At 42.1% G+C, this 1,070,000-nt stretch overlaps 11 protein-coding genes, 3 long non-coding RNA genes and 1 pseudogene across 51 annotated transcripts; 3 read left to right on the forward strand and 12 right to left on the reverse strand.

The window, feature by feature from the left end:
* Positions 1–317,102: 317,102 nt before the first annotated feature.
* LOC107377176 (uncharacterized) lies at positions 317,103–319,676 on the reverse strand (annotated as a pseudogene).
* A 46,783-nt stretch (positions 319,677–366,459) lies between these two features.
* LOC107377240 (transmembrane protein 182) lies at positions 366,460–374,592 on the reverse strand. Of its 2 annotated transcripts, none has more exons than XM_015946743.3 (5): positions 374,288–374,592; positions 371,502–371,598; positions 371,312–371,413; positions 371,104–371,241; positions 366,460–366,955 (listed from the first exon to the last, which is right to left on the reverse strand). In XM_015946743.3, the coding sequence occupies exons 1-5, from the start codon at positions 374,462–374,464 to the stop codon at positions 366,693–366,695; spliced, it is 777 nt and encodes a 258-aa protein (XP_015802229.1). In that variant the 5' UTR covers positions 374,465–374,592; the 3' UTR covers positions 366,460–366,692. The 2 variants fall into 2 exon arrangements, with proteins under 2 accessions (XP_015802229.1, XP_015802228.1); XM_015946742.3 differs by having other exon boundaries at positions 371,502–371,601.
* Positions 374,593–374,641: 49 nt separating this feature from the next.
* Positions 374,642–386,852, reverse strand: LOC107377239 (actin-related protein 3). Its single transcript, XM_015946741.3, has 12 exons — positions 386,665–386,852; positions 386,298–386,353; positions 384,273–384,397; positions 384,092–384,202; positions 381,383–381,478; positions 380,799–380,906; positions 380,584–380,727; positions 380,213–380,386; positions 380,048–380,140; positions 375,701–375,826; positions 375,542–375,625; positions 374,642–375,465 (listed from the first exon to the last, which is right to left on the reverse strand). Exons 1-12 carry the CDS (start codon positions 386,706–386,708, stop codon positions 375,370–375,372), a joined length of 1,257 nt encoding a protein of 418 aa, XP_015802227.1. The 5' UTR covers positions 386,709–386,852; the 3' UTR covers positions 374,642–375,369.
* A 17,048-nt stretch (positions 386,853–403,900) lies between these two features.
* LOC107377238 (ly6/PLAUR domain-containing protein 1) lies at positions 403,901–414,070 on the reverse strand. 2 transcript variants are annotated; one of them, XM_015946740.3, is made up of 3 exons: positions 413,890–414,070; positions 409,975–410,106; positions 403,901–404,261 (listed from the first exon to the last, which is right to left on the reverse strand). In XM_015946740.3, the coding sequence occupies exons 1-3, from the start codon at positions 413,936–413,938 to the stop codon at positions 404,038–404,040; spliced, it is 405 nt and encodes a 134-aa protein (XP_015802226.1). In that variant the 5' UTR covers positions 413,939–414,070; the 3' UTR covers positions 403,901–404,037. The 2 variants fall into 2 exon arrangements, with proteins under 2 accessions (XP_015802226.1, XP_015802224.1); XM_015946738.3 differs by having other exon boundaries at positions 409,975–410,109.
* A 4,806-nt stretch (positions 414,071–418,876) lies between these two features.
* On the reverse strand, positions 418,877–635,145 carry LOC107377236 (nck-associated protein 5). Of its 5 annotated transcripts, none has more exons than XM_070547097.1 (20): positions 635,000–635,145; positions 617,088–617,191; positions 556,631–556,704; positions 511,049–511,112; positions 497,527–497,660; positions 473,501–473,591; positions 461,945–462,091; positions 458,327–458,395; positions 456,496–456,534; positions 456,216–456,335; positions 445,441–445,545; positions 444,667–444,855; positions 440,256–443,779; positions 439,613–439,718; positions 438,729–438,816; positions 435,672–435,998; positions 434,393–434,508; positions 432,866–432,995; positions 432,613–432,788; positions 418,877–419,311 (listed from the first exon to the last, which is right to left on the reverse strand). In XM_070547097.1, exons 2-20 carry the CDS (start codon positions 617,148–617,150, stop codon positions 419,018–419,020), a joined length of 5,856 nt encoding a protein of 1,951 aa, XP_070403198.1. In that variant the 5' UTR covers positions 617,151–617,191; positions 635,000–635,145; the 3' UTR covers positions 418,877–419,017. The 5 variants fall into 5 exon arrangements, with proteins under 5 accessions (XP_070403198.1, XP_070403199.1, XP_070403196.1 ...); XM_070547098.1 differs by lacking the exon at positions 635,000–635,145 and adding an exon at positions 617,316–617,391; XM_070547095.1 differs by lacking the exons at positions 617,088–617,191; positions 635,000–635,145 and adding an exon at positions 588,793–588,987.
* An 18,998-nt stretch (positions 635,146–654,143) lies between these two features.
* Positions 654,144–664,452, reverse strand: LOC107377235 (glycerol-3-phosphate dehydrogenase 1-like protein). Its single transcript, XM_015946734.3, has 8 exons — positions 664,186–664,452; positions 663,440–663,617; positions 656,370–656,510; positions 656,096–656,234; positions 655,869–655,981; positions 655,552–655,785; positions 654,631–654,737; positions 654,144–654,553 (listed from the first exon to the last, which is right to left on the reverse strand). Exons 1-8 carry the CDS (start codon positions 664,299–664,301, stop codon positions 654,457–654,459), a joined length of 1,125 nt encoding a protein of 374 aa, XP_015802220.1. The 5' UTR covers positions 664,302–664,452; the 3' UTR covers positions 654,144–654,456.
* Positions 664,453–668,128: 3,676 nt separating this feature from the next.
* Positions 668,129–684,808, forward strand: osbpl11 (oxysterol binding protein-like 11). 2 transcript variants are annotated; one of them, XM_015946731.3, is made up of 13 exons: positions 668,129–668,474; positions 668,695–668,763; positions 668,840–669,015; positions 669,255–669,334; positions 669,729–669,917; positions 671,427–671,625; positions 672,376–672,524; positions 677,094–677,234; positions 680,795–681,257; positions 683,248–683,434; positions 683,511–683,693; positions 684,290–684,443; positions 684,525–684,808. In XM_015946731.3, the coding sequence occupies exons 1-13, from the start codon at positions 668,359–668,361 to the stop codon at positions 684,591–684,593; spliced, it is 2,175 nt and encodes a 724-aa protein (XP_015802217.1). In that variant the 5' UTR covers positions 668,129–668,358; the 3' UTR covers positions 684,594–684,808. The 2 variants fall into 2 exon arrangements, with proteins under 2 accessions (XP_015802217.1, XP_015802218.1); XM_015946732.3 differs by having other exon boundaries at positions 672,379–672,524.
* A 3,907-nt stretch (positions 684,809–688,715) lies between these two features.
* On the forward strand, positions 688,716–691,013 carry LOC129165177 (uncharacterized). Its single transcript, XR_008564576.2, has 3 exons — positions 688,716–688,849; positions 689,804–689,906; positions 690,409–691,013. It is a non-coding gene; the product is annotated as an uncharacterized lncRNA (long non-coding RNA).
* Positions 691,014–697,888: 6,875 nt separating this feature from the next.
* Positions 697,889–782,683, reverse strand: LOC107377232 (unc-80 homolog, NALCN channel complex subunit). 21 transcript variants are annotated; one of them, XM_070547139.1, is made up of 66 exons: positions 782,377–782,683; positions 782,132–782,180; positions 781,752–781,908; positions 780,296–780,639; positions 779,873–779,996; positions 779,020–779,084; positions 778,679–778,821; positions 771,424–771,697; positions 771,198–771,332; positions 770,897–771,113; positions 767,687–767,827; positions 767,328–767,596; positions 766,932–767,246; positions 766,728–766,859; positions 765,385–765,532; positions 762,873–762,923; positions 762,231–762,379; positions 754,755–754,918; positions 749,364–749,462; positions 748,993–749,168; positions 746,564–746,670; positions 745,409–745,562; positions 743,406–743,578; positions 743,111–743,323; positions 742,891–743,026; positions 742,286–742,419; positions 742,022–742,199; positions 741,703–741,942; positions 740,765–740,862; positions 740,486–740,686; positions 740,297–740,404; positions 738,914–739,052; positions 738,583–738,764; positions 738,366–738,497; positions 736,331–736,517; positions 733,886–734,017; positions 733,660–733,803; positions 733,451–733,551; positions 731,967–732,053; positions 731,696–731,879; positions 731,507–731,601; positions 730,093–730,182; positions 727,475–727,576; positions 727,183–727,363; positions 726,847–727,112; positions 726,111–726,245; positions 725,877–726,015; positions 725,649–725,745; positions 725,403–725,573; positions 725,224–725,316; positions 724,719–724,937; positions 720,666–720,896; positions 717,638–717,761; positions 717,445–717,570; positions 717,237–717,360; positions 715,457–715,663; positions 715,203–715,387; positions 714,964–715,129; positions 714,703–714,882; positions 714,475–714,622; positions 712,787–712,843; positions 711,865–711,946; positions 711,080–711,185; positions 710,755–710,775; positions 710,354–710,532; positions 697,889–703,485 (listed from the first exon to the last, which is right to left on the reverse strand). In XM_070547139.1, the coding sequence occupies exons 1-66, from the start codon at positions 782,466–782,468 to the stop codon at positions 703,045–703,047; spliced, it is 10,239 nt and encodes a 3,412-aa protein (XP_070403240.1). In that variant the 5' UTR covers positions 782,469–782,683; the 3' UTR covers positions 697,889–703,044. The 21 variants fall into 21 exon arrangements, with proteins under 21 accessions (XP_070403240.1, XP_070403273.1, XP_070403246.1 ...); XM_070547172.1 differs by having other exon boundaries at positions 745,469–745,562; positions 748,993–749,201; XM_070547145.1 differs by having other exon boundaries at positions 748,993–749,201; positions 762,909–762,923; positions 782,377–782,682.
* Positions 782,684–784,603: 1,920 nt separating this feature from the next.
* On the reverse strand, positions 784,604–883,311 carry LOC107377230 (microtubule-associated protein tau). Of its 8 annotated transcripts, none has more exons than XM_054747648.2 (18): positions 882,496–883,311; positions 845,042–845,099; positions 831,947–832,008; positions 817,863–818,043; positions 817,474–817,548; positions 812,979–813,188; positions 809,274–811,700; positions 808,954–809,148; positions 808,694–808,828; positions 808,108–808,154; positions 807,094–807,211; positions 806,925–806,978; positions 803,525–803,832; positions 798,606–798,698; positions 798,161–798,253; positions 795,843–795,924; positions 786,221–786,333; positions 784,604–786,142 (listed from the first exon to the last, which is right to left on the reverse strand). In XM_054747648.2, exons 4-18 carry the CDS (start codon positions 817,993–817,995, stop codon positions 785,933–785,935), a joined length of 4,293 nt encoding a protein of 1,430 aa, XP_054603623.2. In that variant the 5' UTR covers positions 817,996–818,043; positions 831,947–832,008; positions 845,042–845,099; positions 882,496–883,311; the 3' UTR covers positions 784,604–785,932. The 8 variants fall into 8 exon arrangements, with proteins under 8 accessions (XP_054603623.2, XP_054603618.2, XP_054603619.2 ...); XM_054747643.2 differs by having other exon boundaries at positions 808,694–808,831; XM_054747644.2 differs by lacking the exon at positions 882,496–883,311 and adding an exon at positions 845,210–845,347 and having other exon boundaries at positions 808,694–808,831.
* Positions 883,312–883,884: 573 nt separating this feature from the next.
* Positions 883,885–903,214, reverse strand: acadl (acyl-CoA dehydrogenase long chain). 3 transcript variants are annotated; one of them, XM_070547215.1, is made up of 13 exons: positions 903,069–903,214; positions 902,638–902,754; positions 902,366–902,474; positions 891,876–892,052; positions 891,656–891,793; positions 891,412–891,576; positions 891,259–891,325; positions 891,020–891,184; positions 890,844–890,945; positions 890,657–890,770; positions 885,619–885,746; positions 885,466–885,552; positions 883,885–885,388 (listed from the first exon to the last, which is right to left on the reverse strand). In XM_070547215.1, exons 4-13 carry the CDS (start codon positions 891,974–891,976, stop codon positions 885,295–885,297), a joined length of 1,161 nt encoding a protein of 386 aa, XP_070403316.1. In that variant the 5' UTR covers positions 891,977–892,052; positions 902,366–902,474; positions 902,638–902,754; positions 903,069–903,214; the 3' UTR covers positions 883,885–885,294. The 3 variants fall into 3 exon arrangements, with proteins under 3 accessions (XP_070403316.1, XP_070403318.1, XP_015802188.3); XM_070547217.1 differs by having other exon boundaries at positions 902,366–902,477; XM_015946702.3 differs by lacking the exons at positions 902,366–902,474; positions 902,638–902,754; positions 903,069–903,214 and adding an exon at positions 892,596–892,758.
* Positions 903,215–904,383: 1,169 nt separating this feature from the next.
* On the reverse strand, positions 904,384–906,966 carry mylz3 (myosin, light polypeptide 3, skeletal muscle). The gene is made up of 6 exons (XM_015946701.3): positions 906,795–906,966; positions 906,429–906,456; positions 905,399–905,542; positions 905,141–905,311; positions 904,969–905,046; positions 904,384–904,894 (listed from the first exon to the last, which is right to left on the reverse strand). The coding sequence occupies exons 1-6, from the start codon at positions 906,795–906,797 to the stop codon at positions 904,866–904,868; spliced, it is 453 nt and encodes a 150-aa protein (XP_015802187.1). The 5' UTR covers positions 906,798–906,966; the 3' UTR covers positions 904,384–904,865.
* A 3,402-nt stretch (positions 906,967–910,368) lies between these two features.
* lancl1 (LanC antibiotic synthetase component C-like 1 (bacterial)) lies at positions 910,369–917,709 on the reverse strand. 2 transcript variants are annotated; one of them, XM_015946699.3, is made up of 10 exons: positions 917,642–917,709; positions 917,287–917,390; positions 917,100–917,217; positions 915,513–915,723; positions 915,296–915,443; positions 915,055–915,201; positions 913,405–913,587; positions 913,134–913,310; positions 912,640–912,712; positions 910,369–911,385 (listed from the first exon to the last, which is right to left on the reverse strand). In XM_015946699.3, exons 1-10 carry the CDS (start codon positions 917,694–917,696, stop codon positions 911,309–911,311), a joined length of 1,293 nt encoding a protein of 430 aa, XP_015802185.3. In that variant the 5' UTR covers positions 917,697–917,709; the 3' UTR covers positions 910,369–911,308. The 2 variants fall into 2 exon arrangements, with proteins under 2 accessions (XP_015802185.3, XP_015802186.3); XM_015946700.3 differs by having other exon boundaries at positions 917,637–917,685.
* Positions 917,710–973,675: 55,966 nt separating this feature from the next.
* On the forward strand, positions 973,676–974,266 carry LOC139063963 (uncharacterized). Its single transcript, XR_011517282.1, has 2 exons — positions 973,676–973,790; positions 973,867–974,266. It is a non-coding gene; the product is annotated as an uncharacterized lncRNA (long non-coding RNA).
* A 38,427-nt stretch (positions 974,267–1,012,693) lies between these two features.
* LOC129165176 (uncharacterized) lies at positions 1,012,694–1,014,925 on the reverse strand. The gene is made up of 3 exons (XR_008564574.2): positions 1,014,858–1,014,925; positions 1,014,373–1,014,519; positions 1,012,694–1,014,217 (listed from the first exon to the last, which is right to left on the reverse strand). It is a non-coding gene; the product is annotated as an uncharacterized lncRNA (long non-coding RNA).
* Positions 1,014,926–1,070,000: the final 55,075 nt, after the last annotated feature.

Here is a 1,070,000-nt window from a genome sequence, read left to right on the forward strand (position 1 = left end):
AGAATCTTTTGGAGTCAACACAATTCTAGCTTGCCATCATGCAGACACACATTTTTAAACAAGCAGAGCTAGAGTAAGAACACCTCCTATTGCTTACCCTGTTCTTAGTAGTTGTGACTAGTCCAGTCTTTCTCATGGTTGAACCGGTTTTCTGTGGCGTATGAGAGGCAGGGAGGTAGAAGGCTGGATCCTCTGATAAAAACAGTTTAGGGTTTACAGCAAAAATGTAACCCAAAAAGTTTTCATTCTTGAACATTTTGGCCACACAAACCGGATCTCTGTATTGGTATTTTCCTCTTGTGATCACTGTAGCTTAGACTCAGATTCAAGCCCCGCTGGGACAAAAAATAAGATCCTGTTTAACAAACTGGTTTTACATGGACCACTTTCCTCTGCAAATTAATGTTGTGTTCAAACAATTCCAGCATTCCTAAAATGCTCTCATATTTGTCCAGGTGAAAGATTTAGAAAAAACTTTATCAAGCATTTGTTAAGAGCAAAACTCTCCCTTGGTCGACATCCAGCTTCATGTGGTGCCACTGAAGTGTTTTCCTTAAGATGTGAGAAGAATTAGTTCATCAGAAACATAAGAAAATGATGGCCAGCAGAGAACAATGTCAGCATTTTGATGTGGCCCAGCAAGAGTCTCGACTTGGAAGGAAACCAAAAATCAGAGCGGCATAAAGGTAGCCTTAGAAACTTCAGGGAAAACAACTGAAACCACAGCAGAAATGGTCGAATGTGTGCAAATATCCAACATGACATCCTCCAAACATGTGTAAATGGCTGCAAATAATCAAAACTCATGTATTATAAAGGTACACATTTTATAAAGTTGGCAGTTAAGAACACTTGTTAAAATTCGTATGCTATTTAGAAAAATATAAACTTGGTGCTTCATCCTACAAGCTGTCCAATGATAAAATTTCATTTTGGTTTTCTAATGCTGGTAAATTCAACTTATAGGGCTTTAGATGTTGGTGAAAGATTAGTGTAAATAGAATATAGTGATTAGCAAATATATTTAGTGTTATTTGTAGGAATTCTAATGTATCCTGGAGCTTTTATAGCAGAAATATAAACATTTTATTCAGGAATATACAGTTTCATATAATCTGTGAGAGATGTTTTGTTACAGCAGACATCCTCTCACTCAGATTAGTTATTATCATGTCAGTTTGCTCATAACTTACCTGCTTATTTACAACAGGTAAGGTCATAGATGTCAGTGTTCCCCCAACATTCATAGTTCTTATAAATATTTATACACCTTTGCATTTGTAGTCCATTTTGAGCCATTTTAAAGCCTCTTAGAACAATTAAAGTAAGAATATCACAATAATGTTTCAAGAATAGACCAAGCATTGTGAAAATGGCAGTATTATAAAGGTTTGACACTAAAGCTGCTGAAAGACCACAACAATCCTCGCTAGTGTTCGGCTCGTCTAGATTATCTGTTTGCTAATCAGAATTAAACTTTTAGCAGAGAAATAATCTTTTGTTAAACACCTGATTTACTGTCAACTCCTGCATCTTTCCAGCCAGTCTCAATCTGCACCCATCCATCTGAACCCGCTTTGTGCACGTGGGGTCGGGGCGGGTGGGCTGGAGGGTTCGGGGGGGGGGGGGGGGGGGGGGGGGGGGGCTGTCTGGTGCCTATCTCCAGAGGTCAATGGGAAAACAGGCGGGTAAACCCTGGACAGAGAGCCAGTCCATCACAGGGCAACACAGAGACACACAGGACAAACAATACACACACACACACACACACACACACACACACACACACACACACACACACACACACACACACGCAGCTAAGAACAATTTAGACAGGCTAACTAACCTAACAGCCATGTTGATTTTATCTCACAGTTTTCATTGGTTCACTCTATCATTTGTTTTACACATTTGTCTTCTACTAGAATGTTTCACATTTTTTGTGATTTGTATTTTGCAATTTGAATTGCTTTTATTTTCTGATTTATTCCCTATATTTAGCTTTGTACTGTACCATGTTCAGCGCCTTGGGCTTCCTGACAGGGTTGTGGAAGGCGCTTTATAAATAAAGCTTTGATTGATTGATTGAAGATCACCAATGTAAGATGGTGCTTGTCCATGTAAGGCCCTATAAGCAGAACCAGGTTGTTGAAATGAACCCTGAAGTTGACTGGCAGCCAGTGAAGCTGGAGGCGAAGTGGGGTGACATGGGTGTGTTCGGAGGATTTGGTCAGAAGCCGAGCACAGCCATTACACACTCGCGTATTTAGCAACATAACACCACTGGTGTGATATTCTGAATTCAATAAAATCAGAGAAGAAGAAACAGCCGGCTGCTACCACTTCAACTTTAGGACAAACTACCAGAGTCCCAAAAAGAAAAACACCATTTGAAGTCACGGACAACAGAAGACGTTTGGATCTAGAAAATGGTGGCTGGTGTTTAGCGCTATCTCAGTTTCTCCGGCATTGCGGATCTCCATTTACCAAGAGAAGGGAGAGTGTTCTGTGACCGTGTTTGCATTCAAAACCTAGCTTATTCTGTAAATTCACTAAAGCAGCTTCAACGGCACAGAGTCAGCAAGGTGTTGAAGCGCATTCATGAATCTCCTGTTCCACCACATTCCAAAGAGTCTGAACATGTTGAAGATCTGGTGACGGTGGCAGATTTTAGAGTCCAGTGAACTCATTATGTTCTACAAACCAGTTTGAGATGACTTGAGCTTTGCAACATGGTGCACTATTCTGCTGGAAGTAACAGGGTAACGACTGTTGACATCTTTGGATCAAGCATCCAGGGACATCTCACTTACATTTGAAGTTAAAATCAACCCAATTAGCTAAACTAACAGACTGACTGTGCTGCGTGGAGTTCAGTGTAGCACCTCACAGCTTCTGCCGCACCTCAGATCTTCACACTCGTTGGCCTCAGAGAAGTAAAAATCTCAGGTTTCTGTTGTAATGAAACACTTTTTTTATTTTAATTGTTTCCATAGTTAAATTTGGAGCTCGTCTCCAGCTTTTGGTCATGATTTGTATTTTTTAACGTACAGTAACATGTTGATATGTTCTTTCACTTGGCGTGCTTTACACATCACCTGCAAATAAGGAAATGATGCAGATGAATTTAGCTTCAAATAAGTCACCTTTTTCTGAAGTAGTTGTTTTTGTATTTGTGTGTGGAAATCTGCTTAAGATCTACAATTTGTTTTGTTTGTTTGGACTTTGATCTCAGTTGGCTTCCTGCTTGGGATAGGAGTTTCCTCCATAAGGGGGACAGGGTTGAGCCTTAAAGGCACGGTCCGTAAGATGACGCCGTCAGGGTGAGGAGGAGGAGATTTTTAAATTCGAACGGCTGTTGCTCACTCCCCCGCCCTTCCTGAAAGAGCCGAAAGCCACTCCTCCTAATGTGCACGCTCAGGAAAAGCCGAGTCAACACCAGAGCATTGCTTCTTTGTAATAGAGCAGAGCTAGTGTTAGCAATGGAGTTATCTGAGATAAGACAGTTGTTTTTAACCAGCACATTAAACACTTACTGTTTACAAAAGGCATTTTATAAAGAATATCTATAAATATATATATTTTAAAATACCAGTAACAGTTGACAATCTATATTGTAAATAAAATTAATCCTATCAAATTGCTAGCATTTATTACGAGTAATTAGCTTATTTTTAATTGCTTTGCCATTCATGATGGGATGAATATATCAAAGCATATAAATAATTTATGTGGAAATCAGGAATAAACACTGCATTCCGTGTAGTCCTCCTATAATCATGGTTGTTTTCATAGTTTGTTTATTGTTGGTGTAGCCCTAATTTGGACTAGATGTAAACCTGATCTGTGTCAAAATTGATTAATATGCAAGAGTAATTTTTATATTAGTATAATTATTTAAAAATTCTAATACAATTTAGATTTCAGTGATTGAGGAATCCTCTGAGGAAGTTTGAACCTCCCAAGTTTGCATCCTCAAGACGTGGTGCAAAAAGGAGATGCCCACCATCATCTCAAAGCCGTGGTGCATCCAGATGCCGTGGTGCGTCTAGAGGCCAAAGAAGTGCGAGACACTCAGCTGTGGACCTTGGAGATGAAGATATCCCTCGAGTTCGGAATCTTCGTTCTGAGCGAATAGACTTTGAACGTGTAAGCATAACAATATTACACTAAATGATCCTAAATACTGTTGCTGTAGCATCTCTTTCCCTTTTTGTAGCAACACATGTACAGAACCTGAACCCTCAGCAGGCTATTGACGTCCTTACCATGGTGCTGGACAGACACTGGTGTTCCCTTTGATGTATTTGCCCTCTCTGGTCCACCTGCCACAACACCTCCAACATCCAATCAACCTTCATGGTGTGTATGCTCCCACTGCAGAGATATGCCAACTGATTTGGAAAGGAAATGCTGCCAACAGCCTCCCCAGACATGTATTTCAACTGTACCACACATGGAGGAATTTATTCTGCAAAATGGTGTTCTTCGCCTGGCCAGAACATTGTGGAATGAGTTTCGAGCGGTTTATGATGACCCGTACCCTGGTGAGGACAACAGACAGTTCCGCCATGCAGCTTACAGACAGTTTGTAGCATCTGGAGGATAAGGGAAAAATTCCCTGACCCCAATGGTAATTACACTGGTTTTCTTCCAAGATGATTGTTAATAATTGTATATATTCAATATTTTACATCAGTTTGTTTTTATACATTTTTGTTTGATGCTCTAATAAAGTGTTCTAAAGCATAACTCTGTGTTGCATTTGTAAAAATACCATAAATTTTAAAACTCCTGCACAACAACAAAAACTTAAGTCTACCTCCAGCATTTTACATACATTTTTAAATTATTAGTCCTTATTTCCCAAAAAAAATCTTTATTTTCAAACAAAAATAAAACAGGAAACATGAATATAATGTTTTGGGTTTTCTCTTGCCTCCCCCAACACCTATGTCTTTGGTAAAGTTTTACCTGTAAATAAAAAATAAACTCAATTAGCAATGGACTATTGTGTGGAAGATGTAAGGTAGATAATGTTTTATTATACCATCACCGCGAGTCCTTAGGTGTTGTAAAAGTTCCTCTGTTGATGGTGCAGGGACTCCGGACAGCAAACCATAACGCCTTGGATCCTCAGGCCTTAGCTTGTAGCGTCGAGGAAGACCTTTCTTGCTTGTCAAACGTTGGTTGACGATCATGGTTTGGATCTCTGGGATGTAGGAGAAGTCTTTTGCCACCTTCTCAGAATACAGCCTCCAGCATCTTGATTTTTTGTTGAATATTTTATGGTATCTGAAATGACACATACCATAACAGTTATGGCATAACTTGTAGTATCCAACAAATTAGCTGAAAAAGTGTTTTAAATTAAATGAAAGGAATTACCTTAAGTGTATATAAGGTGTGTAGTCCTCATCACTGCCATCATCAGTACCGCTGTCCATCTAGATGGTTTTGTCCTCTGAAGACAAATCAACTTCTGGTTCTCTGGTGGCCATGTGTCATCTGATGACTCGATCCTGAATACACACAAAAAAAAGTTTTTAGTATGGAAAATTAGACACAGTTTGTTAACATCTGAATTCTTACACAGAGTTTTGAATATTATTGTACTCTTCCTCGTCAATGTTTTCTTCAATTCCCACACAAGATAACCTACAAAAGTAATTATTGGTTACTTTTCCTGACAAATGTGACAGCCGTATACAGATAAAACCTTGTACTTACATTTGTGAAGATCCTTCATTTTCAGTTTCACCTTGTTCTATCACCTCCTCCAAATTTTCATACCTATGAAAATAAAATACAAGCACAAGAATATGATTAAAATCAATACATATTTTGTCATTTTGAAGGTAATAGACCTATTGGACGCCATCATCACCCTCTCCTTATTTTTCTCCCTCTACTTATCACGCATTTCTCTGTATCCACTGAATTCCTTCTTTACAAATAATTTCCTGTCTCTTTCTTTACATTTTAAAAACACAATTGTGTTATTTTTTCTCATAAACTTTGTTTAAAATAAAATATAAATTTTTATTTTAATATTTTTAATTTTGTTGTGAAGCGCCTCAAGAGTTTTATCTTGAGGCGCTATATAAAATATAGTTTTACTTATTTATTTATTTCTATACATTTTTATAGTCATTCATTATCCCATTTCCAGAATTTCTTCAAAATAATCCACCGCTAACTTAAAACAAACAGAGGCAAAACAGCTGTTCCATCGCTGGCCAGATGCTGAAAAAACGCATAAATCTGGCTTTGTTGAAGTTTCACAAATCAGGGAAAGGTTTCACAAATCCCACACTGTGTTTTATTTTATCTACTATTATAGTAGAATAATCTAGAACAGGTTGAATAGTGTAGGGGCTGTACTTCTTGAGCTACAGCTGTTACATCGTTGGCCAGATGCTGAAAAAACGCATAAATTGTGCTTTGCTGAAGTTTCACAAATCAGGGAAAGGTTTCACAAATCCCAAACAAGGTTGTATACAATGTGCTATTATTATAGAATAATCTAGAGCAGGTTTGAACAGTGTGGCTGTTGTAGTTTGTGAGCTAGAGCAGATTAAAGATAGAGAAAAATTGGGTGTATTGGCCCTTTGGCCGTTTCCCGAATCGGAAGCTAACTGCAGCCTCGTACTGATATGGCCTATAGTTACACGCCACACTAATCATTAGCTCCCATACAAATATAACTAAAATCCCCTTCCGTTACTCAGACTTCTTCCAAATATAGCATAAATAGTTCAAGGCTAACATTGATTCATGTCGACTTAGCATTCAAGCTAATGCTACATTAGCCAATAGGACACTAAGCATACAAAGCTTATTTGCTCTATTACTTCTTTCAGTGAAAGAAAGATTTTAAGTAAATTTATCCGAAAAACAATAAATAACTTACCTGTCCAAAAGATACTTTGCCAACTTCATCCATTTTCAGGCCGCGTAGATCACGAAACAGTGAGCCGAGTGAGGCGCGTGACACTGTTGTGCTTGTGCACGCTGAGATCAAATGCTCGTTCTCGATGATTGACAGCTGCCCCTGGTGGTAATGCAGCGCTATTGGTCAACGCGTTAGGCTTGCAGAAATATTGGCTGAGCTCTACAGGGCAGGGGAGGGACTTAGGAGAAAATTGAAATATTAAAGATTATTTACTTTTTTAATTAAAACTAAGTCAGACGGTCAAAATTAAACATTTTTAAAGTTATTTCACATTTAAATCTTGCGTACCCTGCCTTTAAGGCGGTTTTACAAAACAATGCAGACAAATTTCCACAACGCTGAGGTGGTATCAGGGAACCTTAGGTTGTTAATAAGTGGTCAGACTGACAATTACTGCAATATTACTACCATACCATACCAGGTTTACTTATAAGGCTCATTTGAAAACAGCATGACAGCTGACCAAAGTGCTGTACAGTAAGGAACAGAGAAGCTCCATATTAAGAGACAAATCAACAGCCAAAGATGAGATAAAAACATGTTAAAATAATCCCAATAGGGTAAAAACAGAGACCGCCAATAAAACATTAAACCCCATGCTGAAAGGTTCGCCAATGTTAGCAGGAAAAACGCCGTAGAATAAAACACAAATGTCAATCAGTAAAGAAAACAGTAAAATAGTCAGAAACGGTCATTGACCAGAAGCTAAACGATAAAAACAGGCCTTCAGTGCCGACCTGAACTGACCTTGTGACAGTCGTAGGTGGAGGGGTAGAGCATTCCATAGTTTGGGGGGCAGCGAATGAGGCAAGGCAGAACAAATGTTGCAAAATTCGCACATCACCATGCCGGCATGGCGCGTTTATAGGACACACCGCTGCAGTAATATTACACTGATTTGTTGGCACGGGATTTAGAGATAAGGTGAGGGGCCTCATCATTTAGGGACAACTGGTCTCCTCCCTCTAGAGGTTTTTCAGGTATGCATGTCCCACTGGAAGGAGAACTGTGGGAAGTCCACAGACTTGATGAAAGGGTGTGTGTTGTGGATTTGGGAATGTCTTGGGATCCCCGGGATGGAACTGGGAAGTATTTCTGGAATCGCTGATGGATAAATCAAATCACTCTGACTCGGACCAGGGGCAAAGAACACAGCCCTAAACCTGTCTTGTTGAAAATAGTTCTCCATTCATAGCAGTCATTAAAACAATCTTTGTGGGTTGATGACAGTTCTCCAGCTGGTATTTGGACACAGTTTGACACCTCATAATCTCTTGTTGATAAGAAGAAGAAAGCAGTGCATCATCTGCATATTCTATCTTTAAGAACCGTCAGCAAACTTCATGAAACGGTGGAATGGCAACACTGTTGGTGTGGGAGGTCTGCAAGAAACATGCCCGGCTATAAATAGCACGCCACTTTTTCGACTTTACATATTTAGCTGCTGGATATTTTAATGCAAATGAATGTGGCGGGATCGGAGAGGGGTGTTTTTGTTGACTGGAATTAGTGTTTGTAAGCAAGCTTTTCTTCTCCATTCTTTCCCGTCCTTTCTCTCCTCTCCAAATTACAGCTATTAAGATGAGACTGGTGCGAGCCAAACCCAGTGCTCCACTTAATGTGATTTTCCCCCCACGCTAAGAAAAGAATAAGAGGCGATGATTCATGGGAGCATCACCAAAAAGGAAAAAAAAAAAGCCTGAAAGAAGGGAAGATGTCCACCTCTGAGATGCGCTCAACACAAACACAGGGCTTGTTTAAGTGTGTAATTGCTTCTGTGTGCAATTACTACTTGCATTTGTGAGCAGCTGATCTTAAAATTACAATTTCTAACATTCTGTATTCATGTCTGGACAGTAACACAGCTAATCAGTTGAACAGAACCAACATGCAAAGCCATGGTACCAAAAACCCACACAGTTGGGGCCCCTCATCTTGATGTGGCTTGCTGCAAAATGATCTTACTTGCAACTTCCCCTCCTGACATCAACACACACATTTTTTCTCTCATTGTCTGCCACGGCAGCTTTCAACACCCTCAATTGGCAGAATTAAACTTGACAGGTCTAGTCGAGGCCTGGTGATTGGCTGGGCTCCGGGGACGTTGTACAAGAAGAGAAGTATACACCACCGAAGGGCGCAGAAACAAGAAAACAAAGCTGTCATTGGTGAGAAACTCAAGAGGCGAAGCGATCAAATTTAGTTCTGAAACTGTGAGAAGAAGCACTAAGATGAGGGGAGGGGGAGGGCACAGAGGAAAGAGGGACTCCTCAACTGAAAAGTCAAAGTGTTGACAGCAATCTCGTAGGTCCTGTAAACCAGCAAAAAGACCAGAACTCAACAGCTTTGCCTGGTTCTAATAACCATCATGGTAGTTTTGTGAACTCTACTGTGATTAGGGAAGATTAGATTCTACAGTGATGCACGAGAAAGAAGTTAATACCGAAAAGCACCCCTACTGAGTGTACCTTCAGATGCCGTGCCTGAATCCCAGGGCCAAGTCTTGCTGGCCTTTCCCATAGATCAAGGCTTAATATTGCCTGCAGTGTTGGCAGGATGACCGAGACAAACGACAGTTCGCTGAGGTGGGGTCCCTGGGCAGAGCTCAGCCTGGCCTCTGGCACTGTACCCGGGGTTAGCTGGAGCCTGTAGGACAGAGAGCCCTCATCCAGGGAAGGGAGGGGAAAAGCTTCCTGGCTTCACTAATGGGTCCCAAGACAACCAGGCTTGACCTTACAGGCCGAGTGCATTCATTGCCAGCTGGTTAGCAGTGAGCACTAGTGTGAACAGCTCCTGCTAGTTTACGGCAGTAAGAGGTTGTCTAACAGGGGCACCTGGAGCTTCTGCTGGAAATTCTAATGTAATTGAACATTTCTGGCCGGTGTTTGCCTGACTGACGTGGCACAAGAGGGAAAAACAAACAAATAAATAGAAACAGAATCAATGTGAAGTCTGTGCAATGCAACATTAATCAAAAATATTGTATAAACAAACCTTAAAGACAAAATCCAAAATAAAAAAACAACAAATTTAAATCCTGGTGTTTGGCAAAAAAAAAAAAAAAAATATATATATATATATATATATATATATATATATATATATATATATATATATATATATATATATATATAGTGTGTGTGTGTGTGTGTGTGTGTATGTGTGTATATAAATAACCCTGCACCTTATTTTAAGATTATTGAATGTTTTGGTCAACCCTTTAAAGGTGTTTGAAACTCACTTAATCAATACATTTGCAGTGGTCTGTGGTACAAATGAATGCCTCGCAAGCCGCACTCAGGGCAAAAAAAACCCAAAATTACTCAGATCAGCAGGATTTGGTGTCTTACTTCCTCACATCTGGACATCTCGTCTCTGATTGGGTAACAGCAACATGACTCTACCACTGACTGTTTGCTCTGCAACGTTGGTATTTTATCTCCACAAATATCACAAGCCCGGAGGACTTCTGCTGTGTGGTGGAGTTGCTAATGCTAACGGTTAGCTTCAACAAGATGAGACGTTCTAAGCTGTTTCCTGGACGCTGCACCAACAAAAGCATTTCCTGTCGTGAGTCAAGATGGGTGAGTCCACGAATGTAAAGTGACAGCGTGACGTAGATCTGTCAGGATTTTCTAATCCTAGAGTTTCACCGTCTGTTTTCTATCAGAAGCTAACACAGCTAATGTGGGAGACTGTTTTCATGTTCATCCTGCATGAAAATACTCAAAGACTGAATATAATCAGAAATAAAAAAAAATGTATTTTGAGTACCACAAGCCCACTTTTATTTTGCCTGACGTCAAACCATTTCTGTGTTCTGACTCTGGTTAGCTGTGATAACCATCTGGAATCAGACTAACTCCAAAAGTTAATCAGTCATCATTCTCTATGCAATAAAGAGGTGCAATGAAACTTTATTAAAACACATCAGTGGTTCCTGAGGTTTTACGGGCTGAATCATTCCTGCCTGTATTTTGCCTGGTGGACAATGAAAAGGCAAATCCTGATATTTAAGATAAAAAGAGTTGGACTGTTACCCCAGTCACGACCTGTCTGAAAGTCACGGCAGTTCACATCACAGCAGACTCCATTCTTCATTTTCAGCAGCAATCATTTCCTGGAAGTCCCCTCATTTCTATGCAGCTATCATTTGACTCCAGAGATGCACGCCCACCCTAGAGCAGCAGCAGCAGCAGCAGCAGCCCACAGCGCCTGTGAACTCGGCTTAGACTCTACCTCCCTGCACCGGGCGCTGGACTGTGTGCAGCAAACCGGGATCATTAATCAGAATCCCACTTTCTAACAAAGCTCCTGCAGCTACTTAAACTACAGCCAGACTGTGGCCTTATCACGGCTGCAGATCAAGAGATGCAGCTTAGATGTTCCCCAAAACAAAACCACATTTCTAGAAATTGTTCCCATTCTCTTTACTGGATACTTTGAAGGTAAAAAGAAGCAAAAAATCTAAAGGAATAAATCAGAAGCCCTAACTGGGGCGTGGCCGCTTGGCACATCGTCTCTCCGCTGACGTGCCTAATGATTTCTAATGCTGCTTTTCTCTGGGGACGCAGCCACAAATCTCCCATCGCGTGTTCCTTTTGTTGATTTTTGCGAGACAACAAGAAGACAGCGCTTAGCTCCGTTACAGACCACGGGGGAGTTTTCCGTAAGCCTCTCGCACCCAACGCCTTATTAGCAGCTACACCCCTCTCTCCCCCGCCAACTGGGAGCACAGAGACCGGAGCGAGGCAGAGAATTATCCTATTGTCTCTTTGCTGTGTCTTCATACCTTCATACCCTCCTTCCACCGCATTAATCAACAAAAGCAAAGTAATGGATATATTTATGAGTCAACACAAGAGGATGAGGGTTTTCTGGGCATGTTTGCATTGTGGGAAACAGATGAAATGTCATAAATGACGTCAGCGCTGATCTCTGATGGGAACAGGAGAAGTTTCTTATTTGTAGGGAAACAGGAAGTTCCACAACGGGGAGATCTCTCAGTCATTTCCATTTTGTTTTGCTGTAGAGATGATAAGGATCTCCTCTACAAAAGTATCCATGCCTGGAGCCTTCATCTGCTCCCTCCTGTTTGTTTAGCGTGTGTTCATTTGTTTCCCTGCAGTCCTGGGATTAATTATCATAGCCATATGCCCGCCTAATACTTCCCTCTTTGAGCCAGTGGTGGGGCAGCCTGTTACGTGTAGATTTTAATTACAGCTAACATCATTAGCCTGGTTTTTGGATTTTGGTGATTGTGTGTGTGAGCGGGCGTTTTTATAAATGCCTAATTCAAAGTTTCATCTGATGCAAAAGCAAGTTCTGCACAATTAGCCGTACCTTTCATACCAAAGAAGAAAATTCAGTTTTTTACACCCAGATTTCTTCTTACCGACTTTCACACCAGGGACGTGCACGCAGCATTCCTCAGGTGTGAATATGTTTATGATCCGCACGAGGTTTCGGAAGAGTGTGCCGTGCTGTGAGGCAGTGAGGTGAAGTGTTAACATCGAAGAAGAAGTATTCATACTTCCTGAGTTTGGGTGGTGGATAAAGGCTTAGTCATTCTGCACAAGTTGGGACCAGGTTGGGTCAAAGTCACCCGCTCAGCAGGGGTGGGCGATGAAAGATGCTGCTCATGCTAAGCTAACAGAGGCGCCTAACAAACAGGGTCAAACAAACAAATTAAAGGATGCCGACATCACAAACCACACAGGGATTAAGTGTCCTGTACCTAGGTAATAATGTGCTCCCTCCCTTTATTTCAATAAGAAATCATCCATTATTTAGCTCACAAGCTCCCAGCCTCTCCCTTGGATCGGGGCGCCCCGCTGATTCTCACTTCAAGGACGAATGTGGCGGCAGGGAGAGGAGTCGACCTAGTCACCAGACAGCTGCTCACAAGAGAAAGGGGAGGGAGGGGGGGCAAAGTGAGGAGGAAAGTGCACACACTGCTCTGAAGAAATGCGAAAAGAAAAATGCACGACCCAAATATACATTGCTTTGTACTCTGCTTGAAAGTTTCCTGTCCTCTCCAGCAAACACTCAAGGAGAAGGGGAAAAGCACGACGATGAATAAATCATACAGCAGCACACTGAAACTTACTGTAGCCCCTGTTCCCGAAGAGAGACAAAGACGGCGAGGGAAGAAGCGCCTGGGACTAAAAAAGAGTTGAAAGGGAAACGGCGAGAGCAAACACCTCTTTGGTCTTTTGATGGGACTCTCTTATGGAACATGCCATTTCTTGATTTACTCTTAAATCCATCATCAGTCGAGCTCATAATTTGACGCCGAGCGCCGCTGTGAAGCAACAGATCACATGCACCGGCCGCCATCCCCTGTGAACACTCGAATTACACCAGCCAGTTGGAGAGCCCATTAACTGACTTCAGACTTTGATTCAAAGTGCTAGTCTTCTTCTTGTAATGTCTCAAATTAACGGCTCATTTTTAATATCACGAGCGCCGCTAGAGACCGGCGTTCAGTTGAAAAACGGGGGAAGAGCAGCCAAAGCGAGTCGGTGTGGATTTGCTTCCTGTGTTGTCTAGCATAAATGTTTAATCCCTTTAGTAATAGAATGACACAAGGCTATTCTCCAACATATTGAGTTCGTAGGGCTTGAAGTGGGTGCAAAAAAATCTGGATTAATTATGGACTTTTGATTTCACAACCACAAAACCTACTTATTGGGATGCAACTATTAGCGGAGGCTTTATAAATGACATTTGCATGAAAAGGTTCTAAATGTTTAGAAGTACTTGTGAGGATTATTGATTTCTTCACCTGTTGCAGAAATGTTGGACATTGGGTTACACAAATGATCTCTTTACTCTGTGCTGAACCTTTATGTGGTGTCCAAAACGTCTCATGTTACAGATATAGGAGACAGGAAAGGTAGGCTAACATAACTCATGTAAACCTCCGCCTTGTTCAGGTTGGAACGTTGGCTTTTGTGTCTTTTTTGAAAATCTGGCAAATTTTTGTAAACAAATTAGATCAAAACAGCTATTTAAGGCCTAAAACTTATGATTCCATATCTGATTGTGTTATTTTCTAATATCATGTCTAATCTCACTTTACGACCTTCTGTATTAGTTTTAAGTTACTTAAAGGTATACTTAAGCCATTTTCTATTTAACTTTAGATTTTTTTATCCAAACTTTGGACATTTCACTCATTTGATTGAAGTTCAGTTTCACCATTGGTAGTTTTCATATATTTGATTTTCATTTAATCAGTTTTCGTCACTTTGCGTCTTTTTCGTCCTCTAGAATTTACTGTACAGTGATCCCTCGCTATAACGCAGTTCACCTTTCATGACCTCAGAGTTTCACAGACATTTTTTGTCCTATTTTGCACTCTTGTTTTTATTGAATTTATTTATTTTTATTTTTTTGCTGTGGGGTTCAGATTGGCTGTAGGCAAGGGTACCCCCAAGGGATGGCCATGGCCACCCCTAGAAAATTGCTGCCTCTTTATCTCTATAGTTTTTTTTAACACAGCAACAGGTGAATTAACCTAAAAAATGCATTTTTAAATAAAATCAGGGATAACATTTTAAATAACTGAAATGTATAATTCTGAAATGTTTGTGATTATAAAATTTAAGTTAAATGCTTTGGATACGTACTGTTATTTTAATCAAAACTAATAAAGGAGCAATGCAATACATCGCCACAGGCTAAACTGTCCCAGAGCTACCACAAGGACCAATTTGGTTTGCCACCCCCAAAATTTCTTGGCCCCATTTGGCCACCCCTATCAAAAGTTTCTGGAAGCACCCCTGGCTGTAGGCCTTCAGTGGTAAAAGATGCTTCAGTGAAGCAGTGCCAGGATGAAGAAGCGCCGTCAGAGGATCTGTGAAATACAGGTACATGAGTCACTATTAATAATTTTCTGAGCGTCCAACCTTGTAGGTTGATCGTCAAAATTAAACTTGTTTATTATTAATTCCATCATTATTTATAGGAAAACTTTTATCATTTAATTTCTCAAACAAACATTTGGGCCTGAAAACAAGTTTTAATTTTTGGTTTCATTCTATAACACTGGACTTATTTTTCTATGAAGGTTAGAACTTTGAGTATTTAACCCCCTGAAACCCAAATATAGAAAAAAAACTGCAAAATCTTTTTTTAACCTTTCACATGTTGTTCTAGGAGGCTTGTGATGCACAAATCAGTGTTTTTTTTAATTATGATATTTTAGTAACTTTTGGGGGGCATGTTGTAAAATTGCAACAATGGGCCTGTAGGGTAGCAGAATTTCATTGAAATCACTCACACTCTGAATACATGTGACAATTAAAAGTGTATTTGTGCATTACTACGCAAAAAGGCCAACAGACGTTTATGTATCTACACAATATCAATGGTATAAGAGAAAAAATATATTTTTTATGAACAATTTATTACAAAATAGGACTATTTGAACCAGGCTTTATGTAGAAATTCTGAAGGAAAAAAACACATAAATGTGCAGGTTTCATTTGTTTGATTCAATTGTGGTAGTCCCAAAAGCAGTTATTTTGCTCTGAAAAGCAGAGGCGGACATTGCACTTCTTGCAAAGCATGTTTGTGTAGCCTTTAGCACAGTTTATGCACCGTACTCTGTCGGCTTTGATGGGAAAATGTCCGATCATGTCCTTGCGAACTTCCTTTGGAGGGTGTGCATTTGACTTTTTGGGCATTTTGGCAGCTGGAGAACCTTCATCTGTGAACAGCCTGTTGTGGGAAGTCAATGTGCTCCCCCTCAATGACACTGGGCTTGAAGATGGTCGCCCTCGCTTTGGCACTGATACACCTGTGCCAATCAGGAGAAGAGATGATGCTAACTGGGCCTCAAACAGTCTCCTGTTTAGCACCTGTTGCTTTGGAATATGCAAGGCATTGCAGTCCCTTTTGTACAGGAGCCAAGCATTGATCACAGCTAGGATAATGGTGTGCCAGAAGATATAAAGGTACCAGCGGCAGGACTTCAGTGGTAACTTGTATTTGAAGCCCCATGGGTTTGGCTGGCCACGCATGTACTGTTTGATGCTGCTGAATTTCCCCCTGAAAGGGATCATCATTTCATCAACAGAGTTATGTTCTTTAGGGACCACCTTTAGGCATTTCTCTCTGAAAGCATGAAGCCATGGTCTGAGTTTCCAGAGTTTGTCAGCATTTTGTTCCTTCTCAGCCATAGTTAGATTGTTCACAAAATGTAATGATGCCAACAGAGACTGGACTCTGTTTCGTGACATTACATCTGAGATTGGACTGTATCGTGTGTCTGCTTCCCAGTACATGCGAATTCCAGGCATTTGGACAAGACCCATCTTCAGATACATGCCAATCATCTGCTCTATTTCCTTTGTGTTGGTGTGTATAGATGATCCTTTCTTCTGAACACTGTACTGATTAGTGTTATCTGCCACAGCCTTGATCATGTCCTCTGTCACAAACTTATGAAAGTACTCCAGTGGTCCGCAGAGGGATTGGACACCATTAGTGACATCCTGACGAGAAAAATCAGTACTAGGACTGATGAAATTCTTTTTCAGCCAGCGATACCTGTCACGGCGCATGGTCTGGGAATCAGAATGCCCTGCTTCTGTTGGGATGATGTAAACATCAGAAGTTAGTTGGCCATTGGGTAATTTATTTTCATTGTCCACTTCACAGATAACTTAATTGTCCTCTTCATCACTTGAATCTGATTCAAATGGCATTTCCAAGTCACTGTCTCCATTCTGGATGGCTTCAATAGCATCCTGGACACAGTACCTGATGTGGCTTTTCCTGGTTTCAGGCATTCTGAAAGTTACAATAGCAGATTAGTTTCCAGGCCAGGTAATTGCAATGCAAATTAATTTTAGATATGCCAACACAAAAGATTCACACATTCCAGAGATCAGCAATTGTATCAGTTGCTCCATTTGTCATGTTATGAGCACTTACACCCCTACTTCCCAGAACATTATCACCTTAACATTCAAAAAGCAGCTATTTGGGCAGCCATGCAGAACCCAGGAAATAGAAAACCAGCACTATAGTATATTGCAAATTATGCCAAATAAATCTTTCAATCCTAATTACTAGTATAATGCAATACATTATATTAGTACAACAAAAAGTTGTATTTTGATCCAACATCAAATTTGTAAAATATGTCAAAATTGTTGCAACATTAAAAACTGATCAAAAACATTTCAAACTGATAAAACAGTAATATTTATCCTAGTATTTTCACCATCAAACAAGTGGAAAGTAAACTTTCTCAAGTGCAGGGTGCACACCCAACTTTTGCTACTCCTAAGACCCACAGTTGTAAAATTACAACATGGACAAAATAAGCTCAAAATCTCACAATATCAGTATATTGTGAGGTTCTGTGTGTGTGTGTGTGTGTGTGTGTGTGTGTGTGTGTGTGTGTGTGTGTGTGTGTGTGTGTGTGTGTGTGGTTCCTCACCTCTTCTCCTCAGGTGTGACAGGCAGGTCGCACCAGGTGCCATCGATCAGAGGCAATTAAGGTGGAGCACTTAAAGCTGGCCGGAGGAGGAAAGCAGATGCCAGATGATTAAGCCACACAGCTTGCCGTCCCGACCTTCTGAGTTCCGAGGATCTCCCAGCGTCTTCCCTGAACCGTGGTGTCTGCTTCACCCAGTGCTCCTCCTGGCTGCGGTGCTTCAGCCTTTTCATCCATGCCCTGTTGGATTCTCCTCTTCTCCACCTGCCTGTCCACCCTCGAGCCTCCAGCAAAATCTCAACCTCAGCCTGCCACACTCCCACACTGGACCTCACCTCCTCTCCAAACACTCCTCGCCACGCAGACCAGTAAGCTCACCCCCTTCAAGTCTATTATCAGAACAGTCTCCTTGCTCCTCGACTCACCTTCTGTTTCCCCTTCAGAACCGCCTCTGCGAACCCGTCCAGAGTTCCTCCACCATTCTGAGAACCCGCTGAACTTTTCAATAAAACTGTTAAACTTTCTCCTGTGTCCGGGTGTGTTCGCTCAAGAGTCTCCTAGAGAATCATGACAGAATCCTCTGGCCAATCAGACTCTGCGGCACACCTGCGTACTGCTCTGTCCGAACAAGGCATCCTGTTGGGCCGACACGAAACGGCTCTCCAGAACATGTCTCAGCAACAGGATACGTTACTCCAAGGAATGAATCATCTCACTAAACTCTTTCATGATCTGAGTTCTAGGCTCCCCTCATCTGATCCACAATCATCGGCACCAGTCCCGGTCCGCCGTGATCCTTCAGCATCGTCCGGTTTCCGTGATGCGGTTTCTCCGACTCCTAATCCGTTCTCTGGCGAGTTAGGTAAGGCAAAAGGCTTTCTATTGCAATGTTACTTAGCTTTTGACCGCAGTCCCCTCTCTTTTCAGACAGATGAGAGTAAAATTTCTTATGTCATCTCCCTCCTTAATGACAAGGCTCTGCTTTGGGCCCAGGCTACTCTTGGCTCCGACAGTCTTTCAGATCACTCATTTGACTATTTTCTCGAACAATTTAAGCAGACTTTCTGCCCAAAAATTAGCGAGGAACAAGCCACCAAGAGATTATGGAATCTAAGACAGGGTAATAGATCAGTAGCTGAGATGACAGTCGATTTCCGCATTTTGGCTGCGGAATCAGGTTGGAACGGTCCCGCGCTGAAAGGGGCGTTTCAACATGCGCTTAATGAGAATCTGAAAGACGAGTTGGCCAGCAGAGACGAGCCCGACTCCTTGGATGAATTAATCAATCTCGCTATAAGGATCGACAACCGTCTTAGAGAGCGAGCAAAACTTAGAGGTCCGGGTCCCCGATTCCCTGCTCCGCGTCGGGTTGAACTAACTGCATCGCCGTCTCCTCTCGGGGTTTCGGCTCCGCCCCTTGTGTCCAGCGCACCGCCAAACTTGCCTCCCTCTGAGCCCATGCAGATCGGCCGTGCTCGGCTTTCTCCGGCGGAGAGGCAGCGCCGTATGGAAGCTCGTTGCTGCCTATACTGCGGTTCCCCTGACCATTTCATTGCAGCCTGCCAGCTCCGCCCAAAAGAGTTTGCTTGTCAGTAAAAGTGGGGGTACTGACGGGCAACCTAAATAAAAGTAATCTTCGCCTCACGCTTTCCGCCACCATCCAACTTAATTGTCTTCAGGTCCAAACTAGCGCCCTCATAGATTCTGGTTCAGAGCAAAATTTAATTAGTGCTGGTTTTGTTCAACAACATTGCATTCCCATCCTAGAGCTCGATCATCCGGTGCAGGTTTCTGCATTAGATGGTTTTTCTCTTACTACCATCACCCATCAGACTGAAACGGTTAACCTAGTGGTTTCTGGTAACCACTGTGAAAAAATTACATTTTTAGTTTTCCCAGTCAATGATTCACCTGTAGTTTTAGGTTACCCCTGGTTGTCCCAGCACAACCCCTCCATCAATTGGTCCCAGGCCCGTGTGGAATCTTGGAGCCCTACCTGCATTCGCGAATGCCTCCATTCTGCCATTCCCAGTCAGGTTTCCTCCGTCCCAGAACATTTTGAGCCCACTGATCTCACTAACGTCCCCACAGAATACCATGATCTTCACAGGGTTTTTAGTAAGGAGCGTGCCCTCTCCCTTCCGCCTCATCGACCCTATGACTGTTCCATAGACCTTCTCCCAGGGGCCCCTCTTCCCTCCGGTCGTCTGTTTAGCCTCTCAAAACAAGAATGTGAGACTATGGAGGAATACATTAACGATTCATTAAAAGCAGCATCATCCGACACTCCACTTCCCCCATGGGAGCAGGCTTTTTCTTCGTGGGGAAAAAAGATGGAACCCTGAGGCCCTGCATTGTCTATCGTGCCCTGAACAACATCACCATAAAGAACAGGTACTCCCTCCCTTTAATTGCTTCTGCTTTCGAGCCTGTCCAGGAAGCTCTATTTTTTACCAAGCTTGATCTCAGGAACGCTTACCATTTGGTCAGGATCAAGGAAGGGGATGAGTGGAAAACAGCGTTTAAAACACACATTGGACATTTTGAGTACCTGGTCATGCCCTTCGGCCTTTGCAACGCCCCAGCAATATTCCAAAATCTGATAAATGATGTACTCCGGGATTTTTTGAATGTCTTTGTTTTTGTCTATCTGGACGACATTCTAATCTTCTCCAAATCATTCTCAGACCACCAGGTCCACGTCCGCCGAGTCCTACAACGCCTCCTGGAAAACAACCTCTTTGTGAAAGCTGAAAAATGTGAGTTTCACACACGTTCCATCACTTTCCTTGGTTACGTCCTCGGGGGTGGGCAGGTGAAGACAGATCCGGAAAAGATCAAGGCAGTCAAGGATTGGCCAATTCCAGAGTCGAGAAAACAACTGCAGCGATTTTTGGGTTTTGCTAATTTTTATAGGCGGTTCATTCGCAATTTCAGCATTCTGGCAGCCCCATTAACTGCTCTCACCTCCACTAAGCAGATTTTCTGTTGGACCAAAGACGCAGACCAGGCTTTTCTGTCCCTTAAGCAGAAATTTGTTGATGCTCCCATTCTGGTTACACCTGACAGCAAGGCCCAGTTCATTCTGGAGGTGGATGCCTCCAACACTGGCGTGGGGGCAGTCTTGTCTCAACGATCATCTGCTGATCAGAAGCTCCACCCCTGTGCCTTCTACTCCAAGCTTTTCACCCCCACTGAAGGTCGGTATGACATAGGGGATCGAGAGCTTCTGGCCATCAAGCTTTCCTTTGAGGAGTGGAGACATTGGCTCGAAGGTACCGAGTTACCAGTAATCGTTTGGACTGACCACAAAAACTTGTCATATCTACAATCGGCCAAGCGTCTAAATCCCCGACAGTTTCGTTGGTCACTGTTCTTCTCCCGTTTTAATTTTGTTATCACTTACAGGCCAGGCACCCGAAATGTCAAGCCAGACGCTCTATCACGCCAGTTTTCACCCGACGATCCCTCTGAAGCCCCAGAACCCATCTTACCGGCCACATATTTGGTGGGCAGCCTCACCTGGGACATTGAGAGGCAGATCCACAAGGCCCAGGAGACTGAACCAGACCCGGGTGGGGGTCCCCCTAACCGACTCTATGTCCCCACAAGTGTCCGGTCCCAGGTCATCCGGTGGTCGCACTGCTCCAGGTTCTCCTGCCACCCAGGGGTGAGTCGTACCATAGCCTTTGTTTGCCGTTACTTCTGGTGGCCTGGCCTGAATAAGGATGTCATGAGCTATGTTACTGCCTGCACTACTTGCATTCGCAGTAAGAACTCTCACCGTCCACCTGCTGGGCTCCTGCAGCCTCTTCCAGTTCCAGCCCGACCATGGTCCCACATCGCGCTGGATTTTGTAACAGGTCTCCCCATCTCCAAAGGCAAGTCAGTCATCCTCACTATAGTAGATCGTTTTTCTAAGGCATGTCACCTGGTCCCGCTGTCCAAACTACCCTCAGCTGCTACTACCGCTCGACTTTTGTTTCTCCACGTGGTCCGACTACATGGCATCCCATCTGAGATCCTTTCAGATCGCGGACCCCAATTCATCGCCAAAGTGTGGAAGGACTTCTGTCGCTCCGTTGGGGCTGAACCCTGTTTGTCTTCTGGCTTTCATCCCCAGACGAACGGCCAATGTGAGGCTCAACCAGGAAGTCGAGGACACCCTCCGTTGCCTCTGTGCCGATAATCCTACATCATGGAGCCTCCACCTTCCTTGGGTTGAGTACTCTCACAATACTCACGTCTCTGCCGCCTCAGGTCTGTCTCCATTTGAGGCCTCACTCGGGTATCAACCACCTCTCCTTCCTGGCACCTTCCCCGATTCCATCACTCCCTCAGTCTGTTCTCACATGATGGCCTGCAAACGAGTTTGGAACCATACTCGGTCCGCCCTGCAGCGAACCTCAGCCCAAAACAAGAGGTATGCTGACCGGCATCGCATTTCAGCCCCTGCATACTCCGTTGGTCAGGAGGTCTGGCTGTCATCCCAGCATTTCCCGCTCAAGGGCGCTCCCAGGAAGTTGTCTCCCCGGTTTCTGGGCCCTTTCCCTATTGCTGCTATCATCAGTCCGTCAGCTGTCCGTCTGAGACTCCCTAGCCACCTTCGTGTTCACCCAGTTTTTCATGTTTCCCAGATCAGACCAGTATCCTCAAGCCCCCTGTTCCCTCCTGCCGATCCCCCTCCGCCCGCCCGGGTTGTTGATGGCCATCCCGCCTTCTCTGTGTCCCGGATCCTGGACGTCCGACCTCGGGGATGTGGTCGCCAATACTTGGTCGACTGGCTGGGTTATGGTCCTGAGGAACGCTCCTGGGTTCCTCGTTCTGCTATCCTGGATCCGTCCCTCATCCGTGATTTTGAGCGGTCTGTTGCCTCGACCTCTCGGGGTCGGCCGCCAGGTGGCGTCCGTTGAGGGGGGGGGGGGGGTACTGTGAGGTTCTGTGTGTGTGTGTGTGTGTGTGTGTGGTTCCTCACCTCTTCTCCTCAGGTGTGACAGGCAGGCCGCACCAGGTGCCATCGATCAGAGGCAATTAAGGTGGAGCACTTAAAGCTGGCCGGAGGAGGAAAGCAGATGCCAGATGATTAAGCCACACAGCTTGCCGTCCCGACCTTCTGAGTTCCGAGGATCTCCCAGCGTCTTCCCTGAACCGTGGTGTCTGCTTCACCCAGTGCTCCTCCTGGCTGCGGTGCTTCAGCCTTTTCATCCATGCCCTGTTGGATTCTCCTCTTCTCCACCTGCCTGTCCACCCTCGAGCCTCCAGCAAAATCTCAACCTCAGCCTGCCACACTCCCACACTGGACCTCACCTCCTCTCCAAACACTCCTCGCCACGCAGACCAGTAAGCTCACCCCCTTCAATTCTATTATCAGAACAGTCTCCTTGCTCCTCGACTCACCTTCTGTTTCCCCTTCAGAACCGCCTCTGCGAACCCGTCCAGAGTTCCTCCACCATTCTGAGAACCCGCTGAACTTTTCAATAAAACTGTTAAACTTTCTCCTGTGTCCGGTGTGTTCGCTCCAGAGTCTCCTAGAGAATCATGACATATATTCAATGATGTCATAAAATCTGCATGATCTACACACATCAATTATCACAGAAAAAAAACTTAAAGCTTTTTACTTACTTGAGTCTTGATTTCTCCTGTTGAAAACTACAAGATGATGTTCTCCAAAGCAGGCTCTCAGGTTGTTTGACTTCACGGCCAGATAAACGGGCCTATTTACCCATTTTAACAGCCAATAGTGTTGCAGAACTGAGCAATAGGACCTATTAGCAATGTTAATGTGGTTTAAAAAATGGGGAAGGTTTATTTTTGTAGACTTAAATCTGATGTAATATTATAACCGTGGGTCTCTGGGGTTAAAGTGACAATGTGTAGTTTTTACCATTCATTTCTGGAAATATCCATTGAAATGTTGTAAATAAATTTAAAGATACCAAGTAATAGAAAAATAATGGCGGCTTTGTAACATACATTATAACCATATAAATCGGGTCTAAAATACACGGGAGCGGGTCTAAGTCTCTGGGTGATGCCATATTGTATGCCATGTTTCCTTATACGGAAGCCGTGAGGAGAAAATGCATTTACTGTTTTGTACCAAACAGTTATAAAATTTTCACCATTCATAAACATTGTTTTACACATTTACCTCTTCGCTTGTTGCCAGTGATGAAAGGGAATCTGATGTTTTAGTTGTTTTGCTGGATGTTGCACTCCCAAGGATTTTTGACCCTAATGGCCATCTATTGGTAAGGTCTTCTCTGAAAACAAAAATAATGCTTGCTTGCAATGATTTAGGTCTACTTCCCTCTATCCCCAGGAAAAATACACACTGTCACGTTAAAGGGAGAGAGACCGCTTTGGCCTGCTTTTAGCACCCCCTAGTGTCTATTTGTACAACTGAAAGCAAAACTTATCTCCTTGCTGTACGTCTGTCTCTTTAACACCTTAATCTAACAGCTGAAATGTCTCCCAGCCTTTATTAGTGTCTACAGGAGTTATTCATACAAAAATTAAACAAATCAGCTGTGTTCATGATGTAAAACATGCAGGAAGCAGACTGCAACATCAGGCAAGTTGCAAGTGGAATATTCTGGCCACATGGGACGATAGGGTGGCCTTTCAATAACCCTGTAAAGGGTCATTTTAGCAAATACTGGCTCAAGAAAATGAATAAAAAATATAAAGTTACATAGTATCTCTTAAAACAAGCAAGAAACGTGTGAAAATGTCAATGCTGTCTGAGAAAAGTGTGTAAAGTGTGTAGTGGTGGGTTTTATGGCCTTAAAACTTCTAGAATAATTATAAAAAATAAAGCCGACTACTTTGCAGATTTAGCCTTTTCAGGGTCATTTTTAGAATGTAACTCCCATGATGAACAAGGGACCACTGTTTAGAATAAATATGCCAAAAGACATAATGACTCCATAAAATCTGAAAGCTTGGTTGCTCATTAAGTCTACATAGTTCCCTCAAACTGCACAAGAATGATGGTCGTACCATATCGCGTCAGACCCGTGCCACAACCCGTGCACGCGCATTGGGTCCACAGCGCGCGCGTGAACGGGACTCGCGAGCGAAAATATACATGGCAGCGCGCGCGTGAACGGGACTCGCGAGCGAAAATATACATGGCGAGAGGTCATTTGTGCACTGAGAGGGAGCAAACTGTGTCTGTGAGCGCACAAGGATGTGCACAAGTGACAAACCTGCGTGCGCGCGTTGCCAACGAGCACACGGCAGAGGAAAACGTGCGCGCGCGGCAGCCTCTGTGCGCGCTCGGCAGCCTCTGCGCGCTCGGTTTCTAATTCCGCTCGCTTGGCTGTGAGGAGTTTTGGCACTCTGGAGGCGTGGCCTGTGGCAGATCTTCCCTATCCTCTGATTGGTTAGTTTACCCCGCACTTTACTCTCTAGCTATCTATATAAAAAAAATCTGATATTCAGTAGTTGCTGGCATAGCTCAGCTGGGAGAGCGGGTGACTCTCACTCTGGAGGATCCAGGTTCGAGTCTGGCCAAGTAACATAGAGTTGATGTCATATTATTCTTTCCTAATTCCTGTGATATTATTTTACAGTTGTGACCGTTCAACTGTCATTAAACGTCCGAATGTTTGCTGGGCAGTGTTTTAAAAAGTGCACATAAGCTAGATGGTTTTAACCAGGTAAAAATAGACTTGTGGGTGTAGGTATGTTCAAGTTTAAAAAGTTCTTGCCTCATTAATGTATTGTTTATTTTTTTCAGCATTTAATTGACAAATTATCCTTTCAAATAATTAATTGATGAGTTACATAATTGTCCATTTAGAATTGTTGAATGGACTGAGTCAAGTTTGGTGCACTTTATATATTTCAAAACATGTTTTTTTTATTATGCATATAAATAATTTTAATGTTAATATATTGAAATATTTCTATTTTTTCATTACCTCACCCTTGTTTTGACAAAAACAAGACCTTGCTGGATAATATCATGGAGAAACTATTTGTTCACAGTACTTGGCTCAGTGAGGATCTGTATACCAAAGGAGGAGATGCTCAGAAATCTGTCTGCAGATTGTTACAACCCAGACTGGAAGTGGTGGGCTGTAATAAGAAAGGAGACCAAACAGAGGAGTGGGGGTTAAACAACTGATTTATTTAACCAAAGTAAGGATTTACTAAAGCAAGTTAGTGCAGTCAAGAATTACTGGTGTTTGGGTAGTCCTGAACGTGTTGTGATGCCCCCACCGTCTCATTGGGTTTTCATTTGTGTTTAATTGTGTTTTTCTTCTGTTGTAGGCAGCTCGTTAAGCAGCCTTGGAGGCACCTGGGCTCAGGGTGTGGTGCTGCCTACAAAGCCTACTGTTTTTCTGCTTTCACTGGGTCTCTCCTGTGTGGTGGAGAGTCCTCACTGGCCATTTTCTGTTCACTAACTTGCTTTAGTAAATCCTTACTTTTGTTAAATAAATCAGTTGTTGAACCCCCACTCCTCTGTTTGGTCTCCTTTCGTATTACAGCCCACCACTTCCAGTCTGGGTTGTAACAATCTGCAGACAGATTTCTGAGTATCTCCTCCTTTGGTACACAGATCCTCACTGAGCCATGTACTGTGAACAAATAGTTTCTCCATGATATTATCCAGCAAGGTCCCGTTTTTGTCAAAACAAGGGTGAGGTAATGAAAAAATAGAAATATTTCAATAAATTAACATTTAAATTATTTATATGCATCATTAAAATAAAAAAAACATGTTTTGAAATATATAAAGTGCACCAAACTTGACTCAGTCCATTCAACAATTCTAAATGGACAATTATGTAACTCATCAATTAATTATTTGAAAGGATAATTTGTCAATTAAATACTGAAAAAAATAAACAATACATTAATGAGGCAAGAACTTTTCTCTCTCTCTCTCTCTCTCTCTCTCTCTCTCTCTCTCTCTCTCTCTCTCTCTCTCTCTCTGGAAGCCCCACTCTAAGGGAGTTTGCAGTGTATTAGTGAGTCATATATTGTACAATCACAGTCATAAAGTTTTCAATCAGTAGTTTTATTTCAGTATGTATTTTTCCAGTATCACAAAAAATGTAATTTTATATGGTTAAAACCATCTAGCTTATGTGCACTTTTTAAAACACTGCCCAGCAAACATTCGGACGTTTAATGACAGTTGAACGGTCACAACTGTAAAATACCTGAAATTAAGAAAAATTAACATGACATCTACTGCATTTTCCTTGCCCGGTCTCGAACCTGGATCCTCCGGGGAGAGAGTCACCCGCTCTCCCAGCTGAGCTATGCCAGCAACTACTGAATAGCAGACTTTTTTATATAGATAGAGGGTAAAGTGCGGGGTAAATTAACCAATCAGAGGACAGAGAAGATCTGCCACAGGCCACGCCTCCAGAGTGCCAAAAGCCCTTACAGCCGAGCGAGCAGGAGTCAGAAACCGAGCGCGCAGAGAGGCTGCCGAGCGCGCAGAGAGGCTGCCGCGCGCGCACGTTTTCCTCTGCCGTGTGCTCGTTGACAACGCGCGCACGCAGGTTTTTCACTTGTGCACATCCTTGTGCGCTCACAGACACAGTTTGCTCCCTCTCAGTGCACAAATGACCTCTCGCCATGTATATTTCCGCTCGCGAGTCCCGTTCACACGCGCGCTGCCATGTATATTTGCGCTCGCGAGTCCCGTTCACACGCGCGCTGTGGACCCAATGCGCGTGCACGGGTTGTGGCACGCTTTAAACGCCATAGTACCACTGAAAGAATCAGCCCAAAATGTTTTGAGTCTGGATGTCGATAAACATACGTACTCCTCCTGTTGGGTTTAGCACCTGTCTCACAGAATATGAAAAAACAAACCAGGTGCGTGTTTATTTGCTGCTTGACACGCATCAGTTTATAGGGAGACCCACCAGAGGGGCTGTCAGAAGAAAGGCCAGCTCCCACTTAGCAGATCCCGTCCCGCTCTCAAATCTCAAACTCCAGACAGCAACTCCAAAGGAAGGCTATCATCAGAGCCCGCGGCAGGCTGCGACACAAAAAGTCATCACTCCATCTATCAGAAGAGAAAGCTGCTAATGATGATGTTTTTCTTCAAGTGCACAAACATCAAGTCCGGTGAGATTCACGAGTGTGCGCTTGACAGAAACGTCTTCTTGCATTACACTTCTGTGGCAGGAAGATGTAATAATTTCCCTTGAAAAGTGGGGCTAGACGCACGCTTCTTAATGATGGAATCTTTTGATGTTTAAATTAGGATATCACACACGAGGAGCTATCCTCCCAGGGCCGCACCTTCCTATGACAAGATTAGCAGCAAAGCAAAGCCATTACTGTGGTTTATTTCTGCCCCCGCCAACTCCCAGACACAGAAGCAGACAGCCGAGAGGAAGAGCTGCATCCTGGAGGAGGAAGGAGGAAGAGGACTGTATGAAAGGGGCACCTAATGGGGTACACTTTCTTTATAGATCCTATTCAAACCACTTATATATTTATAGATCAGCTGTGATGCATGTACTTTTGTCAGCCTGTCACAGTGTCAGCCGTGTCAACTTCTACATGTTTAGCTGTCTGCGCTGTCACTGCACCGTACAGCAGTAAAATCAATGAGGCTGTAAAGCTGACAGGCTCTTAGATGGACTGGTAGCAACATTTACTGACTCGGCTGAGTGTCCCGCGAGAGTCCAAATAGCCTGTGAGCGTCTCAGATTCAATTAAACCAAAAAAAGCCTCATCTTTGGGAACAAGGTTGACCAGTTTGGGTTCTTCAATAGGCGATTCCAACGATGGTCTAAAATATCAGTGTTTCACCCAGTAGTCAGTCTAATAGAGATCAAGTTGGAGATAGGGGAGTAGGGCTGGATGACACAGAAAAAAGCATAAGGATGAAAAAAAATTGTATTGGTCGATATTAATAAATATTTGAAAGAGGTAGAAATTTTATTTTAAAGAGCAAGTCACATCAAAATCAACCTTTTTTAGCTGATAACTAGCATAGATGAGTGTCTAATAGTGTTGTAGACATGTATCGTCATTATTTTTGCATTTTGATGCATTTTCTTTAAAAACTAAATTCTCAATCAATCAATCAAAGCTTTATTTATAAAGCGCCTTCCGCAACCCTGTCAGGAAGCCCAAGGCGCTGAACATGGGCTTAATTAACATGAAATTCTGTCTAAAAACGTCAGTCTAGCGCCCTCTTCAGCTCAAAAGTATAGAACATGTTTATTTTGGGTCGGTTTTAGCCAGCGGCTAACGAGAATGATGCTACGTAGCTAATAAAAATACTACGTAGCAGCTCTGTGGCTGTAGGTTATAAAAGCACCGTGGTCTCAACCAGCCTTGTAGTAGTCGGGGTTCGGATTACACGCAAGTGAGTAGTGCTGTGGTTAGCATTAGCAATGAGTCAGAGTCCTTTTTTGTCAGACTTGTAAAAACCTAAATATCGTCGTGCTGGTGAACTTCACAACACTTTTTCCTCCAGCGCTCCGCTCTTGCTGTCTGTTTTGGTTTGAGGGGGTAGCACTTGGCAACAGAGCATGCCCGAGTCTGTTCTGCGGTAGCTGCTGACGACCAATTCATGTAATATGAAACAATGCCTTGTTTTGGTACTTGTTCTTCATGAACAAGAACTTGCGAGACAGTGATTTACCGAGATAGACAGCAGCACGTGCACAAGAACGTAATGTCGTCAGTAGTGATGTCAAAAAAATCGATACCTAGATATAAATCGATACTAAAAGTAGTATCTAAATAAGATATTCCATCCCTGTGGTATCGATATTATGGACTATTATACACAGCCTTCTTCAAGTACACCGACACACACGACAGCCAGATGCCGTAAAGCAGCCTCTGCCTCCCAGACAAACAGAAGAAGAAGACGCAGCATAGCTACATTGCAATTTCCCACGCGAGTTGTCTCCGATCCAAGTTTTGTCTGCCAAATAAATAAACAAAAACATAAACAGAGAATTTGGGAGGCGCTTCACAGCCCAATTTAATTAGCATACCAAGTCCGACACGTAGTTTTATATTCACGCTTATGTGCTTAAAGGAAAACTCCTGTTTATTGCAACCCGGACTTAATTTCTAGCATGCAGTACGTTTGTTTACTCACGCTGACAACTTTGGTGCTCCTTGGATTCCCCGGGGTATTTAGATCCATCGGCGAATCGCCATCAGTGTATATCCATATAACGGGTGCGGACGGGCACCCATGGTGCAGCCTCGAAATAAGACATTATCTGCACCAAAACATCTCAATGTCGAAAGGTTTTGTTAGGAATCATTAACGTGATTCCTAACCTGTTCGTTTGGAGCGAGTCTGGGATTTCTAGGCGTGAACAGACTAGCTGCGGCTAATTAACCGGCGCTTTTAATGACGTCACTGCCGTGCGCCAATCTGTTTTTATTAAGATTATCGGTAGATGTACCTTTGTCCTACTGTGGAGAAATTCGTTTTCTCCCTTTATTGACCAACAGAGTTGTTCAAAAGTACAGAACAAAACATATGGCATTACATCTTATGACAAAAATGCACCTTTAACAGAGTTTAAGCAGCAAAACATCACTCTGCAAATAGTGTATATATAGTGAGACAATTCATGATTTAAAGTGTTAACTTTCGCCAGTTTTATATGCACGTTTTAAAAAATGCTGATACTTGAAAGGTTTAAGCACTTTACACACTTAATTCTTAACATTAAATTTTTGCAATATAAATTGAGCAATGTTATTTTTTGAATAAACTTGTTCAATAAATTGGTGTTTCTAAATAGTATCGAATCGAGTTTGAAATTTTAGTATCGTGACAACCCTAGTCGTCAGACGCTGTGGGCGAGCTGTAAACAGAGCAAGCAACATGGCAGAGAGGAAGCCTCTAAAGTTGATGATGTTGATGATGACATCGATAACAATCTAAGTGAGACATCATCGTCTTAATCTGCTCCAACAGGTAAATAACCTGTTTAAGATAACATTAGCTTGATACTTTAGCTTCCGTTAACATTAGCTAATCAGCTAATGGTGAGTTTGCTTTCTCCTTGGAACTCCGTAATTCCGACATCGAGTAGGAAAAATCAACTGTTTGAAAATGAACGGCAACATTAATGAAGATAAACAAAGGTGAAAGGAAAGGAATAGGACTACATGGAGCTGTGTTTTAGTTTGTGAAACACAACAATAATAAAATATAAACAGTTGAATGTTATTGATCATGATATTTATCAAATATGGTTATATCTTGAGAAAAAATATACGTTTAATTAAAAAAGAGATTTAATTAATTATTAAACACTCTAAAGCAGGGGTGTCCAATCCTGGTCCTGGAGGGCCAGTATCCTGCATGTTTTAGTTTGAACTCTGTTTCAACTAGGGCTGTAGCGAAGCCTCGACGAAGTCGACGGCTCGATTCTAAAAATTTGTCGACGTCAGATCCGGAAGTCGACGCACCGCGCCCACTTGTTGCATCCCCAGGAGTTTGTAAATAGAGGAGGAATCTGCCTGTTCTTCCTCTAGTTCGCCCTCTTCTCCGCCTTCACTAACATCTCCGCCAAATACCGAAGACCCGGAACAACGTCCGTCCACTACTAGATTATTTTCCTGTTTTGCCCCTTCGTCTCCCGGCAACGGACAACAACTTCCGGGGTCAGATGCGCTGCTTCGTGTCTATCGCAGATGTAGAAAATCACCGGGAGCACTTCTCCCTTAATAAAGGAGCTTCTTTCAGACATGAGGAGAGCTGTTTTGGTGGTAGCAGTCTCTCCTCCGTGCTGGTCTGTTTGCTGCTGGGTGTTTTTGGTTTATTTAAACTTGGTAACTTGAACTTAATGTTGGTAAAGCTACTGTTAGCATCTTCGCTAACAGCTTCTTGCGTTGGGATAAGCTGTTACGTTTTGGTTTAGAGTTCATCTTTTTTGTGGTGTAGATCTCCCTTTTATTACATTTAGAGTGTTGTGGGTTTTCGGTTTAGTGTAAAATATCACCTGAGTTTGGTTTAACCCGTAAGACCACTCGCCTCACGCACATAAGTGACCAAAACAAAGCAGCATGGAGACACTCCATCTTCTACGACCTCTCAGGCAGCAGCCTGCACTTCCAAGTTCCACACGTCATCAGAACATAACCAACACAATAAACGCAGTGTTATACAAAATGGAAGGCCTGTAGTGTTTATTCTCTTACAGTAAGAATTTATCAATTTTTTTTTGAGGAATTTATTTGAGATTTTCTGGTTTTTGTTAATTGTGCAATAGAAAAATAATCATTAGATTAATTTTCTAAATAGTCATTAGAATAGTCGACTATTCGATAAAGTAATCGTCAGAATAATCGTTTTAAAAATAATCGTTTACCCCCAGCCCTAGTTTCAACACACCTGCTTTCAATCAGCAGCTAATTAATAGGCGTCTGCAGAGCCTGATGAGCTGCTGCACAGGTGTTTCAACCACTGAATCAAGCCTGTTGGAGCAGAAATATCACAAAACCTGCTGGATACCGGCCCTCCAGGACCAGGATTGGACACCCCTGCACTAAAGTATCAAAAATTGGTACCGCTAAGTATCAGTATCAATTCCTAGATACCGGGAATCGGTACCGTATCGATTTAAATGTCAAAGGTACCCATTCCTAGTTGAGAGTAAGTATGGACTCTAGTACTGTAATACCTGAAAAGAAAACATTTTATTGAAGGTCTTTTTAATCCGTTTTTTCCATATCACCATACATCCATCAATCAATAAATATTGTTCTGGAATTATTGTCCAGCCCAACTATAGATGCCATGAGTGGACATGGGTAGACATGGTATATGTAATACTTGGTAACTGCCTGGTATTGATAATCAGTTGAACTTTGCTCATAATTCATCACAGATTAGTAATAAAGGTGCAGAAAGGCTGTGTGTTTATGCAGAAAGTGAACAGCTTTAATGTGGACAAAACCCTGCTGGTTTTATTTTATAGATCCATGGTCAAATCGGCGATGTCCTTTTGTTTGATGTCTTTTTACAGAAACGTGTCTGTTTGTAACAAAAGCCGCATGAGCAAAATTGTTTTGAAAGCGAGTAAAATTGTTGGCCGAAAACAAACGTCCCTTATGGGCATTTCTGAGAAAAGGGGACTAAATGAAGCTCTGTCAGTTCTGGCCTGCCCCAACCATCCTTTGAAGACAAAACTGGAGCTTTGGGGAGGAGATAAAGGTTCCCCAGAATGAGAAGCAACAGATTTAAGTTTTCCTTTGTACCCCTTGCAGTCAACATGCTCACTTGGCACAACCATTAAACACCGTTGCACTGTTAGAGTAATTTTACTCTCTTTGTTTTATATACCTGCACCTATACCTGGTTGCGTAGTAGTTATTTTATTTGTTGGGTTAGTGACATAATCTATGGTCCAGAGAGAGGAATGAAAGACTTGTGATGTTTGTTTTCATTGTTTTAGAGTGTATCGCTGATTGTTGAAACTTCCTTCTATCAATTGTTTTATTGTAATTATTGCATTGTTGTATACGGCACACTCTAGGACAATTTCAAAGTTGAGTTGAGTTGGTGGTATTAAGAGATGCTGGTTTCTGCAGATGTTTTCCATTGCAAGAGCTCAGTCTCTTTTGACCATTCGTCATCGTGCTGCACCTGGACGTGCAACCCATTGCCAGAGCTTTCTATCGATGTTAAGGAACCCCTAAAAGTTGGCAAAAAGAGAGAGGGCCTTTGGTTCCTTCTGGTAGTTGATGACTGTGCTAAGGTATGAAGGTGGGTCCCCTGCTTATAAGCCCATCCCTGGGTTGTGAAATGCCAACTCCTGGGATGCATGTGGTGAACGGCAGTCCAAGGTTTGGGCAAAGATCCTGGAATTTTCCTAAGTCATACACACCTATGATATAAGTTCTACAGTTTAACAGTGGACTGTCGAGTGTAATGCACACTGGAAGCAGTTGATTGACTTTAAAGTAATAATGTTTAGAGCTGGTTGCTGATCACACTTCATAAATGAACGTTTTGGTCTCACAAGTCCACACACACATCCAAACTCTGGCACACGAGTTCTCTGAAATGTTATCATGCTGATCAGAGAGCATTACCTGGGCTTTCACGCTGGAGAGTGGCTGCTGGGTAGGTAAAGCAATGAGAGCTCTCCAGCACTCCACTTCTTTCATTCACCGCACTTCGTCATAGTGCAGGCTGCCGTTAGGACAATAAAGAGAGGGCCGGCGATGGCTTGTCCCCTCTGAGGCCCTTTTCATGCTCTCAGGTTGAGACAAAAGGGCCCACTTCATCGCCGTTATCCAGGGATGGGAAATACATTGCATCTCTCTAAAACTCTGACCCGCCCTTTTAGTCCGGTGTGCTCTGAGCTGATTATCTGCACTCACCCGTTTTTGTAAAAAGTCACACGAGCACAGGCGAATGCTCTTAGATGATGAGAGCGACCCACAAATACAGTAGATATACCCAGTGAGTGGATTGTAGCTGCCGAGGTTACGGCTCGGACTAGGAGACAAATCTTTGGGAGGGGGGGTGTTGCTGTTGAACCCCTCAGCTGAGGTGACATTGACGGAGACTGCACTAGTCAAATCGATAGCTGAAAACTAAACATTTACTTTGCCATATTGTCTTTTTTTTGTTTGTTTTCTCAGATGCTCTTGGACTCTATCCCAAACCAGTCCTCCTGGGGTCTGAACTGGTCTGTGACAGGTGAACTGTAAAACTCAGAACTCAAGCAGGGAAAAACAAACAAGCAACTCATCAAAGTTGCAGTTGTTTGTGCATGCACACAGTTCCCAGTCACCCCCCAGCTATGTTTACTCATTAGCTCCTCACGTCCAGTGCCTCACTAGATGAAAGATGGAGCCTAGAACTAATAATGAAAGACAATGCTGTTAACGGTAGCAAACAGCCAAACCCTACTGGGAGCCCACTTGTTTGGTCCACATTGCAGGGATGGGTGGGATCGTCGCTCCGGTTGGTACAAAAACACAATTAATCAGACATTCAAATGGAACTTGGTGGGTGGGTTCGAGGAGACAAATGGGTTCCAGAAAGGGTTTTTTAGGGGTTGGGAAGAGACGGGAGAATGGAGCCACACTACTAATGTAAGTAGAGATATGAGGTATAGCACTTACTGAGTGAGCTGAAAATCCTTAAAGGTGTTGCACACTCATTTAAACAATATATTTATAGTGATCTCTAGTAGGAAGGAATGCCTTATAAGTCATACCCTGGGAGGAAAAGCCCAGACGTGCCTGTATCAGCTGCAGGAAAAAGTAACTTCAGACTGCAAGATTTGGAGTCTTATTTCCTGATATTTGGACATCTCGCCTCGGATTGGATAACAGCAACACAATACCACTGACTTGCAACGTGGATGTTTCATCTCCACAAATAACACAAGTCTGGAGGAGTTCTGCTGTATGGGGCAGTTGCTAATGCTAACGGTAGCTTCTGTTTGTCGAAACTGTTTCCTGGACGTTGAACCAGCAACAGCCTTCCCAGTCGCAAATATTCTACAAAATGATGACAGTACACAAAAAGGGATACAGTAATCATAAATGTTGCAAGGAATCTTACATCATGAACTTTCAAATTTTTTAATGTCTTAGGTATAAGTTACTTTAAAAAAATCTATGAGTAAAAGTGAAAAATTTAGGTTTTATTATTAAGAAATTTAAAACTAATTGGAAAACTGTCATTTTAACTGTGCACTAAAAAAAGTCAGTTTCCAAGACCAAACATAGGAATGTGGTGGTTATGTCCTAACAACTTTTCCAAAGGGCGCTTAAACTGCATTTTTTAAATAAATAAACTTTACTTTTAAATAATTATTATTCTTTATAAAGGCTGTAATTTTACACATAAATAAACCAAAAAAGTCTTAATTAAAAGAATAAATGTAGTATATTTCATAGATATTACATATATTGCGAGAATGCGTATTTCTAAACCAACTTATGGGTTTAATAGTTTAAATTAGCTATAAAATTATTCAGAATGACCAATTTTGACCATTTTTGAAATAAAATAACTACAATAAACTTAAATTTTAATGACATATAGAAATGACCAACTGTCGAGCCAAAACTGCAATTGCTAAAAAAATGATATTTTATTTTGGAGAATTTAATATTTTAAATCAGTTTTTTCATCTGAAAATATCTTTTGTTTATGGAAAACATGTGAAAAATGCTTCTTTGAAGCATACATGGAGCTCAAATTGCGTTGGAAAAACCACCTTTGGGTTTATTAATTCCATAGAAATTCAGAAGTAGTTTGAAAGAATGAAGTAGTTGCCCAAAACTTATTTCATATTCAATTCACAGATTAGAATGTCTATGGCCTATGAATTCTAGAATTATATAACTGAAGTAAAAAAAAAATCCCGATGAGGAAAATAAAATACATTTCTATACTCAGAAAATGCTTCAGTGTCAAGAGAAAACTTCTGGGAAATCTACATAGATGATCTAAATAGGTACAATTTTATAACATTACATTTCTGACCTATTTTGCAAATCATAATATAGAATAATACAATACATGGTTAAGACAGTAAAATCAGAGAAGGAAATGTTAACAAGAATTTTAAAAAGCCAAAAAAAGTTACTTTGTAGGCAAATTTTGGCTAAAAAGTTTTAAATTTACTACTTTTCTGGTATATTAATGTTATTTCATTATCTTTTCAACATGGTCAACGTTGGTCATCTTGAGACATTTCAGTTATGTTTCGCCACCAATTGGCTTGAAACTGCAAATTTTCTGAACGTTATGTAACATTTCAAAACATATTTACTAATTCAAAGAGCACAGATATTGTTTCACTATAAATAAATCTTACAAACACTATCATGCATCTTTTTAGAGTGTACTTTAGTCCCTAATTTGGTAAAAAAAAAACATGATAAAAGTTGCATAGTTTGTAGATTAGGAACACTTCTAGTAATATTGGTAAAATTATATTTCTTTAAGTTGACATTGGTCATTTTGAGACAAAACGTTATAGGAATTAGAGCAACATTTATGATTCTTTTAAATAGTTGCCCAATGGCTGTGGTGTCTGCAGTGAACAAAAATCTTGATATATATAATTTTTTTACGTTTCTGAGCATATTTTTGAATACCCTTAGAGAGCCTGCAGACTGACGGAGCACTGCTGAACATAATTCCTCCTGCTCCCGTTATCCAGGCTAGAACCGTGCCAAGCGTCTGCACACAATCCTCTGTTGTTTGGGCGAACAGCACCAAGGTAGCCTCGGCAGCCGAGTCGGGGATGAAAGCATGTGCTTCAAGTGGAGGAACGCCAGTCAGCCAGAATCCCCTTCTCCTCCCTGCAGCATCTAATCCGTGACCACAGACGTCCCCCTCATTACCGCCAAATTACATGCAAATTTCCCCCCAAATAAATGAGTTTTAAGTACTTGACAACCTGTCAGCCTTGGAATATTGAGACGTTCTGACGGCTAGATAAACAATCAACAATAATCACTCTATGCAAATTTGATATTTCCTGCACAATTACAAAAAGAGGAAGGAGAAAAAACAGCCACTATAAATAACCGGACACACAAAGGCATCTGGCATTTGTTCAGGTTTTGAACAGATACGGATGCAAATGAAAGATTCTTTAGGATGTAATTGATTCAAACGTGGCTGCGCCTCCTTTGCTTCCTGTTATTGTTCTTTTTTTTATCTCGGAGCTTTCAATGTAACACAGATAATGGCAGATGGAAATGAGCGAATTGGAGGAAGAAGCATGTGAATCACCTTTTTTTGTTATTGCCTCTTGTTTTTGTCTTTTCATGCCGATGAAAATCAAAATAAAACGAAGTGGATTTAAGGAGTTCAGAGCAGATGTGATCTGGTGCCGAGATGGAGATTTCAGAACATCTCATCCAACCCGGTCCTTCTCTTAATTTGTCTGTTTCCCATCCTTCTTCAGGCCTTGGACGTTAAATCAGGATGCAACCTTCTTCAACCCCGCCTCTCGTTGGACTTCTCCACCTCCACGACTTTTAGGGATTTCTAAAAATCCAAGCCAAAGTTCTCAGATGAAAACAGTGAAACCTCTGATGACACAGCTTTTATTTTTGTAATCCAGCTAACTCAGAAAAGTAAAAGGTTTGAATGTAATGATTTTTCTTGTGTTTGTTTTTGGTTTTTGTTTGTTTGGTTGAGGGGGGTGCTGCTCTCTCGGTACGCCAGGCGATGCCTCCATTAGGCACATTTTTCTCACAGGAAGTGTGGATGAAGTTAGTCTCCACCCATGGTGTGACTCACCCTTTGACTTTAAAGGTCAACTTTACTCATATTTTTAATCTCATTCACTGCCATTGACGACTAAAATCTTCATTTGCATGTTTTTACTGTGTGGGCGCCGGAACGAGCCCCCGCACCGTGAGAACAAACATCTCAGTATCATAGATGTTCAATCAATCAATCAGATTTATTTATAAAGCGCTTTTCAAACAAAGTGCTACTCAACGTGCTTTACAAAATGACCCCAGATTCCCATAACAGGTTAAAAACATTAACAGACACACACACGCACACACACACACAAACACACACACACACACACACACACACACACACACACACACACACACACACACATACATACGCACACACACACACACACATACATACATACGCACACAAGTATAAATTATATTTGGCTGAGTGCCAAAGCACAATTTCCTTGTTTGCAGTTGGCATCTTTAAGGCAATTAGAGGCTAATACTTTTTAGCTACGACTGATGAGATCTTTGGTTGATTTGGTAGAAACCTCAAGTGAAGGAAAGACAGGGAGTTGGTTGTGACAGCGATGCTGACGAGCGGTGCTGTTATCAATCATGGGTTGCTCTATTAATTTCATCAAGGCCCCAGTGCCTGCTGACATTAAATGACATGCCGGGTTGGTCGATGGCGTCCCTGAGGTGGCAACACGACCAGCCACTGCTTTTGAAATGCAAATAAGGCTTTAACCTTAAACAGAGCCGCCTGGCCGAAATTATCTCTCTGCCTCCGAGTCAGGTGCTCTTCCTCCCCTCCACTCGCTCCTCCACCAGTGTGACCCCTGGGGTACGGGAGATGGAAAGAGCATCTTTAGAAGAAGCGACAGATAAAGGCAAAGGTGTAGGAGGGCGGTGAAGGAAGAGGGGGAGTGCTGACACCAGCGTTCTGTCCCGGTGAAGGGGCCGAGGGGCGCCACCACCTCCGTGCACGGTGGGGGGGGGGGGGGGGCATCTCAAGGACGAGGACACACGCTAAGAGAGAGAGGAGGACTTACCCTCCAGAACGACCAAAGCCGACATCAGGTATGACTTCCTGACTAAAAACCAGCTGAAAGCAGAAGTGCTGTGGTGTGTTTCAGAAACCGTTCCATTAGAGGTGTCAATATCGTGCAGCATTAGTGTCGGCCCAGACGTAGACAGGGATTGGTTACCAGTGCCAAGAAGCCGCCATTGTTCCTGGAAAGGCATTTTCTTTCTCTTTCTTCTTCATCTGAACACACTGAACCCATTAATTTTAATTGAGATATCAGACGAAAGCGAAACGCAGAGTGCTGGCTGGACAGGCGGCAGATACGTGATGGAAAGAGGGGGAAAAACTAAAAAAGCAAAGGAGGGGGAGAGGAAAAGAGGACCCTGCGGCGACACAAACAAACATATCATAAACACGAGAGCTATCTGTCTCTTTATCTTCATGCATCTCTTTTCCTTTACTCCCTTTTTTATTCCTCTGTCTCTTTTCTCGTCTCTCATGCCTTCGGTCTATAGAACAAAGCAACACTAAGCAAACTCCCAGCGCACACATTCGTCACACAGAGCCTAAATCTCTAGAACAACACTTGCTGTAAACAACATTGTGTACAGTTGAAGCAAATCAGCATCCATATGACTCAGCAAGTGTGGCTGTGGGAGTTGACTCCAGCATCTCAAAGCACTGTAATTACACATGCTTACACAGGGACAACAAAGTTTTCAAGAAAATGAGGAAAAACTGAGTGTTTTGGTCCCTGATGGGAAATAAACCTTTTACCAGAAAAATGTTTCACCAGTATTGGCAAAAATTCCATGTGTTATTCAAGGTTAGTTTCACTTTCTCAGTCCAACATGAAATTAAATGACTTTTGACCCAACTGATTTAAAAGAGTTTGAAAGACTTTTTGCAGAAAAAAATGCAACATGTCCATATAATGATTCTGCCACCACTGCGCTTCAAAAGGTTTTCCATAGCCTGGCAAGTAATCTTATATATGTGAATATATAGTCTGGCCACAGTCCATTGACGGCTCTCAGTCATAGGGTGGGATCTACGGTTGTCTTTCAAACTGTCTCCACGTGCTATGGAATAACAAACAACGTGACATGCTTACCACTACAGATCTCAGTCAACGACAGGGGTGGACTGGCCTATCTGGCATTCTGGCACTGTCCCGGTGGGTCGCGTAGCTAAGTGGGCCACTTGCCCAACTTGGGCCGTCCCACACCAAGCCCCTGTCTCACATGCGGTTATAGAGACAAGTCCGCGAAGCAGCACATACAACACCCCGTCCCTCCCCCCACATACAACCTCCCCTGCCGAGGGCCGACGGTTCGTAAAAATGCCAGGGCCAAATTTTGGTCCCAGTCCACCCCTGGGCAGTCCATCATACTCCATCAAAGAAGATGCAAATACATCTTTTTCTAAATAATTGTAAGTACCTCTATCTGCTCTTGAGTCAAAGAAAAGCCCAAGTCTAAATGGTCCAAAGTTGATGCCAAAGCTGTTTCAAACGAGCCATCGACATCTTGTATCAGTAACATCCCACCATCCCACCAACAGAGTGCTGTGATTGGTACACTACATCAAGAGAGTGATCTGACTGGACCGCTACAGAGCTGTGGTCAACTTGGTTTTGCTCAGTCCCGCTAACATCCTGCCCACCTGGCTGACAGAGTACTGTGATTGGCCTACCAAACCAATAGAGCGCTGTGATTGGACTACTATGAATGGCAGCCCACCATTACATCACGGAAGAACTATATAAAACATAAATAAATATAAAATGATACATAATTTTTCTAAATAGATGCACTCTGATTGGCCAGCCACAATACTAGCTGGAGCTGCGAGGTTCCAATGGATCCTTGCAAGACCGTCAATTTTGCTTCGGCAAATGTCTATATTATAATTTAAATAACTCCCTTATGTTTTCCTTCCAGGCAGATGAATATCTTTGCAATGTCTTAAAGAGTTTGTGGCAAAAGGGTCTGTAGTCTACTTTTGCTGCATTTGGTAACTTTCTTTCTGCCTTTTTATCTGACAACAGCCGTGAGGAGGAAAAAGACATGTTAACATTGTACAGCAGTGTCGTTTAAGAAAAAGGACGTATTACACAAAAGATCCTTCATTTGATCAAATTTGATGTCTAAATCTGGTGTTTAATTGACACTTTCCAGCTTAAGAGGTTTTTCTGCTTCAGCACACTTGACCTGCATCAGTTTGTTTGTTAGAGAAGAATAAAGACATCAAGGACCATGATTTAATACCACTGGTCTATGTCAGGTTTTATTTTTTTTGCTCCAACAGCTTGGATAAAACCTGAACATCTATTTAGCAACACCACTTTAAAATAAAACAAAGACTAAAAGACAAAACTTTGACAGATTTCCATTCTTTGAATAAAACAAACCATATTTTCATTTCATTGATTGAAAACATCTCAAATAAAGTTTTGTGTTTGGTGAAAAATGCCAAATTTAGTCTTTTCTTCCACAAATGACTATTTTATCATTTGTTTCATTGACATCTTCTAGAAATAAATTATGGGATTAATTCTATACAAAACAATGTGTTATTTTTAAACAGCAGCACACAATGTTGGCAATAAGAACTAAAATCGATGCATGTGCATGTACGGTCTACATGGAAGCAGTGAGCAGCTTTACATGCAGACCACTTGTGCACACTCATGTGTTTAGAAGGCGAAGGAGCTGCAGAAATGAGGAGCTAAGCCTGTGATGTTAAGCATGGGGGAGAGACACCTGGCGCAGAAACTTAAGTGCTTCCACCAAGTATCATCAACCCAAGATTAAAAGCGTCGAGGGGGAATGGTGGGAGGAGAGAGATGCGGCGTGAGGAGGAGGAGGAGGAGGGAGTGATCATGCATATGACAAGACCAAAAACCAAAAAAAAAAGAAAAAAAAGGAATGAATAGAAGAATGAAGAGGGCTGGAGGAATTAGAGACGGAAAACACAGCAAATGTAAAGCTGGATGTGAAAACATATAACATGGGGAAGTTAAACCAGCAGTTTTCTGCCTGACGTATAATAACAGGATGTTTTATCTCTTTACAAGACAACAGGATGATTGGTGACATATGGATGCAACATGAAACCCTCCAAATATGCAGATGCGTTCAGAATTTCTTTACCTTTTATGCTATTCTAAAGCAGCTCTTAGTGTTCATACCTAGTGTTTATACCTGAGAATACTTCATCTCTCAGCAATACAAAACAAATCAGAGTTCTAAGGTTTCACTCCCCACGTCCCCCTACGGTAAACCACAAAGCCTGATTACAAGACAATCCCTCCTTAGATGTCTCTGTCTAGGAACTCTACTATCAAGGGTCTGCTGATTACCACGCACAAATACCGGCCTAATATCCATCGTCAATGGCAAACAACAGGATGTGCGCACCGCAATCTGCAGCTCGTGTGTTTCCAGCTTCAACTCGTCTCCAGAAATCTGTGTTTTGATTGCAGAAAGTAGGCGCACGTGCACCGGCGGCTCTTTGGAGAGAGGTCGGTATGCACATGCAGGCGGGCTCTCTCCTCCTTCTTTGCCGCCACTCGTGGAAATGGTTATTATTATAATCATCAGCAAAGAACGGTGAAATCAGGGCCGTAACAAGCGATCGGTTTTACACAGCCTCTTGCAATGCTGCAAGAAGGAGCTGTCAGGGCAGGTTTTCCAGCCTAGTGTTGTACTGAACTGTTCTTGGATTTGTTTATTAGAGGTAAACAAGGTAAACATAGACTGAAGATGGACCTGAGTTAGCAAAACATCTTGAACGGATTTTTGAGAAACTCCCTGAATTTACATGAGCAACTGTTGACCTTTTGAAGTCAATTTGATTGGCAGTCAACACTAAAAACAGCACTATCCTAGTCAGTTCTACAGACTGTGGTGTTAAAAGTTTGTGTCTTAGCTTCTAGAAGTCACCACCAACCACTACGTCAGAAAAGATGACATGAAAACAATGCTTAAAAACTTGGCTTCAACTGTTAGAAAGGGCCACCAAAGTTGGTTAACTATTGCTAACATGGAGAAACTAGGACTCAGAAGATTTTATAGAATTTGAGCTGAAAATTGGGTCCGAATTGTTCAAAAATATCCCTTAATAAAAAGAATCTTTAAATACTTACTTACACTTATGCTTCATTTCCAACAAGTGGGATGGTTTGGGTCGGAACGGGTCATCGTGTGCTGATATGGGTCGGCAAATTCAGGAAAGCACTGAGATCCCTAATTGGACTCTCGCCTGGCAGGTGGGGTTAAACTGAAATATGTGCTGTCCTGTATGTGGCTATCAGCAACACTGGTGAGGAGTGTTTGTAGTTCCGAAGCCCAACAAACCGTGCTACTACTTTCTGGCATTCGTGTACAAATAACAATACCAATAACAGCACTTTGATGTTTATTCTGCCTGTCGCAAGCACTGATGTTTTTTGTTCCCTAATCAATAGACTGTGTTGCCTGATGCCGGCTGCTCTGCCCTAGCCATACCACTCCATTGTCCTCTGGACCTACAACTAAAGGGGGCCCATTATTGGTGCAGTTCGAGTCTGTCGTATGGTTCACTTTTACAAAATAAATGGCCGAAATATACCCATACCAGATCCCTCAGTGGAACCAAAGCTCAAGTGCTAAGAGATTAGCTGTTGGCTGTGTACAGTACAAATTCAGCAAACACCCAGCCTACTTGGTTTATGCAGGTTGGGTCCTTTTGAGTATCCTTTAAATTTGGAAGAACTTTTCGCTTCTTTGTGACATAATTGTCCTTAAAATGTGTACACAGATGGCAGAAGAGTAACACACCCACCCTGTAACTGGAGGGCTGCATGTTTGCACCTCATCTGTTGCAGTCTTTGTGTCCTTGAGGACTTAACCCTCCTCGTCTTTTGGTGGTGGTTGGAAGGGACCGGTGGTACTTTAGTACGGAGGCCTCGCTTCTGTCAGCGTGCCCCAGGACAGCTGTGGTTACATTGTAGCTTATCATCAACAGTGTGTGAATGTGTGTGCATGGGTGAATGAGTGGTTAGTTGTAAAGCACATTAGGGGATTGTACAACCCTAGAAGGCTCTGTTTAAATACAGACCATTTACCATTTAATCAGAAGGATGCGGCCCCTGGATTGTCATCCTCAACCCAAATTAAAACGGGTATCGCACCTGATAAATATTAGCAAAGAAAATACAACTACATATTATTGACTTTCCAACTGATTAACTTGGAGTCAATTCAGAAATGTCTGCAATCAGCGGATATTAGCCAACACACGAACTGGTGTAAATAAGTAGATTTTATAGATTTTATAGATACTGAGCCAACGTTTGATATCATGGAAGCTTAGAGTCATCTCTATTATTTACTTCAGGTGCTAACGGATCACACAATAACAATAACAGACCTTGCCATTTATATATATGTATGTATGTATGTATATATATATATATATATATATATATATATATATATATATATATACATATATATATATATACATTAGTTTAAAGGGGTGATTTGAACAGGACTGGGTGATGTGCTTTTTTCATTTTACCATTATTTTCAAATCACGTTTTGCAATGGAAAAATGTTGTACCTTTTTCAATAAAACTGCCAAAACCCATAACATCTAAGATGCATGTAAATAATAGAAGAACTTGTTACTTTACTAAAAAGAATAATCAAACTCCTGCTTTTCAGGACCAACATTTCTTGCAGCAGATCTCTTCTCCTCTCCTCCCTCCACTTGTGTCCATCACACTATTGTACCGACAAGGGGAGGCTTACAACCGACACACACAAGACCCACTACAGGTTTAATAGGGTTTCAAGTGGTTTCTCCTGGACTTGAGTTCTAATCTCCCCTCTGAATGATGTCCGAGAATCAACCTGAGGGCGACAGCTGCCTCAGCCCAAAAGACAACGTCACAGGGAGATCCATCGATTTGACTAAATTAGTGTGAATGAGCTACCTTTAGTCAGTGATGGTGATTCCATTGATGGTTTGGTGAAACAGAGAAATATTCTATTATTCATGAAGAAAATGAACTAATCTGCAGGTCTACTCCAGTTTGGTGAGTCATAAGCTGTGTTGGGAGTAACGCGGTACAAAAGTAATTAATTACTGTAATGCATTGCTTTTTGCTGTAATGTGGTAATGTAAGGCATTACAGGGAAAGAAAATGGTAATATTTACTCGGTACAATTGTCAGTAACGAGGTAATTACAATGCATTTTTAAACCCAGAATCAAGATGTGGGTTTCCTAAAAATTCAAATTGTGCGAAGCCAGAAAAAAGATCCAGTATCCACATATATGGCATCATTTATGGACTCAGCTTTGCGGGCATTCTGTGAGCAGAGAGGACGCAGCGGTGATGGCTCGAATACTCCAGCTGCGTCCTGCGCGCGGCCGCTGTTATATTCACAAAATCGCTCCACCAAAACAAAGTATTTCGTTTGCGATCATTTATATCAGCCCATATTCTCTGGTACTTCATGTACTTTTCAGCTGAGTTCATAATCTGTGCCCCCGTGATTTCAACTCATTGCTGCTGGAGCGCAGCGCACATTAAGCTTTTATTTTTTGTTTTGCGTTCGGTAGATCCTTTTGGCTAATTAGTTAGAAAGTAGGAAATCTAGGAAACAGTTTTTCTGGAAGACGGAGAAAGCATGCAGCATGCAGGAAGGTTAGAGAGAGAAACGGCAGGAAATTATTCAAATAAAATCAAGAAAACAAAACAAAGTGCTTGAAAAGGAAAAAAAGTAGGTAGATTTATCCCCAATACACAATTTTTACCAGTGAAAAGCAATATTAAATAAGCATTTAATATTTATACATGTGATAGAATCAGATCACCCCAGAAGTCAGTCCCACATCCAGGGCCGTATCAAGGCATTTGGGGACCAAGGCAAATATAGGCTTGGAGCCCCCACCACCTCACTCCCTGCTCAGTTAATATAAGATGGCAGCGTGCTGAGAGTACAGATTGTTGTTGCTTTTATTTAATAAACAACCATTTTAAAGCACTGTTATTATATCTGACTGTTTTTAACAGCAATCCTAGCTCAGACACCACATCACTTTCCACATATATGTCATGAGCTCACTGAGCGTCACATTACCAGATTCATATTGAAGTTGTTTTGGTGAAAGTAACTTAAAGTAATGCAAAAGTAGTGTAATGCCTTACATTTTATAATCAGTAACAGTGTTGGGCAAGTTACTTCAAAACTGTAATGCATTATTTATTACTTGTTACCCTCATTTTAAAGTAATTCATTACATTACAATATTAGTGCGGCCGCGTGCAGGACGCAGCTGGAGTAGTTGAGCCGTTACCGCTGCGTCCTCTCTGCCCGCAAAGCTGAGTCCATAAATGACGTAATATATGCAGATACTGGGTCTTTCTTGGGTATTCCTGCAATTTGAATTTTTAAGGAACACATCTTGATTTTGGGTTTAAAAATGCATTGTAATTACCGCGTTACTGACAATTGTACCGAGTAAATATTACCATTTTCTTTCCCTGTAATGCCTTACATTGCCACATTACAGCAAAAAGCAATGCATTACAGTAATTAATTACTTTTGTACCGCATTACTCCCAACACTGATCAATAATGTTGTAATGTAATGAATTACTTTAAAATGAGGGTAACAAGTAATAAATAATGCATTACAGTTTTGAAGTAACTTGCAACACTGGTCATAAGTGCTGGTTTTTCTTGCTGTTGGTGTGAGTCAGGTATAGACTTCAGGAGGAAGGAGAGCTACAGTTCAGCTCCTTCTGAAGCTTAGCACTGATAATCCAACCCTCAATTCTCCTCTCATTCTAGAGAGAGGATGAAAGATTTAGACTTTCACCCCTGGTCTCTGAAGCCTGGCTCTCATTCTTTTTTTTTTAATTTTTCATTCCTCTCTGGCTCCCATCACTCTCCGCCTCCATCTCTGACTCTCGTTATCCTTCACCTCATGACTCAGAACTCAAAAAGATCTTGTGATGATTTTTTCACAAGCATGGCGATTTTTTTCAGGTTTGTGGGATTTTTTTTTGGCTTTTTGTTTGCAATCAAAGTTTTCAACGTGTTCAGCACACTGTTCCATAACGCTGATACGTTGATGCCTGGTAACGAACATCGTTGAAACAGAGGAGGAAATGTGCTTCAAGGCAAATATGTCATGTTAGAAGCCAAGATGAAAAAAGTCAATTAATAAATATTTTAAACTGAAGCAGTTGTGTCCAGATGCACAGATCATGTCATCTGATACAGGGTCAAAACTTGCTGTCCTTCTGCTTCATGTAGTCAGCGTCTCTCTGATGTTTCTATAGCTGCTGCTATCTCCCTCTCCTCCGCAGCTGTGCACGCACTGCCATAGTCATCCACGACTTCCGGTTTTCAATTCAGCGATCACACGAGGGAAGAGAATTTCCCTAAACCAGCAAGGCTGCAACAAAGAGGACTGGCATCATCCTCCGCACGTTTAGAGGGAGAAGGGAAACTTTTATACAAAAGCGCAACACAAAACACGTAGCATTTTATCTTGTATGCCCCTAACAGCTACGGTATTTCAAGATGGCACATGACTATGGAGCATTGACCACAGTTTATGTAAATTACAATTTGGGGTGAGAAAATTGATGCATAAATTATAATTAATTTATTAGAAGAAAATAACATGTTAATAAAAATTATGGCATTTGATTACAACTTGCATTTCAAGCAAGGCAGAATCTTTGTCAGAGCGCGATATCCTGGTGCACCAATTACATTGATGCACACAACAAAGCCTTACTTGGACTGGTGCATTGTTTGGGAACAAAATATAAGCCTGTTATTAAAAAAAAATTACTTCCTGAAAACCTCTGCGTCTGTTAGACGGGCATTTTTTAGAAATTGTCTCTTCGGAGATTGTTGGTGTAAAAACGAGGTTAATTATTAATATTATAACATTTGTGGATTAATAAAAGCACCAGGCAGAATGGTGTTTTGCTCTTAACAGTAGTTTATTAAAATAATGCAGCTCCCTGCTGTCACTACTCTATAAACAATCAGTAACAAACTTGTCTCTTAACAAAACAATAAGGTCCTAAAATCTTTCTAAATCCCTAAATAATTCTGTAGGTTTATCATGTTTTTCTGAGCAGAATTACAGAAATGGTAGAAAGTGGTTTGCATTTTACAGAAAATCACATTGATTATTTTATTTTTTTAATATTTCCACTGTAATCCAGTAATCGGAAGGTTGCAGGTTCGATCCCGGCTCCGGACAGAGAATTCTGCTGTTGTGTCCTTGGGCAAGACACTTAACCCAACTTGCCTGCTGGTGGTGGTCGGAGGGACTGGTGGCACCTGTGCTCGGCAGCCTCGCCTCTGTCAGTGCGCCCCAGGGCAGCTGTGACTACATTGTAGCTCATCACTATCAGTGTGTGAATGTGTGTGTGAATGGATGAATGATACACTGTAGTGTAAAGCGCTTTGGAGTCCTTACTCTGAGAGGCGCTATACAAGTGCGGGTCATTTTATCATTTATCATGTCTGTCTGGTTGGCAGGTGTTCCTCAAAGATATATGAACACTGTTTTAATTATTACTATAATAATAATAATAAGAAGAAGAAGAATAAAAATAATAATAACAATTATTATTATTATTATTATTATTATTATTATTATTATTATTATTATTATTATTATTATAAAACAATACCACTATCAAAATGTAATTAAAACAGTACCATACTTTTAGAACTGTCCTACATTTGCCATGGTTTTATACTTGAATTTTTTTTCCTGTTTTGAATTGAAAAATAATTTAAAAGCATTTTTGCAGAAATTAAATAAGCTGAAGTTTACAATAATTATGTCTATATCTATTAATAACATTCTCCATGAAATTATTTTTAATACAAAAATGCTTTGGGGGCAAAATTTCTTGAAAGATTAAAATGTGATTAATCAAGATTAATTAATTACAAAGCCTCTGATTATGTGCCTGAGGAAGAACGCTCAGTTATCCTCATTACAACAGCCTTGCAGTCAACTTCTAGCAGTAATCTGAAATGAATTTCTCATCGCATGCTGAACTTTAACTCACCTGTCGAGCAGAAAACTGGTGACAGAGGCGTCTGTGGGGAGCCCAACCTTCGCTTTGAGCAGGAAGTGAAAACTACCCAGCAATGTATGATGAGGCCTTGCATGAACGGTTCACCAGAATGATTGACAGTTAAGCAGACCAATGATCAGATGATCCACCCGGAAGAAAAAGATCCTTTGCTATACCTTTAATTATTTTGATAGAATCCCACCCCTAAGATGTGAAAGCACTCCACAAGTGCTGATCATTTACCATTTAAATGAGCAGTCTAAAATTATTATATGATAATTACTAAATTTTTTATATTATCAATCAAGAATAATTTAAGCTAATTTCTCTAATGATTAGAAAGACAATGCGTTTAGCTACTAAGGCTACTATGTATTTTGATACATTCTTAAAGTCTTGTTGAGAAATATATTAATCAGGAGTCAAACATTTATAATCCTTTTATACTTGTGCTAATGGTTGCTATTCAGAGTTAAACAGTAAAGGCAAAAAGTAAAGAATTAAACACTATATGTGGAGTAAAATATGTTAATTTAAAAATTTGTTCCAAACTCTTGTGTATTTTTGTCCAAAAATTGAAGACCTAATCTAAACTCATATCCATTTGATGAATGTTTGTATGTAAAAGTAATGGGAGTTCTTACTTGCTAGCGTTTTATAGTCACACTAAAGAGGAAAACACAATAAGTATGTTTAACGATTGCTTGTCACAACCCAAACTGGAGTTCTTTACTGACTCGTTTGGCTCATGTTGCCCCTCAACCAGCATCTAAATGATTTGATGGTGTGATCGCCACGGTAACCCGTGTTGGTGAAGTCTGTCTGCTGCCCTCTATTCCACTCCATCCTTTTGCCCGTCTCTTTCTGCCAGTTAATGAGCCATTCAGGCCTGCCATCATTCTGTGTAGTCATGTAGAGCGTCAGAGAGGAAGAAAAAATACAACAAAAAGGAAAGAAATTGAGCAGGAGAGACAGAAAAAAAGGTGAGGCGTGGAGAGAAGAGAGTGGGGACATGATGTTTTCCCTCACCTCCCCCCTAATCGGGCCCGTCTCCCTACCCAACACCACACTGCAATTAGACTTGACAGTACTCCGACTCCCACAATCCCGCCAGGACTTGACGTTCAAACACTCAAATAAATGAGTGGAGGGGGAGAAAAAGCGGGAGGAGGGAAATCTGAAAACAGAGAAACAAAAACAGAGCTTGAGCAAAAGAAAAAATCTTAAATTCAGAAAGAAAAGGAAAAACTACTAAATGTGTCCCATCATGCCTGACCAGATGTTCAGCAGAAAACGTAGTCCTAACTGAGTGCGTTGTGCACACACAGTTAGAAATCCCCAGAGGACGCCTTTGGAAACATATAATAAATACATTTCAGCTTGCTTGCATGAACAGTGAGCTAATTGCAATAATTACTTTGTTACCTCACTTGTTATTGCATTTTAATGTGGATTCTAATGATTAGGAAGGAGGGGGTGCTGTAGGTAGCATGTGCTTTAATGTTAATGCGACTCTGTCTTTCCACATGGCCTGCAAACATTTATATTTCAGGTAATTGGTTCTTGTATGCACAAAAGGCTTTGCACTGAGTGAGCAGGTGAGCATTTACAGGAACTCCATCAAGATGAAGAAAGTGTTGTAGGAACATTGATTTATGTACTTCAAGTATACGTGTAGATGAGATTAAAGCTACAATAGCATATCTGCAAAACAAGCTAACGCAAACAATGTTTTCATGCCTTTTAAATGGAAACTTTGCAAAGTTTCCTTTGTTTTAATAACTTTCTTGAGCCGGCATGTGCTATTCAATTCAATTCAATTTTTTATATAGCGCCAAATCATGACAAGAGTCATCTTAAGGCACCTCACATAATAAACATTCCAATTCAGGTCAGTTCATTAAGCCAATCAGAAAAAAATGTTTCCTATATAAGGAACCCAGTAAATTGCATCAAGTCACTGACACTAGTCAGTGACTTTACAGCAATCCTCATACTAAGCAAGCATATAGCGTGCTAAAATGACAATTTACGGTGAATGAAAGGCCACCCAGCCCCCTATCGCCCCCTGTGGCCAGACTATTCCACTTGTAACTTCAGACTGGCGGCTGCTCTGTAGGACTTAGAAAAATGGAGCTGACATACCTGGCACTGCAGTCTGCTTCCAGCATGTTTCCTGCATGTTTTAGATCATGAACACATCCAATTTGTTTAATTTAGTGATGAATCACTCATGTAGACACTAATGAAGGCTGGGAGACATTTCAGCTGTTAAATTACGATGTTAAAAAGACTAACGCAACACGAGTAGATATGTTTTGCTGTCGATTCTACAGACGAACACTAGGAGGTGGTAAAAGCAAGCCAAAACTGCCTAGTTACCCTTCAACAATGTTCGAACTTAGTTGAGTAATAAATATGTTTTGGAGATTTAGGTAAAAGAATGATGTGATTCTCTTGGCAACACATTCTCACACCCAAGGCGTCAAAATATGACGCGTGTGACCAAGCCTCAATATATGACGATTCGGAACGCCCCAGCGCGTCAGGACACGATGATCATGGACAAACTGCTGACGCACCGTCCCAGAGCGTCAGTATCCGACGCCGGTGGTGAGACAGACATTAGAACTACTTGTGAACTACTTAACCTTCCCCTCACCCCAATCCTAACCTTAAGGTCACAGTTTATGGACCTTAAGTTTAGGATTGAGGTGAGGGGAAGGTTAAATAGTTGAATAATGTCCGTGTGACCGCGCGGGTCAAACAGTGATGCCAGCAGAGCCACGTGAACCAGCGAGTCCCTGATCATCGTCTCCTGACACGCTGGGGCGTCCCGAATCGTCATGTATTGAGGCTTGGTCACACGCGTCATATTTTGACGCCTTGGGTGTGAGAATGTGTTGCTCTTGGATGTGTATTAAAACCCATACCAGCCCATAACATAGCTCACACCGAAATATACTATTGGACCATCTGGTTGCCAGTCTCACAGAATCGCTGCACTTCCCTGGGTCCTCCACTGCTGATGTTAGATAATATCAGAGGAGAAACAGGGGGCTTCTACCATTTCAACTTTAGGACAAACTACCAAAAAGAAAAACACCATTTGTCATGACCAGCGAAAGAAATTTGGACCTAGAAATGGTGTTTAGCACGCTCTTCTTTACACGGGCACTGCAGGTTCTGGTTCTGTTGGACGTGGCCCTGGGGTGATATTCGACGGGAGGGGTGAGTGTTCCGCTTGAAGGAGCTTTTGAATGCGAGATGTTTAGGGTCTGAGTATTTCTGAGTCTGCTGACTTGCTGAGGTTTTCAGCCACTTGACTTTTGTATTTTGCTTTGATCAAATCACTGATGAAGTGTTCTTTTGGGAATAAGTTCCTCCTCGATCAAATGTACCGCCGCGCCAGCTCGCAGCTGGTTATTGCTTGCGGTCAGCCACTGTTACCCACATGCTGCCCGTCGAGTGCCACGGCACAGTGCAGAGGTCAGCTGCAGGAAGCAGCAGGTAACACGAGCAGCTGCGGCCCACAAGTAGATAAAGCTAGTAGAGTGATCCAGAGCGACAAACTGCAAGATGCCTGCTCCTTCCATATTTGAATCATTCTTCAGTTCCTTGTCAAGGTGGGAGTCAAACCATGGGTGGAGACTTATTTCATCCAAACTTCCTGTTAGGAAAACCCTTCTGAAAGAGGCGTCGCCTGGCGTTTCTCAGTCTAAAAACGAGTTGAGAACGAGCGTGTGCGCACTCGCGCAAGCACGGGAGCACACACTCACAGTAGACTTACTGCTCAGGAGAAGAGCAGACACAGATTCTGCAGCATTCTGGGGGATTTCCTGCTAACCACGGTCATTAGATGATAAGGGAAGGAGGACACTTTTTTCAAGGAGGCTAGCAGCTCAGAGCGCCAACATCTCATATCGACAGTTGAATGGCTGAGCCAAGTGGAGAAATTGCTGCCTCATTTGGAGACCAGTGCAGTGCAGCCAAGTAGTAATTTGATGACACTGTCACATTTTTTCAACTTAGCCATCAGCTGATTCTAAATAAACGTGGAACAGAGTAATTTACCTGAAGATGGAGACACAATTTTTGGGCTTCAATATTAAATTGAAGGTACCGTATTGACCCGCATATAAGATGAGGTTTTGTTCATTGAAAATAATTGTAAAATGTGGGGCCGCCTTATATCGGGGTCTAGGCAATTACACATGCGGATATTTGTCTGGGGTCATTACATGACCGTAACAGCAGAGGGCGCCAGGCTGTATCTTCTCAACAGGAGGAAAAAATGGAGACGAGAGGTGCGGAGCAGAGTGGACGAAGGTGGGGCAAGTTAACAAGCTACAAGGCAGAGTCATGATGCTAATTTTAAGACGACGGTGGTCAATTCAGCAGAGGCATCAAACATTGCATGCATGGATGCATTGGATGGTAGTGAGGATGACGTTCTGGGAGGAGTCGGCAGGTGTAGCGATCTGATGGTACACCGGGACGCAGCAGCAGGAGTGAGAATGAGTGAGTGAGTGAGTGAGTGAGTGAGTGAGTGAGTGAGTGAGTGAGTGAGTGAGTGAGTGAGTGAGCGAGGCAGAGGGCATCTGAATAAAAGCCTCATTTGACTTTTGATTTTATGTGTCAGCAAAGTTCTGATAGTTTGCATTAAAATAGTATTTTTGCTCAGTATTTGTTTACAAAACTTCAATAAAAATTGTTTATTTCAAAAGTGATATATTTTTTATATGTTTTCCTGACGATTTGTCTTGGAAAGGGGGGTGGTCTTATAATCGGAGTCATCCTATATTTTGGGTCAATATGGTAAGCTGGACTAAACTGCCAGACTAATCATTGCACATCTACAACACCATTAGACACTCTTGTATGCAGGTTATTAACAAAAACGTTCATGTAAGTGTTACTTGTTACTTGTAAGTGTTCTTACTGAAGTGTCACAAAAAAGCAAAAAGCTGTCAAATTCACACATGGTGCTAATAGACTCATGTTTAATCACCAGCTACAAAGTACACTATGAGCACTAAATATGACCCCATTTGCTTTCCATACAGGAAATTCTGCAAATTACTGGAACTTTAAACATTGTCATGTTGCTTCTTTGAAAGAAACTGTGAACTGTGGACAGCTGTTGTTTACACTAAGACAGACAGTTGTTTTTCACTAATTTATGAGATTTTAGCTAATAAAGGGCTGGAAAAACTATAGTTAAACATCGTACACAAGAAAAAAGTTTGGGCTCGCTGAGAGGGAAAATATATATATATATATATATTATTTTTATTGTTTTTTAGCACACCTCTGTTGTTGCTTGGCTTCCTGGGGCTGGAGGGAGGGAGATCTGGCCGTTTGGTTGGGGTTTGGGGTGGTGGGTTGCTGTGCTCAGCGTTGTCCGGGCCAGCCTGCTCATCAGCACCCCAGCAGAAAGGGCCAAACTCTGAGAGGGAAAAATTTTAAAGTGTTGGGATTGCATAATGATGCATACCAGCCCACTTAAAGCACTGATGATGTCATTGCTGATTCACAAATCAAACATTTTTGAGAGTCTTCACCACTAACCCACTGTGCAAAGACCTAGTTTGGACGTCCTACAGACGTGGTCTGGACCGACAGACTCAATATAGACATGATCTGCACGTCCATGCGACGTTGACTGTTTGCAGGGAAAGTGGGTTTAGTATTATTTACCCATTCAGTTTTCTACTTTTTGCTCTTGGCCTTTGCTACAAAGATTAAAAGATAAAGTTGCCAGAAAATTTAAAAACTCTTTCAAGGACTTTCCCCATGATTGTGTAAAACAGCTGTAAAAAAAATTATATTTTAGTAGAATAATAAAAATGACTTCATGTCTTTAAATGAGAATGAAAACCAAAACTTGGTTCACAGCAAGAAAATAAAGAACTATATAGTTTAAAGCCAGTGTTCTGTACTTTCTTACAAACCTTCTTCCAGTTCTAAAACACACATTTTTTTCTTTACAACCACACAACGGCAAGCATATCAAGGATAGTAAAACGTTTTAGTATTTGATATTCCAGTTGGAGGACAACCGTTTCTCTACTTGAAGCCGGATTGGGTCTAATTGTTCGGGAAATAAAGTCCAAACGCTTTGGTGCCAGGGCCTTTTTCTGTGTAGAGGCAACACAAAACGAAGAGCTCCAGTCCAGCAGACGATAGTTAAGACGTGTCACACTCGTTTCCAACCATGCACATCAAGAGCCAACCCTCCAGAGCAAAGCACAAAAATAATTCCAGATAAATCATTTCCTGACTGAGTTACTTGCTGCGTTCAAATGCACCCGTGACCTTCAGTCTCTACCTCCTTCTACATCACATAGCCTGGGAATATAAAAGCTTATTAGCTCAGAACATTGTTTGTTTGAAGGCGATACACTAATGAGGCGTTGCAGGACACATGCATCCGGCGACTTTTTCTTTTGGAGATTACGTTTTTTATTTCTTACTCGCCAGAGGAGCATAATGCACCGCTAATGGCATCTCCTCTGCAAATGGGCAAATAAAACAGGAGATGAAGTGGAATTTTGCTTTACCATATCAAAGGAAGTGGCGCCCATAGACTGTCTGCTTGCATGTTGATGGTTGGACTCCAGTCGGCAGGAGCTGCCAGAGCGAAACACAGATAAACAGCGAATTGGATGGAGAATACACAGACGCAGACAAATAAACAGCATAATTTAAACAACGAGCAACACCAACCGACAAATGCACGCTTTTTAAGAAATTTGAGCATGTAGGACAGGCTCAGACAAATGCGTCTGCCTATTCCAGGAAGCAATTATTATTTCAATCTTACATCATTTTACTAACATCTACTGCAGTATGATGTCCCTGCGAGAAATCTTAGGGACAGGACAAGTCCTTTCAACACAAACTCGACTGACTTTTACAGGAACTCGGCGAAGCAAGTAAAGGCAGACTTGTTCAAGATGTACTCTAGTCCAGGTTACTTAATCATGCTAGTTAGATCCATCCATCATTAAACAAGACCAACCATTCACTCAATAGAAGATAAAATTTGTAATTGCAAAGATTTTGGTATTTATTTTACTGTTGATGTGAAGAAGGAGCTGAGCCAGAAAATAAAGGTCTGAACAAAAATCACAACGATTGGGTGGTGACAAAAAGAACAAGATCCCAAAAATGAGTTGTTTCCGAAGGCTCTAACTTAGACCAAGTAAAAATAAGGCGGGTATTTGTAAAACGGAATACATTTCCCCGCCCATCTTGGAATAAAAATATGGTACACATCACCTCCTCAGCAAAAACAACAGTCAGTTCCTTGTGAAGCACATTTAATGGCAATCCAAGCCTGTAGGTGGCAGTGGTTCCCCAAGTCTTTGGCGTCTTTGCAGAAAAACAATCCTTCACCATTGTGGCCTTTTACATGAAGCAGTACTTGAGCTTGTGAGAACAAGCAAGCGGGCATAAACACAGGTTGGGAGCATTTTCTGTTGTGGGCAGTGACATTGGAAAATCTAGAGTCCTCGTTAAGTCCACAACCAAATACTGACAATGAAGCCTTTACAAATCTCAACTTCGGATGGAGTTTTTTAAACTGTCGTTTTTCCACGTTGTTAATCTTTTTTTGTGGGGTCGACAGGCCAAAACATGGAAAATGATCTTTGTTTTGTGGGACACCGCTACCTGTGTACAGGTCTGAAAAGGCTGAGAACATGGGCTCTTCACATGCTGGATGAAATATAACTCCAGGTTGTTTCTACTTCTACGGAGATACGAAGCGACGCTGTGCAGGACTGAGAGGGAAGAAATCTTGGTAACGTTTCTTTTTACAGTCCCCTAATTACTAAGTACTTACATGGTACATACAAAAACAGTTATTACCATGTAACTCAGGTTAAATTCTAAGTTTTTATTTTTATTCATCTTTCCCAGTATATATATACTGCTTTACACAATAATTACACTTCATTACAATTATACACTTTAATTACACAATAATATACTTAAACTTAGAATGTAATTACCATGTAAGTACTTAGTAATTAGGGGACTATAAAAGGAAGCTTTACCGAAATATTTTAAATTCAGGCTTACAAAAAATTCTTGTTTGTTTCTGTGCACTGATTGAATGTAGTTGTTTCTATGTAAACTGCTTACTGAAACAAACAGCCCTATGGGGACAATAAAGTTGAACTGAACTGGAACTCTTTGGCGTCCAACTGGAGGTAATGGTAGAGCTGGCTGGGGAGAAGACAGTTTGGGCTTCCCTAGCTACCCCCGTGGCCCGGACGTGGACAAGCCGCTGAAGACGAGGACAAACGATGGTTCAAAAAAGTTTTTTTTAAGTTGGTTTTACACAAAGAGATTAATAATAAAGTGCAGTCACGTGGTGGCTATGGTTACTGCCAAAAACAATCATGAGGCAAACATTATTACTGTCACAAATCTACCATGTGTATGATTTCCTCCTAGGAATATATTTTCATATTACTGAACACTTAAAATATTTTTATATCCTTTAGTTGGTGTTAGTTATTTGGCCTACATCTGAATTGGAGGGAATTAGTACAGCCATGATTGAAAATCGGCATCACCTTTCAAAACCAGAATTGGTGAAATTCTAGGAATAAAGACTGATTTATGTACAACTTTTCCCTCCACTCTGCTGTGCTGGCTCCCTTTGCATGTTTTAACAAGACTTGGCTCTCAATTGTTTATTTCATTGCATTTTATTCTGTTACTGTGAAGCACTTGGTCATTTTTTATCTGTGAAACGTGTTATACAAATAAACGTTGGTTACTTTCATGAGACTGCGCTCATGTGCCCTTAGTGATAACAAAATGTGTGTCTTGAAGATTTCCATCCATCCGTTCATTTTCATCCGCTTATCCCAGGGGTCTGCAACCTGTTCCCATCAAAGAGCCATTATTACCCGTTTCCCACAGTAAAGAAAACACTGGGAGCCACAGCAGCCGCGGCGTTGTGGGCGGGGTCTACCCTCAGACAGCAGAGAGCTGCTTTAACCAATCACAACAGGTGACAGCAACTGGTACCGGTCGCTCGTGTACGTCGAAGTTATCTTTCATAAAAAAGATAATCAATAAAACGATTTATGTAAAATAGATCCAGAAGTTGTAGCCCGTCTCTGCCTACAATATTTTGATATTTTTCACCCTGTTGGTGGTTTTACTGGGCAGGTGCCACTTTTGTCATATGTTTCTTTTTAAAACATGTTTAGACTGTTCAGAATACAAATCCAGGCTCTGTCACGTTTGATTGTTGTAATTAAACTTTGTAGGTGGGGAAGGTCAGAAAAGGATCCGATCAATTTGTTTTTCCCTCATTTACAGTGACGGAGACAACGGTGCAGTGCGCCTGGCTCTGGTGTTAATCAAGTTAAATTATATCTCTTTGCAACAATTTTCACAAGAAAACAGAACAGTTAAAAGCAGGGCTTGTGTTGTGTTGACCGGACAGTTCCCGTATTTGACCGTTTATTTTGACGGAGAAAGAATAGAAAGAATTACCCCGACGCATGCAGACGAACTGACATTTTATGCGTTACGCACATCGCAGATGTAGCTAAATCACTCATGAAAAGATTCCCATCTGAACTTCTGAGCTGGACATTGCTCAGCGCAGCTCACTGTCAGCGCGTATGTACGGTGCACAGCGAGCTGAAGATGTGGAGAGGGGCTTGGAGAGCATCGCAGAACCAGAGCGCATGCGGGAAGATTCCTCCGACTGAAGCGAGCATTTTCCAAACCCTGTTTTTCAGAGAGACTTGTCGCTTAGAAAATGTACCTTGATTATGAAACTTTGGCTGAATAGTGCTTGTTCCTGTCTCCAATGTGGCAACACATCCAGGAGCCATCTGACGAGAGTCCCAGAATCTCACATCCTCTTCAGCTCAGAAAGCTCATAAGATTATGCACAAGCGTGACCCGTCAACCCGGTCTCACAGTAAGACTAGGTTGGAACTGTTCAGGTTTACCTTCAGGTTTACGCAGACAATCTTTACATTTAGAATTGGCATACAGATGTAAAATTAATGCAGTAAAGTATAAAGCTTTTTATTTCAATATCCATTCATTATTTTACAAGCACAGAGAGCCGCATTAGATGGATGGAAAAGCCGCATGCCGCTCCAGAGCCGCGGGTTGCCGACCCCTGGCTTATCCGGAGTCGAGTCCCGGGGGCAGTAGCCTAAGGCGAGAGGCCCAGACTTCCCTCTCAACAGCCACTTGGGCCAGCTCCTCCGGGGGAATCCCAAGGCGTTCCCTGGCCAGGTGAGAGACATAGTCCCTCCACAGTGTCCTGGGTCTACCTTTAGGTCTCCTCCCGGTTGAACATGCCCGGAAAACCTCACCAGGAGGCATCCAGGAGGCATCCTGACCAGATGCCTGAGCAGCCTCAACTGGCTCTCCTCGATGTGGAGGAGCAGGGGGTCTACTCTGAGCCCCTCCCGAATGACCGCGCTTCTCACCCTATCTCTAAGGGAGGGTCCAGCCACTCTTCGGAGAAAACTCATTTCGGCCGCTTGTATCCGCGATCTCGTTCTTTCGGTCATGACCCAAAGCTCATGACCATAGGTGAGGGTAGGAACGTAGATCGACCGGTAAAACGAGAGCTTTGCCTTCTGACTCAGCTCTCTCTTCACCACGACAAACCGGTACAATGCCTGCATCACTGCAGATGCAGCACCAGTCTGCCTATCGATCTCACGCTCCAGTTTTCCCTCACTCGTGAACAAGACCCCGAGATACTTAAACTCCTCCACATGGGACAGAACCTCATCCCTGACCCGGAGAAAGCATTCTACCCTTTTCCGAATCAAGACCATGGTCTCAGATTTAAAAGAGCTGATTCTCATCCCAGCTGCTTCACACTCGGCTGCGAACCGCTCCAGTGAAAGCTGAAGATCACGTTCTGATGAAGCCAACAGGACCACATCATCTACAAAAAGCAGAGACCTGATCCTCAGGCCACCAAAACGGATGCCCTCCACACCTTGGCTGTGCCTAGAAATCCTGTCCATAAAGGTTATGAACAGAATCTGTGACAAAGGGCAGCCTTGGCGGAGTCCAACTCTCACTGGGAACGAGCCCGACTTACTGCCAGCAATGCGGACCAAGCTCTGACACCGGTCATACAGGGACCTGACAGCCCGTATATGTCTTGAAGATTTGAGTGTGATTTTTAAAACATATACTACATTAAAAACTAGGCACAATTACATTATTTGTATGTGTTAATAAGGTTTTTAGCTTGAAATTTTGGATGCATTTCTGCAATTTTTTTACATAAAATGCTAATCGAAGCATTCCAATGACGATGCAGTCATCAGATGGACACACCTTGTTCCCTCTTCAGACATGATCAGTTATTACCTGATAAACAAAGACACGTGATCTCAGATGGGCTGTCAGCTGATGTTTTCGCCTCTCACGGCCTGCAGACATCTGTACAGTACACAATGGCTGGCACTGGGAAAAATGAGGAGAAGCTTAAGGTCAAACTTGCCATTTACAAACACCGAATGTGCACGAGTGGATGCACAAAACTGAGAGAAATCCCAAAAGCTGCTTAAGTAAATGGTGCAGATAGCTCATTTCCTCTGAGACAGTTAGCTGCCTTTTCTCTCAAGAGGTGTGTGTGTGTGTGTGTGTGTGTGTGTGATTGTGGCTGTGTGTGTGTGTGTGTGTGTGTGTGTATCGTGTTTCTACAATATACTATCATGTTTGTACAATATACTATCATGTTCCTACAATATACTGTCATGTTTGTTGTAGCGGTCACACTTTATAGCGTGACGACTGCAAATTAATTATGACCAATAAGATGTGATGATTCCATATAAATATGAAATATTAATCTGACTGATCTTTGAAGTCTAATCAGAAGGTTACGGTTACTTTTACTTTTTTCAGGGACCATAAACACACTTCGTATTAATTCAGACAGAGTCAAGTATATAGTTAAAATGGAATTTTATTATTTTTTAAACTAATGATTATACATGACAAGATATGAATAATGAGATGTGATGGAGTGGATATGCGGTGATGGAATGTGATGTGTGGGTGGTGTCATGTAAGTTAGATGTTTATCCGAATCTTTGTATCAGAAAGAAATAATGAAATCTGGGTGTACTAAAAACTAGAGAGTTGATTATTACTTAAACAGCATCAGATGCAATCTGTTGTGTCTACAAACCCTGAAGGAGACCCCCAGCAGATCCGGACTGTCAGAAGTCTGGTGGACCTCAAGGCACCGGGATTTCGTGGATTAAACTCCGATACGACCCGTAGAGCCCTGCACGGGCCTAAAATCTGAGCCCGTGTCCGGTCCGGCCCGAGGGGGTGGAGCCCCAGCCCGACCCGGTCCGAAAAGGTTTTCAGGATTCTCTGGCCCGACCCGAGCCCGACTTTTTTTAACCAACTAAATGAAAACAAAATGCGTCAATCCTGACCAATGTGTTAAAAGACGTGCAGGATCCGATCAATTTGTTTTTCCCTCATTTACTGTCACGGAGATAACGGCGCACTGGCTCTGGTGGTAATCAAGTTAAATTTTATCTCTTTCCAACAATTTTCACAAGAAAACAAAACAGTCAAAAGCAGGGCTTGTGTTGTGTTGACCGGACAGTTCCCGCATTTGACCATTTACTTTGACGGAGAAAGAATAGAAAGAATTACCCCGACGCATGCAGACGAACTGACATTTTATTCTACGCACATCGCAGATGTAGCTAAATCACCCAAGACAAGATTCCCATCTGAACATTTGAGCTGGACACTGCTCAGCGCAGCTCACTGTCAGCGCGTATGTACGATGCACAGCGAGCTGAAGATGTGGAGATTGGCTTGGAGCGCGTCGCAGAACCAGAGCGCATGCGGGAAGATTCCTCCCACTGAAGTGAGTGTTTTCCAAACCCTGTCTCTCAGAGAGACTTGTCACTTAGAAAATGTTCCCTGATTATGAAACTTTGGCTGAATACTGCTTGTTCCTGTCTCCAATGTGACAAAGCATCCAGGAGCCGTCTGAGGAGAAGCCCAGAATCTCATATCCTCTTCAGCTCAGAAAGCTCATAAGATTATGCACAAGCGTGACATGTTTGTACAATATACTGTCGTGCTCCTCCAATATACTATCATGTTCCTACAATATGCTGTCATGTTCCTACAATATACTATCAAGTTCCTACAATAAACTATCAAGTTCCTACAATATACTATCAAGTTCCCACAATAAACTATCAAGTTCCTACAATATACTATCAAGTTCCCACAATAAACTATCAAGTTTCTACAATATACTATCAAGTTCCTACAATATACTATCAAGTTCCTACAATATACTATCAAGTTCCTACAATATACTGCTGTGTTCCTACAATATACTGTCGTGTTCCTACAATATACTGTTGTGTTCCTACAATATACTGTCGTGTTCCTACAATATACTGTCGTGTTCCTACAATATACTGTCGTGTTCCTACAATATACTGTTGTGTTCCTACCTGGCCATTTAACTGATATCTGATGTAATAATATTATCCAACTCTTAATTTCCATTACCCATATGTTGTATTTTGCTGGCTTCATTATTTTAGACTTTGACTTATTTCCTTTGATAAATGTTTGGATTTGACAAGACAAGAAAAAAAGTATTTTATGGTGGCTTTTTTCCTTCCTTAAATAACATTTTTAATTTGGTTAGATGTCATTAAAGTTAGTTTTGGGTGACATCATCTGGCTGGCATGATTTATTACCTTGAAGCAGTTTAAAAATAGCAAATCATTGGTCACAATATCATTATCAAGATAATTAATCATTTCCGGTATAAAAATTTAAAGTAATGTTAGTGAAATAAAATGTTATCATTCCATCAAACTACAGAAATGACATGTTTTTAAACAAACAGTTTTAATAAATCTCCTCTATGGTGTTGCCAACAAGAACATACAACCTGTTAAAGTCTCTAACCAACACAATCTGAGGAGGATCAGCGTGATTCCATGGCTCAGCCAACACACGTGCAGTGTGCGCACCACATGTATGCACCACGCTCAGAAAGAAAAATATTCGAGCAAGTTCCCGTCAGCTGTGCACACACAGATCCATCAAACTGTGGCGTACATCTCCGACTTGTTAAGGTACTATTTGTCAGCTACTCCTGGAGTGGTTGTGTGACTCCAACACTAATTGCCAGTGGTGCTAAATTTAGTAAGGGAGATATGAGTCCTTTTGATCAGAAGCACTGACTCTTAAGAAAAAAAAAATTCCACTCCGCATCGCAGGCAAGTTTACCCGCCTCCCCCTCGTGCCCCCCCATCTTCCTGTCACTGGGGAATAGGTGAACTATTCCATATGTCAGCCTTGTCAATCAGCAGCAGAAATATGGGAAACACTGCCTCCCGTATGCTTTCTCTCCCTCCCTCTGTCTGTTTCTTCAGCCAAAGATCCCAGCTAGATGTGGCCCATCTCTGAATTGCACCAGCGCTTCGGTGCCTATTTGTTTATTTCGCTGTCATCACGGGTGGTTTGGAACCTCAAGACAAAAATGGGAATATTAATCAAAGCGATCACAGCGAGAAACCTTTATTGTCGTAATAATCAATCATACTAAATGAGATGAGTTCTTGTCAACAATCTAGGTACAATGGATTTAGAAGATCAATGGTTATAAAATAAAGAAAATTGAGCTATCAATTGTTGCCATTTAAAAAAATAATCATCTTCTGGTAATCCCTGTGCACTCACAACATGATATACAGCAGGAAAAGGGTGAAGACACTATTGTGTGAGGAGGGTAAATGTCTTTCAGAAAAACAAAACAACTCTGGGATTGTTAATCCGCTGCCTTGATCCCTACAAGTTAGCTAGCTCTGGTCATAAAATGTTCCCCTTTTGTTCAAACAGCCGTTCACATATAATTCTTTTTTTTTCATTTAATTTTTTTTCTGTTTTCACGTCAAACACAACCAAACAGACTTCAAAACATCTTCAATGGACTCTCCTTTGTTGGTTTTGCTATGGAAAACATGAGGAAATTCAATAAAAAGTGTTTAAGGGTGTGTCCAAACTAACATTGGGTTCATTGCACATGGTAAATAGCCTGTATTTGTATAGCTCCTTCTTATGGTCCTACAACCCCCCAAGGCGCTTCACAACACAATCAGTCATCCACCCACATTCAGTGGTGGGGATGAGCTACATTGTAGCCACGGCTGCCCTGGAGCGCACTGACAGAGGCGAGGCAAGGCCTGTCAAACACAGGGGACACTGGTTCCTCTGATCGCCACCTGGAGGCAAGGTGGGTTAAGTGTCTTTCCCAAGGACACAACAGCAGCATTCTCTGGTTAGAGCCGGGATCAACCTTGCAACCTTCTGATGACTGGAATACCTGCTCTACCTCCTGATCTACTGCTGCCCAAAGAAAGGTCTTATTACTTATCCGAACTGAACACCAGTGGGAGTCGAGATGGCTGTAGTGGAGTTTAGAAGACGTTTTGGTAGGTGTTAGTTAAATGACAAGCTAGTTAAATGCTATTAGGTAGCCAAAATAATGTGGTTTGAGAAAACTGCAAACTGAAATGAGCAATACATATTTCGAGAATCCCAGTAGAACCTGCAGTTAATGGTTAACCAATGCGTCGCTGTCTACTTATACAGCAGCATTGTGGGGCCTCCTAGCAACATGAAGTCAAGAAATTTTCTTCAAGTTCATCCCAGTTTGAGCTGTCCGAGACCATTGCCTAACCCCAACTTCATACTGGAAGCATCAGCGTTGCGGAATGGCAGTGGAACGTCGCAGCTTCAAAAATCATTCATTATACTCTAAAGGGTTGATCCAAACTGGCCGCGACGCTGACATTTTCAGGCACGTCCCAGATGCAGCATGTTTCTCCACGCCGCTCAGGATAGGATTGGGTTCTATTTTTGCCACATGCCGCTTCTAGGACAAATCAATTTCCACAGTTAGCATGAGGCTAGACAGGAAATCTCACACAATTTCAGTGTAAAGCATCTGGTAATTTTCAAAATAAAAGACTGTTGCAGTGATGCGATTTCGTTCTATGTAGATTACGTCTATATGTGTGACCTAACAGCTTATTTCCCCCCAGAATCTTTTGAGAAGTGCAGCGGTGTGTATTTCATGGCTTTAATCCTGTCAGTGGGGAGGAGCACCCTCATATATGACTTGAAACAACGATATCAAAGTGATTTCTTTCTTCTTTTTAGTTTAATGGCAGATAGCATAAACAAACCATGACCATTTGAAGACTTGAGGGATTTTGTGATGTTGCTAGTCCAGCGAGGAGGCCGGTGGAGAACCCGATCTGTGGCTGAGACTCACCTGGTGTGGATTGGCGAGTAATACAGATCTTGGGAAATCATTAAAACTTTGTTTAAAGGGGACTGTTTGCTCAGAAATCACAGAAATTAATTTTTGTTCTCTAGTCAGCAACAAAATGTTGTCATCTGATGCCTGTTAAATGGTGTGCGTGCTTTCATAATCCCCAAACTTTAGTTTCTTGGAACTTTTGATGCCAGTCAGGGTTGGTATCAGAACAACTTCATCTTTGGCAAAAAGCTCAAATCTGAGCGAGCATCACCAATAAATATTCACTTCTAATGACGGGATGTCATCCAGAAGGCTCTTATTTTAATTGCAACATTTTTTATAGTCTGGCCAAATGGTTAATAATGGGCTTTGTGAGGAGATTGATCTTCTTGAAAAGAGCATCGATAAAGAACACAAATCATGTTAAAAGCACCGTCTAAACAGAACGCACAGAGGCCAAGGACGCAGCAGCAGCTTTTATCCTCTCACATTCTCATTGAATAAGGGCTGTTTCATCCCACTATTAAAGGGGCAAATGGTAAATAGCTTTTTTTCATTTGGTGCTATGACTCTGTTGCTGTTTCATATAATGCACATTGACAACAATGTTTTTTACAATCTATAAAGTTTAGTGAACTGTATTGCTGTTGCATGCTTTATATTCCAGGCAAGTTTCACTCGTTTATTTCTGAGCTTTTGCAGCGGTCTCTAGTTTAAATCAATGCTTTGTGAGGCCATCTTTGTGGGGAAAAAAGCTCTTCTACCCAGTGATTAAGTGGGCTGGTCTGCAATGGTACGCAGCAGAGGTGTGGACTCGAGTCAGGCTCGAGTCATTATTTTAATGACTTGTGGCTTGACTTGATAAAATCTATAAAGACTTACGACTTGACTCGGACTTGAATGCCAATGACTTGCGACTTGAATTGACTTGCATCTGTTGACTTGATGATGACTTGAGCATATTTGATATTTTAGCACAAAAGTGGCACGACATGGACAAAAATCATAAACCGTTCTTGGTTCTGGGTTTGATCTTGTACGGCTAAATGCAGCAGCACTTTGTTTAGAAACTGTTTCAGTTGCACTTCCTGCTTGTTTTAGCAAATAAATGAAGCTTTAAGAAGCTTTATTTCTGGAATATATTTATTATCATTGTCATTAAATTAAAGTTGTACAGATGACTTAATTATGACATGAACATTCAAAGTTAAGGACTTGGACTTGACTTGCACTTTCACATCACTGACTTTGGACTCGACTTGGACTGGATTGTCTTTGACTTGGACTTGACTTGAGACTTGAAATGCAGTGACTTGGTCACACCTCTGGTACGCAGTACCACCACTTCTAATTTTCACCTCTCAGCATGCCGGTGTCTGTACCAGATCTGCTCGGGGTCCTGCGTCTGCAAATGACGTCACAGTAGATGATTGGCTGAATGTAAGACTTAAGGAAGTTACGATGCCAAGTTCGTAAAAGTTACGTTATCATGTTGACAATGATGATTTGGATTGGTCAGAACAAATTTACCGTAGTAGTCCTGCAGTCCAAAAATCAACACTTTTCAGAGAAAATATGTTTGAATTTCCAAAGGAAATGTAAAATAAAAGCAAAAATATCAACTCATAAACGGTGACCCTCAAAAGCTCTTGATTTTGATGAAATGGGGTAAACAAAATATAAGAACTTTATTTAAAAGACAGAAAGCAACATTTTGAATGAATGAATGAATGTATTTACATAACAACTAAGGAAATATAAAGATGAATTCCACATTTATACCAACATATATGGCTTCACATATAAGAACTGTTGTCTTTTTTTGCCAGGCTGATGTTGGTTTTATACAGTTTCACATTCTTTACAAACTAAGGATAAAATGGTGTTTTATTAACAAATTACAATTATAAACTAGAACTGCAAGCAGTTATCAACGGGTTCCAAGCCACCAGCGCCAGTCGCCCACCCGCCCCGCCCTCAACTTCGCCAGTCCTCACGCGGTCCCGCCCCAAAAACACGTTCTCCCGCCGGCGTCCCGTCAGCTCACTTCAACCGGCGCAATGAAACTAACACTCAGGATACGTCATTAAACCGGCTAAGCCTATACACATATCTTTCAGAGGCATGGCTGACTTCTCAATCGTGATTACAATGGAATTCCACTGTTTCCTTATCAAAGAACGTGAAGATGAGGTTACATCTCCAATCTGGTCCGGGAACGCCTTGGGGTCCTGCCGGAGGAGCTGGTGGACAAGGCCGGGGAGAGGACGGCCTGGAGCTCCTTAGTTGGGATGCTGCCCCCGCGACCCGGACCCGGATAAGCGGAGGAAGACGAAGACGAAGACGAATTTCAGGCTCTTGCGCCCATACACTTTTACCGGAGAAGAATAATAATAAATAATAATAAATAATGAAAAATCCGTAGAAAAACAATAGGGTTCCCTGCCCTTTGGGCTTGGAACCCTAAAAACATTTAGGTGGTAACAAACAAGAATTTATTCATAAAGATGTCTTTCCAAAGCTTAAGTGTGAAAGCTCAGTGGATTTGTCGGAATGTGATGTCATCAGCAGGCGCCGGACCCCGTGCGGATCTGGTACCGACACTAGGGGTAATTCTCAATGTCAAGGTGCCTTGCCTTGCGAGGTGATGTCTTGCAAGGCCAGGCTCCTTGCTTACGAGGACACTGTCCTTCCGTGATCAAAGAAAACGGTTAAATGGAACAGACTTTCATCACGTGACCACAGCTTCCACGGCGGTCACGTGACATGGGAGATAACGTTATATTTTACATGTATTAATTTCAATATAAATATGTAAGGAGGCTTTTACTTTTTAGATCGTGTATATGTTCATTAAATTAAAACGTATAAGTGAGTTACTACCCGCTAGCTACCAAAGCTGCAACTACTAAGCAACTAACCAACCATAGATAACTTTTTCGGATCTGAAAAAAACATTTTAAATTAGCTGACTTACTTTTAAACTTTAAAATTGTCCCCAAAGTAGCTGCTGGCTTCTGATCTGCCGTCCTTTTGAAAATACTGCGGTGTATTGTGGGTCATTTTTGGCCAAGGCTAGGCTACAAGTCACTTCCCACATATCCTTGCTCAGCTAGCTAAACGGCCGACAAACAGAGAACACACACCTCAGTAGAACATGAACATTGGAACCAATTGGAACACGTCTTGGCGGCTCCCGATGACGTATCGCCTAGGCAACCGGGGCGGGGCCAAGACATCAAGGCAAGGTTCCTTGACATTGAGAAACACCCCAGGACTTTATTTCTAGGGTACCATGTAGTATTTCTGGTCATTTATTAGTCAAAACCTAGATTCAGAACTAAAATTAAAGAATGGAATATTTCTGTAAATGGTGTTAAATTATGGAATAACCTTAAAAGGGAAATTAATAAAAACTATGTCAAAAAATTTTACCAAATTGAGTGTACTAAATAATTATGAAAATGTAAATTAAATCAACAATCATGATCAATCTGGAATTAAGAACATGAAAAGTTTAAAATGATCTGTACAGGTGCTGGCCAGTAAATTAGAATATCATCAAAAGGTTGAAAATATTTCAGTAATTCCATTCAAAACGTGAAACTTGTACATTATATTCATGCAATGCACACAGACCAATGTATTTCCGATGTTTATTACGTTTAATTTTGATATTTATAGGTGACAACCAATGAAAACATCAAATCTGGTATCTCAGAAAATTAGAATATTCTAAAGGCCAATGAAAAAATGTTTGTTTCTCTAATGTTGGCCAACTGAAAAGAATGAACATGAAAAGAATGTGCATGTATAGCACTCAATACTTAGTCGGGGCTCCTTTTGCCTCAATAACTGCAGTAATGCGGCGTGGCATGGACTCGATCAGTCTGTGGCACTGCTCAGGTGTTATGAGAGCCCAGGTTGCTCTGATAGTCGTCTTCAGCTCCTCTGCATTGTTGGGTCTAGCGTATTGCATCCTCCGCTTCACAATACCCCATAGATTTTCTATGGGGTTAAGGTCAGGCGAGTTTGCTGGCCAATCAAGGACAGGGATACCATGGTCCTTGAACCAGGTGCTGGTGGTTTTGGCACTGTGTGCAGGTGCCAAGTCCTGTTGAAAGGTGAAGTCTGCATCCCCATAAAGTTGGTCAGCAGCAGGAAGCATGAAGTGCTCTAAAACTTCCTGGTAGACGGCTGCATTGACCCTGGACCTCAGGAAACAGAGTGGGCCAACACCGGCAGATGACATGGCACCCCACACCATCACTGACGGTGGAAACTTTACACTGGACCTCATGCAACGTGGATTCTGTGCTTCTCCGCTCTTCCTCCAGACTCTGGGTCCTTGATTTCCAAAGGAAATGCAGAACTTGCTTTCATCAGAAAACATAACTTTGGACCACTCAGCATCAGTCCAGTCCTTTTTGTCCTTGGCCCAGGCGAGACGCTTCTTGCGCTGTTTCATGTTCAAGAGTGGCTTGACACACGGAATGCGACACCTGAATCCCATGTCTTTCATGAGTCTCCTCGTGGTGGTTCTTGAAGCGCTGACTCCAGCTGCAGTCCACTCTTTGTGGATCTCCCCCACATTTTTGAATGGGTTTGTCGTCACAATTCTCTGCAGGGTGCGGTTATCCCTAGAGCTTGTACACTTTTTTCTACCACATTTTTTCTATCCCTTCGCCTGTCTGTTAATGTGCTTGGACACAGAGCTCTGCGAACAGCCAGCTTCTTTAGCAATCACCTTTTGTGTCTTGCCCTCCTTGTGCAAGGTGTCAATGATTGTCTTTTGGACAGCTGTTAAGTCAGAAGTCTTCCCCATGATTGTGGTGCCTTCAAAACAAGACTGAGGGACCTTTTAAAGGCCTTTGCAGGTGTTTTGAGTAAATCAGCTGATTAGAGTGGCAGCAGGTGTCTTCTATATTCAGCCTTTTCAGAATATTCTAATTTTTTGAGATACCAAATTTGGAGTTTTCATTAGTTGTCACTTATGAATATCAAATTTAAATGTAATGAACATTGGAAATACATTGGTCTGTGTGCATTGCATGAATATAATGTACAAGTTTCACGTTTTGAATGGAATTACTGAAATATTTTCAACCTTTTGATGATATTCTAATTTACTGGCCAGCACCTGTATGTGTGTCTGACAAATGGAAATTGTACATTGTGTTGTAAATAAATAAATTATTTCTTCTGGAAAACGGGGCAGAAATTATGAGATGTTTTTCTTCATTCTGCTCCTTTTCATTCAAATTTGATTTTTTTGTTGTTATTTATATCTTGTTTATATGTTTTGTTTTTATTTTGAATGAAATAAATGATTAAAATAAAATAAATAAAAATCTACGAGATTTCTTAGATACGATATTTATCCTGCTCATATTTTTGAAAATCTTTGTTCCTGTGAAGTGCATCGTGATTTATATCCTTACAGGCGCTCTATATAAAAAAAGTTTCTCCGTCTTCTTTCTGTATAGATGACAACATGTTGATTAGATCATCTAAATGTACAATTTTTGTCATGCATGGCAAACTCTTTTGATCAGTTTTTGTAGGCTGTGAACCTGCATGATAGCATTTACGCTTAAAAATGTTGTTTTGTCAATGTATTCTAATATATGCGGCAATATGTTCAGTACACGTCAATTAAAACTGTGAAACACTCAGAGGTTTGTGGAAAAGCTGACTGTCCACTAGAATGAAACTAGACTACATGCATCACTTTAAACCGAAGCTCCACCTTTGAAGCTCCTGTGTGCTTTTGTGTGTCTGTATGTCTTTACTCTTTGAAACAGAAAATACAGAGAGAGGGAGAGAGGACCAGTTGGATCTATGTGTGAGCAGATCTATGTTGACCTTGCTTCTGGCGATGACCCTCAACCCCTGCACAAACACATTTACACACTGGCTCATCCCGGGCTCAAGACCACCATCACTGCCATGTTCCTGCTGTTTGAATCTAAAAAGCCTCGCCATCCATTGCCGCCTCCGATTTCAGGACATTTCAGGTGCAACTCTTCAAACACACACACTTAGACGTTCCTAAATATTTCTAACCTTTTTTTATCCAGAAAAAAAATCCAACTTTTATTCAGACTACCCCATAAGCAAAGTCAAATTGCAATCCTTCTGCTTCTACTCAATTTCCATGAACTGGAACCGACACAAGCTGGCCACTTCATTCTAACAGCATCTACCTGGAAAACACAAGTCATTTACTGCAGCAGTGACTCATAACACGAAAAAGGAATGCCAGTGAGCTAAGAAACACGTAGCGCTTAGCAAGCTCACTAAAATGTGCATAAACATGGGTTTGATTGTCCTCCATGGAAGGATGATTTCAGTCCTCATTAAGAAAGAGGAAGGGCGGAGGAAGTAAATAAATGTGTTTGAAAGTAGTCATGTGAGGTACACGACACACAGACACACACACAGCCTGAAGCGCAGAATACGGAATGCAGAATATCAGCAGGGGGATGGATTGAGATAGAATTTCATGCATCTGTGACAGTGTGTGTCCTGTCACTGTGACCCGATTGATTATGCACCCTGGCAACTTGGACAAGGGAGACAGCTGTTTGGCTGACTGGTTAGTGCATGTGACCTTCACCTGGGAGTCTGGGGATTGAATCCTGATTGGACCATTTTTTTTATATTCGCCACAGATCTCCCTGAAGAATTCACAACATTGACGGCTTCAGCAATGCTGTGCTACTCCGTGGATTTTCTCTTATTTGTTTTGCAAAAGCACGTCCTTTCATTTCTCCACCTCAACCACAAGTACCTCAATTTCTGCTTCTGTGAAATTGAGCTTCCTTGATCTGCTCATCTGCCATCGTCATTGGCGGAGCGCTGCAACAGCCGGCTTATGTATATGCATGAGGTCCACAAGGCACTTTGCATTGACTATTTATGGCAGTAAGTGGGCGTGGTGAGGGCGGGATGTGACTAAAATGCGGCTGAGAAACATTCTCGTTAGTCTCCGATTCATGAAGCAGAGATTGCGTCATACGCAATGTTTGATAAATGAGACCCCTGTTCACTTGCAAGAGAACCCACTACGTGAAATGAAACACACTTTCTAACAACACAAGGAACACCAAGGTTGAGGAGTGCATGTCAGGCTAAGAAAAGCCAAAAGCAAGAATTCAGTGAAGCAGTGGAAAACAAATAAGGTTTCAAAAGTCTCGTTGAGACATGTAAAGTCATGAGGAGGCATATAATCAGAGAACAAAACATAGTGGCTGCTTGCGGCTAAATATTTTATCCCGGCCAGTCAATGAACTGGGTTGTTATCCTTTGCATAGCTGTTTAGGAGTCAGAACACCAACTCAAATGAGTTCTGATGTTCCTCACCCAATGGAGCCGAGGCCCCCTGATTATGTTGGCATTAAAGGTTCTATTAAAGAGGCTTCCTCTCAAGAAATTTAAAAGTTTATTATTCTATCTGTGTGAGATCTACTAGTGATGGGAATTCCGGCTCTTTTTAGGGGGGCCGGCTCATTCGGCTCCCAACTGGCTCCTCAGATTTTCAGTTGCGTAAAGTATATTTATAACCCAAAAAAAATGCTAAACTATATGTAAAATTATTTACTAATGTAAAAAATGCAATATATCAAATATTTATCATTTATATGTATTTATTAACTGAACACTTTAAGAAATCTCAACTTTCCAACTGCTGTCGCTCATTTTCTCACCGTCTTCGTCGCACTCTCCTCTCTCGCCTTTTTCCTCCTCCTCATTACCTCTCGTCTCCCTCCGCCCGCATGTGCTCTGCTGTGTGTCTGAGTCTGATCCTCCATCCTCCCCACCCCTACTGCTCTTCATGTACAGTCTGGACACGCAGTTACACATGTTGACCAATCGCCTGTAGCTTTCACCAAAACAAGGGGTAGGGGGAGCGATGGCTCCCAATGACGAGCCGCTCCCATCGTTCACTTCATAGAGCCAGCTCTTAGAGCTCATTTGTTTGCGACCGACACATCACTAAGATCTACCGATACTGTCACCAAAAAAGCCAAAACATGATGCTTACACCACTATGTTTAAGAGATGATGCAACATTTGTGGGGTACCTTCTCAGACACTGTTGGTCTTAGTTACAAAGCTTTGGCACTGTTCATATGGTCCATTGGAAATTTAAGCCACTTGTAAATGGACTAAATCAGGTTCATACTGGTTGGTTACTGAATAGCATCGTCATCCTTGGATGGCTCAGATTGTTGTGAAAAAAATCTAATGATGGGATGGTAAACCTAGAGTACAACATTCTTACTGAATGTTGCAGGTTTAGTGCTTTGTTGATTGGTGGGTTTTCTCCTAATCATTCCAAATATGACTGACAGTTTTGTTGTGTGCAAGTTTGAAGGAACCTCCATGACCTCCAGATGTTGGACTAATAAAGTAGAATTACAAACTGCTTGTGTTTATGCACAATTTTATTCATTTTGTACTATTCCTTTGAGATGTCGGCAAAGAGAAATGACCAGTTGTAGATCTTGATCACCAACAAAAAAGTGGGATAGCAACAGTAAGAAGTATACCTTTGCACGTTTCATAACTTTGGCTCCATAATAAGAAAAGATGTCTCCCAACGCATATAGATGTAAAGCTGCAAGTGCTCGATAGATGTGAAGGATGACTGTAGTATTCAAAATTGTCAAGCTCATACCTGCGCACAATCTGTTAGTGTGCATCACTGCAGTGGGGATGATGTAACACTTTGAGGGATCTAGAAATCCTCTACTGATGAAACCCTTCATGAAGCCTAGAAATTCTTTGTTGACTTTTATCACACCCATGTATCCACCTGTCTGTCTGTTCTCATCAGCTACAGGGAGGGTTTGGCCCGAACACATGTCGAGCTAACTCTGCCTGTCACCATGAGATAACCGACACCAGCCCTGGCTGGGGCCGTCTGAGAAAATAGGCTGGGTTGCAGGGTTTGAGGAAGGGGGGAGTACCTCTCAGATTTGTCACGGAAAGTGTGAGAGTAGGGAACACTGATGCCAGGAGGAAGTGTTTGTTATCTATACATCTCATACTCAGGACTACCGATGGAGACCCTCTGTTGGCTCAAATGGCAAAGGGATATTCCAGCCAACTCATACTTGAATTGTACAGGGAGCAAGTGTATGGAGGCCCCTGTTCTCATCAGCATAACATGCCTCTGCCAGACCGAACAAATTACACTGCCAGGATCCCCTCCCCGCACGACCCCATCAGCAAAACAAGCTTGCATTACCTCTCAACCAGACTGTAGAAGTCTGCATGTTCTCTGAGCAAAGCTTCTTCTGTTGCAATAGATGCATAAGAGGAAACAAGCGCCTGATTACTCATTTAGTCCTATTTGTTTTCATCGGCAGGCTGTACTTTATCATATAATCTCAAGTCTTACGCTCACCACCTCTTAAACCCAAATCCCTTGATGAGAATCAAACAATTCATCTGCTGTACACTGATGGATGGATGAATGATATTGGCATTGAGCCTCTGGTTTCCAGAGGTGAAAACTCCCATGTTGAAAACAGAGACAGCTTTTAGTAGTGGTTGTTACTATAGACGGTGGTTTCATGGTTTGTTTGGTAAGAGGAAGGTGTATGTACAGCTGCCGTGTAGAGCATGGTAGGGTTGCAATTTATCTGTAATTAGTACAACACAAACATTGTTCAAGTGGTTGCATTCGGCCACAACTCTGTCTACTGAAAAATAAATAAACCTCAAATTTTATTAGCTAAATCCTTGCTTAGCTAACGCTTTGCTTGGTGAAGTAAAAACTGGGGAGTAAAACTATTGGAAATCTTTAACAGAATTAAGGATAAAGATCCAAGGTAATGGCCCAGATCTCACGCCAGATCTTGACCCTCTAGACATCTGTACATAAATTAAATTTGAAATTGAGTTGAAGAGTTAACATATTCATGAGGGGAACTAATGGATCCAAAGCATTTCCAGGTCAGAGAGGATAAATAACCCTCCAGCAAGTTCTTGGGATGCCTCAGGGTCTCCTCCTAGGGCCTAGACCACATCTGTCAGACACAAGGCGCGCCACATAATTTTATGTGGCCCGCGAGAGATTCAAGTGTCTAACATTAAGTCTATGCGCACATTGGCTATAACCTACATTTCCCATAATGCATGGCGATTGTGTCCTCAGTGCAGTGACTCACCACTAGGTTGCAGTGTATCCACTTCCATATTTAATTAATGCAACAAGTGATAATAACTGTCCACACATCATCCCAACATGTCCAGGAAGACAAAGATTGATGCAGAAGGAAGGGTGCTTCGTGTTTCAACAAAGATGGAACAAGTTGATGCTTCAAGGAGAAAAACCGGTATGTCTTTACAGTCATTAGCGTCCATGCTACTAGCATCAGCGTCTGCAGCGTTACCTCCTCTGCCTCGGACAAACTGAAAACACTCCTCTTACTCAGCACCGAGTTTACTCAGCAACTAGCCGACTTTGAAGCCCAGAAATGGATTTTAACAGCTCAGTAATCTGTTTGCTGCTGACATAGAAAGCGCACAGACCAACTCCCGACCGAGATGATTTAACTCCAGTTTAGCGACAGGCTCAAGTCACTATGACTCTGTGGCTGCTGCGGCTTTTATCCCCTCCCCGACCAACACAATCTCACACACAAGGCGTCAAAATATGACGCGTGACCAAGCCTCAATATATGACGAATCAGGATGCCCCAGCGCGTCAGGAGACGACGATCAGGGACAACAGCTGATGCATTATCCCAGAGTGTCGGTATCCGACGCTGGTGCTGAGACGGACATTAGAACTACTTGTGAACTACTTAACCTTCCCCTCACCCCAATCCTAACCTTAAGGTCACAGTTTATGGATCTTAAGGTTAGGATTGGGGTGAGGGGAAGGTTAAATAGTCGAATAATGTCCGTGTGACCGCACGCGTCAAACAGTGATGCCAGCAGAGCCACGTGACCCAGCGTGTCCCTGATCATCGTCTCCTGACGCACTGGGGCATCCCGATTCTTCATATATTGAGGCTTGGTCACACACGTCATATTTTGATGCCTTGGGTGTGAGAATGTGTTATCCCGACACAACTCCGTGGTCCAGATGCTATCCATGTCCAGCAGCACAAACCTGTGTGAGCAACTGTTTCTCACTGATGAACTCCTTCCTCAGCTCACAGCCCAACCCCACAGATGCAGGTCTGGCTGGAACAGGTGAGCATCACAGGAAATCAGAGTGGAGAAAACTGGGATTGAGTTATTTTGCTTTTATTAACCTTTTCTGCTCCAAAGCATGAAAGTTAATAGGTGAGATATTGCGTTTTCATTTTAAGAGAATTATTATTGTTTATTTTTGTTGTTGGCCTGTGCAAAAAGATTTCACCTACTTTAAAACAGGAAAGATAGAAGAATAGAATAGAAATAAAATAGAAAATCCCTTAATTGTCCCTCAGTGGGAAAAGCTTGGTGTCACAGCAGCAATAACATTCATTACAGGAGCAACAAAGGAGAGTAAAAAATAAGAACAAACAAGAGAACATAAAATAGAAACACTCAAGATTTAAAAAATAAATAAAAAATAAGAAGAAATGCTGGATATATGCAGATTTGAAGGAATACATTTTTTTTTAATTGAGACATAAGTAATGAATACCACTGATGTGTGCTTTATTTAAAATCGACTTGCTCGTGTGTAATTTGGTTATTCCACATTCAGTGTTACTGCAAAAAAAAAGTTTGTTTCCAAATAAAAAGGTTCAAGCGTTCATATCCGTAGATAAAGGAAAATGTGAACATTTACCGTCACTTTAGAAAAAAATTGAGTTTGGCCTGCGACTTCGTCCCAGTTTTTCATTTTGGCCCAGTGGGAATTTGAGTTCGACACCCCTGGCCTAGACAAAAGAAGTCGGTTGAGGTGACACTCTCCAAGCTCCCTCCAAATAGTGAAGACTGGGCAACCAACAGAGAAAGCTCTGTTCAGCCAATTGTATCTTTGGTCTCTTTCCTTTGATTATGAGTTGGACCAGTAAATCAATATAATTTGCCCTTCAGGTTAGCTCCTTTGCCACATGGCAGACTAGATGAAATCACACCCATTAATGATTTTTTTTAGTTAATTCTTGACACTGTAGCACACCACTGTACTTGCTCAATCTCAAAACAATGCATCCAGTTAGTATTAAGGGAAATAAAAAAGCATGACTGTATTTTAAAAACTAGATTTATTTCTGCTAAATCTTCTGAATAGGTTGTTTTTAACATGTGTCTGTAAAAGAAACAAAAAGTGTTTAGGTAGCTCTGATTTAGACCAAAATTAAGGACTAACATTCTGACCCCAGTCAAATTTAAATGCCAAGCATGCCCCCAATAAAAATAATAATAATAGAAAATGTAATAAATAAACATGCACCGCTTTAATACAGAGCAACAAATATTTTTCTTTAATTGGTGAAATTGAACCCTAAAGTAGGACAGCTGAAGCCTGTTTTACTGTTGACATGTTTTTCTGTTGCTTCAATCAGATGTTTTCATCAGTTAAAAATATGTTTATTGAAAGGCAAATGCTTCGTCTTTTTAAAGATGAATTGAATAAACAGTTTTTTAAATGGATAATCAACAAAAAGAGATGCGATTTTTTAAAGAGCAGATAACAAAGGCTTGAATTTCAAAGTGCTGCTTTGGTTGCAGTTTGAAATATCACGCACTGGTTCATTTGCAGTTAATTACATTTCCACCCAATAAATCTGATACAATAACCGTTTTCTTCCATCCTGTCCTCCTTTGATGGTTTTGATGGCGTTAAAAATACATCCTTGAACAAAATAACACCTTTTTGAATCCTTCGGTCCAAACAGAAGCTGCTGCGGCTCTGAAATAATGTACATCTGTACGGCAGATTGTCCTTGTGCCAAGTGGGAAATAACATTCATTAAAAGTGACAAATACCTGATTTGTAAAGGCATGGAGAGCAACACGTGCTAGATTGACAAGCGGGATGTGGATGGTGAGATAAAGACTTGCGAAAACGAGAAAAAAGGCTTTGTCAAGCAGGAGGAAGATTTCACGGATTACTTCCCAAAACTCTACTCTTTGAGGAAAACACAGGAAACGTTGCCTGTAGGTAACTTTCTGCAGTTCAAACCAAATTCAGAAACCGTTATAGATGCTTTTCCCAAAGCTAACCCTTTGACATCATAGTTTTTCCAGCTAGTTTTGATGCTAAAGCATATTTAGCAACAGAACACCACTGGTGTGAGAAGTTCTCCGCTCAATAATACCAAAAGGAGCAACGGCTGTCCGCTACGACTTCGACTTTAAGACAAACTACCAGAGTCCCAAAGGCCGTTTTCACAAAACAATACTGCCAATTTGCTGCAACGCTGAAGTGGCAACAGGGAGCTTTAGGTCCGTTCTGGCAGAAGTATCTTAGGGAAGATACCCGACGGGAAGGGGTATTCCTGTTCTGTTCATTAGCTAAAGAAGCCTTAAATCAGGCTTTACACTTCTACTAGACTTTCACATGCAGACCACAATTTGTGCAGTTGGGCAAGACAAACATATTTTGAATCATTTAAAAGACTTTTTACTAGAAATGTGAAAGTTTTAATTTGTTCCTGTCAATCTGATCTACTGTAGATTTCAAAAGCTTGTTGTAGCTAAACAATCGTTCACCTCAGCTTAGATGTCTGTAGACATTTCAGTAGCTATTTAGGTGCATTTTCCACCTGTGTATATCAATGTTTATTTATTTATTTAAATATCAATTTGATATTTGATCTAGATGTAATTAATGTAGAATAATTTGGTCCAATTGAGCCTCTACATTAATATACTATTGATAATGCGTGGAAGTATCTATTGGAAGAATTGCATGGACATTTTAGACATACAATTACATTCTAAAACCCCAAAGTACTTCTCAGAAAGTTGGTAATTGACGCTTGGAAATTTCTACCAATGTTGATCCATTTTTCAGTTATTTCTAAAAAAACTCATTAGAAGTAAAAAAAATTGTTTTGCTTCTGTGTTTGTTTGTTTTTTCCCTCCACATGGTACTTAAAGATGTGAGGCAATGACTTTATAACTTATTTCATTTCAAAACAATCCACTATAGAGTAAAATTCTGCACTAAAATCCTTTCAAGTCGCCCACTACAAGCAGTGCAGGTTACCAGGGCTAAATAATTACGGCATTAGTGTTATAAATCTGAATAATGCATTCATGTCCCGTGTATTTTCAAAGTGGACTCCCGATCCAATTTGTATTACACGTGAGTAACGCGTTCATTCATCTTTTAATTACATATCATTTCTGAGTCATACTGATAACAATGGATTACCCGCTGCAGAGTGTAACTAATTGTCAGACGCCTTCAGTACGAGTCAATCAAGAGTTTTCCACTAAGGAATCATCATTGCTGTAATTTAATATACTGAAATGTTCTATTCTGGAGTTGATTCTTCTCCTCTACATGTAATATTCATGGCAGCAGGTTCTTCCTTGAAACCCTCTCCAGTCCTCACCAGGTGGGAAAGCAGGCATGCTTCTCCCAACAAAAAATAAACCTCAGTCACTCTCCGCGCTTTTTATAGACTCCTCACTTAACGGTTAAGATGTCCCTGGGTTCCTCTTAGCTATTGTAATCCATACACAATACCCACACATTTAATGGGAGAGATGCCTGCAATAAAGCAGAGGGTGCATTTTGCAGGGAGCAATTTAGCCTTCAAACAATATGCCAGGGTTTGCCTTCCTGGGACAATATGGCTGTTAGGGCGCAGAGTCCCAGCTATCGTCATTACAGTTTGGAGTTGATGACGGCAAAATGAAAAGAGAGGAAGTGAATCACTTTTGGTTTCAAAAGGTAAGTATGTCAAAGTGGCAATAGCCCAGCATGGCTTCTGTTGATGTCCAGCAGCTCTCTCTTGTCTCAGTCAGCTTTTAGGCTGAACCTGCCGAAGCTAAAGGCGAGCCACTGTGAGCTTCCCTCTCGGATACACAATACCTGCAGCTCCCAAACCAGTCGAGACAATAAAAACCAATCATCCTCACTTCACCGGGACAATTACTGCACAAGCCAACTCCCCTGAGTTCCACTAGATAGTCCGCGAAAAAGTTCTTTTTTGTTACAGCAGGGGAAAAGAAAAAGTGTTTGTTTCTTTTCCTCAGGGATAAGTTACTCCAGAGTGAGAGCTGAAGCATGATGGGAGGATGTGGCAACATAAAGCTTCCTGTTCACAGCAAACCACTTGGAAATTGGTTGCAGTCTTCATTTAGCTGTGAATGTCTCCAGTTAAAGTTAGCCCAGGTAATTCAGATTGTGAAACCTAATATTTATAAAACACCAACAGCTGAGATAATGATAATCAAGTTATTAATTCTAGACTGTGCCAGAAAGGCATGATGCACCTTAGGCCTGGACTGTACTTGCTTTTTAACCTCGCATTGACACAAGTAGCAGGCTGCGTCTTTGTTCACATACTGTTGTTGCACTGCGCATAGTACTGGGGTGTTCCACTAGGGGGCACAGTAGAGAACCCAGACTAGAAAGGGAGCCCAAGTCTCCACCCCTTCAGGATAGGGAACCCAAGTCTCCACCCCTTCAGGTCGGCTCATGGGTCCCTGGAAGAATGAAAAGATGAATACAAGTCAACGGGGCTAAAAGAGCGATTTTCTAAACACCCTGGATTGCATGTTGTACTGCAATTTAAATGAAAATTAATGATGTGTGTTTCGACTATGACAGTCACGTACTTTGAGATTCATCATCTTGTAATAGTTTCTATTTAGCATGACTACAAATCAGACATCGATATGTGACGTCGCCACAGAATCTCCTCTCCCCTAGCATAGCTGCTACTTACCAAATGGCCAGGTTTATGGTGGCTCTTTCCTCCTGAAGGACAGATTTGAAGTTCGCTGAACTTACAGCCATTTTCCCTCCGTTTTTTCTGTGTCTGGTTTGATGACGTCACATTCGTGAAGTGCATTTGTAGTCTCGGATTTATTTTCACACAAAACTAAAATAGCGTGGATATTTTCTCTTTTTAAACATAAATAGTTTCAATTGTTAACGGCATACACAATAGATGACAGCTGTATGTATTTACCACTAGCTTATTTAAACAGCGGCTGATTAGTTCTTTTCTCGTTTAGTCCGACCTGTTCTATTTGCTGATTGGTTCATTTCTCAGTCCTCCCATCTTTTCCATTCTCTAATTGGATTTTGTTGTCTTCAATTTGTCGACCAAAATGTCAAACAATATTTGTCATGATTTAGTCTCTATTGAATTTTTTAAAAGTTTTTGTTTAGTTATAGTTCGTAAAAATGTATTTGTCTTTGTCTTCCTCCGCTTATCCGGGTCCGGGTCGCGGGGGGCAGCATCCCAACTAGGGAGCTCCAGACCGTCCTCTCCCCAGCCACCTCCACCAGTTCCTCCGGCAGGACCCCAAGGCGTTCCTGGACCAGATTGGAGATGTAACCTCTCCAACGTGTCCTGGGTCGACCCGGGGGCCTCCTGCCGGCAGGACATGCATGAAACACCTCCCCAGGGAGGCGTCCAGGAGGCATCCTGACCAGATGCCCAAACCACCTCAACTGACTCCTTTCGATCCGTGGGAGCAGCGGTTCTACTCCGAGTCCCTCCCGAATGTCCGAGCTCCTCACCCTATCTCTAAGGCTGAGCCAGGCCACCCTACGGAGGAAACTCATTTCAGCCGCTTGTGTCCGCCATCTCGTTCTTTCGGTCATTACCCAAAGCTCATGACCATAGGTGAGGATTGGGACGTAGATCGACCGGTAAATCGAGAGCCTGGCTTTCTGGCTCAGCTCCCTCTTCACCACGACAGATCGGCTCAGCGTCCGCATCACTGCAGACGCCGAACCAATCCGCCTGTCGATCTCCGATCCCTCCTACCCTCACTCGTGAACAAGACCCCGAGATACTTAAACTTCTCCACTTGAGGTAGGACCTCTCCCCCGACCCGGAGTTGGCAAAAAAAAAAAAAAAACTTTGTCAACAAAATTAACACTGGCACTAAAAGTTCACCTTGAGTCTAATTATCCATAGATGCTGACATTTTAAGTGCTAATTTTAGAAACTATTAAGATGTTCTTCCGTCTTTGTTCCACGTTACCAAGACTGGAAAATAATTTGTCCGATTGTGGGTTTAGATGTGTACTAAGATTAGTTTTCGCCCATGTTAACCTAGATTCTCGTGGGCATTGTTTTAAACTCCCAAAACAATCAGTGTTCAGGGTTGTAGCTGGAGAATCAACTAACAGTTGGTTTTGTTGCCTTGAGTTTATTTCAAACACAAGATGTTTAAGATGAAGAAGAGCAAAATGGCTGTTAGCATTGTGCATGCCATACCTTGGTGTACTTCATTAGGTGGTAATCACTATCTAAGCCTGTCATAAGCATTGACGAAGCCCACCACTAAATACATGTCCACTGTTAATTACCAGAGGCCATTTCTGTTAAATATCAGATTCCTTCCTCTAAACAGTGGGCAGTTCTCTTCTGCAGTCTCATCTGTCACTGTAAATGTCATCACTTTATTCTCTTGTTGGCGACTCTGACAGGCCCTACTTTGAGCCTCACTTTATCTTCCTCGCTGTCCATTCTTCTCGCTACAAAGACCCCCCCCCCCTCCCGCCGCCGCCTCCACCACCACTCAGTGCTGTATCCGCTTTCCACACGTGGCAAATGATTGCCCTGGTGAAGGTATTTTCTGTTTCAATCTTACATTTTCCCAAAGGGGAACAAAAAGGGGGAGAACAAGCTTTCTGCAGCTGGTTTCACTAAGAAAATTGTTCAGAATTGCCTCATTCCAAGGCAGATTAGCGAATGCATACAATCCGGGCTAAGTGCTATTGTGCACCACAATTTGGCCATTATACTTTGTCTTTTCCATTTAGGGAAGCCCTACCCAATTAAAGTAATACAGCCCCTTCAAATACCTGCTTCCAATTAAATCTGGGCGGTATTACCTGCCTTGATAGAGCTGGTCGTGGCTCCCCAACACTCACTTGCATTCATTAGACCTATTCAATGTGACGGAGCTGATGACAACGATTCAAGCCATTCTCCCTTCATCCCTCCCTCTTGCCACTCTTCTCCCTCTTTCAAATGGACTCTCACTTTCTTTCTGTCTTTTGTGTGTGTGTGCGTGTGTGTGTGCGTGTGTGTGTGTGTGTGTGTGTGTGTGTGTGTCCCTGCCTTTCTCTCTGTCACTTCTCAAAACCAGAAATGCCTGCCGCTCAGTCGGGAGACTCCGAATTGGCTGGAGAATAGAGAGTAGGGAGGGTCGCTCAATCTACATGGTCTTTTTGTCTTTCTTCAACATTTTCTCGCCTGCCTCTAGTTTTGTTTCCCAGGTAGCTTATTTTTTATTTTTTTCCACTTCATTGTGCGTTTTTTCAAACCTTTCGTCCATGCTGCTCGGTTGGCACCGTTTTAAAAATCCCACCGTTAAAAAGAAAGAGCTTGTCCAGGCCACTGACTCGATACACAATTTCAGTGTGTTAAAATAGTGCACAGAAGCAGGAGCTTGTGGGTGCTGGTGAAATGGAGGGGGTGTCAGAATGGCATCTCTGCTGGCTAAACACATAACCACCAGGTGTTTGTAGCCTTTGAGGAAAGATCTGCCATATCCAACTGTTCCAAGTGAACTCACAGCTAATGCAAAAAAACCTTTTCTTACTGTGTCACTTTATATAAAGCTGCAGTCATAATAAGCCAAGCAAATGGCAGATATACACCCAGTCTACCACAGTACTAAAACCGGTCCAATAGGAACCTATTTTAGATTTTATGAGAAATGATTTACCTGGAAAGGGACATCAGCTCCTCAAAGATTCACAGTAATGATATATTTTCCAAAATTTTTATGTCTAATTTATGTAATTATGTATACAAATAGGTAAATGAAGATGAAGTAGTTATGAACTGGATGGAAAATGTGCACAACAGCATTTGAGTTCTTAAAAAAATCTGTTAAACTATAAAAATTCAAAAAAAAAGGGAATGTTTGAAAGAAGTTATTTTACACGGGTTTTTTTCACCATATTTTTTGACATCCATTAAATTTGGACTCTGAATTCTTAAATAGATTTGAAACAAAACATTTTTCTATGTGAAAATTTTAAAGGTGTGGATCACTTGTTTAAGTAATAAATTTGCAGTGGTCTTGAATAGGAATGAATGCCTTGTAAGTCGTACTCTGGGGGAAAAAAATGCTCCTGTGCATCAGTTTCACATACTAGAAAACTGCCAGATCAGAGCAGAGCTAAACACGGCAGAATTTGGAGTCTTAATTCCTGATATTTGGACAACTCACCTCTGATTGGCTAACAACAAAGCACAGGGTATCCGCGGGTCCATAAAAAGTCTTAGAAAGTCTTAAATTTGCTTTTCCAAATTTAAAGCCTTAAAAATCCTTAAAAATGACAAATAATCCTTAAATACAGTTTCCAAAGGTCTTAAACAACCAAAGACCCAATAAACAACATTCTTTTATTTCTATAAAATGTTCGTGAATTTCTAGTATTTTTTGTGTATGATGTTGGCATAAGCGGAACTGTACACAGTTGGTTGTGAAAGGGGACTATTTTTAGATGAGCACATTAGCTGGTTAAGCTAGTGGGAGCTTGCACCATGGAGAAGAGCAAGTTTAATGGTAACTGGGTGGCTAATCAGGCAATAGCTGGAAATTGTAGCTTAAATTTCATTAGAAAAAAAAGAGCTTAAATTTGGCCCAAAAGGCCTTAAAAAGGTCTTAAATTTGGCTCCCTTAAACCTGCAGATACCCTGAAAGCAGCTCTACCACTGACTTGGCTTTGCAGTGTCGATGTTTACGCACCACAAATAATACAAGACTGGAGGAGTTCTGCTATGTGGTGGAGTAGTTAAACCTAAAATTTAGCTTGTACTAGCTCAGACATTCTCTGCTGTTTCTCAAACCAACAACAGCCTCGTCAAGAGTCAACATGGGTGAGTTCATGAATGTTAAGTGACAGTGTGATGTAGATCTGTCAGGGTTTTCTAATCCTAGAGTTTCACTGCCTATTTTTGATCAGAAGCTAATGCGGAAGATAGGTGTAGGAGACTGATTTTGTGACCAATTATAATCAGAAATAATAAATAAACAAGTATTTTTCTGTGTCGCACAACTTTAAAGGGTAAAAGCCGTTTTGTGCCCTGTTTTAGTGTGTCTCTCCAGCTGTAGCTCACTTCTTGAAACACGTTTATAAACCTGGACTGACGAGCTAACAGCTAACCCAACAACAACCAAAACAAAAGTGACCAAAATAAATGTGTAAAGTAAGTTTAACCGCTATGCAAATCTCTAGAAAATGACATTTGTACAACTGCACAGATTTTTTGAGCCGTTAGCTCATCATTCAGTGTAAACAGAGGCTGTCGGGATGCAAAAAGCTTTTCTTCAGAAATTGACGTGGCTGAAAAAAATCCCTTTCTTGAAAAAGGATGTTGTTTTTACATCTTTTATAGAAATGTTAGTGCAAATGTGCAGAAATTCAAGATTTTTCTTAGCCATTTATCATGCTTAATGGGGAAATTCGACAATATGCTTATTATATTTGACGACAGTGAAAAATAACAACATAGCACCAGTTCATAACTTCATTTTAGGCACAGAGTCACATGCCATGATAATGATCTGTTCCACACAACTCAAGCCAAGTTTTGAGCTCATTACCTGTCATTGTGATCTTCTTAAAGCAGCTAATATTTGTAATCTACCTTTGATAACTCCCCCCCTCTGCTTTTGGTTTTCCTCTGAGTGACATTTCATGAAAATGTAGGTGAAAATGACAGCAGGAGGAGGTGGGAGTGGAGGCGGTGGAGGGATTTCCATTACGAGTGTGACATTCTCAGGACCCTTCATGAGGAGACACCTCATGGTCCTTGCGCAGCAGACTGACTTATGAGATATCAGCTTTCTGTTGTCAGTCTGCTGGACGATGGGCAGCTCTGTCCTTCCATCCAGAAACGACCCAGAAGCCCTGATAGCCCAGGATGTGTGCGCTCTCCTTTGGATTTGATCATTTCACAAAAATCCTTGATCCAATGTGGTTTCCTGCTACTATTGGTTACGCAGCATTTCATCATAATTTACCTTTTAAAAGCATGTTAATTCAAGCTCCTGATATTTGACAGGTTTAATACACATTTTATATTTGTGCTCTAATTGAGGCCTTTTCTCCATTTCAGAGCATGCAGCCAATCAGATTTAAGCAAAGTAGGTCTGCGCGTTCCGACCTTGGGAGCCACGGCAACCCAGGGATCACGCCTTCCTTTGATATGCCGAATCAAAGATCCCTCTCTGCCAACTGAAGGCTGTTTTTGTTGGTTTTCTTTTTTTCTTCCTCCCCGTGTCCATGCTAAAAGGGAAATTGGCCGTGACTTTCATTCTCGTCGCTCACATGAAAGAAGGGAAAATGATCAACCTTTCTTACCTTGGGGAGGATTTTGAAGGATGTTTGACATGCTGCAGAAATAATGAGGCAGCGGGACGAGGCTTTTTAAATGAGTAAATAACATTTATTTAAAAACAAAAATAAATCAGAGATGCCCTCTGTTTTCCTCCCTTTGCTCTGCAGTGTTTCTGCTTTGATGCCCACTGGACTCTGAAGACGCATGAATGTATGCAACCACTTAGCAAAATGCAGAAAGGAGGAAAGGAAGCCGGATGGGAGAGAGAGAGAGATAAAGAATGACTAAATTCAGACCACATGGTTGAACAAATGGAGTCACCAGGGGCTATTTCTAGTCACGGTAGCTTTATGTAACTGAGAAAAACAAGACAAGTGGGCGAAGGATGAAGATGAATGACATTTATGAATGTTTACTGTCAGGATTTATTGAGAAATCAAAGCTATGTGATTATTTAGTGACTGCTGAAGGGCTCGTTCACAGGTGGAATAAAAAACACTTTTTAAAGCTGCATTTTAGCTAAATTAACTGTCTTAAGTTTTGTGTGAGATCAACAACAACCTCATGAAGAGGTCAAGCTCTGATATAAAAACACAAAAACAAATTCTGCATTAGAATAACACGCTAAAGCCAAAAGAGTGTTTCAAATGAGCAGGCTGGAAAATATTCCGTATCAGCAGAAGAGCAACATGCTGCAGGTATGGCAAGCTGTTGAGTCATAATGTGCTTCCAATCGTTCTATGACGGGCTATTTGTGTGATTTTTGATCGTAAAATTATAATAAAAGTGGGTTTACATGGTACATGTAGCGTTTTATTTAAATCTGTTTCAAAATGACCTACATAAGCATGGAGTTGCCACGTTATAACAACATAACTTTATTGTTCCAACAATATAACTTTCACATTTGTCCAATAAAAAAGTTACGTTGATACAATGTGCATATTTTTCACGTTTGTACAATTTCACGTTCTTACTATATAAATATTGTATAAGTGATATTTATATTGTAAGAACATGAAATTTATATTGTTAGAACAATAAAGTTAGGTAAAAACGTGATATTGCTCCAATTTCATTTTGCGTAGGTGACAGATTTATGTTGCCATAAAGACCAGATCTTTATTTATTTGGGTGTTTTGGGGTTTTTTCTTTGGGTCTTGAAATATTTACTCTTAACTGTTACATAGAGATAAAAATAGTCATTAATAAAGGTTAACAGAAGCTGACGAGGTTGATCATGAATCTGTGTGATTTGTAATGGATAAAAAAAAGCAGAACTTTCATTGACATTTAGCTGAAAGAACTAATATAGAGCTCACAAACCAACAATATAAACTCACAAAGGAGCCATGTCACGGAAAATCCCCTTTTGTGGAGATTTTTAGCATATCATGTTGTTGTGTCCTCATGAAACCCAATTTTTAACGGCATTTATGCATTTTCCTCTTTCAGCTGCAATTTTGGAATTTTATTTTGAAACTCCCAAAACGGCTTACTGTATAAGTTGTACATCACTTCGTCTTCCTGCTCCCAACATTAGGCCCTGCCCCCCCGGCCAGCTCAGGATATAGGCAACAGGTGTCATATAACTGACTTGGTATTCTGGTGGTACATGTGCTGGGCTAGCATGCAGTTTTGCCCGAGTCTCAACAGTAACTTTTATTTTTTAACTGCTCTTGCCAGTAATATGTTTGTAATCCTGTTTAAAATATAAGGACTAATACATATATTAGTACACACACACACTAGGGCTGTCACGGTAACCGCAAAAATAAAATATCGCAATATGAAGAAGCCCACCGCGCTGCATCATGGGCCACCGCGATTACTGAACTTGATTCAACTCAATGATGCATGTTGAGAAGGATGGCTGCACTGGTATCAAAATGAAACTTTACTTCGCTCCTTTGGGAGCACTTTGGCTTTCAGAACGTCAGCTGCTGCGCAGCCAGAGTCCTTGGGCGAGACAGAGCTGCCACCAGCGGCAAAAAATAACAATAAACGCTCGGAGACCTGCTGAAGTCTCCTGAAAAGCACTGCTTCTGCAACCGGCCCGAGGAGAGTTGGAGCCGAGCTGGAGCTCACTCGCTACCTGCAGGAGGAATGCAACAACCCTAAAGAAAACCCCCAGAGTCGCCAGAGTCGCACGCAAGTACGTGTGTGTTAGTGCAACGAGTGCACCATTCAAGAGGGTTTTCAGTGTTGCTGGAAATGTTGCCACCCCTCTCAGATCCTCTCTCAAACCGTATATGGTTAACATGCTGGTTTTCCTTGTGGGCAACAAGGATGTGACTGAGCTATAAATCACCGTCATTCGTGTGCGTGAAAGTGAAATGATAGTGCCCGCCCGCAGTGGTACACAGGGTCCGAAATAAAATGTTTGATTCACCGGCCAAGTTGGCTGGTAGATGATGAAAATCTACCGGCCAAGCATATTTTTTACCCGCCAAAATTCTAAAAGATTTAGATCTACCTAAAGCATGTTGTTCAGTGACTTGATGCAATTTGCTGGGTTCCTTATATAGGAAACATTATTTCTGATTGGCTTAATGAACTGACCTGAATTGGAATGTTTATTATGTGAAGTGCCTTGAGACGACTCTTGTCGTGATTTGGCGCTGTATAAATAAACTTGAATTGACTTGACTATATGATGTTGATTCCAAACAGAGGAGTGACAAAATAATTAAAACATCAATTAATAAGAAAAACAACTCTTTTGTCATTTTACTATTTATTTATTTATTTTTTAGATGTTTTTATGAACTCTTTATTTGAAATCTAGTCAGACTCCGTGTTTTCTCTGACATAGCCATTAGCGCCGAGACCGTGGGTATCACCAGTAGAGACTCAGATTGAGCCCGGGACATGGATGTGCAGGTAGTATGGCATTTGCTGTTTTCATGTTCTCGAATAGTCTCAAGCTTCATTGTCTTATTTCCTATGACAAACGAGTTGTTACAGTTCTTCTCTCGAGCGTGCTGGCAGCAAACGGTGCAGCTCATTTGCGCAGATTCTGGTTCATAATGTAGCCAGTGTCTTACGACTCCACCATCTCCGGTTCGCCACTTTTCACAAAATCTTCTGGTTGCCACTGGTCCTGGTGGTTTTTCATCCAGTTCGACAAGTTTTCTTTTGGAAGGCTGGCTGACTCCGGTTAAAAACCGCCACATTTCACCGCTAGTTTTAACACGAAGCTAACTTGATAAACTGATTGAATGGGATAGGTGGAAATGATGTTGGATGTGGGGCTCACGTTTCGCGTACGTTTGTGTACGTTGCATGCAGGCGGGAGGAGTATCACAGAAATCCATGGAAGATGACTGATAAACATAACTAATTTGGTGCAAACATTTACTCGCTATGTGGCAGATAGAGCTCAAACATTTACTCGCCAAATGGAGCAATTTGCTCGCATTTGGCGAGTGGCGAGTGTTAATTTCGGACCCTGCTGGTACATGTAATTTTTTATGCTTGATTTTAAACAACTAAACAAAACGGGGACTTGTTTCGTATTTGTTAGATGCTGCAGCCAAATTTGCATTTAAAAGTTTAACCTTCTCCTGAATTTAGTTGTTTTTAAGTTCAGTCGGACTCCGACTGTCGGAGAAACAAACGTTACTGCGATCTGTGTTGTTACTGCCCTTTGATCTGCATTCAGTAAAGTGTTATAAAAGAAGGCACGGCAATTTTTAACCTTTTTTAAATGTGTAAGTACCATGTTTCAAGGCAAACATTGCCATGAGTTCAGTAATTTAGTAATTAACAACCTTTTAGCAAAATAGATAGTACTGCAATAAAAAAAGTGCTGCAATAATATCGTACACCGCAATATTGAGCCACCCTGACTCACCGCAGGGGGAATTCCTCAACCGTGACAGCCCTAACACACACACACACACACACACACACACACACACACACACACACACACACACACACACACACACACACACACAGTGTGGCCAGTGTGAGTCCATGTGAGGTGAGCAGTGTGAATCAACTAAAATGCTGCTTGGAAAAGACCAAGTTCAAAGATGCTTATAGACATAATTATTTTTCAGAAAATAATCAATAAAATTAAACATAAAAACATTAAATGTGTTTCAGCTGGCTAATTAAATAACTGCTGACACCACAGATATTTGAACCCATGTCCGCACATGGCAACAGGACAGCACACAAAAATGCCCTCACCACTGGACTACCATAACCAACTGGTCCTAAATGCTGTTGTAGGCACATTTTGTCAGAGTGGGCATGGGCAGAGTTTTACTGAAACAAAGCATTTATTTCCAGCTTTAAATTCAGGCTAACAAAAATAACTCGTTTTTAAGATAAATGACATCTCAAGAGAGCCGACTGTAACCGTATAAAACTGTGCCGACTTTTGTTCTCAAAGGTTTAAAATAGCATGATATGGAACTTTAAAACATTATTAAAAGGGCACCTCAGGCATTTTTAATCCAGATACTGTTGTAAATTAAAGCTATGGAGCATTGTACTTTATTAAAGAAAAAAGTCAGAATGCAAATTGGCTGATTTTTCTTGAATTTTCTGAGATTTTTTACACCTCATGTATGAGTTTCAAGGGAAAAAATAAAGGAGATTTCCTGCCAAATTCCCCACGCCACCACTCCAACCCTGGGATTTTTTCCTTTTCCTCCTCAGCAGATGTTAGCGACTAGCTGGAATTACCACAGACACTAATCCTAGCCAGCTTTTAATTAATTTTACACAGACAGTAGTGCAGCGACCCTGTGAAAAAGGACGAGGCACACCCGACTAATCAGCCTTAGCCCCATGACATCACTCCTGGACCTGCCAAGCCGGCCAAAACAGGGGGACCGTAGGTAGTTTACTGTGGATACAAAGTGCCAATTTATCACTATAAGCAAATGCTAACCTAGGAGCGTTGCCCCCGGCAGAATTAATTGGCCCTCTCCCTGTCTGTGAAGTGTCTAGCCTTTTTAAAAAGACAGGCTGCCCCAGAGACCCTCACTCTCAACACTCTGCTCTAAGGAGCTGCACCGCCATTGGCTGATTGATATCCATGGAAACGCCTGTTTTACATAATCAGGAAGTGCTTGTGAAAGGAACATAGAGCTTGTGTGCTTCCTAAATATTTTTAAGAACGCATGACCAACATGACTAAACAAGTAGCAGGCCACATGTTTAATAAAAACCACTAACCCTAGAACTTGATTGCTCTGAAAAAGAAGAACTGGTAAGAATTGGAGAAAAAGCGTAAAACAAAGTAAGAAAAAGAGAAAATTAAAGAAAAAGAAAGTGAAACAGAGCACTCCACTTTGAGCCCTTCACCCCCACCATCTACTCTCTTTATCTGGCCTCTCTCATTTGGTTGAGAGTGCAGCCCTATCTCGCCGGCCCATCCGCGGTGTCTCCTTTCCCCGGCTCCTGTACTTGGGAGAATAATTAATCGGGCTAACAGGTAAGAGATACTGAGACGTGGCATAAGAGCAGCTTTCAGAGCTTTGTGTGTGTGGGGTTTCAACGCTGAAATGGATCAGGGCCCCTTTTCACCGGAGGAGCCGCTGAGAAGGGAAGTCAGCCATGAGCGGATCTCACCGGACAGCCAAAGCAACGCCTACCCTTCTTCAGCCTTCTCCTCACCTCTCACTTGTGTCGAGAGGCCGCTCAGGGCACCGGAGCAAACTCGAGGGCCCCTCTGGTCACCTTTCCCTGATCCGTCCTCCAACGAGAAACCAAAAATGAGTCACCTACATGTGGATTTGGTTTACATCTATCCCAAAAGTAGTCCCAGCTAAGAGAAATGAAAAGGAACCTGGATGTGACAGTACAGTTTGTTAAAGCAGCATGTTTCTGAAGAATTACTTCGTGCTGAAGGCTTCAGTTTCTTCCTGTGGGTGTCAGGGATTGACAGCAAGCAGAATGTAAAGTAATACTCCAGCTGACGTCAAAGTCGAAGGAATTGTGATGTGAAAAGTTTTTTTTTTCTTTATTTTTACAAAGCCAAAGTAAGATGTCGCGTTCTCGCAGATGAGTGATGCTTTAGACGAACAACCGGACGAGCTTGTTTCAGTGTAGCAGAGTCCAAAGTCTCGCCTGGCAGGTAATCAAAACTTTTGACATGCACCGATGAATTTTAGATGTAATTTTTCTAAAATTTGACAATGAACTCTAGACTTGCCCAAACACAAATAAACAGCAACACGATACTTAAAAGGAAAAATCACTTGTATTCCATTCTTTCCCCGTGTGGCTTAGCAGCGCGTCAGTTCCACGGCATCCGAGTGAGGCTCCTGCAAGGAGAACATTTCACAACCTTTACCTGTGTCACACCCTGAAAATAGACCACACACTTCTTTTCTTAGAGACTGAGAACGAACAAAGAGGCGTATTATTTTCAACAAAACATGGCCTTTGGAGAGATTTGTCCCTTAATGCAGACTCCCAAAAAAAGAAACCAAAGCATCACTTTTCTGGTGATGATTTGGAAACGTGTGCCATCCTCTCTTTCTCTTTCTACTCTGATTCTCATTAAAACTACAGAGATTCATGATTGTACTACGGATTCAAAGCAGGCAAACCCTCACTCCTCACTCCTAGCTGGTGACATATGGGAATGTCCCGAATCTGATTCTTGTCTAGGTATCTTGATGTAATTTCCCTGGGATCAGTCAGATATCCTGGGGCTAAACTGCAATGTTAGCAGCTGAACTTTCCCAATTTATAAAGAATTTTTCAGTGACGTCTTTTGTCTTCCTCCATCGATGAAGTAGGGCAGTTGGATGCTGTTTCATTGATTTCCACCTCAGAGCGCACAGCTGGACTCGGTTAGGGCGCCGATGCCATGCTGTCCAGCCCCTTGCAAGGCCACTAAAGAGGGAAGGTCTAACTCGGCTCGCGCTCTAAATTGGAGGGGGTGCTGTTTGGATGACCAAAAACCAATGGGACAGATATAATCCTCCTCTCCTTCATCTGTCTACCAGCTTCTCCCTTACTTTTCCTTTTGTCTTACCTCCCCCTGCTGGCAGCCTCTCCACTTTCCTTCTCCCTCTGAGGACTCTGGCTGGCTTTACAGCTTGAGAGAAGCTTAACGCAAGCAAGAAAAAAAAAAGCAGGCAATGCTTTTATTGCAGATTTGCATTTCACCAAATGCTGCGTCATGACTTTTAAAAAATGCAGAAATCCCCTCAGCGCAGTTGCAATTACCATTATTTTTACATTTCTACAAAGAAATGCTTCTGAATACTAAAACTGCTGCCGATTTTGCCACAGGGCCCTTCTCCCTCTCTCTCCCCCCATTCTCTATGCTGTAATCACTCCAAATTAAAGCAAAATGTTAGTGATTAATCAAAGATATTGATAACACCTCATCAGAGATGAAATCAATCTTGTAATGTCAGGGCTGGTGCCTAATCGTCTCACTCAGGTTCATCAGCAGTGATTGACAAGGTGAGGAAGAAGGACCTGAATAATGGAGGAGTACTGATATTTCTGCTGCTGCTACTGATCGCCTTCATCACCACGAGCATGAAAAGGATACTGCTGACAAATTCAATTACTTGAAAAATGACGGACTAATGGTCCGTTGTGATGATTTTATTTCACGAGTGTGTCTGCGTGTTTTAATGAAAGCTTACATTGTCGCTTCCTGCGAAGGGAGCGAATGCCCTGCACCAATTACGCTGCTGTCACCGAGGTGCGAGTTGTTGCCGTAATCGTCCCTCTTGTTCAGCAATCCAAGGACTAAGCTCTAAAACAACAAATGCACAAAGAGCCACTCATATTTTACTGTTTTTCCCCCCTTGGCTGCCTTCTTCCTCTTCACCCACTCACAAAGAAAAGAGATGTTATTCTTTGTTTTGGTCCAGTCTGAATTGGGTGCAACCTCTGCGCCACCGTCCATGGGTATGACCAGCAGAGGTAGAGGCCTTAAAGAGGGTGGAGGTCTACAGGTCTTGAGGGCAGGGGCGAAGGGGGAGTAGATGGAGGATGGGGCACATCTGCGGAGCAGAGAGAACGTTGTGCTCAAAGGACTGGGGAGAAAGAGGAGAGGCCTGCAAGGGTCAGTGACAAGTGGCACACATGGGGTGGGTGTGCGAGTGAAGTGGGGTGGAACAAGTGCTATAGAGGGGCCAGGGATTGTGTTTTTCCCATGGTCCGCTACCCCCTCCATCCCTCCCTTCATCCAAACCCCCTTTGCCCCATCTCGTGGTACTCACTCTCTCGTTGCCCTGTCAAGAAAGGAGCGGGCAGGCTCAGTTTCACTCCACAGGGCCGGTGTGTTTTCAATGAATTGATACAGATGAAGAAGTTCAACACAATGGATGGATTACCTCAGCCAAAATAGTGTGGATCCCCCACCCCATCCTTTCACCTCGCCCCAACCATGACCCACCTCCTCCCTCTGCCACCCTCCATAACCCCACCCATCCTTTATCCTCCTCTGTGACACAGCCCCACAAACATCACTGGGGTACACGCAGTTCTCACAGCCGTAAAACTGAATTTACTATCAAAACCTTTGTGATGTTTAACCAAAACCACAAGTCAGAATACGCATATATTAAAAAATACCTACCTTAGGCACAGTTTTGCTAAATAAATTGAGAAACGGTGGAAAAATAAGCTGTTCGACCCATTTTCTACCCTAACCCTACAAAAAGCGAAGGCCGTTTACCTTTTCAGAAGTCCTTAGGTTGACTTTAGTGTGTAACCTCCCAATGTACGTCACTTAGACATTAACCAGTTAATAATCTGGGCAGAGATAGGGTTTATTATAGTTATATTTACCCCAAAACTAAAAGTTGGATTTTTTTTTTAAAGGTTTCATTAAGATAAAAACATTTTGAAATTCACAAAACTAATGTAACACACTTTAACTTTGTGCTGCTGGTGCCATAATATTTTAGTAGGACTGTTTTTTTTATTATTATTCAAATGCTGGCAGATATTAGCTATAGTGGGAGAGATGCCAAAATAAGTGCACGAGAGCAGATTTTGTTGGAATTTTAAGAAAGTGAACTTGGTTCAGAATTTCAAATAGAGAATTTTGTGTGTAAATCTGTGTGAGATGAACTTTTAACTAGTTCAGTGGCTGAAGTTTCATTGAAAGCCAAAATGGTACCATTTTGGCTTTCAATGAAACCTATGTAATGGAGGTTTCTGGAAGCTTCTTTCAAAACAACAAAGTGGTTCAGAAAGACGTTAAACAGCAACGTTACCAGTCTGACAACCAAAGACAACAGTCTTAAAAGTAAAATCGACATGGCACTTTGCAAAAGGTGAATCCTGCCACTATCAGCACTGAAATGCCACTAAACATAAAATTGATTATAGCTTCATGTCAGTTTGAAAAAAAAAAGTTAGTAAAATATTATTTTACAGATGTCTACAAATTTCACACTATTGGTTTGTTTACATAGAAATGTAAATATTAGCGGTATAAATCAGCTGCCGAGCTAGCTACCAGTATAACCTTGAATTGTGAATTTCGGGGCAATGGTTATAAATTGTCATTTGAATGAAGTAGTGTAAATTTTTCATTTATAAATACCTTCAAGTAACTTTATTACTGGTTCCACTCAGTGTTGCCAACTGAGCGACTTTGCCGCTGTTCCTAACAACTTTTTTTCCAAAGAGCGCCTAGCAACAATTCTCAGGACCCATTGCTACTTTCTGTAGAGCTTTCATATAGATATTCCCTACAGATTAGCAACAAAGAAACCATTTGCACTCTGAACCGTTCTTCCGGGAGTAAGGAAAGAGAACGATAATCTGCACATATGCACGAGGACTGACCAATCATAAACCGTATTCGGCCGGGCCGATTCGCCGAAGACAAAGGTACTGTTGCAGAGCTGGAGAGTGCCGACTTACGTCTGCTGCTGCTGCAGACTCACGCTTCTACTAGAGACGGCGCAGGCGTCAACCTGCCATCTCTGGTTCTGCAACCATCAGACACTTTGGCTTTTCCTGCATTTGGCAAATAAAGTTAACGGGAGTTTCAACTACCGTCCCGTTTACACATGCAGCTCTGTGGCTCATCTGAATTTCCTTCATTGACACAGGGATGGTTATACTATGAGACACCCGCTTCCTTTTGCTCTGTGCACCGTTATAATAACGATGGAGAGAATACACAACAGAGAAGTTGAGAAACTATGAGGCATAAAAAAACTGCTTTTTAGGAAAATGTCTGTGAGAATGAGGAGAGCAGGAGGTCTGAGTTATATCCTACAACAGAACTGTTTGGATCACCACACCATATCTGTCTTAATGTCACTTTATTGATACTTTTGGAATTCATTGTACATATCAAAGCAATTTGGGACATTTTAATCATACTAATTAATATATATATATGATGACATCATCAATATGTAAATTAGCATGTAACGTCATCTGGCGACATCTAGCAACTTTTGGGGGGAACTTCAGCTACTTTCAGTCAAAAACTGTTGGCAACACTGGTTCCACTGTGGCTAGCCGTTAGCTCCTATATCTAATTATAACTAGTCTCAATTTCTTCAAAATGATCATAGAGCCACCTAAAAAAACTTCATAGGGTGCCATGTTGGCTTTATAAAAGGCCTAAAAATGGTGTGGTTGGCTGAAACCCCCCTTTTTTATGATTATTTCTGATTAAAATCAGTCACTCTGAGTTTTTCATGCAGGCTGCACATAAAAATAGTCTCCTACACCTGCAATTGCTTCTTCCCTGACACATCTACCTCTCACTGTCATTTAATGTTCATGCATCCATCTCCTCACAACGGGGGAGGCTGTTGTTGGTTTAGCGTCCAGGAAATAGCAGAGAACGTATCAGCTAAAAGCTAACCGTTAGCATTAGCAACTCCAAAACATGGCAGAACTCCAAGCTTGTGTTATTTGTGGAGATAAAACATCAACGTTGCAAGTCAGTGGTAGAGTGGCATTGCTAATCTGAGGATAGAAGTTCAAATTTCAGGAGATAAATCTCCGAAATCTACCATTGGAAGGCAAGATGTGATGTCGGTAACTTCAGTTCCCGGTAACGTTGCACGGGTATATTGTGTCCCCCCCCCCCCCCCGAGAATGACTTACAAGGTATTTATTCTTGCTAGAGACCACTGCAAATGTATTGATTAAATAAGTCACCCACAGCTTTAAATTGTATGATTTTTCTGACTTAAAATGTCCTGAACCTGTACACTTCAAGGCTCCGCCCCATGACTGTGGCTGTAGTAGGGAGTGGAGGTGTCCTTAGCTGTCTGGGCTAATGGCTACGAATGGTCCCTAATGCACACTTCAACCAATAAATCACACGTACAGGAGCCTGCTTAGACATTCAGCAGCTTGGCTCAACCACTCAGCTCCATCACACACAGAGATTAATGAGCACACACCCATTTACCTTGTAGCAGCAGACAGCCAGGTGCACAAACACACACACACACACACACACACACACACACACACACACACACACACACACACAGGCAAAAATAAAAAAATGTATTAAAAAAAGATTTATATAAAGACTTTTCCATTTACCGCCATTATCTTTCAGGGCTGTTCTTAAGCTGAAACCAAAGCACTTGGAAAACTTCCTTCTATTCACTCTAAATTAAAACGGTATTTAATAACAACCCAGGAATACAGACACACTTTGTCAAACTGTCACACACTTATTTCCATCTAGGCGACAAAACATCTCCTCACAAATATCACCTCAGTGTCGGTCAAGAAAAAGGAAACACAAGAAACAGCTGAATGATTAATAGGCAGCACATGAGACGTACAACTCTTCCTTTCTCCGAGTTTGGGTAAACTTTCTCCCCCGGGAGGACGCTGCATCCTTTAGATCTTTCATTTGTGGAGTTATTACGATCACATTTCAGAAATCCAACGTGACAAACCGAATGAGTTCTCCAAATGTTTATCTTAGCGAGAAATAATGCACTCAACTAACCATATCTCTGCTGCTATCATCATCGCTCGGGCTATTTACAAACTGTATCTATTAGTCATTTTTTGAGCAATTAAATTAGGCTGGGTCACACTCGAGCAATAATATGATTTTAATTGCAAGGGGCAAGACTAATTCAACTATCTCTGGATCGCTTGGCGGGGGCAAATGAAGCGCTCATTTGGGGGACAATGGAGGGAAAACCGAGGAGGAAAAGGGGGAGATATCACGGAGAAGAGAGTTTGGGTTTCAATTAATGTGAAGATGAACTGATGAAGGAGCAAAAAGGCAGTGATGGGAAGTGAAATCAAAATAATACACAGTTTTATCGCCTGGTAGTTTATTCAGCTGGGTGTAGCGGGATGAAAAGACAAATATCTGCAATTATAAGTTAGTCAGCTGATTCTCCTCAAAAAGTTTAAAGCAACCTGCAGATTCGGGTCAAAGAAACCAAAGGTGCATTTAATGTTTTGGGGGACCTCGGCAATCACACATTCAATTCAATTCAAGTTTATTTATATAGCCCCAAATCACGACAAGAGTCGTCTCAAGGACCTTCACACAGTAAACATTGCAAGACAGGTCAGTTAATTAAGCCAATCAGTAAAAAGTTTCCTATATGAGGAACCCAGCAGGTTGCATCAAGTCACTGACTAGTGTCAGTGACTTTACAGCAATCCTCATACTAAGCAAGCATTTAGCAACAGTGGAGAGGAAAACTCCCTTTTAACAGGAAGAAACCTCCAGAGAATCCTGGCTCAGTATAAGCAGCCATCCTCTATGACTCACTGGGGATGGAGAAGACAGAGCGGACACACACGCACGCACACACACACACACACACACACACACACACGCACACACGCACACACACCATATGTACCAAGTAGTGTTTCTATAGTTACATTGTGATTTCTTAGTAAATATTCTATTTGGTGAGAGATAAACTTTATTGTATTTATCCTAGTGAATCTATAATTAAACGGGTAAACTGGTAGTAGCACATTCAATGTCAAAGAAAGCAATATGTTATTATCAGGGGAGGGAGAGTGTGGGAACATGGAGCACATACCATTTATTCACCTGTTAGTATTATTTTATTGTACCATTCGAGTAATTATATGACTTTTTATTTAGACAAATGAACAGAAACCTTGTTAATATGTCACATCTGTAGATCCACACATCTTTGTATAAAAACTGATAATCATGTTAACACTCTATAAAGATTAAAAGTTTTTGGTCATTTTTTTTGGATTATAATTCATTGAATCCATCAAACATTTTTGTGAATACTTCAGAAAGCCACTACTGGGCATACTGAGAGGAGGGGCACATCCAGAGGTGGTTTGCAAAACTTGTGGATGGGACGAGCAAAAGCTCGTAGAAAATGATGAAAAATAAATAATTCAGGGTCGCCCTCACCAACCAGACCAGTGAAATGGGACACCATGTGGTGCCTTGGGTATTTGTCTCATTGCAACAATAGATATTTGAAATGGACTTTGCTATTGAATAAACTATATTAATCAACTAATACGGCCAGCTTACCTTTAAAGGTGTGGTTGACTGAAAACAAAAACTATTTTTTCTGATTATAATCAGTGAATCTGAGTTTTTCATGCAGCCTGAACAAGAATATAGTCTCCTACACCTATGTCCTGCTTTAGCTTCTGATAGAAAACAGAAGATGAAACTCTAGGATTTGAAAATCCTGACAGGTCGACATCACACTGTGATGTAGCCTTCATGGACTCACCCATCTTGACTTACGGGGAAGGCTGTTGTTGGTTTAACATCCAGGAAACAGCAGAGAACACCTCCGCTAGTAGAAGCTAACTGTTAACATTAGCAACTTCACCACACGGCAGAACTCCTTCAGCCTTGTGTTATTTGTACAGATAAAACATCAATGTTGCAGAGTAAACTGAGTCAGTGGTAGCCAATCCGAGGCGAGATGTCCAAATATCAGGAAATAAGACTCCTGTTCCTGCCGTCTGAAGCTCAGCTCTGATGTGGCCCACTTCTAGTTCCTGAAACCAGAGCTTGACTTACAAGGCATGCATTCCTACTGTAGACCACTGCAAGTATATTGGTTAAACACGTGATCCACACCTTTAGGTCTGTTGCTTGAGCAACACCATCAGGTTAATCTCCCCGCACCCCGCCAGCTCCGTCTGAGGCCGATGCATTCATGGCCCTATGACTCTGATGCCTCGTTACAAACATAGAGTTGCTTTCTTCTACAATAACCTCTTAAAAAGTCACGTTGGTGTGGAAAAACATGACAGACAATAGCAGAAGCATCTACAATGTAGTGCAATTAGTCAAATCCAGTGGTCACACCTTTAAGATGGGGTGTTCACTTTTTAGGACGTCCTATATTTCCCACAGAAGCCAGCCCAGAAGGAATGACTAAAAATGTTCTAACTTAAAAGAACACTGAAGATCAATGACTGCATTTTATAAATCAGCTTTTATAACTGTTATTTGAACATTTCTAATTAAATATTAAATTATAAATTGGCTTACCATACAGGTTGTTACTGATTGCTTTTCAGAATAAGACTCTGTTTTCTACAACACCAACTACAAGGTGCATAGTACAGTTTATTTGTGAAGATCTGTTAAGTTGTGTGCACATGACGGATTTTTGAAGATAACTAATTCTGATTTAGCTAGTACAGTAAAGGAGAACCACACCAGTAGGAGGCAGTGATGAAAACAAATGATGAGCTAAAAAAAAGCTGAAGTGCTTTAGTAAGCAGAACCTAGCAAAATCATCTGATGTTAGATTTATTAGCTAATTTTCAGGATTAGCCAAGCATATTTTGCTTACACCAATGGCATTTTTTTACTCTAAACACAAAAAATCTGATCATATTTAAGAATATTTGTCTATTTTAAGTAATGCTTTTTTCTAGACAAGAATTTTTAGGCAAAAAATAAGACAAAAAATGTCTAAAAATGAAGCTTTTCTTGAAAATCTTTTTTTTTTAGTGCAAGGTGCTCCAAAGCAATATGAATGTTTACTTGTTGAATCTTTTATCAGTTTTGTTTTTATCTCCCTCCTCCTCTGTGTGTGTTATCTATGCAGCACCTGTACGGAGCTTTGCATCGCGGCTGCGTGGAGCTGATTAGAGCAGTGATAGATGGGAGGGTGGATGACCTTAGCTTCCGACTAAACACAAGGTTGGACATTTGTCTCCTGGCTGCATTTGCATGCTTTCCGCCTGTTTATGCCAATTTTTCACTATAACTCGCTTTGCCACTTTTTTCCAGCAAGGTCCTTAGAATGAAAGTTTAAAATGGGTTATGATGAAGCACTTTCATTCAAATGAATCCACACAGTTGAAAAATAATGTAAAAAAATTCTGCGAGTTTCCTCATGCCTTTCCTGTCAGCAGCATCAAAGACTAATTAAAGTACACTGGTGCAGAAAATTATCACACAAGCACAGCAAGAAATGTAAAAAAAATATTTTAAATGTCCACACACACCTCAAAAAGTCAGGCATTAACCTTCCACCACCCACATAAACACACACGCAGCACGCTGATGAATGGCCTGTCATTGCGTTTGGTGATCAGTGAATTATTTACACTCATATGCCTTCAGTAATGCAGAAGCCAAGTCTTAACTAATTACTGTGCAGCCACCAGACCCACCCACCCAAAACACATGACAGGGTCCGCTGAGGCACGACACTACTCACACAATCCAACACCAAGAATCTGAGCGTAACGTCGTTACGAGCGATAAAATAAGTTCATTTTGTTGATCTGAACGAACACCAACGTGATTGTTGAGATCTTTTGAAGTCTTACCTGCTGTAGAAAACTATTAGAACAACATAAGACTGGAGAAAAACAGAAAGGAGACAAGCTACTCACATCTCGGTCAGATAAAAAGCAGAAATAAAATAAAGTGAAATAAATTTAAATCTGAAAAATTAGATTTTTGTTATATTTTATTAATAAATCAGTCACAGTTAACAGTTAACATCACAATCTTTTTAACGTTGCAATGCATTGTGGGATGTAACCCTAGACAAGCTGGCATGTCTTTTACATCGGTGCCACTACTTATGGGTCTGAGTCGCTCCATTCATCTCAGAGTTGTAGCTTTGTTTGCACAGGTTCTGCTCCAGCTACCAGACCCAGGTTCTGCTCCAGCTACTAGACCCAGATTCTGCTCCAGCTACCAGACCAGGCTCTACTGGGGTGAGTCAATAACAATGCCTCCGAAAAGAAACAATGGTACTGAGGGGGAACTGGAAGAGATAAAGAACTCACTGAGCTTTATGTCAGAAGAAATTACAACAGTCTCTAAACAACAGAAAGCGATAATGGAATTAGTGGAGGAGGTTAAAGTCCTAAGAAGAAAAAAATGAGGAAAAGGACAAGAAAATCACCTTACTGGAAGAAACAGTGTCAGAACTGGAACAATATTCAAGAATAAATGATGTAATAGTGACAGGACTTGAAACAACACACCAAACTTATGCAAGAGCAACAGCTACAGAGAGTGGAGAACCACCTGAACAAGAATTAAACAACTTAGAAAGGCAGGGAATGGACTTCCTTGGTAGCAAAGGGATACATCTAGAGGCCAAGGACATAGAGGGATGTCATCCTCTTCCACGTAAAAATAAAAATCAGAAACCTGCAATCCCTATCAGATTTATGAACAAAAAACACAAGAAAGGACTGCTTAAACAAGGAAGGAAGCTAAAGGGAACCAATGTATATATAAATGAACACCTAATCAAGAAAAATGCAGACATCGCAAGGCAAGCGAGACTTTTGAGAAAGCAAAAGAAAATACAGTCAACATGCACTTCAAACGGTATTCATTAAACTGAATGGGTCTCCGGAGCAGGCAAAGATTCTGATCATTAAGGAACTAACAGAACTAGAAAAATACAAGTGATACATGAGTAAATAAAACAAGTTTACAAACTATGGTTAAGATCATCAGAATTTATGCTTCCAAACTTATTTTGGATACTGTAAAAACAGCATGATAACTCTGTTTGATATTGGTCTTGATTCAAACTGGCAAAAATCACTCAAATGAAATGGATACAGATGATAAAATATACGATATTGACAATAAAATAGATGGAAATTTATACGAATTAAACATAAGTTGTGATTATATTGGAGAAGAACAATTGCACTGTGGGAGAATGACTAAGGACACATGTCACTTATCCACATTAATAGTAGAAGCTTATTTCCTAAGTTATTCATTATCAAAGATTATTTAAATAAATTCAAAAACAAATTTAGTGTGATTGCTATAACAGAGACTCAAAGATCATATGATGGATGAAGTACAAATGGAAGGGTATGAACTTTATTTTATAAATAGAAAAAATAAAAGAGGTGGTGGGGTTGCCCTGTACATTAAATCAGATCTAAAATGTAAACTAGTTAAGGTAATGAAAATGATGGAAGATAATGTTATGGAAATTGTAACGGTAGAAATCAGCAATTATGCTGCTAAAAATACTTTAATTAGATGTGTTTGTAGAGCACCAGGATCATGTACTGGGACATTTAATGAAAAAAAATTATTGAATTGGTTGATCACATTAAATATAAAACATTATTTCTATGTGGGGACTTTAATATTAATTTAGAACATGAGGCTGGACAGATAACTAAGGATTTTCAGATTCACTGTATTGTGTAGGTTTATTTCCCTTGATAAACAAGCCAACTAGAATTACATCTCGGACTGCAACAATCACTGATAATATATTCACTAACAATAAGGACGATGTCAGGAAAACAGGGATATTAATGACTGATATTAGTGACCACCTACCTGTTTTTGCAGTCTTCAAATACAAACATTCCATAAAACTAAACATCACCATGAACTACAGAAGAGATAAATAAATAAATTAAAGCCATGGAGGCATTTAACAAAGATCTTAATAAACAAAATTGGAAGGAGGTATACATCAGTGATGTCAACGCTGCATACACATCTTTCATGAAAATACTGTTGAAGTCATATAATGATAACTGCTAATTAATCAAATCTACAGGTAAAAGGGAAAATCAACCTTGGATGACTAAGGGATTAAAGAATGCGTGTGCAAAAAATAATAATTTATATAGGAGTTTTTTATTGCAAACAAGGGAAGCAGAAGATAGATATAAAAATAAAGTGGTAACAATAATTAGGAAGCAAAAAAAAAAAGATTCTTATGGTAATCTATTGAATCAGAATAAAAATAACACAAAAGCTACTTGGGGAATAATAAACAGTGTGACTAATAGAGAGAAAACAAAATCCAGTATTCCAAATCACTTTGTCAAGGACAAAAAATATATTTATGATGATAAAGAAATCACTGATGAGTTTAATGATTGTTTTGTAAATGTAGGTAGGAGTTTGATGGAGAACAAACCAATAATAGAAGATAAATTGACCACAATGATTAGTATTGTCGATAGTATCGTCCTTGACAAAGTAGATAAAGAAGAAATACGAAACATTGTAAAAAAACTGTGGAAAAAAACAATCAACCGATTGTCAGGACCTGGACATGATAACTGTTAAAACCATCATAGAATCTGTCATTGAACCATTCACTTACTTTTGTAATCTATCACTTTCTACTTGAAATTTTCCTGACGCAATGAAAACAGCGAAAGTCATTCCTTTGTACAAGAGTGGTGATAAACATAGTTTCAATAATTACAGGCCGGGGTCACTGCTTCCACAGTTTTCTAAAATATTGGAAAAATATTTGTATCAAGGTTGGATAAATTCATGGAAAAAAAAATATTTTAAACAATGAACAATACGGGTTTAGAACTAAACATTCCACAGCAATGGCAATAATGGAATTAACGGATAAAATATCAACAGCAATTGACAATAAAAAATGACTTTGTTAGTGTTTTCATTGATTTGAAAAAAGCTTTTGACGTCAATGATCACTCAAGGTTACTTCGAAAATTAAGTCAGTATGGAATAAGAGGTGTGGCTCATCAATGGGTTAAAACTTATTTAGAAAAAAGGAAACAGTTTGTTCAGATAAAGGACCATAAATCAAAACTATGTGAAATTAATTGTGGAGTGCCACAAGGGTCGGTCCTCGAAACAAAACTGGCTTTTTTGTTTTTAACGGTAAATGTATCTAAGACACTCGGTGCCATTCTATTTGCAGATGATACAACACTTTTACTCAGGATCAAATATTGAGGAGGTGGCTAAAGTGAGAAATGATGAATTGATTAAAATTAAAAACTGGTTTGATATAAATAGATTGACACTGAATCTTAATTAAAAAATGTATACTGTTTAATGATAAAAAGAACAGTGATGTGTCATTGGAAATAGATGGGATTGAAATTCAAAGAGTAAAAGAAACTAAATTTCTTGGAGTTCTTATTGATGAAGACTTGTCATGGAAATCCCATATTGGTTACATAAAAGGTAAAATTGCCAAATCCTTAGGAGTATTACATAGAGTCAAGTTTTTACTGACTAATTCTGGTTTGTTGGCATTGTACAATTCACTGATTGTTCCATACTTGACTTATTGTGTAAAAATCTGGGGAGCAACATAAAAAAACATACACAACCCTTATTTATTTTACAGAAAAGAGCTCTGAGAATCATCAATTATAGTGGCTGTAGAGATCCATCAAACCCATTGTTTATTAAATATAAATCACTGAAATTTCATGATTTAAAAGACTGGAAAATCATACAAACCATGTATAAAGCCAATTTAGGTACTCTGCCAACAAACATTCAGGGGATAGTTTAGGGACAGAAGATCCCTATAAGAATAATAAAATAATAAAAATGCAACAATAAAACGTAATACTGGTGCTTTGTAACAAAGTAACACTCTGTGGGAGTTAACTTGGTGAACTTATTCACCCTGGACAGGAAATAATTGCACATAAGAAACATAAATAAGAATAAATAAATAAATAAATAAATAAATAAATAAATAAATAAATAAATAAATAAATAATAAAGTTCCAAAACAATAATTTGTTTTCAAAGTTCAAAGAAGTGGAGCCACACAACATGAGTTCATAAAGCTGGCGCCATCTGCTGGATAGGTAGCGCAATATTGGCCATATCGGCCATCTTTTTGGCCGATAGCCGATACTGTTAATGACCACAATATCGGCCGGCCCTATATATATATATATATATATATATATATATACATGGGGGGGTTGTTCACCATTCATTCTGTCGATGAGAGACTAAATGAATGGTATTTTCATTGTTTACAGTAAAGATCCGTTCAAAAGATTCTATTTGTTGGTTAACGTCACATCACTGCAACATACATAATTTCATGAGCGTGTCTTTTGTTTCAAAAGCTGAAATTATAAGTCTGAAAATTGTAAAATCTCTCTACATCTTAAAAAAATACCAGCTACTTGAGCCACAGTCCAGCATCACGTAAACAACCTCTACTGTTACCCACAGTGCATCCTGGTATCATTCATTCGACTCACATTGTGAGCACCTTGTCTGTCATACAGGTCGTGTATACATACAATAAGAGATTAGGTCATTATTACAAGCCTTCTTAGATTTCCCCACCATCATTCACAAACACACACACACACACACACACACACACACACACACACACACAGTGGCCCCAGCAGACACTTCCAGGTCCCTAACGAGGTCGCTAATTAACTCTCCCACTTGGGCTTGCTCGTTTTCATCCGAGGTGCACATTGCTTTTTTGACAGGAGAAAATTGCTGGGCAATTAAATCATCTGAAGACGGACTCTCCAGCAGCTGGTATTAACAGCTAAATGTTACATTCACTTTCAAAATGTGACTGTGGAGAAACTGAATGAAGAGTGAGTGATATTTAAAGCAGCTGAAGGTTTGAAGAACCTAACAGAGCTTCTTATAAATACACAGACCAGTCCTGGATGAGTCAACTGATGTACTAATTTGGTATTTTTAACATAAGTCAGCTACAAACCAAAAAAGGGAAAGCATCCCCCATAGTTTTAGTATTTATACTGAATATTTTTAAAATATTTGCATCTGAATTGAGGACAATAGTAAAAACATGGAGCATTCTAAATCTCAACATTACTGGATTTAATTAAAAAAACTAACAACCTTTTTTATGCCACGTAATTCATTGACTAACAAAGGAGCTGACTTTGTATCTGAAAACATGTTTTTTTTTATATATATATTTTTTGCTTCCTAAAGCACATTGAAAATACTTTCTTCATAATTCAAAAACAGAGGTTAACAGTATGCATCTACTGGTAAAAGTGTAAAATGCAACCAAAACTGGTACACTGAATATTTTTTGTGGTAAAGGACATAACTAAATTGTTTGTTTTTCTGGTTCCAGTATTAATAAGATTGACTTTTCAACTCAACATGTACAGATGCTTTAAAAAAATCCTGCATGGCGGTACTTGTAGAGACTTCTGTATTAAAAGCCCCATTGTGCAAAAACATTTAACTCATTAGTGCCACACAGTTCAGATCATGTATTGCATCTACAGTAGCCCACACATATCAAAAAGGTAATGTGTTGTTGAGGGGCAACACTGTAGGACTGACAGCTTCTTCAAGGGGTCACAGATAGAAAACACCAGTTTTCAGCCATCTGCATGTTTTATCTACTGTTCCTGCTGCTTCCTGCAGTCAGTGTCTCTGAGGGAATTGACAGCCCTCTGTTTGTTTCCTGTGAATGAATATATATATATATATATATATATATATATATATATATATATATATATATATATATATATATATATAAATATATATAAATATATATATATATATATACATATATATATATATATATATATATACATGTACAACGGGTCTCATCAGTCAACTGAATCTTCTCGCTGCAGCATCTACCTGAGAATACCGTATTTAACGCACCTGTTTTCGCTACTCGTCTCCTTCTCCCCTGCAGCCGTGCATGCAACCGCCAGTTATAAACAAGCCCTCACAATGCGGGTGAAAAATTGAGGCCAACGCGGAAGTGACAAAAATTGCAGTTCCACCCTCATCCGCTGGGCGCTGGTGTCAGAAGCAAGCAAGTTCCTCATTGACTCCCATGTTAAAAATACCAATTTCACAGCAGAAATAAACATGTTTACAGCCTGGTACCAAAACATGTTTTTTGTTTAAATTATCTAGTTTACACTCATGACAACTCTGAGGGGGGCGAATTTTTTTCTCACTCTTCTGTTTAAGTTTATTAAAAGCCTAAAATTCTGTATAATTAATGAGCATCAGACCCACGTGACCACAGAGCTAGCTCCGTGGAAAGGCCTCAGTAGAGCCTCGGTCTGGCCTGGAAACTGCTCCGGGATTTTGAGTCTCTGTGTGTGTGTATTCTTTTTTAGATATTTTTGTGCAATTGTTGGACAAAATGACTTGCTGTGGCATTACTTGCACTAGCGTCAAGGAGTCTCCACTTCATTTTTTTCGGTAAGTAAAATTATATTTATGTATTTTAGGTCACTGCCGAGCTGAGCTTACATTTTAACGTGTACTGTTTAACCATGAAATTTAAGTGTAATAGGGTAAAACCCAGTGCATTTAACATAATGCTGCACTTTAGAAAATGGGTTGAAATATAACATGTTGGTGGAGCTGGGTTCTGACTATCGACTTGTGGAGCTCTCGGGAGACCGATGTTTTCCACCCGTTTCTCCCCTCCCCGCAGCTCGGCGCATCTCTGTCTTATCGCGGCTTCTGACTGCTGCGCGGGCTGCCGGCTTGTGGAGCTCTGGGATGGAAACCTTTCCACCCGGTTCTCCCCAGCTGCATCTCTGCGCATCTCAGATTGCAGTAGCGCTTGTCTGCTGTGCGGCTGCCGGCTTGTGGAGGTCTCGGAGACCTCTGTGTTCCACCCAGTTTTACCCAGCGGTCAGCACGGCCTATCTCTGACTCAGAAGCTCTGGTGTTGTGCACAGTTAACTCCGGTTGTAGCTAGGTTGCTACCTCCGTTAGCTTAGCTCCCACCTCCGCGTTAGCTTTGGGTTAGCTTCAGGTTAGCTTGTAGCTAGTTCGACCGGGTGTCATCAGTTGATCCCAGCCTTACAGCCCCACCCTCAGCTCCACCTCTCTTCCCTTTTGTGGAATTGTCTGGGCTTGATGGAACCTGTGACACGGTCAAAATGGCGGTGGTGGCCACCTCCCATTTTTGCTCAAAAACTTATTATTGGAGTCTATGGAAACCCATTGTCCAATATTTATATGTCGATGGTTATAAATGACTTCCAGCTTTCAATCCAGCAATAAACTGCAGTTAAAGAAGGGTAAGTGACCCAAGGGGAAGGAGTAAAATTTCCCCAAACCAGCAAGGCTGCCACAAAGAGAACCTTCACCATGCCCCCTACAACAAGTAGAGGGAGGAGAACTTTATTGTCATAGTGCAAACGTGAAATGCAGAGCTTTATCTCTTTTATGTCCCTAAACAGCTATGTTATTTCAAGATGGAGCATCAACCATTGTTTATTTATATAAAATTGTACATTTTCAAGCTAATTGGAATATTTAGAATAAATGATGATGAGAAATATTGATCAAAGAGGTCAAGCTTGTGAAAGGATACACAAAATTTGAAAGCAAACAAGCAAAAATATCACAATCTGCGGCTTTAAAATTTTCATTTAATCAACTTTTTTTTCTTGCAAGAAGGTCTGCTATGCCTTGTTTAATATAAGGCAATCTGAGAATTTGACATGCTACTTCATTATGAGTCTTTCGATGTAAATTTAACCCACATGAACACATTTCAACACTTTTTTTTCCAGGACCCTCTTCATCTCAGTGTGGCCTTCTGTGTCCCAGGCCTCTTCTAAAACTCCTATTTTGTTAACCTTGCTCGCAATTAACCTCACACTGTGAGCCAACCACACATGGGCCAATGGAAGCTGCCTACAGTATGCGAGCACCCGGCTTGGTGTGAATCGCCGCATTGTGTCATCTGTCCTGCAGTGAAAAGAAAGGGGATAAAGGAGAATAAGACACAGAGTGCCGTTTTTATTGGGGGTCCAAAAATCTTAGCAGGGCACCCCCAGGAGCGACGACAGCACATGGGTGGAGGGTTTGTTTTCCGTCTGTGTGTGCATGCAACTAGAGGGAGGGAGGAGGCAGTGTCTATCCTGACAGGTTCTTTTGTAAGAGCTGGGTTTGGGTCAGAGCTGTTGAGGGGTGGAGGTTGCGCGTCGGTGATGGCTGTTTTTTGATGCCGTCAGGAGACGGCGTGAGTCGGTACCAACGGGGAATTATTGTGCCCACTCCATTCTGCCTCCACGCTCCACTACTGCTCAATGGGCGGATTAAAGAATATGCCTGAATCGTAATCTTTGAACTGCACAGCCACAAATTCACAAACACACACTCGCAGCTGAAACGAGTCAGTTAAGGTCGCGAACCACGCAGCTTGCATGCTTCACTAAATGTTCACATTGGCGGCCACACGGCAGTCCATAGGTCTCATTTGCATGGGTAAATGTAATGATGTTACCCACGCTGCAGCGCCTACTGTAAGGCTTCTTTTTATAGATCCCTCTGTTCTTTTTCTCCCCATTATAATGAGAGAAAAAGGTCAGTGTCTAGTGAGGGGGAGGAGAGAAGGGTATTACACTAGGATCCTCGGCTTCTTTACAGTTCTCCAAGTTCACCAATTCCAGAAAATGAGCATGTACAACAAGCCAAAGGGGCTTTTATTGCAAATCTAATTCATTTCTCTAGACAACTGTGAAATTTGCCATTGACATTAGTCATTACCCCAAGGCTAACGAAAAGATGATCTCAGTTAATAAATGATTCCTAACAAGGAGTGTTCTCTTTCTCTCTCCCATTGTTAATGTCAGGGGCAGCTGTTAACGCCATGCAGTTACAGAACAACACTGTTAACTCTGACTGTGCTCCTGCTTCCCTCTCAGTCCTGCTTTCCTTTTAGCTGTTGAGTCCCCCCCCCCCCCCCCCCCCCGCAGCCACCACCTCCCGACATCATCATCATCATCATCACCTTGTAGACTCAGCATTATGCAGTGGCATCATCAGAGCCTTGATTTTAGACACTTTCTGCATAGTTTTTAGATCGCGGCTAAGGCTCTTCTGGGTGCTGGCCCTGCACAAAATTCCACGACGAATCGAGTGAGTCATTGGGAGCAGATGTGGGTGGCAAAGGTTTGCACGTAATTATCTGGTTAATTGCCATTAATGTTGTAACCGGGTAAAATAGTTTTGCCCAGTTAACTGTTTTAAGTCCTCCTGCTGCGCTGGGGTGCAATTCATTTTGTGCCACTAGATGGCAAAAGAGTGCCACTGTCAAAATATGTTTACTGGGCAACCACAGAAGAAGAAATGAGCTTGTCACATGACCAAACAAATGTGGTCAAACGTGAAGCGATTAGCAAAAAGCACAGCGTAAGAGCAGAACATGGCGCAGCAAACTGAACCGAGACCAGCAAAAGGTCAGTCGGCCATGACGCACCTACTTGAGTCATATTTTGTCTGGTAAAATAAAGAAATATCATTGTAATTATTTAGTTCAGTGTAAGGAAACTAAAGTGTTTTTTTTAAAAACCGCGGCCTCCAGAATGCACGTATAAGCACGCAATCACAAGCAGCGCGGTGTATTTGATGCCAGACGGTCCGCTGCGCAAACAAGTTCTGAGTCTGACGGACATTTCAGCTGGCATCCCATTCTCTCTTGACTTCTTGTTCATAAATGTAACGAGTGTGGGACTTTAGCTGTATGTTAGAATTATGTTACAAAGAGTAGACGGAAAACGTGTACTTAATAACACACAAACATTTGCCCCCACTCTAAAAGTACAGCCTCTAGAGCGGGGGCAAATGTTTGTGTGCGTCGAGGGGGGTGGGGGGGGGGGTTGATTGTTTTCCGGTTAACCGGTTATTAACCGTTAAGGGGCGGCAATAACCCATTAAAGAAATTTTGTAAAAAATGCATCCCTTGTTTGGATGAAACGGAAGGGGAAGGGGGGACTGCATAAAGGAGAAAATGAGTAATCATTTGGAAGCAACCTAATCGTCTGTCAGACTTGATAGTCGAGTGGATAGAGTGTTGGGCTGATTAGCATCACGGTCATGGCAGTAACTTTTTTTTTTTTTTTTTTTAGCTGAACTTGCCAGTATTATGTTTTCAACCTTTTATTGGTAAACTTTAAAAAAGTAAGGACTAATATGTTTATTTTTTTTTTTTTTACTTTCTTTATTTAGCCAGTGTGAGTCCATGTGAGGTGAGCAGAGTAAATCAACTAAAATGCTGCTTGCAAATGACCAAATACAAAGATGTTTAGAGACCCAAAGCATTTTGCAGAAAGTAATCAATAAACCTAAAATATAAAAACAATAAATCTGCGTCAGCTGGTGAATAAGTTACCGCTGACACCACAGGGATTCAAACCTTCGTCAGCACACGGCGAAAGTGAAAAAGCAGGCAGATGCCTTAACCGCTGGACTACCACAACCAATACAGCAACTGAGCCACCTAAGACGCTGTTGTGGGCATGTTTTATCAGAGAAGGCATGGGTGGAGTTAGACTGCAACAAAGCATTTTATTTCTGGCCTTAAATTCAGGCTGACAAAAATAACTCATATTTTAGATAAATGACATCTCAATAGTGCCAATGGTATTAAATATTGTGCCTACCTTTGCTCTCAAAGGTTTAAAATAGCATAATATGGAACCTTCAAACACAAACAGTAGACAAGCTCTGTTTTATGTCTGATGTTTAACTCTGTCTTTGGAGGAAAATCGAGTTGTTTAAACTGTATTTGCAGGAGGATCCCACCATGTCTTCTCTGAGAAACACATAATACGGTATTCTCGTTTCCCCCTTCTCAGAGTTCCAATTTATTGAAGTAACCGAGCAGAAAATGCATCGACAGCTGTAGCACTTTATAGTGAATTAGTACCAGTATATACGTTTCACACCCTGTGAGGAAAACCCAAGCCTCGTTGTATTTCTGTAATTGCCAAAGCCCAAGAGAACGGAGGAACAATGTCGAGTTGAGCAATTACAAGCTAAAGATGACAGGCTGTACTTTTAGCCTCACTGTTCGTGGTGGCGGGATCCGTGAGGCCTGGCTGAGGTATAAACAAGGGACAAATTCACAACATGGCCACCGTCATGGCTTAAACCATTATTTTCCCTGATAAAATTCTAGTAACATTTAAGGGGATCATTGAAATTTAGGCTGATCAATTCAGGAGTTTTAGATTTAGACTCGGGGTTTATTCTTTGCTAAATGTGTTCCAAAAATATTTTCATAAGTGCAAAGAAGGCATAAATCTGGGAAATTCACCCCCTTGTGCTTACCAACAGTTTCGCCAAACAATTATTTCCGATTTAGCAAATCAGACATTTAATATCTTTCACCATAAGGCCAAACTTTAAAATTCTACGTCTGAAAAGGAGTTTATAATCTGGTGTAGAAAACACATTTGTGGAGACGAATTATCAGTGAATCTTGTATTTTTTTAAATGTAAAATAAAATGTGCCTTTATAGAGTAAAGAGCAAAAAAATGTCCGGAAAGTTGAAAATGAACCACTTTTAAAAACGATGTTTATAAAGTAATGATCAGAAGGGTTTCGCTGTATTTCATTACAGTGGCTGCTATCAGCAGGACTTTCATTGCGTAAAGAACAAGGATGACGGCCTTAAAAATAGCCACTTTAATCTTAGAGTCATTTGATGGGAAAGCATTAAAAATTATTGTTCAAGAATAAAACTTACACAACTGAGGCATTAACTGAAGAAACGTCCACCAAGGAAGGCAGTGGCGTTAAGACTTGCTACTTGACAAAAGCTTATTGTCAGTTTTGTCCTTAAATTATGTCAACTTTCCCTGACGTTTCTGCACTGGATCTCAAAGCTGGAACCTCACAGTCGTTTAATTGAATTCAACTGAGTTAATTTATTAAGCGCCAAATCATGACAAGACTCGTCTCAAGGCCCTGCACAAAGTAAACACTCCAATTGAGTTCATTGAGCCAATTAGTTAAAAGGTTTCCTATATAAGGAACTCAGCGGATTGCTGTAGTTACTGACTAGTGTCAGAAACTTTACAGCAAACCCCATACTGAGCAAGCATGTAGAGACCGTGGAGAGGAAAGCTCTATTCAATGATGTCAGCAAGTACGTAAACAGATGGCAGATAGGGAGGTAATTTAGCTGGTCTCTAATGTCCTGTTTGTAAAATCCAAACTAGCTGTTTCTTTTCAGAACTTGCTCATTTGACTCATTTTCAGTCTTATTCCCGTGCTATTCTGCAGAGGTGTGGACTCGAGTCACATGACTTGGACTCGAGTCAGACTTGAGTCATTATTTTAATGACTTCTGATTTGAATTGATAAAACCTATAAAGACTTACGACACGACTCGGACTTGAACGTCAATGACTTGCGACTTGAATAGTCTTACATCTGACTTGAGCATATTTGATATTTTAGCACAAAAGTGGCACGACATGGACAAAACTCATGAATCATGGTTCTGGGTTTGATTTACTGCTAAATGCAGCAGCACTTTGTTTAGAATCAGTTTCAGTTGTACTTCCTGCTGTTTGAGCAAATAAATGAAGATTTAAGAAGCTTTATTTCTGGAATGTATTTATTATCATTGTCATTAAATTCAAATTGGACAGATGACTTGAAAATTCAAAGTTAAGGACTTGGACTTGACTTGAACTTCCACATCATTCACTTCGGACTCGAATTGGCCTTGGTTGTCTTTGACTTGGACTTGACTGGAGACTTGATTAGAAAGACTTGTGACTTGCAAAGCAGTGACTTGGTCACACCTCTGCCATTCTGGAACTTCTGCTGTTTCCATGTTTTTCCCTTTCTAAGGAAAACACATGCTGGGGGGCAGTGTGCCAGGTACATTTTCATGTTGGGAGGGTGGATGCATTTGCAGCATGTGAGAGGAATGAAGAAATCACAGGAACTGAGAGCTTTGTGGTTCTGAATGGCAGCTTTGGTCAATTAAGAATGTTTTACAGTTTCTTATGTTTTGTTGAAAACAGCAATTCCAATTTGGTTTTTTACCATTTTGAGAAATTCTTTGAAAATATTAATAAAAAATGGGTTCAGGTAAAATATACGCATCAACTAACAAGCAAACAAAAGACACACATAGGAACTCGTATAGTGTTCCTGTGCACTAAATACAGATTGTGTGATTGTGTCTATCCATCTTCGAACTAAACACAGTAAATCAAATGATTCTGCCTCAATATGATCCCAGACATATAAGACCTCGCCCTTTTTGTGATTCCAGGTGACTCCCTGGCATCTTGCAGGCCTGTTGCCTTCTCCAAGCGTGTGAAGACACACAATATAAACCAGTGTTTTATCAGTCTTCTGTATTTGTCAAGCTGATGTGCTGTTTGGTGTGCAGAGCTGCTGAGCTGTGAAGCGCTCGGGGGCATAGAGAATAAAGTCGGTGTGTGGATCCACAGTACCGTCCTGCGTCCAGGTGAACTGCCCGAAGCCTGGCTGCACAGAGGATTGATGTCAAGTGAGAGTGACTAGAGAGGTCAGTCAGGTAGATAAAATATGTATTGAGATGTATTCCAGCTCCAGCCAAAACATCCTTGACATGCTTTTTCTTCTGGGATTGATGGAATGATTCAAACTCTCAAAGTGGAATCAAGCAAAAACCGGTCCACGAGAGGAAAACCACACCCGGTGAACGTTCCCTGGACCAATATAGGCAAAAATAATAAGGCTAAACCTTTATAATTTGTAGTTTTGTTTCATCAGATCAGACAGTAAGAGCTTTATTTGCTGCATTGAAACTGAAGCAGCAAACGCTTTAGTAAAAACAGAAGCCCTGGGGATGCCCAGATAGAGATGGAGAGTACTTAGGATGTAAAATGCACAGAGCTGCAATGTAAACACTTGTCTTCCTTCATATTGGATTTTCCATCATCTTCATTGCTCCTTCTTTTGGCGAGAGGCACATCTCACACTCCGGCATTTCAATTTGCAACGCTGCCATTCCAAAGTACATGTTCATTTATTGCCGTTATTACTTTGTCATGTTGGATAAATTGATAACATGACATAACTTGTTTGCCGCCTTGTTGTGCCGGTAGTCTGATTATGAGGTCAAGTGCGTTAACAAATGACAAATGTGGAAGATGGGAGAGCCACCATCCATTCAAGCTGGCGCCTTTCCTCCTCTGGTATCAAGACTATTGCTTTACTAGAATGGTGGTGAACATACAAATAGAGCCGATGGAAGAAAATACAACAACAAAAGTAGATAAAGAAAGTTTGATTAGGACACTTTTACCAAATGATGCTTATGGTAATGTGGGTTTATGCCTCCGATAAGGCGAAAAAGTCATTACTATTATGTATGGATTCAAGTTGGCTTTGAGATTCTTCCTAATGATGGTGGAAATTGGAATGACCTGGCAGTGATTCCGAGAAGGATGAAGCTGAAGGAGAAGGGAAGTCACTGAGGGCTTTGTGATAAAGGTTGCTACGGCGTGTTTTCCATGACACGTTTGTGTACGACCCCTGGAAATCTACAGCGTACCTTCAGGTCTTTACAGTGAGACATGTGTTGGTTTGGTTTTAAAGGCCAACTTCAAGGGTTAAGTTAAACTTCAAATTAGCTCTCACGGAGCATCTGCTGCAAAGAACACGAGTGGATAACCAACATCCGCTTGAAAACGGGAAGTCAAGATGCCTTTGGCAACTATTTCAGTGAGTCTACTTATTAAAAGTCCTCATAAATTAGAGTTTTAAATCCGTTTACCACAGAGGGGGGTGCCGTTTTTAGTGACCTCTCGTGTATTCTCCTGCAAATAGTGGCAGAAACACTTAGCAAAACGGAAAACGGCTCCCCCGATGAAGCAGTTAACTGACTGTGAATGTTACACAGATAATGCAGACCATACCTTCAGGGTGCAAACATATCTTCTGTCCTCGGGGGATGGCTAAACTGTCAGAGAATCCCCCCATTATGTATTATCACAAAGTCAGACTGCAAAATCTTCAAAACCAATGTCTGTGATGGGCTAAGAAAGAGCTGACAAGAGGCAGTGCGAGCTCTCCTTCCCCCCTCCATTTGAGTCACTTTGAAAACTTAGCAGATCCACCTTTTAACAATCCTGTGGGGATGAATCAACCTTGTGCTCCTATCTAAGAAAGTACAACCAGCACACCTAGAATTACAATGGAAGCACATCAAGGGACGGCCAAGCCTGACTGACAAGCGCTCCCCCCTTCATAAAAGCGCCAGGCTGCCTTCATTTGCATGACGGGGGGTTTTGACTGGTAGAGAGAGTTAATCAGGGCTTTCCATGGTGCCATAGCAGGGTGCTCCGTTTCTACCCCACCTAACCGAAGCACCCTTCCCCAAGAGGGCCGCCGGTAAAATCCTCTTATCCGCAGCTTGCTGAAAGGAGTACGCGCCCGACTTTCCTCACGGGAAGAGGGCATGGGAGGGGCAAGGCTTTTTTTAACGGGACTGACCTCCCTTCCACCACATTGTACCCCCTCCCTATTAAAACACCTTTAATTACAAAGAGATGATTCCTCCAACTCCCCCTTTACCTATCTCTCCCTCTCCATGGGGGAGCACTCCTCTCTCCTCCATTAAGACTGAGAGGGTGAGGGAAGAGGAGCCTGCAGAGTCTACCACTTCTACACATTCAGCAGGGAGCAAATACCACTTTCAGCTTCAGATTTCTTTTCACACACTTCTTTCTCCATGCTATGATGACCAATTTTTGATATTTGACACAAATTAAAAATGTTTCATGTGTCTGAGGATGGTTATGTTCTGGTCCGATAAACAAAAGTAGAAAATGTAGCTTAAAGATTTGCTTGAGAATGAAGATGGATCTAGATGAACCCAGCTCTAGAAACCACACATCAAATTACAAGGCCAAGTACATTTCCCATTTTCCAGTTAGCCTTTAGCTCTAGACTTAGCTGAATCCCATGCCACCCCAACATTTTGAGTGATCATATCAAGGATTGAGGATTTCCTATCCTTGTTGTCATCAACATACAGCAAAGGAACACAGTTATCTGGCCTTGAAAAGATATTTTTAAGGGCATCTTTCAAAATGAAGCAATAAAAGCCCCACACCTCTAATTTTATTATTGAGCATTCGCAAAACATGGTAATGTTTCATTTTGGGAGACTTTTTGGTATCATGGCTAATTATCCTTTACACGCTTTCAAAATAGAAAAAATTACAGACTTAATAAAAATTGTGATGTCTAATTTAGACGATACGTAAAATCATACATTAGATATTACATTGTGGCATCAGATATGGTAACATCATGTTAACCCTTATAGGGCACTCATTGAAGTGTTTTAATTTTTAAAATTTCAACCCCAGGGTATTACTGTGGTTTATAACCAAAGTGTATTTCTGTTGTTACAACTTTCAAAAATATTTATTTTCATGTAGAGAATCTGAGAAAACTAAGTCATCAAATATGGACATTGGTCCTGTTCTGCAGATTGGTGCTGCATCTGCAGTGATGCGGTCGTTGTACCGGTCTGTCGTGGTGAAGAGAGAGCTGAGTCAGAAGGTGAAGCTCTTGATTTGCCGGTCGATCTACGTTCCTACCCTCACCTATGGTCATGAACTTTGGGTAGTGACCGAAAGAACCAGATCGTGGATACAAGCAGCCGAAATGAGTTTTCTCCAAAGAGTGGCTGGGCTCTCCCTTAGAGATAGGGTGAGAAGCTCGGCCATACGGGAGGGGCTCAGAGTGGACCCGCTGCTCCTCCACATCGAGAGGTGACAGTTGAGGTGGCTTGGGCATCTGGTCAGGATGCCTCCTGGACACCTCCCTGGTGAGGTTTTCCGGACATGTCCAACTGGGAGGAGACCTAAAGGTAGACCCAGGACCCGGTGGAGGGACTATTTCTCTCACCTGGCCAGGGAACGCCTTAGGATTCCCCCGGAGGAGCTGGCCCAAATGGCTGGGGAGAGGGAAGTCTGGGCCTCTCGCCTTAGGCTGCTGCCCCCCTGACCCGACTCCAGATAAGCGGATGAAAATGGATGGATGGATGTTGTGACGGCTTGTTAGTCTACTCACCTGTGAGGTGCTTTGGTGAGCTCACATGCGGTTTTTAAATGTTCTTGATAAATAAACTGGTGTGGTAGGTTATTTTTGCAGGTAATGATCTACAGTAGCCTATCATGTGGAATTGACGTAGAGAGGTTCACGTCAAATATAGGATTTGACCAAATCAGATACACCAAAAGTCTGGCAATTGGCGGTTTTCGGTCGTGGGGCGGGTTCTACCGTTGTCTTTCAAAAAATCTCTGCTTGCTACTGGACAATGAACAACGTGATGTACTCACCGCAATGGATGTCAGTAAACAAGGTAGTCCATTGTTGAAGAAGGCAAAAATGCATCATTTTTCTAAATAAGGACTTAAATACATCTTTCTGCTCCTGATTCTAATAAAACCCAAGTCCAAATAGTCCAAAACTGATTTAAAAGCCATTTCAAATGAGCTGTTGCCATCTTGTTCTTGATTGACCCACTATTGCGGACCAATCACAGCACTCTTATCAGTTTGTAACCCCTATACAGAGCTGTCATTGGTCTGCCAGAATGCTGCTAGGGGCTGCGGAGGTCATTCACAAGGCTAATACATCGACGCTCCACATGAGATGAATTGAGTTTATGACTGTTACAGTGGCAGAAAATTTTAAATAAGAAATGTAAGAAATGTTTTTAAAAATCCAACAATCTTAAATGTATTTTCTGTGATTGCTTTGAACTCCTCTTTTTTCATAAAACTTCCTGCCTGTGTTTATATTTATTTTTTGTTGTTGTTGAGTTTTATTAAATGGTGGTTATGGTTTCTATTTTCCCATCTTATTTTTTGTACCTTAGGGCCACCATAGAACCTCACCAATGCTGCAGTGATACCTGAGAGCAGGAGGGCTCGAGCATCGTTTCCATTATTTTCACAAACTGTTATCAGTTAATTCCTGCGAGGGGCAGTTGATTTATGTTTCCTTGGATAATAAAGTACAGTATCACCAACATGTGTAAAGCGCTCCCCAAGCACCACCTCTGTCTCCTTGATTAATGTCGATTTAATTAGGCAGTGTGCTAATTAAGCAATAAATAATGACAAGGTGTGCATTTATGCAAAGATAACAGCAAATCTTGGGTGAAGTGATGCCCCAGAGAAGTTGGCCAATCAGATCGTTGCTTTGGACAATAGAGTGAGATGAAATGCTTCTAGAGAACATGTTTGACCATTAAACATTCCCGATAATCATCCCAATGTGTATTTGCTCTGAATGATAATTAACAGAATAATCACCAAGCTAGCATGAAAGATGGGAGACTGCACCATTGAAACGCAACTGCTGACTTTCTACAACACAGCATCATGACTTAGATGCTAAATCTATCAATATCTTAGAAAGTGAGATCCTGAACAGGAGGATGCCTGAAAGAGTCATTAATCAAAGTGCAATCTACTGTCTCAAACTCTACAACTCGAGCCAAGCAGCAAAAAAATAAGAAAATAGCAATTTCCTCCCCGTTTGCGTCAGCAGCACTCCTTGCTGCCATTTTCCCGATCAACCAGTCGCACCTCTATTTGCTGTAAATATGCTTAGCTGCTGTTCCCTTATGTCAAATGTCTCCATGAACATCTCCTGATGTGTTTATAAGAAGAGGGTTATTTACACTGATTAATGGTCCCAGGCTACGGCGGGCTGCAAGCTGCTCGCGTCCAGACAGCAGTGACAAATAAATCTATCAATCATGGGAGGTATTTTCTCAACCTGAGCCATCAGACAGAGTTGCAGCCTAAACACTTTGTCACATGCCGAAGTGCGACTGTTTGCAGTAAACACACACTAGAGTACAGTTAACACAGAGCTTTCAGCGACAGAGCAGACTCCATGTGCACGTAAAATGGTCACAAACTGAGTGATAGCCTGCCGTTTATTGATTATAACCTTCATTTGACCTGGTAGTACCTCTAATGATAGTGAAAATACCATTCAGTAAAACAAAGGCATGATAAATGTCCATGATTTAAGAGAAACATATATAAAACAATCAATAGAACAAAACTTTTAGGTCACAAAGTAGCAAAAAATCCACAGAAGTGATGACAACAAGGCCGCAAATGTTTTTTTTGTACTGTTTTGAATACATTCATTTTCTTGAAGGAAAAAAAATCTAAACAAAAAATAAATATAAACCATAGCTAAAAGTAACAACTTGGGGCAAGATTAGTCGTTGAAAACGAGCTCCGCAACCGAGATGATACAAGTTTAAAGACCAAGTTCACTTGTTTTTTAGTTTTTTTTTAGGGTTGGATGGAGCCAACCACTGAAAGTAAAAACAAGTCATCCACAATCCAGGATATGGGATTTATAAAGTTTTAGCAATACCTCGATTGTATTTTGACTATGAGCAATCTTTTGGCATTATTCTTGAATTTAGAAGTGAAAAGAAGGTCAATAAGAAGTCACCAGTTGTTTAAACTCTGTGTTTTTACAGGAAACACAGCCCAGGCAACACATAATTAAGACAATAATTCTACCCTGCAATCACAAGATGACATGTCACCATCAGTGTGTTACCAATTCTGGCATTTTCCCACAGTATTTATATTCTCACATGAGAATAACTAGCCCTTCTTAAAAAGAAAAAGTCTTCTGCTGAAATTTGACATTTCAAAATTATTTTACTCCCCAAAACCGGGACAAGTTTAAGCACACCACGCAACTCTAAGTAGAGACATCAGTCGGCATCTCGAGTCCTCGTGGGTCTATGAGCTGCAGTGATAACAGCATGGCTGCCTATTGCAGAACAATCCCCTGGTTGCTCTCAACCATCTGTGACTGAAAACAAAGACTGTGATCACATTAAAACACCAGAGAGGAAAGGGAGGGAGGGAAAAAACGGATCAAACCACAGCACTCTCCATAATCTGCTCACAGGGCTCAGCCATTAAACAAATACAGGGTGAATTCAATAAACCTACAACTGCTATTTAATTAAACATTTGGCAGGCTAAATTCAATTAGCCAATAATAGCTCATTTCCAGAGATGGCTAATACGTTAGACACAGATATCAGGTTGATACCCGGAGTAAATTCAGAGCTCTCCTCTAAAGCAAAAGGGAATCTTTGTGTGTGTTCCTTAAAAACTACCATTTTTCCTCCATCTAAGAAATCCAAGCATGCAAATGAGTTGTTTTCATCTACTTCTGGCCGTAGTGGTCGCCATTCAGTCCCACGTGGACGTCGAAGTAAGTAATGCTAAGAGAAACCTAATAAAATTTTGCAGAGGGGGTGCAAGACAAAAAAAGATGATTATCTTTAATCACTAACCTGCCTCAAGTGGCGCCACCACATTATCCAGCCACCTTCATTCCCTATAAAAATATCTATCACACACAATGTCGGGGCGATGAAAAGAAGCAGTGGCGGCGATGGGAGCAGAATGCCAATGGCCTCATTACTTGTCATAGCACATTGTAACTGGAAATTGCTTCTTTCAGGTTTTGTTTGCTCAAGCAATTACAATAAACTCTCGGTTTGACACGTTGTTTGCACAGATGTAGGACATTAATAAACATGAGCTTTAATCTGAATTATTGAACTACTCGCCACAATTTTGACAACGGATTTGACGCCTGCGATGGATGGAGGGGGAACGGTTTGGGATTCCTGGGCTAGTCGCCGCTCAATTAGTCAGGTTTTATCACGTGAGAAATTCACAAATTGAATGTCAGGGCAGGACATGCAGCTGGGTAAAAATTCCAAAACTTTGTTTAGTCTTCCTCTCTGAAACAGGAGGAAAAACTTGAGTCTGACATTCGGACACACAGAAAACTCATGACATAAGAACCAAGAGAGCTGATGTGTCAAACTCTTAAAGGAATATTTCTGTTCCCAAGTTGTTGCTCAGGAAATGTGATTATACTTTCTGATCTTAGAAATAACTAAAAACTGCGGTAAATAGACACGAAATTTCCAAAGGGAGAATGAAAACTAACTGATTGATGTTTTTAGAAACTGATGGAAACATAAGCCCTGATATCCTTCTCCACATTTGTCTGGGGTTTGAAACTATTTCCAGTCTTTAGAATATATAGAGCTCCGGGAGTTGACGTCACTTCTCCCGGCATGCTACAGTTCAAATCAAATGACGTCATCTTGGCAGGCAGTAGCCCGCAGCTAGGCTATTTGTTATTGTCAGAAAAGTCAATCAAACGGGAAATATGGTAGATTCCTGTTGTACCTCAGGATGCCAGAACAGACGTGGATGAGATACGGGAAGAGCCTTCTACAGGATTCACCAAGATCCAGAATGCCGCAAACGTTGGATCATATTTTTTAGAAGCTGGTAGGACTATCTGTTTATTTCATTTGTAAGGACACTTTTAAATTAATTATTTCAAACTGTATTTACTCCAACATTTTACATGATAACACACATAAAAGGTGCCTTAGATTGAAGTTACAGATGTCTGCCATCTCCTGGCAGAATGAGTGATCAAATATGTAACTGTGGCTCGTTACAGCCAGAAATGTTGCTTGTCGTAATTTTGCACCTTTGGCATCTAAAGAGTTAAGTGATGCAAGTTGACAGTTCTGTTTCACAACAATGTTTTAAGAAAATTCTGAAGTTGTTTTTCTGAGGTTTATGAACACACACAACGTTTCACACAGAGATTAACAAAAATCTCCACTTACCCTCCCAGTCACAACAGCGCTGCCCTTTGCAGGAAGAATCCAGATCTGGATGCCGACAACAAACTCTGATTGAGTCCATTTGTATCCGTTCAGGCTTTTATATGCTCTTAGCGCTGCTCCGGAGTAGGATGAGGGAAAATTAGCAAGGAAATTATAAATGTCAGGGTATCTTAAATCCGATGAGGCCCGGTCCGACAGCTTCTGGCATTTTAAAAAGTATCCCAGAGGCATGGCAAGGGTCAGAGATGTTTAGTGTATTTAATTTCTGACTATATAAAACGATTTCTTCAGTGTTAAAGTGTGAAGTAAACTCCGACGGAGTAAAATCCAAGCCGATCCCATTCATTTTGTTTACCCTTTTTTGCCTGCCAATATGGCGTCTACTCTCTGAGAGCCAGGTGACGTCCGGAGCTCTATAGACATGACATGACATGACATGACAGGGCTGGGTATCACATAACAACATGCCCTAAAGGTCAACATGCCCTATAGTTATGGTATGGTATGGTATGGTATGGTATGGTATGGTATGGTATGGTATGGTATAGTATGGTAGGGTAGAGCTGGGCATAGTATTGCATGGATCACATCACAACATGCCTAATAGGTTAACAATTATACCTCGCTTTGGATAGAAGTGTCTGCCAAATAAATACACATAAACATAAACATGGTAGGGTAGGATAGGGTATGGTATGGTATGGTATGGTATGGCATGGTATGGTATGGTATGGTATGGTATGGTATGGTATGGTATGGTATGGTATGGTATGGTATGGTAATCCCTTGAGTGAGTTCTGGATCTGGCCTGGACTCTCTTCCTAGTGGGAAATACTGTCATGAATGGAACTACCAAATCAGGGAGGCTAAATTGACTATTTTCGATGGGGAGAAGCAGCTCTATTTTGACTTCAGCCTGGATAAACTGGATCATCTTACAAGAAAGCTCAGTTTCATTTCTCATACCCTGGATCTTGTTCTTTTGATCGTGATGTTAAAATTTGTGAACATAGACAAGCAACCTTTACCAGCATCCTGATTACTGAAGGCAAAGCAACGATCTGTTGGATCACCTCTACAACACCCATGAAGAAGAGCCCTAAGTTCATTGACTGCAGCAGAAACTCTGTATCAACCCAGAGAAATCATTCCACCTTTGTCCAGGGGAAACTATGACTTTATATCTGGACTAGATAGGCTGCTTTACACTCAGACCACCTCAGTTAACTCTGAAGGATGGTACATGAAGTTGTCCTTCAGATCTACTAAAAACAAAGATACATTTTAAAATGGTGCAATTTTAAAAACAGATCTGAGATTTTCTTTTCTATTTCACCCAACTGACTACTGGGACAGTTGGGATAGTCAAGAATACTGGTATGAATAGGGTTGGGCATCATTTGATTTTGAATGATTCCGATTCCAATTCCTGGTTTCGATTCCGGTTCCTATCGATTCCCGATTTCGATTTTTTCAAGACATTGTCATGATCCGCCCCAGCCTCCCTGAATGTGTCTCTCCTGCCCTGATTAGCCTAATTGTTCTCACCTGTCCCTGATTACTCTGCCCATGTGTTCCTGATTCCCTTGTGTATTTATACCTCCCTCCTGGTTGTTGTCTTTGTCGGTTCATTGTCGTTGTCCATGTTCGTTCGTCCTGTGCTCCCGCCCTTCAATAAACAGCTTTTTATTTTTTACATCCGTCTGCCTGCTCAGCTGCCTCCGGAACCCACCACCACACATGGTCTGCCACCTCCACCCGCAGAACATGACAGAATGAACCGACCAAACCTGGACCTGTGGTGAGCTAACATATCTGTTCCTGGAGGATTATTTTTTCTTTTTGTCCCTTTCAGTTGTGGGAGATTTCTGGCCTGGAGTTTGTGTTCGGCGCATCCTACCTGTTCTCGGGGTGGTCGAAGTTCCTCTGGGAGATCCTGGCGCATCCTATTAATCTTCGGGGTGGCCAGGGTCGTTCTCCTCCAGCTGTTTTTTGCCCCGTCCCGTTCTTCTCCTGAAGCCGCAGATCCTGGAGCCTCAAGAGAATCACACCCCCTACGCACGCCATTATTCTCCGGTGTGGTAGGGCTGGTCTCCCCGCTCTTCTCCGGCTTCCCTTCACCCGAGCCTCCGCTGATGGACCCAGCAGATCGGATGTGCACCTGCTCTGATTGGGATGTCGAGTACCTGCCGCCGAGCTGGGCTTCCACGCGTCACTCCCTCTACTCAGCCACTTCCTGGTCCACGCCTGCAGGTTCTGTGCCTGCAGGTTCTCCACGCAGCAGTTCCTGCTGGGGCCTATGCCTGCTGCTGCAGTTCCTGCTGGGTCCCATGCCTGCTGCTGCAGTTCGTCTCTGTGTTCCTGGTGTCCTGTGTTCCTGGAGTCACGTCAGTCATCGTGTCCAGTCAAGTCAAGTCATCGTGTCCAGTCAAGTCAAGTCATCGTGTCCAGTCAAGTCATCGTGTCCAGTCAAGTCATCGTGTCAAGTCCAGTCAAGTCATCGTGTCCAGTCAAGTCATCGTGTCAAGTCCAGTCAAGTCATCGTCTCCAGTCAAGTCAAGTCATCGTGTCCAGTCAAGTCAAGTCATCGTGTCCAGTCAAGTCATCATGTCAAGTCAAGTCATCGTGTCCAGTCAAGTCAAGTCATCGTGTCCAGTCAAGTCAAGTCATCGTGTCCAGTCAAGTCAAGTCATCGTGTCCAGTCAAGTCAAGTCATCGTGTCCAGTCAAGTCAAGTCCAACCAAGTCTACGTGCCCACGTCCAAGTCTACGTGCCCACGTCCAAGTCTACGTGCCCACGTCCAAGTCTACGTGCCCACGTCCAAGTCTACATGCCCACGTCCAAGTCTACGTGCCCACGTCCAAGTCTACGAGTCCCCTGTGCCCAAGTCTACGAGTCCCCTGTGCCCAAGTCTATGAGTCCCCTGTGCCCAAGTCTACGAGTCCCCTGTGCCCAAGTCTACGAGTCCCCTGTGCCCAAGTCTACGAGTCCGAGTTTCCCTGGACTGAGTTCTTGGACACGTCTTGGTGGTCGTAAGACGGAGTGCCGCCTGAACCAAGTAGCCCCTGCTCCGCAGCCTGGATGGTGTTCCTTGTTCCCTGGTCTCGTCTTCTGTGTTCCCTTGTCATGTGTGCCCTGGTCTGGTCTTCGTTCGTGTCTCCTGTGTTTTGTGGCTTGTGGGCGTCTGGTATCCGCCCCTTGAGGGGGGGGGGGGGTACTGTCATGATCCGCCCCAGCCTCCCTGAATGTGTCTCTCCTGCCCTGATTAGCCTAATTGTTCTCACCTGTCCCTGATTACTCTGCCCATGTGTTCCTGATTCCCTTGTGTATTTATACCTCCCTCCTGGTTGTTGTCTTTGTCGGTTCATTGTCGTTGTCCATGTTCGTTCGTCCTGTGCTCCCGCCCTTCAATAAACAGCTTTTTATTTTTTACATCGGTCTGCCTGCTCATCTGCCTCCGGAACCCACCACCACACATGGTCTGCCACCTCCACCCGCAGAACATGACAGACATGACATGTTGTACATGAGCTAGCTAACCACAGGTCCTACTTGATGAAATAATCTTAACTTCAACATGAATTTTAATTCTATGAACAATAACATCGCCTTCATTTAGACAAAAACATGTTTTGGAGAAAAAAAGAAAAAGACTTGCAGCACAACCAGTGTGTTTGTTTCTGACAACAACCAAAGTCTAGATGAAGCCTCTGGGATGAGAGGCTAAATGTCTCCAACATATCCAGAAACGTCCAGCTGTTTTTGTCATGACTACCAGGCTTACACTCTCCTCTGCCTCCGCTGCCTCCTCAATCAAGCCCTCAGCCACTTAATTACCATCACCTGCACCCTGTCATCAGCTCATCACACACACCTGCTCCCCCTGCTATATAACACCCAGTCTGCTCTCCAACCAGTGCCAGATTTTTGAAAACTCCTGTTAGTAGATTCTCCAGCTTGTGTCCTACGTACCTTGCCATCCCGGATCCCGAACCCTGCCTCGTCCTCTGACCTTCCTTCTCGTCGTGCCCTCCTTGGATTATTCTACCTCATCTTCAGATTCCCCTATTTGGCATTCCGCAGCTCAGGTCCTCGGGTAACACCACGTCTAATAAAGACTTTTAAAAGTGCTTTACAGTGTTTGGTGTCATCACGGGTCCTTCTAGTTCCATTCATGACAGAATAATCTGGCCACAACATGGACTCGTTGCCGACACAGGAGGAGCGACTCAGAGTAAAAAGCTGCATCTTGGTTTTGGAGATCAGGGTGGCCGAAATCCTGGATCTACTCTGAACCAGCAAACAGGCTCGTCAGGTGACCAGCGCCTGGATCTGAGGTTTAGCAGCCACACTGCTCAGGCCTCAAGCCCCTCTTGACATGGCACGTCCAGTGGTGGTCCCAGCGGTCGCAGCACATCTACGTCCAGCGGTGGTCCCAAGAGTTGCACCGCATTCACATCCAGCGGTGGTCCAAGGGGTCGCAACGCATCAATGTCCAGCGGTGGTCCTAGAGGCCGCACCGCATCCACGTCCAGTTGGGGTCCCACCTTCACCTTCCCAAGAGGCTCCGCCTGTCCAGGTCCAGCGGTGGTCCCAGGGATCGCACCGCATCCACATCCAGCGGTGGTTCTAAAGGCTGCACCGCATCCACGTGAAGCGGTGGTCCCAGAGGTCGCACCACATCCAGGTCCAGCGGTGGTCCCAGAGGACGCACCGCATCAACGTCCAGCAGTGGTCCCAGAGGTTGCACCGCATCCACGTCCAGCGGTGGTCCGAGAGGTTGCACCGCATCCTCGTCCAGCAGTGGTCTCAGAGATCGCACCCATCCTCGTCCAGCGTTGGTCACAGAGGACGCACCGCATCCAGCGGTGGTCCCAGAGGACACACTGCATCCTCGTCCGGCGGTGGTCCCAGAGGTCGCACCGCATCCAGGTCCAGCGGTGGTCCCAGAGGACGCACCACATCCACATCCAGCGGTGGTCCCAGAGGACGCACTGCCTCCTCGTCCAGCGGTGGTCCCAGAGGTCGCACCGCATCCTCGTCCAGCGGTGGTCTCAGAGGTCGCACCGCATCCTCGTCCAGCGGTGGTCCCAGAGGTCGTCCAGCGGTGGTCTCAGAGGTCGCACCGCATCCTCGTCCAGCGGTGGTCCCAGAGGTCGCACCACATCCTCGTCCAGCGGTGGTCCCAGAGGACACACTGCATCCTCGTCCGGCGGTGGTCCCAGAGGTCGCACCGCATCCAGGACCAGCGGTGGTCCCAGAGGACGCACCGCATCCACATCCAGCGGTGGTCCCAGAGGACGCACCGCATCCACGTCCAGCGGTGGTCCCAGAAGACGCACCCCATCCTCATCCAGCGGTGGTCCCAGAGGTCGCACCGCATCCAGGTCCAGCGGTGGTCCCAGAGGACGCACCGCAACCACGTCCAGCGGTGGTCCCAGAGGACGCACCGCATCCTCGTCCAGCGGTGGTCCCAGAGGTCGCACCGCATCCACGTCCAGCGGTGGTCCCAGAGGTTGCACCGTGTCCACATCCAGCGGTGGTTCCAGAGGTCGCACCGCATCCAGGTCCAGTGGTGGTCCCACCTCAGCCTGTCCAAGAGGCTCCGGTCCAGCCTGTCCAAGAGGCTCCGGTCCAGCCTGTCCAAGAGACTCCGCCTCCAGTCCCTTCTGCACCACGTCGGGCGCCTTCGTCCATGCCTGCAGAGTCCTGGTCCACGCCTACAGAGTCCCCTCTTCAGCCTCCTGAGTCTTCGTCCCCTCGTCCTACTGAGTCCTCGTCCCCTCGGCCTCCTGTGTCTCCTACGCCCCGGTTCCTGGTTCCCCGTTGCCGGCCTCCCAGAGTCTCCTGGTTCCTGGTCCATCGTCACTGGTCCCCAATGATGTTCTGATGTCCTCTGCTTTCTGCCTTGTTCCCTGACTCCAGAGACCCTGCCAGCTCCTGCATCTCTGTCTCCGGTCCCTGGTCCCCCATCGCCGGTCTCTCAGACTCTTCTGGCTCTCCTTCCTGGTCCCCCTCTTCCCGCCCTGCTCTGGTTTCCTGTGGGCGTCTGTGATCCGCTCTTACGAAGGGGGTGGGGGTGGGGGTGGGGGGGGGGTACTGTCATGACTCCCAGGCTTACACCCTCCTCTGCCTCTGCTGCCTCCTCAAACACCCTGTCATCAGCTCATCACACACACCTGCTCCCCCTGCTATATAACACCCAGCCTGCTCTCCAACCAGTGCCAGATTATTGAAAACTCCTGTTAGTAGATTCTCCAGCTTGTTACCTACCTTACCATCATGGATCCTGAACCCTGCCTCATCCTCTGACCTTCCTTCTCATCGTGCCCTCCTTGGATTATTCTACCTCGTCTTCGGATTCCCATTTGGCATTCCGCAGCTCAGCTCCTCGGGTAACACCACGTCTAATAAAGGCTTTTAAAAGTGCTTTACTTTGTTTGGTGTCATCACGGGTCCTTCTAGTTCCATTCATGACAGTTTTCAGCAAAAACTCTCAGGATGATCATGTCCAGGATGACTGAGAACTACACCTCCATGCTGCAGCAGCATTCAGTCAGAACAGGAATTGAAACTTAGACGTAGCTGCTGTCGATGCTGCTGTCAGGAACATTCTAACAGATTTTAAACATTAAAACTCTCAACAGAAATAGTTCAGAAAGGAAATAAAAATATTCACAACTTTGTGTGATTTATCATTATAATTATTTATTGTGGCAGAAGCTGGTGTGGTCCATCACAGCCTTCTGACGCTCACAGACACACACACACATGAGTGTTGGTGAGCGGCTGTGTCTGACTGCTGATGCTCTGTGTGTGTTTTTATTTCTGCAGTGAGACAAACTCACCTCACACCGTCCAGAGTTTGTTCTTTACAGCTTCCACCGTGTTGACGTATTGTAACAAGTTTTCTCCATGCTGCAGAAGTTAAAGTTTACACCACAAAGTAAAAGTTCGGCAGGCGCGTTTGTTTATATTTGGCCGCTGCGTGCTGGGTGGGGGGAGGGGGGACTCGGTGCTGCACACAGACAGCTGGTGTGATCAGCTCTGAAAAGTGTTGATCACAATTTGCAGATCACGGTTATTTTTCACGGTGATCGTTCGCTGTCGGCATTTTAGGAATCAAAACTAGAAATCGAAATAAAAATTTTTTAACGATTCCGGGAAAAAATAACAGTTGGTCCCGCTTCCAATCGATGCTCGATGCCCAACCCTAGGTATGAAGTTGAAAAAAACTCATGGTACAAATAAATAATAAATTAAAAACAAGCCATCTAAAGTCTTGATTTGCCAATAGGAAGCCTAAGTCATGCCCATTTACTTCCGTACCACGGGTCCCTGGAAGAACGAAAAAATTAATGCAAGTTAATGGTGCTAAAAGAGCTATTTTCTAATTCTGTTTGTTACGTGCATGGATTTCGCATAGGACATCCATAAATTTTAAAGACACATTTTGATACCAAGAAAGCACTTATTTTTGAACGGGGGTAAATGCTGTTTTAGGATTTGTGTGAAAATAAGTCCAGGACTACTAATGCGCTTCACGAAAGTGACCTTATCGGACCAGACACGGAGAAAAGCGGAGGGAAACTGGCTGTAAGTTCAGAAAACTTCAAATCCTTCTTCAGGAGGACAGAACCACCATGAATCTTGTCATGTGGTAAGCAGCAGCTACACTAGGGGAGAAGAGCTTCTGTGGTGACGTCATATATGCGACTTAACAATGTCTGATTTGTAATCATGCTAATTACGAACTTTTACAATCTGATAAATTTCCAAGCACGTAACTGGCATAGTCGAAACACACTTCATTGCTTTACATTTAAATTGAAGTATAACGTGTGCGATCCAGGACATACGGCAAAATGGATTAGAAAATAGCTCTTTTAGCCCCGTTTACTTGCATTTATTTTTTTGTTCTTCTGGGAACCCATAAGCCCACAGGAAAGGGGGGAGACTTAGGCTCTCTATTATGAAGCTTGTTTACTTTGTCCTTGTGTGGGATTTAGTTTTTTATATAATAAATAAACATTTCAGGAATGACAGCGACGAAACTTAGCAAGATTAGTTTTACATGGTTTGAATGTTAAACAATCTTCACATTTGCTACTGTGGCACAGGAGTTAAGTGACCGCCCTGTGATCAGAAGGTTGCAGGTTCGAGCCCTGCTCAGTCTGTTGCTGTGTCCTTGGGCAAGACACTTAACCTCTCTTGCCTGGCGGTGGTGTTCGGAAGGACTGGTGGCACCTGTATATGGCAGACTCACCTCTGTCAGTGTGCCCCAGGGCAGCTGTCGCTACATCCTAGTTCATCAACACCAGTGTGTGAATGACTGATTGTGTTGTAAAGCGCCTTGGGGGTTCCAGGACTCTAGAAGACACTATTTCAAATACAGGCCATTTACTAAATGTTCAAAACAATAATCTTTATAGTTTTTGGTTTTCTCTGTGATCAAATTTTCTTGTCAGAGGTGGCTGTTGGCAATAATTTGAACCTGTAAACCTGTAAACTGTGACTTTAATGTCAAAATACCCATTGTCAGGTCAGAAAAAGTCCGATTTCCACCTTAGAGGATCTCAGTGATGAGAAACTGTAAGAATAAATTCTTAACTCTGGCCTTTAACCAACAAATACTGTAAAAACAAGGGTATTATTCCACAAAAGTCTATAGGCCCTTTTCTCTCCTTACAGTTTCCTTGATGCAAATGCTGGGGAGCCAGTGTCCCAGGTAGGAAGGCACTGGTGGGAATATCTCAAAGAAGAATGCAGGAATATCTTTTTTTGGAAATCCATTTATTTATTTGGAGGAATCTTAAGATGTTCAAAAGACATGGCGGAGGGAGCGCCTGGGTATTCTAGAGAATCAAAAAGACTATGTGGACTTTGATCACCTGCATCTCATACAGTGCAAAAAAAATTACTGCGCCGGGGTCCTCGGCTTTTCAACGTGAGCAAGATGGAACCTTATTATGCCGTACACAGAGGAAGGCAGTGGAATGAATGAGGTCTTTTGTCAGTTCTTTGATTACAGTAAGGCACTGTGACTGTTAAGCAGATGGACTACCAGCAATTATGGGTGTCTGACCGAGAGTTTATGAAGATGTTGGGGATATGGATTGACAAAGAGATGGTGGGGAAGGAAACTAGAAAGGACTGACAAAGCTGTACATGATCATGAACATTGCCCACTGCCAAAAACCAGAAGGCAGAGGCGATGCTGTTCATTTTCTGCCCATGAGGCTGATATCATGAACCAATGAATATGTTTCATCCAAGCATTTGAAAAGTTACCACCTGATCTATATCTATTACGGATTAACAATTGGAACAACTGGATAAAAAATATTAATGAATACATTTTTTATAGCCACTTTTAAAAGCAGTTGTTTTTGTCCTCTGAAGTCTGACGTGTATAGTGTTTTTTTAATAATGTTCCCTTAGTCTATTTTCAAAATTCCAAATTGAATTTCAAAATTTGTCCAGAGAGAGGATTAGTGGCAACATTTTGTACCATATGCACAAACGGTGATGAAATGGCATCAAAAAGAAAACAAATAACTGCCCAAATGGACAAAAATGTCCCTAATGAAGCCTGAGGGTTAAAACCAAAATCATACAATTTGGCTTCTACACAGCCAAGTATAGTTTATCCAAAATCAGTACATCTAAAACAAAATATTAACAGTTCTTCTTATTATTTTTCAACGTAAGGTATTTCTACATCAGTGATCGATATTTATATGTGCATGCACCCATGCTTACACACACGTAGTGTATAAACTAATTTAACAAAGGTAACGATAAAAATACTTATAAGATGAAAAGATGTATACTATCCTGCACTTAACACCATAGTTCCATACTTTAACACCACAAACTGGTGTTGCAAAACTTCTGGAAAGAGAGAAGCATCTGTACTCCTCGAGTGCCTTGAAGAGAAAAAAGGTAACAGGTAATAAATGATTATACGCTTTGAACATGAACTGTGCTGCACATAGTTCAATAAGATCATGCATTTTCAATAGCTTTGATTTAAAAAATAGAGGATTTGTGTGTTCAAAATACCCAACCTTGTGTGTAATTTGTACAGCCCTTTTCTGTAACATAAAGAATGTTTTTAACAGGGGTTTTAAATTATTACCCTATATTTCAGCACAATAGGTTAAGTAAGGAAGTTTCAGAGAACAATACAATGTATGGAGGGCACCATAAATTAGCAATGGCTTAACCATATAATGCTATGGATGACTAAACAGACCTCACCTTAGGGACACTTAATAGTTAAGAATAACTGTAACATTAATAAAAGGACCCTGATTGTAAAATGTTACCAATAAAATCAATATTCGAAAGCTGCATTTTTGTTTTTACTCAGGCTAACTTTGGTACCAAATCATTGTTGCTGTTCTGAAGCATCTAAAAGTGACAAAATCAGAAAAATCTCTAATATTTAAGGCGGAAGGTATAATCTGACAACGCTATGCATGCTTTCAAAGAATGCGTGGTCTTAAGTGAAACTAATCAAGCAACAGCGATAAGTACATGAAAATATGTGCAATATTGTACCTGGTTGCTGTTCCCGTTCGGATACTATTATCATTTGATTCCATAAAACAGAGTTTTAGATCACGAGCATCTGGGATATCTTTGAGCATTCCCATCTTTCCTTTTTGCAGGAAATATTGACAAAAAACATGATCCATTGCCCTGTCACTGGTTGTTAAAAGCCAAGTTTATTGTGTCTTTACTGTCTGTGAGCAAAAAACCAAGAGTCTTTGTGTGTGTGTGTGTGTGTTTGTGTGTGTGTGTGTGTGTGTGTGTGTGTGTGTGTGTGTGTGTGTGTGTGTGTGTGTGTGTGTGTGTGTGTGTGTGTGTGTGTGTGTGTGTGTTTTCCACGCATATTTGCATATCAGTGTTTACTCCAGAAGTTACTGTGAAGCGCCCGTTTTCTCCTTGGGGAGAGCAGCTTGGCAAACACCTCGGAGTAAACAAGACAACCAGTGACAATATGCTAATGGGGACGATTCATTATTCCCCCCTCCCTTCCAACAAGCTCCGCCTCGCAGAAGACAACTCAGGTCTCCAACATCTCCATCAAGATCTGCACACAGCAGCGCTGTTCCACCCCTCCCGCCACGCGGCCTGATTAATATCTCATCACAAACCTTTTTTTTTTATTCCTCCGAGCAGTCCATCAGTCAACAGTGTTTCACTTCTGACAGCGTCAATCTTCAGTGATTGCAAAGAGATGGTGTTCTTCAAAGTGAGGCGAGATAAAGTTGTGTTGTACTGGTGAGTGCTTAAACAGTCAAAGGTGTCCCCAAGGAGATGAATCATGCCAGAAAACTGTTGCACAACATGCTTTTTTTTTGTTTCTGCTAAATGTTTGGCTCCAGTCTCAGACTCCACCAGTCAATAAACAGCCAGATGAGCAAATCAGAGGAATTGAACTAAAATAAGGTTCCTTCTTAATTGAATCGGACGTTGATTTGGATTTATTAACTCCACAAATATTTACTTTGCTGCCGGGGGCTTGAACTCATTACTCTCATATGGATTTTTCTTCCTCCATATTTACTGTTCCAACTTATTCATGAGGATGCTTTGCATTGTTTGGAATAATCCCACAAGCCTCTAAACACCATCTTAATAATGCAAAAGGAAAAGCCCTCTTCTATAGTAAGAAGGAGCCCATGATGTATTGATTTACCAACAAAAAATGGACTGAGAACTCGTGTAAACATGGAGGTGTAACTAAGCTACTGCTAGCCATTGCTTGTCTTTAACCATCAAATCAAACCAAAAATGTGACAATAAAGCTTTTATTTCTATTAACAGGTTCAAAGATGAATTTGTGTATTTTGTCAAGTAAAAAAAACTAAATAAAATTTTACTATGAGCCAATAAAAGCAAACGCTTAAAATTACCATTTGTCACAATTGAAAAAATTACATTAAGCTTAATTATATATTCCACGTACCGAGAGCTAGCTTTCTAGACGAGGTTCAGACCGCCTTCAACTACCAGCCGACAAACAATGCACCCAACCCTTTTGGTCCCTCCCTGGAGTGGTGAGCTCATGGAAGGGGGAATCACGTCCACCCTTTGGGCTGTGCCTGGCTGGGCTATATGGGTAAAAGCCTGGCCACCAGGCCCTAGCCAACACGCGCCCAACTCTAGGCCTGGCTCCAGAGGGGGGCCCCAGTGACCCACGTTTGGGTTCCATAGGGTGTCTGGGTTCTCCCTTAGAGATGAGGTGAGAAGCTTGGTCATCCGGGAGGGGCACAGAGTTGACCCACCGGGGCATCTAGTTAGGATGCCTCCTGGATTCCTCCCTGTTGAGGTTTTCCAGGCACGTCCAACCAGGAGGAGCCCCAAAAGAAGGCCCAGGACACGCTGGAGGGAATATGTTTCTTGTTGGACAGAGAACACCTTGGGATTCCCCTGGAAGGGCTGGCCCAAGTAGCTGGGGAGAGGGTAGTCTGGGCTTCTCTGCTTAGACTGCTGCCCCCTGTTTTGGCACTCATATTGTAGAGGATTTATAGAAATGCAACTGCTTTTAAAACTTTTCTGATTGTTGTTTTAGTTGTGTTTGGAGAACGTAAACAATTATTCATGTTTGGGATATGAATTTAATTTCAAAGCCCCTGAATTGGGGGTGTTAGGTCCCAAAGGGTCGGGGGGACCAGGGAGAAAGGTCTGGCGGGCCAGATGTGGCCCCCGGGCCACCAGTTGAGATTTACTGTGTTAGAGGCTAATGCTGAGCTTTTTTTTTTAATTTATTTAACCTTTATTTATCCAGGAAAAAAGTCCCATTGAGATTTAAAACCTCTTTTTCAAGGGAGTCCTGTAGCAAACATCACACAACTATACAAGACAAAATTTACAATTTAAACTTGTATGAAAACAAACTAAAATAAAACTTCTAACAACAAAGTTAAGTTAAATATTTAAAACTTTAAACAAGCCCAAAAATAAAAACAGTCTAAATAAAACAGTTGCATGTTATTGAATTGCTCTCAAGATTTCTTAGTTTAGATTTAAAAACATTCAATGAAATAAACTCTGTCATCTTCCAATTTTCCTGCAACTCATTCCAAGCTGATGGTGCGGAATGGGCAAAAGCTCTCTTTCCAAGTTCAGTACGTACAAATGAGACAGAAAGCAACAAAGTGTCTTGTAAACGAAGAGAATAACGACCTGCAATTTTCATTTTAAGTAGTTATATAGGACGGCAGCAGACCAAGTAGTGCCTTATATATAAATCTGAAAAAAAAATGAGACTTCCTCCTGATGGTCAAAGCAGGACATCCCATCTGAGGGTACAACTCACAATGAAGAGTCGAGTATTTACGGTTAGTAATAAACCTTAGAGAAGCATGATACACTGTGTCAAGTGGCTCAAGACATTTAGCAGAAGTGTTCATATACAAAATATCTCCATAATCCAGGACAGGAAAAATGTTGCAACAGCAAGACGCATCTTTGCATTAAAAGAGAAACATAACTTATTTTGAAAATAAAAACCTAGTCTTAACTTCAGCTTCTTCGCCAGATTCTCCACGTGAGGTTTGAAGGTGAGTGAGTCATCGATCAAGAAACCCAGATATTTATACGAGCGAACCAATGATATTTCTTCACCATCAAGAGTGGTCACTGAAGGAACCACTGAGCCTGTCTCCTCGAGTTTGTAAACAACATGAGCTTGGTTTTGTCTGCATTGAGAACAAGTTTAAGCTGAAGTAATGAATGTTGGACAGCAACAAAAGCTTTCTGTACTGAATCTATGGCTTGAGTAAGATGTGTCATGGGTCATGGACTTAACTTTACCTTACTTGTTCTTGTGTGAGTGCAATATGGTTATGACCTTGTCAAGTAAACATGCTGAAACATATATCATTGAGCACAGATAAACGAAACATTTCATTATTTTATAATTATTATAAGTAGCAATAAACAACATTTATTTACTGATTATCTAGCTTGTAAATTTTAGAAATTCCCATTTAATTTTAAAATCTTCTTTCTTCTGTGAAGCAAGGAGTCTTAGATAAACAGCTGCCCTTTGAGAGACCCTGAGGAGAGAATGTTATTGTTATGATTTCATTATCTCTGTCAGAGCTGCAGGCTCTGAGCTCCAGCTGGTGGGATGACAGCAGGCTGATTTAAAGGCAACACATGCAGTCTCGTGTCTCCTTTTTGACCAGATGTTGGATGGTCAAACAGTACCTAAAAACTGACCATTGCTGGGCATTACACCGTACAATGTGTAGTGAGAGCTCCCTACCGTAAAACACCCATAAGTGCTAGCACCAGCTATGACAATGTCTTCTTATCATCTCACTGTGTATGACTCATTCATTTGTCATCTAGAATCTTCTGGCGCTGATCCATAACTGGTTACAGTCATGAAACGCACAGAATGGCAGCAAAAAAGTAACTTTTTGAAAAATTGGTTGAAGAAACCAAATTTCACCACAGGATGTCATATTTACACATTGCACCTTTAACCAATAAACAACTATATCAATACAAACATATCTATAACTGAATGAATTTGTTAGATTTAAACGAATTTGAGGGAAAAAGTAGTTTCATAAAAACAAAGAAGATTTTTAAATTAGCCACAATACAAACAGTCTAAAATAAATTAAAAATTACAACCTGGTGATGCTCATCATGGTCCAAAAATGCTTTCCAAGTTATGAAGCATTTCAAGCTGCAGAGACACAACTCATAATTCAGAGCACTGGGGTAATTTATTTCCCCAGGTTTTAATATGTTACAGACGAGTGGCCATGCGTCTTTCTGCAGCTTTGCAACACAGAGGGCTAGCATGTAGAGGGGCTGCTGCTGCACACTGTACACCAAGTACCTGTGGTGCCTTTCATGGTTCAGGGCCCCTAATTTCAATGGGAAATTCAACATATTTCACGGACACAACTCTGCTATAAGGAGGATGACTAAGGAGGGGGGGGGGGGGGGTAGAGGGGGTCTGGCACAGAAGGAGGCTGATGATGGACTGTACCTCTTCCTTCTGTGCGTTCCAGGAGGTCCAATTTACAACAGGTTTCTGGATCATTTGGTCAAAGCACTGGTAGCTGTAAAGCAGCTTCGGTCGCCTCAGCAGCACTGGTTGATTTGTTGGAGGGTAGGGAAGCACTGTGAGCCTTCAAAGTGTGGATGAAAGGGACATTTATTTTCACTGTGTTCACCAAAAATGGGAAATATTAAGAATATTGACAAAGAAAATTCAGTAATTAACTGTTTCTATTTTCTAAACCTTACAAAAATGTGCAGATGTGGAGTGGCCTCTGGAGGAGTTGACCATCCATCCATTTTCAGCTGCTTATCCAGAGTCGGGTCACGGGGGTAGCAGCCTAAGCCAAGATGCCCAGACTTCCCTCTCCCCAGCTACTTGAGCAAGCTCTTCCGGGGGAATCCCAAGGTGTTCCCTGGCCAGCTGAGAGACATTCATGTGGAGGTGGTTTTCTGTTTGAGTGCAGGCAATGCCCTGACAACTGCTTATGCAAACGAACCTCTCTGTCAATAAAAAGGACTTTACGAGGAAGTGAGATTTCAGTGTGTGCGTGAGAGATCAACGTCGGACTCCTCTGCAGAGTAAAACTAACTTTGGCTCCAGTTGTCTGCTGATTCGATCCTGAGGTTACGGGAATATTTAAAGCCCCAACAGTAAAAGTTCAATAAAACAACTGTAAACAACAGCTGAAGTGTTATTTAGTGTCCATTTGTCAATCATGTTCTTATTTCAATTCAATTCAATTTGTTTATTTATATAGCGCCAAATCACGACAAGAGTTTTCTCAAGGCACTTCACATAATAAACATTCCAACACAGGTCAGTTCATTAAGCCAATCAGAAAAAATGTTTCCTATATAAGGAAGCCAGCAAATTGCATCCAGTGTTGCCAACTCAGCAACTTTGTCGCTGTTCCTAACGACTTTTTGACCCCCCTCAACGACTTTTTTTCCAAAAAGCGCCTAGCGACAAACCTAGCGACATTTCTCAGGACCCGTTGCTACTTTCTGTAGAACTTTCTTGTAGATATTCCCTACAGATTAGCAACAAAGAAAGAGTAAGGAAAGAGAACGATAATCTGCACATGTGCACGAGGACTGACCAATCATAAACCATTTTCGGCCGGGCCGATTCGCCGAAGACAAAGGTACTGTTGCAGAGCCAGAGACCGCCGACTTACGTCTGCTGCTGCTGCAGACTCACGCTTCTACTAGAGATGGCGCAGGCGTCAACCTGCCATCTCTGGTTCTGCAACCGTCAGACACTTTGGTTTTTCCTGTATTTGGCAAATAAAGTCAACGGGAGTTTCAACTACCGTCCCGTTTACACACGCAGCTCTGTGGCTCATCTGAATTTCCTTCAGTGACGCAGGGATGGTTATACTAAGAGACACCCGTTTCCTTTTGCTCGGTGCTCCGTTATAATAACGATGGAGAGAATACACAACAGAGGTGTAAAAAACTGCTTTTTAGGAAAATGTCTGTGAGAATGAGGAGAGCAGGAGGTCTGAGTTATATCCTACAACAGAACTGTTTGGATCACCACACCATATCTGTCTTATGGGCTTGACACACGGGAGGCGACAAACGACCGCGATCAGCAAAATTTGTCGCAGTCGCTTTTATTACCTGACACACGGGAGGCGATCCGCGGCAGCGGCCAGCGGCAGAGCCGTCTACGCGTTCTGTTCTGTGGCGAAATCGAAACTTCCGTTGTTTTGATTGGCTGTGTCAGGTTGGAGGGAATTAAGGTTATTTAAGCGGTTCAGAGATAAAAAAAAGCGGTAGATATGATGTTTCACAAGGTGCTGCTAGAGTTATGTGAAATCTTACTTCTGATTTTACTATAAAACATAATAATAATCAACTTCTCCTTCATGTTTGCTCGGAGATAAACGGAGCATCCTGTCCGCTCATTGGTCAGTGAATGAAACCTCCATTGATTGGTCCTCGTCCGAGTGACAGCGATGAAAATTTGAAAATATTTCAACTTTCTGGGATTGCGTCGCTGGGTCGCCTGTGCACGACACGTGCACGAGTGCAAAATTTCACACGCACACTTTTCGCATTTCGCTTGGTAGGAGGGAGACCCGCGATTATCACTTTGCTGCGCATGTCTCATTGAAAATGAATGGAGGAGAGGCGATGTCGCCTCCCGTGTGTCGAGCCCATTAATGTCACTTTATTGATACTTTTGGAATTCATTGTACATATCAAAGCAGTTTGGGCCATTTTAATCATACTAACTAATAACTTTAACACATAACATAGTTTTTGTTATTTTCCTCCCTTTTAGTATATCTTTTAGATGCTATGGGGAAAATGAACGGCAATGTGGCGAGATGACGTCATCAAAATGTAAATTAGCACGTGAAGTCACCTGACAACATCTAGCGACTTTTGGGGGAAACTTCAGCTACTTTCAGTCAAAAACAGTTGGCAACACTGATTGCATCGAGTCACTGACTAGTGTCAGAGTCTTTAGAGCAATCCTCATACTAAGCAAGCATAGAGCGAGAGAGGAAAACTCCCTTTTAACAGGAAGAACCCTCCAGAGGATCCTGGCTCAGTATAAGCAGCCATCCGCCACGACTCACTGGGGATGGAGGACAGAGCAGACACACACACACACACACACACACACACACACACACACACACACACACACACACACACACACACACACACACACACACACACACACACACACACACACACACACACACACACACACACACACCAAGTAGTGTTTCTATGGTTACATTGTGATTTCTTAGTAAATATTCTATTTGGTGAGAGATAAATTTTATTGTATTTATCCTAGTGAATCTATAATTAAAGGGGTAAACTGGTAGTAGCACATTCAATCTCAAGGAAAGTAAAATGTTATTATCAGGAGAGGGAGAATGTTTAAGTGGTTAGCAGCAGTGTTCAAGACGATGGCCCCCTCCATGAGGCCACCATAGCTCAGCAGAACATCTTATTGTTTTGTGTTTTTATAGTCAAGTTTTCCTTTTATTAAAAAACTCAAAATGCCCTTAATACCCCTTTAATATGTAAACTTGCACTGATATGTATTTCTATAATGCATGAAGTTCATAATTGATATTTTATGGCATCATTAGTCTAGCTAATGCAACACCTGACTTAAATTAGCCACTTCCATGGTTTGCAACAGTAAATGTTCCCCACCATTAGTCGCCCTGTTTTTATTTAAGCCCTTTCTGCGGCTCAAAAATCCCACCACCTGACAGTAACTGAAGCACTCAGTGAGGATCAGCTGTTAAACAGCTAATTTTATGCATCTGATATAATCGGTCTGGTTCTTTCAGTCCCCAGGTGTGTTGAGTAGGGACCTTGAGTGTTGTCCCAGCTGTTTGGATTGCCTCTCCTCGGGGCTACAAAGACCCAAATCAATACTCAACACCTCAAGGAGAGCAGATCAGCTGGACTCCACCTCACTGTCCAGCCTCCTTTGCGAGATATGAATCAGCATCCTCTCTCTCTAGAGGACCCCTGGAAAAAAAATAAAAAACAGCACACACACTCCTCACACAAATGTGTGGGGAAGTTGAACCTTGACCCCTGACATTTGGCCTGTGACCTGTCTGTCTGATGGCCTATTGATTGTGTCTGGCCTTGCCTGGGTAATATTTGCCTTGTAATTACTTCTTGGGTTGCGTTCAGACACAAAGACAGTTTTGTCATCAGATTTTTGCATTTTTCCAAATATTTCGGAAAACCTCAAGAAGCAGACAATAACCCGTTTTAATGGTTTCCATGGTGAAACTCCCACATTTTTTAAATTAACTTACCATTCCATTTAATATGGCATATGTGCATGCTTAACTTATTAACAATTTACAGGTAGAAAAATATGTTAAACAGTTATTTTAGTCTGCTGGATTAAGGCGTGATGCACCCAGTATTGCTTAAAAATATGTAAATATACACACACATGTATATATATATATATATATATATATATATATATATATATATATATATATATATATATATATATATATATATATATAATATTTTTGCATTTTTTAAATTAATAATTTTCTGGCTTGAAAGTTGCGTCAAGTGTTATGATGCCCCTATCAGCTGCTTTTTCCACAAATTTAAAGGTGCAATGTGTAAGAATATGTAACACTTCAACAGAGAAATAATGCCTCAATCATTTTGGGAAGACGGTTGTACTAAAACACTTTTAATTCTCAGCCGGCTGTGGGGGTTGTCAGTTTTTCTCCTTTCAAAATAAAGGAAGGATGGACGTAGACACTCTTTACATCACTAAGTGTGAGGTTGCTGTGTCTCCTGTGAACTGACACTGCAGAACTGGCATCTGTACCTCGACTACGGCCCGGCAAAATGCTCCAGAGTTGTTTAAAGAACCAAAGCCAGGAACAAGAGCAACCCAAAAGTTGTTTATTTTACCCCGTGAGGGCCATGATGTACTTGCTGTTTAATGATGCAAATGAGTGTTTAAAATGGCTGCCACCCTTTACTTGTGCTGATTTGAATAAATGTTTGTGTGCATCCCCCGGCGCAAAGTAACACGTCCAAATGCTGCAATATACAAGTAACCAGTGGAGTTGACAAAACGAGCGAGACACACTCACTATGGTGACTCTGTCTCTGGTTTAGAGGTCTTTCACGCCATCCAGAGGTGGAAGAGTACTAAAATGTTGTACTTAAGTACAAGTATAATTACTTTCATGAAATTTTACTCAATTACAAGTAAAGTTACCTACCTCAAAATGTACTCAAGTAAAAGTAAAAAGTAGCTTATTTCAAATGTAGTCAGAGTAAAAGTTACTCAGTTACTTTTTTGACTGTGCAAGGACGGGCTCTTCTGAACAGTTAAAAAAAGACAATGGGGTATAAATGTCAAAGTGGCCGTTTTTTTATTAAATGAACAAATATGCATATTGAAGTACAAAGGCAGTTACACTGCAAACTAGTAACATAAATTAGGTTATAGTCACAAGCCCATGACTTTTCCCTGAATGACCCCCCCCCACCCCCAGCAGATCCTGATAGGCCTACCCAGTCTCTCAGCCTCTCCAGTAGCAGGTGATGGTCAATAGTGTCAAAGGCTGCAGTCAGGTCCAACAGGACCAGAACAGAACAGTCCCCTGCATCACTGTGAGTCAGAAGGTCATTAGAGACCCTAAGAAGAGCTGTTTCAGTAGAATGAACTCTACGAAAACCTGACTGGAATTTATCATAGATGTTATGTTCATCAAGAGCAGCTGTGAGTTGTTTAGCCACAACCTTTTCCAAGATCTTGGAGATGAACGGAAGTTTAGAGATGGGTCTGAAACTGCTATGGAGAGAGGGGTCGAGACTCTTTTTTTTAAGAAGCGGGTGGATTACAGCGTTCTTAAAGTAAGCAGGGACCTGGCCAGAAACCAGAGAAGCATTAATTATAGAGAGCACGCTGGGACCGATGGACTGAAAAGCACTTTTAAACAAAGATGAGGGTAAGATGTGATGACTGTTGCTTGACTTGCTCCACCCCAGCCTCTGCCATCTGATCAAGGTGTCTTCTCATATTGATCAAACCTGTTGAATGACAAATACATAACACATATTTAATATATCTGGCAATTAAGTTTTGATAGAAGATGCAACAATAATTGTTTTTAGTAATACATACCTTACAAATACTATAATTTGTGTCGACAGACTCGTATAATTGAACTTTAAGTATGTTGACAGGATTGAAATGAATAAGAAACAGACTAAGGTATGATATTAAATTATTAAAAATTACCTGCTTCAATGATATCGTGCCTCTCAGTCCAGGTGGTCTTGAACTTTGGAAGAAGGATTGCAGAAGCAGTCAGCTCAGCGTCTTCCATCATCTCACCAAAGTGCATTTGGACACCATCCTGAATGGCTCTGAAGAGTGGCAGACACATCTTGGAGACAGCCTCCAGTCTGCTGAGTTTTTCTTTTAGCTGGAAGATCACTTGAGGGGCGGGACTAGGAAGCTCAAAAATGACCAATCAGAAAAAAAGGAAATCCCGACTGTACCACACGGCGCGGTAGATTTCTAGTTGTAGTAAAAAAAATAGCATCTGACAATGGCGCAAACATCTTTTATTTTTTAGAAGAAATGCTTTTAGTGTTTCTACTTGTGGTTTTAAAGACATCTGTGTCATTTAGAACAGAGGAAAGAGCCGCAGCGAACTCCGCCGCTGTCTTCGTTCTTTATGAGAAATTGAGCATCGCCGTGTATGACGTGAATTAAACAGGAGGAGTCTGGCAGGCCAGGCTATCTTTCTCGTACCATTAGCGCCTATTTTCTTCTCCTACCCACCATTCATTGCACTGTAAGGTCACTTAACACATGCTTCACACTAAGAAGTTCAGCTCACCTGTTGACCCCTCAGACATCCCTTCATTAATCCTTCTCACAAGCTTTGATCTTCTTTGGCGATCCTCCAGTCATCCGAATAGTCAGTTAGTGTTTCTTATCCTTTCCTTCGTACCCCGTAACACTCTCGTAACTTAAGCACTCAGTTCTTCTGGTGCGCGCCTTCAGCGTCGGCAGCACTTCCGTGTTTGGGTCTTACAGTATAGACATATATACATAGACACTTCATTAAGCGCTGGATCACTCTCAAGCGCGTTAAGACGCTTCTACATATGTATATGTTTATACTCTCATCTCTCTTCTCTGTGGTTGTGTCTGAATCCGGTGCGAACCGTGCCGACACAGTATTTTGCAATGTTGTTTTTTTTACTCGGTGACGGATAAGATAAAAAATGTAGCGAAGTACAATACTTAAAAAAAAACAATACTTAAGTAAAAGTAAATAAAAACTACTTAAAAAGTATGAATGCGTGAAAAATCTACTCAATTACAGTAACGCAAGTAAATGTAATCCGTTACTTCCCACCTCTGACGCCATCTACGATGGCGCTGCTGTCTCTTTATCTATTGTGATCTCAAAATTAATCAGTTATTGACACCATCTTTGTTCTGGTTGTACCCACACACCTGGCTCTCTATCCAGTCTGAGTTCTCTAGTGCGTGCCCCCGTGGAACACTCCAGTACTACATACAGTGCAGTGCCGTGTAGCAGCAAATATGTGAACAATATGCCAACGCGAGTTTAAACAGCAAGTATTTTCCAGGCCTAAGAAGTCACAGCATCATTTTGTTTCACTCTAAGAATAAGCCTAGAGCAGGGGTGGGCAATCCTGGTCCTCGAGGGCCGCTATCCAGCAGGTTTTAGTTGTTTACCTGCCCCAACACACCTGATTCCTGGATGAATCACCTGTTCAGCAGCTCATCAGGCTCTGCAGCAGCCTGTTAGTCGATTCAAACCAGGTGTGTTTAAGCAGAGAAACAAGTAAAACCTGCTGGACAGCGGCCCTCGAGGACTGGGATTGCCCACCCCTGGCCTAGAGGCTAATGTTGAGACAATGCTAATGGTGAATTAGAAGCAAATAGTTAGATCTAAAACTATCTCAAGCTACTTTTTCAATTACCAGCAACTTATTATTACAGGGAAGTGCATGTGTGAAGTGAAAAGTGAGTAAATCGTGGAACATTTAGAGCAGTAACAGCAAGCTACCGACAGCCAGACCGTAAAAACAACACTTCCTTTATGCTGGAGGCATACTACCATAAAAAGTGTAGTAAGCGCTCCCTATTGTAAAACACTCAAGAGTGCTAGTACCAATATCTACTTATCAACTTACACATTTGCTTGTTATCTAGAATCTTTTGGTGCTGATCTGTAACTGGCAACAGCCGTGAAACAGGAGTGAGAGAGTGATTGCAGTAACCAAGTTTCACCACAGGATGTCATCTTACTTTCTTCTTACACACTGCACCTTTAAAATAGATAAGGACAAAAAAGGTGATGTAATCTAGGAATGACCTTGCATCTAATGTAATACAATACACGAGAAACTAATAGAACATTTAATGCAAAAGAAAAGAAATGCCAAAATGAGTGTGAAAATGAACCAGAAGGACACCTGCCAAGAGCAAGAGTACAGAAAGCTTGGAAGGAAAAAAAACAGAGTCATATTCACATCAAAAATGTCATGATCGCAGGAAGCTTCCTGACCCACATGAAATAATCACCACAAGGCAGGAGGTAAGAAAATATGAATTTGATTTTATTAAATGAAAAAATAATAATAACGAAGGATGCAGCTCCAAACGGGTGCTGGAAAAGCCAACGGGAACTAAGGGCGAACTTAGACGAAGCGGAAACCGGGTCGAGGTCTAAAAATAGAAACAAACACACGGAGGTTAAACCAGGAACGAGAGAACCAGAAACAATAGAGGGAAGGGAGGTCTTACGGAGCCAGAACAGTGGATGAATGTGGGGAGAGGGTAGGTCAGGTCTGGTTGATGGAGAATTAGGTTGAGGCTGGATGGATGCGGTTGATGAATATCCAGAGCAGGTGAACGGCGGAGAGCAGATGACCAGGGAAGAATGAGTGGCGAGGCTGAGGTACACACTCCAGGACAGAAGAGAACTCAGGCTGAGACTTGGTAGTAGAACTGGGGAAGGCAGGACAGGTAATTAAACAGGACAAGCAGAGCAAGATTGCAAAAATTGTACAATTTCAGGACAAGGCTGGAAGCTACCCAGGTGAGAGTATCAACCGGCGCTGGAGTGTGGACACGCCACTCCTTAAATCCCCTGGCCTTGCTGATGGGAAATCAGCAGCAGCTGAGGCTCTCCGACACGCCCACCTGCAATTAGACTCAGAGGGAAAAACAGCAGACTCATGACAGTACCCCCCCCTCAAGGGACGCCACCCGGCGGCCTAGCCAAGGAGGAGGAGGAGGAGGAGGAGGACTCAAAGTCCCGGATGAGGGAAACGTCGTCAATCCAGGAGCCGGGGACCCACTGGCGATGTTCCGGACCGTAACCCTCCCAGTCGACAAGGTACTGGCGACCACGACCCCGGGGGCGAACATCCAATATACGGCGGACCCGGTAACCAAGGCCACCATCCGCGAGCCGAACCGGAGGGGGAGGATCAGAAGGAGGACACAAGGGACTGGAGACAACGGGCTTGATGAGGGAAACATGGAACACGGGGTGAACCTTCATGGACGGAGGCAGGGACAGACGCACAGAGACAGGACTAAGGACATCGGAGACAGTGTAGGGACCAATGAATCGGGGCGTGAGCTTCCTGCTTGAGTCCTTGAGCTTGATGTCCCGGGCGGACAGCCAGACCTGCTGACCTGGGACATAGGACACTGCCGGACGTCTGTGTCGATCAGCGAGCCGACGATTGCGGTCAGCAGTACGCTGTAGGGCAGCACGGGTCAGGGTCCAGGTGCGTCGAGCTCTGCGGATGAACTGGGAAGCCGTGACTGGGGAACCAGAATCAGAGGGGAACAGAGGAGGCTGATAACCAAGTGAAATCTCAAAAGGGGACTGACCTGTAGCGGAGGATGTGTGTGAGTTGTGGGCATATTCCATCCACGACAGCTGAGAGCTCCATCCAGTGGGGTTAGAGGAACAGACGCACCGGAGCATGGCCCCCAGCTCCTGGTTCATCCTTTCACACTGCCCGTTCGTCTGGGGATGAAAGCCAGAGCTGAGGGCCACACGGGCTCCAAGCTCAGATGCAAACACGCGCCAAACACGGGACACAAACTGGGGCCACGGTCGGACACTATTTCCGAGGGAATGCCATGAAGACGGAAAACATGGTCCACAAGAAGGTTGGCGGTCTCTGTGGAGGTAGGAAGGCCAAGTAGGGGAACCAGGTGGCAGGCCTTGGAGAATCTGTCTACTATTGTGAGGATGGTGGTGAAACCTTTGGAAGGAGGCAAACCAGTAACAAAATCTAAGGCGATATGGGACCAAGGACGTGAGGGGATAGGCAAAGGACACAGAAGACCCTGAGGAGACTGATGATCATTCTTACTCCTGGCACAAACCTGACAGGCATTTATGTATTCTTTGACGTCTCTATAAAGAGATGGCCACCAAAACTTCCTGCGGATTAGAGCCAGGGTCCTGCCGATGCCAGGGTGGATGGAAAATCTGGCAGTGTGGGCCCAATGAATCACTGAACTGCGAACAGTGGAAGGAACATAGGTCATGTTAGGAGGTCCGGTACCTGGGTCGGGGTCTGTCCGTTGAGCCTCCAAAACCTTGTTCGTAATTTCCCAGAACACCGAACCAACGATGCAGGATGACGGTAGAACAGTGGTGGGCTCTGTGTCCTTGTCTGAAGCATACTGGCGAGAGAGGGCATCCGGCTTGACATTCTTGGACCCTGGTCTGTAAGAGATGACAAAATTAAATCTAGAGAAAAACAGTGACCAACGGGACTGCCGGGGATTAAGCCTTTAGGCCTCCTTGAGGTAGGCTAAGTTCTTGTGATCAGTCCAAATGATTATAGGGTGCTCTGCCCCCTCAAGCCAGTGACGCCATTCCTCCAGAGCCATTTTGATGGCCAACAATTCCCTATCGCCCACGTCATAGTTTTGTTCAGCAGGTGTTAAGCGACGGGAGAAGAAGGCGCAGGGGTGAAGAGTGTGATCAGCTGGAGAGACCTGTGAGAGGACAGCGCCCACTCCTGTATCGGAAGCATCAACCTCAAGTGTAAACTGGGAACAGGGATCTGGACGGGAAAGAACCGGAGCCTGGGTGAAGTGAGTCTTGAGAGTTCTGAAAGCTTGGTCTGCCTCCGAAGACCAGGAATAAGGACGTTTTATAGAAGTCAGCTGGGTGAGAGGTGCTGCGATCTGGCTGTAGTCCCTTATGAACCTGCGGTAGAAATTGGCGAAGCCCAGAAAACGCTGTAACTGTTTGCGTGTAGTGGGTGTTGGCCATTCATTAACAGCTTTGATCTTGTCGGGATCAGCCCTCAACCTCCCACTCTCAATCACAAAACCGAGGAACCTGACTGAAGACGAATGAAATTCACATTTCTCAGCCTTGACGAATAAACGGTTTTCGAGAAGTCTTTGTAGAACGGCCCTAACATGGTGGTGATGTTCAGAAACAGAACGTGAGAAGATGAGAATGTCATCGAGGTAGACCGTAACAAACTTATTGATGAAATCACTGAGTACCGAGTTGACTAATGACTGAAATACAGCTGGGGCATTAGTGAGGCCGAAAGGCATGACCAAGTATTCGAAGTGGCCGAGTGGGGTCTTGAAGGCGGTCTTCCATTCATCTCCCTCACGGATCTGAACCAGGTGGTAAGCGTTTCGCAGATCTAGTTTGGTGAAAACGGAGGCGTCGTTGACTGGATCGAAAGTGGATGACAGCAAGGGGAGTGGGTATCGGTTCTTAACTGTGATTTGGTTTAGAGCTCTGTAGTCAATGCAAGGATGCAGGGAACCGTCTTTCTTAGTGACAAAGAAGAACCCTGCACCCAGTGGGGACGTGGATGGTCTAATGATACCAGCGGATAGAGACTCAGAGATGTAAGTTGACATGGATTCTTGTTCTGGCTTAGAGAGGTTATACAACCTGCTGGATGGTAGTGTGGCTCCTGGCAGAAGGTCTATGCAACAGTCAAAAGGTCTGTGGGGTGGCAGGGAGGAGGCGTGGTCCTTACTGAAAACCAGTTGCAGGTCATGGTACTCGGGAGGAACTCCGGATAGATCGGGCGGTTCAGGAATGTAGTCCGTAGAGCCTCCTACAGGAATGGGTGCAGATGACAGACAGTGAGACAAGCAGAATGTACTCCATGAGGTTACCAGACCTGAGCTCCAGTTGACTTGGGGATTGTGAGTAGCAAGCCATTCGTATCCCAGGACGACTGGTGACTGTGGAGAGGGAAATGCATAGAAAGTGAGGACCTCATGGTGATTTCCAGAAACAAACAGGTTAACGGGAACAGTACGGTGTGTGATCGTGGTGAGGGAGCTTCCATCCAAAGAGGATGCTTCTAGAGGTGTAGCCAGTGGTTCAGTGGGAATCTTCAGCTGCTGTATGACCTTAAAATCCAAAAGGTTCCGTTCACAACCAGAGTCTATTAACGCCGTAGCTGCTAGAGTCTTCTGATTGTAGGAGACTGAACATGATAGGGAGACCCGGGACTTTAACTCTGAGCAGGCACCCACCAGTAATCCCAGGGCTACTGGCGGGCTCGATCTTTTGGTCGAACCGGACAGGCTTGGACCATATGACCCCTCTGACCACAATAAAGGCAGAGACCAGCAGCTCTGCGTCTCTGTTTTTCCTCAGGTGTGAGTTGAGCCCATCCTATCTGCATGGGCTCAGTGGGTTCTGAATAAGGAGGAGTTGGAGCTAGTGGTCTGGGGCTTTGAGGTGCAGCAACAGGAGGGAACCGGGGACCGAAGGTTCTAGGTCTCTCCTTGAGGCGTCGCTCAAGTCTTGTGGCTAGAGTTATGAGGGCCTCGAGGTTCTCTGGTTCCTGGCAATAAGCTAGTTGGTCTTGGATGTTATGGGTTAAGGCCTGCGAAAAAGCGGCTCTAAGGGAGGCATCGTCCAAGGTGGATACTGAAGCCATGGTGCGGAAATCTATGGCAAAATCGGTGACCGTTTGTTCACCTTGGCGTGAATTCCAAATGCGTTTTGCCAATTCCGCGGGACTTTCCGGAGTATTTAAATATCTGATTGAATTCTGATAAAAAATCTGTAAGGGTACCATCTAAAAAACCAGGCTGGCGGCATCTGGCTTCAGCCCATTGAAGAGCCTTACCCCTGAGGAGACCAACAATATATGAAATCTTTATAGGATCCGAACAGAAGGTGTCGGGCGATCTGGTGAAAGCTAATTGGCAAAGGAGTAAAAAACTACGGCACTTGCCGGACTCACCGGAAAAGGTGTCTGGTGTGGGAGACTCGGTGACCCGGAAATGACCCGGAGGCGGCGGATCCGGAAGTGACGGAGGAGATGGAGCAGCGGCAGTAGCAGTAGTGGGTGGAGAAACGTGTAATTGGCGAAAAGCCGTGTCAAGCTGGAGCAGACGCTGATTAGTAATAAGTAGTTGTTCCATGACTGACTGAATGGAGTTTTCGTGCCGGGCTAACGTGTCGGATAATGGGGGCGGAAGTGATTCGCTCATGGGTTGGGACGTGTGGCCGGTTGATTCTGTCATGATCGCAGGAAGCTTCCTGACCCACATGAAAGAATCACCACAAGGCAGGAGGTAAGAAAATATGAATTTGATTTTATTAAATGAAAAAATAATAATAACGAAGGACGCAGCTCCAAACGGGTGCTGGAAAAGCCAACGGGAACTAAGGGCGAACTTAGACGAAGCGGAAACCGGGTCGAGGTCTAAAAATAGAAACAAACACACGGAGGTTAAACCAGGAACGAGAGAACCAGAAACAATAGAGGGAAGGGAGGTCTTACGGAGCCAGAACAGTGGATGAATGTGGGGAGAGGGTAGGTCAGGTCTGGTTGATGGAGAATTAGGTTGAGGCTGGATGGATGCGGTTGATGAATATCCAGAGCAGGTGAACGGCGGAGAGCAGATGACCAGGGAAGAATGAGTGGCGAGGCTGAGGTACACACTCCAGGACAGAAGAGAACTCAGGCTGAGACTTGGTAGTAGAACTGGGGAAGGCAGGACAGGTAATTAAACAGGACAAGCAGAGCAAGATTGCAAAAATTGTACAATTTCAGGACAAGGCTGGAAGCTACCCAGGTGAGAGTATCAACCGGCGCTGGAGTGTGGACACGCCACTCCTTAAATCCCCTGGCCTTGCTGATGGGAAATCAGCAGCAGCTGAGGCTCTCCGACACGCCCACCTGCAATTAGACTCAGAGGGAAAAACAGCAGACTCATGACAAAAAACATCAGGTATGAACAGTGTTGGGAAAGTTCATTTAAAAAACGAACTAGTTCAAAGTTCAGTTCATACATTTTAAAATGAACTAGTTTGTTTCTCAGTTCATAATTAGAAAACTTTTGAACTAAGTTCACTCTTCCAGAAACGAACAAGTTCATAGTTCTTTTTTCTCCTATATATAGAGATCTATCTATCTATCTATCTATCTATCTATCTATCTATCTATCTATCTATCTATCTATCTATCTATCTATCTATCTGTCTGTCTGTCTGTCTGTCTGTCTGTCTGTCTGTCTGTCTGTCTGTCTGTCTGTCTGTCTGTCTGTCTATCTATCTATCTACTGTATATATATATATATATATATATATATATATATATATATATATATATATATATATATATATATATATATATATATATATATATATATATATACACGCTCAACAAAAATATAAGCACAACACCTTTGTTTCTGCTCCGATTTTTCATGAGATGGACTAAAAGATCTAAAATTCATTCCAGATACACAATATTACCATTATTCTCAAACATTGTTCACAAATCAGTCTAAATGTGTGATAGTGAGCACTTCTGCTTTGCTGAGATAATCCATCCCACCTCACAGGTGTGCCACATCAAGATGATCTGACATAATGAGTAGTGCACAGGTGTACCTTATACTGCCCACAATAAAAGGCCACCCTGGAATGTGCAGTTTTATCTCACAGCAAAATGCCACAGATGCCACAAGCATTGAGGGAGCGTGCGATTGGCATCCTGACAGCAGGAATGTCAACCAGATCTGTTGCTTGTGCATTGAATGTTCATTTCTCCACCATAAGCCGTCTCCAAAGGCGTTTCAGAGAATATGGCAGTACATCCAACCGGCCTCACAACCGCAGATGACGTGTAACCACACCAGCTCAGGACCTCCACATCCAGCAGGTTAACCTCCAAGATCGTCTGAGACCAGCCACTCAGACAGCTGCTGAAACAGTTGGTTTGCATAACCAAACAATTTCTGCACAAACTGTCAGAAACCGTCTCAGGGAAGCTCAACTGCATGCTCGTCGTCCTCATCAGAGTCTTGACCGCCGTAACAGACTTGAGTGGGCAAATGCTCACATTCGATGGCGTCTGGCACGTTGGAGAGGTGTTCTCTTCACGGATGAATCTCGGTTTACATTGTTCAGGGCAGATGGTAGACAGCGTGTGTGGCGTCGTGTGGGTGAGCGCTGATGTCAATGTTGTGGATCGAGTGGCCCATGGTGGTGGTGGCGTTATGGTACGGGCAGGCATCTGTTATGGACAAAGAACACAGGTGCATTTTATTGAAGGCATTTTGAATGCACATAGATACCTTGATGAGATCCTGAGGCCCATTGTTGTGCCGTACATCCATGAACATCACCTCATGTTTCAGCAAGATAATGCACGGCCCCATGTTGCAAGGATACATAATTCTTGGAAGCTGAAAATGTCCCAGTTCTTGCATGGCCAGCATACTCACCGCACATGTCACCTGTTGAGCATGGTTGGGACGTGCTTGACCGGCGTATACGACAGCATGTATCAGTTCCCACTAATATCCAACAACTTTGCACAGCCATTGAAGAGGAGCGGACCAACATTCCACAGGCCAGAAATGACAATCTGATAAACTCTATGGGAAGAAGATGTGTTGCACTGCATGAGGCAAATGATGGTCACACCAGATACTGACCGGTTCTGAGTCCCCAGACCCCCAATAAAGCACAAAACTACACATTCCAGCCATCATTAGGCTGAAAAAAACTAAAGAAACCTATCGGAGAGATAGCAAAAACATTAGGCCTGCCCAAAACAACAATTTGGAACATTCTCAAAATGAAGGAACGCACAGGTGAGCTCAGCAACACCAAAAGACCCAGAAGACCACAGAAAACAACTGTGGTGGATGACCAAAGAATCCTTCCCCTGGTGAAGAAAACACCCTTCACAACAGTTGGCCAGATCTAGGGCTGTAGCGAAGCCTCGATGACGTCGACGGCTCGATTCTAAAAATTCGTCGACGTCAGATCCGGTAGTCGACGCACCGCGCCCACTTGTTGCATCCCCAGGAGTTTGTAAATAGAGGTGGAATCTGCCTGTTTTTCCTCTAGTTCGCCCTCTTCTCCGCCTTCACTAACATCTCCGCCAAATACCGAAGACCCGGAACAACGTCCGTCCGCTACTAGGTTCCTTTCCTGTTTTGCCCGCCTTCGTTTCCCGGCAACGGACAACAACTTCCGGGGTCAAATGCGCTGCTCCGTCTCTATAGCAGATGCAGAAAATCACCGGGAGCGTTTAGCCCTTCATAAAGGAGCTTCTTTCAGACATTAGGAGAGCTGTTTTGGTGGTAGCAGTCTCTCCTCCATGCTGGTCTGTTTGCTGCTGGGTGTTTTTGGTTTATTTAAACTTGGCAACTTGAACTTAACGTTGGTAAAGCTACTGTTAGCATTTTCGCTAACAGCTTCTTGCGTTTGGATAAGCTGTTACGTTTTGGTTTAGAGTTGATCTTTTTTCAATCCAATCTAATTTTATTTATAAAGCGCATTCACAAGGCATTACAACCAAACAAGGCGCTGTACACTAGAAATGTTGGTTAATTAAACAAGCGATATTTAAACATGTTGAACACATAAAAAATAATAATTTGTGGTACAAATTAATAAATGTCTAAATGTAATAAAATCTCCCTTTTATTACATTTAGAGTGTTGTGGGTTTTCGGTTTAGTTTAAAATATCACCTTGAGTTTGGTTTAACCACCCAGTTTAGAGTTTGGAACTTTGGAGATTCTTATTTTGGTCCAGAACCCAGTAATCTTTGCCCAGTGGGACATCCCTAGTTATCTGTACTTTTGTTTTAATTCCCCACAGGCAGAATTAGTTTTATTACTCCCAACCTGTGGATGGAAAGATTTGTTTTTTTGTAGTTGTAAATAAACCTGATCATCATTTTAACTTTTAAATCCCACGTCATTGTCCCTTCCTTTTTGCACACAAGCCAAACTCCCCAGGAAGAGTCGTAACACCACTCGCCTCACGCACATAAGTGACCAAAACAAAGCAGCATGGAGACACTCCGTCTCCAACCACCTCTCAGGCAGCAGCCTGCACTCCCAAGTTCTACACGTCACCAGAACATAACCAACCAACACAATTAAAGCAGTGTTATACAAAATGGAAGGCCTGTAGTGTTTATTCTCTTACAGTAACAATTAATCCATTTTTTGGAGGAATTTATTAGAGATTTTTTGGTTTTTATTAACTGTGCAATAGAAAAATAATCATTAGATTAATTGTATAAATAGTCATTAGAATAGTCGACTATTCGATAAAATAATCGTCAGAATAATCGTTTTAAAAATAATCGTTTACCCCCAGCCCTAGCCAGATCAAGAACACTCTCCAGGAGGTAGGTGTATCTGTGTCAAAGTCAACAATCAAGAGAAGACTCCACCAGTGTGAATACAGAGGGTTCACCACAAGATGTAAACCATTGGTGAGCCCCAACAACAGGAAGGCCAGATTAGAGTTTGCCAAACAACATCTAAAAAAGCCTTCACAGTTCTAGAACAACATCCTATGGACAGATGAGACCAAGATCAACTTGTACCAGAGTGATGGGAAGAGAAGAGTATGGAGACAGAAAGGAACTGCTCATGATTCTAAGCATACCACGATTTCTGAATCAAAACAAAGTGTGTACAATTCCTTAATAAAGAAAGAATCCTAGAATCTTCTGATTAAAGCACAATAAAGACCAATTTTTAAAGATTCAATTTTTCTGAATGAACTTTGACTCCTGCACTCAGCATAGACATAGGAGAGTAGACTCCGCATCAACCGCTACTGCCTATGTTTGGCCGCATTTGCAGGTTCTTCTTTTTATAATTTCTATGGTTAACAGGATGTTTTAGCTAGGATGTTTTAGCTAGGCGTTAGCGCCGGAAAAGCTCTGTGGAGATCTGGAGCTAGAACAGCAAAAGAACGCGTTCATAAACCCGTTCACGCACGCCAGGATGAGCACACTCACTATTCCGTTCATCAGGCAAAATATGAACGAGTTTATTTCACGTTCACGAAAAAAACGAACTAATTCACGATCGATCGTTCACTGAACGCGTTCGGGCACAGCACTGGGTATAAATGTTGGATCTAAAAGGCCATACTGCAAACAACCCTACAAATCAACCAGCTGCCAACACCTGGGATTCCCCTCTTAAGCCTGATTTGTAATTCTTCGTCAGCCGAGATTGCAGACATGTGCACACACATCAGCGGAGACATTTAGAAACATGCCGAGGTGAAAATCTTTCATTTTTTATGACAAAAGAACATGAAGGTTTGTTCTGATTGCATTGTTTTCATTCTGTTGACTGTAACCAGCCTGTTGCACATGTAACAGTCAGCAAATGCAGAACGCCTTCGTATAGTTTTCAAATTGAGGGGCTGCATAATTGTTTCAAAGTATTTTAAAAATACCAAATTAACAAGACACATGATGTCTTTTCAAAAACAAAGTCAAACATTTTATATTGTATTGTCTCTTAACCCAAAGAGGGAGAAATAATAAGTGTTTGGAGGCTTTGTTGTGTTTCTTCCTATTTGCCATCACCCCCAACCTTGCTTTCCCACTTCCTTCCTTTTTTATACTTTTTCCACCTTCCTTTTATAGCTCTTAGGGTGTTTGCTCGTGCCCATTGTCCTGGCCTTATTGGCTGGGTTACCACGAGGAAACAAGATGCTGCCCTTTTGGACAGGAAAGAATTAGACTGTCCTTAAAAAAACACAAAAATTCAGTGGGATGTAAAAGTTTGGGCGGCCTTGTTAATCTTCATGATTTTCCTGTATAAGTCGATAGTTGTTATTATAAAAACGTTCAGTTAAATATATCAGGAGACACACACAGTGATGTTTGAGAAGTGAAACAGAGTTTATAGGGTTTACAGAAAGTGTTCAATAATTGTTTAAAAAAATTAGGAACACAGTAAGGCTCAGTATGGCTCAGAGTGGCAGATCAAGAAAAATCTCAGATAAACAGAAATGAAGAATGGAGAACAGTCAGAGTCAACCCACAGACCAGCACCAAAGACCTTCAACTGTCATGTTGCGATCAGGAGGGTTGGACCCAATATGCTGAACCCCAGGACGACAATAGGCAGGAGTGGAGATAAAATGAAAACCCTTTATTAAGGATGAAAACCAAATAAACATCCAAAAGGGCAGGAAGCCAAACCCGATTATCAAGACGCTGCAAAGAACTAAACCAAAAGCTCACTCTATGAGCAGAGAACTAGAGACCAGGCCGGGGGGGGGGGGGGGGGGGGGGGTGACAAAACAATGCTGAAAACATCAATGCACCAACAACACAGAGAGACACAGAGGGTTATATACACAGGAGCTAGTTGATAGGAGATGAGGGGCAGGTGCGTGGGGAATTGGGCACAGGTGAAAACAATGAACTGAGGAGAAGCAAAAATTCGCAGGGGAAGGTGTCAGCCTGGGAGTCATGACAACAACATCATCTTGCTGCAGATGGAGTCACTGTCCATCATTCAACTATTCAGTCCACTTTACACAAGGAGATGCTGTATGTGAGAATGATGCAGAGGAAGTCTTTTCTCTTCCCACAGCACAAACAGAGCCGCTAAAGCACATCTGAACAAGCCAGCTTCATTTGGAATAAGGTGCTGAGGACTGATGAAACTAAAACTGAGTTATTTGGGCGTAACAAGGGGAGTTATGCATGGAGGAAAAAGAGCACAGCATTCCAAGAAAAACACCTGCTACCTACAGTAAAACACGATGGTGGTCCCATCATGCTGTGGGCTGTGTGGCCAGTGCAGGGACTGGGAATCTTGTTAAAGTTGAGGGACGCATGGATTCCACTCAATATCAGCAGATTCTGCAGACCAATGTCCAGGAATCAGTGACAAACCTGTATATGCAGCGGGGCTGGATCTTTCAACAAGACAACGACCCTAAACACTGCTCAACATCTACTAAAGCATTCATGCAGAGGAACAAGTAGAACATTCTGGAATGACCATCTCAGTCCCCAGACCTGAATGTTGTTGATAATCTGTGGTGTGAGTTAAAGAGAGCTGTCCATGCTGGAAGCCATCAAACCTGAATGAACTAGAGATGTTTAGTAAAGAAGAAAGGTCCACAGTACCTTTTTAGCATCCAGCAATAGTCAGTTTAGGTGCAGTCTGACCTTTCAACATCTAGTCAGAAAGGAGACACAACACTGCATGTGTTCCCTTTAAATGAGTCTGCCTTCATACCAGCTGGGACTCACAGACTCTGCAAGTCTGAAAGATAAACAATAACTTTCTTTCCCAAGGTCCCATCTGTCTGCCTCCAGAAGAAAGAACTCCAGCTCAAATCAATAGCTAAAATCAAGAATGATTTCCTAAATCAATATGAACTTCTTCCATGACTTATAATCTAGATAATCATTAAATAAACATTTGTTTATTACTTCTTATAATAATTATAGTATAATGAAATGCTTCATTAATCTGTGCTCACTGAATGGATGTTGTGTTATGTTTGTCTATTAGAACCTGCCATGTGTTCAACATGTTTTGACGACGAGGTCCTCACATCTGCACTCACACAATAACAAGTAAGGTTAAGTTAAACTCCAACACATAACTTGCCCTTTTAACCAGTCAGAACATCCTGTATCAAGAAGGCGTGTTTCTGAGTTGTCTTAGTAACATTTCTCAAACTTGTCAGCCTCTGATTGGCTGTGCAAATCATAACATCAAAACCTTAAAACTGGATCATCCCGAGTGATTCAACAGTTCTAGAGAATTGCTTAGACCGGCTACCTGTAGCAAAACCTCTTTAACCATCAAAGATTTTGACACGTCTTCAAAACCTTTTTGCACCTGCAAAGCTGATGAGCAAACAGTTCCTGCAGAAACAAAGCTGATATTGTTAGACTCCTTAAGAGTCCGCCAGACGCACAGTTCCATCCAGCTGTTGTGACCCTAGACATCTCTGGACTGAAGAGTCGGTACCTCGGTATTCTACAGCCCTCTGGTGCCAGAGGTCAGCCGACGCCTGCGACTTTCGGATCCACCAAGAGGGTCTCTATGAAACGGGTAAAGTAGATGGTGACGTGGGGCGACGGTGGCACAGGAGTTAAGTGCTCGCCCCGTAATCGGAAGGTTGCTGGTTCGAGTCCCGCTCAGTCTGTCGCTGTCGTTGTGTCCTTGGGCAAGACACTTAACCCACGTTGCCTGCTGGTGGTGGTCGGAGGGACCGGTGGCGCCAGTGCTCGGCAGCCTCGCCTCTGTCAGTGCGCCCCAGGGCAGCTGTGGCTACATCGTAGCTCATCCCCACCAGTGTGTGAATGTGTGTGTGAATGGGTGAATGACTGATTGTTTTGTAAAGCGCCTTGGGGGGTTCTAGGACTCTAGAAGGCGTTATATCAAATACAGGCCATTTACAGGCCATTTTAGACATGACAGATCACGTCTGACGTTCATCTGATGGTTAGAACTTTATAGCTTAGAGCAAACCAAATTCTTTTCACCAGAACTCAGCTTTTTTGATAAGGAAGCTGTGACTGACATCGTAATCACACATAAGTTCCTTCATCACGTTTAGTTACATGCACTCACAGTAAATACTTAATTAATTAGTCATGTTTTAAATAGTTTGAAAAATAAATTCCTACTTTTATAAACCTGACTCTTTCTTGAAATAACAGAAGTGTGGTTGATCACTGAAAAAGCAAAGAACCTAGATCTTCTGAATCATTACTATAATGACCTCGCAGGTTAATATTTTATATTTTTATAGAATTTTACATCTTCCTGGTCATAACAAATAAAATCATCAATTTGCCTATGCTACACCTTCAACCAGAATCCAGACACTCATTAGAAGCTATAGGAAGAGTTTAGAGGCTGTTATTTCTGCAAAAGGAGGATCTCCTAAATATTTAATGAATTTCTGTTTTGTGGTCTTCAAATTCAATTCAATTCAATTTTTTTTACATAGCGCCAAATCACGACAAGAGTCGTCTCCAGGCACTTCACATAGTAAACATTCCAAATCAGGTCAGTTCATTAAGCCAATCAGAAATAATGTTTCCTATATAAGGAACCCAGCAAATTGCATTTACAGCAATCCTCATACTAAGCAAGCATGTAGCGACAGTGGAGAGGAAAACTCCCTTTTAACAGGAAGAAACCTCCAGAGAATCCTGGCTCAGTATAAGCAGCCATCCTCCATGACTCACTGGGGATGGAGAAGACAGAACACACACACACACACACACACACACACACACACACACACACACACACACACACACACACACACACACACACACACACACACACACACACACACACACACACACACACACACCAAGCAATGTGTCTATGGTTGCATTGCGATTTCTTAGTAAATATTCTATTTGGTGAGAGATAAACATTATTGTATTTATCCTAGTGGATCTATAATTAAATGGAAAAACTAGTAGTAGCACATCCAACGTCAAGGAAAGCAAAAAGTTATTATCAGGAGAGGGAGAATGTTTAAGTGATTAGCAGCAGTGTGCTAGACGATGGCCCCCTCCATGAGGCCACCACAGCTCAGCAGAACGTCATTGTAGCTTCTTCTGGGGAGAAAAACACTTAGAGAGAAAATAAAGTTAATAGCTGAAATAATTCAGTTGTAGAAGAAAGTAGTAGAGTGTGAAAAGTGGTCAGTGTATCCTCCAGCAGTCTAAGCCTATAGCAACATAACTACAGAGATAACTCTGGATAATCTATCCTATTTAGATGGAGGCATGTTGGAGTCAGGGCAAGGGAGAGTCGTCTTTACCGACTGTACACTCCACCTCCCTCTACTCCCCCACTTGTCCAGATTTAGGCTAACATCAGATTTTAACCATAGGCCCTATCAAATAAAAATGTTTTAAGCCTAGTCTTAAAAGCAGACAAGGTGTCTGCCTCACGGACTAAAGCTGGGAGCCTTATTATCAGTAATGTAACTACACCTGTTGCAGAAACATTCAAAATGAGCGAAAGGATCTTTGTTGTCCAGCACTGACAAAAGATCTCAAAATCGCCGGGGTAAATTGAGTTTGTTGTGCTTCCAAGTACCTGCCAGACTTAATATCGAATAGATGATCCAAAATGAATTTTTGATCCTTGGAAAATGAGGAGAGATGTCTGTAACAAAAAAAAATCTTGGAAAGAGTAGAAAAAAAAGATATTCACAACACTATCAAGCTAAAAATACTGCTCTTGGGTACAGATGACATCATCCCCCCCCCCCCCCCCTGCCTTTTACGAGTTGTTTTCATGTAAAGAAAAACCTACAGGCTTGACCTCCACATCAGTTTGCCTTTGGCAATCCACAGATTGCAGGTTTTCGAAGCGTGATGATCCTTGGGGAGGGATCTAAGTCAAAACCCTATTAATATTTCAAGACTATTTCTTACTCCGTAGACCCCTCACTAACACACTCGCTTCTGTTGGCAAGCAAATCCAGCCTGTTTACACTCGCCACCAACTTGTCATCACTTTAAAATACAGCCTGGTGCAGTGGCTGAATGAGGGAGGCAGACGCCATCGTGGTGCACGTTTGAAATGTTTTGCCAACAATCAGACCCTCGCAGTTGCTTAGCAATACTTTCAAATCTAAAGGAGAAAGAAAAAAGAACAGCAGTAGATGGAGGCTTAAAACCATGTGAGTGACAACTTCACATGTTGAGAGAAGAGTCCCCTAAAATAAAGTGTTTAGAGATACATCTCGACATCTGGTCGCCATCTGAGAGAAGCTGGAGAAAGGCCAGAATTACTCTAAAATATGACTTCATTAGGAGGGAATTATTCGCTGATAGAGATTGGAACAATCTCAAACGCTGAGGGAGCAATTACACGCCAACTCAAAGAGAAAATAAACTAAATAGACACCGCTGAACTGGTGAAATTGCATTTTACAAGCACGGGTAAAAGAAGCTAAACTTTGACCCATGAACTTTTTTTCAGTTAGATAGCAGATAAGTTAAGTAAATTATCATTTGACTGGGTTTGGATGGATGGATGGATATGTGGCAAGGTGGAGAAACGAGGGTCCAGGTGGGATTCGATCCCCAGACTCCCAGGTAAGGGTCACGCACGCTAACCAGTCAGCCAAAGGGACATCCCCTTGGGCAAGCAGCCAGGGGGCATGATCTATCTGGACACTGTGACAGGACGTTCACACTGTCACAGATGGACGGGCGGGCGGGCGGGCGGGCGGACGGACGGACGGATGGATAGATGATAGATAGATAGATAGATAGATAGATAGATAGATAGATAGATAGATAGATAGATAGATAGATAGATAGATAGATAGATAAATAGATAGATAGATAGATAGATAGATAGATAGATAGATAGATAGATAGATAGATAGATAGATAGATAGATAGATAGATAGATAGATTCAATTCAAACAAATGTATTTGACCCTCCCACTGTCCTAATGGTGCTCACCCCTGCCACATGGACCCAAGGGATAAACAATCAACCCTGCTCAATGGTCAACTTTTCTCGTGGGGTCACCCATAAAGACAGTGGGAGGGTTAAGTGTATTTAAAAACATGTCAGCTGACCAAAGTGATGCACACAAAAGGGCAAAGCAAAATAATTAATTGACTTTTAATTAGTAGAACTAGAGGATTTGCTAAAAACCCACATTTACTGTCTATAAATGAAGAAATTTTGAATATCACTGTAATTAAACTTTGAGGTGACAATTTATAAGAGTTTTACATATTCTCTAGGGAAGAAAGAGGTCATATTCTGTCCAAATCACGCATCACTAAAAAGAAAGCCACCATTTGTTTTGCACGCATACATCTTCTTTGCTAGTTTCTAATATAGAGTGCCAAATTATGAGTCCAAAAATGAGTTCTATTGATTTGAATAAAATCAAGCCTATTGAACCCCAAAAAGACAGAAAAAATAAACCATCAGTGGCTTATCTTTTTTAATTGTTGCTTTAAACAAAAGATAGAGCCGGTATAAGAGGATCAGCGTGACAAAGACTCCCAGCGGCCCTTCTATCAAACACAATACTCGGTCGACAACAAAAGCCAAAATACAAAACGGCTTTGGAAAACTTCCAGGAATCCATTTGAACATCAGCTCTGGGTGAATGGAAAACCCAAATGTTATCAGCACCCACAAAACCATCAAACAATTTCCAAGCTGGATTTAGGCTTGTTTTTCCTTAAAGTATCACCCCCCTCAAAAAAAAAAAAAAAAAAACATATACACCAGGATGATTGGTATCAGCCATTGAGAAGAAAACCCCCTGAGTCCTTCAACTGTTTGGGAAAAACAACAAAATTAACATTTTTTGATTATTACATATTTTGCTCTTGATTAAAGTACCATGTTGTACCTAAAGATCAATGATTTGGTTGTTAACAGTCAACAAATTTCGGGGTAAGTGGTCCAAATGGCGTCCATGATCCAATGACTTTCACATAAGTTTTTAGATGTGCTAAACCTCATTGACAGGTGGACAGGATGTTTGGGCATGGATAGTACACTAAGGTTTGTTTCAGCGCGTCCGTAAACAGGATTACCATTGGCAGATATTGGACTAGAGGCGAAACAAACAGCTCACTGCTCTATCGGGAACGGGTTGATGCAAACACCAGCAAATGAACTCGACTGCTGTTTGTAACGAGGGAAGGAAAATAAAGTTGAGGGACACACAATTGATTGGTTTGGAAAATATCCAGAAGGTTGGTTTTTTAATGGTTTATGGAGGATTTTCCAACAGAGCATAAGTCCAGTCTGTAACTTTAAGCTGAACGGTGTGGTCGATCTACTGTATTCCCATAAGAGATCAGAGGGTGCTGCATCAAGCTGTCTTGTCTAAAGATGGGACTTTATTGGGTACTCTAAATCTGTCCTGTACACAGAGCCGAACAATGAGGCCAGGAGAAAAACGAAGGCCACCTGGCAGTATGAAAGAAGGACAGCCGTTTCCTGCTGTAATCCATTCAGCGTAATCACCTGGGGGCTGCCTGAGAAGCCTCTCCCGCCTCTCGCTCATCTCCCTAAAAACCATTCAGCGGCGAGACGGTGATGAAGTGCAGGGCGAGGGGGAAGCCAAGAGCCGCTTTTAGGGATGGTCGTCTTTTTACAACCATTGTTTCTACTGATGTCGATAAACTTTTCAAACTTCTTTCTGGTCTCAACCTCTCGAGGACAAACTGAAATACATTTTTTGTCTTTCTTTGCCCACACACTAACTATTTGGAGTCACCTTTTCAGGAGGAGATGCACTCTAAATTGCACGTCTACGGGGAGAGATCGAAAGCAATTATCATTAGTTGGTGGCTATCGTGAGTAGAGTATGCATCAGCCACGCAGCGCCCCCCATTCCTCCCCCCAAAACTCTGTCCACACACAATTTACCAGATGGATCAATAGCCAAAGGCAGTTAGCAGCCTTGCAACTCACTTCAGCTGCCTCACAGGACACGCTAAGGTATCAACATGGCAAGCAAATGTCAAAATGTTACACTGTGCTCAGAACCAGCAGCAGAAATTGTTCTTCTGAAACATTATTGACACAATTTAACCTGCATTTCCACCCAACATGGAGCAGGAAAGTCAATTCTCATTTGGAGAGGTGATGCACCAGCTGTGGAGACCAGCGGGGGAGGGGACTAGTGAGGTCAGAAGGGCCGGAAGGGGTTAAAGGACCGCGGGTCAGGGATTGGCCCACGGTCAAGGTGACAGCAGGGTGTCTGGAAACGCAGGGAGGCCTTCGTCTCCACCATGGCCTTGGATACAATCAATACCATTAGAGAATCCATCTGATCCATCACCCCCATCCCTCCTGCGGTTTTCTACCTGCTCCTTGCTCCTCCTTCCTCCCCCACCTCCTCCCGTCTACTGTCAGTACTCAGTGGTAATAATATCTCCAATTTTCACTTCCTTTTCCTTGCCTCAGCTCTTATTTGCCTTTCAGTCCATTCATTTAATCGGCTGTCGCCTTGCCTCCCCTTCCGTGCTCCCTCCGTGCCGTCACTTAAGAAGAAGCAGGGTCTCATCTTGATACTGACCCCATCCACAGAGCAGAACCCTCTCTCGACTCCTGCGGGCCCGGCTGAAAAACGAAACAGGAGATAACTCAGGGCCCCATATTGTTTGAACAGCATTTTATTAAGCCTCGCACTCTCTTTAATATTTACATTGGTGCATCGGAGGCTTCAGAAACACTTTAGGCAATTACACACATGACCAAGTCGATAGCCACAGAAACAGCAAAAAACCTTTATCGCACTGCCGGGAGAGTATTGCCAATTCCATGGCCTGGCTGTTGATGTAGTTTGCATTTCAATTAAAAAAGGGCTGCAGTTCTGGTCCTTTATTCAAAGTCATTGTTGTAGAGGGATCCACGAAGTGCAGCCAGAAAGGACCATTTTGTGTATTTGTGTAATAATGCAGGGACATCACACAAACTGGTGTTAAGACTTACAATACAGGGAACGCAGTATTCCAGTATGAGGGCAGTTTGAAACTATACCACAGAGAGACGTGGCTGCAGTTAAGCCAGGCTTTGTTACACCTCGGCTGATCGTATTTAGGAGAGACCGGAACAACAAGGGTTCTTATTTTAAGAAGTCAGATCTACTTTGTTTATTGAGAAACATAGATTTATTTGTTTTATTAATTAGTTGCTTCATTTCGGTAAAACCACCAAAAATCTAAAAAAAAAAAGTGGCTTTGAATAAGTTATTCATGAATTGCAACAGTTTGCTTCTTGAAAGCACAGAAAGATTTAATGCCCCTGGCCCTTTTTCCTTTTGCTGTTTCAGAGTGCCATACGTGGTTGAGTCTTGTGAGTTGATCATATGTGGACATTGGAGAGCTATTTTATAATTAGATATTGAGGAATTATCGGCATGTGCATGGGGCACGGTTGACTGGTTCTGTTGCTTAGCAGCAAGAACACAACTGGGTCCAGTTCCTAGACAGGCAGTGTTGTGCAGAATCTGTATTTTTGTACACATGCATGCGTGGGTTTTCTCCAGGTCCACTTTTCACAACAAACTAAACACCTGTATGTCCCAGTAATGGACGAGAGATTTGCTCGCCTCCTACTCAATGGCATCAGCACATGACAAGTGAGCTACAGCTGTTTTTGGAGTATTTTAGCCAAGTTCATGATGTTCTTCCTTTCTGTATTGATGTTACTGTTTACATTATTCTCACCGATTGTTGTCTGGATTCTTTGGATCTTTTGCCATCTGGCTTGCACCTTCTGAGTAGTGTAGTCAAGAGTGGTAGTAGTTTGTTAGCACTGTTGACTTGCAGCAAGGAACATTAAAACTGTCTGTGTGGAGCTTGGAATTTCTCCAGGTACCATATTTTCCGGACTATAAGTCACACTTTTTTTCATAGTCTGGCTGGTCCTGCGACTTATATACCAAAGTGACTTATACACCAAATTATGTGTACCGCGTTGCTGTGGGCCGGCTCCAGACCAGAAATGAGCTCCCCTGCCCCGCCATCACCTGCTGGAGACTGTGGCGGGGTGCTGCGGGCCGGCTCCGGCCCAGGAATGAGCTCTCCCCGTCTGCTGGGAGGGTTTGAGACACTGTCATACTCTGCTGGAGACCGTGGCATGCTGCTGCGCCCTGGTTGTTTATTCTGTTATTGCTACCGGTACTTGTCTTGCAATGTGAAATGCTTGGTCTCAGATTTTGTAAGAAAAATAATAAAATTTCCCCCCATATTGCGACTTATAGTCCAGTGCGACTTTTATGTTTTTTTTCTTTTTCTTTATACATTTTATGGCTGTTGCAACTTATACTCCGCAGCGACTTATACTCCGGAAAATATGGTAGTTTAGTTTCCTTCAGTTTGAGTGTGAATCGCTGATTGAATGACTCACATCTAACTCCTATGGATATTGTCACCAGCTCCTAGGGGACCATAAACAGGAACAGCTGGTATTGACTCTATGCACGTGATGTCATACCGCTTCTTTAGCCATCACAGATGGTAAAAAGACTGTTTACACACATTTGAAGCTAATCAAAAGCCAGTTTGTAGCCTTATTTTGCTTTTGTTCAGTTGATTCCACAGTAAAATGGTAAAAGTTAGCTGCGCGGTTGGCTGCACTAGCAAACAAGGGTATACACTGAATGTGTAATTTTTAACATAAATGAATAGATGATTTTATTTTTTATATAAGTTTGAATGAAAACAGGAATGAACCGAAGCAATCAATCAAACGGACTAGCAGCGCTCAAACTAAACATGGATTAAGGAAGAAACTTAATGTTTTTATGTATTTGCTGCTAGCGCTGTGAATTTCTCTTTATGACATGAAAAAAGTAGCTATCTATCTAAGTATTTCGTATTTACTGCAAACATGTTTTACTGGGTAAGAATAACATTTATAAATTTAATGAGGAAGACAGGGACTGACTGTGATGGGCCTGAAATGATAAATGTGATGTGTTTGTGTTACATTTAGGATATATACTCCTACATTTCACCACGGACATGCGCTACCGTCCACTGTAGTGAAAATCATTTATTATGATATCATTGTTCCAGTGTAGTTGTGTGTTAAAACAATGTTATGTATTTAGTATGATGAGCATCACCATTAAGAAATATCTTGTCTCACTCCGGTGTTACAGCAGCATCTGATCCTGATGACCCCACCAGTGACAAAATCTGGTAGGGATGCAGAAGACTTTTTATTTGTTTTTTTAATCAGTTGTAAAGTAAAACACTGTTTATAACATAATGTTATGAATCCAGCGGGGTGATTTATAGCAAAGTCATCTACTTGGTAACATTGGTGAACAGCTGCAGGGAGAATGTAAGCTAACATTAGTAAGCTAGCTAACACATCCTTTTTGTAAACACCAATCTCCATGAGCCCACCTAGCTGTGCTAAGTCTTCCCACAAGTGAACTGGGTCTCAACCAGTAGAAATCAGTCTAAACTGGCAACAAAACAACGATTTTTTCACCACTTCATTTCTCTTGGTTCAATACTCCCCTCATCCAGTGCTGCCAAACTTAGGCCGGCTACTTCTTCCAATAACTGAGCCGGGCTTAAGCTAGTAGAAGCCAGGCTAAACATAGCACAAAACAACAACCACAACAAAAAACTATCTCAGGCGCTACTTTACCATTTGTTCAATACTTGTTTTGCTCACTGTTTACTGCGCTTTTGCCGTCCGACATGGCGGACCCACATAACCTGGTAACGTAGGGGCAAAGGGTCAATAGAAAAATGGATGAAGAGATATTGCCTAAAAAGTTGCTTTGACATACAAACGTACTTACGGTATTTATGCAACAATGTTTGCCCATCTCATCTAAAGAAGATACTTGTCTAATAATAATAAACTGCAATAATAGGGCTGTCATTAGCAGCACATTATTGTTAAAGTTTTGCAGGTCTAATTCACACCAATACAGGCGGAGATTAAAAGTCAACCAGCAGATTTGATCAAATCATGAATGCAATCGCCCATCCTGAGGAGGTATGTTTGTTTCATTTAAGAATAGGTTTTAGCTTTTTATTTGGTTTCTGCAATCTTTTTTTGGAAATTACATCCATTACAAATAAATTGGCTATAAATTTTGTTCATAGGTAAACAAGCAAAAATTGCTTGATGTTGCTGATTGTAAACTTAAAAGTAATACAGCTTTATTTCACAAAAGATTTCAAGAGCCATAAAAATAAAAAAGAGTTTGCAGGAAGCCAATGTGGTCGGAAATATTTTAGGATACAAAGCAAATCAAAGTGCAGGTGCATTCCTTTTTTGATTACAATTCAAGACCAATTTTTAAAACAAGCCTTTTTAGACCTCAAATCAAACCACATCTGCATTTCCACTCACTAATCTCTTCTTGTATTTTACATCAAGATTAGTAGTGGTGCAAAAACGACCCCTTCTCTCAGATCGTGAACAACTCAAGTGGCTTGACCACCAAACAAACACAAAGATAAACAATCGAAACCAAAGAAATTTGGCAATCAGGGGATTTTCATAAGGTTCAGCGACGGAGTGATGTTTGAAGTGCTGAGTACAACCCCCCATCACTCTGATGGCCTTGCTTGCACGGGTGCCATCAACAGACAGGCAAGGCAGCAAGCGTGCATGCTTGGAGGATCATAGGTGGCTTTGATAATCACTCCCATACTCCTAAAACAAATGCAATTACTAAGTTAATTGTGTTCAAAGTGGAGGCTGCCAGTGGAAGGAGAAGTCAGCAATCATGACTCTGCTGACGGTGCAGCGAGCATGGAGAATAATGGATGCAAGGGGGCGGGTGAGGGTGGGTGAGGATGGAGGGGGTCTCTGTGATTGCAGAAGAGGGGTTGAGAGCTCCAAAAGGGGGTGAACAAGGCAAAGAAGCGGGGAGTTTTTGATGAGCAGCCGAGAGTACGGCTGACATGGCGCTGAGGGATGTGGCGGTGAGCGCCACTGGGCTTGACCTGCCATTTATCAGCGAATAAACAGAGGGTCACCTGACTGGGATCGTCGCTGTGTGATTGGCCGGCGACCCTGTTTAGTATGCAGGTGCCATTGCTTAGGCAGCGCTCGCCATGCATGCTGCCTGTCTGCTCCATCACAATGAATTATTGGTCAGAGGGATGATCAATGTGAATCAGAGAGAGCGGGTGCACATTTGTTTGAGCAAGGATTAAAAATAGGGCCCCAAAGTTGTGTATTTTGTAACCTCGGGGTTCACTTCCTTTTCTCTCTTACTCTGAATTTCCTCTCCAGAGACAGCAATGGGGGTGGGGGTCGGTGGGGTGACAACAGATGTGCTCCCTCTTTCAGAGAGCTGCTTGTTTGATGGTGACAGCGGAGCGTATCATGTAGCCCGAGGTGCTAACAGTAAATATTACAATACCACAAGATGCTCACTGCAAACACCATTTCTTGCTCTCTGCCAGTCAATTTCTCCTTTTCTTACCCCTGCAGTGCGGCTGGGAGAAAATCTGCCAGTGTGAGCGAGCGTATACAGCGTGCGTGGCTAAACATACATGGAATTCAATCGTAAACTTCTTTCTGACACATTACGATCAACTTAAGTCACGATGGGGAAAAAAAGTACATCAACATCAGGGAGGAAAAAATGGCACTTTAAAAGGCCTTTCTGCAGCATAATAGGCAAGCTTGGGATTCATGGGATTGCATTTGGCTTCCCGTGGTGCTGGGGTGTCTTTTGGCTCGCTCAGTCATTTCAGACAGAGCAGTGGTGCTGTCCCACCCTGGGTGCTGTGCAGATGGGCTCATGTGTGGAGAAATGAGCCGCGAGCAATCACTCTCTACGACCCCCCCCCCCTTCCCCCCCATTCTGTGACTTCTCTTTGCTTTCTGTTTACCTCTTTGCTTCATGTCTGTCCCTTCATCTCCTCTACCTCTCATTATCTCTACTCCAACCCCTCATGCATCTTCCCCTTGATCTCCCCTCCCTCTGGTTTGCACCCCATCTTTTCTCCTTGTGTACCCCCCTTCTCCTCCTCCTTCCCCCCGCTGTGACTCTGTCCTGGGGCTGCAGAAACTCGTCTCTGAGCAGCGATCGGCAGGGGGACTCGGCAGGAGGTCCGGCAAAAACGAGCTCACCGAGATGCAGGGGTGCATCTCAGGCTTGTGGTACCGGAAAATCTACCCGTTCACGCTCTGCCGCGCAGCCAGACGTGCTAATGGAGGCTGTGTGATGGAGGAACATGGAGCCTGTGCTTTTGTTTGGGTTGAGTCTTTCATCCCAGTTGTTAAAGTGCACTCAAGACATCTGAATACCAACACACTGACCCCCTCGGATTCATATAGTTGCCTGAAAAACCCAATCATGCTCTAACTATCCTTAATAAGGACCCTGACACACAAGTAGTTCTGGTTTTTACTCCTCATTTCTCTGTATTTTGATCCTATCTTTCTTTAGCAGGGCAGTCCAGTTCAAGTTATACAGAGCTATTGGGTTCACGTGGTTTAAGAGTGAGCAGTGAACAGAAACCAATAAAAGAACAGGGAATAAATAAATTATCCCATGCTGCTTTTGTGTAGGAGGGAAGCGGATTGATTAGGCTTCGTTTAATTGGAACGGTCAGCCTGGGGAACATTTTTATCATAATGATGTGATCCTTGCTTTCCCTTCTTCATTAGAGAATTCCTGCCATATTGAAGTGTGTTTATGTGTAAAACCTAAAAATAACTAACTAGATGGTAAAAAAAATGGTCAATTTAATAAAAAATATTCTTTAATGAAGCCCTACTTCACTGACAGACTCACATTTTGAGATAATTTACATGAAATGTCATAAATATCAACATCATCAGCAAAATACAGCACTTTTGGTAACTTCCAGGGGTAAAACCTCAATGTAGATGCCAAAATAATCACATTATACAGCTGGACTTCTTTGGTTTCTTGAAGACGTTTTGCTTCAAGAAACCAAAGCTCATTGTCAAAGCTCCTCAGATGAGAAGTGAAATGTCTTCTAGGAACCAAAGAAGTCCAGTTGACTTCATTTGAACCCCTTCAAATAGCCATGACCTGGATGACTGAGAACCTTCACCAGCATACCACACCCGTTTGCTTAAGGACAGCTTTACAACAAGATAGGGCTGGGCAATATGGACTAAAACTTATATCTTTTAGCTGAATTCAGACATATGACATACATCTCAATATTTTTCCTTGTGTAAAATATTTACAAGATTACTCCCTTCAAGCTGTCTACAGAAATTGTATACATAAATTCATTAGCAGATTAAATACATGAAAATATATTGAATCTTGTTAAACATTAAACATTAACATTAACCTCAGTGCCATTCATCTAGAGAGCTTTATGTCTCAAATATCTCACAGGCACTTTTCTTTACAATATATTCATGATTCATGTAAAATCATTTTCCTTTCATCTAGGGGTGGTCCATGTCCTACGTATCAATCACAATATTACCAGTAATTATGTTTTGTGCAGAAAAAAATATCTATCACGTTAAGCTAATTTCATGTGGTAAATACATCCACTACCAAAGAATTTCACTCATGTGGGTTATGCAGTGTGAAGCTATTAAGTTATGAAGGCAAAAATGGTTGGGATCTCACAGTATTGTCTCATTCAGCTTCTGAAGTATTTTGGCCGCTGCAGCTCTCCGTAGCTGTTTCCTGAATACACAGGGAAGGGGTTTGGCCTGTCTCTTCACACAAACAGGATAAACAAACCTCCGTCTGGAGCCACGGTGACAAGGTTAGCTAAAAAACGAAGGATTTTCACCAAATAATTAAAAATCACGAAGCCAAATACAACGTTTAGGACAACATTGACCCAGAGGTTTCCTGATGGAGCAGATGCGTAACAATACATGTAAGGATCGCTTAGAGACGGCGCAAGCTAGCGGCTAGTGGTACCTGTGCCTGCTAAGTCCAGAAATACACAGGTTTTGTATCTATATTGTTACATTAGTGAGTCATCTAGTTTCTTCTTTGAAATTATATTGATATTGTGAAAATTTCAAGATATCATCCAGCCCTAAAAAAAGACATTTTTATGTAGTAATTTAGCTCAAATTCTGAAAAACACATAATAAAAGAATGTGTTAGCCCTCAGTGTATATGCTGTTAATCACTTTCAGCTATAAACATGTTGAATTCTATCTCAGTATCTATAAGTTTGACTGATTTAGAGCCACTTCAGTTGAAGATGAAAGGCTGTGGTGGCCATCTTTAATTTTGATTGACAAAAAAAAGTAGTTTTTTTTTTTGAATTTTCAACATCTCATTCCACCAGTTATCACTCTCTCAGTGGTTGCTACAACAGCACGGTTAACATCTATATCTCAAAACCAATTTTGTTTTTGCTGACGTTGATTAGCATTAGAGGCCATTATTAATTGGAATGAAGAAAATACGAAGTATAAACCCTAAACCTTCTAAATCTATACTACAACATATTTGAAAACAGTAAAACAGCTTAAATTGCCTTTAGTTCATTCCAGCCAACTTTTGAGTCTATTTTTCCATGATGGGCAGGTTATTGCAAAGACCACATTCTTTGCACACAGACTACAGTTTGTCCTTTCCCTTAAACCCCCTCCCATCACCTCGTGTCCCCCTCTCTGGAAAATTCAATAGACTAACCTTAAGAATTTAATTGATGCTGCCAACGGGATTACAAAAGGGCTGGCCGGCACAGGCCGGGGACAGCTGATTAGCAGAGGGGGTAATTGTTAATTGATTGATGTATCTCCTTACCTCATTCCCTCTGCGAGTCATTGAAAGAGTGTGTTGTTTGCCACGGCGGCAGCAATGGAGCAGAAAGCAGGACATTACCATATGTTTTAACTTTTGTCTTCCTTGTTCTGCTTTTTAAAACTAGTTTGTGAACACCTCTGTTGCCACGTCACCGACACGACCATGAAAAAACATCCTGTGTCTGAAGCTCTGATTCTGCTTACCTGGGCTTTCTATTTTCAGAAATTAGAGCACAAGAGATGAAAGGATCCTAAAAAGGATTTTGTTGAGAAAAAAAGTGAACAACAGCAAAGAAAAAAGGAAGCCACATGGACAGGGATCGGGATGTAAAGGAATGCTTTTTATTTTTTGGAGGGGGGGGGGGGGGCACAATCCATAATGGGTTCTGTAAACACCAACAATCCCTCCATTATTCTCTCCTTTCTCTCTCTACAAGGGGCCTATTTTGCGCCATGTCTGTCCTGACTCGGAAAGCTTCCGCCGCTGCTATTCCTGCTCCACCTCATCCTCGCCAACACCAGATCCACTGCCAAGCGCTTTCCTCCAGCTCTGGCACAGAGACGGGTTGACCATCGAGCAATTACACGGGAACTTGGCAATCTGTAGGAAATCCAGTCATTAAAAGGGCTTAACACTGGCAGAGGGTCTTTGCTGGTGGCGAGCAGAGGCGTTCGCTGCACCCCATGTTGAATGGGACCACTGAGGGAGGCTTGTACATGGGGGTTTAATGTACCAAAGATTTGGCAGGGACCGTGTGGGTTTGTGTCATTGTGTACATGCATCTGCACCCAAGCACAGAGTCAATCCCTCTCAGACCAGATGTTCTCATTCATACACTAAGCTCCCACAGCAGGATACCATATCACTGCTCTAGGCTAAAAACCTTCTAAAACTTTTCAGCAACTCTAACGGCGTGGCCTCAGTCACAATGTGACGACAGCGAGGTTTTCACATGATTAGTTCTGAAAAAGGCTCAGAAATCTAAAATGTTTTCACAGCAGCAGCAAAAACATGAGGCAGCATCTCAGTTTTGAGATTCACTCTCCACGACAGCGTTGATGTAGGAGCAAGACCAAGGTTACGGGCTATCGACCGCAGCACGCATATATTGGTTTAACAGCACTGGTTGAAGTTTCAGCACATTGATTGGACTTTTCATCCAGGCTACTAGAGCAAATGCAAGGCCAGGGTGCTTGGGTTTTCTCTTAAACAAGTATGTTTTAAACACACAGTGCAGCCACAACGCTGGATTGGGTAGAATGTTAATTAGTGAAGCTCATTTGGAGGTCCATGTGTGATTCTGACAAAGGTAATTAACCCAAATACTTGCTCATTTCAATCATTCTATCAATATTATTTACTGGCAATTTTTATCTGGACTTTTTAAAATAGAAAAGGTCATTTTTTTGTAATTATTAAGGGATGAGCCGTAGTAGGGACGATCACACGGCACTGGATATCATACTTGAGAAAGGAAGTCAAACTTTTCTGCAGTGCATGTAAACACCTATTTATTTATTGATCCACTCAATTTACACCACCTTACTAAAGTTGTCTTGATCTAATGGATCCAAAGGCAGATCAAGGCTCAAGGTTCAAGGTAACTTTATTAATACCCACAGGTAAATTAGATGTGACACGAGAATTAGCGCCCAGGTTACACACAGTCACAAAACACACACATTAATAGAAAATATAAACAATAAGTGAATTTAAAAAAAAATAATAAAATAGCCACGCCAGACTCAATTCTTACTGAGCAACGTTACTGCCTCAGGAATAAAGCTTGTTTGGTACCTCTTGGTCCTGCACTTTGGCACAATAAATCTCCGTCCAGATGGCAGGAGAGTAAACTGGCCATGCAGTGGGTGTCCCGTGTCCCTAACAATAGCTTTAACAATCCTTAGATGTCCCTTTTCCAACTGACAACTCCTCCTAAAGAATTCCAAGGTGTTCTCAGGCCAGAATAACTAAATCAGGCAGAATTGGTATCATTTTTATTTATTTTTTTTGTTTAATTTTTAAGTTTTTGTTTTTGCATGAAATGAAATTACAGTTAAATTACCGTTTGGGACCAGTGTTAATTTGATAAGAAATTTTTATTTAGTTCTGGTCTTTTGACAAATTTTTTTTGTAGTTTTAATTTTAGTCGACTAAAATATTTTACTTCTGGTGCAATCGTTTTCTACTGATGTAAAGAAAATGTTAACTACACATACTTGAAACAATAAAAAAAAATTCTAATTTCACACTTTGGATTGATAAAACTTTAATTTATAATTGTTTTATTAACAATAATTAATGGAAAATACCTACATTAACACTGATAGTATAAAATTGTGCCTCTCAGTCTTTATAAAATAAACAAATCTGTGTAATGTGCAGCAATATTTGTAAACATGACAGGAAATGACATCATACCATCAAAACATTAAAAGGTGATGCTCTAATAATACAAGGATGTAAACTCAAGGTAAGATTTGTTTTCATGTGTATTTATTAGTTTTTCCTGCACCAATTTAACAAGGTGGGCTGCTTGAATGGTTTTTCTGACAAAATCACTGCTAGAACATCGAATACTATTATATCGACCGTAGCAGCACCACGAAAACGACCACACAACCAGATGTGCCACTCTGCGCTTTTCATTACTGTCAATTTTCATTGTCGTCTTTTACTCATCAAATGTTGATCAATATTCATCCTAATTAAAAATTTTATTTAAGCAATTGTTTGATTTTTGTTTGCAAATATTCATTTGTCACAAAACAAACAAACAAACAAACAACCACTGGATGAGATCAGAGCCTTCTCCTCGTCAACCACATTAAATAAATTTACATAGAGCGACTTTTGACTCTGCTGATGGTTAATGAATTAAACTTGAATTAAAGCTGGGATTGACAAGAATGATCATCCAGCCAATATTTCCTTTTTCTTACAAAAATATTTTTCCAACAAAATTCAAGCGAAAACAGTTTTACAAAACCATTCAATATATATTAATCCTCTGGAGGCAGGCATTGCAGATTTGCAACTTTAAAACCTACCCACCTGGCTGCTCCACATACGTATTTCATGGACCTTTTTTAACTCAGAAGTACCCCTGAAGGACTTAGTTGTTCGTCCTTTTATCAAAACTTATTTTGAGCCTGAGAGGGTTAAAACTATACAAACATTTTTTGATAGTTTACCAGGTGTGAGAAGGCAGGTTTTTAGGCCTAAAGGGCCATCCTACATATCAATCAATCAATCAATCAATCAATCAATCAATCAACCAACCTTTATTAGCAGACTCCGGATCCAAAGTACTCTATAACAACAATAGCTGCTATATCAGTGATGCCACAGATCTGACGGGAAGCGGGTGGTGCTCCAGCAGACAATAGTCAGGCACTTAATATTATCACACTGGTTTAGCCGGCAGATAAACCCGTACATCAGGATCCTCCGCATTGCATGACATGTATTTGTTCCAATGAAACTTACAAGTGGCTTACACTTTCCCATCAAGGTCTCAGGCAATCACCATAATCTACATTAAGTTGCCAAAGACTTGACTGTTTGTAGCAGGACCATAACTGAGTACAGAATACTCCAAAGAGTATGTTTTCACTACATTAGAGTGCACACTGAACCTACGAATGTGCCACAGTTTTCAATGTTTTAGAGCTTGCTGTTATCTTTGAAAATTAAGTGGTGTTTTATGTCAGTTTTACCATAACTTGTGTGATAAATTATGTAACTGTAGGTTATGAGTGTACATATATTTGATTGCTATTTTGTAAAACTACAATGAACCTAAAGCTGCATCATCATGCCTCTGTCCTGCAGAGCGTTTCTTTGATTATCATGAGTATCATGAGTATTCTGAGCTCCTTGTAAGTTGTCCAACTGAGAGTGAAAGATACATATTCAATAGTTTCAAATGATGGACATATTGATTACTGAACAATCCATCCATCCATTTTCAGCTGCGTATCCGGGGTCGGGTCGAGGGGGCAGTGGCATAAGCAGGGAGGTCCAGACTTCCCTCTCCCCAGCCTCGGGGCGACGGTGGCACAGGAGTTAAGTCTTCGCCCCGTAATCGGAAGGTTGCAGGTTTGAGCCCCACTCAGTCTGTCGCTGTCGTTGTGTCCTTGGGCAAGACACTTAACCCACATTGCCAGCTGGTGGTGGTCGGAGGGACCGGTGGCGCCTGTGCTCGGCAGCCTCGCCTCTCAGTGCGCCCCAGGGCAGCTGTGGCTACATCGTAGCTCATCCCCGCCAGTGTGTGAATGTGTGTGTGAATGGGTGAATGACTGATTGTGTTGTAAAGTGCCTTGGGGGGTTACAGGTCTCTAGAAGGCGCTATATCAAATACAGGCCATTTACCATTTACCATTTTACCAGCTGCTTGGGCCAGCTCCTCCGGGGGAATCCCAAGGTGTTTCCTGGCCAGCCATAAGACATAGTCTCTCCAGCATGTCCTGGGTGTTCCTTTAGGCCTTGTCCCGGTTGGACGTGCCCAGAAAACCTCACCGGGGAGGCGTTCAGGAGGCCTCCTGTCCAGATGCCCGAGCCACCTCAACTGGCCAATTATTGAACAACAACAGTAATAATTTAAGCAGCTGATAACTTTCACAGAACTTCTAGTTTTACTATTTGTGCAATCATCACCTTTAGCAAGAGCATTTTATTGTTTATTTCTAATAATATTGTTTCTTCATCCATGAGTGTTAATGCCTAATCAGCTGCATGTATCCTATGTAGCGTTATGAAGTTTAGAATGGTCTGCCCTTAACAGCTGCCCCTTCACACAGTACCATCGCCAAGGTCGGACGCTTGGTTCAGTATGTTTACATTCCAGGAGAAGAGACAGAAGAACAGAAGAAGAACGCTTTTCATTGATTAATCAAAGTACTTTATTTGTGATAAGCTAATCAAAGCATTTGTTGATCATTAATAATCAGGTGAATGATCTGTGAAATAAAGATGTCATGAGTTATGTGTTTAAATGAATAAACAGGGCTGCACCAGACACACTGATATGCATTACCATGAAAACGCATGACACATTGTTTTCAACCAATCAAAACTTTCGTCTGTGGTAGGGCAGAATCTGGTTTGTTTATGAAAGTAGTCCAATCCGGTTTACAAAGATTCTTAAACAACTGGGAGATATAAAAAGAAGGCAACGCCATTTTAAGTTAGTTCCACGTCAGTTCCACGTTAAGCAGTTACATGTTAAACTCAGCTCCAGGACATCCGAGTTCCTAAGGATTTCCATCGTCATCATTAAGAAGTTGCAGACTGGCCAGCTGTACTTCCTACTTGAGCTGAAATCTACCAAGCTGGAGATTTTCCGTCGTTTGTACCAACGAGACGACGTTCCTTCAAAATAAGAGTGAACTTGCTGACGCCTGCCGACTACGACCGGAGTTATCCTCAGACGGGCGTTGTGTGCTGCGACCGCTGTTTCAACCAGCTCCAGTACCCATGAAGGTCCGAGGACCTGGCAATTCCTGATCTACACGGGAGACTCCCTACGGTACGTGGTCACGGCACAAAATGGCGGCTCATGTCATCAGCAATCGAAGCCTCGTGGTAGCCTAGTCATAACAACCAGATCCGCTACTCAGCCTAGAGATTCTGAACAAAACACACACACACACCAACACGAAACATCCAAATCCATATGCATTCATCATTGAGATAGTCCTGGTAGATTGTAAGAATTTATAATTATAGAAATTAAAGATTCTTAAACGATCCCAACTCTCTCTCTTTCTTGTCTCTCAGTCAATACAAAGTGTTTAAGTAAACTCCCTGATGATAAAAACAACCACTTCTGATTGATTACTTAGATTGTATAAATATACAAAATCAGGTAATTAAATTATCTAATTACAGTATATAAATATACAACTTCAAATCACAACACTATTAAAAGTGCTACAGTGCAAACTGCTTGTACTTTTTCAGGTTTCAAAACTGACTCCTTCATCATCTAAACAAGCTCTTTAGCCTCTGCAGTAAAAAGTGAATGTACCACCAAGTTCCTGAGTTAAATTAATGTACTTTCTGTTAATGTTTCAATAAAGAAAAATATGTAAACTGTCATGAAACATTCTATCCCCTTGGTAAAGGGCCAGAGGGACCATCCATCGCCTACCGATGCCTTGGACAGCCATCTCCATGTTGAACTGCCACTGAACTCCTCACAGATAGCTTGACTATTTCTCTTCTCTCTATCCAGCAGAGGCTCTGAGCAGCGAGCTGAGCGTGCTTCAGATGAAGGTATCCCTTAGAGATATTTAAACTCCCCGTGTGTTCGTGCTGCCCCCGGGAGTGTGGATGGGGTGGTTATTAATGCATTATTTACACAGGCTTCCTGCTGTCTTCCATTGTGGCCTGGGCTGATTAAAAGAGATATTGCAAAGGAGGCACTTTTTTGCACGTGGTGGTAAAAGAAGCAGTTTGCCGTTTAAGTGAAGGACTTTTCATTGTTCTTTTCATAAGTCCTGGAAGTTTGTAGGCTAAAGACGCAAATGGGAAAAGTCTGAGTTGTGTTTCATTTGTATTTGTTTCATAAAATCTTAGCAAAGTTATGTCATGGTTCTGCCTTCTCTCTGCTTCTGCTGCTATTTTCCCTTCATTGTTTGCAGGTGAGTGTGTTGGGGAGCAGCAGCTGCAGCTAATTACCTTCAGCCTGGCCAGAGGATTTAAGGAGCGGTGCTGCCACACCTCAATGCCGGTTGATACTCTAGTGTTGGTTACATCTAGCCACGGCCTTATCTGTGCCTTGACTTTAAGACTTGTTTACCTGAACTAACCCAGCTCTGCATTCTTGTCTGTACCAGCCCTGGATTCCCTCCACCTTCCTGAGGTGTGATTTATCACAAGCATCGTTCAGCTTCCCTGGCCTCCTGCTCTCCACCGCTCACCTGCCTTCCTGGATCCAGCATCACCTCCAGTGACCATCTCCTCCCTGCATCAACCTGACTTGCCTCTCCCTCCTGCCCCTCGTCCTGCTCAACTCCGTAAGCCCGTTCCTCTCATGATTATTTATCTCCTGGTTCTCAGTTTCTAATCACTCTCACCGTTCTTCTTAGAGTCGGAGTTGCCTCGTTTCCTGTCCCGTTTGGATCAGCGCCCTCAGTTTTCGCTTTGTTTTCTTTATAAAATAAAGATTTTATTATCATCTCTTACCTTATCCCTGAGTGATTCTTCATGTGGGTTAAGAAATTACCACCCATCATGACAAGTTAAGATGGTCAAACTCCGCAGGTAATCCTGTTTAATTCATGCTAAATTACTTAATTTGGTCCAATTTATTCATTAGCAGAAAATTTTCTGAGTCAGTAAATGTGAACAAAAAAACTTTTAAACTACAGTAATAGTTGAAATTCTCATTTTAGTACCACTTGAAATCCATCCATCCAATTTCTATACCCGCTTGTCCACGCAGGATCGTAGGGTGGGGGTGGGGGGGCTATCTCCAGCAGTCTCTGGGCAAACAGATGGGGTACGCCCTGGACAGGGTGACAGTGCATCACAGGGCAACACAGACATGCAAGATCAACAGTTATGCACAATTTTTGTGGAGAACAATCAACCTAACAGTCATGTTTTTGGACGGTGGGAGGAAGACGGTGTACCCGAAGAGAACCCACGCATGCACAGGGAGAACATGCAAACTCCATGCAGAAAGACTCCAGACTGGGATTCAAACCCAGGACCTCCTTGCTGCAAGGCAACAGCGCTACCCACTGCTCCACTGTTAAACTGAAAATGTCCTTTAAATCTGTTATTTTACCCGCAACACATGAAATCCTTCAAACAACCTTCCCTGAATGGTTGAAGCTGTAATAATGTGTCATGAATGTCCTGTTTTTGACCTAAAGGTCATGATCTGCTGCGTCTGCTCGAGCAGAGACATAAAGTCTCTGACAGGCTAATCTCCATGAGATAGTGGCCAAGGTCTTTCATGCTCATCTGAACTGCTTCAACTCTTTCAAAACGAAGATGAAGAACTATTTTGATAAATACATAATCAACAACTTTGTTATTACCAATAATAATGTGAGCCCAATGTTCAATCAATCTGTGAAATGACAATGTTATTACTTGACATTATAATCCCGTGATCAGTAGTATTTTACAAGTAATTATAATCCTGGATACTTGCACTAGACACTAATGACACGTAATGCTAAAGTCACATGACGCGTTTCCTTTTGTCTGATCCAATCAGAACCTTCGTTTCTGGCTCTAGGCATGGTTTTCTGTGGTGTTTGTATAAACCCTCTTTTGCATGTCAAATTCTGATTCACCAGTAAACCAAAATATGACAATTATAAAAACAATTCCACGCCACCTTTTCTTTAGTTCAAGCGTTCTAGAGAAGTCTCGGACAGGCCCTCCGGACTTCCTCTTCAACCAAAAGAAAGAAGAAAGCTGGATAAAATCTGTTGCAAGCATAGGCGTCATTTTAACCGGGGACGCCGGGGACATGTCCCCAGCAAAATTTGTGATTGGCAGCTGTGTCCCCCCCACTTTAAAAAAGCCTGCTGATGAGGATTTTTGTTTTACCAGCTCAGATCTTATACCAGGGGTCGGCAACCTGTTCCCATCAAAGAGCCATTATTACCCGTTTCCCACAGTAAAGAAAACACTGGGAGCCACAGCGGCCGCAGCGTTGTGGGCGGGGCCTACCCTCAGACAGCAGAGCGCTGCTCACAACATGACAGCAGCCGGTACCGGTCGCTCGCATGGGCGTCGCACCCGTGGGGGATTCAACACCCACACTTTTCCAGCTATTTTGCTCACCTCCACACCAGTCTGGTTTCTTTACGTCGCACTCACTCTGTTTGCCTCATCTCCTTCTTCCCCTCCGCTTCTGACAGCAGATGTCGGGTTTCCAGGAGAGCAGGAGAGGGAGGGACGGAAGAGCACGACTGAATTCATAATTTTACATCTTGACATTAGCTGTACAAAGTCTGAGTTTGATAAAGTGAAGAACAACAATTTGCAGAGGTTTATAACAGGCGCGGCGCCAGGTTTTCATTTTTGGGTGGGCCACGGTTTTTGGACAGACCTTAATAAGCAGTGACTTCAGTGAAGCAGGCAGGTCGCGCTAGAAAATTTAGTTTAAAAAGACGTCATAAATGTTTTCCCCCGTCATTTTTATTTATAAAATATGAAGTAACAACTCACAATTTAATTTTCATTCATTTGTCATTAATATGTAGTCTACACCCGTGCGATAAGTGGACCATCTTCCAGTAAAAACAAAGCTTCCAGCCCACCTCTCCAAATGCGTAAAATGTGCATCAGCCTCTAGTTAGGTGCGCCGCGTGCACCGTCAGCCCAGACAAGAGCAGAGCAAATAGAGAAAGAATAGAGGATAATTGTGTCTGGATGTGGATGGAGATTACATTTTACAGCAGCCTGGTCATCATTTAAATACGTAACCCATCACCTGGCTTCTAGTCCATGCTATCAGCATTATTTTAATTGGTTTGTGTGTGTGTGTGTGTGTGTGTGTGTGTGTGTGTGTGTGTGTGTGTGTGTGTGTGTTTGTGTGTGTGTGTGTGTGTGTGTGTGTGTGTGTGTGTGTGTTTTCCACTTCAAACACTGGTCTAACCAACCAGACCAGCGTGTCCAGTAACACATTAATGTTAGAATTAAACAGTTTCACTTCATGTAGGCTAGGAACGTTTCACCTGCCGTGGCCCGGCCGCTTCTGCTCCACATAAACTTTGTGCGTGATCAAATGTCTCTACGCGTCATGCGTCTCCATATTAGAGACGGGAACAAGCGCTGTTCTGCCAAAGTTTCATAATTTCATAAAAAGAAAATTTTTCCAGGTGACACATCCCTCAGAGAGACCGGGTTTCCAGAACGCTTCAGTGGGAGGAAATCGTATCGCATGCACCGGGGTTCTGCGCTGCGAATCCCTCTACAGATCTTCAGCCCACTGTCCACCGTGGGCGCGCCGAGCCGCACTGAACACAGTGTCCAGTATAAAGCTCTGATGTTCTGATTGGAATCAAGTTACCTCTGTGATGTGCGTATTAAAATGTCAGCTCATCCATGCGCATCAGTGTGCGTCGGGGTAATTCTTTCAAAACAACCAACATCCTTGAGTTTATCCGTCAATATGTGGCAAGATGGAGAAATGAGGGCCCGGGCGGGATTCGATCCCCAAACTACCGGGTGAGAGTCATATGCTCTAACCAGTCAGCCAAAGAGATATTCCGTTGGCTAAGTAGCCAGGGCGCATGATCTATCGGGACACTGTGACAGGACACTCACACTGCCACACCTGATTATGAAACTTTGGCTGAATAGCGCTTGTACCTGTCTCCAATGTGGCGACGCATCCAGGAGCCGTCTGAGGAGAAGCCCAGAATCTGACATCCTTCAGCTCAGGAAGCGCCTATGATTACGCACAAGCGTGACGCGTCAACCCGGTCTCACAGTAAGACTGGGGTGGACCTGTTCAGGTTTACGCAGACAATCTTTACATTTAGAATTGGCATACAGATGTAAAATTAATGCAGTAAAATATAAAGCTTTTTATTTAAATATCCATTCATTATTTTACAAGCAAAGAGAGCGCATCAGATGGATGGAAGAGCCGCATGCGGCTACAGAGCCGCCGACACCTACTTTATTGTCCCCAGCAATTTTTAAACCCCACTCAAGTGTATGGTTATTGTCCCCAGCAATTCTGAAAACAAACTGACGCCCTTGGTTGCAAGTTACAACTGAATGCAACGGTTCCTTCAGAATAAAAGCTGAACCTCACGACCCCTTCAGGGTCTCGGAGATGCCAGTGATAACCTGTTGTGACCTGGAAGCATTCCAAGTTTAGTACCGGCTTCTGTACCAAAGAGGGTCGAAGAGGACCTCGACATTCTGGATCTAACGGACGCTTCCCCTGGGGTACGTAGACTGACATATGGCGTTTTATGTGTGTTATAAATCTGCAACTAAAGTTTAGAGCAAAACATTCACTCCCACTCAGAACTAAATGCTTCTCCGGATCCGCTGGTCCTGAATAACACTCCACACACACACCATCATCATTCATCATGTCTCACTCCACCTTAGTCCATCAGTACACAGGGTGTTTAAAGTTAGTCTTGTTTAAATTTTGTAGAAATAAATTTCTTAACTATTATAAACCTGACTCTCTCTCTTTCCTTGGAGTTATGGGCTCGACACACGGGAGGCGACAAACGACCGCGATCAGCGAAATTCGTTAATGTCGCTTTTATTACCTGACACACGGGAGGCGACCCGCGGCCAGCGGCAAAACCGTCTATGCGTTCTGTTCCATGACGAAATTGAAACTTCCGTTGTATTGTTTGGCTGTGTCAGGTTGGAGGGAATTAAGGTTATTTAAGCGGTTCAGAGATAATAAAAAGTGGTAGATACGATGTTTCACAAGGTGCTGCTAGAGTTATGTGAAATCTTACTTCTGATTTTACTATATAAAACATAATAATAATCAACTTCTCCTTCATGTTTGCTCGGAGATGTGCGTAGCATTATGTCCGCTCATTGGTCAGTGAATGAAACCTCCGTTGATTGGTCCTCGTCTGAGCGACAGCGATGAAAAGTTGAAAATGTTTCAACTTTCTGGGATCGCGTCGCTGGGTCGTCCGTGCACGACACGTGCACGAGCGCAAAATTTTACACGCACGTTTTTCGCGTTTCGCTTAGTAGGAGAGAGACCCGTGATTATCGCTTTGTCGTGCATGTCTCATTGAAAATGAATGGAGGAGAGGCGATGTCGCCTCCCGTGTGTCAAGCCCATTAGTACAAAGTGTCGCTTAATCCCTGCAATAAAAAGTTCTGATCTTCTGGTTAAAATATTCAAAGATCCATCAGATTGATATTTCATATTTCTATGGAATCTCACATTTTATGGTTCATAAGTTAGATGTAAATGACCCATTCTTTACAATACCAATATTTTTGTGAAGTGTACAAGTTTTCTAACTAAATCAGGGACCTTTCTGGTTTAGAGACTCACAATGTGTATCTTTTGACTTACATTTTTAGGGTGTTTTACTTGGAGCAATGAAACAAACCTGAGTGTCGTTATTTTATTAATAATTTAACTCTAAATGTTTTTCTAAGTTTCTCCATTTTTTTTAAAATCAAGGCTAACACTTATATTAAACTTGTAGGTGATAATAATAATGTTGAATCAAAGTATGGTCATGTTTAACTCCATATTTTTTCATGTTGTTCAATAGCATATAGGCACTAATAGCCTCCCTACTATATGGCAGACCTTTGTAGATTTTTCAGAAGGAAAATTAAGCAAAAAAAGGGCCAATTTTTTTAAACTAGGCCGTGGAAATTAAAACTAGTTCGCCAACACTAAACGTTAGGATTCTTAGTGCAAATATCATTCTTAAGCTAGTTTTTCCACACTTACTGTTTATGACTAATAAAGAACAAAAAAAATGCTATAAAAAGCGCAAAATTTTAAGTTGACACCACACAGAAATGATACATTTTTGCACACGTCAAACAGAGAAATGAATGTGAATTTTCATGTTATTTCAACTTTTTCATACTCAGAAAATCAGAATATTTTTTCTCATTTTCAGTCAGTCACAGTGTAGTCTGCTAGGGAGCCATCAACATTGGATGTGATTAATAAATGTTGGATGGCTTCGTATTTACAGAGAGTAGAAAAGAATCACCGTCTTTTAGGGATGCACCGATATTCGATATCACTAGCTCTGTTATGGCTGATAACCGATATTTGCCCATACCGATTTACACACACGTTGACATTTACGTTTCTGAAATCAGCAAAATTGTGAAAGCTGAACTTTTGAATGCTTTTTTTTATTTCTATAAAGTGTAATTTGTAATTACGTACACACAACACACACATTTAACCCTCCCACTGTCTTTATGGGTGACCCCGTGAGGAAAGTTGGCCAATGAGCAGGGTTGATGGTTTATCCCTTGGGTCCATGCGGCAGGGGTGAGGAGTGAGCGCCACCTCACCCCTGCCACGTGGACCTCAAGGGATAAACCATCAATCCTGCTCAATGGTCAATTTTCCCCGCGGGGTCACCCATTAGGACAGTGGGAGGGTTCAGCTTCTGAGATGATTACAATCACTGTCACATGACTAAACATTTACACATCATCACCCCCTCATCTTCTGAAACAGACACAAACGAAAACAAGCTGGAAAAAATATCGATCGTTAATATCGGCCCAGTTTTACTGATCGGACCGATACAGATATGTTAAAAAATGACTAATAACGGCTGATACCGATATCGATGCCGATATATTGTGCATCCCCACCCTCTTTGAAAGACTTTTTGCTTTAAAAACATAAACAAAAATATCTTTCACCAGCTTTACTTATCCAATGCAACTTCAGACGTCCAACTGAAAAATATCAAAGTTACTGCTCAAGAAGAATTTTCTAAAACAAAACACAAGAAACACTGCAATTAATAAAAGATCTGCCTAAGGGATTGGGGCTTTCACTAGGGTAAAACCAAAAAGGGAGGGGGCAAAACATGGTCAAGTTTTGGAAGAAAACCGACTACCCTCTGCCAGAAAGATAAAGATGGGTAGAAGATTCACCTGTCCCCATGACAACAATCCGAAGCACGCAGCTAAACTGATCACACAGTGGCTGAAGGAGGAAAGAAAGTGAACGAATGTCGTCTTGTCCAGAAAGAGCCCAGACCTACATCCCACTGAAAATACGTGGAAAGATTTATTTTTATATTCTCATGAAATCACAGAAATTTTGCTTCTTTTAACACCAACTTTCACTGGGCTGACAGGTGGGCAATAAATTCGAGACACAAAATCACCAGAAAAGTGAAATCTGTGCCTTCCTCTGATTTATGGCCGAGTCATGTGAAGCCAATGATGACGTTGCACTTTTTTTTTTGTCATTATTTTAGCACAAAATCTAAAACTCCTCTCATTTTTTACCAACCCACCTAAATGTGGGTCTTATACGATCGGTCAAAGATTGGTCGTATTTTCCATTTACTACTTTGGATTTGAACCTTCTAACTGGGATTTATTTTTTCACAAGTCATAAAAACTACTTAGCAAAACATCCTGTTGCTTGCTTGAAGTTTTCTTCAGTTAAATACGAGGCCCTCATCTTTAATTATTCTAACATTTCTAATAGCCCTTCAGTCCATTTCAGCCGTCCTTTAATTAGAGGATTGTCTTCCAGTGCAACGCCAAAGGATGAAACAGGACCTCAGTAACAATCCCCCCGCTAAATAAAGTCCTCTCCATATCAGGCGGTCATAGAGGACCATGTTTTAGGGGTATTTTAATTGAAATACATGATTACGACAGCTTGTTTCTGCACTTAGTCACAATGAACCGTATCTGATTCGTCATTAAGTAATTATGAATGCTAATGCAAACAGAGTACCTTTCAAAAAAGAGCTCTGCCTCTCTGTATCTCTCCTCACAAGAAAATTAATCACTGGCTCCTCCATGGAGAGCACGGAGGAGCGATGCAAACAGCTGTGGGACGCTCCCTCTGCTCTCTTCCTTTAGAGATATAGCAGAGAGGAGCAACATTAATAGTCCCAGGGATTCCACCGGAGACAGTGATAGGACTCAAAGGGAATCTGAGAGCTCTGCTTGTTTTCTTTTTTACATCCCTTCTTCTCCTGTTGCTTTAGTAAAGCTAGGAGAGGAATGAGCGAGGATTGAGAGAGAAAACTGGTGTCGCGTAGAAGTCGGCTATGAAGCACAAGCCGGAGTATTTTGCAGCAATTACAGACAGATTGGGGATTTAGATATTAGTGCCCGGCAGTCCATTAGCTGGTAATTTGCCTGTCCTTTTCCTCCACTCTCAGTCGAAGAGTGTTCCTGTTAAGATCTCTACCACTCTAATCCTGTAAATAATAACTGAGTCGAAGAGGAGGGAGGGAGCAGGGTCCTGATCACTCAGGCTGGAAAGATGGGTGGGTAAATAGAGGATGGATGGATGGATGGATGGATGGAGCGATGGATGGATGGATGAATGGATGGATGAATGGATGGATGTACAGATTATAGATGAGTGGATAGATGAATGGGTGGGTGGATGGACAATTGATAGATTAATGGATGGAAGAATGAATGGATGGATGGACGGACAGATGAATGGATGGATGGACGGTCAGAGGGATGGATGAATGGATGTATTGATGAATGGGTGAGAGGATGGACAGATGGATGGATGGATGTCCTGACTCGAGGGAGGTGTTTAACCCAAGACATGCAGAATCAACACGACTTCAATGGGTGAGTAAAAGAAAAGTTATTTTATTTTTAAAACAGGAACAAAAGGCGCACTGGAAAGTCCAGTGAGGATGTGCCGTTCGGCTTTAGTCTATGCAATAGTCCAATATGTGCAGGAAAGGTGGGTGGCCAAGGTGAGTGCTGGTGGAGCTTCAGCGGGCTGAGGCGGGTGAGGCAGCAGAGATGAACAGGCTGGAGTTGTAGAGGAGGATGGGACGTGGTTCAGGAAATCCGGGGTTTGAGCGGCGAGAGAATTGTGCAGAGTGATGTTTCCTGAACAGAGTAACAAGCAGGGTTCAGAGGAGAATCCAAAAGCTTAATCCAGAAAAAAGCAGTCCAAGGTTCAGAGCCCAAAAATCCAATATCAAATTCAAATGAGCGAAACGAGCAAGCAAAGTCAAGAGGCTGGGGCTACCTAACAGGTGCAATCATCCGACGTAGTGTGGTGTCTCCATCCTCCCTTTATACCCGACCTCCAGATTGGAGATTCGGCGCACCTGCAGCTCCCTCCGCTCCTCACCTGTGGAAGATTGCCTCAGAGATGGTTAGTGTGGAGAGAGTGCTCACCTCAGCTCAGGAACATGGCAATGGATGGATGAATGGGTGGATGGATGGAAGGACAGATGAATGATGGATGGACTGATGAGTAGATGGATAGACAAAAGAATAATGATTGGACAAATGGGTGGATAGATGGATGAGTGGAAGGACGGATGGATGGATGATGGATGGCTGAATTGAAGAATGGATGGATGGGTGGGTGAATTGATGGATGGGAGGATGGATGAATGATGGATGAACTGATGAGTAGATGGCTAGACAAAAGAATAATGAATGGACAGATGGGTGGATGGATGGATGAGTGGATGGGCAGATGGATGGATGGCTGAACTGAAGGAAGGATGGATGGATGGATAGATGGATGATGGATGGTTGAACTGAAGGATGGATGGATGGATGGATGAGTAGATGGATAGACAAAAGAATAATGAATGGACAGATCGGTGGATGGATGGATAGCTGAACTGATGGATGGATGGTTGAATTGACAGATGATGCATGGACGGATGGATGAATGGATGATGGATGGCTGAACCAAAGGATGGATGGATGAGTAGATGGATAGACAAAAGAATAATGAATGGACGGATGGGTGGATGGATTGATGAGTGGATGGACGGACGGATGGATGAAGGATGGCTGAACTGATGGATGGATGGATGGGTGGGTGAATTGACGGATAATGGATGGACGGAGTAATCTGACAGTCTCTAAATAAAAACTATTTTAATGACATCTAGTTCTTTAGAAGAAACATATTGTAAAGAGAAACTGTCTTTACTCAGTTTTATTGTAGCGTTGTGGTTTTAGGCTCTTTTATGAAAGAGGAACCATGCTACGTATTAATTCGGAATATTAATTTTAATAAATCAATAACCAAATTTTATATTGTTAAGAAGACTCAAAGGTTGTTTTCATCGATAAACTGACGATAATATCTGTGTGTTTGTGTTTCAGTTCAATGAGGAAACCAGTTTGACAATTAAAAGTTTTAATTCTTCAAATTAAACTAATGATTTTGAAAATTCTCCTTGAACCGTCACCTTATCGTGGTGGAGGAGTTTGAGTGCCCTAATGATCCTAGGAGCTATGTTGTCTGGGGCACTTAGTGCCCCTGCTAGGGTCTCCCATGACAAATTGGTCTTAGGTGAAGGGTGAGACAAAGAACGGTTCGAAGGATCTTTCATGGCGGTTAAAACGAAGAGTCGGAGTACCCGGCCCGGAGGGTTACCGGGGTCCCACCCTGGAGCCAGGCCTGGGGTTGGGGCCCGTGAGCGAGCGCCTGGTGGCCGGGCTTTCGCCCATGGGGCCCGGCCGGGCCCAGCCCGAACCGGATACATGGGCTCGTCCAACTGTGGACCCACCACCCGCAGGAGGAACATGAAGGGTCCGGTGCAATGCGAATCGGGTGGCAGACCAAGGCGGGAGCCTTGGCGGTCCAATCCCCGGACAAGAAAACTAGTTTTTGGGACATGGAACATCACCTCGCTGGCGGGGAAGGAGCCGGAGCTTGTGGCAGAGGTTGAGCGGTACCGGCTAGATATAGTCGGACTCACCTCGACACATTGCATTGGCTCTGGAACCCGAGACCTGGAGAGGGGTTGGACACTCTACTTTGCTGGAGTTGCTCCGGGTGAGAGGCGGGGGGCTGGGGTTGGCTTTTTGTTAGCCCCGAGACTCTCTGCCTGTGTGTTGGGGTTTACCCAGGGGGACAAGAGGGTAGCTTCCTTGCGCCTTCGGGTCGGGGAACGGGTCCTGACTGTTGTTTGTGCTTATGGGCCAAATATCAGTTCAGAGTACCCACCCTTTTTGGAGTCCCTGGGACAAGTGCTAGATAGTGCTCCATCAGGGGACTCCATTGTCCTGCTGGGGGACTTCAATGCTCACGTGGGCAATGACAGCTTGACCTGGAGGGGTATGATTGGGAGGAACGGCCCACCTAATCTGAACTCGAGCGATGTTTTGTTATTGGACTTCTGTGCAAGCCGCAGTTTGGCCATAACGAACACCATGTTCGAACATAAGGATGCCCACCGGTACACTTGGTACCAGGGCAGCCTAGGTCACAGGTCGATGATAGATTTTGTAGTCGTATCATCTGACCTGCGGCCGTATGTTTTGGACACCAGAGTGAAGAGAGGGGCGGAGCTCTCAACTGATCACCACCTGGTGGTGAGTTGGATCAGATGGCAAGGGAACATGCCGCGTAGACCTGGCAGACCCAAACGCATAGTGAGGGTCTGCTGGGAACGCCTGGCAGAAGAACCTGTCAAGACGGTCTTCAACTCCCACCTCCGGCAGAGCTTTGACCACGTCCCGAGAGCAGTGGGGGTCATTGAGTCCGAGTGGGCCTTGTTCCACTCTGCGATTGTCGAGGCGGCTGTTGCTAGCTGTGGTCGTAAGGTGGCCGGTGCCAGTCGTGGTGGCAACCCCCGTACCCGCTGGTGGACACCAGAGGTTCGGGGAGCCGTCAGGCTGAAGAAGGAGGCCTACAGGGCGTGGCTGGTCTGTGGGTCTCCGGAGGCAGCACACAGGTACCGGATAGCCAAGCGGGGTGCAGCAGTGGCAGTTGCCGAGGCAAAATCTCGGGCGTGGGAGGAGTTTGGTGAGGCCATGGAGAAAGACTATCGATCGGCTCCAAAGAGGTTCTGGCAAACTGTCCGGCGCCTCAGGAGAGGAAGGCAGCAACTCGCTCACACTGTTTACAGTGGGGATGGGGAGCTGCTGACGTCAACTGAGGCTATAGTCGGACGGTGGAAGGAATACTTTGAGGAGCTCCTCAATCCCACCAATGCGCATTCCGAGGAGGAACCAGAGCTGGGAGGCCTGGGGATGGACTGTCCGATCTCGGGGGCAGAAGTTGCTGAGGTAGTCAAACAACTACACAGCGGCGGAGCCCCGGGGGCGGATGAGGTTCGTCCTGGGTATCTCAAGGCTATGGATGTTGTAGGGCTGTCATGGTTGACACGTCTCTACAACATTGCGTGGTCATCGGGGGCAGTTCCTAGGGAGTGGCAGACCGGGGTGGTGGTCCCCATCTTTAAGAAGGGTGACCTGAGGGTGTGTTCCAACTATAGGGGGATCACACTCCTCAGCCTCCCTGGAAAGGTCTACTCCAAGGTACTGGAGAGGAGGGTCCGATCGATAGTTGAATCTCAGATAGAGGAGGAGCAATGTGGTTTTCGTCCTGGCCATGGAACTGTGGACCAGCTCTATACCCTTGCAAGGGTGATGGAGGGGGCATGGGAGTTTGCCCAACCAATCCACATGTCCCCAGGGGCACCCTGTGGGGGACGCTCCAGGAGTATGGGGTGGGTGGCTTTCTGTTAAGGGCCATTCAGTCCCTTTACCAGAGGAGCGTGAGTTTGGTCCGCATAGCCGGTAGTAAGTCGGACCTGTTCCCAGTGAGGGTTGGACTCCGCCAGGGCTGCCCTTTGTCACCGGTTCTGTTCATCACTTTTATGGACAGAATTTCTAGACGCAGCCGTGGTGTGGAGTGTGTCGAGTTTGGTGGCAGGAGAATCTCATCTCTGCTTTTTGCGGATGATGTGGTCCTCCTAGCTTCATCCAGCTCTGACCTTCAGCTCTTGCTGGGTAGGTTCGCGGCCAAATGTGAAGCGGCTGGGATGAGGATCAGCACCTCCAAATCTGAGACCATGGTTCTCGACCGGAAAAGGGTGGCTTGCCACCTCCGGGTCGGGGGAGAGGTCCTACCTCAAGTGGAGGAGTTTAAGTATCTCAGGGTCTTGTTCACGAGTGAGGGTAGGAGGGATCGGGAGATCGACAGGCGGATTGGTTCGGCGTCTGCAGTGATGCGGACGCTGAGCCGATCTGTCGTGGGGAAAAGGGAGCTGAGCCAGAAAGCCAGGCTCTCGATTTACCGGTCGATCTACGTCCCAATCCTCACCTATGGTCATGAGCTTTGGGTAATGACCGAAAGAACGAGATCGCAGATACAAGCGGCCGGAATGAGTTTCCTCCGTAGGGTGGCCGGGCTCAGCCTTAGAGATAGGGTGAGGAGCTCGGACATTCGGGAGGGACTCGGAGTAGAACCGCTGCTCCTCCGGATCGAAAGGAGCCAGTTGAGGTGGTTTGGGCATCTGGTCAGGATGCCTCCTGGACGCCTCCCCGGGGAGGTGTTTCGGGCATGTCCTGCCGGCAGAAGGCCCCCGGGTCGACCCAGGACACGTTGGAGAGGTTACATCTCCAATCTGGTCCGGGAACGCCTTGGGGTCCTGCCGGAGGAGCAGGTGGACAAGGCCGGGGAGAGGACGGCCTGGAGCTCCCTAGTTGGGATGCTGCCCCCGCGACCCGGACCCGGATAAGCGGAGGAAGACGAAGAAGACGAAGACGATTTTGAAACTTGACAAACAGGAAATAACAATCAACATTGGCAACTTTGTGGGACAATCTTTAACAGTTGATATGCTGTTCTTGCTCAAATAGACCTTCTGTCGGTGAATGAAGATTGAGAGTGATATGATGTGATTATGGATGTGTGTGTGTATCTGATTTTGCTTCAGGAAGAAACAGATGTCTGAGTGAAGTGATGGTTTGGATAAACTTAGGTCTTATCAGAGAACTGCATCAAACGCTAAACACTGTGCTCTGTCTCACCGAACTCTTGTGGACCCTCTTTCGGATCCGGGCCGTGGAGGATGTTGTGGTTCATCCAGATGACACCGGCGGCTGACAGGGGAGACGTAGGTGTCGAACGGAACCGGTCCAGAGTTGCCCTCGGTACACGTGGATGGTAGAGCGTTTTGTCGATGTGCTTTCTTAAGTTAATTCACTCAGAAATCAAAAGACTCGGTAATGAGTCTGCGTTAGAAGTCGCGATTCAGCTATTCTGTCTGGCTGACAGGAACAGCGTGAAAGGGGGGAAGAACGAGCCAACCGGCTCTGCCCCCCCTTTGGTTTTCAGGTCCACTCTCTTTCGTTGTCCAACACGAACTGAAATCATCAGACTGAAACTTACCAAAAACCTTTCTCTTCTCAAAGCAAACGTGTGCGTCAGCAAATGTGTTTGGAGTTTAACTGTGAGAATCTGTGTGTGGGTGTGTGTGTGCTTGAGTGTGTGTGAAGGTCATCAACAAACACTCTCAACATTATCTAATTATGGATTCATTAAATCTCTTATAATTACCCCAAAGCATAATAGTCATTCATTTGATTAAAACACATTTATAATGAGCAAATTGATGATTAAACTTTTAACATTCAAAACAAGAAAAGGAAGTTTAAACTTTATGTTTTGACTTGTTATGACTACTTGTGCATGAGAACTCCTTCTTCTGGTACCGCAGGTGGCAGATGTTATGGTTTCCTCCCAGACTCGCTGGCGTTCAGGTCTTAATCTGTGGGTGAAAGTTCTCAGCGACCCAGCTTTGACCCAGCTGAGTCCAACACCACCTTTGTAACAGAAAACCCATATTTCCTCACGTTACAATATCAACAATAGTAAAAAAAATAAATAAATAAATAAAGGTAAAATATTTGAAGCAATCCTGATTTTTTTTTCATAGTATGACTTTCCCCCCTAAAAAGTCTTGGACGTAACTTCTTGAGAAAGCCCGACACAAGATGTCCACTACGACGCTTGAAAGCCTAAATCAAACTGAAATGTGAGAGAAGATTATCTTCATAAAAGAAAAAAAATAACATTAATTTAAGAAAAACTTTCCAAGAAGTTGGGCTTTGTTGCTTCATTCTTCTGATTTATGTTACACCAACTTTTGGAAAGTTTCAGAAACCTCTAATTTTTGAAGGTAAAAATCCAGAAGGAATCCTGATGGAGAACAAAGCTTGGTTTATGCTTGACGCGTCCGTGAGGTCCGCGCGGCAAAATTGCATCATTTTAACAACCACGCCCCTCCACTGCGCCTCCGCACGGCCCAAACTTTCCGCACCGCACACCTAGGAAATTTTCTAACCACGCGGATGGTCAGATGTGAAAAAACATGGCGGACTGGCAAGAACTAGTATGGCAGAGGTTCGTAAATACAGACATTTGTATGATTCAGCTCTCAAAGATCACCGTGATCAACATGTTGTTAATAATTCTTGGAGAGAAATAGCTCGCACTGTCGGAAAAGACGAGAACGCTGTTAAAAATGCTGGAATGCCATGTTGTAAACAACAGTAATTTCTACTTCTACTAAGGTGTAGTGTTGGATGCATGCAGTAGAGCTCCATGCTGCCCCCTACAGTTTGGGAGAATATTGGCTCACTGCAGAGACAAGCCGCATGAACCATAAACGCTGCAAGTTGTGAAGCGCGTTCCATCCCCGAGCCGCATCACCAAGCGGAAAGTAAATGCGTCAAGCATAAACCAAGCTTAAGGGAGAACCTCACTGTAAATCACCCACATTAATACTGTAATTGGATTGTTAAGAAAAATGGCTATAACCTGCTGGTAATGTGCTGGAATGGGGACAGTTGTGGTCCTGATGGTTTACCCCTGAGATATGCATGCTCAAGGTGACATTAATCATTTTTCTTCACCCCCACCCTCCCCCATTTCATCGATCGTCTGGATAATGGTTGCTCTTATCACCTCACTGGTTTCTAAAGGGGGCAAAACCCAAAATCCATTCAGGGACATCCTCACTGTCTTTCATCTCTGGATTTAAATATGCTATCATTTCTCTAGTGTCTATATAACCTACCACACACTTGATAAAAGGCTTTTTTGTACCTCTACTGTTTACATAATGAATCTGCAACATTCAATGCTTGCAATATCAGCAGTGGCATAAAGAGTACCCATCCATCTTCTCCTCGTCCACTCCCCTTTCTCTGCTTCTAATCTCCATCCTCTCATCCTTCTGCAAGAGAGGGAAGGTTAGCCAAAATCTCCACTGATCAATTAGGAAAAGGGAGCCTGCCTTTCAAAGGGAGGAAGAAGAGGAAGTTGGGCAAAAGAGTAACAGAGGTGATGTAAAAGGAAAGAGAAGACGATGGATGCGGGAGTGGGAGGAGTGAATCAAGACGAGGACAGTGTGCCATTTGCATATCGGCTCAGCACCCCACAGCGGTGTACGGACAAGCCAATCTCACTAATAAGTCAGCCGCTTGTTGGCCACTTTTCTGCTCTCCCCTTGGCTCTCTACCCTAATAGGCTGTCTCCACAGGATGAGAGGCATCCACGCCATTAGTATCTGTCAATCTGGCTGACAAAGCCCGACTCTGGGGACCCTCAGGATCAATGTCCCTTTGGGGAGACTCGGCATCGGCCCCTAAAGACTTAAGAGGGATAGATTCTAGAAGCTGTATAGCCCTGATCTTAAAGGCTCTGAGATGGAGAAGTGAAGTGGGGAACATCAGCAAAAAAAAAAAAAAAAAAAAAAAACACAAAAACGTTAAAAAATTGGCAACAACTCACTTAATGAACCAACATAAAATGTTGCCTTTTTCAAATCGTGTAGAAAAAAAACTTCATGACAAGTGTTTATTGGACTCAATATGGTGCCTTCTTAATGTTTATCGTATCAAGTTTGGAAATTTTAATCCAGTCTACAGAAACAAGTAAAATCTCAATTTGAAATGTATGTTGGTCTCTTTTCTGAACTATGCTCTGTTTGTGCAGTAAGACTCGCTCAATGGCAAGAACAAGAACCAGGCTGCTACGCCCTGTCAGTAATCAGATAATCTGCAGGAATAATAAGATGGTCAAAGGAAGAAATACAGACCACAGATGGTAAGACACCAAAGCTCCTAACCATACATGGATGGTTCCACCACTAATCCAGCACCCTGAGAATCTAAAGGAAGGAGGCTGAGGACTAATGAGTGGAAGAGCCACTGTCCAGGATTAGACATCCAAGATCCATATGTACATAAAGGACAAGGCCCCAACAGATGATGTGTTCAGTGAATGTTTCAGACAATGATGAACAGAGGAGGAGATGCTGGAAATGTCATCATGGGAGGACTAACCTCTATGGGATGTACCACCGACAGATAACTGAAATGGCTGATATCAAGAAATCCTACCAATGTCTAGAAGGAGCTGAAGGACAGCACAGGCCCTACAGCGGCCTTGTGCTTTAAAATAGTAGTTGGCTGGCGTTGTGTGTGTAGTCCCAGGGCCAGCATTGTCGTCGCTACTCCCTCCTCTTGCGTTCAGAGTTTTAGTCCACCTCTTTAATCTGTTTCTTAGTAAATCTTATCGGTGTTTGTGATGTGTCCTGTGAATAAAATTGTTAACCTGTGAACAAGCCTCTGCTATGTCTCATTAAGGGTTACTACCTACGGTTTAGGATCTAAGTATCCAGTCCTCTAGGTCACATCGTGGCTGCACAGGAACAGACCCTGAACACCAGAGCAACAAGATCTACCACACCAGACAAGCCTCAAGGTGTAGGCTATGCAAAGAGACCCCTGAGACAACCCACCACATAACTGCAGGGACAGTTTTCGCTATCGTCAGAGATTTGTAAATCTATCTATGAAATTTACTTAAAACTTTTATAATTATGTTGACGTTTATTTATTTGGCGCTTTTATCCAAAGCGAGTACGATTGTTAACCTATAGAGCTCCGGGAGTTGACGTCACTTCTCCCGGCATGCAACAGTTCAAATCGAAACGGCGCCATTTGGCAGGCAGAAGCCGGCAGCTGGACTATTTGTTATTGTCAGAAAACTCAATCAAACAGGAAATATGGTAGATTCCTGTTGTGCCCCAGGATGCAGAACAGACGCGGACGACATAAGGAATGAGCCATCTACAGGATTCCCCAAGATCCAGAGCGCCGCAAACGTTGGATCATTGTAATAAAACTCGCTAGTGACCGGGCGAAAATGAAGCTGTGGGATCCTGAGAGTAAAGGATTTCGCTTATGCAGCGACCGCTTCATATCAGGTACTTAAACCAATGTTTCCTCAACTGTGTATGGTATTTATTTTAAATGCTTTTATTATGATTCTTAGTGGGCTTCCTAAACTTATTTTGGCGTGGCTTTTTCTGTCTTATTATTCATAGCAACAAGTAAACATCACGTAAAACGTTGCCTCGTGAGTTCTGCGTGCTGCCGTTTACGTGTTTTATGATCACAGCAATTAACCGGCTGTATTTAATTTTTAAGCAATGGTTGATCAATTGTCAGATCACACATAAAAAGCACTTTGGATTGCTATTATCTGTCTCACCGAGACTACTTACATGTAAATCTGTTATTTGTCTGTCCATCCATCCATTTTCATCCGCGTATCCGGAGTCGGGTTGCAGGGGCAGTAGCGTGACTTCCCTCTCCCCAGCCGCCGGAGCCAGCTCCTCCGGGTAAATCCCAAGGGGTTCCCCGGTCAGGTCCGGTGTTGTGCCGGTAAGAAGTCCGCTCCGACAGCTTCTGGCGTCGGAGCGGGCAGTAGAGTCGAGAGTCCCAGACCTTCTCCCCAGCCCCTCCGGCCGGGGGAATCCCAAGGGGTTCCCTGGCCAGGTCCGGTAAGAAGTCCGCTCCGACAGCTTCTGGCGTTTTTAAAAAGTATCCCAGGGGCACGGTAAGGGTCGGAGATGTTTAGTCTATTTAATTTCTGACTATATAAAACGATTTCTTCTGTTTTAAAGTGTGATGTAAACTCCAACGAAGTAAAATCCAAGCGGATCCCGTTCATGTTCATGTTTACATCCGTGTTTGTTTACCTTTTTTTGCATGCCAAAATGGCGTCCACTAACTGAGAGTCACGTGGGGTCCGGAGCTCTATAGGACATGTTGTGATCTGTGGGGGAAACCAGAGTACCAGGAGGAAAACCACTCATGCATGGGGAGAACATTGTAACGTGATGAAAGTGCTATTCCACCGAAGGTTATTTACCCTCTCTTCACAGATGCCTCTGACACAGAAGTAGTCTGCATGAGTTATGGCCTCAAGATCTCATGCATTTGCTTTTAAACTGCTTCCTTTCCAGCTCAAAAGAATGAAGAAAAGGACTCTCTCCTTTTAATAAATCAAAGGACTCTATTTTTAATAAAGCTAATCAAGCAAAGTGTTAGTCAATAAGATGTGACCAATCTGTGAAATCAAAATATTAATTACTTTATTATAATCCTATAGAATATAATAAGTAATATGACTTTAAATGTTTCCACTAGGGCTGATCTCACGTAGCATTAAGAGACGACACATTGCTTTCACTGATCCAGTCAGAATCTGCCAGATCTGACAGAGGTGTGGTTTTGGTGGTGCTTGGTAAATCTGTCATCTTTTCATTCGACCATAAACCAAAACATCCGAAGTATAAAACTATGCCCACGTCATCTTTAACGCCAGTTCAAAACGTTCTAGAGAAGTTGTCGGAGTGGCCAATCCGTAACTTTCCTCTTCAGCCGAAAGAACCAACGACAAGCTGGATAAAATCTGTAGCTGTTCCAACTGCTGCAACGGTTCCTTTCAGAATAACAGCTGGACCATCACGACCCAGGTTTGGGTCTTGTTAGATGCCGATAAACTATCGTGACCCGGAAGTATCTCAAGACTGGTGGTCGGCTGCCGTGGCTGTTTCTACAAGCTTCGGCTCCACAAAGGTCAAGCTGGACCTATACACCTCCTGATCTAGACGGGGACCTCTGCTAAGGGTACGTAGGCCGACAGAATGGCGTCGAATGTGTTTATGAATCTCCTAACCAAAGCTTAGCACGAAGACATCACCTTCATTTCCCACCAGAACTAATCGTTTCTTTTGATTTGCTGGTTCTGAACAACATTCCACATTACACCATTCTCCGTCTCATTCACCTTGGTTACACCATACATTTAGTGTTTAAAGTTAGTCTAGTTTTAATTTGTTTAGTAATAAATCTTTAAACTTTTAAAACTTGACTCTCTTCTGTTGTCTCTGAGTTAATACGAAGTGGTTGCATAATCCCTGCAATAAAAAGTTCCAATCTTCTGGTTAAAAGTACCCACAGATCCATAAGGTTGATTTCATATTTACTATGGAATCTCATGTCTTATGGCTCATTAAATAACATGTAAATTAAACCATTACAACATCCACGCAGAAAGGCCACAGCCAAGTTTCAAACCTGCAACCTTCTTGCTGCGAGCCAACAGTGCTAACAACTGCACCACCATGCAGCCAAATGATTATAATGTGACAAAACTCCACAAACATTATGTTCTACATTTAAGTTAGCCTCAATAAAGCGTGAGTAGAAGAGTCCATTTTATTTTACACACTGAAATGCGAAATGTTTATACAGCTCAAATATGAATTCACTATTTGACCTGTGTTGTGGAAACAAGGTGCATCTTTTTTGCACTTATTCATTTGTAGACTCGGCTCAGGTTTTTTACTATTTCTACACCCTAATGGTTGCACAGATTTGGTCAAACACATTCCCTCCTCCTCCTCCACAGCCACCAGACAGTTTTCATATATGAATGGAGTGGCATTAAGTTCAGGATAATCATGTTCTGCCTCTAATTTAAGGTAATGACAGCATGTGAGTGCACACGGTCTCCACTGCCGACTCCCCCTTTTCACAGCCCTCCCTTGTGCATCGGTAATGAGGCGTAGGCTTATTGACTGAGGGTGGAGATATGATTATCTCTCCCCTCTACATTATCTTATGCTCTCCCGTCCCAGGCGGTTCATCAGGAGTAGATAAAGCATGTTTTTTGCTTCTACTGTAATTTGATTAGCTGATTTTGAGAAAGAGACCTGCATGTGCTCAAAGGTTGCACGAAGTTCCCTAATTCAACAGATGAAGTATTTAATGCTGCTTTTATTAGATTTAGGGTTACCGGCTTCTGCAGAGCCCGGTGACCTGCTGAACAGGTTCATCAAGTGTGCTGGATTAGGGCAGTGGCTCTCAATCACTTTCAGCAAAGACACCCCTCAGATGCATATCATGCATCGTGCCCCCGTCATGGGAAAATGTCGGACGGGGTGGTGGTGGGGATTGCGCGCAGCCTCTTGCACCCCCCACCCCCCAACCTCTCCCTCTAATTGAGAACCACTGGATCCTTGGGTAATGGAAGTTGGGGATCACTGCCATACTGGGTAGGTCTTTTCGGCATGTCCTGCTGGTAAGAGGTCCTTGGATCGACCCAGGAAACGGGGGGGGGGGGGGGGGGGGGCGGTGGGGGGGTGCGGGGGGGGGGGGGGGATTCTATCTCAATGTTGGCCAGGGAACACTTAGGGAGTCTGTCGGTGGAGCTGGTGGAGGTTCCTGGAGAAAGGTTGGTTTAGGCTTAGCTGCTAGGACCCCTGTAGTCTAGACTTCGATTATCAAGTGAAAGTGGACAAACTGACAGACTTTTTTTGGTCACCTTTTCTGTGATATAGTCGTGACTTGTTACTATTTTTCCTGAAAAGATTTTTACTGGTACGTCTGTTAGATTTGTTTCTGATCGTGATGCTTTTAAGACACCCCCCCCCCCCCCACACACACACACACACACACACACACACAAAACATTCTACCTAATTTCCAAGGCCTTTCAATCTGATCACCTTGTTCCAGACACCAAATGCTTTTTCAATGTTTTTTTATTTTGACTGACGGACTTCTTTCCTGTCTGATAGATCGTGAATGTGATTGCTGCTGTGACAACAGAAGTTCCACACTGTGGCACAATAGAGGAATATTCTATTCTATTCTATTTGATGCTTCTCTGTTTTATGGCTTTTTTTCTGATTCCTGATTCTATCATAGTCATAGTCTCCATTTAGACTCATTTCTGAAAATGTTTTCCTGGGACGTAAAGACATCCTGGGGCGTGTCCAGGGAGTTGCCTGCGGTAGCACATGCCGCCCTTGGAATTTGATTGGCCAACCCAGGTGCCACCCTACTGAGTTCTGTTTAACTTGACTTTCACATTATCCTCAAAAGACTCGTGGTTATAAACCCTAAAAACAGTAGGTTGCAGCGTGCACCTTTTACTGGCACAGGCCTATAGAATATTTCCATATTACTGTTGTTATTCTTTTTTTTTCATGTTGACATAAATAATATTTAGAGTTCTGGTCCTCGGTTTACTCCGACTGATGGTGTTATTGCACCAAGAAGTGGCTTGTCAGCCACCACAAAACAGTTCAAAGGAGAAGGCCTGCAGAATGCAGGAAGAAGAAAATGTTCCTGAAAAAGAGGAAAGGAGAGAGAGAAAGTGGACATGGCACAAAACAGAGCTCACAAATAAACTAGAATGAAAAATATGAATGATTTGGGTCTCCCATTCCTTAGAAAATACTACGAAAACATGATTTTGAGTGCCACCCATGCATTAACAAGTGTCCCACCTGGGCCACCCCACCTTAAAAAGCCTTGACACGCCACTGGGATATCCTAAACAGAGACCGTACATTGCTTGTGTAAATTTTCCTCCGAAATTAGTTTTTTAAGTTTGGGAAACTTTTCAGCGATCTAATGTTATATTTTTTTTAGCGCTTCCAACACCTGATTGTAGACAACCACTTAGTAAACAGCACAGTCCCCTCCTCTAACGCATGCTTTATAACTTTATGAATCTGACCCAGTAACCTCGCCAGACTGAGAGGAACTACAGCACTTTAAAACTATCAAAATGCCCTCTACAAGTGCATTTGTTGCCTGGAGGCACTTCCACTCAGGCTAACGAGTTTGCTGGCAGTGGTGTTGTTTTTCTAATGACATCATTGACACTGATGCTACATATCGTGTCACGGGCCTCTGGCAGTCGCTCAGCAGCTGATGTCCTCACTTTGCCACCGAGGGGCAAGCACGTCGCCCGGCCCGCCACTTTTGGCAGGCTAGGAGTATCCCGCTGCTACTAAGGCTCAGTTTGCAGGACACATCAATTTGTACCCCGCTATTGTGAGAGACGATCCAACCCTGGCGTGGATCCAGAGCTCACCGCCTCAACCTCATCTGCATATCTTTGTTATCCTTTGCTGGTTCTGAGGGAGAAGAAGGTAAGGGAGGAAAGACAGACAGAGATGACGAGTCGTGCCTCGCCATCTGGGCTCTGTTTCTTCAACGGCTACAAATTAAAACTCAACCTGTACCGAGAAGGGGGGGAATTGTCAAAAGGCAACAATACTTCTAATCTCTTTCTCCCTCTGTGCATTTTCAAAAGAGGGGAGAAGAAGAAAGACACTTTAATAATTAGAGGGGTAGAAAGCTCAAACAGATGAAACAATGTCCCTCTGCTTTTTTCCCTGCCTATCGTCTGTAATGACTCGAGCGCTGATGGAGAGGGCTCTTTGAGGATGACATTCAAATGCTGACATTTGAATTATGTCTGTTTATCAGAGGGAAAATGGCCCGCCTGCTTTTGTTGTGCCTCCTTCTCGCCAGTTGCAGGTACTCAAGCTGGCTGGTTCATTTTAATCACACATTGCAACACACACATCAATGCATAATGGCTCACAGGAATCCTGAAGGGGGCAATTTTAGTTGTGAAAAAGTACAAGAGAGTGTAGAGACAGCGTACGCTAAAAACTTTAATGGGTTTTATTTCAAGCATTTACAGCAGAAGAGCCATTAAACTGTAACAACGAACATAAAATCACTCATCGTCACTAATCCCAGACTGGATTGCCAGTTTATCTGCACGGCTCTTTCCCTCTCACTGTAGCACGGATGTCGTTTTGCAGCTAAATTCCATCACAATCCGTGTTAACCTTCAGGAAGCATCATACAGTTATGGGAGATAAAATTTGCTCGGGGAAGATTTATTGTCTATCACTAAATGGGCTGCAATGCAAAACAAAGGCCACACGGCAGCGGTGAGGTCCCACCTCGGCTGCTTGTCAAAGCTGGGATCTAAAAATCGGGTCGATCCATCACGCTGGCACATGAGAAATTATGGAAAACACCCCGAGGATATGCATTCACGAGACGCAGGTGTAAATGGCTGTTTAATAAAGGTATCCAGAAGTCAGGGGTGAATGCAGGTGAATGGAAAAGAGGCTTGTGCACTTGTAAGACTTTACGATGATTAAGATTTAATAAAGAGAACTTCACTCACGCCACGGTTTATAAATCTGATTAAAGTTATGCGTAAGCACATTTATGTTATTGCCGTAAAACTATTCAGAGGTGTTTTTTTAATTGCATCGTTAAACAAAAGTCTGAATGGGTCACCATCGGTCTCTCGTGTTTTACTTCTCTGCTGCCCACATGTGAAAAACCGGTGAAAACATTTTTGCATGGGTGTGAATTTTCTTTTCTGTTGTTTTAACAAAAATACGTCATGAAGGAGTACAACCCAGATTGGTGGCACAGGTGTTTAGTACTCACTCCGTAATCAGAAGGTTGCAGGCTCAAGCCACGCTCAGTCTGTCACTGTTGTTGTGTCTTTGGGCAAGACATTAACCCACCTGTCTTGCTGGTGGTGGTCGAAGGGACCGGTGGCGGTCTTACCTCCGTCAGAGCACCCCAGGGCAGCTGTGGCTACATCATAGCTCATCCCCACCAGCGTGTGAATGTATGTATGAATGGGTGGATCACTGGTTGTGTTGTAAAGCGCCTTAGGGGGTTTCAGGACTGTAGAAGGTGCTGTATCAAATACAGGCCATTTACCATTATTAGATCAGTTGGAGTCAATCCAATTCAAGGTGGCTGTCACTACTAATCAACATACAGTTACAGAAATTGAGCTAAGGCTTGGCATCACTGTGGCTCAAAACAAAGGCGTCAGAAACATTATGTCAGAAGGGGAATTTTTTTAGTAAATGACACATTTGGACACACCCCCCTCCCCCCCCCCCCCCCCCCACACACACACACACACACTTAGTTTGCCTTGTGTTCTGTCAGTCGTTCTAAAAGAAATCCATTCCACTTGATTCATTAGAAATTACTCAGTCCGCTGAAATCCATTCCATGTTTTCCTGGTTACGCTGCTGTTCTGCACACATGATGGAAGTGACCACAGACTGACAGGGTTGTCAATAAAGTTTCACAAAAACTAAATTTCAAAAAGACAGAATGAACCAAAGGGAAAGTTCAGTGCAGGCTTGTCGAAGCTGGAGGAGGAGAAGTCACTCCAGCAGTTTCCATGTCTGATCACTCCACTGACAGGAGATTTCTTACAAAGAAGCATAAAGTAAGTAAAAAAAAGTCCCACAAGACATGTTTTAGTGGAGTTAGCTGGGTAGTCAGTGCTATTCATCAGCTAGGTTCTAACTAACCCTAACCCTAACCCTAACGATTAAATGTTTATTAGGCAGACAGGATATGTATTTCTTAATAAATCTGTTGGTTTTAGTAAAAAAATTGTGTTCCAGATATAAACAATAGCTAAACTGAATTCTTTCTGGAAGATACTCTCACTTTATATACCTATAATTCAACTGTTACTAGTAAAACGTCTTATTTTATTTAGATACAATGAAAAAACCTTCCAGCTATCAGTGATTTTATTTCAACTTACATTTAAACTGTTTTCATTTCAGATAGGCAGAACTTTACTCTTGTGCAGCAAACCCAATACACATGAATGGAAAACGTGACATCATTTGTCTTAAGAAGAATTACATTTAAGATGCCTGAATTTTCATTGTGGATAGTAAAAATGTTATTATGGATAACAGGGGTATTAATATTCACTTGGAACAACAGATTCATAGATATATGTAATATATATCCAATCTGCCTAATAAATGTTAAAATCTCAACCTTGGATTTTTTTTAAGGATTTGGGTTTGTCTCAAATCAGTGCAGTTGTTGGATATCCTTACATAAAGTTTCTACAACAAAAATACCTCTGTATTTTTAGTCTGACTAGTAATAATACTACGTGGATTGAGATAAATTAAAGTGGATTGAGATACATTAAATTGTCGCTTTGTAAAATAAAGATTTAACAAAGAGGTGTGGTTGTTATTAAATGTTAAACTGGTTAATTTAATTCAAATTCAGTCCATAGCCACCTGCTGGCATTCTTATTATCAACAAGAATAAAGTAAACATGCAATCAAAACATTTTTGGAAGTTTCTATTTTTTTGTGTTTTAGTATTTTCTGCATCACACGGTTAGAGGTTGTTTTAAACAAATAGTAATTGACTTAAGGTTTTACTACTGTAGGGAAACAACCTGTGTAAATGTACTAGAATGCAGGAAAAAGCATTTACACCATATGAAACCAACAGGTCTGCGATTTATTTTCTGTTCTGTTTAACTCTGCTACAGAGGTTTTACTGAAAATGATGCAAGTTTGCTACACTGGAAATCAGCATGACTTTTATTTTGAAAGTTTCTGGATTTGACTTCCTGTGTGGCCTGATGTGAAAAAATAGACTTGAAACATAAGCAAGGAAAGGAAAGGAACCTGTCCACTATAAATACGGCTGATTGTTGTAAAGTACATTTAACAGCTGTTTTGTGGTGTATTACACATCCAGTGGAAAGGAAGAATAAGGCTAAAAAATACAAGTAACGAAAGAAAACTTGATTATTAATCCTAACCCTAACAAATGCAACCCAATGAATAAACATTCCAAGAAACTGCTGACACCAAGCCAGTGACGGCTTGTAGGGATTGCTAGGGCGGCTGCCGACAATCACACAGGTACCACCATCAGGTAACAACATCAGGTAACAACATCAGGAAACAACATCATGTAACAACATCAGGAAAATACATCATGTAACATCAGGTAACAACATCACGTAACAGCTTAGCCAGAAAACAGGCTATAACAACAGAAAAAAGACAACATTGCAACAACATCAAGTAAAACAATCAGGTAACAACATCATGTAAAAACATCAGGTAACAACATCATGTAACAACATCAGGTAATGACATCAGGTAAAACCATCAGGTAACAACATCAGGTAACAATATCAGGTAATACCATCAGGTAAAACCATCATGTAACAACATCAGGTAACAACATCAGGCAACAACATCATGTAACAACATCAGGTAATGACATCAGGTAAAACCATCAGGTAGCAACATCATGTAACAACATCAGGTAACAAAATTAGGTGACAATATCAGGAAATAACATCAGGTAAAACCATCATGTAACAACATCAGGTAACAACATCAGGTAACAATATCAGGTAATACCATCTGGTAAAACCATCATGTAACAATATCAGGTAACAACATCAGGTAACAATATCAGGTAATACCATCAGGTAAAACCATCATGTAACAACATCAGGTAACAATATCAGGTAACAACATCAGGTAATGACATCAGGAAAAAACCATCAGGTAACAACATCAGGTAACAACATCAGGTAATACCATCAGGTAAAACCATCAGGTAACAACATCAGGTAACAATATCAGGTAATACCATCAGGTAAAACCATCATGTAACAACATCAGGTAACAACATCAGGCAACAACATCATGTAACAACATCAGGTAATGACATCAGGTAAAACCATCAGGTAACAACATCAGGTAACAATATCAGGTAATACCATCAGGTAAAACCATCATGTAACAACATCAGGTAACAAAATTAGGTGACAATATCAGGAAATAACATCAGGTAAAACCATCATGTAACAACATCAGGTAACAACATCAGGTAACAATATCAGGTAATACCATCTGGTAAAACCATCATGTAACAATATCAGGTAACAACATCAGGTAACAATATCAGGTAATACCATCAGGTAAAACCATCATGTAACAACATCAGGTAACAATATCAGGTAACAACATCAGGTAATGACATCAGGTAAAACCATCAGGTAACAACATCAGGTAACAATATCAGGTAATACCATCAGGTAAAACCATCATGTAACAACATCAGGTAACAACATTAGGTAACAATATCAGGTAATAACATCAGGTAAAACCATCAGGTAAACCCATCAGGTAAAACCATCATGTAACAACATCATGTCACAACATCAGGTAATAATATCAGGCAACAATATCAGGTAATAACATCAGGTAAAACCATCAGGCAACAATGTCAGGTAATAACATCAGGCAACAACATCATGTAACAACATCTGGTAACAACATCAGGTAACAACATCAGGTAATGATATCAGGTAATAACATCATGTGACAACATCATGTGACAACATCATATGACAACATCATGTATCAACATCATGTAACAACATCAGGTAACAACATCAGGTAATAACATCAGGCAACAATATCAGGTAATAACATCAGCTAAAATCATCAGGTAACAACATCATGTAACAACATCAGGTAATAACATCAGGTTAAACCATCAGGTAACAACATCAGGTAATAGCATCAGGTAAAACCATCAGGTAACAACATCAGGTAACAAAATCAGGAAACAACATCATGTAACAACATCAGGTAAAACCATCAGGTAACAACATCAGGAAACAACATCAGGTAGCAACATCATGTAACAACATCAGGAAACAACATCAGGTAGCAACAACATGTAACAACATCATGTAACAACATCAGGAAACAACATCAGGTAGCAACAACATGTAACAACATCAGGTAACAACATAAGGTAACAACGTCAGGTAACAACATCAGGAAACAACGTCATGTAATATCATGTAACAACATCAGGTAACAACATCAGGTAACAATATCAGGTAACAACATCAGGTAACAACATCATGTAACAACATCAGGTAACAACAAAGCCAGACAACAGGCTATAACAACAGAACAATACAACATTGCTACATCAGGTAAAACCATCATGTAACAACATCAGGTAACAACATCAAATAAAACCATCAGTTAAACACATCAGGTTAAACCATCAGGTAACAACATAAGGTAACAACGTCAGGTAACAACATCAGGAAACAACGTCATGTAATATCATGTAACAACATCAGGTAACAACATCAGGTAGCAACAACATGTAACAACATCAGGTAACAACATAAGGTAACAACATCAGGTAACAACATCAGGAAACAACGTCATGTAATATCATGTAACAACATCAGGTAACAATATCAGGTAGCAACATCATGTCACAACATCAGGTAATAAAATCAGGCAACAATATCAGGTAATAACATCAGGCAACAACATCATGTAACAACATCTGGTAACAACATCAGGTAACAACATCAGGTAATGATATCAGGTAATAACATCATGTAAAAACATCATGTGACAACATCATGTATCAACATCATGTAACAACATCAGGTAATAACATCAGGCAACAATATCAGGTAACAACAAAGCCAGACAACAGGCTATAACAATAGAACAATACAACATTGCTACATCAGGTAAAAAAATCATGTAACATCAGGTAACAACATCAGATAAAACCATCAGGTAAACACATCAGGTTATACCATCAGGTAACAACATCAGGAAACAACATCATGTAACAACATCAGGTAACAACATCAGGTAAAACCATCAGGTAACAACATCAGGAAGCAACATCATGTAACAAAATAAGGCAACAACATAAGGTAACGACATCAGGAAACAACATCATGTAACAACATCAGGTAACAACGTCACGTAGCAACATCAGGTAAAACCATCAGGTAAACACATCAGGTAAAACCATTAGGTAACAACATCGGGAAACAACATCATGTAAAAATATCAGGTAACAACATAGCCAGACAACAGGCTATAACAACAGAACAAGACAACATTGAAACAACATTTGTACAACAGATAATGACAACATAATATGTCACAGGTTGTAACCAGTTTTAAGACAAAGTGACAACATATTTTGGCACATTTGGAACCCCATAGTATATTTTCTTTAAATGTTTGAAAACAGAATAGCTTGATTACTCCACCCTGAGAAGACGAGGGTCAATCCTCTGTTTCCTTGTCTTGCACTACAGCTCCCAGCAGACCTGACGACCCAGCATGAACTGAGTGCCACCTCATGTTCACTCATTTTAGGACAGTAGGGGAGCTGAACTCAACTACAAAACCACACGCTGTGTATTTACAGTCCAGCCGAACAACTAACTTCATTGCATTCACAAAATTGGCTAAAATTGTTGCCATTTTTCCTATGAGGCTGGTTCTATTTTAGCTAAACAAACTGTTTAGAGACACAGAAAGGAACTTTTAAAAACACAGAAACATTTTTACATGTACATTCATTTACAAACATAACATTAAATTAACACTTCATACCCCCCCAAAAAATGTCATCATAAAATGGCTAAATGGATTTTTCTGTTCAAACTGTAAGTACATTTCTACGCACCTTGTCTTTTTTCATCAAAAGTTTTAAAAAGTTTTTGCAACCAGCTGCAGTCACACCTTCATTTTGACTGTCACATAGTGTTTAGTATTACATGGTTTGAAAGCATTTTAATGTTTATTTTTTCTAATCAAATTATGGTAGGTCATTCATATATTTTGACTGCCTTAGTACTATTAGGCATGCCTCATATTACACTAATACTGTTCTATTTATTGGATTTTTGGATATTTGAATACTAACTTTTAGTGTGGAGTACCTCTATGATCACTAATTGGTCAAATTCCTTTTCGTTAATGGTAATTCTGATCTTAAAAAAAATTATATAAATATAATTTTATTTTTTTTAGATAAAAAAGTACAAGGAATGAATAATATTTGACAAATTAATGATCCTAGAGGCTATAGAATTAACTATTAATAAGTTGTAATGTTGCGACATGTTATCAAATTACTCAACTATGCATGAATTGGGTTTTAAAACAGAACGTCTCGACTCAGGAGAAACCTTCCATTTCTCAGTGTATGAAAGTCAATCTTGTCTGGAGTTGTTCGTCGCCGAGACCGGCAGCAGTTTTGTCGTCCCAACACATGAGGTGTAATGTGTCATTTCCAAACAAACAACCTATTCTCTTACAGGTTAAGGTCAAGCCGGGCTAAGGTCAAGACCTCCGTACAACACCGGGGTTGTTGAAAACACACAACAGCGCCTTTGTTCTGAATGTTCCTGCTTGAGTGAACACGCTTCGGGTTGAAACTGCTGTTTTCATTTAGTTGTTGCTCCCGGGGCAGTTTTTCCTCCTCTTTCTTCCCCACCCCTTCCCACTCCTCCAAAGATTTCATCGCCTTTACACTGGGATATGATTTTGTGAATGAAGCCATGCATATCCTAGCTGCCTTTATGATGGTAATGAAATACAGTGGAGGAACAAAAGGAAGAGGAGAATGTGAGGATTCAACGGGGTTACCGTTGTGGGAAATAGAAGAGGTTTGTGCGAAGGTCTGTTTAAAACTTCGTGTGTTGAAAATGTCATCAAAAACAATAATATTAATTATTAAATCCTCTCTACTGTGTCTTCCTGTGTCTGCATGTAGCACAGGACAAAGTCCATTGCCAGGCCTTATCTGTCCTTGTTAAAGGTAAATTACAACATTCTCACCACAACTAGTTAGCCATACATCTATATTTTGCATAATTGGATATTGAACCCAGTGCCACAAAAGTAATGCTAGCCTGACCCAACCCTTCTGTCTGTTACAACTGCCAGGACAGGTCAGGTAAAAAAAAAAAAACAAAAAAAAAACTTTTAAATAATTTTTTTCAGTACGGGTTCCTTTAATAACATTACTTAGAGCATTATTAAGCATTTAGAAATCAACAATCCCTTTATTAATGTTTGCATTATTGCTATCTTAGTTAGCTGCTTATGTATTGCTTATGGTTAAGCAGTTGTTACTTAATTTAATTGTTTATTAATTCTTAATAATGCACTAAGTAATGTTAATGAAAGGACCCTTATTGTAAAGTGTTACCAAAATTTAAGTGTTTGAGTGTTTCTAATAAAACTGCAGTTTTCTGCCTCACTGCCTGTTTGCGTTGTATACATAATTAAAGTTTGGCCACAGTCATCAATCGGTTTGATCTAGCCTATATTTTCAAAGCCGTCGTGGTGAATCAACCATTATTTCTGATTAATGTCAACGGAAAACTTAAGACCAAATTCTTGGCTCTCTTTCTACTAATTCCCAATGCTGTGTCTTTTAATGTAGAATCTTTTTAGCCTAAATCACTTGACTCAATTGAAAAGCATTTATTTGCTAAACATCTAACATTTAAAGTGACAGTGTGTATTTTCCCCAGCGATAGGGGGCAGTACTTACCCAAATCATTGCGAGCAAGCAGTATTTTTGTGTTTGAGTAAGACCTTATCAACGGATAACCATTGGGGTCAAAAATCACTAGGAGCGCAAGTTTAGAACGTGTACTGTGTCACACCGTTCAACCTCTAGCAAAATGACAAGCACACAAGACTGCCTTTCATCAGTGGCGACGAACAAAAAGGTAAATGTGTAAAACAACAATGTTTATGAATGGTGAAAGTTTTGTAAATGTTTCTTTCAAATCAGTAAATGTCTTCTGTCCCCACGGGTTCCCATAGAATAGTGATGCGCGGGTTAGGGTTTTTTTAACCCGCGGGTACCGCAGATTTGATCAAGTTTGACGCGCACCAAATCGCCCCGCATCACTAGGTCTATTTTTATAACCCGCGCCGCCCCGACCCCCCTCATTAAAAACACGTTATTGATTGAATGCGCTTTTATTCAGACAAAGGTGCGTTAAACAATCCCCCAAATTGGCACTGGAAATGGTAGTAACATTTACATTTTTAAAGGTGAAAATAAAAAATATAAAATAGGCAGCTAAAGAAAGTTTAAAATTAAATTAAATGAGGGTTATTTTTGTTTGTTACCCTACTAATAGTGCAATAAACCAACACAGAAACAGCACCTAGACCCCTGCTTGGATAAACAAAATAGTAAAACATTTTACTTTTATCAAACATTTTGAAAGCAAAAAAACACATTACCTGTTATGTCCTTGTTTTGTCCAGCCAATGCTGCTGTTGTTCTCTGCGCTGAATACCTCGCTGAATCTTTCCCAAACATGCAATATAGCAATTTGTCCCTCCTTTCTTTTAAGAAGGTAAACTCCCAAACTAATTTTAGCCAAAATATTGTCCTCCATCGTTTTGTTGATGCAGCTGCCTGCCACCTGCTTGGAGCTTTGGCGCACTTCACTGGCGCTTTCTGTACGCGCCTACGTCATGGAGTCGAAGGTTATCTGCGCGGTTAAGTTTAAAAACGTGGCCGTGTTTCAATAACTGTCTTAAATATTGTGTTTTACAAAATAAAACATTGATTAATGTCTTTATCCTCAGTGTATATATATATATATATATATATATATATATATATATATATATATATACACACACACACATAAATGCTACGTGCCGTGCCCCTTTTCAGCCACAAGATGGCCTCAGTGGCCTTTGCCTCGCCTGCCTCCCGGTGTACCAGGTGTCACCAATCGCTCACAATCAGGGTGCAGCTGTTAAAAGCTGCACTCCTGCCCTCGGTCATCGAGAAGGTCCAAGGGTAGTATAGACTTGGCTGAGTCTGTACTATTCTCTTCTCCTCGTTCGCTGATAATTCGTTTTGCTTGGTAGACTTTGTTATTTGGACTAGTTTTGGTATTTGGATTTGGCTGTTGATCGTTTGGTAATTTGACTTCGGACCGGCTTTAGACTTGGAATTTAGGATCTCCCCTTTTCATATACATATATTTATTATTCTCAGTTTTCTTCCCACCCCCTTCTGGGGTGGCGTTTTTCGTTATCTCGTTTTATATATATATATCTCCATTGGTTTTGTATATAGTAATGTTTTTAGGTTCTTTGTACATATTCGTTTCGTTTTGTAACAAAATCCTTTATTTTTAAGCGACACATCACCCTGATTATTATTTCACCCACACACCACTTTTATTACTCCCCTCCTCATCTCTCCTAGAGAGCCAGGGACGTAATAACGTGGGGGCTCGTCCGGGATATTTCCTATATTTACCATCTTATCCCGACATTTTAAGTGTGTGCGAAAATATTGACGTGTGGTTGTATCCCTTAGAGTCGGAGCATGGCACCCTTTGACCTGCATGCTTTTGTGGCGGCTCCTTCGCGCCACCTTCTGGAGAGTTGCCGCAAAGCCGATCTGCAGCAGGTTGCCGCCCATTTCAGTCTCTCCCTTCCGAAGCAACTCACCAAGGCGACTCTACGACTTCTGGTGGTGGATTATTTGGAAACACAGGGACCCCTCCCTTCGACATCCACTCCTGGTGCATCTCCGCCACCCTCGGATGAGGAAAAGAGCTGGCTCGTTCAGAAGAGGGAGACCCTCGCTTCGGCTCCGCCTTCTTCGTCAGCTGAAGATTTGCCTACGGCTTCTGACTCGTCGGGAGCACGTCGCTCACAGACTTAGATCCACTCCATGTATTTTAGACCAGATTTTTATGGTTATGTGTTACGAAGCCGCCAATATTTTTATAACTCATTTCATTCATTTTCAACAAAAATTTGATGGATATTTTCACAGCTTAAAGGTAAAAGTTACACATTGTCTCTTTATATCAAACAAGCTCTTACATGATACGTGCAATTTATTCATCTACACTGTACAACGAGATACGTTATCTATTTCTTCTTGTTCATTGTCATGTAAAACATGAACATTCTACAGTTCACACACGCACGCACACACACACACACACACACACACACACACACACACACACACACACACACACACACCAGCAGGCTGGATATATTAATTTGCTCATAGGTGAGGTACTGAATGTGTGCTCTTCATAATCGTTGGGCTAACTTGATGTAATCTTAGTAAAACCTGCCAGGACAGCAGTACGTTTCTCCTGCATGTGGACGTCTGCTGCATTAGGGCTGAGGGCAGGTCTAGCTAATTCTTCACAGTGGGTTCACCACTCAAGGAATTACAGCCATCATTGGCTTTAGCTTCGTTTTATTAAATCGCTCGCCTCGACCCCGTTGTGTGTTAATGGGCTAATTTGTATCGACACTGAGAGTAGGATACAATCAATGATATGGTTCTATAAGGAGCCTTAATCAGATAACAACTTTGTTTTAGCACGTAATTAGAAGCAGGCCTAAAGTTAGAAGTGCAGACCAGACCTTTCTCAGCCTTCTCCACTGTGATCCATGGGAACAGAGGTTGAAGGTCAATTTCAAAATTAGTTAGGCTTGACGGGCTGCCACTGACCTGCACAGGTGCTCCCACTTCCCCTGCTGCTCTGCACTTCCTCCTGTCGCTACCCCACCACCCTGAGGTCACAGACACTCAACCCCAGTCTTCTCCTGCCCCGTCTTCCAGATTGCCATCGCCCCCCACCACCGCACCCCGGGACTAGTCTGGATCCATTAGCAGAACCAGGACAAACCCCAGGCCTGCTGAGAAGACCAAAGACCACCAGGAGGCTAATGCAAAGCTTAAGCCTATTCAACAGAGGAACACATTTAGGCTCACCTTGTGGCACAGCTGCTCAGTCAACTGTACATGCTGTTTTAAGCAACCAATACAATCAAATCTAATCTGCATGAATTTCACAGCTTGAACAGAAAGGAAAAGAATCCATCCCTATACTTTCCCTCTCATCTGCACTCATTTCTTTGGTGCTGGGCTGGGTTGATATTTATTGGCATGTCTGACCAAGAGAGGAGAAGATAGTCCGTTATTTTCTGAGCCTCGCCATGGTGTGCCCCCTCACCCCCCACCCCCCCCCACCCCCCACCCCCACCCGCTGCTCAGCCTGCCATGTGTAATTAAACATTTGGCTTCCACAATTACTCTGCAGTGTATACATGCCAGTGCTGGGCATTGTGGAATATGCATTTCAAAGAGCAACCAATTCCCTCAAAACTCCAGAGCAGACAGCAGAAAGGAGGGAGGGGGGGGGGGAATCTTTTTGGTAGGGTGGGAGGGGTTGAGGGGATGAAGGAAAGGTGGGAGTGAATGAGCGGAGGTCTGCAGGGATGTTCTGATTGGATGATAAATTAATCTTGAGGTAGAAGCTAAAAGTGAGCCAGGAGCTCATTGTTTAAAGTTTGTTTGTTTGGGCAAACATGCCAACAATCATCCAGCTCTTCTTGGTTCTTGCTAAGATGTGAAAAATAAATAAATAAATAAATAAACTACAAATTGCATTGAAGAATTTGCTACTCTCTGGTTCAAAAGCATCTTAGTTTCATTGATATTCATGCCATGGCTTTGGAAACACAAATGTCAACCTCACATATCTGACTTCTGCTCACATACGCCTTATCAATTAGCCTTTTGGACAGGCAAACAGTTACTAAATACAAGGAAAAGAGCAGGTTCACTGAGAAACCAGTTTTTACTTATTACTTTTGAAAACAAGGTTTTCAGGCAGGCTTCTCCTACTCCTATCTCCTGCATTAGCTTCTGATAAAAAGGTGAAACTCTAGGATTTGAAAATCCTGACAGATCTACGTCACGCTGTCACTCCACATTCATGGACTCACCCATCTTGACTCACGACGAGAAAGGCTGTTGTTGGTTTAGCTTCCAGGAAACAGCAGAGAACGTCTCGGCTAGCAGAAGCTAACATTAGCGACTCCACCACACAGTAGAACTCCTTTAGGCTTGTGATATTTGTGGAGATAAATCATCAGCGTTGAAGAACAGTCAGTGGTGTAGTCGTGTTGCTTCCGGCCAATCGGCCAATCTTCTGCCACTTTCTTTCCTGGCTAACTTCTACATCCTCATAAAGGCACACCGGAGCTCCCCCCCTCAGAAACCATTACTGACCACTGCGCCTTGGGCTTCCTGACAGGATTGCGAAAGGCGCTTTATAAATAAAGCTTTGATTGATTGAAAATATGAGTAAAATGGACCTTTATTAAAAACAATGAAAGAAGGGTTCAGCATAGACATCACAATCCAGTGTATTAGTTAAAATCAGTCCTCACCCTCATCCAAATATGTGGATGTTTTTTCTTCAGAATACAAATTTCAGCTTTAAATCTTTACCTATCCAATCCAGAGGGATCAGACGTATGCGCAGTAGACGCTTTTTGAAGTTTTGTCCTGCATGGCTTTCATTGAATAAGTTTTTATTGGGGCCCAACTTGCTCTTCAAACTGATCTGTGAGCATCATTTTATTCCACCTGGCGTGCAGCATTGTGCCATGGCACTTCTCTGTTTACAACCCAGATCAATTTTTTTGCATGCTACACTTCCTGAACGTTTGAAGCTGAGCAATTCAGATCAGCAGAGACAGGAAATCAAACACTGGGGTGGCGTAACATTCTGTACCTACCTCTGTGGCTAAGGTAAATGGTAAATAAAAGGTAAATGGCCTGTATTTGATATGGTGCCTTCTAGTGTCCTGAAACCCCCCAAGGTGCTTTACAACACAATCGGCCATCCACCCATTCACACACACATTCACACGCTGGTGGGGATGAGCTACGATGTAGCCACAGCTGCCCTGGGGCGCACTGACAGGGGCAAGGCCGCCGAACACTGGCGGCACCGGTCTCTCTGACCACCACCAGCTAGCAAGGTGGGTTAAGTGACTTGCCCAAGAACACAATGACAGTGACAAACTGGGTGGGGCTCGAACCTGCAACCTTCTGATTACGGGGCGAGCACTTAACTCCTCATTGCTTGTTACTGCGTGAACGATGAAATCACGTGTGATCTTGAAATTCCCCTGTGATTTCTCAGCTTGTTGGACCAGCTGCAAGGGACACATTTGCAGACACTCTACAACTGAAACAATCCTGAAAGGACGGGAGAGGGCACTTATGTCACGAGGAAAATGTTACAAACTGCCCACGCATCCAGTGGAAAGCCAGGATTAGCCACAACTTCCTAATTTATAAAATTCCACACTTTACGGTCCATTGGTTTGTAGTCTAGACTTGGCGGTAGTCACTGCCCCTTTTTATTTAACAGATGGAGAACTAAATCTTCCAAGAGTTGTGTTTTGCAGCTCATATGAGATGCTGCACTGCTACTATGGAATATAGTTTTAGCCAAGATGCAAACAAACATAAATTGCAGTCCACCTATAGTGGAATCAGGTACGACAAAATTTGCAGCAACATTTTTTTTGAGTTTTACATTTGATCCCTTGAGAGCTGGAGAGATACAAACATTTAAAACATCTCTGTACTGATTCAAATGGGATTTTACAATCTGAATTCTTGGAAAACAAATTTGTTTAAACTAGAAAACTTAAACTGGGATAAGAATTTTCCAGCTGACCTAATCACAGTGAGTTTACATGCATATCTAAGTCGATCTGGGTCCATCTGATGGAGGGGTGGGGAACCCTGGTCCATCAAGAGCCGCTATACAGCACATCTTAGTTTTACCCTGCTTCATAACACCTGATTTCAATCAGCAGGTGATTAACAGGCTTTTGCAGAGCTTGATAAGCTGCTGAACAGGTTAATCAACCTCTGAGTCAGAAGTGTTGGAGCAAAGACGTGCAGGATACCGGCCCTCGAGGACCAGGGTTCCCCACGCCTGGTCTAACGTAATAAACTGGGAGCCTTTATCCTAGTTTAGAAAACCGAATTGCCAAATAAAGTTTGTTCCACTCCGGTACAGTAGGTGGTGACGTGCGCTTTTTGTGTTGGTACTCTTCCCGTTAGCTTATAGCAACACAAATAGTAAACAAATGCTGACGGGAGTGAAGCAGTTAAAACAGGATATGCACAGTGGCTGAAGGAATGAACAACAACGCTGCCGTACAGCTTCGTTTGGTAGGCACTGAACTGTTTTACGTGTGTTACTTAGTGGTGGTAATGTTATCAGAAGATCGCTTCTGTGGTCTTGTCACTTCCAGAAGTTACCGGCATCAGCCCGACTGAGGTGTTAACACGCAGATGCAGTCGATTTTCTATCCGCGTTGTCTGGGTTCTTCCGCACAATTAGAACCAGTTCACTTTCAGCAAGACTACCCCGGTAACATGCGTTTTTAAAAAAATGACGTCATTCTATTTAGGCCAACAGTTCGGTTTTCTGATGCATGTGTGTTGACTTTAAAGGAAGATTTTGAGCCCAACTAGTGAATATTTGAGAAATTTCCACATAAACTAAACACTGCAGATGTTAAAACTCAAATGCTAATAAAATCTCTGAGCCTTACAAAATTGCTCAACCTGACTTTGCTAACAGCCATGACCTCATTGGCATTGGAACATCTTAACATCAAAACCATCTTGCAGCTGCCACAAACCTGCTGTTTGCCTCCCTGACAGTAATGAAATTCACACGTAGCCGTCGTCTGACAGGAGTACTCCTTCACAATTTATGCAAGCACATACATTAACATTTGACATTGGCTGTTCATGGGTGAAAAGGTTCTAAATTGCAACCTGGCATTAAAGGAAATAAATAACAAAACAACCAGTCTAACAGCTGTTTTTTTCCTGGCGGTGGGATGCTACAGGATGTTTACCACGAGCTAAAAGAGCAGCGAAAGCTGTGACTGAACTTAAAGTCATAAATGAAGGTAGCAAGAGGAAAATGAAGAACCAAAAAAAAAAAAAGCAACGCAAAACTAAAGAAAAGCTCCCAGAAGCTGTTTCTGGAAGGATCTAAAAGCCTTTACTACAATATTAGGAAAATGTACTGCAAAAGGAGCTGAAAAAACACTGCAGCAACATGAAGACCACATACAAAATAGATCTTTGACTCGTTCTGCAGTTTTACTTTCGAAAAGCACACGGATGAGCACATTCAGGTCAAATACGGAACCAAGAAAAATAAATAAATACAGGATGGTTTAAAAACAGGTAAGTCAAAGAAAAACATCAGGGAATGAGATAACCTGATGATGTTAAAGACTTTTGGACACCACAGGCAATAACGTACGATTTGTTAACCCCTCAAACTCAAAATAACTGAAAATGATTCTAATTGAAGCTTATTAACCATGTTTTATTCAAGTACATGAATATATATTCAAACAGGAGGATGTTGGATGGGCTCATAATCTTATTTGCTGGCCAAAGACCAAATTAAAATTACCAGCAGTTACAAATTTTAACTCAAAATGTGCAGGAAACATTTTTATATGAAAAGATCTGAATGTGATATGCGGGTATATTTTTGACTCACTATCTATGTCCTATTCTAGCTGTGTTCACTTGGTTAAACTGATCATTAAATATATCTTTGAACCTCAGTTCTGGGAGTGGCTACGTATAGCTTGTCTCGTCATGTCAATTGTCTATGCAAATATGTTGTAAAAACAGATCTTCATTATTTATCTATTACTTGATGCTGCATCAGTCTGTCTGGTCTGTTTTAGTCAATAAAAAATTTAAAGTCAATTTGTGTGAATCTTCATATAAATATTAGCTGTTTGTTGTGACATGGGGGCTTGTCCGGGATCCCCCAAAGCCAGTTTTGCGGGATTAATTCAGTTAAAAGATGACTTTTCCAAACAAGCATGTGATGTCTTGGCTCCCTAACTGTGTGGTCATTATGTGGATATAATCTACAATATTATTTCAAATAATTATTTGCAAACTAGATTTTTGACAGCAAAAACAGCACAAGCAAAGGCACAGGGGCATAATTAAAACAACAGGAAGCAGCAGCAGTACTCATGGCATTTTTAATTATGCTTTCACAGAACCCATTCTACTGCTACCTAGTGACAGGTGGAGAGACACTAAAGCTGCGTGTGAAATGATAAATCAGCAGCTCAGGTAGTATGAGAGCACAAAGACAACCCCCCCACAGAAACACTGTATCATGACTGGAGTAGAGTACACCAGAACCCAACTGTCAGTCAGACTTGAAATACCTCAACATCTTGCATTTCTAAGAAAATAAACCTTCCCTTCCTGTTTGCAAGCACGAGTTTGCCACTTTTTGCTTATTGATAAGCCTTGATAAAAGCCTAAAGTCAGCGCATGAAGGCAATAAGCTAAGGCAAAAAGAGAACAGGACGCTGCATTTTAAGGATGTGTGTGCTCAACATTCTCCCTCATTCCCGCATGTGTGCTAAGCTCGCCGTTGCTCAGGAGAGGGAAAAATACAGCACACAAACACTCATCCTCCAGAGCCCCCCTTGAACAATGTGGATTTTAAAAAGAGAAACCTCCCTGCCAGCCCTCGTCAGCGGTGAAAGCTACCAACATGTCGTGGAGACGTTGGCAGCACCACCTGCCCGTGAGACCCCAGCATCCCCTCCTCGGCCTCTTGTGTGCCATAGAGGTGCCTGTGTCCATGTCCCTCCATTGTGGCGTGGACTGGAGGGGGTATTGTGAACCTTGTCAATGGCACTGCCATGTCAGTGCCAGCTGGCCGGGTGTGAGTGGTGAATGGGGCAAGGAGGGACCGAACAATGCAAAGATCTTTGCACAATGGGCAGCCGTGGAAAGGCGGCATTGTTCTACCATCAATGACCATGCCAGCTTCCGCATGCCGACAGCGCATAAAGGCAACAACTCGTTAAAAGCAGGCTACCTCAAGTGAAATTTCACCCAGACGATGCAGAGAAAGGTACCCCCCCCCCCCCCCCCCCATCAACCTGGTTTTCATTCTCCGCCAACCTTTTCTTCTTCTAAACTTCTACATGTGCACATCCCTGCAGCTAGTCCCGTCATTAGAAATCAAAGAGAGATGGAAGGGGTGGAGCAGCTTTAAGGAAAGAAAAAGAAAAAAAAAGTCTGGAATCCATCTGAGATTGAGAAATCCAACCACCCTGATTGGATCCAATTGAATGAGGCAGGCCTGGGTAACACGCTCCGACACGGCCTTTCTTTTCCTCCAACACCCCGACCATGTGGTCGCGGGGCCCTGCCAGGAAAGCATGTCACAGCTCATCACAGTTGCAAATGAATATTCATGCAGCGGAGGGTGCTTGTGTGCTAAGTATTTACGTGTGTGTGCCCGTTTTCAGTGTGGCACAGAAAAAATACGAGTAGCTCTAGGTGTGAGCACAGGATTTCAGGATTTTCCCCTTCTTTTGCTGGATTCTGCAAAATCACAGAGGATGCGGCCGCGGGCTGACCAACACGGCCACTGCTTGTAACAGTGGCACAGCTCCCAGCGGTTTGCCGGCCAAACCCAGCCTGAGTAGGAATCGGCGTTGGCTGGAAAGCAATGTCTCACACACTGTCTGAACACACACACACCAACGAGCACGCACACGCGCCGGCTGCCAGAACTCCACAGATGTCCTGGCTGTTGCTGCGTGAGAGTCAGCGCGGGCCGAGCTCTTTGATGGGGAGGTCTGGTGCGAGCTTTGGGCTGCGAGGATTGAAATGCAAGGCAGGGGCAGTGTCACGTTAGGCTTCCAGGACATTCTGATGGCCAGATTGGCCCCTGACCCCTTCGAACAACAGCAGGCCAGCAGCGCTAGGCACTGAAAGGTGATGCATTTCAATAAGATGCCAAAAAAAAAAAAGAAAAACTTTATTTGGACTACAACTTTTGGACATGTTCTCCACCAAACCAAAACCTACTAAAGTTGTAACACCAACCGACAACTCGGATATCGCTGAACTAGTTGTTCCCACAGTGACTAGATTAGCATTGTGGGTAGCAGAAAGAGTGCAAGCATGACTAAAAGAGGTGGCATTTCTAACAGGAAAACTTTCTGGAATTGTTAATGTTCTTTCAACAACTTTGATGCAAGTGAAGAAACATGAAACTTCCTTGTTTGTTTCTGTTTAAAGTTGCCCATTTAGGATACTTTTTACCCGTTAGTGAAGTAAACGTCTTTTGTTGTTTATTATTTCCACAACTTTTGAGATAACGATGGCTAACGGTGAAGTCATTTCCCTCACCACGCACTTTCTGAGCCAAGACATATTTAAAAATGAAGCTTGACGATGCCAAGTATGTAAAATTCAGATCATCCTGACCTCTTCAGAACCTCTCCATTAGAATATCTCCCAACACATTACAAAGTCATTTATTATTCAGAAATAGCTGTAGAGCGGTCACATGAGTTAGAAGATTGTGCAAATTCTGCTTTTATCTCCCCGGTTTCATTAACGCTTAACTTTGTGTTTTTAACCTATGTCGTGTCTGATTGTGTGAAGGATTTAAAACATTTCAATTAATCTACTGAAAAATATTAAACTGTTTCACAAACATTGAACATTTTTAGCAAAATTAAAGCAAAAGTGTTTCAGTTCTGTAAAAATGTCCGTGCTTTATTAAGGTGCTTTAAAATCTACATGTAGGTCATTGAATAACACATTTTCATATTATTAAAGAGATACTTTGCAACTGTTTCATATTTTTAAATCATTTTTTTCAGCCAGTGTGTGCTAAAATGACCCTTTACAGTGTTAATGAAAGGCCACCCAGCCCCTATCACCCCCTGTGGCCAGAATTTTCCACGTGTTAGTTCAGACTGGCCGGCCCACAGGCACATACAGTATATGTAGATGCCCCGTGGTATGGCGCTTCCCATTGGAGCTGCCGTAGTGGCCGGTCACCATCTTAGATGGGTCTCCATTCACCAAGGTCCTTACTAGCGAAGGGTACCGAATTCGGTACTTTTAAAGGTACCGACCGAATCCCCTGAGCACCGATTCACGTCATTTGAAACGGTGCCTCGTTTCGGTACCCGTCCTTCATAACGAGAACTTGCCTAGACAGCTGCGCATGCACAAGAGCGTTATGTCATCGGTCGCTGCGAGCGAGTTGTAAACAGAGCAGCATGGCAGAAAGAACGCATGCTAAAGCTTGGGTCCACTTCACTAAATGTGATGGGTAACTGGGTGATGATGAAACCAGCGACAACGATCCAAGTGAGACATCCTCATCTTAATCTGCTCTGGTAGGTAAATAAAATGTTTAAGATAACGTTAGCTTGATTTGTTAGCTTCCATTTTGCTAATGGTGCGTTCGCTTTCTCCTTGGAACTCCGAATTTCTGACTGGACGAACATGAACGCGCTCTAAAATTTGGCTTCACTTTACAAAAGCGACGGGTGATTGGGTGAAGATGAAACCAGCGACAACGATCTAAGTGAGACATCCTCATCTTAATCTGCTCCAGTAGGTAAATAAAATGTTTAAGATAACGTTAGCTTGATTTGTTAGCTTCCATTTCGCTAATGGTGCGTTCGCTTTTCCCTTGGAACTCCGAATTTCTGACTGGAAGAACATGAACGCACTCTAAAGTTTGGCTTCACTTTACTAAAAGTGACGGGTGATTGGGTGAAGATGAAACCAGCGACAACGATTTAGGTGTGAGGCATCATCGTTTAAATCTGCTCCAGCAGTTAAATAAACTGTTTAAGATAACGTTAGCTTGATATGTTAGCTTCCATTGCCACAATTGTTATCAGCTAATGGTGCGTTCGCTTTCTCCTCGGAAATTCTAACTTCCCAGTAGGAAAAATCAAATGAAAAAAGACGGCGAAAGGAACGAAAATACACAGTAAATTTAGTTCACAGTAAAGATGTTTGCTTCAGTTTAATTATCAGCTTATAAAACTACAAGGACGATGTTAAAATACAAACAGTTGTATGTTATTTCTTGTGATATTTATCAAATATAGTGATATATTGAGAAAATTATATATTTAATTATAAAAGAGAATTAACATATTAAACACTCAAAAGTATCTAAAATTGGTTCCGTTAAGTACCGGTATTGATTCCTAGGTACCGGGAATTAGTACCGAATCGATTCAATTGTCAAAGGTACCCATCCCTAGTCCTTACCCAAAAAAAAAAAATAAAATTATCAAGCTTTTTCACAAAATCAGACACATGGTATGGTAGGACAGAAATGAAATATAAATATAGTTAAACAAAATTAATTTAAATAAATTTAAATATAAAATCACATCAGGTAGGCTAGAGAAGTCAATAGTAATCCTGTGATCTGTTTTCAATAGTACGCCGGTTGTTGCAACCCTAAGCTGCACAAAAACGGTCATAGCTGCCTCTGCATTGACTTCGGTGAGTGAGGAGACCCATCCAATACGGTGGGGACGCTGTTAGTCTCTCCAGTGCCCGATGGGGTATCTACTTATTTATGTGTATGGACTGGCCACTCTGGGGAAAAAAGGGAGCGGACATACCTGGTGCTGCAGTCTGCTTTATGAACACAGCTGATTTGTTTAATTTAGTGATGAATCACTCCTGTAGACAACAAGGAAGGTTGGGGAGATGCTTCAGCTGTTATATTAAGGTGTTAAAAAGATAAACGCACAGCGAGGAGATAAGGTTGGCTTTTGCTTCTACAAACAGACTCAAGGAGGTGCTAAAAGCAATCCAAAACCGCCTAGTTCCCCTTTAATGTAAAATTTCAGTTGTGTCCAAGTCAACTCACTGATGATATTGTTCAGGGTGATAATGTTTCTCCTATCTGTGGTGTTACTGACAGCTACTTATTTTTTCAGCTGCACCTTTGAGTGAATTACCGTAATTTCCGGACTAGCGCGCACCTCAATAAAAGCCGCACACAAAAAAAAAAAGGTTTTCTACACACACACGCTGCACTCGAATACAAGCCGCAGCGCAGCAGCCACATGCAGGTCTCCGGTGCACAGCGCATGTACGGCCATAACATAAGATAATTAGACAGAAAGACGCTACACAGGTTTGTCGTTGTTGTTTTAATTCAACAAAACACATTTTGAACACGGTTGAACGTGCCTGCAAGTTTAGAAAAGAAAACAGTGCTGATAGCATTCATATTTCTGGATGGTTATAAAATAAAAACAGCACTGATACGTTATTACCGGTCATTTGCATGTTTAGAAGAAAAGAACAGCGCTGACACAGCATTAATAAGCCCTGGATGATTAGAAAATAAAAGCTGCACACAAAACATGCCTGGTTAGTAAATAAAACACACTTGCCTACCAGAAGAAGTCATTCGCTCTCATCTTCCTCTTGCGCATTAAAGCCATTAAAGTCCTCTTCTTCAGTGTCGGAGTTGAACAGCATCAGAAGAGCTTCTGTCGCTGTCCGTGTTGCTGTCATCATCCCCGGGTGAAGCTGGCTTGAATGAGTTCTTCCCGCTGCCGTCTCCAGCGCCGAACCATGGATTCATTCATGCCAAGCTTACGTGCGGCAGCACGGTTTCCCTCCTTTGCTGCCAGATCGATGGCCTTCAACTTGAATGCGGCACATATGAACTCATACGTGTAGTTACCATGATGAGGGGGTATGGATTTGAAAAAAATTCTTCGTCGTGACGGCTGCTTGCATGTGCTAAATTAAAATGAGCCCTTTCTTCGATTACCACTTTTGACGTCCACCTGTTTCACTTTCTGCTAAAGCGCCCCCTGGCAGGTGAAGCAAGATCTTCAGTAAAGCCGCACCTCATTATAAGCCGCATGGTTCAAAGCGTGGGGAAAAAGTAGCGACTTATAGTCCGGGAAATACGGTAGCTTAAGTTTGTCTGAGTTTAATCTTCAGTGTCCACCCTGAGAATGGGGGATCGAAGATCAAATCCCTGTCGGGTCACATCAGAAACTTTAACAATGGGACCCAATGCCTCCCTGCTCAATACTCAGCTTTAAGGGGTTGGATTGGGGGGTTAAACCACCAAATAGTTCTCAAGCGCAGCCGCAGCTGCAGCTTACCGCGCCCCATGGGTCAAATATGGAGGACAATTTTCACCACACCGCACCAGTGTGTGAGACAACCATAGGACTTTAATCTTTATTTTGTGGTAAAACTTTGCCTAGAAGAAAGTTGCTTTAGTATGAGAACAGAATTTGTGCTCATTTCATTGTCAGAAAAAGAGGCTAATGCTAGGTTGCTTCTCCTCTCTGTTTGGGGTTATCTCTTATGCTCTTCTACTTCTTGTTATTTATGCAGTGATAAAACATCAGAAAAGTCATTCTCTCAAATCACAGACATTGTTTGGATGTCGTTCTGCACATAATTTTCTGTTTAGTGTTAAACGTGTAATCGATGGACGTTTGCAGCAAACCTCTTAAACTTTACTCACTCCTTAACCCTCACCCATCCACTATCACACCAGTGGTGTTAAATACGTGAGAGTGTAATGATTGGAGGACCCAGGTAGGTGTGCAAGTGTGGCGGTTCGGCAAGACTGACAACCGGACGGTCCAAAAGTTGCTTTTAATCAGAGTTTTTAGACAAATGCTAAAGAAACACTTTTTACATTTTTTTATCTCTATAATATAATTATAGATATAGATATGCTACTGTAGAACATTGTAGAATGTTTGAGGCTTTTTTTTTCCATATTTGTTGTAGAAACACAAACTTCCTTAGCCTGGCCTGCCAGACTCCTCCTCTGTTTAATCCTGCACAGAGAAAGGGTCTGGGAACTCTCCTACACAAATAACCCCACCCCCTGAGAATTCTAACAGAGCCAATCAGCGCTGAGTAGCGTACGTCGCACACCACAACGCCGAGTTTGTCGAACATGGCGACTGAAGCGGAGTTCGCTGCGGCTCTTTGTTCTGTTCTAAATGACTTGGACAGGCCTTAAAAACTACAAGTAGAAGCGCTAAAAGCCTTTCTTCTAAAAGAATAAAATATGTTTGCGCCATTGCCTGACGCCTTTGTTTTTACTACAGCTAAAAAACTACAGCGTCACGCTGTACAGTCGGCATTTCCGTCTTTTCTCTGATTGGTTACTTTTGAGCTGCCTGGTCCCGCCCCTCAAGTGCCCTTCTGCCTGTGAGCTACCAGACCCTTTCTCTGTGCAGAAACAGAGGACGAGTCTGGCAGGCCAGGCTAAAACTTCTTAATTTAAAAGCATAAATGCAGAAATAAGAAGAAAAAAGTAGCTCATTTGGTGCAAAAAGAAGTCCAATCTTAGCCTAGTGAACTAGACCAAATTCTTGCTTTGCAAAGTTTGGTCTGGAAAAGCTCCATTGTTGCCTCCGCAGCCTCTAGCAGCATTCTGGCTTGCCAATCACAGCTCTCTAGAGGGGTTTCAAACATGTAGAGAGCTGTGATAGGTCCATAATGGTGGGCCAGTCATAGTGCTCTATCGTCTTTGTGCACCAATCACAGAGCTTTATCCACTTTGTGGGCCAATCAGGGCCCTCTAGTGGGCGGCAACAGAGTGGAAAAAGATGGCGACAGCTCATTTGAAACGGCTTTTACATAAATTTTGGACTATTTGGACTTGGGCTTTATTGGAATCAGGAGCAGATAGATGTATTTAAGTTCCTTTTTTAGAAAACAGGATGTATTTTCATCTTGTTCAACTGCAGACTGCCTCATTTCCCGACATCTGTTGCGGTGAGTGCGTCACGTTGTTCATTGTCCAGTAGCATGTGGAGATCGTTTGAAAGACCGTGGTAGAACCCGCCCCACCACCGAGAACCGTCAATGGAGCGTTTCCAATAATATATTTATTTAGTCTGGCTTGCCAAACTAGTCCAATCTAGGAGAATTGTAAAAATGTTTTTTTTCCAAAAATAACGCATTACACACAAATGCACATCAACACAGAGGAAATATCAATTTAGCCTTAGATAGCAAGTCTTGATTTTTTTTTTCTCCAGAGGCCTAACTAAAACGTAGCTTCTTCTTCTTCAGGACCGTTTAACGTATCCTAAACATATTAATGCTAGAAAAACAAATGGTGGACTCAAATACATTATTTGCACAACTGTTTTTATACAAATATTTAAAGTTCTGGTTGCATTTACTCACTCTTACAGAACCATGCACCAAACACTGGTTAGACTTCAGAGGTTTTAAAAAAAATCTCTACAGATGATTTTTTTTGCAAGAACTTTAATTGATGACAAAATCACGTGCATTTAACAATTCACTCACACGCTGATTTACATTAGTTTTCACAACGATGAGATGACAAAAACAACACTTTCAGATGCGCCGACAACACACCAGTTGCAAAACCGCTCGGCAAAGGGTGAGAATGAAGAAGCCTGGAGTACAGGTGTCAATGTGATTAATTGCGTCAGGGAGAAGAATTAGCAGCCTGCTAATCAGGTCGACCAAACAAGGAGGGAAAATTAAGTTTTTAAAGTGTTAGTTTTTCCTACAATCAAGGCCCCTTGGAACAGCAGAGGGGAGTTGGTTAATAGCTCATAAGTCCATCCCGGAGGACCAAATTATCCTGAAGGAAGCTCCATGTTTGCACAGTGCCAGCTTACGTCTAACACTGAAATAGACTACTGGCAAACTGGCAGCTCTGCCGTGTGAGAAAATACGTCTGACTGACTCAGATAGACCTCAGAAATCCCCGACAACATTAGAAAATGTTTTAACCCTAATAAAAGAAAAACAAACTCCACAGCCTGGCCACACATTAAGCAGGAAACCGACGTCACATCCAATCAGGAGCGGCCATTAATTCCTAAGAGTTTTTGTTGCCACTCGTTTTAAGAAAACAAGTGGGATGAAATGACTTCTGACATCAGGGTGATGAATGATAGAAAAACAAGCAGTTCTACTTCCCCCCCCCCCCCCCCCCCATAAACGTTCCCCAAAGTGTCTGCTTGATGGTACAAATACATTTGTGAGAACATCTGGCCTAGCCTGAGGAGGCGGTGAGTATTGGACCTGAGGATCATTGAGGTCTTCACATTGACTGAATATTTAGATTTTCACCTCCTCTGTTGAAGAGTTTAACTTCTCGCACACCTGCTGTAGCAGAAGACGCACGATCTGCTGCCAACATGTGATCTTGCCCGGCTAACAGCAAACGTCACTAGCCAGAGAGACTTTTATTTTTTTAGCAAACCAAAGCCCATAATGCACTGGGCCACATGTGGAAATGTAGTGTGTAAGAATGTTAACGTTTGGCTTTAAAGGAGCAATGTTGTTTTGTGTCACTCCAGTAAAGCAACAGAAAAAGTGGCCTTTAAAAGCACGAGACTTTAAACGGGTTTAAAAAGCTGTATTTACTTTAACCTCATGAAGCTCAAAATGTAACTGTGAAAACAAACTTTTGGTTTTCAAAGAAAAAAAGATTTGAATTTGACTGATGCTAAAGTTTTACGCTATAAATATAAACACAAAACATGTTGTCTGCTGTATAATTATTTACAACCATTATAAGGAGAAAATAGCCATTTTTAAAGGAATTGCCAAATTTCTTCAAATATTTGTCAAGGCTTTGTAACACCCATCCATCCATCTACTATCGTCCGTAGGGGTGAACGAGCATTTGTCGATGCTGCCTCCCAGCTGTGGAGCTCCCCTACCATTACAGTTGGGCAGGCTCCATATTTGGTGGCTTTTAAATCTCCTTTACAGTCCCACTTTTATGACCTGGCTTTTAGACAGTGACTCGTTTTATTGTTTTAATGTCTTTATTTATTTTTATTTTTTTTGCCTTTATTCGGTTTTAATTGATCCTGCCTGTGCAGCGCTTTGGGGAGCCCCCATGCTATAGAAATAAACTGGTATGGTGTGGTTTATCCGGGGTCGGGTCGCGGGGGCAGGTACCTGGTTCAAGTTTTTAGCGATATTTATCGTTTATTACGAAAAGACATGCATGAATGTAGTTAGACGCCTACAATGTCACGGATATTTATGTGAATGCATGAAATACCACAAAGGTCTATGCAGTTAAGTCAGTAGAAAACAAATCTCGACCGGAAAAGGGTGGCTTGCCAACTCCGGGTCGGGGGAGAGGTCCTACCTCAAGTGGAGGAGTTTAAGTATCTCTGGGTCTTGTTCACGAGTGAGGGTAGGAGGGATCGGAGATCGACAGGCGGATTGGTTCGGCGTCTGCAGTGATGCGGGCGCTGAGCCGATCTGTCATGGTGAAGAGGGAGCAGAGCCAGAAAGCCAGGCTCTCGATTTACCGGTCGATCTACGTCCCAATCCTCATCTATGGTCATGAGCTTTGGGTAACGACCGATAGAACGAGATCAGGGATGCAAGCGGCTGAAATGAGTTTCCTCCGTAGGATGGCCGGGCTCAACCTTAGAGATAGGGTGAGGAGCTCGGACATTCGGGAGGGACTCGGAGTAGAACCGCTGCTCCTCCGGATCGCAAGGGCGTCAGTTTGTTTTCAGAATTGCTGGGGACAATAACCATACACTTGAGTGGGGTTTAAAAATTGCTGGGGACAATAAAGACAGGCTTTTTTGAAAGTGGGGGGGACACAGCTGCCAATCACAAATTTTGCCGGGGACATGTCCCCGGCGTCCCCGGTTAAAATGACGCCTATGCCGGATCGAAAGGAGCCAGTTGAGGTGGTTTGGGCATCTGGTCAGGATGCCTCCTGGACGCCTCCCTGGGGAAGTGTTTCGGGCATGTCCTGCCGGCAGGAGGCCCCCGGGTCGATCCAGGACACGTTGGAGAGGTTACATCTCCAATCTGGTCCGGGAACGCCTTGGGGTCCTGCCGGAGGAACTGGTGGAGGTGGCCGGGGAGAGGACGGTCTGGAGCTCCCTAGTTGGGATGCTGCCCCCGCGACCCGGACCCGGATAAGCGGAGGAAGACGACGACGAAAACAAATCTATCTTGGTCTAAAGTCATAAACTACAGAATCAATTTCAAAGTGTTTCTACTAGCTTATAAATCCCTCAATGGCATGGGGCCAGAATACATGTCAGATCTTTTTCCTGTATACACCCAGCAGGGCTCTGAGAGCTTTAGGAAGTAGTCAGCTGGTAGAACCTTGGGTCAGAACCAAACAGGTTGAAGCTTCTTTTAGCCTCCATGCTCCTCACAGATGGAATCGGCTTCATGTTGGCCTCAAATGTGCCCCAACTGTAAATTTTAAATCAAAATTGAAAAACTTCATGCATTCATCAGCCTTTAAATGACTGTTTCATGTACTGCACCTTCTGCACTGTAACTGCTCAGCCTGTAATTTCATCTGTTTTCTGATTCTAAAATCTGTATTTTAATTATGCTGCCACATTTTTTCAACGTTTGTACTAATTTCGCTAATGGAAAGCACGTTGAATTGCCTCTGTGTAAGACGTGCTATGTAGATAAAGTTGCCTTGCCTAAAGATTTCTTAGTCTATGAGGATATCTGGAGTTCCCCAGTGCACTCAAAGGGTCAAAGCTAATGGTTGGGTCAGGATCGGTTCTGTGAGAAACCAAATGTGCTAGAGATAATTCCCAGTTAAGAGCCAGAAAAAGGAGAGGACGGATGTTAATCCAACACAGACAGGTGTCTGATGTGAGGTCTGACTTGTTGACAGCTGAACACAGCTGGTGTGTATTTGCTCCTTCCAGGTAACGTTTCCAACCATCGAGCTTGGAAGGCCACTCTGAGAAAAGGTCTAACACCTCTCACTGAGAGTTAGATCACTCCAGCCATTAGACCGCGTCCCATCGTTCAAAGCATAAAAGCAAACGGCACATGAATGAAACATCTGAAGCACTTTGTCGTCATTCCTGGCGACGTTTCACTACAGCTCCACCCAGCTTTTGTCAGACAGAGGTCCCATCCCTCTTCAGCCCACCCGTCAAATGAAGCGTCCGTTGGTGAGGGGAAAGGGGATCTTTTTCATCAGGAGAAGAAAGTCCTACGGGTAAAGGAAGTGAGTGCACGCAGGCCACCCAAAGCCAAAGCCTCTCAACTCTCAAGCCTTCTGCGGACATTTTCCAGCGCTCTGAATTTTTGTGCAGGTGAAGATTAGCAAAGAGCCCTCAGCAACAAAGCATTCAATCGCATTCAAGAGGGACCCTGTATCAAATGCACCCTCCACCTACTTTAGGAGAGCTGGCCTTTCTTCCCGTCTTCCTTTCTACTCCCCTCTTCTCCTCTCTTTGGCTTGGTCAAACTGAATTACCTTTGAAACAGAAATCTCTGCCTCCCCCTCTTCCTACACCCCCCTTCATCTCACGTCAATCGGAGAAAGACAGGAAATGAACGCTCTTTGTGGGATTAATTAATGGCAGGAGCTGGTCAGTGCCATAATTGGTGATGGTGAAGGTGGTGGGGGTGGTGGAAAGAGTTAGGGTTGTAGTTTTTTCTAGTTTTTTTTTTCTGGGTGGGGTGGTGGTTGCTCCTGAGCGCTTTGAACTGAAGGGCTCTGCTGCAGTGGATTAAAGTGAGAAGAGAGAGATAGACGAGGGAGGAGGTGGGGGGCTTTGAAGTCTGCTGAGAGGTCTAGGAGAAGAAGGAGTGAAGTTGGGTGGTAGAAATTCCGTCTGGCAACATCAAACAGAGTTATCGCCCACTTTCACCTGTTGACACTCAAGGGTGAAGACACTAGATTCAGCACTGCAAGCTGCCAGGCTTCACATCCTCTTCTTCATCTCCCCATCCTCTCCTTGTTCCTGGTGGAAGACTTCGCCGAGACACTCGCATACAGATCCGTTGTTGTTTCCACCGCTCACAAGAGTTTGTTCGGCTGCTTGGATCCAAACTGATTTAGTCTGAACTGGAAACGCTTTTTTCACCTGAACTCCAGGGTCAGCCTGGTCACGCGGATGTGAGCGTGCGAGCGCTCGGATTGTTAAAAAATCTGTGTGTTTTTATCCCACAACACTCCCACGCAGAGGCACTTTTCAGCGCTAGAGACTCGACTCAATTGTGGTTTGAATCTCGCGAGGTGATAAAAGTTCACCTTTTGAATTTTAACACTAATCCAAAAGAGTTTTAACTCATTAATAACTTCAGAGCTCCAGCAGAGGGAAACAGAATGAAGATCTTGGCCATCATTCAACCAGAGTTCAAAGTCTTCTGGTGGGAAGTTCACAACAAAATTAAAACAAATGCAGCTACCGTGAAAACCATTAATATCACCGAACAGGGATGGGAAAGAGTTCTAATCTGGTCTAATTTACTTTTTCCTTTAATAAAAATGTTTTCTTTAGAATCTATTGAAAACAATAGTCAAATAAAAAGGCCAAATATTAAGTAAATTCAGAAAATAAAGCGGATAAAAAGGCCTAAAATTCGTCCGTGCGCGAATCTTTCTTTAAAGCTTTACAAGTCGATAACGAAATTCCGTTGGTTTGTGTTGGAATTACGTAATGTTGCAAACACGGTGAGTTTATTATTGTGCACACTGCACATTTACCAACATTTTGCAGCATTAGCAGACTTTTACTTTAAAACTGAAACATTTTGAGCAACGTATTGAATGATAATCTAAAAAAAATACAAGAGACTCGAAAACCCACAAAAAATGTTTGGAATTATAATTATGTCAGATTTTCTTAGGTCATTAAAAACAACTGTAGGCTACATTTTTGTTGAGTAACTATCATAAATAGAATCAAGTATCCCTAAAATTAGAGTTTGTTATGGTTTTGGCATTTAGTAGTTGTGGGTTAAAAGCATATTTCTTGACTAGTTACTATCTTACCCATCATAGAAAACCTGCTGGACATCCAACATTTGGACAAATGAAGTTGACAGACTGATGGACAATCGGTTTTGAGGGAGTTGCGGTCAAAACCATAGCACCAATCTTCCATATTTCATGGCAATGTCAAGCAAAATTACTTTTTAAATCTACGAGTGAGGGAAAGATGGAGCGTGAGATCGACCGGCACTTTGTCTGCAGTGATGTGGGCGTTGTACCGGTCTGTCATGGCGAAGAGAAAGCTGAGCTGGATGTCAAAGCTCTTGATTTACCGGTCGATCTACGTTCCTACCCTCACCTATGGTCACTAGTGTTGTGTAGTGACTAGGGTTGTCACAGTGTGAAAATTTAACCTCACGGTTTTCGGTATTATCGTGGTATTTTTTCTTTAAACGTGTTACATTTTCAGGCAACTAAATAAACCCTGTATATCAGGAAAATATTGTCCTCAGTTTGTGTCTAAATTTTGCCTAAAATGTGTTATTTTGTACCGGTAATTATGTTTATTTGTTCATATTTTTCCCCTTTAGTCTTTAAAATACCAATATCTGCCCATAATCTATTATTTGTCCGTTTGATGTCATCATTTTAAAAATATTAGATCAGATGATACTCAGTACTCAAGTATTTTTCTAATCAGATACTTTTTTTTTACCCTTACTTGAGTAATAAACCCTATATGAGGAAAATATTGTCCTCGGTTTGTGTCCTTCCAGTGAGCTTTGCAGATTTTGGAAAATGTCGTCAGGCAGTAATCATTGTTAAATTCATAATTATTCTCGGAGAGAGACCAACTCTTATCTGCCCCTGGGAGCCCCGTAATGCATAGCGTCATTTCAACATGGGGGTGTCCGCAACACGGTTTATATGCAGGTAGCGGCGCTCCGGCTGCTTTATATAGCGACTTGTTGCATTCTCCCTCAACCCAAATCCTCGGATCACGCATTTTAGCTAAAACGCTAACGTTAGCTTGCCTATCGTTGACCGGGCCGGGCCTCGATGGACTTCCCACACATGTGATCATGACACCACCCTTTGTTGCGCCATGTTGTAATTTTCATTCACAAGTCTGGTAATATTACTTTCAAGCCTGATGGTCGGAAAGCTGCAAATTCCAGAATCACCATGCCGCCACAGCGCTTTTATAAGCCACACATTACGCTGATTTACCAGCATGGTATGTCTCATGAAAAGGGCTATAGAAGATTCCTGAATCTATGGATGGATGGTTATAATTCAAGGTTGGGCTTGTTTGTAGAGACAGTAGAGAACCACATGGCCACACAAAAGGATGCAAAATTTTGTTTTGCACAAGTCCAATTTAAAGAATGATTTTCTTGGAAATTTGAATCAAGTCCGTCTTGAACATGTAACCTTTGACACCAGTAGATCCTCCGCAGGGTGGTAGACATGTAAACGACTGGATATGAGGTTTCGTATGAAGGTAGTAATTTTGATACTCCATCTGGATGATTTAAGGCCAAGACCACAAGAGGTTGAAAGTTAATATTTCAAAAAGTGAATCCCAAATTAAAAATCACTTGTATTTGAAAAAGGTTCAAGGATAAAAAAAAAAAAAAAGCTAAACGCAACTCCGCCTTTACTTCATTCACTGCCGTCGTCAATTTAAATCCAACCGCTCGCTGCCATTAAAGTCGCCATTTTCGTTTAGTAACGGGGCGGGCTGGGGAACGAGCTCGTACATCTTGAGAGTAAAAATCACAGTTGATTTACATCTGTGTGTGTCACACGTCACGTGATCATAAAGCAGACAATCCATGTATTAGGAGATCATTTTGGGACGTTGCTATGAAAAAAGCCAACCTGAAAAGCTTCTGCAGCTCACAGTTCGGACAACGGACTGTGAAAGAACGGAAAAGGCTAGATACACGCCGATTCTTCCTGATGTAAGACGTGAATCTACTCTGTCCTTTGGTTGTTTTGGGTGCGTCATAGAGCACAATATGTTCAGAAAATGGCTGGCAGCCAAAGTTTAAACACTTAAGGTCGAAGACGTCCACCAGATGGATCTATCACTCACCCACTGCAGGAACTAGGACCATCCAAGACGCAGACTAGACACAAAGTGCTTTCGACATTCAGGATGGGAGGAAGTAGGGCGAAGGAAGAAGAGTTGGAGGAGGTGAGCCAGTTGAGAAGAGAGCAATCCTTGATTTTTATGCAAGTCCTGTTCAAAATTCAACTATCCTTGAGGCGAGCTTGTGCAACACTTTGCTGATGTCTGGAGGACTGTAATTGTGCTCACACATCAATTATGGATATCCTTGCCTCCACCAGCTCCAATCAGAACATGGCCCATAGCCATTTGCGCTCCCCCGGCGCTATTTTTTACGGGAGCAGTTTGATTACAGGTGTACTACAGGCGGCCTTGTTGGAAGACTGAAGGTCCCCTTTTGATACTGGTTTCGCCTCCTTTTCTGTCCGGGTATCAGGGGCTTGTTGGTGGGAAATTAGGAAGGAAGTAAGGGTGATGGCTGAGAATAAAAGGGGGGTTCGTCTGATTCGGCCATCACGTCCTGCTAACAATTTCTGTCAGGTCCCCAGAGGTTCCCTAATGAGCCCCACCGACACGGCCGAGGGCGAGATCCCCGCACCGGCCCACTGAAGTGAGAAGCCGGCGGATCGGCACCTAGCAGCCTCACAATTATTAATCAGACTTCCCTCTTTTTCTTCCTCCCCTTTCACTCACTCTATTCATCAGTTAGTCAAAGTGTTCCTCTTTCAGCCACCCCTTTTCTTTCACTGATGCTCCAACCAGAACCTACTGGTTACCAGAGCTCAAACACTACAACAGGTCTGATAAACAAGCACAATCACCAACAAAAAATCTGCACTTTCTCTGGAAACTGTTCTGGATGTGAGTGAGCTTAGAGAGGGGCCTTTAACCTTCACTTTCCCATCATGCTTGCAAACTTGTGAAAAACCCTTTCCAGAATTTCTCAGAACAATCCAGGATATTTTTGGTTTTACAAATCCGAGGAGCCTCTGGAAGGTTGAGTCTGTTCAAAACTGTTATGGTACTGATTCTCTTTCTAACCATCAGAGATATCTGACACACTTTTTGTTCCTCAAAAGCACAAAAAAACAAAAAACTTTGTCAGTAGTTCACTTTGAAACCAGCGTATAAAATCTGACATGATCGTGAATAAAAACGCGCATCATTTAACTTAGTTTACTCGTTTTATATTTTCTCGTAATTTATCTGTTCCGATAAAGCAAAAATCCCCGCAGCTCAGCAAGATGTTAACTTCAAAGTGTGAAATTTATTTTAACCAATTCTGACTTGCGAGGGAGTTTCCAAAATGTCTCTGCGAGGGTTTTCCTCACACAAATCCCAGGGCATTTCTGTCATCTTGTCGAACTTTTGATTTAACGACTCTTCTAAAAATTTGACAAAGTTGTTGAGAGTGTCTGGAACTCATGTTGAAGCCTTTGTAATTTAGATCCATTTAAAAGGGGCATGAAAGGGGATATCGTGGCGGTTTGGGACCCATGAATCCACTTTGTGACGGATTGGAGACAAAATTGGAAAATTGAAATAGATGAAATTCTAATAATTTAGTTGTATTTAAGTCAGTCTGTGTTTTATTACATCAATTTATCTTTTTTATTGTTTAGTTTACAAAACTTTGACCACATTTTTCACGCTTGCTAAACAGCGTAGCGGTCTTGGTGGACTCCAAATGCCCAAAACAACTCCTGCAATGATCGTTTTTGCAGTTTTGAAAATAAAATTGTTCAAAGTCCAAACATAAATGCATCTCAGGAATTTTTTAAAGTAGTCAGGTTAAAAAATTGTCATCAAAACTCCCAGTTTACAAGATTATATTGTTTATAAATGATTAAAGTGCTTGCAAGAACATTGACTGAATAAAAACACTAAGAAGAGTTGAGGGGAATTAAACACAGACTTAAACCATCACGGAGGACACACACAGTCCATTAGCAGACATCCAGTTTGGACCTTTACACACACACACACACGCACGCACGCACGCACACACACACACACACACACACACACGTACATGCACACACACGCACACACACACACACACACACACACATACACACACACACACACACACACACACACTTTTATCTTTCTAAAGAGAAAAAAACTGAAAAAAAGAGAAAGTTGCTTCACTAAGTCTGTGCTGACTCGCCCTGCGGCGGAACCTGACCTTTGCACCACAAAGGTGAAAGGCTGTGTTCTCACTGGTTTGAGAAAAATGCCTCCAGAAGTAACATTTCTCCCTCTTCACATCTCATCTTTTCTTCGGTTATTGTTATTTTCTTCCCCCCCCCCCCCCCCCCTTCCCTCTATCTGCTGAGTGAAAGGCTCCCTTGCCCGCCCCCTTGCGACCCTCCCATCCCCCATTCCCGTCGAATTCCCTGACAGGCCCTGATGTTGCTGTAACATTTTTATCACTGCACACCTCGGAGCGCTGCAGGACGGAACGTGTACTGTAGCTGGTGGGACGGTGAGGGGGGGGGGGGGGGGGGGAATTCCTGCAGGGTCACCACCACGAGGTCAAGATCATGCCCTTGCTGGGATGTGGATGGCTGACCCATGACCTGAGTGGAATTATGTTATTTTTTTGCTTGTTTTCCCTCTCTGATGAATCATAGCAGCTTCACAGGATCTACATTAAACAGCGTTCGTCCCTGTTTGACCTTTTGCTTTGGTAGAAAATTGAAAGTAGGTGTGACACATTTTGTTTTTGTTGTCGTTAACATGTTTGCAGCATTAATCTGCTGTTGGTGTTTTGTAAAATCGGAAATAAGATATATAAGATAAGATATCGCCGAAAAACAGACATTTTTCTTACGTTTAAAAACTGGAGTCAAGTTACAACATGTGCGTTTTTATATTGATTTAATTTCCCACTGTTGCCACCCAGTTATCCTTCTAATCTTTAATCGTTATCAGTTTAAAAACACCTGAAAGACTCTTTGAATTATTGTTTCTTATGCTGCACCTGCTGTACTGTAACTGCTCACCCTTTAACTTTGTCTTTTATTTGATTCTTAAATCTGAATTTAATTTGTGCATTTAACTTCATCCAAATTAATTTGTGTATTTAAATTATGCCGTCACATTGATTTTGCTGTTGTAGTTCCTGGAAAGCACATTGATCTGCCTCTGTGTGTAACGTCCTACACAAATAAAGCTGCCTTGCCTTTATTGCTCCAATTAAGCAACTCTAAAATATTACATTTGTAAATGTTTGTTGGTTCAAAGTTACACACAAGAACATATTTGAATGAACAAAATGTTTAATAAAAACAAAACAAAGAAACGTAAAACATTAAAAAAATGTTTATTTTAATAAAGATATAGATTTATTTTGTTTTTCTTGTTTACTTTTTCTTTTACATCTTTTTTTAGCTTTTTATGACTCAGTGTTTTTTAAACTTTGATGTCATTTTTACAACTGTTAATATTTAATTTTGTTGCAATTTGTATCTGTTTGTAAGTTGTAAAAGTTTTTGACGTCTGACAATAATAATAATGAAAATTTTTGTACAAAGTAATAAAAACAAACCAGTTCATTTTAGCCTAGAAAATTTTTTTTAGTAACATGATTCTTTATTGGTTTTCATAACATTTTAAACTACATTTTTAAAGGTAATGGAATCTTCTATTAAAGTTAACTAAAAGACAAAAACTGCTCGTTTCCCTTCTTCTATCCAAACAAAAAGCATCAAAATCAAACCACTTCATTATCTAAGAGAACAAAAACTAAACAAACGTGTGCAGGTCAATTTGTTAGAGATGTGATCTCGGTGAGACTGTCGTCATAAAACCTAAATAAAATCTCTCCATGCCTGGATTTTAGCTCGATTTAGCTTCCCTCCCTCTGCTGATTCCTGACTGATGTCTGCAGACTTGACTGTGCAGCCAGCAGAGCGCCCGTTTCCGAGCCGAGAGGAGGAAGAGGAGGAGGAGGAGGAGGGAGAGAAGATGCCTTAATGAGAGCCGAAGACAATGCTTGTGTGGTGAAAGAACTGATGTTGGTCTGCTGGGATTCAGAATTAGAGGCAGAAATTGATGCTGCAAGAGAATCTAAAGAGTGAAGGAGGGAGAAGAATTAGGCCACTTGCGGTAATGGCTCTCGTGTGTTTCAGCTAAAATTCTTCTTTTAGATTTTCAAAGTGTGCTTGCTCAACCTTCATAACCTTATGTTTTTATTGCGTTACAACATGTTTTCCATCTAAAGGTACGAGTTTCTTCTGCAAATAGGAAATATGGGGCTAGAATAATAAAAGCTGACCTTCAGGTCTGTAATTAAGTGAATAAACACTTGAGTTATTGTGAAAACTTCACATATACACCATTCACTTCCACTATGACTATTTTTCCTCTCTGTGGTTTGTACTTGTTTCTGATTATAAATAAAATGTTTTCAAAGGTAAAAACATTTAAATTTGTAAAACTAAATGCTAAAAACAGCATAAAATATCATATCTTAAGAGTTATTATTCTATCTTTGGACAATAACTCCACACAAAATCATTATTATTGCTCTTATCAAACTTTATTACTAGTATGAAATCAATGAAAGCATAAAAAATTACATCAGAAGTCTCACAGTATTTATTTGAATTATACTTATAAATTCACTAATTTTGTGATGCGCCCTGTGATTTTTTTTTTGAGAGGCGCTGTCTAAAAGATGGTTTTCTTTCTTTCTTTCTTTCTTTCTTTCTTTCTTTCTTTCTTTCTTTCTTTCTTTCTTTCTTTCTTTCTTTCTTTCTTTCTTTCTTTAATCTTTAAGTTACATCCGTACAATGTTATAAAAACAATAATGTATTGCACATGGCCTCAGGAAAGCAATACAAAGATGTTAAAGGGGAAAAACTAATAAAATGAAATATACTTTTATATAAACTGCATTACCTTTCATCAGTATCTTAAGAGCTTAAGAGGAAATAAGTATTTGATCAGATTTTATGCCAAAGATAGAAAGTGGCATTCAACACAATCTGATTTTAAAAACATCCATAAAGAAAAAAGTCCAGATGAAAGAATAGTGACAAAAAAAATGTAAAAATCAGATATCAAGATCAAAATTCTTCAGTTCCAAAAGAACATTTGTGAAATCTCCCATCAAATTTCCCCAAGCTTCATAAACACAGTAATGACAATCTTATTAGATAAATTGGACAAAAAAAAAAACCAAATGAATACATTAATAGTGGAGTTAACTCTATTGATCGTTGGGGCTGAACTCAAACTTCCTTCTAGGGCCTGAAGTCCGCACTGCTGAGCAGCATTTTGATCCTGTAAGAGTGAAACACCACGCATGATAAATATGTGAAGCTGCACCGAGAAGTGTGTGTGTGGATGCATGTGTGTGTGTGTGTGTGTGCGTGTGTTGAGTGATGGAGAGGCAGTGGGTTTGGGTGGTAGCCCTGCTGTTTGGCCATACGCTCCTGCCTTCTTATGCCTTTTCAGCATGGCTGACCAGAGAGCTCATTTGCATTAGTGGTGTGTGTGTGTGTGTGTGTGTGTGTGTGTGTGTGTGTGTGTGTGTGTGTGTGTGTGTGTGTGTGTGTGTGTGCGCGCGCGAGAGAGAAAGTGTGTGTAGGGAAAAGGGGGTGATTGAGGAGAAAGAGGGGGCTTGGATTTTGCTTGAGGCCTGTCTACTCTTCCAAGCAGTGGATTGGTGTGTGTGTGTGTGTGTGTGTGTGTGTGTGTGTGTGTGTGTGTGTGTGTGTGTGTGTGTGTATAGGGGGCTAAAACGCTCTCTGGCAGAGAGGACGTGTCACATCGATGCAGCCCCCGCTAATCAGGGCTGGCTTCCGCTGCAGCCAACTAGCCGAGGCCTCACTTCCTTTCTGCGCCGTGTGAAGAAATGCAGATAATGGCGTGCGAGGGAGAATGCTGTGAAAATGCTACATGCATGTGAGGGTGAGAGCTTTTCAGTGGGTTAGCTAAAAGTTCAGCATATGGGGAAGCAGTGTGTGTGTGTGTGTGTGTGTGTAGGCCACAAGCTCACGCTCAGCCCCAATGATCCACCAGCAGCTCTTTTCCATTGCAAATTCTCAGTCATTTAGTGAAGTGCTACTGACCCCTATGGGCAAGAGGCTGTGATTTTTGACTATTCATGCTGTGCTTGGCTGAATCTGTTCAAATCCATTGGAGAAAAAATAGAAAGGGGGTAACAGATTGCAAAGTTAACTTGTCTATTCCTGATATGATTTCCTTCCCTCAGAAAGTCCCTCGAAAACAATACCTATGCAACAAGATACACGCAAAATTTTACCTCATCTCCAAGACTGCTTCGCTGAATTTTAATTAAGATTCAAAGGTGAAATGTGACCAAATCACAACTTCATATGGAGATTCAAAAAAAATCTGTGACTACATTTTGTGACTAAACAAAAAGCTCACTTTAGCCTACAAGAATTAAAAGGCCACTGTTGTTTAATTTTGGGAAAATTGTGAGGAAATTATTACCCTCAAGGGTTAATGAAATGCGTCAGTCCAAATGAAGACTTTAAAAAAATTTCTAGTTTGGTCTGAATGTTTAAATAAACTAAAATATGAAACTGTGGGCAAAGCTTAATTTTGACATACAAATTTTTATTTTTATTTTACATTAACAAAAAGAAACCAGGGAAACTCAAAAGGTTCTACTAGAAACTCCGGTAGAAAACAATTTAACGTGCTTGACTATCCAAATTCATGATTATGAAATATCACAAAATGGGGTTCGGCATGTTATGAAATCAAAAGTTTAGGTTATTTGTATCGGTAAGAATGTGACAATACGATATGTATCACAATATAGGGGAGACGACACGTTATGTATCACAATACAGGGGTTGCGACATGTATCACAATATAGGGGAGACGACACGATGTGTATCACAATACAGGGGAGACATCGCAATATGTATCACAATACGGGGAGACGACACAATATGTATCACAATATAGGGGTTACGACAATATAGGAGAGACGATACGATATGTATCTCAATACAGGGGAGACAACACAAAATGTGTCACATACAGGGGAGACATCACGATATGTATCACAATACAGGGGAGATGACACAATTTGCATCACAATATAGGGGAGACGACATGTATCACAATACAGGGAAGACGATATCTATCACAATACAGGGGAGACGACACAATATGTATCACAATACAGGGGAGACAATACAATATATATATCACAGTTCGGGGAAACAATATAATACACAATACGCATTATAATACTGGGGAGATGATATGTTACGAAACTATAAGTCAGACAATATTTGCAGTTTTTAACACTAAACTCAATTGGAAAACTCAGGCCAGACACTTCCAAGACATCCAGTGTTATCACAAGATCTTGTTCCATCAGAATGACGATGGCAAAAATGGCTGGCATCTAACAGTTGGAGTTTAAATTTCACCACACAAAAGAAATACAGAAAATGTTTACATCTAAATTGTCAAATTAAAAAAATGATGTGCTACCATTAAATATCGATTAAGTAAGGTAACGGGAAACATCGGAATATTGTAGTACTTCAATATTTTCTCATCCATTTTCCTGTTCTTTTCTTACAAACTTTAGTAAAAAATTGTTTTTTTTTTTACCTAACATTTTTCAGTTATTATCTTTAGCCATCATCAGAGGTCGCTGGTGTTGGTGGCGTCACTTCCTTTTATCAATATTTCCTTACTTCCCTACATCATATCTTCTTGCATATGTATGGAACATGGCATGTGGCAGTTCATAACACACTTTACTGTATTGTGAATCACAATGTACATCACATTGTGTATCGTTGATTGCATTTTGTATCACAATGTGTATCATGGGTGACAGTGGCAGAGGAGTTAGGTGCCCCTACCATAACCTGAGGGTTGCAGGTTCAAGCTCTGCCTGTCACAGTCACTGTGTCTTTGGGCAAGACACTTACTTGCTTGCTGACAGTGGTTGAAATGACTGTCGTTGCTCATGCTTGGCAGCCTCGCTTCTGTCAGTGTGCTCCATGACAACCATGGCTACAATGTAGCTCATCACCATGAGCTATGAATATGTGTGTGGGTGATGTGTTGTAAAGCACCTTTGGGGGTTGTAGAACACTGGACAATATATCAAATACAGACCATTTACAGGCCATATTGTGCATTGCATCATTTATTGCATAATATTGTGTCTTGTTTTATTGTATATCTTTGTGTATTGTATCAAATTCTGTACTGTACTGTATCATCCATCGCATCGTTTATCATATCAGTATTGAATACCATAAAATGAGTCATAGTTTTTATATCACATATTGCATTAAGTAAAGTTAAAGTTAAAGTCCCGTTAGTTGTCACACACACTGATGTGTGTGCAAAATTTGTTTTCCGCATTTGACCCATCCCCTGGGGGAGTGGTGAGCTGCAGACACAGCTGCGCTCGGGAACCATTTGTTGGTTTAACCCCCCAATCCAACCCCCTTAATGCTGAGCATCAAGCAGGGAGGCATTGGGTCCCATTTTTTCAAAGTCTTTGGTATGACCCGACCAGGAGTCGAACCCCTGATCGCTCAGTCTCAGGGCGGACACTCTACCACTGAGCTGATCCACTAGGCCACTGAGCTGGTATTGTATTGGTATTGTTTCATACATCATATATCATTTCAGGTGCTGTAACATATAGTGCATCATGTTTGTATTGCATCATGTATCACTTGTGATGATCATTTTTATGTTTCTTACATCTCGCTAAAGGAGTATCACTCAAAACATAAAAACTTTTGTTTTAAATGTTTTATATAGCCATTTTTTGTGTCCAACTTTGTGTTAAGCCCAAACTTTTACATTCTTTGTGTTCACAAGGAATCCCTTACTTTAATATCTATTAACGATATTCACTAGGTTATATTTCTAACCTTTGCACAACCTTCTGGCAATATTTGAGTCACTTATGCCAATAAGGCGCATTAGAATTTGAATGGGAGGCTGTGTGCATGTCTCTGTGAGGGGAGGAGGATTGTGACAGCAGCAGTATCAGCAGTGCGCAGCACCCGTCCTCCCCCCTCCTCCCGTCCTCACCTCCCTCAGGTCTTCAGAAAAGAGGACTTTGCCTGAGCCGAAACCTGCCGCTCTTATTCTATCATCCTCGACAAACAAAAAGCAGCCGAGCGAAAGGCAGAGACGCAGATGGGGACGGTGAAGGAGGCAGATAGGCTGGGAAGAATGAAAAGGGGGGGAGATTTAAGTCAGCAGGTTAAGATTTCTCAGCAACCCCTGTGTTTTCCCATCTCAGACCTCGCTGTGGAGAGCTGACGAGCAGATGTGGCAACCTACAGCCCCCACAAGTCTCCTAAACCAGTCTCAGCTCAACTTAGAGAACATTCCAAAAACATAAAGAGCACTATGCCATAAAAGCATCATGAATAGCAGAACGAAGTCTTTAATAAGCCCTAAAGGGGCTGCATGGATAATAACCCTTGAGTACATGTGCCGACCGGGGACTATAAGTTTCTCTTTTGCCTTCTCGGGATGTCTAATCCCAGGCTTTTTTTTGGGGGGGGGGGGGGGGGGGGGGCAGAGGTTGAAGTTAGTGTAAGATGTATTAGTGTCTTTGACACATGTGCGTCCTAATCCCTGCTCTGCAGCTTTTTCTGAGCTGCTTTTGTGTTTCATTTTTTCCCCCTGCTGCTCTCCCCACTTCACCCCGCCCTCCATCTTTTTTTTTCTGGATACTCCTCGCCTCTCCCCCCCAAAAAACTCTCTACGTTGACCAGTTAAATCCCGACGGGGCCGACGGAGTGACAGGCCCCATTCAGTGGTGTGCTGGGGTGACAGCTGGTGAGAGGCCCAAGTGAAAGAGCGTTGGCCCCAAGACGCCTCAGACACCCCTCCTTTTACCACCACAGGGCCAGCGTTCTGGGCAAGCACTGAGCCCTCTCTGGACCTGCGTGTTTAAAAGCAAACCGTGCAAAAACACTACCTGCGCTTGATTGACTGATTTTTTTTTTTGAGTTTAGCTGTGTTTGAATAAATGGTGGCATTTCAAGCGTTTAAGTTGTACTGAGATTCTCCTTTAATGCAGCTGAACTCACATGGATAACTACTTCCCAATAAAATGGTAGTGGACAAGTTATGGGGTTTGCTCACCACCATAATTGCTTTTCTACCAAAGAAGGGTTTGTTTTTAATAATGGACATCTTTTCCTCTCGCTCTGAGTTTTAGAAGACATTTCAGAGCAGTGTTCTATTTAAGCAAGCTGAGCTTGAGTTGTGTTATTGTATTTTGTTGGTCCCCCAATGTCCAATGCAACGAGGACCCTGATGACTGAGGTAGCAGTAGCTCAGGAGGTAAAGCAGGTTTTCCAATAATCGTCGGGTTGTAGGATTGATCCTGGCTCCTGGCAGAGAATGATGCTGTTGTGTCGTTGGGCAAGACACTTAACCCACATTGCCTGCTGGTGGTGATTGGAGGAACCGGTGGTGTCTGTAGTGCTTTTCAGGGCAGCTGTGGCTACAATGTAGCTCATCACCACCAGTGTGTGAATGTGTGTGTGAATGGGTGGTCGACTGATTGTGTTGTAAAGCAAATCTTCTTTTTTTTTTGTTTTATTTGAGAAAACTTCAAGAACTGTCAGTATTTGCCATGTCCCAGATGAAGACTCAAAGCCATAAAATCCATCCCTCCACTCACTGTTCTCTATTACTCAAAATCAAGTCTTGTTAATTAAAAGATGTCATTTATCTAATTTGTTTCTATGGTTTTGTCATTTTTGTCAATTATTCAGATTTAACAATGAAGACATAGTTTAAGGTTCTTGTACGATCACATTCCTAATGTTAGCCTATTTTGTTGTTCTGTTACTATTAAAGATTGCTTTTAATCTAGATTACATAAAGTATAATCCGGCAAAACAGGTAAAATGTAGATTTGCACTTGTCAACAAACCTCCAACGTCCTTTGATTTTAAAAGTTTATAACGCCTAGGGTTTAAGAATAACTGTCAATAATGTCAGGTCATTTATCTATGACCACATTGGGAATATAATCCGAGTACATTTATTTATTTCATTTTCCCATTTGTAAATTTCCAGCAGGCTCCATGTCAAGATCCAACTGCAATTTTAAAATGAATCAAATTATTTTTGGTGAATTTCCACATTTATTACTTTGAATTTCAGTTGAGTTTAATTGAAAGAACAATATTAAGCACACAAATCAAAACAGTTATAAAATGTGATTAAATGTGATCTAAAAATCTAAGAAAACATCTAATTATTTGCAACTCAAACAATGTTTGTGTCACCAGTTTTTCACCCTGATTTGCAGGTTTTTATAAAAGTGCAACTTATGAATAAAAATGTACAAAATACATGACTTTCTTGAAATTTGAAGTTCACCTGTTTTTCAGAAAAAAAAACATTTTTACTAGGACATTCATGATTGTGCAAGTGAAAGTTATTTTAACCACTTAACAACATAAAATCTTGAACATGTTCTAATAAATTGGCAATTTTGAATTAACAAATGTGCTTTAAAAAAGAAAAGACACTTATTTACTGTTTAACTTTTGTAATTTCAAACAAAACTATATTTAATTGCACAAACAGATGAGAGATTAAACCTATAGATCTGCTTGGTGGATTTCATAGAAGCTCCACAGATTCTTGATCCAGCTGATATCTCTAAAGTAGACTAGCTGGTCTGCTCTCGAGTCGGTTCGGTTAATCAATAAGGGGAGCTTGCACGGCTCTCAGCCCTTGTGTGTGTGTGTGTGTGTGTGTGTGTGTGTGTGTGTGTGTGTGTGTGTGTGTGTGTGTGTGTGTGTGTGTGTGTGTGTGTGTGTGTGTGTGTGTGTGAGAGAGAGAGAGAGAGAGAGAGAGAGAGAGAGAGAGAGAGAGAGAGAGCGAGAGAGAGAGAGAGAGAGAGAGAGAGAGAGAGAGAGAGAGAGAGAGAGAGAGAAATGAAAATAAAGTGATTTCTGCCTTTAGAATTTTTGAATTTTGAATTTTTCAATTAAATTCAAAAATACTTTATTAATCCCAGAGGGAAGTTGATTAAAAATTATTTCCCGTGCAAGCTTGTCTCTAAACTATACAAAAAGCGATGTCCTCTAAGGAGGGTAGTTTAAACTTGCGACCCCAATTGTGACTTAAGCAAGTATGTGTGTGTGTGTGCATGTGTGTGTGGCCCGTCTGCTGCTGCACTCATGCTGTTGGTGACAGGATGTTCTCTCTGTGCCCCCAGCTTGCTTCATGTCCATCAATCCGCCCTACCTGCACCTGTTTATGTGCATCCCTTATTGCATCAATGTGTGTGTGTGTGTGTGAATGTTGCCTCCCACATTATGGCACAGGTGTGTGCTTCTCAGCCTTGACTGCCTAACAAGGGTCCCTGGTCCATATGTGACTTCCTCATTAACGGGCCAACATGACAGAGACAGAGGCGCTGGCCACTAGCCCAGAGTGGGGCTGACACTGCCGGACCCCCAGATGCCAGCAGGAATGTGTGTGAGCTTGGCCACAGATGCCCTGACCATGTGGCCCCCCTGTTCTCACTCCCAGTTAGGACCACTAATTACAGGCTGCTTCCCACCCTTCGTCCTCCTTCATCCCTTCCTTTCTTAGTCTCCTTTTGAAGCTGTAACCGCGTCATTACTCCAAAGATCGATAATAATTGATAGGAACGGTTCAGAATGTTTGGTTGCAGACGTTGTAGTGTTTGACCGAGCTGAGGAGACAGGGGCTTTAAAGCAGAAGGACAAGCTGAAACTAAAAGAAGGCTGGAAGTAAAATGACAGGCATCTTTGCAAGGACAAAGTAACAGCACACAACAGTTCAAGCTGCTGGCAGACTGCGCCAGACAGTTGTACCCGGCAAGCCGCCATATAGGTAATGAGTGACAGGCTGTCACAGGGGGACTGCTTTTTGGGACTTCAAGTCAACTCTACCAACACTGCTCCGCCTGCCATACCTGGCAGAGGCACAATTGGATAACAAGCGGAGCTGTTTGCACTGCCGGTGCCACATTCAGCGGGAATCATGGGTGAGAGCAAATACCGTCAGCGAGCCTTATTTTGTGTAGTTATGGGTCACAGGGAGTGTGTTTTACAGTCATGCTGAGCTGCAGGGAGGACACAGAAAACATGAGCTGGCGTACTTCTAGCAAAAGTGCACCCACATATACACTATAGAGCTTTTATTAGCAAAAACACTGAAAATATGTTGCAAAACAACAGATGGATGTTTGAAAAATCCATAACAAGTTGGTGTTTTATATGTTGTCCCTCAGAAAGATTTCTAATTGTCTCTATTATTTTTTTTTGCCATTTGCTGAATGTATGACCAGTCAGTTAAGTAAACCATATTTGCAACAGGAGCTCCAAAAGTTTAATTAGTGCTCTAACTCTGCACATGTTATCCATTCTAGTATCAAAGGTGTTTATGCAAGTAATGCAGATGTACCGTAGTGCGAGCTAATTAGCGCATGGCTCATTAGCATATCAGTACAGATGAGTCACTTTCTCCACTGATGTTGCCATATTTTTGTCACTTAATTTAAGCAGGTTTTGATAATGCACACATATAGTGCAATTGTCTTGGATTTTAAATCACCAGTAACAGTATGAGGAACTGGTGAGCTATACAAGTAGCATGCTAAAGCTAATAATTAGCACGAGTGAAAATTAGTTAGAAATGTCAAAATTGTATAACAGTAACATGATTTTTTTTTATTTCTGGTTAAGCTTATTACATCAAACTATTATTGAGGCAAGCTGTTGTGTTTACTATTAATCTGTGTAAATATCCATCAAAACGTTGTTGAAAATGGTGTCCAGTTGTTAAAAAATATCGCCAGCTTTTTACCATAGAACTATGAAAACTGGGTCTAAAGTGTGTGGGCCGCTGGTCTAGCATCTTTGGTAATGCCACATTACACGCCATGTTTCCTTCTGGTCAGCTCGGGGTCCTGCACCTGTTGATGACGTCACACTAGATGATTGGCTAGACGTACGATGTGCGAAACTTACGTTATCTCGTTCACAAACATTTAGGCAGTAAGAAACACAAATGTAATTACAAAACTGCAAACTCTTTCTAAAACACTTGAAAGAGCAGAATCAAAAAAGAGATAGTATATGTTTTGGGCGAGCGGTTTTGTCGTAGTATGATAATGATAAATGACCCGCTGCCCGCACTTGTATAGTGCCTTTCAGAGGACTCCTAAGTGCTTTACACGCTTTACACTACAGTGTATCATTCATCCATTCACACACACATTCACACACTGATGGTGATGAGTGACTATGTAGCCACAGCTGCCCTGGGGCGCACCGACAGAGGCGATGATAACGTCATTGGCAGGCGCAGGACCCTGAGTAGATCCGGAAACTACAGCACCAGAAAACTAGTCGGCATTGCATTTCCTCTATGGAATCAACTCACTTTAAGCAAGACACAAGAAAGCATTCATTTTGTTGTCAAATTTTGCTCAATTAAATTAGAAAAGAGACTTTACTGATACCAATAAATAATGTGCTTCACATTTGTTACTCACTCTCGCGATCGGCATCCATCTTGGATTGGTATAAACCGGTGGGTGGTGCTGTCTCAAAAACAATAGAAGCACTGGTCATCTCGTTCGGTTGCTCTCTCTCTCTCTGTCTCTCTCTCTCTCTCTCTCTCTCTCTCTCTCTCTCTCTCTCTCTCTCTCTCTCTCTCTCTCTCTCTCTCTCTCTCTGTCTCTCTCTCTCTCTCTCTTTAAGTTAGTGTTAGGCCTAGAATATACTTGCTCATTATTGACATGCAAGCATGATTAAAATGGCTTCCTTGCATAATTTGTGTTGATTTGAAGCGTTGTTTGTGTGCGGCCCGCTAAATTAATACAAAGCGTTAGAATGCTGCAATATACAAGTAGCCGTAGGCGGAGATGACAAAACAAGCGAGACACACACCTGTCTCTGGTTTAGACATCTTTTATGTTATCTATAATACAGCTGCTGTCTTTTTTTCCCATTGTGATCTCAAAATTAACCAGTTACTGATCTATTCTATTGACGCCATGTCTGTTTTGGTTGCAACCACAAACCTGGGACTCTATACAGTACAAGTTCTCTACTGTGCCCTCTAGTGGAACCCTTCAATACTACATGCAGTGTAGCAGAAAGTATGCGAACAAAGACAGAACCTGCGTCAACATGAGGTTAAAAAGTATACTCCAGGCCTCAGGGTTACTCCCTTTTCACCACAACAAACCAATTAGGTGTTTGCATGTTTGATTTCACATTATGACATCTCAAACAAAACCAAAACAGGAAATGGTTAAATGATCAGTATGTGTAGCAGTCTGGTAAAACCACCTCAGTAAAAATAATCAAGTCTGAATCTGCAAACATCAACAAACAATTGATTTCTCCATAAAACAACAAATAATGTGAAATGTTTCAGAAAAAATAACATAAAATAAAACAATATTGTTGAACCAAAGATCTATTGTTGTTCTAATTTCCCTCCTTTGGTGAGTGATTCAAGTTAATTCCATTTCTGCTGCCTGAGAACACTTGAGAAATCAACAACCTTTAGTAAACCAAGCATGATTCATTTGATTTGGACTTTCTAGACGTTTAGACGCGTATCACAAAGCACCAGAATGAGTATCCAAGATGGTGATTTTAAAGAAAATCTACAATTGATTTTGAGCATGTCATTATTCTATCTGTTGTCCTAGTTAGACTGTTGTGACGGTCTGAAGAGCTCATGCGTTTTCACCAGCTTTGTAAACCACCAGCTGGCTCCCCTCACCCTCTCTGACCTTCTGATCTCTTAGGTCCTACTGGTACTGCTGTACCTGTCATAGTCACACATGTAGACCTCCTTTATTACGCGTGTGAGAACAACCAGGGTCAGGGGAATTTCGTCAATCTTTCTGAATGTTCATTTACAATTCAATTAAATCTGGTCCTCCCACCAGTTTGTTGTTTCTAAGATTTTATCGTTATGTGCTACGATGTATCATTTCCTTTCTATTGAACAATCATGATTATTTCTGATTATTCAGAGTATGTTTTGGAAGATGGAGGCTGGTCAAAGGGCGTAATCATTACGGTATTGTTTACACATGGAATTATTATTCCTGGAAGCCATTTTACAAGATTTACTTGGATATTAGTACATTTTAGACTAAATTTGTATGAGGAAGATTGCTTTTAGTGTTTCTGAGATTTTTCTGTTTATGTTCTTTTTCCGTCATTTAAACGTCCAGACCCCCACTCCCTACCCCGCGGGGCAGTTTAACGTTCTCTATGGGTATCACTTTACCCTTAGTGGGTCCTAAAGCCACCGCCTGGTGTTAGAGTTAATGACACAAGCTCAACCCCAGACAGCTGTTTGACCTCTGACCTTTTGATTGTCTAGTAGCTTTAGTGGGGCAAACAGAAACAGAAGGCTGGCGGGATGTTGACCTCCTGGTCTGTTTGGCTTGTTTGTTGTAGTGGATTCATCTATTTATTTAACTTGTAGGAAATAAACATCAGAACTCCCGTAGTAATCCAACAAGACACATGGGAGAAGAAAGTTTTTCTCCGACCAATTATATAACCTCTGAATTTGCTCAAACGTTTGCCTGAAAGGAAAGAGGGTGAATATTTAGTGGGCTCCTGGTTGTCAGCATCTTTAGTACCAGAACACAAAAACAAAGATTTGACAAATCTGATGCTTAACTCATAAATGTATTTATCTTACAAACGGGGAAACTCGACTTTCCAAGTATATTAGAGTGCCAAGAGTATCAAAACAAAGACAAAATAAACCAATTTCATTACTTTTTGAGCAAATATATGAACTAGTGGTCACCAAAAATTGGGTCTTGAAAATCCAAGAAGAAGAACGTTTTTTGCATTGCATCTTTCTAGATAAAGATATTTTTTTAAAGATAAAGCCAGAGGTTTTAAGTGATGTCCCACTCCTCCAACAGTTGTATCAGTTGTTGTGTCCTTGAGCAAGACACTTCACCCTCCTTGCCTGCCGGTCGGAGGGACTGATGACACTTGTGTCCTGCAGCCTTGCTTCTGTCTGTGTGCAGCTGTGGCTACAGTCTAGCTCCACAAGCGTGTGTGTGCGTGTGTGTGTGTGTGTGTGTGTGTGTGTGTGTGTGTGTGTGTGTGTGTGTGTGTGTGTGTGTGTGTGTGTGTGTGTGTGTGTGTGTGTGTGTGTGTGTGTGTGTGTGTATAGATGAATGATTGACTGTAGTGTATGGCACTATGAAGTCCTCTGACGTCATACAAGAGAAGGTCATTTATCCTTGAAAGGGATACTTAGCAAGTTTTTCATATTTTTAAATACTTTTCTTGAGCCAGTTTGTGCTGAAACGAACCTTTACCTGGTCAATGAAATGTCACTCAGGCCCCCACTGCCCTCAGTGGCCAGAACACGGCATTTGCAACTTCAGAGTGCCGGTCTGGTCTGTTGAAACTTAAAAAAAAATTGAGCTGACATACCTGGCGCTGCAGTCTGTTTCCTGCATGTTTTAGATCATGATCACAGCTGATTTGTTTAATTTAGTAATGAATCACGTCTGTAGACACCAATGAAGGCTGCAGAGACATTTCAGCTGTTAAATTCTGGTGTTAAAAAGACGAACGCACAACGAGGAGATACGTTTTACTTTCGGTTCTACTAAATGGACACTAGGGGGTGCTAAAATCAAGCCAAAACTGCCTACTCTCCCTGGCTAATTTCCTGAGAAACGTTGAAAGTTGACACATCCGTCCTATAATATCAATTAAATAAAATAACATATTTAATAGAACTTTAAACACAACTAATGAAATCCATCAATTTGTAAAATAAAAAAAATGTGTAAAATGTTCCCAAAATTCCTGAGTATCAGCCTTATCATGTCTGGTGCCTCCAACTTCTGTTCACTTTACCAAATATAGAAGCACATCATCTCCCAACAAACATGCAGACAGAATAAACTACAGACGTTTAGGAGCAGATATGTAGGAATGAAGGGGTTAAAGTTCATCAACCTGTCAATCAAACCTGTCAACAAATCAGTGATAAACAGAAAAATCTGTTCTCAGAATAGACTCGGCTGTTCTCCAACACACCATCAGATCATCTCTCTCTCTCCAGAGAAGCACGTTACGTCTGACATCTGCATCGATAAGACTTCCTGTTTTGTACAAGGAAGTGACGGTTAGGGTTGGAAGTAATCTCTTCCCTCATTCCTGGTCTCTAAAGGGAATGTATAAACTGAAGTTCCATATCAAGTAGGACGTGTAGTTTTTATTCTCCTAGAAAATCTGTAAATTATAACAAATTATCTTATTTCCAATATGGAAAATCTACTTGTTTCTCTTGCAGTTTGAATATTATTGACTATTTTAAACCCATTTTTTTAAGTAAGGACTTGAACTACTTTGATTTGTTAAACAAATCAAATATAAAATAGAAACATAACACCCTTTTGCAGTTTGCATAGTTACTGAAATGAGAGAAAAAATTTAGTAAAGTTTTTTTTTCCAAATAAAAAAAAGGACAAAAAATCCATATTTGTTCAAATTTGTATTTTAACTTTTGCTTCTATCCCAGTAAGAATTACATCAACACAAAGAATGTTTAAAATTAGGATTATGGTGCAAATACTAAATGGCAGAACAAGGAAAAAACACATTGGTGGCATGCCTAAATCATTTTCAGCTGTGACCTGGAGTCGGGTCGCGGGGGCAGTAGTCTAAGTCGAGAGGCCCAGACTTCCCTCTCCCAGCCTCTTGGGCCAGCTCCTCCGTGGGAATCCCAAGGCGTTCCCCTTGGTGGCCAGGTGATAGACATAATCCCTCCAATGTGTCCTGGGTCTACCTTTAGGCCTCCTCCCGGTCGGACGTGCCCAGAAAACCTCACCAGGGAGGCGTCCAGGAGGCATCTTAACTAGATGCCTGAACCACCTCAACTGGCTCTTCTCGATGTGGAGGAGCAGCAGATCTACTCCGAGCCCCTCCCGGATGACCGAGCTTCTCACCCTATCTCTATGGGAGAGCCCAGACACTCTGCGGAGAAAACTCATTTTGGCCGCTTGTATCCGCGATTTTGTTCTTTCGGTCACTACCCAAAGCTCATGACCATAGGTGAGGGTAGGAACGCAACTCGACCAGTAAATTGAGAGTTTCGGCTTCTGACTCAGCTCTCTCTTCACCACGACAGATCGGTACAACGCCTGCATCACTGCAGATGCAGCACCAATCCGCCTATCAATCTCACTCTCTTGTTTTCCCTCACTCGTGAACAAGACCCCAAGATACTTAAACTCCTCCTCTTGGGGCAGGACCTCATCCCTGACCCGGAGAAGGCATTCTACCCTTTCTCGAATCAACATATAATTTTATCTTTAAATAATTTTGTGCCCACCAGCTTCCTGCTAAAACACACGGTGCTATTACGTCTCTTCATTATTTCCTTTGCTTGTCTTTACATATTTTTCTTTTTAATGAGCAACGGTGGCAGAGAATGTAAGTGCCTGCCCTGTAACCAGAGGGTTGCAGGTTTGAGCCCCTTCTGTTGCTGTAGCTGTGTCAGACACTTAACCCGCCTTGCCTGGGGGTGATGGTCAGAGGGACCGGTGGTGCCAGTGTACAGCAGCCTGGCTTCCGTCAGTGCTCCTCAGGGTAGATGTGGCTGCATTACAGTTTATCACCACCAATGTGTGTGTTTGTGGGTAGATGACTGTTTCTGTTGTAAAGCACCCTGGGGGGAGGGGGGGTTGTAGAAATCTAGAAAGCACTATATCAAATACAGGCCATTTATGATTGATTGAATGATTGATATCACATAGCTCTACGTTTTCACTATTTATGTTTCAAATTCAGCTTTGTTTTCACTTGTCGTTTGATTTTGTTCCAACATGTTTGATTTACTTTTTAAAGATCCTTGGGGATTGTTTTCTTCCACATCTGTTTTTTATATGCTCAATCACTAAGGATGTAAATACTATCTCAACACTTTTTCAGGTATTTGGGCACTTGTCAATGTCAGACATGTTTTCTGTCAGTTACTGTTTTGTTGCCAGAGTCAGGATGAAAGCTGTTAGATATCCATCTCTGTGATGCTTTCAGTACAGAAATATCGAATTATCCATTTAAATGGTTGGTTTAAAATCTTTTTTTTAAGATCTAGAGAGTTTAGATTTGAAGTTAGGAAAGCTTCTCTTAACTCAGTCAACTTTGCAGATATTACTTTAGAACTGGTTGTGGAAGAAGCTGAACGTCGTTCTCTGAGCACTAACTAATCACGGGATGTTGTGTATGTTGGTTTCACAACAAGTAACAGTGAATAATAACTTTATTTGGAAAGGCAAGTTTATTTTTGCTAGCCACAGCAAATATTTCACACTGAAATAAAATTTCAGTAAAACATGAAAATGAAGTATGCACTACGTAACACATCATACCCTGTTCTAGTAACAGAAAAGCCATTCAGGAAGAAAAGGACCCAGAACAACACTGACAACCCTGTTGTTTTCACTTGGTTAAAGTCAGAATTCATCTTAAAGCAAGAAAGTGGGTAAAAACGGTACCCAAGAAGAAAAACAACCCAAAGATTAATCTCACATTTGCCCAAAACATCTTGGTAATCCCCAAGCAGTTACAGGTATATCTTCTGTGGACTGACGAAATAAGTGCCACTTTCTGGATGATGTGTGTTCTGTCTAATCTGAAGTAAAACAAACACTAAAACATCAAATCAACACTCAGACATGGTGGTGGCAGTGTGATGGTTTGGGGCTGCTTTGCTGCTTAACCCTTCCACTGTCCTCTTCGGTGACCCCGCAAAGAAAGCTCACCATTGAGCGGAATTGATGGTTTCTCCCTTGAGGTCCACGTGGCAGGGGTGAGGTGGTGCTCACTCCTCACCCCTGCCACATGGACCTCAAGGGATAAACCATCAATCCTGTTCAATGGTCAACTTTCTTTGCGGGGTCACACCCATTAGGACAGTGGGAGGGTTATGGATCTAGATAACATGTTGTAACTGATGAAACCATAAATTCTGCTCTGGCAGAACATCCTGAAAGACAGTGTCTGACGTTTGACCTTTAATATAGGCCGTTCACGCTGGAAAACCTTCTTTTGTGGCTGGGTTCTGTACATCACACTGGGACAAAATTCCTCCACAAAATGCTTGAATGAAGCTATTGCCTCCAGGATGGCACCCCCTTGTTGGGTTGATGGGTCAGCTACCTTTTAACCTAGGGTCAGGTTGGTTTCCAAATTAAGCCATCATTGGAATCATCTATTTTGCGTTTACTCAGGTTATCTTTGTCAAATTTTGAATTCTATTAGCTGAATTAAAACATTTTAAGTGAGAAAAAGAGAAGAAATCTTCCAGGGAACAAATACAACGACAGAACTGTATATTATTTTCTACTTCAAAATGTTGTTTCCTCAATGAAAAATTCATCATCTTGAATTATAAATTTTAAATACGTAGACACCCACTAAGAGAGATTATTTTAAAAAAGTCAACAGAGGAAAGCATGCTGTAAAGGTGGACGGATCGCTCAAATGCCCTAACCTTGGCTGAACTCAGAGTTGTAGTTTTAATATTCAGTCTGTAAAGTTTTGGTTTAACCTTGGACTACATTCTACTTCAACTCGTTTTCCAACTTTTAACAAACGAAACGCCTGAGCTGCCCCGGTTGCTCGTGCGTGTCCACTGGCCAGGGCGAACGGCTCTGTGTGAGATAAAGTGAAGAAAGAACCACCGCCAGGAAACATGAGTGGCCTCAGGGTCCACAGACCTGAGTGATCCTGCAGGGGGTGGTGAACACTAGGTTGGACATGCTCTCTAACCACCTCTAGAGAGCAGAAAATGGGGATGGATTTTCTTTAAAAACACAAAACTGTGTTTTTTCTCCTTCCCTTTTGCTCTCTTAACATCCGTCTTTACCCCTTTAGGACACTGTAAACAACATTTGTAATGTTTACTCAGTTGCATTCACCTGGGTCCTTGTCAGCAGCAGCTCTAGCTTCTTGTAGTGTCAGGTACATCTAAGTGGTCTGCAGGATCTGAGGCATCAGGGAGGCTGCATTGGCACAAATAAGGAGGTGGGGAGTGGTTTTCGAAGGGAAGGGGGGGATCAATGTGAAGACTCCCTTTTCCTGGCTGTGCAGCTGCTAGCAATTACCTGAAAAGGAGAGGAAAGACTCTGATGTTACCTATCTCTCAAGATCTTTCCACAGCAACCCCCAATCCAAGCCCAAGCCTCTCTAATTACTCTAGCAAAACCCTGAATATCTGTCAGAACCAATAAGAGGCATCCAGGAAACAGGAGCACGCCGAGGCTCTTGTTTGTCTGCAAGGCAAACACTCGCTGGGTACTTATCACGGAATCAGTGTTGGGTGTATTAATGCTCGTACGCAGGTCAGAGCACCATGCTTTATTATGTCTGCAGAAAATGCTGCAGACTGGAGCATTATTAAACATTTGTTTTGCAGAAGTGCGCTTGTGCTTTAAGAAGGAAAATTCAAATGAGACAAGTTGGTGAAGAGTTGTTGGCAAAGAGCAAAAAGTGTGCATCTCAAGACGATAATCCCTATATCTGCATCCTTTTTCTTCATGCTTGTCCTCCTTTTCTTGATCTACTCTGCAGGATAGGAAGCGCACCCCCTCGCCTCTCCTGCCATCAGCTTGCCAAATGCTTGGCGCAGCTCATCTTTGAGAACCACTTTGTCACCCTCCCTAGTTTAGAGGTAGCCTTTGAAAGTGATGTTGCAGGATGCAAAAACACCCAGGGAAGGCGAGACGGCTCCAGGCAATTGTTAATTCTGCTCTCAGCAATCTCCTCTGAAGAAATTGAGGTGATGTTTCACTACAGTGGGATTACTTGGCTTTGGAGGCAAGGAAGGAGGGGGCAGGGAAAGCCGCCATATTTACTTGCAAGTCTCCAAACACAGATGTTTAATTGAACTGCTCAGTGAAAGCCATGAGTTAGAATCTAAACCTGGATTTCACAATGAAATCTGAGGACTGTTGGGAGGGTCTTAATCTTTAATCCCACTATACTGCATTTTGGACAAGTTCAAGGATTCTGAAGTTATAAAAAAGAAGAGTAGTCCACTTTAAATGTGATGCTAGGTTTCTGGCTCATTTATTACAATTACAAATGAAAGCCTGAACGCTAGAGTCCACTGGATTTCCAACTTTTTGCCCAACGGTTGTATTAATTTAGAGTTTCGTCCCTTTCTCCACTTGTACAAAGTCCACAAGTTTTACACTAATTATGAACTCCGGAACTGTGCTGCTCTGGGTGGCTGCATGTTGGAGTAGCTCTGTTGACTATATGCAAGTTTTGCCTTTTCTTGGGCATTTTTTCTTCTAGTTTCTCAAGAAAAACGGTATTTTTTGGACACTTAACTTTTCTGTTTCTGGTGCTGTGAAGCTTGGAGGATTTTTACTGCTATTTTTTAGCTTTTTTTATTTTTTTGAGCATTTGTTATGATGCGTAACCATGGAAACAAGCTGGTTTACAATCGGGAGCAGCTGATTAACAATGGAAAGGCAGAAATAATACCTCAACTGAAGCCACAAATCCCAAATGAGCTAAAACGCACGAAGCGTGGATGCAGAGCGGGAGCAAAACGGAGACAGAGAAAGAAGAAATTCAAACCATCTCCTCCATCAATCATAATGGGCAATGTGAGATCATTGGCCAACAAGATGGAGGAACTCCAAGCCCTTTCAAGGACTCAGCCAGAGTTTGGGCAGTTTTGGAACCACTGGAGGAGATAATGCAAAGAAGGATTCTCCAGAAAATCAAGAAAATTATGGACAACCCTGAGCATTCTCTTCACAAGACTGTCCAATCACGGAAGAGTGTCTTCAGTCAGAGGCTTCTTCAGTTTCGCTGCAACACTGACCGCTACTGGAGAACCTTCCTGCCAACAGCCATTGTAATATACAATAACTCTTTGATGACTTGATTATTATTATTATTCTGAGCTACTACAGCAATCAATTTCCCTCTGGGATTAATAAAGTATTTTTGAATTTGAATTTAATTGAATTGAATGAATTGAAAATGATGCAGCCAATGTTTGTTGCTTCAAACCAGATCCCAGTGTTATGCTTGCAGCAGTATTTTCAACTTTTGTCCAAAAGTTTAAAACTCTTTCCTCTTAAATCAGAAACTCATCCTTATTTTTGGGTCAGTTGACTCCATCATTAAGGTAAAAAAAGAAGCCATGACCCCAATGTTTTTTTTTAATATATTTTTAAACTAATTTCTCGCAGTGACCAAATGGAAAATAAACACCGTCTACAACACACGGTCACTCGTTTGTCTCTCCGACGTCATCGTCTGCTACAAAACAGTAACACAGGCTAATCATGCACAAAAACAATAATGTATTTTTTTCTTGAAAGAAAGATGGGCAAAATCTTTAAAAGACATTCAGAACCACGGCACTTTGTAATATTTGTTAAATAACAGACTTGTTGAATACACTTTATTGCACATTTTAGGTTAACAAATATGGTTAGAATGGGTCTACAGAATTCTGGAAAAGAATAAAGAAATAACTGAATTTGGGAAAATTTCAAATAGAACTACGCACTAGTGTTAACAGTGAATACTTAATGAATCAATAACAACTTCTTTTTTGTATTTAGTTTATTGTCATATTTATTTTTATCATCAGAATACTCTGAAATTTCATGATATTATTTTTGGGCCATGCCACCCACTCCTACCCCCACCACACCCTAATTGTCTCATAAAGATTTCTGCAGCTAGCATCCACACGAAGGCACCAAAAGCAAATCTTCCAAGTTAAACTTATTTTCCTTTTGAAAGCTGCTTGTGGACAGATGGTGCACATAAAGACAAAACCTAAATCTTAAATCATATCTGGAGTATCATGGACACCTAAGATCAGATCAGGCATGTGTCGTACTTTGAAGCTAATTGAAATATTCGTGGTAGTTTTGAAGAAAAAAAAAGTACATAATTTTCTCTTATTTCTAAAATGGTTTTGTTTGGGCGTCGGTGGCACAGGAGTTAAGTGCTCGCTCCGTAATCGGAAGGTTGCAGGTTCGAGCCTCGCTTAGTATGTCGCTGTCGCTGTGTCCTTGGGCAAGACACTTAACCCACGTTGCCTGCTGGTGGTGGTCGGAGGGACCGGCGGCGCCAGTACTCGGCAGCCTTGCCTCTGTCAGTGCGCCCCAGGGCAGCTGTGGCTACATCGTAGCTCATCACTACCAGTGTGAATGTGTGTGTGAATGGGTGAACAACTGATTGTGTTGTAAAGCATCTTGAGGGGTTCCAGGACTCTAGAAGGCGCTATATCAAATACAGGCCATTTACCATTTACAATTTACTCTGCTTTATTTGCCCTTTGGTTGCCAACTCTCCCGGGAGTTGTTTCTCTTTTCCAATCTCACTCAGTCATACTGCAATGTCGGTGCATCAACTTTTAATAAAACATCAAGGGCAATTTAATCAAAAGAAACATGATTTAATACCAAAGTAAATATGCTGCTTTTTTTTTTTTTTTTTTTTTTTTTTTACAAATGTCAGTGTATTTATATAGTTGCCCAGAAAGAAAATCAGACATGGGGCAACCAAGGACAAAGAAGCAGAATGTTTTTCCAGCCTTTAGTTTTAAACATTTTTACAAAAGATATTAGAAATGTTCTAGATTTTTCAATTGACAAATTTTACACTGTAGTGATGCTCAACATATTAAAACTGAACTGTAACAACAGCATATAACTGGCTTTTAATATGCTGCTTTTGTATAATAACCTTTATTTATCCAGATGAGTCAATTGAGAATTCATTCTCATTTACAACGACGGTCTAGCCAAAAGGCAACAGCAACAGACACATAGTTAGCTTTACATAAAAGAAAAACAGGTAAGATAAAAGAAAATACAAGAAAGCCAAAAATAAGATAACACTATTAGACATAGACAATGGACTGTTCTCATTTACAATATGTACAAGTGTTAAAAAAAACTTAAAACAGTATTTAAGTAATCAGAAGCAGGGACATCAGAAACTATTGATTACTACAATTATTTTTGCAGCTCATTCCAGTCGTTGGAAGCAGCAAACTGGAATGAGGAGCGGCCAAAGAGATGCGAGCTTTGGGAATAACCATAGATATTAAGTTACTGGAGCATAAATTGTGCTGGTTGTTAGAAGTGATGAGTAATGAGCGAAGATATGGCAGTTTTCTATCAATGATTGTTTTGTATACAAACTGATACCAATGTAACAGTCTGTGGGAATGGAGTGATGGCCAGTTAACGAGTGAGTACAGATCACAATGATGAGTAGTGAAAGGGGCACCAGTGACAAATGGATTGCTGAGTGATAAATGACATCAAGTTTATGAAGACTTTTTTGGAAGCAGTTCTATAAATGATGTCACCGTAATCTAAGATGGAAAGGACTGTCATTTTGACCAAGGTTTGCTTTGCAGAATGAGTAAAGGATGACCTGTTGCTGTATAGAAACACAATTCTTGACTTGACTTTAGAAAGTAATGAATTAATGTGAACGTCAAATGAAAGTGCTGTCAAGCCAGATACCCAAATACTTACAGGAACTGAAAAGTTGTAGCTCTCTACCACCCAGAGCAACAATACTAGCGTGGAAAGTTGATTGTGGTAAGTTACGGTTGAAGATCATGAACTTAGTTTTACTTGTGTTTTAAAGAAGATGAAGGTTGGAGAAGACATGTTGAAGACAATTAAAGTTGAAGAATTGAATTGTGATCCCTTCAAAATTAAAAAGACAATGGCCACTTCTCAATAGGCATACTTGTCTGTAATTGTGTACTCACCTCCTTATTAAACGTCATCAATGATGGCCCAAGGATTGTTCCAATCCTAAGTATATATCAAGGCAAGTTCACTCAAAGTCACCGGATGTGTTCTTGCTCTGCCCGTTAGGGTTAGTATCGAGTATCAAGGAGGCATCAATGCATCCTTCTGCAGACTCGGGATAGCAAAGTATCTCACAATGCATACTAGTATGTTCTTGTGTACTTGACAAGTATTTTCTTGGCAAGTACACCAGTAAGTCAGTTCTACCCAGTATGGGAAGATGACAATGTCTTGTTGCTATGTTTAAAATGAGTCTAGTCTAGTTTGTCCCTCAAATAACAATGAATACATATTATTGTATATGCATAGTACTGTGTTGTAATTTTTTATTCACCTTTGATCAGAATTGATAAACCACCAGTATTTCATTCTGTTGAATGAAAAAAAGTTTCTTTGTAATGAAAACAGAGCTAATATCAAATGCTATTACTTTGATAGTAGGTTACCTAATTAGCCTTTTTAGGGATCGTTAAGAATCTGAAACAAAACAACCCAAATACACACAGCAGATTTTAAAGGTTACACACAATTTTTTACAATATCAGACAACTTTATATTTATTTATTTGTATTTCTGATATAAAACACTATAGTTATGAGCTTTTTTCTCTACCGTTTGGAGTAGAGCAATTTGCGACACACTGCTTTGTGGGATGCTTTGCTGTCCCAGGTCAACAGAATAATGTATTTATGCATCCTTGATATGATGGGCGGAGACAGAACACATCCGGGAACTTTGAGTGAACTTGCCATAATGCGTACTTCTGGTTGGAACATTCCTTGGGCCATCGTTGATGACGTTTCACAAGGACGTGAGTACGCAAGTTCAGGCGAAAACACATACTGATAAACAACCAATGTCAAAAAAACTAAACAAACTGGGTTTAAAACTTCTAACTAAATTGTTTTACTTGATGTGGTAAGGGTTAAATCAAGTATTCCTTTAATTTTAATAACTGAATTAAAAAAATATGAACTTGATTTTTAAGGATTCACACAGACTTGCTTTTTAGCCAGTCACCATTTGATGAATGAAACAGAAAAAAGTCTAAATGAATGTGTTTAGTGAGCAATCAGAATCAGTGCTGAGTAATGACTATATTATTATGGTAGAAAATGAATAAAGCTCTCTAAGCTATGATTCATTCACAGTCCCCATTGCACAATGAGTAAAGCTACAGTTCCTCCATATTGCAATTTATCCAAACAAATTAAGAGGCAGCGAGTATCCGACAGATGAAACCTCAGTATCAGCCATGCAAATTAAAAACAACACGGCCCGTACTCCATTACACATATCATTAAAACCGCCTGCCCTACATCAAAACTCTGGCTACCAATAATCAATCTTAGCATGTTGGAGAATAAAATGCAAAGCACGGCATTAACAAGCAGCCATGACATGCTGATTATTGATTTAATGTCAGCGGCTGGCTGCCACATACATCTCTGAGGTGCAGCACACTATTAAAATGTCCTAACTAGGGTAATTGCATTAGACACCTTTTCATAGCACTTTGTACAGCTAATCGGCATGTAATATGGAGAGAAGAGACGTTAGACGAGTAACCAGCTGAGTCATGTTCACGTCTTTTTGCCCAACTCTCTCATAGTCGAGACTTTGAGAGACGAGTTCTAGTCAAGTTTCAAATCTTTGAGACAGAAGACGAGTCTGAAATGTCAGTCACAGGTTTTTGAGGGGGAAGGCCAAGTCAAATTAGGTATTTGAGGAACAAACTCAAACCTTGCCTCGAGTTGTCCAAGTCATATCTCACTTTTTTCAGGGATAGCGTCAAGATTTTAAGACAAGCTTGAGGCGGTTCTTAGCCAGATTGCATATTTTTCAGTGACAGGTCCAAGTCAAGTCAAGCCTTTGGAGTGTAAGGCCGCATCAGTTCTAAAGGTGCTGAGACGAGACACAGTCCAAGTCTCAAGACTTACAGTGAAATATAGAAGTCAAGTCAGATCTTTGCAAGGGAAAGCCCCGGTGAGGTCTCAAATCTCTGAGAGCCTCAAGTCTTTGAGAGGCAAACGCAAGTCAAGTGTCAAGTTTTGAAGGACAGGCCCAAGATATATTGAGGGAATAGCCCTTAACATGCCTCGAGTTGTTGAGAGGCAAGTCCAAGTCATACCTCAGTTTTTCAGGGGATAGCATCTAGATTTTGAGACGAGCTCAAGACTATTCTGAGACAAATTGTATATTTTTCATGGGCATGTCTAAGTCAAGTTGTTGACATGCAAACCTAAAGCCTCTGAAAGGCAAGCCAAGTCACAAGTCTTTCAGTAACATTGAAAGAAAGCCCAACACAAGCTCTAGGCAAATACAAGTCAAGACTCTACTCTAGTCAACTTGACTTGGACATGCACATGAAAAATTTACAATTAGGCTCAGGGCGGCCTTGAGCTTGTCTCAAAATTCTCCAACTCATATTAGGTATTTAAAGGCCTTCAAGTCCTATGTCAGAGGGGCAAGTTAAATTCGTATATCAAGTTTTTCAGGTGATTTCAAGTTTTTGAGACAAGCTCAAGACTATTCTGAGCCACATTGCACATTTTTCAGAGACAAGTCCAAGTCAAGTCAAGGCAAGTCCACATCAAATCAATGACCTCAGAGAGGCAAAATAATTCTCAAGTCGTTCAGAGACACATAAATGTTGAGTCAGATCTTTCCGAGTGACAGCACAAAGAAATCAGTTTTTTTTTAGAATGATTCAAATCTTCATCTATAAAGAACGCACAAGTGTGACTTGAGGCTAGGTTTCTGTCATTTGTTCTTAGATAGAGCAATTAAAACAGTAAAGAAACACGTTTGTTGTTTTTGTCCTCATCTTGGCCTAAACGTCTCTTAAAAATAATCAAACTCTTGGAGCAACAAGTGCAGTTTGATCGCTCTGAGAATGAAGATGTGCAACTTCATTAACTGCCCCCCTGAGTGAGGCCTACAAGAAAGGGAGAAAGAAGAGAAGAATAAGTGGCCAGGTGCCAGATGCTTTGTGACGGGACATCCCATCACCATGGTGACATGGGTCAGGGGGCAGCAGAGGCGGGGGGAGGACCGGGAGAGTAGAGCACGTGCTCCAAACAGTAGGGTGGCCTGGTTTTTGGCAGGAATTCCTCACCCACTGAGCTGCTGCTTTGGAGACACTGGAGGAGAGGTTGTGAACGCAGTGGCCCTCAAATGTACACAACAAGGCTCAGTGTGTGCTCAGATAGTAAGCTATTCTGCATTTAACACACACACAAACACACGCACACAGTCGCTGGTGAATTAGGTCAGCTTCGTTGGTCAAACAGGTCGGCTCTAACCGCAGCAGGACACTAAACACAAATTATCCTCACTAGAATGATTGAATATCAAAAGAGGAGGGACAAAACCCAAGGCTGGATGTCCCCAATGTTGAATCAGCGTGACACACATGAGTGTCCAAAAAGCACCTGGACATTACACAAAGAAACCGTATCGTATTTATCTCAGAAAGCGAGTAGATCATGCCACATCTCCATATGGTCAAGTTTCAGACCAAATAAATGTGCTTAGATCCTAAATAGAACATAGGCAGTTTCAAGAAACAATGGTGAAAAAAGTATGGGTCAATTTTAAATCATAACAAACCATGCCGACGTTCTTTATATAGCACTTAAAACACCCACAGGACCAAAGTGTCCCAAACATGTTGGAGAACTAACCACAGATCTTCTGTGGATGTAGACTTCTTCGCATCCTTCTGTTTCTTCCTGCATCCCAGACTCACTCCATGATGTGGGCTCTGTGGGGGCCAGACCATCACTTCCAGGACTCTTTGCTCTTCATGCTGAAGATTGTTCTGAATTACTTTGGTTGTACGTTTGCCGTCACTTGACAATTTGTACACTGAAAGCCTTTTTTGTTTATATCTTTTTTCCACACTTTTTTTTTTATTTTATTTCAAGCGCACAAAAAGAAAAAGAAAAACAATGTGCAATATATCGAACATAAAACATTTTGTAAAAAGAAAAAAGAAAACATACGACATTTTTATAGTCACTGCTGCTTTAAATGGAGTGGGCTGAAGTTTAACACTTATTACTTCCCACTTATTACTTTCTAATAAGTAATCAAGACGAGAGATAAAATGTTTTTCGAGAATTTTTGAAAATTGTGGGAGCAGGGAAACAGGTCTGTAATTTGTACACTGATGTTTACCCCCAGATTTATAGAGTGGAATAACCTTAGCTATTTTCTTTTGATTAGGAAATGTACCAGATTCAAAAGATGTATTATAAATGTAGGTAAGAGGTTTCGAAATGGCATCAATAACATTTCTCACTATCAATATCGTTGCAATCATTTGACGTTTTGTTCTTACATTTTAAAACAATTCAAATTATCTCGATTTCCTCCACTGGAGAGGGGAACATCGAATTTAAATTTCTTTCAATAAAACTACAACCATATTGATCATTTATGGGGTCAGAAATAGTTTCTGCCAGCTCTTTCCCAATATTTACAAAAAATGCTTTGAAAGTATTTGCCACCTCATTCATTCTATAATTATCTTTGTTTCCCGTATCAAAATATTTAGGATAACTTGACTTTCCAGAAGATTTATGTATTACCTTATTTAATATTTTCCAAGTTTCCCTCACATCATATATATTGCTCTCTATTAGTCTATGATAATAATCTTTTGCTAGTATGATAACACCTGCCTAAAACGTTTGCACAGTTCTGTACATGCTAAATAATTGCACTGTAACTGGACCAAAATACAAAGTTTATTCACTCACCAGCCATTTAAAAACCTTTATTTGGGAATAAAAGCATTAAATTTGGTGCGTTTTCTAAAGGATTTATAAGGAAAATGTAACTGATGTGCATGAATTGTTCCAGTGTAAATCTACTGAGCACACACTTGACCTTGCAACAAAAAATGCATTCAGTCACAATGTGGTAGAATTGACATTAAATAGTTAATATGACATTTAATTTTGTGCTTTTTGAGTGGCCCGTAATTAAGCTAACGCCAATTTCTGCAGTGATGTGCATCAAAAACAACCTACAGGAGTCAGTACAGGTGATAAAGTCTACATTATCCAGGTAGGAAAGAAATAAAAAAAAAATACAAAGTGGTGTTCTGCAAATATTCTAGAAAGTATTGATGACACTAAAGTTAGTGAGACATAATCACGCTAAGGTCAAGAAATCCTGACAAATCCTAAAACCTAAACTGCAATGTAGTAAAAGCGATTGTAGATATAAAGATGTTGACTTGCACATGTAAAGCCAAACATTTGTTGGTACTTTTAAACTTTGAAAGATAGCTCTACTGTTTAGTCTGTCAGACATATAAAGTTTCCTGCTCCTCCACCCTACTGGTTGAAAGTGGAATTACAACTGTTGTGAACAACCCTGCTGTAGCTAGTGCTAACAGCAACATGAGCGAATTATTACTAAAATAAACACTGTTGGACAAAAAATATTACTTACAAGTCCAGTAGCAACAAAGCCAGGTCACTATCAGTCTATGATTTTGTAGCATCCTTTAGCTCCCTCAAACTATAAGCCGCGCCAATGTTCATCCTGGTTTTAGCGATTAGCTTCACCTCTAACTACATTAGTGTCTTACTTTTACTTCCAGACTCCACCAGGACTCCAACAGAAAAAGCACACTTCTTTTTCTGCTCCCTGTGCTTTTTATTGATTATCAGCGAACTGAAAATTCTATCTGTTAGCATCACAGCTAACAGCCGTAAAGCAGGTAAAGAGCACACCCTAGAGCACCTACCTGCTCCACCAAACTATCAAGTGCGGTTTTGGGCCAGCAGAAGGCTAGTTTGACCCAATGCTGGGAAATCTTCTAATCAAATAACCCCACCCTCTGAGAATTTTAACTGAGCCAATCAGCACTGAGCGCGTACATCACACACCACGATGCAGAGTTTCTCATAAGCATGGCGACTGAAGTGGAGTTCGCTGCGACTATTTCCTCTGGTCTAAATGACTTGGACACTTCTTTAAAACCACAACAAGTAGAAGCGCTAAAAGCCTTTCTTCTCAGAAAAAGATGTTTACGCCTGCGCCAGACGCCATTTTTGACTCCAGCTAAAAAACTACAGCTTTGTGCTGTACAGCCGGCCTTTCTGCCTTTTTTTCTGATTGGTTATTTTTGAGCGGACTAGTCCCACCCCTCATGTGAGTAACCTGATTAGTTCTTGAGGCTAAACAGCTCACAGCTGCTCTTGATGAACATAAGTGTGATTTTTTCTGGGTGTAATTTTTGACTCTGAGCTGACTTTTATCCCACACATTAAAAATATTACAAAAATAGGTTTTTATCATCTAAAGAAAATTGCCAGAGTCTACCCCATTCTCTCTCAGGCCAATACGGAGATGTTGATGCATGCTTTTATCACCAGTAGAATAGACTACTGCAATGACCTGCTTTCTGGTCTTCCCAAAAAGAGGATCTCAGGCTTACAACTTCTACAAAATTCGGCAGCACGTGTCCTGGTGAAGACCAGGAGGCGGGAGCACATGACACCGGTTTTAAAATCATTGCATTGGCTCCCCGTATGCTTCAGGATCAATTTTAAGGTTCTTGTAATGGTTTTTAAGCATCTTAATGGTCTTGGGCCTTCTTATCTCTCAGAATTGTTCTTACCATATGAACCCTCACGGCCTCTGCGCTCCTCTGGCAGGCGACTCCTGGTCATCCCTAAAGTCAGGACACACACTCACGGCGAGGCGTTCTTCCAGTATTACGGCCGGTGGAATGAGCTGCCAGAGGACCTCAGGGCCGCAGAGAAGGTTCATGTTTTCAAGTCCAGGCTCAAGACCCATCTTTTTAGGTTAGCTTTTATCTAAATATTTTCTACAGTTTTATTTCTCGTTTTACATGATTATATTTTATTGCTTGCTTTGCATGTTCTATATGATTATATTTTAGCATTGTTTTCATTATTTAATATTATTATTTTACTGTCTATATGATTTTATTTATTACTTATTTTCTAACTTTTGTCCCTTAAATTTGCTCTTTTATTATATGTTTTACTTATTTTAATCCAGTGTTTCCTCTGTGGGGGCCCTCTGCCCCGGGAGCGGTGATCGACAGTAGCTTCCTGGACGCTCTATAGGTAGTGTTTAAGTGGAGGTGGGGGTCTATGCTCCCCCTCCACTGAGCGCCCTGACTTAATGTGGAAGACCTGATGCTGCCGGGGCAGACGGCTCCTCTGATGGTGTTTCCTTGCCTTACTTGGCTCATCTGGACTCAGCCAAATATAATTTTTACGTGTGTGTGTGTGTGTGTGTGTGTGTGTGTGTGTGTGTGTGTGTGTGTGTGTGTGTGTGTGTGTGTGTGCGTGCGTGTGTGTGTGTGTGTGTGTGTGTGTGTGTGTGTGTGTGTGTGTGTGTGTGTGCGTGCGTGTTTGCATGTGCTTGCATATGTCTGTTAATGTTTTAAACCTGTTCTGGGAATCTGGGGTCATTTTGTAAAGCACTTTGAGTTGCACATTGTTTGAAAAGCGCTTTATAAATAAATCTGATTGAGTGATTGAACATCTATGATAGCTTCCAGTCAGGTTTTCGTAGAGCTCATTCTACTGAAACAGCTCTTCTTAGAGTCTCTAATGACCTTCTGACTCACAGTGATGCAGGGGACTGATCTGTTCTGGTCCTGCTGGACCTGACTGCAGCCTTTGACACTGTTGACCATCACCTGCTACTGGAGAGGCTCAGAGACTGGGTAGGCCTATCAGGATCTGCTCTGGAGTGGTTCTCCTCGTATCTCTCTGAGCGCTCCTTTTCTGTGGCCATCTCCAAGTTTAGGTCCTCCACCACCTCTCTTAACCATGGTGTTCCACAAGGTTCTGTGCTGGGGCCTCTGCTCTTCCTCCTCTATCTGCTTCCTCTTCAGCACATCCTGAGCTCCTTCAAAGGAATTTCCTACCATCGTTACGCAGATGACATCCAACTGTACATCTCCTTTAAGCCCCATGAGATGTCTAAGCTGCAGCTGTTACACACCTGCTAAGACTCTATCAAAACCTGGATGGCTGGGAGCTTTCTACAGCTGAATGAAGATAAGACTAAGATCCTCATCTGTGCCCCAGACAAGCTGGTTCCCAAAGTCAGAGACTCTCTTGGTCAGCTTGCTTCTCACACCAAACCCTCAGTCAGGAATCTTGGTGTGACCTTTGACCCAGCTCTCACCCTGGATTCTCACATCAGTTCTCTTGCTTGCTCTTCCTTCTTCCATCTCAGGAACATTGCTAAGCTGAGTCCCATTCTGTCCCGCTCTGAACTTGAGACAGTTCTCCACACCTTCATCTCCTCACTCTTAGACTACTGTAACTCTCTTTTCACGTGTCTGAGCAGAACCTCCCTGAACCGTCTACAGGTGGTTCAGAATGCCTGTGCTCGGCTTCTGACCAAGTCCTCCAAATACCCCCACATCACCCCCCTTCTCCTCCAGCTTCACTGGCTGCCAGTCAACTTCAGGGTTCATTTCAAGATCCTGGTTCTGGTCTATAGGGCCTTACATGGACAAGCACCATCTTACATTGGTGATCTTCTTAGTCCCTACACCCCCAGCAGGTCCCTGAGGTCCAGTGATCAAAGCCTACTGGTTGTGCAGCACCAGGCTAAAGACCAAAGGTGACAGATCATTTGCTGCTGTGGCCCCCAGACTCTGGACCTCTCTCCCCCTGAGCCTGAGATCAGTGGACTCAGTGGTCTCCTTTAAAAAGCAGCTGAAGACTCATCTGTTCAAGCTGGCTTTGGTATGACCTTCATCACCCTCTCCTTGTTCTGCTCTCCCCACCTATTCCACCTTCCTCAGGATCCACTGATTTCCCTCTTTCCTATTCACTCTCTCTCTTTCTTTACATTCTTAAGCCCAATTGTCTATTTTTGCTCATTTTAAATATATTTTTAATAATTTTCTAAATTCGTTTTTATATTTTTTGTTTTTGTGAATCTTCTTCTTCTTCTTCTTCTTCTTCTTCTTCTTCTTCTTCTTCTTCTTCTTCTTCTTCTTCTTCTTCTTCTTCTTCTTCTTCTTCTTCGTGTAGAACAGAGGACAAGTCTGGCAGGCCAGGCTAGCAGAAGGCTGCAGCATGGTGTCAGACAGGAAACTGGTTAAGTTTCTAACTCACTCATCACTTATAGCATAGTATTTTTGTAAAATTGAATGTTTTGATATATTTAAATAAGAATTACAGATGAGTGATAAGTAACTAAATTATATAAACTTACAAGTCTCTTTCCAAGTTTCCAACGCTTGAATAAAACATTGAAGAAAAAGCAAAACAGTGACTTATGCTGGATTAGTGAACCACCTCTTTGGTGAGACGCTGTGGCCAAATGTGCGGTTTGTTTTTGCCAGAGCTGTGCGATGATCCCACGCTGGAGCAAACGTGAGTGGATGGACTGCTGAAGTGAATCAAAAGGCCAGAGGCTGTTGAGTCTGCCTCCGTCCGGTTGACTGCTACAGACCCTGGATCAGTGCCCTCATCATCTGGCAGCGACTCATTCATGCAGCTGGCTCCTACACACCTCCAGGACCTGAACAACATCTCACAGCATCACAAATAAAATGCTCAACCCCACGCAAAAGTAAAAAAAAAAAAATAATAATAATACATCAATGATCACCAAACAAAAAGGAAAGTTTGCTGACAAGTTTATTCCACAAGGGAGGGGACTGACAACAGCGGCAGACAAGCTTTCTTTTTGAAATCTAATCATAGCGGACATCAACAACATCTTCCTTATTATTGCCACAATGAAACTGAGTCGGTCTCACACGGACTCATTTGTAAAGGAGAAATAATTAAGACAAAAGGTTCTGCATCAAGTAGACGAATTAGAAGGACAACAAAGTATGATGCGCGACAGTCCTCCCGTGGCGATGCAGGCCCGTCCTTTGTGTCATGACTAGTCGCTCTCCGGCATTAATCAGAGCGTCGTCCTATCTTGTTAGGCTGAGCTGAAAGATGATAGGGAGGCTGCAGGTCTTTAATCAAGGTTAGAATAATCTGCAATGGTAGCTGATTACAAACCTGATCATCAGCAACATATTGTCACCTCCTAATCACCCAAATAAACAGAAAGAGACCTGCCCTCGGCCCCCACGAGGAAGAATAAATTACTCAAGCTTTAGATGCATGTGCACAATTTGCAAGCACTCATACATCAAATGCTTTTAATGCTAACACTACATTTTCCAGTGCTTTTGAAATGCCTTGCCTCTAAGCGGTGAAAAAAAATGAATACGTAGGAGCTACAGCTTGAAAGACATCCATCAAGACAGCAGATAAACAATGAATCAGCCCCTCTCAAGTGGTTGATAACCTCAACTTCTTTCTAATCTACTTTCATGTGCTTTGTCTCCCCCTTTTTTATTTACTCTCACTCCTTTTTTTTGTTTCACCTCTCCAGGGGTGATCGTCCTCTCTTCCTTTCTCCTCCCTCACTCTTCCTGGAGCTCATTACTCCAGGACCGAGTCTCGGCTGTTTTCAGCACAGCGAAATTATAACACGACCGGCGACGGCACTCGTTAGCAGCCTTGTCAATCATCGGAGCGGGCAGGGGGAGAAGCAATCGGCGCCGGGGTCAGCGATGAAGATGTTCATTCTCTATTCATCCATCACATCTTTCGGGGAAATCAATTTACACCGCGTCAGCGTTGCGGTTCCTCGACAACAACGGTGATATGAAAAAGGAGGGAAACAACTTCTGAGAGAAAGACGGAGGATAGAGGAAGATTCGTTTAGATACAATCTAATAAACGTCACTCATCTTATTTTTTTCCTCTCATGTGTCACCTCGGGGTTACCTGAATCTTTGTCCTCTACTGGAAATTACTCTTAACTAATAACTTCTTTGTATTCTGGTGAAAAACATCCAAGCGTCAACAGAAAATAAAGTTCACAGTTAGCTCGTTAGCAGTGATAATTACCAAACCTCTGACTTTGATGCCATACCATCTCATACCTCTATGGGAAGTGGCAGGTGACAGGACGGGATCTGAGATGGCGACCCCACTCGCACTAATAGAGTCGTTGCATGCTTGCAGATGTCAGCTCCGTGATTCATTAAGACTCTTTGGTTTGGGCTTTGCCTAACCAAAGACGATGAAAGACAAAAAGACAGGTAGAGGGGGATCAGAATCGGCAGCAGGGAGAGTAATTGGCAACGTAAGTGAACCCCGGTGTCGCTCGCGCGGACGCCGTTCATGTTAGTAGACGGCAGATAAAAAGAGCGGTGCGTCTGCCCGGGGCGTTTGGAGAAAGACCTGAAATGTGAGGTGAGAGGCAGTCGAGTATATAAGAAGAGGAGAATGGTGTGCCAGGACGAGAGCCAGGAATGTGTACATGTGACTGGAGGGGATGCTTTCATTCCAGGAGATGTCATGCTGTTTGAGCAAACGGTTCTCCGTTAAGGCCATCCACCGCCTGCTGCCGGCGACAGCCTCGTGCCAACGCCTTCGACACTGCAGCCACCGATGCCAGAGCCCGCCTGCCCCTCGTCTCGGCAGAGCAGATGTCACTCAAATGCCCTCCACCACCTACCCCCCCTGAAAACTCCAACCTCCCTCTTCCTCCTCCCTCCCGCCACCCTCACAGGCAGTGGCGTCGGTGTGCCAAGCAGGCGACACCCAACGTGTGAAGACATAGAGAGAGAGAGAGAGAGAGAGAGAGAGAGAGAGAGAGAGAGAGAGAGTGGGGTGGCAGAGGGAAGGAATGCGCAGCGTGGCATCGCTGTCGATTTTTTCACACCCCTTCCATCGCCTGCCCCCAAGCCACCCACCTCTCCCTCACAAACACCCCCACCATGCACATGCCACATGCACTGGCTCATAAACACATGCACAGTCTATTCTCTCCCCTGTACCACCCTCCCTCTTGTGCAAAAAGAGACACACTTTCCCCCGGTTCTCCCAAGATGACACCCCCTGCAGGCCCTTGGAATATTTTAATTCTGTTTCGGAACTCTTATTATGTGTGGAGAGTGTGACATGTGAATTGTAATTAGTCGCTCTGGGGTGAGCAGAGAGAGAAAAAATTGTTTTTTTTCTCCCCCCTAAAGAAGAAAAGAACCAAAAAGGGGGAACAACACTGGAGGGTGAATTGTGTTTCCAATCCTGTTTTAACCCCATACCTTCACCTATGATTTTTCTTCATAGGTGTGCACCTTTGTTTGTTCTTCAGGTGCTTTTTCGAAACCTCTATAAAAAACTAGATTTTATCTTGCAAAAGGAGGCCCGTATCAATAACCCCGCAGCCTCCGCTCCTCCACTACAAAGGGCCCGGCGACAAGGGCTAGCTGTAGGGATGGAAGATAATGGGATTGAGGTGGTACTTAAATCTCAGCGAACCATGGCAGCTCAAGTAATTAGTGGATGGGATCCATACTGGGGGCGCTAAGCAGAGCTAATGCTACCCTTGGCTCTGCTGCTGGAGCAAAATTAGCAGTATGGGAATGTGTAAAGCTATCACACGGATTATCTGCCTCGCTCAATCTATCTGTGTTTCTGACAGACAACTCGGGCTCACCAGGAAACCTAAACCCAGAAAGATGAGCCTGAAAGAGGCGAAGGGAAGGAGGGTAGGGTGAGTGAGGGGGAGCGAGGAGAGGGGATTGTAATTTCACAGCAGTGTCAGAGGAGCCAGCCGAGGCCCTGTCTTTCCATTGAGGCTTCATTAGGGCAAACAATGGACTTCCCTGCCATCTAATTAGATGGGGTTAATGAGTAGACGGCGACTGCTGTTGATCCTCGCCGTGCCGTGTTAAAGGAAAGGGAGGTGGTCAAGGGGTCTCAGGGGCAAAGGGGAGTTATTTTATGTGAGCTGTACATATGCTTTAGTATAAGAGCTAAACAAGCTGCTGCAAGGAAACATGTGTGCAGTACAGCTCGTCCCGTCTTTTGCTTCTTTAAATCTTTTAAAGTCATCTGAAGTCCGTGACGCTAGCCTTGGATTTCACTCTTCAGACTAGTTGTTTCATTCCAGTCAGAATACAGGATTGAAATGTTCAACGACTTGTTTCTAACTAAACTCAGTGGTTTTAATGGTGACAAAACGCGACATGGCTCGATTTGTTTCGCATCAAAATACCAGCGGGGATGTAAATGTAGGGTCCTTGAATAAATTAGACCTCTTTTTGTCCAAGGTAGATTAGTATATGAACTTTTGGAGCAAGACGAAGTTTGCAAGTTATTTTTTTTCCAATACCAAGATTTTTTAGATTTATCTGACAACATTTATAAATGACAAAGACATTCTGATGTAACTGACCACATGGGGGTTTTTATGCATTTGCCAAAAACAAATTTAACAAATTTAAGATACATTTTAAAGATTCCCATGCACAGTAACTGTTCTCATAATCAATAACTGAACATATAAGTCCAAAACAATAATTTTCCATATTTTTTCCTAAAAATGTGAACATTGTTGTACTACAACCTATCTAAGATACCAGGGGTGGACTGGGACCAAAATTCGGCCCTGGCATTTTTGCGAATCATTGGCCCTCAGTCTGCCTTCCCCATTGGGAGAGTAGTGGGGGGGGGTTGCCGCCCGCGGACTCGTCTCTGGGCCAAATGTGAAATCTAATATGGACTGGGACTGTTAAATTACAAGCAGGGCCAGACCGCTGTGACCAGGAGGCCTGGCCTTCCAGATCAGCTCATTCTCCACGGGCGGAGATCAGCGGGACATTAGCTACATGCTAACGCGATAAAACAACTTCTACGTCATCGCTCTACCACGTTTTTCTCGCTAAAAATGCCTGGAAAAACTCTGTTAGCTTCGGGTTACCATGTAGCTAATGTCCTGCAGATCAACTGTGGAGCAGTGTCGGCCCAAGCTGGGCAAGCAGCCCATTTGGCTAAGCGGCCCACCGGGACAGTACCAGAATGCCAGATAGGCCAGTCCACCCCTGTAAGGTACAATTTTAAATATTTTATTTAGACATTTAAAAGTTTTCAAAATGTTTAAGCACCTGTAAGAACCTGTAACCTGATTTCACTTAATCTGGATGTGATAATGAATGGTAAATGATACACACTTGTAAATCGCCTTTCTGAGTCAGAGGACTCCAAAGTGCTTTACACTACAGTCAGTCATTCACACACTGATGATGAGCTACATCATAGCCACAGCTGCGCTGAGGAACACTGGTACAGGTGAGCATGCCATGCACAGGCAGCACCACCAGCAGGCAAGGGAGGTGAAATGTCTTGACTAGGGACTGACAGAACTTGGTTTGAACCAGCAACCCACTGTTTACAGGGCAAATGTCTAACCCCTGAGCCAACATCACCCTAATATGTTAGTTTCCTAAATTAGAAAATACATAAATGAATGAACGAACGAACGAACGGACGAACGAACGAACGATCCTACTGGGCTATAAATGTTACTTACCACAATTTCAGATTTTGGTAAGTAACTCAAATCCCACAATAGTTCCGTCATTAATGAAGTTTCAGGAGATTCAGAGGATGCAATTTTGATAAAGAGAATTAGCTTTAGTTTAAAGCAGAACTAGGCAGTTTTGGCTTGCTTTTAGCACCCCCTAGTGTTCGTTTGTAGAACCAAAAGCAAAACTTATCTCCACGATGTGCGTTCGTTTTTTTAACACCTTAATCTAGCAGCTACAGTGTCTCATCAGCCTTCACTAGTGTCTACAGGAGTGATTCATCGTTAAATTAAGCAAATCAGCTGTGTTCATGATCTACAGTTGTGTTCATGAACGTTACATCTGCAGATTTTGTTTCTCTGTATGTCTTGCACATGTGGTAGAAATGACAATAAAATGACTTTTGACTTGAAAATGCTAGAAGCAGACTGCAGCGCCAGGTATGTCAGTTCAACAGTCCAAATCAAAAGTCCAACAGACCGAATCGGCAACAGTGAAGTTGCAAATACGGAATTCTGGCCAAAGGGGGCTACAGGTGCTAGGTGGCCCTTCATTAACCCTGCAAAGGGTCATTTTAGCACATACTGGCTCAAGAAAATAATTTAAAAATATGAAAAAGTTGCAAAGTATCGCTTTAGTGCTTTACAACACACACACACACACACACACACACACACACACACACACACACACACACACACACACACACACACACACACACAGTGACTTTGGCAGCTATGACTGATTGAAAAACACCAGAGTCAATTTGAAATAAGAGGTGAACCAAATAGAAGTAGGGAATGTGTTTAAGTACAGAACACTTATAGACAGGAAGAACGCTGTGACATATGGAGAGAAGATGTAGCGTTTTGCAAAAATGTTGATTAACTGAAGTCCAGACATTGCAATAGAAAGTTCCTTTCTTACCAATGAGAATTTTGCATTTTTGTAGCTAAACCAACCTTTAATGGTGTCCTCCATCACTGTGCATTACAAGAGATTCGAGGCAGCACCTGCCCTTGCTCCAGGCTCAGAGCATTGCTCCCCAAAGGATGTATAATGTGATTTTTTCTGAACTGGGAGGCAATTTGGAGGTTTCAAACACAATGTTATCAGTGCACATTAGAGGATACGCTTGCAGCTGCAGCAGAGCCTATAGTTAAGTTGGTATTCACAAGCATTAACACAGATACAGGTAATGTCTAGTAATGTGTGGGTCATGGATTATTAACCATAATCACAGTGCCCGTTTCAGAGAGATCATATGTGCCCATTGTTGCCAAACAGCCTTTTTATTTTACCAGCAGACAGACAGTCTTACAATCTGCCGTACACACAGCTTTTGTCTTTCCTTCTCTGCTTCCAAATGATGCTGCTGAAATTGACATGCAGAAGCAAAATGTTAATCAAACAAACCTATTTCTCCTCAACAGCTAAAGCAAACAAACGGGCCTCAACTTCCCCATTCAAGTCAGAATGACAGCGTAACACAACACAACAGCGGCGAACGCAGCCTCCTTTATTCAGCGAACGTCAGCCACGAGCTATTCTGTTGAAAATATCAACTTCAGATGTTGAAGGGAGGAAAAAAAGACGAGCGTTTTGTCTGCCTTTGTTGGTTTGGGCTTGATATGCCGCGTGAGCCTTTCAAGCCATTTGTTAGACTCAATTTCTTCCTCTGTTACATCTGCAGATTACATTTCAAGCAAACAACCAGCGACAAAAAGGCACACGAGCGCCATTATGGTGAGAGAATGACAACTTGCATAGGTGGAGAGCAGCACAAATACAAAAAAAGGGAGAAATAAAAGGAAGTTGATGTAAAGAAGGCAAGGGAGATTGGAAAGAGACGGAGGTAGAAGTGATGAGCTGCTACGGTGATGAGATGCATGCATGTGTGAGTTGTAATAATGCTTTGCAAGCAGGTTATGCAAATGAAACCGCATTGATGCTCTGGACTTAAACAAAGTTTTATTATTTTCCTTTCACTTAACTGTCTCTTTTTTTCATTCCTGGTCTTCAGTTCATCTGTTCTTTACTCATCACAGCAAGTGTTTCAGAGGAAACGTACAACTTGAGCAGTGGCGGCACTAGCAGTTACAAGGGAAACAAAGGCATGGGAGCCTCTGCTGTTATCCTGGATCTTAGAAAAAAGCACTACTGCAAGCAGCAAGTTCTTGCTTTTTCTTTGCAGCATTAATATTATTACTGGTTCTTTTAAAATGACAAGGTTCATTTATGTTGGAGAAAAAATATCTTAAAGGGACTTTTTGGAACTTTTGAATTGTTATGCTAGCGATTGCCCCCTCAGGCCAAAAGCGTAACGGCAGCTTAAATAGTAGGCTCGTGCACGAGGCGCGCATGCTGTACGTGCACACTCCTTAACAAAAGTAACAGCTGACACAGAGCACAGAGCTCTGAGAGCGTCCCGTGTGTGTGTGTGTGTGTGTGTGTGTGTGTGTGTGTGACCCGGAGGACAGAAGAACACAGCAAATTAATAAAATAATGTGCCTCTGTCTCTGCAGCTGCACTTTCTTGTCGGCCGGCCGAACGTGCAGTGAGTGTGTGTGTGTGTGTGTGTGTGTGTGTGTGTGTGTGTGTGTGTGTGTGTGTGTGTGTGTGTGTGTGTGTGTGTGTGTGTGTGTGTGTGTGTGTGTGTGTGTGTGTGTCGGAGGACGGAGGACAGGAGAACGCACAGCTAATTAATTAAATAATTTGGTTCTGTACCTTTCTCTTCAGCACAGACGACAAAGGTTTATGATGGGTCAGTCTCCCTGCATGCTCAGATCATTCCCTTCCCTTGCTTGAAAATTTTTTCCAAAATGAAAGTTGAACCCACATCTTTTTCATCTGTGAATTCAATGCTGATCGGTGAGTCTCAAATAAAAAATAGGGTGTCTTGTTATTGTAAAAAAATATATACCATTAATGTAAAAAAGAAACTCCAAATAAACTATATTCACAGCAAGAATTGAACACAGGTCCTCAGTATGAGAGTCAGCCATCTTACTAGGTGAGCTAAAGCACCCGCAACACTTGACGTATCTGTAATATTTATATCGTTGATAACAGCTGAAACAATGTCAATCCGAAGAATGGATCGGAGTGAAAATGGCTATTTTGTTGCTAATTTGCAGGAAATATCTAGAAGAAAGTTCTACAGAAAGTAGTTAAGGGTCCTCAGAAATGTAGCTAGGTTTGTCACTAGACATTAGGAACAGCGACAAAGTGGCACTGCCTCTCATTCATTTGGGGCACCAGTAGCTCAGGTGGTAGAGCGGGTTGCCTCATGATCATGGGTTCGATTCCAGCTCCCGCCAGGGGTATCCTGCTGTTGTGTCCTTGGGCAAGACACTTCACCCAACTTGCCTGTGTTAGTGGTGGTCAGAGGGGCCGACGGCGCCAAATGGCAGCCTCGCTTCTGTCAGACCTCCCCAGGGCAGCTGAGGCTACAAGTAGCTCACCATCACTAGCAGTGTGTGAATGTGAGAGTGTGTGAAAGCGTCTTTGGGTGTCTTGAAAAGCGCTATATAAGTTCAATGCATTAATATTATTATTATTATTATTCTGCTGCTAAAGTTACGGATAGCAAATGCTACGGGCTATGCCTGAGCGTGAATGCACATGAAGCAGCTTGCTCGACCCGAGCAGCTCTCTTTTTCTGTGATTTTACAGAAAAACAGGAAATAAAAGTAAAAATGCCAGGGCTCATTCTACAGGACCAGGGCATTGCAGGAGAATGTATGAAGAATAAATGTATTATTTCTATACATGTTTTGACTGCCAAACTTCCTTTTAGTCCCTTTGTTGAGGTCTCGTGAAGTGTTTGGGGCCCAAGGAAATCGCCAACTTTTGCCTAATGGTAAGCCCGCCTTTGAAGATGAGATGGAGCTTTTTTTGTGTGGATACAATTTCAGTTGACCTGCTTTTTTTTTCAACCATTTGGACAAATATGTCTAAAATAACCAGTATTTGTTATTGTGGGATGAGAAAAAGAATGGGACACCCATTTCGGTTTACTATCAGCATGGAGACTTGTAAAAAAAGTAAAGTAAAAAAAATATGTATATTAGACTTTTTTGACAGCTATGATGAAGCCACTGGCTTGAAGCATGAAAGTATGTCTGAAAACACAACAAAAAGGGGAAATACCTTAGGAGAGGGTCTTCAAGTATGTTCTTCACCAAATGAAAAAAGATCCTCTTTTGAAATTTTAATGGATTACCACTACATGCTAAGGTAAGTTTACACAACATGAAATTAGTACTAATGATGAAAGAAAGTACTTATGCAGTTTGTTGGCAAATTACTCATTTGATCTGTCAGAAATAATCTGATTCTAGTACAGGACGTGACAGCTGTTGCTAACCCTAAACCTAAAATATAAAGTGTATATAAGACTGTAATAAAGAGCTCTGACCCTTTAATCTCTCTACTCTTTAAAAGTAGATAATTCTTCACAAGGATGATTTCAAGAAACCCAAAATCAAGGCTATAAAATGTAGATGTTCAACATTATCAATCTTCCAATATTATTGGCCAATATTGGCCTTAAAATGTAATATCGGAAAATATTGGTATCGGTTTTTACTCCTTTAGTGGCCTAACTTCCACATCAAGCACATATTATACGTCAAACTTTTTAGCTTCGTCTTCTCTCTCTCAAAATTCCAAAATATGACAGATCTGAGGTTTTTGAGATATTTTAGTTTTATGTGGCACAACTTGTGAATGTTTAGGAAATGTTTCGTGAAAATCTGAGCACGTAGCTGTGTGTAGCTAGCCAGCAAACAACCAATTCAAACAAACAAGAATCTTCACCCAAGGCTTGCTTTTCTTAAATGAAGATCTTTATAAATGTTTTATCACGGTAACGACAATAAACAGAAACAGAAAAATGCATTACTAATGCACACGTCTTAGTGTCATTCTTAGCAATTAGCCTAGCTTAGCATGTGTGCGCTCACACTGTTCACATTTTATCAACTAATAACTTTAACACACGCCCTAACATTCCCGAATCAAATCAATACTTACAAAGGCAACTTAATAATCAAACTTGTTCTCATCATGAACTTAATAATTATCTTTGGCTTAAGGCATCACGGAGCATTAGTCAGGGTTATCTCAAGGAGAATGTCATTTAGCTGCTATTGGGGATCAATTGAAACATGAAATTTTTTCTCTTTTACCAAGTAAAATTTAAAAAAGTTGTCATTTTTCACTAATAATGTCAAAAGCGTAAGCATTCATGATAGGACCCTGCTGGAAAAACCAGCATAGACCAGCAAAAACCAGCAAAGACCAGCAAGGAAGCCATGCTGGTCTATGCTGGTTTTTCCAGCAGGGGAGATATATGATTTTAGCAAAAATCAATCAAAAATCCACTAGTCCGCCATTGTCAACAAGCGCGGTTCACGGTTTTGTGTCACGCTCCCAACCAGAGACGAGAACGGCGAACTTGCAGATGTTTCACCGCGGTGGATCAGCAAAGCCTGATCCTCGGTCAGATACCCAGCAGACACACCAACACGTTATATTTCAACCAATTTCAACCCATCTCAGACCAAGCAGTGTTATGGTAAATGCATAGAATTTTCCCCCCATTGAACCAGCAAACTATTAGCAGGAAAAACTGTGGTTGAGCAACTCATCAACTAAAAAAACCTACTATGTTTCTGTGATCTCCCTCAGAAATCCACAAATGACCAGCGTGACTACAGCTTCGCATTGGAGCTGGTCCGCGCGTCCGCTGCCCCGGGAAATGGGAACTGCCAGCCTCCTGCTCTAGCAACTCGTCTTGGGCAGGAGACAGAAGGCGGGCACCTGCTCAGGTTTCTTATCCAGTCAGTACTCCCACTAACATATTTGAGCAAGCCGGAAAATGGCACAGCATTTTCTCCCATTCGACCAGCGAAATAAAGTACAGAAGTGTAATTTTACTTACTGAGAAACAGAAGCAGAAACTGCTTGGATGATCGGTTAACCACAGCTTTCCCTCTTTGTCCAAATAATTCCACGATTGTCATCCAAACACAAACACAAACACACAGAGAAAACTGAAGTGCAGAGAGTCAAAATGGCCGAGCATCTATTAACGTGAGGCTGAGGCCTTTCTTCGGAGCTAGCTCTGAAGTCACGTGGCTCTAATTCTCATCAATTATTTAGAATTTTAAGCATTTAATTCCACTTAAACAGAAGAGTTACAAAAAAAAATCCCCCCCTCAGAGTTGTCATGAATGAACATTTGTTCATGAACTATATCTATTAAACCTAAAATGTTTTTTGAACCAGGCTGTAAACATGCTTCTTTCTGCTGTGAAAATGGCATTTTTAACATGGAAGTCAAGGAGGACCCACACTGAGGGCTACTCTTGTCAGCTAAGAACAGGAAACTGAGGCTACAATTCACACAGACTCACCAAAACCGGACAATAGAAGATTAGATAAATGTTGCCTGCTCTGATTAGTATTGATTTCTGCTGCAACATTTGTATGGCAGGGTTAGAATTAGGCTTCAACGTGAAAGAATGGATCCATCCTGCCTTGTATCAATGATTCAGCATGGTGGTGGTGGTGTAATGGTGTGGGGAATGTTTTCTTGGCACACTTTGCACCCCTTAGTACTAATAGACCATCATTGCAATGCCACAGCCTACCTAGTATTGTTGTTGACCTGTGTCCATCCCTTGATGACCACAGTGTACCCATCTTTTGAGGGCTACTTCCAGCAGGATAATGCACCGTGTCATAAAGCTCAGATCTTCTCAGACTTCTTTCTAGAACATGACAATAAGTTCACTGTACTCAAATGGCCTCCACAGTCACCAGATCTCAACCCAATAGAGCCAAGAACGGGAGATTCGTATCATGGATGTGCAGCTGACAAATCTGCTGATGCTATCAAGTCAATATGGACCACATTGTCTGAGGAATATTTCCAGTACCTTTGCTGAGTCTATGCCACAAAAGATTAGGGCAGTTTTGAAGGTAAATGGTGGTTTGACCTGGTACGAGCAAGGTGTACCCAACAAAGTGGCCAGTGGTGTGTGTGTGTGTGTGTGTGTGTGTGTGTGTGTGTGTGTGTGTGTGTGTGTGTGTGTGTGTGTGTGTGTGTGTGTGTGTGTGTGTGTGTGTGTGTGTGTGTGTGTGTGTGTGTGTATGAATATGGAACGTCTGGCAGAGTCTTCCTGTCAGAAGGAGCTTCAATTCCCACCTCCGACAGAACGTCCAAAATGTTCCGGGGGAGGCGGGGGACATTGAGTCTGAATGGACCCTGTTCCGTGCCTCCATTGTTGAGGTGGCCGACTGGAGCTGTGGTTGCAGGATCGTCAGTGCCTGTTGTGGTGGCAACCCCCGAACCCGCTGGTGGACACCAGCAGTTAGGGATACTCTCAAGCTGAAGAAAGAGTCCTATCAGGTCTTTTTGGCCTGTGGGACTCCAGAGGCAGCTGACTGGTACCGGCAGTCCAAGCAGAAAGCGGCTTGGGTGGTCGCCAAGGCAAAAACCCGGGCATGGGAGGAGTTGGGTGAGACCATGGAAAAAAGACTTCCGTATGGCTTTGAGGAGATTCTGGTCCACCATCCAGCGCCTCAGGAGGGGAAAGCAGTGCGCTACCAACACTATCTATAGTGGAGACGGTGTGCTGCTGACCTCTACTCAGGACGTTGTGGATCGGTGGGCAGAATACTTCAAAGACCTCCTCAATCCCACCGACACATCTTCCAGTGAGGAAGCAGAGTCTGGGGACTTTGGGCTGGCCTCTCAAATCTCTGGTGCTGAGGTCACTGAGGCGGTTAAAAAGCTCGTCTGTGGCAAGGCTCCGGGGGCGGATGAGATCCGCCCGGAGTTCCTTAAGGCTCTGGATGTTGTGGGGCTGTGTTGGCTGATGCGGCTCTACAATATTGCATGAACATCGGGGGCAGTCCCACTGGACTGGCAGACCGGGGTGGTGGTCCCCTTATTTAAAAAGGGGGACCGCAGGGTGTGTTCCAACTACAGGGGGATCACACTCCTGAGCCTTCCTGGTAAGGAAGTTCTGGAGAGGAGGGTCTGTTGGATTGTTGAACCTCAGATTCAGGAGGAGCAATGTGGTTTTCATCCTCGCCGTGGAACACTGGACCAGCTCTATACCCTTAGGGGGATCCTGGAGGGTGTGTGGGAATTTGCCCAACCAGTCTACATGTGTTTTGTGGATTTGGAGAAGGCATTTGACCGCGTCCCTCGGGGGGCCCTGTGGGGGGTACTCCGGGAGTATGGGGTACCAGGCCCCCTGATACGGGCTGTTAGGTCTCTGTATGACCGGTGTCAGAGCTTGGCCCGCATTGCCGGCAGTAAGTCGGGCTCGTTCCCAGTGAGAGTTGGACTCCGCCAAGGCTGCCCTTTGTCACTGATTCTGTTCATAACCTTTATGGACAGGAATTCTGGGCACAGACAAGGTGTGGAGGGCATCCCTTTTGGTGGCCTGAGGATCAGGTCTCTGTTTTTTGCAGATGATGTGGTCCTGTTGGCTTCATCAGAACGTGATCTTCAGCTTTCGCTGGAGCGGTTCACTGCCGAGTGTGAAGCAGCTGGCGAAGCTCTCGATTTACCGGTCAATCTATGTTCCTACCCTCACCTATGGTCATTAGCTTTGGGTAGTGACTGAAAGAACGAGATCATGGATACAAGCGGCCAAAAAGAGTTTTCTCTGTAGGGTGGCTGGGCTCTCCATTAGAGATAAGGTGAGAAGCTCGGTCATTCGGAAGGGGCTCGGAGTAGACCCGCTGCTCCTCCACATCGAGAGGAGCCAGTTGAAATGGCTCGGGCTTCTGGTCAGGATGCCTCCTGGACGCCTCCCTGGTGAGGTTTTCTGGGCACGTCCAACTGGGAGGAGACCTAAAGGTAGATCCAGGACACGGTGGAGGGAATATGTCTCTCACCTGTCCAGGGAACATCTTGGGATTCCCCCGGAGGAACTGGCCCCAGTGGCTGGGGAGAGGGAAGTCTGGGCCTCTCGCCTTAGTCTACTGCCCCACGACCTCACTTTGGATAAGCGGATGAGGATGGATGGATGGATGGATGGATGGATGGATGGATGGATGGATGGATGGATATATAAGTGTGTAATGTAAAGCTGGACAGAGATAATTTAACTCAGTTTTATGTCGTGTTTTTGTTCTCAAATCACAAAGTCTAAGTAAAACCTGAGTGAAAAAAGTCACAAAACTTTGTCAAGTTTACAGAAAAGTTCATAAACTACAAACAAAGGGCAAAAGTGAGAATATACTAGAACAAAATCAGAAGAGAAGCCCTTGTTTATTGAACCAAAATCTAACAACTCACGTACTGATTTTAAGAATAGAAATTGATCATTTCAAAACGTCTAAACTTGGATTACTTTGGAATTTGTGTGGGTTCTATGGAAGGTCAAGTCCAAGTAAGAACCAGACAACCTAGTATGTTTATTTTTATACTTTTATCCATTTTTACCACAAATATAACCACATCCATCAGTGTTGTCTCCTATGATCCTCCTTAGTAAGCAACGTGGGGTCAAATCGTCACACAGTGATGTGACCTCACACTCAGTTTTACTCTTTCTGTTATTTTCACAAACAAATATGAAAATCCCAAAATATAAATCTTATTCCACATTTTCAAGCTCTTTATGCTTCCCAAAGCAGCAAATTGCTGCCATGGTTTTAATCTCAACAGTGAGCTGCTTTAACCTAGATCGCCATCTAGTGATCGTACACCAAATAGCTCTATCTGCTTAGGTGTGTGTGTGTGTGTGTGTGTGTGTGTGTGTGTGTGTGTGTGTGTGTGTGTGTGTGTGTGTGTGTGTGTGTGTGTGTGTGTGTGTGTGCGCGCGCTCAAGCCTAATAACAGAAATTTGCTTTTGGTTTGACTTCATAATGGCGGCTAACATTTCATTAAGCTGATGATCAATATGTCCTTATTGCTTGTTTGGAGTTTTAAATAAGTAATTACTGTGTTGTTAAAGAACTGTTGTGCTTATTTGGTTCCTCCTAATGTGTTTTCAGAGATATTTTCTAAACACATGAGAGATTTTATTCATCCATCCTTAATTTGGGCCTTTTTTCACTGTAATTTTGAATGGATCACATAGATGCTATTGGTATCCAGTCTGTCACAGCTTCCACTCTTTGGTATTGTTTTTGACATACAAGTTTTACTTATTCTGAAGCATGAACTTATTTTTAATCAGTATTTGCTTCAGAATATTTTACTTCTTTTAAATAATAGAACTAAAACTATAATTATGTCCCCTGTAAATGTGTTTTATCAGTTAAATTTGCAGTTCTTTCAAAGAAAACATTCATTACTTTTCTTTAAAAGCAGATGTGCATTTCGGGAAGCGTGTGTGTGTGTGTGTGTGTGTGTGTGTGTGTGTGTGTGTGTGTGTGTGTGTGTGTGTGTGTGTGTGTGTGTGTGTGTGTGTGTGTGTGTGTGTGTGTGTGCAGAGAGGGAAAGAGTACGTCTCACCTCTCTATAACGAAATCATGCGGGTCAGTGAGGCCGGCGTGGCACCGGCAGGTCATCCAACAGCTCGGAACTAAGCTGCTTTGACCCAGCCTGGTGCTGCATGCCAAACACACACACACACACACACACACACACACACACACACACACACACACACACACGCACACACACACACACACGCACACACACACATCAAACGGAGTGCTCACAGCACAATGAAACACCGCGCTCACAGGGAAGGCTGTGTGATGATGATTAAAATCACAAAGTCGAGGCTTGTTTTCTTTTTGTTTCCCCTCAAAACTATTAAACTAATAAAGAAATTGGGTTTGGAAAAAGTACGTTGTGAAATTAAATCAACTGTAAAAGTGATCAAAGTTGCTGTGTGGTCTGTAAACAGCAAAACGCAACGCTAAATCACAGTAGAACAAGTTTGTGCTGCGTTATTACGGAGGAAGCTTTAATCATTTCTCCTCTATTAGCTGCTGCTCGTATCACCCAGGGACCTCCATTAGATTTAAATTAAACAGTGGAAATGTAAATATTGACAACGTATGCGTAATTATTTATTCCACACAAGCAGCCGGATCTGAAAATTGTTGCAGCAGCATTGTGTTATTATGAAAAGGGAAACACTTCAATTTTCTTGTAATAAAAATGCAAATAACGTGACAGAACAAACACAAATAATAAGGCAGATAAATAGAATGTGGACGCTAGTTCTCCATACGAGTCTCGTAATGTCCGGCTGTAACACGCCAGAGGTCAACGGTCAACAGCTTGAAGACGGCGCTCCTCTGGAAGCTGTTTTTTTCTTTTTTTGTCACAAGAGAATAATCAATTACCAGAAGACGACACCGTCATGTTTCTGCTCAGATCAGTGAGGTCCCCATAAATTTGAATGTAAAACAAGCTTCCCAGCACAGGGTTAAACATGTAATTAGCCACGACAAGCGAGTATGAGGAGCAGACTTAAGTCAGGAAGAGGGGCTATGGTAATGGAGGAAGACTCCGCAGCCCTGCGAGGCATCAAGACGGGACACGGGGAGAAGGGGAGGGAGATTCCACATGCAGATATTAGAATTGCAATTGTCTTCAGCGAACAGGGCACCAGTGTGGAAATTGACTTTTTCATTATTTAGTTAGTACAATAATTAAATATTCAATGCCGTGGGTTGGCAAAGCTACTGAACCACGCCAAAAGACATTTAACTGAGCCTGACAGATGTTTTAAATAATGTTTATTTATCAATACTAATATGAACTACCCAAAATTGTCTTTCTCTTGCGGCTTTCTGCGGGCTTTGCCTGACTTACGCATCTTCAAAAGTTTTTAAAAAGTCCCAAAAATCAAGAAAAGTTGGGTTTTCTGAAACGTACGCCAAGTTTCAGTTAATAATGTCTCAGAATTTAGAGGCCTTGTTGGTCCAGACCTAAATGAATACATTAAGGCAGCACACACAGATGAATTAATACATAAATGTGGAGCTATATTTATTCATTATCTCCATAGCAACTCGTTGGCTGGTCCAAACAGATGTGGGGGGAAATATCATTATACAGTAATTAGACTACCATCCGCTTTCCCATCACAGAACAAGGAATGTCCTATGTATTTACATCTGAAAATGTCAATCCCATTCAGGATCACAGGGTGATTTGCAAGTCATGCAGCCTGAAATACCCGTCAAGGGAGAAGATAAAAGGCGAAAAAGGGAAAGGGATTTGCCCTCTTTACAAGTGTGTCCAAAACAAGGGGAGAAGAAAATGTTCCCAACGTGTTGGGAAAGGAAAAACGCGCTCAACAGGGTTTGGAGTCGCAACAAACGGATGAACGGCCGTGTTTCTGGTGAGCAACTGGAGGAGAGCTCATCTCTCGTGGCTTTCATGTGGGTGAGCACTCTTCAGGCTCTACTCTCGTTTGTCCCGCTTTATGGGAATTTCATCTGGAAAACAGGAAAGACTTTGAACTGCCACCGCTTCGTGCCGTGAATGAGAGGTCGTGGTTTGGAGTAAAGCGTCCGGTCTGAGAGGCGATGGAGTGGACTCGACGATGAAACACCCGGTGGGTCTTTGGAACCCATTTGCATTGGCAACAGGTAGCGGTTCTCAACGGGGGCCCGGATGTCTGTTTGGAAAGTTACGTACTCTTTCACATCAGAGATTTCCAACGGGCTTGATGAGGGCAAATGTGGAGGGGGGGGGGGGGGGGGGGGGGGGGTTAACAAAAGCGTTAGAGTGCTTTTGTTGACAGGCTCCAACAACTTATAGTGATCCTTCATTGCTGCATTTGATAGACATCCGAGCACCACTTGTGAAAGCGTGGGGGATGGCGAGGAGAGGGATGGTGGGTGGGTGGGGGGTTTGGACAAGGGTGGGGTGGTGAGCAGGGTGTCAACACCAGGACTGATGGAGTGTGCGCTAAAGCACTGTATTGAAAAAAAATAAACAAATCAGAAACAATTAAGTGTGAACTCTCATGGAATATTCATTGGCGAGCAGCCGCTTGCGTGACAAGCCATCACGCCACCTCTGGTCCATTTTATTTATTTTTTTATTTTTTTAATGTTCCTCCTCTCCATGTCCTGCACACATGGAGATGTGCCTGCCACTTAAATCAAATTAGTCATTAGCAAATTGAATCAACAATTAGAGCAAAAAGGCCTACATGGAATTAGCGTCAGCTCAGTCATTTTTGTCAGCCTATCAGAGCAACCGCTGGATTCATTTTTCCTGCGGTCCAAAACTCCACTTCGGAGCGTTCAAAGTCACGGCTGTAGCTCAGGGCGGAAGGCCCCCTCCATTCTGCCAGGGTCACCTAGCATCACTTCTCGTTTTGATTCGCCAAACCGCATTTGTTTTGTTTGATGGATCCGGTGGCGCCACCAGATTCCCTCTCTTTCTGCCTCTTCTGGATTATTTGTATCGACATTTCTCACTCCTCTCCAACACAGCTTTTAGTTAGAGGCCGTCAAAAACATTGCTGGCAGAAATGGAAGTATCCTCATTATGCAAATGCTGCCTTCCACTGATGGCACGTTCTGTTTTTATAAATTGCGCCACCTCCCCCCCCACCCCTCCTTGTCAGAAGTCAAATTGTATTTGAGCAACTTCAGAGGAATTGTCACTAAGATTTCAGTTTGGTTTGCCTGAGATGCCACCATCAATTTAGTCAGAATAAACACGGACATCTGTGTTTCCTCCTTCGCCGTTCCTCACCGGCTCCATTATTGTGTAAGCACAGCCCGTTTGGTTTTAATAAAATAAAACCAACAAATGAAAGGGGCGCCAGTCGAAGAAATTCATTCCAGATGCAGATTCTTTAAATAAAGTATGATAAACAGCGGCGCTTGGTGTATATTTTTTAAATGCTTTTCTGCACAAACTTTGAAGGGAGTTGACAGGGCGTCCTCTGAGGAAATATTAATAATCATGTTCCATTAGAAAAAGCAACGTTTAGAAGGGAACTTCTGCAACCTGCATGAATAACTCCACGATAGCCGGATTTGTATCTAATTTAGGACTTTCATTTTGCCTTTAAATAAAAATTTTTGACAAAAAAATGGAATAAAAACTAATCAGAGCTTTGAAATTTTGCTCCGCCTGAATGTGAAATTAAGTAATTTTTCATCCTGTCAGCGCTTGATACCACTTCTTTTAGTTTTTTCACTTTATCCATGGTTGGAAAATAACATTTGTTATGATTTTAAATATAATTTTACTTGTTACTGCGGTCCTATAACAAAGGATGCTGAGCTTGCACTTTGAAATTTATAGGAAGGAATTTTCCGATCAATAGTAATCAGTTTTCCTCGATCCGATTGGAAATAAAACTTCTGTAATAAGTTTATTCTCTAGAACTAAATTGCATCAAGGAATTCCAGTTTTTGTGGAACTTTTTTACATTTACAGGATTGATTTCATTTCTCACTTTACATTAAGGCCTCTGCTGCTTTCAGTATCCTCGCATTTGTGAGAGAAACATACAGAAAAGTTCATTTCACATCGCCTTGTATCTGTTATTAACAGACAAGTGTGATGCCTTAAATCTCTGACAGCAACTAAAAAAAATTAATGGCGCCTGGCTACCAATGCTGACGAGCAAAAGACAAAAAAAAGGAGAGAGAGAGAGAAGTGAGAAAAAACGTCAGGGTCGATTTTAATATTCATGAATTTTCTACCAGCTCAGTTCAGCAGTTTCGATTAAGCATTAATTAGGAGCCAGAGGGGAAACCAAACAAAAATAAGGAGCTGAATGACTAATGAAGGTGGTGGAGATGTGGGTAGACTGCCACACCACTAATGGTTTCGGCGTTATGGGGTGCTACATGGGCAAGGGGTGCCAGTGGTGTGGGCGGCTAGACGCACCTCTGCCCACACCAGAGATCACACTCTGTGAGAGCGAGAGAGAGAAAGAGAGAGAGAAAACACACACTCCGGACACGTAACACTCACAACCACTGCCTTCTACCAAGCTGCTGTTGGAGGGGAGAAGTAAATAAATAAATAAAATTAAATTAAATCCACATTTAGGAAGGGAGGGGGGTTCGTGTGTTTGGTTGAAGGCTTATGTTGCTCCTCTGGGGGATGGAAGATTTCTGCTGCAACTCTTAAAAACATTTTACGAACAAGCTGGATTAACTTAAGAACAGTCACCATGGGAGGTTTCTGCACGCAGACACGGGTGGATTGCACAATTTGATGGTTAAATTTTACAAAAAGTGTGTGTGTGCGTGCGTGCGTGTGTGTGTGCAAGTGGAAAAATACATAGAAAACGAGAAAATTTCTAAATATTTTATACCACAAAGTTTAGTCATTTGAATCCAAAAACAAAGTCATTTGAACATTTTGACCTTTTTTTACATTACAATCATAACCTTTGATCCTAAATGTAGGACGGATAGAATAGAACAAAATAGAATAGAAGAGAGAGAATAGAATAGACTATTAATTCCACAGTTAAGGTAGCACATACATTTAGAGAAAAGGAAGTAATAATATATTAATGAAAAACAAGTAAATACAAGTAAATAGACATGGCAGTAACAACGACCAACAATTAGAATAACGAAAAAAGTAGAAAATTTAGTTTTCAAAAAGAAGCAGCATAAAAGACACAAATGCACATCAGAGTATTGCACAACTGCGCACATACTGAAAATTGCACTGAAGAGTGAAGAAAAATAATCCATAAACATTTCATTGCATTTTTTTCATGGGAAGATTTTTTCAGCATTTCTTTTGATTTGAAATGATGCAAAACTATTAAGTACAATTACATTTGTAAACAAATTGACACATTAAAAAATAAATTAGGTCATAAAACCACGTATCCAGTTGTTGTGGGTAAAATTCTGATTAATTTAACATAAAAATGATCCCAATAAAACAAAATCTAGAAAAAACTAATCTTGTAGCATTTAGTAAATATTTAGCGCTCTTTAGCCCTGTTCCTGTTGAATAAAACATACCTAAAATGCAAATGTATTCCAATGTACAGTGAGTATGAGCTCAGGCTGTTCCACAATTCATACAATTATTAAAGTAATTTTAGATTATAATAAAACTGTATTGTTATTGTTTGTATAAAGACAAAACTGCCCATGGGTATTATTCAGTGTGTCACGACTAATGTGAGGTTTAATAATCAGCGTGCACTTACAACAATACGATGTATATGTATGACTGTGGAGTTGAATACATTTGTCAAATATGAATAAACAGCATAAATATGAATTTGGCATAACATTTTCATTCATCATTGTCGTAGCTTGCAAAAATGTCAGCTAGGGCAAAATTAGCATCCTATAAATAATTTTATCTTAATTATTTTCATTTACTTTAGACTAATCAAGGAGGAACTGGTCGAGTTGTGTTTGTTCTGGAATGAAGACGAAGAGGAGAGGAAGAGCGGCAGGATCAGAGGAAGAGGAGACAAACAATTGGTTATTGTTTCTTTTATCTGTTTGAGAAAAGGGCTTTGGAGTCTCCTCTCCCAGTAAAACAAGGATAAAGGAAACAGGGGGGAAATGAATGATATTGTTACAGAGGAATTATCCCTAAGCCTGCCCATGATATTTGAATTGTATTGGTGAATTGTAATCAGGTATTTTAGCTTAGCGCTCTGCGTTGAACGCCTACCATCTGGTATTGGGTGACGGTGTGACAAGCAGAGGGATGGAGGAGGAGGGCAAGGAGGAGAGATGGAGAGAAAGGCAGAGAGAAAGACCTTATCCAAGAGAAAAGCCCGGCGACTTTAGTTCTCCAATCTCTAAATCTACACATTGTAATGTAAGTCCACAGACAGGAAGCCCAGAGCAAACAGAGTTTGTGTGAGCAGATATAGGCTGGAGATCCTTTCCAATCATGAAACCATGTTGGGGCTTTGTCTGTTTCGGGTAGGTGAGAAGGAGGGAGGGGGAACAGAGAAACACAGCTAAATTATTAGGAATTTTTTTAGACATCTTTAAGCCTCAGATATCATCCAGTTTGTATTATTTTGTTTGCAGAAATCATAACTGGAGCTAATGCCCCGCAGGGTGGACTGCAAATAAATGTTTGTGCTTATTTGTGTGTTTAGAGTAGTTTAGAGTTTGAAAAGAGTTGTGTGTTCTAGGAAGCCATTGATTTTTAAACCTGCAACAGGAAGTCACATAAGATTAGAAAAGTTTTTGTTTCCTTGCCGAACTCGCAAGCGACTCATGAAAATATTCTTTTGCACAAATGTTGGCAACAAAATCTGAAACACATTTGCAATGGGAGTCTCCAAAATATTTCGAAACTGTCAAATTGTGCATTTGTGTTGCTCGAAAAGCTGCAAATATTCTGGCGCCATTCGTCGTCCTTCCCGAAACACTGTCATGGTCTAGATTCTACGTGTCCAAACGTGCAAAAAACTACTCGGGGAGGAGTTAGTGAGCAAATTCTTGAGCCGCTTTACAATGAAACCACAACAAAATTTTGCGATAATGTTGAGATTTACTTATTTATTATTAGCAATTGCTTATGAACCAGAGTGGACAGGCAGGGAGAAAAGAGACATACAACACAAACAGGGAAAGAGGGACGTGCATCAGTACACAAGAAATCAACAACAGACCACCAACACACAGGCAGGACAACACAGTGAGGTACTAGAAAGAAAGAAATCCACAGATTTATTTATGATAATCCCTCACGTGACCCAGCCACATTAAAACATCTTGTACAAAGCGTTATACGTAAAAGTTTGATGCAACGCAAACTGAAATTCTGCATTGTTTCTATCAATGTTTTCATCCCCAACAGATGAAATGTTGTTTTAAATGTACCTTTTGTTTGTTTTGGGCTAAGGAACCTAAACCAGGCAAAAAACTGTTGAAAAGCTTTGCACTTTTCAGATTGCGTTATTACAAGTAACCTTTAACAAGCCGGTGTTTGTGAAACTGAGATAAAACGTGGTATTCCTCGAAGGAATGCATGTGGTAGAGGAATCATGGAGTTACAATTGTTTTGGTCGAATCTTGAGATCTTACACAATCGGTCTGTATTATGAGTCATGAATAAATAGCTAGATGAAAATGTTGGTTCTTCATCTGTGAAACTGAATGAGTGGGTAACTTTTTGCGTTAGTCGTGAAATATTCTTTCCTCCCGATGGAAGGCTCGCTAAACTTACAGCTATTTTCCCTCTGCGTTTCACCGTGTCTGGGTCAATGACGTCCATTTGGTGATGTGCATTAGTCCTGGATGTATCTTCACACAAAACCTATAATAACTTTTAACCACGTTTGAAAAGAAGCACCTTCTTGAAATCAGAATGTATCTTAACTCATTCACAGCCATTGACGACTAAAGTCGTCATTTTAGATTCAACCGTTTACTGCCAATGATGATTAAAGTCGGCATTTGCATTTTTTTACTGTGTGGGTGTCGGAACGAGCCCCCGCGCTGAGAGAACAAACATCTAGGCTCTAAAGCCGATCTTCATCCGCATACGTCACACGTCACGTGATCAGGAAGCAGAACATTCACGTGTTAGGAGATCGGTTTGGGCCGCCGCTGTAAAAAAAGTGAGGCGCGAACCGGAAAAGCTTCTACCGATCACAAATTTAACAACGGATTATGAAAGAACGGATAACGCTCGAAACACGCGGATTCTTCCTGATGTAAGAGGTGAGTCTACTTTTTGTTTTGGTTGTTTGAGCGTCAACATCATCCTAGCGCGCAAAGTTCTGTGACTCTTAAAAAAACTGTAAAAACTGCGAGAAAGGCTGGCAGCGAAGGGCTTTACCGATCAGGAAATGGCTGGCAGCGAATGAGTTAAAATTCATATGTGAAATCCATGGCACGCAACAAACGGGATTAAGAAAAAGCTTTTATAGCCCCATTGACTTGCATTCATTTTTTAGTTCTTCCGAGGAACCCATGGTTTGGAGGCAGGGGTGAACTCCAGGCATGGACTTTTATCTGTGTTAATTACTTTCTTTTCTTTGCGTAACCCAACCCGAAATGAACACCTCATCCTATCTGGTCAGCAAGTGTCAAGCATGAACAATAACAGTGATTATCACCAGCAGTTGTGCGGGTGAGAGTGCGTGCCCTTGTTGAAGTTTTTTTGTGCTTTACTTCCCCCTTGCCTTGCCACCTATCACAATTCATTACTGCAAATTAGGGTTCAATAAAATTGCTATTCAGAGAAAATTAGGAGTTGGGTGGTGTGGTTTGTGTGTGTGTGTGGGGGGGGGGGGGGGGGGGGTCTTGTATCCTCGTGGCCCAAACCTTCAAATTGAGGGTCTTGCAGCTGAGGCAAGTGGAGTGAAAACCACACAATGAGATGACTCACCCCCCCAAAAGTCCTTTTATGCTCCCTTCTTCCTCTCACCTGCTGAGTTGGAGGCGCTCCAAATTAAACAAATTATTTCATGCCTCTCTCCTTTTCCATTCTGTTTCTACGCAAAACAAAAGGGGAAAAAATGGAGCAGCAGCTCACCAACAAACAGTGATCCCACATAAGGACGGTGGCTAATAGAGGGTTGCATGCGAGTGTGTAAAGTGGCTGCTGGAGTGCAAGAGCCGGGGTTACGCCTGCGTATGTGCACAAAGCTGACAAAGGCTCGTCTCTCGTTAATCAACACTTCCCTAATGCTACCGATCTTTGAATTGTGGGAGGACAGAAATATTTGTTGGGTTGACAAAATTCACCTCCAAGCAGATATATTTAATTAGGTCACAGCTTAGATTTCTTTTGAATGTGCTTTAATATTATTCATTGGTTTATTTTCTGAAAAAATTGCACTTAATTGCTCCTTTTGTTGTTTGTGTAACAGTGTAAAAGTTACAAAGGAAAACAAATACTTCACTTTATTTATCACAATAAAACCGTCAGGAAAGGAAACAAATGGTTTTCCAATAATGTAATTATTTGTTTGCATTGCAAATATCGTAGTTTACAAAGAGTTCTTTCGATTTGCTGCACATTCTCACTGTTTTTAGATGTTTCTTCTTCGTTTACAGCTTTGAATTACACACACACACAAAAACAATGAAACATTTAAAAGTTTTCTTTTTTTATTGATTTGGATGTAATAGGATAATAAAAATAACGGCCACATTAGGGCAGGTATTAAGTTTTACATTTCAATTATTTTGTCTAAACGTAAGTAGTAAATTTGAAATTATTCCTCAATGGCTTACCATACCATACCAATTTTATTTATATAGCACATTTAAACACGGCATGAGAGCCGACCAAAGTGCTGAACAAAACACACAATAAAAACAATCAAAAATAAAAACTAAATCCATTAAAATCAAGTAATCCAACCCTAAAAGGAAAGGTAGAAAGGGAATAAGTTAGACAGAATTAAAAGCCAGAGAATAAAAGTGAGTTTTTAAACGAGACTTAAAAAGGGAAAGAGAGGAAGAGAGGCTTGTTTTATGAAGTATCAGAAAGCCTTGTTTAGTGAAACTGGGATGCTAATACTTAGTATTTCAACACAACTACACATCAGTGCATTTTCACTAATATTTACATATTACAATTGAGAGAAATATTCACAATAACACTGCTGTCTCTGTCAGGGGTAGTACGTTTTGCCACACTGATGTAGTTTGCATCCAGATTTTAATGTCAACCAATCTGATGATTCAGAGGGAAAATCAATTTTGTTTCAATGTAAGCTTCCTATCTGGGTTTGGTTTTAGCTTGAAAACTAGCTCACAGCTTTACCTTCAAACCTAATTAAAATTCCCGCTTCCATATTTTACCTTTGACACAAGAGAAATAGAAAAATACATTATATATATATATATATATATATATATATATATATATATATATATATATATATATAGAGAGAGAGAGAGAGAGAGAGAGAGAGAGAGAGAGAGAGAGAGAGAGAGAGAGAGAGAGAGAGAGAGAGAGAGAATTTATTAAATAGTTTCAGCAAAAAAGGGGCGAAACTTTACACCAAGGGTTTCTTTATTAATGTTAGTGCATTATTAAGCAACAATATCGAAAGTATCCCTTTATTAATGTTTCCAATATTGTTAACTATTCAGTGTCCTTAAGGTTAGGACAGAGGGCCAGCGGGAGTGTGCTTAATTATACATTAATAACATTATTATTAAGCAGTTTTTAATACTTTAATAGTGCATTATTAAGCATTTGTTAAAATAATAATGTTAATAAAGCGACCCTTATAGTAAAGTGTTACCAAAAATAAACTTTAAAACCAGCTTACTGCCCTAGCTTAGAGGTTAATGCTAATTTTAACCTGAGCTTTTATTTGCTAGTTAGCAACAATGAATGTACATCAAAGCAATTCCTAAAAAAAAGTTGAGCTTGTAATCATTTACGGTTTGAATTTAATGAAAGTTAAGTTAATCAAACTTGTTTTTAGCTGTAAAACCTACTTCAGGATTTATCCTCAAGTACTAGATTACTGCAGATTTAGCCTTCACGTGCTAAATCTGCTCAGTACAGAACATCATTCATTTGTTCACGGCATCTTTGGGGAGTATTCTAACTGTGGGAGATAAATGCCTCAAATCTAATTCGAGATTTTGAGCTCATTTGTTTTTAGCTTGAAAGTTACATTAAAGATGCACATACTACTGGAAACTGGAAACCTTCTTCTGCTTCAATATTAGTTCTTAAAACATTGACGAACCAACACAATTGTTTCGATGTCCAGTGGAGCTTAGCAGATTTACAAAAACCTCAACACAACCTTGATATTAAAAATAGCGTAATAAAAAAAAGAGAAAGCTACGCTAACATCAAGAGTAAGGCCGTTAATAAGTTTTGTCTGTCTTTGGCTCCAGTTACTGACATTCAGCTGCTCTGCTGAACCTGTCAACTTTAACTCCACTTGTTCTCTCTTATGGCGGGTTTGTGCCCCACGTCCTCCTCTTCCTCCTATCCTGTGTCCTCCAGCTGTCTCTGTGCGACTCTGGCTGCGGCCCCAGCGCCACTGGAGGGGCCGTGTGAACCGGCCAGTTCGGTCACCTCGCATCAGTGTCGGGCAGGAATGTGCCATGGCCCCGGCCACGGTCAGGGACACCACTCTGGGGGGTTGGAAGGAGGTGGGGCTGCTGCAGCGGTGGTGCTTGTTCTAAGCAGGTGCTCAGTTAGGGAGCAGGGGGGAAAATAATGTTGATGTTACACCCCTTGCCACCCATTGTGGTTGGGGGGGACATGGACGCCAAGGGACACAGAAAGCCTGTGGGTGTGCCACTCTGGAGGTCACTGTGCTAGATCAGAATCACACTGAACCTTTACTTATTAAGTGGCTTTCTCTGCACCCGATGGTCAGCCGGCGATACACGCCAACGAAGCCAGTTCTCTTGCACAAAAAGAACCAAGTAAAGAGATACCGGCCAGCTATTGAGACAGCCACTCTGCCGTTGCGTCTTTGCTAAGACCTGCCACTGTGAACAAGTATGGCACATGATACCAGAGGTGTAGCATTCCTTCCCCCTACCCTTCCATTCTCCATTCCTCGTTGAAAGAAGTTCTTTACACACCACACAGTGCATTGCAGACTCTGATCAGCAATTATGCACTTTAGAGGTATTAAATACTGCTGAGAGGAGAGAAAGGGGTCTCAAGGGACTCCTTGTGGTCCATAAATACACTTTCCTCCACAAAAATAAAAAAGACCTGCCATTTGTAGACATTATTCACGCTTTAAATGCAATGTCAAACAATTATGTCACGTATATTTCCGCTTTATTTACTTGCAGCATCCTGTCTCGCTTGTAAAACAGCATATGTGCACAGAAGATGACAACTCTTAAGTTATTAGCTCTCATTTATGTTTTTGCACTGCTCTGTATCTATATTTATCATTAGCACAGGTCTGAGATTGCCCTTTTTTAAGTAGTGAGTTGGCACAAAAGATTATCATCAATTAGTATGCCATAATAGCTAGGTTCACTTTCATATGATCTGTATGCATTTGTCTTTTAAAGTGATCTGGTTTGGCAATCCAGCCGCCTCCTCTGTAATATATGCTAATGTGAGTTAAAACGCTGTGGAATGTCTCTGAGGAATAAGGATTTTCATCAGCTCCACACTGGAGGCGTGTTTTGTTTTTAACATCGAGAAAAGTTCTTTGGTCGCCAGTTTGTCTCACCAGTTTTAAACGCGTATAAAATGCTTTCCTAAAGTTGTATGTGAGCAGAGCTCAGTGAGTAGCCAGAGATCTCATTAGTCCAAACCAAGGTCCTGACACCAGTTTGTGGCTGGATGGCGATAATGTGAAAGTAACTGCAGCACGGCGGAAAATCTGTCAAGTTATCGGAAGGAATTGTTCAGCAAAAGGAAGGCAGAACATTTATTTAGGACAAGCCAAGACAATTTCATGCATGAAGTGTATTTCCTGGAATGTGGTGTTTTGTAAGAAATGCGTGTTTAAAGCCAGACCATGATCTCACTTTAAACCCACTCAAGAGCTGTAGATGGAGGTATTTTGGTCCTTTTTGAGTGCTAATGTCTGCTGGAGAAGACATTTCAGTTATCATCCAAGGTTTTAAAAGCAGACACATAGCAAGGAAACAACTAAAGCAGGGCTACTCAATAAGCAGCACATCTTTCTGGCCCATAAGCCAGCCCCTAAACTGTATTGACAGGTTGGTAGGACTGGGTACTGAAACTGTACCGTCTCCCTGGGTCACTGGGCCACTGCTCAACTGTGTTTTTCTGGCTAAAAGCGCCCGCAAACCTCCGTTAGCTTCAGTTAGCTTGTAGTTGGGAGTAATGGCGGACTCAGATCTGCAGAGGTCAGCTCTCAGCTCCACCTCTGTATTGTCCAGGAGTGTCAAGACATCTGACACACCCAAGATGACAGTGATCGGAGCCGCCCACCTGGCTTCAAGTCGAAGCCTCAAAAGCCTATGGGTATGTCCTGCTGTCCTTAAAGTGACAGTGTGTATTTTCCCTGGTCATACGGGGCAGTACATATCTAAATGATTGCAAGCATGCATTACTTTTGTGTTCAAGTAAGATCCTACCAACAGATAGCCATTAGGGTCAAAAATCCCTGGGAGCGCAACCTCCAGCCAAGTGACGAGAACATCAAATTGTCTTTCATCACTGGCAACGAGTGAAGAGGTAAATGTGTAAAACAACGTTCATTAATGCTGAAAGTTCTGCAACCATATGTTACAAATCAGCAAATGCATTTTGTCCTCACAGGCTTCCGTAGAAGGAAACATGGCATCCAATATGGCGTCACCCAGTGTCTTATGTATTTTAGACCAGATTTTTATGGTTATATGTTATGAAATCGTCTTTTTTTTTCATCAACCGAGCATCTTTTAATTCATTTACAACAACATTTCGATGGATATTTCCAGAGATTAATGGTAAAAACTACACATTGTCACTTTAAGTGTAACCGTACTGTATGTGGTTCACTTGTTTATCCGTGAGTTTACCACGACATGTATTCGTCAAGGTTTTAATGCCCGTGTCGGTACAGGATCGGCTCGGGGTCCTTCGACTGCCGATGACGTCACATGACTGCAAGTCTACTCGGCTTTCACACATACGTTTAGGAAAGACATCAGCAGTTTTGTTAATAAATTCTTGTTTGTTAACACCTAAGTGTTTTCTTTATAATTGTAATTTGTTAATAAAACACCAAATTATCTTTGTTTTGTAAAGAACGTGAAACTGCATAAAACCAACATCGGACTGACAAAAAATAGAACATTTCTTATATGTGAAGCCATGTCTGTTGGTATTAATGTGGAGTTCGTCTGTATATTTCCTTAGCTGTCGTCTAAATACATTATTTGACTCAAAATATTGCTTGGTGTCTTTCAATAAAGTTCTTGTATTTTATTTTGCCCCATTTCATCAACATCAAGAGCTTTTGAGGGTCACCGTTTATCATTTGCTTATATTTTACATTTCATTTAATAATTCAAACATATTTTCTCCAAAAAGTGTTGATTTTTGGACTACAGGACTACAACCGCTAAGACTACGACTACAAATTTGTTCTGACCAATCAAAATCATAACGTGGTAACGTCACTTCCGTAAGCTTCATGTTCAGCCAATCAACTACTTTGACGTCATCGGCAGTCGAAGGACCCCGAGTCGATCCTGCACCTGAGCAGATCCTGTACCGACACCGACTTGAGTGTTTATTTGATAAACCAATACTATGCCATCATTTATTTGGTTTTCATTAACAAAATGTAGAACTTTTGGTGCATTCATATCTGACAGGATATCCTTAATAATGCAGCCATAATGACAGCGTACCGTAAAACCTTCTGTAGGGTAAATAAAAGTTATAGCACTGTGGAATTTAGGAGATACGAGCTGTTTTAAGATGCTAAAAACCACTGGGGGAGTAGTGGTAGTAATTATTGATGACTTTTGAACAAAAAACACTTTTGCGTCGAAATCCCTGTAGCATCTAAGACAAAACTCAAGTGAAAAGAAGTGAAATCAGTGGCTATAGGCTTTGTGTTTGGATTTTTTTAGCATAGACAAATGGATGTAGGAGTGCGTGTCACTAGGCTGCATCGATTGTACTTCCAAGTATTACCACTGCCAATTTATCAAGCCAAGAAGGCAAAAGAATATTTTTAAATCCATGCATCCATGTAGTCATCTCAGTTTAAATCAACTTCTTTGCCAAGTCTTTCAGCTTTGTTTTCTTTTAAAATACAATCAAAAAAGACCAAATGGTATCTTATCCTTTACAGGTGAACTTATTGGTCAACAGGCAAAATTTCCTGTGGCCTCTATAATTGTGTGAAGGTATAACGCTTCTGTAATGAATGATGACTGAAAGGTGGATGGCTGGTGTCATGATGGAACAGATTTGATTACTTCTCAACATTTTGTAATTGTGATAGAAGGAGTGGTCTCTGTTGACAAAAACCATTGCATAATGGAGTTGGTGTGACCATAGTCATAAATGCAACGCAAATTCTGCGTGGATGTGAAGCAGAATGCTGTATTTCCTCATCAACCCTAACCCTAAGACTCAATGACATGTTACAGCTTAATTTTAAAGGAGTTGTTAAGGCTTCATCAAATAAAACAAAGATCAAGACTTTAACTGTGAAGTGGCAAGACCTCTTTAAAGTGCACTCTGCAGTTAGTGCTCTCCAGCTGCTGAAGCATCATGGGTGAGAGGACTGAAAGGACGGCGTGAGTGACGCTGCCCTTCAGCACGAGTGGCGATGAGAAAAAAGGAAGTGACAGCGGACAGTTGCTGCTCACTACGCCAGGCTGGCAGTGTCACACCTGGCAGCTGTCAATCACTGTGCCACCGAAACACCTCGCTCCCCGATATCGCCTGGGCCCCCGCCAAACATGCCTTGAGTAGTGTCATCCATCCACACATGAGCGCTGGCTTACTCTGACGGCGCTCATCCTGTCACTGCAAGTCACAGTGAGGCAGAGGAAGAAGGGAGAGGGAGGGAAGCATGCGTCTATTTACATATGGAAAGGTCACAAATAGCCTGAAGGCACTGTGCTAATTAGAGAACGTGGCAAAAAAAACTCCAAAGATAAATTGAAAGACAAAAACGGAGAGTTATCTAAGAACACTTGCTTAATGAAAGTAGGGTTGAGGTGAATGAAAGGAGAAAGATCAACACTGGATGTGTGGCGGTTTTGAATTGGAATTTCCCAAATAGTATACATGACTTTGGGTATTTTTCACTATTTGTTGACAGAAAAGTGGTCTAAGGTGCTAAAATCCCTTGGTCCCACTCAGGCAGCCTTAGCTTGGTGGAGAGTGCAGGCCTCTACTAGCAGACATTGACCATATGATGGTGTTCAGATGACCATGCGTGGATGATCTCCCTTAGCCAGATAAGCGAATCAACCTTTATAATTCATTGTGACAAGCTGACAGAAAAAATGAGAGTAAAATTTTATACTTACATGAATTTTTGTGTCAGATCACCGTCTGTGCACTTGTTTATCTGCCTGGCCATAGCCGAGGGCTCCTTTCTCCGTAGGCGCTCCACGGACTTTGTTTCCAGGCCTTCAGACACATCGTCCTTCGCCCTAGTGAATTTGCTGATTAATTTTGGATGCTCCCCTTAATTAACACCCCAAAGGAAAGTGTAGATTTCCTAACCCGCCTTTGCTGCAGAACAAACAATATGAGAGAGTCAGAAGAAAGATGACCCCGGGGAGACAGACGTGCTGATGTCCAAAATGACATTACAGGCGCAACGTGACGCTGACGCTGGGCCGGGACCTGGACTTGGGCGATGCCTCAGGAGCTCCCGGGCCTTTTAATCAGTGGCTGGAAACGAGCTCCCTATTAGTCTCATTTCATTTGCTTTAGCATCGGTGGGGAAGCAGGCCTTGCGTGATGCCACCCGACGCCTGAAACATGCTGCGCTTGTGCCAGTGCTGGTGCCGCCTCCGGCCTTCGGCCATTAATTGGTGCCACTCTTTTACTTCCAGTGAAATTGGCAGATGACGGACAGGGGCAAAATAAAAATGTGATTTCTTTCTCCCTTTTTTTGTCCTCCCTCTTCCCAACATCAGAGTGAATTTCACTAATTGGGTTGAATGGCGCCCATCTCGACTTGTGACAGCCAAGCAGGATGCATGAGAAGCTGCGGGCAGCTTGGAGAGCTCTCACCCTGCCATGCCAGCTCAGAAGACACGCCGGCAGGCGGGGGGCAAAGTTGCGAAAGACACACTGAGACAAAAGAGCACAACTAGAGATCGCACGCTCACTTTTCAGAGACCTTAAACAAACAAACTTGCACTCTGTCTTGCTGAGGGCAAGAGGACACGCATGCCACTTCTCAACCAGAGGGAAGCAAGTCAACTTTCTGAAAGTAGAAGACCTGAAGTCTTTAAACACTGTTCCACTCTAATGGAAACAACAAAATTAAAAGACAGTGAAGTCAAAATGTTGGTAAATGTTTGATTAAAAGGCATAAAAAGCTAAACCCACTTGACATTTTAATGGTATTCTAGAAATATGACTTGAAATTGTGACTTTAGTTTCAATATCACAACATTTTCTTTTATGCAGGAAATACTAATTTGACTTTTCCCCCCAAAGATTTTAAATTTTCAGCTTTTTTTCCCTCAACATTCCAACAAACCCAAAAAATTTTTCCAAATTTTATGTACCGTATTTTCTGGACTATAAGTCGCACTTTTTTCATAGTCTGGCTGGTTTTGTGACTTATATACAAAAGTGACTTGTATACCAAAGTGACTTATATACCAAATTATGTATACCGTGCTGCTGCGGGCCAGCTCCGGACCAGGAATGAGCTCCCCTGCCCCGCCATCGCCTGCTGGAGACTATGGCGTGCTGCTGTAGGCCGGCTATGTCCAGGTTTCAGCTCCTCTGCCCCACTGGAAGGGTTTGAAACACTCCCATCCTCTGCTGGAGACCGTGGCACGCTACTACGCCCTGGTTGTTTATTCTGTTATTGTTACCGGTACTTGTCTTGCAATGTGAAATGCTTGGTCTCAGATTTTGTAAGAAAAATAACAACCCCCCCCCTCCCCCCAAATATGACTTATATATGTTTTTTTCTTCTTCATTATACATTTTATGGCTGGTGCGACTTATACTCCGGAGCGACTTATACTCCAGAAAATACGGTAACTTTTTTTTGAGTGTCAATAAAACGCCATCATGACCTTCCTGCACCTGGTGTCTTCTACGTGGTTTGGTCATCAATGTTATAGGTTTGTTGATGTCACAAATCTACCATAACAGTAATTTATTGGATTATGAAAACATATGATTTTATAGGATAATCTGACTGTTTATCTGTATTATGCGCCATATTCTTCCTTTTATGTTACGCGTGTTTTCTCCAACATTATAATGAAGATGGGGATCTCACCATAGGTGTCATACATTTACAAAGGCAGGTTTCATTCTTGAAAAGCCTGAAAATTGTAAAAAGATTGGCATTCATTTTACAGAAAGGCAGACTAATACAGTGTCCAATTAGGACCATTAAAAGCACATCTGATCCACATGCCTCCAGTAAACAGACATGGATGTTTGAGCAGGTCGTTTCAATTCTCAGTCGGACAATCATCCGCTTTGTTTGCAGAGATTCGGAGAGAGGAGGAGAAAAAAGGGAGAATTCCCATTACAAAAGGACAAGAAGTACAGGTGTAATTGGGATATTTGGGAGTGTTTAGTTTCAGGGCCCATCAGAGCAGCGGTGAAATGAAGCCTGTAAGAGTAGAGCAGCGGACTGGCAGGGCAGACTTACCTCTCCCTAACTCCTATTTCACCCTTTTGGGACCCTTCTATTTTCTTATTTCACATATCTCCTTTAAATTGTTTTGCATCATTTCTTTTCTTCATGTGCATCCGCCTCTTTTTGTTTTGCAAGACGTGACTTTCAAGCCCCATGCAGGCTTACACCCCCCCCCACCCCCACCCCCTTCTACTCGGCAATGATAGCAGCTTGATCGGGCAGGTATAGGTAACAAATGAGATCAATTAACGTGTCCAGGAGGGGCACCCACTGGAGAGTCCGGTTTCACTAAACGATCTCATCTTTTGTTTCCCTCTGCAGGATTCCATTTGCAACCTCATCACTTTCCTGGCCCGCACAACGGGGCCGATTGTTTCACCCACCCATTTAATGGAGAAGGCCCAAGACAGCCTGGCCTCTACCCTTGGCTGCTTATGTATCTTTTTTATCAGAGCTACAGCTCGAGACGGGGTGGGTGGGAGGGTGGGGGAGGCAAACCTTGCCAAAACGAATCCCTCCCACTGCCCCACTGTCGTCACCTACTTTGCTCCTCTCTCCTCTCAGCGTGGAAGGACATCAACAGGCTTGATCTGTGGCAAATTTGTTTCCCCAGCTCCCTTTAATTGAACGAGTTTGGCTCTAACAAGGAGCTGATTGAACTCAATAACGCAGAAAACGAGAGAGCAGAGGCCGGCTCTCTTCGATAAGACGTCAAACTTAACCAGCTTCTTTGCAGCAACCGTCCGCGTACACCTCTCTGTTTTTTGTCTTCATCATTGTTAGACGAGGCCTCCTTTTGAAGCCCGACAGTCGCTCGCACGTTTCAGCGCTCCTAATTTTACAAGCGGCAAGATGGAGCGGCTGGCTAACTAAGTGACGGTTTGCAGCAAAAGAAATTAGGGGAGCAGCAGAAATAGAGGCATTTATCATGAGTTAGGAGGACAGTGATGGCAACCATCGAACCTCTGAGCATTCGTTTAAATCTGACTGATGAATGCAAAGTGCATCCCCCCCCCCCCCCCCACACACACACACACACACACACACCTCCCCCATTCATTTTGTCCACAGCAGTTAGACGGGATTGTTTACTATAACCTTGTAATCAACCTGGCTTGGTTGACAGCTCACCATTAACCCTGATAACAGGCCCGCTGCAATTTGGCCCCTGAAAGAATTTTTTTTAAACAGACACACACTCAGTCCAAAGAAGCTTCTCCAACCCTTTTTGATGCCTTATTGATAGAGCACTGGACCTATTATCTTTGCGCGAAATTTGTTTTCAAGAACAGTGATTTACATTTCATTGGGATTGCACCTTTTAAAGCTACAGACAGCGGACAAGTGGGCAGCCGCTGAATACTTCACATCTCTACCAGAGGAGGTGGCGGCGGCGGTGCTGGTGGGGGGTTCAAACGATGCATTTCCAAGTCCTCAAGTGGAGAGGATTACAATTACAATTAAAAATCAAAAGGCCTACGTGTCCATCAAACGACTGCCCATAACCCTTTGTGTACCTAGTGCCAAATTATGGCAGCTAGTAGAGGGTTGGCAGATGCAAAATGTGTTTTTCAGCCTAATTGTAGTGTATTATGGGAGATTGTTCATCTGGATATCATGCAATAAGTGTTATTTCAGGCAAGAACACGGGTTCTAAATGGCATGCTAATGCAAGTCGCTAGGCAGCACGTTAAAGGAATTCCATGCATCGACATCAAAGCAACGGGACAAATGGCAAAGTTCAACCATCGTATTTTGGATATCGCCTTGATGTGGGACACAAGAGGTCAGCTCGACTTTGGATGCAACAAAAGGCTTTAAACAGGTACTGATGCTGCAGTGTCCAATGCCTGTTGTTTTTTATTTCACTCTTTCCTATTCATTTGCTTCTTCCCTTTCCTTACATTTGTGATCACAATTTTTTATTTATTTTTTTCCTCATTTGAACCATATTTTTTTAATCATAAAAATGTATTTTTATATTCTAATTTTTGTTCTTGTGAAGCGCCTTTTGATTTTTATTTTGGAAGGTGCTGTATAAAAGATTGTTTTCTTTCAAAACCAGAAGTCTTTTCTGCTCTTTTAAATTTGACACATTTTTTGATCATTTGCATGGAAATTGTTTTGAAACCTCAAGTTTATCAATGGAATTTTAATGATTATAAACTTTAGTGTTTTTCATAATAATAAAAATAATAATGTCAGGTGCTATTTAAAATATTGTATTTAAACGTCTCCATATTTGAACTTTTTTCTGTTGTTTTTATACATTTTTGTTGATGTCAGGGACTAGGGTTAGGGTTGAGTGTGCACCTCAAAAGGCTCCCAATATTTATGTGTGTGTGTGTGTGTGTGTGTGTGTGTGTGTGTGTGTGTGTGTGTGTGTGTGTGTGTGTGTGTGTGTGTGTGTGTGTGTGTGTGTGTGTGTGTGTTGGGGGAACAAAGTTGAGGATTTTGAGATAATCTCCAGTAGGTCATTTTGGAACAAATGACTCCTAATCCCATCATTTGTAACCAGTGTTGCTGAGGGGAAAGCTCAAAAAGGATATAGGTAACTCAATATGAGTTAAAGCTGTTCTTTAAGCTCTCGTGCAATGTTTTATTATAAGCAGTGGTTTTGGGATGGGCAGATCTTTGATGCTGTTTTGCTTTTCTGAAACGACAAGCTTAAATTGCACTAAATAAAGATAGTTGATCAAATTATTCTTGCATTTAATACATTTATTTCTGAAGTGGTGGAGAGTCACTTAGTAAATTTATTACTTTTGAGAATATTTCAAGTTTGTAAGTTTTTTTTATAATGTTACATAATTTGATTTCAAACCAAAAAAAAGTCACTGATTCAGAATAAAAATGAGTAAAAAACACAATAAACACTAGACCTTACAATAGCATCTCATTGTCCTGCAAAGAAGCATAAAAGCTTACAGACATTAATACAATTTTGTATTTTACCGTTTGTACTTTAAGTTCAGTACGGTAGTTTCGTCCTTCCACCAACACTCTCCACACAACACGACACCCCTCCTCCACTCTCTACGCATCTTAATCATGTGCATTATTTCAGTAATTCAGATCACAACATTTTACATAATTCTTTGTTTATTCATTTCCTCCGACCAGTCATTGGAATTATGTAAAACACGCTCTCTCTCTCAATGGCGCTCCGTGTGTACGTGGAACCGTGTTTATTCCAACACGTTTGCTTACTTGGAGGCAAAGCGTCCCATTTAAATGAGAATTACACTTAAATGTCACATGGGTTTATCTACATTTATAAACAGTGCATTTATTATATTCAATTTGGTGAATCCTAAACATGGAGAGATGTGCTCTGAGGGTTATGACTTCCTAATTTAAATTGTAAACGCTTTTTCCCTTTTCTGTATTATTCATCGAGGGTTTCTTTCTTTTTTCCTTTTCCTTTTTTGCCTTGGAGATGACATGGCACCTGAAGAATTGCTCTTTGAATTCCCCCCGCCATTGAGAACCAAAGAAACATCATTTGCTTTAGTGGAATTAACTTGATCATTAGCTGGCAGTTTAGAAACCTGCAGCTCCTTGAAAAGGGGGCTCAGATAATGCAATCCCTGCCATTCAACGGTGGCCCCTATGTCTTCTGATGGCCCGGCAATCTATCGCCAGATAATTTTCAGACCAAATTATAACACAAGAATCTTCATTCAGACTCTCATGATACGTCTTCTTCAGAATGGCAGCAAAACAAGGAGATTATAGGGGGAGAGGGGAACTCGTTTCACCTCATCAGTGCCCTTTGTACGCCTCGAGTCGGTTTCAGAGGGGAGGATGTTTGAACTCAATCATCTCCACTGAGACACAAAGTAGTCCCTCCTCAAGGAAAATATCCATCAAAAATCAAGCTCGGATCATTTTTATTTATTTATTGATTTTTTTTAGCAGTAAAACTGTTACAAACTGATTGGTTTCATCTGTATTTCATACAAACAGGGAGGATTGTGTCCTTATGGAGCAGCAGTGAAAGAAGGCAACACTCCATACAGATGTTCACCTCGGTTTGGGCCCATCTGTGTTTACAGTGAGCTGCTTAGCAAACGCCTGCGTGAAGGGAGGCATATCCAGCATATGGACATTTTACAAAAGGTTACCCTGCATAAATTAGGTGGAATGGCAATCTGTTGAGGAGAGGTGGCTCGTTGCGAGGAGGGTTTTCTTCGCCCCACCCCCCCACCCCCGCCCCCCCCATCGGGCGGTAAAGACATCTGGTTTTATAGAAAGAACTAAATGTGAAAAATAATATTTGATGTTGAATTTAATAAAAATGAATAAATAAACTAATCAGCATCTGGAAGTGTTGGAAAAACAGATTGATAACATCAACATAAACTAAACAAACAGCTGTTCCTTACTCATTTAGAAAAAAAATGATGATTCAAAATTTGCCTAAATATTGCAAGAATTTACTCGCCCCTTTCTCTCACTTTTTATACTGTTTTAAAAGTATTATTTATTAAATAAAATACCCATTTTAAATATTATCCGTATCCATTTTATACTTATTTAAGAGAATTTGATACATCTTTCTCTGGAAAACTGGTTCAACAGGAGTATAGTTAGATTTTTCATACATCCTAGAGTGACATCTAGTGGCCACTGATTCTACAGCACCTAATGTCTGATGTACATACTGTACAGACATTAAAATGCACTTTAATTTATAATGAATGTACTTTGACAAAAAAAATGTGCCAATGAAGGAAATGTTTTTTGAATCCTTGAATTTTGGGTCCAACATCGTGTTTCACAATCTTCCTCTGATCAGTTCGACATTGAAGATGAATAAAAACATGGTTGAGGATTTATTTAAGATGTTACTTTGAATTTGTAACATGGAATCACATGACAGTATCTGCCAAGCACAGTTTTCTTTAAATCAGTATTAATGCCAAAAATGAAGCAACCCTAAAATATTGTTGGCTCAAAGTGGCTTTATACACAGTGCATTAAATATTACTGTAAAATGTATTTGTCTTATCCAAATTCAGTTTTTTTCTGCCATTTATTTAGGTGTTATGGTGTACTTTAGATTTTCATCCAAAAAGTGTTTCCTTTAATGATGGCTTAAATTTTTTTGAGAATTTGGTTGAAAAATATTTTAAAAAAATCATGAATCTAAGAAAATGTAAGAAAATTATTCTTAATGACTTTCTGTTCAATAGTATTTTTAGTGGTTTCATATGGAGCATAAAGTGTTTGTAAATAATTTCAACTAGGGATGCCACGATACCACCTTTTTCCAAACCGATGCGATACCGATACTCGCCGATAATGATAACCGATATTTCTACCACACAAAAAAACGCTATGGATTGGAATGCAGGTTTTATTTTCTTCTATGCTTTCAACAGGAAAAGACTGTGAGGTAGGTACAAAATAAAATACATGAATAGAAATGATCACAAAACCAAAATATTAGGTGAACAGAAATGACAATTTACAGTGAAGCCACTTTCAAGCAACTGCATTGGTATCGATTCCTGGTATTGGTTAAATTTTACCGATCCCGATACTGGTATCGGTTCCTCTCAAATCCCTCATTTCAACGTCTTGTAAAATTTATTCAAGCCTTCATATTTTGTTACATATCAAGGTATATAATTATTTATATTATAATTGTGGGTTTTGTTTTCTTCTTCTTCTTCTTCTTCTTCTTCTTCTTTTTGGTTTTGTTTTTTTACCGTTGTCATGGTTCACTGATACAGGAGTTAAGTTCTCACTCCATAACCAGGTATTGTTAACGAAACCAAAGGAAAAGTTGCATTTATGTTAGCCTATCAGAGGCAACATAATTGCATATAATGAATATCAATGAGTAAAACTTGTAATTCAGCACCCACTCATCCCACAAACTTCTACCATATGACACAGGAGTGCAAGAGTTTTTCGTTCATTAATTCAGACTTAGGCTTGCTCACATGTATTTTAGACATGATTTTATGGTTATATGTTACGAAGCCACCATTATGTTTCAACAACGTGGCATAATTTAATTAATTTTCATACAATCGATGGTTATTCCCAGAGATTAATGGTAAACATATACAATGTGTCTCTTTAATGCTGGATGCATTGGTTTTCATCCTGCAGTTCATATTCAGCAAAACAACTGATGTTAAACTCATAGATAATGGGGTGGAACACTGAAAAAACTGTTTTCATGATTATTTCTGAGTTTTTCATGCAGGCAGAGCATGAAAATTGTCTCCTGTACCTATCTCCTGCATTAGCTTCTGATAGGGAGCCTAAAGCCTAAATTATACGTCTCCGTCAGCTCTGCGAGGGAGAGACGCACACACATTGACAAAGACGTTTTGCTTTCAGACTTCGCCGTTAGCTGGGGATTGTTGCAAAACAATTCCCCGCCAGGACAACAGAGGGTGTACCTCTATTCTGAGGTGTCCTGCCACCATTACAGTCACGTATCCGGTCAACAATAGTGTATTTACTATTGTGTTTACATTGTTTTATTGTATTTCAGACACTTTTGAACACGGACAAATTTGTCCGCCATCCACCTCTTCATGCGATTGGCACCTCTAAACTCCCATTTCTCGTCTTTTCTGTCCACAAATAAATGAACGTCCTTCAGTCACGGTGAATAAATGTTCATATTTTCAGACTTTTTCCACGAGGTATTCTTCAGTCTGCCGCTAAATATCTTCAAATTTTTTGAGGGGACAAAGACAAATATACAGGAAGCAGCATCTTGACCAATCATAAGCTTGCAGTCTACATCTCTTTCGACGGATAGTTAAAAATTGGGGCATGTCTCCACCTTCCTCTGCGAGCACGTAGGAGGGCTCTTGCGTTGACGCATAATGGCGTTGTGCGTCTCCGTCCCGACGCAGACGGAGAAGTATTAATTAGGCATTAGTCACTTCCATCTACTTCCGAACCTTGGGTCCCCGGAAGAACAAAAAAATGAATGCAAGCTGAAAAAGCTATTTTCTAATCCCGTTTGTTATGTGACATGGATTTCACATTTGATGTCCGTGAATTTAAAAGACACATTCTGATGCCAAAAAAGCGCTTCTTTTCAAATGGGGTGAAAAGTTATTTTAAGTTTTGTGTGAAAGTAAGCCCAGGACTACAAATGCGCAAACTGAACCAGACACAGAGAAAAGCGTATAAAAAAGGGCTGTAAGTTCAGCGAACTTTGAATCTTTCGTCCAGGAGGAAAGAGCCACCATAAATTTGGCCATGTGGTAAGTATGCTAGGTGGGAGTAGATTCTGTGGTGATGTCATATTTTCGACATGCCGACGTCTGGTTTGTAGTCATGCTATTTACAAACTTTTACAAGCTGATAAATCTTTAAGTACGTGACCGGCGTGGTCGAAACACACATCATTACTTTAGGTTGAAGTACCACATGGCGTAAGGAAAAATGAATTAGAAAATTGCCATTTTAACTCCGTTAGCTTCGTTTCCACTACCGGAACTTGAGGGTAGATTTACAGGAACCTCCCGACATGCGTGCGTCTCCCCGTGACCGAGCCGATCGAATGGCTGTTTTCAGGAACCTTCTGAGTGCCGGCTCAGGGGTAGGCACTCCAAACGGCCCGGTGGAGTAGCTGAGCAGAACCTTTAGTTAACTCACGCTTGGTTGTAACTCAGTAGGAAATGACATCAACAGATGTCGTCCTCAACAACCGGCACTGGTAAAACTAGAAGAGTTGCTGGTGATGCAGAATAAAAGGACAGTAAAATAAGCACCAATGGTGTTTCAAATCTACCTCCCGTCACAGAAAAACATGGTGGAATTCCCCCACAGCTGTTACTAAATGCCCGACACTGGAAAAATGGGGAATTTCTCCCACAGAATTAAAATAACGAGAATTAGTTGTCTCACAGAACACTGTAAAAAACAGCACTTCTGGAAATTGAACACCACATTTCACACACACAGCTGCTCTCGTCCTCTGAATGGATTAAATTACGATGTACTTCGATAGAATAAATGCTTTTATTATTATTGATGATAATGTGGATGCTTTTTGATGCTGATCAGTGACATCACTCACTGCCAAAGCAGTTGTGATATGCTGACGTCTGTGCAAAGTTCTGAATGGGCTGAATTTGAATGGAGGTGCAACAGCTAAGAGGACTGGGACATCCTATCTCCTGATCAATTTCCCCATCCGAGGAACTACGCTAGAGTTCTGGTAATGGAAACAGGGCTTTTGACTTGTTTTCATTTTTTTGTTCTACTAGGGACCCATTAGCTGACTGGAAAGGAAGGAAAATTAAGCTCCCTAAAGAAAGTAGACGGTGAAACTCTAGGGTTTGAAAAGCCTGACAGATCTACTTCACACTGTCACTTAAAATTCATGGACTTACCCTTCTTGATTCGTTACGGGGATGGCTGTTGTTGCAGGAAACAGCAGAGAGCGTCTCATCTAGTAAAAGCAAACAATTAGCATTAGCAACTCCGCCACACAGCAGGGCTCCACCAGGCTTGTGTTATTTGTGGAGATAACACATGAAAGTTGGAGTCTGGGTAGAGTTGTGTTATGTCTTGAATTTTCCCTCTTCGCTTTCTGAGCACCAAGATGGCCGCTTCCATCCGTTTACCCCATCACCCTGGAAACGGCAAGAAGATCCCGCCGGACAATTACTGCAAGTATCCTTCTGCCTTCTCCCAGGTGGAACAGATGTGTACTGATTTCTAACCATCACTTCAGGAGTTTAACCCTCCCACTGTCCTAATGGGTGTGACCCCGCGAGGAAAGTTGACCATTAAGCAGGGTTGATGGTTTATCCCTTGAGTCCATGTGGCAGGGGGGAGGAGTGAGCACCTCCTCACCCCTGCCACGTGGACCTCAAGAAACAAACCATCAATCGTGCTCAATGGTCAACTTTCCTCACGGGGTCACCCATAAAGACAGTGGGAGGGTTAAAAGAGAAGTTCATTCTTCATTCGTGGAGCTAAGTAGTCTCCTGGGTTTGTTTGAAGGCTTTAGGTCTTAGCGATGACTTTGCTTATGTAGTGTTTGGACTCCTTTTGCATCTGAGATATACTACTTAGCTGTAGTTTGACCCAAGGTTCTCTAAGTGATGTAACTTGTTGTTTTTGTTTTCTAATGAGCTTTGAAAGAAAAGCGTCTGGACTTCTTTGAGTTGCTTGAAGACGTTTCACCTCTCATCCGAGAGGCTTCTTCAGTTCTAAGGTCAAATGGTGGAGAGTCCCAGATTTAAACCCAGTGGGATTTTCCCCCCGAAGAGGGAACAAAAGACCCCCTGATGATCTTCTACATAAACACATTGAGGATGGGTGTGGGTCCTATTCAGCCAGAGTTTCGGGTGAGCTCATTGTGAAGCCTGGCCCCACCCTATCTTGTGAATTCCTTAGGTCAGTTGGCCCAGGATATGCATGGGCGTTGAGGCATCTGGGAAGGGATCTCAAAACTGGATTATAGATGGCAGACAGTTGGTGTCGTAAACCACCGCCTCTGTTCAAAGATGGTTGCTCACAGTAGACATAAATGGCTTCCTTTACTCCTCTTTCAAACCATCTGTCCTCTCTGTCCAAAATGTGAACGTTGGCATCCTCGAAAGAGTGACCTTTGTCCTTTAGATGCAAATGAACTCCTGAGTCCTGTCCCGTGGAGGTGGCTCTTCTATGTTGTGACATGCGCTTGTGAAGTGGCTGTTTGGTTTCTCCGATGTAAAGGTCTGGGCATTCCTCGCTGCACTGCACAGCATACACCACATTGTTCAGTTTGTGTTTAGGAATTTTGTCTTTCGGGTGAACCAGTTTCTGTCTGAGTGTGTTGCTGGGCCTGAAGTACACTGGTATGTTGTGTTTGGAGAAAACCCGCCTGAGTTTCTCCGATACACCGGCTACATAGGGGATGACAAGGTTGTTGCGTCTGTCTTTCTTTTCCTCCCTCGCTGGTGTCTGGTCTTCTTTTCTGTGCATCTTTGCTGACTTTATAAATGCCCAATTAGGATAGTCACATGTTTTAAGTGATTCCTTTATATGTGTGCGTTCCTTCTTTTTCCCTTCCAGCTTAGAGGGAACATGATCTGCCCGGTGGTGTAAGGTCTTGATTACTCCAAGTTTGTGTTCCAGAGGGTGATGTGAGTCGAAGAGGAGGTACTGGTCTGTGTGTGTGGGCATCTGGTACACTTCAATGTTGAGGTTGCCATTTTCTTCAAGGTGCACAGCGCAGACCAGGAAAGGCAAGCAGTTGTCCTTTATGTTTTCCCTGGTGAACTTGATGTTTTTGTCCATGGCGTTGATGTGCGTAGTGAAGGATTCCACTTCTTGTGTTTTGATTTTGACCCAGGTGTCATCCACATATCTGTACCAGTGGCTGGGTGCTCTCCCTTTAAAAGAGCCAAGAGCCTTACTTTCCACTTCCTCCATGTAAAGGTTGGCTACAATAGGTGACACAGGGGAGCCCATGGCGCAGCCATGTTTTTGTCTGTAGAAAGATTTGTTGTATTTGAAATATTTAGTGGTGAGGCAGAGGTCTAACAGTGTGCAAATCTGATCAGGTGTGAAGTTGGTCCTGTCCTCCAAGGTGCTGTCTTCTTGTAGTCGTTTTTTGACTGTCTCCACTGCCTCCGTAGTGGGTATGCAAGTGAAGAGGGAGACTACGTCAAAGGACACCATGGTTTCATGTGGATCCAGGGTAAGTTTCTGGACCTTGTCAGTGAAGTCGGTGGAGTTCTTGATGTGGTGTGGGGTGTTCCCCACCAGAGGTGCAAGGATAATAGCAAGGTGTTTCGCAATGTTGTAGGTGACTGAATTTATGCTACTGACAATGGGTCTGAGAGAGATACCTTCCTTGTGAATCTTGGGAAGTCCATAGATGCAGGGTATGGCATCTCCTGGATAAAGTGATATGTCAGGCGGTTGATGGTTTTGTCCCTTTCAAGGCCTTGAAGGCAAGCTATAACTTTCGTTTTGTAGCTGCTTGTGGGGTCTCGCTTTAAGGCTTCATAGGTGTTGTTGTCACTGAGGAGAGTAGTGATCTTTGCGTGGTAATCCGTTGTGTTTAGGACCACGGTGCACCTTCCCTTATCAGCTGGCAATATAGTGATGGTGTGGTCTTTGCTCAGTGATGCGACTGCCTTCTTTTCTTGTAGCGTGAGGTTAGGCGGAGGGACTTTGGCACTGGAGAGGGTGGCTGAGACTTTCATCCTGATCTGTTCTGCTTGTGTATGAGATAATTTGTTGGTCCGTATGGCAGTTTCAGTGGCTGTGATGAGGTCCACTATGGGCAACTGTTGCGGAGCAATGGCAAAATTGAGTCCTTTGGCTAATGAGCTCACCCGAAACTCTGGCTGAATAGGACCCACACCCATCCTCAATGTGTTTATGTAGAAGATCATCAGGGGGTCTTTTGTTCCCTCTTCGGGGGGAAACTCCCACTGGGTTTAAATCTGGGACTCTCCACCATTTGACCTTAGAACTGAAGAAGCCTCTCGGATGAGAGGTGAAATGTCTTCAAGCAACTCAAAGAAGTCCAGACGCTTTTCTTTCAGGGCTCATTAGACTACAATGACCTGGATGACTGAGAACCTTCACAGAGATGTTTTTGTTTTGCTCCTGCTCCTGTTAGACTATGTGAACTGAATTCTACTCTCTTGTCTTCAGGATTACGAGTTTATTTTTGGTGTAATTGCCCAGCTGGGGATTCAACATTTGCTGGTTATTGGTTCTCGTCTTTTACTCATTCATTTTTACTTTGGGACTGTGTCTAGAAATATTTATGTTAGAATTTCCAGTCCTTTGGCTGATGTATTTACACTTATGATTAGGAAGGAATAAATCCTTTAACAAGTTCTTTCTTCCCTGATCATTATTACCCCTACATGTTGTGGGTCAGACGAAGGGATTCCCCAAACTGAGCCAAGTCAGTGTCTGTTAACAACACAATAACAGTTGCATTGCCGTTATCCAATCCAAGATGCTCAACCATCAGGAAATGAGTCTTCATAACCTGCCGTCTGAAACTCACCTGTGCTGTGGGTCACTTCTAGTTCCTGAAAATAGTGCGCTGGTGTTTTTCTTCCCCAGAGTAACCTGCAAGGCATTCATTCCTACTAAAGACTACTGCAAATGGATTGATTTCAAGAATGTTCCACACCTTTAAGATGCTCATCTGTAGAGTGAGGAGATAAATATGTCAGAGTATGAATAATAAATACTAGTAATAATAATAGTGAGACACCTAGACAGATGGAAAACCCAATAATGCTGCTTAATCAGTTTGTGTAAAAATTTAAATTTGAGAACTTATTGCGCTTTTTCAGTTCTTTTACAAATTAAATGTTAAAATATTAATAAAATACCATCGCAACAAAGTTCCCTCGCAATCGTGACGATACAATATCTTCTCATTTATTTCTGTTTTGTGTGTCAAATGTTTCACAAAAATGATATGTAAAAAAAAAAAACTTAAACCAATTAGTGTGCAGAATCAGATCTCTCACACAGACTGCATGTGTGAAAAAAGGTGAATGTAACCAAACATTGCATATTTTACTTTAACAGCTCTAGTGGTTTATTGTGGAACATTTTTACCTGTCATATACCTATTTTCTCTGCCCCAGTTCTTGTCACACATACAAAAAAAACCAACCTATAAGTACAGCTTCATGTCGGCCGCTCTTTGAAACTCGCACCTCTCATAGATTCAGTCTAAGCTGCTTCTGTTTGCTCTCATCTGTGAGTTACCTTCATCACCGTGTGGGTGGTTAAGATTGATTAACAATAACAGCAGCTGACTGAGCAGGAATAATTCAACAAAAACAAAGCTTCTGTAAATCAAGAAGGCCCGTGATGACAGAGAGGCAGATAAGGAGGGGGGAGAGCCGGCGTTTCCTGTGTTCTGATGTCGGCTAATTGAAGCTTTGTCACTGAGATCGATGGAGGAGGTTCAAAGGCTGACGGCGGCCCAGCGACAATACGCGCCTCGCCACCTTTTGATGTGAGCTACTTCTTCTAAACATGCAGCTTTGATACGAGAGGCTGGCACGGCTGTTCAAGGGGGCTTAGCGGACACAACGGGACTCTGGGAAAAAGAACAGGCTATGTCGGGCAAGAAGCGAGCACAAGAGCGTTCGAGTGGCACAGATTCATATTCACACGGAGATCACACACACACATATGCACTTTATCAGAAACCATGACGGGATTCAGGGGTATTATTCTCATTCGCCCATACAGTTTACAGGCAAAGATTTGCGCAGCTTGTTTTGAAAGTGGTAGAGAGCAATTTTTTAATCTATAAAGATCATTTCCACACTTTACTCATGTGTAACTGGAAAATGTTGATTGACTGTATCACCAATGAGCAATAAAACATAACATATACACTACAAAAAGGAAAAATTGCTAGGCGTTAACAGCTCTATTCAGTCTATATTTTTTAAGTTAACATTTTTGGTTTGGTAGGGACAGGTGGAGAACTCCCTCTAGCTTGTGAGTGAGTTCAAGTAGCTTGTTGTTGTGTTTGTGAGCAATGATAAAGAGAAAGGGAATGCCTGAGTTCTTTGGGAATGAAGGAAATTAATTTGTTCATCTCTATAAGAAGGAGTTCTGTGAGAATGGAAAAGCTCTTGATTTACTGGTAAGCCCAACCCTTTTAGATTTAGACCAGCAAGCTGAAATGTGCTTCTGCTCTAAGTGCTGTGTAGTGCTTTCACCAGACTCAAGTGAGGGTTAAGGTTTGCTGCTCCTCCTCTTCAAAATCAGAGGTTATTCAGGCGTTCGACTAACATGTTACCTATTTGTCTCCCTTTGAAGGCTTTCTGGGAATGCCCCACTAAGAAGAGAAAGCAGAAAATGTAAAAGTTTTTAATTTTTATTTTTAATCCAAAGACACCATCCAGAACAGGTTCAACAGGTTCAATTCCAGGCCTGGAGGGTCGGTACTGGGTTTGTTTTAGTGGTTTCTCTGCTCCAACACTACTGATTCAGTGGTTGAATCACCTGTGCAGCAGCTCATCAGGCTCTGCAGAAGCCTGTTAATCATCTGATGACTGAAATCAGGTGTGTTGAAACAGAGTTAAAACTTATCCAGGTTTACAAAAGATGGATCAAGGAAGCAATGAAAATAAAGAGACTAAACCATTAACAATGAAGTATTCACATTGGATCACGCGTGGGACCGTGTCATCAGCAAGGAGGACGCTGGGCAGTTGAGGGTGACTCCGTCCTCTGCTGCCGATGGATAAAAGAAAGTGACGCCACCAACACCGGCAATCTCTGATGAAAGCCAGAGATGTTAGCTGAAACATGTCAGGTAAAAACTATTTTTTTTACTAAAACTGTTTAAGAAAATAACAAAAAATGGATAATGAAGATTATCACAGAATGCACGTACAAAACAGAGTTAAAACTTAAATGTGCTGGATACCGGCGCTCCAGGCCCAGAATTGAATTTAGCAGTAGCTCAGGAGGTAAAGCGGGTTGTCCATTAATCGGAAGGTTGTAGGTACAATTCCGACTCCAACCAGAGAATGCTGCTGTTGTCCTTGGGTAAGACACTTCTTGCCTGCTGGTGGTGGTCAGAGGGGCCGGTGGCGCCAGTGTTTGGCAGGCCTCGCCTTTGCCAGTGTGCCCCAGTGCAGCTGTGGCTACATTGTAGCTCATCCCCACCAGTGTTTGAATGTGCGAATGACTGACTGTGTCGTGAAGCGCTTTGGGGGGTTGCAGAATCTTCAGAAGGCTCTATACAAATACAGGCCATTTACCATAGAGGCTGAAAACTAATAATCTACTTTAGGGTTCACATCTGTATGTAAATGGATCTCTAATTCTAATGGCTAATGCTGAGTGGCGCTCAGTTCAAATAGTATGTGGCTCTATGGGGTCTTTCCCCTTAGCAAAAGATAAAAAATAAGAAATGACTTGCCTACATTACATCCAGTGTTGGCAACGTTACATTTAAAAAGTAATTAGTTATAGTTACTGATTACTTTGTCAAAAAAGTTACTTACCGAGTTACTCATTTATAAAAGTAACTAATTACCAAGAAAAATAACTACTTTACTTTTTTCATTAAAGAATGCAAAAAATGGGTTCCCCTCTTATTTAAAATGACTTAATTTACTAAAACTTGCTACACAACTGAAATATAAATGACTAATGACTGAAATGTAATAAATGTCCAAATGTTTTTTTATGAAACTGAATAATTGAAAAAAATGGGCACCTAACAGAAGGAACCACAAACAGGAACACAACACTGATCTAGACTATTCAAATGTCACTGTGTGATGTTTAACAAGACCCCAATCAGCAAAAATTTATAATTGCAAATAGAAACGCCTGTAAAGTTTCCTGAGCCTTTAAATTGTCTCTCAGTCTAGTTAAATTACTAAAATAAATGTAATTTTGCACAGTATTCTCATTTTTCCAGTTTCACATAATTGTGTGTTTTTGGTAGCATTTCTGTTGCTGGTAATCTAGTAATGGTTAAATAAATAAAAATCCTTTAAAATGACACTAGAAGAGGCACAAATCTGATGGAGGACTTAAATGTACTAACCTGGGTCAGACCCTAACACAGAAGAGCTGAAGCTGGGTGGTAAACACACACAGGTAGTTCTAACACCTGAGCGTCATGACGTCTGAGACTGATGCATCAGTGTTACTAAACTAAAGACATGATCAGAAACAGGTTACAGCTGGATGATCTAGGAAGGTAGAAGATCGTGACGTCAGAGCGGTGAACAGGTGAGCGGACCTTCAGGACATCCCGCTGTCGTGCCAAGAAGAGCCCGGCTGCAGATTCACGCCTGCAGCAGCGAGTCTGCAGATCTGCAGACTATTCATCACATCTTTCTCGTTCTTCACGGGCCGTGATCCGCTTGAATGAAAACATCCACCTCTTTAGAACCCAATCAGTTTGTAACAATCAACCTCCCAAACTTCTGGTGAAAAGGCTGTGACACTGACGAACATATAAAAGTTTAAAAACCCACAAAAAAAATAAAAAAATGAATAAAAAGTAACACTACTTGAGTCAGTAAGACCCTTGTGATTCAAGAACAAAGACACTCCACACAATCAGTTCAGTTGTGCCACTTGGCCATATAAATTCACTTTTATTTCCCAGTCACATAATCAAGTCAATACAAAATAACCCCTAAATGTCCATCTAAAAAAAAAGTATTAAATAGGAGCAGAAGTCTAGTATTTTTTGTCCTTAATCTCCCAAATGATCTTACGCAAAAAATATACAAAAAGGCGATTACTCCTAATAAGGCAAAATTGCGTCATTTTCACAACCACGCCCCTCCATCGCATCTCCGCACGGCCCAAACTTTCCACACCGCGCACCTAGGAAATTTTCTAACCACGCGGACGGTCGGACGCGGAAAAACATGGCGGACTGGCAAGAACTAGTTTGGTAGAGGTTTGTAAATACAGACATTTGTATGATTCAGCTCTCAGAGATCACCGTGATCAACATGTTGTTAATAATTCTTGGAGAGAAATAGCTCGCACTGTCGGAAAAAACGAGGACGCTGTTAAAAAATGCTGGAATGCCATGTTGTAAACAACAGTAATTTTTACTTCTACTATGGTGTAGTGTTGGATGCATGCAGTAGAGCTCCATGCTGCCCCCTACAGTTTGGGAGAATAATGGCTCACCGCAGAGACAAGCCGCATGAACCATAAACGCTGCGAGTTGTGAAGCGCGTTCCATCCGCGAGCCGCATCACCAAGCGGAAAGTAAATGCGTCAAGAATAAACCGAGCCTAAGAAAGGCTCGCTGGCACGGACACGCCTTTCCCCTAACTGTCCCATTAATTCAGTAGAAACAATAAATATAAAAACATCCTCGTAGAATTTCTTTAACTCAACATACTCAGGTAAATTACTATGGGATGTTTGAAAATACATTTTATTAAAGGGACACTAATGTAACAGCGTCACAAGCTGATGACAGCTTCAACACATCGCGCTGCATTTTTTAATCAGTAATGGAAACAGTGTTATGATAAAAGAAGACGGTAATTAATTAAATTACTAGTTACTGAAAAAATAATTCTTGTTAGTAACGCAGTTATTTTTAAAGACGTTATTCCCATTACTGCATATATCACAGTACAGGGTGAGACTATCACTTTTTGGGATAACTAAAAAAATTGTTCGTAATTCCAGAAAGGGGGAAAACTAGCCTAAAACCTAGACTGTCTAGCAACCCTCCACTGGAACCTCCGCAGCTCCTGCCAGTATTGTGGCTGGGAAATCACGGCACATTTATTTAGACAAACAATGTATTTTTGTCCTCTTCCAAGATGTATAGCAGACTGTCCCATTGACTGACATCCGTAGCAGTCCAATCACAAAGCTCTATTGGTTTGGCAGGCCAATCACAGCACTCGGTTGGCAGGATGTTACTGAAAAATCAAGGACGGTGATGGCTCATTTGAAACGGTGGTTTAAACTTTGGACCATTTTGACTTGGGGTTTTCTTTGACTCAAGAACAGATAGAGGTACTTAACGTTTATTTAGACACAGGATGTATTTGCATCTTCTTTTCTGGAGTACGGCAGACTGCCTTGTTGACTGACATCCATATCAGTGAGTGTGTCACATTGTTATTCATTAGCATGCAGAGACAGTTTAAAAACAACCATAGATCCTGCCTCGCTGGCCAAGGAACTCCTTTTGACTTTCCAGCAACATGTTCAGTCTCTTACCCCACGACCCAACTTTGAATAACGGATGGATGGATAGAAAGTAGGTCTGTAACATATCTGCCTTTGTCTGCTGTTTAAACATGAATTTAACATAATCACAATGTTGAATTCAAACTTAACATCAAGTGAAGACTCATCTCTTTTTTTAATTAAGCTAAACTTCCATGTAACAAATAAGTGTGTCTCTTGTTAAGCAAGTGGTGAAAAGCAGTCAACCCACTCCAGTTTGGGCTCTGCATGTCCTTGTTCTATATGTTCACCATGAAACGTAGTCCATCTTTTCATGGAACCTCTACTTACAACATTCACAGGTGATCCGTATCGACCTAGACTGAGTGATGCCAAGGACAACTTGTGAGGGGAAGAGATAAAATCTCTGGAAGACAGATGCTCCTGTTACGATCCAGTCTACTCTCTCCTCCATAAATACGTCTTTGACAGATCTTTGGGCTTCTAACCAGTGACACCCAGTCGAAACCATCTTTTTCTTTCTTCCAATGGTGGTAACTACTATTAAGTCACTCCTCAAGTGTCTTTTCACAAACAGTTCTTTTGTTCTTGGAGATTAAAAGGGTGAAAGTCCACACTGCAAGGCCCAGAAACACCAAATTACATGCAGATCAATAAAGTCCATCTAGCATGACAAAGGTGCACACAGTGAAACACAGTTCACTCCTATGGTTCCTTTGCAAGTGGGAAACTCTGTTTCAATCCATGTTCTTTGGCTCTTCCAAGGTATTCAAAGGTAACAGGTCCAAGCATTCCCAGGCAAGAGAGGATATGAAACACCCCCGTTAAATTCTCCCAGTGCCAGGAAAGCCTCTAGAAAAAGGCAACCAGGCTACATAGTAATCCATAAAGATCCATCCCATAGAGGAAGGTCCTTTAGCCACTTGTATCCAGGATCTTGTTCTGTCGCATTGGTGAAGGTTGGAATGTATGCAAACTAGTAAGCTTACCCCTACCTCACAGTGGAAGCATCAACGGCGCGGAACAGCACTGCTTCAAATTAGAATCCATTATAGTCTAAGGGGGTGATTCAAACAAGCCGCGACGCTCGCCGCACCGCTAAAGAGGGTATCGAGTTTTACTTTGCTGCGTGCCACTTCTATGAAAATTAATTTCTGCAGCTAGCATAAACTACACAGGAAATCACACAAGGTTTCTGTGTAAACCCCCCAATCATTTTCAATATAAAAGACTATTGCAGCGATGCAATGCCATATCTTTATAGATTATGTCAATGAAAATGACCTTACGGCTTATTTACTCCCAGCATCATTTTAAAAGTGTAATGGTGTGTTTTCATGATTTTAATCCTGGCAGTGGAGAGGAACAACACCATATATGACATCAAACATGATTTCCTTCATTTTCGTTTAATGGCAGATGGCATAAAGTCAAGGAATTTTGTGATCTTTGTGAGGAAGCCGTTCCATGGCCAAGACCCTCCCAGTGTGTATTGGACCACAGCAAATGCATCAAGTAAATCGTCCTATACTGCTACTCTGCTCCACTGATGCTTCCAGTGTGAAGTAGGGGTTACTTAGCCTTTCAGCTCAGCATCTATACCATCAAAAAAATGGAGCAACGCCCTCATTACCTGAGGATTCTATGATTTATATCTTGATTCCAACATCACTCCTTAAGACACCAAGGTACTTGAACTCCTCAGCTTGAGATGAAGACTGACTCCCAATCCAACACTTGAACCAGTAGGCACAATATTTCCTTTATTCTTTGATAGAAATCCTTTTTTTTTTATATAGATATATATATATATTTTCACCAGTTTTGCAGGTGTGGCAATGGATGCACCAATGCTGCCTGCTGCAGGTAAGACTTGGAAAACAACCACAAAGAGTGCCTGACATTTAAGCTAGAAAACTTTTAATGTTGTGTGATCTTTAATAAATGGCGCTCAGTTCTTTAAACAGTAGACCCAAACAGGTGAACATTATCCTGAAAGGTTTGCAATTCCACTTTAAATCTACAAGTGAAATCCCAGCATGTAGGCCTCAAAGAGGGCGAGGTCTGTTGAGTGCAGATGATATCAGCCAGTTATTGCCAGCTCCTTTCACTCTCACCGCGATGAGCTGCGCCGCAGAGTGTGTTGTTGCCTAATTCCCTCTAACTACAGCCCTGTGTAATCACATACCCCAATTAACCACCTCGGCTCCGCGTTTCCTGCGACATGCCCATCTTCTCGCCACACAGAGTAATTAGCTTTCATCTGAAAATGAAAAGAAAGGAGCAGCTCAGCAATTGTGCAGCCACTCTGTCGTTCTGCCCGTCTCTCCTGCTCTCTACTTCTCATATCATAATGGCCTGCAATTTCAATCAGATGGATTTTTATCGCTGACACTAAGAAAAATTGGCTCTCATCCTAGTCACTCTTTTCAGCTACCCACCCCCCTCCCAACATCTCATCTGATAGCTCTTGCTTCTCCGACAGCCATCAAGAAGAGTCCTTGTTGTCGTTGAGAGGTCTTAGTTTGATATTTACAAAGGATTTAATCCCCCTTGGTGGATGTGGGTGGCATAATGGAAGGATCAGGTTTTATACAAGCTAACAAGGTGTTGTAAAGTTTGATTTCCATCCATCACAATGGGATGACAAAACAAATCCATAGAAGAGTTGTTTCACCTATTTAGTTGTTTGCATTTGGTGGGAAGAACAACTCCTTTAAAAGTGTTTAACAAATGAAATGTAGTGAAGTCAGTCAATAGTAAAGAATCTGATAATTAGATAAATCTGGAACATCGTAAAACAGTCAATTCCTCATTAAAGCCAGAAGTTTTTAAAAATATTCTTGCCAATCTTTGCTGAATACAGTCTACATTGGTTTTTGGCATCTACTAAACTTTCACTTTGGCTGAAAATAAATCAGACATTTATAAAAAAAATAATTAGATGATATTCAAGTTAAAATACTTAGTTTTTTGCCATATATTTGACATTTTATTCAGATTCAGCACCGCATGCTTTGATTTTATACATGTGTAACCCTCAAAAATATTGATTATAGTGCAAAAGTTAATTTATGTAAGTAATTCAACTTAAAATGGTGAAACTAATACACGAGAGACTCATTATGTGCAAATCCAGATATTTCAAGATTTAATTTGATTAAATGTGATGGTTATGGATTACAGCTTATGAAAACCCACATTCAAAGTCTCAGACAATTAGAATATCACATGAAATCAATGGAACAAAGATTTTAAGTAGAGAAATGTCAGATGTATTAAACAGTCTAAATGTGCACTATGGTGTAGGCCCCTTTTGCTTTTACTGAAATAATCTAACTTTTGTATGAAATTCTGATTTTTTTTTTGTTTCACCTGTATATCTGAAATGTAAATTACTGTGTCTACATATATTTGTGCTCTTTTCTACCAATAAAATACTTTGTCCCTTTTGTATGCAGGTCCTCAAACTTTACATGCACCAGACAAAGACAAAAACAGATAGCTGCAGTGGAAAAAAAGAGTGTGGCGAAGAAACCTCAAAGACATTCAACCAAAATGTGTTTTTTTTTCCATGTGTCAAATGAATCCAGAATACTATGTTCAAAGGACAATCAGATGTGTCCCGTTTTTATTTTTTCCTGGATACATTTGTAATTATCCATTGAAAGTCCCACAGGAAAAGGTTTTTTTTTATCTTTAGACATTCCTACTCTTGGATCTTGGGTAATTTGATGCAAAAGCTGACACCACCCAGTACAAACCTATTATTTACGTAAAATTATAACTATATCATATCAAAATAAAGATTTTTCTTCCTCTGACTACACATTATGTTGGACAGGGGTGGGGAACCCTGCTCCTTGTAATTTATATAGCACCTTCTAGAGTCCTGGAACCCCCCAAGGTGCTTTACAACAAAATCAGTCATTCACCCATTCATACACACATTCACACGCTGGTGGGGATGAGCTACAATGTAGCCACAGCTGCCCTGGGGCGCACTGACAGAGGCAAAGCTGCCAAGCACTGGCGCTACTGGTCCACACCGACCACCACCAGCAGGCAACGTGAGTTAATTGTCTTGCCCAAGGACACAACGACAGTAACAGACTGAGCGGGGCTCGAACCTGCAACCTTCCGATTACAGGGGCGAGCACTTAACCCCTGCGCCACCGTCGCCCACTTGTGGAACAATATCCAGTTTTAATTATTTCCCTGCTCCAACACTCCTAATTCAGTGGTTGATTCACCTTTTAAGCAGCTCATCGAGCGCTGCAGAAGGCTGTTAATCACCTGATGATTAAAATCGGGTGTGTTGAAGCAGGGAAACAACTCAAACATGCAGGCTAGCGAACCTCGATAGACCTGAATTTCCCCTTCATTTTAGGATACAGATATCACGAATTTCATCAGTTTGTCTCATATGAAAAGAAAAATCAGAAAGATTAAAGCACAAAAGCTAGCAGCTAATATATGTTTAGTATAGCTCATACTTTGGCTACGATGAGAGAAAAACCACAACAGAACAGGTGATTAAGTTGTTAAGGGAAATGTCCGTTCTTTGATACAAAAGTCATGAAAGAGATAGTAGGCAGTTTGGCTTGCTTTTAGCACCCCCTAGTGTTCGATTACTGAAACTAAAAGTGAAACTTATCTCCTCGCTGTGTGTTCGTCCTTTTAACATGGTAACCTGACTGCTGAAATGTCTGCAGGAGAGATGCAACACTAAATCAAACAAGTCAACAGCCTTCATGATCGAAAACCTGCAGGAAAGGCTAGACTACAACCCCAGGCATGCCAGCTCTACTTTACTAAGTCCAGCAGGGACCAGATCAACACTCTGAAATTGCAAGTTCAAAAATCTGGCCAGAGAGGGTGGTAGGAGTCTGAGTGACATTTCATTAACCCTGTAAAGGATCATTTTAGTGCATACTGGCTCAAGAAAATGATTTAAAAATATGAAAAAGTTGCACAGTATCTCTAAGTAAAATAATCATTTTAGGTAGAGTTTTCAATTTTGTCTTTGCATTTTAGAAAAAAATTATTGATTGCATTTTTTGCAGTGTGATCGATATCGTCTGTATTTGAAATGTGTTTGGAAATAGAAGAAATGTGGAGAGGCACCTGGCTGCAGACCTCCACTGTCAGGCTGCTTCTGGTGGAGGCTCCACTTTCAGGACGACCGCCACTGTCAGGACGGGAAATGCACGGGATACGTTACAAAATAAAACGGCAAACATACTTACGGAAAACTGCAAACATACTGATGCTTGTAATTGATAGCTTTTACATAATATTTTATATTGAAACCTATCAATTGTTTCTCTACAGTTCATATGTAGTTGTCATTTAACATACTCACAGTTGTAATTTTTCTAAATGAATTAACGAATGGCCGGGGTAGGTTTCAACATACTTCCGGTCGTCATATTTCTAAATAAAATCCAGAATGCTGTTTCGGTTGAATCGCTCTCCTCAGAAACACATTCATTTTTTAATATTACGTCGTAGATTATGACAGAATATATCATAATGACCACGTTGTTAAACAGTAAGGGAAAACACACAACAAGAATGACAAACAAAACTAAGGTTTACTAAATAAATGACGACTATATATGAACTATAGAGAAATAATTGATAGATTTTACGTAATATTAAAAGATGAATGAGTTTCTGAGGAGAACGATTCAACCGAAACAGTATTCGGGATTTTATTTCGGGATATGACGACCAGAAGTATGTTAGCGTATGTTAGCGTTTTATGTTGAAACCTACCCCGGCCATTCATTAATTCATTTTGAAAAATTATAACCGCGAGTATCTTAAATGACAACTACATATGAATTATAGAGAAATAATTGATAGATTTTACATAATATTTTATATTGAAACCTATCAGTTACAAGCGTAAGTACGTTTGCCGTTTTATTTTGTAATGTATCCCATGCATTTCCCATCCTGACAGTGGCGGTCGTCCTGACAGTGGAGCCTCCACCGGAAGCAGCCTGACAGTGGAGGTCTGCAGCCAGGTGCTCTTGGAAATGTGACACCATGATTTGAACCCTTGTACAAAACTTGAAAATCTACTTAGTATATTTTGTGTTTTACGACCTGTGTGGCAAAGGGCCTGTGGGTGAAATAAGTTACTGTTTCCACACACTGTTAGCGAGAACAGAGATGATATCATTAGGAAGTTCTCAGCAGCGCTCCTCACAGGTACAGTGGTAATGTGACACCAACACCACACTTTGGTGTCACCAGGAACAGTTCCAGCTGGGTGAGTAACTGTTCAGTCATACAAAAGAGCAACCTGTTAATAATCCGACCGTGACTTTAAACACATAAGGTTTTTTTTTTAATCCACTTTGGAGGTGATGTGCAAGTGGAACAAACTTAAGACCTCTACAAAAAGATTGCTTATTGCTGCTTCACCATCCCCCACTTATCGCTTCTCAACTTGTTGTATCTTTTTGTGTCCCGAACCAATCGATGAGGCGCTCGTTAGCCCAAGGATGTTCATCAGGGAGTGCTTGCTCTGAGAAGAGAATGGCCAAGAAGAAGGGGAAAACAAGCCAAGGATGGGCTGAATACTGCACCACTGGATTCAGAAAAACACTTCAACTCACTCAGCCACTCCTGCATGTAAAATCAGACCAGAGTAATGAATGTCAGGCGGCAATGTCAAATCCAAAAATATATCTTGGAAATGAGTCGACGTTTTACTTTTCAACAGAAATTGTTTTAAATTTTATGCTAACGTGTAAAAGCAAAAATTATTTTTTAGTTAGCAGAACTTTAGTTTTAGATAAATAAATAAATCAGCAAACAGAGAAAAATTATCCAAATAAAATTTATACTCTGTCACTCACGTTGGGCCTGCTGCAGAGCGCCTGCATTGAGTGCGTCTGCACCACCGTGGACAAAAACGTGGCTTTACTGTATTGTGTTTTATGCCCCTTAGTGACCCATAAAACCTTAAACCAAGCCAGACTCAATAAAACTAAAAATATTCCCTAAATTACTTAGACTGTGTCTGGTTTCCTAAGCTCAGATAAAGGAGATTTGGACTTGAGATGTTAAAAAAAGACAACGAGAATTAATAAAAACTAAAGCTAATTCGTTAATCATCTCCAACAGTGTGCCTAATTATTCGTTAGGTGATAGTCATCCAGCAACCTCTAGTGACCAGTTGGACAGAGAATAGTTAATGTCCTGTCTGCTGCTGTTTGTTTCTCACAAAGAAGCAGATTTCTATGTTTCTTCAATAAGTTAATTCTGTGTGTGTTTTTTTTATATATATATTTCTCTAACTCTGATGTAGACACAGTAGTAAAAGTTGTTTCTCTACCTTTAGCTGACAGTTTTGGCTCCTTCCTGTCAACATCGTCAGCGCATCACAGGTGTTGCTGATGACTCTTCCATCACAGTTTATGTGTGGGCAGTATAGAGCACAATGTCACCCTCTGCTGCCCACACATTGCGTATCATATAGGACGGCAATTTAGTACACGAAAAATGGAGCACAAAAAAGAATGTGAAAAAGAAACCAGCAAAAACACACAAGCCACAAAACAAGAAGCAAAAACACAATAAAATATCTGCCATAACAGACCACAGTGCAAGAGAAAACCGTATTATGGACTGTAAGGATTCAAGAGTCATAAAAACAGAGCAACTAAATATGGAAGATGGATCAGAGAAGCGACTGAATAAGGAGACGTAAGCCATGGACCATAATTAGGAATGAGGGAGTGTTCGCATTGGGCCATACATGGAGTGCAATAATTCAATTCAATTAAATTCAAAAATACTTTATTAATCCCAGAGGGAAATTGATTGCTGTAGTAGCTCAGAATAATAATAATAATGAGGTCATCAAAGAGTTATTGTATATTACAATGGCTGTTGGCAGGAAGGATCTCCAGCAGCGGTCAGTGTTGCAGCGAAACTGAAGAAGCCTCTGACTGAAGACACTCTTCCGTTGTCGGACAGTCTTGTGAAGAGAATGCTCAGGGTTGTCCATCATTTTCTTGATTTTCTGGAGAATCCTTCTTTGCCTTATCTCCTCCAGTGGTTCCGAAACTGCCAAAACTCTGGCTGAGTCCTTGAAAGAGCTTGGAGTTCCTCTATCTTGTTGGCCAGTGATCTCACATTGCCCATTATGATCGATGGAAGAGATGGTTTGAATTTCCGCTTTCTCTGTCTCCGTTTTGCTCCAGCTCTGCATCCACGCTTCTTGCGTTTTAGCTCATTTGGGATTTGTGGCTTCAGTTGAGGTATTATTTCTGCCTTTCCAATGTTAATCATCTGCTCCCGATTGTAAACAGCTTGCTGCCATGGTTACGTATCATAACAAATGCTCAAAAAGTGAAAAAAGCTAAAAAATAGCAGTAAAAATCCTCCAAGCTTCACAGCACCATAAAGTGTCCAAAAAATACAATTTTTCTTGAGAAACTAGAAGTAAAAATGCCCAAGAAAAGGCAAAACTTACATATAGTCAACAGAGCTACTCCAACATGCAGCCGCCCAGAGCAGCGTAGTTCCGGAAAAAGTCAACAAGAGAAACACGGACAGAGTGCGACATCGTCCTCTACTGCCTACATATAAACAGCAACAGAAGAATCATCAGCAACACTCTGACGAAGGCAACAGGAAGGCGTCAAAATTGTCAGCTAAAGGTAAAAAAAACAACTTTTGCTCCTCTGTGTATGAATAAAAATCAGAAAAAAGATTTCTATGTTGTTGGATTACGCAGGGCCGGCTTTGTCGACAGGCGACACAGGCGGCCGCCTGGGGCGCCATCTAATGGATAGGGCGCAAAAAAAAAAAAAAAAAAGTTCATTAAATTCATGTTTGTAATATGAAATGCACTCTCTACATACTCAAAATTCCCCTTTGAAATGACATGAAATTAAAACATCAATATTTAAATTCTAATGATCTGGCTGCATTTCGAGCTCCCGCTTGAGCACCGCTCCGATGCATTTGACCGTTAAGGTTGCCATAGTCAAGTGTGTGGGTGGCACTGTAGAAGGACATCCTGTTGTCGTCGCGTTTAAACTTTTGATATTTTACGAGGAAAAGAACACCTAAGCCATCGGGATCAGCATTCCGAAAGCGAAGGAAGGAAGAAGAATAAAAACGGGCCCAAAGCAGAGGTATGTAGACTTTATAAGTTTTGCAAAGGAACTTTTTGCGTTAGCATTGTAGTTAACTGCCTCTCCTGCCACGCACGGTCCACGGACGGACCATCGCTAGCTGTTTACACACACAATACAGTATCTGTAACTTTAACCCATTCATTTTACTTTTGAATCGTCGTGTCCAGATGCAGTGAGACAATGTTGAGTCTCACTGTGATGATGAAGAATGTAAGATTTTTTACTGGTTTTTGGAGCTTTATTGCAGCCTTTTATGAACGTTGTTTCAAGTTTTAAGTACGCATACAATATGAATTTCATATTTGTATATCAGAAGAACGCTAGGTGTGGGTGTAGCAAATTTTCAACTTTGTCCGACACATCGGGCGAGCGGCACCGCCGTGGCGGTGACTCCCCCGCTGCCGCCGGGCCCGGCGGGTAGTGAGAACTGCCTAAACACAGCATGACATCTTATGCCGTCTCTTTCTTGTTTACGCTGCAGCGTCTTCTATCCAGGCATCACGCAGCACTGAGCTACAATCTCAGCATCTAGAACCAGGTGAGTAAGTCACTTGTTGGGCTATTTGTAATCAGCAGTAGAAACGGGCTTTTTCAAATTAAACGGCTTATCACATATATCGATATGCAAAATTTATTTATTTGAATCCACACCAGACACTTGTTTTTGGCACAATCAGTGCAGCATTGATTTAGCATTGAGAATATTAAATAATCTCAACCTACACATCTGAAATCGTCTCCTTAAGATGTTATTGTCATTTAGGCTGTAAATTTGTAAAAAAGGATGGACGTTAGTTTTTGTGACATAGTGAGTCATCTTCAAGGTATAAAGGTTTATGCCCTGAAGAAGGTCGTACCGAAACGCGTCGGGTGTTTCCTTGTTTAATAAATGAAATCCTCAGAGTGCCTCAGATCACCAGATCTTCTTCCTCATATTCTACATTTATTTGATGCTGAAGAGCACCTGAGAGTGAGACATAAGTTTTTTCAAATATTCCCCACTTCCACCTGTTTTTGATAATTGTATTCGTGTTTTCATAGAACAGATTAAAAAAGATCAATACATTAAAAAGTCCAGTAATATTAAAAATAGTGAAAAGCATCACTGCACATGACCGAGGAATATTGAATGTAAAAGTGGCACTGTTCTTAATTCATGCATCAGAGGGTTAAGTTGCTTTGTGTGTGTGTGTGTGTGTGTGTGTGTGTGTGTGTGTGTGTGTGTGTGTGTGTGTGTGTTTATTTTCTCACAGAAGAAGAACCCAACACCAGCAAACTCAGTGCCCCAATCCAACAGCCTGAAGAGACACCATCATCAGCTTCAACAGATGTCTGTGAACATGTATGAGCTGCTGGCCCCATGGATCCTGCTGACTGGCCACAGCAGTTGAACGAAATGGAAAGTAGAACTTTCTTTATGATGACACTTTGATGTTTGAGTTTTGCTTTTGATTGCACAGTTGTTGATTTTGCATCCCCCCCAATGACATTTGCACAACATTTTGAGTTGTTGGCTATTGTAATATTCTCAGGTTACTTATCTTTCAAGCTTACGTTTATTCTTCAGGCTGTTGACTTTAAAGAGTTGCTGTGTGAATATTTAAAATAAAAACTTAGTAACTAAGGAATAACTGTGGAGTTGCTTTTTCCAATGTGTGGACTTGGGTTTGGGTGAGAGGCGGGGGGGTGGGGGGTGGGGGTGGGGGGGGGGGCAAATGGGCACTCTCGCCTTGGGCACCAAATTACCCAGAGCCGGCCCTGGGATTACGTGTATGTTACCTGACCCGGGTCAGGTGTCTAACCTTTGCAGGACAATCTGTTTAATCTGCTCTCATTCTACAATCACTTATTCAGGTGCAAACACCCAACAATTTCATTGTGGCAGACCACCAGGGGGCTCCACTCACACCCAGAGACAGGATGTGTGTGGGAGGAGATAACGTTGGTTGCCTTTTGTGTATTGCAGTGGTGGGTAGTTAGGGCCAGCAAAGCCTTCTCTGCTGGCCTAAACTTACTCAAAAATGTAAATGTATTTTTTTTGGTAAACATTTTTAAATAAAATAAAATTTCATTGGTCTATTTTCTTTATATCCTATTATACCCACTTGGCTGCGCTGCTTCCAGTGTTAAAATTCCAAGGTTGGGTCTTATCCAATCAGATTTAAGCTAGCTTGTGTTTTCAGGCTGATTAAGTCTGCCCTAGGCCTTCAGAATCAAACGAGAAGCCCGCTGTCTGCTGTAAGTGAACAGAGACAATCTAGTTGCGATAGCCAATCAGCTCACGAGTCAGCGTGGCCCAGGCCAGCTAGTTGTCCTCACGCAAAAGTTGACATGAACGCATCCTGTGATTGGATAAGCAGTAGTTTGAACTTTTCTAGCAGCATTAAGCAAAATATCAAAACTAAACACGGAGATTTGTACCTATAGACAGCTATCGGTGTATTTTTGAACACATGATGGCTGAAAGAGGAGAAGGGACAGACTTGGTTGCAGATTTACTTGCCACACCATTTTCCAGACGGACCTTTAAAAAACATAGATCCCCCAGTCATTAAATAGAGGTAATTATATGGAGCTTCTATCTTTTCTTGCTGAACATGACGCCGACTTGCATTACTACCTGACCACCAAAAGGATCTTTACTGGGACATCAGGCAGAATACAGAACGACCTCATTTATGCTATTGCTGAAGTGATGGGAGATGAGATCAAAATGGAGATCAGAAGAGCCCCTTTTGTCACCATCATGGTTGATGAAACCACAGACGTGGGTAACATGGCACAGCTGGCACTCGTCCTGCGCTATGTGACAGCCACAGGTGTCAAGGAGCATTTTGTGGATGTAACTAGTGGCAGGCGAGCTGATGACCTTGCTGCACTTATTTTCCGTATTCTTGAGGAATATGAATGCTGTTTGGACAAAGTTGTTGTACAGTGTTACGATGGTGCAGCGGTGATGGCATCTGGACCAAACGGGGTGCAGGCTAAAGTTAAGCAAAAGGCACCTATGGCCTTATTCATTCGCTGTTATCGTTGTCATTGTCTTAATTTAGTCCTGACTCAAGGGGCCTCAAAGCTTAAAGAGTGCAAGGTCTTTTTTTGCCAATCTGAATGGCCTCGCTGCGTTTTTCTCCAGATCTCCGAAGCACACACAGTTGCTGGATGATGTGTGCAAATGGCATCTTCCTCGTGTTGCGCCAACACGGTGGCACAATATTCATCAAGATTGGTGAATGCAGTCTTTGAGAAGCGAGTTGCTCTAAAGGAGTTGTTTGGTCACATATTAGACCACCACGACGAGTTGAGGACACTGTGCTTTCTTGCCTGTGTTAGTGGGGGTCAGAGGGGCCGACAGTGCCAAATGGTAGCCTCGCCTCTGTCAGACCTCCCCCGGGCAGCTGTGGCTACAAGTAGCTTACCATCACTAGCAGTGTGTGAATGTGAGTGTGTGTGAAAGCGTATTTGGGTGTCTTGAAAAGCGCTATATAAGTTCAATGCATTATTATTATTATTTAACGCACGGCTGGAAGATTCTGAGTTTTGTTTTTTGCACATTCAATGGGCTTTTTGAGTATGCGGCTGCCTTTGGAATACTGCAGACCAAATCATTGGATGTACAATTCTGCACGGCCGGGCTGAACATGTTTTGTGACAAAGTTGAGCAAGAGAGGGGAAATTTCAGTGAAATATATGAAGAAGCAATGTGGTGGACTGAGGTGGTCCAAGTGTGCGCAGAGGCCAAAGCATGCCGCAAGGCGATCTCCATGCACACTACCAAAAACTCCACAACAGCATTCTGGACAACATTCTTTCCCAGACAAGGAATCGATTTCAGGACCATGAAATGTTGACGTTTCTCTCCCTTCTTCACCCCCAGCACTTTCAGACATACAGAAAAAAATTCCCGACAGCTGCCTTCTCTAGCTTAACACGGAGCCACGGACCACTGTTTGATCTTCCCCGACTTAAAACAGAACTAACAGTAATGTATGCCATGGCTGACTTTGAAGGAAAAAGTTCCGCTGATCTACATGATTTTTTTTCTGATCAAAAACCTGAGTGATAGTATGGGACAACTTTACACACTGGCCTGTTTGGCTGTGACTATCCCGGTGTTCACTGCCTCTGTTGAGCACTCCTTCTCAGCATTAAAGCGAGTTGAAATATACGCCAGAAACACGACCGGACAGACACAGCTTTCAGCATTAGCCTCCATACCCATAGAAAAGGATCACTCATGGACCTGAAGCGCACAGATAAACTGTATGACAGAGCCATTGAGGTTTTCCTGAGGAAAGAAAGAAGGATTATCCAGCTGTGATGTCATATTAATGGTATTTTAAGGTGCATTAATTTGGATTGGACTGAATAGGAAATCACCAAAGGCCCAGGGGCGGAACGCACCGCCCGCCACTGGTGTATTGTACTCTGTTGTGTGGGCAGCGGACTCACTTGGAGTGATTCAAAGATGTGAGTAGAACTACCTTGTGTTGTCCTTGCCTTCCTCCACATTGGTGACCTTGTGAATGGATATGTCTGTGAACAACAAGTCAGCTGCCTCGGTGCCGCTGGTTGGAACTAGACCCGCGCCAGAACTGCAGTTTTCTTCCCCTGTTGCCGTTAAGCTCCCGAACTGTTGGCTGCATCATCATCACCAGTCTTGGTTTGCTCACATCAAAGCGCAGTTTGCCCTGTGTGAGACTTCTGCTGATGACGCAAAATACCACCACGTGGTTGCTTAACTGGATCCTTTGTCCACCCACGGGCTTGATTCGGGACCTTCCGGCTCAGGAAAAACACACATCAATGAAGCAGCTGCTGAAAAGACATTTCTCCCTATCTGAGGCAGAATGGGCCGAACGACTCATTTCCCCTGCCTGCTTGGGTGATGGAACCACTCTGGAGATGATGGAGTGCATGTTGTCCCTGCTTTGTTCTGAAGGTGACGAATTCCTCTTCATGCACCTCTTCCTGCAATGACTCCCGGCTCCATTGCGGGCCAACCTTGCAAACTCCCCATTGCTGAAGCAGAGGAATTACCGCTTGTTGGCCAAGGAAGCAGACAAGATCCTTTTGGCTACCAGGATCTTCACAACTTTGGCAGTGGTACAGGTTCCCCGGAGACAGAATTCAACCTGCAGGCTGCTCCATCGAGACCAGCCGAGGCTTCGATGGTGGCCGGGATAACCAGCCGTGATCGCCGGGAAGCTGGTCTTTGTTTCTATCACCAGCTTTTTGAAGGCAAAAGCTGTTGACGACGTGAATAAGCTTCTGTTTATCGAAGATCCAAACTACACCTACGGGTCTGAAGCCTCCAAGTTGTGGTCCGCGATGGCAGCTGGTCTGGGGTCAAGGTCCACCGCACCACCACTTATCATCTGCAGGATAGTGAGTAGTGCAAGTGTTTCCACCCGTCCCTGAAGGCTGCGCTCCGGGCCACCCTGTTGGATGCTAACTGGGCTGACCACCTGCCGTCTGTCCTCCTGGGCCTCCGTTCTGGGGTTATGAAAGACCTTAGTGCATCCTTTTCTGAACTTCATTTTGGCCAACCAGTACATGTCCCAGGCATGTTTATTCCTGAGTCCTGGGTCCTGCAGGTGGGTTTGCTGTGCCTGATGGCCTTCCCATGCAGGTCCTGGGGCTGTTTCACCATGGGTTGCCCCACTCGTTTGTCCCTCTGGACTTTTCGAGTTCGGGTTTTGTTTTCATTCACCCCGGTGCCCACCAATCACCCCTGTAACTGATCTATGATGGACATTTCAGGGTCCTTGAGCCAGGCTCATTTCCTCCTAGATATATGGGGGTGTCAGGAGAGGATGTCCATGGATAGGCTAAAGCCTGCACATGTTAGCTGAGGAACTAATATCGACAGCCCAGCCTCCTCGCAGAGGGTGACCTCTCTCTGCCGCCACGAGTGTTTCAATGTCACACTTTGGGAATCCCCCAAGGCCGCCAGACACCCCGACTCCTTCGAACCCTCGTTTTTGGTTACTTTTGCAGAGGCCACCCAGGGAGTCCTAGACCGTTTTTGTTCTTTGTACCAGTTCTCTGCTTTTTACATATAAATGAGACTAAAATTGAAAAACTGCTTCATTGTTTTCATAGAATTACAGCTGTGGTAAAGTTAAAGTGAGTTGAAGTGCTCCGAGCGACTCTTCACAGTGGGGAACAGAGCCAGGAGAAGTGCCGGCCAGTTCCAAACCAGGCTGCAGCCAGCTGCGGATCGGATCACGGACCAACAATGAAAAATAAAAAAAAGTGAAATGCAAAACTAGCCTGAAATTTTACATTTGAGTTTTTTTTAAAGGCAGAAGTAATCCTCCCCATCAGCTTTGTTTGTATGAGCTCGTCCTATTTCTCCGAACAGTGAGGCGTCTACAACAGACAATTACTTATAACGTCATTTTTGACTGAACGTGAATTCAAATTCAAACCAAATGAAATATTTCTTCAGTTTGAGCAGGTCATCCACAAAGTGCAAGTTTAAATGTGCACAAAAAATTTCAGCTTTGGGTGCCGAAAGAATAAAGATTTCTGCTTAAATAATTAAATAAAGCTTGGGGTAAAGTTTCAGTTTCCTTTAGTTTCTCTATTTTGTTTTGTTTTGTTTAAGCAGACTTTTGGTTCATTAGTTCACTTGTTCCTTCATTGAGTAACAGTTCCATTTGATTCGATGTGCACATCCACAAACTTACTTCAAGTCCAAAGCTGTTCTCAAACGCATCTGATGATACTTTTTCATGTCATTACCGTCTCAAAGTGAACAAAGCAAACACATTTATATGACTGATACGCTCTTTTAGGTTTGTTAGATTGTGTTTGCCACAGTGCATCCATTTTTCATTAATGGACTTCTCTTGCCGTGTTTAAAACCACCCTATCACATATTCTATTTGCTCTAAAGGTGAAAAAAAATAACAGAGTAGGAGTTGTTGTGTTTTCTAGATCAGTGGAATGCACATGGAACAAAGAAGGGTTTCAAATCTTTAAAATTTGTCCAAATCCAACATTTAAGAGGAACACAAAACAGCTGGTGGCCTTGGATCTCGTAGATACTCATCTTATGGGTTCGTAAATCCCTTTTGAACAAAGTGACTGTTTTTCATGCAACAATTAGTGTGCTGATTTTATCATTTTACATGATTGAAATGAAAGAAAGAGATTCTAAGGCCTAGTCCCATAGGCGTCATTTTAACCGGGGACGCCGGGGACATGTCCCCGGCAAAATTTGTGATTGGCAGCTGTGTCCCCCCACTTTAAAAAATGCCTGCTGATGAGGATTTTTGTTTTACCAGCTCAGATCTTATACCAGGGGTCGGCAACCTGTTCCCATCAAAGAGCCATTATTACCCATTTCCCACAGTAGAGAAAACACTGGGAGCCACAGCGGCCGCAGCGTTGTAGGCGGGGCCTACCCTCAGACAGCAGAGAGCTGCTCACAACCAGGTGACAGCAGCCAGTACCGGTCGCTCGCATGGGCGTCGCACCCGTGGGGGATTCAACACCCACACTTTTCCAGCTGTTTTGCTCACCTCCACACCAGTCTGGTTTCTTCACGTCGCACTCACTCTGTTTGCCTCATCTCCTTCTTCACCTCCGCTTCTGACAGCAGATGTCGGGTTTCCAGGAGAGCAGGAGAGGGAGGGACGGAAGAGCTCGACTGAATTCATAATTTTACATCTTGACATTAGCTGTACAAAGTCTGAGTTTGATAAAGTGAAGAACAACAATTTGCAGAGGTTTATTAACTGGCGCAGCGCCAGGTTTTCATTTTTGGGTGGACCATGGTAATTTTGGACGGACCTTAATAAGCAGTGACTTAAGTGAAGCAGGCAGGTCGCGCTAGGAAATTTCGTTTAAAAAGATGTCATAAATGTGTTCCCCCGTCATTTTTATTTATAAAATATGAAGTAAAAACTCCCAATTTCATTTTCATTAATTTGTCATTAATATTTAGTCTACACCCGTGCGTTAAGTGGACCATCTTCCAGTAAAAGCAAAGCATCCAGCCCACCTCTCCAAATGCGTAAAATGTGCATCAGCCGCTAGTTAGGCGCGCTGCGCGCACCATCAGCTACATCAGCCCAGACATGAGCAGAGCAAACAGAGAAAGAATAGAGGATAATTGTGTCTGGATGTGGATGGAGATTACATTTTACAGCAGCCTGATCATCATTTAAATACGTAACCCATCACCTGGCTTCTAGTCCACGCTATCAGCATTATTTTAATTGGTGTGTGTGTGTGTGTGTGTGTGTGTGTGTGTGTGTGTGTGTGTGTGTGTGTGTGTGTGTGTGTGTGTGTGTGTGTGTGTGTGTTTTCCACTTCAAACACTGGTCTAACCAACCAGACCAGCGTGTCCAGTAACACATTAATGTTACACTTCATGTAGGCTAGGAACGTTTCACCTGCCGTGGCCCGACCGCTTCTGCTCCACATAAACTTTGTGCGTGATCAAATGTCTCTACAGGAGCTTTATGAGCTGAAGAGCTATTCTGCCTCAGACTGGATGTGTCATGCGTCTCCATATTAGAGACGGGAACAAGCGCTGTTCAGCCAAAGTTTCATAATTTCATAAAAAGAACATTTTTCCAAGTGACACATCCCTCAGAGAGACTGGGTTTCCAGACAGCTTCAGTGGGAGGAAATCTTACCGCATGCACCGTGGTTCTGCACTGCGCTGCGAACCCCTTTACAGATCTTCAGCCCACTGTCCACCGTGGGCACTCTGAGCCGCGCTGAACACAGTGTCCAGTATAAAGCTCTGATGTTCTGATGGGAATCAAGTTACCTCTGCGATGTGCGTAACGATTAAAATGTCAGCTCATCCATGCGCATCAGTGTGCGTTGGGGTAATTCTTTCAAAACAACCAACATCCTTGAGTTTATCCGTCAATATGTGGCAAGGTGGAGAAATGAGGGCCCGGGCGGGATTTGATCCCCAGACTCCCGGGTGAGAGTCATACGCTCTAACCAGTCAGCCAAAGGGACATCCCCTTGGCCAAGTAGCCAGGGCGCATTATCTATCGGGACACTGTGACAGGACACTCACACTGCCACACCTGATTATGAAACTTTGGCTGAATAGTGCTTGTTCCTGTCTCCAATGTGGCGACGCATCCAGGAACCTGTCTGAGGAGAAGCCCAGAATCTGACATCCTCCAGCTCAGGAAGCACCTATGATTACGCACAAGCATGACGCATCAACCCGGTCTCACAGTAAGACTGGGTTGGACCTGTTCAGGTTTACGCAGACAATCTTTACATTTAGAATTAGCTTACAGATGTAAAATTAATGCTGTAAAATATAAAGCTTTTTATTTAAATATCCATTCATTATTTTACAAGCACAGAGAGCCGCATCAGATGGATGGAAGAGCCGCATGCGGCTACAGAGCCGCCGACCCCTGTGCTAGCCTACTTTATTGTCCCCAGCAATTTTTAAACCCCACTCAGGTGTATGGTTATTGTCCCCAGCAACTCTGAAAACAATGACGCCCTTGCCTAGTCCACACGTAGCTGGGTTTTTTTTAAAAACGAATATCCGCCCCTCCAAAAACTTGCATCCACACCACCTCGTTTTTAAAAAAAACTCTGTCCACACGTACCTGGATAAATACGTTGTTAAGGACATGCCAGACCTGTAGGCAGCAGTACTTCCCCCGTTCTTAACCTCGTCCTTTGTCTGTGGTCTTCCTCAAGGAGCAGTAATTCTGCTTGCAAAAACAAACGAGCAAAAAGCGCTTGGACAATTGATAAAGCGAGCGCAGCTCTGAGGGCTTCCATGCTGTTGGCTAGTGTAAACACAGGCCGCACACGTGATGTCAGGATTTTTTTGTCGCGGAAAGTGACGTTGCGGACCTTAAAACTCCGGTTTTGTCTGTCCACACGCAGACACCCAAAACGGAGAAAACGCAGATCTTCACTTTGGCCGGAGTTTTTAAAAAGATCCGTTTTCGTGTGAAAAAACTCCCGTTTTCGTGTGGATGACAGGCCAAAACGTAGAAAAATATCTACGTTTTGGCAGATCCCCGGCTACGTGTGGACAGGGCCTAAGTCAGCCATCCTTGTACAATTTGTTTAATAAAGATTTTAACAGAAAAACAATAAGATCTGAAGAGAATGGCCCCAAAAATGAAAAACGGCAACGTGAATGTGAACGGTCTTCTTCAGGGTGCCTGTTTAAAGTGCGAGAAGCCTGTTTATGATCTAAAACACCTGTATGAATCCCTGGGCCTACAGCCAGAACCTTAAACTCCACCATGTTTGGCATCAGAGTGACAATGACCCCCTCCTCTTCCTCTTAGGTTTGCATACAGAAGAAGAGCTTATCCTCTTAATAAATAAAACTTAGCTGGAACCTAAAATCAGAGAAACACAGGAGGGATCATTGCCGCTCTGCTTCGTGAGCCCCTCCTTCCCTCCCCCTTTTCTCCATCAGAGAGGGATTATTTCTTTCACTTGCTGCATTAATTTCTCCTGCCAGGTTCAACTCCCAGCATGCAGCAGGGAGATTGGCAGCCTCTGCTTCTCTTTTTCCTCCTCCCTTCCACACCTGGCTTTTTTTATCTCTACTGGTGGGAACACGAACCCCAGCATTTCCTTTTCTTTGATGGTGTTTTACAGAAGCACACAGAAGCTACGGCAGCGTATCGCTGGGACTTGAGTCCTCACGAACGCACACCTCTGGTAAAACAGGCGGTGTTTTTGTTACATGATGCAATCAGAGTGAGTGGTTGTATTTTGCAATGATGAGATTGAGCAAAAAGCTTTGCTCACAGATATTTTCTAAAAGTCTGCATCAGCTGCTGAAATCTGACTGTTGTCCACGTGCTTCATGAGTTTTTGCTGTTTTTATGAATCAAACATTCACTCATAATACAAGTGAGCATTAAATCCTGGTCTACACCGGATCGTTTGTCTCCATTTATGAACATAAAAATTCCTTCTTTCAACAAAGAGACTGAAGTACCCACGCTGCTCTACAATCCACGTTGCTTACATGTGACCTTGAACGCACCCGTTTAATTGCACGTTGACAAGATTGATGGATTCAGACTTCTGGACGCGATGAGAACTTGCTCAAGTTCGTTAACCCTCCCACTGTCCTAATGGGTGTGACTCGCGAAGAAAGTTGACCACTGAGCAGGGTTGGGTTCATGTGGCAGGGGTGAGGAGTGAGCACCACCTCACCCCTGCCACATGGACCTCAAGCGATAAACCATCAATCCTGCTCAATGGTCAACTTTCTTCGCGGGGTCACCCATTAGGACAGTGGGAGGGTTAAGAGCATCAAGCCATGTATGTGTAGCAGGGTTTTTGTAAAAGTGAATATCCACCGACTTCCATATTGGGTTCACTCAACCTCGTTTTTAGAAAAAAATTTCCATCCACACCTAACCACCTAAGTTAACCACATTTATAGACATGCCAAACCTGTAGGCAGTTGTAGTTCCTCAGATCCTTCTGCACCCTTGCCCAAACACATTAGTTGAACATGAAATAACTAAATGGTGGGCCAAAGTAACTGTCACTGAGCTTGTGAAAACAAGCAAGCAAAGCGCGCTTGGACATTTGATAACGCAAACATCCGTGCTGTTTGAGGGTAACCATGGGTCCTCACCTGAGATATCAGCGGTGCAGAATGATAGCGGGACAGTTTACTCAAGAGCTTTGCAGAGCATCAATCCACACCGGGTGGGAGTCTCAGCCGTGGAGGGTCATCTCACCCATCCTTAGTGGTGCAGCAAACTACTTCTGGGACGTGCCTGAAATGTTTGGCGCCGCAATTTGTTTTGAATCAACTCCATAGACTACAATGGATTGCATTTGAAGTAGCGATGCTCCGCTGCAGTTCCAATCTGCTGATGCCTCCAGTGTGAATCTGGCTTCAATCCTGGTTGCACATTTGATGTGAAGGCATACTTGTCTTGGGCAATGACGTTGTGAAACCTAAAACTCCAGTTATTAAAGTCCCCACGCTATGCTGACAGCAGAGAATTTGCAAATATTCGTGTTAGTCTGAACTTTTTGAAAGTTTTGTTTTTGAGACTAGTATTTGATAGCTTAGCATGTGAGATACCAAACTACCTATACATGGAGCTTCAACGTGGAGAAGCAAAGAGATTTCAGGGACTTAAACTTTTGAGTTGTTTGAGTATTTCAGGATCTACTGAACTACTGAGATTCTAACCCACAACATTCTCTAGGGTTTGAAGAGAATGAGGATGAAGATGAATCATCCAGTGAGCGGCAGTTGTTGGGATCAGAGGGCAATGGTCAGACTGGTTCTAGATGATAGAAAATCAACAGTAGCTCTAATAATCACTGGCTCCCACCAAGATCCGAATAAATGCAAATCTGAACTACATCTGCTCCAGATAGGCTCTAGCAGCAGAAGACCAAACCAGGTGCCTCTCCTGTCAGCTAAGAACAGGTAACTGAGGCTACAACCCACACAGGATCACCAGAACTGGACCATAAGAGACCAGAAAAATCTTTCCTGGTCTGACGAGTATGGACTTCAGCATTCAGATGGTCAGGTTAGAATTTGGTGTCCCCAACTTTAAAGCACTGATCCACCCTGCTGCTGGTAGTGTAATGGTGTAGGGCAGTGGTGCTCAATAGACGGCGGCGCGGGCTGGGCGTGGCCTCTGATCTGCCAGCGCCTCCCACCCCCCGATGCTAGTGTGTAAGAGTCCATGCGAGGCACCTTGTTTGTGGCACCTGGCACCAAAAACGTGCTAAATACCGGTAATATGTATTATTCATTGATGATTGTTGTGCTGTGTTGTATTTTTGTGTGGCATACAGATCACCTCAAGCTGTTTACAGATCACATTTCAGTACTTTGGGTAAAGATCACGTACCACCTGAGCCTGGTGCAAACACCACAGCCAACCTCAGTATTGTTGCTTACCATGTCCATCACTCTATGACCACATTGGACCCATCTTCTGGTGGCTATTCCAACAGGATGATGCACCCCATCACAAAGCTCAGATCCTCTCTGGCTTGGGTTCAAAATCCTTAATTACCTAAACGTTTCCTGTTTCCTTGAAAAAGGAAGAGGAGCAAAAGGCGGGACTTATCTTAACATAAAAACCTACAAAATTCTCAGTTTGAGGAAGATTATGACTAAATGGATTCAGGTGTGACACTAGTAAAGGGAAATGGGGGAAAGTTTTTCAAAATAAAACAGGAAGTTACATTGAAGAAGAGATGAGAAGATACTAAAAAACCAAATTCAAGACAGCTTAAAGTTTGCACCAAAATATTAAGTTAGTGAAGCTAAGGGGGTCTTAAAAAACAAACAGCATTACATTTAAATTCTGCTTTCACAGGCTTTTGTGTATTTACATTGTATGCTCACACTAGTGGGTCCGCATCTTTTCTTCACCTCCCAGATCCATTTCTTTGAACCCTCTGTGTGATTAGTCAGCACACAGCGTACGTCTCTCGCCTCCTGGTAATTCTCACACCCTGTTGATGAATTCCACAGCAATGTAAACCTTACAAGCATGATAATAAATATTGTAGGAGGGTTGTTTTTTTTATGTGTGCCTAGCAACTTTTATTTGAAAGTGAGAAAACAGCTGGCTCAAAGATGAATTATGTTGTGCATCATTTGAAAACCTTTCTTTCTGTAATTTGGAATAGTACTGTGCTGTTTCAGAAACTCAAGTGTGAATATATTTTTCTACTATTAACATTAAACAATAGAGATTTGATTGCAGGACAACAAATCCTAAGTTTTTCTTCTTTTGGGAATTATGAATGATTTTTTTTTTGGAAATCTGTACAAGTGATAGTCTTACCGTGTACTGTGATATGTTTATTTATTTATTTATTTATTTTTTGGTTAAGCTTATCCCCCGTCCTGTAGAGTCCCATACAGTTTGAATTGAGCACTGCTCAGCATTAGCCAGTAGTTATACATCTGCTTACATACAGATGTCAATCACAGCTCTTAAAAATATCCATCCATCCATTTACTATACCTGCTGATCCACGCAGGGTGTCTTTCTCCAGCAATCCTCAGGCAAACACGCAGGGTACACCCTGGACAGGTTGCTAGTTAATCGCAACTTTATAGTTAAAAAAATCCCCATCTCACCCTCCGCGGGTGGTCTCAACCTTCCATGCTCAGGTCCTCTACCAGAGGCCTGGGAGCTTGAGAGGTCTGTGCGGTATCTTAGCTGATCCTAGATCTGCACTTTTATGGACTGAGATGTCTGATGTTTTTCTGGGATCTGCTTTAGCCGCTCCTCCAATTTGGGGGCTACTGCCCCGAGTGCCCCGTCTCCAACCAGGTGCATAAACATACAAATGGTTTTTGTTTTCTACACTGAAGTTCAGTTAGAGTGAAACTGTGTTTTATTTACTTGCCTGAGGTCAAGTTGACCTTTTGACTTCAATAAAAACAGCTGAAGATCTAAAGAAGTATGTAAACTTTCTTGCCTGGACCACTCATGGAGAAATGACTGATTTTGGTGGTGAACAGTAAAAATCACAAATTTGACCACTTTTCTCCAAAATGAAACCCTAATGTCACAGAATGCATGATTATTTTTTGCAGATGATCAAAAACTGCTGTTTGAATACAAGTTAATGAGAGGTTTTTGTCCTCAAAGTCCTAAGAGGATGGTAACTTTTAACCCTCCCGCTGTCTATGGGTGACCCGCAGGGGCGCCATCCATCCATCCATCCATCCATTTTCATCAAAGCTGAGTCCCTTTCTGTCCCGCTCTGACTCTTCTTCACACCTTCATCTCCTCACGCTTAGACTACTGTAACTCTCTTTTCACGTGTCTGAGCAGAACCTCCCTGAACCGTCTACAGGTGGTTCAGAATGCCTGTGCTCTGCTTCTGACCAAGTCCTCCAAACACACCCACATCACCCCGCTTCTCCTCCAGCTTCACTGGCTGCCAGTCAACTTCAGGGTTCATTTCAAGATCCTGGTTCTGGTCTATAGGGCCTTACATGGACAAGCACCATCTTACATTGGTGATCTTCTTAGTCCCTACACCCCCAGCAGGTCCCTGAGGTCCAGTGATAAAAGACTACTGGTTGTGCAGCACCAGGCTAAAGACCAAAGGTGACAGATCATTTGCTGCTGTGGCCCCCAGACTCTGGAACTCTCTCCCCCTGAGCCTGAGATCAGTGGACTCAGTGGTCTCCTTTAAAAAGCAGTTGAAGACTCACCTGTTCAGGCTGGCTTTGGTATGACCTTCTTCACCACTCTCTCTTTATTCTGCTCTCCCTACCTAGTCCACCTTCTGCAGGATCCACTGATTTCCCTTTCCTGTTCACTTTCTCTCTTTCTTAACATTTTTTTAATCACAATTGCCTATTTTTGCTCATTTTAAATATATTTTTAAACATTTTATAAAAGCTTTTTTTTACATATTTACATTTTTTGTTTTTGTGAATCGCCTTGTGATTTTTATCTTATTTTCTTCTTCTCCTTCTTCTTCTTCAACACTAAATTAAACAAATCAGCTGTGTTCATGATCTAAAGTGTGCTGGAAACGTGGTGGAAGCCAGACTGCAGCACCAGGTGTGTCAGTTCCATTTTTTTCTTAGTCTTACAAGTGGCGTCCTGCCAATCTGAAGTTGCAAATGCGGTATTCTGGCCACGGGAGGCGGTAGGGGTCTGAGAGATATTTCATTAACCTTGTAAAAGGCCATTTTATGACATACTGGCTCAAGAAATGATTTAAAAATGTGAAAAAGTTGCAAAGCGTGCCTTCAAAAGACACCCAGAACCCTCAGATTCAATAGTAATGACAAAAATGGGTTCGGAGCTCATAAAACAATCAAATTTGAAATTTTACTTTGAAATCTATTAAATAAAAAGGTGTGCTAATTAAATAATTCATAAATCTTAATTTGTTAAAATGAACCCTAAACTGTGTGATTCAGGGACAGGATTTTAACTTTTCAGCTCTAAAGTGACAGAAAATGAATGAAAATATGTCGTTTGCACTGAGCTCCCATCAGTGTCACCCACAGCTAACTCGCCTTCATTCATCTCACCGCTACAGGAAGCACCCCCACCCCACTTTCTCCCCACACACGCACTCCCCCATCTATCTTTTCATACACCCCAGTACATATGGCTAACCTGCCGTCATCCTGGCTCTCCGGCTCACTGCGGCGGCCGCTGCTGCTGAGCTGTTTGTTTAGGAATCTGGGCCTGAAAATTGTATTCCATCGACCATGCTCGCTATCAACACACAATTATCTGGGTTAATCATGTGGAACTGTGGCAAATTCACCTGGGGCTCAGGAACTAATGACATTCGCGTCTGGCCCTGCTTTAGTGAAATGGCCCCAGCACCTGCAGCAGGAACACGGAGATTGCCAAAGAAAATTTGGTCTCATTTCTTCGTCCTCAATGCCAGCCCCCATCGTTCCCTTTCTAACTGCACCCCCCCCCCCCCCCCACTCTCTCTTCCCATCTTCTCTTCTCATTTCCATCCCACTTTGCCCCTAAATGTGTTAATCTTTCAGGTTTCTATTGCTGCTCGTCCAGTTTTTTTGTTTCTCTCTCCTGCCCCTTCTCGTGAAAGGGAAGATCCATAATCTCTCAACCAGAGCGTATAGATCACATCTCTTGAATATTCACCATATTTCCAGCTTCACTACCTGTGTGTCACCTGAGCGGTGAAGAGGTGATACAGAAGCCGAAGATGAACATCTCGCCTAGAATTTGTGACTTTGGTTCCGGACAGACAGCGACTTCCATTCGCGCTGTATAATTAAGAAAGTGATTGAGCGCAGTCAGCGGGGTGTTGATGCTACTTTCTCCATCACACTTTCTCCCCCGTGCTCTCTTTGTCTTCTGAGTCAATCACACACACCATAAAAAAAAATCATTCCCAACAACTTCGAGGAAGTCGAGGAGCTCTACGCTCATAATTATACATCAATACAAACATATGTTTCCCAATCACAGATGCCATCCATGTGTGAAATGGGTGTCACACCGTTGGAGGTCTCATTATTCGTGAAGTGTGTGTTGAGACACACACCGGTTACAGTGATGATGGTGCAGGCTTTCTCTGATACTCTCAAGCAGGACTTTTGCATACTGTACATCAGATTCTATTTCCAGAACCCTCATCTGATTCAAGGTGCGAAAACAACCCCTTTGAGAGAATGTAGCGGTCATTCCAGATGGCTTTGTCATTCCAGTGGAATAATGAGCTTTTTAATTCTGTCATTTCGATGAAAACAAGCAATTCTGACATAGAAATTAGGCCCTGTCCACACGGAGCCGGGGATCTGCCAAAACGTAGATATTTTTCTACGTTTTGGCCTGTCATCCACACGAAAACGGAGTTTTTTCACACGAAAACGGATCTTTTTAAAAACTCCGGCCAAAGTGAAGATCTGCGTTTTCTCCGTTTTGGGTGTCTGCGTGTAGACAGACAAAACCGGAGTTTTAAGGTCCGTAACGTCACTTTCCGCGTCAAAAAAATGCTGACATCACGTGTGTGGCCTGTGTTTACACTAGCCGACAGCATGGAAGCCCTCAGAGCTGCGCTCGCTTTATCAATTGTCCAAGCGCTTTCTGCTTGTTTGTTTTTGCAAGCAGAATTACTGCTCCTTGCAGAAGACCACAGATGAAGGACGAGGTTAAGAACGGGGGAAGTACTGCCACCTACAGGTCTGGCATGTCCTTAACAACGTATTTATCCGGGTACGTGTGGACAGAGTTTGTTTTTAAACGAGGTGGTGTGGATGCAAGTTTTTGGAGGGGCGGATATTCGTTTTTAAAAAAAACGGCTACGTGTGGACTAGGCCTTAATGAACTGCATCCCACTACTGCTTGGTGGACTTGGCTTTAGCTTTTCAAATTCTCAAGACAAATCTACACACCAATGTTAAGTGTGAAGCAAACCAGAAAAACACTTTTTTTTTACCTTCCCACTGTCCTAATGGGGGACCCCGCGAGGAAAGTTGACCATTGAGCAGGGTTGATGGTTTATCCCTTGAGGTCCACATGGCAGGGGTGAGGAGTGAGCACCACCTCATCCCTGCCACGTGGACCTCAAGGGATAAACCATCAATCCTGCTCAATGTTCAACTTTCCTCGCGGGGTCCCCCATTAGGACAGTGGGAGGGTTAAACATTCATTCATCTTCTGCAAATTTTCTCAGACCAGGATGTGGGAATAAACCTAAAAAACATACAATATCTCCTGCAAGCCCTGGGTTTGATCAGAGGTCTCCTTCTCATGGAAGATTTGAAACATAGCTCTCATCTGTCGTGTTCTGTCCCTTTGGTCCCTAGACACTCCAGGTGTCCCCTCACATTCTGTCCTTGCAGCCCCCAGCCCTTTTTGTCCCCAGCTCCCTCCAGGTTTTCCTCATGTTCTCTTAGTCTCCCCACTGTAGTTTCCATAGGTTTATTATTTCAGTTCCTTAGTCTCCTTTAGTGTGTGTGTGTGTGTGTGTGTGTGTGTGTGTGTGTGTGTGTGTGTGTGTGTGTGTGTGTGTGTGTGTGTGTGTTCTCTTCCCCAGTTAAGTCTGGTTTCCCCCCTGCTCCGTTCTGCTCCTCCTCTCCGTTATTGGTTTCACCTATGCCCAGTTCCCCACGCACCTGCTCCTCATCTCCTATCACCCCAGCCCTGTGCATATAACCCTGTCTGTGTCTCCATTGTTTGTTGGTCCATTGTCAGAGTTATTTTTGTCCCCTCTAGTTACTACAGATCCTGGCTCATGTGTGAGCTTTTGTTTTTGACTTTTTTGGAACTTTTGAACTTTGTTTTACAGTCCTGCAGTTTTTGCTTTTTAGTTCTCACCACTAATAAAAGGATTCTTGGATTCTTTAATTATACAACCTCTCCAGCCTTGAGTTGTGGTGTTCTGTGTTTTGGGTCCAATCCTCCTGTGCCTACAGCGTGACCTCATCAGATGGTTCGATGTAGAGGTGACGCGACCTGAGCTCCTCCCAAATAACCAAGTTTTTCACTTTAACCCTCCCGCTGTCTTTATGGGTGAACCTGCGGGAAAGTTGACCATTGAGCAGTTTTGATGGTTTATCCTTTGAAGTTCATGTGGCAGGGGTGAGGTGGTGCTCACTCCTCACCCCTGCCACGTGGACCCAAGGGATAAACGGTCAACTTTCCTGGCGGGGTCACACCCATTAGGACAGTGGGAGGGTTACACTTTACAAGATTACAGAAAACTTTTCAGTTAGATTGGCATTTTACATTTGATTCTGGCTCCTAAGGATGACAAAAAAAGATTTAATTGACAAAAAACATTGGCAAAAACATGGCAAATGACCTGTATTTATACAGCAGTCACAAAACAGCCACAGCAGCCTTATTGACAGGGGTGGAACCGCCATACAAACTAGAAACCACCAGTTCCATCTGACCACCATTAGCTGGCAAGTTGGGCGAAGTGTCTTGCCCAAGTACACAATGACATTGATGGGCATGAACCTACAACTTTGGTTACAATCTAGTGATAATTTCAAAACAGTGTTTTCTAACTTCCAAAAAAAATAAAAAAATAAAACTGTACTCAATGTTTCAGGCTTCTGTAGCCGCTTTCATCTGTTTTATTAATCACCCGACAGTTCATCCATGACTGGATTCAATGATAATGATGCATTGTATTTGTTGATTTTTATCTTCTTAAATACTTTATTTTGATTCTGATGTGATAAAAGTCATTATCTTTTGTAAAGGCCTCTAAATGGCACAAAGCTGCCACCCGTTGATGTAAATTGTTAACTACAGTCTCTTTAATATGTGATATCTGGGTCTTTGAGGCTTTACAACTGAATGAGAAATAAAAACTGCTCAAGTGAACATAGGTCATAATAAATAGACAGTCTAGTGTCTCGGGAATCCCTTGATGATGATCTTGATTTTGATATCACCAAAATAATCACGATTATAAATTATTTAATGAAATCTAGCAGCTTAACATGATCCAGCTTAATATTGCCTCATCCCTGAGTCAGTGTCTGGTTGCTCAACCAAGACTGTGTAAACCGGTCAACAGTTGTAGGCAGACGCAGAACAATGCTCACATTATCACTACTACTGAACACAAGCCAGAGTCATTTAATGGGTCCAAAAAGACTAAAATCCAGAAAATCCCTTTTTGACTTTGTTAAATAATATCAGACAAGGCATTGATACCGATGTATAATCACTGTCTGGGTGTTTGCATCAACATATTTATTTGTGAGCTATTAACAGCAGGGTTAATTGAAAAACGTTTCCCAAAATAATCAAACTAGGAGCTTAAGACTTCACCGGGGCCCACGTGTGCACCCAGAGAGTTTGCCTTGTTTCTCCGGAGTCCGTGACATCGTTTAGAACTCTCACAGGATTTCCTAAAACGCCCCCGAAGGCTTGTCTAATCTGTCTTTTTTTTTCTTAATTATTATTTCTTAATCAAATATAATGCAAGTGCACACCCTGGTGAATCAATATGCAACAGAAGCTGTAGTTTGGTAATTAATAACTGTGTTGGAAATAGATTTGTGATTTGGCAGGGCAGGTCTAATATCACTGAGGTTTCCCCTCTCACAGACAGAGTCCTTGTTCTACTTTGCATCCACATCCCATTGAGCTAATCTTGTTTTTTTTTCTCTCCCCCATTCAATGCGTTAATTCTTTCACTAAAGCCTGTTATCTTATTAAAAGGCCCTGCGATGGGATTCGATGGCATTCTGACATCTGTATTAATTCCCCTCGAAATTAGTCCTGACACAAATTTTGTGAAAACAAGATTAGACCAAATGCCAAGAATCAGTTTATTTTTATTTTTTCTCAAATGATCTGTTTAGTTTTGGTTTCATTTTTGGAAAAGGTGGATTAGCGGGTTCCTTTAGCGCCAATTTCCTGTTGCCATACCTCTTTTCGACTCTTTTACACGGATTGAGACATCATGCAGTGCTTACCTGATGTTGATGGCTGAATCGCTGAAAGATCAATTCAGTATACCGTATTTTCCGGACTAGAAGCCGCTACTTTTTTCCCACACTTTGAACCATGCGGCTTATAATGAGGTGCGGCTTTACTGAAGATTTTCCTTCACCTGCCAGGGGGCGCTGTAGAAGAAAGTGAAACAGGTGGAAGTTAAAAGTGGAAATGGAAGAAAGTGCTAATTTTAATTTAGCACATGCAAGCAGCCGGCACGACGAAGAATTTTTTTCAAATCCATACCCCCTCATCATGGTAACTACACGTATGAGTTCATATGTTGCCGCATTTAAGTTGAAGGCCATCGATCTGACAGTAAAGTAGGGAAACGGTGCTGCCGCACGTGAGCTTGGCATGAATGAATCCATGGTTCGGCGCTGGAGACGGCAGCGGGAAGAACTCATTCAAGCCAGCTTCACCCGGGGATGATGGCAGCAACACGGACAGCGACACTGACATCGCCACAGAAAAGGTATGTGACGAAGCTCTTCTGAGGCTGTTCAACTCCGACACTGAAGAAGAGGACTTTAATGGCTTTAGTGCGCAAGAGGAAGAGGAGAGCGAATGACTTTTTCTGGTAGGCAAGTGTTTTATTTACTAACCAGGCATGTTTTGTGTGCAGTTTTTTTATTTTCTAATCATCCAGGGCTTATTAATGCTGTGTCAGCGCTGTTCTTTTCTTCTAAACATGCAAATTACCGGTAATAACATGTCAGTGCTGTTTTTATTTTGTAACCATCCAGAAATATGAATGCTATCAGTGCTCACCCATGTTTAAAATTTGTTTTGTTGAATTAAAACAACAACGAAAAACCTCCGTGTAGCGTCTTTCTGTCTAATTATCTTATGTTATGGCCGTACATGCGCTTTGCGCCGGAGACCTGCATGTGACTGCTGCACCGTGGCTTGTATTTGAGTGCCGCGTGTGTGTGTAGAAAACCTTTTTTTTTTTTGTTGGTGCGGCTTTTATTGAGGTGCGCTCTATAGACCGGAAATTACAGTAAATGCTTTTAGGGTATAAAATGGTGAGAAGAAGCAAAGAGCATTTCCCTTGGCCCTCGTTAAAAAAAAAAATGAAGATTAGGATGCATGGGAAGAAGACTCCCACCTAACTTTTGAACCCAATCCTCCAGCTCCCCCCCACCCGCAATCCCATCAGCCTTCGTCAAAAGCCTGTGTCAGTTTCAGCACTGATAATTCTCCCTGTTTGCTGAAGGAAAACCATAGATGAAAGCGTTCATGGATGAAGGAAAGTTTAATCTTCCGTGCAGTCTTTCTTTGGAAAAAAAAGATTGAAGAGTGAGGAAACGCAGGAGGGAGGCAGATATTGATGAGAACAAGTGAAAAGAAAAAAAACCCGTAGACAAATAAGTAAGGCCATCTGGGGCTAAAAGGCCCAGGTGAGCAGCGAGGTTTTAGGGTGAGTTTACTCTCCTAGATGTACACACTGACCTAATGAAACGGCGAACTAGACAGGTGGAGAGGCTACAGATAAATCCTTTTCTCCGTCTTTGGCCCTCACTGAGATAAGACTCCCAGGTATCTGTAGTCACAAGGAAGGAGGTTGGTCACAAAGGAGAGATGAAGGCAGGCAGAAAGTGGACAGCTAGAGCAGAGACGAGAACGAGGCTGTAAAGGGGATACACACAATGTGCAAAATTAACAGTAAAGTGATTCAATTTCAGCCCAATTTTGGCGCTCGATGTGTTTGTACCATCATCATCATGGACTAAACATTTTGAGATGGTTCCGATAATTTGAAGCAGGGTCCTGTAGAAAGGTTTAAACAACATTTTACCTGTTTATTCTCATTACACTGACAAGCTAATAACTAGCCTATGTGGCCTGAAACAAACAAACAAAAAAAGACTTCTATTGTTACAGAACAACTCTAGTCTCAAAGATTCTCCAGCAGTTTAGTCTTAAAACTTAAAAGCTGTTTTGGCAAATCTGCAAACAAACTTTGAACGCAAACACGGTCACGTAACACTCACACCTTCCCTCAGATGGAACCAGAAATGTCTGATGCCGGACGAAACAAGATAGCGCTAAACAGCAGTCGCCATTTTCTAGATTCAAATGTCTTTTTTTGTCCGTGACTTCAAATGGTGTTTTTCTTTTGGGATTGTGTAGTTTGTCCTGAAGTTGAGGTGGTAGCAGTCGGCTGTTTCTCCTTATTGAGCGGAGAACCTCTCACACCAGTGGTGTTGCTAAATACGTGAGTGTGTGAGTGAGTGGAGAACCCAGGGCAGTGCGGTGATGGTGCTGCGGTTTGGCGAGATTGACAACCAGACAGTCGAATGGTTGCTTTTGGTCCAAAACGCAATATTGGCGAGGTTTATAGACAAACGTGAACCACTTGAATATTTTTTGTCTTTTCTTTTATCTCCACAATATATTAATAACTATACTATGTTATAATTTAAGAGGCATGAAAAAAATGTTTTAAGCTAATTTGTTTTACAATTTGCCATTGCAGCTTTAAAACCACAAAAAATGGATAAAACTCGGTTCTTTTGACGCATCTTTAGTAAGAATTTGCTTTGATTGTAGCAAACACATACTTGGGGCACTGCATTACTTTGCCTAACACGTTGGTAGTCAATCCAAAAATGTAGCTAAGTATTTAAAAAATCACTGGACAGATTTTATGGAAACTCTCAGAAGGTCTTTGCTGGATGTTCATCTAGCCTACAATTGATCTGATTCAAGATGGCTGCCACAGCAACATTGGCAATGGAGACAAAGAAGAAACAGCATTACATACTGTCAGTTTTCGTGTGGTGTATTTCCAACCCTGGAAATATTTATGCCAAGTTTGAAAAAAATGTCTTCCAGCGAGATTTTTTTTATTTTTAGAAATTTCCTCTTCAATAAAACCTTTTTTTGTTTGTTCTCTGCAGCATTCACAGTTGTTGTTAAAAATGTTTTCCTGTAAATTGTACTTAGCTAAAATATCTAAAGAATTACAGCATCAGTTCATCAAGAGGTCTCTCTGACCCTGATATCCCTAAATTTCAAACGATCACTAAATCTGTCTGTTTGGGTGTAAATTCCTGCAAAATGTATGAATTTGGAAGTCAACAAATAATAAAGGTACATTTACCCACTGAGGGAAGAAGCAAGAGAACAGTTCAGTTTGAAAACTTGTGACCGACCAAAAACAAAATGGCAAACAGGTTTATGACATTTTCTAACAAATGGAAAGATAGAACATGAGTTTCTCACAGAAACCAGAAGAACCATTTGTTTTTCACTTTTTGAACAATATGACGATATTCGCAAGGTCTCAACTCTACCCTGGTTCTTTCTCCGTTATCGGCCAAGCCTTCCCTCCTGTGGACACCCGCCGATGGAAGCCAAGGTTTCTGGAAGAGTTTTGCCATGCAACTGCTAAGCTTTGAGAATTTTCCTGCCTAGAGTCGCAGAGAGCAGTGCCAGGCCACAGACCTCATTATCTGCCGCCGACTGGCCTGAATAAATGAAATGGGAGACAGACAGGAGATATGGGTAAGGGAAAGACAAATGTAAGAAAAGGAATCTGCTGTGGTTTTAATAAAGAAAGTAAGAACAGGATGTATAAAAGCTTGTCGTCATTCATGTGATTGTGTGATACCTTTGAACTTAACACAATTAATATATTTAGCAATCCAAGCTTTGGGGCCTCAGCTGCTCAATGTTTTAGACCCTGTGTTGATTTGTTGTTAAGTTGCATCTCTGGCCTGAGGTCCTCCTCCCCACGGTGATGGTGTAGGTGGGCTGTTGGATTTTTATAACCCGCAGCTCCCCCTAGCCCCACCTCACCAGCCGGAGGAGAGTAGGAGAGCCCATATGGTAGCCAAGCGTGGCTTCGGCCAGCTCGGGCTCATATGTATGGAAAACACAAGGTCTTGAGAGGGTAGTCGCAGGGGATCAGACTAGTCAGAGAGGCAGCCTGGGGTCCTGGTGAAGGTTAGAAGGTCTTGGTTCAGCAGAAGAGGCTAATTTCTTTTATTTGGCTGAGCAAAGTGCTGAATAATTGTGCCTCCTGGGTTGGCCACTGGGCAGCATGGAGGAAGAAATGGGAGACGGTTTAGGGATCACAGGGAAGGTTGTGTCCAGCTTTTAATGGATGCTCATTAAAAATTGTTTATTCTGTTAGAGTAGCAACACCCTAATACACCATTATGGGATTAGTTACAAATCAACGAAAAGCCAAAATTCATTAAAAGGTTCTCCCAGTTTCTTACTTTCTTCCTTTTATTTTCAGAAAAAGCAACATGCTTCAGAGCTTTCTGGAGCAGTGGCGGTTTTACCATTAGGCATAGGTCGGCAGCCGCCTGGGGACCTCTTATGTTGGGGGGCCCCCTAGCCCTGACCGCAGGCACCCCTCTGTCAATGCCACAATGGACTATTCCTTTAAGACACCGATGCACAAACAGGAAGCAATTGGTAGGCATTCCACTCCAATCCAGTTGGTGGCAGTAATGCACCAAGTTGTTGTTCCAAGAGACATAAGACAAATAAGAAGAAAAAGCAGAAGAAGAAGAAGAGAGGCGGGTGCGTTCGTAACAAACTCGACGCGGTGGTCAAAACATTAAGCATGAAATGGAGTTATCCTAGTGGCTCCAATAAGAGAAAGAAGCAGCTTGCTTTAAAAAAGCTTTTATCTTCACTTCCGAAATCCTTTTTCAATGTAAAGATTAAAAGGAAGCAGAAAGGAAAGACAATGGAAAACGTTTGAAGGGAGGAAACCATAGACCAAAATGAAAAATAGAAGAAAAAAAGAGAAAAGCAAAAGCACAGGAGCATTGACAGGAAGAAGAAAGCAGAGCAAACATTGAAGCACTCAAAGGGAGAGAAAGACAGGAAAAAAGAGGAGGACTAATGAAAAGTGAAAATAACTCATGTCAGAAGAGGGTAGAGTTTTGCAAATCCAGTTAAACATTGTTGAAATTTAGTGTAAGGGGGCCCATGTCTGTGTTCACCTTGGGCCCCCAAATTGCTAAATCCACCACTGTTCTGGAGTTATAGGTACCATAGATTTCTGGTGATCGATCGAAGACTTCAGCTTCCTTATCAGTCAGTGGCTGCCCTGTCAGCACAATGTTATGGGGAAAAAAAACGTTTTGGTTTTATTTAAGTTACAATTACTGAGCACAGATTTCTTTTTCTAATTTTTAGAGAATAGTTTTTCACACTTTTTTAAAGTTCAAATTATTGGCGCCATCTGTCACAATGAGTCGTGACAGATGTCTGGTCATACTGAGCCAGGTTCTGTTGGAGGTTTAGGTTAAAGAGGAGTTTTCCTCTCCACCTTTGCTACATGCTTGCTTATTATGGGGATAGCTGTAAGTCTCTGACACAAGTCAGTGACTTGGAGAAATTTGCTGGGTTTCCTAATGTAAAAAAAACTTCTAACTAATTAGTATAATGAACTGAACTCAATTGGATTGCTTGAGAAGCTCAAAACTACTAAAAGTTACTAATAAATTGTGTTTCGTTGGGAGCATACATTTATGCTATGATTTATTAGAATTGGACATATGGCTGAAAATAGAAATGCATTATTTGGTTAATTCAGGAATTAAGGCAATTTTTGTGGGATTGATTTGCTATTTTTGTGAATACCTTAAGCAAATTTGGAATTTTACTAAGTTAAATTATAATTTCATTAAACACTAAAGTTAAAACTAAATCACTTTCCTCTGGTGGTTGGTTTCAGAACAAGTTTTAAGTCCAACGCCATAACCCTAACTGGCATTTTCCTGATTTAAAAAAATACACCTTAAAAATATTTTCAATAATTATTTATGTGATTTTTAAATCGTAAATTTGCTGTGATTCAACACAATACTTGGAATGTTAACTTCAATTCCAGTTCTCAAACCTGATCACAACCAGACCAGTAGCGTTAAAATAGAACTTGAAAAAAGAAAGTAAGAAAGAAGACAAAGTTTTATTTAGCAAGTCTCAAGATAAAAATCACAAGGCGCTTCACTAAATGTAACAAAATTAAGAATTTTTTTTAAAATGATGACAACTCCAATAAAAATTAGACTAATTAAAAAAATTGTGATTATAAAATGTAAGGAAAGGAAACGAGAAAATGAAAAAGAAGAGGTGGAATTGGTTGGAAAAGCCAGCCTGAACAAAGGAGTTTTCAGCTGCTTTATAAAGGAGACCACTGAGTCCACTGATCTCAGGCTCGGGGAGAAAGTTCCAGAGTCTGGGGGCCAAAGCAGTTAATCGTCTGTCACCTTTGGTCTGTAGCCTGGTGCGCTGCACAGAAGTACCCTAAAAGACTTTTTTTAAACCAACACATCATGCCTTGTTCTAAAGAAATTCATGAACAACTTTATCCAGAACATTGACAACCATACAAACCAACTGGCATACATGGTGGTGGTAGAGTGATGGTCTGGGGCTGCTTCAGGACCTGGACCACTTGCTGTAATGGATAGAACCAGGAATTCAGCTCTCTGGGAGAATAGCAAACCAACCATGCTGGAAAACCCTCACATGTGGCTGATTTTTAACTTTTCTGTATAGAAGAAATTTGCCAACAGTGATGTGAGATTTATTTCCAGAACTGTATCCGTTTGTGTACTTTTTTAAAAATATGACACTCTACAAAATTCTGCTCTCTTTGAAAAACAAAAAAGCACACAATCAAAACCTATTACTCTGTATTAAAAGAACATCATGCAGACACACAAGCCCATGCTATCCAGTAGGGAGTCTAGTATTTCCTGTTCTGTGTGGCTAGGGTTAGGGTTGAACCTCGACATATTTGAAATATTATTAATGGTGGTAACTGAATATTTGCAAACAGAAATTAAAAACACACAAACTCTAAATTCTCCTCCTGCTGATGAATGGATGAGTGTATCCTTAACTTTATGGAGTACAGGTTATAAAATTCATACAGCAGTTTCTTGACATCTCTTGTAATTGCTTCAGGCAGCTCTATCTACCCAGGACAAAAACCCAGAGTGATGTGACATAGAGGACCACAGATCGCCGTGGAGATTGTTGACAGCTACACCAGCTTCACACCACCCTCCGCCATCGAGTAATGAATCTGCCACAGTCTTCAGGTATGGAAACCCAACGATAAGATCTGATCTCCTCGTGTTCATTAGAGAGAAAAAGATCTAGCTGTTGGTGGCGACTTAGAGGAGGTGACAGAGACATTTAAAGGTGGTGAGGGCCGGGGAATCGAATGTGACATGCTCAGGTGTAATTATACTCACCTAGTTCACAGCGGAGATTAAGAAGCAAAGGGACGGATAAGAAAAGGAGCGTCAGACATGAAGGAATATTGAAATACTCAATGATGCGAAGTAGTCCCCCTCCCCTTTTCCTCCACCTTTTTGTCACTGCATCATTTCAGGGTCTCACTTCTGTTTGCCTTTTCCAATTATAAAGGTGTGACTGTGGGCCGGCACCCCTCCTTGATATAATGTTAAATATACCAAACTGTGGGGGATTCAGATTGTTTTCTTTTGTTTGTTATTAAAAGTAGACGAGCTGATTTAATTATCACTTACAGATTTCACTCCCTCAGTTGTCCTAATCTGATGCAACTTTGCATTTGGCAGAAACATTGAGGGACGTCGCCGAGAAGACCCAACTCCAAACTGAGCCAACACTGTCCTCTACTGGCCACTGGCTGTCTCGCACAGAAAGAAGCAGCCATGGAGCATCCCTCCTGTCAGAAAATGGATTATGACAGTCTAATTTATTATAATCTCCATCTCTCTGACCCAGTATTTCCGAGCTTCAACCTGATGTCCCGACAACAGGCAGCCGTGGTCATACTCAATCTCCCTGATCCCTCAAACTCACCCGGCTGCGCCCTCGCAGGCATCTTCTACACTGTTTTGTCAAAACCGATTCATCAAAGATAATAAAAGCAGAGTGTGAGTGTTGGAGGATTAATCACAATGGGATCCGTTAAATAGATTAGAAAAATTACTTATAATGACCAATGGTAAATGAAAGTTTCCAGTTCGAGGAATTTTTATCTTGCATGTGGAAGAGTTTCTGAATAATAATATATTTTCATCTTTTTGTTCATGTTTCACATAAAGAGCTTCTATGGAGTAAAACATTCAACAAAACCGGTTGGAGGCGGTTCCTGTGGATGGTATTTATGTGCATTTGATTTTAAACGCTAGAGAAAATCTACATAGAGGGTAAATAAACTTCCTCACAAGTAGCAAAATTAGCCAAAAAGCCTGAGTAGAGTTCAGCTCCTTTTGAACTGGTTTTAAACCCTTAAACAGTGGTCAGAAAAACCAGTAAGTTTAATTCATATGGAGGCAGTGCCTAAGGGGTTAGGAGTTTGCCCTGTAACCACTGGTCTGTCACTTTGCCCCAGAGGAGCTGTGGCCTCAATGTAGCTTATAACCATCAGTGTGTGAATGTGTGCGTAAATGATTGTACTGTAGAGTGGAAAAAACTGCTACACAAATATCCATAACATATACACTACATATTAATTCAATGCAAATAGAAACTTATTGGTTTTACCAAGTTCTAGCAGTTTTTTTTCTTCAATTTATATTAGCTTCTTGAACTAATTTTGGTCATTTGTGAAAGGAAAAAGTAAATGAATCTAGATCATTTTACTGCAAAACAACAATTGATCTCCAAATTTTTTCTTTGTAGTTTGAGATTTTTGTTTCTTTTCCACTGTCACCCATCAATGTCAGTTTTCTTTATTTATTCCATTTAAAACTTGATCTTTACTTATAAAGTGCTTTACAGGCACAAAAGTAACACCAAAGAGCGGTACAGAAAATAAAATAGAATAGAAAAACAGAAATAAAAGAAACTAAAACACAATAAAACAACAAACAGGTAAAAATCAAAGAGATTCTAACGGCGAGAAGGACAAGCCAAGTTATATAGAATAGTTTTTAGCATAACTGCCACAGACATGAAAGCCTTTATTCTTGCCTTGGCCGCCGAAATGTCTTGAAATGGGTGTGGGACTGAGTTTTGAAGGTGATGTGAATTGTATTAAATATAAAAATACATGCTCATAAATTGACTATTGTTCAGTTTAACTGGTATACAAACCTGGATTTCATCTGCAAAGCAAGAAAAGAAAAACTCGAAAATGGAGCCCAACGTGAACAGCAGGCGACCGAACAGTTGCACCCTCCTCCTAATAAAAAAAAACTAAAACATTCCGACACAGTAGGACATAACGACATCGACAACTCATTGGGGAGTATGTAGGAAGGGTTTTCACAGGTAGTTTCAGCTTGTTAAGCAACAACAGAGAGCTCCATTTTAAGCTTAATTCTTCTATTTTTCTGTCAGAATTGGCAAAGCTCCTCAGATGAGAAGCAAAATGTCTTCAAGAAACCAAACAAGTCCAGTTGCCTTCATTCGAACCCTTTGAATTCCTCGAATTAAGTGTTATCTTACTATCCAATGAATGTATCGTTTTAACTATTTGAGAAGCACTCAAATAGGAAGAAAATTGCCTTTAGTTCAATTCAATTCAATTCAAAATACTTTATTAATCCCAGAGGGAAATTGATTAAGTTGATTAGTTGAAATAGGATAAAATACCACATGGTCTGCCTCATCTGCGATGATCTAAATCATGAAAATGAACTAGAAGAAATGAGAAATCTGATGTTTTTCATAGTGTTGCCAATTGATGCTGGAAATAACAAAGCTTTCATGTGCATGACTTGACTTTCAGACTGACAGTTTTCAGATTAATCCAAATTTGAAAAAAGAAAGGAAAGAGAAAAAGTTTGGGACATGTTGGTATCAGCAGGTCAAAGCTGGACATGAGTCAGACATCTGTATGCACTCAAAACCAGAACCAGGATGACGATATTAAACTCACTGCTTCAATCTGGACCTCTATAATTCAACAGATTGCTGCTTTTGTGCCGTGCTGAGATTCATTTAGAGAAATTAATTAATTGAAATCAAAATTGTGTTGCTTTTCCCCGTAATGTTAAAACTGCACTAACATATTTGGAAAATAAATTAGCTCATTTTCATGCCTCTTAACAACGTTCTAACATAGCATAAATATATTGTGGAGATTAAAAATAAATTGACGAAGTAGTTTTCTGGAATTTGTCTTAAAACCTCCACCAATAACACGTTTTGGAGTGAAAGTACCTATTGGGCCATCCAGTTGTCCTTCTCACTGAATCACCGCACTTCCCTGGGTGCTCCACTTATCACACACTCGCGTATTTACCAACAGAACACCACTGGTGTGAGAGGTTCTCTCCTCAGTAATATCAGAGAAGGAGAAACAGTTGGCTGCTACCACTTCAACTTTAGGACAAACTAGCAGAGTCCCAAAAAGAAAAACACCATTTGAAGTCATGGGCAACAATAGGGCTGCATGGTGGTGCAGTGGTTAGCACTGTTGCCTCGCAGCACGAAGGTTGCAGGTTCGAAACTCAGCTGCGGCCTTTCTACGTAGAGTTGTGTGTTCTCCCCATACGTGCGTGGGTTTCCTCTGGGTACTCCGGTTTACCCCACAGATCACAACATGCCCTATAGGTTATAAATTGTAAGTTGCTTTGGATAAAAGTGTTTGCCAAATAAATAAACATAAACATAAAAGACATTTTGGACCTAAAAAAAAACTGGGGTCGGTGTTTAGTGCCATCTCGTTTTGCGGGTTCGCAGGTTTCTGGTTCCAGCAGAAGCATCTCAGGGAAGATTCCCGAGGGGAGAGGTGAGTGTACCGTACCGTGTTTGTGTTCAAACCCTATAGCTTGTTTGCAGATTCGCTATAACAGCTTTAAATGTACCAAACTGCACGGAGTAGTTACACGTTATGTTGAAACTAAATGAAAATTACTCTTTACATTTAAGCAACTATTTAGTGGAACCAGTTGACTTAACTCGCTTAAGTAAATTCAACATTTTCTTAGTGAGTGCAGCTTGTTTTTTTTTGTATGTAATTATAAGTAGAAGAGCTGATATAATAATCAGATTCCACTCCTTTAGTCGACCTAATAGGATGCAATGTTGTATTTTGTGTAAAACATTGATGATGTTCCATAAATCTAATTAAAAATTTGCGCTGCATCCCTTTAAATAAGCTAAGACGTGCCGCCATCCAATGATCACAGTTCAGTTGTTGACGGGCTTTTATCTATTCTGTCCAGCTCCAACCTCTGAGTACTTTGACCCATGAGAAAGAAGAGGAGGCCCGCCAGCAGGAAGAAGAAGATTGCTACTGGAGCCAGGAGGAAAGATGGTCCGTGTTGGACGTTGAGATGAAAAGATGGGCACGTCGAGGATTTGTGGTGGAGAGCAAACTGTTCCAGAGTGTCCATGACCTGGACCCACATCAGATACATAACCACTACGGCCAGCAGACACAAACCTGACACAAAAACAGGAAAAAGAGCCGTCAAACTCTTCAGAGAGCGTAGAACAAAACAGACGACAGAAACAAGACAAATCACAACTTGACAAAGTCTTTTGGGCCAAAGGAACTGTAGTGTTTGTGTTTTATTTAAAAAAACTGCTTGTACACAACCCTTGCCATGTCGTGCTTTAATTCAACCTCATCTTGTGTTCTGTTTGTCTTGTTTTGTCACGGCGCCATTTACGAGTCTTTTGTCCTCGCTCCGTCTGGGCTGGAAACCTACGGTAGTTTCAGAGGCTCAGCGGGTAACGCTGTCTTTTACGTCTCAAGAAGAAAGAATTAATGTTGTACTATTATTAGTTTGAATGAAGCATGCGTGATGTTCAAAGCTGCTTTGTTTGTATTAAGTGACAAAAAGGTTCTTTGTGCACAGGAAGCAAACACTGACTCCTTATTTATCATCTAGAAACTCAAAGCTTTTTTACCGGATGTGTCGGTTTCACAAAAAAACCTGCTCTCAAACCTCAACCTGGACCTTGTTGTGAATTATTTTTACACCATCAAGCAAAGTTTAGACCATATAATTTGTTTCCTGCTTGGATTTTAAGGAAGATGTTGGATTCTTAGGGATATGTTAAAACAGTAGAGCAGATTATCTTGGAATTAACATTCTGGGACTGGTCAACTGGAGCCTAGCGGAGGGATTTGGGCAGAAAGGAGGTAACAGTTCAGTCAACAAAATCATCCAATAAAACCATTTTTGTGCAATTTGATGAGCTTTTGAAGCTTCAATCACTTGTCAGTTTTGAAGCCGATTTACAGTTTTATCTTGTGAAATTCTCAGAAAGTAGCCATCAGACATCTACAACTGACAAGATGGCTGCCACACAAAAATATATACAATATATTCAATTTTCAATAGCCTAAAAATCTAAACAAACCACAGCAGTAGCAAACTATTTGGTGTCACAGGTTCATCTAGCTGCTCCATCGTAGCCTCAGCCAGATTGCCATTGCCCCAAACAACTTTGGGTCCAGCCAATCACAGCGTTCAATGTGGGTAAAGAGACTTTGGAAGGGTTTAGCACCAGAGCTGCGATGGAGAAAAGCTGCAACGATGGCGTTAGTTCAGGAATGGTGCTCATTTGAAGCAGTTTTGGCATCAACTTATGATGATTTAGACGTGTGCTTTCCAAATAAAGCTGTACAAACGCAAATGTCCATATGGTTGTTTTCAAAGTACAAGCTGCCTTCAAAGTAAAAGCAGCATCTTTTAATATGCAACTTATTTAACTGCTGATTTGTACTAAAACTTGTGTTTTTAGATTGATGGTTCATATTTTTTTCGTTCTACCTCTGAAATTTTTATTATTATTCTAAGGTTTGAGTGAAGCTGCATTACATAACAGACCACTGCACAAGGGAAAACCATATAATGGACTGGGGCAAAAAAAGGATCCAGGGTATGTGCAGGTTTAAGGGAGCCAAATTTAAGACTTTTTAAGACCTTTTTAAGGCCACTTTGACCAAATTTAAGCAATCTTTTAAAATTACATTTAAGCTATAATTTCCAGCTATTGCCTGGAACCGGTGCTAACCACGTCGCGAGCATGGGATTAGCCATCCAGCTTCCATTAAACTTGCACTTCCCCAATGGCGCAAGCTCCCGCTAGCTTAACCAGCTAATGTGCTCATCTAAAAATAGCCCCCTTTCACAACCAACTGAATGTGTACGGTTCCGCTTACGCCAACATCATACAAAAAATGCTGAATACTAACTAGAAATTCACGAAATTTTTATAGAAATAAAAGAATCTTGTTTATTGGGTCTTTTGTTATTTAAGACCTTCGGAAACTAAGGATTATTTGTCATTTTTAAGGATTTTTAAGGCCTAAATTTGGAAAAGCAAATTTAAGACTTTTTAAGGACCCGCGGATACCCTGAGGATCATAACCACCAAACAGCAGAAATATAAAAGATGGATTAAGGAAGCCATAGAAATACGGAGACATGGACATGGAACCATGAACAGAGATGAGGGGGTCTACATGCATGGGACTGTGTCATCGGTGAGGAGAGCGCGGGCAGCAGAGGGCGACACCGTCCTCTGCTGCCCGCGGATAAACAGAGAAGGAAGTGACGCTGCCATTAGTGGCTAGCTCTGATGAAGATTGCAGGAGTGATCAAAACTGTCACCAAGGTAAAAAAAAATAAAAATAAATTGTCCTGTGTTAAAAAAAGAACTTAAAATGCATTCTGATTTTAATGCGTCTGAATATGGCTAAAAATTGCATAAATTGAAGTCAAAACTTGAAAATCATCATTTAGATAAACAATCAGAACAATAATACAGAATGGAGGGATAAAAAAAACACCTTTATCCGTCCATCTACTTTCAGCCGCTTATCCGGAGTCGGGTTGCAGGGGCAGCAGCCTAAGCAGAGAGGCCCAGACTTCCCTCTCCCCAGCTACTTAGGCCATCTCCTCCGGGGGAATCCCAAGGCGTTCCCTGGCCAGCCGTAGTCACTCCGGCGAGGCCTGGGTCTTCCCTTGGGTCTCCTCCCAGTTGGATGGAAAACCTCACCAGAGAGGCATCCAGGAGACATCCTGACCAAATGTCTGAGCTGCCTCAACACACTCCTCTCAATGTAGAGGAAGAGCGGGTCTACTCCGATCCCCTCCCAGATGACAGAGATTCTCACCCTATCTCTAAGGGAGAGGCCAGACACAGCAGAGGAAACTCATTTCAGCTGCTTGTATCCGCAATCTCGTTCTTTCGGTCACTACCCAAAGCTTGTGACCATAGGTGAGGGTAGGAACGTAGATCTACCGGTAAATCGAGAGCTTTGCCTTCAGACTCAGTTCTCTCTTCACCACGACAGACCGGTACAACACTTGCATCACTGCAGACGCTGTCCATCTCACGTCCCAATCATTCCCTCACCTGTGACCAAGACCCCGAGATACTTAAACATCTCCACTTGAGGCAGAACCTCGTCCTTGACCTGGAGAAGGCATTCTACCCTTTTCTTATTCAAACACTTTTGATCCCCCGTAATTTAACACAACACACAAAATTTCTAAAATTCTTACCTCCAAGACCTCAACTTCTTTTGTAACTTCTACAAAATCCTGCTGTAGCAAACCCTACAAGCTAAATTTCACCATAAAGTGTATGTATCCCTACCCAAAATACACAAACACATGGTCTCACAGAGTTCTGGATGATGGTGGTATTCCTTTCATTCAGCTCTGATCCTAAAATTTCACTTGGTGTAAAATGAATATAAATAAGTTTTAATGAATACATTTTATTTAAGTGTCCTGCACAACACGTGCCCAGGCCACAGTGGCCTTTAAGACACTATTCAACATAAAGAAGTGGCTGTAAATTTACCAAAACATTACGTTACATAGCAAGATAAAGTACCACGTGTCTATGTTTCCACGCTCTCTCTATAAATTTAGCTTTTAAAATGTCTTTGTCAAAAAGCCAACTGAACATTTCACCATCTGATGAGCAAAACTAATCAGGACTTTTTCTCTGAATCTTTTCAAACTGGATCACTCTTAAATCAATACATAACGGACAATAAAACAGGGAATTAAACTGATCTTCAAGAACATCAAAGTCACATAGCACACAGAAACGTTGCTCCTCCAGTAACCCTTTGTATCGCCCCACTTCAATAGCACAAGGCAAGACCCCGGCTCGCAATTGTGACAAAGAGATCGCTGCCGTCTTTTCAAATTGCAGGCGACATAAGGCTCCATGACATAATTACTTTTGAACTGAATGTAATTTCTAAGTTTTGGTTTTGTGAGCACATCGAACGTCCACTGGTCTTTGTAAAAAACAAGTATTTACTATTTATTAAAGGAAATATTAAAGGAAATATTGCTAATACATCACTAGACCGGGGATATCTGTGAGATTTATCCCAATTAAAGTTTTTCTGGTGAGCCTTCCAGTAGGTGCACAAGACAGTTCCACAGGTAGTGGAGTTCTAAGAAGCCCTCTCAACATTATGCCAAATTTTCATCTCATCAGGTTTAGGGCCCTGGATGGACAAATCGCCCTCCTCCTAGGCTTTTAACATCAATTCTTGGAATGTAGGAAGCAAATTCCTTAAACTAAGCTGACATGTTGGTTGAATCTTACCTCCACAAGCATGAAAAGCCCCACCTATTCTGTAGAGTTTGTGACTGGCCAGTGAGGCAGCACACATCACAAGGAATCCACCAATGAGGACAGCCGTCACACCTGTTACCAGGAAGATGCTCCAGAAGGCCCTAAAGGCTGGTTAAACACATATCTGCATCAACATAGATCTAATCTGCAGCTTTAAGTTCCCTCAAATCATACTGACCAATGGCAGATGGTTGTTCATGTGGCTCCACCCACATTGGTGCACCGACAGGAAATGGGAAGAGAAAAGCAGTCTGGCAGATCTTAGAATGTGGCTGATTTGCTGAGAGTGAAACAATCAGTGACATCATTAAGAAGTAAAGTTTTTTTTAGTTAATTTTGTAAAGCAGACAATTAATGAAGGTTCTCACTGATCCAAAAGTCCCACATGGAGAAGTCGGAGTGAAGAGCCATGAAGGAGCAGCGCCAGAATAAACCCTCATGGAAGATCCTCACGCCATCCATCGCCTGCTGCATCAGAACAAAACCAACTTTAGTCTGTTAAGTAACCAGAAGAGACAAGAGCAGAACTTCTGCTCAATGTCACTAAATGTTTAGTTGAATCATGACCTCACGAGCCAACAAATGAAAAACCCACAATGGTCACAGAAATGTATTGAATCTAACTAAATTAATAATACACTTCTTTGAAATGTAACCAATGAAAGTCAGACATTGCTTTTCAACCATGCTTCAACGGACTTGTTTCATCAAGGTGAACATCAAGCTCAAGGAGCATCAGTGGCACATCTCACCATCCGTTGTTTGAGCCAAAGTTGACTACATGGGACATGACCAAGAAGGACACCATTGTTGAAAACAAATCATATAAAATCCAGACTTGAATATGCAAAACTACATGTTAGAAAACAGACAGATGAGACAAAAATTGAACTATTTACCAAGGCTCATCAGCTCTATGTTCACAGACAGAAAAACTAAGCATATCAAGCAAAGAACACTATCCCTACTGTGAAACACAGAGGAGGCTTGGTTATGTTCTGGGGCTCCTTTGCTGCATCACAGGGTCAATCAATCAGTCAATTCTTTATTTATCCCAGAGGGAAATTAGAGTTTCAGTTCACACAATTCAGAAATCAGACATACATGGGCAAGACACATGACAAGAATTGGTGACTGTGGTCATTCGCAACCCGAGACGCGCTACCTTAATAGAGATAAGAGGGTTAAATGAGGATTGGTTCAGGTGGAGGGGGAAAAAAGGCATTCCAGAGTTACTCTCCACCAGGAGGGCAGCCTTGCTCTGCAAAAAAAACCCACCTCAACCATATAAGCAACAGACTTTAGACAACACAACATAACATGAGACTCCAATAGGAAGGCGGCGGCCGGGGGGTGGGGGGGTGGGGGGGGGCTGGGTTTCCCCCAGCGAGAGCAGCCATTGACGGAGCTCATCTACTGAACAGTCACAGGTGGGAGGGAGATCTTGGGAGAAGCAAAGAGCACATTGACTCCTCCAGCTGATGACCTCACCAGGCTGAAGTCCACCAATCCGAAGGCCAGGGGGGAGGGGGGTTGGTCGGGTTTTCACAGCATCTGTATGCATTCCTTCGTGGGGGTTTTAGTTGCTTGCAGCTCAAGGCTACCAGGGCGTCAGATTCAGATAACAAGAATTTGTTTGGGTCAGGCTGAGATAATTTTCCTCTCTGCCTTCAGTCTTTAAACTGATCATTCCAGTCCTTCAATGAAGCCAATTTTGGGTTTTAAGCTTGTCCATACCATCCGGTGACTCTCTCCGAGATGACTTCCATTTTGCGCACTAATACCGGTATCATAGCTAGAACATTGTCCAGCTCACGATTCACCTCGAGTAACGTCCCAGTCTGAGAAGTCTCCACATGGACGGTGCTTTCTATAGGTGTGGGTCACCCTCCATTTGCTCCCATCTTCCCAAATTTTCAGAAAACCAGATATACTCCCACTCCAATCAGGAGAAATCCAGTGATCATCAGGCTGAATATCCACACGTCTTCGATGTCCTCAATGGACAGCTGGCTGAGGCATATGATCTTCCACTCTTTCCAGGAATCCAACATATATCCCACCAGGTGTGTCTCCTGTGGACATGTGGGAGCCCCCTGCTCCGTTCTCATTGTTGAAAAAATCTTATCGATCGCATTGAATGACCAGTTTATCAAATCCATGGTTAAAAAAAAAGTTTTTCAGAATGCTGAGAAGCGCTCTGTGAGAAGATGGGACAAAGAGCCTTGGGAAAAAAGATAAGGGCGCAAAAGAGGGAAGCGTCTGTACTCCTCGAGTGCCTGAAGTCTTGAATCTGTGCAGGGTACAATGAAATCTCGAGACTATCAAGAGAATCTACAGAGAAATGTGCTGGCCAGTGTCAGAAAGTTTAGTCTCAGTCACAAGCCATGGGTCTTGCTACAGGACAATGACCTAAAACACAGCTAAACACACCCAAAAATGGCTAGGAGGGAAAAAAACATCAGACTCATCTAAAGGGGCCTACTACGAGCCCTGACCTCAGCCCTATTGAGCATCTTTGGAAGAAATTAAAAAATGCCGGCTGGAAAAGGCGCCCTTCAGATCTGAGACAAGTGGAGCAGCTTGCTCATGAGTGGGCCAAAATACCTGCTGAAGGGTGCAGAAATCTCGACAGTTACAGGAATTGTTTGATTGCAGTGATCACCTCAAAAGGTTGTGCAACAAAATATGAAGTTAGGGGTACCATCCTTTTTGACCAGGCCTGGTCCATTAGTTTATTTTTGAAAAGCAACATCTGACTTCCATTGGCTAAATTTAATAGGATTATTTATTTTTACTTATGTCAAATTCAAGTTATTTCTGTGACCATTGTGGGTTTTTCTTTCAATGACCGAAGGGCGCCAACAGTTGTGTCCACGTCCGTCTGTTAGCTTGAGAAGAACCCACTAGTCAGAAAACACTCTACTGGTAATTTGGTGATTTAAAAAACATAACACGAACACTTCAAACTGCAAAAAAAAAAAAAAAAAAAAAAAAAAGCAAAATAAGTACAAGTTTGTGCTAGAATGATTAACTCAAAAATGACATTGTTTTTTAATCTACAGTATATACAGTTCTTTAACTGTAAAGCATCCTACATTTCATATAATTTCTGTAGTTTACAATTCTACTCCTGGATCAAAAACACAAATACCTTGATGTTGACCTTTCCTGGTCTCACACCTTTATCTCCATCTTCCACCTGTCTGCAGGACTCCACAGCCAGCAGCCAGTACTCGGTGCCACAGGAGAGCAGCGTGAACAGAAACCCAGCTGCTCCAGACAATAAAGCCAAGAAGAGGAGCAGCTTCAACCTCTCAGGAGGAGACATGGCTCCCCTCTGCTGCTCCTTCTACTCCGAAACAACGATTTATTCTGGAAAACGGCACCAGTGTGCTCTCGAGTTTGTGTCGAGGGAAAAAATAGTCATGTGGTTTGCTGAGATTCAGTTACAGAGGCACAGATATAGACGTGTAAAAAATAGCACGACAAACACACACACCACCAGTTTAGAAACACCTCCGTGGCATTTATTGCAATGCCAGAATTTCAATCCAGATTTGGTACAGTACAAGGCTATCCAGTATTACTTAGATCTAGGCAACAGTGATGGTCCAACAACAGTCACAAACTTTAATAAAACAAAACAGAGCGTTCATATATTAACATGACTTTCTCTCTCCCGAGGCGGGAAAATGAATACGATTTGTTTTAAAGGTGAAGAATAGCCACCGTGCTGGAGGAGAAACATTTGAGCACATTTCATGATTATCTAAACCTCAGCTCAAATAAATACTCCCTCCAGAGATTTAATTGATTTGTTTTTTTCAAAGAATCAGAAAGGAAACAAAAATAACAGAAAGGTCCACATTCCTGAAGGTCTTCTTTTTGCACCAAACAAGAGTTTTACTCAATAAAGTTTGTGGAAAAATCCCAAAACAAACCAGAGAAGAAAGAAGAACCCAACTCATGTTGATTAATTACAACCCTGTGAGGATAAACGTACGAGGCACGCAGAAATTAAGCCACCTATTATTAACCTACAAGCGGTGGACACTTTGTCTGAGTCACCAGGTCCCGACTTGTTTTGATGATTTGTTTTGTTTCCCGGCGGTTGGTCGGTCCACCGTTGCAGTTTGTGTCCATGCGAAGGTTCGTGGGACTTCAGCAACACGTGACGGCTTTTCCTCTGTCTATTTAAAAAATGTTATTGTTCCGGTCTCTGCTGAACTATGTCTAAGACATGACTCCGAACACGGGGTTGTGGCGGCAGATGCTTGGCCCGATCTCTTCATAATCTTTCTTGGTGTGGCACACTTGGTAGAACTCCGGCTGGAAAAGCAAAAACAAGCTTTTGAATGATCACGAAAAAAATTGTAAAAATTCATTTCAAAGAGAGAGTACTCACAGTAGAAGCGAGCATGGATCCTCCGAACCACACGGCGTACCTCTGCATGTGATGGGTGACGACCTGCACGTCGATGGGCTTCGGCTGCAAATGGACACGTCCAAGTTAACGAAATCGCCCAAACTGGAGGTAAACACATCCAGGTTCTGCGTGCCTCACCTTTAACTTGCCGCCGCTAAGCTCCTCACTGATTTTCAGTCGGGCGTCCACGGATCTCTTTAGGTCCCTCTGCAGGCGCCTGCCGAAGTCCCTGAACATGGTGGAACCTCCAGAGAGGACGACGTTCTGAGACACGCAGACAGAAGCATGTTTATAAAAGATTCGTTGATAAATGATTCGACAGCTGCTGAGTTCTAACTACAACTGCTTGAATTGTCTGATGGCCCTTTTCTATTGGTACCTACGGAGTGGCTCCACTCATTACAACAGAGAAAGGTCTCTAGTTCTCTAGTTCTAGTAATGTCCCAGTCTGTGAGGTCTCCACACGGACGGTGCTTTCCGTGGGTGCGGGTCGCCCTCCAATCGCTCCAGTCTTCCCAAATTTCCAGAAAACTAGATATCCTCCCACTCCAATTAGAAGAAATCCAGTGATCATCAGGCCAAATATCGAGAGGGTGCTCGCTGCAGAACCACAAAGGCGGAGCTGCACCAGAGTCAGCCACGCCCACTCACGCAAACAGCCTAGCCCACTGACTTCTTCAGTTTTTTTTATCGCAAACTAACCTGATCCACATGAATTACGGCTGTTACTAGTTTACAAATGTTAATGCTATGCTCCAATTAAGAAAGATAAATATAACTTGCTACATGACAAAGCCTGAATGTATCCCGAAATTAAAAGGTTTCTTTTAGCGAATATCTGTCCATAGCCGCTCCAACAGAACCGGCCTACAACAGCATTTAAGGAGAATTGTTTAGTGGGTTATGGTGGTCTAGTGGCAAGATCATCTAATTTAAGTTTTGCTTTCCCCTCAGCTGATGTTGGTTCAACTCTCGGTGGGGTCGGCAGCAATCTATATAGCCAGCTGAAACATTTAATTTGTTTATATTTTAGTTGTAATGTTTATTTTCTGCAAAATGTTTATGTCTCTAAAAGTTCTTTGAATTTGGTCGTCCCTAAACAGCATTTTAGTAGAAACTCTGTTCACAAATGGACTCACACTGGCTAAATAAACGAATAAATAAAAAAACAAACACATTAGTCACTATATTTTAAACGGTATACCAATAAATGGTTAAAAACATAGTACTGGCAAGTGTAGCTTGAAAAGAAGAAAAAAGTTTGCGCCGCTACCGGGAGGCGAACCTGCGCAAAACTACATGTCAAGCTGACTGCACAACCACTTCACCACTACATCTGGCAACAAGCTAGTGGCGTCACATGTAATTGTGGCATCCAGTGTGTTTTTGTAGATGGGATGAATGGTTTTTCGGCGGTGTCTCAGTAGAAGCCATTTCAGAAATCATTTATCAGAAAATTCACAGAATATCCAGATTTGAGAACCAAGACCAGACCCGCTTCGTCTGAGAGGACCAAATTGAAGCTGAGATGGGAGGAAAATGCGTGAATGAGGCCAAAAACGGCTTTGGCGTAATTCTTATGAGGAAACGACAATATAACATGATAAAAAGTTCTAAAAGTTAGATTTTTAATTATATGGAACCTTTACAAAAACGGTTAAATTAACCTCTCAACTCCGTCCTCAATCTTGAATTTTAGATGATAACACCCTCTATGGTTCCAGAATGCTATTAAGTCTGACAACTGGAAGCAATTGGACTGATTGATGGAATGGCCGGGGGCTGACTCTGGAATGGGCAGGGATGACTCTGGTGCAGCTCTGCCTTTGTGGTTCTGCAGCGAGCACCACTTGCAAATATCCACACATCTTCGACATCCTCAATGGACAACTGAGAGAGGCATACGATCTTCCACTCCCTCCAGGAATCGAGCATATATCCCACTGCGTGTGTCCCTTGCGGGCAAGTGGGAGCCCCCTCCTCCGTTCTCATCGTAGAAAAAATCTTGTCAATCGCGTTGAATGACCAATTAATTAAATCCATTCTAAAAAATAGGGTTTTTCAGAAGAAATGCAGAGAAGCGCTCTGTGGGCAGACAGGACAAAGATCCTTGGGAAAAAAAGATAAGGGAGCAAAAGCAGAAGCGTCTGTACTGTGCGAGTGCCGGAAGAAGAAGACATTACAGACTCGCTCATCCCTAATTACAACTCCCAGCTAATTTTACATGTTCTCACAAAATAAGTGAGGCGATAGCAGGCTTCTTTTGCAAGGGCACGCGCCCGTATTCTGTCGTTGAAAATGAGGGCTTCAAACAGCTAATGAAAGTAGCGAAGCTGCGCTACATTATGGTGTCTCGCAAATGCCTTTCAGAAGAAGTCATCCCAAACAAGTACCAGTCGGCAAAAGAAAAGATTAAAAGTAAGCGGGCAAACAAAACGTAGCAGAAAAATGTAGGCAACTTTAAGTTGACTACGGACCTAGCTTACGCACCTGCTGGACATGGAGAGCACCTGCAGTGCTGCTGCCGAGAAGGATACAATTATGAAATCCTGCAGCATTATCACTTGTACTGCTTCGTTTTCACACAGAACAAGACCCCCCCCCCCCCCCCCCCACACACACACACACATTTAGCATGTTGTTGCTAAACTTTGGAATGCTTCGCCCATCACAACCCGCCAACCACCTAAAGTCCAGACTCAGAACCCACTTTCATGATCTGGCTTTTAAATCATGACTTAGAGCTGGGTGATATTTTAGCTTACAGAGCTTTTAACTTTATGGAATCATAAATCACCATTGTGTAATGTTTTAGCTCTCTTAGTGTTTTTATCTGTATTATCTTACACCGACTGTTTTAATCGGCTGATCGGTCGTCTCGTTTTATTCTTTGTTGTGATGACTTGCTAGTCCTGCATAATTACTGCACCACCAGTGAGGCGCTTTGGTCAGCTCACACACCCATTTTAAATGCGCTTGATAAATAAACTGGTGTGGTAATGAATTTATATTTAGGTGCAGAGTATTGATTTTTATTGAGAATTGACATGCTATCATTTACTGCATTTCTTTTGTGTGGCACAAATAAAACTCCGACTACTAGGTTGCAGCCGTTTTTCCCGCCTTCATACTGCCAGAACAACGAGGTCTCGTGTTAACTCTGGATGTGTTTTTGAAGCATCTGGTCTGAGTTTTCCAATTAAATAAAGCCTTAAAAATGGCGAACATCGTCTGGCTTCCAGTGTATCGCCCTTCTTGTATTGTGATGTATATTAGTATCGCCAGACTCTTGCAAATCCAGGGTATCTGCAGGTTTAAGGGAGTCAAATTTAAGACTTTTTAGGACATTTTTTGACTTTTAAGGACCCGCGGATACCCTGCAATCCAAACCTCTACTTAGAAGCACCACAGAACCTGTTCTAAAGAAGGAGCAGCAACCAGGACCTGCTACTAGTGGAAACACCTTAGAACCAGGCCAAACTAGTGGAAAAGGGCTATCATTTTTCAGTCACACAGATATTTACAAGCATTAATTATAGGTTGAAGCTATGGTTGTCACACACACTGGTGTAGGATGGTAAACATTGTCCTCCATATTTGATAAATGACCCGTACTTGTATAGCGCCTCTCAGAGTAAGGACTTCAAAGAGCTTTACACCACAGTGTATCATTCATCCATTCACACACTGGTGGTGATGAGCTACGATGTAGCCACATCGGAGGCGAGGCTGCCGAGCACAGGCGCCACCGGTCCCTCCGACCACCACCAGCAGGCAAGGTGGGTTAAGTGTCTTGCCCAAGGACACAACGGCAGCATTCTCTGTCCGGAGCCTGGATCGAACCTGCAACCTTTCGTTTACTGGACAACTCGCTCAACCTGTTGAGCTACTGCTGACCCATCCCCGTAGTGAGCTGCAGCTGTGGCCGCGTTCAGGAACTCGTTGGTGGTTTAACCTCCTAATCCAACCTCTAAAAGCCGAGTGTCAAGCAGGGAGGCATTGGACCCCATTCTCAAAGTCTTTGGTATGACCCGACCGGGATTTTAACCCCCATCTCCCAGTCCTAGGGCAGACAATCTACCACTAGACCACTGAGCTGGTACATAAACAAACCGAAACGTAGCACTTCCTGTTGGTCAGGGCCATCAGGATGTTACTGAATTTATGTGAAACTGGTGACAATGTTAATGAATTTCTGAAGATTGGAGCTACTCAAATTTGGTCTTGAGCTACGAGCTCAGGCTAGCCATTAGCTTATCAATCACGTCCTCCAAACAGGCTGAAAACACATCACAGTTCACATTAACGTCTCTGCAGGTTTCAAACAATGTGCATACATCTGGTGTGATGTTTCATTTTAACATCAACCTCCTTTTCAGTCCAAGATCATTCCTTTCAGCATTTTCATCTACAAGGGGAAATTAGAATTCCTGACCAAAACAATGAGAATCGACCTGTAGATCCAGCCGAGTGTCTCATCTGTACCTTATAAAGAGGTCGTCTCACATCAATGGGGCAGTTCTGGATGACCTCGTCCACCACCTCCGAGATGGGCTGGGTGAAGTCTGGGTTGGCAAACTGGACAAGAAGATTGAAACCTTTTTATTTTATTCTCTCCTTTTGGGTAAACACATCCACCAGCTCCCGTACCTCTGGGTGGAAGAAGATCTCTGGGCCAAGGAAACGCTCGTATCCAACGTCGATGGTGAACTCCTTCTTGGTGATGGCGTTCACACCCGTGTACTGTTTGATCCACTTGGAGCCGTCGGTGTCGTATTTGTTAAACTCTTTCACAAGGTCAGGGCACACGTAGCTGAAGCGCTCCTTTAGAGTCAAATGGCAAAAATCACAGCTGAAGGGTGGGGGTGTTTTAAACCTTTAATGTCCACTACAGCTGGTGCTATGCCGCCATCTTGTGGCCAAATGTAAAAATACACAAATCATCTGATAAACGCATCAGTTTTTCATGGTTTCTCTCTTTAAACTGAGTTTGAAGCAGCTGGTGAGCATCAAACACAAACCTTAACAGCCTTCGCCGTCTCCAGAGACTGCTCCGGAGGAATTCCCACCTCCCTCTCCCTCAGCAGCTGCTGGGTGAAGTAGGTGATGTCCCGCCCGGCGATGGGGATGTGCTTAATGCAGCTGCCGATGACGTAGCCTTCAGCCTGGTGGAGGAAATCAGGAATTAGCGAGGGGCTAGAACAGAAAATGACCCGTGTTACGGTGTGACGCTTACCACCGGGATGACGTGTGTGACTCCGTCCCCACTGTCGATCACAGTCCCCGTCAGCGTCCGCTCCCCCACCTGTCGGGACGTCCAGGAGGCAGCCAGTGCCAGGACAGCCTGACATGAAACAGGAAAGCAGTGATGCACCGATGTGAAAATTTGGGCCGATACCGATATTAAGATCACTGTTGTGGCCGATAACCCATATTTGCCGATACCAATAAACGGTAATGCTTCTAAAATCTGCTGATTTTGTATAGAATGAAAGTTATTAAAGCTGAATTTATATTATTATGTACACACAACACACGCATTTATGGTTCTGAGATGATTTTGTTCACTGTTCTCGTGATTAAACCGTTACACATCACCCCCCTCGCCCTCGCAAACAAACGGAGACGAGATGGAAAAAATATCGGCTGTTAATATCGGCCCGGTTTTATTTATTGAACCAATACCGATATCAACGCTGATATATTGTACATCCCTGAAGAAAATGTTCCTGTACTTAAAATAACTTCCTCTAAACAACCCATCTCTGTGGATTTCAAAATAAAAGCCTGCAAACGCAAACAAGGGTTTCACAGCCATACCTGAACAGCGATGTAGAGGCCCGGGACGTTGAAGGACTCGAACATGATTTCTGCCGTGTACTCCCTGTTTTCAGGCGTGTTCAGGGGAGGTTCTGTCTGCAGACGGAAAGATGAGACAGACGGACATCTCAGAACAAAAATAAGTAAATATCTCATTCTTGAACCAACCTACGAAGGCTCAGTGAAAGACTGGATGCATCATTAAAGCTCAAAGTGTGTCAAATTCTTATGTTAAAGCAACAAAAACGTGTCTATAGTCACATTTATCCCTTCCACTGCTGATGTCATTAGTGTTTTGGCTTTAAAGGGACTTTACGGAGTTTTGAATTTTTATGCTCGCGATTGCCCCCTCAGGCCAAAAGCAAAACGGCAGCTTCAATAGTAGGCTCGTGCACGAGGCGCGCATGCGTGCACACTCTTTAATGAAAATAACAGCTGAGACAGTCCCGTGTGTGTGTGTGTGGCCCGGAGGACAGAGGACAGGAGAACACGCAGCTAATTAATTAAATAATTTGGTTCTGTACCTTTCTCTTCAGCACAGCCGACAAAGGTTTATGATGGGTCAGTCCTCCTGCATGCTCAGATCATTCCCTCCCCATGCTTGAAAAATTGTTCCAAAATGAAAGTTGAACCCACATCTTTTTTATCTGTGAATTCAATGCCGTTTGGCGAGTCTCAAATAAAAATTCGGGCATCTTACTGTAAAAAAATTATTAATGTAAAAAAGTTAACTCTAAATAAAATATGTTCACATCCAGAATCGAACCCAGGTCTTCAGCACGAGAGTCTGACGTCTTACTAGGTGAGCTAAAGCACCAATGACGTCTTTTGTATCTGTAATCGGGTTGAAACAATTCCTCGAGTACCTCGAATAATTCGAGTACAAAAAATCCTCGAGTCAAATTATCTGCCTCGAGGCTTCGTTTAATTCATGTTTAATTAATTCATGGCTTTGCAATCGCCCGGGGTCATGTTTCACCCGGACCGAAATAAGTGACGCACATACACACTGCACTGAATGCACACGCGAGTAGCGAACGCAACTTAACTTTCTTTTAAGCCATGGCGGACAATGTGGACCCCGGTGAAGTGCGAAAAAGACAGAAAATGTCAAAGGTGGTGGACCATTTTTCACATCGTAAGGCGGAAAACGTACTCCAGTGTAAATACTGTAAAATGGATTTAGCCTACCACAACACCACATTCCTCGATGCAGCAACCTGACCAGGAAACATCTACATGTAAATGTCGGTTCTGCACCTTCTGTGAGTGGACTCAGAGCCTCTACAAGATAATGCATTTAGCCTGTATTTCTATATATTCTGCGGACACTGCAACTTCTTCATTTGTAGCACTTAGTTTCAGCTCACACCGTACGTCTGGTAGCAACACGTCAGACTTAAAATGTGCTAAAAATAGCAGTTTTTACAACACGTCGGACTTTTTACTGTGTTGTAATTGATGTCCGTTGTCCCTCGGGATTGCTGCAGGAGGACACAGGTATTTATGAGAGTAGCGGAGGAAAACGAAATAAAGTAAATAAATGTTGTGTGATCAGTATAATTTGACATAACCACGGCAAACATGCTTTCGACAATCCTTGTTAGTGCGAGACAAAAAAGTGTAGAAATTTAAATGGACGTGTGTTAATAGGGAAATAGTTGGCGAGCCATGTTTGCACATGCGCCGTGAGCGGTTCTGGTTCTGTTTGGGCCGCAGCCGCTCGCATTTGTTTACTGTGAAGTAAAGTTGAAGTGCTGAAGTTTTGAAAACTAATTTTGAATAAAACTTGAAGAATAACTGGCATTTGCTTTCTCATTTCAAGAGGTCTTTCATATTTTATAACATGCTATTTGATATAATGGTTTAAAAACGCAAGAGTAATTTATTAGAGTACTCGATTAATCGATAAAAGATTCGATAGAGTACTCGATCACATAAGTATTTGATAGCTGCAGCCCTAATCTGTAACATTTATATCCTTGATGACAGCTGAAACAACGTTCAAAGAACGGTTTGGAGCGAAAATGGCTATTTTGTAGCTAATTTGCAGGAAATATCTAGAAGAAAGTTCTACAGAAAGTAGCTAAGGGTCCTCAGAAATGTAGCTAGGTTCATCACTAGGTGTTAGGAACAGCAACAAAGTGGCACTGCCTCTCTCTCTGCTTCTAAAGCTACGGATAGCAAATGCTACGGGCTATGCCTGAGCGTGAAGGCGTGAAGCAGCCTGCTCGACCCGAGCATCTCTCTTTTTCTGTGATTTTACAGAAAAACAGGCAATCACAGTAAAAATGCCAGGGCTCATTCTACAGGACCAGGGCATTGCAGGAGAATGTATGAAGAAGAAATTTATTATTTCTATACATGTTTTGGCTGTCAAACTTCCATAATGCCCCTTTAAATTAAATTTTGTTGATGATTTTTAAACACTTTTGGCATAAAATCTAAAAATATCTGTCGTTAACAATTTCCTGAACAGCCTCCGTTTGAAAAAAAAAAGCTTTTCTAACCTTCGGGACTGACGAGGGCTTTTAACCTTTAGTATCATAACAGTCTTTTGATCACATTTGGGCCATGTTGTTGTTTGGGATTGATAAATATAAAATAAACAATCATTTGAGGGGATTGAGGGTAAATAAACACATTAAGTTGCATTAATTGTGTCCATCTGTGACATGAATGTAACCACTCGTGTGAGACAGCTCTTACCAACAGGAAATAGTGGTCTTCCGGTTCTGCCCGCAGATACTTGAAGATCACCTGCTCCATAAACCTCTCCATCAGATCCCAGTCCTCCACGATCCCATGGCGAATTGGCCACTGAGAGAGGAAACGGCGTTATCGCCTCAGGAGTAATCAACAGGTTACAGACCACTCCAGACATGTTTACCTTTGTCGCATACGATGGTTTCTCAATGGCTTCATCTCCGATGAAGAAATCAAGATCGTCAACACCTTTCATCATCCGACGCTGAGCCTGGTCTCCGACCTTGGCTGATTCTTTGATGGCGATACCTGGAGAAGAGAAATCCAATTTAGATGTGGGAAGTTGTCAAAAGTCAAATTTAAACAGTTATTCGTCCAGATGTGACAAAATCAAGCACGATCAGTTTTACTTAAAGAAATGCAGATTGAACTATTCATTTATGTTAAAGGGCCTTTACGGAGTTTTGAATTTTTATGCTCACGATTGCCCCCTCAGGCCAAAAGCGTAACGGCAGCTTCAATAGTGGGCTCGTGCACGAGGCGCGCATGCTGTACGTGCACACTCCTTAACGAAAATAACAGCTTAGACGTCCCTTGTGTGTGTGTGAGTGTGTGTGTGGCCCAGAGGACAGGAGAACACGCAGCTAATTAATTAAATAATTTGGTTCTGTACCTTTCTCTTCTAGCCTGGCAAACCAGACTAAATAAATGTATTATTTAGTCTGGCCATGCTCCACTGACGGCTCTCTGTTTTGGGGCAGGTTCTACCGTTGTCTTTCAAATGATCTCCGCATTCCAATAGACAATGAATGTGACATACTCTTGTTTCACTCTGTTGCATCATCCCACCCACCAGGCATATAGAGTGCCCTGATCGGCCCACAAAGCGGATAAAGCTCTGTGATTTGTTCACTAAGCAGATAGAGCACTATGATTGGCCCACCATTATGGACCAATCACAGCTCTTTATGTGTTTGAAACCCCTCTAGAGAGCTGTGATTGACTAGCCAGAGTCCTGGTAGGAGCTGCGGAGGTTCCAATGGAGCATGCCTAGACCAAACTTTGCAAAGCAAGAATTTGGTCTAGTTCACTAGGCTATTTCTCTTCAGCACAGCCAACAAAGGTTTATGATGGGTCAGTCCTCCTGCATGCTCAGATCATTCCCTTCCCTTGCTTGAAAAATTGTGCCAAAATGAAAGTTGAACCCACATCTTTTTTATCTGTGAATTCAATGCCGTTCGGCGAGTCTCAAATAAAAATTTGGGCATCTTACTGTAAAAAAATATACCATTGATGTAAAAAAGAAACTCTGAATAAACTATGTTCACATCCAGAATCGAACCCGGGTCTCCTGCATGAGAGTCCGACACCTAACTAGGTGAGCTAAAGCACCAACGTCTTTGGTATCTGTAAAATTTATATCCCTGATGACAGCTAAAACAACGTTCAAAGAACGGTTCAGAGCGAAAATGGCTATTTTGTTGCTAATTTGCAGGAAATATCTAGAAGAAAGTTCTACAGAAAGTAGCTAAGGGTCCTCAGAAATGTAGCTAGGTTCGTCACTAGGCATTAGGAACAGCGACAAAGTCGCTGAGTTGGCACTACCTCCCTCTCTGCTGCTAAAGCTACGAATAGCAAATGTTACGGGCTATGCCTGAGCGTGAATGCGCATGAAGCAGCTTGCTCGACCCGAGCATCTCTCTTTTTCTGTGATTTTACAGAAAAACAGGCAATGACAGTAAAAATGCCAGTGCTCATTCTACAGGACCAGGACATTGCAGGAGAATGTATGAAGAATAAATTTATTATTTCTATACATGTTTTGGCCGTCAAACTTCCATAATGCCCCTTTAAATAGCGCTTTTATTCTATTTATGAACTAAAGGAATATGAAAAAAACGTGTTTTGCAGTAAACTTCTTTTAAATAAAAAAAGTAGTTTAAAATATAATTTTTAATTAAGTTAGCGTATTTGCAGAACATTTATTTCATCCTTTAACATGTGTGCTTTATTTAAGCTTGAAGGATTCATGTTTTAGCTTTGATCACATAGATAAACAAAAATAAGAGTTGCGTCAGAAACAGAGGGTAAGTAATTTCCACATCCAGGGAAACGTGCCTGTGAAAAGCCACCTTCAGTAGACCCAAATAACTCAAATCTGTGATTTTTGATAACATGGTAAACAGTTACACGCAACCTCGTTACTCACATGAAGGTATAATAAACTGTGGCTCTGTGTTTCCAGCATAGCCAAGCTTTGTGTACCTGAAAGGGAAAATAAAACGGAAATTAAGGAGGAAAAACCTGAAAATTAAGCCTGTAGTTCGATCTGTAGCTGGGAGGACTAATCCAGGAAGTAACTTTAGCTTCGGCAGCTAGTTAAGGCTAATACAGCAATAAATAAAAGGAAAAAGCCCAAAGTTACACAAGCATAACAGTTCGGCTTGATAACAATGCATTTAAGTTTAAAACTGACATGAAAAGCGAGAATACAGGAATACGGAAGTGAAGCTCTGTCATTTTTAGCAGCTTTCAGGGCGTTAGCTGCTAGCTCTCGTCTTATTTTGGAGGCTTACCCAGTTCCACAGTCGACAACACAAGCCGGGAGCCGGCTAGCCATGTCTGCGCTCCGTCGATGGGTCTAAAGGCAGAAACACCAGGCGCCTGTTAGGGACGGGGTCTGGATAAAAGCTGGTTTGAAACCGCTGCAGCCTGAATGAACAGCAGCCACCGCTGATTCAGACACATCCGGGTTCGGTGGGGTTTCTTCTAAAGCAGAGTCAGCATCTTCAAGGGCACAACAACGCCCCCTGGTGGTAAAGCCTGTTACTTCAACTATGTAATAAATCACATGTGGCAACATCACAGCCCCCCTACCGGGCACAATCTGCTACTGCAACCAGTTGCGTTGGTGATTCGTGACAAGAACGTGGTATTTTACAAGAAACTTGTCAAAACAAATGTCTTCTTTTAACATACAAGAATGAGTGACAATTAAAAGTAAGACAAGGGCTTATGGGGCAAACAAACATAGGAAGAAAGGAGTCATATGGACAAATTGTAATGTAGACAGATGAGGTAGTTGCAGCACCATTTAGGAAAGAAAAGCACTAACAAGTGATGATAGAGGTGAAAGCATGTACAGCAAACATGACTTCATTAGATTTATTCACAGCCTTGCTTTTAAACTACACATGTCTGCCTTTTTAGAAAAACACCACTGCAGAGTGCCTGTATCACCAACGGGTGTGCAGAAAACCTGACAAACTTTTGCTTTTTGTTGCATCAAATGTTTTCTGCTTCAAGAGAATGAGGTGAAACACACAGGCTAATTATTGGGTTCATATAATTTTGAGAGGAAAACAAAATTGCTTTTCTTTATACGGTTTTTGAAATCATATATTTCTGCTTGCCGTGCACATACATTCCAATCTAACAAGTTTTAGAAAAATAAAAACATTAGAGGAATCTTAAGATTTATTTATCTCAACGTTTAAGAAAATGGTCTTGTTTGTTCAAAAAGTTTCAGTTTTTACAGGACCTTACACAATTTTGAACATTTGTGCTACTAAAGTTTTATTTGACAGTCGTTAAATAGTCAAACTTGTCCTGAGTTGATGTATGGCAAGCCCCAGGGCTCAAAATTCAACACGTCTGTATAAGGCTTAGGGGAGAATTGTTTTTCCATCAGGTCAAACATAAATGCCCACGTGTTGCTTCTTTCTTTTCTCAGGGATGTTTTTCTGGTTTTGGGGTAAATTTCTGCACTTCAGTTAAAATGTGTATTGTTGCTTCCATTAAAAGTAAAAAAAAAAAAAAAATGTCTCTGAAGCATAGGAATAAACATGTCGCTTCAGGAAAATTATACTTTAAGTTTGGTTTTTAGGCTGCTCATTAACCATACTTTGATATAAAAACACTTCCTCTCTCTGCCACCTGATGATATCAGTGATTTAGGTGTCCTTAGAGGTGCCTAAGAGGAAGGACCACTAATAAAGTCGATATACAAGCAGCAATGAGCTTCAAGCCTCAGCCTGGCCAGAGTCGGAGAGCCAGCCCTCTATCAGATGGACTCATCAGTCACCACAGATCCACAACGCCCTCAACTCAGATCATCTCCTACTGGAGGAATCACTCCCCATCTTCCTCCTGTTCAGTCAGCATGATTGAAAGTCTCTTTCAGGGCCTGTGGGTGAAGCCATTTATCTCCAGATTGTCATCAAAGATCCAAGAGGAACTACAAAGAGAGACTCTTTCTACCCTGAGCAACTGAAGCTGAAGTTTTTTATTCTTTTCAGATGATCTGAGCGTCTTTTGAGCTCCTTTATCTCAGGTTTGTGTTACTTAGCAATGCAAAGTTCCTGGATCTATTGATACTTGTTTTATTTTTTAGAAGGTAAACGCATCAAATTTGCTAAAAGATTTTCTTTCATAAAAAGAGGCGTGATTAAAGGTGTCTATGTGCTGTCATACAACGTTCCTCTCCTTCAGGGAACAGTGGTCAAATTTCTGAATAAACAAGTTAGTTGAATAAAGACTCATTTGGCTCCCCCCCCCCCCCCCCCCCCCATGTCCTGTCTGGCTGTGAAGCTAACAGAATTAATGTCTGAATGCTGGTGACAAGCCTTCCAGATTTACTCTCAGGTGGAGCATCAAAGCTTCTGCTTTTAATGTCACGCTTGATACTTAAAACTTTATTGTTATTGTTTTTTGAATGCTTTGTAATTTCGACCACACATGGAGACAGAGGTGGAAAAAGAGAGGAAGAGACAAACAAAAGGACGGGGGGGGGGGGGGGGGTCTACAAAGATAAACAATCAATGATGAACAATAGCCTGCAGTAAAGGGACACGCAACATTACAGCAGGAGCAAGCTATCACTGCGTCAACTTGATGAGGAAATTTAAAATCAACATTGTTTTACTTAACAATCACATGATAATAAATAACAGTGCATTTAGTGCCAACCACTGCCTTAAATTGTGTTGAACATGCCCAAGTCCATACTTATGAGAGCACCACATGAGCACCTGTGTGTGTACCCGCGCTTGTATATGTAAGGTTTCTCTATAGGAGCGTCCAATAGAGAGTGTGAGGGAACACAGATCTGCCCCAAAGATGTGAAGGAGATGGAGGAAGCTCCAAGTCCCAGAGATCCAGGAGCTGCCCCAGAGCACAGGGTCCCCAGGGTTAAACTGTGAAGTTGGTTCTCATCAAAACCGCATCAGACGCAATCATGTGTGTCTACCTCACCCTTTCTTTGGAGACCCTCTTCGCGGATCCGGAGGTTAGGGAGGACGGATGACCTCTGGACACCGAGGTTCAGTAGATTAACCGCAGCACTGACACTCCAGTCCAGAGATGTCACCAGGCACACAGGTTGGAACTAGTTTGCGTCTAGAGCAGCTGTTTCTGAATAGCTGAAGGAACCGTTTTGCTGTGTCGGCTGTAGCGTGTAGGCTCTTGACAGCTTGTCAAGAGATGCGGTGCCTAAATGGTTTTCCTCCGATGGCCAGTCAGAGTTAGATCAACTAACAGAATGCTGAATCTCACAGAATGCTGGAATGATGAATCACTCCCAGTGATTCTGTTTTAACATTCTCATATTGCGATTTACTTGGCCAATCGGAACGTGCCATGTTAAGGGGTGTTAACAACAAACCCTCAGAACATCACTCCTTCTTTCAGATACAGGATGCTCTGATTTGTGGCTAAGAAAATATCAATGTGCAGTGATGTTACTTTAACTTTAATTTATCTCTAATGAACATTGTGTCTGAGTGTAGATAATGATTCACTTGTTAAACCAAACATTACTGATCATCATAATAATATTCATTTCAACTTCAGTAACTCAAGCACAGATTAATAAACCTTATTAATTTAAGCACAGATTAATCAAAACATTATTATTATTCATCAACCATTATTGTTCATTCGACCATATGATTATTTACTATTATAACGGTTCATTCCTTTATTCTGTACAGACAGACAGGCTTGGCAGAGAAGAACCTTGAGAAGAGAACATGATGTTGACAATACGTTATCATGTGTTCAGAGCAGCAGAACCTTCTGGGCTTGTTTGAAGGTAGAATGTAAATCCACCTTAGAGAATGGAATTTATTTCTGTAGATAACCCGTGGCATGTAGGTCAATCTGTAAGTGAAAACTGACCATTTCTGCACGTTACAGGATCATTGAAAATAAGTAATTTATTCTGGGTAAGACCATCATTTTAAATGTAGCAACCCTCCCATGAGTGATATCGGTAAGGATTTCCATCTTGCAAGATCATCTTCCACTTTCTTTAAAAGTGGGATGTAGTTTAGATTGGTTAGATCTGCCAACTTTTGAGAGACATTAATTCCCAGGTATGTGACACTACCTGACTCCAATTGTGTATTAAGCAAATTAAAAAAAGAGAAATTAATTGGTAGAACTGTGGATGTTAACCAGTTTACTGAGTAATCTGAAACTCTTGAAAAATAGTTTAGTTCTATTGAATGGGAGAGAGGACTGAGAATTCTGTAGAACGAGTAAAACATCATCTGCATAAAGACTGATCTTATGTTCTATTTCTTACATTTAATGCCTTTAATACCTGTTGTTTGCCTAATTGCTGCTGCTAGTGGTTCGATAAAGATAGCAAACAGTGATGGGGAGAGTGGGCATCCCTGCCTGGTCCACCCTGAAGACAGAAGCTAGCTGATATTTGGTCGTTTGTCTTGGCACGTGCTGTTGGTGAATTGTATAATACCCATTTGACTTTCTGTGGTGAATACATTTTGCAAAATAAAGCCCCCACCCCCAAAAAAATCTCTTTTTCTTTTTGAATTTAAATAAAATGAATGAATATAATTCGTAACAGAGACAGAATTTTCTTGTTAAAATTAGTGACAAAATGTCAATTTTATTTATTTATTTTACAGAAAACAACAATCAGCTTTAATTAATTTAGGAATTTCCCGTTTATATTAAATATGGTAATTAATCAGATTGTAGCCATTTTGCTGATTTCAACTGATTTAAGTTTATCAAATCTTATAAACCCAACCTACATACTGCTATTTGTTTACATTTAGTGTTTAATTTTCCTGTATTTCATCTATTTGACCACCAGAGGGCGGCATGTACACCATTTCAGATTTCTAAGGTTAAATGAACAAATTTGCTGCTTTGAAACCCTTTTCTGAGACAGAATTCACCAAAACTTTGGAATAAAGGTAAGTGTTTTTAAAATATGCTTCCTCTTACACAATTGTAGAAAACTGATCACACGTCCCATAGCTTCAATCAACCCTCAAAACCCTTTTGTTACGTTTATTTGCTCTCTTTAGTGAGGTATTGGTTTACACACTGTTAATACTTTTATCATCCAGTTCAGAATTTTTAGGTATGATTAATGAATATGAATAATCAGTGTGTCTGTACAGATGAACGGGGGAGCAACTGACTCCCTGAAGAGTTCTTTTTGACGTCATCCCATGCGGGTTCTCTGGTTTGTGTATAAAGCCTCACACACAGATAACTCACCCCTCATTTGTGATCAACTCACCCTGCACAGGAAACAAGCAGATGAGCTGAGGTCCCTCATCAGCTGAAGTATTACTTCTATCAGGAGGCCCTGGTTCTACTGTCATTACAGGAAAGCAGAGGAGGGCCTTGTTATTTTTAATAATCTCCTGTATTTTGCTGCTTCTTAACCTCTGGAGACCTTCAGTCGGCACTCCCCCCCCCCCCCCCCCCCCCGTGATCCTCGTCTTCCTCCTCTTGTGTTGGAGCTTAATGATGCTCAGTCAAACGCCGTCACTCTGCAGGACGCTGTTCATGCTTCAGCGTTTAATCTGCAACACAACCTGGCCTTAAATGCCTCTCACGTTGTTGTTTAACAACTGCCGAGTCATGACTGTTTCCACGATGAGTCTCTCGCACTCTGAAGTTTATTTGCATTCAAAATCATGCATGTTTCTTCAGCGAGAGAATCAGAGTAAAGCCAAACCATGCAAAACAACCTTTAAAACAGCAGATATGAGAAATACCTCAAGGAAACAATTGAGCATAATTACAGGGAGGGTTCAAGTTAAAAGTGCAATAAGCACAAATTTTACAGTTAAGTAATCTTAAAACAGTCTAATGTTTCAGTCACGTTGGAAGGAAGGTTACATCAAACAGATTTCCTTCTCAGTCGGTGTCAGCACCGAATCTGCTCAGGGTGCCAGATCTTCTTGGGGGCCTGCGCCTGCCGATGACATCACAATAGAGGATTGGCTGGACCTTCGATTTGCAGAAGTCACGTTACTACATTTGCAAAAGTTGCATTAAAATGTTGGCAATAAAGATTTGGTTTGGTGCAGATAAATTTGCAGTTGTAGCTCTTTGTGGGAAACATGGATAACTTTTACATAGAAATCCATGATTACCATAGCTGGTGTTTAAAAATCGTTTTGTCATTCTTTAAGTATAATGTTGAATGTTTCAAGAGTTCAGGGCCTCTGGGTAACATTTGTATCAATAGAAAGATGTACGTTTAGATATAAATATTATAACGGATATTTGGTCCAATATATATATGATCCCAGACAGAAAACCATAAATAAAAGTAAAATTAAGTACCACATTTTTTATAGAATATTATATTGTCAACAGAAATGCAAAATAAAAGTAAAAACATAAATTAATAAATAGAGACCCTGAGCAGCTTTGATGAAATGAGATGAAATGTAATTAGTTAAGAACATTATTGAACAAATAGCAAGTGTAATGAACTACACAGAAGAATTCAACAGGGTGGATATTTATACATTTAAAAAAAATCGTTAATCTGTTAGTTTTTTTTGGCACAGTCTGTTGACGTTATGTAGTTTCACAGTTTTTACAAAATGAAGACAATATGGTGAGATTTTTAAGGAAATTATTATTATTTGTATTAAAAGGTTATAAAGAAAACATTTAGACTGTAAGACACATTGATACTGATCATACTTCCTGTAGGTGGCAGTATCTGCGGTAAGGTGTTTCCTGTTTTCAGTGTTGCACTATCTCATGTGATACCTGTAGCTGTTCAGTGTTTGTGGCTCACTAAAATTAAGTCTGTACTAGGAGATCTCTGAGTTATTGTAGCACATAAGCATGCTAAAACACAAATTTTTTGTTGTTCCACCTAGCTTTTAGGGAACCATTTGAGTTTGCACGCAGTTTATTTGGTGTCGAACGAGTTGCTCGTCCAGTTAGCTTAGCCTCAGCATGGCTATGGCTACTTCTGTCTCTGTTTATCCATCTCCTATCTCTTGCTCTCTGTGTCAGATGTTTAGTTACTCCTCTGCCTCCTTTAGTGATAATGGTACGTGTAATAAATGTAGCATTTTTGTAACTTTGGAGGCAAGGGTGTAAGAATTGGAGTCCCGGCTCCGCGCTTTTGAAAAGCCCGTTGGTAGCCGTAGCTACTTAGCTAGGGTGGGGCTAACTAGCTCAGAACCACCCCGTAGCGGTCCTCCAGCAGAAGAACCCGAGCAGCCGGGACCTCAGGCCGGCTGGGTGACGGTACGCAGGAAGCATAGAACCCAGCCCGTGAGCCACCACCAACCCGTCCACGTTTCTAATAGATTTTCCCCGCTCAGTGACGCACCCACTGACAAGCCGACTCTGATCATTGGCAGCTCCATAGTCAGAAATGTGGCATTAGAGACACCAGCAACCATAGTTAAATGTTTACCTGGGGCCAGAGCGGGCGACATTAAATCTTATCTGAAATTACTGGCTAAGGATAAGCGTGAATACAGTAAGATTGTTATTCACGCTGGCGGTAACGACACCCGGTTACGCCAATCAGAGGTCACTAAAATTAATGTTGCTTCGGTGTGTAAGTTTGCCAAAACAATGTCGGACTCCATAATTTTCTTTGGCCCCCCTGCCTGACGACATGTTTAGCCGCATGCTGTCCTTCAACCGCTGGCTGTCTAGGTGGTGTCCTGAAAACAACGTGGGCTGCATTGATAATTGGAAAACTTTTGGGGGAAAACCTGGTCTGATGCGGAGGGACGGCATCCATCCCTCTTTGGATGGAGCAGCTCTTCTTTCTAGGAATATGGGCAGTTTTATTAGTCCTCCATGACAACCCAGGGTCCAGACCAGGAAGCAGAGTCGTAGTTTAACACACCCCTCTGCAGCTTCTGTACTGTTACTCACCCACTACCCCATAGAGACAGTGTCCTGCCCACGGCCAAAATCACACAGATTAATTATCAGGCTTAATAAAGCAAATCATGGAAATCTCATAAATATTAGAACAATTCAACTGAGCAGAAAACTAGAAAAATTAAATGTGGGTTGTTGAACATTAGATCCATCTTTTCTAAGACTTTGTTAGTTAATGACTTGATTTGTGATACCCAGATCTCTTTGCTCTCTCTCACAGAATCCTGGCTGCAGCAAGAGGACCATGTTAGCTTAAATCAGTCGACTCCTTCAAATTATTTAAATCATCATATTGCTCGAAGTACAGGACAAGGAGGAGGAGTAGCAACCATTTTTCATTCAGACCTATTAATCAATATCTTACCAATTAATAGTTACAGTTCTTTTGAACATCTTACTCTTAGTTTTCCTAATCCAGATCGCAAAACTGTAAAACCACTCTTGTTTGTAGTTTTATATCGTCCATCAGGCCCTTACTCTGAGTTTTTGTATCAGATCTCTGATTTTTTTTATCTGATTTGGTGCTAAATACTGATAAGGTCATTATAGTGGGGGATTTTAACATTCATGTGGACATTGAAAATGATAGCCTCAATGTAGCCTTTAGTAATATCTTAGACTCAATTGGTTTTACCCAAAGAATACATAGCTCCACCCACTCCTGCCATCATACATTGGACCTTGTGCTGACTTATTGCAAAGAGAGTAAGGAAATAACAATATTTAAACATAATCCAGTCCTCTCGGACCACTTTTTCATGACCTTTGAGATTTTTATAACTGAGTTCCCGAGACATGATAGTAAATTTCACTATAGTCGGTCTCTATCTGACAACGCAGTCGCATTTTTCAAATCAACTGTTCCATCTTTGCTATCTTCAGCAGAGGGCAATATTCTTATTTCTAGCCATTCACAAATTGATGCTTTAGTTCATATCGTTACTTCCTCTTTACGTGTGGCATTAAATGATGTTGCCCCTTTAAAAAGAAGGTAATTAGGGACAGGAAGTTGGCTCCCTGGTTTAATTCTCATTTACGAACTTTAAAACAAAACTCTAGCAAATTGGAGAGAACATGGCACTCTACACACCAGGAGGAGTCCTACCTATCCTGGAAAAATAGTCTTGTGCTTTATAAAAATAAGCTTCAACAAGCTAGAACTGCTTATTTTTCATTGCTAATTGATGAGAATAAGAATAATCCAAATTTTCTTTTCAGTACAGTTGCCAAACTTACACAGAATCATAGCTCTGAACCATTTAGTCCCTTAACCCTAAGCAGCAATGACTTTATGAGATTTTTCACAAGTAAAATTAATTCTATTAGAAACAAAATCATTAGCATCCTCCCTAATGCGATTTCTTCTTCCTTAGTAAGTGAAGCAGCATCAGAGGTAACTGTAGAACCTCATCTGTTTGAACCGTTTTGATCCAGCTGAGCTTTCAGAGTTATCAAAAATATTAGCTTAATCTAAACCTTCAACTTGCATTTTAGATCTAATCCCAACCAAATTATTTAAAGATGCATTTCCTTTGGTTACTGCCCCCATTCTAGATATGATCAAACTACCCTTAGTAAATGGATATGTACCAAAGGATTTTAAGGTTGCTGTAATCAAACCTTCACTTAAGAAGTCTTCTCTGGATCCAGATGACCCAATGAATTATAGACCAATATCTAACCTTCCATTTTTATCCAAAGTCCTTGAGAAAATAGTGGCCATCCAAGTATGTGAGCATTTAAACACTAATGATCCTTTTGAGGAATTTCAGTCTGGTTTTAGAGAGTAGCACAGCACTGAAACTGCATTAGTGAGAGTTACAAATGATATTCTCATGGCCTCAGATAAGAATCTTGTGTCTGTTCTAGTCTTGTTAGATCTCAGTGCTGCATTTGACACGGTTGATCACAATGTTCTTTTAGAAAGGCTTGAACATGTTGTAGGGATCAAAGATACAGCGCTATGCTGGTTTAAATCCTACCTGTCTGATAGATATCATTTTGAAAATGTACATGACAAATCTTCATACTCCAGGGTTGCTTGTGGAGTACCACAGGGTTCAGTGCTTGGACCAATTCTTGTTACCACATATATGCTCCCAATTGGTAAAATCATTAGACAGCATGGGATATATATATATATATATATATATATATATATATATATATATGTATGTATGTATATATATATATATATATATATATATATATATATATATATATATATATATATATATATATATATATATATATATATATATATATATATATATATATATATATATAGCCATGCCCTGATGTGGGGCTGGGGGGTGCATCAACATGGTCGGGACATAGAAGTGGGTGCGCAGCTAAATAAGTTTGGGAATCACTGCTGTAAAGTCACTGACACTATTCAATGACTTGATGCAATTTGCTGGGCTCCTTATATAGGAAACTTTTCTGATTGGCTTAATGAACTGACCTGTATTGGAATGTTTATTGTGTGGAGTGCCTTGAGACGACGCTTGTTGTGATTTGGCGCTATACAAATAAACTTGAATTGATTTGAATTGAATATGTTAAATAACACACCTTCTAAACTATTTCCAAATCCTATGTCTGGAAAAACAGTATGAAAAAAGATGTGCAATGTATTTTGTCCGTGTGGCTTCACCGTAGTGTGACATCATCAGCAGGCGCAGGCCCCCGAGCAGATCTGGTGCCTAAACCGGATGGGGGGTGGGTGTCAGTTTTTCTACTTTAAAAAAGGCCAAATAGGGGCGTATTCTTTTTTAGCTCCTGGTTCCAGAGCCAAACATATTTCAGCCTGTGGGGTTGCCAAGTCTGCGCTGGAAAATGTTGCTGTGTCAGCATTTGTAATTCTACAACGGCAGACAAAAAGCTAGCCTGGCAAGCGAGACTAAATAAATTTATTATTTAGTATGGCCACGCTCTATTGACGGCTCTCTGTTTTGGGGCAGGTTCTACCGTTGTCTTTCAAATGATCTCCGCATTCCAATAGACAATGAATGTGACATACTCTTGTTTCACTCTGTTGCATCATCCCACCCACCAGGCATATAGAGTGCCCTGATTGGCCCACAAAGTGGATAAAGCTCTGTGATTTGTTCACTAAGCAGATAGAGCACTATGATTGGCCCACCATTATGGACCAATTACAGCTCTTTATGTGTTTGAAACCCCTCTAGAGAGCTGTGATTGGCCAGCCAGAGTCCTGGTAGGAGTTGCAGATGTTCCAATGGAGCATGCCTAGACCAAACTTTGCAAAGCAAGAATTTGGTCTAGTTCACTAGGCTAACAAAAAGCTGTAGCTGGACAGTATGTTAGCCAGTAAATAGGAGCGACCCAGAAGTTATTTCTTGCACCCCTAAAAAGCCACGGCATCATTTTGTTCTAAACAAAAATTGGGTGAAGAATGCTAGAGGCTAACGTTAAGCTAACATACTAATAGTGCATTAGAAGCAAATTGTCAGCTCTAGAAATATCTCAAGCTACTCATTTAATCACCAACAGCTCAATATTACAGTGAAATGTCTTCATACTTCTCAACTTACTGTGTTTGACTTGTCTTCACCTGCCATCTAGAGTCTTCTGGCGCTGATCCTTAACTGGCAACAGTTGTTCAGAAAGGAGTCCTTTCTTTTGTTACATGGGCTGCAGTACCCAAATCTGACCACAGGGTATCATTCTTACTTCATGTACCTTTAAAGGGCAAGTCAACCCCTACCAGATTCTAACTCCACTCCCACTTCATGTTTGAAAAATGCAACAAATGCTGTTGCTTGGCAGACCTAGAGGGCGGAGCTGCTAACAAATACACACACACACAGGCTCACAACAGCATTGTGACATCATAATGTACCAGTTTACATCATAGCATACCTCTTAGCCAATAGCGGTGGCAGATTTAAATTAGAATACAGTGCAGAGTTTTTACCTGACAACGGCACAACACTGCCAGTTTTAGGCAAAATATTTAAATTTTAACTAACATGCACTGAAGTGCCAAATTATTGACAACACGTATCTGCAGCACGATTAGAAACTCGTTTATTTAGTTTATCAGCAAAAAAAAGTTTACTTGGGGGTGACTTGCACTTTAAAAGAACTGGAAACAAGAGTAGTGTGTATATCTGGTGGGGCTGGAAAAACTGCAGCAATAGCTAGATAAGCTGAATAAGGATTTCTGTAGTGTGAACACAAATATATTACATAATTATAGACATGATTCAATAGTTTGTCTTCTTTTTCCTCTCTTTTTGTTCCATTTGTCATTTCTGATCTCACTGAGACATCAGATGTGGCACAATTAATTCAGAGGATACAGAGGAGTTAAAATTAACAACAAGAACATTAATAAGCCAATAATAAAATGTTGAAACTGAGAAAATTAAAATTCCAAAATCCAAGATGAATGCAAAACTAATCATTTCAATAGTATTCTTTTCTGTTACAGCTCAACATTTAAAAACAAACCAAATACAGACTGAAAGAGACACATGACTTTTGCTTTTCATTTTCTGCTCTTTTTAATACATTTATTTGTTGCATTCTTCATGTTGTAGTAAAACCTTTTGTGGATTTACCAGCTTTATTTTAGGGTTTACAACCAGGTTTACCTTCTTCTGCACCTTTTTATCTTGAATTTGATGATGCCCAGTGTAACTTTTTTGGTCAAATTTTCTTTCAAATTTTGATCCCTTTTATGGTAACGTTGCAACTCTATATGCTCGTTCATGTTTATCGTTCATTTTAACCTCCCAAGACCCATATTTTTATATAGTGTGATTTAAAAGAAAAACAAACACTTCTAGCATTGCAGATTTGTCGACTCTCATGAACGTGAACAAAAAAGGGGAAAAAATTACATAAAAATTTTGACTAACTTCCAATAAAAAAAGAAAGAAATTTTTTAACGTAAAGTCAATATCAAGAATCTAAAAGGGGGAAATAAATTACTTAAAACATTTGACAAACTTCCCAAAAAAAAAAACATTTAAATGTAAAGTCAATATCAAGAATCTTTAACGAAGAAAACTGGTCTAAGTTCAGGAGAATAAAACATTTTAGTGCAGGAAGTCAGTACCCACATGTGTGGACACTCCAGAGGTTGAACTCTTTCTTTCCCACCAGTTGCTTTTTTATGGACTCAGAACAAAAAAAGATTTAAATATCAATAAGTTTTTAATATCAAAAACTTTTAATGTTTTGAGGCTTTTTGAAACAAATTAATTTGATCCAGTAACATTTTCTTCAATGAACCAAATCTTTTACTGGAAAAGTTGCAAAACAAACAAACAGAAAAAGTTAAGTAATTTGAAGTTTGAAAATATTTCTACGACAAAGATTTTTGCAAGCATGCAAATAACTACAATCTAAACAAGCCCATTTTCCAACATATAAAACATAAATTCAGTTTTTTCTGCAACATTTATTGAAGTCACATCAGCAGAATACAGCAATACTCTTCACAGAAGACTATAAAAACCATCATGAACACTGAACTTTCCTCCTGAAAATACCATCAGTCATGAGTAAAATGCTAAAAAACATCTAATTGTGGGTTTTCTTGTCTCTCGTTCCAAACCTAAAAATACAGCATTTCTCCACTAAATATAGATTTCATACTCAACAGAAAGGGGAACAAATAAGGCAAGCAGTGAAATGAACAAAAATGAATAATTATTTGGGAAATATTTTACATGGGTACACATTTTGGAGAAAAAGTGTAGGTTCATGTATTTGTGTGTTTTTTTTAAACTATCAAATTATAGTGTTAAAAATGGAATCAGTTGCATTTGTGTAGAAAATATAGATGACAACATCACATGATACAGATAGCTTTATGAATGGACTTTTCTCTGATAAAAATGAGTTTACTCCCTATAAGATAGATGTGCTAACAGCTAGTTTTGGCAAATCCAAAGTGTGTTGTTGCCTTTTTAGGACTGTTTCAGGCATTCAATTGTACTATTAAAAATTGTAATATAAAAAAAATCTGAATAAAATCATCAAACACAAAAATTCCATTCAAAACATATGAAAAGGAGCAGATGGAAGAAATCATCTTATGAAACAGATAAATTCTTAAAAGGTGTAGTTCACTCATTTTATCACGGCACGGTTCGGTATTTTCCCTCTGCTTTCCCCTCTATTTTTAGTCCCTGCTCCTTTGAGGTACCTGGCAAGGCTGAGTCGGGCCAGCAGTGTGATTCTGGCAGCTGATTGGCTAGGGAGCGGAGTTACTGGTTGCTCCAGAGATTTTTACTTTCTGTTTCACCACCTGCAGCCATTTGCTTGTTCAGAGTCTTACAAAAAGCATAAAACTGAGCAAAATGTCCTGCAACACCAGCATGTTTCATGTGTGTTGTGTTTCTGTGGAGCATACAGATTACCTTACACTGTTTACTGATCAGCTCATGTTATTCTGTCATGAGTAAAATCCCCCACCCCCCTCCCCGTACCTATGAGGGGCACATCCACTTTCTGTCATGGAGCTGGCATGGGGACAAAACTACACTCAGATGGGCTGATTCCAACCATGCTGTACAGAACTGTTTTAGGCTGAGTAGTGTTCCTGGAAAACCAACTTTATTTCCTGATATTTGGACATCTCTTCTCAGACTGGCTAACAATAACGCAACTCTGCCACTGACTTGCATCTCTGAAGTTTTATCTCCATGAATAACACAAGGCTGGAGGAGTTCTGCCGTGTGGTGAAGTTGCTAATGCTAACGTTAGCTTCAACTAGTTGGGGCATTCTCAGCTGTTTCCTGGACTCTAGACCAACAACAGCCTTCCCCGTCGTGAGTCAAGATTGGTGAGTTCATGAATGTTAAGTGACAGCGTTACATAGATCTGTCAGGATTTTCTAATCCTAGAGTTTCATCGTCTATTTCCTACCAGAAGCTTATGTTTATGTTTATGTATTTAGTATACACTTTTGTCCAAAGCGACTTACAAGTGATATTCGGCATGTTGCCCTTGAGGCTAACAACAACAATAACAACAACAACAACTTGACATCAATCATGGAGAGGAGGGAACAAGGAGTGGACTGTAGAGAGGGGGGTCGGGTGCAGGGAGGGTGCTAGTTTAGAAGATGCTCTCTGAAGAGCAGGGTCTTCAGGAGTTTCTTGAAAATTGAAAAGGAAGCCGCTGTTCTGGTAGTGCTTGGAAGGTCATTCCACATTTGTGGAACGATGCATGAGAAGAGTCTGGATTGTCCTGAGCGTGGTGTAGGCACTGCTAGCCGACGATCCTGTGATGACCAGAGCGGCCGGGCCGAGACGTAAGCCTTTACAAGAGGATTCAGGTAGATGGGAGCCGTACCATCTCGGACTTTGAATGCTAGTGTTAGCAATTTGAATTTGATGCGTGCTGCTAGCGGTAGCCAGTGGAGCTCAAAGAACAGAGGGGTGACGTGTGCTCTTTTTGGCTGATTGAAGACCAGATGTGCCGCTGCGTTCTGGACCATTTGAAGAGGTCTCACAGTACAGCCTAGAAGACCAGTTAGAAGGGCATTGCAGTAATTGAGGCGGGAGATGACAGTAGATTGCACGAGGAGCTGGGTGGCATGTTGTGTTAGGTATGGTCTGATCTTTCGTATGTTATACAGTGCAAAGCGGCATGAACGAGCAACAGAGGCAACATGATCTTTAAAGGTCAGGTGTTCATCAATCACAACACCCAGATTTCGAACTGCCTTTGAAGGAGCCAGAGATAGGAAGTCATTTTGGATTGAGTTATTGTGCTGTATGGATGGTTTTGCTGGGATGACAAGTAGTTCAGTTTTATAGAGGTTGAGTTGGAGATGGTGGGATTTCATGCATTTTGATATGTCAGAGAGATGGTTTGATATTCGTGCAGAGACAGTGTGGTCGTCCGGTGGAAAGGACAGATAGAGCTGGGTGTCGTCTGCATAGCAGTGGTAGGAGAAGCCATGTGAGTGAATGATCTCACCCAGTGAGGTGGTGTATATGGCAAAGACAAGAGGTCCTAGTACAGAGCCCTGGGGGACTCCTGTGGCAAGATGGTGCACGGTAGAGGATTGTCCAAGCCAAGACACACTGAATGATCGTCCTGTGAGGTACGATTCAAACTAGGTGTGTGCTTTCTCTGTGATGCCCATGCTAGAGAGTGTGGACAAAAGGAAGCCATGGTTGACAGTGTCAAAGAAGATAATGCAAGAGATAGGTGTAGGAGACTATTTTAGTGTTCAGCCTGCATGTAACACTCAGAGTGACTGATTATAATCAGAAATAATGATTGAAAAATTGAATTTCAGTGTTCTACACCTTGAAATATGAATGGAAATTCAACTATTTACTAGCATGAAATAAAGCTAGCTGTTTTTCCAGTCTGGCAATTTGGTTGGGATATTGTTGGATGTAAACCATTTTATTAAGGAAGCTGTCTACAATGGGTAAAAGGGTAATTATTTATAACTTTTACACATAAAAATTCATAAAATTGCTGGAATACACCTTTAAAGCCTAAAATTTAATGGAATAAAATCCAGAAATGATGAAGTGAGTTCCACCCACCGGTGCCTGCCCGGATGCAGAACCAGGCCCTAGGGCTCTGTTTCCCAGCATTTCCTTCCCCGGAAGTAACGCCACACGTTATCTCCGACATCTATACATGGAAGTCTTCCCCACCCACCGCCACTCTGTCATCGCTTCTTCGCAGCTGTGCCACGAGTTTTCAGAGCCTCTCAGCTCAACACTATGGCTTTCGAGACTTGTAAGTCCAACTCTTTTTTTTTTTCTGGGCACATGGTACGGATTTCCCTCTCAGTCTCGTACCGTGTTTCCTATATTAAACTACGTGTGGTCCCATCCGATGCTAGGTCCTCTGCACTTGGCCCACTCTCTCATGCTACACACAAACTAGCTAAATTCTCTCCAACCCAGTACCAGTCTGACAGAATGTAACTAAAAACACACGATGTAGAGGATTTGAGTCCATGGAAACAACAGTTCTTATTGTAGCTGTTGGAGCTGGACTTCTAAATCATTTAACAATATTGAGACTTCAAATTTGCTTTAGAAGTCCACATTGGTCTTGGCTGTGCTTGAACTAGCTGTTAGCTCGTTGGTCCTGGAAAATGTAAAAGCTATTTCTTTGAACAGAGGCTGTTCAGGAAGCTATCTACAATGGGCGAGTGTAAAATTTGTTCAACAACACTTATACTCTGAAATGTTTGTGGGAAAATTTGTGTAAAACTTTTGCTTTGACACTATTTCATAAAAGTATAAGCTCAATTTTATGACTTTGGGTGATTAAGCAAAATATCTAATGAGTTCATTTCAGGATTTATCAATTATCCTGTGTTAAAATATTGATTTTTTTTTATCATTGAAAGTGGGTTATAGACATAAAAGTGACTTCTGATCTTTAAAATTACTCTTTAGCCTTAATCAAAATGAAGATTCTGATGAGATAAGTTTGATTAAAATGTGGTCAAAACCAGTTAAACACAAAATAAATGATCATATGGCAATTTTACAGCATAAAAATATCCGAGCAGCTTCCTCACAACGGCTCCACTTCACAAAAATGGGAGATGAATAGATGCCTCTCTGTAAACAGGACGCTCCAGAAATCTGCTTCTCTGAGATGATGAAAAGAATCACAACCCAAAAAATGTAACCAAAATCTGTGCATTATTCACAGGTCAGCTCCCCAGAGTGGCCCTGAAACAGAAACAATCCAGAGTCATGCTCTGAGGGTGTAATGAGGAGCGCCTACGCCAGCAGGAGGAGCATCAGCGTCACCAGGAGGATCAGAAGGGGTCGGATCAATGCTGCCGTCGACGGGATGGGCCGCTTCTTCTTGGGGCCGTTGCAGAGCGGCGTGTTGCAGCAGGTAATGCACACTGAGTTCAGCTTGCCAGTGCAGAACTGCTGGTAACCAGAGGAGGCAATGAGGCAAGCGCCAGACGATGCGCAGGACTTCCGATAGTGAATCCCTGCAAGAAACAAACAAACAAAATAAATCTCTTAATTCCAAATAAAGCAAATAGAAATATATGATGACTGTACATCCTCTCTTAAAGGGCAGAGGAAACATTCTCTCTGCTGTAATTAGATTTCTAAAATGTAACTTTTAGGACTCCTTTGTTTTGCCCTTCTGGAGGATTTTATTGCTTTTTTTGAGTTATGAGCATATTGACTTCTGCTCGACTCTTATTAACTGATATTTGTCAGCGTGGCACTGTGTAGAATTAGAAAGAAAAAAATGTACCTTTTTATTGCACTTCTGTTTCCAAGTCCATATTAATATAATTTGTTATGTTTCTAGGAAATATTCTAGACAAACGTATCATCTTTTCATGCGAACCACCCCCTCAAAAAAATTAAAAAACCTAAACAAACAAAAACGGGAGACAACTACATTAGAATATCAATAAAATATGTGTTCAGATGAGGATTTGTCTTCTGGATGTTCTCAGGGATGAGAGAACACATGCTTGTTTTTTTAAGTGAAAGCATTAAGTTACCATCTGTTCCCTGGCTGTTCTTTCTCAAGGACACCAACCCAAAGCTACCTGCTCAGCTGCAGCATCTGTAAACTTCTCATCATGAGGAGGGAGCTCAGAACCATCAAGCTAGCTCACCTTGCAAAATGCAGAAATGAAAAACCTGGAGGATGTCCACAGAGATACTTTTAGACAAAATCTGGCTGTGCAGAAGTTTTTCCAAAACTTTTTGAGAAATGTGTTGGTAACAAAGAGTCCCTTTATTAATGTAACTTAGTGTATTATTAAGCATTAATAAACAAAGGCTCCTTTTTATTAAAATTCCAATATTGTTAACTATTAAGTGTCCTTAAGGTTGGGAAAAGGGGTGGGGTGAGGTGCTTCGTAATGTGTTACTTAATATTAAGCAGTTGTTAATACTTTATTAATGCTTAACAAAGAGACCCTTGTTGTAAAGTGTTACCAAGTAGTTTAAACCAGGAAAGGTGCATTAAAAAAAAAGATTAATTTTAAAGATCTTCTGTACAAAAGTTACCATCTTACCTATTTGGTGGCTTCCAGAATAGCCGCTGTTCAGCGGAAGTGTTTACATCCAACTGGTTTGATTAGCTAACAGCTAGAATGAGAACACTCCAAGGCCACGGTTTATTAGAAACATCTTAAAAACAACTTCCATCTCTTAAATTTCACTGTTGTTGTGCAGCAAATTTAGACACCTTTTCAGTGCCACTATTTTCGCCTGGAATGATGTTTGACAATTAGAAACTGTTAATTGAGCCTTTATATGACACATGAAACTTTGTTGGTGCTCACAATGGCCCAAGAGCCCCGTTAAATTGCCAAATACAACCCATGTTAGAGCCCTATGCTACGGCCTTATGCTATTGCCTGATTCAGCACCTTGGACAGCGCCTGCAGGCTGCCATTCTCTTCTCCAGCTGTTTCAGCCTTTCCATTTCAGCACCACGGAGAGAGCCACAAAACTGCACAACAAAAAATTTGTGAAACTGTGACGCAAAAGGTGAAACGCATTATAGCTCATAGAGACTACTATTTATTTATTTACTCATCAATTACATATCTTTATAGGGTTTTATTTATGGTTTGTGCGAACATGAATGTGAGTCATTGAAATAGGTGGGCCTTTGCTCTGGGGGGTATTGGGGTGGCCAGCAGTTTTATAGCGGGAGACTGGCCACCCTTTAGTGACACCAATGTTTCCACCCTGCCTAGACCTATTACGTCTGCTTTTATGTGCTATTTGAGCATTTTTTTATTTAAAAGTGTATTTTTCAAAGCATCTTAAATACTTAATTTTGTCTAACAATTAATGATGGGGGATAACACATGCACTGAAACCAGAGGCAATGCTTTGCTAACAATTAGGGCGCACACTAGTTAGCTAAAGATGCTAACACAGCAGATAAACCCATTCCTTTCTTCGAGGCCTGTAAGTTGGGAGGGTTTATTTTATTTATTTATTTATTTTTTTGCTCTGGCAACAAAGTAACTGTCAGATGTGCGCTTTATGGGTTGAATTATTTTATTTCCTGCAAGGCAACATAAAACGAATCTAATCTTGTGCCAGAGGAAGCCGAATGAGAGACTCTTCGTTGATAAATAGGCTGAATGAGCTTTTTCAGAGATAGTGCTTTCTTGAGTTTCAGACTGCCGTAAAACATCAGGAAAGGTTTAAAAATGAGCATAAATGTGAAATAAATTATTGGCATGATGTATATGAAGAGTCATGATAAAACTAGTCTAGCTACAGAATTGTGTTTTGTCTGTGAGAGCAATAAAACTGCAAGCCTACACATCAATGATTCTCTTCTTACTTTGAAGCTGGGTGAGGAACAAAAACAGCAAATAACAATGTTTATTGTGCTGAAAATCACAGGAGGATGTGTTGAACTCTTCAACAGGGTCAGTGAGTACGACACGAGGAAGACTATTTATGAAGAGAGAGAACAGCTTTGGTAAAATATGTCTTTGAAGAAGAGGAACGTCAAATGGTGCAAATCCTAATGTTAATTTAATGAACTGTTTATGTAAAACAGCTTGTCTGACTTGAAAATAATTACATGAGATCAAAAAGTCTTTATTAAAGCCAATAGTTGGCATTTTGAGAATACAAGTTATTCAGCCAAATAAATATTTTTGCCTAAATAAAACCCAACAACTAGCATGAGCTGTACTAAATTAAGGATTTGAACAGGCTGGTCTGCCTATAAAAAAATAACTCATGGCCTATCACATTCTGCCAGGACCATTTCAGACGTAACACACTCTAAAACCTGTTTCACCACAGACATTGCTGCAAACTGGAGCTGCCATAGTGGCCTACCGCCATCTTGAATGGGTCTCCATTAGCCCCCAGTGTATGTATTTCTACTGAGGAAGGTGCTAACCCAACATACAGACACATTTTTATATGCGTTTCCACAAAATCAGACAAATGGAATGGCATGATAGTTAAAATGTGGTGAAATAAAATAAAGAAAAATATAATATTGCAACATTGAGGCTACAAAAGTAAATAGGATTTCCATGTGATCTGCTTTCAATAGTGTGCTGGTTGTGCAACTGTAGGCTGCACAAAAAACCGGCATAGTTGCCCACCCTGCATTGACTCAAGTTGGGTATGGAGAATGTGGAACCCAGCCAATATGACGTCAACGCTATTATGCTCTTCAGCGTCCAATGGGGCATTTACGTATTCATATCTATGCGTTTCACACCGAACACAGAACCGATGCGGTCCGGTCTACATTTAGCTTCTTCCCGGATCCCTAGTCTGATCACTGCAGTACTTTCATTAAATACAGAAATGTTCAAGATGTATTTAGTTACTCTCTAGCATTGTTCCAGTCTAGGGATGGGTACCTTTGACATTTGAATCGATTTGGTACTAATTCCCAGTACCTAGGAATCGATACTGGTACTTAACGGTACCAATTTTAGATACTTTTGAGTGTTTAATATTTTAATTCTCTTTTATAATTAAATACATATTTTTCTCAATTTATAACCATATTTGATAAATATCACGATAAATAATAATAATAATAATGATGATAATAATAATAACAATAATAATAATAATAATAATAATAATAATAATAATAATAATTATTATTATTATTATAATTATGCATTGAACTTATATAGCGCTTTTCTAGACACACAAAGACGCTATCACACACTCTCACACTCACACACTGCTAGTGATGGTAAGCTACTTGTAGCCACAGCCGCCCTGAGGAGGTCTGACAGAGGCGAGGCTGCCATTTGGTGCCGTCGGCCCCTCTGACCACCACTAACACAGGCAAGTTGGGTGAAGTGTCTTGCCCAAGGACACAACAGCAGGATACCCCTAGTGGGAGCTGGAATCAAACCCATGACCCTCCAATCATGAGGCAACCTGCTCTACCACCTGACCTACTGCTGCCCCAATATGTATGTAAATAACATACAACTGTTTGTATTTTAACATCGTCCTTGTAGTTTTATAAGCTGATAATTAAACTGCAGCAAACATCTTTACTGTGAACTAAATTTACTGTGTATCTTCATTCCTTTTACCGTCCTTTTTCATTAGATTTTTCCTACTGGGAAGTTAGAATTTCCGAGGAGAAAGCGAACACACCATTAGCTGATAACAACGGTGGCATAGGAAGCTAACATATCAAGCTAACGTTATCTTAAACAGTTTATTTAGCTGCTGGAGCAGATTAAAACGATGATGCCTCATGGGCTCGACACACGGGAGGCGACAAACAACCACGATCAGCGAAATTTGTCGCCGTCGCTTTTAATTCCTGACACACGGGAGGCGATCCGCGGCAGCGGCAGCGGCAGCGGCCAGCGGCAAAGCCGTCTACGCGTTCTGTTTCATGGCCAAATCGAAACTTCCGTTGTTTTGTTTGGCTGTGTCAGGTTGGAGGGAATTAAGGTTATTTAAGCTGTTCAGAGTTGAAAAGGCGGTAGATATGATGTTTCACAAGGTGCTGCTAGAGTTATGTGAAATCTTACTTCTGATTTTACTATATAAAACATAACAATAATCAACTTCTCCTCCATGTTTGCTTGGAGGTGTACGGAGTATCCTGTCCGCTCATTGGTCAGTGAATGAAACCTCCGTTGATTGGTCCTCATCTGAGCGACAGTGATGAAAAGTTGAAAATGTTTCAACTTTCTGGGATCGCGTCGCTGGGTCACCTGTGCACGACACGTGCACGAGCGCAAAATTTCACACGCACGTTTTTCGCATTTCGCTTGGTAGGAGGGAGACCCGCAATTATCACTTTGTCGCACATGTCTCATTGAAAATGAATGAAAGAGAGGCAATGTCGCCTCCCGTGTGTCGAGCCCATCACACTTAGATCGTTGTCGCTGGTTTCATCTTCACCCAATCACCCGTCGCATTTAGTAAAGTGAAGCCAAACTTTAGAGCGCGTTCGTGTTCTTCTAGTCGGAAATTCGGAGTTCCGAGGAGAAAGCGAACACACCATTAGCGGAACGGAAGCTAACAAATCAAGCTAACATTATCTTAAACATTTTATTTACCTACCAGAGCAGATTAAGATGAGGATGTCTCACTTAGATCGTTGTCGCTGGTTTCATCATCACCCAGTTACCCATCACATTTAGTGAAGTGGACCCAAGATTTAGCGTGCATATTTTCTACCATGCAGCTCTGTTTACAACTGGCTCGCAGCGAGCGACGACATAACGTTATGAAGAACGGGTACCGAAACGAGGCACCGTTTGAAATGACGTGAATCGGTGCTCAGTCGGTACTATGGAATGCGGTCGGTACCTTAAAAAGTACCAAATTCGGTACCCAACGCTACCAGTGACATCATTTTATCACGAGTTGGTGATTTATGCTAAGTAGTGTCAATAATGCTAACATAGGCTATGCTAGCGCATGCCTGTTTACTCTTTAATGACCATAATTTTAGGCTGTGTCGATTGTTCTTTTCCAGAGTCACTGGTGTCATGTACAAGACACAATTAAAATTCTCTTGTTCTTTTAGAAAATCTTCAGTTGGGTCAACAGATCGAGTCTTCAGATTCTAAATCCAGAAGAGGAACTACAACTATACATCGACATAATTCATGGTTTTTAAAAACTAAACAAAAAAGTAACCAAATGAAAAAAAAAGCTGTATGCTCAAACTGGAAAAACTCAGTTTCTTACCATCAGGTTTGACTAGAACCTCCTTCTGACACATGTCCTGTACGTTGACCGTGCAGTTGACAATGTACTCCGGCGTGGAACAGTCGTTCTGCTTCATCTCCTCACACTGGTAACACTGGATCTGAAGGGCATCTCCTTTCCCACAGAGGAAGAACAGTAAAAAGACTCATTTTCAAATCAGAAGGCATATGTGAAAATAACTAATTAAAACAATTAAATACAAATAAATTAATCTATTTGGACAACCTGACACTTCTTGGTTAGAACCCACTTAATGTTCCACTTGAATTCTCGGCATGTGTGAGCTAAACTTGACACCAAACAAGGCAAGAATAAGAAAATTGCTGACTGATAGTTTTTGAAAACAACAACATCCAGACATGGACGCAATTTTCATTTTAGAAGTGTGTGTGTGTGTGTGGGGGGGGGCACGGGGGGATCTTTACAGTATGCTCTAATGGGAAACAGGCTTCAACACAAACGATTGTTTTCCGCTTGGCCCTAGAGCTCAACCAGTGTCACTTTAATATAGCGTAATATTTTTTTTGGATGGTAAAAAGTGCAGGGGTCAAAACTTGACTTTGGAAAAAGGAGGGGGGGGGGATCACGTCTATGCATCCAGATAAAGTCCTGCTACTTTTGTGGTCCACCGAGAGAAGCACAAGTCAACTACACCAACCAGAAGAGAGAAAACTGGTTAGGAACTGGCTTACGTTCTTCAGGAAGATGCTAACTTCCTGTTTCAGGGCTCTCAAGTTGCCATGAGGTGTGAGGAAAACCAAGGAGTATAAGTACAGCAAGGGTGGTTGATGAAAGTTGACAGGGTTGCTGATTACTAACTGAGGCAAAAAGGAAAGTGAGGTCATCTGCTCACAAAAAGAACTAGCAAGTAAAGCCGGGTGTACACTGTGCAACTTGTTTTCAGCTCCATCTCAAACCGCACGACTACGTCGCTTGGCCAAGCTCATGAGTCATGTTCTCACACAGTACAACCCAGTGCTCAAATGTTATGCCCCTCTGTCCCATTGGCCATGATGTGTACAATGAGTGGTTACCGGGCCAAGTTGGGTTGCAACAATGACAGAGAAGAATGAAATGAAGTAGACCATTTGGGATACATTTTATTTGGCCTAAACACACCTTCTTTACATTACTTGTGAGGAAAACTTATGTAGCAATACCAGCTACATCGGGGTTCACACAAACCCTCCTATGCACAGTGTAGCTGGTACACTCACATGTACACCCAGAGCTCACCCAGCTCCTCTTGACTTTAACTGACTTGTCTCTTGTGGCGTTGTGCTTTATAATCAGCCTATAATCAGGTGATTATAAATTGCTGTTTGGTGTGAATCGACGGGCTCTCCTTCTGCACACCGTCACGCATTTTTGACATTTATGGACACGGAAGTGACTGTGCAGGCATGCTGGCGCATGCGCTGTATGAGCGGGCTACATTTGGGTTGGAGTACTGCTTCAACATGATCATACCCTGCTGAAGGCCGAGCAGAATTTCAAACAGTTTCCATTTTATTTGCGATGACGCAATTGCCCATCGGAAGCTGGTCGTGAGTTGTTAACCACCTCTCGTTACCCCCCTGCGTCATGCAAAACTAATCCCAACCCTAAACCCAACCTCGTTTTACTTATTAATTTGAAAGGGGATGGAAGGAGCATTGGCTTATAAAACTCTTAATCCCACTCACAAACCGCTCTCGACTAAAAACATACAAAACAGCAACAAAGACGGACTTCACCTCTCTCCGACCCAACCCCCTCTCCCTCCGTGTACACACACCACACACACAACATTACTTGAAAGGACAGATCCTCACATGAGAGGGAAATCTGCTCACAATGGGCGAAAAGTCGCACAGTGTGCGCCTAGCGTAACACAAGTGCGACCTGTGGAATGGGCCTGGCACATGATTTAAGCCCCGACCCTCCATGTAAACACAATTACCCGTGTTTGTTGCTCAAAAATGTCCTGCCTGAGACACTCCCACATCTGCCAGTTTGGGAGGTGTAGTGGAAAAGTTACAAAAACGTCACAAGCGCTGTAATTAGTGATTTGACGCAAAAAAATATATAGTGCACAAGTGCTCAGGTGGGACTGTCAAACAAAAATACTACATGGCAGCAGCTTACTGTGGCTTCTCCTTTCATGACGTGAGAACACAGTGATACCTGCTTTCTGTGAGCAAAGGCTTTCACTATGCCTTGCACTAAGGTTGGTGCAAACGTGTGAAAGCCCAACATGGAGGAATTCTCGTCACTATGGAGGACACAAATGCAGGCGCACAAGGCATATGGCGAGAGGCAGGTGTCATAAATGCTAAATTTGACCAGGTGAGGCAGAAAATCTAAACAAAGACGGTGTCGATTCTGACAGAAATAAAACAGTTCAACCAAACTCCAAACAACAGAAAACCGCACAAACTCATTGATATTAAAAAAGCTCAATATTCCTCCTCTTTTTTAACACTTTGTTATTTATCACGCTTTTATTCAGTCATTTTCAGTCCAGCACCATCAGTAGTGAAAGAAATAAATTTTCCTTCATTTCACTCTTATTTTTATTGAGTATTCTATTTTAATGAACGGATCATTAAAATGTATTCACATCATCCTGTGGCTACATTTTGGGTTTATTCTATTTGCCAAAACAAACAACTGCTGCTTTTGCACAGGGCGCCCCATATCATTCCCAAATAATCATACAAGTCCATTCTTTCCATCTTTGTAAGCTCCGTGTCTTTATGCCTGCCGGCAGGAAGACCAGGTCGAGGCTTTGAGGCTTTAATCGCAACAGTTTTTCAGCTGTTTTTATCATCTGCCTCATGAGTGTCGCCCGGGAGGTGATAAATTTACACGTTGGGCCGAGAATGAGTCGTAAAAGGAGCATCAGCAGAGCACAGAGTGGCTCCTCTTAAATTCCCTGGGATTGTGTAGGTGATAAACTACATTTACAGTACAAACAGGCAGACTGAGTGACCCTTGTGCACAGGGATGCCGCAGGGCGGTGTACAGAAACACACCCGACCGCTTTTAGAGAGGAAACTCAGAGCTTTTCCAACTCCTCAAAGGCTGTAAGGTTGAGCTTTTAGCACCTTAGACACATTGTGATGTTACAGTTCTACAGGATGTGACCCAAGCTTTAAAATATACAAATGTGTCAACTCTAGCAGCTAAACCAGGATTTCGACTCATCCTAGTAGGAAAAGTTGGATTAAAAACACAAAAGTCCTTTTTCTAGATGTCACACCATCCTCACTGAAAAATATTTAATGACTTAATCATGGAAATGACGAGATTCGTTAAGGTGTGTGTACATTCTCATTTCAGCCAAGCAGTTGTCTGAAATCTTCACCTATCACCTGGAAAGAGAATCGGGAAAACTCCGAACTGTTTACAGCCGGAAAAAAGAAGCTCCAAATCCTTTAAAGCACATTAAAAAAGGCTAACACGAGAAAACAAGACACATTTGTTTGGTTTCCACCATAAAATGGGCAAAAACAAAAGGAAAGACTTTTAAAATTTGGTCTTTCATGAATACTTTTGGAACCTTGAATTATAAGAAATAATTTAGAATTTTAATTTTAACAAAAAAAAAAAAAAGAAGAAAGAAAAGAAATAGCGCGTGAATTCAACTTTTTTGGGAGGGGGATCACTGCCGCTCCAAGCTACTCCTGTTTTCTCATCCTAGAGGCGCCAAAGGTATAAAGCCCTTACGCAAAAACACAAATCTAAAAGGAAAAAGAGATTTAAAGTACTATTGGAAGCGTGTAGTTTTATGAGGAATAAGAAACTGCAAAACGTGCAAATGACCTCCTAATTTCTTTGCATCCCTCCCTGTTGCACGCAGATTAAGACAAACATTGCGCTCTGAGCTGAAGCGCGTCTCCAGACACATACCTGCGTCGAGAAGGACTCCGAGTAAAGTCGCCAAAACGAACAGACGCATTATCTTCCAAAAATGACGCTCGGAGGAGAAACATCGGCTCGAAAGCAATTTGCTGCTCAGAGGGAGGACGCTCGGAGGAAGAGGAGGAGGACCAGCTGCGGAGGAAGCTCAGACCCGCTCATCCTCTCGGCTGGAGGGTGGGGTGAGGAGGACAGAAGGAGCTCCGCAAAGTGTGCGCTCCGGGGAGATTGGAGACCGAGGATGCTGGAGCGCGGAGATGAGGAACGGGCACCACGTGATCTCTACCATCCATAGGCTCTTGACATAAACATGTTGGAAAAAAAAACAATTTTACACTAATCCATCCATCCATCCAATTTCATCCGCTTATCCGGAGTCGGGTCGCGGGGGCAGCAGCCTAAGACTTCCCTCTCCCCAGCCACTTGGGCCAGATCCTCCGGGGGAATCCCAAGGCGTTCCCTGGTCAGGTGAGAGACATAGTCCCTCCACCATGTCCTGGGTCAACCGTTGGGTCTCCTCCCTGTTGGACGTGCCCGGAAAACCTCACCTCACTAATATCAGTTTAAATTTCTCCATCATTATCTATTTATTTGGACTTTTTAAGTAAAAAAAAAAAAAAAAAGAAACAAAGTTTCTGCTGAGTCATCATAATCTAACCATTAGCTGAAGGAGTTTTGAATGCAACTCTTAAGATTAATGACTTTATTACACTTACTACGTCGCTGCGGTGCGTTTAATTAACCACGTTCGTGAAGCCAAGCCTGGTCAGTGCTCGTCTAAACTGCGCAAATGCGTCATGTTGCCTCTACAAAAATTAATAGAATCATCACAAAGCCGCATAAATCCCACTTAACCTCTAATTTAAACCTAATGTGCCCCCTGCGCGCGCGCGCTGCAATCAATAACACCTACAACTCGCGGAGAGAGACGCATCCAAGCGTGCGTTAAAGCATCGGCACCGTTTAATTATCCATCAGGGGACTAATATGCCTCAGAATCCCTCTGTGGGGAGAGGGCTGAACCGTTACAAGCTGGAGCCCCCCCCCATCTTCCGTTGGAGAAGAGTGGGGGAGGGGGACCCCGTGGTGCATTTGGTCTGAAATTTAAACAAAACTAAAGAAACGCAACAACTTGCCTCTCAGTTGGAAATAGGAAATCATTTCTCATATTTATTTCAGGAAATAGTTACATAAAACATAACAATAAAGTCTAATGTAACAGACAAAATTGCACACAGCAATAAAAATCATAATATTAGTAATAATAATAATAATAATAATAATAATAATAATAATAATAATAGTCATTACCAAAGTAATACTGCTGGTAACAGTTTCTCTTTACAAAAGGAGCATTTGAGGGAAAACAAAACAAAAACAATCACGCTATAGCCTGACAGTACAAAATGTGAGTATAAATCACTTGTAAGTCGCTTTGGACAAAAGCGTCTGCTAAATACATAAACTTAAACATAAATACGAACACCTAGAAAAATACACAAGTACTTTTCTGATTCTTTTCATACAATAATTACAGTTCAGTAAAAAAAAGGAGCATCGATTAGCACCAGTTGGTCAAATTCCTGATAGAAATTTGTCTTAATTTCCATCTAAAGTTCAAATACGTCTCTAAAATAAATTTATAAAATATTTCAACTTCTTAATGATCAAAATATTTATTTTTCTTTAGAGAATTCAACATTTTCAAACAGAAGAGTTGGATTTTTCTAGTTATTTTACAATAATCAGCAATGCCAGTTCTGATATAACTTATTTTTATTTACAGTGTAATGTACAAGGTCAACAGTAGAGGTCAGGTTTGCTGTTATGCTACATGAAGATAAAATGCAAGAAGACTCAAAGTAAATAAACCTACAGAGTAATTTTTGTGGGTCAGGATGTTCCTGATGGCTAAATCCTACAATCTGAGTCCAGTTTTCCCTGAGCTACCAACAACGACTGAGTTATTTTAACCAAACTTTTTTTTTTTTTTTTTGCCAGCGAGAGGCTTTAGAAACGACTGCTGGTTTCCGGAAGCAACTTTAAAGAAACTTTAACCTATTGAAGTTACTTTTCACTTTGTTACAGATGAAAACATTGAAACTAGAGACACTGAAGACTTTGCAAACTTGTGTTTTCCCAAAATTTGACCAAGCATTTTGGAATTCTTACATCTTACATTCCCACACCTAAAAGGGTATTTGGAGTTTCAGATCAAAACAACGTAGGCTTAAATAATAACAGTTAAAAAAAAGTAACTAAATACGTTGGTGTTCCTAAACCTAACAAAGCAGTTCTGCGAGCCTAAAGCCTCGTTCACACTGAATGTGGAACGGATGAGGTCCAGTTTCTGTGCAGCTTCCGCACAGAAAAAAAAAAAAGTCCAATCTGAGAATTCCCACCGGCTGCGGTGCATTGGATCCAGATTGCGGAGCTCTGAAAAGTTTGCGCATGGTACCTATTTTTTCTGCACACCACATGCAGGTCATCATGAAGGTAAAGAAATGACACGAGCCAGACAGGAACTGAGGTGCAGCCACTTTACTTAAAAATACTGTTTTACTTTCTCTTTTTCTGGCTTTTGTTTCTTTATTATTGACGGGGACACCAGTTCACAGTTCATGGTATTTTTTACTGGAATTATTAAAAAAAACTTATTTATAATTTGTAATCATTTGTTGTTCTTGGGGTGGAAACCCAGAGACGTTCCGTACATGAACCACAGTCTGTGTGAATGGTGGTCTATCCAGCAGCTGCACGGAAAACCAAACCACATCATTTCCGTGCTTCATGTAAATGAGGGGTAGGACAATTGTCCAGCTCAGTACTCTTGGAGCAAGTTAGGCCGGAATATACTTGCTGTTTAACGATGCTTCCGCATGTTTAAAATAGCTCCCTCGCATGACTTGCGTTGATTTGAAGTGTCGTTTGTGTGCGTTCCCCTAAATTTTGCGAGCTACAATATACGAGTAACCAGTTCGCAGAGTTGACAAGATGAGCGAGGTGTTAGTTTTGAGTGTACCCCACAAACCCCGGACTCTATATGGTCCAAGTTCACTACAGTGCTCCTAGTGGACTCCTCCAGTACTACGTGCAGTGCAGCAGCAAGTATGTCAGGTTAAAAAACAAGTATATTCTGGCTCTAAGTAAGGAGCGGCAAACAGATATCCGTTACTAGTGGAAACGCCTAAAGCCATAAAAACCGTAAAAAAACATGGCGTATAAGGCCATGACAGCCATAACACCCAAAGGTCAGACTTCTGGCTTACAGTTGAATCTCATTCCAAGAATTTTCCTTCTAGTTTCACAATTTTCGCAAAACTCCGACAGAAAATTCTTCCTTTTGGGTATCAAAATAAAATATAGTAACAATAAGTAAAATAAATTCATTCAATTTTTGGCTAAAATCTAATTATCATACCTCATTTGTTAAATAAATACATATTTACTTTTATATATTAAAAATAGCTGTAAATAAGAAATAAATTAATAAATTAAATCAATCAATTTTTTAAAACCATTCTACATAATTATTATTTTATTATGAAAATGTGTTTATTACAGTACTATAACTGACCCAAAAAGTTCCAGTCCAACAAACCAAGAATCTAACTAAATACTTTAGATGGAGTTTCTGTCCTTGTATTTATGACTGAAATAAGTGCTTGTGTTAGAAGATTAAAAGGTTGTGGATGTCAAGGAGAGACTGATAAGTATTCAGGGGTCACATTACAAAGTCGGTGGTAAAATAAGTGCTCTGCCTCTCTGTAGAGGATTCTGAAGACGTCTGTGTGGATATTCGTGGTGTTGGTGTCGGGATTCCTGCTGTTTGGCCTGAGTGGTTACCTGGCTTACCGGAAAATTAATAAGCTGTCAAAGAATAATGGCTTAATCCCGCAGCTCAGGGATGGATTACACCACGCTGTGAAGGCAAAAACTCATATAATTGTCGAGATGAGTCGTAAGCTTGGAACTTTGGCTGAGATTCAGACTCTGGCACAGAAGGTGAATTCGATCAAAGACAGAGTTGACGGTTCAGCACAGTTGGGAATAGATTAATTACGCCATTATTGGATCTAGAGGGGTTGGAGATCAACAGAACTTCAAGACAGAGAGGAAATTATCTCTGTCTGGCCCAAAAACAAGTTCTTATCTGAATCTGGTGCCCTTGAGCCTGTGAGGCTGAAGTGATTACTCCCCCTCAGAAGAAATGTGGAATGTTGCCGTCGCCATGGCAACTCTGTCTCCCTATCCCAGCGGGGCTGAGACCGGTGAAGGCAGTTGAATCGTTTCCAGGAGTCACCCAACTACCTCCCTCCCCTGTCCAAACGGAGGTGACGAGCGCTGCTCATTGCAGCTCCACTCACTGATGTGTGGAGAGTCCCCAACCCTACCTCCCCACCTAGTGGACACTTGTGTTGTGTGATGTCTGAAGTCTGTTGCATTTCTGTCTGAGGTGTTTTTTTGCATAGTAAAGCTGCCCTCCCTGTGGAGGGTAACTCTGAAGTGCCTTTTTTTCCCTCCACCTGACTCAGTCCTCATATACACCCTCTGATCCCTATTAAGGTAGCGCGACTCGGGTTGCGAATGTCCACAGTCACCAGTTCTTGTCATGTGTCTATGCCTATGTATGTATGTCTGATCTCAGAATTGTGGCTACTGAAACTCTAATTTCCCTCTGGGATTAATAAAGTATCTTAGAATTTGAATTTAAACCTTCATCTGGTAGGTTGGATTTGACAAAACCTCATATAGTATCTGGCCGATCACCTGAAGAGAAAAAGTTTTAGTTTAACTTTTATATCAATTTGGGGTTTGAACTTAAGCTTGGGCAAAAATCATCTTGGTTAGGTTTAGGAAACGTGTTTACATCATTGGACTTATATGAAACCTGGCACGGTCTCCTAAAACTCGGAAATTGCATGAAAAAGTGGAAAAATGTGGAGATTGTTGGCATCATAAAATTAGCAAAAATGTAAAGAAACCCCCAAAAGACAGTTTCTAATGATCAACCTAAAAAAACTCCTCATTCGATATTTGTACCATTCAGCATTCAGCCCATGAATTCACCAAATTTCCAAAGCAAAAACAAACTATAAGTGGATCCTTTCCAAGACCCTCAAACGCCGTTGGAGCCCTGGCTGGTGCAGGAGGAGAAACTGTCGTAGAGCGAGTCACTGAGCGAGCCTGAGGGATCCGCCCTGGTCCTGCTCATGAAGCCAGAGGACGACGGCGCCTCGTCCAACTTGCAGCCATTCTCCCCACCGCTCCCCACGTCTGCATGGCCGTCGCCTTTGAGGCTACTCAAGCTCGAACCTGGACACAGGTTCAGCTTATTCAAAGACTCCAGGGACATGTCCAGAGAGGTGGGATGGTTCGGACTCACAGGGATCTTCTCCATGGTAACCTCTTTCTGCAAATACATCAAAAAGCTCACATCAACAAGAGCCCTAAAGTGGGATTTAGTTCCTCATGAACCATTATGAACTCAAGAATTTTTTGAATGTTTGTACCAAGCATTGATATAGGTAAGTCTCACATTACAGCCTTGTCCTGCAAAGCAATAAGACTCATGCCACTCAAGAGCACGACAGAGCTCTATAATGAGATTTTTATCACACTCGAGGTCCAAACATACTCCTCGGATGTTGCATTGGTGGCCATCTCGACTCCCCTGCTCTCCCTCTTACAAAACCCGCTGCCATAACCTCCATCTGCTCTACAGATTAGCATACAAGACTGTTCATCTCCAGGGAAATGTCATTATGAAGGAATTTAAAAGCCTCCACATCACATCAATTAGCTGGAGGAGTTTTATCTAGAGAGCATTATTGATCAGAATGCTCCAGGACGTCCATAAAGTGTTACCGTTGGTTTTATCATCAGCCTGGATCGCACCATTACAGCTACGCCTGTTGTAATCTCAAGGGCACCCCTTTAGGCAACAGCAGTGATTAGGCCAAAAGCCCACAATAATGACCTGCTGCTCTACCAACGTGTCCACAGAAGGAAAACAAAACAACACCTACAAAATTTGGTGTTTTTTTCTACAGCTACGGGCATCCTAAAGCACGTCTCAAACGGCTCCTTAACAAGCTGTAGCCGTCAGCATCGCCTCTCCTGAGAGGCTATGAACAACATTCTCAGAGCAGCCGCTCATTTTCCACAGCGAATGGAGCCTGGGAGATAGCGCAGCAGCTATTGACGCAGGTGTGAGTGCACGGAGGGCAGGCTGCAGCGGAAAGGCAGCCCGCCAGGGATGGTGCAACCCTAGACCGTTTAGCATTTTAGCTGCAGGATGAGTAGCATCGAGTCATAAACTGCATCGGTAATAATGTTCAGAGAGCTGTGAGGGTGATAAAAACCTCCTCCTGTTGGTAATGAAAGCTGCAAATGTTCTTTTGATCACTTTAAGTTTCTTAAGTCTGAAAACTAGTGCTGCCGATGCTCCCCGTCTAAGCACTTTTCAAGTCATGAAGACCAGTTTAAATGACTTTTTGTTGATTTTTATGTAGTTTTAACAGCAAATAGTGGGAAGTAAGTAAGGAAATTGTCTTTTAGCTTTGGAAAGACTTATGTAAGATATTGTTCTGTAGAAATACTGTGCTGGGATTTTTTGCGGCAGGAAAGTTGTATATGTTGGTCGAAATTAAAATAAAATCAAGAAATAAAACCAGTGGTGACACTAATTAGCCGTTAGGTGATGATGGTTAACATAGTCACTATAAACAAGTCACTAACCATGGTTATCCTAATGAGCCAATAGGTCAACTGAATGTTACCATGACGACATTTGTTTGTTTATTTATTTATACATACTACATTACAGTAGCAACTAGATGTTACCATGGTGACCCAAATTACCCACTGGTGGTGACCCCAGTGGGACTCATGGGCCTCTAATGGTTACCATGGCGCTATAATGAGTGACTGGAGGTTACCATGGTGACCCTAATGAGCCAGTGGCGGTTACCATAGTGATAATAATGAACCTCCTGGCTCAACATTAACCTTTATGTCGATCTTTTTGTTAGTGTTTTTTTGTTACAGTGTAGACACCAAAAACAAATCAGAACTTAGAGCATCACAAAAGTTAGTCTGTTATAAAGCAAACCGTCTCAAATACAAGCTGGATGTTTTTCTACACACTGGACTTAACATTGAGGCATGTCTCTCTCTCCATCTCTCCCACTTTATATATTTTTTAGAATAGAAACACTGAGTTTTCTCGAAGACCTGTTGGTTTTCCCCTTGACTGGTTGTGCTAAGTGGCTCCATCTGCCCTGCAGGTTTGAGCGAGTCTGTGATTAGAGGGCTGAAATGAAACCCAGAGGAGAGCTGGGAGGGCTGAACAAAAATACAGCTAAAGCTGTAGAATGAAATATTGCTCTTATGGCTTGTTTAGATGGTTCTGTGAAGTTTGGGATCCATTTAAAATGGGAATGTCAACATTTTTATAAGCAGAAACACCACACATAGGTAATTTTTGTCCCTGTAAAGAGCACTGACATTATGTGTCACTCTCAAATAGCCCAACATCAATAAAACCAGGGTGAATCAAGTCATCGTCTACCAGCAGATGAATTAAACATGAATTTATTTAGATTAAAGTGCTGAGAGGTGACAACAGTTATGTTTTTTTTTTCAGGTGAAAAGGTTGGGCCCATTTTAAGTACAGGTGGCAAATGCCAGTTTTAATTCAACTCCCACATGTTGCTCTTTGTAGGATTTGCTTTTCTCCTGCATAATCATAAATCATACCATCTGCGGGGAAAACGGAGTGCACAATGTGACTGAAAAACTCTTTTAAGGTCCTGACTTTTCCAAGAGAAGGAAGGAAGAGAAAAACAAGACGAATGGCTCATTCAATTTGATTTTGGTGAAAGACAGTTTAGCAGATCGAAGCGTCTGAACACAGGTGTCTGTACCACCTGCAGGTGCAGCTAAAACGATGGCTGCAATAACCGAGGCTGCGGGAGGCGTCTCGATAGCAGCCTCCCAACTGAAAACATAGAGGACCAAATCGGCTATTGGTTCTGCATCACATGTCAGAGATGGGATCCCTTAACAGGATTTAAATGGACATTTTTATCACAAAAGCTCAGGCTTTGATTTTTTTCTTCAGTTTTTCAATTTATGTACAGATGGTGCCCATTGGAAAAAGAATCCTTAACTTTTCTTGGTTTATATGATTTTTTTCAAATGTTGATATTTGCCTCACCATGGGACACCATTTATAGGTTTCCTCTTTATTTTCTGAATCTTTGAAGCAGAGTAATTGGAATTTACCAAGAGTGATAAAAGTTCTGTGGACTGTGTGGGGTCTATACACTAGATTTTTATCAGTTATCCTTGTTTTGGCCATGGTCACTAAAGATGTTTAAGACTGATTTTGCTTGACCAATGTGTTTGGTTTAGCAGGAAATTTAACAACATTACTCCAATCCTAGAAGATTTGGAAAAAAGCCTACTTAAAGGTTTGGCTCACTTGTTTAACCCATATATGTGCAGTGGTCTCTATTAGGAAGGAATGCCTTGTAAGTCGTACTCTGGGGAAAGAAGCCCCGGTGCGCCTGTTTCAGGAACTAGAAGTGAGCGACGTCAGAGTTGAGCTTAAAACAAGAAGATCTGGAGTCTTAATTCCTGATATTTGGACATCTCACCACAACATGATCCTAACACTGACTCCATTTGCTTTGCAAGGTGGATGTTTTATCTCTACAAATAACACAATCCTGAAGGAGTTCTGCTGTGTGGTGGAGACGCTAATGCTAATGGTTCCCTTCTGCTAGTTGAGACGCTCTCTGCCATTTGCTGGACGCTAAACCAGCGTGCATGAAAAACTCAAACTTAAATAATAATAAATAAATGGTTTTCAGTAAATAACCTTTAAAATATTTACTGTACCACTGTTTAAAGTCAGTCAAATACAAGATGTCCACCATATTCACACATAACGAGGAAGTTTTATGTGGTAGTAGCTGTGAGGCATTCTAAATATTTTCTTAAACATCAATTGATTCTGTGAAATGTTTGCTTTAAATTTTGGTATCAACTGTTGGAACCAACCTTCGTTGGAAGAACCACTGGGTTGATGTTAGCAGAACTCTCAGAAAATCATTACGCCTACAACAAACTTTTGTTTCTGTTTCTTCTTCCCGAGCGCGGCTTGTCTGCAGCTCACCGCTCCCCCAGGGGATGGGTCAAATGCGGAGAATACATTTCGCACACACCTGTGTGTGTGACAACTAATGGGACTTTAACTTTAACTTTCACCTAAAGAGCAAGTCACCCCTACCAGAGTCTAACTCCACTCCTATTTCCTGTTTGAAAAATGCACCACAAGGAGGTGTTGCCTGGCAGACCGAGAGGGAGGAGCTGCTAACAAATATACACACACACACACACACCAGAGGTTCACAGCGGCATTGTGACATCATGTGGTACCAGCTTACATTGTAGAGTACCTCTTAGCCAATAGAGCTCCGGGAATCGACGTCACTTCTCCCGGCATGCAACAGTTCAAATCAAAACGGCACCATATTGGCAGGCAGAAGCCCGCAGCTGGACTATTTGTTATTGTCAATCAAATGGGAAATATGGTAGATTCCTGTTGTGCCCCAGGATGCAGAACAGACGCGGACGACATAAGGAATGAGCCTTCTACAGGATTCCCCAAGATCCGGAGCGCCGCAAACGTTGGATCATTGCAGTAAAACGCGTTAGTGACCGGGCTGAAATGAAACTGTGGGATCCCAAGAGTAAAGGTTTGAGCTTATGCAGCGACCACTTCATATCAGGTACTTAAACCAACGTTTCCTCAACTGTGTATGGTATTTATTTTAAATGCTTTTATTACGATTCTTAGTGGGCTTCCTAAACTTATTTTGGCATGGCTTTTTCTGTCTTATTACTCATAGCAACAAGTAAACATCACGTAAAACGTTGCCTCGTGATTTCTGTGTGCTGCCGTTTACGTGTTTTAGGATCACAGCAATTAACCGGCTAAGCTGTATTTAATTTTTAAGCAATGGTTGATCAATTGTCAGATCACACATAAAAAGCACTTTGGATTGCTATTATCCGTCTCACCAAGACAGATCTCAGACAGATCCTGAGACGCTCCTGCCTGACATATTTATTTTATTCACGGAAAAAAAATCAAACTAGTGATTTCTCTTGGCGTTCAGTTTATACATTCAAACAGCACAGCACTCTATTTAAACTACTTACGTGTAAATCTGTTATTTGTCCATCCATCCATCCATCCATCCATCCATCCATCCATCCATCCATCCATCCATCCATCCATCCATCCGCTTATCCGGAGTCGGGTTACGGGGGCAGTAGCGTCGAGAGGCCCAGACTTCCCTCTCCCCAGCTACTTGAGCCAGCTCCTCCGGGGATGTTTAGTCTATTTAATTTCTGACTATATAAAACGATTTCTTCCATTCTAAAGTGTGAAGTAAACTCCGACGAAGTAAAATCCAAAACGATCCCATTCAATTTGTTTACATTTGTTGCCTGCCAACATGGCGTCTACTCTCTGAGAGTCACGTGACGTCCGGAGCTCTATAGCAATGGTAGATTTAAATTCAAATGTAGTGCAGAGTTTTTACCTAAAGAGGGCGCACAAATGATGATTTTAGGCAGAATATTTCAATTTTACCTAAGATGCACTAAAGCGCCAAATTATTCACTATGCAAGTCTTCAGCACCTTTAAGCTTGGTTTATGCTTGACACATTTACTTTCCGCTTGGTGATGCGGCTCGCGGATGGAACACGCTTCACAACTTGCAGCGTTTATGGTTCATGCGGCTTGTCTCTGCGGTGAACCAATATTCTCCCAAACTTGGGGGGTTGGGGGGGGGGGGGGGGGGGGGGGTGGCAGCATGGAGCTCTACGGCATGCATCCAACACTACACCATAGTAGAAGTAAAAATTACTGTTGTTTACAACATGGCATTCCAGCATTTTTAACAGCGTCCTCGTCTTTTCCAACAGTGCGAACTATTTCTCTCCAAGAATTATTAACAACATGTTGATCACGGTGATCTCTGAGAGCTGAATTATACAAATGTCTGTATTTACGAACTCTGCCATAATTAGTTCTTGCCAGTCCACCATGTTTTTCCACGTCCGACCGTCCGCGTGGTTAGAAAATTTTCTAGGTGCGCGGTGGGGAAAGTATGGGCCGTGCGGAGGCGCGGTTGCTAAAATGACTCAATTTTGCCGTGCGAACCTCGCGGACGCGTCAAGCATTAACCAAGCTTTAGACGCTCATTTATTTAGTTTATCAGCAAAAAAAGTTGATTTGAGGTGACTTGCTCTTTAAAAAATATCTCAAAACTCCGTAAAATGGTTTCAACTGTAGATCTGGAAACAACAATCCTTGCCTTTGTGGCATCATGTTTACCGTCACTCTTTTTACTGAACAAATCATCTCTCTCATGCCTTCAAGTCGTTCAGAATACACCCACGTCACACACTCTACAGTCTACACCCTCAAGGATTTAGAATCAGTTTCAAAGTGCTCGTGCTCACCTACAGAGCTCTGAACAACCAGGACCTTTCTACCTATCTCAGCTTCTGTTCCCACACACTCCCTCATACAACCTTCATTCCACATCCCAAAACCTGCTAGCTGTTTCACGCACGAGACGTAAAACCAAAGGGGACAGGGCCTTTCAAGCTCCGGCTCCTGGACTGTGGATCAGGTGATTCCTGAAACTCCATCTTTCTGACTTTGTGGAGATTTTTCAAAACCAGTTCTTCTCTCATTGTGTGTAGATGCTTTTGATTTTGTTTATACTTTTGCCTTTACTGTTGTTTTACTCTGATTTTACTTGTCTTAACAAACCTTTGTGTTGCATCTATCTGCAAAAAGCACCTACTAATCATATTCAAGATGGCCTCCAGAGCCAACCAAAGGTGGCAATCAAGTCAGTTTTACAGATACTGAAGTAAAATTAGATGTTTTGGTAACTAAGAGTCAACATATTCTATTATATTCTTCATAAAGATGTAGCTTATGTACCATCCAATTTAACAATTTCACAAATGATGGTCCTGTTGATCTCTCCTAGCCAAAAAAAAAGTCATTAATATTTATTTACCTAATTAAATAGAAAAAAATCTGTAATGAAGCTTTTTTTGTGTGGGATAAACAAAGACTCCTTTACTAACCTTTGCAGATGATGATTTGTAAAACAAGTGAATAAATACATAACATGAATACTTAATTTTATAAGCCAGGTCAAAAATTCCCTCAACAATGTTGGTGTTACCATAGCAACCACAGATGGTGTCATATGGTGGTGACACATAGAATATCAACACCCACTGATACATGCACGTAACATACTTTCTACTTTTATTGCTGTAAAGTGTCCTTGTGTCCCTTGAAAGGTGCTTTTAAATAAAATGCATTATTATTATTATTATTATTGTTGTTGTTGTTGTTGTTGTTGTTGTTGTTGTTGTTATTATTATTATTATTATTATTATACTAGAGTATAGGCACAAATGAAGTATTAGAAGATACTAAAACCTAATAAAAATAATAAAAACTACTAATAAAAATAAATTAAAACCTAAAATAGACCAAGTAACATCCATAATAAATGGGCTAAAATTTTTCATTCTTACTGGTGATCATATTCCATTGTTTACTTTTTCAACATTTGTAAAGATATGAAGACTCAACCAGCACACAAAAATACACTAATTATTTACATTCAGAAAAACAAATAAAGGAATGGTTGTTCCAAAGTTATAACAACTTTTCTTGTGACCAAAAGCACCAAAAGCGTTCAGTTTTTGTACTTCCCTTAGGGAATTATGAGGGTAACATCTTTTGGATTCCTAAAGTTGTGGTTCACTGAAAAACATGTTTTTATTATTATTTCTGATTATAATTGGTCTCTCTGAGAAAGTGGGAGGGGCAAAACATCAACATTGCAGAACAAACAGAGTCAGTGGTAGTAGAGTTGTGTTGCTGTTATCCAATCAGAGGTGTCCAATTATCAGAAAATAAGTTAGGGATGCAACAATACCACTTTTTTCCAAACCGATACGATACCGATACTTGGATCTGAGTACTCGTCGATACCGATTACCAATACCGATACTTCTACCACACAAAAAAATGCAATGATTCTGTATACAGATTTTATTTTCTTCTCTGCTTTCAACAGGAAAAGACTGTGAGGTAGATAAAAAGTAAAATATATGAATGGAAATCATCACAAAACTTAAATATTAGGTGAACAGAAAATACGAGTAACAGTGAAGCCATTTTCAAGCAACTGCATTGGTATCGGTAAAGTTTTACCGATACTGATACTGGTATTGGTATCGGTGCCGATACCGATACCAGTATTGTATCGGTGCATCCCTAAAATAAGTCTGAAGCTTAGCTGTGATGTGGCTCACTTCTAGTACCTGAAGTTGGTGCACCGGAGCTTTGTTTCCCCAGAGTATGACTTACAAAGCATTCTAGAGTCCACTGCAAATGTCTTGATTAAGCGAGTGATCCACACCGTTGAATGATTTTATCAAAACTCAGATGGTAATAACTGTCAAGATGGCCGCCATGGCAAATTCAAAGAAAAATGCCAACAACTCAGTTAAATTTAATCCTTTAAGGATTGCTGAAAATTTTTCTGTTGCCTGGATCTCTTGAGCAGCGCACAACGATTATATAATGTAAAAATAATTAGATTTGTTTTTTGCCCAAACCTAACCTAACCTAACCTCTAACCCCAACCCTAAGCTCCACATATTCCCGCTGCTGCCTTTCTTTGTGCTCAGATATGGTTTTGCATTCGTCCTGGTACCCATTTTTTTTGCCACACATTCCCAGCTAATGAGGCATGCCTTACATGCTGCATAGTTGCAAAATATTTTTGTGCAAAGTTCAGGATTCTCCATTACATTGCTGATACTGCACCATGGCATAGGTGGTAATGACGTTTTCCTGCATGAGCCAGGAATGCTTGGGAAATGAGAAAAGTTAGATTTGGGAAGGGGATTCAGGAAGAAAAATGAATGGAGAGACCAAATGTGTTTAGAGCAGAGAAACAAAGAGAGTTATAGCAGAAACAGAGGTAAGAGAGAGGGCGAGGATGGGAGGAGAAGGGGGCGGGGGCTGCCGTTAGCAGGTCTGTCAGGTGTTGTCAGGATGATGAATGGGAGGCCAGCGTGGGCTGTGAGGACTCTGATGGGAGCCGCCGAGCTTTACATCACTCTCCTGAGTGTTTGTGAAAGGTTATTAAAGGCGCTTAAATCACAGTTCCGTGACACGGACCTGGGAGCAGACAAACTTCCCTGAACCGGAGCCGGTGACAGCGCCTCCTGAGTGGAACGCTCCCAAGCCACAACAAAAGGAGAGTGGCTCGCCAGGTGTGGAGGAGCCCGGCCAGGGGTGAGAAGGGAGGGTGACACCAGATAGATTGTCTTTTTCAGTAGAATAATGTAGGCTAAATGGGTTCAGCAGCAGTCATCCATCATTAGAGCTGCAGCTCCACGGGGCTGGAGTTAAGCTAAAGAAAAATAACGCTAGAAATGAGATCACTTTGAGTATTTACACTTGATTTTCTTCATGTCTTCAGCTCCTGAGAGCCTCATTTCTTTGTTAAAAAAACTATTAAAACAGATGCTTCAAAGAGTCGAACACGGCAGCTCCACTCGTCATGTTTCGTTTTGAAGTCAGATAATTGAGTCATGATTTCAGCTGGACTGCCCCGAGGAGCGTCCAACTTCCTGCTCATGCTTCGCCTCTCAGCTGGGATTAAAAAAATAAGATAAAATGTTTTTTCCTCTCCTGACTCTGTTTTTTTTTTAAAGTAAATAAAGATTCTGCACAAGGAAGAAATCCAACATGCTGAAAAGACCTTTTACTTTCCAACATGAATTTCCAGAGCAACATTATAATGTTTTTGTTGCTTTTTCCATGAATCTCAAAAACTTTTTACGTGTTAATTTTAACCCTATTTATTCAATATTTGGGTCAAAATGACACAAAACAAAGCAGTAGGTTTCTCCTTCTGTTCTTAATCATAGCTTTGAAATAATATCTTACATGTTTTAAACACTTATGGTAACGTTGTTTGTTTGCCACTCCTTTGATAATATTAATGATTGGAACACGTCTCTCTCTTGAAGATGAGAAGTTATTTTTCAGTAAGGTTAAGCCTGTTTAAATAAAAGTTAAATAAATAAATCAACAACATTGATCAATGAGATCATTTTATTATGTTATCTGAATGTTTATTTAGCCTACCACTGGGATCCTAAATTAAAGGGGCATTATGGAAGTTTGACAGTCAAAACATGTATAGAAATAATAAATTTCTTCTTCATACATTCTCCTGCAATGCCCTGGTCCCGTAGAATGAGCCCTGGCATTTTTACTGTGATTGCCTGTTTTTCTGTAAAATCACAGAAAAAGAGAGCTGCTCGGGTCGAGCAAGCTGCTGAATGTGCGTTCACGCTCAGGCATAGCTCGTAGCATTTGCTATCCGTAGCTTTAGCAGCAGAGAGAGAGAGGTAGTGCTCCTAACGCCTAGTGACGAACCTAGCTACATTTCTGAGGACCCTTAGCTACTTTCTTCTAGATATTTCCTGCAAATTAGCAACAAAATAGCCATTTTCACTCCGAACCATTCCTTGAACGTTGTTTCAGCTGTCATCAAGGATGTAAAAGTTAAAGATACAAAAGATGTCACTGGTGCTTTAGCTCACCTAGTAAGACGTCAGACTCTCGTGCAGAAGCCCTGGTTTCGATTCTGGGTGTGAACATAGTTTATTTAGAGTTTATTTTTTACATTAATGGTATATTTTTTTACAGTAAGATGCCCAAATCTTTATTTTAGACTCTCCGAACGGCATTAAATTCACAGATAAAAAAGATGTGGGTTAAACTTTCATTTTGGAACAATTTTTCAAGCAAGGGAAGGGAATGATCTGAGCATGCAGGAGGACTGACCCATCATAAACCTTTGTCAGCTGTGCTGAAGAGAAAGGTACAGAACCAAATTATTTAATTAATTAGCTGCGTGTTCTCCTGTCCTCTGTCCTCCGGGCCACACACACACACACACACACACACACACACACACACACACACAGATACACACACACACACACAGACACACACACACACACACACACACACACACACACACACACACACACACACACACACACACACACGGGACTGTCTCCGCTGTTATTTTTGTTAAGGAGTGTGCACGTACAGCATGCGCGCCTCGTGCACGAGCCTGCTATTGAAGCTGCCGTTACGCTTTTGGCCTGAGGGGGCAATCACGAGCATAAAAATTCAAAACTCTGTAAAGTCCCTTTAAATAAAACAAACAGCCAAAAATCTAAAGGACATACGCTGAAACTTAACAAATAAACCTAATAATGTGGACAATTGTTAGAAATTAAAAAAACTAATATGGTGATCCACTTCTAAAACGTTTCTTAGAAAACAACTAATGTAATTAATAATGAATTAAGTTAGAGTTAGAAAAATAATATTTTTTCTTGTTTTTTTTTTGCGGGTGGGCCAATAGAAAAAATGTGAATGTTCCCTAAAAGCAAAATAAAGATTCTAACTCCTAAATGAAAAAAATGTAGGATTCTTGACCTCAAAGACAGAAAGATTCACTGATTTGAACAAAGTAAATATTAAATATTGAGCTTAATTGTCCCTTTTTCTTCAGATTGGATCCATGCCCAACCCAAAAAGTTCTACGATAGTTGAACTTTCTATTACCATTGATATTAAAACTATAAACAAAACAATCCCTCTAATCCATAGTTGTTGAATTTCTTGATGACACTTTTATAAAAGCAGTCTCAAAATAAAATCTGGCTACACGTTAAGGGTTAGAAACCTGTTCCCTACATAAGTATAGATGTTTTCTTCTCCTCTCCTTGTAAACAGTTATGTTGAGTCAGTTTTTTTTTTCTTTTTTATGCAGCGTATGGATTTTTGTGTCGGGTCAGTGGTGGGACGGCAGCGCTGTAGGTGGAGAGAGCGCGTACGCGTCCTATCGAGCTGCGCCCGTTCGGACTGGAGGCCATTTCATGCTCTCTGATCCTCATTTGTCATTCCGAGGTGTTAAATACTTGTAGGCAAATACCTGCTGGCACGAGAGGCCGAGGCGATCGAAAGCAATTAGGGGCGTCATCTTAAAAGTCAAGAAAAAAAACAACAGAAAATCTACAAATAATTCCAAGAACACCTTGGAGTGTAAACAATGTCAGCAGTGGGAGAATAAGTGAATTTGTTCGTGCTTCAGGGAGTGTTTTAGAGGTAAAGTCGACTTTGACTCGGACTGGATGGAAATGATGCAAATCTTGACTTATTTATTAAATAAATAGGGTGCAAATATAGTTTTTATGCTTCTACAAACAAAAAACCCAGTAAGAGTTTAAAATGTGACAAAACCACAAAATAATTACCATTTCATTTCACACACACACACACACACACACACACACACACACACACACACACACACACACACACACACACACACACGCACGCACACATACACACACACACACACACACACACACACACACACACACACACACACACATGGTTTTTGACGTACTGGGAACTTGTGTGTGTGTGTGTGTGTGTGTGTGTGTGTGTGTGTGTCTGTGTGTGTGTGTGTGTGTGTGTGTGTGTGTGTGTGTGTGTCTGTGTGTGTGTGTGTGTGTGTGTGTGTGGTTTTTATGCAGTATCTGTTTACGAACACATTTGACTATCACGGAATGGTATTTTGAAATGCTTTATTTTGTTAAATTTACCGGCCTGCCTCTTATGTCTAGATTTGACTTCCAGCCAGAATTGACGCGGTTCACTCGCGGCTCGCGAAAAAAATAGAGCAGATGCCAAAACGATCGCTGCACGGTGCGGGCTGGAGCGCCGGCACGCGGTGCTTTGGCGGCCCATGCGGTCTATAGAATAGGATAACAAGGGCGTCGATTGAAGGCGGTCCATGTTTCGCAGCGCTTCGGCTGCCGGTGTCTCCCCGGCGTAAAACTGATGTGATGGGATGTCCGCAGCCAGGGCACCAAACAAGCTCACTGTACCTCACCCTAACCTTATCCTCTTGCTATTTAACCTTCCCCTCACCCCTATCCTAACCTTAACCATCTTGCTAGCGAACACGTCAGTGATGTGTCGGCCGCTCTAAGAGCCAGCTCTATGAACTGAATGACGGGAACCCCTGTTCGTAAATAAGTGACAAAAAAGGGCACTTTTGGCATCGAAGGTGTGACGCGGGGGATGGGGGTGGGGTGGGGTGGGGGTGGGGGGCTGCTTACCAAGCGCTTGTTTTTGACTTACTGGGAGTGAGAATGTGTTGAATCTAAACTGTGACTGTCAAAATCAACGAAGATATCTCAACACCGGTCTAATCATGTACAGACTGAGTTCCTGTGGCCTGTTTAAACCCTGAATGATGTTTTTACTGTGACGTCTACCTGAGATAGAGTTCCAAAGAGGGCATGGTTTTCTCAACAGTTTCAACAAACCCTAACCCTATAAGACAGGGAGGCTTTATTTTTAATCTTTCTTCAAACATACTACGACCAAAAGGCCATAACACACGATTCCTAATCAAACCGCATGTTTCTCGTCTTAATTTGCAAAAATTGTTGACGAACTATCTTGAAAAGTAAATACTCACACTCAGCAGATCTGCTGCTTTGCCATCGAGAGACGACTCTTTGTGCAGCAGGTTATACTGTGAAATCCTCCTGTTGTCCTTCTCCAGCTGTGAGAACACCTCATGCTGGTAGTAATCCATAATGGACAGGGACTTTTCCACGCTCTGTCTCTTCAGGGTGTCCTCATTCTGCTCCACTGCAAACAGAGAGAAGGGTTTTAACCAAAGAGTCACAAGATCAAATACAAGAATCTTTAAATATGTCCAACCAGACCAGAGTCGGTCCTCCGGGTTCTCTCGATTAGGGTTCTTGATGGCGAAGTCAAGGGGCTTGCGGTTTGGTCCGGTTCGGTCTCTGTGTCACTGCTGCTGCCTGAGTAGGCGCACACTTGCAGGGCTGTTTTCTAATGACATAAAACACATGGTTGTTTTTAAATAAATTACAGTATTTATGCATTTGTGGCAAAACTGAGACAATTTATGCAAGGAAATCTTAAAACATCTCAGTTCCATAAGCAAAGCGTTGCAGATTCTTACTTTCCTGCGGCAGATGAAACACAATTTTAAGAATTTATTTTTTGGAAGGTAAAGTTGTTTAAGAAAGCACTAAAATAGTTTAGGCTCTCTACAAAGATCTCATTAGGCTGTGATTTTCAAACAGCATTAGAAAGGCAGTTTCAAAAACCTCTTGAAATCCTTTGCTAGGGTTCTCCTTTTCCTCACGTTTAATTACTGAAACTTTAAATATGTTGCTCGAATGTTTTCCTCTCGAAAGAGTGGCAGAATTGTTGTGGGCAATCAGAACCCCACCTGAAAACCTTCTTAATTTCCTTAGTGTGAGTTTAAAAAGTGTGAGTAAATATGAGTTTTTTTAGGAGTAAAACAAGCAAATAAAATGAAGTTAACAAACAAATTAAGGATACTTTTTGACAAAGGCCTGATTCATAGTTTTCCGTCTGCAGGGGTACGAAGACACGCAACGCCATGCTGCGCCGATGCAAATGTGCATTAGTGATGTGTCGGTCGCAAACGAACCGGCTCTAAGAGCCGGCTCTTTGAAGTGAACGATGGGAGCCGGGCCGTCCCCTCCCCCTCCCCTTTTCCTTTGGTGAACGCTACAGGCGATTGGTCAGCATGTGTAACTGTGTGTCCAGACTGTCCACACACAGAGCAGTAGGGGCGGGGAAGAGGGGGGATCAGACTCAGACACACAGCAGAGCACATGCGGGTGGAGGGAGACGAGAGGGAATGAGGAGGAGGAAAAAGACGAGCGAGAGAGAGGAGAGTGTGACGAAGACGGTGAGAAAATGAGCGCCAGCAGTCGGAAAGTGGAGATTTCTTAAAGTGTTCAGTTATTAAATCCATAGAAATGATAAATATTTGATATATTGCATTTTTTTTACATTATTAAATCATTTTACATATAATTTTGCATTATTTTGGTTATAAATGTACTCTACGCAACAGAGAATCTGAGGAGCCACTTGGGAGCTTTTGGTGAGCTGAGCCAAAAGAATCGGCTCTCTAAAAAGAGCCGGAATTCCCATCACTAAAATGCATGAAATTAAGTTAAAAACAGCGCTTAGACAACACATTAGCTACGCGTTATTTTCGTGTTGTTTGCGGGTTGAACTCGTGCGAATTTGACACTCGTAAAATACTTGTGTTGACGCGTTGTTAGCACATTGACCGCTCGTCAAAGTATGCTTTTTCTGGCATCATAATCAACTTAAAGCACAAAACAATTTTTTTTTTTTTGCATTTCTTTAACCTTTTTTCTGTAAACAATTGTAAGACTTACGCCAGTCGTGTCGAGCTCCTTGGTTTTTATCTTCCTCTCTACTTCTTTCTCTTCCGTGGAACCTGAGAAGTTGCTGCGTTGGGCACAAAGACCCAACCTCGTCGTCCTGATGGCATCTAAATGTGGAGAGAGATTAACGAGGAGCGAATCAGGAAGTGAGCGGTAATTAGATGAAACATAAATATGCCAAATCCAAGGCAGCAGGAAGATGAAGTTTTATGCGTTTTATTCAGCCGGCTGCCCAATCCTAGTAAAAACCCATCCAAACGGCTTCAGGTACATTTTTCCATCTCTGCTTTGAATCCCAATAATAGTGTTAATGGTGTCCGGGTTTCTATTGTTCTGTCAGAGGCCCTTATTATGGCTCCGACTACTGCAGAGAGGAACCGATCTAACTGTCTCACATTCAGGAAGCTTCTCTTTCATGCCAAAGTCGTTCAGCTGCATTAGAATAGCGGGGCTGCTTTAGAACATTTTTCACCTCTTCCCTCTCAAGCTTTGTGACAGACATTGGGTCTTTTCAGGCAAGATTTTGTTATTTTTCTTTTCCTCTACATTAGAAAGGTTAAAAGGTTAAAACACGCTGAAGATGGAGCTGTTTCAGTCTAATAGTCATCTTGTTCTGCAGTAAGCAGTCCATCTCTTGCCTCTGCAGTGCCGTCAATGGGGCACAGATGCAGCCTAATGTACTGTAAGCATAAATCTCTGCCTTGTCACCCATCCTTGCACGTTGGTGCAGCTTTAATCAACCATTCCGCCGTTGATCACGGCCTGCGCCTAGGCACGGGCTGCTTTCATGATCTATAGCAGTGCTGACATACCCATCTAATTACATTTGCTGTCTTTGTTTTTTCTCGAGGCGTCCCGGTTTCAGCGATCTCAGGTGAGAGTCGGATGTCGGCGCTGATGCATTAGCCTCTCAATTAGCTGAGCAGACAAGGTTCTACGCTTAATCACGGTTTAATAAACCAAACGACTTCTTCTCGTCTGCTTGTCTTGAGGCCCTGCTGTTGCAACTGATGTGGTAATAGTGGATTTCACAGGTGCTACGTGTTTTTTTTTCCCAATTTCTATTTGTCAAATTTGGTTTCAACTCCGTTGTGCTATTTGATTTTCTTTTGATTGTTTGCTAAACTGTCTCAGTTAGAAGAAACTCTCAAATTATGTTATATAGCCCCTCCCAGTGAGATCCTTGGTCCTCCCTTGGTCCACTTTTAGATTGCAGACTCATTCATTTCTATGCAGACAACATTCTGTTATATTTTGAGGGATGACTGACCTGAGGATGCCAGTTTGGGCAGGCGGCTCTGGGTGTCCTGGGAGTTTCGACTGCAGGTTACAGTGGGGTCAGACAGGGAGTGACCCAAGGTGCTGCTGGGAGCGTGCGTGTCGGATTTTGGAAGGGAAGGCACTTTCACATCGGGTTGTGAGGGGTCGGGGTGAGACAATGACTGAGGCTCTTGTCGGAGCTCGGAGGAGCCGGCGGTCACCCCACCTGGGCTGGATTCAGATTTGGGGATGTGGCGACCGCCGGCACGGGTGACAGAATCAGGGAGGGGGAAGGTGCCGATGCCGCTGTCCAGAGTTCTCATCTGGCAGCTGGAGCCTAGAGGGACAGGGACAGGAGTGTGACGACTGGGAGACAACATGGATTGAAGGAATGGGTGAGGTCAGATTCACATGCATCGGAAGGGATTGTGAGTAAACAGGGAATCTTCAGTAGGTCAAAGTAGAAAGGAGAAAAAATAAAGCGTCATTGAACAGCTGAAGGAGACTGTTATCACTAGAGTGCACAATAATACAATTCAATAGAGCGGGAAGATCAGAAGGAAGTAGGGTTGTCACGATACTAAAATTTCAAACTCGATTTGATACTTGAAAAAAAACTCGATACTCGATTTCGATACTATTTGAAAACACCAATTTATTGAACAAGTTTATTCAAAAAATAACATTCCTCAATTTATATTGCAAAAATGAAATGTTAAAAATTAAGTGTATAAAGTGCTTAAACCTTTCAAGTATCAGCATTTTTTAAAACGTGCATACAAAAACTGGCGAAAGTTAACACTTTAAATCATGAATTGTCTCACTATATATACACTATTTGCAGAGTGATGTTTTGCTGCTTAAACTCTGTTTAAGGTGCATTTTTGTCATAAGCTGTAATATGTTTTGTTCTGTACTTTTGAACAACTCTGTTGGTCAATAAAGGGAGAAAACAAATTTCTCCACAGTAGGACAAAGGTACATCTACCGGTAATCTTAGTAAAAACAGATTGGCGCACGGCAGTGACGTCATTAAAAGCACCGGTTAATTAGCCGCAGCTAGTCTGTTTACGCCTAGAAATCCCAGACCCGCTCCAAACGAACAGGGGAATCACGTTAATGATTCCTAACAAAACCTTTCGACATAAAGATGTGTTTTGGTGCAGATTATGTGTTATTTCGAGGCTGCACCATGGGTGCCCGTCCGCACCCGTTATATGGATATACACTGATGGCGATTTGCCGATGGATCTAAATACCCCGGGGAATCCAAGTAGCACCAAAGTTGTCAGCGTGAGTAAACAAACATACTGCATGCTAGAAATCAAGTCCGGGTTGCAATAAACGGGAGTTTTCCTTTAAGCACTTAAGAGTGAATATACAACTACGTGTCGGACTTGGTATGCTAATTAAGTTGGGCTGTGAAGCGCCTCCCAAATTCGCTGTTTATATTTTTGTTTATTTATTTGGCAGACAAAACTTGGATTGGAGACAACTCGCGTGGGAAATTGCAATGTAGCCATGCTGCGTCTTCTTCTTCTGTTTGTCTGGGAGGTGGAGGTTGCTTTACGGCATCTGGCTGTCGTGCGTGTCGGTGTACTTGAAGAAGGCTGTGTATAATAGTCCATAATATCGATACCACAGGGATAGAATACCTAATTTAGACACCACTTTTAGTATCGATTTATATCTAGGTATCGATTTTTTTGACAACACTAGAAGGAAGATGTCTTGATTCAGGATGAAGCGGATGGGCGGTTTTGAGTGAATTCCAGGTCTGGGGAACTGCAACAGTTACATGAACTGATTACTCCTTAACTTTGTGCCAAATTGGTATTTTTGTTACAATTTCATCACCTTAGCTGCTGTTCTATCACTTGCATGCATTTAAACAAGACCTGTCTAGAGTTGCTAATGGGGACTTTTTGAAACCATCAGCATTTGGATGTTCGTTATGTTCATCCACCAGATGGCTTGTCATTTCTACACATGTGCTGTGAAACACACCAGGACATTCATATGCACTGGAACAAATGAAGAAAAAAAACCTTCATACACCCATGGATGTGTGTAGAAGAGAAAGGCAAAAAGAACCATCGATTACGCTGGTGGGTAATTGAATGCCAAGCCTGGCAGTTCAAAATGCCCTCTATATCCAAACTATAACAAGGTCCAAGGTAATTCTACCCAGCGGCAAAAACAGGGGGACGTAATCTAGTTTTTCATGAGCTCCCTACGGCTTCTGTACACAACCTGCAGGGTCAGAGGGAAAACGCTGAAGCTTCCACTGAATGAACCTGCTTCATGCACCAAAAAGGAGAAGAAAGAGTAATCATGGAGACAACAATCAGATGAAAAGGGTTGACTCTAATTCTAAAGTCCACATGGGAGATAAGATTGCAAAAACTGGAGGTCCACCTTCTACGACCACATATTGCAGGGCCATGAAGTCAATTTTAAAAACCAGGAAAAGCAACAAAAAAAAAAAAGAAAAGAAAAAAAAAAAGAAAATTTCTATATCGATCAATATCAATAATGATATCCAACCCTTGCAGATGTATTTGTACTCAGAGTTGTGCAGAGATATTCTTCATTTCCTCTTTATGGGGAAAAACAAGCCTTATGTTGTCACTTCTACACATACGTGATTGATAGTCATAAACAGGGCTGCACAATATATCGCAAAATTAACGTCATTTAAAAATCCTGCCATGTGAATTCACGGTGGCTGACTAAATACTTTTTTGCCCCACTGTACTATACACACACACACACACACACATATATATATATATATATATATGTGTGTGTGTGTGTGTGTGTGTGTGTGTGTGTGTGTGTGCAACAGTGCATCTTTCCTTTATTGATTCTCAGTCTAGCAGAAAGAACAGATCTCAGTAATCAGTTACTGACAATGTTTCATACAGGAGGTACCCTCTGCAGGGTGAGAATGAGACATGCAGGTGTGAAAGCCAGAGCCGGAACATGATATCCAACTTTGGTTAAACGGAGTTAGCAGATGCAGTCGATTTTGATTTAAAAAAAAACTGTGTTTTGTGAAGCTTACCTATCATGTGGTCTTGACAGGTCGAGTCTGGGATGTGTCCATCTTGGTTTTCACCTTTAAGACTGATCTTCTGAGTCATAACAAGGGTCTAAAATAGGAACATTCCAGAACATTTCATTAATTTAAAAAGCTTCCGGTAATCCAAAAGAAACGAATATGTTCGTGTAACTGGATTTCTTAGATGAAAATACATTTTTAGCTTCATTATTAGGTAATTGTCCTTCCTTTTCACACTCTAATTAGACTATTTAGGAGCTTTTGGGTCATAAAATGTGACTCTTTTGTTCCATCTTTGTGGGGAGAAGATAGAGCTCTGAGAGGATGGTATTAAATGGCCTTTTTGTCGAATGGAGTGGCTGTGATAAAAGGCTCCTCCGTGTTATCAAAACTCCACATCATCTGGGTTAAATTTCCTGCATTATGCTCTCAGACTGTCATTCTCCTTCTCAGATCAGACTGCTCCTTTTACTTCCTTTTATTACTGCTGCCTCACACTTTTCAGTGCTCTCTGCCTTTCCATCACAGTTTCTCCTTGCATTCTGACTGGCAGATAATAAAGCATAAGGTCATAACATCAGTATTTTGCTTACAAAGGCCAATCAAAGTGCTGAAAAGAAGTCTAATTTAAGATTGCATTAGATTCATGGATGAGCTGTAGTTTGAAACCTTGTGGAAATGACAGCATCGGCCTGAGTTGGTCTGATAAAAAAAAATAAACAGGCGATGGATTGTGCTGTAGGCTGAGTCAGAAAACAATCAATAGTGAGCCTTCTGGGGATGCGATGCTGAAGAGGCGGATGTTTTTGTGAACAAAAGTGTGAAAACCTGTGGGGAATTTGCATGTTCAGAAACACACAGCTGTGGCCAAGTTAAGCGTTACTTACGGCAGCATCCGAAATGATCTGAATGTCCCCCTTCAGCTCGCCGTGCTTCTTGGGCGTGGAGAGTGAAGGTGGTGGCACCGCCAGGGCACTGACCTTCACAGCGGTCCTGAGAGGAAATAAAATATGTTTTTAGGTCTATGTGCTGAGTAGCTCCCTCATCAGGGTGATAAATTGCCCTGACCTGCTCTTTTGCTTTGTGAAGTACAAACAAGAATGGCACAAACACGTAGACATACCATTTAATGTCTAACAGACCTCGTGGAGTGGTGTGTCTTTGTGTTTTGGGGGAGAATAATCTGTCAGCGGGGATTTGAAGTGGAAACCCAATGAAGTGAGAACTATGACATGTGGCATTTTTCTTAGCCTAAACATATTTTCCTCTGAGTCTGCTGATTGATGGTTGGAAAGGTGTTCATGCTCACCAGAGCACAGTCAAACCGACAGCTGATGTTTGTGCTGTTTATCCGTTCAAGTGCAATTTAGTGATGGCTCATGTTTAATTTAAGAGATTTGTTTGAAGGTGTCAATTCTCCTGACAGAAAGACGGCTCTAACAAGAGACGGGAAGCAATCAGTGCTGCATCCAATCAATTAAGGATGAGATATGCTTAATGTTCTTATGAAAAAGATGCTGCTTCACTTACCTGCCAAGAAGGTCTTTGACGAACTGGTCTTTGCCGATGAATGCTGTCGAACACTGGATCTGACTGGTGATTTGACCCATTTGGTTATTGCAGTGGTCCATGATGGAGCTCAGCTTGTTGTTCACCTCAGTCAGACTCTGCACATCCTGGCTGTCTTTCTTCTTCTCCTTCTTCTTGTCAGATTTCACCTGTTTGCCTCCAAGCACCGATCCGATCTTCAGCTCTTTCTTCTCTTCTTTTCCTTTAGGAGAGTCTGTTTTCTTGCTGTTCAGAGCTGGAAGTTTGCTCTTGCGAAGGCCAAACCAGTTTGCCAGAGAAGGCCCTGTCTTTTGTTTGGCCTCACTGGCTGCCACCTTCTCTTGTTCTTGACATTTCTGCAAGTTTTCCTCAATTCCCATCATGACTTTCTCTTCAATCGTGCACGCTGTTGGGCTGATTTTTTTCTCCTCCGTGTCCGTTGGTTTGTTTGGCGAGTCTGTCTCTATTTTCCCAGGCTCAGTAGGGGTTATCACCAGGCCTTCTGTCTCTTTTGAAGAGTTTTCCCAGTGATAAACAGAAGTGGACGGAGGCTGAAACTGTGGGTGAGAGGCCACTTTTGCTGGTCTTCGAATGTTGTTGAAACTATTCCGTTCACTCACGGGTAAGCTACGCACCTCTTTATGAGGTGAAGCGGCACCCTCCCCTTTCATGCCACCTTGTGACCCCTCGACCTTAGAGCCTGGTTTAAGAAAGCCGTGACTATTTGACCCCGTCATACCTCCATAGTGGCTAAGCCGAGTCCTAGGGGAATGGATGGGGCTCTCAGCCAAGCCAACGACGGGCACCTCCAAGGAACTTTGTCTGGTCAGAGAATTACCCCGTTCACCTGAGTTGGTGATGATCTGAGTTCTGACTTTTCCCTGTCCTTCTGTGACATTGACATTGGGTTTTTCGATGTAGTTAGTGCTGAAACTCTGGCTCCGAGCTTTGGCTCCGTTCATCCCCAAAGCTGGCTTTAGATGCGTTTTTGTATTAACTGATATGGATCTACCAAAAAGTTGACTGCTTCTTTTCCCCTTTTCAGAAACATCTCCTTCCGTTGACACCACAGCAACATGAACTTCCTCTTCCTGCAGGGGACTCTGGACCTCTGGACTTTTCCCCTCTGTAACGGACATATTGGGCTGTAAATCAATACTATACACTCCTTGCAAGCTTTCACACTGGGTCGAAGCATTTGAAGTCACAGTCTCCTTGGAGACAGAGTTGATATGATCTTTCTCTTGTTTGCCTGGTACAATGGGACTGCTTTTATTGGAAGGAGGAGATTTCAAAGAGGCTTTAAACCCCACTGGGATTCGAGTCTTTGAGGCTTTCTCTGCGTGGTTGGGCGACATAACAGCTGAGCTGGGAGGACTGACGATAACTTTGTCATTCTGTGACACTGTCTGACACCGAGGGGAGTCTTGAAGTGATATAGGTAAACTAATTGAAGTCTTTTGAACCGACTGATGGGCATTTTCATGTGTAGGCCCTTTCTTATTTGCAAATGGATTCTGAAGGGAAGACCCTCTGAGGGCACTGTAAGGAGGAGGAACATTCTTTGAGCTTCTAGGTGCATTTTCAGGTTCTCGAGCACATCCTGAGTTGGTAGAAGAGAGGTAGTCTTTTGTTCGCTTGGAAGTGCCTTTAATTGGTGTTTGAGTCAATGCAGGTGACGTTTGAAGGTGCTCACTGGTTTTTTCTACCAGCTTCTGAGGTGCAAGTGCAGTCCCGTAGCCTGCGTCCAGGTCCGAACATTCTTTATCCTTGATGGGTAAAGTGGTTTGCATATTTGGCGTGAGTGAGGTGTGATAACTTGGGGGAGGGCCCCTCCCAGTGGTTGGGGTGGATGGTTGAACCATTCCTGTTTTATGTGCTTGAGGTGAACCTTCGTAATTTGGTCTGACCAGTAAGGAGGTGGTGCGACCTGGGGGAGGGGGAGGAGAGGGAGACCTGAGTTTGTTTTTGCCAGTTTCACAGTGTTTGTCTCTGGTTGGTTGTTCACTAGTTTCCAGATACTCTAGGTGCCTTCTTGACAGGTGGGGGGAGCTGGATGAGGGACCCTTACTCCATTCGGCCCTGCTGGGCAGCTTAGAGTTTGTGGCCTTTGGGCTCTGAGAACACACTGCCTGTGTCTTGATGAATCTGGACATTTTTACTGTGGGAGAACAGGGGGATTTGTCCTCAATTGACGGTCCAGAGTTTGTACTACTTGGCTCAGTTGTTTTAGAAGGTCTCTGAGGTGAAGCAGATGGTTTGTTACGACCAGGAATTTTTGAAGCACCAGCCTTAGTGTCGTTCATAGCTGGGATGGAGTGACCTTTAGCCACTCGCCTGCTTGGTGGTTTGATTAGTTTTCTCTGAGGAGTCAGCTCCATTTCCAGTCTCTCTGCACTTACTTCTCTGCTATTGCTTGCTTTGCTAGTCTCACATTCTGAGGGCTTTTCTGGGGATTCAAGAACACTATAGTTTCTTGCATTTGCAGGTTTCTGCCGCGTTGGCCTCTCTTGGGGCACTAGCTCTGCATAATTAGGAACAACTTTGCTACCTTGTTTGCTATCTGCACCTGCTACAAGTTTCTGGGGACAAAGTTCAATGGGTTCCCCTTCTGCATCAAAAATTGCTAATATGCTCTCCTCAGACTGGGTGCAACTGGTTTCTTTTGGCTTCATCAGGCTAAAAGGCCTGGGCCTCCCGTCTGCAGACTGGGTGCGTACCTGGTCTTTCCGCAGGTATTTTTGTTTAAAGAGCTTGGCAGCATCCCTTGACAGCCTCTTAAAGTCCCTCTCTGCCTGCTCTGGCAGCTGGTTACAGGACATTTGGACATCTTCAGAGTTGACCTCTGAAACATCCATGTCAGGGAAGCGTTTCAGACCCCCGGCCTCACAGGGGTGGAAATGCAGTTTGGATGGTTTACTAAAAGCTGATTTCTGGCCCCCCTCTGGAAGAAAACTGTTAATAAAACTAATGAGCCTCTCTGGACGCTCTTTTGAGTCACAACCAGAATGGGGGGTCGCTACTACTGAACCTGAGGTAACGTCACCTTCAGCTCCACTTTCCAGGGTTCCCTCCCAGCTACACAAACTGTCCGAGACGCTGTGGGAGAGCCTCTGAGAGCGAACCCAACAGTCCTTGGAGGGGACGTTATCTCTGCACCCGGACTGCACCAATTCATCATCAGCATCGTCCGAATCATAAAAGAGCAGCTTGCAACAAGCAGCCGATGTTCTGCCAACATGAGTTGGCTTGGAAACTCCTTTGCTGCTACTCTTGATACCCAGCGAGTAGATACCCTCATTGGAGTTCATGCAGTCTTTGTATCCTGATTTAGAGACCTTGGACGAACCCGAACAGCTTCTGTGTTTTCTCCTTTGGAGTTTTCGCAGTCCTTCCAGTATGTGGCTTTCTTTACATCTTGTGGGTGGCTTCTCCTCTGGAGGCAAGCAGATGTTGCTGGGAGCTGATGAACCCAAACTCAGCCTCTTCTCCCAGGTCAAGGAGGACTTCAGGGCAAAAGTAAAGAAGATTAACAATGTAGTATTTTTGAAAAGGGTCTTTTAGATCTATGAAGTAAGATCCTGTCTTGCTAGTTGTAGTTGGATCGTCTTAACTGTAACTAAACACTGGCTGAATTACTCACGTTACCAGTTGGAGACTCTTAAATGAGCTATTTACCAATGGCAAAATTTAAATGGTTCATAACGTTTCTACAAAACCCAATTTGGAAGATCTGAACCATCAGTTTGAAACAGTTACATAAAAATGTATTTTATGTATAATGATAATTTACTGCTCATGGCATTTCGGTTATGAGTTTAACGCTTTTAAATGTGCTTCCCAAAGTTTTCCTTTTCTGATCTACAAACCAATGAACCAATCTGGTCCTATGAAAAACAGTAATGCCTCAATTTTTAATAAACACATTATTGATAAAGCTTTCACTAGCCACATCAAGACCTGATTACTGACATCCTTGGGAACGCTCAAAGGTCAAATGAACAAGCGAAAACCAAACCAAATCTGATTTTTAGGAAAGTATTTTAGGGACAAAAGTTGAGCTTTTTTGAAACATTTGTGTACATCTGGAAGAAAAATAACACTGTTTCACAGCAAGTTAGTAAATATAGCTCTAGTTCTTAAAATCAATTCAATCATCATTTGAAAACTGTATTTTTTATTTCATCAGGTAATTTTTTCTGGTTGTTTTTACTGATCTCTTTAATTATTTGAATACCGAACACTGATTTGGGAACCACCATTTGCAGTCACGGTACACAGACCTTCACAGAAAGACTAGGGATTAATTAGGGCCTCAAACCCTTGATTAGCTGCCACTCATGACTATTTTTGCAGAACTGATGTTTGGGTGTTTTAGAGTGAGAGGGTTTACCATTTTCCCGCAGGAGCGTCCATCATTCCAGGTGTATGAGCCGCTGGAGAATTCGCTGCATGCACTTGACAGGGATAGCTCACTACTGCTGCAGCTGCTGCGTGGGTAGACAGGCGCCGGTGCCGTTAGACTCAGCTGGCTCAGACACTTGGATGCTGGTAGATCTGCTTTTCCATGCAACGGAACCTCCTAGCAGATAAAAAAACATAGTGGAGCATGTTCAGGTTGGTGTTGATGCGGCTTTGGCTAACTTACCGAGGATAAGGAAATGCCAAATTTGCTACAAACTTGCAAGGCGGGCACTTTCTGTTAAGATAAAAGGATAGGACGTTTCACTAATCTCAAAGATGTGATGCCTATCTGCTTCTTTTAGATTAATATGGATGATCGTTGTGTATCGCTCCATCTTTCTCTGCACATTAAAGTTTATCAGGTGACATTCTCAGAGGGGTAAAAGGGTAAAAGAGTGGAGAAAACTCATCTTTAATGCATAATACATAAGATGACTAATGTTCCATAGTGTCTTGTGGAGTCATTTTTACTGGCGATGAGTCTGAATCAATAGTTTTCTGGTAATATGACAAGGATTTATTCCTTTTAGTGCCAAGTGATACCACCAGCAAGGGGTCACGGCTCACTGGGATTGGATTGTTGTGTCTGTATCTTAATATGCCGCACTGATTCTCCTTTTTTTTTTTTTTTGGTTTGTTTTTTTGTGGTGCCGAATGGAAAAGAAAGATGTGCGGCCTTTGGAACTGTTCTCACTCCGCTTACGTTCGAAGGAGAGTCTGTGTTCCTGGAAAGAAGGAAAGCCTTGCTTCTCTCCGGCTCCAGCAGCAGATCAGCCGCAGACAGATCCATGATCCGAGAGTGGAGTTTCTGAAAGTCAGAAGGGTAGGACACGCTACAGTGAATTCTTGCTTCAGGGGGCTCAAGAGATTGAAGTAAGCCGTTGCTGTAAAGATCGGAGATACGGACAGATTGGTGTGAGGTTTTCTATCGATTCTTTGTCCAGTTTTGATCAAATTCAACATTCTTTCAAATCTACATTCCTACACGAAAGTTTCACTCAACAAATAAAGACAAGAACACACAGAGCCCCAATTCTCTCCCTCAAAGTCATTAATGTCATCAGCAAGAAAAATAAAATGAATGTGAATAGGAAATAATTACATTGGGGGGTTAGGGATTCGTCTGATATTCTAGTTTTTACTTTATGTGCTAGATTCTTCTGCTAGTAAACTACTGCACACGAGGAGGGAAGGACACAGATATATTTCAGAGTATTCATCTCAGAACTTAATTACGTTGATTCCCCATGCTCAAATTAACTAAAGCTCGAAATATAGCGGAGCAGAGCGCTTGATCTCACGCTACACTTGCTGCTGAGGGTATAAGACGAAAGCTAACTCAGGGAGAATGGGTTCACCGACTCTCCTCTGTTGACTTTATTCTTGTATTCTAAGTCCTCTTTTCTTTAGCTGATTTGAACTGCTTCTGTTTGGAGAAATAATTAGATTTTGCTAATGAGCTAATGGCTAGTCAGAGTTTACCTAAGACCAAACAGCGTAATCAAATGTCATGCTTCATTTATTTAATTAATCTTTTCACCACCTTAAATATTATTTCCCAACTATTTTTGATACATTCTATAATTATTTACAGATAATTGTCACTGTTACTAACTAAATGTAGCTCTTCCTTTTATTCTGGCAGAAATTTATTAGGGAGATGTCAAAGTCGTAAAAGGTTTTTGCATGTACTGTTGCAAAGTTTTTGACATTTAAAATGCTACGTTGCATTTATATACATTAGTGTGTGAGTTTAATCTATAAATTATTATTATTTTAAATCTTGTTGCAAATATTTTCTCATATTAATCAATAATATAATTAATAATTAATAAATGTCTCAAGATATATATATATATATATATATAGTATATTTGTATTTATTTTTCCCGTCATAACAACATATATAAAACACATGAAAAGGAAAATAAATATCTAACAAATATCATAACAATAATTATCACATGTACAAATTCCTCTTGTAAATTAAACAATTTCTTTAGATATAATTTAGGAACGAAAAGGTATTGGCTGAGGTTAAATTTATTTAAGCCTACCCATTAGTTCATTACAAAAAATCAACAGTGTCATAAATATCAAATGTAAATAAGCATGTAAACAATACAGTTATTGCATGAATCATCCTAATTTCAACAAATCAAGAGGTATAAACATGAATAAAACCAAATCAATTGAAATCAGTCAAGAAGTATAAACGTGTGACAAAACTAATTTTGGTGTCCTCGGAAAGTCTTTTTGAATATTTTCAACGAGCATGAATTTTTTAATCTATCTTTGAGGCTTTTCCATAAACTCACTCCTCTTACTGAGATACATCTTTTTTTATTGGTTCTAACATGTATATATATATATATATATATATATATATATATATATATATATATATATATATATATATATATATTTTTTTTTGAAAATCCCAGTTCCTCTTAGATTATATCCTCCTTCCCTTTGCGCAAACATCCTTTGGAGATAAGGTGGAAGATGAGCCTGATATGTCTGATATACTACAACCAGTGTGTGCAGGCCAATAATATTGTGAAATTTTAGATTTTTTAAATGGATAAAGACAGGGTTTGTTGGTGCATAATAGTTAGCATGGGAAATTATTCAAACTACCTTTTTTGAAGTAAATATATATGATAAATATTAGCTCTGTAATTATTTCCCCATATTTCAACACCATAGCTCAAATATGGTAAAATTAATGAGTTATAGAGTATCTGAAGGGATTTAATATCTAAAACAAATCTATATATATAGGAAAAGAAAGTTTTACACAGAAACACACTTTGAAAATTCATTAAAAATAAACATTCTCCAGATTTCTAAGAACTGCCTTTTTTCTTCTTTTTGATAAAATGCTTTGATGTTAATGTTTGTTTGGTTTGGAAAAACTCCTCAGAAGATCTACATCTGCTCACCTCTGACAAAAGCCCAGCAACCTAACACTTTTTTTTTCCTGCCTGTTCAACTTGTCAAAGAAAAGAAGCTTTATTCTGCAGCAGAGCGAGCCTGCGAGTAGGCAAGAGGAGGCGCCAGCAGGAAAAAGTCTGTATCAGTGATTTTACTTCTCAAAGAAAAAGAAAAAAAACTTTTTTAAGGTGAACTAGCGCATGTTTAGATTGAGTAGACAGAGTTCCATTTCCAGGATTTGGGAACAATAATTTGCAGGCATTTGTGTTAGAAGGACCTCCCTGCTGTCTGGACAGGGCGGGGGTGGCTGACGTGTCGCAGGAGCTCGTGATCTTATCATTGGGTGCTCAATTTCACCTCCTCAGCATCCTCATCAAGGATTCAGTCGATAGTGTCACAGGGTCACGGGGGGTGGAGGCAGTGGACGGAAACGGTAGATGACGAGGTTTTTGAGGTTCAAGGCCAAAGCTCAAAGTCGAATTAGCTTGTTGACCCTTTAGGGTCAGGAACGACTTTCTTAGCTTGGCGTTTACTTTGAGGCTAACTGCGGAAGACAATAAGGCATTCCGCTTTTGCTTTTCTCCTGACGGCGGTCATATTTCAAGATAATGAATATCAACCAGGCAACACGCGGCTTCCAAAACAAATCTGTCAGTATCAGAAACCGCTGTCAGAAACTCTGAAACCATCTCCAAAACCACGCAGCAGCTACACTAAGAGATGTGTTTCCTGCCTGCATCAGCTGACCTACCGCCTCGGTTTTCAGCCTTACTGAAAGTTTGGATCTTCACACATTTTTGTTTGCTTTTGCACACTGGAGTCTAGGGGTTCGATGCAACCTCATTAGTTCTGGTTTTGCTTTGGCTCTTATTATTCCAGATGAGATCATGCCATTCTTGCAATGTTTTGAGGTTGTGAGAGAGTTTTGGAGAAAACAATCATTGCTCCAGTAATTGATGACTCATCTGACACCCACCTGTCACATTTGATGAGCAGCTTTAGCCCACATCTTCTCTCCAAATCAAAAAAAAAAAAAAATAAACGTTCTATTTTCATTGATTTACAATCCAAGCCTTTATGAAATGAATGCATTATGATCTTAGGAAACCTATTCAGCAGAAGGCAGGGAAGGGGCACATCTGCTGTGGTTACCATCTAAAGAGTTACGGTTCTTTATCAGAGGAACTCGAGAGGCCCACAGGGAACGGGGGACCATTTCATTACTGATAAGCGAAAGGTTGGGAGCCGGACGGGAAACTGAACGCTCGTATTGATGATTAGGTCTCTCTCTGCTGAAAGCTCCAAGGAAAAAAAGAATTAAATGTCTAGCTGGGTATTTTCCTTTATATATTTGAAGTTTTGCTCACTTTCTTTGAGCTGAAACCCAAATTTATATGAGTGCAAACCAAGGTTTATCAAAATTATTTGTTTTTACCAAACACAAGGAATTTCAAGAAAACGATTCAAGGACTTGTGAGTATTTGATACATATCTGTGCCAACTCCAGTTAACTGTGATGAGAATAAAGAGCATATTAATACGGTCAAACAAGAGCTGCTAAAACCAGGTTTATGTGTGCGGATACGCCTCAGGTAGATGGACTGGTGTGGTTTAGGATGCTTAAGCTCTTAACTGTCAAGTACCTGGGCAGAGGTGAGTCACACCATCTCCTCTCATCAGTATTGAGTTCTCCACAGGTGAGGAGCAGAGGGAGCGGCAGCTGCAGGAGATTTCCAAATCAGGAAATCAGGGTTTAAAAGGAGGATGGAGACACCTCACTGTGCCGGATGATTGCACCAGTTTAGGTAGCCCCAGCCACTTGTCTTGTTCTAGTTTGCTCGTGTTTAGACTCGTTTCTTGTCTCTTGGATTTATGACCCCGGACTGTGTTTTTGGACTACGTTTTTGGATGACCCCTTATGTCTGGCGTTTGTTTTCCTTCTCCCCAGGATCCTCACATCACCTGCTCCACCATTGCTGTCTATGACCTCTGGATCTCATAGACCACGTCCCATCCTCCTCCGTTGTTCCTGTTTGGATTCCCTCTGCTACCTCACCCCTCCCGGAGCGCTCACCCCGGCTTCCCCTCCTCTCTCGTTCATCCCGAATGCTACAAGGACTAGAGCTGCACCGCTCACTCTCGCAGGACTTCCCTGTGCTGTTTCTGTTCCCGTTTTGTAATAAAGAACTTTACTTGACCTATTCTGCCCGACGAGTGATGATTCTCGAGTGATGCATGTCTTGGGTTAGGCACTTACCTCGAGTCATGACATTAATGCTATTATCCAAGCCAGACTGTTATCTCATTTAGATGGGACGTTGGTAAAGAAATAAAAGTGAATACATTTGCGAATGCCTTTGGAAATGATAAAGAACGTCCAGGTGAAGTTTCTGTTAGCCAGATCATGGTAATCCAAAGGGTCAGTCTAGGTCACCCCCTCAGACGTTTAATCAAAACAGCCATTCCTGCACAATAGGGGCTAACAACTTCAAAAACTCATCAGAGGCTAGGGAGGAGGGGCATTTCATAGATGATTCAGCTCGTTCACACAACAACAGGCAGCTACGGTTGACGAGCGCAACTCCAGTCAGAATTGACAAAGCATCTCGGATGAGAACCGAAACATCTTCTAGAAACCAAAGAAGGAATCTGATTTCTGGGCTTGGGATCCATTAAAGGGCAATAGTGGCCTACAGGGATTGGGCCCGTGAGATAGGATGAGATTAATGGGTTTAGGTGAAGAGGCATCACCTGATAACAGAAAATACAGAAAAAAAGGTAAATGGCCTGTATTTGATATAGTGCCTTCTAGAACCCTGGAACTCCCCAAGGTGCTTTACAAAACAACCAGTCACCCATTCACACACATTCACACCCTAGACATAAAAAATAAGAAAGACAACAGATTTTACAAAAAACTACTGAAGCAGATGTCAACCAGTGGCGGCGCCACGGGGCGCTAGGGTGCGCCATAGTTACCCCTGCATTAGTCATAGCACCCCCAAGTAAATAGATTTTTTTTTTTTTTTTTTTTTTACAATTTAATTTTAATTTAACGTGTGGATGCGATCATATTTAACATACAAAACAAAAATAATCAGTAAATTATCATAGAGATAGTTAAAACTTAAACCAAAACAGGAAATTGATGTTAACCTTTGACCTCATGTTCCACCTGTGAACGAGTGAAAGGTAGAGCTAGTGGTAAAATGGATCGGTTTTTGTTGCCCAAATGTCCACAGGTTCAGTCAGAAATGAATGAATGTTTGGAAGTGATCTCAGACCCACAAAAACCTACGGATCTGGATGAAGAGAGTCAACCCTCAACCGCCGCAGCAGTCGAGGGTTTTGCCGCTGGAAATGCTAACACTAACGTTAGCTAACCTTGCAACACTATAGATGGTTTTCTGTGTGGCTGTATGTGTTTATGATTTCATGGAAAAGTCAGCGATTGTTCATATGTTTATGATGTATATTAATGATTGTTTCAGGTGTTGTTGAGGTTTTGTGCACGCATGTGTATCTGCTAGTGTTGAAGGTGTTTTAGAGAACAATAGGTACACATGACCACTTCCTTCATAGCACCCTCAATAAAAAGACTAGCTCCTTCATAGCACCTGCAGAAAAACATTTCTGGAGCCGCCACTGATGCCATCCAAACACACATAGGACAGGCAAAACCATTAAATCTGAGAGTAAAAAAAAACATCAGCATAAATAAACCACCTGGCTCAGTCACCGGTTCTATAAACAAGTACTGATCATCCCTTCTTGTCATTTTAACTGAAATAGTGAGATAATTGAAGTGGGGATAAACAGACCCTCTGTAGGATGTCCTCAATCTTTGTGACATGGATAAATGTAGCTGTCTTTAACAGCTCTCCCACACACACTCGTAATGAATGCAACGAACGTCCGCTGTAGCGTCAGCACATTATTACACAGTTAAATCAAACGTACTATTAATAACAAGCAAGTGGGTGAATCCAGTATCTTTGCTCATAGAGATAAACAAAAGAAGTGTTTAGTTATTTTTTACCTGTTTTGCTTCTAACTGACTGATATGAATGGGTTCTCTCTAGCTGAATCACTTGGGAAAGAAGAAACCAAATCTTGGCTGAATGCCATTGCACATCTTCAGTGAGTGCTATCATCAATACTCCTCTCTCTGAGTGTTTTATATTGCAGTTTCTTTCAAATGTGTTCTTTTTTGTCCAAAAATGACACCAGAGGTGTCTTTGCACCTTCCACTACCGTGTGATTTCTACTGGTTTTCTTCCCTCCCTTTATTCTGCCTGGAGTTTTTCCACCTGTACGTCTCGATCATTTCAGCTCTGCTATCACATCTCTCTTCGTTTTCACTGCACCTGTCATCCCCCTCTTCTATCTAACCCTTCCTATTTATATTCACAACTCTGTTAGTCTCTTGTCTGAGTGGTCTGACGGCTCGTTTTACAACATCAGATGGAAGCAATTTCTAGTCACAGGTTATATGATTAAAACATTTTTAAGTTACCACATTAAAAGTTCCAAACACATTCAAAGTTTAAGTTGATGCTTGTTTTGGAGAGACACATGTTTTAAGTATGAGCTTTAAAGCAGAGGTGCCCAATCCTGGTTCTGGAGGGCCGGTATCCAGCAGTTTTTGTGGTTTTTCTGCTCCAACAGACTTGATTCAGTGGTTGAAACACCTGTGTAGCAGCTCATCAGGCTCTGCAGAAGCCTGTTAATTAGCTGCTGATTGAAACCAGGTGTGTTGAAACAGAGTTCAACCCAAAACATGCAGGATACCGGCCCTCCAGGACCAGGATTGGGCACCCCTGCTTTAAAGGGATACTAGGCAGTTTTGCTTGCTTTTAGCACCCCTAGTGTCCGTTATTAATTTACTGTGTTCAAACCGAAAATGAAACTTATCTCCCTGCTGTGCGTTCTTCTTTTTAACATCTTAACCCTTTAACCCTCCCGGCTTCCTCATGGGTGACCCCGTGAGGAAAGTTGACCATTGAGCAGGATTGATGGTTTATCCCTTGAGGTCCATATGGCAGGGGTGAGGTGGTGCTCACTCCTCACCCCTGCCATATGGACCTCAAGGGATAAACCATCAATACTGTTCAATGGTCAACTTTCCTCGCAGGGTCACCCACGAGGACGGCGGGAAGGTTAAGGGCCAAAGTCACCATAAGCGTCATGCTGATTTTAAAGAGCCACAGCTACAAATACGGTTCTTCATGAAGTTACTACTTTACACCAGAAGACAGTGGAGATGTGTGACTTCAGGCTGAGCAACACTTATGGCTGTGTTTACATTGAAAGTTTTGGAGTTTTTACAGTTTGAAAACTGCCTCCCGCTGAGAGGTTCTTGGTCGGGGAGAGGAGGAGAGGAGGAGGTGAACGCAGCACAAAGAGGACGAGCAATCAGAGGGGAAAAAACTTACAATTGCCGGCAGGTCTGGTCTTTGTTGACCTTTGTTGAGCTTTTTGTCTGGTAATGACTGACTCTGATTATGAAGCAGAATATTGACTCTCTGATGAAGAAATTCACTCATCTAACCTGAAAAATTGGCGCGGCTGCAGCGCGCATCATCACACTGATGTTGCTGCACTTACAAGCTCCAACCGTTGGGTTTGACATTTGTTTCACTGTCTTTGGGACAAGATGGCTGTAGAAATGATGGTAAAAACACTGGTAATGTGACAGACCTAGTGGCAATGTAAAAAAAATATGCCGTAAAAAGCAGCAGATGCCGATGCGTTATATATGGAAGTCAAAGTGTGCCACATAATTGGGACGGGTACCGAATTCTGTACTTTTTAAGGTACCGACCGAATTCCATAGTACCGACTGAGCACCGATTCATGTCATTTCAAAAGGTGCCTCGTTTCAGTACCCGTCCTTCATAACGAGAACTTGCCTAGACAGCTGCGCATGTGCAAGAGCGTTATGTCGTCGGTCGCTGCGAGCGAGTTGTAAACAGAGCAGCATGGGTAGAAAGGACGCACGCTAAAGCTTGGGTCCACTTCACTAAATGTGATGGGTAACTGGGTGATGATGAAACCAGCGACAACGATCTAAGTGTGACATTATCATCTTAATCTGCTCCCGTAGGTAAATAAAATGTTTAAGATAACGTTAGCGTGATATGTTAGCTTCCGTTTCGCTAAAGGTGCGTTCGCTTTCTCCTCGGAACTCCGAATTTCCGACTAGAAGAACATGAACGCGCTCTAAAGTTTGGCTTCACTTTACTAAGTGCGACGGGTGATTGGGTGAAGATGAAACCAGCAACAACAATCTAAGTGTGAGGCATCATCGTTTTAATCTGCTCCAGCAGCTAAATAAACTGTTTAAGATAACGTTAGCTTGATATGTTAGCTTCCATTGCCACCATTGTTATCAGCTTCTCCTCGGAAATTCTAACTTCCCAGTAGGAAAAATCAAATGAACAAGGACGGCAAAAGGAATGAAGATACACAGTAAATGTAGTTCACAGTAAAGATGTTTGCTTCAGTTTAATTATCAGATTATAAAACTACAAGGACGAAGTTAAAATACAAACAGTTGTATGTTATTTATCGTGATATTTATCAAATATGGTTAAATATTGAGAAAAATATATATTTATTTATAAAAGAGAATTAAAATAATAAACACTCAAAAGTAGTGAAAATTGGTAGCATTAAGTACCGGTATCGATTCCTAGGTACTGGGAATTAGTACCAAATCAATTCAAATGTCAAAGGTACCCATCCCTACATAATCATAAAAATCAAATAAAAATATTTAATTAATTTAAAAAGAGCTTTAAATATACATAAATAAATACAAAATTTCTAAATATTATAGACATTTGTAAATATGTAAAAATAAGACGGAACATCTGTAAAAAGTTATGCATTCCGATGTGGCAGCCTGATGACATCATCATAAGAAAATTAGATGATTGAATTTGATCCCAACACAAACTTTGGGTCCTTCTGAAGATTTTTCTCATTTACAGTTTACCTTTATCTCCAACCATTTCCAAGCTACAACCTTTTGAAATAGTCATGTTAAATTGAATACTTTCTTGAAAAAACTCTGGCACCCGAAGGGTTAATCTAATATCTGAAACATCTCCCCAGGCTTCATTAGTGTCTACAGGAGTGGCTCATCTTTAAATCAAACAAATCAGTTGTGTTCATGATCTAAAACACGCAGGAACGTGCTGCAAGCAGACTCCAGCTCCACCATGTCAGCTCCACTCCACTCCACAACTCCTTCCACCAGCAGGGAACGGTCTGCCAACTCTGAAGCTGCAGGTGCGGTATTCTGGCCACAGAGGGCAGTGGGGTCTGAGAGAGATTTCATTAACCCTGTAAAGGTTAATTTTAGCACATACTGGCTCAAGAAAATGATTTAAAATATTAAAATGTTGCATAGTATGCCTTTAAAGTAATACTAGATAGTTTTTAAACCATTAAGCTGGAGCTTTAACACTGATCTCAGTGATTGTTGTGTTAGAAACTTGACCAGTTTCATATTTGACAACACTCTGCAGCCCTCTGCTGACCAGTCACTGCACCTAACAGTTTTGAGGACTAGGCAGGTGCCCTAGGAGTTGCTCTTTACCTGCTTTACGGCTCCAAGCTGTAATGCTAGCAGTTAGCGTTTTCATTTTGTCGATAGTAAAAAGCGCACGAAAAAGGAAAAAAGAAGTTTGCTTTTTCTGTTGGCATCATACCAGAGTCTGGAAGTAAAAGTAAGAGAATAATGTCCTTGGAGGCAAAGCAAAGCACTAAAACTGGAGTAAACATTGACGTGGCCTACACTAGGTTGAGGAAGCTAAAGGTAGCTACAAAATCACTGATGGTGACCTGGCTTTGTTGCTACTGGACTTGTAAGTAATACATTATTTTTTGTGTGGATCTTTTTACTTTGTGGTTTATTTGAGTATTCATTAGATTATGTTAGTGTTAGCCTGTTGTTAGCACTAGCTACAGCAGGCTGCAGGAGGGTTGTTCAATACAGTTGTAATTCCACTTTCAACCAGTAGGGCAGAGAAGCAGGAAATAGCTCTGTGTTAGTTTAATGCATATTTGGAAACATTTTAGGTTATTATGAAACCCATAAAGCAGGGGTATTAAATTCCGGGCCTCGAGAGCCGCTATCCAACACGTTTTAGTGACTTGTCTGGTCCAACACTAGATTCAGTGGTTGAATCACCTGTGCAGCAGCTCATCAGGCTGTACAGAAGCCTGTTAATCACCTACTAATTGAAATCAGGTGTGTTGAAGCAGGGTTAAAACCAAACTGTGCTGGAGACCGGCCCTCGAGGCCTGGAATTCAATAGCGCTGCCATAGAGGATTGAAAATAATGGTGGTTATACTTTTATCCTCCAAATGACTGAAGACAAGCAACTGTTGTTTGCATTTTAAAAACAAATAATAATTTTGGGAATTATTGTTGGGAAATGTGGTATTTGGTAGCAGGATGTTTTTACAAAAGGTTCTAAAACAACAAATCAAAGTAAGACACAGAAAGCTTTCCTTGCAGGTTTGGTTACCTGGAGAAGCAGGTCTGACGCAGGCTTGATCCGCTGCTGGAACAAAACACCCAGCGCCCGATTCTGCTGCTCTAAGTCGAAAACTCTTGTTCGCAGCTTCAGGCATTCCTCTCTCAAATCCTGGAGCAACAGAGAATGATGTTTTTACCAATATTTTATCCGTACCGTTTTAAAATATTCAGGCAAAAATGTCATTTAAAGCACAAAACAAAACATTTTTTCAACAAAATAAACACTTTTGAAATTAACAGTAAAATGGATTTCAAAGGAATAAACAAACCTTTTGTGTTAGAAGTGCCTGCACAACTTGATTGGCAACCTTAAAGAAGCAGAAAAACAACAGATTATTGAAACATTTACTTCAGTGAGCCGTCTCCGGTTTTCTACGTTGCAGCAGAAATGAGTTGCTCTACTCTTACACTGCTATACAGTACGGGCTCTCACTTCCTAATTGTTGTATTGACAACTCTGAATTGGTGTAGAAGCAGGAAAGCGATTGTTTTAAGTGCTGCTGTGCCTGCTGCTCAGGTCTCACAGCAGCTCACACGTCAGACCACAAGGCCGATGAAGACGCAGCTCCGATTGCCGCGCATCGATTGCTCATTAGCAGCGTGTGAAGCCGCATCGGCTCTTTGGAGAGCTCCCACTCTGGATTATTGAATGGAAGTGAGACAGAAGTAAATATGGTGAAATGAGCCCTGTTTCTGGTTACCAACATGCCTCCTGCACTGTACAATTGAAAGATGAACTATTTGACTTAATAGGCTCTGACCTGGATTGCACTGACTGTATGACTTGTGCACGAGCGGGAAAAAGAATCTCGTTAAACTGGATCAGTGCTGAACCTTAAACATAAGAAATCTCTTGACTAATAAACACAACAAAGTCGAGAAATCTCAGAACAGAGTCAAGGAGTGAATTTTCAACAAAAACAATCCATGACGAATGTAATTCGCCTTCCTCATCCTCTTTCTTTCATCTCATGGTTTTTAACGCCTCACACCAAGCGCTTTGGTTCCGGCACAAATTGGACAAACTTCCCTGTGGCGGTACTTCTGCAGGGAGCAGGAATGCTTCATCTTCATGGTGCAACTCCCTGAACAGAACTTATCGAGCTTTCCCAAATAACTCGAGGGCATGTAAGTGCTATTGTTGCTTCAGACTCTCTGCTCCGACCAAGTTAAGGTATTAAGCAGTTCTTTCTGTCCCCATGTGTGACTGAATATAAACAACTGCAGACGAGCCAGTTGGGTATTTGTAATCAGCCATTTTTGTTACACAGTTGGTTATATCTAACATTTACGAAGAGTGGTGGAAAAGCCAAAACCGTCTCTAAACTATGGTGTCCCAGAGGGTTCAGTGAAATACAAAGGCCACAACAGCAGCAAAACACTGCAACACAACAACAGAACTAAACAAATAAAATGTTAAGAAAGAAAGAAAGAAAGAAAGAAAGAAAGAAAGAAACAAAAAAAGAAAGAAAGAAAGAAAGAAAGAAAGAAAGAAAGAAAGAAAGAAAGAAAGAAAGAAAGAAAGAAAGAAAGAAAGAAAGAAAGATAGGTGTTTAGCACTATCTCGTATCTTCTGGCAATGCAGGTTCCAATAGGGGTGTGTGGCCTACGGAGGGGTGAGAGCTCCGGACAGAGTTAGCGTTCCAAAACTAGCTTGTTGCTATTGCAGCTCTAAAATGAACTCAAGTGATGTGATTTTTTTTCTTTTAAATTTATTCAAATTTTGTAAACTCTTATTTGGGCTAAAGATGACACATGTGATCGAAACATGTAATTTTTAACAAATCACATGTCATCTTTGCCACGTTTTCAAATGAATAAAAGTTTCAATTGATTTCCTTGTTATTCCTATTTTATTCACCTTAACCTTTTTTCTACTAATCTGTTCATAAGATTTTAGTACCAGAAAACTGAGCCAGTCTCCCAAATGAACTGTTAGCATTCAACCCACCAGTAAACCCCATTCTCTCAGATAACCGTTCTAATGTGCAGGACCTCATTAAAACTCTCCTCTGCTATGACATTTGTTCCCTTTAGGCAAAACAAAGTCAGCTTACAGATTTTTCTAAGGATGTAAAACGTTGGCTGAGGACAGCTCACCTCATCCAGACAGCGTTCATACTGCTCCCTCTGGCTCTCATTCTCTAAGGCCAAGGCGGAGTTCTCCTCCTGCAAAAACAACAGACTCTTAAGTCACACATCATCCAACAAAACAGATACAGAGACATATGTAAGTAAGTCATCGAGCAGCAGAGCACAGACTTCCCTTACAAAGGTCAGATGTCAGCTTGGAGCTGGGACGGCCAAGAAAAAAAATCTCCAGTGCAACAGGGAGAAAGGTCAAGGGGATGGAAGTTATGATGCTGAACTTTTGTGCTGCAGGAGTTTGGACCTAATAAGAATATCTCCTCTGCTCGCCAAGCACCGAGACGGCGCTCTATCGATCTCTGGGAGTTTCCAATTTGTCAAAGGCAGGCTGCGTATTAGGAGCTGTCAGCCTCCCGCTCAGCGCGCCCTCTGACCTTTCAGCAGAAACTTTCAGGCTCTCAGCAAAAACACGGAAAACATAATTACGACCAACGAGGCTGTCGTGGGCTGACTAATTAAAGCTTTGCAGATTTAATGAATAACCAAAGTAATTAAAGGCAGAGTGTGTCATAATGTCGGCAGGACATTTTTAGCAGAGACTCGTGGGAGGGAACTCCCTGATGTCTTACTCAGCATCTAATATTGGTAAGAAATAAAAAAGACACATTTTAACCATAACAGGAGATAAAGATCATGACATTTTAAAGCGCGTGGATTAGTCAGCACTGCACCCACACTAAACTGTATTTTTGAATTTCCAGCATCAAAACGAGGAGTTTATGAAAACTTTGTATCATAGCTAACAAATAAGAAGGTGTTTGATGTTCTTTCCAACAAAAACAAAAGGCTAATTTATTAACATCACTTAATCTCACTGTTGCCTAAAGTTGTGTCTGAATAAATGAGACATTCTGACTCCTTTTGTTGCACAACAAAGATATTCAGAAAAGAGTTGGGCTCGGGGAGGGGCAGCAATCATAAAAAGGTGACTACTGGCTTGTTGTCCTTGCTTAGGGGCACTACTGTATCTGTGTCCTTTTTTTTTTTTTTGCTTGTTTTTGTTGGCCCTTAAAGTATAAACAAACATGCAACTTCAGCATTGAAGCAATGCAACTGGTGTTTGCAAAATAATATTTAGGTTTTGAATAGAGTGATCTGCAGGCGTTAACGGATGAAGAGCAAAGTCACTGGCTAAATCAGAAGTTAGATTGGAGCTCATTGGTCAATGTCCAGCATTAAAATGCAAACCAGGACAAAAATTTTCACACTGGTGCCAGAGTTACTCTCCCCCAAGAGAAATTGCACTAATCTTTTTATTTTCACATTATTTGAGAGTGAAAATTATAAGAAAAGATGACAAATATTTTTATATTATTTATAACATATTTTTTTCTGGGAAAACCCTGATCTCTTTTTGTAAATGTTAAAGTCCAATAGAAGCTTAACTTCCTCTTCATTTTTACTACCATCTCTTGGGAGACTAAGGATGTAAGAAAATATCGATACACTGAAATATTGCGATATTTCATGTTATGATACTGAATCGATATTTACAAGAAGCACATATATGTTTTTTAGAGAATTTACGTGTGAACATTTACTGTATTTATTTTTTGTGTGGTGAATTTCTAACTCTGCTAGGTGGCAACAGATTTTACACCCTTCTTTCTGACAGAATGAGGTTTCGCGGTAACGGTGGATGTGTCTCGGAAAGGGTCTGGCCTGAGTTTTCCTAATAAGTTCAGTCTAAAAAAGGACAAATGTAATCTGGCGTTTAGCATTGCACTATATCAATTAGCCTATTGTGATACTGTATCGTCAGAATCTTGCCAATACACACCCAATGAAGAAGACGATGAAGAAAAAGAAACAAATTTTATGTAACACCTCTTAAGATAAAAATCATGAACCCCTGTGGGAGATATACGATTTTCAGCTGGACGATAATTAATGTTTGAGAAGGAAATAAAAAAATACATTGTTAATTTTGGGCCAGATACTGTTGCAAGTGTTGTTGTAAAATATCATTTTTATTTATCGCAATTTTTTGTGAGACCCATTAATATAGCAAAATGCATGTTTTCCTAATAGCGGCAACCCTAACGAATTTTTATTAAATATCGATGCAACTTTAAAGGAGTGCATTATTCATTTAATCAATGCATTTGCAGTGGTCTCTAGTAGAAATAAATGCCTTGCAGGCAATACTCAGGGCACACAAAATCCCAAAAAACCCCGGTTCACCAGGGCCAAGTCTGCAACATCACAGCTGAGCTTCAGACGGCAGGTTTTAGTCTTATTTCCTGATGTTTGGACATCTCGCCATGGATTGGTTAACAGCAACACGACTCTACCACGGACTTGCAATGTTAATGTTTTATAACACAAACGTGGAGCTTCTGCTGTGTGGTGGAGTTGCTAATGCGAATGGTTAGCTTAAATTAGCAGAGACATCCGCTTCTGATTATTGGACGTAAAAAAAACAACAGCCTTCCCCATTAAGTGACAACGTGATGTAGAGTTTCCCCTCTATTTTCTATCAGAAGCTAAAGCAGGAGATAGGTGTAGGAGACTATTTTCATGTTCAGCTTGCACAAAAAACTCAGAGTGATTGATTATAATCAGTCAAAACATTCAAAAAATGTTTTTTCAGTCAACCACATCTTTAAAAAGTAGTGATACAGTTTGACCCTGATGAATTACATACCTTTTCCAATCAGTAAAACTTGCATTCACGCAAGAAGACCTCAGCTAATAATGGTTATCATGGAATTTGACGATTTGTCCTGTTGCACTGTGAGTTCCATTTCTAAATCAAATTTAAAGCAAGATGACCGTTAGTCTCCCCCTAAATCTTTTTCATTTTCCCTCTTTCAACCCCAGATCTAGGCTGCTGCGCGTTCCCAAAAAGCTAATGAGCAGCATCAGTGGAGCTGCAGGAGTCCAAGGTGAGCACAGCTTCCTTAGTGTCAGAGGAGTTTATGCACAATATGAGGCAGTGATGAATGGTCTCTGTTTTGTTCTTCCAGCTTCAGCCGGCGGCGCATCCATCACCCACGCAGCCGAATGGAATGAAAATGGCAGATACATTTTGATTAAGCTGTAGGAATGCTGAAGGAATGGGTTAACAGCAATTGTCCCTCCGGACTCAAAATAACGAAACTATTATCTGGTGCTTTATTTGTAATCAGGATCTATTTTAAATTTTTTAAAGTACAAAATGATGTCCTTGATTTTTTTTTTTTGGACAGTAATTCTTATTAAAGCACATGAAGCTACAGAGGGTTGAAAATGTACGACTGGAGGCCTTATTTAATTAAGTCCGAGACCTTTATTTGCCAAGGAGATCTAAAGAGTGTGTGTCCAGTGGCTTCTCGGATCACTCCGGTTGCACTTGGACTCAGCAGCTTGAGGCGATGAAATCCCAGAGAGCAGAGATAAACTAACCAAAGCTGGAATACGACCCCAGCGGCGACTCTCACTGGATGGCTTTGCTCTCCAAACACAAAGGATTTGATGGGCTGTCATGCTTTAAGAGATGACAAGGAGCCTGACAATTGGAAGATAGTCTGAGGGGTGAGGAGGAACAAAGGGAGAGGGAGGAGAAGGAGATGGTGGTGCGGTAGCTACCTCCAGGGTCTTCAGGCGCTCTAGAAGGAGCTTGGTTTTGTCTTTGTCCTCCTCAGCTTGGCCGACTTCGCATTCGGGATCCGCTACGGTCGCCGGCAGGGCGCCATTCTCCTCGGTCTGCTTCTGCACTTCCTCAGAGAGTTTATCCTGACGAGGAGAAAACGGAACGAGGTTAGAGGTGCAGAAGGGAGGGGGAATTTGGCAAGTGAATACAGAAGCAGATGGGGAGGAGAGCGTTCAAAGTAGAGCCAAGACAAATGGTTTAAAGAGGGATAAAAAAATAAATAAATGAGGGAGGAATGAAAGACAGGAGTAGGTAGGAAGGAGAAAGTGAGATTAGAAAAAAGGAAGAAGATCAGATGGGCAGATGGAACAACAGCTTCCACAACAGAGCTCCAAAACATCCCCTAATCCCTAATCATGTTTCACTTGTTTGCTAAAGAGTGGCAGTGACCTTCAGGGCTCTTCAGTCTGTATTCTGGGGATCCGTTCCTCTCCCTCCTCACCCTCACCGTGGATTCGTCTCCGTCTCCATGCCAGCTGTCTTTCACTGTCTATCCTTTCTTTCTGTGTTTTTTTGGTTTTGTTTTCAGCTTTCTAGCAACTGTGATCATTAATTACTGGTGGTAATTAGCTGCTAATTGGGCTCTGAATGACTGGCGAGCAGCAAACTGCAGAGAGAGATCAGTGCGGCCTCCGCATCAAGTCTTTGGGTTACATCTGGAGCCTTGAGTCTCTGATCGATTCTCAATAAAAAATATGTAGCGGAAACAGATAAGTGCAGTCTCTGAGACCTGTCGAGCAAAGCTGGAGCAGTTGCTCGATTGGCTTCATAAAGAGCATGACTGATTAATAGAAGTTGAGTATCTTTGAGCTTTTTAGAAAAATGACGACCTTCAAGTAAATTTATTATTAGTTATTACCTCTTGCTGGACGAAAACTGGGCTTGTTTCTGCTCTTTTTTTTTCTGAAAGTGTTTCTAAAAAGTCGAGATGAAATTTCTAATGAAAATCTCAGCTTTTCATCAAAATTGCAAACTAACATCATGCTATGATACAAAAAAACCTAATGAAATAAGGATCTCACACTTGATTATCAAACCGATCTGCTGGCATCTGGAGCATGTGCTGGGGATGACATCCAACTACATAAAATACCATCTTTTAGCTCAACAGCTGCACAGCTGCAAGAATGGTGGTATGAAGTGTAGTAGCAACTTCAGAGTAGGAAATAATTCAAAAGAAACGCTCCCCAAAGTCGGACCTCCCTGTTGGAAACTGAAGAATTTCAGAACTCCGACCTCGACATCCAAAATGGCAGCTCCCATATCAACAACAGTAAGTTTAGGTTGAAATGTGTTTACAAGACACGCTTTTAAGAGTGCATTTAAAATCAGTGTTATACACTTATTTTACTTGTCTAGTGCTGTATTTTTTGTTGTTTTTATACACTACTGTTACGACTCCTGAGTTCCTGAGCTCATTTAAAAGCAATTCAACTCATCCTGGTTCAGGACCCTGGACAGCACCCTCCAGCTCTTGCCCCTCTATGCTGTTCAGAGGATCAGCACCACGGAGAGGGGCACACTGAGACTCCTCCACACCTGCCTGCCCAGCTGCGGTTGATCAGGAATCACCCTCATGCCTCTACAAAAAGGGAGCCGCTGCAGTTCACCAGAGAGCTTCGTGAAGCAGAAAGAAAGAAGTCGAGAGGGAGGCAGGAAAAGGAGGAGGCCGACAACGACGAGAGCGGCGAGAACAACAGAGAGTGATGTCAAAGACAACAACAGTAAGAGAAGAATAAAGGAGCACTGGGAGGTGAAAGGAAACTGATTTCAAGTGACAGAGAGAGGAGGAAGACTTCCCTATCCACCACCTTCAACCTGCCACCGACAAAACCCGAGCTGCCAGGAGAGGATCACCTGGAGCTGTTGAGAAAAGAGCGCAAGATGCTGGCTCCTAGCTGAGCCGTAGTTGCGGGACTGATTCTTTATTTCACTTTTACGATTAGTTAACTAAGTTGGACCTCTGCCCTTTTGTTGAGTTTGCCATTTCAGAGTTTATTTACAGAGACACCTTTTGTTAATAAAATTCCTGTAAGATAATACCTATTCCCCTATTTTGCTCCCACCACACTTGTGTTGCCCCTAATGGCAATTCCTAGGCCAGGAAGGGTGTAACCACCATATTTTTCTGTCCTTACATTAGTGGAAATCTGATTATGTAAAAAGGATATGCATACAAAAGCTAGGCTTCAACCTTTAGGTTTCTTTTTGTGACTTCTGCATAATTGTGTTACCTTTTCTTATTTAAAAAAAGACAAAATTAATGAATAAAATAAATAAATTAATAAATTAAATAAAATCAATGTTACACATAGCGCTTGCAACTAAAAGCTTCTCTTTAAATATTTTTGAAGATGGGCTTTATTGTGTTAGTCATCTGCGTTTGCCGAGAACTAACAAAAAGCAGTTTTCGAGGGCGTTGTCAGTTCGGATTCCCGACCTTTCCGACTATGGCAACCGGAACTCGGATAACTCTGGTGTGATGTCATTCCCAGTTCCGAGGTAAATGGAATGCACCATTAATTGGCTACTTTTGAGCATCCAGCACTAGGCCTCTGAGAGCTGTGTTGTGCCTGCATGACTTCATTGAATGATAGTCAACTCTCATTTGTAAAAATCGTGGCATTAAAAGACTGAAGGACAATACCGATAATTTTTATAATAAATTTCAATGCAGATTTTCTAATAATATGAAACCATACCATAGTTTATTTATATAGCAAATTTAAAATGCAGCATGGGAGCTACCCAAAATGCTGCACAGGCTGAACCAAAACACAACCAATCTAAGCAACTAAAACAGAAGATCAAAAACACCAATCAAAAGCAGATAAAATGTGAGGAATACTGAGAACACGATAAAACACTAAAACGAGTCACTGTCTAAAAGCCACATCATAGAAGTGGGTCTTTAAACAAGATTTAAAAACCGCCAGTGATGGAGCATCCTTATTGAAAATAAACTACAAAAATTCTCTCAAAAATTCAATTTGCAGCTGCAATCATACTCATACAACCCTAATAGGTAGATCATTAACACCAGATCTTTGTTTAAAATGTTAGATTGGCACTAAATCACACAAATAGGCTGCTATAAATCTTAGTGTGATTTTGGTTACTATCATCACTTTAAAATGTGTGTACTTGTTGGCTAACAGGTTGGGTTTGGAAATGGGTCGTTTCTGTATTACCATTTGAAATGACAAAAAGACAGTTTAATGAAAAACCAACCCTTCACCATTTTTGTTCTACAAAAACAGCCAGAGGACAAACATGACCAGCTATCTCTATTTTCTGAGTAAAACCTTTAGAAATCCATTGTGAAATCTTATTTCTGTTGCGGGTTGATCGTGGCCCACAATTTGTTGGTGTCTTGGATCTGCTCGACATAGCTAATGCAGTGTTGAGGTTTACAGTCAGACAAACATAAAATGACACATTGTATCAGACTGATTTGCTGCCCCCTAGTGGTGAACATAATAACTTTTTGAATACTGTTTTGAGTGTTTTTATCATGGCCTTTGTCAATCTCCCTAGACTGGATTTATGATTCTGAGGACATTTAAAAGTTAAAGTCCCATTAGTTGTCACACACACTGATGTGTGTGCAAAATTTGCTCTCCTCGTTTGACCCATCCCCTGGGGGAGCGGTGAGCTGCAGACACGGCCGTGCTCGGGAACTATTTGGTGGTTTAACCCCCCAATCCAACCCCTTAATGCTGAGTGTCAAGCAGGGAGGCATTGGGTCCCATTTTCTCAAAGTCTTTGGTATGAACCGACCAGGAATCGAACCCTGATCTCCCAGTCTCAGGGTAGACACTCTACCACTAGGCCACCGAGCTGGTTGTGGCCACTCAGGTTTACATGGTGTGTGTAATCTGGACTTCCCAGGGAGTCATCCATCTCTATGTGGGGACAATCTGAAACAATTTATCATAACAAACGTGTTTCTCTGCATCACACTCCGTCTTTCTATTAAAATACAAACAATCTGATGCCTTACATAAAAATTAATATCCTGTTCTGATTTTAAAGTAATTCATAGAGAAGCAAGAGGTTCGTTGTTTGTTTGGTTCCTCAGTTTGGCTTCATTGTCGCAACACTTTTATTTACCAACTTTCAGGGTACTTTAATGTTTCTTTAAAAGCAATCGCCTCAGGCTTTGTGAGGTTAATGTGTTTCTGCTTTCATTTCCCTCTGTAAATTAGCATTTCAATGTTTTAAGGCTGTTTTTCTTCTTTTATTCTTAAACCCAAACATTCATTGTGAATATGAAGAAATCAGTACTGAAAACGAAGAGAGCCAAAAGCAGAACATTTACTAAAATGTACCCTTTTACCTTTTGAATGCCTTTGAGAAATAGAAGTGGCTTAAAGTTTGCAAAACAAACACCAAACTTTTAATTACAAGAATTACAATAACATGTGTTCTTATTAAAGGCACACTTGGCAGTTTTAGCTTGCTTTTAGCACCCCCTAGTGTCTGTTTAGGAGAACAAAAAGCTAAACTTCTCTCCTTGCTGTGCGTTCGTCCTTTTAGCACCTTACTCTAACTGTAAAATTGTCTCCCAGGGTTCATTAGTGTCTACTGGAGTGACAATAAACAAATTGGCTGTGTTCAAATATGCAAGCAACATGCTGGAAGTAGACTGCAGCGCCAGGTATGTCAGCTTCATTTTCTTCCAAGTCCACAGGTGGTGACCCGACATTCTGAAGTTGCAAGTGTGAAATTCTGGCCACAAAGGACGATAGGGGTCTGAGTGACATTTCAGTACCCCTGTAAAGGGTCATTTTAGCACATACTAGCTCAAGAACATGATTTTAAAATATGAAAAATAAGCTAAATGTCCCTTTAAAATGACTTTTCCTCATTTTGCTGCCTTCTTAAAGGTTTTCCAACCCCGCTGTATGACGTTAAACTGGTAAAAGTCCACAGAGTTTTATCTGTCATTGCACTCGAGTTAAATACTTAATTTCTGTGACAGATGGCTGTCAAACCTGCAGATATCTTTGGTTAATGTGCAGCTGAAAGCCCAGATCTACAGCTCTGATGAATGGCCACAACACCACTTGTATCCAAATGCAGCTCTGAAGACACCTCAGCTCCGTCTTAATGGGAAACCTTCACAACACTTTGTTTTCAGCTTGATTCAATCTCATCCAACCACATATTAGGTTTTCAATCTTGTTCGATTCCATCAGCCAATTGGATTCAAGGTGATACTTTATAGTCACGGCCTTGTTTTGTCTTTTATTTTATTATTTTCTCTTGCCTGTTTGGTTGTGAGGTCTGGTTGAAGGGCTTCGGTAATAATCTCGCTGAGTGGGAGTGCGAGGAGGAAAGGGGTGGAGGGAAGCCTGTCCCTCGCGCTGCCCTTTCAAGTTATTGAGTTTGTCTGCTGAATACACAGAGCAGAGCTGCAGCAGGAGCGCGTCGCGGCTTGGTTAAACATCAGCTGGGAGCTGAATAATCGCCATCCATGTTTATTCTCTTTGACAGTCTGATCACAGGAGTGAAGTGTGTTTACATGTGCTCCAGACTCCCCGTTGCGATGAAAATGAGGAGTTTATAACCTTTAAATGTTCAGTGAAGGATTAGAATTACCTTCTTGTGCACGCATAACTTCACGTGACATCCCTTTAGCAGTTTGCTAAATATCACCTTCGGCCATCACTTTGAAAAGTTAATGAGCAAAACTACTGCTGACATTTAACCTTGTGTTGCTTTTTAAGAAGACCCATGCAAAACATGCGGCTTTATTGGGAAACGTTTGCAATGACCTGCGGTAGCAACACAGGATTCATTTAAAACTATTTTAAAAAGTTCCATCAGTTTCCTCATAACCATGGGATTCTGATGAAGGAGGCAAAAAAGCTCCAAACGGATCCCAGAAAGTTGGATTTAGGTGTGTGAACTGGTGTTTGGTGAGTTTTGCCCCATAACAGTTTAAGTTTGTTGAGTTTTGGAGCTTTTACCCAACTGGGTCACGCCAACTTTTTAACTTACACTAACTTACATTTGTAATCTATCACTTTCTACTGGAAATTTTCCTGATGCAATGAAAACAGCGAAAGTCATTCCTTTGTATAAGAGTGGTGATAAACATAGTGTCAGTAATTACAGGCGGGTGTCACTGCTTCCACAATTTTCTAAAATATTGGAAAAAGTATTTGTATCAAGGTTGGATAAATTCATAGAAAAATAATATTTTAAACAATGAACAATACGGGTTTAGAACTAAACATTCCACAGCAATGGCAATAATGGAATTAATGGAATAAAATATCAACAGCAATTGACAATAACAATGACTTTGTTTGTGTTTTCATTGATTTGAAAAAAACTTTTGACGTCAATTATCACTCAAGGTTACTTCGAAAATTAAGTCAGTATGGAATAAGAGGTGTGGCTCATCAATGGGTTAAAACTTATTTAGAAAAAAGGAAACAGTTTGTTCAGATAAAGGACCATAAATCAAAACTATGTGAAATTAATTGTGGAGTGCCACAAGGGTCGGTCCTCGGAACAAAACTGTTCATTTTGTTTATTAACGACTTGGTAAATGTATCTAAGACAGTCGGTACCATTCTATTTGCAGATGATACAACACTGTTTTACTCAGGATCAAATATTGAGGAGGTGGCTAAAGTGATAAATGATGAACTGATTAGAATTAAAAACTGGTTTGATATAAATAGATTGACACTGAATCTTAATAAAACAAATTTTATACTGTTTAATGATAAAAAGAACAGTGATGTGTCATTGGAAATAGATGGGACTGCAATTCAAAGAGTAAAAGAAACTACATTTCTTGGAGTTCTTATTGATGAAGACTTGTCATGGAAATCCCATATTGGTTACATAAAAGGTAAAACTGCCAAATCCTTAGGAGTATTACATAGAGTCAAGTTTTTACTGACTAATTCTGGTTTGTTGGCATTGTACAATTCACTGATTGTTCCATAATTGACATATTGTGTAGAAATCTGGGGAGCAGCATTCAAAAACTATACACAACCCTTATTTATTTTACAGAAAAGAGCTCTGAGAATCATCAATTATAGTGGCTGTAGAGATCCATCGAACCCATTGTTTATTAAATATAAATTACTGAAATTTCATGATTTAAAAGACTGGAAAATGGGGTGGGGGGGGTGGGGGTGGTGGTGGTGGTGGTGGTGGTGGGGGGGGTTGAAACCACTAAATGGTTCCAAGGCGTGGCTGAAACTGCAGCTCACTGCTCCACCAGGGAAAGGGTCAAATCTGCAGAATAAATTTCACCAACGTTTCATGACTAATGGGACTTTCACTTCAATGGGATTTTTCTTATTGTACCTCCAGCATAAACACTAAAGAAACATAAAGTGTGGCAGAAACATGTGTGTGGTTACCAGAGTGATTTTTAATGATGCCCGCTTAACGCTGTGACCCTTAAAGCGACACTGAGCTTTTTTTTTTCACACCTAATTCCTTTAAAAGTGGGGTTCAGTGATTATGTATGTAGAAACTTTACCAACTTCACATGGGACAGCACTCTGCAGCCCTCTGCAGACCAGAAACAGTACTTAACAGTTCTGAGGTGCTAGAGGTGCCTGAAAGAAATCCAGTTCGAATCGCGATTCATAAAACTCAAGAATCTGCCTTGTTGGAAAGTCTTTATGTGAGCTGCCATATTTGCGAGTGCCCCTGAACGCATCTTTGCTGGAGCCAGTGCTAGCATTAGCTGCTCGCTCTGTGTGCTCTGCAGTCTGTTGAAATACGACAGAGTCTGACCTTTGCTATTATTCAGTATGTTGCTTAAGTGGTATTATCCTATTTAGTTTATGTGTTGTTTCATGTCGCCGTTATGCAAACTATCGTATTTCCGAGCATCCCTGAACGCATCATTGCTCTGGCGTTAGCTTCCTGCACTGCAATCTATTGAAATATAGCAGACGTACCTTTATTATTATCCTGTTTGCGTTTTATGAGTCGTAAAGTAAATTCCATCACGTTTAATATTGTTTAAATGGTTTTATCTTGTTTAGTTTGTGTGTTGTTTCATGCCGACAGCACCGTGCATAGCTGACGCTTGTTAAGACTAATTTGTGCCTGTCAGTGTTGTGTTCAATGATACTGGTTCATATGAATACATGCTACTGCATGTTATAAAACCTGTTTACTGGTTAAATATGTTTCACATTGTATTCTCTTTTAACCACTTCTTCAGACACACACACACACACACACACACACACACACACACACACACACACACACACACACACACACACACACACACTAGTCTACACTCTAGATTGAGGATTGATTTTGAATCTAATTGTCACCTCGAGATTTGGAGTCAAATTGAATCGTGAGTTGATGTAGGATTCACAGCCCCAGTAGGTAACCTAGGGGGCACTCTTTACCTACTTAATGGCTGTTAGCTATTTTTTGTGGTGGTGGCTAATTAAAGGTTAGCAGGTTGCTTTTTCAGTACATGACCGTCAATAAAAAACACAAAAGGCTGAAAAAAAGTTAGCTTTTTTGTTGGCATCATGGCAGAGCCTGGACGTTTAAGTTAGAGAGCAAAGTATTTGGAGGTAAGGCAAAGAGCTAAAACCAGAGTGAAAATCAGCACAGCTTACACTCATTTGAGGGAGCTAAAAGAAGCTATAAAATCACAAACCGATGATGACCTGCCTTTGTTGCTACTGGACTTGTAAGTAATAATAGTTTTGCCAAACAGTGGAGATTTTTGATTTGCTGCTTATTTAGTAAGACAGCAGTTGTTATAAATACAAAAAAGTTTCTCTTCACTAAATAGAATCATTACTAAGAAATCACAATGTAACCACAGAGCTCCGGACGTCACGTGACTCTCAGAGAGTAGACGCCATGTTGGTAGGCAACAAAGGCAAACAAAATGAACGGGATCGGCTTGGATTTTACTCCGTCAGGGTTTACTTCACACTTTAAAACCGAAGAAATCATTTTATATAGTCAGAAATTAAATAGACTAAACATCTCCGACCCTTACCATGCCCCTGGGATACGTTTTAAAAACGCCAGAAGCTGTCGGAGCGGACCTGGCCAGGGAATGCCTTGGAATTTCCCTGGAGGAGCTGGCCCAAGTGGCTGGGGAGAGGGAAGTCTGGGCCTCTCGACGCTACTGCCCCCGCAACCCGACTCCGGATGAGCAGATGAAAATGGATGGACGGATGGACAAATAACAGATTTACATGTAAGTAGTTTAAATAGAGTGCTGTTTGAATGTATAAACCGAACGCCAAGAGAAATCACTAGTCAGATTGTTTTCCGTGAATAAAATAAATATGTCAGGCAGGAGCGTCTCAGGCTCTGTCTGAGATCTGTCTCGGTGAGACAGATAATGGCAATCCAAAGTGATTTTTTATGCGTGATCTGACAATTGATCAACCCATTGCTTAAAAATTAAATACAGCTTAGCCGGTTAATTGCTGTGATCATAAAACACGTAAACGGCAGCACGCAGAAATCACGAGGCAACGTTTTACGTGATGTTTACTTGTTGCTATGAGTAATAAGACAGAAAAAGCCACGCCAAAATAAGTTTTGGAAGCCCACTAAGAATCGTAATAAAAGCATTTAAAATAAATACCATACACAGTTGAGGAAACGTTGGTTTAAGTACCTGACATGAAGTGGTCGCTGCATAAGTGAAAACCTTTACTCTCACAGCTTCATTTTAGCCTGGTCACAAGCGCGTTTTACTGCAATGATCCAACGTTTGCGGCGTTCCGGATCTTGGGAAATCCTGTAGAAGGCTCTTCCCTTATGTCATCCGCGTCTGTGACGTGCACCGTCTACTTTTGGCCACAAGAGGCCCTCGGTCTGCTGCCTGCACGGCTGCAGGCTGTTAGGTAAATTGAGCTTCCCTGTTAAAAGGGAGCTCTTGAAGGTATTCTGAGAGAGATGTGCAGATGGGTGTTGGCACGGAGGTGTTTGCTCTCCTCTCTAGCTCTCCTCGCTTACAGACGTTAAAGTCTTCGTTCGTTCGTGGTATTTCTTCGTTCGCTACCTGAGTGGTATTTTCGTTTGTTCTGAAACCTTAGTGGTAATTTTGTGTTTGATAATATTAATAGTAGTTTGTGTGTCCTCGTTACAGAGAGACTTTGCTCACCCTTTTGGTGCAGTTTTGTGTTTACCGTTTAGCCTTATTCCAGCCTATGTGCTGCGCTTTTAGTTTATTATTAGATACCGTTTTTCTTCATTGGGAAATTCCTTTGTTTATTAATACCCAGTTTTGGATGACCCTTTTGTTCCCTTTTCAGCCTAGAGCTTCGTTTTTGTTTAATAAATATCTTATAGAGAACTGTAAAAGTGTTTGTTTCATTACAGTACAAAAATCTTCTTTACTCCCTTAACCACATCGTGCTCCTAGCGAAGCCGAGGGACGTAAAAGCGTCTGTTCTGCATCCTGGGGCACAACAGGAATCTACCATATTTCCCGTTTGATTGAGTTTTCTGACAATAACAAATAGTCCAGCTGCGGGCTTCTGCCTGCCAATATGGCACCGTTTCGATTTGAACTGTTGCATGTCGGCAACAGTGTGTGTGTGTGTGTGTGTGTGTGTGTGTGTGTGTGTGTGTGTGTGTGTGTGTGTGTGTGTGTGTGTGTGTGTGCGTGTGCGTGTGCGTGTGCGTGTGCGTGTGCGTGTGCGTGTGCGTGTGCGTGTGCGTGTGCGTGTGCGTGTGTGTGTGTGTGTGTGTGTGTGTGTGTGTGTGTGTGTGTGTGTGTGTGTGTGTGTGTCTGTGTGTGTGTGCTCTGTCTTCTTAATCCCCAGTGAGTCGTGGATGATGGATGCTTATACTGAGCCAGGATCCTCTGGAGGTTTCTTCCTGTTAAAAGGGAGTTTTCCTCCCCACAGTCGCTACATGCTTGCTTGGTATGAGGATTGCTGTAAAGACTCTGACACTAGTCAGTGACTCGATGCAACCTGCCAGGTTCCTCATATAGGAAACTTTTTACTGATTGGCTTAATGACCTGACCTGTATTGGAATGTTTACTGTGTGAAGGTCCTTGAGACGACTCTTGTCGTGATTTGGCGCTTCATAAATAAACTTGAATTGAATTGAATTGAATTTCCACTTTCAACCAGTAGGACGGAGAAGCTGGAAACTGTTTAGTGTTGCTTTAATTAGATAGTCATGGTTGTCACGGTGACCCTAATGCACCACTGTCTATAGGTTTAACATTTCTTTTGTTCTTTGTTTTCTTTATACTTATACATGTTTTGAATTTGATGATTACAAAGTTGATGTTGGAGTTACATTAGCAATTATGTTGTTTATTTATTTATTTATTGCTCATATTTTATTTGAAGATTTGATTTACTGTATTTTTGTTCTGCATTTACAAAGACAACCTTAGAGGTGGTTACTGATTATTCCATCCCACAAAGGATTTATAACCAGTAACAAGCAGGATGTAAAGTGCATTTTCTCAGAGTTACAAAATTCATGTTACCTTATAGGCCTTCATGATGTCCACTGTGTCCACAGCAGTCTGCTCCAGGACACCCTGACTCTGCAGCAGCGACCGCACTGTCTCTTCCATCCTGCACAAACACATGTTACGCATTTTAATTCAAGTATCACCTCTTTATTTTGTACTTTTTGTGGGCTATTTTTACACGTTGAAAAGAAGAACTCAAAGGAAAAGGCAGCTTTGCATCTTGTCCCATAAGCTGTTCAGCATCCTCAGTGATTAGTTCTAAAACTGGGAGCTGAGAAGGAATAGAAAAGGTCTCTACATCCCAAGGAGGGTAAAGCAGGAGTAAAAGGCCCCGAGGTGCAGAAGAGTAAAACGCCTCCATAAACCAGGGGAGACAAAAATCTTCTTGTTACGTAGCTTTTTTCAGTTAAGTATTATAATGATGTTGACAATCTGTTTGTTGCATCTTCATGGTTAATCAAAGCCATTTTACTAATTTTATTGATATTATTTCATTTAATGATTATAAAGTTTGAGCTTGTTTTGGAGACTTTAAGTCTTTTTTATTAGTTTTAGTGAGTTTTAGTCTCTGAGTGTTGTTTGCAACATTGTGCTACTCTCCCCTTATTTCGTTAATAATATTATAAAAAAATTTCAAATAGGAAATATTCTGCTTTTTTTTTTCCAGCATGACCATTTTAACTAAAAAACAGACAGAGAGGCTTTGTGTAAGAAAATAAGCACAATGTTCAATGTCATTATGAAATGTACAAACAACGTTGTACTTCGTCCTGAATTATGTTGAAACTTCTTTTCACTTTTCAGTTTAGTGTGTTTTATCACATCTATACATCTGAAAGGATGAAATGTTGGAGCCGTCTGCAGCTTCACAGTGATAAACAGACCTTAAGGTTCAGCAGAAATCATCTGAAATGGGATCTATGTTGGATCACTGCATCCTTCAAGAGTCATTTTCCCAAAGAAAAATGAGTGTTTGTTGTTACTAGAATGAATCTCAAATCCTACTTCATTTTCCAAGCAGGCAGCATGCAGTTGAGAACCAACTCGATGCTCTCAGGCTTATTGCATGATATTTCTTTGTGTGAGTCCTCTGCATGTGCATCTAAATTACGTGCAATCACAACAGCAAAGCGAGTAACCTTGAGCTTCAAGACCTGATCAGTTCAGAAACAATCTGTTGCTAACGCTGCATGATGCATGCAAAACAGGTGCAGAGAGATTGTAAAATAAAAAAGCACATTCGCTGCCATATAGACTAACTTAATAATACTACACACAGCATCATCAGCTTGGGTTGTGTTAACAGGAATTATAGGATGAACGTGACATTTAGTAGCTGCAGAGAATGACATTAAGGACTCACATGACAGCATTTACATTTAAAAATCATGTTAACAGGCTCATTTTTGATAGCTAAAATACCCTAACCCTAACCCAACAGAGTCAGTACAAAAGTACAGAAAATTAGCCAAAAATAAGATATTAAAGTATCTGCATAGACTGAGTTCAAATAGCAACAACAAAACAAAAAATAAATAAAATATATCTGGGAAATTATTTTACTTAGAAAATCTTTAAAGTTTAAATAAAATAGATGCATATTTTCCAGATTTTTTAATTATGGATTTTTTTTGTTAAATTGGTAGTTAATTTTTCTAATAAAATGTTTAATTGTGATCTGAAAAGCTACTTTTTAACTGTGTTAATAAAGGCTGAAAAAGTAAAATCACCAAAAAGTACAGTTTAAAGCAAATATGTCTCATTTCATTCAAGTAAATAACAATTTTAAAATAATAGGCTGAATCAAATCAGAAACAAAGGGTTTTACAGATGTATGAAAAATAACAAAAAACACTAAACGGTAAAACTAAAAATATTTAATTAAAAGTTTTTAATGGCCTCCAGTATCAGTCAAGGCTTGAAACATTATGTTTCCAAATATTTCTGCAAGTACCCTTTAAAAGGGTAAAGCCATCCTTTGACAATTAATGTACAGATTTGAAATAACCTAACAAAGCATAATTTCTAAACAGCTATCAATGTACATGTTTAAATATACTAAAGCAACCTCTTTTTATATATATTTTTGAAATGAGGAATAAACATTTAGGAGTTTTCTTTTTTGAAATGCAAAAAAGTTCTCAGATCCCGGACAAGACCCCAACATTTGGTACAAACCAGCTTGTTGAGCGATAATAATAGGATGGAAAACTTAAGATGTTTTGTAGCTTGAAAGGTGTATTGTTTACAAAAAGAACTAGTATGTCTGTTTGTTATTTGTCTCTTTTTCTCTGCTTCTTCACATTGTTGACCCAGTAGATGCAGTCCATTGTGCCACAAATTCTACAACGTTAAATATACAACAAAGAGTATTACGCACATACGTACCTTGTCACACAGTAAATCTGCTCTGACATAGCAAGCCATATAGTATTTTAAATAGAGCTTTGATTAGCAGTTTTGCTTTGCATCTGTTGCTAGTTAGCTTAGTTTCACAAACAAACTAACAGCAGATGAGCAAGACACAGGAAAACATTAAGAAAATGTAGCTAAGTTAGCATTTATAAGTCTTTGGCTAGCATACCTGATATTGCTATTGCTCAAAGGTTTATTCTAAACCCCAAAACAGCTTTTATAGCATTTTACAGAAGAAAGAAAACAGTCATAACTTTGTTGACAATGAAAAAAAGCACATCTTAAAGAAATTGTTTTTATGCAAGTTCAGCTGTGATAGATGCTCAGCTTGTGGTATGGAGGGGTGAAATGAGTGCCGATGGGCAGCGTGGTGCTCTCTGCACACCATCTGTTCAGGCTGAGCAGTAAAGCCGGCTGTAATCAGGCTGCTAGCTGCTGACTGAAGCGTCAAACAGACACAGAGCTGGTGGCAGATTGCTCTTGTTCATACGTTAAACACTGGCCTTAATCAAAACAACCTACAGAGCAAAGAGGACATGAATCCAGCTCTAAGTCCAGAAGCACTGACCATGGGTCAAGGACACATGGATGGGCTGGATCGGTCTTTTGTCAGGGGGATTTAAAGAATGATACACGGACAAAGCTATAGTTTTGTGAGTCCTACTACAAGTTGAAAATCCTATTTAAAACCAATTATTTAGTATGCCACACTATTCAGTCAAAACTCATTTCTTTGATATTTTGAGAAATCCGATTTGCTAAAATTAAAACCAAAATTGGAAAATTAGGACTGTGCACAGTAACAGTTTCAAACTGAAACTGAGACAAGTGGAAATATGATTAGGCTGCAAAACAGATGGAGTCTAATTGAGTCTAATGCTGCAGGAGTGAAATCTCCTAATAAGACAGAAAAGCAATGAAAGTCAAATTAAATAAGTGCGGTCCTTTTTTATTTTAAACGGCTGACAAATCTCCTCAGTGACCTTGAGAGTTTTTGCACAAACTCTTTGATGCTCAAAACCTGTACATGATGGAGGACGGGTAGGGGTCATGGGGGAGGAAATAGCCTCCTCTTTTACAGGTCTATAGTATTCCTGAAACTGTTTTTTTTCTTATTCTAAAAAATAATAACTTTAACTTGAAGTTTTGGGAGGAACCATCAACATTTATGACAAGTCACAGACATGTTAAGTGGATGCCCTGCGAGGGACTGGCAACCTGTCCAGGGTGTACCCTGCCTGTTTGCCCGTTGACTGCTGGAGATAGGTACTGACCCCCCGTGACCCTACATGGACAAGTGGGTTCAGATAATGGATGGGTGTAAAGTGGAAGATAACCCACTGCATGGTGGTGCAGTTGTTAGCACTGTTGCCTCGCAGCCCGAAGGTTGCAGGTTCGAAACTCGGCTGTGGCCTTTCTGTGTGGAGCATGGACGTAATTTTTTTTGGGGGGGGGGGGGGGGGGGGGTACAGGGGGGACATGTCCCCCCCACTTTCTCCAAAGTCAAGTTTTCACCCCTGCACTTTTTACCAATACTTTATATTAAATTGGCACTGGTTGAACTCTAGGACCAAGCAGAAACCAACCATTTGTGTTGAAGCCTGTTTCCCATTAGAACATACTGTAAAGACCCCACACACACACACACGCACACACACACACACACACGTGTCCCCCCCACTTCTAAAGTGAAAATTACGTCCATGGCGTGGAGTTGCGTGTTCTCCCCGTGCATGCGTGGGTTTCCTCCGGGTACTCCAGTTTCCCCACAGTTCACAACATGCTCTACAGGTTAGAAATTGTAAGTCGCTTTGGACAAAAGTGTCTGCTAAATAAATAAACATAACCCAAACAAAGCGAGTGCCTCCTAGTGGCTGCAGTGTGTATCTTAACCTCCATTACCTTGATGTGATGGTCTTAACCAAAAAAAATGGGTAAGACTTGTCCTAGATTTGACCTAGCTGCTGTTTCATTAAACATTAACTTTTCCATTGTTATTATTCATTATTTAATGTTTAAACAAAACACACTGAATGCACAAGGTAAATCTGGACCAAATTATTAAGTCAACTGTTAACAAAAGAGCCAAACGTTACTGTAAATTGTGTTTAATTGCAAAACATGGTGCTTATTTTATGCCTAGCTTAATGGGAACCTGAGCAAAAGGATTTTGTATCAATTCCAGCAAGTGAAAAAAAAAGACAATAACTGGTTTTAAATGATGAAAACCAATCAGTTGATGGGGTACTTGCACATAAGTCCCCTCTACCAATAGCCGACAGTGTACTTAGCAACAGTATTTTCGTGATTTAATAAAATAATAATTATATATTAGTATTTTTCTTTTTGTTTGTCATAACATATCAAAATGAATATTTTCACCCCTAGTAAATATCTGGAGATGTTGAACGTCTTGTTATTGTTATACAGTTACATACTAAAATCAGATGCATCAGAGAATACAAAGTTTGGTTTTAAAAACCGGACTATCATACTATTATCATTATGCAATATTTTAAGCCCTAAATACACATTTTATTTTTACAATTTTTTTTTTCCACTTTTGTTACATAAAAGCACCTCAGGAGAAAGCCCATCTGATTGAGGTTGTCATAATTGATGCGTGGAAGAAAAAACAAAAGAACTCTTCAGGATTTACCGGATGTCAACCACTAATTCACGTCAAAATACCAAAATGTTCCTAACAGTTCTGAGAGATTGGTGATTCAGCAAAGTAACTGCATCCTTTTCTAGTAAATAACAACTACATTTAAAAAAGAGAAACAAAATAGTGGAAACATTTAAATTCTTATCTGAATCAAAGTGGATTTCTACCTGCAGCTTTGCAAATAAAGAATGATTAACTGGACTTATGTGGGGTTATTACTAAATCCATTAAGCAGCTGGTGTCATTTTACAGTATTTCATTTCATTATGTGTTGCTAAAGCAGTAAATCCCTTTAAGTGCACAACTGGACAAGCTCCCATCCTAGAAATAAACAGTGTCATTTGTCATTTGTTGTAACTTCACCTGCCTCAGACCCGTTTTCATTGGAGAGACAGCGTGCTAAGTGCGTATGATGGATGGAAAAAAATTTCTCAGATGACAGAGCATTACTTTACATAGAAACAAATTCCCAATTCTTCCTCAGTATGATAGTGTGATTAATCGCAAACTGGCACCCGATGACTTACTAAACGCATCACTGAGAAAGAGAGTGAATAAAGGACGGAGATGGGGGTGATCCTACCTCTTCTGACCCTCAAGAGATGTTCTGAATTTCAAAGATTCATCAGCAAGGAAAGAAATACCATTAAGGATCCAATCAGTTTTCAGCCAAAGGGTCTGATGGTCTCTTTAGGTGTACACACACACACACACACACACACACACACACACACACACACACACACACACACACACACACACACACACACACACACACACACACACACACACACACACACACACACACGTTTCACCAAAAGAGTCAAATATAAAACAGTCAGGATAACTAAATACTCTATTAATATCCATGTTTCTCCTGTAGGAGATCCAGGACATTTCTGGGAAGGGAAGGGTAACAGGGAAAATACGATGGCTCGGTCCTCTCAATTGTTGTGTCTAAATACCAGAGGTGGGCAGTCAGGGCCAGCAAAGCCTTCTCTGCTGGCGTAAACATACTCAAAAGCGTAAATGTATTTTTTTCCCTTTGGTAATTATTTTTAAATAAAAAAAATGTTTACTGGTCTATTTTCTTTATATCCTACTATAACCACTTGGCTGTGCTGCTTCCAGTGTTAAAATACCAAGGCTGGGTGTTATCCAATCAGATTTAAGCTAGTTTGTGTTTTCAGGCAGATTAAGTCTGCTCTAGGCCTTCAGAATCAGTCGAGAAGCCCACTGTCCGCTGTAAGTGAACAGAGACGAGCTAGTTGCGACAGCCAATCAGCTCACGAGTCAGCTTGACCCGGGCCAGCTAGCTGGCCTCACGCAAAAGTTGACATGAACGCATCCTGTGATTGGTTGAGCAGTAGTTAGAACTTTTCTAGCGGCATGAAGCAAAATATCAAAACTAAACACAGAGATTTGTACCTATAGGCAGCTATAGGTGTATTTTTGAACACATGATGGCTGAAAGAGGAGAAGAGACGGACTTGGTTGCAGATTAACTTGCCACACCATTTTCCAGACGGACTTTTCAAGAAAAAATGGATCTTGTGAGAACAGGTCGTCTGACTCCAACGCTAGCTGGCTTGTCCCAGCAGGAGAAAGGATTTGTTCGTCATTTTCAGGCAAGCAACTATGAACGGTACCCATGGCTAACAGCTTCAGAGAACCGCTGCAGGTTATTCTGCTGGGAATGCCTGTTGCTCGCATCAGATGGATTTGGTAGCATTAAAGCGCGTTAAAACGTACGCCAGAAACACGACCGGGCAGACACGTCTTTCAGCATTAGCCTCCATGTCCATAGAAAAGGATCTACTCATGGACCTGAAGCGCACAGATAAACTGTACAGAGCCACTGAGGTTTTCCTGAGGAAAGAAAGAAGGATGGATTTTATTTTCTAATGAGCAGGAGAGGAGGAGATCCATGCTGGACATTTATGTTGGTGAGTAGAAACATTTTATTAGTATTTTTTAAATGTTTTGTCATTTTATTTTGTTAATAATCAATAAATGGTAACGAAATAAAATGGCAAAATGAAATTATTCTGTGTTCTGTTTCTATGCAATTTATATTGTGAATGACGTGGTGTGTGCAGCTGCGCCAACATGTTCAATTGTTTCGCGGTACAATTTTCTCCAAAACAAATGCAAATAATGTGTTTGCTTTACTTATTTATTTTATTGTCTCATCTCTTAAACCCGTCTTTCATTTCTGAGATTTGACAGTATCCGTGGTCAGCTTCCTACTCTCAACTGGGAATGCGAGTTTGATTTTAAAGACTCTGGAAATTATGTGTCTTGACCAGCCACTGGTGTGTGTGTGAGGTTTCTCCAGCTGTGATGTCCTATTGATGGTATTTTAAGGTGTATTAAATTAGATTGGACTGAATAGGAAATCACTGAAGGCCCAGGGGTGGAACGCACCGCCCGCCACTGCTAAATACGAAATTGTCCCTGTGAGTTGGCAAAGACGCCGGCACATTGTCACAGCTTCAGCAGCGAGTGTTGTGCCAAAATGCATCTACAGACATCATTAACATTAAAAGTCACATTTTATCAAAGTGTGCGAGAAATAAATCCAGTTGCGGGACGGGGAAGTGGCTGTGTGACATGAAAGGCCTTGTTCGGCGACCGGAAGAATCGCTGTTTGTTACGGCACTCTGTGAGACAACAAAGCAGGATACATTTCAGCATTTTGGGGGATTTCCACTGCAATTTTTGGCATTATGAGCAATTTTGAAGAAGTAAGATCGCTGCTTCTTTCCTTTCACTTCACTTCACCAACAACTCTTCCACTTTTCAAAATGCCAGTTGTTTGGGAGCGCAAGATCGACAAGCGGGTTGGTGCTGCGTCTGCAGTGATCTGGGCGTTGTACCGGTCTGTCGTGGTGAAGACAGAGCTGAGCCAGAAGGCAAATTTTTGGATTTACTGGTTGATCTACATTTCCTCCCTCACCTATGGTCACAAGTTTTGGGTAGTGACCGAAAGTACGCGGTCATGAATGCAAGCTGCCAAAAAGAATTTCCGCCGCAAGGTGTCTGGCCTCCCGCTTAGAGATAGAGTGAGAAACTCAGTAATCAGGGAGGGGCTCAGAGTGGATCCGCTGCTCCTCCACATCGAGAGGAGTCATTTGAGGTGTGGAAAATTTACCTAGAAGTTCCGATAGCAGATACCAGCCCAATGACCAGAGGTGGAAAGAGTACTAAAATGTCCTACTCAAGTACGAGTACTAATACTTTGATAATTTTTTACTCAAGTACAAGTAAAAGTACTTGCCTAAATTTTGACTTCAACTAAAAGTAAAAAGTATTGTAAATAAAATGTACTCTAAGTAAAAGTTACTTAGTTACATTTTTGTCAGCGTAAAGATGGCTACCTCAGTGCAAAACCATACCAGTTCACAACACGCTAGTGTGCACGCACACACACACACACACACACACACACACACACACACACACACACACACACACACACACTGCAGCATGTTAGAATCATTTGAATGACTAATTTAACTACATTGAACTGCTTTTGTAATAATTTAATCTCTTATTCTGGAATAAAATAAAGAAAAAAGCTAATCATCACATATCTGTGGCATCAAGGAGCATCTTCTGAGTTCAAACACAGGGATGGAGCACAACGTTTACACCTGAACAGTATCAGGATGTTTTATCTCACAGAGGCCTGCAGGTCTTCTGTTTTATGAGCAAAGTACTGAGAATCCGCTTGTTAGGAGCGCTAAACGTTATTTTGCCGCTGCCGTGCGGAGCGGTAGGGAAACACATTTCAAACACGGAACCGAATCTCGATACAGAACCGAGCAGAATTCTGATGACGTAACACCGGCGCTCGAAAGTGCGGGTTCCAACCCACAGGAGAGAAGGGAGAGAGGAGGTAAACAGCGAGTGGATCACAGGGACTGAACTGATGTTTTTGAGCAAAAGTGTACACCCACACCCCCTACGGTTTAGACGTGGCACTCGTGCAGGTGTCTTTCTGTTCCGACACTGCGACACATGCTTTTAATTTAAGCCTACAATTTATTTTTACTCAGTAACAGATATGATTTAAAATGTAGCGAATTACAGTTCTTTTGAAAAAACGTACTCAAGTAAAAGTAAAAGTACAGACTTTAAAAATGACTTAAAAATATAAATATACAAAAAAGCTACTCAATTACAGTAACGTGAGTAAATGTAATTCATTACTTTCCACCTCTGCCAAATAAATAAATAAATATATATATATATATATATATATATATATATATATATATATATATACCGTAAATCCTCTAATACAGGCCCGGGCCTTTATTTGACTCAAGCTCATCAAGCTCCAGGCCTTTATTGGAAGGAGGGCCAGTTTTAGAGGCAGGCCTCTATTTCTATTTGAGCAAAATGACCTAATGGTTCGCTGGAGTTTTTGACAATTAAAATTGCGCCCACATTTTCAAAGTTAAACACATTTCTTTTAACAACGGTAGTTTCTGCTTCAGCCATCTCCCCCCTCCCCCTGCTTCAGCCCTCTCCCCCCTCCCCCTGCGCAGCAGCCGCAAACTCACTGATGCGCCTGCAGCCTCTCGGAGTTCCTGCTGCTCTAAACATTAAAATAATTATTTCATTTTCTGTTCCACTTCTGATTACCTTCAATGGTGTCTGTTTGTTGCAACCACCAGGTACAAAAACTAACTTGTTTTTATTTGACTATTTTTCTGTCCTGCCTGTTTATTATCTTCCTGCATCTCCTCTCAAACCTAAAGAAAAACTGCTACCTGGGTTTATATATATTCACCTTATGAGTTACCTTTGAACTGCAGTTCTAAAAGATCTACCGACCGCAAAAACAGCGGAGCGCTCACTGTTTGGCGGCCGTATCAGTTATCAGTGCGTCGGAGGACTAGGTGATGTGCGCAGCGCCCCGCTCCACAGCAGCGAAACGCATCAGGAGCTTGTCACCTGCTGATAGCAGGCTGCTGTCTTTTCCGAGGGCTGCATTTTGCCGGTCATTATCACGTGACAGCGACTAGTCGATGACAGGCGTAAAAAGTCACTACAGTAATCCCTCGTTTATCGCGGTAGATGCGTTCCAGACCTGGCCGCGATAGGTGAAAATCGGCGAAGTAGGGACTCCCAGCATGCCCCTCGCGGGGATTCCCTCCACGTTGCACCTACGTCACAAACCGCGGCTATAAACGGAAGTCGCCTTTCCAGCTCACCACTCAGTCATCGTTTCTTCAGATTCATGATCAGAGTTTCCAACCTACCGATCAATCCAACGAACTATCAGCTCATAGTAAGTTATCTTACTTACTTCTGGAAAGCCCGGCATTTCCGTGTCACTTCGTTGACGCTCGAACGCTCGGGGGTTTCCTAGATCAGCCGGCGTTTCACCGACGCTATCACTTCCGCGTCTGTGAAACCACGCTCCCTATGGAATTATCGTATGATCACATTCTCTTTTTGTGGGTAAAACTCAAAAAAAAAATTTTTTTTTACTTGTTTTTTTTAGTTTTATTACAAAAAGTGCATTTTATGATTAAATTGATGAAAAAAACAAGAATTTCTTGATATTTCGCATAGAAAAATACCGCGAATCAGTGAAAAATACCGCGAATCTGCGAATTCCCCCTGAAAAATGCTCCAAAGAAAAAATCCGCGAAGCAGCGAATCCGCGATGAACGAACCGCGAAGTAGCGAGGGATTACTGTATAGTGAAGTTGACTAGTTCATACACCCCCTACTGCTGCTCTCCAGAGTGTTCTGCAGCACGTTCTCTTTGAACTTGATAATGTAATGACCTGGCTGGGGTTGTAAGCCAGGTGCATTCTGGGTATTGTGTTATATGTGTTTCCTATCGTTCTGCTAGTTCCTATGTGCTGATTTGCGTGTTGTGTGAGTGTTATGTAAGCCACAGGGAAGGTGATGTGTGTTCTGTGGAGCGGGTTGAATTAGCATGGTTAACTGACACCGTGACTCTGTGTGGTAGGAGCGTGATAGAGGATCGTGTCTGTAGCGTTACAAAGCATTGAAGAAAAAGCCCAATAAAGGTCCGCGTGAACCTCTACTGCCTCCTGCTGGTTGATTTGGGGACTATAACCCTGCCGCTGGGACGCTCATACTTGCTTGTCACCACATTCCACCCGGCCACAATAAGAGACCGGCCATTATTTACCTCCGCTGACTCCAACACCGGCCAAAATTGGAGACCCGGCCTTTAATTGAATACCGGCCTGTATTAGAGGATTTACGGTGTGTGTGTGTATATATATATATATATATATATATATATATATATATATATATATATATATATATATATATATATATATATATATATATATATATATATATATATATATATATATATATATATGCACACACATTTGGTGAAACTGAGAACATGGTGGCCCATGTTGAGCTCTTCATCTCAAGTAGACGTTACAATAGAGACATCAACCAAGGTTTAAACCAGTCACAGAAAGTCCATTCTGCTTGACTAAATTAGTAATAGGATGTTTTATAGTTTTTACCCAATCAGTTTTACTTTTATGATGTTTACCGTCTCAGTGGCTTAGCGATAGTGTCCTCTCTGGCACTGGGAGATCTGGGATTAAATCCTGGTCAGTCATACCTAAAACTTTAAAAATAGAACCCAATGCCTCTCTGCTTTATACTCAGCTCTAAGGGGTTGGATTGGGGGGCCAAACCACCAAATAGTTCCCGAACGCAGCCATTGCTGCAGCTTACTGCTCCCCATAGGGGTGGGTCAAATGCGGAGATGAGTTTGTGTGTGATGGTGACTATCGGACTTTAACTTTGCACATTCCTCCTGAGAATATTTCATTGACTGATGATGTCATGCAATGACATAAAATCTGTTGCAAACAAACACTTCACTCCCACTACCTTTTTGGTACAGATACAAATGCAGATGTTTCGTCTTCTTCCACATGCTGTCTCTCATTGCTGTAAGACACATGGATTTATCTCTAATCCCCTGAGTAGGTGGAGTTCATCCACAAATTGAAAGGGCTCTCATAAATATTAGCTTTGATTGTTTTTCTACAAAACCAGAAGTGAAGAGTCGTTCTAGCATGGCATATCTCTGCCATAAACCTAGTATAAAGATAAACCAATCTCCAAGGGATCCTCAGAGCCTTCTGCTGCTCACAGTTTAAGATTGATGTCAATATGACAGTTGGTTTGAGGCTCACCCTTTAGTATCTGTCTAGCTCTTGCTGAGGTTGCTGTCAGGGAGAGAGAAGCAGAGTTGTGTGGTTCCCATGGTAACCTTAACCCTCTTAGGCTCAAAATACGTTTGGATAAAAGGACGAACAACTAAGTCCTTCAGGGGTACTTCTGAGTTAAAAATGCTCATGAAATACGCATGTGGAGTAACCAGGTAGGTAGGTTTTAACATTGCTAATCTGCAACGCCTGCTTCCAGAGGGTTAATAAGCCACAGATGATTTACACAGTGACCTTATGGGCAACTAAGCGTAGCCTTCATATTTTGTTGAAATAGTTATCTTTAAACTTCTACAGTTTACATCAAAAGGATTGTGTCTCAGCTTAGATTATAACAAAATTCAAACTTGTTTAGACTCTTCCATTACTATTTCACATCTCAAAACATCAAAGCCAGCAATATTTGCACAAAGCTCACCCCATTTTGAGTTTGTCTCCACTTTTAACTCCACTGCTTCGCCTAAAAAAGGCTAGAAAAACTGCACAGACATCCTTGAACTCCATCTCCAGAGACACCCGACTGCTCTCTGTTCTCTCCGAGTTATGGAGTGACCTAGTCAGTTGTGTTGAAATGTGGGTCTCTTGGAAAAAAATAGGCCACGCAGTCATCATTTAAGCCTGAGTGCTTTCCGCTCAATCAACGGACAGCGCGGTCGGTCTCGTGGCCAGGTTAGCGAGTTTGTTCTCATTTTTTTTCTACTCGTTGTGACCCCAGCATGTCATCATCTGCCACTGGGCCTGTGCAGAGAGAATGATCTGGCAGGCACAGACGTTCCCACTTGTCCCATCTTAAGCCCTCTCTAGAGGGAGAGAAGAAGGCTCCTGCTGAGAGTCAAGCAATCCGGTAGTTTTGGATTAGATGGGGGAAAGACTTGCATGGATGAGGCACAGCTAAAGACAGAGATCCCCCTGTTATATCAGCCAAAGTGTGTTTGTGCACATACTTGTGTGGGTCTCCACTGGTCATTAAGAGGCTTTGGTTTTGCTAAAATCAACACATTCTGTGCAGGGAAAGCCAACACGAAGGCTGCATGCCAGGGACACTCTGAATTCTCTGCAGGCCATCTCTGAGTTCGTTTTAACGACGCCAGCTTTAGATGTTTTGTTCACAGTTCGAACCAAGCAAGAGTCCCTTGGATTTTTATGCCCCCGTCATTGCCTGGCAAAAGCTCCACTGCGACTTTATTATGGATTTTAGGTCATTAATTTTTCATTTAGGACACTCGTTTAAGCTTGAAAACAAAGATAACGACGAGGAGGAAAGCTCCAGCGGGCCCAACAAGGAAAACAATTTCCTCTCCTTACCTACGCTGGTGTTGTCAAAGGCTCAGCTTGACCCAAACCCTTTCTAATCAGATTTCACCGGTGAACAAATGTGATATTGTAAAGGTGCGGAAACGATAAGGGAAAACAATTGGCCCAGTTGTGAGGCCGAATCGAGGCCATCAAGAGGGCCTCGCATGACGGCTTCATCGACAGCCACAATCACCTTATCCACAGCAAAACTCTTCGTTTCAGCCCCCAAAAATATCCCATTCTTCTTCTTAGACTCTTTCCAGCAAATCACTTATGCACACCCACCAGGTGATTGCCAAGCTTAACCCAAAGCTAAGCCACTCTTATCCTCTTAGAGCTGCAAAACATGCAGGAGACCCTTTCTTAGACGTGACCCAAATGAATCGGAGAAACAAACTGCGTGGGACTTCCAGTGAAAGGTTCGGTACATTTCAGAGCCTAAACCTATGCACGTTACAGCCGAGCAGTATTTAGGAAAGGTCTGTTCCCTGGTGACCTGCTGGCTCTTTATGTCAACCTTTGACCTCCACAACAAGACACACATGTGAGAGATGAAGCACAGCAGTATTTGAAAGTTGTATTTCTTTGTTTGTTTGCCCGAGTTTTGTGAGAATTCTGTTGTAAACTATTAGAAAATCTTTTAAATGCCTTGCGTGCAAACAGATTTGTTAAGGAATCCCAAACTGATCTCACAAGAATCACCATGTGGTCTGAAAAGAGTAAAAATTAAAGTAACATATGGAAGGAACTGGATTCAAGTTCTTTGTTCATCCCTCTAGGAGTTTCGCTGCATTTGGAAAGATTTAAACCCGCAAATTTTCCTCAACCGTTCCACATGTTCGCCATTGAGCAAAGGAAGGAGTTTGTGATGAGGAAGCCTTTTTGCTCCTCATCAATGAGTTGCATCCATGTGTGTTCCACATGCGGAACACAAACACAGACATCCCAGTGGGAAACCTTATTCATGATGACAGCAGGAGCCTTGGTGTCTCCCAAACAGGGTCTTTGGCAACTTTTTTTTTTGGGGGGGGGGGGGCGAAATGAAGATTAATATTGGCAGGGAGTCAAAGGGAGCAGAACTAAGCTGCCAATTAAGAGATTAGTTTGGTAAAGATGTGTGAACAATACAGGAAAACAGATTTCTAATGGTTCTTGAAGTTCAAGACCAAGTACTTTGATACCGTAGAACTATAGACGAGGACACCTACAGGTTGCATCGATAGAAATTAATCAAGCTCTCGTTATGAGCAAGTACAGGGCACTGAGCGCCAGTGGGAAGGAACCCTCTGTTGAAACAGGTAGCAGAATCAGGATCAAGATAAGAAAGGATGGCCTTTTCTCTACGAGTCTGAGAGGACAGGAAAGAGACATAGCTTGTCTCTCTGGAATGATTGTTGGTGAGAAACTGTTAAGGATATTCGGAAAGACCCCAAAGTAAAATGTTGTTTGTTACCATACTCCCCATAGATAAGTGGGAAAGAAACTATCTGTAACCAGCCTAGTCATTCTCTTGATTTAGCAGTACTTCTTTAGCTTTAGCTTAGCATAAAACAATATAAGTGAGCAGTACCAATTAGCCTTGAGTGTGAAAAAGTAATAAAAATTAACGAATAGTGATCCTAATTCTGTTGAGTGGCCTGAATAGTCATTCTGACTGCAAGTGAAAAAACACCAAGGAATCACAGGTGCCGTTTTAAACTTGGGGCTAAATTATGACAAAGCTGAAAGGTGCAAGTCTAAAGTGGTGATTATTGAGGTCACCAAACAGAATTTGGATACCTATTGAGTAATTTTACTGACTTTTTCACACCCAAGGCTAGTTGGTACCATTCACTTACTGTGCTTTAAAGCTAGGCTAAAGAAGTACTGCCGGATCAGGAGAATTACTTGATTGGTTGGTTGGTTACAAATTGTTTCTTTCCCACTTATCTAACAGTAGGGAGCCTAAGTCTCCTCCCTTTCCGGTCGGCTCACGGGTACCCGGAAGAATGGAAAAATGAATCAGTCAGTTGGGCTAAAAACGCTATTTCCGCTTTGCCTTACGCCATGGATCGCAATATGTTGAACTGCAATTTAAATGAAAATTAATGATGAGTGTTTTGACCACGCCAGTCATGTACTTCGAGATTTATCAGCTTGTAAATGTTCGTAATTAGCATGATTACAAATCAGACGTCGGTACCTCGCATAAATGACGTCACCACAGAATCTCCTGTCCCCTAGCATAGCTGCTACTTACCACAGGGTCAGATTTTTAGTAGTTCATTCCTTCTGAAAGAAGGATTTTAAATTCGCTAAACTTACAGCTATTTTCCATCTGTTTTTCTCCGTGTCTTGTTTGATGATGTCACTTTGGTGATGCACATTTGTAGTCCTGGACTTATTTTCTCACAAAACCCCATTTGAAAATAAGTTCTTTCTTGGTATCAAATGTGTCTTTAAATTCACGGACATCATATGTGAAATCCATGACACATAACAAGCAGAATTGGAAAATTGCATTTTTAGCACCATTGACTTGCACTCATTTTTTGTTCTTCCGGGGACCCATGATCCGGAAGTAGAAGGATGTGATTTAGGTTCTCTATGGGGAATATGGCAACAACTTTGGGGTAGAATATCCCTTTAATGTCATTAAAATGTGAGAATTCTCAGTATTGTTAGAGGAGTCATAAAGCCTTGTTCATGTGTATCAGATATTTTCAATATGATTGAGAAATTTGCAAGACATATTGGTTCTTGAAAATATAACAGTCATCTCAAATTATTCTCAGTTTAATTTTTTTGACTCAAAAAAAGGGAAAAATGTGTGAAAACTGGTGACCAAATTGTCTATGAAATGAGGACAAACTGGGGAAAAATATGGCATTAAGAAACTAAATTGTCTCCAGAAAATATGCATAATCTCATAAATATATGTTCACATTCAGTTTGTACTATGAAACCTGGCTATATTTAATCTTTATCACCAAAAACAGCTTGATTCTGCATGGATTATTTTTTCCCCCACAATTTGGTCTAAATAGCCATAGCCCAAAAATATTCTAAAAATTATCAGTCGTACTGTTCATTATCCATGTCACCACACAAGCTATAAAACCCATCAGAATCAAAAACAGATACAAAACTCCAAAACTCACCAGAGCAGTGATAACGCGCCCTACTGGACTTAAGGGAGTAAAGTGTATCAGTACGGGACACCCCTAAAAGGTCACACATCCTGTTTCCTGTGACTCAAACTATTTTTGCAAGAGCACAGCCATTGTTCTGACACAAAAAACTATTTTTAAACATGAACTCCAACCTGAAATTTTGCAGATTGTTCAGAAATATCACTGGCAGCTAAGATCATGATATTTTAGATGCGACTGACTCTCATCAATGGTCCTGGTCCAAAGAAAATATCAAAATAAAGTTACAGACATCCTGAAATGTATTGATAGAAATTCCACTGGAAATGGTGCAGAAATACATTTGTTTAAATAAAACTCAATAATTTTGATATGTTTTCTAAGACTAGTATTTTCAGCCATACTGTTTATATTTCAGAGCTTGTATCATACATACAGTGCAGCCAACGTCAGCCACTCTACAAATCTATACCACAACCATTTGGTCAGTAACATGCTGTATCAGCTTTAGGCTACAGTATATGAGAACCAGTTATACAAGCTGGATAAAACAGGCCCTACATCCCGGTGTGAGGATGGATGCCCTACTTCCACAGAAGCTTGTAATCTGACCTCTTTCAGCAGCCTACAAACATCATAACCAGTGTGTTTAATCCATGGCGGGAATTACAAGTATTCGCGACACAATTACAAGTAGAAAAAAAGAGTTTGACACACAAAACTAGTGTAGAGCTTAGTAAATGAGTGCAGTGCTCCCCTTTTAAAGTAAAGCCATGGGATTGATGTCATAGTGGTCCTAAGGGCCGGTGGTTTAGCGATAAAGCACAATAACCCAAATTAAGTTCAAGGGGACATAATTCTCTGTTCATATCAAGCTAAAAGGAGAGACTCAAGCAAACCAACAAATCCCTTAAACATGAGGTGTTTCCAAAATAGTCCAGACAGCCATTATCTGTTTAACATCCCTTCTTCTCATAAGGAAGTAGCTTCAAAAGACCGACCACCTTCATCCTGTTAATGACCCCAGATGTGTCGTTTTGAACAGAGGCCCTGTTTCTTCTAGGCAAATCCCGCAGTCGCCACCAAAATTCAAACGCTCGAGCCAGGCATGGTAGGATACGTGGGCGATTAGGCTGAAGGGGCGGGGGCATTGATGGACAAACGGCTCGCTCTGAGAACAGCGGTCCAGCTGTGCCGTCCGCTGGAATGGTAATGAGAGTAGCATGTACAGTAGCTCTGAAACTTTACTCTGCGGACCGTGGAGGGATCAACCTGAGCGTGACCGTCCAAACAACATGTCCAGACTTGAAAGCCATTCCTGCCTGTTTACATCATCTATGCCACACACACACATGCACACACATGCACACACACACACACACACACACACACACACACACACACACACACACACACACACACACACACACACACACACACTGAATATGTATGGGTGCACACATGTTCTCACATACTGAGTAATGTGCAGGGAGAATACATCTGCAGGCGGCCGTCATCGTCTGCTGCTGTTGTTAGTCTAGCCGTAAGTCTCCCACATCCTGCCCAGAAGAGGGCCCTTCAAGACCGTAATGATTCAATGTCAAGTGGAGCAAGTCGGCTGTAAACGCTTTGGTTTTGACAATGCGCACATGTGTCCTTCAAGTTACCTGTGGAATAGTAATACCAATTTAAGAAGAACAATCTCCAGTTGACTTTTAGAAATCTGGTTTACCTTGAATATGTTACAGACCTGAGGGCCTCAAGTTCTCCTTTTCTGAAAGCGCCTAATCTCCACAACAGGCAGGACAATGAGCAAAATAAAGTCTTTAAGAAGAATGGGGGAGAAAATTCAGTGATCAGAAACCAAAGAGATGCCACCCAAGGCTAAAAAAGTCTTCTTCTGCATCTTTAAGTCCAACACGAGGCTCATGGTGGCCCCAATGTGTCTTCATTGGTAATCTTGTCTTGTTGCTGGAAATAGGGACACAAGGCCATAAGATGTCCAACTAATTATTTATCGAATAACCAAAATGCTCTGTTATGTCCCCATATTTTGTCTCTCTCTTGTCCTGTCCTCGTCTGGTCCCTAGATGTCCAAGTTGTTTATGGTGGACCAGATGAGACTGCTGAGTCTTCCACTGATCCATTTGAGTTTAACAACAGCAAGACTTGCGAGTGGTGGGGAAGCTTTGGGGGGTTGACCAGAGTAAGGAGGGGTTGGGCATGTGACCCACAGCAGGATAAGAGCCCAACTGGCTGGGGGAGGGTGTGTGTGTGTACACTTATGTCTGGAGCTGAGTGGTCACTAACTTCAGAGAAAAGTTATTCTAGTTCTGGGATTTATTGGATAAAAGAACAATCAGGCATAGAGGTTTGTTTTCAAGCTCAAATACAACACGTTTACTCAAATTTGACTCAGTGAGTTTCAAAAATGCCAGCTTTCACCATCAAATTCAGTCGGGCCCAGTCTCCCTTCCATCGCCATGGCTCAAAGCAAAACTGTGATTAATTAGCCGTACACAAATCAATTGTTGCCCGAGGTCAAACTGATCCCGGTCTTTTTAAAAGATTGGTACGCCCGCTTAACGTGATTTGTGGGTGTTATTTTGAAAAGACGTCAATAAACTGCAGTTTCAATTCCCTTAACATGAAACAAATATTACATCTAAATCAATAAATCAATAAGGAGATATGGGATGGGATTCCAAAGCAGGGATGCAAATGGCTGCTGGACGACTTGCAGAGGCTGCAGCATGTGTAGATCTATGTGGGAGGCGTGTGAATGCATAAACCAGTAGAGTACAGAAAGACATTTGTCATATGCAGCCTGGACGAATTTTTGCTTTTCACTGCCGTGTGAGTTGTCAACTCAAGCCACCTCAATGGTGTCCCATCTGTTATCAAGTCCTGACATGACAGATTAGCATGGTAATCCACTGAGGAGCCAGGTAGCAGCACTCATTCACATTCAGATAAGTTCTATACATCTTTTAAAGATTAGAATGTTGACAGTGAGAATGAATCCTGTTAGCTTGTCAGTGAAGAAGAGGAAGTAGACAATTCTTTGCAAATACTGAGCAAAAACCTGTCATGGTCCGATGAGGCAAGGAGGTGAAGGACTTTGTAATAATCTAAACGGAGTTAAAATGCCTGAAGGAGATTTCGATGAACACTGCAAAAGCTTAATACAAAAAAAGTCTAAACTTAATAAAAACTAAAAGTTTTCAGAAGTAGACAATCAGATTCACAGGAATTAAAACAATCCATTGATGACACAGAAGCACCAGTGGAATGAAACCAGACTCTGCTCTGATAACACCGAGCCACATCCTCGATGCCTGACACCCAATGAGAACCATCCATCTAAGCGACCCCTCCTAGGCCCGACAAATCTATCCGTCTCCGTGGAAACCTGTGCAGGACCCAATCAACATTTTCCTCTTCACAGAATTGCTGTACCGTCTCCTATTGCTGCTCTCTTATCTGCTAATCCATCGCAGAATCACTCGCTGTTACTTTTTAGGAGTTGAGGGAGTTTGTATCGCTTCAGATACGATCGGATTTGCTTGACATAAAATCAGTCAGCGAGTTATGTCCACCATGTCATCAACTAAAGCCAAATAGGGGATGTAGACAGGTGCCGCCAGCTATGTAGGAAATAAAAACTGCTTCAGACAACGAGGCCTCGTTATGATTTGGCTTTAACAGCTGGAGGAGACCCTAGATAGGTCACATTCTACACAACTTTCCACTGACTGGTTTAACTCAAGAGAATTGAACAGAATTATGATTACTCCCCTCGGAAAACTGCTGCTTCACGACCCTCGAGCATGACATTAAAAGCTTAGCAGCTCTCAAGCACTAACCAAATGAGGGAAACGCCGTTCAGAGGCATCATTGGACCATTTTAAATATGTGATAAATCTTGGCAATGGCTTCTAAATACTTCAACACCCCCCACAATTACCACCACAGACGGTGGCTCTGCCCTCGTCAGCACCGTTAGGCTGGGACCATTAAAACATGCAGGATTTTCTCCACCAACTTTAATGAGAAGATAAGCATTCAATGAGAAATCCCGCACAAGAGAAGCACTGAATGCCTATCGCCTAATTACGGCATATGACTTCTGATTTGTGGTTACGGTTCAATGGCTGCGCTATGGAAGGACAAGGTCTGCATGCAGAGGTCACAAAAGTTACAGTGAAAGCATTTTTTCAACATTTTCTGGATGTGTTCCACAAAAAGAACCAATCCGTTGATTATTTTGTTGATGACATGTTCTCTGAAGAAGATGTCAAAGGTTAGAAAGATGCAAAGCCAATGGATAAACATCTAAAATTAGATGAGAGAATCCAATTATAGAGTTCAAACCAAAACACAATATCTTTCTTGGGGAAATGGATCCATAGTTTTGCATATCTGCAAAAAGAGGTTGACTAAAAATTAAACACACTACTTTTATTTCTCTTTGACAATTCATTCAACAGAAATAACTTGTTCTGTTTAGAATTTTTATACAGTTAAAATAATAAGTACACAGCACTAGGTAACTATATGTTGGAACTACTGATGTATACAAAGTCAAATACACTTAAATGTAAGTATTACTAAAACAAACTAGTACAAAGTACTGAAATATTTGCTTACAGTTTACTACTGCTTAAGTATATACAACTAGTTCACAAAACAAATTTCTAAGTACTTCGCACTAGTTTGTATTCAGTTTATCTTACTTTAAGTATTAGTAGCTCCAACACATAATTGCATAGTCCTGTTTACTTATTATTTTAAGTGTTTGCATGCTTTTTTCAAGTAAGCGGAACAAATCAGATTTTACAGTGTATTAGTAATTACACTAATACTTCAAATGCAACAAAATAGCTACAAACCATAACGCTATCACCACTGTGCTGCACTGATGAAATGTAAATCCTACGTTGGAATGAAGACTTACCATTTACTTCACACTGGAAGCATCAGCGGTGCCGAATGGTCGATGGGATGATTCAAACCTGCCACGACGTGGACATTTTCTGGTGCATCCCAGAAGCGGCTTACTGCACAGCTGAAGATATGATAGGGTTCTATTTTTGCCACAAACCGCTTCTGGGACATGTCAATTTCTGCAGTTAACATGGGGCTAGACAGCAAATCACATATTGTTTCAGTGTAAAATTTCTGGTAATTTTCAAAATAAAATTTTATTGCCGCAATGCAATTTTATATCTGTTTTATTTATTTTTTTGCTATGGAGAGGAACAACATCATGACATCAAACAGTGATAACAAGCTTGACTTCCTTCTTGTTGGTTTAATGGCCGATGGCATAAACAACCGTGACCTTTGAAGTCTCGAGGGATCTTGTGATGTTGCAAGTCCAGAGAGGGAAATAACGGAGAAGCTGCACCGCGGCTGAGATTCACCCGGTGTGCACTGGCACACAGCGCAGCTCACGAGTAAACTGTTTCACTGCCATTCCACAATGCTGATGCCTCCAATGTGAAGTAGGGGTCAGGCTACAACCATCATACTACCACTACTACTAATTAAGAAGGCCCATACTATGAAACTACTGCCACCATGCTTTACCTCATTCTTATAATAATAATAGTACATTTTATTTAAAAGCGTGTTTCAGAACACCCAAGGTCACTTGACAGAAAATACATTCAGAAAATGCATTAAAACAACAATACAACAACAATAAAATGCAAAGAAGAAAAAACAAAGAGAGAAACAGTTCAATAAAATCAGAGGTCATAGGCAGATTTAAACGTGTGTTTTGAGTCTGGTTTTGAAAAGGGTGAAATTGTCAATGTCCCTGATGTCTGGGGGGAGTGAGTTCCAGAGATGGGGAGCAGAGCAGCTGAAAGCTCTGCTCCCCATGTAGTGAGACAGGCAGAAGGAACAGCAAGATGGATGGAGGAAGAAGATCTGAGAGAACGGGAGGGGGTGTTAACACTTATAAGGTCTGAGATATATGGAGGAGAGAGGTTTGAAGGTATGGAGGAGAATTTTGAAGATGGACCTGAATTTAACTGGAAGCCAGTGAAGCTGCTGGAGAACCGGGGTGATGTGGTGAAAGTAAGGTGTTCTGGTGATAATACGGGTTGCTGAATTCTGGACCAGTTGCAGTTTATGATGGAGTTTTTTGCGGAGACCATAAAGAAGTGAATTACAATAATCGAGACGGGAGATGACAAGGCTGTGGACGAGAATGGGGGCAGTGTGAGGGGTAAGGGAGGGGTGGAGACGGTTTATGGAATGAAGATGGAAATAGGCTGACCAAGTTATGTTATTGATGTGAGCATGAAAAGAAAGTGAGCTGTTGGGGATGACACCCAGACTCTTGACCTGAGGGAAGGGAGAGACTGTGGCGCTGTCAATAGTTAAAGAAAAGCTGTCAGATTTGGCGATGGTGGATTTGGTACCAACAAGAAGAAGTTCAGTTTTATTGCCGTTGAGTTTGAGGAAATTGGAGGTGAACCAGGATTTGATTTCTGAGAGGCAGAGGGTAAGGGAGGATGGTGGGAGAGTTGAGTTGGGTTTACTGGAAATGTAGAGCTGGGTGTCATCCGCGAAGTAGTGGAACTGGATATTCAATTTGTGGAAGATATTGCCGATAGCGAGGAGATAGACTATGAAGAGGAGGGGCCCCAGGACAGAGCCCTGGGGCATGCCTGACTTGACTGGGGAGGGTTTTGAGGAAAAGGATTTTAACTGGATGAACTGAGTGCAGCCGGTAAGGTAAGACTGAAACCAGCGGAGGGGGGTGTGAGTGATGCCTAAGGAAGAGAGTCTATTGAGGAGGATGGGATGAGAAATGGTGTCAAAGGCCGCACTCAGATCGAGGAGAATGAGAATAGAGATTAAACCAGAATCAGCAGCAATGAGTAGGTCGTTAGTGATCTTGATGAAAGCTGTTTCTGTGCTGCGGTGGGGATGGAAGCCAGACTGAAAATGTTCATAAAGGTTATTGCGGGTAAGATGGGAGTGCAGCTGAGATGCAACGTTTTCTCTAGAATTTTGGAAATGAAGGGAAGATGGGAAATGGGACTGGACTGCAACTGGTCCAGAATTCAGCAGCCCGTATTATCACCAAAACCCCTTCCTTTCACCACATCACCTTGGTTCTTATGCTGGAACCTTGAGTTGTATTAAAAAAATAAAAAAAATAAATTAATTAATTAAAAAGATAATGCTTCTCACTGAAGGTAAAAAACAAAATCAATTTTTATTTAAGTTTTGAGCTTTTAGGCAAGTTTTTACCTGGAAAACTGCTGCTGCAGCGACACCATCTGCGCCCGTTCCAGCTCCGACTCCTCCGTCACTTCCCGGAGACGCTTCTCGCTATCCAGTCTCAGGCGTCGCTCTTCCTCTAGCTCGTGGATCAGCTTTTCTCGCTGCAGAAGAAGGGAATTTCATTTCAGTTTCAGAGATGCATCACCCAAAAGCCAATTCTGTCGTTTTTCTGGGGTACAGAAAGTAAAAACAGAATGTTTTAAGCGACACGATCACCAAAGCATCTCAGCAGTCTTTCGGGCCCTTTTCTAATGCCTCAGGTGTGAAAAAAAAGAGCATAAGGCCACGATGACATTTAAGCCGCCAGGCTGGCTTTGCTTGTGACAGTGTGTTGTTACCTTTGGATTGTAGAGAATGAAGCTTCCTTCATTTCGCCTGCAGGAAAGAAAGTTCACACAAAATGCCAGGCGGCATCACTCCAGAGCTTTGCCAATTCCAAACACAATCTTGCATTCTATTTTTGATCTTTATAAAGTTGTTTTTGTGACTTAAAACAAAAAAAACTGTAATTTTTGAGTAAAATTGGCTACTATGGGCCTGTTGTTGACTGGGTTTATATTACAAAGCAGAAATGTAGTGGAAAGTTAGAGATTAGCCAGTTCAGAACTATTTTTAATTCTGGAATGAACTCAGTTTGGAGAAATAGAATAGAATCTTTTTTTTTGTTTTGTTTTTTGTTTTTTCCTAAACCAGTAAGTACACTGTTGCCTTCTTAAAACGGCTGCAATGTGTTAAATTTGATGTAGCATAATCACAGGCATAAAGATCACTATCATCAGCAAATGTTACCACTTCTGGACCATTCAGAGGTCATTGAGAGGGCAACACCTGTAGGAACGTCTACATATTTCTGCATAAATGCTGCAAATATACAGATTCTTACACGCTCCTCAGGCAAGTAAAAAAATATGAAGTAAAACAAAAAATACAGTGATTGATAATTTTCTAAAATATTTTGAACAAAGTGCAGAGGACACCTCAAGGGTGAGAGTTCATGAGCCACAAAGATTGTTGACCTAGCTTTAAGCTGATAACCTGCCTGAATGAAGGAGGGTCGACAGCTCATGGAGCTGGATGCGTTAGAAACACGTGGAAATAAGTTCCTGCGAAATGTTGAAGATTCTTGTTGAATAATTTGTATATTCTCAGACTACTGGGTAACTTTACATGACGTCACTCAGCTTCCTATCAGACTGTGTGAAATAATCTGTCCACTTCAATGAGGATATCACTGTTTGTTCTTCCATCTCAGAATAGCCACAACACCCAGATTATATCCACAACTTTCCATATAGTATGAAGACATGTCATACAGCCATGTCCGTACCATCGACAAACATACTCGAAATTCGTTTCCATAGGCTCCAATAATAAGTTTTTACGCCAAAATGGGAGGTTCCCACCACCGCCATTTTGACCGTGTCACAGGTTCCATCAAGCCCAGACAATTCCATAAAAGGGAAAAGAGGTGGAGCTGAGGATGGGGCTGTATGGCTGGGATAAAATGATGACACCCACCGAACTGAAGCGATGTAGCTACAAGCTAACCCAAAGCTAACGCGGAGGTGGGAGCTAAGCTAACAGAGGTAGCAACCTAGCTACAACCAGAGTTAACTGTGCACAACACCAGAGCTTCTGAGTCAGAGATACGCCGGGCTGACCGCTGGGGAGAACCGGGTAGAACACAGAGGTCTACCGAGAGCTCCACAAGCCGGCAGCCGCGCAGCAGAAAGGCGCCGCTGTGGTCAGAGATGTGCAGAGCTGCCGCTGAAGGGAGGAGACAATACCAATAGTCGGAACCCAGTTCCACCAACCTGTTATATTTCAACCCATTTTCAAAAATGCAGCATTATGTTAAATGCACTGGGTTTTACCCTATTACATTTAAATGTCATGGTTAAACAGTACATGTTAAAATCTAAGCTCAGCTAGTGCAAGAGCAGCAGTGACCTAAAATACATAAATATAATTTTACTTACTGCAAAAAATGAAGTGGAGACTCATTGGATGCTCTGTTAGTGCAATTAATGCCACAGTAAGTCATTTTGTCCAACAATTGCACAAATAATATCCAAAAAAGAATACACAAACGCTACAACTACTGGTCTAAGTTGAGAGACTGAAAATGGCGAAACAATTTTCAGGCGAGGCCGAGGCTCAGACTGAGGCCTTTCCCCGGAGCTAGCTCTGCGGTCAGGTGGGGCTGATGCTCATTAATTATACAGAATTTTGGGAATTTAATTCACTTAAACAGAAGAGTGACAAAAAAATTCACCCCCCTCAGAGTTGTCATGAGTATAAACTAGACCTATTACACCTAAAACATGTTTTGGTACCAGGCTGTAAACATGTTTATTTCTGCTGTGAAATTGGTATTTTTAACATGGGAGTCAATGAGGATTTGCTCGCTTCTGAAACCAGCCCCCAGCGGATGAGGGTGGAACTGCCATTTTTGTCACTTCCTGTTTGGCTTCATATCCAGACCCGAATTATGGGGGCTTGGTCCGTACACATTTCCGTGTACTGATCCAATAGAAATGAACCATGTCACCAAGTGGGTGGGGCCGAGCTATGGATAAAAATGTATTCAGGGCCCTTTTGACTGACAACCACAGAGGGGAGCTTTCAGGGATTTCAAGGTGTGTTACGTGTACCAGCTTTCTATATAAACCAACCTTTTGAACGTTGGTCATTTTTGGGAGTGTATCAGTAGAGTTAGAGTGTGACCAGTCTTTCTCCTCTGGAAGTAAATAACCAGAAAAATAAGGTCCGCTATCTGGAGATGAGAAAGCCAAGAAAGGAGCCTTCTACGAATCTTGAACAAAAACGAATGGGTGACATCAAGTGAAGTGATCCAGCATTCTGAGAATACACACATTTTTCAACATGGTCCAGTGCTACTTTGGTCAGCTCAGTGGTCTCCAACCTGTGGCTTCGGTGTTGCATGCTGCTCTTCAGTTCCCCTGAACTGGCTTTTCCTGTAGCTTTTGGGAAAAATGAGCATGGATTCTCTGCAGATTTTCGCTGAAAATAATCAGTTTTCATAAATGCCCTGCAGCTTTCCTTCATTTCTGTCCAAATACAAAGCTTTGATACTTCATTAAAATGTGTTGTTAACGTGTTGACTGTCAGCGTGCTTCCTGTTTGAGACTGAAAGTTCTGTTTAGGACAACAAAAGGTAATTTTTTTCAGGACTTTGGTGTTTATTCTGTTGATTTTAAGTTTCAAGTACATTTCGTTACTCTTTAAAAATGAGTCGAAGAGTGTGTAAAGGCATCAGCCATACAGACTGCAATTTGCAACCTTAAATCTCTATTCCTCCCAAAATAACTAAAACTTTTACGCTGAAATTCCTTTCAAAATGAAAAATCAATCAATTTAAAATTATGTTTTAAGGCTCAACCCATTGCATCACTATTATTGTAAATTATGATGCACCTTAGGATTCATTTATAATTAAGGTCATAGTAATGCTAATAAATTTTACCTTCCCCATTTTATTCTATCACAGTCTTTAGTAATTTATTTATAACTCTTTCTGCACCTTTTCATCACAAAGATATTTTCTTTTCCTTTAATTTGAGATGAAAAAGTTCAGAGAATTGTTGTTTTGGATCTGCATAGAACTGCTTTGTTTTATTAAAAAGTTGTTTTCACACACACACTTTGCAGAACATTTAACAGCTTATCAGTATGACTCTAATCAATCTATAGCAGACCTGGGCATTTTACGGCCCGCGGGCCACATCCGGCCCTTTGGTTGACTTTGACCGGCCCGCGTAAGGTTAATTGGAAATTACAAAATAAATGTATTTTCTCATTTTACCTCATGCATGGGCTAAGGCTGCATTGCTTTTATTTTGAAGTTGTTTTTTACGTGCACAATGACGCAATACGTATAGCAACAAGTGCCCGCGGTTGACATGGTGATTGTAGCCTGAGAAATGTCCGCTCATGCAAAAAAAAAAAAAAAAAAGAAAGATGCCGAATGCAGGATTTTCAACAAAAATTGGACTGCTAAGTATTTTTTTTTAATGAAGTCGGAGGTAAAACCGTGTGTTTGGTTTGCGGGGAGGAGATTGCCGTGTTTAAGGACTACAATTTGAGTCGGCATTACGACAAGAAACACTCGGAAAAATACAAGAACTTGTCTGATGCTGAGAGGGCACGGACATCCGAAGCTTTGCTAGCAAAGTTGCAAAAGCAGCAAGGCTGTTTTACTAAGCTTCACACATCCAGGGATGCAGCAACCAGGACCAGCTCTGTGATATCCCACAAAATAGCTAAAAACAGCGAACCGTGACCAGGAGGATCGAGGACATTGCGGGGAACCTGGAGCTTCAGCTGCAACGTGAAGTGGCAAGTTTTGACTTTTTCTCATTAGACGGGAGCTGTGATGTCCGGGACACAGCCCAGCTGCTCGTATTTGTCCGGGGGATAACGGACTTCAAGCTCACAGAGGAGCGGGCAGCAATGCGGTCGATGAGAGGGACAACGACAGGGAGTGATCTTTTTACAGAGGTAAATGCGTGCACGGACACTCTGGGATTGAAATGGGAGAGACTGTCACAGCCGGGCGTACACTGTGCGACTTTTTCACTTTTTTGAGCCGATTTTCCAGTCGTGCGAGAATCCACGACATCGGGGCGAGTTTTGCGCCGAGCGGTCGTGTAGTGTACAGGGGGTTACGAGAGGCGATTAACACCACGTGACCAGCCGCCGATCAGCAGTCGTGAGGTCGCACTCTGGTGTGTTTAACATTTCGCTCGTCCCTCGTGAGGGTATCGCACTGTTGAAGCGGCGCTGCGAGCAGCTGCGACCCAAAAAAGTATCAGAACCGCTCACGGCGCATGCGCGCGCAATCCTGCATCAACGCTTGTCGCTCGCTATTTCCCTAATAACACACGCTGTTCGTTTTTGTTTCTACACGTTTTTTTTACTCACAAATATTGTCAAGAAAGCGTGTTTGTCGTGTTCATGTCAAATTAAACTGATCACAAAACACAGATTCACTTTCTTTATTTCGTTTTCCTCATCCAACCCCCATAAATCCCTGTGTGTCCTCCAGCAGCACTCCCGAAGGACAACAGGCAAGACAAGATAAAAAACTCTGACGTGTTGAGTAAAAACTGCTATTTTTAGCACATTTTAGGGCCGACGTGTTGCTACCAGACGTACAGTGTGAGCAGTCAGGTCGCATGCGAGAACTGGGTCGTACAGTGTGAGCACATGACTCGTGAGATCTGCTCTGCGAGGAAGTCGTACAGTTTGAGCTGAAGCTGAGTGCTACAAGTGAAAAAGTCGCACAGTGTCCGCCCGGCTTTACAGGGAAAAATGTCGACTTTTGAAACGCATGCAAGATAAAGTGACAGAAATCGATGCAGATCAAAAATAGGTGTTTTTGCATTGTATTATACACCAACATGTGTTGTGCAAGTCAGTGCTAAAAATCAACCATGTTACTGATGTTGTTACTAAAATAATAAACTTCATCAGGGCGCGGGCGATGAATCACAGACAGTTTGTGGCTCTTTTGGAGGACTCCACACAGCTGTCAGATGGCTCAGCCTGGGGAAAGTGCTGAAGAGGGTTTGGGACTCGAAAGCAGAGATTCAGGATCTCTGCTGGATTTCTACTCTTCTCTTAAGGAGGAGAACTTTCCAAACCTGAAGAGACATGCTCAGAAGATGTTGGTTCTCTTCAGCTCTACCTACATTTGTGAACAAACATTTTCAATGATGAAGTTTACAAAATCCAGGTATAGATCCTCTCTCACTGATGATCATTTGTCAGCTGTGCTTCGCTTCTCCACCTCAGACATCCAACCTGACTTTGATGCACTCGTTAAAGCCCAGCAGAGACTGGATTTCTCTCACTGAATAAGAAAAAAATTGCTTAAAAACACAAAATAAGGTGTTTGGACCACAAATGTAGGCAACTAGCAGTGAACTGGGACACTTTTTTTAAACCTCTTTCTCAAGATCACAGTTCAGTGATTTTATTTTACAGACAATACTGTGTGTCTGTAGAATGCTAAGAACCTCTTTCCAACAATATTTGAAACTCAGAATGTGTTTTGGAGTGAATGTGACTGAAACTGTTAACTAATAGAAGTCACAATTGTTTAACAAAAACCAAATGTGCGCACTTTGTTTACCATTGCCTTGGGAAATTTGAATAAATCACATTTTTGTAAGCCAACCTCACTTTTTCCTTTTTGCTCATTTATAACATATAGTCTACTCTTACCAGCTTGAAGAAACAATGGTATTTACTGCTTTTTATAAAGAAATACCATTAATATTATGCATAATTGACTTCAGCCTTTTGGCCTGCGGCCCTCCACAATATTTTCTATTTCTCATGTGGCCCCATGGAAAAAATAATTGCCCACCCCTGATCTATAGGATCAGATTCGGATTTTTTCTTCTATCCAAATCTTCCACACCAAAGAATCTTTAAAGGTAGTCTGTCATCATCTGGTGGTCATAATGGGTACTACAGTCAAAGAGGATGGAAAAAGCTCAGAAAATGTCCACAACTTGGAGTTTTCTCTCTTAGAAGTTACAAGATGTATATACGAAATAGTTATATGAAAAGTGATTAATCAAACCCTTTCCATCATCATTTGATGCCCAAGTCCTGTCAGATACTTTAACAAGTCTCAAACACTGAAAAACCACAACATTCTGACTCTCCTTTTGGTGCAAATATACAAACTTTACAATGTTACTGAAAAATAACTAATTGTGAACGCTTTCTGGTGAGCATAAAGGGTGGGAAATGGTTCAAAAACAATAAAATGTGCAGAAAAGAGTAAGAACCATGTGTGTCTGCTGACACAGTAAATGGTAAGTTTGTTATACGTGTCATGTAGAAAAAGCCCAGCAGCCAATAAATCAAACATCAATGCCAGGGGAATAAACCACTGAGTCAACACTGCATGGAGTAGAAAACATGCTTGGCAACTCTCCCTGTGAGAACATTTACTCTAGTTAATCCAAGCACTGAGGAGGATAATCCTCCCTCTTAACCAGCAGTGCTGGGTTTGTCCTCTAGAGGGCAGTGTGCCACAGGAGTTCAAAATAAACCAATAAATGAATAAATAAATGTGGCTCAGTGAATACACATGAGAATAATCTCTAAAATTTGAACCAGTTTCCCAAAAGGCAGGTGAGGTTGGGAAATATTGGAGGGTCGAGTACGCAGGAGAGGGGACTTGAGATGGTTTCCAGACATAATCAACAAAAAATCTATTTCTGTTCTCTATAATTTATTTAGACCTTTACTTTAGGAACATTCGGCTTAACTTGGTATCTGGGATCTTTGTGGTTATTTAAGTCAGAAGCTAGAATGCTTAGGAAGCACTGGGCACCATATTGTCCCATGATACCCTGGAAGATCCACTCTAAATGTATTAGAGTCCTTCTGCCTGGTCTTGTTGCTCATAGATCTCCTGTAAAAGGCCACTTTTATCAGGTTAAGTGCACACACGGCCGGGATTCTACTGTAGCAGTACATCCTTGTGAGTGTGTGTTTCTGCGATGCTCAATAATCTGTTCATTACCCAGAAACCCCTCCTCCTCCTCTGCTGGAGCTCTTTGCCTAATCAAAGGACCCAGAGCTGTTCGGGAGGGGGGGGGGGGGGGGGGCAGAGGATCAGAACAGCAAACATCAGAGACACAAAGCAGCGCACAGGTTCCTCGTTCATAAATAAAACATACTATTGTGTGTGTGTGTGTGTGTGTGTGTGTGTGTGTGTGTGTGTGTGTGTGTGTGTGTGTGTGTGCGTGTGTGTGTGTGTGTGCGTGTGTGTGTGTGTGTGTGTGCGTGTGTGTGTGTGTGTGTGTGTGTGTGTGTGTGTGTGGTGTGTCAGCAAGACTGAGCTCAGTAACAATTGAAACACAGTCCCTGACTTGTCCGTTTAGCTGAAGGAACACAAAAGAGTTCACATAAAGATGAAAAGTATGGTGGCCCAGCAGGTACCACAACAGTTCAGGCAAAATGTCACAAAACAACAACAAAAAATACATCACAGGGTATTTTCTGGACCATTTAGGAGTGTATCATTACTAACTAGCCAAATGACTGGCATCTGTTTGGAGAAATAGAGATTATGTATCACAGGATTGATGAGCTAACAGCTAGTTCAAAGCACCTAAGATCAAAGTGTGTTGCTGCCACACTCATGCAGCTCAAATCTACATGACATGACTCTTGCACTTCTGGTTCACCCAGGGGTCAAATCTAGAAGTAAAATTTTGGTTAAAATTACTATAAAATATAAAACCCTGAGATTTAAATGTGACATTTTAAAGGCCAGAGTTAAATTATGATGGCAGCAACACACTTTAGTCTTGGCTGCAATCGGACTAGCTTCTAGCAAAGATTTGAACTCTATTTCTCCAAACAGAGGCTGTCCAAGAAGCCATTTACAATGGGATCTAAAACTAGAAAACTTCTAAATGACCAAAACAAATGTAATGCAAAATGTTGTCTTTCCTCACAAAGACACATAAAAAAAAACTCATCAACAATCATTTAGTTGCATCTTCTGGGTGATGCTTTGCTTTTATTTTGCAATTTTAGATAAAACAATGATAAAATTTTACAATAAGGGTCCATTTATTAACATTACTTAGTGCAGTATTAAGGATTAATAAACTATTAAATAAAGCATTAACAACTAATGTTAACATTAAGTAATGCATTACTAAGCAGACATTGCCCTGGCCCTTTGTCCTACCTTTAAGGACACTTAGTTAACAATATCGGAGACAACAATAAAGGGATCCTTATGTGTTACCAAAACTACTATAGGATGTTAAAGGTGACAAAAACAATTTTCAAAAACTACGAAAGAGACAAAAAACTGAAAAAAAGCACTTTTCCTTTTTTTGTTGTACTTTTTAAGCTTTTAAGTTCACATGTTTATGCTCGTACTTCTTAAAAATGCATTTAATTCGCTAAAACGCCACATTTGAGCAGCAGTGTTGTTTACCTAGACATCATTCTGTATTCTTTGAGAAGCATTCAATTAAACAAAACCTGATTTTGTGACTTTGTGTGTTTGAAGATTGGAGACAGCACAGAGGAGTGTGCGAAACACTTCTTTAGCAGCTCCAGATCAGTCTGAACGCATGAAATATAAGATGGACTTACTGCAGAAATGAATCGGAGCCTAAACACCGTTTTATTCAGTAAAAGTCAGCGTGCCGAGTCCCGCAGGGCTCCATCAATTCAATTATCATGGAGAGCCTCTACATTAGAGCGTACCACTTCTGCCCCCAGAGCCGCGGGCACTGGGACAAATAACACACACACCCCAGGAATATGCTAAATCATATGAGTGGCCCATTTATCATTGCCAAGGGAACCCCCCTCCCCCCCCTCCCCACCCACGCTCTCTCTGAGTCCTGCACAGGAGCTCTCCATGGATGGAGACTGAAAGGGCCCGGTGTGGAGATTTGGGCCCGGCTGTCAGCACACGTCCCATCTCGGCTCTGGCCTCTGCCCACGTCTGATAAGACCAATCTGCAGGGACAACACCTGAGACCCCAAACCTCCACGCTGTCACACATCCTCAAAACAGCAGTCAGGAACATCACGAAGGTCTCTGAGCGCCCTCACCCCAACAAAACACTTCTTTATCTCCAGAAAGCACACAGTGATGCAAAACAAGAAAACCACACGAAAGGCGGTTTCTTAAAAATCACCAATCAAACGCTAATTAATCACTCTAGGATCATACTTTGGTCTGGCAGCTCATTAAAGGAACATTAATCAGTAGCACTTCCTGTGTGGGCCCCTTGCTGCTCGTTCAGCTTCAACTCCAGTGTTGAGCAAGAATCCAAAAGACGTTCTCGTAAAACCTGACCCAGCTAAGTAGAAAACGCACATTTCAACCCTTAAAGCTGTAAAACTCTGTTTATGTCAATGTCTTCTTCAGAGAAGCTGCTTGTTCTTCTACAGCTTTGTTAGGAAAAAGACGGGAATAGCTTATTCCCATCTTGGCTCCCGGGCTTCGACTCACATCCTCAAATTTAAGAACTTCATTATCTTAACCTTGTTATCTAGCACCAGAGGGACTGGGATTTTAAACGAGTGAGTTAGAGAAATCACACCGATTCCCACAGTCTTCAAGAGTAGTGCTTCATTTAATCATGAAGACATCAAACACTGCAAATTCCAAGTGTGTGTGTGTGTGTGTGTGTGTGTGTGTGTGTGTGTGTGTGTGTGTGTGTGTTAGTGTGAGTGTGTGTGTGTGTGTGTGTGTGTGTGTGTGTGTGTGTGTGTGTGTGTGTGTGTGTGAGTGTGTGTGTGTGTGTGTGTGTGTGTGTGTGTGTGTGTGTGTGTGTGTGTGTGTGTGTGTGAGTGTGTGTGTGTGTGTGTGTGTGTGTGTGTGTGTGTGTGTGTGTGTGTGTGTGTGTGTGTGTGTGTGTCAGTGAGACTAATAAATTTGCAGCACAAGGAAGGATTTGTCCTCTTAGCTGAGAAATAAATGAAGAGCTCACATGAGGATGAAAAGTACGATAGAACAAATGGTACCAAAACAACTAGTACAGGCCAAATGTAACCCAACCCATTCAGGAGTGTGTTGTTGTACAATTTATCATCACGAGTTGTGGTAGAAATAACCTCAGAACCCTAACCCTCAATGGCCTCTGGAGAAACAGGGTGTGTGTATTTCAAGACTGATGAGGTACTAGCTAGGCCAAAGCGTTGTGTGCTACTGCCATCTCCGTATAGCTCATATCGTTAAAATTCAAAGACATCAAATGTTGCCGTCAGCCTAATCATCTGAATGAACTGTGGGTGCATGGTCAGCACATGAGAAGCTCGTCAAGCTCAGCTGTCCGAGAGCATCCACGAAGAAAAACAAAGCCCATTTTGTCTCAAAGCCAGGTCATTTATTTCCACACGTTGTTTAGACAGCCGTAACGGGTCATAATCTTAAATACCCTTTCAATGGAACCCCCCCCCCCCCCCCCCCACACACACACACACACACACACAAACCACCTCCAAACCAGAGCATGCCTTTACAAGCCAACATGTGGACTCAGGAAACCCTGCATCCTGCCCCTGATGGACTTAGATTGCACTTGTGAGAGGCATCAAAAGGCAAGAGGGAGACGGAGAGCAGCCTTGCCCCGAGCCACGCCTTCCAGTTTGGGTGTGAGGAATTCCAGAGGAAACCTACAGCAGCGACGAGGCTGTGAAAGGGCGCTTTGACTCGGCTCTGACAGAGCAGGGCTTGTTGGACCACGTGAAACCGAGAAAACTCACTGTTTTGCTAGATCAGTAGCCGCCTATGCTGTGTGGTCGTGTCAGCGGTGAAATAGGAGCCTAATTACTGATTGCCAAGCAAACTGTTAGAAAATTTTCATGCATTTCTCCCAACGATCCAAAACAGCAGTGCTACACTCCGGCGGTGCCAGTAGCCACCGTGTTAAACAACAGGAGACCCAATTAAAGCACGCACTCCTCAGTAAAATGTGCTGTTAATGCTGTTTCATTCACACTGGCAGCTGCTGAGCTGCACATGTCTAGGCCTTTATGGTTGTCGCAGGGATCTCTAGCGCCTTGTACTGTAGTGAAAATGCCCCTTGCATCATTTTTCTGCAGGTAATTGTGCCAATAACACATCCCTGAGGAACTCCTTGGTGAAGGACATTTACGAGTGGCTCCAATGCCTCTTTGATCATGTCACACATTTAAACATTAATGGATGTTTAAAGAAAGGAGCACAACTTCAGATGGCTGTTGTAAATCTGGGTTAGCTCCTTGGCTAGCTAAAACAAGGGTCAGGGGAAAAAGTGAGCATGGGGTGCTAGCGGCCTTCGCCTGGTTAGCAGTTTCCACTTCACCCTGGCAGTACTTTGACCATTATCTCCTCCATGCAGCAGCCTCTTTCCCTCAGCTTTGTGTTCAAGTGTCATCCGTGGCTGAGATCCGAAGCCTCCCAGGAATGCCAGAGAGAGTGCGAAGGGAGTCCAACGGGGATAATCCCAATTTCAAATGGAGCTTATGATACCCCCTCCCCCCTCCATTTCTTCCTCCCTACCCTTCACCCTTCCCCTGTCTGGAACAGATAGCTCATCCTTCCATCAACCCAGAGTGTGAGCAGACAGTTGTACCTCTCTAAAGTCATAATTAGCATTCACTCATGCAATTCTTCAATAGAATTTTGAGGTGTTGTGAAGGGTTTGTTTTTCCAAGGCTGCATTGAGATTAGAGGGTGTCCTTTCAGGTAGGCAGTAGCTGACACATACAGGTGTCACCTTCAGACATCTGATGGTGGAATAATTAAATTCGGTGTCTAAATTATTGTTTTGTTTTTTTTTAAGTCCTTCCTATTTTAAAAGTTAACTTTATTATAATGGCACTGCAATTCCTGACTGTAAAAACAGACTTTTCTGCAACGTCCACTGATGTTTGTAAAAATAATAAAAGGGAAGCACGATCACAGACGTAAAAGCCAATAGGAGGTCAGGAAGAACCAATGTTTGCTTGCTTGGTCAAGATCGTTTGACATCTTTACACATTTTTAGATGACGGTTAAAGAAATAGGTCCTAATATTCCAAGACAAACAGCCGTTTTAACAATAATCCATAGGCCTGTCCCAGCCCCAGCTCCTCCATCTGACCCCGTGTTTGACCTCTTCAACTACAAGGAAAGGCGTGAAGAGAAAGCAAGCGCTTCAGCTCCAGGGATCAGTAAAAAAAATCCCGCAAAGCTGGGTGAAAACCTTGGAAGTTTATCGGCCCCCGTGTGCTGTTGCTGTAGGCCAGCTGCCATGAAGAGAATCAGAGGCGTCACAGAGGTGAAGCCAAACAGCTGCGCCTGCGGTTAGCGCATTGGCCCGGAGGATCAGCTGAGCTCCACTCCATCACATGGCTCAACCTTGCACTTTCTGACCTCCCTTGAGACACACACACACACACACACACACACACACACACACACACACACACACACACACACACACACACACACACACACACACGGGTTCTGCAGACAAAGATGTGGAGACAGGGAGCGATAAGCATCGATCTCTTATCCCCTAAACTCCATCGTCCGATTTAACGAGCTGCCTATAAAGAAGACGTGAAAGTACAACGTCTCCATTGTTTCTGAGGAAGAGCTTTTACATTTAGTACCAATAGCTAAACTATAAACTTCCTTCTTCATAAACATCTAAAGAGTAGTCGAGACGTGTGAAATCAGTGCATCATGATGGATTGGTAGCAACACACAGGGCTTGAATTAACTTCTTTGGTTTCTTGTTTATGTTTTTTTGACGTAGCTCCTCGGATGAGAAGCAAAACGTCTTCAAGAAACCAAAGAAGTCCAGTTCCTTCATTCAAACCCTGCTGACTACCATCAGCTGAATGACTAACAATCACCAGCGACTGGCAGCATTTTAGTGAGAAGCACTGTCACTTTTCTTATTTTAAAGCAGATTATAAGGAAGAGAAACTTTACCATTGTTCCGTCACTCTTGCTCCGTGCGACTTCCCTCTCCAGGCGAGCCACAGCCAACTTTTCCCTAAACAAACGACAAAGATGGACAGATTGGTCAACAAAATAAATTCCACTTTCATTCATTGGATTTCCCACAAATCAAACTATGTTACACTAAGTTACTCTGTTCCTTTTGGCATTTGATACGTTGGCTTCCAAGACTTAAACATGTCAAGTTTCCCTGCTAAACAACAGAAACCGCACACGCCTGGACACAGACCAGCCGGCATACAAACCCAGAGACAAATTTATCCAATGACTTCACAAAACACAGCTCTCAGGTCTGTCCAGACAAAAATAGCCCAGAGGAAATAAGAAGCAGGGCATCCTAGCACCAGACTTTACACCCCCCCCCCCCCCCCCCCCACACACACACACACACACACACGCGCGCGCACACACACACACAAACACACACGAACCAGGCGAAACAAAGAAATCGACTGTGCACGTTCAATCCTTTTCCCTCGTGAGGGCATTGCAAGCTTTAATGGGATAAATCTTGGCATGCGAACTGGGATAATAAAGAACAGCCCCCCCACCCACCCCCCACCCCCACCCCACCCACCACCAGCACCACCACCACACACGCACAAACACACCTCCTCCTGAGGAATCACAACAACTGATGCACTGCTCCAAGACAAGCTTGTTGTTCTGGAAGTGTTTTCATCCTAATTTGTGTGGAAACAAAAAAGTCAGGCAGAGGATCAGAACGCCTCCTCTGGCAGCGTATTTTTATGTCTGAGAGTAATATATCGTTGTGTCAAACACTCAGAGTAAATTCAAGAATTGAAGTTCATAGTTTGGAGATGAACTCAGATCCTTCCGATTCAGCAAACCAGATCCATATCAGAGTACTTAACAAAAATATATAACCCTACCCAGACAAGCAGGCTATCCTCTCAGACTACAGAAAATACACCATTTATAATCATTAACAGGCTAAATCTGGATTATTTCCACACTTTCATTTTAATTTATATGATTATTTTTTACATGCAATGTTTGAATAAAGCATTCACAACAACTAACAAACAATTGACAATATGTTTTTTTCCATGACGATAGGGAGTATGTACCTAAATAATTACAAGCGAGCAGTAGTTTTGTGTTTTGAGTAAGACCTTACCAACGGATAGCCATTGGGGTCAAAAACCCCTGGGAGCACAACCTCTAGCAACATAAAAAGAACATCTGACTCTCTTTCATCACTGGCAACGAGTGAAGAGGTAAGTGAAGTAGGCAACATAGTTTATGAAAGGAGAAAGTTTTGTCACCGTTTATAACAAATCAGTAAACGCATTTTGTCCTCACGGGCTCCCGTAGAAGGACACATGGTGTCTAATATGGTATCACCCAGAAACTTAGGGTGTTTTTCAATGTCAAGGAATTTCGCCTTGATGCCTTGATCTCGGCCCGGTTGCCTAGGAGATACGCCATCAGGAACCGCCAAGGCGTGCTCCAATGTTCATGTTCTACCGAGGCATCTGTTCTCTGTTTTTAGCCATTTAGCTAGCTGAGCAAGGATACACGGGAGGTGTTTTGTAACCTGGCCTTGGTCAAAAATTTCCCAGAATACAGCGCTGTATTTTCAAAAAGATGGCAGATCCGGGGCTGGTAGCAGCTACTTCGGGGACAAATTTCCAGTGAGTCAACTAATTGTAGCTATCGGGCTGATATCCGAAATGTATTTTATGTCCAAAGCAGTTATCTTTGGTTGGTTAGTTGCAGCTTTGGTGGCTATCAGGTAGTAACTCGCTTACATATTTAATTAAACCAACAAATACACAATTAAAAAGTAAAGGGCTCATTATATATTCATATTGAGACTTATATGTATGAAATATAACTTTAGTCGCGGTCACGTGATTTAAGTCTGTTCCATTTAACCATTTTCTTTGACCAAGGAAGGACAGTGTCCTCGTAAGCAAGATGCCATTATTTTCTGACAACATTTCGATAGATATATCAGAGAATAACTGTAAAAACTATACGATGTCTCTTTAAGCTTTATCAGTTTAAGTCCTTATAAATGTTTACGGTACCATTCACTTCACAATAAATGACCATTTACACCAAAATACGTATTTATTGCCAGCATAGATTGAGGGACTTCCGGCTTGAGATGTCATTTAAACCAGACACTTTTTAAAACAGCATACATCTGCCCGTTCTAGCGGTTAGCTTGGTCAAAATTAAGCCTAATTTGTGAAACTAAGTAATTCAAAGAGCTATCAAAAATATCTTCATCACTTCAAACTGTTTTAAGTAAAATACAGAGCACAGAGTTTAAGTTGTTGTCAAATTACTGACTTGTCTCCAAAAGAATCCCACCTATGTCTCAAACAGGACCTCACAGAGCTGCTTTTCCAACTGACGGCCTTGGGTAATCACAGTCACCTGCACATTTTTCACATTTCTCCAGCAGAGCAGACAGCCCCAACACCCCAGAATAGCTCATGACGAACGTCTTCTTGGCTCCATTTAACAACAAGACATGATTGTTTCAGAGTGGCTTACCTGTTGCGGGGGGGTGGGGGGGTGGGGTGGGGGTGGGGCAGCAGACCCACGGCTGATAGATGAGTCTGGACTGAAAAAATGTGCTTCAGACTAATATTAATCTGGCTTTCTTTTTGCTGGTGTTTGCATTTGCAGCGTCTAATGAGAGCAGATTGACTCAAGCAAAGCTAAGCCTGGTTGTGACACACACACACACACACACACACTGAAGAAGTTGTGAAAGGCTCAAAGATTTAAGGCGAGGGTGTGTGTGTGTGCGTTCATTGAGCATTTATCAGGGTGAAACCATCCTTTTTAATAAAGACAGTTATGGCATAAACGCCTAGATCAGTGTGTGAAAACAACTTCCACAGCTGACACTGACTCATCCACTTATGTTCTCTTCCTATTACCACATACAGTACACATCATCACTCCATCTGAAGAACAGGGACCAAAAATAAAACGATCTGGAACTTCTCACAGCACGTTTTGTTTGGTTAAAGCCGGCCACACCTGGCATTCCTCCAGTCTGTGTTATGGCTGAGCGTCAGCCCTGTAAGGGGTTAAGTTTCAGGCCACTTGTGAGCAGGCATGTTGCAGGAGCAGCCAAGCATGAGCCAACAGCGCCACGAGAGAAGAAGAAAATCATCGCCAAATATAGAGCAATTTGACATTCTGTCTTAAATGTAATTATAGTAATTGGCACCAGCAGTAGTCAAAACAGTATTCTGGTGCAAAACGCTTACTGATGTCATTCAGCCCATGGGGGATAATATTCCCACACATGAATGTAAATAAACCCCCTGTTTGCTACACATGTTGATGCATGTAATGACATCTTACTGTGCATATGTCACAAGATTCCAACCTTTATTTTTTTCTCACAAATTACTCACTCTGCGAAAGCTTACCAGCTGTGTAAACGGAACCTGGAATAGCCAGACAGAGTAACAAGAAGTCAAGAGGTTTATCTCTAGGAATCTGTACAGTAGAAGTGTTATTATTTCCCTCTGAAGCACGTGTGTTCTCATGCAATATCATCCCAAAAAGGTAATAAAATGCTTCAGTTGGGAGCATGGACGTAATTGTTTTGGGGGGTGGACAGGGGGGACATGCCCCCCCACTCTTTCCAAAGTCAAGTTTTGACCCCTGCACTTTTTACCATCCAAAAAAAACATTACGCTATATTAAATTGACACTGGTTGAGCTCTAGGACCAAGCAGAAAACAACCATTTGTGTTGAAGCCTGTTTACCATTAGAACATACTGTACAGATCCCCCCCCCCCCCCCCCCCCCCCCCCACACACACACACACACACTTCTAAAGTGAAAATTACGTTCATGGTTGGGAGCATAATTCTTGGTTTATTTGATATTGGTGCTGAAACTGATAGAATTTGTTGAAAATGGTGGAATTATAATTATTTTGGTAAAATATTGCATGTAATCTGGTGTGATACTACTCCGATTTTCTGCTGTGAATGACTCTCACCCCTTCTTTCCGCTGGATGTAAAAGCGGCCACGTAACGTCATAGTGGCGTTTTACCCGCAAGCTCATTCCCAAACGGAAGCAATCCTGACACGAAATGGAAGCAAAAGCGTTTCACACAGCTGATCTTGTGACGTCACAAAATCACGGGACAATTGCTGCATCGTGCCGGATTTCAGACGTCCACACATAACAACCAAGGAGAAAATCAGCTGCGTGTGTCAAAATGTCATTGGTTTATTTTCTGTTCCGTGTACATCGGCTACGGAAGTTTTAACAGGAAATGACCTACGTTTACCTGCGTGTGACTTTTATTTAGAAAGTTTCCGGATGTTTTACACTGTTTTCTTGTTTAACTTCCTGTCCGGCCTGATCTAAACTATGGAGTTTGACGTGTTTTGGAAGTGTAGCAAGTAAAAAAATAGACTTGAAACGTAACGATAGCATCCCCTCGTTTCTGGGGTGTGTCCAAAACGTTACACTTAACTGCCGATGGAAAGGAAACCGTCCACTAGAACGGCGAATAATTGCACGGCGGTTTTGTGACAATTTTGTGTGCAGTGGAATGAAGGGGTCAGGGACCAACCTGCCACATTTTAGCTCAATTTTCATGTTTTCAACGACCGCGAAACTGCCAGGAAACTTACTCTGTGGGACTTGGCCACAGTAATAGTAGACAGGTTCCTTTCCACTGGCTGCAAAGAGTCACGTTTTGGACGTGTTGCTTACTTTTTAAGTCTATTTTTTTACACGCTATGCTTTCAGAATCCGTCAAAATGAGCAGTTCAGCTTGGGCCAGACAGAAAATCAAACACGTACGCAGCGTAAAATATCCGAAAACTGTCTAAATAAAAGTCACATGGCGATTTCCTGTTGCTTAACTAGTAACATATATGTAATTTCCTGTGAAACTGTAGATGAGGTAAACAGAACAGAAAATAAAGCACAGTCCTTTTTGAATACATGCAGCCATCTTCCTCCTTGCTTGCTATCATCTGAAGTTCCGAAATCACTCATGGTGTTGCTATTCTCCCGTGATTTTGTGACCTTGCAGGACCAGCTCCCATTTGGAGTCTAAAAAGCTCCCAATTGGAAGGGAGCTCGCAGGTAAAAGGTCACCATTACGTTACACTCCGCTCATGCATCTGGTGGAAGGGAGGGGTTAACTCATTGTAATTCCAAATAATCTGTCCAGTATTCATTACATATTTTACTACTAAAAATCAGCTGGCAAAACGTTATTGCCAAAGTTTAGAACGATGATCTTGCGTGGTGAGTTAGTGATGACTGTACGCCTCGGCAAATACACTTAGATACTACAATTTCAAGTTTTCGCTTAATATCTCGGACATAGACAACATCTGAAGTCAGCAATTTAAGCTAGATGATGTGTAATGAGTAAAGCTCAGTGTATCAGAAAGAGATACCTCTTACGTACTGTTAGGTCAAACCTTAGGTAAAACTCTAACTTCTCGTGGGCTATCGTCACAAATTAGCTGCAAACACCTTTTGGCCCTTGGGATTAGTACCTTCATCATAAACCTGCCACATTCAGTCCTATACATGTCTCCTTCTCCTCCGTTGGAGGATCTACAAGCAGCAAGAGCCTATTTTATGTACGTACTAGGCAGCTTTATTTGTATAGCACATTTTAAACACAAAGGCAATTCAAAATGCTACTGTTTATTTTTTAGATGTAATAAAATACAGATAATGAAATATCCAGATATTTGCTGTTATGATACTGGATTGATATTTAAAAGCCGTGTCAATTTTTTATTGAGAATTTACATTCAAACATTCACTGTATTTCTTTAAAGAGGTGCAGTTCATACCCCGACTGCTAGGTGGTAGCAGTTTTTACCATCTTCATTCTGATGGAACAACGAGATTTCACGACACTGGATGTGTCTTGGGTTTTCCAATTTAATGTTTGCTAATGCCAATTAGCTGCAGTGGTCGCTTTATACCATGCTAACTTCAAAACTTAAAGCTGTTATAACACGGTCATGAAACACTCACACATCCCCTCAGGTATCTTCTCTGAGACATTTCTGCCAGAATCGGAAACTTGTGCTGCCTGATTAAACAAGAAAGCGCTAAACACAAGTCGCTGTTTTCTAGGTCCAAACACCTTTTATTGTCCATGACTTCAAATTGTGTTTTTTTTTTTTGGGGGGGGGGGAGTCTGGTAGTTTTTCCTTAAGTGGTAGCAGTTGCAGCTGTTTGTCCTTCTCTGATATTATTGAGGGGAGAACTTCTCATACCAGTGGTGTTCTGTTGTTAGATTCACAAGAACGCAGTGAGTGGACCACCCAGGGAAGTGCGGCGCTTCGGCAAGACTGACAGACCGAGTGGTCCAATGGTTGCTTTGGTCTGAAATGTGCTATTGGTGGAGGTTTTATAGACAAATATGAGAGAATCAATTAACACTTTTTTTCACAATATATTTATAGCTATAATAAGTCAGAACAAGGCATACAATTTTTTTGAGCTAATTTGTTTTCCAAATTTGTCATTGCAGTTTGAATCATCTGTAAACGTCCACACCCAAAGCATCAAAATATGACGCGTGTGACCAAGCCTCAATATATGACGATTTGGGATGCCCCAGCACGTCAGGAGATTACGCACTGAGGACTCCCAGAGAGTCGGTGTCCGTGAGACGGACATTAGAGCAACTTGTTTACTACTTAACCTTCCCCTCTACCCCCATTCTAACCTTAACTTGTTGTCCTGGCTAAAAGTAAGAGAGAGATTGGAGTTTTCATTAACAATGTTTATTAGAAATATCATTGCGACAAAAACTCCAAATGTAATTTATTCGACCTTGTCTTTTCTGGCGGATAAACATGATTATTCCACAAGACAAAGTATGCATGGATGATGTGTGTTACCTACGTGCAGAACAAATCAAATGCAGAAAACTGTGGTCTATCGTGCAATGGTGCTATGGAATGCACTACCAGGATTTCTTTTGAGGGAAATTGATTAAAAAAAAATTTTCAGAAAAAACTTAATATTTTTATTTTCCCAGAGATAATGGCAAGCTAAACATCTCCTGAAGTGAGCTGTATTTCATATTTTAAGAATGTATTTTGTTATGTTTGGGCTTTTGAGAATTGAATTTTAATTTTTTTTTCTACACTGCAATGTGTGTGTGTGTGTGTGTGTGTGTGTGTGTGTGTGTGTGTGTGTGTGTGTGTGTGTGTGTGTGTGTGTGTGTGTGTGTGTGTGTGTGTGTGTGTGTGTGTGTGTGTGTGTGTGTGTGTGTGTGTGTGTGTGTGTGTGTGTAAAATGTAATGACTGTATGAGATGAGACCCCAGGAAGAATAGCAACTGTATGTCAGCAGCTAATGGGGATCTTAATAAACAAACAAACAAACTCAGCTGGCTTACAGAGTTAAGGTTAGGATTGGGGTGAGGGGAAGGTTAAATCGTGGCATAATGTCCGAGTGACCGCGGGCGTCAAATACGGGCGCCAGCGGTGCCACGTGTCCCTGATCGTCCTCTCCTGACGCGCTGGGGCATCCCGAATCGTCATATATTGAGGCTTGGTTGTCATGAGCTGAACTCAGAAGACCTGTAATGACGCCAAACAGTTAAAGTATATAAAAAAGTATTTTATTTTTGGTGGAGTTACCAGATGGGCGAGGCTGGAGACAGAGTCGGAGACAGGCGAAGGTCAAAATGGCAGGCAGAGTACAAGGCAGGGGTCAGGAGAAAAACGAGGTCCGGCGGCAGAGATCAGGCAGGGTGGATGGCTGGAGAATTTACTGGCACAAAGTTTTCAATAATCTGGCAGAGACTGGATAGCAGGATGGATCTTTTATAGCAGGGGAAGCAGGTGTGTGAGATGAGCTGAGGAGTCAGGAGCAGGTGAAGTGGATGAAGCTGATGACAGGAACAGGTGAGAAGAAGGGAGTTGATTGTGGTTGCCAGGGAAACAGGGCTTGTCAGGAGCTTGGTGAAGGGACCAGGTGAGCTGAATGAAGGCGAAATGAGGAGGCAGAGGAGGGTGAAGGATGGGAGTCATGACATTGGTCACACGCGTCATATTTTGACGCTTTGTGTTGTCCACTCTGATATTTTCATAGAAATCTTTACTAAAGTTTATGAGATTTATTTCTTAACGTTAGGTAAGAGCAATCATCCTTTTTTTTTTTTTTTTTTTTTTTTTGTTAAGCCGCTGTTAGAAAGCATGACTAGCAGCACAGACCTCCACCAGTTTCCACTGACCTGGAACCACCGGATAGCACGGGAGGTCTCAACAGAGAAGGGAATCCCGTCGAGCTCCACTGAACCAGGCTGACACAGCTGACAAGCCCCATCGCAAATGCAGCAACTGCTGTATTTCCCTCCGCAGTCACTATTTTTGTGCAGGAATTGTACAGAAAGCATCTGTTGCAACATAAAAAACAGGTCAAGAGGGCTCCCACTCCCTTAACCAGCTGGATGATGGAAAACAACTACAGTTCTAAAATAACACACAAGTGGTCAGAGAACAAAAGGTGACAGTTTTAGTTGAATAGATACCAAACTAGATATACAGTAAGACACTTTTGAAAAAGGAGTACTTCACTGGGCTTTAAGCGAATAGACTTGTATGGAACTGGCATGCAACTGTTGGCAACTGGTTGGAAACACAAAAAATTGTGCATTTCATGTTGGTTTGGGAGATTTTATGCATGGCATGATTACCAGCACCAACAATTATTCAGAAACATCTATCACATGACATGTGCGTTGCTGTTTTAAAGTCTGGAGATGTTTTCCTAAGATACGAGTTTCACAACACGCAACGGCATAGCGGTCCTTGAAGACCAGGGCGACATTAGGTCAGATCATTGGCTGCAGCAGGTTCAATGATGGCTGATGAGTCGGAATTCCTTTCAAGTTGAAATGATTGTTTCCTCGTTGGTCTTCTCTTCCAAACATGCTGCCCAGAACAAACGTCGACAGCAGAAGCATCCACCGTTGCATCCCAACTGCCGAAACTTGAACACTCAGCCTAGATAAACAGCAAAAGAAGATGATCTTTAACTGACTCCGTCCACCCCCCACCCCCTTCTTGTGTGATTCCCACAGTGTGGAAAACATCCCTTGCTTTGAGATAAGACACCAAACGCAGGGCCAAGAGAATACAACACCTGCCTTGTTGCGCTCACAGCAGATCAACCCTGTTTCCTGTGCACATTCTTCCCTCTCAGTCACTGTGGGCACCCTCCATGTGCTTCTCCCTGCTGCTCACGTCGAGGCAAAGCGCTGGCTGTTTGCTGCTCGGCATGCAAAGACATGAACTGTCAGGCTAGAGGGAGGATCAATCACGGCAAACGTGTTTGCCAACTTGAGCCGACACGTTGGGCCCACGAACTGCTCTGTGGGAGGCAGACGTTTCGCTTTGTTTTTATCACAACTCGTCCATTCAGTGGGGCTTTAATCCTTTGTACATGATTTGCTGCAAAGCACATAATGAAAGAGAGGGAAAAAAGTGCTGCCTCTGACAATTTAGGTTTCTTCTGAACACCATCTTATTATCAAGTGTGCCTAATCTCCCTTCTGCTCAGAAAGTTGTTAACAGATTAAACACCACTTTCTGCCTGAGCCGTTTCCCTGCAGGAGTTGCTCATACGAGCATGAATTCGCACAAGGAAGATGCAGGAATTTAAACCACAGTTGCAGTGCTGTCACTGCGGCTCACAGGAAGGTAAACATTTCAATCGTTCTGAGTGGAAACTGAGTGGCCCGGAAGGGATGCATCGATGTTTGCATGAGAGCAGAGCTGCCATGCATTTATGTATTAGCGTCTGCACTCCCGCTGAGTTAAGAGCCTCGATGTGCACGCGATCCCCGTGGCTCACAGAGGCTTCCCGTACAGAGACTGGACTCCAGTTTTTCTCTGGGCCAGTGTTTCCAATCCCTAATCCTACCGTGTTACGTAACCTTCTACAGCGATCCAAACATCCATGCCCACGTCCACTGCTGGACAAAGAGTTCGGCGGGGCGTTTGGTGAGTTATAACATCCAATCGAGCCTGACCAGAAGAGTTACAAGAACCCAACATGACGGGGGAATAAGTTTATGGTTCCAGCCTCCTCGAAAACTTTTAATGTACACACACAGCCAAATGGCTTCACCTCCCAGGTTTTCCACCAGTTACACTCCTTGGCAAGAGATTGCTCCGGTTGGGCCAGAGCAATAAACATTTTTGCTCAGGACCCGAGATCAACAACTGCAAAATGTATAGATTATAATCTCTGAGAATCACTTTTATTTTGCTTCATTAAAAATACTACATAATTAATAGGTCAAATTGGTATAGTGGAATGGCTGTTACCTTCAGCTGGTTTATATAACTCCTGCTTGAAACACTGTGGAAGACTCCTGTTTGCAGTGGGGTTTAATGGGCACCAATTAGAGATCAATAAACAGTGTTCACCACTCTTGACTGCTGGTTAAAACGGTGTTTTGAAAACCTCTGTTTGCAGGAATACTGAGACAAACTCTGATATGTGTAGACAGGCCTGTCTCTCTGCATTATGATCCTCTGCAGAAACTCAGACTACAACAGCGAAAGGTTCTGGAGGAGATGTTTAAGTGGTGTGACTCAGAGTTGGTCCAGCAGCTGTGAACGAAGGCGAAACCAGTCTTGGTCTAACACCGCAACACAGTAAGTGGAAAAAAAAAACTTAAAAGTGTGAAGACTTTCATCTGCTTCAGGCAACTGAGAGGTAGCACATCTGTGACCATTCAATTGGCTCCAGCACATTAGGGAGGTCCAATTAATCACCAAAGAGCGCCATCGTGGGGGCCGGACTGCGCCGCGACCTCAGCACACAGCTGGTTTCTGACCTCTTGCCTCCTGTGATGGACCGCGACTGGAATGGAGGGTTAGCGGCAAAACAGAAGCCACATGTCAGTACCACACACACACACACACACACCCAGTCAGCCAGTCGGCCAAGCTCCATAAGCCTTACCTCACCACGGTAGAGCAAAGCATCAATTATTGACGAGGTGAAATGTGATGAGGTTCTGCTGTGAGCAGACAAAGAAAACATGCTGCCATGTGGCAAAATAATGGTTTTCTTTATGGAAGGAAACACCTAAACTCACTAAAGTGGTTTTTGATGATAGTGGCACAATCATTGAATTTCATGAATTGTTTTTGGCTAAACTTTGTGCATGGTTGATCCCACTTGTACTGATTTCATAAATCTAAAGCCCATCATTCTGTTAAAGAATGCATGTCACCCACGTCCTTTCACTTCAGAGCTTTAAGCCCTTAAAAGATCATCCTATCTGGAGTTTTAGTTGTAATGGTGAAATCTTAAAAGTACATGTTGTGCATGGTCTCGTGCAATGTTGGAATGTTCATCAATGGCAAAAATTCGCAAAGTTATTGGGTGAAGAACAGAATCAATCAATTAATAATTCTTTAACACTCAAAACATGTGCTGGAGACGAAACTTGGCTAACGCAGTGCCATATTTGGGTTAACAAAAATGGTTTAACAGTAAACGTTAGGGCACCCGGGGTCTCCAACCCCCTGACATCTCGGATCCGCAAGGGCGCCTCCACTTGGGTGCGTAGAACACAGTGAGATAGCGTCTGTATGCAGTTTGATGAGAACAGCTTACAGCTCAGATGCAAACCAAATTCTTTTATTATCCAGAACTCACCTCTCTCTGAGATGCGGAGATTTTGACTCTGAAATACTATATTCACACCTAGTTCCAGACACCCATCTCTTAGTTCGCATCCACTCACAGTAAATAATAGCTTAAACCATTTGTCAAGGCTTAAAATTGTTTGTAAAATAAATTCTTATTTGTTTGCAAACTTGACTGTTTCTTGAATCAAAGCGAAGTGTGACGATCCCTTAATAATTAAAATAATCCTAGAACCTTCTAATTAATCATCCTAAGGCCAAGCAAGGTGATATTCTCTAATAATAGTATTACAGCTACTGGTCACAAAGTAATGAGAATAGAAATAAATAGCTCTTAAGCAATTTATTTAATCCAATTTACCCTCCTTGACTTCATTACAATTAGCTGAGGTGACCATGCTATCAGTTAGCAATCAGTTGAATGGATTATGTGTTTGAGAATTGTCTTAACTAAGGAAACACCATTTATCAGCTCAGCATCTGTAAAACTGACTGACTTGTTGCCATTTTTGTGTTTAATGTAGATACGCTGCAACAGTCCTCTTTCACTGGATTGTTTATCAGCCATAACTGTGCATCCAATGATGACGGTTTTAAAGTTTCATCAGAATCCATTCAGTGATTTCTGTGATTTTAACACAACATGACAACGAGGGACAAAAACGGCAGATCAAACAGATCAAACTACCTCTTTTATCCAAACAATGGGCCATCTTAACTCAATCTGAGCGGTGTTTGGACATGTGTTCACCAGAATGTAGTTAAACAAGCTGACAAAGTTGTGATTAGCGAGATTTATTAAAAGTCAACAACAAGATAACATCTCTTCTTAAGGAGCTCATCAATGGTTGGCTTTATTTTTCTTGCGCAACATAAAAGTTCCCACAAAAGCCTTGTTGTGGTTTCTTTGTGAGATTTAGAACAAATCTGAGAGATTGATGGATGTAATCATGAGTTTGTGTGAGAAATGATTCATCTTGCTGAAAGAAAAAGGGAGGGCGGTGGTTGAAAGGCACCAGTTAGTAGGTCAAAATTGGACCTAATGCACGCTCTGCAGCTGCAAACTTGTGAAGCAGCAAAAACCCCACTGGAGGAATCCTCTGAGACTCCGAGGAATGAGCGTGGATTACCCATGTCTGTCTCTCTAAATGTTTTCTTATCCTCTGAGAGGGGCCTGACCTCGATTGTTTCCACACCATAGACGCATTCCTGCCCAGACAGAACGAAGCGTCGGAGATTAGCTCTTTAAAAATGGCCAGACCTGCCGCCCAGCACAGCTCGAGGAGACAGTGATGACACGCGTGGGGGGGGGGGCTCTCAGACACATGCATGAACACACACATGTACAAACACAGTTGCACCGGTGCACGACTTTTAATCTTTAATGTCCAGATCATAAAAAAGAGATGACTCCAAGCTCTAAACCTGCATCATTCCTCAACGCAGATACGAGGCAGGAAAGATCTACTGATAAAGACAGGAAGTTGCCACCCTCTACTCCCAAAAGTGATGAACTCAAACAAACTTGTTTTGAAAAGACACTCAAAGCCACGCAATCACATTCCGACAGGTCCTGTTTGCCGGAGTCGTCCCCAGAGATCACAGCCGAGCTCATATCTCGCACAATGACATGTACATACGTTTGAGTGAGCCGCCTTTCATGCTGGACTACAATTACCTCATGATTTATGAGTTTACAGACATTTCAAAAGGCGTAATCAGAAGAATTGTCTTGTCTTGTGCTGAGATAGATGCTCCTGTTGCTGCAGATTTGTGCAGAAATGCAACCAAAGTAAAGCACGATGTGGAGTCGTCTGTTTGAAGCTGAGCCAAGACACCACATTCTAAAAGAAGAAACATGATTAAACTAAATGAACTTTCTTTTTGGGCTCATGTTTTAGATTTGATTGATTTGATGTAGTTTCTGTCTCGTAATTTGGACAAATCCGCAAACAGATTTTTTTTTTAAATACTAGAAGAGATTTTCGATTTTCCCGCCCAGGTTTTCAAAATGAATTGTACGACTTCCTGGGAAGTGAAAAATAACCCTTCTTGTAAACACATTAGGTTTTTAGAGAAGCATCAGCTACATGGCACGAGCCTTTATCACAACACAGAATTTTGCGAATTGGAGTTTAGCTCAAAGTATGGTGGCCTGTAATGTTCCTTAATATACAAAAGACATAAATTAACACACTGAAATAAATCACAACGCAATACACAAACATCTGTAATGCAAATACAAAACATACAATTGAAGTAATGATTTAAAAAAAAGTACAAACATAAAGTAGGATAAAACAAAGGCCTAGCCTAGAATCTAGACCGCTGAAGCAAAAGTGATGGTATAGCAACGCTTCATTGGAACCTCGCAGCTCTGGCCACTAATCTGGCCAATCACAGCGCATTTAAAAAAAATTAAGTATTATTTTATGTTTTTTTATGTTTTTGGAGCTCTTCCATGATGTGATAGTGGACTGCCCCGGACTGACATCCATAGCAGTGAGAATGTCAAATTGGTTGTTATCCAGCATGCGAAGACAGCTTGAAAGAAAACAGTAGAGCCCGCCCCACGACTGAGAGCCGTCAGTGGACAGTGTCAAGACATTGGCCCTTTTTACAAGACACACCATGCCGGCAAATTGGCGTAATATTATCACAATGGTATGTCTATAAACGCGCCATGCCAGCATGGCGTTGCACAAATTTTGCGGCATTCGTTCTGCCTCGCTTGGTAGTAATATTGCGGTAATGGTCTGTTGTATGCGCCCTGGCGCAACAGAGGCAGATGTCATGATGACGTGGGGAGTTATTGCTGAGCTCCGGCTGGCAAATTTATTGAAAATGAAAGTAAACACAGGCAATAGGGTTGGCTTTTTGAACAAAATCAGCTGAGATGGCAAACTGGAGCGCTCCACGAGCCTCTCTGTTAGAGCTGAAGCTCAGATCACCAGAGACTGCACAGGGACTGATGGGGACAGACACCTTCAGGAGCTGCTTGTTAAAAAAAAACCTAACCATCACGGCTTCAATCGCAATAAAAAGCAAATTATGTCCAAGATAAACGGAAGTCTGCAGCAGCGCAGAGACCGCCTCCATACCCCCTTTATGCCGCCATCAGCTAATCTTTTATAAAAATGCCACGATTGCGCCACATTACTGCCACGGTCTGATCTTATAAACGACCTTTATCCTCCCCACGGAGGCGCGGCAAATCCCGTTTTGCAAACGCTCTGGTCCTGTAAAAACAGCTTATATGTTCCATATGTTGGATGGCTTGCCAGCCTTAAACCAAAAACAAGCAAAGAAGAGAGACAACAGTGTTCGGGATCATTTCCATTTCATGCCGTTTCCATTTTATGAGCTTTGGGTAATGACTGAAAGAACGAGATCGCGGATACAAGCGGCCGAAATGAGTTTCCTCCGTAGGGTGGCCGGGATCATCCTTAGCGATAGGGTGAGGAGCTCGGACATTCGGGAGGGACTCGGAGTAGAACCGCTGCTCCTCCGGATCGAAAGGAGCCTGTTGAGGTGGTTTGGGCATCTGGTCAGGATGCCTCCTGGACGCCTCCCTGGGGAGGTGTTTCTGGCATGTCCTGCCGGCAGGAGGCCCCCGGGTCGACCCAGGACACGTTGGAGAGGTTACATCTCCAATCTGGTCCGGGAACGACTTGGGGTCCTGCCGGAGGAGCTGGTGAAGGTGGCTGGGGAGAGGATAGTCTGGAGCTCCCTAGTTGGGATGCTGCCCCTGCGACCCGGACCCGGATGAGCGGAGGAAGATGACAACAACATTAATTAACGCTGTCAGCTATCTTGAATCAGGTTTACTTTCAAAGTTAATCAGTTGTTGGTTTCTGTTGAATAAAAACTTCCTAAGAATTCCTCTAAAATCTGTTCAGTGGTCATTGAGGTAGTTTCCTAGCTAGGCTTGATTCTAACAAATACAGGTATGAATACAAATAAAACATCCAGCAAGATGAGTTAATACTCAAAGTTTGTGTTGACGATGACACTCTGCTACCAACGCAGCTTGAGTTGTAGCTGTTATTGTGCATATTTAAGGGTAATTAGCTATAGTGGCCATCTTGAAATTGGGTTGACCCCAAAAGTTAATCAATTCCATATTCAGTGAAGACTTTCTAATTGTGTAAATGCATCCAGTGGATCTTGAGCTATTTTGTTTACCAAACAGCTAACACAATATAACCTGTGGTTGGCCCCTCAGCAGCAAGCAATAAAAAGCTCTCAGGAGTCAGTAATTCAGAAAATAAGAAGCACATTCAGCAGCCTTCACATATTCGGTGCTGAAATGGGACAGACCTTCTTTATGTTCCAGTTATTGTTTGGCATTTTACACCCTGGCCTGCCCACTCTGAGGTTATATGGTGAGCAGGGACCCACATTTATTACAGTATCGTGCTGCTAGAAGGTTCTGCTGACTCATGCAGCCTGTGCAAACTGTACAGTAGGTTTTTCTATAGGAGGCAGACAATGAAGACAAAGGTACAACAAGCAGGAGGACTTGGATGCAGGTGTTTGAGTTGTCTTTCATTCCTGTTGCAAGCTATAACTTTTGTGCCTTTAGTAAAGTACTCCCCTCACATTTGCCTTAAAAAGGATGCATAGTTGATTGAAAAGGTCAATCTTTTATCTTGTGTTTGTATGTTTGCAGAAAAATACAGCAAAGCAAAGATTTTCCTCCTGTGATTTATCAGTTGCCGTGGTATTTAGGTCCCCATGCTGGTAACTGGGTATTGTAACTCACTCTAAGTAAAGTCTGTCACCAAATTCTAAAAAAGACCTTAAACACAATAAGAGAGGTGTTTGGAAAAGAGTTTTACTGCTTGAAAACGGTGAGCTTCTCCAGCAGCCCTCATTCCATTTCCCTTCCAGCTGCGCCAACACCTCCGATGTGGCCCAGCATGTTTCTCCTGCTATATTCTGATGATTTACAGCCAAGATAGCAAGGAGGTGAGGTCTGTTGACACTCCCCGTCCCGTGCAACCTCACATTCAACAATGACCTCTTTCCCTACCTCGTCAAGTCTCGCCGTGGCAGGAGAGGAAATATGAAACAAGAAGGAATGCTGGAAAAGTGACGGCTTTGATCTAAAAAAACTTAAATTTGGGTGTGAAAGTGTGTCAACTGGAAGTCTGCGTGTAGCAAACAAGGGCAAAACCATATTATCTTGTGTAAACTGTTGGCATGTGAGTCTATGACCTAAAAAAACAAATCCAATTTGGGGATTTTTTTCTCTCCAAGAGTTGAAACACCAAGGGACGGATCAACAAAAGCTTGTCTACAAAGAAAACAAAAGTCTACGTCTGCAAGCCGAGACTCATCATAAAAATGGAACACCATTTGATGCCAATGCAGACTGGAAAACAGGCAGGCCCACGGGGCTTCGCAACTTCTGCTCACGCCGAGCGAGTTTATCTGTTTAGAAACCACAAAAACACTCCAGCTGTAACGACACGACTTAGCATTCAGCACGGGTTTCAGGGTAATGCTTCGTCTCCAGGCAAAACAGCCAGTGCACGCAGCAAGCCAGTGACGGCTAGCAAATTAAAGCCTTTAATTGTGTTAGAGTATTAAACTTTAATATCCTTCTTCATTGCTCTAAATGCGGCCAACGAGAAACAAAAGTCATACAATGGTCAGTAATTTCCGGTTTTCAATACGTCACTTTCAAGAAAACAAACAACAATAAGAGCATTTCTTATCTGCACGGTTTTCTGTCTGCTGTGTTTGTAAAAATAATCCCAGAGATCTGCAGAACTGAAAGTTTTCAGAGGTCCCATGCAGTTTGTCAGGGAAGATAAATGCAGACCACGATGGGGGAGGAATGCATTCAAAGCACATTTAATTGAGCTGGATGGCCTGCAGTCACAGAAGCAAAGTGTCTCAACAAGCTGAGATGCGCCTCACATCATTAAACTGGCTTACGGCTCCACGGTGCCCATGAAAACTGCAGAGACTGTGGGAATTATATGGGAAAGTTGTCTGGAAAGGAGCTTTCCCTGTCCCTGCCTCCTCCAAAATCAAAGTCCTCTGGCTGTCAATGAAGGGGAAATGCTCCCATGCTGAGACGCATTGGGTCGGCCATTGAGCAGGGGGACATTCCTGAGTAATTCTGTTTGACCCAAACCCGACGCTCTGGCTGAGGGTCACCAAACCCAGATCGCCACATACAGGGAAGGGACAGGCAGGGGGAGGGAGGGGAAAAGTCGGAAAAATCGGATGTGGAGGAGTGAGAGGTAAAATGATAGACAAGAGTTAAAGGGGTGGAAGACGTGCTGGGGTGGTCTTAATTTGGGTTTTTGAGTTTAACCAACTGGTGCAGAAATAATATGATGACTCAAGTTCATTCCCTTCAGTCAGTAACTGAGTGGGAATTTCAGTGACAAGAGACACAAAACATCAGGAAAATGTGTTGGAGCCGGTGATTTTACTACAGTAGTGGTTTAAGGACGGCCTGGGCGATGGTCCACGATGGTATCACAAGGGAGATGGAAACATTAGTAATTTAAATAAATAAATAAACACGCTTTTTAGGGGGGAGTGCGGTGCCCCAATGTCATGCAGTGCATCTTTTGGAAAAACATTAGATTGACTCACATCCCCCATTTGCAGGCAAGGGAGCAGCAAGGTGCATTTGTTTCACTGCGTGCTGCAGACGGATGTGGGCTGGTCTGCTGAAGCTGCTGGAAGTGAAACAGCATCCAACCAACTTGCAAAAATGAAACAACAAACACAAAATCGCCACAACAGTATATAAGCCTGGAGGACACCAATGCACTTTCTTTCAAGAGCGCAACAGCGGTGGCATGGACTGGGGGAGTGGATGTTCGCTCAGGGAACCAAATGGGCTAGGACTGTTCCTGTTTGGAAAACTCAGAGTTAGGAGTGGAATTTGGCCACAGAAATGCCTAAAGCTTGGTTTATGCTTGACGTGTCCGCGAGGTTCGCATGGCTCCGCGCGGCAAAATTGCGTCATTTTAACAACCACGCCCCTCAACCGCGCCTCCGCACAGCCCAAACTTTCCGCACCGCGCACTTAGGAAATTTTCTAACCACGCGGACTGTCGGACGTGGAAAAACATGGCGGACTGGCAAGAACTAGTATGCCAGAGGTTTGTAAATAGACATTTGTATGATTCAGCTCTCAAAGTTTGCCGTGATCAACATGTTGTTAACAATTCTTGGAGAGAAATAGCTCGCACTGTCGGAAAAGACGAGGACGCGGTTAAAAAATGCTGGAATGCCATGTTGTAAACAACAGTAATTTTTACTTCTACTATGGTGTAGTGTTGGATGCATGCCGTAGAGCTCCATGCTGCCCTCCACAGTTTGGGAGAATATTGGCTCACCGCAGAAACAAGCCGGATGAACCATAAACGCTGCTAGTTGTGAAGCGCGTTCCATCCATGAGTGGAAAGTAAATGCGTCAAGCATAAACCAAGCTTAAGTTTGTCTCAGTTGTATTAGCAAATTTGTCACTGACCCCTATCAGAGTTGCCTTGTACTTTTGTCTTTCTTGTTAAAGTATCTGATGTATTTTTACAGGTCAAAATTCATCGTGAGCTGGAATTTTTTAAAGATATATAAAGTTTGGCTGTAAATGGGATATTTCCCACATTAAAGTGTACACAAAACACCGTTTACTGCTTGTAAGACCACTAACCCGACCTAGAAGAGCAATAAATGCAGGGTTTATGATGAGTTCTGTCATTCTAAAGCGGTGTTCTTACAATGGAAAAAAAGGCAGGAAAGGGGACTAATGCTGTGGAGAAACCGTTGCATTGCAGCACGCTCTGGATGGAAAGAATTACAGTTTTAATTCTATAAAATCAAATCCTCCACTTGGCAATCCTCTTACCCAGTAATCCCCAGGTAGGTTTCAGAGAGCAGCAGGCTCAAACTGCCCAACGCTCCGACACATCTGCCCTGGTGACTGGATGATATCACCGTCCTGCTGATTTGCTCCAAATAAAGACTGCCAGAACAGAAACTGGAGCAAGTCTAAAATTGCTTGTGTAAATGCATTAAATGCTCTATTTGGATGGGCTTCACTGGAACCCGTCTCAGCTGAAGATTATGATGCATGGATAGATTGCAGATTAGTTGGTATCTACTGGTGGAAACTGGAGCAAGTGGGAAATATGGAGGCAATGTGGGTGTAAAAGTCACCTGGTTTGTTTGTATTCAGGATTAAAGCAACACTCTACACCTTGTAATCTGCTTTGAAATGACCAGGTAGAGGCAGTTTACTGGATTGCTAGGGTGGTGCGTCGGCCACCAGCTTGCTATGACCTTGAATGACATTTTGCCTTTTGTTTCCAGCATTTTTGTTATTATTAGCCATCATTATCCACCTCTAGCATCGGAAGATGAGTTTTTCAATTATCACCCATTACACTTTAGTTCTTGGGCCTACTCAGAAGCTTCAGGCAACCTTCTAAAAAACAAGATTTTGTTTCAATTCAAACCGATTCCATCATCGACTCTTGTAGACATTAGCAAAGCATCTGTCTGGAACTCAGGACCTAGATGCCCCAAGTGGCTGGATTTTGAAGTCCCACACCCCACATCCAGACAAAGAGAAACATTTCCTCAATAAAAGAAGATAAAGAACAAACATCAGACAGACTTTGGTTCAAAAAGTCTAGCGTGGTGTTGATCCTGCATCCATCCTGGAAAAACAGTTTTAAAGCAACAGAAGAGGTGCCTGGTCTGCACTGATTACTGTGGTTTCAGTCATGAAATATTGCAAATGGTACACATGTACGCTTGTACACAAATATTTTACCTTGGCTTTATATCTCACTGGGTTGTTGCAATTCTGTCAGAGTATCTTAAATAGGATTTTGCTTATTTGTTTTGTTGCACCAGAAATTTTAGATATTTTTTCGATTTTGTCTCCAGTCACAACTAACCCCTGCTTTCCACCGAACGTGAAAGCGACATCCAACATATTAGAGGAGTTTTGCCCACGAGCTCCCTTCCGACCAGGAGCGTTTTAGATACTAAACAGGAGTGAAAGTGTTCCACTCTGCTGGCCACAAATCAGACATCCACACAATTACAAGCAAGGACGAAGACCTCGAAAAAGGACTTTTGGTTTTTTTCCCGTTCTGTTTACATCGGCTACGAGGGTTTCACAGGAAATGACGTACGTCTATTTGCACGTGACTTTTATTTTGAATGTTTCTGGATGTTATACACTGCTTTTACTTTTTATTTTAGTCTGGACCAATATAAACTGTGGATTCTGACGTGTTTTGGAAGCGTAGCGCATAAAAATAAACTCAAAACGTAATGATAGCATCTAAAATGTTATACTTTGCCGCCGGGGGAAAGTAACCCATCTCCTACAGTGTCAGCTAATTGCCACAAAGTATATTTAGCAGTCGTTTTGCAACACATTCACATTTGGTGGACAGGAACCCGGCCAATATAATGTAATATAAAACGGCTAATTGCCGCATAGTAGATTTTGGTGTCACTTTCACATCGGGTGGAAAGAGCTAGCCTCACCAGTCACTGACCACTTCTAAAGTTGTTTACATTCACGTTTTGATTCATAGACACTAAACCAAACACACCTGTTCCAGATGTCCAAGGCAGTTCTGTGACCATTTGGGGATGATCTTCTGTACTTAATAACTTGATCTAAATTCCAGTGACACAAAATCGAGATGAAGAAATTGTGAACCTTGATGACAGCTTAGTGACTCCTACAAATGACATTCCCATTTGTAGATGTCTAGTGAGATAATAGGTTTGGTCTAAAAAGACAAGAACACTTGAAAGTAGCAGACTTTAGTTTTAGGACAATGCAATAACCATCACATAGAATCACTGCTGAGAATTATGACGTACCCTCTTGGGAAACAGTCTATAGATGATTCCAGTTGGCAGACTTGTACCGAACATGGCCCATTTGGCATCTACAGCTATATCCACTACATAGAAGTTGCTATTTTCTGCTCTTGTGATGGGAAGCATCATTTCCAAGGGCACAAAAAATCAACTCTAACTCAGAAAAGATAGAGAATAGCATTTCTGCCTGGCATGACACCAGCCTTAGACTCCTGATGCCTCCCATACTCTCCCATGCTCTCATTTCTTCGCTCCCTTGCAAGTTCTGTTTTTAGAGATAACAACGGCGGCCAAAGATACCAAGCCGGAGTCTAGGATCCCTCACTAAGACTTCTTGTTGCTCTAGCATCCCCACCAGCTGAGGTAGAGATTTCCCCGGCGCATGGAGTTTCACACCACATTCATGAAAAAAAAATTAAAGAGCCCATAATCTACATTCCCAAGCATTTAACTGGATCCACACCCAGTTCAGCAACTGTCATCTCTGTCTGGGATTAGTCTCTGAAAAACTTAATCTGTATTGGAGCGAGTGTGAAAAGGAAACTAAAGGGAAACATGCATCCATCTAGTGATGGATTGTTCCCCTTAAAAGATCACTTTTCCTTTCATAATCAATCAGAAACAAAGTAGTGTGCCCCATGCTGTTGCCACTAGCAACAGGACAAGCGAACCCCCTTGCAAACAGCTAATTGAGATCATCCGCAGCTGAAGTGCACAAATAAGGGAACATGCTTCCTCCTTAGACCTCTCTGTATTCCTCTAACAGAGAAGCATCAATCAGCGCGACAATAAGATTTGGCTGTTGCTCAAAAGATAACGCAGTTTTGTCATGCCGTGTATGCCGATGACAGCCTATGCTTACCCTGATGGAGATGCAGCATCCTGGTGCATTCAGAGGACACGCATGGTAATCCACCAGCACGCTTCCCTCCTGCTCTGCAGCTGCTACCCACTGATCCCGCAGATGATAAAGTTTACATCCACAATCTGCCTCGCCTTCTCCCTCTCCTCGTGGCTCCCGTCCTCTGCCCTCCCTTGTTTCTCTCAATCTGGCAACATGCATCGACTCTCCTCTCATGCAATGTAGACACTCCCTCTTTGCCTTTCCCCTCACCCGCCCATCCAGCCAACTTGCTTTATCTCTCCTCTCCTCTGACTGTTCCTCTCTCACTCCTCCTCTATGAGCATACGGGACGTCTAACATGTGTTCAGGCATAGAGCTGCTGCCTGGCTGTCCCCCTCTGAAGGTGGCTTTCCTCTCTGGGGAGGGTAATGAGGTTGGGGTGGGGGGTTAGCACCAAGAAGGAGGAGTTTTTTGAGGGGTGACAGCGGTGTTAAAGGAGGGGATTTAACTCCAACAAGGGGACGTGAAGAGGCAAGCAGAAGCCAGCTTGTGATGTTCCACTAACTGGGCTCTTTCAGTGCAGGAAATGAGAAAGAAAGGGCATTGGACCGTGTTGGGATAGACACACATTTAGGGTATTACACCCTTTGTTGTTGACTTCAAGACCAACATAAACCCCCCAGAAAAAAAAAATCTGGGTATTAAAATCCTTTAACAACTCATTTATCAAAGGATGATCAAAGTTCAACTAAATTGAAATTTGAAAGCTTTTAACATGAATTGAAGTACAAATATATGCATAATTTGGGCAACTTTTTGCACATTTTCTGTTTACGTCTACTGAATCTGATATCAAATGACTGGATTTATATTTTTTTTATGAATTTAGACCTGACTTTAAAAAGTCACAAAAGACTCGGACTTTGACACCATGGATTCATAATTGTACGCGAGCCTCGACTCAAGCCTCGGAAAGACTTGTGAAAAGAGAAGTTTAAAAATGTTGGTCAAAATGTTTTTGTACATCTTCAAAGTTCCACTTCTGCTTTTTTCGCAGGTTGCTTTGTTTCCTGTTCTGCATTCCGTGCAGCTTTGTTCCCGTTTTCTTTCTTGGAACAATTTTATGCTGCATGGGCACATGATTTTCTGACTTTTGTTCAGCTTCTTTCTCAGTTTGTTAGTTTTTGTTAAAGCCGCAAAAAACAAAAACATTTCATAATCTTTTAAAATGGTTTATATATGAAGGTTTTTGGGACTTTGGAAGACTTTTACAACTTTTCTTTAGATTCTTTAGATCTGATTTTCCACAAATTGTTTAGTCTTTTTATCTAAACATTATCAAAAGAGTACTTTTGCACCTTTTGTTAACCCAGTTTGCCTTGAAATTGGCACAAAGCAAAATCTTTCCCCAAATTTCTGTTATCTTGGGAAAAAGAGAAACGACTGATGACAACCAATCAACCTTGGAGACTGCATCCATTATTTTGAATGGAGGATGTAGAGCAGGTTGGCCAGTAATTGGAAGGTTGCAGGTTTGATCCCGGCTCCGACCAGAGAATGCTGCTGTTGTGTCCTTGGGCAAGACACTTAACCCACCTTGCCTGCTGGTGATGGTCGGAGAGACCGGTGGCGCCAGTGCTCGGCAGCCTTGCCTCTGTCAGTGCGCCCAGGGCAGCTGTGGCTACATCGTAGCTCATCACCACCAGTGTATGTATGTGTGTGTGAATGGGTGAATGACTAATTGTGTTGTGAAGCGCCTTGGGGGGTTGTAGAACCCTAAGAAGGCACTATAGAAATACAGACCATTTACTATTTATGTATTTTAGCGGAAATGGTCAACAATCAAAATCACTTTGGAGGGGTTAAGCTAGTGTTGCACTGAGCTTTAACAACCAGCCCAAATACAAAATGCATGGGAAAATATATAGTTGGATACAATTAAGTACAGTTCAAAAACTCAATTTTGAAAGAATGTTTGTAAATGTTTTGAACTTGTTCGACATTCCTGCAAGTCATTTGCTGGGATCCCAAGACGTTCTCAGGTTGGCCTGCAGGTGTAATCCCTCTAGCGTGTCCATGGATATGCTCAAAACACCTACGTTGGATCATCTTGATATGAAGGATGAGTGGTTCTACTTTGAGCCATTCACAGACATCTAAATAAATCACTCTCTTTCTTAGACTGAGTTTGGACACTATAGTTTGGTCAACTGTGCTCTAAAATCTTGTTCTGCCAGCAATTACCCAAAGCTCATGACTGTAGGTTGGGTTGGAATGAAGATCCACCAGTTAATCAAGAGCTTAAACTACCCTACAGCTGAAGGAAATTAAAAACATTGCAAAGATATTTTGGAACCCACCATGACTGTTGTCCAAATGTTCATTTCTTTGGCTACCAGTTCCATAACAGGATGGGGGAATCCCCCATCCCAAGTTTAATTTGGACGAAAATACACTGTGCACCAAGTTAAGGGCACACAATGATGGAATTGTCCCAAATGTTACTAGACAGGTGATGCGGTTTCATCTCTTAAAAGATCTGACAAGCACCTATTCGAAAGCTGCTCTCTGCAACAACTGGACTGAGCATTCGGGTAATCAACACAAAAAGAAGGCACTGAAGAGGGACAGATAGGGACAACCGAGGAAGAGGTCGAGATCAAGAGAGCGGAGGCTGGAGAATAAATAAAAGCTGGAGAAGAAAGAGAGAAGTGCTTGGGTCTGCCTGGACCGAGGAGCTGATGGGCTTTAGCCCATCTGCCACAATCACAATCAGTCTCAGCTGAATGGCTGTGACAAACTGCAGCTTGGAGCCCTCAGCCTCAACCAGGCAGGACGCCTACATGAGCCGAGGGACACCATGAGGGGGTGGGGTGGTTGGGGGGGCACAGGGAAGGAAGGAAAGGGAGAGGAGGGGGGCACCTTCTATTGTCTGCTCCCCAAGAGGACCAGTGCGAGAGGAGGCAGGCATCAGAAGGGTGAAAAGGGGGAATTAAAAGGGTCTCGGTGACAGGAGTGCTCAGTTAAAGAGGGTAAAGAAAGGACAAGGCTGACTTGGAGCCCCACACTCACTGTCACTGATGTGCTAAACGAGCAATGACACTACATGTGTGAGAAAATCAGAAAAAAGAGTATGATGGAGTCGAGATGGGGAAGTTTTAACAGCCATCATCAGCCAAAATCCTGATTTAAGAGCCACCAGTAAAACCCCAGACGTGTCTTGTCACGTCCGAGTTATCAGATGTCTCAACGCTAGCGGCCCTGTTCCCATTTGTCATCGTAAAACTTGGAAAGATTCATGATGCCTGATTATTGCACATATTACCAAAATGTCATGCAAATAGAGGGTAATCGTGTTAATCATAACACGGCAGCTGTCTTCGAGGAGGAAGATCTGAATATGGAGCGAGTGTGATTTGATTTCAAGAGCAGCTGGTCAACAATTGGAAACCTTTGAGCCATTTGGGTAAAAAAAGACAAATTGGGGACCGAGCCAGCACTAATAAGTACAAATGAACCATAATCAAGAAATATCGATGGTGGTTTTCCATTCTAATTAGATCTAAAACGGTCAAGTCGCTGAGTGATTGCTCTTGTCTGGAAACGGTCAGCAACAATGGTAAGCTGCCCAAAATCTTGGTTTAGCTCCAACGTTTGTCCAAATAAATGCATAATGTTGTCCCAGGGTGGGATCAGGAGTACATGCACGGGTTTACATCAGAAAACCTGGGAAAAAAGATTTCAGGCAAAGAAGAAGAAGAAGAAGAAGAAGAAGAAGAAGAAGAAGTCTTTACATAGCACCTCTCAAGATAAAAATCTCAAGGCGCTTCACAAAAACAAAAAATGTAAAAATATAAATAATTTAGAAAATGGTTAAAAATATATTTAAAATGAGCAAAAAATAGACAATTGTGATTAAAAAAATGTTAAGAAAGAGAGAGTGAATAGGAAAGAGGGAAATCAGTGGATCCTGAGGAAGGTGGAATAGGTGGGGAGAGCAAAATAAAGAGAGAGTGGTGAAGAAGGTCATACAAAAGCCAGCTTGAACAAGTGAGTCTTCAGCTGCTTTTTAAAGGAGACCACTGAGTCCACTGATCTCAGGCTCAGGGGGAGAGAGGTCCAGAGTCTGGGGGCCACAGCAGCAGATGATCTGTCACATTTGGTCTTTAGCCTGGTGCTGCACAACCAGTAGGCTTTGATCACTGGACCTCAGGGACCTGCTGGGGGTGTAGGGACTAAAAAGATCACCAATGTAAGATGGTGCTTGTCCATGTAAGAGAAATTCAAGCCGATGCATTGAGCGTATGTTGAATATTGGGCAGGTCATTGGTGCATTTAGCCAACATTTGACTCTTGTACCAATATGCACACATTAAATGTGTGTGTATTTGTACATTTGTGCACATGTGTGAGTGTGTGCATGCTGAGTGATCTGCTGCGCTCATTAAGAAGCTGCTTATTGCTCTTCCAGGAGTGTCAGTGACAGATTCCACTGTTTGGAAACACACAGCCGCCCACACAGCCAGCCTGGCTCCACCACTGACACACACACACACACACACACACACACACACACACACACACACACACACACACACACACACACACACACACGGATATACACGATAGCATTCCACGGGGAGGAGAAGAGAGGGAGGATGGCGTAGGGAAGGAGACAGGACAGAGTTGGGACAGCGACTGGAGAGCTGGTGGGTCGATATGGATGTGTAATGGGGTGCAGGGTGGTCCGAGGTAGCGGGGTGTGTGGATTGTGCACATGGGAAACAAGCCAGTGTCAGCACCGCAACCCACAGTGAGTCAGCCAGCGTTACAGGGATGCTAATTTTAGGCATTTAGTAAAATTAGTTTGTTAAAAATAGTCAACTATGAGCAGTAGCTATCAATTTATGTGAGTTGGGATTCTAAAATACAGATAATAATAAAGTGATCTGCAAAACCACTAAAACTTATCTAACTTTACCTGGATATAGTCTAAGCCACAAAAACATGTTGAATAAAGTCACTAAAATGTTAGCATTGGTATAGAAAAAATAGGTAGTTGTTGGAAATTTTATGCTAGAAGCATAGAATAAAACAAGATTCTAATCTAAGAAGGTTAAATATTTCAGAATTAGAGAAAGACAGAGCCTCGCCTTTGTGTAAGGTGAAATTACTGAAAAAGATCTTTTTATAATGTTAGACTGCTATGCTAATGTATGACGATGCCACTTTTATGTTGGCTTTGTAATGAAACACTGGCTGGACTTATCATACCATATCTCCCTTTATGGATAACTTCTGTTTACATCCCACCATGTTTTCTACTTGTCTCGAGCGTCTGCAAAGGCAGAAAGATGTCACGCTTTACACATACCAAAATATCAGAAACCAAAGTGAAACAGTTCCGTTCGAGCTGCTGTTTCCCTCGACGACATTAATCTTCTGCAGCTTGATTACAGATAAGTGACCAGAGGCAACCGAGTCACTTGAGCTCATTACCCTCCAGTTGATATAGCCGTCGAGGTGTGTGTTCTGAGTCAGACATTAATCACCCAGGAGAGGGTGGGGGGTGCCATCCTCAACACACACACATACAAAAGATTAAGCTACACAGAACAGCCTGTTTTTGTCTGATTTCAAAGTAAAACCTGGAACATAATGTGGGAGCACATCTGATCTCATCAGGAGATGTTTGACTGTCAACTAGTGAGACAGTTTGCAGGAAAGAAGAAGAAGAAAGTGTGGGGACTAAAGGAAATGCCAAACTTTGGAGAGGCAGCATGATTGTTTACCCAACAGGAGGAAACTGCAAACATCCAGACTGAGGTAAATCCCACAGAGTCTGCAGGAGCCTCTCCAGAGGCTGTGACTTAGTGCGATAAAAATGAGTGTGTGTTGTTTAACTTCTCTGTGTTGACATGAATTGTGCGGCACAATGAATGCGATAATGCACTTCGGTCATGTTTCATTAAGCAGAGTGATGGGGGCGGAACGATGAGGAGGATGACGGTGGTCCAGCGAGACTTGGCCTTCCTCTGCGCGGATCTCAGGAATACCCCTCGAGTCAAAAAGGATGGAAGAGCAGGATTAACGCTGATAGAGATAATCTTTAATTAAACTGGGAGAAATCTTCTAAGTTTAATCCTGGTGCGATTACAAGAAGGGGCAGAGGCTGCAGTGGAATCGTCATCAGAAAACAAAGGCCTGTGATTGGACGTTTGATGAATTTACTTGAATAAATGCAGCATTTGTTTAACAATTAAGGAGAAAATGCAAGACGTGGCAACAAAAGCTACATTTGGAATAAAAGGCAACAAAATCTAACCAAAATACCACTTACCATTACATAAAACTTCCCCAAAACCATATAAAAACCCAAAAGGCTTTGAAAAGGAGACAAGTATGAAACGTAGGCACGGGTATTTGTATTTGTAGTTCACAAAAAAATTCAAACACATTCTTTTGACAAAAATGTTCAAATACATTAACCACATGAGGTGGTGGGTGGGCCCACAACGATGACTATGAAGAAAAGACGAAGAAAAAAGGGCAACATTACATGAATATTACAAATAATTAAAACTGTTAAAATAAAATACCAAACGGACCAAAGTTTATCAGATAACATGAATACATTGTTTTTTTTAAAGATGTTACATCCATCACCGGAAAAAACAGAGCTCTGTCCTTCATCGCATCCATCCATCCATCCATCCATTTTCTGAACCCACTTGTCCACGTGGGATCGCGCGCGGGGGTGGGGGGGGTGGGGGGGTTCTGGTGCCTATCTCCAGCGGTCAATGGGCAATCAGGCGGGGTACACCCTGGACAGAGAGCCAGTCCATCGCAGGGCAACACAGAGACACACAGGACAAACAGTCATGCACACACACACACACACACACACACACACACACACACACACACACACACACACACACACTCTTAAGGACAATTTAGACAGACCAATCAACCTAACAGTCATGTTTTTGGACTGTGGGAGGAAGCCGGGGTACCCGGAGAGAACCCACACATGCACAGGGAGAACATGCAAACTCCATGCAGAAAGATCCCAGGCCGGGAAGCGAACCCAGAACCTTCTTGCTACAAGGCAACAGCTCTAACCACTGCACCACTGCGCAGCCCTCCTTCATCACAATTAAGTTTATTTTTTCTTAGAAGCACTTGATCAAATACCTGAATTTTTCACCAAAATGTTTTTAAGTTTAATCAAATCAAATCAAAGATACTTTATTAATCCCGGAGGCAAATTAGAGTTTCAGTACACTAGTGATGTGTCGGTCGCGAATGAACCGTCTCTAAGAGCCGGCTCTTTGAAGTGAACGATGGGAGCCGGCTCATCATTGAGAGCCGTCCCCTCCCCTCCCCCCTCCCCTTTTGCTTTGGTGAAAGCCACAGGCGATTGGTCAACATGTGTAACTGCGTGTCCAGACTGTCCACACACAGAGCAGTAGGGGTGGGTAATAGAGAGGATCAAACTCAGACACACAGCAGAGCACATGTGGGTGAAGGGAGACGAGAGGGAATGAGGAGGAGGAAAAAGGCGAGCGAGAGAGGGAGGGGAGTGTGACGAAGACGGTGAATAAATGAGCGCCAGCAGTCGGAAAGTGGAGTTTTCTTAAAGTATTCAGTTATTAAATCCATAGAAATTATAGTTACTTGATATATTGCATTTTTTTACATTAGTAAATCATTTTACATATAGTTTTGCATTATTTTGGTGATAAATGTACTCTACGCAACAGAAAATCTGAGGAGCCACTCTTTTTGGTGAGCTGAGCCAAAAGAACCGGCTCTAAAAAGAGCCGGAATTCCCATCACTACAGTACACACAATTCAGAGATCAGACACATATGGGCAAGACACATGACAAGAATTGGTGACTGTGGTCATTATAAATTATAATTTATTATAAAAATAATCATAATCGGTCACTCTGAGTTTCTCATGCAGGCTGAACATGAAGATAGTCTACTACACCTGTCTCCTGCATTAGCATTAGCATTAGATTTGAAAATCCTGACAGATCTACATCACACTGTCACTCAACATTCACGGACTCACCCATCTTGACTCCTGACGATGAAAGCTGTTGTTGGTTTAACGTCCAGGAAACAGCAAAGAACCTCTCAGGTAGTAGAAGCTAGCCCTTAGTATTAGCAACTCCACCACATAACAAAACTCCTCCAGGCTTGTGTTATTTGTGGAGATAAAACATCAACGTTGCAGAACAAACCAAGTCAGTGGGAGAGCTCGTTGCTGTTAGCCAATCAGAGGTGAGATGCCTAAATATCAGGAATAAAGTATTTTTCCCCAGAGTACGACTTACAAGGCATTCATTCCTACTAGAGACCCATCTATTTGTAACGATTAAACAAGTGTTCCGCACCTTTAAACAGCATTTCAGGAAGCCTCACCTTTATATGTTTTGTTTACATCCTGTTTCATCTCAGTTTTCATCTGCCTCACCACCAGATCACAGACTCTCAGAACGTTTTGTTGTTCATTTCACACATTTTCACCTTTTCCTGTTTCCACAGGCTGTTGGAGTTTTCCAATGAGCCCTGTGCTGAGTACGGGGGGGATGAATAGCTGGGATGCAGCCACTGTGACATCCTGCAGCCAAAACTACACGATATCCATCATCAGCAAAACCACACAGTGGATTCTTATCACAAAGGGAGGATGTTTTCGATGCACAGTTGTGAGTCAAAACAGCAGTGATAGCTCCAGGAGTCTTCATCATGAGATTATCTTTATGTTTCTGCAGAGAAACTTGAATGCTGAGGCAACCAAAACAGATGAAAATTATGATTTGTGCACAAAGTTTACTATCTGATGAGTCACTAAGGAAAAGTGTCTTCTGTAAATACAGTGGGATTAGCTGAAAACTGAAAAAGGTTTTAACCTAAACTGACAACCTCTGGATGCACCTTCTTCAGTAACCAATGCTGCAATCCTCTGCGCCTCTCGAGAGGGTTGCTGGGGCTTCTCTGGTTACAGTCTCCCTGGGGTCCCTGTGCTCTGGGGCAGCTCCTGGATTTCTGGGACTTGGAGTTCCCTCCATCTCCTGCACATCTTTAGGGGGCAGATCTGTGGCCCCTCACACTCTCTATTGGACGCCCCTATAAAGAAACCTTACATAAACAAGCGCGTGTACACACACAGGTGCTCACATGGTGCTCTCATAAGTATGGACTTGGGCACGTTCAACACGTGTCTTAAGGCTGTCGTTGGCACTAAATGCACTGTGATTTATTATCATGTGATTGTTCAGTAAAACAATGTTGATTTTATATTTCCTCATCAGGTTGACGCAGTGATAGCTTGCTCCTGTTGTATTGTTGTGTCCTTTTTCTGCAGGTCTAGAAGCAGACTCTTTTTCATCATTGACTGTTTATTTTTGTGGAACCCAGCTAATTTCTCTAGATTTTCTCTTCACAAAATCTCCAAATGAATCTCTTACCAACCAAGAGGCAGAATTGTGAAACTTACAACTGATTAATATATAGAATGAACCTGATTCAAGATGGCCACCATGCCTACCAGCCATGTTAAACACAAAAATGGCTACAGTTCAATCCCATTTATAGATGTTTGGTGGAGTAGAAGCCACAAAGTCTACATTCAGAGAAAGTTAAAATTTTTGCTATTCAAATTATGCTATTTTAAAATCTCTGAGAGCAAACGTAGGCACTATATACAATAAACTATTACTGTTGGCACTATTGTGATGTTATTTAAATACAAGTTATTTTCATCAGCCTGAATTTATACCTGGAATGGAATGAAACGGCCTGTTTCAGTTAAGCTCCGCTTAATCCAACAAAACGGACCTAAAACAGCCTCTTGGGCAAGTCCCTCGTTGTCATCTTGTGAAAGTTTTTGCTCTTGGAGAGAGATGACTTTTCATGATATGGAACCTTTAACCCTCCCACTGTCTTTAGGGGTGACCCCGCGAGGAAAGTTGACCATTGAGCAGGATTGATGGTTTATCCTTTGAGGTCCACAAGGCAGGGGTGAGGAGTGAGCACCACCTCAGCTCAAACTGTACGACTTCCTCGCAGGGCAGATCTCACGAGTCATGTGCTCACACTGTACGACCCAGTTCTCAGATGCGACCTGACTGCTCACACTGTACGTCTGGTAGCAACACGTCGGACCTAAAAAATATGCTAAAAGTAGCAGTTTTTACACAACACGTCAGACATTTTGGTCTTGTTTTGCCTGTTGTCCTTTGGGAGTGCTACAGGAGGACACAGGGATGTATGGGGATTGGATGAGGAAAATGAAATAAAGAAAGTATATCTGTGTTTTGTGATCACACAATGAACAATGTGTGTTATTAGGGAAATAGCGGGTGAGTGATGTTGATGCATGATTGTGCAAGCGCCGTGAGCGGTTCTGGTACTTTTTGCGTTGCAGCCGTTCGCTGCGCCGCTTCAACCCTCACGAGGAATGAGCAAAATATCAAACACTCCAGAAGTCCGTGCGAGCTCACGATTGCTGATCGGTAGCTGGTCACTCTAATGCGTTTACTCTAATGCTAATAAAGAAAGAAAAAAGAAGACAATCTTTTATATAGCCTCTCTCAAGATAAAAATCATGAGGCACTTCACAAGACAATTTATTTTATATAAAAAGGATTTTTTTTAAATTATTTAAAATATGTATAAAATAAGAAAAAAAGGAAAAATTGTGAATAAAAAATTTTTGCGAAAGAGAGAGAGAAAATGAATAGGAAAAGGGAAATCAGTGGAGTAGTAGTTCTTTGGTTTGTTTCAAGTTCAGGGCAAGCTTCAAATAACACAAGAACGAAAATGTGCTCTACCAAGTGATCTAAGGGTTAATCTATGGATTCAAGATGGCCACCACATTTAGTCGACCTACACGTGGGCCAAAGTTCCCCCGTGTAAAATACTCAAACCAAAAAGTGACCTGTTCACATTCTAAAAAACAGGCTACTTTCCCCTGCTCACTAATACATTAGACAGAGTGTATGCATTTGTGGGAAAAGATGTATAAACATTTGAGGGTATGAAACGTAAAATAAAATCATCTAATTCTCTGCATATGATGGGTTGATTGTTGGTCTAAGAACATTTTTGTCCGTTTTTAGCAACAAGAGCATGATCTGTGTCGCTCTTTGGTTGATAAAACAACTTTCGTTTGTGCTTCCTAGAATCTACCATCAGGACCAGACAACATCGCTCCTAGGGCTGCATAATGCCAGCAGGCAACACGTTGGACACCCCTGGTTTGAGAGGAACGACGTCTATGGGGGAATGTTGGAGTAAGCTGTGAAGACGACCTTGAGGCAACATCAGTAAAAGGGTTCATTAAACCGTTCGATTAACCTCCACCTCCCACGAGCACCATAAAAAACTCAAGCGTTTACTCTAACCGAACCCAGACCACGCATGCATGAATCAGAGTCCGAGCGCTTGGCATTTACGGGACTACGGAGGGTCGTGAGCGTTTCCCCTCGGTCAGAGTCAGGAAGCAAAACCTCGTTTGGATCAACCACAGATCCTTTACCGGTTGCATCGTCAGAGTTAACTTGGTGAGACGCCGTGCAGCTCTTCACCCTAACAATCCGACACATCCAGTAGACGTTAATTAGAGGAACCGTCTTGGGGATAATTACATCCAGTTTCAGCCTTCTGGTTTGCACCCGCAAGCTTTGATCAAGCTTTTTTACTGGGGAAATAAAAAAAATTAATTAAGAGCCCACAAAACAGTCCCAGAATAAACTCTGCTCCTTTAAGATACTGAAGAGTCTGGACTCTAAGTGACCCCTAATAGAGAGATTAGACACAGTCGTTTGCTTCAGAGTGCACAAAAATAGACTCTGGGAGCCTATTAGATCTCCTCTGTGCTTAGTGTGATCAAATTATTGCATCAGACCGGTCAACTTATCTAATTAAAGTTGTAAGGCGGCCGGCTTTAGTCCAGGCAAGACGGCAGATCCTTGAGAGGGCGTTGGTTTGAAGGAAGGTGAACCTCGTTCTTTAACACAACAGGGCTCGGTGCATACTTCAGCTGAGGATTAAAGACTCAAACCGCCGGCAGCACACAGGCGTCTGCAAGGCCAGATACGCCTCGCAGCAACATCAGCTAAGGTCCAGATTCCTAAAGTGCTTTTCCAGCTCCATATTCCTGTGGTCGTTCCTGCTCTTCAGGGAGCTTCTGCAGTGTGTGCTGATTAAAACGTCCAGGGGGGAGGGGTAAAGTTCCCAGAATATAGTTGGAAATTCCTGGATACTCTACGGTGCCGGAAAGTCTTAAATTTGCATGAAAAACATGTCAACATTTTAATGATATAAGGCAAATTGTACAAGAACAAAACTCGCACGTGAGTGAAATAGAGAGGAAAAAGTCAAACCCTAAAGGATTAAAGGAGGGATGCCTGATGTTGGTTTTTTCATCAATATTCTCTAATTCTTAATTTTCGGTACAGATATAAACGGATACTAATAGGGAGCCTAAGTCACTTTCGCATCACGGGTCTCTGGAAGAACAAAAAATGAATGCAAGTCAACGGGGCTAAAAACGTTATTTTCTAATCCGCTTTGCCTTACGCCCTGGATCGCACATGCGTTGTACGGCAATTTCAATTAAAAGTAATGATGGGTGTTTCCACCATGCCAGTCATGTACTTTGACATTTATTAGCTTGTAAAAGTTCGTAATTAGCATTACTGGCTGCATGGTGGCGCAGTTGTTGGCACTGTTGCCTCGCAGCACGAAGGTCGCAGGTTCGAAATTCGGCTTTGGCCTTTCTGCATTGAGTTGCGTGTTCTCCCCGTGCATGCGTGGGTTTCCTCCGGGTACTCCGGTTTCCCCCACAGATCACAACATGCCCTATAGGTTCTAAATTGTATGTCGCTTTGGATAAAAGCATCTGCCAAATAAATAAACATAAACTACAAACTAGAAATCGGCATGTCGCATATGTAACATCACCACATAATCTCCTCTCCACAAAGTAGCTGCTACTTACCACATGACCACATTTATGGTGGTTCTTCCCTCCTGTGGGAAGTTAGCTGAACTTACAGCCATTTTCCCTCAGTTTTCTCCGTGTCTGGTTCGATGACCTCACTGTCGTGAAGCGCATTTGTAGTTCTGGACTTATTTTCACACAAAACCTAAATAATTGTTCCCCCCCGTACAAAAATAAGTACGTTCTTGGTATGAAAAAGCATCTTTAAAATTCACGGAGATCATATGTGAAATCCATGGCACGTAACAAGCGGAATTAGAAAATAAAATTTTTAGCCTGATTGACTTGAATTAATTTTTCCCTTCTTCCGGGGACCCATGGTGCGGAAGTGATTAAGGCTCCCTATATATGTGGTTGCTTACATTTACAGCTGGACAATAATTCAACAGTTCAATATACATATCTATCCATAGACATGTGGTGCGATAGAAAAAAAACTGGTCAATAAAACTTCAATAAAAAAGTTTCCTTTTTTCATTATAACCTATCACGTAGCAGCATACTAGACTCACTGCTTACTCCTAACCAGTCAAAACCACAGACTCGGCACGCTACGTCACCAGGCCCTCCCCTCTCAAGCCAAAACAGAGCGTGAGGCAGTCGCAGCAAGATGTCTAGGGCTGCCATGATTAGTCGACTCGTCACGTTAACGCTGGCAAATAAAAGAAACCTTATTTTATAAACATTTTTTTTTTATTCTCGCCTGCTTGTTTGGGAACATTATACTAATTCAAAAGAAAGCCACATAGTGCAAACTCTAGAAAGCGAAACTCTCCTTTCACTGGAGCACATCGGCGATGCACGAGTATCTTAAGAGGAAGAACAGAGTCGCCTGTAAGCTGCTAACATCAAGAGTTACTTGTATTTATAGATGCAGCAACACCAGTACAGACGGTGTTGAGATGTTGTTACCCTTAGAACACGTTTGTATGTCACGTATTTTTGCTCCAATTACAAACGCTAATGGTTTATCTCATCCCGCTACGTTACAGTGGAGTTAACAGACATATATATGACAACAACCATCTACCAGGCTGCTCCCACTTCACCACCATAATGGAAAAGAAGAGTTACACAACTTTTAAGGTGTGTGTGTGTGTGTGTGTCAGTTTCTCTCTGGATACAAATAAAATAAACAGTAGAATAAAATGCATTTATGATCAAATAAAAAGGTCGCTGACTGAACAATCAAGAAACTAATATTCTTAAAGCATAAAACTGTTTCTTTGTGTTAAATCTTAACCTACTTTTTTTAATTTAACAGAATTATTAATCTGGTAAATAAACTAACTTCATTATCTTTTATCTTTGCGCTATAGCAGACTCTCAGAGCTGTCGATGGTCCCCGACTGCTGACGTGTGGACCAGCCGTGCTACAAAGGCCTACCTTGGTGTGTCGTGCTATTTCCTGACTGAAGATTGGAAGATGAAGCGCTTCAACCTTGCCACCATGCCTCTTGTGAACACAAGTCATTTTTGGTTTTAGGTGCCTACCTCCATGTGGTTGTAGCATTTGTATCAACGGGTCACAAGTTAATGACAGTTGTTTGCTAAGTTATCATCTTGTCTTTATTATTAGATGGCCCATAGCTGATCGCACTTCAGACTAGAAGCTAATGATGGTATATTAATGCATCCTGGTTAGGGTTGTCACGGTAACCGGTATAGCGGTAAACCCCGGTAAAAAAGTTGACAATAAAAATAACCGTCCAGTTTTTAAAAAACTATATTATCTCGGTGGGTTTACCGTGGCCGCGGTTTCGGCGCGGTGACCCTTACCAGCCACCGTCGCTTCAGCTGAAGTTCCCGCGGCGCGCACACGCACTTTTTAGTTTGCAACGGCACCAAAACTTTGAAGCTGAAATAATGGCCGAAGGAGGAGACGGCAGCGCCCAGGACATCCATCAGCCCTCAAAGAAGACTAAATCGGAAGTATGGGCATATTTTGGATTTCTGAAAAATGCTGAGGAACAGTTAATAGAAGACGGCTATCCCGTTTGCAGAACGTGCAGGAAACAAGTGTCTGCAAAAGGCAGCAACACTTCGAATCTAATGGCACATCTGCGTGACCATCACCCACGTCTCTACAGCCAGTGCAAGGTAAGTTAACATTAGCATTTTAGCTTAAATGCATGACGTGAGGACTTTTGGTTGAGGTAGAATGCAACGAGTCACTAAATACTGCAGCCGCAGCGTCCTCTGCCAGCATTTAAACCGTGTCACGGACACCCTGTTGCTGGATGAAGCATCTTATTTGTTGATGATGAAGAGAAATATACGATTAGTTCCTTGTCATTGATTTGTTTACTTATTCAATGCCATTTATACTTGAACGTTTGGATTTGATTACATAGTGTAGTAGTTATTTTAGTAATTTTATTTAAAGTGGCTATTTATTTTAAATACATATTTTTTTAAGGTTGACTTGTACAGTGCTCAAGTCAAGTGTGGACTGGAGTTTTAGATTTTCATTTTGATAATGAAGAAAACAAGTATATGAGAAAACAAGTGGTGTTTCTTTGATTTGTTTACATATTGTTTATGTTTTGAATGTTTGGATTTGTATAATTTAAACCTGCACTGACTACTGTAACATGTTCCAGAAAAAGAAGCTATTTGTTCCTTTACTTGTGAAAAGTTGCACTTTTGCTAAGGCTTTGTGTTATTTTAGGTTTAATAAACACTGTTAAACCTTTTCAAAACTATTTCAGTTTGTGTAGAACAGGACTATCAATGCTTTCTGAACATATGCAACACCGTTTAAAAAATACCGCGATAATACCGAAAACCGTGATAATTTTGGTCACAATAACCGTGAGGTTAAATTTTCATACCGTGACAACCCTACTCCTGGTCCAATAAGTTAAACTTTTATAAATGACAAGATTAGTCGACTACTAAAATAGTCATTTGTGGCAGCCCTAAAAATGTTGCAGCAAGAAGAGACGGAGAAAAAAATCAAAATACCAAAAATAAAATGGCCAATGGCGCACGTAAAATATTTTCTACTATTTTTAAAATATGTTTCAATTATTATCGATATCGATCAAAATAAAACATGTTTTATCGATATCCTTTTTTGCTATATCGTCCAGCCCTACTTACATTACATTTCTTCCATCTTGCATACTAAAGCTTTCATCATCTGTGCAAAACGATGAAGTGGCCGAATCCAGGGGCGGGGTTAGGCCCGACTACTTGGGCTCAAGCCCCGAATGTTTTATGAAAAGCCCCGGATCTCAAACGCGGAAGTAGCATGCAGTACCAAAGTCCAACAGAGAGGGAGCAGCTGGCAGTAGTTTGTATACAGCCTGCCTGAGCCTCCACCACTGAAGAAGAAGCCCTTCAGCAGCCGGCTTCTTCCACACTCTCTGCCTGAAACGCATGAGTGAAGATGGACATAAGGACGTTTTTTAGACCAAAAGTACAACGACAGAACCCCAGCTTTGATGAGACTGGTGTTGACTCAGGTTTGTGAGTCTTATTTGAAAATATTTGTTGTGCTGCGGTTTGCCTAAAGTTAGCTTATCAGGTAAAGTTGTTGGAGAAAGAAAGGGAATATTTACTATCATCTCACACTAAACACTAACAGGAACAATACTCTGCCCTGAAAATGCTTAATATGTAGCTTCAGATTAAAAATTATGTGGTACAAGACATATATGATGTTGACTAGAGCATGTCACGTGTGTGTGTGTGTGTGTGTGTGTGTGTGTGTGTGTGTGTGTGTGTGTGCGTGCATGCGTGCGTGCGTGCGCGCGCGCATGTGCGTGCATGTGCGCGTGTGTGTGTTAAGCCCCGGATCTTCTTCAGTCCTAAATCCGCCCCTGGCTGAATCATATTTTTCCTGAGATAATCCTAACAAATGCTCTGTGATGCCTTTAGACCAAAAACAATTATTAAATTAATGATGGGAAAAATGTTTTCTTAGGAAGTTCATACAATTTATTGACTGCAAACTTATGCTTAGAACGAACTAAATCAGTTTTTATCCCACAAATTTGAAGTTTTCAATCATAAATTGTTTTCACAGCAAATTTATGACACTGTTATTTGAATTTCTGAGATTTTACTCAGATTTTAATCCCTCCCCTAACTATATTATCTAAAATACCCTCAAATACACAGTCATAAAAATTCTCACTAGTGATGCACTGATGTGAAATTTTAGGGCCAATAATGATATCCGATATTAATTTCACTGTTATGGCTGATAACCAGTTTTTGCCAATACTGATATATGGACATCAATGTTTCTAAAATCAGCTATTTTGTATAAGATGAAAAATATTTACGCTGAATTTATATTATTATGAACACACACCACACACATTTACATTTCTGAGATGATTACAATCACTGTTACATGACTAAACAATGCACATCACCCCCCTCACCCTCTGAAACAAGCAAACAAATGGAAACAAGATGGAAAAAATATTGGTTGTTACTATCGACCCAGTTTTGTTTATTGGACCAATACCGATATGTTAAAAAATGACTAACATCTGCCAGTATCGATATTGATGCTGATATAGTGTCCATCCCTAATTCTCAGCAATTGTTTCTCTAAAAAGAGACCACAAAGACTCTCATCAGGCAAAACCAAATCTTAGACCTGCACTAATTAGCAGAAAGATTCAGCTCTTCGCTTTATTTCTAATCCTTTAACCTTTTCTTTCCATCTTTGCTGCCTTTGAAGCCGCTAAACATGACAAATAGATTATTGATCAGCAGATGTCGGCTCTAATGTGTTCAGTTTAGGCTACAGCTGCATCCGACTGCTCCATGCAACCTGTCGTCAACGCTGCACATCTCCAGCTGAGTCCTCCCTTTCATCAACACCCCCCCTTTTCCCTCCTTGTCCTGCAAGGTGTGGAAGGGCCTTTTGGTAAATGCCATCTGCTCCAGTACGACAGAAAGAAAAAGAACAAAATGGCAGGTGAGACCTACTTAGGGTTGCATGACCCCACAGAGACCAGCCTCAGTGCATGATCTAGAAGAAGATTCATGACAAATAACCAAAAAGACCAGTGAGGAATCAAAAGAGGGAAAGCGGAGACAGAGAGAAAATATCTAATCTGCATTGTTTTAATCCACGGGGAAGATTACATGGTGCCTTGACGCAGCAGCTTGCCAGAAAGAGGTCATGCAAGCTCATCCCCGTCCCGTCACGGGTTTTTTGTTTTAGTGCCGGAGAGCTTCCATATGTCCCTCACTGACATGTCTGTCACTCAGCAAAAGTGTGTATGTTCATCTACACACCAAACGAACCTGTGCGCGGCCAACAGTGATGAAATCGCTTTGAAAAGACAGTTCATCAAACATTAATTAAAGAGAGTGGGGAACAAACAAATGCTGAATAATCAGAAGCCCCAGTTCGATGTTACTGTAGGCTGTATCAGATGTTGCCAAATTTGGATTTGCTCCATCTGATGTTGACACAGCACTGTGGAGCTTTTGTTTTCATCTGACAAGAGTGCAATGGCGTTGAATGAAAGGAGCAGGAAAGCCCAGCCGGCGTCCCATGAGGGTTTTGTTCTTCACCGAACTACGATGCCGAAACCAAATGCATGAATCAGTCAGCATGGGGGAGCGCGCCTCTTTGTAAAAAGTTTAAATTTCTACCTTCCCCACTGATAGCTTCTCAAACGACCTCAGAAAATTATGTATTAAATAATCTTCAATATCCAGGATTTAATAACAGATAATTTACAAATGTAAATTTCACCATCCTACGCTAAATGTAGCATATCCTGAGCATTTAGATGTGTTTGGCAAAGACTTTTTCATATTCTTGAGGAAATTAACAGTGTTTTACAAAAACAATGGCAGTGAAAAGGTTTGTCGAACAACTTCCAGATACACTTTTTTGAAATCTAGGCTTCAGAACCATTTAAGGACAAGCGCAACACACCGTTGACTCAGCTACACCTTGACTAATGGCTAGGTTATAACTCCCAAAGAATGTCAATTCTGGGGGGTGTCCTGATAAAATTTGGACGTGTTTTGTCGATCACCGTTGGAGTAGCTGACCACACCGAGCTCCCAATCTCTATTGTTAACTCACTTTTTCTAGATTCATAACAACCATACTGTAAAATGGCTGCCAAGAAAGCTGTGACACGAACTCTGATAACTAAGTTTACCAAACTAAATGCTAAAGCTAGCATGACTTCCCAAAATGTGTTTGATGAAACTCTAAAGAGAAGAGAGAAGTTTCTATGTAGAGAGCCAAAAAATGTATCTATAAAAATATTGACCTGCAGCCATTTGTGTGCAAAAACAATTGTGTTTCAGTTTGCATTGAAAGTTTATTTCCTCGTTACTTGGCCAGATCTGTAATTAAATTACAGTCACAGCTGTTGTGTCTCCATTCAAATGTTGCCCTTTCAGTACTTTGCACAGACGTCAGCATACCGCGACTGCTTCGGCAGTGAATGATGTCATTGACCAGCACCAGAAAAACACCACAATACATTCTAAGCATTTTTTCTGTCGAAGTAAATCATAATTTAATCCAATCAGAGGATGAGGGCAGCTGTGTGTTGTAAAATGTGGCGTTCAATGACCAGAAGAAGTTTTGTTTTTTACAACGCTCTGTGAGACAACAAAGCCCCATTAATTAAGTTGTTGTGGGGGAATACCGCCGTCGTGTTTTCTTGTGTTGGGAGTTTAATTTTAAGTGCGATTGGTCCTTTTTTTTTCGCTTTTATTATTAAAAAGCTCAAGTTCAAATTAAGTCACAAGTCACTGGTGTTAAAGAGCAAGTTACACCAAAATCAACCACCTACCCTGAGCTATAGTTACTGTCTGCTGCAGAGAAAGTTATGAAAAATACCCCATGAGAAAATTATTCTGTAATGTGTCCATTTATGTTACACAATCACAAACATCCCACTAAAATTGCCCTGATTTCATTATTTGTTTACTGATACCATCTGCTCTCTTGGTCGTAGGTGATCCTCTGGTGGGTCTCCTCTGGTGGTGTCGTCAGGATCAGGAGCTCCCAGAAGATTTTGCCTTACACATGCTTTATTTTATTTTACCGTGCTTTCACAACAAGCGGTCTATGAAAGTAAAATATTAAATTAATCAAATATAGTATAAAATTGAGATTTGGCATTGCAATTCATCATAAACAGATAAATGTTGCATACCAACCGCCTAGATTTCCCAAATATATTTCATTCTTCTGATCAGAGACCATTAAGGAAACCATCTACAACATGTTAGTAAATAATCACTTTTAACTGGTAGTTCAAAATGGCCCAGCATTCCTTTAAGGATCCAAGATACAGCAGAAATGTTGTGATGCTTAGTAAAAAAATCTACGCCGTAGAATAAGTAGACCAGAACTGTCTAAAATATAGCAGTAGGGAATGTACTGCATGTGATTTATCTCCATATGCCAAAAAATTAAACATTAAATGCTTGGAAAAATCCACTTAGGCATCAACTTTTACAATCATCTCTGTTTTTGTTCCACAAAAATCTAACAACTTTTGTTTTATTGCTCCAGAATTCCCCCAAAAGCACCATACTTAGCAATTTACTGAAAAGCCTCTACATCTAAAATTGTATAATTGTCCAATCTGTGTTTCTTACCAGTGTGAAACTGCCCAATAATATGGAACAATGATAGACTTGAATGCAGTAGGTCAACAGGTCACGGCGAAAGGATTCAGGGAACTAGAGGAATGCAAGGGCTTCTCTTTTACCTCTTGATGGATTGATGGGCCCCGTATTCTAAGGGGTGGAGGGAGACATCCATGGCGTTGTGAAATGCTGCCTAATAAGGGGTAGGAGGTGTTCTTTTTTTACACGGGTTCTATGTTTTTGCTGAACAAAAGCCTTTGTGAAGTCATTCATCAGCGTCACCCCCTCTGAATCAAACAACACAGGAGAAGAAATGGGAACAAATCCTGCTTGGTGGTATGTTTTTCTAGAAAAAATAACTCGGCATCAAAGAATTTCCAAAACAAAACAAGTTGGTTTGTTTGAAATCTCTCTATGATTGCATCTCCACAGAGGAGATTGCCTTGCAGTGATATCTGTCACTACCCCGCGAAAGACAAAAAGAGCTTTGTAGATAGTGCTTCCCTTCAGACAAGTCAGCTTAGTCTCGCTAACAACACACCAGCACTCTGTTGCATCCCCCCCCCCCCCCCCATGTCTACCACCAACTAGGCATGCCAGTTTGACGTCTTGATACAAGTTAAAGTTGTGAAGCGCCCAATTCTAGGTTAATTGTTATTTTATTTTTCTCTAACCTGTGTCAGATGCAGCTATTTTTTCAAAAATAAAACTGAAGGGGAGCAAAAGTAGAAACACAACAGAAATACTGAAATCACATGGGAGCTACATCTATTGGTATATACATCACCATCACCCATCCCTCACACTAAGGCCTGGAATATACTTGTTTAAACCGCATTGATGCAGGCTGTGTCTGCTCACATGCTTGCTGCTGTACAGCACGTAGTACTGGAGTGTTCCACTAGGGGGGCAAAGTAGAGAACTCAGACTGGATAGATTCCCGGGTTTGTGGGGTACAACTAAACCAAACATGGTGTTAACAGAAGAGATCAGTAACTGGTTATTTTGAGATCACTGCAGAAAAAAAGACAGCAGTGGTTTCGTAGATAGTTGAAGTACCTCTAAACCAGAGACGGGGTGACCATGGTGATATGTCTTGCTTGTTTTGTCAACTCCCCCTACTGGTTACTCTTAGATTGCAGAGTTCTAATTTGTTGCATTAGTTTTGGGAAACGGGCACAAATGACGCTTCAAATCAATGCAAGCTACACTTTGCAGCCATTTTAAACATGTGTACAGGTCAGCAAGTATATTCCAGGCCTAAGCTTTTACAAAGTACTCATAATGCAATGTTTGGTACAGTTTCAGACCCAAAAGATGTTGTTGGGAACCGAAAGACTGGGGACGTTAAAAACACCCGCTAAAAACTAGTTTTTTTCCTCAAATGAACATGCCTTGAAGAAACCAAGAAAACCTTTAATCAGATGAAGCTAAAAAGAGAAAAAGAACGTCCGACCACAATAGGTAGCCAAACAAGAGTCAACATTAGATGTTTCCTTTTATAAACTTCATCTAAATCTTTAGGTGGACAAAATAAATTCTAACCAATAATGCTGGAGCATTGGTGTGTTGCTACATGATGGTATGTGGAAGGTATCTGCTAACTTTAACGCTGTTTACGAAACCTTATAGTCAAATTTACACATGAAAATAAACTTTACAAATCCATAGTCCACAGCACAAGACACAACATTAATGTTTTAGTCAAACCAGACCAACTACAATGGCTTAGATGCCTAACTCAATCATTCAGACAAGTTCATGGCTTTGCATTCATTTGGTCTGGTGGTGCAACCATAGGTCAGTTCATGCAGAGACGTTCTGGTCACTCTAAGTGGCTTTTAGGTCACCCTGGTTGTCACAGAAGGTGCCGTGCAAAGTGGGGCGGCAATGACTTGAGGGTCATTCCTTTACACACCACTTCCTTTTTTAAGGGGCTGTCCTGGTCTAGTAAAAGGGACGGTCAGTGGTCATTCATCCCTTTAGCCACCCACCCTGAGACCTGTATCTCCCTCGGTCCAACCCCCAGACCATCTCTGCTCACTCATGGGGAAAATTACTTGGAGCTGGGGGAATACAGCTCCATTGAGATGGAGAGAGGTTTGCACAAAAGAGGGTGAAGTTTAAAAAAATTTCTCTTTCTTCTGTGGGAGCACTGAGTCACTGGAAAAGCTCGGATGATAGGAGCATGGAGGGGACAAGGTCATTAGATTGGCATCTCCATAAGCGCTTCATTCCCATTGTCTGGACGAAGCTGGACCTCCATGAGAAACGTCCCCAGTCAACCCCACAGTGGGCCTGCAGTCCCCCCCCCCCCCCCCTTGTCTGCCACTTTCAGTGTGCTTCCAACACAAAAAGCAATTCTCAAGCCCAGCTACAAAGCTTGTCTCGCTCTCAGACCCTAACATTGTTCTGCTGCCTCTCGTTGGGAATGGATGGCAGACAGCTGCTGAGATCCTCGGACTATAAAACATCTGCACAAAGTTTAGGACAAATAAGCCAAAAAGCATTAAGAAGCTCTTACCTTCTGACATTCCGGCGCTCCTCCTCGAGCTGTTTGAGTAGCTCGTCAATGCATTTGTTGGCATCCATGTACTCCTGTCAAGAAGACACAAGAACATGTTAGCTGTTATGAAAAACATAAATGGAACAAAATAAAATGTGCATACATGACATTGATTGCAATGCTTTCCAAAAGGTGAGATGATTATTTAAGCTTGTATTTCTTTGCGTAATTCCAGAAGCATCCTTAGGTAACTTCTAACAGCGGCCCTAAAAGTGAGCCCAGCTGTGTGATGTCAGCTGACTCCACTCTCCAAAGCAGCGCTACTTAGTTACAGTTATGAGCTAAGACCAAGAGCTAAATGGAGAAAACAGATGTTAGGATTTCTTGGCTTTGGCCTAACCATTGCCTCTTAGTGGTTAGGGTATGGGGGGGGGCTGTTAATGTAAGAAATAGGCCATCGTACTTGAAACGTTTTCACACGTTCAGCCAGGTGTGACTTGGTGCTGTCTGATCATTCCAGTCTAGGTTTGATACTATTAATGAGATGTTTGCCTGACAGCTCTCCTGGGTTATCTTGCTGGGACAGAAGCTCTCCATTGATTTCTAGTCATGTGTCTATGGAGAGTGTAACTGAGGAGTGGGGATTCCCATAAAGAACCCCCGTCTAGCAGCAGAATCTGGGATGCATGATTGTTGGTGTCACTAATCCTCAGCATAACCCTTCATTTGTAAATTTACTGCAATTCCCTCGCTGTATTCTGTAGCTCCAACACCCTGTGATGGACTGTTGAACAGCGTGTCTTTCCCCTGTCCTCCACTTTTTGCTTACAGCTGGAGATATGCAGCACCTACACTGGTGATCCCATCAATGAAGAAGAATGAGCTCCTACTCCTGCACCACTTTTCATCTAATTAAAAAAAAATCTCGTCTGTAACCAAACCAACAGGAAACTTGCAGTTTTTTAACTTTCCTGAGAACCACCCCACTCCTGTTCAAATCCTGCAAGCAACAATGTTGGAATGTTTGGTCTGCAGAGTAATGAGACTATTATTTTTAATGCACAACATTAATTACTCAGAGTAGACCCGCTGCTCCTCCACATCGAGAGGAGCCAGTTGAGGTGGCTAAGGCATCTGGTCAGGATGCCTCCTGGACGCCTCCCTGGTGAGGTTTTCCGGGCATGTCCAACCGGGAGGAGACCTAAAGGTAGACCCAGGACACGGTGGAGGCACTATGTCTCTCATCTGGCCAGGGAATGCCTTGGGATTCTCCCGGAGGAGCTGGCCCAAGTGGCTGGGGAGAGGGAAGTCTAGGCCTCTCGCCTTAGGCTTCTGGCCCCCACGACCAGACTCCGGATAAGCGAATGAAAATGGATGGATGGATGCACAACATCATGACACACTTTTCCAGGAGACACCATTGTGAAAAATGTTTTCTCCTAACCCTAACCCTATTCCCTACTAGGGGTTGTATGAACTAGTCGACTAGTCGACATCACTGCTCTGTAGTGACTCTTTATGCCTTTCATAGACTAGTCGCTGTCACAAGATGCAGTCCTCAGAAAAGAGAGCAGGTGATGAGCCCCTGCGCGTCGGTATCTGACGCCCACGTTAAAACGGACATTTGACCGAATTGTGACCTTTACCCTCTTGCAATTTAACCTTCCCCTCACCCCCATCCTAACCTTAAACAGCTTGCGCATGCAAAGCTCTGATTGTTGACGCGCTCCAGACATCTGCGTCCTGAGCACGGCCACAGTAACATTATCAAATTAGGTGTCGCCACCTCAAAAACAATTTTAACACGCGATCGTTCATGTCGGCTCATTTCCTTTTATGTTTTCTGTCTTTTATTTGTGCCTGATGCTTTTCGCTGCTGTGGAGCGGAGCGCATCACCTGTTTTGTCCTCCGGTGACGCACCTCACCTGTGTGGCCGGTGCGCAGCGCTCACTCCGCTGTTTTTGCGGTCGGTAGATCTTTTAGAACTGCAATTGAAAGGTAACTCATAAGGTGAATATATATGAACCCAGGTAGCAGTTTCTCTTTAGGATTGAGAGGAGATGCAGGAAGATAATAAACAGGCAGGACAGAAAAATAGTCAAATAAAAACAAGTTAGTTTTTGTACCTGGTGGTTGCAGCAAACAGACACCATTGAAGGTAATCAGAAGTGAGGAACAGAAAATGAAATAATTATTTTAATGTTTAGAGCAGCAGGAACTCTGAGAGGCTGCGGGCGCATCAGTGAGTTTGTGGCCGCTACACAGGGGGAGGGGGAGAGGGCTGAAGCAAGATGCAGAAACTACCGTTGTTAAAAGATGTTTAACTTAGAAAATGTGGGCGCAATTAATATGATGTCATCAGTGACTAGTCGAAGTCGACTCGATTTTCATTACTTGATGGTTGACTTAAAAAAAATTAAGTCATGCAGCCCCTGTTCCCTACCTATATGCACTCACTAAAAAAGGAGTAGGTGTTTTTCAACCCCAGCAGGAGCGGATTTAGGACTGAAGAAGATCCGGGGCTTAACACACGTGCGCGCACACACACACACGTAACACCATTTTCATAAAACATTTGGGGCTTGAGCCCAAGTAGCCAGGCCTAACGCCGCCCTTGAACCCCAGCATGCTAAATATGTAAACTTATTATAAGAAATGGGGAAAAAAAACTATTTAAGATTTTTTTTCCCCAAATGCAATGAGTGGTTGTTCATTTGCTTTTACTAATCCTCTCTGGTTCTCTAGAAACAACATGCTGCCCACCCATACACTAGGACCTGATCACAACCATAATATTTGGAAAAGGGCTTTAGGATTTTTCAAAGCACCAAGAATGTAGTGCACATATTCACATAATTTTATTTATTTTTCATGAAATTGGGAGGCAAGCTGCCATGGAGAGGTTTAATAGTTTGCCTGCAGCAGTGTTTGGACTAATTCTGACCTCCCAACGACCCACCTCTGAGGCCTGACTAGACTTAAAGTACTTCTGTTATCACCACGTAGGCTTTTTTAACCTGTGGCCTTGACGGCGAACTCTCAACAGGCCAGATGTTCAGGCTGCTGCTCTAAATACAGTAAGCTCTGTTGTCTTGCCTCCCCACTGCTGCTTCACACCAGTGACAGAGGAACATGGCAGACATCCAGGTCTCCTGCTGAGTTAAATCGCCTCCTTGGACCACGAGGCGAAACGGGCTTTTACCAAATCAGAACAACAGATCGATGAGTCACAGCGTGGTGCAGGATTTTCCAATATGTGCTCTCTAAATTAAAAAAAATATACAAATACCACAAACATATCCATGTCATCACTTGCTAATTTAATGAATTTTTACATTCCTTATTCATGCTGTTATTCAACAATTAGTGGAACAAAATCATCTGTTGGTCTCCAAGTGCCAAACTACTTCCCGGATTAAAGCTAAAAGGCTATCAACTAAGTCAGTGTTTTTGTTTCATGTGTTCTTTCTTTATGGATCCTATTGCATCTTTAGTATTGTGTCATGTCCCACGTTCTGTTATCATATCCAACCAGCACACATAGGTGGGCCCCATATGGAATGTATACGGGCAAGCCTTATGGGTCCCAACAGGGTTTGTCTGCGGATACCACAGTGGCCCCATGGGGCTTAGCCCAGAAAGATTTTTGCCCACATAGATTTTAACGGGCCCTACATGGATTTTCAGAGGGTTTGACTCAAACACTGGCCCATTAAAATCTTTGCTATCAAACCCCTTTGGGGCCACCATGAAAACCACGGATAAACCCTATAGTAACTATACAACTTGCCCATATATATATTCCAAATGGTTTTCACCAATGAGTGCTGGCTGACTATTGGATTATATGATACTTTTTCAGTACTGTATTGTATATTATTGTATTGTGTTCTACTATGCTGTATAATTGTAATTGTTTAATGTCTTTTGCTCTTGTATTTCATCATATTTTCTTTTCCTTTTAGAATTGTATCACTTGTATGCTTTGATATTTTATCACATCATATCTTTTAGGACTGCATATTTTTTTAAACTTTATTACATTCCACATCACATAATATTTGGTCCAGTATTCATTGTTCAACAGGATACAATATTAGACTGCGTCTGCATCTAGACATTTTGATGACATTGTTTTTTGATGAACCTTATGGGATTGGTTTTTTGAGGATTTTGATATCTGCCAATTCTTCATCTAAAATGTGGAACTTTTTGCTCAAGTACGAAAACGTGTTAAATATTAACCTACATAAACCCATTAGCGGCACGATTTTACAACTACTCCAGCCACTGCACAAAAAGCAACCATCTGTGCGAGAGCTCCGAGCCAGTGGGAAATATTTACAGGCCACATCAAAGTGAAGTAAAGCAGCTGAAGTCTCTGCTGTCATCACGTAGACCTCTCCTAATGACAGGGCACTGAAATAATCCTCAGCACACACGAAAGAATGTGGAGAATGCTGGGCGCTTGTTGTCAAGTGGAATTGGAAGGCATTTAAAGAGAAGATTTAAAGCATGACTCATGTATGTAGTGTTGAGCGCTGTGTCTCTAGCCAGGCATTATTTCTGACGGCTTTACAGCGTGAGTGAAAGCCACGCCGTTCCCATGTGGCCCAGGTACTAACACGCAGACCAAAAAGAGCTGACATCACTGACCTGAGACTTTATGGATGGCGTTTTTCTCTGGTTCGTTGCTCTTATTTCTGAAGAGCAGAGTGATAATTTCATCAATGATCCAAAAGCTGTAAAGGAAATGTTATCTAATGCATACCAGACCAGAAAATGGGCTTGTAATAATCCGTCTTCAACAGCAAGAACAGGTACGCACGGAGGAAATGTAGGGTTTTCAATAGGGTTTGGGACTTTGGATTAAACCGTTTATGTAAAATCTATAAGTATGCTGCAATATTGAAGCAAAGTTCCATTTTGTGTTGGAATTTCATGACCACTAATCTAGTGGTATTTCGGATTTCCCATTAGAGTAAGTTCTCCTTGAGAATATTTCCAAGTTTTTCAATAAAAGCTAAGAATGGGCTCCATGTTTGCAGTAGTGAGAGTGGCGTTAACCTGACAAGTATTATGTTTGCAGATCTCCCACCTCTATGACCGCCGGTTCTCAGTAATGTTTATCTGCTCGTGTTTGTTCGGGAGGTGTTTAGTGGCTGCAGCTTCCCTGCCTCGCGCCTCCATTTGCATCCAGGCCCCTTCCAACTGCTCGTTCATGAATTATAAAATATGAGCAACACACACACTTTCTGGCAATGCTGCAGACAGACTGACGGACTTCCATTCAAAGTCAATGAAATCTGTTCAAGATTATTGGTCCAGATTTGTCAGTAATAAAACATTAGATGCATTATTCATCCATTGTAGCACGAGATTTTTGAGGATGAAACTACAACCAGGACAAACGTCTCGATCAGATATATTCGCTAGTTTGGATCTGACAAGGAAAAGAAAGATGAGACTACTTGCTGCAGAGGTCAGGATGTATCTTGATGAGCTCCTTCCAACACCTCGAAGTGTCTGCGGATCAAAGACTCAGCCTGGCGTCACAGATAAGACACCTTGCAGAGGTCTGCAACCCCTGGGAATTAGACCCTTCCAAAAACAAGGTCAGGACCCCAATCCTCCCTAGCCCTGCACCCCGACCCCTCGCTTTAGCCTATCTCTGCTTCCCATGAGTTGTTTTCTTTTGCAGACCAATGACATGTCAGCTCAACCTCTGGGACTGTATAATTGAATACCCTGTGCTGCACATTTGACAGCGAGTAAAGCTCCCCACATGGGCTTCTGTAAGCCAAAGGTTATGCCAATAGAGAAGAAGATTTTTTGTCTGGGTGTGTTTTTATGGCATACTTTAGAATGAATTAAGCCAGCGAGACACTCCACATCTGATATGAGTGTTAGCTTTGGTCTCCTGCCAAGGATACAGCTGCTGCTGTCCAATACTCTGCAGATTACCTCACTATCAAAGAAGTAAACATCACAAATTTAACCAGCATCAAAGGAAACCCATGTTTGGATTTTCTTCATAAGTGAGATCTTCATGTATGGAGGCCATGAACTAATCAGTCAGTCTAATTGTTTTTGCGTGCAGATGTCTACAATCCTGCCCACATCTATATCAAGTCATATCACTCTGGCTAGGTTAAATTCATTAGTCTTGTCAGCATGTTCTGAGGCCTCGGGCTGGTGATCCTTCACTCACAGGTCTTCACTCACATCCCCCATGACCTGGATTTGCAATATCAGCTCAGCAATCAGGCTCTCATATCCTCACACCCTGATAGCTCCTCTGATAGCCGTAGCATTTGTCACTGCAAAGGGAGGCTAATCGAGTGAATGCATGACATTTTTCATTTTCAAGAAGAAGAGTGAGATCTGCATACTGCCGGCTTGATCGAGGAGGAGACTGGATGTCAGTGACTAATAAGATACTAGACACCTTCATCAACAGCATGCTCATGAATGATGTGAAGCAGACCAACTTGTCTGATTTTTCATTAGGATGTCTAATCTCCTGTCTTACTGCAATCTCCCAGTGATTTGGAATGGTATTGGATGACTCTGAAACACTTAATTTACATCAAAAGCTTCTCTTTCAAGATGACGCAGGATCTTCTTCCATTGTGAAAAGCACAGGCATTTTCTTGTCTAATCTTGACAGCAGAGGTAGGTCAAGAAGAGCCTTAACTGGATTTGCTTACCCTCGACAAACTGGTTTAACAGGTTACTGCATCCATTAAACAATCACCTCTTTAGTACTGTTAAGCCTGGTTCCAGTGCTGACTTGGAAAAGTTCAACCACAAGTAAGTGCCCTTCACAAGTATGGACTTGGGCGTTTTTGATACATAACCCAGGGCTGTGCTTGGCACTAAATGCGTGATGAATTATTAATGCAGCTGTGGCTGTGCTCGGGAACTATTTGGTAGTTTAACTCCCCAATCCAACCCCTTACAGCTGAGTGTCAAGCAGAGAGGCATTAGGTCTAAGTTTTAAAGCATTTGGTATGACCCGACCAGGATTTGTGTATTTTAATTATGCTGTCATGTTGATTTTACTGTTTTTGCTCCTGGAAAGCTCATTGAATTGCCTCTGTGTATAAAATGTGCTATACAAATAACGCTGCCTTGCCTTCTGTTTAATGGCCAAGCTGGCTCCAAAATGCTTTTTTTGTGTGTATGAAAAATCTTAAATGGGTCTGATTCGCTTTTTTGTTGCTATTTCAGAATCTTGCACTTCCATCTTACAAAATTAGATATTTACTGTAGTAGTTAACTTACCAACGTTAGACAGTATTTGGACAACTAAGTTCCTCAACTGTACCTAACTAGAATTAATTTTCATCATAAGTGAACGGTCAATAAATGTGTTGAATATTAGCTGGCTCATACATTGCATGATTGTACCTAAAACCTCAATCACTGTAAAGCTGTACCGACTCAGACAGTGGCCTCTTTGAGTCGAGGACATCCAAGTAACAAATGCCGCCAGTGAGCATGATATTCTTCATCTGCCTGCCTGCCTCTAATGGAGGTGTATCAAGAACTATGGATTACTTCATGTACAAAGGGGAGCCTGTTCATCATCTAGAGAGAGTTTCGGCAGCTTGGGTTATCTGATGTCTCTCCTCCAGCAGCACCTACAGTCCAGCCCAGCCCAAAACATCAGCACCTTGCCACCGTCAGGAATCCATACAGATTATCTCTCCAAACATTGAGATAGGTCCAACGCTCAAATGACTCCCCCTCCTCTGTCGGTTTGGGCTTATCCTTTTGCTCTTTGGGTTTGACAGAGTGAACCATTCATTTCTGTTAGGAACAGTGGCAAAGCTGTTCATGGGCTAAATCTCACAGGAGGAGAGCTGAGAACTGAAATACATCGGATCTGACATTGGTATTCGATCACTTCCACAGAGCCAGCAGTGTGGAAGAGCTCTTGAAAGCATCACGTGATTACTGTACGTGCATGTGTGGGGCAGTATGATTTCATGAAGGAAAGTCTTGTTCTTTATCAACCTTACATGCTACTTTGAGTGACAAGTTTTCAAAATAAGAGCACTCACGATTGCACAATAAACAGAACAGCAACAGATAATTTAGATTTGTCTCTGCAGTGATATACCCCTTGGTCATTTTTCTTAAATCCACTTTGCTAGTGCTAGTAGGAACAACCTCCACTCAAATCCTTGGTGCCATAGATCCAAAAAGAGTTGGAAGCAATCCTCAGTGGTTCTGGTCCATATACATCACACACAGTTGCATCCATGATGAGAAAATGGTCAGCAACAATACTCAGGTAGGCTGTGGTGTTTAAACCAGGTTAAGGTGCTACTAAGGGGTCCTATAGACAAGAACATCTCCTCACCATTAAGCTACCAACAGCAGCTGTGTTACTTCACGTTGGTGACACCAAATTCTGCCTTTGACATCCCACATCATGAAGGACCTGTTGGTCCACCTGAATAAGTAAACTAGGACATTAAAGACCCGCTGCAGTTTGCTTATCGCCATGGAGTTGGAGTTGAAGATGCCATCACCCAGCTGCTTCAACCAACCCACTGTCATCTGGACAAAGCAGGCAGCACTGTGAGGGTCATGTTCTTTGATTTCTCCAGTGCATTTAACACAATTCAGCCTGATGTACTTTGCCAGAAACTCCAGAAGACACAGGAGGGGGGCTCAACTGTCGCCTGGATTAAAGACTACCTGACAAACAGACCACAGTTTGTGAGGCTGAAGAACTGCACATCAAACCAGGCGATCAGTAACATTGGAGCACCTCAGGGGACTGTACTCTCACCATTCCTTTTTGCCCTGTACACCTCAGACTTCCAGTACAAATCAGAGACCTGTCATCTACAGAAATACTCAGATGACTCTGCAGTAGTCGGGTGTATCAGAGATGGACAGGAAGCTGAGTACAGAGTGCTGGTGGAGCGCTTTGTGGCATGGCGAGGAAACAATCATCTGACCTTGAACATGAACAAAACAAAGGAGATGATTTTAGACTTCAGAAGAAACTGGGTGGAGTCAAACACTGTTTCCATCATGGGAGAAGAAGTGGAGGTGGTTGAGGAAAACAAACACCTTGGAGTTCACCTGGACAACAGACTGGACTGGAGAAAGAACAGTGAAGCTGTTTACAAGAAGGTACACAGCAGACCGCACTTCTTGAGGATGCTTAGGTCCTTCAGTGTCTGTAGCAAGATGCTGCAGATCTTCTACAAGTCTGTTGTTGAGAGTGTAATCTCTTCAGCCATCATCTGTTGGGGTAGTAGCATCAGAAGCAGGGACCTGAAAAGGCTCAACAGCCTAATAAAAAAGGCTGGTTCTGTTCTGGGGACGACTGTGGAACCGCTGGAGGAGATAATCCAAAGAAGGATTCTCCAGAGAATCAAGAAAATGATGGACAACCCTGAGCATTCTCTTCACAAGACTGTCCGACAACGGAAGAGTGTCTTCAGTCAGAGGCTTCTTCAGTTTGGCTGCAACACTGACCCCTACTGGAGATCCTTCCTGCCAACAGCCATTGTAATATACAATAACTCTTTGACAACTATTTGATCTGGCTATGCATATGACCTGTGAGATCCAAAAATCAGGCCATTTCATGACGTTACAACTTGATTATTATTATTATTCTGAGCTACTACAGCAATCAATTTCCCTCTGGGATTAATAAAGTCTTTTTGAATTGAATTGAACTGAATTGACCATCTGAATGTAACAGCTGGAATTAGGGCTGCACAATATATCGTAAATATATCATTATCACAATATCAGCATGCACAATATGCGTATCGCAATGAATGGTCAGCTCAAATGTTTGCTACACATAATGCATTCTGTCAAACAAACAGAAGTGTGATGTTTTTTTAACAAATGAAATAGAGCTCTTCACCCATTTGACCAATTGGGTGGGTTCTCATAGGTTAGATGTCTGCCCCCGAGGCAGACGGCACTTCATTTTGATGGTTGGCAAACACCTGAGTTAGCTTTGCTCTGCTCTTTTTGCTGATTCTGCTTTTCCCGAGATCCACTGATTGCCTTTGCTTGTTCATTTTCTTTTTCCCTTTCCTCACAACTTTTGCTTTTCTCATTTTTATGATTGTTTTATTTCTTTGTTTTTGATTATTTTTGTTCCTGAGTTAAGTTTTTATTTATCGCAAGTAACATCGTCATCGCAATATTAATCATTGTTAGCGAATATCGCAGGTTTTTCTAATATCGTGCAGCCCTAGCTGGAATTCAGACTCATCAGACCAGGAGGTCTTCCCAGTCTCTTATGGTCTCGTTTTGGAGAGAGGTGCTTCAGAGATGGTATCCTGCAGACTTTTGTTGTAATCAGTGACATTTGTGAGCTACAAGTGGACCTAATGAAGAGTCCACGTTTTTCAGAGTTACATTAGAAGATTACAATGCAGCCTTTGGAAATGTCCACCATGCCACTTCCAGATGGGAATCTAGTGAACAAGAAAAGCAGTCAGGAGGGTGGAGGCCTGTTGTGTGACAGTGCCTAAAATCCACAAGCGTAGGGGGTTACTGGGTTTTATTATCATCTGGGGACCAATATTCAGCCAGGTGTAGTTGGGGCATGAGGGAAAGTGGCACTGACAGAAATGAAAAGGAAGCCTACTACTGACAGCCCACGTGTATGCAGGGAAAACAGGGAGGCATCTGAAAGAGAGCTGCAGGAAGAGTAACAAAAGCAAATTAGAAATGAAGGATTTCCACAGAAAATTTGAGATTCAGTGTAATTAAAAACTGAAAGAATTGACTTGCAAGTTTGATGACGCCAACATTAAAAAAAACTGGAGCATTGACAGAAAAAAGGATGAATAAAACTCTGTACACACACTAAAATCCTGTTTGCCAGATTTCAACAGCTGGTTCTCCTTTAAAAATCTCAATCATTTTGCACACTTGCACAAACCCAATAGTCCCCGCCATCGCTCACTATAAACGGGAGTAAACACTTGAAATAATTAGTCATTTTTATTTGGACACATTGTTTACACCAGAACAATGGATCTAGAAAAGGGCAGCAAAGTCATTTACACACATTTACTGAACGTGAAGCAGTCAGTGATGAAGCCGTTGCCACCGATAACCATCTACATTTAAAAGTCATTTAAAAGTAAAATGTCAAAAACAAGTGTACAAAGTGGTAAAACAATGCATTTTGTAAGACGACATGGAAAGTGTAGCTCACAGGAGAAGGCTTGATGCTAAACAGATGATGGTTGGGGAGCTTTGGCCTTCTGTTTATGCAGACACCACACCTAATTGAGCCAGACTAGCTGAAGCATTTCAGGGTCTTAGAAAGCAGCAGTGACTGTTTTCCTTCATGGAAAATTAGTCCACCATCCTACAGGATCTATCCACTGTCTTTGCAGGGTCTTGGGGAGGTATTCAAGACCTCAACAGGCTCCCAACTGCATTGGTCAAGCATGCATAGAACTCCCATAGTAAAGGTATGCTGGTTTATTATGGTAGTAGCAGTGTATAAAGGGGCTTGGTGGAGCATGGTGTTGGCACTGGAACCACAATGGCCATGCTTGTCTCATGCCTATACAACCATCACTCTATCAGAGCAGTGATAGCAACTAGGGTTTCTTTTTAACTCCCTCAAATGTATACAGCAGAATACAGTCATCCAAGTTTCCATTTGATTTTACGGGTGTCTGATATATTTCGTTCTTATATTTTTTATTATAACACAAGAGACAGGTGTTATTTTGTTATTGTCAAGAATCAAGGAACTATGAGGTATAAACCAACTAAACAAACACTTGAAAACAATTGTTGCCTCTACAACAAAACCTGTCATATAAAAGTTTTTGCCTTTCACTTTCTCTCTAGGTTCTTCTTTCTAGGTCAACTATCCCTTTTGTTGTGAGGGAAAGGTTCTGACAATCTTGTTTTGTTGGGCTACTATAATAATAATAATAATAATAATAATAATAATAATAATAATAATAATAATAATAATAATACGTTTTATTTAAAAGTGCCTTTCAGGACACCCAAGGTCACTTGATAGGAAAATACAATCAGTAAAATACATTAAAACAAGAATAAAATACAATGAAGAAAAGAACATAGAAAAATAAACAATTCAAATAAAACCTGAGGTCATAGGCAGATTAGAACAGGTGTGTCTTGAGCCTGGATTTGAAAAGGGTGAAACTGTCAATATTTCTGATGTCTGGGGGGAGTGAGTTCCAGAGACGGGGAGCAGAGCGGCTGAAAGCTCTGCTCCCCATGGTAGTGAGACAGGCAGAAGGAACAGCAAGATGGAGGGAGGAAGATGATCTGAGGGAACAGGAGGGGGTGGTAATACTTATAAGGCCTGAAATATATGGAGAAGAGAGGTTGTGGATGGCTTTGACGGTATGGAGGAGAATCTTGAAGATGGACCTGAATTTAACTGGAAGCCAGTGAAGCTGCTGGAGAACCGGGGTGATGTGGTGAAAGGAAGGTGTTCTGGTGATAACACGGGCTGCTGAGTTCTGGACCAGTTGAAGTTAATGAAGGAGTTTGTAGGGGAGACCAAAAAGAAGTGAATTGCAGTTATCGAGATGGGAGGTGACGAGGCTGTGGACGAGAATGGTGGCAGTGTGAGGGGTAAGGGAGGGGCAGAGACGGTTTATGGAACAAAGATGGAAATAGGCTGACCGAGTTATGGTATTGATGTGAGCATGAAAAGAAAGTGAGCTGCCCAGGATGACACCCAGACTCTTGACCTGAGGGGAGGGGCACATTGTGGCACTGTCAAAAGTTAAAGAAAAGCTGTCAGATTTGGAGATGGTGGATTTGGTACCAACAGGAAGAAGTTAAGTTTTATTGCAGTTGAGTTTGAGGAAATTAGAGGTGAACCAAGATTTGATTTCTGAGAAGCAGTGTGTCAGGGAGGAGGGTGCGTGGCGTTAGGTTTACTGGAAATGTAGAGCTGGGTGTCATCTGCGAAGCAGTAAAACTGGATACTAAATTTGCGGAAGATATTGCCAAGAGGGAGGAGATAGATTATGATGAGGAGGGGCCCCAGGACAGAACCCTGGGGTATGCCTGACTTGACTTACTAGGAAACAAAAAAAATGAAAAAAACAGAAAAACAGAAAAAAACATTACGTTTTCTCGAGTACTTTTCCTAGTTTAGGAAGCTTTGCCGTAGAGAAATTGGCAATGCTTCCTTTTACAGTTCCCTACTTACTAAGTACTTACATGGTAATTAAATAGTAAGTAAAAGTGTATTACTGTGTAATTAAAGTGTATAATTGTAATAACGTGTAATTATTGTGTAAAGCAGTATTTACAGTAAAACAGAATGATTAATAAAATTAAAAAGTAGAATTGAACCTGAGTTACATGATAATAACTGTTTAAGAACTCAGAAACAATAATACACTTTAACTTACTGCGTAATTACCATGTGAGTACTTAGTACTTAGGGGACTGTAAAAGGAAGCATTACTGAGAAATTAATAGAAGAGTTTACAGGAAGCACGCTTTTCACTCACGTGTGAAAAGATTTCTGCTGACTTTTGGAGCAAAGCAAAAATATGGTTTCCAACTTTTTGTTTCCACCCTGTCAGCTGCATCCTTTAACGCTGCAGTCAATAGCATGGTGTGCACACAAATAGCCTTGTGGCATTAAATGTGGGATGTTTTCAATATGTCCATGCTCAGACACACCTAACACTAATGGCTGAATTATCTTAACCTTCATTGGGTTCTGCAGGAGCTGCTAATCAATATGGTAATAAGATCTGCAGAGCTCAAGCACAAACACATCTAAAACTGACAGGAATTCATCAGCCCATCTCTGCTAGGCAAAATGTTTTGTCTTATTTAGCGCAAGGTTGAATGCTACAATAATCACTTAGCTCCAATACACAAAAGATAAATCCATTTTGGTTCCCCTTAGAGACTGGCAGTTATTCAGTGCAAGTCGAGTTTGCATTCAAGCTAGTTTGGTGTGCTAAGCTGGTGGAAGTCACCCCGTAGTGCACTGGGTACTGGAGCACATTCTCGTTGGTTGACAGCTCTCTTTTTTAGATACACAAATATATTAGCTAATGTTTTGGGAGAAAAAAACTTTGGGAGATTTTTCTACTATTTATGATCAGGTAATCAAGTTTAAGCACATTTTAAGTTACTTTTAAAATTTTGATCACATACCCTAGCTTTAATGGTCTAGTGTGTTGATTGTGTTTGGGAATGAGGGGACTTGTCATTGATGTATTTTACAATGTGAGCAGGAGAAAATCTTGGGAACGTGAACAATTTTCTAGCATTGCATTTGGCTGTACCCTGCAGGAGGTAAACCACGGTCTCCATTCAATTTTCACACCACTTATTCTATTCCGACATCTTGGAAGCACCCGGGAAATACTCGCAAATATCATCTTGGCCCAGTAGACATTTCCAGGTTTATCTTGTTTTCTCGTTTTGTGAACTTTTAAAAGAAAAGCTGCATTACCCATAGTCCTAAAGTTCATCTGACAATAAGAGATAACATCTCAGGTAACAAATCAATGCCTGAAAACACCTTAAAGTCTCTTTAGCAGCAACTCGTGACCTCCAAGCGTGTGTTTTTGCCGAGATATGTCTTGTCTAGGACACTTTGTCAGATTCCCTGTCAGTTCACGTGCAATCGCTTCAGGTCTCAGCTTTATCACAGCCTCTCTGTTTAATCCAGAGGCTGATTTATTGACGGGGGCCTGTCAGACCATTGAGTCGGCCAAACCAGGTGCTGGGCAGATGTCGAGGTAGAGTTGCATTCCTGCCTGGGGAAGCATTAACATCAGTTTTTTTTTCCTCCCTGTCTTTGGGTCAGGGGAATGGAGATTGCCCCCAAAGACATGCAGGAAAACATAACTGGTGAAATGGTAATGTGACAAGGGAAGCTGTTTGTTGCTGTTCCTGTCATCCACAAACCCACCTGTGCCACATTTTGAATCTAACCTGACAGTGATAGAATATTACAGTGGGGGGATTTTTTTTTCTTATTTATATACGGGGAAAGGGAAGTATAGAAGAAGAATGATGAAAAATGAAAAACAGAGATGGGTTTCAGAGGCTTTTGACCTCTGCTGTCAGACTCACTGATGATTATTTTTATGGTCATGAATTATTTCTCAGACTTGACCACCTTTTGTTGTGGCAGAATGCATCTTTCCAGCTGGGTCGTGAGGTCTCGGGTCAATATAACAGGCCTTCAGCCAAGAGATTGCCTGTTTGAATTTGGGGGCTAATCAGAAAGAAGCTGTAAGCGGGTCAATCCAGTAGCCAAGAGTATAAGGTTACAGTCTTGGTGTCTGTGGTGGAAACGAGGGAAAACTCCAACCTTGAGGCATTTATGTAGATCGGACCATCAGATTATTAAATAATACATGATAAACACCGTCTTAATGGAGCTTCTGTAATTAGCGTTTGGGCTAAAAGCCAACAAATTTGAGGAATCTAAAAAGTTTGTTAAGAATTCAAACATGTAGGCTGTTTTTGTTTGATTTGCCAAGATGGGTGATACTGTCTAGGACTTTGATTTATCAGCACCATCCACAACTTCATCTCCACTCAATACTTTTAATTACCTTTTCTGCATAAAGCAAAACCATAATCCATTCTTAGATTTGGTTGACTGTCCATTGACGAGTCCTTTCATTCATTATCTGGACCCTTTTTTGCACAATAGGGTCATGGGGAGCTGGTTTCTATCTTGAGCAGTCATTGGGCGAGAGGCAGGGGACAACCTGGACAGCTTGCCAATCCATCAAAGGGAGACATAGCAACAAAGGAAACAAATAACCAGGCACACACACAGTCACACCTGGGGTTTTTTGGTTTTTGGATGAAATTGGAGCACACAGAGAAAACATGAATGCAATGGAAATAAAATACACAAACTCTGTGTAAAAAGGCAGCTGGGATTAAAACCTTCAGTATTCTCACTCTACACCATCATACATATCTCGTTGATGAACCTTTGAAAGTCAAAATTAAATTGTATGTGTGTCCCTCTAATGTTCTACCAAGTAAATTTCAATTTTTTCTTACATGACCAAAACGTTCAGTTTCAGCTCCAGTTGATGAAAAATTGTTGATTCTGGCAGCCATAAATTGGTTTAATGGTATTTCACAATGGAAAGATGCTCATTGCTCAAGTTATCTACTCTTGATTGTGATTTTTATACAGGGGGTAACGAGGAAGCTAAAGAGAGAAAATGTGGTTTGAAAAATGTGTTTAACCAACAAAGCAGCACCAAGGAAACTAACGAAATTTTCTAACATTTTAGGGATTTCAAATTGTGGACTGTCTGAAAATCACAGATGCAGCAAAGTAAAATTAAAAGAGTATGTCTTTGGAGGTGACGCAAAGAGTTAAAACCGGAGTGAACATCGACATGGCCTACACTAGTATAAGGAAGCTAAAGGAGGCTACAAAATCACAGGCTGATAGTGACCTGGCTTTGTTGCAGCTGAACTTGTGAGTAATAATATTTTTTGTCCAACAGTGCAGCTCGTTTAACTTTTCGGTTAATTTTAGTATTGTTTTGCTCATGTTAGCTTGTTGTTAATGCTAGCTACAGCAGGCTGCAGCAGGGTTGTTTACGGCAGTTGTTATTCCACTTTGAACCAGCATGCCATACCTGCTGTATCAATTTTACTTGTTCTTTTTGTTTGTCCTTTTAACTTGGATTTTATGTTTTGTTTTTTATGCTTCTTAACTAGTCCCTAAGTTTGTTTAGTTTTGTTTTGGTTAGTTTTGTTTTTTGCTATATATTAGCATCATGGGCGATGGTGACACAGGAGTTAAGTTCTCGCCCTGTAATCGGAAGGTTGCAGGTTCGAGCCCCGCTCAGTCTGTCGCTGTCGTTGTGTCCTTGGGCAAGACACTTAACCCACCTTGCCTGCTGGTAGTAGTCGGAGGGACGGTGGCGCCTGTGCTCGGCAGCCTCGCCTCTGTCATTGCGCCACAGGGCAGCTGTGGCTACATCGTAGCTCATCCCCACCAGGGTGTGAATGTGTGTGTGAATGGGTGAATGACTGATTGTGTTGTAAAGCCTAGCTCAGTGGCCTAGTGGTAGAGTATCCACCCTGAGCCTGGTAGATCAGGGTTCGATTCCTGGTTGGGTCATACTGTAGACTTTGAAAAAATGGGACCCAGTGCCTCCCTGCTTGACACTCAGCATTAAGGGGTTGGATTGGGGGGTTAAACCACCAAATAGTTCCCGAGCACGGCCGTGTCTGCAGCTCACCGCTCCCCCAGGGGATGGGTCAAATGCGGAGAACAAATTTTGCACACACATCAGTGTGTGTGACAACTAATGGGATTTTAACTTTAAAGCACCGTGGGGGATTTCAGGGCTCTTAAAAGGCGCTATATCAAATCCAGGCCATTTATATATCTGTTGCTGTGTTTGAGCATTTGGCTTTTTACGTACAGCACTTTGGTTAGCTAACCTGCTATTTTAAACTGTGCTTTATACATAAAAAGGTAGGGTATGGTTTAACCAGCAGAGCGGAGGAGCAGTAAACGGCTCTTTGTAACTTTAATTGTAAAAAAATTACAAATTTGTATTTTTCCCAGATAGTGATTTAAGGTATATGATTGTGCAACAACAGGAAAAACTATACACATCTTTAGATTTGTCACCAATTGATTTGCATTTTACCAACAGTCATGATTAACCAGAGTAATGTAAAGACGGCAATAGCAAAGAATAAGGTGAATTATTCCGTTGTTTCAGTTGAAATTATATCTTTCTGGAAAAAACAAGAGGAAAGAAAATGGGAAATGCAAAGCCAGCTCCATGTAGTGGACACTGTAAAATTTTCACATGTGAGTTTCCTTATCAGCGCAGTGATTTTCCCTTGAAGAGATACTTTCTGCACTACTGCATTCATTTCACGGGTTAATGCAAACAAAGACCTCTCAGCACAGCGGCTCACCGCACTGAAAGAGGACTCGTAGTCCAAAAACTCAGCAGCCTAAAACATTTAAATGGCCTATCGTGGATTATTCAGAGGTAATATTGCAGACATCTTCTGGCCGGTCCAGGCTGGAAGGAATTTCAGTATGAATTTGAGGCCAACCACACACTGTATTTACACAGTTAGTGGCAGTAAATCCTTGTTATCATCTCAAGTGGAGTCTTATTTTTAGCAGCCGTGCTTGTTTTATATCAACCAGATGGGAGCTGGGGGAAGAATCTGACATCCATACTGTTTCTCATTAAAGCTCTCAGACGAGGTGACATCACTGAGCTCCAACACTCGCTCTGGACTAGGATGTGAATAACCAAACATGTGTCAAAGGGCCATCTGATAAATAAATTTAAACCTTCACTGTTACCATAACAGCTCTCCCAAACAGGAACTGGACTCTAACACGATTTGTTTGTCTTATAGTTGCTTTCTGGATTTCATACCTCGAGATGTTGAATGTGCGCTACTGTGGGAAAACTTGGGCTTGAATTTCCTCTCCTAGGGTCGGGTGTTTGCTCTTGCAATAACACAGCCCTATGATTATTATTTTGTTTTTCAGAAAGCCCTTTATCTGGGACAGCTCCCTCTTTTCAGAAAAAAAAAAACGCTGCTCACTCTGAACCCTCTGCAAGCCACTTTTCAATCTCTTCATTTGGATTGGATTCAATAGCTTTTTGCATCTGATGCCCCCTGAAAGCATTGCCTTCAGCATGAACTGTTTAGCATGGCATTATCCAGGACAAGCTAGAGAGTTCTGCTTTGTTCAGCTTGTAGGTCAGAAGTTGCATAGACCTCGCCGAGCAAAAATAAAAAAGAACAATGTCGCTGTAGAAAAAGATGATTGGATACAGAGAGAAAATCCATGTTAGAGGAATTTTTGAAAGCTGCAGATGCAGCTACCAGCCAATATTCCAGCATATGTTAAATCTTCACAGTAATTTTGAACTTATTTATAAAACAAAATGCCTACAGTGTACATATGGTTCAATGGAATAGAAAAGATGCAACAAAAGCCTACAACAGAAGTAAAAATAAAACAAAAGAACAAATATTCAATAAAATGGTGCAAAATAGACTTTCTGGTCAGCGAGAACTTAGGTCAAACCAGAAGTTATCCCAAACAACAGATAGCTTTTTAAACATGAGGCTAGAGCTTTATTACTGATCTCAGTGATTGTTGAGTTACAAACGTGACCAGATCACATTTGACTCCACTCTGCAGCCCTCTGCTGGCCAAAACTGCACTTGATAGTCAGAGGTGTGGCCAAGTCACTGCTTTGCAAGTCACAAGTAAGTCACAAGTTTTTCCAGTCAAGTCTCGAGTCAAGTCCAAGTCAAAGACAGCCAAGTCCAAGTCGAGTCCAAAGCCAATGATGTGGAAGTCCAAGTTAAGTCCAAGATTTTAACTTTTAATTTTCAAGTCATCTGCCCAACTTCAATTTAATGAAAATGATAATAAATAAATTCCAGAATAAAAGCTTCTTAAAGCTTCATTTATTTGCTCAAACAAACAGGAAGTGCAGCTGAAACGGATTATAAACAAAGTGCTGCTGCATTTAGCCGTACAAGATCAAACCCAGAACCAAGAATGGTTTATGATTTTTGTCCATGTCGTGCCACTTTTGTGCTAAAATATCAAATATGCTCAAGTCATCATCAAGTCAACAGATGGAAGTCGATTCAAGTAGCAAGTCATTGGCGTTCAAATCCGAGTCCAGTCGTAAGTCTTCATAGATTTTATCAAGTCAAGTCAGAAGTCATTAAAATAATGACTCGAGTCTAACTTGAGTCCAAGTCATGTGACTCGAGTCCACACCTCTGTTGATAGTTTTGAGGAGCAGGTAGGTGTTCTAGGGGGCGCTCTTTACCTGCTTTTAGTTGTTAGCTGTAATGCTAGTGGTTAGCAAGTTCAGTTCACTGATCATCAATAAAAAGCACAAGAAGAAGAAAAACGAAGTTTGCTTTTTTTTTGTTGGCACCATGGCAGAGCCAGGAAGTAAAAGTAAAAAAGTAATGTCTTTGGAGGTGAAGCAAAGAGCTAAAACCAGAGTGAACATTTGCGTGGCCTACACTAGTTGGAGGGAGCTAAAAGAGACTCAAAATTATGGACTGATGGTGACCTGGCTTTGTTGCTGCTGGACTTAAGTACCAATATTTTCTGTCTAACAGTGTGGATCTTTGTACTTTGTGGTTTATTTTAGTATTAGCTGGCTCGTGTTAGTGTTAGCTCGTTGTCACTAGTTACAGCAGGCTGCAGCAGGGTTGTTTACGACTGTTGTAATTACACTTTCAACCAGTAGGGCAGAGGAGCAGGAAGCTGCTCATTGTTACTTTTACTGTGTCAAAAACATAGATAAATGAAAGACAATAAGCAGTGTAATGTTTGTGGGAGTAAGAAGAGATTGTTTCCAAACGTGTTCAGTTGCTGCTTCTCAGCTGAAAAATCCAGATATCATACAAACTTCATCTTCATGACACATAAAAATCCTACTTTTTGGTACCCGAGTAAGGCTACTATGGTTATGTCTGCCGTAGCTAAAGAGCACTACAGTATATAGGATGGGTTTTGCATCCATTTTCCTAGATCTCATTTATACTGTAATTGTATGCTGCTTTTTGCTAATTTATGCATAAAGTATACCTAATATGTCCCAGGGTGACATAGTAATAGGGTGGCCGGGCTCAGTCTTAGAGCTATGGTGAGGAGCTCGGACATTCGGGAGGGACTCGGAGTAGAGTCGCTGCTCCTCTGGATCGAAAGGATTCAGTTGAGGTGGTTTGGGCATCTGGTCAGGATGCCTCCCTGGGGAGGTGTTTCGGGCACGTCCTGCCGGCAGGAGGCCCCCGGGTCGACGCAGGATACGTTGGAGAGGTTACATCTCCAATCTGGTCCGGGAACGCCTTGGGGTCCTGCCGGAGGAGCTGGTGGAGAAGGCCGGGGAGAGGACGGTCTGGAGCTCCCTAGTTGGGATGCTGCCCCCGCGACCCGGACCCAGATAAGCGGAGGAAGACGACGACAACAACATATACCTAATATCATAGTACAATCAATTAATCATGGAGTTCGTTTAAACACTTGTGTATTAGCATGCTTAACTAAAAAACAACTTAAAAGTTTAAAAGCAATGTTAATACACTATCACAAAGCAAGCAATACATTTTTACAATTATAGCCAACCATAAAAATTTTAAAAGGAGCCACTTTATTGTCTTCTGTAATTGCTAATCTTTCATCATAGTTTATGTGGAGGAAACAGTCGTTTTCTGAATGATTGTGTTGCATGTGAGAAGCTGAAGACAGATCACACAGTCGGGGCAACCAGGCTAGACTAGACTAGATTAGGTGTGTCTGACAGCTTTCAGCAACGCCTCATTTCTGCATTTTTGCACATTACAGGTCCATTTTACTGTATCCTGAGACCGCTGAATCAGGTTGTACACAGACCCTGATGCTGTGCATGAGCCATGCAAGTGGTGGGGGAAGTGGGTCATGGAGAGAAAAGCTCTATAATGCACCAATTCATCGGGGCTGTCTCATAACCCCCCTCCCTATTTAAATGTTTCGGCTCAGGCAGGAAAATAAAAGGACGGGTGGAGGAGGCTGAAAATCTATAAAGGAAATGCCTCTAAAATTTAAATATCAAACAAATGAGACCTCATATTTAGGTTGTTATCTCATCCGAGTCATTTCCTTTGAACTGATGATAATCCGAAGAAATGAAGGTAATGAAATAATCACAGGGTCCTTGTTTGTACTGCATAATTTCCTGCATGGAAATACATCAGGCTTCTTCAGCTGTAGTGCCAGATGGATGTTTGATAACCCTCCGGCTGTCACAGGCTCCCACAATAGCCGCTCAGTGACCACAATGACCACACACAAAGGCAATCGTTGACCGCTGACACGGCAGACAGTCCGCCCTGAGGACCATCCCTCATTCACTCTGCTTCACCTGAGTCTCTGCTCGCTCCATAAAACCTCGATCTGGCCTCAGCAAGAGGATCCCGGAAAATCATCGAGCGCCACGAAGCACATCATCATAAAGTTGAGTTATGGACTCATGAAAGGCTCACAGATCTCTTCAGAAAGAGACTGAGTTTCAATGATGTGCATGGCTCCAACAAGCTGGATGACTCGCAAGGAGAAAAATTGCAGATGATATTGATTCTTGGTTTAGATCAGGGGTGTCAAACTCAAATTCACACTGGGCCGAAATGAAAATCTGGGGCAAACATAATATTTTTTGAAAAAGTGACGGCAAATTTGCACATTTTCTTCATCAACATAAATGCAATTTAGAACCTTTTAATTTGGAAACAAAGTTATTGTTGCATTAACACTGAATGTGGAATAACCAAATTACACACGAGCAAGTCAGTTTTAAATAAAATGCATCAGTGGTATTCATTACTTTTTTATGTTTATGTTTATTTGTTTATTTATTTGGCAGACGCTTTTATCCAAAGCGACTTACAATTTATAACCTATAGGGCATGTTGGGATCTGTGGGGGAAACCAGAGTACCTGGAGGAAATGCACGCATGCATGGGGAGAACACGCAACTCCACGCAGAAAGGCCGCAGCCGAGTTTCGAACCTTCGACCTTCGTGCTGCGAGGCAACAGTACTAACAACTGTGCCACCATGCAGACCAACTTGTGGTATATTCAGCATTTTTTAAATCTTTCCAGGATTTATGTTTTCTTGTTTATTCATTTTTCTTATTTTTATTCTCCTTTTTTCCCTCCTGTAATACGTGTCATCGCTGCTGTGACGTCTAGCTTTCCCCACTGAGGAACAATAAAGGGATTTTCTATTCTATTCATCTATCTGCAGCCTTTCCACTTCCTGTTTACTGTAGGTTAAATCTTTTCTCACGGGCCAACAACAAAATAAAAATATCATTTTATCTTAAATGAAAATGCAACATCTCACCTGTTAACTTTCATGTTTTGGAGCAGAAAAAGAGCATAAAACCAGCATATTTAAAGCTCAGTTTGCTCCACTGGTTTACTGTGATGCTCACCTGTTCCAGCCAGATACCTGCATCATGGGGTTGATCTGAGCTGAGGAGGAGACTCCTGTTGTTTTGTTCATCTTCATCATAATAATGACAACATTAGATGACAACAGGTGCTCACATAGGTTTGTGCTGCTGAACATGTCTGAGCAGCTTCACCATGTTGTTGTGTGTCGGGGAGGAAAAATAAAAACTACAGCAGCCACTGAGTCATGCTGATGTGAGCGTGTCGCTGCTCGCTGGAGTTATATCAGCTCTATCTGGAAGTTAGTTGGAAAAATTTCTCTTTCAGTCGTGAACACATTACTGAGCGGTTAAAATCTCCGTTTCTGGGCTTCAACGTTGGCCAATAGCTGAGTAACCTCGGCGCTGAGTGAGAGGAGTGTTTAGTTTGCCCGAGACAGCGGAGCTGCTGACACCGGCAGCAGACGCTGGAAAAAACACAAAGGAGGGGGCGCTTCGGCTCCGTGCTGATGCCTCAAAGCATCAGGGGAGTTGTAGACTTTGCGGTAAAATCAGCCAGTGGGTCAGTTTTAATATATTTTTGATATTTATATATTTTTTATTTATTCTTTTACTTTTCCGTTTTGCGTAAATACCAGATGTAATCTCTGAGGTACATAGGGTTAAAACATGTAAACTACCGTGTGAAGTTGTGTTTAAAACATAAAAACAAAGGGGAAATTGGTTCAAATAGGGTTTTTTTCAGAGGTTTGTCACAGTAATTTTGCTGTTCCTACTGGGAATCAATGTAATTTTCAAGGAATGTTAGTAGACCTGCATCTTGTTTAGGGACAGATGCACTGGAACTGAAAATCCAAGTCATGACAACCTGAAGTGCTTGATGTTTTTTTTCTCGGGTGGTTTCACAACCATTCACACCTTCAAGCACAGAACCGAAACACTTCACATGTCGGTCAACATCTCACAAGTGACAATGTCCTCAATGATTCCCAGGATAGGTCAGTGACTCCAACTTTCCAAACTATGGATTCCTCTAAAAAACTCCCAATCAATAACCAGAACTGAAAATGCCTTGCTGAGGAGGCCCTAGAGGCGAAGAAACAAGTAAAGTAAGTCTAGTTGGCTTTTTTCCAAGCACTTTTATATCGACTAAGCAGCATGGTAAATTTTGGCTTCATTGATTGACAAAAGTGGGTTGTGAAGCTTATATGAGTCTAAATGGTGTGTCACCGACATACATTTCCTTCTAATTATGGTAAAAACCTGGATGTAATTTTGAAGTTACAAACTGTAGGGAGCCCAAGTCGCCTTAACCTGGAAGGCAGATCTCTGTGTGTAGCCCCACCTCATGTTGATTCTACGCATTTGGACCTGGAATCTCTGCAGCAGAGACCGTATGAGAGAGGGAGGACTATGTGCTAAAATATTTTGAACTGACTGGTGAACGCACAAGACAGTGGCACTGGTTACCATATTTTGTCTTTAGCAAATCACAGTAACTCAGATGACATTTACCATGTGAACCTGGAAAACAATAACAACTCAAGGGCGTAGATTTGGCATGGACAGAGGTGATTTGTCCCCACCAATGTCCAGCGATGGCCAAATAGTTCCCACCAACAATTTGACCGCCGTCGCTAAAAAACAACAAGCCATTCCATGTCTCATTACTCTAGAGATGCAGAAAGAGTCAAATGACCTTCTCTCCTCATATGGCCAGTGTGATTGGCTGCTCATGCTGTCACGGTGGGCTCAAGTGTGACAAACTACGTCGGTTGTTAGCAGCACCAAAGCTCGAAGGAAAATGTTCCAGTCGTACGCAAGACTCCTGTGTGTGCAATGCGACGCACATGTGGCCGAAAGTGAGTGAGTGTAACCGAGGGTCCTGAGAGGATAGACTTACAAGTCCCCACCAACATCAACAGCAAATCTACGCTAATGTAACAACTCGCTCAAGCTTCATTCATTCACTCACGCGACGATCACCATGTCTTCGGGCGATTTCTGCCGGTGTTGGGAGAAGAATTTGTGCATGAAGGGCAGGGTTTCCCCCAGCACTCGATAAGCCTGGTGGCAGCTTTGCTTGGTCGCCCGCCAGGCTAACCCCAGTTTCACACTGCAAATATCAGTGGAACGGAACAGCAGCGGAGCGGCTCACTCGCGAACTTCAAAGCGGTCCTTTTCACATCGGGAGAGTCTTGGCCGAGACACGGCTTCCTCGCTGCGCTTTGCTGTACTCGCGAGATTCTAAAATCCTTCAAGACTTCCGACACTTTCCTCATTGAGAGATCACAACCCCCATGATGAATCACACCGTTGCAGTTCTCGAAAGAAACTGGTGGTAAACAAAGCCGTTCGGTCACACGTACTGACGTAAGTTATGTATAACATTTCAACGTTGCATTTTATTTTGGAAATAACCAGGTATTTTACACTGAAACCGTGTGGTTTCCTGTCTCACACTATGTGGACTGCGGAAATTGACGTGTCCCAGAAGGGGCTTGCGGAAAAAATAGAACTTGATCCTATCTTTAGCGGCGCAGAGCAGCATGCCGCTTCTGGGACGCACCTGAAAATTGCCGTGTCGCGGCTGGTTTGAAACACTCCATAGACTATAATTGGATTCTATTTGAAGCGGTGCCGCTTCGGTGCCGTTCCGTTCTGCTGATGCTTGCAGTGTGAAACTGGGGTAAGCGTGGTCCCCACCTTACAGAATCTCCTCTCCCCTAGAGTAGCTGCTACTTACCACGTGGCCAGATTTATGGTGTTTTTATTCCTCCTGAAGGAAGAATCAGAAGTTTGCTGAACTTACAGCCATTTTTCCTCTGTTTTTCTCCGCGTCTGGTTCGCTGACATCACTTTTGTGGTGCGCATTTGTAATCCTGGACTTATTTTCACACAAAACCTAAAATAGCATTTCCTCCTGATGGAAAATTATCGCGTTCTTGGCATCAGAATGCGTCATTAAAATTCATGGATGTTAATAGACCTGTGATCGAAGGACTACAAAAGGAAGCTGCAAACTTTTTCTTTGGCACATAAAAATCAATTAGAAAATAGCATTTTTAGCACCATTGACTTGTATTCATTTTACCATTCTGCTGGGGACCCATAGTCCAGAAGTGGATGGGCGTGACTGCTCCCTATTTTGACAGCAGTGCGATGATGAGGGAACTTACTTTGGAAATGAACGGGCACTGTGGCTGAAAAATGTTTGGTCCACTCCAGCAGCTCGTACCGCAACAGAGATTTAATTTGCATAAAGGTCACTTTTACTTATAGAGTGATTGCGGCCAGCAGGTGAATGATGCAACCTGGACTGATTTCTGTTGACGTTCCACAGAGTGGAGGCAAGCTTAGCATCAACCCCAACCACTTCTGACAGAGCACATTAGCCACATCGAAGAAAACAGATTTCTCAGCAAACACTTCATCTTAAAGCAGCCGTTTGAAACAAGGCAGGTCCTTCTGCTTTTGTTGCATCCGCTCTTGTTTGCATACAAGGGTGCCTTGGTGCAGGATATTGTGGAGAGCCATCACAGGGAGCTGTTCAAGCAACAAAAATAACCACGGTTCTGTTTTCTGTAACATAAGTCACGTTTAATAAAACCTCAGACCAGAACAGAACCCATTCTTGCAGGATAATAGAAGCCAGTCATGATGCAGAACTTCCACATGAGGCTGCGGGCTTTCCCTCAGGGCTTCCACCATGTGACACATCACAAAGCAAGGCAGGTGATCTTTTGTTCTGGAGGAAGAGGATGATGAAACTCAAGCACACAAACACACCGCAGCTACGGAGAGAGAGAGAGAGAGAGAGAGAGAGAGAGAGAGAGAGAGAGAGAGAGAGAGAGAGAGAGAGAGAGAGAGAGAGAGAGAGAGAGAGAGAGAGAGAGAGAGAGAGAGAGAGAGAGAGAGAGAGAGAGAGAGAGAGAGAGAGAGAGAGAGAGAGAGAGAGAGAGAGAGAGAGAGAGAGAGAGAGAGAGAGAGAGAGAGAGAGAGAGAGAGAGAGAGCAGATGAAAAGGTCCTAAAAGAGGCTGACTGCTGAAGTGCTGTCAGTTGCATTGTCTAACAGCCACTTCAATATCACAGAGCTGTCTGTCCTCAAAAGCTGAATGGAGCGAGCAATCGGGGGACAGGACGCAGCAAGGACTAAACCAGCTGGAGCACCTGGAGTCAACAGCAAGCGCAAATTCAAAAGAAAATGGCCACATAGAGGCTCGTGCTTGTTTACACATGAGCACGCATTGAGTGAGTATACACGAATGCACACGAGGTACACACTAGCAGGCGTGTATGCGACAAGCACAAGTGTACTGACTGTGGTCCATTTCCCTAAAACAGCCAATTACAATTTATGGTTATATATTTTTCTCTCAAATGTTTTCTGGCACAGTAATATACCCCGATTCACCATTCTGTCTGCTTAAACCATTAGGATAGGACAGCCAGAAAAGCTCTTCAGTCGATCTTTGATAAAGAGGTTTGCTCTGACCAGAAGGATAGGCTAACTGCTAGTCTGAGCAAAGTTAAGATCAGCTCAGAAGAGTTCAACTTCGGGCGTCCCAATCACATTGTTCTGCCCCGATCCGAGTATTTGCCAACAACAAGTCCAATCCCGATACGTCAACAATGCATTAAAATACATAAAGAAAGAGGACAGTCGAGTTGTCCTTTAAGTTTTGCTTTTGTCACTTATGTATTTTTTCTGTAACTATGTTATTTCCTTAACTTATCAGCCAAAAAAAAAAACAGCACTCATTCAGGAAGCACATTAGTTACTAATGAGGAGTTTAAGTATCTTGGGGGTGTTGTTCACGAGTGAGGGAGGAATGTAGCGTGAGATCGACAGGCGGATTGGTGCTGCATCTGCAGTGATGCGGGCGTTGTACCGGTCTGTTGTGGTGAAGACAGAGCCGAGTCAGAAGGCAAAGCTCTCGATTTACCGGTCGATCTACGTTCCTACCCTCACCTATGGTCATGAGGTTTGTCCATCCATCCATCTTCTGAACCCGCTTGTCCACTTAGGGTCGCGGGGGGGCTGGTGCCTATCTCCAGCGGTCAATGGGAAATCAGGCAGGGTACACCCTGGACAGAGAGCCAGTCCATCGCAGGGCAACACAGAGACACACAGGACACACAACCATGCACACACACACTCACACCTAAGGACAATTTGGACAGACCATTTAACCTAACAGTCATGTTTTTGGACCATGGGAGGAAGCCGGAGTACCCGGAGAGAACCCACGCATGCCCAGGGAGAACATGCAAACTCCATGTAGAAAGATCCCAGGCCGGGAAGCGAACCCAGAACCTTCTTGCTGCAAGGCAACAGCGAGGTTTGTATCATATATATTCTGATGTTTTATCATATAAAATCTCATAATTTTCTGATAATTCTGTTGGTTTATTTTCCAAGCAGAGGGACTGTCTAATCCTCATTTCCTGAATTTTACAGAAAATCATGTTTCTAAAATTATTTCAACATATTATTGTCACAATTAAAACATGTATTTTATGTAAAGGTCATTGTCCTACGTGTTCAAAAATGTCTTTTGTCAGACACTCTCACGTCTACTTGTTTGGTGGATGATAAATGACCCACACTTGTGTAGCGCCTTTCAGTGTCAGAGGACTCCAAAGCACTTTACATTACAGTGTATCATTCACCCATTCACACACACATTCACACCCTGGTGGTGATGAGCTAAAATGTTGCCGCAGCTGCCCTGGGGCGCCCTGACAGATGTGAGGATGGTGAGCACTGGCACCACCGGTCTCTCCGACCATCACCAGCAGGCAAGGTGGGTTAAGTGTCTTGCCCAAGGACACAATATAAGCATTCTCTGGTTGGAGCCGGGATCAAACCTGCAACCTTTGGATCACTGGACAACGCGCTCTACCTCCTGAGCTTCTCCTGCCTTGATTGTGACTCAAATTTGTCACTACAAGTCACATGACCAGCGCTGAACGTCATCTTGCAATGCGCAGCACCATGGACAGAAACAAAGATGAGCTGGAGGAGGAAGGAAGTTTGACGGTCAAAACATGTATAGAATTGCTGAATGAGCTGATCTGGAAGGCCAGGGCTCCCGGTGGCAGCGGTCTGGTCCTGCTGGTAATTTAACAGTCCCAGTCCATATTAGATCTCACATTCGGCCTAGAGACGAGTCCGCAGGCGGCAACACCCCCCACCCCCAGCGCTCTGCCAATGGGGAGGGCCGACTGAGGGCCGACAAGTCGTAAAAATGCCAGGGCCAAATTTTGGTCCCGGTCCACCCCTGGTGCCAAATCACGTCAAGAGTCGTCTCAAGGCACTTCACACAGTAAACATTACAATACAGGTCAGTTCATTAATCCAATCAGTAAAAAGTTTCCTATATCAGGAACCCAGCAAATTGCATCAAGTCACTGACTAATGTTAGTGACTTTGCAGCAATCCTCATACTAAGCAAGCATTTAGCGACAGTGGAGAGGAAAACTGCATTTTAACAGTAAGAAACCTCCAGAGAATCCTGGCTCAGTTTAAACAGCCATCCACCATGACTCACTGGGGGATCAAGGAGACAGAGCACGCACACGCGCGCACGCACGCGCACGTGCACACACACACACACACACACACACACACACACACACACACACACACACACACACACACATCATATATACCAAGTAGTGTTTCTATGGTTACATTGTGATTTCTTAGTAAGCGTTATTGTATTCATCCTAGTGAATCTATAATTAAACAGGTAAACTAGTAGTAGCACAAAGTGTCTCTCCGTTGTGGAGCTGATGGAGAAGAATAAATTAGGCTTTAATGAAAACCTGTACATCCCAATGTTTTATGTTGTCTTTAAACACATTTCTAAAAATATTTTTAAGATATAAAATTTTAACCAGTCTGGGTTTTTCCTGCAGTTGCTGTAAAATCTTTGAGAATGTCTGATTTAAGATGGTAACAGTACAGTTCTTGATGGCTGTGGCTAACTGTCAGCTTCTAAATCAAGTGAAAAGTACATGTGTAAATATTAGCTCACCAGTTCCTAATCCTTTAACTAGTTTTCCTACAGATAAATATCCTTATCTTGGACTTTGCATTGCGGGCAAAACAGTTGTCCAATTCGAAACAATTTTGCTCATTCACAGGAGAGACAACGTGACCTCGATATTTTTTGGAAATAATTGTGTGTCTGTGTTGGCAGAGGAAGGATAATCTATGCAAAGCTCTGAAGCTGAATCCGAGGTGTTGAAAGCCAATAAGGCCGTATCAAAACGAGGGCAGAGTTAATTAATCATCCCGGCTTCCTTTTCATGGCCCTCCCATGGCTGTCCCGCGGGCCTAGGAGAGTGTGTTTTCCTTGGGTGTGTATGTGTGTGTGTGAGGAGGGGCGGGGGTGTTGCAGGTTGCAGCTGAGATGGTATTAGCATATTGTAATGTGAGCCAGTAGACTGCTGAGCTTCTGTACGTCCGCTCAGCGATAAACAGGAAACGAGTGACACCTGCCCTGCCACTGACCGGAAAATAATGAAAAGTGACATTCAAAAGAAAGAAACTCAATTAGTTTCATTTAAATCACAATTCGGGCTTGTTTGGCTCATTAGGAAATGTATGTTCCGCGTCAATTCAGACATTTATCTTCGATTTTCCCACAAGAATTGTTAATTTATATTTTTTTTACATTTGTTTTGATGGGCAGATGGGTGCAAGGCGCCAACGATGCATACGTGTGTGAAAGTTTGTTGGGAGCAGACAGACTTAAACGATCCAGAGTGCTGTGTTTACAGTCCTGTGTAATAGATTTGAAGTGTCACAACTCTGTTTCTGCTGCTTAAATAAATCAAAACACGTTTTTTTTTTTTGCTTTTGTGCAAACACGCAATTATGCCATATATCAAAATGTGACTTTCAGCCACCATAATTAAACTTCACAAAGAGAAAAACAAAATGTTTTTCTAAAGATTTCATTCCTGTTTGTTTTCTATGTTTTCCCTCCAGCTGTCTCACCATCCATAATTACTCTTAATGCTCTGCGGCTGGCAAGTTGCTCCTCTTTCCTTACTGCAATGCAACGCAGGGCCTGTGCCCAAATTCACATCTAAGGAAAGCTTAAATGCTGCATTTGTTGTCCTCTAACAATATATCACAATCCAAACACAAACAACTGCTACAAAACGTCCATAAACACATCAATTATAGTAAAGACAAGTTTTAAAAACCGTTTCAGTGATGTGCGTCTTAATGGAGCCAACTAATGTCTTGGAGTTGTGCGTGCATGTGTGTGCGCGTGTGTGTGTGTGTGTGTTGGGGGTTCAAGGTTCTGTGTTTGAAACAGTGTAAAAATCCAACCAAGGATCCCTGACTCTCCAGCTTCTCATTGCCCTACTCCATTAGTCACTATCCACTTCCTGTTAATGTAATTAGTTAAAGGACATATGGAGTCTCGCTGCTCTGCAGAGGCATTTGTCTGCATATTTGGGTCCATGTTGTGGAGGAGACAAGCGATCCCCTGGATCTACAATAAACACCTCTGGCTTACTCACTCAGAGGAAGTGCCGCAAAATAGACACAGGGATACGTTCAGAAAAACAATCTATTTCATTGATTTATTGTGATGTTCCTGCATTCATTACGCTTCCCTTGCCAATTTATTTTATCCTAAAAAGGAAAATAAAACCAGCTGAATGGAATTGGTGGACCGTCACAGTCGACAAGCACCCTCAGACATATATAGGTGCTTTATTTTTAGCACTGGCTGCTGCCACACTGGTGACTCCCTCTGTCCACACAAACACACACACAACGTGATGTAATCAGCTGTCACAAGTCGTAATGCATCCCTAACAGCGTTGGGGTAAACCTGTACAGATGGCAAACCAGTCCCCTGATTCAGACCTGGAGATGCATCAGAAACATGAAAGTGTAAAACATGGTCAAGGACTCCAACGCAGTCATGAAAGATCATTGGTTCAAGTCAACAAACCTGAGAAGCATTAGGACCGAAATGTCCTCAATGCGCATAAACCTCTTGGATTCATGTGTTCCCAGAGCGACCCCTGCCTTCTCTCTGGGCCTTGAGGTGGTTGTAGACGTGGGTGCACCAGAGGGCAGCACGTCAGCCCGCTTCCTGTCCTAACTATCTCCCTAGCAGAGCGGATTGCTTTAAGGGAGCAGAAATGGACAAAAAACTCACCGCCAGTAGCTCCAACAGAGGGATGTTCCGGATCCTTCCACAGGCTGATGTTACATCGCAGTCCCTAAACTGGCTCATCCTTCGTCCTCTTTTATTTCGCCCTCACCGTCCTCTTCTTCCGCTTCGTTCTCCACTTCTGCCCCAGCTGCCTTGCTGACTCTCAGCTGCTGCCAGCCACCGTGTATGTGTGTTTGCGTTCTGCCACATGTGTGTGTGTGTGTGTGTGTGTTGGACCAATGATGCAGCAGACAGCGGTGCAGCCTTGGCAGCAAAGTGCCTCTTCTGGATTCTAGTCTCTCCTCTATGAGGCCACATCAGCTCTAGTCAATATTTAACCAGCAAGTCAAGTTGGATTAAACCACCTGGGCGAATAAGTGGTTCGCTACCCAAGAGGATGTATGTGGATGACGTTTAAAGTGTTTGTGTGCAAAGCACAACATATCTGCTAGTTGTGCTTGCATGTCAGGTCATAAAACATGAACACTTTCAAGAGGAGCTCAGATTGGTTTTTTTTCTTCAGTTCAAATAGAAAGTGCAGAGCAACACGCTGTTAATCTGTCGTGAGGGTTTCATTGACACAAGCTAGTTTACAAATCAACCTCCTGTGCCTCCCAACAGTGTCAACAGGGTCTTTGTTGTTCTGGTTTTCCCTAAGATCCCTGAAGGAATGGATTGCTACATGAGGAATATTCAAATCTGGATTAACACTCCTCGGTGCACATTCTTAGAGCCCTAGCTGGACAGTTCTATAAGAAAATGCCACTTCTGCTGATTTTCTGACGATTAGTGAGCACTCCTGCCGTCTGTTTCTGTCACTTTTGCAGTATTTGGGTCCTACTTGGGTCCTCCACCCACAGGCCCATTAAAAAATGATTTTCTATGTATGTATGTTTATTTCGTTTTACTCTCTCCTCTTAATTGTATTACCAACCTCAGTTGAACTCTCCATCTAACCAATGATCTTCAGACTTGCGCTCTATTTTTAGCCACCTACTTCCACCTGTAGCAGTCAGTATCAGTGAGATTTGCTTTGGATCTTTGGTTCTCCCAGTTCTAATACAGGACTCTACACTGACCATCATACACAACATTATTCAGCTTATGCTTGGCTGCTCTGTCCTTGATTTGTAAACTAGCTCACTTTAATGAAGTTGAATTGAGAAAGTCCTTGGATGAGATGCAAAGCCTCTACAAGGAAGTAAAAGATTTCCAGTTGCCTGTTATGGTGAATCTGCAAACAAGCTAGGTTTTGAATGCAAATAGGGTCATGGATCAGTCACCCCTCCCCTCAGGTATCTTCCCTGAGACGCTTCTGCTGGAACTGGAAACCCACAAGATATTGCTAAACACCAGTCATTGTTTTCTAGGTCCAAACTCATTTTAATCCAGTGTTTTCTCTGTAGGGGCCCTCTGCCCCAGGGTCGTGGTCAACTGTTGCTTCCTGGGTGCTCTACAGGTAGTGTTTAGGTGGAGGTGGGGGTTTATGCTCCCCCTCCTTTGAGTGCCCCATTTTAGTGTGGAAGACCTGATGCTGCCGGGGCAGACGGCTCCTCTGATGGCGTTTCCTTGCCTTACCTTACTTGGCTCATCTGGACTCAGTCGAATTTAATTTTATTTACTGATGTGATTGTGTGTGTGTGTGTGTGTGTGTGTGTGTGTGTGTGTGTGTGTGTGTGTGTGTGTGTGTGTGTGTGTGTGTGTGTGTGTGTGTGTGTGTGTGTGTGTGTGTGTGTGTGTGAATTTGGGGTCATTTTAATTCTGTAAAGCACTTTGCTTGAAAAGCTCTTTATAAATAAAATCTGATTGATTGAAATGTTTTTTGTTGTCCATGACTTTGAATGGTGTTTTTCTTTTTGGTGTTCTCAGTGGTGTTCTGATGCTAAATAGCTAAATACACGAGTGCATAATAAATAGTGGACCCAGGGAGGCGCGATGGTTTGGCGAGACCGACGATTGTTCAGTCCAATAGTTGCTTTTGGTCCAAAAGGTGTGGAGGAGGTTTTTAGAAAAACGCAAGAGAACCACTTCATTAACATTTGTCTTTTTTCTTTTATTTATCTTCCCTATATATTTATAGCTATACTACGTTAGAACTTTGTTATACATATATATATATATATATATATATATATTTTTTTTTTTTCCCATAATTGTAAGATTGTAATTTTACAAAGCTTAAAAGTTTAAACTTCCCCTGATGGTTTCCAGTCTGTCCAGTCATCCATGTCTAAAACTCAACGTGCAATTCTTAAAAAAAAAAAAATCAAAGCTTCCATGTGAATAATCGTGCCGCATTTTCAAAAGTTCTCTGACAGCGCCAACATTTGATTGTGTTAAGTTGTTTTCTCGACTGCTCGTTCCAGGATGAATAAGGCCAATCACCAGCTTCCTGACTGACACCCTTGACTTTCAATCTTAGATTGTTGGGTTTCATTCTCTTGCAGTGGTCTGGTCAAGGCTACACAATAGATAATGATAGTTTTCACATTCAGGCTGGAGAATGTGGAAGCTGTTATGGAAACATTGCAGTGTTTCTTCCCAAACTGTCCTTTAATCAGGGATAATTTTTGTCCGCTTGATTGGTGTAGTTCCTTTTTGACCTTTCAGAGATTACTCTCGGTAGAAGCTTCTTAGAGTTCAGTCACGTAGGGAAAACTGACAAGTAGTCAATTTAACATTTAACCATCGGGACAGAGTATAGATGGACATAAAGGTCTAAATTTATCAGGACAATCGGAACAATTTGTTTCATGTAAGTAAAAAAAAAAAAAAAAAAAAAATTCAGCCTCTAGCCTGGTACTCAAGTGTCTATGGCTCAATTAGGAGTTAATAACCAATCACAGCTTCACGTGTCACTTTTTACACCATACCAGCTCAGCTCAGTGGCCTAGTAGCCTGGCCTACCAGACTCCTCCTCTGTTTAATTCTGCACAGAGAAAGGGTCAGGGAACTCTCCTGTTCCAATAACTCCGCCCCCTGAGAATTCTAACCGAGCCAATCAGCGCTGAGTAGCGTACATCACACACCACAACGCCGAGTTTGTCATAAACATGGCGACTGAAGCGGAGTTCGCAGTGGCTCTTTCCTCAGGTCTAAATCACTTGAATGTCTTTAAAACCACAACAAGTAGAAGCGCTAAAAGCCTTGTTTCTAAAAGAATAAAAGATGTTTGCGCTGTTGCCAGATGCCTTTTTTTTTTTACTACAGCTAAAAAAGTACAGAGTTGCTCCTTACAGTCCGTATCTCTATCTTTTTTCTGTTTGGTTAATTTTGAGCTGCCTAGTCTCGCCCCTCATGTCTGCCAGACTCAGAGGATGAGTCTGGCAGGACAGGCTAGTGGCCTGGTGGTGTGAGCGTCTGTCTGAACTGGAAGATAAGGATTCAAATCCCAATCGGGTCAACCAAATACTTTAAAAATGGGACCCAATGCCTCCATGCTCGACACTCAGCTCACCACATACCAGTGTGTGTGTGTGTGTGTGTGTGTGTGTGTGTGTGTGTGTGTGTGTGTGTGTGTTTGTGTGTGTGTGTGTGTGTGTGAAAACTGATGGGGTGTAAAATGCCAGAGTATAATTTTATACATAGAAACAGTCCTTAGCTACTTTTGTCAAATCCTGTGTGATCCATGGAGTCTCAACTCAATGTCTGCAAAATGTACCGAGTTGTGGAACTGTTGGTGTTTACTTTGGCAGCCATCTTGAATAAGAGTTGTGGTGATAAGATATGACAAATGACCCAGGGAAGCAAAAACGCTGTTACTATAATTTTCCAAAATCAATCTAGTCAGTGAGTAAAACACATAGATTATTGGTGTACAACCCTGTTCCTCCAGGCCCACCATCCAGTAGGTGTCTCTGCCTCAACACACCTGGTTTTAATCAGTGGGGATTGTCAGGCTTCTGCGAAACTTAATGACCTGCTGAACAAACCTAATTCAACCACTGAATCAGATCTGTTGGAGCAGGAAAAAGACAAAAACATGCTGGATTGGGCCACTAGAAGACCAACGTTGGACACCCCTAATCTAGATAATTGATGACTCGTTTCATCAAGATGTTGTGTAATCAAGGCTGTCCAAAAACTACAAACCTACATTTCTTGAACCTAGACGTAGACATGGAGAACAAGCGAGGTTTAAACTTGCTGCAGTTTGATCAACGTGATCTAAATCTGATGAAGAGATTATTCTTATTTCACCATGAATGAGTAAATGAGTTAGACAATTAGCTAAATAGCATTAACAACAAGCTCTGTGTTGGGTAATTTTATCAATCCAAGATTATCTTAGGGAAAGTTAAAAGCACAGGGGGGTTATAGTTTGCAAAGTGGAGAGGAAAGATACACACCAGACAAGGTTGCAGTTCACGCTCCACTTTGCAAAGTCTAAACTGGTTGTTAATGATTGGTGTTGGTGTTGCTTGATTGATCACTTTAACCCCCTGTGCTTTAACCTTTCCCTAAGGTAATCTTGGATTGATAAAATTACCCAACATTTTTGTTGCCATGACTCCACCGTGCTGAGCCGAAAGTTGGGAGATCGCCTCCGGAGAGCCGACGTGGCGCCCCACTAATGACCGGAGGGCTAAGATTGGTCCTGCGGCCGGCTGCTTAGCTCCGCAGACGGACTTCTGCTGAAGGCTCACGCGCTCCAGATTCGGGAAGAATCCATCGTGCGGGGGGAGTGAGTGCCTTTCTTTTTGCACCGTTTTTGAAACGGCTGGTTGACACGCTTGTGTTGTGTCTGCCTTTCACACACAAAAGACGTTTTGTGTTCCGGCAGAAGGGCTAGAAGAGCCGCCGGGCCCTGTCCTAGGTCCGGCTGTTTGGTTTCTGACCTGTCTAACTGTAAAAGAGCTGAAAGAGAAAGACAGTGGGCAAGAACAAACGCTACCGGAGGAAGGTTGTAATCAGGGCCGTGTCAGCGAACACGGTCCGACCCACTGCGGTTTTAGGTGGGCAGTAATACGGCTGAAACTGCAGACCAAGGGATTAAAAAGCCGAAAGCTGCACTTAAAGTGAGCTGGCTGATTAAATAAAGCCGCGCTGCGTTAAAGTGGCCAACTGCAGTTTGGCATAGGCACATACTCCTTTTGCAGCTGTCGATAAGAGGGGTTGGACAGATTCTTTTCAATGCATAGATGGATGATGTCAACCTGCTGTCTTACGGCACTGTAATGAGATGTGTTGTGCAGCCAAGTTAAAGCGGATAGCTATAAAAAAGTGCTGCGTTAAAGTTGCCACAAGATCTTTGCGCAACGCCGACTGACCACCGGGTTGGCAAAGTTTATAGAAGTTCTTAATAAACACCAGTAAACACACTGTCGCTTTGATTGTTAAATATTTTATGGTGCTGCAGAGGTACAAAATACGATCACAGGCTCAAAAGACAGCATTTGGCTCAAAAGACTCAAATCGTTCTAAATTACCCAACACTGCAAGAAAATGCATTTTAATGCTTTCTTTCTAAAAAATCCTCTGATGTAGATTCTCGACAGGAATATGAAATATCCTGTTCCTCCTGACCCATTAAAGCAGTTTGTTCCCACAGAGATTCAAACACATGAATCACATCTATCGTAATTATTGAAAATAGATGAATGACAGGTGGTATTGTTGCTCAAACACAGATTACAAACTCATCTCAAAGTAAGCACCTGGGCAAGCCTTGGTGAGGAATTTATGAGATCATTGGCTGTGGTGTCACCATCGCCCTGCCCGAATGCATTTCTGCAGGTGACTAAGTGTTTACAGTCAAAGCTTCCGTCATGAGAACAGAACGAAATAGAAAATTATTTTATTGAGAACTCTGCAAGCTAATGTGTTCGGTAATGATTTAAAGATGAGCAACTGGAGTGAAGCCACCACCCTTGCCCGTAAACCATTACACAATGACAGCTCAGCTATTTGAGCAGAAAATATCACCAAATTAAAAACCCTTGTCTTCATAATGAAGGCTGAGATGCATTAAGAATTCTTTGGCGATTTAAGGATGCTTCATTGGTCAGCAAAGAGCCGTCATTACACTAACGCACAAATAATGATTTTTGAACTAGAATGGCCCAAAAATTGAATCTGGGGAGGAATGACTGACTGTTTAGATAATGGATCTTCAGTAAATTAGACTGTTCATTATTTGTCAAAGCTTCTTTGAGATTAATGGAAAAATAACGCAAATATATTATTACACATTAAAGGCTAAGCAGTAAGACACATTGGTGCGTGACAAAGCAGAAAGATTAGCGGCGTCAAGGAAAAATAATTAGATTTTTAATATTAGTTTAGGACTTTTAAGTGGATTTCTGTGGAGATGTAAACAAATTAAGCAAAAAATGCAATTGGGTGTATGCAAATTTGTTTTAACTAAACTGGAATGAGAACTAGCCATCTAAAGTGGATGTCTGCCATTTTTAGACATTTTAAATTTTAAAATCAGTTCAAACACTTTAAAGGTGTGAAAAACTGAAAAAATACATTTTAGTTATTATTTCTGATTATAATCTGTCTCTCTGAGTTTTTCATGCAGGCTGAACATGAAAATAATCTCCAACACCTATCTCCTGCATTAGCTTCTGACAATAAATAGGGAGCCTAAGTGTCCTCCCTTTCTGGTCGGCTCACGGGTCCCCGGAAGAACGAAAAAAATGAATGCAAGTCAACGGGGCTAAAAAAACTATTTTCCAACCCACTCTGGATCACACGTGTTGTACTGCAATTTAAACAGAAAGAAATTATTGGTGTTTTGTCCAGGCCAGTCACGTACTTTGACATTTATTAGCTTGTAAAAGTTTGTAATTAGCATGACTACACACCAGAAATCGTCAGTTCGCATATGTGACATCACCACATAATCTCCTCTCTCCTAGCGTAGCCGCTACTCACCAAATGACCAGATTTATGGTGGTTCTTCCCTCCTGTGGGAAGTTTGCTGAACTTACAGCCATTTTCCCTCAGTTTTCTCCGTGTCTGGTTCGATGACGTCACTTCCATGCACCACATTTGTAGTCCTGGACTTATTTTCACACAAAACCTAAAATAGAGTTTCCCCCGTTCGAAAATAAGCACATTCTTGGTATCAAAACGTGTCTTTAAAATTCACGGACATCCATGGCACATAACAAGCGGAATTAGAAAATAGTGTTTTCAGCCCCATTGACTTGCATTCATTTTGTCACCCATGGACCCATGGTGCGGAAGTAGGTGGGCGTGACTTAGGCTCCCTATTGACGGTGAAACTCTAGGATTAGAAAAGCCTGACAGATCTACGTCACACTGTCACTTAACATTCATGGACTCACCCATTTTGACTCTCAACGGGGAAGAATGTTGTTGCTTTATCATCCAGGAAACAGCAGAGAACGTTCCAGTTAGTAGAAGCTAACGTTAGCATTAGCATCTCTACAGCACAGTAGATCTTCAGGCTTGTGTTATGTGAGGAGACAGAACATACATGTTGCAGAGCAAACAGCGTCAGTAGTTGTGTGGCATTGCTGTTAAACAATCCGAGACGAGATGTCCAAATATCACGAAAGACTTCAAATCATGCCGTGTTAAACTCTTCTCTTATGTGGCATTCTGCTAGTTCCTGAAAGTACAGCTTGCTAGGCATTCATTCCTACTCATCGACATATAAATATTGGACAATGGGTTTCCATAGGCTCCAATAACACGTTTTTGAAGAAAAATGGGAGGTGGCCACCACCGCCATTTTGACCGTGTCACAGGTTCTGTCAAGCCCAGACAATTCCACAAAAGGGAAGAGAGGTGGAGCTGAGGGTGAGGCTGTAAGGCTGGGATCAACTGACAACACCCGGTCGAACTAGCTACAAGCTAACCTGAAGCTAACCCAAAGCTAATGCGGAGGTGGGAGCTAAGCTAACGGAGGTAGCAACCTAGCTACAACCGGAGTTAACTGTGTACAACACCAGAGCATCTGAGTCAGAGATACGCTGGGCTGACCGCTGGGTAAAACCGCGTGGAACACAGAGGTCTCCAAGAGCTTCACAAGCCGGCAGCCGCACAACAACAAGCGCCGCTGAGATCTGAGATGCGCAGAGCTGCCGCTGGGGAGAATCGGGTGGAAAGGTTTTCATCCCAGAGCTCCACAAGCCGGCAGCCCGCGCAGCAGAAAGAAGCCGCAATCGGACAGAGATGCGCCGAGCTGCGGGGAGACCCAGCCGGCAGCCCGGCGCATCAAACAGAAGCCACGATCAGACAGAGATGCGCCGAGCTGCGGGGAGGGGAGAACCGGGTGGAAAACATCTGTCTCCCGAGAGCTCCACAAGTCGATAGTCGGAACCCAGCTCCACCAACATGTTATATTTCAACCCATTTTCTAAAGTGCAGCATTATGTTAAATGCACTGGGTTTTACCCTATTACATTTAAATTTCATGGTTAAACAGTACATGTTAAAATCTAAGCTCAGCTCGGCAGTGACCTGAAATACATAAATATAATTTTACTTACCGAAAAAAATGAAGTAGAGACTCCTTGGATGCTCTATTAGTGCAACTAATGCCACAGCAAGTCATTTTGTATAACAACTGCATAAATAATATCCAAAAAAGAATACACACACAGAGACTCAAAATCCCGGAACAGTTTCCAGGCGAGGCCGAGGCTCAGACTGAGGCCTTTCCACAGAGCTAGCTCTGTGGTCACGTGGGTCCGATGCTCATTAATTATATAGAATTTTAGGCTTTTAATACACTTAAACAGAAGAGTGAGAAAAAAATTCGCCCCCCTCAGAGTTGTCATGAGTGTAAACTAGATCATTTAAACCAAAAACATGTTTTGGTACCAGGCTGTAAACATGTTTATTTCTGCTGTGAAATTGGTATTTTTAACATGGGAGTCAATGAGGATTTGCTCGCTTCTGACACCAGCCCCCAGCGGATGAGGGTGGAACTGCAATATTTGGTACTTCCGGGATTGCTTCAATTTTTGAGCCGCACTGTGGGGGCTTGTTCCTACTGGAGGCCACTGCAAATGTATTGATTAAAAAAGTGTTCCACACCTTTAAAACATTCCCACCTAATGCATTTTATTTATGTTATTTTTTATTTATTTTTTATGTAGAAATCAGGGATTATTAGCAGCAGAAAAAGCAACAAAAGCAGCTAGCAGTAGAAATTCTAGAGCAGCATGGGGTTCTCCTACAAGACCAAAATATTTCCACCAGAAAAGAAGTTAACAGCAATATAAACGTTTATAAAATTCGGTTGATGTGAAATGTTTTGAAAGTAGGGTTGTTTCAGAAAAACAGAAACCTGTTTCAGCACTAGCTTGCTCAACACGTAAGACTTTAATCACTCATAATCCTTCCACAGATCTCACTGTTTTGAACTCCTTGAGTTTAAACTTGCCAGTCTTTAACAACATAACTGTCTCCTGGTGCCAGGAAGGTTGATTTAAATGAAACACCTGTTAGGAACTTGCCCAACATGCCTGTCAGGTACAGCCTGTGCCAAAAGTGAGGCAATTACAGTGGAAGGCATCGTTTTTGTCCTCAGAACTGTCTCACCTTGTCCTCAGGCGCAGGCATCAGAATCTCAATCTCAATTAATGATTCACATGCAAACTCAAAATGATTTGCAACGACGCATGAGAATACATGTTTCACATTTTTTGCGTGCTGCAAAAGGTACAGAGTGCACAAAGTGAAACAAAACAAGCCTTGAGCTATTTTGCAAAGCTGTATATCATTTTATGGAGAAGTTTGTGTCTGTATTTACTCGGCAGTGTGGTGTCAATGTGGAAGCATATAAATGTTTCTGTGGGTTGAGTGGGAAGTGAGTTTAGAATCACTAAAAGTTCTCCTGGACCACCCATAAACAATCATTTTAAAAAGTTTTAAAAGTATGGAAGCTCAGTGGTGACAGAAAAAGCAACACATTTCCTTAATAAAAACAGAAAATATATTTTAAAAGCAGCTATTTTAAGATTCAAATGGGTTTGGAAATCTACTTTTTTAAACGTACGTATTTCTTTATTGTGTTGGCTGCTGGTTTTCTGTTTAACTCTATTTTTCTTGATAAAATAATTATAAGTATTATTATTTGGAAAATGTTTAGAATTGTGTTCTCTCTTAGTTGGTTATTGTTTTGTTTTAGCTTGTATTTTGCTAGCTTTGGGGTAAATAATGTCTTTTTGCACATTTTCTAGGGGAAAAGGTTTGTAATGTTTATTTTTTTCCCTTTTTTATGTTTGCATTTTTGGTTTATTTTTATTTTTGGCAAATCTAACTTACTGTACAAATTCAAATAATTAGCAACATTTTCCTTTCAAATGCACGTAAACAATTTTAGCACCAACACATTTGAAATGATATGTTAAAAAATTGAACAACTTATTCAGAGTGGGTTTTGGAAAACAGTAGTCCTGAGCAGAATGGCTCGTCGAAAATTCTCGCCTGTTGTGAACAGAGGAGGAGCAGGCAGCACGCGAATTTCGTGAGCGATCCGCTTCATGACGCTTTGCAGCTGGTGTGTTCCGGGCATAAGTCACTGTTCAAAGCCTTCCTTCCAATAGAACCATCTCAAACAAGAGTGGTCACTTTACATCCAGAATTCCAACATAAGTACTCCTATAAAGTGTTTGGTCATTACAAGCCTTGTGTTCACGATCCAAGACAATAGACTGCAAAAAACATTCATAATTTCCCTCCAACGTTAGCATCCTAATTTTATTTTCAAACCTTTAAGTAACATCTTACAACCAATAGTAGAAGGGTTACCCACCCTCTGCTGGGGTAAAATCATCAGCTACTGGCTGACAGGTCAGAAGTTTCACTCTCTATTGTCAAGTGTGTGGCCCAAATCAGCTGCAGCGTAGTTTAAAGTTGAATGGTGCATCAAAAAAATAAAGAAATTCAGAAACTAAACGAAGTTTTGTGGAACCCTCGTGGCTCTTTTCCACTTTTAACTGAGTTAGAAACACTGTCCAATCCAGATTTATTTGTATAGCACATTTATCAACAGAATGACAGCTGACCAAAGTGCTGGACATACAATAAAAGGAAACAAGATAAAATAGTCAAATTAAGGGATAAAAAATGAACTTAGTAAAACAACACGAGGGAAATATCTGGAAATAACTAAAAACTTTAGTAAAATCAACTACAAAAGTGCTAAAAACAGCATAAAAATACAAATATATGTTAAAAGAGAGAAATAAGTACAAAATGATGAAACTTAAACAATCACACCAGCCAGTCCTGTCCATGGGATCAAGTACCAAAAACGATGGTGAAGTAATGGGTTTTGAGACCGGATTTAAACAGATCGATAGATGGGGCCGAACAAACCGGGAGTGGTAAGCTGTTTCAAAGCTTCAGAGCTGCGAAAACAAATGCACGTTCACCACGAGTCTTGCAACGCATTTTTGGAACACACAGCAAGAGCTGATCACCCAAGCGAAGGGACCTAGAGGGCACATAGGAATTGAGGAGTTCAGCTAGATGACCGGGAGCCATGTTATGTACAATTTGGTAAGTAAATAGCAGAATTTTGAATTTCACCCAGTAGGTCAGTGGGAGCCAGTGCAGCTCATCTAGAACTGGGGTGATGTGACAATATTCCTATGTTCCAGTGAGGAATCTGGCAGCAGAGTTTTGGACCTTCTAAAGGCAGCCGATCGCAGTTTCATTCACACCAATCAAAAGAGAGTTAGCACAAACAAGCCTAAATGTAATAAATGAGTGAATGGCGGATTCCGGATGTTTTCTTTTCAGGATGTTCTGAAGAGGACTTATTCTGCGTAGATAAAAATAACAGGACTTCACGGTGGCATTTGTCTGTCTGACTAGTGACAGTGATTGGTGAAGCACTTCGTGCGTGTGATGTCTCCTGTGTGAATATATCGCCCATAGTCATATTTTGAACTAACGAATGCTGATTACTCGTCTCGTCTCTCGTCTCGCCTTCTTCCGCCTATCCAGATCCAGTTCGCGGGGGCAGCATCCCAACTAGGGAGTTGCAGACTCTCCTCTCCTCGGCCACCTCCACCAGCTCCTCCGGCAGGACACCAAGGCGTTCCTGGTCCAGTTCGGGGATGTACTTTCCCCAACATGTCCTGAGTCAACTGACTCCTCTCGATATGGAGGAACAGCAGCCCTACTCCGAGTCACTCCCGAATGTCCGAGCTCCTCACCCTATACCTAAGGCTGAGCCCAGCCACCTCGCAGAGAAAACTCATTTCAGATTCAGATTCAGAAAACTCATTTCAGCCGCTGTATCCACGATCTTGTTCTTTCGGTTATTACCCAAAGCTCATGACCATAGGTGAGGACTGGGCGGCTGATCGACTGGTAAATCGAGTCTTGCTTTCTGACTCAGCTCCTTCTTCAACACAATAGACGGCTTCAGCTTCATCACTGCAGATGATGCCCCAATCCGCCTGTCGATCTCCCGCTCCCTCCTTCCCTCACCCGTGAACAAGACCCCGAGATACTTGAACTCCTCCACACACCCGGAGTTGGCAAGCCGTCCTTTTCTGGTCGAGAACCATGGTCTCGGACTTGGAGGTGCTAATCCTCATCCCAGCCGCTTCACATTCGGCTGCGAACCTCCCCACCAAGAGCTGTAGGTCAGAGCCTGATGAAGCTAACAGGACCACATCATCCGCATTAAGCAAAGATGAAACTCCACACCATCAACACCATGGCTGCGCCATGAAATCCTGTCCATGAACGTTATGAACATGATTTATGAATACCGATTACATCTTCATTGTACACAGTGTGGCGAGGGTTTGATTTTACCTTTGCCAACATGTTTCGGCGTCACTGCCGTCTTTGTCAGGGTAACCGTCGGTTGTTACCCTGATTATTATCGCTGAGCCTTACTCCAAAGGCCTTTGCACCACAGTGATTTATTCCACTCTTCTAAAATATCAATGTCATTGAATGAATAATTAGCAGAAAATGTTCAGAATTCTAAAACTATGTTATTTGTAGTCCCAAACAAGCTTTAAATAAATAGTACCTCCAGTCAGTTGTATTTCCCTACAAATACTGTTGCATCTCTTACCATTTGGGAAACAAAGCAACATCTCCATCAGAAAACTCAACATTTAAAGCTTTTTGTCTTAGAGAAGCAACCATAAAAGAGCCTTTTCAGTCCCCAGCTGAGGATCTGGCTTAGTGCCTGATGAGCAGGATGTAATCACAGGACGGCTTTAGCCCCCTGCACCACTTTCTGCCTCACACCCAGCTTACCAGGGTGTGTATGTGTGTGGTGTGGGGTGGGGTGGTGGTGGTGCTGGGGGGTGACGGCATATAGAGCTGCCCCAGCTGAAAGGTGAGGCAGTGGGCTTCCCCGTGCTGACAGATGCAGCTCCTCATCAGCCTCGGGGTGTTAATCTGCACGTCCAATCCTGTTAGCTGCCCAACATCAGTTTTCTCTGCATTCGGTGAAAATGAATCCTCCTCTGTGCACTCTGAAAATCTCTTTGACCAAACTAGCCTTCATTTTTGAAACAAGAAGCATTTTTAAAACCCCTTACAGCATTAAGCATCACAAGGCTGAGAGTGCATCTCCTGACTCAGAACCTACAGGCTTCTCAAGGTGATTAAAAGGATTCACCCAACAATATTGATTAAAGCTTAATTAACCAACCAGCTTAAGGCAAATGCACTTGAAGTTCATGATGGATGATTGCAGACAGCTCCCCTGAAAAGACACTTTTAAAACCAATCTGCAGTTGTCTGATGACGCGGCATTCTGTGCAACTCATTAGAACCAATGAAAGTCAGGAAACTGAAATACAGTAACTGCAGGCTTCAACTTACAAGTCAAATACTTTAGTGTGTGGTACTGGTTTCTATTATTTCAGTTTGTGTCACAATGTTTAATGTTTGTATTTCATTAGTTTGCATCATATTTGATTTTGTATTGGTTTTTATCAAATTGTATTGTATCACTTGCGCAAATTCTGTTATACTGTTTAGTGTTGTCACGTTTTTACCGTATTGTGTCATATCCTTTTGCATTGTACTGTATCTGTTTGTGAAACTTTGTTTCAAATCCCTTGGCATTGGATTTGTGCGTGTGCGTGCGTGCGTGCGTGTGTGTGTGTGTGTGTGTGTGTGTGTGTGTGTGTGTGTGTGTGTGTGTGTGTGTGTGTGTGTGTGTGTGTGTGTGTGTGTGTGTGTGTGTGTGTGTGTGTGTGTGTGTGTGTGTGTGTGTGTGTCTTCTCAATCCCCAGTGAGTCGTGGTGGATGGCTGCTTATACTGAGCCAGGATCCTCTGGAGGTTTCTTCCTGTTAAAAGGGAGTTTTCCTCTCCACTGTTGCTACATGCTTGCTTAGTACGAGGATTGCTGTAAAGTCACTGACACCAGCCAGTGATTCGATGCTATTTGCTGGGTTCCTTATGTAAGAAACATTTTTTCTAAATGGCTTAATGAATTAACCTGTATTGGAATGTTTATTTCGCAAAGTGCCTTGAGATGACTCTTGTCGTGATTTGGTGCTATAGAAATAAACTTAAATTAAATTGAATTGGATTAATTTAATCAGTTTGCTCCAAATTGTATTGTATTTGTTCTTACTGTTTTGTATTGTATTGTCTCTGTGTAGTACGGTGCTTATCATGTTATTTAATGTCGAGTTATCTTGTTTTGCATCAAACCATAGGTTAAAGTGAAGCCTATAGCTTGGTTTATGCTTGACGCATTCACTTTCCGCTTGGTGATGCGGCTCGCGGATGAAACGCGCTTCACAACTTGCAGCGTTTATGGTTCGTGCGGCTCGTCTCTGCGGTGAGCCAATATTCTCCCAAACTGTAGGGGGCAGCATGGAGATCTACGGCATGCATCCAACACTACACCATAGTAGAAGTAGAAATTACTGTTTACAACATGGCATTCCAGCAGTGTTTAACAGTGTCCTCGTCTTTTCCGACAGTGCGAGCTATTTCCCTCCAAGAATTATTAACAACATGTTGATCTTTGAGAGCTGAATCATACAAATGTCTGTATTTACGAACCTCTGCCATACTAGTTCTTGCCAGTCCGCCATGTTTTTCCGCGTCCGACCGTCCGCGTGGTTAAGGTTGGTTAAAAATTTCCTAGGTGTGCGTTGCGGAAATTTTGGGCCATGTAGAGGCGCGGTGGAGGGGCATGGTTGTTAAAATGATGCAAAATGACGCAATTTTTCTGCGCGGAGCCGTGTGGACCTGGCGGACGTGTCAAGCATAAACCAACCTTAATTTATGCTTCTCCGTCTGCGTCAGTGCAGAGACAAGCAATGCCATTATCCACCATTGCGAGGATTCACCAGCAGGCTCGCAAGGACGAACGGAGTTGAGCTCACTTTTCTAAACATCTGTTGAATGAGACGGAGAGTGCAAGCTTGTGATTGGGCAGGACACCGCTTTCCTTAAATTCATTAACAGAGCCGCCATTGCCCTCTCAAAAAGTAAAAAGAGCTGAAGATATCTAGTGGCAGACACGGAACAGCTTGAAAAGTACCTTCGGAAAAACTCTGAAAATATCAATGTTTTATTCACCTGTGACCGGAGGAGTATAAAAAGGATTTTATTTGTGGACGGAAATGACGGGAAACTTGGGTGTAGAGGTGGCGAGTGCATGAAGAGTTGGAGGAGAATGAGGGGCATATTTGTCTGTGTTAAAAAGGCTCAGAAATACAAAAAACACAATAAAAACACTATTATACATGCACTATGTTGGACCAGATGCATGACAGGATACCCCAAAACAGCACTACGCCCTCTGTTGTCCTGGAGGGGAATTGATTTGCATCACTCCCCAGGTGACAGCGAAGTCTGAGGGCAAAAAGTCTCCGTCGATGTGTGCGCGTCTCCTTCGCAGAGCTGACGGAGAAACATAAATTTGGCTTAACACTAAACAGTTTCCATATTCTCCATCCTATTGGTTGAAAGTGGAATTACAACCTCCAAAAACAACCTTGCTGCAGGCTGCTGTACCTAGTGCTAACATCAAGCTAACACTAACACGAACCAAGTCTTTCTAGATAAGCAGTAAATTAATATTATCCACACCGTTGGACAAAAATATTATTACTTACAAGTCAAGTAGCAACAAAGCCAGGTCACAATCAGGCTTTGATTTTGTAGCCTCCTTCAGCTTCCTCGAATGAGTGTAGGCTGGGCCAATCGTCACTTTGGTTTTAGCTTTTTGCTTCACCTCTATGACTTTTACTTCCAGGTTCCACCATGATGCCAACAGTGATGTGTTTTTTACTGACGGTCAGCAAACTGAAAAAGCTAACCGCTAGCTTTTTATAGCTACAGGCACAGAAAATAGCTAACAGCCATTGAGCAGCTAAAAAGTGCCCCCTAGGGCACCTACCCACTCCACAAAAGTGTTGAGTGCTGTTTCAGGTCAGCAGAGAACTGCAGAGTGCTGTCCAAAGTGAAGTTTCTACCAACACAATCACTGAACCCCACTTTTAAAGGAATTGGTTAGTGTTAAAAACTGCTTAGTATTGCTTTACGTGTGCATTATGTAGAAATCAAATTAAAATGTGGTTAGTGCAACTACTTTAAACAACTCTGGAGTTTCTTTGCTGGCTGTCATCAAATTACAATTTACATTCAAGTCACTAGCAGGGACTGCGCTGCTTTATCTATTGTCACTACTGCAGAAACACCCCCCCTCAAGATCCCTGCGCTCCGCTGCCAACAACCTACCGGTTGTTCCACGAACCAAGTGTAAGAGTCGCGGAAATCAAGCTTTTACCACCCCAAATTGTGGAATGCCCTTCCACTGGAAATTGGACTCACAGCTTTACTTGGGGCTTTTAAAGCAAAATTGAAAATGCAGTACAGACTCACAGTGCCCATTAGGCCTTTCATCTGATTGCTTTAACTGATTGTGTCAACTGACCTTTTTTTACATATGTGCCTGGTTTTTAGTCCTTGTTTGCATGCAGTATTTAGCTAAATTAAGATTTTATCTAGGATTTTTATTGCTCTTGTACTCAATGTGAGTTCATGTGTAGTACTTTTACATTTTTTATGATGTATCACTTCTTATTTTGATGTTTGTTGTTTTTGCACTGCTGTGTTCAGCGCTTTGGGTCACCTTGATTGGCAGCAGGAAGGCGCTCTATAAAATAAATGAAATGAAATTAGTACATTTGTCGGCGCTGCAGTATTAGCTCTCGGGAGACACACAACCCCACACTCACTGATGATAAACAGTAGTTACGCCCCTTCTTCCTTTGTTTTGAAAGGAGAACAACTGGCAATCCTGCAGCCAGCTGGATATGAAATATGTTTCTGTATAACTTTTCTTCCAAAATGACTGAAACATTATACTCTTTTGGGATTGTCTCACTGTAAAATTCTCACTATATTCTTACATATTGCACCTTTAAGTAATACATATAAACAGAGGAAGAAAACGTAAGACAATCAGGAGTTTGACTGATAGAAGGACAATTTCATATACAATGCAACTTTCATTATGCAATATAAGCACTTATTCACTCACATGCTACATATTTAGCTGTAGCATAAATATAAATAAGAACTATTCACAACAAAATGAAATGTGTAGTTTCTTCAAAATGAGTGTGAAACTCTGATCTGATTAAAGGTCTTACTTTGAAGTAAATATAATCAAGCCTTATTCTTGTCTCTCTCTGTAATCTAATCAAACAACAGCAGATTTCCTCCTCAGCCGTGTGACTGTCTTGTTATGATAAACCTCCACTTGAGCCCAGAGTGGATCTAAAGACACAATGACTAAGTGTTTGATTCTGTGAAGAGATAACAGCTGATAGAGGGAGGACTGTTGTCCGTGCAGACTTAAGGCTTCATGAAAAGGTCTTTGTGCTGGGCGCTTTGAGAGGAACCACAGTTTGGCGCAAAGCAAGCATTAATGTTTGGTGAACAATGCATGTGATTCCGACTGCACGCGACCCCTGTATAAACTTTGATCTGCTTCGTGATTGGAAGAGGCAAGTCCATAATTGGCCCTTTGGTTCAAAGGACACAAAGAGTGTACTCATTGGATGAGGGGAAATAGACATCCAATTATAAAAGCTGGATGATGGTTTTGAGCAAGAGGAAACACTACAAAGCAGAATGCCTCCTCAGTTAGTTTGGAATGAACCTGAAAGTGAATTCTTTCATGCTTAAAAGTGGTAGTTAATGTGTTTTTGGTTGAGTGATAAACCTTTAACACTGCACAGAAAATAAAAATGGGTGCAACTTAAGAAAAACAGGTTTGCAAAGCCTCAGTGTGTAAAAATATTCAACTCATTAACGCCACACAGTTCAGAGTAGGCATTGCAGCTACAGTAGCCCACACACATCAAAATGGCCTTGTGAAAACACCTCACATCACCAAGTTTTATTTACTGTTTCTGCTACATTTAAGAGCCTTTAAGAATCTATAGCAGCATTTCCACTATAGGATTTATAGTAATTATCTAGGAGGGGGGAGATGACAACAAAACTATGTAGCTGTTGAATCTCTATAATCGTCTTTTTCAAGATTTTGCTTAGATGTCAGCATATCACAACTTTTTAGCAGTAACATCACTGACCAGCGCAAAAAAAATAAATTGTCAACAGGTATTAAAAGCATTATTAAAGTTGTATTTTGCCAAAGTACACCATGATTTAATCTATTCAGAGGACAGGGAGAGCGGCTGTGTGGTGTAAAAAGTGTCTTTGAATGACCAGAGAAAAGGCAATTTTTTTACGGCACTCTGTAGAAGACCACAAAGTGCCGTGAATTATGGAGTTGGATTTATTTGGTGCTAGGAGTATTTATATAGGAGGAGCCTGATAGCTAAAAGATCTGCCTCCCATTCTAGTTTTTGATATTCTAGGAACCACCAGTAAACCTGCAATCTGAGAGAGAAGTGCTCTGTTAATGGAATAATCAGATCATTATCATCATCTTTATTAGTATAGCACTTTTAACAATCCAAAGGATAGCCAAAGTGCTTAACATTACACACATAAAAACATTTGTAAAAAAAGAAAAACACTAAGATTGTTAAAAACACTACTACTAAAACAATAAGAACACAGGTGGACACATGAGAACACTGTGCAATGTGTTTAAAAGCTAATGTGTAAAGGTGCATCTTGAGCCTTATTTTGAATACATTCTGATGGTTAGTGGCAGAGCATTCCACAATCTTGGGCCTGCAACTGTGAAAGTGTTGTCCTATCTTGATTTCATTTTTGCTGTTGGAGCAACCAGCAGGAAATGATTGGTCAAACGGAGTGTGCGAGGAGGCTTGTACAAGCAAAGCAACTCGGCCAAGTATGACGGAACTAAATTATGTGGAGCTTTACAAACGAATTAAAGAATTTTAAAATTGATTTTGTACTATACCGGAAGTCAGTGCAACATGGCCAAGACCTGGCCCATTACCTGTTAAAAATCTAGCTGTGCTGTTCTGCAGTCTAGAGATGGAAGCCTGACTTATCCCTGTAAGCAAGGAATAGCAATTATACAGACGTAAGGTCACAAATATGTGGTCGAAAGGTTCCAGATAAGCTACTCTTAAAACAGATCTAATCTTGGAGATGTGTCCCAAAAGAATAACCTTGGTTTTGTCATTATTAAGACTCAAGAAATTGAGAGCCATTCATATTTTGACCTCTGAAAAACAGTCCAAAAATGACTAGAATATAAACCTGGCAATCATCCGCATAGAGGTGGAAACTATTCTAATGAGCTTTGAAAGAAAAGCGTCTGGACTTCTTTGAGTTGCTTGAAGACGTTTCACCTCTCATCTGAGAGGCTTCTTCAGTTCTAAGGTCAAATGGTGGAGAGTCCCAGATTTAAACCCAGTGGGAGTTTCCACCCGAAGAGGGAACAAAAGACCCCCTGATGATCTTCTACATAAACACATGAGCCAAGGTGTGAGGGTGGGTGTGGGTCCTATTCAGTCAGAGTTTTGGGTGAGCTCATTGTGAAACCTGGCCCCATCCTATCATGTGAATTCCTGAGGTCAGATGGCCCAGGATATGCATGGGCAAAGCTCATTAGACTACAATGACCTGGATGACTGAGAACCTCCACAGACATGGTGGAAACTATTGTCATTTTTATGGAAAAACATTCCTGGAATAACATGCTGTAAATAAACAGAGAACAGAAGTGGGCCAAGAATTGAACCCTGCAGCACTCCGTAGTCCAGTGCAGCATCGGTAGAGGACACATCTCCTATTGTCACCAAAAAACTTCTTTCTGAGAGGTAGGACCTGATGCATTGAATGGCGGGCCCATTAATGCCCACCCACTGATCCAGGCGGTCAATCATGGTCCCATGGTCAATGGTATCAAATGCTGCAGTTAGATCTAAAAGTAGCAGAAGCACCGACTTCCCAACATCATTAGCCATAAAAATATCATTAAAAACCTTCAGCAGAGCTGACTCTGTGCTGTGATGAGCCTTTAAACCAGACTGAAACACTTCTCCAAATCTATGCTCATCCATGTAGGTCTAATCTGATGCAACACAACCTTCTCCAAAACCTTAGAAATGCAAGATAATTTGAAAACTGGTCTGAAACTGCCCATATCATTCATATCCAAACCCGTTTTTTAACAGTGGTCGTACGGCCGCATGGGTAAAGGATTTTGGAACAACACTCATCCTCAGACTGCTATTTACTATCTCAAGAGTAAAAGGACCCACAGCTGTAAACACTCGACAGTGGAGGGGTGACCCAGTGGGCTGGTATCAGAGCAGAGGGGTCATATGAAGGACTGCAGACCTAAGCTTGAGCAGTCAGAACTTTATCCCAAAAAAAAGTGAAGGAAGCTATTACAGGAGTCCATGGTTGCATCAGGGAAAACAGGGTCACAGGCATTCAGTCAACCAGGGTTCTGAATTGAGCCCTGGTTTTCTGAGTTTCAAACAACATCTAAAGATCACCGCGGTCTCCTAGCGAAATTGGGAATTTCCACCATCACAGCATGTAATTTTTGCCTAATTGCCCCCTAAAAATATCCAGAAGCACAACTAATAATGTTTTTGGAGGTGGGAAAAGCTGTTGAGTGGCCCAGTTTACAAGTGGTCATTAAGTATTTAAACATGTCGTGGAGGTCTGATTTCTGGCAGACGTCAAAGCAAAACCAAAATTCCGATGAGAGAGGAAGTGTTCCCATCTTCAGGCAATTCTGAGGGTTTCTCAGAGTTTTCTGCGTTCCCACACCCTGCAGTCCCGTGGATACCCACGCAGTAAGCCCAGGTATGTGCGGCATGTCACCTGCACTCTGAGGGAGCCGTCAGACTCCAGGCCAAAAGCTAGTCCGCCCCTGCTGAGAGACTTCATTTAGGCACTTTAGTTTAAGTGTGAGACTGAAGAGAAGGAGTCTAAATCTCCTGATGTGACTGGCTGCCACCCAGATGGTCCAATCAGCGTCTGAGTTCACACCACTTTCTCAAGAATCATGCACTTGGTGGGCAGTGAGGGCACGATCATCCCTTCAGCTTGGCATCCTGCAACGCTCATGGCGTGAGAACGGGGCCAAGCTAAGGGTGGCATTGTTGCTGAATTTCCACTGTTGGTTTGAGCTGCTCAGTTTTAATATCAAACCTCTGAGTTAGACTTTTTCATGATTCAGGAGCCAATCAGAGAAGGCAAGATGCTTCTACCCATCCTGCTCGATTTTAGGTCTTCACTTTGTATCGTAGCAGCCAGCTTGGTGTGTGTGAGGTGAAGAAATCAAATCCTGCTACGCAAGCACCACCCTGTAATATAATTCCATTCATTTGCACTTCAATTTAGCAGACAAATTTGTCTGTTTTGGGACAAATTGCAACAATTTACATTGGCCAGGGACTAACAAACCAAAGATATAAGCTCAAAAACAAGAGTGTGGCGCCGAAGTACGTAAAACATTTATATGAGTAGCTGGCTTGACAAAAGCCAAGGGGATTCAGCTGAACTCATAGACTTTGAAGATAAACAGGAAAGTACTACCACATGCTGTTTATTCAAGACAACTCACAGCTATCCAGCGAGCGTTTAATCAGTAATTTGGAACACTTGATTATTAACTCTCCCCTGCAGAGTGTTTTCAATTTGGCCTTTTGTTATCAATTATCTCTGAGCATGATTGCACTGCTGCACACATTGTAAATGCTGCAAGGGGGAAAGGGATGTAGAGGAGAACGTGGGGCCATCAGATTCTTCAAAAGTGACTACAGACTTAGCAAACATGAAACCAAGATGTGCATTTAAAGGCATCTTGTTTAAATGATTCTACATGTGCACGAGTATGATCTGCTTTGTTCCAAACCACACACACACACACACACACACACACACACACACACACACACACACACACACACACACACACACACACACACACAAACATTCATGCCAGGTGCAAAAAGGTGAGACAACTGGTAAAACTCCAAGGAACCTGCAAGTCCTTGTTTTCTACATTCCAATTTTTAATCACAACACATATTCAATCCAAGAATCCACTCTAAATGCTTTATTACACCAGAAATCAGTAAATGAGGCGTTATTCAAGATGTTTGGGGTGTTAGAGTCTAATGACCAGATCCCAAAAGTTGCTGTCTCTAATTCACTTACATTTTTGACATAAGTGGTTTTTAGTAGTTAGTAGTAATTAGCAAACCTTTTTGGGTTCTGGTTACCACAATGTTTGGTTTCTGCTGTTGAACTTCTTAACATCCTTTTTCTAGTTCCTTCCTTTGTAGGTTTTTTGTTTTGTGTCTTTTGTTGGACCTTCTGGACCACTGTACCATCATAAACAATTTTCAGTCAAATAAATTAATGAAGATGAGAACAAAAGAAAACAATTTAATTGGCATTATTTAAAGTGACAGTGTGTATTTTCCCTGGCGATAGGGGGCAGTACATACCTAAACCATTGCAAGCGAGCGGTGTTTTTGTGTTCGAGTAAGACCTAACCAACGGTTGGCCATTAGGGTCAAAAGTCCCTGGGAGCGCAACCTCCAGCAAAATGACAAGAACATCAGACTCCCTTTCATCACTGGCAATGAGTGAAGAGGTAAACGTGTAAAACAACAACGTTTATGAATGTTGGAAGTTTTGTAACCGTTTGCATTTTGTCCTCATGGGGTCCCGTAGAAAGAAACATTGTGTCTAATTGGCCACGCCCAGAGACTTACTGTACATCCATGTGTTTTATAACCAATTTTTAAGGTTATATGTTACAAAGCTGCCATTATGTTTCAACAACTGGGCACCATTTAATTCATTTTCAACAACAGTTCGATGGATATTTCCAAAGATAAACGGTAAAACTATACTCTGTCTCCTTAAATTGAGCAGAAAATTATAATATATGTTTTTCTCAGTTCTGATGAGTGTGAAGGACCCTGAGTCTGGCGGTAGCATGGACCCCTGATGGAGCTTCTTTGCTGACCTACTTAAAGCTGGCTGTCACAGACCGTCCACGGACCGTCGGGCTCGCCGCGCGCTCCCAGTATGACGAAGACAGTTTCATCTGCAGGCGAGCATCAAACGATAAAAATAAATAGGAGCATGGAATCAGCCCAGCAACACGCCGGTTATGTAATCCGAACGCTGCCCCAGTTACTTGCTGCTGTTTCTGCTGCTCCGGAGCATTTCAGAGCCACATAACATGTTCCACATTAGTCGGTCCAATTTCCTGCTAAAGACGAGGAGGTCTATAATGTTGCTAATGTTCACTTGCTTCAGTCCTATTTGGGATTGCTGAATGAAATCTAGAAAATGTGGGTTATCCTATTACTTCTCCTACTCCTCTGTTGATTGTTAGTCTGAGTCAGTTTGAGCTTTAAGACCTATCAGGAGTGGCCATCTGGTGGGAAATCCATCATAACCTGCTGAGACCCTTCAAATGTGAAAGTGATGAATTCCAGACTGGCACGATCCTCTGTAAAAGAAGCAGACAACCTGCTGACAAAACTGGAGCACTGGACCACTTAGGGTCATCTGGTCTGAACTGGTGACACAACCAGAACACAAAAGCATGTGATGGAATGTCAGAAACCTGCCTCTTGTGTTTTCTCAGATGCCTGAAAAAATAAATGTATCAGAGACTCATATCCTCCCAGGAAAAGGAGTGTTTGTTGAACTTTGTGGGTTTATCTGTGTCAGGGCCATAGGGGCAGGAGATGTCATTCCACCCCCCCCCCCCCCCACCCCCCCACCCCCCACCCCCACCATCACCCCACATTGGTACAGTCCCACTCCTAACTTTTGATTTTTCATGTCATCAATCCATCAAAATATAGGTCAGAATGTGGTGCCCATTCTTTATGGCTTCCTTGGACGTGACCATAGTTGGTTTGTTCAGCCAATTTTGTACCCAATAAAGTGGCCTGTGAGTGTAAATCTTGATTAAATAAATCACGTCAGATAAGCGCATGCTTGAAGCACATTCTTCATGTTGAATCACTCCTTTAGCTTCTAATTTGCTGCAGAAACTAAAGCAGTTTTGAACTTTTCCTTGTTGGACTTGAACCAAACGGCTCCAGGCTCCTTCATGTCCCACTATTCCAACAACCTAGCGTCGCTGAAATACTCCCACTGCTACATTCTCAAGGATGGAGCAGAATTATGTAGAAATAACACCCCCGAAAAGAAAAAAATCCATTAAAATAGGTGGAAGAGGAAAAAGGATGCAAATGAAAGCAAGTGAGGATGAGATCAAAAAAAAGGAGAAATAATGCATGCATGGATAGTCGAGTGGACAAATGTGAGCGTGCTGAATCATAAGCCCACATCACAAACATGACCCAGTTTCAGTCTTGCCGTAACTCAAGCTGCTTTGTGTTGAACTGAAGCGATTAAAGCGACAGTAGCAAGCAAAGGTGTTAAATGAAAACCTTCATGTGTTTAACGGCCAGGAGACACTGCAGAACAACAAGGACCTCTGCAGTGGATTACTTATACATCTGGACATGTTGCTGAATGTCACCATGGAGATTCACTCTGTTGACTCAGTTAAATATGGAAATTAATCACTATATAAAATGTTTTATTGCTAAATAAAGGAAGAAGAAGGATGTGCCTCATAACTTTTAACAGAGCATGTTTTACTCCATATAAATTACTGAAAACTCCACTTAACATAAAAAACCTACCCGGCTAAACATGTCTTAACAATATGGAAATGCTTGAAAAAAAAGTTTAACATTAATACCTTACAGCTTGCAGCAAACTATAATCTGTATTGAGCGAAATGAATGAACGAGAAAACTGCAAAATAAAAATAATATATTAAATAAAAATTAACTGTTTCATGCAAGTTGATTCATAGTTTTCACACCAAGGATTAGAAAAGTGAGTTTTTACTTGTTTAATAGATGGCATCAGAATCAAAGGTAATGCAAAAACAAACAACCTAAATTTTAGCGCAACAGTAGGCTCAGTATTATCAAATATTACCGTTGGCACTATTTAGAGGTAAATGTTTTATGAAATATAAGTTCCTTTTAAGACCCATTACTTCTACCTAAAAATTGATCAAATGTGAATTCCACAATAATCCACAGCTGCAGAACTTGAGACATCAAATCCATGTTCTACTCACACACACCAAACCGCAACCCACCCCCTTGGAGAATTCTCAGTCAGAGAATCGAGCCACCAAAGCTGGGCGGACACTGGGCGACTTTTTCACTCGTAGCACTCAGCTTCAGCTCAAACTGTACGACTTCCTCACAGGGCAGATCTCACGAGCCATGTGCTCACACTGTACGTCTGGTAGCAACACTTCGGACCTAAAAATATGCTAAAAAATAGCAGTTTTACGCAACACGTCAGACTTTTTTGTCTTGTTTTGCCTGTTGTCCTTCGGGAGTGCTGCAGGAGGACACACAGGGATTTATGGGGGTTGGATGAGGAAAACGAAATAAAAAAAGTAAATCTGTTTTGTGATCAGCTTAATTTGACATGAACACAACAGGCATGCTTTCTTGACCTCTGTGTAAAAGACGTGTAGAAATAAAAACGAACAACGTGAGTTATTAGGGAAATAGCGGGTGAGCGGTGTTGATGCATGATTGCGCATGCGCCGTGAGCGGTTCTGGTACTTTTTGGGTTGCAGCCACTCGCTGCGCCGCTTCAACCCCCACGAGGAACGAGCAAAATATCAAACACTCCAGAAGTCCGTGCAAGCTCACGATTGCTGATCGGTAGCTGGTCATGTGGTGCTAATCGCCTCTCGTAACCCCCTGTACACTACACGACGCTCAGCGCAAAACTCGCCCCGATCTCGTGGATTCTCGCACGAGTGGAAAATCGGCTCAAAAAAGTGAAAAAGTCGCACAGTGTCCGCCCGGCTTAACACACACACCACTCAAATGTAGAAAAGGCAGCTGAGATGCCAACAGATTCCAGAATTCCTGAATTAGTGTCCCAGTCCATCTCTGACGCTCACCCACCAGTTACCCACCACACTTTATAACCATTCAGCTAGCAGCTAGCAGTTAATGTTTTGGTTGTGCTCACTCTCTCTCTCTCGAGTGGTTTTAATGTAGAAATGGTGGTTTGAAGAAGTAATTCATTTGAAAATACACTTTGGTGGTGGTTAAACAAGCAGTCTTTGACAGTCACATTCTGACATATTTTTATTTTTATGGTTTTAAAATCCAACCATTTCTGCCGATTCTTCAGGAAAAGATGGACAGAAGTCAATTTTTTGGTTCTAGGCCTTATTTAACCCTCCCACTGTCCTAATGGGTGTGACCCCACGAGGAAAGTTGACCATTGAGCAGGGTTGATGGTTTACCCCTCGGGTCCATGTGGCAGGGGTGAGGAACGAGCACCACCTCACCCCTGCCACGTGGACCATCAATCCTGTTTAATGGTCAACTTTCCTTGTGGGGTCACCCATAAAGACAGTGGGAAGGTTATTGTGCAGACTAGATAAGACAGAAATCCCTTCTTCACAACAGTGGAAATTAAACGCTCTGCTAGCTACACGGAGAGACTGGGCGTTAGTGTTTACAGTACAGGGAAGGAGGGAACTCGATTTGAGACTTCCTGATGATGCAGCAACAACCTCAACTTTTACAGCCACTGGGCAAACAGCAGATCAATCAATCATTCAAATAAATCAAAGATTAATTGTCATGTGCACAGTAAAGAAGCGGGCTTCCCCGCGCAATGAAATTCTCACTTTGCAGAACGTACCAAGAGCAAAAAGTATATACATTTGAGCAAAAGGTGCTTAAAATAGGTAAAAAGGCATATTTACAGTAAAGATTCCTGAAGGATAAAAAGAAGAAAGAAGAACCATGAACTATATGGCAACATAAACTTTACAGTTTATATAAAAGATTTGCAGCTGAGACAGGAAAAAGCATGCGTGGAGTATAACATGGTCAAAAGCTTCAAACGTGGATTGTGTGTGATACAGGACATTTAAAGTTACTAAAAAGTGGAAATAACCAGTTCTGTGGAAGCATTCAGGCTTCCTCACTGTGTGACTTTAAGATGGGTCAACAAAGGTCAGGTCAATAATGTGAGATAACCCCAGATGTTACAACAAACCCCACAATAACAAGATAACTCGCCCTGGAAACAGAGCTTATTGACACATAGGAGACAAGTGGTTTCTAATGATTGGCGGTTTAATCCACATCAAATTAATCCCCCATCTCATCATCAAAAAGCTATTTTAAGCTTCTTGATTTATGATTTCCAGTGCAGTTACCGTACTGCAAGCACTGAAGAGAGGAGGGTTAATCTCCTTTTTTTTAACTCTCATGCAGACACAACACAGGAACTGGTAACAGGCTGCACTTGACATTCCCAAGAGCCTCTCTGTTTGCAGATTCACCTTCGGTTAACCTCACGCCACAACAAGTTCCCACCCCCGTGATTCACTAGAGCGACCCCGGCATTGAGATAAGGCTGTCAATCACCGGCGGCCACATTGCATTTAACTGGCACTGGCATGGGAAGCTGCTCTCTCTCTTTCTCTCTCTCTCCTGCTTCACACGTGGGTGTGTTTATGCGAGAGGTTTAATTTTAGACCCATAATCTTTGAATCTCAGGCTCTCTGTGGCATTTCTGGGCTTCCTCTGAGACATTTTACTCTGTCTTTTTGATCCTATCACTCTGCATAAGTGGATCTTTCTGGGAAAGGACTTGTTGAACTCAGGAAATGAAACAATCTCCTTGTATGTTGCTTGCGTGGGACCAAACAAACCCAACCCAAGATGTCACAAAAATGATTTGAAAGAAAAAGCCTGAAAACGTCATGTTCTGTGTACAGACTCCCAGCTAATGTTGTTTCGGGTCTAGACAAACACACTTTTAGCATTGCGGATTGACTTACCGGTAGGCCGATTTGAAGAGACAATCCTTTGAACTGCTCCCTCCTCTCCAGGTGTCTGTTCATGGCCCGCCTGCCTTGCAGCAATCCACAACACCTGGGAAGTCCTGCGGGGGGAGAAAAAGGGAGGAGTGAGGAATACCTCACATCCGGCAGGTCACATTTTTGCTGCCTGCCAGCAGAGATCAGAGTCCAACTCAAGAGTTCACAGTCTCTTTCTGCTTTCTTTACCTGGAGTTGCTTCCAGTTTCTGCTACAAAACTCTTTCTTCAGCAATGCTAATAAGTTTGCAGGAATGTGTATCTCGTTTGTTTCTCTCCTTTAGTCCGTCCCACACTCCGACCCAACCCCAAACCCTGGGATTCAGCCCTTTGTTTTTCTAGGCCTTTCCAAACAGAGCTGGGAACCAGTTGGACCTGGCCTGACTGAAGCCACAGCAGAAAATAAACACTTCACGCTTACTACTCTTTTACAAAGAAAGCAGGGGTTTAGACTCACTGTGGTGGAGCTCAGAGTAAGGACGACACTTCCTCATTGTCAAGGAAAGGGTCAAGGGTCAACTATTGGGATACCTCAGGCAGGTACTTGTATCTTTATTGCATGGGGGGGAAAAATCCTATTTAATTAAACTTTAAATACTCTCCAATTAGATTATAGACTTGACAACATCTTTGCACAAATTTGGTAAAATGTCAACTTATAAGACCAAAAAATCTGATTCCTTCACATGACTGACTTGTTTCAATAAAAAGGACGATTTTTTTGTCTCAACCATGCAACTACACTTCCCAAATGGTGCCCTTAGCCTGTGCTGGAGGTTGTATCCGTTACACCCCGTCTGAGCCTTCATCAGCGTGACTGCACTTGTCAAACATCACCAAACATCAACATGACACGGTCTGTCCAATGCCAATCCAGTTGCCTATCGACACGAAGCTGCAGCCATCAAGCCAGTTCGGTTGAAGAGTTTTTACCCCCGTCTAGTGTTGTTCTTCCAAACAACCTCTCACCCCCTGTCCAATTTCTGAATGACTCCAGGCCACCCCTCACAGAAGGAAGTTGCCTAATCAGTGAACAGGATGTGGGATGAAAAGCCTTTAATGATGAGGAAACATCAGACTCATGCCTGTCCTGCGCGCTATGGCTTTAAAATAACCATTAGACGGTTTCATCAGTTTAAATGGGTTTCCCTCTAGAATTTAAAAACGCTGCCGTTTTCTTAAAAGCGCATGGAGCGCATGAGGTAATGCATCAATCACAAGTGATGGAAATAAGTCAAACAACTTAAAGGGCAAATGTCAGGGACCTTTCGATAAAGTCAGGCCATAAAGTACAAGAACACTCCTACTAGTGACATTTAAACAAACCTCACAATGATTTGCCTTTTTGCTGCTGGTAGTTGGTTCACTTGTTGGACCATTACATAAATGGAGCTTGTTTGAAGGATAAAGGATTACTTTTATAGCCTGGCCTGCCAGACTCGTCCTCTGTTTAATTCTGCACAGAGAAGTCTGGTAACTCACAGGCAGAGAGGCACATGAGGGGCGGGACTAGGCAGCTCAAAAATAACCTATCAGAAAAAAGACGGAAATGCCGACTGTATCGTGCAATGCTGTAGCAACGGGTGGCAACGGTGCAAACATCTTTCATTCTTTTAGAAGAAATGCTTTTAGCGCTTCTACTTGTGGTTTTAAAGACACTCAAGTCCTTTAGAACAGAGGAAAGAGCCACAGCAAACTCCACTTCAGTCTTCAGTCGCCATGTTCGACAAACTTGGTGTTATGGTGTGTGACGTACGCTACTCAGCGTTGATTGGCTCGGTTAGAATTCTCAGGGGGTGGGGTTATTTGAATGCCCTTTCTCTGGGCAGAATTAAACAGAGGAGGAGTCTGGCAGGCCAGGCTATTACTTTTAACCACTAATTGGGCAATGAGGGCTTGGTTTCTAATGGAAAAGCAGATGGTTCTAGAGAAAGCTATTAAAAGAGGCCAAGGAAAATTTAGAAGACCTAAAATGCACCTGAAAGAATTTCTTAAATCTAAATCAACCACAGCAATCACATAAACTATATATAATTATGGTCTACAGCATTTGATTGAAATAGCAGATTATTTCATAAAAGATTGTGATAAAATATTAAGAGTTAACTTCTAAACTCTGTTTTAGCCAACGATAGGTCAATGTAGCACGGCAGTTTTATTTCTGTCATAAGCATTATTTGTTATTTGCATGGTATAATGTGATGTTGAACATCCATCCCTGTCTTCATTAATATAGCAAGTTTCTGTTTTCAAAAAACAAATTCAACTCATGTGTATATATATATATATATATATATATATATATATATATATATATATATATATATAGAAAGAGAGAGAGAGAGGGGGGGGATTGGCTAAGTCAAAAATATTCCATCTCCAATTTAGTTATGATAGTCAGATAGATGGTAGGGGGTGCATCAGTGGAAATAATGTAGAAAAGATACATCCGTGGCTCTTCAGGATTGTTTAGAACATCGAATGTAGATGAGGAAGAAAAAATGGTGATCACCATTTTTTCGTTGTCAGACGAAACAATTTGACCAAATGAATCTACATTTGTTGTAAACATGTGTCCAATTAAAATGTTAGTTCCTAGTTCTTTTGAAAGCCAGTTCAATTGAACTGCAATAGGTACAGTTACATTCCAAATGATTACAGTCCAATTATTTCTAATTAATTGTAAATATTGTCCAAATTAATTTAATTCAAATGCAGTTCAAAAAACAGAAACAGTTGTTTGGACCAAGGAAGGAAAGTTTCATTAGTAGATATTACAATCTGACCAATTTAATCAAATTACAATTCAATTCAATCTAACTGATCTGAAACAAGTGCAAATGAAGCTAACTATACCTCACCTTGTTCCCATTGATTTTTAATACCTTCAGTTTATTTGTATAGCACCAATTATTGCAAGAGTCAATGTACTGGAGAATGTGTCCAATTAAATATATCCATCCATCCATTTTCTGAACCCGCTTTGTCCACTCAGTGCCTATCTCCAGCGGTCAATGGGCAATCAGGGGGGGTACACCCTGGACAGAGAGCCAGTCCATCACAGGGCAACACAGAGACACACAGGACACACAACCATGCACACACACACTCACACCTAAGGACAATTTAGACAGACTAATCAACCTAACAGTCATGTTTTTGGACTGTGGGAGGAAGCCGGAGTACCCGGAGAGAACCCACGCATGCACAGGGAGAACATGCTAACTCCATGCAGAAAGATCCCAGGCCAGGAAGTGAACCCAGGACCTTCTTGCTACAAGGCAACAGCTCTAACCACTGCTCCACTGCACAGCCAATTAAATATATCCCATGAAAAACCAGTAGTGGTCCAGTTTAGTCCAATCTAATCTGATCAAGTTATTCTTTTTGATTGAATTATAGTTAATTTTAACCTGATTCTAAGCTACGTGATTTGAAAGAATCAGTTTAGGTTTATTATAATACACTTGAGTCCATACACAGTCAAACTTCAGGTAGTTCTGTTAAGTTTGATCAAATGATCTAAATTAATACAGTTCTACTTTGTTTAATTCAATCCACTTGATACTAATTTATAACTTACAGTTCTCATCATAAATGAGTACACCCCACTATAATTGTCAGAAAACCTTTAGTTTCCTTCCAGAATCAACATTTTCTATGAGACACCATTCTATAAAATACTTCCACAAATGTGGGTCATTGATTTGAACAAGATTTGTTCATTTTCACACACACACACAAAAAAAAGATTTTCCTGACAAATCCATCCAAGCCCATGCCCAAGTTGACCTCTGGACAGAAGTGTCTTCTGATGAAAAGGGTTGAAGAAAATCTCCATGCAAGTTCTCTGCAGTTAGCTAAAGCAGTAGAAAGCCAAACTGGAGTAACCGTTTCCCGTGACGCCATATGACGCACGCTGCAGAGGAATGGCATGCATGGGTATAGTCCACGAACAAAGCCTCTCCTAAAGCCCAGGCACAAAAAAGCACGCCTAGGATGAAGACTACTGAGACTCTTTACTCTGGAGTGATGAGACAAAGATCACTGTTTTTGGAACTAATGGTTTCAAAACTGTATGGCATCGTAAAGGTGAGGACTTTAAAGAGAAATGCATGGTGCCTATAGTGAAACATGGTGGTGGCAGTATCCTTATGTGGGCCTGCATGAGTGCTGCTGGTGTTGGGGAGCTGCATTTCATTGATGGTATCATGAACTCAATGTACTGCTCTATACTGAAGAAGATGCTGCCATCACTCCGGGCACTTGGTCGTCGTGCACTTTTCCAACAGGACGGTGATCCAAAACACACATCTAAAGCTACTGTTGCATTTCTGAAGAAGAGCAGGGTGAAGGTGATTGAATGACCAAGTATGTCTCCTGATCTGAACCCAAATCGATCACCTGTGGGGAATTCTGAAGCAGCAAGTTGAGCATCATTCTCCATCCAGCATCCAGGCTCTAAAGGAAGTTATTCTTGAGGAATGGAGAAAGACAGATGTTGCAATACGTCGCCAACTTGTTCATTCCATGTCTACAAGACTTGGTGCTGTCCTTGAAAATCACAGTGGTCAAACAAAATACTAGATGTAGTTGTTTTTGTAGTGGGGTGTTTTCATTTTTGCTTCGACCAATTTTAGTAAAACTGAAGATTTTGTGATTAACCTTAATTTCATGTTACGGAGTTAAACAAGTGATCAATAAAACCCAGCCTTGTGAAAATTCTGGAAATAATTATTTTGTTTATTGAGCTGCTGATTAAATGTGTACGTTTTAAAGCAGACATACTCATTTATGTTGAGCTCTGTGCAAATCAATTAATTATAATTTAACTGTAGTCCAATTCAGTTAACTTTCATATGTTTATACTGGTATCGGTACGAGCAGAAAAACCATACTTGTCACCATGAAGAGGTTTTGTAATGTTCTGCATATTAAAGGCACACATCATTTTTCTAATCATTGTGTTTTATAGAACCAATCAGTGTGCCATCTTTGAAGTATTTACTGGGCAGAAGTCTGACTGGCTGCTGACAGTTATGGCAATGACTGGTTTGTGTAAAAAGCAGCACCGTAGCCAATTTTCCTCAGAAAAAGACTTGTTGACTGTCCACAGATCGTTCACGTTTCTTGGTTGCTTGGTTTTAAAGGAAATGAAACACTTAAAGGCTGCTGCCCTTGACAAATGATTTAAACATGCAATCCACTGGTTGGATCACCAGCTGATATTGATCAAAGATGTTATATTTAGTACAAGTTGTATAAACACAGGTAAAATTTGGGGGGTTTGTTGCTTTTGGTGGTAACGTAAGGATAACAATGTAGCCGAGACCTATCCATGAATGTTCACCCTGAATTCCCATGATTTACACCAAAAGCAATTACTGGTATGTTAAACCGGTCTAGTGTTGACCAAAGTGACACGCGTCGACGCCTATAGGCCGCAAGACTCGCATCCAACCATTCAGCCAGTCATCCAGGCGGCCCGTGGGGTGGAAAGGATATAATCAAAGGAGGCCAGGAGGACGCTGACATCTGGGAGTCTTTGTGTTGCTGGCCTAATTAGATGCCAGAGTGTGGGGAGGAGGCGAGGCAGGATGGTGTGTCTGTGTGGAATGGGGAGGTTGTTTGAGGTGGGAAGACTGAGGGTCGGTGGGAGGCAATAAGGGGGAGATTCTCTTTTTAAACATCTGCTCCAGGAACAAGGCAGGACCCAGCTGAGGTCACAAAGCCCCAGACAGTTCGGAACTATACCGGGGATAATGTGTGTGTGTGTGTGGGGGGGGGGGGGGGGGGGGGGGGGGAACAGCTTAATGATAACACTTACAGCCATTCAGACTCACCGTTCTATAACACAGACCGTGTGCCTCGCGAATAACTAGTAAGCCCAGATTTGTCCATGAATATGGATCGTCATGGCTCAGATTGTATACTGTTCTTTTGTAAGTTGGGATGGTTTAAGCATCTGTGAATAAAAGGCAATCAACTGTTTCTAGGGTAGAATATTCCGGAAGGCAAGGATCAAGAAACACTGTTTCTCTGGCTTCAAACCCTAAAAAAGAAAAAAAAATATCTTTCAAACCAACAGCATCAAAATTTTTAAAGCTCTAAAACATCCATCAATGGAGGCACCTCTAGTCAGGCATCATAATGCAAAACAAGTACAGGTTAAGCTAAAATACGCTGTGTGGGGTATTATTGGCTCCTAAGAGCACTGGTTCCCCAAAGTGAGCTTTATAACATTGCTGTTGGTGGGAAAGCTGGGGGGTCTGTAAATAAAAAAGACTAATCATAAACTATAATGAACACGACACCTAAAATAAGAGCCAAAAATGAATATTTGGTAAGTTGTTGAAATAGTCCTTGATTTTTTTTTTTCTTTTTTGAGTCAAATGGCGCTGTAGAGCATAGCAACTCTTTTGTTTTGATATGAACAGCTCCTGATTGGAGCTTCTTTGAAATTTTTTTTGATAAAATCCAAAATTTCTGGAAATTCTATTTATATCAATGTAGAAAAATCAAGACTTTAAAGAAAATATGACATGGCTGCTTGCTTTGTAAATGCACAGTAAAACTAGTGCACTACCATGGAGCCATTTGTTTCCTTTTACATTGTCTGAACAAAGGATGGTTCGGCCGTACACAAATTCTGCTATGCATTTTAACAACTAAATTGAAATTCAAGTTAATTAATACTCACGAACAACGAGACAAAACACATAAGTAAATACTAAGAGTACACCTCTGTGGGTGCTAGCCCAAGTAATACTTTTTCTATGGAGCCATTTGCTTTAATCAAAAACACATTTCAAAAGGGTTTCCTAAACTTTAAACACAAGTTGTACATTTTCCACGAGAGGCCATTGGAAAGAAACTGTGGAAAAAATACGAAAAACCTTCGACTGAATTCTTTAAAACAATCCACAAAAATGGCAAACTGATTTTTTTTAGTAAGTAACAAACTGAAAAGTTTCTTTGCTATGAGTTTGCTGTCAGGGATGCCACAGTTCACTCATGTACTATTAGCTAAAATGCTAACATTTACAAAACTTTAGTTTGTTTGACACATAAAATTAAACATTACTTCTCACTAAAACTGCATGATACATACAGATTAATAATTGAAAGTTGGCTGATCTAGACGATGCTATTTTAGCTCGTTAGCTAGCTATACTACACATTTTATGTCTTAAAGCCATACTATGCAACTTTTTCAGCTTTAAATGATTTTCTTGAGCAAGTTTGTGTTAAAATGACACTATACAAGGTTAATGTAATGTTACTCACACCCCTAGCGCCTTCTGTAGCCACAATATTGTACTTGCAACGTCAGAGTATCAGTCTGGTCCCCTTGCCAAATAGAGCTGACATACCTGGTGCTGCGGTCTGGTTCCAGTAGATTTGTTTAATTTATTGAATAACTCCTGCAGACACTAATGAAGGCTGGGGAGACATTTCAGCTGTTAGATTAAGGTGTTAAAAAGATGAACACATGTCCAGGAGATAGGTTTCATTTTCAGTTTGACCATGAGGATTAATATTGGACACTAGGGGGTGCTAAAAGTAAGCAAAACTTCCAAGTATGCCTTTAAATGCATTTTTGGGGTTTAAAACCAGGGTCAGGTTTGAGGAAATGTGTCAGCTTATAAATATTTCTTTCCAGATATTTCTCAAATATTTTTTTCTCATCAATATGGTAGAAAGTCATTGATGCTGAGGTCAGATATGATTTAACAAAAAGGATGTGAAGGAGAAGATGGTGAATACGGTCGACAAAAAAGAGAGAAAAAATTAGAAAAAATTATATAATTTTTGAACTTGTTTAGAAATTCTGTGAATTTTCTTCCTCATGACTATTTGTGGATAATGCCAATTATTGCTATCTAGCGGCACTGAATGGGTACACCAACTGCTTGATTGAAATGACTGCTTAATTTTTGAGCAGGACCCATTTCTTCACCCTATGGAGCAAAAATAATCCAGAAAGCTTCTGGTATGCTAGTATAGTCAGAGTTTTTTTGTTGCTCATCAGATTTGAAAGTTGAATTTTAATATTTCATTTTAAAAAGCAGTTTACAAATGTACCTCTCCATTCCATATTACATTATGGAGGTTGAAATGTTGGGAACACTTCACCATTTGAAAATGTTTTATTTTGTGACCTCAACTTAAGGATTTCAGGGAACTCCTCCTTTCTTTGACCATTTTTACCCCTCAGGATTCTTGTAGCACCAGCTGGTAAACCTAAAGTTCATGTTTCTAAGAAAAGCAATCTTTGGTTAAAATGCCACATATTACATGTTCAAAAGAAACAATGATTCCCTTTATGCACAGGACACTTTTAAAGTCGGTAGAAATAAGAAAACCTTATCATATTAGCCTCAAATAAATACCCAAAGGGGTGCCCTGAACTTTGTCTCCTTTCATGAGTAACAAAAGATTTAATAAAGCAATAGACCACAGTGGAAATAGCAATGAAATAATTTCCTCTGATCCCTTGGATAGCTTTCAGTTTCAATTGGTTTAGTCATGGGTTATACATTAAACTTTATTGGAGATAATGAGGAAAATACATTTAGGCAAATATTTTAAATGACCATCTGTAAGAGAAAACTGCACCAGATTAAATCTTCCAGTCAAAACCCTTTTGGCTACATAGTATATGTCTATGATCAATACCCTAAACAGAGCACATGCCAGGATGTGCCAGGGCCTGGAAATGGATGGAAGGGGAGATTGGACATTGATTGGTGCACCCCCTTTGCCCTAGGAACCAATTCATTTTGAGAGGAAAGCTTCAAAAGAGGTCAGCTGAGAGGCATCCCCCTCACCAGTACAGAACCCAGCTCACTCTTTATTTATCTTCTAAATGATTCATCCAGATTGCCATGTCCTAGGAGAAGAATGAATGACTGGGAAGATTATACGTTTCAGCCTCGCTTTTAATTTGCCTGCTACACGGAGGGGAAGAGGGAGGGGCACATTGGGGGGTGGTGGCTGCCATTACTTTCCATTCATGGGGGAGAAAATTGAAGCATGCAAGTGTCTGATGTGGGGTTTAATGTGTGGACTGAGAGGTCCATCTGTGTTCTGGCAACACAGATGGTCTGCACCGATCGGATGTTTTGAGTCCCTCTGCTGGTCGGCTTGTCTGGTCCTGTTTGGGCTCGTGTCCCAGTACAGTTGGCAAACGGCATCCAAACACAGAAGAACATGGAATTAAGTGTCTTAGAGGCTCAAACAAGGACACATTTTACAGCAGTCTGTTGTTGCTCTTACACTCTTGGTAAAGCCATTCATTAAACAGAATGTTGGGTTTGAACTTGCTGCAACTTTCTGCCAGCTTTGAAACCAAGCTGGTTGTTAAAGTATGGTCAGTCAAGAACCAAGGTCTTGGGGTGCTGTAGGCAGGATGTTATTATTAGAATCTGCCCATAAAAGGTGCCCACTGTTTCACAATCCGATGCTGAAGGCCAAAAAAGTGCTCTGGGCTGTTTCTATTAATAAAATCCTACCTACAGCACCCTAACACCTTGGTTCTCAACTGAAATCAAGAATGAGTCTGGGTTGTGATGGTAGCAGGTAGAAAGGCCCAAATTTCCCTATCCTCGGTAGCCTCCACTCGCTCCATCAGTGGGATCTCAAGGCGTTCCCCGGCCAGACTGGAGATATATTCCTATGGGCAGTGAATTCATTGAATGATCGTTCATGAATTCGTTCGTTTTTTGTGTGAACGTGAACTGAACTCGTTCGTATTTTGCCTGACGAACGTAAAGTGAGTGTGTTCGTCCTGGCGTGCGTGAACGGGTTTATGAATGCGTTCTTTCGCCATTCTAGCTCCAGATCTCCAAGGAGCATTTCCGGCGCTAAAGCCTAGCTAAAACATCCTTTTAACCATAGAGTTTATAAAAAGCAGAACCCGCAAATGTGGCCAAACATAGGCAGTAGCATATATAGTAGTATATATATATGGTAGTATATATATGAGAAAAAAGAGCTATGACCTAGTTCATTTTTGGAACAGTGAACTTAGTTCAAAATTTTTTAAATTATGAACTAAGAAATGAACTACAAAGAACGGTTCGAAGGATCTTTCATGGCGGTTAAAACGAAGAGTCGGAGTACCCGGCCCGGAGGGTTACCGGGGTCCCACCCTGGAGCCAGGCCTGGGGTTGGGGCCCGTGAGCGAGCGCCTGGTGGCCGGGCTTTCGCCCATGGGGCCTGGCCGGGCCCAGCCCGAACCGGATACATGGGCTCGTCCAACTGTGGACCCACCACCTGCAGGAGGAACATGAAGGGTCCGGTGCAATGCGAATCGGGTGGCAGACCAAGGCGGGAGCCTTGGCGGTCCAATCCCCGGACAAGAAAACTAGATTTTGGGACATGGAACGTCACCTCGCTGGCGGGGAAGGAGCCGGAGATTGTGGCAGAGGTAGAGCGGTACCGGCTAGATATAGTCGGACTCACCTCGACACATTGCATTGGCTCTGGAACCCGAGACCTGGAGAGGGGTTGGACACTCTACTTTGCTGGAGTTGCTCTGGGTGAGAGGCGGAGGGCTGGGGTTGGCTTTTTGTTAGCCCCGAGACTCTCTCCCTGTGTGTTGGGGTTTACCCCGGGGGACAAGAGGGTAGCTTCCTTGCGCCTTCGGGTCGGGGAACGGGTCCTGACTGTTGTTTGTGCTTATGGGCCAAATATCAGTTCAGAGTACCCACCCTTTTTGGAGTCCCTGGGACGAGTGCTAGATAGTGCTCCATCAGGGGACTCCATTGTCCTGCTGGGGGACTTCAATGCTCACGTGGGCAATGACAGCTTGACCTGGAGGGGTGTGATTGGGAGGAACGGCCCACCTAATCTGAACTCGAGCGGTGTTTTGTTATTGGACTTCTGTGCAAGCCGCAGTTTGGCCATAACGAACACCATGTTCGAACATAAGGATGCCCACCGGTACACTTGGTACCAGGGCAGCCTAGGTCACAGGTCGATGATAGATTTTGTAGTCGTATCATCTGACCTGCGGCCGTATGTTTTGGACACCCGAGTGAAGAGAGGGGCGGAGCTGTCAACTGATCACCACCTGGTGGTGAGTTGGATCAGATGGCAAGGGAACATGCCGCGTAGACCTGGCAGACCCAAACGCATAGTGAGGGTCTGCTGGGAACGCCTGGCAGAAGAACCTGTCAAGACGGTCTTCAACTCCCACCTCCGGCAGAGCTTTGACCACGTCCCGAGAGCAGTGGGGGACATTGAGTCCGAGTGGGCCTTGTTCCACTCTGCGATTGTTGAGGCGGCTGTTGCTAGCTGTGGTCGTAAGGTGGCCGGTGCCAGTCGTGGTGGCAACCCCCGTACCCGCTGGTGGACACCAGAGGTTCAGGGAGCTGTCAGGCTGAAGAAGGAGGCCTACAGGGCGTGGCTGGTCTGTGGGTCTCCGGAGGCAGCAGACAGGTACCGGGTAGCCAAGCGGGGTGCAGCAGTGGCAGTTGCCGAGGCAAAATCTCGGGCGTGGGAGGAGTTTGGTGAGGCCATGGAGAAAGACTATCGATCGGCTCCAAAGAGGTTCTGGCAAACTGTCCGGCGCCTCAGGAGAGGAAGGCAGCAACTCGCTCACACTGTTTACAGTGGGGATGGGGAGCTGCTGACGTCAACTGAGGCTATAGTCGGACGGTGGAAGGAATACTTTGAGGAGCTCCTCAATCCCACCAATGCGCATTCCGAGGAGGAACCAGAGCTGGGAGGCCTGGGGATGGACTGTCCGATCTCGGGGGCAGAAGTTGCTGAGGTAGTCAAACAACTACAAAGCGGCGGAGCCCCGGGGGCGGATGAGGTTCGTCCTGGGTATCTCAAGGCTATGGATGTTGTAGGGCTGTCATGGTTGACACGTCTCTACAACATTGCGTGGTCATCGGGGGCAGTTCCTAGGGAGTGGCAGACTGGGGTGGTGGTCCCCATCTTTAAGAAGGGTGACCTGAGGGTGTGTTCCAACTATAGGGGGATCACACTCCTCAGCCTCCCTGGAAAGGTCTACGCCAAGGTACTGGAGAGGAGGGTCCGATCGATAGTTGAATCTCAGATAGAGGAGGAGCAATGTGGTTTTCGTCCTGGCCGTGGAACTGTGGACCAGCTCTATACCCTTGCAAGGGTGATGGAGGGGGCATGGGAGTTTGCCCAACCAATCCACATGTGCTTTGTGGATTTGGAGAAGGCTTATGACCGTGTCCCCAGGGGCACCCTGTGGGGGACGCTCCAGGAGTATGGGGTGGGTGGCTTTCTGTTAAGGGCCATTCAGTCCCTTTACCAGAGGAGCGTGAGTTTGGTCCGCATAGCCGGTAGTAAGTCGGACCTGTTCCCAGTGAGGGTTGGACTCCGCCAGGGCTGCCCTTTGTCACCGGTTCTGTTCATCACTTTTATGGACAGAATTTCTAGACGCAGCCGTGGTGTGGAGTGTGTCGAGTTTGGTGGCAGGAGAATCTCGTGTCTGCTTTTTGCGGATGATGTGGTCCTCCTAGCTTCATCCAGCTCTGACCTTCAGCTCTTGCTGGGTAGGTTCGCGGCCGAATGTGAAGCGGCTGGGATGAGGATCAGCACCTCCAAATCTGAGACCATGGTTCTCGACCGGAAAAGGGTGGCTTGCCACCTCCGGGTCGGGGGAGAGGTCCTACCTCAAGTGGAGGAGTTTAAGTATCTCGGGGTCTTGTTCACGAGTGAGGGTAGGAGGGATCGGGAGATCGACAGGCGGATTGGTTCGGCGTCTGCAGTGATGCGGACGCTGAGCCAATCTGTCGTGGGGAAGAGGGAGCTGAGCCAGAAAGCCAGGCTCTCGATTTACCGGTCGATCTACGTCCCAATCCTCACCTATGGTCATGAGCTTTGGGTAATGACCGAAAGAACGAGATCACGGATACAAGCGGCCGAAATGAGTTTCCTCCGTAGGGTGGCCGGGCTCAGCCTTAGAGATAGGGTGAGGAGCTCGGACATTCGGGAGGGACTCGGAGTAGAACCGCTGCTCCTCCGGATCGAAAGGAGCCAGTTGAGGTGGTTTGGGCATCTGGTCAGGATGCCTCCTGGACGCCTCCCCGGGGAGTTGTTTCGGGCATGTCCTGCCGGCAGAAGGCCCCCGGGTCGACCCAGGACACGTTGGAGAGGTTACATCTCCACTCTGGTCCGGGAACGCCTTGGGGTCCTGCCGGAGGAGCTGGTGGACAAGGCCGGGGAGAGGACGGCCTGGAGCTCCCTAATTGGGATGCTGCCCCCGCGACCCGGACCCGGATAAGCGGATGAAGACGAAGACGAAGAAATGAACTAGTTTGTTTTAAAATGTATGAACTGAACTTTGAACTAGTTCGTTTTTTAAACAAACTTTCCTAACACTGCCTATGGGTGTGTAATGGGTTTACCCAGGGTTCTCCTGCTCACAGGACATGACTGAAATTCTGACCAAATCAATGAACCACCTCGGTTGGCTCCTTTCAGTAAGAAGGAGCAGAGGCTCTACTCCAGTTCTCTCCCTGGTGCCGAAGGTCCTCACCCTATCTCCATGGCCGAGCTCAGCCACCCCACGTAAAAAATTCATTTTGGCTGCTTGTATGTATGATCTTGCTCTTTTGGCCATCATCCAAAGCTCATGACCATTGGTTCTTCTTCATCCACTTATCCAGGGTCGGGTTGTGGGGGCAGCACGACTTGGGCCAACTCCTCCGGGGAAATCCCAAGCCAATTGAGAAACACAGTCCCCACAGCTTGTCCTGGGTGTTCCTTTGGGTCTCCTCACGTTCGGATGTGCCCAGAAAACCTCACCAGGGAGGCGTCCAGGAGGCATCCTAACCAGATGCCTGAGCCACCTCAACTAGCTCCTCTCGATGTGAAGGAGCAGCAGATCTACTCCGAGCCCCTCCTGGATGACTGAGCTTCTCACCCCACCTCTAAGGGAGGGGATCTAAATTAATTTTGGTTGTTTGTATCCTCAATCTCATTCTTTCAGTCACTACCCAAAGCTCGTGACCATAGGAGTGGGTAGGATTGTAGATTGACCAGTTATTCAAGAGCTTTACCTTCCAGCTCAGCTTTCTCTTCATCATGACAGACCGACACAACGCTCACATCACCAAGCTGTCTATCAATCTCATGCTCCAACTTTCCCTCACTAATGAACAAGATCCCGAGATACTAAAGGTTGGTTTATGCTTGACGCATCAGCGAGGTCCGCACGGCTTTGCGTGGAAAACTTGCGTCATTTTAACAACCACGCCCCTCCACCACGCCTCCGCACCGCCCAAAATTTCCGCAATGCGCACCTAGGAAATTTTCTAACCACGCGGACGGTCGGATGCGGAAAAACATGGTGGACCGGCAAGAACTAGTTTGGCAGAGGATCGTAAATACAGACATTTGTATGATTCAGCTCTCAGAGATCACTGTGATCAACATGTTGTTAATAATTCTTGGACAGAAATAGCTCGCACTGTCGGAAAAGATGAGGACGCTGTTAAAAATGCTGGAATGCCATGTTGTAAACAGTAATTTCTACTTCTACTATGGTGTAGTGTTGGATGCATGCTGTAGAGCTCAATGCTGCCCCCTACAGTTTGGGAGAATATTGGCTTACCGCAGAGACAAGCCGCATGAACCACGCTGCAAGTTGTGAAGCGCGTTCCATCCACGAGCCGCATCACCAAGCGGAAAGTGAATGCGTCAAGCATAAACCAAGCTTTAAACTCCTCCAGGACCATAGGTAGGGATAGGAATAAGTGACCAGTAAATTTTCAGATTTATTATAGATTTTGAAGTGTCTGGTTTTAATTAAACATTTGTCACCATGGAAATAAATTGCAGTTTTGGTTTGAGCTTTCCAAAATTGAGCAACATTTAGTCTTAGATTGTTTCTTTTGGGGTGTTGAAGTTGTATCAACTTGTCAAACTTGACCGATGCTCTATCCTATCAGCACCTAGAAATTAGGCTTAAAGGACAGAAAGACGGGCCCCTCTGATGTTACACTAAGCAAACACTTAAATCACCTTCTGACCTAAAACTGTGTCAAACCAGAAAAAAGTGAAAACAAACTGCTAAAAGTCTGTTTGACACTTTAAATAAGAGATTTGCTTGGACTTGCCTGAGAAGCTTTAAATCTTGTTTAGTCGTCGATGCTTGGCAGGGAATTTATCACAGGGTTAAAAAGAAGTGAGGGGTTAGGGGTCTGGTAGGAAAAACAAAACATCAAAAGTACGTCTACAATGTTGTCATCCTGCTCAGTAGGGGAGTCCCTGCAATCCAGACAGTAGGAAGCTTTAATGCACATCCTGGAACAAAAATGAACCAAGCTTCCTGTTAAGGGACCCTCAGCTCTATCCAGCAGCGACACGCTGGTAAACTCTCTCAGGATGTGCTCAAGTTTTTTTCTAAAAAGGCCAAAAAAGGGCAGAATATTTTTTCCAACCATTATCAAAATACACCACTTGTGCCACCGTCTCAGTTTGGTTCTGGTATGCAAAAGCATCATGTGATGGCAGCCCACCAAAACAACTGAACACATGCATTTCATCAGCAGACAGCTTGAGAAACAACAGTGGGTTTGTGCATGTGAATGTTTTCCGTTGTGCTTCCTCTCACTGAGATCTATTGTATTCATCTGTTTGATGGAATAAACCAGCAGGAATGTGTTGGTTCCACCAATTAGATCACAAATTAAGGATGCTTTAATCACAACACAAGATATTTCTTTCTGATGATGAAGTGTTGACATGGGTAGATTTACCTAACGTGAAAATCCCTCAACACTTGATATCAGCTGGCGAGTGCATGGTTTAACATTTTGGGGACTGGTGGTTAATTAGCTAATGTTATAGTTTCAATTGTTTTACATTTTGAGGAAGTTATTTTGAATGAAACCATCAAAAATTCTGATTTTACAGATACAATTCAAAGGGTACTAAGATTCCTTTGTTGTAATTCACTTTGGATAAAAGCGTGTACCAAATACATAAATATAAGTTACGTACTTATCTGACAGGTTAAATGGAGCTTTCTTTGTGAATGACCTTAAAGGTGTGGAACACACTTAATCAATGCATTTGCAATGGTCTCTAGTAGGAATGAATGCCTTGCAAGTCATACTCAGGAAGGGGGGGAACATCAGATGCACGTGTTTCAGGAACTAGCAGAATGCCGCAACAAATGTGAGCTTAACATCGCAGAATTTTGAGTTTTATTTACCAATATTTGAACATCTTGCCTCGGATTGGGTAACGGCAACACCACTGACTCTGTCTGTTCTCAAACATTGATGTTGTATTGCCACAAACAACACGACCTTAGAGGAGTTCTGCTATGTGGTGGAGTTGCTAATGCTAACAGGTAACTTCTACTTACTGAGACGTGCTTTGTTGTTTCCTGGACGCTGAACCAACAACAGCCTCCCCCGCAGCGAGTCAAGATCAGTGAGTCCACAAATGTTAAGTGACAGTGCGACGTAGAGCTGTCAGGATTTTCTAATTCCAGAGTTTCACTTTCACCGTCTATTTTCTACCAGGCGCTAATGCAGGAGATAGGTGTAGGAGACTATTTTCATGTTCAGGATGCATGAAACACTTAGAATGACTGAGTATAAACAGAAATAATCATTAAGAAATGTATTCTGTGTTCCACTCATTTAACATTAATTATTTTACTTTCAATAAAGATTTTACCTAACGAGCTTGGTGACATTTTCTGTTTTTTGTAGTTTTATTAACCAATTTGCAGTCATTAAATGCATGCTAGCTACAACAAAGATACTACTTTTCAATTTGTTAGATTACCAACTAAAGCTAGCCAAGTAAATAAGCTTTTGTGTGTGTGTGTGTATTGAAATATAAGTTCAGACTGATAACATTATTGACATTCTTTGAGTATTTATGAGAAATTCAAACGTATATTAATTACAATATAATTTACTGATTTTTTTTAAATGGTTGAAATTGGTACAAAGTAATAAATATATGTGGAGGGTTAGGGGCTTTGCATACGGGCGGCGACAAACGACCGAGATCAGCGAAATTTGTCGCTGTCGCTTTTATTACCTGACACACGGGAGGCGGCCCGCGGCCAGCGGCAAAGCCGTCTACGCATTCTGTTCCACGGCGAAATCGAATCTTCCGTTGTTTTGTTTGGCTGTGTCAGGTTGGAGGGAATTAAGGTTATTTAAGCGGTTCAGAGTTAAAAAAGCGGTAGATATGATGTTTCACAAGGTACTGCTAGAGTTATGTGAAATCTTACTTCTGATTTTACTATAAAACATAATAATAATCAACTTCTCCTTCATGTTTGTTCGGAGATGTACGGAGCATCCTGTCCGCTCATTGGTCAGTGAATGAAACCTCCGTTGATTGGTCCTCGACCGAGTGACAGCGATGAAAAGTCGAAAATATTTCAACTTTCTGGGATCGTGTCGCTGGGTCGCCTGTGCACGACACGTGCACAAGCGCAAAATTTCACACGCACGTTTTTCACATTTCGCTTGGTAGGAGGGAGACCCGAGATTATCGCTTTGTTGCGCATGTCTTGTTGAAAATAAATGGAGGAGAGGCGAGTCACCTCCCATGTGCAGAGCCCCCTTAGGGGCAAGCTGACAGGAAAATATTGTTTGTTTAATTTAAATATGTGCAGTAAAGATTTCCTTTCACTCGAAATGTTAAAAAAAAAATTTTAAAGTCAACCACGAGTTAAATGTTGAAATGTTGTGTACTTGCTGTTTTACAGCTCTTCCTCATCATAACAGATTAAAACTGCATTAATAAATGTATCCCATCATGCCGTGCACCCCCTTTGGTCATTTTTACGATGCAGAAGCTGACATGTTTCCTAAAATGTCTGCAGACAAACAAGCAGGAATCGACACTTACTCAGCGCCAGCCGCTTCCCCTCCACTCAACAGGTCTGCAGCTCCCAGACACTCACAAGTATTTTGGTTGGGAGGACAATGTGATGATGTGGACCCTCCTTTGATGGCATGCTGTTGTAAACTCCCATGGAAGTGTTGCAGGGGGTGGTGGAGGGAGGGGGGGGCCAGCCACACACAAACACTTTAACCCACTATCTGAGCTGCCAGAGCTGGAAGTTTGCAGCAACACCCAGTAAAAACTTGTAAATAGAAGGCAGAGGAGGTGGTTAGGGAGGCGTGGTGGGGCGGGAGGAGGAGGAGAGCGAGAAGTTCCACATTACATCACCGGCAGCTGCTGACAGGCCTGTGTTTATTAACCGACTACCAGGGCCTGAGGAGTCGCACCACATGGCTCTTGCTCACGCAACCCTTAAAAAACACTGACAATGCTCAGTTGGGTTTAAAAACAACCAGCTGACAGACATACAACAGGTCCAAAATGTGTGCAGACATGTGATGCCCCTTCTGGTGAACACAAAATTCTAACATAGATCTTAGATCAACTGCCATCAAAGATACATTTGCCTGTACCTGCTGTGCGTGTGAGAGCTGCAGAGTGTGTGTTACTGTTTTAGAGATATCTGACGCTCCCACTGCTGCATGCCTTAAGTGTCTTGGTTTGGCAGAATCCCTGGCCTCTTAGCTCAGCCTGCATTAACCCCCTCCCCAAACACACACTCACTTTCTCTGCTGTCTGTTTCCTTTCTTCCCTACACATTTAAACAGAGGCACATGACTCGCAGCTTTACTGCCAAAGCAGATTTCTTTATGCCGGCCAGGAGCCACAAGCAGGCTGCTTTTCATTGCCCTCTCTACAGGGATCTCCTCAACTGCATTCCTTACTGCCACCCATCCAAGCCAACCACACTTGGGATGTATTGTTCAGTCAGTTTATCTTGTTTGCCCTTAAACTTTACAGGGATGAATGAGCTCAAAGGGAAACGTTGTTCATTTAAAAGTGGGTTATTTTTGAGTAAAAGGCTTGGACGTTTAGTGTACAGTATAATAAAAAGAAAAATGTGAGTTAAATGCAAGAGACTTAAGTGTTGAAGAAAGGATATGTCACTTGCAGAAAATGGATTTGAATTATTGTTTAAAACAGATAACACATGCGAACTCAAGCACAGTGGTGGAGGTGTAATAATATGGGTTAAGTTGCACCTAAAAAACTCAGAGGCATGCAAAACTTTAGAAAACTGCTCAGGTGGTGGTCCCGGAGGACGCATCGCATCTGGCTCCGGCGGTGGTCCCGGAGGACGCATCGCATCCTGCTCCAGCTTGGTCCCGGAGGATGCATCATATCTGGTCCAGCCCTTCCACGAGGCTCCGTTCCAGCCCCTCCAAGGGTCGACGCCTCCAGTCCAAGAGTCGACGCCTCCAGTCCAAGGGTCGACGCCTCCAGTCCAAGGGTCGACGCCTCCAGTCCAAGGGTCGACACCCCCAGTCCAGAAGTTGACGCCCCCAGGCCAGAAGTTGACGCCCCCAGGCCAGAAGTCGACGTCCCCAGGCCAGAAGTCGACGCCTCCAGGCCAGAAGTCGACGCCTCCTGTCTCGAAGTCGACGCCTCCTGTCTCGAAGTCGACAGAAGTAGGCGTCTCCAACTCTGAAGTAGACGTGTCCAGCTCCAGCTCTGAAGTAGACATCTCCCCGTCTCAAGTCTCGACGTCTCCACAAGTGTTCCAGTTCCCACATGTGTTCCAGTTCCCACAAGTGTTCCAGTCTCAAGTGTTCCAGTTCCCACAAGTGTTCCAGTCTCCCAAGTCTCAAGTGTTCCAGTCTCCCAAGTCTCAAGTGTTCCAGTCTCCCAAGTCTCAAGTGTTCCAGTCACAAGTGTTCCAGTCCCCTATGTTTCAGTCTCAAGAGTCCCAAGTGTCCCAGTCCCCTGTGTTTCAGTCTCAAGAGTCCCAAGTGTTCCTGTCTCGTCTCCCCACAAGTGTCTACGTCCCAAGTGTTCCTGTCTCAAGTCTCCCCACAAGTGTCTACGTCCCATGTGTTCCAGTCTCAAGTCTCCCCACAAGTGTCTACGTCCCAAGTGTTCCAGTCCCCACAAGTGTTCCAGTCTCAAGTCTCCCCACAAGTGTCTACGTCCCAAGTGTTCCAGTCCCAACAAGTGTTCCAGTCTCAAGTCTCCCCACAAGTGTCTATGTCCCAAGTGTTCCAGTCCCCACAAGTGTTCCAGTCCCCTCAAGTGTTCCAGTTCCCACAAGTGTTCCAATCTCGTGTCCCAGTCTCCAGAGTTCCAGTCTCAGTCCCTGTCTCCAGGGACCCTTCCTCGTCTGCTGAAGACCCTTCCTCGTCCTCCTCCTCCAAAGCCCCTGATCCCCAGGGTTTCCTGTTCCCGCCTCCTGGTTCCCCGTCGCCGGCCCCCGAGACTTCCCTGGTCCCGCTTCCTGGTTCCCCGTCGCCGGCCCCCGAGACTTCCCTGGTCCTGCCTGCTGGTCCCCAGTCGCCGGCTCCCAAGACTTCCCTGGTCCCGCCTCCTGGTCCCCCGTCGCCGGCCCCCGAGACTTCCCTGGTCCCACCTCCTGGTCCCCCGTCGCCGGCCCCCGAGACTTGCCGGGTCTCGCCTCCTGGTTCCCCGTCGCCGGCCCCCAAGACTTCTCTGGTCCCGCCTCCTGGTCCCCCGTTGCCGGCCCCCAAGACTTGCCTGGTCCCGCCTCCTGGTTCCCCATCACCGGCCCCCCAGAGTCCCCTGGTCCCTGGTCCCTCCTCGCCCGCCCTTGTGAGTTGTTTTTGTTTGGTCCCTCCTCTCCCGCCCTGTGGTCTCTTGTGTCCCGTTTTGTCTTTGTCTTTTGTTTGTGGTTTTGTCTTGTTCTGGTTTTGTGTGTCTGGTATCCGCCCTTGTTGGAGGGGTGGGGGGGATACTGTCATGTTCTGTTTCCCTTTGTTCTCCAGCCACTCCAGTTCCCACTCCAGGTTCTCCTTTTGTGTTTCATAGCGCCCTCATGTGTCCTTTGTCTGCATCTCATTTATGTGTCTCCTGTGTTCCTTTAGTCTTCTCCAGTCACCCCTCTGCAGTGTTTATAGTTTCAGCTTTTCATTTTTATTGGTCTCTTTAATATGTTTTGTCCCACCTGTTTTTGTACTTCTCCTTCCCTTTAGAATTTTAGTTATATGGTTGCTTTTCTGTTTTTAGGTTCACTCTTAGGTCATGTTGGTTTCTTCCCTGATTAGTCATTGCTTTCACCTGGTCCTCCCCCCACACTCCACACACCTGCAGCTCATCTGCCTCCCATTATGCCCCAGTGTTTTTAAGCCCTGTCTTGTCTCTGTGTCTTGTCGGTCCATTGTTGCTGTTTGTAGTAATTCTGTCAGTCTCTCGTTCCTAGTCTCTAGTGTTTCTCGTGTCTCAGTTGGATCTCTAGTTTATTTTGGATTTTGGACTTTTTTGGACTTTGGCTCCCTGCCCCTGGATTTATTCTTCGTTTCATCCTTCAAAATTAAACGATTTTACTTTACATCATATCCTGCCTCGTGTCATCCTGGGTTTTCTGCACTTTGGGTTCTAACATCCCTCCAAAATGTGACAAGGTTTGTTTTCAGTGTCTTGTGAGGCTAAACACAGCTCTGTTAAAGTGCTTTGTGTTGTACCAGTACTTTCATTATACAATGAGGTAAATGTGTGTGAATACAGAAAATATTTGAAACCCAAGCCAGGAGAGAAATATTTGTTTAAAAATATTCTTTAATTCAGAAAAAAAAATCCCAGTTAGCTCTAACAGTTACGCTCATAAGTGCGTTTTCTCCCATCAGAAGCCAACGGCCGGTATAACAGTAATTACTTATGACTTATTTTATAACTTGTACACTTCAAAATGGCTAAAAATACATTGAAAGTGCAACATACTTTAACAAAAGCATCATCTGCTCACTCGGCCCACATCAACATTCCTTGGGTTCACAATTCCAATAATTTGGTGTGTAATTCCATTCTGGTTTTGCATTCTTCGCCTGTAAGATCACAGCGCCGCAACATCGTCCACCCACAGAGGCAGAATGAGACCGAGGAGAACAATCGTAGGTCATCTTTTCATCACAAGCATTCAATTATACGTAAATGTCAGGAGCTAACGGGATAAAAAGCAGCGGGGTATTAAGATTGTTTGAATCAAATGTTATAAAGAAGAAGAAGGATAATAACAAGATTAGGTTTTCCTGCATTTTAAAAGAAAATGAAATATTTAATTGTGTAATTGGAGGATCTGGATTTATTCTAATAATCTAATAGAGGAAAGAGCAAATGTCTTGAATCAAAAATGACCTTTTATCTGCACAATTAATGATGTTGATGGATCACACATGTCAAAGAATAAATCAACTACACAGACAGTTTCTGCTCTTAGTTTTTGTGACACTGTAAATGTCTCCAGGCTTCAGTCTGAGAGTTTTACTGCTCGGTAATAAAACCCAAATTTCTGGCACAGTTTGCTACTTCTTTTAATACCATGAGCATCGTTGTGCACGTCAACACTGTGCGTACGTGTGTGCATGATTGTTTTCCTCTTAGTAACACATAACTTTAATCTCCTTTCTAAATTGCATCCCATCTTCCATTATCTCCCCCCTCCACATGCAGTCATCTCAAACTGCGGGGAAAAAATATTTCCTACTCCAGGCTTTCATGTTTCTGAAGGCATGAACCTGCTCAGTTTAATACCTGTGCAAGTTTGAGACCCATTTTGGTTTGCACAAGCAACGATGCCCATATGTTTTTGTCCTGAACAGGCAGCTAACGGCTAATGAGCCTCGACGTGTGTCTTGACCCGAGGCACATCCGGATCCATTCCAGAGGTGCCTTTGCCTTCAGGTCATAGGTCAGATCCCTGCAGGGGCACTGAGGAAACGATTGGGGATTCCAAGTAGCAGAAAGCTATTTACACGGTCATAGCAAAAAAGAATAAGAACGACCTCTTCCTAATCTGCGGTTAACACATCAGGACATGACTATCCAAGATGGTAAACCAAAGTACCTACTAAACTGATTATTTAAATAAGCAGAAAATTTGGTTATGGACTGCCAGGGTCTGGTGAATTGGACCCAGAGATTCAGCAAACACACCATATCGGGAAAAAGATAAAAGTTTATTTACTGAAGGAAAAATAGGAAAGATTGGTGCAGGGGAACTGATAGCACTTGGATTAACTTTGTTTTATTGGACTTGGCTTGATATGATGTTGCTTAAATAACTTGACTTGACTTAACAATGCAGACTTGAGTAGACATGACTTTAGTTTGACTTACTTGACTTGGCTTGATTCGACTAGATAGGGTTAGGCAGGGAGCTTATCTCCTGGGGAGCACAATATCCAATAATCAAGTTCAAGTTGAACAAGGTTGGTTGATTAAGTGCAGAAGGGCATGAAAACATTCAAGAAACTAAAATCGTAACAAAACAGATTTTTTTCCAATCTATGTGGAGTCTGTAGTTCTACAAAAGATTATAAATGGAAAGGCACATGTAACGGACATCAGTCTTTACAGAAGTGGTCGTCCCAACAAGTTCACCATAAATAAAGACCCGGTGTTCATGGAAGTAAATAAAAGCAACAAAAAAAAAGTAGGACTCTGATTATACAGGCCTCAGTTAGTACAAGTAAATGGTAAATGGCCTGTATTTGATATAGCGCCTTCTAGAGTCTTGGAACCCCCCAAGATGCTTTACAACACAATCAGTCATTCACCCATTCACACACACATTCACACGCTAGTGGGGAGGAGCTACGACGTAGCCACAGCTGCTCTGGGGCGCACTGACAGAGGCGAGGCTGCCGAGCACTGGCGCCACCGGTCCGTCCAACCACCACCAGCAGGCAAGGGGGTTAAGTGTCTTGCCCAAGGACACAACGACAGCGACATACTGAGCGGGGCTCAAACCTGCAACCTTCCGATTACAGGGCGAGCACTTAACTCCTGTGCCACCGTCGCCCATAAGTGATTCATGAAAATGATCTTCTCAAAACGAAAAATGGCTGCAAAGTGCCAAGGACGGTGATGGAAGTGTGAAGATATGCGTTGTTTTGTGGCTAGGTTAACTAGCTAAGCATGGGCATTGGGGGTGCTAAAAGCAAGCTAAAATGAGACGTGTGCCAAACAGACAATGGCATTACATGTACTTACTACTTATGACAAAATTTTATGAATAATTACAAATGTGCCCTTTGCATATAGCTTCCTTGAAACGGACTGAGGTTCAGTCTCCCAGAAAAAGTGTTTTTCTAGCAAAGATAAGACTTTGAATTAACACATAAAACCATCTTTATAGGGTGAACATAAATTGAAATGTTTACCTTTCAGCCTTGCCTGCTTGCTCACTCAACCACATTTCCCTTTGGATCACTAAACAGCCATGTTTAAGATGAGAACAACCATAAAGGTGTCAACTCAGTGGCATGCTGCAATACTTACTGCTCCGTTGCTCCACCTGCCTACACCTTTACTTATCAGCAGGACATTCTGAATGAAAAACTGCCGAATGCCTCTAGGATGGAAGGAACAGATGGTCCCAGAAGTCTAGAAGTTCTGCAACAGTCTGGATAGACGGTTTTGTATTTACAAGTGTGATCAGATTTGAAAGTTGATGGAAATGTAAAAGCATGTTGATTTTTAGGCCTGAAATCGGCATAGATGGGGATGTGGCTGGTTCAGGCCGCCCTTGGGAACACTTACTCCAAGTATTCAGGTACCAATGTTATTTGCAGCTGCTGAGAGAAACCAGTAGCGTCTCTTCTTGCATCAGTGGACCTATAGGAAACATCTTTATGCACTTACAAGTGAACACCCCTAGAGAGGCACGAAAAGTACATACGGTAAAGATTTCAACTTCCACAAATCAGAACGAACAGTAGAATATGTGCTGATGTCAGCCACTTTGAGTCCACAGGAGATCAAGCAAAAGGGACTTAAATGAACAGGGATGTCAGGCAGGACTGAGAAAATGGAAGAGCCATTACTCCCCTCAGATTGTCTCAGTTCTTGTGACGAATGGCTTTCAGTCCATTTCTTGATTTGCTGGCTGATTCAAAGAATTGGTTGGTGTCTAGAAGTACTCAGAGGGTCGAACCATATCTCATGGCTGTCTCATGCAGTTTTCCTCCAATCTTCCTAAGGTAAGAGGATGGGGGGAGTGAGACAAATACCCACAAACAGGCCTTGTGTTTTCATGGTGTTTGTGTGCAATGCCACAACTGGGCTTCCAGCCAACTTCTCCTTTTTCACCCCATCCAAACTGCAAAGTCCCCATTGCCTTCACCTCTGCCCCGTTACTCCCCCTTTTCATCCTTCCCGTTTGTGTTTCTCCTCTAAAGCACAAAAGTAGCCATAGTTTGAATCTTCAGGAGTGAAAAATGATCAAGAAAAGGCAATGCAGATGGTTGCGTCTCACTGGACTACAACTGTTTTCGAGGAAGTTTCTGAAATGTTGCAAAACTCTTGCTAAGGTTTTTAATTTCCTAGCAGCAGTCAAATCGTCTGGCTCTGAGGCCAGTCAAATTTAGAAAATGTTCAAAAGGATTGCAATGCAAAAGTCGTTAACTGCCAGCCATTTCCTGATCAGAAAAGCCCTTCGCTGCCAGTGTTTTCAGCGTTTTCACTGTTTTTTTAAGAGTCACAGAACGTTGCGCGCCAGGATGACGTCGACGCCAAACTGCCAAAACAAAGATTAGACTAACCTCTTACATCAGGAAGAATCCGCGTGTTTTGAGCATTATCAGTTCTTTCATAATCTGTTGTCGAATTGTGATCGGCAGAAGCTTTTCCGGTTCGCGCCTCACTTATTTTTACAGCAGCGGCCCAAAACAATCTTCTAACACATGGATTTTCGGATTCCTGATCACGTGACGTGTGACGTATGCGGATGAAGATCAGCTTTAGAGCTGAGATGTTTGTTCTCACAGTGCAGGGGCTCGTTCCGACGCCCACTCAGTAAAAAAATTCAAATGACGACTTAAGTCGTCAATGGCAGCGAATGGTTGGATTTAAAATGACGATTTTAGTCGTCAATGGCAGTGAATGAGTTGCTAGTTAGTTCCAGAATAATTATGCATGTAAGAAACCCATTTTAACTGACACTGTTGGTAGCACTAACCCATTTTACAAGACGCACCATGCCGTGAAATCAGTGTAATATTACTATAACAGCATGTCTTATTAACGGGCCATGCCAGCATGGCATTGCGCGAATTTTGTGGCATTCGTTTCGCCTCGCTTGGTAGTAATATTGCTGTAATTGTCTGTCTTATAAATGGTGATTGGCAAAAAAGAGGGAGATGTCATGACCACATGTGGAGTTACTGTCGAGCTCCAGCGCGCAACTATCTTGAAAATGAAATTAAACGTATGTTTTGCTTTTGCAAACATAATCAGCTGAAACGGCAGACTGAGGGCGCTGCGGTGCTCTAGGATCTTCTCTCTATTAGAGCTGGAGCTCAGATCACCAGAGACTGCACAGGGACTGTGGGGGACCAACACCTTTAGTGGCTTGTCAAAGAAACGTAATGATCACGACTTCAATCACAATAAAAAGCAAGTTACGTCCAAGATGAATGGGAGTCAGCAGCAGCGCAGGGACCAGCCCCGTACCCCCTTTATACCCATATCGCCTAATGTTTTATTAGAGGACACGATTACGCCACATTACCGCCATGCTCTGACCACTTATCAGGCTCCCTGATGCCGCCACAGCATTGTGGCAAATTGACTGCATTGTTTTGTAAAAACGACTACTGATACCTTGCAGCAGTAAGATTCCAGGTTCAAACTGCGGCTGCTACCGTTCTAGAAAGTGTTTGAGTTAGCAGCACGCATGTTAAGTAAGTCGCTTTGGATACAAGCGACTGCAACTAAACCCATCTCAGTTTAGTTTAAGGGTGTCAGAAAGTCCAACTATTGCAAGACAACTTGAGGAGGGGTTGGTGACTGAAGCAAAACATCAGACACCCTGCTGTCTGAGTAACTGCCACCCTTTCAGTGCCTCATACACACCAAGTGACTGCCATGAGTAAAATGCTGTAATAACTAGGAATGTCCTGGTCTGATCTCAGCCTGATCAGTACTATGATCCTCTGCCCACAATCTGTATTGTTGACCTACTATGCAATTATCCCCATTTTAAATTGCTCAGATCAGGGTTGAAACAGTGCTGATTGGGACATCCCCTGCGTGTACCTCTTCCTGTCAACTCCAACTGACAATTGTAATATGTTATAACATTTTTTTCTTTTGTTTGCATCTCGAACTGGCTGCCAAAAGAAATGGACAAGCACCTTTTGCAACTTTTCTAGCACTAACTAGAAAAGGGGTGGCACTTTTTATGTCTCTTCTTTGGTTTTGTATCCACCCTTGTATGCCATCAATGAGGGCATTGTGTGAGCTGGAAGACGAATATGCATGAGGTCCCATTTGGCTGTCACTGACATTTAAAAGAAAAAGAGAGAGTGGCGGTGACAGCTGACGAGATCAGTGGCCTGTAATTAGCTGAGGATGTCGGACAGACTCTCACCCACGCGTGTGAAAAACACAAACACACAAAGCTCGAGCATCTACATAGGAAGATGTAAAGAATAGATAACAAACTGCCATGTCTCGTTTGCCTGTAGGTTAAAGCGTGACTTATCCATGAACCCAACCGTGAGGTTTCACACTGACTCGAAGCATCTCTTGGTGCTACAAATCCAAAAAGGTGCGAACTGTGCATTCTGGCCTGGGGTGGCCCAGATATTTAAACATTTAAACCTTTTTATTGCTCAGGGGAGAGCCTTGGATGTACAATTGAGACATTTATCCGTGGAGACACAGGTGCGATAAGCCAACTGTGAATGAAAGCCCAGTCTCATTACTGCTCATAAACCACATCTGGCCTGAAACGTGGAATGTGCTGAGAAGTGTCCTCACATTGAGGAGTAGATCAACAGGAGCATTACTTCTGCCGCAGAACATCTGCTGGAGCACTTTAAAAATAAACATCAGTCAAATCTCCATCTGAACTAATACATCAGACAATTTAAAGGAACATCAACTGATTGAAATATGTTTGTGTACTGCTGGATGGCCTTAGAAGACTCATTTTGTTTCCCTGTTTTTGTTTTCTGACTAAAATATGCATTAGGCCAGGAATATGCTTGTGTTGACGCAGGCAGCAGGTTACGTCGTTGTTCACATACTTGCTGCTGAACTAAATGTAGAACTGGAGTATTCCACTAGAGGGCACAGTAGAAAACTCAGACCGGATGGAGTCCCGGTGTCGGTACAGGATCTGCTCGGGGGCAAGATCGGCTCGGGGTCCTTCGACTGCCAATGACGTCAAAGTACGGCAAACCCACTCGGACAAAATACACTAACATCTATACTGTTGGAAAGAATTTAGTAGTTTTATTATTAAAATAATGTTTCTTACGACGTAAGTTTGTGATTATAATGGTATTCGTAAAATAAAACACTTTATTGTATTCATAATGTTGAACTAATTTCTAATTTGAAGTTTGTATATTTAAACTTTGAGTGAAATAAATTATTGAATTGAATTGAATTGAACTCCTCTTTGAGCACATCCCTTGAAGGATCATAGGTATTAGCAACACCTGTGAAATTGTATTTGCAGGAAAGAAGTGTGTCCCGTTTATTGAAGTATTTTGTGTTTAGAGTTTTTGACGTCTTGTCCATGCGTAGTTCAGTTACACTCATAGCTGCTAGCCAAAACTCTGGAGTTAAAAGTTTTCTGGCTTTCCTAAAATACCTGTCTGTACTTATTTGATTGATGGTAGTTTTACTTTCTTTTAGACTCCAAATGTAATCATTTGGCACGTTTCTAATTCATAATTTGTAAGAATGTAATCCGTGATATTAGCATTAGCATTCCTATGGGTTTTTCCATGTATATTAGCATTGCGCTAACCACTTGCTGCCAAATTGCAGCCTTTGCGATTAGAAAATCCTTTTGTCACATCGCAATTTAATTGTACATGCAATTAATCGTTCAGCCCTAATATACATGCAGCTCTATGCTAAAAGCGTATTTTCAAAGAGGTAATGAAAGATTTCTTTGTAAAAGTTGTTCATCTTTCCAACAGAAAAATTTGCCTGGACCAACGAACCGTGATAAAATAAAAATAAGAGAGCAGTAACTGGTTAATTTCGAGATTGCATCAGAGAAAAAGACAGTAATGGGTAACAGTATCGTAGACACAGTAGTATGAAAGACCTCAAACCAGAGACGAAGTGACCATGGTGAGTGTCTCTCGCTTGATTTGTCAACTCTGCCTACTGGTTACTTGTTAATTGCAGCGTTCTAACACATCACACTATTTTGGGGGGGCACATGCAATGCTTCAAATCAGCACAAGTTATGCAACGCAGCCATTTTAATATGCCTACACATATGAAGAATGAAGTCTAAAATCATCTTATGTAGATAAATAATTATTGTGAATTCCTTTCTGCTGCTATCGGATGAAATTTTAGTTTAATGTCTGTTAAATTGATCAAGATTTAGTTATTTTTGTGTTTGTTGTCGCAGTCATTTTGAATCAGGTTGAATATCTAACAGTTAGCTGCCAACAATGGTTTATGATAAACAGTCCTGAATTTAAAACAAACCTTAGTAAATTACTAACGAGAGAGTCTTCACCCCTTTTTGCATGTTCCAAGGTCAGTTGGCTGTGGCGGCCATCTTGAATTGGGTTGACTCCAAACATTAATCAGCAGTTGATGTACGTGCAATGATTACTTTCTGGGTACAGTTGCTGGGTGTTTATTAAGATATTTTTCCAAGAAACCGATAAAATCTAGAAGCTTTTTATCAAAACCCTTATTCTTCCAAGAGAACGAAGCTGAATGGAATTTTTGTTTTAAAAGATAATTTCTACAGCTGCTCTTTGTTCAAACATGTTTCTCTTGTTTTAACGCTCCACTGCCAGGTTGTTTGACGTTTTTTAGGGCTATTTCTCATGTAGAAAGCATATTCTTTTGTAATTTTAGTATCGGTTAAACCACAAATTGTTGTTTTTCACATTTCATCACTTAAAACACATAAAGAAACACAGAGTCAGCTCTCGGGACATTGAAGAGGCGTGTTTCAACACTTTGGGAAACTAAATGTGAATTTTCTATCATCACATTTCACTTTTTCTGGTTGAGTTTTAACAATGCTGCACATTAAGGTTTTTCCACTCTGCTTCGATTTTTGGACCAGCTTAAAAGAAAACTCCATTAAAGGGTTAACAAGGCAGTGAAGTACATCTAAATCACCAGCGCTGTTATACTGCTGTCCAACAGGCCTCCTATTTCAGGACAGTGCATGTGTGTGTGCGATGGACAGGTTACCGTGGTGATTAAGCTCCTCTTTCAAACTCAACCAAAGGTGGACTCTCTCTTTGAAACGACGATCTGGTCTGGTGTCAAACCGCCAAAAGGGTCTCAGGGCTGCCTCAAAACCCACCCGATGACAGTTAGTGTTGGGAGATGAGAGGAATCACCATCATCACAGAAGGCACCAACCTGCAAGACCAAGTTCTCCCATGGGAACCTGGAGGACCTTGTTGTGACCCATTATGGGGCACTGCGCATCATCCTGCCTGAGCTTTCCAATAAACCCTTTGATGTCCTGGGATCCGGGCTCAACATTAGAAGTCTGTCTGCCTGCAGGGGAAGATAGAGTAGAAAGTCAGCCAACATGGAAGGATGGAGAGGGAGATAATAGATCTGGATGTTAGACCAGTAAATAAAGTATTGTCGGATAAGTGGACCAATCACGTCTCACATGCACAAATATTCACACAGCAGGTAATACTTTGGAAATGTAAAAATGTAAAAATGAGAGTTGTATTCACAAGACAATGCTCACATGGCAACAATCTTAACCTTCACAATTTCTGACTCACGCATGAGACAGCAGACTCTTGTAAACGATGCTGTTATTGACAGAAAAATATGAACATAAATAGTGAGAACCTGCACGCATTCAATTGATAGCTGTGATATTGCGTATTTAGTCCTGAAAAATACCAATATTGCAGCTGTCAATCATCTAAATCAGGTGTTGTATCAATGAACAGGGTTGCTGACCTCTGCACACAACTTGGGCAAAAATATTACCGATACCAATCGTCCAAAAGCACTGTTTTGTTGTCTAAATGAAGGGACAATAAACACATTGGCATTTGGAAGGGGCAATGGTGACAGAGGAACTAGGTGCCCACCTCGTAACTAGAGAGATGCAGGTTCAAACCCCGCTCAGTCTGTAGCTGTTGTGTCCTTGGGCAAGATTCTTCACCTGCCTTGACTGCTAGTGGTGGTCGGAGGGGACTGGGGGGCATCCACTGTCTGTGGCAGCTCAACCTGTCAGCTGCAATGTGGCTCTTTACCACCAGCATGAAAACGTATGCGTGTGTTGGTGAATGGCTGTTGTGTCCTTGGGGATCATAGGACTCTAGAAGGCACTATATAAATACAGACCATTTACTATTTGAAATACATTAAAGTGACTATGTGTCATTTTTGTCTTTAATCTCAGGAAGTATCCACCAAAGTATTGTTGAAAATGAATAAAACGATGCCCAGTTATTGAAAAAAAAATGGCGGCTTTGTAACATAACCATAAAAATTTGGCCTAAAATACATGGGAGCGGGTCCAAGTCTCTTGGTGACACCATATTAGATGCTATGTCTTCTTCTATGGGAGCCCATGAGGACAAAACACATTTACTGATTTTCAACAAACGGTTACAAAACTTTCACCATGAATAAACATTGTTGTTGGACACACTTACCTCTTTACTCGTTGCCAGTTATTAAAGGGAGTCTGATGTGCTTGTCATTTTGCTGAAGTTTGCACTCCCTGGGATTTTTTACCCTAATGGGCACCCGTTGGTGAGACACACACATTTGACCCTCGTCACACGCTCTCACGCCACACCTCCAATATCACGCTAAACCAGCGCCTGTGCTCCCCAAACGCGCATCACGCACAGTGCGTGGGGCTTACAAAAAAAAATAACATGATATTAATTATAGCATTAGCTACTGAACAACATGCATACAAACAACACTTAATAATTTAACTGGCGTTATTTCACACAGAATCCCATCTGTACAATCCAAGCCAATGTGCTTTTTTCCACTCTGGTTGTGAGCAAGCCCCCACAATGAGGGTCAAAAATTGAAGCAAACGTGGAAATGAAATAAATTGCAGTTACACCCTCATCCGCTGGGGGCTAGAGGTTGTATGAACTAGTCGACTAGTCGACTTCACTGCCCTGTAGTGACTTTTTATGCCTGTCATCGACTAGTCGCTGTCACGTGATAATGAGCGACAAGATGCAGTCCTCGGAAAAGACAGCAGGTGACGAGATCCTGCGCATCGGGAGGCAGAGGCGACGTGCTGTGCCAGAGCGTCGGTACTGACACCCACGGTAAAATGGACATTTAACCAAATTGTGACGTTTACCCTCTTGCAATTTAACCTTCCCCTCACCCCCATCCTAACCTTAACCAGCTTGAGCATGCAAAGCTCTGATCGTTGACGTGCTCCAGACATCTGCGTCCTGAGCACTGCCGCAGTAACATTATCAAATCAGGTGTCGCCACCTCAAAAACAAATTTAACATGCGATCGTTCATGTCGGCTCATTTCCTTTTATGTTTTCTGTCTTTTATTTGTGCCTGATGTGTTTCGCTGCTGTGGAGCGGAGCGCATCATCTGTTTTGTCCTCCGGTGACACACCTAACTGATGCGGCCGGCGCGCACTCCGCTGTTTTTGCGGTCGGTAGATCTTTTAGAACTGCTGTTCAAAGGTAACTCATGAGGTGAATATATATGAACCCAGGTAGCAGTTTTTCTTTAGGATTGAGAGGAGATGCAGGAAGATAATAAACAGAAAGGGCAGAAAAATAGTCAAATAAAAACAAGTTAGTTTTTGTACCTGGTGGTTGCAACAAACAGACACCATTGAAGGTAATCAGAAGTGAGGAACAGAAAATGAAATAATTATTTTAATGTTTAGAGCAGCAGAAACTCTGAGAGGCTGCAGGCGCATCAGTGAGTTTGCAGCCGCTGCGCAGGGGGAGGGGGGAGAGGGCTGAAGCAGAAACTACCATTGTTAAAAGAAATGTGTTTTACTTTGAAAATGTGGGCGCAATTTTAATTGTCAAAAACTCCAGCGAACCAACCGACCGACCCCCACCCCCGCCGCTTCAGGTGTATGATGTCATCAACGACTAGTCAAAGTCGACTAGATTTTCACTACTTGACTGTCGACTTTAAAAAAAAATAAGTCATGCAGCCCCTACTGGGGGCTGGTGTCAGAAGCGAGCAAATCCTCATTGACTCCCATGTTAAAAATACCATTTTCACTGCAGAAATAAACATGTTTACTGCCTGGTTCCAAAACATGTTTTAGGTTTAATGGATCTAGTTTACACTCATGACAACTCTGAGGGGGTGACTTTTTTTCTCACTCTTCTGTTTAAGTGTATTAAAAGCCTAAAATTCTGAATAATTAATGAGCATCAGACCCACGTGACCGCAGAGCTAGCTCCGGGGAAAGGCCTCAGTCTGAGCCTCGGTCTGGCCTGGAAACTGTTCCGTCAGTTTCAGTCTCTCAACTTAGACCATTAGTTGTGCCGTTTGTGTATTCTTTTTTGGATATTTTTTGTGCAATTGTTGGACAAAATGACTTGCTGTGGCATTAATTGCACTAATAGAGCGTCCAAGGAGTCTCCACTTCATTTTTTTTGGTAAGTAAAAATATATTTATATATTTTAGGTCACTGCCGAGCTGAGCTTAGATTTTAACATGTGCTGTTTAACCATGAAATTTAAATGTAATAGGGTAAAACCCAGTGCATTTAACATAATGCTGCACTTTAGTAAATGGGTTGAAATATAACATGTTGGTGGAGCTGGGTTCCGACTATCGGCTTGTGGAGCTCTCGGGAGACCGATGTTTTCCACCTGTTCTCCCCTCCCCGTAGCTCGGCGCATCTTTGTCTGATCGCGGCTTCTGTCTGCTGCGTGGGCTGCCGGCTTGTGGAGCTCTGGGATGGAAACCTTTCCACCCGGTTCTCCCCAGCGGCAGCTCTGCGCATCTCAGATCGCAGTGGCGCTTGTCTGCTGTGCGGCTGCCGGCTTGTGGAGCTCTCGGAGACCTCTGTGTTCCACCCGGTTTTACCCAGCGGTCAGCCCGGCGTATCTCTGACTCAGAAGCTCTGGTGTTGTGCACAGTTAACTCCGGTTGTAGCTAGGTTGCTACCTCCGTTAGCTTAGCTCTCACCTCCGCGTTAGCTTTGTGTTTGCTTCAGGTTAGCTTGTAGCTAGTTCGACCGGGTGTCATCAGTTGATCCCAGCCTTACAGCCCCACCCTCAGCTCCACCTCTCTTCCCTTTTGTGGAATTGTCTGGGCTTGATGGAACCCGTGACACGGTCAAAATGGCGGTGGTGGCCACCTCCCATTTTTCTTCAAAAATGTGTTATTGGAGCCCATTGTCCATATATGTATGTCGATGGTTGCGAGATGGGCGGAGCGGTGAGCTCCACCTGCTGTTGATGGGACGGGCATGTCCGGTTCTCCCAGAACCGTGAGCTGCAGTTGCGCGCGCCGCCAAAATGACATGCTTTATTTAGAAATGCAGCCGCATGGCCAGCCGGTGTTGACAGATCTTCAGTCCCGAATGTTTCTCTTTTGTTTTCACTCATCAGCCACAGATCCTCGCTCACAGTAAGCTGGGCTTCCTACCGTGGTGACTCACTCACATGTTCCCTCTCCTACATTAGTTGGTGACACGGTGAATTAAAACATTAGGAATCCTAATGTTTTAATTCACCACTTCACCCGTGTGTTTTTCCTGTTTGTGAGACAAACTCCTCCTCTATAACCAGGTACAGAAGCATGGAAAGGTCAAAATTCCTCCAACGTTTTTTTCCCCTACCGGCTGATATGGATTAATATAACAGAATAGAGTAAACTTTATTAGTCCCACAGTGGGGACATCCACTCATTACAGCAGCACACACACTTAGAGACACAGATTACAGTAAAACTGATTCCAGCCATGTTTGCTTTGATAACTTCAATAACTTCATGCTGATGAACACATGAACATAATCCTCTGTTTAGTGGATGCAACTCAATGAAGCTAGCTTAACATGATAGATTTTTTTTTCTTGGCAGGAAATAATAACTGGTAATATTATGAATGACTTGATATTGCCCACCCCTAGATGGAATTTAAAAACATTTACATTAATTATAATTAAAAGTTCCTGTGTGACATTTGTGACATGAAGCTGCAACTCTCTACTGCTGATAGATAGATAGATAGATAGAGAGAGAGAGAGAGAGAGAGAGAGAGAGAGAGAGAGAGAGAGAGAGAGAGAGAGAGAGAGAGAGAGAGAGAGAGAGAGAGAGAGAGAGAGAATGTGAATTTTCCTCACGAAAATAAAATTTGTATTAAACAAAGGTCAGTTCCTACTGTAAAGTCAGAGGTACGGAAGAGGATTAGGGCCACTGAAAAGAAATAAATGAAAAGAAAAAGAATTTTGACTTTTTCCCAGAATTCCCTTTCAGAATTCCTAGATTAAAAATCAGAATTCTGAGAAAAAGTACCGCATTTTCCGGACTATAAATTGCACTTTTTTTCATAGTCTGGCTGGTCCTGCGACTTATATACCTAATTATGTATACCGTGCTGCTGCGGGCCGGCTCCGGACCAGGAATGACCCTAACCCTAACCAGGAATTTCCCAGACATGAAACCAACAACAGCCTTCCCTATTGTGAGTCAAGATGGGTGAGTCAATGGTTGGCCTTGTTCGAGTTGAGCAGCGCCTCGCCTGGAAAACAGACGAGAGCAGACGGACGCAGCAGGGGGAGTGGCTGAAAGTCGGCGTTGAAGTCGGACAGATTTCCCTACGTGTGTAGCTTGCGGGTGACGATGGATGAAGATATCGCGTTAGCGTTCACACTTGTTTAATTATTTATTGTAATTCTGGTGCCTGTCAGCAACCGAAACACATCCTCACGTGTTTGTGGATATCATATATTGTAAATGGAGACATGACTGTAATAATAAGTAAAGGTTAGCAGCTGTAGGCTTAGTGTGCTCATAGGAAACGTGACAAAAGAAAACAAAACACATTTCTCTTCATGATCTATATAGTTGTCATCATCAACGTTACATGATTTACAGAATATATGTGACCAACTAACATTTCATGTTCTATCACCGAATGTGTGGATCAGAATGTGAACCAATCAGATCTTAGATCAGGTGAGAGCCAGGCGTTTCCCGTCATGCCCTAGGTTTTGCAGCCGGTGGAGAGCAACTGCAGCGCCTTGCTCCGGTGATCTAATCTGCGCAGAACTGGCTCATCTCGAACAGTGTGACTATGACAGTGACATAGATCTGAAAGGATTTTCAAATCCTAGAATGTCACCCTCTATTTCAGGGCCAATCAATTCCAGGCCTGAAGGTCCGGTATCCAGCAAGTTTTAGTGGTTTCTCTGGTCCGACACACTTGATTCAGTGGTTGAATCACCTGTGCAGCAGCTCATCAGAGTCTGCAGAAGCCTGCTAATCACCTGCTGATTGAAATCAGGTGTAAAAACCAAAATGTGCTAGATACGGGGCCTCGAGGCCCAGAATGAAATAGCCCCGGTCTATAGATCAGAAGTGAATGCAGGAGATTATTGTAGGAGACGGTTTTCATGTTCAGCCTGCATGAAAAACTCGAAGCGACTGATTAAAATCAGAAACGATGATTAAAATGGTTTGTCAGTGAACCACACTTTTAATTCAATTTACAAGTAGTTCTTACTTGTGTTTCCCCACTAGCACACAACCGTTAGCTTGAGTTCGTAAAATTGTTTCCTTTATTATTTTACTCACAAAGTCCAGTTCTTAGCTTTTGTTAATCTCAAGAACTACTCTTATTCAAATTAAATGCTTTTGGCGCACTTTACGGTCAATCTGAAAAGAACAGAGCTGAGGAGTGATGACATTAGACATTTAATTCTGCTGCTTTTGTTAACAGATTAGGGAACTGTATAACCAAACTAATCAGTGCTGTTATGTTTCGTAGCTGTGTGTGCATTTCTCAACAATAAAAACAACTTTCAGTTTATTGTGAACCGATTTTAATAAAGAAAATCATTATGTAAAGATAAAAAGGACTATTCGTTTTCATTATGACCTTATATGATTATAAACATGCATATAATATAGTGATACAAAAGTAAAAAAAAAAAAAAAGTGAAGACACTTGAGGCAGTAACACACATAAAACGGTCCTTTCACCCAAATTCAAATTGCTTAACAAAACAAATGCCATAAAAAGTCTTTAAGTGCCCCTGGTTGTAATTGTTGCATTTCTTTAACAAATCTCTTCCTCCATCTTGTGGTAAAAACGTGCTATTGCAGGACAGACCATGTGCTACATGTGTTCTGGGTGGTTCTGCAGGCAGGTGATGAACTCTTTCACTGCCTTGCCTTCATAGCAGATCTGGTAGACCGCTGTAAACAAGGGAAACCTAAAGGAGAAGGATGATTTGATCATGTTGATGAGGAAAAATGTGCAAATAATCCAAGAGGTCAAACAAAGACTCACTTGTTGACCATATTCTGCTTCAGAAGAATCTTGTAGACCTCAGAAGACGTCTGTGGACCCTGGAGCTTCTGACCGTTGAGCATTTCCACCTCCAGCTCAGCAATTGTCTGCAGAAGGGAGACATGGAAAGAGATTGGAAACTATTTCACAGAATCAAGGCTTTTCCGTGTTAGCTACAGCCTACTTTTCATTAATTTAATTTGGGTTTTTGTCTGTGAACATTGAGCTGACAGCCTAGAAATCTAGACAGACTGTAGCAGTAGCATAAATATTTTAGTTCAGCCATGCTACACTGCAGTCTCAGCAGGTCTACCATTGGCTCGGCTAAGTGCAGAGCGGGCCAATCACAGCGCTCTGTGGAGAGATGTTGAGCACACTGCAAAAATGATTTCTACATAGAAAAAAATCCTAATTTTTGGATATGTTTTCTTTTTTTATTATTTCTTTTTATTTTAAAAATGAAAAAAATCTTCTCCAGCTAATAAAACATAAAATTTGATTATTTTGCAAGTTTTATGATTTCTAGCCAAGCAACTTTTGCTTACCCCATTGGCAGATGCTTTACTTGAAACAGGAAAATTTGGATCCTATTTAAGAATTTTTACCTTATTTTAGGAGATGCTATTTTTCTAGAGAAGAATTCTTTTTTTAAGACTAAAATAAGATATAATGTGTAAAATATTAAGCTTTTTTTTTACTTTCCTAGAAATCAGCTTTTGCAGTGTGCAGGCTTAACACTTTTTACAGCAGAGCATTTTTATTTTTGTTAACAATGACAGCAGAGAACTACAAAGATGGCGACAGCTCAGGAATGGCTGTCGTTTGAAATTCTCACACCAAACTCGCACCTTATTTGTCCAAAGGACGTCCTCTGGGTTTGCGTTTTTTGGGTTTCCTTTAGAAGTTTGGGCCTCGACTCACCTTCGACGTTGTGACGAAGGCCTCTGCAACTTTGCGGTTCCGTCCTCCGTAGCAGGTGGTGATGAGATCGGCCACGCCGCAGCTTTCCAGGAAGGTGCCTGAGCTCACCTTTTCTTTGCAGAACAGCTTGGCGAAAGCTACCATTTCCATCAGACCCAGTCTGATCACTGCCGCCTTGGTGTTGTCGCCAAAACCGAGGCCGTCACAGAACCCGGCCCCTACTGCTACGATATTCTGGTATGAGTAAAAACGGGAGACATTTTCATTGAACTTTGTAATAATGACATTAACCCCAATAATTATTTATGTTTGATTACCTTCAGGGCACCACACAGCTCTACGGTGTCACTTTCTTGCACAACAGTGATCCGAAAGTTGGGCGTCTGCAGCAGCTCCTTGAAAATGAGGCCATTTCCTTCGTTTTTTGCACCTTTAGTGCAGAAATAGAAACAGAAAAGGCAGCATGATTCAGACTTATGAAACAGAGAAGTTACACAATACATTCACCAACTGCTTTTAAAGAAAAATAAATAAAGGTTCTCACCAATCGTGGTTTCACAGAACTTCTCATCCGCCACCTCATTGGCTATATTAGCACCCATCAGGACACTGACCTCAATCTCAAGTTTCTCTCGGATGATGTCTGAGATGAGCTTCAGTCCGTCTGGACCCTCATCGATACCCTGAAAACATCAAATATTCAAAAGCAGAACGGTGAAACTCAAGGAAGAGGTCAGAGAGATGATTTTCTGGAGTTAGTCAGGCTGGCAGCTTCTTTTTCAACAACCAGGAAATGAAAATACATCACAAGATCTTACTTTGATGAGAGATATCCCAATGGTTCCCTCAGTCACATGAGGCTTCATCTGATCACAAAGTTTGTGGATGAACTGGTGTGGGATAACAAAGATGAGGATCTTGGCTCCTTTCATTGCCTCTGTGACATCAGGGACAGCCACCTGGTGAAGGACCAATAACAGTTCAATAAAATCTTTTTTAAAGCTCTAAAGGGTTTTAAAAAGGACTATTTTTAATATTTTAAACAAGAAAACAAAACTATTTTCCTGCAACAAAAATCTTGTTTATGGATGATAAACAAAATTTCATGAAAACAACACATTTTCAATAATAAAGCATGGTGGAGGATTCAATATGGTTTGGGCTTTTATAAAATATTGGTGAAAAATATTAAATGGATGCAGATAAATGACATGTCAGAGTTGTAAACTTGTCATCTGATTTAAAAAAATATGGAATTATAGTTTTTGGTCAAATCTTGAAAATAACACCTCATGCAATCAAACATATACTCCAAGCTTTGTTCCTTTTTGTTAGTACTTCAAGTTTGTTTTGTGAATGACTCAGCTACTTCCACACCAATTGTGGCTTGACGTCTGTATAACTGACCGAGTTAGTGCCGTTTTCGAGTTTGCTAATGTCAATTAGATGTGGCAGACATGTGAAATTGGGTCGATTCCTAAGTTGTAGACGTGCATGCAAAGATGGTAGGGCTGCACGATATTGGATAAATCTGTGACGCGCGATAAAAGTGATTAATATTGCAATGACGAACATGACTTGCATTAAGTAAACAAATACTTATCTAAAGAACAAAATAATCAAAAACAATTTTTTAAATGACCAAAAAAATGTTTAAATGGGAAAAGCAAAAAATGTGATCAAAAGATGTGAAAAAAGGGAAAAAGAAAATGAACAAGAAAAGGCAATCCGTGGATCCTGGGAAATGCAGAATCAGCAGAAAGAGCAGAACAAAGCTAACTGGTGTTTGCTAGCTATCCAAAATAAGTGCCGTCCACCTCAGGTATCTAACCTATAAGAACCCACCTGATTGGCCGAATGGGTGAAGAGCTCTATTTGATTTGTCGAAAACTTCATGCTTCTGTTTGATTGACAAAATGCATTATATGTAGCAAACATTTGAGCTGACCGTTCATTGCAGTTTTACGATATGCATATTGTGCGTGCCAATATCCCGATGACGATATATTTGCGGTATTTTGTGAAGCCCTAAAAGATAAGATATAGTTCTGATTGATAGAAAAACAAAGACAACCCAACAATGACCAAAATTAACTAAAGCTTCCAGGATGACTTAGGTCTGTAATAATCTAAAGATGTTTAAAATAAAATTCATGTTTCTACATTAGACAGTACACCTCATGTTGCAGGAATGTACCATGTTACTCCTCTATGTCTGATGAAATCTGAACATTTTCACAGATTATGGTAGTTGCAATGAAAAGAGACATTTTTTAAACCTCCACCAACCAACATTTTATGGTCTAAAAAACTGTGACCCAAATGTTGCACTCATTTCACACAGTTGTGTACATGACTTGAAAAAGGTCTTTAATTCACCCAATTTTCAAAGTGAAATTATATACCTATAATTACCCATTGGTAAAAAACAAGACAGGTGAAAGTCTTTCTTGTGTTTGGGAATCTTGACTGGTTTGTTGTGAAGGATTGTTGGACCTTCCTTACGAATAACTTGCAGAAAGTAATAATTTGATCTAGAACAAAAACTGATTAAATTATGGAGTCAACCATATTCAACATGGCTGTCATAACTAATTTTAGTCATTACAAAAATAAAACGGACTCAATGTATTGCGCTACAGTTTGTTATTTGCCGAGTATTCTTAAAGGGATCCTATTGTCCATTAGTGAAACCAAAAGTGAAACTTATCTCCTCGTTGTGCGTTTGTCTTTTAACACCTAAATTTAACTTCTGAAATGTCTCCACCAGCCTTCATTAGTTTCTACAGGAGTGATTCATCACTAAATGAAACAAATAAGCTGTGTTTATGATCTAAAACATGCAGGAAATGTGCTGGAAGCAGGCTGCAGCGCTTGAGTGTCAGCTCAACTTTACTAAGTCCAACAGGGATCGGACCGGTGTCGGTACCAGATTGGCTCGGGGTCCAGCGCCTGCTGATGACGTCACATTACGGCAAATCCACTCGGCTTTCGCACATACGTTTTGGAAAGACATCAGCAGTTTTGTTAATAAATTCACGTTTGTTACCACGTAAATGTTTTCTTCACAACTGTAATTTGTTAATAAAACACCATATTATCTTTGTTTTGTCAAGAATGTGAAACTACATAAAACCAACATCAGCCTGGCAAAAAAAAGACAACAATTCATATATGTGAAGCCATATCTGTTTGTATTAATGAGGAATTTGTCTTTATACCTCCGTAATTGTTATGTAAATACATTCATTCATTCAAAAAGTTGCTTGGTGTCTTTTCAATAAAGTTTATATATACACACATACATATATATATATATATATATATATATATATATATATATATATATATATATATATATATTCTACTGCGCTGTGGTCTATCGTCCACCTGGTCTAAACGGTTCTTTCCTTCAGGAGTTTAGTGACTTTCTATCCTCCACTGTGAAGCTGTCCAGACTGGTGATTTTGGGTGACTTTAACATCCACGTTGATGATCCCCCTGATCACTTTGCCATGAAATTCTCCAGTCTTATGGACTCCTTCAGCTTTACACAGCATGTTTCTGGCCCCACACACACACACCAGGGAACACACTCTAGACCTTGTTTTTATCCTGGGTCTAAATGCTGACAGTGTTTTTCCTGAGGACGTTTATATTTCAGATCACCATTGCATTTTCTTTAACTTGTCAGTTTCTGCATCCCCACCTCCTGCTCGCAGTCTGGTTAGTTCTCGTTTTCTTAATGAGAGCACAGCTAACAATTTTTCTGCTGCTTTTGATCCACCCTGTTCTTCTGATAACGACCCAGATTCCTTAACTTCTCAGTTTAACGAGCACTGCCTCTCCATTCTGGACAACATCTGTCCTGTCAGAACCAGATTGGTTCCTGCAGTGAACCCTACTCCCTGGTTTAATGACAGCCTTCGCAGCCAATGCAGAAAAATTGAGCGTTTGTGGAAGAAAACCCATCTCCACGTCCATCTGCTGCACCTAAAGGATCTTCTGACATCCTTTAACTCTGCAGTCAGAGACGCTATGGTTTCCTATTTTTCCAACCTGGTGTCCCAGAGCAAAGGGAACCCCAAGGTGCTGTTTACCCTTGTCAGCAGCATCGTGTCTCCTGCCTCTCCTACAGCCTCCATCCACTCTGTTACAGACTGTGAGAACTTTCTGTCTTTCTTTGTGGACAAAGTCAATAAGGTTAGATAGCATCTCTCCTTCAGCCTTATCGCTGCCTCTCCCGACCCCAACCAGGCCCGTCATCCTAGATAGCTTTGCTCCTGTTTCTTTGCCTGAGTTAACCAAACTAGTTAACTCTATGAAGACCTCTGCATGCCCCCTGGACATTTTACCCTCATCTTTGTTTAAAAGTGCTTTCCAGTCCATCGGTCCCATCGTGCTCTCTATAATTAATGCTTCTCTGGTTTTTGGTCAGGTCCCTGCTTACTTTAAGAATGCTGTTATCCACCCGCTTCTTAAAAAACCGAGTCTCGACCCCTCTCTCCATAGTAGCTTCAGACCCATCTCTAAACTTCCGTTCATCTCCAAGATCTTGGAAAAGGTTGTGGCTAAACAACTCACAGCTGCTCTTGATGAACATAACATCTATGATAGCTTCCAGTCAGGTTTTCGTAGAGCTCATTCTACTGAAACAGCTCTTCTTAGGGTCTCTAATGACCTTCTGACTCACAGTGATGCATGGGGGCTGTTCTGTTCTGGTCCTGCTGGACCTGACTGCAGCCTTTGACACTGTTGACCATCACCTGCTACTGGAGAGGCTGAGACACTGGGTAGGCCTATCAGGAACTGCTCTGGAGTGGTTCACCTTTTATCTTTCTGAGCGCTCCTTTTCTGTGGCCGTCTCCAAGTTTAGGTCCTCCACCACCTCTCTTACCCATGGTGTCCAACAAGGTTCTGTGCTGGGGCCTCTGCTCTTCCTCCTCTATCTGCTTCCTTTTCAGTACATCCTGAGCTCCTTCAAAGGAATCTCCCACCATCTTTATGCAGAGGACATCCAGCTGTACTTCTCCTTTAAGCTCCATGAGATGTCTCAGCTGCAGCTGTTACACACCTGCTTAGACTGTATCAAAACCTGGATGGCTGGGAGCTTTCTTCAGCTGAATGAAGAAAAGTCTGAGATCCTCATCTGTGCCCCAGACAAGCTGGTTCCCAAAGTCAGAGACTCTCTTGGTCAGCTTGCTTCTTACACCAAACCTTCCGTCAGGAATCTTGGCATGACCTTTGACCCAGCTCTCACCCTGGATTCTTATGTCAGTTCTCTTGTTCGCTCTTCCTTCTTCCATCTCAGGAACATTGCAAAGCTGAGTCTCATTCTGTCCCGCTCTGAACTTGAGACTGTTCTTCAAACCTTCATCTCCTCACGCTTAGACTACTGTAACTCTCTTTTCACGTGTCTGAGCAAAACCTCCCTGAACCGTCTACAGGTGGTTCAGAATGCCTGTGTTCGGCTTCTGCTCAAGTCCCCCAAACACACCCACATCACCCCGCTTCTCCTCCAGCTTCACTGGCTGCCAGTCAATGTCAAGGTTCATTTCAAGATCCTGGTTCTGGTCTATAGGGCCTTACATGGACAAGCACATCTTACATTGGTGATCTTCTTAGTCCCTACACCCCCAGCAGGTCCCTGAGGTCCAGTGATCAAAGCCTACTGGTTGTGCAGCACCAGGCTAAAGACCAAAGGTGACAGATCATTTGCTGCTGTGGCCCCCAGACTCTGGAACTCTCTCCCCCTGAGCTGAGATCAGTGGACTCAGTGGTCTCCTTTAAAAAGCAGCTGAAGACTCACTTGTTCAAGCTGGCTTTTGTATGACCTTCTTCACCACTCTCTCTTTATTCTGCTCTCCCCACCTATTCCACCTTCCTCAGGATCCACTGATTTCCCTCTTTCCTAGTCACTCTCTCTTTCTTAACATTTTTTAATCACAATTGTCTATTTTTTGTACATTTTAAATATATTTTTAACCATTTTCAATTTTTTTTTATATTTATCTATTTTTTGTTTTTGTGAAGCACCTTGTGATTTTTATCTTGAGAGGTGCTATAAAAATGATATTTTCTTCTTCTTCTATATTTTATTTTGCCCCATTTCATCAAAATCAAGAGCTTTTGAGGGTCACCGTTTATCAGTTGATATCTTGGTTTTTACTTTACATTTCCTTTGGAAATTAAAACATTTTCTCCGAAAAGTGTTGATTTTTGGACTACAGGACTACAACCGCTAAGACTACAACCGTAAACTCATTCTGACCAATCAAAATCTTCATTGTCAACGTGCTAACAAAGTGGTATCATAACTTCCGTAAGCCTTACATTCAGCCAATCATCTACTGTGACGTATCTGGCAGACGAAGGACCCCGAGCCGATTTGGCCACCTGAGCAGATCTGGTACGGACACCGGCACTCTGAAGTAGGGCTGTCGCGGTAACCGCAAAAATGAAATATCGCAATATGAAGAAGCCCACCGCGCTGCATCATGGGCCACCGCGATTACTGAATGTGATTCAACTCAATGATGCATGTTGAGAAGGATGGCTGCACTGGTATCAAAACGAAACGTTACTTCGCTCCTTTGGGAGCACTTTGGTTTTCAGTACGTCAGCTGCTGCGCAGCTAGGGTCCAGGCCGAGACAGAGCTGCCACCAGCAGCAAAAAAATAAATAAATAAATGCTCGGAGACCTGCTGAAGTCCCGGACAAGCACTGCTTCTGCAACCGTCCTGAAGAGAGTTTGAGCCGAGCTGGAGCTCACTCGCTACCTGAGGGACGAATGCATCCACCCTAAAGAAACCCCCCTGACATGGTGGAGCAACAACCGGGAGAGATTCCCTTTGCTCGGCAGAGTCGCACGCAAGTACGTGTGTGTTAGTGCAACGAGCGCACCATCCGAGAGGGTTTTCAGTGTTGCTGGAAATGTTGCCACCCCTCTCAGATCCTCTCTCAAACCGTATATGGTTAACATGCTTGGTTTTCCTTGTAGGTAACAAGGACGTGACCGAGCTATAAATCACCGTCATTCGTGTGTGTGAAAGTGAAATGATAGTGCGCCCGCCCCCCGGCGCGCGCGCGCCCGGTACATGTAATTTTTTATGCTTGATTTTAAACAACTAAACAAAATGGGGACTTGTTTCTTATTTGTTAGATGCTGCAGCCAAATTTGCATTTAAAAGTTTAACCTTCTCCTGAATTTTGTTGTTTTTAAGTTCAGTCGGACTCCGACTGTCGGGGAAACAAACGTTACTGCGATCTGTGTTGTTACTGCCCTTTGATCTGCATTCAGTAAAGTGTTATTGAAGAAGGCACGGCAATTTTTAACCTTTTTTAAATGTGTAAACATTATGTTTAGATAGCACTGCAATAAAAAAAGGGCTGCAATAATATCGCACACCGCAATATTAAGCCACCCTGAATCACCGCAGGGGGAATTCCTCAACCGTGACAGCCCTACTCTGAAGTTGCAAGTGCAATATTCTGTCCACAAAGGGCGGTAGGGGTTGGAGGGGCTATTCATTAATCATGTAAAGGCTCGTTTTAGCACATACTGGCTCAAGAAAATTATTAAAAAATATGAAAAAGTTACATAGTAGCCCTTTAATAAATAACCTTAGAGCAAACAGATTGCACACAATATTTTGATATTGCACAAAATTGTGTCTTTGTTAGTTTGACGAAACACAGTGCAGTGTACACCATCCCACTGATACTTCTGCTAAAAACTCAAAATGTGTGTGTCAGAGTTAGACTATCCTGTCTTGTGGTGCATTCCAAGAACTGACTGCTGCTTAGAGTTCCTAGAAGTAAACTGTCCAACCTGTGGAAACAGAAATGGGCATGCAATAAAACTAAAGCAGCCAATTCAATAACTTACCACATTCTTGGGCAGCTTGTGACCAGGCAGATACTTGACATTTTCATGTTCTGTGTTGATGATCTCTGTGAGCTTCCTCCCGTTGATAGTTTCCTCGTAGACCCACATGTTCACCATTGGGTCAAAGCGGTTGGAGGCTTTGACATTTTGCCCAACAATTTTGGCAATGGAGGAACCCCTGGTAGGACAGAAACGGGATTTGACTCAGGAAAAAATAAATAAATTAAAAAAACAGTCAAAAACAAAATGATTCACTGATGTAGAGTCGGGGGACATGCAAAGATATGGGGCTGGCAATATGATGATAGATTGTGAGGGATTCTAACATGTTGATCTGTCATAGGTGAGTGATCCTGAAATTGTCAGAAAAGAAGTGTTTCCGCTCGGACTATTTTACATGTGACGCTCTAAGCCTAATCACCGAATTTTACAGCTGTTTTACACAAATTACGTTAAATAACTAGCACAATAGCCAAAAAAGGAAAAAAAAACATATATGTCAAAAGCTATAAAAATAGTCGTGATAAAATCTGAATTTAACTTTTTAAACTGGTGAATTTGTGAACTGCAACTTCAATTTTGAAGTATCTGGTAATAAACATACACGTAAAGGCAGGATTACATGACTATTAACGCAGTGGCTTCTTATGGTCTTATTCCGACTTGTTACTCGCTGACTCTGCATAATGTAAATATAAACTAAGACTGTGTTTCTGTTGGTGAAATAAGCACAGGTGAATAGTTACCAGTTTCCTGATCCAACGATGCAAACTTTCTTCCCAGGCATTCTTGTATTCTGGCTGTAATATCTAATACAGATCTGCTTACCGATGTTCACTAACTCTGTCAATAACTTCCTCATACGCCCAACGCAACAAAAAAAAAAAGCCTTTGGAGATTTACCACACCCTTTCTTGTTCCAAACTGAAAACCTGCAGTAAAGACGCTCACACGCCCCTGTAACGCTTCCTCAGCTCCGTTTATAAGGTTGAAAAGCCACTATTCCGCTGTCTTGAAGCCGAATTGTTGCCGTGAGTGCAAAAAAATTAGAATGTTACTATAATAATGTTCATTAATGCTTTGGTAGAGTTGTGTTTGTGAATATAGTAAATAAATATAGCACCTCCGTCTACCAGATTATCTGCTGCAAGCTTCAACGTGAAGCGGAAGCTAGTAGTTGGAGACATATCCGGTTATTTTCGAAATAATGGTTCACAGCGGATCAAAGCAAAGCAAAAAGAAATGAGAATAAGAAAAAAACAAAATATATGTAAAAAAAAGTTATTTATTTATTTATTTACCAAAGTTTTACTAGTTTTGTTATAATAGGGACTTTTAAAGAGAGACTTTGCAGTTTTGGACTTCTTTAAGCATCTCCTAGTGTCCAGTTAGTCAAAGCAAAAGTGAAACTCTTCTTGCTGTGTGTCAAGCCTAATGTCTCCTCAGCCTTTATTAGTTTCTACAGGAGTGATTAAAATTTCCCTCTGGGATTAATAAAGTATTTTTGAATTGAATTTGAATTTAATTGAATTGAAATCAGCTGTGTTCACAATCTAAAACATGCAGGAAACATGCTGGAAGCAAACTCCAGCACCAGGCATGTTAGCTGCACTTTACAAAGTAGTTCAACAGGAATTGCAAGTGCAAGTGCATTTGCAAGTGGTTCAGCGTCCGCATCACTGCAGACGCTGAACCAATCCGCCTGTCGATCCCCCGATCCCTCCTACCCTCACTCGTGAACAAGACCCCGAGATACTTAAACTCCTCCACTTGAGGTAGGACCTCTCCCTCGACCCGGAGTTGGCAAGCCACCCTTTTCCGGTCGAGAACCATGGTCTCAGATTTGGAGGTGCTGATTCTCATCCCAGCCGCTTCACACTCGGCCGCAAACCTACCCAGCAAGAGCTGAAGGTCAGAGCTGGATGACGCTAGGAGGACCACATCATCTGCAAAAAGCAGAGACGAGATTCTCCTGCCACCAAACTCGACACACTCCACACCACGGCTGCACCTAGAAATTCTGTCCATAAAGGTAATGAACAGAACCGGTGACGAAGGGCAGCCCTGGCGGAGTCCAACCCTCACCGGGAACAGGTCCGACTTACTACCAGCTATGCAGACCAAACTCACGCTCCTCTGGTAAAGGGATTGAATGGCCCTTAACAGAAAGCCGCCCACCTCATTCTCCTGGAGTGTCCCCCACAGGGTGCCCTTGGGGACACGGTCATACTTTTTTTCTAAATCCACAAAACACATGTGGATTGGTTGGGCAAACTCCCATGCCCCCTCCATCACCCTTGCAAGGGTATAGAGCTGGTCCACAGTTCCACGGCCAGGACGAAAACCACATTGCTCCTCCTCAATCTGAGATTCAACTATCGATCGGACCCTCCTCTCCAGTACCTTGGAGTAGACTTTTGCAGTGAGGCTGAGGAGTGTAATCCCCCTATAGTTGGAACACACCCTCAGGTCACCCTTCTTAAAGATGAGGACCACCAACCCGGTCTGCCACTCCACAAGAAATGCCCCCGATGACCACGCAATGTTGCAGAGACGGGTCAACCACGACAGCCCTACAACATCCATAGCCTTGAGATACCCAGGACGAATCTCATCTGCCCCCGGGGCTCAGCCGCTGTGTAGTTGTTTGACTACCTCAGCAACTTCTGCCCCCGAGATTGGACAGTCCATCCCTAGGTCTCCCGGCTCTGGTTCCTCCTCGGAATGTGCGTAGGTAGGATTGAGGAGCTCCTCAAAGTATTCCTTCCACCATCCGACTATAGCCCCAGTTGACGTCAGCAGCTCCCCATTCCCACTGTAAACTGTGTGAGCGAGTTGCTGCCTTCCTCTCCTGAGATGCCGGACAGTTTGCCAGAACCTCTTTGGAGCCGATCGATAATCTTTCTCCATGGCATCACCAAACTCCTCCCACGCCCGAGATTTTGCCTCGGCAACTGCCACTGCTGCACCCCGCTTGGCTATCCGGTACCTGTCTGCTGCCTCCGGAGACCCACAGACCAGCCACACCCTGTAGGCCTCCTTCTTCAGCCTGACGGCTCCCCGAACCTCTGGCGTCCACCAGTGGGTACGGGGGTTGCCACCTCGACTGGCACCGGCCACCTTGCGACCACAGCGAGCAACAGCCGCCTCAACAATCGTAGAGTGGAACAAGGCCCACTCGGAGTCAATGTCCCCCACTGCTCTCGGGACGCGGTCAAAGCTCTGCCGGAGGTGGGAGTTGAAGACCGTCTTGACAGGTTCTTCTGCCAGGCGTTCCTAGCAGACCCTCACTATGCGTTTGGGTCTGCCAGGTCTACGCGGCATCTTCCCCTGCCATCTGGTCCATCTCACCACCAGGTGGTGATCAGTTGACAGCTCCGCTCCTTTCTTCACTCGGGTGTCCAAAACATACGACCGCAGGTCAGATGATACGACTACAAAGTCTATCATCGACCTGCGACCTAGGCTGCCCTGGTACCTAGTGTACCGATGGGCATCCTTATGTTCGAACATGGTGTTCGTTATAGCCAGACTGCGGCTTGCGCAGAAGTCCAATAATGAAACACCACTCGAGTTCAGATCAGGTGGGCTGTTCCTCCCAATCACACCCCTCCAGATCAAGCTGTCATTGCCCACGTGAGCATTGAAGTCCCCCAGCAGGACAATGGAGTCCCCTGATGGAGCACTATCTAGCACTCGTCCCAGGGACTCCAAAAAGGGTGGGTACTCTGAACTGATATTTTGCCCATAAGCACAAACAACAGTCAGGTCCCGTTCCCCGACCCAAAGGCGCAGGGAAGCTACCCTTTTATCCCCCGGGGTAAACCCCAACACACAGGCAGAGAGTCTTGGGGCTAACAAAAAGCCAACCCCAGCCCTCTGGCTCTCACCTGGAGCACTTCCAGCAAAGGAGCGTGTCCACCCCCTCTCAAGGACTTGGGTTCCAGAGCCAATGCTATGTGTCGAGGTGAGTCCGACTATATCTAGCCGGTACCGCTCGACCTCTGCCACAAGCTTCATGATGATCCAAGTCCCAAAAACCAGTTTCCTTGTCCGGGGATCGGACCGCCAAGGCTCCCGCCTTGTTCTGCCACCCGATCCACACTGCACCGGACCCTTCATGTTCCTCCTGCGGGTGGTGGGTCCACAGTTGGATGAGCCCATCTATCCGGTTTGGGTTGGGCCCGGCCGGGCCCCATGGGCAAAAGCCCGGCCACCAGGCGCTCGCTCACGCGCCCCAACCCCAGGCCTGGATCCAGGGTGGGACCCCGGTAACCCTCTGGACCGAGTACTCCGACTCTTTGAATTTACATCCATGAAAGTTCCTCTGAACCGTTCTTTGTCTCACCCTTCACCTATTTGTCATGGGAGACCCTACCAGGGGCACAACGTGCCCCAGACAACATAGCTCCTAGGATTAGGGCACTCAATCTCCTCCACCACGATAAGGTGACGGTTCAAGGAGAGGATAGCGGTTTTTTTTAAATAATAGTGATTATTAAAAAATCTGAACATTGAGAAAAGCCTGTTTACACAGTATAACTCCAACCTTACTAAAAGTGTGCCAAACTGTAAAATCTTCAGTTTTCCAAATGTTCTGCATTGCATTTTATTTTCTAAATCTACAGCGGAAATACACACTCGTAAGCAGTCACGTGACAGTGTTTCCTGCCAAAGCAGTAAATATCATCCTGGCTAAGCTAGCAGTTTACCAAGCTACACACCGTTCAAAGAAACTGGTGCATGTTTTCTCATCCGTGACCGGTTCAGTGTCATTAGAAAGCCGTGTGCTATGCTTCGTTGAGGGATGAACCGACAGTCCTGTCCGTTACCGTAAAAGGAGGCTCCACCGTTACATCAAATCTCGCCAAACGCGTTAACCCGGAGCGCTAAACCAGGAGGCTTCGCTGCTGGTGACTATGCAAGGGGAACCTGCGGCGGTAAGAATCGCAGAAAACGACAGCAAGCTGGATGTATTTCCCCAGAACCGAACCCCGAGTTCGGGGAGAGCGAGTGCCAAAAGTTGGCAGTACAGGTGGGTGTACGTGGAGGCTAGCTTACTGCTCTTTTGGAGTGTGTTGTGCTTTAAAGTGTAATTTAATCATGTCCAGCCTTTGAAGGTGTGTTTGTTTGGAGGTTTCTGCTACGTGAGGTTGGCCTTTGAACACAGCTGTTCTGAAGGAGTTCTCCTTCTGAGATTGGTGTGTTTACCTTTGTGTGCGCGCTCAGCCCAAACATTTCTCCTTCCAAACCAGTGATCACATGGAGAACATTGACGGGTACCTGATGAAATACACAAACCTGGTGACAGGCTGGCAGTACAGGTGAGTTTTTATTCTCTTGAATAAGTTCTGATTTAAAAATGGAAAGGACACCCCTGACATGTGACGCTTCTTCCAGGTTCTTCGTCCTGAACAATGAGGCTGGATTGCTGGAGTACTTTGTCAACGAGCAGTCGCGTCCCCAGAAGCCCCGTGGGATGCTCCCCCTGGCTGGTGCAGTCATCTCCCCAAGCGATGAAGACTCCCACACCTTCACGGTGAACGCCATCAGCGGCGAGCAGTACAAGCTCCGGGGTGAGGCTCGTTTATCCAGATATTATAAAGTATATCAGACCAGCTAGTTGCGCCACATTGATGCCCGCCTGGGCCTTCTGTCATCATCATCCATCTTGGTCTTCCAGTATTGATCTGGACGTTTTCCATTATCTGCTGCCGGTGAGGCAGGAGCACACAGGGATCGATGCTTAGAGGATCGTCTTGGAGTATCCATACTAATAAAGTCTCTCTTTGCTTTTCCTTTTGGGTTTTATTAGCCTGCGATGCCAAAGAGAGGCAGCACTGGGTCAGCCGGCTGCAGATCTGCACACAACACCACACAGAGGCCATGGGCAAGGTGAGGAACACCTTTCTCCTTTTTATTCTCACGTATCCACTCTTTAATATCTCTATCTTCCATCACTCTGCTGTGGGGGGGATGTGAGCTGCTCGGTTTTCAGTTTCCTGTTTTCCCTCCTGAGAACTTGAGCCGTGTTTTTGTACAAATATATCAGGTTTTACTCTGCGTATGTGCAGTGATCACTAGTATTGATCTGGAAATTGATCCGTGTACTTCTCACAATCTGCTTTAATCATCTGTAGATGCATGAGCATTAGTTACAAACACAATGGAGTTGTTTATTTGGGGCGTGAGAGCTAGATTTGGTAAATGTTTTGAATGTTAGAGCAGCTAACCCACACAATTGACAGGTTTTATTCAAACAGGTGATTGTTTGTCTACATTTTTCCAGAATAATCCCCCTCCCAGTTCCCGTAGCTACTCTGTGGCTTCCCAAGGCAGTGGGAGCTCCCCCATGTCGGCGCGGCGGCCTAGCCAAAACACCGCCTCTTTGTTTGGCTGGACGCAAACCAACAAGGGCTCATCGCTCTACTCCAGCAAGAGGTCCATGGTGCCGGACCACCTTGTGGACGCCCGAGAGGTCTGACTTTAAAACCTGTTTGAGGATTGCTTTTGAAAACTGAGGCAGTTGTGGTACAAAAAAAGATATGTGAAGGTTCCACTTTGCTTGTTAAAGCAAACTGGAGAAAAAACAAAAAAACATTTCCATTCTGGTCACTACCATATAATTTAAAGGTGCAACAAGTAAGAATTTATCAATGAAATAATCACAAAACAGACTAATGTCTCAGTCGTGCTCGAAGGAAGGTTATTTTGAAACAGATTTAATTCTCAGCTGGCTGGGAGGGTGTCGGTTTTTCTCCTTATTAAAAAGCTAAAGGAAGATGTGGTCTTTGTTAACAATCTGTGAACTCGTGAGGGTACCGAGACTGTGCTGGCATTTGTAATTCAACACCAGCCAGGAAAAAGCACCGGAGTCGTGGACAGAACGTTGGCAGGTAAACAGGAGTGACCCAGAAGCTATTTGTTGTAACCCTAAGAAGCCACGGCATCTTTAGCCCCTTCCACACTAGCGCCTGCTCCAGTCCGCCCCAGCCTGGCCAGGTTGATCACACACATTAGGAATGGGGACGTGACCGATACTTACCACACCCTGTAAGAATAAACATATTAATAAAGCAGGGATGTTTGACAGTCCGGAGTATACAGCTGCATGTTAACAATGCAAAAAGACACAAGGAGTTAAAGGTAATTTCCAAACAACCTGGAATCCATCATTCTGCAAAGTACAATTATTCATAAGTAGAAATAACTGATGGGAGGAGCAGATGTTTAGCAATTTCACCCTGAGGTCAAAGGTCAAAGACTCTACAGGGATCGGCTAGCCGGTTAAAGTTAGACGATTAGAAAAAAGTTTGAACAAGTCTGGCTTGTTTGCAGGGAACAAAAACATGACCTCATGACTAAAATATTTAAAGTTGCATCAAAGGGAACTACAGAACCTCTAGAGCAAATGACCAAATAGAGTCGTTTACCCATAATGCACTGCTCTTGCTCGGAACAAACACGTCACACCAGCTGTCCACACAACGGTTTGAGCTCTCCTGTAATGTCTTAACATGAGTCCATCAGTCTGACGGCTGAAGCTTGGAACCAAACTGGGCCAGGAAGCGGGACTGTGATCCCAAACACAGCAGCCAATCAGGAGTCAGGGTGCTGCAAGGATCCAGGAAAATTCCAGACTGATCCAAACTCTTACAGGAGCTGAATGTCAGTAAGAAGGAGGAGGGTGGATGTGAAAATCCAGTCAGCCACTCGACTAAATGTTGTTTCAATTGTGAACATGACCTATTCAACATCTAGATGATTTAGCTGACTCTAGATCTGCTTAAATGCTGCGTAGTCTGCTAGAGGGCAGTGTTGTCCTAATATCACTTCAGCTGTGTGAGGGGATTTAGTGGATTTCATTAGTTTCTGCTGATAAATAAAAAAAAAGATGCACAATAGATTCAGACCTTTAGTCTGGACTGCTGCCCCGCACTTTAAAGACTTTAATAAATGCAGTGGTGATCGTGTAATCCTCCACCAGATGATGAGCCAGGCCCAGGGCCAACACAAAGACCTGATCCAGAGCATCGAGGGGCTGCCGGCGGCCCCCGGCCTCTCCCCGCTGGATCAGGATCTGCTGATGCTTAAAGCCACATCCATGGCCACCATGAGCTGCCTGAACGAGTGCCTGCACATCCTGCACCTGCAGCAGATGGCCCGACAGAGGAGCTCCTTGGGAGGTTGGTGTCTGCTCCACCTTTGCCTTCAGTCTGAACCTGAATCTTTGTGTTCCTCTTGCTGTCGCACCAGATAATCCAGCTGGCGATTGCTGGACAGTGGAATTATTGTGCATTATTGATAGGAAACTGTACCTATTCTTGCTGCCTGTGTCAAAGGTAATTAGATCTCAGATGGTTAAATATTCACCTGAAACTCTTAGAGGGCCAAGCGTGGCTCTAATTCAGCGTCGGAGTGATGAAGCTACTGTACACTAAAGTTCACACGCGTCACTTCCACTCATGGCGTCTTAGTTTCTTTTGGATCATTTGAAAAGTAGAAAGGTGTCCCTCTCTCTCTTTTTTTTTTATTCTTGGCGGATCTTGCTACTCGATGCATATTTCATCAGGGCAGACCTGTGGCAGCGTCCAATCAGATTTAGGCATCCCATGACGCAGGAGTTGAATTTGATTAGATTCCCCCTCCTATGAAAGCAGAAAAAACTCTCTGAGAGGATTCAGCCAATCAGAGGAGGGGGATGCTTCCTGTGGGCGGGGTCGGAGTATCTTGATACCTGTCCAACCAGGAGGAGTTGGGTTGCACCCTTTTGGTTTAGAGCAGCTGCTTGAGAGCCATCCGTGTGATCAGCAGCTTTGCAGGTCGACGGTGTAGCTGCGTTTGGTTTGTGCTGCTGTGAGTCGGGAGGGGGGAGGGGGGAGGGGGGATCAGGACCATGAGTACCTCTGACCCCGAGAACTCCCCTTCATCCTCAGCAGCACCCACCATAGAGTGGCTGGAGCCCAAACTGCCCGACATCCTGAAGAACGGCAGCAGCTCCCTGGGCAGCTTCACGACGGAGGAGGGGCAGCTGGAGGGGGGCCGCCTGGAGCTCAGCTCCCCCGAGTCCTGCAATTTCTCTGGGGTAAGACAATAAAACACGACTAGTAGGGTTAGACCGATATTTCGGGCCGATGTTTACAGTTTTATTTTTTTATACATCGGCATCCGCCGGCATTTGTCCTTGGTAGAGCAGATTTAAAGTCAGGCACATCCTGGGCAGCCTGAAGCTGTTGCACAATTACATTTAAATGTATTTTTATGTTCACTAATAACATATGCATAATAAATATTCTAAATGTACTTTATTTAGATGTCTGACTTTAACACTGAACAGTGTACAAAGTTAAGATTTAGCAGTTAGTTAAATTCAGAGTTCATAAACTGATTCAGCTTCAGAAATTTTGAGCACCAACTGATGTTACTAGCGACTATTTAGCATGAAAATAAGGTGAAAAATATCCAGATATGGGCTCATAAAAGTCTGCAGTAAATGTTGGCTGACAATGTCTCTCCTATCGGTATTGACAATAAGAAAACTAGGGCTGCACTAGGGTTGTCACGGTGTGGAAATTTAACCTCACGGTTATTGTGACCAAAATTATCACGGTTTTCGGTATTATCGTGGTATTTTTTTTTAAACGTGTTACATTTTCAGACAACTAAATAAACCCTGGATATCAGGAAAACATTGTCCTCGGTTTGTGTCTAAATTTTGCCTAAAATGTGTTATTTTGTAATTATGTTGTTTATTTGTTTACATTTTTCCCCCTTAGTCTTTAAAATACCAATATTTGCCCATAACTTCTTACTTTTTGTCTGTTTGATGTCATTTTAAAAATATTAGCTCAGATGATACTCAGTACTCAAGTAGCCTTCCAATCAGATATTTTTTTTTACCCTTACTTGAGTAATAAACCCTATATCAGGAAAATATTGTCCTCGGGTTGTGTCCTTCCAGTGAGCTTTGCAGATGTGGGAAAATGTCATCAGGCAGTAATCGTTGTTAAATTCATAATTATTCTCGGAGAGAGACCAACTCTTATCTGCCCCTGGGAGCCCCGTAATGCATAGCGTCATTTCAACATGGGGGTGTCCGCGACACGGTTTATATGCAGGTTGCGGCGCTGCGGCTGCTTTATATAGCGACTCGTTGGCTTTCTCCCTCAACCCAAATCCTCGGATCACGCATTTTAGCTGAAACGCTAACGTTAGCTTGCCTTGCGTTGACTGTAGAGTTGTGGGTGATGGTCACGCAGATGTGTCATGAGATTTGAAGCGTTGCTGCCTTTCACAGACACTTTTTCTGCACGTGCTGCAAACAGAATAGCCGTCTTCTATCAACTGTCCCTCGGCGTTCTTCAAATATCCAAAAATTGCCCGTACTTCCCACTTGGTCTTCTTTGAGGGATAAAAAATTTCCTCCTGAGCGCTGCCGTCTCCTCCTTACGCCATTATTTCAGCTTTAGCTTCAAGAAAGTTTTGGTTGTAAACAACAAAGTGCGCATGTGCTGCTGGCAACTTCAGCAGATGATACGGTGGCTGGTAAGGGTCACCGCGCCTACACCGCAGCCACGGTAATCCACCGAGATAATATATTTTTTTAAAAACAAGACGGTTATTATTATTGTCAACTTTTTTACCGGGGTTTACCGCTACACCCGTTACTGTGACAACCCTAGGTTGCACAATGTTTCGTAAATATATCGTTATCGCGATATCAGCATGCACAATATGCATATCGCAAAGAACAGATAAATATCACAACGAATGGTCAGCTGAAATGTTTGCTACACATAACGCGTTCTGTCATTCAAACGAAAGCATTCCATTCCATGCTGTGGTTATTTTTAAAACACAGAGCAGTTTTGTTTACCTGTTTTCCCGCTATGTTTCGTTTGCGGCTGCAAACTTCCTCAGGCTAACGCTGATGGTGGCGTCACTTCCTTCTCCGTTTATCGGCGGGCAGCAGAGGACGTTGTCGCCCTCTGCTGCCCGCTCTCCCCTCTCCGACGATGCAGTCCCATGCGCGGTCCAACGTGTAAACTCCATCGTCCCTGTTCATGGTCCCACATCCACGTCTCCTTATCTCGATAGCTTCTTTTAACCATCTTTTGTATTTTTGTTGTTCAGTGTTTATGATCCTTGTGTTGTCCCAGTCCATTATATGGTTTTCTCTTATGCAGTGATCTGTTACGGCTGTTTTTTTTATTGTGCATTCTGCTTCTTCTTTTGCTGCTCTTGTGTGTTTTCGATTTGCCTCTTTCTCGCACTCCTTTCTATGTTCTATTGTTCGTGTGTTGCGTTGGCGTCCGGGTTCTCCTATGTATGTTTTATTGCAGAGTTTGCATGGGATTTCGTAAACGACTCCACATTTAAGTCCAGCTGATATTTTATCTTTTGGGTGTACTAGTCTGTTTCTAACTGTTGTGTATGGTTTTGTTGTTGTGTTTATTTTGTGTTTTTTCATTGTTGCTCTTATTTTTTCTGTTATACCTTTTATGTATGGTAAGGTTATCACTGGTTTTGGTTCTTGTCTTTCTGGGTTTCTGGTTCTTTGCTTTGGTTGTTCTTTTCTTTCTATTGTTGTTTGTTGTTTTCCTTTGTTTATTGCCCATGTCAGGTATCCGCAGGTCTTTAAAGCATGTTGTATGTGTTTGTCCTCTTGTTTATGGTCTCTTTATTCTGTTATTATGTTTGCTCGGTGATATAATGTTCTATTACTGACATTTTGTGTATGGTAGGGTGTTCTGATGTCCATAATAGATATTGGTCTGTGTGTGTTGGCTTCCTATACGTGTTTCTGTTTAGGGTCCCGTCGGTCTGCCTGGTTATTTTCATGTCCATAAATGCTATACTGCCTTCTGTTTCTGTCTCATATGTGAACTTTATGCTGCCTGTGTCATCAATGTTTTTCAAGTGTTGTTTTAGTGTTTCGGTTTGTCCTTCTGGTATGATTTCCAGTATGTCATCTACGTAGCGTTTCCATAGTTTTATTTTGCAGTTTGGGGGGGCAGTAGCTATGGCTTTTTGCTCTAGGTCTTCCATGAAAAACTCGCACAGGGTGGCTGATAACGGGTTACCCATGGCGAAGCCTTCCAGTTGTTTGTATATTGTGTTGTTGTATGTGAAGTATGACAACACAATAAAGGCAAGTCGAAAACACACAAGAGCAGCAAAAGAAGAAGCAGGCATGGGACTGCATCGTCGGACAGAGGAGAGCGGGCAGCAGAGGACGTTGTCGCCCTCTGCTGCCCGCCGATAAATGGAGAAGGAAGTGACGCCACCATCAGCGTCAGCCTAAGGAAGTTTGCAGCCGCAAATGAAACATAGCGGGAAAACAGATAAACAAAACTGCTCTGTGTTTTGAAAAAGAACTACAGCATGGAATTAGAGATACGACACATCAAGAACACACCTAAGATGTTCAAAGAAAGCATTACATTTTTTTAACACATCAAATAGAGCTCTTCACCCATTTGGCCAATTGGGTGGGTTCCCATAGTTTAGAGTCCCACCCCTAAGGCGGGCGGCACTTCATTTTGATGGTTAGCAAACACCTGAGTTAGCTTAGTTCTGCTCTTTCTGCTGATTCTGCTTTTCCCGGGATCCACTGATTGCCTTTTTTTCTCCTTTCCACACATCTTTTGCTTTTCTAATTTTTATGACTTTTTTTATTTCTTTGTTTTTGATTATTTTAGTTCCTGAGTTAAGTTTTTATTTATCGCAAGTAATATCGTCATTGCAATATTAATCATTATCGAATGTCGCAGGTTTTCCTAATATTGTGCAGCCCTAAGGAAAACCAACCCCTGACGGCTTGCACCAAAATCTCAGCTAGTGATTGGAATCGGCCAATAATTAACCCGATCAGCTGATCTGAAACTCCAATATTTCATTTTGTACCAAGTAGCTATAGAAAAAAAACTTTCTTCCATGTCCCCAAACTCTAGCCTGTCCTGCCAGATTCGCCTTCTGTCTGTTCTACACAGAAGTCGAGTCTGGATACTCAGAGGCAGAGAGCACCATGAGGGGCGGGACTAGCCAGCTCAAAAATAACCAGTCAGAATAAAGGCGGACAAGACGACTATCGTGCGACGCTGTGGCTTTTTAGCTGTAGCCAACGATGACATCTGTCTTTAGAAGAAAGGCTTTTAGCGCTTCTACTTGTCCAACATGTCCAAATAATTTAGAACAGGAGAAAGAGCTGCAGCCAACTCCGCTTCAGACGCCGTCTTTGTTGTTTATGAGAAACTGGGCGTCACGGTGTGTGGCGAACGCTGCTTGGCACCGATTGGCTCGGTTAGAATTCTCAGGGCGTGGGGTTATTTGAATGGAAGCGTTCCCAGGCCCTTTGCTTCCCATAAGGAAACACTGGCATGGCTGGCCAGGCTACCCAACCTCACCATGGCTAAGAGCTAGCTTGTGCTAGCAATCACAGAGAATTCATGCCATGCTAATGTTTGATTCCAGAGTTGTACAAATTAACTGGGAAAATGCATCTTTTTAGTTATAAGTCGAGAAGATAAATGAAATTTTAGAGTACTGAAAATCGGAATCGGCTCTAAAAACCAGGATTGGTGCTTCTCTAAATGAGACTTTACCATTTCTCATCTTTTCATCTTTTACTAACGGTCCCCATGTCTCCTGACAGGAGCAGGAGTACATCGATCCAGAAGATGAGTTGGAGGACTCATGTACAGACAAAGAAGAAGACCTGGGTGCTGTGGAGGAGGAGCGAAGCGTCATCCTACACCTGCTGTCTCAGCTGAAGCTGGGCATGGACCTCACACGAGTAGGTTCATTTCCATCCTCTTCAAAAAAACATTATAGCAACGTTTTTTATTCTTATGCAACTCAAGGTAAGTAGTTTGTTTCCAAACTAATGACCATAATTTCCAAATTAGATTGATTTGGGAAAAAAAATGATCTGCGTTCAAAATTTTCAAACAACAATTCATCCTGAGATAGAGATGTTCAAACTGAATAAAAATTGCTTAGTTTTAATTTCAATAAGTCCCTCAACATCAATAATATTTGTTTCTTTTACGAAAAAAGCACAGGCAAGGACTCGACACCAAGTGCCACTGTTAGCTAGGGATGCACCAATACCACTTTTTTCCAAACCGATACGATACCGATACTTGTTTCTGGGTGCTCGCCGATGCCGATTACCAATACCGATACTTCTACCACACAAAAAAAAAGCATGATTTGGAATACAGATTTTATTTTCTTCTCTGCTTTAAATAGGAAAAGACTGTGAGGTAGATAAAAAGTAAAATATATGAATGGAAATCATCACAAAACTAAAATATTAGGTGAACAGAAATGACAAGTTACAGTGAAGCCATTTTCAAGCAACTGCATTGGTATCGGTTCCTGGTATCGGTTAACTTTCACCGATACTGGAATTAGTATTGGTATCGACACCGATACCAGTATCGGTATCGGTGCATCCCTACTGTTAGCAAGCCTGCTAACACAGAGCTAACGTGTCTCTTCAGGAGAGCTAAAATATCTGCAGCTTGGTGGTGTTTAAACCGGACAGCAGAGGCAGAACTACAGACACTTAGAATGTGTGCATACCGAGCGTCCGTCAAGTTTGAAAGGACAGCTCCATGGTTCGCCACCTTCAAACAAGCTACTTTTGCTGTCGGCTTTTCCCTTCGGGCATCAACAAAGCAAATCACCGGTCTTTATTAATCCCCAGTTTACCTCTAACAGTCACGGCTCACTGTGAAGTCAGACACAAAACGTGGAGCCAGCCAACAGAGAAAGTTACGCTAATAAACAAAAAGAAATTGCCAACAGACTGCAAAACATCAGGGTTTCTAGTTCTGCTACAACACCGGAGCTGTGCGCTGGAGCTACAGGTGTTCTGCAGAGAAAAGTTACCCTGCCTGCCTAAGGCTCCGTCTGCCTGCTCTGTCGTGTGAACATGCATTTCTCTATACAGCTGCATATTTTGGGAGTAAACAACTTGAAATAAGAGCATCATTGCTGCTTTAAAGTTTATTCACAATAGAAACAAGTTTTTTAATCAGTGTACTTCCTAAAAAAATGAAAGTGAAACTTAAAGGACAATTTAGATGTGTTTTCTTCTTATTTTAATACTTTCCTGATTTGTGTTCACCCTTTTTCTCTTATTTTAATGCTTTGCCAAAAAAATGTTATTTATTTTTTATTATTTTAATGCTTTTCTGAAAAGTGTCGGATCGTGAGTTGGTATTCAAATCAAATCAAAGATACTTTATTACTCCCAGAGGGAAATTAGAGTTTCAGTACATACAATTCAGAGATCAGACGAACATAGGCATAGACACATGACAAGAATTGGTGACTGTGGTCATTCGCAACCCTGAGTCGCGCTACCTTAATAGAGATGAGAGGTTTACATGAGGATTGGTTCAGGTGGAGGGAAAAAAAGGCACTTCAAAGTTACCCTCCCTCCAGGAGGGCAGCTTTGCTCTGCAAAAAAAAAAAAAAAACAACACCTCAGACAGAATTGCAACAGATTTCAGACAACACAACATAAGTGTACACTAGGAGGGGTGGTAGGTTGGGACTATCCCCACTTCAGTTCCTGCAACCACGATGAAGCAGCGCATGTCACCTCAGTGTGGATAGGGGGGAGCATTTAGGGTTGGACGGTTGCAGTGACCCTGGATGCTTCTGCAGGCTTCCCGCTGTCCCGCCCAGGCTGGGAAAGGAGGCAGAGTTGAGTTGCCTTAGCGACGGCACATTCCGGCATATTGGCAGATAGTCAAAATCAAATGACTCGGAATCGGATCGGGAGCAACAAAACGTGTTTTTTAGAGAAGTCCAAGAAACAGCTGAGATAAACGCGCATCTCCAGTGTTCACTTTCACATTTCTATTAAAGGGACAGTAACATTAGGCCACAACCGCTTTTACAATAGCCCCTTATGGATCATTAGATTGTTTAGAGATATTTTCAGATGTTTACAAAGCTTCTGGGCAATAAGTCAAAAATGTATAGTTATAATGTCTGACTCTTATCGAGATAATTTTCCCCATGTCAATTAATTTGATAATCAAAACAAATGAAAAGAAGTGTGTTGGTGTGCAACCTTAACCATTAAGCCGTAACACCTCTTCACATAAAAATGTGACTCAACTTAATGACAGCCCCATCTAGTGGACAACTTTTGTTTCTGCGCATACCTGTAGTTATCGTCCATTTATTGTTATCAAGGTGAAATCCTCAGTTTATCGCGATTTTGATTTTAGATCATATCGCCCAACCCTACTTCAAATACATCCTCCACAGAGAAAGAGAGCGAAGGAAAAATACATTTTTGATGTTTAAAAACCAGATGTGGGCTTGTAAGTTAATTCTTTGTAATGTGTTGAATTGTTTCAAATTGCATCATGAATTGTATCGAACTGAAAATTGTTGTCAAATCAGGACTAAATCGTCAGCAGGGACTAATCGAACTGTTTCTGCAGAGGGTTTCACCGAATGGTTAATGTATCGAGATGAGAGTAGAATCAGCCTCAGTGGTGGAGATTCACATCCCTGGTACACACGTCCAAGTACTCATGCGGTGGTTCCTGAACTTTATAGCTTCAGACCAACAAATTAACACTTGCAATGTGTGAATGTGTGTGTGAATGGGTGAGTGACTGACTGTGTTGCGAAGCGCCTGGGGGAGTTGCAGAACCTCAAGCAGGCACTATACAAATTCAGGCCATTTAAAAATTAAAATAGTCATGTTTTTGGCAACAAAATCTGCTCCACGTGATGGTTTTAAAATAAAGAAAAAAAATATATATATATTTTTTAGAAGTTTGAAAATGAAAATTAAATTGTCTTTTAGCGAAACTGAAACATAACTGTGGCTTATCGTCTCAAATGACCTTAATTCTCAGCATATCTTGCCTGGGAGTTAAATTCTATCCTATTACAGCGGTGTTATATTGTTTTTGCTAAAGCTTGTCCAGTATTGTGGCTTGTTGGCATAGCTGTAGCATTTTGTTCTGGTGAAACTCCTTCCTGAAAGACAGAAACCTATCCAGAAGCTCCAATAAGTGTCCAAATTTAGATCCAGGGATGAATTTCTACGTGTGGTGTTGAGTTAAATCAGTGTTCAGAGTTATTTTCTGGACTGTTTGCCAAGAGAGGGATCATTTGGTTACAAACTGTAATAAGCACGTGTTGCTCTGTAACCACAGATCCAGAACACCTTGGACGAACATTCAATCCTCCTCTCAGATTTCTGATTTCTCACCATTATCTGTGTCTCACTGACCTCGGGGTCGCCGAGGTGAAGCGATACAGGGCTGCAGAAAAAGTGGCAAATAAAGATGAGTGTGACTGTTGTTCTTCCAGGTGGTCCTCCCCACTTTCATCCTGGAGAAGCGCTCTTTGCTGGAGATGTACGCAGACTTTATGTCCCACCCAGACCTCTTTGTTGCAATTGCCGATGGCAGCAGCCCTGAAGACCGCATGGTCCGGTTCGTAGAGTATTACCTCACATCCTTCCATGAAGGCCGCAAAGGCGCCATCGCCAAGAAGCCATACAACCCCATCATTGGTGAGACGTTCCACTGCTCTTGGAGGGTTCCCAGGAGACCAGACCCCTCCAAGGAACCATTGCAGGAGAGTCCAGAAGTTGTCGCCCCCATTCAGGAGCCATTACACCTCCGTTTTGTGGCTGAGCAGGTATCCCATCATCCACCTGTGTCTGGCTTCTACGCCGAGTGCCAGGAGAAGCAGATTTGTGTGAACACACATGTCTGGACCAAGAGCAAGTTCATGGGGATGTCTATCGGAGTGTCCATGATTGGAGAGGGTGAGTGAACCAGGTCTTCACACAAAACCTGACTCAGGTCATGGTGAGCTTCAGTTCAGGGAAACGGGGAGCTCTTTTGTTAGATTGCTGAAGGAATTTAATCTCAGATTTTTGGAGGCCTTCTAACCTGAGAAATACTTTTGAATGACGTGGAACGCGCAGAACGTTTTGCATCCATGCATCTCTCATGGGGGGTGGGGTTAATGTCATCGCTGTAGCGCAGCGCCATGCCTGAGCATATGTAGGGGAAACACAGCGGGCACGGAACACTAACCTCTTCTGCCAGAACTGGAAACCCACATTGCCAGAGGAAACGAGATGGCGCTAAACACCAGTCACTGTTTTCTAGGTCCAAACGTCTTTAGTTGTCCGTGACTTCAAATGGTGTTTTTCATTTTGGGACTCGGGTAGTTTGTCCTAAAGTTGTAGCAGCCAGATGTTTTTCCTTCTCTGATATTACTGAGCGGAGAACATCACACCGGTGGTGTTCTGTTGCTAAATACGTGTGCGTAATGAATGGAGGACCCAGGGAAATGCGGTGGTTTGGGCAGACCGACAACCAGATGGTCCAATAGTTGTTTTCGGTCTGAAATTTGTTATTGGTGGAGGTTTTTAGCCAAATGTGAGAGAATTGCTTCATTATTTTAATCTCCACAATATATTTATAGCTATAATATGTTAGAATGTTGGTAAGAAGCATGAAAACACTGTTTGGTAACACTTGGCAATAAGGGTCCCTTTATTAACATCACTTAATGCATTAATAATCAAAGGGTGTCTATATTAACGTGCCTGGTCTTGTTCAATCAATCAAACTTTATTTATAAATTAATTTTCATGCAAAGCAAGCAACACAAGTGCTTAACAGATTAAAATGACCCATTTAGCCCACATTCCCTGCCTTTCCCACACTTAAAACAATTATGACAGTTTCACCCCCCAATCCACAAACCATTCCCAGGCACACAGACACACACACTCGTACGCATAACGCATTAAAAGACCACAGTAAACACTAGGCTGAGCTCCGATTGGACAGTCAATGAAAGACATATATTTTACCAAATGTTAAATATTAATTGTGCTTTAGGATAGGACAAGGTGCCAGGAGTGTATCTGCATAGTAATATATTACATATTATGGTAAAGTAGTTGTTAATACTGTATTTAATAGTTTATTAAGGCGTATTAGTGCGCTAACGTTATTAAAGGGAACCTTATTGTAAAGTGTTACCAAATTAGTGATGGGATTTATGGCACTTTCATGGGAACCGTTCATTAGTCGGTCGTTAACCTCAAAGAGCCGTTAGTTGGGGTTGGTTAGGGTTCCTCCTACGTCGTCACAACGGTGGGTGGGGTTTGAGCGGGTGCGCTTGACCGACTCCCGGGGAGGTTTGTTACCGGAAGACAAGACAAGATGAACGGCTCTCTACAGGGACTCGGCTCCCATCGTTCACTTTGAAAACTCGTTCAAAAGATTCTATTCGTTTGTGAACGTCACATCACTATACCAAATGTTTTAAGCTAATTTGTTTTCCAAATTTGCTAGAACAGCTTTAAGTATAGAATTTAGTAGAAAAAATTTTAAATTTACACCTTTTAGTATCAAGTCTGGTTGTGTGCTGCTAATTTTAGCTCTAAAAGAGAAGTCAATTTGGGCACGTCGGAGATTTACAGAATTTTGTGCAGTTCTCCAAAATTTCGGAGATTGAGCCTTTTTTTTTTTTTTTTTTTTTTTTACAAAAGACGAATCTAGGTATATTTATTGCTCCTGCTAAAGTACATTTTAAGTCAGTATCTAGATTTCCTAAAGCACTTAGACCAGCTAATTTATATTTAACAGTGTCTGTAAGTAATTGATGAGCTTTTAAGGGAGACCTGTGGAAAGAGCGAGGATCGAGTTCACGGGTTCTCTTACCAGAGCGGATTAGAAAGGTATTTGGCATTTAAAGAAAATCTTTTTAGTGTTTGTTTTCCTCCCACCCCCCAGGTTGTCTGCATCTGCTGGAGCATGACGAGGAGTACACCTTCACACTGCCCTGTGCCTACGCCCGCTCCATCCTCACTGTTCCCTGGGTGGAGCTGGGCGGAAAAGTCAACATCAGCTGCAACAAGTCGGGCTACTCGGCCGTCATCACGTTCCAGACTAAACCCTTTTATGGAGGGAAGCTACATAAGTACGCATCTGCTGTGGTACAAGTTCATTTACTCCAAATCCAGTGTTAATTCCCTCTTCCTGTGTTTGATAATCAGGGTAACGGCGGAGGTGAAGCACAACGCCACCAATGCGGTGGTGTGTCGTGTGCAGGGCGAGTGGAACGGAGTGTTGGAGTTCAGCTACACCAGTGGGGAGACGAGGGTGGTGGACGTCACCAAGCTACCCGTAACGAGGAAATGCGTTCGGCCGATCGAGAAGCAGACTCCCACTGAATCCAGGTCAGATCGCGCCTCAGAATTAATGTTTGTGGTGTCGCCGGATGATACACAACAAGCCTTAAAAGTGCCGTTCAAAAGCTGTAAACTCACATCACTCCCCTTGTTGCCCTCTGACTGGAAATTACATGCAAATGCAGCATTTTACTTCATTATTAATACGGTGAGCGCTTAAACACTAGCATCAACAGCTATTCTTCCAAGTGCAACCAGTATACGTCGTCACCCCCAGAGTGCATTGCATGCGGAAAACATGGCGTCCTACGTGTCAAATATGTACTAAATATTATAGATTTATAAATAAACAGCAATACTTTGTGTGTTTCTAACATAGTTTGGTACAACAGAAAACTTGTGGCTTATTAGGACACACACGTCCTCATAGCTGGAGTTCCTTTTTAAATAGGATTTTCAAAATAAAAGCTTCCATGTAGATACTCTGTGGTTTCTAGCATGAATTGGCACTTATTAATGGTGTGTTCAAAAATTGAAAAAAAAAATTATGTTCCTTGGGAAATAAATCTGAGTTGTAAATTTAGATTAGCTTTTAGAAGCACCCTGTAAACTTATTTTATGTGGCTCTGCCCGTTTGGATACAGACGCCTGTGGCAGCACGTGACAGAAGCCTTACGAGTGAAAGACATCGAAAAGGCCACGGAGCACAAGAGGATCCTGGAGGAGAGGCAACGGACGGAGGAGAGGCACCGCATGGAGACAGAAACACCATGGAGGACCAAATATTTTGACCGAGAGGCAAGAAACACAAAAATTCTTAAAACACTCAGATTCATAAGATAATTAAACACTGACTCCAGTTTCTCCTCCGCCCTGCAGGGCGATGGTTGGATTTACCGTAAACCACTTTGGAAAGACTCTTCATTCAAGTCCTCTACAGTCTTCTAATGAACCGAGGAGCGTCTGTGTGCACATGTGCATGCAGATCACAGCATGGCCTGCAGAGGGGGAGAGAGAGAGAGAGAAGTGTTGATGATTCTCACAGACAGAATAAAGGTTTTGTACTGCTGATCTGTGTTTTTTACAAGGTGCGATATCGATGAAAGCATATTGCTGTACAGGTACTCCCAGCCTTAAGACAGTCGAATGATGAATGATGACTCCGCCTGCTATGGTTCCTTTTTCTCATTTTCTTTTTGTGCCCCCCCCCCCCCCCCCCCCATTTGTTTTCCATTCAGTTCCTACTGTTCAAATTTACTGGATATTATTTAAACACACTTCATTTCAGCACTAGTCATTCTGGGGCTTTGTAAACATTGATTAGTCTTACTTTCTGACTCACAGCAGCATATTTGAGCAACGTGGAGGTGAAAAGGTTGAATTCTAAGAAAGAAAGATCAAAACTCAAATATTTCTAGGATTTTAGTCATAAAAATGTAAAAGAATTGTACTTTTGTTTTTTTCTCCATAAACACTCCTTTAAAGGGATATTCCACCCCAAATTGAAAATGTGTCTGTTGCCATATTTCCCAGAGATAAGTGGGAAAAAATGTTTACAACCAGCCCAGTCATTCTCCTGACCCGGCTGTGCTGCTTTAGCGTTAGCTTAGCATAAAACACAGTAAGTGAATGGATCCAACTAGCATTGTGAGTAAAAACGTCCTTAAAATCACTCGGTAGTGATCCCAATTCTGCTGGGTGACCTAAATAATCAGACTGACTGCAAGTGAAAATAATTAGTAACATGAAGGAATCACAGGTGCAATTTTAGACTTGGGACTACTTTATGACAAAGCACAACTGTAAGCCTCCATTTAAAGGCAGCTTCTAGGGCACCTGCTTCCATTAACACAAATGCAACACACACCAGTGGAGCTCCAGTTGCTTCTCTGCAAATGCAACGTGTCTATTTTTTCTTTCGCCGACATCACGTGTGTGTGTGTGTTTTATGGTGGTTCGGTTTGCATTTGCGTTTCCAGAAGCGAGTGTCTTTGGGGCTGCCTTGCACCTTTCAGCGGAGGCTTACAGCTGTGCTTTGTCATGAAGTTTAAAATGGCGCCTGTGATTCCTTCATGTCACCAATTATTTTCGCTTGCAGTCAGTCTGATTATTTATGTCACCCAGCAGAATTGGGATCACTACCGAGTGATTTTAAGGACGTTTTACTCACAATGCTAGTTGGATCCATTCACTTACTGTGTTTTATGCTAAGCTAACGCTAAAGGAGCACAGCCGGGTCAGGAGAATGACTGGGCTGGTTGAAAACATTTTTTCCCACTTATCTCTGGGAAATATGGCAACAGACACATTTTCAATTTTGGGTGAAATATCCCTATAATCTTGGAATATTTGGATTTTTTTTTTATTCACGAGTCTCTAATATGATATTCTTCCACAGTGTAGTATATCTGCTATAATCTCGAATTCTAAAGGAAGAGATCATCCAGATTACAGTGTTTTCATCAATTATTTCCCCCTTGTTCTGCCAGAAAACACTTAGTTTGCCTGATTATTAGCAGCTTAAACATGACATGGTTTATAAAAGATTATTTACTAATGTAACTGTTGCAAATAAACACTTTAGTGTTTATAAATCATTTATAGCACATTTGTGTTCAGCTAATTCTACTTTTTGTTTATAAACGAATAAAAACCAATCGACCCTTTAACCAGGCAGCATCTTTTCTGAATGTTGCTAAAATCTACAAAGGCCCATTTCTGTCACTAAAAAGAATGATTTTCACTTTGAATGTCATAAATATGACTTTGAAACTCAAAAATATAATTTTGTATCTTGTATTTTGCACTTTCAATGTCACGATTGTGAAAAAAATTCACATAATTTTGACTTTGAAACTCATTTACTTCAGTATTTACCTGTTTGAAAATCATAGTTTTGACAAATATTCAAATAAGGATTTTCAAAGTTAAAATTATTTGGATGTCATAATTTAGATTTTTCATATGATTATCACTTGGAACGCTGTAAGTACGTCTGCATTATAGCAAAGACTTTGTATCTCATAATTCTAACTTTGAAAGTCGTAATTATGGCTTTGAAAGTTAAAGAACTATTTAAAATCATAAATGGATAATATTTCATAACTGTCACCCATAAATCATAGCTTCTCATTTTTTGTGGAAAACGTGACAAAAACGGGCTCTTGCAACATTCATTCGTCACCACATTTCCTTGAGTTGCGTTAATTTGCAGTATTTTTGAGAGAAAGCAGCTCATTTATTGATTGTTTGAATGCTGTTGATATGAACATATATTAGCTACACCGATTGAATGGCATGCCCTAGATTAGCTGGTAAAGTTCAACATTTTTATTAAAGATTAATACAAATATGGAAATTGCGTGTGAATGCATCTAAGTTTATCCCCAGTCGGTGTATCTCTTTTTGTTTTTTGGGTGCGTGACGTACAGATGTCATTTTGATTGCACCAAGTCTCTAACTGTTCATTTTTCTTGTGAAGCTTTTAACCAAATTAGATGTCTTTTTTTTGGGGGGTAACACAATAAATATTTTCCTTAAACACGTGGTTATCCTGCATCCTGTGCTTTAATCGCTCTTATTTTCAGAGCTGCTTTTTTGTATACAAACTCTTTGTTGCATCAGTGTTTCCTGATTTCTTTAGCAGTTTCTTTTTATCATCCAATTCCCATCAGAAACTCTTAAATGCACCCTGCCATTGATAAGCTACTCCCACTCAGTCTTGGTGCCTTATGCTGTGTTTTATGTGTATCTCTTCAGCGTTTTCATCCCTAATCCACCCGACCGATGCACTGATGTATGTTTTTTGTTTCTATTTTTACTTTTTAAAAGACTGGTGATCAAGCTTGGCAGACTTCAACTTGAGCACCTTTTATTCCAGTTTTTGGTCATTCTGCTTTCTGATTTCTACCCTATGAAATGCACTGATGTTGAAGGAAACCTGATGTAGAAAAATGTGTGATGATACTCAAATAAAGTTGCATATCACCTGTAAACGGTCTTCATAAATGTTCTGTTGTAGGATTATAGCCTGTTACTAAAATGTCTCATGAGCAGCTGGATGGATTTTAAGGTGGCTTGTGAAAAGTAACCATTGGATGAACACCTAATGAACTGATTAACCTTTGGAATGGACCTACTGAAAGATGGCTGCCATAGATAACCTTAACACAGAAATCGCTGTAGTGCCTGTTATGGTCAAATCATTACTTACTCCTCGTTAAATCAGCAGTTTGTTTTTGCCAAACACATGAAATTAATATAGTCTTGTCTCGTCTTCCTCCGCTTATCCGGGTCCGGGTCGCGGGGGCAGCATCCCAACTAGGGAGCTCCAGACCGTCCTCTCCCCGGCCTTGTCCACCAGCTCCTCCAGCAGGACCCCAAAGCGTTCCCGGACCAGACTGGAGATGTAACCTCTCCAACGTGTCCTGGGTCGACCCGGGGGCCTTCTGCCGGCAGGACATGCCCGAAACACCTCCCCAGGGAGGCATCCTGACCAGATGCCCAATCCACCTCAACTGGCTCCTTTCGATCCGGAGGAGCAGCGGTTCTACTCCGAGTCCCTCCCGAATGTCCGAGCTCCTCACCCTATCTCTAAGGCTGAGCCCGGCCACCCTACGGAGGAAACTCATTTCGGCCGCTTGTATCCGTGATCTCGTTCTTTCGGTCATTACACAAAGCTCATGACCATAGGTGAGGATTGGGACGTAGATCAACCGGTAAATCGAGAGCCTGGCTTTCTGGCTCAGCTCCCTCTTCACCATGACAGATCAGCTCAGCGTCCGCATCACTGCAGACGCCGAACCAATCCACCAGGCACGTGCGGGGGTGGGGTGGGTGGGTGGTGGGGCGGTGATGGGGGGGCTTGAGACCCTGCCCCTTTTGTCCCATGTGCCCAAAGTGCCCTTTTTGAGGTTTAATTTTATATATATATATTTTTTTTTTTCTTTCAATTTTTAAAAAATGTTTTAAAGAATTTTTTGTTTGTGCCCCCTCAACAATAACAAAAATAATAATTAATAAAATTTCTGTTTAATAAAGTTATATAGCTGGCGTGAGTTACGTGACCATACCATCTCTTCCTCATGCCAGAGCGCACAGCCGGTTACAACAAGCTGCGAGCACCCACGTTTTCTTCATGGCCGAGCGAGTGGTGCAGAGCTTTTAGGACATGCATATTGATTGGGAGAAACGGTCTAACACCGGTAAGTAGGATGCACACTACTATACACAGTTATTAGATTATTCTGTACATTATTAAGTTGTTTTGTGGCACTAGGTGTGTGTGATATATTACTAGCTGGGTGTGTGACTGTGGCTGGGTACCTATTCTGAACCTCAGTAGCTTTAGGATTAACCAAAAACATTCTGTACATAAGTACTTGTACGAAAATATTTTTTCAATCTTAAATATTGGGAATTTGCCAATAAAATGTCATTGTTGTTAACTAGGTACCGCAAAGTTGCATTCCTATTGCTGCTGCGTGTCACGTGACTGGGGTCTCACACGGCCCTGCTTCTTGTTTACTGAATCACTTCCTGGTTCGCAGACTGATAAAACTTGAACAAATTTTAAATTTAGCTACCTTTTGTGAAAGGAAATAAGAAAAATACTAAAGGTAACATCCGTCACAAGTTTTGTGTTACAAAATATTCAGTCCTTGTCTGTTAATTCTGTCCAGCGTTTTAGGGAACATAGTTTTGTTTTAGATTTTAAGGTTTCTCAGCCCTTCTGGTGGGTTTTATAGTTCACTAATATACTATGCATATTCTCAAAATTTTGGAGTTTATATTTGCTCTCTTTTTGAATGCATTGTATTAAAAACATTATGTTTTAAAGATGTACAAGTAAAAAAAACTACTGTTTTCACAGCAAAATTATTTTATCTGTACAGTTCTCTGTTTTGCACAAAGTTGATAGTAAAACTGAATGAAAGCATAAACATTGTTTTATTCTTTATTTTTTATTATAATTACTAAAGCACTATGATTAAAATAGTATGGAAATATTCTGGATCAGCATCGTGAAGCAAATTTGTGGCCAAATTATATACATTTAGTTTTCTGGAAAAGGAATGAAATGTCCCAGTATGTGTATGCATGAGTTTTATATGCATGAAAAAATATTTGTAAATTAATTATGATATATCATTGTACAGACATGCCTCGTAAGGAGAGGAGGCAGAAGCAGCAACAGAAAGAGCTACATGAGGCAGCTAAAGGCAGTGGGTCCCTCACCAGCTGGATAAAAAAAGAGTACAGGTAAGTTGCATCACAGCAACAAGTGTAGAAACAATAATATATACAACTGCAATGTTTTGATGCCAGAAAATGGTTTTTGTTAGCTACTTGATCATGGATCAGGTGCAAGACCTGTTAAATGTGAATAACTACATAATTCATTCATACAATAGCTAATTTGGCCTTGTTCTCTGATGGGCAGCAAGTGGAGAGTGATATATCACATGAGGAGATTGAAGACACACACACACACACACACACACACACACACACACACACACACACACACACACACACACACACAACTCTTTCTGTTTATATTTCTGTCACATTCTTATCTCTGACACAAACTCCTCTATTATCCACTAATGTTTAGATTTCCATTAATTCACCACAGGTGTTGTCTCAGATAGTTCTGTCTTACAGTTCTAAGAGTTTTCACCAATTTTTGCCTTTTTTTATTATCTTACATTAATTTTGTAATTGACTAACATTTCTCCTCTGTTCGTTTTACTACCTACAGTTTGAGATCAACACAGCCTTGCCCTCCAGCATCAGCAGCAAGAGGAGCAACCCTGCAACAGCTATTGTACCCCATCATCAGGTAAAATAGGACAGCAATAGATCAGGAGGTGGAGCATGTTGTCCAGTAATAAGAAGGTTGCAGGTTTGATCCTGACTTCAATCAGAGATTGATGCTGTTGTGTCCTTGGGCAAGACACTTAACCTGCTTTGCCTGCTGGTGGTGGTCGGAGGGACTGGTGGCGCCTGTGCTCAGCAGCTTCACCTGTCAGTGCGCTCCAGAGCAGCTATGGCTACATCATAGCTCATCACTATCAGTGTGTTAATGTGTGTGTGTGTGTGAATTTTGTTGTAATGTGCCTTGGGGGGTTGTAGAACCCTAAGAAGGCATTATACAAATACAGACCATTTACCAAAACAAGTTACTTTTGCTTTACATTGTCCTTATGTGGTAAGGGTGTATATAATGATTTGCTTCCTGTTTGAATTTCTAATAAATATGATTTGTTATTCAGCCGGGTATACTGTGGTTATGTCATGATGTTTGAAAATATTATTCTGTGTGCCCCTTTTTAAATTTGAGCACCCGCCCCTTCAAAGGTCTCTGCACAGCCCTGCAAACCACCCTTTTCCGGTTTAATATAAACTATAACTGTTTATTTTAAAGAGTAAAGATTTTATCATGTAGTCAGTCACTGCAAGGCATCCATGAAATATACAATCGCAGAGGGAAAGTATTCACATGTATTACTTAAGCCTGATTCATGGTTCTCCGTCAGCTCCGCAAGGGACAGACGCACGGATTGACGGAAGCGTTTTGCTCTCATACTTCTCCGTCTCCTGGGGAGTGTTGCAAAACTATTCCCCCACCAGGACAACAGAGGGCGTAGCGCTGTTCTGTGGTATCCTGTCATGTATCCGGTCCAAGATAGTGGCCGTGTTCGAGATGAGCCAGTTCTGCGCAGATTAGACCAGCGGTGATCGGCAAGCAGTGCATGCCGGTTAGATTTGTGTCCGACTTGACGCCGACTTGCTCTGACGTCATGCATACGTAGGCAACGATAACCTCATGAGATCAAGGCAGCCGCAGATTTTGGAGCAAGGCGCTGCAGTTGCTCTCCCTCGGCTGCAAAACCTAGGGGATGATGGGAAACGCCTGGCTCTCACCTGATCTAAGGTCTGATTGGTTCATATTTGGATCCAAACATCCGGTGGTAGAACATGAAATGTTAGTTGGTCACATGTATTCTGTAAATCATGTAACGTTGATGATGACAACTATCTAGGCCATAAAGAGAAATGTGTTTTGTATTCTTTTGTCACGTTTCCTATGAGCACACTGAACCTACAGCGGATAACCTTTACTTATTATTACAGTCATGTCTCCATTTACAATATACGATATCCACAAGCACGTGAGGATGTGTTTCAGCTGCTAACAGGCACCAGAATTAAAATTGAAAATTAAACAAGTGTGAACGCTCACGCGATATCTTCATCCATCGTCACCCCCGAGCTACACATGTAGGGAAATCTGTCCAACTTACGTCGGCTTTCAGCCACTTCCCCTGCTGCTTCCGCCTGCTCTCGTCTGTTTTCCAGGCGAGGCGCAGCTCAACTCGAACACGGCCACTGTGTTTATGTTTTTTTGTATACAAGACTTTTTAACACAGACGAATTTGTCTCTCATCCTCCTCCACCTCTTCATGCGCTCCCCGCCTCTAAACCCACGTTTCCTGTCATTTCCATCCACAAATAAAACGCTTGCTGCGCATCTTCACTCCTCCAGTCACGGGGGAATTAAACGTTCATGTTTTTAGTTTGTTCGTGTAGAGAAATAGAGTGATGTAACTATCTAGAGTTGTATTTTAATATACTGTAAGTAGATCATTTTTTATAATCAGAAGATGGGCTGTTTTTTATCATCAGGGAGTTTAATTAAACACTCTGTATTGACTTTGAGACAAGAAAAGAGAGAGAGTTGGGATCGTTTAAGAATCTTTAATTTCTTAATTATAAATTCTTAACAATCTATCAGGACTAACTCTGTGTTGTTTGGAAATGAATGTGATGTTCGATGTGTGTGTGTGTGTGGTTGGTTCAGACTCCTTAGGCTGACGTCATTGAATCTGGTAGTCTTTGATTGCTATGACTAGATATCACGAGGCTTATAAAGTGATGACATGAGCTGCTATTTTGCCGTGTACGTACCCAGTGGGGGCCTCCCAGGTAGATCAGGAAATGCCAGGTCTGAAGACCTCGGATGTGCGCTGGAGCTGGTCGAAACAGCGATCACAGCGTTTCAAAGCCCGTCTGAAGGGTCGACCCAGGTAACAATCGGCAGCGTCAGCAGGTGCTCTTATTTTGAAAGGATGTCGTCTGGTTGTTAAACGACGAAAATCTCCAACTTCACAGTTCTTAGTTTAAAGAAGAAAACACATCTGGCCAGCCTGTGCTTCTCTTTGGGATGACGGTGAACAGAACTGAAGTCAAAATGGAACTGAACTTAAAATGGCGTTGCCTTGTTTTATACCTCTGAATTGTTGATAAGTTTTAGTAAAGCGGATTGGACACTTTAAGTCAACAAGCCAGATTCTCTTGCAGCAGCTGAAAGCTCTGATTGGTTGGAACAATGTGTCATGCGTTTCTATGGAGATGAGGGTCAGTCTGTCTGTGCAGTAGTCCTGTTTTCATTAAACACATAAATCATGACATCTTTATTCCACAGATCATTCACTTGATTATTATTGATCAACTTCTGGTTCGACTAGCTTTAATCACAAATTAAGTACTTTGATTATTGAAAAGCGTTCTTCTTCTCCTTCTGGCTCTTCTCCTGGAATGTAAACAGTCTGAGGAACACCCGACCTTGGCGTTTTCTACACGGGTGTTACTGTGTACAGGGGCAGCTGTGTGGAGCTGAAAATAATGAACTTCATAACTTTACATTCGCGAGGTATTCTTCAAGCTGCTCCGTGTCTGCCGCTAGTTATCCTCGGCTCTCTTTATGTTTTTGAGGGTGCAATGGCGGCGGTGTAGACGACAGCGGCGTCCTGACCAATCACAAGCTTGTGTTGTCCGTCTCGACTGATGGATGTTTAGAAAAGAGAGCTCGAGTCCGTCCGTCCTTGCAGAGCTCTCCGGCAGGCCCGCTAGGACGTTGCGTGTCTCCGCACTGACGCAGACGGAGAAGCATGAATGAGGCTTTAGGTAGAGGTACTGTGGTTTAAAAAGACGTGTCAAAGTTCAAGTATCAATTCAAGTTTTTTACTTGAGTTGAAGTAAAAACATTATGGTTTCAAAACTATTTAACACTAGAACTACCAGGATTTTCTGACCCCTTCAGCTCTACCAGAGGTAGCCAAATGGCTCCTTGGTTGGAAAATCACAACTCAATCACTGACAGTTAGCTGCCTTTCATTTGCCTTCCATTTCATTTGTGCTCTGCACAGATAATGGCTACATTGGAATGTGGAAGAATGTTGGGGAACTTGAAATATTTCAGTCATTTAGGTTGGCCTGACTCTTTTGCCCTGGTAGAAAATGATTCCCAAGCCCTTTTTACAAGACACACTGTGCCGGCAAATCAGCGTAACATTACTGCAACCGTGCGTTTGCAGCGAATTTTGCTGCATTTGTTGCGCCTCGCTTGGTAGTAATGTTGCGGTAATTGTCTGTCCTATGAACAGTGATTGCACCTTGGCACAACAGAGGAAGATGTCAAATGACGTAGCAAATGTGTGGCGACCCCTGACCAGAAAGAGTATGTAAACCACGTAAACATGGGAAAGTTGGTAAACAACCAGCGGACATGGCTAATTGGAGTGACAACGAGATCTGTGAACTTCTGTCTTTACGAGCAGAGGCAGAAGTAGCCAGACAATTCTCAGGAACTGTGACGGACAGCCACCTCTTTGAGGGTTTGTCTAAAAAATTCAAGGGGCGTGGCTTCAGCCGAGACAGAGAACAGATCACGTCAAAACATTGAAGAAGTTTCACTTTTCACAGTTTCTTTTTACATGTAACTGCAGCCAGGTAACCTGAAAAATAAATTCTGTTCAGATTTAGCTGATCACCTGAAGCCTTTTCAAGAGTCTTGCTTGTTTTCAACACCTGAAAAGCAGCTTCATCACAGCTGTTATGAACCTTCTTTTGGAACCTGGACATTCGAAGCCTGCACTGCAGTTAATCTGCATTATTCCCCCACAACTGTTTGAGTTGCAACACAGAGCATTCACAAAAGGCTTGTGCATTTGAAGGAAGGTTTGTTGTTATAATAAAACCATAATGCAGGGTATCCGCGCGTCCTTAAAAAGTCTTAAAAAGTCTTAAATTTGCTTTTCAAAATTTAAGGCCTTAAAAATCCTTAAAAATAACAAATAATCCTTAAATACAGTTTCCAAAGGTCTTAAATTACCAAAGACCCAATAAACAAGATTCTTTTATTTCGATAAAAATTTTGTGAATTTCTAGTTAGTGTTCAGGATTTTTTGTGCGTGATGTTGGCGTAAGCGGAACCGTACACATTCAGTTGGTTGTGAAAGGGGGCTATTTTTAGATGAGCACATTAGCTGGTTAAGCTAGGGGGAGCTTGTGCCATGGGGAAGTTTAATGGCAACTGGATGGTTATTCCCACGTTCGTGATGTGGTTAGCACCGGTTCCAGGCAATAGCTGGAAATGATAGCTTAAATTTAATATTGAAAATAGCTTAAATTTGGTCAAAGTGGCCTTAAAAAAGGTCTTAAAAAGTCTTAAATTTGGCTCCCTTAAACTTGAAGATACCCTGCATAATGCTTTCTTGGATTGCCTGAGCATTTTGTGGCCCTTTTGTAAAAAGGGCTTCTGTTGAATCTGGTCAACTGAACTTGCCCACCCAAAATAACTTATGACGGACTTTGTGAAGACTTTAGATAAGCTCACAAGTTGTGAATGCAACATAAGCTATAAAGGCTACAAACATAGTAATAAAAAAAACGTTTTACAGATGCCTGTATGCTCTGTCATTATTTCCTGCATGTAGCCTCTGACTGAAGACACTCTTGTTGAGTAGTCTTGTGTTTCTGTTTTTTCTCTAGCTGCCTCTTTACCTGACTGCTAGAAAAACGAGGCAGGAGGGGGAGGTGAGGGGAGCACCAGCATCTCCTGAAGTGATTTACAGAACAAAGGCGAACGTTCACAAGTGATTAAGAATGCTAGTTGAAAACAACGGTGCCAAATGGCGGCTCTATGTTGGATCCAGGGGGGGGTGTGGGTGGGGGGGGGGGTGGAGCCAATTGGCAGCTCTCTGGGAGTTCTAGTGTTAAACCATAAAGGTATAAGCAATGTAAATTAAAAAGTTCATTAAGATGCACTACAGAACTACTAGCCTGGTAAGCCATCCTATATATTAACCTAAAGGATCATCATGGAACACCATACAAATACGGTGTTTGGTGCTGTTTGGATCGCTGGCTGTAATGCACATAACACACAAGCTTGCAATGTAAAGCAGGAAAACACCTGACCCCTCCAGCTCGGCTGTGTGACTGCACTAACCTGTCCTGTGTGACCCTCACCATGTGACCCTCATGTCCATGCTGTCTCTGGAGGAGCAGATAGGAAACGAGATCTCCTGTAACTTAAATTGAATCAAAACTTCCTCCCAGTTTCTCTTTAAGTTGAATTTAACATCACTTTATCATCATGAAACAAAAGAATAAAGTGGGACAAAAACTTCTATCTTCTATTTCTCTCTCCTTTTAACTTCTCCGTGTCCCTAAATAAAAGAGACCGATGAACTGCAGCCACCGCCGAAAACATCCCCCACACCATTACACCACCACCAGCCTGCACAGTGGTAACAAGGCATGATGGATCCATGTTCTCATTCTGTTTACGTCAAATTCTGACTCTACCATTTGAATGTCTCAACAGAAATCGAGACTCATCAGACCAGGCTACATTTTTCCAGTCTTCAACTGTCCAGTTTTGGTGAGCTCGTGCAAATGGTAGCCTCTTATTCCTATTTGTAGTGGAGATGAGTGGTACCCAGTGGGGTCTTCTGCTGTTGTAGCCCATCCACCTCAAGGTCGTGTGCGTTGTGGCTTCATAAATGCTTTGCTGCATTCCTCGGTTGTAACGAGTGGCTATTTCAGTCAAAGTTGCGCTTCAATCAGCTTGAATCAGTCGGCCCATTCTCCTCTGACCTCTAGCATCAACAAGACATTTTGGCCCACAGGACTGCTGCATACTGGATGCTTTTCCCTTTTCACACCATTCTTTGTAAACCCTAGAAATGGTTGTGGGTGAAAATCCCAGTAACTGAGCAGATTGTGAAATACTCAGACCGGCCCGTCTGGCACCAACAACTATGCCACACCCAAAATACCTTAAATCACATTTTTTCCCATTCTGACATTCAGTTTGGAGATCAGGAGATTGTCTTGACCAGGACCACACCCCTAAATGCACTGAAGCAATTGCCATGTGATTGGTTGGTTAGATAATTGTGTTGAGAAGTTGAACAGGTATTCCTAATAATCCTTTACGTGAGTGTATATGAAAATATATATAGACTGGCTCTGACCCATAGTCAGAGCTCAGTTGTAGAGGTGGAATCATTCAAGCGGTCTCTGCTTATGACTGGACAGAATAAGAACCAATCAGAGAAGAGAATGGTGTTGTTGTGTCCTTGGGCAAGACACTTAACCCACATTGCCTACTGGTGGTGGTTGGACGGACCGGTGCATGAGACATCCTACGCCAGGGCTATTTAATTTTGGGCCTCGAGGGCCGGTATCCAGCTCGTTTTATTTTTAACCCTGCTACAACACATCTGATTTCAATCAGCAGGTGATTAACAGGCTTCTGCTGAACCTGATGAGCTGCTGCACAGGTGATTCAACCACTGAATCATGTGTGTTGGAGCAACCACTAAAACTTGCTGAACACCGGCCCTCGAGGCTCGAACTTGAATAGCCCTGCCCTACACACTCATACCCTTGGTCAGGATTGCGCAGTTGAAGGGCACGTATTGGGACTCACTCTATGACAGAAATTGCTGCACCCAAAATACCAGGAAATGCAACACAAGATGATTCGGTGGTGTTAAAAGTGTAAATAACATTTTAAACCTACACTTAAATCCAGATTATTCAAAGCACTTATAGTCTCTATGATGTAGAGATCGTTTACTTTAATTTTCATGTTTTTAAAAAAATATGTTTTATGATTCCTATGTTCTACTTCCAGAGAGACTGGTGTGGCAGCACCCTAGCGCCCCCTGTGGACAAGCCGCCACTGATTCATACCCAAAATTCCTAAAAAAAAATCAATAAAAATAAAAAAAATTCTCAGAACATGTCATAATTTCAACTCACCTTATCCGGTGTTTGAACCTTCTATGTCGCATTGTTCCTTTCAAGTGCTCTGTGGCTCAAACCTTCCTTCTAATTTCCTGAAACTCAGATATTTCATTTTGTAGAAGAAAACTGCTCAAAACCACTGTAAACATTTGTTTATTTATATATTGCAGAAATATTTTACTTCAGTATACAGCAGAATAATTCTGAGTCTGAGCAAAAGACATTATACAACTCATTTAGAAAAGAAAACAATAATTTGACAAACCTAATACTGCCTCCTAGTGGCAGAATATAATCATTATAGAGTATTTAATTTGGGTTTGCAAATAAAACAGTAGATTATTTTAATTTCAGAATATAATATTTCATATCTCCTGCTGTGCATAAATTAATCTCTGTGTACACAAAATTAACAATCAAAAGAAAGACAGAAAAAGCAGCTATAATGACAAACACTCACAGTGCATTGGTGTGAATTATGGCACAAAAATTCAGCATGATCAACGACAAGACTGAAAGATCTGAATACTCCTGACACAGTCCTCGACCTGGAGGATTAAATTATCTGACATGTCGTGAATAATGATGCACATTCATTAAGGCATGAAATTATTGGGTGCTGATTTTAAATTAAAAATAACAGCTACATTTTGTCATATTTAGCTCCTCAAATAAAACATTTGGCGGGAAATTTCAATTTTAGATCTAAATGTTTAAAAATAAACTAAAAGTGGTAAAAATAAAAATTTAGAATAAAATCTAAATCTAGAAAGCTGTCTAAAGTTTATCTAAGTATAAAAGTGGTGGACTTAAAATATATATTTAACGAACACAAATTAAAACTGATGTATAATAAATTTAGCTCAAAAGTGAAGTGAAAGAATCCTCTATCTGATGTCTTAGCGTCTAGCATCCTTGATGGTAAGATTGTCAGAGTCCATTGAGCAGGTTGAATCTAAATAGGAAGCTGCAAGCAGCGTCGTTCAGCCCTCGCAGCAAAGCTGCTCGACCTCTGTCCACACCCCCTCCACTCTATCCCCGACGCTCTCCCATCCCACCGCCCTGCAACCAGTGGTTTACGAGCGCCCATGCGTGCCAGACGCCCCAGCGTCCATTAAACTGTGATCACTATGAGCTGTCACCTCAATCTGACTCAACCTTTCCTCCTTGCCTGCCAACAGTTCCCACTAAAAAGGCTTTACATTAGCAAAATATTCCAGCTTCGAAAGAGACACTGTAGCGTAATTGGAACAAAATGGCTGACTTCTTGTGGGATTTGGAGCATGGCTCAATGAGACTTCTTTGTAGGCCCAGACACACTACATAAGTGTGCAAAATTTCACAACCCTCAGTCAAAGCATGACTTGGGGCTGAGATTTTTAATGGACCTAGGGGGCGCTAGTGTAAAAACTAAACCATGGCCACCAGATTTTCAGGTTATTGACGTTTGGATTTGTGATAATCACCTGAATTTTTGTACCGATAACATCAGAATTGAGGAAATGAGAGGCAAACGTAATTCCATGGCGGGATGTCAAAATTCGCCATGCCCCCAAACCGCTGCTCTTTTTTGAAACCTACCAATACTGGACACCAAGTGACCCCAACTTGTCTACTGCTATTTGCCAGAGATTCATGTTGATTAGGTTAAAGTAGTAAATTTAGGAGCTTTGAGAGTAAAGCATTGTGTCGTGACAGGTCAGTGTTTGAGGTATCGTTAGACTTTTGAAAAATCTATAGGTTCAGTTTTTCCAGCTATGTCTTAAGAATATTCAGCAGAAGTATATAGGCAAGGGCTGCACAGTAGCACAGTGGTTAGAGCCGTTGCCTTGCAGCGAGAAGTTAAACTTGACCTTTTTGGTCCTGAGGGGGTGGGGCTTGTGTGACATCTTCAATCGACCATTCATTTGTCTTTGGGGATCGATGAGAAATGCCCATAGAAAATGTTGTAACTATAATATTTTCATTTATGAAATTATAGCCATTTAAAATTATTTGGCGAGTGATCAAACTTTGAGGCCTGGCCCCGTACCTTCAGTATTTACAAAAAGTCAATTTTATTTTCTCATTTTAATCGCCCATCCCTTCTGATTGATTGCACACACATTTTGAGACGATTGTGAGAAAAATGACCAAACTGTTCAATCAAATACAGACCCTACAAACGACCTAAACTGTGTCAAAATTGCTACTTCAATCCAAAATGGCCGACTTCCTGTTTGATGTTGACCATGGGTGCAAGAGACTTTTCTGTGCATATTGGCAAGTTCTACAAGTGTACATAATTTCATCACTCTACAATAAAAAAGGTCAATAGAGGGGGTTCTTTTTCACTTTGTAGGTGGCGCTGTCGAGCCAATTTTATTGTGAGTTTTTTAATGCCCTTAAAGAACATAAATTTCTAGGGGATCTCTGTGTTTGAAGTTATTTGTAGTATTATATATACTGTAAACAATAAAATAACAACCATTTACTTAATATCAAATGCAAATATTTAACGTTGTATATATTTATAGTTATACAATTAAAAATTAAAATTTTGTATTTTTTCTGACTTTAAATATTTAGAGTTTAGTTTTATTTGTAATAATACTTTTAAAAATATAACATAAAACCTACATTCAATTCCAAATGTGAAAATATTTAGATTCAGCATCGTTTATTTAGATTTTATTGTGAGCATTAAGGTTTCCATTATTATATATTTAATATTAAACTACAAATATACAAATATATTGTTTAGATTTGACTCTACATACTGTATTTATATTTAGAACATTTTTGTGTATTTGAATTTCATACGAAATATTTACTTTTAACATCACTATAGTAAATACGGTATATGGATATGGATTCTATATAAAATATAAAATAACTAAGTACCTAATACCAAATGCAAATCTAACTACATAACATAAAACTTATGATCAATTCCAAATTTACAGACTTTGAGATTAATTATTATTTAGACTTTATAGTGAGTATTAAGGTTTTAATTATGTTATAGAGCTCCGGACGTCACATGACTCTCAGAGAGTAGACGCCATGTTGGCAGGCAACAAAGGTTAACAAAATGAACGGGATCGGCTTGGATTTTCCTCCGTCTGAGTTTACTTCACTCTTCAAAACCAAAGAAATCGTTTTATTTAGTCAGAAATTAAATAGACTAAACATCTCCGACCCTTACCATGCCCCTGGGATACTTTTTAAAAATGCCAGAAGCTGCCGGAGTGGACCTGGCCAGGCGATGCCTTGGGATTCCCCCGGAGGAGCTGGCCCAAGTGGCTGGGGAGAGGGAAGTCTGGGCCTCTCACTTAGGCTACTGCCCCCGTGACACGACTCCGGATAAGTGGATGAAAATGGATGGATGGACAAATAATATAGATTTACATGTAAGTAGTTTAAATAGAGTGCTGTTTGAATGTATAAACTGAATACCAAGAGAAATCACTAGTTAGATTTTTTTTCCGTGAATAAAATAAATATGTCAGGCAGGAGCGTCTCAGGATCTGTCTGAGATCTGTCTCGGTGAGACGGATAATAGCAATCCAAAGTGCTTTTTATGTGTTTGATCTGACAATCGTTCAACCATTGCTTAAAAATTAAATACAGCTTAGCCGGTTAATTGCTGTGATCATAAAACACGCAAACGGCAGCGCGCAGAACTCACGAGGCAACGTTTTACGTGATGTTTACTTGCTGCTATGAGTAATAAGACAGAAAAAGCCACGCCAAAATAAGTTTAGGAAGCCCACTAAGAATCGTAATAAAAGCATTTAAAATAAATACCATATGCAGTTGAGGAAACGTTGGTTTAAGTACCTGATATGAAGTGATCCCACAGTTTCATTTCAGCCCGGTCACTAGCGCGTTTTACTGCACTGATCAAACGTTTATGGCGCTCCGGTTCTTGGGGAATCCAGTAGATGGCTCATTCCTTATGTCGTCCGCGTCTGTTCTGCATCCTGGGGCACAACAGGAATCTACCATATTTCCCATTTGATTGAGCTTTCTGACAATGACAAATAGTCCAGCTGCGGGCTTCTGCCTGCCAATATGGCGCCGTTTCGATTTGAACTGTTGCGTTGTTGTTGTTGTTGTGACGTCAACTCCCGGAGCTCTATATAGTTCATTTTATACTACAAACTTTAATTTAGATTTGATTCAACATACTCATGTTGATAAGTAGAACACTTTTATGTATTTGGATTTCATACAAAATACTTATTTTTAACATCACTTGAAACTAATATGGTCAAATACAGCTGTTATTTTTTAAATGTATTTCATGTATTAGTTTTACAATCGGCACCCCATATATTAGCAATGAGGTATCTACTGCATCACAGTTGTAATATGAGGATCTGTTCTGCTGCTGATTTAAACATAAAACATCACAGAAGCAGCACTGAAACAACAGGACAAGTTTGTTAATAAATCAACAGTTTTTTTTCTTTTATCATCTTACATTTTATATACTGTATTCAACAGCAAAGACCACTGAGACTATAGTCTTTGGTCACAAACACAATGTGCTGAAAAGTTAACACATAGCAGTGCAAAAAAATTGAGATAATTTAAAGCCTGGTTTTCATAAGTTCTGTTATTTGTCCACCAGTTTTTCTCCCTATAACACTTACACACTCGAAAAAGTAAAAAAAAAAAAAATAATAAAATAAAAATAAAAATTAAAAAAGCGACTTAAAGGGGCTGATTTAATATTGCTTTTCTATTAAAACGGGGCAACTACGACAGCTTTAGCTGCTCGTGATGGCTTCAAATACACACTTATCAAAGCAACTGACAAGCTGATCACCAAAACATTTCTCCTTCATGTTTAACATACATGTAACAGATTTGGCTAAAAGTTGTGAGTAAATTCTGTTTGGCTGTTATACCTATGTTTCTAATATACACGACAGAATTTTCCTTTTCTAATAAACATTTTCTATATTTTAAATTCTTAGCAATATTTTAGTTAAATAATTCTGATATGTATTGCTACAGAATGAAAATAGAATTAAATAAGAAATCTGATCTCCGTTTGAGGTGTTTTAAACATCCAGTGTTTAAAAATTTGTAACATCTACAATGAAGTAGTGAAATACAGTAACATACATTCATCCCTTAGCTAAAGAACAGATTTTTAAATAATAAATTCAACAGTTTCATACATTTTATTTTGAAGGGACAACAGGATGTTTGTTTAAAGGACAAGCTGAGGGAAAAACAAACCCCAAACCTTTCGATCGTCAGAGGATCAGATGTACACTTGTCCTCTGCAATCAGATGTTCAAACATGGGACTCATCCAGATCCAGGTCAACAGGGGACATGGGGAGAGGGAATTGATAGGATGAATGATGGGGTGATGGGGCAGACAGCAGCGGGGTGAGGAGAGGGTTCTCAGTGCCATCATCCTCGCTGAGCTGCAGCAGGGTATCGCAGGGCGGCAGGAGTGCTGTGGTGTCCTCGTCTCCAGGACTCTCCCTGATGCCGTTTGGACCCTGTGGTAGAAGTGGAGCCGGAGGCAAAAGGGGGCCAGGGGTGGGCATTGTGCACAGCACCGGGAGGGGAGGGGGAAGTGGAGAGGAGGTGCGGGAGAAAGGTAGAGGGGAGCAGGTTCGGGATGGGGTTGTTGGGGTGGAGGGGCGGGAGATGGAGGGGGGAGGGGAGAGGCTGCTGCGGAGGCCCCACTGCTCCCTCTTCTCCTTGCTGCTTTTGGCTGGAGGAACCTGTACGAGAACAGACTTTGTTCCTGTGGGTTCAGTCTTAAAGGGCCAGTTCACACAAATAAAACATCCACCGGTGCCGGCCCAAATCAGAGGTCAACACTGTGCGTTTCAAACAAACACAACTCAGGATTCGTACGGTCATGAAAAACCTGGAAAAGTTATGGAAATTGAAAATGCAACTTATAGGTCCTTCAAAAGTTCCTGAAAAGTAATATTCTCTGTATAGTTTTGGAAAAGTCATTGAAATATTGTTCAGATAATATTTTGGATGTGTAAAATATTAAAAATACAATAGCGTACTACGATTAAAATTTACATTGCCACAGAAGTGCAACATGACGCTCTCGCTGCTACTGTCCGACTCCGTGTGAACCGCCACGTTCGATTTCTGTTTACTAAATGCGTGCACCGCATTGGGCTAAAACGATCACGTGTGAGCCACTTTACCAATCCTCTCAATTTACCATTTTACTATTACCATTACTCTCAAAACAATCTAGTCCCAAATTAAAACATTGATCGTAATAAAACGGCTTTACCAAAAGGAGAAGTTTACCTTTGAAAAACATATGAATGTACTTTTATGAAGCAAATGGCAAGTGGCCACAAGCGCTCGGAAGGAGATGAGACAAAAATGGGGTTCACCTGACGGCCTACGATGAGAGTTCACATTACTGTAAAGTAGCCTGATTTTTCATTGGTTCATTGTTTGGCGGTGTCTCAACTTGTTATCCGACGTGGATTTTAAAATGCTACGAAATGCCGGGGAAGTGCAGTTTTAACGAGTGGCTTTTCAAGGAGAAATATCAACTGTGGCTACTGAAAGATCCTGACAAGAAACGCGCAAAATGCAGCCTTTGCTCCAAGTCCTTCGATATAAGCGGCATGGGAGAGGCGGGGCTGGTAAGCCACATGAAAGGAAAAAAACACACTGCAGCTGTCGAACGCTGCAGAAGCCTGTAGTCGGCAAGTTTTTTTAAAACAGGCAAAGATGGTGTTAGTGCAGTTTCCTCCGCACCGACACAGACGGTTGTTGATGCAGCGGCTGCAATTTCCACGGCAAGGGAGACAGTCATGGATGCATCTACAACAACAGAAGTTCTCAAAGCTGAAGTTTTGTGGGCATTAAAAGTAATGAACTCTCACTACTCTTACAAATCATCAGAAGACATAGCTGCTCTTTTCCAGGCAATGCTTCCTGACAGTCAGATTGCTAGGAGATTTGCATGTGGTGAGAAAAAATGCAGCTATGTGTGCACATATGGACTAGCCCCGTATTTTAAGAAGCTGATACTGAAGGACGTGTCGCAACAAACAGCATATTTTGATTTATTCGATGAAAGTCTTAAACATTTGCAGTCAAAACAAATGGGCATTCATGTTAGACTGTGGGTTTGATTTAGAGGCACCGACTACGATGGTCCGGCTGAAATGTGTTCATTTTTGGTCTTGGAAATTCAGTGAATGGTAATGGAAAAGTCATAGAAAAATTATGGAAAACCATAGCTAAAAAAGTGTATGAACCCTGACAACTGGACCCTTTTCATGTTTTTGAAGAGGTTTCACATACTTTCTGAGAAGCTTAGTCAAATCAAAATGAAGAGTCCAAAGCATCAAGATTTTCAACTGCAACAATTTCTCTATTAATGCAAACAAACCCACAAATTCAGCCCTCCAAAAAGGTCTTTAGGATCTTTGTTAACGTGTGAAATGTTACGACCACATTCCTGAAGGTGTGCATTGCTGTGAGACTGTCTGGGGTGCCTATCTCCAGCGGTCAATGGGCAATCAGGTGGGGTACACCCTGGACAGAGAGCCAGTTCATCACAGGGCGACACAGAGACACACACACACACACACGCACACACACGCACACACTCGCACACACACCTAAGGACAATTTGGACAGACCGATCAACCTAACAGTCATGTTTTTGGACTGGGAGGAAGCCGGAGTACCCGGAGAGAACCCACGCATGCACAAGGAGAACATGCAAATTCCATGCAGAAAGATCCCTGGAAGTGAACCCAGGACCTTCTTGCTACAAGGCACCAGCTCTAACCACTGCACCACTGTGCAGCTTCTTGCTCATATTCAGTGATAGTTTATTTATATCCAACCATGATTTAATTTGATCAAGTCAGCATTCGTCTCTTGTATTAGATGTAGCAAGTCCAGTGGTGGGCAGTCAGGGCCAGCAAAGCCTTCTCTGCTGGCCTAAACATACTCAAAAACGTAAATGTATTTTTTTTTTCCTTTGGTAAATATTTTTAAATTAAAAAAAATGTTCACTGGTCTATTTTCTTTATATCCTATTATACCCACTTGGCTGCGCTGCTTCCAGTGTTAAAATACCAAGGCTGGGTGTTATCCAATCAGATTTAAGCTAGCTTGTGTTTTCAGGCAGATTAAGTCTGCTCTAGGCCTTCAGAATCAAACGAGAAGCCCGCTGTCCGCTGTAAGTGAACAGAGACGATCTAGTTGCGATAGCCAATCAGCTCACGAGTCAGCGTGGCCCAGGCCAGCTAGCTGGCCTCACGCAAAAGTTGACATGAACGCATCCTGTGATTGGATAAGCAGTAGTTAGAACTTTTCTAGCAGCATGAAGCAAAATATCAAAACTAAACACAGAGATTTGTACCTATAGGCAGCTATAGGTGTATTTTTGAACACATGATGGCTGAAAGAGGAGAAGGGACCGACTTGGTGGCAGATTAACTTGCCACACCATTTTCCAGACGGACCTTTCAAGAAAAAATGGATCTTGTGAGAACAGGTCGTCCGACTCCAACGCTAGCTGGCTTGTCCCAGCAGGAGAAAGGATTTGTTTAGTCATTTTCAGGCAAGCAACTATGAACGGTACCCATGGCAAACAGCTTCAGAGAACCGCTGCAGGTTATTCTGCTGGGAATGCCTGTTGCTCGCATCAGATGGATTTGGTAGCATTAAAGCGCGTTAAAACGTACGCCAGAAACACGACCGGGCAGACACGTCTTTCAGCATTAGCCTCCATGTCCATAGAAAAGGATCCACTCATGGACCTGAAGCGCACAGATAAACTGCACAGAGCCACTGAGGTTTTCCTGAGGAAAGAAAGAAGGATGGATTTTATTTTCAAATGAGCAGGAGAGGAGGAGATCCATGCTGGACATTTATGTTGGTGAGTAGAAAGTATTTTTTTTAATGTTTTGTCATTTCATTTTGTTAATAATCAATAAATGGTAACGAAATAAAATGTCTAAATAAAATTATTCTGTGTTCTGTTTCTATGCAATTTATATTGTGTATAACGTGGTGTGTGCAGCTGCGCCAACATGTTCAATTGTTTCGCGGTACAATTTTCTCCAAAACAAATGCAAATAATGTGTTTGCTTTACTTATTTATTTTATTGTCTCATCTCTTAAACACATCTTTCATTTTTGAGATTTGACAGTATCCGTGGTCTTAGCTTCCTACTCTCAATTGGGAATGCGAGTTTGATTTTAAAGGCTCCGGAAATGACGTCTTACCCAGCCACTGGTGTGTGTGTGTGTGTGTGTGTGTGTGTGTGTGTGTGTGTGTGTGTGTGTGTGTGTGTGTGTGTGTGAGAGAGAGGTTTCTCCAGCTGTGATGTCCTATTGATGGTATTTTAAGGTGTGTTAATTTAGATTGGACTGAATAGGAAGTCACGGAAGGCCCAGGGGTGGAATGCACCGCCCGCCACTGAGCAAGTCACTACCAGAACAAAATATGTTGGTATCATCAGCAAATAGAACCATCTTAAGTACTTGGGAAACCTTACATATGTCATATACATTAAAAATAGTTTAGGGCCCAATACTGACCCCTGTGGGACGCCACATGTAATATTCTGACAGGATGAACGAACATCATCTAGTTTCAAAAACTGCTTCCTTTCAGATAGGTAATGTAGCAGGATGAAACAAGCCTGCTCCAAATTAGGTGGGTTGGCGCATACCGGCTTCTGTACTCATGAGGGCGCTGTGGGTGTAAAAGGGAGCTCTGCTCACTGTTGGAGCACGCTAAAGAAACGCTGCATTCTGGCGTCAGCTGCTGTATTCAAACTGCGCCTCAGTAGGTGATCAGCTTTGCTTTGGTGGTATGTACTCTACTGGCTAATCAATTAGTTTTAAGGAGATTCGTACTCAAGCTGTGTTGTACACTCAACAGCTTGGGCATTTGTTTATTTTGTACTGGGTGTGACGCTACCGCTCATCCCAGAGTGAACTGAGCATTGGAGAACAGGTATGTAGCTCCTGCAGGGGACAGCATGTGAGTTGAACTAATCCAACTCAAGCTCTGTGTTAAAACTCGGACAGGTGTTGAGCACCTGTGCGCTGCCGGGCGGGGAAGCTGTTAAGTAAAATTGATATTATAGCTTAATTTCTTGACTGCTAAAACTTCTGGTGCTCATTAAGAATGAATAAACGCAGGGTTCATCCTGTTTAGTCTCCACAGGGAGGACGTGAGCTTGCGTTTCTGGTCAGACCAAGCGGGTCTGTTTTATCAGTCAAACTCCCATGAGAAATGTCTAGAAACTGCTTTGTTAATTCAGTGTGCACCTGGAGCTGAGACGTCCCTTTGCTAGCAGCTTCCCGCCTGATGGTCTACGTAATAGTCTCAGGAATGTGATGTGTGTGTGTGTTTCTTCAATAAATGCTGTCGGAGGACGTTTGTCTGACGAGAGTTATCTGAGATTCGTGCTTGGTGTGTATTTATTTTACACTCCACTTTGCAAAGTCTATATTGGTTGTTTATCATTCATATTGGTGTTGATTGGTTATTGCTATAACCCCCTGTGCATTAAACTTTCCCTAAGGTAACCCTGGATTGATAAAAATTACCTAACAGAAGCTTGCTTGTGGCCTAGATTATACTAGCGGGCAGACAGGTAGGTATGGTCACCTTTTCCAGACTTGGTCAAAAATATAAGTTGTTGACCTGTACCTTTTCCCTGCTTTCTCTTAGATTGTGCTCTGTGGTCTGGTGGGTGGCACCACTGTTTCGCTTTAGTTATTTTATTCCTTCAGTCCCCCCCCCCCCCCCCCCCCCCCCCCAGTGCCAACCACTGTTTATGTGTATACTAAAGATTGTAAAATTTCAAGCTAATAGAAATGTTTATAATAGACGTGGTGAGAAATATTGAAAAAGGACAAGTTTGAGGACGCGATAGACAGAATTTGATGGTAAACAAGTATAAATATCACAATCCAAAAGGACTACCAATGGTTTAAATGCTTGGTTCATTTTTTCAGCTGAATTGACAAACATTCTTCAGATGAAACACAAAATTTCTTCAAAAATGGAGAAAAGGCCAAGCTGATGTTTTTTTCAACCATTCTGGATGAGTGAGGACCTTCAACAACTGGAATTAATAGAATTTTTATATTTTAAAGGTGTGGTACACTGAAAACCCATTTTTTATGATTATTCATGATTGCAATCCCTCTGCCATCCTGCCTGGCTCGTAATCAACGAGGGACGGCTTTTACATTTGATGGCAAGCATTCCCTGTTTTTTGTCATATCTATTCTAAAATAGCACGTGGAAAATAAACGTCTGATTTTTGCACAAATCTTTCGGCAAACATGCTCAGCTTGCGGCATGGATCCCCATTTCTGACCTCAGCGGCTGCAGCTGCAGGTGGATGAATATGCCCTTCGAAAGAAGACAGGGTGACGTCTTTTATACAAACCTGGTTTCAGAAAAACACCCTCAGTAAAAATTTTGGGCAACGGGAAATTATTCCTCAACAGTTTCAGCTGATTGTATCATTCAGGAATAAAACACGTTTTTAAATATCTCTCTCTTCAGCCACATGCTATTTTAAACTGAACACCACTCGGCATTGTCCCATAGCCTGAGTCATCTGCTTGTGGACAGATGCCAATCATACATCTGCCCATAAGCAGAAACAAATGCACACGCGTTCATTGAAGTACCTTGACTGATAGAGTTGGCAATAGTTTTATGAAAACATATGGCTTTAAAATATTTATATGAAAAAAATAACACTGGGTGAGATAAATAATTGCACACCAGGTGTTACAGATGCGCACTCATGAACAAAAGGCATTGCTTGGCTAGGCAGCAGGGAGCAGAGCTTAAGATGAAATACATTTTTTCTGCCTCTAGACGGTGTCTACTGACTCTGGGTTTTTGCTTTAAAGAGACAACGTGTAGTGTTTTCCATTAATCTCTGGCAGGTGACTCTAATCACTATCAATGTGCTGTAAAGCACATTAAGATGCCTTTGTGTGGGAAATATGCCATATAAATAAAGCTGTCTTATCTGGAAATATTCCAGTTGTTGAAAAATATTGGTGGCTTCATAACACATAACCATAAAAATTGGGTCTAAAATACATGGGAGCAGGTCTAAGTCTCTGGATGATGCCATATTAGACGCCGTGTTTCCTTCCACGGGAGCCCGTGAGGAAAAAACACATCTACTGTTTTGGTACAAACAGTTACAAATCTTTCACCATTCATAAACGTTGTTGTTTTACACATTTACCTCTTCACTCATTGCCAGTGATGAAAAGGAGTCTGATGTTCTTGTCATCTAATGTTCTTTCGCTGGAGGTTGCGCTCCCTGGGACTTTTGACCCTAATGGCCATCCGTTGGTAAGGTCTTACTCAAACACAAAAGTACTGCTTGCTTGCAATGATTTAGGTATCTACTGCCCCCTATCGCCACATCGCCACTTTAAGCAAAAGTATCATCTAAAAATTTTATTGCTACTTTATTTTTATTTTTATTTTTTAGAAATTTTAATAATTTGGATAAAATGACTTCTGTGTTGTGCATGTTTTTAAATACCATCTGCATATCAAGCTTCTTTAAGCTCCACCTCCTTTTATACCTGTGTGCGGACGTCAGGATTGACCGTTGCTGTGACAACAGGAGGAACCTCCAGTGTTGGAGACTTTGAAGGAGCAGGACTGGCCCTCGCGTCTTCGGCTGGTGTCTCTGCAGCGCCCTGACACGGCTGCTGGTTCTGAGTCTCTGTAAAAGTCACCGACCTCTTCTGGTCACCGTGTGCTGTGGACACAAACACACGAGTTCAAAATGGAGACAACAGAAACCAGCTAGAGATTCGCTAACACATCGGCACCACCAGCAAGAGTGGAGGCTCGGGGCGAGAGGGGGGGACTGGGGGTGGGGGAGCAAGACAGGCATGCAGAGCGCCCTATCAGGTTGCAGACAAAAAAGGGGGGGGGGGCATTGCAGGATGGAGAGAAGGGGTTAACGGCTGTGTCTCACCTTCACAGTCCAATAAAGTTTCTTTATTTTGAAACATAAGGACAGAACAGAGTGACAAGGGTCAGTCTGGTGAAAAGTGGAAGAACAAACATCAGAGGTTTTAATCTGGGAAGACGGGTTGGCTCAATCCAGCACACAAACACTGAATAATGGCTTCCAGCTGGTTCCTTTTGGGTTGGGCTGAGTCTGAAGCTCAGGGAAAGCTTTAGTTCTCTGTGAATCACCCAGGCAAATCTGGCATGTCTTCATCATGAATGTAAAACCAGACACCCGCAACCCCCCAACACTCACACACAACTCCACACGAGGGCCAGTGTATGATTACCCAGTGGTTTGTTCTTGGGCTGGATGCTCCTGCGCGTCGTGGAGAGTCTGGCTCCAGAACGACCTCGAGGTTCAGTCTTTGGAATGGACAACAGGGGGCGCCGCAGCTGCAGAACAGTAACAATAAAGTCAGTCTTTTGGGAATTAGAGTCACCTGCCAATATATTTGGTGAAAAGGTAGTAAAATAATAAAAACAAATCACTGGATCTCGATATTTACTTTTGGAACAGGATTCAAGATGGCCGTCACAGCTGCATGACATTACTAGGAATAAAAAGGGCTAAACCAGCGTTTCGAATAACGGGGGAAGCTAGGCTCCCCCAAAAGGGCGAGGAGCTGCCCGGGAAGCCCTTGACTGACACACCCAGGTTGAGCGTGAAGGTAATCAGACGGAATTCCATAATTAGGAATTTGTACCTCATAAGTACGACTTTGAATGCCATAATTATGATTTTAATTGTGAATATTATGACTTTAATTCTTATAACAATGACTGGAAAACTCAGTGAATGTATTCCGTATTTATGGTAACTTTGTAGCTGAACATTTTTGACTTCGTGTCTTTTAATTAGAGCTGCATCTTATAACTATAAATCTAATAATTATAACTCTATCTTAAGTTTGTGTCTTCGTATCATATGATTGTGATTTTGAAACAACAGTCATAATTCTAACTGTTCCTTGCTTTGTACAAATGGACTTTTATACCTACTAAACTATCATAATTCCATGGAATAACACTATTTTAAATGGTTGAGAAATCTCAAAGCATGTATCGTTCACACCTGTCTGAGTCCTCGTTTCCTTCCCAACGGGGGCTGGATGAGGAGGTTCTGCTGGCCTGGTTCACTCTGCACACTGGCAACCCTGGTTTACACACACATACACACACGCACGCACGCACGCACGCGCCCACACACACACACACACACACACACACACACACACACACACACACACACAACATCAACTGAAAGGGAGGACACCAAATCCCCTCTGCAGCCACCGAACCCAACATGTTGCTGCTAATCTACTCAATCACACACTACTACAACAACACACACGGTGTGCTACAATACGGCAAGTCACAGTGCATGAAATTAACAGTGCTGCTATGATTTAAACACCCAAAGAAACACACCAGGGGATATTAGGGGCCGGAGCAGCAACACTCAGAATGCTTTTTAAAAAATCATCTAGCCAAGAAAGCAAATTTGACTGTATATACACAAAATTAGACTGTATTTGTGTTGGTGTTGCCACCCCAGGTCCCCTTTTGTCCCGACAGATTGGTATCCACAATAGGACGCCCAATTTGATCAGCAAGAAGCCTGAGAGACACATAAACAGTATGAGACACCGATGGAAGGAAGGCTGACTTTAGGTGATGGCACATCAATTGGAAAGACCCAACGGGAGGACCAGAGACCCCAGTGGGAGAAGAAGCGGGGCCTCTTTCGCTTCTTTATAAGGAGGAGGGGCCTGGTTAGGATAGTACAGCAGATGAGCTGAGAGGATGAGGGCCAGTGTGGACCTCGATAAAGTGGGAAGTTGAGGGGAGAAACGGTTGGATTTACACAGAAAGAGGTGAGAGACAGGAAAGAGATGTGCAATTTGGATGTGGATGAGTGATCAGGAAGAGGAGGCCGTCCCGAGGCGATGCCCCTCCCACAGAATGGGATACACACACAAAGAGGGCCACTGTACCTAGAGAGGCTACCCTCCTGCAGAAGACCCTGGAACTCATCTAGCACATTGGGTTCACTGTAAAGAGGGGGGCGGAGGGGAGGGGGAGAATGGGAGTGTAGTTGAGATCCATCACCACTCTGAGAGCCCGGTCAGGATTGTGGTGGAAAACCAGGGTGTTCCTATCAAGCTAACCAAACTAGAGCATTTTCTTAGCTTTAGTTTAGCTTCACAAATCTGCCCGGAGACAGCGGATTCAATTAAAAAATAATTATACTCAACAGAGATATACACAGAAAAACATGACCGTGGCTGTGGGTTATGATCAATAGAATATTTTTAAAAGGTTCATTCTGCATGCTACATAAAAAAACAACCTGAATTGTACAGAAAGGATTCCTATAACATCTGTTTGTTACCATGGTTGATTGAGGCAAGTAGGGTGAATGATTTTAGTGCCATTTTATTTTATTTCTATTTCTACTTTTTAAGTAGAAATGAATTGATCATTTCAACTTGTCCATCCACATTTCAACTGAATGAAAGTAATAATAGGTAATGACATCTTATCTTCAGCCATAGACATTATGGAAAGCCATTTCTGACGATAAAGTGAAAAAGGGTCAAATTAAAACTGTGTCCTGTAATGTTAGCTTTTGATGTCCCAATTTTGACTAAAAGTTTAGGACTTAAATTATGACTCAGTCGCATAATTATGTGTAAAGCAGTTTTGGTTTTAATTGCATTATTATTATTATTATTATATGATATATTTTACAATTTAATATTTTTGATTTTGTCCTCATAAGTTGAATCGCAACCTATAAATCAAATAAATACAACATTATATCTCATAATCCTGATTCTCAATTAACATTGAAACTCAATTATGAGACAACATCTTCTAATCATGACTTTGTGTCTCATACCTATGACTAAATCTGATAATGAGTCTAATTGTATTCTTGGTATCTCTTATAATTATAACTTTACATCTTGTAATTATTGAATTGACTTTGACTAAATTTAACATATCACAATTATGACATAGATTCAATTTCTATCCCATAATGACTTAAAATATCATTTCATACACACTCAACATAAGCAATTTATCATAAGCAAAACAGAAATATCAATCATTGAAATTTTAGACACATCCACTTGTGTTAATTATGTTATTTTTAACCTGATTGCAAACAAGGAAACGACAGCGGCCGATAAATCCGCCAGACAAAAGTGTGTGTTTAATAATAATTTACAGTCTACATTAGATCAAGTCATTCATGATAGGCTATATTTGCTTTAATCTAAAATACGACCCAAACTGTCACAGGAACTATGGCCCAGGTTCCTTGAAACAGGTAAGAGACAAGCAAATTACAGGTCAGCTGAATCTGAGAGCCTGCAGAGTTGGATAAGTTTAAGTAATTGGAACGATGCATTTGATAAAAAATATACTTTCAAATGTCAATGAAAGGTACAAGAAAGAGCTTATTTAGGAACTAACCCAAAGACATGACGAGTAGAATCAGCTTTAAATGTGAAAAACCAAACAATTTAATTCTTAGAACATTGTTTTAAACTCCAGGCATGGAGGTGGTAGCACTATGATATGGGCCTTTTTGCAACCCAAATTGTTAAATGGGTTTTAGCAGTGAGGTAGTCTACAGCTGGTTTTGAGTTGAATGTGTGTGTTGGAATGCTACCTTTGGCTAGGCAGCATAGTGGTACGGGTTGCCTCGGGCTGCAAGGATGCCGATCCGGTGACGTGGCTGGAGAAACGACGCTGTGACATCACTCTGGGCAGGAAAGCCTCATGCTCACTCACCACGCTGGGAATACTCATGGAGTCATCTAAGGAGAATGGTGGTCAATGAGTTAATGCAAACATACTCAGTATGAAACAAATGATAAAAAAGGAAAACGTTTCTGACTCTCTTCATCATCCTCGTCAGTGCGGCTGAGTGTGTCCTGTGAGGGCTGACGTGAAGGCTGGCTGTCCTGCTCCCAAACGGTCCCAGTGCCCGTGTTGGACCGGGACATTGTAGCCAAACTGAGGCGATAGGCTGATGTGGATGTTCCAACGGTGCTGATTGACGTCTTTCCCTGGTATGCTGTTGAAATGGAACAAAAAGGACAACGTTATTATGTATTTGGAACAGTGGCATTAGATTTGTGAGGCAAAACATTCCTACCTGAGCCACTGTGTACAGCCTCTTTCAGGATCTTGAGTTCATTGTTGAATTCTGCAAACAGTGAGCTCTTGCAAAGAGGTCTAGGTATGAAGCGTCGCTCTAACTGATCCGCTATGTGGTGGCGTGCTGTTATTTCCTCCTGGGAGTCTGCTGGCTGGGTAAGTAACTACGGTAAATAATAAAATGTTATACAAGGAGTTTTTAGAGAAAAATTGACAATACAGTCATGGCTAATTTACCTTGCATTGTATGAAGGGTCTTAGAAGGACGAAAATGGGAATACGGGTTCTCACAATGAAGTCAATAAAGTCCCAGAAAGCCAAACCCCCCACCTTCCTCAGAGCCATCTCTTTCACCTGTAGGCTTAGGCGGTACCATTGGTTCCCCAATGAGCGTTCAAAGCAAACCAACACCACCTTCAGCGCTGTGAGAGAGGGGAGGGTGAGTAACCAAGAGAAATAGGATGAGTCGTAAAAAGGTGTGTAATTTGTACCAAGATAAGCAGCTTGGCTGGTGGACTCTGCCAATCCTTCTCTACGGAGGTCCTTCCCAGTGTCGCCAGGTGTGGAGCAGTGAGCCGGCGAAGCATCCAGCATGAAGTTCTTGGTGCGGGACGTAGAGATGATCCGAGGAGGCAGCAGGATGTTAATGACAGTCTGAAGGAGGAGGAAGACCTCTGGCTGTTCTAGGTGGGGGCTATCTGCCAAAAAAGAGACAGTGTTTCTCAATGCCAAGGAACCTTGCCTTGATGTCTTGGCCCCACCCTGGTTGCCTAGGAGATACGTCATCGGGAACTGCCAAGACGTGTTCCAATGTTTCTGTTCTACTGAGGCTTGTGTTCTCCGTTTGTTAGACGTTTAGCTAGCTAAGCAAGGATACACGGGAGGTGTCTTGTAGCCTGGCCTTGGTCAAAAATTACCCAGAATACACCGCAGCATTTTCAAAAGGACGGTGGATTAGAAGCCAGCAGCAACTTGGTGCAAATTTCAAGTTTAAATCTACGTCAACTTAGTTAAAACTTTTTTTTAGATTCAAAGAATTTATCTATAATTGGTTAGTTGCTGAGTAGCTTTGGTGGCTAGCGGGTAGAAACTTGCCTATATATTTAATTTAACAAAGATATACACAATTTTAAAAGTTAAAGGCTCGTTATGTATTGAAACGTATATACAAAATATAATGTTATCTCCCGTGTCACGTGACATTACATGACCGCCATGGAAGCCACGGTCACGTGATGCAAGTCTGTTTCATTAAACCGTTTTCTTTGGCCAAGGAAGGACAATTGTCCTCGTAGGCAAGGTGCCTGAACTCGCAAGACATTGCCTCGAAAGGCCAGGCGCCTTGACATTGAGAAACGGCCTTTGTTTCATCAGCGGTCAACAAAATTCAAGATGGCTGCATCAGTCGATTAACTTTAATGTCATTGGATTGGCACTTTCACAAATCCTGAGCTAAAGTTGAAAGCAAGATAGGAAACTGCTGTTTTCTTCAGCTGTTTCTCAAAAAAGCAACAACTTTGCATTAACCACATAGCAAATTTTATTAGAAGTCTTAAAGCGAGCATACACTAGTATGAATAATGCCTGGTGAGCTCTAATGCTCCTGTCTAAGTTTGAGTAATCAGTCTTACTCTTTAATATTTCAAAAATATTCGGATATGCGAACATCTTATCTTTTATTAGCTAACAGCAACAAAACTCTTCCACAGCCTTTGTTCGCTCTTCTTCCTTGTATAAAAAATACAATGTGGATTTTTTATCTCCACAAATAACAAGCCTGATCTATTCTACCACGTTGTGGAGTTGCTAATGCTAACGGTTAGTTTCTACTACAGATACAAGCTCTGCTCTCTCCGCCACAGACCTTTGCAGTCCCAAGCCAAGGTGGGCAAGTCCATGAATGCAAATGATTCCCTGTGACATAGCTCTGACTGTTTTTTTTGTGACTCAAGCGTTTCCCCGTCTATTTTCTATTGGCAGCTAATGCACGAAATAGGGGTAGAATACTATGTTCACATTTGCATTCATGTGAAACTCTGCATGACCAATCATGTTTCAAAAGAACAAGTATTGTACGTTTCTCAGTGAGTCTCCACTTTAAACTAACCAATGGTTGGTTAAGCATAGGACTGTTTCCTACATTTTCGTTGTTGCCAAAACAGCATTTTCTCATGCCTGGAGACAAATAGTTGTGATAAAACCAGATATTTAAGTTCCTTCAAGGAATTTTAGGCCTTTGGTCATATCAAAGAAAGAAAATTGAGTTTTTACCTTTGCTTCCAGAGCCCACTGTCAGAACAAAAGGGATGAGCAGGTTAAGCAGCATCCCCTCTCGCCTCTCTTGATTGGTGAAAGGTGAGATCACATGACTGAGAGGAAAGTCATCCTTCAGGGCCTGAAATAAAAGACAAATTTCTGATCCAAAAGGGCAGTTTATTTATTATTCTGTTTGTTAACGTCTAATTATGGCATGCCGTACCTGGATCTGCAGTGCAACCAGCCGAACCACGGCTGTACTGAAAGGGAGTGGAGGAGAGAGGTAGGGGCTGAGATGGAGGAGAGGCAGCCCATCAGCCACGCTGGATGGACCGACCACACCCATGACCTGGCAACAAATAGAAACGTGTTTAAGAAAATCTTCCATGGCTTACTCTATTAATGTGTGTCCATACCAGGTTGACGCAGACGTTAATCAGTGAGCGGAGGTGAGGGAGGAAGGAGATAATTGGCTGGCGCTGTAGGGTCAGACAGATTCCCTCGATCAGGTTGCTGGCTGCCTCCCACTCTACCTGTCTCCTGAAGATACATGCAACAAGCCCCGTGATAAAAGAAAAGCCCAGGTATTAAAAACTAAAATCTAGTAAGAGACAGGTCGCTTCTCCATCTCCTAAAATAGAAAAAAAGTTGCATCTGTTTCATAATCTATAGCACAAAAACCACATGATCACTTACCAATTTTCTACTTGTCATCTTCTTCATCAATTTGAATAAAATATAGAAAACCAAATACACGTACAATTGTAGCTAAGCTCAAAACAGCTGAACAACAACAGCTCCTGGTGGAAACAAACACCTGAGAACAGTGCTCCCTCTAAGCTGGATTTCAGTTGTACAATTGTTTCCCTTTCATTTGCTTTGGAATTTAATTCAAGGGTGCCATTGCAACTAAATTCTAACATCAACATTTTTCAGCAGAGCCCCCCAAAATGTGGGACTTACTTTTGTTATATCCTAAACTCAGAAAAAATGTCTAATTTTTCATTTATAATTGTCTTAGAAGGGAAAATGGCTCCAGCAATGTTAAAACTGCTATCAGTGACTCATTAATGTCACCATGGTCCTTCTAAATGACTTGCTAAGGTCACCATATCTAGTTGCTAGAGTCACCGTGGCAACAGAACACCTGTGAGAAATGTGCACACATATGCTCTTGTAGGGACAAATGCTTTTAGTCCACAGAAATGGCAATCTAACAAATGGTTGGTAAAAAAACCAACTTCCTGTTTAAGAGCGCTGTTGCAATGATAATCAGATCTTGAGGTGAGCATGCTGTACTCAGAGAATTTGAGAGAAAACCATCAGTCCCACAGACATCAGACATACAGGTCCTTCTAAAAAAATTTGCATATTATGATAAATTCATTATTTTCTGTAGACTTTAATATATTAGATTCATTACACACAACTGAAGTAGTTCAAGCCTTTTATTGTTTCTAATATTGATGATTTTGACATACAGCTCATGAAAACTCAAAATTCCTATCTCAAAAAATTAGCATTTCTTGAAAAGGTTCTCTAAACGAGCTATTAACCTAATCATCTTCATCAACTAATTCACTCTAAACACCTGCAAAAGATTCCTGAGGCTTTTAAAAACTCCCAGCCTGGTTCATTACTCAAAACCGTAATCATGGGTAAGACTGCCAACCTGACTGCTGTCCAGAAGGCCATCACTGACACCCTCAAGCAAGAGGGTAAGACACAGAAAGACATTTCTGAAGGAATAGGCTGTTCCCAGAGTGCTGCATCAAAACACCTCAGTGGGAAATCTGAGGGAAGGAAAAAGTGTGGCAGAAAACGCTGCACAACGAGAAGATGTGACCGGACCCTGAGGAAGATTGTGCCTTGGGGGACCTGCGGAAGCAGTGGACTGAGCCTGGAGTGGAAACATCCAGAGACACCGTGTACAGGCGTGTGCAGGAAATGGGCTACAGGTGCCGCATTCCCCTGGTCAAGCCACTTTTGAACCAGAAACAGCGGCAGAAGCGCCTGACCTGGGCCACAGAGAAGCAGCACTGGACTGTTGCTCAGTGGTCCAAAGTACTTTTTTTGGATGAAAGCAAATTTTGCATGTCATTCGGAAATTAAGGTGCCAGAGTCTGGAGGAAGACTGGGCAGAGGGAAATGCCAAAATGCCTGAAGTCCAGTGTCAAGTACCCACAGTCAGTGGTAGTCTGGGGTGCCATGTCAGCTGCTGGTGTTGGTCCACTGTGTTTTATCAAGGGCAGGGTCAATGCAGCTAGCTATCAGGAGACTTTGGAGCACTTCATGCTTCCATCTGCTGAAAAGCTTTATGGAGATGAAGATTTCATTTTTCAGCACGACCTGGCACCTGCTCACAGTGCCAAAACCACTGGTAAATGGTTTACTGACCATGGTATTACTGTGCTCAGTTGGCCTGCCAACTCTCCTGACCTGAACCCCGTAGAGAATCTGTGGGATATTGTGAAGAGAAAGTTGAGAGACGCAAGACCCAACACTCTGGATGAGCTTAAGGCCGCTATCAAAGCATCCTGGGCCTCCATAACACCTCAGCAGTGCCACAGGCTGATTGCCTCCATGCCACGCCGCACTGAAGCAGTCATTTCTGCAAAAGGATTCCCGACCAAGTATTGAGTGCATAACTGAACATAATTATTTGAAAGTTGACTTTTTTGTATTAAAAACACTTTTCTTTTATTGGTCAATGAAATATGCTATTTTTTTGAGATGGGAGTTTTGGGTTTTCATGAGCTGTATGCCAAAATCATCAATATTAGAAACAATAAAAGGCTTGAACTACTTCAGTTGTGTGTAATGAATCTAATTTATATTAAAGTCTAATGTTTATCAGTACATTACAGACAATAATGAACTTCATCACAATATGCTAGTTTTTTGAGAAGGACCTGTAATGTAGGTTAAAGGAGATAAAATATTTACATTTTGATGCATACTGTAATTAAAGCTGACAAACCTGTAAAACATGAAGGATAGGGGCTCTGGAGCACCACAGCTGGACACCATTTTATTAGACTATGCCAGCTCTTACATATTATGTACATACATTTTACACTTTTGTAAATTATATAAATTTTGGAAAGGTACATGTTCAAATTGAGATAAAAAATAGGCTCAGCATAGATAAGATGTTCTGAGTTTAGTAAAACCTATTAATGACATCTAGAATGTACGAGTACAAGACTGGACATACTCCACTAAGAGGGAACACTGTCAGCGATAATACACACTCACTGTTTTAACAGTGAAAGACACACACCAAGATGAGCCCAAAACACACCAAAGCAGCACTTACGGTACAAAGGCAGCGCCACAGATTACTGCCTCGAGAAGCGGTCTATCTACTGTACACACCACGGCAGAGCCACAGCATGATACACTCACAGGGACACAGAGAAAGAAGAGTTGTATTCAACAGACCTGGTGCACAGTGCCTGAGGGCGAGCGCACCTGAGCGTGGGCATCTTGTGAATCTTGTTGAACATGCGGTCCAGCCTTTTGAGGATGAGGATAAGGGCCGGACGGACAGCCTCAGATGACCAGTCGGTGATAGGAAGCATTTCCATGATGTAGCGCCGTAGACCTCGGCTCTCCATGGTCAAGGTGTCGTAGGGAGCCAGCTTGAGAAGAGCATGGGCAATTTCTGCCAATCTGGATGGGCAGACAAAAATTTCAGTTCAAAATACCATACCATACCATACAAAACCATTTCATATCATATCATATCATATCATATCATATATCATATGTAACGTCACGAAATGGACTGATTTTAAAGATCCCACAGGTTATATGCAGCCAGAGCAAATAACCCTGGCTACTACATGTCCTGCTGTATCTTCCCTTATCAGGAGTCTGTGAGTCTGCACAACTCAGCATTTTAATCAGATGACTTCATCAGCTGAGCGCAGCTTCATCAGATAATAAAGATGAACAGTAGCATTCCTTTCCCCAAGGCTCCTCACAAGAGAACTCTTTAGATAAACTTTTTATTCTCCAAAAGAAAAGAAGATTTCATAATTAAAGTAATAATTTTATAATCCAAAATAATCATTGAAGAAAGAAGATTTTATGATTAAAAATCATTACATATTGCCATGTATAATTAAGCAATGAAATGCTCATGAATCTGTACTCAAGGATTGTTTAAGTATGTTTATTGGATTAGGTCATCACCATCTTCTCACACCAGACAGAGAGTAAGGTTAAGATAAGAATGCATGACACATAACTAACCTTGTCCCTAGACTCAGAGACTCTGTGTCTCAGAGAGTGTGTTTCTGAGATTCTTGGTAAGTTTGGTCATAGATAACATTGGCTATATAAACCAGCTGCTCTGCTTTCTCGGCAGTTGAGAGAGAAAGCCAGAGACTGGCCATCTCTTAGCAGATCTCTAGCTCAGAAAGATTTTGACACGCTGTCAAACCTTAAAGCTTTTTGCACCTGCGTTGCTGAACAACAAGATAGTTTTCCTGCAGAACAAAGCTGACTCAAACTCCTTCAGAGTTAATTTTAAGACCCTTGGTTCCATTCATCTATCATTGTGACCCGGAGGTATCTGAGGACTGATTTGGTCACTTTGAGATTTCTCTACGAACCAGGTACAGTGGGGTCGTCGGCTCCTGGACATCTCGGATTCAATCGGGGTCTCCAAATGGCTAAGGTGGACACAACGAGATAGGGTCTGCATGTGGTTCTGATAATAGCAACTTAATAGTTTAGATGCAAACCAAATTCTTTTATATCCAGAACACACGTCTGTGAAGATGCGGAGATTCTGATTCATCATCTCATATTCACACATAGTTTTCAGACACCCATCTTTTAGTTCCATCCACTCACAGGATAATAGTTTAAACCATTGGTCAAGTCTTAATTGTTTGTAAAATAAATTCTTATTTGTTTGCAAACACTGACTGGTTCCTGAATCAAATACGAAGTGTGAACGATCCCTTAATAATTAAAAGAATTCGAGAACCTTCTAATTAATCACCCTAAGACCAAGCAAGGTAATATTCTATAATTAATAGAGTATTACAGCTATTGGTCAGAAGTAATGAGAATAGAAATAAATAGCTTTGAAAGTAATTTATTTAGCCAACATTACTATTTTCCATTACACATATCATATCATCTTGAGGTTCATTTCTTCAATTCATTTATTTAGAAATTGTCTTTACAAGTATTTATTGCCCATCTGTGATTGTTTTGCTGTCACCGCCTAATTTGCACACATCTGCATGTGTATATGTGTCTGCTTATATTATTATGCGTTTTAAAGATGACCTTAACTATTAGTCTTGGTGAGCCATAGGTTAGCAGGATTTCTTTCTTTTGTGTGTGTGTGTGTGTGTGTGTGTGTGTGTGTGTGTGTGTGTGTGTGTGTGTGTGTGTGTGTGTGTGTGTATGTATGTATGTTTTGTTTGGTTCAGTGATTGTGTTATGATTTTGTAAATGACTCTGCTGTCTTATCTGCTATTTTGTTGTATAATCTGAGGACCCGCTCGAAAATGAGATGACACATCTCAAGTGGTTTATAAATATAAAAATATAAGTTAATAAATGAAAAAATGAACAAATAAATATCATATCATGCAATACAATAACCCACCACAGAACACCATACCAAGCCATACCATACCATACAAACCCATACAGTACTATACAAAACCATACCAAACCATATCATACCATACAAAAACATACCACACCACACCACACCATACTAGGGTTGTCACGGTAACCGGGGTAGCGGTAAACCCCGGTAAAAAAGTTGACAATAATGATAACCGTCTTGTCTTTCTTGAAGCTAAAGCTGAAATAATGGCCAAAGGAGGAGACGGCAGCGCTCAGGACATTTATTATCCCTCAAAGAAGACAAAGTCGGAAGTACGGGCATTTTTTGGATATTTGAAGAACGCCGAGGGACAGTTGATAGAAGACGGCTATCCAGTTTGCAGCACGTGCAGAAAAAGTGTCTGTGAAAGGCAGCAACGCTTCAAATCTCATGACACATCTGCGTGACCATCACCCACAACTTTACAGTCTACGTAAGGCAAGCTAACGTTAGCGTTTCAGCTAAAATGCATGATCCGAGGATTTGGGTTGAGGGAGAATGCAACGAGTCGCTATATAAAGCAGCCACAGCACCGCTACCTGCATAAAAACCGTGTCGCGGACACTCCCATGTTGAAATGACGCTATGCAGATAAGAGTTGGTCTCTCTCCGAGAATAACCATAAATTTATGACATTTTCCCAAATCTGCAAAGCTCACTGGAAGGACACAAACTGAGGACAATATTTTCCTGATATAGGGTTTATTACTCAAGTAAGGGTAAAAAAAAGTATCTGATTAGAAGGCTACTTGAGTACTGAGTATCATCTGGTCTAATATTTTTAAAATGATGACATCAAACAGACAAAAAATAAGAAGTTAAGGGCAAATATTGGTATTTTAAAAACTAAAGGGGAAAATGTAAACATGTTGTGACATCCATTGTTCCCCTTAGGTGCAAGAAGGTATATCTCTTTTTTTGCCACTTGGGTGGATGTAAAGCAGTTGGGGGAACATTTATCAGAGGTGAACCAACAGGAAAGCTAGTGTTACACTATTTGTGATGTAGAGGAGCAGTGTGGCAAGGGAACTGTTATGAACACATTATTTTGACACACATACACACCAGATATATGCATCCGACAATAATTTACATATAAAAGATATGATGAAATTCTTGTTTTATTATAATGTTGATCAGCTGTGGCAGCCATCTTGAACTGAGTTGGCTCCAAAATGTATTCGATTGTCCTATTAAAATAAAAATTTCAGAAAAATTCAGTAATTCATTAGCCTAGTGTACTAGACCAAATTCTTGCTTTGCAAAGTTTGGTCTAGGCACGCTCCATTGGAACCTCCGCAGCTCCTACCAGGACTCTGGCTAGCCAATCACAGCTCTCTAGAGGGGTTTCAAACAGATAAAGAGCTGTGATTGTTCCATAATGGTGGGCCAATCATAGTGCTCTATCTGCTTAGTGAACAAATCACAGAGCTTTATCCGCTTTGTGGGCCAATCAGGGCACTCTATATGCCTGGTAGGTGGGATGATGCAACAGAGTGAAACAAGAGTATGTCACATTCATTGTCCAGTGGAATGCAGAGATCATTTGAAAGACAACGGTAGAACCCGCCCCACAACCGAGAGCTGTCAATGGAGCGTTGCCAGACTAAATAATACATTTATTTAGTCTGGCTTGCCAGGCTAGTCGTTCATGGGATGTGTTTAGAAACTGATTGTAATGGCCATCTCTAATCTGGTTAAGGTTGAACATTTATTGGTTGTGCATGTACATTTTGAGGGTTTAAAATGTTGCCAGATGTTCATGACACGTTTTGCTAACATTATGAAAAGACACAAGTGAAGACATTACTACAAAAACATCAGCCTTCTTTTGTCTTGGTAAAAGACTCCATTACCTCATGTGGGATTTGATATCCAGCAGCTCCAGAGCTGTGACCCGAGGCTCACCAGCAACATTCTGAAGGATTTTGAGTCGTGGTCCACAGTGTTTGTAAAACTCTGTGCAAATGTTTAACAATGACTCCCGTGGCCGGCGGAACTCCTCCCTCGCATTGCGCTCATCTAACTCTTCCTTTGGCATGCCTTGACCCTCCTCCACCAGGTGGAGATTGTCCCTATGAATGCAAACCACCTTAAGTTATGAATTTTTAACTTTTAACCCTCCCACTGTCCTAATGGGTGTGACCCCGCGAGGAAAGTTGATCACTGAGCAAAGTTGATGGTTTATCCCTTGGGTCCATGTGGCAGGGGTGAGGAGTGAGCACCAACTCACCCCTGCCACGTGGACCTCAAGGGATAAACCATCAATCCTGCTCAATGGTCAACTTTACTCGCAGGGTCACCCACAAAGACAGTGGGAGGGTTAAGCACCAAAATAGCAGAATTTTAATTTTTTCCAACCTAGTGTTGATGCCTCCAGACATGGTATGGTTGGCTGTGGTGCCACCCTTGTGGCCTTGATCACCACGGGAGATCTGTGGAGCTGTCATTGGCCTGTGAGAATGTTTGGATAAGAAAATAATCACTGAAATCATACGAAAGAGAAATCTACAATTCTTTGCAATAAATGCGAGACAAACCTTGTAAGCGACTCTGAGCTATATAGGAGAGCCTGCAGAGATGTTGCTAGAGCAGCGATGGCGGCAATCTCATCCCGGGCGGCAGATGCAGATTCCATGGTGACCGTATTGCTTTTGAGCTTTTGGAGGTAGCAGGGAACCAGAGCTTCCAACACCATCAGCATCTGGAAACTGTTGATGCAAAGAATTGCAATAGATTATTTGTAGAAAAGTTGAGAAGAGAAGGTGATGCATTGGCGATATTACCTCCTGAAGGACTCAGGAGCATAGGCAGCCACAGTAACACACAACTTGATGGCCTCACTGATAGAAAAGGCTAAGTCTTCATTGCCATAACAGAAATCTGTGAGATGACAAGAATATATTAGTTAAAAGTCAAATGAGGCTCAAAACTACTATTGTGAGTACCAGTTATTGTTTATGCTGATGCTTCAACCAGATGCAGCAAGCGTGAGACAAAGTGTTAAAGATTACCAAGAGAGCAAAGAGGTTTTTCAGCCTTGACCAACTCCAGAGCGTCTAGAGCATCCAGGGTTTCCCCCTCCAGAGAGACCATCAAGTCAAAAAGACACTGAGCTGAAACTCCTTTAGATAGACCAGTGCTAGTGCTTGTCTGGGGTGGATGGTACAATAAAGAAATAAAACGGAAAGCTTAACACAATGACCTTGAAATAAAACACCTATTCATGTTTCAATATGAGGTCTTACAGTGAATTCCAGCAGTGGAGCCACACTAGCAAACAGCTGGAGGACAAAAGGTTTTCTGTGGAGGATGTAGAATTGCCGGCAGCAGAACTCGATGCCCTGTCGCAGCAAAGGGTTGCTCTCATAGTCCGCATAGACCTGTTAGAGACACCAAAGGAGGACGCACTATTTCAAAGCATGTCTCCTAACATGGTTATGTTATATTTTTTATCATTTCCCATTCAAGAAGTTTACAGGCACAACATAATTTTGTCTGTTGTGTTACTAAATTATTTCGCAAAGCACTAGGTGAATTTAGAGGGTTTTCTAGAGCATTTTTTGCCATATCGCTTGACATGCTCTTCACATACCAATGGCAACCAATGCATTAAACGTTTGTTTAAAAAAATAGTTACAGGATTTAAGATGGCCGACAAAGCCAACTGACCCAAGAAAACAGAAACATGCCTCGGTCAATTTAAAGCAATTGAGCTAAAGTTCAGAGTTTTGATAGCTAAGAGTCATTCACAACGCTCCGAGGGCTAACAAATTTTCTTAGATCTTGCTATTTTGAACCAGATTGGTCATAACGTTATTCTTAAGATTGACCAAACTCAAGTTGATCACTTCTTAAAATGAGACAATCTTAGTTTCAAGGCAAAATAAGTGGTTTTTGTGTTTTGTTTTCATTTTGGGCTACATCTATGACTCTCTGCACACTCAAAACACACCAGATTTTGTGCCAACATTAACATAATACCTGAAGCATTGTTGGGAGGATCCACTGGTATCCACTCAGGGAGAAGAGGTGATTGAAGTGGACTGCTGTGTTGATGGCGGTGGCAGTGTATTGCCTGAGGAGGGAGCTGTCCTCTGGGTGTAGCAGCAATGCCCCGTTAAAGACGTTGAGAAACAGCATCATCTCATCGCCCCAGGGGTACTCACTGGGCATGCCCAAGAACATCTCCTCCAACAGCTTGATCCACAGCACCTTGTGAAGGGTGTCAAAACCAAACAGCTCCTTACCTGGACAGCAACGAAGAACATGGTCAAACCTCCCCAACCTTTAAAATAATCTAGAGGTTGCCTGCTTCACCTTGTGGCTCATTAAAAAGGGAAAACTCAGCATCAATGGCGGTTCGTGGGAAGGAGGGAAGTCGAAGCAGGTCTTCCTGTAGCAAGGAGACGTGAGACTGCTTGTGCATAGATGGAATGCGTTGTGTGAGGGAAATCAGGAAGAGGACCCGACCAACCTCCTCTAGTTTCCGAGAAAACACCTAGACAGGCAAAAATGAAAGGTTTAACTATTTAAATATCCACTCTTCAATTCAGCAATGTCCTTATTTACGTAATTCCCTGAACTCTGGTGGCCAATTTATACTCTTTACCTGTTTCTGGATGAGTTCTTGTCCTTTCTCAGGCAGCATGTGAACAAGGTTTAGCTGGGGAGAAACGGACCTTCGAAAAGGGTAGATGTCTCTGACATAGGTCTGAAGAACAAAGAGGAATCACTTGGTTGAAAACAACTTAAAAAAATCCAGAAACTGTAAAGAAAAAGCTTTAGTAGATTAACACCTTTATGTGTTTTCATCTATAGACCCCTGGACAGCTTCTGGCTTGAGGGCAAGAAAACGGCCCCGCCCCGTAGGCCACCGTTGTGCTTACTGTTAGTTGTCAATAAACAGCGCTAAATAAAATCTACTAGCATGGTTAACACATGTAGAGCTGTAGGCTGTGCAAGTAGACGGAAGGCCAGTAAAGGTAAAATTTTACGCGTTTCCAGATGATAAATACTCCAAAGTCAATGGTTAACAACCATAGAGAACTGTAGTGGATAAACCACCCACATCGTGGCATAATCTCTTGACAGAATAAAAAAAAATTATTTTATCTAAATTTTATCTCATTTACTTTTTTGTTTATTATTTATTTATTTTTTAATGTTTTTATGACTTGCTGCTTTTATGTTTGTTACTTTTCTTGTCCAGCACCTTGGGCCCCCTTTGACGGCGGTGAAAAGTGCTATATATATAAAGCTTGATGGATTGATTAATTGATTGATTGATTGATTGATTGATTGATATGCCCTGCATGTCCAGACAGGAACAAGTTATTGCCACTCAATGACTTATATGGTTTTTGATAGAATTATGCGCAGCCGCGGGGCACAAGTAGCTGGGGTAGCATCACCTGCTCAGAGGCAGCAGCGAGGAGGGGAGCTGTGCTGCAGATCAGTCCTGAGAAACAAACATGTGTGAAACTGACAACACCAGTGTGGTGTGTAATTCTGTGTGTGACCTGCAGTAACGTAGAAAACGTCCGGTTACACCTTTGTTGGTTCAGCTGTGTGAAGCTCAGATGACCAATTCTGAGGACTGCCATCCCCACTGCTCGTTAGCTATTTCAAACAAATCTTTGCACTAAACACCTTATCTTTCAGACGTTTCTTATTTTGATCATCAACAAAGATGTGTCAGATGATCTAAAGTAGTAATATCTACATTTTGTGAGCTTAAATCATGGAGACACAGCTCTGGATAATGCTGAAGACAGGGGTTTTGCACCCCCAGCGTGAACAGAGATAACCCGGATGTAAACAACAACACTCAAATGGGTTATACCAAAAAGATAAAACTATTGTGTAAAAGTCTTTAATTAATGTCAGTAAATAGTCAAATTCCGAGGACTAGCATGAGACTATCGATGGTTTCAACTACTTACATTTAGCATTACTGCTTACAAAGAAATGTACAACCTTATTTGGCCACCACGTTAATAAATGATGGTAAACACTTTTGATTGTCCAACAGATTTAGTCTCAAACAGAAGACGACACTGAGTGCATTAGCTTGCAGTTAAAGCAACATTTGCACCAAATGTGGTCCTTGAATGTATGTATTTTTTAAATAACATTCACTCATGGCTCCTTTTTAAAATTGTTCCATATTTGTTCATTTATTTAAAAAAGCTAATCATTTAATGATAATAATGAGTTTAGACAACAACAACAACAACAACAAAAACAATGGTGCTGGATGGCTCCACTGTTTGTGCAACAATACCAACCTCTAAGAGTAGGTTCTATTTTCACTGCATTATTATTATTTTTTACTGTTGACATTTTCATCCCTAATCTCAACAAAATAAAACTCCAAAAACAATGTTAGTTCATCTTAGGTGTGTTCTTGCTGTGTCTTTGTAAATCCATGCTTTCGTTCTTTTTTAAACACAGAAACAGTTTTGTTTACCTGTTTGTAGCTACGGTTTCGCCGACAGCTGCCGGCTTCTTCAGGCTGACGCTGATGGTGGCGCGTCACTTCCTTCTCCGTTTATCTGCGGGCAGCAGAGGACGTTGTCGCCCTCTACTGCCCGCTCTCCCCTCTCCGACGATGCAGTCCCATGCGTGGTCCAGCGTGTAAACTCCGTTGTCCCTGTTCATGGTCCCACATCCACGTCTCCTTATCTCTATTGCTTCCTTGATCCATCTTTTGTATTTTTGTTGTTCAGTGGTTATGATCCGTGTGCTGTCCCAGTCCATTATATGGTTTTCTCTTAAGCAAATCGTAAACACACAAGAGCAGCAAAAGAAGAAGCAGAAAGTACAATAAAAAAGTCAGCCGTAACAGATCATTGCTTAAGAGAAAACCATATAATGGACTGGGACAGCACACGGATCATAACCACTGAACAACAAAAATACAAAAGATGGATCAAGGAAGCAATAGAGATAAGGAGACGTGGATGTGGGACCATGAACAGGGACGACGGAGTTTACACGCTGGACCACGCATGGGACTGCATCGTCGGAGAGGGGAGAGCGGGCAGTAGAGGGCGACAACGTCCTCTGCTGCCCGCAGATAAACGGAGAAGGAAGTGACGCGCCACCATCAGCGTCAGCCTGAAGAAGCCGGCAGCTGTCGGCGAAACCGTAGCTACAAACAGGTAAACAAAACTGTTTCTGTGTTTAAAAAAGAACGAAAGCATGGACAATGTTAGTTAATCCTACCTTGTTGTAATGGATGAGGTTCCATCTTTTGTCCATAAGGAAGTAGTGAGCTGATCTGGCGTCGGGAATGTTGAAGAATTCAAGACATTCCTGGTTCATTTTTAAAAAGAGCAATAGATGCATAGTATCAACATCTTATTTGTCTCACTGACTTGTTCTTTTATGAGAATGCTTCATTTCCTCAGTTTTTTTTATAGCTTCTATAAATTAAATTTTAAACTGGTTTCAATCATTTTGCTGGAGCCAATGTCTCACCTGAATGCAACTTTGTGAACAATGAGTGTAAAAGTCACTGCTAAAGTTAATTAAGTCCAGAAAAACTAAGCAGACAATACAAACATCTTTAATGGGGGCAAAAATCGTAGGTCCTTTAGTGATTTAAGAAAGAAAAGAGCTTGACTTTTCACTAAAAAAAGCAAGATTTGCCAACTGAAATCTAGAATTTTTGAACTTGTCAATTTTAAAATAGTTTGTCTCTTAAAACTTGAGTGTCTTTTGGTCAATGTGTATGATAATGGGCCAAACGTTGCTCAAACAGATCATAAAATCCTGCCCATTTGGGAGATTATCTCACATCAAAAGGGCATTCAAAGACGATGCCCAAGGCTTCAGTGGATTTTTTTTAATCAGATAAATATTAAAGAGCAAGTCACCTCCAAATCACATTTTTTTTTGCTGATAAACTATATAAACGAGTGTCTAATCGTGCTGCAGACACGTGTCGTCAATAATTTGGCAGTTCAGTGCATCTTGGTTAAAATTAAAATATTCTGCCTAAAACTGTCAGTGTTGCGCCGTCGTCAGGGAAAAATTCTGCACTGTATTTGAATTTAAATCTGCCACCGCTATTGGCTAAAAGGTATGCTATGATGTCGTCTGGTACATTATGATGTCATAATGCCATTGTGAGCCTGTGTGTGTGTGTATTTGTTAGCAGCTCTGCCCTCTCTGTCTGCCAAGCAACAGCATTTGTTGCATTTTTCAAACATGAAGTGGAGTGAAGTAAGTTTCTTGTAGGGGGTGACTTGCTCTTTAAGGAAGCTTGGTGATGCTATACAGAATTTTATCTGTGGCGAAATTTTCCTGTGATTCAAACTAAAAACAGAAAAAATCCAGTAGGTATTAGAACCCCTGGTTTTTAGGAGTTGAGCATCATCAATGTGATTGTGACAACAAAACAACTAGACAAAGACAGCATTTGTAAAGAAGTTAGGATGGGACCAAGTACACATCCTTGAGGCACCCCACAGGTCAGAAATGATTTGCCTTGTTGTTTTAAACACAATCTAGTTTACTCCTAACTAGACAATGGATTCAGCCAGTTCACGACTCTCTAGTCTTTAAATTTGGTTCAGTGGAAGACTATCTTTCTACATACCTCACGAAAAAATACTCCAAATGCTTGTGTATTTACCTTCAACAAGGCATCGAATTGTGTGTCTTCATGGACCGGTAGCTGTGTTGGGATGTCACATTCGTTCTGACCATGTACCACCAGAGTTTTGGTTCCTAAAGCAACAATGGAGATGAGAATTTCTAAGATAGAGTTGATTGATATTTACTAATTTCATGGATAAAATGTGTTTTAGAACATCAGATTGACCTGGCATGGACGCAGTGACCAGCAGTTTGACCTCACACTGCTCCTTCTTCATGGTCTGCTTCAGGTCCTTAAAGAAGAGCCCCTCTACATACACTACCACCTCCCAGAGGAAGGTCAATGTGGCCGAGATAGCGTCCATACCCCATTCACAGGGAGTTCGCACAAAGTACATGATGAGCCCCACCTAAACAGGAGGGTTTGATAGAGATTACCAATTTTTTTGTAAAAGACTGAGCAGGAAAGCGATGAAAGTGGCTCCACTCGACCTCACCAGGTAGTTAAAGAGGATGTGAGAGGTCTGAGCAGGCATATCTCCGATGTTGAGTAGCAGCTTCCTGAGCATGTAGATCAGCTCATCCTGGATAAAAGAAGTACAAGACATGTAGGGTTGAAACTTTGCTACATTTCAATATCTGTTAGCCATTTCTAAGCTTGTATAAATTTTAAAATCACGAGAATCTGTTGGTATTGATATGACCCGAACTTGTATAGTGCCTTTGTGTGCTACTGGCTAATATAAACTATGTAAGAGCAAAGTGTAAAGGTATCGTCTTAAAACGACTTTAATTTTCTACATTTTACAGCAGTTCTTGTTTTTTTTCATATAACTTCTTAAAATTATTGACAATCGATGCAGTAATTTGTTACGAGAGTAAACATCAAATTCAACAGCTAACTGTGGAACTTCTGGTAGGCGCAGGGGTCAAGTCCAGCAGGAAAGGCTTAATTTTTTTTAATTAAAAAATAACACTTAATGTGAAATTTCATTTAAAGACAAAAAATGTCATTACACATGCACCTTTTAGACGTTTTCTACTAAAACTCTTAAAAAAAATGGTTTTCCTTTCCATATATTTTTACATTTTATGATTCTTTTGGCTTAAAAAATATGAAATTTACATTAATCCTCTGTGCACCAAAAGTGCTACATTTTACTGATGATGGTGATGTTAATGCTGTAATTATACATAACCATGAAATTAAATAACTAGAACCTGAAATTTGAAGTCAGTTTAAAGATTTACAAAACAACAGTCGCACGCATCATTGTGAACTGAGACAACAACAGTCCACTTTTGTCCTAGCTGCATTCAGACTTGCTGTCAGCTGTGTAAACTGTTTCTTCAAACCAGGGGAGTGTCCAGGGAGTGGCCTGGGGTAGCACATGCCACCCTTAGAATCTGATTGGCCACCCCCAGGTGCCACCCTACTAAGTTCCAGTTTAAATTGACTTTACATTGTCGACAAAAGGCTTGAGTTGTAAACTCCAAAAATAGTGTGTGGTTGCATGCACCTTTAACATTGTCTTCTAGCCCAGCCCTACAGAACATTTCTGTAGTATTATTATTTATTATTTTTTCATATTCACATAAATAATATTTAGAGTCCCACTCAACTCCAGTTGGTGGCAATAATGCAACAAGAGGTGACTTGCTAACCACCACAAAACTAGAAGATGAATAGAAAAAAATGGTGATTGCGCAATGTGAAACTCCAAAGTTCACTAGAAAGTAAATAAATAAATAAACAATTTGTGTTAATTAATAAATAAGCATAACCATTGGTGCCACCCATGCATAAACAAGTGCCCCACATGGGCCACCCCATTTTAAAAGTCCTGGACACGGCTCTGCTTCAAACAGAGGCGGTTCATGAAGCTTGTAAAAATAGTAATTATTTATAATTTAGCTTAGGAATACACTTCATAATGGGCCAATAGTTTTTTTTTGTTGGTGTGTTATAATGCTTACCCACCTGTCTGTTGCTCACAGTGAGTTTTTCCAGGAAGTGACGGAGAACCAGAGCTGGATCTTCAATCAGGCAATTCCACAGGATTTGCTGGGCGACAGCACTCACTGAGGGAACATTCCAGAATTTATTTCTTCTCAAAAACACTCATTACTATGTTCATGAGTTTGAAATATGGCTTGAAATTTTAAGTCAGGTCATGTTTGTGCGCCTACCGGCTACGCCATCCTCTCTCACTTCACCGTCTTCCATCAGGTGCACTATCGGCAGGACTGCTGCACAGATGCATGCTGGGAAGACAGACTGAGGTGGCTGCAGCATGTGGTGAGTAGGAGTGTGTTCTGTTGTGTTCTCCTCATCTGTAAATTTAATTACAGCAAGTTGAGCTCAAGTTTTAAATAAAAACAGAACACAGAGTACAGAACTGAATGGATTTCATACCTTCTGCACTTGCCAGTGAGCGAATGGACCAAACAGAACCACGACGGAAAGAATAATTCCTATGGGAGTTACTGGAGGCGCAGGATGGGCTGACAGATAGGCGGCGTGATGCCAGGTTCACCACTTCTTCTGCTGGCAGGATAAAGAGATGAAACCACAAAAGGTCAATATAAAACATGAATTTGTTTTGATTCTGAAGGCCAAAAGAAGTACAGATTTTCTCCCGACCCTAATGCTGGTTGAGTTCAGTAAACATCAAAGAGTTATCAGTAACAGAATTATTTTAAGTAAAGACCGCAGTGGCGGCACCCGGGGGGGTGGGGGTGGGGTGGGGGGGGGTCTATAGCTACCCCTGGATTAGTCACTGCACCCCCAAGTAAATATCAGATTTTATTTTTTTACAATTTAATTTTAATTTACCGTGTGGATGTGATAATATTTAACATACAAAACAAAAATAATCAGTAAATTATCATATAGATAGTAAAAACTTAAACCAAAACAGGAAATTGAAGTTAACCTTTGACCTCATGTTCCACCTGTGAACGAGTGAAAGGTAGAGCTAGTGGTAAAATGGATCGGTTTTTGTTGCCCAAATTTCCACAGGTTCAGTCAGTGACGAATGAATGTTTGGAAGTGATCTCAGACCCACAAAAACCTACGGATCTGGATGAAGAGAGTCAACCCTCAACCGCCGCAGCAGTCGAGGGTTTTGCCGCTGGAAATGCTAACACTAACGTTAGCTAACCTTGCAACACTATAGATGGTTTTCTGTGTGGCTGTATGTGTTTATGATTTCATGGAAAAGTCAGCGATGGTTCACATGTTTATGATGTATATTAATGATTGTTTCAGGTGTTGTTGAGGTTCTGTGCACGCATGTGTATCTGCTAGTGTTGAAGGTGTTTTAGAGAACAATAGGTACGCATGACCACTTCCTTCATAGCACCCTCAATAAAAAGACTAGCTCCTTCATAGCACCTGCAGAAAAACATTTCTGGAGCCGCCACTGACAGTTAATCTCTATAAGACAAAACTGGAAGTCAAAATGTCCATGTGGAGCATTTGTTAGCGCTATCATAAATTACACATAATGATGGTGAGAATAACATCAGACCTTTAACGGCTGATTGCATGGACATAGTTTTGTCTTTAGGGTCACAACCAGCATGAGGACGGGGATGCGGGGGTGGGGGTGGGGGTGGGGGGGGACTCTACTATAAGTATTCAAAATTATGTATAAAACTACAGCATAGAAGCTCTCTTATGCAATGTCAGGAATTTGAAGTACACAGGTGGCAGTACAACAAAAAATTCAATTAAACTTTAATTGTTTTTGACCTCATAAGTCCTTTTCATTCTTACTCATTGTCACCATTTTACACTTATTTTAAATATCTGATCAACAGAGCTCATTTACATCAGATTTTAGCTGAACTCTTGGTCCTAGTGCTCAACCAGTCTATAGCGTAATATTGTTTTTGGATGGTAAAAAGTGCAGGGGACAAAAATTGACTTTAGAAAAAGTGGTAGGAGGGACATGCCAAACTCAGGTCTTCTGCATGTGAGTCAGACATCTTACAAGATGAGCTACACTCTAGTAACAGTTACTGTATCTGTAACTTTTATATCCTTGAGGACACCTGAAACAACATCAAACCAAAGAACGGTTCAAAGCGAAAATGGCTATTTTGTTGCTAATTTGCAGGAAATATCTAGAAGAAAGTTTTACAGAAAGTAGCTAAGGGTCTTCAGAAATGTAGCTAGGTTCATCACTAGGCGTTAGGAACAGCGACAAAGTTGCTGAGTTTGCACTACCTCTCTCTCTGCTGCTAAAGCTACTGATAGCAAATGCTACGGGCTATGCCTGAGCGTGAACGCGCATGAAGCAGCCTGCTCGACCCGAGCAGCTCTCTTTTTCTGTGATTTTACAGAAAAACAGGCAATCACAGTAAAAATGCCAGGGCTCATTCTACAGGACCTGGGCATTGCAGGAGAATGTATGAAGAAGAAATTTATTATTTCTATACATGTTTTGGCTGTCAAACTTCCATAATGTCCCTTTAAAAAAATAAAATAAAACAATATAAAGCAAGAGGCAACTATCCTCTTTACGGTGGTTTATGCATGGTTTCAGGAGGCTATGACTAAATAATGATTAGTTTTGATTTATTGTGTGATTCCATAAGAATGTAACAGTAATAAAGAAATAAATGTGACTTCTGACACCTGTGGATCCTCTACCAAAGGGCAGTAGAATTGTATAAGAAGGTACTAATCCTGATACTCTGGATGCTTTAAGGGTTTGATGTTAATTTGTAACAATGATGCTAATCTGCTTTGACCTGTGCTGCTAAAGTATTGTCATTCTTGAATTTCAATAAGCAGGCCTCAGAGTATCTTGCATCTGAAGTATTAAGGGTGTCAAAACACCATCAGTCCCACCTTCCTCTTCCTGTTCGGGCGGAGGGCTGCACGTGGGCTCGTAGCAGGCCTCCTGTGCCACCGGGATGGCCGTGATGATGCTCGCCTCGCGGCCCAGACGTCTCTTTTCCTCCTCCTGCTGCAGGTTCTTCAGGATGTGTTCGGCCCGCTGGTGGGATCGCGACACTGCCCGCGCAGAGAAGGATTTCTGACAAGGAAACAAAAACAAGACGCATCCAGAGTGAGTCCAAATGTTTCAGGAAAGTTACAGGCTACACCCGTGGAGCGTTTTATCTCAGATGGGCTGGACAACACGTTAATACAGTAACTCTCATCCAGCGCTTTGGTCTCATGCTCGAATGTCCTCCTGTTCAGGTGTCAAATAGGGTCAATCAGGACACAAATACATGTTTTCGGACTGGAATTTGGAGAATTTACTGTATCTCGTGTACAGTAAATGCTTCACAGCTCTCACACAAAGTGCACACACACACATTTAATTACTGCCGGCATGATATGAAAAACATTCACAGCAAAGTAATTCTCTTCTAATGACCATGCATCAACAGCACATCAACATGTCTGTATGCTCGATGCATGCTGTTGTCATTTTCCGTTCTCTCTCTCTTTTTTTGGCAAAGCAAATGGTGGAAGATTTTTGAATCTGATCAAGATGCAGCATCCATAGAAAGTGTCAGATACAAAGATGTTTTCTCCTCCGTCGTCACCAGTCGGAGTTAACAAGATGCATCAGCACAAACATCTGGACAGAAATATTAACTTACTATGGTATGGACTGACTGAATTAATGTGGGGTACTAAAAACAAAGATATAGGACATGTTCAAACATTAATACTTGTGATTTGGAGGGGTAAAAAAAAGGCAAAATTGTGTGAAAGGAGACATCAGGATACATATGATGGCGTATTAGGGCCAAAGAATCAATTAAAAAGAAAGAAAAAAAGACCTGGGGTTAAAATTCTGAGAAAATTTTGAGAAATTTTGAGAATAATTTTGTAACCTGTGAGAAAAAAAAATCAAAATGAAAATAAATTCTTAAATTTACCAGAAAAACGCATCATCCTTAGAAAATTTTGAGTGGACCCTAACCCTAACCCCCGTAATTAAAGATTTCATGAATTTAAACAAAAGAAAGAAAATACAAAAACAGAATTGCACTTTAGGGGGGATCCAAATTGTTACACAAATTAAGCTTAAAAAATAAACATCCAGGTGAAGATGCATTCTGTGCTTGGAATTTGTTTTTCTCACACCTGAGGACCTTTGAAAATAAAAGGCTTCTGGTTTGTTCTCGTTGAACCACCAATAAAAAAAAGCAACAGACCATGACCCCCTCAGCAGCAAACCTGAGTTGCTTTTTTATTTTATAGTCGAGAAAAGTCCCACTTACAAAAAGGGGGCGTGGCCTAAAACATAACCTGCAGCCTGCCACAAGACGGCTCCAAACTCCAATTTATTTATTTATTACAATAATACTCTTAAAATGTACCAATCACAATTTGGAGAATATGCAGATATTCTTACAACTTTTCATATGAACTTCTAAATTTCAACTTTACCGTCAGAATTCAGGCTTTTCTCACAAATTTGAAATCTAACAAAGTCAACTAACAGCAGAGTTGTTTTCTTGGTAAATTTTATCCTGGAGGTTGACTATTTTTCTTGCAAATTTTTGAATTTACAATATCAGTGAAAATGATTCTAAATGAATGCCACTGACAAATAAAAAAAAATGCTAATTTAGAATGTTCAAAGATCTCAGACTATCTAAAATCTTGTTGCAATGTGACATTAATCTTCTGATTCCTACAATTTTTCTTGGATTCTCACCTCTTGTTAATGCTCCCTTTACTCTTTTGTTTCTACTATGCTAGCCCTTTTACATCGTCGTAAGAAATGTGTTGTGCAACTTCAATTTTGGGGTAATTTACTTTTAAACTTCACATCCACAAGTAGATGCATGAGCTACCAAATTCTGACCGTTTACAAAAAAGTCAAAAGGGGCTCCGGGCTGGAGCGGGAGCTCAGACTTACAGACTGGTCTTCGTTGATCGGGTCTTGGACGCTGCCGGTTGTCTGCGGCACCCAGGGAGGGTCGAATATGGGGACACAAGGCATTCCCAGGATGGGAGATGGCAGTGTGAAGTTGATGCTGGGTGGAGGAATCTGAAAATGTGCCACGGAAATCATTTCAAGTCGAACAATGAGGACTAGAAACAAAGCAGGATTAATCCTAATTTATTCACAATACCTTAAAAATCTGCTGGGCCCCCTCCTCCATGCGGGGCCACACCTGGTAGCGGAAACGCCACAAGGTGTAGAACTTCAGGATGGAGTTAATGCGCTGGCAGGCCTCCTGGTGCTGGAACTCTGCCGTCATCATTTCGGTCACCGCGTCAGGAACCTTTACCGCACAGAGAAGGAACATGGCGGCTGTGAGGAGAATCGGAAAGGTCAGAGAAAAGGAAAAATAAGAAATAGTAGAACATATAAACCAAAAGGAGAGAAAAAAGTATAATTTGGGGAAACATGGAAGGGTTATAACCTTCAAAGTCTACCCAGTGATGTTCAGCTTGACTCACCAGCTGCAGCTGCCATATGTTCATCCACGCTGAGCAGGAGTTCCCAGGCAGCAGGCTGGATGTCTCCGTACATGCCATCCGTGAGGATGGGAGCAGCTTTGATGAGCAGGGACAGAGGAGCTGGGGACAAACTCATTACCTGAAACAAAATACACAGCAAAATGATGTTTTTATGAGGCAGATATTAAAAGAGAACATATATAGAACATTTTAGAAGATAACACATAAAAGCTGCTGCTAATTAGGTTCTAGGGTAATCACCAGTGGCTCATAAAGGCCACCATGGCAACCACACACCTGTCTCTCTCACTCCCTGACAGCAAACCTATTGAGAGTTGGATAAGAACTAAAAACTAAGCCTAAGACAAGCGGCTGCTGTCATAAACTTACCCCAGTGTTCTGACTATCCATGCTTTCTCATTGAATATTCCTACCGCAGCGTGTTACGACAGGTTCACTATTGTTTATAGTATAGTAACACGCTTATTAAGCATGGTTTCTTTTAAGTTGGTGATATACTCAAAAACACAAAACTGCAGTATATTAATTTGCGAAAATGTACAGTGTTGTGTTTTATTCATGAAAAAGACCATGTTTGTCGTGATTCAGTGAATGATGGTAAACAGTGGGAGAAATTTCTTGTTTACAGTACAATAACGATATTTTACAAGCCATTTACAAGCTAATTGTCAGGTAAACATACAACAAGCAGTAAATGAACAACTTCCGGAGATAGCACGTCTTTTTAGGTAAACAGCCTGTGACGTAGTAATCAGTCTGCGCATTTCCCCAAGAGCACACGTCGACGATGCTAAGAGCTTTAACTTTGATCTCAGTAATTGTTGAGTTACAAACCAGTTTTATATTTGACACCACTCTGACCAAAAACAACAATTTTATGTAGGGTTAGGTGCTCTATAGGGGGAGCTTTTGACCAGCTTTATAGCTGTTAGCTGCAATGCTAGCAGTTAGCTTTTTGAGTTTGATGATCGTCAGTAAAAAGCACAAGAAGAAAAAGTTTGCTGTTTCTGCTGGCATCTTGGCAAAACCTGGAAGTAAACGTATAAGAGTAATGTCTTTGGGGGAAAAGTTTTATGAAGGAGCTAAAGGAGGCTACAAAATTACAGACTAATGGTGACCTGGCTTTGTTGCTACTGGACTTGTAAGTAATTATAGTTTTTGTCCAACAGTGTGGATCTTTTTACTTTGTGGTTTATTGTATAGTATTAGTCGGCTCATGTTGGTGTTAGCTTGTTGTTAGCGCTAGCTACAGCAGGCTGCTGCAGAGTTGTTTACGACTGTTGTAAGTCCACTTTCAATTTACAGGGTGGAGGAGCAGGAAACTGTGATACTTTAAATAAGGTTGGTGGAAACCTGGTTCACCTGGTTACGGATGTACTTGAGCATGCCGGTGTCCTTTTTCCCTTCTGTGCTGTTGTCGTTGGGTTTTCTCTTCATGGATGGTGTTCTCAAGCACGACTTGTCTGAACACTGAAAAGACAAAAACAACACATAATTGCTTTCGTCTCCCCTAAATTAAAATGACTATAATGTTTATTTTTAATAAAGCACCTCTTTGTTTTTCTTTGCCCGGCCTCCAGTGTGAGCAGCACCGCTGTCGTCTCTTAGACTGTCCACCGACTCGCCGTACACAAGTTTTATGGCGCGGACCAGGCGAGCACAGGAGCGACCGTGGTGCTGGTAGCAGCGCGGGTGGCAGAAGTCTATGTGTGTGCAGATGAAACTCTGCTGGTTGCACAGCAGAATCATAATCTGCAACAGAGACAACAAAGAGAAGTCAGTTTGAAACTAGAACAGAGAGAAACACCGTCAGGACACAACGAGACGTACGTGGAGCCAGGACATGTTGCGGTGGTAGTTGTCCTCAGTTCCTCCTGAACTCTGACCCTCGGGCTCGATACTGGGTTCACTGGTGCTGAATGGGCTTCCTGAAAAACATTTAACATGAAAACACACAATGAAACTGCTCAAAAGGACAATTATACATTATAAAAAATAATTTAAAAATTGTTGTATATTCTTTCACAGATTGAATACGTAAGACACACAATTACGTGACTTCTTTACTCATTTGCTGCAGTTTATAAAAAAACATACATTTGAATCATGTATTTAAACAGGTGAAATTCTGTCGAGATTTGGATTTTTGCTGAACCAGCCCAAGATGATCTGTGGCCCTCATCTGGCCCCGCGTGGAAAACTTCCTGGATGAGCCTTATCCTAAACAGTGTCAATGTTTAGTGTCAATGGGGCAGCAGTAGCTCAGCTGGTAGAGCAGGTTGGCCCATGATCGGAGGGTCATGGGTTCGATTCCAGCTCCTGCCTGGGGTATTCTGCTATTGTGTCCTTGGGCAAGACACTTCACCCAAATTGCCTGTGTTGGTGGTGGTCAGAAGGGCCGACGGCACCAAATGGCAGCCTCGCCTCTGTCAGACCGCCCCAGGGCGGCTGTGGCTACAACGTAGCTTACCATCACAGGCAGTGTGTGAATGTGAGAGTGTGTGAAAGCGCCTTTGAGTGTCCTAAAAAGCGCTATATAAGTTTGATGCATTATAATTATAACTTCAGACTGCTTTTGACAACTTTATGTAATTCTCACTTGAAATGTGAAATATGTAAGTAATTGAGTAAGATTATCTTCATAATTTTTCAACGTTTTGAAGTTTGTGAATCTAAAAATATTATTCAACATGATGCGATTATTATTTGAAAGAAATCCAGTTCATAACATTCTTGAGTCATTTTTCAAAAAAACGTTCATGTCTTACCGATGTCCGTTACCGTGTCCCTGCTCTGTGTTTGTGACAGCAGCCCCTCTTCGTTCTCCGACTCGGAGTCCTGCCGAGACAGCTTAGTGCTCTTCAGGCTCCCTGCCCGGCGAATCGAAGACAGGGAGCCGCCTTTCTTCACACGAAAACTGCGGGCTCCTTTGATCTGGAGCAGCCGGGAACCTCCTATGCGGATCCTCCTAATGGGTGCTGGGGAGCAGGGGAGTGGGGAGAGATTATCTACAATCAAAAACGACCAGTGAGCCAAAGGAGAGAGATGATGAAAAGAAACAGGCCAAGCTACAAATGCAGGCCTCACCCTGGACCTCCTGGATCTTCTTCTCATCACAGGTAGTGTCAGACTTCAGCGTGTGGCTGCTGCTGTTCAGCGAGTCATGCCCGTCTTCGTCATCGAGGATGCCGGCAAAGCTGATCTTCCTCTCGTAGCGATGACGACCAAGTTCGGGGTCCAGACGCAGACGGCAGCTGTCCAGATCCTACAGCAAACACAGCTGAGTCTGTTTATATTATGCGCGTGGTTCTTTTTTTAGTTTTCTCAACCTGACTAGATTTGACAACTGACCACGAGCGGTTCAGTGCGAGGACGGGGTAAGCAGGGGAAGGTCTCTCGCAGGAATGTGGTGATTTCCAACAACAACTGGCAGGCAGCCATCTTTAGGGCAAAGGGGCAGCCACATTTGGTAGGATTGACCGTGTCTTTGAGGTTACAAACACATAAAATAAGACAGAACAACAAGGTTAGATGTTTTCCATCTAGTGAACCAAATTCTACAGAACTTTTCAGCAATATTTTTACCTCCCTGTACATTTGAAACAGTATGCTGGAATCAGCTACAGGACAGGAACAAATATCTGACAACAGATGCACTGATTTCAGTTTCGAGGATTACCAATTTCTAATTTTCCACTGATTCCAAATTTGACTAATTTTACTCAATCTCAAAGATTTGTAATACGATTTTTCTTCCCATTTCTCATTAATATCTTGACTTTTAAGTTTTAAGATTGATCCAAACCATCAAGCTGGAACCACTTGACCAATATGGTGTCTTAGGTTTAAAAAATCTTGGATTTTTTAAAATTGTTTTGTGTTCATTTTCACAAAATTAACTCCTTGACCAATTTATTGTTGAAGAAATAATTTTTTAAAAAGCATCACAGACTCACTATCATCTAAATAGTCCTCCTCTTCATCTTCTTTCCTCATTCTTCGCTTGGTTTCTTCATCATAAATATAACCCAGGATGTTTGCGGGGCTTTCACTATCAGAGTGACAGAGTTCGCTGAGCCTGGTGCCAATTGCCTAAAACATAAAAACGTGCATATGTTTAAATTAGGCTGGGATACAAAGAGCCATCTTGTTGGCTTTGTGTCATGTTTAACCCACATCCCCCCACTGGCAGAAGTGTTTAGCTGCGTTCCACTGCAGCTTCTGATTCCTCTTGTTGCCCACTATTGGCGAGCGGCCCCTGGACAGGCCTTTCTTGGTGATGTTCACGTGATGGCCCTTCATCCACTCTGGCCAGTTACCGCGGTTACAGCGATGGACAAATCTGGCACATTCTAGGAAGAGGGAAGCCCGAGCCACGACCGGTGCTTCCTAACGGAGCCAGGAGGTAAACACGGAATGGTCAAAGCACTCAGACTAGCTTGTTTAAGCAGGTTTTCAAAGTCGAGCGTACCAAATCTAAAGCAGCAGCTAGAATGGACGCATCAGGGATGGTTCCCGGTTCACAGCAGTTGAGAAGAAACTGGAAGCGCTTCATTCCTTGTCGGATTGCACCCAGATTCACTACGTTTTTATTCTTCATTGCCTCCTGACTGGCTGCAAGTCGTTCCTGAAAACCATGTGGTCCTGGAGAATAATAACAAATAACATGGAAAAAAGGGGGTAAAACAGAGCAAGTGAATTGATTTAAAAAATAAATAAAACATGCGATTATAGTAAAAACCTCAGTTAAGATTTAACTTGGATTTTGTTTGAAGCAACATCCAGGACATTTAACAAATGTCACCAAAGAACCAACAAATGAGGCTGAGCGAGAGATGATACACAGCCACGGCAAAGCTTACACTTGAGTTTTTAACTTTTATTTACTGCTCATCATCGAGATCTCTCTTAACCCTCCAGACAAATGTTTTTATTGCTTTCTCAATAGTTGATCCAATAAATCAGAGAAATGGCAAGTGTAATCTTAGCCACACAAAGTAAAGCTGTATGCAGACGACAATGTTTTGTACTTCACTGTAAAACTCTGGAAAATACCACCAGACGTCACCACAGAAGAGATGGATGGAGCTCTGACATGCTTGTAGAAGCACAGAAAATCGCTCGGCAGCAGAAAGATGGTCTCCTAGATACTAGCTATTGTCAGACAATGCCCTTCTTCTCTTTTCGCTGCAAAGCGAAAAAGAAGAGTGTGTTCAATGTTGAAAAGAACAAGACGTGCTGGAAAGAGGAAATGTGGATTTGGGAAACAAAACATTGCTCAAACCTTCTTAGTTTGTAGAGGACAACAATTTAGAATCAGTTTTTAGAGACCACCCTTGGATGGAGCTTTGAATGCGCTGAAAATTAGTTTTTTTCTTGACGTATAGGATTCTGCCCAAAAAGTTTTGAAAAAGTCAATGTAAACATTGCACTGAGACACTAACAGTTCTGAAGTTTTTTCGGTCTGAGTGCTGAGACAGATAAATAATTCTTGCTCAGCTGTGACCTGCTGAAACAAACCTTTGGCCGTATATTCAACATTTCTGGGAATGAAAACTTCTACATGGAAGATCTGTATTTTTGCAGATGTGAATTTGCAAATAGCAACAGCAAATCTCTGGACAAACAAATCTTTTTTGTTTTGTTTTTATTGCTATTTGGCAACGAGGCATGGCCATCTTGAAAGTTGAGTTAATAACAATCGCACTTTTCTTGTTTTCATTGAAGACATTTTACTTCTCATCTGAGAAGCTTTTTCAGCTCTCCAGAACTGAAGAAAGGTTTTGGATGAGATGCAAAACATCTTCAAGGAAAACAGGAAAGTTGTAGTTGTTTTTTTTATCAAGTCTTCAAAATTTTTATGCCCTGGATGACCGAGAATCCATACAAATGAAGCATAACCCTAACCCTATCCCTAATTGTTCATTTGGACCGATGATTTGGACTGACACTTAGCATTCAGCTTTGGACCTTTTAGCTCAAATAAGGTCAAAATGTGACTGAAATGTGGGCCAGAGTGTGCCCAAATAATAATTATATTAGATTTGATTTATATTTTTCTTTTTTCTGTTCAAGGCACCCAAAGTGTGTATGATGTTTGCGATAAACTCATTCATATGGTTTGGATCAAAGTCCACCAAGCAAGAAATTGTTCATTGGAATCTCCTGCTGAATTCAGTGTTGTTCAGAATTAACTCATGGTGTATTTGGCTTTTAAGTGCCATCACTGCATTGTTGTTTGTGACTTTCGGATGTCTTTTTGTAGCATCTACAAATATGAACGAAACAACAGGTTACATTCTGGGCCGACAGCTTTCCAGTAACAAATGAAGGGTGACGGACAAAAGAAGAAGCCACCACGACTTGGTCAGACGAGACATCACACTACACCAACAAACAAAGGCAAGGACAGAAAGAGAGGAGAAGACAAAAGGACAGTGAAGCATGGGACACCCCGGCGTGGGGGAGGTCTACCATCTTTCTCTTCTGTGTGGTGAAGCTTGGATGGATTCCTCCTGCCAGACCTCCATTTACCGAGCCGCTTGAAGAAATTCTCCTCCTCGTCTTGGCCATACTCTGGCCCGACAGCAGCCCCTTCAGATAGCTTCACAGCGCTCGTGAACTTCACCTAAAGCATGTGAACGCAAAAGCATGAATGGATATAAATGGTGCCAGCCATCTAAATGGCTATGGAATAAACTATGGTACATATCAATATGAGTCAAACATTATTTTTTGACCACCTTTCAAGCCAGGTCACAAGGTGAAAAAGAGAACATCACAATAAAAACAAGTAAATAAACAATGCTAAGGCAAAAGCTATTTTTAATCTATATGTTTTTCACTGTTTTTAAACCTCAACCGAGTTGGCCACCTTCAAAGAAGGGGGAAAGTTGTTGGTGTTGCCGCTGAGAGGTCCCTTGACATCTGGTTTTTAGCCTTGTGCAAGGCACAGCCAACAGGCTTTGATCACATGATCTCAGTGACCTGCTGGGAACAAACATTGCAAAAGTGCCATATTATAAGCCGGTGTCTGATTAGTACACCCAGGCTATTGTGGCATACCCTTGAGCGCATCGGGCACACCCCACTAATTGTGAAGCACTGATATAATGGCTTCTGGTATTAAAGTAAATCATAGATTCAGTCATAGTTATTCTACGGGTCTGAAGACCTAAACAGAGGTAACTTAATGTTGTGGAATGCTTGTTCAATCAACACATTTGTGGTGGTCTCCAGTAGGAATGAATGCCTTGTAAGGGGGAAAAGCTCAGATGTGCTTGTTTCAGGAATTAGCAGAATGCCACATCAGCCTGTCTCTCAACCTTTCTGCCCCCCACCAGGTTGGAAAATCCCAGTTTCAAAGTTCCTTGAAAATGTTTTCAGTTAGGGGCCTGCCGCTGAAAGACATGGGGAAAAAGTGCAGATTATTTCGTTCCATTTGATCACACTCCTGTCCCGTTCCTAGCGCTGCAGCTGGGTGATGCCACACCATTCTTCTGCATCATACAATCTCATGCTGCAGCTGGCAAGCCCCTTCCAAATTTCTCCTGGCATTTTCTGGTTCTGTTTGCAATTCATCACAATTGTTTCTGTAGACCCTTTCCACAGTGTGTTATGGGAGCTGACCTTTGAACTCTGACGGATGAAAGAGAGTCGATCCACTGAGCTGATATCCAGCAGGTCCTCAACACCATCAGTCAGTCCAGACAGGGACGAACGTTTCAACCAATTTCCTGGGAAATTCAGGAACCAAAACACTTGAAATTATAGAATACATACATTTATGAATGCATCTAACATTTAGTGAGCATGCAGGGTCAGACACAGGACACATGTTACCAAACATAGTTCTTAGGATACAAACAAACAAATTAGACAACAAAAGCTCTTTCTGTATTGATCTATAAAGCCATGGCTGAGTCTTTCGTTTTGTGTTTGATAGTATAACACCAGATTAAAGTGACAATGTGTAGTTTTACCTCTAATCTCTGGAAATATTCATTGAAATAATGTAGTAAATTAATTAAAAGAGGCCCAGTTGTTGAAAAATATTGGCAGTTTAATAACATATAACCGTAAAAATCTGTTCTAACATACATGGAGCGGGTCTAAGACTCGGGGCGACGCCATATTGGATGCCATGTTTCCTTCTACAGAAGTCTGTGAGGGCAGAATGCATTTACTCATTTGTAACAAATGGTTACAAAACTTTTAGCATTAATAAACATTGATGTTTTACACATTTACCTCTTCACTCATTGCCAGTGATGAAAGGGAATCTGATGTTCTTGTTATTTTGCTGGAGGTTGCACTCCCAGAGATTTTCGACCCTAATAGCCATCTGTTGGTAAGGTCTTATTTGAACACAAAAATAATGCTTGCTTGCGGTGATTCAGGTATGTACTGCCCCCTATCACCAGGGAAACTACACACTGTCACTTTAAGTACTAAAACCGATGAACTGTTGAGTCAGGAAACATAAATGATAAAGGCAGGCAAAACATCAAGTGATCTTCCTGATGGGATTTATGTTCCTTAAAACAACCCAAGGTGTTGCCTCTGATTTGTAGATTTTTGTTTAATTTTATAGTTAGAATTTTCAAAAATGAAAATTTCTCATGATACAGTTTGAGACGTTCCAGTCTAAGTTCAGATTAAAATAATTTCTAATGTTTGGATCCATCTGGCAAAACTCGGGTTCTGATTTCTATTGTTGACTTACTTTCCTTATTCTAATAGAAGCTAGAAAAAATAACTGCTTTCCAATAAAAATGTGACTGTTGTATCTACTGTAACTGTTTAAAGGGACTTTAAAGGTCCAACCATTGAGCGTTAGTGGGAGCTTTTAGGACTTTTCCCCTTTTAGGACTTTTCAAACTTAACCAAAATAATACGTTTTAATCTTTAGTTGTTAGTTTTTCAACTCAAAAACTCTTTCAAGCTTAGGCCTGGAATATACTTGCTTTTTAACCTCGCATTGACACAAGCAGCAGGCTTTGTTCACATACTGCTGCACTGCACACAGTATTGGAGTGTTTCACTAGGGGGCACAGTAGAGCACTCAGACCATATAGAGTCCCAAGCTTGTAGAATATAACCAAAACAAACATGGTGTCATAGAAAAGATCAGTAACTGGTTAATTTTGAGATCACCACAGAAAAAGACAGCAGCGGTATCGTAGACGCAACAAACAACGTCTAAACCAGAGACAGTGTCACCATGGTGAGTGTGTGTCTCACTTTGTTTTGCCAACTCCACCTACCTGTCCACTGTAGCACGCAAACGTCAATTTCAGGGGACGCACACAAACGACGCTTCAAAGCAACGCAAGTTAGGTGAGGCAGCCCTTTTAACCGTGGCAGGGGTGAGGAGTGAGCACCACCTCACCCCTGCCACGTGGACCTCAAGGGATAAACATCAATCCTGCTCAATGGTCAACTTTCTTTGCGGGGTCACCCATGAAGAGAGTGGGAGGGTTAAACACATGTACGCTTCGTTAATCAGTAAGTATTTTCCAGGCCTTGGGCTACAAGTCAAGATTTTAAGCTTCGAGCTATCAAATTGTCACTTTCATCATAAAGAGTTAACAACTCTTTTACTCTGCCTAAATCAAGACTAACAATTCTGCTGTTAAAAACACCAATTAGACATTAATAAAGAAGGTTACAAGCAATGCCTGTTGAAATGAAGATGTTGGTTTGCAGAAAAAGTTTTTAAACAAGACCACCGGATTAAAAGACTTCATCTGGCACTAACTCGAAAACTGGGAATGCACACAGGGTGAACAAACATGACAGGACACAAATACTGCATGAAGATGGTTTTGATATCCACATACGCAGGACAGAGCGAGTGAGTGGAAGGCGGGCGGTCCCACGGCACGCTGAGGGACAAGAGGGGAACACAGAACAGACCAAAGTGATGAAGAGACCTGACCTCTTGGGAGGCAGGAATACACAACAAGTCAGGGCAAGATGTGGTCATGAGGATGTTTAATGTTGCTGACTATGAAGAATTAATCAACATAAGTAGAAATACCAGTCTAAATATTCACCTATTGGGAGTTTCAGTTTCTTGCGTAGTGAAATGCGTCTGGATCTGGATCGTGAGCGGCGGTCTGTAGTGGTGCCGGAGTGAGCGGTGGTGCACTCTGAGGTGTCTTGCTCCGACTGGCTGCTGGTGTCACTGGCGGCGCTCTGCGACTTGAACATTTTCCTCCAAAAGTCCTTCCTGCCAAGAAGAGCACCCGGGATCTGTTCGTCACTGGTGGTACAAAGAGGGAGGGAAGGAAGGGTTGTATGTTTTTGCGGGTGACATTTAAAAGAAGGGGACAGGAAGAGGTTGGAACTAAATGTGAGCAGAATGACAGCTGAGAGCTAAACATGGAGAATGTTTTATGATGCATGCTGGGAGGTGGTCACTCACTGTTCGGGGGTCTGGGGGAGTCTACTGGAGATGCAGCTGCGACACTCATCTGCAGCACTGGACACCTGACCCTTCTCCCCGGACACACCCACCTCAGACCTGCACACACACACACACTCACTCACAAACTGTGCATCAGTGGTGTGGCGGTCAAGACTATCGAAATCCAAGAGTCTGACCAGCGTAAATGGAACCATCATACCAAAACCGGAAGCTGGGCGAAGAGATCCCTTATCTAACGCCTCAGAGTCCCTGTGGTGGTTAGCTTATGGAGTCCAGTAAGAAGATAGAACTCAGACATGAACACTGATAACAAAGCTATGGTTGAAAGACTTCAAACTACCATTATTGTATTATAGGGACTCTTGAGTTCTTAGATAGGGGATCTCTCCACCCTGCTCTCGGTTTTGGAGGGTGAGTAAAATTTTACAATACTCTCAATTTGCACATTAGTTGAATGTTTAGCTTAAACGACCTCATTTGATATTTAGATTATATATTTAGATGTAATGACTTCTGATTCGATGCCAGATGGCGTAGGTCGCATCAACCGTCGCTCCTGCAGAGTCTGAGTATTTGATGTTTTTAGGTGCATTTTTGTTGCGCTTCTGGACTGGAACCTGTTGGAATTAGCTTTGGACACTAATGGTGTTGTGAAAAGCTGGTAAAACATTCGGGAGGGGGCTGTCGGCGGCGCTTGCAGAGAACCTCATTTCTATCAGGTCTGACATACAGACACTAAAACGGACCTGTCCTGGAATATTTCAGCCATGCGAGCGGACTTTATGAGACTTAAAGACAAGGTAGCAGAAATGGATCAGTCTCTTTCCACATGTATGGATGATACTGTTTATCTCCTAGCTAAAATGGATGCCATGTCAAAGGAGATGGCTGCGTTGGACAACAAATGCAAGGATTTGGAATCCAGGTCCCGCCGTAATAACATAAGCATCATCGGGCTGATGAAAGGCAACATTTTAACTGCTGCGGAAGCGCCTGCACTCTTACTGGTGGCATTTCGCCTTGAGAAGGAACCACTGGTGCACAGATTTGTCATTGGCTCTCAGACCTGCCACCGGGGAACGACCCCCGTCATGATCGTTCGGTTACATTACTACATGGACACTGCCAAGATTCTTCAGAAAGCCAGGGAGCTGCGACAATTACAGATACGCAATCTCAACATCTCTGTCTTCCCTGACCACACTGCCAAGATAGCCCGGGCTTGTGCAGCTTTCAACGACACTCTTCATCAACTTCGAAGCATTGAAGAAGCCAGGTTTGGTGTCTTTCATCTGGCTAAGCTTTGCATCACGTACCAAGGAGTGCAACGTGATTTCATCTCACCAAGAGACGCTGAGGAATATTTCAAAATGATGGTTCCAAAATAGAGACACAGTTTGTGTTGGTGTTCTTTTATCTGGAGCCAAGCTGGTCTCAGATCAAAAAACTATTGTGGTGAGTAAAATTTATGGCTATTTTTCAGAGGACTATTTGCTGATGTTTTTTTCTTTGCTGTTACCTAAGAATTGCTTTGGTGTTGTTGATTTGTTTTGTACTTGTCTGTGATTACGCACCCTTTTTATTATTTTCTGAAATAGCCTCTTTTAGAAAACAACGCTGCCAAATTGCCACAACGTCGTGCCGGCAATGGGGAGCCTCAGATTGTTTATAGGTGGTCAGACATTGGTGGTAGGGTTAGGGTTAGGTGGTAATGTTGTGCAATCGTGTCCTTTTTTTACAAAAGATTGCGAGGTGGCGGTATAAAGGCGGTATGGGGTGGTCTTTGCGCTGCCGCGGATTTCTGTTTATTTTAGACATAATTTGATTTTTGTTGTGATCAAAGCCATGCTCATTAAGTTTTTTACCAAGCCACTCCTAATGGTGTCTTTTCTCCACAGTCCCTGTGCAGTCTCTGGTGAGCTGATCTCCATCTCTAACAGAGAGGAGCTTCAGGAGTGCTGCATCGCTCCATTTTATTACCTCAGCTGATTCTGTTTACAAAAGTGAAACTTACAGCCAGTGTTTACTTTCAGTTTCAATATGGTTGCTGGCCGGAGCTTGGCAGTAACTCCCCATGTGATCGTGACACCTCCCTCTTTTGCACCAAGGCCTAATATGCATTCACAAGTCCGGCGTTGCAGCAATATTACTACCAAGCTTGGCGGCACAAATGCCACAAAATTCCTGTGACGCCTTGCCGCCATGGCGCGTTCATAAGACACACCATGGCAGCAGTATTATGCTGCTTTGCCGGCATGTGTATCTTCTGAAAGGGGCTTTTGTCTTCTTTGGGGGGATGGAGATGGGGAGGGTGATTTCAGCATTTTTGTCATTTCATCTTTGTTTACTTTGGATCAATCCTCAGGAGACGCTGATATCAGTTTTCTGACTTGGAAAGGGAGGGCTATTGTTGTAGATAACATGCATAATGTTCCTGCTCTTTTGGTCAATGTGTTTGCACCAAATTTGATAATCTGAGTTTCACAGACAAACGTTTTAGTAGAAGTCCACATTCGACAACTTTATAACATTTACTGACAATGACATTACCGCAAGCTCGTTTTTATGGAAAACTTTTAAAGCATACGTGCGCGGCCAAATAATTTCTTTCTCTGCCCATTCTAGTAAAGATAACAACGCCAAACTCCAAAATTTGATGACACAAATTTGCGATCGACAAGAACAACTAATCCCACTCCCAATTTACATAAAAGGTTACTTAATTAGCAGACCGAATTTGATTAACTCTCTACTGCAGATGCTGAACGACTGTAACTTCGTGCACACACAACGCATTATGAGTATGGAGATAAACTGAGTAGACTCTTGACCCTCCAATTGAAACTTCAAGCTTCCTCTCGATTGATATAGAATAGAATAGAATAGAATAGAATAGAATAGAATTTATTTATTTATCCCACATTGGGATATCCCCATTATTATTGGGATTTTGAGAGGTTGAGGACCAACAAACTGTAAGACAGAGAGGAAATTATCTCTGTCTGGCCCCAAAACAATTTCTATTTGGAAACTGGCGTCCCTGAGCCTGCAAGGCTCCAATGAAAACTCCCCCTCAGAAGATATGTGGAATGTACCGTCGCTATAGCAACTGAACTCTACCTCCTTTCCCAGCCTGGGCGGGACTGCGGAAAGGCCGCTGAAGCATCCAGGGTCACTGCAACCCTCCAACCCTCGATGCTCCCCCCCCCCCCACCACTATCCACACTGAGGTGACATGCGCTGCTTCTATCGTGGCTGCAGGAACTGAAGTGGGGATAGTCCCAACCTACCACCCCACCTAGTGGACACTTATGTTGTGTTGTCCGAAGTCTGTTGCATATCTGTCTGTCTGAGGTGTTTTTTTTGCAGAGGGTAACTCTGAAGTGCCTTTTTTCCCCTCCACCTGAACCAATCCTCATGTAACCCTCTTATCTCTATTAAGGTAGCACGACTCAGGGTTGTGAATGACCACAGTCACCAATTCTTGTCATGTGTCTTGCCTATGTATGTCTGATCTCTGAATTGTGTGTACTGAAACTCTAGTTTCCCTCTGGGATTAATAAAGTATCTTTGATTTGATTGATTGATTGATTATTGATGATTGATTGATTGATTGATTATTGATTATTGATGATTGATTGATTGATTGATTGATTGATTGATTGGTTGATTGATTGGTTGATTGATTGAGTCATTGATTGATTGATTGGTTGATTGATTGGTTGATTGATTTGTTGATTGATTGGTTGATTGATTGATTGATTGATTGATTGCTGATTGAGGAAATTCACCAACTCTTAAGAGAATAATTTGAGGAAATATAATAATAAAGTTACATGTATATACACATAGGCAGTAAGCTATTATTGTAAACATATGTCAGGTCAAGAGAATAGAGAACAATTTAGTCTCTGATCCTAAGGAGGCGAATGAGGTGTTTGAGAATTGTTATTCCACTTTATATGCTTCTGGATCTACGACTAATCTCTCCCAAGTGGATTTGCTTTTGTACACTCTTTTGGACATGTAGCTTTGTAGTTAGATCCGCCTCTTAGGTTAGATGAGCTTATACGTGCAATGAAGATCATGCACAATGATAAGACACCAGGCCCAGATGGGGTTTCAGTTGACTTTTTCAAAACATTTGTGGACAAACTGGTTTCTTTGCTTTTATCGGTGTGCATCATAAATTATGCTGGTGTACCATTTCATTATGACTTTTCACCCAACCAATCACAAGAGATCAAGCTAGTCACAGTTCACGCGAAAACAGCTCAGCCTCCTTTCGTGTTTACGGTCAGATCTCTAAAACTGACAAAGCTAGGTTTATGAAACTCTCACACCACAATGTTGACTAGTCGTACTAAATAAGGATATATATGTTGTCAATGTTAAACTCAATAAAGTTGGCGAAATCATAGCATGAAAATAAAAGCTGCCATATTTGAACAAACGTCCTGAACAAGTAAAAGAAATTCTTAATTTTTTTTAGGTAAAATCAGTTGTGTTTTAGACGTAATCTTAATAATCATGGTATCAGTAATAATAATTAAATGTTTAATGTATTTTGCATATTTAAATTAGGATTTCTATGGAAAATGGAGGTGGACAGTTGTGTCTGCAAATCTCGTCATTAGTGATGATGAAGGGAAGGAAGATCCTTAAATTTATATAATTCTAAAATATTCTAGTAAACTATATTTGATCAGAAATAGTATCTATTCAATTACTTTTCAAAAAATATTCTGTATTATTCTACAGAGATCTAATTTGGTCTTATAATTATCTATATTATTCAAAAATAAATGTTATGTTCATGGTTTTTATTTTGGGATTTATTTTACCAAAAATGGGCCAACATCCACATTTGATCACGTCGTTTTCTCAGATTTTCTGCATGAAAATAAATATTTTTGAAAATTGCAACGGCCAAGGATTACATTTGTTATATAGCATAATAATGCCCGGGGATTGAAATTTTAAAATTTAAACTACTTCAATGGGTGCCCTGTAAAGGGTAAATTTGATGATAAAATTCACCAATTTGGGACAAATTGAGGGAAAACTAGAATTAGATAAATAACTTTTATTTCTATTATATGTTGTGAAAATACAATTTTCCAAAGTAGTTTCCCATGTTGGTTCTTTGGCTTCAGTCCTTCGTACAGCGTCATAACTTGTATACGTGTGTGCAATCACATAATATGGTGCACACGGTGTGCATGAGCCATATTAATGTGAAAATACTCAACATTCACCCATGTGAAAACAACAGATGTTAACAGAAAAAAAACATGAGAAAAAGAAATTCAAGCAGCGATGAGAAGCATCGGTCGGATTCGATTCATCTTTAATTAGAAGAAACAAATAAGCCGATTAGGCCACTACCTCCGAGGTCCAAGCTGTTTGTTTTCATCCCTCTCATCAGGTTTCTTGGTGGTCGTGACCTTCTCGGCGCTGTCCAGGAGCGCGCTCAGTGCCACCCTGCGGAACACGTTTCCATGAGCCTCTTTGATAAACTGGACCAGCTGGCGGATGTCACAGTATAGACCCTGCAAAGTAGGAGTGAAAGTAAGAGGCGTGTGGGTAGGTGTGTGTGTGTGTGTGCGTGCGTGCGTGCGTGTGTGTGTGTGTGTGTGTGTGTGTGTGTGTGTGTGTGTGTGTGTGTGTGTGTGAAGACAGGAACTGTGTCAGGGACCTGACAGCAAACTGCTGCCATGGATGGGGTACAGCACTGGAATGCTTTTAAGCACCGGCCCCAGCTTGTGAGAGGGTGGCCTTTTTATTCTTAGAATAATAAAACCTGCTGCAGGGAAGAAGATAAAGCAGTGTGTCATCTTCTGGCCAAATCCCAGCTGGAGGAATATTCTTCTGCACAGGAGGAAGACGAGTCACACAAGTTTATTCATGAAGCCATTGCACATTGTTGCTTAGAATACAAATATATTCAGATTGCATCATGTAAAACTGAGAAGCTGAGTGAAAGTATGCCCGTTTGGGCGAATGTGGCCCATGAAGGGTTGCCCACAGTCATCGTGAAATTTAGGGCACATGTGGGCCCCATCATTTGGAGCCAACAGGGCTTGGCCCACATATGTGAGCTGCACCCTGTGGCCCCATTATGGCCCCTCTCCATAAGGCCCTCATGTGCCCCACATTTCACAACGGTACCCTGACCTGCACATGTGGGCTTACCATTGTGGCCCCAATGTGGCCCCTTTGTGGGGTCCTCAAGTGACCTGCATGTCACAGTGGTCCCCTGGCATGTGTGGGTTTCCCACCATTTACCATTTGATAAACATAAAAATATTGATGAGTAGATAGCACTTTTCAAGGTACCTGAAGTGCTTTTCAGTGTTTTTTGCACTCACACATTCACACACTATCATTGATGTTAATCTACTAATTGGCCAATGCTGCCATTTGCATCCAGCATGGGGAAGTTAGCCTTGACTGGGACTGTAATTTAACCTAAAAAATTTATGGGCCCCATTCTGAACTATACACAAGACCCTTGTGGGTGAACTCTGGGGTATGTGGGTTTGTCCTGTCCACACTACCTCAGACACAGCCCACAAAAGCACATGGTGGGTCCAAACGGGCATGCTTGCTTGGTTTCAGAGAAAATCAGGGATCTAACAGTCCATCTTTAGCCTAGCAGCTATAACTCTAAAGAGCCATGGTGGATTTTTATTTCCCTATAGGGTTTTTCACCATCATACAAAAGGTGATTACCCTCATAATGTTTCAGATTGTAGTTGGTAGCACCTTTGCCTTGCAGCAAAGAAGTTGCAGGTTCAAATCTCCATGTTTTCAGGCTCCAGATTAATGTCGCAGATTGCAGCAATCAATGTCAGGTAAATTGGTGACTGTAAATTGTCTCTCCATGTAAGTGTGTGACTGGTTGTCTGTTTCAGTTTGTCCCTGTGTTGGACTGGAGACATGTACAGGGAGTCCCTCACCTCTCCACTAATGAGTACTGGCATTAGGCAATTAATCTCTGTGCCCCTACTGAGGAATAAATGTTTAGTAAGATGAGTTAGTAACAAAAACGTGGGACTTCCAAATTCAAACGGACAAGATGGTACTAGTGAAACCAACCAGACATTATCGTCATGGATAAGCAGCAGAAGACAGCTGGAGACATCAGGGTTATCCATCCTCCTCAACCTCTATTTATGGGCGTTCCTCAAGTGTCCATACTCGGCCCAACCTTATTCAAAATCATATTAATGATATGATACACGTATTATGTGTTCATGTTGACAGTTCTCATATACATTTATATGCAAACGACACAATTTTAAATTCATGTAGTTCTTCTTTGAAGGCAGCTTTGTCCTTGCAGCACAACATCTTCAACATGCCTTCTCCAACCTTCTTCTTCGTTTAAACACAAGTAAAACTAAGTTCATGACCTTCAACCGTAACATACCGCAACAACTTTCCACCCTAGTATTGTTTCCCTGGATGGTACAGAACTACAACTTTTCAGTTCCTGTAAGTATTTGGGTATCTGGCTTGACAGCACTTTCATTTGACATTCACATTAATTCATTACTTTCTAAAGTCAAGTCAAGAATTGTGTTTCTATACAGCAACAGGTCATCCTTTACTCATTCTGCAAAGCAAACCCTGGTCAAAATGACAGTTCTTTACATCTTAGATTACGGTGACATCCTTTGTAGGACTGCTTCTAAAAAACGTCTTCATGAACTCGATGTCATTTATCACTCAGCAATCCGTTTGTCACTGGTGCCCCTTTCACTACTCATCATTGTGATCTGTACTCACTCGTTAACTGGCCATCACTCCATTCCCACAGGCTGTTACATCAGTATCAATTTATATACAAAACAATCATCGGTAGAACCCCGTCATATCTTTGCTTAATTACTCATCACCTCCAACAACCAGCAAAATCTATGTTCCAGTAACTTAATCTCTTTGAACCCTGAGATAACTTACTCCCAATGAAATTACACATTTCCTGAACAAATACATGTCAGAAACACCAGTGGAGAAAGAAACGAGCCTGGCTCTGCTCTCTCTGAGCTGCCCCGTACACACTAGCTGATTCAGGCAGAGCGCATGTGCCAACTCCCTGTATAAAGTGTGTGTGACGCCACAACGTTCTCATTGTGCAGCACCACACACACGGACTGAAACAACAAACTGCTGACTGTCTTTATATTGCCAACATACATGTTTTATTCCACATTATGCAGTCTATGCATTACTACAGTCTGTCTAATATATGTTCAATGACTATGTATGTAGCGTACCAATGGTCACGTTTTTCATCGAAATGAACAGAAATTAACTTTTAATTTGCAGCCACAAACTGCATCACTCATCCAGGGACACATTACTGCTGTCTGGCCTTCAAGAAAGATAAACAGGGATGTGCAACGTGCAACAGACCAAGGAAGCCATCATATCTTTGCTCAAAACCCAATGCGGAGATGCCTGCATTTTCACTCTGAGTAAAGTTCATCCTCCTTGAATCAATAAATAAATGAATTTACAACTTATAAGTTTATATAATCAAATGTGTCGAATGAATGAGATGCTGGAATCCTAAAATGTTTGAATAATCTGTGCATTTAATCAAGGATGTGCTAAAATTAGTTTTTTTCCTGCGATGATTCCTTTCAGATCTTAAACTACACCAGATCAGTATTTGTTGATTTAAGTTAATCTATCATTATACTCAGACATCATAAGGTTAATGTTAAGGTTTTAACATTCACTTCGAATAAATGTTTAAAAACATTCTCACTTCACACGAAGAGTTAAATTCTCTGAGTATCTGACCGAAGGCGTGACTTTTTTAGGTAATTTTGGTAATGTTTTTAAACATGTCAAATCCTGATTTGCCAAATTCATCAATAAGAGTTGATAAAACCGAATGGTTTCCTGATCTAGTTAGTTTCTAGCTGCCTCCCGGTCCGAACAAATCGTTGAACAAGCATTTTGAGACCATCCTACTGTATCTTTTGACGTCAAGTTCAAAGCCTCTCTGTAACATTTGTGTGTGATTACTGACACAATGGCTCTTTTAAGAGCCATCAAACAGCCTTAGATGCACAACAAGCACTCCAGCTTCCTGCTGCCCCCTGGAAGATTACCCAGACTAGACGGGTCGAAATCTGAGCCAGCTACAAGCTCCAATACCAGAGGTCCACGCCATCAGCAGTGTCCATCTCAACCTCCTGACCACCTGGATTGCTTGGGGTTCTTCTACAAGGGTGTGTAGACTCGGCACAAATTGTGTCGGATGGTGTTTTGTTTAGATTATAAAACTATACAGCCAAATTGATTTTACAACCCAGACTCCACAAACTCTCTCAGATACTTAAGAAAGGTTTTGCTAAAACATCTAGCTTCCATTCCATCATTTCATTCATACCTTGTTTTGTATAATCATTAGTTTAGGAAAACAGAAATAAAATCATTTTCATAAATTACTTACTTGACTCCATCTGAATTAATATGAAGTGTGCATGGTCCCTGAGTAAGTAAAAGAACTAAAGTCTTCTGATTAAATATTCAAAGGTTAATCAGATTGCGTTTTCATATTTAAATGGAATTATCACATCTTATTGATCATATAATACATATGTGGCCAATCCTTAACACTGCATGTGTGACTCTTCAGTCTCTGGAACCGAGGTTACTGAGGTGGTCAAAAAACTCCTTGGTGGCAAGGCCTCGGGGGTGGATGAGATCTGCCCCGAGTTCCTTAACTCATTAACTGCCATTGACGACTAAAGTTGTCATTTGCATGTTTTTACTGTGTGGGCATCGGAACAAGCCCCCGCACCGGGAGAACAAACATCCCAGCTCACCACACGTCACACATCACGTGATCAGGAAGAAAAGAATGTGTTAGGAGATCGTTTTGGGCCGCTGCTGTAAAAAAACATGTGAGGCGCGGACCGGGAAAAACGTTTGCCGATCACAATTCGACAACGGATTATGAAAGAATGGATAACGCTCGAAACGCGCGGATTCTTCCTGATGTAAGAGGTGAGTCTCATCTTTGTTTTGGTAGTTTTGGCATTGGCATTATCATAGAGTGCAATGTTCTGTGACTCTTAAAAAAACTGAAAATGCTGAAAAACGCTGGCAGCGAAGGACTTTTCTGATCAGGAAACGGCTGGCAGTGAATGAGTTAAGGCTCTGATCGTTGTGGGGCCGTGTTGGTTGACACAGCTCTGCAATAGTGCATGGACATTGAGGAAGGTTTCACTGGATTGACAGACTGGGGTGGTGATCCATCCATCCATTCATTTTTAGCTGCTTATCCTGAATCGGGTCGCAGGGGCAGTAGCCTAAGCAGGGGGATCCTGACTTCCTTCTCCCCAACCACTTGGGCCAGCTCCTCTGGGTGAACTCTAAGGCATTCCCTGGCCAGCCATGAGACATAGTATCTCAAGCATGTCCTGGGTGTACCTTTAGGTCTTCTTCAACTTGGATATACTCAGAAAACCTCATCAGGGAGGCGTCCAGGAGGCATTCTAACTAGATGCCCGAGCCACGTCAACTGGCTCCTCCCGATGTGGAGGTACAGCGGGTTTACTCCGAGCCCCTCCCAGTTGACCGAGCTTCTCACCCTATCTCTAAGGGAAAGCCCAGCCACCGTGCAGAGAAAACTAATTTTGGCCACTTGTATCTGCAATCTCATTCTTGGGCGGTAGGGGGTGGTAGTCCCTCTATTTAAAAAGGGTAACCGCAAGGTGTGTTCCAGCTACAGAGGGAACACACTTCTGAGCCTCCCTGGTAAGGTCTATTTAGGGGTTCTGGGGAGGAGAGTCCATCGGATTGTTGAACCTTGGATTCAGGAGGAACAATATGGTTTTTGTCCTGGCCGTGGAACACTGGACCAGCTCTACACCCTTAGGTGGATCCAGGAGGGTGTGTGGGAGTTCGCCCCACTAATCTAAATATGTTTTGTGGATTTAGAGAAGGCCTTCGACCTGTGTCCCTCTGGGTCCCCTCTAGTGGGTACTCCTAGAATATGTAGTACCAAGCCCTGTATGACCAGTGTTGGAGCTTGGTCCGCATTGCCGGCAGTAAGTCGAGCTTGTTTCCGGAGAAAGTTGGATTTCATCAAGACTGTCCTTTATCACACATTCTTAACTTTTATGGACAGCAGCCAAGATGTTAAGGGAATCTCTTTACAAGGCCAAAATATCAGGTCTCTGCTTTTTGCAGATGATGTGGCCTTGGTGGTTTCAGCTGACAGTGATCTCCAGCTTTAGCTGGAGCGATTCTCAGCCGAGTGTAAAGCAGCTGGGATGAGAATCAGCTCTTCTAAATTTGAGACAATGGTCCTGAATTGGAAAAGGGTAGAATGTCTTCTCTGGGTCAGGGATGAGGTCCTGCCTCAAGTGGCGGAGTTCAAGTATCTCAGGGTCTCGTTCATGAGTGAGGGAAAGACCATGAGATCGATAGGCGGATTGGTGCTGTATCTGCAGCACTGCGGGCATTGCTGAGCCGGAAGGCAAACCTCTTGATTTACCGGTCGATCTACGTTCCTACCCTGACTTATGGTCACGAGCTTTGGGTAGAGACTGAAAGAATGAGACTGCATATACAAGCGGTCAAAATGAGTTGTCTCCACAGGGTGGATGGGCTCTCCATTAGAGATAGGGTGTGAAGCTTGGTCATCCGGGAGGGGCTAGGAGTAGGCCCGCTGCTCCACCAAGTCAAGAGGAGCAAGTTGAGGTGGCTCAGGCATGTGGTCAGGATGTTCCCTGGACACCTAACTGGTGAGGCTTTCTGGGCATGTACAACTGGGAGGAGACCTAAGGGAAACCCAAGACACGTTGGAGGAACTATACTGTATTCAATTCAATTTTCAAGTCCAGCGCCAAATCACGACAAGAGTCGTCTCAAGGCACTTCACACAGTAAACATTACAATACAGGTCAATTCATTAAGCCAATAAGAAAAACGTTTCCTATATAAGGAACCCAGCAAACTGCATCAAGTCACTGACTAGTGTCAGTGACTTTACAGCAATCCTGGTACTAAGCAAGCATGCAGCAACAGTGGAGAGGAAAACTCCCTCTTAACAGGAAGAAACCTCCAGAGGATCCTGGTTCAGTATAAACAGCTATCCTCCACGACTCACTGGGGATCGAGAAGACAGAGCCGACACACACACACACGCACACGCACACGCACACGCACACGCACACACACACACACACACGCACACACACACACACACACACACACACACACACACACACACACACACACACACACACACACACACACACACACACACACACACAGAGTAATGTTTCTATGGTTATATCCCTCGGCTGGCCCCGAAATGCCTTGGGATTCCCCCCAAGGAGCTTACCCAAGTAGCTGGGGAGAGGGTGGTCTGGGCCTCTCTGCATGGGTTGCTTCCCCCGCGACCCAACTCCACATAAGTGACTGAAAATGGATGGACGGATGGCGTATGTGTGACAATTTTAGTCTTTTTGAGGAGACATAAATTTGCAGTGAAAATGCATTGGGGTTAGAAGGCAGTACCCCGCCTCACTGATAGGGCCAGTGCTGAGCCCCATCAACACAAGTGCTTGCTGAGTGCTCTTGCACACAGGGCAGGGGTCTGGTCCCAAAAATTGTCCGCACCAACCCAAATCTTCTATATTAGCATATCAACGTAACTTCTGTAATTTATTCATCCCAATGAAAATCTTCTTCTTGAACACGCCAACATTCCAGGCATGTAGTGTAACATGATTCGCAGGTGCAGGTCCCCAAACTAACCTGGCACCTACACTGGTACTTCTTTTTTGCTAAATAAAACAGCAAGATCAAGTCAGGGGAACCACTCACCAGATTCTCGGGGCTGTGCAGCTCATGTGTGGTTGAGGCGCAGCGGGTGATGAGAGACTTGAACATGCAGCCCACCACCACCGCCTCCATGTTCTGGGCCAGAGACTTGTTGTCCCCTGTGGCGAAGTTGTTGCCAAAGCCCGCCTTGTCTGGAAGCAGCAGGGAGGCAGGAGAGACCACGGATGATACAGGAGGCAGTTTAGTCATTGGGGATGTAGGAGTGGGGTGAAGGGAGGTGGGGTGGGCGACAATACTGACAGCTGACCAGTTTCAGTAGCGAGCCCGTACAACAGGAAGTGATATGGGGGCAAAGGAAAGGGGGATCGTAGAGCAAATGGGGGAAGAAGCAAACATAAAAGGATTCTGGGATTAAGGATTACATGCAAAGGACTAAGGCATGCTTTAGTAACAGAATTAGGGGCTGATATTCTTGGTCCAGTTATCTAAAAAAAAGTTGCTTTTTCAAGAAACCCAGATTGAACAACTGTAAATTTAGATGTTGCAGGTGATTTTGTCACTTTCGAACAGAGTGAGGGGTGCAGCAATGAAAGCGGTGCCTAGGGAAGGGTCTGATCGGGTGAGTAGAGTCATCGTATTGCTTATAGTATTGACTGTTATTAGTTACTGATCATGTGTATCTACCGATGTTTCTTTTTTTCGCCCTCCTGGACCTCTCACCTGCACTGCCGTACTCTGCAAGAGAAAAGAGGCGGGGCACAGGTTGGTTGACATCAGGCCAGCACAGACATGTAGGTGGTCTCAGAAAGGATCATGGCACCCCACCTCCGCAAAGAGGTGAACCCCAAGAGAACAAACATAGCGAAAAAAATCTAATCAAATCAAAAACAAAATAAGAGGTGCCCTGTTCACTTTCATCTGTAAAACACTCATCAGTTCAGTAACTTGCCAAATGCACAACATTTTGTTGGACATGATTGTCGGCTGCAGCTCCAAATGACAAAATACTTAGGATTTCAGAGCAGAACTGAAATTGCTATGTAAAATAGATGCTCTAAGATAAAAGCCACCGACTGAGCAGCAATGTAATGGGGTAAAGCTTTGGATTGGCAAGTGTACAGAATGGATGAGTGAGTAAAGAAGGCAGGATTAAACTCATTGAAGTGAGCGAGGGGAAAAAGGGGGAGGATGGAAGAAAGCAGGAGGAAGATGACTAAAAAAATGGACAAGCAATGGCAAGTGGAAGAAGTAAAGGGGGAGGGGGACAGATATAGACAGAAATAGCATTGGAATGCAAAGTCAAAGAGCAAGAGAAGACAGCGGGATTCAAACTCAGCTGTTATCTTAGCTTTTTATGTTGTAAAATTCTGGAATGCATTGGCTAGCTGAATGCTTTGAGTGAAAAAAGATTCAGCTACCTACAAGTGTTTGTTTGAGTTGAGTTCACAGGATATGAGGCACAGTTAACCAAAATTATCTAAATAAACTAATTTGACCTAATGTTGACAGTTATTTTTTCTATGTGTTCTGGCAACAAAAATTGGGAATGTTCACATTAATAACGTAAATATGTCATAGTTTAGACCTCAGAAGCCAGAAGTGTTTACATTTCAGAACAACCTCCATAGAGGTGAATGTAGTGAATAAAAATGAATTAAATTTACATGTGAACAAGGAGCTAAAATCAGAAAATAACATATTGACCATAAAAAACTTTCTGAAGTGGTAAAATTAGTGTATATGCAAAGTTTTTAGATTAAAAACATTTCTCTCAAAACTTAGAGACATCCAGAAATTTCCCATACATTATAATTAGGGTGAACTGAGTTTGTTTTGCTTTCTTTAACTTTACCTGAAGAAAGGTTTTGGCAATTACTGTAAAATCCCTTTGCATTTGTTAATATTATTGAAGGTTTCCAAATAAAATTTCAAATTTTTCATAAAAGTCAGTGGTAATGATTTATTTATTTATTTGCATTTTTTCAGTTTTTTAATTCCCAGTGTGGTCTCAGGTATAAAAATGAAGTGTATTTAATATTTACATAATTCTTTCAAAATTTATTTGTAAATAAATAAAATAATTTTATATATGCTATTTTTGTCCAAATGATCAAAATTAAAATAAGATTTCTTGTATTAAATAATTTTTTCAGAGCTAATATTAGCATTTAAGTAGTTTATTTTCAAATAAATCATAGTATCATAGTTTAATAAAATCATGATTTCAACATTTTTTTCATTTTAGATTAGTTTTTTACTTTCCTTACATTAGACCCTGAAACGAAACAATCGTTTTTGCTAATGTTAGCTTCTTCTTTTGTTTTTACAGATGAAACAAATTCTCAATTTTTGCTAGTTTTCGAATTTTATGCTAACCTTTTCTACCCTTTAATTTCAGTAGAGATTTTAAACTGAAACTTAAGTAAAATGTCTCCAATATGCTGATGATGCCTGTTCTTACATCATTGTTTGTATCACCAGTACAGTAGCTTAGAAGGGATTTTGTATCAACACATTCAAACACTGATGGTGAGTCTCATTACCCAACATGAGTCACTATTTAAAGTGAGTCATAAATGTGTAGAATTTGAATTGTGCCAATGTTCTAACTTCTCCAATTCCAGTAGAATTCAGTTTTTAGGCCAAATGAGAAATTAAATATCAATTTTACTGCACATAATAATAATAATAATAATAATAATAATAATAATAATAATAATGATAATAATAATAATAATAATAGTCACAAAATACAGAAAACCAAATTAAACTATGCATGTTACACCACATCAGCTCACATCACAAAAGGAGCTGGCTGTATTTTCTGCATAATGGAATTACATGAACCTAACTCAGCATTCTCGTATAAAAGAAAATCAAGTTTTTCCACATGTATGTTGTCAAGCAACCTCTTACTTTGGACAACACCTACTAAATCTTAGCAAGTTAACAATTGAATTAAAAACACATATGATTGAAGCAGTAATAAGTTTCATTTTCACATTGTTCACTAACTTAAATAGGTGCTAAAAAATGGTATTATTCTGAAACAATTGTTGGTTTTATTTGTGATGTTTTGGGTTTAGCATCAAACACCAGTGGTGTTTAACTACTCCCAGGTTCTACATTTGTCATAAGATGCAAATGTTTTATGCTTTATGAATCTGCATCCCACTCAGACACGCCACGTACTTACTGTCAGTGATGGGCTCCATGCAGAAGCCCAGCAGTGCATGCAGGAAGTCCACAATGTTATTGAGGGAGTCTTTGTTCACATACTCGCGCATTGTTTGGCGAAATTGAACCTTGTCCAGTTTGTACAGGTTGGTCAAGCAGTTTTGAGCCTAAAAGCAGAGATAAAGGATGTTCTCATATGGTGCTGTACAAACAGCTGACATTGGGCATAGCTTTAAATCTTTCACTCATCAAGAGGGGGCAATGGGGAAAGAATGTATTTTCATTCCATGTACTGCACTAGTGCATAGGAAAAAAGGCAATTTCTGAAAAATTGTGTTCATCATTTTTGTGAAAATAAAATGTTAAGAAAATTGTTAACAAGTCGAGATGAATGTCAAAATCTCTGTCAACAGCGAATATGTTTAGATTAATGTCATAATGTACAATGAAAAGAAATGAAAGTGAGAAAATATCTCTATGTATTGCTCATGTTAAAGTTCCTTGAGATAAAAACTGGGACGTTAAAGGTTTGGATTACACGTTTAATCAATACATATGCAATGGTCTCTAGTAGGAATGAATGCCTTGCAGGCAATACTCAGGGCACAAAAAAGCCCACAAACCCCTGGCTTAGCAGTCTGTAACGTCACAGGAGAGCTGCAGGATTTGGAGTCTCATTTTCTGATAATTGGACGACTCGCCCTGGATTGGGTAACTGCAACGCGACTCTTTGTTAGACTTGCGTTATTGATGCTTTATCTCCACAAAACACACAAAAAATTGCTAATGCTAACAGTTAGCTTGAAATAGCCAAGATGTATGCTGCTGATTCCCAATCATTAAAACATCCTTGCCTGTCCCGAGTCAAGATGGTTGAGTTCATAAATGTTAAGTGACAGTGTGACGTAGATCTGTCGGGATTGTCTAATCCTAGAGTTTCACCGTCTATTTTCTATCAGAAGCTAATGCAGGAGATAGGTGTAAGAGACTATTTTAGTGTTCAACCAGAATAGTGACTAATTATAATCAGGAAAAAAAACATTTTAAAATGGTTTTTCGGTCAACCACACCTTTATTAAATGTAGAGATTAAAGTGAAATATCTAATTATTTTGAGGATGAACTCAAAAAGCTTACTTGCCCTTTTAATTTTTTCCCCAACTTCAATATAAAAACTGGGAAACAAAAACATGTTTATTCTCTCTCTGCTCTATTTCTTCCGGTGGACCTAATATACATTCATCATAAATCAATAGTGAGCTGAAATGAAAACCTGTAGCTGGTTTCACTAAAGTTAGAAACAAAGCGGTGCACATTGGTGGGAGAATATTCCTTGAAGAGGATGATGATTCAGGACAGAGACCTGCATCCTGAGGCGATCTCCTGACAGCCCCCGGTGCCCCTCACCACAGCCGTAAGCACAGCCCAGAGACTTGACTATCTTGATCAGCATGGTTAAGGCCAGGCGGTGAGTGCTGAGACCAGAATTCTCGTCCTGCATACAAAAAACGGATTTATGGTGCATCAAGCAAATCTTTAGTCTCGCAACAAAAAGTTATGAGCGCACCGTTTTCTCGTTATCCTTGTTGTTTTTCACATCGTCCTTGCTCCCTTGCCCACTTCCTCCACCACTTCCACCTCCTCCACCGCCCCCATCTCCTGAAATGGACCCACCCCCTTGCACTCCTCCTGCGAAACCTTGGCTGACCGAGTCTTTAGACCGCGCCTCTTGGTTCTCTTTGTTATCTGGCTTGGACAGTTTTTTGCCCATGCCGGGTACCACACCCAGCTGGAGGAGGCAGTCGATGATGTTGAGAGCCACATCACAGATCCGGGAGCTGATGTCGTGGCTGAGGACAGCGTAAAGCGCCCGCAGGATGGCCTGGATCACAAAAAGGATGAGCCTTTCCTCCACACACCTAAACAAATTAACCTCTGATCGTTTACAACATAATGAACTTACAGTGAGATCTAGCATGCCATTTTTCAGGACAAAGTTATTGGTCCCCTCGATGTTCTCCCCCTCCTCCGGACAGGAGTAGTTTATGCAAGAGTCGGTGAAACTTCGGGGCAGGTTTGCGCAGGCCAGGGGCTCTGCAGGGATCTCGGGCATGGCAACCGGGTTGCAGAGTTTCTTCATGTGTTCTGTGAAAAAGTCGGCATACCCCACGTTGAAGGAAGCCACAGTTGTGTTGAACGCTGCCATGGTGATGGTGGAGATCTGAGATCGAACTATGAAAAACAAAACGAGAAGTGTTGTCAGTGCTCTGTGCAAATCTGTAGAAATCTTGTACAACTTTGGTTCGCAACAGCGCCCCTCACCTTCTTTCACTGTATTATCGCTGTGGCTGTTGGAGTGGTCGGGCATGTCTCGGAGCAGGGAGTGGTGGGAGTGAGAGTGTTTGGCACTCAGGCTGTCTGCATCTGCAGCAGTGTCTGTGCTGCCTCTGCGTGTGAACTTGCCTGGAGAATCAAAGTTTAATTCAAAAACTAAAAACACACTTTAAAATGCAAAACTTCCTGGTGTAAGCAGTCCACCCTTGCTGCCTCCAGAGGACTTGGGACGGTAAGTAACTGACCAATAAATAATAATCTTTTGTGTGTTTACTCACCTATGCAGGAAGGACTAGTTGCCTTTCCAGTAGTTTCTTCCACGTGCATTCATGAAAATTGGGAATGTTTGGCATAGTCACATGCTCAGAAATGGTGAAACTCTTTCATCCACTCTTAACCCTTTGATGCATGAATTATGAAAACTTCAACCATGATGTTGTTAACAATTTTTTTCATTATTCTTTAGGTGTGAATGAAACAAATTTCAACAAATATTTATTGTAAAATTTTATAATTTACAAATAATTTATTACATGTCCACCTCAGTGGACAGCGTGCTTTCTGAGCATGAAATATGTTGGCTTGGCTTACTGAAGTCCAAATGGAGGGGCTCAAATGCAATAAAGTCTTCAACAGCTGTGCTTAATAGCAAAAACAAATAAATAACAATTTTGAGTACCTGTCCACTGTAGTGACCATTATGCATCAAAGGGTTAAAGACACTTTACAAAGTTTTCATATTTTAAAATCATTTTCTTGAGCCAGTATGTGCTAAAATGACCCTCTACAGGGTTATTGAAGTGTCAGTCAGACCCCCCCACCACCCGCTGTGGCCTGAATTTTGCACTTGCAACTTTAGAGTGCCGGTCCAGTCTGTTGGTCTTGGAAAAAAATGGAGCTGACATGCCTGTCGCTGCAGTCTGCTCCCAGCACGTTTCCTGCATGTTTTAGATCATGAACACATCTGATTTGTTTCTTTTAGGGATGAACTGCTCCTCTAGAGACTAATGAAGACTAGGGAGACATTTCAGCTGTTAGATCAAGGTGTTAAAAAGACAAACGCACAGCGAGGAAAAGAGTACACTAAGGGGGGTGCTAAAAGCAAGCCAAACTGTATAGTAAAAGGTACAACCTCGTTTCCAGGTCCATTTTCTGGGTTAATTCCTACCATGATAATATATTTTTGACCTGGTCCCTGGAATTGAAATAAACTGAGCTAAGAATGCCCATGGAAAACTACGATAGTACCTGGAAAAGGAGCCTGATACAAACAATTTCCATTAAAAACATCTTAACTTTCTAAAGTGTAATATAAATGAACCACGAGACTCCTGGAACAAGGTGCTTTGGACAAAGAAGACCAAAGTGGAGAAGTCTACCCATTAAGCACATTCAGCACGGGGTTGGAGGGTTGATGGTTTGAACCCCTTGAGATCACCAAGTCCACAATAAACCAAAGCGTTCTAGAGTCAAATTTGAGTCCAACATTGTAGGAGCCATTTATTTTGTGGTTTGGGCTTTCATCAGTGGTGGTGGTGTCGGGTGCGTCACATGTGATTTAAGTGGGTCCTCAGGTGTTTCGAGAGAGCCGATTACGCATGGGTGGCGGGATGAGCATACGGTTTTTACCGCTCGCGACACCATGGCACGATATACTTCCTTTTTGTGATGATCAATTGGGAGCACTACTATCCTTGGAACCGCATCATGTAAAACGCCAGCTAATGCTTGTAAAGGAAAATAAACAAGACTAACGCACAGACAAAAAGAGGTTTGATTTATGAATAGAAGCGCGTCAGAAGCCGCCTCCGCCCTCACCCAGCTGGCTGACAACAGGAAGTGTCAGCACACAAGTAAAAACCCTGCTCTCACTTGGAGAAAATAAGATAAAAGATCCACGGCCCCTGACGCAGATCCTTTTGGAAAGCGTGGAGCTCACTCTGGCATCGAGGACGCTGCTGTACTCCATGAGCATTCCGATGAGAAGGCACGGTAACGAAGACATCAAAGAGGTACCGATGTAAACAATATCGCAGCCTACATGTCTTCACGTGGATGTGGAACAGATTGCAAAGTTTGATGCTACGAAGCTGTTCATTGCGTCAGTGGGTGTGGTGTCGCCTTGAAGGTGCGGCGATTGTGGTTGTTTTGAATCAGAAAGGATGACAAGATCATCAGTTGTTTGAGCTGTGCAGATAAAGCTGGAGTGGTCATGCTGTGACTCAGCTTCCCTTGTTAACGCTGATGTTCGCGGCGCACATGTCTGAAAATGAGTGACGTGCGTAATGTTGAAGCTGAAGTTGAAAGTGCTCAGCGCGTCACGGCTGAAGTTGAACAAGGAAATATTGAAAGAGAAAAAAGAATAATCAAACCGACTCCAAAAGCGTTGTTAATGATGATTGAAAGATTTCAGAAGCAACAAGATTATTGTTTCAAACAAGCAAGTAAAATAAAGGCTAAAATTGATGAACTGTTGGTCTCAAGAGGAAATGTATGTGCTGTTGAACAAAATCTGGAAAAGTTTAAAAAATGCTGTGAAGATGCTACTGAAGCTCATGTTGTTGTTCACAAAGGTCTCTTCCTGTGGAAGAACAGGAAAAGCAACAGCAATGGTTTGATTTGAAGAAAGATGCCAGTGATGCTTTTATTGATAAAATTGCTGTATGGTTAAAGGAATCCTGTGCTTCATCGGAAGGTGATAAAACTAATATGAATTATGATGTTGACGCTGCTGATAAAAGTGAAACGGTTCAGTGTCATGATGATATCAATCCCGAAGACAGTGTGTCGAACATATCAAGCAAAAAGTCAAGGAGAAGCCATTCTGGTACAGAAGAGTGGTCTCATGTATACAATAGAACTACCATATGCTTAACAGGCAAAAAGGTAAAAGGCGATTCATTGGTCCAACATGAGTGGAATGCTGTGGTAAGTGCATAAAGAGAGCGGAGCAAATCTGACTGATGGTGAAAAATGACACGGAACATGGCTTTGAAATGTCACTAGATAATAATACCACAAAGCTCCCAACGCCTTGAGCGAACTTTAATCACTCTTCTTGGTGAAAGCTCATCATAAATTCTCATGTTAATGAACTGACCTAATTCACTCGCTGACAGCCAGATTCCAACACAATCCTCTGACTCACCACAGCTAACTGGAGGCTAAGCAACACATTAGAAATGTTAGGCTGCCTACCCATGATGGTGGCTTGCCAGCCTCCACGATCCAAAGCTCGCCGCTCGTCTCCAAGGCCAGAGAAGCTCCCAAAGGAGAAGGTACTGCGTGTGGGTGAGACGTCCAGGTGGTCCTCGTGTAACAGGAAAGGTACTCCCATTCGACGCTGGCGCTTCTTTCCTGTGTGGTGGAAGGGGATGGAGCCCTTTCTCTCCCGGTCCTCACGCCTGTTCTTAAACTAAAGCAGGGAATTAATCATTTATTTTACTGTCTTGATAACATTTCAGCAACCATGTTAGCATCGTGGATGTTAGACAGTCACCTTTTTGAAGATGTTCATGCCCAGATCAGAGGACAGGTCAGGGACTGCCTGACGCCGCAGGTTAGTCAGAGACACCTTTGCAAATGTCTCTGTACTGAGAGATTTTCCCTCTTCGTTGCACTTCAGACTCATATCCTGAAAAACCCAGCAGAGAAGGTTGACATGCCCCTCTCCGTCATCATTTGGGGATTCTTAACATTTCCAGGCCAGTTTAACCTCCACTCACCTGAGTTTTGTGGGTGTTTACCAGTGAGGGGGTGGCGGCCACCATGGAGCTGCTGCGTGGACGTGGCAGAGGTGTGACCAAAGGTTCTGGGTTGCGTTCAGGTCTCTCCTCCAAGATCTGCCTCAGGCGCTGCAGGTAGTACATCAATGCCCAGTGCACACCCTCCTCTGTCCAATGAGGCTGCAGTAGGCAGCGCAGCACTGCCACGTCAAAATAAGTGGCATAACGCGCTCGCTGGGATAGAGACGGGGGAAGGCCGGCTGGGGCTGAAGTCCTGCAAGAAGGTCACGGTAAGAATTATATTTAAACATCATCATGAGAAAATGAAGATGCAAAACAAACATTAAAACATCTCTTTTTTAGATTTACACACAAAATGCACACTTTTTTATGTAGTCTGATGGTTTCTTCTTTCGTTACTCCAAGCCCCTCCCTAATGACCGAGCTTCTCACCCTTCCTCTAAGGGAGAGCCCAGCCACTCGGCAGAGGAAACTCATTTTGGCCACTTGTACCCGTGATCGCATTCTTTTGGTCACTACCCAAAGCTCGTGACCATAGGTGAGGGCTGGAATGTAAATCAACTGGTAAAGCTACTGATAGCAAATGCTACGGGCGATGCCTGAGCGTGAACGCGCATGAAGCAGCCTGCTCGACCCGAGCATCTCTCTTTTTCTGTGATTTTACAGAAAAACAGGCAATCACAGTAAAAATGCCAGGGCTCATTCTACAGGACCAGGACATTGCAGGAGAATGTATGAAGAAGAAATTTATCATTTCTATACATGTTTTGGCTGTCAAACTTCCATAATGCCCCGTTAATGGTATTTTTTTTCAGTAAGATGCCCACATTTTTATTTGAGACTCGCCGAACGGCATTGAATTCACAGATAAAAAAGACGTGGGTTCAACTCTCATTTTGGAACAATTTTTCAAAGGGGCCCTTTAAGGAACCCTTTGAGGATCTCATCCATCCCCGGGGCCTCGCCACTGAGGAGTTTTCTGACCACCTCAGTGACCTCAGCACCAGAGACTAGAACCCAAAGTCCCCAGATTCTGCTTCTTCACTGGAAGACATGCCAGTGGAATGAGAAGGTCTTCAAAGTACTCTGCCCACGTGTCTACAGCGTATCAATTAAAGACCAGAATCTCAATGAAGCTGAACAGAAGTCTCGCTCCATGGTTTCACCGAACCCCTCCCACACCTAATCTTTTTGCATCCATGAGCACACAGGCCACATTTCGCTTGGACTACCGGTACTCATTAGCTGCCTCTGGAGTCCCACAGAACAAAAAGACCCGATAGGACTCTTTCTTCAGCTTGACACCATCCCTAACTGCTGGTGTTCACCAGTGAGTTTGGGGATTCCCTCCACGACAGGCATCGATGACCCTGCAGCCACAAATCTGGTTGGCCACCTCAACAATGGAAGCATGGAACAGGGCCCACTCAGACTCACCATTTTGTAAGTTCTGTCAGAAGTGGGAAGTAAAGGTCCAGATGTTCCCAGGAGACCCCGACAATATCTTTAGGCCTACCAGGTCTGACCGTCATCCTCCCCCACCATCGACACAAACTAACCATCAGGTAGTGGTAAGCCCATGAGCCCATGAAAAATGGGACTCTTTGAGCTGTGCCCTGCCAGGTATCATGGGTGAAAAGCCAACCAACAGACGTTCGCCAATGTGCCCCACCTCCAGGCCTGGCTCCAGAGGGAGCACCAGTTGCCCACGTCCATGCACGGGAACACCGTCCATTTATGGTTTTCCTCATAAGGGGTCTGTGGGCAGCACTGTGTTTGATGCCTCACCTTGTCCATATCTCATTTTAAGATATGGACGAGCACATCAAGGTCAACAGGTGATGGGGAGGACTTTCAGCTGCTTTGGCACCAAATTCTTACTCAATATCAGAAACCGTGATTGTAGCCTTTCCACCTTTACATTTTAAAGGCATATGCATAATAAACCACAGATTGTTTAAATTAGTGTAGAATCTGTTTTCGTATTGACCCACACATCAAGGGAGTCCAAAGTGTGGACCGCAAATCCTTTTTCACCTTAAAATGGCATTTAAGAAATAATAGTAGAATTTTGGCCCGTTAACATGGATCATTGAAGCAGATCAGCACTTTAAAAAAATTAATAAAATCCAGACTTGTGACCACTATTCATGAAATCTGACTGAATACACCAAACTTTACCAAATAAAGAGTGACCTATTGGCCACATTCGTTACAGAGAATCAACAAAAACATACTTTTTAAGGCTAAGAAAATGGAAAAACAAATAAGAAACTTGGTCATTCTGATTGTTAAAAGTCATAGTACTTTGAAAACGTCAGCAACACGTTCAAATTTCAAGAAGTCTGAGGAAATTTTAGATGAAGGTCACAAGCTAAAACTGTTTGGTTGGGTCATTTAACCTCTCTAAGCACCTCGCTGAGCTAGAAAGTTCTACATTACTAGAATTTTCTTACATAATAGGAGGAAGTATGCTTAGCCTTAGCTGGAATGTTGTGATCTGCAAGCATCACATCCTAAATTACAAAGCACAGCAGATACAAAATAATTTAAAGACCGTTTCATCCAGAAACAGCTTAAAGCTGCTATACTTCATTTGCCTAACAAAATAGCTGAACATATTTTTTTCATGCCCATTAAAAACGTTTTAACACCGCATGGAGAAAAATAATTTGTGAAGAACGAAAAAAAAAAAGAAAAAAAAATAAACAATGAAGTGGTTCCGCCGCATTTGTCTAAAAACATCAACCAATAAAATGGTCCGGAGCGGAACCAATGATTGGATAGTCTCTCCAGCCATACGGACTTCCGCATTCATACTGCCTCTGTGCTCCTGATAAACTGGGACATATTACTGCAGCACACCACTGCTGGGAGCATTTGCAGCTTTAGAATGTCACAGCAGGAAAAACAGCCGCCGGCTGGTTCCGCGTCAGGTTCAGGGCCAAGTTCCAAACTTGGAAAAAGTAAAAACCCATTTGTGGTTTTAGAAAGCAAACATCGTTTGGACATAGAAGAAAAAACAGAGTGAACATTGGTGTTCAGCGATGACGAAAACTACGTGAGTCGGCGGGACTGAAAACCGATGCTATGGTGGCTACTTTGTTGTTGGACAGGTAATTATGTCTTCTTCTCATCAACACTTATCATCATGAAGTCCTTGTTCATTTGTTAGGTACAATCCTTGAACTTGACTGTCTGCTCTTTATATAATGTTAGCCTTATTAGCACTGAATGCTAATGCTACATTAGCACATTTCGGTACGTAATGTACCGCTTAGTATGATTTCTGGAAGGTTTAACTTCTGGCAAACAGATCGTCACTGTAATTTAATTACTTTTCCTGCTAATGTAGTTCCTTTTTTATTGTAGTTATGAACATGCATTATCATCAACTACACTAATGCATGGAATGGGGAAACCTCCTGCCCCAGCAGCTTCAACCAATTGGTCGGAGTCTCACTCTGATCGGTGAGTGAAAACTTTTGGACGTGACGTGACACAAAGTGTCTATAATTATCCTCATTTAGCTTCTCTGCCAGTATAAACAGTATTATAATGAAATGTCTATTATCCTTGTGGCCAGCTCCTGCCACAATGCCTGATTAATAATGCATCAAAGGATGACGGTAAACAAGGGCAGAGCCCCTCTTCAGCCTTATTGGGAGACGGTGGAGCCTTGGCCTACGTGAGACCACTATAAATAAGCTGGAATGAAGGTCAGATCTCGGTGTGCTGCAGAGCAGCTACAGCACGGGGAACTGCGGGGAAACATATTGATACCAGAGGAGGAGGTGTAGGAGACTCAGGGAGGTGTTAAATCATATCATGGCTGTAATAAATGGAGCAGCACGCTCAGTATCTACATGAATCAGCCGGAAGACGGAGGACGGCAGAAGGGGTGGGGTGGGGTGGGGGGTGGATTGTGTTTCTCAGCCTGCTGCTGTTGTGTCATGTTGCCAAGGAGACTGAGTGACGACAGCCACAGGCCGTCTGAGAAGCTCAGTCCTCGACTCCGCGTGGGAAAAGATAGAGGCAGAGATGCAGCAGCCTGTGGTTACCATGGAAACTGCCTCAGCATCAGCACCTCTCAGAGAGACGCGCCAAGGGATGAGGGAGCTGCACTAATCACCCAACGTTGGAAATGACTGAATCCAGGCAGCTTGGAGAAGCAGATAAAATAAATCCTGCATCATTTTATGGCATCAGACTAAAACCTTTCTGTGATGTCGGTTCATCTCTGATCCATAAAGGAATCCATCAGCCTCACTGCATCTCATTGTAACGCCCTTTTGCTTTCCCACAATCCTGCAGTTTAAAGCTCAAAAACAACTCGAAACAGGAAGTAGTTACTCTGTTTGGGTGTTGCTGGTAGAAAACAAAAAGGAATAAATCTCTCCGCTTTCCGGATTATTGTGACATAATGAAATAAGTCAGTGCTCTTAGATCTTATTTCCATAAATGTTTAAAATCAGTTCTGAATCCCAAAACATCATCAGCTGTAGTTATTTTGTCTAATGATTGCTCTTTATATAATCTTAATCACTTTCCCACAGGATACCTTCTGCTCTGTTATATAGCCACGTTAGCTATATACAGATGTTATATTTGTCGTCTTCAGACGTTGTCAGATTTTTACAAAACTATAATAACACAACATGTCTAAGCTGCAGTTGTTACACACCTGCTTAGACTCTATCAAAACCTGGATGGCTTCATTCTTCAGCTGAATGAAGATAAGACTGAGATCCTCATCTGTGCCCCAGACAAGCTGGTTCCCAAAGTCAGAGACTCTCTTGGTCAGCTTGCTTCCCACACCAAACCTTCTGTCAGGAATCTTGCCGTGACCTTTGACCCAGCTCTCACCCTGGATTCCCATGTCAGTTCTCTTGTTCGCTCTTCCTTCTTCCATCTCAGGAACATTGCTAAGCTGAGTCCCATTCTGTCCCACTCTGAACTTGAGACAGTTATCCACACCTTCATCTCCTCACGCTTAGACTACTGTAACTCTCTTTTCACGTGTCTGAGCAGAACCTCCCTGAACCGTCTACAGGTGGTTCAGAATGCCTGTGCTCGGCTTCTGACCAAGTCCTCCAAACACACCCACATCACCCCGCTACTCCTCCAGCTTCACTGGCTGCCAGTCAACTTCAGGGTTCATTTCAAGATCCTGGTTCTGGTCTCCAGGGCCTTACATGGACAAGCACCATCTTACATTGGTGATCTTCTTAGTCCCTACACCCCCAGCAGGTCCCTGAGGTCCAGTGATCAAAGCCTACTGGTTGTGCAGCACCAGGCTAAAGACCAATGGTGACAGATCATTTGCTGCTGTGGCCCCCAGACTCTGGAACTCCCTCCCCCTGAGCCTGAGATCAGTGGACTCAGTGGTCTCCTTTAAAAAGCAGCTGAAGACTCACTTGTTCAAGCTGGCTTTTGTGTGGCCTTCATCACCACTCTCTCTTTATTCTGCTCTCCCCACCTATTCCACCTTCCTCAGGATCCACTGATTTCCTTCTTTCCTAGTCTTTCTTAACATTTTGTTTTTAACCACAATTGTCTATTTTTTGCTCATTTAAATATATTTTTATCCATTTTCTAAATTCTTTTTTTATATTTTTACATTTTTTGTTTTTGTGAAGCGTCTTGTGATTTTTATCTTGAGAGGCGCTATAGAAAAGATATTTTCTTCTTCTTCTACTGAGAATGTGTTGCTGGAGACACTTTCAGAGTAAAAGAGTTTGAACTTGAGCACAGAACAGTCTGACAGGCTATGTTACGTAATATTAGAAAAGTGTGGGAGCAGTCTTTGCACAGGTGCTGCTGCTAAATCCTAATTATTTCTGCTCCTCTGTGTTAAATCTAAGGCCTAGTCCACACGTAGCCGGGTTTTTTAAAAACGAATATCCGCCCCTCCAAAAACTTGCATCCACACCACCTCGTTTAAAAACAAAACTCTGTCCACACGTACCCGGATAAATACGTTGTTAAGGACATGCCAGACCTGTAGGCGGCAGTACTTCCCCCGTTCTTAACCTCGTCCTTCTGTGGTCTTCCGCAAGGAGCAGTAATTCTGCTTGCAAAAACAAACAAGCAAAAAGCGCTTGGACAATTGATAAAGTGAGCGCAGCTCTGAGGTCATCCATGCTGTCGACTAGTGTAAACACAGGTCGTACACGTGATGTCAGCATTTTTTTTGTCGCGGAAAGTGACGTTGCAGAGCTTAAAACTCCGGTTTTGTCTGTCCACACGCAGACACCCAAAACGGAGAAAACGCAGATCTTCACTTTGGCCGAAGTTTTTAAAAAAGATTCATTTTCGTGTGAAAAAACTCCGTTTTCGTGTGGTTGACAGGCCAAAACGTAGAAAAATATCTACGTTTTGGCAGATCCCCGGCTACGTGTGGACAGGGCCTAAAACTAGGGCCCATTCATGGAACGTTTGTAGAAACTGCCCTATAATCCATCAAACTAATGAAACTTTGAAAGTTCGTACAAATGGCCAAAATCCTGATTTAAGACACATGGCGGTCACTTGTGCGCATGCATGTTCCTCACTCATCAATTGATGATAAATCCTACCTGTGCGTATCTGATTGTTCGTATCCATCGTTTACATACAGAAACACCCTCAAATAACTATATTTGGTGACATCACGCTCTAAACTCATGTGGGAAATCCCTGCATTCCTCCCGAATGAACGATCTTTGGATCGTTCTCTTCTTTACCTGCCAATTGGTTAAATTAGATGTGTTATGTTAGTGCCCCCTACAAAAAATAAATAAGTAAATAAATAAAAGCTCATGGTCAGCTCCTCCTGGCAGCAAAAACTGAATAATGTCATGAGTCATGAGCAGATCAGATCCAGCCAGCCATTATTTAAGCTTAATTGCCCCGGTGATGTGGTCAGATGGTCTGGTAATGCTCAAACAGGACGTGTGTGTGTGTGTGTGTGTGTGTGTGTGTGTGTGTGTGTGTGTGTGTGTGTGTGTGTGTGTGTGTGTGTGTGCGTGCGTGCGTGTGTGCGTGCGTGTGTGTGTGTTCCCAGGCCGATGAGACAGAAATGGCAGCCACGCATACACTCTGGAGTAACTGAAAGTTGATGCTAGACTAAATATTTGGCCACAAACAGGAAGTTCTGCTAATGATGATGTCATTACATTTTCAGATCTAGCAGTGATTCTAAAACGTGATGCTAAAGGTGTCTGACTGCTTTAGTGTCAATAACAAGGCTCACTTTTTCTTGGAGGGTCCTTTGGAAGGTGGGGCTTGCTGGGACGTGCCACCTTTATCCACAGAGTTACCACGACGACAGCTCTGCTCACCAGCTGCGGGGGAGGAGGAATCTGATTGGGCGGCCTCACACACCACCTGGAAGCCCTGTGGGTCGGGAGATGGACAGATATTGGCAAGCCGGAGCCGGGGAAAGCAGACAGACACTTCCTCTTAGGCTGGAGTCGGGTTTCTGTCCTGACCGTGGCTAACCACGCTCCCAACCCGATGAATATTAGCAGTCAAGCTCCAGAGAGAGGGGTGAAATGGTATCAAACATGATCAGAGTTAAATAGATTCACTCACCATGGGACTCGGGTTGCCAGATCCACAAGGGCTGCACTGGTTATTGACTGGGGAGTTCCTCTTGGCTGTTGGGATTCAAACAGAGGATGAGTTAGATGCCTGAAGGATGGGGTGACTGGAAAAGTCCAAATCAGTCATAGATGCACATCTGAATGTTTCATCAAAATCCATCCAGTGGCTTGTGAAGTATTTGTCCAGCTGTTCATTTCAGAATTTTAAGGACCACACACAACTGTAAGTCAACTACTGTAAAATGAATAGAATTTACCAAAGTAAAGGGCCTTATGTAATTTAGTGCCGCCCACAATTAGCCAATAGTGTTGGACATCCTCTTACGTACAGATGTGAATGACAGAGCACGCACGAGCATTTGAGATCGACCCTAGACCGATGCAGAGTGGACAACGTTTCTTCTAGATAAGTCTTCATGAATAAAAACAGCATGGCGTGAGATTAATCATCGTAGAACTGTGTGTTTTAGCTCGGTTGGTCGGCTAGAGGTGTCAGTTGGCAAATGAGAGACATTGCTTCCAGCCGTGATTACAGAAGTAAGTTGAGGTGTTAAAATGTGATACATTTTTTTCTGCCTCTGGATGGTGCTCTCTGACAAAAAAAAAACTCGTTTTCTGCGTCACTCATTATCTAAACGAGTGACTGAGTTAAAGCCATGTTTGTGTTTTCTGCGTTTGTTCGAGTTGAGTTGGTTTTACTCCGAAGGCAAATTGCCAGTTTCATTTCATTTACAGTTGTACCACGTTGGGGGGGGGGGGTCTCATACAATTAGTTAGTGATGAGTATGAGCTGTGGATGCCTCTCTGCTCCTACTAAACCAACATTTAGGTCGATATTTTACCTGTCACAATGTTTCTGACGGGTTTGATCAAGGAAGTAAAAGCAGGGATGTCGGGCTGCCGGTGCTCCCACATTGGCTGCCATATTACCAACCCGCTGGCCAGTCTGAAGGTCAGATCCGACTCCTGGAAAAAGAAAAACATCCCATTTAGAACCTTCCCCTTTTATCGTCAGCGAGTTCTCAAACAGTTGGGCGTAGAATAGGCAGTTCTTGGTGCTGTAACCTGACCTTTTTATGTTTGTACACACAGATCAATACTCAGTGGTCGGGGTGAGTGATACGAGTCTCTGAGTACTAATCAATAGTTTTAAATGAAGCCGTTAGGGTCAATGTGTGTTTAAAGGTAATAAATAAGAATCCTGCACAGCAACAGTGACAGTACCGCTCCTGTTTCTCATCTTACAGGAATCAATTCCAACAGACCTTAATGCGATGAATGAGCGGAGCAAACAGGAACACGAACAGCTCCACTGTGGCCATGCTCTTGTGGAACAGCTTGGTCCGTGCATGTTCGTCATCCTCCAGCAGGGAGCTGCCATGCTGGGGTCCAGATCCTCCGAGGGCAGAGCCGGAGCCAGATCCTGGAACTCCGGGGGATGAACCCTGGTTCCCAACAGGTTGGAGGAAAGCACTGCTGCCGCTGCCTCCCCGGGACCAGCCTGGGCCCATGATGGGCTCGTGGTTACACTCCTGGGCGGCATCAAGCAGCATCCAGTGCAGTGTGTGGAGGAGTTTGGTCTCAGCCACACCCAGCTTGTCCTGGTGGCCTGTTGGAGGTTCCGGGGGTTAAGGATTGCTTGGTGAGGTGGTAAAAATGTAAAATGGCTTCCTAATGATGGGTTCTAATGGGGCACAAATATGGGAATCTAAATGTGAATGTATATGAGTTGACTTACTTGGATTGTTCTTGGCAAACCCTACTTTTGACTTTTTTTCTTAATATTTTATCAGTTATTCTGGAAATAAAGTTTCAGTGGTATCTCAGCAATGGTAGTTCAGTGGTTTGAAAAAAATGGTGTCTTGACTTTTGGAAGAAAATAACTTTCTTGGAAAGATCTTTAGACTTTTACCCCCAAAAGTCAAAAAGCATTCCTTAATTTTTGTGACTATTGCTAATGGGGTTATATATATATATATATATATATATATATATATATATATATATATATATATATATATATATACATATATATACGTATATATATATATATACATATATATACGTATATATATATATATATATACATATATATATACGTATATATATATATATATATATATATATATACGTATATATATATATATATATATATACGTATATATATATATATACGTATATATATATATATATATATATATATATATATATATACGTATATATATATATATATATATATATATATATATATATATATATATGTATATATATATATATATATATATATATATATATATATATATATATGTATATATATATATATATATATATATATATATATATATATATATATATATATATATATATATATATATATATATATATATATATACATATATATATGTGTGTGTGTGTGTGTGTGTGTTTATATGCATATATATATAAATTGTACTATATTTATTTATTATTTTATGCATTATGCTTCGCTTTTTCCCTCTTCGCAAATTTTTAAAAGCTCAAAAAAATAAAAAATGAAAAAACAAAATTACCACTGAAACTCATTAAAAAGCATAAATTGAAAATAAATGATGAAGCAAATCTATTTCTCAGGAAATTACAACCTTTAATAGTTCATGCTAGTAAGAATGAGTCACCCTTTTCTCCTTCTTCACAAAGTCACCAGTCTGTGTTTTACTGAAAAAGCTGAAGCTGTGTCCTCACCCAGCTTGTTCCTGTTGGACAGCAGGATGGAGGTGCAGTGGAGGACATGAGGCAGCGCCGCCTGGACCAGCTCCCAGCGGGAGATGCTCTGGATCGCCTCTGACAGTGCTGGTGACAGCCCGTGCAGCTTGTTTTCCACCAGCACCCGCTCAAAAGACTGGGGACGCAGCCAGGAGGAGGGAAAAAAAAAATAAAAGCAGTAATGAAAGCTTCCTTTCTAAATGTCATGTCCCCGAGCAGACAGACAGCAGCTTAGGGACCCGGAGCAGCATCATTACGGATATGAGAGCTTTTATCTCCTGGGAAAACTAATTTCCTAAATGGAAGCGTCTGATCTGCAGGTGCGTTGAAGAGAAGCATTATTATTTGACATGACTCACCACACAGGAAGCTTCATATTGTTTCCCCAACTTTGGACGCAGAAAAGCACTAAAAGATAAGAATAATGAATCAGATTACCGCTGCAGCTGGTGGATCTGCCCTACTTTTTTGCGCAAATGTGCCTTTTCCAGGTAAAACCATTCACTCAGACTCGAAATCAGAGGTTTCTTTGCAGTGTTAAGCGGATAAATCCTCGCTTCTCCCCATTTACACGACTGACAAACACCTGTTATCAATTACCAACCTGGTCTGTCTCCATAGGAAGGTCTGGATGGGAAACGGGACTCCCTTCCCGCACTCCGGCTCGTTCTCATCCAGGCTTTTCCTCTTCACCATTTTCCTGCGCCCCCTCCTCCACCACCTCCTGCCTGGCTGCCTGCCTCACTCCCCTTCTGGTCTGCTGGTTCCGAGCACCGGGACGCTGGTGGTTCTGCCCAGGTGGAGCAGCGAGCTCTTCCTCACGACATGATTGGATTCATCCTGCGTAAAATGGCTGCACGAGTCGATAGGGAGCAGCGAGGGAGAAGGAGGAGGGTTGTATGGATTGAGGAGGGGGGGGGGGGGGGGTGAAGTAGTGATTTCAGCACCTTCGTCAGTGGACAGCGGCAGATGATCGGAGAGACGATTTATCAGCGGGGCGAGCTTAAAGACGCAGTGGCCAGATGTTCTTCAGTCAATATTATTATTATTATTATTATTATTATAATCCTGCTGAATCCATGAGCTGAATAATCTAATATCAACAGGTTGTTTAAAGCTCCAGGCGGTGAGCTAGTCAACAAGTCAACATCAGTAGCAAAGCAATGTTAATAAAACACTCAAGTAGGAGAATGGTACCCAAATCTATGTAGATATCGAGAGAAGGTAAAATAATGACAACAGAGTATATTTAAGCTATTATATGATGGAGTGTAGGGGCGCAGCAATGATGCTCCCAAGGGGTGGCCAAGACCCTAGCGCCCCCCCCCTCCCAAAAAAATAAAACCTGTTAATTATTTTTACTCTGTACATTAGTATACTAGGCCAGTGATGAATGAATACATTCAAAATGGTAAAAAGAAAAAAGTGTTTTGACTATTTTTCAATATGATCACATGAGCGACGGTGGCAGATGAGTCAGATGGCTGCCCCATAAACAGAGGGTTGTAGGTTTGCTCCCCACTCAGTCTGTCGTGGTCGTTGTGTCAATGAGCAAGACACTTCACCCTCCGTCTCTGCTGATGGTGGTTGGAAGGTCTGGTGGAGCCTGTATTTGGCAGCCGTGCTTGTGTCAGTGTCCCAGGGCAGTTGTGGCTACAATTTGAGCTGAGGAAAATAATCGTTCAATGAATCGAGATGCAGACTTGAATGATTATGAATCCCTGAAGAAGCACAATCAATTATTGCGTAAGTTTGTTTTTTAAACCACAGCATAAATATTTAATTCTAGAGTGGCTTTAGAGACATTAAAAGCTAATATATGTATTTGTTATTTAATGGAAGGCAGTAGTTGAACATGTTTTATAGGTTTTAAGTATTTAAAAATATGTTGTTAGTGCCTGCATGTTTTCTTTTCCACAGCCTGAGATGTGACTGTTGAATGAGGACTTTTCTTTTTGACTAAATCTTCTTAAAGACATATAGGCAGGTTTTTCACATTTCTAAATCATTTTATTGAGCCAGCATGTGCTAAAATGACCCTTTGGTTAATGAAGGTCTCCACCGCATCCTGTGACCCCATTATCACACTTGCAACTTCAGAGTGGCGGACTGCCACCTTGTTTAGAGAAAATGAAGTGGACACTCCTGGCACTGCAATCTGCTTCCAACATGCTTCCTACAAGTTTTAGATCTTGAGCACACCGAATTTGTTTAATTTGGTGCTTAACCACTCCTGTAGACACAAAGGAAGGGTGGGGAGACATTACAGCATAGAGATTAGGTGTTAAAAAGACAAACGCACAGCGAGGATGTACGTTTCACTTTATGGTTCCACTAAACGAACACTAGGGGGTGCTAAAAGCAAGCCAAAGCTGCCTGGTCTCTCTTTAAAAGTTTAAAATGTTTTACACTTTTACATTGTCATTGGGGCTAATGGTTATGATTTTTGGGAGACGGCGTGTTGTGTCAGACATGCTTTGATAAAAAAGACAAATATCTGACAGCTTCTATTTATCGATGAAAACAAAAGCATTTGAAATAATCGTGGTGCATTGCAAAGTCTGCCGAAATTGTTGGCATGATAACCGTAAATGAGTCAAACTGTGACACTAGTGAAGATTCACAACTTTAGCTTTTCACCAGTGTGATTGTGTGAATAACTGTTGTGTCGTAAAGTGCCTTTGGGGGTTGTAGGTCTTCAAAAGGTGCAATTTAAATAAAGGTAATTTACCCATATGCAATGTCATCTAACCCTGTTTGACCTGATTGAGTGAGGTACTTGAGAAAGCCGATAACGTTCATAAAAACGAAATAAAATAAACAGAAATGAGTCAGTCTTTATTTTCTTTATTGATGCTGTCATCATCCTGTAAGAGCATTTGTCATCAGAACGTCTCGAATATTGGAAATAGTGCACACACATCTACATGGTCTGTTTTAAATACACTTACACGAGCGGGGGAGGGTGGGTGGTTGGAAAAGAAGAAGCACAGGAAAACATCAGTCAGGACGGGAAAAGGGGGTTCCACAATCGGAAGCATTTTCTTTTGATTGATCCTTTTTAATTGAATTATAAGATCTGCTAGTAGTAGAAAAAAAATCTTTCATTCTTTGTCACTTTTGCTTCTGGCGCCGGTCAAAACCGGCCAATCACAACACAGCTTCTCCGTCACACTGGAATGTTTTCATATAAAGCTTCATACTTCTTACATTTAATTCTAACAGACGTCAGACCCTTTAGTTACTCAAACACACTGTACACTCCAGTCTTAGCAAAATGATAGAAATCACAGGGCTTCTCAGAACGTCACCTTAAGCACGTGAACGCATCCCAGCCATTTACACTCACACTGAAAACTTTAAGACAGTAGATCTAACGTAATCATCATTATTTTGCCACGCCAGCATAACAGCGTTGTGTACCCTCGTAAAGCTACGGCAATAACGACAAAACCCAGAGCTAACAGTAGGTCTGTTCGCAGAAAAGAAACAAAAAATAATCTATTGGAAAGCTAGCTGTTTAGCGCTCGACATTTTTACATTAACTGCAATGGTTATTATAAATGCTAACAAGCCAGAGCAGCCACGGGGAAGGTACAAATCTGTAACACTACGGTAACATTTATATAAAAAGGAAACATAGCAAGAAAACACAATTTAAAACATTGAAGTCCAACAAAGACAGAACAAATCTTAGCAGACATGCCCGTTCGTTTACGTCTTTCCTTAAAATCTTTCGTACATCTGTATCTTTTAAGACAATTAGCTAGAATCGCTTCAGTACCACGAGTGGCCGTGAAGGAGTTCACCTCCGAGTGTGAACCACAAGTGGATTGTTCACACACATTAAACCATTGTACAATCATTGAAACGCATTCTTAGACAATCACAGCCACACAAACCTTCAGGCTAGCAATAAAAACAGAGTATTTGAGTGAAGGAATGAAATAACAAAACTGTTTCCCTTTTTTTGTGAGAGGAGTGAAATATTTCGCAGTTTTTTTAAACTTGAACAAGACGGTTCATCAACTACAGCTGTAGGGGTCACTTGTGTTCAACTGAAGGGTCATGAGGAATTCACCGGATGCTTCATAGCGAGTGGCGAAGGTAGGGGGAGAAGAGTGGTGGTGTGATTCTTTTTTTTTTTCTGTACTAGCAGCTCATAAGCCCTGCTTGGCCAGGGCGGCGGTGACGTCCTGCGCCAGCGTGGACAGCTGAGGCGAATCCATCATGTTCATGCCGTCGGCAGAGGACAGGCGAGGAGAGGTGCCCCCGGTCTCAACGCCCGGGGAGTGGGTGACTATGATTTCTGCGCCGTGATCCACGCGCGCTTTGGCCGTTTCACGGAAACTCAGCTTATGGCTCTCGATCTGATGAATATGAATAAACAATTTTATTTATTAAAGAGTCAGGCAGATTCATCTGAACTTTCAAAAATGTTTCATCACCATGATATTCCCTCCTCCGGGAGTGTGGCTGGCATTATCCATGGAGCCGACCTTAGCGTGGGCCTTGTCTTTGAAATCCAGCTTCACATTCTCAATACGCACATTACCCCCCCCTGGGAACACAACAGCAAAAGGAAGTTAAAAAAAACCCAGAGCATTATCACTGGCAGGCCTGGACTACTCCTAGGCGTTATTAACGAGCCCCCGCACCGTGAGAACAAACACACACACACATATATAAATATATATATATCAGACGTCAAGCTAAACAGACAGGGTTAAAAAATATGGTCGACCTTCTTCCCCATCACTTTCATTTTTTAAGTAGTAATTAATAAACATTCCATACCATTACAATTTCCTTTGATTTAATTTTAAATAAATATTTTAAATAAATATTTAGAGTGCCCAGGTAGCACATAAACAATGAAATTGAACGGTTTTCTTAAAGCAGGAATGTTTAACCTGTGGCCAGAGCTCTCTCCTTCCTTCTGCTCTGCGTAAACCTGAACTGGTCACCTACTTGTGCGTAATCAAATGTCTGTAGGGGAAAAGATGGAAAAGCTATAGCCATGAGGTTCACTTTTGACTCAGACTGACTTATTGCTGTTTTATGGTGTGGCTGAATCTGCGATCCGCTGCCACGCGGACTGGATGCTGCAGTAACAAGAGTTGTAGACAGGTTCATGAGGAGTCACTGGCTGGAGCGGACTCAAATTTAATACGTCATCCCAAAATAGAAGCTAATATCTTAATTTGACCTTGAATGAAAAATGTTGTTATAAAACCTCTTAAAAGTTTTTATCACAGAGGGAGGCAGCGCTTATTTCTGCCTTCAGTCTGACGGTGCAGCGCAGCGCAACGCCGCACAGCGTGTACTTATTGAATCTGTGTGTGTGTGTGTGTGTGCGGCACAGCTCCATGAGCCACTCCAGTCACCGCGTCTCGTTATTGGCGCTATTTAAACCAATGTTGTAAAATTACTTCTGCCCAGCCCAGATGTGCTCACATGTGCACCCCGTGAGCCGTGGTTCCGCTGGAACGCGTCTGACCTCTGACAGACGCACTCTGAACTTCAGATCTTCAGCACGCTGTTATAGCCTGACACGTTTAGAATGCTGTCCCACAGTCATTGTGCTAATATAATAATATAATAATGCTAAAATGCTCAGATGGGAATCATTTTTTGATTTATTTAGTTACATCCACAATGTTCTGTGTGTGAGGTTTACAATGTCAGAACACCTGCATGAGACAGGGTGTTAATTACAATCTGCCAGAATGACTCGCCACCTTCAGATTTCTCCAACATCGTTAAAAATGATCAAATATAGGACATATCTTGCTGTTGACAGCGTGCGCAGGACAGAGCGCTGAAGCTCGGAGCGCATTATTATTATGACGCTAGGGCACATGCGGAGGACACACACACAAGCAAAATATACTTGTTTTCAATTACATTTATTGGGCCCACTTACTTTTTCTTAGGCCCACCCACAAATGAGTTTCTGCCAACGCTAATGGTGACATATGACAGACTTCTCTGAGCTCCACAGCCATTACACTTTTCACCTCGCGCACCCGGGAATCCCTGTGTTAGGAGATCGTTTTGGGCCGCTGGTGTAAAAAAAAGTGAAACACGAACTGGAAAAGCTTCTGCCGATCACAATTTGACAACAGATTGTGAAAGAATGGTGTAATGTCCAGAAAGGGTCATTTTTCATCTACAGTTTGACCTCTTCAGTATCCGGCCATCTGCAGACATAATTCTGCGTCTGTGTGCATGTTGACATCTCGGGGTCAAGACATTGTCAATATGCTCCCTTCCCAAGGTTCTTCTCTGTCAAACTGCTGCTATCTGGTCTTTTCTTCACAGAATAAAGAATGAACTTTTATAATAATGAACCGTTAAAATAATGAAGTGTTAAAATAATGATGAAATGAAATGAACAATATGATTAAATCAAATACTTAAATAATGATATAATGAATGGAAAAGGTGTTAAATGAAATGTTTTGATTAATCTGTGCCTAAATTAATACGGCTGAAATTAATGTGTCCTTGCAATGTCCATTTGTCTGATAATCAGCATATGTGACTTGAAAAGTTCACACACTCATACACACGTGCATATCACAAGGCTAAAGTTAACGTCACTGCACATAAGGTTTTCTTATCCACAAATCAAAGCATCTTTTATCTGAAGGAGTGTTCTGAGGTTTGCTTGGTAAAACTCTCTGATTTGCCATAAAATCATAACATAGGAATAATAAAAGTTAGATCACTTCCCGAGTTATTCAGTTCGTTGAAGTTCATCAAGCCGAGTTGAGTTTGTTACCAGTTGAGATTCCGGAGTGGCCAGTCTGCAATAAGCCTCTTTGAAACCTCTGACATACACTCAAAACCTTTTTGCACACTGCAAAGCTGACAGCTTCGACTCCATAAGAGTCCAACTGTTTTAGATGCAAAACGAGTCCACCTGTTTGTTGTGACCTGGAAATGACTCTGGGCCGACCTGGTCGTACTGCGGTTTTTCTACGAACTTCGGTACCTTGGGGTCACTAGACCCCCCGACATCTCGGATCCGTAAGAAAGTCTTCTCATGGGTACGTAGACACAGCAAGATTGTGGCTGATGTGGTTTTATAAATAACCAACTTTTTAGTTATAGCAGACCAGATTCTTTACACCCAGAAGTCAGTTTCTTTCAGATACAAAGGTTCTGATCACCCATCACCACATTCCATTCACACATCAGAATTCATAGCTTGTCATGTTTATAATTAGTCTAGAAAATAAAGTTTATTTTAACTATGTACCTGACTCTGTCTGAATAAATACGAAGTGTGTTTATGGTCACTGAATGAGCAAAGAATCTTAAATTCTTCTGGTTAAACATTCAAAGATCAATCAGGTTGATACTCTATATTTATATAGAATCATCACATCTTAGTGATCATAATTCAAACCCCAAAATACATCTGTAGAGTAACACTACAAAGGATAACGCTCGAAATTCTCAGATTTTTCCTGATGTAAGCGGTGAGTCTACTCTTTGTTTTGGTAGTTTTGGCGTCAACATCATCATAGAGTGCAACGTTCTGTGACTCTTAAAAAAAAAACGCTGAAAAACACTGGCAGCGAAGGGCTTTTCTGATCAGGAAATGGCTGGCAGTGAATGAGCTAATAAACAAAAGGTCCCTTTATTAATGTTCCCAACATTGTTAACTATTAAGTGTTCTTAAGGTTAGAACAAAGGCTAGTTAATAGTTAATTAATGTTTAATAATGCACTAAGTAATGTTATTAAAGGGACCCTTATTGTAAAGTGCGTATTTATTTATAATTATGGTGATGTAGTGCCTAATACAGGTGTAAATCACTAGTTTGATCACGATATGATATTATATCGATACAGATTACTGCGACTCAGTGATTGACGACATCTCAACTTCAGCCATAAAATCAATGTGATTTGATTCGATTTGCACAGCCAATTCTGCGTGCTCAAAACACTAGTGTTAAGATAGTGACCCTTACACGGTTGTTAAATATTTAACTCTAGAGGAGTTGATTTTTTACACTAAATCAGAGTTAAAGTACCAACTCACCAAAAAGGGTTCAATTAATTATTCGTGGTGTTAAATTGGACCAACACCAGAAAATTAACACTCTTGAATTTGATGTGTAGGATTCGCTGATCGATGCGAAACGATGTTACATGATTGAACATAAACATTTCCCAGGGAAGAGACGATTTCTTCACTAACTGTTTCCTCCAGGGTATCTGCAGGTTTACGGGAGCCAAATTTAAGACTTTTTAAGACCTTTTTTAAGGCCACTTTGACCAAATTTAAGCTATTTTAAAAATTAAATTTAAGCGATAATTTCCAGCTATTGCCTGGAACCGGTGCTAACCACGTCGCGAACGTGGGATTAGCCATCCAGTTACCATTAAACTTGCCCTTCCCCATGGCGCAAGCTCCCACTAGCTTAACCAGCTAATGTGCTCATCTAAAATTAGCCCCCTTTCACAACCAACTGACTGCGTACGGTTCCGCTTATGCCAACGTCAAACACAAAAAATGCTGAACACTAACTAGAAATTCACGAAATTTTTATAGAAATAAAATAATCTTGTTTATTGGGTTTTTGGTAATTTAAGACCTCTGGAAACTGGATTTAAGGATTATTTGTCATTTTTAAGGACTTTTAAGGCCTTGAATTAGGAAACGCTAATATAAGACTTTTTAAGACTTTTTAAGGACCCGCGGATACCGTGTCCTCACTGCTCACCATGATGCCACAAGCTTCCTTATTAATCACTTTGGTGACGTGCAGGAACAAGTGGAAAATAGCATTAACTTCAAAATAAAGCAATTTTCAAAATAAAAGGGCATTTGATTTTTGCATTTTGGATTGATGGCCAAAAAATCAATGAATCAATGTTGCTTATATAATCAGTGTATCAACTTCTCAGACTGGGACGTTACTCGAGGTGAATCGTAAGCAGGACAATGTTCTAGCTGCGATACCGGTATTAGTGCGCAAAATGGATGTCATCTCGGAGAGAGTCACCGGACGGTATGGACAAGCTTAAAACCCAAAATTGGCTTCAATGAAGGACTGGAATGATCAGTTTAAAGACTGAAGGCAGAGTGTCAGGATTTGATGTGGTAGGATGTTTTAGGACCCAGAAATGCAGAAAACCAGATGAACGAGGCAGGAGGTGGATGATGAAAATAAAATCCTTTATTAGGAGTAGTCCAAGAAGCAGGGAGCCCAAACCAAAAAATCCAAAAAATCTAAACTGAGTAATCAAAAACTTCAGAGAACTAGAAACACTGGAAAACACTGGAATCACTAGAAGCTAGGAACAGGAACGAGACGAGGCTGACAAGAACAACAATGGACCGACAAGAACACAGAGACAGACAGGGCTTAAATACACTGGGAGGAGCAATCAGGGAAACAGGAAGCAGGTGTGTGGGGTGAGCTGCTGGAGGGAAGGCAGGTGACACTAATCAACTCAATGGGGAAAACAGAAACAGAGGATGGCAAATACCTTAACACAAAACTAAACAACAATTTCCTAAAGACAGAGGGAAGGACTAACACAAACTAGCTGGAGGAGGACATGGTACATACACACACACTGAGCTGGGGACAACGAGGCTGGAGCTGACCTGGGAGGAAACAGTAAAAGATAACATCTGACACTAGACTGACACACAAACTGACACACAGAAACTGACACAGAAAAAGGACACAAGAGGGCGCCAAAGGGCTACAACATAAGACACATAACAGGGATGCAGACAAGGACACATGAGGGCGCTAAGAGAGCACAAGGGGAGCTGGGGGAACAAAGGGACACAAGAGGGAATCTAGAGAGGGATGGAGGACACCAGGAGGAACATAAAGGAAGGGGTCTGACGCAGACCATGACAGTACCCCCCCCTCAAAGGGCGGATCCCAGACGCCCACAGGAACCAGGAGCAGGGCGGGAGGAGGGGGACCCGGAGGGAGGGCCCAGAGGAACCGAGGGACCACAGGAGAGGCGGTAGGGATCAGCAGAGTGAGGAGGCCTGCCCCTGCGGCAGATGAGGAGGCAACGGCCCTGGGAGGCTGGCGCCTGGGGCAGATGAGGAGACGAGGATGGACCCTTGGGGATCGGCGCCTGGGGCAGATGAGGAGACGAGGATGGACCCTTGGGGGCCTGCGCCTGGGGCAGATGAGGAGGTGACGACAGTCCCTTGGAGGGCGGCACCTGCAGTAGAGGCGCCCTGCAGGCTGGGCTGGGGACACAGGCTGGACCGGTGCGACCTTCAGAATCACCACTGGAACTAGAGACAGAAGAGACATCAGACCAGAGGCGACGTCGTCAGACGAGCCGACGTCAGGAGAGGCGACGTCGTCAGACGAGGCGACGTCGTCAGACGAGCCGACGTCAGGAGAGGCGACGTCGTCAGACGAGCCGACGTCAGGGGAGGCAACGTCGTCAGGCGAGCCGACGTCAGGGGAGGCGACGTCGTCAGGAGAGGCGACGTCGTCAGGCGAGCCGACGTCAGGCGAGCCGACGTCGTCAGGCGAGGCGACGTCGTCAGGCGAGGCGACGTCGTCAGGCGAGGCGACGTCGTCAGGCGAGGCGACGACGTCAGGGGAGGCGACGTCGTCAGGGGAGGCGACGTCGTCAGGGGAGGCGACGTCGTCAGGGGAGGCGACGTCGTCAGGGGAGGCGACGTCGTCAGGGGAGGCGACGTCGTCAGGGGAGGCGACGTCGTCAGAGGCGACGACTTTGGACATGTCGTCATCAGGGGCGTCGACTTCGGAACAGGAAGGGGCGTCGACTTCGGAACAGGAAGGGGCGTCGACTTCGGAACAGGAAGGGGCGTCGACTTCGGAACAGGAAGGGGCGTCGACTTCGGAACAGGAAGGGCCGTTGACCACCATCGACTTCGGGTCCAGATGGATGGGCTGGACCGGAGCCTCTTGGACAGGCTGGGCCGGGACCGGGACCTCTTGGACCTCATCAGTCAAAGCAGGACGCGATGCGACCCTCGGGACCACCGCTGGAGCAGGAGGCGATGCGACCCTCGGGACCACCGCCGGAGCAGGAGGCGATGCGACCCTCGGGACCACCGCCGGAGCAGGAGGCGATGCGACCCTCGGGACCACCGCCGGAGCAGGAGGCGATGCGACCCTCGGGACCACCGCCGGAGCAGGAGGCGATGCGTCCACCGGGACCACCGCCGGAGCAGGAGGCGATGCGTCCACCGGGACCACCGCCGGAGCAGGAGGCGATGCGTCCACCGGGATCACCGCCGGAGCAGGAGGCGATGCGTCCACCGGGACCACCGCCGGAGCAGGAGGCGATGCGTCCACCGGGACCACCGCCGGAGCAGGAGGCGATGCGTCCACCGGGACCACCGCCGGAGCAGGAGGCGATGCGTCCACCGGGACCACCGCCGGAGCAGGAGGGTTGCGGCGTCGTCGGCGTGGTTTTTCTTGGCTCAGCTGAGGTATGGAGAGGACACTGGCAGGAATTGAGGAGGAATGACAGCCCACCGGAGAGTAAGTGGTGGCGCTGTCAGGACCTGGTGAGGGTGTGGCGGTGTAACCCATCTGAGATGCTGAGGTGGCATGAGCGACTAGTGGAGGAGGATCTCGGCCAAAAGTGCGGAGGAGCAATGCAGCAAAGTCCCAAAACGACACCGCCCTAAGATCCTCTATGTCAAAGTGGTCAGCAACCCACTGCAAGGCCTTACCCCTCAACCAAAGCACCATATACGACACCTTGTCGAACTCTGAGGATTTCAAGTCCAAACAACGGGCACAGTTCCGAATGAACTCCACACAAAGGTCTGGATCACCATCGTAATAGATCTCCTGTGTACCTGGAGTTCCCGCTGGGTCCTGTGCTGGTCGGTCCATTCTGTCAGGATTTGATGTGGTAGGATGTTTTAGGACCCAGAAATGCAGAAAACCAGATGAACGAGGCAGGAGGTGGATGATGAAAATAAAATCCTTTATTAGGAGTAGTCCAAGAAGTAGGGAGCCCAAACCAAAAAATCCAAAAAATCTAAACTGAGTAATCAAAAACTTCAGAGAACTAGAAACACTGGAAAACACTGGAATCACTAGAAGCTAGGAACAGGAACGAGACGAGGCTGACAAGAACAACAATGGACCGACAAGAACACAGAGACAGACAGGGCTTAAATACACTGGGAGGAGCAATCAGAGAAACAGGAAGCAGGTATGTGGGGTGAGCTGCTGGAGGGAAGGCAGGTGACACTAATCAACTCAATGGGGAAAACAGAAACAGAGGATGGCAAATACCTTAACACAAAACTAAACAACAATTTCCTAAAGACAGAGGGAAGGACTAACACAAACTAGCTGGAGGAGGACATGGTACATACACACACACTGAGCTGGGGACAACGAGGCTGGAGCTGACCTGGGAGGAAACAGTAAAAGATAACATCTGACACTAGACTGACACACAAACTGACACACAGAAACTGACACAGAAAAAGGACACAAGAGGGCGCCAAAGGGCTACAACATAAGACACATAACAGGGATGCAGACAAGGACACATGAGGGCGCTAAGAGAGCACAAGGGGAGCTGGGGGAACAAAGGGACACAAGAGGGAATCTAGAGAGGGATGGAGGACACCAGGAGGAACATAAAGGAAGGGGTCTGACGCAGACCATGACACAGAGAGGAAAATTATCTCAGCCTGACCCAAACAAATTCTTGTTATCTGAATCTGACGCCCTGGTAGCCTTGAGCTGCAAGCAACTAAAACCCCCACGAAGGAATGCAGACAGATGCTGTGAAAACCCAACCTCGGACAGGAAGCTGTGTACAGAGAGCTGGTGGAGCGCTTTGTGGCATGGTGTGGAAACAATCATCTGACCTCGAACGTGAAGAAAACAAAGGAGATGATTTTAGACTTCAGAAGAAATGGGTGGAGTCAAACACTGTCTCCATCATGGGAGAAGAAGTGGAGGTGGTTGAGGAATACAAATACCTTGGAGTTCACCTGGACAACAGACTGGACTGGAGAAAGAACAGCGAAGCCGTTTACAAGAAGGGACACAGCAGACCGCACTTCTTGAGGGGCGCTTAGGTCCTTCAATGTCTGTAGCAAGATGCTGCAGATCTTCTACAAGTCTGTTGTTGAGAGTGTAATCTCTTCAGCCATTGTCTGTTGGGGTAGCAGCATCAGAAGCAGGGACCTGAAAAGGCTCAACAGCCTAATAAAAAAGGCTGGTTCTGTTCTGGGGACGACTGTGGAACCACTGGAGGAGATAATCCAAAGAAGGATTCTCCAGAGAATCAAGAAAATGATGGACAACCCTGAGCATTCTCTTCACAAGACTGTCCGACAACGGAAGAGTGTCTTCAGTCAGAGGCTTCTTCAGTTTCGCTGCAACACTGACCGCTACTGGAGATCCTTCCTGCCAACAGCCATTGTAATATACAATAACTCTTTGACAACTTGATTATTATTATTATTCAATTTCCCTCTGGGATTAATAAAGTATTTTTGAATTGAATTGAATTGAATTTCACCAAATTATTCATTAAAGTTAAATAGAAGAAATTGATATTTTACTAAACGATGACATGTTTTGAGGAACAATGACACATTTAATGTTCTTGACTGTTCTTCACACTTCAGATCAGACGCCGTTGCTTCTCACCATCCTGACAAACTCCTAGCATGTTAGTCAAGAACGCCGCTTTGATGGTCGTCCAGATTTAATTTATTGTGATCACTGGCTTGTTGGACCAGTGTTCTCTGTCCCTGATGACTCAGTTGTTTCTCAGATGAAAAATAAATGAGCTGTTAAACACCTGAGTCCACAGGCCAAAAATAAAAATGGCTTCAAGCTTTGAGTTTATTCAGTTTGATGTTTTGTTTCTGCTTAGCCAAACTTCTAAATGACTCTTGAGCTCTGACAAAAATACCCAGTTAAACTAAAAAAAGGCTTCAATTTATTTCAGGATTATTTGAAGTTAATTCTAAATTAAAATCTAAAAATTAGACTTTTATTTATTTATGTTTTTTTTTTTTTTTTTTTTTTTTACTATGAGTATCCGTTACCTGGTCTGTGGTGAATGTTGGACATGGAGCCACATTTGGAGGTGATATGGCTCAAGTCAACCTTCTTGGTCTGGATGTGAACCTGTGTGATGCAAAAATAGATGATAAATTCCACCTTAAAAACACACACTTAAGGATTCAGGCAAAGATGCAAGCTACAAATGACGAAAGACGTGAGTTAATGAATTACAGAAAACAATTTGCACACTTCAACAATGGAACCACAGACTTCATATACGTAGACACATCACGGACTGGCACTGCCTATTGGAGCTGGTGCAGCTGTGGGCCGCCATCTTGGATGGGTTTCCATTTGCCCCTGGTGCATTTATTTTTACTCAAGAAGGTGTTTACTAGGGCTGGGCGATATGACGATTTTAGACCGTTTAACGATCTACACATCTGACGGTCTGTCATTTTTGAGAGACCGTTTTATCATGATTCACAGCTCTGCTGTTGAATTTCTGCCTCTGAATGAAAAGGGAACTCACCTCAGGCGAATGACACGCCTTTGTTTGACCCTTAACCAATCAGAGTGAGTCATAGTAATATATTAGTGCCCGCTTGTTTTCACCTGTGTGTGAACAAACATGGCTTCGGTCGCGGCTGAGCGACAACAAGGTTTTCGTTCCGAAGAGGAACGCAGGGTTTCCTTAGCGCGCGGCGCTAACAACTTAGCGACGTGACATGTCTCGGAGAAAGCATAAAAACACGTTGGACACTTCTTCTGAAGCAGGAAAATAACACTTCTTCTTAAGCAGAGCACGCCGCCGCCTCGGCTCGTCCACCCTCTGCCGAGCCGGTGTCGGTACCGGACTGAGCTCGGTCACTGAGTCGTTGGAGCTGCCCCGTGACTGCCTGATGGAAAACCAGCGGGTTTCATCAGACTCGTAGTTTCTTGTTTTTGGTGGGGACCCCCTGTATTTTACCGCTCCCTCCTGCAGTCTTCCCCTATTACAATTTATAATGATTCTGTAAACTCCGTGTATCAATAGAAACAATCTCTGCCTCTGCCAGCTGCAGTAAATGTAGTTTCCAAATAATAAGAGGTGCATTCATCTGTGTATCTCCTTTGATCCGCATTAGTGATATTCTCAGCACCAGAACAGTGAAGCAAAGAAAGATTCCTGAGTTTGTTAGTAATTTTATTTATTAGGTGCATCTAACCTGTTCTAGTTTTCTCTGAAATGAGATCAAATCAGTGCTTCTATGGGTTGTCTCCAATCTGCACTGGAAAATTTTACTTTATTTAGAGACCTGTTGCAGAAAATATTCAGAATGCGCAGTTTTTTCCTACCACAAGCGATCTCTGGTCCAGCCGCACATCAGAGCCGTATTTGAGCTTAACTATCCACTACATGAGCAACTGGGAGCTACATAGTATTTTGAACAAGTTAACGTTTGCACAATACGTTTGCAATTGACATGTTTGCACTTTAAATATGTTTACGATTTTAATTTATGTTAAGTTACTTGAAAAACGAGAAAAACTGATTTTTGTAATTGTTTCTCTCAGGGCTTTTATCATCTCTGGTGTGAGTTTAAAATATAAGTGTGTTAGCACTGTGCTGATTATCCCTAATATGAATAAATGTTTATTTATTCAATGTTTCTCTTCTTTAATACGCAATTGAAGTTATGCTATTCATGGATAAAAAATCGTGATAAAATCGAAATCGTGATAAAATATTGGAAAATTCGTGATATTCTATTTTTGCCATATCGCCCAGCCCTAGTGTTTACCCAACTATAAAACACATTTTTTCAAGCTTTTCCACAAAATCAGACACATGGTATGGCATGATAATAAAAATATAAATCTAATAAAATAAATTAAAAAACAAAATCCCAACAAGTAGGCTAGAAAAGTCAATAGTAATCCCACGTGATCTGCTTTTAATAGTGTGCCAGTTGTTGCAACCATAGGCTGCACAAAAGTGGAGTGATCACTCAGCTAAGTTCGGGGAGTGAGGAAACCCACCCAATATGGCGACACTCCAATACACAATGGCGTGCCTATGCACTGATGTCTATGAATGGAACAACACAACATGGATCTGAGCAGAGTCATATGATGTTCTGAAGAGGAAACGTGAAGGAAACAGATGCTTCAGTTATAATTCTTCCTTCATGGGTGAGATAAAGGTGTAACACTGTTAGCAAGCTAAACAGATCGACTAAGCAGAGATTCTGGAAAACGTAGACAGAGTTGGAAAAAACAAAACACATCTACAAACGATGGACATGCCCAAATGACACATGACAGAACGTGGAAACAAAGGTTTTAGGGGTGATCAATGTTCTGCAGAGTCACTCACGTTTCCCCCACCAGCTGTGTGGTGGACTTTATCCATGGAGCCACATTTAGCCTGAACGTGGCTAAAGTCCAGCTTTACACTTGGGATCATGACCTGGGGAAGGACAGTGGTTTTTCTTTTCAATACAAATATAAACATGTCTTCTCACCCACGAACAAAACAAACAAAAACTCCAGTGAAAGTGTCCCTGTTTGATATTTTTACTGTTTAGGTGAAACTAACCAGACCCAGAGTGTGTTTCTTAGACAAACAGATGGACACATACAGTAGCATGACAGCGTGCCAAAGCTCATGAGCCAAAGATAAAGAAAGAAAGAAAGAAAGAAAGAAAGAAAGAAAGAAAGAAAGAAAGAAAGAAAGAAAGAAAGAAAGAAAGAAAGAAAGAAAGAAAGAAAGAAAGAAAGAAAGAAAGAAAGAAAGAAAGAAAACAGAAGCCAGTACATACATTGCCTCCTTTAGGCGCGTGCTTCAGATTATCCTTGGAGCCGCATTTTGACTGAACATGACTGAAGTCCAGCTTCTCACTTAAAATCTGAACCTAAAATCAAATCGGAATAATAAACAAAAAAAAAGAAACTACATGCGCCTTATTTATATAAGTGTGTGCAGTTAAATGTGCATATTTCCTCATACACTAATTTAGCCTTTATTTATACAATAAACACACGGCAAACAATGATTTCTAAGAAAGTTATAAAAACACATTTTTAGACTTTTTAGTCTAAAAAGAAAATAAATTATTTCTAGAAAATATTATTTAAAATAAGGTAAATATTGTTAAATATGATATAAATTTTCTTGTTTTGGGAAACAACATCTGCCAAAGGGGTAAACAAAAGTCGTTTGACTATAAATCTTATATTAATAATTTAATGATTATTAGATTATTTTGCTAGTTTTACAATTTCTAGCCAAGCAACTTTGCTTATACCCATTGGCAAATAGTTTTTTACTCAAAAAAACAACAAAAAAAAATAATAAATTGTATCATATTTAAAGAGATAATGTGTAGTTTTTACTGTTAATCTCTGGAAATATTCATCAAAATTAAATGATGCCCAGTTTTAAAAAAATATTGGCGGCTTCGTAACATATAACTGTAAAAATCGGGTCTAAAATACATGGGAGCGGGCCTAAGTCACTGGGTGACGCCATGTTTCCTTCTACAGAAGCCTGTGAGGACAAAACAAATATACTTGTAAACGTTGTTGTTTTAGACATTTACCTCTTCACTCATTGCCTGTGATGAAAGGGAGTCTGGCGTTCTTGTCATTTTGCTGGACGCTGTGCTCCCAGGGATTTTTAAAGTTAAAGTCCCAAAGTCATCACACACTGGTGAAATTCATCTCTGCATTTGACCCATCCCCATGCAGTGGTAGCTGCACTCGGGAACTAATTGGTGGTTTAATCTCCCAATCCAACCACTTAAAGCAGAGTGGGTCCCATTGGATCGGAGTGGGTCCCATCAGCTTTAGCATTGGGTCCCATTTTTAAAGTCTTTGGTATGACCCGACTGGGAATCGAACCCCGATCACCCAGTCGCGGACACTCTACCACTAGGCCATTGAGCTGGTTTGACTTTAAAACCCTTTGCCTGCCTGCTCAACCAACTGGCAGAGCATCTCTAAAGTCCCTAAAACACATTGAAGCAATAAATGACCTTAACAAGAAAAAAAAAATAGTAAAACAAGAAAAATCTTAAAATTTTGGAGTTTGTTTGAGGAAAAGGCGTAACATTATTTTACCTTAATATTATTACTAGGGCCAGGACTTTAACGCGTTAATTATGATTAATTAATTAGAAAAAAAAGACGCATCAAAAATTAATGCATTTAATCACAGCTTGCATTTCGAGCAAGGCGGAACCTTTGTCATTGCACGGTTTCCTCATAGACCGAATATCATTGACACACACAACAATGCACAGTGCTAATGGCTACTAAAATGGAATAAAACAGAAAGAAGTTCCCTTGCTTGGACTGATGCAGGATTTAGGAAACCCGTCCGCCTCTATTCTAGGTAAAAAAAAAAAACACCCAGACAACAATGGAGTCCGTGTCACGGACATTTTTCAGAGATTGTCTCTGCTACAGCTGCCCGGTGGCACCGGAAACTTTACAAAAGTTGCGGTAAGCTATATTTTTAGCATTTACGTAACATCTGTGCAGCGCTGAAAGCACCAGACAGGATAATTCTTTGCCCTAACAGTAGTTTATGAAAGTAGTCAGACAAACGAGAGGAACCTGGCTGCCACTGGGAGAACACTCTGTGTTCTCACTACTCTGTAAACAATCACAAACAACATGTCTTAAAGTTGAAAACAGAAGTTTAAGTTAAAACAGAAACACTCTAAAAATAAGATTAATTTAGATTTATTAATTACAAAGCCTCTAATTAATTAGATTAAAATTTTTAATCGAGTCACGGCCCTAATTATTACAATTAGATTATTATTAATATTATTAATTTACATTAAACTAAAGCCCTTACTGCCCCACAACAAAAAATGTGGGGCAGTAAGGGCTTATTTCTTGGTGAGAAAGTTAAAGGGCTACTGGCCATCTGTTGCTCAGGTCTTACTCGAAACAAAATTACTGCTTGCTTACAATGATTTACTGTAAGTATGTACTGCCCCCATCACCAGGGCAAAAACACATAATCACTAACAATATTTACCTTATTTTAAGTGATGACATTTTTATTTTTAGACTAAAAATAAGATAACATGGCTAAAAAAAAGAAAAAAACTTTCGTAACAATCATTTTTTGCAGTGCGTTTTTTTTGTTTTGTTTCTGCTTTCTTTTTTGGTCAACAGTCACATAATAAACGAATGAAACGTATGACACATTTTTCACTCAACTGTGACTATTTTGTCTGCTTCTGTACATACTGTTTTGTTGCTTTAAAGGTGCAAATAATTAAATAAATATTTCCTAAAGCAACATAAAGGAGAAACCACAGGAAAAGAAAAGGGGACTCTGGGAAAGAACAGCTGGTAAAGTTACAATAAAGGACACTATTTGAATAAGACTCACATGCTATCAAACAGCCTAAAGGCAAAGATAGACTCAAAACATCACCTTCTTTAAGGAATTCATTTTACACTTTAGCGTGAACTGTCCCTACGGTAGGGCCTGCACGACTTTCTTTTTTTTAAAGTCGACAGTCAAGTAATGAAAGTCGAGTCGACTTCGACTAGTCGTTGATGACGTCATACGCCGGAAGCGGCGGCGGCGGCGGGGGGGGGGGGGGTCGGTAGGTTCGCTGGAGTTTTTGACAATTAAAATTGCGCCCACATTTTCAAAGTTAAACACATTTCTTTTAACAACGGTAGTTTCTGCTTCAGCCCTCTCCCCCCTCCCCCTGCGCAGCAGCCGCAAACTCACTGATGCGCCTGCAGCCTCTCGGAGTTCCTGCTGCTCTAAACATTAAAATAATTATTTCATTTTCTGTTCCTCACTTCTGATTACCTTCAATGGTGTCTGTTTGTTGCAACCAGCAGGTACAAAAACTAACTTGTTTTTATTTGACTATTTTTCTGTCCTGCCTGTTTATTATCTTCCTGCATTTCATCTCAATCCCTAAAGAAAAACTGCTACCTGGGTTCATATATATTCACCTTATGAGTTACCTTTGAACTGCAGTTCTAAAAGATCTACCGACCACAAAAACAGCGGAGTGCCGCTGCTCGCCGGCTGACTACAACGGGACCGTTTTTGCTGCGGAGTTCATGCCGGAGCGGAGCGGAGTGGAGATAGTGGAATCTTGGGGGTGCGTCATCGGAGGTCAACAGCTGATGCGCCTCGCTCCGCAGCAACAAAGCGCATCAGGCACAAATAACAGACAGAAAACATGAAAGGAAATGAGCCGACATGAACGATCGCGTGTTTAATTTGTTTTTGAGGTGGTGACACCTGATTTGGCGGTGCTCAGGACGCAATGTCTAGAGCGCACGTCAACGATCAGAGCTTTGCATGCGCAAACTGGTTAAGATTAGGATGGGGGTGAGGGGAAGGTTAAATTGCAAGAGGGAAAACATCACAGTTTGGTTAAATGTCCGTTTTACCGCCGGTGTCAGTACCGCACAGCGCGTCGCCTCCGCCTCGATCCAGACGCGCAGGGGCTCATCACCTGCTGTCTTTTCCGAGGACTGCATCTTGTCAGTCATTATCACGTGACAGCGACTAGTTGATGACAGGCATAAAAAGTCACTACAGAGCCGTGAAGTCGACTAGTCGACTAGTTCGTACAACCCCTACCCTACGGTAGTTTTTAATCACACCAAACAGGGTCAAAAGCTACAATAAGAGGTCTTTTTTATATTTGCATTTGCTATATTATAAATACTCAATGCTGGAGAAAGAAAAACTGAACAAAAGCTCTTATAGGAAACCGATTCAGCAATTTAGAGCCAATGAGAATTTTGAAGGTTATTTTTAGACAGATGACTGTTTTGAGTTGTTATATTTAGAAGTACATTCCCAGTATAGTCTATCCTCCTCCGCTGAGGTGGAAACATAGGAATAGAAATAAGGAGAAGGAAGATGGAGGGACAGGGAAAGGGAAGAGGCTCGAGGCAGGACATGAAGCTTCATCTGGCCTGACGAAGATGGCAGCAAACACAGGAAACACACACAGCCACAGAATGCAGGAATACATATGATTGTGAGTGAGAGTGAGCACTTGAAGACAAATATCTCAGTATTCCAACATATTTCTACATAGCAATCCCAAACATTGTTTAAAAAATGCCCCAAATCTTGCACAAAATACATATAATTGTAGATAATGACATTAAAATATGAATGTTTATCCTCAAAGTGTTTAGATGGTTTTAAATCCATATAAACTGTACGAAAAACAATGTTCCTTTATCCTTTTGGAAGAAAATACTGTTGTTGAGGTGCAGACTGTGGGTTTGTACGTTACTGTCCCCCTGTGGCAGGTTTAGGTACACACTCAATGATCACATGGTTAAGCACGTCTCTAATTGTTTAAAACTAATCAGTCAACACATTCAGGCATTTAGACGTGGTGAAGATGACTTCAAATTAGTTATTGCAAAGCTACAGGAAAGAGATTTAAGGAACTTTGGACTTGGCATGGGTTTTGGTCCGACTATTCCTGAAACTGCTTATTTTCTGGGATTTTCACCCACAACCATGTCTAGTCTTCTTATCATGGTTGTGCTGCAGTGATGCTATCATGTCATCATGGACCAAAACCCCTGTTCTACCCCAAATCTAAGTAGAAGAAACGGCCAACACAAGCCCTTTCCACAGATGTCCAACAGGACACCCTAGTGGTCCTTACACACAAGCAGGGTTTAATAAATCCAGCATGTTTTAGCATGTTCCTTCTACCTGTCCTCCTTTTGGTTGATGTTTGATGTTGGCCGTGGACCCAATCTTGGACTTCACATTCTTCAGGTCAGGCAGGGGCTGGTTGAGGACCTTTAGCTGCCGCTGGATGGAGGACGGGGACTTGGGCGGAGTTCTGATCACCGCCACCTTCTTCTCCTGGAGGACGCTGAAGGATTTCGGGGTGTGGCTACCAGGGGTGCGAGATCCAGGGGTACGGCAAGAGTAGCTGGGGGGCGTGCCGGGTGTCACGGCTGAGCCTGGAGTGGAGGCGCCGCTACGGACTGACCTGGAACGGGTTGAGTCTGTGCCTTGGAAGAGAAACGAACATTAAAGAGAATGAAGATGGAAAATGTTTGTAATCAAGTTCAATTCTTGTGATGATGGATGGAAGGAGAAAGTTGTAGTTTTAATGCCATTCAGCTTGGGCCCATGACAATCAGTTAGAACAATTCATTAATTAGTAAGGAATAATTTTATTTTTGAGTTTTGAACCTGCAACCTTCTAGCTGCAAGACAACAGTGCTAACAACTGCATCACCATGCAGTCAATAGTCACATACCAAGTTGAACTCTAACCAAACACGTTTGTAACCATCAACAATCTTCTGTCGTACTTCTGGTTGACATTGGACCAACCTACTTGACAGAATTGGTAGTTTGTTGAAACTTTTTGGTTTCCTGGGAAAGACTTGTCATTGATAAACAAGTAGGGCCAATGGGAAGGTCATTACAGATGCCTCATGTTAGCTTTGTGTAAACTATTCCTGATGTTCAGCAACACTGTCCTCTCAGAACAACGTGTTCATTAGCCTGGCAAGCCATCATTCATAGACAGACAGAATAGATAGACAGAATAGATAGACAGATCGATCGATAGATCGATAGATAGATCGATAGATCGATAGATAGATAGATAGATAGATAGATAGATAGATAGATAAACAACATTAGGCAGGTGCATACATTTGGCCACTGTTGGAATTCTACATTGGTTTGGAAAGCTCAGTGACCCTTGACCTAGGTGAATCCAGTTATGAGAGAGTATTTAAGGGGGCCAATTGTAAATTTCCCTCCTCTTTGAATATTCTCTGAAGAGCAGCAACGCGGGGGTCTCAAAACAACTCTCACATGAGCTGAAAACAAAGATGGTTCTCCATCATGGTTTAGGGGAAGGATACAGAAAGTTGTTTCAGAGATTTCTGGTGTCTGTTTCCACAGTTAGGAACATACCGAGGAAATGGAAGACCACTGGCACAGTTCTAGTTAAGACTCAAAGTGGCAGAACAAGAAAAATCTCAGATAAACAGAAGTGAAGAATGGAGAACAATCAGAGTCAACCCACACACCAGCACCAAAGACCTACAAAATCATCTTGCTGCAGATGGAGTCACTGTCCATCATTCAACTATTCAGTCCACTTTACACAAGGAGATGCTGTATGTGAGAATGATGCAGAGGAAGCGTTTTCTCCTCCCACAGCACAAACAGAGCCGCTAAAGCACATCTGAACAGCTTCATTTGGAACAAGGTGCTGAGGACTGATGAAACTAAAACCGAGTTATTTGGGCGTAACAAGGGGAGTTATGCATGGAGGAAAAAGAGCACAGCATTGCAAGAAAAACACCTGCTACCTACAGTAAAGCATGGTGGTGGTCCCATCATGCTGTGGGCTGTGTGGCCAGTGCAGGGACTGGGAACCTTGTTAAAGTTGAGGGATGCATGGATTCCACTCAATATCAGCAGATTCTGCAGACCAATGTCGAGGAATCAGTGACAAAGCTGAAGCTGCAGCGGGGCTGGATCTTTCAACAAGACAACGACCCTAAACGCTGCTCAACATCTACGGCATTCATGCAGAGGAACAAGTAGAATGTTCTGGAATGACCATCTCAGTCCCCAGACCTGAATATTAGTGAATATCTGTGGTGCGAGTTAAAGAGAGCTGTCCATGCTGGAAGCCATCAAACCTGAATGAACTAATGTTTGAGAGCTACTGCTGCTATCCTCTGTCCTTGAGCTTTTACTTCAGCTACGGTCAGTCTAGATTTCTAGGCTAGTATCTGATGGTTTCAGGAGAAGAATTTGGAGGTGATCCTCCTTCAGTCCACTTTATCCAACTGCAGTATGATGCTACCACCACTCGACAATTGGTTCAGTCCTCACCTTGACTCCTACAAACATATTTCTTCTCATTGTAGAAAAATATTTGTCTTGTCTGACCATAAAACATTTCACCAGAAGAAATCTGTTAAGCTTATTTTTGGTGATGTAAAACTTTTCACTCTGGACACTCATTTTTAATAGTGGGCTAAAGCGCTAAACACCAGTCACCATTTTCTAGGTCCAAACATCTTCTGTTGTCCGTGACTTCAAACGGAGTTTTCTTTAGGGACTCTAGTAGTTTGTCCTAAAGTTGAACTGGTAGCAGCCGGCTGTTTCTCCTTCTCTGATATTACTGAGCGGAGAACCTCTCACACCAGTGGTGATCCGTTGCTACATGCACGAGCGCGTGAGAAGAGTAAATGTGGTAAATGCGGAAGTGTTGTCTTGAACTTGTTAAGACCTTCTAGAAATATCAGATTTTTGGGGAATTCATGTCTTTATGAATAATTTTGACGTGTTTAATTCTTGTTTTTGAAAATAATTTAAGTTGTGTGTTAAGACAATCATTCCTCCTTAAAAATGGACACTCAATAACATTTGAGTCTACAATGAGTGGATGTAAACTTCTGACCTCGGCTGTATGTGCGGCTCAACTGTGATCGAATGAGCTCAAGTTTCAAATCTCAAACAGCCCAGACCAAACACGAATGTTTGACAATAAGTGTGAGAGCACACACGGCTCTGGCAGCTTGTTGCTGGGTTACTAAAGCAAGAACCAATAGGGTTTTAAATGCTGGATGAGAAACGCACCTGGTGTTTTTACACCAACCTGCTGTTTAGCTGCAAGAATCAGTTTATTAACACAAACTAGGGATGCACCGATACTGATACCAATGCAGCTGCCTGAAAGTGGCTTCACTGTAACTTGTAATTTCTGTTCACCTACGATTTTAGTTTTGTGATTATTTCTATTATTATATTTAATTTTTATCAGCCTTGCAGTCTTTTCCTGTTATTATTGAAAATAAAACTTGTATTCTAATTCACTGCATTTTTGGTGTGTGTTAGAAGTATCGTTGTTGGTAATCAGTACGGCGAGTACTCGGATCCAAGTATCAGTTTGGAAAAAAAGTGGTATCACTGCATCCCTAACACAAACCTTTCTTTCTGACTGGATGACTGAATCTGAGAATGTACACTTGATTCTAAAACCGGCAGCTTCTCCTGATGAAACAGCGGTTGACTTGATGCTGATGATGATAAGAGAGTGATGAGGCTAAGCTATCAGGTGGTCTACCTGCCATACTAGGGGCCCTTCCAGACCTGCTCTCCCTGGAGTCGGTTCGGATCGCTTCGAAAAGTAGGAGGGAAAAGAACAAGAAGGTTGAAGAGGAACGAGGGCAGGAGTTTAGACTTTATTCAGATGTAACGCAGTTATTAATAAACAAAAGTAGATTGTATCTTACAGGTTGGCCTAGAGGGGGTGCTGTTGTCTTCTTGTTCAGAAGCAGGAATGTGGCGAGTCAGCGACTTGGCCGGCCTGGGAAGGGATGACCTCTTCTCAGGGCTGCGGTACGTTCGCTCCTGAATCAACAAACAAGAGTCAGTATCTTCGTGGCAGCTAAAGCTACATCTCAGTTCCTTTTGCCCCTCGTTAATTTACCTTCCCCGCCACTTTGTTTGGCAGAGGGGACGGGAGGGAACATGCAGAGGAGGAGCGGGCTTCGTAAAGCTCCGCCTCCACGAGAGGGCTTTGTTTAAGGACACAGGCAAAGCCGGGCCGAGGGGATGGGTGATGGGACCCCCCGACGCGCTGCGCGGCCATCTTTAATAGAACAGCCCTTGTAGGGCTCTGGATGACCGATGGGATGAAGAGGTGATGGCAAAATGAAACAAGAAATGAAAATATTTCATGAAGAAACACAAACTATGCAAATGAGTCTTGAATTAGGGAAATAAAATGAAGAGGATTTTTGAAGTTTGGGTACAGCAAAGTCTGTACTCACAGATTTTCTCTGTCGCGTCTGAGATAAAGAGATGGAGTGCATGCAAAACAAAATGATGACACCAAGACAAAGAAAGAAAGAAAATACAAATATGGGCAAACATAATTCAAGGGTCAATATAATCATGCAAGGAAGTCAAAGAAAGAAATAGATGAGTTGAAAATTATGAAGACACTGCAAAACTTTATGTGTTCCATTAATGTAATATTTCCCTAAAATAAACCCACTCAAGCACACAACCAATTTCTCCTCCTTAACCTGTTTTTTTTTTTACTTTTTTTAAAGACTGGACTAATTTTAATGACACTTCATGAGGTCAAAATAAAAAATATTTTTTTTACTTCAATCAAGGGAATTAAGTATGTTTGAGACGATGCTGTTGTGATTTAATTGCCCCCAAAACACACATTTGACATTAGTTAAATTAGCCGAACAAGAAGACTTAAAAGTCTTTTAAAGAGGTTGTATACTTACAGTGGGCCTCTCTCTGGACACACTGAGCGGCTGATGGTGGTCCACACCTGAGAGGTAAAAAGAAGCATGTCAATATCAACCAGCAGGGGGAGACATGTACTGGAGTAACACATGCACATAAACAGAGTACACATAATGAATTGAGAAAGGAAGAAAGAAAAAAAATAGAAGGCCAAGAATTTGTTTCACAGTGTGCAAGAAGTTGAAATCCATAAAGATATACAGTTTCACGCCTTAAATATCAACAATTAGCAAAGAAAAGCAAAACTGAGCATAATAGAATATGAATGTGGGCAATTTTTTCACCAACAAGACCAAAATGACAGCAGCTGAGTTGAAAATGTACACGTTTTTAAAAATGGATTGGCAGCACGAGATGTTTGCCAGCTACAATGCACTTTTCTTGATTCCTCCATGAGCCAAAAACTAAAGAGAGATCAACAATTCAGAATTCAAATCCAATTTTTTCTAGAAATTTGCATCTATTTTAACAAACTGAGTTGTAGAGACACTGCAGAACTTTTAACAAAAATCACTGAGGATCTCTCTCTATTTGTGGCATTGATGCATGGTGAAAAGTGTTCACCTGTGGGCTTGCGTCTAACAGTGACGTGAAGCGGAGCAGGCCTAGGATGTTTGGCCGTCACTTTGGCTCCACTTTTTCGAGAAGGAGAGCGACTTTGGAGGGCTGACACCTTATTCTGGTCAGCCCTCCTCACACCTACTAGCAAAGGGAAGAGACAGGATTAGACAGACCTGTGCTCAACAAGTTTGCTCATGGAACAACAATGTTATCGAGTCCCTTTACGAAATATTGGAATAGTTCTTTGAATACAGAATCAGAACCTTTTTTCTTTATTTTCTCCTCCATTGGTGGATGGTGGATTGGAGTTTTGCATGACACTTTACAATCAGCAGTGCCAGGGTGACGCCGTCCTTTGGTAGGACCTCGTTTCGAAGGTCGCTCCACCACCAAAGACGGTTTAGTCTGGGTCAGAGGAAGGGCCTCGATTTGCTCAGTCATGATACTTTTATCCTCATCTGTATCAGAGAGGGTATAAAAAAGGACTGATTCTCTAAACTAGCAGGATGCTAGCTTTAGCCAAGACACATTTACCAGGATTTTACCAAAATACAGAAGTAATGTATATCAAAATTCTGGGTACCTTGTGAGTCCATCCAGCCACTGTCAGTATCTAGGATTGACACATCCATTGTAGTTTCATCAGCTGCCTTTTCCCCAATTAATTCATTTTCTTTCTTCTCTTCTGCTTCACCAGAGACTTCTTTCTTCACAGTCTTTGTTGGATCCATTACTTCTTCATTCTCTTCCATTCCTTCCACATTGCCTAACTCTATGCCTTCTTTTTTATCCTGGTCCATGTCTTCGGTTTCTAGTGCATCCTCTGAATGCTGCAGTAAATCATGGTCAGAACATGGAGACAAGTGAGAACTGTCTGTTGCAGGCTCTGCATCGTCACTGTTTAGAGCACTGTGACTCCATTCTTCTGCTCCGGATTTTGGATCATCTTCCATCATCTGATCTTCTACCATCAGCCTCACTTGACTCCTCTTCTGCTCTTCAGATCCAAGTTCTCCAACTGGATTATTTGTTTTTTCCAACTTAAGCTCTTCAGGCTCTTCCATCATCTCTTGAGGCTCTTCAGCTATCTCAATATCATCATCATCTTCTACTTGAGGTATTATGATGATTGGAGAAGATATTTGTGGGCTTGGTGAGTCTTTAGTCAGAGTCATTTCCTTTGACTGGACTTGGACATTCAGCGGCTTTTCTATGCTTAAATGCTGAGCAGTACTTGAGGTCTCTTGTGTTTTTGTTTCCTCTAATCTTGCAGGTGTCTCATGCTCACTTTTAATCATAAGGTCCTCCTTTTCTTCACTGCCATAGTGTAAAGTTTGAAATGACGTGCCTTTGTCGGTCATGTCTTGTTGATCACTCCTTTCTTCAGAAACTTCGACATCAGGATTAACCTTCTCTTTTTCTGTTTTGCTGTCAAGCCCATCAGACACTGAAATGGACTCTGTTGGTTCATCTTTTGTTACCCTCTCTTCAGAGCTTTGGTTTTCTAAAGATGTTTTAGCTGGGGACTTAGGAGTGGTAGGAGTCAGCGGCACTTTGCTTCCAGTTTCTGCTGTAGTAAATGTAAATGAGTTGTCTGGTGGGATGGGAGAGGCCTCTCTTGAGGGGTCTTTTTCAATTTCAACCTCAGGAATTGCTTGGATCTTTATGTCCCCAGGTAGGCCAGTTTCCAGACGAAGTTCAGTGAGTCTATCTTTCGAAGTCGTGATTGGGATCCGTAGACGATCAGGTTTTATCCCACTTGGCACAGCTCTTTCAAGATTCAGGGTAGACTTTACAGGTGATTCTTTCTTTTCCAACACCAATTCCTTTTGATTTTCTTGTTGAACATCTTTAACTTCCAAGACACCAAGATTCCCTTCTAAGTCACCCTTCAATGAGGGAAAATGTTGGCATGGACATTCCCCAGTACAAGGTGCATCAGCTGGAGAAGGCATTGGTGCTGAATATTCTTTGAACACACAGTAGCCAAGATCCTCCTCTGTCATGGCAAGTTTGTCCAATGAACTAACTACAAGCACATTAGCAGGTATCGACTTCCTCCTCATGTAGTCAACCTCCTGCTTCTGTAGTGATGGATGAGGTAAGACCCCGGCCAAGTCCAACATCTCACAGAGGCTTCCTGATTGTTCAAAACTTGATCTGTGCTGATCAGAAGGTGCTTCTGCTTTTGGGGCGATATCTTCTGGTGAAATAGTAGATGCTGGAGTATTCAACATTCCTGGAGGATAGCTAGGTGTTTGAATATCAACAAGTGGAGTCGAAGGAGAAACCTCTGATTCATCAAAGCTTCCACTAATAGGAAACAAGCCTTCGGTTAATGCCTTCGACTTGTCCACCTTCGCCGTCTGACCCACTGAAGTAATGTTCAAGGATATACTTCTTTGTTCCAATGACATTTTACCAGGTGTTGTCCTGAATGTCTTCTCCTCTCCACATTCTCCACTAAATGTTGTCTCTGGTGTTAAACTTAGTTCATAGTAGCTCTGTGATGGGTCTTCTTGGATTTTTGAGGTTGTCTCAAAATATGTTTTTATTCCAGAGCTGTGCTCTACAGATAAGGATTTCAAATCCACTGTTTCTTGACTCGGATCATCCTGTCCGTCCTTTCCTTTTGTTTCAACCAGTCCTGACTTGTCTTTGCCTTCCTTCAGAGCAGAATCCAGTTTACTTAGTAAGCCTACTCCTGTGTTTCCTTTTGCCTGAAGACTTAATATGTCTTGTGGTTGTAATGTTTCTTCATGTCCCTTTACTGTAGACTCCAAAAGCTTGACCCTTTCAGTGACTTCTGCTGGATTTCTTTCCTCTTCGTGAACTTGTTCAACCGAAGAAGCTTCAGGTACATTTTCCTCTTCTATGAGATGAAGGGCTGGTTCATTCAAATTGAGTTCTTCAGGTTTTGCTCTCTCAACAGCTGTCTGTTTTTCATCTAGTGGCATCTCTTCTTCTTTGACGTCTGACTCAATGGATGCCTCGCTCTCGTCTGGATGAGCTGTGAGTTTGAAGAAAACCGTACAACTGTGTACTGAGTCATTTTGGTTAAAAGCTTTTCTCGCAGCATCCACTATAAGCTAGCCCATACATATAGCTGAGGTTTTCAGCACATAGATACAGTAGATCTCCATCAAGCCAAACACATAGCACACTGTATTCTGTGGCAGGCCACAACAGCACAGGGCAAGTTCACAGCATCTATGCTAGCGTGCAGAACTGAAATGACGAAATGGAGTTGCATGACATTAAACCAGGGGTGGGGAACCCTGGTCCATCAAGGGCCGCTATCCAGCATATTTTAGTTTCAACCCTTCTTCAACACACCTGATTTAAATCAGCAGGTGATTAACAGGCTTCTGCAGAGCCTGATGAGCTGCAGAACTGGTGAATCAACCACTGAATCAGAAGTGTTGGAGCAAAGACGTGCAGGATACCGGCCCTCGAGGACCAGGGTTCCCTACTCCTGCATTAAATGACAAGAAGCAATGATACAGTTCACAGGTATATTGAATTCCTATTGTAATTCAGTAGATTTGACAAATATAGGAAAACTGAAACAGGAAAAATACTTTTATTTTTGTTGTTTTTGTCAATTAAATAATAAAATGAAAAACAGTATAACGGTTTTATTAGTTTGATCATAAAAATCCAATACATGGGAATTTTAATGCCCAAAAAGCCAACTAAGCAACAATAGGAAAACATTTTTTTATCCTCCACCCCGGGATGAAATGATAACAAAACACGTGATTTACAATGGACCTAAACTACATTCAGCACTGATTTGTTAAGTGCCCAAGGAGAGACGAGCACCTTTAAACAAAAATAGTTAGGCAAAAGCCCACATAAAAATATACAGACTACCAATTCTGGTAACACATCTACAATAACGACATCCGACAGTGACACTTGCATTTGCAATGTAGCTGGCAACACTGAAGTGCAGAAACGATCAACCATTATTTGGTTGATTATGTGCTCATAAAAAGCAAATGACTCATGTTTTGCATGAAACAAAAGCAACAAAATCAAAATGCTGTCACATGGTCTTGCACACGGCAGCTTTAAGTACTGAAGCAGCAGCTTAAAAAGTTCATAGCAACAAAGCAGCAAAAAGGTGGCCAGCAAAGCCTGAGCTGCATCACAATTTGAAAACAAAGAGCAGAGAGTTGTTGGAACCATCATGGAGCACAAGAGGCTCATGCAAACACATTCAGTCACACACACACTCTCATAGAGAAGCCCCCATTTTAACTGTAACCTTGACCACACACACCTTGATGACCTCCTCCATTGATGGCTTTAGGTGTCTGGACTTTGTGGATGCCCAAAGCCTGGGGCTCTCCTAAACAATCTGTCTGTTCTAAGTGCAAGACTCCTGGTTGCTCATGTGACACTTCCTCTTGGTTACTGCTGGGCTCCTCTGGAGCCTCCAGTTCTTCCTCCTCCTCATGCTGCTGCTGACTGACACCCTCTACCTTCTCCTCTTTGAGCAGGGACGGGAGACACAAAGATGAGACATGGATGATGACACAACTAGACTGACGTGGGTAGACATGACACCATGGGAGATGCACAGCATGCAATCAACAAAGTCTCTAACATGGCATAAAGATTTACTCATGTTCCTTCAACTTCCTCACCAGGACAAAAGCAACAAAAACACTCCACTTTTGCATTTTTTGATTGCAAGAAGGACTTTAGTTTAATGGAAATTATTAATATTAGTTATGTACCAATTGAACTAATATTAAGGTAATAATAATGTAATGTAAATTAGTTACGTCCTTTCTCCAAACAACTCCATATTCTTTAGAATGTTTTAGCTTTATTTTCTATTTTCTTTTAGATGAAGGATCAAAGAGCAGCCCAAAGACTCCTTATGAAGAAAAACATAAATGGAAATCATGCTCGCTTGCCCAGACGTGGGTCACCGGGGTCCCTCTCTGGAGCCAGGCCTGGAGGTGGGGTACATTGGCAAGCACCTGGTGGCCAGGCTTTCACCCATGGAGCTCGGCCGGGCACAGCCCAAAGAGGAAACTTGGGTCCCCCTTCCCATGGGCTCAGTGTGTGATGGGTGGTAGTCGATGGCGAGAACCTCTGCGGTCTGATCCTCGGCTACAGAAGCTGGCTCTTGGCACATGGAATGTCACCTCTCTGGTTGGGAAGGAGCCTGAGTTGGTTTGTGAGGTGGAGAGTTTCCGACTAGATATAGTCGGACTCACCTCAACACATGGCTCTGGCTCCAGAATCAGTTTCCTTGAGAGGGGTTGGACACACTACCACTCTGGAGTTGCTCCCACTGAGAGGCGCTGAGCAGGAGTGGGCATACAAGTTGCCCCCAATCTTCGTGCCTGTACGTTGGGGTTCACCCCGATGAAGGACAGGGTAGCCTCCCTCTGTCTATGTGTGGGGGGACGGGCCCTTACTCTGGTCTGTGCTTATGCACCAAACTGCAGCTTAGACTACCCACCCTTTTTGGAGACCTTGGAGGGGGGTACTGGAGAGCACTCCTTCCGGTGACTCCCTTGTTCTGCTGGGGGACTTTAACACTAATGTGGGCAATGACAGTGAGACCTGGAGAGGTGTAGTGGGGAGGAATGGCCCCCCTAATCAGAATTTGAGTGGTGTTTTGTTATTGGACTTCTGTGCCAGTCATGGATTGTCTATAATGAACACCATGTTCAGACATAAAGGTGTTCATATGTGCTCTTGGTACCAGGATACCTTAGGCCGTAGCTCGATGATTGACTTTGTCATTTCATATGATCTGCGGCCGCATGTCTTGGACACTCGGATGAAGAGATGGGGCGGAGCTGTCAACTGGGGAGGATGCCGGTCAGAGCAGGCGAGCCCAAATGTATTGTGAGGGCCTGCTGAGAACATCTGGTGGAGTCTCCTGTCAGAAGGAGCTTTAATTCCCACCTTGTCAGAACTTCTAAAATGTTCCGGGAGGCGGGGAACATTGAGTCCGAATGGGCTCTGTTCTGTGCCTCCATTGTTGAGGCGGCCGACCAGAGCTGTGGCCACAGGTTCGTCTGTGCCTGTCGTGGTGGCAACCCCCGAACCCGCTGGTGGACACCGGTGGTAAGGGATGCTGTCAAGCTGAAGAAAGAGTTATATCAAATCAAATCAAAGATACTTTTCAGGTCTTTTTGGCCTGTGGGACTCCAGAGGCAGCTGATGGGTACCAGCAGTCCAAGCGGAATGTGGCTCTGGTCGTGGAGGGAAAAACCAGGGCATGGGAGGAGTTCGGTGACACCATGGAACAAGACTTCCGTACAGCTTTGAGGAAATTTTGGTCCATCATCCGGCACTTCAAGAGGGGGAAGCAGTGCGCTACCAACACTATTTATAGTGGGGACAGTGTGCTGCTGACCTGTACTCGGGACGTTGTGGATCGGTGGGTAGAATACTTTGAAGACCTCCTCAATCCCACCGGCATGTCTTCCAGTGAGGAAGCAGAGTCTGGGGATTTTGAGTTGGGCTCTCCAATCTCTGGCCCTGAAGTCAATGAGGTTGTCAAAAAACATTTTGGTGGAAAGGTTCTGGGGGTGGATGAGATCCACCCAGAGTTCCTAAAGGCTCTGGATGTCATAGGGCTGTGTAGCCTGAAGTGGCTCTGCAATATCGCGTGGCCATCTGGGACAGTCCCTCTGGATTGGCAGACCAGGGTGGTGGTTCCCTTATTTAAAAAGGGGGACCGCAGAGTGTGTTCCAGCTACAGGGGGATCACACTCCTGAACCTTCCTGGTAAGGTCTATTCAGGAGTTCTGGAGAGGAGGGTCCATCGGATTGTCGAACCTAGGATTCAGGAGGAGCAATCTGTTTTTTGTCCTGGCCGTGGATCAGTGGACCAGCTCTACACCCTTAGGAAGGTCCTGGAGGGTGTGTGGGAGTTTGCCCAACCAATCTACATGTGTTTTGAGGATTTGGAGAAGGTGTTTGACCGCATTCCTGGTGAGGTCCTGTGGGGGGTACTCCGGGAGTATGGGGTACCAGTCCCTCTGATATCGGCTGTTAGGTCCCTATATGACTGGTGTCAGAGCTTGGTCCGCATTGCCGGCAGTAAGTTGAGCTCATTCCCAGTGAGAGTTGCACTCCGCCAAGGCTGCCCTTTGTCGCCAATTCTGTTCATAGCTTTTATGGACGAGATTTCTAGGAGCAGCCAAGGGGTGGAGGGCATTCACTTTGGTGGCCTGAAAATTGGGTCTCTACTTTTTGTAGATAATGTAAACCTGTTGGCTTCATCAGAATGTGATCTTCAGCTTTCGCTGGAGCAGTTTGCAGCCGAGTGTGAAGCCCATTGTCTTGAATCGGAAAAGGGTAGAATGCCTTCTCCGGGTCAGGGATGAGGTCCTGCCCCAAGTGAAGGAGTTAAAGTATCTCGGGGTCTTGTTCACGAGTGAGGGAAAGCTGGAACGGCAGATTGGTGCTTCATCTGCAGTGTACCGGTCTGTCATGGTGAAGAGAGAGCTGAGCCCAAAAGCGAGCTCTCAATTTATCGGACGATCTCTGTTCCTACCCTCACCTATGGTCACGAGCTTTGGATAGTGACCGAAAGAATGAGGTCACGGATATAAGCGGCCGAAATGAGTTTTCTCCACAGAGTGGCTGGGCTCTCCCTTAGGGATAAGGTGAGAAGATCAGTAATCTGGGAGGGAATCAGAGTAGATCCACTGCTCCTCCACATTGATAGGAGCCAGTTGAGGTAGCTCAGGCATCTGATTAGGATGCCTGCTGGACGCCTCCCTGGTGAGGTTTTCCGGGCACGTCCAACCATGAGGAGGTCTAAAGGGAGATCCAGGACACGTTGGAGGGACTATGTCTCTCCCCTGGTCAGGCAATGCCTTGGGATTTTCCCAGAAGAGCTGGCCCAGGTGACTGGAGAGAAGGAAGTCTGGGCCTCTCGACTTAGGCTGCTGCCCCCGCGACCCAACTCCGGATAAGTGGAAGAAAATGGATGGATGGATATTTTTCTTGTTAACATCAATGCAAAGTTTTGATTTATTAGCAGATTGCTGAGATCACCACAATAACCACATACCATCTAATATGAAGTCTACCTCAGCTTTAGCACTCTAAAATCACAAATGAGGTCCCTCGTGTTTTCTGAGGCCAGATTTTCCTTGCAGTTTTTATTTTTTTTTAATGTTTCCATGTTGTTTCACTACTGTGTCTAGGCACACTATTCCAGAAAAAAACCCTAAAAACATTTCAATTCAATTTAATGTTCATGTTTTTATTCTTTAAAGTTGTATAAAAACTGCCCAAAATTCTGGCAAACAGTAGTAGTTGCACATGTACAGTATTTAGCACCATAAATTTTAACAAAAGCTTATAGTAAAGTTTCTCTATAGCTGTAGACTAAATAAATAAATCAACAAGTAACGCACATCCTTTGTCCATGCAGTGAGAGTTAATCTTATGTTTTTGCATACCATATAAAAATAGACTGGGGTAGAAACGCCATTTTTAACTTGAAAACATTTACACAGATAATGAGTACAAACAACAAAGGAGGTCATAAGTGCAAAGCGTGGAGTGAAGGGCTCCAGTGGCAATTTAAAACCCTGTTCTTAATTGATCTTAGTGTAAGACTTTAAAGGTGTGGGACACCCATTTAAGCAATACATTTGCAGTGGTCTCTAGTAGGAATGAATGCCTTGTAAGTCTTTACTTAGTGGTAGGGTGTGGGGTGTCTGTAAGTGTGTGTGTGTGTGTGGGGGGGGGGGGGGGCTATCTGGTTTAAGGTGTGTTTCTTTTTGTACCTTGTGCCACGGGCCCGATCTGCTCAGCGGATGGAGAGGGGGGAGGGGAGGGAGGCAAATTGGCCGACTCATCCACTGTGAAGGGAAAAAAAGAGAAAGACAGAGCAGACGAGACATGGATGGGAGGACGAAAATGAGAAATTTGGTTTTGGATTCACCTGTAAAGGACGGATTGCGTGCTTATCTAGGATTTGAACCTGAAACTGCAGTGACTGCGCTGCAATGAAAGATGTCTCCTGCACTCTTTCCAATATGAAATAGTCTGATTTGTTTTAGCGCCTGAAGGGGATTGATTGGCCTTGCTGGGCATCACAGATCCAATGAAACCACTCATCCATCTGGGAATCCAATCAATATTGCTGCTCTCCATGCACATGCTTTCTACCTACCTGTTGAGTGTGCAGCCGCTCCACCATGGTAACCATTCTCCCGGTATGCCGAGCTGTAGGCAGAGTATCCATTTTCACTGTTCTCCTGGCCGTTTGAGGCCCAGTGTTCGCCTGGCTGCCTGCCGTCTGCCATAACTGCCTGTTGGGAAAACCAGGGAGGGGACGGGTCGTCTGATGGGATCTGTTAGAAACCACATGGTGGAAGAACATAAAATGTCTTGAAGCTCACAATTTTATCCACTAGAGGGAGCCAGGAGCTTTACTCTTTCAGCTCAAGCCTTTGTCTCAGCATCCACACAGAAAGCAAAACTGGAAAAATACATGCATTTTTTGGTCATGGATCATCTTTTCAAATATTTAATGTAAACATGAAAATGGAGTACACAAAACAAAAATAAAAACCCATATTTAACTCTCAAATGTGAGATGAGCTACAGAATAATGTATAAAACACAAAAGTGAAGTAAGTAAGTAAAAAAAACGTTTTTTTAGGTCAGTTTCTCTTTTATGTTGCTGGCAAATGAATTAGGTCAGTATTGGGGGCTCGTCCGGGATTAGTTAAAACAGGCTAGATAGGCTTGAACTTGACTGGAATTAGCATTTTGATTTGTTGGCAGTCTATCCATATTTTGACAAAAAAGAGATTGGTTGCAGCTGCTATTTAGGACAGGTTTGTGGTCATTTGTGTACAAGCATATCCATCTAACATTTATATTTCTGGGTACCAAATATGGATGAGGTGATTCTATGTGTTGCTTGATGTCCCCAGAGGTGTTGGGTTTGGTTGGAGTTAAACCATGGCAACATCAGATTGGGGGCTTGCCCTGAAATCTGCACAGAAACAAATGACTAATTATAACATGAAACAGTTAATTATTTTACGTAATAAAGTATTTCATTATAATCAAGTCTTTCACCAGTAAAAACAGTGTTTCGCTTTTTGGGGCAAATGCGTAATGCTAATTTTTAAACAAGATTAGCGGGGGGGGGGGGGGGGGGGATAAAGCGCTTGTCAGCTTAGCTAAAACAGCATCATTATCATCAAGTAGCTGCAGCTAATTGTACTCTAAGATCATCAGTCTCAGCGGGAGAAACACATGCATCTCTTTCTATTACTACTATTGTTTACTCTCCAGATCTGCAGTGTAACATGACGACAGGCTACTTGGGGGTTGTAGCAAATGTCTGGTGCAGTGTGAAGATGGAAGGGTCACAAGAGAAGGAGGAGGAGGGCCTACTGTCAACAGACACTGGGACAAAGTGTCTGAGACTGAGAGCCCAGGGCTCGGTCGCAGGCGAGTCTGGCCCCAGCTGTTGCCAAGGAAGAAAGCTGGTGTGTTAACAGCCTGACTGTGTTGACGCTGGCTCGCACTGACCTGCTTTCAGCTGCTGTTTTGGCAACATCATGCCACATTTCCTCACCCACTGTCCTCACAAAAAGCATTTCACCACTTTAAACAAAAAAGCTGCTTCGTTTTCCTCTTTTTTGTTTCCACAAACACAAACATCTACATCTCGCACATATTCCCAAAACTACAGCATTTACTATCTCTGATTATTTATTGGATGCACTGGTGTCTGATGTGAGAGGACCCGGAAAACGAGTTTAGAGACTTTCTTTTCTTTAGGATTTTTGCAAAAATGGCAACTGATGGAATTTATTTAAAAGAAAAACACATTTAGTATTGCAACATATGTGGATCAGGATTTGGGAGTTGTTAAGACTCAAATGAGCATCGGTGTGATGTTTGGTTGCATGTCCCAGTGCATTCTGGGGCTTGTAGTTTTTGTGGTGTTTGCACTCTACACCCACAGGCGTGTTATAGTCAGCTTAGTTACAACCATCGACATATATACCGGACAATTCATTTCCATAGGCTCCAATAACACGTTTTTGGGCCAAAATGGGAGGTGGCCACCACCGCCATTTTTTGGTTACAACACAATGCCAAAATGCATTATCTGCCCTAATAATGCATATTAAAATAATTATCATATTTTAACCTCATGGAAAACCCAAGAAAAACATATCTGATTTTATTATTTAAAATAAACATGCAGAAACTGGATAGAATTAAAACAAAATGTAATTTTAAAAGTTTATAGAGTAAATCCAACTTTATTTATCTTCTATATAATATGAGATGAATAAAACGTACATTCTAAAAGTTGACCTTTAATATTCTAACTTCTGCAACCTTTGATGCTAAACTTATTTCCTTTTGTTGTTTGGGTCTGCTCCCTCTTTAAACCCTGCTCTCCAGGCAGATCATGTCATCCTGCTGCTAACGGGAGCTGACGTTGCCCTTTCTTGTTGCCCCCTCTAAGCTGTTTACTAGTTTTGCTGCGTTTAACCATTTTCCAGTTTTAAGTCATCTGTAAGGATCAGAATGGCCTCACAAGCACCAGTCAGCTTGTTTACATTACTAACACGAGTAAAAACTAGCTACACATGCTCTCTGGTACCATTCAGTGTCCTTCGGTATCGCCATGAAACCCATGCTGGACATGATCTAATCACCGTATAATGAGGTTTGCAGCCTTTAGAGTTTTGGTGGTGGGTGGCACAGCTGACATCCTACAGCCAACCCATTGTTACGGTCTTAAAAGAGTTAAACCAGTCACACCAGGAGTCAGAAAGGACGGTCAGGTCTCATTAAATCTAAGGATTGACGTCTTAAATTGAATAGGCCAGCGGAGTTTTGTTACAGATAGAAGAAGGTGTGGCATCAAGCCGTGAGGCACACTCGATTTATATTCTTTAAACATCTTTGGTGTGTTCTTGCTGTGTTGAAATTCTAATTCCATCTTTCAGTTCTTTTTGAAACACAGAAAGGTTTTATTTACTTGCAACGTTTCGTTTGCGGCTGCAAAGTGTCAGCCTGACGAAGTTTGCAGCCGCAAACGAAACGTTGCAGGTAAATAAAACCTTTCTGTGTTTTAAAAAGAACTGAAAGATGGATTTATATTCTTGTTTTGCCGTTATCTGTTTTCTTTCACGTTCACTGCAGCATTGTCCACCCTCAGATTTCACCCCCAACCCGGTCCTAATCCAATCTCGCTCCCCTCCCTGTCTGCGCCTCGCCGAACCCACCATGATCTGGGTCACACATCATGCCTCCATGGAGCGCCGCTCGCATCGGAATGTCAACGTCCATTTAGGAGGGATCTCTGGCAGCCTGTTTCAGCAGCCCAACCTGGCCTTAATCCTCCGTGTGAGCCGCTGGATGTCTGAGAAACTTGGCCGGATCTCCTCTATTAGGGATGATTTCTCTGCTCATGAGGTGATTATTCATCGACAAAGACCTCATAGGCATGCTGAGCATAGACACTCTAAACAAATAAACTAACATTTATTTATACTACTAATATTTATTGGTCTCTGTCCTTCTTTGTCCTGCATGCCCAGATTTGTAGTTTCTCAACTATGAACAGCCTTTCTGAGAAAAGTGTCATACGTCGTGTGTCCTCATAATTTTGCATCGACTGAGGAATCCAGTGAGACACATTCTTTATGTTATACTTCCTAGATGTGATGTTAGTGAGAAAAAAACAAACTTCTTTATTTTCTTTGTCTTGTGCTTTTTATTGACAATCAGCTAACTAAATATGCTAACCGCTAGCATTACAGCTAACAGCCGTGAAGCAGGTAAAGAGCCCCTCCTATAGGACGCCTACCCGCTCCACAAAACTATCTGTAACTCTGTGGTTTTTGGTCAGCAGAAGACTGCAGAGTAGTGTCAAATATGAAACTGGTTAATTTTCTAACTGAAATCAATGTTGAAGCCCTAGCTAAAAATTAAAAACACAAACAAACAAACAAAAAAAAACTACCTGTTGCTTCTATAAAATATACCTTAAGCTCTTCTAAAAGTGATGACTGAAATCAGTCATGAACAGTCTTTAAGTTGTAGTTTGTTTATCTCATTTACACCAAAAACTTGTTTTTTTTCTCAGAAGAAAAAATTAGATATTTTTGTTGACCCCATTTACACTTTGGTGAGTAGGTCCAGCACCTGCCCACAGCGTTAGCAGCTCTGTAGCAGACATCCTCCACTCCTAAGCTACGCCTATCACTTCTAAATATAATCTACATACAATTTATTTTCCTGACAAAATTCCAATGCTTGCTTAACATATGATTGTATTAAATGACACGTTTGCATAATCAACTCTTATTTAATCTGTTTGTCTATTTAGGTTCCATCTGGGGTTTTCTAATAGGATTACAACTTACTAAGCCCTAACATACATCTTAACTTTTCTCTCTCTAACACTTCCTAATTCTACAGTTTTTTGGGTGCATTTTATGTGACAAAAAGGCCAGATAAAGAAAATTCTTCAAAAATGTATATTTTTAAATCCCTGAACATCATCAATTTTCATTTTTCTACAATAATACTGTGAACGTTTGTTGTTTTAGATAAAATACAATTTTTTCTTTTGAATTTCTGAATAAAAACTTAACCTTCAACCAACTGAGGGATAGCTAAAGTGCTCCTGACCTGCTATTGACTCAACGCAACCCCCTCTCCCTCCTGCTCATGCGTAGCAGTGCATGAGCAGATTACACTTCATTGACTTAGCAAGACGTTAGAAAGAATTAAAGCATAAGAAGTGCTGTCAGAGAAGTGTGAATGAAGTAACTGGGAACAAAAAGCCACGTGCACACACAGACATGAACAAGAGGAGAATTGTGGTGGCCTATTATACGGAATATGAAAGCAATTTGATCATACTACAATGACTGGAATGTGTAAGTACATATTTAAATAATTCATCTGTAGGGATGTAAGGCATTTTTTTCTCATTTGTATTTTGATTTGGCTCCAAACTATTACAAAAAAAAAAAAAAAAAACACAAAATAAAATAAAATAATTATTTGGTCACTTCTCATTTTTAAAGCATGCTTAGATTTTGTCATTCCTTCTTAATGAAACACACATCTGATGGATCCTATAGTGATGTTTAAAATCAGGATTGCAGAATGAGGGCAAAACACACTGACAGTATGGGTTGTGTGGAAAAAAAAGCCTCCATTATGTTTGCTTATGAGGCCTTTTGATAAACATATTCATATTCCTGAGACCTGAGTTTTTGTTTTATGTGCATTTGTTGGTTTTGCAGCTGCAACTTTGTCAGAACCGGTCCAACATGGAACTTCCTGGATAGTCGAGAGAGGACTTCAACTATGGCAACTCACTTCAAGTTTAACACAGCAGTTCTTCAATAAAAATAAAACAGTGATGTAATTTTAACTTGGTTAAAATATAAAATTCATAGAAAATAGTACAAGCACAAACAACTTATTAGACAGTCTCCAAAAAGTGACAGCATCTGATGGCATCCTCTAAAAAGCTTCTCCAGGGACTGCCTGCCCTTGGCGTGAAAAGCCAACCCTGGCATCAATTAGGCCTTTTCCAGCAGCACTACTCAGCCTAAAACAGCTCAGCACAGCGCGGATTAACTCAGATCACCTCAGTGTAGTTGGTTTTCCATGGCAAATCCATGAGAAAAAGTCAGTGTGCCCCTCATAGTCCAATCAAGGTGGGACGATCTTTACATGAGGTGATCAGTGAGAGGAGATCTGTTTGCTACACAGAAACACAACTCTGCACAAAAATGTCAGTGAACGTTCTGTTCAGTTTTATGGCCTTTTGGTCAGACTCTGAACCACAAAATGGCTGCAGGCAGCGAGGCAGCAGTCAGAACGCAACCAGTGACTCCGCCCCCTAGCCAATCAGCAGCCATCAGTTGCGATGCCAGCCCGGCTCAGCCTTTGGTCCCACAATGAAGCAGAGACTGAAAAGTAAGGGGAAAACACCAAAGCGTGCTGTTGGAAAAAGCAGCCAGACCGAACCAAGTCACACTGAATGGTGCCGTTGGAAAAGACCTATAAGGGTGATGAGAAACCAGAAGACTGTGTGTGACATGGCTGTACCTTACCCATGACATATGGACAAATAGTGACTTATTGGTGTTTGCACCTGAAATAAAGGATTGTGGATTGAGATCAAGGCAGTTCCAGCTTGAACCATATTGGATTTAAAAGATCAGAAAGGATACCTGGTGTAAAATAACTCAGATCAGTTAATACACAAATAATTCAACACATTTTTGAACTAATAATTTTTAGTTAAAATTATTAACCAATACATCAACTTCCTAAATGAAAAATCTAATTAAAATGACAATTTCCTGAATCTTAATAATTTAGGACAAATGTGAAATATTGTGCAATGTGCACTTGAGAACCACTCCAGAGCAGATCCTGATAAGCCTACCTGAGGCTGACAGAATGGGTAGGCCTATCAGGATCTGCTCTGGAGTGGTTCTCCTCTTATCTTTCTGAGCGCTCATTTTCTGTGTCCGTCTCCAAGTTTAGGTCCTCCACCACCTCTCTTACCCATGGTGTCCCACAAGGTCCTGTGCTGGGTTCTCTGCTCTTCCTCCTCTATCTGCTCCCTCTTCAGCAAACCCTGAGCTTCTTCAAAGGAATCTCCTACCATCTTTAAGCAGATGACATCCAACTGTACATCTCCTTTAAGCCCCATGAGATGTCTAAGCTGCAGCTGTTACACACCTGCTTAGACGCTATTAAAACCTTTCTACAGCTGAATGAAGATAAGACTGAAGGTTGGTTTATGCTTGACGCGTCAGCGAGGTGCGTCATTTTAACAACCACGTCCCTCCACCGCGCCTCCGCACGGCCCAAACTTTCCGCACCGCGCACCTAGGAAATGTTCTAACCACGCGGACGGTCAGACGCGGAAAAACATGGCGGATTAGTAAGAACTAGTATGGCAGAGGTTCGTAAACACATACATTTGTATGATTCAGCTCTCAAAGATCGCCGTGATCAACATGTTGTTAATAATTCTTGGAGAGAAATAGCTCGCACTGTTCGAAAAGACGAGGACGCTGTTAAAAAATGCTGGAATGCCATGTTGTAAACAACAGTAATTTTTACTTCTACTATGGTGTAGTGTTGGATGCATGCCGTAGAGCTCCATGCTGCCCCCTACAGTTTGGGAGACTATTGGCTCACTGCAGAGACAAGCCGCATTAATCTCCTCACGCTTAGACTACTGTAACTCTCTTTTCACGTGTCTGAGCAGAACCTCCCTGAACCGTCTACAGGTGGTTCAGAATGCCTGTGCTCAGCTTCTGACCAAGTCCTCCAAACACACCCACATCACCCCGCTTCTCCTCCAGCTTCATTGGCTGCCAGTCAACTTCAGGGTTCATTTCAAGATCCTGGTTCTGGTCTATAGGGCCTTACATGGACAAGAACCATCATACATTGGTGATCTTCTTAGTCCCTACACCCCCAGCGGGTCCCTGAGGTCCAATGATCAAAGCCTACTGGTTGTGCGGCACCAGGCTAAAGACCAAAGGTGAAGATCATTTGCTGCTGTGGCCCCCAGACTCTGGAACTCTCTCCCCCTGAGCCTGAGATCAGTGGACTCAGTGGTCTCCTTTAAAAATCAGCTGAAAACTCACATGTTCAAGCTGTTTTTGGTGTGACCTTCTTCACCCTCTCCTTATTCTGCTCTCCCCACCTATTCCACCTTCCTCAGGATCCACTGATTTCCCTCCTTCCTATTCACTCTCTCTCTTTCTTTACATTTTTAATCACAATTGTCTATTTTTTGCTCATTTTAAATATATTTTAATCATTTTCTAAAACTTTTTAAAAATATTTTAACATTTTTTGTTTTTGTGAAGCGCCTCATGATTTTTATCTTGAGAGGCGCTATAGAAAAGATCTTTTCTTCTTCTTCACTTTTATGAACAAAAGGGGTGTTTCTCAATGTCAAGGCATCTTGCTTACAAGGACACTGTCCTGCCTTGGTCAAGCAAATGGTTAAATGGAACAGACTTACCTCACGTGACCACGGCTGCCCAGGGCCTGCCTTTTGCTCACACGCTTTGTTTACATCCCGCCCATCGTATTTCAGTGTAGATGTATTATGAGCCTTTTACTGTTTTAATTGGGCATATTTTGATTAAATCAAATGTATAAGCAAGTTAGTACCCGCTAGCCGCCAAAGCTGCAACTGCTTTGGATCGGAAAAAAAAAACATTTTAGATATCAGCCTCAGTTAGTTGAGTTGCATTTAAACTGGAAATTTGCCCCGCTAACAGCAACCGAAGTCTTATTTCCTGATATTTGGACATCTCACTTCTGATTGGCTCACATCAACCCAACTCTACCGCTGACTCCGTTTGCTCTGCAACTTTGATGTTTTATCTCTACAAATAACACAAGCCTGAGGAAGTTCTGCTGTGTGGTGGAGTTGCTAATGCTAACGGTTAGCTTCTACTATCCAAGATGTTCTCTGCTGTTTCCTGGATGCTAAAACAACAACAACATGACCTCTACTGCACACTGAAAGCATCAGCAGCACGGAACAGCATCGCTACACTCCAGGGCACATGACTCAGCCTTTTCCGCTGTATTGGTCGCTCGACTCACAAGATCACAAAATCCCTCGAGACTTCCACTATTTTCCTCGGTTAACTCATGAGATCACAAAATCCCTCAAGTTTATGCCATCCGCCATTAAACCCAAAAGAAGGAAATCACCTTTGATATCGCTGTTTGATGTCATATGAGATGTTGTTCCTCTCCACAGCCAGGATTAAAGCCATAAAAACACAACGCTGCACTTCTGGAACAAAGCTGGGAGTAAATATGCTGTTAGGTCACTTGTATTGATGTAATCTACAAAGATATGAAATCACATCGCTGCAATAGACTTTTATTTTGAAAATTACCAGGGATTTTACACTGAAAAAGTGTGCAATTTCCTGTCTAGACTTATGTTAACTGCGGAAATCGTGTCCCAGAAGTGGCTCGCGGCAAAAATAGAACCCAGTCCCGTCCTTAGCGGTGCAACACGGCGTGCCGCTTCTGGGAAGCGCCTGAAAATAGCTGCGTTGCGGCTGGTTTGAATCACCCCTATAAACTCTAATGGATTATATTTGAAGAGGCGACATTCCGCTGCTGCTCCGCGCCGCTGACGCTTCCGGTGCGCAGCAGGCTTTACCGGTTTTGAGCTAAGATGGGTGAGCCCATGAATGATACTTTTCAATGTGACATAGAATCAACAGACTTTTCTAACTTGAGCGTTTCACCGTATATTTTCTATTAAACGCTAATGCAGGAAGAAGGTGTAGGAGATTATTTTCATGATCAACCTGCATGATAAAACCAGGGTGGCCAATCATTGAAAAAAACGGGTTTGCAGTGAGCTTTCTCTTTAAAACTTGAGCTTTGCAGATGACTAACCCAAACATTTCAGAAGTTAATAATTTAAAAGAAACGACTAAATCAGAAGAGCAGTTATAGAATAAATAAGCAATCTAGTGCATAAAACATGAATTTTATTGAACTGCACCACAGTAAAGAAATAAATAAGCATATTTGTTGACTGGATCTTGATTCCAATGCTCACCAAAGGTTTTGCAGCAAATTCTTTCATTTGCTTCGACAGAAATCTGAAATGACTTTTTCCAAGTGTTTTTCTTCTCCAGATTCAGTTTGTAACGTTTATATGAGTTATTTAAATCAGACTTTTTGCCTCACCTAGCCCGCCTCCTCCATCTCTGATCGCAGAAGACTTGATGGAGGCGGGAAATGTGACTCATACTTATTTTGTTAGTCATCTTTAATTTGTTGCCAACCTAAAACAGTTGTGTGCAACCTTAAAAAATAACAAAATGTTATCCGTTTGTCTTTGTTCTAAAAGGAAAAAAAAGGTAAAAGATTGGGAATTTTGAGTGGATTTTCTAATAAAATTACTTTTCATCCAGTCTCCTGAATTGAGCCCCACCCTGTGGTGATGTCATAGTTTCTGTTTTAAATGACACCTCAAAGTCAGTAAATGATAGCAGCAGCAGAGAACTGACTCTGACCCTTGTTATGTATCCAGAAGTAGGCCACCAAATCCTGCAGGCCCGTCCCCTTGGGGTTCCTTTCTAACTGCGCTGACACAAATGGAAACCAAGCCATTTAAACCCATCAATACTCTGGCTCCTGGGGTCATTTTTAACCTCAGTGTCTTTATTTTAAAATATATAAATGTATCTAAATTATAGGGTTTGTTTGATCCCTTTGACTAAATTTAGGAGAGTAAAGAAATAAAAACATCAAGTATCAAGTTTACATAATGCAAAGAGCAAACTCAACAGTTTTTCCTGGGATGCCAGCAGGCCTATTTTCTGACTGAATCTTGATTCCAATGCTCACCAAAGGTTTTGCAGCAAATTCTTTCATTTGCTTCGACAGAAATCTGAAATGACTTTTCCCAGTGTTTTTCTTCTCCAGAATCAGTTTGTAACATTTATACAGGTTATTTAAATCAGACTTTTTGCCTCATCTAGCCCGCCTCCTCCATCTCTGATCGCAGAAGACTTGATACCAGCAGGTCTGTTTTCATTACTTACACATTACACAACTGGCTGCTAGGAACAAAAATAGCCCTGCTGCAATACTCTCCTGCAGCAGGAGGTTTCCCTCAACTTCCTTTTATGCAGCTCACGTTGTCACTGCAACGAACCCTCCCCGATACTTTGGCATCACCACTTTATGTCTTGCACGGCCTTACACTTGCAATCAGCGTTTCGACTTAATTACTGTTTTGTCTGTCTCCTAAAATATCCTGTGCCTTCCACATGTTGCTGAGCACTATCCCCTCTGCTATTATCCATCCACAAACGGCCACGCTCATCATCTGGATGAATGCAGCCGCTTACTCCTGAGGCCCAGTGAGTCATGGGAAAAGTGTGAAATGTCGGTGATGGTGGCAGAGAGCAGAACAGATGGTGGTGGGCCAGGCTTGTATGTTTTTGGTTTCAGGTGCAGGTCAAAATGAAATGAAGCTTCAACCCACAGGACTGGGGAACTGACTACAAAGTAGGAGGAGCAGCTGTTGAGTTAGCTTCAGGTTTAACTTATGAATTAAAAACTGCGAAGGCAACTCCTGCCTAAAGTCAGCCAATGATGCCAGGGAAACTACCCTCGCCGTTCCACCAGACCTTGATTTGTCCCCCAGTAGCTGGTTGGCCCACTTGGACGTAGTCCACCTATCTATGACAAGGTATCCAGTTTGTCGTGGTCCTTCATCACAGAAATTAATCTAATAAATACTGTGGTCTAACATTCACGAATGATGGCAGGATGGAACTAAAGAAGAACCAATGGATCAAGGTTGTGTTGCTCCAGGCTGTTGTGATGTTGCACGGGGTGTTTCTCAATGCCAAGGAACCTTGCCTTGATGTCTTGGCCCTGCCGAGATATGTCATCAGGAACCGTCAAGACGTTTTCCAATGTTCATGTTCTACTGAGGCGTGTGTTCTCTGTTTGTTAGCCGTTTAGCTAGCTGAGCAAGGATACACGGGAGGTGTCTTGTAGCCTAGCCTTGGTCAAAAATTACCCAGAATACACCACGGTATTTTCAAAAAGACGGCGGCTCAGAAGCCGGCAGCTACTTCGGAGACAATTTTCAGTTTAAAAGCAAGTCATCTAATTTAAAATGTTTATTTAGATCCAAAGAAGTTATCTATGGTTGGTTAGTTGCTTTGTAGTTGCAGCTTCGGTGTCTAGCAGGTAGTAACTCACTTATATTTTTAATTTAATAAACATTTACACAATTTAAAAAGTAAAAGACTCATTATATATTTATATTGAAACTAATGCATATAAAATATAACGTTATCTCCCGTGTCACGTGACGTTACGTGACCGCCGTGGAAGCCGCGGTGACGTGATGCAAGTCTGCTCCATTTAAGCGTTTTCTTTGACCAAGGAAGGACAGTGTCCTCGTAAGTAAGGCACATGGCCTTGCAAGACATCGCCCCGCAAGGCCAGGCGCCTTGACATTGAGAAACACCCCATGGTCTTTCAGTTAAGGATCCATCTATATTCCAACCCCCAACCAAGGGTAGCAAGATTCAGATCAGAATCGAAATAACTAGACCCAAGTAGCTGAACATGGAGCCCTGTGCAGGTAATTAACAATTTTAAAAAATCACATAATAAATTATTTAACTTTCTGCACTATTTAACCTGTTGAGAGCCTTACTGATGTCAATATTTTACAGATTTAGTTCCTGACCACAGCTAAATATGTGTTTTTGAGATGTCCTTATGAATCTCTGCATTGTGCTGCAAGTTTTTATTCTCTAAAAAAGTAAGTAAAATCATGTTTTTGTCTAAATTAAGGCAATGTTATGAGTCATTTTTGTCCAGAACGTGAAGCCACTAGCACTGATCATAACTAGGTCCAGACCACTGCATCGGGCTGATATTTACCATCTTATAATTATTGGCATCAGCCAATTTACCTTTTTAGTAGAGCTGATTTTAAGTACCACAGAGCAGTTTCCTGCTCCTCTGCCCTGCGGGTTGAAAGTGGAATAACAACTACTGTGAACAACCCTGCTGCAGCCTGCTCTAGCTAGTGTTAACAACAAGCTAACACTAGCATAAGCCAAGTCTTAACAAATAAGCCACAAAGTAAAAAGATTCACACTGTTGGACAACATATTATTACTTACAAGTCCAGTAGCAACAAAGCCAGGTCACCATCAGCCCATCATTTCATAGTCTTTTTCAGCTCCCTCAAACTAGCATAGGCGGTTTTAGCTCTTTGCTTCACCTCCAGAAACGTACTTTTACTTCCAGGCTTCCCCACAATGCCAACAGAAAAGCAAACTTCTTCTTTTTCTACGTTTTGTGTTTTTATTGACAGTTACCAAGCTGAAAAAGCAAACAACATAGAAAATAGCTAACAGCCGTAATGCAAGTATAAGAGCGCCCCGTCACCTACCCGCTCCACAAAACTGTTAAGTGCAGTATCTGGCCAGCAGAGAGCTTCAGAGCTGTGTCAAATATGAAACTGGTCATGTTTCTAACCCAACATTCACAGAGATAAAGCTGCTGTTACTTTAAGGATGGGTATGTCCCCGATGCTGTTGCCAATTTTTATTTAACCCTCCCACTGTCCTAATGGGTGTGACCCCGTGAGGAAAGTTGACCATTGAGCAGAGTTGATGGTTTGTCCCTTGGGTCCATGTGGCAGGAGTGAGGTGGTGCTCACTCCTCACCTCTGCCACGTGGACCCAAGGGATAAACCATCAACCCTGCTCAATTATCAACTTTCCTCACGGGGTCACACCCATTAGGACAGTGGGAGGGTTAAATGTATTTTTATGTTCCTGAAAGACACCTGCTTAATTAATGCTCTAAACATTATTGTCTACTGATATTTACTTTCAGTTACATGTTTTATAATCAATACTTGGTCAGTTTATTGGTTTGTTTGAATGGTTGTTAAATTCAAAACACAACTGATTCAAGCTCAGAGACAATGCTCGTCCACTGTAGTTGTGAGTGACATTCGAATGCGAAAAAGCAGAAAACGTCGATGTTGGCCATGAAAATCGGCAGCATGACCTCTACATATAGGCATCAGTATTGGTAAAAGAAAAACCCACATTGATCGGTCTTTAATCATGACTACATTGAAACTTTTACTGCTGATCCATGTGATCAGTGTGTGTGGCAAAAACACCTAATCAGAACATGTCTAATGGAAACCGTTTGAGTCAGAATAGGCGAGAAACGTGTAGTAAATATCTGAGGAGTTGATGACCAAACTGCAAAAAAAAAAAAAAAAAAAAAAAAAAAAAAAAAAAATTATGAACAAATGGAGATTTTCTTTAAACTAAATTGTGACTAAAAATCTGTACATTTTCAGAAACGTACACATTTTGAATTCCTTTTGCAGGTTTGACATACACAAAAGTGTCGTAAGCAAATTTTTCATTAAAAAAAATTCCATAGCTCATCACAACCCTTTAAAGATACTGGAGTTAGGGGAAATAGCAACAGTGGCTGAGTCTACTTCCTAGTTTAAAATCCTTCTGCATTTTTACCAGCTGAAAAACCAGAACATTACTGACACCTACTGGACTGGAGGTAAAAACTGTAAACCCATAAAACAATCATTAAGATCAAATCTCCTTCAAATACATAACTTTGTATAACTGATTAATTATTTTTGAGTCAACTTACCTGAGTTTAAAGGCTGTTTCCACTAATTATCCAGAAAAGTGCTGCGTAGAACCGTCTCAGACCTGCACGAGAGATGAAAATAATGGAATTATAAAAAGTAACTGACTCGTTAGATGCATATTTCTTTAAAGATCGCTCAAGTTTGAATGAAAGAAACTTCAGCAACACAACAGACACACGCAGTCGAGTTAATGGAGGAGACGCAAAACAGTGTGGGTAGATAGAAGAATCAAAATATGAGTTGGAAAGTGAGTTTCCAAGGCCACTGCAGTAAAAGCAATAATCCAAAAATAAATTCAAGTGGTTATTTTCCCACTAACAAGTGATTACAAGTGTCCTCTCTGTGCCAAGTAGAGCAGCTCTTCCAGTGAGATGTTTTTAAGATTTGTTGAAGGCTTGGACTGGTCTACTGGGACAGAGCCAGGGGATGATGGGTAAGATCTCAGTCCACAAACTAAAAACAGACAGATTTACATGTCTGTGCAGCGCTGGGACGATGAGGTAAAACACAGAGGATCCTGTTAACGGTAACTAGTGTGAAATGACTGTTTGAGGAGATTTTGGAGCCAAGCATTTAGAGAAGACAGGAGAGAGTCTGCAAACAGGAAGGAGGCTGATTTATTGAAGGAGGGGGAGAAGAAACCAGAAGTTAAAGGATGAAAGAATAGAGTTCCACTGGGAGGAAAAGACAAATAGTTTCTCTCCCACTTAAAAATAATTCCCTTTACTGCTTCATGTCATTTTTTTCAATTATCTTTATGCTCTGCTGTTGATATCAAACTAAAACAGTTTTATAAAATATAAATTAACACTGAAAACATGGATTTCAGGATTCAAAGTATCAACCTTTCATATACTAGAAAAGAAGGCTGCTATATACACCTGAACTCTTGTTTTATAGGGCCAACTCATGGCTAAATTAGCACATGGCTAATTATCAATCCGTAATCATTTACTATTATAACAACCTGTGACGTAGCTGGACGCGACAGGATTTGGAGTCTTCTTTCCTGACATGCGGACACCTCGCCTCTGATTAGCTAACAGCAACACTGCAGCATTGATGTTTGATCTCCACAAATAACACAAGTCTGAAGGAGTTCTGCTGTGTGGTGGAGGTGCTAATGCTATTAGTTAGCTTCTGCTAGTGGATAAGTTCTCTGCTGTTTCCGGGACGCTAAATCAACAAGAGCGTTCCCCGTCGTGAGTCAAGATGGGTGAGTCCATGAATGTTAGTGACAGTGACAATCCTAGAGTTTCACCGTCGGTTTTCTATCTGCAGGAGATGGGTGTAGGAGACTATTATCATGTTCAGCCTGCATGAAAACTCAAAGACTGATTATAATCAGAAATAATCATTTTAAAATGTGTTTCTGTGTTCCACACTTTTAAGAAATAAAACTAAAACAAATTAACACAATTCTACGCTAAATTTGGTTATTAACACTTGGCTAATTACCATCCTGTTAAAAATTATCTGTCATTTCTAAACCAACAATGTGATCCTTTGATGCAGTTGACATTACACACATCATAAATAGGTTTTATACATGTGACACACACTAAACTGGTTTTACACTGACTGGAGTTAATGCTTTCTTGACTGCACCGCAGAAGGATTGCATTGACTTTTATATCCTTGTTTAGAACAAACCCTATATGAAATAAATACCTTCAGATCACTTGAGTCTGTGGTTTTAGTGTCTGTAGGGGTTATGGGCTTTTAATTTGAAATCCAGAGTTTCTACTGACAGATCAAAGCGGGACAAATCTGAGGACAAACCAAAAACAAACAGCTCCAATTGAGGCTGAAACATCTGTTTCCATTCCCTGCACATTTTAGAAGGTTTAACTTCAGCTGGATAAAGAGGCGAGAGGACCAAGACAAGTAATTCCCAAGAGCAAAACAAGCCAGGAATCAAAATAAAACAAACAATAAGGTTAAACAACTAATTCCACTCAGGTCCCTGGAAAGGTGCAACCGTCCTTTAGCCACCCTCACATCAAATTTGATCTGTGTTCCTCTCAGAGAGAGGCCAAATAGGTCACATGGAGGGAAGCAAAAAAGGGCAATGAAGAAGGAGGTCAGAGGATGAACTAATCCACAGATTTCTTCTCATCAGGAAAAAAGCAAACAGGAAATTAACTCTGATCTAAGCGCTGTGTACGAGCAGATGAGGCTTTATTAAAATGATCAAACGGAGGAGATGACAGAAAGATTTTTACAGGGTTATCCGCCTGTATTTCAATAGGAGAAGCCATTTATAATAATTAAACATGGACAGATTAGTTGGCCAACTACATAAGCAAATGTTTTACCTTTATTTCTTCTAAAACAAGTTAAAATGCTGAGGGTTTCCTGTGAAGCACCAAAAGCGCTACATTTCGCAGATGATGATGACATTTACTTTCATTTTATCATGTAAAGTTCTCTCCCATGTTTACAAAGTTAACCTCACATTGTGAAGATTATTCAAACTGGTAGTGACATGTTTACACTGTTTTCAGACCAGCTGTTAGCTCATCAATCAATTAAAATTCGTAAACGCTATTTTTCTGAGGTAACGGTGGTCGTTTCCTTGGGCAACACACCTCACTTCTGTGTAAGTAGCCTTAGATTAGGGTCTCTGCCAAGTGCATCAACACTCTCTAAACCGAGTCCATGCTGGCAGCTAACAGCTAGAATATTAAATATTTAATACTTAACAAAAAAACTAAAGATTTGGACTTTTATTGGAAGGAGATGTTAACGTACATTCTAAAATAAAACAAGCTTCGTTTCGGAACATAAATGTTGTTCAATTTGTGATTTAAATCTGGAGGTCCACACAACATATCTCCTCTGAGACCCCCCCCCCCCCCCCCCCCCCCCCCAACCACACACACACACACACACTTCCTCATCTATAATTCACTCTAGACAGCCGCCCCATCCCCTCACACACACACACACACACACACACACACACACACACACACACACACACACACACACACACACACACACACACACACACACACACACACACTCACCCTCGTGCCAACACACACCTTCATAACAAGACACACAAACACAAGTGTGCTAAATGCATCAAGTCCAGGAAGAGCTGGACGTCTCAAGCTGTTCATAACCAACCTTTCTGTGAAATTCTGCACAGGGAAACTAAAATATGGACCCAAGGATAATTGTTCTACTTTCTACAGAACACAATCTAACACTTCTTTAATGTTTATATGTATTTCAAAGGGCCTGCTGTCTCTTTTCTTCTGTGAGTGATCTCAGTGGGATTCGTTTAGCCTTTTTAAGAACACTCGCAGATACGAAGCTTCGTCGTATCCGTTAATAAGCTGCTATATGAATGAATGGTTATTAACTGTGGCATGTAACACACTAATGATAAACAAATGAACAGAATAATGAAGGTAGATAACATAATTGTACTTTAATTGACTGACGTTTCATCTCAAACAGCAAAACATAATGTTGCTAGATCACTGAGTTGAGCAGCAAAGTGAAGGAAGTATGAACGTTGTGTCATTTCAGGACATAATAAGGGTTATGGTCCCCCATTGAACCCCAGAATGTTTCTAAAATCAAAAACGACTGAAAGCACCAACGTGTCAGCGAGTCGAAACCCCAAACACAAACCTTTAGTGTTATACCTTATACCTGGTGCTTTTTCTTTTGACAGATTCTTCTTCAGATAGCTGCTGTCTTTTAATTAGATGTTTCTCCAATCATTTGGCTAATGTCTTTGCTGATGTCTGACACTGTAGTTTTGCTTAAGTATTGAAATCTTGTGGCATTTTGTGCAATGTCAGAACATATTAGTCCAACTTCTATAAAAATAACTTAGGTGCAACAATTTTTGGATTAGAAACAGTAAATGTGGGCAGCAGTAGCTCAGGAGGTAGAGCGGGTTGTCTCCTGATTGGAGAGTCATGTGATTGATTCCAGCTCCCGCCAGGGATATTCTGCTGTTGTGTCCTTGGGCAAGACACTTCACCCAACTTGCCTGTGTTGGTGGGGGTCAGTGGGGCCAATGGCGCCAAATGGCAGCCTCGCCTCTGTCAGACCGCCCCAGGGTGGCTGTGGCTACAAAGTAGCTTACCGTCACTGGCAGTGTGTGAATGTGAGAGTGCATGAAAGCATCTTTGAGTGTCCTAAACAAGCGCTGTATAAGTTTAATGTATTATTATTATTATTAAATCAGCTGTAGGTGTTTAAAAAGAGAACTTCATTCAGATTCAGGACATATTTCGGATCTAAACAGCCCTATCTTTTGGCAGTGGGCAATAATTACCCAAGCTTCCTTTCCACTGGACATGAAAGCACTGCGAACTGAAGGGAAACGCACTAAGCTGCGATTAGTTGCCCTTATTGTGGACGGGTTCCTTTCCACCGCTGTCGTTACTATTTGTTACACGCTACGCTTCCAAACCCGAGGCAAAATCTCGGGCGTGGGAGGAGTTTGGTGAGGCCATGGAGAAAGACTATCGATCGGCTCCAAAGAGGTTCTGGCAAACTGTCCGGCGCCTCAGGAGAGGAAAGCAGCAACTCGCTCACACTGTTTACAGTGAGGATGGGGAGCTGCTGACGTCAACTGAGGCTATAGTCGTACGGTGGAAGGAATACTTTGAGGAGCTCCTCAATCCCACCAATGCGCATTCCGAGGAGGAACCAGAGCTGGGAGACCTGGGGATGGACTGTCCGATCTCGGGGGCAGAAGTTGCTGAGGTAGTCAAACAACTACACAGCGGCGGAGCCCCGGGGGCGGATGAGGTTCGTCCTGGGTATTTCAAGGCTATGGATGTTGTAGGGCTGTCATGGTTGACACGTCTCTACAACATTGCGTGGTCATCGGGGGCAGTTCCTAGGGAGTGGCAGACCGGGGTGGTGGTCCCCATCTTTAAGAAGGGTGACCTGAGGGTGTGTTCCAACTAGGGCTGTAGCGAAGCCTCGACGAAGTCGACGGCTCGATTCTAAAAATTTGTCGACGTCAGATCCGGAAGTCGACGCACCGCGCCCACTTGTTGCATCCCCAGGAGTTTGTAAATAGAGGAGGAATCTGCCTGTTCTTCCTCTAGTTCGCCCTCTTCTCCGCCTTCACTAACATCTCCGCCAAATACCGAAGACCCGGAACAACGTCCGTCCACTACTAGATTATTTTCCTATTTTGCCCCTTCGTCTCCCGGCAACGGACAACAACTTCCGGGGTCAGATGCGCTGCTTCGTGTCTATCGCAGATGTAGAAAATCACCGGGAGCGCTTCTCCCTTAATAAAGGAGCTTCTTTCAGACATGAGGAGAGCTGTTTTGGTGGTAGCAGTCTCTCCTCCGTGCTGGTCTGTTTGCTGCTGGGTGTTTTTGGTTTATTTAAACTTGGTAACTTGAACTTAATGTTGGTAAAGCTACTGTTAGCATCTTCGCTAACAGCTTCTTGCGTTGGGATAAGCTGTTACGTTTTGGTTTAGAGTTCATCTTTTTTGTGGTGTAGATCTCCCTTTTATTACATTTAGAGTGTTGTGGGTTTTCGGTTTAGTGTAAAATACCACCTGAGTTTGGTTTAACCCGTAAGACCACTCGCCTCACGCACATAAGTGACCAAAACAAAGCAGCATGGAGACACTCCATCTTCTACCACCTCTCAGGCAGCAGCCTGCACTCCCAAGTTCTACACGTCATCAGAACATAACCAACCAACACAATAAACGCAGTGTTATACAAAATGGAAGGCCTGTAGGGTTTATTCTCTTACAGTAAGAATTTATCAATTTTTTTTTTGAGGAATTTATTTGACATTTTCTGGTTTTTGTTAATTGTGCAACAGAAAAATAATCATTAGATTAATTTTCTAAATAGTCATTAGAATAGTCGACTATTCGATAAAATAATCGTCAGAATAATCGTTTTAAAAATAATCGTTTACCCCCAGCCCTAGTTCCAACTATAGGGGGATCAAACTCCTCAGCCTCCCTGGAAAGGTCTACTCCAAGGTACTGGAGAGGAGGGTCCGATCGATAGTTGAATCTCAGATAGAGGAGGAGCAATGTGGTTTTCGTCCTGGCCGTGGAACTGTGGACCAGCTCTATACCCTTGCAAGGGGGATGGAGGGGGCATGGGAGTTTGCCCAACCAATCCACATGTGCTTTGTGGATTTGGAGAAGGCTTATGACCGTGTCTCCAGGGGCACCCTGTGGGGGACGCTCCAGGAGTATGGGGTGGGTGGATTTCTGTTAAGGGCCATTCAGTCCCTTTACCAGAGGAGCGTGAGTTTGGTCCGCATAGCCGGTAGTAAGTCGGACCTGTTCCCAGTGAGGGTTGGACTCCGCCAGGGCTGCCCTTTGTCACCGGTTCTGTTCATCACTTTTATGGACAGAATTTCTAGACGCAGCCGTGGTGTGGAGTGTGTCGAGTTTGGTGGCAGGAGAATCTCGTCTCTGCTTTTTGCGGATGATGTGGTCCTCCTAGCTTCATCCAGCTCTGACCTTCAGCTCTTGCTGGGTAGGTTCGCGGCCGAATGTGAAGCGGCTGGGATGAGGATCAGCACCTCCAAATCTGAGACCATGGTTCTCGACCGGAAAAGGGTGGCTTGCCATCTCCGGGTCGGGGGAGAGGTCCTACCTCAAGTGGAGGAGTTTAAGTATCTCGGGGTCTTGTTCACGAGTGAGGGTAGGAGGGATCGGGAGATCGACAGGCGGATTGGTTCGGCGTCTGCAGTGATGCGGACGCTGAGCCGATCTGTCGTGGGGAAGAGGGAGCTGAGCCAGAAAGCCAGGCTCTCGATTTACCGGTCGATCTACGTCCCAATCCTCACCTATGGTCATGAGCTTTGGGTAATGACCGAAAGAACGAGATCGCGGATACAAGCGGCCGAAATGAGTTTCCTCCGTAGGGTGGCCGGGCTCAGCCTTAGAGATAGGGTGAGGAGCTCGGACATTCGGGAGGGACTCGGAGTAGAACCGCTGCTCCTCCGGATCGAAAGGAGCCAGTTGAGGTGGTTTGGGCATCTAGTCAGGATGCCTCCTGGACGCCTCCCCGGGGAGGTGTTTCGGGCATGTCCTGCCGGCAGAAGGCCCCCGGGTCGACCCAGGACACGTTGGAGAGGTTACATCTCCAATCTGGTCTGGGAATGCCTTGGGGTCCTGCCGGAGGAGCTGGTGGACAAGGCCGGGGAGAGGACGGCCTGGAGCTCCCTAGTTGGGATGCTGCCCCCGCGACCCGGACCCGGATAAGCGGAGGAAGACGAAGACGAAGACGAAGCTTCCAAACCCATCAAACTCCGCAGACAGGAAGTCAAACACGAAAGCAGGGTAAAACATCCAGACACTTTCAAATTAAAAGTCAAATGCAGATTAGGGATGGGACAAAATACAGATTCTGTGAAATATCATGATATTTCGTCTCACAAACGAGTACCAGTATGCTTTTTCCACTGAATCCATTTTTTAACAACTACTGCAGAAGTCCATTAGGGGGCACTCCTCGTGCCAATGAGCTAAAAACACCTGGTGAAGAAGAAGAACACCAGGGACAATATGGCGGCGTTGCACAGTGGGGGAAGAAAATTGTTAAAAGATTCACCAGCAAGTCCTAAAGTTTGGGCTCACTTTGGGTTAGTTGTGTAGACGGAACAAAGCTGCCGCACAAAGGTACGCTACGAGCTTTCACAGAAAAGCTGTGCCTGTTAGCTTGCCTGCAAAACCCGGCATTACTTTTATCAGGCAAAGCTCCCTTTTAACTCTACTGAAGCTACGATGGTAACACACGCCATCTCCACGTACATCTATCTGTAAAACCTAGCTTATGCTTCTGCGTCGGTACGGAGACACGCAACACCATTCTCCGTCCTTGTGAGGGCTCTCCATCAGGATCTCCAGGATGGAAGGAGTCAAGCCCATCATTCTAAACAAGCAAGCTTATGATTGGTCAGGACGCCGCTTTTGTAAACAGCACCGCCATTGGGCTCTGAAAAAAATGAGAGAAAGCTGCGGGCTTTTCCCCAGAAAACGAGTCAAGACTGGCGGATTCGGCCGTCAGGGGTGGGGTGTGGCCAAGCAAAGCCAGGCTTATAAAGCGCTGGGGGAAACCCAGCTTAAGCTGAAGATATCTAGCGGCAGACACAAAACAGCTTGAAGAAGTCTGTCAATGTGTGTGTGTGTGTGTGTGTGTGTGTGTGTGTGTGTGTGTGTGTGTGTGTGTGTGTGTGTGTGTGTGTGTGTGTGTGGAGCTGGCGCAGAAGCATGAATTAGTCTCTTTGTCCATACAGCACTGTTGAGAACAACAGGCCTTGCTTTATGATGCGCATCCTTGAACCCAGACACTAAGCCAGATATTTCATTTATTCCTGCCATGCACAAACAGACCAGGGCTAAACGAGAGACCTCATGGCTGTTTGTGGAAAGAAACATTCGTTTTTTATGGGTTCTTTACTACAGAAACGTCTGCCTGCAGCTGATTATTTTACACACTTAACCACAACTTTTTTTTATTGAAAGTAATTTTTTTCCCACTGTGTTGCACAAAAACCATGTCACCGTCAGGACAGACGGCTGAAATATTAATATTAAAGTAAGTTGCACTAAACTGCCGCACTAATGATTACACACGTCTACGGCACCATTAGACACTCATCTATACAGGTTATCAGCAAAAAAAAAGTTATTTAGGTTTTACTTACACTTTGAATTAGAATCTGCAGCAGCACAGGGCTGCCTGGGGATGTGCACGACTTTAAATCAGCCCTACTAAGGAGTTATATCCGCTGATGCTGATATATAGAAAAATGGTAAATATCAGCCTGATATATCGACTGATTAATATATCAGTCTACCCCTACTTCGGTCATCTCTAAAACCTGAGACAGTAATAAGTCTCCAGTGAGAATTAGCCAGACTGAATCTGAATTTTGCGGAGGCTATTTATTTATAACGTGGAAAGAAGCTTTAATTTTGAAGCTTGGAACACAGAATCCAGTTCTTTTAATACGTCCACTAAGTCTGATGTGACCTCGGGTCAGGAGCTGCTGCCTTAGAGAGTAATATCCTGTTTGGGACTGAAAACCGTGGGAAATGTGGCTTGGTTTCAGACTTTGTGCATGAAGTCTGCAGATTGCATGCTTTAAAAACACAACTAAAATAGTATCTGATTGTTTTTATTCCCCGCTTGTATGTTTTGCAGTTCCACTCACAAAAAACCCGAGGAATGACGTTCACTCACGCAAAACGCTAAACCTACAAGCTCAAACACAGGTACACATCTTTTATGTAAAGCAGGACAGAACCAGGTGCTGGTTTCGTGCCCTTGGGGCGACAGCTGCATTTCAAAGTTCAGACAAGTGGCAAATGCGTTCTGTATAGAAATGCTTACGCTGCCTGAGAGCATTTCGTAGAGCTCCATCAATCAGCAGGCGAGCCCCTGGATGTTCAAAACGCTGCCCAGAGGCGGTCATTTCACCAACATGGAAGACTTTTGCTGTTTGGAATGTGCTGGAAAATCATTTTCTGAAGTAAACCCCAGGCAGGTCACTGTGAACTGATCATATTTTGTAGAGAAATTACCAAATGAAATAAATCAAAGTACAAAATGCAGTTATTTTAATGTAAAACTGAATAATTTTCATTGCTGATTTCTGATTTAAACACTTTAGAGGTCAAATAGTAACCTGTACAGATGGAACCCACAAAGAAAACAGCATCCTGACACAAACTACAACAGACTCGCTCGGAGTGCAGATGTGAAGGAGGAGGCGGTTTGGATGATTTGGGGGGACAGGCCTCTATTTGCGTCCCCAAAAAGGAGGACAGAGTGAGGATGTGTTTGACTCCCCCCCGTTGCCCTGTCCTACGCCATCATGTGTCATCACCAGTCGGTTGCCTGTGAGGCGACAGCTCGCCTGGGAGCTGCCCAGCAACCATGGAGGCAGACGAAAACCGGGTGGGGCGGGGGCAACATGTCAGTGTAGATGAAACCAGACATCCCGTGATTTCAGCCGACGGTCTCATAAACATCCGATCCTCTTTGAAACAACATAGTGATTAAAACAAAAATGTATGTGTTTCCACAGTTGGGTAAGATAAAATGTTTCTCATTTAAATAATTTTTTGTCTCTTACTCTTCATAAGGATGCCTGCCAGTCTGGACTTGAACTAGCCCTTCAAGGATTGTCACACAAAACAAAAACCCGAGTTTAAATTTAACATTTTAGACTAAACTGTCACATCTAAAGCTTTAATTTCAATAAAGTTACCCATCCACAAACTATAATAGTTCCACCACTGTGCTTTCACATTGTGACAACATGAAGTTTTAGTAAAACATTTATTGTCACAGCTGGCATCTAATTGCAGTGAAGGTTAGTAAAGATAAGTCAAAACCACTGTTTGAAATACCGTATTTTCCGGACTATAAGCCGCTACTTTTTCCCCACGCTTTGAACCATGCGGCTTATAATGAGGTGCGGCTTTACTGAAGATTTTCCTTCACCTGCCAGGGGGCGCTTTAGCAGAAAGTGAAGCAGGTGGAAGTCAAAAGTGGAAATCGAAGAAAGTGCTCATTTTAATTTAGCACATGCAAGCAGCCGGCATGACGAAGAATTTTTTTCAAATCCATACCCCCTCATCATGGTAACTACACGTATGAGTTCATATGTTGCTGCATTTAAGTTGAAGGCCATCGATCTGGCAGTAAAGTAGGGAAACAGCGCTGCCACACATAAGCTTGGCATGAATGAATCCATGGTTCAGCGCTGGAGACGGCAGCGGGAAGAACTCATTCAAGCCAGCTTCATCCGGGGATGATGACAGCAACACGGACAGCGACACTGACATCGCCACAGAAAAGGTATGTGACGAAGCTCTTCTGAGGCTGTTCAACTCCGACACTGAAGAAGAGGACTTTAATGGCTTTAGTGCGCAAGAGGAAGAGGAGAGCGAATGACTTCTTCTGGTAGGCAAGTGTTTTATTTACTAACCAGGCATGTTTTGTGTGCAGCTTTTATTTTCTAATCATCCAGGGCTTATTAATGCTGTGTCAGCGCTGTTCTTTTCTTCTAAACATGCAAATTACCGTTAATAACGTGTCAGTGCTGTTTTTATTTTATAACCATCCAGAAATATGAATGCTGTCAGCGCTGTTTTCTTTTCTAAACTTGCAGGCACGTTCACCCGTGTTTAAAATTAGTTTTGCTGAATTAAAACAACGAAAAACCTCCGTGTAGCGTCTTTCTGTCTAATTATCTTATGTTATGGCCGTACATGCGCTGTGCACCGGAGACCTGCATGTGGCTGCCGCGCCGCGGCTTGTATTCGAGTACGGCATGTGTGTGTAGAAAGCCTTTTTTTTTGTTGGTGCGGCTTTTATTGAGGTGCGCTCTATAGTCCAGAAATGATGGTAATGAATTTTTGTCTCAACTGTGTCAAAGAGTGTCTCAGTTTGTTCAGTTTTTCCTTACTTGCAAATGTTGTCATTACATCCGACTTTCACATCACTCGGTGTCTTTAGCGGTACATCAGAGAACCATTGCCCTAAACAGACTGACGTTGTTTTGTTTAAATGCATAAAAACATGCTAGTCATGTGAACTGGTTCGTATCATGCTGAAGAAAACCTGCATGTGAACGGCTCAGTCGTGCTGAACCAGTAGCTTCCAGAAAAGACGAGACCGCGGAAATGCTCTTCTAAAATTATCATCACCACAAAGCAACACGTGTAGCACCATCAAACAGGACCGTATGTACCAAATAAGCTGTACAGTGTTGTTGTCCATTCCTTCAGCCATTGTGCATATCCTGGTTTACCTTTGTCCGCTTCGCTCCTGCCAGCATTTGTGCACTGTTTGTGTTGCTATAAGCTAACCGGAATAAAGCTGACTTGAAAGGGTAAGTGTCACCACCTATGGTACCGGAGTGAAACTGACTTTATTTGAGAGTTCTGTTTCCTAACATGCATGTAAACTCGGATAAAGACTCGAAGAGTATTACTTTAGATTGACCTAGATCGACTTATTAGATGTGTTTGTAAACACACAAACCTGTGTCGGAGCTCCAAGATTTCTTTATCACAATTTTGTCGTCTCCAATTGAACAAGAATTTAAAGCGCAATTGCCAAAGTGTAGCATCCACACTTCTTTACATAAACACGGCAAACGGTGTTCAAAATGTATAAATCTGATGTCAGTAAAGTACCTGAAGCGTGAACTAAGCCTTAATTAAGAAACCAGAGAACATTTGGGAAAACTGAAATCTAATTTAAAACACTGAAGAAGAAAAAAAGAAAATTGGAGTAAAAAATTTAAAAAGTTGGGCTAATTTTTAAAATAAAGTTAAAAATGTTAAACAATTTTGAGGTTATCCCACATACTATAGCATACTGTATTGCAGTCCAGGATTTATTTTTCTCACTTCTGTTTATTATTGCAAGAATATTTTGATTTTGTAACACAATCACACAAGAGATGGATACTAGAAAGCTGAACTATTTTGTACTGTAGGCTGCAGTAAACCTTGTTTCTGGGCTAGTTGACCTGTGTTTTCTTGCCTGCTCAATATGAGGAACCATCAATGACAAACAGAACAGTAGAGAACCAGAAACAGATGAAAGAGAAGGATCCTAAATTTCCATAATTCATCCTGACTGACAGCTGTCAACAAACTTGTGATGCCAACAGGAAGGGAGTGTGTCCTGTGGTCTTGCTTGGCTCAGCGTCCATCCCACTAAGGGAACCACCAACAATCTGTCAACCACGAATATCTAACCACCAGCTACCACATGCCAGCACAACCTCTGCCTCTAAAGATACCAAAAACATTCAAAATTAAATACTTTTTTGGTCATCAAATGTTTTTTTGTTTTTTTTTTTTTGTTTTGTTTTTTGCAGAGCTGCGGCAGTCTCGTCTAGACGTAGAAGACTAAAGGTCATCAAAACCAGAAACAGCCTCGGGCTTATCAGGACATTGGCTCTTTTATTCAACGGCTTGAATGTCAGCAGCAAATATTATGCATATTTTAAACAAAAGCCAGCAGATAAAGAGGGAATAATTAATTAGAAATGGGGGGAAAATGGTGCAAATGCATGCATCTCTACAGAAACCTCACCTGGTGGAGCGGGTCCAGCTTTTTGTCTGCAAAGGGGAAGAAAAGGAGGCAGCGGCTTCTGCAGAAAGAGGAGAAGAAAGAAGGGATAAGAGACAGACACAGGAGCAGGCTCAGAAATGCTTTTTTCTTTTACTGGCGAAGGAAGCCGGCAAGCTGTAGCGTACACACCTCCTCCTTACACACAACGAGCCGCACGGCACACCACCTTACATCCCCATCCACACACACACACATACACACACACACACACACACACACGTTTAAGGCTGAAGCCGACGTCTGCACTGCAAAGCGGAGGGGTGGAGATGGGGGTTGGGATGTCTGAGCCAAAGAAATGTGTACGTTTGCTCATCGGTCCCATTAATTCATGTTTAAAGCTGATACAAAGCTCAAAAAGCTCGAAGAAACTGACTTCAAACATAAGAAAAACCTTTGTACAAATCTCCAAAGGTGCATTTCATCTTATTTCTCTATTTCATATTGCTGGAAGATGTTTATGAGTGCAGGGATAATTCAAACATGACAGTGGATGCGACTGTATCTGTGAGGGGTGTGGGGCTTGCCCCTGTGCTGAATAATTGCTCTGTCAGTGGTGCTCATTTGCAGGCAGGGCCGAGTTCTGCAGCAGCACCGGAACAAAGGCAGCGAGGAGGAACGGCAGCGAACACCAGGGTCTGAGAGCAGAGACTGCAGAGGCCGGACGGACCAGCAGAGGAAAAGCTGCTTGTTACACCCACCCTCAAACCAGAGAAAATAAAATGTGTTCATAGTCTCGGTCTGGATATGCATCACCGGTACGAGTGGAGATGTCAGGGTGAATAAACGATGAGCTCATAGACACCTAAATAATTTTGACGTTAACAATATGCACAACCTTGCACGCAGCTACTACCACATCCAAATCTAGTTCGGTGTCTGCAAATTGCGCAAAAAATACAATTAATTTGCAAGTTACAAAGTGGACATGCACCTAACTGTCAGGTAGAGATCAGACTAACCCCAGTTTCACACTGCACGCATCAGCGAAACGGAACGGCAGCGAAGCGGTACCACTTCAAATAGTATCCAATTATAGTCTATGGAGTGTTTCAAACCAGCCGCGACGCGGCAAATTTCCGGTGCGTCCCAGAAGCGGCATGCCGCACCGCGCCGCGCTGCTAAAGATAGGATCGAGTTCTATTTTTTCCATGCGCCGCTTCTGGGACACGTCAATTTCCGCAGTCCACATAGTGTGAGGCAGGAAACCACATGGTTTCAGTGTAAAATCCCTGGTTATTTTCAAAACAAAATGCAACGTTGCGATGTTATATACAACTTACGTCAGTACGTGTGACCGAATGGCTTTGTTTACCGCCAGTTTCTTTCAAGAAGTGCAACGGTGTGATTCCTCATGGGGGTTGTGATCTCCAGATGAGCAAAGTGTCAGAAGTCTCGAGGGATTTTAGAATCTCGCGAGTACAGCGAGGCGCAGCGAGGAAGCCGTGCTGCGGCCAAGACTCTCCCGGTGTGAAAAGGACCGCTTTGAAGTTCGCGAGTGAGCCGCTCCGCTGCTGTTCCGCTTGCTGATGCTTGCAGTGTGAAACTGGGGTTAGATTTTCAGCATGATCAACATAATCTAAAGTTAAAAATCGGTTTATTTTAGGGGCTCCTCAAATGCACCAGTGCCAGGCAGCGAAACAAGGCTAAATGCTAACATTTACCCTAATTACATATTCAAAATAAAAAGATGTTATGTGAATTTTTGTAGATTTATATACATGAATTAGAATCTGCAGTTGTATAAAAATCAGTATCGCCCTAAAAAAAACTAGAATTGTTGCATCTCTATTACCAAACAACCACATTACGTAGAGAAAAAACGTTTTTATAGTCATCTCAGTGTGCACTCTATCAATATTGCAAATGACCGGAATAAATCAAAAGATCATATTCCATGTAAGAAAATGCTGTATTAGCCACCTTATGCTACGGATGCTAGTAATGCTAACATAACTCCCAGTAAAGTTATGTTCAAAAGCACAAAGGTGGAGAAAATCATCAAGTCAACGTTTTGTTCCACTTTAAAGATGTGGTTCACTGACAAAACATTTTTTATTATTATTTCTGATTATAATTGAGTCATTTTGAGTTAGTCATGTAGGCTGAACAAATAGTCTCCTACACCTATCTCCTATCTGTTACTTAACTTTCATGGACTCACCCATCTCGACTCGCGACGGGGAAGGCTGTTGTTTGGTTTAGCGTCCAGGAAACAGTGGAGAACCTCTTGGCTAGTAGAAGCTAACTGTTGGCATTAGCAACTCCACCACACAGCAGAACTCCTCCAGGCTTGTGTTATTTGTGGAGATAAAACATCAACGTTGCAGAGCAAACTGAGTCAGTGGTAGATGTGTGTTGCTGTTAGCCAATCAGAAGCAAGATGTCCAAATATCAGTAAATAAGACTCCAACTCCTGTCGTCTGAAGCTACTGTCCTCTCCGGCAGATTTCTCCATGCTGATGAAGGCGCTTCTGGGCTTCGTTTCCCCAGAGTACAACTTACAAGGTATTCAATCCTACTAGAGACCGCTGATAAAATGATTGTTCCACAGTGATCAGTGTGTGTCTCATCTCAAATGTATGGAAACAGTCACAACCGGGCCTTTTCACTGCACGCGTAATCATTGCATAATGTCTGAGAAGTAAAGAACGCACCAGTTAACCAGTGTTATAGTGGATGGGTGCGTCTCCATCGGCCATGAATCCCAGAATAGACTGATGCGTCTTTCACCTTGCTCGTTATTGGTTTTTATCGCGTGAAATGCCGAAGTCACACGTGATCTTGCAATTCTCTGGTGATTTCGTAACCTCACTGGATGTGAGGACGACTGTGTGGCACGAGTCTACTGCTGATACGCATCTAAAACACTCCTACTAGGAGGAGATATGCTGCTGAGCTCACGGGCCCCACTATGTTACGAGCCAGTGGAAAGTTGCAGTGAACCTGCTCCGTTCTCTTTCTTTGTTGTCGTTACCCAACATTTTCAGATGAAAGTATTCTGTGGATTCTGATTGGAATTTGAGTTGGTTTTCCCAGTTTTACGGGTGAGAATGTCCCTTTGTAAATAACAGAGGCCAGCTAGGTTATATTTCACATGCTAAATTGGCAGAATTTCTGTTTAGATGACGCAAGCTGCTACAAATGCTGTAACTAAAACCAAAGGGTCAGAGGAGCTGACGGTGCCAGAGGTTCTCATATTTGTGTTTGCAGATTCTTGATGTGCAGATATTATCTGTTTGTGCTGCACACTGATTAGCTTTAACGCTGAAAAGGATTTGTGTTTCGTTGCAGTGAGGCCTCAGCTAAACTAATTAGCTACATGCTAGAAAGTGTGACTCTCATTATTATACTAGATTATTTCAAGTAGATAAATGTTAGAGATCCACTGGAAAATCCAGTTTAATTGGCAGCAATCAGCAGTATTTAGTTATACTGACTAGCATCACTGTGGTAGCCGACGGCTAGCCCCGTATGCTATTTTTTAAAAGACGAACTCTGCTTTCATAGTTTCTGCATTCAATTTAATGAATAAAGACATTCTTCAAATTTCACATCAAAAGTTTTCTGATAAAACTATGTTTAAAGTTAAAGTCCCATTAGTCATCACACACGGGTGAAATGACATCTCCGCAGTTGACCCATCCCCGTGAGCTGCAGCAGTGGCTGCGCTCAGGAACTATTTGTTAGCTTAAACCCCCTAACCAAGGGCGTCAGTTTGTTTTCAGAATTGCTGGGGACAATAACCATTCACTTGAGTGGGGTTTAAAAATTGCTGGGGACAGTAAAGGCAGGCTTTTTTGAAAGTGGGGGGGACACAGCTGCCAATCACAAATTTTGCCGGGGACATGTCCCCGGCGTCCCCGGTTAAAATGATGCCTATGCCCCTAACCGAGCCCCTTAATGCTGAGCGTCAAGTGGGGAAGCATTGGGCTATATTTTTAAAGTCTTTGGTATGACCCTACAATGGATTTGAACCCACAACCTCCCAATCCCAGGCAGGACACTCATACCAATAGGTCACTGAGTTGGTTAAAGGGGTCAAATATGCAAATCTTACTTTTTGCACACTTTTGTGTTGCCATGTGTGTCTCTACTGTGTATATAAACACTAAACATGAATAAAAACTATCCATCCGTTACCTGTCAGTGTTTGGTTTCAAGAATGATGCGCCTAAAACATGTTATTTTTTCAAATAGTACCCATCTGTGATGTCACAATAGGAAAATTAGCACACACACCCAATCTTCTGATATCGAAGGAGCAGTGGAGCAGCTCCTCTCAGATATTCAGGCTCCTCAACTCAAATCAGCCAATCAGAAGGTAAGTGGGAGTGGCCAGTAACAGCTTAATTTTTACGTGACAGAGCCCTGAAACGGCTCACTGTGGAAGGTACTGAAACTGTCAATAAAACTGCTAAAATCACTTTATGCAAGTGTGATTCAGCAAATAACGTCATGACCCTGTTATAAATGTACAAAACGAAAGACTAAAATAAGTTACATGGCCTCTTTAACATGAGGATGGTAATTTAATATAACTATCACTGGTTTAACTGATTTGCATGATGGGTATAAAATGGGAATTATCCACTTTGCTTCTGTGCCTTTTCTAAAATAGGGAATCCAATTTTGTACCAGCAGCCTCTAAAATTAACCTTAAACGTCTCTTGTTGTAAAACTTTGGCTCCTAAAATTACTTTTATTTAATTTTCACTGATTTCATGGATTACTGGGCATTTTAAATGTAGCTTATTGTGAATTTGTCAATGAACTTTCATTATTAGATGTTGATTCATGCTAGCAGTAACATATCTCCTGTGCGGACATGTTTACATCCAGAATAATTGTTTACATATCAAATCATTATAAAAACTACTTTGTTTTAGTCCTTTGAGATCAAATGGAATCTGTCTGCATCAGTACTGGGAAACAGTACAAAAATGGGAAATTGGTCTGGACCCTAGAAACTAAAATCAGTGCATTTAATGTTGCAGGACTTACTTAATATTTGGTCAGAACCACTAAAACAAACCAGACTGATGTTAGGAGACACTCCTGCACATGATCACCAGACCTCAGAAGGACAGCTGAGGTTGATGTGAGCCTGAACCATGAAAGACACAGTCCTAAAGTCTCTCAAACCACTATAAAATTAGAAGGAGAGAGGAAAGCGGTCCAATCTGACATGCTCCTTCCACATCCTGTATTAGTCTCACAGAAAGAGTCATCAGCGAGGGCTATAATCAGGCTGTCAACATCAAGGGACGGATCTCAAAGGAAGCTAACGAGACTTTTAGAATCCTTTTTTTTTTTTTAAGAAATGGGAGAGGAGGTAAGGAGGATGGGCTGAGGGAATCAAATGTGTGCCACCTTCTGCCGGCACCAACTAGAGACCGAGGAGGGAAGAAACCAACAAGCTAACGTCTAATCTCCAAGAAAGCAGATGCCAGCTGAGCTGATGCCAATCTGCTGGAACTGGCAACAGGCTCCGCTGATGATAGTTTGATCAGAAAACTATTTCAAAGGGACATTCTGACATTTTAAGACAGCAACAGATTGCTACCATCTTAAAACAACATTGATGTTTATTTCGTCGACAACTTTTAGTATGTGTCAATCTTGTCACATAGTTGGTCTTGTGTTAACACTCTACAGCCAGGATTAGCTGAAAGGATTATAAATTGACCCTTTTCATCTAGATTAGAATTTTCCTGCCGATCGGATCATTTTAGACTGGTGGTGTTCCTGTTTGACGGGCTGCTTCAGGTCAACAAAAGGAGCAGAAATGAGGTTCATTAGCATTAGAGTTTTATCTTGAGAGCAGTGGCGTCCCCAAGGGGTGGCCATGCCCACTCTTAAAAAAATTGCTGCCCCCCCAGGGAAGACCAGTGTAAATAAATTATATTACTGTTTACTCAAACCATAAATTCATCTAATTTATTCAAGACAAACGTGAAACTCAATAAAATATATATACAATTAATGAGTAAAGATTAATCTGAATGAAAAAAATAATTACCGTATTTTCCGGACTATAAGTCGCATTTTGGGGGGAAATTTTATTATTTTTCTTACAAAATCTGAGACAAAGCGTTCACATTGCAAGACAAGTACCGGTAACAATAACAGAATAAACAATCAGGGCGCAGCAGTGCGCCACGGTCTCCAGGAGAGGATGGTGGTGTTTCAAACCCTCCCAGCGGGCGGGGAGAGCTCATTCCTGGGTCGGAGCCGGCCCACAGCAGCGCGGTATACATAATTTGGTATATAAGTCGCAGGACCAGCCAAACTATGAAAAAAAGTGTGACTTATAGTCCGGAAAATACGGTATATATGTTTCTGCTGGTCACCATTAATTTTTTTTATATATCCAGGTGAATTAAATGTATGTTCAGACCGACTGATGCTGCCACCAGATCTGATCCCCATTACAGCATGACTCATGCTGTTTACAAGCGCAGCATTCGCACAAACTGCATTTCACCAAGTGGCCAAATGACATCCGAGGACTTGTGAGGACTCAGTGGAAGTAGATGTGGTGTATGGGTACATTTGCAATGGTACACTTGATTGTTGGAAATGAGAAAACTGATATTTTCCAATTAAATGTTCATAGTATTGTGTATTTGCTTACAATAAAGTTGCGAGGATGTTGAAATTTTAGATAATTTCCAATTCCCATGAACCCTAAAAGTTATTCTTTTTTACAGGATGCAGGCGGGCTGGCTTACGTTTTGGTTTGAAATGGAAGGAGAAACCAACAGTTTGTTTCAAACAAAGTCAATCAGATATGAGGCAGTGGAGATCTAATCACCCATGGGGACATCTTTATAAAAGGTTGGAAGACTCTGGTCTCTCTCAGGGATCACCAAACATCCAAGAACCAGAAAAATCAACCCAATATTTTGCTGAATGTGACTTTTTTTTTCACGAGCATGCTTTGATGTGATGCCAGTTCAAAATAATTTAGACTGCTTTAAAAGCCTAAATCATTTACTGATCCTTGTTTTATACGTTTTAGGGACGTGGATTGTCCTGGGTTTAATCTGCTAATCCGGTCACCACTCCCAACAGCGGGATCTTACTGAGATTAACACAAGAAGGCATCGCAAGTTCATCCTGTTGAACCTTGATGTGAACATGCATCCAACTCTTCCAACATGAATGTTCCCTCTAATAACTTATGAATCACCAACAACAAGGGATTATATCAGCAGAAGTTTTCAGAAGTACTAATCCTGCTGAAGAGGTAGAGCTCATAAATATAATCGTGATGGATTTCTTATTACTGCTACAAGTTTGAAATATTTAAAAATCTGATAAAAGCAACTTATCAGAGGTATCAAAACCACCTAATGATTGATTTAATCGGTGTCTGCAAATGCGCCACTGCAAAACAGCAATGTAAAAAGTCCAACGTTTTTCTAGCCCATAAACACACCATAGTTAAGCAGTTAACTGTGTTGCAGATGTTGTAACTCCCCTTTATTCATAGTGTACAAGCTTCAAATTAAAAACAAAAGAAAAACAGTTTTTTTTCTTAATTAGTACCGTGAAATAAAATGGAAATGGACAAAGTCAGTATTGGCAAATCAGAACTGCATTAAAATCACAAATCATTATCAGCCTTCAAACCCAGGACCAGTGCATCTGTATATTAACATTTGATTGCAATTTTGATATAAATGGATATATTTAAGAGCCAAAAACAACAATAAAAAAATTCCGATAAATCAGCCATCAGCTCTGCAGCAGTGCACTTCTAAAAAGATTCTGGATTGTTTCGATTCCAGCTCCAAACAACAAAACAATTTATTCACCAAAACAATTAAAAATAAACCAAATTTGTCACATTGCAACTATACGTTTATTTTGTCAACATTTGAAGTAATTTTCCTTTTCTAAACTCACATAGATGGCAGAACAACGGCAAAACACAGTGGATGAATGAACAATCCCTTTCGGTATTTTTCAGTAATGACTATCAGGTGTTTTACTCAGATATTATTCCAAACGAGTCTGTTTCCAAGCTCTTATTTATTCCACATACTCCCTAATGGGACCGCTAGGCTTCCATAGCAATGCTTCTGTCCGTCATAGCTATTTGTCCACGTTTTTTTTCCTGTAACAAATTAATGAGGCAGATTTACTACCCATTGTCAATTATAAACAGGCCTGACATTAAGCCTTGTATAGTAGGCTACATTGATTATTTTATAACAAAATTAACTTTATTCTCATGTGCTTTACTTGCCATCTTTTCCTTAAAATTTGAACTTCAAATATTTTAGAATTTACATAATCAGATGCTTTTTGTGTTTAGCACAAGGCCCATTTTAATTAAAATATTTAAATATAAGTTAAAGTGGGCACAGATCATAATAAACAATACCCTGTCTATGCGCTGAAGAGGGGAAATCAATGTGGTACTAGTATTAAATAATGATTTCAATTATATCATAACTCTTATTGACCCAAAACGAATAAAAACCTGTGATCTATTGATTTTTCATGGTGCGGAAGTTGAAGAGTTCAAGAAACACGTATTCTTTCAAAAGCAGCTTTGATCAAAAAAGATAACCAATTACCACCCAAAACAGGAGTGTGAGTACAGTATTTTTACTCAAATTACCCTGCATAAAAAGGGTAAAGACCCTTTTGGTTACCTTCACAGTAGAACCAAACACAAGCTGAACCTTGTTCCATTAACGCTTACAGAAAATAAGCTGTTTATCATTTTCATACTGATACAATAATCTGCTGAAAAGCACGACGACGGCCGAGCTGTTCATTACCGTGTGGAAGGGCAGGGCGGTAACGTTGTTCGTGGAAAGCCCTTGAAAGCATGAAAAAGACTAAATGTTTGTGAAAGTGACACTTTTCTGTTTGCAATTACTGCTGAGAGCAAATAGCGGGGAGTCCATTTGCCAGGAGGAAGTGACAGACCGTGTTTCGGTCAATTACGACCAAAAACCAGAAATGCAATAAGCTACGGAAATCCCTTAAATCTATCTAAACTGTTTTTCCCAAACTTTTCACCTTCAGATCCACATCATAACACTTGTGTAGAGATTTGATCCCAGATTTCTTTTGATTTGACAATACAAACATGCTTAAAAACCTAAAATGATTCAGAGTATAAAGAAAAACACCAGCTCATGTTCACTAAAATACACTCGTGGCAATTTAGTGCAGTTTTTGTAGCAATTATGCTACAAAAACTGCATTTGTTTTTCAATTTTATTTTGATTTCTGGAAATCATCTCAAGACCTCCTGACCCGCAGTGTGCTCCCAACTAGGGGTAGACCTGATATATCGGTCGGCCGATACATCAGGTCGATAATTACCATTTTCTTATGCATCGGCGTCAGCCGATATTTGTCCCTACTAAAGCATTTATTTAAAGTCTAAAAAGTCTAAAGCACATATTTAAAGTCAGGCACATCCCCAGACAGCCCGGTGCTGTTGCAGAATTTAATTTGCACGTTTTATGCTCACTGCATCTGCATAATAAATACTCTAAATTAACTTTATTTAGATGTCTGACTTAAACACTGAGCGGTGCACAAAGTTAAATCCAGAGTTCAAAAACTGAAACGACTTCAGAAATGTTGTGCATCAACTGATGTTATTAGTGACATTTCAGCAAGAAAATAAGCTGGAAAATGTCTAGGTATCGGCCATAAAAACCAGCAATACATATCGGCCATCAGCCGACCATTTCTCCTGCATAATGGCATCGGTATCGGCAATTGAAAAACATAAATTGGTCATCCAAACCCAAACCACTGGGTCTAGAGCCACAGGTGGATCTTTGTACAATCCGCTCTTACCATAAGCAGCTTTGGCTAAAGGTATTAAAACAAAAACAAATGTTTTTAAATCAATGAGCAAGTCTCAACGTTAAAGAGCAAACAGAGTCAGTGGTAGAGCCGTGTGGCTGTTCTCCAATCAGAGGCGAGACGTCGCAACATCAGGAAATAAGACTCTAAATCCCGCCATGTTCTGCTCCCTTCTCCAGCTAACTTCTACGGCTGGCAATGAATGATTTAAGCATCTTTTCAGTTTTTTTGTGGAATTATTGCATAGATTTTACATAACAGAATGACATTAGTACACGTTTGCATTTTCTTACATAATTTACTGCAAATATACACATCCTATAAATAGCATATTCACGCTCTTTCTGCCAATGTTTAGCATTTTTTTAATCTTGCAATGTAAATTTAGACTAAACTAAATAGTGTTTTTGTTTGTTTGTTTTTTTCCAGAAATGCCAACAAATCTCATGGTAGATATTTAGAGGGGAAACAGATTTGCCTTTAATCATTTGTTTTTCAGTGGCACTAATCTTCTTCCACAGCTTTCTCAAAAACTATACATCAACTTTTCACAGCAGCAGCTCTAAACCAGTTTTCCTCTAGTGGACTGAGGGTCACCTATCGCGTCATACCCGTGCCACAACCCGTGCACGCGCATTGGGTCCACAGCGCGCGTGTGAACGGGACTCGCGAGCAAAAATATACATGGCGAGAGGTCATTTGTGCACTGAGAGGGAGCAAACTGTGTCTTTGAGCGCACAAGGATGTGCACAAGTGACAAACCTGCGTGCGCGCATTGTCAACGAGCACACGGCAGAGGAAAACGTGCGCGCGCGGCAGCCTCTGTGCGCGCTCGGCAGCCTCTCTGCGCGCTCGGTTTCTGACTCCTGCTCGCTCGGCTGTAAGGGCTTTTGGCACTCTGGAGGCGTGGCCTGTGGCAGATCTTCTCTGTCCTCTGATTGGTTAGTTTACCCCGCACTTTACCCTCTATCTATATAAAAAAGTCTGATATTCAGTAGTTGCTGGCATATCTCAGCTGGGAGAGCGGGTGACTCTCGCCCTGGAGGATCCAGGTTCGAGAACGGGCAAGGAAAATGCAGTAGATGTCATGTTAATTTTTCTTAATTTCAGGTATTTTACAGTTGTGACCGTTCAACTGTCATTAAACGTCCGAATGTTTGCTGGGCAGTGTTTTAAAAAGTGCACATAAGCTAGATGATTTTAACCATATAAAATTATATTTTTTGTGATACTGGAAAAAAACATACTGAAATAAAAGTACTGATTGAAAACTTTATGACTGTGGTTGTACAATATATGACTCACTAATACACTGCAAACTCCCTTAGAGTGGGGCTTCGAGAGAGAGAGAGAGAGAGAGAGAGAGAGAGAGAGAGAGAGAGAGAGAGAGAGAGAGAGAGAGAGAGAGAGAGAGAGAGAGAGAGAGAGAGAGAGAGAAAGAGAGAGAGAAAGAGAGAGAGAGAGAGAGAGAGAGAGAGAGAGAGAGAGAAAGTTCTTGCCTCATTAATGAATTGTTTATTTTTTTCAGTATTTAATTGACAAATTATCCTTTCAAATAATTAATTGATGAGTTACATAATTGTCCATTTAGAATTGTTGAATGGACTGAGTCAAGTTTGGTGCACTTTATATATTTCAAAACATGTTTTTTTTTATTTTAATGATGCATATAAATAATTTAAATGTTAATTTAATGAAATATTTCTATTTTTTCATTACCTCACCCTTGTTTTGACAAAAACGGGACCTTGCTGGATAATATCATGGAGAAACTATTTGTTCACAGTACATGGCTCAGTGAGGATCTGTGTACCAAAGGAGGAGATACTCAGAAATCTGTCTGCAGATTGTTACAACCCAGACTGGAAGTGGTGGGCTGTAATAAGAAAGGAGACCAAACAGAGGAGTGGGGGTTCAACAACTGATTTATTTAACAAAAGTAAGGATTTACTAAAGCAAGTTAGTGAACAGAAAATGGCCATCTCATGCTCGGATGTCCCTCAGCAGGGTGCAGCACTGTTGAAGGTCATCTGAATGAAAGCTTGATATGCAGTTTCTTTATGAAATGGACAATTATGTAACTCATCAATTAATTATTTGAAAGGATAATTTGTCAGTTAAATACTGAAAAAAATAAACAATTCATTAATGAGGCAAGAACTTTTCTCTCTCTCTCTCTCTCTCTCTCTCTCTCTCTCTCTCTCTCTCTCTCTCTCTCTCTCTCTCTCTCTCTCTCTCTCTCTCTCTCTCTCTCTCTCTCTCTCTCTCTCTCTCTCTCTCTCTCTCTCTCTCTCTCTCTCTCTCTCTCTCTCTCTCTCTCTCTCTCTCTCTCTCTCTCTCTCTCTCTCTCTCTCTCTCTCTCTCTCTCTCTCTCTCTCTCTCTCTCTCTCTCTCTCTCTCTCTCTCTCTCTCTCTCTCTCGGACGTTTAATGACAGTTGAACGGTCACAACTGTAAAATACCTGAAATTAAGAAAAATTAACATGACATCTACTGCATTTTCCTTGCCCGGACACGAACCTGGATCCTCCGGGGCGAGAGTCACCCGCTCTCCCAGCTGAGCTATGCCAGCAACTACTGAATATCAGACTTTTTTATATAGATAGAGGGTAAAGTGCGGGGTAAACTAACCAATCAGAGGACAGAGAAGATCTACCACAGGCCACGCCTCCAGAGTGCCAAAAGCCCTTACAGCCGAGCGAGCAGGAGTCAGAAACCGAGCGCGCAGAGAGGCTGCCGAGCGCGCACAGAGGCTGCCGCGCGCGCACGTTTTCCTCTGCCGTGTGCTCGTTGACCACGCGCGCACGCAGGTTTGTCACTTGTGCACATCCTTGTGCGCTCACAGACACAGTTTGCTCCCTCTCAGTGCACAAATGACCTCTCGCCATGTATATTTTCGCTCGCGAGTCCCGTTCACACGCGCGCGAGTCCCGTTCACACGCGCGCTGTGGACCCAATGCGCGTGCACGGGTTGTGGCACGCTTTAAACGCCATAGTCACCCACCACCCATCTTGTACACACACCCTCCCAGATCCACAGGCTAAAGATGGTCTCTGTGTTACTGGATTGTCACTCCTCCCTGATATAAGCATAAGACAGGAAATTCTTCATATGTGAAATAATCCCCAGAGACGCCTGGCTCAGAGAGCAGAAAGAAAGAGAGGTAGAGGACGGAAGTTGGAAGAAAAAGAGAAGATTGTGGAGGAATTCGTGGGCGAGGAGCTGTTTTATAGACTAAAATAAGGGTGTGATGTCGTTGGTCTACGGTGTGTGCCATGTGTGTGTGTTGTGTATATTAGCTGTCTGCTGGGTTGTGTGTGTGAAGACTGGAGCTTACTGACTTAACCACAGGGTGTAGCTCGGGGCTTTGAAGTCCACTCTGCACCATGGGCTGAACTCAAACGCACGCTACTGTACAACATCCCATAATAATTTAATCATGGTTTTTACTCACAGGGAACACTGACGTCTCTATTCCACTTGTAAAAACTCACAGACACTAAGAGAACTTTTAGACCTGATCACAACAACCAGGTGTTTTCATTTAGCTAACAGGCCAATAATTCTTTTATAGACAGGCTTCATTCATTAACCCTCAGTAATACACTCCGCAGGTAATACGGAGATGTTTACTTTTAAAACTGGAGGAAATCTATAATAGCTGGAATTATAATGAATGCGTCAAGTTCAAATGGCAGACGGAGACCTTAGACAGAGGCAGTCCATATTCTAGATGGATACTGTCGAATTCTGAAAGCTTTAAGAAGAAAAAAGGGACAATTCAATTTCAAACCCATCGCTGACAGAAATGCAGTCTGGTTTTGAAGGCCAGAACATATTTCTGACTTTTGACCAGGTTTGATACCAATTTTGGCTGATTTGATTACATTTCTAAGAAATAACAGAATAAACAAGTTACTAGGGATGCTCCGATCGAGTCACGTGACTGGAAATCGGACCGGATTGTGTGATCTTAATCAGAATAGGGTGAAAAAGATTGAATGTAACCGTAGAAATCAACAAAAATGATCTTTTAAATACATTCTGCGTATTTAGATTCTTTAAACGTAACAACTGTGGCTTAGTTTTACTTTTAACCACTTCCACTACATCAGTATTACTTGTTGCATGGATGATAACAACACAGCAACGTCACACACATTACAGGAGAATTCAGACATTACACTGTGCAGTTAGCTAGCAGGCTAACGCAAAGTTATTATATAACATCAGGAAAGCCAAAATGTCTGCAGTTTGGATGTATTTAACAGCAAAGGCAGAGCAACAGACACTTGTAACGTGTGTTTACGGAGTTAACGTTGTGGGGAAAAAACAGAGCTGGTTTCAACACTACACGTGCGATACGCCACCTTAAAAACAAATGTCTTTGTGCTTTTCCTTTTAGGGTCACCACAGCAAATCATCTGCCTTCATTTAGTTCTGGTCAGCAAGCTTAAAAATAAACAGTCATAACAATGTTCAATACTCCCAGTTCACTGCAGCAATTCAGACAAAAGCACGGAGCCAGCCGACGCCGAAAGATAAGTCAAAAACAAAGAGAAACTGCCTACAGACAGGTTAAAGGTCACAGCCATGGTGACAGCATGTAAATGATAAATGGCCTGGCCTTGGATAGCACCTTTCAGAGTCAGAGGACTCCAAAGCGCTTTACACTACAGTGTATCAATCACCCGTTAACACACACATTCACACCCTGGTGGTGATGAGCTACGATGTAGCCACAGCTGCCCTGGGGCGAACTGAGAGAGGTGAAGCTTCTGAGCACAGGCGCCACCGGTCCCTTCGATCACCACCAGCAGGCAGGGTGGGTTACGTGTTGCCCAAGGACACAACAGCAGCATTCTCTGTCGGGAGCTGGGATCGAACCTGCAACCTTTCGATTACTGGAAAAACCACTCGACCTCTACTGCTGCCTCCAAGCATTCACTGCACCCGATGACTGTGGTCGGGTTTTACGGTATCACAGAGCTGAGGTATGAGCTGCCTTCTCGTTTTGTGTGTGTGTGTGTGTGTGTGTGTGTGTGTGTGTGTGTGTGTGTGTGTGTGTGTGTGTGTGTGTGTGTGTGTGTGTGTGTGTGGGCAAAACTAAGACTCTAAAAGTCAGACATGTTCTGCTGTCTAAACCTTGAGTAGACACTAAATAGCAGAGGTGTGACCAAGTCACTGCTTTGCAAGACACAAGTAAGTCACAAGTCTTTCCAGTCAAGTCTCAAGTCAGGTCCAAGTCAAAGACAACCAAGTCCGAGTCGAGTCCAAAGTCAATGATCTGGAAGTCCAAGTCAAGTCCAAGTCTAACTTTGAATTTTCAAGTCACAATCAAGTCATCTGCACAACTTCAATTTAATGACGATGATAATAAATTCCAGAATTAAAGCTTCTTAAAGCTTCGTTTATTTGCTCAAACAAGCAAAAAGTGCAGCTTATTATAAACAAAGTGCTGCTGCATTTAGCTGTGCAAGATCAAACCCAGAACCAAGAATGATTTATGAGTTTTGTCCATGTCGTGCCACTTTTTGCTAAAATATCAAATATGCTCAAGTCATCATCAAGTCAACAGATGCAAATCGATTCAAGTCGCAAGTCATTGGCATTCAAGTCCGAGTCAAGTCGAAAGTCTTTTTAGATTGTATCGTTGTCAGAAGTCATTAAAATAATGACTCGAGTCCAAGTCATGTGACTCGAGTCCACACCTCTGCTAAATAGTAATAAACAATAATGAATCAAAAGGTATATGATCTTATATAAAATCATCTTCTGTGGCTGGTTTCAGTCGGATCAGTAGCAGAGATGTCCCTGTTTCTACTCCTCTTCCTGTTCATAGGAGGTCTGAACTTCCCATGCCATCTGTTTTTAATTAGCAGCTCTACAAGGAGCACGGAGATCTGGACAGCAGTGGTCCAACGCTTAAGTACGGAGGCCTTGCTCTACAACGGCAGCAGGCAGGTGGATGAAAATATTAGATCAGGATGAGCTGACCTTTTGACCCAACTTTATGCCGTCCTTTCTTTAATGAAATTATGTCTCACTGAATATTTTCGGTTTGGAGAGAGGAAATATGTGTCACTGAGGAATGAGGAGCGGAAGTTTCTGGAAGTCATCAGAAACATGCAGACACCATCTGCATGGGACTTTTTCTTCTACAGTAGAGAAGCGACACAACCCAGACACACAGCATTCATAATAAACACCACTTGTTACATGTGGTGGGAAAACCCACACCTCAGCGTGGCACATCACACACACACACACACACACGCACACACACACACACACACACACACACACACACACACACACTCGTCTCAGAGTCAACAACTGTCAAACCGTCATGGAGCCAGTCCGTCATCCAGGCGCTACATGGGGAAACCGCCCTTCAGTAAAGCATCCAAAACCGTCACAACTCCTCGTCATCACCATCCCCCAAACTGGAATGAGTCACAACAGGAGGATTGGGAATGCACACAACATTTCTTGGGCTGTTGGATGGAGGGAAACCAAAAGCACGCCACCCTCATGATAAATGATGAACAATGTGTTATGTTCTGACATCTATTTCCACTGAGTCCCCCAGCTGCAACCAAAGGGGCACGATGAATGGTTTCACATGTTCTAGACCATGTTATGAAAAACTGATTTACGTAACACAAAATAAGAAGTCCCATGAACCTCCCAACCTGCTCCTAGTACGGAGTGTATTCTATTTTTTTATTACTCAATAAAATAAACTTCTAAAAAGGAACTAAAATGAAGAAAGTTGAGATCCAATTTTAAGAAATATTTTATTTATTAAAGGCTGGATTACAACCCTTTTTCTTCCATTTGATTCAAGTTTTACTTTCTAAAAGATGTGTAGAGATGTACAAAATCAGCTTTTTTTATCCATTTCTGATGTCTAAATACAGTCTAAGTTGTCTCGTCTCGTCTTCTTCTGCCTGTCCGGGTCTGGGTCGCGGGGACAGCATCCCAACTAGGGAGTTTCAGACCGTCCTCTCCCCGGCCACCTCCACCAGCTTCTCCGGCAGGACCCCAAGGTGTGCCTGGGCCAGTTCGGAGATGTAACCTCTCCAACGTGTCCTGGGTCGACCAGGCGGCCTACTGCCGGCAGGACATGCCTGGAACACCTCCCTGGGGAGGTGTCCAGGTGGGATCCTAACAAGATGCCCTAACCACCTCAACTGACTCCTCTCAATATGGAGGAGCAGCGGCTCTACTCTGAATCCCTCCCTATCCCTAAGGCTGAGCCCAGCCACCCCACGGAAAAAACTCATTTCAGCCGCTTGTATCCACGATCTTGTTCTTTTGGTCATTACCCAAAGCTCACGACCATTGTTGAGGACTGGGCGGTAGATCGACTGGTAAATGGAGAGCCTTGCTTTCCGGCTCAGCTCCTTCTTCACCACAACAGACCGCTTCAATGTCCGCATCACTGCAGATACTGCCCCAATCTACATGACGGGAGACCGACAGTCTAACACTTAATTTCCTATACCAATACTAAATCATTTTAGGTAGCTAACATGACAAATCTATCATTCAAACTTTAACTTTAAACATTACCTTTGCAAAATATGATTACTTCAATTTAAGTTACGGCAGTTGAACCAAACAAAAAAAAAAAGCTAAAAAAATGACCACGGCTTTGTAATATTTTGACATATTAAGTGAGAAAAGAAGTAGTTAAGGAGTTGGATGTATAACGTGTGCATTGTACGTAAACGTTGTGTCATTTTAGGAGTAAAGAAAGAGATAAGATGAATTTTCCAATGCCAATTTTAGCCAATAATATCAGACATCCCTATAATCTAGTTTATAATCTGTAATTAGACATTACTCAGGCATAGGGCTGCACAATATATCGTAAATATATTGTTATCACGATATCAGCATGCACAATATGCATATCGCAAAGAACAGATAAATATCGTAATGAATGGTCGGCTCAAATGTTTGCTACACATGATGCATTCTGTCATTCAAACAAAAGCATTACGTTTTTTTAACACATCAAATGGAGCTCTTCACCCATTTGGCCAATTGGGTGGGTTCCCATAGGTTAGAGTCCCGCCCCCGAGGCGGACGGCACTTCATTTTGATGGTTAGCAAACACCTGAGTTAGCCTAGTTCTGCTCTTTCTGCTGATTCTGCTTTTCCAGGGATCCACTGATTGCCTTTTCTTTTTTCCTTTCCTCACATCTTTTGCTTTTCTCATTTTTTACTTCTTTGTTTTTGATTATTGTAGTTCCTGAGTTACGTTTTTATTTATCACAAGTAATATCCTCATCGCAATATTAATCATTGTTATGGAATATCGCAGGTTTTCCTAATATTGTGCAGCCCTACTCAGGCACGTCTCCAGTTTTTGCTCAGATTTTTAAAAATTGTTTAAATCTTCTTTTTTCATTCACATAAGTGACACCAGTCTATTACTAGGTGCTGCGATGGACAGAAGACAAAGGTGGGAGACAGAACTTCGTGGAACATCGCTGCCATCATCTGCAAGAGTTGCAGTGGGTGCCCCAGTCCCAGGGCTCTTACTTACTACACATTTCTTTTAATGCTGTGACAAAATGTTAGTATTTTAGTGACTGTTAGCATATAGCAGCTAATGCTATGTATGTGAGTAGGATGTTGAATAAACCCGAACAAAGTTCACAGGTTTAGTACGCTATCCACTGCAAAAGCAGAAACATAATTTAGCTTCAATTGCTCACCCTTGTTGCGACAGATTGGGTTGTCGGCTCAAACCCCGGCTATATGACTAGTTTATACTTCTCCGTCAGCAACTTTGTGCTCAAACACACACGTATTGGCCGAGACGTTTTCCATTTACACTTCTCCGTCGTTGTGTCGGTGTCCTGAAGCAATTCTCAGCCAGGACAGCAGAGGGCACAGTGCTGTTCTGGCGCACCTTTCACATTCTAGCCACGTCTCTACAACCAGTGAGTGAATGTGTTTGTGAACGGGTTGTAAAGCACTTTGGAATCCTCTGACTCAAAAAAGAGCAAATCTCTTATTATTATTATTTTGTTTCTGTCAGTGGTTTAAATTAAGTCAAAACAGCGATAACGATGATCTACGCTGCAGACAAAAACCAAAAATACCAGGAGCATCCGAATGAGTGATGATGTCGGGAAACAACGGATCAATACACTCAAACTTACTGTGCTTTAAACAGCAAAGAGAGGAGGTCGTGTTTGAAATCCATCCACAGATTTCCTGTGTGGGGAGGAAGTGTCTCAGCGAGGCTTTCACCTCGAGGTGCTCTGAGTGCAGGCTATTAGTGTAAGTGATACGGCAATATTGTGGTCAGAGCGAGACACTGGATGAGCGTACAGCATCTCCAGGACTCGAGGGCTTAGAGGATGTTGGCAAAGTGTCTTTCATTAACATAACAGGATGAAGTGAGGACCGAAGCAGGAGTTGTTATGAACAAAAAGTAGGGCAGCATCACAGGTTCGATGCACTGAGACCTTCGGTTCGGTGAAAGCGTAATGACTTCCTGCACTTGAGGGATTGAAGGGTGAGGTCATTCATCATTTGACGTGTGCATGCTTGGAGCTCAGGACATGTCTATCTGATTACTACTGTGTCCTGCTGTAAACTCGGATCTGCTGTTGTGTCCAGTTACAGAACATGAGGGAAAGGCTTCAGGTCCAACAAATCTCCAGTACTTTAATTTGCAAACACTAACCCCCCCCCCCCCCCCCCCAAACTCAAAGGATAGTGACACTAGAAAGCTGAAGACCCAACATGAGCTGCAGTGACAGCACCTTTCTTCTTATCCGGCTCTCAGAGAGTACAGACGCTTTTGCTTCAGCTCCCTTATCTGCTTTTCCCAAGGCTCTCTGTCCTGTCTGCCTACAGAGCACTTCTTTGCATTCCTCCTGAAAATCACTACTTCTTTTTGGAAAATGGACTTAATTAACTGGTCATTCAATGCGATTGTTAAGATTTTATCTACGATGAGAACGGAGAAGGGGGCTCCCACCTGTCCTCAAGGGACATACGCAGCGGGATATGCACTTGATTCTTGGGAGGTCTGGCGAATCGTGTGCCTCTCTCAGTTGTCCATCGAGGACGTGGAAGAGTTGTGGATATTCGGCCTGATGATCATTGGATTTCTTCTGATTGGAGTGGGTGGATATCTGGTTTTCTGGAAATTTGGGAAGACGGGAGCGATTGGAGTGCGACCCGTACCCACGGAATGTGCCGCCCGTGCGGTGACCTCACAGACTGGGACGTTACTCGAGGTGAATCGTAAACTGGACAATGTCCTCGAGGCATTGCCTGTGTTAGTGCGCAAGATGGATGTCATCTCGGAGAGGGTCGCCGGACGGTGTGGGGATGTTTAGAACGCATAAATTGGCTTCACTGGTGGACATGAATGATCACATAATAGACTCCAAGGCAGAGAGGACAATTATCTCTGTCTGCCCTAAACAAAGTCTTGTTATCCTAATCTGACGCCAAGGCAGCCTCCAAAGCTGCCATCAATATCAACCCCCATGAAAGGAGGAATGTAGACAGATGCTGTGACCCGACCTTCCCCCCCCCCCCCTGCCTTCAGATTGTGACTTCTGCTTCGAGGTCATCAACCTGCAGGAAACTCAATGTGCTCTCTGGCCCTCCTCTTTCCCTCCCACCTGTTTGACTGCAGCTGGCTGAGCACTGTACACTGGCAGCTCCCGTTGGAGGATTCAGGAGTCAAGTTCCTATGCTCTGGGTCACTGGAGCGCTGGCAATAAAGCTCATTCTGATTCTGATTCTGATGAGGGAAAGGCTTCAGGTCCAACAAATCTCCATGACTTTACCCCCCCAAACTCAAAGGATAGTGACACTAGAAAGCTGAAGACCCAACATGAGCTGCAGTGACAGCACCTTGTTACCATGACACAGAAATAATTCACCACGGTAACAGCTTATTTTGGAAACAAAGGCGGAAGAAGAAAGAAGATCCAAGAACTGTGATGGCAGAGCTCTTAATTGGCAACGACACGTTTCAATGCCATGAAATACAAGACCAGCAGCCATCATGAATCAGTTGTAGGCGTGCGTCTAAAGATGACTTTCAGAAAGGTTCAACAAAATCAATCTAGTAGTTCAGGTAGAAATTTTACATTAAACATGTACAGAAGATCTTATAGCCTACTGTTTGGGCCACAGATGACAGATAATAACAATGACAAGAAGTTCCTATTAATTTGATAAATTCTAAATAATGAAGAAAACATTTAACATTCTGCCTTAAATCTGGGTTAATCAAAAGGTATTCTGCAAGAGATGTCACTTCATTAATGGGGTGATTCATGATTCATCCAAAGGAAAAGTGACGTTGCTGCAGGGGAAGACCAAATGAACCCGTCGCAGGTGAGTCCGTCCATCAGGAAGGAGCTGGGAGCAGTGCCGGTGTCAGCTCTGCAGCAGACTGACACCGGCACACATGAAACTGACTGGGTGTTGCTTTGGCTCTGCACAACTGAATCAGACATATGTGAACACACACACACACACACAGACACACACACACACACACACAGACACAGACACACACACACACAGATTGATGTCCAACTAGACCAAGCCTCGTTGTCAACACGTCAAAGCAGATTGAGTCTTCCAAGTTTTCTCACTTAGTAGCTGAGATCCATACCGGTTTCTGTGTCTGTTGAAGGGATGAACAGGAAATAGCTGAGTTGGAGAACAATCGAGCCCGATGAAATGCATTCTGGGACTTTTGGCTTGAAAAGTGCAATGCTGTGCTGAGTTAGTGGTGAGAATGTGGACGAATAAAACTCTGATGAGGTTCTGTCTGATCTGAACTGAGGAAAGCACAAAAAAATGAGGGTAATGAGGTGATGTCAAGAAATAAAGGCCTTATCGTTCTTATATAAATGATAAATGACACGCACTTGTATAGCACCTTTCAAGGTCAGAAGACTCCAAAGCGCTTTACACTACAGTGTATCATTCATACATTCACACACACTGGTGGTGATGAGCTACGATGTAGCCACAGCTGCCCCGGGCCGCACTGACAGAGGCGAGGCTGCCACACACAGGCGCCATCAGTCCCTTTGACCGCCACCAGCAGGCAGGGTGGGTTAAGTGTCTTGCCCAAGGACCCAACAGCAGAATTCTCTGTCCAGAGCCGGTATCGAACCTGCAACCTTCCGATGACCTCCTGAGCTACCGCTGCCCTAGAACAACAAATCACAGCTATTTTACGGTTTTCCGCTATTTTATTTAATGTTCTAGTGACTTTTTTGCCCCAACTTTAAGACTTGATTGTAACTGCTAACTATCATCATGATGCACCAAGACCACTCAATAGCTTTATAAGGGTTTTCAATTACCAGAGGTCTTTATAATGGGGCGACGGTGGCACAGGAGTTAAGTGCTCGCCCCGTAATCGGAAGGTTGCAGGTTCGAGCCCCGAACAGTCCGTCGCTGTCGTTGTGTCCTTGGGCAAGACACTTAACCCACGTTGCCTGCTGGTGGTGGTCGGAGGGACTGGTGGCGCCAGTGCTCGGCAGCCTCGCCTCCGTCATCCCCACCAGTGTGTGAATGTGTGTTTGAATGGGTGAATGACTGTGTTGCAAAGCGCCTTGGGGGGTTCCAAGAGCTCTAGAAGGCGCTATATCAAATACAGGCCATTTTTACCATAATGTCCCAAAATCATTGGCTATCCTTGTTAAACTCATTCAGAAAGTCAGTTGGTAATTTTATACTCATTTCATGAAACAAAGTCCATCATTTAGCAGAAAAACTGTCAATGCTTTTGTTTAATGCTTTTTTATTCTTAATTCAGCAAATGTGTCATATGGGGGTGTGTATGGCAATAATCTGGCGATATGATATAAATCACAATATGATATTATGCAATAACAAAAGCCAGATGATATTTGTAATTTTTAAGACTAACTCTACTTGGGAAACTCTGGCCAGAATCTTCCAAGACACATCTTGTTATTACGAGACCTCGCTGTTCCGTCAGAATGAAAGCGGTAAAAACGCTGCCACCTAGTGGTCAGTTTCAATAGCAACACACAAAAGAAATACACTAAATGTGGTAACACTGTACAATAACGGTCACTTTATTGCGTTACTTAGTGCATTATTAAGCATTAATAAACAAAGGGTTCCTTTATTAACGTTCCTGGTATTGTTAATAAGTGTTCTTAAGGTTAGGACAAAGGGCTGGGAAGGGGGGGTCTGCTTAGTAATGCATTACATAATATGGTTAAGTAGTTGCTAATTATTTAATAGTTCATTAATGTTAAATATTGCACTAAGTAACATTAATGAAGGGACACTTATTTTAAAGGTAACGCTGCTTTAAATGATCAATTCAACGTCATAACACGAAATATCATATAAGTCTTTTAAATCACACACAAACACACACACACACACACACACACACACACACACACACACACACACACACACACACACACACACACACAAGTTTAGGTGTAGGCACTTAGAAAGCATGTCTGAGAAAAGTTCCCACTCATTTGAGTGGGAGCTAAACTCCATCTATTCTGATGTTACGTGTAAATCACGTGTTTTATTTGATCTGTTGGCAGTTTGGAAAAACCCCCAACACATCCGGGTAAAAGGCTCTTTGACTGGGCAAGCTGAGAGGTCGTGGAGTAAAATAGGACTATTATGGGGGATGGTTCATTGCCCCAAGAATGAGGAGTTACTTTCAATAGATTGTGTCTGAACCTATCAATGACTGCAGTGTGAGAAGGTACAAGACACATAAGAAAGCGTGGAAACCCTCTTACCCTGTATCGACCATCAGAACTATTTAATGAAACAAGCAGAAAAAAAACTACTTCGGTCAGCAAAACCGTTTAATTAGAAAATTTATGATAATCAGATCTCAGAGATTTCATTCATTGCAAACGGAATGTTAAACATCTTTTAAAGACTGGTTATTTTGACAGAAATATGAAGTGATTTTTATCAGACTTGGACCATGGATGAACAGAAAATGCACCATTTAGGGGTAGCATTAGCAGCTTGCTAATACAATCTCAAATCTCAAACTGGAATGAAACTTTACAGATTGGAGCTGTTTGATAGGTACTTTCCACCATTACCTCAGTGCAGCATCGTCCAGTTTGGAGTGGTTCCATTGCGCCCTCAAAAACATAAAGAGAGCCGAGGATAACTAGCGGCAGACACAGAGAAGCTTGAAGAATACCTCGCAAAAAAACTCTAAAAACATGAATGTTTAATTCCCCGCAACTGGAGGAGTGAAAAGATGCGCAGCAAACATTTTATTTGTGGACAGAAATGACAGGAGACGTGGGTTTAGAGGTGGCGAGCGCATGAAGAGGTGGAGGAGAACGAGGGACAAATTTGTCTGTTATAAAGTCTCTTATATACGAAAAACACAATATGAACACACTATCTTGGACCGGATACATGACAGGATACCACAGAACAGCGCTACGCCCCCTGGTGTCCTGGCGGGGAATTGCTTTGCAACAATACCCAGGAGACGGAGAAGTATGAGAGCAAAACGTCTCCGTCCGTGCGTGTGTCTCTCCCTTTTGGAGCTGATGGAGAAGCATGAATCAGGCTTTAGTCCTGGGTGCACTCAGACTAGCCATTAGCTCATCAGTCCTGAAGCCTTTAAACTCCATTTCACAATACAGAGATGTTTTATTAAAAACTAACGTGTGTTAGAGAAATCCCTAAAGCTAATGGCAATACGCTAACTGGTGGTACTACCTGTAAAATTGAAGCAAATTTCCAACACTGTGCAAAGCAACCTGGTGAAAGTTAAGCATGAGGTCAATAGCAGCTAAGGGCAGGAGGGAATTACAACGTCCCAAATAAAACATATGGCTTCGGATTAGCATCTGAATGTGGACAGATCCACAAGCAATCTCCTTCTCCTCCTTTTCCCCCACAGGTGAGCAGAGGTAAAGGAGGATTGGGAAAGAGAAATCAATAATAAGCAATCTGAAGGGTTTAAACTCTAAAAGCGGGGAAAGCTAGAGACCTTACATACTACTGATACGATAAATTACAATGTGTGTAAAACTTATAGCATTACAGCTGAGAGGGAAGATGAGATTGCAGCATAGACGTTCACTGAGATAACATCAGAGCTGAGTGAACCTGCTTTGAACTTCCTGTGTGGGCAGAGGAATCATGCTGGTATCAACAAGGAGGCATGTTTGTGCATTAGAGGTCTCTTGTTGATTTACAAAACCCATGATCAAAACCCAGAATCATCAAACCAACTGGGTAAACTGCCAATGAAGAAAGATCATCTGTAACTCAGTAACTGATGTTCATATGCACGGAAAAGGAAACTGATTCTTGGAGGTCAACCATCGAACACCTGACACAACCGCATAAGTGTTGGTTTTGCAGCAAATGTATCCACTTCCATCATTTCTGTTGCAAAACATGAACGTGGTTATTTAGACAAATATTAAAATCGTGATTATTTAACTCGATTAGTCATCAGTGTGGGAACAATGTATCAAGGGACACCAAAGCACTAGACTGTTTTGTATGAACTATATGCACTTTACCAACTTTTTATAGTTGCTTATTTTAAATGAAAACCTAAAAACACAAATAGGCTTGATTTATAAAAGTACTTATTTTGGATGAGAATAAAAAAAACACAAAAAAATGTTCTGACTTAGAAACACATGTATTAACCACATGAACACAACAATCATGAGTAGCGCTCACGGGTTGTGACGCTTGTGGGAGGATGGAACTTTCCTGAATTCAATTTCCAGGGCTGTTGAAGAAAAGTGACAGATTTAGGAATGTTTGGTGACTTGTTAAACCAAGTTGTGACTGACCAGAGACAACATTTTTGAAGAGTGACATTTTAGCTAATTATATTCTTTTAGAATAGCTGCCTTGCTTGTTTTAGGCACTGTGATGCAGACTCGACTCAAAGAAAAGCCCAAGTTTAAATAATCCAAAGTTGATTCCAAAGCTGCTTCAAACGAGCCACTGCCATCTTAGTTTTGCTCAGCTGCAGTAACAACTCGACCATGAAACCGACAGAGCACTGTGGTTGGGCCAACCAAACTTAGAGAGCGCTGTGATTGGACAACCAATCCAAGACAGCGCTATGATTGATCAACCAAAACTAGAGAGCGCTGTGATTGGCCAACCAAACAAAGAGAGTGCTGTGATTGGCCAACCAAAACTAGAAAGCGCTGTGATTGGCCAACAAAACAAAGAGAGAGCTGTGATTGGCCCACCAAAGTGAAAGAGTGCTGTGATTGGCCCACCAAACAAAGAGAGTGCTGTGATTGGCCCACCAAACAAAGAGAGTGCTGTGATTGGCCCACCAAACAAAGAGAGCATTGTCATTGGCCAACCAAAACTAGAGAGCGCTGTGATTGGCCAACAAAATAAGAAGAGGGCTGTGATTGGCCCACCAAAGTGAAAGAGTGCTGTGATTGGCCCAGCAAACAAAGAGAGTGCTGTGATTGGCCCACCAAACCAAGAGAGTACTGTGATTGGCCCACCAAACAAAGAGAGTGCTGTGATTGGCCCACCAAACATAGAGAGTGCTGTGATTGGCCCACCAAACAATGAGAGTGCTGTGATTGGCCCACCAAACCATGAGAGTGCTGTGATTGGCCCACCAAACTAAGAGAGTGCTGTGATTGGTCTACCAAACCAAGAGAGTGCTGTGATTGGCCCATCAAACAAAGAGAGTGACGTGATTGGCCCACCAAACAAAGAGAGTGATGTGATTGGCCCACCAAAGAGAGTGCTGTGATTGGCCCACCAAAGTGAAATAGCGCTGTGATTGGCCCACCAAACAAAGAGAGTGCTGTGATTGGACCACCAAACAAAGAGAGTGCTGTGATTGGCCTACCAAAAAAAAAAGAGAGTGCTGTGATTGGCCCACCAAACAAAGAGAGTGCTGTGATTGGCCCACCAAACAAAGAGAGTGCTGTGATTAGTCTACCAAACAAAGAGAGTGCTGTGATTGGTCTACCAAACAAAGAGAGTGCTGTGATTGGTCTACCAAACAAAGAGAATTATATTATTGGCCCACCAAACCAAGAGAGTGCTGTGATTGGCCCATCAAACCAAGAAAGTGATGTGATTGGCCCACCAAACAAAGAGAGTGATATGATTGGCCAACAAAACCAAGAGAGTGCTGTGATTAGCCCACCATTCAAAGAGAGTGATGTGATTGGCCCACCAAACAAAGAGTGCTGTGATTGGCCCACCAAACAAAGAGTGCTGTGATTGGCCCACCAAACCAAGAGAGTGCTGTGATTGGCCCACCAACGTGAAAGAGCACTGTGATTGGCCTACCAAACAAAGAGAGTGATGTGATTGGCCCACCAAACAGAGAGTGCTGTGATTGGCCCAGCAAACAAAGAGAGCGCTGTGATTGGCCCACCAAAGTGAAAGAGTGCTGTGATTGGCCTACCTAGCCAAGAGAGTGCTGTGATTGGCCCACCAAAAAAAGAGTGCTGTGATTGGCCCACCAAACAAAGAGAGAGCTGTGATTGGCCCACCAAACAAAGAGTGCTGTGATTGGCCCACCAAACCAAGAGAGTGCTGTGATTGGCCTACCAAACAAGGAGAGTGCTGTGATTGGCCTACCAAACAAGGAGAGTGCTGTGATTGGCCTACCAAACAAAGAGAGTGCTGTGATTGGCCCACCAAACAGAGTGTTGTGATTGGCCCACCAAACCAAGAGAGTGCTGTGATTGGCCCACCAAACAAAGAGAGTGATGTGATTGGCCCACCAAACAAAGAGAGTGATGTGATTGGCCCACCAAAGTGAAAGAGCGCTGTGATTGGCCCACCAAACAAAGAGATTGCTGTGATTGGCCCCCAAACAAAGAGAGTGCTGTGATTGGCCCACCAAAAAAAAAAGAGAGTGATGTGATTGGCCCACCAAACAAAGAGAGTGCCGTGATTGGCCCACCAAACAAATGGGCAATTCCCATCTGTACCGGGCCGGGTAGCCCCAGTCGGCCCCAGTCTGGCCCGGTTGATTCCACACATCCTTGTCTTAAGCCCATGTGAGCTGATTCTACCCACCAATCAGAGGCTTGCTCTAATGGAAGGTGTGAATTTGCTGTCAGCAGTGGGTGTGTTGGCCCGGGTCGGCCTGAAGCAGACCCCCTCGAGAAGAGGGCTGAGAATGAGCCTTGGTTGGCCCAGAAAAATACCAGGCCACCCAGATATGTAAACAACCTAAGCTACCCGGCCCGGGCCAACCCGGTACAGATGGGAATGGCCCAAAAGAGTGTGCTGTGATTGGCCCACCAAACAAAGAGTGCTGTGATTGGCCCACCAAACAAAGAGAGTGATGTGATTGGCCCACCAAAAAAAGAGAGAGCTGTGAATGGCCCACCAAAGTGAAAGAGTGCTGTCATTGGCCCATCAAACAAAGAGAGTGCTGTGAATGGCACGTCAGACTGGTCAGGGCTGAGGATGTTCCAATGGAGCGTGGCTAGACCGACATGCGGAACAAAATCTTTTTGCTTCTATTGTGCGTCTAGATAGGCTACAGGATTACTGCCATAGGAACCAATTCACAGTGGTTCAAACTCAAGCCTTGCACATTTGCTCGCCATTGTGTGTTGTCAGGCAGTCACAACCTAGAGAAATACTGGCTTTACATTTATTTAAATGGGCATCAAAAAGGCCAAACCCAAACACCAAATCTGTCACAGAAAGGTAAGGCTCTTGAGTCTGTGAGCTCTTGAGTTAATGACCAGTTCATCACCAGCTACTGTCAGCCCTAAAAGAGTACCCCCCCCCCCCCCCCCCCAAATCAGGTCAAGCAGAAATTAAAATTTCTCTTTGTCACAAAGCTCATTGTAGAGAACAACACTTTCTCTACCCAGAAGGCATTCACCCACATCTGTTGTGGCTCCAAAATAAATCGAATGGCTCCTTTCGCTGACTTAGACAAGTGTCGCTGGGGATAACTCAATTAACCATAGACATTTAAAGCTCACTAGTAGTCACCTTTTATTTAGATTGGGAATCTAAATAAGTAAAAACTCTCCTGGCACTCTGATCGAAGTTTGTAGAAATTAAAAAGACTCAACTGTGCAAAAGGGTCAAATGTTTAATTCTACTCGGGGTAATCTCAGGTCAAAATGAACAGGAAAGAATGTCATTTTCTACACATTTGCCTGTATCCTCTCACTACACAGAGGGTCCACACACTGTTACTCAAAAGGGTCATTCCTTTGAGAGAGGTGGTTTCCATGGCAGGGGTTGCCATGGGTACGAGGGGCCCTGATGGCCCCAATAAAGCAGTGGGCACTGTCAAAACAACACAGTCAGTCTGGGCTGGAGGATCCTCGTGAATTCTTCATTCCTCTGGTTTTCATTAATGAGCTACGTACCAGGATGATGGAAACAATGGTCCAAAATGTAAGCCCAGGTGTGTTACGTTGGATATAACGCTCCTTATTGTGGATTTATAGAAGCCAATTTATACAAGCAGAAAGTTTCCGCTTCCTGGATTCCCAGAAAATATACTCTTCCTGGAAACCATCCAAGATGTCCACCAGAACACAGCCAGCTGTTGTGTTCCTGCAGTTGTGTCAAAGACAGACTCCCAGAGAGCGTGATGTCCCACCCGTACATCCATGCACTCCCATCTGTTTCTGTGTTTCACACCGGCTTCTCAAAGCGTTCCCAAAAATCAGACAAATCCGTTCAAACAAAAACACACTTAGCACATGAGAATTCCCCAACTCCTGAGAAGGGATTTACTCTTGAATCCTTGGGGATTTATCTCCATGACATTTTTAACCAACGGGTGAAGTGGAACACTGATGTGACACAAAGAAAGTTCATTAAAGTGAGAAGCAACCTGATCTAGTTTTAACAATGAGCCTCATTCAGCCCTCCCTAACACTTCCCTCAGTGTGTTGTAGTAAAAAACTTTGTCAGAGCTCTGTTTGTCAAAGGATGAGGAGGAAAACAGCCCAACTGTTTAGCTTTCACATCTGGAAACCATAAAGAACTACTTAGCTTAGCTTTTGCGCTAGGCTAATGGCAGCTCTGTGACCCCTTCAGGCAGATGCTAAGGCTCATTTGTGGTTGTTTGGGGTTGGTCTGTAAAAATGAGTCCAGCTTTACGTGTGCTGCTGCCTCAAGAACAAACCACAAAATCCTAAAATAGCTCAGACTGACGGACAAGAGAAGGGATTGTTCTGAAACGTATGTTTCCCAAGGGGCCTGTTCAGGACCTCAAACTTCATGGAAACAAAAACTTAGAATGAAATCAGAGATTTAACATACAGGAATAAATCAAACTGGAAATCTTTATTGCATGAGACTGAGCAGGGGATAATATGGTCATATACAAGTGTATTTTCTCTGTGAAAGTTGTTTAAAAAAAGGACTAAACTGTCTTTCCCTGTAGGGTTGATGAGCTAACTACTAGTCAAGACTAGCTAAAGTGCTAAAACAGCTCAGAACTTCTAAATTTTACATCAAGTTATGCAAGCGTTTTTATAAACCAAAATATCACAATTAATTTAGGAGCACATCCTTCCAGCTCAGCTCTCTCTTCACGACAACAGACCGGTACAACCCCTGCACCAATCCGCCTATCGATCTCTCGCTCCATCTGTCCTTTACTTGTGAAAAAGACCCTGAGAAGTTAGAGGAGCCAGTGTTCCCCCTACATAGGCTCAGGCATGGCGCTGCGCCAAGGCTGAAAATCCAGTGCCATGTAATCACCCCCCACGGGAAAAAATAACACACACACACACATATATATATACATACATACATATATACATACATACATACATGTATATATATATATATATTTTTTTTTATGCAATATACTTGTATTTGTTAACATTTACTGGGCCCAACCCTTTTTCTTAGGTCCGCCCACAAATAGGTTTTTGGCTATGCCACTGATCTTAAATACCGTATTTTCCGGACTATGAGTCGCACTTTTATTCATAGTCTGGGCGGTCCTGCGACTTGTACTCCGGAGCGACTTATATACCAAATTATGTAGGCTATACTGCACTGCTGCTGTAGGCCGGCTCCGGACCAGGAATGAGCCCCCCTGCCCCGCTGGGAATAAAAAACACACAGCCATCATCTGCTAGAGCCTGTTGCGCGCCATTGCGCACTGGAACCGACCCAGGTTTCAGCTCCTCTGCCCCGCCATCACCTGCTGCAGCCTGTGGCGCTCCTGCGAGCTGGCTCGGACCCAGGAATGAGCTCTCCCCACCCGCTGGGAGGGTTTGAAACACCGCCATCCTCTGCTGGAGACCGTGGCACGCTGCTGCGCCCTGATTGTTTATTCTATTATTGTTACCGGTACTTGTCTTGCAATGTGAGCGCTTTGTCTCAGATTTTGTAAGAAAAATAATAAAATTTCCCCCCAAAATGCGACTTATAGTCCATCCATCCATCCATTGTCTGAGCCCGCTTGTCCATGTAGGGTCACGGGGGGCTGGTGCCTATCTCCAGCGGTCAATGGGCAATCAGGCAGGGTACACCCTGGACAGAGTGCCAGTCCATCGTGGACTTATAGTCCAGTGTGACTTACATATGTTTTTTTTCTTCTTCAGTGTTTCCCTTACATAGGCGTAGCCGTGGCAGCCCACCACGGCTGAAATCCCAGCGCCACGCCTACAAGATCCCATTTTATAGATTTTTTTGTGTGTGTGTTGTTTCCTGAAGAAGCAGCGGGAACTACTGTGTTGTTGCTTGTGATCACAGCCGGCAGGCAGCAAGGAGGAGGAGGCAGGGCAGGATGGTTACAGCTAGGGATGAGCCAGATACTCATCTGAGTATGGATTAAGCATTTTTGACGAATACGTGCATGAAACAAGTAAAACTCGTAAATATCTGTAATCGTGCTGAAGGAAAATCCTCATTGGGTAACTGTCCGCCCCTCCCTACACACAAAACTGCAGCCGGAAGCTCAGTCTGGCCCCTGCATCCACGCGCACACGCACAGAGAGATACACACACAGGCCTAGTCCACACGTAGCCGGGGTTTTTTGAAAACGAATATCCGCCCCTCCAAAAACTTGCATCCAAACCACCGCGTTTTAAAAACAAACTCTGTCCACACGTACCCGGATAAATACGTTGTTAAGGACATGCCAGACCTGTAGGCGGCAGTACTTCCCCCGTTCCTAACCTCATCCTTCGTCTGTGGTCTTCCGCAAGGAGCAGTAATCCCGCTTGCAAAAACAAACGAGCAGAAAGCGCTTGGACAATTGATGGATCGGGTAGTGACAGAGCGCAGCTCTGAGGGCTTCCATGCTGTCGACTAGTGTAAACACAGGTCGCACACGTGATGTCAGCATTTTTTGTCGCGGAAAGTGACGCTGCGGACCTTAAAACTCCAGTTTTGTCCGTCCACACGCAGACACCCAAAACGGAGAAAATGCAGATCTTCACTTTGGCCGGAGTTTTTAAAAAGATCCGTTTTCGTGTGAAAAAACTCCGTTTTTGTGTGGATGACAGGCCAAAACGTAGACAAATATCTACGTTTTGGCAGATCCCCGGCTACGTGTGGACAGGGCCACAGACAGTAACAGATCTCTCTGTGCTTGCTTCACTGTTGCTCACGTTTCTTCAGTACTCCCTAGGTTTTCTTCAGCTCACCTCTCTTTCGGTTGAATATTTAAAGTGACTTTTTTCGTAACGTACGTGGTGCATTTGACAAGACAGAGCTGAAAACGGCTTGTGCATGCGTCGGTCACTGCCTCCGCTCCGGTCGGGTTTTTTTTTATTTTAACTCTCTCTCCCTCTCTATCTCTCTCTCACACACACACACACACACACACACACACACACACACACACACACACACACACACACACACACACCTTAATCAGCATTGTTTTGTTTAACTGTGTGTGGGAAAAATGTCAACTTTAGGAAAAAATCAGTTTAATCAAATCAAAATAAAATGGTTCTAGTATTTCATATTTCATTGCTCCAACAGCATGAGTTCAGATGCATTACTTCATGCATATTAATGTTCTAATTTTACTGAAAAATTGGGTGCATCTGACCTGTTGTATTTTTCTCTGAAATGAGATCAAATCAGTGCTTCTGTATGTTGTCTCCTCTCTGCACTAGAAAAATTTTACTTTATTATAATGTTCACCGTAATGCATCTTGATGTTCTTAACAAATACATTAAATCAAAGATATTGGTCAATAATGCCAAATATGTAAATATGTGTTTCAGTCATTTTTATACTGGCTTAAAAATACTTCATTAAGTCTACTAAGCAGGGGTGTAGAACGTGTTTAATGGGGCCAGCCCAGTAACGATCTTGGACCAAAATACAGGGGGCAGAAAGTCAAATAAAGGGGGGTAGAAGGAGATGTTTTTCCAGACGCCAAGAGAAATTAAATGCCAAATCCTCCCTGCAAAGTGTGTCACTGAAAGTTTAAAACAAAAATTATTCTTGTGTAAATATTGGTGTATTGGCCTTTAATACTAGTTATTAAAATGCAGCAGTTGCTGGATTAGTCCAGTTCAAAGTGGAGTGCATCAAATAAAACAATATTAACATAAAGGTGAGACGTGTCATACCCCCCCCCCCCCCCCCCCCCCCCACACACACACACACACACCACCACCACCACCACCACAGCTGGAAAAGTTTCTAGGGGAAACACTGTTCTTCATTATACATTTTATGGCCGGTGCGACTTACACTCCAAAAAATACAGTAAATTGAATGATTTTTACACTAAATTGCACCACATTTAACTTACAAATGATGATGATAATGAAGTTTTCCAGCTTGCAAATCTAATAATTCCCATTTAAAAGCATTTCAAACATTAAAGCTCATGGAAAAGCATCTGGTTGCATCACAACATTACCCAGAAGATGTCAACAGCCCAGATGTTGGCATTCTTGCACCTCAATTAGAGGTGTGAAACCACGAGGAGTCAGTAAAAGCTCAAGGATATGTGATTACCTCACGGAGCTGGAGCTAGCACTTCCTGTTGAAATAGACGGGGTTTTTTTTAGGGTTTATGGAACGCATTCAAACAAACTGGACTCCAGTTATTTTGCACGCCCCTTTATGTACGAGCTGTCCGACCTCGAGGATTATCTAACAAGTTTCCAAACCTCTGAAAATATTACAGATGCCAGTAACATTGAAAGAATGCCCCGCATGAGTGTCCTCCTATCTGTCGGGGAGCGTCATCCACGAGGAATGAAATGTGACACTGGCTGTCAGGGCTTGTTTGGGGAAACTCGGCCCTGGTGCAAGGGCAAACGGTGTGGATGAATGATTAGAGAGGCCAGGATGTACCGAGGAGATAAATACTCCACATCTTATACTCAATTAGGACTTTTACAAGTCATATAAAATGTGTTTTAGTAGTCAGCAGGTCATAAGTAAGAAGCAGGGCATTTGAGAAGGCGTAAGCAGGTCAGTGTGCCATTCAACTTCCCTGACGTATCTGTGAATTAGACTTAATCACCTTCTAAACCACAGTTCTGCCAGCTCTCATTAGGCACCTGTGGCACAAAAAGCCTCAGGAAGGTGGAGCAGCAGGAGACCGGGACGCGTCCCGTGTCCTTAAACGATCAGTCGGCCCACAAACAATCCCAGCTTTACTCCAAACACCGCTCCAATGCAAGCCTTTGTGTGCAAGAAGCAGCCAAGATGTCTCATTTCCAGTGGGGCGCTCAGTGGTTCTGTGGGTTTTGAGACTTTGACAGCTTACCTAAACAGAACTGACATCGGGAAATGTACTTAACAGGACACATAACAAGGATTGGGTTTCCCGATGCTTGGAAACATTTAAAAGTCACATGTATGTGCTGGAAACGAGTTGTGTGTGGATGCAACAAGCTGCGTCCTGATTAAGGTCGGCCAGTTACAGTTGATGAGACTCGGCCCAATCTGGCCTCACAGAAGCTTGCAGGTGCGGGTGCGCGGTATGGAAAAAAATCTTATCACAACTTTGTTTTTGCAAAATCACGATCGCGATTATTTCACAATTTTTTTCTATTTCAACAACTCAGACGATTTGGAAGTTATTTACCAGTAAAATACATAACTTTAAAAGCATGTGTCTTCACACAAAACAAGATAAAAGATCTATCTATCTATCCATGTATCTATCCATCCATCTATCCATCTATCCATCTATCTATCTATCTATCCATCTATCTATCAATCTACACTCAACAAAAGTATAAACGCAACACCTTTGTTTCTGCTCTGATTTTTCATGAGATGGACTTAAAGATCTAAAATTCATTCCAGATACACAATGTTACCATTTCTCTCAAACATTGTTCACAAATCAGTCTAAATGTGTGATAGTGAGCACCTGTGCTTTGCTGAGATAATCCATCCCACCTCACTGGTGTGCCACATCAAGATGCTGATCTGACATCATGAGTGGTGCACAGCACCAGGATAAAGACCAAAGGTGACAGATCATTTGCTGCTGTGGCCCCCAGACTCTGGAACTCCCTCCCCCTGAGCCTGAGATCAGTGGACTCAGTGGTCTCCTTTAAAAAGCAGCTGAAGACTCACTTGTTCAAGCTGGCTTTTGTATGACCTTCTTCACCCTCTCTCTTTATTCTGCTCTCCCCACCTATTCCACCTTCCTCAGGATCCACTGATTCCTCTCTTTTCTATTCACTCTCTCTCTTTCTTAACATTTTTTATCACAATTGTCTATTTTTTGCTCATTTTAAATATATTTTTAACCATTTTCTAAATTCTTTTTTATATTTTTTGTTTTTGTGAAGCGCCTCGTGATTTTTATCTTGAGAGACGCTATAGAAATTATATTTTCTTCTTCTTCTTCTTCTTCTTCAGTGCTTCTAAAGCTGAGACTGGTAGAGAATAGGCACTAAGGTTAAAGTTTGACAAGAATCAATACATTTTTATGCATTTAATCTACTGATTTATGTTTATAGTTTCTTAAGACAGCTTGAAGTGAGTTCACTTGTAAATAATTTACAGGAGGAAAAATATCGAGATGTATATCGAAATTCAGCAAAAAGATATCGAGATATACGTTTTGGTCCATATCGCCCAGCCCTAGTCCTAATGCTGACCAACTGCAAGCGGAGACAGTTTGAAAGACAACAGTAGATTCCGCCCCACGACTGAGCTCGGTCTATGGGTTGTGGCCAGAATTAATATTTACAGACACAGGACGGCTTGCCAGGCTAGCAGACATAACCATGTCAGCAAAATTGATGGTGATGGAAAGATCTATAAAATAATATTCATTCTGCTTGTCGGAGGATGTTTATGATCATTCTCTTTAACGTGTTATGAGAATCTTTGTATAGGGTTGGCACAACTGTAGTAAGTCCTTTCAAAATAAAAGTTTGACCGCAAAATTCATCTAGCTTTATTTACTTACTTAATAGGGGTGTGTGCTGCTATAGGAGACATCTTGACACATCACCCCCATCTACAAATCCTCGTATGCAAAGTTTTACAAATCTTTAAACAAAAAATATCACGGCACACCCCTAGTAAAAAAAAAAAGATGCAATACAAAAATAGAAATGTATTAGATTAAGGTTGTTTTAAGATTACTGTAACACGCTTTGGCCAAAGCAATGCTCAAACTAGCCGTTAGCTCATCAACCCTGTGAGACTTCCGCCATCTCTAAAACTGAAGCTGTTAGTGAACCCATCTGTGATTAACAAGATAGTTATAAATTGATTTATTTAAATTGAATCAAACCAAATTGACCAATAAATCTCCTTCATAACAAATTTCTGTGAATAGTTTCTGCTTTGCTGATGGTAATTGGGACTTTTTTAATTAATTATTGGAGGTAAAAAAAAAAACAGAATGCATTCCAGTTTCCCCTCCTGCTTCCCTTCTCGGCTGATTGGCAATGCAGTATGCACACCATCACATTTTTTATAACACATTTAACCCAAACCGGGAATTAGACGCAGCCACAGCAGAGGGATAGGTGATGTTTTGCATAATTCGGTGATTGATGGAAGTGATCGTGAAGCAATGCCACCTTTTGAGGGTTTCGTTTCTGGGCTGGGCTGCATGAACGTCTCCTGAATATCGCAATTCTAATGAAAATGTTTAAACATAAATTCTCTTCTAGCATAAAAATCCCATCTTCTCCACTCATGGGGATGTTGCTGCATCGGATGCTGCAGAGGGAAGCCGGTTTCAGCACCATCCAGGCGTGGACCAGAACAAAAGGCGCCGCCGCAGCGGCGACAGAGGCGGATTAGTGGCGCAACAGTCCAATAAAACCCCGATTTTTGTGCCATTAAAACCTCTTTTTATTCTACATTCATATTTCTAAATTTTAAAAAGCAGCACATTAAGCCATAACACTAAATATATCAACACTGTAAAGTCACAAAATCCCCACAGATGACAGCAACCACACCGCTGCAGATCTGAACGTTCATCAAACTTTTACAGCGCGAGCTCCAAATGACACAAACTCCCAGCTCGTGCCAGGGGTTTTTAACTTCAATGAAGCTTATTTTCTCCGTTATGGATACATAAAACGGTTCGGTTCTTACCTGGAGGGTTAAGCTGCTCAGCGGCTCCAACACTAATGCCCTTGTATGTGTGTGTGTGTGTGTACGTGTGTGTGTGAGAGTGTAAGCAGCTACGGTGGCAATGAACGCAAGGCATGGGGACTCCGAAGCTCCGCCTCCTTCAGCAAATTAAGCTGCCGTAAATTTCAGAATACAAGCGCAATAGGGAGACTAGCATCAATTGAGACCAGACGTAAATGCAACTGATGTTTTCTCTGACGTGGTTTTAGACGAGCAGAATAAAGAGGGAAAAGGAGGAACATCTGAGATTAAATTTAAAATGTGAAGATACATATAGTTTTCAAAAATGTTACAATACAACATTTTGGTGTTGAGAAATAAGTTGAAATACGCTTTGGGAAAGTCAAGATGAGGCTGTTTGATGAATGTCATTTGGAAGCAACCCCACTGTGCTCCAGAACCCAGCTGTATTTGTTTTTGTTCATTAAAGTCCGGTTATCCTGGTCCTGGTCAGCAGCCACTCCAGAGGCTCAAAACTGTCATCTCCCCAGCAATCTCCATCAGTGGGACTCATTCTTGAACCACCATCTTGCCATGGTAGAGGAGTTTGAGTTCCCTTATGAGCCAAGATGCTATTCTGTCCTGTGGATTTCTTAACAACTGGCAGTGGATCTCATGCCAAATATACCACGACAAACTAAAGTGTGATTCAAAAGATCTTTCGTGATTGCACAACCAGACTACCCAGCCCAGAAGATTATTGGGGTCCCACCCTAGAGCCACCCTTGGGGTTTGGGTCCCTTTGCAAGCACCTCATACCTGGGCCTTTGCCTATGGAGCCCAGCCAAGCTCATCTCCAACTATTTACTTGGGTTTGTCCACTTGCAGAAAGAACATGAAGGCTTTGTGCAGTTCAGATGAGTTGAAAGTCCAGGGTGGAGGCATGTGTCCAAATCCTGGAGTATACAACTTTATTTGCTTGGTTTCTTTTTTTTTTTTTTATGATTGAAACTAAGGTTTTTGGCAGAGATGCATTCAACATTTACACATGGCTTACTGAAATGAGTACCATGTTTGGATGATGGTCACCACAAAAGTTTAAACATGGGAAGGGATGAATTTACTAAAACACAATGTTTGCACTTTCGCCGTGGCCCCAGTGGTGTGAGCAGTGTGCTGGGAATGAGCTGGTTATGAGTGTGTGCAGTTTTTGCTGCTTGGACATCACAGAGAAGCTAGCTAAACACATATCAACAAAGGAACACGTGTGTAACATCTGTACGGAAAGCAGTGTAGTGGCAAAGAAAACATTATGTATGCATTATTGTTGCCATGCATACATGTCTGCATACAGTACCAGTCATATGTTTCACTAGTTACTGGTGTGTTTTACAAAAAAACAACAAAAAGTCCAAGTGAATTTTAATTTACTGAACAGACACAATCATTTGACTACTTCTGCATAATAGAACTTCTTTCAATCCTTCACAAGACATAGTAATCAACATGATTACTTGTTTTTGTCATTTACTTAGTAAACGAACTGCATGGTGGCACAGTTGTTAGCAATGTTGCCTCGCAGCAAGAAGGTTGCAGGTACGAAACCCGGCTGCAGTCTTTCTACGTGGAGTTGCGTGTTCTCCCCATGCATGCGTCGGTTTCCTCCGGATACTCCGGTTTTCCCCACAGATCACAACATGTCCTATAGGTTAACAATTGTATGTTGCGTTGGATAAAAGCATCTATCAAATAAACGAATGAAACAAATACAGCTTCATTAAGCACAATGTGGTCATCTTCCTTGAGCTCTCTGTGAAATATCCAACTTTTGACTGTTTTCGTGGGAAAATCAATTAGTATCAACTTTTATCTTAACACTTCTGGATGGTTCCCCATCTCTGCCTTCCTATGAAAGTCATTGTAAAGAAAAAAATAAATAAATAAAGCCTCAGCTTATTTTACCGTAATAACTGGGATAGAGGGGTTGAAGGCCCTGCAGAGCTGCAGTACTGGGGTGTGGCTGTTGCTGAGGAAAAAGAGTGCGAGGGAAACGGTGTGTGTGTGTGTGTGTGTGTGGGGGGGGGGGGGGGGGGGGGGGAATAATGAGGGAAGAGTGGGAAGGCGGGGTGAACATGGGGGAGACATGAGGGGAAGGAGGACCGGTAGCTACAACTTTCATGGCAGGGATGCTGACTGCTTAATCACAAAGAACACAATTTCACAACCAGCAGGATACTTTGAAAGAGCATAATAACAAACACAAATATGTATATATAAACCTGCAAAACTGAACTGAAAACGTTGTAAATATACTTACTTTAAACAATTCACTCACAGCTTTTACAAGCTAAATTCAAATAAAAGCCCACAGAAATATTGTACCAACTCTGGTAATCACTTGCTGCCACCTACTGGTGGAAGTTACATAGTGCAGAAATGAATCTAATTTAGGTTTTCGTTTGAATGACATTCACACACTTTTATTATGACATATGTGACTAAAAAATAACAAAAAGGTCGTAGTTGCCCATGTTTTAGTGATATTGTGTATATGAATCTTTATGTTAGAAAGTTTCCATGTGTCCAAATCTACAAAATAAACACAAGATATTAAAAACCAATCAGTTTCTATCCAAACATATGACAATGTCATGATAAAATATTCACATAAATTTAGATTATCATCTATCATAGATGCTACACCAAACAAATGTTTGATCACAGAGAACCAGTTAGTGCTCTGAATTATGCATGTGGACGGGAATGCGGGATAAAGGTTCTGATGGGACATCTTTGACGCATCCAAACCCTCCAAATGTCTCAATTCGTGCTGACAATGTTACGAGCAATTAGCTCCTTCATTATCTCATTGGTGCCTCCATAGATTGGTTGAATACGTGAGTCAACAAATGCCCTGCAAGTACAAACATCTGTTAACCGACTTGAACCCAGCATTAAGCTGCCTTATTGAGCAACTTGTGTGTTACTCACCTGGCAATGGGGTATTCCCACATGTAGCCCCATCCTCCATGGAGCTGCAGGCACTGAGTGGCCACCTTGTTTTGGAGGTCAGATGCCCTGAAAAAGATAAGAGTTTAGTAGGTGGCTAACTCAAATTAAATGCTTTTAAACTTTCTTTCCTACCAGAACTTGGCCATGGAGGCAGTGGATGGATCCAGTCGTTTCTCAGAAAGAAGCTGAAGGCAGTTATCGACAAAGGTTCGGCCCACACAGATCTCGGTCTTCAGCTCTGCCAGCTTGTGCTGCACAGTCTTAAATACAAAACACACCATTGGCCCTTCGAATAAACAGGCGTTGTGTAACTCAGTCCTTTGATTAAAAGAAATGTAAAAGAATTATCAAGTAAAAATAAAGGATTCTCATACATTTGAAAGTCTCCCTGACTCTGATAACTTTTTACATATTTGGCTTGTTTTCAGACTAAATATCTATGCAACTTTGATCAAATAACAGCCCCAAGGCCTTTTTAAACTAGTGAGCAGGCACCAAACAAGATAATGAGAGTACCAGAGACCGTGTTAAAAAACAAAAACATATACTGATATTGGAGAATGAACACAAAGTTAAGAGAATCCCGGACGAGACCCCATCTATTTGATGGGACAACTTTTGCCTTTAACTCAAGCTTTGTTTTAGAAGTGTGCACCATCATTTCAATAATTTATGAGGGGTGCACATATTTTGTTCAACTATAGACTCAAGTGAGTACCATGAATAGATGCTTGATATGCACCACCACCCTTACTGGTTGAACAATCGGACAATAGTAAAGTGTGACAAAGTAAGGTTACCAGCAGATAGCACTGGGAGTAAGCTTTTGAGAAGTATGTAAGTTTTCAGGTGTTTGACAGGTTCAGAGGCTTTTTGGGAAACACAAGTCAACTGCAGAACATATGGGAATACCAACAAAACACCAAGCATTATAGCAAAAGAACTTTTAAGCACGCATTAATTTTGGGACCGAGGTGCACAACCTATGTGCACCCCTCTTTGTATTAATTAATCATCATTCACACAAGAGTTTTGATGCAAGTTTTGCATGCAGTGTTAATTTTGTTGACAAAATATTTTTGTCTTTTTTTTTCGTCACAAAAATATATTTACAGACGAAAATGAAACAAAATTTCTAAATAAAAGCTTGGAAAAAGACTAAGACAATAATTTAATTGATTGAAACTTTTAGTCAACGAATGAAAGACGAGACGAAAATCCACGATGACGCTCTACATGGCGCTGTGTTGTTGTGAGACGCGAACGTAGTAGAAGACAAGGGGCGTGGCGTGCCGTGAACGTGCGGGACGTGAGCGAAGACAGACCCCGAATAGTATAAAGGGGCAGGTATGCGCGGTATGCTGAACGTAGCTCACTGAATATATCGACGGCATAAGAAGGAGTAGAGGAAAATGTTAACTGCTGGGCGAAAAAGAAGAGAAGATGTGTGGAGTCATTTTTCTTTCGATAACATTGCTACCAAAACTACATGCCGAGAGTGTGGACTGTTGTTCTGAGGAAAGAACACAACGAATCTGAAGAGGCATCTACAAAATGGCAACTTCGCCATTTTCTCTGAGGTAAATCCACTTAAATGTTGTACACGTGACGACCCGAAAAGTAATATAAAGGCAAATGAAAATGTATCAACTCTGTCATGTTGGGATAAAAATTCGGAAGTACCATATTTTCATGACTATAACGTGTGTTATTAGGGAAATAGCGGGCGAGCAGTGTTGATGCATGATTGCGCATGCGCCGTGAGCGGTTCTGGTATTTTTTGGGTCGCAGCCGCTTGCTGTACGTGCGCTCTAAACCAGGACTAGACCAGTAAAGTGAAGCATGCTTTTGGCTGTTTATAATTTTCACAATGTCTGGTTTGCACTGATATGATCCGAGTCCCGAGCCCGCACAGATGTTTTACCAGTAAATTTTATAACCCGGTGCGCCTTTTGCATGTGTTAAAGACCAAAAAGACACCCGTATCACGTTGCGCCCTATGGTCGTGAAAAAACGGTACTGCCTTTAGGTTGGCTTTGTTAAAATCCTCTGCTAGTAGCCTATATGAACGCCCTCAGGGTAGACCCGCTGCTGTTTGTTAGAGGTGTTCTGCAGGAGAGAGAGAGCCGCGTTTACATTAGCATCAGTTGGGATAAACACTGCTGTGATGACTACTACTGTTAGCTCTCCCTTACTCAGCCTGGCGAAGTGAACAGCGCAGGGGCGCCATCTAGTGTTCATATCTGTGCAAATAAATATTTATATATATATATAAAATGTATGGAATCTCAAAAAGCAACAGGTAAATCATTGTTAGAAAGTCAATGTTTTAATTGTGTATCTTTATTTTTTTGCAGTTGCAGAAAACCATTGCTGATGGTGGCCAACCAGCTACCAAAAAGGCAAAAATGTCTAACCAGAACATTGAGGATGCATTTACAAGTACTACAAAGTACAAGAGTGATGCCAAAGGACAAAAAATTAAAGAAGAGGCTATCGCTACATGGATTGGATGTACAGGATTGCCGGTCACAACAGAAGAAGATGAGGATTTTATTCTGATGGAAAGTTTGGATAAGAAGTTTACTGTGCCAAAGAAAACCAAGATAAGTAATCTAATTGAAAAACACTACGAAAACAAAAAAGCTACATTTAAGAAAAGACCAGTGCCAGAAATGTATGTATTGGGACTGATCTGTGGACTAAAAAGGGACTGACAGCATCATTCCTTGGCATAAGTTGCTGCTTTTTCTGTGTTGAACAACAAAAACCACAACACTTACTGCTAGCTCTTGAACAACTTGACCATCCACACACTGCCCAGTCCATTAAGGCTTGTGTGGAAAAGTGCATGCAAGAATGGGGGATCCCAAATGAGAAAGAACTCACCGTAATAACAGACAATGGTAGCAATATGGTGGCAGCATTCAAACAGAAGATGAAGATTCCAGATCCGATGATCCAGATGCATCCATCCTAAGTGAAAGTGATTCCAAGGAGACAGAAAACCTGCAGTGTCAAGACCTAGGAATGGACAGGATGCCATGTGTCGTTCATACGCTGCAGCTTGTTGTCCACATGATAAACAAGGAGGAAAGCATCAACAGAGTCTTGAACAAAGTCCGATCAATCGTGAAACTTTTTCGCAAGTCATCAGTCGCAACACAGAAGATTTTGGACGAGTGCGGCCTAACTGTTGTGAATGACTGCCCCACACGCTGGTCAAGTACTTATGAAATGGTTGCACGTCTCCTCAAAGTTTAAGAATCTGTTTGTGAAGTAGCAAACGAGATGGGATGGGACTGCTTGCTCTCAAGTGAGTGGCAGAAGCTGAAGTCAACACAAGAACTTTTGCAGCCTTTTGCTGAGCACACACAAACTCTTCAGAGTGGCACAATGTCTATGTCATTAATACTCCCTGCTCTCTTTGATTTACACAGCCATCTGGCAGATGTGGAACAAAACACAAGTCGAGATGTTGCTGCTCCAGCATGTAAAATGGAAGGCAATGTGAACCAGCGTTTTGCCTGGGTACTTGATCCCTCAGATGACAAGTTTTCCCCACTTGTAGCAGCTGCTTGCTTTCTCAATCCTACTGTGTGTCAGACCCTCCTAAATGTGGCTGATGATAACATTCAGGAGCTGCTCAAGCAGGCAGAAGGGTATGTTGTTCGGTGCTCTCAGACACAGGAGAACCACTCTGATCTGGAGGAACTGAATGGACCTGAACCGGCACCACCCGCCGCCGCCTCCTCTTCATCATCTGCCTCCTCCTCCTCCAGACAACCAGTCTTTAGGTTTCTCTCCAAATTCGGAACAAAGCCTAAACCAAAGTCTTCCAAGTGTAGTGTTAGACAGCAGATAAGCCAGTATAAGGAAAAGCTCTCACAGTGCATCACTTGTGAAACAGGAATGGAGTTTTGGCTTGGAAAATGTGACACATTTTATCACAGCCTGAAACCATTAGCATTAGATATATTGGCAATGCCAGCTTCTCAATCTTTTGCAGAAAGAGTGTTCAGTATCACAGGTGACCTCACTAGAGGGAAACGCAACCGAGCAAAGGTCACACTAGCACAAAGTGCTTTTCTCAAAATGAATAGCAGCAAATAAATATTCACACTGTTTGGTTGAGCCTGTGTTGTAACAAGTGAATATCTACAGACTCAGGGTTAACATGTTTAAATTTGCTGTTCTTGTAAATTCTTGTTGTGCAATTGCTAAAAAGAGCACCTTTGTCATTTCCAGTGTGCTTTTTGTTTTTTATTAAACACGTAAGTGTTAAACATGTGAAGTGTTTTTTTATTCAAATATTCTATGTTCTTAGCTGTGTGCACAATATCTGATCAGTGGTGGTTAAGAGTTTGGACCCTGTGTATTAAATTACACTAGTTTTTCCGTGCTCTATACAAAAGTAGGAAATTACTTCATTAGAAAAAATATATGCATTTTGTTGACTAAAATTGCTTATTTTTATCGACTAAAATTACTTGTTATTTTCGTCGACTAAAATGGGACTAAAACTAAAATAAATCTAATAACTAAAATTGGACTAAGACTAAAATTAATTTTAGCCAAAAGACAGACTAAAATAAAATTAAAATTTCCTGTCAAAATTAACACTGTTTGCATGTTGGGAAATTATAGAATTTTAGCCATATTGGTCAAATCCTGAATTACTCTTATCTACGGTACTACCATAGGCAATTTAAGTAAGATATTTATAAAACTGACTTAAAGTGGGTCTTGTGTTTGCTCACTTCAATTAGTTGTAATGGCATAGCAATTTTAAATTTGGTAGACAAAAGTTGTACACATACATCCAAAGATTTCAAAGACACTTTGAGAGTTTCATTAAAACCTATCCAGGAGTTCATGAGATATTTTGCTTACTGCTGAACAAACAATCACACAAACAAATAAAAACTTTACCACTGTCTTCCACCTTTCTGAATCAGAAGATAAAGCATTGTATGCAGCAAAGTTTAGGGAACAAGCTATGATTAGCATACCAAGAAAAGTGTTGATGAAAAGGCAACACAGCCCCCAAGCTAAAACATAAATTCTAAGGGAATCCTGGACAAGCCCCCAAAACTATACCCAGCCTTTTTATGATTGAAATGTGCATTGATAATTGTATCATTTAAAATCATTACTTGGTCATACAAACCTGTAGATGAGCAATGGTCTTGCCAAAAGCCTTCCGCTGCATAACATAATTTCTGGTTTCCTCAAACATGAACTCACAGCTTGCTATGGCCATGTCGGCAATCACTAGACGTTCCTATTGGCAAAAACAAATGTTAGATACATTAGTGCTAGAGTGAAAGACTTGTGTGGACATATCCATTCATCACCCGTGGTAGTTCATTCATCAGGTAGTAGAAACCTTTGTTGAGCTGGCCCAAGAGGGCACTGGAAGGAAGTCGCACATCCTCAAAGAAGAGCTCAGCTGTGTCCTTTAAAAGAAGCCAAACAACAATAAGGTGCTTCTGATGCTAAATAAATTAGAACTACTACTGAGCTCCATTACCTGTGCTTTGAGACCAATTTTTTCTAACTTGCGTCCTTTCTGGAAACCTTTCGTGCCATCCTCTACCAGGAACAAGCTGATCCCGTGAGCTGCTGTCTTTGCATCACGATTGGTCACGGCTACAACCACCACCAGGTCTGCCATCCAACCATTTGAGATAAGCACCTGAGGCAGGAAATTAAAATAATTCCTACTGCTGTTGAGAACCAACAAACACTGTTGTCTGTGTGATGATGTACCTTGTTACCATTCAGAATCCAGTCACTGCCATCCTTCTTGGCGTATGTTCTTACACCCTGCAGATCGCTAAGTTAGTGAACAGAAGAGTTATCAATGCTGTGGAACATTAACTCTATTTGAGTCTGTTTCTATGATGCAAAACAACCTCTGACCTGCCAGCTCCTGGTTCTGTCATTGCAATTGCACAAATGCATTTCCCAGCAGTCATGTTCGGAACAAAACACTCAATCTGCTCCTTGCTGCCGTATTTGACGATGTAAGGCATGATGATGTCAGAGTGCAAAGAAAAACCCGGACCAGAACAGTTGCTATACATTCTGGAATCAAAGTGGATGACTATTTATCAGAACTTAGGCCAGACTTTACTTCACATATAACAGGTTTAAGACAACTCACTGCTCCTCCCAGGTGATAGCTGAAGAAAACACATCTCCACCTATACCACCATGCTCCTCTGGTATCGATACTCCCAGCAGGCCTTGCTCTCCAGCTTTCTCCCACACCTCTCTACTCACTTGACCTGCCTTCTCCCACCTGAGCAAAAGTAACAAAAATTAAAAATTTACTTGAACAACAACCACCCAAAACAGAGACTGTGCTTCCAGCTTTCACTTACTCATGGTGGTAAGGGACAACCTCCTCTTGGAAGAAGCGCCGGACACTTTGCCTGAAGATATCGTGGTCCTCGTTGAAGATCCGGCGGGTACCAATGTCCATCAAGGTCTTGGCAGTAGAGGTCTCTGGCCGGATCGAAGTGGGCTGCCCATGTTGCTCAGCCTTGCTGTGCTGATTTCTGGCAGGAAAAATGAGAACAATCACTGTTTGTTAAATAAAAAAAGACAAGCACTTGCTCAAGAAGCCTTTTTGTATTATTTAACTGATTAATTAAAAAATACTGAACTTTTCCACAATAGTCTAATCTTCCAACAAATATTATTTGTGTGCTTTATTAGCTTTGAGACACAATTATCAAGAAATTAATAGTTTAAATCTGTGACTGGTGGAATGTACCAGTTTCAGCCACTGTAATGCATTTTTGTGTGTTTTTGTTTTTTATAACAAGACATAGAAAATCTAAAAAGATGACCTAAAAACTAGCTGGAACACTGCCATTTAAATCAGTCAACAAATGGGTCAAAGGTTAAACTCTCACACTTAGTCATTAACTTTAGCGAAAATAAAAATACCAGCCTTTCAAGATTAAATGCAAAATACTGCTGACATATTATATATAAAACACCATGTTAATTGAAGAAAGTGCAAGTAGCCTGCACCACAGCTACGCTCACAGACAAACGTTTAAATCGTAGTTATGACTTTAGGTGACGTGTTTAACCTGAAAACTGCCGCAGACAGCACCTGTCCTCGTCCTGAGACATTTTTAAGTCCAAAAACAGAGAGTTTGACGATCTTTTTACAGAACATCTTCCTACTACACCACCACGTCCGTCAAAAGCACTGAGACCGAGAAAGGATCCTGTGATGAAACCTTCACGCGAAGATGTATCACGCGTTGTTTTATCAGAATTCGGAACAGCACATATTTAAAATGTTCCTTTATTCTGTACATTTGTTTTCATCCCTATGTTTAATTTATGTTAAACGTGATGAAGTTAAATCATAATTATATGAATGTCACTCTTTTGTTCACATTACATAAACATTTTATTTACCATCGTATTTTACACCCGCCAGAATCCAAGCAGAGTGATACATCTTCCAGTAGATTTCTTCTTTTACTTAAAGCAACAGGAGAGTCTTTTGCTGCCATTGTTTTTCTATTCGGTTTTAAAAATGAGTCTCCAATCCTGGCCTTGAAGGGCCGGCGATTTCCAGCATGTTTTAGTTGTTTCCCTGCTTAAACACACATGATTAACTTCTGCAGAGCTTGCTGACCTGCTGAACGGGTAATTCAACCACAGAATCAAGTGAGCTGGAGCAAAGAAACAAAAAACATGCTGGATACCGGAGCCCCACCAGGACTGGGTATCCCTGGTTTAAAAAACACCTTTATACCTTTAAATACCTTCATATGGGAGTAACTTACTCAATCCATTTCATTACCAGCCAACCCTTACCGAAAAGTAGTATATGCAAGTGTACTTCAAGTATACTAATTATAAACTAAAAAGAAGAGAGTATACTTTCAGTTTACTCTAAGTGTACTTACTTGGAGATATACCAAGTTTGTTACTTATACTTATACTAAAAAGTATACTAAAAGGCTCACACTAAGAGGTATACTAAAAGTTTAAGTATATTATCTTACTTGTGTTTAAACTTTTGACTGATATACTTAAGGGGGCGATGGTAGCAGAGGAGTTAAGTGGCCGCCTTGCAACCAGAAAGTCGTAGGTTCGTGTCCCGCTCAGTCTGTCGCAGTGTCACTTAAGACACTTAACCCGCATTGCCTGCTGGTGGTGGTTGGAGGGACTGGTGGCGCCAGTGCTCGGCAGCCTCACCTCCGTCAGTGTCCCCCAGGGCAGCTGTAGCTACGAAGTGGCTCATCACCACCAGTGTGTAAAAGGGTGGATGACTGATTGTGTTGTGAAGCGCCTTGGGGGTTGTAGAACCCTAAGAAGGCGCTATACAAATACAGGCCATTTACCATTTATTAATTGTACATTTTATTTCACTCATACTAGTTAGTGCAAGATGTATATATCATTTGCAAATCCCATCTTGCAAGTTTTTACCTTGGAGGCTATCTTTAGGCTTTGGAACATAGCTCAAGAGTGAATGTTAGTGACCTGATCAGGTCACCTAGCAATAGAAGCTCTTAAGTTAAAAGTCACAAGGCTCTTCATAACAAAAAAAAAAAAACAAAAAAAAGATTAAGAAAAAAATTATTTCCAGAGTCTGGGGGCCACGGCAGCAAATGATCTGTCACCTTTGGTCTTTAGCCTGGTGCACTGCATGACCATTAACCAACACAGAGACAAAATATTTTCCCAAGGTTTATTTGAAACCAGATCTGACAGACGATTCATATTGGCCATTAGCATAACACATGCATTTTTTATATGAAGAATATAATGTACAAAAATTAAACAAACTGCTAAATTGCAAAACAGGTCTACAGCAACACTTGAATTATGTGAGTAAGGTTACTCGTGTCAGCTTTCTTAGTCCCGTTCATATGGATGTGGCAAAGGTGTAACGTATAATTTATCAGCTGTTTCAACAACAACACATTTTGCCGTTATCATATCAGTCCAGATAGCATTTGTGTTTCCAGTTCTCCTAACATCGTATATGAAATGACACTGTACATTTATCTGTGAATCTTTACAAAAAAGCCTACTTTTATTCAGTTCCTCAACCAAAACATGGCAATGTTTAGTGCATGCATTGCACAACATCCAGGGTTCTCATGTGCACACTTGTTTTTGAAGACAATCAAGTTATTAATTAAACACAGTTGACCAACTTTCAAGTACACAGCACTGTTAAACCTTTTTCTTTAATATGTCGTATGTCTGACTGTGATACAGAACTCCATCAAGCAAAAAACGTCCATAATACCAGAAGAAGTTGCTTAGACTGCCACATATTTAACAATGGCAGTTCGATGTGAAGCTGGGATATTTTCTTTGAGTGGGGGATGGCCAAACACATTAATACCTTCATGTAGTGTGACACATTTATCTGTTCTATGCTTATTGACAAAGTTTTTCAACAAATAATTGAACCTTTGTATTTCCAGAGCTGATCATGTGTTTTGCCTTTTCAGGCAATTCTCTCCACATCAGAAATTTTCTAGAGATTTGAGAAGGGACATACTGTGTTCCATGGAAATACTTAAGTAAAGTGCCCATATTGGACTCAGATGGAAATGTTGATGTAGCCCAAAAAGGCCCCCAATGTTTGACACTTTGTGTGACATGTGTGAGCAAGTGTATGTTGAAAGTCATGCAGTCCTTTCCATAAAGTCTTTGAAACTCAATAACAAATTTTTTAAGGGCCAGTTCTGCCATCAAAATGCTCCTAGTCTTGATCTTATCCTGCAGTAATGTGTACATGCAGAATACCAAAAGGAACAGATGATTCCAAAATCTAACAGGCAGTATACCTTTCAATATAGGCAAAGCACAGAAGAGGAGGAAGGCTCGCCACTCTGAAGCGTTCCAGAATTTTCTTTCACTTAGGCCTAGTCCACACGTAGCCGGTTTTTTTAAAAAACGAACATCCGCCTCTCCAAAAACTTGCATCCACACCAACTCGTTTAAAAAAAAAACTGTCCACACGTACCCAGATAAATACGTTGTTAAAGACATGCCAGACCTGTAGGTGGCAATACTTCACCCGTTCTTAACCTCGTCCTTCGTCTGCGGTCTTCCGCAAGGAGCAGTAATTCCGCTTGCAAAAACAAACAAGCAAAAAGCGCTTGGACAATTGATAATGCGAGCGCAGCTCTGAGAGCTTTCATGATGTCGGCTAGTGTAAACACAGGTCACACACGTGATGTCAGCATTTTTTGTCGCGGAAAGTGACGTTGCGGACCTTAAAACTCGGGTTTTGTCTTTCCACACGCAGACACCCAAAACGGAGAAAACGCAGATCTTCACTTTGGCCGGAGTTTTTAAAAAGATCAGTTTTCGTGTGAAAAAACTCAGTTTTTGTGTGGATGACAGGCCAAAACGTAGAAAAGTATCTACGTTTTGGCAGATCCCCGGCTACGTGTGGACAGGGCCTAAGTGACCTTGGTGTCCTAGTTTTCTCAACAGGAGGCTTTATTTTTTCGAGTTGCAAATCAATCTCTTTTATCTGTTTACCAATGTACCAGGGGGCATCACTGTTTGCTGTATCAAACCAGAGTGTAGACAGCTGACGAGTAACTCCAAGACACACATTGTGCTGATGTTCTGGAATGAACCATGGATCATTTGGAAGTGACCAAGCTTCATTAAAAGAGATGGGCTTTTAACTCCAAACACTGGCTCATTAACAGATCCTGACATTGCATGGCTGAAATTATCGGTCTCATTTCGCAGGGGAGGTTCAGGTCTATCATATGGATAGGTTTTCCCACCTTTGTGTAAACAAAAATCTCAGCCATAAAAGCCATTGAACTGCTTGGTGTTGCGAAGCAAAGGTCAAGCTACAGAATCAGAGCTACAAATCAGCACAAACACTTTAGAAACATGATGGTTACCCTGTCTGTCTTGCCAATCGACACCTTCAGTCTCCAATAATGATGCTTCTTTGACAAATGGTGATAGCAATGTAAACATAGATGGCTTGCCAGGGCCAAACCATAAAGCAGACATTAAAATGTGATTTTTCCTTACATCTGGATGCAGTTCAGTGAGCTGAAACTGAAATGGCCAAATGCTGTAAATTTGAACTTTTGAAGGCCGGTGCTCCATCACAATTCCAAATCAATGTCACGTCATCTTCACCAAGAACACCACTGTAACATAACTTTTAATACTCTTCACCAGACTGTATGTCAGAGAGAATCCCAGATGTTTTAGCATGGCGATTAAGACTGGCACTGTGCTCTTGTAGAAGCTGCTTAATCTGTGCACGCAGGGGCAACACAAGAAAATACCTGCCTTTCTTCAGGTTTGCATCTGTGTCACAGAGTGGTCATGTTGCACTAATGTTTTATTTTATATTGCATCTTTTATTTGTTTTTATTCTGATGCGCACGTTTTTATTGGTTGTGTGTTTTGCTTATTCTGATGTGCATGTTTTTGTTGATGGTGTGTTTTTAGTTGTTGGTGCAACATTGTGTGTTCATTCTGTAATCACCCCGATCATCTACACCTGTGGCAGTGTTTCCTGGACTGCCAATTAATGAACAGACGCAGGCAGGACAGATTTTTTAAAGGAAGGAACGTGTGGACCAGAAAAAAGACAGAGAGAGAGAGCCAGGATGGCAGACAGGGCCAGCTAGAGGCAGAGACGCACCCCGGACGGCGTCTTGAGGACGCCTGAACCCCCCCGCCGGAACAACTGGTGTCAAGCCAGCCTCCAGTTGGAGGCTTGCAGTCAAGCCAGCCTCCAGTTTGTTTTCTGTTCCCCGTCTATTCAAGTTATTACGGGAATAGATGTGGAAACCGGATTTCAAAATACAATTCAACTTCGAGTGAATTATCAGATATTTTAAGAACATAATAACAAATAATTTAGGGTTGTTCACTGTTAGCGCCCTGTCAATATCAAGGCAAACTTATTTTGGATTTCAAAGTAAAAGCCCTGTGAATTTTCATTTTTGAACTACTCGTTCAATGACTTCAGAATGCTCTTGAAAGCAAAAGTCATATTTACAAAGAGTAGTTGCATTTTGTATCAACACTATCAAACCACAGCAATTTGAAATCGCCCATATTTGACCGACTCTTTTAACGATTTCAAAATGCTCTAAAATGGAAAATTGCTGTTTCCACAGGGTACTTCCACTTTACATCAACAGTACACAACCCCACAGTGATACCATGTGAATATCAAAACATTCTGATGTTGCGTTTCAAAATAAAGGCCTTGTAAAATTGCCCATAATTGACCTACCTTTAACGATTTCAAAATGCTCTAAAATGGAAAGTTGCTGTTTCCACAGGGTAACTCCACTTTATATCAACAGTACACAACCCCACAGTGATACCATATTAATATCAAAACATTATGATGTTGCGTTTCAAAATAAAGGCCCAAGGTACTGCTCACACTGTACGTTTCCGAGCTTCTCACCCTAAGGGAGAGCCCAGCCACTCTTCGGAGAAAACTCATTTCGGCCTCTTGTATCCGCGATCTCGTTCTTTTGGTCACAATCCAAAGCTCGTGACCATAGGTGAGGGTAGGAACGTAGATCGACCGGTAAATCGAGAGCTTCGCCTTCTGACTCAGCTCTCTCTTCACCACGACAGACCGGTACAACTCCTGCATCACTAATGGTTAAAAGTGGAATTACAACTCTTGTAAACAACCCGGCTGCAGCTAGATAATGAGTGCTGGATAACATGAGCCAAATAATACTAAAATAAACCACAAAGTAAAATGTTCCACACTATTGCAAAAAAATCTTACTACTTCCAAGTCCAGTAGCAACAAAGCCAGGTCACCATCAGTCCATGATTTTGTAGCCTCCTTTAGCGCCCTCAAACTAGCGCAGGCCACGTTGATGTTCACTCTAGTTTCGCCATAGTGCTCCCCCATAGAACACTGCTCCACAAAACTAGTGGAGTGTGGGGTTTTTGGTCGGCAAAGGCCTGCAGAGTGGTGTCAAATATTAAACTAGTCAAGTTTGTAACTCAACAGTCACTGAGATGAAAGTTAAAGCTCTAGCTTAAAATTTAAAAAAGCTTTCTAGTGTTACTTCAATAAAGTTTAGTGTTCCTCATATATGAAGGATGAGTTTTAAAAATTGTAACAAAACATTCTTTATTTTTCACCCTTAACTACAACTGTAACTAAAAATGTGCCATTTTCATTAAACTTGAATCCAAATGTCTAAATAGAATTTATAAAGGAATGAAATTTCTGAAAACTTCAGTTTATCAACTCAAAATTTTGAAGTTCTGGTAACTTACTCGGGTTTACACCATCTTTAGGTGCTCCACCAGGGGGCAGTAGACACATAAAGAACTGTATATGGTAGTTTTCTGATGAAGGTACTAATCCTGACACCACCTGGACATTAAAGTGATAAAGAATTAGTTTTGGAGAACCAAATAATTATTTAGTTTAATGAATTTATTTAAAGACATTTCCGTTAAATGAGACACTTTAAAAGGACAGAGGAATGAACAGAGGTGACAAAGGTCTTCATTCGGGTACTAAAGTCATGTGACCACAACAGCAAACAACAACCTTTTCTTTTTTTTTTTTCAACTGGGTGATTTTCTGTCAAAGGCCAACACATACAGCAACTGTCTAGTTGTTCTTTAAAGTTCTGCTTTGAGACATAAAACAAACCAAACCATCTCAGAAATACCCTACACTGATATTTAACAGTCTTTTAAAGGATGATCCAAATCTTCAAACATGCAGGAGAGGAAAGGAAGGTGGTCACTCAAAAAACAAAAACAAAACAGTTTCTGAGGTTCATCGAGTCATCTAGCTTCCTGTTAGAAGATCATTTCCACGTTGCGCGTCTCCTCACGAATCAGCAGACTTTGTGCAGAATTCAGGCTCACAAAGCGCGAGACTTGCGGACGCCTTTGTCCTTGGTCGGAGAATCATCCAGAGATCGACTTTGGTTCAGTACTTTTTGTAATTAGATTTGAAGCATTTATCAACAAGTTTGATCTTTTAAACGACCATCAGTATGGGTTTAGGAAGAATTGTTCAACCTCATTAGCAGTTATGGAATTGGTAGAGCAGATTGCAACAGCAGTGGATCAAAAACTTAATGTAGTGGCTGTCTTAATTGACTTGAGTAAGGCATTTGATACAATTGATCACACATTCCTGCTCAAGAAATGTGAATACTATGGTGTACGTGGTAAAACCAATCAATGGCTTGAAAGTTATTTAAGCAGTAGATTTCAATATGTAAATGTTAATGATATAGATTCACAGCTTGAAAGATTAATATGTGGTGTACCGCAAGGCTCGGTGCTAGGACCGAAATTATTCAACCTATACCTGAACGGCATCTTTTCTGTATCGTCTCAGTTAAAATGTATTATGTTTGCAGATGATACTAATTTCATTTGTATGGGAAAAGATATGAGTAAATTATTACAAGAGGTTGAAAACGAATTGGGTTCAATTAAAAAATGGTTTGATTACAACAAGCTATCACTAAATGAAAATAAAACCAAATTTATGATATTTTCAGGGAACAGGGACAATGACGGTGCTAAGCTGTATTTAAATGGAGTCCCAATTGAACAAGTACATGAAACTAAATTCCTAGGTGTGATTATTGATAGTAAACTCAGTTGGAAACCGCACATCGAATATATCAAACGGCAAGTGTCTAAATCTATTGCTATACTTTATAAAACTAGTGATGTACTAAATAAAAAAGCCTTGTTTTTGATTTATTGCTCTTTAGTTATGCCTTATTTGTCTTACTGTGCAGAGGTTTGGGGAAATGCAGGTAAAACGTGTGTTGAGACTGTATTTATATTACAAAAAAAGGCGATTAGAATAGTTAATAAATTGGGATACCTGGAACCAACCCATAATCTATTTAGTCAAACTAAAACGCTAAAATTAGGAGATTAAAGTAAAAATCTTAGAGATTCTTCATAAAGTAGTCAATAATAATATCCCAAATTGCATAAAAGTTTATTTCAAACCAAGAGATGATCATTATAATCTCAGAGGTGTATTTATGTTTGAATGTGTAAAAGCCAGAACTAATGTGAAATCAAGATGTGTTTCCGTTGTTGGTGTGAAATTGTGGAATGAGTTAGATGATGATTTGATGAAATGTACTTCTTTACTAAAGTTTAAAGCAGGTGTAAAGTGTCACATATTTACAGGGTACGAAAAGTATGTATAGATATTAATGAATTTTCATTGTGGATATTTATATTGGGGAAAATAAAAGAAATTTATATTGGTTATGTATCTTAGGTGGAAAATAGGGTAGGCTAAAATAAGCATTGCTTCTGCCTATTCCTTTTTTGGTTTAAATTCAAGTTGTTAATATTGTTGTTTTGTTTGAAAAGAAAAATTTTATGTTAATGATAAAGACCGAAAGAAAGAAAGTTCTGAGGAGCTGAGGAGGTGCTTGGAAGAGTCCCGCCCAGCTCCAGAAACATGTTCTCAGCCTGAGCACAAGAACACTTAGTTATTCACACATTCACCTCATTGTATGGAAAAAAGGGGTTTCCTATTCAGGTGTTTAACTCTCACTAATACCGTATGTCAGTATTCAAGATGGCTGCCACAGCTAAACGGCTCTGACTTGGTCAGTTTTACAGATATTGAGCTGTAATATAAGCGTGCTATTAGCTGACATTAGGACATTGTGCAGGATTGAGTCACATCAAGTGAGACTGAAAAGGAATTTAATTTGACCAAAACAAATACAAATCCACAATTTCCCATCATAAATGTTAGAGTAAATTGAATTAATTTATGTTTTGGAAAACCTAAGTGTCCAAATATTGTTTAACAAGATAGTATCTCCACGTGATTGTATATTTACACTCAAGAGTGAAAAAATTCAGCAAACAAAAGCTGGCTAATTTTATTTCCTATATTTTACTGAAAAATACAGAAAAAACACTGAAAAATAAAAAAAATCTGAGAAATATGGTGATTTTTGAATATTAAACATGAATACCTTACATTATTAGGACTTTCTTATTTATATTTTATAATATTAATTTACAATAATTGCTCCAAATGAATGAAAGTGATAAGGTAGAGCTAACTGTGCTACAGTTGGAAATAATGCGGGGAAAAAAGGGAAAACCCTGGACGTATTTTTAAAACTCTTGAAAACCCTAAAGGTGTGGAACACTTGTTTAATCAATAAATTTGCAGTGATCGATAATAGGAATGAATGCCTTGCAAGTTGTACAAGTGGGAAAAAAAGCATCAGTGCACCATTTCCAGGAACTCAACGTTACCCACATCCCAGCTGCTTCAGACGGCTTATTTCCTGATATTTGGACATCTCGCCTGGGATTGGATTACAACAAAGCTACTCTACCACTGACTACGTTGATGTTTCATCTTCACAAATAACACAAACCTGAAGGAGTTTCTGCCGTGTGGTGGGGTTGTTAACGCAAACAGTTAGCTTCTACTAGCCGTGATGTTCTCTGCTGTTTCCTGGACGCTAAACCAACAACAGCGTTCCCCGTCGTGAGTCAAGATGGGTGAGTCCATGAATGTTAAGTGACAGTGTGACGTAGATCTGTCAGGATTGTCTAATCCTAGAGTTTCACCGTCTGTTTTCTATCAGAAGCTAATGCAGGAGATAGGTGTAGGAGACTATTTTCATGTTCAGTCTGCATGAAAAACTCAGAGTGATGATTATAATCAGAAATAATAACTAAAAATGGGTTTTCAGTGTTCCACACCTTTAAAAAGCTCTTTAATTGCATGTAAATATTTAAATGCAGCCTTCTGGAAACAAGTGTTCCACTCTCTAGGTATAAACAGATTAACCAATCCAATCACCCACACACTCACCCTGTATCTGGAATGATGTCCCGTTGCTATGGCAGCCCTGGCGTGCTGGCTGATGGGTCGTTTGTACCCGACTGCAGACACTGGCCTTTTCTTCATCTGTGAGGATTCACTGCTTAGAAAGCAGGAGGACAAAGAAAAGTCAACGATCCAGAAGCGTGCAAATGCACCAAAGCCGGAGCAGCCGTGGTTACGACTGACGCATCGATGAACGATCAAAAGAAAAGATGTCATCTTTTGACTCAAATGGAAAAAAAATCCAATACACTTCTGACCTTTCAGCAGGAACAAGAGACTTCAACTTCCATTGATCCTCCTCTGGGTCAAACATCAGCCTGTTCATGATTTTGTTCTTCTCCTCTGGAGGAACGAAGTTCTCTATGATCAAATGTCTGCAGGTGCATGACAGAATGAATCGTTTAAACATTGTAAAGGCAGAATGGTTCATACAAAGATATCTGTAATGTTTACCAGCTGCAGGCATGTGTTCATTCTTCCAGATTTAGGAATGAAACAGAGGCCTTTTCTTTATAAATCATTTAAATTAGATAGCTAAAGCTTTGGTTTTTATTGGAAAAAATTCTGCTAAATTGTGCAGAATTTGGGTGTGTTTATGCAGAACATGCAGAATGACTTCATGCTGATGCTCCTATTTTATATTTTGTGTGTTTTTGTCATCAGCTTCTCCTCTGAATCAGACTCATACATGATGCTCTTCAGGAGGTTTCTGGACTCGCTTGAGCTTTAGCTTTCTGGTAAGCTCGTTCTGAGTTTGCTCCAGCTCCTGCCGGCGCCTCACGTGCTCGTCATTCATGTATTTGATCTCCTCCTTGATGCACTGGAGCTCGGTGTACAGCTACGAGGAGAAAATTCATAAACAGAGATGATGATGAGAGAGAGAGAGAGAGAGAGAGAGAGAGAGAGAGTGAGAGAGAGAGAGAGAGAGAGAGAGAGAGAGAGAGAGAGAGAGAGGGGACAGTGGGCTGAAAGCTGTGCAGTCTGAGTGATGAACTGGTGCCCAGCTTGCTGCAAACTGGTTGCCGTTAGCAACAGCACTGGAAACACTGGTGTGTGGAGAGCGGGCCAGCCAATTTACTTCAGTTAACTAACTCAGTATTGGCATTGTATCTTTGTATGGGGTTCAAAAGGTTAATTCTAGGCTTTATTTGAAGGAGTATCTATTTGAATAAAAATATTTTAGGGGTGTTAGTTGATAGTAATTTTACTTATAGTAGCCAGGTGACAGCACTAACTTAAATTTAGCAAAAAACATACAGTAATTATCAAATTTGGTAAGGTTTTGCATGAGTACATTTTGGTGGAATTAGACCAAGAATTGGAATTTTAAGGTATATTTGATTCAACTAAATGTGTAGTGAAAAACTATGACCATGTCAGCTATAACAAGACACTCATTGTAACAAAAAATTCTAATAATAAAGTGTCTTCCTGCGAATTGGACCAAGATTTGGAAAGTTAACCTTCATTTGGTTCCACTAAATGAGTAGTAAAATGATCCTCAGCATGATTTTATGGCAGCCCTCCAGTTACAGCTATCATATTTAGGCTAACTGTAGAGTGGAATTCATACTCATGGTAAATATTTCATCAAGTCTGCAGAAATCAGACATTTATGGGCCATTTGAAGATGTGCCTGATATTTGTCTGCCACAAGTGATAGATATAAAAACTATAAAGATCTTCATGGAACTTGGAAATTGTACGTTCGTTTTGGTTGCATTGGCATGAAAAGATTTTTTAGAAATACTTTATCAGGGTCAAATTTAGTCATATCTCAAAGTCCCTGAGTGTTATCCTCATAAATTTCAAACCAAGCCAAAAAACTGATACAATGCTGACAAGTAGTATTTACAACTACTGAAACAATAACTTAATCAAGCAAAGTTGGGCTGTAGGTGCCTATACTTAGGAATAAGTTTCTAGAATGTTCTGGCTCTTTGGCATGCACGAGATTTGTGTATGTGGGCAATGAAAGATCAAGAATCTGCCCAGATGGGATGTACGTTGGAAAAGTTTATTCTGAAATAATCAGACTGAATATAAATACAACTTTTCAGGGAAGCGGGAAACTTCTGGCGGTCTATCCACGACCGTCCTCCAGCACCTTTGGCATCGCTGGGTTCAGTGATGGCATGACTGAATGAGGTGGCGGTGGGAAGGGAGGGATCTACCCTCACTTGATGAGCGGTCACCCCTTTTCCCCCGTTCCTCACCCCATACGGTGAGTGGAGACACACCCCGGGGTGGAGTAGAGGCCAAGTGATGGTGGTCTACGAAAAAGAGGCGATGTCCTGAGGAAGGAGGGTTTGAGACGTAGTGGAAGGAAAACAAAATAAATAACAAGATGGGTTTGCTTCAACATCCCTTGTACATAGTCCTTGTCTTTCCTTGGTTGGTCTTTAAAACAGTGTAGATGTCCTGAACACCGTTGGGCTGTCTGTAGGTGAGCTACAGTATCTTCAGCACTCTTGCTGCTGGCCTCTTACACAGACATGATGTGCTTGACAAAAGCTGTGGAAGTAGGGTCAAATCATCAGCTTCTTGTTTTGATCAAAACAAAACCTACTTAGGAAATTCAAACGTACCCTCATAGTGGACACTGCCGTTCTCGTCCTCCTGGCCGGCCATGAGGGCCTCAATCTCCTGCTCATTCATCTTCTCTCCTAAGGATGCACAAGGTTCAATGCCAAGTTCTCCATTTCAAAGACTCTGTGTGCTAAGCAATCTATTTCTGTATGCTTCTATATTTGGACTCACCCAGAGTGGACAACACGATACGCAGCTCAGCACCCATGACTGTGCCGTTGCCCTCCTTGTCGAAGACACGCAGACCCTCAACGTAGTCATCGACTGTTCCCTTGGGCAAGGCATCGACCTGCTTCAGCATGGGCAGGAAAGCATCAAAGTTGATCCTCTTGTTGGCCATGTCTGTCAAATTATGACACACAGCTGTCTCAGAGAACTGAAGAGGAAAAATAAAGTTCTAGCTTTAGGTTTTGCTCAAGCATCTCTCACCATCAGCGCTTGGGTTGCCGAGAATTTGGTTAACGGCCTTGTTGGTGGGGTTCTGGCCCAGAGCGCGCATAATGTCAGCCACCTGGTTGAAGGCCACCTGGCTGTCACCGACTCTGTCAAAGAGACCAAAAGCCTCCTTGAAGTCTGAACAGGTGGGAAGGAAACAAGAGAGATGGTTGAGTTACAAGGTTCAAAAGAACACCAACAAATGCCACTTTCATTAGTTTGTTTGGATTTGCTGATCTCTATGTTAGAGTAGTCTTGTCTGTGACAGCTGGGAGGAGTAATACCATCTAAATCCACATGCATCCATCACAAATTGGTGCTAATTGGGTGCAACAGATGCATCCAAGCAAAGAAGAAGAATATCGGGCTCCAAACCAAGAATTTCTATTTCCACTGATACCTCCAAAACCTCAAAGTGACCTTTTTGACAGATTAATGCTCTTGCATAACTCCTGAACCACAGCAACAGCTGTACCCTCCCCACCCTGACCCCTCCTAATTCCTGGTTCCAGTCGTACCAGAACCCCCCACCCCCGCGAGTAAAAACACGAGCCATGTAGAGGCATGTAGAGTTAAACATAAGAACGCTGACCGTGGCATTTTTAACACCTCCGAAGAAATTGAGCCGAATGACAGACGAGTCCAAAACGCATAAAGATGAAACGCATTTTGGTTCTAAACCTTTACGTAAACTAAAGTCCAGACACAATCTCAGTATGCGTACAGATGCATCACTGACCACAGAGCTAAAGGGTTTGAATTCCTTGTGTAATTCAATACTGGCATCTTCAAGGTTGAAGAGAGGTTTCATGCATCCCTGGCTTGTAAGACAAGGTTAGGTCCTCTGAGAATATACAAGAGTGGAACAATCTACGGCATTCTAAACCCTTTTTTACCTCTTTTTAGATCTTAAATTTTCCAAGAATTACTTGAGCAACTTTAATGAAATTGAAGCATAGAGAAGTAAAATAAAAACTGGAGGGACTTTTTATCTTTTCCTGATGACGGTGTAATCTTCACTTACCCTCAATCTGGTCCGGAGTAAACTCCGTCTGTCACATAGAAACACACAAAACAGAAACTGTAATGGAAGTCTATGTTAGAGGGAGAAAACATCGTGAAAAGTGAGGATTTTATGGAGTTATTCAGGCTTCTTGGTGTTTACGTTTTTTTGTACAAGCACCAATATACATGTTGAAGGTCCTTAGAGAAAATTCTCAATCGACCAAAAAAAAAAAACAACCTAGTATTAAAAAAAAAATTACCAATTCAAAATTCTGGCACAAAGTCCAAGTTTTAGGCATAAATTCTAAGAGTTCGTGTCCAAAACCAAGAACAGCCAAAATTTAACTCCAGCAAATAAAGGTCCAAAACAGAATTCTCTACACACCATTCTGGAGGGTAGGAGCACAGAGGAGCGGAAAGAAAGGAGATGAGAAGCTGAAGTCCCAAGACAGAGTGGTCCTGAGCCACGGTCATAGCCCCCTTATTTATCCTCAGCATGTGATGTCATGTATGCCAGTAGTGGAGGATCGGGTGACATGCTGGAACATCTTTAACTTTCTTAGGGAAAGAAGAGCTGCTGGAGCACCAGGAGAAGGCCTTTAGAAGGGGACAGGGCTATTTTTGGAAAACCGAGAACTGTGTCAAAACTGACACGATTCTGAAAAGTTCATAACCCAGTAAAGATTATTATTATAAAGGTTCTTGTCACTGTAAGGAACCCTTTTAGATGGTGGTTATTGAGGAAAATGCAGCCAACTCAGCAGCTCCCTTCAGATGGACTGTAGGCCCGTTGAGCTCAATTACAAGGCGGTATTTTTAAACATCGAGATCTTTCCTCCTCTTATGGTTAAATGATGGCAGGGTTAAAAGAGTTGGAAAAGTTGACCCCTCACTGACAGGTATGGGAATGGTGAAGGTGGCTGGTTTTCATCATTTTATCACTTCAGTTCGTCCTGTCAAGATGTGGTTGAATGTCTCCCAAATCAAAGTATGTTGTATAGATGGTGTTTAGAAGTGCAAAAAAGATGGCAAATGTTAATTTTAGACATTTTTTCTCTCTCAGAAGTTCCCAACAAATCCCTCTGATGATCCCTGTTGGCAAATATGTTTTTCTACTCAGTTATTAGTCTTATGAAAGGCAATGGAGGATTTCTCTTTCCATGGATGCATCCAAATCCAAAGACTGCTTCCTTCCAAGGCCACATTTGAAGGCTTCACAGCAATGCGACAAGGCTGTTCAAATTCGAAGACTACCGTATTTTCCGGACTATAAGCCGCTACTTTTTCCCCACGCTTTGAACCATGCGGCTTATAATGAGGTGCGGCTTTACTGAAGATCTTCCTTCACCTGCCAGGGGGCGCTTTAGCAGAAAGTGAAACAGGTGGAAGTCAAAAGTGGAAATGGAAGAAAGTGCTCATTTTAATTTAGCACATGCAAGCAGCCGGCATGACGATGAATTTTTTTCAAGTCCATGCCCCCTCATCATGGTAACTACACGTATGAGTTCATATGTTGCCGCATTTAAGTTGAAGGCCATCGATCTGGCAGTAAAGGAGGGAAACAGTGCTGCCGCACGTAAGCTTGGCATGAATGAATCCATGGTTCGGCGCTGGAGACGGCAGCGGGAAGAACTCATTCAAGCCAGCTTCACCCGGGGATGATGACAGCAACACGGACAGCGACACTGACATCGCCACAGAAAAGGTTTGTGATGAAGCTCTTCTGAGGCTGTTCAACTCCGACACTGAAGAAGATGACTTCAGTGGTTTCAGTGCGCAGGAGGATGATGAATAAACTAATCAATAACTTTTCTGTTTTGTTTGATACTGATCAGTTCAGCTACGTTCAGTTAAACTACGTTTTCAATTCAGTAGATATCTGGTAGATTTATGCGGCTTTTAGCCCGGTGCGGCTCACATAAGTACAGTTCCATGTGTTTTTTAAAACTTAGTAGGCGCAGCTTATATTGAGGTGCGCTCTATAGTCCGGAAACTACGGTACTTTAAGTGCAGCTTCCAAATGTATCCTTACTTTTCCCCAGATTTCAAGAATGAGTTGGGTGTATCCTTTGTAGTGTTCCCTCTCCCAGGATTCATTGTGAACCAAACGTGAGATTTTTTTTAATTGTACCAATAGCAGATGAAGGAGAGCAAGTTTAAAATGTAAGTATCTTGTGATACAAAAATCAAAGCTTACAGCAGCTGTTAGGATTTTCTGGTGTGCATAGCTGTTTTTCAAGTAAAATTTTCAAAAATAAGAAAAATCCTCGCAAAATTTGTATTGTAAGTCCTGTATTTGTTCATGTATTGTTGCTAAGTTTAGTTTAACTCCTGTTTAGCTCTGTCAGGGTTACAAGGCAACAGACGGTAAGGGGAGGAGAAAATCTGAAGGCTGGTACATTAAAATTCATAGCCATTCGCTTATATTATAGTCTTTGTGGTCAATGAAGGACATGGCCTACGTGGACCGGTTGGGTAAGCCGAGTCCTTTGAAGGATGCAGCCCACGACTTTTGAGACAGCCGCCGTCCTCTGTGCAAATGGTGGCATTTAAACTCGCGATACCAAATTTATGACTGATAACAGAAAATGTTGAGTTTTTGATCAAGCCTGGCCCAAAAACACTCAACACGGGTTTGTAATTGCTAGAGCTGGGTATTGTTTTAAATTTCAAGAATCGATTCAATTCCGATTCTCAAGAGTTTGAATCCATTACCACGATCCGGTCCAATTCAATCTGTTCCAGTTCAACATTAATTTGGGTCAGTGCTACTAAAACTTCTTTTTTTTTTAGCTGTTACATAGCTATATGCCTGTAATTCAACGATGCAACACTGGGTGAGTTACTGAATTAACCCTTTCGGACCTGAACCTTAAAATGGCCATCTGGACTTTTCCATCCAATGTTAGCTGTAAAAAGGGCGAACTATGTTAAACAAACACATCGATTTTTGAACATCAATTCAGTTCAATTCATGGAATTTTTATAATAATCGACTTTTTGATTTTATCAGCACAGCACTAGTAATTGTCCCTTGTCTGTGTACCTCTGACATGAAAATACTACTTTCCCTAGTACTCTTTCCTATCAAGATATCCTTTTTTATTATTATTGGGCTAATATAAAATGAAATAATGATTAGAAAGACTTCCTTGGCAAGAGTCAGAAGTCTCATGTCCAGACCAGACTTCGACAAACTTATTCATGCTTTTATTTCTAGTCGACTGGACTACTGCAATGGTCTCCTAACTGGTCTTCCCAAAAAAGCTGTGAAGCTACTGCAGCTTGTTAGGAACGCTGCTGCTGGAGTCTTAACAAGAACCAAGAGAACCGAGCACATCACTCCTGTTCTTAGATCTCTACACTGGCTACCAGTAAACTACAGATTAGATTTCAAAGTGCTACTACTAGTTTATAAATCACTCAGTGGCATGGGACCAAAACACAAGTGAGATCTCATTCCTGTATATACACCCAATATGGCTCTGAGATCCTTAGGTAACAAACAGCTAGTAGAACCTCGGGTCAGAACCAAACATGGTGGAGATGCTTTTAGCTGCTATGCTGCTCACAGATGGTACTCATCAGCATTTGAATGAATTGTTTCTTATGCTGAATGGTCTCCACTGTTTTCTGTGATGTCATTGCTCAGCCTTAATTGTCTTTTCCTTTTAGCTCTAAATTATAATTTTATTTGTGTTCTCATGTTTGTTGTGCCATTTCATGCTAATTATAAAGTACACTGAATCGCCCGTGTTTGAAATGAGCTATATAAACAGCTACCTTGCCTTAATTGTTAAATACATGTTTTTGTCAGCTATCACCAAGATAAATAAGGGTTTATCTGTCAATTTTACAAATAATAAACTAGAATTTTGAGTCATATTTTGAAACATATGAGTTGATGATGAAAAAAAGTATATTTCATGTGTGAAAACAAAGAAAGTTTCTACTTGAAATAATTTGCTGTAAATGTTCTTTATTTCTGCTTGACTCAAACGTTTCCATCACCATATGATACATAGAACATCAGTGCAGCCTCGTACTATTAACACAAATGTTTATTTACGCTGTGACAACATGCGTGTTATCATTACAGCGAGACAAGCTGGTGTGTTCATGCTGAAACAGAAAGGTCTGCTCTAGAGGACATTTTGCTCCAAAGCTACAGCCGTGTCCTGGAGGCCACTCCCTTGGACAGATGAGCTCTATTTTTATTTCCATTCCTGCTGGTGGAGGTGTTCGATTTCTCCTATGCCAGGCGCCTGTTTCTCAAGTCTCTCATACAGTAAAAACTCCTCCTACTCTGCCAGCCGTCCCAACTGGCCTCAGGTCATTAAAAACCAAAACGACTCCGTTCCTCTAGAGCTCTTTGTTGGGAGTAGAAGCTCAGCCGCTTTAATAATGAAAACTCAAGCAATTTAGACAGTTTCAATCACAAATCTGCTTTAAACAGAAATTAAGAGGCAACCAAGTGCCAAGTTCAGTGTCGGGCCAAAACAGCTGCACTGTACAGGCTCCAGAGCTCTCTGCTGCCCCCGTGTGGTTCAAATTTGCAGGTGCACAAAAAGAGAAAGCTGCTTCACAACCCACAAGAGCCGCAACTATAAGCCATGTTTCGCTCAAACGACGCAAAGGGAAGGAAACAAATTGTACTTCTATCTGTGCTGTTTGTCACATTTTTAGACAAAAATATACAAAACAAACCAAAAGTCTTCATATCTAGAATCTTTAAAGACAAGGTTTGACACAAAGAAAAGGAGGAGGATCTTCTTGGAGATGAGACGTTTTGCTGCAGATGTGAACGTCAGTTTGGATCCTCGTGAATCAGAGCTGTTCCTGCTCTTAGAATATCTGTGATGTGGTTGCGTGAGATAGACGACTACCTCTGGACACGTCCTACACCTCAAATGCAGGAAAGCGGGCTCTCATTGGCTGCAGCAGGTCTGCCAGGAAGTAGATGGTGCCGGCCATTCCTGCATAAACAGACAGGAAGTAAAACCGATGAGATTGGGCCGTTTGTTTTAATGATTTGTCTGCTGGGTCCAAAAATGAGCGTGGATAATATTTTAATCATCATCAGGTAATTTACTGAAAGGCGGTCCAGGAGTAGAGACGACCGCAACGATCAAATATGAATAATAAATGCTAATCAGTGATGAATTAATGAAAGCTTTGCTTCAAAACATTTGCATTAGTACATAAATGAAAGCCTCGAGTTCTTATCTGTAGAAAAGTCTCTGGCCCTCCTGTTTCAGGAAGCGGAAGTTAGAGAGAGAATAAGAGTTGAAAACAGCAGGATCTTATTTCCTGATATTTGGACCTCTCACCTCTGATTGGCTGACAGCAACACAACTCTACCTCTGACTCTGTTTGTTCTACAACGTTGATGTTTTAACTCCACAAATACCACAAGCCTGGAGGAGTTCTACTGTGTGGTGGAGTTGCTAACGCTAACAGTTAGCTTCTACTAGAAGAGACGTCCTCTGCTGTTTCCTGGACGCTAAACTAACAACAGCCTTTCTCGTCGTGAGTCCAGATGGGCGAGTCCATGAATGTTAAGTGACAGTGTGGCGTACATCTGTCAGGATTTTCTAATCCTAGAGTTTCACCGTCGGTTTTCTATCAGACTCTTAATGCAGGAGATAGGTGTAGGAGACTATTTTCATGTTCAGCCGGCGTGAAAAACTCAGTGTGACTGATTAGAATCAGAAATAATCCTTAAAAATGGATTTTCAGTGCTCCACACGTTTAAACAAACGGTTCTGTGAGTGAGTGAGATCCACTGAGAAAGTTTATGATTGGCCAGTCGATGTAATATGATCATGCTGTACATGTGCAGACCATTCCCCTTCCTAACGACTGAAAGGACGGTCTGGAGCGCAGGCTGTGTTCTGCAAACCTGCGGGGAATATCGCTGACACGTAAACTAGCTGAGGGTCATCAGAAATGTTGCTTGGGCCTACAACGTGGATAGAAATGGCGACAATGTCGCTAAGTTGGCGATGCTGTAGTGGGAGATTGCAACTTGACTCTCCAGACAGGTGACCTGAAGACTCGCACAAATCTCTTACGTTCGATTCAAACTCCTCACAACAAGGATCAGTGTTAAATGGCAATTTTATGAGCAGGAGACGACTCCAAAAACGAGTTTCTGACTCAAATTCAGCCACATCTGTGACAGCCACTTAGCTTGTCTGATAAACCTGTAACCAACCACCGCGTTTTACCTTCAAAAAGAGAGAACGGTGTGTCCGGTGTCTGGCAGCCATGCTTGCCGTAGTTCATGCACCAATCAGCAAACTGCAAAGACAAACGGTGACAAACGTCAGCGATTCAGTAAAAGAGCATGACCCAACCCATGCCCCCCCCCCCCCCGGTGCTTTGTCTGAATTAGATCCTAAACAAGCAGTCTGAAAAGATTCATATTAATGAAAGCTCACGCAGAACCGTTGCCAGCTGGAGCGCATTTAAACAGCCACCAACCTCCTGTCAATACACAAAGAGAAGGCCTCCCACACACCCGCCATTCCCTGGATAGTTTCCCGTTTTTAAAGCGTCCGGATCGGCTTTGGACTACGTCAGATGGAACTTTCTCGTCTTACATCAAAGTCAGAAACAGACAGAATATGAAGTCTGAGAGAAAAACTATAACATTTACTAAAACAAACACCTATCCAGTTTCTAGAAATACAGAAAGTGAATAATAGACGAGTTTGATCACCACGCAGGCTCTGTAAAGATGTCTGGGGTTCTGGGTTTGCCTGTAGAGAGCCAGGAAGGTGTAGGCGTTGCCCGCCGCGCCGTGACACAGCCCGTAGCCCTTCTTCAGCAGACCCCACCTCCACACCACCTCCCCGCACTGCAGAGCCTCCTCCAGGTACTGAGGCACACCAAAAACCTGCCAAATGATTAGAAACAGTTTCACCACAAGACGTCACTGTGACTCCCCGGAAGCATCACATCCACCTCTCAGCCCAGACTCCACTGATCACCTTGTAGGCCTGCAGGAGCATGTAGATGACTCCTGGTGATCCGTGGCACCAGTGCACCAGCAGGTCCCGGTCATCCCCGATGCAGGGAGGGTAGTTCCCCGAGGGTAAGCGGAGACGGCAGACGTGGTCGACGCTGGGCTTCACCAGCCTGTGGACATGCTCCGCGGAGGAGACGAAACATGGCTGTGGAGAAAGGATCGGACAGGCTGGACCACGGTGCTGGACATGAGCCAGATCGTTAACATCACTACTCACTGGTTGGGACTTTTAAAAAAGAAAATAGTTGATTTTTCTTGAATTCATTTCATATTTTCAACATTAAGCACCCAAACTGTAGCAAAAACTTGATTATTTGTCAGTAAAATCATAAGAGATGTCATTTAGAGCAATAAAATGGTATTTTAAAAATAATTAGGTCTGTAAAACTGGTCAGAGTTGAAAAAAAAACAACAAATTATGATAAATATAAAAGATTAGAGGGAAAAAAAAGCTTCAGTCTTCCAAGAAATGAAGACTGGGATGTGTGAAATTCCCCAGCAGGCTCAGTGTTTATCAGGAACGAGAGACCACATGGCCCAATCCTTGGACATGGAGCTTTAAAGGGACTTTACGCAGTTTAGAATTTTTATGCTCGCAATTGTCCCCTCAGGCCAAAAGCATAATGGCAGCTTTGATAGCAGGCTCGTGCACGAGGCGCGCATGCTGTACGTGCACACTCCTTAATGAAAATAACAGCTGAGACAGTCCCGTGTGTGTGTGTGTGTGTGGCCCAGAAGAACGCGCAGCTAATTAAAGAATTTGGTTGTGTACCTTTCTCTTCAGCACAGCTGACAAAGGGTTATGATGGGTCAGTCCTCCTGCATGCTCAGATCATTCCCTTCCCTTGCTTGAAAAATTGTTCCAAAATGAAAGTTGAACCCACATCTTTTTTATCTGTGAATTCAATGCCGTTCGGAGAGTCTGAAATAAAAATTTGGCCATCTTACTGTAAAAAAATATACCATTAATGTAAAAAAGAAACTCTATATGAACTATGTTCACATCCAGAATCGAACCCAGGTCTCCTACATGGGAGTCAGACATCCTACAAGGTGAGCTACACACCAGTAACAGTCACAGCATCTGTAACTTTTATATCCTTGATAACAGCTGAAACAACATCAAACCAAAGAACGGTTCGAAGCGAAAATGGCCATTTTGTTGCTAATTTGCAGGAAATATCTAGAAGAAAGTTCTACAGAAAGTAGCTAAGGGTCCTCAGAAATGTAGCTAGGTTCATCACTAGTAGGCGTTAGGAACAGCGACAGTCTCTGAGTTGGCACTGCCTCTCTCTCTGCTGCTAAAGCTACTGATAGCAAATGCTACGGGCTATGCCTGAGCGTGAACGCGCATGAAGCAGCCTGCTCGACCCGAGCATCTCTCTTTTTCTGTGATTTTACAGAAAATCAGGCAATCACAGTAAAAATGCCAGGGCTCATTCTACAGGACCAGGGCATTGCAGGAGAATGTATGAAGAAGAAATTTATTATTTCTGTACATGTTTTGGCTGTCAAACTTCCATAATGCCCCTTTAATGTCCACAGGAATTATGACGTCCCCAACAACGGGTCCCCTTAGTTTAACTACTATCACCCAACCTAAATGTCCTACCTGCATCAGGAAGTAGTAAATCCCAGCCAACCCATGGGCCGCACCAACGTACTGCTCCTGGTACCACTCATACATCAACGGGCTCTGGTTCTGGACGCGGAACTTCCTGCTGAGGTGTTCTCCCGACACCAGGATGGCCTCGCTGATCTGAGCAGGAAAAACAAACAAACAAAAAAATAATCCCACGATAATCCTACCAGGTGGAAAGAAACAAACCTGGAGCTTCCTGGTGGTCACCGACCTGCTGGACGTACTGCAGCGGGATCCGGTCCTGTCCCAGCTGCTGGTTGATGAAGATGAGTGAGTAGAGGTAGCCCACCCGTCCGTACAGCAGCTCATCGGGCAGCCCACCTGAAAGGTTCACCACCATCTGGTGGTACTGCATCAGTCTGGAGGGACACGACACTCATCTTAGAGCACGATTTGCTGCTTCTAACCACCGGATGATGGATAATGACCTGTTGATGCACTCATCAGCCTCCTGCGTCATCCGGAGGCGAGAATAAACCACAGCAGCCACCGCGAGTGGACCAGCATCCCCACACAGGAAAGTGACATCATGGCGACGAGTCAAACACTTAAGGCTGCGACTCACGTACTCTAAGGCTCTCTGAAGGAAGGAGTCTTCATTAAAAACACGGTGGAGGTGCAGGTAGAGCAACGCAATACCTGCGAACCAACAAATACACAACATGGTCAAGGGAGGGATAACAATGCAGATTTAGCCTTTTATTCTATGCAAAAGGTGTAAAAACCCAAGAAAATGTTATATTTTAGACAGCATGTTTATTATACGTTTGGGAGTTGTTAGCATCAGGATGCTGGATTGTGGAGGAAAATATAATCCTAAAAGAAAAACAAACAAGTAGTGTGGTGTGTAAATAAGCCTCACAAAGCAGGGCACACTAGAATGTACCCTATAATATGATCTTTCTTGACCTTTTCCAATTTAAAATCCTTACGAAAGATGCATTTAGAAATTTTGAACAAATAAATTGACCATTTTTAAAGTACATCTATTTTAGCATAAGGTCTCCGATTCTGTAAGGCTTCAAATATCCGTTGTTGATCTTTTTCAGGGAACTTCAGACACGAATAAACATCAGCAGGTAGAGATTTGGTGGTGAAGATTTAAGACCAAAATTACACCTCTATAACAAGAGTCGGTATATGCCAACATAAAAATGTTTAGACCTATTTGTAAGAACTAAAAACACTTATATGAAGGCGTCATGGGCAAAACATGCAGCTACAAAGGCAGAGAAAAGCTGGAACAAGAGCCTGGATATCCAAACAGGAAGTCAAAGTAAACACAAATTTCTTCTTCAGGATTGTTTCTGCATAGAAAATAAACAAAACTGTGTAAAAAATTGCATAACTGGAAGAAATTGAAGTCTATTTTTTCAAATGCAGCACACCCAACCACCATGTCTTGCCCTCGTTCTGTCACAAAGCAGAATGTGATAGAATGATTTTATTATTACTCGTTTTTTGTTGATTACACTGTTGTTAATTTTGATTTAGTGCCAAGATAAGCCAAACATTGAGCATGTTTAGAGAAACTGTAATCAAACATTAGAATTAGTTTAAATTAAAATGTTTATGGTTCAAGGGTGTCCAGAATCTTCAAGAGCTAAAATTGTCAAGTTAAAAGTCCCGGAGAGTCATGAAAATACAAATAAAAAAATAATAATTAAATTACAATAAATACAAAATATAAATAAAATCTAAAATTGTTTTATGCATAATATTTTTGTGTTGCTCAAATTTAAGCATAAAGTAGACACGATAATAAAAATATTGACTTAAAACTTTTCTCTCATTTTTTTTCTCCACTGCTGAGCTGAACCGTCTGATTTCTTAGTATTTATCGCAAACGTTTATTATCGTGTTTTTTCCCCAATTTATCCACATCCTTAGTCCGTGTGAAACATCCCTATTTTATGTGCACTATATTTTAGATTAAGCTAATCCCTATAAATCCCATCTTCCATGTTGAATCCCATCCAGAATGATTTCTACCCAGCATGTTTTTGTGCCATCACCTGCCCAGCCAGTGTAAACAGTGCAGTCTTTTGGATCAGCAGACTTCAGCCCGTTTTCCATCACAGCTAAAAGCTCGCTGACCGTGCTGCTCAGCCTCTGGGCAAACTCCGGTGTGATCTAAACATAAAACCCCTAAATAATAAAGTCAAAACACAAGCAGCCTGCTACTCCACCATAATGCTTTACCTTTCCTTGAGCGTCAAACAGCGCCTGTGTAGACGCAGGGCTCCCATCGTAGTCATGATAAGGATTCCTCAACGCTCTTGTGTCCATATTTAAGGCCAAACCACCTGCAGACAAAGAAGGCGAATGCAATAAAAGAAGCGTACGTGCTAGCTTCTTCTAGCTAGTCACACGCCCACAAACAGGCTAGCTTGATGCTGTTTCAAGTTAGCTTAGCTGCGTCGCTAACGCTAGCGGTTAGCTTTCAATGGTGCTCTATACATAGCAACACATAAATACAATATGTTATACTATAACTCATAATTATAAACAAAAATCTAAACAACATGGATATTTCAGTGTGTGAGAGGTACCCTACGTGAAATGTTTACGTTTGACTTCTTTGTGTGAATGTGCTTGCGGTAGATTAGCATCGGTTTTGTTGCTATTGCCATCTACGGGTGCCACAGCGGTACTGCAGCTACCAAAATGTGGCTGCTGTTTGTTCACAAATTAAAGGACAATTTTACCTTAAGTGGGAAAATAAAGAGCACCACCTTCAAATAAATAAATAAAACTAAACAAATACTTATACCCTTCCTAGTATCAATATTGTAAACCCTCCAAACCGCTTGGTTTTTAGCAAAGTCAGCACAAGTCAGACTGCAAATCTCAGGAAATCTACAGTTTTCCGTCCATATTCAGGAACGGGCAATTGAGAAAAAAAAAACGATGACATGTTTGGTTAAAAATGTCAAAGCAAATTTAATTGCTTCTGTGTATGAAATGTGATATATTAATGAAATTAATATATCACATTTCTCACCCGGGACACAGACTTTTCGAGCCGCTTCCCTCAGGCAGGAGGTTACGGTCCATCCAGACCAGAACCTCCTGCCATAAGAACAGCTTCTTTCCATCTGCCGTTAGACTTGTAAATAGCTTATAATCACACAACCATGCTCGTCTTCTGTACTCGACACTACGTCACGTTATCGGCCATGTTACCACTACCTGCCTTTTTTATAGCTGAATGTTTTATGCTAGTTTTATTATATTTTATTCTACTTATTCCATTTCTGAAATTTATTATTCATGTTATATGTGGCACATTAGTACCGAAACAAGTTCCTAGTTTGTGAACTGCTTGTTCATTGACAATGGCAATAAACCTTTTCTGATTCTGATTCTGAAGATGCCTTGCCTAAATGTTGTGACTCTTTTGCAGAGTTGGGACCAAGTTATTGTTTTGTAAGTCTCAAGTCTTTCCACTCAAATCCCCTAGAAAATTAAGCCCCAAGACATGGAAGTCCTGACTTTAGTCAGTTCCGAAGACATGCAAGTTCAGATTTAGGTTAAGCCCCAGAACATGCACGTCTCAAATCAACTCAAGAGCAGATACTTTCAAATATTGAATCCAGTCAAGTCCCAAGATATTCAAGTTCCAAGTCTAGTATCAAGTCCTAAAGCATACAAGTTGTGTGTCAAGTCCTGGATATTAGGAGTTGGATATTTGACAAATTTAAACTTAATTACAGAGTAAAAATTTATTATTTCCAGATATTGTTTTTAAAGGATGTAATTATTATACAGTGCAAGCAGCAAGGGGAAAAGAAGTGCATTTTCTTTATTTAGGAGAGTTTTCAGGTTAACGTGTTCAATTCCAAGTCTGAAGAAAACAAAATTGTGACTTTATTCCATCATGTAACTCAAATTCAAAATTCAAATTCAAATTCAAAGATACTGTATTAATCCCAGAGGGAAATTAGAGTTTCAGTACACACAATTCTGAGATCAGACATACATAGGCATAGACACATGACAAGAATTGGTGATTGTGGTCATTGGCAACCTGAGTCGCACTACCTTAATAGAGATCAGAGGGTTTATATGAGGATTGGGTCAGGTGGAGGAAAAAAAGGCACTTCAGAGACAGGGGAGGGAGGTAGTTGGGTTTAGAGGGCACAGTGACTCCTGGAACTATTCAGTGGCCTTCACAGCTCATAGTCCCGCGCTCTGGGAATGAGCCAATATTCCTCGACAGCTCGTTAATTTTCCGGTAAGCCAGGTAACCTCCCAGTCCAAAAAGCAGGAAACCTGACACCAACACCACAAATATCCAGACGTCTTCAGAATCCTCTACAGACAGTTGAGAGAGGCAGATCAGGTTCCACTGTTTCCAGGAGTCCATGATATACCCAACTGGATCTGTCCCAGAGGGGCACCCGGGAGCCCCTTCTCCCGTTCTCATCGTTGAAAAAATGTTGTCAATCGCGCTGAGAGACCAACTGACCAGGTCCATTTTAGTAATTTCAGTTTCCAGTTTTCCAGACAAAATGGAGAAGCACCGTACACCCAGAGACAGACAAAGAGCATTGGGATAAGATAGGGAGGAGAGGAGGAAAAAAGTGTCCGTACTCTCCAAGAGTCGGAAGACCACCTTTCTGCTGTCTTGGAAAATATCGTGTCTGTAAAACTAAAACTTTGTGACAGAATTTTTAGACATAATTTCATGCTAAAAATATGCAAATATAAGATGTTTTCTTGCAATGCAAAACTGACCTCTCACATGTATGAATGTACTTGGTCTCAACATTCACAAAGCAACAGTTAAATCAATAAAAGATCGATACAATTGTTCAAATTTGATCTGTAATGGTAATAAACAGAACACAGTGCACAAACCACGCGTTTTTAGAGCAAATCTGCCACCAAAATTGTAGAATCACAAAGACCAATAAACACTTATTTTCATCAGTTTCACAAAAAACACACGTCGCTAAGAAACTTCTTGTGTCATCAATGTTCTTGTCACCTTGTTCGGAGGCCTTGAACGCATGGTGTACCTGAGGATTCAGATGATGAATCCTATACAGAAAATCCTGGGCTGCTGTTGATTGGTATTCTGGCTCTGGATGTTTCTGCTTAAATGCTCAGCTCTCTGTGAATGTAGAAAGTATATATAGACATGGATAAAACTATTGGGAGCCTTTCCCGAAAAAAAGACAACAGACATGACGGTCATGGAAATATCTAAAAAAAAAGTGCGTTATTTGTGTCATCAATCTTTTAACAGGTTTGTTAAAGTAAATGCCGAAATGTAGTCACAGTGCTGTTTGGTAGCTGTACCACACTGAACAAGACACTTAGGGCTTTCTCAGGACATAAAAACACTTCTTTGCTTCTTGCTCTTGTGACAATAATTGGACTGATAATTTAGAAGTATGCTGGTGAAGGTTCTCAGTCATTCAGGTCATGATAATCCAAGGATGTTTGAATAAAGAAAACTGGACTTCTTTGGTTCCTTAAAGATGTTTCACCTCTTATCCGAGGAACTTTGTCAATTCTGACGGTCAAGCTTATGAACTGTAGCTATCTGTTGTCACTGAATGAGCTGAAACTACCTATGAATACCCTTCCTCCCAAACCCCTGATGAGCCATAAATGTCATGCCACTGCTCCAGCCAGGCCCGGTTTCCCCAGCAACCACAACCAGCTCATCATCTACCTGATTCAAACCACCTGTCTCACATTAACTCATCAGCTCCACCTGCAACCACCTCTATATAACATCAGGAAAAACACCAAGCCAGTGCCAGATTTTTGAAAGCATTTGTTAGTAGATTCTCCAGCATTCTAAAACCCTGCCTAAACCTCAAGTTCCTGACCTTGCTTCTGAACCTCGACCTTGCCACCTGCCTGCCCCCTGACTGGATTATCTCATAGTTTCTGATCTTCTGGACTCCTGACCTTGGATCTGTTACATGGACTCTGCCTCTGGATTTCCCCTCCTGACCAAGCCTTCTGCTTCTGCCCTTCCTACAGACTGGTAACACTCCCCTGTGTGTTCTCAAATAAAAACTTTAAAGTGTCTTACTGTGTCTGGTGCTTTCACGGGTCCTCCAGCCCTGGTTGTTACAGAAAAATCTGGCCACCATGGGCCCAGCACCGACACAGGAATGGCAGCTTGGTGTGGAACGCTCCATTTCTGGTCTGGAAGACAAAGTAAACGAACTCCTGGATCTGCTCCGAACCGGTGACTCATCTCGTCATGTGACCGACGTCCCGAGGGCTTCCGCATCCCCGGTCCAGTTCCGGGTCTCCCCTGTCCACGAACCTCGACTTGTTCCACCGGAAGTTTTTAAAGGTGAGCCCAAACAATGCCGCCCCTTCCTCACCCAATGCGAGATTCACTTTGAACTACAGCCTTCATCATTTCCAACCGAATGCTCCCGCGTGGCTTATGTGATCTCGTTATTGTCGGACCAAGCCAAGGTTTGGGGCACCGCTGAATGGGCTAAGGACTCTCCCATCTGTTTTAATTTCCGTGCTTTCTCGAATGAACTCATTCGGATTTTTAACCCTGTTTTACCAAGTAGGGAGGCCACCCGAGGATTATTGACTTTGGAACAAGGAACCCGGAGGGTTAACGACTATATCATCGACTTCCATGCTGTGGCTGCAGGGAGCGACTGGAATGAGGCAGCCCTCATGGACATGTTCTATCAGGGTCTCTCGGACCGGATCAAGGATGAATTGGCAACTCGAGAGTTTCCTACAAGCCTGGAGAACCTAGAGAATCTTGCCACCCGCATCGACCTCCGACTGTTGGAGAGGCGGAGAGACAGATCCAGGAGACCCATTCCACCTGTCAGCCCCCGCTCTGTGCCCATAGGTCCGGCAACTTCACCTGGACACACAACTGTGAGTAACTACAACACAACACAATCCTCCCATGAGGAACCCATGCAAATCGGGAAGACCAAGCTCACAGAAAAAGAGAGATCTAGACGTCGGTTACTCAACCTATGTTTTTATTGTGGGGGCTCAGATCACAGTGTACGTAACTGCACGTTAAAAGGGCATGCTCAATAGAGAAGGGGAGGGCTCTATTGGGTCGTTTGGTTCCAAAATCCCCCGTACGACCTTTTGCCTCTGCTACGTTTTTTTATGCCAAACAGGAGCACAGCTGTCCTGTGTTTATTGACTCTGGAGCTGACACAAACTTTATGGACATTTCTTTTGCTGAGTCTATTGGCCTGCCTCTGCCCCCCATCGCCCGGACTCAAGAAGTGCAGGCTATTGATGGACACATCATTTACCAAGCCACCCATGAAACTGATCCAATCACCATGAGGCTCGGGGGAAACCATGTCGAAACCCTAAGTTTCCTGGCCATCCCCTCTCCTAACATCTCCGTCATCTTGGGGATCACATGGTTGCGCACTCACAATCCACAGCTGGATTGGCTGAAGGGGGAGATTTTGGGATGGTCTGACAAGTGTATGTTCCAATGTTTGACTAATGCCTCTCCTAGTCTCCTACGTACACCTGACTCATCAGAAACCTACCCGGACCTCTCAAAAGTCCCTATTGAGTACCATAACCTCAAGGAGGCTTTTAACAAGCATCGTGCTACCAGGTTACCTCCTCATCGTCTCTATGATTGTGCCATTGATTTATTGCCCGGGACTTCACCCCCTAGAGGGCGTCTGTTTTCCCTTTCTCTTACAGAGCAAGAAGCCATGAGGAAATACATCCACGAGTCCCTACAATCAGGAATCATCCGCCCCTCCTCTTCTCCGGCTGGTGCTGGATTTTTCTTCGTAGGAAAGAAGGTTGGTTCTTTACGACCCTGTATCGACTACAGAGGACTAAACAACATTACGGTAAAGAACCACTATCCTCTCCCTCTTATCAACTCTGCTTTCGACTCCCTTCGAGGTTCCCAGGTTTTTACCAAGCTTGATTTGCGCAACGCTTACCATCTGGTGCGCATTCGAGAAGGGGATGAGTGGAAGACCGCTTTTAACACCCCAAATGGACATTATGAATACCTGGTCATGCCCTTTGGCCTCACCAACGCCCCTGCTGTTTTCCAGGCCCTCGTCAATGATGTTTTACGTGATATGGTGGGGAGATTTGTGTTTGTTTACCTAGATGATGTCCTTGTGTTCTCTCCCAATCTGGACACCCACAGAAGACACGTCAGAGCAGTCATTCTCAGGTTGCTGCAAAACAACCTCTTTATAAAAGCAGAAAAATGTGAGTTTCACAAGGCCTCCATGTCCTTCCTGGGATTCATACTCTCCCCCAATCAGATCTCCATGGACCCCACCAAGGTGACCGCAGTGGTTGACTGGCCCCCTCCGACAGACAGAAAGCAGCTCCAACGCTTCCTGGGGTTTGCTAATTTCTACCGGCGGTTCATCAAAGGTTACAGCAGGATCGCTGCACCTCTCCATGCCCTCACCTCTAACAAGGTCAGTTATGTGTGGACTGATTATGCTAACCAGGCATTTCTTAAACTCAAAGAACTGTTTACAACCGCTCCAGTTCTCCACTCCCCGGATCCTGCACGCCAGTTCATTGTAGAGGTGGATGCCTCAGCTGTTGGTGTAGGCGCCGTTTTGAGCCAGCGCAGCTCTGATAACAAGGTTCACCCATGTGCTTTCTTTTCTAAGACCCTATCTCCAGCTGAACGAAACTACGACGTGGGCGACCGGGAACTGTTGGCGGTTAAGCTCGCCCTGGAGGAGTGGAGGCATTGGCTTGAGGGGGCTATCACACCTTTTCTGGTCTGGACTGACCATAAAAACCTGGAGTATCTACAGACAGCCAAGCGTCTCAACCCCCGTCAAGCCAGGTGGGCCTTGTTTTTTAGCCGTTTCAACTTCCACTTGTCTTACAGACCTGGCACCAAGAATACCAAGCCCGATGCTCTATCTCGGATCATGGAACACCAGGTACCTGAACCCAACGCCTCCACGGACTCCACAGTCCTTCCCAAGGGGGTCCTGCTGGGCATCTCCCGCCTAGCTCTGGAGAACAAACTCAAGGAGACAGAACATCTCTACCCAGCACCTCCTCAGTGCCCGCCTGGTCGGATCTACGTTCCTGACCACCTACAAATAGAGGTATTGTTTTTCTGTCACAGTTCTCGCCTTTTTTGTCACCCAGGCATTACCAGGACTATAAACGTGGTCAGAAGCAGATTCTGGTGGCCGGCGTTGGCCAAGGACTCCCGGGAGTTTGTCAGGGCCTGCCCCGACTGTGCCAAAGCAAAGGCCTCTCGTAGACCCCCTGCCGGTCTTCTACGCCCTTTGCCCGTCCCACACCGGCCCTGGTTTCATCTGAGCATGGATTTCGTCACAGGCTTACCTCCATCTAACTCCTTTAGAGTTATCCTCACAGTCGTGGACCGTTTTTCCAAGATGGTCCATCTGGTCCCCCTCAAGAAACTCCCCACCGCATCTGACATGGCCGATATCTTGGCACGTGAGGTCTTCCGCCTCCATGGTCTTCCACAAGACATCGTCTCGGACAGAGGACCCCAGTTCGTGTCCAGGTTCTGGAAAGCTTTTTGTGCCCGGTTGGGGATTCAGGTGAGCCTCTCCTCTGGGTTTCATCCACAGACAGACGGACAAACGGAGAGACACAACCAAGAAATGGAAACCAAGCTACGCCTCTTGTGCCAGGACGACGCCACAACTTGGTCCCAGAACCTGCCTTGGGTGGAACACGCTATGAACTCTCTACCCACGACTGCGACAGGTGTGTCTCCCTTTTTCACTGTTTTTGGTTATCAACCCCCTGTGTTTTCCATTCAAGAGACCCTGGCCCACGCCCCCTCTGCCTATGCCGCCGCCCTCAGATGTCGCCGTGCCTGGTGGTCCGCTAGGCGCCGTCTCCTCCAAGCCTCTGCAATATATGCCCGCTCGGCCAACAGGCGGCGCATTCCGGCTCCCGCGTATAGGGCAGGTCAGAAGGTCTGGCTGTCGACGGCCGATATCCCGCTCAGGGTGGACTGCAGGAAGTTGGCTCCCCGTTTCATTGGTCCCTTCCCCATTTCCAAGGTCATCAACCCTGCTGCTGTTCGCCTCCGCCTTCCCAGGGCCCTTAGGGTCCACCCCTCTTTCCATGTGTCAAGGGTGAAACCTGTGGTGTCCTCGTCTCTCGTGCCCTCCTCCGGGCCCCCTCCGCCCGCCCGGCTCCTTCCTGGTGGTCCGGTCTGGGCTGTGCGGCGGGTCCTCCGTTCCCGGCGCCGGGGCCGTGGGCTTCAATGCCTGGTGGACTGTGATGGTTTTGGTCCTGAGGAGCGGTCCTGGGTCCCCGCTCGCCACTTCGTCGACCTCTCTCTCCTCCGGGACTCCAAAGGCTCCCGTCCTGGCCGGCCGGGTGGGCCGTCCGGTGCCGGCCCTTGTGGGGGGGATTCTGTCATGCCACCGCTCCAGCCAGGCCCGGTTTCCCCAGCAACCACAACCAGCTCATCATCTACCTGATTCAAACCACCTGTCTCACATTAACTCATCAGCTCCACCTGCAACCACCTCTATATAACATCAGGAAAAACACCAAGCCAGTGCCAGATTTTTGAAAGCATTTTGCTAGTAGATTCTCCAGCATTCTAAAACCCTGCCTAAACCTCAAGTTCCTGACCTTGCTTCTGAACCTCGACCTTGCCACCTGCCTGCCCCCTGACTGAATTATCTCATAGTTTCTGATCTTCTGGACTCCTGACCTTGGATCTGTTACATGGACTCTGCCTCTGAATTTCCCCTCCTGACCAAGCCTTCTGCTTCTGCCCTTCCTACAGACTGGTAACACTCCCCTGTGTGTTCTCAAATAAAAACTTTAAAGTGTCTTACTGTGTCTGGTGCTTTCACGGGTCCTCCAGCCCTGGTTGTTACAATAAATGTCATTTAGACCTATAGAGAGCCTAAGTCACGCCCATCTACAAAAAAATGAATGCAAGTCAATAGGGCTAAAAACGCTATTTTCTAATTCCGCTTGTAATGTTCCATGGATTTCACATATGATGTCCGTGAATTTTAAAGAAGCTTTTGGATACCAAGAATGTGCTCATTTTCGAATGAGGGGAAACGCTTTTAGGTTTTGTGTGAAAATAAGTCCAGGACTACAAATGCACTTCCCGAAAGTGACGTCATCGAACCAGACATGGAGAAAACAGAGGAAAAATGGCTGTAAGTTCAGCAAACTTCAAATCCTTCCTTCAGGAGGAAAGAACCACCATGAATCTGGTCATGTGGTAAGTAGCAGCTATGCCAGGGGAGAGGAGATTATGTGGTGACGTTACATTTGCGACGTGCCGATGTAGTCATGCGAATTACGAACTTTTACAAGCGGATGAATCTGAAAGTACGTTACCCATCATTACTTTCAATTTAAATTGCAGTACAACATACTGTAAGTGTGATCCAGCGCGTAAGGCAAAGCGGATTAGAAAATAGCTCTTTTAGCCCCATTGACTTGCATTCATTTTTTCGTTCTTCAGGGACCCATGAGTCGACTGGAAAGGGAGGAGACCCAGGCTCCCTATTGTGTTAGAATGCTTGTTTTGAATATATGCAGGAGGGTGTGACCTAGACTGAAACTGTTTTGGAATTAGGTTCAGAGTTGCACTGTGAGTGCTGGAAAGGTTAAACCTCAGGCCTCCTCCCTTCGAAGCGCCTCGTGATTTTTATCTTGAGAGGCGCTATAGAAATGATATTTTCTTATTATTCTTATTTAATGTCAATATATCTCATTTGATATAGATATGAGTAAAGGAAGTTATCTATGTCAAACTGCTAACAACTTCAATGACTTCTCAGAGGGTAGGGAGGAGGGGTATTCATAAGTAGTTTCAGCTCAACAATAGACAGCCACAGTTTATAAGTTTGACCCTCCCATAATCCAATCAGAAGTGACCAAACTCCTAAACCAGAAAAGTCCAGATACCTTTAATTTGAACCTAACTAAATCGTTTAGAAGTTTAAGGTCCATGGGACTGTGGACAACCTCCCTGCATATGGAGACAATTGAAACTGCAAAGCCAGGTTGATCAGAAAAGTAATGCAAATGGTAAAGAACAGCCAAGGAACCATTATAAAACTCCACTTCGCTATCAAGTATGTCCTTTTCTGACCACACCTGTCATCTCATTTTGAATTACGACGGGCTTCATGAAAGAAAATCCACAACTGTTCAACAACTGACAAAAAAATAAAAACAAAAAGCCATCTTGTTAAAAGATACAAAGATTGATTCAAACAGTCCAGCGACATTAGTTCTACCAGATCTCACATACCTGGGATTCTATCATCTAAACACCACCTGATGGGGCCAACCTGCAAGACCTAACAGGTGCGATGGGTAGATTACCTTCACATAAAAAAACTGATAAAGACATCAATTCCTGGTCATAGTTTAGAGTATTTTTTTAATATGTTTCAACCAAAGAACTCAACCAAAACTAGCAATACCTGTCACGTTGCGGGTGTAGGAGTAGATGGACCATGTGTGGTGGAGCAGACCCGGAGGCAAAAATGCAGGCTGGATAAAGTAAAAATGATTTTAATAACAGAGCGGGAACAGCAGGACAAACGCAACGCTGACAGCTAACACAATGATCTGACAAAGACTGATACAAGGAGGGAGGTATAAATACACAGGGCAAATGAGGAACACATGGGCAGGTAACAACAATAAGGACTAATCAAGGGCAGGAGAGAGACACAATCAGGGAGGCAGGGGCAGACTGTGACAATACCATCTGTTTTTGTCCAGTAGTTGTTTTATCTTTTTTTAGTTATACTGCTAAACTACAACTGAAAATAGTCTTTAAATTCCATGAAACAGTTTTTGTAAAATTATTTTAGTCAGTTTTAGGAAATTTCAGTGACCTTTATGGTTTTTGTCTTTAGAACACTTTGAGCCATGTCTTCACGATGAATGTTCTGATAGATAAAAATGCAATTTGGTCTCACCTTGAACTGATTTTCTTCTCATCTCGACTTTCTTTGACTTCCTTTCGAGCTTCCTAAGACAGTTGGTTGTACTTCATTACTTCCCATCTTGATGACTTGAGCAACCTTGTCTTTTGCAAAGTGCAAATGAGGCTGACAATTAGATTGTCCAGAGCCGTCGGATTTGCCTCCATCATCATTGTCAGTCTTAGGTTTTTCTGTTTACCTGTCGGCTTTTTATGTCTATGTTCGCTCCATTATTTCCACATCAATCGGCCGGGCTGCTGGAGGCGAAGGTCGGTCAGGTGCTGAGACTTCGCTTCGTGTACCCCGGGACTGCTTTACCTTGCCTTGAGGGACAACGAATGGAAATTAGGTTGGAAATGCAAGAAAATCCAGAAGGAGACCTTTGATTTGATTAGAGCGTCTCCTTCAAAGATGGGTTATTGAACTGAGTTTCCCTCTCAGTGAACCGCTGGGGCAAAAAAGACAAAATATTAAACAGATATTGATTATCCTTCATTTCTGTTGCCAGCAGGAGACAACAAACGTGTCTATTAAAGCATAATGATGTTGATGTTTTCTAGGGTTGCTTTTGGTTGATGTTTTCTATTAAAATAAAGAAACAAGCCAAATGCTTTTTATTCACGTGGATCCCAAAAAATATATATTTTTGCAGAAAATTTGTCATTATTTGACCAGTTTGTGTTTAGGGAGTCCACAGTATGAGCAATGGAAATTTCATGGTATCTGTCAAGAAACTGGGGCTAAAGGCTCCCAAACACTGTGTTTTTGTCACGGTAATGAAAGTAAGTAAGTAACTCTAGCCCTCATTCACACCCGCCAAACACAATCCATGTCACCTCAATGCAAAGTGACAGCCTAACCAAGTGAAGTCCGGATTATTTCTGACTGATTTACCCTGCCGCCCATCACCACCCTGATCTCTGATCATCACTGATCTCTGCCTGAGTCCTTCTCCTCTCCGTCTCCCATCACTCCTTGACATTCACACGGACATGTGGCCTGCTGCTCGAGTGTGTAAAGAGTCAGCCACTTCGCCTTCAGCTGTAGCAGCAGAAACCAGGATTACTCCTCTAGTCTCTGGTCTCCAAAAATGTGACTTGGGGCTGTGATTACTCATTCATAGATTATTCAGTTTTACCTGAGGTAGTGTGTGTGAGTGTGTGTGTGTGGAAAACTTGCTTTGCACCATACTTAAAGTTGTAATGCCAAATTTGGAAAACATGTTTTTAATGTGTCTTAACAATGGTGTTGGTGTCAGGTTTTGTGCTGTTTGGCCTGAGTGGTTACCTGGCTTACCGGAAAATTAATGAGCTTTCGAGGAATATTGGCTCAATCCCGGAGCTCAGGGATGGATTACACTGGGCTGTGAACGCACAAACTCATAATTGTCGAGATGAGTCGTAAGCTTGGAACATTGGCTGAAATTCAGACTCTGGCACAGAAGGTGGATTCGATCAAGGAGAAAGTTGACGTATCAGCACAGATTGGGATAGATGAATTACGCCATTATTGGATTTAGAGGGGTTGGAGACCAACGGAACTTTAAGACAGAGAGGCAATTATCTCTGTCTGGCCCCAACACAAGTTCTTATCTGAATCTGGTGCCCTTGAGCCTGTGAGGCTGAAGTTATTACTCCCTCCTCAGAAGAAATGTGGAATGCTGCCGTCGCCATGGCAACTCTGTCTCCCTATCCCAACCTGGGCAGGACTGCAACCGGTGAAGGCCATTGAATCGTTTCCAGGAGTCACCCAACTACCTCCCTCCCCTGTCCAAATGGAGGTGACGAGCGCTGCTTATCGCGGCTGCACTCACTGATGTGAGGAGAGTCCCCAACCCTACCGCCCCACCTAGTGGACACTTATGTTGTGTAATGTCTGAAGTCTGTTGCATTTCTGTCTGAGGTGTTTTTTGCATAGCATAGCTGCCCTCCCTGTGGAGGGTAACTCTGAAGTGCCTTTTTTCCTCCACCTGAACCAATCCTCATATAAACTCTCTGATCTATATTAAGGTAGCGTGATTCGGGTTGCGAATGACCACAGTCACCAATTCTTGTCATGTGTTTATGCCTATGTATGTATGTCTGATCTTAGAATTGTGTGTACTGAAACTCTGATTTCTCTCTGGGATTAATAAAGTATCTTTGAATTGAATTGAATTAACATAGAATAGCTGTAAATGTATTGTAGAGATTTAAAAAATGCATTTGTCTAAAAATGTCCATGAGTAACACGTTTTGACCCAATAGCAACCATTGGACCATCCAGCTCGCTGAACCGCTGCACTTCCCTTGGTCTTCCATACATTACACTATTTAGCAACAGATCACCACTGGTGTGAGAGGTTCTCCGCCCAATAATATCAGAGAAGGAGAAACAGACGACTGCTACCACTTGAACTTTAGGAAAAACTACCAAAATCCCAAAAAGAAAAGCACCATTTGAATTCACGGACAACGAAAGACGTTTAGACCTAGAAAACGGTGACCTGTGTTTACCACGATCTCGTTTACTGTGGCAATGTAAGGTTTCAGCAGAAGCATTTCAGAGAAGATGCTCAGGGGACGTGGACTTACAATTAGTCAGTCAGGCAGTTCCCATATCTAATTTTCCTTTTATGAATGTATGACTGGGTGTTTCACCTTTAATTGTTTTGGTAAAAAGCTCTCACTGACTCTACAGCTGCAAACACTTTTTGCAAGATTGATAAAAGTTAAAAATCAGCAGTTTGGCAAATGCACCTGGAGTCAAAGAGGAAGAAGCTTCTAGTGTAACCCTCCTTCTAAGACAGTATTCCCTTTGGTCCAGGGGAATGGCCTGACAGCTGAGATAAAGAACATTCTGGTCTCTGTCAGGCTGCCACAGCCCCTTCTGTGGCGGCGCTAAAAATAAACACAGTCTGGTGTCGCCATACCAGTCAGCTGTCGAGGAGATGGAGAGAAGCAAGGGGGAGGGATGAAAGGAAAGTGACAGAAAGACAGACAGATACAAGTCAAACCATTTGACACATAGCAGAGAAGAATGGGAGAAAGCTGTTAGGAGGAAATCAAAGAGAAGACATCCAGCAGGAAGGTGAAACTGCTCACTGTAATTTTGGAAACTAAAACCTGTGAGATGATTAAATACCAGCTCCACAGAGTAGTACACAGTAACATGCAATTAAAGTCAGTATGGCATAACAATCCAATTCCTTTATTGCTTTATTGTCAAGAACTTTCTGTAGTGACCGTGCTACAATATTATCATTGAAAAAGGAAATTTAAACCCAAAAATTTTGTGTATTCATTCCTCAGAAGGAATGCAATTCAACTCTAGTTTTGGATTAGAGACCACTGTCCTTAAGCTTGGTGTAATTGTTGGTTTAGCATAATTACCGTGTTTCTCAAAGTCAATCTCTGACAGAGTGCAGAAATCTTCTAATCTCACCACAGTTAGTGTTATGTTTGACATGTTTTATGCTTAAATGTCATATGTTTTTATGCTGCTTTAATAATAATACCATTGTAATGAATTAGATTACATGTTATGTAATAAGCCACAAGGCCTATGATTCCATAGGAAATATGAAATCCACCTTACGGATCTGTGAGGTTATTTAAACCAGAAATTGGAACTTTTTATTGCAGGGATTAGATAACAGCTTCGTATTCACTCAGAGACAACGGAAGAGAGATAGTCAAGTTTAAAAGTTAATAAATTTATTACTAACAAATTAAACTAGGCTGGCTTTAAGCACTAAATGTATGGTGTAACTAAGGTGAATGAGACGGTGAATGGGATGACGTGTGATGTCACTCGGAACCAGCAAATCCGAAGAAGCGATTAGTTCTGATGGGAACTGAAGGTGATGTCTTCGTGTGAAGCTTTGGTTAGGAGATTCATAAACACATTCGATGCCATTTTGTCAGTCTACATACCCTGAGCGGAAGTCCCCGTCTAGATCAGGAGGTGTATAGGTCCAGCTTGACCTTATGGAGCAGGAGCCGGTAGAAACAGCTACGGCAACCGACCACCCGTCTTGAGATGCTTCCAGGTCAAGACAATTTTATTGGGGTCTGGTGAGACCTGAGCCTGGGTCTTGATGGTTCAGCTTTTATTCTGAAAGGAACTGTTGCAGCAGTTGGAACGCAACGAAATTTCCAGCTTGTCATTGGTTCTTTCAGTTGAAGAGGAGAGTTACGGATTGGCCACTCTGACAACTTCTCTGGAACACTTTGAACTGGCTTTAGAGATGACGTGGCATAGTTTTATACTTTGGATGTTTTGGTTTATGGTCAAATGAAAAGTTGACAGTTTTACCAAACACCATCTAAACCACGCCTCCGTCAGATCTGTAAGATTCTGATTGGATCAGTGAAAATAATGTGTTATGTCTTTTAACGCTACGTGAAATCAGTCCTGTTGGAACATTTAAAATCATAGTACCTTTATATTCTATAGGATTATAATAAAGTAATTAATATTTTGATTTCACAGATCGGTCACATCTTATTTATTGACCAACATTTGGTTGGATTAGCTTTATTAAAATAGAGTTCTTTGATTAATTAAAAGAAAAGAGTTCATTCTTCATTCTTCTGTTGAGCTGAAAATAAGCAGGTTAGAAGCGAATGCATGAGACCTTGAGACCATAACTCATGCAGACTAGTCCTGTGCAGAGGAGGGGGTAAAACAGTCATTTCATTCTGTTACATCATCAAGCCATAATGGGACAACCTTATCCCATTCAACAAAGCATCCCCATACCATGACACTGTCGCCACCATGCCTTGACTGATGCGGTCTAACGTGTTTGGGTTGCTGGTCCTATCCAACCATTGTGTTTCGTGTTTCCATGTTAAGATCATTTTACATCTTAAGAAATATCAAGTTCACAAGAAAAGCTTACAAAAACGATATGCAAATGACAAAGGGGACACAAAAGCACTGATTGTTAGTGGTTTTAATGCTAAATCTAAACACGATTACATGCTTCAGCTCTCCGAAGCCCTAACCTGCCAGATCTCATTTTCCCAAAGTGAAATGGATGCAGACAAAGAAAGCTGATTACAGCCCAGTACACACAGTTTTACATGTCTCCACCCCGACCACCCCCCACCCCCTCATGCATCCTGTCTCTTGCTGAAATCGAGTTACGAAAATCTGATTTAGGCCTTTTAATCCAAAAAAGCGCCTGCAACTTCTGGTACTCCAGCAGCAATCTGCCTGATGGGGAACGGGCTAATCAGGGAGGCATTTACGGTGTGGATGAAAAGAATGGGATTGTTTCTCCTGTCAGCGTCCTCACAGATCCTGGGACGCGTTCTCCCACCCACGGCTCAAGTCATCTTCAGTTGACGGTGGTCGTTAGCAAACAATAGTGAAAATTGCTAGTTAGTGGTGACAGAAGATTTAATCAACCTCTTTTTACTTTCAGCCAAAGTTTCAGACCAGCACTGCTTATTGCAGTTGTGAGAATAGCCACCAGGTGGAGGCCTTGTAATTGATTTGGGTTGGTAAAGTTGATGGATTACCCCTCAAATGAACCCGAACCGTTGAAGTTCTGTTCCTTCATTATTGTAGGGTCTGGATATTGATTTTCTTCCTTCAAAACACATAAGCCCCCCTCTCTTTTATAACTGTCATAATAGACTCCTTTGGTTTTTCAGTTTGATCCACAGCAACAGAAAGGTTCCCTAATTAGCAAGCAAATGCTAAACGCTCACATAGCGTGCTTGAATGGTCTTATGAACAGGGTGCTCATAAAAACAGGCACACATTACCACCATGCCCCCCCCCCCCCCCCCCATCCCATTCTATGGTCCTGCAACACATCAGGAGGTCGGTGAATGTAGAGAAACCGTAAGGTTTTCTTTGTCTGGTGACCTTCAGCTGCTTGAACCAAACAAACAAACAAACAAACAAACAAAAAAACAAGCTCACACCAGATTACGAATGGTGAAGAGAACAGAGCGAGCTGAAACCAAAGACAACAAAGGCAGATGTGGAGAGAAAAGCTGCCCTGGAAACGGAAAGGAACATTAGGAGAGTGTCAAAGGAGCCTGGGAGGTACTAACGCCTGAACAGTAAAGGAAACACCGATAACTGAATACATAGTTATGACAAAAATCACCAGCTGGAGCAACTGTATGTCTAAAGCAAGTCACTAAAAACAAAAACACTTTTATTGACCAATGACTGTATATGTAATATAGACACCTCCTCCACGTTGTCTAGTGATGGCTCTTATGAGTCTTTGAAGGGAGCCGTTCATTCGAGAGCCATTTATGCCAAAGTCGTACAAAAGACTGGCTCTTTCTAACAAAGCAGTGCACTCTCCACAGGAGGGGTGTGTGTGTTGAGCAACGCATCCTGCCAACGCATCCTGGAGGGAGGTGGGAGGGTATTACTGAGACAAGATGAATTATTCTCGCAAGGACTCTTCCCCTTTAAGAGCTGTTAAAAAGATTCCATTTCTTTGTGAATGTCTATTTCTTCTTGTTATTAGAACTTGTTTAAAAACTGACTTACTGTCACCGAGTTGTTTGACGTTTCTTACAAAGCTGTAGGTGGATCTGGCAACCCAGCTGTGGCCATTGACCTATGGTTAAGGCCTGGAATATACTCCTCGCGTTAGCACAGGCAGCAAGCTGCATCTTTGCTTACATACACTCACCTAAAGGATTATTAGGCACACCATACTGATATGGTGTTTGACCCCCTTTCGCCTTCAGAACTGCCTTAATTCTATGTGGCATTGGTTCAACAAGGTGCTGAAAGCATTCTTTAGAAATGTTGGCCCATATTGATAGGATAGCATCTTACAGTTGATGGAGATGTGTGGGATGCACATCCAGGACACAAAGCTCCCGTTCCACCACATCCCAAAGATGCTCTATCGGGTTGAGGTCTGGTGACTGTGGGGGCCACTGTAGTACAGTGAACTCATTGTCTTGTTCAAGAAACCAATTTGAAATGATTGGAGCTTTATGACACGGTGCATTATTCTGCTGGAAGTAGCCATCAGAGGATGGGTACATGGTGGTCATGAAGGGATGGACATGGTCAGAACCAACTCTCAGGTAGCCCGTGGCATTTAAACCATGCCCAGTAGGCACTAAGGGGCCTAAAGTGTGCCAAGAAAATATCCCCCACACCATTACACCTCCACCACCAGCCTGCACAGTGGTAACAAGGCATGATGGATCCATGTTCTCATTCTGTTTACGCCAAATTCTGACTCTACCGCTTGAACGTCTCAACAGAAATCAAGACTCATCAGACCAGGCTACATTTTTCCAGTCTTCAACTGTCCAGTTTTGGTGAGCTTGTGCAAATTGTCGCCTCTTTTTCTAATTTGTAGTGGAGACGAGTGGTACCCGGTGGGGTCTTCTGCTGTTGTAGCCCATCCGCCTCAAGGTTGTGCGCGTTGCGGCTTCATAAATGCTTTGCTGCATTCCTCGGTTGTAACGAGTGGCTATTTCAGTCAAAGTTGCTCTTCAATCAGCTTGAATCAGTCGGCCCATTCTCCTCTGACCTCTAGCATCAACAAGACATTTTGGCCCACAGGACTGCTGCATACTGGATGCTTTTCCATTTTCACACCATTCTTTGTAAACCCTAGAAATGGTTGTGGGTGAAAATCCCAGTAACTGTGCAGATTGTGAAATAGTCAGACCGGCCCGTCTGGCACCAACAACTATGCCACACCAAAAATAGCTTAAATCACATTTTTTCCCATTCTGACCTTCAGTTTGGAGATCAGGAGATTGTCTTGACCAGGACCACACCCCTTCACGTTAAGGATAGGTTGAACAGGTGAATGTGGCACTGCACTGCATGCAGTACTGAAGTGTTCAACTAGGGGGTGCACTAGTGGCCACTGCAAATTTAGTTTAATCAAAAACTAAATTTGCAGTGGCCACTAGTACCGGGCTGCCCAACCCTGGGCCGGGAGGGCCGGTATCCAGCATGTTTTAGTGGCTTCTCTGCTCCAACACACTTGATTCAGTGGTTTAATCACCTGTTCAGCAGTTCATGAAGCTCTGTAGAAGCGTGTTAATTACCTGCATATTTAAATCAGGTGTGTTGAAGAACAAACTAAAACAGGCTGGATACCAGCCCTCCAGGACCAGGAATGGACACCCTTGTTCTAGTAGGAATAGATGCCTGGGGAAAAATACTGTTGCACCGTTTCCAGGTACTAGAAGTGAGCAACATCACAGCTGAGCTTCAGACAGCAGGATTTAGAGCCTTGTCTCTTGATATATGGACATCTCGCTCTGGAATGGATAACAGCATTGCAACTCTACCGCTGACTTACAATGTTGATATTTTATCTCCAGAAATAACACAAGCCCAAAGCTTCTGCCATGTGGTGGTGTTGCTAATGCTAACAGTTAGCTTCTACTAGCAGGGACATTCTCTCTTGTTCCCTCGACGCTAAAACAACAACAGCCTTCCCCGTTACGAAGACGAATCCATGAATTTTAAGTGACAGTGTGACGTAGATCTATTAGGATTTTCTAATCCTGGAGTTTCACCGTCTATTTTCTATCAGAAGCTAATGCAGGAGATAGGTGTAGGAGACTAATTTCATGTTTAGCTATCATGAAAAACTCAGAGTGACTGATTATAATCATAAATCAGATTTATAAAATGGGGTTTCAGTGTTCCAAACCTTTAAAATAGCCAAAATACCCATATAACTATGGTGATTGAAAGAGATGGTCCATGTAAAATAACAGAATGGAGAAAAGCAAACACTGTTTACTTTGTGCCAACAGGCCCACCTCTCCTAACCTAGGGGTGTCATTAGCTCCACAAACTGTTAGCCGACCTAATCAAACATGTTGAGGCTCAGTTTGTGTTTTGGCATTAGCTACATAGTTTCTGTTTGCCAGTTTTGCTTTCAGGTGCATTTTGGGAAAGTTGGTGAAAATTAGCACATTTGGCCTCATTCAGACCAACTGTGTTGTAACCTTTGTTTGGGAAAGCCCACAGCAGTGTTCAAGGGTCATTCTCACTGGCCTGGTGGTCTGGATGGTGATTACACAGCCAAGACATTACAGAAAATGGGTTTGCAGCTCTACTTCTTTTCTTTGGAAGCAAATCTCGTCATTATTAAATGTCTCATATCACACCAAAAGCTGTTACAGAGAAATATGATCAATCTGTGGAAATCTACTTACAATCACAAGCACAATTTGTCCTTTTTTCCCCGAGCATCTCTTCATGCAGATATTGTCTTTGTGCCGACTTGCACAGGCTCACAAACCACCCTCATCCTAGAGAACTGATGACATGATTGGGATCCGGCACACGATTCCCATTGTCGCCTCCTCCCTCCCTCTCATCCCCAGCAGAGCTGAAGTTCTCGCCTCCCTGCAGGGAGGCGGGTTTCGGACGCTTAGGCTAACAGTCGGTTAACAGGTAGAACAACCTGGAACCCCTCTGTGAGTTCGACGACACGCTGAGCACGTTTCGTCTTTCAAAATCACATTAGTGCACAACTCCTGCAAACATCACAGCAAAGGGAGACATCAAAGGTTGTTTATTTGTGTTTGACTTTGTTAAATTATTTGCACAACCATGGCAAAGTGCTTTTATGCTCCTTAACACCCACACTGGAAATAAGAATACAACTATGATTTGATTGCTATAAGGGGAATTTGGTACATTTAAGTGATTTGTTTCTGCCACTTTTTCTCTTTTAAAGTCACAGAGGAAGCCCAAGAGACTTGTTTTTCTGAGAAAAAAATGGAAACGGCAATTCAAGATGTGTTGTTAGAAAGTAAGTAATCCTTTGAGCGTGGGCTCAGACAGAGACCAACACACAGAGTTATTCTGAAACACAAAAGCAGCTCCAGGTGGGGGAGTTCAAGAAATCCAGGTTCTAGATCACTCGTGGTCATTGAATGGTGCAGGAGGTTTATGGGTTGGTTGGAACTGCACCATTCTTTTGTAATAAAGAGTTGATTTACCAGTGGATCTCTCACCGATGGGCATGAGCTTTGTGTAATGACGAAGAAGGAGGCTGCAAAGATAAGTGGCTTTCTAAAAGTGGCTGGATTCACACTCATAGATGGGTAAGAAGTTTTATCAGAATAGCAAAAAGTAACGTCACTGCTCTTTCTCATCAAAATGTCTAGATACTTTCTACAGGAGAATACCTGAAAATGGATGGATGGATGGATGGATGGATCATGATACATCTAGTTTAAACTGATTCCCATTCAAAAACATAAACTTGTCTCACAAACTTTCAAAGTTTGGGTTTTTAATGTGTGGTTTGCTGAAAAAAACTTTTTAAAATATAATTTCTGAGTTTTTCATGCAGGCTAAACATGAAAATAGTCTCCTGCACCTATCTCCTGCATTAGCTTCTGATAGAAAATAGACGCTGAAACTCTAGGTTTTTAAAATCCTGACAGATCTACGTCACACTGTCACTCAACATTCATGTCCTCACCCATCTGGACTCACGACGGGGAACGCTGTTGTTGGTTTAGCGTCCAGGAAAGAACAGAGAACGTCTCGACTAGTAGAAGCTAACGTTAGCATTAGCAACTCCACCACACAGCACAACTCCTTCAGGCTTGTGTTATTTGTGGAGATAAAACATCAACGTTGCAAAGTAAAGAGTCAGTGGTAGAATCACGTTTCTGTTAGCCAATCACAGTCGCGATGTCCACACATCAGGAAGTAAGACTCCATATCCTGCCGTCTGAAGTTTTCCCCTGATCTAGCAATCTTCTAGATCCTGAAACAGGAACACCAGGGCTTTTTGCATCAAGAGGACGACTTACAGAGACCACTGCAAATGTATTGATTAAACGAGCGAGTTCCACCTTTAAGTAATACTATATGTTACAATCAGAAGGTGTTAAATTAAGAACCAAGGTGGAACATAAGGAGGCATGTGCAGGATGGTATGTAAACATTTTTATGAACAAATATACAAAATTAAACAAAGACAAACAGAAGAAAACTCAAAAGTGTGGAGCAACACTCCACCCACAACATCAATGAATCCATCAATCAATACAGTAGTACAAACTCTAGAAGATGAACCCTCTGGTTACATTACTTCAATAAACAAAAGAAAGTCCAAACTAAATTATCTCTGTTTTAAACTAAAAGTAAGCATCAGGTTGTGGATTTAAGTGTAAAACAAAGGACTATTCAATGTTCAGATGACTAAAACCAGCCACTCAGCCACTACAGAACCCAAACGGGTTTTACAAAAGTTACCATAACTAAAACAAACGGAGCTCCTCAATATCCTCTCCAAATGACCCATCTAAACAAACCACCGACTCCTCTGACCTGAATCACCAAGCTCACACTCACACAAAGTTTCTGAAAACACAGGTTAGCAATCGTAAAACACATTCAGTGCATTCCGGAACACCAGCACATGTCTGTGTTCCTAGGTACAGGCTTTTGTAGACTGCCACAGCTAGGATAATCCAAGTGGATCTCAATCAGCTGCCAACTGCTGCGGCGAGGGAGGAGGGGAAGAGCCACTTTTCCTGGCACGCCTCTGTCCAAGGTCCTGAAGTGAAAGGAGCTGGAGTAGGAGTCGTCTGTGGTGCTGCAGGGGGAGCAGTGCCAATCTCCAGCTCCCTCCTGGGTCGGATGGTCACCACAGTTAACTCACATTTTTACAACACAAACACGTCCCTAAATAAGTGAAATTTTGTGATGCTGAGCAAGATGTATGTGGTAACTAGTCAATCATGTCTTTGTTGACAAAATATCTTCATTGTGTTAAATTAATTGGATGTTCATCAAGCACTGACTTACCTCCGGAGTCAAAATCACCAACAAATGTCTCTCCAACATCCCCAAGGTCAGATGGCTGGATAAGATGTTCAATGTTAACCTGTGTGTAAGGACTGACCAGAAGCCAATGAGGATGAGTGTAAATCAGTGAAATTGGAGCTGTACACTCTGCAGAAACCAGCTGAAGAGAAGTGCTGGACATGAAGCCATGAGAAAAAGATAAAAGGCCAAAGGATTGCTGAAGAAGATGGGTTGGGAGTCCGGAGAAGGAAGCCAGGCTGACGTGGGCTCAAATCAAGAGTTATGCTCAAGGAGGAGGCTGTTAGACTAAGCTCCCTGAGGAGTCTACAGGAATACCTGCTGAGTGAAAAGACACGAGTCTGCATTCATACAACAGCAGTCCAGTAAAATCCGGAGGTTGAAATGAAATTTTCACATATTTCCCAGAGGGGTGGTGTAAAAGGATGAATAGTTACTCATCCTAAAGAGCTAAACCTTAAGGTCATTTCTCACCAGGTGTTTAAACCTAATTAGTTTTGTCGTAACACATTAACTGTTATAATGAACAATCTCATTTGTCCTGTTTGAAGTCTGAGTAGTGCCAACATACACCTTTCTCTTGCTATAAACTCTACCATTTATGGTAAAATGTGAGTATATCTGCCTGTAAGACTAATAAAACCCTTGGTTTGGTGAGCTGTCTAGCTGTTACCCAACCAATCCTGCCAGTGTTTCAGGTCTAGTAGTCCACGCCTGTCCTTTCCGCCTTCATCTTCCATTAGTCCTGGGTTCGTCTATTTACTCCTCTCCCAGTGATATAAAAGCTGAACGTGGGAGGAAACAGATGAAAGACAAACAGATGTTTCTAACAAACACTGAGGAAAAGTAAAAACGGGGTTTGAGTATGAGTCAGCAGAGCAGTGACAAAGCCAGTGATAGTAGAGTGTTTTTGAGAAAGCCAGCATCCTGTCACAGACGTGTGAATCCTGCTGGGCAGTCATGCACGCTGCCCTTTGACTCTCCCTCTCCTCCCTCCATACTTAAATCTTTTGAAGCACAGATGTGGGCTGACAGTGGTTATTTCTTATCCCGCAGTGGCAGTTTTATGTGTCACAAGCGCTCAATACACATTGGATAGAAGCGTTCGGGGTCATTATGAATCGCAACACTCTGGCGGGGCAGGAGACGCCTGGACCTGCCAATACTGTCATGTTTTATGCTCGTCTCCTCTCAGAGTTTGTGTGCTGGTGTGTCTGTGTGCTGTCGGAGGGTTTATGGGGTTACAGTCACCAGCTAGCCTGGCTCAAAACTTTGCCCTTTTCATAGCTGGAGGAGTCAGTGTCGCAGCCCTTTTGGCACAAACAGCACTAAGAAGCCAAAAGCAGGGCACAACCTTTGTTCTCCCCGATGATGTTTTAGCTGACTGCACAGCAAAGCTCAAACATAGAATCCTAATGGCTGCAGTTACTGGAAGTTCTGATAAGGCAAGAGAAATACCATTACACACAAATTTAACGGCAACATAAAGATGCAACTCAACGGATGAATGCAGCTCTAAATAACAAAATCAAATTAAAAGCTTGGAAGCATAATGCTAATTCTGCCGGCCTGTTGAGACCCAGCTGCAACCCAAACAAGTTGCAACTCACCAATAAGCATTCCACGACTCGTTCACTAAAGTACAACTATGTGACGTACTTTCTAAACTGATCCAGCCAAGTATTTAGAATTACAAACAGTGTTTACTTACGCTCATGCCGGCATATGGACGCAATTAAACTATTTACCCTATTTTCTGGTCCACATTAAAAGAGCAGGGGGATGCTTCATGGGAAGTTTAAATTGAAAAATCAAGCTGAATGGGTAATTAAATCAGTTAAGGACACAGTCAGGCAGAATAAGGCAAGCAAGCTCAAGACACGAGGCAAGTTTTAAGGGTTGATACCAAAAAATGCTAAAATTATTAAAAACAAATCTGTTCATTAGTTTCAAAGAACTGGTTTCAGGAACGAAAGCATAGAAACAGGAAAAACAAAAACAACAAATGATGAAAAAAGGGAAGAAAAGCATCCCGGACAAGCCCCCAAAAATTGCCTGGGCGTATTTAATGCCTTAAAGGTGCACACAAGTGGGTAACTGGAAAATAAGCAAGTGCCTTATAAATGATAGAATGAGTAAAAAATGCCAACAGTGTTTCATGCCAGACCTTAAACTGCTATAATCTTCTATAGAGAAGCTAGTTTAGTCAATTTGATCAAATCTTGTCAAATTAATTATTAGTTGAGTCAAGTTATTCAAGCCTAGTTGAACCAAGTCTTGTTTGCTGTGTTGAGTCAAGTCAAGTAAAGACAAATCATGCTGTGTACATCCATAAGTTTTTTTCCTGCTCAATAATTCTGTTCTTGTTCCATTCTGTGGGTTTTCTGAATCCTTTAGTCCAAATCTCTCAAATGTGACAAAAACAAATGCCCCCAAATAAGTACAATTTGGCCAAACTCACAAAATTAATCTAAAGAAAACATTAAAAAGATGGGAGAAATGTCAATTTTCATGCTGAAGCAAAACCCAGTGTTTGCAAATAAACACACCAACAGTTGGAATCTCTCTAATATGAGGGGTAAGCTAGTTCCACAGTTAAGAAAGCATGCCAGCAAAGGTTTAATAATAAAAGGAAAATCTGAACAGGAGATCCAAGTGATCTGGAGGGCACTCACGGCTATAATAGGTCCACCAGATGCCCATGTTCCATCCCTACATTCAAGAATGAATCCTAAAATGAACAAATAGCAAACAAGAGAACTAATTACAGAGGAGATATGGTAACGGTTTTCTGTTTGTATTTGAGTGCTCTGGGCCAGCTCCAGCTCCAGCTATTAGATACAGGCTGACACCAAGTGAGAAAAAAAGCATGACTCACCATGTTAAAGTTCTTAGAGTGACTGAACTTCAGCTGAAGGTAGACCTACAGTAAGTGCGATCTGCATAGAAATGAGCAGAGATGGTTTCTTTCCCTATGAAAGAGCCTGAATGGTGCATGTAAAAAGGATAAAATTAGATCCAAGATTAGAACCTTGGGGAACTCCGCATGTGAAATAACTGTAATTTACTATCACATCAAGTTCTAGCTCTAAGTCTGTAAAACTTGTTGACATTTTTATGTGTGCCTAGGTAAATTCGCTACTTGCTTCTGGTTCGTACAAGCTCACTTGGCCTTCAGCAGAAAAAGTAAACCACATCTAAGTGAATAATAAACTTAACTTTTACCAGATAATCTACATTTTTATTGCAAAAGCCCTGATGTACAGCAGTGAAGACCAAAGCAGACACATTGAACATTAAACACACACTTCCTTTCTAGTAAAAACGATGATCCATCCATAAAGTCCTTTCCCCGGATGGCAAGTGCGCCAAATGTCTCCAATTTAAAGCCTCAAACTAGAGGCTCTGCTTATGATACATGTTGGCTTCACTGACCGCGCAGATCTAATATTCAGCGTGAGTCATCAAGTGTGGAGGGGGAAACAGCAGCCACTTTCTTTCTGTTTGGCTGCAGGTACATTGAAGAGCATTAAATTCCCATTAGGGGTCCTTAGGTCTGTGTTTTCACCCGCGGTGGCTGACTAATGGGAGAACCAGGCTGGGATGAATCCGTCACGGTTTAGCTGCAATGGCGGTGGCGGCGGCTTGGCCCTGGAGAAAAGCATCCACAATAGAACCTCTGCTTTGCTCAAAGGCTGCTATTGATCTGCAAGTGGCTGGGAATCAGAAGGACGTGGCAGGAATGATAAGACTTGCTGTCTGCCTACGCTTTCTGTGAACTCTCCTCCTGCAGAGACGAGGACCCCCACTGGCAGTCCGAGGCTCAAGTCAGAGGTGATTCTTCTCAAAACTGTCCTGAGGCCAAAAACGTTTCAACGAAATGATGCAAGCATACAGTTAGGGCAGCGCAGATGAGGAGGAGAAAAGATGTTTTCAAGTTTCTGAACTCACACGCTTCTTTTACACTTCTCTGTGAATTGATTGCAACTGACCCTGCAGATAATCTTTAACTTATGTGTATTTCACTTGCTGTTTAATTGTACATTGTTAGTAATATCATTGCTATTGTTTCTGTAAAAACATTTCTGAGACCTTAATTCTATTTAGCAAAAATGTTTAACTGTAAATATTTAGCTAATCATCTGTCTATAACCACAATTTTCCTGAAGCTCAAATAATAATAATAATAATAATAATAATAATAATAATGATAATAACAACAACAACAACAACAGCAATAATAATAATAATGATAATAATAATAATAACAAAATAATAATAATGATAATAATAATAATAATAATAATAATAATAATAATAATAACTTTTTTAATGGTGAATAGTTTGTAGTTAAACAGATATCAGAAATCACTAAATAAAATATTTTAAAAGAGGAAAGCAACATTTTTTAATATTAACTTATTGTTTCTGATTTTATGAGAGATCCTGTCAGGTAAAATTAAATTATTTCACAAATTTAACAGAGAAATATCCATTATATTTTAACTCTGAAAAACCCGCTACATGAAAAAAAAAACTATGATATTAAAAAAAACATTTATTTATTTAGCATGGTAAATGTAAATGTATAGTCTGGCCACGACCCATAAGCCATTTTTACAAAACAATGCCGTCAGTTTTCTGCAACCCCGTGGCAGCATCAGGGAGCCTTATGTCGTAGATAAGTGGTCCGTCGCACGGTGATAATGTGGCGCAATCGCTTCCTTTTTATGAAACATTACGCAATGGTGGTATAAAGGAGGCGGTCTGTGTGATGCTGCGGACTTGCTTTTGCGCTCATTAGGTTTTTTTTTTAACAAGCTGCTCCCAAAGTTGTCTGTCCTCCACAGTACCTGCACAGTCCAGGAGCGCTGCACTGCTCTAGATTATCATCTCAGCTGATTCTGTTTACAAAAGAGAAACTTACGGCCTGTTTCTACTTTAATTTTCTATATAGTTACCGGCTGTTGCTCGGCAGTAACTCCCTACATGCTCATGACACCTCCCTCTGTTGCGCCAAGATACGATCGCCGTTTATGACAGACAATTACTTCAATATCACTACCAAGCATGGTGGATTGAATGGTGCACAATTTGCGCATCGCCAGGGTGGGATTTACGGTTGCCTTTCATGATATTGTCTCTGCATGCTATAGGACAATGAACAATGTGATGTACTCACCCCTGCAAGTGTTAGACAACAGGAAAGTCTGCCATACTCTGCTTAAGTAGATGCAAATTCCTCTTTTTGTAAATAAAGGACTTTAGTACCTCTAGATGCTCTTGACTCAAAGAAAAGCCCAACTCTGCATAGTCCAAAGTTGATATCAAAGCTGTTTAAACTGAGTCACTGCTATCTTTATTGTTCCACTCTGTTGCATCATCGCGCCCACCAAATCGATAGAGTGCTGTGATTGGCATAATAAAAAACTGCAGAGGCCAATGGTAGACCTGCTGAGGCTACAAGGTGGCTAGACTGACCAGCAGAATGAAATCCTTTTGCTTGTGTTATGATCTGTCAAAATTTGTAGGTCACTAATTGGCTAGTGGGCGACGGTGGCACAGGAGTTAAGTGCTCGCCCCGTGATCGGAAGGTTGCAGGTTCGAGCCCCCCTCAGTGCGTCGCTGTCGTTGTGTCCTTGGGCAAGACGCTTAACCCACCTTGCCTGCTGGTGGTGGTCGGAGGGATCGGTGGCGCCAGTGCTCGGCAGCCTCGCCTCTGTCAGTGCGCCCCAGGGCAGCTGTAGCTACATCGTAGCTCATCCCCACCAGTGTGTGAATGTGTGTGTGAATGGGTGAATGACTGATTGTGTTGTAAAGTGCCTTGGGGGGTTCCAGGACTCTAGAAGGCGCTATATCAAATACAGGCCATTTACCATTTTACCATTTAGTGTCAACCAAACAACTGTATGGTTATGAAAACATTTTGTTTGGGACAATGTAATATTAAAACTGTAGTAATAATTGGCAATTTTCTCCTGCAGTACTTATATCTTCCACAAGGAGGCAGAAGACTCGCACAGATTTCCACGAGGAAGAGGTTTGCAGAATGTACTAATCCTACTTAGGAGATAGGGTTTAGGACATTTAGGAATATGTTGACCAAATATAATAAACTTCCATTTAACTCTCCCACTGTCCTAATGGGTGTGACTGTAATGGGCCATTCCCATCTGTACCGGGTCGGCCCGGGCCGGGTAGCCCCAGTTGGGCCCAGCCTGGCCCGGTTGATTCCACACATCCTTGCCTTAAGCCCATGTGAGCTGATTCTACCCACCAATCAGAGGCTTGCTCTAATGGAAGGTGTGAATTTGCTGTCAGCAGTGGGTGTGTTGGCCCTGGTCGGCCTGAAGCAGACCCCCTCGAGAAGAGGGCTGAGAATGAGCCTTGGTTGGCCCGGAAAAATACCAGGCCACCCAGATATGTAAACAACCTACGCTGCCCAGCCTGGGCCGACCCGGTACAGATGGGAATGGCCCATAAGTAACTGTGGAAAGGCTCTGTAAATAAGTGATTGTTCATGCATGGTTTTAATTTGATTTTATAGTTTTATACTGCATGCTTTTATTTTTGGCGGACCAGCAGCGGAAATGAGGGAGAGCAGAGAAGGTCAATTGACCTTTGCATGGAAACTGACAGCATGCTGCAAGACCAAACAGACAGGACTGGGCCTCTATACCCTACCTTTTGACAATTAAGCGCCTAGCTGGAATTGGGAACAAGGTATCATTTGATGTATGTGTTTTATGTGGATTGATGTGATTTTATATGTACCGGTATGTTGTTGTGTTTAAAGTGGTTAAATGCAGAACAATGATAACAGCCATCTCAACCATAGAGCCAGGTGAACACCCATGCTAATATTAGCCTTTGTGTGTTTCACATGCTTGGACTTAGTTTTAATATTGGTTTTAGCTTTTAACATGTTTATGCACATTTTTGATCTCACTTAACCTGCCATTAATGTAGATTCAATAATATTGTAAATGGTCATATGGCATAAAGGTCATCTTTGTAAGAGCTCATTATAATTTCATTCATCTGTTTTATTTAGCTCTTACGGTGTTTCAAAAAGAAAAGGTGGTTTTATGTTCAAAATAAGGATGCTAGCTGAACATAAATAAAAATACCTTGAGAAACATCAGTGCGCTTCACCATTGTCTGGCTGGGTTCGCTACAGTGACCCCGTGAGGAAAGTTGACCATTGAGCAGCATTGATGGTTTATCCCTTGGGTCCATGTGGCAGGAGTGAGGAGTGAGCACCACCTCACCCCTGCCACGTGGACCTCAAGGGATAAATCATCAATCCTGCTCACTGGTCAACTTTCCTCGCAGGGTCACACCCATCAGGACAGTGGGAGGGTTAAAGGATCAAGTTTTGAATCAGCTGATCACCAATTAAAAATGATCCAATTTCAATCCTTTTTAAAGCCAAAGATTTTACAGAAATGAACTCCATATGGTCAAAAAATGACATTTTAGCTTAAAAAAGAAGTATTTATCTCATAATAGTTTTTACAAGATGGCCGACCTAATAGATTTGGTTACTAGTCATTTTAGGCTGCTCTGTTGACTATATATCTCACTTAGCACTGAAAAATGAAAAACGTAGAACATCTCTTTGAGGATTTTCCCAACTAAAAGAATCATGAAGACTAGAAAAAGGACAAAATAAGCCTGAGATTCACTACTATCTGATGATGTGGCTCCAGAGGAAATCTAATCTAACAAACGATAAAGGATATTCATGAAATTATTTGGACATCAAATAACATGTTTGCTTGGAGATAAAGGAGATTAAAGCTCTCTGAGCCTGTCTCTCCTCGGTTCTTTATTTCAGTCAGAGCAGCTGGATATCCCTTCTCCTTTGAGAGAATAGGAGCAGGTGGAAGCGAAGCACGCTGATACGAAAGCATTCTGACCTCCGGGTGGCCACATTTGCTCTTTCAGATAAATCCAGAGATCAGAGAGAGGCAGTTTCAGTATCTGCTGCTAGAAATCTCTGCTAGAATTGTCCTAAATGAGCTCAGATTTGAGAAGAAATAAAATTTTCTAAATTTTTTTTTAATTCAGTGAAAATCTTGTTCCTTCAACAAAGACATTTAGAGCCTATCTGAGTCTCCATAATTCACTGATCACATTTAGGAATTTCAGACTTGTGAGTTCGGTCAGAAATAATCTGTGATTAAAAACAATGTTTTATATCTTGCTGATCTAAACACACATAAAAACATGTGACAAAAACTTAAAAGAGAAGACATTTGATTCAACATGTGCTCAGACCATAATTATCACACCTCCATGCTTTACACTTAAAATACTTGACACAAATACATTTAACTGGTTCTTACAGAGGAATAGGGCTGCCACCCACGCAAAAATAAAATTAGAACATTATCACATTTGAACATAATAACTTTATTGCTCCAACAATATAACTTCCACCTTTGTACAGTTTCACGTTCTTCCAATTAAAGTTTTCACATTCATACAATATACATTTTTATCACATTTGTACGATATATAAACATCACGTTCTTACAATATGACTATTATAATGCTAGAATATGACAGGATATTGAACAAACATGTTAACATATTGTAAGAATGTGAAAATTATATTGTTCAAACAGTAAAGTTCAGGTGTTATTTTGTGTGGGTGGCAGCGCTACACTTCCGTTGGTTCTTTCTCCAAACATTGACATTTAAAGGTATATTTGCTTTCAAGAATCTGGAAAATGTCTTTCTTGGATGCGTCACTGTTCAGATATTCATGTACAATATTAAGGGTAATATGTACCTGAGTCAGATGTATGGAAGTTTCCGGGCTGTCTGATAATCCATTTTTTTGTTTCCGCTTCAACCTGAAGGACAGAACGAAATCTTGGGTTGTTGTTGAAACAAAAACACATTTTAATATCACCAGCAGCTACAGAGTAAGGAGCACACTGCTGGCAATAATACACACAAAACAAACAAACAAATGTTTGTTGGTGAGTCAGAGAGATTAATCTCTCCCGCTCAACTAATTTAAGGCACTTTAGTACACTTCTTATGAATTTCAACGACTTACTTTCTCTTTTCAGAACAGCCTTCCATGTGGGATCCGAAGATGCCTCACTGATTTAGAATAAAGCCATGAAGTCAAATAATACATTTAAGACCAAGAATGCCCCCCTGCTCTTGACATGAAATGAGATTTGAACCCATAAGCTGTTCCGTCTTGAACCAACAATGACGCAGAAACTAAATCTGCCCTTATACTTCGCTTTGGTGAATTGGAATTTAAAGCTGTTTAAGCAAATCCACAAATCAAGCTAGGTTTTGCATGCAAACATGGAACACTTCCCCTTGGGTATCTTCACTGAGATGTTTCTGCTGAAACCGGAAACCCGCATTGCCTGAGGGAACAAGATAATCCTAAACACCAGTGACCGTTTCTAGGTCTAAACGCCTTTTGCTGTCCGTGACTCCAAATGGTGTTTTTATTTTTGGGACTCTGGTAGTTTGTCCTAAAGTTTAAGTAAGAAAGTAAGTAAATTTTATTTATATAGCACTCATCACAGACATAGAATCACAAAGTGCTTCACATAGATCAAAACAAAATAAAACAGTCATAAAATCATAAATAGATTAACATCATAAAATCAAAATGCTCTCATAACAGAATTAGATTAACATCAGAAAATTATAAAATTTCATAAACAGATGAAAGATTAAAAATTTGAGTTAAAATAAGAAAATAAAAGGTTTAGGTAAAAGCAGCTTTAATAAAAGGGTCTTAAGCTGTTTTTTGAAAGTGTCCAGACTGTCAATGCTACGTAAGGATAAAGGAAGATCATTCCAGAGTCGGGGTGCAACAGTCTGGAAGGAACCTCGACTTTTGTATCTGGTCTTTGGAATCTCTAGAAGGTTCTGGTGGGTGGACCTGAGGGCTTGGGTTGGAGCATAAGGCTTTAACTGTTCAATAACGTAGGGATGAGCTTGACCATGTAGAGCCCTGAAAGTTCTAGTCAGGATTCTAAAATGAACTATAAAGTTAACGGGTAACCAGTGCAGAGACATCAGAATAGGAGTGATGTGTGCTCTTCTGTTTAATTTAGTTAGGAGCTTCGCTGCAGAGTTCTGGACCAGCTGAAGGCGGTCAAGGGCTTTTTTGTTAAAACATGTGAAGAGTGTGTGTAATCTAGATGGGAGGAGATAAAGGCATGGGTAACCATTTCAAGTTCATGTTTTGACACCAGCCTTCGCAGTTTGGAGATATTTCTTAAATGACAAAAACATCTCCTCCTTGAACTGTCACCTTATCGTGGTGGAGGAGTTTGAGTGCCCTGATCATCCTAGGAGCTATGTTGGCTGGGGCACGTTGTGTCCCTGGTAGGGTCTCCCATGACAAATTGGTCTTAGGTGAAGGGCGAGACAAAGAACGGTTCAGAGGATCTTTCATGAATGTGCAATCAAAGAGTCGGGGTACCCGGCCCAGAGGGTTACCAGGGTCCCACCCTGGAGCCAGGCCTGGGGTTGGGGCCCGTGAGCGAGCGCCTGGTGGCCGGGCTTTCGCCCATGGGGCCCGGCCGGGCCCAGCCCGAACCGGATACATGGGCTCATCCATCTGTGGACCCACCACCCGCAGGAGGAACATGAAGGGTCCAGTGCAGTGTGGATCGGGTGGCAGACCGAGGCGGGAGCCTTGGTGGTCCAATCCCCGGACAACGAAACTGGTTTTTGGGACTTGGAACGTCACCTCGCTGGTGGGGAAGGAGCAGGAGCTTGTTGCAGAGGTTGAGTGGTACCGGCTAGATATAGTCGGACTCACCTCGAGACATAGCATTGGCTCTGGAACCCAAGTCCTTGAGAGGGGTTGGACACTCTCCTTTGCTGGAGTTGCTCCGGGTGAGAGGCGGAGGGCTGGGGTTGGCTTTTTATTAGCCCCAAGACTCTCTGCCTGTGTTTTGGGGTTTACCCCGGGGGGCGAGAGGGTAGCTTCCCTGCGCCTTCGGGTCGGGGAACTGTTGTTTGTGCTTATGGGCCAAATATCAGTTCAGAGTAACCACCCTTTTTGGAGTCCCTGGGACGAGTGCTAGATAGTGCTCCATCAGGGGACTCCATTGTCCTGCTGGGGGACTTCAATGCTCACGTGGGCAATAACAGCATGACCTGGAGGGGTGTGATTGGGAGGAATGGCCCGCCTGATCTGAACTCGAGTGGTGTTTTGCTATTGGACTTCTGTGCAAGCCGCATTTTGGCCATAACGAACACCATGTTCGAACATAAGGATGCCCATCGGTACACTTGGTACCAGGACAGCCTAGGTCGCAGGTCGATGATAGACTTTGTAGTTATATCGTCTGACCTGCGGCCGTATGTTTTGGACACCCGAGTGAAGAGAGAAGCGGAGTTGTCAACTGATCACCACCTGGTGGTGAGTTGAATCAGATGGCAGGGGAAGATGCCGCGTAGATCTGGCAGACCCAAACGCATAGTGAGGGTCTGCTGGGAATGCCTGGCAGAAGAACCTGTCAAGACGGTCTTCAACTCCCACCTCTGGCAGAGCTTTGACCGCATCCGAGAGCAGTGGGGGACATTGACTCTGAGTGGGCCTTGTTCCACTCTGCGATTGTTGAGGCGGCTGTTGCTAGCTGTGGTCGCAAGGGGGCCGGTGCCAGTCGTGGTGGCAACCCCCGCACCCGCTGGTGGACACCAGAGGTTCGGGGAGCCGTCAGGCTGAAGAAGGAGGCCTACAGGGCGTGGGTCTCTGGAGACAGCAGACAGGTACCAGAAAGCCAAATGGGGTGCAGCAGTGGCAGTTGCCGAGGCAAAATCTCGGGAATGGGAGGAGTTTGGTGAGGCCATGGAGAAAGACTATCGATCGGCTCCAGAGAGGTTCTGGCAAACTGTCCGGCGCCTCAGGAGAGGAAGGCAGCAACTCGCTCACACTGTTTACAGTGGAGATGGGGAGCTGCTGATGTCAACTGGGGCTATAGTCGGACGGTGGAAGGAATACTTTGAGGAGCTCCTCAATCCCACCCACGCGCATTCTGAGGAGGAACCAGAGCCGGGAGACCTGGGGATGGACTGTCCAATCTCGGGGGCAGAAGTTGCTGAGGTATTCAAACAACTACACAGCGGCGGAGCCCCAGGGGTGGATGAGATTCGTCCTGGGTATCTCAAGGCTATGGATGTTGTAGGGCTGTTGTGGTTGACACGTCTCTGCAACACTGCGTGGTCATCTTTAAGAAGGGTGACCGGAGGGTGTGTTCCAACTATAGGGGGATCACACTCCATAACCTCCCTGGAAAGGTCTACTCCAAGGTATTGGAGAGGAGGGTCCGATCGATAGTTGAATCTCAGATTGAGGAGGAGCAATGTGGTGTTCGTCCTGGCCGTGGAACTGTGGACCAGCTCTATACCCTTGCAAGGGGGATGGAGGGGGCATGGGATTTGCCCAACCAATCCACATGTGTTTTGTGGATTTGGAGAAGGCTTATGACCGTGTCCCCAGGGGCACCCTGTGGGGGACGCTCCAGGACTATGGGGTGGGTAGCTTTCTGTTAAGGGCCATTCAGTCCCTTTACCAGAGGAGCGCGAGTTTGGTCCGCATAGCCGGTAGTAAGTCGGACCTGTTCCCGGTGAGGGTTGGACTCTGCCAGGGCTGCCCTTTGTAACCGGTTCTGGTCATTAGCTTTATGGACAGAATTCCTAGGTGCAGCCATGGTGTGGAGTGTGTCAAGTTTGGTGGCAGGAGAATCTCGTCTCTGCTTTTTGCAGATGATGTGGTCCTCCTAGCTTCATCCAGCTCTGACCTTCAGCTCTTGCTGGGTAAGTTTGCGGCCGGGTGTGAAGCGGCTGGGATGAGGATCAGCACCTCCAAATCTGAGACCATGGTTCTCGACTGGGAAAGGGTGGCTTGCCAACTCCGGGTCGGGAGAGAAGTCCTACCTCAAGTGGAGGAGTTTAAGTATCTTGGGGTCTTGTTCACGAGTCAAGGTAGGAGGGATCGGGAGACCGACGGGCGGATTGGTTAAGCGTCTGCAGTGATGCGTGCGCTGAGCCGATCTGTCGTGGTCAAGAGGGAGCTGAGCCAGAAAGCCAGGCTCTCAATTTACCGGTCAATCTACATCCCAATCATCACCTATGGTCATGAGCTTTGGGTAATGACTGAAAGAACGAGATCACGGATACAAGCGGCCGAAATGAGTTTCCTCCATAGGGTGGCCGGGCTCAGCCTTAGAGATAGGGTGAGGAGCTCGGACATTCGGGAGGGACTCGGAATAGAACCGCTTCTCCTCTGGATCGAAAGGAGTCAGCTGAGGAGGTTTGGGCATCTGGTCAGGATTTCTCCTGGACGCCTCCCTGGGGAGGTCAGCACAGTCAGCATTTCCGTCTTTTTTCTGATTGGTTATTTTTGAGCTGCCTAGTCCCGTCCCTCATGTGCCTCTCTGCCTGTGAGTTACCAGAGCCTTTCTCTGTGCAGAAGTAAACAGAGGACGAGTCTGGCAGGCCAGGCTAATAATGTTTTCACAGAGGCCTAAAAATCCTAACTATTCCCTTTAAAGGGGGTAAAACTCTCTTTATCCATTTGTGTTGCCATGTTGGTCTCTAGGAACAGTAATAAAAATGTATATCCAGCTTATGTCAGTGTTCGGTTGTAAGAATTATGTACCTGAAGTGAGCCATTTTTAAAAGTCACCTACTGTGATGTCACAATAAGAAAAATTAGCCTCGCCTGGCAACGCTGGAGAAGCAGCAGTTCTACACAAATTTAAAGGACTACAAAACAAGACTTCCATCTTTCAAATTAGAGTTCTTTTATGACAAAGTTCACATCCCGAACCTCTTGCATTAGCCGTTAGCTTGTTGGATTGAATTAAACTCTGCTTTAGTCCTAGCCACAGCCACCTTTCTAATCTCCAAAAGTGTTCTTGACTGTTTATCTGTGAAGTATTTTAAAAAGCCTTAGTATCAACATGAATTTCATTGTAGTGTTTTAGTCAGAATTGCAGGAAGTGCTCCAGAACACATCCAAAATGCTACAGCTAGCTGCTGGATGTGGTGGTAAAGAACAATAGCTGCATATAGAAACTGAAGAGCACCTAAATCCTTGAACCCCCAAGCAGTAAGTTTGTTAGTCTGGTCAAAACTAGTCTCTGGTTTTATCATTTCGTCTCACAACTGATAACAAAATAGGTCCAAAGACAATACCAGTACAGTTTATTTAGGATACGCACTTTACACCAAACTTTCAACTATTTTTATTAGTAAATCGGTGCTTCGATGAAAGAAAAACTTTCCACACAGACACAGCTCCGTCTGCTAGCAGTGAGGTAAAGAAAAATACATATAAGGCTGTAATCTACCTGAGGAAGATGACACATTAAATTACTTCTTCTCTCAGGGATTAAACTCGACACAAAGCACAATGACAATAACTGTCATCTTCAGCTGAATTGAACTGTGATTCAGAAACGACCTGCTCGCTCACCCTAAAGATAGAAACATCATACTTTCATCATTTCAGTAAACCACTCAAGACTCTATTGTCTCTCTGACAGTCATCCAGCACCGACTGCCGGCAGCCCCCCCCCCCCCCCCCCCCCCCATGTGTATCTGCTACATCTCTTTTGTGCATCGGCTTTCTTTTCAAAAGCGTGTTAATGGAACTTGTAATTGTATGTTTGGCGGTTATCATAACAAAAGCCCTCTCATTGTGTGCACTCGTCCGTGTAGAGCGATGCAATTAGGTACATTAAAGCAGTAAATGAAAAAAAAAAAAGAAACGTCTCACTCCTAGAGGTAATATGAAGTGCTGCATTGTTTGGCAACATTCCAAATGAGCAAAAATCAAATGATTGGTGAAAGCGAATCAAAGGGAGGCCACGTGTGTGGCAATAAAGGCGTGCAAGAAATCAACATAATATATTAATTAAAAACTCATTAATTATAAAATATTTCATCCCTTCCAGTTTATTTTTAATTCATTAAAGTTATTTTAATTGCAAATTACTTTTCAGCCAATTAAACACTCGTTACGTCTTAATTTAGCAAGCTGCACAGCTGCTGCCACCTTTATCCTGTTTGTTCCTGTTAGTCAGAGCATCAGGAATATCAAAGCCACACACATACACACACACACACACACACACACACACACACACACACACACACACACACACACACACACACACACAGATGTTACGTGGCCTCATTTACCTCTTCGACTGTCCCTCTTCAGGATGAAGGAGATGAATGCGTCAGATTAATACACTTGTGCAAAACAATTACAAGAAGTAAAAGACACGGGAACAAATTGCTCAGATTTGAATTCTTGTTTATCACGGAAAGACAGGAACAGTCTGGGATTAAAGAGCTAATAATGACAAGAACGACTGTGCAGCTGCTTCAGACGGTGGCTGTGTGTCTTTCTGATTCCAGCAAAATCAACTTGTAGAAAGGAAAGTAAGAGAGAAGAAGAAGGGAAGCATGCTGGATAAATCTACAAAGAACATTTTCATGGTTCATTCATGATTCACTCGTATAATTGTCAGAGATGGAGGAGGTATTTTCATCTGAATAGAAAGGGAAAAACAACAAAACAACCTTAAAATAGCAACTAAATTTCAGCCTGAAAGTTTGTTGATTAAACACTTCATTTTGCAAACATATGTGCCCAAATGAATATTTTCCGAACATCCAAAGAGCTCAGTATACAGTATTGTGAGACAGAGTATACTGTATTGGGTCAGTTAATTATGTTCTTCCATTAATACATTTTAAAACTGGGGTACATTATTTAACATCTTTAAATCAACTTCAAAAAATGCTTACATTTGACCAGCCGACCCTGTTCTATAGTACGAAGTAGGTCATCTTTCAGAATTTATGTTTCCCCTAAGTCCTTCCCCTGGCCTCTGCAGCAAAACATTTATGCGAGCCTAAAGCGTTGACCAATAGATTTGGGTATCCACAAGAGGGAGCTGTCAATCAACTAGAAAATGGCCCAATCGCCAGCATGCACTACGGGGTGACGACTGAAGACGGTAAAGGTTTGCAATGGATCAACAAAAACAAGTACAGAAGTAACAGATTCTTCCACTACCTTCCGCTTCTCACAAAAAAAATCCAAAATTTAAAAGTTTGTCAGCAAAACTAGACGTGAGACATTAATGATAGTTGAGCAGAATTTACCAGCTCAGTGGCCTAATGGTAGAGTGTCCGCACTGAGACTGGGAGATCACCGTTCGATTCCTGGCCGGGTCATACCAAAGACCTTGAAAAAATGGGACCCAATGCCTCCCTGCTTGACACTCAGCATTAAGGGGTTGGATTGGGGGGTTAAACCACCAAATGGTTCCCGAGCGCGGCTGTGTCTGCAGCTCACCGCTCGCCCAGGGGATGGGTCAAATGCAGAAAACAAATTTCGCACACACATCAGTGGGTGTGACAGCTAATGGGACTTTAACTTTAACCTTAACATTGGAGACACCTTTAAAATATGGAGGGAACTCTGCCATCTACAAGGATTCAAGTTCATTCTATTTCTAAAGCCCCTTCCCACCCCCAATCAAGTGGGCCCAAGGTGCTGAACATGGTGCAAAGAAGCAGCACAATAAAACAGCTCTATAATAAAATAGAGATAAAAAATTTAAAAACAAAAAAGAGCTGTATACAATAAAAATAGTGATCAAAACCATTCAAATGTGAATAGAAACAGCTAAGAAACATATCTAAAGTACAGCTTAAGCCTTGCTTTAAACGTGGGCAGCAATGTGGACTGTTTTACTAATTTCTTGTGAGAGTTGGTTCCAAAGCCGAGAACCCAGAACTGCAAAGGCACGATCACTCCTAGACTTACGCTTTGATCACGGTACCACCAAAAGGTCACTCTGACCCAAACGTAGCAATCTTGCAGGGACGTAAAGGGTCAGCAGGGAGACAAAACTGATGAAGAATTGGCAAAGTTTCTTTTGGACAGGCAAATCATTGTATTTTAGACAAATGTGACAGAATTTTTATTTAAATTAATGAAACAAAAGTACAGTAATGCTGCATTGACCATGGGCTAATATGGTGCTAGCTTGAATGTTAACTCGACCTAAACTTTAAGCTAACTGGGAAAAGGAGGGAGGAAAACAAAAAGGGATTTCTCCTTTGTGTACTGGAACTAAGTGATTAGTGTAGCGTTTTGGCAGTTTTTAGCTCTCTTGGTTGACTCTGCTTTCCATGTACTTGCACGGTATGAGGTGTGGCTTTTAGCTCTTGTTACAAGTGCTGGGGGTGCTAGCCATTCCGATTTTAAAATCTCCACCTCCTCTCTTTGATGACTTAATACTGCAGACTTTTTAACTCTTAGACGCATGTCCAGACATTTTCCTGATGTTTAGACAAACACACCCAAGCCATGACACTACCACCACCAGAATATGACATTGTGAACAAGTTGGCTATATTTGAACAATATTACTAAATCTGCTGTCAAGTACATGGGAAATAAAATTGTAACAAATCAAAATGTGTTCTAGTTTGCTTAGATGCACAAATTTCAGCATCAGCCAACTTTGCCATGAAATTATTGAGGCAAAGACCCCAAATTTGGATGGAAAGAATCAACCCATATTTACTTGCTTTTATATTGTTGTTGCTGGCCGGGGTTTGGCTTTCATTCCACACGTCATCATGACATCATCCTTTGTTGAGTTATCTTCATTCAGAAATGTCATCCACTCATCTGGGTCTCGGGGGTAGCAGCCCCGGCCAAAAGGCTTAGCGACCTCCACCAGCTCCACCAGTGGGGCAGCAATGTGGTCCCTGGTCAGCGTGAAGTAGTAATCTGTCCAGAATGTCCTGGATTTGGATTTTAACAGATGTAAACATGCTTACCAGTGACAGCAATGCTGTGCACGTGTATCAGATTATTGCTGTTCCCAAACTGGGGTCTCCACAAAATTGCTGAGGTTCCCCACAGCATTGTCTGAGTGGAGGTCGTGAGATTACCTAGATTTTATTTGTAAAAATGACATTTATATAATCCCATTAACACACCCTATGGCAGGGGTTTTCAATTCAGGGTCTGGAGAGCCGGTATCCAGCACGTTTTAGTGGTTTCTCTGCACCAGCACACTGAATTCAGTGGTTGATTCACCTGTGCAGCAGCTCACTAGGCTCTGCAGAAGCCTGTTAATCACCAGCTGACTGAAATCATGTGTGTTGAAGCAGGGTTAAAAATAAATGTGCTGGATACCGGCCCTCCAGTATAATCAAAACTCCATATAAAAGGAATGACTCTGTAGTTACAATGTGTTTAATGTGCGTATGCATGTAGAAGTTGGGTTTTTTGGCTTGTCTTGGACACGGGCAAGGTGGTAGTCAAGGAAAAAGGTTGATGTAGAATATCCTCCATTTTACTTATTTAGATTGTGTCATGTAGAGACGTATTTCTGGGGGAAAAAACAAATAAATCCAAACAAAATTTGAATCAAAAACTAATTTCAAATACTACTGTTTAAAATCAGGTTGAGAAACCATTTTTACTTTACTTTAATTTGAAAATGATGAGTCACTCTGAGTTTTTCTTGCAGGCTGAACATGAACAAACTCTCCTACAACCGTCTCCTGCATTAGCTTCTGATAGAAAATTGATGGTGAAACTCTAGGATTGGAAAATCCTGACGGATCTACGTCACACTGGCACTTAACTTTCCTTTCTTGACTCAAAGGGACGGCTGTTGTTTTAACGTCCAGGAAACATCGGAGAACATCTCAGCTAGTAGAAGCTAACATTAGCATTAGCAACTCCACAACATGGAAGAACTTCTCCAGGCTTGTGTTATTTGTTGAGATTAAGCAAATAACACAAATGGGCTGCATGGCGGCGCAGTGGTTAGCACTGTTGCCTCGCAGAACGAAGGTCGCAGGTTCAAAACTCGGCTGCGGTCTTTCTGCGTGGAGTTGCGTGTTCTCCCCATGCATGCATGCGTGGGTTTCCTCCGGGTACTCCGGTTTCCCTCACAGATCACAACATGCCCTACAGGTTATAAAAATTGTACGTCGCTTTGGATAAAAGCGTCTGCAAAATGAATAAACATAAACATAAACATCAGCGTTGCAGAGCTAACAGAGTCAGTGGTAAAGCCATGTTGCTGTTAGCCAATCAGAGGCGAGATGTCCAAATATCAGGAAATAAGACTCCAAATCCAACCGCCTTCTGCCACTTTCTGACTTGTACAACATCAAACAGAAGAATATCTTAGGAGAACGACTTACAAGGCATGCAAACATATAAAAAAGATTAGTAAAGCTGACACTGGAAAAACCTGGTGCATGCCTTTGTAACGTAACAGATTATTGAAACTCTCCTCAGCTGGTTTCAAATGAAAGCCCCAAATATGTAAAAATCATCCAAAAAGCATCATAGGGCCATCTACTCCCAGCATGTGTTGCACAGACTACTTTATCAGCTTTTTGTTTTGTTTTTGTAGAAAAATATTTCATATAAGAAGCTGATTTCATGCACCAAGAGCATCCAACTCTATACAATTTCATTTATGTCTTTTCTTGACAGAAGTGCTTCAAGATGGAGAGAGGGAGGCACCGCTGTGTCTTTTTGTTTCTGTCTCTCCGAAGGCCGTCGGTCTCCGTGATTGCACTCGATCATGGCTGGTTAGAGCGTGGGCTTGGGCTGTGATTATCGCATCTCAAGCTGCTTCTGCTGATGACAGGAGACCCCCCCACCTTTGCTTTCAGCCCGGCCACCTCTGTTGCCCTCAGGCTGCCGTCCTGCACCGACTGCAGATCTTCCCTGATTATCCCACACTGAGCCAGCGGCGGTGGACTCACCGTCCCGCTGCCCGAGGTCTCGGCAGCGAGCGAGCCAGACCGTGGGAGCAAGCTCCACCTGCCTATGCTGTTTCAGCAGCTTGAATCAAAGCTGTGCTTCTGAGGCTCCGCTGCTGATTACGCTCTGTGCTGGCGTCTGGCTTGGAGAAGTTGTGTGGTTTGGACGTAGACAGCTTCACGGGGGTTGGGGGGCACTAAAAAAGAAGATGCAGCTGCATCAATCAGGGGAAGGTTAAAACAGATGGGCATGATGTCTGGAGCGCATGCACAGAAAATAGCAAATAAAACTTGGAATAAAGACAACAGACTTTTCTCCAGTGGATTCAAAACAGAAAATTATAATTCTAGATCAGAACACCATCTGAATCTCCCCTACAGCTCATCTATTTATTCTCCTTGTGCCTCCTCTGACCTTCATTTCTATGAAGATCTCCTTTCTTCGCACTCTTCATGAGCCGTTAAACACATCCTCCTTTAACCCCCCCCCCCAAACCAACAAGCATGCTTTAGACACTTATTTTTTGTCAAAAACACAGAAATCTTTGGAAAGTAAACATAAATAACGATTCAATCAGGAAAGTATGGAAGCAGAACAAAAGCGTGCTTGTGTCAAAAACATTCAGTCTTGTGTCAATGACAATCCGTACTTCCTCCAGCATTTTTGAGACCTCTCACTCCTCATCTGCAGTGTTTCAGCTTGAAAAAGTAACTTACACTTTTTGTGGTGTTAAAATCTTTGTTATAGGAGCAACATCTACCAAGAAAACTCATGCAAAAATACTTCTGAAGTTTCAAACGTATGCATCTCTGGCGGTTTCATTCTTGGGCGTGTAGCAAACAATAAACCTACCTGCTGGTGCAACACATCCTCACACCCGACGCATCAAAAAATGACGCTGGGTGACCAAGTGTTTGTTTCCGATGCATTGGGAGTCCCATGTTGTATCTCCTGCTGAATTAGCAGGATAGTAACAGCTTTAATCCAACCTAAACCAGCAGTTGTTTTACACATGAGGGGTTTAAAAACATTCTAGGATACGGCATTCCTTTTCTGACAAGCAGCAATTTCCTCTGATACAGCATTCCAATTCTGACAAGATATTTTTGCATTAAATGAAATGTTTTGAGCATGCATACAGTAAGTACTATAAGTACTTCTTGGCAGTACGTACTGTATGTATAAGTACATTTTCTGATTATCTGGAGGCAGATATTTCTGGAGTTGCATGGTCCCATTTCCTGGTGAAACCAGGCTTGGTCTTTTGTGTTTATAACAGCCAAAACAACAAGCTATGCCTATCGGTCTCAATAAAGCTACAGTCTGAAGGGCTTTTATCAGATGGCGCCATCTACAGCCTGACACATGAATCACATATTTAGCCATTCTCAACACTTCCGTATTTACAGTCGAAACCAACACCTTTCATTTGTGAATGCACACCTCAGAGGTAAAACACATTGATACACACGCACACGCACGCACGCACACACACACACACACACACACACACACACACACACGCACGCACGCACGCACGCACGCACGCACACACACACACACACACACACAAATGTCAAGACAAGGAAGCTCCTAACCATGTATGGAGGGTGCCATCTCAAGTCCAGCACCCTGAGACTGTACAACAATTCTACCAATGGCTAGAAAGAGCTGGTCTGAAGGACAGCACAGATGAACTCATCATGGCTGCACAGGAACAGGCCCTGCACACCAGAGCAACACAGGCCAAGATCTACCACACCAGACAAGACCAAAGGTGTAGGCTATGCAAAGAGTCCCATGAGATAATCCAGCACATAACTGCAGGGTGGAAGATGCTGGCAGGGAAAGCATACATGGAACGCCACAACCAAGTGGCTGGCATCGTGTCCAGAAACATCTGTGCAGAGTATGGACAGGAAGCCCCAAGGTCAAAATGGGAAACATCCCCTAAGGCGGTTGAGAACCAGAGAGCCAAGCTCCTGTGGGACTTCCAGATTCAGACTGACAAAATGGTGATGGAGAACCAACCGGACATTGTGGTGGTGGACAATCAACAGAGGACAGCCGCCGTGGTTGATGTGGCGATACCAAGTGATGCAACATCAGGACAAAGGTACATGAGAAACTAGAGAAGTATCAGGACCTCAAAGAAGAACACGAGAAAGCCTGAAGAGTGAAGACTTCGGTGGTGCCCGTGGTCATCGGGGCACTCGGGGCAGTAAACCCCAAACTGAACTATGCTGAAACCCAGCATACTAAAGCAGATCTCAGGAAAAACATCAGAACATCAGTCCAGAAAAGTGCAGATCTAGGAACAGCTAAGATACTGCAGAATCCTCAAGCTCCCAGGCCTCTGGTCAACACATTCTCACTCCCAGCGCGTCAAAAATAAACGCTTGGTCAGCCACCCTCCGCCTCAGACCCCTGACGCCAAAAGTGCCCTATTGTGTTACTTATGTGCGAAAAGTTTTTTTTTTTTTTTCCTTTTCTGACTGCAGATCCCAATGCAGCATTACACTGGCGCGATGGGATGTCCGCAGCCAGGGCACCAAACAAGCTCATTGTACCTCACCTTAACCTTATCCTCTTATTTAACCTTCCCCTCACCCCTGTCCTAACCTTAACCATCTTGCTAGCGAACACGTTAGTGATGTGTCGGTCGCTCTAAAAGCCGGCTCTATGAAGTGAACTGCAGGAGCCGCCTCGTCATTGGTCGAGTTTGGACCGAGCCAACGCGAGGGGGAGGTTTCAACTACCACGGTGGAGGTTAAAAGTAGAGGGTATGTGTAACCTCCCCCTCGCCAGATGGTACGTCCCCCTTGGGCAGCAAATACGAAAATTCACAGTCAGAATGCATGGGAAACAAACGCTTGATCACAGTGAGTTTAACGTTTTAGGTAGCAAGAGGGTTAAGGTAAGGGTGAGGGAGAGGGGAAGGTTATAAATAGTGAAACGTTAAAGTTTAGATGTGGTTAAATGAGCTGGTTCGGTGCCGCATCAGCGGATATCCCATCACGCCAGTTTTACGCTGCATTGGGATCTGCAGTTAGAAAAGGGAAAAACCCCTTTTTGAACATAAGTAACGAAAAAGGGCACTTTTGGCGTCTGGGGTCTGACGTGGAGGGTGGCTGACCAAGCGTTTGTTTTTGACGCGCTGGGAGTGAGAATTTGTTGCTCTGGTAGAGGACCCGAGTTTGGAAGGAGGAGACCACCCACGGTGGGTGAGATGGGAATGTGTGTGTGTGTGTGTGTGTGTGTGTGTGTGTGTGTGTGTGTGTGTGTGTGTGTGTGTGTGTGTGTGTGTGTGTGTGCGTGAATAAACAGTATAACACGATAAACGAAAAAGAAATGTATTCATTTAAAACACTACAGAAATCTTTCAGCTATAAAACATACATAACATTCATAATATGCACAAATATCCACATAGAGCATTAACCACCAGGATTTTCTTCTCATTTCTGCAATGACTAGTGCAAAACTGAAAATGATGTGAAGATTTAAGAAATAAAGTTAAACATCAACCAATGTGAAATTTAATAGATCTGAGCTGTTTTAAGGAATTGCCTTGACTGCACTTGGACTAGCCGTTAGCTCGTTACTCCGTCAGACTGAGAAACTATCTGTTCTACAGTTGGTGAAACAATAATTATTCAAAATTATAACACAAAAGCACATTATAAAATGACACATAAATCACTTTAACTTCATAACTGAACTCAGAACTAAACATACAAAAGACTCTACTCTGTCACTGACCTAGAGGTTTCTACTCTCACCTCAAGTAAAGAGGATACATTTTCTCCAACCCGCGTTTTTATCAGTACACTCATTCCTCCTGGCTTCCAACTCCGCACTTTGTTGCTCGTTAAAATGTTCCTGTTTTTGACAGTTGCCATGACTCGGCGTTGCCAGGTTTCATCGTTTCAGTTTGGAGAATGTACGATTATTTTAGCTGCATTGTCTGCATGCGGCACCAGCCGAGTCTGTGCTATTAAAAATACATAAGACAAACCCCCATTTAGTTTGTTTTCTCACTCTGCTGCTTGGAAAAATATCCTAACATTTCTTCCCGTGTGAGTCGAGAAGGATAAAAACTTGAGTTTAGCCCGAGAATGCGTATAAATCTACGACCAGCGGCTGATGAATTGAAGCTTTTAAATAACTAGTGCAACTTTGGGGAAAGGGGAAGAAACAATAAAATAGAGTAAGTTAATTCAGTCAGCTGGAGCTGCAGGCGTTGGCCCTTTCCCTGCGGTGGTGACACCAGCATTAGGCAGAAGGAGTGGGGCTTGCCGCCCCACTGGGCCGATGTGACAGGGCTCTAACTCCTCCATCCCATTTCTTGCTGAAACCCAGCATACATTTTTTGTCACCAAGACCTGGGATAGCCTCTGAGCTGCTCCACTGCTCTATAATGGGGCTGTTACTTATACCAGCCACATGAAATGGGGGTAAAAAAAAAGACTCAGTAGGAGTTCATTAACAAAAACATTTTTTGTTACTTTTTATTCCAGCGTCAACTTTTTTCCATTACGGCCCTTTTTTTTCCATGCATGCACATCCCTTCGACGTTTTTTTAAAGGTTATGTTGTATTTTCTTCTCCATAAGTGGATCCAACCATTTTGTGGCCTCTGGCCAATTTTACTTCAAACTCATGGAAGCAGCACTTTTTCCACTGCCGCGCTGAGACGTTCCGGGGGAATTTGAAACACAAAAGCGTATTTTTGAATCGGACATGGATTTTCTCTTAATTATTTTGTCGCAGTGTAATTTGCTACCTGTGGGCTAGTGGGGACTTTGCTGATGTCGCACTTCCAAGATCTGCTCAAGTGATGGGCTGCATATATTAACTCAAACTAAAATGTCAGCGGTGAATTTTCTACGTTGATGGTGCATAGTACCCAATATAGCTTTAGACTGTGTCCCCTAAATTTTGAAGGTGTCCTAGAATTAAAAAAATAAAAATATATACACGTTTACCGCTAGGCTCGGATCATGAGCCAGGGCTATGTCACACGAGCAATGAAAAAAATAAACCTTTTTAGACGCAGCACTCGTGCATCATCACTTCCAAGTTACTTTTCCCCCCAGAACTTTATTCAAAAAAGGCAAGTTGCTTGTTATTGTGTGAGGAAGATGCTTTTACTGGTGCACAATGTGCTAATCTAGGTGCTGTGGAGGAAACCAGAGACACCAGCAAAGACACAAAGGCAGAAACAGTCCAAAGTCTGGGATGAAAAGTGCAAGTACAGGCTGATTAGCTAATGCTAACAGGTAGCATGCTCACAATCGAGTGGGGTTCCCAGAAAAGACGATGGTTGCGAAACTGAGAATATCTAAACTCTACCAGCAGAAGCGCTCTGGAGCAGAACTGCTGCAGTCAGGTTGCTGCTTCAAGTCTGCTCTGCTCAACACAGCTGTAGGACTATGGCAAGCCACTGTAGTATGTAATTAACAAACGCTGTGAACATAATTTAAACTGGATTATTGCTAACTCGTACATGATAGCTATGCCACCGTTACATTTTTTGCGGTAGAAATTAAATGTTATTAGCATTTCCAGTAGTTTAGTACTGAACCTGTTAATGAAATACATTAAATTTTATTTATCATAGTTTAACTATGAATATGTTTAGGTGATAGCTTGTTGTTTTGCACACTTTTGAACAGTTTTCTAATCGTGTTTTGTTCTTAAATGGAGAGTAAAAAACATTTCCCTAGCATTTTTTAAATGTTCCCGTTTATCAATCTGATTAATCGAGTTGAGACCCCATCGGATTCATCGATGATCCAAATAATCATTTGTTGCAGCCCTAGTTAATAACGAGCTCCTTCAATTTTGTGGTGTTGAGAAGCACCATGCACCTGTAGGAAAGAATACTCTCTTTGCAAGAAATGAACCCAACCAACGTTGTGTCGTTTGCAAAATGTATGATCTTGTTGCTCTCATGGGTGGGAGTCGTGTGTAGAGGAACGGGCTGAGAACACAGCCCTGTGGTGTCCCAGTGTTGCGACTGAGGGCAGCAGAAGTGCAGGGACCCAGCCTGACCCTCTGGGAGTGACCTGACAGAAAGTCCAGCTTCCAGTTGCATGTTGGTGAGGGGTATCCCAGATCAAACAGTTTGGACCCCAGCAGTTGTGGGAAGAATGTGTTAAATGCAAGCTGAAATCGAAAAAGAGCATTCTGGCATAGCTCCCCTGCTGCTCCAGGTAGCTCAGGGTGGTTTAAACTGGGGATATGATAAGTTAAAAACACCCTTCAGTCCTAGTTTCTTTGCTATTGGAGTGCTCTGAAGTTTATGTTCATGCATTCGGGAAGGTTGACACTAATGAGGGACACTGAGTGAAAGAACATGTTGACACATGAATGGTATTTGTTCTGTAAAAAATGTGGGAGAAGGAATACACATTTGTGACATGGGTCTGAAGTAGAGAAATAAACATTCTAAGTGCAACTCGTTATAAAAAAACATCAAAAAGCTACATAGTTTGGTGAAAGTCTGTTGTCCTGTGCCCCATACCATACTTGAACCGTTTCTAGCTGAAGTGGTTAGCTTTAAAAGAGCACAAAGTCTTTCTTGGCTAATTATGTTGCCGTAGGCTCAAAAAGCCACTAAAAGAAACACCATGTGCAAAACTAAAGATTGTGTTTTGTAAAGACTCTACAGCATTGCTTTTGCACAGACCTTTTACAATTGTCCAAACTCATCCAAAAACAGCTGTTGAACGTAAATGCGTATGTCATGTTCTGCGTTCCCCTCATGTGTCCCCTTGTGCTCTGTGTGTCCTTATGCTTCCCCAGCCCACTCCAGGTTCTCCTCATGTGTCTCCTTGCATTCCCCAGCTCTCTCTAGGCTTCCCTCATGTTTCCTCCTAGTCACTCCCTTGTAGTTCCTATTGGTTTGTATTAGTCCTCCTCACCCCTCAAGTCATTAGTTGTTTGTCTTTGCCCTTAGTCTTTAGGTGTAGGCCCTGTCCACACGTAGCCGGGGATCTGCCAAAACGTAGATATTTTTCTACGTTTTGGCCTGTCATCCACACGAAAACTGAGTTTTTTCACACGAAAATTGATCTTTTTAAAAACTCCGGCCAAAGTGAAGATCTGCGTTTTCTCCGTTTTGGGTGTCTGCGTGTGGACGGACAAAACCGGAGTTTTAAGGTCCGCAACGTCACTTTCCGCGACAAAAAAATGCTGACATCACGTGTGCGACCTGTGTTTACACTAGCCAACAGCATGGATGCCATCAGAGCTGCGCTCGCTTTATCAATTGTCCAAGCGCTTTCTGCTTGTTTGTTTTTGCAAGCGGAATTACTGCTCCTTGCGGAAGACCACAGACGAAGGACGAGGTTAAGAACGGGGGAAGTACTGCCGCCTACAGGTCTGGCATGTCCTTAACAACGTATTTATCCGGGTACGTGTGGACAGAGTTTTTTTTTTTAAACGAGGTGGTGTGGATGCAAGTTTTTGGAGGGGCGGATATTCATTTTTAAAAAACCCGGCTACGTGTGGACTAGGCCTTAGTAATTTAGTGTTTTATAGGTTACGGTTTATCTTCCCCCTGCTTAGTTCTTTCCCCATATAGTTTATTGATGGCACCTGTTCCCCTCTAGACCTCACTCCTCACACCTGTCACGTTCCCCTGATTGCTTCCCTCTGTGTTTAAAAACCCTGTCTTGTCCCTCAGTGTTTGTCGGTCCATTGTCTTTGTCAGCGTTGTTCTGTCCTCCTCAGGAACTTCAGGTTCTTGCTCATTAATGAGCTTTGTTTTTGTAGTTCAGTTTTTTTCTGGATTTTAGGTTTGGCTTCCTGCCCCTTTGGGTATTTACCCATCATCCTAATAAAAGGACTTTCATTCATTCATCCGTTCCTGCCTGAGTTGTCTGGACTTCTGCATTTTGGGCCCAAACCTCCTGCTCTCAGCGTGAAAGCGTATGCGTGGAAAGGGCTACAAATAAACGTTATTAATATCAAAGGTATTTCCCACCTCCAGGCCTCAGGAGGACCGAATAAGAAGCATCTGTTTGTTGTGACCGGAGATAGTGGAAATCCCAGGGTATTCCTTAATCTCTCTCCATTGATTTCAGATGATTTTCTTTCCATTTATCTCTCCCTCACAGTAAGGGAAAATACATTATTACCCTTTCCCACAAACAAGGACTTTAAAAAAGGCAGCTTCAGGAAAGCACAAGGAAGAAAGTCAATGATGCTGGGATGGCGTCTCATGAGGGGGCTTGGAGGCAATTTGACTAAATGGATCCAGCAGAATGAAGTGACTTAATGACAACTAAATGTTTGGATTGTGAACCACTTTAGAGCACTTAAACTTTCAGGCTGGTTAAGTCAAACACTTGTTTTTAATAATTATTATTTTTTAGTGGCTTAAATTTAGGGACATCAAATCACAAGTTGAAAATACGAATTACGGCCAGGCCTGGTTTGTTTGGTCTACATTTTCACTTTAATCTTAATGTTTAACTTTTTACCCTAAAACTAAAACTTCATAGGGTTAGGAGACAGTGAGTATGGAAGCCCGTTCCCGCCACGAAATAAAAGTTGTCCTCATGAATTTTTTAGGATGTAGACTCATAATTATGACTTTTAAACTCATAACATACCACGTGAAATTTTATTTGGAATGATGGAGGAACTTTTGAAAGTCAGCAGTTCATTGAAAAAATGAAGAAAATTGTATAAAGAGAATTTGTTTAGTAATTATGAGAAAAAAAGCAGATTTGGACTTTTATTTTCACCCCGACTTCCTTGGTTGTTAACAAAGTTTTCTGTTTTCCTTCGGTAAATGAAAACTTACTATAACTTATTTATGAGGTGGGAGTTATTCTTCCTACTTCTTTTCAAGTTTGTTTTAAGTTTAAATGAAAAATGTATTTTAGTTGTTTTTTTTAAACATTATTTCTTCTTGGCTGACATTACTGTGTGACATGATCTCCTTTTAACAACTTGAAAAAATCAATTCAATTGAATTCAATTCAATTATTTCTTCCTGTGGCAAGAATTGGCTTCCATAACTTAATGCTTATACTGATAAAAAAATATTCCCAGTGTTTTCTGCTTTTTTTAAAATCTAGAATGTTGAGTATTTGTCATTTATGCTAATTCACTTCAAATTTTTTGGTTTACAAAAATAACAACTTTCATACTTTACTTTTTTAAAGAGAAAAACAGTCCACTAGTCAATTAAAACCATGAAAAAAATAAAAATTATATTTAAAAATTCTGTGGAAATGTTTCAGACACTAAATATCTTGTAGAAAGTTTTTTTGAACAACCTGAATTTGCAGGTTCAAGAATGTAAGGCCTAGTTCAGTCTGGCCCCTGCATCCACGCGCACACGCACAGAGAGATACACACACAGGCCTAGTCCACACGTAGCCGGGGTTTTTTGAAAACGAATATCCGCCCCTCTAAAAACTTGCATCCACACCATCGAGTTTTAAAAACAAACTCTGTCCACACGTACCCGGATAAATGCGTTGTTAAGGACATGCCAGACCTGTAGGCGGCAGTACTTCCCCCGTTCTTAACCTCGTCCTTCGTCTGTGGTCTTCCGCAAGGAGCAGTAATCCCGCTTGCAAAAACAAACAAGCAGAAAGCACTTGGACAATTGATGGATTGGGTAGTGACAGAGCGCAGCTCTGAGGGCTTCCATGATGCCGGCTAGTGTAAAGACAGGTCGCACACGTGATGTCAGCGTTTTTTGTCAAGGAAAGTGACGTTAAAGACCTTAAAACTCCGGTTTTGTCCGTCCACACGCAGAGACCCAAAACGGAGAAAACGCAGATCTTCACTTTGGCCGGAGTTTTTAAAAAGATCCGTTTTCGTGTGAAAAAACTCAGTTTTCGTGTGGATGACAGGCCAAAACGTAGAAAAATATCTACGTTTTGGCAGATCCCCGGCTACGTGTGGACAGGGCCTAAGTCTGACATGACTGATGAGCTAACCACTAGTCTGAATGTGACAATGTTTATGCTAAAGCTACTTTGTAAATCTTTAAACTTTGGGTGTTTCTCAATGCCAAGGAACCTTGGGTGTGTCCAAATCCACGGGAAGGATGCTTACGAGTACGGGTCCTCGCCGGTCTAGCAAGGCCGGGTCCTTGTCAGACCGCTAAGACCGGAACCCAGCGGCTCTGAATTCGGACAGTCTAGCCTTTACCTCTACGGTGGCCCGTTGATTTCGTCACAGCCGTGGTGGCAGCTACACGCAAAGGAAAAATGCTAAAGGTAGCCAAAATCGAGCAGGAACATTTAGAAGCTATACAGCAGCTTCACGTCCATCAGCAGCGTTTGTTCACAACCGTTTTCAGGTAAAGTAACTTTGTTTATTCTAGAAGCTTTCAGGACTTACATGTTAACTTTAGATGGTTTCATGTATGTTTTAAGCAACAGAATGAACTTGTTAAACGTACACAACACATTACCACTGAGTATTATCATGTAGGTAATTCATATAAACCAAATGCATTATAAATGTTGAATGCAGTAGGATGTTTTCTAATGTTAAATGGACCTTAGCACTTCTTATTTTGCATCAAATGTGGGTAAAATGTAAAAAAAAACAGGCTTTTTAATAAAATAGCATTGAAGTGTTTTTAATGCGCATTTGTTTATTCAACTTAAGCCTAATAATGATTAGATCTGGAGGATAAGCCTGAGGAAGATGTGTGTGGAGGTCAGTGCTGCTCTGTCCTGGAGGAGGTACCAGCAGACCACCACTACTGTTAACAGGCAAGTCATTCACAGAGATGTAACAGCCGTCGTCTGAGCCAGCCCAGCAGTCCCTGTAGGTGGACGATGGAGTGGACAGTGAGAGGAAGCGTCCTAAAGCTCTTTCTGCAGACCGTCCTGTATGATGTTCCTCTGACCAGAAACGTCCAGCCACAGGTCTGTTCCAGCCCTCCATCCACGTCTGGATCCTCCTGCAGCAGATCCAGCTGCACTGTTAAAGACTTCCTGCTCACTCAGTTTAAATAAATGATCCAGGAAGAGTCACTCAGGTTAATCCTGCTTTAACCGTACATAACTGGTCCATACTGGTTTTGATCTGTAAATAAGTGTAACGTATTATAAATAATCTTGTCTCCTTACCATCTTTTCATTTTCTGTTCATGTAACATGTTTAAAAACATCTGTAATAATAAAACTGGTGATAAAATCAATGACCAGAAAGAGTTATCAGTTAGTATTTGTTTTAATAAACGTGTTCAAATATCAAACAGCTAACTAACATTAACATGATGACAGTAGAAGGCCTCTCTCCCAGGAGGACCAACAGGTAAAGCCTCTCCTGACCCTGGACACCTGCAGTCCTACAGAGAAAATCAGAGACCACAGGTGACAAAAAGGCAATAAACACATTTTTACATTTATCCACATGAGGAGATAAAAATTATATTCTTCACACAAACACTTTTTACTTCATTAAAACGTGTCAACTGTGTAAATCCCTGAATGTAAAACTACTTTTCACAGAAGAACTTCTGTGGTTGTGTGTGTAAACAGCTTCACCCTTCACCTCTAAGCTTAATAAAAACGCTTCTTTGCTCTGTTGTCCTTAAAACAAATGACAAGTTTAATTGTCTACATACACACACACAGACACACACACACAAACACACACACACACACATACACCCCCCCACCACCCCCACACACGGGAATCAATCAATCAGTCAATCAATCAATCAATCAAATTTTATTTCTAAAGCGCTTTTCAAACAAAGTGTTATTCAAAGTGCTTTACAAAATGACCCCAGATTCCCATAACAGGTTAAAAACATTAACAAACATATGCAATCACGCACACACACACAGACTCACACACACACACACACAAGCAGTGGCGGCTGGCCAGTAGAGGGCGATAGGGCGCCGCCCTCCCAGTTTTTCCGTGTTTTTAATTTTTATAAAAAATAAATAAATAAATAAAATTAACAATAATCACATATTCTAAGTTAATTGTGTGTTTTGTAACAAAAATAAATCATATATATATATATATATATATATATATTGGTCTCTGCCGGTCTCTGCCGAGCGGCGGAGGCTGTGTGCTGTTTTTCAATCGCCCAAACAGGACGAGACCAGCTGTCCAACTGCTGACAAGAATATCAAAGGGTAGGAATGGGAATGTATCCAATCAGCGTCGACGTTGTTTCAGAACGTTTCAGAAGCATGATGGGCGATGGAGCTACCGCCAAAGGTTTCGTTGGTGTTCGGTAGAACTCAGCAGAGTTGTTTTTGGTCGTGACGCAGATGTAACATGGACGCCGCCGGTGACTACAACCAGCATGGATACCGGATCTCAGCAGCCACTGAATTCAGTTCGGTCTCTAATCCAGTATCCGTTCGAGAGGAGAACTATGGTGGAAAAACTTAATGTCAAAGAGCGGACCAGATCAGCCCGACGTAAAGATAAGCCAGCAGGAGAAGGAGAGAGGTAAACTGTACACACGAGGCTTCTCCTGAAATTGGTACACCAGGAAGGCTTGGCTAGCTGGATGCAATCACGCTAATGCGTTATTTTGCTTTCCGTGTTTGTTATTCAAAACGGCTGGGACAGATAAGGCATGGATGAGTCAGGAGTTACAGACATGAAACATTTTTCTGAGAAGGTGAAGAAACACGAGTCATCCCGGGCACACATGGACAACAACACGGTGAAGCTAGCCATGCTAGGCAGCAGAGCTAACGTTGCCATGCAGGGAGAACAGCAGCTGGGTGCAGAGGTAAGCTGTACATTGCATTTCTGTGAACAAGACAATCAGAATCAGAAATCCTTGGTTGTCCCACAAACCGGGACATTTGTTTAATAACATGTTTAATGTGCAATAACTGTAAAAACTAATTTCAACACACATACTTATTATACATATTTAATCACGTAAATGTGTATTTCATGTAAATTTGTACATACATCAATCTGATTCCATTTTACTTGTTACACTTCTGCTGCAGCAAACAAATTTCCCAGCTTTTGGGACAATTAAACATTTCTGATTCTCAATTAGATGTTTTTACCTCAAATGTAAAAACATCTGATTGAGAATCAGAAATGTTTTATTGTCCCCAAAACTGGGAAATATAACATTTGTAAGAGGATACTGATGACATTATTTCCTATGAAAGTGTTTCCTATGTACTTATCTGTTGTTTTTTATTTATCATATGACAGGTTTTTCACACCATCCTGAGCCATGCAAAAGAAGATTCTTGTCACCACACCCATGACCACAGCCGAATCAGAAAGGTGCTTTTCTACTTTAAAGAGGATTAAGACTTTCCTTGAGGAACACCATGACACAGGATGGGCTGAATGCTCTTGCCATGCTCTCCATGGAAAAAAAAGCTTGTCACAAACATTCCTGACTTCAATAAAAAGCTAATCGAGAGCTTTGCCACTCAGAAGGACAGAAGGGCAAAATTTCTGTACAAATGAGGTATCACACACACACACACACAAATGCATCCACTTGATCTTTGTATAAAGTTGACCTTGGCACTACACTCCAGAAATATTTAACAGTGTAAATTTCTGGCATTTTGTCTAAGTAGCGTTTTACTGTAACAGTGACCTGCTCATAAATTTTGGTGTTCACTCAAATGTTGAAATTAAACAAAATGTTTTTGTTACTTGCCTCTTGCATTGCCTATTTACCATTTATGGTCATGTTATTTTATGTGCAATTTAATGCAGTATTTTTCAACCTTGGTCCGCAAGGCAGTGTGCCAATAGTCAGACACACCTGGATTAATCAGTTTGTCCAGATGTCATACGGGCAAAGTCTGTTTTATTGTGGTTTTCCTTCTAGTGTGGTGTGTTTTTAGTGTGTATTCTTTTTTATTTAGTTTAGTGCATGGAATGCTTTTATTTTGGGGAACCCAGGAAACTGGGAGGGTGTGTGATTTTACTTTGATGAGCTTGGACAGATGACATCCGGACCGGAGCAATTATCTGCACCGGTGGCAGATTAGGAGCATCTGTTTTTTGGTGGAGACGGTGGCAGCAAGCAGAGAATCGCCGGGTGAAAGGACACCGATCGTCTGTGACGAGGCTTCATGGAGATGTGGGCAGGGTATTCCTCTGCCCTGGCGTGTGAGTAGCGGCCCTGTGACAAGGTGTGACCCGCGGTGTGTGATCGAGCAGTGACTGCCGTTAAATTCACTGACAGGTGGACCCGCGACAGAGGAGGACGACAGCGTGGCGCGGTGACGCGGCCGAGCCAGTGACTGATCTGCAGGAGGAAGCGGCCGATCGAGGGAAACGGCAGTGCGGCAGACGCGCGTCTTGAAGGAGGAGGCGAGCTATCGAGCGAAGAGGAAGCGGCCGATCGAGGGAAACGGCGGTGCGGCAGACGCGCGTCTTGAAGGAGGAGGCGAGCTATCAGGCAAGAGGAAACCAGCGCGGCAGACAAGTGTCCCCAAGGAGGAGGAATCTGCCCCGCAGCGTCCAGATAAGGCTGCAGACTCTCCGGCCCAGTTCTGACAACCGTTTATAGTGACTGTCCTAACCTGTTTTTTTTAAATGATGTTTTAATTAGAATTTTCAATAAACCCCGGTGCGGTGGTTAATGGCTGATTCCTTTGATCTCTGGCAGACGCTCTCAATTTACCTGGTGTAATCCTTGGGTGGGATTTTGTATTTGGTAGATATATAATATAGCCCACCCACCCGGTAGGAAGGTGCCACACAATAATGTAAGACAGGAAATAAAAGAGCTGTGCTGAATTCAGGAAATAGTGAAGTTGTGCACAAAGCTCAGAAAGCACAAGTTTGTTTAAAAATAAAAAATAGCACAGCCCCACCAAAAATTTTTTTCACCAGCCGCCACTGCACACAAGTAAAAATTATATTAGGCTGAGTCCAGATGAGCCAAGTATGGTAACGCAAGGAAACGCCATCAGAGGAGCCGTCTGTCCCGGCAGCATCAGGTCTTCCACACTAAGGCAGGGCGCTCAGTGGAGGGGGAGCATAGACCCCCACCTATAGAGCGCCCAGGAAGCTACAGTTGACCACCGCTCCCGGGGCAGAGGGCCCCCACAGAGGAAACACTGGATTAAAATGAGTAAAAATGTAATAAAATAGCTAATATAAATGACAAAAAATAGAAAATAAGTAATAAATAAAATGATATAAACAGTAAAATAATAATTTAAATGATAAAACTGTGCTAAAATATAATCATATAGAACATGCAAAGCAAGTAATAAAATATAATCATGTAAAACGAGAAATAAAACTGTAGTAAATATTTAGATAAAAGCTAACCTAAAAAGATGGGTCTTGAGTCTTGACTTAAAAACATGAAGGTTCTCTGCGGCCCTGAGGTCCTCTGGCAGCTCGTTCCAGAGGCAAGGGCCATAACACTGGAAGGACGCCTCGCCGTGAGTTTGTGTCCTGACTTTAGGGATGACCAGGAGACGCCTGCCAGAGGAGCGCAGAGTCCGCGAAGGTTCATATTGTAAAAGCAGTTCTGATAGATAAGAAGGCCCAAGACTGTTAAGACACTTAAAAGCCATTAGAAGAACCTTAAAATTGATCCTGAAACATACGGGGAGCCAATGCAATGATTCTAAAACTGGTGTCATGTGCTCCCGCCTCCTGGTCTTCATCAGGACACGTGCTGCCGAATTTTGTAAAATTTGTAAGCCTGAGATGCTCTTTTTGGGAAGACCAGAAAGCAGGGCATTGCAGTAATCTGGGACCTGCGAAACAAACTCGTTCTGGCTGATTTCTGCCTAAAATGTAATTTGAAAAACAAATATACAAACGAAAAATGTCTAAGGCCCACGGGCCAGATGCGGCCCGCGGAGCATTTTTATGTGGCACGCGAGATAAATATCAAAAATATATTAAAACTGGCCCGCTGGCCGATTTTACCACAAAGACTACAACTCCCATGATGCTTTGCAGCGCCAGCGCGGAGCAGATGCTCCCCCTCCTTTGTGTTTTTTCAGCGCCGAGGCAGTCAGAGTTGGGTGTCTGCAGCTCCGCTGTCTCGGACAAACTACACTCCTCTCACTCAGCGCCGAGTTCACTCAGCTGTTTTCTGACGTTGAAGCCGAGAAGGAGATTCTAGCTGCTCAGTAATGTGTTCACGACTTAAAGAGAAAGTTTTCAAACTAACGTCCAGACAGAGCTGATATAACTCCAGCGAACAGCGACACGCTCAAACCAGCATGACTCTGTGGCTGCTGTGTTTCCTCCCCGACACACAACAACGTGGTCAAGCTGCTCAGACATGTTCATCAGCACAAACATATGTGAGCACCTGTTGTCATCTAATGTTGTCATTATTATGATGAAGATGAACAAAACAACAGGAGTCTCCTCCTCAGCTCAGATCAACCCCATGATGCAGGTATCTGGCTGGAACAGGTGAGCATCACAGTAAACCAGTGGATCAAACTGAGCTTTAAATATTTAGGTTTTATGCTCTTTTTCTGCTACAAAACATGAAAGTTAACAGGTGAGATGTTGCATTTTCATTTAAGATAAAATGATATTTTTATTTTGTTGTTGGCCCGTGAGAAAAGATTTAACCTACAGTAAACAGGAAGTGGAAAGGCTGCAGATAGATGAATAGAATAGAAAATGCCTTTATTATTCCTCAGTGGGGAAAGCTAGACGTCACAGCAGCGATGACACGTATTACAGGAGGTAAACAGGAGAATAAAAATAAGAAAAATGAATAAAAAAGAAAACATAAATCCTGAATAGATTTTAAAAATGCTGAATATACCACAAGTAATGAATACCACTGAAGTGTTTTATTTGTAACTGACTTGCTCGTGTGCAATTTGGTTATTCCACATTCAGTGTTAATGCAGAAATATGTTTGTTTCCAAATTTAAAGGTTCAAAATTGCATACATGTTGATAAAGAAAATGTGCAAATTTGCCGTCACTTTTTCAAAAAATATTAAGTTTGGCCCTCGACTCCGTCCCAGAGTTTCATTTCGGCCCCTTGTGAGTTTGAGTTTGACACCCCTGTTTTAAGGTTTCTACGGCTAGTTTTTAACAAACTTACGATTAAAACTTCGTAGCTCTCCCCATTTTCTCTTCCTGTTGAAAATCCATAGCCGGCGTGCAAAGCATGCTGGGATAGCCTTGTTCTGTGAGGATACAACAGACCCGTCCTCGAAATGTGGGCGGAGCGAGGAAGCATTTGAGGGCGCGAGAATGAGTATTTTTGGAATTCGGACAGTACTCGTCGCTGCGCTGTGACGTCATCGACCTCAAAATGCGCTCTTACAAGCATCCTCCCCGTGGATTCGGACACACCCCTTGCCTTGATGTCATAGCCCCGCCCCGGTTGCCTAGGAGATAATTACCCAGAATACACCGCATGTCATGTTGGGAGGCAGTTTCTTGACCCACGACATGCAGAATCACACACGGGAAACAGGCAAGTGTAAAAAAAAAAGGATTTATTGTAATTGAGGATCTAAAGGAGTAGCAACGGGAACTGAAGATGCTGCACACTGGTAGCAGGATTCCAAGGTGGGGTTCTGAGGAGGGAGACAGAGTGAGTTTCCAGAGAGGTTTATGGAGATACTGGCTTAGATGGGAGCTTACTGTTTTCCAGTAGCGGTAGGAGGCACGGAGGGAGCTTGGTCAGGTCCGGGAGAGCTGAGGGGGTCCAGAGAGCGACAAACAGTTTGTCCAAAGTTGAAGTTGGTGCAGATGCTGGTGAAGGCAGGTGAGCGGCTGAGAGTGAACGGCCAGGAGAACAGCAGTGTGAGCTGGAGTGCAGGAGTCCGGGCTGGTTATGGAGACGAGGGCAGATGAAGCGGGAGACCTGGAGGAGAACGGGAGAGTGGTCTGAAACTTTCAGGCGACAGGTTTACTAACAAGATACTAAACTTGGTGGCAGGTTAAGTGGCTAGAGCTACCCAAAACAGAGTAATCATCCGGCATGGTGTTGTGTCACACTGCTCCTTAAATCCTCGGGGCCTTGATGACAGGATCAGCTGTATTTATCCAGGTACATGTGGACAGTTTTTTTTAAAACGAGGTGGTGTGGATGCAAGTTTTTGGAGGGGCAGATATTCGTTTTTAAAAAACCCCGGCTACGTGTGGACTAAGCCTCAGAGGACAAACATGATTACTGGCAGGAAGCTCATCACAGACCATGACAATGCTGTATTTTCTAAAGGATGGCAGATCAGAAGCCGGCAGCTACTTCTGGGGCAACTTTCAAGTTTAAAAGTAAGTCAGCTAATTTAAAATGTTTTTTTTTAGATCCAAAGAAGTTATCTATGGTTGGTTAGTTGCTTATTAGTTGCAGCTTTGGTGGCTAGCAGGTAGTAACTCGCTTATATTTTTGATTTATTAAACATATACACAATTTAAAAAGTAAAAGACTCATTTTATATTTATATTGAAAATAATACATATAAAATTTAATGTTGTCTCCCGTGTCATGTCATGTGACCGGCGTGGAAGCCGTGGTCACGTGATGAAACTTTGTTCCATTTAACCAACTTTGACCAAGGAAGGACAGCGTCCTCGTAAGTAAGGTGCCTGGACTCGCAAGACATCACCTCGCAAGGCCAGGTGCCTTGACATTGAGATAGACTTTAGCGTTTAGACATCAACTTATAGCGCCGAGTTGGTCTAGGAAGCAGCAAATATTGTAATCTTGTTTCATAAAAAGGCTGAATGGATAAACAAAAATTTCAATCCTGCCTTGACCTATGTTTTTATTTTCACACATATATTAAAGCAAACATAAACAGCTTTAGTAGGAGACTTTTCTGCTCAGTTATTCTGATCAAATACGATTTAAAAGCTAATGCCTCTTCTCTCCTGTCGTGTAATCCAGTGGTTCCCAAACTTATTTAGCCGCAAACCCCCTTCTATGTCCCGACCATGTTGACGCACCCCCCAGACCCACATCAGGGCATGGCTATATATATATATATATATATATATATATATATATATATATATATATCAGACGTCATGCTAAACCAGGGGTCGGCAACCTGTTCCCATCAAAGAGCCATTAATACCCGTTTCCCACAGTAAAGAAAACACCGCAGCAGCTGCGGCGTTGTGGGCGGGGCCTACCCTCAGACAGCAGAGTGCTGCTCACAACAGGTGACAGCAGCCGGTACCGGTCGCTCGTGTACGTCAAAGTTGTCGTTCATATAAAGATAATCAATAAAACGATTTATATAAAGTGGATCCAGAAGTTGTAGCCTGTCTCTGCCTACAATGTTTTGATATTTTTCACCCTGCTGGTGGTTTTACTGAGCAGGTGCCACTTTTGTCATACGTTTCTTTTTAAAACATGTTTAGACTGTTCAGAATACAAATCCAGGCTCTGTCACGTTTGATTGTTGTAATTAAACTTTGTAGGTGGAGAAGGTCAGAAAAGGATCCGATCATTTTGTTTTTCCCTCATTTACAGCGACGGAGATAACGGTGCAGTGCGTCTGGCTCTGGTGTTAATCAAGTTAAATTTGTAAAAATTTTCACAAGAAAACAAAACAGTTAAAAGCAGGGCTTGTGTTGACCGGACAATTCCAGTATTTGGCCGTTTATTTTGACGGAGAATGAATAGAAAGAATTACCCCGACGCATGCAGACGAACTGACACTTTATTCGTTTCGCAAATCGCAGATGTAGCTAAATCACCCAAGAAAAGAGTTCCTTCTGAACATCTGAGCTGGACACCGCTCAGCACAGATTCACTGTCAGCACGTACATAAGGTACACAGTGAGCTGAAGATGTGGAGAGGGGCTTGGAGCGTGTCGCAGAACCAGAGCGCATTCGGGAAGATTCCTTCCACTGAAGCGAGAGTTTTCCAAACCCGGTCTCTCAGAGAGACTTGTCACTTAGAAATTGTTCCCTGATGATGAAACTTTGGCTGAATTGTGCTTGTTCCTGTCTCCAATGTGGCGTCTGAGGACAGTCCCAGAATCTCACATCGTCTTCAGCTCAGGAAGCGCCTATATGATTACGCACAAGCGTGACACGTCAACCCGGTCACACAGTAGACCGGGTTGGATCTGTTCAGGTTTACGCAGACAATCTTTACATTTAGAATTAGCAAACAGATGTAAAATTTATGCAGTAAAATATAAAGCATTTTATTTAAATATCCATTCTTTATTTTACAAGCACAGAGAGCCACATGGAAGAGCCGCATGCGGCTCCAGAGCTGCGGATTGCCGACCCCTGAGCTAGGGCATGTGCGGAGGACACACACACACACACACACAAGCAAAATATACTTGTTTTCAATTACGTTTATTGGGCCCACTTACATTTTCTTAGGTCCACCCACAAATGAGTTTCTGGCTACGCTAATGGTGACTTTTGACAGAATTCTCTGAGCTCCGCAGTCATTACACTTTTCACCTCGCGCACCCCCTAGCAGCAGCTCTCGCATCCCCAGGGGTGCACGCACCGCACTTAGGGAATCCCTGTTGTAATCTATTATAGATTATCTTAGAATAGCATAATTGGTATTACTTTAGTTTAGGGAACACAAATTAACCATTAATTAGCTGCCACTTAATATGCATATTAGTGGATTACTAAGTCTGAATTAGTCATTATTAAGCTATTATTAGGTGCTTATTACTAATGCTGTCATTCTAATATTAACAGGCCATAAATTAAGAGTTTTATCAAAATAAGCCACTCATAATGGTTTGTTAACTGAAAGTAAACGGTTTGTTGCGGATTAACGCACATACTAATTAGCTCAAATCAATATGGGGCTTTTAAAGAAGAAATTCAAGGGGAATAATTGTTCTGCATTACTAACCAAAAAACATTATGTTCTAGTATTATGTAAATAATGTCATGTTCAGTGGTATTCTTTTGACCCACGACATGCAGAATCAGAGACGGGAAGAGGGTATGGCAAGCCAAATGAGCATTTATTCTGATATCAGGATATCAGCCAGAATTGTCATGAACATGTAAGCCATTTCTGTCCACTAGTTAACTAGTTAGCCATGTTTGTGTCATCTAGTTAAATAGTGACTGCCTAAATGTCAACTAGTTAACTAGTAAGGCCTAAATTCTCTCTAGTTAACTAGTTAAAATGTTTCATATCTTACTAGTTAACTAGTATTGCTCAGTGTGTTCACTAGTTAACTAGTGAATAAATCAATGTCCACTAGTTAACTAGTTAAAACACATTTAGTTTTTACTAGTCAACTAGTAAGGTACAAAAACTCGTACTAGCTGACTACTGAATGTAAAAATCCCACTTGTTAACTTTGCCCAATTTGGCCAGCCGCTTGAGCATTAATTCTGATATCTTGTCAACAGGTCAACTAGTTAACTAGTGAGGGTCAAACTGTACACACTAGTTAACTAGTGAACACATTTTGACCTTCACTAGTTAACTAGTTGACACAAAAATGGCTCATTAGTTAACTAGTAAAGGCCAAAATGCATACCAGTCAGCTAGTTTAATGTATTTGTGTCTCACTAGTTAACTAGTCAGGGTCAAAATGAGCCCACCAGTTAACTAGTGGGAGACGGAAATGTTCACTAGTTAACTAGTGAACACATTTTGGCTTCACTAGTTAACTAGGTGACACAAAAATGGCTCACTAGTTAACTAGTAAAGGCCAAAATGCATACCAGTCAGCTAGTTGAAGGTTTTTGTGTCTCACTAGTTAACTAGTGATGGCCAAAATGTGCACACCAGTTAACTAGTGACAGCAGAAATGCCCACTAGTTGACAAGTGAACACATTTTGGCTTCCTAGTTAACTAGGTGACACAAAAATGGCTCACTAGTTAACTAGTAGGGGCTAAAATGCATACCAGTCAGCTAGTTGAAGGTTTTTGTGTCTCACTAGTTAACTAGTGACAGTTCAAAGTGTCCACATGTTCACTAGTGAAGGCAAAACTCCTAACTAGTTAACTAGTTGGAGTAGGTCAGTGCCACTAGTTAACTAGTGAACCATTAATGGCTCACTAGCTAGCTAGTTGATTGTATCAGGCTCACTAGTTACCTAGTTGATGCATCCATTGTCCAAACTAGTTAACTAGTGAGGACATAAATGTATACTAGCAAAGTAGTTCAAGCCTACATTCACACTAGCTAGCTAGTTGCACAGAATTCTAATTAGGAGGCGGATAATTTCTCAAATTGAGGCTTTCTATTGGCTCACTATGTTAAAATAAAATATGACAACCAATCACAGTGCGGAATTTTGCAAAATCCCACCCCAAACATTTGCATGCGGCACACAAGTTAACATGCTGGCCAGAGGAACCTCAGCTAGTGAACTAGTGGCTTCAGTGTGACACTTACATGTAAACCTGTGAAGGCGGAACTGCTCACTAGTTAAGTAGTGAGGGTACAAATGTCCACTAGTTAACTAGTGAGGTGCAAAATAAGTGTCACTAGTTCACTAGTGGGCCCCAAAACGCCCACAAGTTAACTAGTAAGGTGCGGATATGCTCACTAGTTAACTAGTGAGGTGCAGATTTGCTCACTAGTTAACTAGTGCGCCCTAAAGCGCCCACTAGTTAACTAGTAAGGTGCAAAAAAGCATCACTAGTTAACTTGTAAAGTGCAGATATGCTCACTAGTTAACTAGTGGGCCCCAAAACGCCAACTAGTTAACTAGTAGGGTGCGGATTAGCTCACTAGTTAACTAGTGAGGCGCAGATATGCTCACTAGTTAACTAGTGACGTGCGGATTTGCTTACTAGTTAACTAGTGAGGCGCAGATATGCTCACTAGTTAACTAGTGAGGTGCGGATTTGCTCACTAGTTAACTAGTGAAGTGCTGATTTGCTCACTAGTTAACTAGTGAGGTGTGGATTTGCTCACTAGTTAACTAGTGAGGTGCGGATTTGCTCACTAGTTAACTAGTTACATCTAAAAACACATACAAGCTGACCATTTTTGTCCACTAGTTAACTAGTGGAACAATTGAAATTTCACCAGTTTACATGTGTGGCAGTGCAGCAGCTCACTAGTTAACTAGTGCCTGAAACACAAATTATGCATATTCTAATGAGAAGGCGGGCAGAAGATTCCTGTTGGGTATAAGAATCCCACCCAGGCTAAAACGTATGTGCTGTGGCCTCGCAATCACATACTGATGGGTGCCCCTGAGCACCAAGGCCTGCACTCATTAGTCATGGTTTGACACCTACTGGTTGGTCGTTGCGGCGGGTTCGAATCCCGCAGATGGCATTCCGCAATTGCCGTAACATTATTTATTTTCTCTTTGTGTTGTAATGTTCAAAGTTTTATTGTTTTACTGCTTTTATTCCCCCCTCCCAAATCAAGTAAAGCACCTCGTTTGGTGTTGTGTAAGGGAGATCAGTTGGCGAGTTCAAGTCCCATAGAGGAGAATTGGAATTTAGTGTGCCAGTTATTTATTTTATTGTAGTTCATTTTTGTTTGGTATTGAAAGTTTGGTATTGAAAAAGGTTATATAAAAATAATTATTGAGATTATATATATATATATATATATATATATATATATATATATATATATATATATATATATATATATATATATATATAATCTCCATCCATCCATCCATCCATCTTCCCAAGAAATAGATCAAATGACACTGAGGGAAAAAACTGTGGTTATTTTGGAGAGGGTGCTCGCTGCAGAACCACAAAGGCGGAGCTGCACCCCGCCCATTCACGCACACTCAGCCTAGCCCACTGACTTCCGTTTTTGTTTTCAACTTTATCGCAAACTGACCTGACCCACATGAATTACGGCTGTTACTAGTTTACAGTCGTTAATGCTATGTTCTATGCTCCAATTAAACAAGATAAATATAACTTGCTACATGACAAAGACTGAATATATCTCGAAATGAAAAAGGTTTCTTTTAGTGAATATCTGCCTACAGCTGGTCTAACAAAAGTCATGTACAACAGCACTTCAGTGTATTGAATTGGCTGCGGTAGTCTAGTGGTAAAATCGTCTGAGTTGGTTTTTGCTTTCCCCTCAGCTGATGCTGGTTCGATTCTCGGTGGGGTCGTCAGCAGTCCATTTAGCCAGCTGAAACATTTAATTTGTTTATATTTTAGTTGTAATGTTTATTTTCAGCAAAATATTTATGTCTCTAAAAGTTCTTTGAATTTGGTCGTTCCTAAACAGCATTTTAGTTGAAACTCTGCTCACAAATGGACTCACATTGGCTAAATAAACGAATAAATAAATAAATAAACACATTATGTTAAACGGTATACCAGTAAATTGTTGTAAACATAGTACTGGCAAGTGTAGCTAGAAATGAAGAAAAGAGGTTGTAAACTACCTAAAACTTACACTACTCGGAGGCGAAACAGCATGTCAACCTGACTCCATAACCACTACACCACCACATATGTTATAAATCATGTGGCGTTACATGTAATTGTGCTTCCCAGTGTGTCTCTGAGATGGGATGTATGGTTTATTGGCGGTGTCTCAGTAGAAGTCATTTCAGAAATAATTTGCCAGAAAATTCACAGAATATCCAGATTTGAGAACCAAGACCAGACCCGCTTCGGGGGAGGAGACCAAATTGAAGCTGAGATGGGAGGAAAATGCATGAATGAGGCTAAAAATGGCTTTGGCGTGTTTCTTATGAGGAAATGACAATATAACATGTTTAAAAGTTCCAAAAGTTAGATTTTTTATTATATGGAACCTTTACAAAAACTGTTCAATTAACTTCTCAACTCCGTCCTCAATCTCGCATTTTTTAGCTACAACACCCTCTTTGGTTCCAGAATGCTATCAAGTCTGACAACTGGAAGGAATTAGACTGACTCTGATGGAATGGGCGGGGCTGATTCTGGAATGGGCGGGGCTGACTCTGGTGCAGCTCCACCTTCTGGTGCAGCTCCGCCTTTGTGGTTCTGCAGCGAGCACCACTTGTTATTTTGAGCTAGTACCAGAAGACAGTGTAACCTTTTTTAGTTCTCTCCAGTCAAAACAAAACTTTAGACTTTTTTCTTTTTTAATTTAACAGGGAACAGCAATCAATTGAACAGGGAACTGCAACCAGTAGTCACACAACAAAATAAAATCACACAAACAAAATAAAGTTACTCTCCTCTTTTCTTGGTGTCTGAAAAAGGCAGGGAAAACCATCAGACTCCAGTCACCCATCGAATGGACTCTTCACCCTCCTGCCCTCTGGGAAGCGCTACAGGAGCCTATGGACTAAGACTACCAGGTCCCGAAACAGTTTCTTTCCCACAGCTGTCAGACTCCTAAACTCTGCCTGCTGACATAACACCCCAAACCAGCAGCACCCTACATAAACTCTGTAGAAACAAGAAAGCCCCGCAAATCGACGCAGAGCGTCGCGGGATATGCCTGACTGGTCATATATATTACCTCTCATGACACTGACCTCTGACCCTATGAGCTTGTGTATGTGACGAGTTTATTTACCTTTGATAGGGAGTTATGACCTCTGATTTTGTCAAAATCCTTCAACCCGCTCAGGAGATATTGCACACAAAAGCCAAATTTTCATATATATGGCCTCACACAACCTTGACCTTTGACCCTATGAGGTTTTGTACCTCATGAGTGTATTTACCTTAGATAGGGAGTTCTCACCTGCGATTTGGTCAAAGTATTTCAACCTGTTCAGAAGATATTGCACACAAAAACCAATTTTTCATATATACGGCCTCACACGACCTTTACCTTTGACCCTATGAGGTTGTGACCTGATCAGTTTATCTACCTTTGATAGGGAGCTATCACCTCTGATTTGGTCAAAATCATTCAACCCGTTCAGGCAATTTTTGATATATATATATATGACCTCACATGACCTTGACCTTTGACCCTATGACCTTGTGTTCCTAATCAGTTCATGTACCCTTCATAGTAATAAAATACACAGGCGAGGGTCCGACTCTCTGGAGGACGCCATGTTGGATTCTATGTTTATTTAGCTGTATTTATGGTTTTGCTGGTGGTTTTTGACTCCTTTGAAAACTGTGCAACAACACTCTTCTTCTTCCTTTTCTTGTGTGTTATTTGGCGGATGGCACTCAACATAAAAAGATGCATTTCTCAAACAATTAATGTATTGGAGCATGAACCAGAGTCATTAATCTCATATCCTAATTTGAGAGTTACAGCTAGAGTCCAGAGGGTTTTGTTGGCTTTATGAGCATTAGTTAGTAAGGTCCTCACTTGAACAAAAAATACAGCTTGTTTGCAGTGACTTTGGTATTTACTACCCCCTATTGCCAGAAATCTACACACTTTCCCTTTAAGCGCGTTGTCTCTTTAAGACCGGTCCTGGGTGACATTGGAGTTTACAGCGAGGCCGTAGAAATTCTCTGTCTGGATATTTATTGTGGAGATTAATGGACTAAAATGGGTTGCTGCACCGTTACTGTCTTCTCCTTTTTTTGGAGAGTAAAAACTATATTTTGGTTTTTAAATGCTGCCGCTGCACCATGTTAAGAAATCATATTACTGGTTGGTTCGAAATGGGTTGAAATGTTCACATTTCTTCTTTGCTTTACATGCTGATCACTAAAGCGTGCTTTAATTAATATTACGTTTTCGTAAAACGTAAGAGCAAACAAGGGGGATTTTAATTGACAAAAATAATAAAATCAGCACATTTCCAAGCCAACTGCGGTTAACATTGGCACGTCGGCTTGAAAAATATCTCCTTTTTGCCGTAAATAACAGACATTTCATAGCTGTTGTGGGTTATTTATGTGTTCATCAGTGCTTGAGAACTGTAACTTTGGGGAGCGGGTCGTAATTGTGGGCTTTTAATGCGGTGCTGTCTGTGGCGAGGTGTTGGTAGGGTCTGATCGGAGCTGCAGCCAGAGCGTTTCTCCCGACCAGCGGCTGCTGGGAGCTGGTCCACGGTGAAGCAGCCCACGCAGCCGAACGAGGGCTTCCCGGCTAAGAGCTGACCGCAGCGGCCCAGACGACCGCGGGCCAGCGACCCGAGAAATAACATGGGGAGTCCTGCTGCTGCCTGCTGTTGTTTTTTTTCCGTAGTAAATACCTGAATATGCAGAGACTCAACAGGTCATTCAGTTGTATGGTATCATTCAGATGATCAAATGAAATGTTGCAACATTAATATCAGTTTACCTGATCTTGATCAATAATCACATTGATGAATTGGTGCATGAATAACTACAGACCCTGCTTCCTGCAGCAGCTTTTTCTGCTCTAGATTTATGATCTGCTATTTGTATATTTCAACGAATAAGACGGAAATAGCATTAATTATTTAGATTTATTTGTGGATTTTTTTGTCGATGTTGACCCTGTTGTGTCTCAGTTCAAGCTGTTTTCAATGTTTCCCGCGATGCGAGCAGCTGATTGTGCAGCAGATGGCCGCGGACATGATCAATTTCGAAGTGAGCATGTTTCAGAACTCTGCTCTAGATTCTGGTGGTTCTGATAACCACCCGCTAGTTCTGGATCAAGAGAAAGCCTGCTGTGCTGTGCCGATGATTTTATTTTGCGAGGATGGATTGAGGAAGGGGGACACACATGTTTAAATATCGACTGTCGGCAATAATCAGATTCATACTCATAAATTACTTGTTTACATGTTTTGTGTGTGTGTGTGTGTGTGTGTGTGTGTGTGTGTGTGTGTGTTTGTGTGTAACTCTGCCCACTAATCTGTTACGTATTTTGTTTCTTGTTGACATAAATACAAAAATTATGCAAAAGAAAAGAAGTGAAATAATGTACAAAAATAAAGTATATGGACCAGGATCGATCCCCCGACCATCACCATTGCAGGAAAACGCATTAGCCACTAGACCACCAGCATTAGATGATAGCTATTTGCAAATTCATAGCTTCAAAACACCATGAGTGCTGGCAGGCTTTACAGCAACGTATGTAAAATAGAGCCTTTTTTATTATCATAAACTTGTCGCTTCCGTACAAATGTGAAACAATATATCTGACGGAGATTTCTGCGGAGTTTCTGCACTTTCCTGTCAACAGAAACAGACATGCTGTCTGCCGCTGCCTCCCGCCTCCAGGCTTTTTCAGACTAATAACTGAAAACTAAAAACTGCACACGTTAACTGAACAAAGATTACAGCAATACACCACAACTTTCTCGCTACAAATATCGTCAAAACATATTTATGTGCTCAAACGATCTTAGTTTATCAAATTTTCTCTTAGAACAGCCTGAACAGAGTCCGCCATACTTTCTCTGTTTCTCAGTCCTAAATGGACCAATCACATTGCTGTTCTGCATTTCTTCATTTGCATGTAAAGGCCGGATTTGCTCACTAGCTAACTAGTGAGCAGTACAGCGGTCGAACTAGTTAACATGTTACACAGAATGCCAGCCAAGTGTGTATTTATTCAAATTCCACAAATTTACTAGTTTTAGGGGCATTTTTCTGCAGCTAGTTAACTAGTGACAGTGTTTTGTGTTCACTACTTAACATGTAAGGCTCAGTTTGCCCTCTATAAGCTAGTGAGAAAAAATTATAATGCAGATATGCTCACTAGTTAACTAGTGAGTGCTTCCTGTCCCATTACAAGTGAACTAGAAAGGCCAAATATGTCAACTAGTTAACTAGTGAAGGTAAATTTGTCACTAGTTAACTAGTAAGAACACATTTTTACATAACAAGTAAACTAGATTGCTCCAAAAACAGCAACTAGTGTGCGTCTTGTGCGCACTAGTTAACTAGTGAGCATATCTGCACCTCACTAGTTAACTAGTGAGCATATCTGCACCTCACTAGTTAACTAGTGAGCAAATCCGCACCTCACTAGTTAACTAGTGAGCAAATCCGCACCTCACTAGTTAACTAGTGAGCAAATTTGCACCTCACTAGTTAACTAGTGAGCAAATACGCACTTCACTAGTTAACTAGTGAGCAAATCCGCGCCTCACTAGTTAGCTAGTAAGCAAATCCGCACTTCACTAGTTAACTAGTGAGCATATCTGTGCCTCACTAGTTAACTAGTGAGCAAATCCGCACCCTACTAGTTAACTAGTTGGCGTTTTGGGGCCCACTAGTTAACTAGTGAGCATATCTGCACCTCACTAGTTAAATAGTGAGCAAATCCGCACATCACTAGTTAACTAGTGAGCATATCTGTGCCTCACTAGTTAACTAGTGAGCAAATCCGCACCCTACTAGTTAACTTGTTGACATTTTGGGGCCCACTAGTTAACTAGTGAGCATATCTGCACTTTACAAGTTAACTAGTGATGCTTTTTTGCACCTTACTAGTTAACTAGTGGGCGCTTTAGGGCGCACTAGTTAACTAGTGAGCAAATCTGCACCTCACTAGTTAACTAGTGAGCATATCCGCACCTTACTAGTTAACTTGTGGGCGATTTGGGGCCCACTAGTGAACTAGTGACACTTATTTTGCACCTCACTAGTTAACTAGTGGACATTTGTACCCTCTCTAGTTAACTAGTGAGCAGTTCTGCCTTCACAAGTTTACATGTAAGTGTCACACTGAAGCCACTACTAGTTCACTAGCTGAGGTTCCTCTGGCCAGCATGTTAACTTGTGTGCCGCATGCAAATATTTGGGGTGGGATTTTACGAAATTCCGCACTGTGATTGGTTGTCATATTTTATTTTGACACAGGGAGCCAATAGAGAGTCTTAATTTGAGAAATTCTCCGCCTCCTAATTAGAATTCTGCGCAACTAGCTAGCTAGTGTGAATGTAGACTTGAACTAGTTTACTAGTATACATTTATGTCCTCACTAGTTAACTAGTTTGGACAATGGATGCATCAACTAGGTAACTAGTGAGCCTGCTGCCATCAACTAGCTAGCTAGTGAGCCATTAATGGTTCACTAGTTAACTAGTGGCACTGACCTACTCCAACTAGTTAACTAGTTAGGAGTTAAGCCTTCACTAGTTAACTAGTGTGCACATTTTGGCCATCAATAGTTAACTAGTGAGACACAAAAAACCTTCAACTAGCTGACTGGTATGCACTTTGGCCTTTACTAGTTAACTAGTGAGCCATTTATGTGACAACTAGTTAACTAGTGAAGCCAAAATGTGTTCACTAGTTAACTAGTGCACATTTATGTCTACCACAAGTTAACTAGTGTGCACATTTTGGCCATCACTATTTAACTAGTGAGACACAAAAACCTTCAACTAGCTGACTGGTATGCATTTTGGTCTTTACTAGTTAACTAGTGAGCCATTTATGTGTCAACTAGTTAACTAGTGAAGCCAAAATATGTTCACTAGTTAACTAGTGCGCATTTATGTCTACCACAAGTTAACTAGTGTGCACATTTTGACCCTCACTAGTTAACTAGTGAGACAAATACCTTCAAGTAGCTGACTGCTATGCATTTCTGCTTTTACTAGTTAACTAGTGAGCAGTTTTTGTGTCAACTAGTTAACTACTGAAGCCTAAATGTGTTCACTAGTTAACTAGTGCGCATTTCTGCTGTCACTAGTTAACTAGTGAGCACATTTTCACCCTCGATATTTAACTAGTTGACACAAACATGTCTAACTAGTTAACTAGTGGACAGAAATGGCTTACATGTTCATGACAATTCTGGCTGATATCCTGATATCAGAATAAATGCTCATTTGGCTTGCCATAAGAGGGAGGTAAGAAAACAAATAATTTATTTTAAACTGGAGAACTCAAAGCGCTGCTCAAACTGATGCAGGATGTGCCAGGATGTTCTAAAAGAGAGACAAAGGTTAATATCCGTGAGAGATGATGGGATGGATAACTGAAGGTTTAGGCTTACTGTCAGGAGGTGGCTAGAGGGCATACGAAGGAGCACAGGTTGGTTTATGAAGAAGGGTTGTAAAGGGGTCCTGATGAAGATGAGGTCCAGGGTTCCTGTGTGGTGAGCTTGAAAGGGTAGGCGGTAGGGGCGTAGTGGAGAGCGTACAGCCAGGGGTTGGAGCCGAATGAAGTGGAGCTGATGAAAAGTTCTTGGAAATGGCTGGAGGAGATGGTTCCTTGAAGGGATAAGAGGAAGGATTAATCTTGGTCCTAGTCTGGTAGAAAGCTGCTTCACAAAAACATTTCTTAGTCTAAGTTTTAATCTTTAGCTTAACAATAGATTTTTATTCTGACTCGAACTACCCAGTTTGAGTAATCATCCGACAAGAGTGTTGAGGAAGTCAGCTCCTTAAATACACCCTGGAGGATGATTGGAGATGAGCTGCAGCTGGCTGTTGCTCCTGCTCTCCAGACACGCCCACCTGCAGACTCTTAGACCTAAAAACATTGATTGTGAGAATAAAAACAACCCGTGACAAATAAATACCAAAGTCCACATGTTAATAGAGCCTAAACAACAATCAATCAACTACATCACCCTCCCACTGTCTTTATGGGTGACCCTGCGATGAAAGTTGACCATTGAGCAGGATTGATGGTTTATCCCTTGAGGTCAACGTGGCAGGGTTGAGGTGGTGCTCGCTCCTCACCCCTGCCACGTGGACCTCAAGGGATAAACCATCAACCCTGCTCATTGGTCAACTTTCTCGCAGGGTCACACCCATTAGGACAGTGGGAGGGTTAAAGGCAAGAATATGTTCCCCATCCTAAAGTCTGAGCTAATTAGTATGTGCATTAATCAGCAACAAACCATTTACTTTCGGTTAACAAACCATTATGAATGGCCTATTTTGATAAAACTCAATTTATGGCCTGTTAATATTAGAATTACAGCATTGGTAATAAGCACCTAGTAATAGCTTAATAATGACTAATTTAGACTTAGTAATCCAATAATGTGCATTTTAATTGGCAGCTAACTAATGGTTAATTTGTCTTCTCTAAACTAAAGTGTTACCCAAGAGATTCCACCTTCTGACTGGACTGATTGGACACCAAGATGCATGAGTCCATTTTGATGGGCTCAGCTGGCATCTTTAGATAATCAAACAATGGAGTAAAAGGAGAAACTTCAAATCAATGGGATTTTTTAGCTCATCTAAAAAGATCTTATTTTTTTACCTTTCATAAAACTGATTTAAACAGGAAGGTTTGAAGGAAACCAGAAATATGTCTGTGAAACAGGAAGAAAAACACAATTCTCACATTTTAGAATCCCTAAAAAGATGGAAGTTGAAATACAAAGCTTTTTAATGTTGCTATTTGCATATTATAAAAAGGAAAGTGTTTCTCTACATGCCTTGTAGAGATGGAGAGGTTTATCTAGCGCTAACAAAACCAAGAGGCCAACAACACACGACAGAAGACAAGCAGAAGTGAGCCGCAGTAAAAAGCACGAGGAGCACCGGAGATTCCCTTTGGGCCTCGGCGAGGACGATGAGGAGGAGGTGAAGAGCCTCTTTGATCGTGTTTAATTCCCGTTTTTATTGGCAGCGCCACTGATGGAAGCCTTTGTTACACAGAGCCATAGGATCATGGGACAGAGAGGCTGTGCACACAACACACTGGGACACTTAATGAGAAATACTACATGACAGCATCTCCTGTTGTTTACCTGTCCTCGCAAAGCAGTTTAAATGATAGAAGGAATGTGTTTGTAGAACTGGTGAGAAATGGGGACTTAGCCACTGAAGATGCCCTTCTTGGATCATGCTGATGGTATTTTCATGATGAAGATTTCAGTGCGCCTCATTTTGAGCTAAGTTCTGACAAACATCGAACCAAATCGATAAACACTGCCTGGTAAAAAAAAAAGTCACCACCTGGATTTAACTAAGCAAATATGTAGGAGCCTCCTATTGAGATTATTACTGCATGGGTGATTATCTTTCTGCTGGCAACAAGCGATTTAACCCCAACTGGTGCAATGAGCTGCTTCTCATTTCTTAAACAACCATGTGGAAAGACACATCTGGGGGTCGTGGAAAAGATGTTAGTCTGAGAAGGGTCAGATCATTGGCATCAAGCAGAGAAAACCTCTAAGGAGATTGCAGAAATGACTAAAACTGGGTTAAGAACTATGCAATGCATTATTAAAAATAACTTTGGCATCAACTTGGTATAATTTCCACCTGAGCTTTTCATTGAGAGATTAGCAAATAGAGGTACTTAAGTATCTTTGCGGAGTTTTCCCCTTTCAGAAACTATGTATGATTTCTAACAAATCCGTAAAAGTGATTGTCTTGTCATGTGCTGTGATATAATGTAAGCAATATGTTTATTTATTTTATTTAGCTAAGCACACCCCGCACCGAACCGTGCAATAGGAAACCAGAACTAACCAATAGCGTTAAACTACCGCTTAAACGCTTCAATTTTAAGGAACACCTCGGCTGATGCAGAGTTGACAAACTTTTCACGGACAAGTAAGTCTCTAAAATATAAATATATGTGAACACAACATGATATGAGAACAATACTTGTAAAACAACGTGTTTTATCTTGTTTGTCAGCTACAGGACATAACTAAACAAAAAACGTGAAGTCGCCACCTTAAAAAAACTGGAGAAATAATTTGTGTGATATGTTTGCCAGCCACTAGATGGTGCAATTGGATGAGAGAAATAAGAGACTTTAAGTCATTCATTTTAAATAAGGATGTATTTGCTTCCTCTTTGATGATGTATAGCAGATTAGCCATTGTCTGAGATTCATAGTGGTGAGTTTGTCATGTTGTTTGTTGCTCTGATTGGCCCTAGCGCTGAACATTTGCATGCAGAAAACGTTTGAAAGACGACCGCAGAATCTGCCCCATTGAGTGAGCTGTTTGAATGGTTCGTGACCAGACTGTATATTTACATATTTAGGATGGCTTACCAGGCCACATTGTTGCATTTTGTTGGTAAAATATGGCCACTTGACTTGACCCTCCCCTAGTGGCTGGTTCCAATACTAACTCCAAGCCTCGCCCCTTTAATGTACATGAAAGTAACATTGTTCAGACTAAAAAATAAAATCTATGAATAAGTTTTAATTACAACATGATTGTGAGTGAGGGATAGGGTGAGTGAAAATTTCTCCCCATCCCACCCGCTCTAAAAAAAAAGCAAACATTTCTCCCCACCCACACTTCTTTGAATATATGCTGAAAACTTGTGAATTCCTGTGGCTTTGGCACCACCCACCCATACACAAACAGAGATTTTGATGGGGAAAATTATTAAAAAAAATAGAAGACTGCAAATGAAAGTGATTGTAAGCTCTGACACTACTGTCAGGTTCAAATTACCCAAACCAGAGGATGATAAATAGACACATGGTATTAAAGTGATCACCAAATAAGAAAGCTGTAAAGAATAAAACTGAAAAAAATAAAAATAAAAATAAAATAATAATAATAATAATAATGGGGGGGGGGGGGGGGGGGATCATTATTCAAACAAACAGCAACCTTTTTCTGTATTCATAGGGAGCCTAAGACATGCTCATCTACTTCCGCATCATGGGTCTCTGGAAGAATGAATGCAAGACAGGGGGGCTAAAAACACTATTTTCTAATTTCTGCTTGTTATGTGCCATGGATTTCACATATGATGTCCGTGAATTTTAAAGAAACATTTTGATAACAAGAACGCGCTTATTTTTTAACGGGGGAAACACTATTTTAGGTTATGTGTGAAAATAAGTCCAGGACTACAAATGCGCTCCACGAATTTGTAGTCCGTGTCATCGAACCAGACACAGAGAAAAACAGAGGGAAAAGGGCTGTAAGTTTAGCAAACTTAAGATTCTTCCTTCAGCAGGAAAGAACCACCATAAATCTGGTCATGTGGTAAATAGCAGCCATGCTAGGGGAGAAGAGAATCTGTGGTGACATTATATATGCAACGTGCCAATGTCTAATTTGTAGTCATGCAAAATTTTACATGCTGATAAATCTCAAAGTATGTGACAGGTGTGGTTGAAACACCCATCATTAGTTTTTGTTTAAATTGCAGTACAACATATGTGTGATCCAGGGCGTGAGGCAAAACAAATTAGAAAATAGCTCTTTTTGCTCTTTTAGCCCCGTTGACTTGTATTCATTTTTTTGTTCTTCCGGGGTTCCATGAGCCAACCGGAAAGGGAGGAGACTTATGGGCCATTCCCATCTGTACCGGGTCGGCCCGGGCCGGGTAGCGAAGGTTGTTTACATATCTGGGTGGCCTGGTATTTTTCCGGGCCAACCAAGGCTCATTCTCAGCCCTCTTCTCGAGGGGGTTTGCTTCAGGCCGACCAGGGCCAACACGCCCACTGTTGACAGCAAATTCACACCTTCCATTAGAGCAAGCCTCTGATTGGTGGGTAGAATCAGCCCACATGAGCTTAAGACAAGGATGTGTGGAATCAACCGGGCCAGGCTGGGGCCGACTGGGGCTACCCGGCCCGGGCCGACCCGGTACAGATGGGAATGGCCCATTAGGCTCCCTACATGCCACCAAAGCTTTTGCCCCCTAGTGGCTTGTATGGGTATTTTTGTAGTTTTGTTTTTATACTAAAACAAATTTTACAATAATAATAATAATCAGGTTTAAAACATTTTTCTTTTGTTAATGAGCTGAAAACCTTAGATTTTAGTAACAAATTTAGAAAAACAATATCACAAAGATGGATTTTTACTGGGTGCACAGTGGTGTAGTGGATAGAGCTGTTGCCTTGCAGCAAGAAGGTCTTGCATGTTCTCTGTGCATGCGTGGGTTCTCTCCGGGTACTCCGGCTTCCACGCACAGTCCAAAAACATGACTGTTAGGTTGATTGGTCTGTCTAAATTGTCCTTAGGTGTGCATGATTGTTTGCCTGAGTGTCTCTGTGTTGCCCTGCGATGGACTGGCACTCTGTCCAGGATGTGCCCCACCTGATTACCCATTGACCGCTGGAGATAGGCACCAGCCCCCCCGCTACCCTACGAGGACAAGCGGGTTCAGAAAATGTAATGTAATTGTAAGTTACTTGAAAATAAACAGCTTCTATGAAAGAAAATGCCATTATACAAAAAAAAATCATTTTGATCTTAAAATGATATGCCTCTACCAAGTCTAAATTGCAAAACCAACAGTTGTGCTCAGATTTTTATCAGCAGGCAAGAGCGGAGCAGCTGATGGAAGCCGAGACCTCATGCAAGAGTTGCTCTGGAGAAATATTCCTGAAATGAATTTCATGCCCATGGATATATATTATTATAATCATCTGGTTGACTTGAACATTCCTCACAGCCAACATTGTGTCTGTTTCAATCCTGTTTAATGTCAAGCACAGAAATGCAAATAGATTTTAATACCGTCGAGGGCAGTAAAACAAGTGGCTGCCTCGTTGGGTATTAAAGTCTAACTGGGATGGTTCAAAATGCTCTTGATGTGTTTTTCTCTGCGCAGCAACAGTTTTTTTGATTCATCAGTTCGTTGGCAAAAATGTCAGTTTTCTAAAAACAATATTCTACTCAGCTGTACAGTGATGCTGTGTGCAAACAAGACTTTTGTGTAGCTCGACATCGATGTAGAAGTGCACAGAGCACTGCTCAAGCCTGGTTGTTGGTGCATCATCCATAAAAGCCTTATTGGTTTCAGCACTTGGCTAGAATTGACAACTCTCCAATCCAAAAGGCTCTTTTCATTTATGAGCTAGCACTAGGCTTCTGAATGGGGGGTGGGGCAGTGTCTGTCATCAATACATTGGTTTCAATTCTGGACCACCAATAAGTTTTGGCCCTAGACCAGTGGTACATTTATCTAATCACACCACCATATCTGTAAAACTATGAAGGTCCAAGACAACTTTGCTTGAACAATCATAAGAAATATACAAAATGACAACATTCAAAGACAAGTAGACGTGGATGCGGGACCATGAACAGAGACGATGGGGTCTAAACATTGAATCGTGCATGGGACTGCATCATCGGTGTGGGGAGAGCGCTGCTGTTCGCGGATAAACGGAGTAGGAAGTGATGCCACCATCAGCGTCAGCTCTGAAGATGTTTTGCAGTCGGCACACGAAACAGTCAGCAAGGTAAAGAGAAACCTTTCCTGTGTTTCAAAAAAGAACCAAAATGGAATTAGAAGCCAAACACAGAAAGAACATACCAAAGATATTCAAAGACAATGTCTTGGATGAAGTCCCAAATTACTATTGGAAGAAGAACATTAAGCTATTCTTATAATTTTGCATTTTCATCCAAGTAACCACAACCAACCTTAGGCCTTCATAAAGTGGTCAGAAGGCATCAGCATGTGCAATGATTCAGGGAAACCTATCCTTTAAAATTATGTAAAATTAAAATTTTCTACTGAATGATGCCAAACGATGTAATATTATGCACGTTTACAGGCATTGTAGAGACACATCATTGGTAATGTGATTGGACTAGCAATGTTGTTCCTGTGCAAAATAATGTTGGTGGCCAAGGACTGAAACCAAATAGGTGGTAGCCTGCTATAGCTTTCCATGGAACCGTTTTTGGAAATTTGGATTCATTCTGACCAAGTGTCCAACAACCATTTTTATGGATGTCAATGGATGTTCATAAACCTAAAACTTAAGATGGAAATGTTTTTACATGAATGCTGTCTGATTTAGGAGCTAAGGTGTGCAGCTCGTAAGGAAGCAAGAGCGCACAGCGGTTCCAAAATAAGGAAAGGCAGACTTACGGGAAGTCAACCGGCTTGCTCTGGTTTGTGAACTCTGGGCATGGTTCGTTAAGAACGATAACTGAGTGAGGCAGGTAGGTGAAGGACTTCCCTTTGTAGAGTTGGTGGGTGACATAACAAGATGTCCGGTGATGTTGAGTGGAGTGTCCGGTGATGGGGCTGCTGGGTAATGAAGTCCTAGTGCCGGGAGTGGCTGGATCGGCCTGAAGGGGAGCGTTGTGAGGAGGAGAATGTGTCATCTTCCACATGGCTTCGTGTGATTTTTGTAAAATAGGCTAAGGAATATGGCAACAAACAGCAAATCTCAAGAGAAATGTAGAAAGTTACCGTTGGGGTCTTTGCACCTCTAGCGCAATGCTTAGTTTCACCTTCAGTAACGTTGTTCTAATTTGAGCCTAATACAATTTAGGAAACATTCTACATTTACTCCCCATTTCCCACACATTGTGGTTATCTCTCCCTCTTCTTGAGTCTGGTCACGGCACCCCCACTCCCCCTGCCCCTCCATTTCTTTCATCCTGCCTTAGGCTCGCATTGTGCATTCATTACCATTAAAGACTCCCTGGCTTGTCTCGCCATTAGGCCGCGTTAGTCCGCTCTGTGCTTTCTGACATTGGTCACACTCTGATCGTAATCCGGTCTGAATTGATGCAGGATTTCCTTGCGGAGGAATTCTTCACAAGTTGGACGAGAAGTGGAAAACAGACACTCATAATTAAATTTGCGGTGGATGTCCGATCTTCATTGAGATGTATCGGCACAACCAGCTTTTGATGACCTCACCATCTTGTCTGAGAACAATCTGAGCACAAGGCTTGGGAGAGGGTATGGTGGGTGTGGGGCTATAGAGGAAAGCCAAAACGAATCACTTTATTTCACTTATAGCAAAAAATAAAGTTCAAAAACCTCAAGCAAGTTCTCATGCCTCTAATTGAAACATAATACGATAAAATAATAATGCACACCCTGAACATAAAGTACATTTTTAACCCTCTGGAGGCGGTGTTGCAGATTAGCAACGTTAAAACCTACCTACCTGGTTACTCCACGTACATATTTCATGAGCATTTTTTAACTCAGAAGTACCCCTGAAGGACTTAGTTGTTTGTCCTTTTATCAAAACTTATTTTGAATCTGAGAGGGTTAAAATAGAGATGGATATCTTGATCTAAAAAAATACTTAATATCTAACATTTAACGTAAACATGAAAAACTGGTTAGCAAAGAAGATAATAAAACGTTCTGGAATCACAAATAATGGTCAGATGCTTGAAAAATGAGCAGCAAGTAAAGTTTTCTTTAACCCTCCCACGGGTGACCCCGCGAGGAAAGTTGGCCGTTGAGCAGGATTGATGGTTTATCCCTTGAGGCCCACGTGGCAGGGGTGAGGTGGTGCTCACTCCTCACCCATGCCCCAAGGGATAAACCATCAATCCTGCTCAATGGTCAACTTTCCTCGCAGGGTCACACCCATTAGGACAGTGGGAGGGTTAAAAGTGCAATTTGTAAGTCTGTCACCCTGTGGTCAAATTTGGTTACTGCATTCCATTTCCTTGATCAAAATTACTCTCACTCCTGTTCTGCGAGTTTCACGGCTATTGCCAGTTACAGATCAGCGCCAGAAGATTGTAGATAACAGATAAATACATTGTCATATCTGGTGCTAGGTGTTTTACCTTACGGAGCACTTACTACACTTATTACGGTGATCTGCCTCCGACATCATATCAAGTGTTTTTGTTTGTCTTCCTTCTGTTACCTTGCTGTTATAGTTCTTAACGACTCATTAGAGAAAGTAAAACTCTTCATTCATTTCACACAAACAATTCACTGTAATACTGAGTTGTCGATAATTGAAAAAGTAGCTTGAGATATTTTTAGAGCAGACTATTTGCTTCTAATTCATAGCTAGCATTGTTAGCTCAACGTTAGCCTCTAGCCTTTTCCTTGATATTAGAGTAAAACAAAAAGATGGCGTGGCTCCTCAGAGGTATAAGAAATAATGCCTGGGTCGCTCCCGTTTACTGGTTTTGGTTCTTTGAACAACTCTGGAGCTTTTTGTCTACGGTGTCAAATTCCAGATGCCTGTGCTGCTGCGTTAGCTCGCTGCATATTTGGTAACCTCACCAACTTACAGTGTAAACAGTAGCTACGTCCCACTATTATTTTTTTGAAAGGAGAAAACCTGACAAGCCCCCAGCTGGATGAGGAACAAATTTGTTTCATAATAACCTTCCTTCCAACATGATTGAGACATTTGACAGTTTTGTGATTTGTTCACTGTAGAATTCTTATTGCACCTTTAACTAGGAGAAGAGTAAAAGGTTAGCTAATGCAGTGAATTTGAAATTCAACTCCCATGACGCCACATGAACAAAAATAGAAAACAACATAACAGACAGCAACAATCTTACGGGTTTAAAGTATGTAACGTTTCATCTTCCTTTTATGTAGTAGTATCCTTTTTCTCCTCTAAGACATGGTTGAACATTTTGTGTAATAAAAATGAGCAAATAAACTTGTCACGTAGCAGCAGGGCTTAGAAAAAGCACGCTACTGTTTTTTGATCCTACTAGACTCTTTTTCCGGCTAAAAGACAAAGCAGTGTATGAGATCAAGATTTGTCATTTCTTGTTTCAGCTCAGCAAACCAGAATCTACCACCAGCTGATGGTGATACAATCTCCAAAAGGAAGTTGAAAGAACAAAAAACACTTAAGTATTCATATCTCCTGCTGCTCTTTATGCCAGAGTTTTCATGTTAAACTATAGATGTTGATAAATGATAGGATTCTGGTCATGGAAGTCCTCATCTTGAAATGATCTGTAAAAAAAGACGGAGTTGGGATCATTTTTCATGTTTGCTAAAGCACAGCTCAGCTGTGGCTTTTATCTTGAACCTGTCTGAAGGCAAAATATTTTGCTATTTTAATTCATCCTTTGGTCAGTGAGACATTTTACTAAAAAACAGAGTTGATTCTTATAGTTGTTGCTAGGGTTTTCCAACTCTGGTCTCCTAAGATCCCCTACCCGGCATGCTTTAGTTGTTTCCCTGCTCCAACACATTTGATTCGATGCTTGAATCACCTGTCCAGCAGGTCATCAAGCTCTACAGCGTGTTGATCACCTACTGATTCAAAGCAGGTGTGCTGAAGCAGAGAAAAGTCTACATTTTAGACACTCATACGCAGGTATTGACAGTCTTGTTTAAAAGCTACATTCAACCAAACATGTCCGTTGGCTCTGCTGAAACCCCCCCAGCATAGACCAGCATATGTTGCATTTTGCTGCTGGTTTTCTGGTACAGTATGCAATGATAGGGCAACATGGGATGCTGGTGATGGGATGCTTGACCAGCATCCCATCACCAGCATCCTATCTTGGACCAGCCAAACCAGCACCAAAACACAACATGCTGCTAACACCTATGCTAGTTTTTTTTCAGCAGGGGGATCCAAATGCAGTGAAACAGGTGTGTTGAATCTGAGAAAACCTCTGGAGTTTACAAGTTTCTCTGTTTAAACACACCTAATTAGAATCAGTGGTGATGAAGGGGCTACTGCAGAGCTTAGACTCAGGTGTGGTGGAGCAGGGAAACAACTAAAACATCTTGCACAATCAGGTAGCCCTCTGTAAAGTTTGTACAAAGATAACTCCAACCTGTGACGACATCTAATTTCAGCTCGATATCTATTACCCCTTCTTTCCACCCACAAGCTCATTCCCAACCGGAAGCATTTCAGACGTGAAACGGGAGCGAAAGCCTTCCACACAGCTAATTCCACAAAGTCACTAAATAACGAGAGAATTGCAACACCACGCATGATTTCAGAAGCCCACACAATAACAAGTGAAGAGAAAGACCGCTGCATGTCTCCAGAAAGGTCTGTGGTTTACTTCCTGTTCTGTTTACATCGGCTACAGGGGTTTTACCAGGAAACGACGTACTTCTACCTGCATGTGACTTTTATTTTGAAAGCTTCCAGATGTTTTACACTGCTTTTGTGTTTGACTTCCTGTCTGGCCCGATCCAAACTGCAGAGTTTGGTGTTTTGGAAGTGTAGCCGTAAAAAATAGATTTGAAACTCAATGATAGCGTCCCTTCGCTTCTGGGAAGCGTCCAAAACATTAGACTTAGCTGCCGGAGTAAAGGAACTAATCCACTAAAACGACGGCTAACTGCCGTACGTTTTGCGGCCGTTGCGTGACGCTTCTACCTCCGGTGGAAAGAAGGGGCACACTGCCTAAGTAGTCATAGTCATTTTTGTGTCTGCAAAGGCTGTGTCAACCATCTAAATTTAGGTTGACTCCATCAGGTAAGCACGTTGGTTGAGATATTCCGCTAACTAACACACACATCTACCAACAGGCAAGAACATTACCATTAGATGTGTATTCAGAATCCATATGCACCATCTCACTGTCCCAAAGACTAATCTCTTCATGGCTCAATCAAGAATACGTTCTCTGCCGACTTATTGATTGTCCAATAATGCCGTTGCCTTCGTCGTGATCCTATTAAAGTGCACGTGACTAGATGTTGGGCATCAATTCATTACGACTGCTATGAGCTGACACTTCCCCTTCAGAACAGATCCTATATTTGTAACACCTCGATGGCAGCGGCAGCCATTAAAGCTGGCAAACCAATTCACAGATGGGAGAGCGGGCTATCGTGACAGCCAGCCGCCTAATTGTTCATTTGAAGTAATCACTCGACAAGTTAGAGCAATTTCAAGCACAATGCCAGAGACTAATGGAGGCGGACGTGCTCGCTTGATGAGATCAAAATCGTGGGGTTGGCCGTCTGCTAAGTGCCAAGGGGCCCAATGAGGCCATCATACTTAAAATTCAGGGACTTGTGTTCACCTTAGTGGTGGGATTGAGCTTCCACCAAGGGGATATCAGCAGGAAAAGCTTACTAATTATAATGTTGCTGCTTATCTTGGAAGAAAATCCACTCAGGACAAAACACTGCAAATTTTATTTCCACGCTTCAGTCAAGATGCTTTGTGGAAGTGCCACCATAAGATGTATACCTCCCTCTTAGCATGCAGAGTGACACTCCTGCAACAGCCTCCTGCCTGTGTGCTTAGGAGAGGTGGCGAGGGGTTTGAGGGGGGTGTTCGGCGCATGTGATGGATGACCGTGCAATGCCGGGGTGTTCTCGGTTTAATTGTGATGTCAGCGCATGTCTGTGGCAACCCCGGCGGTGAGTGGTGACAGACAGGAGTGTGTAGACTCGTCTCTAAGTCGTGCATTTGTGGATGTCTGTATGTTTGGTGGGGCTCACAAATGGGCTCTAAGAGGAAGTACGGATGTTCAACGAGGTGAGGTGCAGGAGTAGGGTCAGGCATGAAGACAAAAAGTCGTGGATGCACTTTGGAAAACATCCCAAAATGTCTTTAAAAACCAGAGCAATCCTGCATTAAGTGATCTGAAAGCTTTCCTTCTGCAGATGTTCAAACCAGTCGATGGAGGGTCGTGCCAAAAACAAAAATGCTTCTTATCCCACTTCTGCTATCCCACAGTAGCTGTTGGTATGGATCACGGATCATTCCTCCCTTCTTTTTCTACCTTTGGTCATCTTTTCAACTAAAGCTTTCAATAACATCCTCGTCCTCCCTGTAAGGCTTGTTAATGACATAAGAAAAGGTTTTACTGTTGCCTTTTGTAACGATTAACCTGATGATGTTCCCTTTCCTTTCAAGGTGACACAAAAAATGATTTCAAAAGTCTCCAACAATTGTGGCTGTTGGAACAAAACCCATAAAACTTCCCTGCACGGGTTCTGTAGGATTCTGACCTGTAGTTCTTCTGAAAGGTCAGTGAGTGGTGCTGTTGGACCCCCAACACCCAAATGTTCCTCAGGCAGAAAATGAAAATGCATGTTCAAATACATTTTGTCTGTGATTCAAGCAACATCCATGCAGTTAAAGCAATATTTAATCCAAGGCTGATGGACAAGAAATCATTTAGTAAATGTGTTTGATTCTTTTAGCTGCTTGGAGTTGTGTTGGAGGGCTGCTGCTTTGGAAAAAAAGACACATTTTTGCATAAGCATTAATAATAACCTATAAGGAGACATCCTTGTCTGCCTCGGTCCTTTTCACTATTCAGCTCAGGTTTGGCGAAGCAGGAGTCGTGTTGTTTGTAGGAGAGACAGTTGGTCTGTCTCCGGAGTTTTCAGCTAACACGGTGAGGACTTCTTCAGGGAGAATATGTAATAAGGAACATCGTTGCAGCCTCTCCTCCTTTCTGGGGACTAAGTTGTAGACACACAGATAAACAGGCTGGACAGAAATAGAGCTGACCAGCAGTGCTCATGCCAATTTAAGCACCAGTTGTGGAAAGAAAAGATCTTTTGATTCCTGCCGGCACGCCAAATGGCATAAGCACATCTTTTACAGAAAAGAAACATGAATAAAAATCACCCGAGGATCCTCACCATAGAGACACACAGCCTGTCCAAACGCCACCTCTATCTCTTTCCCAGGACAAAACACTGATTAGCTTGGACCTTGGGTTATACAGCCTGAGAGGACATGAGAATCACCATGACCTTACGGTGATGATGCGGTGAAGGGTCCGTTTTTGTTTTGTTTCCAATTCAGAGTCTTGAATTGCATACCCCACCTTCCTACCCCAAAAGGCCAATAGACTGTAATGTGATTTGTATAAAAAGGCCAAACACAAGAGGCTGAGAAGCGGCCATGCAACAAGGTTAGAGCATGCCGGCAAAGGTTACTCTACTGTGAATCGCTTGCCTCAATCCATTTATCGCCACCACGGTCCCAACGGCGTGACAGAGCGAGGTGTTTGGAAAGCCCTCGGGAAGAGCTCCTGTATGGGATTTGTTTTGGTGTGCAGCAACTGAAAGCCTCCACACAGGGTTTGCCTTGAGGTGCTTTCATTTCTTGAGCCAATGACTTGTTCACAGGGATCCGAGCGATAATTGTTCACCTGATCAATCAAGACTTTATTAATCCCAGAGGGAAATTAGAGTTTCAGTACACACAATTCAGAGACAAGGTAGCGACAACTCGAATTTGGTCTGAACTGGTGAATTCTTATGCCAGCCTAATCCTACTGATGAATTCTGGACGTGTCCGGAATGGCAGATTGGCACTGGTCATTGAAAGGGCTCATGGGACAGGAAGGGTGTGAGAAGCCATCTGTTGTGCTATCATGCTCTTTATTTCCCTTTACTCAAACTCAACAGGACTGGGACCCAACCCCAACAGAAAGTCCTCTATGGCGAAGTTGCTGTTCAGCCACAGCAGTTGAAATGCTGAAAAAATGATAGCGTTTGCCCTTGTTGCACCTTCGTTTCCATACAAATCAATACGAGCCATGTCTGTTCACTGATTTGCAATAATTGCAAGGTCTGTAAGTGATTTTAATTCTAACTCAGGCTGTCATCTTCAGGCATTCAAAAACCCTCTGGCAGAAATCATCACCGTTCTCGTAAAGGTCTCAGTTGAAATAAAAATCTCCAAAGCTGTATTTGTTCCTGTCATAACAAATAAAACTCAGAGAGATTCAGAGGAAGAAATATTGCTTGTTCTTATTGTTGACTTTAGCTGGAAAAAAATATTGATTGTGGTTTTAACTAAAACAAAACATTTCACAATGATCCAAAATACTAAATGACCCTTTTCTGAGGGTCTGCAGTCTGCAGCTCTGGAGCCGCAAGTGGCTTTTTTGGCCCATCGGTTCTTAACAATGTTGGCTGAAATGATTAAAAAAGTTATGATTTGAAATTATGCAGGTTAAGCTACCCTAGAAATGCAGACAGACTGCAGCAAAAGCAGAATGATGTTGCTTTGCAGGTCGGTGCCACGCTCCACAGGAACCTCAACAGGCCCAACCAGCCTGGTGTCTTGCCAATCGCTGCTCTTGATCGGTTTGAAGGGCCAGCCACAGCGCTTTATCGGTTGGGTGGGTGGGATGATGCGACAGAGCGAAACAACTAAGATGAAGATGGCTCATTTAAAATGGCTTTGGCATCAACTTTGGCCTTTTTAGACTTTGGCTTCTCTTTGAGTCAAGAGCAAATAGAGGTACTTAAGTCCTTTGTCATCGTCGTCTTCCTCCGCTTACCCGGGTCGCGGGGGCAGCATCCCGACTAGGGAGCTCCAGACCGTCCTCTCCCCAGCCACCTCCACCAGCTCCTCCGGCAGGACCCCAAGGCGTTCCCGGACCAGATTAGAGATGTAACCTCTCCAACGTGTCCTGGGTCGACCCAGGGGCCTCCTGCCGGCAGGACATGCCCGAAACACCTCCCCAGGGAGGCGTCCAGGAGGCATCCTGACCAGATGCCCAAACCACCTCAACTGACTCCTTTCGATCCGGAGGAGCAGCGGTTCTACTCCGAGTCCCTCCCGAATGTCCGAGCTCCTCACTCTATCTCTAATGCTGAGCCCGGCGACCCTACGGAGGAAACTAATTTCGGCCGCTTGTATCCGCGATCTCGTTCTTTCGGTCATTACCCAAAGCTCATGACCATAGGTGAGGATTGGGACGTAGATTCACCGGTAAATCGAGACTTAAGTCCTTTATTTAGAAAAATGGATGTATTTGTGTCTTCCTAGTCAGTGTATGGCATACTGCCCTCTTGGCTGACATTCCTCATGTAGTTTGTTGTCATATAGCATGCAGAGACTAGGACCTTCATTCCTACTAGAGACCACTGCAGATTAAAGGAGTAAACCACTCCTTTAAAATTATGTTTTTTGGCTAGCCTAATGGTTAAATAAACCTTTTGTGTAAACCTAGAAACACAAAACTACTTTGTAGTTTCAAACCCCATTTGTGTTTATGTTAGACTCCAAACTGAATCCAAAACCCAAAAGCTAGCTAAAAAAAAAACACCAGCTTGTAAATCTTTTTAATTCAAAATATTAACAAACTTATCCCAGGAAATGAAAGAGTTAACAGTTAAGATTTTTAATGCCAGTGCAGTGCCGAAGCATTGTTAGCTAATTTTAGCTTGTTACATTCCTTTGAGAATCAAACGTTGGGTCAAAAGCCCCAAAGACATGAAGCAGTTGTTGTTCCTTGTTGCAACGCTAGCAAATGAAGTAAAGCAAATTACACAAGCAAGCAGTCATTACATGTTTTAAATGAGCAATCAGCTTGCCAAACTCCGTAAAAATCCTATTGTTTTCCTTTTATCAAGATGCCGGTGCACTTAAACCATCAGTTGGTGTTTCACTGAATCACTCAAAGGAAAATTCTCCCAACAAAAAGACCACGCGGGTCCTGAAGCTGTGACAACCTACTGACAGGGTCTATCATTAAAATCTGAAAGCATAAACTCTCCCTGCTTACAAGGATGCAGTCCTTGCTCTAAGCTTTGTTATTTTCCTTTTTTGTCCCCAACAGTTGTTTTCTTCTCCCCTGCAGGCTCTGAATCTTGTCCAAAAACAAAAATACTTGAATAAAATGCACCTGAGGTGATACACACAAATTTTGCTTCATCGTTAAAACGTAATTGTAGAATTATTACCCTTACTCTGTAGTTAATTCCCAGAAATCAAATGTGTTTTACGAATGATCGAAGCAGATAATACGCTCCTGTCACTCATTTTTCGTTACTTATTTCACCAAAAACACAAATTCCCAACTTTCTGACACTTTTCTGGGAAATGAAAGCCTTTTTTTTGTCCGATGTTGCTATCCAATTATGAAGCAGGGCTCAGTTACAAGGCTGCCTGTACAGAATCAATGAAAACAATATGTGAGAATCTCATTTTATACATGTGTTAAAATTACCTATATCAAAGGAAAAGGTATCGGCAACCTAACAGTCACTGATTTATTGAGTTGAAGAAGTACAAAGCTCACTCAATTGAAACGTCCTCTTTGTGTTAATTAAAAACTGAAGAACTGGCTTCATTTTGCAATAAAAGTAATAAACCATTAGAGTGATTCATGCCACAAGTACAGGAGAGGCCATGGAAGGATTTTGGCAACAAATGTACTTACAGCCCAGTAACTGGAGGATATAACAGCAAAGCCAATGAATTTTTCAGTCACATTGCTCACTAAAAGACCGTAATTTAAACGCCAAAAGCTGCCTCCGAGCTACTTGTAAGTGTTGCATGGGAAAGGGTCGCGTCTGCCTCGCTGAACTTGGCTGCGTTTCAGACTAGTGCGGGGGAGGATGAAGGCTCGCATCCCTGCCTTACTCAGCAGCTGAACAAAGGCCTCGCAACCCACATCTGTAGAAGAAGATGAGGGGGATCGAAGCACGCCGCCCACGTGGTGATACGGGGTTGCAAAGGGGGCACCAGACACGCTACTCGACAGTGACTGAGGGTGGGTGAGTGTGTGTGTGTGTGTGTGTGTGTGGGGGGGGGGGGGGGGGTCTACCTGTTTGATAAATAGACTACAGAGAAAGGGAGAAGGACTTAGCAGACTTTGAATCGGAGCATGAAGAGTTCCCCTATTCCTTTTTGCCAGGGATCTGCAACTTGTGGCTCTACAGCAAGTAGCCTTATGGGCATCCACAAGGGTTCTTAATAACTTTGGCTAAAAATGTTGAAGAAAACTAACTTGTGTTTTTAAATATAGATACAATTAAAATTAGGGCTAAAACAAATCATCGATTTATTCGAATGGTTCAGTTAATTCAATTCTTCAATTGTAGGGTGACCATATTTCCAATTCTAAAAAAAGAGGACAGGAGATCTGTGCCTACCGATGACATCACACTACGGCAACACCACACAAACCACGTTGGGACCCATTTTTTCCCCAGGTGAAGAGCTAAAATTAATATCAGATTCTGCCAACAAAATGGCTCTAAAACAAATCATATGTAAATATTTTGCATATTTATTGCAAAATCTCATTTTTCTGCTGCTTTAGTGCTGCAACAAGGTTTTATTAATAATAAATTATTATACGTTTTGTTTTACTACAGCATTGGTACGCTTCCTGTGCACAGATTATTAAGGATGCTTGTTTCAGCTGTGAGATTAGATGATAGGATCAATGAAAAAAAATATGTTTGTCATGGACTCCATGGAAACTTGTAGAGAATCCACAAATAGAGGTTTTCAGATGGTTTTGTTACTGACAGAATTTTGCAAATTTACAAAAGAAGCAGATGAGACGGCGTGCACGAGAATTTTGTTTTTCGTCTGACAATATTAGAACATGTCAGTGATGTCGGCGGTGTTTTTACAAACACTGTATTACTCATACTCCTGGACCGGGTAGGAATTACATAAAGGCTTCTGGGGGAACCCAGTGATGGGGGCGTGTTCTGTTTTGCCTTGGCCCCCTGAATGCCTTGAAACAGCCCTGGGTGTGTGACAGAGTTTTGAAGGTGATCTGAATTGTACCAGATGTAGAAATATTACATGTGTATAACTTGTTGTTTTATAAAACGTGTAGCGGAGTTAAATCTACCTACATTTGACTTTTCAACACTTTGTTTTGTTTTCTTGTTTTTATTTAACTATTTTCCTGTCCTGTCTGTCTCTCATCTTCCTGCTTCTCCTCTAAACTCTCCAGAAAAACTGCTGCATGGATTCTTACTTTTTCACCTCATCAGTTACTTTTGAGCAGATCAAAGGATCTCCTGACCGCAAAGCGGAGTGCGTGTTTCGATGCTGCGTCAGTGAGGTGGAGTCACAGCGGCAGACGATGAACGGAGCGCGCCAGGAATGATTAAAGACAGAATACCAGAGGATATAAACAGATATGATCGATCAAGTGTTAATAATAAGGTTTTGTTGCCTCACCTTGAGAATATATCATGCGCCAGACGCAGCGGGCGCACCAACGATCAGCGCTCTGCGTCCTCTCTGCTCAACAGAATCCCACTACACTGAGAGTCCATAAATATTGTAGTACAGGTAGAAACTGGATCTTTCCCTGAAAGATATCTAGCCCCCCATAACTCAATACATTTGTATCAGCCAGTTGGAAAAAAATATGTTTGAGGAATTTTGGCCTTTCCAGGCTTCCATACCAGTTAATTGGTTAGGGAGGAAGGGTTCGTCTCACAAACAAGAAAAACCACACTGGTGAAGCAGAGTATTAAAATATTAGGAATCCTAATGTAGGGGAGGGGACGTGTGAGTGAGTCACCACGGTAGAAAGCCCAGCTTGCTCTGAGAGTAGCGAGCGATCTGTGGCTGATGAGTGAAAAGACAAAAACATTCAGGACTGAAGCTCCATCAAAATTGGCTGGCGACGCAGATGCATTTCTAATTAAAAGCAAGTTTTTGGCGACTGGCACAGCCGCAGCTCACGGTTCTGGGAGGGAGAACCGGTGTGCTCCGACTAGCCGTGCTACCCATCGATATGTGCTACTTTGGGGAAATTCACAGACAGACTACTTCGTCACAGGCTATTTACCTGAAGAGACGTGCTAAATCAAGAAGTAGTTACATCACTGCTTGTATGTTTAACTGACAGTTGGCTTGTAAATGGCTTGTAGAATATCGTTGTTATTATACTGTAAACAAGACATTTCTCCCATTGTTTACCGTCATTCACGGAATCATGACATCATAAATAAATGACCACAAACGCTGTATATTTTTGTGAATAATTATACAACAGTTCTGTATTTCGTATGATCACCTATTTAAAATAAACCGTGCCTATAAGCATGTTACTATACTGTAAACAAGAGTGAAACAGTCGTAACACGCTGCGGTAGGATAATTCGACGAGGAAGCACAGATAGCCAGAACATCGACGCTGGTTCAGCGAGAGATTGGAGGTGTGGCGTGAGAGCGTGTGAAGAGGGTCAAATGTGTGTGTCTCACACTCAATGCGTGAGAGTTGGCAGTGCTGACTTGGTTAATGTTAGTGTTAGCTCTTTGTTAGGGCTAGCCACATCAGGCTGCCACAGGGTTGTTCACGGCAGTTGTTATTCCACTTTCAACCAATATGGCGGAGGAGCAGGAAACTGGAAAGGCTGTTACGGAAGCTATTTATGTTTATGTATTTAGCAGATGCTTTTGTCCAAAGCAACTTACAAGTGATAATCGGCATATTGCCCTTGAAGCTAACAACAACAATAACAACAACAACTTGACATCAATAATGGAGAGGAGGGAACAAGGAGTGGACAGTAGAGATGGGGGTCGGGTGCAGGGAGGGTGCTAGTTTAGAAGATGCTCTCTGAAGAGCAGGGTCTTCAGGAGTTTCTTGAAAGTTGAAAAGGAAGCCCCTGTTCTGGTAGTGCTTGGAAAGTCATTCCACATTTGTGAAAAGATGCATGAGAAGAGTCTGGATTGTCCTGAGCGTGGTGTAGGCACTGCTAGCCGACGATCCTGTGATGATCGGAGCGGCCGGGCTGGGACATAAGCCTTTGCAAGAGGATTCAGGTAGATGGGAGGGGTACCATCTCGGACTTTGTATGCTAGTGTTAGCAATTAGAATTTGATGTGTGCTGCTAGCGGTAGCCAGTGGAGCTCAATGAACAGAGGGTTGACGTGTGCTCTTTTTGGCTGATTGAAGACCAGATGCGCCGCTGCGTTCTGGACCATTTGAAGAGGTCTCACAGTACAGCCTGGAAGACCAGTTAGAAGGGCATTGCAGTAATCGAGGCAGGAGATGACAGTAGATTGCACCAGGAGCTGGGTGGCATGTTGTGTTAGGTATGGTCTGATCTTTCGTATGTTATACAGCGCAAAGCGGCATGAACGAGCAACAGAGGCAACATGATCTTTAAAGGTCAGGTGTTCATCAATCACAACACCCAGATTTCGAACTGCCTTTGCCTTTATGTTTATGTTTATGTTTATGTATTTAGCAGACACTTTTGTCCAAAGCGACTTACAAGTGATAATCGGCATGTTGCCCTTGAGGCTAACAACAACAAAAACAACAACTTGACATCAATAATGGAGAGGAGGGAACAAAGGAGTGGACAGTAGAGGGGGGCACAGGTGCAGGGAGGGTGCTAGTTTACAAGATGCTCTCTTAAGAGCAGGGTCTTCAGGAGTTTCTTGAAAATTGAAAAAGAAGCCGCAGTTCTGGTGGTGCTTGGAAGGTCATTCCACATTTGTGGAACGATGCATGAGAAGAGTCTGGATTGTCCTGAGCGTGGTGTAGGCACTGCTAGCCGACGATCCTGTGATGACCGGAGCGGCCGGGCCGAGACGTAAGCCTTTGCAAGAGGATTCAGGTAGATGGGAGTCGTACCATCTCGGACTTTGTATGCTAGTGTTAGCAGTTTGAATTTGATGCGTGCTGCTAGTGGTAGCCAGTGGAGCTCAATGAACAGAGGGGTGACGTGTGCTCTTTTTGGCTGATCGAAGACCAGACACGCCGCTGCATTCTGGACCATTTGAAGAGGTCTCAGAATACAGGCTGGAAGACCAGTTAGAAGGCCATTGCAGTAATCGAGGCGGGAGATGACAGTAGATTGCACCAGGAGCTGGGTGGCATGTTGTGTTAGGTATGGTCTGATCTTTCGTATGTTATACAGCTCAAAGAGGCATGAACGAGCAACAGAGGTAACATGATCTTTAAAGGTCAGGTGTTCATCAATCACAACACCCTGATTTCGAACTGCCTTTGAAGGAGCCAGAGATGGGAAGTCATTTTGGATTGAGATATTGTGCTGTATGAATGGTTTTGCTGGGATGACAAGTAATTCAGTTTTAGAGAGGTTGAGTTGGAGATGGTGGGATTTCATCCATTTTGATATGTCAGAGAGACAGTTTGATATTCGTGCAGAGACAGTGTGGTCGTCCGGTGGAAATGACAGATAGAGCTTGGTGTCGTCTGCATAGCAGTGGTAGGAGAAGCCATGTGATCGAATGATCTCACCCAGTGAGGTGGTGTATATGGCAAAGAGAAGAGGTCCCAGTACAGAGCCCTGGGGGACTCCTGTGGCAAGATGGTGCACGGTAGAGGATTGTCCAAGCCAAGATACACTGAATGATCGTCCTGTGAGGTACGATTCAAACCAGGCATGTGCTTTCTCTGTGATGCCCATACTAGAGAGTGTGGACAAAAGGAAGCCATGGTTGACAGTGTCAAATGCAGCCGATAAGTCAAGCAGGATAAGCACTGAGGATTTGGCAGTCGCTCTAGCTTCTTTAAAATAGAGTTATTCATTATCACTTTTCCTCTAAACAATACATTCTCACACCCTAAGCATCGAAAATTGACGCGGTGTGACCAAGCATTTGTTTCCGACACATTGGGTGCCCCTGCCCATCAGAGGCAACGCGCTGTGCCAGAGCGTCAGTATCCGATGCCTGTGGTAAAACAGAGATTTCACCGACATTTCACCTCTAACCTCTAGCGATTTAACCTTCCCCTCACCCTCACCCTAACCTTACCCCAGTGTGTAAATCTAAATTTTCCGTTAAGCGTGTGTAACCCACTCCAGGCCAGGCAATGAATACTAGGTCTGTCCTCAAAGCCAAAGTGCATGAATAAAACGCAATCAGACTTTAATTTCCAGAATGAACGTATTTACTAACAAAAACAGGATATAATAATAATCATGTAAAGTATTGCCTTTATATTTATTTATATATTATATTTTTATATTTTATATTCTTATGATACTATGACAGAAATTACAAAACACAACACCCCGTATGATTAATGGAAAAAGGTAACACAAAGTAAATCCCGTGATTTCCAGAGTCCACGATTTGTTTTAGAAGAGGTCTCCTTTGACAGTCCAACCAGCAGTCTTTATCTCTCTTTATCCAAAGGTGAGACCATATAGTAGAGCTCCGGGAGTTGACGTCACTTCTCCGGGCATGCAACAGTTCAAATCAAAACGGCGCCACATTGGCAGGCAGAAGCCCGCAGCTGGACTATTTGTTATTGTCAGAAAACTCAATCAAACAGGAAATATGGTAGATTCCTGTTGTGCCCCAGGATGCAGAACAGACACGGACAAGAGCCATCTACAGAATTCCCAAGATCTGGAACGCCGCAAATGTTGGATCATTGCAGTAAAACGCGCTAGTGAATTTGCCAAACAGTAAATGTGCACAATGAAGCAGCTGCGGAGACGAGCTCAAGGTTAAAGAGTCGCTCCTCGTCGGAGCGTCCATGACCTGCTTAAATCCTGTTTGAAGAGGTGAGGCGAGCAATCAGTTCATTTGCTGCAGGTGTGATCCCTGATCCGCGTCCTGGAGATTCCTCCCCTCGATATTGCCGCTGTCTGTCCTTGTTGCGGGGATCCTCCCCCGTTGTCCCGGCAACCCTGCACCTCATTGCAGCAGGAGCTCACGCCCCCACTTCTCCTCCAAGGACCCGAAGTTGTGTGAAGTCCCCGGTAACAGAGAAAACAATTACTCAAAGCCCATAACACCGGGCTAAAATGAAACTGTGGGATGCCAAGAGTAAAGGTTTTCACTTATGCAGCGACCACTTCATATCAGGTACTTAAACCAACGTTTCCTCAACTGTGTATGGTATTTATTTTAAATGCTTTTATTACAATTCTTAGTGGGCTTCCTAAACTTATTTTGGCATGGCTTTTTCTGTCTTATTACTCATAGCAACAAGTAAACGTCACGTAAAACGTTGCCTCATGATTTCTGCATGCTGCTGTTTACGTGTTTTATGATCACAGCAATTAACAGGCTAAGCAGTATTTAATTTTTAAGCAATGGTTGATCAATTGTCAGATCACACGTAAAAAGCACTTTGGATTGCTATTATCTATCTCACTGAGTCAGATCTCAGACAGATCCTGAGACGCTCCTGCCTGACATATTTATTTTACTCACGGAAAAAATCAGACTAGTGATTTCTCTTGGCGTTCAGTTTATACAATCAAACAGCACAACACTCTATTTAAACTACTTACATGTAAATCTGTGTTATTTGTCCATCGATCCATCCATTTTCATCCACTTATCTGGAGTCGAGTTGTGGGGGCAGTAGCCGAAGTCGAGAGGCCCAGACTTCCCTCTCCCCAGCCACTTGGGCCAGCTCCTCCGGGGGAATCCCAAGGCTTTCCCTGGCCAGGTCCAGTAAGAAGTCCGCTCCGACAGCTTCTGGCGTTTTTAAAAAGTATCCCAGGGGCATGGTAAGGGTCGGATATGTTTAGTCTATTTAATTTCTGACTATATAAAATGATTTCTTCGGTTTTAAAGTGTGAAATAAACTCAGACGAAGTAAAATCCAAGCCCATCCCGTTCATTTTGTTTACCTTTGTTGCCTGCCAACATGGCGTCTACTCTCTGAGAGTCACGTGATGTCCGGTGCTCTATAGACTCAAGATGATGTACAATTGTCACATCAGAGGTCCTACCACATCACAGTGGGTATGGGTGGCTGGCCATCCTGGATCGCACCACTGGGAATCAACCAAAAGGGTCAAACAAGCAACAACAAAAACCTGACCTAAGTAAGACCAGAAAAAACAAATTAGTCAGCTGACAAAACAAGTAAAGAAAAAGAACACAAATCAAATATGTGACAATTTGATTAAACACACATTCATCATATAACACATCCGTTTCTCAGGGCAATCAAACAGGTCAAAGCAATCAATTTAAGTGCACTTAGGTCAAACTGGACAGCAAGGCCAAGTTCAGTTAGGTTCACAAGATTATGTTGTACAACTACTTTCCATACTTTCACAAAACAAACCCATACTTTCACAAATAAAATAAATAAATCACAATGACTCACCACTGAGTAGACCTGTCTAATTACAGCATGAGTGTCTGAATACTGGGTGATGGGTGGTCTGCTGCAGTGTTAAGCAAACAACAGTGAGGCCCACATTTACACTGACTGCAAAAGCCAATTGGACAAACAACTCACCGGTGCATCAACCCTGCTCAGACTGCTGTACACTTAACATGAGTATGAGTTCGGTCTGGAGTTCAGTTGATACTGAATGACTCTAAATCACCAGCTCCGATATGCCACAGCGGAGTGCAAATGAAGCAAAACAGGAAGCACCAGGTAAAGGAGGGTTCTTACAGGCACACCATTAAGGGAGCGGAAGGTGTAAGTCATGAAGTGAAAATGGTGACAGAGCGGCTCCCTGGGTTGCATGTGTTTGAAAGGAACGACGAAACGCGAAACAAAGCTTTGCATGCGCAAGCTGGTTAAGGCTAGGATAGGGGTGAGGGGAATGTTAAATAGCAAGAAGGTAAAGGTCACAATTCGGTCAAAGGTCCGTTTTACCGCGGGTGTCAGATACCGATGACCTGCCACAGCGCGTCGCCACCCGACTCGCAGAGGCTCCCTACGCATTGGAAACAAACGCCTGGTCACACCGCACCATTTTTTAACGCTTAGGGTGTGAGAATGTGTTGTTCTAAAACAAAATGTCTAAAATATCCCTTTCATAGACCCAATTTTACTTCACTCACTCGTTAATAACATACCAGCATTTATCCATCTTCTGATTTACTTTCTTTAACACTTCAAATGTTTTTATCGCATCTAAATGGGCTGAATGTGTTAGAAAATCTATGCATTAAATCTTTTCATCCATTGCATGGAGAACCTTGCTGCTTGTATTAAATGTTTTATGTGAAACGCCATAAATGTGGACAAGGAGAGCCTCTAGGCTGCTGCAACCAAGCTAATAGGTTGCAACACACTACATTATCTACACAGGGGGAAAAGTGTTTTAAAGTTTGTTTTTCTTTCAGAAAAAGTTGAAACATAAAATTTGATAAAAAAAAATAAAAGTGATGAGTTCATGTCTTTCAGATTTTCTTAGCATTTTATTATTTAATCTGTGTGAACATCCATCACATCTCTTGTTATTTATTTAGACAGGAAAAAGCCACACACAAACATTTTCCCTTCATTATCAACTGGGCAACATGATGCAGTGGTTTTGTTTAAAAAATTGGTTGTAGTTTAACATAATTGTAAAAAAACAAAAAACAAAATATAAAACAGTTCATTCCAGTTCTTCTATTCCTATTCTATACATGAAAATTTATAAATACTTTATAAATGACTCAAAACATACATTGTTTTTGTTTTGCAATAAATAATATATTTACTGAGACAGTACAACAAAGTATGGCAACATTTCCATTGTCCAACAGTGAAGCAAAATTTTCATCATGCAACCAAACATCTTTGAGCAATATTTCGATGTTTTCCTCAAAGAACAATACATGCAGCATTTTCACAGAAAAACAGTTACGCCACATTTTGATTGAGCAACAGTAAAGTAGCATCTTCATAAATTATATTGCTGTTTGGGGGACATCCATCCATTGGAACCACTGGTTGGTCAGATGCTGATACACAGTGTCATAAAGAACATCTTGCAGAAATAGTCCAGCAATATGAATTCTTCAATGAAGGAGTATAGCGCTCCGGGAGTTGTTGTCACTTCTCCCGGCATGCAACAGTTCAAATCAAAACTGCGCCACATTGGCAGGCAGAAGCCCGCAGCTGGGCTATTTGTTATTGTCAGAAAACTCAATCAAACGGGAAATATGGTAGATTCCTGTTGTGCCCCAGGATGCAGAACAGACGCGGACGACATAAGGGAAGAGCCATCTACAGGATTCCCCAAGATCCGGAGCGCCGCAAACGTTGGATCATTGCAGTAAAACGCGCTAGTGACCGGGCTAAAATGAAACTGTGGGATTCCGAGAGTAAAGGTTTTCACTTATGCAGCGACCACTTCACACCATGTACTTAAACCAACATTTCCTCAACTGTGTATGGTATTAATTTTAAATGCTTTTATTACGATTCTTAGTGGGCTTCCTAAGCTTATTTTGGCGTGGCTTTTTCTGTCTTATTACTCATAGCAACAAGTAAACATCACGTAAAACGTTGCCTCGTGAGTTCTACGTGCTGCCGTTTACGTGTTTTATGATCACAGCAATTAACGGGCTAAGCTGTATTTAATTTTTAAGCAATGGTTGATCAATTGTCAGATCACACATAGAAAGCACTTTGGATTGCTATTATCTGTCTCACCGAGGCAGATCTCAGACAGATCCTGAGACGCTCCTGCCTGACATATTTATTTTATTCACGGAAAAAAATCAGACTAGTGATTTCTCTTGGCGTTCAGTTTGTACATTCAAACAGCACAGCACTCTATTTAAACTACTTACGTGTAAATCTGTTATTTGTCCATCCATCCATTTTCATCCGCTTATCAGGAGTCGGGTTGCGGGGGCAGTAGACTAAGTCGAGAGGCCCAGACTTCCCTCTCCCCAGCCACTTGGGCCAGCTCCTCCTGGGAAATCCCAAGGGGTTCCCCGGCCAAGTCCGGTAAGAAGTCCGCTCCGACAGCTTCTGGCGTTTTTAAAACGTATCTCAGGGGCGTGGTAAGGGTCGGAGATGTTTAGCCTATTTAATTTCTGACTATATAAAACGATTTCTTCGGTTTTAAAGTCTGAAGTAAACTCCGACGAAGTAAAATCCAAGCCGATCCCGTTCATTTTGGTTACCTTTGTTGCCTGCCAACATGGCGTCTACTCTCTGAGAGTCACATGACGTCCGGAGCTCTATAAATTTGTGCAGCAGACTTTATATCCATTGGAGAAAATTAGGCAAAATGTGGGTTTGGTGGTGGCAACTGCATGCAGAGGTGAAGGAAAATGAGGGACAAATGTGTCCGTGTTAAAAAGTCTTTTAAATACACAATATCAATACAAATGCACAAGAGTAAAGACACTACCGTAGACCCTAGACTTGACTGCAATGGTGGCGGGACTCCGCAGAAAAGCTCCACACCCTCTGTTGTCCTGGAAGGGAATTACTCTACAACAGTCCCCAGGCAACAGAGGACTCTGAATGGAAAACGTCTCCCTCTGTGCGTGCGCAAAACTCTGCACTGAGCTGATGGAAAAGTACAAGCTAAGCTTAACTCATCTCATTTTGTCACCCCTTCTGCTAATGGTCCTCTAAGCACCATGCGCCTCATTGCAGCGATGTGTATCTGTTGTGCATTCGTAGCGAATGCGTCAATTTGTTCTAAATGGGGCCTCCATGGATGGTGGGGCCAGAAGCACAGAGTGTTCTGCAAGAAGGAAAGAACGGCACTGCCTGGGGTCAACCCTCATATTCATGCAACAGTCATGGACATTTCTGGGGAACTTTGTCTCCAACTAGGTCCAGTGAGATAATCACCCTATTCCACCTGTGCCTTCTTGTTTCCTTTCTCCTGGTGGACTTTACTTCATGTAATTAGTCCATTAATCAACTACAGGGAACATTTGAGTGTGGACTAACTGTATTGTCTCCCACTGAGCCACCTTTCGTTGCCCCCAAGGCCCCCAGCTGAAGAGGCTGGCTTCCTGATTCATGACCAGGCCCAGCTGAGAAGGGCCCAATCCCATCTGTTAGAGCTGACATCCACATATGTGCACCGTGTGAAGGTCATGCATCCTGATGTGACCACTGACAGAAAGCTTTGCTGTGTTGCCATTGTAGCGTTATGGATTTATGCTCTTTTATGAAAGAGAAACCATGCTACGTATTAATTCGGAATATTAATTTTAATAAATCAATAACCAAATTTTATATTGTTCAGAAGACTCAAAGGTTGTTTTCATCCATAAACTGCCGATAATATCTGAGTGTCTGTGTTTCAGTTCAATGAGGAAACCAGTTTGACGTTTAAAAGTTTTAATTCTTCAAATTAAACTAATGATTTTGAAATTGACAAACAGGAAATACAATCAACATTGATAACTTTGTGGGACAATCTTTTTAACAGTTGATAGGCTGTTAATGCTCAAATAGACCTTCTGTAGGTGAATGAAGATTGAGAGTGATATGATGTGATTATGGATGCGTGTGGGTGCCAAGTGTAGTGAGAATTGAACATGAGATGAGATGAATGCATGTGTGCATCTGATTTTGCTTCAGGAAGAAACAGGTGTCTGAGTGAAGTGATGGTTTGGATAAACTTAGGTTTAGTGGAAAAGATGCATCAAAACGCTATCTGTCGTGTTTTGCCTCACCGAAAATCGGACCCTCTGTTGGACCCGGGACGTCACCTTAGGATATTTCATCCAGGTCACCTTGGCTGGCAAAGAAGACAAAGATGCACTGCGACCCGGTCCAGAGTTGTCCCTCGGTACACGTTGATGGTAAAGCGTTTTGTCGACGCTCTTTCTTAAGTTAATTCACTCAGAAATCAAAAGACTCGGTAATGAGTCTGCGTTAGAAGTTGCGGTTCAGCTATTCTGCCTGGCGTGGCAGAAACAGCGTGAGAGAAGGGGGGAAGAACGAGCCAACAGGCTCTGCCCCCCCTTTGGTTTTCAGGTCTGTTCTCTCTCGTTGTCCAACACGAACTGAATCAAAAGACTCAAAACTTACCAAAAACTCTCTCTTCTCAAAGCAAAAACATGTGCGTCATCAAATGTGTCTGGATTTTACTGTGGGAAGGTGTGTGTGAATGTTTGTGTGCTTGAGTGTGAAGGTCAGTACCAAACATTCAACATTATCTACTTAAGTGTGGATTCATTAATCCATTATAATTACCCCAAAGCATAAGAACCATTCATTTGATTAAACACATTTATAATGAGCAAAATGATAATGGTTATTTTAAAATTAAAATCAAGAAAAAGAAGTTTAAACTTTATGTTTTGACTTGGTCTGGGTACAACTCATGTAAACACATCTTCTGGTAGACTGCAGGTGGTTGATGTTATGGTTTCCTCCCAGACTCGCTGGCGTTCAGGTCTTAATCTGTGGGTGAAAGTTCTCAGCGACCCAGCTTTGACACAGCTGAGTCCAACACCACCTTTGTGATAGAAAACCCATATTTCCTCACGTTACACCATGGTGATGTGAGCAACAATAGAATGGCTGTAGCGGTTTTGACACCATACCAGACATCAAATGTGCCACATCTCTAGTGACCTTTAAATCAAATTTGAAAAATTTCATGTATTCATCAGTCTTTGAATAAATGCTTCTTATGCTGCACCTTCTGCACTGTAGCTGCTCAGCCTTAAACTTTGTCTTAACCAATTTGCGCATTTAATTTGGTGTTAATTAATTTGTGTATTTTATTTGTGCTGTCACCTTGATTTAAATGTTAACGCTATTCTCACTAATGCAAAGCACTTTGAATTGCCCCTGTGAATGAAATGTGTTATACAAATACAAATTAATACAAATAAAGTCGGAAATAAGAGTTTAAGGATTTGCTTTTCTGCTTTTGCTTTCCATCACAAAAAAAAAGTCAAATATATCATAATCTGATTTTTTTTGTTTTGTTTTTCGTTGGAGCAACTGCTAAATAAACAACATTCCGTTTTAGCACACATTCTGGTTAACCAGCTGTAACTTTGATGTTGTGGTGCTGCTTTTGTAATTGTGTTGTGGCTTTTTGATGTTGGGTTTCATCGATCCTCCTCATTCCCCGTACTCCTAACAAGAAGTGCATTTTAGTTTCAAAATAAAAGCTTCAAAATCGTTGGTACGTTCGCCCTGTGTTGTTTATCAAATTCAAGATAATCACGAAAAGAGCTTCAACATATTCTGGAATGTAAGAAAATGTTTTCTTGGCCTGGCAATTTCCCTCGACTGGCTCAATCAACAGGCTGTGAATTAAAATAAAGTAAAACCTGTGCCTGATGGCTTCTCACCACTGTCCTCCCTCTGGCCATCATGACCCCCCCCCACACACACACCCCACCGTGCCACTACAGTAATCTGCCTCGCTAGCAGACCTGAGCTCATCCCAGCCTGTCTCCCAAACAAGCCGCGGTGTAATTGCTTGTCAGAGCTGTCTGCGTTCCTGTTTTTCTTCTCGCCACCACGCACCTGACAAGAAACACATATTTACACACAAAAATGAAATTACAGGCAATTTTAGAGTGGGAGAGCTGCAAAGGCAACGTCTGCTATCGAGCTGTCTGAGTCAATGAACTCCTCTTTATATTAACTTGGAAAAAAAGAACAAAGAAAGACATAAAAAATACGTAATAGTTTTACTTTTTCATTATTCCACACATTCCTAACTACCTCTGTTCTCTCACGTCTCTTGAGAAAAAAAAATTATTTTCATAGTTTATTTTTCAATAATCAAGAACATGGATGTTATTGTATAAAACTGACCAGCAGTAAAATCTGCCTCCAAAGGCATAATTATGTGGAGTAATTAGTAAAATTTGCCGTCATCCACATTAACAACTGAAATTCATTTAGCCTAATTGGTTGCCTCTAGGATATTTATTGTAAATCCAAATTTTATTTAATGTGTTGAAAATCTTTTAAAGATTTTCAATAGGTAGCAGCAGCTAAGGAATTTCCTTTTCTTTTTAATTATGCTTTGTGACTTGGAAAGAAAATATTTGTTCCATTTCTATAGTCTCCGTATCAACCAAATGTGTTTTGGTTCGATTCTAGGGACCAGACAGATTAAAGCATCTTTTTAGATTCATTGGAATTTTTTTTAACAACTGGGAGCATTTTGACCGAACAGGACTTACATATTTTGTCTTCATTTAGCTTTTTTTTTTAAAGTAGTGCAGTGAATGCTGCTATTTCTATCTTCAGACAAATCACTGCCTGAATTAAAATCCTATAAACAAAGAGCATTCTTTCTCTCTGAAACTGCTATTTATTGGGAATCTTAAGGCAGAAAATGACATAAAAACAACAGCAAAAGCAGGTTTCAGTCAAGTGGAAGGAAAATGCCAAGTTTGATTTTTATATCAGACCATACAAAAGTCAAATTTGAAGTACTAACTAAAAAAAAAATAGACATTTAGATTCAAATCCCGGACAAGCCCCCAAATGTTAAATTCTTTCTAAGTTTGTTTTTAAAGAGCAAGTCACCCCCCTACCAGAGTCTAACTCCACTCCCATTTCATGTTTGAAAAATGCAACAAATGCTGTTGCCTGGCAGACCGAGAAGGCGGAGCTGCTAACAAATACACACACACACAGGCTCATGACAGCATTGTGACATCATAATGTACCAGTTTACATCATAGCATACCTCTTAGCCAATAGCGGTGGCAGATTTAAATTCAAATACAGTGCAGAGTTTTTACCTGACAACGGCAAAACACTGCCAGTTTTAGGCAGAATATTTAAATTTTAACTAAGATGCACTGAAGTGCCAGATTATTGACTACATGTGTCTGCAGCACGACTATACACTCGTTTATTTAGTTTATCAGCAAAAAAAGTTTATTTGGGGGTGACTTGCTCTTTAATTTACTTACCAGATAAATAGTTGAAAAGTTCTTACAGTTGAATGCAACATTTATTGCATTTAAAGTCCAGATCTGCCTTATTTAGTAGTGTTTTTCAGCATTTCTTTCTGTTCTTATCAAACACCACAGTACAACATACAAAACTAATAGCAACAGTACATTAGTAAAATATTTTCTTGTTTTCCAGCATTTTAAGTGAACAAACCAATATATATCCATATATATTTATCTATGTCCATCTACATAGATTAAAAAAAACATCCCATCTTACCCTCCACAGGTAGTCTCAACCTTCCAAGCTTGGGTCCTCTACCTGAGGCCTGGGAGCTTGAGGGTTCTAATATATATATATATATATATATATATATATATATATATATATATATATATATATATATATATATATATATATAAACGCAACACCTTTGTTTCTGCTCTGATTTTTCATGAGATGGACTTAAAGACCTATAATTCATTCCAGATACACAATATTACCATTTATCTCAAACATTGTTCACAAATCAGTCTAAATGTGTGATAGTGAGCACTACTGCTTTGCTGAGATAATCCATCCCACCTCACAGGTGTGCCACATCAAGATGCTGATCCGACATCATGAGTAGTGCACAGGTGAACCTTATGCTGCCCACAATAAAAGGCCACCCTGGAATGTGCAGTTTTGTCTTACAGCAAAATGCCACAGATGCCACAAGCATTGAGGGAGCTTGCAATTGGCATGCTGCAGCAGGAATGTCAACCAGATCTGTTGCTTGTGCATTGAATGTTCATTTCTCCACCATAAGCTGTCTCCAAAGGCGTTTCAGAGAATATGGCAGTAGATCCAACCGGCCTCAGAAACGCAGATGACGTGTAACCAAACCAGCGCACGACCTCCACATCCAGCAGGTTCACCTCCAAGATTGTCTGAGACCAGCAACTCAGGCAGCTGCTGAAACAATTGGTTTAAATAACCAAATAATCTCTGCACAAACTGTCAGAAACCGTCTCAGGGAAGCTCAACTGCATGCTCGTTGTCCTCATCGGGGTCTTGACCCGACTCCAGCTCGTCGCCGTAACAGACTTGAGTGGGCAAATGCTGACATTCGATGGTGTCTGGCACGTTGGAGAGGTATTCTCTTCATGGATGAATCTCTGTTTGCATTGTTCAGGGCAGATGGCAGACAGAGTGTGTGGCGTCGTGTGGGTGAGCGCTTTGCTGATGTCAATGTTGTGGATCAAGTGGCCCATGGTGGTGGTGGGGTTATGGTATGGGCAGGCATCTGTTATGGATGAAGAACACAGGTGTATTTTATTGATGGCATTTTGAATGCACAGAGATACCGTGATGAGATCCTGAGGCCCATTGTTGTGCCGTGCATCCATGAACATCACCACATGTTTCAGCAAGATAATGCACGGCCCAATGTTGCAAGGATCTGTACATAACTCTTGGAAGCTGAAAATGTCCCAGTTCTTGCATGGCCAGCATACTCACTGGACATGTCACCCGTTGAGCATTTTTGATGTGCTTGACCAGCATATACAACACCGTGTACCAGTTCCCACTAATATCCAACAACTTCGCACGGCCATTGAAGAGGAGTGGACCAACATTCCACAGGCCACAATTGACAATCTGATAAACTCTATGCGAAGAAGATGTGTTGCACTGCATGAGGCAAATGGTGGTCACACCAGATACTGACCGGTTTTGAGTCCCCAGACTCCCAATAAAGCAAAAAAACTGCACATTCCAGGGTGGCCTTTTATTGTGGGCAGTATAAGGTACACCTGTGCACTACTCATGATGTCAGATCAGCATCTTGATGTGGCACACCTGTGAGGTGGGATGGACTATCTCAGCAAAGCACAGGTGCTCACTATCACACATTTAGACTGATTTGTGAACAATGTTTGAGAGAAATGGTAATATTGTGCATCTGGAATGAATTTTAGATTTTTAAGTCCATCTCATGAAAAATCGGAGCAGAAACAAAGGTGTTGCGTTTATATTTTTGTTGAGTGTAAATATACATATATTTAAACACAATTTACACATGTGCAAAAGGGATGTAGATTGCTTTCTTTATTTCTTTATACACTGCCTGGTGCAATCAGTTGCTTCTTGTTTCTGAAACAACCGGAAAAGGAACATCTGGTGATTGTGGAAAAGATGTTAGCCTGTTTGAGAAGAGTCAGATCATTGGCATGCATCAAGCAGTGAAAACATCTAAGGAGATTGCAGAAACAAACTAAACTGTCCAACGCATTATTAAAAACTGATCTGATGAGTCCAGATGAACCCTGTTCCAAAGTGATGGGCGCATCGGGGTAAGAAGAGAGGCAGATGAGGTGATGCACCCATCATGCCTCGTGCCTACTGTACAAACCTGTGGGGGCAGTGCCATGATCCGGGATTGCTGCAGTCGGTCAGGTCTTGTCAGCAACAGGATGTGCTCTAAGAATAAGGTCAGATGACTACCCGAATGTACTGAATGACCAGGTTATTGCATCTTTCCTGGTGACATGGGCATATTCCTACATCACAATGCCAGGATTCATTTGGCTCAAATTGTGAAAGAATTGTTCAGGGAGCATGATACATTATTTTCACACATGAATTGGCCACCACAGAGTCCAGACCTTGACCCCATTGAGAATCTTTGGGATGTGCTGGAGAAGGCTTTGTGCAGCGGTCAGACTCACCCAGACTCCCTTTAGTAGTATTGCGTATTTTCTTATTTCAGCCACATGGTTTATAGTTCATGGATTCCAACATATTTTTTATCAAAGTACTTCCTATAAAAATCCATGGAAACTCGCCACCTTCCCAATAACTTGAGTATAACTAACAAGCAACCTCGACTACATAAAAACAAATCCCTCTCTAGATGTTGGACATGCTTTTGGATGTTTACGCCTGAACTGCATTGTGTTTGACATTTGTTCCAGACAGATCTGTTTGGGCCTGCTGGTATTTCAGTATGAGAAGCGAACAGAGGAGAGATGCAAAGCGAAGATGTGAGAAGGGTCATGATGAGGAAGCCTATGATTGATATTCCCATTAGTAACCCGACAAGGTGGGAACAAGGCATAGATAATGAATTGTGACACATTAATGAGCTTGTCTAGCACAGACAATACCTGATCAGCCCTCTTACCATTTAACCTTTGATACCAACACCAGAAATTGCACACAAATAAGGGTTTTGTGTCACTTGCAAAGTCAAAACATGACTTTAAAAATTGCATCAGATACTTCTCTTATGTTGAAAGGGTTGGGGATACTGGAGAAACAAATTTAGAGGTAAATGAAGCCATAGGAAGACTCACTTGCATCGTCTTTTCGGGGGGATTTATATTTTTCCTTCCCAAAGGAAGCAACAAGTTCACTGTGCTAAAAAAAAAGACACTTTTCCATCGATAGGGAGCCTAAGTCTCTCCCCTTTCCGGTCGGCTCACGGTTCCCCAGAAGGAAAGAAAAATGAATGAAAGTCAACGGGGCTAAAAACGCTTTTTTTCTAATCCGCTTTGCCTTACACCCTGGATCGCACATACAGGTGTGTTGTACTGCAATTTAAATGAAAACTGATGATGGGTGTTTCAACCACGCCTGTCGCGCACTTTGAGATTTATCAGCTTGTAAAAGTTTGCAATTAGCATGACTACAAATAAGATATCGGCACGTCGCAAATGTGACGTTGCCAGAATCTCTTCCCCCCTAGCATAGCTGCTACTTACCAAATGACCAGATTTATGGTGGTTCTTTCTTCCTGAAGGAAGGATTTCAAGTTCACTAAACTTACAGCCCTTTTCCCTCTGATTTTCTCAGTGTCTGGTTTGATGACATCACTTTCGTGAAGCGCATTTGTAGTCCTGGACATATTTTCACATTAAATAAAATAGTGTTTCCCCTCATTCAAGAAATAAGTGAGTTCTTGGTATCAAACAGCTTCTTTAAAATACATGGACATCATATGTGAAATCCATGGAACATATCAAGCGGAATTAGAAAATAACGTTTTTAGCTAACTTGCATTCATTTTTTCGTTCTTCTGGTGACCCGTGGTCAGGAAGTAGATGGGCGTTACTTAGGCTCCCTATCCCTCCCATCAGTTTTCCTCTCTTAATCTGGGATTGGGTTGCAGGGGCAGCTGCCTAAACGGAGAGGCCCAGACTTCTCTCTCCATAGCCACTTGAACCAGCTCCTTAAGGTGAATCCTAGGGTGTTCCCTGACCATGTGAGAGATATATGCCACTTACACAATAGCTTCAGCTCCACTCTGCTCCGCCCGCCCCAGCCCGGCCGTGTTTGTTCCACACTGCCTTAGGCAGGCCCGGAGTGGCTAATCGGGAGGGTCTGGAGAATTCCCGGTGGGCCGCACGGTGTTTGGGCCGCATGGGCCGGTGCTCTCGTTTTTGTTTTTTATCATTTTATTTTTATTTTTTGGTGCCGGTGTTCAGTCATGGCACTGAGGCCGCCGGGCTGATCTCATAATGCTCCTCCCGGCTGTCTCTACCTGCAGGCTGCAGCTCGTTTTTTTTTCTTTTTCCCCTATATGCGCTTGTGCGCACCACGTGACCACGCAGTTGACGGAAAGATGGAAAGTAGAAAGAGCAAGGGTGGCGCGGAGAAGGCAAGAATTAAAAAGAGGAACGCGCTGGAAACAGATGCAGCTAAAAGTGCAAAAATGAGCACCTTTTTTTCTCAAACAAGCTTGCGATCTTTAACTTCAAATGAAGATAAAACAGGTAAGGCAAGTAAAGATGTTAAACTTTACCGGCTGCAAATCACCATTCAAGTTAATTAAGCATCAATAATGAATTATATGGCGTCATGACATAACGTTGTGTAATATAATTAACAGTATGATGTGACTGATGCCACCAAACTGTCTTGTAGCCCACAAGATCCAGTAGGCCTAATAAGCACCAGGCAGAAACCCACCATTCCAGAGCGGGCATGTACAGGTAGGATTACTTATTGAGTCAGTGAACTGAATATTATTAAAATTTATATGATGAAAACTATCCTGGCTCTATATGAAAGTGTTCTAAAATGCTAGATGATTCAGCATTGATCAGAAAGCGTGTAAAAGGAAAATGAATGCTGAATTGTGACAATTTTCACACAATGTAGTGTCAGAAGAAGAGCCAGGAGCCAGCAGTGAGGGTATTGCTCCTGTTGGGATAGAAGGTGAGCCAACTCATGTGCAAAAAAGCAAACATTAGTTTCATTATAATAATTTTAATGTCCAAATAATAGTAGGGACCTGTTGTATTTTTATTAGTAAATGCACAAAGCCCACAACAGATCACTATTAGAATGAAAGTAAAATGAAATAAGCCTGCTTACTTTGCCATAGAAAATATTTTAATTGGTTACAAAAAATGTGTTTTCCATATCAAATGTGCTAAAGCTTTACAGATGATTATTTTAATTGTGTGCAGGTGAGTATAGGGAAACTGGAAAAAGTGTGAAAGGGAGTGCTGAGTCATTTCATTTTAAAGGTTTGAAAATCTCAGAACAGCTGTTTGAACAGAAGGTAGATTGTTATATTGTTAGAGAATGTGTTGTAAAGAACAATGTTGGAGATGTGCACTGATGTTCAAATACACCTACATTGTAAAGCAACTCTTTCTTGCACTGAATTACAAGGCTTTACCGAGTAGTGTGCTTTTGTAGACTATACATATAAAGTTCTAACATGATTTTAATAATAATTCATTAAGTGGGCCGGTCTGGGGTCTGAAACTCCAGGGCTGAAAACGTGTCCCACTCCGGCCCTGGCCTTAGGATTACGAACGTGATTTTGCACATGAGCAGTCTGTGGTCTGTGATGTCATGAGAGCATCTCCGAGCACTTGAGCAGAGAAAAAGAGCGCAGAGAAGTCTGCATAGTCTCTAATATTAAACAAAAGCGGTCTGAGCAGTCTTGCTTTTGGAGACTCTCTGACTCTGATACTGCATCCTGCTTTGCTGTGTCTGGCAGCATTGTGTGTGTGTGTGTGTGTGTGTGTGTGTGTGTGTGTGTGTGTGTGTGTGTGTGTGTGTGTGTGTGTGCGCCTCCTCACAGCAGTGAGAGACAGAGAAAAACGTCTTCAGTCAGAGGCTTGTTAACTCCACAGCATCCAGAATGATAGTGAGGGTAGGAACATAGATCAACCGGAAAATCATGAGCTTTATCTTACGTCTCAGCTCCCAAATGACGACAGACCGGTACAACACCTGCATTACTACAGAAGCAGCACCAATCCGCCTGTCGATCTCGTGAACAAGACCCTAAGGTACTTAAGCTATTTCCCTCAGGGCAGGACCTCATATTTTTGGTATGGTTGTTTGTCAACGCTACTGCCACTGGAAACGGAATTTCCCAGAGGACTTTTCCCACGGGATCAATCAATCAACCAATCAATCAACTAATCAATCAATCATCAATCACTCAATCAATTCCTGATCCGGAGAGGGTTTTCTACCCTTTTCTGACTCAAGACCATGGTATCAGATTTTAAAGACTTGACCCAAATGATTGTAGCTAAAATCATGTTATCATCACCTTTATGGGTTTGTCAGAAACAATGGGAATGTCGTCGTTGTCTTCCTCTGCTTATCCGGGTCCGGGTCACGGGGGCAGCATCCCAACTAGGGAGCTCCAGACCGTCCTCTCCCCGGCCTTCTCCACCAACACATATGCACTCAATGGTTTTCTCCCACATCACCTACTGTTTGACAACCTGGTCCCTGGCAAACTCCACAACTCTGAACCCACTGCAGTCCCTTTACAAAAAGCCTAAACATTTTCACCACTGTGCCATCCTATCAAAGTATAGGCTCTTTAACTGGGAAAATCATATTCACTTCACAAATGCATGTCAAATATTCAAAATTTTACATGGAATGGCCCCACCCCCTCTCAGTGAATGTGAGTATTAGAACACCTACACACACTGTCACTAGAGGAACGTCCAGAGGTGACTGCTTCATCCCTTTTAGGAAAAGCACTCTAGGTCCGCCATCGTTCAGTGTTAGGGCAGCTCAGGAATGGAACAACATCCCAACATCAATCAGAGACATCTCCACATACTAGTCCGCGCCCATCTGAAGCACTGGCTCATCACTAATCAAACATGTCAACACTAACCCCCCCCATGCTGCCATTGTTTGTTCTTAGGGCAGTATGTTAGGTATGTTTCGTGCTGCCTTTGTGACCCTATATTGTTGTACATGAGTAGGTCTTACGTCTCTGATTACGGTCATTACCACGTGTTTTTTTCTTTTTCTCCTCTTACTTTCCTTTAAATATTCTCACTGTTATTCATAAGTATTACTAGCATGTTTACTCTTTTTTTAATAACGTAAATTGGATCTTTTAAACTGAGTGTTTTTGTTGTATGTTGATCCGCTAGTCTTATTTCACTTTTGCATTTACTGTCTGTGCTTGTTATTTTGTTGTTTTTATTATTATTCTCTTTTAAAGGGGCATTATGGAAGTTTGACAGCCAAAACATGTATAGAAATAATAAATTTCTTCTTCATACATTCTTCTGCAATGCCCTGGTCCTGTAGAATGAGCCCTGGCATTTTTACTGTGATTGCTTGTTTTTCTGTAAAATCACAGAAAAAGAGAGCTGCTCGGGTCGAGCAGGCTGCTTCATGCGCATTCACGCTCAGGCATCGCCCGTAGCATTTGCTATCAGTAGCTTTAGCAGCAGAGAGTGAGGTAGTGCCAACTCAGCGACTATGTCACTGTTCCTGATGCCTAGTGATGAACCTAGCTACATTTCTGAGGACGCTTAGCTGCTTTCTTCTAGATATTTCCTGCAAATTAGCATCAAAATAGCCATTTTCGCTCCGAACCGTTCTTTCAGCTTTGTTTCAGCTGTTATCAAGGATATAAATATAACAGATATAAAAGACATCACTGGTGCTTTAGCTCACCTAGTAAGATGTCGGACTCTCGTGCAGAAGACCTGGGTTTGATTCTGGATGTGAACATAGTTTATTTAGAGTTTATTTTATACGTTAATAGTATATTTTTTTTACAGTAAGATGCCCAAATTTTTGAGACTCGCCAAACGGCGTTGAATTCACAGATAAAAAAGATGTGGGTTCAACTTTCATTTTGGAAGAATTTTTCAAACAAGGGAAGGGAATGAAATGAGCATGCAGGAGGACTGACCCATCATAAACCTTTGTCGGCTGTGCTGAAGAGAAAGGTACAGAACCAAATTATTTAATTAATTAGCTGCGCGTTCTCCTGTCCTCTGGGTCACACACACACACACACACACACACACACACACACACACACACACACACACACACACACACACACACACACACACACACACACACACACACACACACACACACACACACACACACACACACGGGCATGTCTCAGCTGTTATTTTCGTTAAGGAGTGTGCATGTACAGCATGCGCGCATCGTGCAAGAGCCTACTATTGAAGCTGCCGTTACACTTTTGGCCTGAGGGGGCAATCGCGAGCATAAAAATTCAAAACTCCGTAAAGTCTCTTTAACTATGGCTACTTGATGCCTCTTCGATAAACATGCTGCTTTTGTGATCCGGCATTGTTGAAAACTGTATGCACTCTATAATGTTATGTCCCTTTGTAGAAAGCCGGATTTACATCTGACTGGTTTCAAGGACTTGGTCATTTGCTCTGGTGTCGGTACAGGATCGGCTTGGGGTCCTTCGACTGCCGATGATGTCACATGACTGCAAATCTACTCAGCTTTCACACACACGTTTTAGAAAGACATCAGCAGTTTTGTTAATAAATTCTTGTTTGTTAACACCTAAATGTTTTCTTTCTAATTGTAATTTGTTAATAAAACACCATATTATCTTTGTTTTGTAAAGAATGTGAAACTGCATAAAACCAACATCGGACTGACAAAAACTAGAACAGTTCTTATATGTGAAGCCATATCTGTTTGTATTAATGTGGAGCTCGTCTGTATATTTCCTTAGTTGTTATCTAAATACATTATTTGACTCAAAATATTGCTTGGTGTCTTTCAATAAAGATCTTATATTTTATTTTGCCCCATTTCATCAACATCAAGAGCTTTTGAGGGTCACAGTTTATCATTTGCTCATATTTTACATTTCTTTTGGAAATTCAAACATTTTTTCTCCAAAAAGTGTTGATTTTTGGACTACAGGACTACAACCGTTAAGAACACCATCACAAATTTGTTCTGACCAATCAAAATCATGACGTGATAACGTCACTTCCGTAAGCTTCATGTTCAGCCAATCAACTACTTTGACGTCATCGGCAGTCGAAGGACCCCGAGCCGATCCTGGACCGACATCGACTCTGATTTGTTGCGTTAGTGAGGCTAACGTTATTGTTTTTTGCTGACCGGTGCTCAGTTCATATAGCGTTGAGCTTTACTGGACAGAGGGCAGGCTTAGCAAATAAATAAAGACATATTGCCTACATTATATCACAATACATGACAAGACAATCACTTTTATGTATTTCTGAAAAATCTTACATAATTCCTGAAAGGGGAAATCTCTGGATAGCAGCTCCATTGAGATGGGATTTGTAAAAATTGGTGGGGACAAATCTGGGAAAGAGGAGGGGGAAAAAAATAAAAAGCGCTTCAGTGAGCTGAGGACATGAGTGAAAACAGAACAGGTAGAGGCAAGCCATTTTAACATTTAATCAACAATCAGACCTCTGTAATTTATATTTTTTAGCAATAATTTAATTCATCCTAGTACTACTTGTATTCGAATTAGTCAAAATTGCAAATGAAGACCTCAACAGCTATGGTGTTAATGGTAGAAAGTATAATTAAGTGTATTCATAATAACAACTGCACTAGTAGGAATTAAGTTTAAAACATCTCAGAATCTCTAAAACCTAAGTTGGCCTGTTTAACATTTATACAGGACATGCATTCCAGATATCTGTAATTCTATTATTTCTAGTAGAAATTATCATTCAGATATGAGAACATTCTTACTGGATTAAAATTTCAGACATGTGACACGTTCACTCTAGGTAGGAAAAAACATTCAGTCATAACATTTTTTGAGGGTTTAGATATTATGGAACGTAACTGCATTATAGAACATAAAAGTAATGCCACAGTTACTTTGCTAGGTATAACTAATTACTTTCACAATGTGGTAACTGAGTTATTACCTCATTTACTTTTTGGGAAATTAGTTTATAACTATAACTAATAACTTTTTTAACGTAAGATGCCTAACACTGAGCATCACATGCTGCAAACTAAAAGTAACCTTTTTTAACTTACTTCACAGTCAGGAAAGGAAACTGCACTAGAAGGAAAAATGTCTGCACTTTGGTATTTCTACTTCAAACGTATGCTCATTGAAAAATTCTGAATATGTGGAGCTGATCAAGCAGCTTGTTTGGTAATTTATACATAGTGCAGCATGAAGTATTAATATTTTTTATCCTTATAACCAACCACCAAAGAGTATTTCTCTAAATTGTTAGAAACGTATCTTACAAACCCACCACAGCTTATAGGCTTTGGCAAAAATAAAAATGGGAATTACTCCTAGAATTTCACAGATATTGACCTAATAATTGGTGTGGGGGAGCCGAAGTCTTATAGAACGTTTATTCTAACTAATTCTAAGTAATCTAACAGATTCTGTGAGATTGTGCAATATTTCTTAGGATGAAGCTTTTTTTTAATTTAAATTTGACCATTTTTATCTCAAAATAAGATTACCTCAGATTAAAATTTAGGCATGAAAGGCAACAGGTAAAGTCAGTTTATTAAATGTTCAAGTGTACAAAAGTGATTAATGGCTTTTTTTCCAAAGAGAACCTGTAGCTTGGTTGTGGATGTATGGGTTAAAAAACTATTAAGCCGTTTACAGCAAGATGCACTTTCAGGATTTTCCCTTTTCTCGTGGCTTGAAGAAGTTTGTGTGCCAATGTTTGTGCACTGTGTGTGTGTGTGTGTGTGTGTGTGTGTGTCCCTCCTACGTCAAACCCCACTAAATGCGTGTCATTGGGACGCTGGCAGCCTAAGTCTCATCCCGAGGGAACTCATTAGAATCAACGGAGAGGAGAGGGCCCCAGACAGGTCAGGACAAACTGCACTGCTGAGCTGCATAGTGATGCTTTCCGCTCCGTCTTTATGTCTGTTTGGTTTGGCTGCATGTCAGTTTATCCGAGTGGATGGCAGATGAGAGATTGGCTTGCTCAAGCACTTGACAACCATGGTTGTGCGCTCGCAGGCTCGCACACGAACACATGTAGAGATGCTTGTCCACCGACACTCCCCATACCCACACTCCATTACAGATATATTTGCATTTCCTCAATCTTTGCATACCGGCGTATCATATTTAACCCAAAGTTTTCATGAGTGATCAGACACGCCTTCACAAAAGGTTGACAGTCACCTCGCTGTCAGGGTACAGTCGTCCTTTGTGATGTATGACAATAAGAGAGGGGTACGAGCAAGGTCAGGCTTGCTGCCACCCACCAGACACTCATTAAACGCTTATGAATCTCAAGTAGAATCCAACACAGGATGTGTTTGTGGCACACATCACATCACATGGGGAAGTGAGAAATGAAGCTGTGTCTAGCGTAGTTTGAATCTGAGCAAAGGACGATTTGAGTGATGTCCAAGGCTGCCGCCTGCTGGAGGGTTATCAACACTGCAGCAATTTCTGCGTACTGACAAGACTTTTGGCCCAACCGGTAGTGACTTGGTTGCTTGGTGTCACAATCCACCCAAACGACTCCAACCCCAGCACGGAGCTGGCCTTCGTGAAGGTAGGCGCATCCGTCAGTGTAAACTTTCGGAAGCCCTTGGCAAACATTCTCATCAAAGTAGCGATGATTGGATGCGGTTGGGTAGACTGCGGCAGGTGTGTCCAGGGGGCCCCTGACGGAGCCAGAGTCACAGTGCTGGCAGCCTGCTAGCCCTTGTCCTAGTGCTAGCTTGGTGTTCTGACCATACTTGACCTCAATGTTATATCCTTGGAGCACCATCATCCACGTCGCAATGCGGCTGTTTGACACTCTTCCTTCGCGCAGACGCTGGCTGTTTAGGAAGGTGACGGGCTGATGACACGTTTCAATGGTCACTTTCTGTCCACCGATGTAACTACGAAAGTGTTCGACGGCCCAGACTGTAGAGAGGAGAGCTCTCTCGCAGTCTGAGAACTGGAGTTCCACCTTGCTCAGAGGCTTGCTGGCGTATGCCACAACTCTCATGTCCTGATCGTGTTTCTGCTTCAAAGCAGCGCTCAGGCATTGAGAGGAGAAAGTCGCCTCTATGTAGAACTCTTTATCCTTGTCTGGGTAAGCCAGACAGGGTGCGGACGCCAACTTCTGTTTTAGGAACTGGAAGGAGAGTTCTTGGGGTCTCTCCCACACGAAAGGTGTGTCGTTCCGAAGCAGCTCAGTGAGGGGCCTCGCTGTTTCAGCATACTCCTCAATGAACTGTCTGGAGTAGTTGCAGACTCCGAGGAAGCTCCTGAGTTCGGTCAGATTAGCTGGGGCTTTGATGTCCTGAATGGCCCTAATGCGTCCCGCTTGGGGCTCGACTCCATTAGGGCCCACCAGCAGTCCAACATACTCCACTTTGGTTCGACACCACTGTCCCTTGAGAATCGCCAATTTAGCTCCGGCGTCAGCGAGCTGTTGCAGCACGTGACGGAGTTCGGCCAGGTGCTCCTCGAAGGTTCGACTCCTCATTAAGATGTCATCGACATATATGAGGTTCCCTCTGGAAGCAGCATCTGACATGGCTTTGTGGAGGAAGATGTTGAACTCGGCAGGTGAGTTAGAGTAGCCAAAGGGGCAGCGGTTCCAAGTATATTGGCGATTTCCAAAGGAGAAAGCCAGTTTATACTGGTCTGCCGGCTCAACCTTCATGGTCCAGAAGCCGTTGGCTATGTCAACCGTAGAGAAGAAACGAGCATCTCTGACTCTGGCTAGCTCTTGATCTAAATGGATCATAGGCCACCTGGAGAGAGGCACTTGTTTGTTCAGTGCACGATAGTCTATGGTGAGACGCCACTTCCCAGTCGGTTTCAGAACCGGCCAGATGGGAGAGTTGTAAATGGAGTTACACTCTCTGATAATGTTTTTCTCCTTCAGCTGATCCAGGATCTCCTGGATCGACTCATAAGCAGCGGGGGGAATCTTGTACTGACGTACAAAAGTAGGAGGGGCATTCGGGTTCGTTGGAATGCGAACCGTATGCAGGTTTGTGAGTCCACAGTCCAGGGAGTCCCTGGATAAAACGGACTGAAACTCATAGAACAGGCTTCTAAGCTCTGCTCTCTGCTCCTCTGACTCCAGCGCATCCGCTTTGTCAAGCTGCTGGCTGACTTCGGCCTCAAAGCCGTCATAAGGTTCAGAGGAGGAGGGTCTCTGGTGTTCCGGGTTTTCAACCGGTGACTCAGATGGCTGAGCATTTATTGCAAAAACCGTTAGACACTGACCGCCGTCAGTATCTAAGGCTGCACTGCAAATGGGTTCCTCAGGAAGGGCTTCATGCCGCTTGACGGTAATCATTTGTGAGGGGAAAGTACTGAATGTGTCTGCACCAATCTGTCTGTCGTTCACGAACAACGGAAGTTGTCCGATCACGGGGACTGAAAGTTCGAAGTCATGGAATGAGCTATCTATCAGCATGCCCAAGGGCTTTCCTGCCGGCATGTGGATAGGACTCCGGGTCGGATTTTCGACCAACAAGTAGGCAGAACGATTGTTCAGCTCCAAGAGTGGCGTGCCACAGACGGCTAAGTTGAGCTCCAAGAAGTGTGGTGATGGCTGGAAGAAGGTCTGTGTGCCTGGCAGCTTCTGATGCTTCATCAGAGTCAGACGAACAGGCACTCCTTTGACCAGTGGGGGCAGAACCGTGCTGGCCTCAACCACTGCACGGCAGGCCTGTGGAATGGTCTGACCGGACAGCAAGTGTTCAGGGCCTTCTGAGCAAGGCTCAGATGATGGTGTGGCCCGGGCCCAAATGACTTGATTGCAAGTGTCCAGCTGGGCACCGAGTCGAACCAGCAGATCTGCTCCAATGAGTGCAGGTGGATCAAGCTGTGGTATGATGCTGAATGTATGTGTGAGCTGTCAGAGAGCAGACCTCTGGCGCTTTCAGGAGCCTCTGCGGCCAAGTAGCTGACAAGAGTCGATGACTACGTGTCACATTGACCAGAAGGGGGTCCTTCTGACGCAGGTGTTCAAACGTCTGCTGGCTGATGGCTGACTTTTCCGACCAAAGAGCAAGGCGAGCATCTGAGATGTGGGTGCAGTTGATGGTAAGACCACCAACTATGTGTGGTGCCTATGGCTGCAGGCTGACGTTCTTCAGCGAGCAGAGAAAAGATGAATGTGTGCGGAAAGGAGTTCCAGGAGCGGTTTCGTGCCCTTGCAGGCGGTCATCGTCTGTGGGAGCCGTAGGGAGGGGCATGACCTTGGAACAAGGGTTTTGCGGCTCACTTAGGCTGGCTTCAAGAATGGAGGATGGTCGGCTGCTATCTGGGTTCCAGGGCTTAGGTGTGTCCACCTGAGCCCAAAGTTGACCCTTCTGGCAGTCGATGAGGGGAGCTAGACGTTCAAGCAGGTCCTGACCAATGAGAAGTGGTTCAGTGTCTAGCTGGCAGACATAAAACGGGTGAACCAGAGTCATGTCTTGGAAAGTGATGTCCAGCCACGCCCGGTGAGTGATACACTCCCGGGTCTGGGTGTAGCTGGTGATTTTCAGGTCACAAGGTTCAACCTGGACTGGTTTCCCGAGCGACCGCATGGTGTCAGACACGCGATGGAACAGTGTGGAGCACATCAGGGTGATTTCTGAGCCGGTATCCAGCAGAGCATCAACCTGTATGCATCCACCTACGTTGGTGCTTCAGTACAAACGGCGAGCATGATCATGGTTTGTTAAGTCACCAAGGAACTTTAGAAATTTAGTATCAGGTTTCTCTGGGGGGTAGATTTCAAGAGACTCCTGTGATCTACCAGTAGCATTCCCCCAGCTGATCAGGTAGGTCCTGGCCACGCTGGGGGGTTGAGGCACGCCTAGTCATGCGGACGTTGGCTCTGGGTCTGGCTTCTTAGAAGAAGACTTTGGTGCAGGGGTCTCATCTGCAGATCTCAGCTGTTCCTTCTGTTTAGCTAGGAACTGCTGAAACATTTCCTGGAGGTCAGCTTTGGTCAAGTACTCACCTGCGGACTCGCGTTCGGGACCTACCTGTGGGCGGCGCTCCTTAAACCTTCCACTGTTCCGACCTGCTTGCCGTTGGTTTTGGTTGGGCCACTTCCTGTCTGATTGTCCAGACCTAGGCGGCCAATCAGCACCCCCTTCCCCTGTTGAGGAGATTGGGACTGCTCTCGCGGTTTAGCAGATTTTGGCTTAGTGGGTGGAGTATCTGTGCCTTCGAGCTCCAAACGCGGCTCGGCGTCGGGGGCTAGGTGCATGACGCGGTGACGTGCGTCAGGCTTTTGGGGCTTTCCGCCGGCTTCCCAAGCCTGTTGAGCGTATCTCCTAATCTCCAGAGTTGTCAGTTTTTTCATCCGACAATACATTGAGACTTCGGAGCGAACACACTCGTGCAGGTTGTGAATGAACAGGGATCTGAAGGCAGGGTCTTCCTCGAGCCCAGGGCCGTTTTGACCTTGGAAATAAGTACTTTTGAGTCGGCGATAATACTCTCTGGGGGGTTCGTTTCTCCCGTGTTTGATGGAGAAGGCCCCCATTGTAGCAGACGCAGAGTCTGCATACGTGGCGTATTCATCTCTCAACGCTCGGCAGAGCGAGGAGTACTGATCTCGAATGTCAGGTGGTAGAGTTTCCATGAAACTGTGCACCGTTCTAGATGTGGTTTTCCAAATTAGCTTGAGCTTTTCCCTTGAAGAGGGTGCTGGAAGATCAAGCAGACAACGTTCTATCTCCCTGAGATAATCGTCGACGTTGGATTCATTGGTGTTAGGATCAAAGCGTTCTATGTCTTTAGCTAGCGATTCAATTTGACGTACACGGAGCCCTGACTCACGGTACGGCGCGTCATCCTCTGACTCTGACCCACGGTCTGTCTCAGAGGGAGCTGGATATCGCTGGTGTGCTCTGGGCTCCCAATGTTGACTCCTGGGGCCCAAATCGGGGTCCGGCATGTTGTGGCGGGCTGCTGGCACGTCACGTGTGTGTCTTGGGAGGTCCTCCTCCCGGGGCACGTCTGCGTAGTGCAGCCTGCGTCTTTCAACTGGGGCTTCTGCGTAATACGCTCTGTCCAGGTACGGACTAGCGTAGGATGCTTTGTCCTGCAGCTGGTTATCGGCATGCTCAATACTGGAGTAGCTAGGATGGGTGGATGATTGAGGTGCAGGTTGGGGTGCATAACCCCAGCCGGCACCTTGCACCCTTCGTGGACTGGGGGAGCGGTCTAAATAGAGGTGCTGCTCAGCTGGTCGACTTCCCACTGATTGAGAAGGCCGTGAAGATGAGGGTGGTGGTCCAACCTGGGGTTCGAGGGCGAATTGCCCTCGGCCCCTAGATGGTCCTGAATGCCCTAGAGTGTGTGTAGGGAACGGGGCCGAAGGTTGGGACAGATAAGCTTCATCTCTCCCCTGCGGCGTGCGTCCGTCCAGAGAGTCATGGTGTTTCCCCCCTTCCCACTGTCTGTTGTCATCAGCAGAGGGGGGCGGGGTCTCCTCCCCATCTTCCCCAGAATCGGTGCGGGTGTCGTCTTCCTCAATCAGCCTTCCATTTCGCTGTTTTTCAGCTAGCATACTCTGGAGGTTCATGATCTTCTGACCACGTTGAAGGTCTATCTGATAGAGGATCAAGGCTAACTTAGCCAAGGACACCTGGATTGGTTTTGTACCATCCGGGTTTTCTATTTGATCAATTACAGCTTCTAGCTCGTCGCTACGCTGTTCTTCAGTGAAATCCCTAGAAGGGTAGTCGGGTTCTCGAGCAACCGCGACCAGTTTGGACAATATTTGTCCAGAAAGTAGGCCAGGTTCACATTCGTGGGCCGCAGCGCCACCTGGTTGCTGGGAGTTGGTCAGTTCACTACTCTGTCCCTCCATTTTAACAACCGAACCAAAAATAGCCTAGTAGAGCTTCTGCAGATAGCTCAAAGCTGCACCTTTTGGCAGCAACTGCTAGCTTTGTAGCAGAAAAACACTAAATTAACCTTTGTGAGCACAGGTTTTAGCGTTTTAAGATTGCACGGAATGCCGTGACTAACGCTTAAAATACTATTCCTTTCAGTATTTTAGCAAAAGCTGGTGCATTGCCGTAGCAACGTCTTACAACACCTGCAGTGTTAAATGTGCTATTATTCCTTCAGAATATTAGCAAACAGGGTGTTATCAGTCTTTGAGTGAAGGTTTCAGTTAGTTACAATAGCCACTGTGAGTTAAAGTCGCTAAATTAGCAGTTAATTTTAGCCTAAAAGGGTTAGTCAGAATCACTTACATACTGCGCCTTTAATGAGGAACTGAATTTTAACCTAAAAGGTTAGCCAGAATTAATTACACATTGCACCTTTAAGGAAAAACTGAATTTTAACCTAAAAGGTTAGCCAGAATCAATTACACATTGCACCTTTAAGGAAAACTGAATTTTAACCTAAAAGGTTAGCCAGAATTAATTACACGTTGCACCTTTAAGGAAAAACTGAATTTTAACCTAAAAGTCAACCCGAATTAATTTACACGTTGCACCTTTAAAGAAGCACTGAGTTACTGGTGAGAGTTCGATGCAGCTTCCTGCTCAGCGAAATCAGCACCACCCTGTTGCTGGTTCAAGGCTGAACAACTGATTATTTTAATTCAAGCTAAGATTTATTTGTTTGTGCCGGATAGAAATCTCTGTGTATCCCTAGCCTCGCACGGGCTGCACCAATTAATGTTGGGGTTCTTAGGAGCGAACAATTAGTAAGCTTCAACTTACTTTTGGATTCTTCAATAAATGCTGTAAATATGAGAATATTTACTGATTTATTAATTAATTAAGATATTCTAAGACATCTCCGGGGCACCACCCCGTTCTACTGGGGAAAATTTGAATCCAAAACTCTTATCAGTCTTTCTTGAAGTTCGTAGAATCCTTGGAGCAGAGACTTCTCTTCGACACAACAAAGCTACTGGAGACAAAAATCTGAATTTTATAACGTTTAATTAACAATTTGTCAAATGAATAAACAGTGGCATAAATGAATAATAACCATGTGATATAATAAAAGGATGTATATTCAAAATAATGTTCAAGGTGTTTTGTGTGTATGTATGTATGTGTGTGTTTCTAAAATGGAGTCTGTATACAAGATGGCTGACCCCTTTGTCTGGCTAAAGTGTGGGTGGCAACTTGCACTTTAACTTCCAAGGCACTTAGAATCATAAGTAACTTAACCTTAAATTCACTCAAAACACTTCAAAATGGTCATGAAACAACACAAAAGATTAATCACGAATAATATCTTTTTAGTTTAACCACGTGGCCAAGCAGAAAACATTTAAAGATACCAAACAATGATCAATAAGCAGTTTATTCTCTATCAAAAATGACCCGACGGACGTATTGGGAGCAAAAGAGGAAAACTCGTCTGGTAATTTGAAGCAATGGCATGGTTTTATTGCTTATTCTGGACTATAGAGGAAACGGGAGAAGAAGGAGAGAGAGAAAGAGATGAGTTTCTGATCACCAGAAGAGCGAGGCATCCCTCCCTCTTTGATTTGACGGTTCTCCGTGTTTCTCCGCAGCTTTCGGCGTCGTCCGTCGGTTTGATGCTTTCTCTGTCGTTTCCCTCCACGAGTGTTTCTCCACAGGCTGGACAGAGACAGCAAAGTTTCTTTCTGTGCTGAGTTATAACTTACAGCGTGCTTGATGGAGTAGTTGCTTTCCTCCGCAGTTCTGTGTCCTCAAACATCAGCTGGAGGGGAGCAGAAACGAGCAGATCTGATGGGCTTGCAGTTTAGTTTCCAGCGGTTCCGTGGGCTCAACTTGGGCACTCAGAGCTTCCGCGTGCTCAAGGGAGTCGGAGCGTTCGACAAGCGTGTCCTTACCGCCAGGTATCCTGGGCAAAAGAACGGAGTTTTCTTTGTTCCGTTAATGATTTATAGTCTTTGAAGTCGCGGGAAAGCTGTCCAAGCTCCCGCCTCCCGCAGAACGTGTTTCTGGTATTAGGCGGTGACATCATCCCAATGCTTCCATGTGCAAAGCATCATGGGAAATGAAGTTTCTTGGCGCTGATGTGATTGTTTGCTTTTCAGAGCAATTTAAGCACAGTCATTTTGGAGAAAATCACTGCATAGTAATTTCCTCATGAGGTCAGACCCTCAACACTGCCCCCGCGACCCGGACCCGGATGAGCGGAGGAAGACGACGACGGCATCTGAGCAGGTGTCCACCATCAGGTTCGGAGTTTGTCACCACGACAGGCACCCAAAACCCTGTGGCCGCAGCTCCGGTCAGCTTCCTCAAACATAGAAGCACGGAGCATGGCCCATTTGGACTTAATATCCCCCGCTTCCCTCAAAAGTGTTCAAAATTCTGTCGGAAGTGGGAATTGAAGCTCCTTTTGACTGGAGACTCGGCCAGACATTCCCAGCAGACCCTCACAATACGTTTATCAACATCATCTTTCATTCACCAAAAGGTACCAACAGTTTTGTCCATATCTGTAAGTTTAAAGGACCATGTTTGTTTGGACTGATTTGCTCCTCTTAATTAAATAATCATAACTGGTTAACTTCACCCAGGTGTGAGATGCTGAAATCTGACAGACGCCGTCATCGTCTTCCTCCACTTATCTGGGTCTATATATACATATATAGATAGATATATAGATATATAGATATATACTTTTTTCTTTAGCAGGCCATATTGTACAGAAGAGAAGATCTAGTTTGTCACCAGACAATGTGAACAAGCTGGTCTGCTTGAGTGACTGGTGGAAGAAGGAGAAATACAGCTTGGACTGATTGACCAAATGCTACTGACTGCAAATAGTTAATCATGACCTATTCTGTAGACCTACAGTGCAGACTTTGTTGAACTGAAAAAACAGCTATTAAACACAAACACTTATTGATCATTATTTATTTTCATCATCAGTTATCATAGTAAAACTGCTTTATCAGTCTGTGATGCATTATTGAAACAAGAAATGCGCCTCCATTCTCAAATACTTGATTTATTCATTACCTAGGTAGCACACACATATGCCTTTGACAGAATTTGAATGAGCCATTTTAATCTAGATTAATCTAGATTAATTCCAAGATTACAGTGAGATTAATCTAGATTAAAAAATAATCTATGGCCACCACTTATATATATATATATATATATATATATATATATATATATATATATATATATATAATTTGGACTGTAAAAGGCTCGTTATACATCTATATTGAGGTATGATGGACGGGACATAAACGGAGCATTTAGGCAAAAGACGGGGTTTAGGCAGCCATGGTCAAGTCTTTTCCATTTCACCATTATCTTTGACCAAGATAGGACAGTGTGCTCATAGACAAGGCTTCTTGACATTGAGAAACACCTACAGGCCTTCCAGAAATTTGTGTAATTGGTCTTATTAGTCCATATAATATTTTCTGTATCACATCAACACCCTCAACCCTTCTCATTCTTATTATTGAATCCTGACCTCAGACTATAACTATTTTCCCCCACATAGATCCAGGTTGTTTTGGAGAGCTCTTTCGATCTCACTGAAATTCAACTTTTGAAAATTTAACGTGTGAATATATATTTGCTGATTTGAATCATCTGAGTGTGTAAAAAGAAACAACTCTTTTTGGTTTTCCCCTCACCGTTTGAGGGCAAAATAACAGAAAGAACACATGATTAGAGAAGGTTAAAATGAGAAGGTTTTGTGTTGGTGGTGCTAATTAGGAAGTAACTGTTACATAACTGCTTACTGGCTTCTGTTTACAGCTGGACCGCCTATTCATCAGGGTTCCTGGGAGGTCTGCTCAGAACAACATGTAGATTTTAGACTTCGGCTGAAATGGTGAAGAGTGAAGAGCGAGGATGGCCAGGGATGCTGTTATTGCTCCACAAAAGCCTGTGGACACATAAAGAGTTTATCATCTGGGTGAGCAGAGAGTAAGCTTGCTAATATCCCGAGGCCATCGCAGCGCCGTCCAATGAAGTCTGATTGACTCCATACATCAAAGGGTGTGTCTCTGTCTGAACCAGAGAGACGGAAGCAGGGAGACGGGTGCTGTAAGGCAACAACAGGAGTGCAGGACTTTGGTCTAATTGGGAAAAGACTGTGAGAGATGCCAGGATGAAGGAGTTGAACGGAGGTTGTGTGGGCTACAGGAAGCCAGTGGGGGAGGGCTGGCTGCTTTTCCAGCCAACGGAGGGGGTGCAGCCATTATGAATGGATGAAGCAGCAGGACAGGAGGCTTGATTGGAAGCAACCGGAACCTGTTTGTTGTTTAAAAAAGCCTCCATCCTCTGAGTGTTTATGTGCCTCTCTCCATCTCTGTGTAATTAGGCTGCTGGCTGGAAGAATGATCAGCTGTCATCCCCAATGGAGGCCTTCCACTGCCTGAATGTCAACACTGTCTGAGACCTCCTGTCTGAGTAGGCAGCACACTCAATTAGAGACACTCAGTCACTGCAGGGGCTGCTAGGACAAGCGTGCACACAATATCTACCCGTCTATCCATGCATATGATTTCCATTCATCCCAGCAATCCGGGATGGTTACGTTAATTAAATCATACCTTTTCATGAGATAAAGGTAAGAGACGCTTACTGTGACTCCCTTGCATTCGTGGGAATTCGTCCATAGGCTAACAGGCTTACCCCCTGGATGAAAGAGGAGGCAGGCAGAGGCCTCCTCAACTCCATCCAGCCACATCAAAGCGTTCAAGAGTTAAAAGGTGAGGACTTTTTCCTCTCTGTGTCCTCTTTAGGGGAATGTCTTCTGCATTCCTTAAAAGCAATTGACTGTTCAAAGTCCTACAGACCGTTTCAGCATTCTTCTGGAAGCTAGAGGTCACCGCAGGGAACCCTAACAAACCAAAGTCAATGCCAAGAAAAAAATTAAAACCGGTTTTCATCCCTTTAAATAGGGTTAGACTTTACTAACGGTCAACATAAAGGTTTAAAACACCTATCAAGGCTTGTTATGTAAGATCATGTCCTAAAATACAACAGCTAAATCTCATTTTCTGCCCGTATTTGCTTAATTTCTTACACCGTTCAGCATTATTTTCTTTGACAAATTACCGAGCTGCTGTAGACCATCTGGATGTCTTCAGGCATCCTTATTTTAGCGATTTAGCTGATGCTATTACCCACAGCGACGTATGATGGAGTAGGCAGGTAGAGGTTTGGTGAGAAACACAGCATTGCATTAGGAGGTCCAACGCTTTGGTTGCATAATATTCTTGCCTTGTCATGAATCAACGCACATCTTTAATTGTTCTGTTCTCACTCTTATGCAATTTCCAGTTTGTCCCTGCTGACGCATGCAAAAAAAGTGTAAAAACGTGCATGTTTGATGCTTAGGTATCTCATACATGGTCATACCACAAATGGAAAAAGCATTTTTGTGGTATAGTAATAATCCTTTATTTGTGTGCAGTTTTGTGAGAGTTGGAGAAAGCAGAAAAAGAGAAAGATTGAGTTCAGAAGGATTTTGTGGGCCTGGTAGAAATTGGAGCTCTCCATCTCTGTCTTCAGGCCTACTCTTCCTGCAAATATCTGTGCACATTTGTTTCCGCGTGCATTGCCAGGGGTACAGACAGAGTATTAGTGAAAAAAATGGAAGGTAAAGACCTTTCTGTGAAAAAGTGTTTCACAAGCACAAAACGAGTGACCAACAATACCAGTTGGTTGTTATAATAGTTTCCATGTGCATTTAATTAGCTGCGAGGTGCCAAATTATTTAACTGCTTACAAAACAAACCTTTCATTTTGTCCTGTTCCATGTCCCTGTGGTCCCCAGCCCCCTCCTGGTGTCCCTCATGTTCCCCCTTGGCACTCACTTCTTATTTAGTTTACCCATTTTCAGAATTAAGATCCCCTGCATTTGATCTCCTCTTCCTTTGGTTCTGGTCTCATGAAGTTTCTAAATCTAACCCCGAGTGTTTCTACACTGCTCACAAAAATTAAAGGAACACTTTAAAGAAACACATTAGATACATCAGATCGCAACATGAAGTTGGATATCTATACAAATAACGACAGGGTGGTGTTTTAGGAACAAAAGGATGCCAAGTCTTTTAATGAAAATAAAAGTTATCAGCCTACAGAGGGCTCAGTTGTGCAGACACCCTCAAATCGGAATGAAATGAAGATGTGGCAGGCTAGTCCATTATTTCAAAAACTTAATTTCTGCAACTCAAATAGCTTTTCAGTATCTTGTGTGGCCCCCACGAGCTCGTGTGCATGCTTGACAACGTTGGGGCATGCTCCTAATGAGACAACGGATGGTGTCTTGTGGCATTTCCTCCCAGATCTGTGTGAGGGCATCCCTGAGCTCTTGTACAGTCTGAGGAGCAACCTGGCGCCGCCTAATGGACCGAAACATAATGTCCCACAGATGTTCTATTGGGTTTACGTCAGGGGATCGTGAAGGAAATTCAATTGTTTCAATTCCTCCAGGTACTGCCTGCATACTCTTGCCACATGAGGCCGGGCATTGTCGTGCATTGGAGAAAACCAGGACCTACTGCATCAGCGTAGGGTCTGACAAAGGGTGTTCAAGGATTTCATCTCGATACCTTATGGCAGTCAGAGCACCATTTAGAGGTCTGTGCATCCCTCCATGGATATGCCTCCCCAGACCATCACTGACCCACCACCAAACCTGTCATGTTGAACAACGTTGCAGGCAGCATAACGTTCTCCTTGTCTTCTCCAGACTCTTTCACGTCTATCACAGGTGCTCAGGGTGAACCTGCTCTCATCTGTAAAAAGTACAGGGCGCCTGTGGCGGACTTGCCAATTCTGGTGTTCTTGAGCAAAAGCCAGTCGAGCTCTACGGTGCTGGGCAGTGAGCACAGGGCCCATTACAGGACGTCAGGCCCTCGGGCCATCTTCATGAAGTCTGTTCCTGATTGTTTGGGTAGAGACATTCACACCAGTGGCCCTCTGGAGGTCATTCTGTAGGGCACGAGCAGTGCTCAGCCCGTTCCGCCTTGCACAAAGGAGCAGGTCTCGGTCCTGCTGATGGGTTGTGGACCTTCTACGGCCCTGTCCAGCTCTCCAAGAATAACCGCCAGTCTCCTGAAATCTCCTCCATGTTCTGGAGATTGTGCTGAGAGACGCATTAAACCTCCTTGCTGCAGCACGTGCTGAAGAAGTTGGACAACCTCTGCAACTTCTGTAGGGTTAAGGAATCGCCTCATACTGCCAATAGAAAGCCAAAATTAGCACGAGTGAAAAACCAGCCGAAAAAGATCAAGAGGGAGAAACTTGAAATGACGTCTACATGTTAAACCAGTCCTGTTTTGAGGGTTTTATAACTGTTGCCACTTTAGCGCACCTGTCGTTAAGTCCATGAACACCAATACAGCTGAAAGTGATCAACAATGCCCTCAGCTGCTTAATCAACCGGGAAATTATCAGACAGGTTTAATTGATTTCATGCCAGGCCCAATAAAAAAAGTGCTCCTTTAATTCTTGTGAGCAGTGAAGTTTCAGGTTTATCAGTTCACCTTTCTTTTAGTTTTATGTATGTTTAGATAATCTAGGTTGCGTCTCCCTTTAGTTCATTTTGTTTCCTTCCCCATTTAGGTCAGGTTTCCTCCCCTGCCCCGTTCTGCTCCTCCTCTCAGTTTATCAGTCTCACCTGTGCACAGTTCCCTAATCACCCAGTCCATGTGTTTATAACCCTGTCTTGTCTCTCAGTGTAGTCTAACCCTAACCCACGAGTCCATTGTCTTGTCAGTGTTCTTTCTAGCTTCTCTCCTGTGCTCTCTTGGTTCCTGCTCATAAGTTAGAGCTTTTGTTTTGGTTTTCAGTGTTTTGTACGCAAGGCTTAGATTCAAGCCCTTTGGATTTTTGCAACTCCTCCTAAATAAAGGATTCTTGAGCGCTTATTGAGCACCGTTATGGCTGCTCTCGTGGTCTGCCTGTATCTGTCCTGTCTATATGTGTGTGTGTGTAATCTTGGTCGGCTGTTCTGTGGAGTCAAGTTCCTATGCTCTGGTTCGCTGGAGCACTGGCAATAAAATTCTCTCTGATTCTCTGATTCTGATTCTCTGATTATTTTTGCAACCGCTACTGCCTGTGTAGCTCTGGGTTCTTGCTTTTTGGGTTCAAGCCTCCTACCCTCAACGTGACACATTTTGCTGAATTCAGAACCCAATGAGACAGCAAGTCAACATATTTTGAAAAAAAGTTGTAATAATCCAAACTGCTGTAAAATAAATAAAAATTTAAAAAGGCAGCATAGAAAATGGAACATAACAGGAATGAACAAACATCCTTGAGGAACTCCACAACTGACAGGGACTAAAGTGCTCTCACTATGGCTGTGTCCGAATCCACGGGAAGGATGCTTGTAAGAGTGCATTTTGAGGCTGATGACGTCACAGCACAGCGACGAGTACTGTCCGAATTCCAAGAATAGTCAATCTCGTGTCCTCAAATGCTTCCTTGCTCCGCCCACATTTTGAGGACGGGTCTGTTGTGTAATGGTATGAAATGACTGTTTTCCACCAAAAGTCATTTCCCCCCTCTCCTCTGACACAGGACTAGTCTGCATGAGATATGGCCTCAAGGTCTCATGCATTTGCTATAAACTGCTTCTTTCCAGCTCAAGAGAAGAATGAAGAAAGGACTCTCTCCTTTTAATAAATCAAATAACTCTATTTTAATAAAGCTAATCAAGCAAAGTGTTAGTCAATAATAAGATGTGACCAATCTGTGAAATCAAAATATTAATTACTTTATTATAATCCTATAGAATATAATAAGTAATATGACTTTAAATGTTTCCACTAGGGCTTATCTCATGTAGCGTTAAGAGACGACACATTGTTTTCACTGATCCAGTCAGAATCTGCCAGATCTGATGGAGGCGTGGTTTTGGTGGTGCTTGGTAAATCTGTCATCTTTTTATTCGACCATAAACCAAAACATCCGAAGTATAAAACTATGCCCACGTCATCTTTAACGCCAGTTCAAAGCGTTCTAGAGAAGTTGTCGGAGTGGCCAATCCATAACTTTCCTCGTCAGCCGAAAGAACCAACGACAAGCTGGATAAAATCTGTTGCTGTTCCAACTGCTGCAACGGTTCCTTTCAGAATAAAAGCTGAGAGTTGTTAAAATGACGCAAAATGACACAACTTTTCCGCACGGAGCCGTGCGGACCTCGCGGACGCGTCAAGCATAAACCAACCTTTACACCTCCTGATCTAGACGGGGACTTCCGGTAAGGGTACGTAGGCCGACAAATGGCGTTGAATGTGTTTATGAATCTCCTAACCAAAGTTTAGCATGAAGACATCTCCTTCATTTCCCATCAGAACTAATCGCTTCTTTGGATTTGTTGGTTCTGAGCAACATTCCACACTACACCATTCTCCATCTCATTCACCGTATTTACACCATACATTTAGTGTTTAAGTTAGTCTGGTTTTAATTTGTTTAGTAATAAAACTTTAACTTTTAAACTCGACTCTCTCTCTTCTGTTGTCTCTGAGTTAATACGAAGCTTTTACCAATCCCTGCAATAAAAAGTTCCAATCTTCTGGTTAAAATGACCCAAAAGATCCATAAGGTGTATTTCATATTTTCTATGGAATCCTACATCTTATGGCTTATTAAATAACATGTAGTTTAAATCATTACAGTTGTATCCTCACTGAACAAGGCTATCCCAGCATGCTTTGCGCGCCGGCTGTGGATTTTCAACAGGAAGAGAAAATGGGGATAGCTACAAAGTTTTAAACGTAAGTTTGTTAAAAACTAGCCGTAGAAAACTAAAAGGCTTAAAGGCATTTTAGACACAAATCGGCCAGAACGAGCTTGTATCGCGGGTCCCAGTTATTCCTGTGTGTGTGTGTGTGTGTGTGTGTGTGTGTGTGTGTGTGTGTGTGTGTGTGTGCGTGCGTGCGTGCGTGTGTGTGTGTGTGTGTGTGTGTGTGTGTGTGTGTGTGTGTGTGTGTGTGTGTGTTTAGCAAATTAAATATGTCATTTGTTTTAAGGACAACGGAGCAAATAAGCGTTTTTATTAAGCTTAGAGGTGAAGAGTGAAGCTGTTTACACACAACCACAGAAGTTCTGCTGTGAAAAGTAGTTTTACATTCAGGGATTTACACAGCTGTCACGTTTTAATGAAGTAAAAAGTGTTTGTGTGAAGAATAAAATTTTTATCTTCTCATGTGGATAAATGTAAAAATGTGTTTATTGCCTTTTGTCACCTGTGGTCTGGTTTTCTCTGTAGGACTGCAGGTGTCCAGGTTCAGGAGAGGCTTTACCTGGTGGTCCTTCTGGGAGAGAAGGCTTCTACTGTCATCATGTTAATGTTATTTAGCTGTTTGATATTTGAACACATTTATTAAAACAAATACTAACTGATAACTCTTTCTGGTCATTGATTTTATCACCAGTTTTATTATTACAGATGTTTTTGAACATGTTACATGAACAGAAAATGAAAAGATGGTAAGGAGACAAGATTATTTTTAATACTTATTTACAGATCAAAACCAGAATGAACCAGTTATGTACGGTTAAAGCAGGATTAACCTGAGTGACTCTTCCTGGATCATTTATTTAAACTGAGTGAGCAGGAAGTCTTTAACAGTGCAGCTGGATTTTCTGCAGGAGGATCCAGACATGGATGGAGGGCTGGAACAGACCTGTGGCTGGACGTTTCTGGCCAGAGGAACATCATACAGGACGGTCTGCAGAGAGAGCTATGGGACGCTTCCTCTCACTGTCCACTCCATCGTCCATCTACAGGGCCTGCTGGGCTGGCTCAGACGACGGCTGTTACGTCTCTGTGAATGACTTGCCTGTTAACAATAGTGGTGGTCTGCTGGTACCTCCTGCAGGACAGAGCACCACTGACCTCCACACACATCTTCCTCAGGCTCATCCTCCAGACCCACAACTTCACCAGCACAGAGGCAGATGTGCAGCACAGTGCATGCTGACCTGTAATAGATTGAAAAAGAGGGTTTTTATTGAAAAATGTAAAACTAAACATATAACCTGCAGTACACTGGTTCTGTTCAGTTTAAAGAAAAGCAGCAGGAAAAACTACAGACAATTTGCATTTTTAAGACAGATCTAATCTATATTAGGCTTATGTTGAATAAACAAATGCACATTGAAAACACTTCAAAGCTATTTTATTAAAAAGCCTGTTTTTTAAAGCATTTTACCCCCATTTGATGCAAAATAGTTATAAGGTCAAATTTACATTAGAAAACATCCTACTGCATTTAACATCTATAATGCATTTGGTTTATATTAATTACCTACATGATAATACTCTGTAATGTGTTGTGCACATTTAACAAGTTCATTCTGTAGCTTAAAACATACATGAAACCATCTAAAGTTAACATGTAAGTCCTGAAATCTTCTACAAAAAACAAAACTACTTTACCTGAAAACAGTTGTGAACAAACGCTGCTGATGGATGTGAATTCCTGCTCGATTTTTGCTAGCTTTAGCATTTTTCCTTTGCATGTAGCTGCCGCCACGGCTGTGACGGGACCTATAGGCCACCGTAGAGGTGAAGGCTAGACTGTCCAAATTCAGAGCTGCTGGGTTCCGGTCTTAGCGGTCGAGCAAGGACCCGGCCTTGCTAAACCAGCGAGGACCCGTACTCATAATAAGCATCCTACCCGTGGATTCGGACACACCCTATGTCATTGCAATGTAACATCTCTTGGACTAAAAGACAGTTTGAATCGTTGGTGTCCTCTTTAACTGATGAATTATAAATTACACACATCACTAATTTTTACCAAGCAATCAGGCTTGAGGTTTAAGATGGTATCAATACTAGTTGACTTTGAGTATATCAGTGCTAACAGGTTTTTTTTTTTTGTTCGTTCATTTTCCTCCACCTATCCGGGTTGCGAAGATAGCATCTCAAGTAGGTCATCCCAGACAGCCCTCTCTCAGGCCAGATTAGAAGTATAGCTGCTCCAAAGGGTCCTTGGTCATCTTGGGAGCCTCCTGCTGGCAGGACATGTCTTAAACACTACCCCAGGAAGGTGTCCAGGTGGCATCCTGACCAGATACCTGAACCATCTCAGCTGGTTTCTCTCAATGCGGAGGAGCAGTGGCTCCCCTCCGAGTCCCTCCAGAATGTCTGGCCACCCCCCAGAGGAAACTAATTTCAGCCGCTTTTATCTGCAATTTTGTTCTTTCGACCATTACCAAAAGCTTGTGACCATAGGTGAGGGTTGGGACATAATTCGACCAGTAAATCGAGAGCCTTGTCTTCTGTCTCAGCTTCCTCTTCGCCACAAAAGAACTGTTCAGCGTCCGCATTACTGCAGATGCTGCCTCAATCCGCTTATCGATCTCTTGCTTCCTTCTTCCCTCCCTCATAAAAAAAGACCCCAAGATACTTAAACGCTGCCACTTGAGGCAGGACTCCTCTCCCGACCCAGAGTCGGCAAGCCACACTTTTCCAGTTGAGAACCATGACCTCGGATTTGGATGTGCTGATCCTCTTTTCAGCTGCAAACCCACCCAGCAAGAGCTGGAGGTCAGAGCTAACAGTTTGTTGATTTCTAAAACACTGATCTTTTTTGCAGTAAGATACAATCAATGGAATTAAATAATTAGAATACACACCAGAATTTTAAAATAAGATCATCTTATGTTCAGAAAAGTTTTTGCTTTTACACAAGTTATCATTTTGTGCAATCATGAAAGATCTTGTGTGATCGGATATCTCTACATGTAGACATGTTGTGTCAATAAGTCAGCTACTTCAACACCAAATTTGACCTCAGTTGTTGCAAACGTAATCTGCTAAGCCACCCTATATATGTAACATATAGTCTGGCCACAAGTCATTGAAACCACACAGCCATGAAGCAGAATCTATGATTGTCTTTCAAACTGTCCGTGCACACAACTGGATGGCGCTCGGACCAATCGGAACAACAGTCAATGGTGGAACATCGCTATACAACATGGAAGAAGCAGCAGCAAATAGGTTTTTGGAGATTTTGGGTTTGAAAAAATCTGTTAAAGGGGCATTATGGAAGTTTGACAGCCAAAACATGTATAGAAATAATAAATGTCTTCTTCATACATTCTCCTGCAATGCCCTGGTCCTGTAGAATGAGCCCTGGCATTTTTACTGTGATTGCCTATTTTTCTGTAAAATCACAGAAAAAGAGAGCTGCTCGGGTCAAGCAGGCTGCTTCATGCAGGTTCACTCTCAGGCATAGCCCTCCGAACCGTTCTTAAATGGTACAGATACAACAAGTGTCACTGACACGTTAGCTCGCCTAGTAAGACATAGGACTTTCGTGCAGATGTTCTGGATGTGAACATACTTTATTTAGAGTTTCTTTTTTACATTAATGGTATTTTTTTACAGTAAAATGCCCACAGTTTTATTTGAGACTCGACAAACGGCATTGAATTCACAGATAAAAAAGATGTGGGTTCAACTTTCATTTTGGAACAATTTTTCAAGAGCATGCAGGAGGACTGACCCATCTTAAGCCTTTGTCGGCTGTGCTGAAGAGAAAGGTACAGAACCAAATTATTTAATTAATTAGCTGCGCGTTCTCCTGTCCTCTGTCCTCCGGGCCACACAGACACACACACGGAGCTGACTGTCTCAGCTGTTATTTTCGTTAAGGAGTGTGCACGTGCAGCATGTGAGCCTCGTCCACGAGCCTACTATTAAAGCTGCCATTACGCTTTTGGCCTGAGGGGGCAATCGCAAGCATAAAAATTCAAAACTCTGTAAAGTCCCTTTAAGTGACATTTTTTGTTTCAGGGTTATAATCAAAATGGCTGCCTAGCACCCGACACCACATGGCATTTTACAGAAACATTCTTCTAAATAGTATATGTACATTTATATATATATATATATATATATATATATATATATATATATATATATATATATATATATATATATATATATATATATATATATATATATATATATATATAAGAAGTCATTGTTGTAACATGGTTGACATAAGTACACACTTGCACTACTTTAGGTGAAATAACTGAAACATGTGGAGAGAGAACATTCTTTGGAGTCTTGTCACTTTTTTGGAGCAGGTCATGTCATTTGGAATAAACACTCCATTGAGGGGCGTATTTGCTATAGATACCTTAAATGACAGCAACTTCTTGGGCACATTCAAACTGTTAACACAGAAGAACACAGAAGACCTTAAAAATCATATTTTAATAAACTTGCTTGCAAGATAAATCTCATGGACATGAAAACTCCCTCAATTATATATTGACCCAAATACATATTTCAAAATAAATGACTTAAGTACTTCTATCTGAAATCTGAATTTGAAAAGCCCACATTTAAAAATAGAATATCAATTCAATTCAAATTCAAAGATACTTTATTAATCCCAGAGGGGAATTAGAGTTTCAGTACACACAATTCAGAGATCAGACATACATAGGCAAGACACATGACAAGAATTGGTGACTGTGGTCATTCGCAACCCTGAGTCGCGCTACCTTAATAGAGATCAGAGGGTTACATGAGGGTTGGTTAAGGTGGAGGGAAATAAAGGCACTTGAGAGTTACCCTCCACTGGGAGGGCAGCTTTGCTCTGCAAAAAAACACGTCAGACAGAGATATGCAACAGACTTCAGACATCACACAACATGAGTGTCCACTAGGTGGGGTGGTGGGTTCGGGACTATCCACAATTCAGTTCCTGCAGCCACGATAAGCAGCGCACATCACTTCAGTCTGAACGGGGTGGGGGGAGGTCAATGGGTTTAGAAAGCACAGTGACTCCTGGAATGATTCTTCGGCCTTCAAAGCCCAAAGTCCCGCCCAGGCTGGGATAGGAGACAGAGTCGCCATAGTGACGACATTCCAAATTTCTTCTGAGGGGGGAGTTTTCGTTGGAGCCTTACAGGCTCAAGGGCATCAGATTCAGATTAGAAATTGTTTTGGGACCAGACAGGGATAATTTCCTCTCTGTCTTAGAGTTCCGCTGGTCCTCAACCTCTCAAAATCCCAATAATGGACATTAATCTATCCCAATCCGTCCTGATTCGTCCACTCTGTCCTTGATGGCATCCATCTTCTGTGCCAATGAATGAATCTCGGCTAAAGTTCCAAGCTTACGATTCATCTCGACAATAATGTGAGTCGTTGAATTCACAGTGCGGTGCAAACCATCTCTGAGCTCCAGGATCAGGCCAATATTCCTCGACAGCTTGTTAATTTTCCGGTAAGCCAGGAAGCCTCCAAGACCATTGAGAAGGAAACCTGACACCAACACCACGAATATCCACACATCTTCAGAGTCCTCTACAGACAGCTGAGATAAACAGATCAAGTTCCACTGTTCCTAGGAGTCCTTGACGTGTCCAACTGGGTCTGACCCAGAGGGGTATCAGGGAGCCCCTTCTCCCGTTCTCATCGTTGAAAAAATTTTATCAGTCGCGTTGAGAGACCAGCTGACCAGGTCCATTTTAGTAATTTCAGTTTCCAGTTTCCAGAAAAAATGCAGAAGCAGCCGTGCATCCAGCACTCAGACAGACAAAGAGCCTTGAGGATAAGATATGGAGGAGAGGAGGAAGAAAAGCGTCTGCACTCCCCAAGAGCCGGAAGAAGAAAAAATCATATACTTTATTGATCCCACAGTTGGGAAATTCTGTTGTTACAACAGCGCCAACACTTAAGAGAATTTGAAGAAAAAGAAAAACAAAGGTACATGTATATCTAGAGACAGGTCTAGAGGAGATCGGGCTTTCTCAGTCTTGGCTCCTCTCTGGAAGGAGCCTCCCCCGATATTAAACTGTCACCATCACTCTAGGTTTTAAAGAGTCATTTGAAGGCTCACTTTTATCGTTTGGCTTTTATGCATCTTGGTTTTATGCTTTTAGGCTGCTTTTACACTTTGTATGTTGCTTTTATGTCTGTGTGTTGCTTTTGTAGGGTTATACTACATACTAGAATTAACACTGTTTGCTATCAGCTGTTAATTCTGAGAATAACCAAGCAGATTAATCTATTAAGCCTATATCATGCATAAATATCCAGGGTACTTATATAATCATACCCCAACCAGTTTGGTCTATTTTTAATCGAAAGATTAATGTTTAATTTAAGGTAATTAAATTTAATAGCAAAAAAAAAAAATTTTGGAGTCAGAAGTTAGGAATCTTTGCTTTTTCAATAACCAGAAATAATTATACCTTTCTGTGTTTCATTTCAAAGAATGAGGCAAGTTTAAAAATGAAGAATTTATTACTAACAATGTTTAAACATTACGATTTGAATGACAATTATAAATGACAATTCATGGATGACAATTTAATGACATTTTTTAACAGCTTTGATATTAAACTTGGTTTAAAAGGCAAACCTGTGGCTGGATGAAAGCTAAATGAAAATACGAGTTTGGATGCGTGAATGGATTTCTCAGAAGGTTTCTTTCAGAGAGAGGAACGCGTTCTGGATTGGAAATTATGGTTTTTGCAGCTAACTGTTGTTCACTTAGAGAAAACAGGATCAAACACATTCTGTGTGCTACCTCACCCAACAGGAGACCCTCTTTGTGGATCAGGAGATCAAGGAGGATGTTGTCCACATCTGGGTACTCGGTCCGGTAGAGAAGACGAGAGTGAACCGATCCTTTGGTCCAGAGATGTCGCCGGGTACACAGTGTCGAGCGTTTGGCGTAACTCTGAAGGAGTTTCTCATCTTAACTCAAAATCAATAATGCTGGAAGGAGTTTTTGCGTCAGCTGGCTACAGTTACATTTATTCAAAGCTTATTCTATCAGCGTGACAGAACAGCAGGTGAAGGTTAGGGACGGCCGTTCCCTGATCCTCCAGTGATGGTGGTGGGTTCACGAACTGGCGTGAAAGCTGCGAGAAGCTAGTTTTACAAAGTCCTCAGAACACACCCACTCTCAGCAAGAAAGCTTTGGTCGTGTGCCAAAACATGTGATGGCAGTTACCCTCAGACATGGACGTAATTTTGGGGGGGGGGGGGGGGGGGCAGGGGGGACATGTCCCCCCCACTTTTTCCAAAGTCAAGTTTTGACCCCTGCACTTTTTACCATCCAAAAACAATATTACACTATATTAAATTGACACTGGTTGAGCTCTAGGACCAAGCAGAAAACAACCGTTTGTGCTGAAGCCGGTTTCCCATTAGAACATACTGTAAAGATACCCCCCACCCCCGTGTCCCCCCCACTTCTAAAGTGAAAATTACGTCCATGCCCTCAGAGGTGGAAAGTAACGAATTACATTTACTCACGTTACTGTAGTTGAGTAGCTTTTTTGTATATTTATACTTTTTAAGTCATTTTTAAAAGCTGTACTTTTACTTTTACTTGAGTAAGTTTTTAAAAAAGAATTGTAATTCGCTACATTTTAAATGATATCAGTTAGTGAGTAAAAATAAATTGTAGGCTTAATAAATTAAAAATATTACGTGTAGCAGCGTCGGAACGGAAATAGACACCTGCATGAGCGCCGCGTCTAAACCGTGGGGGTGTACACTTTTGCTCAAAGACATCAGTTCAGTTCCTCAACTCGCTGTTTACCTCCTCTCTCCTCCCTCTCCTGTGGGTTGGATCCCGCACCTTCGCGCACCGGTGTGACGTCATCAGAAGTCCGCTCGGTTCGGTAGCCGGACTCGGTTCCGTGTTTGAAAAGTGTTTCTCTACCGCTCCGCACGGAAGCGGCAAAATAACCTTTAGCGCTCATAACAAGCAGATTATCAGCGCTTTGCTCATGAAACAGAAGACCTGCAGGCCTCTGTGAGTTAAAACATCCTGATAATGTTCAGGTGTAAACATTGTGCTCCATCCCTGTGTTTGAACTCAGAAGATGCTTCTTGATGCCACAGATATGTGATGATTTAGCTTGTTTATTTATTTTACTCCAGAATAAGAGATTACATTATTATTAAAGCAGTTCAATGTAGTTAAATTAGTCATTCAAATGATTCTAACATGCTGCAGTGTGTGTGTGTGCGTGCGCGCTTGCGTGTGCATGTGCGTGCTTGTGCGTGTGTGTTACACATATAGAACTGCATGAGACAGCATGGTTTCATCAAATCCATGCATCCTATATCTTGGCTGAAGTAATGGCTCAGGAAAATAACTCATATTTCATAAATAATGGCGTCTTAATAGTGTCTATGATAATGTTTTATCTTATCTTTGGTCTGGGAGGTGTAACTTATCATGATACAAGCCTTTTAAAACATGTTAAAGTGTTACAAGAGGAGATAAATGCATAAATTTAAAGTTCATGTTTGGAGACCAACCTTCACAGTTTGGAGGCTCACGCTGGTGAGGAGACACCATTAGTTCTAGTAACACCTGCAGGATTCCAGTTGGATGATTGGAGGATTATTTAGGACTGGAATGAACAAACTGATTTCAGTGGTGAAGGGTTAAATGAGTGAGTGAACCCAGTACCAAGGATGAACTCTGCTAACTTTAAAAATCAGCTGCTCTAAATAAGCATGAAGGTCAGAGAGGAGCTCTAGGATGGACGTGGATAAAGGAACTGTAATGTAGAGGTAAAGTAGGGCAGGGCCAACGTTAGCAGCTGTCATACTGAAATGTTTGACTTTCATTTAGCTTGTTATGTGACAGGTTAGAGCACAGTCTCATGTTAGAGTTTTGTTCTGACAACATTGAGATACCTCACATGTTGATGGGAGCTAAAAAAATATTTTTTCTCAAAATAAAGAATAATTTTAATCACAATTGAAACTTACCATCCTAGAAAAACCTCGTCCAATCAATGTGCACGTCCTGTTCTCACTGATTGGATAGAAATCCCTCCTTCAAGCTGTGCGTGTGTGAGTGTGTGTGTGTGTGCGTGCACACACACAAGCGAATTGTGAACTGGCGTTGTGATTTGATGTAGCCATCCTTACGCTGACAAAAATGTAACTAAGTAACTTTTACTTTGAGTACATTTTGTTTACGATACTTTTGACTTTTACTTGAGTAAAAATTTAGGCAAGTACTTTTACTTGTAATTGAGTAAAAAATTATCAAAGTATTGGTACTCGTACTTCAGTAGGAAATTTTAGTACTCTTTCCACCTCTGGTTACCCTTTACTCTGGATAAACTCTGTGTTAGATGGATAAGTGGAAGCTGACCTTCTGATTTTCTGAACACACATTACTAACCATAATCATAGTAATCATAATTATACCCAAAGCATAATAATTCATTTCAGTAATTAAAACACATTTATACTGAACCAAGTGATTATTTATGATGATCATGGACGTCACTAGGATTGAGATATAGGGGGAGCTTAGCCCCAGGAGCTTAACCTCAAACGTTTTTTGTCACACCCTGCAAAAACTTTGTCAATTAATTCATTATCTGAAGAACATTTAACAAAACCTATTATTTTATCACTTTATTTTCCTTTCCTACCTTTGTGCATTTTCTCTCTTCTTTTTATAAAAAATAACACTTAATCAGTTCATTAGTGGGGTCTATGTTGAAGAAAGATTTAATGTAAGTCCATTAAAAATTAGATATGTTATATTTCCAAATAAAGCTATTCATTTCAGTCTACTGCACTTAACAGGGGGAAATGTTGTAGTCATTTATTTAATTTGTTTAATTACAACTTGTTTAATTATAAATGTTACTGAAATGTGACAATAAAGAACAAATGAATAATTATCAAACTTTTATTCTGCCAAATGAATGTGCAGTTGACAGTTTTAATATATGAATAACACTGCTATGATATGGAATAAAGGAGTATGTAATTAACTATTACAAGACAAAATAACAGTATATATGAAAATATCCAGCAAGTAGTAGAACTTATAATACAGAAAGTCAACTATACAGATACAACTTGACATAAGGTTGCAGGTCAGATGATAATTATAGGTTTTTTTTTCTCAAGGTCTCTTACCTGTTCACTCCTAAATAGAAAACTGTTCAATTTTGCTTGGGAACTTTGTGCTCAGGTAAATGCTCATAACGGTGCACTCGCCCCTGTTTTCTCTGTAGATCACTGACCTTGACCATGCAGATCTCCTCAGCATCAACCACCTGGTCTCTCTCCTGTTCCTCACTCACTCTCTTAAAAAAGTCTTCGAATATCCATCTAGCCAACACATTGAAAAACATTTTCAGTTTCTAATGCCAAGACAAATGCTACTATGTCATTTAGTTTTCACTCACAATAATTGAAACAGCCATTGGTGGATAAATGGGACAGAATATGGACAACTGTTAGCCTAATATAGCCTATGTTTGGTTGCTCATGATGATGGCATTTTCCATAACGTCACATTAAGCTGCCAAAATTTATGTTAAAGTTAGACGGGTACAACATCTCCTTTCTTTACCATAGGTAAACATAGGAAATATTAAGCAACTGACAACCCACATGGAAAGAAGTCATAAACATATAGGTTTTAATATATGTTTTGATGTAGCTTTTGAATATATGTGACATATATAAAACTGGCTGTTTACTATATTATAGATACATATATGTACCTATAATATATATATATTATATATATATATTATAGAAAAAATATATAATCTAGAAAAATGGTCAATAATATACACATTCGGCCATATTCTGATTCAGTTTTTTAGTGTGGAGTGATTTTTGTGCCACCAACTGGAGCGTGCAGTGATAAATCTGCAAGAGTAACACCTACTCTGCAGTCGTATGCAACCCTCTCTCTGCATGATCAACTCCGTCTCTGCCTGCACAAATCTCCCTGTTGTTGCTCAATTTGCAATTTACAAAGCAATGTACCCTCTCCGTCAGCCAATCAGACAGCTCTCCATTATGCAATCAAAGCATGTCTAGGAAATACTGCCAGGAAAATTGCACTTTTTTCAGATAAAGAGGACTTTATATAATTATATTTAATTAGGTTGATTAACTCTCCTCTTTTCCTGGGACATTTCCACTGTTCACTTCCTTTTACACATCAAGGGATCATTTATGTCTAACCAAACAGAGAAGAAACACTTTATATGTTGAAATTAAAAGTCATTTTTAACTGAAAAGAGTGCAATTTAACAGTTTTAGGAATGGGCAATGTGTCTTTTCTGGAAGTCAAATATGGTCACCCTAATCATGACACATGAATTACAACAAAGTATCTTGCAGGCAGTGGATGGTGACTGGTAGCTAACCAGCAGCAGAAAGCAGTTTAATAAGCTGTTAAATGGGTGTTTTTCTGTAAAGCAGTATTTCCTGGACATGCTTTGATTGGATAAAACAGAGCTGTCTATGATTGACTGTTGGAGAGGCTACTTGTTGAGGAGAGCAGGGAGAGACAGAGTTGAGCCCACAGAGGGCTGCAGCTGCTGCACACAAGCGCAGAGCAGGTTATGTTTGTGCAGACTCATTACTGTACGCTCAAGTTGGTGGCACTGTCACTCAATGAACTGGCTGACCCATTAATCATGTCACTTCAGGGGAGTTTTCCGACCATTTTACTTGACATCAAAGCTTTTCATTATGGTTTGCGGCATGTAAACATGCTAGCGGAGTTAGCATTAGCATGTCGGTGCGGTAGCATTTTCCTCTCTCTGAAGTCTGAACTATAACCTTGAAATATTAACGGTGTGCTGCTGTTGCTGTCTTACCCTAATGTGATGCTGAGTGACTTACATGAGCGCTGAGCAGGGTTTGCTCAACGATCTATAGGTTTTGCTGTATCGCCCCGCCCCCTGACTTGTCAACAAAGCTGCGGGAAGTGGAGGAAGTTCTTTCTTGATACTTCCTGTGTGCGACGGTGTAGTTCTATATTCATTAATTATTATTTCTGTTTCAGACTAAAAAACTCATGTACCAACTACACATGTCGTGATTGTGTTGAGCATGTAGATGTGAACAAATAAAAAAAGTTAACTGAAAAAAATAAAATAAAATAAACCAAAATGATAGGGGGGCTTGTGATTATTATAGGGGGGCTGAAGCCCCCCTAAAACGAACCTAACGACATCAGCGATGATGATTATAATAAACGGTAATAAAGTCAAAGAGTTTATTAACATTATTATTTAATTATTGTCGTGAACTTGAAGTGTCCTTCTTCTGGGACGGAACAGCAGCAGATAATGATATGTTCTTCAGACATCATGACTCCTTGGTTAATCTGTGGATTTAAAAGTTAGTGTCTGACCCAGCTTGACCCAGCTGGGTAAATGTGACCTTTGCCACAAATTAGAGAACCTTCATCATGCTACACTTTGATCTCCTTTTTATTGCTCTTCATGTTTTTAGTTTATTTCATGTACAGTGCCTTGGGCTCCTGCAAAGGCAGTGGAAGGTGCTATATAAATAAAGATTGGTTGATTGATTGATTGATTGATTGATTGATTGATTGATTGACACATAGGCAGTGAGCTAGTATTGTAACCTTCAACCACTAAAACCCACAAATAGAAAAAGGAACCAAGCCCCCATAACTCTGCAGCAAATATGAAGCCAAAAAGGAAGCGGCAAAACTTGCAGCTCCACCCTCATCCACTAGGGTCTGGCAGCAGAAGAGAGCAAATTCTCATGACTCCCATGTTAAAAATGCCCATTTCACAGCAGAAATAAACATGATTACAATCTGATTAAAAAAACATTTTAGGCTTAATCGATCTACTTACATTCATGAAGACTCTGAGTGGGTGAAATCTTTGTAACTCTTCTGTTCAAGTGCAATTTAATGCTTAAAAATCTGAATGATTAATGAGTATCCACGTGACTTCAGAGCTACCATAGCAGAAAGGCCTCGGCCTCACGTTAATAGACGTTCGGCCAGTTCGACTCTGAACATTAGTTTCATCTGTGTTTGGATGTTAATCATGGAATTAGTTGGACAAAAGCGCAAGCTGTGGTTACTAACATACCATCCAAGCAGTTTCTGCTTCTTTTTATCAGCAAGTAAATTAATATTTCTGTACTTTATTTCGCTGGATGAATGGGGGGAAATGCTGTGTCATGTACCTGCTTGGTCAAACATGTTAGTGGGGCTGCATAAGAAACTCGAGTGGGTGCCCAGCTGCTACTGTCTCCTACCAGGTGGCTGCCTGTTCCCATTTCCCCGGGCAGCCGGGCCAGCTCCGAAGCGAGGCTGTAGTCGTGCTGGATCTTTGAGGGAGACCACAGAAACACTGCAGCTCTTTTTGTTGACGCTTCTTCACTTTTGAGATGCTCAACTGCATTTTTCTAGCTGAAAACACCCAAAAAACTCCTTTAGCTTTGGGTTAGTATGTAGCTAATGTCCCACTGATCTCCAGCTGCTGGAGAAGGGACCATCAATGGCGGACACGCGGATCTTTCACCGTGGTGGACCAACGAAGCCCGATATCCTCGGTCAGCTTTCCTAGTTATAATTTTGTTACTAAGCAGGCCGGAGGTGCCTTTACTTTTAAGTCGCTCTACTGTGTTTTTCTTGCTGAAAACGGCTGGAAACACTCTGTTAGCTTTGGGTTAGCATGTAGCTAGTGTCCCGCTTATCTCCGACTGTGGAGCATGAGCTGATGTAAAAGGCCACGGTGTCCGGTTCGGATCGCAGCGGTCTGAGGCTCCACTTGTAATTTAACAGTCCCAGTCCATATTAGATCTCCACAGGGGATCAGCATGACTACAGCCTCACACGGGAGTCAGTCTGCCATGCGGGTGGGATACCCCGGTCCAAGGAGCCCTTCTTAGCTTCTTGGGTTAGCCAGGTTAGTTAGTAGCTACACAGATTCATATGTTCCTACCCTGTTCCAAACATAACAGCCCTACCTTAAGCCCCACCCCTTTTCTCATTTTTCGATTGTCTGGGTGTGACGGGACCTATGACACGGTCAAAATGGCGGTGGTGGGAACCTCCCATTTGGGCACAAAAACTTATAATTCAAGCCTACGGACATGACCTGTCCAGTATATATGTTGATCGCTCCAACATTATATAGCTGTCATGACTCGAGGTAAGTGTTTAACCCAAGACATGCGGAATCATAACTCGTCGGCAGAATTGGTCAAATAAAGTTTTTTATTACAAAAACGGGAACGGAAAACAACACAGGGAAGTCCTGTGTGAGTGAGCGGTGCCGCTCTAGTCCTTGTAGCGTTCGAAATGAACGAGAGAGGGGGGAAGCCGGGGTGAGCGCTGGGCAGAGGGTGAATGCTCCGGGAGGGGCGAGGTAGCAGAGGGACCCAAACAGGAACCACGGAGGAGGATGGGACGTGGTGTGAGAGATCCAAGGTTCGTAGACAGCAAAGGTGGAGTAGATTGTATGAGAGTCCTGAGCAGAAGGGAAACAAACACCAGACATCAGGCAAATCCAAAAACGTAATCCGGTACACGGTCCGAGGTCATAAATCCAATAATCAGAGAGCGAGTCAAAACACGAGTGAACAAGAACAAACAAGTGGCTGGGTCTACCAAAACTGGTGCAATCATCCGGCACAGTGATGTGTCTCCATCCTCCTTTTGAACCGCGTCCCTGATTGGGAAATCTCCTGCAGCTGCCGCTCCCTCTGCTCCTCACCTGTGGAGAATTAACTCAGAGCTGATGAGAGGAGATGGTGTGACTCACCTCTGCCCAGGAACATGACAATAGCATACTGCAAGAAACAGACAAGCAATATAAATCTGGTATTGCATGAGTATTACACATAATGAGTATTGCACATAATGAATATTGTATTGGTGTTATTGGGTAACAGGATAATACCAGTAGAGCTTAAACTGAGGAGTTATACACTCTTACTGCAGAGGGAATGAAAGATATATGGTTAGCGTTCCGTTTTACATCTGGGATGCCAGTCGGCCTCTGAAGGAGCTGTCCATGGTCTCCACAGTGGAATGCAGAGCTGCCTGCACCCCAACAGACCACAGCAGTGAATAACCGAGCCAACCAGTCGAATCTGTTAAAAAAAACAGGCTAAGCTCATTAGCCCAGTTCTGGGCCCCTTTAGCAGACTCACCGACACCACTCCTCCGACTGTGACCTGCGATGTTCCTGAGTTCTCTCCATGCTTCCTCAAGCATTGTTCTGCCCCAGCTGTTTTTAGCCCATCTCATCTTATATTTGAGCTCCTTCTGGACCCTTCTCTGCTCCTCTTTCTCTCCTGCCATTAAAACCTTTTCTTAATGTTCCGCAGGGATTTCAGCTCAGGGGTCAACCAGAGTTTATTATTTTGTAACACCTCACTCCGTGTTGGGATGGCGTTCCCTACACAGAAATTAACATAATCAGTGACACAGTGGGTCAGATTGTCAAGGTCATCACCACTGACGCTGTGTGTCTCCCAGTCTATGGTTTGGAAACAGTCCCTCAGCCTTTCTGTTGCCTCCTCAGTCCTCACTTTCACAAAAAAATAAATCAAATAAAATAAAAATTCTGAGGAGGCTTCCTAATCACTCTGGGTGTGTATTCAAGCTTCAGGAAGATGAAATTGTGCTCTGACAAAGTCAAAGATGACAAAGGCATTTCAAATCAGCACCGTTCCTGATGCAACGCCATCTGTGTCGTTTTTCTTGTATTCTCGCAGCTCTAGTGTTAAGCCCACCCAACAAACAGAGGGCTGTGATTGGCAGGATGCAAAACTGTTAGGTCCAATATTAGACCTGCTGGGGCTACAAAAGAGCATAGCTAGACTGACCTGCAGAGCTAAATCTTTTGCTACTGCAGCGGCTGTCCTAGACGTCTAGGCCAGCAACAATGACTTAGGTTTTAACAAAGTCATAGAGCATTGTCATCAAGGCTGACAGCAAAACAGGGTTGATTCCAACAGTGTTTGGCAACATTTTAAACACAGTTTGCACTTCTGTTTGTTCTTGAAACATGTGTAGCTACTTTAACTATGGCCACAACAGGTATTAACTAAACTATTCCAATACTGAGTGAGTCACAGCTAATTTTGTGCAAATGAAGCATGTTGTGGTGGCCATCTACAATTTGGTGGATTCAAAAGGTAATGAGTTGTGCACATAATGATCATTTCTTATGTTAAAGAATGTAGTGATTCATCATCATCTAAAACAGTAAACCTAAGCTAAAAACGTGTCATACTTTTATTTCATAGCCAGAAATCTTTTAGATTTAAAGAATGTTTTATGGATGAGCCACACTGTACTAGTTCCAGCCTTAAAGATGGGGGTGCATACGGTGTTTAGACAGTCAAATCAGGATTGCTCCGTGAATCTTTTGATGACTCGTAACAGCGATCATCAACACACAGCTGCTTAATGTGGGTTTAATTCAGTACAGAAACATTTATCTCCGTTTGAAACACCATTTTCAGTATTTTGCAGTGTTGTTAGGACTTATTTAGACTACAGCCGCTCCAGCTCAGGTCAGGAAAGGTGATTTTTGTGCAACACTGGTGCACTCGATAGTCTGCCTCAGGCTGTTGTGTCCAACCTTTACCTTTGTTTGGCCTCTCCTCTCCTCCTTTTGTTTTCCACTGCCTCCTCAGCCAGCTTCTCTGCTCTGATTACTATGCTGTGTGGCAAAGTTGCCTCACGGGAAGCTGCCTTCCTTTCTCGTTTTCTTCCTCTTCCACACAGTAGTCCTCGGCTATATGGGCCGGACGGAGAGCCTTCACTGGCGCGTTGCAGATGGGTCTCTTTGGGTCTCGTCTCTTCCCCAGACTTTGTGTTTGAGCCTCAGGCAAAGAGCTGGAGTAGCATGTCTTACAAGTTTTCATCCAGTGAGTGGGAAAGCACTGACCCAACATCCACAACAGCCTGCAGTTTGAGATAAATGTTTAGGTAGAATTAAAGAAACAAGGTTTTTGTTTTGCACAATTAGAGCAGATCGCCATTCATCAGACTCACGTACGGCTGTGAGTTTTAATGGTTCAGCTGAGTTTAAATGGACAAATAATCAACTAAAAGGTGGGAAAAAGGCCATTACCCTTAAGCTGAAGGATCACATCAAAAAATTGTAAAATTAGTTTTTGTTTTTAAATATAAATCCACATATTTACCATAAACTTCTAAGATTTACATCGAAATTTGTATTCATTTGCTAGTTTTAATAATTCTAGCCAAGCAACACCATTGGAAGATTAGTTTTTACTCAAAACAATAAACTCTGGATCATATTTAAGAATATTTACATTTAGTTAAGTAGTGCTATTTTTAGGCTTATTTACATTGCTAGAAATAATTTTTTGCAGTGTAGGATCAGAAAATTCTGATAGATCTACGTCACACTGTCACCTAACATTCAAGGACACACCCATCTTGATGTGCGACGGGGAAGGCAGTTGTGTGCATCGTCCAGGAAACAGCAGAGAATGTCTCGAGTAGTAGAAGCTAACTGTTAGCATTAGCAACCCCGCCACACAGTACAACTCATCAAGGCTTGTGTTATTTGTGGAGATAATGCTTAATTCTTTTTTCCCCAGAGAACGACTAACAACGCATTCATTCCTACACACACACACACACACACACACACACACACACACACACACACACACACACACACACACACACACACACACACACACACACACACACACACAGTGTCCACAGGGTTCCATTTCTAAATTGTCTCGTAGTGTGAATGGCTGTGAATGGTTGAGACTGATGATAGCAGATATATTACTTAAAATTCAAGTAGAACCCATAGTTATAATGATGTTGTTGATTCAGCATGACATAATAATCTCAATGTAAATAATCCCAGTGACCTAATTCAGATGAGTTGTAATTTTAGTGCTATGAAGGTATTACATTTATTCGTACCTAGGGATGGGTACCGAATTCGGTACTTTTTAAGGTACCGACCGAATTCCATAGTACCGACCGAGCACCGATTCACGTCATTTGAAACGGTGCCTCGTTTCGGTACCTGTCCATCATAACGAGAACTTGCCAAGACAGCTGCGCAAGAGCGTTATGTCGTCGGTCGCTGCGAGCGAGTTGTAAACAGAGCAGCATGGTAGAAAGCACGCACACTAAAGCTTGGGTCCACTTCACTAAATGTGATTGGTAACTGGGTGATGATGAAACCAGCGACAACGATCTAAGTGAGACATCCTCATCTTAATCTGCTTCGGTAGGTAAATAAAATGTTTACGATAACGTTAGCTTGATATGTTAGCTTCCGTTCTGCTAAAGGTGCGTTCGCTTTCTCCTCGGAACTCCGAATTTCCGACTAGAAGAACATGAACGCGCTCTAAAGTTTGGCTTCACTTTACTAAAAGTGACGGGTGATTGGGTGAAGATGAAACCAGTGACAACGATCTAAGTGTGAGGCATCATCGTTTTAATCTGCTCCAGCAGCTAAATAAACTGTTTAAGATAACGTTAGCTTGATATGTTAGCTTCCATTGCCACCGTTGTTATCAGCTAATGGTGCGTTCGCCTTCTCCTCGGAAATTCTAACCTCCCAGTAGGAAAAATCTAATGAAAAAAGACGGCAAAAGGAATGAAGATACACAGTAAATTTAGTTCACAGTAAAGATGTTTGCTTCAATTTAATTATCAGCTTATAAAACTACAAGGACGATGTTAAAATACAAACAGTTGTATGTTATTTATCGTGATATTTATCAAATATGGTTATACATTGAGAAATATATAAATGTAATTATAAAAGAGAATTAAAATAATAAACACTCAAAAGTATCGAAAATTGGTACCGTTAAGTACCGGTATCGATTCCTAGGTACCGGGAATTAGTACCGGATCGATTCAAATGTTAAAGGTACCCATTTCTATTCGTACCACCCTTTTAAAAGAAGATTTCATGATGAGGATTAAATTCCTCTACTGCTTGTGATTTAGTGCAAATGAAATAACTGCATCTTTAATGTTAAAAACCCCATGCAGTCAAGCCCTGGGCCTGAATATAATAGAATCCTCAAGTTTATGGAGCCATTTTAAATAGTTTCTTCTGGGTGCAGGTAAAACATCCTGCCAACGCGACACACTGCAATTAAACAGCAGCAGTCTGCCGGCGATGGGCTGTCATCTCCGAGCCGTGTCGCAGGTGAACAGTACGGGGCAGCTGCAGGTATAATTGCTAAAGGCCTCCGGGAGGGAGCTTAACCTGGTCTCTTGACGCCGATAGCAGGCTTCACCGGAAGGCTGGCTTCAAAGGGGCTTGTGATACAAATGGTCATACAGCAGTCAGCAAATTAACAGCAACCATTACCTCTGAGGTCTGCTGAATGTGATAATGTGCACATTCTTGTTGGGAAGTGTTCTTAATGTTGGGGATAAAATGTCTATTAAGTGTTTTAGGTTTAGGCTCTGCATCAGTTAAGCTGCCTTTTTCTAAGTAAATGGGAATTTGTGTGCCAGAATTAAGAAATCGAATAATTACTGTTATGATTGATAGATGATAGATTGGGCAGCAGTAGCTCAGGAGGTTGAGCACGTTGTACAGTAATCTGTGGGTTGTAGGATCGATCCTGGCTCCATGCAGAGAATTCTGTTGTTGTGTCTTTGGGTAAGACATTTAACCCACTTTGCCTGCTGGTGGTGGTTGGAAGGACCGGTGGTGCGGCGGCCTCGCCTCTGTCAGTGCCTCAGGGCAGCGGTGACTACAATGTAGCTCATCACCCCCAGTGTGTGAATGGATGAATAATTCACTGTAGTGTAAAACACTTCGGAATCCTCTGACTCAAAAAAGCCATGTCCAAGTGCAGCTCATTTATCCTTTAAATTAAATGGCCTCAGTTTGGAGAAACAGAAGATGTGCTAACAGCTAAAGCCTAAACAGTGCAATGAGCAAAGTCTATAACAGCTCATTCACATTTATTTATGGTATTAAACTATTATTATGAATGTAGTAACATTTAATAAAGTGACTAGAGCAGTGGACTGACAGTTATTACAATAAATTATTTGACTAGTAAGGTCTCAAGGGATGGAGGTGGACAGAGGGGGTGCTGATAAAGAAGATGATGTAGAGGCAGGAGATCGAAGAAGAAGTTGGTGTCGAAGAAGAAGAAGAAGAAGTTGGCAATGAAAACAAAGAAGAAAAATAAGACGTCGGTGATGAAGAGTAAGAAGAAGACAAAGAAGAGTGAAGAACTTGATGAGGAAGATGATGAAGAAGACGAAGAAGATTGAAGAAGTTGGTGATGAAGAAGAAGATGAAGTAGAAGAAGTTGGTGATGAAGAAGCCCATGACGATAATGAAACGGATCAAGAGGATGATGTGAATATGAAGAATGGTAATGGTTAATGGCCTCTTTTTGCATAACACAGACATCGTATACGCAGATGCCTCGTGGGCTGGTGCTGCCTATTGGAGCTGCTGTAGTGGCCAGCCTTCATCTTGGATAGGCCTCCATTCGCTCCCATTGTCAGTTGTTGCAACCATCGGATGCATCAAAAACGGGATCTACAGGATTCTACAACCCTCCAAGGCGCTTTAAAACTCTTCCAGTCATTCACCCATGCACACACACTTTTACATCCTGGTGATGAGGGCGCTGACAGAAGC

The sequence above is a fragment of the Nothobranchius furzeri genome, chromosome 2 (genome assembly GCF_043380555.1).
Source record: "Nothobranchius furzeri strain GRZ-AD chromosome 2, NfurGRZ-RIMD1, whole genome shotgun sequence".
Taxonomy (NCBI): Eukaryota; Metazoa; Chordata; class Actinopteri; order Cyprinodontiformes; family Nothobranchiidae; genus Nothobranchius; species Nothobranchius furzeri.

What these genes read in the sequence shown, in the direction of transcription:
- LOC107377240 (XM_015946742.3), bottom strand. Translation starts at nt 374,464, where the DNA reads ATGTCTCCTCCTGAGAGGTTGAAGCTGCTCCTCTTCTTGGCTTTATTG. An exon ending in CAGGAAAGGTCAACATCAAG is followed by an intron (nt 371,602 to 374,287) that starts GTATTTGTGTTT and finishes GTTCTGATGCAG; the next exon opens with CAGGCGATGGATGGCGTGAG. An exon ending in CATGTGGGACTTTTGGATCA is followed by an intron (nt 371,414 to 371,501) that starts GTGAGAACCTTC and finishes TTTCACTCTCAG; the next exon opens with CAAATCAGCCACATTCTAAG.
- LOC107377239 (XM_015946741.3), bottom strand. Translation starts at nt 386,708, where the DNA reads ATGGCTAGCCGGCTCCCGGCTTGTGTTGTCGACTGTGGAACTGG. An exon ending in AAGACCACTATTTCCTGTTG is followed by an intron (nt 381,479 to 384,091) that starts GTAAGAGCTGTC and finishes TTCCGTCTGCAG; the next exon opens with ACAGAACCTCCCCTGAACAC. An exon ending in AGACGGCGAAGGCTGTTAAG is followed by an intron (nt 380,387 to 380,583) that starts GTTTGTGTTTGA and finishes TTGACTCTAAAG; the next exon opens with GAGCGCTTCAGCTACGTGTG.
- LOC107377238 (XM_015946738.3), bottom strand. Translation starts at nt 413,938, where the DNA reads ATGCGTCTGTTCGTTTTGGCGACTTTACTCGGAGTCCTTCTCGACGCA. An exon ending in CGGAGTCCTTCTCGACGCAG is followed by an intron (nt 410,110 to 413,889) that starts GTATGTGTCTGG and finishes TCTGTGGGAAAG; the next exon opens with GAGATGCCCTTCAGATCCAG. An exon ending in GGTTCTAGTCAAACCTGATG is followed by an intron (nt 404,262 to 409,974) that starts GTAAGAAACTGA and finishes TGTTTCTTGCAG; the next exon opens with GGATTCACTATCGGAAGTCC.
- LOC107377236 (XM_070547095.1), bottom strand. Translation starts at nt 588,870, where the DNA reads ATGAGCCAGTTTAGGGACTGCGATGTAACATCAGCCTGTGGAAGGATC. An exon ending in AGGCACTTCTAACACAAAAG is followed by an intron (nt 456,336 to 456,495) that starts GTTTGTTTATTC and finishes CTGTTGCTCCAG; the next exon opens with GATTTGAGAGAGGAATGCCT. An exon ending in GTCAAAGACCTTCTTGGCAG is followed by an intron (nt 439,719 to 440,255) that starts GTAAGTGAAGCA and finishes ATTTCCTCTCAG; the next exon opens with GACCGCTGTGAAGGTCAGTG.
- LOC107377235 (XM_015946734.3), bottom strand. Translation starts at nt 664,301, where the DNA reads ATGAGGAAGTTATTGACAGAGTTAGTGAACATCGGTAAGCAGATCTGT. An exon ending in AGCTGTGTGGTGCCCTGAAG is followed by an intron (nt 655,786 to 655,868) that starts GTAATCAAACAT and finishes TACTCATACCAG; the next exon opens with AATATCGTAGCAGTAGGGGC. An exon ending in CCTTCGTCACAACGTCGAAG is followed by an intron (nt 654,738 to 655,551) that starts GTGAGTCGAGGC and finishes TCCCTTCTGCAG; the next exon opens with ACAATTGCTGAGCTGGAGGT.
- osbpl11 (XM_015946731.3), top strand. Translation starts at nt 668,359, where the DNA reads ATGCAAGGGGAACCTGCGGCGGTAAGAATCGCAGAAAACGACAGCAAG. An exon ending in ACAGAGGAGCTCCTTGGGAG is followed by an intron (nt 671,626 to 672,375) that starts GTTGGTGTCTGC and finishes CTTCATCCTCAG; the next exon opens with CAGCACCCACCATAGAGTGG. An exon ending in AGTCCTGCAATTTCTCTGGG is followed by an intron (nt 672,525 to 677,093) that starts GTAAGACAATAA and finishes GTCTCCTGACAG; the next exon opens with GAGCAGGAGTACATCGATCC.
- LOC107377232 (XM_015946713.3), bottom strand. Translation starts at nt 782,468, where the DNA reads ATGGTGAAGAGGAAAAGCCTGGATGAGAACGAGCCGGAGTGCGGGAAG. An exon ending in CGCTCATTCATCGCATTAAG is followed by an intron (nt 779,997 to 780,295) that starts GTCTGTTGGAAT and finishes TTCTTTTTCCAG; the next exon opens with GAGTCGGATCTGACCTTCAG. An exon ending in CTGGCAAGCCACCATCATGG is followed by an intron (nt 767,828 to 770,896) that starts GTAGGCAGCCTA and finishes TTGATTCTCCAG; the next exon opens with GCAAGTTCACACGCAGAGGC.
- LOC107377230 (XM_054747646.2), bottom strand. Translation starts at nt 817,995, where the DNA reads ATGGCAGACGGCAGGCAGCCAGGCGAACACTGGGCCTCAAACGGCCAG. An exon ending in AGCGGCTGCACACTCAACAG is followed by an intron (nt 817,549 to 817,862) that starts GTAGGTAGAAAG and finishes TTCCCTTCACAG; the next exon opens with TGGATGAGTCGGCCAATTTG. An exon ending in GGAGAAAATAAAGAAAAAAG is followed by an intron (nt 808,832 to 808,953) that starts GTTCTGATTCTG and finishes TCCCTTTGCTAG; the next exon opens with TAGGTGTGAGGAGGGCTGAC.
- acadl (XM_015946702.3), bottom strand. Translation starts at nt 892,684, where the DNA reads ATGTTCTGTAAAAAGATCGTCAAACTCTCTGTTTTTGGACTTAAAAAT. An exon ending in GCCTCCATGGCCAAGTTCTG is followed by an intron (nt 885,553 to 885,618) that starts GTAGGAAAGAAA and finishes TATCTTTTTCAG; the next exon opens with GGCATCTGACCTCCAAAACA. An exon ending in TGGGAATACCCCATTGCCAG is followed by an intron (nt 885,389 to 885,465) that starts GTGAGTAACACA and finishes TTGTACTTGCAG; the next exon opens with GGCATTTGTTGACTCACGTA.
- mylz3 (XM_015946701.3), bottom strand. An exon ending in CGGCAACCCAAGCGCTGATG is followed by an intron (nt 905,312 to 905,398) that starts GTGAGAGATGCT and finishes ATAATTTGACAG; the next exon opens with ACATGGCCAACAAGAGGATC. An exon ending in TATCGTGTTGTCCACTCTGG is followed by an intron (nt 905,047 to 905,140) that starts GTGAGTCCAAAT and finishes GTGCATCCTTAG; the next exon opens with GAGAGAAGATGAATGAGCAG.
- lancl1 (XM_015946699.3), bottom strand. Translation starts at nt 917,696, where the DNA reads ATGCTAATCTACCGCAAGCACATTCACACAAAGAAGTCAAACGTAAAC. An exon ending in CGCTGCAGTACGTCCAGCAG is followed by an intron (nt 915,202 to 915,295) that starts GTCGGTGACCAC and finishes TTTCCTGCTCAG; the next exon opens with ATCAGCGAGGCCATCCTGGT. An exon ending in ACCGTTCTCTCTTTTTGAAG is followed by an intron (nt 911,386 to 912,639) that starts GTAAAACGCGGT and finishes CTGTTTATGCAG; the next exon opens with GAATGGCCGGCACCATCTAC.